A 1153433-nucleotide genomic window follows, 5' to 3' on the forward strand; every position below is an offset into this window, starting at 1 on the left:
CCTGCCAAACACCCTCGAAGGGTATTATGTAGATGTAGATCACTCTGCACTCATTCTCAAAATTCACCTCAAGTAACAATACAAGCGAAGCATATACAATACACTAGAGAATCTTGTATGTAGAAACATTTTTTTTGCATTGATTTCACTAAAGAACAAAGAATAGCTTCTGAGTTAAGTTTTCCATAGTAAGATAAAAACTCGGCTAAAAATATTCCGAAATAATACATTTTCACCGACTTAAAGGAAGTTCCCTGGGTACCAGTGGTCTCCATTTCACTTGCCAACTATTTTACTATACTTATGTATGACGTAAGACAGTAGCGGATGCAGGATAGGGACAAGGGCTAAGTATGGGGTAACCTCCCAGAAGTATTGCGGATCCGAACAAAATTACCATTCTATCTAGTGTAAATTGGATACTCAAGGGGGGATATAGCCCCATTAGCCCCCCCCCCCCCAAAGATCCGCCACTGACGTAATGAAAAAATTACTGTTTTGGCCAGAAGTTGTAATTGTATATCATTGTTGGGCTGTTGAAGCAGTGGTTTTCTAAGCTAGGAAAAAAACGCTAGGTTGATTAATCCTGAATAGAACGATCATTTCGTCCATCCCTTACGATCGAAATCTCCCGTGATAGCTCCAATGAAAATTGATCGATCATTTTCCACGATGACTCCTGGGATAGGAATCCCATCCCTAATTCCATCACTCGGCACGTACCTTTTTTGCGCTGGTGCCGTATTTCATCCAATCAGAACGCACGGCCGAAAATTGCGATTGTAACGTCACGCTAGGCTGTTGATGGAGACTTTCGCGGGGTGGTGCAGCATGCGTAGCAAGGTTTTCGGGTTGACCTTCGCGTCGTTTCATCTTCATGACGATAGTTTCGTCTGCGTTGCAGCTGGCGTCTTCAGGTACGAAGAGTTTGACGCAGGTTTTTGCCCGTATTCTATAGGCCTTGGTTTGGGCCAGGTGCGTTCTGATTGGTCCGTTTGGGTAAGAGTCTCTTCTTCAGGTGTTTGAGAGCGAATAGCTGTCCTCCCTGTTGAAAGGGGATGTTTTCGCTACTTCGATAGCCTCTCGTATGAGTCGGGGAAAGTAATGCTTTTCTCTAGCGATGTTTTTTGCATTTTCAAAGTCCACATTGTGTGTTGGTCCTTCCCATACGTGCTCGGCGATGGCGGATAACCGAAACTGTCTATTTTTGGTGGCCCTTAGGTGTTCTTGCATTCTGCATTTGATGACTCTTGATTTTTGGCCAATGTATCCGCAAGAGCACTTAACTTCGTATATTCAGCTTTGGGTATTCATGGGCACGCGATCCTTGTCCTTGTATAGGAGGTTGGATGTCTTTGTGACACAGTTAAAACGTGTCACTATATTATGTTTCCCCAGAATTCTTGCGATTTTTTCCGATGCCCCGGCTGCATAGGGAATTAAGGCATAATTGGATATTTTCTTCTCTTCTATATCACGCCCCGTTTTCCCGATGGTCCTTTTTTGGGCTAGTTGTTTGCGCTTCTTCTATTCCTTCGCGGCCATGTTGTCAATAGTGTTGACAGCGAAGTCATTTTTGCATGCATGTCACGATGAAAATGATGGCTCGCACGATCAGTCTTTTGGTCTCTACCCATACAGCACAGGGAGAAATTTACTCGTGTGTACTGAGTCGAAATTTGGTGTAAGGAATAAGTCGAGAATACGCCCATTTTTGCACGTGTGCTTGCTGTGTAAATTTATTCCAACTCCCTTGACCCTTATATACAAAAAATATGATGCTAAATGTGGAAATGCATATGCTGTGGTCAGCTGTAATCTGAACATGATGAAAGTTTCAAGATAGATGATTCAAGTAAGTCGTCCACCTTAATGGTTGCAAAAGTTTCCCAACGAAATCTGGTTAAAATCATTTTACGAACCATCTTGCAGCATATATTATACAGGTGTACATTTTATTACGATTATATATACATGCTCCTGCCGAGATATGAATGAGTTAATCATCAATTGCAACTACAATGATGCTGTTTATCAATTTAAAATTCTCAGTAATTTCGAATTATTTCCGTCATAGCCTCGCACCACGCGAATTGAACGCTGGGAAAACAATCACGTAACGATATAACTTGTGCATAGTGAAGAAGCAGGAGCAATTTCCACAATTTTAAAGTTATTGGTAGTACCGGTTTCGCTTACAGCATCATCAGTACCTGACACTATTTTTAATTGACATATTTTACTCCAATATTTCTACAGCTTCCAGATGGAAATTAAGCGGACAATCTAACGAAAATCAATATTAATTGTAATTTTAATGATGTAAGTTTCTTTAACATACTATATGAAAGTTACTTCCGCAAGTTAATTGTCAACATAACCCATCAGTCCATAAAATCCCAAAACCATGTCATTAAAAATGTTTCGGTGGATGAACACAGCCGAGGAACCCAGTAAATATTATACAGAGCTTAAAATACTAATACGATATCGTTAACCATTCCCAGAAAATTTATACCAATAAATTTTACCCATGATCCATAAAAACTCCTTCTGTTGATATTAGGGATGGACGGATCCAGGATTTTTTTCGGATCCGGATTCGGATCGGATCCTTGATTTTCGGAGCCAGATCTTTCAGTTCGGATATTTTCGGATCCAAATGCTTTTCAAATTCCTGACGTTGAGATTCCCCCAATGATTGATCAATCTTTTGGGAAGAGTCACACTATGTGCCATTTTGTCTTTTTATTCTCCACGGTTGAAATTCTCCTGCGTAACCTCTGCGAGGGCTTTCAAACAAAACGGTTCATGAGTAGGACAAGAATCGCATGCGACGGCGCATTCGGAGATAGAATTGGAACTCTTTCCACCCTTAATCGGCGTGCATTCACTGAACCTATTATTTAAGATTTCGGACCCAGATCCGATGTCTTCCGCGACTTTGGATCCGATGTATCCGATGAAGGGCAATATCCACGGATATTTGGATCCGATGTATCCGATCCGACCATCCCTAGTAATGAGTTATGTGAAACTTAGGAATATGGCAAGGGTTGTCTTATCCTTTTTAATACAGTGTGGGGTAGCATTACTTCCTTTTTTATTAATAAAACGCATTGTATGAATCAGAAAATTTTTATTTGGTTTTTAAAGTGTAAGTGCATACCTAAAGTTTTGTTGTAAATAATCTTGAAGATCAAACCATGTAGATGACGTCCTCCATTCTTGATACATTGAGTATACCGATTTCTGGTGTTTGTTAAGAACTTTTCAAGCATAGCAGGCGTTATGTTGGCAATTTCTTCCTGGATGTTGTTCTTTAAATCTTGTAGGGTCCTTGGAAGCTTCACATTCAGAAAACCCCCTAGAAAAATATCACTAGGGGACAAATCGGGAGAGCAGGCTGGCCACTGGAAATCTCCCCTGATTGAGATAAGGTGTTCTGAGAACTGTTCCCTCAACACATCCATCGATGCACTTGCAGTGTGTGCTATTGCACCGTCTTGTCGGAACCAAATGTCCCCCAAGTCCAACCCATTTAGCCGTGGGAAAAAGAATTCGTTTAACATTCCTGCTGGGTTGCGATCGCAGAACATTCGCTCGAAAATTAGGCCTCGACGGCAAACGCACGCTCCTATCTATTCCAACGCATGATAGCCTGTAATAGGGGAGTTTCCTTCATCAAAGAAAACGAAAGGCATTGATTGCGATTCGTTATCCACCATTAGTGTATTCATAATGCACAAATTATTTTGTTTTTGAAATACCGGTTTAGACGAATGGCAAGGCTCAAATTTTATCCTCATTTGAAAAAGGCCAGATTGGCGCCCATGCGATTCCACTCCACGTGACGTCACAGGGACCTAGTTTCTATGCGAGTAGATAGGAGTTATACATCGTCTGAGATTACCAATGCATGCATGAGGCACAGAGCTCAAGGAAACATGTCTTAATAATGACATATTAAAACTGGCTAAGGTCGGAAAGTTTTCTTCGTTTGATAAGGTATTAATAAACCTTTTTTAAGCCAAGCGCTACCAGCCAGCAAGGTACTCAGCTACCCGCTAGCATCCTGCGTCCTATCAGCGCTCAGAGCCTCGATCAAGGTCACCTCACAAGGCGGGAGGGGGAAGCAGAAATGCGTCGCACGGACTTTTCCCCATCATTCCTACTTACGCGTCGCGTTTTCGCGCGCTTGAAATTTTTCACTTTTCATTCAATCGCGAAAAATAGGTATTGTCATTTAAAAATCTAAAAGCGTGAAATACGTACTCCAGGAGTAATAATCTTTCGATTTAGGCAATAAAAAAATAATAGGAAACCACCCTATTACTAGTGCATTTTGAAGGTTAGGGATTTGCAAAAGAGGGTGACCGTAACGCTGCCATAAAGGATGTATAAAAATCCAGCGTCGGTGTTAACGTGCTTTCTTTCACCTTTCGTTATTAACTACGCAATTTTCTGGGTAACTGGTTAACAATAAAAATATACTATTTTTTTATTTAGATATTGTGTATATATTATATTATATGTTATATCTTCACGCGCAAACGAAATATTTGCGGTCCCTACCACCGGAGGGAAGTCCGTATTCTAGTGCGAAAGGATAAGGAAGGATTGTTCGCGCGGGGACGAAATAAACTGCAAGCCCAGTTGAGGGACCGGGTTCGAATTACTAAAGGAATACATGTATAAGAGGGTAATCTAGAAAGTAACTGCCCTATTCGAATAAAAATTAAACCAGTGAAGGCAGATCAATTTTATTATATACATCTTAAAATTACAACTTTACTATATTTTTCCTCATAGTCGCCGAATAGATTCAAGCACCTTTCGCATCTCTTAGCAGTCCTTGCAATCCCCTCTTCGTAAAAATCTGCCGCCGGTGAATGGAGCCAACCTGTCGCTGCGTTCTGAAGCTCTCCCTCACTGTTGAAACTCTGAAATCGTTGAGTCATGAATGTTTGTTCTTCCGCTTTTAACAACATCGTACCCACTGACGGGCTACACCTTCAGTCATATCGCTTGGTCCATAATCTGCTCACAATTCACGATGAATTTGATTTTTTGACCAAACAATTCGTATAACACCACGCCCTTCACACTTTCCGGGATTTTCCATTATGGCACTCATGTTTGTATTATATTTATTTATATTTATAAATTGACAAGGTGTGAGCGTACGATGCTCAACTTAGTACAGTTAGAAGCGTGTGCTGATCCACTGCGCGCTTCGATATCAGTATGACGGCGCTACTAACATAAGTAGGGTGCCTCGTTTTACCACTATTATTTAGGAGCGAATCGTAATATCCGGCAAAAGTTGGGTATTACCAGGGGTGCCGACTTACAAAAAATATTGGGGGGGCCCAAACCGGGGACCTTGCCCCGGTAAATTTTATAAGTAGTGAATTTTAAGTTTTGTAAGTATTTTAGAAGAGTCATATGATCAACATTAGAACCCTGATCACTCGAATCTCGATATCTGGACACTCCGGGAAATAGACAAGCCTGACACATTTTTCCTCACATTGTAACGAATTTTTGGGGGGGCTCGGGCCCCCTCAGGCCCCATGGAGTCGGCCCCACTGGATATTACAGATGTGATTTTTTTTTCAAAATCGGTTGACGTCTTCTGTTCGCCATTTTGTCTTGAAATTTTTAACGAAAAACGTTAAAAATGTAAATGATTTAAATTTGGTTTCAGCAAGCACTCATTTTTTCCAATTTTTTATAACATTGGACTTTTCTTGTTATTTTCGACCAAATACGTCAGCTCAACTCCTTTTAATTATCGAGAAAATGACCTATCGTGTCCCCGAAAGTAGTTTTGTGTGCAGGCAACCCGCAACACGTATTCTCACTCTACGCTATGCATGCGATAAATGACGCGAAATAGAGATGTTTTTCAGTCAAAAACGTGTAAATCTTGTCTGAAGTTGTCAATGGTAGTCACTAGGATGAGTGCATGCTCTTTTATGCCATCGCGGACTATATTGGCCATATTTTCGAGTAAGTATGTGTCACTGAAGATAAAATTATCATTCGGGATTCACTATGTCGGTTTTTTGTCCCTAAGGGTCAAATTCACCTTGATGGTTGCAAGGTTGAGTGTTGACTAAATCTTGTTGAAGTGAGGCTTAAAAATCTCAGTTGCGTTGAGAAGGGTATCTTAGATTCCGAAACCGGTACGCTTCTCCCGTCCAGGTGGCAGTTCCATCGCTCGTTGTGGAGCTAATTCTCCCGGAATAGTATAACCCACGGAGTAAGTGTTGTGTGTGTGTGTGTTTCCTTAACTGAAGCAGCCTTAGCGGGGCCCTTGAAAACCCTCGCGAAGGTTCCTTCGAAGTTAAGGGAGTGATTGGATTCAACGGAAGCAGCCTTAGCGAGGTCCCCCAAAAACTCTCGCGAAGGTTTCTTCAATGTTGAACGAGTGTTTGTGAAGGGTTTCCGGTTGAGAGGCTGGGGTTGGTCACTGCTGCGAATCTTCCCGTCCCAGCACACCAACACAGTGTTTTGTTTATACCTGTGACGAGGTCCCCTGTTACGGCCACTGGAGTTTTTCATTTCCCAATTGGTTGGTTGGTTGTGTAGAGGAGGCGGAGGAGCCCAAGGTGCAGCCACCTCCACGTGATGTTCTCTGGGTCGCATGGCTAGCTTCTCTGGATAGGGGAGCGAGGAGCTCTACATTTGCTGGTTCATAATAAAATAAATACCTTATCTGACCGCAAGAGAGGTAGACCCTTAGGGACATAAAACCGTCATAGTGATTCCCGAATGATAATTTCCATCTTCAGTGACATATTCTTACACGAATACATGGTCAATATAGTCGGCAATGACATAAAAGAGTATACACTCATCCAAGTGTCTACCCTTGACAACTTCAGACAAGATTTACACGTTTTTGACTGAAAAACATCTCTTTTTCGCGTCATTTATCGCATGCATAGCGTAGAGTGGTACTGCGTTTTGCGGGTTGCCTGCCCACGAAAACTGCTTTCGGGGACACGATAAAAGGTCATTTTCTCGATTATTAAAAGGAGTAGAGCTGACGTATTTGGTCTAAAATATCAAGGAAAGACCAATGTTATAAACAATAGAGTATGTGCACGTTTTTGGGAAGTGATCTTAAAAAAATTTAAACCTCAATTAGGCTAAATTCCGAGTCTGAGAATAGAGAGGTACTTTTTAAGTGAGATATTAATTATTAAAATTTGCAAAATTAGTGATGCGCTGAAACACCAGTCGGCCATATTCTCAGAGCTGTGACGTCATTTTGTTCGATGTGTTGTCAGGCATACCTTGTTCTTTAGGGTGAACCCCTCTACAGCGTAGGTATACTGAGTTTGGAAAGAATCCATGTAATGGCTGATGAACTAGATTAAAAGTGTGTACATGCCATCATCTTCATCTTTTAATTCATTTATTCCTTGGTTACGCTGACGACAAGACTCGATCAACTTTTCTACCTTGAACTACCTAATCGTATTTCTTACTCCGCGGTTCTCGCATTTGCGTTCGTTTGCAGATTAATAGTGACATTAAAAATAAGAGACACTTAAACAGTGATGATACTTGAAAATGGTACGACTTAATTCGTGAACACTAAGTCACTAATTAGTAAAAAACTAACTTAGTAACAGTACCCGTACCTACTACTAAATAAAAAACGGAAAATTAATTTTCGATTAAAAGTGATAGTTTGGGTATTCAAAATGTTTGTAATTTTATTCCAAACACAGTGATGCTAATATTTTCCTAAGCTGAAATAAGCTCATTATTACGTATCACAAGTCGGGACTACTTTTTGGAAATGCACCGCGCGCAGGGATTCCTCGCTTAATGGATAGTCGCAGTAAGACAGTTGTACCTTGAAAACCTATAACTTATACTCTGAACAAATATATAATGTAGCAATTTTAAAATTGTGCTACCAAATGCTTCGAGAAGCATATTGAAACCGAATGAATGAAAAGTAATCGTCTAATCTAACTATCATACATTTGATTTCCAGCACGAGAGATTTCCAACATTCATCCGGACCAAGTTTTCAATAACATTATTTTTAGATATACCTCACGAATGCTATTCATAAACCTCAACCAAGCAAGTGTATATCTGACTGACATATCTCTGTTAGCGAAATGAAAATAACTTGTAGATACATTGAGATAATCAGAACTCTGCTTTTGAATACATTAATTCTACGAAAGAACAAATACGTCGATAAAAAGTGCGTTTTTGTTAAGAAATTAAGATCAGATTACTGCTTAGACTGGACAAAATGTAACTTCAGTTATTTGTGCTTACGTTTCAAACCTTAAATAGCCCAGAAGAAGATGAACCCAGCTCAGTAGCGGCAATTAAATAATGAACTATGGATTTTCATCCAGTCACCACGGGCCATAACTGAATATGAAAAATTATTTTTCGCGAGTCAGTAGGTTATATAATAATAGAATAGAAAATAGTTAAATAGATAAATTAAATTATGAACGGTATTTGAAATGATAATAATACAAATATCGATAGTTATCTACGTACCGGTACTTTTACTTACGTAAACCTTCGATTCGTGCTAACAAACTTTTGGCCAATTACCTACTGTAAACAATCTTACTTAATTCACTTAGACCTAATTTCCAATGAGGTTTCCCGTCGGTTGCTCTTTGTTATGAATGAGGCAACACAGCCAAAAAGCTCCAGTTCAACATTAAAACTTCGTGCCGAGGCATGTAGGTATAGTCCGACATAATCAGCACGGTCAATCATTGAAGCATCCACCTTCGGGATATTATTAGAAGAAACCTTCACGAAACCTGATTCCATGATAAGCACTTAAACGTATTTCCCTTTACAGGGATCAGATCCACCAACTTTTTCCAATGCACACGTAATTTATTGTATCATAAACACGATCATAACACGATAAACACCTTGCACGCTGGTGAGATAGAACAGAATGACGTCACATACCGAGGAGCCAATAGATGAGCTTTTTCGTCTGCCCAATATCGTTGCGAAAACAATGCATATTAAATATTAATTATTAAACAAACTAAGCAACAATTAATGCTGTTAATCGAAAATAATGATACTTACGATACACTTTATCGAATAAACTGCATTTCAATCGTATTCCTCCCGAGTGCACATACTCTATTGGAATAAATGAGTGATTGCTATAACGAAATTTAAATTATTCACATTTTTAACGTTTTTCGATAAAAATTTCATAATTTCGAGACAAAATGGCGAACAGAAGATATTAACCGATTTTGAAAAAGAATATATCTGTATTACCCACCCAGGTACCCAACTTTTGCCGGCTATTACGATTCGCTCCTAAAAAAAAGTGGCAAAACGAGTAACCCTAGGCGCTACCCCCGATACTTCCCGCGCTACACACCCGCGGCTGTCACTTTCTAGATTACCTTCGTATTAATTTCGTAGCGTGTCAGTCTGCCTGCGTTGGAGGTGAACTTCGTGGCCCCCTGCCATGCACCGGCGAGTGTCGAGAGCGTCAGGAAGTGAGTTCGTGGATTGGAGTCCAAGTGGTCTCCTTTCATTGAATGCGTGAATAAAATGCAGTCCGCCGGCGGAAGATTGAGCGATGCTAAGGCGACAGTCGTTCACATATCACAGCGGCCCGATTACCGGTCAGGCGTGTTAACCAGTTCCGCTGAAAAAATAGGCCCGTGAATGCGAAGGTCCTTCTGAGTTACACCTTTTCCGAAATTGTTGACGATGTTATCTTCATTTGTAAACAGGCATTTCGTCAACATCACGCCGCCGACCTCGGTGGCGGCTGGTAAAGTCCTCGCCTTCCATACAAGAAATCGCGGGTTTGAGACCCTCCTGGGTAGGTTGCCCCAATCCAGGGCTCTGTAATTCGTGTGATTAATTGTTAAATTTTTAAAATACTCAATATAAAATGGCTCGATTTGAGCTGTATTCAGTGATTTGGGAATAAAACAAAATATAAAAAAATAAAATTTCAGTTGTGAATTGTGGTTTATGATGTTATTTTAACGGAATGTAAGGTCTTTTTATGCAATGAAGATATTATCGCTTTCAGTTTTCGAAACGGAAGGGAAAAACGTGTGGTGAACGAAAAATAGAGAGGTTTCTCATTCATTTGATATATACTTGCACGAAATAGATCAACTAACATAATTAATTATTAATAAAATGTAGCAATATATGTCACCTAGCTTGCTTGAAAATCACTCTTGGATGCGAAAAACAATGGTTACTTAAGTTACAGCTAGAAATATTTTTTTTTATTAACACCGATGAAAAGAAGCAATAAAACAGAACACAGTGAAAAAATTCTGTCGAAGAGACGAAACCTGCGTCTCTAGACAAAAGTAGTAGTTAATCAATAGTTGAACATTGTGTCATCATTTTATCTGATATAACACTCATCGAAAATCACCTCGCAAGCATTTTTTATTTTGAAAAATGCAAAGGAAAACATGAAATAATATATGAACCATTATAAATTAACAAAAGTAATTAAATCATAAGAAAACATAAAGAATAAGTTCACCAGCTCTACAAATAGTTTTCGATTGCATTCAAGGGAAAAGTTGACCCCGTGACGATCAAAGAATCTTGGCATTGATGCTATGATGCGCGAGGCTGTGTGGTTCATTTTTTTTTCTTCCTCTGATGTGCCCTCTGGGTATGAAGTTTATTTTTTCGTCTAGTCCTTTCATAACTAGGATAAAGCTGGTAGCCACAGATCTTTGCAGTCTTATACGAATAATTTTGGATAGAAGTTTTATTAAATTGCAATCAACAATCGGCGAAACAGCTTCTTCTGGCGTCAGTTAATTTTGAGTTTAGGCATTTTCCTCCATTTCTGTAATGTCCGTTTCCCTCGGGTGGGGGTGGTCGTGGTCATTTCCGTGATTATCTTCGCTGCCGCATCATTCCCTTGCGAGCGCAGTGTCACAGATGTGGCTAGCGATAGTTCAGCTGCTGTTGCTTTCTCAAACCAGTCACTTTTCTGCTCTTATTGTTAGACCTATCACTAGACTTCTTTAAGTCTTTCTAAGGCCTTTCTTTGCTGCTTTATCCAGAAAAACCAGGAATTAGAGAGCAATAGTGATATACAATCGCCTTGAAGGAAAGTAAAGCTAATACGAATACGTTAGACAACAATAGGTTACAACCTGTGCGAGGAGTCTCAAGGAGATTACTATGCATGTCAGGTCCTTCCTTCTCTGTTATATCCTTCTCCAACCAACATCGACTTTTTTTTTCAAACCTGTCGCTGGTTCTCTTGCATTCGTCCCATTTCTGGAAATACGTATTGAAAAAGTATTTCTTCAAGACATTCTGCATTATTTCCTTCGTCTTCACTTCCTGCTCTCATTTAAACTTATTGAAAAGATATTGAACAGCAAATTTACGTTTTAAGGGTAACGAATTTCCGCTTTCATTAGCAATAACGTCATGCATTTCTTTTCGTGTTACTTTCATGCGCCTAACTTTTTATTATACGAAATATCAACAATCTGAATCGTCGAAGATGACAATCGAAATTAGAATATATTTCCCTGTATAATACAACACACGAAATCAGTGAGATATTTATCTTGGAAAACATATGAACCTTTTTATCGTTGCGAGATATCCTTCCAGTAGTGGTAGTTCGTCCTCAATGCTGAAATCTCACGCTCTAGGGAAAATAAACCTTGGTTCTTCGCTTCCGTAGCACAAGCACTGAATTCCTTTGGCTCTTACTAGTAAAAACTTACTAATTTGCTCGGTAAAATCGTGAAATGAATGTTTTTCAATCAATTGGGAAGAAGCATTTGTGGAAATCCCCGTGCGAGCCACCTCGTAGAAATCACGCGTATCGAAGAGAAGCGATCCTCAAAATGGCAAAAGCCCTTCATATAACGAGGCAATGAATCAATAAGCGGCATTTCTACAAACGGACAGCTATGATTTGAGTAGCTAACTTTTTTACGCTAGATAAAAACCGTAAGACTGAAGTAGGGTTTATGGTCACAATAGGGATTATTGCGGTCGGCAGGGTAGTGCCCGCCGCCACTCTTAAGCCCTTTCCAATGTTTGAGCTGATGGTAGCTATGAAAGATCTAGGAGAATATGGTTAGCAAAATGCGGGTGCAATGCGGTAAGATATAGGTTCTCCAAGAATAAGAAACTATTTCCTTGCAGCCGCGCGCTTTCCGAGACAAGCGTCTGACTTGCCAGCGCAATCGTTGAGTCCGTAATATAAATCTCATGAATAAAATCGTAATTTGCACATTTAAAAAATCCAAAAATAACACTTGTATGGAATTTATAATGTATGCAAGTATAGAAAACTGTAATTTCGCCTCATCTTTAATGAATTACCCACAACTATAACTAAGGCTGAACAAATTTCCGCTTCTAATCACCGCGTCGGGTGGTTGAACACTGAGGCACATAACTTGATAGGAGAGGTGGGGTGGCAGGTTTTCTCTTTTGAGAATCAAATTTGATAATTTTTTTGTTATGCGGTGTAAAATCTTATGCGTAGCAATGTGAAAAAACATGAAGTTTTTCTCTAACCATGTTATCAAGACGTGAAAAATAAAACATTTTAATCGTTTCATAAAACATAATAGAAACTATCAATAGAAAAGAAATTTTCACTACTACGGAATCTAAACATATTCATTCTTGTTATGGCATCCTTAAAAATTACTCATTTCAAAACAAAACGCAACTGCAGATATATACTTCTGACAATTTCATCAAAAGATAAGAAAACATTATTGAGATCATTTTATGTTAATTTGACAAAAGTCTGTTTGTTGCACGTCTTCCTTTTCCAAGGCTTCTATTCTTTTCGACGGCGTCGTTACCCTTGGGGCTTCCAAGACACTTCCATCGCACCGCAAAAAGAAAAACGCGAAAAGAAAGAACGACGAAGTGACCTCAAAATCAAGCAGCTAAGAAAACGTGTGACCGGCCGACTGCCGGTGTTCCTGTTGAGGACTTGTGGGGAGGGCCTGCTCGCTGTTGAGGGAAGGGCCAAGAGGGGAGGCAAAGGAGTGAAGGATGACTCGCGGAAGAAGGAAAGGTGTTTAGGATGACTCGAAACGACTGCGCGTTATTGAAAAACTGGCTGCAAGGTCTCACAATTTCCCAAATTGCAGCTTTGATTTACGACGTGTCGCATACGTGTAGCCTTTGCTTGTAGTTGAAGGATTATGTTATGCTGTGGTCGGTTGCATTTTCTTTACGTCATTTTGCGCCGTGGTGATGGTCGTTGAAAACAATCGAAATTCGTGAAATTAAGCGTCAAATATCTCCTGTAGGAAACCTGGTAAAAGACCCGTCTTTGTCTCAAGGCACAGATTTAACCTTTATAAATATTCTGAGTCACGAAACCGCTATGTACCTATAACGAGCGAAGCACATACTGGTTAATAGAAAGGTTCTGCATCGCCTTCCGCGACCGTGTTAGGGCGCCCCTTCACACGCCTGACCGACAATCGGGAGATCCGGGTTCGAATCCCGGCTAAGTCAAATATTTTTATGGCAAATTTCTTCCTTTGGTGTATTTAACTTTGCACCCGTGCGGGTGACTGCATACAAAGTCACTTGTTCCTGCAGTGCTTTGAAATTCGTCGTCGCAGACCAGCGACAAAATATGGGGTTTTGACCCCGACGGTGGCTTACTAAGCACGACCCTCGCCACATGTGCCACAGTGTGGACCTGTGACGTCAACATTCGCTAAAATCCATCCCGAAGTTCGCTCTGAGAAAATGGCTTGGTGGTGTAACTGGTTAACACGCCTGACCGGCAATCGGGAGATGCAGGTTCCAAATCCCGGCTAATTCAAATATTTTTTTATGGCGAACTTCATCCTTTGGTGTATGGGAAACTCAATTTCTTCGAGGAGCAGAAGTGGTGCCACAAACTTTGTCCTAAAACTATTGAAAGTGTCTGTTCATATGCTTCTGTATGTAGCCGTTTTCCTCTCAAGCGAGGCCCAAACGTTACTCTTCACGGCGCGCGTAATAGAGTAGTTTCGTTTTATTTTTTTATTGCCCGAATTGAAAGATTATTACTCCTGGAGTACGCATTTTACGGTCTTAGATTTTTGAATGACGACATCTATTTTTCGCGATTATACGAAAAGTGAACTTTTTCAAGCGCGCGAAAACGCGACGGCTTAGTAGGAATGCAGGGAAAAGGCCGTGTGACGTCATTCTGGTTCCCGCTATCGCCGTGTGAGGTGACCTTGGGGCGAGGCTTTGAGCGCTGATACAACGCAGGCTGCTAGCAGGTAGCAGAGTGCCCTGCTAGCTGATAACGCTTGGCCTAAATAAGGATTATTAATACCTTATCAAACGAAGAAAACTTTCCGACCTTAGGCAGTTTTAATAGGTGATTATTAAGAGATGTTTCCCTGAGATCTGTACTTCATGCATGCATTGGTAATCTATGACGATGTAAAACTCCTGACTACTCGTATAGAAACTAGGTCCCTGTGACGTCACGTGGAGTGGCATCGCATGGCCGCAAATCTGGAATTCATCAAATGTGGTTAAAATTGACCATTGCCATTCGTCTTAAGTGGGATTTCTAAAGCCAAATAATTTGTGTATTATGAATACAGTAATGGTGGGTAAGGAATCGCAATGAATGCATTTCGTTTTTTTTATGAAGGAAACTACCCTATTGACGAGGTTTCTGCGAGAAACTGAGTACTTGTCATTTTCATCACAGTCTCTAAATGTAATCCGCTCAATATAGTTGAGCGACGGACGACCACGGGAAAAGGTGCTCCGGGCCGATTTTTTAAATGTCATCTTAAAAACCGCACTTGTGTACCAGCTAAAATGGCAGTAACTGCCATTAGAGCTGGTACAAAGTGAAGTAAAAATTATTTTATTCTGTTGTATTTGATTATCTTGAAATTTTTGCATATGCTCATTTTTGTTAATTGGTTCAAATGATTATTATATTTCTTAAACTGATTTCTGAGCTATAAACTGTTAATATAAAAATGTTCCATCGGATGTAAAAATCTGAGAACAAAAAATTCTCGTCCGTATGTGCACATCTACATCTAAATAATACCCTGCGAGCTACCTCTTGGGTGTTTGGCAGGGGGTGATCAATCACCAGCATGCAATTGGACTCCAACATGCACACCACACGGTCCAAAAAAAGGTCATGCATACTAACAAATTATACTGCCATATGCTGTTAGAAATAATAATAAAATTAAGAAACATGTTATGTTTCTTAATTTTATATTATGCATTATGTTTTACATAAGTTAGTAGGCTACACTGCAAGTCATCTAATCTATTTATGAGTTATATCGTTATATCGCTCACTTATTGATCGCGGAATAAAAGACATTCTGAATCTGTCTGTTCTACAGTCTATCTCTCTTATTTTATTCATATGATCTGATCTTCCGTAGTGTATCCACATCGTGAGGAGAGTAAATCTGTGCTCGTATTACACGATGCATGCTTTTGAAAATACATCGCATAGTTTGCGTTTGATGTAGAATCTCTAAACGCGAATTTTAGACTTAGTCCCAGCGCTGTGGCCGACATTGCGTAAAGTTGAGGGCAAAAAACGTGAAAAAACGGACCAAAAACAGACTATCCACAAAACGGGAGACAAACAGTGACAAGACACAGTTAATTCGTGCTTCCTTCAATGAAGTGGTTCTCTTTTGCAAAACTCTATCAAATGAGAGCCATGTAATGGCATGCCACAAATAATTCCATCCCCCCCTTAACCCTGGTCACCGTGATTCTTTTTTTCCATGAACATTTTCTTTTCCGTCTTGGACGCTTGGGCACTCTCCAATCCATCATCTGTCTGAGGATTTCGTACTTTCTCCCTCTCAGAATGCGGCCAATACACAGTCAATGCAAATGATTTTCGAACAGCTTCTGTTTTGGATGAAATTTCCATTTTCCCTGTGTTGCGCGTTTGTTTCTGGTTTGAAGTGACTAACTATTTACAGAAACTACAGCAACAAAATATGATGTTTCGACAATTAGAACAAAAAAGAAAAACAACTTCAGCAACGCACAAAAAATTATTCGGACACCTGAATTTTTCTCTTCCATAAAGTGATAAACTCCAGACGAGCCCATGCTTCCCCACACCGCGGCAGACCCACGCCCTTGCTTTACCCTTACTTTCAAGTTCTTGGGATCAGGCTCAGTATTTTTCTGACGACACACCGTTTCACGACCCTTGGAGCAGAATATGTTGTTAATGCTCCCATTTATTAAATATCACGAGACCCCAGTACTCTGAATACGAATACGCTTGAATACGCTGCCAGTGTTTGGGACCCTCACGAAAAAAGGCTTAATAACAGAGTTAGAACGCGTGCAAAGAAGAGCTGCCAGGTATGTGAAAGGTCGTTACGATAGTCTTGTTAGTGTAACTGACCTCTTAGATAAACTCGGATGGGAATCTCTGTCGGACCGTAGATTGAAAAATAGACTAAACCTTTTAGATAAATTCAAGAGCAGTGTCTTTTCTGACGAAGTTAACCATATCTTACGGACGCCAATATACTACGGAAGATCAGATCATATAAATAAAATAAGAGAGGTAGATTGCAGAACAGACAGATTCAGAATGTCATTCTTTCCACGATCAATAAGAGATTATAACGGCAGCGATAGAAGTCATAAATAGATTGCATGACTTGTAGTGTAACCTACTAACCTATGTAAAACTTAATGCATGTTTCTGAATTTCTATTCTATATTCTATATCTAACAGCATATAGTAGTATAATTTGTTAGTATACGGGATGTTTTTTGGACGGTGTGGTGTGCTTGTGGGAGTCCAATTGCATGCTGCATGCTGGTGATTGATCACCCCCTGCCAAACACCCTAGAGGTGGCTCGCAGGGTATTATGTAGATGTAGATGAACTCTAGAGGTTCAGATAGATGGTTCCGCACGAAATCTATCCGCCTCTTGACCATGCAGATCCACAGCTTCTTCCTTGCTACTCGGCCATGTTACCCGTTCAACACATTCTGGACGGTATTCTCAAATGCGTAATGCCCCGTTCACACTACGTCCTTTTTACGCCGGTTAGCCCCGACCATGGTTACAAAACGAGGTGTGAACGCAAGTTCCCGTTAACCGTGGTTGGGATTCTGACCACCGTTTTCCGACCATGGTTGGCGGTAGTTCATGCGGGTGTGAACGCAAGTTGGTTAAAAGCTGGTTAGAAAAAGAAGAAGGCGAAGCAGCAACGAAGTGGGACAGGAGGAAAGAAAACAGAAAATAAAGTTTCGAAGAGGAGACGGCCGTTATTGTTGAATTATATTCGTCAGAATTAATTCAAATGAAAGTGCTATTGATTCATTCCGTAATGTGTTGTATATTATGAGATTTTAAACCTGATTTAAGGTATGCGATATACTTTATAGTTCGTAGTGAATTAGCTATTAGCTCGTATTGTATTGTTACGGACAGATTGAATAATCTATATTAATATTTTGCTAGAATTAAGTAAAATGTGCGAAACTACCATACTAAAAATCCGAAGGTCACAATGATTTTAATGTTTTGGTAAGAGTTCTTTGTCCCAGTTTGAAAAAGATCACTTATGTTCATCCTTGAACAAAAGTTCTTCCCATATCAATATAAAGTATCAGGCTAACGGCTAGTCAGATGTAACGATAGAAAATAAATTTAGAAACGCCGGGTGATACCACATATCGCATAAATTACCACGTTCTCTCTCTTATTTCATAAGTTAAATTTCAACAATCGTCACATTTCTGCAAGTTATTCGTCCACATTTGAAGAAGAGGTAAAAGAGTTTTAATTTACGGTATAGCATCAGAGTGGATCATGTCCTTTGTCAAAGTCAGAAAACAATAATAGCTAAGAATGTAATGCAGCGAAAAGTGTATCTCCATCCCAAATCACAAGTGTCTCAAATTGAGGCTCAAGTCTCAAGATTAGGTCCTCGATTTTCTTCACCTACATCAATGATTTGTCGACGCATCCGAATCAAGGGCAAGTAGTAGTATATGTTGTTGATATCAACCTAATTATCAGTAATATTCGCTTTCATTCGTATTAAATAGAGCAGTAGAAGAATGCAAGCCACACTATGGATGAAATGCATGAACTTTTCCCTGCACATTCTATATTTCCTTCCAACAAGTTATTCGCTCTTGTCAATTCATTTTTCACTTAGAATTACTCTACCACTCATCAGATGTCGCCAGGGTCTAACCATGGTTGAGTGTGAACGCGCGTTGCTTCTGACGTCATCTTACGCTGGTTAAGAAAGATGGTAATGTGAACGGGGCATAAAAGAGCGCTAGTTTTAGGGTCCTTCTTGATACCCCGCAAGATGTATCGGTTGGCCCTTTCAGTCAATTCTCTTGGACGTCCCCTTCGGGGCTTGTTTAGAAAAGTCTTGGTCTTCCCGAACCGTTTTATTACGTCGAGCATAGTTGAGCTAGGTCGTCTGAAAATTCAAAGCTATTTGATCCTGTAACTTTCATCGATTTTGGAGGCAAATAATGAACTTTAGCTCAGCTTCAGTCGCACCAGTAGCCTTTCGTCCCATTTCTGTCAAACGGCGTACCCAGGATCATAACTCAGGGGGCAAGCCATGGTCTACGGAGGGGGCAAGCCATTATCTAAGGGAGGGGGCAAGCCAAGTTGTGATATTTTAGCATGGAAAAGGTGAATGAAACCAACATTTTAAGAAAATTATAACAGCGCTTTATTAGTTTATGAGATTATTTCCTTGAAAAAACGATTTTATTTTAGTTACATATCTTACACTAATACGTATCATTTTTCGTGGGTTTAAAGAAACTTTGTTGAATACTTTCGTTTCAATTCAGTACTGATTTGCTTTCAGATTTTTGCTTCTGGGGGGGACAGCTGCCCCCTCCCCTTCCCCTCGCTGGGTACGCCCATGTTTCTGTTAACGCCACAGCTAACAATGAGAGGAGGCGATTGCGAACACATCTGCATAATAACCAGCGAGCCACCTCTTGGGTGTTTGGCAGGGGGTGACAAATCACCAACATGCAGCATGCAAGAAGACCGCCACATGCAAACCGCACGGTTATAGTAATATTACGCATACTAGCAAAATATACATGCTTATTCATTAAAAAAATCTTGCTAATGGTGAGTAATTCCTGGAGCAAATACATGCAAGGTTTTGAACTATAGAAAAAAACATGCAATGAGTGATCCTAGCGAGCGGCGCCATTAATTCTATCAATTGAGTCAACGTTGCTATCCTTAATAGTACGAGGTAAGAATGACATTTTAAATCTCTCTGTTTTGCAGTCTATTTCTTTTATTTTCTCCTCATGATCACGTCTACCATAGTACGATGGTGTATGAACACAGCTAGACTGCGTAGACACCGGCGCGCTCCGAAAAACGCGCGTAAATGACTCGTGTCCGAATACTGTTTGCGCGCGAAATTTTTTCATACTCGTCTATTGGACTCGCTTTCTAGCAAAGTAGTGTCAGTTTTTTTCGTTCTTTAATTTGTAAACCTTTCCCGGAGGAGTCAATTATTACAATATAGTCCTAATGAGTCCGATAACAAGTGTAACTGCGTCAAAATAGCAAGAGTGGCTCGAAACAAGAGCTGTCCGAATATTTTTGTACTCACTGTATGAGATTTTCCTATTCTCAATTCACTTCATTGGAGAGCGATAAGGTCTGCTCTTCGCAGAACCTTGGTGTTTGAAACTCTCTACATCCATGAAATATTGAGGTGGCGTCTTAAAGATCACATTTCACTTGCTTCCAGTCTTCTCATTGATGTTTCCTCTATCGTCCACGTTTTCACTCCGTACAATAAAACGATTATTAGGCAGCAATGCACCATTTTTTACCCCGAGAGTCAATGGAGTGTCCTTATGGATTAATTTATTATTAGAGATACGTGAAAATCGCACTTTCATTTTAATTTTATCGCAATTTCAATAACAGTTAATCCCATTTTGTTGCGTCTATTTTTTCTTTTCATAATGAGGTAAATGACGGTAAAATGTAGTGAAACGCAGTTATATGACAAAAAAACAGAATATTTTAAATAATTACGTTGTAGAACAATAATAAATTTAGTAATAAGACTTATAGTGGCGGAGGTGTAGTTTGCCCGCGCCCACATGTAGTTCGCGGCCACGTAGAGTCCCAGCCAACTAGCAGCTGGCCAGTCGCTCACATGCTTTAATCGGTGAGTGTCGGCTGAGCATTTAAACTGCGGTCGGCACAAAATGTACGAATTTTGCCGTCGAAAAGGCAAATTTGCGTAAAAATAACATATGAGTCCAGTCATCGCATCTATGTCGCAATTATCGCATTTGCGATTTTCACGCATCTCTATCTATTATTTTTCTGTCGGAATATTTATTTAGCTATGCCACGCCGATTTTTCATTTCTTTTTCTCTTTCAAAATATGAATTAATCATTGAGCCAAGAAACTAAAATTCTGAACCTTTTTTTAATTCCATTCCGATCAATATGGAGTCATTCATTAGACCTCGGTCTCCTGTTTATACACTTCAATTTTTTTTACCATTACTTCCATCCATCCATTTCCACCCGGAGTAATCAAACTCTCTCCAACCTACCTGATAAAATGAATTCGCGAGCTGAACGATATGAGTCATTTCGTTTTTCCTTCTTGAGACGTTTTTTTTATCTGGTTTCATCAATAATTTCGTCCTTCGTGTTATGCAGTCCGAGATTTCTGCCTTATCGCCCATTAAGCCATTATCAAAAGGAAAATTAGCGGCCTGATTGTACATTTATCAGCATGAAACAAATATTTTGATTTATTTGGTCAGTGTCGATTAACCAGCCTAGTGGGATGGCGAGGATACCGCACCAGTCTAAGTGAGATATATGTGTCTTACTGTTGAGAAGGAAACAAATAAAGGATATCACCATGGCGAGGAGACGTAAGTACTTTTATTTTTTTATGATATATATTTGTAGTGGTAATTCCATTTTATAATCGTTAAGAATAATGCGATAACTAACTTCGTCAAAAACGTTTGTGCAAAACCATTTTCATGGCTAGGCTATTATCAGCTTTTTTGTAGATTTTACGACACCTTTCTGGTCTAAATTTCTTTGATTTCTTAACACTTTCCAAAGAAACTTTAACACTGATCGGACGGCAAGCTCTTATGTCGAGCGGGACAGTTTACCATTTGGAAGCCAAATCTTATAGGAACTTGATGGTTTAGCTTTGTTCAGCTTCATATGCCTCTGACTGCGGGATTAGCTTGATATTTTTGATGAATCACGAATTATTTACGGTATCTAATGAATATTAACTATGTTTACTGCTTCTGCACAGAAATTAAATTCCAGGTAATCGTAGTATATAGGAAAGCGTGGTAGCTTAGTTGTTAGGCGTGATGTTTGAGGGATCCTGGGTTCAAATCTCGTCTAAAAAAACCCTCCCCAAATGAGATTCTCGAGTGGTCCAATGAAACGAACTGGCTCTCCTACCCTGAAAGTGCGACATTCTCACGACTTTGGCTTAGTTTTAGGTGAGCTCTACCATTACCCATCAACATTAACCTTCGGGTTGAATCACTGAGTGAGTGAGTGACCCATTATCGTAGAATATTCCCGCCCAGTTAAGGAAAATAACTACTAAATTTGTAATTGGATTTTTCAAAATACGAATAAATTGTGACGATGGTATCACCTTCAATTCTGAGCTTCAGATGCATGGAATTTCATTTTATATCGCCCGAAAATTCAATAGAATGGGTCTCGAAATGAATAAATGTAGGGGCAAGTCATGTGCATGGTATCGAATCGAGTTACATCGAGCTAAGCCTTCAGTGGGTGCATTAACGTCTATACAGCTGCAAGTTTCGCACGTCTTGGCGTGGCATCATTGACAGTCAAGCTGTTTTTATTTTGCCGGAAGCGTAGTCTTAACTTGACGTCTACACGACTCCGTGAATACAACTGCTCTGGCGGAGTGTTCCTTCTCCTTTCTTGCTCTTACTGATTGGCTGTAATTTCACCTTATGAAGGGATACAATAAGTCACTACTGCCATGACACTCTTATCTCTACAGTTGTCACAGAATCATCGCATGCAATTTAATCCTTTCAAAAGGTGATTCTTCCGATTACAGAAATTAGTTTAATTATCCAATTCAATAAGTTCTACCGATTCAGGTGTGATATAGTTGAAGTTCGACTTATTGTAATGAAAGGTAGTTACACTTTTCCCCAATTATTTATTGTTACAGTGATTTATAATTGTTTTCAATAATTTACTATTTCAATGCCATAGTTGTTGCTCTTTTCCGCAATAAGATATTTAGTTTAATGAAAGCTTGTAGCATCTACACCACGTTGTATATCTGACGTAGTGTCACTAATGGTAGGTTTGTTTTTCATGAGGACAGCTTCAGCGAGTGGGAACATAGTCTTTAACAAACCTTTTACTGGCATCTTCTATTTTTAATTCATCATTTGATGAGAATCTAGGACATCTCGTCAGACGTTTTATAAAAGGCGATTGGTATTTAAGGTTTATCTAGCGTGCAGTGGCTTTTTAATTACTTTCCATGTTTGTTTGCGTATCAGCAGTAAGGAAACAATTATCAGATCACATAATTAGTCCTTTGTTTCATAATCAATCAATCTTAACTTCAGGAAGACCTCAACGTCTTCCAAATTCGATTGTTGAATTGAACTGCGAATTACCGTATCGGCACGAATCTAACATGAGGTTTTTCCCCCCTCACAATATATGCTGAAAGTAGCGTTCGTCTTACATTCTGATGCAAAATTCTCCACTTAAATTTTAAATTGGATATTACTCGACCTCTGTTGCTGGTTGCATGGTCTACATTCGGATACCTGTTATTGTTGCGTGACAGATTTACAGCGAAAAACCGACGTTCAAAATTGATATATTATACTTTACCATATTTCATTTTACGTTTATATGTGATATCAAATATATCTTTCATTCGTTGTCAACTGGCCAAGGTTATGCCAGCACCGCTACGTCGCGAAGTGCAATTCCATTCCCGAGTTCGTCTGCTTTACCTTGGATTTGGCTTATGTTAGAAAAGTATCCGTTTTTCAATGTCTTTGAGCCTTAATTATCATTTTTTAATCTGTTAATTAATTTGCAAGCTGTTACTGACGCGAGATTTCTTCACCAACGCACAGGAGGCTGAAATCTAAAAATAAAAGGCGGACAAAAGTCCAAAATGATATTTTTTGAGGTAGGGACTTCAATCTGAGCGTAAATACTTATAAATGATTACTAACTATAAACGTATGTGCCATTTTACATGAATATGAACCGTTGCTGAGACACAGTGGCCCCTAACATGACCAATATTTAAAAAACACGCACGATCTCGTTTTTCTTCGAAAACCTATGAATTTAACCATGTGGTATTGCGTTTGTATTATTTTTATGGAATAAAGAACGTAATATTCCTTTTACCCGATGCTTTGCCTATACTTTTCAGGAATTTTGAAGATTTTGGCTCTCATTTGACTGCTTTTACAACTCAAAAATGGCGGACCCGTTTTCACGTGAAATTTGACATAAAGTAGACGTTATCTTTCGTTCACGAAATATATAACTCGGGAAATTCGCATCACGGTGTAAAGTAGAGACTTCTGAAGAATACTAAGCAGATATCTTGGAAAAAAAGTTTGCGACGAAGGTTATGAGAGTGATTTTTCGATTAAGAGTCAAGGGTGAGCTACACGCCGCGGGACCCTGAGGCTCGGTAACCGGCTCGAGGCCCTGATGTAGTAAAAGTTACATCAGGTGTTCCACAAGGAAGCGTAATCGGCCCCCTTTTGTTTATTACATACATTTATGATCTCTGCTCCCGCATTAGCAGTAAAATACGTTCATTTGCTGACTATGCTGTCATCTATCGCGAAATTAGTGATCACTCTGACTATGAAATTCTATCATCGGGCTTAAACAACGTTCTTTTGTGGAGCCAAGAGTGGGGATTCGAATTTTATCTGAGCAAATGCATGACGGTACATTTCTTGCGGAATTCTTCCAACTGTAACCATGTTTATGCAGTAGATGGTATTAACATCAAGTGGATGGTATCAACAGACGAAGTGAAGTACCTGGGAGTTACGATAACCTCGAACCTCTCGTGGGGAACACATATAAGGAATGTAAGATTTAACACTTTCCCGGCGAACAAAAAGTAAAAACTCTTCTCGGGATACCGTGCGGGTAAGATTATGAGGCGCCTATGAGGCGCTCTCATATAATCTTACCCGCGCGGTATCCCGAGAAGAGTTTCTACATTTAAGGAATATTTGCGGAATAGCCCTGAAGGAATTAGGATTTGTCAAGCGTATTGTGGGAAAATTTTAGGATGAGAAAGTAAAAGAAAGGTGCTATTTCACACTCATCCGACCGCACCTTGAATATGCAGCGAGCGTATGGGATCCGGTGCAAACAGACTTAATCCGCGATATGAACAAAATACAAAGGAAGGCTGCGCGGTTCGTCAAAAACCGCTACGGGCGTACAGACAGCGTTACCCAGATGTTGAGTGAATTAGGCTGGGAGCCGCTTGAGACTCGGAGGCTTCGCGCTAGGCTTAGGTTGCTTGAACAATTGAGAATAGATATCTTTAAGAGCGACACGGAGAACATAATATTAGAGCCACACTATATTTCCAGGTCCGATAGAATCGATAAATTGAGATAGATGTTTCGCCGATCGGATAGATATGGGAACAGGGGCGGATCCAGGATTTCTTTCTGGAGGGGCACAAGCAAGGCAGTATCCAGGATTTTGTTCTGGGGGGGGCACAAGGATACCTCGTAATACAAACGAACGCAATGTTAATGGGACCGTGTTAAAAATCTTGCATATTTTTTAGGGTCTGGGGGGGGCACGTGCCCCCGTCCCCCCCCCCCCCCCCTCCGCCCATAGATCCGCCTATGTATGGGAATTCGTTTTTTCCCCGAACCATAAAGGACTTTAATAAACGCTAGTGCCAACTTCGTTAGAGCACTTCATTTTTATGTGTACATGGCTGATGTCCTAACACCCCCTGCCACACGCCTTTTAGATACGCGTGACACACGTTTTTTAGACACGCCTGAAGATGGCTTGCGGGGTATTATGTAGATGTAGATGCACATGTAGAACCGAGGTCGATGTTTAAAGTTTTTTGAAACTTTATTCTCGAAAATCGTCGTTTTAGGCACGGAACCTAGTCATTATTGACCTAAAACACAATACTGATGACATTGACAAGGATTATGGATGGTTAAGAATTAAGTCGTCGAGCTAAAGAGAGAGAAAAATAAACTGTTTTCGCGAAAGGCAGCTACCTATACACTTTTTCCCTATCCACCCTCGCCGGAGGGTCGCGAGGACAGGGGTGTTTTTATGACGACGCACAGCCTTTTAAGGAATTTAACGGATTCTTCGTCTATAGTTGGTACTAATCCTTTAAAATTATTTACGCTAAGTTTTGAGTCTCTGTCTCAAAAAACGTCATTTTTGACTTTTGTACAGCTTTTTTCTATTTCAGTCCTCTGTGCAACGGCTCAAAAATAAAATTAATAACTTAAGCATTTGTTTACGCGAAAAGCCTATTCAACCTTCACTGGCTTAAGGAGTTTTTTCCTCACTGGTCATAACATTCACATTTCCGCCGTCATTTACTCTCATAATTTTCTTTTTCGCGACATTTATTTTCATAAACCCAGGATCAGAGTTTTAAAGTACAGTCTCTAGCATCTTTAGATAAAGTCCTCTAAAATCAATTGAGAACATATGGATAATCTCTATTAAATATATAATACGGAAAATGTGATTACAAAGGTTTCCAAGAAAAATCAAGGAAATATATCCTTTAAGTGCACCGAGATATACTTTTTATCGTTTTTTTCTGACGCCACGGGTCAATATAGATTCAAATCATGTTTTAAAGAAGTCAGAAATTTGAGATAAAATTCTTTCGAAGATTTCACTTCTCTAAAAACTCCCACTCGTCCCAAATCCATGTAAAATGAGCGGACAATTTAACGGACGTAGTAATATGGCCTATCTTAGACGAGCGATAACTGTTTCAACCATACTAACCATTACCCTCTCTTCTACATCTAGATTAGTTTGATTGCAGTTAGGTTAGATTAGTGTAGTGATTAGTGACTCGGAGGCTGCGCGCTAGGCTTAGATTTCTTAAACAATTGAGAATAGATATATTAAAGAGCGACACGGAGAACATAACATTAGAGCCACACTATATTTCCAAGTCCGTCAGAAGCGATAAATTAAGAGATTTTTGCCGAACGGATGGATATACGAATTCGTTTTTCCCCCAAACCGTAATTGACTTTAGTAAATGCTAGTCGTAATCTTGTATGAGGAATTGCTTTTTATATTAAACGGCTGGTGTCCTAACACCCTCTGCCACACATCTCCTTAGGCAGCTTGCGGGGTAATAAGAAGATTTAGGTGAATTTATTGCGTAGCCAGGTCCTTAGAATTTGTGCCAAATGATTGCTGGTCTAAGGAATGTGTATTTTTTTATTTCTTGCAGCGTCGACCATGATCTTCGGGAACACCCTGGATGACGTGGACGAGGAAGACGAAGAGTATTCGGATGATGAGTCCACGTCCCTCATGCAGGAGGAGTAAGTACTATCGACATTCTCATAAGACCTTCACTTTTCTAGTGCATGCGTGTTTATCATACCTACCCACAGTTTTGGTGAAAGCGAAACTCGAAGCAATCGGCACGGTTGACGCATGAACGGAATTAGTACGTCATTTGAGATTTACGATCTGAGATGGTGCAATTTGTTTGACGCGCATATCTCCATCTTCAATTCGACTCCGCGATTTCGTTCACTTCAAGAGGATATCTCCGTGATATCTTCGTGACTTACAATAGATTAGACTGTCAGGTCACCCGGTGTTACTCTGGAGGGATAGTACCCAGATAAGTGGGAAACTTAGAATTCATGGTAACATGGCAGGATTTTTAGGGAAAGGAATAAAGCAGACATGATGATGGTATGCATATGTAACAGCAAACAATGGAAAAACGATTTCCGTATAACGCGCCCGGGATCGGCTTATACCATAGCCTCCCAGATACCGGGTCTACACTAGTACCTTAAGTGACCACTTAAGTTGGCTCTCTATTTAAGGTGGTAATGTAGGTGTCATCAGCTTCCTTTAAGTACACCTCCACTTAAGTCACCTAGAATCCATACTTAAATTCCGTAGGCAACTGTTTCCGCACGGTTGAAGCTCTTCCAGTGTTATAAATGGCATATGATAATACCCATCCCACCCCTGACTTGTCCCGTTGATTATGTTCTAAGTTGTGCTGTATTCCATGATGTGTTTATTGAGCGTTCTATTTCGTTACTTAGCGTTCTAGTGTTGGGGTTATTAAATCGACGAATTTATTCTGTTGAGTTTCTCATCTCATTGTTTGTTTTATTTCCGTGAAAACTAATTGCTATGCCTGTTGCTCACGGTGAAACCCGTTATATAAAACTTAGAAACGATTTAAGGAATTTTAAGATGAGACGACGACAGAGGATCCGGTGAAACAGTTAAGTTTCCATGGTGTCGTAATTGAAAATAACGTAAACGAATGCACTTAGTGAAATCCCTCACACTGCTATTGAAACCATTGCATAGGGCTTCAATTTTAGTCCTGGGGATGCCGAGGGGGATAAGATGGCGATTTAATTGGACGTGGGAGGAATTGAACGTTAAAATTTAACATTTATGGTTTTAATAAAGTAGTGGAATTTGACGAAGTATTTTCGTTTACGTTATGAATACGTCATTCCAAGAAGTCAAGCTTAGTAATTCTAAATTCCTGCGGCTCCATCACCTCTCGCCAAATAGCGTTTACTCAGGGATTTAAATCGGTCTTTCCTTTTAACCTTCTAAATCCAAAATGGTTAATTCACGGAGTTTGGAAGTTAATTTCAAATATCCGTGGCTTACGATCACAAAATCACTAATTGCTCTCCTAGATCTTCATCTGTCAACATACCTACACACCACACTTAAGATTAGTCTTAATTTAAGTCACTTAAGTTGAGTATGTAGTGTAGACAAGGCAAGAGAGAAGGCCCTATCGCTGGCGTGTGACGTCACTCATCGTAGTGCTACCGCCAGACCAAGTAGCAGAGTAGTAGTCTGCCACGCTGGTTCAGCCGCCCTAATGAAAAGATAATTGATATCTAACTTACTCAGTAAACAAGAAAATAGTGTGCGGGTTCCGAAAAAATAATTACACGCATGAAAAAAAAATATTTTCAAACTGAAATGATTCTTAATATTGCGTCTGATCCACGTTTTATATAACCTCACCGTTCTCCAGAAAACAGAAAGTATGTTATACCTGATTCATTGACCAGTCACGGTATCTTATGTTATGGAAGTTAAACAAGAAGTATTTACACCGAAAATAAAATATTTGTTAGTTTAAAGTATACCGGGACTAGCCGCGGTGATAACTTTTACGGGAGTCACCCGCCGAAAAAAATATTTGTTGTTAAGTCTTGGCTTAAACGCTTAAAATCCTACCCTAGAGCCTGACGAAATAAGATTATTTAATGATAATTGCCAGTGAAACATAAGTCCGTTGACACAACTGCTATTATAACGCTCGAACTAATCATAATGCAAGCAAAAATTACGTATTGCCCAGTCTCACTTACTAAAACGTACCCGTACCTGTCGCTTGAGTATTTGAAATATTATTTGGGATGAGCAAAAGTCTCAATATCACTCCAGTAGACGTTTCCATCTAATAAAAAATCTGAAAGTCATGCCAAATCACCAGCATAAATAATTGTATAGAAAAACATGATATCTCTTAAATTACACTTCATATCTTACTTACTGTGCATGAAGTCATCACCACAAGGAATTTTATAGTTGCAGGAAAGAAAAAAACAAAAATAAAATAGAGATATTTTATATCTTCATTAGTCAATCACAATAATATCTGCTATGTTTTCTATTTATCCTTATCTAGTTTGGCGAAACAAATACTGCCATTCTCTTTTGAACAAAAATTATTTAAAAGTGCATTGTCAGAAGCCATAATATCTATCTTCAATAGTTTCTCCGACGAATCTCCATTGTCACATCAACCACTCACAAAACACAAATCCACATCCACCATAGTTCTATGTGTCACTTCTACCACTATGCCTTTCTGTCTTCTAGATGATAGTTCGGTTACTGTGAAGAAATGGCACCTCCCTCCAGTCTGGGCACCTTTAATTTAACACGAATCTTCCCCATCTTCTCATGCAAGGCCACAGATTTTTTTCTGATATCACTCGATGTGATCTCTCTAGGTGGCTATGCTTATTCCCCACTCCAGAACATTGATCGGTATGAGTCCTCAGGGGCGCAGCTAGGAATTAAGGCTGGGGGAGATTTCGGTGCAACTAATACCGGGGCGTGTGGGGGTATGGAATACCCACCAGGATAAGCGGTAGGTGCGAGATCAATAAATTGCGGAATTTTAAGATAAACGGTTCAAAATGGTGAGTTTCACGGCTCTCTGAGGGATATTTTATTAATCCTTACACTAGTATATAAATAATAATTATCCAATTTAGTAATATGGATTAAACTTAAAAATTTCTCTGAGCTCTGGGGGGGGGTTTATCCCCCAAAATCGCTGCGCCACTGTGTGTCCGTACGTGTGTAAACCAATACTTAGACACAAGAAGAGTGTGTCTTGTGAACTCATATCCTACCAAAAAGGTTTGATTATTAGAATAGGATTATTAGGTGAGTGTAGTGTCCTTTGAGTTATGTTTTCCCTTTGATCGAGTGAAGAGGTATGTCTACCCGTAAAGGATGTCCAACCGCAGAATTTGAATGACGTGACTCTTAATGGGAAAACGACGCAAAGGACCCGTCGGACACTACCAAAAGTAGCGCTACGAGGTTCGTGAGTATGACATCCATCTATATACTAACTTCGGTCGCAGTCGTATGAAAACGCATAGGGGACAAACTGATATCCTCTTTTACATGAATAGATAAATTACCTCGTATGATAGACGTGATTACGTGACGATAATAAAGGAAATAGACTGCGAAACATAAATAAATTTAAAACAATTCTTTCCTCGAATGAGGATAGCAACGTTGTCTCCATTCATAAACTTTATGGCGACACTCGCTAGGGCTAATCATTGCATTTCATCGTTTTTCATCCAACCTTTTTTTACCTGATTTTCTATAGTAATAATTATTATTATAGTATTCTACCGATAAAGGTATGTTTTCCATGGAGTATTCGAGAGTATTATCTGGGAGCCTCCCCTTCCTTCCAGCACTGCCTTCTTTAATTCACTGTAAGGCCTACTCTCTTTCAATCTATCTAAAAATCCTATTCTCTTCCTTCCTCTCCCTCGTTTCCCTAACATTCTGCCCTCCAACACCATTTTCAACATCCCCTCGCCGCTAAGTACTCCCTGCATCCATACCTTCTGTCTCCTGCGTATCTCATCTAAAAGCTGCTTCTCCTCGCCAACCATATCCAGCACTTCGTCGTTCCTTATCCTCTCCGTCCATTTCACCCTCTCTATTCTTCTCCATACCCACATCTCGAATGCCTCCAATATTCTCTCGTCTTCTTTCCACAGTGCCCACGTTTCCGCACTGTAGAGAGCTACACTCCAAATCAAACTCTTTACTAACCTTTTCTATAAGCTCTTACATAATGATCCTCTCAGAAGCTCCTTCCTGTTCATGAACGCCTCCTTAGCTAATGCTATTCTCTTCCTGATGTCCTTACTACTGTATCCGTTTTCCTCTAACGTACTGCCTAAATAGTTGATTTGCTCAACCTGCTCAAGTTTTTCACCACCCACCTTTACCTTGAGTCTCACATTCCTCGCTCGTGACGCTTTACAAAACCGCATAACCTTAGTTTTCTTGTGATTAATCCTCATCCCATACTCCTCGCAACGTTCGTATAACGCATCCACTAGAGCCTGAAGCCCCCTCGCTGACTGGCTGATCAACGCCTGGTCATCCGCGAATATCACTGATTTGAACATCATTCCTCCCACTTTTATCCCAGCTTCTAACTCATCCCACGCTTCCCTTACCATCTCTTCAGCGTACACGTTAAAGAGCAGCGGCGATAGAGGACAGCCTTGCCTCACACCTCGGCCAAAGCTTGCCCACCCAGATTCTCCGTCCGCTATCCTCACTTGCGCAGTCAGGGTCATATACAGGTTACGAATCAGTCGTCCATCCCTCCAATCTACACCTATTCTCTTGAGAATATCCATTAACTTTACCCAGTTCACCCTATCAAACGCTTTTTCATAATCAACGAAACACGCATATACGTCCTGGTCATATTCTAGGTTCCTCTCCTCGAGGGACCTCATTAATGCTATTGCATCACGAGTTGACTTCCCTCTTCTGAAACCAAACTGATCTTGGCCCAAATACTCGTTTGCCCTCGCCTCCATTCGTCTGTTCAATATCCTCAGCACCACTTTCGCCGCGTGCGATATTAGGCTGATAGTCGTATAATCTCCGCATTCCGCACATGTCTTCTCTTTCGGAAGCGGAATTAAAACCGTCTTCACGAAATCCTCCGGCCAACATCCCTCCTCATAGATCCTGCACACTAGTTCGAAAAACCTTTTCTTACCTTCCTTCCCTAGATTCTTCAGAAGCTCACACGGTATATTGTCCACGCCTACTGCTTTCCTAGCCTTCATATCACGAAGTGCTCTCTCTATTTCCGAATCTAATATCTCCGGCCCAAGATTATCCTCCTCCACTGCACTTTCCTCCTATAGAGTCAATCTCTCTGGTCTGTTCATTCCGTCATACAGGTCCTCCACGCATTCCTTCCACCTACCCTGTACCTCTTCTCGCTCGGTTAGCATCCTACCATATTTAGTCTTAATTTTAGACATGGCTTGTCCTCTTTTGCCGCCCGATAGCGACTTAACTTTGGCGTACAACGCGCCTACTTCTCCATTCTTCTGGAACCTTTCCATTTCCTCACATTGTCTTTTCCACCAAGCCTCCCTTGCCCTCTTAGTTTCACGTCGTAATCGATTATTCAATTCCCTATACATTCTTTTGCCCTGTTCTGTGCCCACGTTCTTCCACTTCCTCCTCTGCTCCATTTCCCTTATCATGTTCTCCGTTATCCACGGCTTCTTCATCCTTCTACTGTCAACGTAACCAATTGACTACTCCGCCGCTTTGACTATTCCCCTTTTTATTATTATCCCATCTTTCCTCAACAGTCTTGGTGCTGTCAATGCCCCGCATACTAATGTCCACTAGTTCCTGATATTCTCTCCTCATACTCCCCTTCAGGGCTTCTACGTTCCATTTCTTCGCCTTCCTAACTTTCATAAGTCTTTTGAATCTTACGTTGCATTTCATGAGCACTAGATTGTGGTCCGAATCCGCTGCAGGGAAGCTGCGCGAGTTTTTCACAATATTCCCAAACCTCTGTCTTACCATAATGTAGTCTATTTGATATCTCCCCACATCCCCTGGACTTTTCCATGTGTACCTTCGCCCTTTATGATGATTGAACCACGTGTTTATGATGAATAATTTGTTTCTCCTACAAAATTCTGCTGCTTTCTCTCCCCTGTCGTTCCGTATTCATAGACCAAAATCTCCTATTTCGTTTCCATCCCTCCCTTTCCCGACTGAGGGGTTCCAGTCCCCCATCGCTACCAGATTTTTCTTACCCAGTGTGTCTCTAATTATTTCCTCGAGCTGTTCATACACCTCGTCTACTTCTTCCTCCCTATGATTGCTAGTGGGCATGTAAACCTGGACCACCACAAGGTTGGTAGGCCGCGCTTCAATTTCTACCACCAGAATCCTATCGCTTACCTGGTCTATGCCTACCACACGCTTACCCATCTTCCCGTTTAATACTAAAGGTACCCCTCGCTGGCTTTCTTCCCCTCCACAATATATAACCCTATACCCATCACTCCAATAATCCCCCCCATCCCTCCACCTCACCTCGCATAATCCTAAGATGTCTATCCTCCCTTTATCCATTTCCCTTTTGATATTTTCTTATTTCCCCGCCCTCATCATAGGCCTCACATTCCACGTCCCTAAATTTACAGCCGACTTCTTCTTCTCCATCTTCTTGGTCTTCTTTTCTTCCTTCTTTATTGCTGCTGCTGATGATGATGATAAGTCTCTGCAAGGATTTCGCATGTTGACGAGCCCGAGGACCTTGCCGACCTCGCTGCCGTGACCGACACCCGCCCTTTGCGGACGGGTCCCGGGCGATGAGATTCCGAGGCTCATTTGGTTATACTCCATGTTTTCAGGGAAGAGGTAGTTGGTAGGGTTTCTCACTTCCATTCCAACAGTGTTTTTCAGGTGACACCATCACGTTGACTACCTTTCGTCTGGCTCCTACCCTTCGACCTATCTGGCATGGGTGGCCCTACGGGGAATAATTTAGAATCAATCCCGCCAGTGCAGCTCTAGGGGTCATAGGAACGCGCAAGCTTTTCCACCGCGACAAGGTTGTAGCCCAAGGGAAAGGATTTTTAAGATAAATGGTTCAAAACGGTGGGTTTTACGGCTTTCTGTGGGGTATTTCATTCATCCTTACTCTATTCTATTAGTGATATTAAGCTAATTAAGTTAAATGGATTATACTTAAAAATTTCTCTGAGCTGTGGGGGGGTTTTATCCCCAAAAAACCCTCCTCGCTGCGCCAAGAAGATTGTTTTGTTGATTGAGAAGAGCAGACGCGTTTGGAGCTTCATATCCCATCTCTGCGTGGACAGGATTTTTATCTTTCCCTTTGCAAAGGAATACATAGTCTTCTTTTATAATTCATTCATCTTTGTATGAGCAGTTGCTAACATGCGTATACGCACGCGCCACCACTGCGTAATATGCAGCGTTAACTGTCTCTCTCCTAGAGGAACAAAATTACTTATGGACCACTCATTTGCTGTCGAAAAAGACTATGACCACTGATTTCACTTTTGATTGGTTCAGTCTCACCTTTTTGGACGATAACCTCCTCCCGGTACTTCTTACAGGCCTTTATTCACCTCAAAACTCGTGAGTAAGACGAAGCTAAGCCTCGCGGATCGTTATGTTATGCTCTCAAGAGTTTTTTTTTCTATTTATTATAAAACTTAACCTCTGATCGATTTTCGAGATCATATTTTTCGTGACACTGTCGACACGCAGAGGTTTGCCTCTTTTGATATTCTGTCCCATTAATTGGATGTACGGCATACTACTTCCACTTTATCTACAAAATGTCTATTTCACATGCCATCCAATGCTCGGCAATGGTCGACTTGGACGGATAGGCCAGGGTCCGTGAAGGACAAGACACGACACGCTCCCAAGATGCACTTCAATTAGACCATCTCGGTTCCCGCCTGGCTGCTGTTAACGTTGTGTTTACGTTCAGCGTGAGAATTAATTTTAGAAAAAAAACAGTTGTTGTAGTGATACACATCGCTCCAGTTCTACGAAAAAGATGGTAAGACTGTTTCGTTTTCCTTCCGATCGTAAAATAATGGCCGTGTGGTTGAGAAATTGCCGAAGAGACGAACGAAAACTCACAAAAACATCGCGCTTCTGTGAGGCAAGCAAATGACGATAATATCAGAATAATTTGCACATAATTGCACTTTGTAATTATTTGTATATTCAACGTCGTACTTTGTATTTCCAGTTACAATGCATCTAATAGAGGGAACTTCACATAGTAGATGGATAGGCTTTTTTAAAGTTGCCGTAGTAACGTGCATGGCACCAGCACATGTTGACTCGGATTCATAATTTTAGCATTGAATCAATAATGAGTTATGCATAAGTGCCAAAATTTTCAATATTTTTGAAGTGAAAACTTTTTATGACGCGTTGAGCACTTTTGTAGATGGGTAAAAGACATTGGACTCGCGACACTGTAACCGCTACTGCATATACGTATAATTGTGTATATTCTGTATATACAAAGGATACCCGCTATATACGCTCATACACAGTACCTGTGGAGGGGTACAAACCATTGGACTCGCATCACCGTCACCATCACCGCTACTAAATATATGTGTAATAGTGTATATTCTGCATATACAAAGTACTTGTGGAGGGATGCAAACCATTAGACTTGCATCAGCGTCACCACTCCATACTCGTGCAGGAGTGTGTACTCGATACAAGAATAGTGAAAGTTAGTACAAAATAACTCAATTTCTTTTAATATTTCAATTTGAGTAGCTTATTCGAATGTTGTGCCATAAAATTAATATATAAATGTGAAGTGCTTATAATTATATATTGTAGAAATATAAGCAAGGAAACAAGTAGAGAAAATTTTTTGAAGTGAAAACTTCGTATGGCGCGTTAGGCACTTTTGTTCAGATTGGTAAAAACTCGCCGTAGTGACCGTCGCCTCAAAATCGTCACCGCCTCGCTATTAACGAAGGAGAGGGAAATAAAGAGAGAGAGAGAGTTTTGAATTTTCTCGTTCCTCATGTATGAAAATATATTCTGAAGCAGAAAGGATCGCTACGTTTAGTGTTGGCAATAGTTGGTCGATTTTGGTCATAGCAATAGTTTTAAAAAATATTTTCTTGAATTTCGCCTAGTAACTCGGCTTTTCCGAGTTTATGCTCCTAATCCAGTTAGTATCATAGGCTTCATGTACATTTTTTAACATCAATCAACGTCCAAATTTTTAAAAAGTAAAAAGTTTTCACTTCCAACGGCAGTCCCACGACTGCCATGTTTTTTTTTATTTATTGCATCGGCTCCTGCTCTTCCTAATATTGGTTCTATAAGGACTACAGAACCATTAGTAATTAGTGAAGTATCAAACCCTAGAGAACCTATGGGACCATTAGTAGTTTCTATAGAGTTTGGCGAGAAGTAAGTTGTGACGATGCTCCTTGAGTCGCATCTCAAAAAGAGGATTTACTTAGCCGTAGAAACGTTGGATCCTTGTTTCCATTACCACCCGGTGGAAATCCGAGAACTTAATCGGCAACATCTTCTTCTCATACGTATATTTTATCGCTTAAATATTTGACTGTAAATTTAGAGGCCCTAACCTTGGGCCGCTTCGCCTTATCGAAGATTCTGTGCTTCTAAAGGTTCCCAGTACCTAACCCATTAAGATAAGGCCTCGACGTTTCGTTTTTAATGGCCGCTATCGCGCCTGTATCTCGTGGATTCAAGTGCTTCCACTTATAATCAGTGTATGTCATTATCCAGTTTAGTGATATTTTTCCCTTCTGAAAAAGCTTCTGGGAAAAAATCTGCGCACCATTAAATCAGCGGGATGTCTGAAATCGCAAATCATTATCTCTCAATTTTATTTTCTGCATTTCATACTTACGTATTCAATGCACTCAACTTCTGATGAAATTCACGTATCTATCGGCAACTATATTATAAATAAAATTATTCCTTTGAAGAAGAATTGAAACATTTAGATGAACCTTCATACTTTCTTTTTTATATACTAAAAACAATATTTGTGACTTTTTTTCGTATGAAGATTTTCACATCCTCTTTTATCAATTTTGGTGGTTTTTTAGGTAACATTTTCTTACTCGACGTTTCACTCCTCCTAGTGGGAGTGTTTTCAAGAGAGTGGGAGGGAAACCGTTCTCGTCCCGAGTTTATATAGGTTTCGTTAGCCCATTGTTGACCCGATTTTGAATTTTCACGGAAGGCGATAGCCGTTGGTCCTTATATTGGAAACCTCTCCATATGCGGCTGAGGTTATATCCATCCTCCCTATTAAAGTTGTTTGGCCTTTTCGCTATCTCGATGGATTCACGTATAAGACGCGGATGATATTCTTTCATCTTCGCCAATACCCGTGTAGCGTTAAACATTATTTTATGCCCAGGGCTGTAGGCGTAATGTTCAGCGACCGCTGATGCGTCCCACTGATGTAGTTTCAACGCTCTTTCATGCTCTTTAACACTTTGGGAGAAAGAACGCCTGCTCTGTCCCACGTAGCTTCTGCCGCAGCAGAAGGGAACCTCAAAAAATGTAAGAAAATGTTACCTGGGCAGCAATAGGGTAGTTTCCTTCATCAAAGAAAACGAAAGGCATTGATTGCGATTCGTTACCCACCATTAGTGTATTCATAATATACAAATTATTTGGTTTTAGAAATCCCAGTTCAGACGAATGTTAATGGTCGATTTTAACCTCATTTGAAAAAGGCCAGATTGCCGCCCATGCGATGCCACCCCACGTGACGTCACAGGGACCTAGTTTCTATACGAGTAGATAGTAGTTTTACTTCGTCTGAGATTACCTATGCATGCATGAAGCACAGAGCTCAGGGAAACATGTCTTAATAATCACTTATTAAAACTGGCTAAGGTCGGAAAGTTATCTTCGTTTGATAAGGTATTAATAATCATTATTTAAGCCAAGTGCTACCTGCTAGCAGGGTACTCTGCTACCTGCTAGCAGCCAGTTTCGCAGTGGCGTACAATGTCCTCGCCCCAAGGTCACCTCACATGGTGAAAGCGAGATCCAGAATGACGTCACACGGGGTTTTCCCAGCATTGATACTTAGCTGTTGCGTTTTCGCACGCTAGAAAATTTTCACTTTTCATTTAATTGCGAAAAATAGATATCGTCATTTAAAAATCTAAAATCATGAAATACGTACTCAAGGAGTAATAATCTTTCGATATAGGCAATAAAAAAATAATAGGAAACCACCCTATTCCCGAAAACAACCACCAACATTAATATTTGTGACTCTCTTCTTTAGATTCTTTATCAGGGCGTTAATATTTTTCCTCCTCCATGTGGCCTGTTTAAAAAAAATACTTTCAGTCTTACGTATAGTTCAATTAAGTCCTTCTGTTATTATAACATCTTTAAATACTTAATGTACGACCGCCGTCAGAAGACTTCCACCCTGCATCCTTTTCCCCTACCTCCCTGAAATGCCAAAGGAGCGCATTTGACAGTCATGCCATTGATATCTGGGTTTATATAATGAATTTTACTTATTTGCTTTTTATCACACATCATTTTCAACCCTTTGTTTATAAATTCATTTTAAGGTCTTTTTTAATGCTTTTTATTTGATGCAAATAATAGTTTATTTTAGACCGGTATCTGACTAAAATGTTGAAACGAGGTTGGGAAACTTACCTTGGTGATAGTATACAGTCTTAAGCAAATTTAACATGTCTCTTAGCCCATTGGTTAAATTAAATGTGACGGACGATGAACTTAACAAAATGGAAAGAATGAAGCAGGACCTTGTTTCAAAAAATAGATGAAACGCAATTCTCTTTATGAATTCTTGAGAGATACACATCGTCAGAAATAGAATTTTTTCAAATCTGTGTCTTCTCTGATTAACTAATTATATATTGCCTTTCCCCGTTGCAAATGCCTATTTAGCTATGCTAAAAAGGCACAAGTATCTGCCAAAGCAGTAAAAACCTTGTGTGTATAAATACGATTAAGTATAGCCTGTAACCCAGTGCAGCGAAAAAACTCTAAATAAAGTTTACAACTTGAGACAAAATTATGTTGTTATCGTGTAATTCGGTGAAGTGGACTTTATAACATTCATGAAAATGTCATGACGTGAAAAATGTATGTCTTTAATAAAAATCATATTGGATAATTGCCATTGCAGATGATAAATGCTCTCATTTTATTCCTCCGAAAAATGTGGATATATTTTATTCCATAGACTTTCTCCGGTCGAGAGAGAATTGATTTTCCTCCGTTACCGTATGACAATGCAATGCTTTAAGCAGATAAGCGTAACAAAAACATTTGAGGAAGATAAGAGTCAATTTTGTTCTCCAAGACTTATCATTACGGATTTATAAATTAACTTTAATTATATATACATCAGGTTTTTTGCGATTGTCGTCGTTTTCCTGCACTCGGGTTCAATTTCTCGTTGCCATGGCACTCATTTTCTCTCGTTCCTCTTTTTTTCCGTTTCTCTCCGTATTCGCTGTCTCCGAATAGGGTGGTTTCCTATAATTTTTTTATTGCCTAAAGTGAAAGATTATTACTCCTGGATAGTGTTGCCGCGAGACGAGACGAGACTTGCGCCAGTCTCGTCTCAGTCTCCTTATCTGACCTCGGGTATCGTCTTGAGTCTCGTCTCGTGAACCCCAGTCTCGTCTCGGTCTTGAGTCTCGGACGAGACTCTCGTCTCGTCTCGTTACCCCTAAAATAAATTTATCACCATAAAAAGCCTTTGCGTACTTATTCGCTGAATCGGTACCTCGAAATAAGAAAGCCATTTATATAAATTTTGAATATATATTGATCTGGACACCAATCACGTCAATGCTTGTAAAATTATTGATTTTATTGATACCCAAGGAATAAACTCGTTACATAAAACGAAAAATTTCTAAAAAGGGAATAAAGACACAAATATACAGCAGAGAAATCCACAGAAAAATATAATCGTAAAATAAACGTAAAAATATGTATAATAAGCGTAGCGGTTATTTAATTAAATCCCATCCCAGCGGCCGGATGAGATTTAGATGACTTCGCCTTTTTGGCATGCTATCTTTCAATAGTTTATGATTTTCAAGATCATTGATCAGTATTGTTGAAAATTTTAAAATATATGCGTAAATATGCGTAATTTAATGCGCTACTCTAAAATAATTTTTCAAGCCATTTTAATAAATATTTATTGTTTTATGTATCTCGTTCTCTAAACTAATGAATATTTTTTTCATTTTTCAGTTTTTTAACATTTAAATTTAGTTTAGATTTACCTGCGCGATCTCTAAAATTCCATGCATTTTTTTATAATGATATGATGTATTTTAGTGATTTGGGGTTGAAAATTTCATAACAATTGGATATTTTTGATAGGATTACCCGTTTCGCCAACTTGAAACTTCGTAACTTCACCCATTTCTTAGACTTTGTTCTATTATAACCGAATATTTCATATAGGTACTTAAGTTCTGTTGTTTCAAACGTCAATATCGAAATTTTCCAATGACTTTACCTTAGTAATCCTGCTTTGTACGACATGATTGGAATAAATTCATGCATAACCTCACTGCACATTGTTCACACCAATACACGCTGTCCCTTATTTTCCCTTGATTGGCACAAACTGCACACCTCCAATGGGGGGTTTCTTCACAGCAGCAGGAGTTCTCCTTTGGAAATATCATTCGGTAAGTCTTGATACTAAAGGAGTGACGACCATGTCCAAACTGTCCGTATGGAGTTAGATATTCAAAAAAATATTACCTCAACCAGCTACACACGAAGTGATAATAGGTCCAATTTTTCATTCGTGTTTTCCAAGTGAATAACATATGAATTTAGGACTGCGGAATTCAACAGTCTGCTAAATAACTTCATACACCACTTATTATGGCGTTTTCTTTCCATTAGGTACGAATTTAATGACAGGCAGGGGCGGTCTGGGGTGATTGGGGGCCCTCGGCTGGCGATCATGATGGGGCCCCCCTCAGCGGAGGATTCACCCGCCTCACCCCCCATCCAGAATATTTTAGGATTTTGCATGCACGGTAATAGATTTCAACACTATTCTGGCTCTAAAAACGAGATAAAATTTTATAATGAAAAATACAATGAAAAGTAGGAACTTCACAGCTTAATATAAATTTTAATTATGTTTTAAGGCCGCTTTACACGGTGAATTTTCATTCGAAAGATCTTTCAAATGATCATTCGAATTAAATTCATTCACCGGTACCGCTATACACGGTGAATGATTTCGGCGAATTTTCTGTTCAGGAATGATGCGCACTGGTGCGACTATCGATAGTGTATTCGATGTTTCCGACCGTTTCTGCTCGCAGACGACGGAATGCTTCGTTTACCTGTGCGCTTAAATATATTTTTGTATTGTTTTGACTTTGGGTGGGGTATGACGGACTAAGTAATTAGAGAGATTAGAACGGTACGAATTGACAGCGGAACCCCCCCTTTAATTAATCGTGCGTTTTGTGATCCCGTAACGAAGCACATAATAAGTTTTATTCGCTGCAGAGCAACGATGATTATGCTTCAACATAGTGCGCTCTAGAACATGATCATCGATTCAGTAAATTATAAAGTAAGTGAAAAAAATAATAATTTGGGGCAAAACTGTACGTTGTTTCTCGCTCAGACAAATCCTTCCTTATGGATACGAGACCCGTACTGACGCCGCAGCGCCCAGCTCCAATAAAAAACACAATAAGCTTATAGCAAAGGTTCCACGAGGGTGAAGGCCGGTCGACAATGACTTTTAAGTTTGGGGTCTCTTCAGGTGCACAGCCTTCACAATGCTGTCGAGAAAGGTCATTCCTGTGCGAGAGAAGAAAGGTACCGGGAGGAGGAAAAAGGAAGGGACCTGCTCTATTTTCGTAGGATTGCGCTTCAGCATCCTCATTTTTTCTACAAAGAAGTTGGCTCAGTGTTATCTCATTGCTTGCTACTTCCCGATTACCGTAAGGCTACTAATGCTGTCAAGATATCTTGTGGGATATTGCGCACAACCACAGAGAATTCACTGTTCTTTAAATATCGATGCAGGGGAAGAAAGTGGACTGTGACATTCATGGGCTAGTTTATGGGGTTTTCCCCTTGACGTATAGGCAACCCTGTGATATTGTGACTTTCTAGATCAATATAATGCCATGGCTCGTTTTCGTTAGAAAGTGTTCGCCCAATAAACAGATATTTTGTCATTAATTGCGAGTCTCACCCCAAACTTAGCAATCGAGGAGGAAAACGACGCGACGTTTTTTAACTTTAAAAATCCGGAATGTTATTTAGAGAATTGATGTTTGTGAATTTACTTTCTTTCAAAGTAAATATTAATTATTTGAGCTCTCGCATGGGTTACTACGCTTCCTAAGTTTTTATATATGATCTTAAAATTCCGAGGTGGTGCCAATGGCAAGATGGACGCCGTGCGCTCATATCTTTCACGGAATCATTCAAGCAAATAATTGCATGCTCGAAATTTCATTCGGGTGAGTTCCTTGAATGATGACAGATAGACAATATTGTGATTTCATAAGTGAGCCAAGATAACGTAACGACTCGTTTTCGTTCTACTGTGTTCACCGAATAAACAGAGATTTTGTCATTAATTCGGAGTCTCACCATAAACTTAAGCGCTCAAATCATTAAATATAGTTTAATAGTTGTAAATTAAACAAAATATAGACACAATCCAGGAGAAAACGACGTTTATATTCATTAAATATCACGAATGCTATATCCGAATTACCCACTTTAGTCAATTGATGTTTGTGAATTTATGTTCTCTCAAAGTACATATTAATTATTTGAGCTATTGCATGGGTTTTTATGCTTCAAATTTTTTTATATATGATCTTAAAATTCCGAGGTGGACGCCAATGGCAAGATGGACGCCATGCGCTCATATCATTTCCGGAAATCATTCAAGCAAATAAGAACATGCCTGAAATTTCATTCAAATGATCATTCGAATGCAGGAAATTTCCGTTATACACGGTGAATGATGGTCATTCGCAAGATCATTCGAATAATCTTTCGAATGAAAATTCACTGTGTAAAGCGGCCATTATGGTTCTATTATTTATTTACTGAATTTTCTCCTTGAAAATTACCTGAAATGAAAGAACCTCTAAAATAACCATTTTGAAAAACACTTTTAAAGAGCAAAAGTAAAAATGTAAAATATTAAGAAGCACATTTTTGGGGCCATATAAAGACATTTGGTTGTTATACGTTAGCTATGTCTAATAAATTTTTTCATGGCAAAAATTGTAGTCGCAATTAAGTACGTCGCTTTTATCCATACTCGTTGGCTATGTTTTAAAGTGTAGAAAACATTAAGCCTGAATTAACAAACATATCTCAAACTATTTTTTTAAGGATAATGTTTAACGATTTGTTTCGTCCATATAATTCAGCTGGCCAATAAAGACTGTCGGGTAGAGAAAAAAGCAACACTTAAAATATTAGGATACATTTTTAATATTTAAGCTTAGTTTGATTTCGATATTTATATTAGAAAAGCTGATGTTAACAAAAGTATTTTTATCAGTAACTGTCAAATATTAATGGACCCGATCAATAACTCAATTATTTTTTGTGCTTTCCTTCTAAGTAAGTATGTGTTCAGGGACTCGTAAAACATACGTAAAATATAAATAATAGGGTGGTTTCCTATTATTTTTTATTGCCTTAATCGAAAGATTATTACTCCTGGAGTACGAATTTCACGAATTTAGATTTTTAAATGACGATATCTATCTTTTTCGATTAAACGAAAAGTGAAAATTTCAAGCGCGCGAAAACGCGACGGCTGAGTAGGAATGTTGGGAAAAAGTCCGTGTGACGTATTTCTGGTTCCCCCTCCCGCCTTGTGAGGTGACCTTGATCGAGGCTCTGAGCGCTGATACGACGTAGGCTGCTAGCAGGTAGCTGAGTATCCTGCTAGCTGGTAGCGCTTGGCTTAAATAAGGATTATTAATACCCTATCAAACGAAGAAAACTTTCCGACCTTAGGCAGTTTTAATAGGTGATTATTAAGACATGTTTCCCTGAGCTCTGTGCCTCATGCATGCATAGGTAATCTCAGACGATGTAAGACTCCTATCTACTCGTATAGAAACTAGGTCCTTGTGACGTCACGTGGAGCGGAATCGCATTGGCGCCAATCTGCCCTTTTTCAAATGAGGTTAAAATTGACCATTGCCATTCGTATAGACTGGGATTTCTAAAACCAAATAATTTGTATATATATGGTGGGTAAGGAATCGCAATTATTGCATTTCGTTTTCTTTGATGAAGGAAACTACCCTATTGTAACAATAATTGTAGGTTGTATTAATACAGTTGTAATACAGTTGTAATAACAACTGTATTAATACAACCAACTTCTACACACTTAAGCAAAGAAATAAAAAAATAGCAATTGTGGTCAACTATCCACAATTGACATTCTTTAAATATTGCTGATATTTGACGCGAAGCCGAACTTGAATTCAACAGTCTACCCGAAAACCCCCTTCGAGTGGCAGATGATCTGGGGTTTGAAATATCAACACGGAGAACATGCATGCATCAAAAAATTAGAAGCAACGCGCCCGCAGAAAATCCAGAAAAATAGTTCAGGAGGTCGATTTGCTAACTTTTACAGATTCTTCTATTTCAGATATATATTAAAGATAGAAGGTAGAGGTTTCAGTGGAGTCCTTCCTATTGAAAACCTCATTTCCTCCAAACTATCAAGGTTCGCGACTCGTCAAAAACTGCTGCGGGCGTACAGAAAGCGTTACACAGATGTTGGGTTGGGAGCCGCTAGAGACTCGGAGGCTGCGCGCTAGGCTTAGATAGCTTGCGTAACTGAGTACGGATATCTTCAAGAGCGACTCGGAGATCATATTAGCACCCCACTATTTTTCCAGGTACGACAAAAACGATTTAAAAAATGGAGATATTCAGGCGAACGGATAGGTGCGGGAACTCGTTATCTCCCATGCACGACAAAGAACTTCAATAAATGCGAGACGTAATTTCATTAGAACATTTCATTTGCTTATGGATACGGCGGGTGTCCTGACATCACCCGCCACACGCCTCTTGATGCAGCTTGCGGGGTAGTATGCAGGTGTAGATGACTACTATAAAACTTATACTAAAAACGGCCTGCTACAAGTGCAGGGTAGTGTCTTTATTCATCAAATAATTTGCCAAAAACTGCCGTTTTTGAGTCTTAAAATCTCAAAGAAACAGGAGGGAATTCCCCAGGCCCCCGGTCCCCCGTCCTTTGTTCCAAGGTTAAATCCGCCTTTTGTATCAGGAGAATCACTGTAGGTTTTGAAATAGTAGATCGTTTCTTTCCTGTGTTTGCGTTTGGCGCAATACTTGCATTGAAAATAGAAACTAAGCGCGCAAAAAATTAAAATTTTCGAAAACTGCGAGCGATGATATCTTCATTAAGTACGTAAAAAGACTCTACATTCCGTTAAAATAACATCAGAAACCACAATTCAATGCTGAAATTTTATTTTTTTAATTATGTTTTATTCCCAAACCACCGAATACATCTCAAATTGAGCCATTTTATATTAAGTATTCAAACATTTTAACAATTATTTAAACGAACAACCAAGCTCTGTGTAGGAGTAACATACCCAGGCGGGACTAGAACCCGCGATTCCTTGTATGGCAGGCGAGGACATTACCCAGCCGCCACCGAGATCGGCGGCGTGATGTTGACGAAATGCCTGTTTACGTAATGAAGACATCATCGCCAACAATTTCGGAAAAGGTGTTAACTCAAAAGGACCTTCGCATTCACAGGCCTATTTTTTCAGCGCATGAGAGAGGAACCAGAAGTTGGCTTCTGCTATTTTTAATTGGCTCGCCGCCACTTAGGTGTCACATATCAACTCCGACTGCGACCCGTATCAAATTTATCCTGAGTATCAAATTTCTCCTCGGAGTCTTCGCGGTGAAGTTGGGAGGCGAGTTGCCTTTTTCCCCTTTTCTCTCCCTCGAGGCGCTTCGGCTTCCGTCTCCATGTCCCGGCGCTGCGGCTAGAGGGCTTCGTGAGCCGTTAAATTGGGAAATTCAAAGGCTAGGGCGCAGATGCAATATGTCATAACTATGCAATAGATTTAAATAATTCTTTTAATTTCTCTGAGGCTTTGTGGGGATAGGGGGAAGCACGTGGTCCCTTCCGGTGCGAAACATAATCTGCTCTTCGTTTCGTCCCGGAGTTTTAGTTTAGTTTCGGCCCGAAGCAGTTTTGACTCCGATTTCGTTTCGACCTTGAGTTTAGCTCCACGGGTTTAAATCCATTTCGCTACGTTTATACATTTCGCTACCGGGAACGAAATTATTGAAATTCTACTGTTTTAGACTTTCGCTTTTTTTCACTTGCCATCCCTTATATTAAATATTTTTAGCTTTTCATTCTGCCTGCGGTGAAATTAAACTTCGTGGTCCACTGCCTAGCAACCGCAATGGCGAGTTTCGAGAGTGGCAAGACGTGAGTTCGTGGATTGGACCTAAAGGCTGTTTTACACGGGGCACGGAATTGCGCAGGTTAGAGCTGCATTCATTTCTAAAATTGCGTGGAATTGCGCGAATGCATGAACGAAATAGAAGGGATTACACTACCAAATATTATGCTTGATTTATAAAGCAATGGGTGTAAGAAAGCCTCTCACCAAAGTTTACCATTGAGCGCTTAATAATTTCGCCCCTAGAAGAGTTTGAAGTTACAATTTGAATTCCGCGCCAAAAACGTATTTCTCGGGCGACGCCATGTTGATGACGTGTGAACCTCATAATATCTGCATTGTTTGCATAAAGAGTGCATTATCGCAGGCGTTATTTCGAGTATAAGTAAATACTAGATAAAACGGAGAATTTTAAATGACTGGGAGGAAACCTTACGTGTACTGTTGTGTGCCTAATGTGAATCTACCTCTCGTTAAACACAAGAAAAGTATTTTTTGTTGTGCCAAACGACCCAGACCGAAGAAGGCGGTGGTACGACGCTGCACGGAGACAGCATATTCCCCTGATGGACTGTTATAGAATTTGTGAGGGTCATTTTAATGTAAGTCTCTTCTACTTCTAAATGGGATTTAGTTTCCATGACTCCTTTTGTTTTCTTTGGCCACACATCGCAAAAGGTCGTATGTGCATGGAAACATTCGCGCTCAACGGGAAATTTTACTTTTTAATTGCAAATATATCATTATGTTTCAATTTATTCTGAATTTAATGATTATTTCGTGTGCATCTACTACATATTTGCCCCGGTTTTCACTCTTTGCTTCTATCTTGCGCATTAAAAGCCAACTACTGTAACGGAAAGGGTCTTCGACGCTCACCTGGTGATGAGTCAAATAGTACAAAGTAATACATCATAATCGCAAATTTGTACTCCAGGAAATACTACAATATCGTACTACTCACAACAAGCAGAAATAAGTTCATTTGAGTCACGGTGCCGCCAGGTTTATAAATAGAAGCACAAATAGTAAAAAATAACTTTTCTTTCTTTTTTAACTTTTCTAATCTTACTGCAAAACAGAGAAAACGAAGGCAAATGCGTACTGAATGAATACTAGCAAATAGTTTGAACTATCATCAATCGAGAAAGAATAATTATCAAATTATACAATGTAATGTGTGACTCCTCTCGCTAGACTTCAAACTGTACGTTAATGCCGACATCATGATTTTATCCACCATTTTTTTCTTCTTAATTTGCAAAATTTGCATTAGCTTCAATGAAAGCGTATTAGCAATGACAGCGAAATTACGAATACAAAAAAACTGTAAATAAGAAAGAAAACGAGAGAAAAAGCTGAAAAAATTATGAAAGACAGTCCCGATCCCTCAACCTTTACTAGCATAGTTCAAATCGATGGCCACTTGGCTGCCTCGGTAACATAAAATTATTCAAAAAGTAAGTATTATAAAAAGTAAGGTTGAAAACCGGTTCAAGTATGCGGTAAATGCATATGAAATAATCATTTTATCATGCATAAATAGAAGCGGAATGATAAATTTGCAGTATCAAATAATTTATCCCTTTGAGTCCATATATATATTCACTCACAAGCGGAATGTTAGTGAAGCACAGCAGAAAACTACATGATAGTAGTATAGGATACTAAATTTTCTTTAAAAACATAAGTGGTGCCACAAACTTAGTCCTAAAACTTTTGAAAGTGACTGTACGTGTAGCTCAGATGTAAATATAAGGGAAATAACGGATATTTTCGCGCAAAAATCCCTATCTCTGAGTTCCTGTATCAATTTGATGACAACTGTTTACCATTTCATACAGAACGAAACTGACTTGAAGAATTATCAGGAGCACGGTTGACCAAAGCGAAGCTTCTGCTTTAAAAATGCTGTTCCAACGAAATCTGAATGCTAATCCTAAAAGAAACGGAGAGAACCCCGAACTCTCTCACTTGAGAGAGCAAGAAAACAGCTATAACTATAGCACATTTTTTAATTTATTTCATAATTTACATCAGGAAACTAAAAACCATTAATAAGTAAAGGATTTTACGATGGTATGTCCACAAATTAAAGCATCCATTATAATTGCCGTGATTACTGTCTCTATCAAAACTTTAAACATTTCATCTTAAGAAGTTTCATTTCAATGAAATGATTCGTTTTAAGAAAAAAAATTGTTCATCGAGCCTCAGTTGATAATGTCAGTACATTTCGATAATCAGCCAGAACAAAATTAACGTTTTTTTCCACCATGATGATAAACTTTTGGCCACTATTTCCACGAACCCAATGTGTTTACGGCTTTTTCAAGCGTTACTCCCGCGGCATTCATGAGTTTCACACGTCACACGGCGTCAGCCAATAGAAATACGTTTCACGTCGTGGGCGTGGCCAAAGCTCCTAGCGGACTTTTAAAGCTACTTATTTCGGTTAAAAATCGAATTTGAGCTCTGAAATTTGGCGTATGCGTTTTTCATTCATATCTTCTTGGTTTAACACTAGAACTACCGATGGAGTCATTTTGACTCCTCGCGATTTTTATTTCTCTCCCCTGACTATAATTTTCCGAATTCCGGCCTGCGATTCCGTGACTTTTATTCATTTTTGACACAAAATAAGGCTTTGCGATCAAAATAGTTCTAGAAAGTAAAATAGTACACATTTTTCAAAATTTACCTTTAACTACCAAACGGAGTCATTTTGACTCCCTAATGTATTTTGCTTGTCTTTTCGCCAAATAGTAATATTTATTTATAGTAATATTGCAAGAGTTTATTTCTTCTTATTTTAATAATTAATTCAAATCGATCTATGGCTAAAATATATAATTATTTCGCTTTTGGGCTAATATTTGCGAGACTTTGAAGGCATTTCAAATTTCACGGGTCCGTGTTTGGAACTACAAACCATATGAATGCCCTGATATCATTTTATCTTGCGATAAAGTGGTGAATATGCCATTCATATTGAGCATTTTCAAATTCATGTGTTTAGAAGCCGTCGCGACGCGTCGTGTCTGCCCCTCCTCCCTTAACCCTCCTTTCACCCCGCCAGTCAGACTCGCTGCAGCACAATACTGTACACATAGCAGTGCGCTTCAGCATTTTTATTTCAGCCTTGACTGCGTGGAAGTTGATTTTCACTCCTGAAAAAGTACCTTTTATCCTTCCATTGATATACTGATGAACCAGGAAAATATATCACTGGAATGAAATAAAGATACTGTTCTAGCATTGTCGGCTCTGACGGCGCTGGCAATCACATGCCGCACGGGAAAACCGTGTTCTGTCCTTTGCATTATTGAATCCAGTGAACTCTCGAGTGGACGGCAGAACTCTTGTGAAGTAAGGCTTTCATTTTTCCTGACTGGTAGTATGACTAGAAGAAGTAGGCTAAAGCGTGAGGAAGTCCTTTCTATGCTGCAATCTATACCGGAAGGTGAATCGGAATGCGAAAAGGAAGATCATTTCGTCTCTGACGAAGCCGAAGATTTTATTCCTCAAAACGTTTCTAGCTAGTCTGAAGATTCAGACAAAGTACGCGCAAAATATATGCAGTAATTTACATTTAGTTCCCCTTTCATAAGGACTTACAAAACAAAGAAATTATCTACGATTATTTATCGATTCGTTTATACTGACTCACATAAAGCGATGTAAAACTGCGGAAACACGCAGGCAAAATTATGAAGATTTTACTCTTTCCGATGAGGAGCTAGATGCATGTATAGCCATATTATATGCCCGCGGAATATCAAGTACAAATGATCTCTATTGCAAGTGTTTGGTCAAATGACTGGGGAATACCATTTTCCAAAATGAACGACTAGGAACCGGCTTGTAAAAATTTTGCATTATCTAAGATTTTATGAGAAAATTAATCGATTCCAGCGGCTCAAAACTGTTAAGTTTGTCTTCTTTTCAATAGTGTAGGATAGATTCACAGATAATTACATTGCTTGTTACAAACCTGGTCCGTACATCACGGTTGATAAACAAATTTTCCCCAGTAAAATCAGGTGTATTTCACTCAGTACATTCCTTCTAAGCCGGACAAATACGGTCATGAATATTGGCTGTTGACAAGGATAGCAAATATCTTGCAAATGCCTCCCTTATGATGGAAAAGATAATCACTTCGTGCAGATTACCGTTTAGTAGTACTGAAACTAATGCAACCGTTTCTGAAAAAGGGCGAAATATTACTGTAGACAATTACATCACTTCAGTCCAACTCGCTGAACAGCAAAAAAGTTAGAGTACTAGCATTGTGGGAAAGGTAAATAAGTAGAAGAGTACCAAAAAAGATGAAATCACAAATATACCACGAGAAAATATACTCAGCGATGGCCTATCACTCGTTGGAAAACACTTCCGACTTGCATTAGCAGATATTCATGGATAGTGTACAAGAATACTACCAAAAACATTTCGCGCAAGACGCTTTTGAAAAAGCCCGATACAGAGTTGGCTGATACTCACGTTAGATCTCGACAAAAGCGTGGCGTGTCCAATGCTGCAGATTCTTATGATCGGATTCTGCAAAAAACATATTTCCAGGCAAAACCAAAGTGCAAAAAGAATCGATCAGTTGGGAATTGTATGTTTGCAAAAAATCTTTGTGTGGGCAATTAAAATGAACGACAATGCTTGAACTGTAAAGAACCTTAGTCAAATGCGTGGCTTATCAAATGCATTTTTTTTGGGCTTTATTTAATTATCTTCCCAACTTCCATGTAGCCAAGAATATATTTTTGATCATTAAAATATGATGATAAAATGTGTTGAAATGTCTATGTTTGCTGTTTTATCCAATTCCTCTGTGAAAATCCTATTAAAACAACATAACATGTAGGAAAAAAGAATTTCAAAGCAATACTGTTGAATCCTGCATTTTTTTTAAATATAATTTTTTATTAAAACCACGTCTAAAATATTGCAATAATAGACCAAAATGATAACCTAAACCAATATCAATGAAATGTATCAATAAAAACAGAGATAAACTGGAAAAATAAACAATTATAAGGTAGGAGTCAAAATGACTCCATTTGGTAGTTCTAGTGGGGATGTCAAGTCCGGTATTCCTAGTGTTAAAATAACGAAATCCAATTTCTAATTTTGAGTGTTCCCTCCTATTAGAGCAGGGGCTATTTTGCCGTCTCGCATCCACGCATTCTCGCATGTGTTCTAGCAATTCACCGCTTTACACGACGCAATTTTGATTGCGCCTTCACACGTACGTCAGACTGCGCAATTCCGTGTACCGTGTAAAACGGCCTTAAAGGCTGTTTTACACGGTACACGGAATTGCGCAGGTTAGAGCTGCATTAATTTCTAAAATTGCGTGGAATTGCGCGAATGCATGAACGAAATTAGAACCATTTTACCGTCTCGCATCCACGCATTCTCGCATGTGTTCTAGCAATTCACCGCTTTACACGACGCAATTTTGATTGCGCCTTCACACGTACGTCAGACTGCGCAATTCCGTGTACCGTGTAAAACGGCCTTAAAGGCTGTTTTACACGGTACACGGAATTGCGCAGGTTAGAGCTGCATTAATTTCTAACATTGCGTGGAATTGCGCGAATGCATGAACGAAATTAGAACCATTTTACCGTCTCGCATCCACGCATTCTCGCATGTGTTCTAGCAATTCACCGCTTTACACGACGCAATTTTGATTGCGCCTTCGCACGTACGTCAGATTGCGCAATTCCGTGTACCGCGTAAAACGGCCACTACTATAGGAGGCTCCACCATGAAGCAGTTAAGGCGTTAATGTGAAACCGGTCTCCGCGCATTAATTCGCACTCCAACTATAGTCACCGGTGGCGCAAGGATCGCTAGCCTCCAGTGTTTTCTCGTTCAATTGCTTTCATTAACTCCACAAGAACAAATACTGTCATGGACCAGTGGCTACGGTATTCGACTCCCGCGCTGAGGTTACACGATCAAGACTCGTCAATGATAGTGTTTTCAATTTTGCTTTCTACTTTTTATTCTACATAAGCCTGCTTTTCATTATTATATATATATGATTTTCACTGAAATCTTCACTTTTTCTGTGCGATGATTTTTTTTGCTCATTCGGCATGTGATGTTTTCCCAATTTTTCTCTTTGAATTATTTGATTTCCTTTTCGCAACACGACGCATTTTTAGCATACACATGTACTTGGATTCCTTTCATATTGAATTAAGGTCTCGTGGACTCTTGCAATTCAAGCCAAGTTTTCGAACCTTTGGGTAAGAACCATAGAAAACCAGATAGAGGGAGCCAGGGATGGAATGGGTTCTTCCTCCAGAGTTGGGGACGGTCAGTCAGACGGACGGAATCTTTTCACTCAGAGAGCAGGCAATCATCTAACAACAGGCTCCAGAGAAGCGTCTTGCTGGTAAATCATGCTTTTTCCATCAAGAGAATTATAAATTTTAATTGTGTAAGAATATAGCTTTTCCTGTTGTTTTTTTCCTACTCGGTAGGGAGTGAAAAGCTCTAGTAATAACGGAATTCGATTCGAAAACTAGGCATAAATGGTAAAAAAAGGTTGGCAATATCATTTTGCAACATAAAAAGAAACCAAATTCATATTTATCTCAATAATTCGTCGTGTTGCGACACGAAAATGCAACAATTCAAAGGAAGTTTCCGTGTGGAAAAAGGGGAATACATCAGACGTCGCAAGTGGACAAAAACATTTAATCGCACAGAATTAAAATTTTAAATGAAAATCATGAATATAATTGTGAATAGCAGGTTTCTAAAAAAAGAAAAAGTAGAAGGAAATTATGAAAAAATCCGCAGGTTAGGAATTGAATATGGAACTTCAGAAAGGTATTCCAGTACCTTCTCCATTGCACCATATTTACAAGTACCTAAGAGGAGCTATTACGAGTGTTTTGAAAGGACTAAATTGCATTCATAAATGTTTACCTGCGTCTTTTTTAATTATTAGGTATGCAATTAAGCTTAATATTAATTGACTGATCTTGATTTTGAGCAATAAACGATTACATTCAACGCGTAGTGCATCTCTTGCGAGCTAATACGTATGTTTACCTGTATCCTAGCGACTGGAACGCCTCTATTTATTGCGACTGGTGGGAATCAATGGAATCATGGGAGTGCAGAATCCTGTGTAGAGCATTTATGGATTGGACGTTCACCACATCACATCGGCAGGAAGGTAATTCGCAGCTGTAGTCGAACTGGTCCGGTGGTATTGTTATATGAGAACAAAACATTCTCGTCCGAATGTGCGCATCGTGAGACGTAAATTTGTGATCGCATGACACGATGCATCCTTTCGAAAATACATCGCGTAGTTTGCGTTCGACACAGGAGATTTGTACGCACATTTTAGACTTTGTTTCTTTTATGTTTCCTATAGACAGCATATATTTTTTATAACAAACTCGCTCATCTTAGCCTGCCATGCTCTCTGTCGCCTTAATCGCACTAATAATTAAATTGCATGATACATGCTGGTGATTGATCACCCCCTGTCAAACACCCTAGAGGTGGCTCGCAGGTTAGTATGTAGATATGTATATGAAATCATTTTTTTAACTTTCGCGTCCTATAATCTCGGTTCCCCACCTTCTTTTTTTATTTTATTGGGGGATATCATTTTTGATACCAGAACATACGAGCGAAAATAAAATTGTTTCCAGTACCCTCTACATTTAACTCTATTACTGATAACACAAAGCAAAACATATTTAATGATAGCAGGATCGCATTACAAATCTTGCCTGTTATTTTAGCATCTGGGGAGGGAGGCATGTGCCCCCCCCCCAAATCCACCCATGATTTTGATTTGATTGAAATTATGCCCCACTGCAAAAATTTTTGGAGTGGAATGACTCGTCGGTAGCTCAACCTGCCAAAGGACTAGATCGGAAGTCAGAGGATACAGGTTCGAATCCTGATCAAGGCAAATTATTTTTTTTTCTGTGGATTTTTTGTACGATAGTACTGGTTGACGGATGGGAAGAACTACTATACCCTCCTGCACGATTCATTAAAATAATCATGATTGCAGTACTTGGAGATATCGTCTTTTTCGGTAATTTTGCCATTTTGGCCCTCCTTTACCCTAACCCAGGAGTCTCCAAAATACGGCCCGCGGAGGGCTTTCATCCGCCCCGCGCAATCGTTTCAAGTAACACGCGATTCTCGCTCGTTTAACTCTGTGAGACGCCGCTAGGAGCATTTCAGCGCTGTACTGCACGTGAAAGTCGCCTTCAACTGTTCGTAAATAAGAAATACGCCACCGGATACTTCAGTAGACGTTGGGATCGAATACTTCAGTCATCGGCAAATTTGCTATCCGGCCCGCGGGGCGATTCGGAACTTGGCATGTGGCCCTCGTGGCCTAGTAAATTGGAGACCCGTGCCCTAACCTATATGCTAAACATTTTCCCTGATTATTTTTCTATAAGTTTTTTTTATATATTTTCTGCCCTACCTTTAAATTATTCCATTTGAGTAATTAAAGGTTCAGTCGCTTAAATACTGACATTGTATCATCTTCTCATTTGTGGGGAAGAATATTGGCCTTTATTTAAAAGAAAGAGTTCTACCCTTTCCAAAAATTACGTTTTGTTAATGTCTACACGTGGTGATGGGTGATTCTCTTTTTTTCAGCACGACAGCCGAGGGCTCACATGTGAAAGGCTGGGATGTGTTTGAAAACCTACCTCCTGAAGAGGACTCTGGATCGAATGCCGAGCACAAATGGATAGAGGTGTCCATGAAAATTATGAAGGTGCTGTCGTACTTTGTGACTTTCAGTATGGTCCTTGGATGTGGCGTGCTTGCCAAAGGGTCTTTACTCTTGATGGCATCGCAGATCAAGCCAGGGAAGGTCACTGAGTACTGCAACTTAGAATTAGGTTAGTGACTCAAAATTTCATGTTTTAATTAGGGATGGACGGATACTGGCTTTTTCTCGGATCCGGATTCGGATCGGATCCTTGATTTTCGGAGCCGGATCTTTCGGACCGGACATTTTCGGATCCTAATGCATTTTCAAATTCCTGACGCTGAGATTCCCCCGATGATTGTTCAATCTCTTGGGAATAGTCACACTATGTGCCAGTCGTGTTTTGCCTTTTTTTATTTTCCACGGCTGAAATTCTCTTACGTAACCTCTGCGAGAGCTTTCATACACAACGGTTCATGAGTAGGACAAGAATCGCATGCGACGGCGCATTCGAAGATAGAATCGGAACTCTTTTCACCCTTATGGCGGTTGCATTCACTGAAGCTATTATGTGAAATTTCACATCAGATCCGATGTCTTCCGTGACTTTGGATCCGATGTATCCGATGAAGGGCTATATCCGCGGATATTTGGAGCCGAGGTATCCGATCCGACCATCCCTAGTTTTTATTTTACTGTGCCAAGTACAAATGGGATAAAATGGCCTTCTACATTTGACGAGTTTCAATAATTTTAATAATTATTTGTTAGCTCGAGGTGCAATAGCCCTAAGAGCTTCGATTTTACAATAGTGGTGAGCTTAAGGTAATTAACATTCCTTTGAAAAAACAACAGATTATATTAGGACTGCTTAAACCTTACAGGTTAGTCCCAAATATATTAATGGTACTAGGCTACATTAAAAAACAAGTTTCAATGAAAAAATGCATAATTTTAATTGGGTAGTATTAATATCCGAGAAAATATCTTTAAAAACACTCACTTCATTTTCGACAAAATTAAGACTATAATTATGACGGTAGAAGAAGTAACGACTCCATAGAAATGTATATTATGTATATTCCACTCCTTCCTTCTCTATTGACCTTTCATGTCCACATAAAACTTAATTGAAATATGTAAAATCATTCTTATCTGTGTGTTGTTTAAATTTATCTTTATGTTCGATAAGTTCGATCACAGAGTTGGTTTATGAGTTTGCTCATAAACAAACCAGTACGAGTATTGAGTTTCGTCGCGCAAATAGCGGAACTGTTTTCGATCTTCAATTTTTATCTTGTTCTCGGACCTCTTGGATCAGCAGGCGATATCATTAAATTTAAAATTGGCTTTATCTGGCCGCTTGATAACGACGAAAGAATTTAAAAAATATACTTTAATTATTAGTATGTCTAATAATTATTTATAAATAACTTTCTGAATTACTCAAATTTGCGTGTGCAATATGCAGAATCAAAATCGATGCCATTTCGAAGAGGGAAATAGCGGCGGCGAAATATTGCACCCTCAAGATAGAGAATAGGCTTGCTCCAAAAGACGTTATTTCGGGATTCCTTATTTCCAAAAGGCCCTTTTTATTACAAAATCATCTATTTTTAATTCCAAAAGGCGCTATTTCGCAATTCCAGAATTTAAAAAGGAGCTATTTTTATTAAAAAAAGACGCTTTTTTATTCCGAAATTCCAGAATTCTGAAAGACGCTATTTATATTACAAAAAACCGCTATTTTTCTGCATACCGGAATTCAGAAAGACGCTATTTTGGAATTTCAGAATTCCGGAAAAAGCTATTTTTCCGAAAGACGCTATTTTTCATTCCTAAAGACGCCATTATAATTCCGAAAGACGCTTTTTTCTGAATACCGGAATGCCATAACTCGCTATTTCGGGATTCTCGAATTTCAAAAAGTGCTATTTGTATTCCGAAAGACGCTATTTTTCTGTGTGCCGGAATTCGGAAAGACTCTATTTAGGGATTCCAGAATTCCGAAAGACGCTCTTTCGGGATTCGGAAATGAGGTGATTCGATATTCCGAAGACGCTACTCCTATGACACATTCACCACGTCATTCACAAGGCTTCTTTTCATGTACAGAGCATATCCAACCTTCATGATCATTATGGTGCTTTATTCTTTCTTTAAGGGAGTCAACATTTTTCTGTTTTAGACTTTCTGATGAGATAATTGCTGAGAGTTTGAAACCTTCACTAACCTCAAATATCTACTTCAGAAAACACCGCAATGCACTATTACACGCACAGAAGTAATCATAAAATTAAATTTACAAATTTCACCCATATACATGAAGTTAAATTGAAACCATAATCGTAATTATTAAACACTGATAGTTCCATGCAGTGCAAGGCTGAAAATACGAACAATACAAACCGACAGGAACTCTGGGGGCCAGAAAGTCATTAGAGCTCATGAACAAATCATTGTCAACTAAATAAATCAATGAAAAAAGATAAATAGGCTATAACGCGGTATATTCTATGCTCTTACCTTCGAGAACAACATATATATACAAGCAAATGAAATATTTGTGGTGCGTAACCAAGAACAATAATAGCAATAAGTGAAGCTCAATTTCTCTAAGGAGCAGAAGTGGTGCCGCTCCATTTATCGAGATACTTTTGGAAATCACTGCACATGGGAGTAATTATGAAAGTGTCCTGGCGGAGGAGGTCAGGACCAGTGCAATGTATGCATCCATACAGTGGCGTAACTAGGAATATGCTTTGGGGTGATAAGAGGGGATGGGGAAACGCGACCTCCCCCCGTTTTAGGAAAATTTTGGAAAAATGACATGCCTGCAAATACATTTTACACAATTTTAGCACTTAAAATTCGGGTTTCATTAAAAGGTTACAGTAAAATTGACTATAAGTCGAAACTAGACAATAGTTTTGAATATTATTTTTATTTCTCTGAAGCTTTGGGGGGGATCTATCCCCCTCATCCCCCCACATAGTTACGCCACTGCATCCATATACCAATTATACATCTTGCATCTTTGTTTCCAACATGTTCATGGGAAAGCTGCTTTGCCCATATAACACTTGCTCCCTATGCCTATTTATGGGCCGGCATTGGGCCGAAATATGGGCCTATTTATGTCCACAGTTTACTGGTACTATTTTCCTCAATATATGTTTTTATCAAAATTTAATACAGAGCGATCTTGGTAATCCGACACATGTGATATCTTATACCAAAAACAATCATCGGATTATCAAAAACACTGTATTACTGGAAGCATGTTGGAAAAAATCACAATGCACAAAAATTTTTTGAGGCATAATTTTTCAATTTTATATACCCTATAGTGACGCCAAGTATCCCTATTGCTTAGGGTGTGAATCAAGGAAGATTTAACCAAGCTAGTTATAACGATTATGGTTGATAAAGGCAGAACTAAGCCTGCAGGCTTAGTTCTGCCTTTATCAACCATACACCCCTGTGTGGAGGAGAATAGAGGGGGTTAAGTGCACGGATAGGAACAAAGAGCGAAGAATTGCAAGGTTTGATGGGTGAGGATATAAAACCTCTACATGAGACACGGATGAGACAGAGGGTCGGGATGGACTTGACTTCACTTGCTTTTTATGTAATCTGGCCCGAATTGGACCACAATTGGACACAGCTGTGACTCTGCAAGGAACATTTCTTTTCCCGATTCAATGGGTCACATAACCAAAACTTCATGCAAATTGTGAACTGATGAACACCTACATACATAACAATAAAACATATGCATCTATTGAAAAATCTTTTATTTAAAACTGATGAAATTATATTAGCTGAAGGGAGGTCGTAAGCCCTGCACCCCGGATGACTAGGCATGTCAGATGACAATTAAAGGCCAGATTACATAGATTGCACTGTATTATCATGTTATAGGGAGTTATGGCAGTGGTAATAAGATTCACACAGCGTTAGTTCAACAAGATATATTCGGATATAAACGGATACAACTCAATGGTACATTAGGCGCGAACACACAGAGAGAACACTAGCGTGCACCGGAAGTGCGCGCGCACACAATCGACAATCATCCAATACAATCGATAGTATCGAACAATCGATACAGGATCATAGCAGACAGACATAAAGAAACTATTGAGCACACCCTTCAACAATTATTACCTATTAAATTGTTACAAGTAGGCCATTGGCCTGGTGGTAACATGTACATTTGATGCAAAAGCAATAGAAAACGTTATAAGAAACCCTTGGTCCCTACTTCAACTGCTTTTTAAAAATATGTAAATTTTTCGGGAAGGACTCAAATACTTTTGCTGGTAGGTCATTCCAGTCAGTGGCGCAGCGAGGGGGGGGGGTTTTGGGGGTTAACCCCCCCCCCCCCCCCCCAGAGCTCAGAGAGATATTTAAATTTAATCCATTTTACTTAATTGGATTGATATTACTAATAGAATAGTGTAAGGATTAATAAAATATCCCTCAGAAAGCCGTAAAACTCACCATTTTGAACCGTTTATCTTAAAACTCCGCAATTCATTAATCTTGCACCCTCCGCTTATCCTGGTGGGTATTCCATACCCCCACACACACTGGTATTAGTTGCACCCCTCCAGCCTTAATTCCTGGCTGCACCCTTGGTTCCAGTCCCTTATGGTCCTATTCAAGAAGGAGAACTGCTTCGCATTTGTCCTTTGTGATCGGCACTTTATCTTGTACTGGTGATCATTTTTACCAACAAAGCTGGGTTTTGAAATGTCCTTCCCAAATTATTTCCATGCTTTTTCCCACTCATTATTCTAAATATGCCATATAGCCTGCTTCTTTTCCTCCTCTCTTGTAAACTCTCCCACCTTGGTGTATATGTATGTATAGGCATATTATTTTCATTACTTGGCAACAGCTTTCCACCTACCAGTTGTGGATGCATTGAATTCTGATCGTTGAGGAAATCATTTGCAGGCCCAGAGAAACACTTCACCTCTACGATTCCTGAGGCTGAGCAAGTGGCGTGGACGTGGCTGTTGTTGATTGCAGTGATAACACCGGAGCTTGGTTCTTTCATGCGTTCTATCAGGATTTGCCTTTTCAAATTCTGGGATTCACCACCTCTTCCATATTTCCTGTTTGTGGCTGGAATGGAGACGCTCAATGCTATTGGGACCTCTCTCTTGGTCTTCACGATTCTCCCAAATTTGGACTCCCTCCGTGGTGCTATGCTGACCAACTGTGTATGCTTCATACCAGCTATTCTCGGTGAGTAGCCTTTTTTCCAACTGTATGTATTCAGTAATCTTTTTTATTTTGAAAATTGTACCTGCTACTATATCATGGGCTTAGTTTTTCGTTAAACCCTTCACAGGTTGTCCTCATGGTGATTGAAAAATTTTTGGGCCATTTTGCCGCATCAATATTTGGTTGACCCCAATTTTCTTGACGGATGTTGGTCTCTTTCACAAGGGAATTCAGAATGCAACAAGTATCAGTGGGAAACTGGGACCAGCCAAACATTGTCGCTGCAAAATAGCCCAAAAATTTTTAATCACCATTCATGGATTTGTGAATCAGTGCATGAACCTATGATCTTCAGTTTAGCAGGCAAGGATTTTACCTCAACACCACCGAGACTTACTAATTTGTTTTCAAATACTCTGAAAAATTGGTTTTGGCTCCCTTGAGACTGAAAAAAATATTGTATGACTTGGTGTTGTCCAAGCCATTGGTATTCAGGAACTGTTATGGGGTTTTCAGCTGGGTCAATATCTCTATGGCTTCCTACATTCTGTCTGGCGCATGTGCAGGGTCTTCTGGGAAATGAGTACCTACCTGTGTATCTGTTATTCACACAGACTTCCTTCAGCATGAGCTGAGTTGGGAGCTGAAATTTTAGAGGCCGTAGAAATGTTGACTTGACTAAAAACCTGATAGTAGTTACTGAATGGAAAAAAATTAAATGGAGACATAATATGCGGACTGGACCTGAAGCAAACGTAGTCTATTTTCTTAATCGCCTAATATCTTGTATATTTCTATAACTAATGGTAAAATAGATCCTGGAGTATAGGTCCAATGTACATGATGCAAAAAAGTTGTTAGCCAACATTTCAGTTTATTTAAAACCATCATCTGAGCTTAGCATTGCACATATTTATTCTTGATTTATATATCAATAAATATACTCCAGGATGTATTTTACCAATGAAATTAATCGAGGTCAAGGTAAGAAGAAAGAAAAATTAATTATTTCTATAAAAAAGTCCTATCTAGGTCAGTTATCCCTTGTATAGCATTTAAATTCTATTTCTTCTTTTAAAGTGAAATTTGGAGAGTTTGGTATTGTCATTTTGTATTCAAGCACTCAAGAGCATGTTTTCATGACTGTCCTGATCCAATATTATTTCCCAAGTGTGATCACTCCATGAAATCCTCCTATCTTAGGCCAGTGGCGGATACAGAAGAGGGGCGCAGGGGGCGCGCGCCCCCCCTTTGCGGGGCCACCCGTATTGCCAAACATAGCAGAACCATAATTTTAACTTTTTTATATCATAAGATGGCATTGTCTTGAATGTGTGTTAAATCACTTCAGTTAAAACTTCTGAAGCTCTGCATGTGACTTGATTATTTTTTATTGCGATAAAAGTAAAGGTAACTCAAGATGTCTTTTGCGCCCCCCCCCCCCCCTTGAATTTTCTCTGTATCCGCCACTGTCTTAGGCTAGTAGTTCCTATCTTAAGTAGGTTTTCACAGGTTTTTCACACACCCTTCTGGAGTGGGCATTTCCCTACAATTGGTTTTTTATGCTGAAGGATATTACTTCCTTATCCTCATGTTTTTTCTCACGAAGAGAAATATTTTTCACGCAAAATTTCCACATATTCTTGTTTATCCGGTTTCACATTCCAATTGGTGAATATTGTACTTGTATATTTTTCTATTGTATATGTATGTTTTCTATTGTAAATGGTTATTTACCTTCATACATCTATGTATGCGATGACTCTAGGTAGAGGTTAGGCTGAAGAGGGGACTTTTTAGTCTCAACCTCACCTGAATAATGACCTATCTGTTTATCTTTTTTTACCAGGTTTTCTTTCACGCAATGAAGATAACCAAAGAGAATCAAAGGGCCCCTCAATCTCGAAAACTGATGAAACTCAAGATAAGACTGCTTCTTTTGAGGAATTTTTCAATTCAGAGAAATCGTTTTTGGAAGTCATTCGTGGTCTATCACGCAAAGGATGGATTATGTACGGAGTGGATTTTTTTGCTATATTCTGCCAGGGGATGGGGTTGATTCTTTGGGCTTTTGTTGAAGGCATAGATAACCCACGTTTGTGGGCGATTCCATTTGCCCTGCTCTTCATTTCTGCTGGCTGGTGGGAAAACTACATATCCAAATATTCACCATTTCGTAAGTATCCGATTGTTTCATAGCCCATCCAACATCCATGGGTTATGTAAGAGAGGTTAATGTTATTGATACATGGGCATACCCAGTGAGGGGCAGCTCACCCCCCCCCCCCCCCCCCCCCCATAGAAGCAAAAGTCGTAAAAATCATTACTGAATTGAAGCGAAAGTATTCAACAAATTTTCTTTAAACCCACAAAAATGATATGTATTAGCGTAAGATATGTTACTAAAATAAAACTATTTTTTTCAAGGAAATACATTATTTGTCTGTATAGTCCCCCATTTTTTCCAAAAATGCCCATGATAAACGTAAAGCGGGGCACTGTATTCAAACGCACTTTTTAAATTTTTTCCGGAAACTCAAGCCCCAAAATAAGGGGGGGGACTATATTCGGAGAAATAAGTAATCTCATAAACTAATAAAGCGCTAATAATTTTCTTAAAATGTTGGTTTCATTCACCTTTTCCATGCTAAAATGCCACAATTTGGCTTGCCCCCTCCCCCCAGTTATGATCCTTTGTACGCCCTTGTATTGATAGCAATCATCAGGCCTGTGCTGGACCCCTTCCTAGGGTGGTGGACGGCTATGGGCAGAGGGTGCCAGCACTATACAGGGGGAGGATCACCGGGAGTGTGGAATATAATAAATAAATTTTGAAATTTTAATCCTTAACGACTTGAGATTGAATTGAATCGTACTAGATGAAATTATATTAATTTAAATTATTATTTTGTGTACTCTGGTCGGTGTTTATTATGCTTTTAAACAAAACATGATTGAAATCAAGTTAACTGCTCAATTATTATGTATGAAGACTGTAAATTTTGTCAGTTTCAGAACAGGAGGGCACGGAGGGATATGTCCCAGTGGCCCAGCATGGTCATGTCATGTAGTAATCAATTAAACATTTGAAGTACCCAGTAATTTTCAACTGCCAATTGTTACTTTTTGTGTTTAAAAGGAATATTTTGGCGTAGATTCATGTGTAATACCTGTGTCAGAAGCAAGAGATAAATTATTCTCTCATCATTGGGATTATATTAGATTGGTGACATTCCGAAATTTTGATTTGAACCTTTTAAGCCATTTTTCCTTACCTTTTAATGTCACATACTTTTCCATTCATTTCATAGCAGCAAAAATATTTAGTCTGAATTTTTTTAGTGTCAATGGTCAATATTATGTTTAGATGCATAAGAGACTCAAAAGAGAGATATCTTGTGCCCCTATTACCGAACTGAAATATCTGATATTGGGCCTTTGCAAGGATGTGAGAGGACATAATGCTAAAATATATTTCTAGAGCCCTAATTTTTTTGTTATTATTATTTACTGAACATAAGATTACCATCTTAATATTAAGTATTTGGCTATCATTTATGAGAAAAAGCTGAAAAAGGTGGTTTAGTCTCAGGAATAACGTATTTTTGTTTGTAGTTCTATTATTTGAGGATTGAAGATGCCAATGTAAATCTTGTTAGGTATTATTATTGCTTCTTAAATGCCATCATTTGTTATATATTAACTCTAGTTGTTTAAAAATTCAGATAAATTAAAGAAAAAGCTATGAATTTACACATGATAGTACTCCAAAACACTCATTGAAAATATTTCAAACAAAAAAGAATTTTATGGTCTAGAAGTATTTTCAATGATTATGCATGCCCATTCCACCATGTATTACAATTATGTATCTCTCTCAATATATGTCCCATTCCTTCTCAAAATATTGTCACCTCTTTCAGCTTTCATGAAAGCCATCAGCAAAGTAAAGGACAATCTGAAAACAACAAGATACTTCATTTATTCTTTTGTCTCCGCTTGGAAAATTGTGGTGATTTTTGTGGTCTGCCTTTTATCTCAACATTTCAATGGTATGAGTGTCAAGAATTTTTTCACCAAAGTAGAAGAGGGCTTTAGTGATCATCAAGTCTCCGTTTCACAGGTGGGCAGTGCCAACGTGTGCATTCATTTCATTCTTGTCAGTTCCACCGCTCTTGCTTGTTTATTTTGTAAATTTTGGATTCTTTTTCAGGTTCAAACCGTCTACAATTCACAGAGTGGAAATTTGCCAGATATATCGGCTGCTGTGCCCATTGGGGAGAGCATCGGAGTAAATGTATCATTCTTGCCCCCAATTCTGGTCTGCATTGTCCAGATTGTTTCGGCATACTTTTGCTATATATTTGGTGAGTAATTTTTTAATAATAGTGCATATGCATGCTGTGGTTTATTTGTAAATTTTCCAGGATGGGATTCCTAAATATTTTTTTAATATTACCTAAATATTATGGAAAGTTAATTTTCATTTCCTGCAAATCCCAGGGCCCTATATGCTGGAGTGCACTGAGATAGTGTGTGATGTGATTTTTTAAATTAAGAAAGAACTTGGATTCGGAAATTGTAGAAAAAAAATTGTTTTTAATGCCGCTCTTATATATGTTGTAATTTTTTTAATATGCAAGAACTGAGATATAGAACTTGAGGAAAAATAGTATTTTAAGGCTATTCTCATGAATACCTACTCCACTTAATCCTTGACAACAATCATCTAGCAATCTTGAAGGAAAAGATCTTCCTAGACTTCAGCCTCCACTGAAATTTACTGCCTTTGATCCATTAGCTTATGTACTCGTATTTCATAGGGTGGAAATCAAGTGCTTAGTTCCTTAAAATATTTTCACTTGTTTATTATGCGTGTGTGGTTTTTATTCTTGTTTTCACCCAAATTTTTGTTTAACCTGAATGTTTGCTTGGGGCAGAAAAATCAATTGCTTCTACCCTCTTGTGAGAAGAGACCCCTTGTGGGAACAGAGGAAGTTCATGCCAAGGGTGTTGTCGAAAGTGCCAATAATCAAATTAACTGGATTTTGAGTTCACTTGATGACGCAGTTCAACCATCTCATGTGAGAGTTTCCAAAGGATGTACCCCAAAGAGACATTTAGTGGCCATGGCCAAGTTGAAGAAAAAAACTATGCATCTAATTTCCAATTGTACCAAATGACCCGTTGTACCCAAGTATTTAACGCACGGCAGGAACAAGTGACTTTTTTACGTAGTGACGCACACAGGTGTAAAGTTAAATACACCAAAGGATGAAGTTCGCCGTAAAAAAATATTTGACTATTTGAGAGTCGGGATTCGAACCTGGATCTCCCGAATGCCGGTCAGGCGTGTTAACCAGTTCCACCACCAAGCCATTTTCTCAGAGCGAACTTAGGGATGGGTTTTACCGAACAAGATGTTGACGTCACAAGTCCACACTGTGGCACATGTGGCGAGGGTCGTGCTTACTAAGCCACTGTCGGGGTGAAAAACCCTTGTTTTGTCGCTGGTCTGCGACCACGGATTTCAAAGCACTGCAGAAACAAGTGACTTTGTATGCTGTCATGCCCACGGGTACAAAGTTAAATACACTAAAGCAGGGGTCTCCAATTCACTGGGCCACGAGGGCCACATTCCAAGTTCCGAATTGCCCCGCGGGCAGGATACCAAATTTGCCGATGACTGAAGTATTCGATACCAACGTCTACAGAAGAATCCGGTGGCGTATTTATCATTTACGAACAGTTGAAGGTGACTTTGACGTGCAGTACAGCGCTGCAATGCTCCTAGCGGCGTCTCACACATTTAAACAAGCGAGAATCGCACGCTACTTGAAACGAGTGCGCGGGCCGGATGAAAGCCCTCTGCGGCCGTATTTTGGAGACCCCTGCACTGAAGGATGAAGTTCGCCATGAAAAAATATTTGACTTAGCCGGGATTCGAACCCGGATCTCCCGATTGCCGGTCAGGGCGTATGCTCTGTCCATAATATTATATTGACGATAATAATAAGTTAGTACCCTGACTTAACACTGAAATTTGCATGGACACTGATTCATAGGCGGATCTATGGGGGAGCATGGGTGCACATAACCCCCCCTGCAGACCCTTAAAAACTAGGCAAAATTTTAATAAGGTCCCGCTATCATTGCGCTCATTTTGTATTACGAGGTATCCTTGTGCCCCCCACTAGAACAAAATCCTGGATACGGCCTTGCTTGTGCCCCCCCTCAGAAAGAAATCCTGGATCTGCCCCTGCACTGATTTAAAATTGGTATTTCTAAAAGGTTAATTTCAAAACTTGTATTATAGAATACATACAAACTTATCATGGTTTTTCATTCCTCTTATTATGCCATAGGAGCAGCCTTGTTGCCACAAACAATCCATTTATTATATGTATTCACTTATACCTCATCTTTTAAAGTATAAGAGTCATGATATTTTTAATAATAATATTGTGAATTATATAAGGTTAGATTTTACTTATTGTTTCCTTATATTAATTTGTACTATGATGATTTGCCAATTTATGTCATTGATTTTCATATTTGATTCCATTAATTATTCAACCAGGTAAATTTGCCTGCAAGATATGCATTCAAGAATTCAGCTTTGCATTTCCTGTGAACCTCACAGTCCCTGTGACTGTAACAGTGTTGACACTTTTGTGCACCAACAAGGCCACTGACGCATGCTATTATCACGGAACTTTGCCTGATTACTTGTTCTTTGACTCTCCTTCAATGTACATGCTCACTCAGTACATATCCGAAAAGGTAAGATGCATGAATACTAATTAGAGAGTGGAAATCAAAGGTGACCCTATCGAAAGATAGGGCAGAATTTTTTGAAGGGAACATAACCTTTGGACTGATAAACTTCTCATTAGTTGGGCGCAAAGAAAAACACGTTAGAATCAAATGTGGGAATATTATCTCAAAGCCATATTTAGGCCAGTTAAATAAAGCATGACGTAAAACATAAATTCATGTAGTTTTAATTTTTTTATCTGCTGTTGGAACCAGTGCCTATATTAAAAATACAGATTTGCAACTCCAAAAAACCTGTGGGACCCCAACAGAGAGCAAAATACTGCAAAAATTTCAATTTTTTGCATTTGCTTTTTTCTCCCAAACTATGCATTATTTGGGTAGCTAATTATTTAGCATTTAAAGATGAATAGATTTTCCATAGAATTAGTCCTTAATCAGCTCTGTACAAGTAATAGTTCTGGATTTCCATCTCCTCAAAAGTAGCCCTTTTTGGCAAAAGTATAATTTTTTTGTTTAGTCAGACGTGTTCTAACGATCTGAATGTTCTTCTCCCTTTGCAGCATGTTTGGGTGTGGGTGTTTTGGCTGATTTCACAATCGTGGATCACCATTCACATTTGGGCTCCTAAGTGTGACCGAGTTGCTTCAACAGATAAGCTCTTCGTCATTCCGCTGTATTCATCAGTTGTCCTTGATCAATCTCTGGCACTAAACAGGCGGCAAGATGACCAACCTGACTTGCTGAGCGAGGTTAAGTATTGGAGAAATATCTTACTTTTCAAATCTTGTCTCCGAAATTGTCTTGTACTCCAAATTTTTATTGACATTAGTGACAGTGTTAAAGAAATACATGCACAGTACACGTGAGGGATGAGGGTTGTAGGTAGAAATTTAACCACGTATGTATTTATCTCCAAGAAAGGCAATGGTTTTGCATAAAGTCGAACAAATTAAAATACATCAAATAAATCGTGTGATTGAGACCAAGAATAGGGAAAAGGGGAGGGTTGGCATCAGTGGCGGCTCGTGAGTCAAATGCTGGGAGGGGCACACTCCACTGGGGGGTCAACATTTTTGATTATTTCATGTATTATAGTGAGTTTTTAAGGCAATCTAGAGACCACTAATACACAAAACAATCACTAACACTAAAACACTAACAATCACTTACTCAATTAACTCAACTACAACTTGGCCTATTTACATTAAAACAATTTATGCATGATAAGTCAACTAGTCATCAAAACAAGGTATTCTGCAACACTGCAACACCAAGATTATATGGCAGCCAGGCGGCACGGCGATGTCAACTCACTAGATATACGTCGCTCTGCGCATGCTCGGGCGGCGTCCCAAGACTTCTATAAGGCACAAGCTTAGACGCGTCATAGCACTAGCAGCCCCCACCACTACCACTCTTCATATAACTGCATGTTAATATGGATTGGGACGTTCTGGCCAGAGCCCCGCGGCTACATATACGAACTTCTCGCGCTATTTTTTTCGTGTTTTTCTACATTTTCGATGTATGCGATTGAAAAAACACCTTGGTTTATAGTATCATAGCAATTGAAAGGGTACCTATTTCATTTTTATTTCCTTTTTCAATTCTTTGGGAGGAGCGGTGTCCGAGAGTCCTTATGGGCAAGCCGCCACTGGTTGGCATTAATGGTATGCAATTTTCAAGTGGCCATTTATCTGCTGTGGTTGGCATCAGATAGTTTTCTGAATGGCAGACTCCAAGTTGTCCTTGTATGGCGAGGAGTTTGTCTCAAAAATTGTCTCAAATGTTGGAATTACTTTCTCCGTTTCCATCCATCCCTGATAGGCTGAAAAATAGTGACTCATTTTGACAGGCAAGGTACGTACATGCAAAGTGGGAGTGATAAATGGCCTCCTCTTTACCTTTTATGAGAGAATGCCATGTTATAATGGGCAGATTACACTTGACACTTTTTTTATGAGTGATGAACAGTGAACAACAATACTTCAGCAAATTTTATCCTCTCAAAGCAAAAGTTACATAATTAGGGGGATTAGGAAAATTCTATCATTACGCTCGTAAAAACTTGAGTTAGTCTTTTGTTGGGTGTAAACTGTGTACAAAAAAATTAATGGTAACAGTTATGGATTAGATTCTTAGCAATGTAAAACTGCATTAGTGATGGCTTTTGGGCGTTCCTCTGCGTAGTGTTGGCAACGACTGTTTCTCCAGACAGTTTCTCATCCCCTTCAGACAACTCTACACGTAGGAATGCCCGAAAGCCATTAGTAATGTGGGGAAACGCAGCAGATACGTTAGATACTGTGTAAAACTGTGTCTAAATCCTCATTTGTATGTTTTAAATTCATTTTAGTATATTTATTATGCAATAGTACTCCATGTAAATATATTTTCAACTTTCAGGAGCTGGATGATTTCCTGGAGACAAGCGATAAGCCTGATTCAGGACGAATGACTGATAATCAGGTGAAGGCATCTGATTGCATTCCACGCATATACGCATGCGCAACCATGTGGCATGAGACGAGGGAGGAAATGATTGAAATGCTCAAGTCTATAATGCGTCTGGATGCCGACCAGAGTGCCAGACATAATGCTCAGCAATACTTCAGAGTTGTCGACCCAGACTACTACAAATTAGAAAGTAGGTCATTGCTCTTACCTAGACTCAATATTTGTAAATTAGATGTCATCTTCATTATGGACATCACTTGGATTTTAGTTTATTGGCATTTGTCTCCTGCCATTTCAGATATGACATTCATATTTTCATATTCTGCTGCCGTATCAATAGTTTCCTATCACTATTGAATTAATTCTCTGCAATTTCATGAGGGATTCAATTATTCAGTCCGGTTTCTTTATAAAAGAGAAAATAATTCCCCAAGGGACCAAAGAATGGCTTGTAACAGAGGGGATTTCATATCATTGCTACATGCGGAGAAATTTGCATTGGCGATCATAATTAAGTCCATTGGACCGGAAACTAAAGTCGTTATATGCAGGATTTTGTTACATGTGTGGTTGTTATAAGCGAGTTTTACTGTATTTCTAATAATGAAAACATTAAGAATTCTAACAGAGTATTATAGGTACTATATGTACAACACTATTACATGCATGACTGCAACCATAGTAGCATATAAGCATGTGTTGGTTGCATATAGTGTAGGATTTAGTGGGATTATTGTTATTATCTGGAATTTTTTTACTGTATCATCCATCCATCAGCTCTTGCTGAACATCTACATTTTTAGTGATTCATTGTATTAAAAAATTACAGCTTTTTCAGTGAACTAAGTAACAAAACTAATAACCAAGTGAAATAAGTTACGAAATTACTACCAAAGTCGAAAAATTCAAAAATTTCTTCGTCAACTTGATATCGAGCAAATGTGTAATCTCTGCTTTCACAATCATATACGTCCATCTCTGGGCCACTTCAACCACTGAAAATCAAAGAATGGCCTGAGTAAAGTTAGTAGCACTCATTTTTGGAAAATTATAAAGGATTTTGCAAAACATTTTGGGGTACGCTATCATATTACTTGGCTTTTTTTCCATAAAATATGAACGCAGCAAATTTGTACTCGATTACCCACAATGCAGTTAGTCATATCAGTCTTTTACTATTTTACGGAACTAGTTTTCAATCCATTGGTTTGTAAAGTTTTGAAAGTGTATCTCTTCAGTAACGGTTCTAGACATTTTTCTAGTGTAAGCAAACAACATTCCACCCCCCTCCCTCAAAAATAACCTGAGAGGTAGAAGGATTAGTACTGAAAATTTTAATTAGTGCTTAGGTGCCTCCTTTTACGTGGTACCCTACATGGCTGCATACTCAGCTTAACACTTAAATGGGCCCTGATTCTCTATCTCGTAAGCCCAGGAGGCAGCGATCAGAATGCAGATATGTATGTCAGTCTTTTACTCTTTCACCAAACTGGTTTTCAATCCATTGGTTTGTGAGGTTTTGAAAGTGTTTTCTCTTTCTCGTAGCTGTAAATGCGTGGGAGAGTGATCACCATTGGGACTCTTCCATTCTTATTGCACTGCTGTCATTACTCATTGTTTTTGGGAAAGAATACAACCCCAAGATTTAATGGGATGACAGCAGTCCAACCCGAGTTTGAATGCACTGCTCTTCACACATCCCCTCCCATTTCTCCATTCTCTCCTCTCAATCACATTCAAACCAGTGGAGCCACACAAATTCATGTTTACCCTCAAACAGAACTATCCTCCATGACTCGAGGCTCTCCGTGGTGCCTGCAGATATGTAATTTCATATTGTTTTTTACCTGCAGTCCACGTCTTCTTTGATGATGCTTACGAGTTGACTGATGATGAAGATGAAGAAAAGGTGGTGAACCAGTTTGTGAAGCTGCTGGTGGCAACGATTGATGAGGCAGCTTCACATGTTCACGAGACTCACGTGAAAGTAAGACCTCCAAAGAAGTACCCAACACCTTACGGAGGACGTTTAGTCTGGGTCTTGCCAGGAAAAAATAAAATGATTGCCCACCTGAAGGACAAAACAAAGATACGGCAAAAGAAAAGGTGGAGTCAGGTAAAGTATGCTTTAGATTAATAATCACATATTCCATTGTAATTTCCAGTGAATTGTAGTCATTCCCCATTGCCTAGTTACCATTCCCGAGGGGCGAAACATTCACTTTTCTTAAATAATTGAACTGTGGTATGGAAAAGAAAAATATTTATTGATTTTATGCATTTGTGATATCGCTTTTAAAATTTAAGAAAGAGCTATCAGTGATCAACAGTTCCAATAACTGTTCTGATATTACTTTTTTTATAATTTACATTTTTACCTGTGCTTTTTCTATGGAATTCATAACTTAACTTCCACTTTAATGATTCTCTAATTGGTTTTATTAATAATGAGTTACCTTATTTCACCTGTTCCATTCAGAAAACTTCCTAACTAACTGGATACAACTACAGATATTTTTCAACTACATATTTTGACCAATGATGCATGAAATGATGCTATGTAGCAACAATTTATTTCTACTAAGTACGTTGCTGATAATTCTTTTCTCTCTGCAGGTGATGTACATGTACTACCTTCTTGGTCATCGTTTGATTGATCTGCCAATGCCAACTGCCTGCAAAGAAATGAGAGCTGAGAACACATTCATTCTTGCTCTGGATGGAGACATTGACTTTCAACCTCAGGCCGTACAACTTCTGGTCGATCTCATGAAAAAGAATCGCAACCTAGGAGCAGCGTGCGGCCGTATTCATCCAGTTGGCTCTGGTTATTACTATTATGCATATTCATCATTCTTTGATTTTAATATCCTTTCTTGATTATAAATTACACAGTCCACTGACTGCACACACTATACCAATTGACCCCCTTTAATTTCATCAGCATTCAAAAAAATCTATGAATTTAAAAATAATACCAACTGAATTAAAAATGAATTTAAACAATAGTGTTGTTGGCTGACTTGAGGAGGGGTTTTTTTTGGGCAATAAAATACATGATTACTGGAAGTTAGCTTTGTAAACCATTCGTGTTACATCATAGGAAGCAACTAATAGAACAAAAAAATGAGTAGCACAATGTACAGTCATACCAACCTTGCTACACTCACCATCTTTTGGCTGATAGCTGACACAAAAATCATCCTCCAATAAGGGTTACTCTTCTCGGTAAGAGAATTTTTAACTCCACCAGTCATCAATTGAAGTTAGTCTTTGTTTGCTTAAAAGAAGGTATGTATGTAGTATCATTATGAACTCAACATCAAACAAAGGTATTCAGTTTAAATTTGTCCTTCTAATAGGGCCCATGGTGTGGTACCAAAAGTTTGAGTATGCTGTTGGACATTGGCTTCAGAAGGCAACAGAGCATACAATTGGCAGTGTCCTCTGCAGCCCTGGGTGTTTCTCCCTCTTCCGTGGAAAAGCTCTTATGGACGACAACGTAATGAGGCGGTACACCACCAGAGCGTACGAAGCCAGGCATTACGTGCAATATGATCAAGGTAAGACTTTCTAGTCAGAGGATAAATTTCTCGTGCAAAGTAGAAACATGACAAGGGATAACAAGGGAGGGGCTGCTAGTGCTTCAGCCCCTCCTGTAAAATATTTTTCATGTCCTAAAATATTTTCTGCATGAAATTAAACTTAATTTTGGGTTTATTCTTGTACTAGAGCAGACTCCCAATTATCCGGCTACGGTTTATCCAGGTTGCGAATTATCTATGCATGATTTTTGCTCTCACTCAATTTTTTCCGCGATCTTTACATAAAAAATAAAATTGAATGCAAAATCATCAGAATTAATGCATTAATGCTAGGATACACAGGGCTAATTATTTCCATTAGAATCCCCTTTGTAAAACGGAAGCAATCGCGTGCTAGCTGCACTCACAGGAGCACTGTGCGACCGCACTCCATTATTACGGATAAACGTCCCGCAGCAGTTGTAACCTGGGCAACTTTTCCGAGTCGTGACTATGTGGTGTGGTGCCAGACAGTGTAGTTTCTGACGTCGAGCAGTGTTTTTGAAGCATTGGTGCAAAGCACTTTTCTGTATCCGTGATCACACAGCCACGGATGTGTGGCTTTCAAAACCAAGCCTTACATGGAGCATTGATTATACGAGTATAATCATGTTATCGCAGTTAAAAAGATCGCGAAATAGCGAAGAGAGCTCTCATTGTGTCCTGGAAGCCCTCTAAAAAAGAAACAGAATAGCAGTATAAATATTAATATATTGTTTGTTTTAGGTAAATCATAAGCATTAAAAGACATTGGAGTGAAAGTTTGGGTTATCTGTGTTTTCCGATTATTCTTGCCCTCTCTCCCCGTCATTAGCCCATTAGGATAATCGGGAGTGTACTGCATTTATGCTTACATCTCACAATGTTACAAAGCATTAGGAGAACTGATAACACCTTGGAAAAATCACTGACACAACATAAAAAATTCAACACAAAAATTATGCATGAAATTTAGTGCTTTCCTAGAGTTTTTTCAGAGATTTTTATGAGGATTAACAATGTGTATTTCTTTCATTAACCGTTAGGGGAGGATCGATGGCTCTGCACTTTACTGCTTCAGAGAGGACACCATGTGGAGTATTCTGCTGCAAGTGATGCCTACACTCATTGCCCGGAAGGTTTTAATGAGTTTTACAACCAAAGAAGACGATGGGTGCCGTCTACAATGGCCAACATTTTTGATTTACTTGGAGATTACAAGAGGACAGTAGAATGCAATGCAAATATATCAACACTTTATATTGTATACCAGGTATATATATTCTATAAATTATTATTATAAAAACAGATTTCTCCCCTACCCCTGCTGATTTTTGATGGCATAGAACAGTGAGATAATATTAGGAGGTCTAATAATATATGTATTCATTGTACTTTGCCCTCAATTCAATGGCTCTAAATGATAACAGGGTTTCTAGCATACAGAAAAACTGGGTAAATCGGGAATTATGTGTAAATATTTAGTCCCTAGAATTAAACATGAATTGTTCATGAATTTTTGCTCCAAAATGAGAATTTCAATATCTTTTATTTCAAATTCATTTAATATACAATTGTTTCAGTTCAATACCCATTTTCTGGCCTAAAATGCGTTTTTCATAATTTTAAATGCAGTAGCTTGATAGAATTTTTAGAACCACATCGAAACATCAAGACAATAGAATCAACATGTCTAGCATTCTCGACTCAAGTAAAATAAAAAACACGAAGAATAGAATGTCAGGTGGTGTCAATATCTTCATACAAGGTCGAAGCAGTGTCTTACCTCTCACACTGAATAAATTTTAAATGCAATGTGTGCAAGCTAAGACAATAGAAACAACATGTCTAGCATTCTCGACTCAAGTAAAATAAAAAACACGAAGAATAGAATGTCAGGTGGTGTCAATATCTTCGTACAAGGTCGAAGCAGTGTCTTACCTCTCACACTGAATAAATTTTAAATGCAATGTGTGCAAGCTAAGACAATAGAGACAACATGTCTAGCATTCTCGACTCAAGTAAAATAAAAAACACGAAGAATAGAATGTCAGGTGGTGTCAATATCTTCGTACAAGGTCGAAGCAGTGTCTTACCTCTCACACTGAATAAATTTTAAATGCAATGTGTGCAAGCTAAGACAATAGAAACAACATGTCTAGCATTCTCGACTCAAGTAAAATAAAAAACACGAAGAATAGAATGTCAGGTGGTGTCAATATCTTCGTACAAGGTCGAAGCAGTGTCTTACCTCTCACACTGAATAAATTTTAAATGCAATGTGTGCAAGCTAAGACAATAGAAACAACATGTCTAGCATTCTCGACTCAAGTAAAATAAAAAACACGAAGAATAGAATGTCAGGTGGTGTCAATATCTTCGTACAAGGTCGAAGCAGTGTCTTACCTCTCACACTGAATAAATTTTAAATGCAATGTGTGCAAGCTAAGACAATAGAAACAACATGTCTAGCATTCTCGACTCAAGTAAAATAAAAAACACGAAGAATAGAATGTCAGGTGGTGTCAATATCTTCGTACAAGGTCGAAGCAGTGTCTTACCTCTCACACTGAATAAATTTTAAATGCAATGTGTGCAAGCTAAGACAATAGAAACAACATGTCTAGCATTCTCGACTCAAGTAAAATAAAAAACACGAAGAATAGAATGTCAGGTGGTGTCAATATCTTCGTACAAGGTCGAAGCAGTGTCTTACCTCTCACACTGAATAAATTTTAAATGCAATGTGTGCAAGCTAAGACAATAGAAACAACATGTCTAGCATTCTCGACTCAAGTAAAATAAAAAACACGAAGAATAGAATGTCAGGTGGTGTCAATATCTTCGTACAAGGTCGAAGCAGTGTCTTACCTCTCACACTGAATAAATTTTAAATGCAATGTGTGCAAGCTAAGACAATAGAAACAACATGTCTAGCATTCTCGACTCAAGTAAAATAAAAAACACGAAGAATAGAATGTCAGGTGGTGTCAATATCTTCGTACAAGGTCGAAGCAGTGTCTTACCTCTCACACTGAATAAATTTTAAATGCAATGTGTGCAAGCTAAGACAATAGAAACAACATGTCTAGCATTCTCGACTCAAGTAAAATAAAAAACACGAAGAATAGAATGTCAGGTGGTGTCAATATCTTCGTACAAGGTCGAAGCAGTGTCTTACCTCTCACACTGAATAAATTTTAAATGCAATGTGTGCAAGCTAAGACAATAGAAACAACATGTCTAGCATTCTCGACTCAAGTAAAATAAAAAACACGAAGAATAGAATGTCAGGTGGTGTCAATATCTTCGTACAAGGTCGAAGCAGTGTCTTACCTCTCACACTGAATAAATTTTAAATGCAATGTGTGCAAGCTAAGACAATAGAAACAACATGTCTAGCATTCTCGACTCAAGTAAAATAAAAAACACGAAGAATAGAATGTCAGGTGGTGTCAATATCTTCGTACAAGGTCGAAGCAGTGTCTTACCTCTCACACTGAATAAATTTTAAATGCAATGTGTGCAAGCTAAGACAATAGAAACAACATGTCTAGCATTCTCGACTCAAGTAAAATAAAAAACACGAAGAATAGAATGTCAGGTGGTGTCAATATCTTCGTACAAGGTCGAAGCAGTGTCTTACCTCTCACACTGAATAAATTTTAAATGCAATGTGTGCAAGCTAACCTATTCCTTGTCCTCATAAATACATGAATATAATATTATTTTAAAGGTGCAGCATACTCTCGATTATCCGTCTGCGGTTTGTCCATGAATTACGGCTTATCCTTGCATGAGTTTTTAACTTCATCAATCTTTTCCACAATCTTTATGAAAAATTAATATTTGTATTTCATTGTAAGGCTACACCGGGCTTATTTTTTCTATTTGAATCCTCTTCATAAAATGGAATCATTTTATTTACTCTTTGACAAGGAGTGTTTCAAGCACAGGCAGATCTAGGGGGCACGGGGGCATGTGACCCCCCCTCTCCCAGACCCTTAAAAAATATACAAGATTTTTAATACGGTCCCATTATCATTGCGTTCGTTTTGTATAACGAGGTATCCCTGTGCCCCCTCAAGACAAAATCCTGGATACGGCCTTGCTTGTGCCCCCCCCCCCAGAAATAAATCCTGGATCCGCCCCTGGTTTCAAGTTTACATGGACATCTGCTCTAGCATGCAGACAACCATCAGGGGCAGTAAAAAAGTTCTTGATTAATTTTAGAAGATTCTTCAACGGTAAACCAATCGCAAATTGAGAGATACGTTGTCTAAGGTCTATAATTGTATATGTATTTCATGTCGAAAATGTGCAATTATTACAGTGGCCTCGCATTTCGTTGAATATGGCCCACCCAAAGGAACCAGAGAGTACATTGCACTCGCACATATTCACGCCATGACTAGTCAAGGTCAAGCTGAGGAGGAAGGGAAGAGCAGAAGTGTGGGCAGCGGGGGAAGTGGAAGTAGACATAGCATCAGTCATAGCCAGGCACTTGCCTCCGTAGACGAATTGCTAAAAGTCCAGATACTTTTCCAATACTCGCTGCTGCGTGATGGGGTGATCGCAAGCCCATTACCTTCACGGAAGCTCCATGTTCATGTTGTATAAACATCACGGCGGGTGATTGCGTTCAGTGATCACAAAACGGCGTGCCGCAGCAGTTGCATTGCGGTCAACTTGCGTGAAGCGTGACTATATGGCTGGTGCCTGACGGTGTAATTTCCGACTTGATGCAGTGGTTTTTTAGCATTTGTGCAAACCAATTTTCTGAATCCGTGATCTCGCAGACACGGGAGCGTGATTTTCGGAAACCAAGCATTACATGGAGCAGTAGGAATACAATTACAATCACGTTATCGCAGCTAACACGACTGCGGTGGGGAAAAGATAGCTGCATATGATTCTGGAAAGCAGCCTAAAATAACAGACAATATGCATAAATAACAATAAATTGCTTGATTAACATGAATTATGAAAATTACATGAAATTAAAGAGAAATTTTGTATTATTTGTGTTTTCCAATTAATCTTTTCACCTCTCCTCATCGTTAGCCTGGATAATCAAGAGTGAGGTGTATTGAAGTAATTTTAGGTGTTTTAAAATTCCTAACCATCGCAGTAATCATGTAAGATTGACCTGGAATTTTGTACAATTTACCTAGAAAACCAGGAATTATGTATGAAATTTTCTGCGCTGATTGGCTAGACACCATGGATAATGAGTTTCTTTGAATGTCTAAATGCTTCAAAAATTGTTTTCAGTGGATGATTAATAACATGATAAAAAATAACACGGAAAAATCTCTGACAGCTGTAATTCCCAAATAAATTCTGCTATTCATTACATACATATCATGTGTTCATTATAAAATGTGAATATATATCTCTCTTTATAATCCAGATGGTGTTGATGGCTGGTACTGTTCTTGGGCCTGGAACTATATTTCTTATGTTGGTCGGTGCCTTTGTTGCTGCTTTCAAAATTGATAACTGGACAAGTTTTTACTACAACCTAATTCCAATTATGATTTATATGTTTGTCTGCTTCCTGTGCAAGTCAGATGTGCAGGTGGGTAACATTTTTTCATTCAGCTATATGGATTTAATATGTGCTCATAAACCAATGAGAATTATATAGGCAATCTTGGCTGTGAAAATAAGGAGGAAAAGTTAGTTTCTGTACTTATTTATGGAGGAATTTTTTTTACAGCTCTGGACGGCATTATTGATAAGTACAGTATATGGTCTGGTCATGATAGCAGTGTTGGTGGGTATAATGATGCAAATAGCTGAAGATGGACCTTTGGCACCTTCGTCGCTGTTCCTCTTTATAGTCGCCAGTGAATTCATAGTGACAGCAATATTACATCCAAAAGAAATCGGATGCTTACCTCATGGAATCACTTATTACATCACTGTGCCCTCAATGTATCTGCTGCTCATCATCTATTCAGTTTTCAACATGAACAATGTCAGCTGGGGCACACGTGAGATTATATCTAGAAGAAGAAGACAAGAGGTAATTAAAAGAATGCCTATTCTAACCTTTTAATACCTAGTGTGCCCATACTCGCCTAACCTTTTCCCCACTAAAGATGAAAATATACGTGTGGACGTTTCTTGACCCGGGAGACGAAAGCAGCATGTTTTAGTCGGAGGTTTTCTTACGCAAATGAACGAATGCTAAATATGTACCTTTCCTAGCTCTCCCCCTTATATGACAGTCTAGGGTGTAAGACGTCTTTGTTTCAGGACCCAACACTGAGGGATTTAGGCTTTACCCTCAAAATCCGGGAGCAGGTACCCGGACCCTTCGTCTTATATTACCGCTCTTAGTGGTAAGGAAACATGGTCATACAATTGTTTATCCAGTCAGTTTTGAAAGAAATGTTTCTTCTTTTCTCAAGAAATATAAACTAAGAATTTTATTCTTTGTCTTTTGAACAACGTTTACAATTTTTAATGAAATTCTACGATAAATATTAACTTATATCTCGAGTTCTGTGTAAACATCAACATGGAAATGGTTGCTGCATTACATGCATTAATATTGACCTTTTAACTTCGTTTAAAATTTGACAATGCTCAGAAAAAAATGAGGAATTCAATTCAAAGTCTGCAATTTACGTTCAAGCAATAATTATCCATGTGCCAAATACAAATAAGCAATCCATAAGTTGACCGCGAACCAATGCTGCAGGTAGAGTCGTAAACCTGGAAAGGAGGGAGCACAACTAGCAGCATTTACAATTAACTCTCGGAGTCCGAGATAATGCAGAGTCCCTGCTGGGAGGGGTCGAAAAAAGATTGGAGCTGAGGGCTTGTGATTATCCGGGAGACCGTTCTCAACGAATGTCTCGCAAAAATGCTCCATACCAGGGGAAAGAAGAGTCTCTTTTGGCTCAGTACAGCAGTCATGCTAAGACGAAAACTCCACCGTCTTACAAGGGTTAAGGAAATATGTAGCTCTATTCAATGCCTCGTGTGCCTGTATGGGCAAAATTATTTGAAGGCATTCAAATTGAATCTGGTAGTAAAGGGTAACCAGTGGAAAAAGTTTATCTAAGCAGAAAAATTTATGTTTTCCGTAAAAATCATGGAATTAATTTTGCCTAAATTTTTTTTGTAATTTTTCAAACCCTTTGGCTCTTATGGCAATACGTTTTGACCCTCAGAAAACTTTAGCCCAATTCAAGAGCACAGCAGGCATTTGAAATATTTTGTTTATAAAGAACACTATAATAGGTATTAGAAATAATACCATTTTCTCAGGAGTGATAAAAGTTTATGTAATCTCCTGTATGAAAGTGAAACTAACCCAAGATATAATAAATAAACATTTTTACACCGGATTAAACATATAGTTGATTTATCAGCACCTTGAGCATCTTAGGGTTAACTGAACTAATTTTGTTTGCATGCCGTATAGCACTACATAATTATTTATCTGACGTGTGGTTAACCAACCATTGGATGCCCAGGACTTCCTCCCTTACTCACGGTTTTCTACCCTCTCCTCTCTTCACACCCACTACTGCATGTATGTACATATTTATTATACCAAAAGGTGACTTAGTCTGTGTAATTGCCACATTTTCTCAATGCTCCAGATTTGACTTAATTTTGTCTTCACTCATAACTGGTGATTCTCGAATAAAATGAGAAACTTTAATAATTCTTCTAAATATTGAGATTTTTCAATATAATTGACACAAACCCCTATCGGAAATATTCAGTTGCATTCAATTGAAAAGTGGCAAATTTCAATGAATATATGAAAATTCAATTGAATAAGAGGAAATTCCTTTGAATATTGGCACATTCCATTGAATTCAATTGAAAGCTTCGATTGAATTGGCAGATTTTATCCAAATTTTACAATGCAGAAAAAGTATTCAATTAAATCTAAGGTCACAACCATCAAGAAAATGGTCTTGGATGCACATATTATCCATTCTTTTTTGAAAATTCCATTTTGGCTCCCCCTTCCATTATTGCGAATTCACTGTGTTCTACTGTAAATTATAATGGGAAATGAGTACATCATAAAAACACTGTTTTTTTCTCTCCTTTATTTTTGGATAAAACATTTTAGATGGAAGAAGAAAAGAAAAAGAAAGCGGAGGAGGCCTTGAAGAACAAAGGGAAAAAGAAGTCACTCCTTGGTTTCCTTGGTCCAGCCGGTGGAGATGACGCTGGGTCAATGGAGTTTTCATTTGCTGGACTTTTCAAGTGCATGCTGTGCACTCACAAGGATGACAGCAAAGCTGAAGAGAAGAGAAGCTTACTTCAAATTACCGAGTCCCTTGAAAGGCTCGGTAAGCGCATGGAGAATATAGAAAGGTAGAGTTGATGTTCCTCGAAACTCCCTATGAAATATTTACTTTATCCTTGCTGCAAGTGCAATTTATAATGTGCCATTTGTGTGTAAAATGTGATAATTTGACTACAGTACACTCTCGTTTATCCTAATGGGCTAATGATGGGGAGAGACAGTTAAGAATAATCGGAAAACATGGATAACTCAAACTTTCACTTTAATGTCTTGCAATGGTCTTGATTTACTTAAAAGCAAACAATATATTATTATTTATGCAGGTATTCTGTTTTTTAGAGTGCTTCCCGGACTTAATGAGAGCTTTCTTCACTATTTCGTGATCTTTTTAACTGCGATAACATGGTTGACTCGTATTATTAAATGCACTATGTAAGGCCTGGTTTCAAAAACTACCCATCCTGTGTGATCATGGATACAGATAAGTGGTTTGCATGAATACTTCAAAACCACTGCTCGACATCAGAAACTACACTGTCAGGCACCACGCCACGTAGTCGCGACTCGCACAAGTTGACTGGGTTACAACTTCTGCGAGACATGTATCCATGATCACGGAGCGTGGTCGCGCAGTGCGAGGCTTGGAAAACAGGAACACGGTGCTCCCGTGAATGCAGCTAGTGCGCGATTGCTTCCGTTTTATGAAGGGAATTCTTATGGAAGAATCTCAAAAGATTATTACTCCTGGAGTACATATTTAATGCTTTTATATTTTTAAATGACGATATCTATTTTTCGCGATTAAATGAAAAGTGAAAATTTTCAAGCCCGCGAAAACACGTCGGGTAAGTATGAATGCCGGGAAAACTCCCGTGTGATGTCGTTCTGGTTCCCGCTTCCGCACGTGAGGTGACCTTGGGGCGAGGCTCTGAGCGCTGATACGACGCAGGATGCTGGCAGGTAGCAGAGTACCATGCTAGCTGGTAGTGCATGGCTTAAATATGGATTATTAATATCTTATCAAACGAGGAAAACTTTCCGACCTTAGCCAGTTTTAATAGGTGATTATTAGAGATGTTTCCCTGAGCTCTGTGCCTCATGTATGCATTGGTAATCTCAGACGATGTAAAACTCCCATCTGCTCGTATAGAAACTAGGTCCCTGTGACGTCACGTGGAGTGGCATTGCATAGGCGCCAATCTGGCCTTTTTCAAGTGAGGATTAAGTTGATCATTAACATTCGTCTAAACTGGGAATTCTAAAACCAAATAATTTGTATGTTATGAATACACTAATGGTAGGTAATGAATTGCAATCAATGCCTTTCGTTTCCTTTGATGAAGGAAACGACCCTATTCTGATGATTCTGCATCCAATTTTTTTAATTTTATTAATGATCGCTGAAAAAATTGAGTGATAGTGAAAATCATGCACAGATAATCCGTAACCTGGATAAACCGCAGCCAGATAATTGGGAGCGTGCTGTTCATCATGACCTCTTCATTCCCCTACAGAAATCATAAATAAGAGAGGAATTTTGCCGAATGCATAGGTTTAGGAATTTGTTCATCCCTTAAACATTAAGTGACTTAAATGCTTGGCTGTAATCAAATCACCCTCATAATGTGCAGCTTAATTTTTATGGTATGTATGGAGGTAAATGGCTGGTGTTGTAAAGCCTTCCAGCATACGCCTATCAACTCTTTCACTGCTGTGAATGTATGTACTTTTTCTTCCTGCCTGCCATGCACTTAGCACTTTCGCCGCATGTGACGGCTAGGTTTCCGTTGAGTGTGACGCAGCGAAAGGGTTAAGGTGGCTTGAGGGAAGAATGAGATGTAGGACAATGATTGAGTTCAGAAAACCTCTCCTTCCAAATATTACCAAAGACTTTACACATCTACTCTTTTTGAAATACTTCTCTGCAGGTTTTGATCTCTGTAGAAATAAAATCCTACCCCAAACGTCAATTGTAGGGCTGTGGATTGGCCAGGTTGGTTAGAACAGGGGCATATGTTAACACTATACAGAGAAATTTTCAGTTGCATTGATAGATAATATCTGGGGGGGTTCAAAATGAACGTAAGGTTAGGTTCAGTAATTTTGTAACTGTTAGTATACCTGACTTACAATCAGGAGATCCAGGATCAAATCCACCAAATGATTTCCTCATTGTGAATTTCATCCTTGGTAATATGTATAACTTAGTACTTGACTGTGTACAAAGATACTTATGTTTCTTGCTGTGCATTCATGGTTATTTTTTCATTTCAAAAGGTGTATTGATCCAAGAGGAATGACTTCTGGCAGGAGACGTTCAGTGATTAGCAGTGCAGGCAGTAATTTTTTGGGTACCTTGGCAGAGGAAGATGCTAACGATGTAGATGATGAAATAAGTGATCGATCCGACAGTGGCAGCATGATTTCTGGTAAGACATGAACTCAGTGTTATACAAGCAACAACCCCAACTTTTCACTAAGCTCAAATTTCTCCTGAAAGTTCAGTTAACTCTGGATAATTGTTACGAATTACGTAGGTAACCGAAAATACGATATTTGAGATTGCTTGAAGGACTCACTGAGAACTTTCTTCACCCGACCACATATCTCTTTAGTGGTGCTTATGCAATTATACTTGTACTTCCACTGCTCCAGATCTCCAGCAAACTTATTTCTGTGCAGTGACTCATGTGATTTCCACTCCCTTCATCTCTGATTCCACATCCCACGCTGCCATCACTTCTACTACTCTATTTCCCTCCCATTTGACCTTGACTGATGGCTGCATAAACACGCCCGTGTGCGACAAAATCTCCAGTTCCCTTAGCTCTAATCAACTGCTTACAAGGCCACAGCAATAATTATGCATTTGCAATGTGGAAAATTAATTTAAAGATCCTGCATAGCTATTACTTATTTAATGATTTGTTACTAAAGAAATCTCATAAAATTAATCAATAGCATTTTTTTTCTACCTCTGATTGTCTTCTACAATACTGGTGCAGACGTCGTCCAAGTAAACTTGAAGTATTGTCAGCAAGTAAAGAAAGTAATTATGTTTTGCAAAGAGAATTCTTAAGGAAATAGCCCCTGAGTATAATTCCATTAAAATAGAATAATCCTGTAGTTTTTTCATCTGATTTTATTTAAAAAAAACTGAAGGAAACATCAAAGGAGGGTCAAATCCAGGTATGGATAATATCAGGAGTATATTTACTGTACCCAGCAGCGAAGGAGACTGTATTCACTATGAACTGCAATGCAAACCATGTTCAGTTTGACCTATTGTTAGTCGGTTATTTCCTTTATAACCGTTAGTTCTGTTATAAAGTTCTGTTACAGACCAGTTACAGAACAAAATTTAGCCTTTCAGACCAGTTACAGACCAGATCCAGATTAGTTACAGACCAAATATTTTTATCTGGGTAGTTACACCCATTTAAGTTATTGCAAATGAAGCATTATAATGCTATTTGCAATAGTAGTCATCTTTGCATAAGGATAAGTTCACCATGAGAAGAGAAGTAATTATTAGATACTTTTAGATAAACTTCCAAACCACAACAGCCATAGTCTAATTTTTATAAAGGAAAAAAATGAAATGGCTAGATCTTGGTGGAATGCCCATTATATGTTGCTAATTTTTTATACGACTGCATTTCAAGGAAGAATTTTGGGATCTTTTGCGTGGAAGTCTACATTACTGATGCCCGAGTGTTTTAACTGGGTATATTGTTTTAATTACATTTACAGAACCCAAAATTGAACGGGATGACCTTGTCAATCCTTACTGGATAGAGGATCCAGATTTAAAGAATGGAGACGTGGAAATCCTCTCTAGAGATGAAATGGTGTTCTGGAAAGACCTGATCGACAAATACCTGTATCCTATTGCCGAGTCTGATGATGAAAAGGTATGTATTCTTCTATGTAATGCATTAAGAAGACATAAGTTGTTTTACATGGGAAATGTCTGAAATTGACCCATATATTTCTTTTTTTTGATGCATCACCCACTTTTCGTGCTATCCTCTGCAAAAAATCAATGGCCTTTACTCTTTCACACATCAGCTGAAGACATTGCACAGAGTAGCTGATACTCTCCTGCCAAATGTGATGTAGACTGCACCTAAAGGCTATGTTGATCTAGGCATTTACAGTCTATTGTATTATGGCCCAACTATTGGTAAAACCACTATACCTCTTCATATCTAGATAGGTTTTGCAAAATATTCCATTATTCATTTTTGTATTTTAGGCTATTGAAATTATAAGCCTACATGAGAATGATTGTTAATAAGTATTTAGTTATTTAAAATGTTATAATATTGTAAGAATTAAGCTTGTTTTATACTTAAGAAAATAATCATTACCTTTACTATATGAATCATTATAATACAAATTTGGTTTCAGGAATGATCAATGCCGTTGATCTCTTCAAGTTTCCAGTTTGTTAACACATCTTTATGCAGTAGACTTTTCTGGTAATTTTTTCATGAAGTATGATAGGCTATATAAAGGGCCAGAGAGCCAGTGGTAATTACATAATTAGTGGCAGTGTAAGTCCTGGTGGTGGAATAAAGTATTTGTGTTATGTAGGTTAGGTGTTATTATTTCAGATCATTCACTGTGATAAAGTACATATGTACGTCCAAGAGTGGAAATAGACAACACTAGTAGTGAATAATTAATTCTCAATATTTGCAATAAAGAATTTGCACTTTCAAGGTATGACATTGAAAAGTTATGAACTTGATAGCTCAACCTATCGAAAATATAAATTATGTATTCTAAAATCCCAAATTATAGCTTATTTCTCAGTAAAACTCTGTTCACTCTACTAATGAAAGTACATAAATTCTTTGTGGACAGAGTCGAGAAAGTCATGTTGAATATAGGCGTATTTCCCCATGCTCACCAAGAGCTGGAAAACTTATCATTTTGCTCTGTCATTTCTTCATTATCTCATTGTCTCCATTGACATTGTATTATTATTATAGTATTATATAGTAGTAGTATAGTATCTACCAATCAAGGTAGGTTTCCATGGAGTGTTCAAGAAGTGATCTGGAAGCCTACCTTTCTTCCACCACTGCCTTCTTTAATTCACTGTAAGGCCTAATCCCTTTCAATCTATCTAAAAATCCTATTCTTTTCCATCCCCTCCCTCGTTTCCCTAACATTCTACCCTCTAACACCTTTTTCAACATCCCCTCCTCGCTAAGCACTAACTCCATTCATACATTGTCTCCTCCGTATCTCATCTAAAAGCTGCCTTCCCTCACCCACCATGTCCAGCACTTCTTCACTTTTCCTCTCTGTCCATTTCACCTTCTCCATTCTTCTCCATACCCTCATCTCGAATGCCTCCAATCTTCTCTCGTCTTCTTTCCTCAGTGTCTACGTTTCCGCACCGTAGAGAGCTACACTCCAGATCAAACTCTTCACTAACCTTTTCTTTGAACTCTCACATAACGATCTTCTCAGAATCTCCTTCCTGTTCATGAACGCCTCGTTTGCTAGTACATTTCGCTTCCCTGATGTCCCTACTACTGTGTCCGTTTTCCTCTAATGTGCTTCCCAAATAGTTAAACTGCTCTACCTGTTCAAGTTATTCCCCACTTACTTTTATCTTGAGTCTCACATTCCTCGCTCGCAATACTTTACAAAACCGCATAACCTTAGTCTTCTTGTGATAAACACTCATCCCATACTCCTCGCACCGCTCGTATAACGCATCCACTAGAGCCTGAAGTCCCCTCCCTCACTGGCTAATCAGCGCCTGATCATCTGCGAACCTTACCGATTTCTACATCATTCCTCCCACTTTCACTCCAGCTTCCAACTCTTCCCACGCTTCTCACGACACAACATTGTATCATTAAAAAATATCAAGCTGTGTTTATGCCCACTAATTTCTAATTCTTAAATCCCACCACTGGATTCAGATGTCTCCAATGGGAACTTCTGCCATGTTACATGAAAAGAATAAAAAATTATTAGTATGAAAATAAGTACATATGTGTAAGCATGTGAATGATCTGTTTTCTTCTTATTTCGATGAAATAAATTCATTATTTTAAAATGAATTTCCTGTGGCTTTTTCCCTATCTACTCAAATTTAATGAAGGCTGCTGATTTTTTCTTTTCTATTTTTTTGCAGAAAAAAATTGCAAATGACCTAAAGCAGCTTCGAGACAAATCTGTGTTTGCCTTTTTCATGCTGAATGCATTTTTTGTGGTGATAGTGTTTTTGCTACAATTGCACAGAGACCTTCTTCATGTCACATGGCCACTTGGGGTGAAGAACAACATTACCTATGTTGCTACAGCACATGAAGTAAGTGACATGATTTTGGCGGTCCAAATCCTTAGTTTTTCATTTATTGTACTCTACACATATTCATTGTAGTTCTGCTCATTGCTTATGTTCCTATTTTCAAAGTGAATTAAATGCTGCAATTGCTCAAACTCTTTAATCTAGGGTCAGCTATGAGCAGGATATAAGATGCCTATAACTGTTTGCTCTTAATTATTTTTATGCTTTCATAAATACATATCTACAACCATTTTAGACTTCAAGGTAAGAGATGAATGCCTGCTTGTGGCATTCAATGTGTGGTGTAACCTCTTACCAAAATTATTCCTTGCTGTTAATTATTTTTTTGATTTTATTTTCAAATTTATTAATTATATAATGACAATCTTGAAAATTCTAAATGTTTATGGCAAAATGTTGTTCCTAAGAAAGACTGTGAAGTAGTTGCTTATGAAATTAATGATTGGTTGCTACGTAAATGATTTTAATTTCTCCTGGTGAATAATATGGATGAATTTTTCTCGTGTTTTACACCAGATTGATTGAGTTGTATAGGCTGACGTTTCGGAAGATGACTTATGTTTCATTTTCAAGGCGTGTTACTCAAAACTCGAGTGTGAATGTCCAATGTCACTCTCGATTCAATTTCAATTTTATTGCTAAATATGTAATTTGGTTTTGCAGCATGTATTGAGTTTACATAGAGAGTGTTTAGCATTTTGTACATGCTCTTTGTTTCAACACATAAGTTACTTTGCATAGGTGAGGATAGAGCTATGGATAGATAGATAGATAGATAGGGAGGCCAGTTTATTTCCCTGTCCCTGTGATTTTTCTTAGGGGGCATAAAAAAGGTGGATTATAATACAGAATAACCCTATAGCTGTGGTCTATAGGAGTGACCAGTAAATAGCACCAGGGTAGCTCACCACCAGAGATGCCGACTTTCAAAAAATATTGGGGTAGCCCAAACCGGGGATCTTGCCCCGGGAAATTTTAGAAGTAGTGAGTTTTAAGTTTTTTAAGCATTTTAGAAGAGACATATGATCAACATTAGAACCCTGATCACTCGAATCTCGATATCTGGACACTCTGGGGAAAATCGACAAGCCTGACACATTTTTTTCCTCACACCCATAATGAATTTCTCGGATGATGCGTTGTAACTGATTGCCAACACCATCCAAGCGGACTTAACTAAGACTCCAGCAGCCAAGAACCTCCGGATGAAGAAGGAAGTTACAACGCTGAAAAGCATCATCCGAGAAATGGAGGAGAAAGAACTCATCATCACCAAAGCTGACAAAGGAAACTCAACCGTGATCATGGACAAAGCGGACTACATTAGTAAGTGCAATGATTTCATATCCGCAAACAACTTTGAGTTACTTACCCAAGACCCCACCAAAAAATTTCATAAACAAGTGAAAAAAGCTTTATCCACCTCCTCAACCCTGTTGACTGATAGGGAAAAATACCTTCTTACCCCCATGAATCCCCTGTCACCAAGATTGTATGGTTTGCCTAAATTACATAAAAAAGACGCCCCTATTAGACCTATAGTGTCCAGTGTCAGTGCTCCATCACACAAACTTGCTTTCAAGTTGAATACTATTTTCCGTGATCTAACTAATTTTTCCGCAAAATATGCCATAAAAGACTCGATTACTCTGACAAAAAAACTCAAGAATATGATTTTACCTTTAAATGCTAAATTAGTTTCTTTTGATGTTCAAAACTTATTCCCTTCAGTCCCAACCCGTGAAGCACTCACCTTAGCCAAAGAAATACTATCTAAATCAAACATCCACCCACTGATCATAGAAGAGCTATATCAATTAATGGAAATCTGTGTGGAGCAAAATTATTGCCGCTTTAACGGACAATTCTATAAGATAAATGAAGGTCTAACCATGGGATCACCACTTTCGCCCATACTAGCCGAGATTTTCATGGACCACCTAGAAGAAAAACTATTCAAGTCAAACCCACAGTACTGCCAAAACATTTTCTACTGGTTCAGATATGTTGATGACATTTTGTGCTGCTGGACCGGCACCAACAGACAGCTAGATAGTTTTCTCCAGCTCATTAACTCACTACATAACTCTATAAAATTTACAATGGAACTGGAAGTGGACAAAAAATTAAATTTCTTAGATTTGTCTGTGGAAATTCAAAAACAAAACCATGTTTTTTCAATATACAGAAAACCTACTTTCACAGATCAGGTCATCCCAGCGGATTCATGTCACCCTATTTCACACAAACTAGCTGGTTTTCATTCCCTAATCCATAGATTAATCAACATCCCTATGAATAATAATCTCTTCCATCAAGAACTCCTGACCATCCAGTCAATAGCAATTAACAATGGATACAGTGTGAAACTCATCGACTCTTTGCTTGCCAAGAAAAGACGACAACAAGCAGTGAACCTCAACACCTCTCTTTCCCCACAGCAGACAAGTGAACCCCGCAAATGGTGCAAAATTCCCTTCATCAAAGATCTCTCCTACAAGATTGCCAACCAAATCCCTAAGGAAAAATTCAGAGTTTCCTTTTACACCCCCACAACATTATCCCGACTCTTGTGTAAACACAAAGACCTAATCGAAAATGAAAAACTGAGTGGTGTTTATGAGATTACGTGTTGCGAGTGCCATGCGCAATATATAGGACAGACAGGAAGAGATTTCAACACGAGATTTAATGAACACAGGAAGTGCATCGCCCACAGTAACCTAACTTCGATGGTGGCCAAACACATCATTGAGAGTGGCCACAATCCAAACTTCACAACCAAAGTGCTCCACAAACATATCAAAGGAAGGAAATTAGACGCCTTGGAACAATTAGAGATCCACCAACATAAACATTCCCAGGTTTCCCTTCTCAATGACCACCTCAACCTTTCAAAATCACCCTTGCTTGCCATTAAGTTCCAATAGTGTGTTTCCCAGAAGTGTTAAAATCCCTTCTCCCCCCCCCTCCTGTCGCCCACTCGACGTGAAAGAGATCCCACAAGAACCATACGGTGAACCCTAACCGCCGACCCCCCCGCCCCCCACCTACACGCCCTCAGAAGAACGCACCCCCGAAGACCCTTCTAGCACAGAAGACGTCTTTCCCCCCCTTCCACACCATTCACGGAAGGCGCTCGGAAACACCCGAAGACAAGAAGACCGCCACGTGTTTTAAAATGCATTCATTTATTTCTATGTTCAAGTTTGTCAACCCCGAAAAAACCCTTCAATTCCCAACCTTTTTACCTCCTCCGGTTTTTTTCCACCCTCCCCTCCCCCCCCCTCCCCTCCCCCCCTCCCCTCCACGCCTTGCACCCCTATCCATTCCAACCAGCTCCTTGAGGACCTTCCACCCCATTTCTCCTCTCTCAGTTGTTACTTGAAAATGATGTAGTATCATCGAAACTTAAGTCGTAGTAAAAATTTTATTTTTGTGGAAAATTGCAAGTAAGTGTTTCAACATTTAAATGATGTTAACAGTAAATCCCTACCTCGAGAAACATAATTGTTTCGACTGGACCAACGCCTTCGCCGAAAAATCTTCTTTGAAGAGAAACAGCTTGCTTCCAAATGCATTCGAAACCTCGAGAATATCATTAAAAGTCTTATATTCAGTAAAACATTTTTTACACATCAGTGGTTCTTATAACATAGAAGTCATAGGATATTTACATCCTTCACGGGGCTTCTATTTTTTCAGCATCGCTGCATTAAACGATGATGAAATAAAAAAGTTATGTTCTTACACATGCGCAAGATTAGGATAAAACTAGATTGTGCTTCTGTTAAATTATATAGGGATTGCTTTGATTAGACCTATCTGCAAACTATAATTTCATGGCAATTTAATCACTTAATGGGGCGAATTGTAGCCTTTTAAGAAACGGTGAACTAGGATTTGATGCTTTAAAGTACCTGGGGAAATTGTTTTGAATGGAAAAATACCATGTCTTACCTGATAACACAGAAATGTAGCATATAAGGCATTCAGTTGGGAAAATAATAGTTTTTCTTATTGATCCAGTTGTTGCGAATACATTTAAACATAAGGACAGAGTCAAGCCTTTAGAATAATGGTCAAGAATGATGAGAAGGATGTGGATAAACTATACTCAGCCTTGGTGGATTGGTGAAGAGAGATACTACCTTCCTGTTGATGGATTTGTTTTCACTTATAATACAAACCTCATCCAGACCAACTTTTTCGAGACCAATGATGACTTTCTTCAGAATATCTTTTAGAACACAGGCTTACAGAGTACTCACTGGCAAAATATGGACAATATCTTTGAATGAATATAGTAAGTTCTCTACCGCGAACACATGAGCACTAGAAGCTAAACTGCTGGAGTTATGTGCAGGTTCTTCTATACATCTGCCCTTGTAGTCAAGAAAGGGTTTCAAATGAACTTGATCCATCATAAGGGTGATATAACGCTCGTGACTCTGTAATGAGATACTCGGTGCCTCACGTAAAATAGAAACCCATGCTCATTTTGCTCATTAATTGGACCAATTTTAAAAGAAGAGCAGAGCCGTTTGATAGTAACTGGATGTGGGAAAACCAAATGACCAGAATTGCGAGCAAATATATGAACTTCAGGAGATATTAAAAAAACATTGCTGCAAATACAAATATGTCCCAGATGAACCTTACTTACTATCTTTTGTTGAACCTACTTACCTTTTTTTCTGGAACAAGAGACATTTGTGATTTGATAAAGTTATTCAAAGAGTGATTTGCATAGTCTTTAATTTTTCATTCTTCCAGTAGAGCTACAATATCGCTATAAATATTTATATTATTTGTGGAGTTTTTCAATTCTATCCAACACATCATAGGTACTTTTCATACATGAAATAGGCTTGAAAAAGTGGAGTGAATTTGCCTATTGCTTTTAATTCCCTTTTTCAGTGGTATACTTTGATATTATTATGAATGTATACTACTAATGAGTAAGTAATAAGAGGTGATGCACACTCTTCCAAATGCTTTAATATTATAGCACACGGCTTCACGACCACATCCCAAAATACTGAATGCTTATTCATCTTCACCAGAGAATTTACGTTTCCGGAAGAGTCCAGCTTTTTCTAAGCCCTATATTCTTCCTGAGTTTTCAAACTCTCAGCTAAAGCAGCTTCCACAGTAGCACTTTCAAGACGCTGCTCCCTCATTGAAGGCGCATCCCTGGTCTGCTCTGAAGTGGTAAGGTACCCAGGGCAATCAGGGAAGATCCTTGGCATGGAACCATCCCTCAATTTTGGGCTGTTCAATGGTACAGCCAGCAGTTTTCCTGACTTCTCATCGAAGTAGGAGCTTTAATGAAGCACATCTTCAAACAGAAAATGCCGGATACACACCTTAAAAATAGAGATAATTTTATTGGTAGACGGAAAATCAACTGTATTTCAAGTGAAGAATACCTTCGTCTGATAAGGGTGTAGTAAACAAGATCTTAAGTCGACTTAAATAATTCGCTGTGCACACATTGGTAGTTAGATTAACAATATTTGATCTAAAATGCAAACTTAGACATGGGCCATATTTATCTCGTTTGTAGGTAACCCATTTATTCATCCCGAGCGTTTCACATGTTTCCATAATGTATTAACTACTGAAGAATCGTTCATTTAATACCCTCGAAGACTTTAAATTTCGCTCTCCAAACAATCGTTCTCAGATTAACACGATTAGTTAGTACATATCATCTATGTAAGAACTAGTTAATGCAAAAAAATCTTCTTTTCTAAAACAGTAATACTACCCTATGCATGCGTAAACATACAAATAATGTAAAATGCCATCGTACGCATGGGTCATATTTATTACACAAGTAGGTATCTCATTTATTCATCCCGAGTGTTTCACATGTTTCCACAATTTACTAATAACAAAACTATTCATCACACACTCAAAAAATCAAGTTCTTCTTAATAACAACACCTTAGAACACGAGGATAAGCGCCGTATTCTATTTAGCATTGATATTCGAGAATTTCAAAGACATTTAAGTACTATGAAATAATTAAAACCATTAATTATTCAAGCGATAACGAAAATAATATTGAAATCAACCTGCAAATACACTCGAGAGTAGAATTGTTTCAAGAAACCATAACAATTCGTCTACCGGTCAATGATTATATCAAATATCTTTTTAATTCACTTTTAATGACGATCAACATTTACAATATACTAACATTTCCCTGAATAATCACGCCGTCCAAATAGAAAGAAAAAGATAGTAACTCACCTTGGAATATTTCGTCGGCTGGAAGTCTTTTCTTGGAATGGTAAGTATCCATTTCTTCTTCGTCTCTTCGTCCTTAGGAAATTTGAAAACGCACACTTTTGTTACCTCCGTGTATTTTCCTCTGCACAGATGCAGACAACACTAGTACACTATTTGTTGAACACTTATATTCAATACTGTTGCCCACAAAACCATCGCAAAAGCTTTAAAACTCCAAATACCTTAGCGTTCAACAACCCAATCACCATTTTCACCGCAATGGCTTATGAACATAAACAACTGCAAGCATTGTCGGAAGGCGTGGTTGATAACCTACGGCTCGTGACGTCAGACAATTAGAAGGCATCAGCGCTCAGGCCTTGTTTCTCGGTGGTCGTGGCTCGGGCCCCCTCAGGCCCCATGGAGTCGGCGCCACTGCTCACCACTCGCCATCAGAATAAATAGGATGGAGGCAGAGGAAGTAAAGCTAAGGTATACTCAATCGCACCAATATTTGGAAAGATAAGAATGTCATCAAGTAAAGATGTGTTCTAGCAGTGTCACCTGACTTGCTCTGCTGGCACTGACTAGTGTGGTTGACCTTGCTGGGCTACTGGTTTTTACCTTGTTGCCTGGGTTTCATAGCCCAATTGCAAGAATTATGCGCCTACGGCGAGAAATGGTCACAGTAGTTTTGGGGGACATGGCATTAATTGTTGCATGCCACTGCCTGACTCTCCTTTGGTAGAGTTTTGCAAAAGGTGAACCACTTCAGTGGGGCAGTGGCGCTGCGAGGGGAGATTTTGGGGGATAAACCCCCCCCCCCCCCCCCAGAGCTCAGAGAAATTTTTAAGTTTAATCTATTTTACTTAATTGGATTGATATCACTAATAGAATAGTGTAAGGATTAATAAAATATCACTCAGAAAGCCGTAAAACTCACCATTTTGAACCGTTTATCTTAAAATTCTGCAATTTATTAATCTCCCACTTACTGCTTATCCTGGTGGGTATTCCATACCCCCACACACCCCAGTATTACTTGTGCCTAAAACCCCCCCCAGCCATAATTCCTAGCTGCGTCCCTGCAGTGGGAAGAAAGGAATTAATTGTGGCTGGCCACTGTTTGTCTCCTGTTTTGTGAGCAGGCTGTTTCTGGTCGTTTTTTCCAAGGAGGTTGTAAATATATCTGGAGGCGCTGTTTCCGATTTTTTAGCGTGGTCAAAGTTCTGCCATCTTGGTTTGACAATTATTAGTCTCCGACTGGTATTTTGAGGTTGCTAAGATTTGTTCTGAAAATAAACTACATTAATTGAAAAATGCTACCATAATCATTAGTATTTCGCCGGCGATTGTCATCGGAGTTAACACATCATTCGTGATACTTCCATTGATGTATAAACTTTGCGTCCTGTTAGCCACTTTACTGGTCCTTGAAAATATACTTTTATACTGTAATTGTTAGATTTTCGTTGGCCATAATAAAATTAAATACCTCTTTAAGTGCAGGTTTACTCTCGACTAGTTCACTCTCGTAAAATTTTATTTTCAGCTGAGCTGGTTGTAGAACGTAGCCGTGGTGTTTGATAATACTGTTTATGTCTGAATATAGTGCCCCCTTTTTTTCCAAAAATGCCCATGTTAAAAGTAAAGGGGGAGACTATATTCAAACGCATTTTTATAACTTTTCCCGAAACTGAAGCCTCAAAATTAGGGGGGTTATTTTAATGTATTAATGAGTTATGATGAAAAATTTCTCCACTTAGTAAGCATTGACCCTTATGGGAATATATCTATGTTTTGGTCAATGTGGTTTGTCCTACCCAAGCACCCCCATTCCGGCCACACTTTGCTCCACGCACGAAACCAGTGGTGCCCCCTTCAGATATTTACAACCTCCTTGGTTTTTACCCTCAACTTTATGCTATATCAAGCTGCAGCGCTGGGACCAAGTCTAAAAAGAGACTGCGTAGATCGCACCAAACCCCATCCCTATAGCACTTAGTACAACCGAAATAGACCATGAAGTGTGACTACGCAATATGCAGACAGACTTAAACATGTTGCAAACTTAATACATTAAGATGAATGCATTCAGAGCCTAAGTGAAACAAGCAAATATGACGAATATGCAATCATTCATTCTTCACATCACTCTTGTCTCTATTTTGTATTACGTGTTTCTATTGCTTTCCTTCCTCTTCTATTAAGTTATAACGATTCTTATACTTATTAAAAAATCCATAAAAATGAGGTGGTTTTTGCAGTCAACTTGACATGTGTGCATAATAAGGCTGCTGGCCACTGGCTTAAATGATTGGGTAACGGCAGCATTAATTGTGATTGCTTAGTTACATGTTAATGTGATATAATTCAGCATCAAAAATGTCATCATTCCTGTCCAAGCTGTTTGATCTGAAAAATTAGATAGCCATCTCTATGCCCTTGATTTCAACTGTTTAGGATTATAAGATCACATTTATAGTTTATCTGTAGCTCCTCTAATGTATTATGTACCATTTCTTTACATGGCTGCTGAAAACATCAAAAAAAAGATTATAATCACTAAAAAATATTTGCAACTGGAGCCTATTGGATTGATATTTGTGTTTTTCTTTGGCATTATTTTAATTATTCAATTCGTTGCCATGCTGATCCATCGTCTGGGAACTTTCTCTCACATTCTTGCCTCAACAGAATTAAGCTGTTATTGCAATAAAAAGGTAAGTCTTTATTGAATAGCTGTAAAGATGCTGCATCATCATACATTTAGAAATATGTACATATAGTACAAAGTTACACCTGGAGATTAGTGTTTATCAACATGTCTTAATTAATTATACTTGTTCCTTACTGCTATTTCTGGATATCATCATTTAATTTCCAGTCAACTCTATTCAATTGGCATCTAATCTGCAAGGGATAACAAGGCTTCATGGACTTTTTTACCTTCTGTCGAGCATAATGAATCTGACACGTACAGGGCGAGTGTATTTTTTATTTCTATGCAACAGTAGGCGGCATAGACCCTTAATGCTCATATCAAGTAATTTTTTGTTTTCACACGCTCTATGGAGCCTTTTCACTCTTTACATTTATGCCAGCATATCAGTGGCGGATCATTTAGCATAATAAAGCAAAGTACAGTAGATTCCATTTAATGGGTGCATCGGTTACATGGGGCAGCCGCTTAATTGGGGCAGTCACTTAATTGGGGAAGATCTTGAAGAACAGAACCCAATACAGGAATATCCCAGAGCATTCTCAGCTTAATTGGGACAGCATGCCACTTTATTGGGCCATGAGTCGGCAACATAGACTCTATACTGGCGACATAGGCTCTATACTGGCGACAAAATTAAATGTTTTCTTTCGAGAAAACTATTTTTTATATTTTCCTCCCTCGATTTATTCTTATTTTTCACAAATGTTCCTGTTCTTGCCCTATTTTGAAAGCTCTCTTTGTTATACTATCTGCAAGAGGATAGGGCTTTTCTTTAATAGGACTTAGCAAAAGACATTCATTCAGCATCGTCCGAGGCTGTGAAAAATATTTTTAACTAAATAGTTATAATTCTTAAAAATGATAATAAATTAACTAAACTCCATGATTTATTAATCAAATTGATAGTTTAATAAAATTATGTTGCATTATAAACATTCTTTAGTCTTCTTTGTATCATTTCAACGTTTCTATATGCCCATATACAGGATAGTTCGCCTAATTGGGGCAGCCGCTTAATTTCGGCAAAGTGCATATGACCCAATAAACCGGAATCTACTGTAATAGCATAATTAGCTAAATGGCTTAGTAAAATAAAGAATGCTGGTATTAAAGAATTCACATGTATAAATGCATTGCATGTAATTATACTTAATTGCTTAAAGAGCTCATTAAACCACATCTGCTGGTATGCTTTGGGGCTTTATGATGGCGTGTACAGGTGTCTATGCATTGCACGTAAGACATCATTGAAGAGTAGGACTACACTGATAATGATGCTTTAAACTTTAAAGTTATTCCACTGAGCCATGCCATGAGTTAATACTGTTTTTTCACATGTGTGTTGATCATACGCATTGCGCCTGAACTCAGTTCAAATGTTGTGCCTGAGAAAAGGTTAACAGTCAACATCTTCAAGGCTCATGATGTGAATTGATTGCAGGAAAAGCCCCTTAGAAGTTGGAATGATGTTCTCTGTTTTCAACCTCATCAACTTAAAGGTTAACCCAAATATAATACAACCGTGGACTATTGAATTTCTCATACAGCAGACTAATCAGTAACTTAAAATGAAAGTACTATTTAATTTCGCTGAAATCTACAGCTTTGCTCCTAGAAAACTGTTGATTATCTTCTGGGAAATTTTAATATATTTTTCTTATTTTGAGTTATGTATTTTGGAAATGGTTATATTACTGCATAAAATGCTCTCCGAAAACTCTTTAAGATATATCTAATCGTTCACTAAAACATGATCCTAATAATCATTTTTTGGGTTGCACATGACTAAATAAAATTGTAAATGTAGTATTGCTTAATCTCTTTACCCCCCCCCCCCCCCATTAAGTGAAACCTAAGGTTCTAATCAGTACCTCTCCAACAATCTAACGATTCTTGAAAATTTTGCTACATAATTGTCAGAGACTCAAAATTAATTTTTTTACAAATACCTTAACTCTGTGACTATGTCATTATTATTATTAACAGGTGGCAAATGTTAATGATGAAGAAATGTCGTCTAAGGAAGCTGTTAGTGTGATTCGTGAATTCATGAGAGTGAAAGACTCTGACAGGGATTTGGATTATGATTCAAAGAAAGCCAAGAAGGAGAGAAGGATGGATAGGTATAACGCTGGTCAAAGAACAACCGTGGAAAAATTGGAGAGAAAGAAAAGCAAGCAGACACACCAGTCCATATCACTCACTTCAGTTTTAAGGGAACGCCTTAATTCCATCAGGCCGGATACAATAGGTAAGCTCATTGAACCCTCAGCACATGTGTCTGATGCATAGATAATAATTTGGATTATCACGTAATTTGATGGCCCTTAAAGTTAATTCAATTTCCTTTCAAACTTAAATATGTACTCCATTAGATACCTCAGTCTTCAGCCCCATTATTCTTACTTTCAATTTCTTTTGTTGTATCTAAAGTTAGTTTAGGATTAGGGACAGAATGTGATTATTTTATTTTATTGTTTGTGAGTGTTAATTGGAGACAATTTCTCGGTGTTTTTTTAATTTAGTTTTATTATGTTAAAAGTCTAATTTTTTGTGATCACCCTTTGTTTTTTCCTGTCTCATGTTCCATGAATGTCCTGGTTCGAAAGGTTCAAAATTTTTTTTCTGAAGATTAAACTTTTCTCTATTCGATAGGTTTGTTTTGTGTCTCCTTACCTCCTCACTCCACAGCCACAGCAACGTGATTCTCTTTCGCAAAAGTGACGTGATCGCACGTCACCGTCAAACACACGTATCAGTCATATCCCAACCCTGTAGACGTCCAATTCATTGCAAACCAGAGCAACCCTTTTCTCTGCCTTCAACCCTGCCCTCCAGTACATTGTCTTTCAAGACAAAAGACGACAGAATATCCCTTGGTGGTCAACAGAATATCCCTCCAATTGCAATGCCTTACCTGTTAAAACTCATAAACTCGGGCACCAGGTCTACCTGACCAATCGAAAATGAGGATCAAGGCCGCCTCCGACCGTAATCCACTCAGATAACTGCAGTGGTGACAAATGACAGGATTCAGATGGGTGACTCGGGACAATAACAAAACACAAAAAAAAAAGAATAAAACAGTTTCCCCACTCTGGCTCAACTTCCGAATTAATTTAACTTAATTCCCAAATTTGCATAATAAGAGAAAAGATCGGTAATACACAATAGCACCTGTTACAAAAGTTAATCGAGGCTCATTCCCCTCACTTGACAACTCGGGCGAAACTATGATTAATAATTCTCTGCACAAAATAATTGATTATTTAAACTGAAATAAATGGATATACCTCAAGACACACGCAAAAAGCAACCACACCGAGTCGATACACACACTAATTGCACATCAAGCCACATACCTTAGATTAGGATTACAAAATTGAGAGATGAACACTTGTGGTGAGCACCTGCCTTCACTTTCTCAGTGCCTTGACCCCACACTAGAGAGGCATAATCCCCACTGAAGTCCAAGATCCAAGAGAAGGGGGTGAACGCCATGCGACTGGCCGTGGTTGCAGTTCTCGTCTTTGCACATGCGCCGACCATAGCTTCATGCCTTTTGCGTTGTCTGCTAACTCGATAGCCTGCTTCCAGCACACTAGCTTTCACTGGACAGGCCCAGCCAACTTATGTACTTGCTAGCAGGCGGAGTCGCGGGAGGCTTAAATTGGCCAGATCTCAGCCTTCTCCAACAAGCAGCGTCACTGCTGTCCGTCCCTCTCTCTCTCCCTTCTCTCTCTCTTAATCAAGGGTAACGGGAAAAAGGAAGATACGTGGCTCGATTTCCCCCCAACTTAAATGAAAATGCTAATTAAAATAAAATATAATTATTAATCATAGTTTCTTAGAGTGCTTAAAATATTTATACACAAAATAACAGACAAGAAGTTAGAAAATATTTTAAGGAAAACTAAACAAAAAATAAATGCCGCTTTTAACAAACAAAATCAAATTTGGCTTTTAACGAACAATTACCAATACCCTTGTGCTCTTGGACTTCGGACTTAACTTCTCCGGTACCAATCCCACCTTACACCATTATTCAATTCATCCCTCCAAATTTCTCTTCAAAGTGACTTCTTCTCCCCCTCTCCCAGCAGAGAAGGGAAGAGGCTGACAGTATGTAACCCTGAATTTTGTCCAGGTAGAGGTTTTCTATTGGGAGAAAAAGTAGAAAAATGCCTCATCCGATGCCCCATCCCTCTTCCCTTTCCAACTACGACTCTAGCGAGTGTCACGTGGGTGGGCCAGATTATAAATTGAGTGGGCCTAACCTCAAGTTAGCGTTGGTAAATACGAAGGACAAAAAATAGTTTGACACATTTACTCATTGACCTTAAACCAATGGCACCCCTTCACTTAAATGTCGTGCCCAGATCAATGTATGTATGGGTCGATTTTAACTTTGTCGACATAAAATCCACTTCGAGTGTATTGACTTTATTTCACTGCATTTATATGAGCAATACAAAGTTGTTTAGAAAATTGACAGATTGATTTTCCATCTGCCCATAACTGTACACTATTTATTCCAATTTTATAAAATAAATTTTAACTTTGATCCCTAAATCTCCATTCTTTCGGTGCTACTGCATTGGTTGTTTGTTGATGACAACAGAAGAGCATGGAAGGGCCACGTAGAACAGGCAATTCCAGCTTTCGGCCATGTCGGAGCATGCCTGGACACCGAGACATGACGTTAAATTTGACGAAGCCAGGATAATAGTAAAAGAAGGCAGATATCATCCCAGACTTATCTGAGAAGCAATTGAAATAGCCCGGATGGACACTTTTAATACGGACGACGGCTACCACTTGGATGCCAATTGGAGGAGACTAATTAAACGAACCAATGAGAGAGCAGCAGCCACAACTGGCGGGAATGAGCCCCTATATAAGGAGGACAAAAATCGTGGATCTTCGACCTGGAGATGCTGGCAGCAGTGCCAGCACAACTGTTGTCATCAAGAAAGAACCGATGTGGTAGCTTCGAAAGAATGGAGATTTTGGATTCTCGACATGGCGGAAACCTACGGAGTCACTTTGAACTTAGATTCTGTAATTTGTCCATCTTATTTGGGTGGACCAAAAATAATTTGGGTGGGCCTGGGCCACCCCTGGTGCCACCACTGTTCCTTTCCATCTCCCATCACTTTCCAAGGGGTGAGGACACTGCAAAAAATGGCAGCCATAGCTTGATAGTGGTCACAGACTTTAAAGGTGTTCTCAGATTATTTTTAGAAATCATTTCTTTTTTCCTTCAGCCAAAGTGCCTCTTGGTCCTAGGTGTCATTGCATTCATGTGCCTTGCAAGCAATTTAGCACGTTTGCTGTGGAGCTTTCTCTGATTCAGACTAATGTGGAACCCACTGGTGGTTCATGGGTGGACTTCATTCTGCACAATGTGACTACCAGGGGCGTAGCCAGGAATATCGTTGGGGGGGGGAAGTCCAAAACCAAGGGGGGGAAATTTTTGAAAACCGGTATTAGGTTTAGGTTTAGGTAAAGTATTGGGTTTTACACTAATTTTAACACTTTTCATAATCGAAAAAACTTCATTTGTTGAAGAAATATTTAAAAAATTAAGGATTTTTCAATATTTTGTTTTCTTTCATGAGGAAAAATTAATGAGTTTTTATATTTTGGGGGGGTCCGGACCCCCTGGACTCTCCCTCCCCCCGGGCTACGCCACTGGTGACTATGCACAAAATGAACTGATGAAAAATTCTCTCTTTGGATGATAAATTTGTAAGAGTGAATGGGAGAGCTATTGGGCCATCATATATGCAAGGTCCAATTGTTCATGTCTACTTTCCCATGCTAGATATTTATTTCATGAATTCAAAATTTCATTTTGTTTTCAGAGTCTATGAGCAGCAGGCTCTCTGTTCGACGCAGTACTTTGCGTGGTATACAACGAGCGCAAAGTGTAATCCGGGAGGAGACTGAACGACGGAGATCTCTAACAGGTAGCTTGTAGTTAAATATTTTTGAATTGACTATGAAATGAAATGAAATTTATTCAATGCTCCAGCTACAAACCCATAAGAACAATAAATACATATAATAACATGACATTTTGATTTAGGTAAATGTTAGGTAAAAACAGCACTGAAGAATGTTAGCAAAGAACAAACCTAACTACACGCTCTTGAAATAATCATGGGATAAGGTAAAAATAAATTATTTGATTAATGATAAAGGAGATATTTGTAACATTTTTTCTTAAAAGATTCCATGTTCGCACAAGTTTTTACATAGCTGGGGAATTTCATTCCATACGCTATGAGGCATATTGCTGAAGACCTAGCTGAGAAATCTGGTCCTTTGTTGAGTTTTGGGCTGCGCTTTTTAGCTGTATATTTGCAAATGAGATGAATCGCGGCAAAATTCACCCTCCCCCCCCCTGCTTGTTGACTCCTGATAGAGCCGTTTTTGGTATAAAAATAAAACCGTGTGACACGGCTTTCTCATCCACCCTCCTCACCAGATCTTGCACCTTGTGATTTCTTTTTGTTCCCTTGATGAAAAGGGTGATGAAAAGGAAACGTTTTGATGACATTCTAGAGGTGAGAATAGAATCGTAGGCATCAGAAAGTTTGAGTAGGTAGCAAAGGTGTTTTGCACAGAGGAAAAAACGCTTGAACCAATATCTATCAATGTCAATGGAGACTAATTCAAAGGTGACTAATGTTTGTAACACAAAAAAAGAAATTACGATTTTTTAAAGAAATTCATCTAGTTATCTATGGGTCCCCCCACGTAAGTTTATACTCCTTCAGATTTTCAATTTTTCACCTTCTTGAATATTTGTATGGGTGAAAAAAATTTTTCAGCTAATGACAAGGTGAATTAGGAAGTTTATAGGTGGATGAAAGAGATTGAGGGGTAATTCCATGAGGAGGGAATCAAACAACTTTTGCCTCGACGTAAAACCTAAATGGAATGGAAAGGCAACGACATACATATGTGGAAAGATAAGTTGAAAATATGTATTCAATATCATGTAATTTGCTTTAAAATTACTTATTTTGTACAAAAGATAAAAATTCAGCTCTCTTATTACCTGGACATCCCTAATACCTATAAATGGTTAAAAATTACTGATAGCTTGATTACATGCGTTTATTATGCTTACCTCCAGGTGGTTACCCTCGACGTCGCTCGTCTCAAACTGGCAACAGCTTCAGTGACATCAGCACTATGTCATTGGAGGAAAACTCCGAAGAGAAATCGTTCAGGAACAATCTCCGCAATGCTCAGGAATCGCCGGTATTTGCACGTCGGCAGACTCCTCGTAAATCCGTACAGTTCAAAGAAAATGCCGATTTGGGTAGTGACGTGTGAAGTGGCTGTAAACTGTATTTATTGACCGAGGAGTGCATTTCATCCAAATTGCCTATGAAGTAACGGTGAAATACTGTGGACCATAGCAAGACTTGTCTTTAAGATAACCCAGTATGAAACATTAAATTTGAATTATTTACGTGGCTTGCACTTTCTTTGGATGATTCTCCAGACTGTTTTTGCAATTGGAAATACTCTAATCTTACCTATAAATGGTGACTTGTGAATTATATACTCTTAAATGATCTTATAAAGAATACAGCATTATTATTGCTAAATTGCATGTTTTATTCGATGGTTAAGGATGCCACCTTTTTTATTTGGTGCTTCGAGTATGATTTGTATTTCATTACTTTAATGAATTGCAGTATTAGTGTGTTTTGCATGTTTTTGATGGGTGCAATATTTAATTTACCATCAACTTTTGATATTAATGCAACATCAAAGCTGCTCAGTTTATGTTCAAAACATATCCATGGAGAAACAATGTTTCTGACTTAATGATATTTTAATCATCTTTGATTATTAGTGAACATATTTCAGATTTTTATAGCTCATATCTTATTATACCTGCATTATTTAAATGCAAACTTCTCTATACATGGGCATAGCAAGGATTGAAATCAGGACTGAATCCCCCTCACAGCAGGGAAAAAAATTGCATCTGATACTGTTACTAATTCAGCCAATTTTAAACGTCTAGAATTCATTTCCTCACGGTATGATATGACTTGTTTTTTCTTGTGATGCCATTGTATTTATCGGTCAAATTTTTCGAATGTATAGGTCATAGTGAGGATTGGTCCTTCAATGGAAGAACAGGGAACAGATTGAAACCAGATTTTATTCAATCTTTCCACTATACATTGTCAAAATTCGGTAGCTTTCTCCGTTCAAACTACACGGGATGAAATGAACATGCCATGACTTTGTGAGGCCACAAGAAGAACCGCTTCACTTTATTCATAGGCGGCAGCACAATACATAAAAAAATGCTCACTGAATGCCATTTGAACTGAATATTTGAATTACAAACATACATCTCTTGCACAACTCATGGCAAGTTCCTAGAGTCTTCCCAACATTGGTACCAGTCATATGATTTTGCTGCACCTGTTGCTAGATGCTAGAGTTTTGCAAATGAGAACCACTGCAGTGGAGGGACAGGAATTAATTGTGGCTTGCCACTGTTTGTCTCCCGTTTTATGGGCAAGCTGTTTTTGGTCCATTTTTGCATGTTTATTTGCCCGCAACTTTACGCAACATCGAGCTACACCTCTGGGACAGAGTCCAAAATGAGCGTTCAGAGATTTAGCATCAAACGCAAACTACGCGATGTATTTTCAAAAGCACGCATTGTTTCATACGAGCACAAATTTACTCACCTCACGATGTGCACATAAGGGTGAGAAATTTTTGTTTGCATTCAATGCCACCAGACCAATTTGACAACCATTAATTAATTCCTACCACTGTGATGTGGTAAACGCCCGTCTCCTAAGCATCACTCTATCGAAAGATCCACAGAGAAAAAATCATCCATCTTGACCGGTATTTGAACCCAGATCCCCCGATTTCCGGTCGAGTGCTTTAGCCAGTTAAGCTACCGAGGCGTCATTCTTCCCTGTGGAAATTTGTGGACTATACCGGACAAGGTGGTATGGACTGCTGAGCATATGATGCCACAAGCAGTCCAAATCATGCGCACAGCACCACAGCCGGAGAACAGGCCCAGACAAAGAACACAAAGAGGTTTGACACTCTTGACTAGTTTAAAGTATACTGGGACTAGCCACGGTGATAACTTATACAGGAGTCACCCGCAATGCACAATCGTGCAATCTATGCATTGCGGGTGACTCCCATAAAAATTATCACCGTGGCTAGTCCTGGTATACTTTAAACTAAAAAAATCACTCTATCTTACATGGGTGGGCTGCGTTTTATTTTACCATTCAATGAAAGCAGACCACTTTGACTCTAATTCACAAATTCACTTTCCACCGCTCTCGAAACTCACCATCACTGGTGCGAGGCAGGGGGCGACAAATTTTACATGTAACTCAGACAGACTGGTATTCATCAAATTTAATGTCTAGGTATAGATACTTTTAATATCATGTAGTTTTTTTATAATTTTCTTTTTTATAAGATGCAGGTCCTTTTCTTTCCGCACCTCACATGTAGGCGTGTGCATTGGGCATTGCTGTTGAGAGGCCAGGGTTTGGTATCTGTGGTGAAACTTGAATTTGCATCTGTGATGAAAACCTTCATGCACACCAAATTAGTGATGAAGGTACTGTGTTAGTAGGATGAGCGCTGGGAAGTATAATTTAATGGCTAATTGAGTTTTGTACTTTGAGATGATTCATATTGTCAAAATAAAACTTCTATTTCAGTCAGCATAAACTGTCTTGTCCTCCAAACTCAATAAAATTCCACAGATGAAGATTGATGTTTTGGTAGCTTAAGTTTTAGAGTAAATAGAGCAAAGTTGGGATGCAAGAGTTTGAATCTCAGTTGTGCAAAAATTCCACCAAGGAAAAATCATTTGCCTTGACCGGAAACCACGAAGTAAAAATGAAAGCATTGAATCCCAGTGTCTGCAAGTGAATTTTCCTCTGTAGCAATGTGGACTCATGGCATCACTCCATGTCCTAAATTGAGGACAATGGTACCTCCTTTCTGGTATTGAGTGCAGTAGTCTGCCACTGAAGATAACAGGCAAGGATCTTTTCAACAACTTCCTGCAGTCTCTTGAAAGCAGAACTCATCCTCCTGGAAGTAGTGAGGATCTATTCCTGAGATAGTCCTCCATGGAGTTGGTCCCTCTGCTTGAGATGCCCTGTGTGGATAGCTGCCAAAGGAGTAGAGCTGGTGAGTAGAATTTTTTAGTTACTGATCAGCCATTGCCAGACTATCTAAATTGATAAAAATTCGTTAATTTTGAAAGGCCTACCACTACATCAGATTTTGAAATTTCTTTAAAAATTTAAAATTCTCCCTCTCACATGCTCGTAATTGTATTAAGTACTCACATTCTTTTTTGTGAGGAGTGCCAACAAAAGTACACACACAAGTCCAAAGCTGTGTGAGTGGGTGCGATCTGCAATTTTTCACAAACTTTTGCAGAAACTGGGTGAATATGTACTTCAAGGATTTCTGCTCAGACCTCAATGCATCAGCAGAGACTTGCAAGTTCTCTAAAACGGATGAATCTTTATTAGGGTAACCAAACATACGTTTGAAGGAGGGTCTTTTTGCCTCACAGTCCTTGGATTTAAAAGGGTAAAGATAGGGCTCAAGCCACTGAGACCAGTGGTATTGTGAGGGGGGAGGTTTGGGGGAAAACCGGCCCCCCCCCCCCAGAGCTCAGAGAATTTTTTAAGTTTAATCCATTTTTTTAAATTTGATTAATGTTACTTGTAGAATTATGTAAGGATTTGTTAAAATATCTCTCAGAAAGCCGTAAAACTCACTATTTTGAACGATATATCTTAAAATTCCGCAATTTATTAATCTTAATTCCCCCCCTCCCCCCCAGCCTTAATTCCTAGCAGCCTGAATTCTCTGGTTGAGACTACCCAGGAATAAATAGTTCAATAGGGTAGTTTCCTTCATCAAATAAAACGAAATGCAATGATTGCGATTCCTTACCCACTATTAGTGTGTTCATAATATACAATTTATTTGGTTTTAGAAATCCCAGTTTAGACGAATGGCAATTGCCAGTTTTAACCTCATTTGAAAAAGGCCAGATTGGCGCCCATGCGATGCCACTCCACGTGACGTCACAGGGACCTAGTTTCTATACGAGTAGATAGGAGTTTTACATCGTCTGAGATTACCAATGCATGCATGAGGCACAGAGCTCAGGGAAACATGGCTTAATAATCACACATTAAAACTGGCTAAGGTGGGAAAGTTTTCTTCGTTTGATAAGGTATTAATAATCCTTATTTAAGCCAAGTGCTACCTGCTATCAGGGTACTCGGCTACCTGCTTGCATCCTGCGTCATATCAGCGCTCAAAGCCTCGCTCCAAGGTCACCTCACTTGTGGCAGCGGGAACTAGAACGACGTCACACGGAGTTTTTCCCAGCATTCATACTTAGCCGTCGCGTTTTCGCGCGCTTGAAAATTTTCAATTTTCGTTTAATCGCAAAAAATAGATATCGTTGTTAAAAAATCTAAAAGCATTAAATATGTACTCCAGGAGTAATAATCTTTCGATTTAGGCAATAAAAAAATAATAGGAAACCACCCTATAGTCGATGGCCAGCTACAATTCCTGGATGTGCTTGTGCAGGGGAAAACTGACAGCCCTATCATTCCCTATTGGAAATTTCTTATAAGTCTTTCAGAATTCTGATAGGATTCTATAAGTCTTACAGAAATTCTTATAAGAACTTTGCATTTCTTATAGAATTCTATAAGAATGTTGCGCAGGTCGCATAACTTTCAGGTTTTTATCCGGCAGGCATTTAAGTCACCGCATAACTTATGTTGGCAATTGATAATTATTTAAGAAATTCTTATAAGATTTTTTGGAAATAATGTATAACTCTTTGTTAAGTAATGTTCTGCTAATTTATTGGCGTTTTCAGCATGGTATTTGACATAAATGGTTCCAAGAAGTGGAGACTTCTTTTTATGAGACTTGTTAATATCCCTGAGAGCACACGAAAAATTGTAGACTTATAAAATCTGTCTGTTTCGAGTCTATAGATTACTTAACCGATGGAAGTTTGATATGGGCCATGAATAAGCACGATGTATACTACGATTGCATACGTTGCAGGATACTGTTGCCATGGAAACCTTGTTTGGTTGTTAGGTTGCTAGCAGCCCCCTAGAATTCCCTATCCCTGCCCATTGGAATCCATGTTCCTTTTTTGAAGCCAGTTCCTGCGTTCTCCGCTTTGGTTTGGGGATGGCGCCACCTGTAGAAAAGCCCAAGCTTAAGAGCCCTGAGCATATGATTCAGCCTGAATTTCTCTTGAGAACACATGTGTTTAAGACTCTTATTTGAAGATTGAGCGAGCTACTGAGGTTATTCACCGCTGTAGTATGATTCGTTTGTTCTATTGAACCTAAACATCATTTTTATTTAGTAAACATTCCTACTATTAATTTCTTTCGGAGGGATGCCGTGGTCGTATGTTGTGCCGAATTGTTCCACCGGCTATGGCAGTTCGAAGACGGAATATTGTATATTTGAAGTGCCGTCGAACGCCAGAACAGGGGAAAAAGATGGATAAAAGATATTCGTTTATCAGAGTGCTGTCCTGGTTTTCCATAATTTACATAATTTCTAACTGCTCTCTACAGTCTAATTCACTACGGTCGTTCCGCTGGATATTTAAATTGGTGTTTTGATTAAATTAATGATGTAACGCTGGTATAGAATTGTCTTCATGTTCATTTCTTATAATATTCAGGTCATTTTTTCTGTCTTCATTGACTTTTAAACCGACTTTTTTTTATCCTCTTTTGATAAAGTATCCCTCTATATTCCTCCCGTTCTGTCTTTTGACCATACTCTTGTGACAATTTTTATTAAAAAAGCATCATGGCATCTTTACCAACAGCTTTGCCGCTTTTGAAACAGAAATCTGTAATACGGATTTTATTTCATCTTTGTTGGCTCAGAGCGTGGGTAACTATCATCAATGGGTTGCCCCCCCCCCCCCCCCCCCCAGAAGCAAAAATCGCAGAAGTCTTTAAGCAAAATCAGTACTGAATTGAAACGAAAGTTTTCGACAAATTATCTTTAAACTCACGAATGATATGTAATAGTATAAGATATGTAACTAAAATAAAACTATTTTTCAAGGAAATAATCTTGAAGGATTAATCTCGGATCTATTAATCAAGGAATTATAATTGCATTACTAATAAAGCACTGTTATAATTTTCTTAAAATTTTGGTTACATTCATCTTTTACGTGCTAAAATGTCACAAGTTGGCTTGCCCCCCCTCCCCAACTAGACCATAGCTTGCCCCTCCGCTAGTTATGATCCTGGGTACGCCCATGCATCATAACTTAAACATTTATATCCTCTCCTTTTTATTTTCTTCCCTATCTATACTTTCTTCGCAGTTTAAGAGCTCAGTTAAGTTTTCTTTCCAAGTTTTCAAAACTTGGGCTGGTTCACTGATAACAATTTCATACTTGTTCTTCACCCCTACTGTGTAAAAGCCTTCTTAAAAGGGTCTTAATTTTCTTTAAATGTATCTTTAATTGTCTTGGGTGCAGTCTTGCTCTGCCATTGTAACTGCAATGTATTTTCTTTTCTATGCTCCTAGGATTTTTTTTGCTTTCCTATTGAATAGATGGATGATATCTTTTGATTCCTTGCTGTGATTTTTATACTAGGACTTTCCTTTTGGCTCATTCCTTTTAAACGAGTCTAGGTTGCATCACTTCTTAAAATTTTCACATTTTTCCACCTCCTTACCACTATTCCTAAGGCCCGATTTAGTAATTGACAATAGCTTCTTATTGCCAATCGATTTGGGCTAATAATTTGCAATTAGATGGTAGTAATATTAACTGAATTCATGCCAAGGGCTTACCCAAGATCAAAACTAGGGGGTGGTGGCAATCCATGATCGTTCAAGATGCATCAGTAGCGGATACAGATGTACACGCTACTGGTGCATTTGGGGAAGAGAGAAAACCAATCTTACCCGCCCCCCTTGAGTTTTCATCGCAGAAAACACAAAAAAGGGAGGGGAGCACAAAAGATATCTTGTCGAGTTACCTTTACTTTTATCGAAATAAAAAATAATGAAGTCACATGCAAAGCTTCAGAAATTTTTAATTAAAGTTATTATACACATATTCAAGACAATGCCATCTTATGATATAAAAAGCTTAGAATTGTGGTTTTACAATGTCTGACAATACGGGTGGCCCCGCAAAGGGGGGGGGGGGCGCTCCCATCCATATCCACCACTAAGATGCACGGATAGAGTGAATGAAACCAATATTTAAAGAAAATTATAATAGCGGTTCATTAGTTTTTTAAATTATTTGCATGAAAACAAATTATTTTTATTTTAGTGGCATGTCTTACTCTAATATCATTTGTCGTATGTTAAAAGAAAATTTGTTCAAAACTTTCGTTTCAATTCAGTCCTGATTTTCCTTTAAAAAATTTGCTATTTTTGTTCCTGGGGGGGGGGAGGGGGCTGGGGGCTGCTCCCTTCTGGTTACGCCCATGATTCATGGTTGCTTATTTCCCTAATAAAAATTTTAAGAAGTGCCTGTACTTGGTATAATTTTATTGGTTAACGGAGCAATTGTCCCATTTCGTCCACAGTTAAAGATGGTACGTTTTCTTTTCTTTTCTCAATTTATTTTGACTCCTAATTCACCACAGTGCTGAAGCGAATATAATAATTTCATTCCCGGTTTCATCGCCCTAACAGCTATCCCTTTACTCCACCTAGTTAAATAATTGCATTCCTTAAGATACACCTTAACTCGAGCATTTGATTTGGATGTTATTTGAATTAAAAATAACGTATTACATAGACGGTATTCACATTATATCCCGTATCTATTACCGAAAAAATCCAATGTTGAGCCAAGCAACGTAATGCCCCCGATGGGCTCTTCGACTAGTGGCGCCTCTACTGGCCACAGCCCTGAACTGGCTTCAAAATAGGAACATGCCTGAAGCCCTAGTTCCGGGGGGCTGGTTGCTAGGTATTGCTTTTATATGTTAATCATTCACCATGTTTTTGTGTGACCTGTTTAATGAAATAAGTCGTGTGCTTCTAACAAAAATAAGGCATTGACCTCATTTGGTAAGTCTTACAAAACTGGCATTCCTAAAATCATGTTACCTTAAACAAACAGTTTCGTGGAATTATAAACTTTTCATCATCAATTTAGATAGACATGTATATTTTTCAGATTGTGGCATATCTAATATAAGTGGAAGTTTTAATGAAAACAGTGTTTCAATGGACAAAGTGAGTGATTTAGTCGTCTCTGAAGAGAATGAGAATGAATTTGTATGAGTAAACCTAAATAACATCTGCACAATTATTATTTTATGGAGAATACATCAAATATTATTCTCAATCAGTGTTTCTGGGATTCCTATTAATTTCCCTAAATCTTGCACTTATTGTTAGCCATTTCTACGTATCCTTTTCTCCAATTAAATGGCATCAAATTCCATTTTACTTTGTCTATTTCTTTCATTATCTATCCAAATCTGCATGTAGAGGTCATTCTCTCAGGTATCTTAAATAAACATTGCTCGAATGTATTTGATTTATCAATTTTTCCTTTCCTTTCCATATAATTTCTTGAAGTATCCCAAGTCGAACTTGAATTTTATTTCATTTGTTTCTTAAATTTTCCAGGTTAAATCATATTCCATATTGCAATTCCTTTATATTTCATTGCGTAGTGATTGCCAAAGTCATATTCTATTATCAGTCCATCATTCTAAGATATCATTGGTTTCATTGCTTGTATGTAGTTTGTTTTAGAATGTGGGGACGTTAACCCTATGCAGAACCCATGACCTGAAGGACCTCTATGGTATCTCGCATTGTCTGGCCAGTCAGGTGAACTTTACAGAACTTGAATGTCCTTGCTTGATGCACACTAAAGATAGACATTACATTTGGTACATGGGAAATCATTAGGTTTGCTGTGTACCAGATATAGGCACCTACATTTGGAAAAAATTAGGTATAATGCTAACTTTGTACTCTCAGGAGGGATGTAAATCTCATGTAGCTTTTAATAGAAGTTTGCACAAGTGTTTTAAGCATGATGATATGATATTTATAAGAAATATTTCCATGAGAAAATTTCTTATAGATAACATTTTGTAATTGATACTTATAAGAAATTTTCTTATAGAAAAATTCTTATAAGAAATTTTCTTATTATAAAAATTCTTATAAGAAATTTTCTTTTAAGAAAAATGCCCAATTTCTGATAGGAAATTTTCTTATAAGAATTTTCCAATAGGGATTCATGATTAAAGCACAAATGGTAATATCCACACTATTTTTTTTATCACTTAACCGACCATGGTTTCCCCCTCCCACTCCCCTCACTCCAATTCCATATACCCCCCACCCCACCTTGGCCTGGGTATATATATACCGAGAGAGTTTTCTTTTTGTTGGATTACCTTGAAAATGACGCCAAAAGTCGAAACCGTGGTCAGTTAAGTGATAAATAAAATAGTGTGGATATTACCATTTGTGCCAAAATTTTTAAGTTTAATCCATTTTACTTAATTGGATATCTATCGCTAGTATAATAGCGTAAGGATTAATATAATATCCCTCAGAAAGCCGTAAAATTCACCATTTTGAACCATTTATCTTGAAATTCCGCAATTTATTAATATTGTACCTACCGTTTATCCTGATGGGTATTCCATACCCCCATACACCCCGGTATTAGTTGCACCTAAACCCCCCACCCCTCTATCCTTAATTCCTTGCTGTGCCCCTGATCTCTTGCATAATTTTATTTCATTTGCTTATTATACGTAGCCACTCTTGGGAAATACTTAGTAATCTTGGAATTAACTATTTCTTTTTATTAAAAAAATATATCCATATATATTTCTGCTCTGTAATTGTAGGTTGCCCATATCCAGGGAATGGTTGCTCGCGGGCGTTAAAATTGTTAACATGTTAAAAATCCCGATGTAAAATACCGTATAGAGCTGTTTTCGGTGTTAAGGGAAGAAATAAAAATTATTATTCGAATCAGTGGCGCAGCGAGGGGGGGGGGTTTGGGGGATAAACCCCCCCCCCCCTCCCCCAGAGCTAAGATTTTTCAGCTTGATCCATTTCACTTAATTGGATTAATATTACTTGTAGAAAAGTGTTTATATTGACAAAATATCCCTCAGAAGGCCGTAAAACTCACCATTTTCAGCTTTTTATCTGAAAATTTTTCTAGGGGAGGGCCCCCACACTTCCCGCTTCCCCTGGCGGGTATTCCACACCCTCAGACACCCCAGTGTTTTGCGCCTGAGACCCCCCCCCCCCAGCCTTAATTCCTGAGACCCCCCAGCCTTAATTCCTAGCTGCGCCCCTAATTCGAATTGCATATTTTCCGTGTCCTTTTACACATAAGTACATCTTCCTTATTTGAGCAATCTTTTCCTATCACGGCATTCATAAGGTGGTCCATATCTGTCAAATATCATTTGCGTGTCGTTGTTTTACTTTGTTTTTTGAAGGGTAATATACGTGTAATTCTTATTTATCTCCTGAAAACATGATAATCCTCACCACCTCTGCATTCAAATGCGCTCTTTTAAATGGTCTGGTAAGTTTGTGACATCTAAGGAATTTCACCTCAGTATTTAACTTTCCGCTATTTATCTCTCTTCTAATATTTTTTGCAATATTCTCACGAGGAAACCCTTCCGCAATTATTTCCGACGTAAAATGTCCAAAGATTAACGTGCGTGTTTTCATCATAATTATGTGTTTCGGGAAACATGGTTAACGTCTTTTGATTGAGAAAGAATTGAACTTCGCGCCGTGTCGCATCGGAACGGAATTAATCTTGATAAGACAGCTGGAGATACGGCGGGATTAGGTAGGTATGTCGCGGACTAGAGCAGATGAACATAGTGCAGATTAAGATTTTCACGAGGTGACATCGGACGCCGCAAATTACTGTACATCGGCCACCATGGCTAGAAGGGGTGAGTTTACATCATTTGATTACCTTTAAACTTTTACACAACGCAGGTTGGAGTTCTTCGACAATAAACACCTCATTATTATTATCCATTCGAAGGCTAAAATGAGTTTTAAAAATTTCATTATTGTGGAGAGGTGTACTTCATTGCGAAAACGAGAAAACACCACGAATGTCCTTGAATTTTGATCAGTGACCATTTTCATTTTAATTGCGCTTATAATCACGTCGTAGAGTGATTCCTACAGAAAAGCATGTCAACGATTAAACTGTCAAGAACGATAAAATTCATCTTCTCATCGAGAAATACCTATTTCCCACGATTCCATTTACTCTATCTTTAGACTGTCTCTACAGACTCTAGACTGTCTCGTATACTGTCTTCGAGTCTTTTCAAATTCTTTCGGACTGTAGTTGACCCTTGACGAAATCTAGAATTTGATGAAAATAAGTAAAATATTGGCTCCTCCCCCACAAACATCAAATATCATTCGAAGAAGTAAGCGAAAATCGGAAAGAAAAGCCATCGTATGTATTCAAAATGGCTGCATTTGCTATCGCAAAATTTTTCTGCACAATATTATAAGAGAAAATAAACGTAAACAGGTGTCTGACGGCCCTTTTTTTACTTTATTCATTGAAAAATAAAAAAATAACCAGAATAGTGCTTTGACAGTAATTGTTTTCAAACAATTTATCGTAAAAAACCTTAAAATTAAAATATTTTGATGACAAGTGTTTTAAAATAATTTATCTATTTTTTTATCTGTCAGTACCTGTCTTCTACTACCTACCAGGCGTCTTCTACTACCTGCTACTTCAAAAAGTTTAGGTCATGTTCCAATAAATTCCCGTATGGAAGGAAGTGCATTAGGAAGGAATATGTCATTTTTATTATTTTTACCTCACAACTCGTGATTTTCGACTTCCGCGAGGTACTTGGATGGGAAAGAAACTTAGATGAAAAGATGTTACGCCTAAAGCTGACTCCTTGAGTTGTCTTTGCCAGCTTAAATGTCGCGACAATCACCCTGCACCGCAAGTTCTTCGTATAGTACTTCCGTTCCATCAAACTTATAGACTTTAGGATTCACGATGGCTTTGGAAATAAATGAGCGATATTGAATTTTCAAGTGTTTTCAACGTTTCAGCAAATGACTGATAAGCTTTCGTGGACCGCTGAAGTATAATTAATTGTTTTATATAAGTAAAATAGTTTTTTCATCTATTACTGACGTTTCGCCTCCCTTACTGAAGGCTTCAGGGTGGCTCATACGTGTATTTTCTTTGAATTTCAGTACTTTACTTTTAAATAAAAGATGGTATCACTTTTCCATAAAATTTTAAAATGCTGTGGAAAAGTGCTGCCATCTTTTATTTAAAGATGTCTAACTTCCACCACTTCCACCATATAACGCCTGCATCTGTTGAACTTTCCTTTTAATTTTATCCGTGAACTGAATACAATGCGAAGGAAAGTTGCGCGAATCGTCAAAATCTGATACAGCGTTGCTTGAGCAATTCTGAATAGATATCTTTAAGAGCGCCACGGAGAACGTCATCATAGAGCCCCACTATATTTCCAGGTCCGATAGAAGCGATAAATTAAGAGAGATGTTTTGCCGAACGGAATGACATGGGAGATCGTTTTCCCCCCAACAACAACTAAGGGCTCTAATAAATGCTAGTCGTAATTTTTTCTGAACATTTGCTTTTTATACGTAAAAGGCTGTTGTCGTAACACCCCCTGCCACACGCCTTTCTAGGCGGGTATTATGTAGTTGTGGCTTCAACGATATCATTTGATTGTATTTCTTACGGGGGATGATTTTGAAGGGGTGTAGGTACCTACATGTTGAAATCTTTTACTTACTTTAATATCAGCTCTGGTTCCTGTGTTTAAACAAATCCGGTGTTTTTGGATTCGATAGCCTCCTAAATCTATAATTAAAAAATCTCAAAAGATCTTAAATAAACAGATCTTTCCTCGTACGAATGCAAATGAAAAAAGTAACCGATTTGTTACCGTTTGAAGTGCAGCCCCACGAAGTCGGAAGACCTTGATCTAGCTTTCGTTCGTGACTAAGCGGGCCTTCAAATTTATCTCATCTGTTTAAAATGTTGATGTCCTTCATCAGCATGTTCGGCGATCGCAGGGGACTCTACATCTAAATATTCAACATATCCCTCTTCCATACTTCTCAAAAGATAACGTAAATCACGAGCACTTTTGCAAATTCAGCAGCTCATTTTTTTTCAAAATTCGGGAGATTTTTTACGCTTCACTTTTTGTGTTAAGCAACGCTACTCTTTTTTTGGACATGTTTCGTCGCTTTGAGCTACGTGAGTAGTTTTTTCGTGCGGGTGCTTAATATATGTGATGACAATAATAATATTTATTGTTCTCCCGATTAAGTGACAAAGAACTCGTCATTCAACTTGGAAAAACAGTGGTGAAACAAGTAAACTTAAGTGATGTACAGTATTGTTATGAAAGAGAAAGATTTAAAAAAAATAGAAACGAGATATATTAGGCTAGATATGAATAGCATAGAATCAATACTAACGCAAACACTCGAAGATCATTATCATCGTCATTCTAATTTATGCTATAATACAATTTACTCTGTAACATTTTTCCTTGTCTATTTTTTTTAAAGTTACCGAGGGAGTACCCAATCGTTTTCAAGGAACTTCGGAGCTTAATCGATATTTGTGAGGTATGATCTTAGGTTTTCTCGGCGTATCAGTCGCTGAAAAGTTTCTCGGGTTTTCCACCGTTTGATGTCGTCCATGGTTCTCGACGTTTCGATCAGCGACTTGCTAATCATCCTCAGGGGATCTTCTGATTTGCCAGTATATATACTGGACAAATTTCGAAGAACGGCATTAGTAAGATCCCCTGAGGATGATCAGAAAGTCGCAGATCGAAACGTCGGGAGACATGGACGACATCAACCGGTGGAAAACCCGAGAAACTTTTCAGCAATATTTGTGAGGCTTGATAATGAGAACCCACCTCGCTGAAAATGGTCCATATTTTAGCAAACGACATGAATATTATCTCTTCCACGATTCATTTATGTATGATATTCTGTGTTTTCTGATAAACAAGCTGGATTATTTTTTCCCAGCACACAATATTGTATGATATCAGAGGTGGTGTTGGGTGATTGGAAGCCCTCGCCTAGATCACACGGCGGGGCCCTATCCTCACCGATAGTTTCGGGGTCCGCCCCCGCAAAATTTTAGGAAACTGACGCCCGGAAATGGATTTTGACGCTATTTTACCTCATAAAAACTATATTAACTTACAAAAAAGTTTAATTAAAAATAGCAATTTCGAAAGAAAAAGTACTGCAAAAAGTGAGAATTCCACATGTTCTAAATTTTAATGAAGTATCAAGGTTCTACTATGTACTTAGTGAATTTGTGCCTAGAAGCTCCACTGAAATCTTAAAAAATACTAAAATAACGTTTTCGAATACCTACCCCTTACAAAAAAGAATCGGGTTCTTTTTCATGTATATTGTTTTAAATATTTTAATAAGGCAGAGCTGGAAGAAAAGGGAGGCTCCAAGATTACTTTTTTAGTACTTTATGGAAATCTACCTTCTCCGTAGAATAATAATAATATAATAATAATAATTTAACGAAGCAACTAATGAATACGCAGAATTTTATAATTGCAAAAATCTTTGGTTCGAGTAAAATGAGTCGCCTTTTTTTACAATAGGGTAGTTTCCTTCATCAAAGAAAACGAAAGGCATTGGAATTCGTTAGTTTAGTTAGTCCATTAGTGTATTCCTCATCATCATCATCACTGGTCAACAATCCTAGGATTGGTTTGACGCAGCTCTCCACTCAGTTCTCCTATCAGCTAATCTTTTCACACCTACGTATTTCTTCTCTTTCACATCTCTCTTTACTTGTTCCATATATTTTGTTCGGGGTCTTCCTTTTCCATTCTTGCCTTCCACTTGTCCTTCGACGATTGTCTTCATCAGGCCATCATGTCTCAAGATGTGGCCTATAAGGATGTTCCGTCTTCTTATTAAGGTTTTCATGAGGCTTCTCTCTCTTCTCTCCTACCCTTCTTAGGACTTCCTCGTTACTAACTCGGTCGATCTATTTGATTTTCATCATTCTTCTGTATCACCACATTTCAAAGGCCTCTATCCTTGCTTTCTCCGCTGCGGTCATTGTCCATGCCTCACTTACGTATAGGAGCATACTCCAGATGTAGGTTCTTATAAATTGTTTCTTTACTTCCATATTTAAGTTTCCCGCTGTAAGCAGGTCTTTCTTTTGGTGGAATGCTCTCTTCGCTTGGGCTATTCTGCTGATAATTTTTTTCTTGCTTCTCCCGTCACTAGTTATCTTGGTTCCCAAATAACAGAATTCATCCACCTCTATCAGTTTTTGCCTCCCTATTTTAATGTTGGTCTTGACTTCATCTATTCTGCTGCATACTAAGATCTTGGTTTTCTTCGTGCTTATTTTCAGTTGATATCTACTCATTATCCTACCCGTATTAACCAGAATATTTTTCAAATCCTTCTCTGTTTCTGCTATAACGGCTATGTCATCGGCAAATCTTAGCATGCTAATTTTTTCTCCATGGATATTCACTCCCAATGCCTTTTCTTTGATTTCCTTAATGGCTTTTTCAATGTAAACGTTGAAAATTACGGGTGACAATGTACAGCCTTGTCGCACTCCTTTCTTAATTCTTGCTTCTTCACAGCTGGGCCCTGATTTTATCACGGCTACTTGGTTTTTGTATAAAATGTGGATGATTCTTCTGTCATTATAAAGAACCCCAATTTCCTTTAGGATTCCAAGCATTGTGCTCCAATCCACGTTGTCAAATGCTTTCTCTAAGTCCACAAACGCAACGAATGTTGGCTTGTTCTTTTCCATTCTCTTCTCTACGAGCAGTCTTAGGGCCAATATTGCTTCCCTTGTGCCTTTGTTTCTTCGGAATCCAAATTGATCTTCATCCAAGTACTCTTCTGCTTTTCGTTCTATTCTACTATAGATGATCCTTGTCAGTATCTTTGGCGCTTGTGTAGTAAGGCTTATGGTCCTAAAATCTTCGCACTTCTCCGCTCTTTTCTTCTTAGGAATAGGGATTATAATGTTCCTCTCGAAGTCCTTTGGTATCTCACATGTCGTATATATTTCACTAATGATTTTGTATAGCTGGTTCAACGTCTTCTCTCCTGAATTTTTGATTAGTTCTGCAGGAATGTCATCAATGCCAGACGCTTTATTTATCCTGAGGTCTCTTACAGCCGCATCAAATTCCGATCTTAAAATTGGGGCTCCCATGTCATCGGCATTCACTTCCCTCTCGTTTTCGATAGCATTCGTTCTGAGGCGACTTCCTTTGTACAAATCTTCCAGATATTCCTTCCATCTCTTCCCTTTTTCTTCGTTTTCAATCAATAGTTCTCCGTCTTTGTCCCTAAGGGTATTACATCTTACGCCCCTTTCCTTAAAGTGGTTCCTCACTATCCTATAAGCGGCCTCTACTTTTCTATGTTTAAGATTGTTTTGCACGTCTTCGCAAATGCTTTTCATCCACGTTTCTCTAGCCTTCCGCGCTTTACGACATATTTCGTTCCTTATTCTCTTGTAACGATTCTGTCCTTCCTCTGTTTTCGCAGCCTCGTATTTTCTTCTTTCTTCAATGAGATCTAATACTTCCTGCGTGATCCATGGTTTTTTCATGACGACTCTTCTTTCACCAAGAACTTCCTCAGCTGCCGCCTGCAGACCACTTCTAATTGTTTTCCAACTCTCTTCCGTTGGTTTGTTGGTCGTATCCTCCCCTATTTTATTTTCTACAGCCAAAAAAAGCCAGTTGATGCTGAACCTCCCTCAATTTTTCAACCTGCCATATGTTTTTCACGGCTTTCTTCAACTTTTTAAATTTAAGGTGGCATTTCATCATAACTAAGTTATGGTCACTATCGATATCTGCCCCTGGATAACTTTTGCAGTCCTTCACCTGGTTCCTGAATCTTTGTTTCACTAGAATGTAGTCGATTTGGAATCTTCTACGGTCTCCTGGCATCTTCCACGTGTATCTTCTTCGCAGGGGATTTTTGAATAAAAAGTTGGCAACCACTAGCCTGTGCTCCGTGCAGAATTCAAGTAGCCTTTCTCCTCTTTCATTTCGGTTACCCAACCCATATTTCCCAGTTATTATTCCGTCTTGACCTTTGCCGACGACGGCGTTCCAGTCACCTAAAATAATAAGATTTTCTTCCCCTCTTACCTGCTTGATAACTTCCGCTATATCTTGGTAGACATCTTCTACTTCTTCGTCTTCATAATCTGACGTAGGCATGTAAACCTGTACCACTACAGTAGCTACGGGTTTAATACCTATCTTCACCATTACTATCCTTTCATTAAACTGCAGGTAGCCTTTAACACGCATCCCGGCGCTCTTTATGGCGCTCTTTACGGCGCTAAGCATTATGCCTACTCCAGCATTTAATTACCATTTAGCGATCCCGTGTGTATCATTCTGTAGCTTCCACTCCAAAAGTCTCCTTCCTGGGGCCACTTCATTTCGCTGATGCCTAATACATCGAGGTTCATTCTTCGCATCTCCACCTTCAAGTTCTCCAGCTTACCGCAGGTACGAAGTGATCTGACGTTCCATGTTCCTATCCGTAACATTCTATCTCGTTTGACCGATGTACCCTCTCGAGTAGTCCCCGCCCGGAGATCCGAATGGGGGACTAGTTTACCCGAGAGAATTCCATCATGTCATTATATAAATTGAGTGGAGTAGCTGTGACTCCTCGGGATGATAATGTGGTGGTTTCCCCTTGCCTTCCACATCGCAGTACTACAGCCGTTAAAGTAAATGTTACCACGCCCGTAGTGGAATGTGTGTCGCTGTACCGACCAGTATGGTCTCCACCTTCGTACATGTGAAGAAGAGCTGCTGCCCTCTCCCACGGGTGATGAGAGGCATAATTGTTGGCGGCCCCCAGTCGCCAAGTCACGGTATCTTCACAGGTTTTGGTATCTTTTGAATGGTCTACCTTACCCAAGGGTAGCCCAATACCCCCTCAGAATACCGCCGCTTTTTGTCCACGACCGCTTATTCGACGAGAGAACTCGCTTATCTCGCAGCTAACCTCTATATCTAAAGGTCGACCCACCATCCGCAACCCGGTGGACGCACTCGATGGCTTTAAGCTCAGCCGCGAGGGTGTATTCCTAATATACAAATTATTTGGTTTTAGAAATCCCAATTTAGACGAATGGCAATGGTCAATTTTAACCGCATTTGAAAAAGGCCAGATTGGCGCCCATGTGATACCACTCCACGTGACGTCACAAAGACTTAGTTTTTATACGAGTAGATAGGAGTTATACATCGTCTGAGATTACCAATGCATCCATGAGGCGCAGAGCTCAGGGAAATATCTCTTAATAATCACCTATTAAAACTGCCGATGGTCGGAAAGTTTATTTCGTTTGATAGGGTATTAATAATCCTTATTTAAGCCAAACGCTACCAGCTAGCAGGGTACTCAGCTAACTGCTAGCATCCTGCATCGTATCAGCACTCAAAGCCTCGCCCCAAGGTCACCTCACTCGCGGCAGCAGGAACCAGAACGACGTCACACGGAGATTTCCCAGCATTCATACTTAGCCGTCGTGTTTCGCGCGCTTGAAAATCACTTTTCATTCAATCGCGAAAAGTAGATATCGTCATTTAAAAATCTAAAAGAGTGAAATACGTACTCCAGGAGTCATAATCTTTCGATTTAGGCAATAAAAAAATGACAGGAAACCACCCTATTATATTTTCAAATCTCCCGATCTCGCAGATATATCAATGTTATAGGCACAATCCCAGTTTGCCCCGGGCGCCAGATCAGCTAGCGATGGGCCTGCTTCCTGGTGTCCTAATTGACGCACCCCAAATGACTTTAATGATGTCGATATGTTCTAGAATACCCCCCTCCCCCATTGGGTCGAAACGCACACTAGGTAAAATCGAAGTATTTGGAGGTTGCCACTTTGTACTAAAGTGTTTATTGATATTTTCCTACATTTTTACCTTCTTTAACGAATTGAAATACAAATTAACTCTAAACTTAGGGCCTATTTTACATACTTTTGGTATATTACAATCCGGAAATAGATCCAGAGAGGGGCTAGGAGGGGCTATAACATGGGTATTCAATTTACACTAGATAAAATCGTAATCTATAACCCCTCCTTTTCCCTATCCTGGATCCTCCAGTGCTGTCATAGAATACGTTTCACAGGCTCTTTGCTTCCGCCATCCTAATGTTGTTATTTATGTTTTTTTGCAGCATCCCACTTTGCGTTCGGACAGCCGCAAAACGATGACGACGAGGACGAGGAAGGCAGTTCAGACGAAGAGTCCCTACTGATACGGGATGGAGAGTAAGTCACTTAATTCTCATTTACTTCCTTTCATAATACCTACAAGTATCAAATAAGACACTTGTGAATAGTACATATCTGTTGTGTAACGTTGTACGTATAGATAGGACTGCCCAGGTGGAAATTTTTCCAACCGGTTTCAATAGGCTATATGTGCTCTTTGAAGCATCCCACTGGGTTTAGTTGGCAACCGCTAGTGATGCGCGAGACTCCAGACTTCCTCGTCTCGTCTCGTAATGTCATTTGGAAATTTCCATATTGACGTTTGAATCAACAGAACGTAAGTACCTATATGAAATATTCGGTTATGATAGAACAAAGTCAAAGAAATGGGCGAAGTTATGAATTTTCAAGTAGGCGAAACGGGTAATCCTATCAAAAATATCCAATTGTTATGAAATTTTCAACCCCAAATAACTAAAATACATCATATAATTATAAAAAATGCATGAAATGTTAGAGATATCGCAGCTAAATCTAAGCTAAATTTAAATGTTTGAAAACTGAACATTTATTCATTAGTTTAGAGAACGAGATACATAAAACAATTAATATTTATTAAAATGGCTTGAAAATTATCATGGAGTAGCGCATTATGACGCATATTCACAAACGTTTTCAACGATAATGATCATATGTCATGAAAATTATTAACTATTGAAAGATAGCATGCCAAAAAGGCGAAGTCATCTAAATCTCATCCGGCCACTGTGATGGGATTTAATTAAGTAACCGCTGCGCTTGAGGGGTTAACATATTTTTACGTTTATTTTACGATTATATTTTTCTGTGGATTTCTCTGCAGTACATTTGTGTCTACATTCCCTTTTTAGAAATTTTTCGTTTTATGCTACGAATTTATTCATTGAGTATCAATAAAATCAATAATTTTACAAACATTGACGTGATTGGTGTCCACATCAATATATATTTAAAATTTATATTAATGGCTTTCCTATTTCGAGGTACCGATTTAGCGATTGAGTAGGTACGCAAAGTAAACAGCTTTTTATGGCGCTAAATTTATTTTGGGGGTAACGAGACGAGAGTCTCATCCGAGACTCGAGACCAAGACAAGACTGGGGCTCACGAGACGAGACTCGAGACGATACCTGAGTGCGGAAAACGAGACTGATTGTGAGACGAGACTGGCGCAAGTCTCGTCTCGTCTCGCGGCAACACTAACAACCGCACATCATCTGTGGTTTTACAATTTGCCTCTACCCATTAGTACTTCATTTTACTGAGCATCGATTTATGAATCAAGATTTTCTCCCATGATTTCCTATATACCCCTGCGTCTGAATGGGGTTTTTGATACATCTACATAATACCCTGCGAGTTACCTCTAGGGTGTTTAGCAGGGGGTGATCAATTATGCAGCATTCAGCATGCAAGTGGACTCCCACATGCACACCACACCGTCCAAAAAACGTCCCGTATACTAAAACTTTTTCTGCCACATGCCATTAGAAATAATAATAAAATTCGGAAACATGCATTAAATTATACATGAGTTAGTAGGCTACACTAAAAAGTCATCTAATTTATTTATGATTATTATCCATTTGATATTTATCTATTATGTTCTAATGCTGCCGTTATAATCTCATATTGATCGTGGAAAAAAATACTTTCTGAATCTGTCTGCTCTACAGTCTATCTCTCTTATATTATTTATGTGATCTGATCTTCCGTGGTATGTACGCGTTCGTAAGATATGGCTAACTTCGTTAGAAAAGACTCCGCTCTTGAATTTATCGAAAAGGTTTCGTCTATTTTTCAATCTGCTGTCTGATAGGGGTTCCCATCCAAGTTTATCTAAGAGGTCAGTTACACTAAAAAGGATTTCGTGACGACCTTCCTGGCAGCTATTCTTTGCACGCGTTCCAACTCTGTTATTAAGCCTTTTTCATGAGGGTCCCAAACACTGGCAGCGTATTCTAAATGTGGTCTAACGAGGGGAGAAGTAGCTAATTTCTCTCTCTTTGTCGTCGCACTTTCCTAATATTCTTTTAGCAAAACCCATTTTACGATTAGCTTGACCTGTCATTTCCCGTCAAATGTTTACTCCATAATATATCATAATTGAGTCTAACTCCTAGATATTTCTCGGATTCAACAGTCCCTAATTGGGTGCCCCGAATGATATAGCTGTGTTGTTGGGAGTTATTCTTTTTCCAGAAATTCATTGCTACGCATTTTTTTAAGGTTTAATTCTAACTGCCATGCATCGCACCACGCTTGGATAGCAGCAAGCATAGAGCTTCTGGAGAGGGCGTTAGTTACCCCTCCCACGGTAGGAAAGTGAAGCAAAAGCCGTTCCCACCGATGAGCGAAGATTATTTGTTGAATATAAAACCGGACAAAATGCATCTTTTGGATGAAATAGACGATTCAACCACGGTGCGGCAAATTAAAAATATGACGCACGGCAAGTCACTTCCGACAATAGCAACTAATTTTCGGCCGTAAGCTAAAAATAACTGATGAATTCATGTGAAACACAAATTATATAACTTCTGATATTCACTGTAGAATTTTTTAAACCAAATTCAATTATGAAAGTAAATAAAAAAGGGTAAATGGACGAGAGAAGGATGGGAGGATACTGAACGCTACGATAATAATCACGTTTAATTGCTATTGCGTGTATTACAAGATCTTATTTGGCTAATAATCCGTCAAAAATATACATAAATCGTTATTCAAGGAAAATAATATGGTTTAGCAAGACTTACATCGGGAATCATGCCCACCATTACTTATCAATGCTCTACAAAAAGTATTGATGAGAAAATTTTAAACACACCGAAGTCAAGCTTAGATTCTTATCACCGGACATTTTTTCGGATATGTAACTTAAATAACTGAAGCTCTATGGCAGCAAGGTCGTTCGTTAGTTCATCTCTATCTTTTTTCTCTACATTTTAAATATTTAAATTTCGGAGGATAGATGGACTCGCTGGATTCGTGAGATATTTCCTGTAAACCCACCTCGGCCGGTAGAATGATTTGGCGATATTGTCAGAAATGTATCGGTTATGTATCACTACGTGCTAAATTGAGCGGTGTATACTTGTCTGGAACCCACTCCGTACGTATTCAAAGGTACTTGCTATGACCACCATTTGGTAAGAAAGCAGAAGAAAATGAACAAGAAAGTGCTGTACATTGTGGGTATGTATACTGACCTTCTATCAGAGATTAAGAGGAAACAGAGGGTTTTGAATCGAGCGATTACTGAGCAGACCCTGAAAAACTACCCCGCAAAACCGCATTAGCAGGCGTGTGGCAGGTCATTAGCAGGCGTGTGTTAGGACACCAGCCGTAAACAATTTAAAAGCAGATGCCAAAAACAAAATTATGACTATCATTTATTAAAATCCTTTTTTGTTGTTGGGGGAAAAACGAATTCCCATATTTATCCGATCGGAAAATATTGCTCTTAATTTATCATTTCTGTCAAACTTGGAAATATATAATGGGGTTCTAACGAGATGTTCTCATTGTCACTCTAAAATATATATATTCATGATTGCTCAAGCAAATTAAGCCTAACTAGCAGCCTCCGAGTCTCTAGCGGCTCCCGGCCTAATTCGTTTAAAATCTGTGTTACGTTTTCTGAACGCCGGTCGCAGTTTCTGACGAACCGCGCAGCCTTCCTTTGTATTTTATTAAGTTCACGGATGAAGTCTTTGTGCATAATATTCGGCGAAAATGTGTTTGGTATTCTTGGTAGACGGAGGAGGACAATAGGGCTCATGACTAGACTCATAGAGAATCGGCCTTTTTTTCGAATCCAAGAAGAAATTACAAAATAGGGAGGATACTGACAGACGTGATTCGCAAATTGTGTCCCATGCGAGCCTACCATGACCGATACCATATTTTTAATAACTCCGTTCTTTTTTGTATTGCGAGGCTCATAATGAAATCTCGAAATTGAAAGTGATATTAGATGAAACCATTTTCACCAGTTGTGGATAGATTATCTGAATGAGTAAGACACAAAAATACTTATTCTCCTCAACGTTGGCTGAATTTTTCCGTTGGTATTGGGACCAATAAGATATCACACAATTATTTTTCGATCATTTTAACATATCGATGGCAAGAGCTCCTCCTATGTTGTTGTTTGCTTAAAATAATATATTTTATTGTTTTCATTTTGGTAGCACCACCTTAAATTTTAAGAGTACCCTCGGTTCCTTGTAATATCCCCTTCAGTATCACTGGCTGAAAATTGTACATTCCACGTGTACACTGTACAGCGTTGGTACTTTAGTCATTTATTGTACCCCAAAAAACCTCTAGTGGTTACGGTTGTCACTTACCATTGGCAATATTTTTTATCGATAACGTATCAGCGATATTGGACGTTAGCCATTTTACTTTTTCTAATTTGATTTTATTGCTCTTCATAGAATCTGGAGGAAAAATGGCTAAAGCTTCTGTTTTTATATGGCTGTCTTCCTTATCTCTACGAAAAGTAGATCCAGTTTTTTCGTCCGGTAGTTTGTAATGTTTCAGCAACGGCACGAGATTCTCCCTTTCGAACGTTTCGTCCGAACTATCCTTACCCTTGAGTGTCATCATGCTCATCAAGGCGTTCCTTTAAGGGTTTTCCCTTAAGGCTTTACAGGATCAAAACCGTTCTGTGGAACGTAAGGAAGTCACCCACGCGTAGATGTGGTCTTGATGAGTGACTTGGCGAGGTCGATGAAGACCTTCACTCCGAAAACTTCAGGACTCTGGTTTTGTGCTTAGAATATTACGATAGGCACTGTCAGTTGCAATATTTTAAAAATTCCTGGCGTCAAAATATATTGGAATCAAAATCGCTCTCCACAAAGCGTATTTAATGACGCATATTCTGGTCATGTTAAAAGGCTTAAAAGGCGTCAATCGTATTATGAATAAAATCGAAAGAAATAAAAAACATCTTGAAACATATATCCTGATATTAATATCTCCTACTAAATGGCTATTTTAACGCCCACATAATTATTCTGCTCTAAAATATCCTCCATATCTCTTCCTTATCGCAACCTATCTCTGATTAAAAAGGTCGACGCACAATTTGCAACCCGCGGACCATTACGTGTCTTTAAGCTCATCCTATAGCAAATTTACTTAATTAATAAAAATATTTTTTGAACATTTTTGAATATTTTTAATATGGAGTTAAAATTTAACTTTTTCCTGCGATAGATTTCTTATTTTCTAGTAGGCTTAAATAATCACGTAATAGCCCTACATTATAGAAAAACTAGAGGCAATAATCTTAATTAATCATGTGGTAAAACGGCCTGACTTTGCCCCAAATATTTTGACTCCTCACTTTATTTTTAGTTTAAATTGCTTGAAATATTTTTTTAATTTTTTTTATTTCTTTCAGGTTAGATTGTTGATATTTTACAGTTACTGGAAATCACCTTTTTAGATCAGTAAAATATTCAAAATATTTTTTTTTTGTTTTGCAATGTCGATGGAGCAAAATCAGGCGGGAATCGGGTGACTTTTCCCCAACATTTTATTCCTATTGTAACACACACAAGAAAAGATTTTTGGAGAAATGAAACATCATAGGAGTATTTTAAAGATTTTATACAGTATGTTAGAAAGTATCAACTTTAAGACTAGGCTCCTGGCTTCAAAGAGGTCGACCCACAATTCGCAACTCGCGGACCCATTAAGTGGCTTTAAGCTCATCGTCAAGCAAATTTACTTAATTAATAAAAAATATTTTTTGAACAGTCAATTTTATTTTAATAGGGAGTTAGAAGTTAACTTTTTCCTACAATAGATGTCTTATTTTCCAGTAGGCTTAAATAATCACGTAATAGCCCTACATTAAAGAAAAACTAGAGGCAATAATCTTAAATAATAATGTTATATCTTTGACACACCGGAGGCAATAATCGAATTGAAACACCCCTCATCTGTTACCATAGATTCCAAGTGCAAGGGCCTCGCTCGGCAACAATGGTACAACCATGGAGACTATTGTCCGGCGGACAGTCCGTTCCTGATTCGGACTTGTCTAATGCTTTATTATCGCACGTGTTTTTGTTACGGCTGCATTTAAGAGTTTGCTATGAGCTGCTTTAACTGTTCCGAACGCCGAAGGAGAACGTGACGAATACTATCATCAATCAGCAGTCATCAATCCCAGGATTGGTTTGACGCAGCTCTCCGCTGAATTCTCAAATCAGCTACTCTCTTAACACCTTCATAATTATTCTGCATTACAATACCCTACATCAATTGCTTTTCGCATCTTACCTGAGGTCGTCCCCTGCCTCTCTTCCTTTTTCCACCTGTCTTTAAACAATCCTTCATTTCACTTCAATACGATGGGATTTATCATTATACCTCCGTGTCGCATGATGTGGCCAATTGCCTTGTCTTCTAAGCAAGGTTTTCAAAAGATATATCTCCTACTCTTCCCAGAATTTTCACGTAATATCTCCGATAAAAGTTTAAGAATAATGATCATCAATTAGTGTGCTTGATTGTTTCATATTTACTTTGAATTCCTGTATGCTGCGATGGGAGGATCCTTATGCAAGAGTTAAAAGAAAAGGTTAGTAAAGAGTGTAGGTCTCTACGGTGCGGAAAAGTTGGCACCTAATTAAGGAGGAGGACTAGAGAAGACTGGATGCATTCGAGATATGGGTATGGAGAAGAATGGAGAGGGTGAAATGGACGGAAAGGAAAAGGAACGACGAAGTGCTGGACATGGTGGGTGAGGAGAGGCAGCTTTTAGATGAGATACGGAGGAGACAGAATGTATGGATGTAGCGAATACTTAGCGGGGAGGGGATGTTGAAAATAATGTTAGAGGGTAGAATGTTAGGGAAACGAGGGAGGGGAAGGAAAAGAATAGGATTTTTAAATAGATTGAAAGGGAGTAGGCCTTACTGTGAATTGAAGAAGGTAGTGCTGGAAGGAAAGGGAGGCTCCCAGATCGCTTCTTTAGTACTCCATGAAAACCTATATTAATAGGTAGAATACTTAAATAATAATAATACTTCGAGATAATGGTTTAGGCAACTCAGTACTTTGTTATATTTACGGGAAACAATTTTTATCCGGATTTTTTTGTCATTTGGTATGGCGTTTTGTTAACATTGGCTTCTCTATTAGGTTGCGGAGGTAGTTACTGGACTGCACGATTGTCAAGTGGCTCCCATTTCAACTCGGCTTCAAGACGGGGATTAGAGCACATCCTCTCAAAGTTTCGCCGAATTCTTAACTGTTTCGCCGAGACCAATATCATGTTCCGATTGTGACGAACTTGAATGACGCCTTCTCAGCTGAATTTCTTCACACCGGCAAAACAAGAAACATTACATGATATGGAGGCCAAAGTCATCGAGATAACACCGGATAACAGCGTGTGTTTTAGTGCCGGCATATTAGCGACTGCCGTGAAAAAAATTGTCTTTGAAATGAACGGAAGTACTTATATTTGTTATCTCCCTCACACCGAGAGTTAAGCCAGCCGCTTTGGCGTTTTTCGTGGTGATAATATGTCCTCGTCATCTTCAAAGAAGGTGTTCGTAAATAAATGCTATGCGAATTCGGAAGGCGTGCTACACCGTGAAGTGTGTCAACCGGAGACGACTAAGTTGATTATCTAGATTCGCCACAAGTGGAAATGGGTCAAACAAGGCAAGTCCCTCGAGTACTACCACCAGACTCCCTTCAAATTTGGCTAGCTCATAGAAAATGGATAGCCATTAGGTGTAGTTTTTGTTTCAACCGCCAAAGCTCAATAATTTTCGAGATATTAGCGAGTTGAACTTGAGTTACAGTTGGTATTTTAGAAACTTACTTCAAATCAACGCACTTGAGCTAAATTAACTGCGCTAAAATTTACAAAATAATGCTTTTAACTAAACTAATTTTGTTCGTGGCTTCCTGCTTATCCAAAACTAGTGTCACTGTGGCACAATGTCACACATAGAAGCATGGGCGCAGCCAAACATTAGGGCTAGGGGGGTTTAAGGCGCACTAATACTTTGGGGTGTTGGGATATCGCATACCCGCCAGGGTAAGTGGGAGTTGCGGGGGCCCTCCTCTAAAATTTTTTTAGAATAATGGTTCAAGATGGCGAGTTTTACGGCTATCTGAGGGATATTTGATTAATCCTAAGACTTCTATATAAGTAATACTAATCCATTAAGTAAAATGGATTAAATTTAAAAATTTCCCCCCCTTGCTGCGCCACTGCTTAGAAGTACACTTTTAAGAGAGGTATTTCATTTTAAAAATATTTTAAATGGTAGCGGACATCTTGGAACTTGGCGACTCAAATTGAGCGGGGACTCGAGTGATGGCCTTAATTCCAACATGGCAACCGAGTCGAGTTTAAGTCAGCATCTAGACTTTAGTAATGTTCTGGAACGCAGTCCTCTCTTGCCTCCGAGAGTGGTCCAACAAGATAAGTCCCTCAAGTTTCACCATCAGATGTATTATATATTAGCGACTGAAAGTCTCCATTAACAAACATATGGAATTATGATCCATCAATTCCAGCAACATACAAACTGCCTAAGCAAATAACTCGTCTATGAGTCTCTCCTTTGTCTTTCCTTCTTGTACTTCATTTTTCACTGCACTATTTCCTCAAATTTTTGCAAAAAAAATAATTTAAAAAATCTTATAAAAAGTTATAACATTTCAAAAGGAAAAAAATTGCTACTTGGACCAAGAAAAAAGCTAAAACTACAAATCATTAAAAAATATAATAATAATAAAAAGCAAGTAATGAAAAAATGACATTATTTAAAAAACAACTAAAAAGGAGCTCATGCCAAATAAAAAATGTATTAGATTTAAGTTTCTGTTCACACAAACACCACACTACGCATTCACTGGCGCAAAATAATTATCATTATGTGAACTGGCTGGTAAGGGTGAATATGGTTCATCGGGACAGCTCAATCGCGCCTACGGCGCAACTAACAATGGTTGAGAAGTACAAGGAAAACGCCTTTATTTTATAGAGCCTACAGCTCAACAATAAGTGCTCTTTGTCCTAGTAAAACGGCAGCACGGCAGAACTCCAATTATCCGAATCAATTGTGACCGTACTCAATCGGATAATCAAAAATTTGGATAATTGGATTTTTTCCCGAAAATTTGGGTATTTTAAAGAAAATATTTCATTTTCAGTACGGCATGCATTTTTAATTAATTTTAAATGAATAGAGAACATTTTTACAGAGTATATCATTTCGCGTACTACTGTACATATAAGTGTTTTATATAACCTTTAACAAATCAAACGCTTCGCTAGCTGATGTTCACATGTCTGCTCCAACTTCCACATTATCGTCATCTTCTTCCCCAGCGATTTCTTCTCTCTAACTTTCCACAATTTCATCATGACTAGCGCCTATAATAGCTTCACGGAGGGTAGAATAGTAGGTGAAGGCAGAACCGTTATTGTACGAATTTTATTAGTTTTCGGTTTTACATTTTTTTCTGTAAGCGATTCGGATGGTTGGAGTTCGGATAACTGGAGTTCTACTGTACAAGGGTCTATTGTTGCACTGCTGGTTGCATACATTTTGGCGTATTCCTGGCACTTTCCGTCGCTAATAATGAATAGAGCTATTTAATTGCTCGAGCACCATAACATTCACTGAGAAGTACAAGAAGAAACACACTGTAAAATTATTCAGTAGTTTTTATCTGATTCTTTGTGAGATAGTGCGATGTGAGCACTTGTACGTGTTACATTGTGCCACAGTAACGCTAGTTTTTGATAAACAGGAGGCCATGAACAAAAATAATTCTGTTAAAAGGATTGTTTTGTAAATTTTATCGCAGTTAATTTAGCTTAAGTGAGTTGATTTGAAGTAAGTTTCTAAAATACCAACTGTAACTCAAGCTCAACTCGCTAATATCTCGATAAGTATTCAGCTTTGGCGGTTGAAACAAGATCTTCATCTCATGGCTATCCATTTCCTATTACCTAGCCGAATTTGAACGAGATATGATGGTGGCATTTGAGGAACTTCCCTTGTTAGGGCCGCGGTGTTCTCAGTCGACCCTGTAGGGCCAACCGACCCTGGATACGTCATCAGCCCCTACATAAACCGATCTCGCCCTACATATGGCCCTTTTTGGAAATAAACGGGCCCTATTTGATGTAGGGTACCCGAACCAGCCCTACAACTTACAAAAACATGGCGGCCAAATATTTTCTGCTTTATCACTTCGATTGAAGAATCTACGTTACAATGGATATTAAGGGAGACGAGCCTACACAAACCATTTTAAAATGTACAGTAACACAGCGAAAAGGTAATAATGCTACCACAATAAAGCTACCAAGTTAAATAAATTATAAAACTGACTGAACTAATGAGAACAATATAGCGGTACACATGCAACTTGTTTCTACGAATATATAATAATATTTTTCACGTTTGGCACTTGGTATACTTTTGGGAAACCAATACTTGGTTTACGTATAACCATAGAAACGTATTTTCATGCCACTATTTACCACATAATAAACTTAACTACGGAAGGTAAAAGCGAATGACGAACCTTGATGATACAAGGGAAGTTCCCACGTCAATAATCATATTTGCTCCGTACTTATTACGTTCTTGTATAGACCGCTTTTGAAGTAATTTAAAGACAATTAGGTTCCACTTTTGGCTCGATGTGAGATTGTCTGTAGCGATAATTAATGTACCGACACGACCTGGCGGATGAAAGCGTTTGTTTGTATTTACCTTGAGCCGTTGCTCTAACAATGCGCCCTAAAATTATCGGACGCCTTTTCTTAGTTTCATAGTTAGGTCTCATTACGCAACCAGAGTGTAAAATTGGAGCTGTGCCATCATCTGCGTCATTTCAGAGAACTTGATGACGGAATTACCCCCCACCATTAACGCAGGGCCGACTGAGAAACGAATTTAGGGGCCTCTTGCTATGTAGGGACGGATATATAGGGTCGACTAAACGGGCCTTTTGGCCAATCTCGGATACAACCTGCGATAAGTCAAAGGAAACTTCCGATTGTTGCTAGTGGACACTCTTCATACTTCCCTACTCCCAACTGTAAAAATACTGTACCACGGAATTATGATCGTAATCACGTGGTATTCAGAAAACTCCGCTGTCTGGGTGCGGTCCGAAATAAACGTTTTGGAGGAGGGGAATATCGTCATCGGTCATTGCGACGCATTAACAGCGAGTCAACTACTTATCGCCAATCAGGACATTGTTTCCATGTATCAATTTATCACTAGAATCGGCTGAAGATGATCGATCATGATAGTTTCTTAGCTAACCTGTCTCGCTTGGTGCGTCAAGCAATATTCTTCCTCCGTACCCAACGACCAATAGTGGAAATTATCCATAGCCCCGGTGGTTTTAGCCTTTATAATGCGGTGAAAGGCATACTGAGGTTAGCAATGAATAAAGCACTTCTTGAATGAGGTTATGTGATGTAGTGAAGCAAACTGACACATAATTAAGGTGCGAGAAGTATTTTGTCATAGCTAAAGAGCGTTGTAAATTCAGGAGACATTGGCAACGGCTTTCGATAGTTTTTCGAACAAATAATTAATATACAAATCCGTGAACACAGTTTTGACAGTGTTTAGCCGTACAGGTATGGGAAGGCTAAAAAATAAAAGGCGATGGATTTCTCTTGAGTCCGCGTCCATAAATATAACTCGATCACCATGCCATCAACAGATAAATACAAGAAGAAACACTCCGTTAAATTATTCGGTCATTTTTATGTGACCCTTTAAGAGATGGTGCAACGTGATCGTTCAATCAGACGCGAAATCGCAATTTATGAAAAAAAAAATTGGTATAAGTTAAGGGAAAGATGAGTTTTCACGCAAAAAAAACCTTGTCTATTACGCTTCTATCTCTTAAGCTAAGGAAAAAACTCGAAAGTTGCCACCCAATTTTCACGAGTTACACTTGTTGACAGTTATTTTAACGGGTACGATGCGTTTCGGCTGACAGGGCCATCATCTGCTACAGGACGTCACAGTACGTACGCACAAAGCATCACATTTATAGCTTTAAGGAGGGGATGGGGGATGATTTTACAAGTTTTGGGAAGGGGTGGGAAAGACAAGTACAGTGGGAAGACAGACAGGCAACTAAAGAGATACGGGAAAATCCAGGGGTGGAAGGAAGACTCTATATAGTCATAAGCACGATCTTAGAAAATGAGACCCAGGTTTCGTACTAATCCAGTCATTACGATTACATTATATAATATAATTTATTGTTCTCAGATTTTTACATCCAATGGAACATTTTTATGTAAACAGTTTATAGCTCAGCAATCAGTTTAACAAATATAATAATCATTTGTACCAATTAACAATAATGAGCATATACAAAATTTTCAAGATAATAAAATACAACAGAAGAAAATAATTTGAACCAATTTACAAAAAATTAACATGCACAAAAATTTCAGGTTAATCTGATACAATAAAAGAAAATAATTTGAAACAATTAACAGAAATGAACATTAACAAATTTTCAAGTTAATCAAGTACAACGGAAGAAAAATATACAAACAACAATGCAGGACTTACAAAACATGTTTATGTATAGGTAGTCAATTAAGATGAGCTGGTTAATACTAACATAAGTATAGTTTATTTCGGAAAATTTTCAGGGATGAAGATTCTTTGAGTGTTTTAGGGAGGCTATTCCATATTTGTGAAGCGGCAACAGTAAATGATTTTTGAAAGGTTGTGGACCTATAATGGGATATATGGAGATAGTTCGGATCGGCTCTGGTAATGACATTAGGTAAAGTTGTTCTCTTGGGATAGAAATCTATGATATATTGCGGTTCGTTATTTTCAAAGAAGGAAAACATGAAGCAGGCCAATTTAAACTTTCTTCTTGTTTTAATGTCCATCCACGAGAGTTTGTTAAGATAGGGGGTTATATGTTCATCTTTTCGCAGGTTATATATGAATCTTACAGAGGAATTCATCAGGCGTTGAAGCTTAATATTGAGTTCGGCTGTGAGATCGTAAAACACCAGGCAACAGTAGTCGAAGTGTGGAAAAATTAGTGTAGAGACAAGCTGACTTCTTACATGGATAGGAAGTAGTTTTTTTATGGAGTTCTAGTTGATGAAGAGCAGCATTAACTTTATTTGACACGTATAAAATGTGATCTTTCCATGAAAGGGTATTGCTAAAGATGACCCCTAAATTTTTAGCCGCTTTTGTGTAAGGTATTGAAATTCCCTGAACTTCGATCGTTGGCATATCGGCAATATTTAGCCTAGAAATTACCATAGAGTGGCCGATTATCATTGATTTGGTTTTATTACAATTTATTTTTAAGCAGTTGTATTGAGCCCATGACACAATAGCAGTTACTTCGTCATTTACTAATTTAACAGTTTCGGAGAACTCGTGCAGGCGGCAGTGTATATAAATTTGGAGATCGTCAGCGTACATCATGTATTTGCATTTTTTAATACATGCAGAAAGGTCTCCCACGTACAACGAAAACAGTAATGGCCCAAGAACTGATCCTTGAGGTACTCCATGAGAGATAGACGCCCATACGTATAGAATGCAACTGAACTGATACACACTTCTTTAAATAGCTAGATTCCTTTAAATCATAAAAGACACCAAGGACAACAAGACACCAAACGTGGGTTACATCCGCAAGAACTTTCCCTTCCTTGTCCTTATGAATGTCCTTTGTCACGATTTCCGAGCAGTGGCGCCGACTCCATGGGGCCTGAGAGGGCCCGAGCCCCCTCAAAAATTCGTTATGGCTGTGAGGAAAAAATGTGTCAGGCTTGTCGATTTTCTCCGTATTGTCCAGATGTCGAGATTCAAGTGATCAGGTGTCTAATCTTGATCATATGACTCTTCTAAAAATGCTTAAAAACTTAAAACTCACTACTTATAAAATTACCCGGTGCAAGATCCTCGGTTTGTCCTCTAGATGAAAAATTTCCCTGGGAATCGCTCGTTGCCAAGCGATTCGCTCCTCAGGATCCTTGGGGACTTAACACGAAGGTAGCCAGCGACGCGACGTTGACTTTGGCGACTGACTGGCTACCGAGCCCCGTCGCCACTGGCTACCCATATTGGGCTTATTACACTTAGGTCGCTAGTCTCAAGTCGCCACTCGGTTAGATTGCACGACAAATATTCTTATAAATACGGAAAAAATTCTAGCTACTGAACTGGCTCCTAAATTTAGTAGCCAGTGCGTCTCCAGCTACTGCCGCTGGCGACGTCGCCTGGCTACCTCGTCTAATAAGGGCTAAGAAGCAAAATCCCCGAAGTCTTGTGACCATAACCAGTGGTGCAACGTGATATTACGCACGTCCACGGCATTTTCCTTATATCAGTATATCTGCAATATATATCCACGAAATATTGATGTATAACAAAAAGGAAATAATGCAGAAAACTTACATGCGAAAATAAATTAGAACTAAATCTAAATTAATTACTAAAATCACCATTTCCACCCACCTAAAACACGCGCTCAATAACTAACAACTAAAAACCGTACCAGAGCAATGGATGGGATAAATAAGAACGAATAAATACTTGATGTAGAACTATTAAAATTATTATATTACCTAAGTGCTAATTTGGAATTCTATTATAAAAACGTGAAAAACTCTTATTCTTGTCTAATGTAAATTGGTTCGAGTGCGAACAATTCAATTACATTTGTAAAAAGGGAGGTCTTAAGACAATCGTATTACAATACAAAGCTTAAAGAAGTGGTACCTTCGATTACGTACGGCGATATGACCATTGTATTACAAGGATAGTTAAATGGAAAAATACATTTTGTACCTGGACAAAGGTTTTACACTTTGTAAAGGGAAGCTCTACAGTCTGAGTAACCTTGTGACCTGCAGAATCTCCTATTATCCTCCTATCCTACAACACAGCATTTCGCACGCCATATCATACTCTTAGTTACGGTCGTTGTGAAAAACACGTCCCCTGTTTAGCAGTTGACGAGGTCAAGTGAGCAATTGGCTGTCCAACCCATGGTCTCCATGGTGGCACCATTGTTGCTGAGCATTACCCTAGCGCATGGAAACCATGGCAATGGGTGAGGGGTACTTCAAAGCGATTGTTGCTTCTGATTTGCATGTATATGTTGTTAGGGTAATCACATGATTATATAATTGGATAAAAGAAAATCAGGCCACTATCGTTGGAAAATTTTAACTTTTATCTCAATTTTGAAACCATATCGACGATTTAAAAACAGTTCTTTTTTTCCTTTTATTATTTAGGGCCTCTTTAAATACGAAAAGTATCTTTAAATGACAGGTAAAAAGGACGAAGTAGGCCTCGGATAAGATATGATGGGGTGAGAAGACAAGGGAGAGAAGTGATTTCTTTATAAACAGATTTAAGTACAGAAATTAGGTACAGAGAACAAACGAAATCTACTGGATATTAAGTAGCGCATTTGATTTTCCACTCGGTGTCATCACAGAACAGAGACTCATTCGTATCCCTTGGCAACCAAGTGTTTGTGTATTTCTTCTACCAATCTCTGTTCATAACTCTGTCTAGCAATACAACCATTTGTACCCCTTGGCTTCTCCCCCCCCCTTATACTTAAAGCAATTGAAGTAGGATATTTTAACGCAGAATAATTAAGAAGGTGTTAAAAGACTAGCTGATATAAGAATTGAGTGGAGAGCTGCGTCAAACCAATCCTGGGATTGATGACTACTGATTAAAGATAGTATACGCCACTTTCTCCCTCTTCATAACAAAAACGCGTCCGATAATAAGCAGTTGACAAGGCCGAATCAGGAACGGACTGTCCGCCTGGCAATAGTCTCCATGGTAGTACCATTGTTGCCGAGCGAAGCCCTTGCACTTGGAATCTATGGTAACAGATGGAAGAGTACTTCAATTCGATTATTGCCTCTGGTGTTTCTACGTCAAATCCTAAATTTTAGGGTGGGTTCAGACTCCCCAATGTGAACAAAAATCTACACTAAATCCCCTGAAAATATTTAGCGATAGTTTTCAATGACGTTTGCACGCTTAACACCAATTAACTTAACTGTATTTCTGTACTTATGAAAATCGATTTGTTTTGAACAGCTTTAAATTTACTTCTATATAACTCCGTGTCAATGATGCCCTACAATATGCGGCATTAAAATACGAAAAATTCCACAATCGAGGCATATTCATGATAATGCTCAGATCTAATAATTACAGCCACATTATTACTCGCTGATTGGGCTGAATAATTTCAATTACAGTCAACCGATAAAACGGACTTTCACCGCTAGGCTGTGCTCCTCCATTAATTAAAGTTTAAAAAAACCGAGGAAAATATGTTTCAGACATTAATAGCGTAAGTTTTATGGTAGATAAGCGCGAAATCCTCTGAAGTCTAGTGATAAACTCGGGCTACTTATTATTATATATCCAAAAGAGTCGACAAAAAAAATGTAAACCAAAGAAAGCATAATTTGAAGTGATACTTGAGTGCAATGTATCACCTCAGCGCAATATAAACGTCGAAAATGATTTTGAAAGGTATTTACAGTAGTCAACTTGACTGGTTTCAACATTGCTTCGAACTTTTGCACGCTGAACTCTTGACGACACACTTTGACTAAATATTCACAATCTAAGTGGTAAATCTTAAAAAATGTATATTTAATTATAAAATAAGATATGTGTGACGTATGCAAAATCCAGGGAAATAAATATATTTGTGTAATTTTAGGTGAAATCGGTGCAGTGGTTTTCGTTTTACGATGTTGGCACCAGATATCCCGGTGGCCATCTTGCCATTTAGACAGTTTTTCGCAAATGTCTTTCTTATTTCATTATGAACTTATGATTTCCCGTAGATATTTAGATTTGCCTCAAAATTTTGCTCCTAATGATTGCCATCTCAACAACTTCTGGTTACATACAGCTAATCTAGCTCGAAAAAATCTTATTTCTCCACAATAACCCATGTTGAATTATCCTAATTTTACCGTCAAATATCTCAATAACGGCAAATGAGAATCTCTTTCTTTTTTTGATCCTTGGAATTGCGTCTTTCAAAGATAACAGTGGCGAACCAAAAGGGGGTAATAAGGGGGAGCAATTACCCCCCAAAGCCTCAGAGAAATCAAAAAATTATTTTAAAATCCTGTCTGCATTTGATATATAATAAATAGATTTACACAATAAAAAGTTATGGTACTTTTTCACTCAATTTATTTAAGACGACCGGTTTCGTTGTTATTTATTCGTTGCTAATTAACAAAATAACTATAAAAATAACGAATAAACAAAAAAATAACAACAAAAATAACGATTTCTGTACCTGAAGATGTCGCCTCTGCGACGAAATTGGTCGTATTGAATAAATTGTGTGAAAAGTACCATAACTTTTTATTGTGTACAATGGATTTTCACAAAGTAAAGCCTGAAAAAATCGAGTTTAATAATTAGATTTGCTTAAAGCTAAATTTTAAGTACTAAAACGATGTAAAATGCATTTTTAGACATGTTAATTTTCAAATATTTTCCTGAATTCCCCGTTTCCATGGGGGGGGGGGGGGCGGGTAGCCCCCACTAATCCCCCTCACACCCTCCCAAACGCCCCCCCAAAGCATATTCCTAGCTACACCACTGAAAGAATATATGAATTAAGTTTCATCAAACTCTTCTCACTTTTATCAAGGCGCCTTCTCATTACCTTACCCCTTCCAATTCGATTAATTTTCTGAATATCGTGCTCTTATTCTCTATTTATTTCTTTCTGTGGTTCTTTTTCAAATGATAGGTAATAAAGTGATATTTTGTAATTTGAAATCAATGTAAAACCGTGAAATAAAATGTGATTCTAAAACATGGAGAAGACAGCTATCGCTGCTGGAATAAATTCCTTTTAATCCTTCCAATGCATCATGTTTCATGAAATATCAATTATTTATGTTTACTTTGTATGTTTTAACATTTTTAAGCTTTAAAAAATTATACTGTTCCTCAAAATAGCGCTAAAATTATGAAAATCCGATGACGAGATACACTCGTCATTGCGCGGTTTGGCATCGAAAGTTCATGACGAGGTAGACTCGTCATTACAGCGCAAGGAGTTAAACGAGTGATTCGTCACAAATAAACGCGAAATACGACCGATAGAGACCGTGTTTTCGGGAAATATTTCATTCACAGCCTTCCTCGTGCAATTCACTCCAAATCAGTCACTCCACTTGGAGTCGCAATATTATGGCGCATTTGTGATTCCGTCGATCGAAGTTCATCGACGTGATTTTTTTACGGCATCGATTTTTAGATACGCGAGGGCGTTGATGATAGCTTCAATATCCCACCATCCAAATTTCGCACGGATCTTGTCGACAGATAAGGAAATGAAGGGAAACCTTTCAAGTAGGTAGTCATTATATTCCGCAAAGCAGATGTACTCAGAATTCTCTCACTTGATTCTGCATAACGTCTCTGCCACGCTATCTATTTTCTCCTCAGAACAACCTCTAACCGTCCTCATGTACCATCTAAAAGAGTTACTTCTACTTGAGACATGATGGCCTGATGAAGGCAATTATCGAGTGACAAGTGGATGGCCAGAACGGAAAAGGAAGACATCGAACAAAATGTATGGAACACGTAGAGAAGGATATGAAGGAGAAGAAATACGTGGGTGTAAAAAGATTAGCTGATAGGAGAACTGAGTGGAAAGCTGCGTTACACCAACCTTAGGATTGTTGACCAGTGATGATGATGATTAGAAAAGCTTTGGACTACCAGATCCTGAACATGGAACTCCTAAATGTGCCCTAAAAACTTCCTAAATTCCCGGCCAAATTAACCCCAACCTAAAATGCAATGCCAACACTACCATTACCCATAAAAATTGAACGTAAAATATATAATTTGAAGTGTCGCGAGCGCGTAATAGCCAAGTTCAGCAAAACCAACCAGTTTACAATAGCAATAAATATTGTTTATGTTCGAGTTTAGTGTATTGCTCGTGCTAGCAGAAACTTAAACACTTAATAAATGACAATTGAAAGCATTGAAAATCAAAACAGAGTATTCTCTTTTTTATAGTTTTTGTCATTTGTCCTTTTTTTTAATTTTCTTATATAATTTTATTTTTATCGTCGCAAGCAGCAACTTTTTGTGTTTTGATTTTTTTATATTATTTTGATGTTTTCCTCTTTTTTCAATATATATTCGTTTTTTAATGGTTGGACATATTAAAAAACAATCAATCAGTTTGAGCAATTCAATGGGAAAACCTTTAAACTAGAAGAACGAAAGGCATAGGATGGAATCGTTGAGGAAAGGTTGCTTGAAGAGGCAGCGTGTTATGTGGTTGGAATGGAACGATCCTATTCCAAATATCTGCACAAAAAAAAAGAGTTTTCAGTTACTCCGAGCCTGGACTTACGGCTATTAACTAGCTGTGCGACGAATTGATTGACTATAGGGAGGCTATGAGCGGAAAGGACATCTTGCATGGTGATTAGTTTGGGAATTTTTAGTGGAGGGATTTGTTTAAGAATAATTCCAGTTTTTTCACGGATGGTTCTTCGTCGGCGAAGATTTCACTGCCAAATAGGAGGGTGGGTCTGACTATTGAAGCATGTAATTTGACTCTGCATCTATGGGTGAGTGGAGAAGTACGGGAAGACAGAGAGAAAATTGTTAGCCCTGAAATAATTCCTTTGGTGGTGCAATATTTTTGGTGTTGCTAGTAAGTTAATTTAATATGGGTCAACAAGGGCGGATTCAGGATTTTTTCGGGGCTCAAGGGTACCCCATAATACACAAAACAAACCGAACGTAATGATAACGGGATGGTATTAAAAATCTTGACTATTTTTTAGCGCCTGGGGGGTCACTTGCCCCTGGGCCCCCCAACCCCTTAATTCCGCCTAAGGAGTCGGCTATGTATGCGTCAACTGGGTGTCAGAAACCCCCAGGAGACAGCCACCTGGCTGGGAACCAGTGGCGTAACTATGGGGCGGATGAGGGTATATATCCACCCCCCCCCCAAAGCCTCAGAGAAATCAAAAAATTATTTTAAAATTTTGTCTGGATTTGATGTATAATAACTGCATCTGCTTGAAGTTAAATTTTAAGTGCCGAAATGATGTAAAATTGCATTTTCAGGCCTGGTAATTTTTAAAATTTTTCCTGAACCCCCTGTTCCCTAGGGGGATAGCCCCCACCAGGGGCGCAGCCAGGAATTAAGGCTGGGGGGTTTAGGGAGGTTTCTGGGGGTATGGAATACCCACCAGGATAAGTGGTTGGTGCGAGAATAATAAATTTCGGAATTATAAAGAAAAACTGTTCAAAATGGTGAGTTTTACGGCTTTTTGAGGGATATTTTATTAATCCTTACACTATTCTATTAGTAATATCAATCCAATTAAGCAAAATTGATTAAATTCAAAAATTTCTCTTAGTTATGGGGGGGGGGGGTTATCCCCCAAAAATCCTCCTCATCCCCCCAAAGCATATTTATAGTTACGACACTGCTGGGAACAGTGGATAAACAACATCAAAAAGTGATATAACTTCTTTGTCTTGGCTCAATGCACTCAAATAGAGAGAGAAATTAAAACGCTGGAGGTTTCAGGAGGTTTAACATTACTTTTTCAACCCAGAAGCATTGTCAAGTTTGAAAATCTTGTTTTCCTTGTACCTTTGATCGATTTCGTGGCATCGTCACGTTTTATCACGCAACTGTTATCTTCCTCTCACCTTCCTTTTTTTATGGTGATATTTTTGATCATGTCAACACGCTCATCTTATCGCTTATCTTTAATTCAATTATCTGAGGAACTTCACTGACTTCATAAATGTGCCATTTTTGTGATTAAACTGAAGGAATTCTTCTCGGAAAACCGTGGAATTCGTAACAATTTAATTGCGAGCAAGTCTACGGTTGGTGATTCAACGTCAAGGAAATGTCACTTCTCCGGAAATCTTATCTTGAGATTAGTTTGTGCGTATGTTTTCAAGACTGCATCGTTTTATTGCACAAAGTAAATATTCCGTCATGCAATTATTACTAAACTCCTGCTATTTCAGTCCTGTGCCTACGGTATGCAATAAAATTTGCCGATTTCCATTCTGACGTTAATTTTCAGTGCTATATAGGGGATAGCAGTGGATTGTAACCGAATTTTTTATGTAAATTCAAATTTCTCTCCCGCGTAAAATAATATTCAACTAAGCTATTCCTCGCGATGTAGGTTTATTGCGACTGGTGATATTATCACTTGCCGGCAGTGGCGCCGACTCCATGGGGCCTGAGGGGGCCCGAGCCCCCTCAAAAATTCGTAATGGGTGTGATGAAAAAAAATGTGTTAGGCTTGTCGGTTTTCCCCGGAGTGTCCAGATATCGAGATTTGAGTCATCGGGGTTCTTATGCTGAACTCTTCTAAAATGCTTTAAAAAAACTTGAAACTCATTGCTTATGAAATACCGAAACGAGTTGCGATAATAATCTATATTTAATGGAACGTAGTTATGACGACGGAGTCATTTAAAGAAAGTTTTCTGTATCTCTTCAGCTTATCTATAAGGTTTTCAACTCAATCCATTTCTTTACTTCCTCTGGAAATTCATCAGAAGTCAATTCTGCACCAGATTTAAGTATGCCGCGGGACTACAAATTTTGCAGCCAATATGTAGCCTCGATGTTAAATTTAAGGAGTCACCCGCTATGCAAAAATTGGACGAAAATTCCACGAAGAGAAAAAATTATTCGCCTTGACCGGGACTCGAACCCCGGAATGATGCCTCTATAGCTTAACTGGCTAAAGTACTCGATCGAAAATCGGGGGATCCTGGTTCGAATCCGGGTCAAGGCGAATGATAATTTTTCTCTCTGCGGAATCTTGCGGGTGACTCCGCAAAGTTATAACCGTGGCTGGTCCTGGTATCCTTAAATAAGTCTAGAGCGAACACCTCTTTGTGTTCTAAGTTGGGGCTTTGCTCTCCGGCTGTGGCGCTGGGCGCACGATTTGGACTGCTTGTGGCATTTAAAGATCCTGCTCTAAAGACGAGCTCATCTTCATTGCGATCGTTTGTCACTTAAAAATTCCGTATCGGAAATCCTAGAGGGATGACCTTCGACGATGACCGTGATCACCTGTACTCTCACTATCACTGGAACCTGTGGTGAAAATATCATCCCAATCCAATTTCTATTTGGTTTTTACTGGAGAAAGAGCAGCATAGAACTGCACATTCTTTGGGCAACTTTGGGTTTGACTTTCCCTCAAACAACCCATTACCCCTGTGGTGCACATCAGTCCTACCTTTATACGATGGCCTGACAACCTTTAGGTGGATCCTTGGTTTATCCTGACAACCAACTAAATGGAAATTGCTGATCTACACATGTCTTCTTCTTATCTCCACAGTTTCCAAATCAAGGGCCGCGGAACATTCCTCTTGTGACTCAACTTTTTCTGAAAAGCAAGCAACGGCGTAGAATAAAATCAAAGAATGCTGCGATTCAATTTTTGTGACCACCTCTGGATTCCATCCTTTTTTCCATCTACAACTTCCTTTATAATGCGCTCATCTCAGCGCATCGCGCATAGGAGATCTCCTATACATTCTCACAGCAGCTGCTTGTTTACCCGGCGCGGCCCCGTTTGGCAACATAGCATTAAAAGTTGATTAACATTCACAAATATCAATATTTTCATAGATTATGGATCATATAAAAATTGCAAATAAATTGAAAGTGTTTCTATCAGTTTTATTTTATCTTTCGGGGTAAACTATGGGACAAGATAATGTTTAAATATTTTCATTAATTTAGAACAAAATATAAGTTCTAAAAATACCCAAAAGCCATTGTATTGATCCGCACTGAGTAGTTTAAATTATTGTGGAAGATGAATGCTGTAGACGTTGTAGTTTTCCCTAGGTTGAGTTACAAAGTTCATGAAGTTGACAAAACGGCTAATTTTTCGGTCCGCGGAGTCAAGTATTGCACTGGTGTGTCTACATTTTTGAATTTTTTGTAATAAAATAATTCAGAATTTAGCATAAAATTTCCTTTAAAATGACGTATAATTCATTATTATAGCATGCAGTGAAGCCAGGATATAAATTTGCAAAGTACAGCTGCACATCATTTTGACGCCGACAGCAGAAGAAAACGATGTCTTCTTGGCTGGCACTCGAATGCATGAGTATCAACGTTGCTCATTATTTTCATATTTCCTCCCTTGATTTTAAACATCATGGAATTTTCTATGTCCTTCCGTAACTGAAATTGAACAAGTGCCATAAATAATTCGAGTCCATCGTAACCATCGAGAAACACCTTTCTCGATTTTTGTTGAGAAGTTGAGTTTTTATTCTACGGCGGCCGAATTATAGAAAAATCTCAGTTTCAAGTTATTCAGTCGATGAAATATGGAAATACTATTTATATTGAAGTTATCTTCGCTCACATAGCACACGGGTTTATCATTCCGTTTATTATACTCTTATTTTTCCGTAACGCTCATCCCGACAGACGGCGTGCATCGAGGCTTTTCTTCTAATTTCCTCCGTGGGAATGCAGACGAAAATTTTTTCTGGGGTGTTATTGCATTGTCACAATGCACCACTTGTAATTTTTCCTTATTTCAGCCATGTTCTCCTTTAAACGCAACGTGGCTCGTCCAAACCTGCAGCTACGGTGTTACTGGGCTTGGATCTTGGACTCCTACTGAATTATGACGTCACGGCGTGAGATTAGGTGGGGGCGGTATTTTTTAGCCCGCGAAACTCGGGAGTCGACTTTTGGGAGTCATTTTCTAGTGTATAAACTGAATTTTTAAGCGGAAAACTTATATTGCGGTACTAAGTGTTTACTGTGGTATATCAGCATACTGTTTATGAAAAGTATGCAATTTCCTTATTATCCAAGGAAAATATTTGAATAACATTTTTTCTGACTTCACGGTGTAGAAGTGGGTACTATCATGTTTTAAGGTGGAAATAAGTTTATGGTATATATTTTTTTATTCCATTTCTGGTAGATAATTGAGTCTGACTCTGACTGACTGGTTTTGTAAAGCAACGCGAGGTAATAATGTGAGACTCAAGATAAAAATGGGCAAAAACTTGAGCATGTACAGCAATTCAACTATTTAGGCAGCACATGAGAGGAAATCGAATACAGTAGTAAAGACATCAGGAAGAGAATTGCGTTAGCGAAGCAGGTGTTCATTAATAGGAAGGAGCTTGTGAGAGAATCGTTATGTAAGAGTTTAAATTAAAGGGTTATTGAAAAGTATGATCTGGATTATATCTCTCTACGGTGCGGAAACGTGGGCACTGAGGAAAGAAGACGAGAGAAGACTGGCGGCATTCGAGATGTGGGTGTGGCGAAGAATGGAGAAGGTGAAGTGGACGGGGAGGAGGAGGAACGACGAAGTGCTGGACACTCCTCGTCGGTGTCGACACCTACGAGGAATAGTAATAATTATTATTATTCGAGGGGATCATTATATTTAATCTTAACCAACGTGGACGTAGAAAGTTATAAAAATCTGACGTTAACTGAAGTTTCAACCGGTTTTGGGACACTCGTCTTAGTGTTGACACGCGCAGGCCTCTCTCTCTCTTCACTATCATTTCATCAAAACGCCTATCTTTCCAAATTCCTGTTGTATTCCTTAAGTAGCTGGCTTATCTATACTATGCATTCCTTTTCCCCAAGGTACATGATTTATCACCCTTCTCCTTCTGACTGATATACCTATATCTTAAAGTGTGGTTGCCCATATTAAAGGTAGACTTCCGCGGATTGGCCCGGTACCACTGAGCTGCTCATTCTGGTTCTCTTCCGCGTTGAAGGTAGAAGTGACAAAGAGATGGAAAGTGGAACGTTTCCTAAATATATTGTCGTTTTTGAGAAAAATGACGTTGTAGAGCATAGATGGGCAAACTTTTTTAAAGAGGAAACCAAATAAAATGAAAATAAAAATTTATGCGGGCCGATATAGTTTATTAAAAAATAGAAATTATTCATTTTATAAAATTCCTGCGTCTTTTGTTTGTTTTTTTATTTCTATGAAGTCACCAGAAGCCAATATCTATAATAATAATAATACCTCTCAATAAAAGTCTAATATCTAGGATAAGTTGATGAATGTGTACATCGTTATACAGGGTAGAGAAAAATTGTTTCACGAAATTTTGATTCCAGTAGGAAACGTAATAACGACTAATATTCATGCCGAAAGCGCGCCACTTTTAACTACAGCAACTTTGAGCCAAGCGCTCCGATTGGCCGCGATTTTGCCGTTGCCGGATGCTCTAGACCACTCCTGACTTCGAATGCTTTGCCTGGTGGAGATTGCGATGTATCCAAGGCATCCGGCAACAGGGTAAACTGCGGGGCCAACAGGATAAACAGGGCCAATGCGAGCGCTTGGCTTAAAGATTCTTTAGTTTAAAAATGGCGCGTTTTCGACCTATATATCATTAGTAATTTTGTTGATGAATTCCGCTTGCCGCATGCATCGGATTGAATGATTTTTTTCAGGGTGAGTTTCTTCCTTTCAGCAGATAGCTTTGCACCCGTGCGAGTGACTACGTATGTTCAAAAGTTACTTCAGTGGAGAGGTTTACGGGAAGTGGATCGCGTGTGTCTAGTGTTGCCGCGAGACTCGAGACTTCCTCGTCTCGTCTCGTTTTCGAGACAAGACCGTTGGGTAGAATTCGAGACGAGACTCGAGACGAGACCACTTTTTTACGAGACGAGACGATACCACATCCACGAGACTCTCGAAAGTCTCGAAATACAAATATATGTCCTGGTAAATTGGTATTTGGTATAGCTTTATCCCTAAAACTGTCCTGTTAAGACGAAGTAACGTTAACGTTTTCATTTATAATTAAATTTGAAATATAATTCTACAATAACTTTACGATAAATTAGCTAACTAAAAACAAGAATTTTTGCTGAAAGATCAATTTCTGAATGCATGAGCCTGACTTATGAGACATGTTAGGGAGTGTTAATGGCTGACTACTTTTCCTTGTTTCGTGCGATAATAACCTTGGAAACTTTATCCTGCAGAAATTAAATTATTTTCTAAAAAGGAAACTTTCAGTGCCAACTCCTACAGCCAAAATATCTTGGATAATACTCGCATATGTGTAAAGTATCGCTCAGCGGCACTTCACTGAAAGAAAAAATTGGTTGTGGTATCCAAGAGTTGGATCCCACACCCAATTTAAATGGATGCTGGGGCGCCATCCAATTAGTTGGATGAGGCAGCCATTTTAAATGGCTGGGTAAGAGATGGCTGTGACAACCAAATCGTTGGATACCACAGCCAGCGTCGTTGCGTCTTATGCCCATCTATATTGGATGCCGCAGCTTTGCTAAATTGTTGCCGTAGCGTTTAATGAATGGGTAATATTTTAGCGGATATTATAATTATTATTACTAGTGACACCAGTTAAATATTGTATGTAGGTTATATAATAAAAGATAACAATGATATTTTAATATACGCCTTTATTAAAAAATGGAAGAAACTTTTTATAAAGAAATTTAAAAAAAACATACATATGCCAAAAGTACTCAAGAAAAATTTCCGCATTTTTCCAAACAAAACATTCTACAATGCCAGATTTATCAATCCTGCCAAGACATCTTCATTATCATAGCTATCAATATTCCGTACACTTTCCTTCCTCTCCTGCAAATATGTGTGACTTGCTTTTGACTTTTACATCAATGACAGAAATAATTGGCTCTAAACTGTAGTAACAAAGCCCAATAAGTCATTTAACCCCAAATTATCTTCAAGAATTCCAAAGAGAGAAAAAAGAATTCTCTGCTTGCCAACCTCTGCATCAGCAGCAAATTGTATGCATAGGCATTTCCATACCTATGCATACAATTTATGCCTTCCACAAGGATGTTAAAGACCTTAGAGTTTTTGTATTTTTTCTATTTGTACAATGAGAAAGGAGGGCTAAAAAGATATTTCCTAATAATGAGGTGTTTAGTGGCGAGACATAGAAGTATAAGTGCCCCTCACCTTCTAGCCGTCCTTTTACTAATTTCATGTTCATCAACTTAAAAAAATCTACATTATTCTCCTGTGACGCACTCCCCCTAACGGCAAAGGGACTTTTATCTTACATTTCCACTTGGGCATGATTTAAGTGGCTTCGAAGAGCTCAAATGAGAGCGGGTATTCTAACTGCTTCCATCTGTGGCTAAATGTTTTCTACTTTTAATATCCGGAATTTATTTTCTTTTTCATCATGGCAACTATGACGAAGGCGTGACTACTTAAGACGTGATTGCTCCAGGCGTGGTCATTTATATCCGCATGGGACCTATGAGACCCATTAGTGTCTCGTGAGTTTACCACACATTAATATTAGGCTCTCAAGGAGATGGACCGTGACGTCTCTTGTTTACTTAAATGCATTTTTTTGACCTCAATTTCGTCCCTCAGCTGAATCAGTCTTAGTGGACCATGGCATTAGTGGAATATCTCTCTTAAATCCTCCTTCTAGTAACGGCAAGATTCTCGAGAAGAACGGAGTGAAATGAGTTCACACTCGATTTTCAAGGAATTAACTGTGCGTACTTTGGATTCATGTGTCGAAGATGAAGTTTTTCAGTGCTTCTTGTACAATCAAATGGTTTGAAGTTGTGTGCGTTCCTTATCGTTTTCTTTGAAAGTGTGGTTGAATAGGCAAAAGTTGTGCCCATTCTGTTCTCAGGTAGCCTGTTATTTTTGTTTGCATTTTTAGACTCCCTATTTTATGTCACCTCTAGTTAATGTAATTCAAAAGAGTCCTTTTCTTTCTTAAGTGGAATATTTACCTCCTATAACTTCAGGGAGAAGTGAGTAACATAATATTTAACAACTTCCCAAAAACCCGGTCATTCCAACCCCTGTTTCGACATATACACAGTTCAACAGCCAAATATCGGGAATAGATATCAGGAAGATGAAAATTCTGCAAAATATAAGTACAAATTTAATAAGTGGTAGTCCAAATTCCATGGTATAAATTTTGAATAATGATTAGAATGCTATAAACATTAGAGCTGGAGGTTTCACTAATTTTCCGATGTCTATCACATAAAATTACCCAAGATATTTTAAATACATCTAATTAATGTAATACTGGAGGCAACGTATGAGCACGTGTAACGCATATTTTGCTAAGGACACTTGTTAGAGGCTAAACATAAATGAAGACGTATGTGTACGCAAACATCGTAGTCCCTCAAAATTTCTTAGAAAACATAATTTATACTGTAGCCATCACTGTATCGCGAGCATATTAAAATTTGACATGTGGCAAATCTTGGCAAGGGGCAGAAAAAATCAGTTGCCTTACACACTCACAATAGATTTTTGATGATATATAGTCACGTACATATATCAAATGATTTTCAAGAGATGAAAGATTTTCAATAGTCACAAAATTCATAAATACATTAAGGTCAATTCAAATAATAAATGATAGTCTATATCCTTTTAAAATGATACTACCTTCGTGCTTCCGAACATGAAGTATTTTATCACCTTTCATTTACTTTTTCTGAAGGCCCTATGGGAGGCACTTGACATTCAACGTCCTCTCTCGTCAACATCATTAGGTTTGTATAGTCAATGTATTCATCTGCAAAAAGAAATAACTATGCCATTAAAAATACTCATGCTGGAAAAAGAGCTTATTTAAGATTCCATTTTTAATTATTTCTGAGATCAAAGAAAGAATGCTGTTGAATGAATGAATGATGATCAAAGAAAGGTAATACTCTTGCTAAATAGTCTTATTGACCATACTTAAAATCTCTACACCATTAAATACGTGTTTCGTTTATTGGTTCCTCTTTTACAGTTAGTTGCCTAGGTTATACATGAAAAGACAGCAACTTCCTACTCTTAGCATAAGCCATTAATGCATTAGATAAATCAGCATCCATTTTTTGCACGTGTAAACATCAAGAGTTAGTATATCAGGAGAAAAATTATAGATAAAATTCTGTGATATGTTACACAGCTTCAAATACGGGCAGAAAAGGTCTATATCGACCTGAGTTCTAAATTTCGTGATACACAGTTCTGAATTGCAGCTCATACGCATGATATTGTATGCATTTAGAGTACAGGCCTTGAATAATTAGTATACAAGTGTCTGCATTTCACCTTGCGTAGTGATACTCAGGCTATAGTTTGTATGAAATTATCATTGATAATGAAATCCATATCCAAATGATAACTATCAAGTACTTTTTCACAAATTTTTATCTCATTATAGCCTTTTTTGAGTCACATGATATCACATCTTTCATGAGTCTGGCTTCTGGTGATGATCCTCGAGTTGACACACATTTAGTGGATATTGAATTTGTGGAAAACTGCTTGAAATTTTTCCTTAATGGATTAATTGAGAATTCCAATGTATCATTTAGTAATAGTGCTACACATGTACTAAATGCAAGCTAAAATGTATTCATTCATTTAGTAACAAAAACCATAATTTATATGGCAGTCGTTGAAATTTGACCGGAATTATTTTCGAGAAAACAAGGGTTAAAAACACAAAATCCAACCTGAGGATAACATCAAATAACAAGATAAAACCTTTAACGGCGAAATATAATAAGAGTTGCGCATAGTAACGGAAGTACAATTAGCAAGCTTACCAGTAAATTTTCCCGCGAGACTGGTCAGGTCCAAAGTATCAAGGAAATCCCTAGTTTGATTATCCATATCTTCTCGTCTTCTTGTTCTAAGAAGAAGTGTTCTAAGAATATAAAAAAAGTATTATGCCAATGGATGGCTATATTTTCACAAATGCTAGAGCAAACAGAAAAACCATTTACTTACCTTCAAGCACGCTAAACATGTGCACTTAAGAACTGTATGGCATTTTATCGCTAGATGGCTCTGGCGTAGAAGCAATATTCACCACCGAGTTGGCTGTGGGATCCAACTGTTGGATGAGCGATCTCTTCAAGATTGGTGTAGGGACCAACACGTGGACCCTACAACCAAGTTGCGAGCGTCCAATTTAGTTGGATAGTACACCCAATCGCGTTGGCTGCCGTGTCTTTTGCAGTGGATACTGCATCCAACTTTCACTTACCCAATAAAAATTGGATGCCACATCCAATCCTTTTTTTGAGTGTTGCAATCCTTCTTATAGTTTGTTTGCTAGGGGAAAATGATGGCCCATGTCGAATTGCGCAGAGCATATTAACTCGGCAGAAATACGGATTATAATTGAAATAACTATGTACCTCTTCCTGCACGACATATGTTCCGAGGTTAGTGAGGATAGGTACTTATTTAGTATAATGTCGCTAAATTGTGTTGAGGATGTTGCTATTAAGAAGTATTACTACAATTGACTAGCCTTTGACTTATTTTGCTAGCCAAAAGTCCATTTAATCAAAAAGCCCATACCGAAACATCCGATCGGCATTTATTCATCTGCCATTCATTCTAACTCCATTCATCATATTTTCTCCAGAAACACCAGTTAGTGGAGGGAAATCTTATTTCAGCTGCATGCATCCATTCTTTAAGGGGCCAGAAACCTCTAGAAAAAATCTATTAGAAGATTTTTGCGACATTTCTGAGAGGAAAAATCATTCGCCCTGACCGGGATTTGGACTCAGATCCCTCGATTTGTGGCCAAGTTATTAATTACTCTGCTTTTTGAAGAAATTTTTATTTCATTCCAATAAAATATTCATAGTGATTTTATGCCTTCAGATTTTTTTTTCAAAGTTTCGATGATATTCCGTTTTAATCCAACGTTGAGGAATTTAGACTTAAAAATCGGCATCTTCATTCAACTGTTCTATATTGAAAACTGCTGCCCATTCTGCTTGAGAGACGTTGGGCGCTGATCGCGTCTCTTCTCCCTCTCCTGTCCCACGCTTTGGCCAAATACGACGACGAGATCGTGTGAATCTCCCTCGTGAGATGAGACCACGGTGGCAACCTCAAGCGCGACCGTGTATATGTCAGTATATTTTGGGGACCACTAGGGATCATGTGACATTTCATTTTTTCCCTAGTCCCTTCTTACCAAAGCCCCCAGTTCCGTTGCGAAACCCGATATCCCCGCAGGGGTAGTCGATACCCCAATTCATTCATCGAAAAAAAATATCTGATTGCAATGTCTGGGTATAGTTACACATCTCTTTTGTATTATTTGTTGACTAAGGGGCATCTATTACCTTGGGAATCAGTGCCAAGTAGTTCTCCCAGGACTGGAAGCAGGGAAGGAAGCGTTGTTGGAGGAGGAAGTTGCGCGCGCACGGCACAAATATTCTCTATTTTTCCAGCCTTTATATCAACTCACCAACCTGTCTGTTTGTCTGTTTGTTTGTTTGTTTGTCTGTTTGTCTGGTACAAATCTTGTAACTCAAATTTGACTCACTTCCTGTGAAGCAAAAACGCTGAAATTTTGCACACTTCTTCATTTCCGATGACAATACATGAAAATATAACTTTTTCTCTCCAACCCCCCTTTAACCACCCCCCAGTCAACCTATAGCCCCCCAAAACATGTTTTTGATCTAAGAAGTTCCAAATGGTCGATTTTCGTGTTTTGCGACCACAGTAAAAGTTATCCACTTTAGGCATATCCACATAGTAGGCATTTAAAAGCATAGGGGTGGCATTTTGAAACATAGGGGGCTTACCATTCACTGAAAATTTAATAAATATAGTGACTTTTTTAATACGTCACTTTTGGTTTTTCGGGGTCACTGAGTTTTTTTGCTTTGTGTCATATATAAACGTTGCTCATCCCCTGTAATCTAAATATAAAGGCTGGTTTTAAAAAAAATTTTTTTATAAGAGCTTATTCCTCATATAGATCCCGAAGTCCTTAGTACACCTTAGTAGTTACGAGAATGGTTTGGTTAGTGAGAGAGTTTCATCCTCTTTGAAGAGTTAATATGAAACGTGATTTCAGAAGCGGTGCGCAAAAATGAAATGAAAAGAAGAAAAAACTCTTTTATGTTAATAATATCTCTAAAAACTTGAGTGCTTGGCTGAACAAGACCAGTGGTTCCTGTATCGATTTACTACACAATGAGAGTTTAAATACAGATTCAGGTACATTGGAATATTCGTATTTTCATTTTAATTGTTAAAAAAATACCGTCTTGTGACGCGCTTCGAGTGAACTTTCCGTGCGGTTCTTTCATCTCTCCATAATTGCGTTTATTTTTTTAGTTTTTTTTTGTACGTGCATTTTAATTATTTGTGCGCTTAGTTTCTATTTTCAATGTACGTATTGCGCCAAATTCAATCAAAGGAAAGAAACGATCTACTATTTCACAACCTACAGTGATACGCCTGATACAAAAGGCGGATTTTACTGTGGACCAAAGGGCGGGGTCTACGGAAATTCCCCCTGCTTATTTGGGATTTTTAACACTCAAAAACGGTAGTTATTAGGCAAATTATTTGATAAATAAAGACTACCGTGCACATGTAGTAGGCTGTTTTGTTAGTAAAAGTTTTATGGTGGTCATCCACATCTGCATACTGCCCCGCAAGCTGCCTCAATAGGCGTGTGGCGGGGAATGTCAGGATACCCGCCGTATTCAAATGTAAATGAAATGTTCTAACGCATTCTTACGCATAGCATTTATTTAAGTTCTTTGTCGTGCATGGGAGATAACGAGTTTCGCACCTATCCGTCCGCATAAATATCTCCATTTTTTATCGTTTTTTTCCTATCTGGAAATTTAGTGGGATGCTAATATGGTCTCCGTGACGCTCTTTAAGATATCCATATTCAATAACTCCAGCTATATAAGCCTAGCGCGCAGCCTCCGAGTCTCTAGCGGCTCAGTTTTTTTTTAAATAATTGCTAGTGCTTTTGAATATTTTGATTCAATATTGTTTGTAAATGAACAACAGACAAAGTAGGTAGGTACTCTTGATCGTAGGGAATGTCTTTCTGCCGAATCGCGCGCACATTCATCCATCATTTTTTCGAAGATTGCTTTCTGTACGCCCGTAGCAGTTTTTGACGAGTCGCGAATCTGTTCGTTTGGATGGATTGAGCCCTTCAAGAGCAAGGACTTCACGGAAACCTCTACTGTCTATCTTAAATATATCTCTGAAATAAAATGATCCAAAAAAGTTATTTTTCTGGATTTTCTGCTGGCGCGTTGCTTCTGTTTATTTGGCGTATGCATGTTCTCTGTGTTGATATTTCAAACCCCAGCTCATCTGCCGCTCGAAGGGGGTTTTCGGGTAGACTGTTGAATTCAAGTTCAGCTTCGCGTCAAATATCAGCAATATCTAAAGAATGTCAATTGTGTAGAGTTGACCATAATTGCTATTTTTTTATTTCTTTCCTCAAGTGTGTAGAAGTTGGTTGTATAAATACAGTTGTAATTATTTATATTGCATGTATATTTTACGAGTCCCTGTACACATGATGACTTAGAAGGAAAGCACAAAACATAATTGAATTATTGATCGGGTCAATTAATATTTGACAGTTACTGATAAAAATAATTTTTTAATATCAGCTTTTCTAGTATAAATATCAAAATTAAAAATAAGTTCAAATATTAAAAATGTATCCTAATATGTTACCTGTTATTTTTTTCTCTACCCGACAGTTTTAATTGGCCAGCGGAATTATATGGACGAAACAAATCGTTAAACATTGTCCTTAAAAAAATAGTTTGAGATATGTTTGTTAATTCAGGCTAAATGTTTTCTACAAAATTTGTAAATCAATTTTTGCACAAGGCTTTATATACACTTTAAAACGATAGCCAACGAGTATGGATAAAAGCGACGTACTTGTGACTACATGTATATGCCATGAAAAAATTAATTAGACATAGTTAACGCATAACAACCAAAAGTCTATGGTCCAAAAATGTTCTTCGTAATATTAAAAATTTTTACTTTTTCTCTTTAAAATCGTTTTTCAAAATGGTTATTTTAGAGATTCTTTAATTTCAGGGCACTTTCAAGGAGCAAATTCAGTAAATGGATAATAGAACCATAAAACATAATTAAATTTTATATTAAGCTGTGAAGTTCCTACTTTCCATATTGACGTTTGAAACAACAGATCCTATATGGAATATTCGGTTATAATAGAACAAAGTCAAAGAAATAGTCGAAGTTATGAATTTTCAAGTAGGCGAAAAGGGTAATCCTATCGAAAATATCGAATTGCTTTTGAAATTTTCAACCCCAAATCACTAAAATACATCATGTATAAATTATAAAAAAATGCATGGAATGTTAGAGATCTCGCAGCTAAATCTAAACTAAATTTAAATGTTTGAAAACTGAAAATTTATTCATTAGTTTAGAGAACGAGATGCATAAAACAACAAATATTTATTAAAATGGTTTGAAAAAAATATCATAGAGTAGCACATTATATTACGCAAATTTACAAAAATCTTCAACGATAATGATCATATGTCATGAAAATTATAAACTATTGAAAGATAGCATGCTAAAAAGGCGAAGTCATCCAAATGTCATCCGGCCGCTGGGATGGGATTTAATAAAATAACCGTTGCGCTTGAGGGGTTAACATAGTTTTACGTTTATTTTACGATTATATTTTTCTGTGGATTTCTCTGCAGTATATTTGTGTCTACATTCCCTTTTTAGAAATTTTTCGTTTTATGCAACGAGTTTATTCATTGAGTATCAATAAAATCAATAATTTTTACATACATTGACGTGATTGGTGTCCACATCAATATATATTTAAAATTTATATTTTTTTCTTTCCTATTTCGAGGTACCGATTTAGCGATTAAGTATGCAAAGGAAACGGCTTTTTATGGTCCTAAATTTATTTTGGATTTTTATTTATTTTGAGTATTGGGGGTAACGAGACGAGAGTCTCGTCCGAGACCGAGACGAGACTGGGGCTCACGAGACGAGACTGGGGCTCACGAGACGAGACTCGAGACGATACCCGAGTGCGGAAAACGAGACTGAGACGAGACTGGCGCAAGTCTCGTCTCGTCTCGTCTCGCGGCAGCACTACGTGTGCCCATCTTTGTAGACAATAGCTTCGCCAGCATTGCAGCTTTAATTCTTCAGGCCGATGAAGAGAAGAGTATCTCCCTGAATTATATTTAATTTACCGGGACTAGGATTACTTTAAGAGGTTTGATACACAACTAATTTATTTTCATACCATATCCCAAACTGCCTCGAAGTGACATTACTTAGCGGGGCATACTTGAACAGCGTAAATTCGGATTTACCATCCGTAGAAATATATGTGCATGAATCCCTATGGCTGCAATTTTAGCGTTCGATTCGAAGACGTCCGAAAAGTAGCTACGTAACACTTTAGTCAACTTTGGTCCCATTGATTTTTGTTTTTTTTTCCACGATATCGTACGCAGAATCCGTGCAACTATTTTCAATGCTTTGGAGATTTCCATGTAAAATCATGCATACATTTTGTCTTTCGAGCTATTGCATTTAAAAAAAAAGCAATATTCAAGAACTCTTAGGCCCGCGAGACTTTTAAAATAAATCATTCGTTTACTTAGTCGAAATAACTTACTTTACTGCCGGGCACAAAGCGTATAAATTTCGCTCATGAAAGTCATCGTGAGATTTCTGCGATTCACGTCGTACTTTACAAAATATAAAGAAGTGAAGTATATTACGCCTTCATGATTTCGTCGTTTTTTCAACGGCATTTGCGCACTTCCATTCGACGAATGTGCTTCATGCGACCATTATCTTTACTGTGCTTGTCTTAATTCTATAAAAATGACCGAGTTTGACGATAAATTGCGTCAAAGCTATTCAGAGGGATATTTCAAAACTAATAAAGCCATAGATGGTGTATGCTATTTGCTTAGTGCATGGTTGGCAGAAATATCGTAGATAACGACCACGATAGGGATTGTCATAGTGATATAATGGAAGTAATCAAGGCTCACGATCACGAGATAAATGACTTCGATTAGGCGAACGATGTGAAATTATTTTAGGAGTGGACAGCAATAGATAGACTCATATCGATATGAAGAAATGACCAAGCTGATTATTGTGATCGATTTCCTGCAAACTCGGGATTAATGACTAAAATATCAATCGATTATAATTACTTGATAAAATATAAATGTTTCACTTAAGTTGATTTTTAAGAGCGCAAAAGATATGCTCGAAAGATTTTGTTATCTGTTTTTCATGGCGTAAGTGCACAAAGTCTAATTTTTTGGGGGTTTTACGATTGAAAAGTTTCGTACTTCACCGGGGTGAGAGAGAGTATATTATTTTCTAAAACAAACGCCAAACGAGACAACACAGGTCCACTCGATGACCATATTCGGATGGGTTCGTGATTAGCTGTTAATTTCGATCATTAGAATAATTTTCCGTAAGTCTCGTCATCCCCTGTTCACAAAACATTAGTATTGGTTTGCACAAATGATATAGTAGTTTGCACAAATGATACCGCAGTACCCTAGCAATCAAGAGCATTGGAAATGAGGGATCAAAATAAACCTCGCTAATTTTGAATGCATTATCTCTACACCTAAGAATATCTATCTATCTACATCTAAGAATATTTATCTATCTTTATTTGGTAGCGTTACCTAGCGCTCGGGCGTTTTTTGCGTTGTGCAAGATTCATCGTCCCCCATCACCTCTATTTTTTCCAAAAAAATGTGCCAGTTCTCCATTGGTACCGACGCCCACAAGGCCAGAGACGGAGTTGGTGTTGTGTCCAAAGTATGTGGTTAGATTCTCATCCATTGGATAACAGCCCGTACCTTAGATGAGATCATAAAAATAAAATAAGAGAGATGGAATCTATAACTTCTCAATAACTTCCACAAGCTACTTTCTGGCCTGACCTTTGTATTTTCTTTTACTTCAATTCGACCTCATTTTCTTTTCCTTTTTTTATTCACAGCGATGAAGGGAGCGATGGTAAGAAGTGGGATGTTCAAATTCCCTCGGAAGACATCGAGACGAGCTCCTCTGAGGAGCCTCCTTGGATTGAAATGTCGCTGAAGATTATGAAGACCTTGGCCTACATAGTAGTTTTCTGTGTCGTCTTGCTATCGGCCGTTCTATCCAAAGGCCTTCTACTCTTCATGACATCCCAAATATCGCCGGGAAAAGTAACGGAGTTTTGCAACAAGGATTTCGGTGAGCTACGAGCAATAAATTATATCATAGACATAGATGTGTAATAATCATATTTGTAATCTCTTGATTTCTACCCTGAGTTATTTTTCACTTCAACGTAAGTATTGGTTTTGCATAAATAGTTTGAGTATTAAAGAAGTATTCTGGCTGTCCCTCCCTTCGTGGACTTTATTTTCTTCAACATTTTCAAATCCATTCAATTCTATTTTAACATCCTATTCTCTCCCTTGTTTACCCAACATTCTACCCTCCAACACCGTTTTCAACATCCCCTCCCGGCTAAGTACTCCCTCCATCCATACCTTCTGCCTCCTCCGTATGTCATCTAAAAGCTGCCTCTCCTCGCCAACCATATACAGCACTTCGTCGTTCCTTTTCCTCTCCGTCCATTTCACCCTCTCCATTCTTCTCCATACCCTCATCTCGAATGCCTCTAGTCTTCCCTCTTAATCCAGTCCTCCTAACGTTTCCGCAACGTAAAGCGCTACACCGTAGATCAGACTCTTCGCTAGTCTTTCCTTTAAACTCTTCATAGCGATCCTCTCACAAGCTGCTTCCTGTTCATACGCCTCCTTTGCTAATGCAATTCTCTTCCTGATGTCCTTACTGCTGTCTCCGCTTTCCTCTGATGTGCTGCCCAAACAGCTAACTTCGTTAAATTGCTCTACCCACCCATTTCAATCTTGAGTCTCACATTCCTGGTTCGCGTTGGTTTATGAGGTCTTCCGGGCCCAAACAATAGAAAACAATAATACTCCACCAGCTTCTTGTCTGGGCGAGAATGATTTAGATTTATGCACTTACATTTCTTTAGCCTCATCAGTGCTTGAGGGAGTTCTGTCAATTCTAACCCAATTACCCTGTAAATTAATCCCCATACCCTAATCAATCCGCATTTACCCCAATAACTTCCTTCACTAATAGCTTCCTGGGTCCACTTGCATATCTTGCTTGGTGAGCAATTTTAATGTCCATAGTTCGACTCAAGGGGACTACGTAGAGGAGGCCCAATTCCATCGTAGAGAAGGTTGATTTCTGCTGCCAACTCGCTCGCATTTTCATCGGTTTTCAAAAACGTCCGCGGCACAGTGATGTGAGCAATCGATACCTCCACTGCAAAAACGCTCATCTCCTTTTCTCCAAGCTTGGAGATGAGCTTTTTTGCTCCGGACACTGTCAGCTGAGCGGATTCGTATTGTTGGGCTACTAGATGAGCGGATTTGATTCGATGGGCGATTGTTGAGCGTTTTTGCAGTGGAGGTAGGTATCGAAATGCGTTCAACTTTTTAAAAGTATTTTGCAGTACAATGTTGTTTGTTTGTAACAGCGAGGAATAACATTGAAAAGTTCTGAATTTGATAGATCACATCATCATATGTATATGAATTTTGGTTAATACCCCTAATTTTAACTAATTTTCTCGTGAAATTTGGATCACTTAGTCTGCCAGCGACGCAAGTGGCGAAATTTGTACTGGCGGGTGGTTCGACTCCTGGGAAATGTGAACGCACGAATGTCACAAAAGAGGATCCTCAAGTTCGCCTTTAACTGTGTTGTCGTCCCCAACGCGCATTCAAATGTGTTTACTAAAGTCGCCACTCGCGTCGCTGACGGACAAATTGTTCCGTGTCTCACGGGGAATTAAGATACAATTAGGGATGTGCGAGTACTCGAAAATTCGAGTCGATTGGAGAAGTTGATACTCGAATCGAGTGATTCGAGTAGCATTACGAATGTCGAGCCGAGTAGTTTCGGTTACAGAGTTTTCAAGGCCAGTAAGTTCAGAAATCTGTCGAGAGGAAGCGCTATCATGAAGCATTATTACAATGATGCAAATGCTTTTACTCAGGGCTGTTTCTGGCAGTTTGGGTACATATGTATCAATTAAATTGGCCACTCATTACTAGAGGTTAATTCATTTCATTATTGCTTATGGAACTCTTCAAGACACTTTAATTTTCATTCATACCTTTATATTGACACAAATACCATCAACATTTCTCATTTTCTTTTCCTTTTTACATCAAGCTGAGTATTTAGAATAGAAAATTCACAACAGGAACTCGACTCGATTCTCGCGAGTAGTTTTCAACTCGACTCGAGATCAAAAAGCTCTACCCGCACATCCCTAATGTTAACCGAAATTCATGTACATAATGATGTGATCTGCCCAATTCATTACTTTCCAGTGCTATTCCTCGTAATTTCAAACATGATACCTACAGCAAAATATTGGAAAAACAATTGATCGCATTGCACTCATCACCGCCCCGCGGACATTTTTGAAAACCGATTAAAATGCGACCGAAGTGGCAACAGAAATCAGCCTCTAATGGGATGGAATCAGGCCGATATGCAGTTCCCTTGCTTATCAAGTGTGGGAAACTCGCTTGCAGAAGTGTATCTACCTAAGCAGTGGCGCAGCGAGGGGGGGCTTTTGGGGGATAAATCCCCCCCCCCCCCGAGCTCATAAATTTGTAAGTTTAATCCATTTTACTTAATTGGATTGCTATCGCTAGTATAATAGTGTAAGGATTAATTAAATATCCCTCATAAAGCCGTAAAACTCACCGTTTTGAACCATTTATCTTTAAAATTCCGCAATTTATTAATCTCGCACCTGCCGCTTATCCTGGTGGGTATTCCATACCCCACACACCCCGGTATTAGTTGCACCCGTTGCACCTAAACCCCCCCAGCCTTAATTCCTAGCTACGCCCCTGTACCGAAGAATACTTTGTAGACTACTAGAGTTAAGTGGTGGTATCTCGAATGAATATATTTAACCCGTAAGTATTCTAAATCTTCATTCTACTCTGCAAGTCGTCTAAGTCAGGGGTCTCCAAAATACGGCCCGCGGGCCGCATCCGGATTTCTACGCCACCGGATTCTTCAGTAGACGTTGGTATCGGATACTTCAGTCATCGGCAAATTTGCTATCCGGCCCGCGGGGCGATTCGGAACTTGGAATGTGGCCCTCGTGGCCTATTAAATTGGAGACCCCTGGTCTAAGTCCTCAAGATCCTCAAGTCGGCCTTTAAATGTGTTGTCGTCCACCGCGCATTAAAATGTGTTTACAAAAGTCGCCAGTCGCGTCGCTGACGGACAAATTGATCCGAATTACACGGAGAAATATAGTATAATTAGGCGTGTTAACTGAAGTTTATATACATGATGATATGATCCATCAAATTCATGACTTTTCAATATTATGGTGAATTACAAACAAACAAAATATTCGAAATACATGGATCGCGGTGCACTCATCACGAGGGGCGGTCTGGGATTATTATGGGGCCCTCGGCTTGGGCTCATGATTGGGGCCCTCCTGACTGGAGGATACGGGGGTCCTCCTCCATTTTAGGAAATTACATTCACGGAAACGGATTATGAGCTATTCTGGCTTTTTATAACCATATAAAAGTTGATGAAAATTGCAATTTTGTAAGAAAAATGCTATGAAAAGTGAGAATGTCACAGTTCATAATATTTATACATGTGTTATGGTTCTATCATCTATTTAGGGAACTTTTCCTTGAAACTGTGCTGAAAAAAGCTTATAGAATAACCTTTTCCGATAACCCTTTTAAAAAAACATCAGGTTCTCCTTTATCCTCTGGCACCTTTATTTATTTTTATATAATGTTTTTACCCTGATTACGTTGTAAATAAGGCAACTAATGAAAGCGTAGAATTTTATAATTGCAAAGAACACTTTGGTTCTGGGAATCTGAGTCCTTTTTTATCACACATTTCCTATACGCTTCACGATACATGTGAGTGTTGTATGGTCCCCCTAAACTCGTGGTCCACGGCTATCGCCGACCAGCCGACCTACAGCCAGACCGCACCTGACTGCATGTATCTTCGGATGGATTTCAAGAAATTTTGGGCGAGCGTTACGCAGAATGTTAACGTCAACCCACTTCCGCATTCCTCTCTTGATTAAGTCCGAAAAGTTCGAGGAATAGATATATAGCAGGTCGATTTAGTGAATTCTGTAGCGCGAAATCGCCACATCTATAAGGTATCTCAAGTCACGTCATGAAATATTTTACAGAAGAAAACGGCAAATTAGTTGACTAGCTCTCGCGGAATTGGCTTGAAGACGTCCAGGCTATGAGGCGGCCAATAAACCACTTACTACTGTCGGCGTCAAAATGATGTGCCGCGGTACTTTGCAAATTTATATCTGGACTTCAGTGCATGCCATACTAATGAATAATACCTACGTCATTTTTAAAGGAAATTTTATTCTCAATTCTGATTTATTTTTTGTTTTTGAAAACTTCAAAAGAGTAGACACGCGAGTGCAATAAATGACTCCGCGCACCGAAAAATTAGCCGTTTTGTCAACTTCATGAACTTTGTAAATCAACCTAGGGAAAACTACTACGTCTACAACATTCATTTTCCACAATAAGCTGCAAAAATTGATCTAGATTAACAAAATAGCTTTTGCGTATTTTTATAACGCATATCTTGTTGTAAAGTAAAGAAAATTTTCAAATATTATCTAGTCCTACAGTTTACCCCGAAAGAAAAAATAAAATTGATAGAAACACTTCTTGATTTATTTTCAATTTTCCTATGATCATAAATACATTCCGGAACACCTTCCGTAATTTCCGGATTATCATTCTACTGTAGAATACGTTCAACCATGGGGACTGCGTAGGGGAGGCCCAATTCCATCCCAATCGAAGGCTGATTTCTGTTCTCGCCACTTCGGTCGCATTTTAGTCGGCTTTCAAAAATGTCCGCGGTGCGGTGATGAGCAGGGGCGGTTTGGCGGAAGGCCGGCGATCGCCGCGGGCCCGAGCTTAGAGGGCCCCCCACAACGCTCACATGTATCGTGAATTATATATAAAAAAAGGACTCAGATTCATTGAACCAAAGTTTGTTCTTTGCAATTATAAAATTCAGCGTTTTCATTAGTTTCCTTATTTACGGCATAGTCGGTGTAAAAAGATATGAAAAAATAAATGTAATGAAGTGTATGAAGATAAAAGGGAACGTGCTGCTTTGCTTGAATGATTATTCGAAAACGTTTTTTAGGTTTTTTTCTTTTATCAATGCAGTTTTAAGGATAAAATTCACTTAATAGATAATACAACAATAGTACGCTATTATATTTTATGGGTTGTGAAATTTTCACTTTTCTTAGTATATTTCCTCGCGAAATTTCTATATTTTAACTTTTATTGGGTTTTCAAGAGGCAGAATAGCGTCAAAATTCTAATTAGAGCATGCTATTTCATAAAATGTGTGATATAGACACATCGGTAGAACTTCTAATGAGCCCCAGCCACAGGCAAACAATCCTAATCCAATCAAAGCCCCTCACTGCCTCAGGTCACGCGAACTAGTCGAAGATTGCTTATTAAGTTAATGTCAAGTATTTTTTTCCAAAATACTCGCGGTCTCCTCACTCATGAGATTGGATGCTGGAGACCACCTATATTAAAGTTATGAGGTAAAATTCATAATCGGTTATTACTCACGGCAACGTATTCGAAGTGGGATTACGTCCGATCGGAGGATTTGATAATTATCGATAAGTTTATGTTAAAATTACATCTACATCTATATAATACCCCGCAAGCCGCCTAAAAGGCGTGTGGAAGGGGATATTAAGACCCCAGCCGTTTACAGCTAAAAAAAATGAAGTGCTTTAATGACGTTGGGACTAGCGTTTATTGAAGTCCTTTATGGTTCGGGGGAAAACGAATTCCCATAACTATCCGTTCGGCAAAACATCTCTCTAAATTTATCACTTCTATCGGACCTGGAAATATAGTGTGGCTCTAATATTATGTTCTCTGAGTCGCTCTTAAAGATATCTATTCTCAATTGTTCAAACAATCTAAGCCTAGCGCGCAGCCTCCGAGTCGCCAGCGGCTCCCAGCCTAATTCGCTTAACAATATTAGTGTTATTAGTGTTATAGTATTGTTCTTACGTGGAATTTGAAACAGGTACACGCTGAAGAATGTGGAGGGACGAATATTTTCCCTTCATTTACAGGTGGTCTAATAGAGATTACTTTGACGACTCATCATCTTTCGAGATTTGAGGATGATAAACTTTTTCAAATGTTTTTAATCTTTTTAAATTCCGTATTTAATCAAGCATTTTATGAATTTGATCGTGTTGTTCTCATTACTCGATCCTTTACAATGCATCATTTCCCCTGACGCCAACGCACGTTCCGAAAAAAAAATATTCTTCGTGTTGCAGTGTTGCCTATACTCAGGTAGCTGATCTATCCGCAGGAAATATCGTCAATCCGAAATGCATCTGGTCCCAGTGGCGCAGCGAGGGGGGGGGGGGTTTGGGGGGATAAGCCCCACCCCCCAGAGCTCAGAGAAATTTTTAAGTTTAATCCATTTTACTTAATCGGATTGATATTTCTAATAGAATAGTGTAAGGATTAATGAAATATCCCTCAGAAAGCCGTAAAACTCAGCATTTTGAACCATTAATCTTAAAATTCCGCAATCTACTAATCTCACACCTACCGCTTATCCTGGTGGGTATTCCATACCCCCACGCACCCCGGTATTAGTTGCAACTAAAGCTCCCCCAGCCTTAAATCTTAGCTGCACCCCTGTTTGGAATAACAAATTTTTAATATCACTGATATATTATCTTGGATATCTATGTAACATTATAAAAATATCCATCGTATAATAATGTTTTTTGATATATCAACCTTATTTTGATTCAGGGAAGCAGCCTGAATTGTGAATGGGTGAATATTTACCTGGGCTAATAAAAACCTTTTTTTTTTCTCTCTCACAGGCATTGATAAGCACTACACCTCTGAAGTTCCCGAATTTGAGCAGATGGCATGGAGATGGTGTATAATGATAGCATTTGCCATTCCCGAACTGGGAACATTCGTCAGGGCAGTCCGAATCTGCTTCTTCAAGTCCTGGAATCTCCCTACAATGGCCCAGTTCAGAGTTGTTTTCCTGGCGGAGACCCTGAGTGCCATTGGATATGCCCTTCTGCTCTTCTCAGTTCTTCCAAACCTGGATGTTGTCCGTGGTGCCATGATTACTAATTGCGTATGCCTTATTCCAGGTATACTAGGTAAGTTCCACACGTTGATTCCTTGTTCCATTTTAACCCTCTTAATACCGTGGGCTAATAATAAATATCTGCTTTTGCTTCTTTGCTGAAAGGTGCCATGAGCCGATATGTCGACTTTGATGTGGCTAATTTTTCAAATTAATATTCATGCAGCAACTAAATTCTTGAATAAAAAATCAGGTTTAAATATACAATAAAAAATTAATACACTAAGATTAAAATTAAGAAGCAGCTTGTTGTTACACCAAAAAATGACTTAGCATAAATTTTTCTCGAAGATGTTACATTTACTTAACCTTTCGCTGCGGTCCACCCTTTGGAAACCTAACTGTCACATGTGGCGAAAACAGTGCCCCCTCCCCCCCCCAAAATATAAAAACACAATTACTGTCCTTTATAAAAGAAAATAAAATATTGAAAAGTCAGGAATTTACAAAATTTTTCTTTCACAAATTAAGTTTTTTCGATTACCTATGAAAAGTGTTAAAATTAGTTTAAAACCCATTACTCAGTGCCCGGTTTTTCAAAAATTTTACCCCCTGGTTTTGCACCCCCCCAAAACGAAATTCCACTGGGCGAAACTGCTTTGCTTTATCAAAAAAAATAGGTACTTAAAATGTTTCAGATAAACTTTGAAAATGTAGCTTTTTCCTCTCTTTTTAAATATTGGTTGGGGTGATATTTCACTTAAGAATGAAAATACATATCGATGGCTAAGTTCTAACATCATGTATCTCAAAAATAGCAGATTTTGAGGAGAGCAAAAAAACGATTAATATTTGTTACTTGAACGCTGAAATTAAAAACCAAAAGTTCATAAAATTGAAAAAGAAGCATTCATTTGCAAACAAAGAGTTGTTTTTTTGCTTTTATTTTATTTTTTTAATGTTATTATGCTTCGTTTGAGATGCCTGTTTCAAACCGGCCGAATTTGAGATACGTGTTGTCAGGCCCGTCGCTAGCTGATCTGGCGCCCGGGGCGAACTGGGATCGTGCGCCCCCCCCCCCCTCCCGCCCCCAGCCCTGCCCCATAACATTGATATATCTGCAATTGGGAGAGTTGAAAATATAATTGAAAACATTTTTTTGTAATAAAGATATTTTATCGATTATGAAAGTAAAACATACAAGGATATTTTAAAATATTTTTCCGTCGGCGAACACGGTGCGCCCCCAACTTGCAGCGCCCAGGGCAAAATGCCCTGTTTGCCCCGCCCTCGCGACGGGCCTGCGTGTTGTTAGAACTTAGCCATCGATATGTTTCAATGGTGGTAGCTTCTCATGTATGTTAATATCCAGTCTCCAAGCTCTGGACCCTTCTCATGCTTAATGAATGTGAATTTTTTCAGGACTGCTTTCCTGGTCAGAATCAACTGATGAATCTGATGATGCTAAAGAAGAGAAGAGTGGTAACTTGGGTAACAAACAAGATTTAGAGATGACAAAGGCTCTGATGGAGAAGCAAAGTCCGTTGAGCTTGAAGAAATTACGTGAAATCCCCCCCAGGACTTGGTGCATTTACAGTCTTTATGTCCTCGCAATCTTGTCCCAGCTCTCTGCTTGTTTCCTTTGGCCACTCACCGACGGCAGCAATTCATGGAAACTCTGGTGCACACCGTTTGCCCTTCTATTCATATCCATCACCTGGTGGGAGAACTTCACCACCAAGTATTCCAAGTTTGGTGAGTTAAAAAGAGTTTCCGTACCAACTAAGTTAATATAATACTTATCCTTTTGAGGAATCATTTTTCTTGCTCTGGATTGGAACCAGGTTCCCTATAAAGGGGAATATGCATGAAAAATGTTCATCATGTTAGCATGTATCACTGAATAGACTATTTTCTCACGAGTCCAAATATATAAGCCTAAACTCTCCTAGTATTCCACAAACATCTTGAAATGCTAATTAAAAGTGCTCGAACATCGCTTGAAGTAATATGACCTGAAATGCCTTCAGACGTCATGGGACTGTACACCATTCACTTCGCTAAGAGTAGGGCAGTAGAGCCTTGAATGCAAGATATCGAAGTATAAATAGCAATTATTTTTGCAAAATTTGCATTTAAGCCCCTACATAGACCGATTTTCTATCCACTTCCTCAGTCTGTCATCAGTGGTTAACATACCGTGACGTCACACTCTGATGACATCATGTTTTTAAGCAACTGATGAAGATTAATTTTTTAAGACTCATAACTCAGCTAAAAAAATTATTCATATGCCAGATTTTCGGCGAGTACATTTGAGGTAGGGACCTTTTCATTATGGTACTTTAAAAAAATTGTACATGTTCCCCATTTCCATAAGTTAGTTCATTTTGGTACTTTTCAACAAGGCTCATCACTCCAGTGGCGTAGGTAGCACTGGTAAAGGTCCGGGGGGTCCAGACCTTCCTCCCCCCCCCAAAAAAATAAAAATTACAATTATGTATTTTCCTTCATAAAAGAAAACAAAATATTGGAAAATCATGAATTTAGAAAAGATTTCTTTGAAAAATTAAGTTTTTTTTCGATCATGAAAAGTGTTAAAATTAGTTTAAAACCCTCTTCTCAGTAAACCTGCTACATATTATTATGAATGGCTTTACTCTCATTTGACCTTGCACCCACAACCTTGAACTCCAAACATTTTTTGGCCACTTATTTCCACTGAGCAGGGCTGAAATTATTTAAATCATGCAGAAGCAGAACTCTCAAAGACAAGTTTTGTAGTTTTAATAATTATGTAAAATGCCGTTCCTACATAATATACCTGACACAATTTATTTCAAATCTCTGTTGTTTGATACTTGGTCCATTGGATACAAGTGCCAAGTGATGCAAAAAAATGAGATTTTACTCTCAAATTAGCAAAAATATATGTTTGTATCTAGGCTCATAATTGCCCCCATTTGCGTAAGAAATTAAAAAATTAAAGACTAGAATGTATTTGATTTCATTCCTTTTTTAAATCTGTTGAAATCTTCAATCTGTCAATCCCTGGTCCAAAGTAAATTGCCATTAAGATAAGAAAAGATATCATTGAGATATCAATGGATACGAGCATACATATGTCTTAAATTAGTTTGGTGGCTTTAAAATTGGTATTAACAAGAGGTATTACATTTTTGTCAATATTTTGATAGGTGCTATGTTTAAATCTATTTGTCTTTATTTCTGCTATAAAGTCTTTCATTTGAACTGAGAGAGCATTCATGAAATGCTTTTATAATTATATGTATTTTTTTCACAGCAATCATAAGGAACATGAGCCAAGTGAAAGATTCCCTCAAGAAAACACGCTACTTTATTTATTCAATTGTCTCCCTATGGAAGATTGGAGTCTTTTTTAGTATAAGCATTCTCATTATGTATGCGGATGGTGTGAATGTGCCGAATTTCCTCTATAAAGCTGGTCTTGGATTCACCACTCACAAGGTCAACGTAACAGAGGTTAGTGGTCAATTACATTAAAATGGTATGCCTGCCTTCAGAGTAAACATGCTAGGCTACGGTCGACTTCTCCATGTCATGATGCAATAGCACCTGTTTGTGTTCTTTTAATCAAAAGTTGTGAGAATTGAAGTTTAGTTATTGGAAGGTGTGTAAATAGGTAAGGTAGACTAATGACCTCTTTCTTGATCACTTTCTGGTAAACGGTATTTCAGATATACCATCCCCTGTGCTCAGAACATAATTTTGACCAAATTCATCAAAAATCTTCATTTAATGACAACACAATATCCCTTATGTCATTTTGTAATGCGTGCAAAAGCTTACAAGATATTGCATTTTAGTAAGACAAGAACTTTATAATACTTAACTATTGAATACGATAGAATATCCAGGAAAAATAATGCCTTCAATAGAGAAAGATAATGAAATATTTTATTGAAAAAACTAAATTCAGCTTTTATAAAAATTCAGATTTTCATAACAGTGCGCAATATAGAAATACAGAAAAGTCATTATTTTTCATCATTTTCCATCTGGCCCAATGATAAAAAAGTTGTATAACTGATCAAACATAAGACCTAAAAAATTGAGACCTCCCCTGATCTTCACTCATTCGCCATTTATGTGGGAGGGTCACAAATCGACGAATCTAACATTTCATGTTCATTCCCTAAAGATATTGTCAAGTGGCTTTCAGCATGAAACTTTCGTGCATTTTGATGTATTTATAAATCTGCCACTGGTGAGCCACAAAATGCCATAATAAAGTGTTGGTCTTCAAAGAAAATATTCCTACGACCACTCAGCATGACGGTCAGATGAGCAGCAGGTCAGTCGTATCCCCTGCTCACTTGCATTTTCCCCTAATCGCCTCACTGTGATTCAATGTCTTAAGTTTGCTCATGACATTGAGGGTGGAAGCTTGTGCCTAATAAAATTCTATTGCAGGAGAGAAAAAGGCATTTGGCTCAAATTATACTGAAAATATATCATTCATTTAAAAGTTGGAGTAGCTGCAACTCCTTGGGATAATAATGTGGTGGTTTCCCCTTGCCTTCCACATAGCAGTACTACAGCCGTTAAAGTAAATGTTACCACGCCCGTAGTGAAATGTGTGTTGCTGTACCAACCAGTATGGTCTCCACCTTCACTCATATGAAGAGGAGCTGCTGCCCTTTCCCCCGGGTGATGGGAGGCATAATTGTTGGCAGCCTCTCGTCGTCAAGTCACGAAATCTTCTCAGGCTTAATGTATCTTTTATATGGCCTATCTTACCCAGGGATAGACCCATACCACCTCAGAATGCCACTGCTTTTTGTCCATCACTGCTTATTTGATAAGTAAACTTGCTTATGTTTCAGCTAACTTCTATATAAAGAAGATAACCCACCAACCTGTTGGATGCACTCGGTAGCTTAAATCTCAGCTACGAGGAAAATTTATCATCTTTTTAGTAAATATCATTTCCTATGCTTCATCAGTTTATATGTTTCCACTATATGTTTGGAGAATATTCTCAGAAGTATGTTAAGTGTTCTACTTCCACATGCTGCTCCGCAAGCTGCTTCTGTAGCTATTAGGACACCCACAAAAAAAAGCCTATTAAGAATTGCCTGTACAAGAATGCGAATAATATGCAAGAGTATGTTGAGAGAAATTTGACTGCCTTTGTCCAACATACATATCATTTTAGTCTTTCAAAGTTTGTGTGAAAAATACACATGCATTCCTTTGGCAACATGTCTCTCTTATTTTATTGGTTCTGTACTTAACCTTCTGAAATTCAACATGGCCTGAAGTTCCATTTCACCCTCCCCCATCACTTTTCTGTGAGTTTTTCAGTCCACTTTATGTGCTTTAATTGATCAAATTTTTGGATCTTTGATTTCAGGTTCCATCCGTTTACACCTCGGATAGTGGAAACATTCCGGACATTGCGAATGCCATACCAATTGGTAGGAGTGTAGAAATAGATGCCTCATCCACAGCACTATACTATGTTGTTTGTCTTCAAGTATTGTGTGCTTACGTATGCTACATATTTGGTGAGTGCTACAATCGGTATTTTCCCTTATTTTGTGTGCACCTTTAGTCATTATGGTAAACCCTTATGATCCATCAGATGGTTTATGTAAAAGTGATTGGCAAAATTTTAACTTACGTACATACTATCTCAATCGGCAAATGGCAGGACATGCTAAGACACAAGATGTTGACATGCAAGAGAATTCCAAAAAGTTAAGGGTCCATTGTGAGTGATTTTACGATGGTTCAGGAATTGTCACTCCTTGACTTCTTTAGGAAAAACTGGATTCCTACGTGATCCTGTTCTCTTAAGTTTCTCTCTGGATTTATCATCTCTTGCTGAAGTGGAAATACATTGAAGTTATAAGATTTTCTTTGTGTGACTCTTAAAGATATCTGTTCTTTATCACTTATTCTTTATCTATCAATCTAAGCCTGGCAATAAGACTATTCAAAAGTATCGTATGTGAATATGATTGTGAGAATCTGAAAAAGTGAGTTGACATGCCCATCTGTGGGAGGATTTTTCTATTATGCAGTCCACCAGTTTCTCTGCTATTTTGAATGGACGACTGCTACTAATGCCATTTTCATTATTGTGGGTCTAGTTAGGAAGGTAGAATATGTAGAGGTGTGGTGAATTTGGTGCACTTGCATAAGACAGGATGCTTTGGTGTTCCTTTATCACAGTAGGCCTGCACCCTTACTGGTATTAGGACATCCTTCCCAGCTCTATCTTTGATAGGCGATATGGAAATTGATAATTTTGAAATTTTAGATTGAATTAATACCTCTTAATTCTCTCTAAAAGTTTCTCTTAATTCAACAAAGAACAAATTGAGTTATATGTAGTATGAAAATATTGCTGACTATTCTTTAAATTGCCTCATCTGTATTATAGAGTATGTATAACTGGTTTATGTTAGTAGTTATGTTAATGGTATTTTAAACTTTACTTCATCCATCATCTTCTTTCTCCTTAGGAAAATTTGCATGCAAAATATGCATTCAGCCATTCAGCTTTGCATTCCCAATAAACCTCACAGTTCCTGTGACAGTCACTCTTCTGATTGTGCTCTGCTCAGAGCGATCTGAAAATGCCTGTGCCTACTACGGAGTAATTCCAAATCATTTATTCTTCAATGGTCCATCAATGTATCTACTGGCTGAATTTCTCTCAAAGCAGGTAAGAAAATTATTTGTGATGGTACATTTTTATTGAAGAATTGTCTGATGATTTCCTATAGTGTATTTTGTAAATAAGTGAATATGGGTCTCAGCACTTCTATCACTGCCAGTTATTTCATCCCAGCTGCCATATTGATGTCTGACTTTTCCATTGGTCCCCAACCCATAGCAGTCTGAACACCACTATGAACAGACCACCCCTGATAGCACCCTGAACTCATTGCAACCCTACCTATACTTATTCAGTGGTGATGTAACTACGTAGTTTTTAGAACACATCAACAATAGTTTAGGACTCTTTTTCCCATGTTTCATTCAACACATCTGGCTTTCAAAGTCTCAATTTATGAACGTATCTCCAACCTTACATTTACCCCGCGGACAATCGATTGTTGTCCACTGACATTCAGCATGAGTAGGTATTTTGTTGAGGTTTTTGTATCTTTGGGTACTGATCCTATTAGTTGGGATTCCCAGTGAGAAATGGGTGGTGGAATCCACGTGGAGATGTAACGTGGATACCACGTGTTTTTGGTCGTGGAATCAACGTGGAACCCACGTGGAAATTTGGTGGAAAAATTAAAACAGCAGTTGGTGCTGTTTTAATTTTTCCTAAAACCATTAAAACCTCAACCACTCTATATCTAAACCTTCTATATATGTGTCTACGATTTTTCATGTGCTCTCATGGCTGCCTTTCCACGAATTATATAAAAATAGAATGTGCGATACATTTTCACATAACTAGCGTGGTTTCAGGATGATAAATGACGCAATGTCACCAGAGAGTTAAGTTCCACAAATTAGAAATTCTGTTTAACATTTAATGCTAATCACCACAAATCCACTTGAAATCAACGTGGATTCCACATGGGTTCCACGTGGATTCCACCACCCATTTCTCACTGGGTTGCTGCCAGAGTACGCTGTCTCTATAAAGGGTAAATATAAAGTATATGATGGTTGGCATGAGCTGAGTCCTGTCAATTCTTTGAATTATTTTCACTCCAACACTGTTGAACATTTACCTATCTATTCATGGTTAAATAAAAACACAGTACTATTCCACAACCTTATATTTTTGCAGTCTACTAGTTTCAACGTTACAACGTCATTATCTAGACTCAAGACATCCTACCGGGTAGGCACACCTCTTGACACACCCAAAGGGAAAACATATCTCACATGATTCTACACCTGACTATCAATCCTCTTAGTGCAAACCATTTTGCATGGAAAAGGCTCCAATTCGGGCTTCCATCAGGGTGGTCTCCCTCCATTCTGAGACCACTCGGCTGGTAGCCCGAATAGCCTTTTTTGAATATATTTGCTGGGAAAGCATACACTACAATTAGTCTTGATAATGACGTTGTAACGTTGAAACTAGTAGACTGCAAAAATATAAGGTTGTGGAATAGTACTGTGTTTTTATTTAACCATGAATATCTCTTCGTTCCACCAAGTAATGCCTAAATCTGTTGATTTTATTTACCTATCTATATGAAGAGGATGTCTCTTTGTATGTCCGCTGTGCATTTCCATATGGCTGCACGGATTACAACCTATGTCAGTACGTAGGTACATCTCATGCTCCCAAAGCCTGTATTGTTACTTATGGTTGTGTCCAATCCATCCTTTGCATCGTATTCTCATTACCGTTTGTTGTGTCACATACAACTTATGCAATTGGACATCCTACCGGGTAGGCACACCTCTTGACACACTCAAAGGGAAAACATGTCTCAAATGATTCTACACTTGACTATCAATCCTCTCAGTGCAAACCATTTTGCATGGAAAAGGCTCCAATTCGGGCTTCCAGCCGGGTGGTCTCCCTCCATTCTGAGACCACTCGGCTGGTAGCCCGAATAGCCTTTTTTGAATATATTTGCTGGGAAAGCATCAGATTTTCCCTCATTTTGCTTGGATTTGCCTTCACATGGCATTTTTGGTCTATTCACAAATAGACACACAAAATGATCAATATTGTAGAGCAGCGTATTAGTTGATCCCGTGCGAGGTATACGGAAATCGTTTTTTCCATTGTTTGCTGTCATAAAGGTATACCATGATAATATCTGCTATGTTCCTTTGCCTAAAAATACTGACAAGTGACCATGAATTCAAGTTTCCACTTATCTGGGTACCATCCTCCCTGAGCAACGCCAGGTGGCCGGCTAGTGTATGATGAAATGAAACATGATGAATGACACCTATTGCCATTAGTCTTGCCATAATTATCAAGGGACCTGATAAGTATTGTCCTCTGCACCGTAGCCCAGGAAAGTCTAAGTTCTGCAGTCTGTTTTCTCAGTCTTGGAGAGTATTTTCTTGAGATAAGTTATACCGGGTGTTTATAAATGAATATCGGGTTTTTAACGCTTTATAATATTTATTACATTGCACTTACAGTGATAAATTATGTGTCAAATGAAAGAGCAACTCAAACAGTTTTGTTTTTCATCAACAATCCCCATGTGCGTGAAATTTTCCCGCCGCGATCCACTAGAAAGCGATAGTAGCAAAGATGGCAACTAGTGAACAGAAAGCATTTTGTGTTTTACAGTTTGCAAAGACTAAATCTATACAACGTGCGTTCTGCATTAAATTCAGTTGTGATCCTCCAAGTGACATAATAACATCCGTAGATGGTCTCATCAGTTTGAAGATACAGGCTGCCTTTGTAAAGGGAAGAACACGGGACGGCCAAGAGTTAGTGAAGAGACAGTTGAGCGAGTGAGAGAGTCGTTCACTCGTAGCCCAAAGAAATCAGTCCGGAAGGCTAGTTGTCACATGTGCATTGCTGCTAAATAACAAAACTTTTTGAGTTGCTCTTTCATTTGACATATAATTTAGAACTGTAAGTGTAATGTAATAAATATTATAAAGCGTTAAAACACCGATATTCCTTTAAAAATACCCTATATATGTAAAATCTGGAGAGTGATGGAGAAGTTAGACATTAAAATATTGGTCACCTGATCTGATGGAAATCTTGAGAAATCATGATTCTTATAACATCATTTCTTCATTAATGCCATGATCTGTTGGTTGAGCAAATTTGATCTTAACCATATCTGCAATCATGATAATGCAACACATGTTGTACCTCTTTGTGTACATTTTTGATTTTTTTAGTAATTTATATCAGCTTTGGTTATTATATTTGTTCATCAAAATTTCGTTGCTTCATTACTTAGCTTAGTTTAAAAATTATTTATATTTACACAGCACGTATGGATTTGGGTGCTATGGCTCCTATCCCAAGCATGGATAACATTCCACATTTGGACACCTAAGTGTGACAGAGTTGCATCTACGGATAAACTTTTCGTCGTCCCTCTGTACTCAGGAGTGGTGACTGATCAGTCTTTGGCGCTGAACAGAAGGCAGGATGATGAGCCGGACTTGATAAATGAGGTTTGTTATCATTTTATTATCTCTAATGAGTAAATGAATGGCATAGGAGCAGGAATTATAGAACTTTGCATGAATGTCTGTCTTAGAAAACATGTCTTGAGGGGATATAAGGGCGGATCCAGGATTTTTTTCTGGAGGGGAGAGGGGGGCACAAGAGCCTAAGAGGCGTACAGTCTTCTCATCATTGAGATTAAAAACAACAATTACTCTACGAAATAATATCTATATTTTAGTACGAATTTTATTAAAATGAAATGAAATGATTGAGGCTCCATTATACTCAAAACAAAATGAATGATCTTAATGATAACCGTAATAAAAAGCCTGTCTATTCTTCATTCGCCTGGGGGAGGAGGGACACGTACACTAGGGCGGGCCGAAAAAAGGTTTTTTTTCCTAATCAAATTTGCCCTATGCGGGAAAGTTGCGAAATGATATAAGGATCTCGCACACAAATTTTTTTTCAAATCGGATAATATTAACCACTGCCGCCCGAGCTCTAAAGTTTAAAATTTTGCGAAAAATCAGGCTGATTTCAGAATCAAACGGCTATTAAGACGAATGTTATGAAAATATGGGATAATGGATAATATCAAAGAGCGGATACATGTTTATAAATTATGAAAATGAAATTTGAAGTTTTTTTGACAAAATCTATGGTTAAAAAAATGTCTATGAATTAACAACAAAATTGGAGTATAGACCACCCGCACAACACATCTCATTTTTGCCTACATTTCTAAAATTCCATTTTGGGGGCTAAATTGCAGGTAAAATTATATTTATTTCGATTGAATTTCATTTCTTATCAAATAAGTCATCATATGGTAGTAAATAACCCCACAAAAAGTAATAATGAGGTAAATTATTTGAAATTAACATCAATCATAATGACGAATAACGTACCTGTGGAGCTATTTTCAACAAGAAATTCAGCCAAGGCTGAGAAAAAACAGAACCTGAACACCAAGCATTTCACTAAGTAGCTCTCTGCTAGTTTCGTAAAGAAACTACCCAGAACTCACCACGAGGAAGAGGCTACCATCGAGTTCCACCCGTGTCCCCCCCAGCCAACCTTCCGAAGGACACGATTGTGAAAGCACATCAATTACTCTGGCAAAATTATTTTGTGATTTTTTTCAAATTTCGGCTGAATTTCTCCGTCTCTTATGCACGATAATGCCCATCCATGCCTGCGTTCTATATTGCACACGGATTTTGATGCTAAAATTATCATTTGTACCATCCTTTCAACTGCTTGTGTATGGCAGGGAAAAGGTACTTCTAATACAGATTTTTCCTTAACAAGGTCTTCCAAGTTTTTGTTTGTCATCTCAGCTACTATTGGTGGTTGATTTACCTCATTTTATTCCCAGTCAACCAATTCAATATAATTTTGAGCATCGATGCTTAGAAAGATTTTGTGCTTTCCCGGCGAATGGACTGAGTGAAGAGTTCTCGGGATCGCCACCGGGTCAGGAACTCCATATCTGCCGACGTTTCGATGCCCGACTCGGTCATCGTCCTCAGGGTTGTGAAGTGTTCATTCACAGCATTGAGGACGAACACCGAGTCGGACATCGAAACGTCGGCAGATATGGAGTTCCTGACCCGGTGGCGATCCCGAGAACTCTTCACTCCATCGAAGGTTAGCTTTGGAAAATTCGAATTTCCTCGATTCCTCCTGCTGAGTCTCTTTCGATTTCAATGTATTTGTGATGGCCATTGCACGAATTTGTCTGCGTTCATCGGCTAATATTGCAAGCAGAATTACATTTCCCTGAATCATAGAGTAGCGGCGTAATTTGATGTCTCTATCTATATATTTCATAAGAAGAATCATGTTCATATTATGCTTCGGGCCTTCTGTTCAATATTGTCTCAATTTTATTGAAAACCGTATTGGAGCGTAAACTTCGATAACAAATTTTGCCAGGGTCATCAGTTCTTTTGACGGTGCTGAACGATAGTTCATTGCAATGAAGCAGGCAAACAAACCAATGCAAAGGTCTTCTTAGGGCCATTTTCATTCTCCTGATTACTCCGGCATGGATTCCGGTGTTAATCTCAGTTCCATCGCACAAAATTGTTTGGAGTCCATCGGTAATGATCATTTCCTCCCCTAGAAAATCCGTGATGGAATCTTAGAGGCCAATAGCTTTGCCGACACATGGGGTGACATGCATAAGTAGCGTGAACCGGGCTCTTGAACGAGAGTTACATGCTCCTCACCTATTGTTTTTCACTTTGATTGACTATAAACGAAAGCAGAGTCTTTCCTCTCGTCGAAGTAAAGCGCTTGCAGTTTAACAGTTCCCACATTCCTCCGAATACACGTGCGCAATCTTTCTCTTTCCCTTCTAACTTTGTTCTTGTCAACAAAAAGTACATTGACTCCTTGAGTAACCAACCCGATATCTTTTAGGTGCGCAGATGCAAGTGCTGCAGAGGTATGTTTTGATATGCAGAATTATTCACAGGATGATGCAAATCTTGGCAATTTCAAATTACTTACACTAACCTTTTTCCATGAAATCCTCTCCTTCACTTGCATTACATAACTCTCTGTTCAATGTCATTTCATCACCTGAGTCTTCCGAACTGAAGTGTTTTGACAAAATAGGGTGGAACATTCGGGTGTTCCTTTTTTCTTTCCAACCTGCAAAGCCTCGTCTTCCTATTTTTGGTCTCCTGCACATCGATGGCGCCTATCTTCATTTTCCTGCCACTTCTCTGTCCTTAGGGAATTCCCATTCTAAACAAGGCATTTTCGAAAGAATATCACAAACAGAATCAGTCTCACTAAAGCAATTCACATACCGCCATAGGCGGATCCAGGGGGGGGGGGGGGGGGGGGCACGTGCCCCCCCCAGACCCTAAAAAATATGCAAGATTTTTAATACGCTCCCATTATCATTGCATTCGTTTTGTATTACGAGGTATCCTTGTGCCCCACCCAGAACAAAATCCTGGATACGGCCTTGCTTGTGCCCCTCCCAGAAAAAAAATCCTGGATCCGCCCCTGCATACCGCAACATCAAAAAGCTGACGTGCGTGACGATGGAAGTCTTGCTTCAGATCAATGAAAGCATTCTTGTTGACAGATCGAAGAATATTGCGATTATTTCCATGATATTGAATAATTCGGCAAATAATTTGCCTATATCCAACAACTGGGATAGAGGATCTATGCCAAATGCCTTCAATGGCATAAGCCACTGTCTCCGCGATTCCCGGCAGAGAAATAATGATATTTTAACTTTATTCTTCTTCTTCTTCAATGTACCGAGAGAACAAAAACATTTTCATCATCTCTTCATAAGTGGGCAAATAATTACCCATGAAATTTTCGGGTGCAACAAATATCACGCACTCCAATCCACACCTGGTACGCTTTTCCTCTATTTTTTAACCAATGCGTCAATCCTCCCGTAATCCTTTGGAAGGTTGGTTGGGGGGACACGGGTGGAACTCGATGGTAGCCTCTTCCTCGTGGTGAGTTCTGGGTAGTTTCTTTACGAAACTAGCAGAGAGCTACTTAGTGAAATGCTTGGTGTTCAGGTTCTGTTTTTTCTCAGCCTTGGCTGAATTTCTTGTTGAAAATAGCTCCACAGGTACGTTATTCGTCATTATGATTGATGTTAATTTCAAATAATTTACCTCATTATTACTTTTTGTGGGGTTATTTACTACCATATGATGACTTATTTGATAAGAAATGAAATTCAATCGAAATAAATATAATTTTACCTGCAATTTAGCCCCCAAAATGGAATTTTAGAAATGTAGGCAAAAATGAGATGTGTTGTGCGGGTGGTCTATACTCCAATTTTGTTGTTAATTCATAGACATTTTTTTAACCATAGATTTTGTCAAAAAAACTTCAAATTTCATTTTCATAATTTATAAACATGTATCCGCTCTTTGATATTATCCATTATCCCATATTTTCATAACATTCGTCTTAATAGCCGTTTGATTCTGAAATCAGCCTGATTTTTCGCAAAATTTTAAACTTTAGAGCTCGGGCGGCAGTGGTTAATATTATCCGATTTGAAAAAAAATTTGTGTGCGAGATCCTTATATCATTTCGCAACTTTCCCGCATAGGGCAAATTTGATCAGGAAAAAAAACCTTTTTTCGGCCCACCCTAACGTACACCCCCCTCGTAAATCTGCCTATGAGGGGATATGATAATCAAAAGCCTGTTATCAGTCTATCAATCATCTATTTGGACTTTTCCATCATAATGATGGGTATTTGAAGCTATAATTTAAAGGAAAATAAAACAAATTAAGTTTTTCATAGCTTTTCAAGTACAAAAACTGTCAATTTTCTTATTGGTAGATTTTTACTCATAAATGAACTTCTTTTGAGCCCTTTTTTAAGTTACTACGCAGTAATAGATCAGTAATTTTGAGTGAGAGGTGAAGGATGGCTATTGGTTCTCTTTAATAATAGGATATGTACAGATAAAATTACAATGGTACTCAGTATGAGAGCATATGATTATCTTTGATTGTGCTTGGTGAATGAAAAGTACTTATGATTTTAAATTTTTACAATGTTGTAGGATTTGGAAGATTATTGGAATGTGGATGAACTGAATCAGAATATGCCAATGCAGTCAAAGGACTCCAACAAAATCAGATCATCCGATCGTGTCACGCGAATATTTGCTTGTGCAACAATGTGGCATGAAACGAGAGAGGAAATGATTGAAATGCTAAAATCCATATTCTACCTTGATTCCGACCAAAGCGCTCGGCATAAGGCACAGCAGTACTTTCGTATTGTTGATCCTGATTATTATAAACTTGAAGGTAAGATGAATCAACTCTTATTGGTTGCATGTTGTTTAACGTTGACACTCAATGCAACAAGTGGCTGTTATTATTTAAAAGAGTACAATATTAATAGATAGTAGTAGGACTTCATTTGTAATGGTCACCATTACAATATGAACACATCACCAACGACACTTCCGGGGCCAACCGGAAATAAGGATCATTCAGTGATACCAACTCACTGATTGTGAAAGGGTACCACCCTAAGTGTACACTACAACACATGTATAAATCTTATACTATATCTTTGCCTTTAAAGCATGGTTTATTACCTTTTTATGTTGTATTTTGTGATCTACTGTGGATCAAAAACGTTTACTGTCAGATGGAGTCACACCACAATCACTATCGTTGAAAATGTGACTCTTTTCTGCTAGTATGTTATTTCTAAAACTCCTCATAACGATAGAAATGTGGCATTAATGCAAGTAAATGTCAATGTTAGGCATTTTGATTTTAGTTAATTGACTTACCAAATTCACTAAAGATGAAAACATTTTTTGCCTCTAAAAAACTCTCTCCAGATTTCGTATGATTATTCGATGATGGGTTTTAGATGACTTTGTTTTAGTTAAATGGTCACATAATAACAAGTTTATTTATCTAATTTTCACTCCAAGTATTGGGATCCGAGAGTGCAATTTTTTTCGTATTTAATGTAAACTATTTTTTACACACTTTAATTTCGTTCACCAACAGATGTCGGGGTCACGATTAAGACAATGAAAATTGACTGTGTTCGAATTTTGATCTTCATGGGCCACGGCTTCAGACTAACATACAGCAATAGAAGAAGCCATGAATGATGTAGAATTTGAGTTTTTCCCGGTATATAGTCTGAAGGAATAGTCATGTATCGGGTTTCAAACCATTTCTTGTTTTGGGTAACGTTTGAACAAGTCACCCAAAACAGCAGTGGGAGACCCAAGTGGGAGAGAGACCCAGTGGGAGGCCCAAGAATTATTCTTAGAGTCCAAAATGGTTCACCAGCACATACAGCACAACTGTGTGACAAAATTTGTTTGACCAGTATGACAGTCGTAACTTTTTAGTATGGAGGGTGTTTCTCTTTAACTTTTTAATATGGAGGGTGGAATTCCAAAGGGGTATTTGCTCTGCTTACATTAAAATTGAATAATGCCATACATTGGAAAGAAGAACTGAATTTTACTCTTTGATGCTTGATTAATGATCTCCATGACAATCAGTGCTGAGCTGTATTTCAAATACAAGTATTTTAAAATATTTATTTAAAATACATTTGTAATTTGTATTTGTTATTCCAACACACGACCTAAATGTATCTTGTATTTTGTATTTCAAATACAGATTTTTGGTATTTTCCCATTCTAAAATAAAAAATATGTTTGTAAAATTAATCTTCAGAGACTACTTCATTTTCATAAGAATCGTTTTCTTCATGTTTGCAATTATACTTAACGTGCGAATACAGGTATTTTTAAGATCTCTTAGTTTCCATACAAATGTATTTTGTATTTTAAAAGTTATTTAAAATACTATTTTGTAGTTTGCATTGAAATACATATGGAGCAATATTTTGTATATTGTAATTCAAATACTCCTCAGCCAGTATTTTGCTCAGCCATGATGACAATTAATGGTAGTTTGGAAGAACCGTGGTAGGAAAGGAATTGGTCCCCTTCTCCATGCTTTTGTAAAATTCATACATTTGTAGCTTATAGTTTGGGGTGAACTCTATTCTTCATCTATTGAAACTAACCTTCAGGTTGAATCACAGAGTGAGAGTGAATGATAGTTTAAGCAAATAAGCATTGGCAAAGTGTTTCCGGAAAACGTGGATATCTTTATTGTATCATTTCGCTATAGTAGTGGAGGGGGCACGATATGTATTCTTGGTGCCTTGGAAGAGCTATAGTGTGCTATTCTGGTTCGGTATTTGGAGGAGGCGACCGTCAGCTGAGGTCATTTTCGCCATGAGGGAAGGGTATGGAAGGAAGGGTGGAGAGTAACCCGGCGTCGGCATTAGCCTGCTCTTAACGAAAGACGCCAAGGGGACCACGGCTTAACGTCCCATCCGACGGACGGTGTGCTGCGCTTGAATTATCCTCCACACAACACTCAAGAAGGGATCGGGCAGTCTCCGTAAATTCTCTGCCACTGCCGGGATTTGAACCCGAACCCACGGGGTGGGAAGCCAACACTATAGCCACCACACCAACCCGATCCTCAGTGCTCTATTCTCTCACCAATACCATAGGTGGACATGAGAAGATCTGAAACATGTATAAAGGAAGGAGGAGGGATGGAAATTGCAATAAATATAAACAGAGGTCAATGTTACCACAATTAGTTATTAGACATTTTATATTTATTAATGCATTTCATGTATTTTGTTAGAAATCATTTTTTTTCTCAATGATAGAAATTAGATTGAAATTGTCTGGGCAGAAATAACTATGTATATCAATTAGTTATTTTGCATGGCTTGAGAGAGAGACCCAGTCAGAGAAAAAAATACTGCCATCAAATCACAACTTAAATATTTATAGAAGTATTGTTACTGGTTAAGTTAGATATACTTTGAGCATTTTGAAGACAACCTAGTTTGTCCCCATCTCACAGTGAACTTTCTTTTTATTTCACATGAAGGTCCATTCTTTTCTATTCCCCCCTTGTTTACCCAACATTCTTCACTCTAACATAGTTTTGAACACACACTCTTTTCTCAACAACCACGTTTCCACACCCAAAAGTGCTGCACTAATTCGTAAATGTTTGCTTCTGTTTATTGATTTTTTTGATTTTCAAATTTACTCATTTGTGCACATAATATTAAAAATGAATGGTTTATGCATAGAAAAATATTTACATATTTAGGATGTTGAAAGGTATGCACATATTTGATTTTTGTATTTTCATTTGTTTTTTTATTTGTCCATTTGCAGTACACATCTTTTTTGATGATGCCTTTGAATTGACTGATGATGAATATGAAGAAAAAATCGTGAATCAATTCGTGAAGTTGTTGGTGACAACAATTGAGGAAGCAGCCCACGAAGTTCATGACGAGAAAATTAAAATAAGGCCGCCAAAAAAATATCCCACTCCTTATGGTGGTCGCCTGGTGTGGACTCTTCCTGGGAAAAACAAACTGTATGCCCATTTGAAGGATATGACGAAAATCCGGAAGAAGAAGAGATGGAGTCAGGTATGCACAGGGGGGAAGCTAGCGTAATCCAAGTGGTTATTCTAGCTCCTTGGCCCCTCAAAAGTAATCAATAAACTTGATGCAGATGTATGAGGATTGTACATAAAGTAAGGTTCCATAGTTTTTACAAATAGAAAGCTTTTTTAATTGTTATTAATTTTCAAATCATTGAAAAGCTTACACTTTTGCCTATTTTTCAACGCAGTCTCCATTTTTTCAACTCACTTTTAAAGACAATGCTCAGCATTTGTATCCCTAAGTTGAAGAAGTCTCCTGCCAACCCGTTGAGGTAGCGTGTGACCTCTGCTCAGCCTTCATCGCCTCTCTTGAAGCATTTGCCACTTAAGTGTTTTGTTTCAGGGTGTAATGGAACACCCATGTTTCACCTCCCGTGATGATAGAGTCCAACAACTTCTCCATGTTGCCTCCCTCCTCACATTGCTGAAGAAAATTGCGAGCACAGTCAAGGCGTTGCTCTTTGTGTCCATCAGTCAACTTCCGGGGGACCCAGGGAGCACACATCTTGTGATAATCCAACGTTTCTATTAAAGTTCTTTCAATTGTGCCGCGGGAAGCTTCAGGAATGCGTCCAACAAGTTCACGGACAGTGATTCTCCAATCTTTGAGCAACTCACCGTTGATCTTCTGGACACCGGCGGTTTTCCACTCCGTTCTTCATCATGAACTTCTGTGCGAGCCTGAGCAGAAGCCCTGCAGCATTTGTGGACGTAAATTTGTGGGAAAGAAAGAAAAAAAGAAATTTGTGGACGTGCTGAACGGACATGCACTCTTCACCATAAACTTCAGTCAGTTGCCGATGAATCTCCATGGGCGGTAACTTCCTCGCATGGAGAAATCAGATTACTGCTCAACCTCACAATTTGCAGGAATCGGGATCAACACTTCCATTGTTGATGGTTAAGGAGACAATAATGAGCGACATAGTGAATCGTGGACTCGAGAGTAGGGGAACTACTGCACACGGCACTGTTGTGGGATATAGCCTAGCACCTTCCCTCAACATTGTAGCCCATTGGGAACCTTACTTTTGGCACAACCCTCGTATGTAAAATAATGACTGCATAATTAACATTTTACGTACTGGGGTATTTAAATGCCTTTTAACCCTCTGTTCCGGCGGATTTTTAAACCTTAATCTTAGAACATGCATAGTCATAGTAACAATTCCGTAACTTATTTAAAAATTAATATTTTTAAACGGGACTTTGAATGTAGTACTCACAAATAATTTCAGTATTTCCTCTTTGTGTGATATTCCATAAACATTTTTCTTTGTGGAGTGGAACGCCGCAAGTTGAGCACACATACCTAGTCTCTTTCCTAATTTTTCTTGAAGCACACACTTTGCATCTTCTGGTGTGGTATTTTTCCTTCCCCTTCCCAATGATAGGGATGAGATGATGTCTACAAAGGTCTCTCGAGAAGTGTTGTGGGTGATCTCTTGAAGGGACACGCTCTGTTGGCTTATCTTCGCAGTCCAAGGATGACTCAACTGACTCTTTACTCGCTGCCCTCTCTTTGGCGATCTGGAGCAAAAATCCTTTGAAACGAATGCTACTTGAAACGTTTAGAGTTTTATAAACCCTATAAGAATTGAATAGAGCACAATTTATGAGCCACAGTACTACCATATTCCTCCGAATATAGTCCTCCTCTGAATATAGTCCCCCCCCCCCCCTAATTTTGAGGCTTGAGTTTCTGGAAAAAATTAAAAAAATGGGTTTGAATATAGTCCCCCCCCTTAACTTTTATCACGGGCATTTTTGGAAAGAAAGGGGGGACTATATTCAGACATATACGGTACTTTCTTCTACCATTTCATTGTTTTTCTCGTTATGGAGTAATAGGAATCTTGGCACTTTGCGCAGAAAGTAATAGCGAGATTTTAGTTCTAAATTGAAGTCCGATATTTAAGTCCGAGCCATAATTGCAAAACTTGAGTCTGATACAGAATTGTCAAAGGCAGAAATTGAGATCTGAGCTAAATATATTGGAATCTGGGCTAAAAAACTGGGATCTGGCGTAAAAAATTTGGTATCTAGGCTAAAAAAGTTGACATCTGGACTAAAAAAATTAGGGTATGGGCTATAAAAATTGGGATCTGGGCTAAAAAATTGAGATGTGGGCTTAAAAAAATAGGGAACAGGGCTAAATGAAATTGGGACCTGGGCTAAATGAAATTGAGATCCGGGCTATAAAAATTGGGATCTAGGCTAAAAAAGGTATCTGGGATAAACAAATTGGCATCTGGGCTTTAAAAAATGGGCTCTTGGCAAAAAATTGTAAACTGGGCTAAAATGTTTGATCTAAGCTTAAAAAATGGCATCTAGGCTATAAATTTTGAATTTGGACTATAAAAATTGGAATTTGGGCTTAAAAAAATATGAATTTCGGCTTTAATAAATCAGCATAGTGTCTAAATGACGAGAATTCTCGTCATCCGTCCAGAACGCTTTGGAAGACAATGATGAGAATTCTCGCCATCCATATGCAACATGTTAAAAATAAATGATATTGTATGTGTACTATTTAATCAGTTCTCGATCGGCTACACTTTATCCTAAGTCTTGAATTAGTCTCTCCTCAATGCTCTGCTCAAAGATTTCAGTAAAATATCATTTTGTCTTTCTTTCTCTGAAACAAAATGTACATGATATAATCATGAGCTTTTATTCATGTTATAAGAAAACATTTTGTGTTCCATTAGCCTATTCAGATTACCCTTACATTTTGCCATTGCACCAGCATTAACCTTCAGCACCCAGAATTCAGCATCATGCAAATTGATGTAATTTAAAACGATAGTATATACAAGTACCTTTGTTACAAGGTCATTCTGCTGATTTGAACTTATTTTCCAATAGAATAGTGATGGTTAGAATATTAAATTGATCAAAACTGAATCCATAATTTTCTTGATTCTTTATCCAGCATCCAAATGCATTACCAATTTCAGATAAAAAAATCCCAACACTCATTATTTTTTAATTCAGTTTGATTGTATCATCATGTTGTGAAAATAGCGTTTCCTGCCTTACAAAAACTGTAAGTGCATGTATAATTTCCAGTACATATATGCTAAATATTTCATTATAAATAATAGTTAAATATAAATAAAAAATTCTCAGGTACAAATACGTTAGTCCAAAGTGGCCATAATACAAATTTCTTATTTGTGGAATCACTTGAATCTACTATTCATGGATTTTTTGGGGATAGAATTTTTTTAATACTTGTCCCCTAGTTATCTTCCATTTAAACTCGTACTAGTTCATTGTTTATGGGTTGATCATTTGTTCACTAAGACAAAGCAATCATCCACTCATTTCAGTATCTTTTCTTCTTTCCGTAGTGCATGTATATGTACTATTTGCTGGGCTATCGACTGATGGAACTTCCAATCCATAAATGCCGCAAGCAAGTGAGAGCTGAAAACACTTTCATCTTAGCTCTAGATGGAGACATTGACTTCAAACCAAAGTCAGTGCAACTGCTTGTCGATTTAATGAAAAAGAACCCACGGCTCGGGGCTGCATGCGGAAGAATTCATCCAGTTGGTTCTGGTAAGAAGTGCATCTTTTAAGAAAGTCACGCTACAAGGGGTGTCCAGAAAGTAAAAGAATTAAATTTTTCTAATTTATAAAAGAGAAGTTAATTTTTTTTATTTACATGATATTGAAGGCATATGCCACTTATTTTTCCACGTAGCCAATTTCCGTTCTATGCAGATTTTAAGCATTCATACCTTCTGTCTCCTCCGTATCTCATCCAAAAGCTGCCTCCCCTCGCCAACCATATCCAGCACTTCGTCGTTCCTTTTCCTCTCCGTCCATTTCACCCTCTCCATTCTTCTCCATACCCACATCTCGAATGCCTCCAATCTTTTCTCGTCTTCTTTCCTCAGTGTCCACGTTTCCGCACCGAAGAGAGCTACACTCCAAATCAAACTCTTCACTAACCTTTTCTTTAAACTTTCACATAACGATTCTCTCAGAAGTTCCTTCCTGTTCATGAACGCCTCCTTTGCTAGTGCTATTCGCTTCCTGATGTCCTTGCTACTGTGTCCGTTTTCCTCTAATGTGCTGCCTAAATAGTTGAACTGCTCTACCTGTTCAAGTTTTTCCCCACCTACTTTTATCTTGAGTCTCACATTCCTCGCTCGCAATGCTTTACAAAACCGCATAAGCTTAGTCTTCTTGTGATTAATCCTCATCCCATACTCCTCGCACCGCTCGTCTAACGCATCCACTAGAGCCTGCAGTCCCCTCCCTCACTGGCTAATCAGTGCGTCATCATCCGCGAACCTCACAGATTTAAACATCATTCCTCCCACTTTCACTCCAGATTCCAACTCGTTCCACTCCTCTCCACCACTCACTGTGGCCAAATATATAATGAAAAAAATTCCCATGGTGCGAGAGCTCAAAAGTTCTCTGACTTTCTGGACAAGCTTCGTATTAAACAAAATGTATCAATTCTTGGACTGGCTGAAAGGTATCAAAAATTAAATAAATTTGATAAGTTATAAGTTTAATAATTTATTAATGCTATAATGTAATAACTAAATTCCAACTCACTGCTTTTGATGTAATTTACTAATGAAAAAACTTCTTTGCAGGGCCCATGGTATGGTACCAGAAATTTGAGTATGCAGTTGGTCATTGGCTACAGAAGGCTACAGAGCATACAATTGGTACAGTACTCTGCAGTCCAGGCTGCTTCTCCTTGTTTCGAGGCACAGCTCTCATGGAAGTAATGAGCCGTTACACTGCAGTTTCAAAAGAAGCAAGGCACTACGTCCAATTTGATCAAGGTGAGGAAATTTCACAATGTACATAATACATAATATGTATGAACTTGTGAAAGGAAGGTGACATGCCGTAGTGCATGACTTAGTTGGCATATTTTTGTGTTTTGCTGCAAAATTTGTATTAATTTATGGTTTGTTTACTTTACCTAAGTAATAAATTTCAATCATGTAAACATTAGATGCATTGCAACGGCATTATATTAGTCAAAACATCAAACATTTTTCTTGGGTTGTCATGAGGTTTCTCAGGATCAGTATTGAATCATGCCTCATCAATTCTACTGTGCATGTGTAACATGAAACAACTGAGTGATAAGCATGTCATGAATGGGCTCCTTAGGTGCTAATATATTCAGTGTGACGTTTGAGGTCTGGGTTGATATTGGGTCCGACCACCAATGAAGGAATGTCGTATCAGAATTGCAAATAAAAATTGTTAATTACGATTGGTTGTACCTTGTGAGATTTATTTGAGAGCCTGAGGTTGCTGATCCTGTGCAAATGCTGAAACTTCTTGGAACTGATATTGAAATATGGCCACGTATTATTATCTAGAAACGTAAAAAAATAAAACTAGTTTTGCTCAGTGCAAATACATATTTGGTTATTGAACCGTTGATTATGAGTTATGTATTCTGAAATTGTGGATCTACCAACTTGCTATGCAGTGACCATTGAGTGACCATTGTGCAAAATGTGTTTCTCCATTTTTAATAGGGGAAGACAGGTGGCTCTGCACTTTGCTGCTCCAACAAGGATTCCACGTGGAGTATTCAGCTGCAAGTGATGCGTACACCCACTGCCCTGAAGGTTTTAATGAGTTCTACAATCAGAGACGAAGATGGGTTCCCTCCACTATGGCCAACATCATGGATTTGCTCGGAGACTTCAGGAAAACTGTCAAATTAAACGATAGCATATCAACTCTATACATTGGATATCAGGTATTCTTAACCTTTAGCAACTAAATTGTACATCCTCCACTGCCAATTGAAAGTATTCTATGTGAGTTTTTCTTCCTTTCTGGCTGAAAGAAAGTAGGTGGGAGACCCATGTGATCAGAAATGCCAATTGTAAAATTGATGTGGCAAGACAGAATTATGGAAGATATCAGAGGCGTAGCCAGGAATTTCGTTCAGGGGGGTCCAAAACTAGGGCGGAAAATTAGAAAAAAACAGGGTTCTATGCATAATGGTTTGTAAACTAATTTTAACACTTTTCATCATCGAAAAAGCTTCATTTGTTAAAGAAATATTTTTTAAATTCATGATTTTTAAATATACATTTCGTTTTCTTTTACGACGGAAAATAATTGTGTTCTTATGTTTTGAGGGGGTCTGGCCCCCCCTTGGCTACGACACTGGAAGATATTTTATAAAGGCCAATTGTAGGTGATTTGTTGAATTTTATACTTGCCCCAGTGTGGGTCGCCATAGTGGATCGCAATGTGTAACTCCCGAAGGAGCGGCATGACCTGGCAGTGATCACTCATATATGTACTGTCCTCCCAGACAAAGTGATCAACCCATGTGTCTCTGACCTTCAAACTATACTTGTTAGGGGACCTTGTGTGCTGCACCTGCATAAAAATCCAAAATTATATCATCATTACAACCAGTTACGTACAATGTATTACATATTGAAGTAAAGTTGATTCAATAAATCAAAATCAGAACTTTCTACGTTAATTTCTCTTCTTGTAGCCAAAAATGAGGACAATCTAAAGCGTGTGAGCAGTTGAATTAAGATATCATCGCTAGTAATGTAGAAATGGTGGTTATTTATAATCACCATATCCTGCCACCTAACATTTCCTGTTACCCAGCGATTTAATGACTGCGAAAAGATTAATTTCAATATTTCAAATATATTAATTTAATTATTGATGATACCATCGATTTTCTGACCTCTGTACGCTTATCCCTTCACAGATGGTGCTAATGGCTGGGAGTATACTAGGACCAGGTACTATATTTTTGATGCTTGTCGGAGCTTTCAATGCAGCATTTAAGATTGATAACTACACCAGTTTTTACTATAACCTCATTCCAATTCTGGTTTTCATGTTTGTCTGCTTTCTCTGCAAATCCGATGTTCAGGTAAGGATGCATACCTTTAAACCTCATGCGATGTGCATCATTTGAATAGTGTTCCACGAATTTCAAAATTCATTTTGTATGGTAATTTTACCTCATTTTTTTCTATTTAGATAACTATGTCAGGTCTATCATTCTTTTGATTGTTGAAAACTATATTAAGTAAACACTTTATTGGCCAACGTTAAAATTAATAAATATTTGGACTCTTTATTTCATATTTCATTATAATAGATGCAGAAATAGAAAAGCTAGAAAGATTGAGGCCCAAAAAATTGATTTCTTGGAAAAAATTATGGTGCATTTTCCCACCTTTGGTGGAATATGGGTTCCACCGTTTTATACCCAGTAAATATCTCGACTGAATGCCATTGTTTTGAATTAACAGTATTTTCTGACATAAGTTACAAGAATTTGCTGCAAAATACAGTGAATGCAGCTGGTTCCCTGTAACACCTTCATGCCTAAGGAGCAATGAGGGTTCCATTACTTACAATCAACAAGAAGTTGTGTGAAAATTCCACCGAGGAAAATATCATTTGCCGTGACCAGGATTCAAACCTGGATTTCCTGACTGAGATGCGTGAGATCTGGGTTTGAATCTCGGTCAAGGTGAATGATTTTTTTGTGGAATTTTCACTCAATTTGTGCATTGCGAGTGACTCCATAAAATTATTACCGTGGATAGTCCCGGTATACTTGAAATCAACAAAAATTTGTTGACCCCATGAAGTTTTAGTACATAAATATGTATTTCTAAGTAGGCTTCCGCTCTGATTATGATGATATCTGGTTTTTCCGGGTATTCTTCCACGTTTGTCCATTTTGTGTCCTACAAAATGGATAAACATGGAAGAATACCAGGAAAAATCACCAGATATCATCATAATGTATTTCCTGTGATGCCATGAGTGTTTTTTTTTGTCATTTGCATATTATTGGTCCATATAATGCATAGAAATATCACTGAAAATGATTCTAACTGAATTTAACTCAGTTTTTAAGTACTGCAGTCATAATTACCTCTTCTGTCATAACCCATTACTAAAAATAATTCTCAGTCACCCATGGCATCAAAAATGCACTGGAATTTTATCGCTCCATGGCCATCTCAATGATCAGCATGGTGTGAGGAAACTTTCATTGATGTCACTATCAAGGGTGGATCCAGGATTTTTTGGGGGTCTGACAGGCAAATGGTATTCTCATATTCGGAATTAACCCCCTCCACTTCGATTAATTTTCTGAATATCGTGCTCCTATTCTCTATTTATTTTTTCTGTGGTTCTCTTTATAATGATAGGTAATGAAATATGTTTTCAAATCAACGTAGAACCGTGAAGTAAAATGTGATTATTAAACATGGAGAATACAGCCATCGCTACTCGAATAAAATCATTTTTATCCTTCCAATTCATCACATTTTATGATCTATGAATTATTTATGTATACTATGAATGTGTTAACATTGTTAAGCTTTCAAAATAATTATATTGTTCCCCTAAATTGTACTTAAATTATGTAAAACCGATGACGAGATACGCTCGTCATTGAGCGTTTTGCCATCGAAAGTTCAAGACGAGCTCGACTCCTCATTACAGCGCAAGGGGTTAATAACAACACTCAGCAATTATTGTACGAAATATGCTCTTCATCGTCATACTCCGCACCACTAAATAAAATGAAAGTAATGATATTGGGCCTGTATTAAAAATCTTGTCTATTTTATAAGTGTCTGGGGGGGACACTTGCCCCCCCCCCCCCTAAATCCACCTGTAGTCACTATGACTAGAGGTCAACTTGTTAAAAGATTGAATTGATTTTTACTAACTTGTAATTCTTTCATTTTCCAGCTATGGGTGGCATTGTTAATCAGCACACTGTATGCTCTCGTGATGGTGGCCGTTCTGGTGGGAATAATGATGCAAATGGCTGAGGACGGCCCCCTGGCTCCTTCATCTCTCTTCTTGTTCACGGTCGCGGGAGAATTCATCATCACTGCTTTTCTGCACCCCAAGGAATTCTTCTGCCTCATTCACGGAGTAACTTACTACATCACTGTGCCATCCATGTACTTGCTCCTCATCATTTACTCAATATTTAACTTAAATAACGTCAGCTGGGGTACCCGTGAAATTATCTCGAATAAGAAGAAACGAGAGGTAAGATTTTCATAATCATCAATAATAATTTTTAAAAATTTAGGTTTTATTAAATACACCAAAGGATGAAGTTTGCCATGGAAAAATATTTGGCTTAGCCGGGATTCGAACCCGGATCTCCCGAATGCCGGTCAGGCATATTAACCAGTTCCACCACCAAGCCATTTTCTCAGAGCAAACTTCGGGATGGGTTTTACCAAACAAGATGTTGACGTCACAAGTCCAAACTGTGGCACATGTGGCGAGGGTCGTGCTTACTAAGCCACTGTCGGGGTATTTGTGGGCATTAGCTGGTTAGGGCATTGGGTTAGGGCATTTGTGGTAGCCTTCTGAAAAAGATTTTGGCAGTGGCGGTTTGCCCATAAGGACTCTCGGACGCCGCCCCTCCCAAATATTCGAAAAAGTAAAAAAAATTAATAGCCATTAATTTATAATTATACATCTGATTAATAAAAGCGTTTTTTCAGTCCCATACATCGAAAGTGTTGGAAAAACACGAAAAGAAATAGCGCGATAAGTTCGTATTTGTAGCCGTGGGGCGCTGGCCAGAACGTCCCAATCCTACCCCATGCGGTTATATGGAGAGTGGTAGTGGTGGGGGCCGCTGGTGCTATGACGCGTCTAACGTTGTGCCTTATGGAAGTCTTGGGACGTCGTCCGAAAATGCGCAGAGCGACGAGTGAGCTGACATCGCTGCGCAGGCCGGCGGGCGTCTACTTGGTGCTGCCACAGAAAAGGGGCGTACGGAATCAGAATGGTCACTGTACTGGGTGTAGTTATACGATTTTAATTTTTAATTACTGGTAGGTATTGCTACAGTAAATAAATTATCCCATTATGCTTGCGTTTTTTGGTGTTTGAATTCCGGAACACATAAAATCCAACCAGTTAAAGGCCGTATTGACGAAGGAAAACTATTCTCTACTATTTGACACAGTTCTGTTATGATTACGAATTTCAAGAACCTTGGGGAAACTAATATTATAATATTTAGGCCTTAACAATGTATTCATATCTTCCCGATGATTAGAAATGCGGTACCTATTTTTCAGTAGCTATAAATTTATCAAAAGACCTGCAGTATTAGGAAAAATCAGTTAACATTCCCCACTGATTTATAATTTAAGAAATAGTTGCGTGCGTGAAAGGGTGAAGGATTAAATATAATTTAAATCGTTAAGCGCGACTTTAAATAGAGTCATTCAATTAATGTCATGAAGTGCCGCGTACAATGCACCTTTTGTGTGTAGGTTCATCATTTTTCTAGCCGTCCTTGTTGTATTAGTTCATGTTCACCTAATTCCTCAGCGGCAGAGCGGTAGCTGTCTGACGGAAAATGCCCACTTGGGTCTGATTTATGTGGCCTCGAAGAGTTCATATCAGTGCGGAAATCCTTACAGCTCCCATCTGTGGCTCAGTCGAGTCGTCTTCTTTTACGATCTAGAACTTATTTTCTATTATATCATGGCAATGATTTCGAAGACACGGTTATTCCAAATGCGACCCGTTGGCGTCTCGTGTGTTTACCACATATGAATCTTAGACTCAAGGAGATGGTCCGTGACGTCCTTTGTTTGCTTGAATGCCTTTGCTGACCTTAAATTCGTCCCTCAGCTGAATCAGCATTAGTGGACCACGACTTCTATCTCCCTTGAGTCGTCCTTATAGTAACGGCAAGACTCTCGGAAAGAACGGAGTGAAATGAGTTCAGACATCATTTTCGAGGAGTTAATTGTGCGTAATTGCCGATTAAGAAGTTTCTTAGTGCTGTGTGTACATTCAAGAAGACAATTTTGAATTAATCAACAGTGCTCGTTTTTTTAAGGGAAATATAGGGAAAAATTGTCCCAATTCTGTGTCCAGGCACCTTGTTCTTTTTGGTCGTATTTTTCGTCGGCCTATTTTGTGTCGTCCCTTGTTTATTTATAGACTAGTGCCCTTGCCATGTGTTTAATCAGAAAGAAATTGTTGTCCAGCGCTGATTTCAACGAACGTGTAATTGATCACTTTGCTGGACAGAATGAAAGAAGGATGGACTTTTGCAATATAACGAAAGGCCTGTGAGTATTTCATATTTTGTTTAAAATGTGTGAGAAATGTTTAATTGTTGATTTTAAATCATACTGTATTCAAGAAGCAACGCGAACACCGCCATCAAAGTTTACATCTGCAATAGCAAAGCGCGCGCATTCTAGTAGTGTTTGTTGCCTAGTGGAAGTCAGTGACACTCTCCTCCCTCCTCAGGTGTTACAAGTGTCATTGCTACCTAAATCATTGCAAATGTTAAATAGATTTGACAAATAACGCATTATGACTGAAAAACGAACACCATAAGTGTATTGCGGGCATATCCGCACGAAGAATGTAGGCGCTAAAACCTAAAGTTACGTATTTTCGTTTGTATTTGCAAAATATCGCAGCAAATATATTTTTAGTCTTCAAGATCATTGATCAGTATCATCGAGAGTCCGGACTAAGCCGATCCGTATGACCGAGAGTCTACTGCATTTAGTATTTATTAATCAAGCTTTATTAGGAAAACTAGGTATTTTTGTTGAAAAAAACGGAACGTATGGCATCACAGAATTTAATTCCTAGATTGCCGTAAAAACTTAATAAAATACACGAAATATTAAAAAATTATGACCCCCCGGTGGAGTGCGCCCCCCCTAGCATTTGACTCACGAGCCGCCACTGGATTTTGGTTTTAATGAAAGAATGGGAATATATTCTATCATTTAATGCAAGAGTCTGCAGGCTGCATGTTCAAATATGAATGGCTACATAAGACATAAATTCCATTATATTCATTTGTTAACACCCCAGTGAGAAATGGGTGGTGGAATCCACGTTGAGTGGTGGATATTTGGTGGTGGTGGATATTGAGTGGTTGGACCCACGTGGAATCTACGTTGATTTCAAGTGGATTTGTGGTGATTATCATAAAATGTTAAACAGAATTTCTAATTTGTGGAACTTAACTCTCTGGTGACATTGCGTCATTTATCATCCTGAAACCACGCTACCCACACAGCACACGGACACCTTTCGGACATCCGGTGATTGTCCGCCAAGTGGCCTATGGACATCCTACGGACAGCCGAATTCATACAAAATGATGTCCGCTGCAAGTCCGCATGTCAGTAAAAAAGGTGGCCTATGGACGACCTGAAATTGTCCGCTCTGGACACCTTGAGGACACGTTTAGGTTAGGATTGCATTTTGTTCGATACAAATAAATAATAGGTCCAGACAAGAATTTAAATAAGGCATCAATTCCATGCACAATATTTATTTGGCTTCTTAAAATAATACAATGCAAGAAACTACATACATATTATTAAATTTTCTTCTTCCCCTGCAACCGCTCCTTGGCGTGCCTTAGCCAGTTTTGGATGGCAACCTCCACATCTTTTTCAGCGGTCATGCTCTCCTGCACTGCTCCTGTAATAATGAAGTATATAAACATTTCATTGTAGCAAGAAATTGTATCTTGTACGTAACAAGCAGATTACATAAGACAGGACGCTATAGTCTTATTAGTCACGTGTTTAACATTCTTAAGGTTTCAAAATTAGGAAACCTGTCCATTAGAGGCTGAATACATTTTACAAACTTTTCTTTAACTTTTTCTTGTTCTTAAATAAGAAAAGATGTTGAGTAAAAATATTAATATGTTAGTAATGTATACATTATGATTAAGAACATTTTTCATAGAACAATTGTTGAACTAGATTTTAATCCCAAATATGAGAAGACTGTTTGCCTGTTAGACCCTGGTGCACCATCTAGAAAAAAATTCTTTGATCCATCCTTGCCAGACAGCTAAGTAGAGGTCTCGAAAAAGATATTGGAAAAAGCATTCAAATGGAGGATAATATTTCTGAACAATTGGTCTCTGCTTGAAGATTATGACTACACTAGAGTGAATTGTGTTACATAAGCTGGAGCTAAGGAAGACTAATGCAGAGGAGCTGAATATGATATAGGAGTAAAGGAAACTAGAAAATTTAAAGGAGGAAGTTTAAGTGGACTAGATCTCTTGGGATTAGTGTGAAAACAGCCACACTGATTTGGCACACAAACCACTTAGCTGCATTGGCCGAGATGCAACTTAAAAAAATAGAAACTTTGAAAAACTAGCAAAAACTTGCTGTAGTTAAGGCCATTCCATGATTTAGATCTCCGAATTCTTCCAATCTTAATAATTAAAATAGATCTTCTAATGTAGTCTGGTATCGAGGCAAAAGTGAAAACCTAGCTCACTGGCAATATTCACATTTCGACAGAGACATAACAGGTGAATAGCAGCTAAAGCCTGCTGTGAGCTACTGAAATTTCTATAGCTCCTACAACAACACCTACTTCAAAACATCTTAGTTAGCTAGAGCTACTAGAAAATAGTAGCTTCTGTAGTACTGTGCAACTACCATCCCTGTTGAATAAGTTATCCCATTCTTAAGTTCTACAGGTGTTATACATCGAACTTTTATAGAGCATGAGATCCTTTTCAACCATGTTTTTGGTAATTATACCTCCCATATGCAGAACAAAAATTGTTTTCAAATGTTTGAATTACTTGGTAGTGGAATCTACATCTGAAAATAATACATAACAATACTATTTTCTCTACCTTTAGCATGGAAGGGTGAACCTTGTATTACAAGATGTTCAATAATTATTTAAATTTACTTTATATGAGCTCCCTTAACAGGAGCAACTTGCGAAAAAAGTATCCAGACCAAAATTATTCCTCCTTGCCCAAACCTATATAATAATCAAACGAATACTTACACCTCTCTCTCATGCCTTGCTTTAGCATGTTCCAGCCAACTCTTCACTGTAACTTCCACACTAGAATTGGTGGCTGTATCGTCCTGGTTCAGAGCAACATCTGTAAAGAATGAAGACAAATAAGTATACAGACAATTATAAGAAGAGAGACATACAAACTTATAAATAGAAATAGGAACTAAATAAAATACAGATAAGGTATTTTTATTCAACTCCACTACATGAAAGCTATAGTCAGTAAATGCCTCCAGGTAAATATATCAGGTTCACGATACTCTACACCAAAATGTGTACCGATGGCTGTACGAAAAGATGCACAAGTTCTATTTTCTGGGTATAAGATTTCATGCAGCAGTTTGAGCAAATAAATGAACCATGTAACATAGCCGTAAGGTTTGTTTACACAATATATCACTTATAATTAGACCTTGTTTAGATTCATCCCAAGTTTCTTACAGTCGTCCTATAGTTTCCACTAAATTAAATGCATGGATGACTAATAGCACAGTTACTTAGTTTGTAGTTAAATTAGTTTATAATTTAGTAGGTTAGCAAAGTTGGGCAGAAAAAATATATTAAACGCTATAAAAGTTACGTCGGCATTGTAATTTTTTAATCCCTAAGCCTTATCTTTACTGACATAATAGATCATTTATTTATTTAGGACCTAAAATCTTTAATTATTAACCTAGTTCCATCAAACAGATAAAGAGTATAAAAACTTTTTGTAAAAAGGCTAAACATTGGTGGTTATCCTATCATAACCTTAATCGCCATATCCTATCATAACCCTTCGACCTGAAGACGCTGGCAGGATAGCCAGCGAAACTGTTGTCAACCAACAATCTGACGCGGAAGAAAACCCTGGAGAAATGCAGAGATCAAACCATCGCCGCGGAAACCTACGCTCTAACATCCTATCATAACATTAATGTTCTTTTTCGATGCGTGCGTGAATATACATATCAAAAGAAATCACACGGTGTACTCCGATTTCAAAGAATTAATAATTTACGTGAAACCTATTAATCATATATGCGTGTTGCAAAATCCCCCGGTTACACGTAAGTACAATTCCTAGTTATATATATATATATATATTTTAATATCACGAGATGTGGGTCAATTCCTAGTTATATTTATTGCCAAGAACCCTACTTGATTTGATTTAGGAACGGAACCAAACGGACCGTTCGGACAACAAATTCAGCCGTAGCCTACGTTATCAAAACAACAGGTTCTATTTTATACGCTAGCACTTACATTATTTCCTATACGTTCTCGCGTACAGAGACTATAGTACAAGAACTTCCACTTTAAATTATATCATGTAAACAAGGAACAAAAGCGAAAATTTCACCATGAACAACGGAAAAAGACGCTACCTTTAGTTGCCAAGTAACGGTTTTACCGAGACGGTCATGTTGTTCCAAGCAGAGCCATATTTTTCCTCGAGATGTTACAGGCTGAGTTATAAGAAATATAAGGAGCATGCGGAAACACTATACTGCCGACAGTGAACGCCAAGAAAAAATTATTTGGATGTCACATCAAACTTACTTGGAATACATGTAGCTGCATCTTTGTAACCGCCAAACCACCATGCTGTCTCCGGTGTTCCATTCCGGTTCCTCTGTTGGAAAGGAGGAACGGAGGAATGTGGAGAACCATGGGAAAATCTGTATCGCGGAGTAGCGGTAGATTCAAAATTCGTTCGCCACCAAAAAATCTAGAATTTCAATATAAAGTAAAGGTACGGCAGTACTTACCTTCTATTGCCTATCCTTAAATTGGACAATTACAATGTCTAATCTGGGAATGAGGCCATCGATGCCGTGATAATTTTAGGAGAATTCTTACCATTAAAAATTAAAATGAATTTAAAGCGTTATGTTTCATTAAAATACTTTCCAATCAATCGCCTCTGAGATTTTTTAATCCCTAGAGAGTAAATATTAATTAATCAATAAGTTGAAAGAGTTAATTTAACCTGCAGGAATGGAATGTCCCCGAGACGGCTACGCGACGTCGGCAGGACATTGGTACATAATATAAAATTTCAGTAAAAATCGATAAATTCCATTATTCCTGTTGTTAATTTTTGTAAAAGTTGCTAAATTTAAGTAATTTTTATAATCATGAAAGAGTACGGGTTTATTGTTCATCCAACGCTTCTCAACCGTACAACATGCGGAAATTTTTAATTTTTTGAAAATTGCTAAAATTGTTGCTAAATTTGTTAAAACTTTAAAAATTGTTATAAATAATGTAGAGAGTCATAAGTTCGTTCAATTGTTGTTGTTTAACCCGTAAGGCATGTAGAAATTTTTAACGCTCGTAAATGTTACTTAAATTGTTGCTAACTTTGTTTAAACTTAATTAATTGTTATAAACAATGTAAAACTTAAAAATAGCGTACATTTGTTGTTCTTAAACTATAGAAGCGGTAAAAATGTCAAATTTTTTTTTTTTTCGTTAAATAGTTTATAATTTCCTCCCAGAGTCCACACTCCAACAAGAGGATTACACTTGGTTACCTAAAATAATCCTCAAAATAACTCTTCCTCCACGAAAAATTTCCTCTTCCTCGATCGGGAGGAAGTATTCTGGCTTCAGAAACGAGAGAGAGTTTTTTTTCTTTCTCCCTTCTCCTATACTCCCTACTCGGAGGAGGATCTCGAGACTTTCTCTCGGAGTTCCTCCTTGAGGAGGTGAGTGTTTTAAGAGGAAACCAAAACTCCGAAACCCTGCATAATGGGACACTAGCTGGACGTCCGCTGGACATCCAAGATAGGACAGTGTGCGGACGGATGGCCAGGACAGCCGGCGGATGTCCTCTGGCTGTCCTGAAAATCCGCGGACACTGAGAGGACGCGACGGACGCGCAGCGGACGTCCTCTGGCAACGATGTGCTGTGTGGGTAGTTATGTGAAAATGTATCGCACATTCTATTTTTATATAATTCGTGGAAAGGCAGCCATGAGAGCACATGAAAAATCGTAGACACATATATAGAAGGTTTAGATATAGAGTGGTTGAGGTTTTAATGGTTTTAGGAAAAATTAAAACAGCACCAACTGCTGTTTTAATTTTTCCACCAAATTTCCACGTGGGTTCCACGTTGATTCCACGACCAAAAACACGTGGTATCCACGTTAATTCTCCACGTGGGTTCCACGTGGATTCCACCACCCATTTCTCACTGGGACCATAAATGAATCATGAGTAGATAAAATTTAACCAATACTCCCTCACACTATCTTCAATGTTAAAAAAAAATCAATTGTTCTTAATGGTGTGGCCTGCACAAAATATTTTCATAATCATCCTAATCCCTGAAGGCTGCATGTTCAAATACGAATGGCTACATAAGACACAAATTCCATTATATTCATTTGTTTATGCCTAAAATTAATCATAAATGGATACAATTTAACCAATACTCTCTCTCCATTATCTTAAGTGTTAAAAATCAGTTGTTGTTAATGGTGTGGCCTGCACAAAATATTTTGGGGGCCATCAAGTGCCATCATTCTAAATACTGCATGATGCCAGCCCCTTATTAAATGTTTTCATTCAGATTTGGCCAAAAATTTGTACTCAACTTGGTGAGTATTCTATGGTGGATTTATTAATTGTTACAATCACAGATGGAGGAGGAGAAGAAGAGGAGAGAAGAAGAAGCAAAGAAAAGTGGGAAGAAGAAGGGGTTGCTGGGAGTTTTTGGATCCTCGGGAGGAGCCAGCGAGAGTGGGTCGATGGAGATATCTTTTGCTGGCCTGTTCAAGTGCATGATGTGCACGCACCCAGACACAGCGAAAGAGGAGGAAAAAGTACAACTTCTGCAAATATCAGAGTCCCTCAAACAAGTTAACAAGCGCCTGGAAGCAATGGAGAGGTATGTTAGAATCATTACATAATTGATTTATTCTTAGAGTACAGTAAAATTTTGATTTATGTCATGTCTCTGTGTCATATGTATGATACTCTGCGATTTTATTTCATGTCTTGAATTTATACCGAGGCACTCAAGCCTGATCAAGAAATATTGGGAATCGCTATTGGATGAGGGTTCAATTTTATGCCTTTTCTTATTTTATGCATTTTTTTGATTTTGTGCCGCTTAAACTCAGCTTCCAAGAGCTATCTAATCTTGATTTTATGGAGTTTATTTCAGGCATAGCACAGGATAACTGCAGTTAAAAAATTGATCTCAGTCTAGCCTATTAGTTCATTAAGTTTCTCAATGAATAACGTATATATTTTAGATCAAAGGCACCAAGGCGTTGAGAACACTGATTACTACTAAGAATAAAATGCATACAGAGAAGAAAATAATCACTTGGTGGGCTGTAGATTCATAATTTCATTGTTGGTTCATTATTTTTTGTTCTAGTTCAAGGTTATTGAGTGAAAGTTTTAAGAACAATTATAATTAAAAATTAAACAGTTGGTAGCCCTCAAATTCATTCCCTTATTGTTTCTGCCAAGCATTCTGAATTGATTAGCAGGGGGAGTAATACATACAAACAATTTTTTTATGTTAAACATGTTACTTGTTACTTGTAGTAGAAAAGTAAAGTGTGTAGTTAAGGAAAGTAAGTGTGTAAAAGTCAAAGTTAGCAAAAAATGAAGTGACATGGACATCCTGAAAATTATACACTTCCTCATTGCCAGTTCTTTATTTTACACCGTGATTTTATATGCACGCATTGTCCATACTTTGATCCCTTCAACTGCTTAAAAATCAAGATTTTAATGTTTGCATTCATGTAATATGAAAACTTGTGATCTGCAGGCAAATGAATGAGGTGTATGTATTTACATATTTCCATTTGCAACTTTGCCTTTAGAATGTCCGTTGTTCGTGGTATGCCTTCGGTGAGAAGGATGTCTGCCTCAGGCAGTAGCATTGAAAATAATTTGTACGAATCGCCTGAAGAAGAGCAAGAAAACCAACAAGATGAAATTGGTTCCTCCAGAGATGCTGGTAGCAATACCACGCGTAAGAATGATTTCAGTTTTTTTTTAGACTTTTGGAGTAGCTCCTTACCTTCCATGAACTTTGATGGCAAATTGTATTTCTATCGCAGCTCCAAAAATGGAGAGAGATGATCTGGTGAACCCTTTTTGGATTGAGGAGCCGGGCCTAAAAAATGGAGAAGTTGATCACATTCCAACTGAAGAGGAGCATTTTTGGAAGGACGTAATCGACAAATACTTAACGCCCATTGCAGAGACTGAGAAAGAAAAGGTACGCTTTTTATAAGACATATTAAGGTTAGGTCGGTTCCACTTTGATGTTGGTTCCCAGTCTGATTGCAGCCTGGATAACGACATTGGTTCTTGGTTCAAGTTTTTTCATGAAGTGCTTCCTTTTCTAAAATTTGTGGACATCATGTATGTACTGCCAAATAATTTCACATTTTGGGAGATCTGACATAGGAAGTTAGCTGAGCTGTGCAGGCAATATATTTTTCCTGCCATCTATATATCGATGGCTAAGTTATAACAACAAGTATCTCAAATTCAGTCGGTTTGAGACATGTATCTTAAACAAAGTGTAATGCCATTAAAAAGTAAAATACAAGCAAAAAACAACTCTTTGTTTGCAAATAATGCTTCTTTTTCAGTTTTATGAACTTTTGGTTTTTAATTGCAATTTACTAGTTAAAACAATCATTTTTTTGCTCTCCTGAAAAGTTGCTACATATTTTTGATATAAATGTTTTTATAACTTAGCCATTGATATGTTATGTGAATACGTGTACATTGATAGCAAGATAAATGAGGTGATAGGGATTGAGGGTAATCTTTAATTTTGTCCACTATAACAATTTCTGCAGCCTGTAAAAGGCCCTTACCTGGCATATTACGCAAAAAAGGGAGTGTTATTGAACTCTTGGCACTATAATAATATCACTTATTCATGGTTCACTTAGATTGTAGAGCAGGAGATAAATCCCACCAAACATGTGCACCACTAACACTGGTTTTAGGCTGTTAGTTCTCAAATGACTATGTACTAGCGAAAGAAGAGAAAAATGATTTCTGTGCATGCATCAACCACTGAGATGGGAATGGGAAAAAAAGATAGAAACAAAAAAAGCATAGTAATCTTCCAATGGAGATAGCTCAGTTGTATGGTGAAAAGGGGGAGACAGGATAGACCACATGACTCAGTTGAATTTTGTGCAAGATGTCGCAAACAAAAAGCTCTTGCAATTAGTAAGCAATGTTGTTCATCTCGACCAGTCTCCTCTACTCGACATCAGCCAGTAATCCCTACAAATTACCTAGTGACCTCTCGTTAAACCCTCACCGCTAGAGTTGCTACTCCTTTCTCACTATCCCAGATTCATTCTATCATCTCCAGCCCAACTACGGCCACAGGAGTCCTCTCCTCTTAAAAACCACACTATGTTAAATGAGGTCTCATGGTCAGGAAATGGAATCCAAATCCTGTTGCAGGTAGTATAACAACAAGAGCTTAAAGAATAAAGCAAGAATAGGAACCATTGTGAAAAATAAGACAAAACTGAAGGAGGAGAATGTTAAAACCCAGTATCCTGAAACAAAAAAAATTTTAATCTCATCTCGAGTTTAGAATAAATGTTGCCGACTATTACTACCGAAAATTCTATGATATTCTTCTGTTCTTCAAGATCTTCCCCAGTTAAGCAGCTGCCTCAAATAACCGATGGGCCCATGACCAGAATCTACTGTATTTATAAAATCATTTATTATTAAGAATCTCCCACTAGGATGTACGACTGGAGTAGGATGACTTTAAGTTGGTTACAAAATGGACTTGCTAAATTTACCCTCTAGACTTATATCTCAACCTATGCTTGCAATTTATATACTGACTTATTAAACTGTCTTCAACTGTCCAGACAGTTGATATTATTAGTGGTAAAATTCTAACTTGAAATTGCTGTGTTTTTCAGGAAAAAGTTGCCCTGGATTTGAAGCAGCTTCGAGATAAGAGTGTTTTTGCATTTTTTATGCTAAATGCCTTTTTTGTGGTCACGGTTTTCTTGCTCCAGCTTCATCAAGATCTGCTCAATGTGAAATGGCCGCTGGGGGTCAAGAATAACATAACTTTTGTCGAGCAGCCATCAGTGGTGAGTAGCAACAACGGCGATTTTGCATGAATGTAACTACCAAAATTTTAGGTATCTGTGAAGGCCCGATGATCCTCATGTTTGTTTGTGTGGTCCAGCTAGGGTCATACCTCAGTTTTTCTGAATCAGATAGTATTTGGTACCAAATGAATTTTTCACCTTTGTTATGAAAGTATTAATAACAATATTTTTTATTTGTCCAGTGATTTGTTTATAAAAATATAGGACACATCAAGTAGTGAGTAAGGTACAAAAACAGTACAAATATTAAAATAAAAAAAATTTAACATATGAACAGGGGTGCCGACTTACAAAAAAAATTGGGGGGTCCCCAACCGGGGACCTTGCCCTGGTAAATTTTATAAGTAGTGAATTTTAGGTTTTTAAATATTTTAGAAGAGTCATATGATCAACATTAGAACCCAGATCACTTGAATCTCGATATCTGGACCTTTCGGGGAAGATCGACAAGCCTGAAACATTTTTTCCTCACATCTGTAACGAACTTATGGGGGGATTCGGCCCCCCCCAGGCCCCATGGAGTCGGCGCCACTGCATATGAAGAAATTCATCCACAGGATAAAATAAGTGTTTCAAAAGAAACTCATGGAGCTTGCACTTGAAAAGGGACATAGTCTTAACTATCGACTTAACTTCCAGTGGAAGTTTATTAAATAACAATAGGTCCATGTGCCATGGGGCATAACTCAAGATTTTAGTTCTCATAAATGTTTGGCGGAGGCTTGTAGCACTCCTAGTACATATAATAACAATGATAATTGTCATTGGTGGCATAATTAGAAATATTCTTTTTTGCACAAACAATAGGGTGGTTTCCTATTTCTTTTATTACCTAAATCAAAAGATTATTACTCCTGGAGTAAACATTTCACGCTTTTAGATTTTTAAGTGGCAATATATATTTTTAGTGATTAAATGAAAAGTGAAACATTTTTAAGCGCGTGAAAATGCGACAGCTAAGTATGAATGCTGGGAAAAGCCCGTGTGACGTCACTGTGGTTCTGGCTGCCACTTTGTGAGGCCACCTTGGTGCAAAGATATGAGCACCGATAGGATGCAGGCTGCTAGCAGGTAGCAGAGTACCCTGCTAGCAGGTAGCGCTTGGCTTAAATAAGGATTATTAATGCCCTATGAAACAAAGGAAATTTTCCGACCACACGCAATTTTAATAGGTGATTATTAAGCGATGTTTCCCTGAGCTCTGTGCCTCATGCATCTCAGACGATGTAAAACTCCTGACTACTTGTACAGCATCTGGGTCCCTGTGATGTCACGTGGAGTGGCATCACATGGGCGCCAATCTGGCCTTTTTCAAATGAGGTTAAATTTGACCATTAAAATTCATCTAAACTGGGATTTCTAAAACCATATAATTTTTATGTTATGAATACACTAATAGTGGGTAATGAATCGCAATCAATGCCTTTCGTTTTCTTTGATGAATGAAACTACCCTATTGCAGCATACATGTACACGTGGGAGAGGTGATACCTATACTAAATTTCGGAAATAGGGGGCAACAAGGGGCATAAGCAGGCATTTTACCTAAGAGAAACAGTGTCCTCTCTTGAATTTTGAACATTATTTTAGAATTGGGTCCAGGGCCCCAGAAGAAGATGCTAAACATGATGATGATAATTACATTGCCTTTAATAATTTGATATTCCTACTTATACCTTTTTGCTTTCTCTATTGACCATGGAACAGAATGAGGTCCGAATCTTCAGAGATTACAAGAAACTTGAACCAATCGGACTGGTGTTTGTGCTCTTTTTTGGATTCATTCTGATTGTGCAATTTATTGCGATGTGCATCCATCGTCTTGGAACATTTTCTCATTTGTTGGCATCGACTGACTTGAACTTCTACTTTTGCAAAACAGTAAGTACATACAATCATGCATATTTTTAGACATTGCTCGAAAGTCAGAGCTGCAGCCCTTTAGTTTTAAATTAAGAAAATATTTCCGAGATTAAAAGTTTTGATATATCTTGGAAATGAGTGATAAAATGTGCCTTTTACTAAATTTTTCTAAAGCAAGTTTATTTAGACATAAAATTCAATGACTGTGAATCATTTTTGTGGAGCGTGGTAGAGCATTGGGTATGCATTTATGCTGACCGCATTGGGTTTGAGAATCTTGGGATGGAAATCCTCTCTTTGATTGAAATAAAAACAAGTGGATGCATTTTTTTTTTAAATTGATGGCAATTGAGAATAAGTCATTTTGGAGGTTATACCATGCCGTGCTCCCAGGAATGATATTCTTTGACAACCCCAACAGCCCAAGGTACCCTTAATTGGTGTTAGGTTCCTAGATGTAACTTTTGATATTTAAATGCTTTTTGTGTATCGAGATTGGTGGTAGGTTACGCTAATTAAATAAGAGTATTACACTGAGAATATAAGTTTATTGGCTGCACAAACGTTGCGGCTGCCGAAACGGAATTGGAAGATAAGCGACGCGGTAATGGCAGACTGGCGTGCTGACGCTATGGTGCTCGGGTGTTCCTCGTCTGAGCTCTGGTTTGCATTTGGGTTTGCAACTCCTTAGTTCCACCTTGGCTTGCCATCTGCCATCGCTGACAGCTGAGGGCCGTTATGCGTTTTCCCTCTAAGTGTGGCCACCACATCACCCCTGTTGGTAGTAGCAGAGCCTTTACAAAATAAAAAAAAGAAAAGAAATCAAAATACAATATGTACTAAAGAAAACAATTCCCTTAGAAAAAAACAATTTCCTAAGAAACTCAAAATGAAAAATAATCAATGACGAAGTATGCAAATGCAAGCACAATAATACAAAACATTGAAATAAAAATTCAAAGGGGAAATCAAGTAATCAAGTTATGTAGTAAATGTGGCCATCACAGTGCTGTTATTTAATGTTGTCAGGGAGTTGTTTATGGAAGAAAAGGGAGATGGTTGAGGAGGAAAAGGAAAAGTTGCTTCATGGAGTGAGACAAAAAAGAAAACCTCAGTTTTGTGGCATTTTTTAGTGTACCCCCTCCCTCAAATTCTGGTTCCTCCCCCCAGAAATTCCTCCAAACTTATCCACATAACTTAGCGCAAAAAGTCTTTAGCGGGAGAAGGTTTTTCACGCAAAGGATTTTCCCGCAAAGGCCCTTCAACTCAAAGGCTCGGAGACTGTAAGTCTCAGAACTCTTGTCTCCGAAATCTGCTCTCCAAAATCAGCCTCTGAAATCAGCCTCCAAAACCAGCCTCTGAACCAGCCATACCTGGAGATCAAGACTTATATAGGTAGTACGGCGGAGGAATACCTACTACTTGGCAATCAAGGGGAAATGGGTGCTGAGGCATAAGTATGCAGTTTGGAGTGAGAAGTACTCCACTTGTCCTATCACAACTCTCTCTCCCTCCGACACCTCACCCCACTATGTCTTTCCCCTCCATGAATTCCAATGACTTGCCTCTACCAACTATCACCCCACTTGGTTATGTCTCCAACCCAGGAGATCGATGAGAGAAAATCCGGCGGTACACGGTTCTCCCCCAACCCCGGCTTGGATGACGGACGTTTTGCAGTGGTACCAGTCAGCAGGGGCGCCTACCGGCAGATTTACAGCTGATTTGAACATCCCCCTATTCCCCCTACACCCCTTTGCAAATTCCCTCCCCTCCACCCTGACACGTTTCGGAGGTTGGCAAACTCTCTCTTGCTTCGGCGCTCGCGGTGGATAGATGGCTTGGCAGAGATGGGTGATTTCTGCAAAATTATACAGCTTATATTTATTCTTTGGTAATGTTTCCTATGGGATCATTAGTTATCATCATTGTTTTCTATAATAATTCTGATTTTGAATATTTCCACTTCTAATAGACATTGATTGAAAATAACTCGTAAATTTGTGACAGTTGTTTCTTGAGTACTGTTTATTCTTGTTTGTGGATTCTTTCCCTCAACCAGCTTGTGACAGATGATTGGAGTTTCCTGTGTCTGGGGCTTACGTTCACAATCTCGAAGATTTAACGACGTAATGCCACAGTTAAAAGAAAATAAAGAAGTTTTTGGAATAAAAACAATCGTCTGATGCTGCATAGAACATGAGTAATCATAGGAGACTGATGGACGACCTCTGCAGCTGGTCATTTCAAAACACTTTCCTTATTTAAGGCACATACAATTTTTCAAACACCATTGGGAAACATATATGAGATTTTTCTGCAAGACAATGCTTTATTTTTGGTTGGAACTCAGAGAAATATTTTAAGATCATTTGCATGTAAAAGGAAATTGATGGGAGTCGCCATAAGTGAACTAAAGCAGGAAGTGAAGATTAATCTCAATGTCAGGCTAGCTAGAAACTTTAGCTAGACTTGTAGCTGTTAATTTCAAGTAAGACCGAAACTTGTCATTTTACAGACTACAAAATTCTCTTAAAATAGCATATTTTTTATTTATTAAGGCAGAAACAAATAGATTACACTGATGCCCTGAGAGCAATATAAGATGAATACATACTATTTGCTGTGTATCAGCATTAGGTATGTTTATCGTTGAAGGCATTCACCACGGAGCACGCTAATTGACGTCCAAACTGATTATGGACCACATCAATCAACGAATCCTATTTCTCGAGAATATACGATATAATATATGATATAACTGATCGGTCAAATATTCTTTTCTCTGCTCTTGCACGAGGTTATTTCCCTTTTTACATGGTTTCGATCATACATTTTGCGTTCATTTGGGATCTAGCAACCGTGCGTTGTCAAAAATCAATCTAATTCTGATTTCTTCTAACTTGGTTCTGTGTTGATTGTATTAAATGGTAGAGAACTAGAAATTTTGAATTATTTAAAAATCCACCCTGATGCTCACATATTACAAAATTAAAAAACAAAACATATCTGCTATAATGCAGACCTTATGTCACCCTATCCAATCACAGGTGAGAGCTTTCCCCTCATTCCTAATTAAAGCTCCATACGTATTGATAAAGGAGACTATGAATTATAGTTTATGCACTTCAAAGAGAGGATATCTTGTTGGCATACTTTATAGGTCAGCACCACTGAGCAACAGGTTGTCACAGAAGCTGTGAATATGGCACGTGAAGCCCAAAAATTGAAGGGAGCTAATGATGATATGGAGGAGGACGATGGAGGACCCAAGAAGAAAGGAAAATCTGATTTCACTCGCCGTAGACCTACAGTTATACGCATAGAAGATAACAGGATCAAGCTGGCCAGACCCATTGATTCTCATGATGTTGCCTTCAGGAAACGAATTGAATCTATTAATCCAGCACGCCTAGGTAAGTTTTATTCCTTAACCTTGGCAACCAAAGCAGCAGGCAATATCCATTGGATATCTAAATCAGGTTGATGTATCCAAAACACGTTGTTATTTCATGATGGATATTTTGACAACATTACATAGATATCCAAGTTGTAACATCCAAGAAAAGTTGTAAAAGTTATGATTCATAGCTATCCAAGCTGTGATATCTGTGATATTAAAAAATTGTTATATCAAACAGTATCCTTGGGTAGTAAATGTTCTGTATAGAATTGAAGAGCACAAATGTTCAGTTTGAATGTCTGGGGATAACCAAAAACCATAATAAGCACACGCATTATCTACGCGTAAGACGCTGCGAAGATTTCAAAGAGATGTGGTCATATGGACCTCCATGTCCACTGTTGGACATTGTTGTAATATTGTTGGGCGGGTCCTTTCCATATCTGACAGATTTCCATTCAATGTTAATTGGTTTAACATGGATATTGTGTGGATGTCATATGTTAATGAAGACAATGTCATCTGGACGTTGTAGCGATATTGATTGCTGCTTGGGAATGGTGCTGCAAGAAAAATTTTTCAGGGTGATTTTGGAGGAGAATGTATTTTGGGGGATTTCACTTGGATGGGGTACGTGAAAGTCCATATCTTTCCCGCATTTCAGGGGGGGTTTTGAACTGCTCCACCTCCCCAGGTTAATGCCCTAGGAATTTTTGGTCCCACCGCACTCATAAGTTTCATCTCTGCGTGTTAAAACTGTTTTATTAATGGGAGAGGAGTAATTAAAATACTTAATGTCTTATGGTGTTTTCATGTGTTTTACTGTGTTGTCCTTTGTTTTCATGTGAGCAAAGACATGTGATCAGCAGAATACTTTGTAGTTTTATTACTTTGAAATATGGTCATGCTAAGCCACGTGCAAATACAGTTACATACATATGTACATATTTTCAAAGTGGAACAAAAGTTTCCTTTGCCAAGATACCATCATTTCTGAATTTGATCATTGATTTAATACATAGGTTTATTTATTCCTTGCCAAGGTGACGTATGTATTGCAAGGGAACTACATTTAAAAAATGCATTTACATTTTAAAATTGCCACTTATCCATTCCATTTCTCTAAATTATACTTTTATTGCTCAATTTTCTTATGTCAATACAGGTCAATCAAAATTGGGCAGGAGATTTTCAACACGTGGGAGCACTTTCCAAAGTTTAAAAACAGCTAAACAAATTTTAAATGAGGAGGCTGAAAGACGCAAATCAATATCCAAATCATTATCCAAAGGTGAGTGGATACATTTAAATTAAATTTCTCTAACTCATGATTAACCTTGCGGTATTCCATTATAAGTTTAGGCAAATTCGCACCTGAAGACGATGATAGTTCATCGAAATCGGGTCGTGCTCTGTAAAAAAGAAGTGGTATAAGCAATTGTGTGATATCCAAGGAAACTTACATTTTAATTGTAAGTGCTTTACTATTTATACCATTATTTATTCAAATTCAATCCCTCCATGTGAATCTACCATTCCCCTAATCCACCACCCATTAATAGTGGACTGAGTAGAATATGTAAAGCCTGCTGTGTGAACAGTGGTGGAGTTGACATTAATTTCCACGGACAACATTCTTGGGAGTGGCAATGGCGCTATTTATCTTTACTCTATCTGGGCCTCTCTGCAGACCACTATGCAATCCTGGTTCCTTTATTCTCATGGAAATTTTACAGCAGTTTACGGTGCCATGCATCAGGCCTTTGTGGTCCATCGAGGATTGCAACTCAAGGGAATATAGGCTTCCAAGAAGCTGCAACCCTAAAGAGAACCCTATTCAAGCCAGTAACGGATACAGAAAAAACTTAAGGGGGGAGGCACAAAAGATATTTTGACTTCCTATACTTTTATCATGATGAAAAATAATTTAGTTACATGCAAGATTTAAGATAGTTATTTAATCTGATTATATGCTTATATTAGACAATGCTATCTTATGATATAAAAAATTTACACGTGCCCCCTCTGCCCCCCAAATGTATCCGCCACTGATTCAAGCACTAACACCATGCTTGACAGTGAATATGGTATCTTTCTTAAACTTGGCACATGAGTGGTGGTGAAACTCACTTTGATTGCCATGGGAGAGATACCCCTGAAGCCGATCGAATCTTGGAACTCTGGCTTTCCAGGTCACTGTGCGAATGCTATCCCCATTATGTATTTCCCAGGTTAATGCCCTCGGCATTTTTGCTGAGGTTTACAATGCTAGATGTTTTCCCATAGCAATCAATATGCATTTATGGTAAATTTATGCTGTTAAATCAGATACATTTATTTCGTGGCATTCGTGGGTGCCACATTTTCTTGTCCCACGCATCCATTAATAATGTAATAGGTAGTTTGTATAATACTTTGCAGTGTCCAGTGTCATATAATTTCTTCAAATTTGCTAATTTCTGTTGATATATACATTTTAATTACCTATGGCAGACATAGATGATTTTAACCTTTGTGAATTAATTTATTCAATTTTTCATTTGATATAAATTCAATGATAAATAAAATTAATCTAAGTGTAAGATTTAATTTTTTTAGGTTAATTAGCTATGTCCAATGCCTTAAAAATAATTTTTTGCCATATCTTTGCTGACAATAATTCAAACCTGATAAATTCATGAATTGTTATTATTGCTCAGTTAAATGTTTTACAAATTTGAGATTAAAGGTGCCATCACAACTCGGGATTTAAAAAGGGGTCCTTGTTCCCATCAAATGAATCACAGGCATGTGAAACTCTATTCATTCTTAAAATATATTATTTTAATCATTGCATGATAGAAAAAACTGGGCTTAAAAGATTTTAATTCCTCACTCCAGCAGTTATGCTAGCACACTTCATGCATCATCAAAGTTGTCTATCTAATCATGTTTTTGAGTCCACGATAAGAACATGAGCCAAAATATCCCCAGTGCAGAAATTGTCACTTTTAGCAGTAAAATAAATGCAGCGTGTTAACATGTACCTACATATGCAAACAAATACTGAAACTTGATTCATTCTAAAGAATCGTAACTGTGAATAATACGTAGCATGAAAAACCTGGGCCAAAATTATGAAATTGTGTCAGTTGCTCTCTGTGAGCTATTGGGACTGATACATGTATCAAAAAGCCATCCTTATCGCTTTCATGTGAATCCTGTGTGCATGCAACTCTATTCATGTCAAGATAGCATAATTGAAGTAAGACTTGAGGAATGCTGGATGGTTTTGAATGTGGATAAAAAAAAGTTACAAAGACAAATGTATCCTCAGAACAGGACTATACGAGGGTTAGTGTCAATATTTTGATAGAATTTTATGGAGTATGAAGTGGGTAGGAGATCAAGTTAATAATGGTCATGGGAAAGGAGTCTTTTAATAAGAAGATGTAGGTGTTTGGTCACAGTGTGGACATAGAACTGAGGAAGAGATCAGCAAAATGATGTATGTGGAGTGTATTCTTGTATGGATTTGAAACGTGGACCTTGGGAAGAACAGAAAAAGATGGGATCATGCTTTTGAAGAGGGTGCGGAAGAGGATGGAGAGTTTGACAGGGGAAATAGATAAAGTGGAAAATTAGGAGGTGCTGCAAAGAGTTGAGGATGAAATAATATTATTGATAGCTATAGAGCAGAGAGAGGGTGATTGGATTAAGCATATTTTAACCCTTAGGCTGCTGGAACGTTTTCGAACAGTCTGCATGGTGAGTGAGGAGAAAACGTTTGACCACATTTTCTTCCCACTGGTAGCCTTTCCTTAAGATTTTATTGCCGTCCTTTCCGCGGTTGCTTGAACTCGGCCAAACATAGAGTGCCAGAGAGCACAAAGGTGTCTGTCGAGGACTGGGTACCCTCACCACAGGGAGCGCTACCCAGATTATCCCTTCTTCGAGAGAGACATATCCCTGCTCTCTGCGGTGCATTCACGATGAAAATAATTCCGACGAATCCTTGCATTTCCTAGGAATTTACGGTATTTCTCCAAATATAGTCCCCCTCTGAATATAGTCCCCCCCCCCTAATTTTGAGGCTTCAGTTTCGGGAAAAGTTAAAAAAATGCGTTTGAATATAGTCCCCCCCTTTACTTTTACCACAGACATTTTTGGAAAAAAGGGGGGACTATATTCATACATATACGGTATTTAGCTTGCTGTTGTCCATTAGCCGGGGAAACTTATTTGAACTAAATGGTCTCTCTTTCTTATATATTGAGGGTCCACTACAGGGGTGCCGACTTACAATAAATATTGGGGGGCCCAAACCGGGGATCTTGCCCCAGGAAATTTTATAATTTATGATCAACATTAGAACCCTGATAACTCGAATCTGGACACTCCAGGGAAAATCGACAAGCCAGTCACATTTTTTCCTTACACCCATAACAAATTTTTAAGGGGGCTCAGGCCCCCTCTGGCCCCATAGAGTAGGCGCCACTGGTCCACTACCTGCTAGACACGCCCGGGGTCGAAGGAAAAATATCTTCCCCGTTCATGCCCTGCACACAGTGGCAGCAAAATCTTGACGCTCTCAGCGCTAAAGGGTTAAGAGGAAAGGAAATTTTAAATGCAAAAGTCAGGGGAACAGTGGAAGGGGAAAATGGATGAGGGAGACTAAGGGTGAAAGTTATAGAAAGGAGCTAGGATGAACAGAAGTCAGGGGGAAAGAAAGAGGGAGGAGATGCAGATAGCTTTGGTTTTTAGGACCCACCAGCAAGCAGGCAAGCAGTTGATGATGTGGCGGAGAATGGACACCCCAAGTAAGATATTTTTTCTCTTTTCTAGGATCAACGGCAACTGCACACAGTCCAACTTCATTGAAAAACTATCCACCTGACTTTCCATCTCCATTTGCATCAAGAGTACAGAATGCTTCTTGGGGTATACCAGGAGGTAGTATATCCTCTGGTAGCTCAGTCAGGAAGCCAATGAAACATTTATCGGAGAGTGAAGAAGATTCATATGAAACCTCCATGTGAAAACACACCTGCATACTCTCCATTTAATTTTAAAATACTCATGAAATGACGTTTTTAGAGACAGTACTTTATGGTCACTTGAATTCGTCCACAGCCAAAGGCAACAAGGAATGAGGAGACTTTTTGTAAATACGTATGGAAAATAAACAATATTTATTTTTAAATCCCATATCATATTTTAATACTGAGTATCATTTCATTGGTGTATCTTCTTATTTTACTTTGATAATCCTAGATAAGGTGTCATGAATTGTTAAAAATTTAGGATAGAGTTTCATAGGCACAAGGAAAATTACAGACTAGCAAAAACTAAACAAGGAAGCTACTAATAAAGCTTTAAATGGAGACTACGTAGAGAATTGCAATTATAGGAATAGAGGATAATTTTTCATTTATTTTTGCCATGTATGAGTTGTTTTGAGCACGAAGAGAATCACATACTTGCTGCTGAAGTTAGGATTTGAAGAGAAATAATGAGAAATAGTTGTATCCAAGGGAAATCAAATGATTAAGTTTGGTGTGAAATAAGAAATATCAGAGCCTTCATACAAAGGAGGAAAACAAAACATAATGAATACTCTATAAATCTCAGTATGCAATAAAATGGTTTCCAAATGAAAAATATCAATCGATTAATGAAGTGCTAGTCTAGTTTACCAATACCTTATTTTTTATGTTATCAATAGTCTGGGTTTCATGTATAGTATTTGCACCTTCAGTTAAGTTTGGCGTGGACTCACATGTCTAATTGTAAGATTACCTCAGGATTGAATCACTGATTGAGTAGAATGGGGTTGGAGAGCTCATTTAGACATTAATTGGGTCACTGAGATCTTTTGCTCAATGAATGATTACCTATGTGGGGGGCAGTGGCATAACTATTGGGGGGGGGGGGTGATGGAGATATATCCCCCCAAAGCCTCAGATAATGAGAAGCAAGTTTTATAGCATACATACAAATGTTTTCCGTGTTGCGATGATTTCCCGCAGAACTAAGAGTGAAGCACAGGTTTTAATACCCCTCATGACCCGCCAAAACATATTCCTTGTTACGCCACTGTTGAAGGGAGGTCTATCCCTTGTCATTTCTGGAAAAATTGAAAAGATGGTTATTAAAGGTGGCTTTGAAATGCAAGTTTTTATTTTGCCGGATTAACGAAAAGGTTTAAAATTAATTGATGAATATCTAAAAGTCACTTGTTTATGCATATCATACTTAAGACTCATTATCTCCATGATGTATTGCATTCTGCTTTAAGTAATGAACTGCTCTCCCAAAACAGCAACTATAATCTGCCCCCAAGGACAAGATGCGATAAATGTTGCTGGACTTAAAATGCCATAAGACAGCTTGCCAATGCGCATTGCCTCGAAATCCCAAGATCAAACCTGAACAAATTAACAAATTAAATTTTTGCCATAGAAAAGATATTGGGTGTTGTGAAAGAGTACGTCTGATTATGGACTAAAAGGTCTGAAATATCTTCATCTGTACTGATCAAATATAAAATGTTATGTTATTAAAATCTAACATTCGAGATTTCCGAAGATTAAGCGATTCTCATGACCATTAAATTATTAGATGAGAGTTTGAAATACGGGAAGAAAAATGATGGTCATTATCCAGGTAATTCATAAAGAATAAAAAAAACTCGCTTATTGTTTGTGGAAGAAATGTGAGGGGGTGAGAAGCCAAGGGGTTCAAGTGATTTTTTCTCGACAGAGTTAGGTAACGTTAATTGTTAGAAGAAATACACAAAAAATTGGTTGCCAAGGGATACAAGTGAGTCTCCGTTCTGTGCTCACATCGAGTGGAAAATCAAATGCACAACTAAGTATCTGATTGATCTCGTTTGTTTTCTATTGTTATTTTCTATACTTAACTCTGTGTAAAAAAATATATCATTTCTACCCGTTGGCTTCTCACCCGCTCATATTCTAAATTCTTTATTTATCAATTCATTTGATAGTATCTAACGCTCATAACACTGGATATTGACAATTAAAATGATATCTTCAACAATGAACTTCAAATACGATTTCTTTCGCGGTATCTTGTTAACTGATCAGCTATTGGCTGGCATTCACCAGGACCGCCCAATAGTATCGCGCTATACAAATCCCCGCCGAAGGAGAGGCAAAAGAGGGGAGGAAGACGTGTCGGCCATGTTGGGAGAAGTTTCAGTTCAGTACACGGGTGGCAACGGTAGTGGAGCTACAGCGCGTCTCGGAAGTGTGTGGTGTATGAACTTCTGTGTTGTTTGATGTTTCGCATGTGGTGTGTTTGTCAGCATTTTGTGTTGGAGTAACTGGAAGGAGCCTGTTTATTGAATGGTGTAAAGGATTATCGTGTGAGGAGTGATTTAGAAAATAGTGTGTGACTGGATTCCTTCGACTTTCATGAAGTCAACATTGGAATGCTTCGCTCGTGGCCCGCCGAGAGGAAGATGCACGGAGGGTTCATTTGTGTTCGTTAAGTGCTGAAGTTCTTCTTGCCGTGAATTTTGGATTAAGTTAGTGTTTCTCGTAAAACAATGGCGTTTTTAAAGCAGTGGGATAAGATGTCTTGCCCTAGGAGGACTCTTTCTCTCTGTGTTTTGATAATGTTTATCAGCATAACATCATCACATCCTTCTTCGGCATCATCTTCGTCATCTGGCGCCGGAGGAAGTACCGCACGTGTTACTGATCGCGACAGTTTACCTCACCATGGGCGTTGCGAACCCATCACGATTCCCTTTTGCCGAGATATTCAGTATAACGAAACCATTATGCCCAATCTTTTGAATCACCAAAAGCAGGAAGATGCTGCCCTTGAAGTTCACCAATTTTTTCCGCTGGTGAAAGTGCGTTGTTCCACGGAACTTCAGTTCTTCCTGTGTTCCGTTTATGCACCTGTTTGCACCATCCTCGACAGAGCCATCCCGCCTTGCCGATCGCTTTGCATTTCCGCACGTTCCGGCTGCGAAGGACTGATGAACAAATTCGGCTTTCAGTGGCCCGAAGGTTTGGACTGCGCCAAATATCCGGAATCCGGCTCTGCGGAAATCTGTGTGGGAGAAAACACGACGAGTTCTGAAAGTTCTGGCGCCGGCTCCAGCGGTGGCGCGGTGGGATCACCCGGGCACAACCATCACCCCCACAATCCTCATTTGCCAGGTGTAATGGGCGGCGGAATCGACACGTCAGTTTGGAACGGAATCCGAACCATAGCCGGGATACCGGATTACGGCAGTGGCACATTCGGTTTCCCCAGCGTTCCCCCAAGGGATTACGGCTTCGTTTGTCCGCCGCAGTTCAAGGTTCCCAAAGGATTGGATTACGTCCTGAAGGTTGGCGGTCGGACGGAGAGGGATTGTGGTGCACCTTGCGAAGGAATGTTTTTCACGGCCGAACAGAGGAGGTTCGCCAGGTTGTGGACCGGGTCGTGGTCGCTGTTGTGCCTGGTGTCTTGTTTGGCCACGGTTCTCACGTTTGCCGTGGATCCCGGGCGATTTCGCTATCCGGAGAGACCCATCATCTTCTTGTCCGGATGTTATGCGGCGGTCGCCCTGGGCTACGCGGCTGGATTCGCTCTCGGCGATTCGGCGGCTTGTCGTCCGCCTTTCCCTCCTCCCGCCGAACAGTTGTCTCCGCGTCTGAAGATGGCCTCTCTAATTACCCAAGGAACTAAGGCCGAAGGATGCACTTTGCTCTTTATGCTGCTGTATTTCTTCAGGTATGTCCTTGTATCCGCAAGTCTAATAACCACACAAAACTAAAAATAATAAATGTTAGTTTTAAAAAAGCTTTTTTGGCTGGGTCGCCGCGTCTAGTTCGGGTGGCACAAACCTCGCTGGTCGCTTTTTCATGAGAATCTTATTACTTATCCCCAAGGGAACCGTATTTACTAATCCAGTTTCCCCTGAAAAAGCGACGGACATCGCTTGGGTAGCGTTGGTGCCACCCGAAAATTGTGTGTACACATTATCGTGTGTACACAACATTCATTATTGACGTAGGTTAATACTAATATGAAGTTTTTCGCTTGTAATTCTCTCATTCAACAATAGGTTATTGGTCAACTTAATTGGTTGCCATGATATTTTCGTCGTGATTTCGGCCGTTGCCATGGGAATAGTTACCGTTGAATCACCGAAAAAGGCGTTAAAGGAAAATTTATTCGAAGGTAGCCATCCTATGGTGTTATAAGGGACAACTTACCCCGGCGGGGCGGGGCTCGAACACGCGACCATCGGTGTGGCAGGCGAGGACTTTACCCCGCCGTCACCGGCTAACTACAGTATGCATATTGTCTGCTGGATGGAAAGTATGCTGGAGAAGGTAGACCGACGGAAAATTTTCTCGACTTCCATATGATCGTAGGTATTTAATGCATCATTAATAGAACTACAGTCGGCAGTGAATTTATCATTTGTTTAATCTCATACTTTTCCTTGTCGCCGTGTCTTCTTCATCAATTCTCAATGACGGTAGTACATTACGCCAATATTATTTTGTAAAATTTGTTATTCTGGGAAAAATAATGATGGGTATTAGTTCCCGTGCAAAATCCTAACAATTTGCTTGTTCTCCATCGGAATGTATTTAGCCAACGTTTATTTTCACACGAAGAGTAATCAATGCGTGAGAATTTACTATTAAATAAGTCTTCCTGACATTTTTTTTTCGTTTCCGCATGACAAGAATGCATGATCGTTAGTCCACAGAGAGGCCTATCTTTGAAGACGATGAGTGCTTTTCAAAATCCACCTGACGTGTGTGTGGTGCAGCTTTCTTTCACGGCATCCTAGTTGGCCAAATTAGGGCGTGGATTCTCTCCGTGAGGTGAACTTGTTGCAATTAGTAGGGGAAGGTTTGGATTAACAAGCTGAATTTCTTTTCCTGCCAAAAGCTACAATTTCTGCGCCAGTGATATTGTGGCTCGTGTATTATTTTAATATTTAATCGAGGTATGCATGCCTTCCTCACGATTCAGGAAATTCCCGACAAGTTTTTTTTAATTTCTTGATCCTTGACGTTCATTGACGATTCTTCGGTTGCAAAACGTAAAATAAATATATCTGTGGAGGCGTAAGTTTTCCAGCTTCATACATGGATGACTTTTTGGTATTGTTTTTGTTTTGGATGCTCATCTACAAGTTACTCGGTGGGCTACAGATGAGCGATATGTACTTTCATTTTGGATGTGCGTTGTTTTCGGTTTGTGAAATTATGTCCTCAATGTACTTCTTTACGTGAAACGCGATCGCGATTGTATATCCGTATGAGTCGAGTAATTCATTTCTTTCCGGATGGGAGTCAAACCCCAAGAGAAAACTTTTTTTTAATAACACTAACTGTTGCAATTATGTTTTTCTTAAGTAATGCAATCCCAAGATTGGTATACAACAGTCCTCCATTTATCCCTATTTCTCCTTAGCTGCGGAGTTTCTTTCTCCTCCATAAAGCTCTTCTTCCTCGTATCGTTCTTTACGTTCCCAAAGGATTTTCCTATTAATGTGTGACATGTGGGACGTTTTCAATCTTTCTCTCCATTCTGTCGACGTAATGTCAGTAAATTGTACATCTTGATTTACTTTTCTGACCTGAGTGTGTTCACGTTAGAACATGGCAAGAGTTCTCACTAGGGCACAGAATTGATGGAAGTGAGGTTTACTTATTGTTAGTGGACTCGGCACGTATAAACCGCCTAATGTTTACTGCTAGCATTAGAGGGCAACCGAAGACGAGAAATTTTCAAAATTAACGTTGTATAAATACATTTTTAAACATGTAATAATTTTTATGTGTTACTGATGCTTTTATTTCACCCCCTGGAGAATATTTTCATACGTTGATTTTATTGTGTGGAAGAAATTAGGATTTTTTTCGCGCAATATTTTTGTAATGTTTAGAAAAATTTGACATGGTACGGATTTTTTCAAAACGTTTTGGGGATGTACATAATATTCTTTTCAAGTACCTAAATCACTTTATTTAAACAAATAATGTATGTACGTTGGGGTATATTTTGTGCGTATTTGCTTTTAAATATGTAGTCTACTCAATTGAGGTTTGTTACACTATAATAGTTTAAAAAAATCAATTTCAGAGTCGTGTTTCTCGCCTAACCTGTTCATGTCCAATTTCTCTTCCAGCATGGCTTCGTCTATCTGGTGGGTTGTTTTGGCGTTGACGTGGTTTCTGGCCGCTGGGCTCAAGTGGGGACATGAAGCCATCGAAGCAAACTCCCAGTATTTCCATCTTGCTGCTTGGGCCGTTCCAGCCATCAAGACCATCACCATCCTATCAATGGGCAAAATTGAAGGTAAGCGGACGAATTGGAATGTCATTCAATCTCGTCATCGTCGACGAAATTCTCGATGTTTCTGTGCTGCGGCTTTACTAGAGTTTGTGACACCGTGTGAGGTCACTCATGGTGGCATACTCTTCGACGTGAAAGTTATGTTAGTTTCTTAACGTAACTTATATTCCCGCCGCAAGCCTCTGGTTATAGCATAATTGGATAATAAGAATTCGACTCATATCGATTAACACTGCATGTAAAGAACATTAGATAGAAAGGCATTGTTGCTGAGGGTACGTAAATAAATGTTTGGTTGCCAACCGACGAGGACAAATCATCAACGATAACGCCGTGAACATAGAACACAACTGAAAATTACATATAACAAAACGTTATTATGCGCTTAAGTATCAAAAACTAATTTTGTTCATTCATGGTAGTACGATGTAACCTATGATTAAATCCTGATTAAGGTATTATTATTAATTAAATTAAAATTATTATTAAATGTAAACCTGCATTAATTACGCATCGATGCGTCAAAGTTTTCAAGTTCACATCCCAACGTCAACTGTTTATGCTTAATAGCACGGTCTTAGAATATGAGAAGGTCTGGACACTCTCCGTTCAGGCATGGTCATTTAATGAAGCCGTTTCCCGTTGAGGCCGGTAGGGGCGCCACCTATCCTGAAGGGCAAGTTTCCTACGTATCTGTATACGATACTTCAGTAATTATGAACTAATTTATGGAAAAAATGAATATAAACACATCGACAGTGGTTACTAGTTAACAAGTTCATATGCACTTAACATCTTATAGCGAAATATACCTAGAAATCGTTCTCATACGTGAGTATTAATCAAATGGAAGGCGTTGGATTTCAGCTTCGTCTGCTTCCATACCTTTGTAAAATCAGTTACAGCCATAACGAAAGATTGTCAGCAGTTAAAACCTTATGTAGTGAGGAAAGGTATTTTTAAGGAAATAATTATTTATAGCTATCTTGTGGTAAACGTTAATATAAGTTGTCATAGAAGCTACGTACGCACCATTGCCTCTGAGCCCATCGGCATATGTTTCCACGGCCTTATAAGAATATAGATGTTATTCCTTGCTTTCAAACACTATTAACAAATATAATATCAGAAACTCAAACGGCTTCTTACCAAGGCCGAAGTGAAATACTTCTTATGAAGTGACGTATGTTAATGTTTTTAATCTCCTGAGTCTCGATCAAGTGATAATAATAATGGCAGGGCACAGCAAACCTAAAAAAATGATTCTATCCTACGGACGTTTTGCGGGTATAGAATAGGCATATTTAATCGTTGAACAGGGTGAATAATTTCCGGAAGTACCATTATTACCGTTAAAGGCTATTTTATAACGATGCTTGCCTGCTCACCAAAGGAATAATTTGAGATTTAAGGAAGTAAAATACCATATGAAAGATAAAAACGAAAGAGATTTTGCAAATAATTTCCGAATAAACTTCCACGAAAACAGTGCAATGGATATAATCCGAGGGATTTGCGGATGTCTGATCACTTTCAGGTGCTGGTAAATCTGAAATATTATCCCTCGCCCAAAAATAAGATGAGTAGTACGACAGAAACCACAGGCTAATACTGCTAATACGCGGTAAATGTACTTTTCATGAGAGTTGCACGCACCATCGATAACAGCTGCATTAAAAGAAATCATCGAAAGAGGTATTAAGAATGAAAACGATTCACATTTTTCCAACTTATATAATGTACACACACATCAAATCTACATTTCCAGAATGATTACACAATGCTATTGAAACGAGATTATTTATATACAATCAATGCAAGGTAATGTCATGAAAAATAAATTTTAAGTACTCACAATTTAACATTTCTATTAATTCTTTCTATTACTAATTTCTATTTCTAATTACTAATCATTCTAAGAGATTCAATTAAGTAGGAGAGAATGATGAATAGTTGATGAAAGCCGTCGCACATCTTGCATTGTCTCAGTGTTACTTCATTCCTCCACTGTGAATGACATTGACCACTGGAACAGCAGAACCTGTAATTTAAAATATGTATACATTTTGGAGCTTTAGCACACCAAAAAAAGGAATCGTACAGCTATTTCATCGCTTCTCAGGGTCCTTGGGGACTCTAAAAAGCGAAATCCCCGAAGTCTTGTGGCCATAACCAGTGGTGCAACGCGGTACCACACACGTCCACGGCATTTTCCTTTTTTCAGTAAATCCGCGAAATATATCCACGAAATATTAATGTAGAACAATAAGGAAATAATGCAGAAGACTAACATTCGAAAATAAATGAAAACTAAATCTTAATTAATTTCAAAAATGACTATTTCCACTCACCTGTAGTATGCGCTCAACAATACGGAAATTAATTACCCGCTAATTCTTGCCCTCCAGAATACGTGGCGCCGCCCCGGCAAACGTGCGGCAGGTTGAGGAAACGACTTCAATAAAAGACCATGGGTTCCCAATGGATTGGGATAGGAAGTGTCATGGGGCTGCTTAATAGTCATGAAAACGACGAGCCCAGAGCTCCTAGTGGCTGAATCACCAATCTGGCTTGCGGATATTCACATTATAGACAATGAAAACAGGCATATTTTTCATTTTGTCGCTGGGCTAAATCAGGTTTAGTAGGTGGTTGTAGCGTTTTTGTTAATTACTGTTAAAAAATAATTTAGTTAATTCATGGTAAAATGATGTCATATACTTATCATAATATTTCGGGGTAAGTTACGCATTGATATGTCAACGTTTTTTAGTTCACTGCCCATTATTAACTGTTTATTATTAGTAGTCACGGCAACGGCGAGCCCAGATCTCCTAGTGGCCGAATCACCAATCTTGCTTCCGGAAGTGCTCATCATAAACATAAAATATACAACAGGGATATTTTTAATTCTGTTGCTAGGCTGAATCAGGTGTAGTAGGTGGTTGTTGCGGACGCATTTAGATGTAGATTTGGCAGAATCGTGTTGTTCTTCATTTTTTTGTCTTTGTAAAATAGTTCGAAAGTTTACGCGGACGCGTGTAATTTGACGAATTTCGTGTGGGAAAAATGTACCATCGGCGGCCCTGCTATCGACTTCGTAATTGATTAAAACGGCACTCGGATAAGGCGATTCATTTTTTTTCGTAACATCCTCCTTCATTTCTCATATTCACCACAAAGTTCGTATTGGAGCCATGTTATCTGTGACGAACTCTATCCGGAAATCTCTATTCGTGACTAATTCAATGTTTTCTGAGTTACGTCTTCATTCTACAGTTCATAACTACTTAACTTTGCGTTACTCGACGTAATGCAAACCAGGTCAAGTACTTAGGTTTTCCACAGCTCAGCCTGAGCATCAATCTTGAAATCAATTTAAGACGACGTGCGATATTTTTTGTTTCTCTCGATATGCATAGCTATATTCCTTTCTTCTCGCTTATTTTTCACAGAAAATTAGGATTTTATCAACTAATAATTATAATAATAAATCGAATCACGCCATTTTAAGTTGCTCTGAACTAACAAACGATCGTTTTGTGTTTTCAACTCCCGAATTATGCTATTTTAAGTCAAGTTAAGTTGTGAACTAAAGGTTCTGTGCAATTACGTTAAATTTTGATTCTTATTCGTAACATCTTTGTTTTCTGCAGGGTTGATATTATGAAGTCGTTTATTAATCCATGCCTAGTAATACCCCGTGTGGAAACTCATAAAAAACATAGAAATCCTCATTGTAAACCAATAAAGAAAGACAGTGGCAAGTGCCACACTTATATATTGTTTCGACCGAATTCGATACAAGACATCATCATCAGACACTCATCTTCATCAATGAATAATTGTGGAATGCACCATTGCCAATACTTTGTTTGCTGTAATGAATGAGTCCGTTCATGTTCCGCCTGACAATTCCTATTATCCTCATGATGATTCTTTTATATATATCGTAGGTATGTGCATATATTACCAACCCCTTGTTGTAAATTTTTTCGATGGCTAGTTCTGACTCTCTGGGAATTCATCCCAAATGAATATTTCTCCCGAATCCGCACATGTCCTTCACACTGTTGTGTGCGAGTCGTTCCCTCGTGAAGTCTCCGCTAATGTCAATATGAAAGTCGGAAGCCAGTTGACCCCGTCATCGAGCGATTCGTCTCTGTGGATTGGCGTCGTAATCGCCCCTCGAGGGCAATTTCCGCTTTTCACTTTCATCTTTCTTTCCTGGAGAGCGCTACGCAGAGTCCCACGATGCGAACAAACCCTGTGGGTGTGTGGGTGGATATATCGATCGGGAAGAACCCCTAACCCCTCCCGAGTTCTCGCGATACCCTGATTTCCGTGTGACCTTTTTTTATCCACACGCTAATTGTGATTTGTGGGGGACAGGGCCTCGGTGTCATTGGCTCTGGGTTGCTTTTGACCAGTGGCGGGTCCAAGATAGGGACAAGGGGTGTGATTCGTTGTAGGGCCTTGAGTTAAGCTCCCAGCAGTACATCTACATAATACCCTGCGAGCCACCTCTAGGGTGTTTGGCAGGGGGTGTTCCATCACCAGCATGCAATTGGACTCCCACATGCACACCACACAGTACAAAAAACGTCATGCATACTAACAAATTGTACTACCATATGCAGTTAGAAATAATAATAAAATTAAGAAACATGCAGTAAGTTTTACATACTTTAGTAGGCTACACTACAAGTCATGCAATCTATTTATGAATTCTATCGCTGCCGTTATTTAATCTCTTATCGATCGTGGAAATAAAGACATTCTGAATCTGTCTGTTCTACAGTCTGTCTCTATTATTTTATTTATATGTTCTGATCAGTAGTGGGGGTCCGGGAAGTTGCGAAAATCATGAGAATTTCGGGGCTCACTGAACCTAGCTGAATGGCACTTCGATGTATGACTTGTATTCTTTCGTACCGTTGAAAGTTCAACCCAGATTAATCTGTCTAAATTTATCTTATTCGACGCTATTCTCTCATTCGGCTCTTCGATTTTAACTCTGGGTTATCCGTTAGCTTTCTCCGCTGTTCCATCTGCTTCATCTACCTTCTGAATTTTAATTCGTGTGATAATATATGAGACCTTATTTCATTTTATCCGATTAACATAATTTCGGAGGGTTAATCAAATTTTGCTGGTGTGCTACATCAAATAATCATAAATGCACTATAGTCTCTTTTTCTTTCACTTGATGGTACAGTATTTAGTATCGGACTATGTCTTTCGCGAAGATATGAATAAATCCTATAAGGTTACTCAATTTTAACATGTTTAATTATCATGGTGATAATCTTCTACCAAACTCATCTTGTGTGTCCTTCCTAAAGGATTTTCTGTGGTATACAGAAATTTATTTTAAAATGTATATGTTAGGAGGCTAGAATAACTTCTCCGCGTATTAGTTCACCGAGGGATGGAAAAAAATCCTTAAATCTAGCAGCGGCCACTTGATTTGAGATTATATTATTATAGTATTCTAACGGATTAAGGTAGGTTTCCATGGAGTACTAAAAAAGTGATCTGGGAGCCTCCCTTTCCTTCCAGCGCTACCTTCTTCAATTCACTGTAAGGCCTACTCCCTTTCAATCTATCTAAAAATCCTATTCTTTTGTTTCCCCTCCCTCGTTTCCCTAACATTCTACCCTCTAACGTGATTTGAGACATTGCCTCTCAAATGGGTCTTCAGCATGATTTCTTAATTTTGTGGAGAACTCACTAGAATCGGAGGAGGAAGAAAAATTTATCTTGGCATTGAATGGTACTTCCTGAAGTTTAGAATATCGCGTTGGGACATAACAATGGCTAAGTTCTAACAACACGTATCTCAAAAATAGCAACTTTTCGGGAGAGCAAAAAAAAGATGAATTATTTTCCCTTGTACACTGAAATCAAAAACCAAAAGTTCATAAAACTGAAAAAGAAGCATTCATTTGCAAACAAAGAGTTGTTTTTTTGCTTTTATTTTATTTTTTTAATGTTTTACACTTCGTTTAAGATACCTTTCTCAAACCGGCCGAAATTGAGATACGTGTAGTTAGAACTTAGCCGTCGATATGTATATTTTATTTTAGAATGGGAGAAAATTTTTATTTAAAATACAATATACTATATTCAGGTCGTGTATTTGGAATACCAAATACATATCATAAATGTATTTCTGATGCGTATTTTAAAATACTAGTAAGCATTTGGAATACTTATGGCCCATCACTAATGTGGTTGTTTTTGGTTGTCCGTCTGGTCTTACGGCCGTTGCCTGGTGGGAATGCGTTGCATAGTGTTCTTCCGGCCAGTGAGGGGGGGGGGGGGGAGAAGGGTTCTCGCGAGATGCCACCGGATCCCCGACTCACCGCGTTGAATAATAAATGTCCCTCTAGTAGTCAGCGGGCGGGGGTGTGGATCTGGCGGACGGGACGAATTTCAAGCGAAGCTCCGTTGACATAAACCCGAGCGGGGGAGTGTCCCTGAGGGACGCGTCTGCTGCCAGCCCCAACGTAGTAGACTTCTTTCCTCAGTTTTATTTTTTCAATTGCATAAAAACGACACTGATTTTAGCCGTGATCGAGTTTTTGGTGACTTCGGGCCAACTGCAGGCTGACCAAATTAATCCTATTCATTTACTAATTGCTTTCCTGTATAACATTCCAGGATGGTCGGAAATTTCGCAGAGAAATAAGTATTCGTACCTGTGCTCGAACCATGTTCCCTTGATTTACTTTTGGTTTATTAAATAAATCCATTGTGACTTCGTTGGACGTAATAAGTAATTTTATAGGAAGTCATATTAGCGATATTTATTACCTCGTTGCGATGTATCATTTGCGTTGAGTCCATGTATGTAAGGTTTCAGATTAAGATGCTCAGTTGAAAATCTTTGTAGAAGAAAAATAGAGTTTTTGTAATGTTGAGAGAATCATCATTTGAGCTGTTTCTTTTTTTTTGTTTTTATTTACTATCCTGTCAATATAGAAGAAGTAAGGAACAATTCATCAGATGCTACTTATGGAGCATGTTTATCCATGGGAACTACGTTTGGTCGTTAACAGCTGCAGATAAGTCAAGGTTGGAAGCATCCGAAATATGCTGTTTGCCGCTAAAAACCTTAATGAGAAGACGGGACAACTCAGTTGGCTATATTTTGAGGAATGGTGGCCTGATGTAAACAATCGTTGAAGGACATAACAGGGCACGAGATGGCCCCGAATGAATTGCATAGGGTAGGTTATAAAGGATGATAAAGACCAAGTCGAATGATATATATGTCGCTATGAAAAGGCAAGTGGATAGGACAGATGAATGGAGAGCTGCGTCAAACCAATCTTAGCATTGTTGACTAATGATGATGATGATTGAGAATTTGCCTCTGAGGAGAGGAATAGGATGGCCTTAAGTTGGTTATAAAATGGTCTAGATAAATTTACTCTCTATATTTACATGCCTTTTGTTTGCCATTAATGTACCGTCTCATTCAACTCTCTTCAATTGTTGAGACAGTTGATGTTATTAGCGGTGAAAATCTAACTTGAAATTGCCGTGTTTTTTCAGGAATCGGTTATAATTATGACGAACCTGTCTATTATTTTGCTCGTCTCATCCTCGTTTCTCAATGCTGCGAAGGTTTCGACTATGTATCGGTGTGTGTGTCTCATGTCGCCCGCTCCCGGTTCCTCTCTCCATTTGTTTCTTAGGCCTGTGAGAATTTTTCCTCCGTACTCCGTATTTTTCGTCGGAAAATCCGTGGGGCTGGCACCCCCGTCTTCGCTTCATGTTATTAATGTCGACCCTCATCTAGCTGCGTCGTCGCTTATGCTGTATCAACGGGGTTTATGAGACCTTATCAGCGCTCATAAATTCACCGCGTCGCTTTTTCTCTCTCTCTCTCCCTCAACCGCGCGCCTCGGCGGTCTCTTGCCTCTGCGCGGCTCCAAATCTCGGCGCCGAGATAAGTGTGCCTTGCCTCGGAGGTGGTACAAGGGGTTCGGTTGAACCTGAAAGGAGCTAGTGAAAGACTCGGGTGAAGTTTTTGGTTATTCGTGTCGTTGCATGGGCTCATTCAGGTATTTTAGTCAAGTTTTCGTCTTCCGTGCAGTCCATTGCTTCTGCGTCGGTATTTGTGGCTGCCACGGTGTTTTCGAGGTTTAACATGTGAGGCGAGATATTGCGGAACACAATGTTGTTGAATAAAATATTCAAAGGGTGTAATATATGCCCGCTTTAATGTCCAAATTAATCGAGGGCTAAGAGAGCAATATAGAGCTACTTATTAAATTTGACTCTGCCAGAGAAGAAAACAAGTCGTAGGTTTATGCAAAAATATCGTATGCAATTTCAATCAAGCCTATGTATGCCTTATTTAAACGCTATATTAAGTCCATTTCAGTGGACGTAATTACACCCTATTTCACATCACATTCTATTTTACTCTTAAAAACATGTTTGTGATCATTTACGTCTTTATCCCGTTTTGTTTGGGCATATTAGGAGTAGATTTTTATTGCATACGTTTTTAAAATATGAAATCGTGACTTGTTTTCCTTTGTCGCCAATTTAAGTATAAAATGCTCTTTGTTGATCCTTGATTATGCGCTGATATTTGGCCATCCTGTTTCTGATTAATGATGTCGTGTACAGAGACGTAGTTTTGAGTGAGTTTACTTATGTCATGTTTTATCTCTTGCCCGTGTTATATTTGCACGTGGGATATATTTATCGCAATTTTTAAACTCTATCGCAGATATCCCTTCTGGTCTTGGTTATAGATATCGAGCGGTTTCCGATGTGCCCTATCGGTTTATTCTCGCCTGAATAGCTCCCATATTTCGTTTTTAAGGCCCTTTTCCCGCTCCGGGGACGGTAACGTAAAATCCGATTATTTTATATCAGTTTTGGACGCGAGTTTTGGGCCTGGCCCGGCTAATTTTGGGAGGACGCGTTTTCTTTACGATCGCCTCTCATACCCTCAGGGGGTATCGGTGGAAGGCATTTCCCTGCCTCCCCTCCTAAATCGATTTTCCGGGAATTAAAAAGGACGCCATGTTCTTCTTCTTCGGAGGAAGTTTGTTTTAAGTAGCACCGATTTATTAGGTTTTAATATTTATGCCCCCGGCCTGGATGCCGCTTACCCCGGACGACGCGCGTGTTTGGATCCAAATTACGAGCCCGACTCGCCTAGTACCAGGATTTGCCTTCGCCTTTCGGTGGGTGGGCATTTGTTTCGTTACACCGCCGGGAAATCGTATTTCTGAAACCGTAAAATTTGGTAAAAATTATATAGATCGTCGTAAATATTTCGGCTCCGCTCCGTTGAACTGAATGTATATCAGAGCCTCCCTTGGAAGGTTGTAGAACGATGGTATAGTAAGCCTAAGTAAATCTTGGAATGCTTTTCTTACTTATCGTTAGTTAACCTTCGCAATGACAATGCGTTGCCTAACCGACTAGGTAGTATGCGGGCTCGGAATAAAAATTGACATTTTAATATCGAACTCGGAAAAAGTGATGAGGCGTTTTCGTTAATTGATTCTTTTTATTTACTATTTATTGGGTTTCAGGTAAACTATATGAAAAAGATAGCTAGATGATTATTTTTCTTCGGAAGCCAATTGGCAAACCTTATCTTAACCTTAACGTAGCAGATAATCATGGGGCGGTGGAGATTTTGCTTGCGGATTCCAGAGTGAGCTAGGTAGGAATTGGTAGAATCGCTGTCAGGGCGAACAGTTCATTATGCACTGTAGAGGGTGTACGTGCGGCGGATAGCACATTCTTTGAAGTGATGACAAAATCCAGCAAATTACACGCTGCAGAATTCTTCTATCAGTGTTGAGGCACATTATCCCGTATGCAATGAAAATCCAGGTATTTCGTCCGGGGCCTTTACGCCTACACGCTTCCCTCAAGAAATCGATTCATTATCTATCTAGTCAATAATTTAAGGCCCATGCTCGAGGCAATCCATAATAGGCTATTTAAAACACATTTGGAATTATGATCCCCCAATTCCAGCATTATACTGTACGCTATCTCATTAAGGTACTCTTTGCGAGTCTTTCCTATGCCATTCCACCTCACTCACTTGCAATGATGACGTGTATTGAGTATGTATGTTACATTTGAAATGTACAAAAAAAGAAAGGGGTACAATAAAAATGCTACTTGAAACAAAAAGGTAAATAAATGGCAGGCAATAATGGGGAGAAAGAGTTTATTATATGCTTGTCCTGGTAAATACTCAGTGTCATTCACCTACATACATCCATTCTTTATTGTGCTTTACCAACTTGAAAGTAGTTGAAGGTGGCGATAGTATCCGTAATCATCGAAGTAATAGTAATCTCTTCTAATAGTCCAAATGTTTATCGTATACGCAACTTACATGAAGGCATCACACAATCTCAAGGTGAATTCCGCGTTGGCACTTGTACACTTGTTGATCATGATTTTCCGCGAAGAGGATTGTATTTCTCGTGTCGGAGGACATCACGAGTGAAAATATTGGACACCTCCACGCGAGGAGTGATTGACCGCTTCGTCAACAATTTTTCGGCTCGGCAAATTCAGCTGTCAACCAGTTAATTAATTTTTCATGGCCGGTCGTTTTTTTTGGACATTCACTGGCGTAGGAAATGGACGGAAACTCAATAAATTGCCGCCCTGAGGCGGCGTTGAGTTTTTTCTTTTTAATTTCGTTATTCTCTTTTCTATTTCCACCTCTGTATGAAATCACTAGCCATCCATCGGACTCATATGGGCCTTTCGGCGGTGGGCGAAATTAATACGATGTCTGCGCAAATTGGCATTGTGCCAGTGTTTATAAGCACGATTTTTATGGTTTTCTGGTCGCTTCTTTTCAATGTAATTTTTTTACTTTTCTTTCTTAGTAAATACTTTAAAGGCGAAAATTCTTGTTTTTGTGTATTCTGTTTTTGCTACATCAGTGAACGCGTGCCTTGTATATATTTTTTATTCATTATGCGGTTAATTTGTATAATTCTAATCCGTAGAAATCAGGTCTATATATGTGTAGTTGAAGGAGTGATGTTTCCAATATGTTTGAGGAAACTGATCTTTTTTATGTGTAATTTTAAGCAGACGTAAAAGTACAAACACCAATTGGTATTGTTATACCTGTGGGTGAAGATGCTATGGATTTAGTTAAAAGTCGTTATTGTACTAAGGTTTTATAGGTAATTTAGAACTCGGCAAGTTCTACTGTACCTACTCATTTTTCCAGTGCATATTGTAGTGCTTGCTACTAATGATAGGACTGTGTACAGGAAAATCACGTTTACATGATTCACCTGGTTTGGTGATCCGTGTTGGGATTGTTAAAAATCTCTTGTCCTCTCAAATCTCCCATCCGTTTATCTTTACTCATTTTCATTTGCGCGCCATTCTTCTCCTTATTATCATCCATCACTCTTGTATGTAATGTATTCGAGGCCTTCTTTTGCCTTTTTCTAGTACAATTTTATATCGGTGATAATCTTTGTACAATACTTGAGTAGGTACTCACTGATTGAGTGTTTCAACCTGGGGTTTGATATTGTTCTTTAAGGGTGGAGGTAAGGATTTAGCTTCATTGAGGGGTTGGTTCTTTTTCGTGAACCTCATAGCTGTTGTAGTATACTATTAAAAAATGCAACCTAACTAATTGGTACCACTCTTGAACAAAATTTGACTCTCTCTGTTGTTGTGTGTTAGTCAATTTGTCGAGCACATTAAGATCGAATTAATTTGTCTATCCTTTAGGATGTTATAACCCTAATGGGCAGTTCTATGCAATTTGCGATGAAGAGAGGAAAACGGTCGAATTTACAGCTTCAATTTCTTTACTACAGTACGATGAAGCTATATTCATGCAGTTGTTGAAGTAATCAACCATGGGCGTACGCAGCGAGGGGCAGGAGGGGGCAGCTCCCCTACCCCCCTAATAGCAAATATCGCAAATGTCTTTAAGGAAAATATTAATTTTTTCATGCAAATAATTTTAAAAACTAATAAAGGACTGTTACAATTTCCTTAAAATGTTGATTTCACTCACCTTTTCCTGGCTTAAAAATCTTACCTACAACTTGCACAACCATTGCTTGCCCCCCCCTCCCTCTAGTTTTGATCCTGGGCACGCCCTTGTGATCAACTATCGTCTCAGAATATAATCTGAGGTTTCAGGCAATATGGAGAGGAAACGTAACATAATGAAGAAGCAGGAGCAATTTCCAAAATTTTAAATTTATTGGTGTTACCGGTTTCGGATCAGGTACCTGATGATGCTGTAAGCGAAACCGGTGGTACCAATAAATTTAAAATTATGGAAATTGTTCCTGCTTCTTCATTATATCGTCTTAGAGCATCATTGGTGCTACTTGCTGGGAATCTTTTTTATTCCACAGTGCATGATTTTCACTGAGTGTTCTTCTTGCAGTCCTTTTCGTTCTCCCGTTTGTTTATTTCTGCACAGTCTCGGGCATTATTTTTGGATCCACCTCCTTGCTGCGTTGCTCAAGGAGCCCCCCTCCCGCTTGTACCCCTCCGCTCCCCTGGTCCTGAGTAAACTTCTTGGAGGAGGCACCCTAACCAATCCCTTCCCTGTGTACTTCGTGTGAAAGCTCGGGGAACGCCCTCAACGTCGCCACCTCGGAATACCAGGAAATTAATTTCTCCTGCTCGCCCTTTGTAGCGATTAAGACGGTGACATGCGACGAGATAATTCTCCATTCCGCCGCTGGGGTGGCGCTATTTCGCACCCATTTTCCACCCGCGACCTCTTTATTTTTCTCGCCATTTTTCTCTCCTATTCTCTTTTTACTTCGTCCTTCTCTTGTTTATGTCATTATTTCGAAGGCGTTGATTAGTTATTGTCTTGGAGTGTTGTTGATCTTGATGAAATAAGAGCAACATTTTTGGCAAAATTTTTGGTATATTTTTATACCTTCATCGGTATCGTTACTCATGGATAATCATTGAAGTTCGTGATGTTTTAATCTCCCAGCATTTAATGCGTCCGTTCACATGTACGGCAATGCTTACTAAGTAACAAGGGTGTGTGTAGTGACAATGTTATTGATTTTGACTCATCATTCATATGTCTTTCAGCCCTGAGGGAAAAAATTTTCGCATTGGAATTATAGTTATGAGATGTTGTCATTCATGTCTTGTATCTCTTTTTAATGTGTTGGTAGACATTAAACTTTTTTGTGATAATGGTATAATGGATAAGTGATAATGGAATACCACCAAGTAAATGATCGTTATTACTCGCTAAATCCAATCCTACGTAGTGGCCTCCGTGTCTCTGGCACTTCCCACATTAAATCGTGTAAAAGTTTTGAAACGTTGTCATTGTGCTCGTGTAATTTTTTGCCGAGACGTACCGCTTTTCCCTGTAGCTAAATTATTTAAAGGATTGAAACCCTCTGTTCCGGATCCCATGCTGACGATTCCGTGAATGAGGTAGCCTCTGACGCCTTGTAAATATTGCTGGAAAAATTATGTATTTTGACTAGAAGCCACCAAGTTGATTCCAATCATCATAATCATATGTCACAAATTCCAAGATTGGTTTGACGTAGCTCTCCATACCTCTCTCCTTTCCGCTAGCCTTTTCGTACCGACGTATTTCTTCTCTGATTCAAGTGTACCGGGACTAGCCACGATGATAAATTTTACGGGAGTCACCTGCAATGCACAAATTGTGCGAAAAATTGTATTTCCTCTCTTTTTCATCTTTTATAACGTGTCCTATGTATCTCATTCGAATCCGTCCCTTGCCCTTCTTCCCTTCCACTTGTCTTTCAGGATACTATGTCCTGATTAAAACAATCTTACGATTGTTTTCATCTGGACATCGTGCGTCATGATGTGGCTAAGTTGTCCCGTCGTCTCCTTTATGTTTTTAGGAGGATTCCATTTTCTCCGCACTTCCTCATCACTTACTCGGTTGTACCATTCTATTTTCATCATTCTGGGGTAGCATTACATTTTGAATGCTCTTGAAATCTTTGCTACTGTCAACGTTCAACCCTCTTACCTGTTATGTTTTTTTTTGAATTATGAAGTTTTTGAATGAATGAGACTCGATTGGCTCGCTCCACCTACCCTGGCTCCTCAAGCTTCATGTGTTTAGCTCGGAAGGAGTTATCTCCTTATCCTGCCGCCGACAAGTCAGCTCGTTGAACTCTAAAACGACCACGGACTCTAAATCAATGGGTTTAATATATCACAGTACCTATAGAGGGACATGCTCCGTATGATAAATCGTTTCCTCACTCACACATTTGTTTTGTGATTGGCTTCTTAGCCCAAGGACTGTCACACTTTGTTTCGATTGCTCTAGGCTATCCGCTTGGCTCGTATTCTTTTGTGGTATTCGCATTACGGCTCTTCGACTCCGTTTAACGTTTTTCTCTGGGGCATTGGTTGTGTTCTGTTGCGTCACAGTCCGCGCATATTCCTCCTTGCCCTCGCGTGGCTTCGCGTCTTTGCGTTGCGGGGGAGGAATATTTTTAAAGGGATGCTGCTCCCGCGGCGCCTTGCTGTTGCGATGGCCGAGAGTCCGAGGGAGCTGGTTCCCCTCGCGTTGAAAAACCCCAGCTATGCAGCATCCAGCCATCCATCTCCCCATCCGTGGCGCTCTCAAAGGGTTTCCCCGCCGCCGGATTGTTATCTTTGGCCGGGGAAGCCTTCAATCACCTGGGGTGACTCGGTATGCTAACCGCCACCCCCTTACCCCTGCCCTCTACCCCCCACCACCCTCAGCAGTCCTTAGCAGTCTTTTATCCAGTTTTTTTTATTCCCCAAACGCCACTCCTGTTGGGAAAGTTCTTTTCGGGAGATTTTTTTCTTTCTTGGAGAGTTGGTCCTTTTGCGTGGGTGTTTCTACGTAGGGCTGTCGGGATATGCCCTAAATGTCTTGTAATCCAAGCATTCGAATTGCAATCCACTATAGGATGTATGTGCTATGCGTACTTAAATTTTCTCCGTTTCCGGAAGTGAGGTCACGATTTCGTTTCTTCAGTCATCGGCCAAAACAAGAAATAGCACGGCAGGCACGGAAAGGCGCAATGCTCTCTTAAAAAGGCTCTTAAGGGCTTCACTGAAGAAACAAAGAAGACACGGGCCAAACGTAAAACCATTTTATTTGTTCTCAAAATATATGTTAATCGACCACAGCTATACTTTTAGGTTAATAATGATTTTTAAACACTATGCCCTTACGTTAAAAAGCCTAATATATATAGAAAAAACATATCAACTTATTTTTGACTGGTGTGTGACTGTGTTTCCGAAATGTTTGATTAGAGATGTGATGTTTTTTCTGAGTTTCATGCATTTATTTCTCTTCACACCCTGCTGTTTATTTAAAGAATTATTTAATTTGCGGTTTTTATCATTTGCGTTATTCTATTTTTATTTAACTGCTTACGGCTAAATATGAACCTACCCCCAACGCAGTGCGGTGTTTTCGATTCTACGCTATTGACTCCTGTCGTCGTTTTAGCCTGTAGACTGCATAGTAGTAGTGGAATAAAGTGAGGACATTGCAGAAGAGTCGTAATCGTATCGTATCTTTTCATTCATTAAAAGTGTCCTATTAAGTATTTAACGCCTAACTTTAGGCTTCGGTAGTGCAGTCCTATCTGCCGTTGGTGCTTCGTTTTTTGTCCACGCCGGGATATTTCGTCTACTTAAGCCATTTAACGGTCCTTATTCTGCGCAATCGCCTATTTCCCTCTGAGAAACTCAATGCGCAACCCCTGTGTTTGGGAATAATGCGCATATTTATTCGGGGAGCCACTTTGAGTTGCCGATGTATTATGCATTCTGCTTGTCTGGGTGGATCTTGCCTTCCGAGTGAATTCCTCTACGTACGTCAGTCTCTCTCGAACCAAAAATAGCGGACGCTTATTTATCGTTCAGGGCTCGAGGGTTTTTTTCCCATCTCCCCCGCTGGTTTCCTTCTCCTTTGAAACCGTAGGCCAGTAAATTAACTTCGTGTCCACCAAGTGTGTGTGTGTGTGGCATAGTTCCCTGGCATCATGAATGTTCTTTTTTCTTCTACTTCTCCTCTGCCGAGTACTTTAGTTCATTCATGTTGCCATCGGCTCTTAAAACCACCATTTTGACCCGTAAGTAGTATATATTCTTCACGAGAAGTCTATTGTCCACCTATTCCTTTTTGTCTCTGCTTTCAAATTAGCGTTTGAGATAGTTTTTCTTCCTCCCATTTTGGCTCCTCTTTTCGCCAACATTCCAGCCGCTTTCTTTTTCCAAATTCACCTTTCAGGGAATTTTCAACACTTCGCATTAAGTAGGATAACTTTGTTAAAAGTTCGAGGAAGGAATCTTATTTTAAATCCTTGTTTTGCGGTCTCTTTCCTCATTTTCTACGGTGATCACGTGTACCATAGTACGAAGGATAGTTTTCACGTCGTTCGAAAGATATTATCTTTGATTTTACGTAGTAAAGTTAATCTATCCTTTTCGCCATGCTCCTGTAAAGATTCCCGTTCTGTCTCGCTTAATATGCTCTTATGGTATGCCGTATTATTTCAAAGTCAAAGCTAATTTTTACCTGGCCTTTATTGTTATTTAAACTTCTTCTATTCACTTTATGGAGCAGATGTTTTTTTCTGTTTCTTTTTCATGATCGACTTCAAATCTAATGTAAGAAAAGAAAAAGAATGTAAGAAAGTTCAAAAAGAAATTCTCCTGTTTCAGTAACATAGAGATAGTGCAATTTATATGGCAAAATATCAGCAAAATACTGTTTACCAGATATTTGTGATTCCATTCATAAACACCTTAGAGGTCTTAAAGGAATTGTAGAAGTAAATAAAGAGGTATAATATGCATGTTTATTTGACGAAACTTAAATTTTTTACTGGTTATGTTAAATATGTTTGGTATGAATGCTTTGCTTCTTCAAAAAAGGAATGCCTATATGTATTATCTAAATTTAATGTTCGCTAGTTATGCTGGTATAATTTTTTGTTTAGTGTTTTGCATATAATTCTGCAACTTTTCACATGGTACTTATGTAAATGTGTGGAACCTTCTGACAAGCCATGTGACCGTTTACTCTAAACACGGTAAATCGATATAGTTGTTTCTCAAATCGACAATTGCTCTGTTAGCGTAGAGGATTTTCTTCTGGTGTTTCTAGGTTTCCCCTCATGGATATTGTCCGTTTAAACTTCCCGTATCCTTGGGCGTGTTACGTGCTCCGCTGTTTGGGCGAGTCGGAGTCTTCGCACGGCTTCGCAGCCTAATCGTCGTGTTCCAAACACCTCTTCGGGCCTACTCATATCGATCCGTCCAAATTTACCCCGCCACGCAGTCCGTCGTCTCCCTTTCGTGCTGCTGCCTTCCAGACGTCCGCTGCCATTCCCGCTCCTTGCCTGCTTTCCTTCGCTTTCGATATTCAATCCCCGATTGCTCGCTCACGCTTTACCGCCTTTCTGCTACCATTCGGCTTCTTCGCAGCAAGATCAGGTAGCTTTGGTTACTACAATATCCCGAGTTTGGGGCTAGACGATTGAAAGATCGAAAGCCGAGTCACGCCAACAGAAACTTTTCAAGTTCAGCTTGTAAAATTTAAGTTCTTGTTCTGTTTGGAAGATGAAAAAAATTATATCAGCTACATCTTGTAGTATCACTCGTAGGAACTCATGTAGTCTGCCGAAATGCGACACTTAATGTTGAAACTCGTCGATGCTAATATTTTTTCCTGCATATCACATTCGCCTCTTTTTTTATAGTCCGCTTTCTTTCTTTATGGTTATTACATAAAACCGCACTCATAAAATATTTATCTTTAATAGAATGTATCTATACGGGTGTTGCAAACTCAATAATTTTTTTTCGCTTTTTCGCATATTCGTGATTTGGAGGACAAATTTTGGAGGGAAATTTTATTGCATATTTATTTGTATTCCTATTTCTAGGACTTAGTTATTTTTTTATTTTATACGGCGTTGAATTTCGGAAGCAGAAATCACTTGCGCGAAATTTTTTTATTTCATTATTCGCTGATTACAGTCACCGATTGAATTTTGGCTATTTTCAATGTCAGCCCGCTGTGCATCGTGGAAACGCATGTCGTGGGATATAGGGGCAAACAAGTTAAAGTGACTTTTTCTTTGGATTTTGATTCTTGTATATTTCTACTGCTTTGTACGGTGAAACGGAAACATAAACGCCTAAGGGGGAGAAGATGATTAATAGCTTCTAGTATAGGTGTTTGTGGGGAGAAGAATGAAAGGGGTGTGATAAGAAGAGGCAACGAGGAAGTTTTTAAATGGTTATGTTAGTCAGGGTTGTATTTTCTACATCCGCAAGGATTGTAATTATTTGAGTATCCGAGTAATGGAGTCGTTAACTCAGACGTGGGTTCTCAGTCATCATGGAAAATGTATTTCGCTTAGCGGGTAAGTCAATTTTTTTCATATCGAATTTGTATTATGCAGTGCTTTTGACGTGCTGTGTATAATCTTGAAAACAAACCGGTAGATGGTTGGGATAGCGGTAGGTGGATGGGTGGGACATCTAAATAAAAACCTGCGAGTGTATTATAGGGTGTTTGGCAGGGGATAGATTAGATACGTCGTGGGGAAAAATATTCCTCTTTCAGCCTTTCCCTCGAAAAATTGAAATTAAAAAAAATAACGCTAACATTTTCCACTTTTTATTATATGATGACATCATTAGAGGTCCGGTCGATTTACTAGTCGAGGGAGAGCCATTTATCAAGCCAAAGAATCACTGGAGGTTGTGTTAGCAACTGGGAACCCTACGAAGGATATATATCACGTCGTCCCAGAAAAAGTTTCCTCCAATTTAATAAGTAAATTTGTCCTATACTTTGCTCTACGCTACTGTAACTATTCCCGTCCTAAACCGCCTGACTTATTGGCAACCCTACACTTATTATGCTAACAAATACTCATCCCGAATGTGGCCCATTGACCATTTATAGTGCAGTACAAACAAGCATCGTGATGCCGTTTACCATAGTAGGACGGAGAATGTAGGATATTTTTTACCTCATCTGAAAAAAAAACTCTTCGGATATAGGTACTTTATAAAATTCATCCTATACTTAGCTTAACGCACCTGGAAAGATAACGCACCCACCTAAATATTGGAAATGCTGCACTTTTTATCCTAAAAATTTCTCTCCCCGAAAGTGGACGCCGTGCGCTGCGCTTAACCCCCACCTGCCCCTCTCCGCAGCCTCTCTTCATCCCCACCCCACGCCCCCCTTACACCTGTTGGATCATCCGAGGAGGAAGAAGAGGTTTGGGGGCCTTATTCGCCTCCTTCCAAATCCCATCCCTCCCTCCTCCCCTTTCCGACCTGAGTGTCGGGCACTGGGTGCCGGAGATGTTGGGAGCCAATTGGGTCTCCCTCAATGCGTATTTTTTTACCTTTTGTTGGCCCAACTCAGTGGCCCCTTTGGCTCTGGTTAAGTTAGGAGTGGCGTTGGATCTTTTCTCTCTCGTCTACTCCGTTTGGAGACACGTTAATGTCTGGCCCCCTTTTTTTTGGCATGATAGCTGCTTCTCATGTGATGGGATATCGACCTATTACCGTGAATTTTAGTGTACAATTCACCTACTCCAGGAATAGAGACTGTCACTTTGCTCCCTTAAGGCCTAATACTTAATTGTACTGAAATTTTCACTTGGTTTTTAAGAGTTATTAAGATGCCCACTGCAATTCCAGGGCCGACAGAAGCGATAAATTAACATAGATATTTTGCCGAAGGGATAGGTATGGGAATGCGTTTTCCCCCTATGTAATGATTTTCCCTATATGATAATGAGCGACTTAAATAAATGTTAGTCGTGATCTTGTTTAACCTTGTCCTTTCTATATGTCTATGGATGGTGTCCTAACACCCCCTGCATCACGCCTTTTTAGGCGTAGTAGTATGTTGATGTAGTATGTTTATATTCATCTACATTTTCTTACTCAAAACCGAGTGGATAGATATATTCTGCGAAATGCAATCTCTGGGGTGGGATCAATGACGTCATTTTTTGAATGCAACTGGAGCTAAGTTTCTTAAGTCGCAATTTTACTCATCTCAAGCCAATTGCCGATTGTTCATTGTTAATTTTTCCCAAACCTCTTCAACTTATCTTATTGTTTGTTTTTTTCTTTGTGGATCTGTTCATTTTTATTGAGCATGTTCTATTTATACACGGTGGTTCACATGAATATTATTTGCGAATATATTTTAAGGAATCTCTTTTATATTTTTTTCGTTCTTGCATATTTTACCATGTAGTGTTATTTCTTTTTAGTTTTCTTGCGTGATCAGCAGCTCGTATTATTAAAATAAATGTTATTTTATTTTAATAATATGAGCTTAATATACGCCCCAGAATAATAATTTTGTTTTAATGTGCCAAACTTCCTCTATATCACGCCTGAATCGGTCGTTATTCGTGACTTTTGATTGAGTTAATTAATTTTCATCTGAAGTTTTTATTGTTTCTTAGCACAACATTATCCATCATCATATGCGTAGGCTTTTTTAAGATGACCGTATATGGTTTTCATTTGTTGGATTATCGTTCAGGGCCGGGATTGTGAATTTTTGCTGAGCAGAGAGAGTCGTAAAGACTGCTAAAGACATCTGCTGCTCGTGGATGTCTTTCAGGATTATCTATCCTAAGAACAGCTTCGCAGTCCGTTCCTTGTAATGTTTTTTTTTCTTTAATATCTCGCGAAGACGTCTCTTATGGTCGAGTTGTAAGAAAGAGGTTTCTTGTGACTCCGAATCGCGGAGGATAAAATGCATGTGCCCTTTTGGAGGAAGAGGCTTGCCTTTTTTGATACTTGAAATGTCTTGGACGTACGTACGTATTGCTATTCTCGGACTTCAAAGAGGAAGGGAATATTTCTATCGCTGGCGTAGGATGTCTTGAATCATTTCGCTATGGCATAGCTGTGACGGGTGTTGAAAAGGGTATGCATTAATTTTGTGCTCAAACTCCGTCTCTCTATTCCGTCTGCTTTTCTTCACTCAAACCTTGTTTCTGTTTATCTCTTTGCATTCCTCTGGCATGAGCAACCGTCATTGTGCAACGTGTATAATTTCCTCCTCGTTCCTCAATTCTTCTTAAAGTATTCGTCCTCTTCCGTGCCATAATTTTATTATCCACTGCAAATGTTCTGAATGTGTGAGAATGCAAAGTGAAGTTAGTATGTACAAAATTTCCCGAAAACATTTAAGCAGAAACTGATATAATTTGAAAAAAATTTGCTTTATGCAAACCTATGTGTTATTTGATGCTTCGCTAAGTGAGAAATCTTACAAAATTACTTTTTTCACGTTGGGAATAAACATTTCAAAGTGCGCGTAAATTGTTGAAATTCTACTCGTTGTATTTAAACAGTACTTGGAAAAATAATTACGCGATTTATTTAGATTGGATATTGTAAAGCCTCGAAGTAATTACATTTCGCGACAAGCTATTATGTGAAAACAAAGTAATGCGTAAATACAAAAAGGATTGCATGCTTATGGGTGAGAGGAAGTTAGGGCTGCGTTTTACCAATCGTCGGATTATTCACCATTGATGGTAATGATGTATTTGTCTAATATTTACCGTTTATTGAGCTTAACGGACATGAGGCATATATAGGGCTAACATATGTTATCCTGCATTATTTGATTTGATGATTGTCTTTATCAGATCGTTATGACTCATTATGTAGCCGACTATGTTCACCTGTTTTTTTCTCAGGGATTTCAGTAGCCTATTTTTCCTCTCTTCTTAGAACTTATCTTAGATTTACTCAGTTTTCTTTGTTACAAAATTCGTTTAGTGACTACTTGACTATTTTCTTTTGGTTTGTTTCATGAATGTGTATCTACGATAATTATACAGTTTATCCGATGCATCAGTCTGCAATACCTGTTTATCGTTTACACGTGATTCATTTTACACTCGCATAGAATTGTAAGATAAATTCAGGTATGTTCTAGCAGCGGATTTAATCTGTCCTTTTATTGTTCACAAGTTTTTCATTTCGGTTATTTTCCGTTGTCATATATGAGAGAAATTTAACGTATAGCAAGCGAATGAAGTCTTTAATCATTTCATTGGGTAATGGCGGGGATGGGAGGTGACAATAGAATGAAATATTCATGCACTTCATTCATTCATGTCTGTGTTTCTCGTTGCATACTGCTGACGTAGGCTACGCATTGTTGGCGCCCTCTGCCTTTTTTTCATGACTTCTTTCTACCTCTTCCTACCTCCGCTTTTGTTGTGATCCGTGCCGATTACGACGTGGGGATATTTACACGCGCCAAGGTGTCGACTCAACGCCTGTCGGCGTGTGCTTACGGACCGTCACGGCGCGACGCTCCACCTCTCCTTTCCATTCTCTTGAATGAAGTGTGGTGTCTAGAATATGGCGGATATTTCTTTACGCACCAGGAATGAGTGAAACGATTAACATCGGCCTTTCGGAATGTGCCGTTGAATTTTCTCTCCGATAAAAACACGCGGGTTGTGTAGGTGATGCAAACGTCGCTCTAAGGTGCCGACATCGGCGTATCAGTTGAAAGAAGCATATCTCTGCGTGGTCGTGTCGTTGTTTTTTCCACTCAATCAGGCTTTGTTTGTTTCTGCATAACTATTTGACGCTGACATTGAGATAGAGAATAATTTGAATAAGACTTTGACAAACTAGGAAAAGACTGCTGAAAATCAACAAAATGGAAGCTGATATTAGTTTGCAGTATTAGAGAGTAGGGTATTTAAGATCATCTGGACCTTCCAAAGAAGGTGACAGATGAAGAGTTACATCCAACCAAGAAATCAGGAATACCTATAACTCTCCAATGCATTATAGCTGAAGCCAGAAGGAGAAGATCAGCAAAAGCATAGTGGTCAGGGCATGTAATATCAAGAGGAGACCAAAAGTTGCAACAAGAAGTAGGGAGAAACAGTCCAAGAAATCAGGAATACCTATTAATCTCCATACAATATTGCTGAAGCCAGCAGAAGGCCAGCTAAAGCACAGTGGTGAGGGCATGTTATAAGAAGAGAAGAACAGTTCAACAGGAAGGAGACCCCGAGGACGTCCAAAGAAGCGATGGAAGGGCCAAGTGGAGACAGATCCGCGGGAGCTTGGAGGAGCAGAAGACGATGGATGCCATTGAGAGGGAGATTTGGAGGCGGCTTGTGTTCGAGGCCAAGTACCACCTTGGGTATCCATGTCCGTGGGAGTGGATAGAAAGGAGGATAGGACAAACATTTAATATTAGCGTTCTCTCTTTGAATATCCGAATAGCGAACGCTATGGTAATTTTCACCAGCATGCCAAAAGACCTCCCATAGTGCCGCGAGCAGTAGGAGTAGAAAGAAGTGTTCTTTACCTTTCTCACTGTCTCTTTCTTCTCCTCTGCAGAACATTCATGGATATATGCATTTATGCGCCGCGTTGTTCGGTGGCCATGTACTTTCCTTAGAGTCCTTTTTTCTTCATTTCCTTATCGGCTTCTTGCACTGTTTATTCGGGTTTAAGGGTTGGGGTCGTGGTTGGACTTCCAGGCCGCATACTTGCCTGTGACAGCCAGTATTGCTGTATTGTTTTAAATAGCGGCCGAGGTCTTGGGGAAAATTCAAAGGAATATGTTACGCACGCCTTTTAATTTGCAAATTTCCATAGACTCACTGGAGAACAGGAGACCCACGCTTTGAGATGTGTTCTCTTAACCATTGTAATACTTCGCGATTTGGTAATAGATATTTTAAGTTCACGGATTTTATATTAAGCCGTTTTGTATGTCACATTTGAATGTGATGTGGTGCTTAAATAACATAGAAATTGTGTACTTGAAATTCAAGTGTCGACTCAGATTTTCCGTAAATTTATCGGCTTTGATGTCACGCACATGACGATTCCTTGACCTTAAGTGTTGTCATATACCTTCAAACGGTATTCACAGAACATGGAATCCTAGGGAAGTGTTTTATTTTTTATTTTTTGAGAGAGACTTTGCTATTTGTTTCGTAATGTGTTATGAATGTATTAGATATAAAAATTTATGTTTGCTTGAGTTTTATTGCATCTAAATTGATTAAGTGTAGTCCACTTAAATGTGAATTGCCAAGCATATAATTCCCTTTTTTGAGAAGGAATACTATTTGAGAAATTTTAATTCTAAAGGAAGAGTATCGCCTGTAGTTATTTATTAGACCATAATATGTTATGTAAAGGTTACCGTATCGGGAGTTTTCCTTGAATATTCATTTTGGAATATTTAATCATAGATGACAAGTTTTACTTCGCGACCGCTATTTGGCATTGCTTCCTAATGCTTACCAAATCAGGATAGCCATTTTAAAACGAATGTCTCTTTCAGCATCTGGGATGGAATGTTTTAAAATGCATTTCAGTTCAAAATATGTTGAACAGTGCCAACTTAATTTCAGACAGTCTTTCACTAATGTTTTAATATTAATTTTATCAATTTTTATCCGTAGTGTGAAGTAGAACTCTGTTGCAAATCTGTTTTCGTGTAGGCGTCGAGCTTGTATTTTTTGTTTTTATTTTCATGCTTGCATAGTTAATTTATAAGACCCTTGACGAGCCCTGTTCTGGCGAGCGAAATTCTTTCTCTTCTTTCTCAAGGGTATTACACATGTGCGATTCCAAGGGCGGCCGAGGGGATATTTTAAGCGTGCCTGGATTAATGCAGGAGTTTCAATCCCCTGGGTAGATATGGGGATTTTGTGGGTCGTTAGGGAGTTTCCTTGACATCCTCGGTGATTTGCTGTATCACCGTTTGTGCTCATCCCATAGTATACCTGGAATTTAGTTCCTAATTCAGAATTTTATAATTAAGGGCGAATTATTCTCGGATAAGTCTTTCTTCATATTGAATTATATTATCAGTATATTCCTTTTTTGGTGCGCGTGCTCCCTAGCCCCAGCTGTTACTCTCCTTTCTCACGCTTGATACTCTGTTAAATTCACGCTTGCATTTAAAATTCATTTCATAATGCGAGCGTCTTCGATGTATTTTTGTTGTAATACGAATGCGGCGACCGTAAATGGTGCCAAATGTATTATTTTTTATCGTTGCCAAGGAGGCTGCCATGTGTTGTTTAAGGGTGATAGTCAGAGACAGTGATTGCAATGGGCCTTGCATAAACTATTTATTAACATATTCAGCTCTTATGTTGCGGATTCAGGGCAAAATGCCTCATAGATTGTTGTCTTTGGGTTTTGGTGTGGAGTTCGTGAAAAACTGAGAAGAAACTGAGAGGACATTTCCATCACAAATGTGCTATCAATGAGAATACGGAAGATCTCTTTGAATGCATTCTACAACGTAATGAGGCTCTAAAGACGCTTTGCTGAGACGAGCCGGGATAGAAGTATCTTTCAAAATGCAATGACTCGTAAAAATTTCCAATTTTTTACTGCTCATATTTTAAACTTATCATTGAATATTTCATTAATAATCATTTAATATTTTCACGCGAAAATAACTACCGCTACAGTAAAAAAATTACGGTCGTCGGAAATGGACTAATAGCAGTTTATTGCTTCCTCTTTCTTAATCTTCGTGCCATCTTCAGGGATGGCAAAAATTGCTCTTTGCTATCGTTTCCCTGCGTGTCAGCCGTACTGGGAACCAATGACGCCACGCGGTGATGTTGCATTAATATCAATTTAGTTAACACCGTTTTAATAGATCTTACTTGTTGCCGTCACCACGTCAATTTCTTAAGTCCTAAATTTTGTGAGATTCATATATTCACTTGAAAATGACTCACCGCTACAATAAAATAATACGGTCAGCGGAATCAGGCAAGCAGTAGTTCTTACTGTCGTGTTTTATTTCTCTCTCTTGGCCCCATCCACGTAAACAAAAAATCGTCCTTTGTTATCATTGCCTTGCATTTTACATCAAACTTACGCAGAAGTGCGTATTGTCAGTAATGACGATACTCGAGATTTTCTAAAGCGGGTTCTTGAGATTATGTCGGGGGTGTAGTGCAAGTGCCGAGGGTTCTACCAGGGTTTTCATGTCGAAGAGGAGAGGACAAGGAATGGTGTACCTATCCTTCGACTGGGCTGGAGAACTTGAGCCGGCATTCTAGGTCGTTGCTGAGATAGGCCTCCAGCATCAAAGGAAGCCGCCTTTTCAATGCGGGTCCAGCGACGACGCGTCGTCCAGGTGAATCCCATTTATGTGGCCATTGTTGTGTCGGGAAGGGAGAAGGCGTCGCCGGGGCAACGCTGCAACCTCGTTTCCCTTTTATTTCAGTTTTGATGGTGCTATACATTTTCCCCCAAGGAAGGTCCCATTCATATGTTTAGTCTAGTTTGGGTTATTTATCTACCATGCCCTGTTTTATGGTTCTGCCCGATCATGTCCCGTGGGGTATGCGAGCTCGGTAGGTTATTGTTTTAAGCACTGGAAGCTCCGGAGTGTTTTGTTTGCCTCATAAATATTAAATGGCTGCATGGGAGTCGTGTAGGAGTGCTGTTGTCCCAGCCTTCAAAGGCTGTATTCGCTGCGAGAATTGATGAAGCACGTCTCATTCCTTTTCATTCAGTGACCTCACCATGTCCGCCGCATTATCTTACCAGTTTGGGAATATTTATGCTAAGATCGGTGATCTACTTGAATAGACCGAGCCAAAGGAACTCATAGTTATTTCTATCTCTATCAATTTTATTTTGTGGATATACGTGTACGATTTATTAAAATATTAATTCATCCTCATTATTTATGCTTAAATATATTTTGAGACTACTCACAGCTGACCGATTTAGTGAAGTATTTTTCATAACTTTACCACTAACAGGTGCACGGAAAGAAATGTCATCGACGTTCTTGCTTCCACTATTATTGTAGATGCTGGTATGACTGATATTATGGTAGGATTCTCTGCGAAAAAATAGGGGTAGATACTAACGAAAAAGGATTATATAGGTTAGCCGATAGATGGCAGTGTTACTGATCAAATAATTACTGATATTAGACTGTGGGAGATGAGTGCAGAGGTTTAGATACTGCTTATTAGGGTTCCGATTTAAAGTAAGCTTTCTTTGAGAGAGGAGTGTTCATGGAAGAGTTATACGGTTAGACGTGTAAAATGTGTGCACTTCCGCTGTGTGAACAGACCCGAAGGATCCTTCAGAACATCTAAGCTTTACGTAGCGTAGCCCATTACGGCCCGAAGACATCATCCGTGCTGACGACCGAAGATGTGTTCTTAGCCCTGGGGGGAGTGAAAAAAATACTTGTAAGACTCCTTGAAATGCTAAGCTTATAGAAGTAAAGTCGGGAGTGGTCGAATTGTCATCGTCCGTGAGGAAGCTTCGTCCAGCAGAAGTAACTATTGCTCGACTTAGAATAGCTTACACTGCCCTTGCCTTACCCTATCTTGTTACAGAAGGCGAGGTAAGTCATTGATTGAAGTTTTCGCTGAACATTGATTACACAGGTCAACAGTGGTTTTGGTGCCGGAGCTTTTAAAGCTGATTCCAAGTATAATTGGGGTGCTGAATCCAAATATGATATTAGTTTTTTCCTATCAGCTCTAGTTTTCAAGATACAGATATGTTGTTACTTACGTAAAAAAATGTTCAACATGATGATATTACATAAATGATAAAACCCACAAAATATAAAGACTAGATTTATTTATAGGAATGTTAAATCACCTACAATTACAATAGTTTTACAATACAATTGAATACAAATAGTAACATTTTTCACTGAAATAAAAGAATTTAAGGAAAAAAAAAGACGTAAAAACATCACTCAACACTACGGAAGCTCCTTTTCGCGATTTTCTTGCGTGCACTTTGTTAAAACAGTCTCGTTTTAAGCACCAGCAGTAATCTGCCATTATATATTTATCCCATCTTCCTTGGTAGCGATCTTACATTTTTTTGATTTCCTGGTGAAATCATTCGCCTTGTTTTTCACTTGTGTCGCCTAAATTTTCAGGAAAACAGTCTAAGTGACTGTGTATAGTGAACTTTTATGCTAATATTACATCCAAGTGGTTTAAAGTTAGTGAACATATTGTTTACCAGCTCAAGATAATTCCTCTCGCTTGTGATTTCCCAGAAAAAAATCTATTACCTCAACAAATGAAAGCCAACTGTTTTTTTAAATCTCATTCAATGGCTTGACAAAAGCAGTTTTGTGGCCCATCTGTGTCTGATTTGTGGCCTATAAAAACTACCAGCTTTAAGTTTTTCTATTCTTACTTATCTGCGGCATTTTTATTCTTATGTAGCCGAAGCATGGTCCATCCTTGTCAAGAACCTTTACAAATTGCTTCATTAAGCCTAGTTTAACATGAAGGGGGGGTAAGATGATTTTCTCCCGTTCACCAAAGACTTAGCAATAATGTTTTTACCCAATAATTAAGTTTTCTCCTTTTGACCACTCCTTAATCCAGTGGTTTGTCTGTCCCTGCTAGCACAGAGGCACCAGAAACAAGGATATTTTGTGTTGCTAAATTGCTGCCCAATAAGAAAGTTCACCAATTGTAAATCTACACAAATCACCTAGCGATGTCCCTAGTATTTTATCTTCTGTAAGGCCAATACTATTGTATCATATTCTTCTTTCATTTCAGTTGAATGAGCGATTGGTATTGAGCCAAACTTGTTAACATTGTGAAGAACACATTTTAATCTACGCTTGGAGCTATCAATGAACAAACGCCAATCACTAGCTTCATATTGCGGTAGTCCCATTCCTTTCAGAAGACCTCTAACGTCTAAACAAAATGTAAGATTGTCTTCTTGAGTAAAGAGGGGTAGCAGATCCTTTTCAATTGTGGGATAAAAATTAATTTTTTGTACCTTGTTCCATTAGATTCTTTTCATGCATCCTTGAAGCTAGTATTTCAGATGCTTCCTTCGGTAAGTTCAATTCTCTAACAAGTTTGCTTAGTTCATCTTGATTGATGTTGAGGATTTGTTGATACTGCCTCGTAGTCACTGTCACTATCGTCAATAGAATCAGGCTCATATTTATCCTCACATACATCTCGTAATGTCTGAAATATTAGGATCGGGATTTCTTCTGAATGGGGTACCGGGTGTCTAGCTGAAGGCAAATCTGGATATTTCCATTTGCGGCGATTGTTTCGATTAATTCCCGAAACATTTACCATTCAAAAATAACAGTCGTCAATATGGTTTGTAGGTTCTCTCCAAACCATTGTCACACCAAGCTTTAAACTTTTCCTTTTTCCTGTAGTTCAATACCGCTGATGTTCTGTACATGTTTTACACACAACATGCGGTGCCTACTTTTTACCTTGGTCACCAAGCTGAACACCAAAATATCCTAGGCATGCACGTTTCACAAAGTCGGTAATGTTTTTCCTATTTTCTTTTAAAGTATATACCCCACAAATGTAACAAAACACATCACAATGATTTACACAGCTTCTTCGAATTGAGCTCACTTTTAGAGGCTACTTTACAAAAACTTTGAGAATTTGACCATTTGTTTTCGGAAATCCCCTTACTGCTTACTTACTCCCGCCTCTCCATTTTCAAAGACACACTCTCTCTTTACCCTATCCCCCCTTTTTTACTCTTCTCCACTATTCTGTGATTCTTTCCACGTGTCGTTATTCTACAGCTATGACTAGGGTCCTTTTCCACCGTGGGTTTCCCACATCCCTTAGTTGTATCTTTTCCCACTGCCTCAGCTCTGTGCGCCTGTCTCCCCCTTCTTCAAACACGCCAAATCCTCCCCAACCCCTTTCTCAAAGGTATAAAGGTGATTTTCAAAGTAAATACAGCAGAGTGATTATGAATTAGTTTATTTATAGATTGATTTAAATTTGAAAAATATTTTCTGAAATATATCAAAAATTTGAAAGAATATAATCATAAAATGCACCGTATCTAAAAAAGTAGAGCTGTTACATAAAAACGGATATCATATTTGGATTCAGCACCACTAATATTGTTAATATCAGCTCAAAAACTCCCGGCACCAAAAAAAATGTTTTTTTTTGTTGGCCTGTGTTATAAATAAACCTCGTTTTTTGGTGTTTTCCGCGTGTTTTATTATCACTACCATGAAAGTTTTCCCTCGTATGCTGGAGGCTTCCTCTTTGAGTTTCTGGTATGTGATTGTTGTGATGTAGTGACGTCACCCACCCTCTACGATTTCTACCCTTATTGGCTCTAACAGGGTGTCCAGCCACCGGGAAAGTCGGGAATTGTGCGTGAATTTTCAGTCCCTGGAATTTTGCGTGAATCATTCATGAATTTTTTCACCAGCCTGGAATTTCAGTCTTCAATTTCAAACTCCTTTCACTTAAAATGCTGCAAGTTGAACGCACATTTTGTAGCCTAAAATGTGTTTGTCGCAATTATAAGTGCAGCAGTTGAGTTGGATTTTTAGAGCCGCATCGAAACGGGGAATGAGATCAGGACCCAAGGGGGGTTCTCCGAGGGCTGCAACGCACCGGGCCGGGAACCAAGTGAGAGACTTATACGCCCGCGCTCCCGGACAGGGGTTTGGATGGGAAGGAACAAGGAAAGAGGCGCCGCCGCGACTGGAGCCCGACGACGCCTGTGGGGTAGGGATAGGGTTGGAAGGGAGGGACGGGGAATACCTTCGCTGCTATAGAAGCGGAAAGGGCTCACTACTAGCGAAACCTGGCATCAGCCATTGATTAGCCAAAGATTTTGGTGGATTTTCTATTAAAAAGAAAAAAAATCGATCAAATCGTTGGATTGGATAGGCTGAGTAGGATTTTTAGAGCCGCATCGGAACGGGGTGTGTAAGACAATACAACAGAATCTCAATGTGTAGCGCTCTTGAATCAAGTAAGATTCAAAAACACAAAGAATAGAATGCCAGGTGACGTTATAAGTAACATCTACTTATGACAATATAAGACTTGTTGCTCTCCTTCCAAACGATGTGGATAAATCCCGCGAAACATTCATCTGCTTATGAAGTCGAAGCATCGTTTTAATTTTCATTGAATTAATTGAAATTTTAAATACTATTCGTGCCTACTAACCGAACCCTTGTACTTTTAAATACATAAATATAATATTATTTAAAATTCATGATCATCATAAGTCAACAATCCTAGGAATGGTTTGACGCAGCTCTCCATTCCTCTCTACTATCCGCTAACCTTTTCATAGCGACGTATTTCTTCTCTTTTACATCCATTATAACCTGTCCTATGTAACTCATTGTTCATTCTTCTGTAACTCGGTCCTCTTTTTGTTGATTTTCAGCTGGTATCTGACCATTGTCTTTTTCATATTTGTCAAAGTCTTTTTCAAATCCTTCTTTGTGTTTGCTGTGACTGCATTGTCGTCAGCAAATATCAAAGTATTGAAGTAATTTTGTGTGTTTTGAAATTCTTATCTATCGGTGTAATCACGGAAGATTAATTAACCTGGAGTTTTATAAAATTTCCTTGGAATTATGCATGAATTTATTTTGCTTTTATTGATTGGCACCCTGACTAAGGATGCGTCCTTTTTAAATGTCCTTCTACTCACACACCCTAGAAGAGTGTTCATTGAGTCTTCACAGCTGTTCTAGGATGTTTCGAAGAAAGCGACCGCGTGATTACAGGAATCTCTCTTCCCCCCCCCTTCCCTTTCTCCATTCACCTCCTCAATTTCCCTTCCGTCCGAGTGGCCTTGGCTTCCGATCAGGTTATGGGGACGACTTCGATTTGTTTGTTCCCTCGCTTTGCTCGCGATTAATCGCTTTGTCATCCCGTAATTGGGGTCCTTAGTAACTCGCCCTTTCTGTTCATATCTTGATCTCTCTCATTTCGCATTGCGAATCGAGGTGAATTCCTCCCGATCGAATGCCCTGCGTTTTCTGTTCCCTTCCCGTGTTCTTCAGCGATTAGCGAAAAAAGCGTGAATTTTCTTGTAGTAGGTAGCGAATGGAATGGAAATTTATAAAAATGATAAAACTGCTGAATTGCTTGAAAAATGAAATTTTACTATTTAAGGAAATTTCTGTTCGCAGTTCACTAAGAATTTAATACGCGAATCTGCCTTATTGTGATGAAACTCATTTTAAATTTTCTACTTTTTTCTGACAATAGGTGCCTTTAATTTTACTTACAGTTTATCACAATTCTGCTTGTAATTGTCTTATTGTTAGGCAAATTCCTAGTGACTTATTTTTATTCATATATTTTCTTCTAATCATTAATTTTAAATTGAATCGATTTCATCCTCTACCTTAATTTTGTTAAATATCATTGTTGAAACAAAACTTCACTGATATTACCATTCCCCGAATCGGCTGTCTCTCTTGTCTAATGCCATTCCTTGTCTTGGCAACAGATACCAAAATGAATTATACGGAAGTAATGAGTTCTGCAGCATAATTAAAAGATATTATTTTTCCGGAGCGGTTTGTCGGTTCCTCCATAGGAAATACTTTTTATGGAATTAATGTACCTACCAGGAAAAGTAACATTACTTCTCCAGGTCACGAAGGTACTTTAATTACTTCACATATTCGCTGCCAGAATACTGTAATAATAAATTCGCACGACTGGTTTGGAGAATGCCTCAGCCGTCATGAACGTTTTCACATTCTGATCTCTCTTCTCGCCCATTATTTTCTTTGCGGCTCTGGCGATATTGGTTCAAAATTCTTTTTCCAACTCGGCATATTCTCGGTTTCCATTTATGTTTCCTTTTGCACGCTCCTTGATGTTTGCTGAGGAATACTCTGTGCTATCGATGATTTTCCCCAGTGATAATAAAATTTTCCAAAATAATTCCATACTTACTGTATTTTACAGGTTTATTTCCCTCAGGAAAACGTCTTTAGAGTGTTGGCATATGCTTTTAATGAGTTGGTAAACGATTCTCAGAGCGGAGTAATGCAGCCGAGCTACAATCACGGTAACAACCCCTCGCCTCGTCTGTTGTACCACTGCTCGCGCTAAATCAACCGGTTAGACCGGAAATGGGAAAAATCCGTATCAGTCTCCTTTAGGCTTCAATACAAGTCATTCTCTCCCCCATCACCAGCATTGTAGCGAGACATTGCATCCATCGTAACGCGATGAAAGGGAGTCGAATTTCAAGGGAAGTCTGCGCTTCTCTGTCGGAGAAGATTTGTAGCGTCACCTTTCTCCTTGCCATCCTTTTCAAGAGTAATACGCTGTATTATCCGATGCTTTCATGGATGACTCAAATGGTTAATGACTTGGAATGAGTAATTATTGTGTGAAAAATTAAATATGAGAAATAGTTACATTTGTTCTGGAAACGAACTGGTGATGATTCGTATTTGTTTTAAGCGCTCTTACTATTTTCCAGTTCATTTTGTTACCTTATCCCTGCGACTGTCTTACTAAAGGCTGAGAATTTTGACTGCTGTGGGTATTCTTTCCCAGTACGAATTTAGTATTTTGTTTCTCTTCTGCCTACTGGGGAGTGGAAGTCTTCTAAGTTCATCAGTTCATAATATAAATGCATTCATATTAGTATTTTAAAAGTCTGAGTAACCGATTTTTGTAATTCACTCCTTTTCTGTTTGGAGCGTTGAAAGACATTAATCAATTAAACAGTAATTTATTATTTCCTTGCATCGATTATACTTTTTACTGTAGGCTTTCATTGAAGTGATGGAATGTATTACGTTTATCCATACGAATTTTGAACTATTCATTTTTGTATTGGTCTCAAAAAATTCAGATTTTTTAAATGTGTGATCATATAGAATTGATTTGTGAATTTTTGCGTCCTTCTCCGAATATATTATCCATTGTCGTCATCTGAGTTGTCGTATTTAGCAGAGGTAAACTGCGCGTGATTTTAGTCCGAGCGCTTTTTTTGAGTTTTATAACATTAAAAAAACAATTTGAAGAGATGATATTAAAGAAGTCCCCGTTTTCTCGATTTGGAATTTTAATCAGCCATTTATCGCGTACTGAATCTGGTAGTGTTGGCGTTCTGTCTGCTGCACTAATGCTATTTACTTAACTGTCCACCTTTTGATGCTAGAATTTGTTTCTTGAATCCCTCGCATTTTTCAATGTCGTACCAGCTCCTGCACATCTTCTCGATTCTTTTCCCTATTATCCGCCTGCTTTACTTGTCCTGAATATGTGCCTCTTGGTTTCTATTTGTGATTTTTCCTCCAATTTTTGTTCCTTTTTTCTTTCCCTCGTAATTTGTCTTTTTCATGATGTGGCCATCTCACGTTATGGCTCATGGCTCTTTATTTTTGCATGCCTCATTTTTTTCTCGCTTCGTCCATCCCATTTTCATCATTCGCTTCAAGAACCAACACTCGAAGGTTAACCTCTCTTCTCTATTGTTACATTCCTTGCACCTCAGGCGAAATTCTTTTTCCAACTTGGCATATTCTCGGCTTCCATTTACGTTGCTTTTTACCGCGATCCTTGATGTTTGCTAAGGAATTCTCAATGCTATCGATGATTTTCCCCCGTACTTTAGGATATATTATGTGCCAATTAGCGGCGCCTATTCCCTCGCCACTCGTTATATTATCTCATTCGCTTGTTATTGCTTGCGTGGGAAGGATTTGCGCTCGGAGCTGTGCAGCTAAGATCCGTTTTCGAGATATCGGCCCGCGGGAGGAAAAATAGCTTCGGGCGGGATGGGACCGATTTCTCGTATCGTGAATAAGTAAACGCGGTGCACTCTAGGCGAAGTCCGGCTGCGAGGAATGCTGAATGTGGCTGGGAATACTGGTCCGCATCATCATCCCTCTCTTGCTTCGCGAAGAGCCGGCTTTCTCTCCATCGTTCTCTACTGTTAAAGACACAAATTGATGGGTTCTTTTTATCCCAATCGTCGGAGGTTGTTGGTATCGATTGCTGTTTAGTGTTTGCGTTGTGGAGATCGAATGGAAAATGCAGTTTCTTCATTGCGCGCATCCAGTACTAGTTTGGAGAATGCTGGATGGCTAGCCATCTGTCCCGATGGAGCTTAAATTGACAAGCTGAAGGGAGAATTGTCTGAAATTACGTGTGGGCTGAAAAAGAGTTATGGGTGAACGTTGTCGTAAACGGTTAGATTATGTGTGCAATTTCATAATTTGTTGTCTCATTGCCTCTAGGTAGGATCCGTTTTCCGGAATACTGGAAGTGCAATTATTTTTGTGTTGTCAATAAAAGGTATTCTTTTTTATCTCTATTACATTAAGCATTAGAGGAAAACGGATACAGCAGTAAACACATCAAGAAGGGAATCGCATTAGCGAATGAGGTGTTCGCGAAAAGGAAGGAGTTCATGAGAGGATAGTTTTTTAAGAGTTTAAAGAAAAGGTTAGTGAAGAGTCTGGAGTGTAGCCCTTTACGGTGCGGAAACGTGGACACTTAGGAAGGAGGAAAAGAGGAGACTGGAGACGTTAATGGTATATCTCTCATTCAGGATACAGGGATATGGTTTGATGCGATCTCTGTGCGCACATTTTAGACTTGTTCCCAGCGCTGTAGCTCGAAGCTGGAGAAGACTCGAAGCATTCGACATGTGGATGTGGCGATGAGTAGTGAAGGTAAAGTGGACGGAGAGGAGAAACGACTAAGTGGTACAGGGATAGAGTTTTATTGCGATCTCTGGACGACATGGAGGGTAAGGAGGGGCAACTTTTAAATGTGATATGGAGAAGACAGAAGGTATGGATGGAGCGAGTGCTTAGCGGGGAGGGGATGTTGAAAACGGTGTTAGAGGGTATGTTGGGTAAACGAGGGAGGGGATGGAAGAGACTATGAATTTTTAGATAGATTTAAAGGGAGTAGGCCTTATTGTGAATTGAAAAGTGAAGTTCTTGAAGGAATGGGAGACTACCAGTATATTTCTCAAGTATCCCATGGAAACCTACCTTTATCGGTAGAATACTTTAATTAAAATTACGTCAAGGTTTTCAAAAAATCGGAGCTGAATCCCCTTTAATGACCATTGCCTTTGATTGTGGTTGCGACATTATGTGATGTACCTGTCCCGTGAACACTCTCTCTCCATGGCGTCACCGAATGATCATCTGAGCTGAGACGTTTCGCTTCTAATTTACTGACCTTGTTTGGGTGTTTCCCCATTCCCCATTTCCAATCATATCCCACAATACAATTCACCTTTATCTGTGCCCGTTGCTTCTCCTCCCTCCTCAAGGTTGGCCTCTATCCCTTATCTCTGGCGCTGATTCTAAAGGCTATTCCCATTTAGCAATGATTTACCTGTCCGTCACTCTGTTGCGTTTCTTCCGTCATCGCTTCCCTCGCGAAACGTATTCTCTCTCCCCCGCCCTGGTCCACTTCCTTCGATGGAGCGGTCCTCTCCTCCGCTTCTCCCCTCCTCCCCTATTGGCACTGCCGGTGGATCACCCCTCGCGGTTGAAGGACGCGGTCGAGTTGAGATCACCACGGCGAGATTGGACGTCGTCTGGACCGCAAAGTGTGTTGTGCGGGTGGGTGAGGTGGGCCGGCCTGCGGGTGGGTTTGTGCCGTCGAATAATGGCCGGGAGAGGGATGTTAGGAGGGATTCTTTTTGGATGGGCTAGCGTTGATAAAAAGGGCTCTCTCCTTTGCGACTGGTCTTCTTTTAAAAGGGCGCTCTGCAAGGGTGGAGGATTGCTCCTCTCCTCCCCCTTACACCTGCGCCCTCTAGACCACCGCAGCCTAGCACCCCTTCACCCCTTTGTCTAGGAATAGGGTGATTTCCTATTATTTTTTTTACTGCCTAAATCGAAAGATTATTACTCCTGGAGTATGCATTTCACGCTTTTAGATTTTCGAATGACGATATCTATGTTTCGCGATTAAACGAAAAGTGAAAAATTTCAAGCGCGCGAAAACGCGACGGCTAAGTATGAATGCCGGGAAAACCCCGTATGACGTCATTCTGGTTCCCGCCGCCGCCGTGTGAGGTGACCTTGGGGCGAGAGTATGTGAGCCGCTGCGATGCAGGCTGCTAGCAGGTCGCAGAGTACCCTGCTAACAGGTAGCGCTTGGCTTAATTATGGTTTATTAATACCTTATCAAACGAAGGAAACTTTCCGACCATAGCTAGTTTTAATAGGTGATTATTAAGAGATGTTTCCCTGAGCTCTGTGCCTCATGCATGCATTGGTAATCTCAGACGATGTAAAACTCCTATCCACTCGTATAGAAACTAGGTCCCTGTGGCGTCACGTGGAGTGGAATCGCATGGGCCCCAATTTGGTCTTTTTCAAATGCGGTTAAAATTAACCATTGCCATTCGTCTAAACTGGGAATTCTAAAACCAAATGTTTTTTGTATTATGTATCGAGTAATGGTAGGTAACGAATCGCAATCCATGCCTATCGTTATCTTTGATCAAGGAAACTACCCTATTCGCTGGTGCTAGCAGGCTTGGCTCTTTTTTTGATACAGGGATTGCAGTAGTTATTTCGCACCGTTCGATCTAGCACCGCGCATTGGAGGAAGATGGGTCCATCACCACGGTTACAATGGCATCTACAAAGCTACGGCATCAATGAAAAGGGAAGAGTCTATCTCACATTGTTTATCAGGCCCCAGGCAGGTTACCGCTGTACCTGTAAACCATGCTTACCACAGCATGCCAATTAACAATAAAATAATTATTTTGCCCTTATGTTTGTGTTGTATGGGTAGTGTGTTGTTTTCATTAGCAGAAAATTAAATTATAAATGATAAAGTTGATAAAAATACATCGATGCATGTAACAGGTACATTTATTGCTTTATTTTCTTAAATTTATTAATTTATTTGTCCTTTTTTCTTTTCGAGTGCTTTGTTAATCTCAAGTAATTTTTTTCTGTCGCAAAAAGCAATTTTCTTTTTATAATAAAAAAAAAATGTAAGCTGCTTTATTTTATTTTCTCATTTTTTTATGTATTTCGGATTTTTTTGTACAATTTTCAACATGCATTGTAAAATAATTTAAATTTCTTGAAACCAAAAATTATATTTTGTAGTTTGCACTCAAAGTAGAGTGGTGAAATTAAATCTGTTTATTAGTTCTTATAGTAAAGTACCTATCTAGTGAAATACATCGAGAACACAGCTATCGCTATTCGTATAAAATCTTTTAATTCCTTCCAATGCATTTTGTGGAATCTGAGTTCTTTTTGTACATTATTGATGTGTTTACATTGTTTTACCTTCAAAATATTTATATTGTTCCCGTAAATCTAGTGATAAATGTATGAAAATCTGATAACGAGCTTTATTCGCCATTGCACGATTTGGCATCAGAAGTTCATAAGGAGCTAGATTCGTCATTTCAGTGCTAGGGTCTAGGACTTTTTTCATGTCTATTCCTTTTGCAAAATGTATCTGATGCGTGGCCATTGCGAAAAATTTGGCGCGATTTAGATGTTTTTATTTATTTTATTTTTTGAATTTCGGTGCGTGTCCCCCCACCTAACTCTGCTCGCCTCTGCCACGCAACCGGCCGTCTGCCTGGTCCCCCTCCCCCCCCCCCCAGACACTTGCCAGCGGCAGGTGTACGCCACAAAAAGGATGGGCTCCTGTTCTCTCCTCTCTCATCTCCCTCCTTCACTACCATCCCTCTCCGACGATATCTCATTCATTTGGAGTGGAGGGGCCTGCACTCTTATACGCTTGCGAAGGCGCTTGTTATTCTTTTGCACCTGCGTTTTAATTTGCTATCCTTTAAAAATATCCGTTCGAATTGAACCAAAGAGCTCAGTGTAGCTGCAAATTAAGAGTGACCGTATTTTTGAAACAAGCTCATTTAGTAATCTTTAAATTCATGGCATTGGCTTAAAAATGGAATAGTGGTAATTGCTGGAAGCTCGATTAATCCTTATATTCTTGTATTTCTTATGCTGAGCAGGTGAGGTTTATCGATATATGTAAATTTGTACTTTTAAAATCAGTGGCAGTTATACGGCTTAGGCCTAGAGAGGGATCAAAATAAATTTCTAAGATTAGTGGCCTTTAAGGCTGGAATTGTGAGGAGAAATGGTGAATACGTAGTATTTTGGAATTTCGCAGATGTGCACTCTCTATCTGCATGCAGGAAACAAATGGGAATAATATTCATACACTCATTGCGAAGTAGTTACATTATATGATTTTTATATATTATCTTTGATTAATCTAATGGTTCCATTAGTTCCCTCTAGATATTACTACCTTTTTCATATTCCACACGCAGGAACGAAGTACATGTTTCACCTACCAATTTTTTAGAATAATTAGGGTTTCATTAGACTTAGTTAATCAACAGATGTTTTTAATTTATCACAAAATGCATTTTAAAAATGTGTGCATCAAAATGTCCATTTTTTTTCTAATGTAACAATGTCTATCGTAGTGATTTCTAAAAGTACATTGGTCCGTATTAATGATGATGGAAAAACAATTTTTGAGAATCAATGCGTGATAAGCTGTTGTAGTACTTTTAATCATAATGTGGATTGTCCCTTGCTTCGTTCCGTTTCTACAACGACCTTCCGCGGCCTTTGCTGACTGGCGGCGTCACTTTTCTGCCCAGCGGGGAGGCCCAGATCTTTACCTTTCCATTCAAAGTGCTCTGTGCACGCGATTTCGTTGGCTTTTATTTTTTGTTATTCCTTCGCACGCCTTTTTTGTACCTTTTGCTGTTTCAACGGTTGGTGTCTTTTTTTCACCTTCCGCGATTCGTTCTGCCAGTTTTACTCCAGACTTGTTTGTTGTTCTAGACGTGTGCCCCACATGGAAGACGTCTATAGACTCTTTCGGTTCCCAGTCTTTGTCCTACACTTGCATTTCAATCGATATGATTGGGCGAAAAAGTTGAAAGATGAATCAATAGTCGTGTGTTGTTGAAGGTAGAGCTGTTATGTCCATGCTCATCTATTTTCGATGACTGTGGGATATCTTTGTGTTATGTAATTTTTCGGACTCTTATTGGTAATTATGTTATGGATTGACGAACTGAATTATCGATATCGAATTTCGCTGTTTTGTCGTAGTTCGCGCTAGCCGTCGATTATGATTTCGATAAAAGAATCCAACTGATATGCCGGTTTATACGCCATAAGGAAGAAGTGTCTGGTTGAGTTAGTGTAGGTTGTCTGGTGGTTTACGCTATAGTTATATACATAATAGTTATATACATATAGTTATATGTATAATGCATAAATTAGTCCTTAGGTATGATTTATATTTTATCGGTTCTGATATTGTGTATTTTTTTTGATTAGGCGTGCATTAGATTGAGAATTATTCGCTCTGCCTTCCCTTGCACCGAAAATGGGATCATCACTTTACGGTTTCAATTTTCTGTAACGTTCATCTTGATGATTCTGAGAAAGACTCGATGCTTTGCACAGTTATAAAATCGATTGGCTTCATTCTTCGTGTTTCGGAGTATTTGTCGAATCCGTCTTCCTTTCACGTACGACCATTTTTTACCCTCTTTAGACCTAAAGCAAACACTCAATAGATTATCGCGTAAATTGAAAACCCAAAAATATTGGGTGATTTCTTCCCGCGAATGATTTTTGTGACGACCTATAATGTTAATTTCATTTCAGTCTTTCGAGGGTTTCGAGGTGGTGAAGTGTCTAGGGCAAACATCGAGTCGTGTCTAATGAAACGTTTGGCTCTGATTTTTAGTGCGCGCATCAGCCCTCGAATGGGTATTTTTTTTGGTTTGATGGTGGAATACGGGGAATCTTTTCATATTATGGGGGTCCGTCTGGAGGCTGTTTTCTCTTCGATAACTTGCGGAAGTGTTACGGTAAAATAAAAAAGAGGGGTCGTGTTCGCGAGGGTTGAAGCGGAATCTAAAACTCTTCTCTGTAAGGTAATCCGGTGAGTGTGAGATCCCATTCTCATTTAATGGCAAGAACCGCCGCAACTAGCTCCTCCGCACGATGCCGCACCTATTGTTCGTTCGGGAACAAGTTAAGTGTCCCATAGGATTTGTAAGTGGTCGTAGGATCAGCCTTCGGACATCATTACTGAGGCGGTAGCATGTTTGTTGCGTTAAAGATTTTAAAAATACTGTGGTTTTCACCTCACCGTGAGTACGGAAGTCGGGTTTATACTTTCGGTGTTTTTTTAAGGACCCTAGCCTTTTAATGGACTTTCTTGTTTGATTTTGGGCACGATATGGTGGAAGTTATTAATATTATTAAAATAAGACATTGCAATATTTCCACTGAGTATTGTTATGACTCTACGCGTGTCATCGACTTGATAATGTTGTTTGTAACGACGAAACGCGTAGTGTCATAATACAACTCATTGTAAATATTGCAATTTCTTATTTTAAATAATATTAATGGACTGCTCGCTTTTTTCCACAGGAATTGTTTATTTACGAAAATGGAAACTGCACTGTTTTGCTCTTCCAAAATATTTTATAGTTGGCAAGTGCCAAAAATCGTTGATGGAAGTAGATACAGTTACGAGAAATATAACCAAGACTCGTCGAAGGAACCAGTCGATGGATTTAGTCTATCGATTTAATTCAATAAAAGCGAAGAATTTACATTATAATTTCATGAAGGAAGCTCTCCATTCCCCATGACCTTCCATTTTTCTCTTTTCCAATCACTCATAGTTCGTGACATTCAATGGCCAGTCGGTTATCGACCCAGAAATTCAGGGCCTGTTGGCAAAAATTAAACTTTTGAAAAATCGACCGAGCCTACTCGAGAAAGAAACTTCGACCTCGGGGCCAAAGGGATGGGTTTTTATTTTCCAAGAGCGCCCCATCACGAGGATACGAGTACAAGGGAAACCTGAGGCCATCATACTTATATTTTTTTGGAGAGCAAGGCACGGGGGGGTTGGAATACGATATTGCGTGGAGTGCAAGAGAGGAAAAAAGAGGGAGAAGGAAGAAGAGCGAGGGATCATGCTGGAAATTGTCGGACAGCGGTTGGGGTTCTGGAAAAAGGATATTATGAGGAAACGTCTGGGTGAAAAGGGAGGAAAGGGGGTGGTCCCTCAAGTGGCTCCTGGATAAGGGCTTTGGCGTGGGGGTGGCTGCGGTGCGGAGAGGGCGGAGGAAAACTCTCTCAGGGGTCCGTAAAAGTGAAGAGGCTACTTAGAGGAAGGAGCCCCGGGGTCCACAATCACCTTGCCACAAGCGCGGCCCGGAACCAAACGATATCCGAGGCCGGATGGATCGCCGTCCCGCGGGTTGCCTCCTTCCGGCGAAGAATATGCTCGCAAAGAGAAAGGAGTACAAGACGTGGACGGACTTGGCAAGAAGGAGATGGGCGGCGGAAAGAGCGAACCGTAACCTGAGTGGACTGAGGAGGTCATAACCCGACGAGGAGTAACGGAATGGAGGTTAAAAAGAATCACTAGTAACGGTTACTTCTTTCCTAGTGGCAACATTATTATTATTATTATTATTATTATTATAGTATTCTACCGATGAAGGTAGGTTTCCATGGAGTGTTCAAGAAGTGATCTGGAAGCCTCCCTTTTCTTCCAGCACTGCCTTCTTTAATTCACTGTACGGCCTAATCCCTTTCAATCTATCTATAAATCCTATTCTTTTCCTTCCCCTCCATCGTTTACCTAACATTCTACCCTCTAACACCATTTTCAACATCCCCTCCCCGCTAAGCACTAACTCCATCCATACCTTCTGTCTCCTCCGTGTCTCATCTAAAAGCTGCCTCTCCTCACCCACCATGTCCAGCACTTCGTCGTTCCTTTTCCTCTCCGTCCACTTCATCCTCTCCATTCTTCTCCATACCCACATCTCGAATGCCTCCAATCTTCTCTCGTCTTCTTTCCTCTGAGTGGCAGCATTATCGAAGTAAAAATAAATTCTACTTATTCTGAGCTACCATTACGGTATTCATTGCGCAGAAAATGTGATAACGTGACAAAGATCAGTGTGTGTCAGTATCATTCAAAAGTTTACTTCCTGGTTTAAAAGAACTGTGGTTGGTTACAGTAAAATAAGTTCAGCATGATATAGGTATTTCAGATATGAATGAAAGTAGGTTTATAAATGGATATGCCTATATTATATCACAGAGAAGTGTTAACAGAGTTACTGAGTCAAAGTTACAGACCTGGCTAAAGAGCAATGAATTATGGAATTACGATGACGGAATATTAGTACAGTGCAATGGCTTTGAACCGAAAATTGATTAGTACTCGTAAACATCTCGATCTGTGTACACCGCATTTTAAAATTCACGCATTTTAGCAGCCTGCCTTTCCAAGTTTGCAGTACTGGGACATCTGATAAAATAGCGATACAAAAACTTCAGAAAAGAAATATGCGTCGTAACGTGGATCTTTTTTTTTCATAAAGAACACAATATGTTAAGATGGTTATACATGTGTATGAAAACACTGTAGAGTATAATTATCAGGGTATAATATATAAATAGTTTGGTATAATTAGTTTTTTCTAATTGGCGAATGAATTAAATTTCATCGTATAATTCCTTTATTAGTAAAATTTGGATAAATCATTGCTTAATTAAATAGCGGCATTGATTTTTAGCATTTCTGAGACTGCCCGACGAATACCAGTGGTTATATGCCTAATTCACCTTTTTGATCACTAGGCACACCGAGTGAGGTTCTTACTTAACACTTTCGTAGTAATAACGACGGAAAAGCAGAGTAGCTGTCACCTCATCTTTGCAGCATAAGGTTGTTTGGCTTGGGACATTAGTTCTTCGCAAAGTAGCCACTAAACGGTCGTTTAGTTAAGTATGTATATATCTGTAAATCAATTGAAATCTCGGAATTATTAAATATGTAGTGATGGGATGGTTCCTAAATAATTTCAGCCTGAGAAAGTCGTCGTTAAGGTAGTTAAGGGCGCCTTAAGGGTAAAAGTGACAAGAATTTGATGAAATTTTGGTCAATTATTATTTGAAAGACGCACTTTCCATGATCCAAAGACAAAGGGATTCCTAAGTACCGTTTTAGAGATATTTGATGGTAAAATTACGGTAATTCAACATGTGCTCTTGTGTAGAAATATGTTTTTCGAGCCAGCGAAGCTGTATGTAACAAGAAGTTGTGGAGACGGCACTCATTAGAAGCACAATTTTATGAAAGATCTACATATGTTCGGGAAAGTTTAAGTTCATGATAAAATGAGAAAGATATTCGCGAAAAACTTCCTGAAACTGGCATGGCGGCTGGGAATCTCGGGGTACCAATATCGTAAAACGAAAACCACTACACCGACTTCGCCTAAATTACGGAAATACATTTAGTTTCCCGGCTTTAACATACGTCTTACATAAGTTTTTGGTTATAAATAAATATATTTATTTAGGATTTCCCACTTAGATTGTGAATATTTAGTCATAAGTGTCGTTAGCAGTTACAGTGGCCTTTTCACACAGAAGATAACAGTTGACTGTGCAAAGGTTCGAAGCAGTGTTGAAACTAGTCAAGTTGAATACTGTAAATACCTGTTACAAATCTTTTTTGACGTTTAAATTGTGATGAGGTGCAAATTTATAGCCACATTTCATTCCTTTTTATGTTATCTTTTCTTTAAATTTTTTGGCGACTCTTTAGCGTAAATGATAGGTATTCTGAGTACATCACTTGACTTCAGCCGATGCCGCTCCAGCTACGTTAAATGTTGCCTATCGTCCAAACGTACACTGATGTATTCTGATATTCCGTAAGGCTTTCCTCTCCCACGCTTTTGGCTTCATCAATCCCACACCCCCACATCTCTCCCCATCCCCCCCCCCCCCACCCTCAACCAACCCTCCGCCCACGATTTTTCTCTTCATCTACTTCTCCCTCTTTTCATCCCCACAGGGCATGAATTTTCAATCTCGTTATCTGTCTTCCACACGTATACCTTTCCATTCCATCCCATCCCCTTCTCCCTTCATCCGAACCCTCATTTGGTTTTCTTTTGATCTCCTCTTCTCTTCATACGACTCTCATTCTCTCCTTATCCGTCTTAAGAGTCCTTGGCCCCACTGCCAGTCACCTCTCCCTCCTCGGCCTGTCTACTCCCTCGTGCTCACCCTATTTCCCTACGTCACCCACTCCCGACTGGTCATCTCGCGCACAGATAGAATCACGTGAAAGGGAGGTATAAAAAAAATATCCGACATGACTGTGCACAGATCCCCCCCTACCTTTTCCCTTAGATCACGTTTTTTCCACATATTGCGGTCGTGCTTTCTTGGCTGTCTCCTTCCTTTCCAGCAAGTATATCTTCCAGTTCTCGCGTGCATTCTGGAATTAAATTTACCGAGAAAAACTCTTTACTAGACTCAAACCAGAATCTCCCAAATTCCCGTTGAGTTTTGTAACTGCTTAATATCAACATGGTGGAATGATTGTAAAATCCGAAGAAGACTGAACTGGATTTTTTTCCTCATTCAATTAACGCTTGCAATATTGCACCATTATAATATTTATTACTACCTAGGTCTCAAAGTACTACATCATCTTCATGGTGATTAAGGATAGGAACTCACCTTACTCCTTAAACTTGTCACGCCTGTGACTTATTGTGGGATGAACTATTCCCTCCCCTGTCGATAACAAACTTCGTGTGATTAGCTATGCATTGGTGGCATAGTTATCGTCAGTAATTGTTTTGGTTTCACTCCTGAGACGGTGTGCCCTTTAGGTTTTAAGGCAAATGGCGTCACAAGTGAGACGCCGTCCTAAGTAGCTCTCACGTCGACTTTTTGTATACTTTCCGATGGAGGCCGGAGACTTGTTCTTACTTTCCTATACCTCTCAAGTCCTCTTACGCTAAGGTAATGCATAAATGAGAACCCAATTCGTCCCGTAGAAGTTCCATTTATATATCAACTTTGGGCGCCTCATAATCAGTTTCTAAAAACGTCCGCACCGCGGCGATGAGTACGGAGCGATCCATTAATTTTATATTTACAAACGTGAGGAACAGCATTGAAAGTTTTAATAATTTTATATATCACATGAATGGAAATTACGTAAAACAGCTCCAATTATGTTTTTTTTCTCCCTGGATTTTTTTTGCCAGTCAACGACGCAAGTGGCGTCTGTTGTAATACCATTTGAATGCCATGTGGGTCAAAACAAATTAAATCAAGGAAAAAAGTGAAAATTGTTAGTTGAAGTTGTTGTTGCCGATTCGGTATACTTTCCCTATGTCAGTTATCGGTTAGTTTTAGCATAGAGTAAGTATATACTTACTCTATGGTTTTAGTTAGTACTAGATTTAGTGTACATTCCACGCGCTCAAAAGTGGCCTGCCTTTCAACTTCTTCACTTACACTGGAAAAGTAATACTGGTCCATTAAACATTCGTCATTTGTTCTTTCAGTGCGAGTTAAACGCACAATCGAAACGGCTGAAGAGGAGGTATATATATTCACCGGAAGCTTGGCCCATGTCCAGTGTATATCGGGGTCGAACGGTTTACAATACGTTTATCAGGAGAATGGTAATATCCGTGCCTCTACTTTTGCAATGGTGGGCCGTCGTGGAATTTGAGCAGGATATGTTGGGAGGCGAGTGTCTTTGAGTGGCGCGCATGCCTCCCCCAGACTCTGATCCCATACCCCCAGGATACAATTCCCGGAACGTGTCGAAACATTTGGCTTCCCTCCCCGCATCCTGGCCTTCGCATTTCGAATGTGATGAGAATTCTTTAACTGTCGCCTCTCCTTGAATCTTTCCTCTTGTGGTGTTGGAAGCATTCGTGTATGCTCGTCACATATCATCGAGTCCCCATTACCACTTGGGCCGTTTCTTTTCAATTTTTTTTCAATCCAAGAAGGGAATCCAAGACGTTGCTCTTCGTTTTCTTATTCTTTTGGGAAGTTTAGGCCGTTTCTTGAGAACTATTTATTTTTTCTCTCGTCGATTGTTATGCGATACTACGGATTGCCACAGTAGCGTATTTAATATCACATTCCAAGTGTTAAGAGTTTTATTTGTGTGTGATGAATTTATTGAGAATGACGCTGTGAGCCGGATTTGCACCCTCATGTGTATTTTAATTGGCGAGAATTAATTGGAAATCGATGAAGCTCATAAAAAGTAGCTCATGTTAGTATTGTGTGCACAGTGCTATAACGATTGGAGGTGCTATATATAAAACCTTGGGTTACTACGAGATGTTGTTTATGATAGCTTATGACTTGCAAAGAGATGTGATAATTATTATCAATGAATGCTCGTAAATATACTGAGAAAATAATTTGCAATGTATCAATTCTATTGGGACCTAACTTAAATTTTCTTCTTCTTAAATACCCATTAAATAAGACTTTTTGCTCTCAGCTAATCCCTTATCATTTTCTAAAAGAGAATGTAAACTATCTACTAAACATAGTTAATCGCTTGCAGTTTTAATTAGTACAGAAAAAGCGGTATTCATAGAATTTGAGTAGAATTTATTGCTGCAGGACGAAGCCTTTTCACAGCAAGTTTTGGCTAAATTAAGATGAAGAGGTAGAACTTCATTATGACTTTTAATTAGCAAAATAATAAGCCTAGAAACTTTCTGAGAAGCAAATAATTTAAATTCAAAGACAATTATGTAACAAAAATGATAAAATGTGTACTTATATTAATTATAAAATATTCACTTCTAAAGTTTAGATAATATTCAAATAATTATTTTTAACAGGTATGAATTATTAAATTATGCATACAACGTAGGAAAAAATGTAATATTTTCAAATTTCAACCGATACAAAAACACTCAAGCAATAGATATTATTAGAAATCTGGAATATATTTAGGATTGGTGACACCAACATTGGACGTTTGAGAAATCGTAATGATTTATTAGCGGGAATAAATGGTAGACATGTCAAACAGTTCCCCTGGCAATTGCTAGCAATCATGACAGGGGTTGTGATCTGGGGTGTCGCGCACGTACATTGCTGAGGCGACTATGAATACGGCCCTATGACCCCTCGCGGTAGCGTATCGCAGAACTTCCATCCGGCCACACCTGTTGACTCGGCGCGAGATAACCCCTGCACCCCCCCTCCCCCTGAAGCCCTGCTCCGCTGTGCGGTGCGCCCGGCGATCGGAAAAGTTTTCATTGTTTCCTTGTCTAGCCGTCACCGGCGCAACTGTTCCCCTTGGCGCAACGAGGCGAAAACTCGACCACCACACTACTACTATAGGGTGTAACAGATGTCGAACCCCCCAATTTCAGCGAAGAAGGGGAAAGTTACGAGGGAAAAAAACTGCTACGAAGTGAAACCGTGAGTGCATGGGGTAGATAAGGGTGTTGATTATGCAGCTGCCGCGTGTCGCACCAACAGGCCAGTCGCAACGACCTGGAAAGCTGCCCGTGGACCAATTCGAATGCGAGGAAGCGAATAATTTGAGCGCAGGGCATGTAAAGCAAGCATTGTGAATGCTGATTGAAGCCTCATAAGAAGCGAATGCATCAACTTTCTTCCTGCCTAATGTTTTCCCCAATTGTGTCAGTTGTTCTCGAGGGATTTGGTGGTAGACGAACACCGTTCCTTTTTTATTTTGGAAGGTTAACGCTTGTCTGTATTGTTGGACCATTTCTCCGAAGTCCAATTATTTGGACAAACAGCTCGTGCCATTTGCAAGCTCCCTACGAGTGAATATTTATTTATATCCATATAGTTCTTTTCTGGATTCAGTGTAATGGTCTTAGTCTTGGTGTTATTAATTCAGGCTTGCCATTGAACATGTCGTGGGCCAAGTGACATAACGCTTTACGTCACCTGGATTCATTTTCCGAAGAAGAAAAAAGTAGTCTGTTATTTTTCTATTTTTATGCCTTGCAGCATTATAAACTTTGCAATATGCATTTTCGCATTGAAAATATGGAAACTAGATGTTATTGCTAGCAATTAGGATCGCTTGGAGGAAATTACAACAATTGTTTTTCTCTTATAATCCTGAAAGTAACTTTGCGTTGGTAAATGATTCATGGCATCAACTTATGTCTCTAGAAGTGAAAAAGAAGTGGAGTTTGTAAATATTGCACAGCAATTGTGTTTTTGTTTTAATTTCTGTTGAATTGTGTTCATAGTACTGTGGTTGCTATGCATAAATTAGTGAAATTCGTTGTTATCGAGTCATTAATATTTCTTTTCTTTTTTTCTCAGGTAAGTCTTCCTTCGTCACTGGTTGAGAATTTCCTATGCTGTGAAGCTGTAACTTGTGTGAGTATAAATAAACATTCTTCATCTAGGAAACAATATGGAAATGGTGATGAGTAGGAGTTTAGAAATGTGTGGTCTCCGCTGAAATTTTACTTGCCTTCACTGAATCGTGTTATCATCTTTTGTTTATTTACGGCATTGCTAACATGCCATTTTGCATACCACTAGTTACGTGACGTCAGCTAAATTCCTATCTCAATGGGGGACTTTGGGGCTATAGCGGTGAATTGTTTGTAGACAGTCTTCTAAGATCTTGTTATCTCTAAGTGCGGTATTTACCTGCAGCAATAGCTCGCGCAGCGTAATGACTCGACCCCAGTATAAGTTAATCAGTCATTCTATCTATCATTTTTAATATTATTAGAACGCGTATGACACAGTCCAGAAGCCCTTACGATAAAAATCTTTCCTCAAAACATTTTGTTTTTACTTGAGGTAATTATAATATTTTTGTTATTCTCCTACTGTGGTGAGAAATGCGTAATCGCGGTATCGATAATGTTTGTCTTAAATCTTGACGCAGTGCATTATAATTTGTCGAGTAGATATTTATAAAAAGACTCATGCATTTGAGTATTGATATTTTTTACAAAACAATGATATTGTTGAGAAAGAGGAATGATGTTGATGTTTGATACAAAAATCATGGCTACCATTGTAGTATAGAAACGTGTAATCTTCCATTTAACATCTCTGTCAAACATCGAAAGGAATTTTCCACATCAATTGAAGAGTTATAGGAGTGTCAACCATCAGTTTTAGTGTTTTGAGATTTTCTTACTGTAAAGTTTGGTTAAATCCATAATTATTTGTAATTTTTTTAACAACCTATTTCAATGCATTTGTATTAAGTTATATATTTTAATGTTAAATTAAATAATAAGTTGGAGCTTGCAGTTCACAATTGTTCCCCAAAATAGCGTGGCCTGCTCAGGTTGGCCAAAAATAATGTTTTGCACTCTTCCGACCCGACACTCTTTGCACCCGACCCCTCCAATTGTCCCTCGAGTTTTTCTTCCTTCTCATTATAGAATAATCTTCTAATTTATTTGGCAAATTAAGTAATTATTTCGCTGGGAGTCGGTCCCGTTGTCCCCATGGGGGCGCGGGTTTGTCCCTATTTCCTACACCTTCCATTCCTGTCCTTACCCAGGAGGTGTCGTCGTGCTCTCATCGCAGCGGCGCCTTCTATCCTTTTTTCCTTCCCCCTTCCCTCCCCTGTTGAGGCGCAAGGGCGAAAAGCGAAGGCTTATAGACCCGGCTCTTGGGGGAGCCCCGCGAGACCGTCCTGGGTCCTCGTTTCATCTGTATCTTCATGTATCTAGCGAAATGATCGATCGATTTTTCTCATTATAGAATAATCTTTCAATTTTTCGGCGTATTAAATCATGGTTTCGCTAGTAGTGGACCCCGTGGTCTCTATGGCGTCTCTATGGTACTCGATCCGCCTGTATCTTCGCGTGCAAGCGCCCTAGTACTCTGAAGAATGATCGAAGGCTTTCCCGCCGAATAAAATTGTGGAAAGTTACTCGGGATTTCCACCGGGTCAGGTTCTCCAGCTCCATTTTGGCCTACGTTTCGATGAACGTCTCCATGCCCTGAAGTCGATGGGCAACTCGTTCATCGAAACGTCGGCCGAAATGGAATTGGAGAAACTAATTATTACACAATGCGAATTAGCTCAAGGGACGAGGGCCTGGTTGAACGAGGACACTGCAGCCGTGGTTCAAGAGAGAAATTGAACTTTCTCATGCCTTAGAAGCGGAGGACAAGTGAGGAAGTGATTCGCGGCAGCAAAGATTAATAGCGCAAAGAGATGGGATGCGAGGTCGGGAAAAAAACACAGGAATTAATTCCACTGGCAGAATACCACGGTCCAGGAGCAATTACCTCGGGCTCTCCCGAGACAAGGAGGCGAGCGAGAATTTAATTACTCCTGTCTTCGTGATTCTCGCGGGTGGGAAGAGAGACAGCTTGGCTGTAAACACGAAGCAGAGCGTGGGCACCGGTGGAAGACTTAATCATAAATCACGGAATATGATAAAAAATCGGAGATTTCACCACGGAGCGCGTTGCTCGACGATGCATGCCTACTTAACTCCATGCTCTGGATTTAGAAAAGAAACGAGGGAACCCTCGCAGTAATGATAAAATACGTCAAAATTGAGTTTTCGAGAAATCGATTTTTCGTCGAAATTAAACGATCGACTTTTCCACAATCGAAATTTGAACCAAAATATCGATTAATCGAAATAAATCGACGGTTTTTTTATGAAAGAAATCAGTTCGTACCAAAATATGTTCATTATTTATTCGAAAAAAAAGTTTGTAAAAATCGATTTTTCGATCAATCGATTTTTAGTTGAAATGAAAAGTTCGACTTTTCCACAAAAATCGAAATTTTATCCAAAAGATCGATCAATCGAAATAAATAGACGGTTCTTTTCTGAAAAAAAATCATTTCGTACAAAACCTTGCTCATTATTTATTCGAAAAACAGTCAAAAGTACCCATTTGTGTCGGAGATGAAATCATAAAAAATCTATTCAGATTTCATAATTGAATCGTTAGCAGTAAAAGTTAAAAAAAATGCACGCACAGTAAATTTTTGGGATCGCGGCTTGGATTCATTAGGCGCCTCTTTAATTTTTAAGAACGATCAACTGATTGAGATTCCTTCTTGATGATCTAGGGCATGCCTTTCCAATTTTACCGGCCTTAGAGAGAAATCTTTCACATGGGAAGGATGACATCATCATAGGCCGGCAGTGACGCTGTTGGGATCGTACGAAATGGTCAAGATCGATGTTGAAAAATCGATCTTAGAACGAAAATGGAACATCAACGCTCGACATTTATTTCCTCGATCTTTGGCATTTAAAACTCGATATTCGATTTCAATCTAGTTTTCCACTCCTTCCTCATAGCTTGCATCAGTAAGGGGATATGTGTGACTCAGAGATCCCTTACCTACCGGCTACCTCTTACCCACCGTTACATTTACACTCCTTGTGTTGATGTTACATCATCAATGCCATAATTTACAACCACCATCAGACGACTTCTTCTCTACAGCTCTCTTTCTTTTCCCATCCATCCCTAAATTGCAAAAATAGCTGAAGTGGTGGTCATGATAGTGATAAAATACATGATATCTTGGTGTATTTAGTATGTGTTTTTTATTGTTGTTGTTGTTATTTCTTGTTGTATTTTATTATTTACCCCTTCGTTTACAAATCCAATGTAAAAGGTCTTCTGGACGGCTTTTTGTTTTAATGCAATTACATAAATAAATAAAAAATGATCTTATCTGTCGGTCGCTTCCTCCTAAGGCCTACTTACCCTGAATTTAATGAATAAAACTTAGATAGTTAGCCTATCAAATCCTTGTACTAAAAAGCGCAAAATACCAAATCCAGATATCCAAGTTGGAAAACGTATTTAATTTGAACAGCGCTCGAACCGTGGTCCCGCTGTAGGAGGACCTTAAACGTTGGAGTTCAGTGCTGGCTAGTCCGCTTTGTTTTTCTTTTTTTTATCTTACTATGAAATAGTGGGTGAAGACAGTAGCCTCCGCAATGTTTATCCATTCGCACCAACAAAGGATCTTACATTCTTGGAAGGCATAGCAGTAAGAGTTGCGTTTCTCATCGAAGATTTTGCCTTTTGAACGCTGAATCGCTGTTGCGATTGATCGCTGGCAATATTTTACCTATTAATGGCTTCATTCAATAGCCATAGTCGTTCGGATCAGCCAGTAGAAATTGCGCAAAGCGGTTGCAGTATTATTCAGGCTTTAGTCGTGCGGAAAACTCAAGGTGGAGGGTCAATTTTTCTTTAGAGTAAATCTCCATCTAACACGGGTCCATAATACTCGTGAGCGCTGCATCATTGGGCCATGTCATGCGTAACACAAAAAATTGTATGCAGATGAGAGCATAACATACGGTTCATGTCAAAGCGTTAGGGGCAGAAATCACCCCGAATCCCATTGTTGTGAATGATCCATGACCTGCATTCCACGCAGTGTTTTAAAAACAAAAGCATTGAAGACGTAGGGGCAAGTAGAGTGGATTTGCATTTACACGGGCATGTTTCTAGTCACATGTGCACGCCACCGCAAGTAAACGACCCAAAGGGAGGGGGGGCAGGCACCAAATGGACACGTCTTGACCGAAAACAGGCACCTCAAGCCTCCTCACGAGATGCAAAACAGCGCGGGGCTGAACACAAAGCATACATCAAGTGCAACGGTGCGGAATGCATTTCGGGCTTTGGATCTGGAGAGCACAATGTAACGCGGTTACATGTCCCTCTGGGTCCTTTCTTCGTGGTACCACCGTGAACAGAAGGGAATGGTACTTTCTTGAAAAATTTTAAATTATTCTCTCCCATCTTTTTTTTCGGGGATGCGAAGGAGACGGTGGTTCAGGATGGAGCGAATATTGATCCGGGGTGGGGATGTCATAAGCCATTTTAGGGAGAAGAATGTAAGGTAAGTGGAGAGAAGGGCGAGGAAGGGAATAAGATCTATTGATTGAATGAAAGGAGGGAATAGACCGTGTTGGGATCTGATGAGGGAAGTCCAATTTATATGGGTTGACAAGACTGGGGTAACTCAAAAAAGCATATATGTTAACCTACCTAAACCTGTGCATTTATTTGGGTAGAATAGCAGCTAATGGGTAGAGTGCGGCAGCAAACAGGTAGAATGGTAGAACGACCCTCTACCTTAAGCTTCCGCGTGATTAAAGCCTGAATAATACGACAATCGTTTTGAACAATTTCCAATGGCTGACCCAAACGAAATGTGGTTATTAATAAAGCCGTTAATTGGTAAGACATGAAAATGATGGTGTTATAACTGTAGAATAGTGGTTACTAAGTTTGCCAGTAATAATTTCACAAATTGGCCGTTCCGTATCGGCGTATATATTTTGCGAATGACATTGAAAATTCCGACAATTTCTACAACGTTTCATGACGTAACCCTTTTAGTCGAAGAAAAAGTGTTGGTCGTCTGCAAAATATGAACGCCGTTTTGAAAAAAGTCATTTGTGTTGTATTTTTAAAAGTCATGGTGTCAAGTTTCACCCGTGAAACACCATCACTTTTGCACGGGGTCGTAGGTCGGCGCTTATTTTCCAAAAATGATCCGATTTTAGAATTCGTGGTCTGAAAATGTGCGAATCGTTGAGAAAAAAAATTATAGAAAAAGTTCCAGGTTCGTGAGACGACGGATAGCCGTGCCTGAGACTCCAAAAGGGCCGAAATGCAATTATTTTTAATTTTGAAAATTTCGGTCGCGATAAACCGTTTTCTAAGGTAAAAAATCATATTTATAGTTTTCTGGGCAAATATTTCAACCGTTTTGTCGTACCTCGATTCCTTCATGCCGAAACGCCGTCCGCCTCCCTGCCAACTGCCGCGCCGCTCATTGCTTGATTCGTCAAACTCCTTAGCTCCGTGGATCTTCCCTCTTTCCCCTTACATGCTGCCAGAGTGGATTTAGAGTGAGTAATAATGCCGGCAAGTAAAGCCGAAGACAATATGATTAATTTTTAATTAATTAATTTTATTAAAAAATGTACACTTTAAGCAAAAAGAGGGAGAAAACTAGGGTTTTCACTATGTAAACACGTTGAAATTGCTGCATGAGATCCAGTGGCGGATACATATGGGGGGCACAGGGGGCGCGCCCCCCTTGCGGGGCCGTCTTCATTGCCGAACATTGCTGAACCACAATTGTAACTTTTTTATGTCAAAATATGGCATTGTCTTCTATAATAAGTTTTAATAAAAATTTCTTAAACTTTGCATGTAACTTGATTACTTTTCAATACGATAAAAGTATAGATAGCTCAAAATATCTTTGCCATCCCCCCCCCCCCTCTTGAGGGTTTTCTTTATCCGATACTGATGAGATCTCGTTATTTTTCATGCCTAAAAATTACAGTTGACTCTTTGTCACCCCGTCGGGGTCCTTAGGGGTTTATACGAGAAACTCTTCTTTGTTAGAAAACAACGTTGTAAAATCCTGCTTCTTCATCGCGTAAGTTGGGATTTGGTCCCGCTGTTTGTCGTCCTCCTCGGCGTAAGATGCGATGCACGATGGGCCATCGTGACGGGCATGGAGGGGAAGAGTGGGTACAACGCGTTGCCTTTAGCTTCCCCAAACCGCCTCTCTTGATGCAATGAGAGGTGGGTGCTTGTCGCCCCGGCAGCGGCGGGCACCCAACAAAGGACCCAGCCGCCACCAACGGCAGCGGTCCTCCTCGCCAGGGTCCACTCCTGCTTCACCTTATAAGGAGGCATCCTTTCTCCCTCTCGGAGATTGGACTGCTTTGATTGCGGGGACACACTCTTCCATCCTTCGCCCCACTTCTATGGAATTCGTATTCAGATGAATGGACGTTTTACATTGTGTTCACCCCCCACGGTTGGATCTCTTCTCCCTCCTGGAATGGCTTTTTCTTGCGCGGCTTTTGTCTCCGCCGCCATCCCCCGATGTCACCAGTCCTGGCCTTTTCCACCCGCACTTGAGGCTGCCTCCTTGGACCGGTTCCTTTTAAAAGGGACAATTGTGTTGCTCACGAATATAAATAGTGGGGCGTTCGCCGGAAGAGGGCGCTGAATTTAAAGCGGCTCATTTCAACTCTTGTAGATTGTCGCCTGCGTCTTCCCAGGCATCGTGCGCTTCCCGCCACGTGTAAATGCAAGCTGTATTTTATTTATATATTGTCACCGGATTCACCATTTACAAAACAGCATACTAATGTAAGAAACATAACAATAATGACAAAAACATACCAAAAATACATCCGGTTACTTTAGAAAAAAACACAAAAAATAAAAAGCTGAACTCATCAAGCAGTAAATAGTTAATGTGATCAATAAATTATTTACAAAAATACTTAAATAATAAGGTGACTAAATCTTATTGTCCTTACTGTAAGGGCGGGTTAACGCCTGTACTTCTCCCCGTAGATGTTTGTCGTGGTCAGTCGAAAAATATCTGTTGTGGAGGTATTTTTTATATTTTCCAACTTTAATAGGTATTAAGAATGGAACGAAAAGCTATAGTAACAGGACTGTAATCTTATTTCCTGACGTATGACAATTTGGTTTTCTTATTCTCAAGCATATTCACTTTATATAAAGTGCTCCAATCAGTAGCTCATCTTGATTATGATGAGGTAAGTTTTAAAGTTGTGATTCGTCAGGAAATGAGATCAGAGTCCTATTTCTAGAGGATTTTGTTCCATTCTCAATACCTTCCTCTCTTAGCAGACGTCCTTTCGCGTGCAGGCGCTTTGCCCATGTGTCCACGTCGGTGTCAAGTGGCGGCCGAAAAGACACCAAACTCTTAACCCGGACACTATATTTTTTTGCCAACTCCACGAAAAGGAGGCCTCGCCGGCTGCCTCCAAAAACCAAGCCAGACATTCGAGCCATATACGTGATGTGGATGCAAGACTCGGTTCCTGAAAGAGTGCGCGATTTAAGAATACAGGCCATGGGTTTGTGAGGACATGTGAGGGTGGGCGTGGGAGGAAGGAAGGTTGGGTCCTCGTGATTGGCGAAGAAATTCGGGAAATCGTTTCGGTGCGTGGCAGCCCGTAGTGATATCTACTTTCATAAAATGCAACTAGGTTATTACGGCCCCGGCTGTAACGTCTACACGGATATAACGTAAGTAATTCATTCCCGCCAAACTTAAAGTGTAAGTATTGATAAAACCTCGGATATTTCGTCAATACATTCCAAAACTTCGTGTATAAAGTCAACGAAATCCGTTTCCAAGCCAAAAAGTAACCTTCGTAAAAATGACTAAAATAGGTGGTTCGCGACATAGTGCAGCGAAGACGTATTCATCAATCACGCGCAAGTCTATTTTTGGAAAAGGCCTTCCCCCTCATAACATAACACTGCCTCTACTGAATTGTGTCTTCACTGAGACATTATACTGCATCCGTTGCATGAAAACACTTCACTTTCATGACATTTTTACTCCAAATTTAAATATCATAACACTATTACTCATAGATATAGTTTCATTTACACCAATAATCCTATTTAAGTATGTATTAATGAAAAATCGTAACTTTTTTATTTCTCTTGTGTTATTGATTAATTATTTAAATAACCCTTTTATAATTTCACTATGTTATAGCGTCAACGGTTGCGCGGTCCCTTGATTGACAGTATAACCAAGTTATAGTGTTCTAGGTCATAAAGTCAAATTTTCCCATAACTAGGTACATGATTGTATCGGATAACCATTCAAAGGCAGCACAAAATAAAGAAATATCTCAATTATCCTCAAAGTCACACAGAAAAATGTTCAACCAGCATTCGTGTCAAGCGGAGTTGTGCTGTTTTGGATGTCATGTCCACAATGACTAGTGTTTCCATCGCAACCGCGCGTCAGGCTTATTTTACATAACCTTACGCGAAGAAACGATTTAAATCAATCTCACGAGATAAAAAGGTTTATATTGCATCTCACCGCTCCGTAACTTTTTCCTGACAAGCAAAATTTCGCAAGACGTCGCTCCGAAACTTACCGTGCTGTTAAAACGGATCAGAATCTTGTAAGCGACTCTTCCCAGGCGGGCCCGTCCGAAGAGTCGAGAAGCAGAGAAGGGTGCGGGAGACAAGCGGTTAGCCGTAACGGGGTTGGAGGACAGACTCTTGCGGGCCAAGGAATTCAATTAAAGGTTTTCGCATGCGTAGTTGGGCGCTGAGGGAGGCAGAGGAGGAAGTCGCAAATGAAAACCTATGGAGACAGGGGCAGAGCGGAAAGTGTCTGAATACATAATGAGGGCCGGCCGGTGCCTTTTCGGGGCCGCAACAAGTAGTAGCCGCCCCTCAGGGAAGTTGGCCGGAATGCGACCATCAGAGAAATAAATGTCAACCGATGCAAATGCGCATCCGAACACTTGGGTGTCACTGGATATCCCCTCCGCAAGCCAAGGAAATTAGAATTCTTTTGATTTCCCCGGCTCATACTCTCTCAGTGATTCAACCGGTTGTTTGGTTTGAGTAGGTTAGGCTAGAGCACACCCCGTACGAAGTTTCCGGCCAGAGAATTCATATATTTGTGAAAATTCATACGTTAGAACGGTTCCTTTTCCTGAGGGACCTCGAACTTCTAAAATGCGACCGTCGAAGATATAAATGTCAGCCGATGCAATTGTGCAAGCGAGCACTTGGGTAAATCCGACTATCTCATCCTCAAACCAAGGAACATTAGAATTCTTTTGTTTTCCCCGGGAGAGTGTGGTAGCCTAGTGGGTAAAGCACTCGGCTGCTGATCGGTCCCAGGTTCGAAACCCGGATGAAGTCTTCGGACACCCCAGATTAAAATTCCCGAAGGCCTGGGAGAAGAGCAGGCCCTTCCACTCTGAATGTGTGAAGTTAACACACCTGTGGCCTAGTCCGGGATGAGCTTTATCTTCGCTTAATCACACCAACCTTCGGGTTGAATTACTGAGTGTATTTTACCCTAACAATGATTCAGCCGGTTGGTTGGTTTGGGTATTTTATGCTAGAGCACACCACGAATTAAGTTTCTGGTGTGCAATATTCATAAATTCATGGAAATTCACTCATTAAGTACAGCGCTTTTACCCGAGGGATCTCTAACTTTAGGAATTTTTTGTGGTATGTCCTTAGTCTCTTCCCAGGATCCTTGTACCATAAGGACGACCGCGGGCACCCTCGGCCGATACCGCTAATGAAATCTTCAGGGAATTTCCAGCAGGTCATGAAGTGGCTCTATGTGGACGTCATGGGCGTCGTTTCACTAGCTCCGTCTTCCATCATGATTACGGCCCATGATATGCTTCTCCTCAGGCGGCGCCTAAATCCAATTTAGTAAACACAGGGTTTCCACCAGATTTTTTATTTTGTGAATCACGTGTCAGCTTAGTGCTGCTGTAACTCTCTTTCCCACTTTCTTCCAATCATTCTGAGTGAAATTAATAAAGAATTGGTTCTTTCTCGGCGAATAAAAAGGTTATGAAGTCTCTATTGGAATTGCATCTGGCTGGATGGGTTGGTGGAGCTGACGTTTGGATTACCCTCTCTGCTATCAACTTCACGGCATTTAGAATATTTAAGCCTCTTGTTAATATGTCCCGCTAATGTCTGGAAAGATGTCTGTGTTGTGAGTGGTTACCCCATCCCAATCACCCTAAATGTGGCTCGTGTAGATGAAGATGTATCGATGCTCCTACTCAATATTTGTGCACAATAGTTATGCCTTTACAATGCATCTTCCTTTGAATGAGTCGTTTGACAATGGGATCGGACTGCTCGCTTTCCATTCGTACGTTTCTTCCTCTTTTAGTCTCTCCACCTCCTTTGTCGCATGCCACTTACTTCTGGGTCGCCGTTTTCTCATCATTAATTGCAGGCAAATAGAAATGCTTCCTGCGATAAATGCCCACTCACAGTGTAGAGACGGTGGGAAAAGAGAAGCCCGGAAACGGATGTTGCCTCGGAAAAAGATCGAGCCTTTGTCATTACCGCTCCTCCCTCTATTTTTAGTAATTACATAGTTACCGTTCTCATTTTCACTAAAGATGCCGTTTCATTTTTTCCTTTGCGAAAAATCTCTTCTTTCGGTAAGTACTGCTTAATTTTATGCTAAATTACCTTGCTCGTATTTTAGGATACATTTTAGCTCTCTTTTTGCGTGATATATGGCAAGTATCTTATTTTTTTGAAACGATAGTGGAATCTATTGTGCAGTAGCACTCAATATAATTCCTCAATTATACGACGATTTTTAACGTTTAGGAAAGGGATGCTAACAGATGGTAGTGAGAGGGTAAAAAGTCGGACAAGTAAGGAAGGAGAAAGGAGAGAAGTGGGTTAATGTTTAGGATTAAGAGTAATACGCCGTATGGTGAGCTAGGAGTGGAAATAGATCAGGGAAAAGGGGGTAGGATAAAATGAGCAGTGAAGAAAGTTCTCTGCCCCGTGAACCAGCCGAAACTAATGGATTGCCTCTCATAAAATTACGATCAATCTTCATTAAACTCTCATATTGCCGCTCAACGCGATGCCGTTCGTTATTCACGAGATAACCCGTTCGAAATATTTAAGTTCTTTCCCGGACAGGGTTATCCGCACCCATTTATGGATTGCTCTATTTTCGTGTCGAGTTCTTGTCACATTCTGGCTTGTGAGATCACTTTTTTCGGGGAATTGGGAAGAGGAGGTTGTTATTTGGGATGGGGTGATAGTTGTGTGTCTACTCGAGTGAACGTGATATCCGTATAACGGACGCATAGGCGGCTTTGGAGCTTTCAAATGTCTCCCTTATCACCCGAGCCATAAATTATGCTTCGAACGCGGATACTTTTATCTCTTATCATTCCCTAATTATCTCCATGAATTATTGGAACGGTTTTCTCGCGTATCTTTTGAAGCTCTGAAATCCTATAAGCCTTTTTTTCCAAAGCTCTGTGTGTGCGTTTGTATTATGTGATCGGTTTGGGCGTTTTCTGGACTCTACATCTTAAACCCTTCTAGTAATCTTTCTCCTTGAATGTAGCATACTTCAATCTTCCTCGAGGGTTATTTAAATAAAATATTGCTTTATTCCCACTGAATTGATTTTCGTACCACGTTACAACAACATTTTTAAGTGCAGTATCGTGTTGTAACCACGAAACACGTCACAAAAAATTGATTCAATGGAACATGCATGCATTCAAATGCATTTTTCTGTTAGTTACCAAAGTGGTAGATAGCGTGGGGTCAATTGTTTCAAATGAAAACAGACCCTCCATTGGCCCTGGCACTTTTTTTTTTAAGCTTTACGCATCTGATCGGTGATTTCTTAGGAAAGCTGTTATAATGCTGTTACTTTTTCATTGACGAACTGAATTTCTTTTTCTTGGAGCGATATTCTTTCTCTTTGTTTCATAGTTAATATTCCAGCAAAGCGCTGGTGGAGTTTCAGCTTTTACGTTTGTAGGTTTGTAAGGTAATGATAGGGAGCGACGAAGTTGAGTTCCTTCGGAGTTACTTTGAGATCGAAGTTTAGTACCTACTTTGTAGTGAAAACGTGTTATAAATTTCCTTTCCTCTAATGGCACATATCTTTTTATGTCCCATTCTTCCATAACTTTCTGCCCGGAGATAATATTCCTATGATGTTCCACCCTTTGGTATGGGCCTTTAATATGTCGTAGATTTATAATACGGTCATTGACCAAACTCGTTTACTGTCGGATCCGATTTAGCGTGATTTTTAAAGAAAACTTTATTCGTACATTTATTTAAAGTGTGCCCAATTTAAAAAAAAATATCTTCTAAGGAAAATCGAAGTTCTAAATCGTTTTGATGTACCTATTAGCAGGCGATAGGAAAGTTACTGGCGTAACTCTCAGGTCAGGTCCAATGACATCAGGAATGAAGAACCACACTCTTACCCTTAATTTCTTTCGCATTAATTGTTTGTTGAGCCTAAGATGAGGCGACGAAACCAACTTTTCGAATGGGGTAAAACTTTCCTCAATAGAGGGGGTGAGAAGCCAAGGAGTACAAGTGATTTTTTTCTCTAAAAAGTTAGGGATAGAAATTGATTGTTGAAATTTGCATAAACTTGGTGGCCAGGGGGTACTAGTCAGTATTTATCTGTTCTGTGCTGGCATCTAGTTACATATTGTATTTTTTATCAAATATTTTTAGCAAGAACTCCAAACTATTTCAAATATTTTTTTCTCCTCGGCCTATCATCCCCTCAATTCGATTCTTCAGTTTTTTTTTCTGAATGTAGAACAGTGGTCTTTGCCGTAGACCTATTTCGCCATCCATTTTCCGAAGTCGTGAATTAAATTAGTCTTTCGGGCGAGCGATAATAACCCCATTAAGGGCTCCAGGTGAAGCCGTGAGTGCTGATCGATCATTATTCATATTTTAACACCCATATCCCTCTCCTGTTTTACGGCTACCTATCCTAAACCCTCTCGGGACGTGCATTACGAGGTTAATGGCTGGCGTAGGCGTGTGAGATCTTTTGTGGTGGCCATCGGGATGGCACAAGGCTTTTAGGAAGACTTCACTATCCTCTCACGCCGCCTTTTATTATGCACCCATGCTTTGGAGCCATATCGATCGGCCTTTCACCTCCTTTCACCTCCAGCCCACTTAAAGACACTCTGCCGATTATATCAGGACCGTGTTCATTTTTATTCCCGACTGCCACTAAGACGAAATGTGTGCGCTGCATCATATGGTCACAAGGAGTTAGTAATATACTGGAGGGCCGAGCGTGGAGTGAAGTGTCGCGAAAATGAAGGTACTTGTGTAGGATAAGCCACGTCCACTAAGATCAAAACTATGGCAATCTCATCATGCGTATGTTTTGGTGAAATTTTTGGTTATACTTGGTCAAAAGTAATCGAATTATTTGTGAAGATTAATTTAGCAGTAGGTAAATTGTACTTGTAACGATTGCTTTTACGAATTGTAATTTTTATTTGTAATTCATTCCTTGAGGTGAAGGATGAATGGTTAATTACGTTGTGATCGTCACTTGCTCGTAATCGAGGATTACTGTACTGATTTCACTCATTTACCAGGGAGTAGAAATAACTTCGAATCCCTGAGTTCCATAATTGGCTTGTTTAGGCTCATCTACCGATATGTCTTAGCTTTCTGATAATGAGTACAAAATATGACACCCCATGTGTTGTTGCAGCTATTATAATTACGTACATATGTACCGCAAGTGAAATTGCAACTTTAGCAATTGCCATGTCTCCTTCATTCCACATTTTACTGCAAAATTCGACAGTTGCCAGGTGGTTTCTGAAGTGGATAATCTTATTGTATGGTATTTTGAAGGAGGCGACCGACAGCTTAGGTCATTTGCACCACGAGGGAAGGTTATGTAAGGAAGGGTGGATAGAAAACCGGCGTCGGCATTAGCATAATCTCAACGAAAGGAGCCAAGGGGACCACAGCTAAACGTCCCATGCGACGGACGGAGTGTTATCCTTGAAATGTCCTCCACACAACATTCACGCAGGGATCGGGCAGTCTGAAAATTCTCTGCAACCGCTGGGTTTTGAACCCGAGCCCACGGGGTGGGAAGCCAACACTCCAGCCACCACACCAACCCGATCCCTAGTGGACAATCTTGCAATATGTAGTTGTAACTGTAATTTTACTTTATGATTAAAAGCGAAGAATGTAATTTTACTGATTACTTTTCAAAAATCAGTACTTTGTACTCGAAATTAGTTACTTTTTAAAAAAGTAACTGTAAATGAGCCCATTTACTTTTTGTCTGTACTTTTACCAACACTGTACCCAACTTATCTCCCCTCTCCATCGCCCGAATTCTATTAACGAATTGCGATTTCAGGTCCCAATTGGCGATAAAAAATGTGGCGAACGGGACAAAAAATGCCACTTTAATGCTCCATGTCCATTGCATGGTACATTCTGAGGGATAGAAGTGTCTTTCATGTTGAGGCGTCCTGGCGGAAGAATTGGTTTCGGTTGTAAATAGAGAGCCTGTCGGTCGTTGTGTTTGGGAGGGCACCTGGACGCGAAGCCTCATCCTCGTTTCTCTATGAAGGACATGGGCAGAAGATATTGGAGAAGGAAGGAAGAAAAATAAAGCACCCCTCCTGGAAAAAAAACTCCTTCGGCCCCCATAAATATATTGTAACAACTGTCCGAGGATTCTGGGTCGTAGGCAAGAGGGAGATTTCACTGTCCAGTCCATAGCTTTCGCTTCTTCGTCATGCTTTCCCCAGCCGCCCTTGTGTGTTTTCCTGCAGCTCCAAGAGGGGTTGTACCCCCCTGCATGGGCCAACGGTTCACCTCCATTCTCTCTGGGTTTTTAAAGGTGTGGCGGGTGTGGCTGGCCCTCAGGTTTGTGGGGGTGGAATGGTCTCGAAGTAGCCTCAATGTCCGATGCCTCATGCCTCTGTGTTCGTCCGGCACCTGAGCGTACCTTCTTCATTCCCGTCGGTTGAGAGGTGTGTCCCTAGGTGCCCCCTAGATGAGCTTCCACTAGATGTCCCTTGGGACACTTTGGCGAGATATTTACGATACCACCATTGGCCATGATTCATATGGGGGAAAAAGGCTTAATACCCTGCGAATCATCTCTAGTTTTTTTGGCAGGGAGTGATCAATCACCAGCATGCAGTATGCCACCACAGGATTCCCAAATTCACACCAAACGGTTCCAAAAACGAAGGATCTGGTACTTTCCCGGCGACTCTTGTTGATGAAGTCTTCTCGGGCAATCAGCCGGGTCAAGATTTACAAATCTGCCAACGTTTCAATGGCCTTCTCTGCCATCGTCTTCAGGGCGAATGATGGACCTGGTTAGTGCCGGGCTTATATACCCATTTGGGGCGGTCAAGTCGTCTGTGATTGGTCAGTTTTAGGTTGTCTTCCTCCTCTTAGCTTTCTCATTCTTTTGATCATGGGATTCCATGTTTTGCTGAGGTTGAAACCCGCGTGTCTATTCATTTTATTATTTTCGATTCTTATTTGAATGGCCTCTTTTCTAAGGCGGTCCCAATATCCCTTTGCCTTGCAGAGGATTTTCGTTTCATTGAACTTGATGGTATGATTTTATTTAATGAAGTGGTCGGCTACGGCAGATTTCTCTGGGTATCCAAGCCTAATGCAAGATCCGAAAAACGTCAAGCGTGCTAACAAATTATACTGCCATAATATCATATACTACCACTTTATCGGCGTGATATATGCTTGCCACTGCATGTTTGCATCTATAATCCACCTATACCTCTTATGCATACCTAGGGTGAGACTCGTCTAGGACTTGGGAAAGATCTGGGTTTTGGCTATCACGGTTTGCGTTTTTGAATTTTGTTCGTGTGTTTTCCATAGAAACGGCGTTGACATATTTTTGGTTTCTTAGTATTACATGTAAAGTAAACAAATCATTTTTCGCTAGGTATCGCAAAATTTAATATTCATCCTGATTAGGTGGGTTGCTTAATATATCTATGTGAATTCAAACCGTGGGATGTAATATTTTTTCTTCTCATTGACATTTTTCTGGAAGCAGCTGCTGATTAGTGCGATCCACATGTACCCCAATATTCTTTCGTCATCACAAATTCCTTGAGACGTAGATTAAATTTAATGAAATGTAATTGGCCCTGGCTCCGCGGATGTCAGCATGTAGCTTCAATATAAGTAGATCGCGAGATGTACAAGCCACCTTTGAAACAGTTATGATTTGGTACCAAGAATTTATCTTGATATCTACGTATCTACCAATAAATAGACATTCGAGTCGAGTTTTAAGTGATATTCATTGAATGGATACGTTCATGCACATCGTGAGAGAATAAGATTTTTTTCGTGTAAAGTTTTTTTTCTGGCAGCATCATCCGAGAAGTGTGATTCTCATGCTCTGCACACTGCGGTATTTTTTTTATCGTCCTTGGCAATTGATTTTTTTCAAGTATCTTCCCTAAAACGTTCCGAAACGAACTTGTGTCCGTGGGGGAAGGGATAGAGAGAATGCACTGTCGGTGAGTAGAGACCATTCTGGGTCGTACAATACCTCGAGTCCCTTTAACGTAATGACTTTTCCCGAACCACAATGGGGTTGGACTTAAATGCTGGGACGCAATGGACGTAAAAAGCTCATTTTTTCCACCACTCCTCCGCCTCTTTTCATTGCTCGGGAGGGTAACGGTGTAAAACTTCGGCGAAGGATCCGTTTTCAAGGTCTCCCTCTCTCTCTGCGTTCGCTCGAGTTCTACCGAGAGACGAAGAAAATGTCATTTTTGGTAAATTAGAAAAATAGACTTTCAATTATGTGCTCTGCCATCAAGTGATGGAAAAATTGTTCGAGCAATCAAGCGAAATGAAAAATCTCGACTTTCAACAGATATCAAAATTTGAACCGAACGATCGATTAATTGAAAAAAAATCGACGGCTATTTAAAAAAATACAATCTTTGTAATAAATGTGCATTATACTATAGGTATTCGAAAAATACTCAAAATACACCTTTGAGAGTAGGGAAAATCCAAAAAAATCTACTAAGAATGCATGCGTGAATTATTAGCGAACACCAGTAAAGACAAATTCGCGGACATTAAAGTTTTGGAATCACCCCTTGGAACCATTAGGCTTCACTAAAAGCTTTAAGAAAGATCAATTGATTGAGGTGCTTCCTTTATGATAGAGGGCGTGCTTTTCCAATTTTACTGGCTTCAGATAAAAGACTTGGGACGGATGACGTTATCATATGCCGGTAGTGGAACTGCTGATATTGAACGAAATGGACCAGATCGAAGTTGAATAATCAAGTTTGGTTCGAAACTCGAAGATCAGGATAGATCTCGATTTCCTCTATAATGATAAAATAATTCCTGGAGTATAGGTCATAAAAATACACAGACTTACTTTACCAGACATTGAAAGCCTTAGCAAAATTTATTTTCATTTAATTAATAAAAATTAATGGTTACTAGGTTTTGGTAATGCTTAGTTACCTTATAACAATAAACAAATATATGCAAAATAAGGTTTGTCAAAATTTTTGTGCATTCTCTTGTTATTTTTTAAAATTTTGTCATTGTAAAAAAGCTTTTGTAGCATTTATTTTTGTAGCAACATTGTATTTTGTTGTGTTCTCATGTTTTCATTCATAGCCCTGATGAAGGTTTTAAATAAACCGAAACGTTGGTAAAAAAACTTTTTGCATTACATATACGACCTATACTCCAGGAATTATTTTATCATTAATTAAAAGAGGTCAAGATAAGAGGAAAAACATTTATACTAACATAATTTAGCATTTAAAACTCGATTTCAATCGAAATCGATTTATCCATCACCACTACCAACAGTGGGACAAAATATTTTGGTTATCGTATTATATTTCTTCAAATCTTATTTAAATGCCGATTGCTTTCAGTAGTTACGCTATTATTATGGATGCGTCTATAAATATAGATTATAATTTGACTATTAGTGTCGTCCCCCGAGAAACGAACGTATGGCGAATACAGGCGATTCAGGCGTGACGTCGTGGAAGTTCGAATTTCACTGCGCCAACATGTAATATTTAGGGATAGACGGATCCAGGATTTTTTTCGGATCCGAATTCGGATCGGATCCTTGATTTTCGGAGCCGAATCTTTCGAATCGGATATTTTCGGATCCAAATGCATTTTCAAATTCCTGACGCTGAGATTCCCCCGATGATTGTTCAATCTCTTAGGAATAGTCACACTATGTGCCAGTCGTATTTTGCCTTTTTTATTTTCCACGGCTGAAATTCTCCTACGTAACCTCTGCGAGAGCTTTCAAACTAAACGGTTCACGAGTAGGACAAGAATCGCATGCGACGGCGCATTCCAAGATAGAATCGGAACTCTTTCCACCCTTATGGGGCGTTGCATTCACTGAAGGTATTATTTAAAATTTCGGATTCAGATCCGATGTCTTCCGCGACTGTGGATCCGATGTATCCGATGAAGGGCAATATCCGCGGACATTTGGATCCGAGGTATCCGATCCGACCATCCCTAGTAATATTAAATTTGAAAAATAAATTTTGGTTCCTGGCCTTAATACTTTTGGAGTTTGCCGTGTATTAATTCTTTGATTGAAGTTGAAAAACTTTCATTCAGCGTCAATGGCTCTTCACTTTCTCTCTTCATTCGTGACAGGGATAACTTCGAAGTACAATTTTTCAGGAAACATTCTCAGTTGAATTATTCATCGAGTGTTTAATTGCAATATTTTTAATAGACAGTAATATCAGGTATAATACTTTTTGTCTGTTGCGCGTTCTTTTTTCTTTGCAGACACTTTCCGCAGCATAGTCCTTGTTCACAGGTATCATCCGATACATAACTAATTTATTGTTAATAATTGACAATAGTGCAGAAAACTGTATAACCTTTCTCCCGAGTCGTTATTACTTTTGTTCCAAATTCCTTCATGACCCTATCTAATTCAGTTACGTATAAGTTTTTCGTAACATTATCACGGAATTTTATTTTACGTTGATTAGTTTCATGGGGTGTAGGTCTTTTTTGAATGAAATGCAAAATCATTTGGCAAAAGTTTCGGTATTTTTTATACATTCTTCTGTGTATTTTTTGCAGTGGAGGTTATTTGTTTTTATTCTATTAAAAAGATATTACTCGTTTCAAAATCGGACGGAAGAAGGTGTAAAAGAAACCGTAACGTTGGCCAAATCAAATTTCATTTAATTCTTGAAGATCCAAACTCCATGACACTAACAAACGTTAAAAATTCAGGTCAAGAGAAAGAAAAAAACTCAATTTATCCTATTTTTGTACATTAAACTTGGAAAGTTGTAAAACGGCAGTATAGTCTTTGCTCTTCGTGTTGTCAGAATAGGAGTGAGTCGAGGAATTCGGTCAAGTGGATCGGATGATGTTCTAAGACTGCCCTGCTCCTCCGCATTTACGCTCCGTAACCTTCAAACTTTTTTTTCGGTTCTCCGCTCTACTCTTTTCATTTGTTCAGTCTGATCCCCCCTCTCGCCCCCTCGCTGATGCTAAGGAATTGTCCAGAGTGGGTCGCTCTCTGGATTACTCGTGCTTTGTGGATTAAGCCGCTTTGTCCTTGTTGGTCCGACTTCCGCGGTTGCTGCCTCGTGATTTCTGTCCAGAATGGGAGGGAGATTCACTTGCTCGTGGTTGTCCAGACTACTCTCTTATTTCCAGCTAAACGGAAAGAAAAAAAACTGTTTCATTTCAATTTCAGAACTCAGGTGCCTCAATGCATTAAGTTGGACAATGCGTGGAAGGGTTTTCCCAATTTTTGTATGGCATAATTTTTTTTTAATGGATGGAAAGGTATGAAGGCTTATCATGAAAGTCCTTGGAAAAAGTTTTAAGGGTATGCAATGCTTTCATTCTCATTCCATTCTCTCGGAAAGTCATATTACCTTTTAGTCTTATACGTCAACCGAGGTTTCAACTCTTTGGATAAAGCATATCAGGCAAGTTGGTATGGTTGAGAGTACGTAGATGGAGGTTGAAAAATGATGAAAGTATACGTCATCCCATCTTCTCTCCAAATTCGGGCTGGGATCCGTGCTTTTTTTCCCTTTCTCTGATAAGAAAGCATATGAAATGTATTATTTATTATGCGCCTACCCAGGTCCTTTGCCGCCGAGGAAATAGTGTTTTAGGTTATTTTTCTATTGAACCTCATGTTTGTTAAAATAAAATAACGTAATTACCTTTTATCAAACGTCAACATTTTTTCCAAAATATTGAAATAGGTATTAGCCTCTTTGTCATTTACTTTCACTTACTGGGTGGGAAAATTGTCCTTAAGGCCTTACAAATCCACAGAGGCAATTTTTACATTGAATTCTCTCCACTCCATTTGAACTGGTAATTATCATTGATGGGTTTCATAATTTAACAGAGAATTCGTTTCGGTTGTCTTTAATCCTTTCTCTCATTGACATTATTGTTTGTTTGTTGAAATGGGTCAGATATGGCGGAGTATACCGTTCAGGAAGGAATTCATTCAAAAGGAATTGACTTCGTAGCAACCAATATTTTTTGTTGTGTGATATACTATCCATGCTCAATGTATTTCCGCGTGAATTGGTTTTGAAGATATATTTTGTGTAGTGTTAATACTAATTTGATTTCTCTTTGATTTTCCAGGTAAATATCTTCTCTGAGTGCATGGTTTTAAAAGAGATTAGTCTTCATTGGTGAGTTCCATCTTTATCATTTCGCTTGTAAAAAATTCCATTATTATTAAGGTAATTAAGTAATTGAAACTGTCGCGGGTCATTGTAGCTGTTGGTGATGTTTTCTATGGTGTGCCGGCGTACTTCTTTCTCTCTTCTTCTATCTTCGGAAATCTTCTCTAGGAAATTTTTTTTAAATGAAAAAGTGGCCAGGAGCGGCCTCGAAACATCGGGCAACAAACCGAATAAGAACGCGGGGAACACTCGAAAAAACATAACCAACAGCGATTAAGGTAGGTTTACATGGAGTTCGCTAAAGCAGTTTGAAAAATGTTCAAATGAAAAGTATTTGCATTTAATTGCTCGTGAACTGTGTTCCGAAAACTTACTCTTTATTATCGAGGGATGTTGTTTCTTGACCATAAAAAGTTTTCAAAAACTAAAAAGATTAAATCGAAAGGTGTTGCTGTTACGTGGCTTGAACGGATTCCATAGTGTGGAGGTCAACTGTTTTTATTTGTTGTAAACATTTGGAGAATTTGGAAGCGTCGGACCTTTCCACTCCCGGTGTTACCCTACAGCCGTAGGTACCTTCGTCTCCTCCCTCCCCTGGGTTCGCTTCCCCTTCCACCGGCATTCCTTTCGCGCCTCTTGACCGCACCTCTTCGGTAGTCCCGGCTGTGAGGTCGGCAACAACACTTGAATCGAACGTTGGCTTGTTGTTTTTCAGTGAGATCGCTACATGCCCATAACCTTCCCCGCGAGTCCCTTTACATCCCTCAACCTTTAGGCCGTTTTTTTTGTTAACTCAGTGGTAAATTAACCGTAGAGAGTACTTAGCCCAAGATAGCGGTGCGTTAATGTAAGCGCTAGCGTTCATAGGAAAAATATTGTAAAAACTGAGAAAATTAGTTTAGAATTATGTCCAAAGTTTTTGATTGGCTTTGAATAACTTGGGTGAGGAGTGTGTTGCTATTTTTTTCAGCGATTACTTCCATGATTTTAAATCTGACATTGAGGAATTAAAGATTAAGAACGTTTCAGGAGAAAAATTAACATGAGTGCAATAAACGCAAGTTCCGTTTAAAGCAGGAAGACGACTACGGAACTTTAATAGAGTGCATGCGGTAGTTTGCTTTTAGTTCTTATGGGGACGATGAACGGCGTCCTGGGCGTTTATTTTGGTTGCTATCAGCCAACGTAAGTTAGCTAAGAAATTATCAACTCTCCCTCATAATGTAGCATTGTCTTAATATGACTAGATAGCGTTTAGCGTAGCCGGCATCGGAGGGGTGAAGTCCTATCCTGCTTAACAAGAAGTCGCGGGCTCGAGCCCCTCCTGGACAGGTTGCTCCTAGCCGGAGCAAGGTTGTACATTTACGATAAAATTATTTACTTGTAGAAAAACCTTACGTAAAAGGCCATAGAGAGCTGTTTTCGGCGGCATGGGACTTAATAAAATATGTTTACAAATAAACTTTACAGTGACGAAAGAATAGGGATAAACCCGCAGTACGCGTTAATTTTTTATGTACTTAAATTAATGTATGATTTTCGTTAATTTTTAAAATTATGCCTTCACGAAAAGCAGAAGAGGTGAAAAACGGAAGGGAGGAAGATAAAATGAATGGGGAGGGGGAAGGTTGGGTGGAAAATATGGTCGAGACGGGAGCCCTTTCTTCGTGGTTATGCGTGCTGGTGGGGAATTAACGAGGTACTAGTGATGCCACTCAGCCCTCAAGACGAAATGGAATGGCCGACGGCCAACGGGGACGACTCCCGACGGCCGCGTGAGAAAAAAAGTAAATAAATCGCCGAATCTCGCCGTCGGAATGCCTAAAGTGTTAGTACGCTTTGACCCTCTCTCCCTTTTTATGTCTCTCTTCGTGTTCTCTGACTCCCGTCTTACATCACGTTTTTTTTATTCAGAGGCAGACACCTTGGGTTTTTTCGTGACTGCGAGTGAAAGAGGCCTGGACCTTTTTTTCTCTTCGCTGAAGTTTCCACCATCCCGAGTGGGTATGAGTCAGTTGTCGTATTCATTAATTATTGCTGTGTCGGCTGTGGAGGTGGTGGATATTTCGCTGCGTGAATAATCCTTTCCATCTGGATCGAACTTGTGTTTCGCTTCCCATATCTCATTGGTTTCCTATAACCTTTCCTGACTTGGTTCTACCATCTTAGAAGTGGCCTTTCTCGAGATCTCACGATGACAACGCAGTGTTTTCCTGACCTGATACCTCAACCATAACTCGTTTCTACCGTATTAATTATCTTGGCAGGTAATTATTATAGTACAAACTATCAAATGGATAAGAATAAGAAAATAGGCTGCCGAACCAAAAGATTTTAGGAGTCGTATTTTTCGCATACAAATGGGGGTAGTATATTTATATCATTAGTTAGTGCTGCGGTGATAATATTTCGGATAAATTCGGTGAACGACAAAGTTCTAAGCATGGTGGGTGATAAGAGGCAGATTTTAGACGAAATACGAAGGACACAGAAGGTTTGGAGAGAGCGAGTACTTAGCGGGGAGGAGATGTTGAAAACAGTTTTAGAAGGTAGGATGTTAGGTAAACGAGGGAGAGGAACAATATCAGTGAGTTTCCATAAGGGATGGTCGGATCGGATACCTCCTATACAAATATCCGCAGATATTGCCCTTCATCAGATACATCGGATCCAAAGTCGCGGAAGACATCGGATTTGGATCCGAAATTTTAAATAATAGCTTCAGTGAATGCAACGCCCCATAAGGGTGTAAAGAGTTCCGATTCTCTCTTCGAATGCGCCGTCGCATGCTATTCTTGTCCTACTCATGAACCGTTATGTTTGAAAGCCCTCGTAGAGGTTACGTAGGAGAATTTCAGCCGTGGAAAATAAAAAAGGCAAAATACGACTGGCACATAGTGTGACTCTTCCCAAGAGATTGAACAATCATCGGGGGAATCTCAGCGTCAGGAATTTGAAAATGCATTTGGATCCGAAAATGTCCGGTCCGAAAGATCCGGCTCCGAAAATCAAGGATCCGATCCGAATCCGGATCCGAAAAAATCCTGGATCCGGCCATTCCTACTTTAATAATAATAATGCAATGAGAAATGGTCATGAGTGGGGCCCTATATACTTAGTGGCAAATTTTTCGCAGAATCACATCCTCCTTATTTTTTTTCTCTCCCGTGTTACTCATTTTAACTCCACTCAGGAGTCTTTTCCTCCGCCACAGCTTCCGCTAGCTCATCACGTCTCTGCCATCCCTTGTTTCTCGGCACGTTAACAAGATCATTCTCTTCTCCTTCGGCTCCGTCGCTTTGGGATCTCTCCGGCGACGCTTGATTAAACACTTTGTTTTCTCTTGTCTCTCTCATATAAGTACCGTGATGACGGCTTTTTTTTACACTACTACCCTCTCGATTTGGCGGAAGCAAATGGGGCAAAACCTGTTTCCTTCAGAAACTTGCTTTTTTTATTTTCTGTGGTTAATTCTCGAATGTGAGGGAGTTTTCCGACTTGGGGTCCATGTTACATCCCGCACAGAGCGCGGCTAGCACGAATATCTCCAGAGCTATTTATTTTTTCTTTTAGCTTTCCACTAGCCTCTTTTGTCTCCCGCCTGGAGAATTGTTTTGGTGAGAGGTCATAATATTTCCCAAGGGCTTTCTCCCGCTGTGGGAAAATAGTCACCGCTTGCTTTTTTATGACATTCTTCTCAATTTTTTTAGCAGGAGAACTGGATGTCATGTGTCTAGATTTGCGTGGTTTTCTTTTTTTTTTTTACTTGGTCTCGGATACAATTTCCCTCTGATTTCTTTTAGTGATGTCATCTTTTCTTCAAGACTTAGCCATGAATGGCTGAGATTAGAGATCCCTTTATCTCTAAACAAACAATCAGAAACACAAACAACAATAATCCAAGTGTACCGATGTTGACTTTCCCTTAGATATGCTAAGATATCTATGGTTCAATATTTGTAGTCGCGAGTCTTTTTCTCATAGTTCGAGCGTGTAGGAATGTGATTATATATAATTAATCGTCATTCGCTGGAATTTACTCATATATTTCATCTTTTTTCTGATAAAATAACGGCTTTTACAATTTTAATGCCTTTTGCGGCGCTGGAATAATTTTTTATTAATATTCAGGCATTCGTTTTTCGCCCCGTCTGGCATATGTCCGATGGCATGTTGCGCCATTTATTACATTTATAATGTGATTTTATATTTGTTGTAATAGAATATAGAAAATTCATAAATTTTAGTTCTCACTGCCGTTGTTAAATAAGCAGTCCAGCAATATCAGGAATAAGAGTTTGTGCTTGCGTAGGTAAGCGAGCAAGGTATACGCATGCATCGTTATTTTATGTAAATTATATTTTCAAATTACTGAAATTTTTTGTGAAGCATTTGCTGCATTTTTAAAGAAGGTTTCCGGGAGAAAAAGCGGAGGTTTCTCGTATAATGCATCATAAGCTAACCTAGGATTTGCCTTGATGAAAACATTAAGACTTACATTTGTTGGAAAGTGTATTCTTTTATTTTTTGAAATTCCTCTTTATTCCATCATTTCTTGCTCTTCGCTCATTTCTCTCGGAAGAATTCTATCCCCAATTATTGTTGCGTTATGTGAGCTTGCAACGTTCCCGGTTTAACAGCACGTGCGTATTTGTATATCTTTATCGTGAGCTCGTTTCGTATTGTGGTCGCATTGGTGTGAATGTGGAGACTTGCTAGTTCCATCTGAGGGCAATGTCATTGCCTCTTTAAAGAAAAAAAATGATTTATACCACCTTTCCGGGATCTGCCTTCCTCCCATCTCCCTTGTTCGTGTAAGCCTTGATTAATGGGACGTGCTTTCTTGCTGCATTCGTGGTCTATCCGTGTACTCAACGTACGCTCCGTGCAGGAATATCTGTTGGCTTCTTCCTCGTTTTTTTTCTTAAGGCACTCAAGGCACTGTGAGTGCTGAAACATTCGTGAACAATGCGGTACAGACGGCTCCTTCCTATGCCATCGCTTCTCATCTATCCTCCCTCTTATCCTTAGCGCTCTATCCCGTCTTTCTGTATTTATATCTATATCCCGTCTTTCCTCACTTGATTTGCTTCGCATTCCTGTACCCAACTCTCCATCCCATAAGCTTTTTTCAGACCATTCTATTTTCCTTAGACATGAAACATTAATGATGAACTAGATAAATTGCAGTGACTACTAAACTTAGTAAATCAGCATATTACATGCGAATTACGGCTGGACTATCCGTCGGAAGAAAATAGAAGAGGGGACGGCATCGAATCATGTGGAACCCGTACACAAATCCCTTGTGAGGGTGTGAGGTTGGTTCATGTTTGTTAGATACGCGGATGATATTTCGTTATAATAATGCATGGAAATCCGACGTTCGTCGCCTTTACACAACGTTTGCGTGGCGCGAACTAAATTCATGAGACATCCTTCTCACCCGATTTCCCTTACTGCCTGGGGCTTGTTCCGCTCGTGCCCCGTGAAAAATCCATTGAGTCTCAAATCGACTCAAACACAGGCTGTGAAACACTACGAAGATATTGAGAAATTTTTGTCTGTGTTCCTTTTTGAAATATTTCTTTATGAAATGTTAATGGGCCACTAGTGACACTGCCACTACCTTTCCTTTACTATTTTTCTAGTGCATAAATAAAACACTAATGAGTTATATGTTTACATTTGTGTTTTTGTTTTGATTTGATCATGTGCTTATGCTAATTAATTACTTTTGACTATGTGCTATTATTTTTTTAGGTATGCTCTGTATTCAAAGGAACTACTTTGTTGAAACGTTTATTTTATTTGAAAGTATTTATCGGGCAAAGTTCTAGCGAAAGTAAACTTTGTTTCTATCTTAAAATAATTCACGGTGGAAGTTTAAGAGTTCTCTATAAAGAATGTTTCTACGACTTCCAGTGGGCTCAATACAAAAGCTTTTGCGTTGAATGTGAAACTCAGAGATAAGCTAGGTCAAGAGTTTTTCGAGTCGTTCGTGATGAGAGAAATTTAAATGTTACAAAGACTTTAAAGAACTTGCAAGCTAGCATATCGTTTAAAGTCTGTAATGATGGATGAATTTCAGAGGTCTTCTTCTGCTGAAGCCTTCAGTAGAATTACGTTATTGGAATATTTATGGCATGACACAACTGACAGGTTCAAAGCTAAATTTAGTAAATCAGCATATTATTAAATTTAGTAAAGCAGCAAGTTACTAAATTTATTTAATCAGCATATTACATTCGTATTACGGTTTGGAATACCCTTAAGAAGTCTGATAAAAGTGCATGGAAAATGGAGGAGGGGTAAGGACCGAACCTTGTGGAACCCCCAACTCTAATCCCTTGTGAGGGTGTCAGGTTGCGTTATGTTTGTGAGATACGCGCATGTATCGTTCGTCGCGGGTATACAACGTTTCCGTGGCACGGACTAAACTCATCAAACCTCCTTTTCATCCGCTTTCCCATAATGCCTCGGGCTTGTTCCGGTCGTGCCCCGAGAAAAATCCACCGATCACCCGCCATTAGCGACCACTTTGCGAGCTTGACAACCCCCGTGACGGGCTGGTTTTCCGCGAAAGCAGGGAACCGAGTCTTGCCTCTTTTCCGCCCCATCCGTCCGTTCCCTCTTTGCCCTGGGATGCATAATGCGTGATTGATTCTTCCCCTCCTCCCGTCATGCGAAACGGACGGACGTTTTCATACCCCTTTTGCACTCGTTCCCCGCATGGAATGAGAGGAGGTCGCTGTTTCACTCGACGGAGATTTATTGCCTCGTCCATTCCACCGTCCCTTCCTAAAAGCGCATAATGACACGAGTGATCATTCGAATGCTCTGATCATAAAGCCCAGGGAAGGTTGGATGTCGTGGGCATCATGGCTGCAGGCGTAAAGCGCAAGCCTTTTCCGGATTCATTCTCGCCATTCTGAGTGGTATAAACTCCACTGTGTTCGCTGTGTATTTCCCTCTTCGGGATGGAGTGGCGTTATATGTACTTATTTGGTCCTAATGCATCTCCTCCAGTATCAGCGGTGTTGACTACTCTTCGTTTGGTTTCGCGTTGCAGTTGAAACATTGCTGCTTTTACCTCGGGCTTATCAGTCAGAAATTATGGATGGAGGGAGTACTTAGCGGGGAGGGGATGTTGAAAATGGTGTTAGAGGGTAGAATGTTTGGGAAACGAGGGAGGGGAAGGAATAGAATAGGATTTTTAGATGTAAGAAAGGGAGTAGGCCTTACAGTGAATTGAAGAAGGCAGTGCTGGAAGGAAAGGGAGGCTTCCAGATCACTTCTGGAACACTCCATGGAATCCTACCTTAATCGGTAGAATACTGTAATAATAATTATCGTAGTTCGCAAATTAATCTCGCCCCTGGCGTAGCCAAGGTTGAGTTTCGTTCATATTCTAGTTAAAATCTACGCAAAAGTGCTGGGATTGGTGTGGTGGCCAGTGTGTGCAACATTCCGTCCGTCGGAAGGGGCGTTGAGCCGTGGTCCCCTTGGCGCCTTTCGCTGATAGCAGGCCAATGCCGACGTCAGGTTTCCCTCTGCCCTTCCTTCTCTACCCATCCTTCAGGGCGAAATCTTCAGCTGTTGGTCGCATCCTCTACATACCGTACCATACGAGTAAAGGTGCAAGCGTAGGAACTCAGACAGACTCCGACATTGTCTTGGTGAAATTTGGAGAAGTCATTTCAACTTTGATCGGAATCGATGTGTGTGTAGAAAATGCTATGAGAATTTTTTCTTGTAGTCGTGAAATTTCTGATTATATTTTGTGTGAGACCTTTTATTTCCATTCATTATCGCTAACTAACGATTGGGATCGTAGCCTTGGAAATCCGTATTTTTAGCTGAGCATCTTTAGCTGATTACCCGTAGACTTTTTCGAAAGTCTTTGCCTGGGTGAATCCTCTTTAGGTCTGAAATTTATGCATTTTAACCCTCACTGCGTTGCATCTGTGCAGCGGCGTGTAGATAATTTCTGGGGAGTAAGTATGTGTTCATTTTTTTGTTTCGAACCTTCTTTGCCTCAAAGGAAGGAAGGATCTCGTGTTTAATTCCATTATATGTGCATCAGTATTAAGGGAAGCGATGAGTTTTTCTACTGAGCCTTCATGATACTAATTAGAATTCCCACCCCCTCCACTCTTCGTTTTAATGGGGCGAAATTTAATCGCCGATTTGGGGGCCTTTCGGATTGAAACGCAACGATTTCGAAATTGCTCGCCGAATCTCCGTTTAATTAACGGCCTTCGCACGGATGCGCTCCGTATCGCCTTGCCTTGCAGTTCGACGGCGTTTCATTTACGCCTTCCCCGCCACTCATTTGCTCTTAATTGAGAACTGCGCTCAATGAAGATGTATCCTGCCTCGTTTCTCTTCATCTGTACCCCTTCTCTCTCTCTCTTTACTGCAGGCGCTAATTTGTCCTTTGTATCTCATGCGTTTCTCGTCTGCTCGGCGTTTGGATCCCATTGATCCCGGCCTTTCTTTTTTTAATCTCCTTACGGCGCTTTAATTTCAACTACGCGGTTCAAAGAAATACTTTACTTTTTTAAATGTAACTGAAAATATTGTTTTCCGGGATGATATTCTTCAATGATATTATTAAATAGCTTTAAGGTCTTTTACCCATTGCCCCAAATGAGGCCTGAGGATATCCTTCGCATCTGCAAGTACATTAAGGCCGTTTTTCACGGGGCACGGAATTGCGCAGGTTAGAGCTGCATTAATTTCTAAAATGGCGTGGAATTGCGCGAATGCATGAACGGAATTAGAACAGGGGCTATTTTGCCGTCTCGTATCCGCGCATTCTCGCATGTGTTCTATCAATTCACCGCTTTACGCGACGCAATTTTGATTGCGCCTTCGCACGTACGTCAGATTGCGCAATTCCGTGTATCGGGTAAAACGGCCTTTAGATAATGACTATAACTTCTAAGGTTTCTGTGATGAATCGATCGTGTAGACCAACCTTTTAGTTATGAGTTAATAGTTTAAAAATCGAGCGAGGAGTGGGTTGAGCGACTCAACAATTTTCTTTTATTTTGTGTTGTGATGAGTTGAAAAATCTAGAGATTAGTATTTATCCGTTCTCGATCCGTCGGTTAAACATCGAGCTATTTGTTGAATTAAGTCGACGTCTTTAACCTGTCAGTTGATGACGTCACGAGCGCATGCCGAGTGGACCTCGCGTGGTTCGTTTGTTGTTGTTTACACTCTTGCGAGCGATTCCTGCCCTGATTGTAAGTGTGAAAGGTTCTTCCTGAACGAGCATATGAGTGCATTCAGCCACACTGAGCAAGTGAGGGTTCTGACGTCATGGGCAGAGTGGGGTGACGTCACGGCACTGAGCAGTCGCCATTTTAGTGAGCAAAGAAACCCGGCGCTCGCTTCCAATCACCTTGGAGCAGAATGGAGGACAACAATTGAGTCTTGCTGCGTGATATCGCATTTGGTTACGCATCCCACAGAGTTATCGTGACGTCACGATCGACTGATTACTGAGCAAAGCGAGGCTAAATGTACCTACACATTGCGCAAGAACTCTCATGACGTCACCAACTCATGAAAAGTGAGTTACGTGTTTCGCATTTTTTCACTTTAAATTTGGGAGAGATAATGATCATGGCGTCATGATCGGCTGATCACTGATCAAAGTGCGGCTGAATGCATCAAATGAGCAAGGACTCTTATGACGTCACCAACTCACTAAAAAGGGAGCGAAAATGTTTTTTTATACTTTAGCATTTTATACTTTGTAGCATTTTTTTGTACTATAAATTCGAGATAGAATCGCTGAATGGGGAAGATTTGCATCCTACTGTAACTTATCTTTCTCTTAGATCAACTGAATTCTTGGATTGCGCTTTCGGGTATTCGAGTGTACGACCCTATTGCGGTAATCCTTTGATATAGCACCGAAATGGCGTGGAGAAATGGCTCCCCCCTCTTATAGTGCGGAGGAGGCGAATCCTCACAAAGAAGCGGGAGACCAGATAGACGACGGATGGACGTTTGCGGCGGAGAGGAATACGCCTTGTACTCTAATCGTCCCTTTTCTCCCGAACTCAATCTCTCCTCTCGTTTCACGGATAGAGTGCATAATCCTCGTGTGTTTATGTGCGCGCGAGCGGTAAGGTCTCCTTTAAAACCTTCCCCAGCCGCGTGATTAATCCTGCCTACTATATAGGCGAGCAGCGTGTACTTAGCACACTGGAGGTTAGCGCGCGCAAAGGGAGTCTTTCTTGTCTGGCCAAACGCGTCGTGTTCCAATCCGTTCCTTTTACGGCGGGCCTCTCCTCTCGAGGCGAGGCGCGGCTGGAAAAATAACGGATCCGAAAGCTCAGTCACTCTGTCAGCTTAGTTCAAAGTGTTCACGTCCCCAGTCGCTTTTCCTCTCACCAGATACATATCTTCTTTCTCTGCTTCTTTTCCTTCCTTTTGTGAGTTCTCCTCTCTCTCATTTCTCATTCATATTTCTTTCCGTATCTGTTTTGTGGCGTGGTTAGTGATGTGGGCCGGGTTATTCCCAGTTGAGGCATCTGCTTGGTGTGGTGACCGAAGTGTCCTCCTCCCACTCCACGGGTCATGGTTCAATTCCCGGCGGTAGCAATGATTTATTCATGTAAAACAAATTGCTTCAAGTAGGCTATCGTGTGGTGGTAGCATGAGAATAGAGGGAGTGAGAAGCCTAGGGGTACAAGTGATTTTGTCTAACGAGAGTTAGGTACAGTAATTAATGGGAGAAATATGCAAAAACTTGGTTACTTAGGGATACGAGTGAGTCTGTTCTGTGCTGACATCGAGTGGAAAATCAAATGCACTGCTCAAGATGTATTTTATCTTGTTTGCTTTCTATTCCTAATTTCTGTACCTAACTCTGTTTAGAAAAAGAAATCACTTGTACCCCTTAGCCTTTAACCACCTCAATTAAATTAAATGATTGAAAACCCTACTTACCTAAGAGCAAAGTAAAGAAACTGTGAATACACTAATACGAATACCGTACTACTGAAAAATGAAATATTTTAGCCAAATAATCCAATTTCCAACGCTCCCTGATAAACTACAATGACATCAACGAAGAACCGAGGAACATTTACTCTCAAAAATTTTAAAATTTGTTGGGAAGATCTTCAATATTTCTTCAGGTCGGTCATTCCCCTCCACATAATAATAATTGACGTATCTCTGTTCTGTTGGAGTGCAGTGTGGAGGGCATATCAAGTTCAGCTCTCTGACCATCGGGCGGGACGTAAAGCTAGGTGACTTCCGTTGAAGAGTAGAATAAAAAAAATATAGTGCCGACTATATGTAGTATATAATTATAATGCCGACGCCGGGTTTCTCTCCACCCTTCCTTCCGTACTCTTCCCTGTGGCGCATACGACGAAAGGAATCGGTCGCATATCTCCTACACAGGTACCTATTCCCCAGTTAGGAAACAAATAAATAATATTTAACCATGATAGATAAATACCTAGAAGGCTTTCATGAGCGCCAAGTAGCATTTTTGCTTGATTTTGGTTATAAATTATCACGAAAGGACCGTAAATATGTTTGACATAGTCGTCAAAGAACTTGTCTGCTATTTTAAACAAAATAATTCCGTTATGAATGGTTTTCATATTCATGTTTTCGCACATAAATGAATTATATTTCATTAGACACCTTTCAGATCTGAGACTGATGTCGTAGCACTTCAACCTGGCACCTAATGAAGCAGCTTACGAGGTGGTACTCATGCAAATAAAAGACATGCGATACTTTTTAAAATCCCCTTGTAGTCAAGGAAACCGCATTGCTCATTATCTCCCCGTTAAAGTTAAGGGGTTTGTTCATTGAGGGTTATTGCTTTCGTTTTCATCTTTAATACTCAGGTGGTTAGTATTTCCCATTTTACGTACCTTTATGCGGTGAGTTCACATTGAAGTATATCGCAACACTGCGGTTGGGCTCCACGGATAAAATAACGGACCCAAAAGTTCAGTCACTCTTTCTGCTTAGTTCAAAGTGTTCCCGGCTCTTTCTCTCTCTCTCTCTCTCTCTCTCTCCATATATATATGTATGCATTTCTCTGCCTTTTTTCCATCCCTTTTGTGTGTATGTTTGCCTCTTTCACATCTCATTCCTCTCTCTCTCTCCCTCTTTTGGCCTTTCTCCCCACTCGGCACGAGCAACCTCTGCTGACCCCGCCCCTTTTTTTGAGAAAGAAACTTCCACACGCGACTCTTTCATCTCTTCTTGTTTTTTTTTTCGATTTCTCAGCCTTCCCCTACCAGTTCCTCCCCTTCCTTTCATAAATGTTCGTAATATCCTGCAAGGTACCTCAAGGCTCTTTGATACGGTTGGGTTTTTACTAACGTCCAATGCGTAGAACACAATGCTATGAACTTCATGATAAAATATAAACCTCAAATGATAATTTCCACTCTTTAATATAAAACTCCACTGCCGACCATGGTTTCAACTCTTATTGAAAATGACTTTTATGTATTAAAGTGTGAAATTACCATTTGTTATTTATATTTCATCATGGATATATCGCATTACTACCACGTCAAGCCTGAAACGATCTCATACCTATGCACTTCTGATGCATCGCACTGTAATGATACATTTTGTTCTAATGAATATAGGGATGACGGGAGCGTCTACGAAGCATAGAACGCTTGGTAGAAGCGTTCATGTACCACTTAGAAGTGCAGGATCCATGTAAACATTACTTTCTCAATTAGTGATTCTCCTTAAATGTTAGTTTGCTTATTTGAGCTCATCCCGGACTAAATTACTAGTGTGTTTATTGTATACGTTCAGGATAGGGGGCAGCTATTTCATTGAGATGCATTCCCGTGAGAAGATTTTTGGCTGGAACATGCAAAGGCCTCCTCGAAGGCACAAACCCCTAATCCACAACGTTCGCTAGTTAAATGCATATTTAGTCTCAGAGATTAATTAAAATTGATGCTTAAACTTTTCCAGTGTCGTCTTAAAAGATCGACTTCAATATCACGTAAATATTGGGTTACAAGGTTTCCATACCAGCCTCAGGCTATCGCTCATTCCAGTCGAGAGGGATTTTGTTGATATTCACTCTTGCGTAGATACCAAGTTTCCCGTGGACGCCATGTTTTGATGCTCCCAGTTTTTCGAGGCTTCCTTATTTTCCTCTTATTTTCGTTTAATCGGATTTCTTACAAATTCCGGAATAAAATAAGCTAAGAGAATTTTCCTTACTTTCTTCCTTGTTTCTTCTGATAACTTCATCATCATGATTTCGATACGAGCCGTGTTCGGGATATATAATGGAATTTTCCCTCGGGCACTTTAAAAGTTCCTTTCCGCTCCATTACTGAGGGGTTCAGTAAGGAAAGCTCTTACACAAGTCCTTATTTTGATAGTTTTCCGTTACCTTCCATCGTATATTTCACGCTGCTGAGATTCATACACTTTGTCTTATAGTGGGTTCGTTATCATTTTTGAAAAATTATTGTTGTTATCGATTGCAATAGAGTTTGGGAATAAAGAGACCCTTATTTGTGCGTGTTTCGATCGGTTGCCTTCTTCTCGAGTGATATTTGCGGTGAAATATCAACGGACTCACCCATTTAGCTTAAAATTTCGTGACGTCACTAACTCTTCGGTTTCGATCGGTTGCCTTCTTCTCGAGTGATATTTGCGGCGAAATATCAACGGACTCACCCATTTAGCTTAAAATTTCGTGACGTCACTAACTCTTTTGTTCGAGCGGCTCCTCGGCCTCCTCGCGCATTCGTTTCACGTGCTCCGTTTTCATTGGCACTCTAATGAGCGATTCTTTTCGTCAAATATTGGATATCTCTGAAAGATTCAATGATATTCAATAATATTTAATGACGCCACTAGCTCATGAAAAGTGGGCGGCATATTTTGAATTTAGTTTTCATTTAAGTTACGAGAAGATGGCTGATTAACGAGGAAGACTTTTTTCGTGTTAATTTATATTTCCCATCCATCTCCGAAATGATGTAAATGTATCGCGATTTCGACTCTGAGTTAACGACCTCATTACTTCCATAAGATGATGTATAAAACTCAACTACTCATCTTGACTCCTGTTATCGTGGTCCTGCTCAGTTTTGCCTCTTTAAGTTCTTGAAAATCCTCTTGATATTTCGGAATGGTATTCGATATTGTCGCAAAGGTGAGGCGTAAATCGTTTCTCGGTTGAATGTCCTTAATGATCCAGACATTGTAGCAACGTACCAGTATACGTCAAGGATTGGGTCTCTATGAACGACTTAATGTACCAGATCTTTAATGACGTCTTTAACTCATGAAAAGTGGGCGGCAAATTTAGAATTTTTTTCAATTTTCAAGATATGAGAAAATGGCTAACCAAGAAAGGTTATTGTGCATTATAACTTGTCTTTCCCATTTACCGAATTATTTTTTATTCGACTGCCATTCCGGGTCCGAGTGAACTCGTCCCCATTATCGGCTTCCATAGCTTTGTGTCGTTACAGCCTTTGTGAGGATGAGGTTGTTTCACCGTTAAGGGAACCGCAGTTCTCTGTCGATTGTAACCAGTATCGGAGGATATAATGCGTGGAAAATTCTTCGCTTTTTCAAAGCCGGGCAAAAATGAAGTTCTCTTCTTTACGATATGCCTTGGAAAACCTTGCCGTAACGTGTGAATCAAAGTGAGAGCTTAGAGGTATCGTGCATGGAATTGGTATAAGCGGCTTGTGTGAGGCGTAGTAAAGCCTTTTAAATCGTCTCGCGGGTGTTTCGTTCTGTATACGGCTGCGTGGAGGCATTCTAACGTTCTTTTTCTAGCGCCATATTGGAAAGGGAAGTTCATTATCGAATTCAGGTCCCTTGATAAACTTAGCGGTGCTTGGAATATACGTGGAATGTGACTGGCAGTTTGTACCATTTAATTGCAATAGAAGATTTGGGATAATTTTTTTCAGAAAGAAAACTCATCGCTCGTTACAACAGAAAATATGATAAAATTAATAGTAATAATAGTTGTTACTCTATGCCTGCAAAAAACTTTGGGTATCATAATTAATTAGGATTCAGAAAATCTATCATGGTAAAACATACATAGGGAGAGTTAGCTGTTTATTTTTGAGTAATAATATATATGGTTCACAATAAAATAAAGAAAAGTATCATTTTCTGTTTAATATTTTTAGATAGGCTATCATTATTTTTCTGTAAAAAGTTCTACATCAATGTTTGACTAAGTCATTTCCTGTTGGTATAAATCTTCGACTGGCATGTATTGGATCGATTGGGAAGAAAAAAACGCATACTTTTCTTGGCAGATAACATCGCTAAGAATAATTACTAATTTATCGTACTGTATGCAAAGAAAATATGTGGTGAATATCTTCTGAATTAGCTGAATTCACTGGAATGCAATTCGTGATTCGTTAAGCATGGAAAATGGGAATGAAACCAACATTTGTAAGGAAACTGTAACAGCTCTTTATTAGTTTTTAAAATTATTTGCTTGAAAAATATTATTTTCCTTAAAGACATTTGCGATTTTTGCTTCTAAGGGAGGAGGGCAGCTGCCCCCTCCTGCCCCTCGCTGGGTACGCCCATGAAGCCCTCCCTTTTAATTCTTCTTTCTCTTTTCTGTGGTTTCTTCGGCGAGCGCAGAAAGAAACATACTTATGATCACTAATGACTTCGGAAATATCTGTGGAGTAAATCATGTTCATTGGCCGCAGCAGGAATTCATCCAAAATTGTAAGGGTAGCCTTTGCGAAAACCATGCTGTGTTTCTTTCTTGCATTGGGGGATAGGGAATTGGAACGGTCTACCTATGGTAGTTTTTGAACCCTTCCCGCATAATCTACAAATCGTCATGAGATGGTGAAATAATATTGAAATGTAACGGTCTTTCTCATTTCTGTATGTTTACTATGCCTAGGGTAAAGTTTATATTGCATTACTTAAATATGTGTTTCTCCATGCATTATATGTTTTTTATTGCAACGTCATGCATTAATTTGGGTAAAAACATCTATGTTACCATCCGCCTGTGAGGTCGGCTTGTAACTTTATTCATAATAATAATAATTATATGGTCCCTCCTCTATTCTTTGGGCTCTTGTGTTTTCTTTCCTTCTGCCGCCGTTTGTGACGGTTCGCCAAGTATTTCGCGGTACGGGTCCAGGGCGTGGTCATTCCCTGGAAATGTATATATGTATATGCGTGCGCTCGCTAAGCATACTTCGGAGATTTGTGACGCGTAGGCGTCTAGCGGCGGCGTCTTGATTGGTATGAGGGTGTGGAACTCCTATTATATGCCGGAGGAACGGATTCCTCACTCAACAATAGTCTCTTAAAATTACATCCTCCTCGAGGAAAGATTACGTCCGCCCTGCCTCCCATTTCTTTCTTCGCGTCCCAAAAAGACGGGAAACGTGTATGTTGTAAACGTGTAGTTATGAGGAGGTCCTGAGAAGAGCAACAGAGAAGAGAAGTCTCATGAAAACCTTGACTAGAAGACGGAACAACCTTATAGGCCACATCTTGAGACATGATGGCTTGATGAAGACAATCGTCGAGGGACAAGTGGATGGCAAGAACGGAAGAGGAAGACCTCGAACAAAATATATGGAACAGGTAAAGAAGGATGTGAAAGATAAGGAATACGTAGGTGTGAAAAGGTTAGCTGATACGAGAATTGAGTGGAGAGCTGCGTCAAACCAATCCTGAGATTGTTGACCGGTGATGATGAGATGACTTCTACCTGGACAAAATTGAGGGTAACATACATACATGGATGATGTTGGTAGGATGAAGTTTTCGTTAATTTTAGGTATTTCGTTTTTTTTCTATCACTGATTGGTATTTAAGCAGCGTTAAAGACTGTCGAGGATGAGATTTCCGTTAGAACGTAGCGACGATAGCCATTGAGATTGTCCATGCGTAGTAATGGTTTATAATTTTGACACCACGCGTCATTGACTTAGGCAGCTTTCCAGGTTGTCCATCTTTTCCGTCGGAACGACTCTCTCCGGTGGCCAGTTAGCCGTGTGCTTGCTACACGGCCGGCTAATGAATTAATCCGGTGTGTGCTTTCCGGACTATTGGGGAGTTACCGCGGGGTCCCATCCAGACGTGATCAGAAACCCTGACGATTTCCAGAGCAATCTTTCCGCCACCCAGTCTGTGGTGAGGGAAACAGGAAGGGTGTAATTTTTTCGTAAATTTATCTCCGTCTTCCCGGCCTCTGGGGACGTAATAGAGGTGAGGATGTGTGGTTCTGAATTCCTCCTTCCATTCGTGATCTTTTCGTTTCTCGTTTGTCTTTTTGATCGTTTGCCAAGTGCTCGCCAGAAAGGTCCCTCGTGGGTCATACTGCAGTGGAGAAATTGGCTCCCCCCCCCTCGTCTCCGCTGTGACTGATGATGACAAATGTGGGGCAAGCCGTTCGAGATCGTGTATTTGGCCTTAGTGACCATTGCACCAGCCTTTTCCTACCTTACTTTGGAGCACTCAACTTAAATGTTTGTTAAGTTAATATTTATACTCTCCCTGAAAAGGTCTGTGCGAGAATTGAAATGGGGGTACGTCATTTAAATGAAATTTTTCAAAATCGGCCTTTCTAATTGTCATTACCTCAATGACTGACGACGTCACAAAAATAGGCTTTCAATGTAATGTTTTCTGGGAACTGCGCGTTAAAATCCGCTATCTAACTCAGGCTCTGATAGGTATACTTGTCTGAGCGTAAGGAAAATGTTGATTACTTCTAGAATATATTTGTCATTTTGATGAAAACCTGATATAATTCTGATAGAAATGATACAAAGTAAATATATGATCAATTTTACCTCGAGCATCATGAAAAACATTATACGCCAGCACGTCAGTCCACTTAATTTTGATTTATCAGCAAATGAATGCTTTGATACAACCGAAATAAATTTATTTTTCATATTTTCTCATGTACTACGGGCGCCTATTGCTCCTTTTTCTCTCCCTGTGTTGATTTCTGCTCCCATTTACCCAAATTGTTTGAAGTGCAGCAAAAGAAGGATCAACAACTTTGCTAATTCCACAAGGTAATTTATTGATAATTTATTAATTATCAATTTATCTATAGGTCTCAATAAATTACCATGTGGAAATAGCAAATTTGTTGATTCTTCTATTCCTGCGATTATGGATTTCCACCAAGTTACGCCCGCTACTATTAATTATCTTTGAAGTGCACTTTCGGAACGTATTAAATAAATGGAATATTGGAATATTATGGAAAATAAATAATTATTATGCCAGGGAAATTATGCAGAATAAAGTTGTGGTCCCAGTGCAGAACTGTGGGCGCCATTCTTCCCTTACCTCATTTGTCGTTCAATCATTTCTTTGATGAATATGGGCTCTTTACTGTACTTAAGGCTCGTTTACTGGTTACACATTGATGTGATTCGTTGATTTACACATCACTCAGTAGAATCTCGTGTTTTTTTTTTCAGATGAAATTTACGACCTCCATCGACCATGTGAAAGCGACCTCGTGTTCAGCAATGTTTTGCGCATATGCTAAGATTTTTATCGACGCTGATGTCAAAACCCTTCCATTAAACATTGAGACAGCACTTCTCGTCTCTTGTGTTAAGTATCTCTTCCTAGTTCATGCGTAGACGAGATTCCCCTTCAAGAGGAGAAAGTTGTCTACGCGCTTCAGTCAAGGCGGGTTTATCGAAGTGATTAGCTATAAATCATTCGCACGGCGAGCGATTGGCGTGAGATTCCATTACCCTTACGTCAATGGCTGCGTCCATAGGAAAAATTAACGCGAAAATTAGCCTCGGGTTTTTTCGATTTCGAATCAAAGGAGAAGGGAGCTTTACGAACTTTTCGTATTTCTCTTGTCGCTTCCTCTTTTGGTCTACCTGCGCCTGAGCATCGTAAAGTTATAAGAATATAAGCATAAAGAAGAAATATAAATAAAATAAGAGAGATAGATTGTAGAACAAACAGATTCCGAATGTCTTTTTTTCCTCGATCAATAAGAGATTATAACGGCAGCGATAGAACTCATAAATAGATTAGATGACTTGCAGTGTAGCCTACTAAATTATGTCAAACTTAATGTATGTTTCTTAATTTTATTATTATTTCTAACAGCATGTGTCAGTATAACTTGTTAGTATGCGTGACGTTTTTTGGAGTGTGTGGTGTGCATGTGGGAGTCCAATTGCATGCTGGTGATTGATCACCCCCTGCCAAACACCCTAGAGGTGGCTCGCAGGGTATTATGTAGATGTAGATGTGAAGTGGCAACGTTTGGCACTACAGTTACCATTGTCAGGACATGTATTCACACTGCTAGTTCGTCCAACTGTCGTTAGGACGATCGCTCGGACAATCGTAATGTGAACGAGGCATACGGCGCGGAAGAAGACACCGCAGAGTGAAAAAAAGCGTGGGAATTATTAGGAATTGAGAATTGAACTCGTGGAAATAAATGGATGTGACTGAGAAACTTCTCTACTCAATTTCAATACCATGCATACGGCGATTTGCTGTTAAATTTTTATAGAATAATGATAGGTATATGGTGCCCATTCCACACCAATTTTTTTCTCTGAACGCCTCATACTTTGTAACTATTTTTTAGTTAATACTTTTTTATACATGTTTTGCTAATATTTTTTACAAATCGTCTGCTCACGATTAGCTTGACTTCTTCGACTCGAAATGTCAGCCGATATTGAGAGGAAAGATTAACCTTTTTTAGCGAGTTAAAAATCAGTTTTCCCTCTTAATCTCCCAGTTTTCATTCGACTCAACCAGGATGCGTGTTAAAACCATTCGGTCTTAACATCCTCATTTAATGGGAGGCGGTGCAATGGAAACCGTCAATTTTCTAACCTTTCCGTTAGCAATAAAACGATGCTCATTCAAGCACCGCTGTACGACAGTTTTACGGCCACGATTTGTTCCTTTTGAATGATTATATGCGGGATTTCCTCTTTTTATTCTTCGTACGCTTTAAATCTTGACAAAGTCGTAGAATTTTTCTTCCTCGCCAGTGGCCTAAATCCGCAGCAGACACTTGAAAGGAAAGTAAAGCTGTTGCTTTCGAACTAAATAACATTTATCACATTTTAACAAAAAAGGAAATCTAAAAAGACCTGAAATTACCTTCATAAGTTTTTGCGAGGAGTTTTTTCTCCTTTCTGGTTTAAGTATATGAATTAGCTAGCGCTTCAAGGTTAAGGTGAGGGAAATGAGCTGTGAATAAAATGCCGTTACATCTGAAATATTAGGAATCATTTAAAAGATCGTCGTGTCTATGTCAAAATTATCACTCGTCAGTGGTTTTAATTTCGGGGCTTAATTGGACTGGTTACCACATATACAACAAGATAAATCATAGTTACTCTTATTCAGCTGTTTAAGTGTTTCTTAGCCCTTGGTAACTTAATCTGGGAACGGATACTTTTGATCAACTTGCCGTAAGGTTACGCGTATATGTCGCAGAATTTGTATGATTAGGGTCATCGTGACCTCATGATAGTGAAGAAGATTAATGTCTGGTGGAATTTTCGAGTAACCAAATATCTAATTGCTAAATTTTCTTGGATATTGCACAGTTAATATTACCACTTCTTTTTTACTGAGCGCGACCCGGGTTGCTATGAATTATCGTCAAATTCAGGCGCAAATCATGATCTGTTTATCTCATTATTGTTACCTAGTTACCTGATGAATTTTAAAACGGACGCCAGAATAGGGGAAAAGGATGGGTAGAGATATTAATTTATAAGAGTACTGTCCTGACTTTCAAAGTCTGTTAGTCTGTTACAAAGTTAATAATGAGTTAGTGAACTTTTTAAATCTAATTGTTACTTAGCAGTTCAGTCTCTTTTTACTGGCATTTGCATTTGCGATCCCCAGATGGATAAACTTAAAAGTTTCATGAGTGATGGAGTGGAGTTTTTCCATATTTAAATGAATAATTGCAATTTTCCCCGATTATAAAATTTATTACGACCTATTTCTTAACGTTACTGCGCCTTGAAAATGATTTAGTAACATTGAAACCTAGGCCGTAATAAACTTTAAAATCGTGGAAAATGGCAATTATTTATTTCAACCCAGAGAGATAAGCAAAGTGGAGCGTGCATGGTTTATAACGCCGCCACTCTTGCCATTGCGAAATCTCTATCATATTGAGCTCAGCACCCGACCATGCTTAAACCTATCTATAGTATTAATCATCCATGCCTTGCATCATGCATGATTCTTAATCTTGGGCTTAAAATAATTTCCGAATAATCATTTCCTCATGGCAGGGCAGCCGTGTGTCACCGGAAGCTCCAATGCCCCACTAAAGAGCTTCAGTGATAGCATTAGAGTGTTCGTCATACCTTAATATGACCCTGATCATCGGAGCATGTAAAAATTAAATGAGAGGCTCCTTTTCTCTAATTTAAATACTTGACTTACTAACACACTCAATTGATTGACGAGCGTCAGATGTTGGATAATCCTCCGCATGGCATCAACATGCAGTGAAAAATCACTTAAATGCACTGCTTTCTTGGCTAACCCATCCATCACTCAATAATTTTTCATGGCTTAAGATCTTCATTTTATTTTCTCTTCCGATTTTACTCGTACAATGGAGATCCTTTCTCGTGTTCCATTTCAATTCCAGATCAAAATCTATTTACCCTGTAATCTTATTCTTTCTCACATCAAAGGCTATCTTCCTTGAAAAAATCTTACCTCTCATAACTCCTTTTCCTCCTTTCTTTAGGCATCTTTGGCATTTTATTGCTGTTCCATAATATAAATCAACCTGAATGTCAGCAATTGACAAGCCATGGTACTGAAGACTTAACTTGTGTATAACGTCATTTGAAATACATATCTCTTATGTCCATTTACTTGAATACAAGGGATTAGAACGCTACTCAATATTAGCGTTTGTTGTTGAAATGAAAAAAAATTTAGTAAATTTCACATATGATATTTCCGAGGTTTTTTTTTTCATTTCGCTATGAAGCAATTTCATGAAGTCACGGCGCAAACTATTGGTTATATGCTCTCTCATCAAGGTTTTGCATTTTTGCATGCAAGGTTTTATATTTTGTAGAATTTCTAAAATTAAGTGATGGTTTCTTATGTTGTTAATTTATTTATTTATTGTATTCTAAATTATTTATTTGCCGTTTCAGTTTCTGTGTCCTGTTTTTGCGATTTTTTCCTCTTCTCAGTTAGGTTCATAAATGCTTTTTTTCCTACAAAAGCATTATTAGGTATTATAAAATTTTAAATTTCTTACTTTGCTGGAAGGTATTGGCTTCATTTAACGGACGTAACCCTTATTTGCTATCATTGCAATCCTATTGGTTCTCGTGCTTTGACCTCCTTACATCGCTTAGGATTATTATTTTTAGCTTTATTTTCTATCTTTGGTTGTCATGAGGTCCGCGCTCGCCAGTATCACGGTTTAATGGGTATAGTAATCAATTGAATCCTAAATAGCTTGGCTTTCTTTCGCCTACAGTCCAAGAGAAGCGTGGTGCAGTTCGATATATCTGTAGAGCGTTGGCAATCGAGATGTCGTTCCCGAGGTGTTCATGCAGTTGTGGTCGTGAGGTTCTCTCGCCTGCCCTCGAGTTATTACTTTGGATGTGAATCTTATCCGAGGCTTATCTAGTGGATGGATGTAAATCAGAAGCCTTTTACGTCCAGGAGCTGAAGAACGATCGCGCCCCAATTCACCCCGTCTTGTTCCGCTAAGCCAGCGTTTGGTTTCTGCCTACATGTTGATCATTGATATCTTTGACGAGGGCGATGAAATTGCGCTATAGTCCTTGCTCGCAGTATGTTCTCTCAAGTCAAGAATTGAGTCATTTTTTTAAAATCTTACGGCTCCTTGTCTTGAGAGCTAGATTAACTCGTCTTGTCAGTACTAAATTGACAGTTGGTTGAGGACGAGAAAGATTATTAATTCGCGTATTTATTCGTTTACGTCAAGTTTTTTTTGTTGATTACGCCAAGTTCAAAGTGAATAAAGTTGCTGTCAGTACAAATCATAGCATACAATGTTCTCAGCATGCTATTTGTGACTTTCATTCGCATTTTATTGAGGGCGAATTCATTTTACCTGTTCACGCAATTGATTGGAGTTTTTTATGGCAATTATATGTATGCAGTTGGTGCGGTGCAGATTTAGTTATAAAATTTCATGACAGTGTATTTGTTGGCTTTAAGAATCTAGTTCACAATTTTAAAAAATGCAGTCCCCTTATATTTTAGTCAACACCATCTTTATTGCACGATGTGTTATGGACAATTATGCACACTAATAATCCGTAAGTTACTGTCAATATTTATTTATTCATTCATTCAATTCATTCCTACTCTCTTAAGACAAGTTGGTATCCCTAATTGTAGTGCGAGAGTCGTTGAGACGATTTTGGGAGCGATAAGTTTGCATGTGACATCAAATGGCCATTTGCTTTCAGGCCATAATAATATCATTTTTTCGGCTTGATGCGTCTCCTGAAGTGGATGGAGAGGAGGAAGAACGACTAAGTGCTGGGCATGGTGGGTGAGGAGAGGCAGCTTTTAGACGAGATACGGAACAGACAGGAGGTATGGATGGAGCGAGTACTTAACAGGAAGGGGATGTTTAACACACTGTTAGAGGAAGAATTGTAGGTAAACGAGGGAGAGGAAGAGACTATTAATTTTAGATAGAATGAAAGGGGTAGATCTTACTGTGAAGGGAATAGGAGAATTCATGAATGAAGGAGAGATTGCTAGAATACTTCGTCAATATTCCATGCAATCCTACCTTAATCGGTAGAATACTTCAATTAATTAATTATTACCTCGTTAAGTTGGCGTAAGTTAGCATATACCGTTTTCCACCTCTGTTGTCTGCAAACAGCTGTTGCCCTAATATAGGTGTCGAGAGTTGGTGAAAGGAGTAAATATGAGGTGTTACAGGTTTGCCCGCGACAATAGTGGAATATTTACTTGCTGGACATAAGTCCCGCTTTATACTTTCAGAACGTTCCTCACTGTGGATGTCCCTACGATCATCAGTAAACGATACCATCACGGAACCATGTGCCCTCTTAGAAGTTCCCCACGTCCATATGTCTTTTTTTCATTCACCCCGTTTCTGCTATCTCAAAACAGCTGGTGGCCCTAATTGCCGAGCCGAGAGTTGGTGAAGGGGGTTGATACGAGGCGCTACGGTGAAACTTGTGTCGCTCAAGTGCGTTTAACTTGTTAAGGGGCGCAGGTGATGGAAATATCAGGGGGGTGTTGGCCGTGAGCAGGGGTGCGGTTGAGCAGTTCCCATCTCCGGACACGGTCCGACCGCAACGGGGTCGACGCAATGCGTTTTATGCATGCAAATCGGCTTCCAGTTAATCGCCCGACACTTTGTGCTCGTTGCCCGAGTTTGACATTCGCAATCGAATTATCCTCGGCTTTAATTCGATGCGTGTCCGTTCCTAGTCGGTGCTTTCGTGGACGGCAAATTGCGGTTGGAGGAATGGTTACACTTAATGGCACGCGGGCGTCAGTGGTTCCTCCCCATTGGCTATAGGCGTCCGAATTTTATCGTCGATGTCACCGATAAGGATGGTTTGTACAACGGCGTCTCGGTTTTGCCACTTTTATTTGGATGTATTGGATTAGTTCTTTTTCCATTATCGATGAGAGATCATTACGGCAGCGTTAGGACTCACTAATAGGTTAATTGACTTGTAGAGTAGCGTACTAACTTATGTGTTCCTTAGTGCATGTTTCTGATACTTTCTAGTATTTCTAACAGCATGTTTTGCACGTTCTAGTTTCATACGCAGATGCTTTCATGAATAGTTTTGCCTTTACATGAATGTGGAACTATAATTTGTTAGTATGCGTAACATTTTAATGACCGTGTGGTGTGCATGCGGGAATACTCTTGCATGCTGCATGCTGGTGATTGATCACCCCCTGCCAAACACCCTAGAGGTGGCTCACAGGGTATTGTGTAGATGTAGTTTGCAGTGTGTGGAATAAGTTGTTGACTCGAGGCGATATCCTGTTATCATTCTCTCATGTGTATTTTGCCAGTAAGGGTAGGTTTGCCTAGAAGATTTTTCACTGATCATCTTGGCCTGATTCTACTTCCCACTATGAATTTCCATCTATGAATCGGTAGAAAGAACAAAGAAGCAGAGTCGATTTGTTAAATCAAATCAGTCAATATTTTCTGGAATATTTTTTGTGTCAAAGTTTGGAAACACCGACTAATATAAAAAAAATTGTAATTTTTCTCAATGAGAAAGACCATATCCTTGGGTAAATTGATATTAGTCATCGTGATTTTTATATTCTTATAGCCTGCTGTAGTTGCGGCTAATCCTTAGCGATGAAAAAAAATACTTTTTAGCGATCGCTATCTACTGTTAACGAATACGTTAGGGACTATCGCTGTGATTGTAACCTTATCTTCTTATGGCTAGCGACTGCTATCAATAGGTATTCCATTGCGACGAAAAAACTGGAATAAAATCACCCAGGTGCCCCAAAATCCCAGCCTTTTCGTCCAATTTTTCACGTCGTCCACGATCTTGGCTTCTCGACTTGTTTAGTTGGGTGAAGGAAGGAATGAGGATTTCTCAATGCTCCTCATTTGGTTGAGACGTGGTTTGGGAGATTGCCATTCGGCTCTGTCCCTTTGCGCTCTGATTTAGAAAGTGGGTCTGAATAAATCGATTTGTCTGCATGGAAGTGGTGCATTCGTGATTTCTCTGCTCTCCCTAGACTTCTCCTTTTCGTCATGTTTGATTGAGGATGCGACCATACATGCCTCGTTGAAACAGATGGTCTGTTCTCTGCGTTCTTCTTGGTTTGTGAAGTGATTTGTAAGTATCTAGAGTGGAAAGAGACCTGATTTTCATAGATATCTTTCAACTCGAAAAATAACGTTAGTAGTACATTATATATTCGTCGAGCTTCTTAGTATGGAAACCTACCTTAATCGGTAAAATACTATAATAATAATGCACCATTTATTTTTTTACTGTGAATATTTTGATATGAGGCAATTGCTAATGGGTTGGTTTCAATGTGCAAGTAGGGTGGAATAAGGTACGTGTTTTGGGAAATTCTAGAAAATGATATAATTCTTCTTTTTTCGGTGGGAAAAGAAGATTTTGAATCATAAAAGTTTTACTCCCCACTACATTTTTATTAGTTTCGTTGAGTAGGTCTTGAAGAATTAAAAGAAATTTTTTTGCCAACGTTTCTGTAAAGTTCTTTTTTGCCTTCGTCAATGCTTTTTTGCAATGAAAAAGACTTTTTATTGTATGTTTTTATGAAAAAATCATGTTCATTGCAAAAACCATAATAAAGGTATAAAAATATAAGGAAACGTTGGTAAAAAATTTGCATTCAATTCTAAAAGATCCGAATCCAAACCACTAATCAATGTAATTAAAATGATATCTAACATGGAGATCGGGTTGGTGTGGTGGCTAGTGTTGGCTTCCCACCCGGCGGGCCCGGGTTCAAATCCCGGCGGTGGCAGAGAATTTTCATAGACTACCCGATCCCTGCTTGAATGTTGTGTGGATGACATTTCAAGCGCAAGACTCCGTTCGTCGGATGGGACGTTAAGCCGTGGTCCCCTTGGCGCCTTTCGTTAAGAGCAACCCAATGCCGACGCCGGGATTCTCTCCACCCTTCCTTACCTACCCTTCCCTCATGGCGCAAATGACCTCAGCTGTCGGTCGCCTCCTCCAAGTACCATATGATATCTATCTTTTGAAACTCTACATAGAGACTTGTACTTCGCTAATGGGTGGGATTTCTAGAGGTAATAGGACGTGGCTGTTGAAATAAAAATGGTTTCTAAGCCCTCGATATTCGTGCCTTCCAATCCTGGGCCGCCTTGTTTGGCGAGTCTTCGGGGAGTCATTCGGTTGGGGGAAATGCGGACGCCCGTCGAACCAGTTGCATGGGGAATTAAAATATCGGGAACAGGTGTGGGGGGCAGGCAAGCAGGCAGGCTTTGGTGTCGGCCCGTGAACAGGAATGCCCCCTCGGACTACCTCTCCCTCTTCTCTGCTTAACTCCTTCTCCTGTTGAAAGTGGACCATCTGGAGGCGAGAAGTAAGTCACTGCTCCCGAGGCAGGTCAAAGGCGCTTCATTTTTCGTTCTACTTTTTCGCTTCGGCCTTGGTGGTCTCCCCTTGCTCCCTGCTTCCCCTTCCTAGTAATGCGTCTTTAGTCTTCTACATCTACACTATACTACAAGTAATACAAACTGTAATCTTACGGCCTAGATAATGATGTCATTTCCCGGAGAACTTGGAGCGATCGCGGCCTAATATTAAGTAGTATTAGACGAACGAGGTTAGAGTGACTTCTGGGGTCCCTCAGGTTAGTCATAGGCCCACTCCCCTTCTCTCTCAATACCAACGATATTGGTGAAATAGTATACAGTAAACTTCGATTATTTGCCGAGGACGATGTAGTTTACAGAGAAATCCGTGCGGTAAAGGTAGGGATGAACTAACGAACGCCCATACTACAATCCAAGAATGGTGCAATGAGTGGCAGTTAAGAGTTAAATTTGAAAAAAAAATGCGAAGTAATGAATTTCTTGAAAAAAAATAACTGCTCAGAACAGAGCTATTTCTTTCAGGGTTCCCAATTAGACCCGTAAAATATTTGGGAGTCAAGACTCGATAAGGATCTATCGTGGAATAAACATTCGGGAAATACCAGGTCAAGCTAATCGTAGATATTTAAGTGTCAGCCACCGTGAACGATTAAATATTTGACTTCATTTTTATTATTTATTTTCATTGTTAATTTTTTAAAATTTAATTCCATCCTAACGCATCGTTGTCAGTGAAGCGGGTTTATGTGACATGGAGGCTTAACGATTTTCCGCAATGGAAAGATTTATCTTTTTAATTTCCCTTCGGGACTGGAGTGAAAACTAGTTGTCCTCTCCGTACTGGAAGAGGCCTGGCTATATATTTTTTGCTCGCGGAAAATTGGATTCTCCGCGAATGGTATCAATTCAGCAGCAGGTGACCTTGTTTCTGCGGAGTGTGCATGCGTATCGCATGAAATGGACTGCCGGCTATGTTGGCCAGAACGTAATCTGTTTCGTGTCGAGATTATCGAAGATCTGGTCTCGAAAATTTTTATGATTCCATGCGAGTCGTTGGTGGTTGGTTATTTCTGGAATAGTAATCGATTTCCGCGAGAAATTTGCTCCTCGTCAGAGAAAAATTCTATCGGTTTAATCGGTGTGATTAATTTTCATTAGCCTGTGCTCTTTTGCGAATTCAGTTCCTCTGCCCGGCCATATATAATGAGCTGAGAGTGTTGTCTGATGGTATCCATTTTCGAGATTATTTTGAACCGTGATAGTGAGAAGTGATGTGGAATTGGAAATTTCCTTGCTGTAATTATTCGCTATTTTCGCGTCTTGCGGTTTTCAGAAATTATTCGTCATAAAAGATAATTCATTCTAATTGAAGTCGCTTTTAGAAACTTGCATGTTTTATTGCCCAATAATGCAAGTATCCGCAGTTGAGTAAGTGTCCCAGGATTTGTTATTCAAAACATAAGAAAAATTCCGAGGAAATCTGTACCGAGAGAACCTGGATAAAATTTATTCATTCAATGTCGTTACTCGCGGCCAAGTTTTCCTCTAATTTAATGTCAAGTGATGTTCACACATTTCAAGGCCAGTTCTTTTTTTTGAGCAAGATCACATCGTGGACATTTTTGTTTTGGGGTTTTCAAAAGCTTCTCCTGAATAAGATACCCTCCGATTAGTAGCTCATATTTTAGGCTTATATAATACTTTGTCTTCTCACGAGGCAGTCATCGGAAGAAAAGGATCGTCTAGTCATTTCGAATCTTTCGAAAACATCCTGTTTATACCTTTTCTCAATAAAATAGGACAAGGTTCCTTTGAAATTTCATTTCGGACCATTCTCTCTAGAAAAATATTTCAAAAGTAAGATTGATTGTCCTTCCATTTCGCGCAGTTTCTGTTCTTCTCTTCTCGTTCTGAATTTCCTGCCGCAGTACCTTGATAATGGCACGAGTTGCCGAAACCATAGGCGGTTTAAATAAAAGTGTGTGGAACAGACAAGTGGTTTTACAAAGCTGAATATTAAAGATTTCCACCGTATCACGCCGGACACCGTATCTTTTAAAATGTGCACCTGCACTTTTGGGGGTACAATATTAGTTACATACATATAGAGGGGTACGGGAGGAAAAAAAGTTTGGGAACCGCCGCTCCATGGTGATATTCGTGGTTTGACGTTTCGTGCGATCAGGTGTTGCATTCGTTTAGGTGCACGTGCCCCGCAGAAATGGATCTCCCGGAAAGCAGATGCGCGGCTCTGCTGTTTCGGCGAGTCGGTGCACGAGGGGGAGCTCTCTCCAGAGGAATGCTGGAGTTCGCGTGTCCTTCGGAGGAGGGGAGTGTGCCTGGAGAAAAGGGGGGCGTATTCCGAGTCGCGTCCGTCGGTTACGCCAGTCGACCGGCCGCAGAGGGAGGAGGAGTATTTCGTCTTGGCGAGCGCCGGATGTTACGTCGGTGCAGATGCGATGTTTTTAGCACCTCGTCGTCTGGTGCGCCGGACGAGCGGGCGGTGCCGAAGCAGATGGCCACGGCCGAACCCCCTGAACGAGCAGATGTGTTTGTTCATCCTTGTCTATGCCTTTCCGTCTTCCTATCTATCCCTTTCCTTCTTCCCCGGCCAGCTCCGCGCACCTATTTTAACACGTTGCTCTGCCGATGCTTCTCCGATTTTTCGCGGAATGAATGATTATTTTCTATTTTCCTCGGTTGCGCCGCGTCCATTATTGCCGTCGACAATTGTTTCGCCAGTGATCCTTTTTGGTGTCTTCAGGTCCACACTTGCATAATAGCCTACGAGCCATCTCTAGGGTGTTTTGGAGGAGGTTGACCAAACACCAGCACGAGGATTTTGGCGTGCACAACACGAGGTCATAACAAATATTACGCCTAATTAAAAAGATATTACTTGCGCATTCAAACCGAGGTGATAACTGGCAACAGTTTTTCATGCCCATAGCAAATTATTGCAAGGTGAGAGCAATGGCAAAATGAAAACATGCAACAAGTCATCATAGCGAGTGACGCTATCAATTTTATTGATCGATTCACGATCCTATATAAGGAACAGATGACATTTTAAATGTCTCTGTTTTGCAGTCCATTTCCTTTATTTTCTTCTCGTGATCACGACTGTCATAGTACAACGGTAAACGATGAATATGTTTCAAATTTTCTGATAGGTCGAAAGAGACGTGAAGACGCCGAGAGGATCACTGGCGAAACTGCTGCCTGCGGCAATACTGGACGCGATGCCACCGAAAAAATAGAAAAAAGCGTTAACCTGCTGGCCACCACCAAGTAAAAGTGTGGTTTGAGGTGCCTGTGTACCATGAGATAAAACTGATTCTTCAACGAATTGTTTAATATAATGTCTTTTGACTTCGGCTTCTTGGTCATTACGTTGAGGGTACATGCACTTACGGTTTGGATAATCCGGACTTACAATATTGATAAATTTGGTAGCATACCTTCGATCAACTACCAAATTGGTTAGTCCCCGTCAAATTCTGCCTCCAATAACATAATTTTTTACTGTTTTAAGTAGCTGTGGTTATTAGTGTTGAAATTAACGCCAATTCGCTCAATTTCGCATATATTATGAAGTATTCGTCAGTGCTTAGGTATAATTGGGCAAAGGAGAGGTTTAACTCAATATAATTAGAATAATATACATACTGACAATTCTAGTGTCATGTTTTCTTTTATCTGAATATGATTGTTTATTGAAAGTGCGCTACACATTAGGCAACACAAGGGAAAAGGATGGCTTCAGCCGGAGCCTCGTGAAGCAGATGTGTTTGTTCACCCTTATCTATGCCTTTCCTCCTCGCTATTCTTTCCCGATTATCAACGCCTTGCGCACCTATTTCAACACGTTCCCCTGTTAGCGAGAGGCGAGGAGTGTGGCAGGGGTTATGCTGTGGAAAATGTCAATAGCGGCGCGGAGTCAGTCTGTGCTACCTAATAATTTTTATTTTTACTCTTTATTGCGATCAGCGGGTCGGTGTTCTTTGTGTTATCGTGTATCATGTGTAAAAAATTTGAAATGAAACTTATAGAAACCAAATTAAATCGAAACTTGAATCACGTACCTACGTGGTGGAAGGGCTCCATATTAATACTGAAAGACACTTTGAAAGACACATTTATAAACTTGTGGAAGAAACAAATTATCTTTCATTATTGATTATAGAAACCACTTGAAAAAAAGGTAAAAAAATTCACAAAACTCGTTGTCAGATGCTTTATAATCGTCAAAAGGAGTTCGAAACTGGCAATAAATCCTTAAAATACAATTTAACACGAAGTGGAAAGGGAAACGATGGTGGGAGAGGAAAAGATTCTAGGAAGAGATATTATTGGTAATGGTCACAATCGAAGCTATTAGTAATGAAACTTCCATGGCTCGATTACTTCAAACCATTTTTCAAGGAGATTCCGTTAAAGGTAGCCCAAGAACATGGCGTTTAATCAGTTGCCGTTTCGCGCGCATTTTATTCGGCGTCGCCACTTGGCAGCTGTATCTCGTTCCATTTGATTTTTGCCATTAACCGTAGTGGAAGTGGTATTTTTTTAAGCCGGAAATCGTATCGCATGCGTTGAATGTGTAGTTTATACTATTTATTGGCTCATTTGCTCATTTATGCCGTGTATTTCCTCTTGAAAAGTGGATATATAGATGACTAGTAGCGCGGCGAGTCGCGATTTTGAAATCTGATTAATCGGTGCGACACCATTCTAGCGACGGACTCGAGAATCGTCAAATGTGATATTCGAGCCTTTTCTTGTGGTTTGTTAACTTTTTATCGTTTTGAATTGAAACAAAACACCAAAAAGTCGCCCCAGAACTTATTTCATTGAAAACTCAAACTCTGCCGAACACTTTTCTGCTTGTTTTCTTCAAAGCACTGCTGGAAAAAAGTGACTTTGTACCCAGTCACCCGACCGGGTGCTAATTTATATCCTCATCCTTCCCTTGGCGTTTAAATAGTTTTCTCCCCCTGGTTGCTACATTTGGTAGATGCGGATCTTTTGTAAATTTATTTATTCCTTTTGAGGAGACACCCTTTCTCTCCCTCATCGTTTCCTCATCTCTCTCTCTCCTCGTTGCGGTCAACGGCTCTCGGCGACTCTTCTCTTTCTTCCCCCGGACATAATTTATTCCTTTTTATTCGTCGGGTCGCCCAGGCAGGCGTCTCCGAGGACCACGCCCTCCTGTTCACCAGAGGGCGATGCGAGAGGACAGCCTCTCTCTATTCTCTCTCTCGCCTTCCCAACTTTGGCATTGTGCATTGTGAGAGCGGTCGCAGAGAGTTAGTGGCTCCTACAGTCACTGGCGCCTGTCTCGGCAGGTTTTACTTGGGAGTGAATCAAGCTTAACTCTTTATATTCACCTCTAGGTTATGCTACATAGCGCCGCACCTATTGCGACTCTCTGCATCGTATATAAGTATGCCGCTGTATGTATAAGGAGGGATGAGAAGAAAATGGTCGTTGGCAAAAGCTTACTGATTTCAAGGTTGGTACACATGAATGAATGTATACCATGTATGTGAAGAATGTGCATTGTGCATAATCCTATGAATGCTTTTCTCATATCGTCATAAGCCCCGGAAGTCTTCTTCACGTTCACAAACGGATAGGCATGGGAATACGTTTTTCCCCGCACAATGAAAGATTAATGTGGGTTACCTACGAGTAATTTCGTTGGAGTATTTCCTTTTTATTTGCTAACGGCTTGTGTTATAGCACCCCCCGCCACACGCCTTTTTAGGTGGCTTGCAATGGGGTAGTATGTGGATGTAGATCTGTGGCAGGAATTTGCATCTTTTCCCTTAATTCTGCGATGAAAGCAGCTTCACTTAGAGCTGCGCCGGTACTTCTCGCATTTTTTAACTTGCAAGAGCACTACGTAACATATCAACTTGTTGGCGTTTGTGAAATCCATTTTCGGGTTTTTTCCCGATGCGTGGAAATTGAAATTTATTGCTAAAAAATTCGTTCCTCATGCTGGGAACATAGGAGACCGAAAATTTATTATTTTTTATCTGGACGGGCCGTTGGAATACCGACCATTGTAGTCTTGTTGGCATAGCTGTGAATATTATGTGTTATTGATGTATACAAAAATCGAATCGGCTGGGCGGAATCCCTGGTTTAATATCGAGAAAATTAGGGTACAGCAATTTTAATACATCGTAGGAGTCATGAAATCTTTTCGAAACCAAATTTTCATTGTATCAGAAAGCAATAAAAATAATTCTTCCCGTGCTCTCCACCGGGTCATAAGAATCATGGTGGACGATTCGATGTTCGTTGTGTATTGCAATTTCGACTTTGGAGCATTTGACCCGGTGGAGAACCCGGGAAGATTTTTCTTTAATGGTATGAAAGCTGACTTTATTGATATTTCTCATAGTTAATTACGTAAGTCGATAAATTTGTCTTTTTCCCACACTTTATTTGGTATTAATAGTGTATAAACCAGTCAAAGTCTAACAAATAAATTGTGCGAAATATAGAGAGCTATCAACTTATTATATTAACCGCGAAGATTTCCTTCCGCTAGTTCATCGGGAAAGCCTACGATATTTCAACGATATCGGTATAATAATAATAATAAAAATAATGAATTAACTACTCCAAAATGTCTAAAATTTACAAATTAGTTAACAAAAGAGATGGAGATATAGGTAGCTTCAGTGGTTGACACCAGTGTGAAAGCTACCGTCATTGAATTTAATGATAGTCACAAAAATTATATTTATTTTTTTATGGATTACAAATGTGTTTTTAATAATTAATCGTGGCAAAAAACATCATGTGAAGAAAATGTAAGTGTAGCACGAAAAAAATTAGAGAATGTAAGAAAAAATAAAATTATAACTTCTTAGACTTGGTCATAAAAATGTAATAGTAAATTTACGTAAATAGATATTCACTCATACACATCAAAAAGGGAAATTAATATCATCGATCGCTAGCATCGACGCTTCGCAAAGATTTGTTTGTATCGCTCTAAACATAACCTTCACTCTTACTCTGTGCCTGTTCCCTTGAAACCGAACTTTTACTCGCTCGTGTGTTTGCCTTGGCGGCCGCGAAAGGGTTAATTTGTTACGACGTCTCTGTCGTGGTATGCGTGGGAGAGGTTCTCCGTCCATCTGGAGATCGTTATGAGTCCATCGGCTGGCCTCGTTGGCCCCTAAGTGTCTCTGCCGGGGATAATGGACCATTTTTATCCCTCGCCGCTTTTTTTCATCGATCGTTTGGGTCGATTTGTGGCATGGGATTCCTCATCGCCCGCTCCAACATCGGCCATTTCGAATCTTTTCCCATCCCTCAATATCACTGCGGCCTCTACGGCCTCCTCAAATAATTACTATCTGAAAATGCTACATTCGAATCGCTCCGGGGAGTTTTCTTAGATCGTCATGTATTTTTTTCCTCTCTCCCTTCGAATTGGTTTAACCGAGTTCCTTTTTTTTGCTGCCGAAACAATTTTTAACCTCCTCTAAATAGGTATGGAGTCCTCTTGGTTTTCCCCTGATGATAGGCCGAGTTTTATTTTTCGGATTGTTGTTTTGTTTTTTTCTTTCTCCAGAAGAGGAGCTCTCGTCAAGCCCCGCATTTGTCTCCCGCATTAAAAGAGAATTGATGCGTTCTGCTCCATCGTTAAAAAAATCGTATTGTCTACAATTTTATTGTGCGTTCACAATAGGTCTCGTTTCTGCATTTCCGTTGAAATGATCGTGTGGTATCAATCACTTGCGTGTTTTTTTTTGCAATGAGTTGCATAAGTGAGGTTTTTTTTGGTGCATTTCCCTCGTATAGTTAAGAAAACCTTTGGCCTCAAATATGTGAAAATTCAATACTTGCTTTCTCAGCGAGATTTATTGGTACCGGAAAAGCGTAGTGCGCACCTGCTCCCGAAAATCTACGATAACAAAATTCATGACTGTTTTTAACAAAGAGAACCAAGTGTAAATATTCTTTACAGTTTGTAGTAACAGTTAGTAATAGGTGGTAACAAACTTTTTTGAAAGTCTTTAGTGTTTTTTTTTCAATTTGCCCTTAAAAGTTGGTAATTCCATGCTGCTTTGTGGAGGTAATCTATTTCATCATTTATTGAATTGCCTTATCCTCACCTAACCCTTACTTTCCTTGTGCTCTACTTATTTTTTTACCGTTATTAGCAATTACCTCACCGTAACCGTATAGAACTTCTACGTTTCATACGTACGGTGTAATGCAGTTGACCCTTGTTTTTGTTCTGAATTCGTTTTTCAGGATACCATGGAAATTGCTTAGTTAAAGTTTGCGCCTGCAAATATTTCTTGGGTTTAGTATTAATTTCAAGACTAAATACGTAATACTTTATTGAAAAGTAAATGTGTGCAGTATTTTGCCAACTAATATTACAAGGCCATCGATTATGTAGGTTACGTTTATAGGGATTTTCAACCTAGTTTTCTTGGGTTTTCAAGTCATTGAAAATCCAATCACCACTAATCTTTCATCATGAATTTCGTTATCTTCTTTCATTATTTGGATTTAAATTAGCATGAAGTCAGCCTCCTTTCTTCGTCTGGACCACAACGTTAAAAAATATGCTTCCTTATTTTATAGTAAATGCCTTTAATTCATCGATATCTCGGGTGTTCACGCCTGTAGATTGTTTGGACAGTCAGTACGTCTGATTGAGCTCCCTTCGTTCGTCTGACCTCTTAACCAACTATTCGTGGTGGTAATAATTCTTGTCGAACTTAATTTTTTTCACATCTTCCTTTCCACTTCTCCGTGGATAAACCTTTTCTCGAAGGAAATGTCTCGCTCTTGAGAAAGGCCGCGGGAAGAGAGACCCTTGGAGCGTTCTTCCTTTTGGGTTATTTTTATCCGAACCACTTCGGCGCTAAGTACCTCGGGTAACCTGTTTCCCGACGGCGAAAATCAGTTCTCGATGATGCTTTTAATGAATTCGGGACACGGCCAAGAGAGTTTCCTCTTGCCGCCGCCTCCCCGACGATGGCGCTGCCAAACATGGCGTCCCCCACGCGGGGCAACTTGTTGCTCCGTTAAATTGATCGGCAGAAATTAATTCGCTCCTCTCCTTCCTTTTGTGCATTTTTTTCATCGCCCATTCGTTTCCTTCCCAAACTCAGATGTGGAAAGTGGTGCTTGGCGCGCAGAAGAGGTTTTTGGAGCGTATGTTGGCCGCGCTCTAAATGGGAGCTAAAGATTACTAAGTATTAACAATTGACGCGGGATTCTCGAAACGACCGTCATTCTGACCGTGTCATCTATGAGCGTTATACATAATCCACTGGAAGAAATATTCATTTGCAAACAGTAATACACTCACTTGTGGGGCCACTAGTTATTAGCTTATGTAATGCTTACACGCGCATATATTAATTAATAAAATTCTGGTACTTATACTTATTCGTGAATAATGAATTTGATGGAAATGAAACTTTCACTACGCATCTTTCAGTAGATTTGGTCATGGAATTAATATGAAAATTTACTCAGGTTTTAAATTCAGTTCCTGCCTTGGTAAACCTACTGTATGGATAACCAACCCCCACCATCCCCCATTGCCCTTCAAGCAAGTATTCCTGCCCCTACTTACTTCAACTTAAGTTTTGATACACCTAATACTCACTCACTCCCAGGGCCACTTAAGTATGTCCTAGTTGGCATTAAGCCTCACCTACAATTTCCATCTTTCTTTTTATGTGCGTTGTCCCTCTTATGAAGCTTCAACTTTCTCCAAATCAGATTTTAATTGGTCCCACCATCCCTTTCTTAGTCTATTTCTCAGTCTCCGTCCATCTGGGTTTGCTTTTAAAACTTCCTTCATCCTACTTCCGTCTTATTTTCTCAGTACATAGCCCTACCACCTTATTCTTCTGTCCTTAATTTCACCGATAATATCGTCACTCCTGTAGAGTTCTCCGATGTCTTCATTGAATTTTCTTCTCCACCCCCCTTGTTCATAAGTGGGCCCATAAATCTTACGTAAAACAGTAATAAATTGGTCAAAAATTATGAAATTTCCCATCAATAACTAACCTCTGCGATTGAGATTTTAATTAATATTGTGCCATTCAGTTGTACGAAACGAATTTTCTGATGATGGAATGCTCTCGTAACAAATAGAGTGAAAATCTATTAAAAAAAAGAGAAAAAAAGGTACTTATTGCTTTTATATTTTATCTTCAATGAAAAAAGGGAAAGAGGAGTATTGAGGTCTTATATAAATAATTTATATAGGTGAGAGTCAAGTTTTGCTGTGATTTTTTAATAAATGAATGGTGAATTTTGGGCACCTGTATACGCCTGTCCAAAATTCACGATTGTTGCAGAAAATCATTCTTGAATTTAAGCATGTATTTTATTTTTGTATAAATTCTTACGATAATGTACGCAAATATGTATTTTATGTCCATTTCCGGCTCGCTGAAAACTCGGCGCGTCAATTTAATTACGCGATCTTGGCATTCGGAGTAGGCAGTCATGCTAGACTGAAAACTTCCGTATCCTCCGATAACCTCCACTTCCTCATTTCCATTCTTCGCTTCCGATTGGCGCCCGACCTCCTGAAAGCGATACTCTTTTCTGGAGCACGTCGTGTCTCTGCAGTACGGAATGCGAAGAACCATGTGTTCCTCATAAGGGTCTGAGTATCTCAACCCAAATTTTCGTGTCCCTTCCACATTCCTGTGTGCTCTCCGAGATAAAGAAATTAGCGTTCCTTGAAACGGGGCGCGCGCGTCTGTTTTTTTTTTGTTCTTCCGTGGCGCTGAGTAAACTCGAATGTCTTCTGAAGGTTTTCTAGGTGAATTCCAGTTTCCTGTAAATCCGTTTAACTGTACTTCACTGACCTTCGTTCAATAACTGGGCTCAACACGCGATATATTCGGAAATGTATATTAGCATCGAACAATTTCTTCAAGTTCTTCTACCGATACATATCTTCGCGTTGAAAAATTGAGATAATTACTCGAATGTAAATATAATTTCACTACAAACTTACATCTGGTGCATCGTAGCATTAAAATCGTGATATATTTCCAACGAGGATTTCTCAATATTCTACATGATGAGGCATAAAAGGCATTGGGAAATGCTTGCTTTAATTGAATTCGAAATTTCTCAATTGAAGGAAAAAAAAGGCGCCTAATTTAACTCAAATATCAGGAATAGCTTTTAATAGAAAGGTAGTTTAATCGGTAATCTACATGATGTTCAATCTAGCTTAAATTGGTGACGTTGAGAGATTAGTCTTACGAAATTATTATTTTTATGTAACTTTATTATCGGAAAATTGAAAATAATTATTTTGCCTTCTGTCGTTAAGTCACGGCAGGATCTCTTTCTGTCTCTGAGTTTCATTTCACTGGCGATGTTCAGTTGTCGTCTGTGTGAGTGGCAAAGTTGGGATACGGTGTCGCCAGCATCTTTCGTCATCCCTCATGAATGTTTTTTTGCGTTAGAAATCTAATGGTGGGTCTTTTTTTCTATCCGGGTCATGATTTTGTCCTCGAGTTGTGGATTTCTCGGCTTCGTTTCATCGTAAAATTACGAAGATGAACCAATTTCTTTCCCTTTCAAGCGTCAACCCGCCTCGTTTCGCTGATTTGAGGTTTTTGGTCTACTTAAAATTATAAGTTGTCTTACGTTCCGTTTAAAATGATGATTACTGTATTTATCTTTGCTGTGTCACTCTTTCTTAGTTCATGGTAACGTATAATAATTGTAATGTTAGTTGATGAGAAAAGCTTTACGTCCTCTGTCCAATTTTTATATTTTCTGGAATATTTTATGATTATTAATGTTGAATCTGAATTTTATCTTGATATGATGTAGTTATTGTTTCAATGTTGGAATATTTCCAGAAATATTTCATGCTTGTTTTGCTCGTTACAGTTCTGGTAGGTAATATGAAGTTTCCTTATCATGCCATATGCTCACGAAATTTACCTCTCCCCTCTTTCCACAGACAATGAGTATATTTATACTTACTTGCCTTGCACCTGCTAAGGTTTTTAGAATTTTAGCTCGCGCAGCATGTGCCTGGATTCGAAAATCTGCCGCATCCTGTAATACCGGTCTGGGCAGGTCTCATTCTTCATCATGTCATCCCTCTTGATTTGGCGAAGACGAGCCTCCTGACTGTGGGCTCCAGGTTTTTGCGCCATTGGTCGCCGCCGTATCGAAACAGCGTTTGAACGCGGGCAGGGAAGAGAGTTCGCCTCGATGAGCCAGCAAAGGACGTGAAAACCTGTAAATCAGCAACTCTTGATCGAAGTTTTTAGGGGAATGTCAGTCCGCTGAGTTAGCGATTACATTTCCCTTCCTTCACGTTGATAATCAATTCGCTATTATCGATCTATTCCAACGTATCATCCGCCTCAACTGATAGCTCAAGGATGAAGGAACAATACTTCTGTATAAAAGTAACTGAGGCAGGCGAGATGTACTGGAAGGAAATCCTGATCTAAGGAAAAAGGGACATGGAAATTTTCAACTAATTTATTAAATAATGTGCTACGCGTTTAGACCGCCAGGTCATTTTCAAGTACAATTTTATTAAACACGATTGCTCCAACCCCAACGCAACCCTCCCCTACCAACGCGTAATAGCAACCAAATACGAGTATGTACGGAGAGTAGGATAGAAGAAGTGGAATGGACAGAGAGGAAATGGAAATAGGAAGCGCCGGATATGTTGGGTGAGGAGCGGAAATTACTATTAGAGTATAAGAGGAGGAGGCAGATGGTATGGATAGAGTGAGGACTGAAGTAATTGGGGATGTTGAAGGACGTAAAAAAGAGATGAATGTTAGGTGAGCGAGGAAGAGAATGTGGTTATTGGATAGAAATGAAGAGTTCCTTTGTAATAGGCCTTGAGCCGAATCAAAGAGGGATATTCGGTGTGTGAAGGGAGACAGATCAGTGCAATTAGTAAATTTCTCTATGTAAATTCACCTTACTCGGCGGTTTATATACTATTAGAACATTTCCATTTGCTTTATCTCCAATGACCTGGAATCCTAATTTCCTTTCTTTCATTATCTATGATCCATACGTACGCATTCCTTACTTCATATGCCTCTATTAAGTATATTCTTCGTTAAGCACTCACTCCATCACCGCCTTTAATCCCTGCAGAATCCATTGCCGGAAAATATTGACCCGTTTTTTCGGCACTAAATCTCATTTATCAATCCCACCATGTCCCATTTCCGGGCGATTTAATAAACCTCTTTCTCTACCTCCCTTCCCACGTGTCATGTATTTGTGTCCTTTATTATTTTGAGTCTGTACTCTTTGTTTTGATTGTTGGCGTTTTTATTTCACGTTTGTTACTGCGTCAATGTAAGCTGGCGGAAATATTGTGAGTGAGCAATTACTTAAAGAAATAAAGTAGTGGCTTCTATGTTGACGTTCTAACGGTGTTTTTGAAAACCGGCTAATCAAGAAGTAATTGTATTTTGTGGGAAGGCCAGCGAGTTGTCGCTTACGTTTCCCTTCTTCAGCGTTGAAAATCGCTTCGTTCCCCGCGATTAATTTCAATGGATCATCTCTCGTCGCGCGGTAGTTTTCGGGAACGGTGCTCTCTCTAACGCTTTCGTCCCTCATTCTAAAGCCTCGAAATATTTCTTCGTCCCGCGTTACTTGGGTGTAGAGGATGATGTATGCGAGTCGTTGAACCTGCTTTATCCCAATCAATCTCCGCCAGAGGGTAAAAAAAATAAAAGAAGAAATTGTAAGCGTGTGCATGTACGCATGTGAAGTTCGCCACCATCACCGTCCCTTTTTCAAACCTCTCGCTTGTTTATTTCCTTTCGTCGAGCGGAGCCTCCTTCATAACTCCTTGAGGTTCTCCAGCGAGGCTTCTTTTCGAGAGTTTGGGGAAAGATAATAAGCCTTGTTCTCTCGTCTTCCTACCTATCTCTCTATCCCTCCCTCAACCCTTTCTTTTCCTCTGCTGCACGAGAGCTCCACCCACCAACGACCCACGGCCGTGAGGCGTGCTTCTCCCTCATCCCCCGACGCAGGCATAAGGATGGCTGGGTCGTTCGTGGAGGTGGGGCTCTTTGCATTGGTCCTTGGTTATTTAGTGGGACGGCGGGGTGAAGGTGGGTGGAGCGAGAAGAACTCTGTCTCTTTTAACTGCGGTAACAACCAAGTTTACAACTCCTTTTTACCAATTATAGCTTTGCAATTCATCAAAAACTTCAATGAGCGAACATAAGGCGTTAGTACTATCCAAGTATACTACCGATTAATGTACGTTTCCATGGAGTACTTAACAAGGATTATGGTAGTCTCCCATTCCTTCATGGACTTACATTATTAATGCATAATAAGGCCTAATGCCTTTTATTTAATATGAAATCCAATTCTCTTCCTTCTTCTCCCTCGTTTACTCCACATTCTACCCTCCAACACTGTTTTCAACACCCCCTCCCCGCTCAGTACTCGCTCCATCCATACCTTCTGTCTCCTCCGTTCCTCATTTAAAAGCTGCCTCTCCTCACCCACCATGTCCAGCACTTGGTCGTTCATACTCCTCTCCGTCCACTTCACCTTCTCCATTCTTCGCCACACCCACATCTCGAATGCCTCCAGTCTTCTCTCGTCCTTCCTAAGTGTCTCCGTTTCTGCATGCGCTTACTATAGTTGTGGCTGATAATAAAGTGTTACGATGAGTCCTTGCGGGGGAGTTGGGTGAGAATGGGAGGGAGAATGTTGGCGAGGAGGACGCTGGGAAGGAGAGGGGTCTTGGAGGGGGCGTGCCTACTCGATGCTCTCCTCCGATAACTGGCCTCGGATCCATCTCTTCCCCTCCACTCCACGCTCCCATCATGACTCTGCCTCACCTCACTTCTTCTCGCTTTTATCCTCAATCCTCCACCACCCTCCTCTATCCAAATTTCTTTTCTCATCCTCTTTTGAGGAAGAAAATTATTTTTTTTCGAAGCCGCCCTACGCAGTTCCGTATTTTTGTCCTCGCCACAGTAGATACTTCCTTAACCTTTTCAGTCCGATTTTTTTTCTCTATCTTGTTGAACATTATTTTTTTCTATTTAACCTTAATTATGGTGTTGTGAGCACTTTGCCAAAAGTATTGGCTATTTTTTGCACAGTAAATTTTATGGTCTATGTCTATAGTATTGGATAAGTATGCAAATGGTGGGGTTAAATCCCGTAAAAGTCATGTCCATTTTAATGGACATTATGACTGAAAGGGTTAAGGTCGCCAATGCGCGGTCCATACTTTTCGCGTGTATTATTAAATAAAAACATTGTCATTACATACGACATAATTGGCGTTTGAGAAGGAAAATAAGGCTATCCAGAATGGGGATAATTCATCGGTTAGAGGGAATGATTTAATAGATTATTATCAAACGGTCACAATTGAAAACTATCTACTACTCATGATCAAACATTGGTAGCGACTAACTGAAAACTTCGATCTTCACCGTCGACCACCATGTTTCAATTGGTACGTGCAGTTTTTAGATGCGTAATCGATGTCGTGGTCCATTGGAGGAGAAATTTTTGATGCTCGTTTTTGAAATAGCATTTTTTCTCTTTCGCTCGTCATTTAGCTCCGCGGGACTGAAAAGTATGTCCATCCACGGTGGATTATGATGGCGGGGCCGAATAAAACTTCTAACATTGATCATACCATTATCAATAGTCAGCAGTCCGAAGGCTGGATTGGTGCTCATTTCACCTCAATTATCCTGTCAGCTATTATTTTAATTATGTAATTCATAATATGTTGTATATCCTTGATCATCCGCTTTATGCATTTCAACCGTGGCTTACCTATGCCATTTGACCCTTCCACCTGTCCTTCAACGATTGTTTTCTTCACACCACAGTGTCACATTATGTTGCTGATGAAGTTGTTCTGTCCTCTTCACAACGTTTTCAATAGACTTTACTTCTCTCCTACTGTTCTTCAAACTTTTACATCACCAAATTGAAATAAATACTTGCAGTGTCACTACGCTATCTTCAAGGTGCTTGCTCGAATCTCGTACCTTGAAGATGATGTGGTAGCATTGAAACCTAGGTCGTAATAAGTTTCATAATCGTGGAAAATTGCGAGAATGTATTTCAATATGGTTAAAATGCCACTCGATCGCGCTTGAATCTTCGGACTTCATTATTCATTGCCTATACAGTCTATGATGGTGAGAGTACTTAGCGGGGAGGGTATGTTGAGAACAGTTTTAGAGGACAGAATCTTAGGGAAACGAAGGAGAAGAAGGAAGAGAATAGGATTTTTAGATGGAATGAAAGGGAGTAGGTCTTACTGTGAATTGAAGAGGGAGGTACTTAAAGGAAGGAGAGGGTGCCAGAATGCTTCATGCCAAATAAGTACCTACTCCATGGAAACCTACTTTAATCGGTGGAATACTTTAATAACAATGCAATCTATTTTTTATATTATGACTATTATTGATATTGATGTGATATTAAAAATGTCGAATCACTAGTCTTTTGGGGGTGGGCTAGTCAGGGGTACCCTCTTTTATTTCGCAATCGTTTGCAACATCTCAGAGAGGCTCGCCGTTTCTGTCGTAGTCCATTGATTATTGTTAGGTCTCGAAAGCCTTTGGAAAAACATCGACCATCGATCAAGCTTACCTCCCGAGCCCTTCTTCCCCGCTCTTCGCAGCCGAGGCAGCTTTTTATCCCGAGCGCAATGGACCATCCCACTCTTTTTCCTCCTCCTATCTCCCGCGAACCTATCGTCCGTGGTCTGCCCGGGAAAGGGATTTTGGTCGCCTCGTTACTTTTCCTCCTGTTTTTTTTTCCTTTCCCGCACGCTCCGTTCCTCCTTCCTTGGCCGTCTCCCATCTCCGGTTGCTTTGTTTCTCCCACGTCTCGTCCTTGTTTTCCGGTCTTCAGGAAGTTTGTTTCTCTCCTCTCTTTTTTATATATACTCTCCTCCGTCTTTCTTTCTTTCCTTCCTCTTCACCTTCTCTTTTTTCACCTATTTTTTTACACCGCACCGTTTTCCAGGCGAGTCAAGGGCGGGGCTTGTCTCCTTTTCCTTTCAATCTATTTTTCTTTACTCCTTCTTCCGTTCGAGGGACATTAGGTAGGATGCTGTGCTGGTTTTCTACTGGCGTAGGAAGGTTTGCTGCGTCGAGGCTCATTGTTCGTGAGCGCAGAACAATTCGGTTCTCTTGTCTAATCTGTTCTCTCAGCGGGAGACAAATGATAGCACTATGCTGCCTGCATCGGCGCCATCCCTGTCAGACTTTATCTCTGTTCGCGGTGGCACGACTCGTGGTGATTTGCGCACGTATAGGTTAACTGTGTTGGCTCATAGTCTCTCCCTATTTGCCTTGCCACATGTCAATATTTTTCCCTAAGGACGTAAAGGGGTGAAGCACCCTCTATTTTACACCTACTTGATGACTTGCGATACACCTCAATGTGTATTGTAATGGACTAGAGAAATGAATAGAACTGTGTAGAGCATTTAAAAAAATATTCTTTATAGATGAACAACTGGTGTCCTTCGACTCCCGCCAGAGACGCCCATTGAGGCTGCTTGCGGGGTAATTTACCACGGTAAAATCTACCGCATTTGGCGACAGACTCCGTGATTTTTTTTTGCCATTAATTTCCGTTCTAACATCATCATTGGAGAAAATTGTTGAGAACGTATTGGATATGAATGGTGGTGTAGTATTCACTACCCATGACATTGACTTTAAATTACCCTTTTTATCTAGAGGGGTGGATACTATTGTTTAAACTCGTTTCCTCTCGCTGGGTGACTTTGCACCCCCCCCCCCGAGACCCGTACGGAAAAGGCTTGCGGTATTTTCAGGTCTCTCTGACATTTCTTACAATTTTGTTGACCCTATGACGCAACACCGTAGTTATTATATCCCTCCGTGGTTGAAATGGTAATTGAAAGTGGTCCTATCAGTCCAAAAATATGTTTGTCGACCTATCAAGAGGCCTAGATTCGAAAAGTGACTATTTTAAAAAATCCGCTTTTTTGACCCCCAAATGTATCCAAAATGTAGAGCCATAGAGGCATTGGCAACACTGTCTTGGTAGAAAATAGAAAATCAAGTGTTTCTACGAATTTCCCCGACTTTAAACGGGGTCGATTCTATGACTCTTTGTCGTATCGCGTCTCGTTAACCCCTAACATTTGTATGAGTGAGTGAGTCAGTGAGTGGTCTTAAGTGGGTTTTATAGTATATATTTTATTGTTAGTCTTTGTCCAGTCTTCAAGAATTCATGAGATTTGAATTAGTGCCGATGGGTGGATTTTAGCATTCTCAATAATTTCTACATTCCTCTGCGTTGATAAGTTTTCGTTTAGTGTCAATCCTTTGGTTACAGTTGCGTATTGCCGAGTAGATATGCCACCTTCGCGTTCCTCGTCGTAGATCCGTTTAAGTCTCAATCTCCTCTATTTTGCCCTTGTCCTTGAGTCGTTCATTCACTTGGCTGCCTCTTCCACCCCTGGGTTCGGATCTCCCGATAAGGTATAAGCGCACTTCAGACGTGGAAACTTCCCTCCCCTACCCTCACTTATCCTTTGGAAGCAACTTTCACAGTACTAAAAATACACGCGGGTCCATCCATTGTGTTGGAGAGCTTGGTGGACGAAAGCGTTCTATGCCCCATCTCGCATATAAACAAGAGCCTGGAGAAAAAAACTCGCCGAACGGTCATTAAGAGGGCCCTTTCTCAATTTTCTCTCATTTGGGCCGATACTCGTTCGGAATATCGTTTGACGCCTCGATTCCATTCTCGAATACTTATTTACCGATAAAAGTACTTGCATTTTACGGAATCTTTTCCTTGTGAGTAGCAGTTGACTAGTCTTGAAAAAGATACAGTGCATTGAAAGTAGCAGACAATTAAAAGTTAAGTTGTAAAAATCAAAGTCGTTATTTTTCCTAACTAAAAATGGAATTCTACAAGATTATAGCCTCAACAATATTGTGCATATTGTTAGTGGTCGTTCAGACCTGAGGACATGATGTGACTTTAAAGTTTCCTCCTGCTTTCCTGATTATTAAAATGCATACTGACGGTTCTATTTTCAAAAATGATTTGCCCCCTGTTAACTGATATTTTATGAATTCGATTGTTTACTTTAATAGCGCTGAGAAAAGTGCTGATTGTGTAGCAAAAACATTACTTGATCATTCCTTTGTAATAACAAAAATGCATGTATCGAGTTTTGTTTAGGATCGACATTTCAAATGCTAATATAGTGGTTATAATTAGTCTTGGGTTATCGATCATGATGATATCTACATCTACATCTATATAATACCCTGCGAGCCACCTCTAGGGTGTTTGGCAGGGGGTGATCAATCACCAGCATGCAGCATGCATTTGGACTCCCACATGCACACCACACCGTCCAAAAAACGTCCCGTATACTAACAAACTATACTACTATATGCTGTTAGAAATAATAATGGAATTAAGAAACATGCATCAAGTTTTACATAGGTTAGTAGGCTACACTACAAGTCATGCAATCTATTTACGAGTTATATTGCTGCCGTTATAATCTCTTATTGATCGTGGAAAAATGACATTCGGAATCTGTCTGTTCTACAATCTATCTCTCTTATTTTATTTATATGATCTGATCTTCCGTAGTATGTCTTCCATATATATCTAACATAAACCTGGCATTGAACATTTATATTTGTAGGTAAATTAAAAATTGCCACAGTAGTAGTATTTCACTTGGTATGGCATCTTTTTCTCTACAATGCTGTTAACTGTAGTAATATTTTAGTATGGAAGAGATTACGGGGTATGAATCCCGGTCGAATGTCCTTGGCAAGCTTAAGATACAGTTCCAAGTGCACCCCTTTCAAAGTACCCCCTCGCCTTATCTTTTTCCTGTTACTGACCTGCTGTTCGTAAATATGCAATATTTAATGATATCGGGAAGTAATAATAATTATGCTTTAATTTATTTTCGTGGGTACTTTTGGACTATGAGAAATTACTGTACCTCACTTGTAACAATTTCAGAATCGATACATGCGTAATATAAAGGTAAAGAAGAACACAAATTCAAATAAAATGCACCCTTTGGGGACCGCCGATATTATGGAGGCAATTCATTGTAACAATATTCTATCCAGGATCTTTGATTCCCATGGCAATGCTAATAAGGCTCTTGGTACTAGTACGCACAAGGTACTTGTGCTAGCACCAATGACCTCGGTAAAATTGCCATAGGAATCTAAGAACTCGGATAGAGTAGAGGTATGCGCAGTAGCGCGGAAGGTCTGTGTTTCGATTTCCTGCAGGGGAATTTTTTCTTCCTCAATTCATGTATATTTCACCGCCGTTCACGCGACAGACTTTGAAATATTACATATAGCAATCAATATTGTCAACAAAAGAGAAAGATCACTCTGTGTAGATGAAGACTACTATCGGAGGTATCGAAGTATCGCTTTGATATCGTAAAAAAGTGGTGTGGGGCTGAGTTCACAAAGCGGTGATGGAAGGGACGGCTTCGTAGAGTCCATTTCCCCCAATCTCAGGGCCAACATCTTAGAGAAGATCCCATCCTCCTCGTAAGAGTGCGTCCACGACCTCATCCATTCCACACGATCCCTCCTCCTTTCTTCTCCTCGGTTCCACTTAGCCCCTCATCTGCACCCCAATCACGCTCCCCACCCCCACCCATTCACTCCCAACAATGCACTCCTTCCCCCCCCCCCCCTCTGCTCACCCCTAACCTTCCTCTCCCTCCACACACCAACCCTTTTTTCCTCCACTTCCTTTCCACGAGATGCCTCCTTTAACCGCAGTCCCGCCATGAAGGCTCGACCAGGCCCATCACCATGGCTGCGCGTCGCTCCGTGCGATACGTTCGGCTACAGGAACTCTGGGCAATAATTTTTAGAACGCATACTAAGAGGATTGATAAATAAAGATATCATATTTTCCTCTAATTTTATTATAACAGCTTACAACGCGTATTGTTGGGACGTTGTTAAAATTAGTGGGACGTACGATATCTTTGTTATTCGTTCGATGTTTTGTTTATTAATGAATTACAGTGATGCGGATTAAACGAAACAGTGATACACTGGAGACGCGACTTTCTGAATGATCGTTTGCAAAAAGTAGTTCTTGACAGAATTAGCTCTGATGCAGTGACATCGGGTGTCCCACATGGAAGCATAATGGTGAAGCACATGGAAGTCCCTATTTGTTCATTATACACATTAATGACCTCTGTCTCCTCTAGTGTTTGGCAAGAGGTGATCAATTACCAACGTTCAGCATGCAAGAGTTCCGCCTCATGCGTACCACACGGTCATAAAATATCACCCGTAAAATCAAAAAATACGTGCACGGTCATCAAAAGGCTAAACTTGCCAACGATTCTTATAATTTTAATAAAGCAATTCTTTTAGCAAATCCTATACTTGGCGTCGTAAAGCAGTCGTCGAAGGATGAGTGGACGTTGAGAAAGGTAAAGGCAAATATCGTCGAAGTTACATGCACGTGGGAAGCTTTTTAGAATACAAAATGAAATAAATACTAGCAACTAAGTTTCGCATCTGAATATGAAATTGTTATCTGATAGGAAAGCGGGTAAGTATGGGGCTGCTTCAAAAGAATCTTCGGATTCTCGGCCTTAGATATTGATGATGGAACATAATCTAAAAATGGCGACAGTTTGTGGTACATTCAAAGTCATTCCCAACATTTAATGCCCTTTCATGAATATTGTATCTACATCTACATAATACCCTGCGATCCACCTCTATGGTGTTTGGTAGGAGGTTATCAATCACCAGCATGCAGCATGCAATTGGACTCCTACAAGCACACAACACGGTCCAAAAAACGTCACGTATACTAACAAATTATACTACCATATGCTGTTAGAAATAAAAATAAAACTAAGAAAGATGCATTAAGTTTTACATAGGTAAGTAGGCTACACTACAAGTCATGCAATCTATTTATGAGTTCTATCGCTGTATCACCGGAACGAAAAAAATACTGCGTGGTGTAAAACTCTATCAAATCATGAACATCCTCTTTGTGGTTATTACTCAGGATGCTTAAATTCCAGGGTCAACATCATCATCATCATTAGTCAAGAATCCTAAGATTGGTTTTGTGCAGCTATCCATTCCTCCCTCCCATCCGATAGCCTCTTCAGTCGCTGTGAATTCCAGGGTTCCATTCATAAATGCCCAATCTACTGGGTGCTTTTCCTCGGTCCACATCACTTGCTAGGCTAGCCCTGGAACTCGCGCTAAGGTCCCTCATCCTGTCTCCACCCCGTTGCGGTTGATCCGGGGGGATGCCGTCAAGGTTGTTTGTGGTCATGCCGTTCCCGCAGGATGTTCGGAGAAAGAGCGTGTCACGCGAGGAGACGTTTTTGTGCCAATCCGTGGGTCTGGCCATCAGGTGAGAGGGAAAGACGAGACGCCATCAATAGCTGCCGCTGCGCCCGCATCCACCTCAGCTGTCCGAAGGCCTTCCTCCTCTTCTTCCTGCCCACGCGGTTCGTTCGGGGTCTTTGGCAGCATCCACTTTGTTTATACTCCCCCGAATTTCTGTTTCCCTGGCCTTCTCTGCTCTCAATATTCCCTCGCCAGCGTTCTATACCCTGACCATTATTTAGAGAACGTTTAGAGAAAGAGATTTATTCATTTCCGTCGAACAGACGGATGCAGAACGTCGTGTTTTCCACGATCAATATGAGGCTATAACGGCAGCGTTAGAACTTACTAATAAGGTATTTGAGTTGTAGTGTAGCTTACTAACTTATGAAGCCCTAACAGCATATTTTTGTATGTTCTAGCTTCATAGGCATATTGCCATTATTAGAAGTCGGTATGCCTGTGCATGAATGTGGAAGTATAATTTATCAGTATGCGTCGTATATATTATAGTATTAGTTATTATATCCCCTTCCAAACACCCTAGAGGTGGCTCGCCGGATATTATTTAGACGTAGAGGACCAATTATCTTGTCCAATAAATTTTTAAGATCAATTTCTGTTAGAATATTCACTATTCTTGCCAATGAAATCATCGGTATAGCTTCGTGAATATATATTAAATGATTATTTTCGTGAGTTCATTTTTTGTATTTAGTTTTTCTTTACATTCAATGGTGAGACCTCCCTTAATATTGTAAAACGTCTTAAATAGCGATCGTTGATAAAATAGTAATCGTAAACAAAATTTGGTCATTCAGCCAAAGGTTATGTTAAATTTGTAAATACTCTTGAGTCACAGAAATTCGCATCGCAAGAATCTAGAATCCTTAATGTTGACGTCGCCTTCACTAGATATTATTCGATTTTAAATTGTACAAATAGTATTGATGTTCCGTACTGTGTACTTAGTAATCAATGTTGATTTATAATAAATGCATTGCTTGGTTCTAATGTGAAACTTTTTTGTCTTTGCAGGTAAACATTTTCTCTGAATGCACGACTTTGAAAGTGACCGATCTTCTTTGGTGAGTTACTTCTTTTAAATTAATATTTTTGCTCTGGGAGTCCTTTAAAGGAGACTATATAAATCATCGTGATACCCTGCGACTCACCTCAAGGATATTTAGCATGTGGTGAGTTTACACCTACGTGCAGCATGCAATACGCCATGTCTTCGTAGTCGTCGAAAAAAGGGCCTTTGGGAAGAGACCTTGTATTCACCCGAGACTGTGTTTTCCCAGAATTTTCAGGAAGAGGGTTTGCTTCCATTCTTTAATTCTGAGACCTAAACCCAGGGCCTAAGATCTCAACATTCATCATGAGACGAGCGCAAAATTGTGGACTTTCAAAATTAAGGCATTAAGGCAAAATGTGCATGTGTTACGGCTGTCATTCGATGATTATGAAAACGTAGCGTATTGCACGCTGCAAGTCGGTGTATACTCATCCCCTGCCAAATACACTTCTACATATACATCTACCTAACATAATATCCTGCAAGCCGCCTAAAATACGTGTGGCAGAGGACACCAGCCGATTACAAATAAAAAGGAAGTGCTCTAAGGAAATTACGAATAGCATTTATTAAAGTCCTTTATGGTACCGGGGAAAAACGAATTCCTATATCTATCCGTTCAGCAAAACATCTCTCTTAATTTATCGCTTCTGTCGGGCCTGGAAATATAGTGTGGCTCTTTTAATATTACTTTCTCCGTGTCATTCTTAAAGATATCCATTCTCAATTGTTCAAGCAATCTAAGCCTAGCGTGCAGCCTCCGAGTCTCCAGCGGCTCCCAGCCTAATTCGCTTAACATTTGGGTAACGCTGTCTGTACGCCCGTAGCAGTTTTTGACGAAACGCGCAGCCTTCCTATGTATGTACACTTGAGGTGCATCGCAGGGTATTATGCAGATGTAGAAAAAAAAACTTAAATTGAATTCCACACTTATTTATTTTCCGACTCTGGTTTCGACAATACTAGTATTTGTTGTTATCTAGGTGCTTGTCTATGACTGGATAATTTTTTGTTACCTTGGTTGGAATATTAATAAGTGTAGAATTCACTAATATTATTATTTTGTAGTGAGAGTGAAGGTATCAAAATCCCACAAAAAAGTTAGTCCTTTCTGATGTTCTTATATCGCCTTTTGTTTTGCGCACCCATCATTGCCGGAGGTTTCTTTTTCATGCCTCTGTTTGAATGTCACGGTCCACCACGCTTCTTGCATATTCTTCTCTTTTTTTAATAAACTCCTCGCAAACGCCTTGATCGAATTCCTCTGTCTGAGCCTCGTTAGCGTACGTCCAGTCGCGTCGTCTCCAACACCTCCCTCCCCTCGATTCCCTCCCCTTCTTACCCCCCTCCCACCGTACGCACCCTTTTCCCCTCCTTCCCCTCCCCTCCTGTCGAAGTCATCTTATTACACCTGCCTCGCCGCCTCGGCTGACTGGTCTTCCAGCACCTGTGCCCCGGGGTCTCTCTCTCTCTCACTCTCTCGCCATGCCATGAGGGCTGCGGGTAAACGCTTTGGACGCGCTTTGGACGTCTTCGCAGCCAGCCGTGTGCTCCCCATCCTAATCCCGCTTTTCACCAACGAAAAGAGACCGGTTCCACGCCTCGGAAACGTTTACTACGCCTTCGCAAGGTCCCCATATCGTGTTATGCTTTCGGTTGCATTTTTAACACATTCGATGCTGGTGTCACGGAGATTAAATAAGGGGATCCTAAAGTACACCTCTAAATATGTTGTCATCCAACATCCGCATTTAAAAGTGTTTGCAAAAGTCGCCACTCGCGTCGCTGAAGGACAAATTGATCCGAGTTTTACGGGGAAATAAGGTATAATTAGGGGTGTCAACCGAAATTTATGCACATAATGATGTGATCTGTCAAATTCATAACTTTTCCATTAAAAATTCCTCAAAATTACAAACACAATACTGCAAAATATTGGAAAAAAGTGAATCGCATTGCACTCATCTCTGCGCCGCGGGCATTTTTGAAAGCCGATTTAAATGCAACCGAAGTAGCATCAAAGTTAAGGCTTCTGTGGGATAGAATTGGACATCCTCTATGCATTAATAATAAAACGTTATTGTACTTTTCCACAATAACGTTTTATTATTAAGAGTGGATTTTCACAAAGTAAAGCCAGAAACAATCAAGCTTATCCTCTATGCAGTCTACATAAATGTTGTCTTGAATTCAAGGCAGTATTTCCAAATGTTTCTTGGCCGACCATATCCTTCAGTAGTCACTGCTATATCATGTATTTTTTTTACATCGAGTGTAACTAAAAATGTATAGAGGCTTGCCATGATTTCCTCTGCATTTTGAGTCCTTCTGAGCCATGTGTGGCTCCTTAGAAGGCTCTCTGCCTCTACTGCATAAATATGTCTTCAGCAGGAGTCGTTGAAAGTAGTTTTAAATTCCATGCGGCAAATTTACACATATCTCACCGATTTCCTTTTATTACAAATTTTTACTGATATCATTTATTTACCGCTCTAAACATCACGAAAAAATTTCCTTGTCACGTGTATTAATTTCGTATGTATTTTCAGCATTGAGTATGGTAAAATACTGTTCTTTTTAAATAGTGCGTACGTTCCATCTCCTCTCTTGAATTTTAGAAACAGAGGTGGCTTTAGGAATGCTATGTGGAACTGTTTTACTAATTCAAATGTTGCTATCCAATACATTCAACTTTTTGGTAGGAGAGGTACTGTTGTAACGCTGGCCTGAATAAAGTGGGTACTTGGTAATATTCAGAGTTTTTGAGGCTTGATAATGACTTGGTTGCGTCCGAACCGATTGGGTTACCAATCAATGCATATGATGGAAAATGAAAAAGTTCAACGCTTTCCCGAGGGAGGAACAGTATAACTTTGGATTCCGGGCTAGGCAAGAGCACCGCGAGGCAAATAAAGAAAAATTTAGTTGAAATCTCTGTATTTTATTAATATTTCGTAATGGATAGACCGATGAAATCATGAAAGTCGTGGGTTTTATTATTTTTAGTACCAATTCCAATTTATAATTCTGAAGTGAAATTAAGTGACGAGATTAACTCATTAGACATTACTCTTCGTATGCAAGATAGGTATAGAAAGGTGAGGGTAGCGCTCACCCTGGACTATCCTTCAGATGTTACTATTTATTCCTTCCAGAATAGGGAGTTGTTTTCATTCCCTGGCTTACCTTGCGTAACGAGTGCTTTTTCCGAAGTCCTATTCCAGGCTAGAACCCGGAAGAACGCACTCAGCAGCCAAGCGCCCCACCCAATGTGCTAGCTCGCTCCAGTAATTTTTGTATGCAAAATAAATGATTATGACCCAACACTCAATAAAAATAGTTCTCTCCTCTGCAATGACGCGTATAACCTTCACGTGCAACCGGCATTACGCCCCGGAAGTATCCTCTAGCTCGTGATCTTGCTATCAAGGTCGGAAAGCCTTCGAGGAAGATATGAGCGCGGTATTTAATATCCAGAAGTCGGTAATGGGATCGGAGCGTTGCAATTTCTACCCTAGCCACCGACCCAACTATCTCGTAATCGTTTCTCGCCCTGGCTTTCTCCCGCCTCGCGCGCAGTTTATGGGATGCCTCTCTATAATGGCGATTTCTACTCGTTACACTTATAGCTAGAAGATATGGCTTCCTCATACTGAAACGATCCTTTTTTCTCTCTTCCCTCCCTTGTACGCCGTCTTCGCATGCCTGTTAACTGATTGCCCACGTCTTTTGCCTTGTTGTGTTGTTGCCCGGTCTTGCCCCATTTATTCCCATCCCAAGAGATCTCTCCAGGTCTCTCTTCCCGTTGCGGTTCTTTTATTTTTTGTATCGAAGCCCGTGCTGCGTTTAATCTGCCCTTATTCTGTGCTCCTCTTTCGTCGGCTCGAGTCCCTTGATACCGTAATCGTCGCTCAAGATGGAAAAAGCGAGTAACAGTCCGTCAATCTTATTTTAAAGGCCTGTTCGGAGCATGTGGCCCGTTCCGTGTTTTTTCCCCCCTCTTCTCTTTATCTTTTCTCTAGGAGTTTTCTAGTCCGCTCCTCCGCGGCGTCGGAGCGCTCTCGTCGTGCTACCGCGGGGGGATTTCTTTGACGACCTTGCGAAACATCCACTTTCTCTTCGGAAAAAAATGGCCTGGATGCATCTCATTGTTTTATCTGCCCGATGAAACGATACGTTTTCAACGGATTTATTTCTTTCTTCGTAGTTTTTCTTTCTATTTTCTGGCATTCGCCCTTTTTAGTTGGTGATAAATATCTCCTGGATAACTGATGTAGTTCGATCTGAGACAGCATGCGGTACGACGCACTCCATGGGGTTAATTTTATTGCCAGTCATGCCCCGGTGTTGAGTTTCTCAATCAGGCGAAGGACGTTGACGGGTTGAAGGAGTACGCGTTGATGTTGATCATTTTTCACTGCCTGAAGTGTTTTCAGGTCTTTTTGGATGGTTTGTCCCTCTGATACGATTTCTAATTATTTTATCTAGAATGAATACTTGGATCTCATTCGTCAGTACCTGAGTTATAGTGAATTTAGTGCATAATAAATCAGTTCGTCTCTGTAATAATTTATTTCTGGACCCTCGAATGTCAATCTTGTTTATATTTTTATGTTTTTGCCGACTGTGCCTTATCAATTTTGCTGTTTTTGGTTTTGCTCAAACAGTAATATTTGTAATAATTGTGAGTATTCAGCTGGTAGAAAATTTAGGGGTTGTTTCTCCGCCCGTTTAGTCCTTTGCTTTTATTTTAATTCATGAAATGTAGAAATGCCTGCTAATGTTGATGAAGATAATTTTTCTCTCTGTTCCTTTCCAGTTTTTTTCCCAACCTTGACGAATTCACAGTTTTCATGATCACATTTTTCTCCGTAACTCACTGAAAATACCGCTCGCACAGTCAACTGTCATTTCTCCATGGACTGTCAATTCCTGACTTGTTTTGCGGGTGCCTATAGATGTTGCGTCCCTATGGTTATACTTAGTTTTTTGCTCGAACTCACTGAATTCGCCACTGTAGGCATACATATCTAGTGATATTATGACTTGTCGATGCTATAAACATTAATTGGTTTATTGCTAATTCATTCAATGGTGTATTTCTATATTTTGCAGTCATTTTGAAGAAAAATATATGTGAGTACGATGAATTATATATCATCGGTATGCCTACTAGAAAGCTCAATGCGAGTGTCACTATCAGTTTGAACCGTGATGTCACCGTGGGCATAAGAATGCCAGATGTGCATCTAGGAGTCCCAGATGGTTTCTTTTTTTATACGTTTTACAATTATTTTTTAGCAAACGAACTTGAAACACTGTCGTCTTCGATATGTCCCATGTAAAAATTTTTTTGGCTGCTTTTTCTCAAAGTTAGTTTTCCTTTGTGTGCCTCCCTCACGTCTCAATATGTCCCGAGGTATTTTCGTTTCGCCGCGACCCCTTGAAGTTTTGCTCAAAACCGGAACACTCAATGGCTAAATCAAACCAAGTAAGCGTGTCACGGACGATCCTGAAAAATCTCCCTTTTTCGCACCCGTGCGCCTATAATCGTAAATCGCGCGCAAGTATACTTCACCTGTTTTTTCTTTCTTTGCTCGCGGCTCCCATCTTCCCGGTTTTATAAAGACGTCCACGGAGTATACGAAGCACGAAGGCAAGGTACGAAAGAAGCGTGACTCAAATTATATTCCGTCGGGTATAAATTCATGGAAAAATAGGCTGAGTGCCCTTCGGTTGGGCTGACCGCTCGTTGAACCCGTAGGACTGGACCTCTCCAGTCGGAGTGAGAGAGGGTGGAGGGGGTGAAGGGGTAAGCGGTGGTGTGGGGTGAATTTTCGATGTATAAAGGTGGATCTGGTTGCTTTGTGTTCAGTCGCGTGAAAAGTGAAAATGCCGGGACTCAGTAGCGCCCTTGCTGTCTTTCAAGAGCAAAAAATAACAGCGACAACAATTTAGATGTAGCCGGGAGTTAACATTTCCATAGTAACAGTAAAATTTTATCTCGGAATTATTAATGTTACAAATACGCGCCAATGACATTTACATGGACGCTCACGTTTGTTGTTATAAGTGTTTTTTTATGATCTTGCGGTGTGCATGCATAGTTCCTTTTACATTTTGCATCCTAGTGGTTGGCCACCCCCTTCCAACACAAATTTTATTTTGGTTTGCCGGTTTGTTACTGTGCCATTGTTGAGGGTAACAAGGTTGAGAATCATCTTTGATAGTGGCGCAATCGATGCTTATAAAAGTCGGATAAATAATACAGGACACTGAAGGAACAAGTGACTTTGTACGCAGTCACGCGCACGGGTGCAAAGTTAAATACACCAAAGGATGAAGTTCGCCATGAAAAAATATTTGACTTAGCCGGGATTCGAACCCGGATCTCCCGATTGCCGGTCAGGCGTGCTACCACTTACACCACCAAGCCATCTTCTCAAAGCGAACTTCGGCGAATCCCGGCTAAGTCAAATATTTTTTCATGGCGAACTTCATCCTTTGGTGTAAATAATACAGGAGTTTTGATTACTCCCATCATGCCGAACTTTCTCAGATTAAGACTAAAAACTGTTCACTTATATTGACTTATTCTATTTCATTTGCACTGCGGGATGGAGCATCCTATATCCCTTCGAACGTACTTTGAACTTTCTGGACTTTGAACGTGCATGTTAGCTCTTCTCTGAACGCATTCTCTGTTTTTAATCCTATTTCATGGAAGGCTTAACTGTGCTGTTTTCCTGGTGATGATTATAAATAAATAAAAAAGGAACTTAGGTCTCTTAAAAGTTGTGCATTAAAGATACGGGGAATATCAAAGTTATTAGTATTAGTTTTCCATAATAGCTGTCTTCAGATTACTATGTGTACAGTGGCGCAGCGAGGGGGGTTTTAGGGGATACCCCCCCCAGAGCTCAGAGAAGTTTTTCAGTTTAAGAAATATTTTTAAGTTTTTACTTAATTGGATTAATATTACTAATAGAATAGTGTAAGGATTAATAAAATATTCCTCAGAAAGCCGTAAAACTCACCATTTTGAGCCATTTAATTTGAAATTCCGCAATTTATTAATTTCGCACCTACTGCTTATCCTGGTGGGTATTCCGTACCCCCACTCACCCCGGTATTATAATTAATTGTAGCGGGCGTAACTTGGTGGAAATCCATAATCGCAGGAATAGAAGGATCAACAACTTTGCTATTTCCACATAGTAATTTATTGACATCGACCATGGTTTCGTTACAGAGTAACATTATCAAGATGGTACTGTCAATTTACCTGCATTTTTCACCTTGATAATGTTACTCCGTAACGAAACCATGGTCGGTGTCAATAAATTACTATGTGGAAATAGCAAAGTTGTTGATCCCTCTATTCCTACATCGGTATTAGTTGCATCTAAACCCCCCCAGCCTTAATTCCTAGCTGCACACCTGTATTGGTAGTTCTTCGCCCTCTATTGCTTTTCCACCCGATCGCGTCTCGTTTTTTCTCCCCGTCTTCTCTCCTCAGCATCCGAATCTTCGCCCTCCCCTCCTCCACCAATCACGATGGGGTGAGGAAGATGGTGCTTTGGGTGTACCTACCCGAGGCAACCCCCCGCCACCCGTTTATTTCGCCCTTAACCAGGTAACAGCGGGAGAGAGGGGCGTTGGATCGCCTCCTCCTCCGCGTCCCCCCTTTCTCCCTCGACAGGCCTCCGCCTTCCACCGCATCTCCCGATGGCCTCCAAACCGGTTTCACCTCGTGCAGCAGTCTTCGTTGCGGAGGGGGGAAGGGATTGTCTGGTGGAGCCAAAGGTGGTTTTTCTTTAAGGAGGAGGGAGTCTCCGTCTGTGGATGGATGACTTGACCAAGGGGCTTAGGGAAATAAGGGGGACTTGAGGGAGTTGGAGTGGAGGGAGAGGGGTGGGTGGGGGATCTTTGTTCGCTCGGATCATCACGGACATTATTTATGCCTCTCTTTGCCTCCCTCCCTCCCTCTCCTTAGCCTTCCCCCTTCCTTCCTCCCTTCTCCAATCTTCTGAGTAAAGCTCACTCGTTTCTTTGGGACTTCAAGGGCATCTACACCTTTTTACCTAGTAAACATTTACTCCTTTGGCCGGGATGAATTTCAACAAAATACTATACAAGTAAAGTTGGGAATTGGGTTAAAGTGCGTTTGGTGGGGACATGAAGCAGGTAGTCCCAGGTTGGGCGTGGCCACCCTCGGAAGGGTCGCTAATCCTCGACCCTTTCCTCGACGAACTCACCTTCGCTGGCCCACGCCTTCCACCCTACCAGCGGGGGGCCTCCCTCCCTAAAAGTGACCGTTCCCACTGCAATTTGAAAATCAATCAATCGATCCAATAATCAAAAAATAAATGTTTTCATCGTACTCCTGTCAAGCGTGTGATCAAGTACGTCTTTGAACCGTGTTTCTGCGATGAAAAATAACGATTTTGTTAACTTTGCTGAAAACGTGGTTTCGGACCACCGGAAAATGGCAACAGCGGTTTGAAATGGGCAAGGTAGCGGGCTGTTTGAATGAGTTACGAGCGTGAGTTTGGCCATGTGGTACCGTTCAGTAGCACGCCAAGGCTTCAGTTAATTTACCAGAGTATTTTCTTACTCACCAGCTACTGATACTAAGTTCGCAGGCTTTCAAAATGTCAATCTTCCATCGTACTGCAAATGATAGCAACGGTATCTCAATAAGTAGATCATTACGTTACTCGCTATGATGACTACCCTAGAGGTGCCTAAGCTGTGTGAGTTTTAGACAGTGACTGCGAATATTTCGGAGTGCGTACATACCTCACGGTTCGTCTACGTCTACATAAAATCCCGCAAGCCGCCTAAAAGGCGTGTGGCAGGGGGCGTTAGGACACCCCCTTAAAGATATCCATTCTAAATTCTTTACGTTAGTCTTGTTAGTGCTAATACCTCATTGATGAACTCGAATGGAAATCTCTATCAGACCGCAGGCTGAAAAATAAACTGAACCAATTAGATAAATTCAAGAGGAGTGTATTTTCAGACGAAGGTAGACATATGTTACCAACCAACGCCATTATACCACGGTAGATCAAATCATATAAATAATATCAGAGAGATAGACTGTAGAACAGACAGATTCATTGTCTTTTTTCCCACGATTTATGAGACTGTACCGACAGCATTTCCACGATAGATCATTATTGAGGTTTCGCATGATCTACTTTTCCTGAATACATATTGTGCTCTCATTAACAAGTTTTGCGCGTCTAGGTGTTCTACATCTACATTTTAACAATACCCCGCGAGCAACCTCTAGGGTGTTTGGCAGGGGGTGACAAATCACCAACATGCAGCATGCAAGAGGACCGCCACATGCACACCGCACGGTCATATAAATATTACGCATACTAGTAAAATATACATGCTTGTCCGTAAAAAAAACTTGCTAATGGTTATTTATTCGTAGAGCAAATACATACAAGGTTAGAACTATGAAAAAAACATGCAATGAGTGATCCTAGCGAGCGACGCTATTAATCCTATCAATTGAGACGACGTTGCTATCCTTAATAGAACGAGGGAAGAATGACATTTTAAATCTCTCTGTTCTGCAGTTTATTTATTTTATTTTATTCTCATGATCACGTCTACTATAGTACGATGGTAAACGAAGGATATGATTCTCGTCGTCTGAGAAAATATCTTTTTTTTCCTATCCCTTTTCTAAATCCGTGCTGTTCTTTTACTGAAAGATTTTGGCAATCTAAGTAGAGGTTCGAGGTTATCGTAACTCCCAGGTAGTTCACTTAGTATGTTGCCTTTATGTTAATACCATCCACAGATTAAATATGGCTATAATTGGACGAATTTCGCCAGAAATGTACCGACATGCATTTGCTCAGATAAGATCGAGTCCCCACTCTTGGCTCCACAAATGAACGTTGTTTAACGCCGATGATAGAATTTCATAGTCAGAGTGGTCCATAATTTCGCGATAGATGACAGCGTTGTGACCAAATAAACGAATTTTACTGGTATGCGGGAGCAGAGATCATTAATGTATACAATGAACAACAGGGGGCCGATTACCGAATTCAATGAATCAAACAAGAATTTGGCTTCTACTTTCCCCAAATTATTTGTTTGTAGTGTAATTACAAACAGTGGCGCCGACTCGCTGGGGCTTGAGGGGGCCCGACTCCCCTCAAAAATTCATTATGGGTGTGAGGAAAAAATGTCAGGCTTGTCGATTTTCCCCGGATTGTCTACATATCGACATTCGAGTTATCACGTTTCTAATGTTGATCATATGACTCTTCTAAAATGCTTATAAGCTTAAAACTCACTAATTATAAAATTTCCCAGTGCAAGATCCCCCCCCCAATATTTTTTTAAGTCGGCATCCCTGATTACACATCGGAGGGAAAGGACTTGGTACTCTTCTGGATGAAGTCAACGGAGGCCACCCCCTGCCAAACACCCAAGATGTGGCTCCCACGGTATTGTATAGTACGTACTTGGGGATAGACACAGGTAAAATGATGCTGCATGTGCCACTTTATTTCATCATTTCATAGCCAAGTTGTTAAGTTATAGAACGAATGATTCATTCTAGAATGTAGAGGAGACAGCAAAATATTGTTGATATCTATAATTTTCTCTACCCACCATCTCCATCGCGTTTGGTTGGCATCTAGCTGGGTGACACTGATGATTATTAACAAGTCTGCTACCACTATGAAATTGATTTGCCAAAAAATGCAAAGCAAAGCAAAAAAATATAGGTAGCAGCCCTGAAAAGAGCTTTGTTATGATGAATAGATGCAGCCATAAGCCACTTGTGCGCTTTCACCAAATCACGAAATAGGTCCTCCGTCGTTGAGAGCCTGGATCGCCAAACAAATTCTGTGAGGAACGATTCCAGATTTCCCACACGTAATCTGCCGGTCCTCCTCCTCAAGTCCCGTTTCATTACTGACCACACGCTTTCGATGTTTTGCGTGTGGGTGCTTCTATCTCCGGGACGAACAAAATTCTGAGAGTGGTTGACGGTATCATGGATGTACCCCAAACTCTCCAGACCGGCGTACCCTCGCCACATATCTGTTTTAATCGTCGTTCCCATTCTTACGTATTTTGTTATTGCCTCGTTGAGAGTGGCGGCATCCCTTTTCTCCACGACGCAGAGAAAGGTCTCCCTGGTCTCCCGGTCAACACCACCAAGGACCCACTTCGTTTGGCAGAGACGACCGCGGTTATATTTTCGACGCCCGAATGCGCTCTCGTCGATCTCGACCACGTGCCCCGGACCGCCGATTTCTACACTCGTTTCCTGGAGCCAGGTGAAGACCATCTCTTGGAAGGCCCCGATGATGCTGGAAACCGTCCTCCGCTGGATGCCTATCTCCTTAGAAATTACACAGACTGGATAGCGATTAATCCAGCCTATGACTACGGCAAGGACGTCCTCCGGTCTAGTGGCAAACCATTGAAAAATGGTTCCCACTGTGATGGAGGAACATCTCCGGCATGTAGCCAACGGGCATCTAAATACAGGCAGCCTCCCCTTCCCCTTCGAGAGGGTAGTTCTCATGCTCCCACAGACGCACCAAGCCCCAAAGCACCAAGAATTGCACTATACCCACCACCCTAATATGGGCCTTAAACGCAGATATGCTCTTACAGAACTCCATGTCACTGGTTTGGCAGTTCAGTAGAGAGTAAAACTTTGCACGTAAAACCCTCTTTTTATAAGGAGCCATGCGAGTGTTGGAAAGTGAATGCGAGCACCTTAACGTATTTTCGCAAGAATATTTTCTTAAGAATTCGTCAATTGTCGTAATGACAAGTATTCTTTGAATTTCGCCAGACGTCAGTGACATATAAATGCATTTATCTACCACTCAGTCCTATTTCAGCCATTGCGGCGAAGTTCTTTGTAGATAAGGACTCTAGAACGCTAACAAAAATGCACCCCATGAAAGACCATCCAGATTAGTCGTGCAATTTGCATTGTACAGGGAGGGTCGTGGGAATGAAGTCGAGGACGGAAATTCCGATCTGGACTCTCAGCCTAATGACGGTCGGTCAGGACTAGCTTGGGTTTCGAACAGGTAACAAAAAATTAGCTGGTGCAAACGATAACTCAAAAGCTTTCATAATTTTTCCATGGGCATATGAGACAGCAATTTTTTGAAAATTTTAAAGAACGTAGTTTTCATTTTTAAAAGAGCTGATTTAGATCGGTAAATTTCATGTCATCGATTCATATGTAAAATGCTTTACCCGCGTTTCAATAATCACGTAGTTTTCATTTTTAAAAGAGCTGATTTAGATCGGTTTAAGATTCATCTACATCTACATCCACATCTACATCTACATAATACCCTGCGAGCCACCTCTAGGGTGTTTGGCAGGGGGTGATCAATCACCAGCATGCAGCAGGCATTTGGACTCCCACATGCACACCACACCGTCCAAAAAACGTCCTGTATAATAACAAACTATACTACTATATGCTGTTAGAAATAGAATATAGAATAGAAATTCAGAAACATGCATTAAGTTTTACATAGGTTAGTAGGCTACACTACAAGTCATGCAATCTATTTACGAGTTCTCGTCAATCTATTTACAAGGCATCGCGTGCAAAGAAGAGCTGCCAGGTATGTGAAAGGTCGTTACGATAGTCTTGTTAGTGTAACTGACCTCTTAGATAAACTCGGATGGGAATCTCTGTCGGACCGTAGATTGAAAAACAGACTAAACCTTTTAGATAAATTCAAGAGCAGTGTCTTTTCTGACGAAGTTAACCATATCTTGCGGACGCCAACGTACTACGGAAGATCAGATCATATAAATAAAATAAGAGCGATAGATTGCAGAACAGACAGATTCCGAATGTCATTTTTTCCACGATCAATAAGAGATTATAACGGCAGCAATAGAACTCGTAAATAGCATGATCTACCTTTTCTGAATCCGTGCTTACAGTCATGGAGGAAGTTACGTCTGTCCAAGAAAGTCATGATATTGCTAACGACGATATGCTCAAGTATCTTGCCTATGATCGATGTTATTGAAATTGGACGGTAGTTGCCTGGGTCATGTTTGTTTCCCTTTTTAAATATGGGTGTAACGCTTGCAATGTTCCAGTCTAGCGATAACTTTCCTTCTGATAGTGACTTCTAGATATTATCTCTTAGTAAGGAGTGATCTGTGGAGCTAACTCCTTAGTTATTGAGCGTTGTGGAGCGTAATTTTCTTTAGCTTCAAGTTCCTTCAATTTATTACATGACGTAATGTACTTTCTGTACACGTTGTATAAATTGCTCTGCTTCCTAAGTTCCCTTCTGAAATCGTTGTTGAATTTATTATTTAATAAATGTATTTGTGATTTTGAATTTAGGTGTGCAATTAAAAATATGAATAGTTTCTTTTGCTCTCCCGAAAGGTTGCTATTTTTGAGATAATTGTTTGCTGGTAGCTCCTCTTTGCACGCGTTCTAACTCTTTTTTAAGCCTATTTCACGAGGATCCCAAACACTGACAGCGTATTCTACATGGAGTCTAATGAGGGAGAAGTAGCTAATTTCTCTCGCAAAAATGAAAAAGACACGTGTAGATCTTTTTTGTGTGAAAATAAAATAAATGCGGGACAATTATTAAAATCGAAAAATGATACAAAGGAAGCTCTTCTGGGGGCATCGAATGAATTCAAACGAAAAATAATGGGCAAATATGGCCATTATTTTAGCCCTAAGGCTTTTTGATTATTCGTAAGAGAGGTGCAGGTAAATAGCGCTGTAATAATAACGCTATAGCAAATAATTGTCACATGCCAAACACCCTAGAGGTGGTTAGGCCGCGTGAGTTTTAGACGGTGATTGCGAGGCCCTTTATATATTCTCCCCAGAGAAAGGAAAGAAAATTTTTTAAGAATACTTTAACTATCGCACTGACAGGTATTCTTTGAATTTATCACACATAAATGCTCACATATACTACTCACTACTCAGTCCTCTTTCAGCCATTGCAGCAAAGTTTTTTTTGTAGATATGGACTCTAAAGCGCTAAAAAAATGCACCCCATTAATGACCATCCAAAATGCCGTGCAATTTGTATTATACAGGAAGGGTTGCAGGAATGAAGGCGATGTCGGAAATTCCGATCTGGACTCTCAGCCTAATGAAAGTCGGTCAAGACTAGCTTGGGTTTCGAGCAGGTAGCAAAAAATTAGCTAGTCTAAAGGATAACTCCAAAACAAACATATTTTTCCATGGGCATATGAGACAGCAATTCATACAATGAACTTAATCCGTCTTTGCCGAAATTCTGAGCATTAATCGGAACAGTACAATAGTATCAATACTGTACATTGATACTAACCAATGTTTCCCGGATCTTGGTAAGATTTCGATCGAATAAAAATCTAGCTGGAGGAATCGAGCTGGAGGTGGAGTATTTATAGCTGTAAAGAATTCAATCGTCAGCCAAGCGGTAACCGTAACAGAGACCAGGGTTGAATCTTGAATCGTTGAGTTAATAAATGAACAATATAGTTGTCCCAAGCCGCCACGAAGGAAGCGTTCAGGAATGCATTCACGAATTTTAAAAGAAAAACACTAGTAGAGCAGTTACGGAATAACTCAAGAGCATCATGGTCTTATGTCCGGGAAGTTGAAGGTAAAACGATCGATTTTTTCCACGGTCAATAAGAAATTATAACGGTAGCGATAGACGCATAAGTAGATTAAATGACTTTTAGTGTAACCTACTAACCTTTGTAAAACTTAATGCGTGCTGCATGCTGGTGATTTATCACCCCCTGCCAAACACCCTAGAGGGGGCTCGCAGGGTATTATGTAGATGTAGATGAACACACCGTATTCAGCTTATTAATTAAACACCTAGACGCGCAAAACTTTAATGAGAGGTCAACATGGATTCAGGAAGCGCAGATCATTTGAAACCTCAAAAATCATCTATCGTGGAATAAAATATATTCGGGAAATAACAGGTATTAAGTAAATTGGGTTTTGTAAAAAAATACTAGGAAAGGGCGACGACAAAGTGAGATACGACGGCCATTCAGTAAGTATTTAGAAAAGGTAATAAAATCAAATTTAACTGGGTCAATTGTTTTACATTGTTCATTATAGTCTTCTTTTATCAATACAAATTTGTCAAGCATTTTTTCAAGCATTATGAGCCGTCGTGAAAATTTAGAAACATGCATTAATGTTTAAGTAAGTTGTAAGCTACAATATAACTCATGTAATCTATTTGTGAGTTCTAATGCTGTCTGTACAGTCTCTTATAAATTGTGGAAAAAATTCTGAATCTGTCTGTTCCACAGTCTATCTCTCATATATTTTTGTTATGATTCGATCTACGTGGTATGCTGGCGTTGGTAAGATATGACTACCCTCGCCAGAAAATACATGTCTCTTGAATTTATCAATTAGGCTAAGTTTATTTTTCAGTCTGCGGTCTTATAGAGATTTCCATTCGAGTTTATCGATGAGGTATTAACACTAACAAGATTAACAAGAAGTAAAGAATTTTACCGTACCTGGCAGCGCCTCTTTGAATGAATGATCATTAATGGGGTGCATTTTTGTCAGCAGTTAAGATACCTTGTATACAAAGAACTTTGCCGCAATTTTATTTCATTTCTCTGGAGAAAATACGTAAAGGGACTCGCAGTCACCGTCTAAAAATCACGCAACCTATCCACCTTTCGGGTGTTTTTTGACTTTTTGAAGTAGTTCGACTGCTTTAACCCTTCAATATCCGACTTAGGGAATAATTGACCCTTTATCTCGACGCAGGTTATCTAATCGGAGCCTATGTGGAACTGAAGGCAAATTAACTGAAGCCTTGGCGTGCAAATGAGCGGTACCAGATGGCAAAATCATGCTCGTAACTCATTCAAACAGCCCACTACTTTGCCCATTCCAAAGCGCTGTTGCCATTTTCCGGTGGTCCACAGCCACGTGTTTAGCAAAGTTAACAAAATCGTTATTTTTCATCGCAGAATCACGCTTCAAAGACGTACTTGATCGCATGATTGACAGGAGTACTATGCAAACAGTCATTTTTTGATTATTGGATTGATTGATTGATTTCCAAATTGCAGTCATAGGGTCACTTTTCGGGAGGGAAGCCCCCCCCCTGGGAGGGTCCAAGACACGGGCCAGCGAGGCCGAACGCGTCGAGGAAAGGGTTGAGGATTAAGGACCCTACGGAAGGTGTACCACGCCCATCTTCGGACTACCTGCTCCATGTCCCCACCAAACGCACCTTAACCGGGAATTGCAATATTTCCACTGAGCTGTTGATATCAGGTGTTGATAGTGTTGCTTGTGACAACGAAACGCGCAGTGTCTAAATAAAAGTCGGTGAACATATTGCAATGCCCAATTTTACTTGTATTAAGAACTTCCACCGCGTCGTGCCTGCCATCATACAAGATAAAATACAATACTCTGTGCACTTAATTACAAGGTCATAGGGACATCTACATCTACATAATACCCTGCGAGTCACCTCTAGGGTCTTTGGGAGGGGGTTATAAATCGCCAACTTGCAGCGTACAAGAGGATTACCACATGCACACGGTCATAAAAATGTTACGAATACTGACTAATTATACTTCCACATTCATGCAAATACAAAACTTGCCAACTTCTTTGAAGGCAATCTACCTATGCAGCCAGAACACACAAATATATGCTGTTAGTGATTCTTAGAAAATTCAGTTGTTGTTTCTAATCAGATTTAATTATCAGATCAGTCATTTCTTTCAGAATTCAATAATGTTAGCTTACGGTCTCTTGATGTCAGACGCGGTGGAAATGACGTGGATGATATAGTCAATTGATTATTGGTAATGTATGTATTCCTTACTCCCAGGAAGAGAAATTCTTCGGTAATTGCCTATATTTCCGTCACTTTCTATGATCCTGCAGGTCTTTCTCGTTTCCCTAACATGTTAGCAATATTAAATTACTATTGAGTCTTTTTCCAATATCAGTGGTTTTGTGTCTAATAGCGGCCAGCAACAATTGCAGTCGACTTCTTGCAATTCTTTTTTGTTTTGTTCCTGGGCCGTATTCTATTTTGGATCGAAGAAAATGCTGGTGACTACTACGTCAAAGAAGGAGTGATTAGCGCATTTCAAGCATAGCTTGCCGGCGAAGAGGTAGTTGATTTGAGCGAATGCTAACATCGTTGAATATTATAGTGGACGGAAGAGGTCTGAAGAGGCAGCCTTAGGGAAACGCAGGAAGGTAGAATTTTTTTAGGGAGGGAACTTAGTTCGTTTGGGTCATCGCGGGCATTATTTATACCACTTTTTTCTTACCCCTCCGACCACTTTCCATTCATCTCTACCCACCCGATGCCCTTCACCCTATCCTCCTCCAATATGAAGAGCCTGGGCTTCGAAGTATGTACCGTATTCAAAGGAAAAAATCATAATTCTTGGTTGTGAGTCTCTTGGTGGCAGAGAGCTAAGTATTTTTGCTCAATAATATATTGAAGCTGGGTGTGCGCTAAATTTTAAAATAATAATATAAAAAGCATTGTTTTTACGTCCCTAAGGAAATGTAATGCATCGATCCTTATGTCAATTTTTTTTCGGCCGTAATGTATTAAATATTATCAATAAATACAGGAAGAAATGAAAGGATTAAATTGAAAAATGAAGCGTAACGGTCGTGTATAATTGAATATTTTAATGTAGACCTCATCCTTTAGATTACTTTTTATGCTTACGAATGTATAATAGAGAATCAATTAGTAAAGCCGCGTTTACACCGGAGTTTCAAACAAAGTGTTTCAAACTTTTGTTTGGAACAATCTCGTTTGAAACAGTCGTTTCTTACAAATGTTTGAAATTTTTGTTTCATGGTTTTTATTTTCATGTTTCATGAAAATGTTTGAAACACTTTCGACCTTGATCACTACTCTACTACACTAAATATGTACATTCTGGTTCTTGGGGCCAGTCCTTCTCGGGATGTATTGTGCAGAGGATGTTGTTCTAGCCGCGGCGGCGTGTGTGATCTTATCAAAGCAGCGTAGACCAAGGCGTTACTGGGCGAGACCGTCTCTACAATACAGAGCTACGTACAGTGGGAATGACCTGTTTGACGAATTAAATAGAGACGATATCGACCCTCTCATCAGGTGAATTGCGGACGGACGGAAGCTTCAAAACCTTTATATGAATGTCCAGTGAGGATTTTGAATACATAATTTTAATGATTGGTCAGAAAATTTCCAAAATGGATACAAATTACCGAAAGGCTATTTGTGTGACAGAAAAACTAGCCGTAACCATGGCGACGAGTGGTCACGTGAGAGGTAATGGAGGTGGAATCGCGGAGGGGTAGCGGGAGAAATGTTTCTGTTTCATGTTTCAGCGGTACATAGTTACCGAAACAAGCGTTTCAAACAAAAGTTTGCTACACCCGACCTCAGGTGGAAACAAAAATTTCTGTTTCAAACTCTGAAAAACTGTTTGCAGCAGCGAAATGTTTCGTCTACTAACAGTGGCGCCGACTCAATGGGGCGTGAGGGGGCCCGAGCCCCCTCAAAAATTCTTTATGGGTGTGAGGAAAAAATGTGTCAGGCTTGTCGATTTTCCCCCGAGATTCGAGTTATCAGGGTTTTAATGTTGATCATATGACTCTTCTAAAATGCTTAAAAAAAACTTAAAACTCACTGCTTATAAAATTTCCCGGGGCTAGATCCCCGATTTGGCCCCCCCCCCAATATTTTTTGTAAGTCGGCATCCCTGTCTACTAATGCGCGCTTTTTGAGATGATTGCAATTGTTGTTTGAAACGCGTGTTTCAAACTCCGGTGTAAACGCGGCTTAACACTGATATTTCATTGGTGATTGAGTGTTTTTATGCCAAAATTAAATGAAGATCTTTTTTAACCTTGCCAATTCGTATGCCCCGTGGCGTTGCTTAAAAAAATATTCCCTCCTATCCAAAGTACTTAAACCGTTTCCCTTCTCCACTCCTCTCTTGTATTGTGCATCGGAAACATAATGTTTCTTTGAGTCGGGATGATGCGAATACGCCTGTGTTTTGAAAACTTTTTCGTCTGGCAGAGATCAAGAGGTCGCCCATAATCCGATCCGGAGGAGACCCAACGAGAATACATTATCTTCCCTTCTTTCCCCGTATTTTCACTTTCACGCCTTGTAGTGCCGAGAGATTTTGGCCCTTGTGTGGGCTTTGTCGTGTCAACTCGTGTATTACTTTGTTAGCGGTGTGAAATATTTTTTTTTGTTCTGCTTCTTCGAAAAAAAAAGTGTCAAATTATGCGTTCCTTTCGCGGGGAATGATGTAATGCAATAAGAATTGAGTTTCGCTGAAAATACCCCGTAATGCTCATAACGATTTGACCATCTCCATTCTTATGCACAGGTCAGGTCGTATTACTCCTATTGCACGTCTATGAGGAAGCCCACGGTCCTCAGTATGTAGAAGTCCTTAGGAGTTTGACGTAAGTGGTTGATATTGCATTACAGACATGCTTCGACGAAATTTACCTGCAGCTCATACTGGCTAGTCTGTTTAATGAAGCGCTTTTTGACTTACATGTTCAGTTGTAACCAATGGATAGTTCATTACACTTTTTAAATTTATGGTTTTGTTGAGTTGAAAAAAAGCATAAGTTTTATACTGTATTAAAGTAAATATTTTGTGCCAAAGGATACACGAAGTTAACCGCAGAAGTTGTTTTAATAAAATAAAAATATAATTTTTTCGTTAATACATTAATGACGGGATCCGTGGGTGAGACGCTGTAGAAAACTTATTATAAAATTGATAAAGCGCATTTTCATGGATGGAAAGTATGCATTTTGCTATAATTTTGTACATATGCCAAGCGTACGATTTGAATTGCGTCCGAAGATCTATTGAAGAAAGCATATTGAAAGGGAAAGTAGTTTTTCATGAACCGTTGTTCACTTCCATTCAGTTTCATAATCCCGTGGATCTTGATTATGCATGCATTTGTGTCAGTTGGACTGTGAAATCGTTTTTCCCTCGCTCAATTCCTGGCCTCAATTTAATCGTAGTTAAGAACCAATAAAACTGCACCGCGTCAACGGCATGCTTGTTTTACGATTAGATTACATTCTCCCTTCGCGGTATCCTAAAATGGCGAGGATTTGATGCGGCATGGCGATAACATCTCTGAGTTCTGCTGGTTTTAGATTGGAACTGTCTTCAACCTTATAAGAAGGGAAAGGCATGATTGATATAGCAAAATATGTTGTACCTACCACTAATATATATTTTATATATTTACTTTCTAATCCCTCTAGGCGTGTGGAAGGATTTCATAGTTTAATGCACCATCTTTATTCCCGTTCGTGGAGTGGGATAGAAATGCAGGTGATTTTCATGAGAGGATGTTATTGCTTGCTTTCTCATTAAAAAGATTGCTTTGTAGGCCCTTACGTAAGTTCCTGCGATTGGGTAGAATATTTCAAGATTACGACAAAAATATTAACTCCGTCAAGGCCTGTTTGCTCTATAAATTAACTGTACGAGTTAAAGTATAAATGTATGAACGCGAGAATGAACTCGAAAATGCACCAAGTAACCACCCAACTTGTGCGAATGCATGTAGTAAAGAAAATAGAGCCTGTTCTAATTTGGTCCAGCCTCCGTTCTGGTCCACAAAAATCATTCATGCAAACAGACACGATTAACTGGTAAACCTCTCTCAAAACTCATAGAATTAAAAAATAAAAACCTCGTAGAGGATTTTTTTACGCAGAACTTATGTGAAATGAACGATACAATGAGATATTCGTTTTTAAAATAAAACGCAAGTTCTTTACCCCTCTGCTTTGTGAGTCTTTTGAAAATTTAAGTTCTTAATAGCAATTAAAGAACGTTAAAGCTAAGCCTGTTGATTGTTCAAAAAGCTTGACAAATCCTTGAATGCACTGTAAACAGTTTTGTTTGATAGATGTGTGTAAATTTTATGAAATAAAACTCGGTAGACATATATATTGTTTGTAAAAAATTTTTTTTAACGATATCGACGAAAATGAGATACTAAATTTTCGTTTTGAATCGCGCAGTCGTGGCAGAAGTTTCTTAAATGAGTTCTTGAGTGTCGACTTTTTTGTTCGTCTTTAAGTTCCATGTGGCAGTGGTCAGGTGTCTATCTTCACGGCGTGTTAAACACGTGACCTAGTCCAACATGTGGTGTTAATTAATTCTTCCCATTCACCCATGCATAACAGACAGTCTTGCTAGGACGAGGACTCTCGCTCTTGTTCCAAGTTATTCCCACGGTTCGCAATTCCGATCCCATCTTTTAAAGTGTTCCCTTCGGAAAAATCTCGGCACACAACAAAATTGGAAGCCGGGAACCAGAGTGGACTCCTTCCTCCTTATCTTTTCTTTCAAGCATTTTCCAGTCGTGTCATAAAAAAGATGTCGTAATCGTCGACTCTTTGATGCCAATCTCCCTTTCCTGTATTTCTCCCACATCCTTGAGGTCCTTCTCTTTGATTCCATTAAAATATTCTCCCGTGTCCCTCCCAATCATTCCGAAAGGCCGATTCTTCGACATGGCTTACCCTTAATAAATATCTTCTCCCTCTCCCCTTTCAGAGCTTAACGATTTTATAATACAACGGTCAAGATGACGCGAATCTCCCTCGAAGCTTTTGCTTTTAAGTACCATCGTAGGGAAAGCGGGCGACCACCTTATCAAGGAAATTTACGATCCACCCCGCTTTTTTAAAGTACTCGTGTCTCGGAATCCCAAAATTATATGTCTCCGCTTTTTACGGCCCCCACTTCGTTCGTTGAGACAGCCCTGTCGAGACACCACCACCCCATTCTCCTCACGTCTCCTACGACCAGGCCTCACCACGTTGTGTCGCTGCCACTACATCTACGTCTACATTATACCCTGCAAGCCACCTCTAGGGTGTTTGGCAGGTGGTGACCAGTTACCACATACACAGCTCACGGTCGTAAAAATATTACTCACGCATAATAACAAAAAACCGTGCACATTCGTGCTATGGCAACACTTGCGGCCGGTCAGTGATTTCTATATCAAATCCATGCAAGGATAGAATAATAGAAAAAAATAAACATGCATTGAGTCGTTCTAGCGAGTGACGGGATGAATTTTATTAATCGAGACATCTTTGCTGTCCTAAATGTTTCGAGGGTAGAATGAAGTTTTAAATCTCTCTGTTTTGTTTTATATTTGCAGTATTTTCTAATGATCACGAATTGTGTAGTCAGACGGTAAAACGAAGGATGCGTTTGGTCGTCGGAGAAAAAATAGTCTCCGAATTTACTACGTAAATTTATCGTGTAATTCGCCCCTACGTTCCAGATAGCACACGCGTTTTATTTTACTTCGACCGGCAATACGTTCTCATTGTTGAAAGAATACTGTGTTATCGTATCCCTATGTTCAAAATACTCCTTGTGACTTCTCTAAACAAAGAACGTTACAGTGAGAGGTGGCCCAGAAAAGGAACTGCCCTCCCTGCAATGAATATGTGAAAATGAAACGCCTTTGATTATTATATTTATTTATCTTCATCTCCCCGAAAACAGCTCATTGAAGGCCTTTTACATCGGGAGAAATAACGTTTAACAAAGACTATCTCATTCAACCAGCTTGGTTAGCTTTAAATGTCTCTGTTTTGTTTTATATTTGCAATATTTTCTTATGATCACGAATTTTATAGTAAGACGGTAATTGTATAATAAGACGTTTCTTGGTTAGCTCTGGGATGAGCTCCATCCTCAAATATCCAAGCCAACGTCCATGTGGGAGTACGGTGGCTCGCAGGCTATGATGTAGACTTAGAAACAAGCCTTAAAACAGGATGATACGATATAAACGATTTGTGTGAAGTTTGGCTCAAGTCGGTTATTAAATAAAAAGCTGCAGCCCCCTCAATGTTTGGTGGAAATCTCCGAGCCGTGTCCCGTTCCACGAGGATGTAAGCCGGCTGAATCATCATGCCCTTCCTTCTCGTGATGTGAATGCTTGTTTCTGTGCCTTTCCGTTTCCCGTATTCAAGGGGCCGCACTTCCACCTCCCATAAGGTCCACCACCTCGCTCGCTCGCTTCCTTCCCTCTCAACCCCTTCCCTTGTTTAATGCATGCCCCACTCTCCTCCCCCGTCTGTCTCTCCCTCGTGCATTCCAGTGGCTCCTCTCTCCTTCCTCCCTGACCCTTCACCCCTCGCTTCTCCTCGAAGGGTTCAGCTCGACCGGCGCCTCTACGCCACAACTTTGCCGGGACACTCTCGGGGAACACTTGTTTCCCTGGATTGCAATTACGACCGCGGAGACGTGGGCTCTTTCAATTTTACGATTGCCTTTATTCATCAAGTTCTCTCTCGTGAAAAAGACTTTCATAAAATATAAGACACGATCTCAGGCGTTACTTCGTGGGGAGTAAAATAAAATTACTTTGATGCGTAGTTTTCCGCGGCGTTGTCTAGATGATGTCTCCATGTTCCTGGGTTTCACCGCGTGGATTTTCGTTGTTGTCACATTTTAAATAGCACGACCCGGGCTTCAGCATCTAATGCTATCAACCTGATGATAGCATTAGATGCTGAAACTCGGGTTGTGCTATTAAAAGAAGTGTGTAATAGAACAAAGTAATTTTATTTTATTCTATGACTTTCATAAAATTTTATTCGCATCAAAGGATAGTTTCAGTACGAAAGATGCATTTTCTCATATTTAGTATGGAATGCATTGATGAAAAATAGTTGTTTCGGGCTTATGATTGTGGAATATTGACATATTAGTGGATTCTTACCTTCTGTCAACTGTCCTCAAATTATTTAATTTGCCTCTTACGATCGGTTTCAATACATTTTGCATAATCTTGTGGTGATATTTTCACCAACATTACGAAGCAGTAATACACTTAATGTACACTAATCATTCTTACTGTCGAACGTATGCTTGGTGATGGAAGTTGTATTGTTTAGTGAGAACTCTCACCATGCCCGAATTAGTGTGCACCCGTATCCTTACACTTTCTCTTTAAACATTTAAGTACCCGCGTTAGTTCTATGAGGCCTGATAACAATGGGGTATAGCCAATTTGTTGTCTTACATCTGTGATTAGTTTTTGACTAACGTTTGGTTCCTGGATGAGAAAATGATCTCACTTTTTATTTATCACGTCAGATTTTTAAGCTATAGGATACCCTATTTTTGTCTCATGCGTCATACAAAAATTGCAAATGAAGGAATATAAAGGGAAATCTTACCTTAAATACTGTCCTCACAGAATGATTTAATTTGATGCGCGTGAATGGACAAAAAATATCCATGCGAGCAATCCGCTCAACACCTAACCTCCCTTACGAAGTAAAGTGGGGTCTACGTTCATGTGTCACTGTAGTGTCTCCTCCATAACTAGACTGCTATGCACTTGTTGTTTGTCTCCTATGGAGTCAGTCACCCACCCCCTTCGGATGAGGTTAATGTCAGCCAATTGGAGAGCAATGATGCCTCCTGTTGTGGCATTTTTTAGTGTCCCCCCCCCCCCCCCCCCAGAAGTTTGTGGGGAGAATTCTGGCTGGTATGCTGTTCACTCAACCCCAGGGATGTTGTTTTGCGGAACTGCCGGTCAACAGGGGCAGTGACGTAGCAGTTTAAACATCGCCCTGTTTACCCCTCCACTCCCTGGAAAAACCCCTCCCCTCAATTCCTGTCTCGTCGTGTGATACGCAACCCTCTCTTCTGCTCGTGGCCTGGTCGTGGACGCATGTCTAGTGAGACATGGCAAATTTAGAGCAATTATTCTGCTGGTATTTAGCTGGTAATGTTTCCTTTGGGATCATGAATTACTATCATTGTTTCCTGTAATACTTCTGATTTTGAATACTCTACTTTGAATAGATATCGAACGATAATAACTCGTAAATTATTTTTGGCAACCTTTTTCTTGTGAGCTGATTTTTCTTGTTTGTGGAGTCTTTCCCTGATCCAGTTTGTGACCGACGGTTGGAGTTTTCCCTATGTCTGGGCTTACGTGAACAATCAACTAGATTTACGACGTAACGCCACACTGTGATCGACTCTCGATCTAGCTGAGTGGTCACAATTACAAAAGGAATAATGAAAGACGTGGTAGAAGAAAAATAACTAGTTTTGAATCATCATGCCAATTCTATCCATGTTGGAAATGGTTTTAGAGGGTAGAATGTTCGGGAAACGATCGTTAGGGAGGGGACAGAAAAGAATAGGATTTTTAGATAGATTGAAAGGGAGTAGGCCTTACCGTGAATTGAAGAAGGCAGCGCTGGAAGGAAAGGGAGGCTCCCAGATCACTTCTTTAGTACTCCATGGAAACCTACCTTAATCGGTAGAATACCATAATAATAATAATAATTCTACCCTAAACCAGCTCAAAAATTGAAGTCGACAGGAAATGAGTTAAAAATTGTTCCACGGCGCAATCCTTCCGTAGATAATCCCTTCATCGTGGCGAGCGAAACCCCCTCGTGATCGCCTCGTAATGCGGTTGGCGCTTCTCGCGTTCCCGTCCCCAGGAGAGTCATTTTCGCCCATACGCGCAGCCTCATTCAAACATCATTGGGACACGGTGACTGGCGCGAGCCCTGCTGAAGGCACTACTCATCCCGCGAACCTCCTTCATTGCCCGACCGTCACGACGGTATAAGAGTCTCAGCTGGTGTCTTTCTGGGAGGTCTTTTTGTATGAGTCCCAGGAAAACAACTCACTTTTTCGAGGTTTGAACGCTTTTAATTGAAGCTTGGTATTCGATCGTATCCAAAGATAACGAAATGAACTTCGATGAAACGTGCAAGTACATCGCATGAAAAACCTCCACTGTCTTCACCATAGACCATTTGAGAATCGGTGTCTTGAAGCAAAACATAAAAACGGTGAATGTTGAGCGTTAAAACCCATACAGCTTCAATAACCTTACCGCGGCGCGGCTAATCCAACTCTCGACGCGCGGAGAAGAACCCTGCCGCGCGATCGAAAAATCAATGTAATTTCCGGCGACGCAAACTTATTTCAAATAAAACTGCATAAAGACCTCAAGAAATCTTCAAACAATGCTCTCATATAAGTTACTCTGCGCGACCTTGCCGAAAACCTATTTGAAACTCTATTTAAATGTAAAACTTCGTCGAAAAACAGTATCCGCCATTTTGTTACTGCACGGTAAGAATTTATGGGCTGTATTCTTTAAGATTACGGAAAATTAAATAAAAAACACCATGCTAACAGGTTATGTGGTTTTTTATTCGGCAAGAATCCACCCATAACTTCACCATTCACTTACTTTGGAAGATTTTTAGAGAAAATTGAAGACGGGCGTTTTTATGGAAATTTGCTCACGTTTGAGCCTCTGTATCTCAGAAACGGGTAAAATCAATGTCAAATGAAGTACATATCAATAAATTTCAATCATTTTTGAGTATACCTGCGAAGTTTCAAGCTTATAACTCAAAAAAAGCCATTTTGTAATTTTGTCCGGCTTTTTCCGATTTCCGCCCACTGTGCGTCATCCTTCGTGGGGCGTTGCGGTGCAAGAGCAAGACTGATGCATCAACCATCATGAGTCGCTCCATGTGCCCCCTTTCAAGCGTGAAGTCTCTCCACCCCCCTATCCCACACCTCCCCACCTTGTTTCTTTCCCCGTACCAGACCTCATTCCTCGTTTATACTTCTATTTGTAAACAAATGATAAATTAGGGACCTATCTATACGCATGGGTGACGACGGTGGCCGTTTCCGAAGCAAAAAATAGAACCAGAAACAAATGCCTCACGCGGATTGTTTATCTGTTTATTCTTCACCACCTTAAATTTGAATTTCAAACTCTTAAAAAGCTATGAATAATATGTAATTTAATAAATAATAATAATAATAATAAGATTTTTAAAGTTCGTGCGTTTAAAATTCCAGAAAGTGAGTTTGGCAGCCTAAATGTCGCATTAGTTATTTACTTAAATTTGAACTTTTAATAGCTTTGAAGAATATTTTTTTAAATTTAATACTTTATTCTTACCCGTCGGAAAGTAAAATACTTTTATAAAATTTTACTTTCCCGAGGGTTTCAATGCATTATCATTTGATTAGTATGAGATCGTTTCAGGCTTGGCGGGGTGGAAATGCGATGAATCCGTGAAAAAATAAACAACAAATGATAATTTCCATTTTATAATATATTACTCCATTACCGACCATGGTTTCTACACACCAGATCGTTTTGAAGGTGTGGAATACAAAATGTATAGAAACCGTTCGTGTAGTGAAATCAAAGTATTTGTGGAAAGTTAGGAGTATCTTTTAATTTACTTATGTGATAGAACTCCACCGTATTAAGCCCGAAAAAAAACTTTCTTTATGTAATAATACCAGTATTTTAATTGAAACTGTTTTCAAGAATTTATATCAGAGAAAATTTTTGGTAACTATGTTACCATTATTGCATAGTAAAATCTTTGTTATGTTGTGTTTTTTATTTTCTGTTACTGCGCCGCCGAGTAGAATGCTTTTGTTGTTATGCATTTGCTATCCAAGACGTGGTTTGCAGGGTGGATGAGGATAGACTTCCCTTGCGTGGACTAAAAGTCTTGATTCTCTCAAGAAAGGCATTGAACCGAAAATAAAAGTGTGTGGAACGTGCCTGGTGTGCGGTTTTCATCGACTACCGAGCCCCGAGTGTCCCCATGCAGCAAATGCATTTGCCCCTCGGATAACTGTCTTTCTTCGGGAAGGAGAAAAAAAATCTCCCCTTATTCTCTGGTTTGTTGTTGGCGCCGAGTCCATTCGCCGATGTACATACATTCATACTTCTTCCATCAACACTGCAGTCTTGCCAGCTACATCGACCATGTTTTCTTTCCTTCCCCCGAAGATATTTGTACAGCGAGAGATACGGGGACTGATGACAAACTATATGAAGACGACGGTTGTAGGAACCTTTCCCGCTAGGCGAATCCGACTTCTTGATAATTAGCATGTTCAAAATTTTTACTATCATCTTGAAATGATCACTTAATGTACAATAGACCCTTTTTAAGAATCAATTTTTATCAAATATAAGCGTTTTAGCTGACAGCCTAAAAAAATCAGGATGATAGCGTTAATTATGTAGAAGTGATGCGTCAGTAAATAGAGACAAAATAGTTTCAGCCAAGCTATGATGATGGGTTCTCAAATTAAATTTCGTCTACTTATAGAAATAAATTGAATTACGTGAAAATTACAAAATATTTCCTTCGTATTGTGATCCAGTAGCATTTCATTTAAAAACAGCGTTTTCACGCTTTCCTTTTTGCTATTAAAATTAAAACTTCGCACGTTTCCATTGACTAAAGTTACTAAGCTTGTCTGTGTGTGTGTAAAAATCTGACTCTAAAACGAGAATGTTAACGTTCCATTTTGTAAAAAAGTTGATATGAGATGGTTAAAAAATGGTAATTATAAAATAAGACCTAGGCATTACACTATCTTATGACACCTGAAGAATGGATACGGTAAATCTCGTAGATGGTGAAGCTGGACTTATTCTCTCTCTGTAGTCGACAAGCTCTAGCAATCGTTTCACCATCAGCTTCCAGTCATTCTCTTCACACTTCATCGTCCCTCTGTAACAGCTTCTAAGACGGGCTGCTGGAGGAGTCAACCCTTCTGTTCTCTGACGTCTTTTCCCATCCCAGCGGTCTCATCGGATGTTTTTGTCTCCCCGTTTTGGTGTGAAGTTCACGCTATAAACCCAAAAGGTGAAGGGGAAAGCTCGTTGTATACTTAGGGGGTGGGTGTTTGGGGTATATGGGGTCATTTTCATTTTTTTTCATCCTTTTTCTCCCCCCAGTTAGCATCCGTAAATGTTGTATCTTCAGTAGGCCTGTTCTATTATTATTGTATCTGGCTGTCCACAACACGCAATCGATTTCCAAAGCCGTAAAAAAGCATACCGTACTCTAATTTTGTTTTCAATGGTCTACTGCTGTATATAACCTTTATAAAGAACCTTGCAGATCATATAAATAAAATGAGATGGATAGACTGTGTAAATAGCAGATAGATTCAGAATGTAGTAGTTTTTTCGCGTTCAATAAGAGACTATGAAGGCAGTGTTAGGACTTACTAATAGGTTAGTTGACTTGCAGTGTAGCCTACTAACTTATATATTCTTTAATTCATGTTTCTGAATTATCCAAGTGTTTCTTACAGCGTATACAGCCTGGTGTGCATTTGAGAATCTTCTTGCATGCTGGTTATTGATCACCCCCTGCCAAACACCCTAGAGGTGGCTCCCAGGGTATTATGTAGATGTATGGAATAAAATTCTTAAGAGGACGCATCATTCCCGCTCGGTCGCATTGTTTTGTCGCCTCGCATTACTCAAAGTTAAGCTCACAAATTGAAATATTAACCCAATTCGCTGTAATGACGAGTCTAGCTCGTTATGAACTTTCGATGGCAAACCGCGCAATGACGAGTGTATCTCGTCATCGGATTTTCATAAGTTTATCACTATCTAGAGACACAATTTAATCATTTTGAAAGCTTAAAAATGTTAAAACATGCATAGTATACATAAATAATTCATATTACACGAAACATGATGCATTGGAAGGATTAAAATGAATTTATTCGAGTAGCAATAGCTGTGTTCTCCATGTTTAATTATCACATAATATTTCACGGTTCTACGTTTATTACAAATTACAAAATATCATTTCATTACCTACCATTTGAAAAAGAACCACAGAAAAAAATAAATAGAGAATAGGAGCACGGAGCAGAGGAAAAAAAAGGTCCCTGTGAAAAGTGACCAAGGTTGTATATTTTCATTTCAACATGGATTTTCACAAAGTTAAAGCCGAATCAATTGAATTCAGGAGCACGATATTCGGAAAGTTAATCGAATTGGGAGGGGTTAAGGTGTTTGCATAAAACCTTCCTCAATATTTGCCTAATTTTGAGGTAAAATGGTTAAATTTAAGATGAAATTAAATGATGCGATTATAAGAACGATACGAAATTAAAGAACTACTCTTTACAGAGTGGAGAAAAGTTGTGTGTGGAGTGATGCGGCTCCTTAAAACCGAAACAGTAACATATCCTGTGGGGGGTCAGGTACCCTTCGATTACACCAACCCTTCGATTGTTTAGGACTTCCTTCCCTCTCCTTCTGTTTCCCCCATCACCCGATTCCTGGCCCGTCACCACCGTCTGGAGGTTTTCCGTCGCCTTGCGTGCTTTCCGGGGCTTTTGGTTGAGGGTATCCTCATCCCCTTAGGATGTTGCGTAGAGGGGATATTTGAGGTCGGAGCCGAAGGCTGGTGGGGCCTCAGAGTAAGGATATTTCCTCTGAGGGTGGGGCTGGCTGGCTGGCTCTTCCCTCCCTCAGGTCCCTCAGGGAGTTGTGTTTGGCCCTCTCCGAGTTCCCATCCATGACTTTAGAATGTTCGTGCGTGGTTTGACGTATCTCCCGGCTCGAATATTTTTTCTCCCTTCCTCGACTTGGGATTTTTTTTTCTTCGGGGAAAGGTCGTTTTCTGTGGATGCCAACCAACCCTTGAGGGTTACGTGGCTTTTTCTCTTACCCTGACGTCCTTCCACGTTCCTTTTTTCGTCCGCTGGCCAGTTTCCCCTTTGGCCCTTGTGGTGGAGAGGAAAAATGACCACCTCTCCTTGCCCTGGTTTTGTTTTACGACGGTCCCCGAGGGGATTCACGGAAAGGAATTCGGTGATTGAATAGTGCGATAAAACTCTCCCGCGGGATCGGTTAAGCTCAGTAAATGTCGTACTGCAGTGCGTCCCGCTTCATCTACATGTACGAAATACACTTCCAGCATTTTCTACGGTGTTTGGCAGGGAATGACTAATCATTAACATGCAACGTGTGATAAGTCTGATGCGGAATTAATCATTTTAGAAAATAATGATAATAATTAAACGTGCAAGTGCGTATATATGGTGTGAGCTTCCACTAAGAACACATCATTCCATGCTACAAAATAGAGGAACACATTTTTTTTATTATCTACCATAGTATTATACCGATTAAGGTAGGTTTCAAAAGAAAATTGACGACCACAAATTTTTGTATATAGCAAAAATTTGTCAAGTGTCCTTAATTAATATTAGTTATCCATACAAATTTAGTAAACAAAGGGTTTACTTCGACAAAATTCAGAGAAAACATAGATAGAAGGATGGAAAAATAAGTAAAACGGAAAAGCATGCAATTTGTATCGAAGAGTTTGCAGCGATTTCGTGGATTAGGTGACTGTTACTATCGCTGAGGAAAGAGTGACAGTATGAAACTCCAATGACCTTCGATGTATTTCCTTTATAATCCTTTCGTTCCCTCCTCCCTTAGCACTTCGATTGAAGGAGGCAGGAGTGATCGTTAGAAAAGTTCACTGCGGGTGCGCTCATGATAATGTTTCATGGTCATTTGAAATCGCGGAACGTTGGAACTGAAGCTCTTCGTTTGTTTTTTCCCTGTCGTATGTCGGACGTAATTTTCGCTTGCTATATGTTTCTTCAAGTTTGAAGAATCAGAATAGTAGAGTACTAGGGAAACTTTCTCTCGAGAAGATAACCCTTTTGAGGAAAAAGCACCGAAATGTCTAAATCTTCTCATTTTATATTTATGCTTATTTTATGCTAAACTTTTTTAATGTATTCAGTGATGATTTAATTATGTTATCGTTGGTAGTAATCCGTTAAGTGAAGTATCAAGTATTAATATATTTGAAAAATTCTTCCTCTCAATTTATTCCAGGAGTGGAGCACTGTAGTTCTCGGCATAAATCCATCAGACATGTCAAGCCACTTTTCTTTCACCTTGATTAATGGGTCTCAGCGCTTAGTTTTTAATAGTCACAAGTCATAACAGTCCATCTAAGTAGTCGCTGCAAACCATAAATCATGAAAGGGATTCCATTACGAAAACGATTATTTTTTTATTTTGGCTCGAATATCGCACTGAATTTTCAAATTCTCACGTGGGCAGAAGAAGGAAGACAGGAATGGGAAAAGCTTTGTCTCAGTTTCTGTTCTTAAAAACAGATGAATGATTGCTCTTTTTTATCTCACCTCATAATTATCAATATGCTATATTGAAGCGTTCAAGTGCTGAAACGTTCTTAGCTTACCTAAACTTTCTTTTCTTTTTCTGTTTGAAGGCTTATATATCCCCTGCACCTCTCCCTTGAGTATAGCCCTTACTCCTTGATGTTTTATGTTTATAGCTTTGACGGCGATGTATATCAACGAGAAAAAAGGTCGAAAGGTCGCGGACACACACTATGCCGTGCTTAAGTCACGCGAGACTTCTTTATCACGGCATTTTTTCTAAATATGTAACCTAAAACTTTTCGTGCTCACTATGCTAACAACGTCGCCTTGTTTAATGCATTTCCACGCGATGGCTCGCTCAAGCTGAAAGGACGCAGCGTCCTGCGATGGAGACGTCATCAATTGAAACGTCACATTATGTGGAAATGGATGGATCGTCTCCCTCCCTCGGGGTATCGTGTGACTTATGAAACATTAAAAAGAAAGAAATCTCTCGTCTTCTTCTTTTTTGTATAGCGAGCGGATGCATCGCGAGTGTGACTCGATTGTGTGTGTGCACAGTCGCCTCTCGCTGAATATGACGCGACTTAATGCCCCGTAATGGATTGCAGCTAATGAACCGCGGTGGAAATGAGAGAAGAGGTTTTCGGATCCCGTCATAAATCGTCCCTGCACACTCCGCGCTTACTTTAATCGAGCATTTTTCTTATCAGCCGCGGGCAGTGCATCTGTGCACGTCCACTCGCTCCTTAGCCGAGAGAAAGAGAGTTCGTGGGGCAACTGTCTATTGCGCTCCCATAAACGGAAACTTGATCTCTCGGGCTTCTAATGTGAGTGCGAACTTATAAGGGATCCCCTTTTCCCTGAGCCGATGGTGGGAGGCAGAATTGCTGTACGACTTGGGTTAATGCAGGGTTAGTGCAGCATATCCTAATGGAAGATGAGGTAGAAATCGACCTGTTTATGAGATGCAAACATCGCAGTCCGAAGTTGAAAATTCCTCGCGAAACGGGAGGGATGCTTTGTGCTAGTCATATTTCTCCTCACTTTTCATTTTCGTTCGTGATGCGCACGGATTCCCGCGCGTGTTTGTGGATATTGTACCAGTCCGATTACAGGGAAGGGAAGCTTGGTTTGTTAAGAGTTGTTACTGCAAAAAGGTGCAGCGTTACAGATTGTGGGATGAGTGGAGATGGATGGGCAGCTCTTCACAGGTTGATATGTTGTGTATGTTGTGGTTTGGAGTGTTGTTAGGGCATCCCCGTATTAGGGTATCATATTAAAATGCTTATATTTTTCTTAAATGTGAATATATTTTGTCGCATGAAATTACCTCGAAGACTTTCACGGTGTCATGAAGAGGAATAGTCCATAGTTTGGGGGCGTTTTTCGCTACCGATTGACCGCTGTCGCAAGTGATGTCGACGCGGGTGGTTGTAAATTGAGTTTTTGCTTCCCATCCCGTGGGCCCGGGTTCAAACCCGGAAGGTGGTGGAAGTGGAGACTGCTCGATCCCTCACCGAGTGCTTTGTGGAGGGCACTTAAGTTCAGCTTTCCGTCTGTCGGATGGGACGTTAATCCGTGGACCACTTGGTGCTTCGTTAAGAGCAGGCTAACACCGAGTTTCTCTCCACTCATCGCTGTGGCGCAAATGACGTAAGCTGTCGGTCGTCGTCTCCAAATAGCGACTTACCTACCTCATTATCTGGCGACGGATGTTACTTGTTCGAAAATCGGTCTCATTCGTAGAGATTGAAAATCTCTCCTGTAAATATTTACCAAGGGCACTCGCAAGAACCCTACATAAGGACGATTGTCTTCGTGCGCTCCGATCGTCATTTGTCCAAAATTCGTGTCGCAAGTTAATATGGTGAATCCCGCCGATGGCAGCGCCGACCACCAATTGGGAGGCAGCGTCACTGCTATTTTGCCATTGCCTCTAATGGGAGAAACGTGAGAGTCCCTTGCAAAATCGTTGATTACTCAGGAAGAAATGGGTTTACGTAATTATTGGTGGCCAGGATTCTTTTGCGGAAATTCATCTGCGAAGGGGAATAATAAACTTCTGGGTGTGAAGATCAGGATGTTGTTTAAAGACAAAGTACACGTGAGTCATTGTAGTCCGCCATTGCGGTTGCATGAAAATTTGAAGTCATTTTGCTCCTAATTTTGTGCGTTAAGTCTCATTATTTTAATAAATATCGAAATTTAAAAGGATATTACGATACTTTTTCAGATAGAGTCCGAGCTTGAGAAATGGATGAAGGCTATTCCAAGGAAGGATTGCGCTTTACCACTTACCGTGTTTGCAAATGTGTTTTTGAGTGTGTGACATACACTTTCGCCCTGAAGATATCACATAATTAATTATTTAGGCGTATAATTATTTTAATTTGTGATTAGTAGTGACAGCATTGATTTTATTGTGTTGGTGTGTATCTAGTGTTCGCTACGAATCTACGACTTTCGCAGAAGTTTTTATGTTGTAAGGAAACATTTATGTGGCTTGAAATCACATGTGGAACGATTAAAAGGTCATTCGTAGAGAAAAAATGATCGATTGTTGTGATTGTGAGTTCGTGTGATACAATTCTCTGCTGATTATAATTTCAGTGTTTTTAGAAACGATTGTTGAAGTGTAAATGTTTGCATTTTGATATTATTCGTATGTTACTTCAACTGCCTTTGCGAGGATAAGACTCTAAATTACTAAATAGACTGGATCAGGGTAAAATTGTGATATATCGCTGCAAGTATGAAGACTCTGCCTTGTTCTAGTGCAATGTATGCTGTTTCAAGATGAGTGATTCATTAGATTTCTTTTTGTCTCGAGCAATCATTCTGTTTATTGCCCGTTTATTCCGTTGGAATGCAAGGTACGTATTCGGTGATCTTAAAATGAAGAAAATCTTTAAAGTCGTTTTAGGTGTTCGGTTAGTACCTATGGTGAAAGAAATAGTATTGCTTGATACAAAATCCGTGCGCACCGATATCGGCATCAGTGAGGGTGAGAGTGTTGTATTTTCAATGGGCGATGCTGTCTGTGTACGTGAAAGAATTCCCGCATAACAATGCAATTTGGGTTCAATAACAATGCATCGATCTTGCATAGCGGAGCAGTTGTTTAAGTATACTTCGATTTCAGAATCATTTATTTATTCAATCGTGGATACCTATGGACCGTGTATACCTCTTTTTTAATGAGTGATATCGAAGCAATTTGTTTCAGTCGTGAAATGAAGGAATAAATATAAATTCGTAATGTATTCATATGACGTAGTGTAATGTGAGTGTAAAATTAGAAATTAGTAAAGTTAATCACTGCTCCCACAACGTAAATATTATATTTCGAGGGTTAAATCAATCATTTACTATACATACCTAAAATGTGAGCGCTTCCATGTCTGTATAGCGTCTGAGATAATGGTTTAAAGTCATCAGCTTGTGCCGAAAAATTGTAAACAATGATCCGCCATGTTTCAAATGTGTCTGTAGGCTGCACTATCACCTGAGCTTTCTCGAAATAGTCTGTCAAGATATCATGGCGAACAGACCTGCATGCTGCAAATTTCTTGTATATTCATTCATTTATCGATTTCCTTCCTTGATTATATCGTGCACCTGAGGTTAATTGGCGGATTTTCGACTTTTTCAGGCAGTTAAAACAGTTTCTTACGGATGGCACCGGTGCGAATATAATTTCACTTAGCTGTACTATCACAGACATCTGGGTTTATTCCATCCCATCAAATAGAGATATGACTATAATCTAACTCATCCTATCAGAAAAATTGGTAAAACTCATCATTGTTCGCCGTAATTTGGTTAAATAAAATTGAGAAATAACATTGTTTCCCTATTGTAACCTCTGCTACCAGCCTCGCATGCGGTGGGCGGCGCCACAGCGGCCAAAGTAGGAACTTGAATTACTTGCGCAGCCATTGATAACATGTTTCAGATAGGACATTACCGTCCTTATATAGGGTTCTTGGGCACTCGATTAAAGTGGGCCGAAAAACATGGCGGTTAAGCGCAGTATCTGTTGCCATTTCGTGCGCATTTTATTTGGCGGCGCCGCTAGTTAGTTGTATCTCGTTCAGTGTGACTTTCGACATTAACCATTTTGGAAGTGGTAATTTTTTTTTGGTTGACAGTCGTCTCGCATGCGTTAAATGTGTAGTTAATACGATTAATTGGCTCAATCGCTTATTAATGCCGTGTATTCCTTAGTGAAAAGTGGATAAGCATGACTGGTAGTGCCTCGAGTGGCTATTTTGAAAGCTGATTTTAAAGCGCGCGGAGCGACGGCAATTCTCGTGGTGGACTTGAGAATCCTCTATCGTAATACATACATTAAAAACTGCTTGGATAATAAAATACCATGCGCAGAAGCCGAAAATGTTTCGTGTACATATGTACTTTGTGAGTACAAGCTTGCTTGTGTGTGTTTTGGTGGTAGGCATTCCCAAGAATTCGGACCCCAGGGTGATTGAGTGAGGGCGGTTCCAACTCGGCGGTCGAGATAAGGATTTTAAAAGAGGGGAGAAGGATGTGGCTCTTCCTCCCCCTCTTGGACTCTCCCCTCCCCCTGCCACTCATCCCTGAAGAGAAGCGCAAGGGGATTCTGGGAGAAGATCGGATTCGAAGAGGAACGCCTCCTCTGTCCCCTGGTTTTTTCCTTCTTCTTCTTCCACCACAGTCGAGAAGCTTCCTCTAGCTGACTGACGGAAGGGAAGCTCGCGTCGAAGTGTTCTAGGTAAAGGAAGTGCAGTTGCCGTTCTCCTATTAGCCCACTGTTTGCTTCTTCCCTCTCTCTCCACCCTCCTCAGTCCCTCCCTCGATCCTAAAGCAGATCCATTTGGGATATCGGAAGTAGGAAGCATTTTTCGAAGACGAACGTGAAACAACTTATTGCAGGGAATGTTTCATGCCATCGGTGCACTTCGGAAACAAATAATTTCTCTCGAAATATTGTTGTATTATCTTCACGAAACATGGTGGTAAAGTTAATCTAGAACTACATATATAATACCTTACGAGCCATCTCTAGGGTGTTTGGCAAGGGCTGACGTATCACTAGCATGCAGTCGGCACGCCACGTTGCATTTCATGTTTATATAAAGATGCAATAATTGAAATAACTGTTTCACATTTGTGCAAATGGTGTGAGATCCCATTTATCACGCATCCGTTTAATGCATGTAACACAATAATAACACAAATACACTTAAACAGAAATATAAAATTATCTAACGGTTTGTGAGTAACCCATGTTCGCAGTTGGCCCATGTGGGGCCTTCGGAAATTGAAAGCATCTGTGACGAAGATGAACGTTGTACAGCTTAGTGCTGGGTAAATGATAGACCACTGGTACCTACAGATTTTTGACACATTTTTTCGTATGGTACATATTATCTATTATGAATACAGAAACAATGGCGGTGCATTTTTTAGTGATATATTCTAGGCTAAATAAAAAAATAATCGCTCATCGAGAGGAATCGTATCTCATAAACATCTACATGTTATCCTGCAGGCCACTTGATGAGGTGCTTGGCAGGGGATGAACCATCATAAACAAGCACCAGAGCATTAAAATTTACTTCCACTAACATGTAATACGCGCCGTTTACGCAACTTATGACAAAGTACCTACTATATCCTACTATTATGTCAATCAGCTTATTAAGCTAGAACATGCAAAATATGCTGTAATAATGTGGGAAACAACCCTCATGTACCTATTTCGGTCACGCTGAAGACGAAAGTTGCGGGTGCCCAGATGAAAAGTGAACCAAGAGTGAGATATTCGAAACTTGGAATCGAATTATTTTAAGTTGGACCAATAAAAATGTATTTTTTGAACGTCCATATACTATTTTTCTTTCTCAATAGATGCTTCCTGTGCCTCGGTTCGTGTAGGGAATTTCATGTCCTGGAGGTCGAGGCAAAGCAGCTTTAAATCTTCGTGTGTCCAGGAATCCCATGGCCGGAGGTTTATCTCCTTCGTTTTCCCTCCACAGGAAGAGAGGTCTTAAGGAGGTGGGCGTGCGTGTTGGGGAAAAGATGGGCGTCTTTAATGAGGAAGTCAAGGGATCTTCCTGTCCCTACATCCCCTTGTGGTCCCTTAAAGTCCCTCCCTCTGCCAGTTGGTTGTCAACCCTGATCCCTGCTTATTCGGCAATTAGGGTCTCCACCGAGATTATCTCTACATTTCCCCCAAAATGTTCGAAAGAAATTGTAATGAATTGTGATGAATTCCAAGGGTGACGGTAAATCTCATTTAAACCATCATTTAGGGCCTTGCTTAAATGCTACTTTGTCAGTGTTCAGCCGTAGGAACTTGCAGGTTTCATAACTTTAAGAATCCCCGAAAGTGAAGCGTGTGTTTTTATTTTCGACGAACTAATAATTTAAAGTTTAGATATCTGATAAAATTTGAGTATTTGAAATCGTTTAAAATAACACTTCCGTAACTTTTTATAATTGTAAGTTTTGTATCGTACATTTGTTTCTTGACTAGCAAACCTCTTTAGGAATGCCTCAGCCCTAAATGACATTTTCCGATTTTCTCGATGAATTCATCTTTATTGACGATGGATATTATCCAATTCTTCTAAATCTGTTTTCTTTGCTGAGAAAAATCCATTCTTGCAATGCCGATTCTCGTTTAATGAGCTGAACTAGGCGTGACCAGATGAAAATTATGTGTTTAAGGGTTTACCTTGTATTTTTTTCTATGTTAGTTGCTTCTTCGTTGAAATGAATGCTTTTGACCCATTACCATGTGCTTGTTCCCATAATTTACGTGGAAGACCATGAGCTAGTTTGACCAGTCAGCCAAGTCGGTCAAACTGCACCTGATTCACTATCTCTTTTGAAATTAAAATTTATAGATTGTTAAGAGCTTGCGAGTTGTTTATCCGAAGGTATTTCATATTTATTTGTTTATGTATAGGTACGCCATTATTGTTTCCAGTTGCCTCAATGCTTCGTAATTCAAATTCGCAGTATCTATTATCTCTCCTCGTGTCGTATTTCCATGGCTATGCCTATTTTGAAAGCAGACTTTTATGTTTTATAATTCGTACTTTATATTATGTTCTGCCGCAACTATTTGATTAAATGCTTAGTCTTAGTTCTTAGTCGTATTTCTTAAATGAAGTCTTAATTCCAATTTTTCGTCTGTATTAATTGAAATGTGCGGCTTTCAACTGTGATATTTTGAACTTATATTCTTTAACATTCTAGGTAATTACTCGGAAAGTGATGTTGTATCCCGTCAAATTTGTACCTTTTTAGTGACTTTTATGTTATTACACATCTGATATAGTTTTTTCTTGTCAATACGGCTTATTGTTGGTGTACCTACTAAGCATTATTTTTTACCAATTGGCAAGTTTTGTAATCCGGGCCTGTATACATACTAATTTTCACAATGAACTTCCAACAATGACGCAGAAAGCTCATTTTTTTGTCGACAGTCGATTAAGTACGACAAGGAAATTGTGTAATTAATATTAAATGTGATATTGCTCAGATTGACGAATATTTATTTAAAACGAAGTCTTTTCCCCTTGTACTGTGTGAATGTGAATTTTTTTGTCTTCTTTCACTTTTCGTCTTGTTGTCTATCCCCCCAGTATGTTACCTCCTCTTCTCTCATTTCGCTGTCCGCTCGGGGGGTGGAGGAGAGAAGGCAGAGTCTTGTAGGCATGGCTCTTGAGAAATAATGAGGCATAGTCATTAATCTTTGCCGGTGGAGCGGGTAGTGATGGGGAGGTATATGGGATCCGTCGTCTGCCCCACTCTCCCCTCCGCAGAAAGACGAGAAAACGTTGGGATAGGGCAGCAGGGAGGGAGAGGGGAAGGAACATCTGGTGCGGGCAGAATTTCAAAGATCTGGAAAAGATTGCCATCTGCGGGAATGTTTGTCACTCTTCGCCGATGGCTTTGTGGTGCGAGATCTCCGGGGGCCAAAATGAGCCTTAGTTCATGTGTGAATTATCCTATCCTATCTTTCAAGGCCCTGCTTTCTCGATTTCAAGCAGGGATGAGAGCTTGGTGGCTTGGAGGGCTCTTAAAAGTTTTAACTGTCGGTGTTTGTTTGGCAGTTGTTCAGTCACAAATTGGAATAACGGACAGCTTTGGTGATTTTTATTACTGAGGGTAGATAAAGGGGAGCGTGGTTCTGTATCGGTTTGGAAATTAGCGCAAATGTTGGTGGTCTCCCTGCCAAACACCCTAGACATGGCTCACAGGTTATTATCTAGATGTACGCATGTGGACTTACATTTGGCTATTATGCGTAATGTTTTTAATGACCGAGCGATGTACTGGCGGGAACCCTCTTGAATGCTGCACACTGGTGTTTGATCACCCCCTGCCAAACACCATAGAGGTGGCTGGCAGAGTATTATGATGATATTATGATGATATATGTAAATGAGATGGTCATGGGAAAACAACTGCTCCCTGCCCAGCCGTGAACGAATTATTCGGATGCCCTAGTCTCAAGCGAGCTCTACCCTCTCGTGTTCAAACCGACATTCGAGTTCGTGAGTTGTTATGTAAAGAATAGGTGACCAAATGAGGAATTCGTTTCATTTTCCTAGAATATACCTTAAATGCTTAAATGATGCCGCCTAATAGGTGGGCATTTTTAAAGGGACAGGTTTATGCATGCATGTCATTTTCATTTCATAGGCCTAAGAAAAAGAGTGCCTTTGACGGAGGAGAAAGAGTTGAAAAAAGTCCATTATGTGTTGAAAAAGGCCGATTGTGATCCGTCTATCACGTTGACCATTAAAAAATACTGCGTTGCTCTAAATCTCGTAAAACAATACGTATTTACTTACCTTAGTTCACTCTAAAGTACTTACTCGGTCCTAATGAGAAAGGAGTTAATTGACATATTTCTCGCACATTTTTCGAACCTGATTCTTTGTTTTAATGGCTTATTCCCCTTTATTTATTTTTATTGTGTTTTTTAAATCGCAAAATCGCTTCCAACATAACTTTTTTTTCTTTCTTCAAAATATTTGGCCTCCGACCTTCCCTTACATAATATACGTTCTTTTGTAGTTTACATATATGAAACAGAAATGTTCAGGTTTCATCACTAATTCAGAACAACATAATCATCGCTCAATGACCAAATCAAATTCGCATATTAACTAGGTACTGTCCAACGAGAGCTGATAGTCTAGGTCCGAAATCAGTTGCGATATGTCTTCCTAATAAAACAGCCTTAAGGCCGCTATACACGGTGAATGATCATGCGAATGAATGATTACGTGATCATTCACAGGATCATGGGAGCAAGATAGAACATGTTCTATTTTTCACTGAATGTTCATGCACATGACGTTTCATTCACGAATTTTTCCCTTATGCGCGGCGAATGATTTCATTCGCATGATCATTCAGCATGATCATTTGCACTTCATTCACCGTGTACAGCGGCCTTTATAAATACAAAGATTTATAACAAATACCTGTGTGTAAAAAGAAAACATTTTTAACGTAGTAGCGATACGTTTGAATGTTTTATATTTTAAATACGAAATAAGTCGTCTCCGTGAACATGCATGTATTTAATTTTTTCCTAATTTATTTATTACGCCTTCTCCTGTATTTTGTCTCTTCATCTTCATCATTGGAAAAATAAATATGTAATTATAATCAATAAACGAAGTAGTGATGTGCATTTCAGGGTACATGTGGTGAGTTATCGCTGTTAGAATAATAATTCCTCCGAGTGCGGTGGAAATTGATTACGATGCCACAGTGATTGATATTATTCGTCGCGAAATGATCTCATAGCTGAGGAGGGATGTGTGGTTGTTTTTCTTTTACGGCGATTACTTTTCCTCGAGATGGAACAGTGACTTACCCCTTGTTAACTGACTTGTATTTCAACTGGATTGATGATTGCGGATGCGTTTTGCGCAGTCATCGTGCGGGTCTTCTTAAGTGACTGGCAAGATGTGTTCAAAGCGAGGAGGATCTCTCGAGATCGTCAAAGCCGTTCGTTTGATGCGAGATTCTAATCTGGAGTGTCGAGTCATCCTATCGATTCAGGGATAGAAGTGGGGATTGCGTATATGATGTGCTGCTAGTCCATCTTCTGCGCGAGCCGTGATTTGTTTGTCATTTCCTCTCAGTCTTTTGTTTAGGCTCATTTGCATAGGTGTTTGTGTGCTTAAAATGGGCCGTCTCGAACTTGATTCGCGCATCTGGTGTTGGATAACCAGCGGGGTGAAATATATGATAATATATCTCAGGGTTATTATTAAAGTATTCTCCCGATTAAGGTAGGTTTCCCTTAAGAAGAATTTTAGAAGACTCCCTATCCTTCATGTATTTCTCTCTTCAGTTCACTGAAAGGCCTACCCCTTTCATTCTATCTAAAAATCCTATTCTCTTCCCTCCTCTCCCGCGTTTACCTAATATTCTAATTAGTGAATTTCTCCATTTTCGGGACCAAGACGCCTGGTGGAATCCTGGCGAAACTGTCGTCACCTCTGACCACGAAACGCGGCGATAACCCGAAAATGGAGAAATCCACTAATTCTGTACGCCACGGAAGACTCCGAGACTAATTTTCTAATCTCTAACACCGTTTGCAAATCATCCACCACGGCTAGCACTTCGCCGTTATTCCTCCTCTTCGTCCACTTCACCTTCTGCATTCTTCTCTAGACTAGAGTAATTACCCAAAATTCTTTTTTACTCTTGAAAATTTTACTCGTACCCCGATAGCACCTGTCATAACACGTTGAATGTAGCGGCGAGAGGTTCTGAAATAAAGGTTACTTCAAATTTTGTTTAATGTTGTGTAAGTTGGTGATTTTCAGTAGGGGCTCATCGTTTATGTATCAGCATCCACGCAATACCATGCGATTCCCATCTAAGGTGTTTGGCAGGGGGTTACGAATCTCCAGTGTTCAGCATGCAAGACAATCCTCACGTGCACACCACTCGGTCATAAAAATATTACTTATAATAAGAATGGATGGAATTGTTTTTACTAAAAAAAGGTATAAAACAGGGGTTTAGTAAACAATATATGATCTATTTAACGTCTTTTTGTGATCAGTGCACTGCTTGAATCTTGGAAAATAGGTTGTGCCTAAAGAATATGAAATTATAAATATCCTGCCCAATCACTATACCGCTCAAATCACTTTGAGATTAGTACTTGAGTGATAAGGACAGTTAATAGGGTAGCTTATGTGATTTTCCAATTTTTACTCTGGTTTTCATTCTATCATGTAACATTCTACTATTTTTGGATTGTATGTCGTTTGAGTGAAATTTTCCCTTGTTCTGAAAATACTCTCTTTATTTCCTTCCAGGTAAGAGAAAGAGTCTTCACGTCCTCTTCAAACACTGGCCGCCTTAATTGTGGATTCTTCTTGGAGTTCCGGTCGCGTGAGGCATTCTGATCAACACAGCGTTTCGACGCAATGAGTAAAGATCATCTTCAGGGCTGGTTTAGGGCATATAAACCTTTCGCTACGATGAAATATTTCTTGATAAGCTAAGGCTATTGGCCTATTCGGATTTTTTTTCATTCTGAAGTTTTCTATAGACCATTTTGTCTCGTATAACTTATCCTGAAATTTGCAAAATGTAGTTCGATATTTTTGTTATTAACGCTGCCTTCAAATAGTCGAGAAGGAGTTAATTAGTCATCTTTTGAAACGCGTCGCGTCGCACAGTGGGCGGAAATGGGAAAAAGCCGGACAAAATTACAAAATGGCTTTTTTTGAGTTATAAACTTGAAACTTCGCAGGTATACTCAGAAATAATTGAAATTTATGGATATGTACTTCACTTGACATAGATTCTACCCGTTACTGAGATACAGAGGCTCAAACGTGAGCAAATTTCCATAAAAACGCCCGTCTTCAATTTTCTCTGAAAATCTTCCAAAGTAAGTGGATGGTGAAGTTATGGGTGGATTCTTGCGAAATAAAAAACCACATAATCTGTTGGCATGGTGTTTTTTCTTTAATTTTCCGTAATCTTAAAGAATACCGTCCAGAAATTCTTACCGTGCAGTAACAAAATGGCGGATACTGTTTTTCGACAAAGTTTTACATTTAGGTAGAGTTTCAAATAGGTTTTCGGCAAGGTCGCGCGGAGTAACTTATATGAGAGCATTTTTTTAAGATTTCTTAAGGTTTTCATGCATTTTTCTTTGTAATAAGTTTGCGTCGCCGGAAATGACATTGATTTTTCGACCGCGCGGCAGGGTTCGTCTCCGCGCGTCGGGAGTTGGATTAGCCGCGACGCGGTAAGGTTATTGAAGCTGTATGGGTTTTAACGCTCACCATTCACCGTTTTTATGTTTTTCTTCAAGACACCGATTCTCAAATGGTCTATGGTGAAGACAGTGGAGGTTTTTCATGCGATGTAATTGCACGTGTCATCGAAGTTGATTCCGTTTTCTTTGGATACGATCGAAGACCATACTTCTATTAAAAGCGTTCAAACCTCGAAAAAGTGAGTTGTTTTCCTGGGACTCATACAAAAAGACCTACCAGAAAGATACCAGCTGAGACCATTATACCTTCTTCACTCTCCGATCCCTGACCCTCAGGATTCTACTTCGAAAACGGTCGTTTTATGACACCGCGGAGTGGAGCCTTTGAATGTCTTAACTTATTTCCACGGGAACTTCTAGCTTTTTTAAAATGTGTATCATAACCTCAGTTCTACTTTGACTTATAGATTACCATGTCTTTTACACATTTACCATATGTTCTTCCCCGTGTACTCATTAGGACATTGGATAACCATAGGTTCGACAAATTTATTATTTCTAAATTTTAAATAGGCTCCATCCGCCACTCAATAGATAATGCCAATGAAGTAATGAAATAATATTGGAATTGGGAAAAAAAATATTCACTCGGAAAAAAATATTTGCTGCATTATTTATCGCGGAGGCTGAATTTAAGACAAGACCCTGATGCTCTGAAATTTCTCAATGACTTCCTGACATACAAAAGTTGGCTCGCTGAATCTATAACATTTCCAGAATTTGTTATGCATCACTTACCCGATACTTCAACGACAGCCGGTTGGTATTGTATTTTTCTAAAAATATATTCCTCTCAAATTGATTGAATTAAATAAAATTCCCCCTGTAACTTCATGTTACAAAATTCATATTATATTTGCTATGCATTCCCGGGCGGCCAAAAAAATGTCGCACCTCATGTATTATATCACGCAGAAGAAAATTCAAACTTTAAAAACTACTGCTGGGCTTGCTCTCGCGGCATCTGTGAGTTTGAGAGAGAGGGGAGACACTGCAGCAGCTCACCTAATTGCAGAAATAACAACTACGACCCCTACTCGGGCCATGAGAGTTTTTTCAAAGTGGAGGACGAGTGAAAAGGTCCACACTGAGATGACAGTGGAAGAGGCACTGTCATTGATGATTGCGTCTGAGTTGACCAAGAGTCAATATCGGTCTTTCCGTTGGACAGCTCTGAGCCATGGACACGATTTGTATCCCGGATACGACAGAATAGCGCTAACAAAAAAAGGACTTTTATAACGAAAGAATTGAAATAACCGAGACCATGTGCGAAGTAAACCTTCAAGCACCACTGACCCACACCATATCGAGAACAATAGCCTGCTTAGCCACCACTTCCACCACTCAAGAATTAAAATGTGTGTTGAACTACACATTAATCTCTAAGTACGGTTTTGATGGAAGTTTGGGCCACTCTCAATATAAACAAATGTGGCAACAAGTGGATGCTGTAGACGAATTCCTATTCATGAGTTCCCTTGTATCTCTTAGTTTGATTAACGACGCTACAGGTAACGACTCAAGTCTTATTTCCACTTTCTCTTGGTTAATTACATTTATCTCTAAACTTTTGATAAAAAATTTAACTTCCACCAGAGGCACTTCTCACACCTGGGCTCTACAATTTAGGTGACACTATCTGGGAAAATCCACGGCCGACGTCGACACGATTTTGTCATCCCATCCGCTTTAGGTGAAAAAAAGAGACGAAAGAAGTTACAAAATCAGAGACATTACCTATATTAAAAGGCAAGTGAATGGCGTTAATGATCAGGATTTTACACGATCAAGTTCTGTTTACTTCTGACAATGATCAACGGAAAAGTAATGCTTATATTGCTCACCTTATTTTCCTAATTTTTTCTTAATCTTCAAAACCCATATAATTTATCATCCTACAGGAAAGTATAGTCATTTCGAAATTAAGAAAAGCGATAGTTTTTAGTTTGCAACACACCGACGGACAGCTGAATCATGAGGTTCTAAATCTGCGGAGCAAGAGCGTCGGGTATGAATAACTTAGGAGATGTAAAATATCGTACACCTGATATCGATAAATATTCTGTTGGTTTGTGTACGCTGCACTGCCACATACGATTTTCTGAATGCATATTGTATTTAACTAATAACTTCAGGCTTTACTTTGTGAAACCTCTCCACATTGGAAGTAAGGAAATAAAACTTTGTAAGGTTCACTGTTATTTAATTATGGGCACGACCCGGGTTTCGTAACTTGGTTACATCGTCAGGTCATCGTCAACCTGACGATGTAACCAAGTTACGAAACCCGGGTCGTGCCCATAATTAAATAACAGTGAACCTTACAAAGTTTTATTTCCTTACTTCCAACATATTGTATATGTCGTATCGATTGGAATTTAAACAGTGTCATTTGATAATTTAAGCTGTAATTTATTTTCGTTAGGAAAGGAATGCTAAGAAATTTTTCAGCAAAAATTAGTAATATAAATTAAAATAACTATTTTGAAAAAGATGTTCGGGGATTTATTGAAAAACGTACTTACAGGCAATTGGAAGTTTGAAATCTCTACGCTCCACAAACAAATTCAAGTCACTTTCACAAATTCTGCGCACTCAAGAGAACTTAACTTTCCTACACCACAGTCAAAGTAGAACTGAGGGTATGACACACGTTTTAAAAAAGCTAGAAGTTCCGATGAATTGTCTACCTAAACTACCCTATCTTCATCGTATCTGCTTCAACAACTTTCTAGTACTTACTGTAGGTGCCGAACATGAGATTGTCACGCGATCCATAATTTTCGTCCATAAAATTTAGATTATTTAGTTGCCATCAGATGTTATGCCCTAGCTTCATGATAAGTAGTTATGTTAAGTCACTGAACACTGTATTATTAGCCATATTTATGAACATTATTCTCTGCTTCTAAAGAAGAAAACATTTTATGGATATAAAGTAGAACTGAGGGTATGATACACATTTTAAAAAAGCTAGAAGTTCCCGTGGAAATAAGTTAAGACATTCAAAGGCTCCACTCCGCGGTGTCATAAAACGACCGTTTTCGAAGTAGAATCCTGAGGGTCAGGGATCGGAGAGTGAAGAAGGTATAATGGTCTCAGCTGGTATCTTTCTGGTAGGTCTTTTTGTATGAGTCCCAGGAAAACAACTCACTTTTTCGAGGTTTGAACGCTTTTAATAGAAGTATGGTCTTCGATCGTATCCAAAGAAAACGGAATCAACTTCGATGACACGTGCAATTACATCGCATGAAAAACCTCCACTGTCTTCACCATAGACCATTTGAGAATCGGTGTCTTGAAGAAAAACATAAAAACGGTGAATGGTGAGCGTTAAAACCCATACAGCTTCAATAACCTTACCGCGTCGCGGCTAATCCAACTCCCGACGCGCGGAGACGAACCCTGCCGCGCGGTCGAAAAATCAATGTCATTTCCGGCGACGCAAACTTATTACAAAGAAAAATGCATGAAAACCTTAAGAAATCTTAAAAAAATGCTCTCATATAAGTTACTCCGCGCGACCTTGCCGAAAACCTATTTGAAACTCTACCTAAATGTAAAACTTTGTCGAAAAACAGTATCCGCCATTTTGTTACTGCACGGTAAGAATTTCTGGACGGTATTCTTTAAGATTACGGAAAATTAAAGAAAAAACACCATGCCAACAGATTATGTGGTTTTTTATTTCGCAAGAATCCACCCATAACTTCACCATCCACTTACTTTGGAAGATTTTCAGAGAAAATTGAAGACGGGCGTTTTTATGGAAATTTGCTCACGTTTGAGCCTCTGTATCTCAGTAACGGGTAGAATCTATGTCAAGTGAAGTACATATCCATAAATTTCAATTATTTCTGAGTATACCTGCGAAGTTTCAAGTTTATAACTCAAAAAAAGCCATTTTGTAATTTTGTCCGGCTTTTTCCGATTTCCGCCCACTGTGCGTCGGTGAAGATGGAGAAACATGTTCAGATGGATGCCGGAGAAGTATTCACAGATATCCTCGCTGGGGAAGGATAAAGTCTTGTATCATTGTTTGCTTCTGCGGTAAGAAATATGCCTTTCAGTAATCTGCTTGGTCCCTGGTCTGCCTGTTGGTAGTAATAAAAAACTTTTGTTGTTTCTTTCTATATTTTCTCATGTATTTACAAAACTTAGTCCGTGTGCCTAAAACGATTACGAGAGTCAATTCTTAGTACCTTGAGCTTTCTTATGTTTTCCCTTTGCACCGCAAATTTCTCTATTAATTCTCTTAGCCTTAATATCTTTTGAGCGCTAGATCATTTTTGTGTGCGTTGTAAAAAGTATATTTTCTTTCTGTACTTATTGCACGGTTGTTCATAAGGACATATGATATTGAGTAATGTAGTGACCGATTATAATGTTCGTTAATGTCGAATAACTTCCTACTTTCTGATATATTCAACAGTATTTTTTTCTCAGTGGTTTGGGGTTGCTTGCAGTTTTTAAATACTTAGGTGAATTTTCTTTCTGATTTTCCCGTCATTGCTCTCATAATAATTATGTTTCGATGGTAGTGTGTTACAACAGTCGTTTCTGCTGTTTAAAGGGAAATTCTTAAGCTGTGTTTAACTCGAGTCTATGGTTTTTTTTTGTTTTAAGTATCCATTGGAAAAATATAAAAGGACTTGAATATCTGCATATGGTCACGGCTATAGGCTGCAGTGTATCAGCCTTGCCTTGGAGTGATCTCTATTAGTTCACCAAATCGTTGAACATATATTTATGTATAGCAATTTACATTTTAGCAAATTTTTCCAGAAATAAAATTCGCTTTGCCTCTTTCGTCCCCTTTCAATTCTTCTCTCTAGGAATCCAGCTGTCGATATATCTTTGAAGTCGTTCCGCTTAGAGCTCCAACGTCTTGAATACGTTCAGATGTCACGACTTTTATTTGGAAGACTCTAATCCATTGTAATGCAGTAAGGTCCTTTGCAATGGACAGGGTGTCTCCGTAATCCTGTCTAGAAATTCTTCCTTAAAGCGATCGTATTCCTGTGGCGTCTCCTATTCAGAGCCTGCATCTTTCCGTTTTCAGCCTTCCCCGTTCTTCGAATGTTTTCCTCGGACGCTTGACAGCTTTCCATCTTGACTCCTATGGAATTTACTCCCGATTTATCAAAGGAATCTTTGGACTGATCCATGCGGGAAGATGGATCGGTGCTTCCCGACAATAGAGAGGAAACGAAGGTCCTAGGAGGTCTCCCAAAGTCACAATCGGGCCTTGTTGCCATGGAAGAACCTATCGTGCACTTTAAAGTTGAGAAAAAAGTATTTGCTGGCGTCATGCCAATCTCTTTTTGAACTTCGCTTATCTATCTCCGAAAATCTTTAGTACTCATTCATTATTTTCCCATCTTTTTCTGCGTACTGTTTATCTCACCATTTCCTGCGTACGTTAAATGTATGTGGATTTGTTTTTAGTTGTCAAGTGAAAAAACTTTCCTCCTGTAATATTGTCAACATTTTCCCTGTGCAACTGTTGCACATCGTATGCACTTGCAGCTGACAACCAGGAAATTTCAACACTTTGAGCATATGCTCAGATGACAGATAGTTATTTCGCTATCTAATATATGGTTATTTTCGTGGAAAACTGTTTAATCAGCTGCAAGCACACATCGCGTGCACTTGCAGTTGACAACCAGGAAATGTCAACACTCAAAGCGTAGGCGCAGATGACAGATATTTAAATCGCTATCTAATATATGGTGATATTCGTGGAAATTTTTATGAATTTCCACGAATTTAACCATACATTTATAAATCGTATTGACGCTGTTCTATGAACTGTCTGTATTCATCAGTCGTCGGTTAGAATCCCACTGATATTGATCTCGTTTGGTTTTCTGTGTAATTTTCACCAAATACATTAGATATTGATCCCGTAAAATTTTCTTTCGTATTTTCACCAAATACATTAGGATGATTGATAATTTCTGTGAGGAGCATGCGAGTGGACATACGGGTTGAGGTGTTAAGAATGCTACGTTAAGATTAGAGACGTTGAAATAACCAGGTTCCGTGGTTACTAAATTTACCTTTATATCGCATGTTGGTAAGTTAACTTGGAAAATGAGAGAACGCAAGAAGCGAGCACGTTTCTGATGAGTGCCGCAATGCCTTGTTTGGAATCACCCCGTGCCACGCACCCTGGTGGTGGTTTTCGCGGTTCCTCGTAGATGTTTATAAAGTACAATTACCTCTACCTGTTGATTTCATTTTTTTATTATATTATTCTACCGATTAAGGTAGGTTTCCAAGGCGTACGTCAGGACTATCCTGGTAGCATTTTCAGATGGAATGAAAGGGAGAAGCCTGGTCTACACCATTTCATTCCATCTGAAAATCCTATTCTCTTCCCTCCTGTCCCTCGTTTACCCAACATTCTACCCTCCAATACTGATTTCAACATCCCCTCCCAACCAACAATAAGTACTCGCTCAATCCATACCTTCTGTCTCATCCGTATCTCATCGAAAAGCTGCCTCTCCTCACCCACCATGTCCAGCACATCGTCAATACTTTTTGAATAACAGCGCTTTCTTTTGGAGAAACTGAGCGTTAAATATTATATTATTAACTTTCTCGTAAGGGTATCTTGTATTATGTTTGGCACGATACGGTGGAAGTATTTTTAAAATAAGACATTGCAATATTTCCACTGAGTTTTACTATTACACTACGCGTTTCTTCGTTACAAACAACATTATCAAGTGTGACTTGTTAAGTTACAAACAATATTATCATGATGACTTGATGACGTCGTTTGTAACGACGAAACGCGTAGTGTAGTAATAAAACTCAGTGGAAATATTGCAATGTCTTATTTTAATAATATTTCTCGTAAGGGTTCTGACTACGGAACCTTCTCGTAATGAAAATGCCTTAGAATTAGTCGTTGCCTTCCTCAGATGTCTCTTGCGAAATGACCCTCTCCGTATGGGGACGAGACAGGTGGACCGCAGTTGGGCGCCAGGGCAGCTGACAGGCACCGGTGATGAATCCCTGCTGGCGGGGTGTATCCCGAAAGGGAATACGGACAACCCTTCAACCTCCGTAGTGTGGAGACCTAATGCCCTTCGAAGAAAAGGCTGTGCCAACCTCTTTCGCAGTGCTGGGGGTGAGCTATGAAAGATTTGCGACACGGTTCAAGGCGCCTCTCCGTGAGTGAGGGAATGTAGCTTTTGTCACCCTCGGACGGGGTCAGGCTGTTGTCTGGAGGGTGACAGTGCTGGAAGGAGCTGGTGATGCATGGCCAGGGGAAGGGCATACGGTCAGTGAGGAAGTTGGAGTTATATTTCCAGAGGCGAAGCCTGTGAGGGACAGGAGTGGCTTTTCAGCGATGGCGAGCAACTGACTGACTGACAACCAGAGACGGTTGCATGCTAGGTTATGTTTACTTTCTAAGAGCGAACAGTTTTAACAGTAAATGGACGGGGAGCCGCTACAGTATCAGAGGCTGCGTGCTAAGCTTAGATTGCTTGAGCAATTAAGAATTGATCTTGGTGCGAAAGATCCACAGAGAAGAAATCATCCGCTTTTAAAAATAAATTTTGGAGAGCGAGAACATCGTATTAAAACCCTACTGTATTTCAAGGCCCGACTGAAAAATAAGTTAGATATTTTGCCGAACGGATAGGTGTAGCAATTCCTTTTTCCCACGAGCAATAAAAGACTCATTCCCTTTTTTGTTTAACGGCTGATGTACTGACACCCCCGCCACACACCTGTTGAGATGGCTAGTGGAACTGTATGTAGATGAGGTAGTTCCACTTGAAACTTTTATTTTTCAAAGTGGTATCAATGTTATTTATAATCTAACCATTTTTTCGGAACAAGGTAGTTAATGTCTCAGTACTGCTGTAATGGATCGTGTTGGGCTAAAGCAGCGGTTCCCCAACTTTTTCTTTCCGCGACCCATTTTAGCTCATTCTTTTTAGCCGCGACCCCCTAAAAATGGTCGTCCAAGTTTAAGTACGTTGTTCACCATATTATTAGTATCTCGCGACCCCTTTCCGAACGGCCTACGACCCCCTTGGGGGTCGCGACCCCCACTTTGGGAACCGCTGGGCTAAAGCATAAAGATAAGGCTTTAAGACATTTACTTTATTTCACAACCAAAAACAACGCAAATACTTATGCAATGCCTGATCTCAATAAATAAATAACAGCTTCAACATAATACTATAGAGAAAAGACGAACAAACAACGAGAAAAAAAAAGTTTAAACCCCAGAAAGGGGAGTATGGATTAGAAATGGTGAATTGTAATGTAACTCTGATTGTTCTTACTGCTGTGATTTTTTTTAAAATTTCTCTTATAACGGGTTTAAAATTTAAAAAGCAACCGCAGCTGTACCCACTCACATTTTTTTGGGGTATTTTGCCCATCTGTGGTGGTGATATATGGCGAGGAGAAGGGTGGTCAGGGGGTGGTATTGCGAGAGGCGAGGTTTGAAAGCGACGGAGGCCCTGAAACTCAGCGGCGGTGAGAGGACTTTTTCCTGAGGAGGGAAGGTGCGAGGGCTTTAAAGAGGATTTACTGCCTGAATGATGAGCCCTCCCAGCGTAAGCCTCTCCTCAGCCGCTTTCCTCATTCCAACGCGCTCGCCTCAGCCCCTGCCTTTCCGTATGTCTTGTTTTCTCCACGAACCGTGAACCACGTTAAAATTCGCTATAGCTTCGTGTAACCGTCGTAACGCACTCATTATTTGCCAGTTACCAAGATTCCTTCATCGAACGACAGTGGAATATATATTAGCGTATCTACACCTACGTATCATGTGGAGAATTTAAATTTGCTTGAATTAATTTAGCTTAGACCTTGTAAAGAGTTTCTTTCTTTTGTTTGTCTCTGTTGGCTGTTTCCAGTAACGCTATGTTTTCCCGTTTGCGTAGTATATGTAGCGGAATTCACACCCTCTGCCGTACGCTTTAGAGGTGTGTCCCAGGGTGTCGTGTGGTTCTAATATATTCTCTTAAACTTAATCAGCATATTCCTATCTATATTCCTCTTTTGAATGAACTAAGGACTCTTAAATATTTTAATCAGGATATTTCATCAGGAATATTCGTTTTGGAATACGTACAATATACGTATCGACTGCGTCATGTTACGCGAGGGTTTGCGAGTATGTTCTGCGATGGCTAATGGAAGCTAGTTGGAGCGCTGGTTGGTAACAGGGGTTCTTCTCAGGGTCTTACAAACTGTAGGAGGGGAACATTTGGGTTGGACTGTTGACCAGAAGTGGGCAGTGAAGGCTTTCCTGTCCTTTTCCGTCCTTTTTATGTTGTCGAGGGATGAAGTATGTCACATTTTGACGGGCGGGAAGCAAGCATAATGGACACAGTTGCCATCATGACAGTTTTACCGCTTTCCTTTGACGAGAGAGAAATTTATTCTCGGCTCTCTCTCGCTTTGCGCGTGCTTTTTTTCCCCTTCTCTCTCGGCGTGGGTATTTTTGGCTTTCGGTCAGTGCGTGATCTTTCAAAGGCCAATGAATCCCCTCCCCTCTTCCAACGGGCAGTCTCTCTTTGGTCAGCTGCTTCTTAACCCATTGATTGTTCGAAGGAAGTCTTCTGGGTGGCAAGGATTAAGAAGAAACTCGGAAATGTGTTCGTTGCCACTTAGCAAGACAATTGTTGAGGTGTTGAAACATTGGCGAGAAAAGGCGTCATGTGACGGAAAGCACTTTAAATACTCATTTTTCGTAGAAAAGCTGTCGTGATTATTCGCAGAACTCTGTTGGTAATGGTGCGTTTTCGTAGAGTCTACGTGAAGAGGTTATGGGTGGGTGGTCAGTTATTTTTAAGGAATGCCTGTTTCTTTGTAAAGGCTTCTTTTCCCAAATGGAATCCCATCAATTGAGCTTCTTAAAGTGATAACTACGTTTGTTCAAATTGCCTATCCATGAAATGCATACACGAACGAGCGCGTGTCTGATTAATGCTAGGATGAGTGCTGATTGTCTGGTGTGGAATTACCCCGGTGATGACTTGCACGCCACCTCGTATAAGTAGATTACGTAGATACTAGATTCCAAGGACGGGGCTACGATTTTTCGTCGTATTTAGCCCTTTTCTAACCCAATGCTGTGGAATTCTGAAGATTTATTCAAGATAAAAAACACCAGGGATATTGTTTCCTTGTCGTACGATAAAACTCTCTCAATGACGGTTTTCGTACTTGCTTGTACATTATCTTTCGTATATTCTACCCTGTTCAGTACTTGCACGCTTTTATATATCCGGTGCAAAATAGTGTCTGAGTAGATATATCGGGTAGGTCAGAGGGTAAATGGAAAAGAACACTAGGAGGCAGTTTCTTTAGATTACAACAAATTTAGAATATGAATCTTTTACAATATAATTCCTATTGATATATCTCATACTTTGTAACATTTTATTCCATACGTATTTGATATGTTTCCTCGCTGGAGGAAAATCACTAGTGGGTTTGTTGTTACAAATAGCATATACGTGAATAAGTATATGGTATTCTGTTGAAGACATCATTGACAACCCTCGCCTGTTGTCAGTTTGTCCCGCCAGATTTTCCTTTTCAAATATTTATGCTGCAATGGGTGAATTTTATTTTTACGGGATACATTGTTTCCTTTTAGATGTTGGATAACATTATCCCTTCGTCGGTTTACGATTCTTTCTCATTCTCGGACACCAAGTATTTTTATCATAAATTGTCTACCTATGTTTGGGCGTTTTTATATTCCGTTGTAGAATCGGGGATGAGGGTGTTACACGATAGGTTTGGGACCTATCGCGTGTCTTCAGGTATCGTAGGAAATATTCATGACATCGAAAAAACGCTACGTTGGGGTAATTTTGTCTTAATATTATTTAATTTTCTGTACTGCTTGTATTTTTCAATGCGGTTCGTATTGTGGCATCATTTCAATTTTTTTAAATCCACTTCCTAAGTAGGCATTCTGTAAAAGATATTTTTAAGACACCACAGCCTGTTGTTGCGTCTTTTGAAATTCTCCCTTCTTAAGACCTTAAGGTCTCTTTTTATCGCTGGATACATTGTTTCCTTTTAGGCGTGAGATTGAATTATCCGTGTGTCGTTTATTTTTCAATTCCAAAAGACGATGTCCTTAGCATAAGTTGTCCACTTTCGTATTCGGACATTTTTATGTCCCGTTGTTAAATCGTGGCTGAGCGTATGGGCCTATCGTGTGTCGTTTGATATTCGTTTGTTGGAGGAGAGGAGAGAAGATATTGGTGGTGGACTCGGTGGGAGTGGTCGGTCTGGACCACCCGCGGTCCCCATTACTTTGGCTTTTATCGCGATGCGTGCTTCATCTGTCCTTGGAGCCGCGTAATCCTCTTCTCGCGTCTCAATCGCTTCGTGATCCTCCGCGGACTTCTTCCCCTGAGCACTCGGCCACCCACACAGCGTACCGAGGAACAAGGGAGGATGTTGCAGTAAACTAAAAACTATCTCAAGGGATTCTTGTGTGGTCAAATGTCCTCCGTAGTTGCCTGATAAAATTTTTCCCTATTCCTTCTGGCTTCGTACTGGCATGTCTCGTTATCTGCCTTAGTAGTGCCATGTTCGCCGTGAAGGTCCAGATGAAAATAATATAATAATAATAGTTCGCCCTTATTGGACGAGATTTGGACTAGAAAGTCCCATATTCCATCTAACCCCGCGTCATGCGCTAAATATTTGCGGAGGAATACGTTGTCAAGTTACTCTTGAAATTTATTTATTTACCAAATTGTTCACGTACAGCATAATTGCCAGTTTACGGTGGCACAATATAACAAACATAAAGAGTACAAACACAATTGAAAATAATAAATTTAGATAAATAACAATGCATTAAATGTAATCATATTGACCTTAAGAGTTTCTATCAAGAAAGGAAAGAGCGCGCTTTGTAAAAGTGTGGTTAGGCAAAGAGAACGGGTCAATGTGGTCAGGGAGAGAGTTTAAGTGGGAAGAGAGGCGGAAGAGGATGGAACGTTTGGTTAGTGACAATCTGGGAATGGACGAATATTTGGAGGAGCGAACGCGTTCGAGTTTAACTGCACGGAACTTTAAAAGTTAGATTGGAGACGAGATCACACGAGAATTTAAATGGAGTCAAATTATAGCAAAATAGACATAGAAGTATGCTTTATAAAACAACAAACAGTAGATTAGAGTAAGGGTGTGGTGGATAGCATTCATCTTCGCCCATTTCCTTCCATCGCCGTTGCAATGACCACCTCAGATTTATCAGACGTGTACATCGACATTAAACTTCGATAGCGGAGACGTCCGGGCGTATTCTTTACGGCGCTGGCGTCCTCGCCGACATTTTCCGCTGTCATTAATAGTTAAAATCGATTTCCAAGAATTAATATCGCAAATCTACGATTTAATATCGAGTATGCGTTCTAGAAATGAGCGTTCTGTGGTAGATTCACGATATTACTATCCCCTTTCCCAGCAGGGATTCACTCAATGGAACCCGAATACGGTTCCACTCACAATCAGTGAGATAGATTATATGATATGCGGCACGACAATTTGGAAGTTATTAATATTATTTAAGTGACGAGTTTCAATATTTATACAGGATTTATTCGAACGGGACACGTTTCGTTGTTACGCACTAATAATGCTGTTGTAATAACGCATTAATAATAACAGATAATGTTATAGCAATGAAATGCGTCGTGTTTGATTCATTGCTGTGGAAATATTGCAGTGTTTAATTTAACTAACACTTCGATAGAGATACATATTTTGTAAAAAAAGCGATCGTGGTCCACCGCGCCCACAGCATGCTAGATTCAGGGTTTCAATGGGTTGACTAATGAATGACGAGAATGAATTAAATGACTCAGTCCAGTTAGGCGTACAACTGAGCAATTCATAGTATTTTAGTCCTGGTGAGCGTGGCATAAACTTTCTCTAACCTTATTCCTGACACATTCGAATTCTGTGCACACGATCCGTCCTGCATATTCCAGTATATCTTCAACCTCTTTGCAAAGAGCTGTCCCTTACGTCTCCTCGTGCTATATGTTACGCGCAGCCGGAATTTATCCCCTGGTTTATTAGATGGTCGTGGGCGGTCGCGGGGTTTATAGGTTTTGACTTTCCGTTCGGTCTCTTTCCACGTTTTCCTCTCGTGGATTTCCTTCCATCTGTCGTGGTATAATTCGACACCCACCCATTCGCCTTCCATTGCCCTGTAATTCATGTGAGCACAAATAGTGCAGTTCCCGGGAATAAAAACGTCCCACGGCCCGCCGTTCTTGGATCCTGTAGTATATTTTCATAGTAAACAACGTTTTTATCGCGAACTAAAAAATGATACAAGTAAATTTTTGTTCAATCAATTTTTCAATGTGCTTTCTTGTAAAGAAATTTGTTGCTATGGCTCTCTATTATTGTCGTTCCTTTAAATTATCGCAGTACAGCCATCGGATTTTGGTGTTTTTTTTAACAAATCTCCATATTTAATTTTAAATTCTGAATAACCATCGAGATATAGTTAAAATCATATTAAAGGTGTTAGAATATTGAATTGCCATCTGGTTCTAGGTTATCCTGAAAATTTCAGCATGATAGCTAACCGGAAAGTGGGTTCAAATTGAGTTTCAAGATTTGACTCAGGCAAGCTTACAAACGACAAAGCGAGTTTATGAAAACGTTATGAAAATAAATTCACCATTCTATCGAATCACTCTGAGGCGTCTCTGATCGTGGATTCGTTATTCAACGTATATATCGCTACATTAGTGTAGTTATTTGCAAGCTAGTAGTCAAGGGCTGAGAAAAGTGCCTTGCAGTGGCTATTTTTCAATTTAGGTTTAAATAAATGAAATTAATAAGTTATGGCGCAATTTGGCGGTTATATGTGGAGACATCTGAAGATCTATCTTCCGGGATTTGCTCGGAAACAATCAACGACGTGCAATAAAGCAATTTCTAGCTTTTTTTCCGTACAAGAAATAATATCTTTTGAATACAATTGATGATGTAGATATTCTGAGATCTATTTCACGTCGGCCCATGTTTCGGAGTAAAGCCCGGAAGATCTACTGAAGATCTTCAATTACATCACCCCGCGGAAGACTTCATAAGGATTTGGATCCATCTCCCAGAATGCTTCAGCAAATGTCTCTGTTGTTGACACATTGCCTTTATTATTATTATTATAACATTTTGCTACAAGGAGGCTATTGCGTGGTAGAATGAGAGTTAAAATAATTGAATGAAAAGTCTACCAACCTCAGAAAAAATTAAAGGGGCAAAAAATACATCTATAGTTTCACACGAGTAAAATTTGAGTAAAAATACATTAATTCGAATATTATACAACTAAAAAGTTAAGTTTGATCCAAATAACCCTATTTCCAACTCTCCCTAAAAATCACAATCAAATCAATCAATAATCGATGAAGATTTACTCTTAAAAGTTTTTGCATTCGCTGGGAAGATCTTAAAAATATCTTGTGGTAAGTCGTTTCACTCCGTTTTTTCTCTATGCACGAAGGATTTTTTTCAAAATTTCCTCAAGCAACCCTAATGATTTCAAGTATATCTTGGTTTTTGAACATTTTCCTTCTTGTATCTATTTCCCCGATTTTGTCATCTTTGTCCAATCTTCGTTCGTTTTCTTGCATCGGGGTGAAGTCCTCGCCTGCCAAACCGAAGGCTGACGGTTCGAGTCCCGCCTGGGTAGGTTGTCCCTATCTAGGACATTAGTGTCCGTGCTAGTCCATCGCCTTTCATTTTTAAGGCGTTTACATCAAGGGATCCCTTGATGTAAACGCCTTAAAAATGACTGGTTGTAGTAGATAAAAATATCTTTGCTCCCACTTCCTCTGCAGACTTGCGTAAAAACATATTCCATCCCTCCCTATCTCGCTGTACTACATCTTTGTCTCCGAATCAACTAAAAAGTAGCCATCGCTTGCGTACAAAATGACCCAGGAAAGGAATGAGGGGGACTTGTATTTGCCTCCTGCATCACGTATAATGGCTGAATTGCTTCTGTGTCGCAATGTGGAATGCACTTGCGTTATTTCATTCCCATCGTGCGATCACAATATCTCCTCCTCTTCCGTAATCTTTTCCGTTTGGTCCTCTGTTGCGTCCCTGCATCTGTCTGCCCCCATCCTCCCTTCCTCCCACGCGGTGGACCTCACTGCCCGGGCCACCTTGTGCTGGGCGTATCGCTTTCTTCCTCATGATGTGTCCGGCAGAAGGAGAGGCGGGAATAAATTGTATCCTTTATGGCCCGCCGTGCTGCGTCCAGTCGTCGGGGGTGGCTATCATGTGATACACGAAACTGCGTGGTTCCCCATCCCATGTCTTAGGCCTTCGGAGAGACGAAGAAATACGTTGTCTAGGCAAGCGGATGGGAATAAAATATCTCCAGACAGGCCGATAGCAGCGAGAACTGAAAAAGGACGCACGACACCCGATATCCTGGGGTATTACTTCTTAATAAACTTAATCTTCTATCTTGAAATTTCGAGATTGATCGAACATATTCCTTTATTATATCATAAGGAAACTCATTACTTCTAATGCTTTGCCTGCATCCTGATATATCTGTATCCTTAGATATCTTGAGAGCGCGATCTCGGTAATGTAACAGACATGCAGCCATGGCATATCCGGTAATCGAAAATGCCGGATTATTGGAAATAAGCTCAATTCACAAAAAGCTTTTAAGGTATAATTTTTCAAGTAAATACGTATAGTGACACCAACTCTCCCTACTGCTTAACCTACCACATAAATAATAACGATTTGGTCGATAAGGGCAGAATAAATACCTCTGTGACTCTGCGATGAACATTTCTTTTCTCGACTCACTCAGTGGGTCACGTAACGTGGGCCGTTATTTTACGTAAATAAATAACAAAAATGGATGTTTACTACGGAATCCGGTCGCCGGAATCGACGTTTCCATCTGCGACTAACTGATAATCCTCAGAGGATTTTCCGAATTTTCAGAAGATCCCCTGAGGATGACCAGCAAGTCGCTGCTCGAAACGTCGGGAGACATGGGCGACATCAACTGGTGGAAAACCCGAGAAACTTTTCTGCTCCTGATACACCGGGAAAACTTAAGATCATACATAATTTAAACAGTTTGTAGAAAATCTCTATATAGAGGTCGTAGTGTGCAGGTATAACTAGTTTTTTTTGGAGAAATTAAAACTGTATAATTTTAAGCCAACTATATTTATATTGTGTTATTTATATAAGATACTCATCACTTCGAATGCTTTGCCTGCTTTTGCCTTTGTCCAGAGCATCCGGCAAGGGGGCAAACTCGCGGTCAATCGGAGCGCTTGGCTCAAAGTTTATGTGTTCTAAAAATGGCGTGTTTTCGACCTAAACATCATTAGTAATTTTGGTTCCCACTGGCATCAGCTGTCCAGGCTTTATATTTCGTGATACAATTTTTCTTCGCCCTGTATGTTCTGAAAAATTTCACGGTTTTCACGTTAGTAGTTTGGACTCACTGGAGGTATGGGAAATGCGTTTTTCCCCTTCGCCCTCCTGCCTCTTTCCTTCTGTGAGACGAAACGGGAGGCTGTGGAGGGAAAAAAATGAGTGAAAATTTAATAAAAAGAAGGGAGCGGAGAAGGATATATGAGGAGGGGAAGGAAGGATGAAGAAGTGGAGTGGGGATTTTTTTCCATCGTCCCCTTTTCATTTTACTGCTTCCCCTTCTTAAGGGTCCAGCCTTTTTTTTACCCTCCCCTCTCTCCCACCCTTATAAGAACATGCTTGATGGGTCCTTTCATGCTGTCCCAGGATCGAATCTTTTGTTGGTTCAGCGTGGTTATGATCTTAATGCCCACACGTCAATCATCGTTTGGTATAGCGGACCGTCCTTGGACCGTCGCAGGAAGGAGGGCTTTTCGTGGGGCCCTCGGAGATCTTGTAAAGTGCGCTCCGTTGCTTATCGCCTTCGCTTTTGCTCCTCCACTTAATTCCTCTTAAAGACCCCTTTGTTCTGTCCTTCCTTCCTTCGTTTACCCTTGGCCTGCCAGGGTTTTAAGCTCCCTCTGCGCACACCTGGTCATGAATTTCCGCCTCGCGGAGCGGGTGTTAGACGGAAAGAGGGATATTCGGTGCTCCTTGTAAAGATTTTCTCGGGGGTCTTACCGTCCGATTTCTGACTCGATCTTGCTGAAATTACTCTGATTATGGCCGTGGACGTCCGCTGACATATTTTCAGTACAACTAGAGTATAAAAAAGTTGTTTTTTTTTTTCCAAAAAAAGGAGTTCCGAAGCTACAGGTGGGCAGGAAAATCGTTGTAATTGTGGAAATTAAGGCGTCTCATGATCTTGCTGTCTAAGTTATTATGTTAACGTTGTTATTGCTATCGAAGTTACTACTATTATTGAAATCTAAGAATTTCAGGTGAATAAAAGCAGTACCAAATTGAATTGTAGCGTCGGCAGCACTGAATGAAAGACTTCTTGATTGCAAGTAGATTCTGGCTTTAGGTATTTATTGTTAGTACAAGACTGCCGTTAATAAGTAGGAGAGACAGCTCATATAGTCACCTGCAAGAATCCTCTTGAATGCCACACTAAAATTCTGGAGAAAAATCTAGAAGTTTAATGTTAGAATCGTAAAAATATTATAGTAAGTAACGCGGCAGTTGTGGCTATGTATTGCCATAGACTAAAGGCTGGTGGACAAAGTTTCAGAAGGAAATATATACATTGAACAGTATGTTTTCTTGTAAAAGAGAATAAATACGTTCTATGAGAAGGCTAGCGGAATGGAGAACTGCATCGGACCAATCTTAGGATTGTTGACTTATGATAATGATGAATATATATTCTGCCTTCTGTATCTTTACTCTTCATCGCCAAGGATGTCCTTTGTGACACAAATTTTTTTTCAACGTGACCCTTAAAGTTGGAAAGGAGAAAATCGTGGAGTCAGTGTGAAACTTCTTTAATTATCTTCGAAGACCCTTTTGTTATTTATTTGCCTGCCTTCCCCGATGGTCGAGGGTTTTCCTCCGTCCGCACACCTGGCCATGAATTTCCGCTTCTTAGTGTGCGTCGCGTCGGTGGCATTATGGGTATGCAGAGGTGTTCCTTGCAAAGGTTTCCACGGGTCTTAACATCCGTCCCCTGACTTGATCTTGCGGAAGTTGCGTGGCTCATGGGCCTCGACATCCGCCAACCTTCATCGACAGTTTCGCTGACGGTCTACGACGTGTTTTTTCTCACTATAAAAAGCCTTTTTCTCACCCGGCTAGGCTAGGCTCTTGCACGATGAATACACTTTCTTGTCAAACTGGTGGTCCTAACAATGGTGCGTAACATCCGTGATAAAATATCAACTTCGACTGGTAATTTCCACACTTATGTACATGTATGACTCCATTACCAACAATGGTTTCGACTCTCTGTGTCATTTTCAAGGTACTTACTATGACATGATAGTGTCGAAACCATAGTCGGGAGTGGAGTTATACATTAAAGTGTGGAAATTGCCATTTTTGTTTACAATTTATCATGATATGTCGCATTTCAAGCCTGAAACGATTCCATTGTGATACGTAACCGTACGGGTGGCATTAACAGAAATTAGAACCTATTCTGAATTGGATCATACATTCGTGCAAGCTCCGTTCCGGTCCATAATAATTGCTCGGGCACTCACACATGGGCTGGTGCGGATTAACTTACCGTTTTTCGAGGCCTTTACACCCTTACACAGCTATCCTCGTATCAGCTATCTCCTAATCACAAACGCCAGCTTTGCTGGAGGAATTTCCCTCCTGATACCATTACTTCTGTGTCCCTGATCCTCGAATGTGTTGCCTAAATATTTCGATTGAAATACCTGTTCAAGTTTTTTGGCCCTCTTCTTTTATGATAGGCCCCGTGATCCTTGTTCTTCAAGCTTTACGAAGCCTTACGACTGCTGTAAAAATTAAGTTTCGATCATGCAGTGCCTTGGGGTGAGTTCGTTTGCCGTGCCTTCGTTATGTGGGATGCCTCCGGGGTCGGATGTGGCTGGTTTTGTGGTTTGCTGGGCGTGCCGAAAACGTCTCGAGCGTGGTGTGGTTTGTCTCTCGGTGCGTGAATATGTGGGATAACCATGGGAATGGGCCCTTCGCGTGGTTTCCGTGTGCGTCTCCTTGGAGACTTGTCCCAGGCGATGAATCGGAACCCCGCTCAGGTTTTTACTCGACGGATACTGGACACTGGACTTTCGACTCCCTCCTGGGTAGGTTATTCCGAAACTTACTTTCCAAATTATGCAATGTTATTCCTTGCCTATCAAACAGAAGGACCGCTACTACCACAGAGAATCGAAGAAGCTGCGAAGAAGTTCTACGAGATGCTATAAACTGGCTCCGACAACAAAACAGCAAAATGGGGTGGTTTTCTTTTATTTTTTTTGCCTAAATCGAAAGATTATTACTCCTGGAGTACGAATTTCACGCTTTTTTAATTTTTAAATGACGATATCTATTTATTGCGATTAAGTGAAAAGTGAAAAATTTCAAGCGCGCGAAAACGCGGCGGCTATCGACGGCGGATACTATGCGTAATATTTCTATGACCGTGGTGGTGAGTATGTGAGGATCATCTTGGATGCTGGTGGCTGGTCACCGACTGCCAAATCCCATAGAGGTGTCTCGAAGGCGGGTATTATGAAGGTATAAATTCCATATGCTACTTTCCCCCACAGTCGGAGTCCGACCCAGGTATGCGTGCTCACGATAGTTCAAGCGGGAGGTTTTCGGAAAACGGTGAAAAATGACATTTAAACTCCCACACCCTCCCGACTAATGGTCTGTTGTGAAATTAAAATGCCCCTGTCGGCCTTGATTTATGGAGTTGTAAGTCACCGGAATTGAGGGATGCTGTTTCCACGCGTGGACTTCGTTGGTTTCTGTTCTTCAAGAGGTTTCATCTCGACAAGGTAAGACGTTTGAGAGATCGTCCCATGTTTCTGAATCCGCGTGCTTTCCTATGCGGGGGAGTAATGCGTGTTGGAGGTCATGGAATGTTTCCATATTAGGTTGGACACCCCAGGGATGGATAAAGGAGTTATCATTCCCTGTCCATCTACCGTAGCTTGCTTTAATGTGTATTTCACCGTCACGACCGAACCTCCATTGTCTCGAGACAATTGGTAGGTTATGTGGTGGGGATTTTCTTTGTTGACCATGCTATCATAGACGAAAAATATCAATCAACGAAATAAACCTACTCTCAGACTTAATCCTAGACCTCCATTTTTAACGTGTCACTTGTGAGCCATAAAATCCAATAGAAACATCATTCACATGTGATAAGTAATACACAGACTTGATGGAGGGGAAAAAATGGTTTTAGGGGTCGTGTGAAATGTTAATCGGTAAATGTTAAATATCTGTGTGTCTTTTTAGTCTCGTTACAGTTTGTTGAATTGGACGGCTCCATTATTTTGTAATTTTTATGTTTGGTCTTATGAAGGTGGTGGATACCTCTACAAAAGATTGCTTTGCTGATTGTTTGGTTGAAGTAAGTAACCTGATCTTTTGTTATTGAGAGGGCAGGTCTCAGCTCGAAATTATTCAGTCCATGGAATATGTAGCGAACAAATCAGGCGTTAAAGTGAGAATAGGGTTACATACGCTGTGGAATGTTATCTATAGATATTATATCTCTGTGAATGAAAATATTGAAACTTAAACTGCTTCGTAAGACACCTTATTCACATGTATTTTTTTGGGGGGATTATTATGCAATAATGCGAAATTTGGATCGCAATCGGCAGAGTTATCCTTGTGAGTGACGAAGGTAACACATCTGGAGGAAAATTATTGCCTACCATTTAAAAAACGAGGAATTAGTGGAAAATTTTTAACCTGTCCAGTGAAATATCGTCGTTGGGGTTCGTATCCGCCTCTGTGTTCAGAGTCTCCATGGTATCTCAGGTCACCGATTTTAGCAGTGCCGTTGTACTAGGCACGGAGCGGACGTTTTGGGAGCGATTTTTTGCCGCACTTCGAATCAGAGCTGCCGATTAATCATGATTGACAAGTGATTTTTCATTCTTATCATGTCACCTATGTAGCCTAAACTTATGCAGTAAAAGACGGATTTTGTTGGAAGTAGGTAGTAATAAATCGTTAGTTACTGAACGAAGAGAGTCACATTTTGCTGTCATATTTTAATGTACTTGGGCGAGTATTGAAAATGTCACTTTAGCCCTTAACCAGCGATGTGCAATTGTTTTTACACTACGTGGGGTCCGGGAGACCGCAGTAAAACAAAAATTCATAAAACGTTGCAAAGTCATAGTCATTTTATTGCTTATTTAATGTTTCTTTGACTTCCCTACTATTATAAAACTTATATTTAATATTATGCATTCCCAATACGAACCAACTTTTTCAGGAAAAATTTTATTTGAAACAGGATTAAAAAACTGATGTCATAAACACTTGAGTTGTTATTATTATCGTACTTTTTTAAACTAGTTACTTAATTATCCACGTTATGCAACTGAAAATGCTTCCTTACAATTTATTTATTATTATTATTATTCTTGAAAAATCACTAGGAATTGTTTGTAACAACTTTTTGAATTATTTCCACCAGCATTACGCTTAATGGTTTTTCCAATTTAAGTGACGTGATGTCTCACAGACCGCTCCTCAAATTCAGTTGCAAATTTTCAGAAATAAATAATGGGAACGATAATTTTTAAGAGAGTCCTTGTTATACAAAATTATGACGCTCACGAGCATTATAGATATTTTGAAACAGCAATTTTGAAAATATTCATAATTTTAGAAACGCAATGGTCTCTCAGACCGCACGTCACAGGTTAAGGGTTATAAATATATTCTTGCATGCAAATTGTGTTTTTTTCTCTCAATACACTCTGAGACGTTCGTGTAAAAGTTTAAATCGATTTAAATTTGGTTGAATACACTGCACAATAATATAATTGCGCGAAATCGGAGCTCAGCGTCGGCAGTCGGAAACCCTTCTTATCCTCTGAAAACCTCAAGTTCTTCCCATTAGGTACCTCCGATCCCATACCTCGCCTCCAGGAGTCTTCCAAAGAATGTGCGGCGATAGCATTCAACGATTCAGAGGATTACCTCCGGTTGGCCGCACAACTACTTATTGTTGGCGTAAAATAATTCCTCAGCAGTTCCTTCTCATGATCACGTCGCTCTTAAAGGATAGTTAGGGAGGGGGTGGTACGAAACCTTTTCTGGGATTAGAAGTCGGGACCATTCGGTCAGTGCCCTACCAACTAGACTACAACGCTTCCCATGGGAGCTACCCAACTACGCAAGTATATAGGTTACCTACTTCCTCCTCTGGCTATATTTCCGCTCCCCTTTTGTCCGTGTTTATATGCGGATGAATGAAATTTCACTCTTGACGTCGTGTTGCGTCCGTCATCAATACTTTAGCCCACTTATCCGTCCTTTGTGCGCGAGTGTGTTTGTGCTATCGCTGCGTGACGAATGTTATTGTGGACTGTTTTGCTCCTCCCCTCCGCACTTCCTCCACATTAACCTCTCTTTCCCCTCCCCTTCATACCTCTCCCCCCCTTTTCATTTTTCGATTTCGGCCCTCCTGAGTCTCTCTTGTTGTGTTGCGTCCCCCTTCACCCCCCCCCCCCCCGCTGCGTCTCGGAATGGGCCCACGGGGAGGCAAAGCATTTTTCCATCCTCTCCTGAACGCAAACCCTGCATGCCACCTTGCTTCTCCTTTCCCTCGCAAGCCCTTGAGCTGTTAGACTCGGTGCCTACTTGAGTTATAGCCCTCATGCCTACTTCAAGTTTAGGCCGAGCATGTACCAGGTGGGCAGTAGTGCGGGGTTCAAACCCCTCTCATCCTCCTCCCCCGGAGTATTTGGTCCAGATATCTCTGGATTGCAGTTCTGTAAACTACTCCCCCATAGGCTTGTCTTCTTTCATAAATTTCCACTGTGGGAATTGAGAATTCTGCCTTCTTTCTAAAGTTCGAGAGTTCCACGCTTTTAAAGTGTGCTATGGGGGAAAGTGAGATAAACTTGGTTTTTCTTCATAAATACGCGATTTCCGTCGCGTCTCGGGTGAACATAAGTTATAAGAAATTCAGTCTGGACGTAATCGGAATATTGCACCAATAATTTGTAAATTTTAAAGCGTGCCAAATCCCAAATTAATCGCGCATCATTCAAGTTTTGATTCTTTTTGGAAAATATTCACCATATGAAAGATTTTAGTGTTAAACCGGGTTAGTTATTTACGAAAGTACTATTGTTACTCTCATGACTATTATAGCAATGCTATTCATTCAAAGAAATAGTTATATAGTGTATTATCGGCAATGCAGAGGGCTCTGGCTTGGGCGGTAGAGCCCCTCCAAATGTAACCCACGAAGATGCTCTCCACCCCCATCCGTTCACCTATTTACCGGCGAATAAACTGAACGAGGTTTTCTCAGGTTTCTACATCTACATATAATACCCTGCGATAGCCACCTTTAGGGTGTTTGGCAGGGGGTGACCAATCACCAGCATGCAGGAGGAGCGCCACCAGCGTACCGCACGGTCATGAAATATTATGCAAACTAACACAGTAAACTTCCAAATTCATTCAAAGGAAATACTCGCTAGCTTCTCAGGAAGGACATTTGCCTATGAAATGTTATTATTATTAAAGGTACTCTGTCGATTAAGGTACATTTCCTTGGAGTACCAACGTCGAAGCATTCTGGGAGCCTCCCTTTCCTTCAAGCACTTCTCTCTTCAATTCACAGTAAGGCCAAATCTCTTTAATTCTATCGAAAAGATTTCTATCAATGAAGTTAGTACATGCATAACATGATTTAAAAAAGACTAGGTTTCTAGCCGGGTGAGAGAATCCTCAAGAATGCTGGTGATTGATCACCCCCTGCCAAACACCCTAGAGGTGGCTTGCAAGATATTCTTAAAATTTAGGTGTGATTGTTCATCCCGGTCTCATTTATTGGGAACCGTAGGAACTGTATAAAGCAATTAATAAATTACTATAAGTGTTGCATTTTTATTATATTACCGTTTCGTGTTGAAACATGCAGTAAAATTATTTTTATTTTTTAAATTTTATTCTCAAACCACCGGATACAGCTCTAATTGGCCATTTTACACCGGGGTGTTCAACAAATGTAACAAGTAAACGTACACCAACGACAATGACTAACGACAACGGCCGGCGATTAACTTTAAAATTAGAAGTTACATTTTTGAAATGTTACGGAAGAGAATGCAAAAATCTTGAAAATCACTGGCCTTGCTTTCGTTTTAATTTTGTTCTGGAGACAGCCGGCTTCCTCTCCTCTCTTCCTCCCTTACAGCAGCAGCAGTTTGCCCTCTCGGCTTTGACGCGGAGGGCCATCCCGGCGACACCTCTTTCTTTGGCCTCCCAGAATTCCCCCTTTGGATCTGCTTTCGCGCCTCTGTCCCATAATGCCTTCTCCCCACCGCCACCCCCACACAAGCAGCCTGCTGCTTCTCCTCTCGCACACAAACCTTGGGCTCTTTTGTCCCAAAACTCTCTGTGGACGCCTTATCTTTCTCTCTCCTTCTCTGCCCTACCCTACGGGGGACGCACTTTCCGAGGAGACCCTTCGGAATGCCCATCTCTGTCCACACAACCATATGTCCCAGGGGGCAGTGCAAGCTCTCACTGGGACCTTTTGTCCTTTTCTCCTTTCGCCCTCCTTCCTTCTTAGCTCTGCTCCTCCTTACGCGGTCATCTCCGCCTCCAATGCTGTCAAGTCCATTCCATTCGCGCGGTTTCTTCCCAGCCGTGTCCAGCATATTTTTTTAAACTTCGTTTATTTTTACTCTACCCCCCCCCCCCCACATTTCTTCACGCTCTTTGCGTCTCCTTAACCCCTGGCATTAGGCCTAATAGTTTTTTAAGGAGCATTGTTTGTTTCTACGTCTACATAATGTTGTGAATATGTACGTATATGTTTCTATGTATTTCTATGATGTTAAAAAAAACAAGGTTCTTGGCTACGCTCTATTTCAAAACAAAGTCGTCGTTTAATTTGTTTGCTAATTTTAATAAATATTATGGACTGCGCCATCTAGTATTTCGTAAATCGTTTAAGCTTAAGTACGGGAAGTTCATAATGAATGAGTAAACCTGTGTTTGAATACACGGCCTTTTTGCTACTAGTTTCATCGCATGGAAGTTATTCTCAGGTTTATTGGCGGATAGTCTTTTCCAGTGTTTCATTGGAATCAATTAGTTACATAGTTTTGATTTATTAAGTCTTTATCGTTTCCTGTATTTTTGAGCGTGTAACTATCGAATTTTTTTGGCCTCGCAAATGCGGCGAAAAGATAAAGTTCTAAAAGGGAGAAGTAGTGACCTCATCCCGTAAGGACGAATTTACATCTTCGCCTAGAAACTAGTTCCAAAAAAATTCGATGGCTTTTTTTGTTTTAATCTACTCATTCATTATTTTCGAGTCTGACTAGAGTATTTGGGACTTAAGATTTAAAACCAGGAGAAAATCGAATTATCTACTCCTATACCTACACCTAGAGCCCCCTCTAGTGTGGTGTGCAGGGGGTGATCAATCACCAACATGCAGATTGCGAGGGGATCGCCACATTCACGCCGCACGGTCATAGAAATATTATGCAAAATAGCAAATAATACGTGTATATTAATGCAAAGACAAAACTTATCTACGGTTAGTAAATTTTGTGTAGCAAATCGATGCAAGGTTAGAATAATGGAAAAAAACATGCAATGAGTCCTCCTAGCTAGTGACGCCATTACTTTTATTAATTGAGACACCATTTCTATCTTTAACAGCGCGAAGAAAGAATGACATTTTAAATCTCTTTATTTTGCCGTCTATTTCTTTTATTTTCTTTTCGTAATCACGTCTACCATAGCAATACGGTGAACGTAGGGCATGTTTCAAGTTGTCTAGTGTTAGTAGTAGGTACTGAATATAAATTCGTCCAAACTGCAAATGGTCTAGTCGCGTTTTGGGATCGTATGAGTTGGCGTTGTTCCTTCTCCCTTTGAGGATTTCCATTTAAGTCCCACTGTGCGCCGCCATCGAAGCCGCAAATCCTTTTCCGATGACTTATTTTTAGTCGGTCTTGGATATCGTTGGCGTAACGACAACCCGCGTGCTAATTATAACTTTATTCGAGCGTACAGGAATGGAACATTAATTTTGCGAACTGTGTGACCTCGCGTTCTATTTTCGGCAGCGTCCGCAGTGGGCTTGGAAGGGAGTGTTCACTGACTCCCCCACGGCGCTAATCCTCCAACGAAAACGTACTTTGCATTCTTTTTCCACTGTCCGAGGCAGTGCAGATCACAGGGCGAGATTCGGCGGAGAAAAATTAATGGGAATTAACAAATGTATTCTCAAATAGCGGTAGCTATACTGCAATTATTCATCTGTGTGTACTTGTTAAATAGCTTTGGACGTCGCTGAGGTGGTGCGTGCTAAAAAAACTGTCAAAATAGCACCCATGTAGTTAAATAAACATCGCTAATTATGTTCGCCATAATATCTTGTGCTTTTCCCCAACATTTTTGAGTGATCGTGCGACCAATTTTTTAGCGGCATCTTTGATGCAATGATAAATTTATTACAATTGGTGTTTTGGGGGATTATTCCAACAATGTATTTTATATGATTTTTCCCTATGATGTGAAGACTACGCTTCTGCAGATGAATTTGAGGAACAAATAACCAATTTTATAATCCTCGTTTCCGATTAAAAAAAACCTCCAACGGCCGAATCCCAATATATTTCCATAGTATGTGTTTGGTTATTCATAAATTTAGGTCTTGATTTAATTCTTGACAGTTAAGTACCAAGTTGAGATTCTTCTTTTCAATTGTGGTTCGCATCTTCTGATAGCACATATCATTGACATTTGTAAATTAATATTATCGGCGATGTGTAATGATTGTCGGTTAAATTTTAGTTTGCAGTCATTTCATCGTGACCTAAACAAATAAAAATGAATATAGGCACTCGTTCAGTATATGGCGGATGTGCACCGAACTCGCTACAGTTCTCAGCACCTGTACCTTATTGTTGATCCCTACTCTGTGATTCAGACCTTAAATTTTGGGCTACATTGTTTGGGATGGCTCCACTCCGGCTCCTAGGTATTTACGGATGCGATATGCTTCGTTTCTCTCGTGATCGCCTCAACTCACTCTTCGTTCTCAAAGCTCCTTCCTTCCTTGTCTTCGCTCCAGCGAAGTTATCCCCCGCTTGGTACCCTTTTAACGGCCGGCGTATTACAGGGCTTCCTTCTTCTTTTGAGGTGTTAAACGTCGTTTTATGGGTGTTAAGGATTTCCCGTGTAGCTAGACCGGTCGTGCCTTATTAGTATTAGCTGATCCTGTCTTTTGAGTTTGTGTTAGAGCTCTAAGCGACCGTGTGCTGCGGATTTTTTCGTTTGAATATTCTTTATAATAAGTAAATTGGGGGTTTGGGTTCCATTTTTCACATCTACATCTGCGTAATACCCTGCGAACGACCTCTAGTGTGCTTGGCAGGGGTTGACCAATCACCTGCATGCAATACAATCCTCACATGTCCGCCATACTGTCATAAAAATATTATTCATAATATTAAAAATACGTGCATATTCATGCGGAGGCAGAACCTATTTTAAATCCATGCAATGTTAGAACAATGGAAAACGCATGCGTTGCCATTAGTCGTCCTAGTGAGTGACGCCATTAATTTTTTTTAAATGAAGACACCGTTGCTATCCCATACAGTACGGGGAAAGAATGACATTCAAAATTTATCTGTTTTGCAATCTTTTTCCTAAACTAGCTTCTTGTTATCTCGTCCTCCATGTTACTTACCTCAACCGGTAGGCAACGAGTAGTAATAAGTTTTTCGAGTGTTTTATTTATTGTGAAATAGTGGTGTACTGCTAATAAGTTTATATCACAAGTTTAGATTTCTGAAAGCCAATGAAGCCTTCTGGGCCCCTGAAAAGTGTGTTACATTGTGTTACCTCCAAAGGAATGTTCCTGGAATAAATATGGGCTCTAAAAGTACATTTTCCTGCCATTAAAAAAAAATAATGAATGTAAACAACAACTTTGGAAATCTCCAAGGTGATTGAAGGCCGAACGAATGCAAGGGCTCGTAGAAATGCCTGGCGACGCTGTACTTGAAGCATCAGATCGTATCGGTTATAAGTACGCAACTATTTATGTATTTTGGGTATTTACGTAGAGTAATTATTAATATAGCATTTCACAGAGATAAATATCCAGGATATTTACCTTTGAATATTGTGACTCAGATATTCACATCACTAGTCAATACTCACCCCTTGCGTAACGCCTTTGAGATTGCTTGGAAGTGTATGGGCAGATGGAGATGTAATGTGGACAACATCCGAGCGATGTCGACGTGTTAATAAAAGACTGAGCAATTGATGAAAGGCAGGAAGGTCTCTCCTCATTTATCGAGTGCGTATCCTTGACGCTACACGTTGACAGCGCGCCTTTTCGGCAAGTGTCCCCCCTTTTTCATCCGAAATTGCTTCATCCTACCCCCTTGCATGTGCCAAGGCCTCGCCTCTCAAATTTCCGCGCGTTAATTATTATTTTTTCGTGAATGGGGGTGGGCTGGTCCTTGCGGCTGGATGTCCGCAGTCCCCGTCTCGTTTTCCGCTTGATGTAGTTCATCGAGGGTCCGCGAAAAAGGCCCCTTCCATCATTGCGCACCTACCCGCCCACGTGCGTTGACTTGGAGTGAGTCGTCAGCGCCCCCGCACGCCCGGGGGGTCTTAATGACCACATCCGGAGGCCACTTCACGCGGCGACTCCTCGTGCACGTGTGTGCTTTATTCCGACTCGGGGCGGCCGGATACGGTGCGGTTGTAATCGACCCCCTCTCTCATGTACTGCTTCACTCTACTAGTTGGATTGGCCTCCTCTTGTATAGCTTCTCATATATTGCGTGGAGCAATGCGTGCTTGGTAGAAGCTCACACCACCTTCATTGAAGTGTATGTGTTATCTTTTATAATGAATATAATTTTTCTTATCGCAATATAAAGGGCATGTGCGGTGGGTACCTATTGCATTCTGCTGATTTGTCACCCCCGGCCAAACATCCTCGAGTTGGATCTCGGGTTATGATGGACATGAATATATCCATTCCTTCACCCTAGTGTGGTCTTAAATATATGTAACATTTTGACACTAAAAAAGTTAACATTAAGCAGTTATTATAAGTAAAAACTAGACAATGGTTTTGAATATTTTTTTATTTCTCTGATGCTTTGGGGGGGATCTATCCCCTTATTCCCCCCCCCCCATTGTTTCGCCACTGGTAGAAACAGGACGCATTGTCACCGAACACTTCTTGCAAAATGTACATACATCCGTATGCTCTCAATTTGGCCAACTCCAATATGGAAAAACCTAATTGGACTGGTTTATTCAATAATATTTCTTTCTTCTTAAATTCACAAAAGTACTTATTTCACACTCTTTAAGGAAATAAAAGATCGTGGCACTTTTCCACAAGAATTGTATTGTATGTATGTATGTAATTCTTGTGGAAAAGTGCTACGATCTTTTATTTATTCAAATATGTCTAATTTCCACCAATTGAAGCCTGAATCAGTTGAACTTACTCTTTAAGGAAGTAATTAGTTCTCCCAGTGCCCTCGTTATGTTCATCTTTAATGAAGGAAAATCGTTTGTACTTGAAAGGGTCTTCGTTGCATTTCCCATATAAACTGTTGTTGACCGATTTGAATAAATTTGCACAGGACTTATAAGTGGATTGCTTTCTTAAAATTTCAACAAGGAATGTTGTATTTAGTCTCTTATTATGACTGTGGGGAGCCATTGGTGGTAAGCATCGTGAAGTCGTGGAGGATAGCTGAGATCCACCAACGCAAGGAAGCAGCGCTTACCATCCTCTGCCGACCGCTTCCAATCACATGGAAGCTCTGTCAATGCCTCGACATGTTCGACACACAGTTTTTCACACATTACACTCGAATACAGACCGTTTATGCCCGTGAATAACACAGGCCAACAATGAAAAAACTTTTTTACTGAAAATACCTTATTCTTATGTCTTTAAAGTGCCAAAGCCAAATATGATGGTTTTAAAGTTGTATCACCCACCATTTATTCACATTTTACAGTTAAATTTATGAAATCAAGCAATATTTTTAGAATTTAACAGCTTTTTTATAGTTGTAATAAATTGAAAAAGTAGGTCCAAACGAAGATAATGGGGGATTACTGTTGGTACTTCACCGAGAAGTTCAGCAAGCGATTCATCGCAGAAAAAGCTACACAAGAAGCTTCAAGGAAAAAAGGGAAAGAAAATGTTGACCAATTCCAGTGGACAAGTGAACCCTGTATTATCACGCTGTAGTAAATACAAACAATTTTATCACGATGTAGTGAACAGTAAATACAAACAATTTTATGATGCAACACAGTGTTTCATTGATTTCCCTACATACCGTATAGGGGTATTAGACTAAATATTAAATACATATTGATTTGAAACCATGGGTGATACAAAAAACTAAGGTCAGGTTTGGATTCGGCACATCAAAATCTATAAAGATCAGCTATTAAAATAAAAATTTTTTCAAACAAAATTTTTTCTTGGCCTGTGTAATATACATTCATTCGCTTTGCGTACTTCCGACATGGGCATATCTCGTGATGCATTGGGCCACTCATCTGATATTTTCCCTCATTAGTATATATCATTCAGAATCCGTAATAATTCTGAATGCCGTGGGATTCATCAATATGCCGCAATGCCAAGTGAATGAGGGAATGCCTTGGAAATAAACAGGGTCTCAGTTGTAGGTTACGAAGGAAGCTTGGCGGAAGGCCTCAAACACTTCGCTCAGCTACGCAACGTCAAGATCGAGATGAAAAATAATCTTTAAAAGTCAGCATGCACTCGTTATCGGAGACCACGAAGGCCGCTTCCTTATCTTGCTGAACTCCCGTGACCTTGTACCAAGCGTCATCACTATCCGGCAGCGTGTGACTCAGTTACTCCCTTGATTTCGTAGAAACAAGTTACAGTCGCGTTGATAAATGGTTATTTTCTGTAGAAAATTGCTTCGGATATATATTCGTTGCTAAGAAGTCTACTATGGCGTAACCCCTGTTAGGTGTATATTTTAGCTGCGTTAAGGAATTGGAATATAATGCGAGAAGCGAAGCTTCGCTCGGATCCTTTTAAATTTCTTGCATTAACCAAGTTTTATAAAACAATATATTTTCCCAAATTGATCGATGGAGCGTTGAAATCGCCGCCAGTTATGACACTATTACGATTTTTCTGAGGTGTAAAATACCTTATCTATCTAACTCCAACACCGACCACGGAAGAGCTTGCGATAAGCAAAGAGTTACCTTGAGTGTGTTGATATAAGGTGTTGGAACCTCCTACGTATTTTTATTCGAAAACGGGCGCTAAGGTATAAACAAATCTTTTATCTCACTTCGTAATATTCCACCCCTCATCTGTGCAGTCACGTGATACCTAAGTCCATTAAACATTTAACTCTCATTGGCTGCTTATAAATTTTTGCTAAATTATTGGCTTCGATTGTATTGTGGCCACTGTACGAATTAAAGCAATGGCATACGAGTTCACTTTCTGTAACGGTGACATGATAGATTAAAATGTAAATTTTGTAGTATTCCACGAAATATTTATAAAAAAAAACTCAACCGGTTTCGGTCTTTTCATGTCATTGTCAAGAGGTGAAAAAATATCGGATTAGTTACTGATTGGTGGTAACTTCGCATTTTGCCAGGTTGCGTACAACATAACATACAACAACGTAACTTTTATACTGGTAAAAAAACTGGTTTTGGATAATCCCACATGTTGTTCTACTTTTTGTCTTTTACTCCAACGTTTCTTCCCCACTACACGTGATTTCTTCAAGACTAATGAGTAATGCCTAGTATAATAAATATAATTTATCATATTGGGCCACGAAATTGCCATTCCCTCATCAAAACCCGAATTGCTACTTGACATGAAGTCTATGAAGAGCTCATGAAGTTTCAAGAGGGTGTAAATGAAGGAAGAGGGGTTACTCTCATAATCTTGTTAGAGCGCAGTTGTTTTGGGTGAGATCATTAATTCAAGGCCTTTCTTTTACCCCGAAAACGAACCCTGGGATTACAAAAAACCATTGCCCCTCCTCACCTCCAGTTCCCTTCACCTGTTCAGTCTCGTGATCACCCTCCCCCCACAACCCTCTGCCTTGTAATCGTACACCCTGAGGAATGCCCACTTCCTATATCGTGTGCTCGTATTTCTTTTTTCCGCCCCAGCACCACCCGCCAACCCTTCCTGACGAGTTCATTTTCCTCCTCACTAAACCACCCCTCCCTCTGTACATCGACGGGGAAATGGAGAAGGGGTTATCGAAATGGCTTTACTCCTTCGGAGGGTGGTTTTATATGTTGCTCGTGAAGGGTGGAGCGAGTGAATGGCAATAAGTTATGGGAAATAGTCTTTCTCCGGGCCTCGCTGTTTTTTAAGATCCCGAATGAGAAGGCTTAAGCTGTATTTCTCACACCTCCCGTCTCGTTTCTCTTCTCTATTTACGAGGCTTCGCGTTGAAATTAAGTGAACGTAATTTAATTCGTGCGTATACGACTCAAAAAAACATGTTTTTCGCTTGGGCTGGTGGCATATTATATTTATCATGATATTTTGAATGAATTGACTTATTTTGTATTTAAGTTTCCGGATGAGTTAGGCTGACAAACTTGAAATGGGAGAAAGACAAATCAAGGGTTGAGTTTTCATACAATTCGTATCGCTGTTTTCGTAGAGGCACAGGACACATTGCTATGGTAGAAATGATCTAATGTTAAACATGGAAGAAGTAAATTGGAGAAAGAAATTGTTATAAAACTTTTTTCTTTAGACTATCGTTAGTGCCTTGTAAGGATATACATGTTTACCCTATAACTTGGTGAAGACCCGTTGCTCTATGGTTGTGTACTCTACGTTGATGTATCAATGCAGCTGGTAAAGTAAGTCCTGTAAGGAGATTTAAAAAAGCCTTAATTCAATGACAGGCCACATTCCACAGTCGTTATTATTAGAAATATCTTTTGTGCACCGTATGACTATATTTTATACGCTCTCATAACTACAATGAAGGTAGATGTGTTCAATGGATGGAATTCTTTTGCCAGTGAACGCATGTATTTCCTCAAACATAATTTTTTCCTTTGTTCCTTTATTTTCGACTTGCCATGCATGCTTGTTGACAGTTCTCATCATCCAAACGCATGCGTATTTTTCGTGTTTAATTCTTGAAACAATGCGTCGCATTCTCTAATTCGTATCGTTGAAATCGCACCCCCTTCCAAACAAATTGGAGGTGTTGATCAATGTTTCTCGGGTTACCTTCAGTTGTTCCATATCCTCCGGGCTTTACGGCAGACAAAACTCTTGTCTTCCTCAGGGATGCGAATGTCATGCTAGGTAACTCTTTGGACTGATGTACATTGAGTTCCCTCCGTTTTTCTCCGGTTATCTCTTTCTTATGTACTCTTTTTCAAGAACTATGGTCGTAAAACGTCGGATCAAGATGGAGAAAATGACTCGGAATGTTACCCTGGAAACATCTCATTGTCAGTCATCCACCTGGAAGGCTTGAAAGCATTCACCTGAGAGGTGGGTGTGTCATTTACGTGTACAGTATGATCTCGTCGTTTCTCGTCTTGTTGTTGAACTCGGGCTGTACTCAGGGTGAAGCTCTCCCCCGACTCGGTTTTCGAAACGTCGACATCAATGGAGACCTTCACTCGGTGGACAGCCCGAAATCTACGACAAAAATCTACGTGAAGATTATTAAAGCGTAATTCACAAGTGAATGTCTCCTTTTTGCCAGACTTATTATTATTACAGTATTCTACCGATTAAGGTAGGTTTCCATGGAGTACTAAAGAAGTGATTTGGGAGCCCTTTTCTTCCAGCGCTGCCTTCTTCAATTCACTGTAAGGCCTACTCCCTTTCGATCTATCTAAAAATCCTATTCTTTTCCTTCCCCTCCCTCGTTTCCCTAACATTCTACCCTCTAACGCCATTTTCGACATCCCCTCCCCGCTAAGCACTAACTCCATCCATACATTCTGTCTCCTCCGTACATCATCTAAAAGCTGCCTCTCCTCGCAAACCATATCCAGCACTTCGGAGTGGCATAATATCTTTACCGTTAAAATACGATATGAGTACCCTCTCAAATGTTTTCAACTAATTATCGCATCCAAGGAAGAACGTTATTGATTTTTATTTTGTCGCAAGTTTTTGCTTTTACCTCGACGGCGGTTTTTAAGTGTTTCAAATAGATTTTTAGAGTCTATTCCATAATGTTAGTCGTTGTTACATTCATTCCTTCCTCTCCTTTTCCACCCAGAGAGGATATCAAATGTGATCTTACCTCTTTCCTTTCTCTGCTATGTTTTATTCCACCTGCGCCTCCCCCTCTTTTTTCCCCCAACACCGAGGTATCCCTTCCCCCCTCTACTCCACCTTTCCACTCCATCCTTACCTTAACAGCCACCGTCTCCCATTACCCTGCCCCCTACCCCATAGTCGTATTTCTACTTTTTTTTTAAAGTTTAACCTCCACACGTTGTCCCACACCACCCTTTCCTACCACCTCCCGAGACTACCGAAGGGATGGCTTGTTAGTTTTTTAAGGTCCCTCCTCATCTTTAAAGTGTTATTTTTTTCAAGTGGGCGACTCTTGTGTTTTTTTTCCTCCTCCTCCTCCTCCTCTTATTTTCCCCTCGGCTGAATTTTCGGAAACGTCCGTCCCTTCGTAAGTTGACCGTGGGTTTTTATTTCCTCCTCCCCGCCACCCTGCTCGTATCTTTCGGTCCTTCTCTTCGTTTTATTTCCATGTGTTCCCTCTCGCCTTCCTCTCAAATTAATACGTTAACTCTTGACGTGCATATGTTTGTGTGTGAGACTCGCCCAGGATTTCAACCCCTTCCTCCCTCTCCTCCCAATCCCTCCCTCCCTCCGCGCAGGACATCATCCCAATCCTCCCAATTTCCTTCGTGGTCCATCTCGGTAGATGCCCTCTCCAGATATCACGCCTCGGACGTCGCGACCAATTCCAGTTTCGTGTCCTGCGGGCTCGGATATTCCGAGGCACAACGCTTTCCGGCCTCCCTGGCCGATGCGACGTTATTCAACTCTTTCCTTTCGGCTTTTCTCAGGGTATCGAGTTTTCTCAAATACTCGGATAACACCTGGAGTTTTTAACACTAAGAAAATTAAAATTGTACGCCTTTGGAAATAATAGAGATTGGTAGACAACTTTAAACTGCGTTACAAAAACAGCACAACTTCACAATAAAAGTTCTTTGTCGCAAATCAACAGTTTTGAGGCAAGAGTTTTTCAAAGTGTGTGCACCAAACATTTTCATCAATGTGAAGTTTTTCTCAGAGAAAACTTCAAAAACCAATCTTTCAATCCAGCATTGCCAAGGAATTGTCTGAATATGATTTTTTTTGAACTGTTTATAGCGAAAAAGGAATTTCATTTGATGTTGTGGAGTTTTTATTACGCAGTTTAAAATTGTCTTCAACAATCCATTTTTCGAAAGATCTATAAATTTATTTTTCTTAGTGTTTAAAAATATTCTGCTTGAAATTATATTTTATTCCGAAATATCTTTCTTTCGATACGCTGAATGTGACAGGGATTGTCAGCTATTTTGTTTTTAAATTTTCTCTAAATGTAAAGATTTAGCAGAAGTAATCTAGAGGTATACCGTTTCTGCCTAAAATCCAATACAGATGAAAAGATCTTAGTGTCTGCTTCACTAGGTTATAATTACTTTGCAATTTGTAATGAGATCAATGGATTGCTTATGCTCTTCTTTCTTTTATTTTCAGGTGAGTGTCTACCGATTGGATATAATCTTCCCCAAGTACCAGTTCATGGTAAGCTCGATATCATGCAGTGGAGTGGCATTTTGCGGCCTTATCTTTAAAAGCTCTTGAGATAAAGATTAAATCGCCAGCTTATCGCCCGACCTGGTAAGAATAGGTAAGTGCTTCCTTCATTGATACCATCTTAATGCTCAGTATGGGACTTGGTTGGAGTCAGATGCGCATCCGTAAAGACTTTCCCGAATGAGCTTTTTCCTAAAACAAGGAGGCTATGCGGAGAACCGGAAAATGTAGCCACTTCGATATCCGTCCGGATGATGACTTTCAACAATAAGGCTCATCTCTATGTTACGGCTGACCTCGCCATAGCAAACTTCTGCAATTACCTCGGAATGATTAATCGGATTTATGCACGAAGATCGTTTAATATTTTTTAAATGATAGTTTGCCGGTCATACCTCGTCCTCTGACCTTCCCATGGCATCAACTTGATTAACGAGGTCGCTCGAAGAAAAGCATTATTTCCGTTTGTGAGGCGCGGTAAGATTGAAAAAGTTTCCTTGGAATGGTACGGCGATGCTTTGAATCAAAATGAAAGATCGAATCTCCGTTATCGAAGCGGTGCGGTTGAACGAGGATTGAATGTTTTAAATGGTTTTCGCGTGCTGCGCTCTGAGAGCCTTTTCTTTGTACAAATGTGGATGTTCCCATCTACTTGAAACGATATTCATCCCGTCTTTTTAGCGAGTTATAACTAGTTTTGTGGGCACCAAAATCATGTAATTGAGGTTAAGCTCGATGATATCAATGGAGGCCAAATTGCGTTGTAAGATGGCTAGCTTACAGCGCGGAAGCTTTCAAGATTCATCAAAATGTAAGGAGGTGGATTTAGATGGGTAGATATGCTATTGGAGAACACTCAAAATGATAAAATTGTGAATTCAATGTTAGTTGACCAATTTAATTTATAATTAAATTAATATGGTTGAAAAGGATAATAATTCACTGTTACATAATTTAAAGCCGTAAAACTAATGGATGTGCTCCTATGCGAAGACACTGGGTCGAAATTGTTATACCAGTTTCACATTTTTCTGTTAAAGGATAAAAATGTCCAAAACAAAATCTTATTATTCACTATAAACTTACGAAGACTGAGTCAGATCTATGGCTCTTCTCTTTTTGAATGAAGGAATTCCGCTTTATAAGAAAGTAGCCACTTGAAAAAAATTGTGAAAATTGAAGTTCATTGTACAAAGAAAATTTTTAATTGTGTTTATTCAGTTGTAGTCTTTTCAATGTTGTGGACCAGCCCTTATATATTACTGGGATAAATTGACACTTTATTATTGTATGGATTATAGCGATTAAGGTAGTAAGATTTTACAATTTCCGGGCCAAAAGAATATTTAAACTTTTCTGGGGATTCCGCGCGGGTAAGATTTTCTAAGAGCGCCGACGTTTCGGGTTCCGTCTCGTTACCCATTCTCACGGCTAGAAATTAAACGATAAGAGTCAAACCCGAAACGTCGGCGCTTTTAGAAAATCTTACCCGCGCGGAGTTCCGATTAAGGTAGGTTTCCATGAAGTAATTTAGTAGTATTATAGCAGTCTCTCATTCCTCCAAGCTCTTCCCTCTTCAATTCAAAATAAGGCCTACACTCTTTCATTCTATCTAAAAATCCTATTCTCTTCCTACCTCTCTCTCGTTTACCAAACATATTTCCCTCTAACACCGTTTTCAACATCCCCTCCCAGCTAAGTACTTGCTCCATCCATACCTTCTGTCTCCTCCGTATCTCATCTAGAAGCTGCCTCTCCTCACCCACCATGTTTAGCACTTCGTCATTCCTCATCCTCTCCGTCCATTTATCTTCTCCATTCTTCTCCATACCCACATATCGAATGCCTCTAGTCTTATCTCGTCCTCCTTCCTCAGTGTCCTTGTTTTCTCACTCCTACAGAGCTACACTCCAGATCAGACTCTTCACTAACCTTTTCTTTAAACTCTTACATCACAATCCTTTCGTGAACTCCGTGATAAGATGAAGAAAAATTATCCCCTTCCCTCATAAACTCCCCTTTTTTTCATTTTTTTTTATTCTACGTGGTTTAAACCACACGGCATCGACCCCTCCACATGACCCTTAGATCGAAGTCTCGCGGGTCGTGCTTCCGTGTCTCGCAGTAGGTCGATGATGCGTTCGACTTTTCTGTCGGCCCTCGTTGCCTGACGATGTGGAGAAAGCGGGTTAATGCCCACTAATTTATTCACCACTCTAGGCGAGACAATCGTTTGATTCGCCCGTTTTGCACCTCTCGCGTGGTGAACTCGACCTAACCGAGTGGTTTTTAATGCTCCACCCACTCCCACCAATTTAAAACCAATCTCTAGAGATCCGCCATTTCTTTCCTCACCCAGTCGTAGTTGCTGGGTCACTCCGATGGTTCTAGTGATCTACTATTGAGGGCATGTATCGCTCGACCGATTGCTGTGCTTATAGTTTTGTTTGGCATCACTTTGTGGAATTTTTTTTGTACATCCAAGTTGAAGTAAACAATGTTTTCGAAATGTAAGACGCACGTAACACGTAATATAAATGGTTCAAGGCACTATCACGAAACATAGACACACAAAGAGAACACTCACACGGGAAAATAAAACGTGAAGCTTTCGAGGTATTGACTTCTTCATCATCCTGAGTCAGAAAGCCGACCAAGTTGAAATAAACATTGATAATGCTCCAATTTTTTTCAGATACAAAAAATATCCGTCTGTCGTCAGCTTAGTGCCATTTTCTCGGTTCGAAGTCTGAAACTACCTGGACATTTCACCCAGTTGCCGAAACCATGGTCGAATTTTGATTAAAATATGTCAGTAGTGTTTCCACTTCTTGTTCGGTACCAGTACTTAGTTAGCAGTATTTATTTCTGTTTCCTGACCCCTTACTTCTTCCAAACTTACGCTATCACTTTAAAATTTTAGGGCACAGGAAGCCCATATCAGATGTCTCCCGTATCTTAAATACTTAGGTGAAGTTTACAACAGCTACCTGGATTGAGGTGAACATTTTTTATTTGAGATAAAGTTATTATTCAGAAAGGCTCTACTGTCTTTACTACCCTAAAATGTCTAGTGAGGCATGGTAATAATTTCAGGAAAATTTCTAGTGATTTATAGTAATAATTGAAGGAAAATGGAATATCAGTAAATGAAACAACGGTCATTTCAAAAAAGGGAACGATAAATCATTGTTATTGATGTCATTTCACCATATCTTACGGAAGTTTGGAGCTTCAATTTCTATACTATTATTATGAATACAGGTAGAGGGTTTAATTTTTAGCCTTTTTTTTACATTCCAAATGATTGAGAAATACACTTGTGACTAATCAATATCCCAGCGCAGATTAATGCATCGAGTCCTCACTCCGCTCTCAAGTCCGTTCCTCACTAAGGCTTTTGCCCTTTTCTCTTAAGGTCTCCTCGGTAAACCTATGTATCGTTACGTCGGCCATGCAGACCGAATCTGGCCAGCCGCTTTTTGAATTTCTGCCATCTCTAGAGGCTGGAGAAATGAAAGTTCCATACACCGGGACGAAATTACCCAAGAAATTACCCGAACAGGTTTTCCACGCGGTCTAGGCCTACGAGAGAAAATCACTGGAAGAGCCCTGGAAATACGCCAAATGCTAATTTTTGACTCCGTTTTGAGGACGAAAAAGATTTGTGAAGGTAGCGCCTATAAGAGATGCGGAACGTTGCTAAATTTTTCGCTGTTTCGTATCTGCAGAAGTTCTTGGTACCTTCGTAGTTGTTTTGGGATTTTTAAGCTCATTTCCAATCGAAACCCACCGGTTATCTTTTAGATTGGGTGTGAAGAGGAATGATTATGTGCTGCCAAATAATGTCCTCAGTCTATCTTATCTGGCGTGCGTGCGATAAGATCACATAATTGTTTTTTCACGCCCTTCAGGTAAGGGATTTACTGATATTTCTCTCCCACTCTGTGAAGAAGGTGTATTGAAACATGCGCGTGAATTATTTTTGAACTAAGACGAATGTACTTCGCATTTGTAATTTATAAACAATATTTCTTAACTAAATAAATGTGTGATGGCGGAACTTTTTCATATAGTGGTTAAGAGTAATAGAATTCACGATAATTCACGCTTGCTGCTTGCTATGAGTTCAAATTCTTGTATCAAATCGACTAGGAATCGTTTGCGTTTTTGCGTCTGTGATCATATACTTTTTTATATCGAGCCTAACGTTCCTAACGAGCGATGCTTTATGAAAACAATTCTTTTATAAAAAATACTATCGCATAAAATGATTACTAAAAAGTTTAATTCCGGCACTTAAGGCATAAATAATTATGTTCCAAAAATTTACACGTGTGGATGAAGTAGCTAGAGCTGCCTATCGATCGGCGCGCTTGGAATTCAAATTTTAACTATTTATTGCTACAATGCAACATTTACTCAAATGTAACAATTACTCGCACGAGCTTTGTAGTCGATAAAAAAAGACTTTTCAAAATTGTATCGAGTATAAGTCAAAATTTCCGCATTTTTAATCGTTAACAGTGATATGATTACTTTTACTCCGGTACATCACATCACTGGCAGTTATATCCTGTCTCTGTTTCCTGTTTCTACACACTCCTTAGCCTTCAGCTTCTGCAGCGGGAACTGTCTATCGATCAGCGCGCTTAGAATACTATTTTTCACTTTTGATTTCTCAAATGTAACGGCTACACTCACCAGATTTGGAGGAGATTTCTAGTAAAGACTACCTCTTTTTAATGAATCGATTACTATTAACCCCTTCCACTCAAATTTATTTTCTGAATATAGTGATCCTATCCGCTATTTATTTTTTCTATGGTTCCTTTTAAATAGAACCACAGGTAATTAGATGATATTTTGTTATTTGTAATCAATGTAGAACAGCGAAATTAAAAGTGATTATCAAACACCGAGAACACAGCTATCGCCACTCGTAGAAAGTAATATTAAACCTTCCAATGAAATATATTTCACGAAATATGAGTTATGTGTGTACTTTATTCTTCTAGGATCTTTTAACGTGGTTTAACTTTCAAAATATTTATTTGCTCCCCTAAATAGTGTTAAATTATGAAAATCTAACGACGAGCTACAGTCGTCATTGAGAGATTTGGCAGCGGAACTTCTAGACGACTTCTCGTCATTTTATTGCAAGGGGTTAAAAATTACCCAAGATGTCAGAGTCCAAGCTGACACAAATTCGATATCTTTCACTTCGCTTCGTCGACTCACTGATGATAATCGTGTGTCACGGTATGGGACGGATGATGGTAATCCGACACTCTCTCGATCGTGGGTGAGGGTGATACGTCGCCCGTGGTTAGCATCGGCATCCGGAAGGAGCAAGCGCTCTGGGTAGGGAAATGCCAGAGGACTGCTCCCGTTATGACGGCGGCAATGGGAGCAAGACTCGCCCCGACCTCGTTAGCCTTGAATCAAATGATTCCTTCGCCCATTGTGGCGAACCCGCGCTTCTGATTCCTCGTAAGGTCACGGGTGATGTGCCGTTGTGGCGAGGTCAAAGTTGAATGCAAAGTACGGTCGGGGTTGACCTATCACCACCCATTGCCACGCTCTAGAAAGGTTGGATTCAGAAGAAGGAACCGTTGTAAAGTCTGACGAAAAAAATTGGTTTAACCCCTTTGCGCTGTAATGACGAGTCTAGCTCGTCATGAACTTTCGACGCCAAACCGCGCAATGACGAGTGTATCTCGTCATCGGATTTTTATAATTTTAGCACTATTTAGAGAAGCATTATAATCATTTTGAAATCTTAAAAATGTTAAAACATGCATAGTATACATAAATAATTCATATTACATGAAACATGATGCACTGGAAGGATTAAAATGATTTTATTCGAGTAGCGATAGCTGTCTTCTCCATGTTTAAAGGCCTGGTTACACGGTGCATTAACCCGTACGGGTTAATGTCTAAATGTATGAACGCGAGAATGAACGGAAAAATTCACCGTGTAACCACCCCAAAATGTACAAATGCATGAACGCGTGAACGGAAAATAGAACATGTTCTAATTTCGTTCATGCATTCGCACAAGTTGATAACAGAGCCACCTGGTGGGAAACGACACATTTAGTTGTCATCTGCAGGGCTATTCCACGGCCGTCTTGGCTATTCAGTAACTCTTTACGCGTATTTGTACCGTATCGTAAGTGCTTAAATCCTACCACAAACTCACCATTTGCATCTACACTAATATTCATATAGATTATCCCTGTATGTATGCCGGACATATTAAGTTTATGCCTATGGTATTATGCCGGGTATGCCGGAACAAAACAATCGATGAGGTAATAACAAAGTTTTCAACACGACATTTGTGAAATACAACGGCTATCATACGAATAATAGAACACATTTAAACATAATTTATATCATACGAATTAACGACAATTCTACCTTTTATACGTACGAGGTGGGAATGCACTGGCCCACCACAAATAGACGACTCACATTATCAAATTCATACATCGACAAGACCTCTAAAACAACATCTTTTCCATCAACAGCTAATATCTTCCTAACTTTATAACTGACCAGGGCAAAAGTAGAACAAAGTATTAAAAATATCTACCCTCATACATCACCTACACTCAGTGAAACAGATGACAGAAAAATGTCTAGTAAACACGGCTTAAAAACAAGATGCGTCTACAAATTTTCAGCCAAAGTATTAACTTTGATAACGGTTTGAAATAAATAGAGTGCTATTGAGATATATTAACATTAAGCTAGCGATAACGATAAATATTAAATATAAATAAATATATTACTAGCACGAAATCAAACGACTTCGGCAACTACAATGAACACCACTGTTTACACGGCAGCGCAAATATATTACCAGTGTGTGAAATTTCCTGGTCCTACAGTAAGCAACGAAAAGGGAATTATTTTCTTGGAGGTATCGTCTGCTTCTTACCTTATGATACTGTTTACACATTTAAATTTTGCGCACTGTAAAGGGAATAAACAAAAACTAAACGCCTCGCGTTACGAGAAAATGTGTGAAAACTTGTGCGAACGCATGTACCGTGTAACCGCCCGTTCATGCTCCTCGTTCACGCAAACGTCCATGAATTCAGACATGCAAACAGACACGCATTCATACATTAACCCGTACGGGTTAATGCACCGTGTAACCAGGCCTTAAGAATCACATTTTATTTCACGGTGCTACGTTGATTACAAAATATCATTTCATTGCCGATCATTTAAAAGAGAACCACAGAAAAAAATAAATAGAGAATAGGAGCACGATATTCGGAAAATTAATAGAATTGGAAGGGGTTAAAGCCCGTTGTGCAAACAGCATGTGTTTGCGCTATCTGGCGTTTGAGCGAAAGCGCATTTCAAGCTGCACTATGTATAGGCCGTTTTACGCGGGGCAAGAAATTGCGCAGTTTAGAACTGCATTATTTTATCTTAATGGCGTGAAATTGCGCGAATGCGCGAACGAAATTAGAAAAGGGGCTATTTTGCCATCTCACGTCTACGCATTCTCGCATGTGTCCTAGAAATTCGCCGCTTTACACGACGCAATTTTGACTGCGCGTTCGTATTCGATTTAGCGAAGCGAAAGAAGGGTGTGAAGAAGAGGATGTCGTTGAGTTTGTGGTGGGAAATAGTCGATACTCGAGGCGCGATAGTCGATAAGGAGCGATGGAAATTGAGGATGGGGGGTGGGGTTATCTCCGCACCAGTCATGCCAGTGGGCGTGTGGGTGCTGGTCGGGGGCGTGTTGTTGATATTGGCACCCGGAATGGAGATAGATGGCTTGTGCAAACCCAACGGTCCGTCGGTCCCCGCAGATTCAATTTCAATCGACAAGTTGTTTTCGACCCGCTAGCTCCCCTCTCCATATCAATTTCCCCCCGCCTCAAACACCTCACCTCCACCCGTTCTCGTTGGCCAGGCAACAAAACGGGCGTGCATTTTTGTTTGCATTGCAGAGACAAATGGTTTCCGGGTTTCATCTACATCTACATAATACCCTGCGAGCCACCTCAAGGGTGTTTGGCAGGGGGTGCCAATCACCAACTTGCAGCATGCAAGAGGACCGCCACATGCACACCGCCTCGGTTTCTCTTCGGATAACTCATAGTAAGGCTACTTAAGTTTTAATCCGTCTGGTGCCGTGTCAGACGTTTCCGCGGCTGACTCTGCTGCTGTTTGCGGAAGAAGTAGTAAACTGCGGAGCAGGTATCCGAAGCATGGTCACCCGCCCAATACGACCAATTATTTTTCATAGCAACGTATCATTCGCTTAATGAGTCAACCCGAAGGTTGGTTGGTTAGGTGAGGGCAGATCTCTCCCCGGAATAAGAAACAGGCTTGTGAACGTAACACATTTAAGGTAGGGGTGGGCCAGTTCTTTTACCCAGGCCACCTCGCGCTTTGAGTGATTTTTGTTCCGGAATGGTGGATGAAAGGAAAGGTTAGTGAAGAGTTTGATTTGGAGTGTAGCTCTCTACGGTGCGGAAACGTGGACACTGAGGAAAGAAGACGAGAGAAGATTGGAGGCATTCGAGATGTGGGTATGGAGAAGAATGGAGAGGGTGAAATGGACGGAGAGGTAAAGGAACGACGAAGTGCTGGACACGGTGGGTGAGGAGAGGCAGCTTTTAGATGAGATACGGAGGAGACGGAAGGTATGGATGGAGCTAGTGCTTAGCGGGGAGGGGATGTCGAAAATGGTGCTAAAGGGTAGAATGTTAGGGAAACGAGGGGAAGGAAAAGAATGGGATTTTTAGATAGATTGAAAGGATTTAGGCCTTACAGTGAATTAAAGAAGGCAGTGCTGGAAGGAAAGAGAGGCTTCCAGATCACTTCTTGAACACTCCATGGAAACCTACCTTAATCGGTAGAATACTATAATAATAATAATGGTGGATGGCTTCATCCGGGAATTGAACCCGCGACCTCTCGATCAACTGCCGAGTGATATAATCTCCACGCTCCCTGTCATCGTATGGCCTTTTTTTTAAAAATAATTTCGAACGGAAACTCGGTAGACAAGTGATGATCGCCCACCTCCTGCCATACGCCGCCCGCACTTACATTCCTCCCCCTCCTCCCTCGCGTGGGGCTTTGCGCGTGACAGCGAACGCTGTTTCCCAGCTCTCGCCATATTTCTCCATCTCTTTCTCGTTTTTCCGATGAGTGCCGACGTCCGAACATTTCTCTCTCCCACCAGTTCGGGGCGTCCCCAGTTGTCGGCGTCAATATCCTCCCTCCCAGTATTTATCCTGCATGTACAGCTTCGAATTGCGTGTGTGCCTCTGTACCCCCCACCCCCTCTCGGCGGCAGCGTCCGTGATCATCGCCGGGAAATTGCGAACGATAAAAATGTTCGCCTCGCGAGCGGACTCTGACGAGTTGGTTTGCGTGGTGTGTTTTGTTGGTGAGGATGTTTCTACCATTCATTCGCACCAACCGCGGGGGCGTGTAATGGAGTTGGAGGAATGGCTGGGCGATTCTGTTGGATGACTTCCTTTTTTTTGGAGAAGTAATCCTCTTCCGAGTGATGTTGTAAAGTAATCTGGCTTTTGTAACTACACTCAATTATACAGGGTGGAGGAAAATTGTATCACGAAATGTTAACCCTGGTTAGCTGATGCCAGTAGAAACCAAAATTAATGATGATGATTAGGTCGAAAATGCGCTATTTTAAATTACAGAAACAATGAGCCAAGAGCACTGATTGGTCGCGAGTTTTCACTGATGCCGGATGCTCTGGAAAACATATGATTTCGAATGCTTTGCTGCCGGGAGACTACGATATATCCAAGGCATCCGGCAACAGGGTAAACTCGGGGCCAATCGGAGCGCTAAGCTCAAAGTTTCTGTATATTTCCCAGTATTTTTAAGTATCCATTTAATTTTTACTTAACATAGTCATAATCTGTTGGTAACGTACCTTAGAGGATGTAAAAGCGTGAATTAGGAATGCATTTGTGAAAAATATTTATACTGAGGAGTGAATGTATAATATTTGAAGAAGAACTTGTCTTCACATGATGCAATTGAAAATGTTGTCAACAACAACGAAAGGTGTCGTGCAAAAATAAATTCATTTGAAACATTGCAATGTTTTATTTAACTAATATTATTCACGAATTAATGTCTGTAAATAGTATATAGTAGATTCTTTATAAAGCAATCGGTGGGTAGTAATCTAACGAGGACGCCGAGTTTCTCTCCGTCTCCCTCTCCAGACATTCCTTCATGGCGCCGATTATCTTCGCGGTTTGGAGGCTTATCCTATTTACTATAGTGTCATAGTAACATACCATCCCATTGCTTCTATTTTGGCGTGGAAAATATTTGGCTCTTTCCGTTATAAAGAGAACTTCCGAATTAATCCCTGAAGTGACATCGTTTGAGTCGAGGAAGGAGAAGTGGAAGAGTCTGTTGACGTTTACGATTTGGGTGTGGTGGAAATTGGAGAAGATAAGATTTACGAAGAGGAAAAGGAGCGAAGGAGCGTGGAAGCCGTTGACATGGTGGGTGAGGAGAGGAAACTTCGAGGGAGATGTGGACGAGGATGACTGTGCGGATGGAGTGGTCAGTGAGCGGTGATGGCACGCTTAAATTCTTGCTGGTAGGAAGGATGTTAGGTATGCGGTGTATATGTTGGAAGGCAATGGTCATGGATGAGATGAAAGTAGATATCCCTTATCTATTTATTTCTATATCACCGAAAACAGCACCACTGGCCTTTTAATTTGGGGTTCTTAACTTAACAATCGAACGTACACGAACATGCATCCCCTGTGTTGAAGCAACCTACCCAGCCGGGACTCGAACCGGCGAATTATTGTGTGGCTGGCAAGTAATTTAACCTGCTGCGACTGAGGTCGGCAAAATTTCAATTTAGGCCATAGGTTAGGTCCGAGTGATGCACAGAAAGTTCCGTGTGAACCTAACTTAACCGGTAAAATATCTTTCACAATAAATATGATGGGTTTCCGGGGGTCGGATGCATTTTTAATACTGTATAAGTTGGTACGGAAGTTATTCAAGTAATCTCGGGAAGGTGCTGAGAATTTTACAGGGGCATATTCAGCTTGAAATTTTTTGGGTGGGGGTCTATGACCTTGGTGCGTAGGGTATGGAATACCCCCCTCCCCTGTAGGTAGAGAGACGTTCGCCTGTGTAATTTTTTTTAAGATACCCCTTTTTTACGCATTTTTGAGCCTAAAATTTCATCTTTATTATTAACAACGTATGAAATTGAACAATTTTAGAAATTGAAGTATACAAAAACTATGAAAATAGTTAAAATTTTTGATAAAATTTGGGGGGTAGGGGGCATGAACTCTTTGACCCCACCCCTAAATGCCCCCCTGGATTCATATCACATCTTATCATAAGCAATCATTCTTTTCCTTGATAATCTCCAGTTCCATAAAAACCTTTATTCCTCGCCTACTGCTCACCCTTTTAGCTTTTATGGGTTCAAAACTATTTACGTGTGGGTCGAGGTTGGTGGCGCCGAGGGGTAAATGCGCTGAGCCTGGCGTCTAGATTGCTCTCTTGCCTTATTCTTTTTTCCATTCCAAAAAACTGCGAATTCTCTTCGTTCTTAGCTACAAACTTAGCCAAAGTTCCCAGACGGAACGCGGGTCGGGTCATTGCCTTCTTTTGTTTCCGGCGGATTTTCGGCCATTGAAGTTGTAATGCCTTACATGCGTTGGGGAAAATTGTTATCTTAGTTAAGTATCTTTTTTCGCGGTTTTTTAAACTATTTGTTGCGTTAAGTTGGCTGCCACTCCTATAGATTGTATGCATTGTTAATTTATTCAGTTTCGTCGAGATTCGAATCGATAATATTTTCATAAGTACGAGTGGATATTTAAATTATGTGAATCAGATGATGTAGCTCTCCATATCTCCTATCCTATGCTCATTCCTTTACTTCCCTGTGATTCTTGGTCGTCCCTCGTAACTGTCTTGACTTCTCCCTTGTACTTGTCTTTTGCTTTCTTTGCAGATATTTTCATTTTATCTCCCCTCCCCTTTCTTTATAACTAATATTTCTCTCCCATGTAGTAGCCGTCAGTTTTGTGTATCCCCTTTAAAATTTTCATGCTTTAACACTAGGAATACCGGACTTGACACCCCTCCTAGAACTACCAAATGGAGTCATTTTGACTCCTACCTTATAATTGTTTATTTTTCCAATTTATCTATGTTTTTATTCATACATTGCTTTAGTTTATCATTATTGTTTATTATTGCATTATTTCAGACGTTATTTAAACAAAAAAATCATATTTTTTTAAAATGCGAGTTTCGACGGTATTGCTTTGAAATTCTTTTTTCCTACATGTTATGTTGTTTTAATAGGATTTTCACACAGTAATTGGATAAAACAGCGAACATAGACATTTCAACACATTTTATCATCATGTTTGAATGATCAAAAATATTACCTAGGCTACATGGAAGTTGGGAAGATAATTAAATACAGCAAAAAAACTGCATTTGATAAGCCACGCATTTGGCTAAGGTGCTTTACAGTTCAAGCATTGTCGTTCATTGTCCACAGTTGCCCACAGAAATACTTTTGGCAGGTCATACAATTCCAAACTGAGTGAGCGATTCTTTCTGCACTTTGGTATTGCCTGGAAATACTTTTTTGCAGAGTCCCGTCAGAAGAATATGCAGCATTGGACACGCTTCGCTTTTGTCGAGATCTAATATGAGTATCAGCCAACTCTGTATCGAGCTTTTTCAAAAGCGTCTTGCGCGAAATGTTTTAGGTAGTCTCCTTGTACACTATCCATGAATACCTGCTAAGTCGGAAGTATTTTACAACGAGTGGGTAAGCCATCGCTGTGTATATGTTCTTGTGGTAATAATGTGATTTCATTTCTTTTGATAATTCTCTTCGAATTATTTACCTTTCCCATAATGCTAGTACCCTAGCTTTTTCACTGTCCGGCGAGTTTGACTGAGGTAATGTAATTATCTACGGTAACATTTCACCCTTTTTCAGAAACGTTTGCATTAGTTTCAGTACTACTAAACAGCAATATGCATGAAGTGAATAATCTTTTCCATCATTAGGGAAGGTATTTGCAAAATATTTGCTATCATTGTTAACAGCTAGCCAATATTCATGGCCGTATTTGTCCGGCTTAGATGGAATGTACTGAGTAAAATACACCTGATTTTACTAGGGAGAATTTGTTCAACAACCGTGATGTATGGACCAGGTTTGTAACAAGGAATGTAATTATCTTTGAATCTATCCTACACTTGACAGTTTTGAGCTGCTGGAATCGATTAGATTTCTCATCAAATCTTAGATAATGAAAAATTTTTACAAACCGGTTCCCAGTCGTTCATTTTAGATAATGGTAGTCCCCAGTCGTTTGACCAAATACTTGCAATAGAGAGATCATTTGTACCTGATATTCAAAGGGCATAAAATATGGCTATACATGCATCTAGCTCCCCACCGAAAAGAGTAAAATCTTCATAATTTTGTTTGCGTGCTTCTACAATTTTACATCACTTCATGTGAGTCAGTATACACGAGTCGATAAATAATTGTAGATAATATCTTTGTTTTGTAACTCCTTATGAAAGGGAAAGTAAATGTAAAGTACTGCATGTCTTTTGCACGTATTATGTCTGAATCTTCAGACTAGCTAGAAACGTTTTGAGGAATAAAATCTTTGACTTCGTCAGAGACGAAATGATCTTCCTTTTCGCATTCCGATTTACCCTCCGGTATAGAATGCAACATAGAAAGCACTTCTTCACGCTTTAGCCTACTTCTTCTGGTCATACTGCCAGTCAGGAAAAATGAAAGCCTTACTTCACTAGAGTTCTGCAATCCACTGGAAGTTACAAACTCTGGAAGTTCACTGGATTCACTAATGCGAAGGACAGCGCACGATTTTCCTGTGCGGCGCGCGATAGGCAGCGCTGTCAGAGCCGACAATGCTAGGACAATAACTTTATATCATTCATCCTTATATCAATGGAAGGATACAAAGGTACTTTTTCAGGTTTGAAAATGAACTTCCACAAGGTCAAGGGTGAAATAAAAGCGCTGCAGTGCAATACTGTGTGTACAGTATTGAGCTTTAGCGAGCCTGATAGGCGGGGAGAAGGGAGGGATGAGGGCAAGACACAACGGCTTCTAAACACATGAATTGACAATGCTCAGCATTAATGCCATATTCACATCTTTATCGCAGGATAAAATTATATCAGGACATTCATATGGTTTGTAGTTCGAAACACGGACCCGTAAAATTAGAAATGCCTTCAAATTCTCGCAAATATTGGCCTAAAAGCGAAATAATTATATATTTAAGCCATCGATTGATTTCAATTTATTATTAACATAAGAAGAAATAAACTCTTGAACAAATATTATTATTTGGCGAAAAAACGAGCAAAATAATATAGGGAGTCAAAATGACTCCCTTTGGTAGTCGAAGGTAAATTTTTAAAAATGAGTACTATTTTACTTTCTAGAATTATTTTGATCGCAAAGTTTTATTTCGTGTCAAAAATGAATAAAAGTCACGAAATTTCAGGCCGGAATTCGGAAAATTTTAGTCAGGGCAGAGAAATAAAAATCGCGAGGAGTCAAAATGACTCCATCGGTAGTTCTAGTGTTAAAGTCAATTAAAACGATCCAGAAATCGAACCCAGAACACTTCAATTATCTTTTATTAATATAAACATGAAATATTTGCCTTTTATCTTTTATGATACGCGGCGTGAAGTTCTTAATAGCATTAGTTATTAATGTTGTTGTAGCAACGAAACGTGTCGTGTTCGAATAAATCCTGTGGAAATATTGCAATGTCTCATTTAACTAAAATTACATTTTATTATCGATAAACATATAATGTTTTATCTTAATATCTAAATCTGCAATCTCAATTAATCGGCACCAATTTATGCTCTGAACGCGCGAATACTGACGTGACCCTGTGCATAGCTCAGTTTCCTCAGAGCTCCCTCCGGAATATTCCAAAATTATTTTGATTTAACACGTTTTGGCGTGGCGTGGGGTTTATGGATTTGGCGTCCCATTCCTCCCCCCTGGCACCTCTGCAGCCCCCAACCCCCTTGACGCCCGGCGTGTGAGGGGATCGGACGTCGCAATCCCTCTTGCCGAGGCTTTGGGGATTCCAGGGCTTAAATTTCCAAGGGGATTTCTTTTTCGCAGCGGTATCAAATTTACTACCGGTGCTTACGATCAAACGATTCCCGCCGCGCGGTTCTGGCGTCCGGAATCTTTCCTTCCTGTCTCTGTGACGAGGCGTGTTCCATTCTATATTTAGTTAACCGCGACGCTTCCCTAGTTTTGTTTAAAATTAGTAGTCTAGATGACGTTATTGCACAGAGAGTTGCGTTTCAGGTTACGGTGCTGTCGTGTATCTAGTTACCATGCATGCCTACCCTATCATTGGCCCCACAATCCTCTCGTACGAATATTTATTATCTTTCCTTCCTTTAGAATGCCATAAATGGCTATTACCGATCCTCAGAAATGCAGTCATTCTTTTCACTGCATATTCCCACCCGCACCTTTCCTGTCAATCACCTACTACTCCAACCTAAATTCCGCCTTTCTATTTCCCCTACATATCACTTTTTTTTTTACAGACTTCCTACCTTGTTCAACACCGTTTCGTTTACATACCCATCCCTGGTTCTCTCAATGCCCTTCGCATCATGCAAGAGGCAGCTTAGAGAGGCCATCTTCTCCTGAATCATTAATCCCTTTTTTTAGGTTTTTCTGATAGTTTATATTTGTTAAAGCGTCAGATTTAAAGTTTTATATTCCATGTGAAGCTCGTACCGGCTGTTTTTGAATAATTTAGTAAATAAATAAAAAATTACGAGTTAATGTCTGTTGCATGAATTATTTTTATGGACCGGAACGAAAATTGTATGAATGTATGAGCCAAATTATAACAGGTTCTATTTTCTGTGCATGCGTTCGCATAAGTTGGGTGGTCACACGGTGCATTTTGGCGTTCATTCTCGCGTTCGTACATTTAGATATTATCTCGTATGGGTGAATGAATCGTTTAACCAGGTCTTTATGCGTGACAAATATAAGTAGGCAGAATGTTGTCTCTGTAGAATCTGTTCGTTGATGTGTATACCTTATTTTAACAATTCTGTTGGGTCTCTGTGGCGTGAAATTGAGTCTTCAACTATGATTTTTAGTTATCTCTTAGGTATAATATGTGTTGTACGCAATATGCTGATTGAGATAGTCTTTCAAAGGGTAGGGTGTTGCATTTTTTGCAGATGAATATCGTCCATCCACGCTGCATCATTTAGTAACCTTCTTCAGTTTGGTGAAAGGCATTTTACTCGCAATTTTATCCAGAATCCTGTTCTCTATTATCTCCTCTCCCGTTGCTTAACAATTTACTAATGTAAAATCTACGTGCAATCTGTGGATGTATTTTGTCATAGCAAAACTGCTATTATTAAAGCCGATCCTGGCTTTTCGTTGATCTGTTGCGCGAATTTTATTGGTCGGAAAAGTTATCGTAAAGAATTCTCTCCCGTGGATAATTGTTTTCCGGGATAATGCCGATTCGACTCTCATTGGTGGACAACAGTTTGGGGCGCATTCCAGCTTCCGTCTTCAGGTCCCAACGATCTGCAGAGATTTTCTGTGTATTCATAGCTAGTCAGGCGCGCGCTGCTTTGCTCGGTTTGTATCCAATTGTTTGAAAGAGGACAGCCGAGGACCCCTGTTGAATTCAACGCGGCATTTACCCGGAAAACAATAATCCATTTAATGACCGCGGAAGCCTCCGTACCAATTATTATTCCCCGTTTTCAATTTCCAATTTTTTCAAGTGCCAAAAAAATTCTTCTGTGTATTCTAATTGTTGTGGACCATATATTATCTCTAGCATCAAGCGCGCTTCCTTGAAACGAAAACTAATTATGAAAACGTCGCGGACGGATCTGGATTCTGGATCAATCCCAAAATATTAAATACTATTAAGTGAAGCGGCCTCCAGCTGTGACTCTTTCATCATAATATCTGTCCTAACTGATTATAAAGTATTTATTTTTCTGGCCCTACTATTTACATTTTTACGCATTTATTTATAACTAGACCTCACACGAATTTAACTCATAGCAATGGCGATTTTTTGAACCCCTCGTAACTATTTTATTTTTCGGAGGACAAAATCTGTGATTCCACTCAGGTGTCATGGCGAATCACACGTTAGCTCCTTTGATTCGTGTTTATGAATGAGTTGACTCAAATAAGCTCTGCGATGGACCGTGACTCAATTGCGAATTTTCCGAAAACCTTGTGGCTTAAATCTTCGGATTTTATTCGCATCGGAATGAGCGGAGCGTGAGCTCATTTATGGTTTTCAGTTCTGGAGTCCCTTTTCTTCTCAATGTAAGGATAGGTAATATTGGCCTTGAATATGTAAATGAGGATTATAAAAAAATTCAGGTTGGATTTCAACCTAGAATTTTTACTTTCGTAGCTTTTTCCGATTGATTGAATGTTTTTTTTTTGCGAGATAGATATTTTGGTAGCGTTGTCAAATGTCCGTTGGGCTAATCTCAGGTGCGATGTCGCGGAAATATATTTGTTTGATGTCTATTGCGAATAAGCTTTAGCTTCTTAGTTCTCAATTTCAGTCTCCCTTCGCTACTTTTCATTCGCCAACACAAGTTATGTGGGATATCAACGCGTCGCTCTTTTTACATGCTCAACTATCCGTAGCATTCCTTCTTGATTCGTCAATTATTTTTTTTCCTTCGATCACATCCGTGCTTTCATCCTGAATTATCATTTTTATTTCCGCACTGATGAGTTACCATTTTATCGTGCCTTATTTGTCGAAAGACTTAACTATGCAATTTAACATCGCATCTTGCCTTAAAAGTTTGTTATTTGCCGTCATTTATAATTTTGGGCGATTTTATTTTTGAAATAGTTCCTAATTTTATTGTTATAATTAACTTGAGAATTCTTAAGAAATTTATGTAACTTACGAAAATTATGTGAAAATAGAAAATCTTATGAAAATTATTATTGAAATTATTATGAATTATTATTATTATTGAAAATTATGTATTCTCTCCATAGTGTGGTGTTGAAAAGGGATTTTTAATCGGCTGTTTATAAAAATGATGACTTTTTGTTGCGTTGGTAGATCTGCTGATTTCGGATGAAAAAAATCTATCGTTTAAGAAACTCAGGAATTTTGGAAAACTTAGGATGGGTTCGTGAACTGTTGAAAGAGTAGTTTCAAAGGAAGCTAAATGCAAAACTATCTATTAGACATTTGAAGTAGACGATTACTCCCGCATGAGCGATCGACGATTAGAATGTAATTGAGGATGCCTGCTATCGTCATCGAGAATCATCACCTCGGTTTTGGATTACTCTAATAATCAATGATGGTGTAGAGGTAAGTCGAAAGAACGTACTCGCGGGTAGCTATCTAAAATAGGTGCTCTCGATGAATGAATAAATTCTTCAGAGCCTCCTCTCCTGCTCCACGATCCGATCCCCCCTGGTCGACGGACTTTCCCCCTGGGAATTTCTGCAAAGGAAGGAGAAGAGACGTTTGAGGAATGCTTCTTCTTCTTCGCTTCTTTTTTTGGTTGGGTCGTTCTTTTTTGAGGGGGAATTTCCATTTCCGCCGTTTGTCCCCTCTTTCCGTCCGTATCGGGAGCAAGGCCCTTTTTCGTCTCGCAAAAATTTCCAACACTAGTAGAAATCTTCTTACTTTTCTTCTTTCCCTTCTTCCTCAGGTTTGTTAACTTAGTGGTAAGGCACAAACAAGTACTTAAAGCTAATTAACATTTGTAGTACCTTTATTGTTACGCCGATGCCGAATAATGGAGAAGATGAAGTGGACGGAAAGGAGGAAAAAGGACGAAGTGTTGGTGAGGAAAGGCAGCGTTTAGATGAGATACGGAGGAGACAGAAGGTATGGGTGAAGTGGGTACTTATCGGGGAGGGGATGTTGAAAACAGTGTTAGTGGAAAGAATGTTAGATAAACGAGGGAGGGGAAGAAAGAGATTAGAAGAGGTTTTTTAGATAAAGTGAAAGGGAGTAGGCCTTATTGTGAATTGAAGTAGTATGTATTTGAAGGAAGGAGAGGCTATCAGAATGCATCCCAAGTACTCCATGGAAACCACCCTTAATCGCTATAATCCTTATAATAATAAAGTATAAATTTATCTCAGCAATATAAAAATGCTAGTGCACAGCAATGAAGAAACTACAGCTGAATGAGCAAATTAAAATAATTTATTTGCACAACGAACTTCAATTTCGGTAGAATGAATGGGAGTAGGCCTTTTTGTGAATTGAAGAGGGAAGTGCATGATGGAAGGGAGGCTCCCGGAATTCTGCTTAAGTACGCCATGGAAACTTAGTGGAATATATCTTACCTACCGTACCTTAATCGGTAGAAAACTTAAATAAAGCAATAAATTAATATAATTAATCGTAGAGGGCATAACTTGGTGGAAATCCATAATCGCAGGAATTGAAGGATCAACAGCTTTGCTATTTCCACATAATATTTTATTGACACCGACCATGGTTTCCTTACAGAGTAACATTATCAAGGTCGGATAATGTTAATCTGTAACGAAACCATGGTCGGTGTTAATAAAATATTATGTGGAAATAGCAAAGTTGTCGATCCTTGTATTCCTGCGAAAGCAATAAATAATGATGGCTATGTAGACAACATCCTCCGATATTTGGCAGTAATAGCGTGCATATTGCATATAAATCGGTGAGTATGTGTTTTCGTTAGAAAATTTCCATAGGTTAAAGTCCACTAAAGTTCCGTTTTCATTCAACTAACGTATCATGACTTAAGTCGCAGTACTGATTTGACGATAACTCAAGAGAAGTGTAGTAGGCGTCTTGCGTTTTTTTCATGGATCTTATTTTTAGGTTTACCATACTAATTAAAGAAAATGACATTCTGGCTATAGCGTGGTTTTTTTTTACACATAAGCAAGTGTCGGATTAACATCCAATGGCAATTTAAGGGATTTGTGATGCCCGTGTGAAAAAAGCCTGTTTCGTGACGGTGTGCGGCATTGATGCAGCACATAATAATGATATTTTCTTCATATTACTGTGAAATTTACGTCACCACCTGTAAAATCTTACCGTTCTGTTAGAGCTCTTGTTTTGTTGGCCCAAAATCTCTTGGATTTTTTCTGAAAATGGTGGATAAAACTTTGGACGGTATAATATTAGGAATCGCTGATGATATTTTTGGAACATTAAAATGAATTAAATTTTTATTTTCAGCATATCTCGAATGCGAGAGGTTTGCTATCGGGATACTACTTTTCAAATTAGAGTATGTATTCGTTTTGCATGGATTAGTAGAATCTACTCGCTTTGTCACCGAATGATATCTGATAAAATTTACTCCATCTTCTTACTCCATCCTCAGTCTTACTCCATCGATCCCAACGTGACTCCCACTTTCTTCTTCCTAGTGTCGCGGAAGTTCGTGGATGCGGGTGGTAGAAGTTAGTTCGGCGTCCCCTTTTTAAGATGCGCGTTAATTTCCCTGGGATTGGGAACTTTTGGAAGCATTCTGGACCAACCGGAAAGGGGAGGTTGAAGTTCAGCGGAGAGGTCTCTCAAAGTTGCGATTGTCATGTTCATTGCTTCGGAGAAGCATTTAACCCGCGCTCATTTTTATTTCGTGCGAGATTAATGTCTTGAATGCAGCATTCGTCTCCATTGTTTATTCCTCCAAACTTATGTTATAGATCGATGCTTTTTGTATTTGTGACTATTTGGGTATCGGAGATAACATTTTTTTTAAATTATGCTACAGATTGAGCTAGGTTTCCAAAGAGTACATGAGACTTGAGTAGCGTTCTGGCAGCCTACCCTTCCTTCATGTACAATTCCTCTGCATTCACAATGTGATGAAAAGTCTCTGCAAGGATTTCGCATTTTGACGACCCCGAGGACCTTGCCGATCTCGCTGCCTTGAACGACACCCGCCCTTTGCTTACGGGTCCCGGACGATGAGATTCCGAGGCTCATTTGATTGTACTCCATATTTTCAGGGAAGAGATAGTTGTTAGGGTTTCTCACTTCCATTCCAACGGTGGGTTTTACGTGACACCATCACGTGGACTACGTTTCTTTTGGCTACTACCCTTCGACCGAGCTCTAGGGATCGTAGGAACGCGCAAGCCTTTCCACCGCGACAAGGTTTTAGCACAAGGGAAAGGGAGATTACAATTGCTGCCCGTTTTTTTAGTGCTATGCATTCGAGCTACGAAATCACATTATTTTCGCTTGGCCGTTTATTCTGAAAATCTCGTCTTATTTCGCTGGAGTTGTCCTCCGGGATAGAATCCTAATTTCAATCCTCATTATATTTCGGTTCCCTTTCGATAGCCGACCGGTAGGTTATTGATTCGGCAGAGCGAAAGAAGCCATTGGAGTGTAATGATCATGGCTTCTGAATTTTGCGAATCTATGGCGTGGAAAAAACGTCTCGGACTTTCACCCTCTGTAGCGATCAAGTAAAAAAAAAAATAAAAAACTAATTTCCTCCCGATTTTGGGCGACATTCCTCTTCCCAAAGATTATTCGGTGAAATGAATTTTCTCAGATCCCGAAGTCCTTTGATTTCGGAATATTTTTCTCGCCTTTTTGGAAAATTTAACTCTGCATTGTGAGTGTTATTATTTATCAACTGAAATTGTTTCTTAGAAATTGCTTTATCTATTGGTAACGGAAGCCAGTCCTCACCAACGCTTTTCTGCTTCGTTTTTAGGATCATGAAGGTCCGAGTTAAATCAAAAAAGTAGAGATTGGTATCTCAGAATAATCATAGCATTATCAAAATATTTCTTTGGTCACACTGATCTTTTTCTCCATGTTTTGTTCACCTCATTTTGCTGTGATAGGTTAAAATAACACATTGACCCTCTTTTGAAAATAAAATCCGTATTCATTGGCTTAAAGTGTAAAACATACGGTGCGAACTTGAAATTAAAACATGCCTTACTACCGTTGGTAGCACCAAGTATGAGTCAAATTTAAGATTAAAAAGTATGAATGCTTGTAGATACCGTATTTATGAGGAATTAAAACCACATTATCAGAATTCTGATAGTGCTAAACGTATCTCATAGTGCTGAAATATGGAAGTAAAGCTCAAACATGATTACCATTTTGAAAATCGAGATATTTCGCCAGACTGAATGGCCCAGCCATAATGCTTGCCACGTTAAATCGCTCATATTTTAAGACAATCATTTCTAGAACGAGCGAGGTAAAGGTTTAATGTTCTTGCATCATTCGAGGTATTTATCTTTAAATGTAACTCATTTTAGAAAACTCTAAAGAAATTATGACTTTAGAAAAATCTAAAGTCATAATTCGCTGTAACTACCTTAAGTTGACTAAATATACAATTAAGCTTTCAGGTATTTATAAAGTAGTTTAAAGTGCTATTTCAGTATTTATCTTCACAATTAAATAAAGCAACTAATGGGTTTAAATTGATAACTATCATTTTATAGGTCATATTCATCCCGAGTTAGTGGTTGAAGTTAAATCACTTAGTTAAGGGAATGGAAGGGTAGTTATTTTATCTGGGCCATCTTCGATTAAATTAGCAGAAAATCTGCGAGTTTTTTTTTCAATGAAAGGGTCTCCAAAGGTTTTACTCTGACTAGAACTAGGCATTCTCAGAGTCGTAGCGACAGCTTTGCCTCACGGAGCGATATTCTTCCACACAAAAGAGTTCAGCCCACTTGTCCAGTTCGTTTTAGATCTCTCTGCCCTTAGCCTGAGCAGAAATGGGTGGATCCTATGTCAGGAAAGATTTGCGTTTTCTGTTGATCTTAGATCCGGATTCCTTTGCCTTGAAAGCGCCTTATCTATGACTCCATCGCTCTAATCTTTTGAGAATTTGGATTGGAGTCGAACGGGAGCCGAGAGTGGAGATGAAGGCTTGGGAGAGTTATGCAAATTTCAAGTAGGCCCAGTTTCGGAAGGTGTGAATAAGATTTTGCCAATTCATCCACGCCCCCCAATCTTAGGCCGATACATATCTTCAAGATTATTTGTCTAGATTTCTGGGTCGATAGGCTTTAAGTATCTGTCCTCCCACATTTGAAAAGAAGCCAGATAAGCTGTCATCGATGACACCTCGAGAATTAGTTTTTGTGACCGTATTTTTTACTTTAGTATTTTTCTCTGCTCGTTAGGGGAAGGCGATTGTTACGTACACAGTCTATATCTGCATAATACCTTGCGAGGCACCTCAAGTGTTTTTGGAAGGGAATACGTTTACGCCAACGTGTAGCGTGCAATAAGCTACGTCTTACTAGTCGTTTAAAAATATATGCTATAGCACATGCCAGCAGGTCGTGTGAGCTCTCATCAATCATATATTGCTCCATGCAAGTTCACTGCAGACATGCAAAAGAATGAATAATTAATTGGATAAATATCCATGAAAATGCATAAAACTAATTAAATTCCGAAAAGGAAATCAAAGACCTACAAACCCAAACCAGAAAAGGAGAAAAATACATGAATTTGGTCGACAAAAGGAAACATAATTTTCTCACGTTATTGATGCAGCGCAGTCAAATTTTGCTTTAAAATACGTAATAAAATCTCACTTTGTAATGTGGCTGGATTTTGAATCTACGGACCTCGGTTCAACTCTGGAAAAATTTTCATATTTTTCCATTTCTTTCAAAAAACTTCCCTTCATTTTCCTAACCACATAGCACTATTCAAAAGTCCTTGGGTTAGTATAGTGTAATTAAGCGGGCAACGAAGAGGTGAGATATCCTTTTCTCTTTCCATTTCTAAACATGGTATACGCTTATAAAGCTTATTTGCGTTTGGTCTCCATGGTGTTCGCTTACAGTCTTGGAATAGTATAGTGCAGTTAGGCGGGTAACGAAGAGGTGAGATGTCCTCTTCTCTTACTGAAATCGTGGTATACGCTAACAAAGCTTAGTTGCGTTTATTGTCTAGCATTACTGTTTCCTACGCGTGTTCCCCGAGATAGGTTTGAGGCTGGCTGCTGGCTCTTCTGCTGGAGACGATCGAATGGAGTTGTGCTGACATGACGGCGGCAGCCTATCCCTTCGGCCTCGACATTTGCTCGCCTCGCCCGCGGCCTCCTCGCCGTGTTAATTAGACTCCGTCCGTAATCTTCCCCCGCCTCCACTCCTCGCCTCCTCCACCGTTGAAAGGGACGTCCCTCCATTCAAACCGCTCCCATTTGCGTACCCACCATCTCTAGGGCCTTCCCGCTATCATCCAATGCCGCCTCTCCCGAACAGAATTGAGAGCCCTACCTCTCCTTGCGTCCCTGGAAGGCCTCAACCGTTTATATCAACCATTATGACTTGTAAGTTGAATGAATGGATACTCATGGATAGATTCAACGATGTCTATGGGAGATGATGTGGAAGATGCTATTCGGATTAATAAAGGAAAGATTTTACAATGTCCACTCAGACTTTTAATTGATTAGAACGCGTTTCAACAAAACTACTTCATCATCAGGTACACTGGTCAGAGTGTATCTGATGATGACGTAGCTCCGTTGAATCCCGTTGTAATCAATTAAGAGTCTTTGTGGACATTACATAATATTTCCTTAATCAATCTCCGGAATACTTATTGTTGGAGACCATGTGATGCTTTCCGGTGTAAAATGTATTATTTGTGTATATATAGGGCTACATTGAATTTCTACCGTTGTCCGGACGAACATTAAGATCGTAGAAACGTCGCCAGAAATGCAGAGTCTAACACGGTGGTTATCCCGTGGAGATTTGTTTGGCATTATCATATAGGTTTCACCTTGAGATTAAAAGTTAGCGCTATATCTATTTCCATACGCACAAGACTTGCAAAGTTGTCAGCGGTAAGAAAAGGTTATTTGTTGGAATCGTACCAACGTCAAAATAGCGCAAATAATTTGCGAAGAGGGAAGATTAAAATAAGGTTGAAATCCTGATGATACTAGAATGAAAACACCATTTTCAGTATTATAATATTGTCAACAAAAGTATTTCCTATGCAACTACTTGCTTCTCTTAGTAAAGATGATTGAGATAATGAATAGTGTTTTGTCTTTCAGTGGCTGAAGGAGTAGAACCTTATTGGCCTTGATTGTGGGTAACAGGTTTCCATTTATTGACCGACTGTATGCAGAGCCTTCTTTCTCTTGCGTCCTTCTAAGAAAAATTGATTTCGTTAATCATTGGAAAATATTATTTTGCTATTCGCGTTCATGGAAAAGAAAAATTATGAATAAAGTATCCGAGCAAAGGATATTTAGTGAAGGGCTAAGAGCAAGGAGGTAAACCCATAGGAGGAATGAAGAAAAGTGTGAGAATATGACGAAGAAAGACATAGAAAAAAATGAGTAGTGAGTGAAGGCATAGTCTGTAAAAAAATGTGTCTTAACATGATATGTGGCACGATTTGGTGGAGGTTATCAATATTGGTTAAATAAGACATTGCAATATTTCCTATGAATTGATATTAGCACAACGCGTTTCCTTGTTAATACAATGTACTTGAGAATGTTGCTGTTACAACGTCTACATCTACATCTACATAATACCCTGCGAGCCACCTCTAGGGTGTTTGGCAGGGGGTGAAAAATCACCAACATGCAGCATGCAAGAGGACCGCCACATGCACACCACACGATCATAGAAATATTACGCACGCTAGAAAAATATACATGCTTATTCATAAAAAATCTTGCTAATGGTTAGTAATTCCTAGAGCAAATACATGCAAGGTTAGAACTATGAAAAAACATGCAATGAGTGATCCTAGCGAGCGATGCCATTAATCCTATCAATTGAGACAACGTTGCTATCATTAATAGTACGAGGGAAGAATGACATCTTAAATCTCTCTGTTTTGCAGTCTATTTCTTTTATTTTATTCTCACGAAACGCGTTGTTCTAAAACAAATTCAGAGAAAATATTGCTGTCTTATTCACGTTATTAAAAATTTTGCTCTCTTTCTAAAGAGCATACCTTTATCGGTCGACTACGTAATATAATAATCGGCCTTTTTGTTTGTAAGTATTTTTAATCGTAGTGTGAGGGCTAAAATGTGAGATTTTGTAACAGAAAGTTCAAAATGAGCTTAAAAATTTGAAAATCTGGCAAGGGGAAGTTCTCATGCGTGGGGGATAATTATCACGAGAAGAGATTGGGGGGAGAAGTTTGCTTTAGAAAAGGAGAGTATTCGGTTTGATAATCTGGTAATGGCCAAATAGAGGCTAAGTGGCGCTAAGTAAGCGGTCGGAATGTGAGAAAAATACACCGAAAACGATTTGCTGTGGAGCCGCACTCCGTGTAAGCCTCTCCTCCATATCTGGAATTGAGTCAGGTGCCTGTGTCTATCTGTCCCTATCCCTTTGGGCAGGGCCGTATCCCTGCTAGTGTTATGGCTCCCCAGTAAACCCCTTCCCCACACGGCAGCTCCTCCCCATGTTATCCGATTAAGTTAGTTTGGATGGCGTTATTATCCTCCGCCGCGCCGCTATGATGCCCTCCTACTCTATTTAAGCACCTCATCTCCGCCCCACCACCAACAACCCCTGCCACTTTTTCCCCCCAACACTCTTGTTTCCTTCGGCTTTGTTCTTTTTCTCTTTGTGTTCGCCGCCGCCCCTGTAATTTTCAGCCACCCCGTTCGCCGGTCAGCGAATTTTATTTCACCCCAACCCCGTTGAGTATCCCCTTCCCCGAGTTTGAGTGTTCTTCATTGCCTGAGCAAATGTTTGCTTTCCATTATCATATGAGAGAGTGAAGTGGTATAGGGTCGGAGGTAGCGTAAATATGGGTGGGGATAACCCCGTTTCCCTCCTTCGCCTTTTTGAGTAAGAGTCGTGGCATCTGTGGGTACGAGCGTGTTTCTTTTGAGTCTGCGTGCGCGCGCGCGCGTGTGTGTGTCTGTGGTCTTCGCTGACTCTCATTGGTCGGCTGGGTCAGCGCGACGCGTGACTCGACCCCGTCCGTCCCCATGACGACCGTTTAATATGGGATTTTGGGGGGGTGTGATTCGCGCAATGCAATTGGATGCATGTCCATTACAAGGGAATTGCGTTGCGGGAAGGTTGCCCTAGGCGGCAGGGGGATGGGATTCTAAACGGCGTTGTGATATTAACCGAAGAACCATAACCTATTGTGATTTAATAAATTAATGAAGTGTGTGATCGCAAGGAGCTCCTCTTTCGGGAGCACCCGAAACTTATTTATCGAGGGCCCGCGAATACAAATTATTAACCATTAAATTAATGGGACGCGATTAAATTCTTCATTTGAGACTATCAACATAATGTATTTAGGGCATCTTTCTTTCGATGCTTTGCGAACAATGTTTGAATGAATAATTTTTTGTGCTAAAATATTATTAATAATATTGTAATAAACTTTTCTTCCTTCTTTTCAGGTAAGCAGAGATATCTTCGCGCTTTCTCCAAATATTGGGGCTTTTACGGTAAGAAACAAATGGCAGGTTTCTCATAAGATGTTAATACCTGCGTTTCATTTTGCGTTTCACGTGAGATTTATGACGCAGTTTTCCACTCAATTTTTCTATCGCATAGAATTTTCATGCTTGCGTAGGGAGGTATTCTTTTCCTTTGCACCATTTATTAAACGATTCTTCCATTTCATACGCTCATATTTATCATGTTAGAACCCCACTTAATTTTCAGGTCCGAAGGAAACGATAAATTAGAGAGATATTTCGAGGAACAGATGGGAATTTGTTTTTCTCCCAAACAGTAAAGGACTTAAATGTTAGGCGAAACTTCGTGAGGAGGTTTTCTTTTTATTTGTTAACGCCTCTTGTCCTGACATCCCCCGCCACGCGCCAATCGAGGCGGCTTGCGGGGTAGTATGTAGATGTAGATGAATGCTTTTTTTCTTGATTAAGTGCACAGTGAGACTGTGACAGAAATGTGTCGTAGGCAACGCTGCCCACTGCGGAAACCTCGGATTTAAAACTGGGTGTCATACCAAATCGTGTCATGTTATTTGCAACATGTGTAGTGCCGCGGGATGAGAAAGAACGATGTTCATAACACTATAGCTCGAAGGACCAGAGAAATACAACGCACTTTTAAGCACTAAAAAAAATACATATATTCTTAACTTCACAGTATCATGGCAATAGTGAATAATAATGGGGGAAATTTCACTTATCTGTCAGTAAGCCTCCTTACCTGCAGTTCCGCCGACACTTGAGCACACTTGGGGGAGGGGAGGGGCTGGGGCAGCGGGAGCGGCTGATGCACCACGCCTTCTCACTATGAGTTCCACACACCACTGACTGCCTGAGATTGACGACGACTCGTCGCACGCACACACACACAAAAAATTGAATATCGTAATAAAACTACGCCATCCGGTGGCAGTTACGACAACTAGAACATACTTCTGTTTACGGAACATGTAGTTTAAATTATCATCGTGATACCGCTCGTTTTATCATTGTAATGTATCGCCGTAATGCTTTGTGGGGTCCCGATTCATGAAAGGTCGAGGAAGGGCTTGACCATTGATTAAAGTTTTCACGTATTTTCGCCGTTCTCCTCCTCGCCTCGAACTCTAGTTGAAGTTCTGAAGTTCGTTATGATTTTCATCCTCCGGAATTTTTTCCCCATTGTTCGCTAGCCTTTCGCGAGGTCCTCGAGAAAAAGTTTCGGGTGCTCCCGAAATAGGCGGGCGCTCCGTGCACCCAAATCATTTATGCAGATGGGATTGGTGGGAGATATACCGCGGGTTGGTTTCGCCTCGGCGTCTTCTCCCGCCGAGTTACGACCGCCCGCTTACATTTTCAAATCCGCTGCCGGCGCTTAGCAATTCAGATGGTCAGCGGGTGAAAGCATCTTCCCTAATGTGTATGTTAATGTGAGCCCATGATAGCTGCTCCGTCTGAAACCAGGGGGCAGTGCAAACTGTGAAAAAGTAGGAAAGGAAAAAAATAAGGAGGATGAATCAGACTCAAGGTGGTTGCTTAGTAACTCTGCGATTTAAGAGAATACTTCATATTTCTACTTTGGGAAACCACTCATTCAGTGATTCAACACGAAGGCTGGTTAGGGTTGGCGTGTTTCCAGCTCATCCCTGACTAAGATTCGGTCATTTGAAGTTCGAACATATTGTGTGTATGGCGTGTTCCTTTTCCCCTAACACCTCCATTTCGAGTTTTTTTTTTTAATTTGGTGGTTCGAAAAGAGTTCACCCAAGTATGAACCCGCGACCCGAAGCAACCAGGCATATAACCCCCTCGGCCATGATCCTTGTATATAGTGTTTAAAAATATTGTTGCCACTGCCAACAAGGCCGTGACCAGAATTTTTTTTTTGTGTTTCACCTGAGGAAGGGGTACATTTCGTGGGAGTTTAGTTGCTGGGGGTACGCTTATGACTGTATCTCTCAAACGATTAGATTCGGGGTGGAGGGGGGGGGGGGTCTGAACCCCTATACCCTCTAGCCGCTCGCATAGGCCTTATTTGCATATATCTCATGATTTATATTCTAGCTCTTTTTACATTTTTTCGACAGTGCAGGAATCGCCGTTGTATAATTAATAGAATGGTAATAATGTTTAGTACTCCATATAATTTTCAAACAAAGACTTAAACAAAATATTGGGAGATTTAGGTAATTTCGAAGGCGGCCCTGTGTATAGGTTACCATCATTATATAATTATCTTCCATCTACATTTACGTTTACATAATACCCTGCGAGCCACCTCCTGGGTGTTTGGCAGGGAGTGATCAATCACCAACATGCAGTGTGCTAGAGGACCGCCACATGCATTGGTTTATATAGGAGAAAATAAGAGCATCCACCAACATTAACAAAATATTATCTTTGACTTAGTGTATTATTATAATAATCAAATTAGAGTATCCCTTTATCATTTCTATTTTGAATTATTTTTTTTTGGCGAAATGCACACCGCGATTGGCGAGCAACGGCATTTTTTAAAAGAGGTTATCTTGAAAATTTCGTGTAGTTGTCGTTTTTCCTCGTCTCTCGGTTTTACTATCTCTGCACCGTGGAAAAAGAGACGGAATCCGATGTAAATCCCTACTGGTCCAGTTTTATGATCGCCGGAATTTCTCGCAAAGGAACTGGTCCCTTTGAACTCGCAGCTTCAGGGCTTTTGTATCTTGGATATTATTGCTTTTCATCTCTTCCGCACATCTGGATTTGTGGAGCCTTCTGTCCGCCCGCATGCAGCTGAAATATCATCGGCAGATATAATGCCTGTGAAAATGATTTTGTTTTTCAATTCATCGAGCATTTTCACTCACTGCGTTGGATATCGCCGTGGAATATCAAACATGTTATAGTTTGTGAGCATGTGTCTAATAAAATTTGGCGTTATATTTAGGCATCGTTCGTGGGCCAAATACGATTTCCAGGTTCGGATTAGCATTAAACGTCTTATTTGATTTCCCTCTCTTTCGTGCAGTAAAATACGGTTAGAAAGCTAGGGTGCTTTTTTCAAATAGGAAGACGCACGTTTTTTTTAATATTTAGAAATTGTAGAATAACAGGCCATAATTTCCTTTACATTCTGGGTCCATCTGAAATATATGTGGCTCATCATACGGTTGTCCTCCTTTTTATTTTCTCATATTTGCAATTAAAATATACATTTAACAAGTGCAAATGCGCATAGCATACTATAAATATTATTACGTAATTATTTTGCTAGTTGTATCATTAAAACAGCGTTTAAACATAATTTAATAATTTAACACGCCATCGCATAACATTTCTCAAATGAAAAAAAAAATTATACATTTATAGAACGGTTAAATTAATTAAGTTAATAAATTAGTTAACTCAATAAATTAATTAACTTAAATTAATCAAGTTAAGTTGATTATATATAGTATCTAATTTAAGGTTCAATATTGGTCGTCTACCCCTTCAATATTCAAAATCTCGCTGATAATAATATCATTCCTCCCACTTGCCTCGAGTATCATTTAAAAATCGTTTCGCCGTTCGAAATCACGGACTGTGGGTTTTCAATAGGTGTAGAATTTGTATCCCGGTTGTCCAAAACAACTCCATGAAATAGCCATCCGGCCCTCAGTTTTTTGCATGCTTCAAAAATTTATTAATTTTTTCCTCATTTTACAAAACCGCTGAAAGCTCTGCTTGCATCTTCGCCCAAACATTTTTGCGTAAATATTTTAATGAAATATTTTATTTTCTCTTCCTGGACGTTAATAAAACCGCATAGTAATTTAAAATGTACGTTTCTCCCTCAAATCGTGGAACGAGTGAAAGGCCGACGTATGTATAGCTTCTCTTTCCACATGCTACAGAAAGTTTTTTTTTATCTTTTTTTTGTCCTCTCTGCAAATTCGCAAAACCACAGAGCGTTCCAAACGTAACCGTGCGTAATTAAATCCAACGAGTACGCCCGTAACTCATCTTCAGCGTTCCGTGCCACGTGTGCAAACATTATTTATATTATTATTATTTTTGAACCCTCCAGTTCGTTTATGAAAACCTTCCTTTTCTCCCCTCCACGTGGCCACTATTATGGTCAGGCCTTTTTCCAGGGTCGTGGACCTGGAGCATCGCTTGGTACCCCTGCCGTGTACCCTTGGGAAAAGAACCCGGGGGGCGTGGGAACCGATTGGTTTATTTTTCCCTTCGGGGTGTGTATATATTGAATTCGGGCCGATCCCAGAGCAGCGGATGTGTCGCGAGAGGGCCGTCGAACTGCCAGCCGCCCGGGGTTGGTGATATTACCCCTCCCATCATGGTCATAAAATCCACCCCGAAATCCACACACAAAGGCATGAGGCATCAACCATCCCAAGGCTTGTTCGGTGGGCTATTTCCTCCAATACACTCGATGGATTACAGTGAATTGAAGACGATGATGCCGCTGGTGGTGTCGAAAAATCGGTCATTTATTTTTAGTCGACGATAATTGTCGATATTCATCGATTATCGAACTCACATTCCAGTATCGGTGTCTGTTATTTTTAGTGAATGAAAACTCATTTTTGTCTCATATTTAGGATCATTGGTACTAATTCTTGTTCAGAATTGTGAGACATTTACTGGCAATTTCACTGAATTTGGAAATGCGAGGAACATATGAAAAGTAAGGTCTCCAAATTTTTTTCGTAGTGCTGATATTTTTTGGCAATGTATTCTACGTGGTTAGAAATCTTGAACATTCATCTATTTTTCTATGTAGTCGCCCTTTCGCTCACTTGCGATGACTTGACGCATCCATGAGATGAACCTATGTATCACTTCCTCGAACCAGCTTCCCGCCGCTTCTCGTCAGTAGGCAAAAACCGCTTCTTGAAAATCGTCCTCGTTCGCGAATTGTCGCCCTCCCAAATCTTTGTTTGTTTGGTCGGAAAGAGATGATGCTCACAGGGAGCGATGTCTGGACTGTAAGTTGAGTGATCAACCACCTTCCATCCAAATTTCTCGATGAGTGACGTTGTTTTGTGCGCCACATCCTTGTCCCTTGTGGCATCATGCCTTGTCCTGGAGCAATCGAACTCCTTTTGTCAACCTGCCGCGTCTTTTGTTCTGGATAGCCCTTCGAAGTTTGCTCAGGGTCTCATAGTGCCTCACGTGGTTGATTTTTATATCCTTGGTCATGAAATCTACATTTACATCTGTATAATACCCTGCATAGCACCTTTAGGGTGTTTGGCTGGGGGTGATCAATCACCATCTTGCAGCATGCAATTGGACTCCCACATGTACACCACACAGTCCAAAAAACGACACGCATAATAACAAATTATACTATTTTTATATTATTTTACTGACTACGTTCTCCATCATCAACGTCACGGGGTAAAACTTTTTGTCATTTTGTATGTACGTTAACAATGGATTTGATGCCGACAATCGATTAAATTGCGACCACAGAAATTTATTATTCGTATCCCGACACCAAGGAGGAGAATAGGATTTTTAGACGGAATGAAAGGGAGTAGGCCTTAATGTGAATTGAAGAGGGAAGTGCTTAAAGGAAAGGGAGGCTGCTATAATGCCTCATTGAGTACTCCATGGAAGCCTTCCTTATTCGGTAGAACACTTTGATATATTAATAATCCCGACTCTCTCGCGGCCTACTCGTCGCAGTGAATCGATATCTGAAGTAACCACCTTGTCATTGTCTTACGGAAATATCAGTGATGGATTTAATTTATAGGAAAATCGAATGTGTCCGCCCCTTGCTTCTTGCCCGATCCCCCCGCCCGCCCGCAAACATATCGTTGCTTCCCGCAAACAGTAACCGCGCGCTCGGCGCGTGTTTTCGTTTCGCGTTGGCATATTTATCGTCGGTGCGATCGTCGTCTAGGTGAGACACGTGGCCAGGGAGCTGGTGACTATGCGCGGTGGGTGGTCGGGGGGCCATAGGGGTGCAGAGGGGGTCTGAGGAAGCTGGGGGTACGGGTAGGACGTGCTGTGGGATCGACACACATGACCTTTCACATGGACACGGGGACAAGTTTCACGGTGGCCACGCGCGCTTCCAAGCGACGTTAGTGCGAGACAACAGTGTCCGATGTTTCTCGGTGGAATTTATGCGTCATGGAGATAGGAAAATAAATTTTGTTTCTATGTGCGATTGAGGTAAACATATGATCCTTGGCCATGCGTAAAGCCAAGGGAGACAAATTTCATTAATTTTACTACAGTACATGTTTAAGTTTAAATGAAAACTGTCATATAGACATATATGTCTCTAAGACTCCACCATTTAGTGTATTTTCTATGCTTTAACTCGTCTAATTAGCAATCCTAGGTAGATGTCCGACCGTAATATTACAGCGACAATGTATTTAAGACGATCAAATTCAAACAGGAGTAAGTAATATTACGTTTCCCGCAGTTCTATGAAGCCGGAACTTAATATTACGTCATTTGCACTCAAAGTATTAAGCACACGAACAAGCTCCGGAATTCTTGTATCGTGTGGTTCATAGCTAGTACAAGGTATATCCTATATCATCGCTAGCATAATATATAGTATAACTTCATGTAGCTGTCGTCCTTATTTTATTCCTGATCAACATAATACTCGTCGACCAATCAATTTATTTCGTTGTAACGTCTTCATTGTTGTTAAAATATTCTACCGATTAAGATACGTTTCCATGCAGTACTTCAGAAGCATTCTAGTATCCTACCATTCTTGGACTTCCCTTTTTAATTCGCAACAAGGCCTGCTCCCTTCCCTCTAAAAATCCTATTCTCTTCCTTCCCCTCCCTCGTTTACCCAGCTTTCTGCCCTCTAACACTGTTTTCAACATCCCTTACCCGCTCAGTACTCACAATCAGTATGGTATACTAGATTAGTTGTTATCGATATTTATAATGGAGCCGTCTGCAAATCTTGAAATAGGTATTCCTTTATTTATAATATAAAAATCAGACAATGTTCATGTACATGGAAATATGGTGGTGGAAGTAAGAGATAATAAGCTTTCCTCAGAGCTGTCTCGATGAGCATACTGACCCAATCTCGTTGTGCTTTTAGAAGAGATATTCTAGGTGAAATTTTTTGTTAACATCCCCGTATTTACGGGTCTGCGGAAGGAATGTTTGATTTCGTAGTTATCGGAGAATGGAAAAGAGTTAGGGTCTCAGGATTCTTGGGAAGATGGTGAACATTCGAGTGGTGCTGTAAACGGATGGAGTTTGGGGATACGCAGAGTGGATTAACGACCCAAGGAATGGGCGGAAATGAATTTTTGATACGAGGAGACCATAGTTCCAGCAGAAAGGTCTACTTTATAGGTGGGTTTAGGGGCGCATTCATGGCCCACTGTAAAATTCAGGCACTGTGATAATCGCTCGTCTGAGTTAGAGGTCTCCCGAGGTGTGTCTTAGATTTGGAGCCATGATCCTTGGGGTATCATTCGAACGTGTTCTGCGCTCTGAGCTTTTGTTCTGGTATTCCCCTTACGCGCAGGTATATTGTCTTTTTCAACTGATGTTCGGCTGTCCTGCTGACATAGAAATCGCTCTGGAGCAGACCCAGTGAGTGATTTTGTTGCTGGGGAAAGGGTGAATGATTGCTCTCGTGCGAAAACTCTATTAAATATGTAATGAATGAATAAATTTGTCTTTGAGTATGCTTTATGATCGATTGAAGTTATTAGTAAAATGTGTTGGTGTGGGCAAGAATTGATCATTATCTAAATATTTTTTTTCTTTCGTACCAGACCTTTTTTCATTTTGAGTACATGCAATGATTATTAAACTTTTATTTGCTTCCTCAGACCGTTAAAAGTTGTGCAAATATTAAATGGTTATCATTATTACAATTTAACCGCTAGTTGACGTGGACCTGCGTATATTTTTAATTACAACTTACAGTCATATCCATCTTCCAATTTTGAATCTTTCTCTCTGTAAATAGTATTAGGCCTCTTATTCTTCATTCATCCATGCCTCCAATCCTCTTCCTTCCACTTTCTCCCCTGAATCTACATCCTTTCCTCTCGTACGGTTTTCAGCATCCATTGCCCACGTAGCAAGCTTCATTTGTAAAATATGTTATCTTCATCCTATCATCTAGAATTTTCTTCTCGCTCAACTTCAATAGAACTACCTCGTTCCTTTTACTCCTTGCCAAATACATGCGTAGGAGGTTTGCAGAATAGTATGTAGATGTCTATCAATCTCTTGTTCCTTTTCCCCTCCGTCCATCTCACCTTATCTCTTCTCCTGCATTCCGTGTAGATATACACATGCGTTGCCAATTTTATTTCCAAAGTAAAGGGGCATTGAATCAAATTTGTTGCTTTGTTTGGCACGCTCGATTTTTCTTGCACATTTTCCACTATATTTAACTGATTAGTAAACTAATTATGCACCCTGTGTCTGCGCATTTCTTAACGGCAGGAATCGTGTGGCTGAATAACTAGCCTGTGAGAGGAATGCCCTTCAAGGATAATTTTTAATAGGATACTAATAACTCTGTTAAGGTTTAAAGAAAAGATTTGAGGTAACGAACTAAGCAACCAATTCATGTTCTTCATCATCATCACCAAAAGTTACCAATCCCAACATTGATTTTACGTAGCTTTCCACTCAATTCTCCTATTCAAATCTCCTTTTTCTTTACATTATTCATCTCCTCATCTACATATATGTGATCCTTGATCCTACTCTTCCGTTCTTCCCTTCTACTTGTCCTTCAACGATATTTTTCATCATTCCAACGTGTCTCATGATGTAGTCGTTTAAATTGTCCCGTATTCTTCTTAGGCTGTTCAAATGGCTTCTCTCTCTCTCTTCTGTTCTTCTTACAAATTCTGCATTACTCGCACAATCTATCCATTTGATCTTCATCATTCTTCTATTGCACCACATCTCGAAAGCTTTTAACTTTGATTTCTCCGCTGCTGTCATCGTCCAACCCTCAATAGCCTTAAGAAGAATGCTCCAAATGTAAGCCCATATAAATTGCTTCCTAATTTCAACGCTCTTTAATAAGACTCTTGTTTTTAAAGAATGCTCTCTTCGCATGGGTTATCTACATCTACATAATACTCTGCGAGCCATCTCTAGGGTGTTTGGCAGGGGGTGATCAATCACCAAACATGCAGCATGCAATTGGACTCCCACATGCGCACCACACGGTCCAAATAACGTCACGCATGCTAACTACTAATTATACTACTCGTACCTTAGAAATTATCTTACAAATTATACTACTTGTATCGTATTATTTTACTGAGTTCTCCATCATCAACATCACTGGGTAGCAATCATATGATAGTTTTGACGACGTAGCTCTTCAATCAAATGTACTAATATCAGCTAATCTTTTCACTACTACGCATTCTTTCTTTTTTCATGTGGAACAGGTAAAGAAGGATGTGAAAAAGTCCTCCATACTTGTGTTTAAAATGTCAAACTTTGATTCTCTTGCTTATGTTTCGTTGTGAGTTGTGAGGAAGTTTCTCCGATTTATTTCGGAAAATGAAAAAATGTCGACTGAAAAATATGAGCGCTTTGCGATGCTCTTTTGGGACTGCACGAAATGCGAATGGTGCGAGTGCTTCAGCCTGCTCGTCACGGTCCCATTCACCGATCCGCTTCTGCACCGACGCCTCCGATTCTTCACACTCCCTTACTTCCTTTCTCGCCTTTATACAACCACCGCCGCCGTGCCCCTATTAACTCCCACCCCCCCTGTTACGTTACCCTCACCCTACAATGCAACTAGACCCTTCCGATCTCTAGCACGCCCCAGCGTGTCTGTCCCCTTCGTGTGCCGCAGACAGCCGGTGTCACCCAAAAAGCCGCACTTCTCCCTCGCTCCAGGATTTCCCCCAGCGGTTTTGCGCGCCTCCAATAAACCGCATCTCAGGGTCGCCCGTTCGAGTCCCAGCCTTCAAAACCATCGCCCTCGCTCCGACGCGAGCAGACCGCAGGAAGTATTCGCAGGGTGTGGGCAAAAAATGGCGCTTAGGGTGGGGAAGAATAGGCGACCTGAGGCTTAATTCAGAAAGGTCTCTCTCTGCTTCATATAACTTTGGAAATTAGGAATCGGTAGTATGTCATGAATTATGTTATTAATATAAATTTTTCCATCATCATCACAACTAAATGTAAGCAAGAGAATCAACGTTAGACATTTTAAATACAAGTACCTATGGAGGACTTTTTCACATCCTTCTTGACCTGTTCCATATGAGGAAAGGAAAAATACGTGGTAGTGAAAAGATAAGTTGATAGGAGAATTGAGTGAAGAGCTACGTCAAACCAATCATACGATTGTTGCCCAGTGATGTTGATGATGGAGAACGTAGTCAATATTCGTAGTCATTTTTCCAAGTATCACAGTAAGGCCTACTCCCTTTCATTCTATTTAAAAATCCTATTCTTTTCCTTCATCTCCCTCGTTTACCTAACATTCTACCCTATGACATCGTTTTCAGCATCCCTTCTCCGCTAAGTTCTCCTTTCATACCTTTTGTCTCCTTCGTATCTCAAATTAAAGTTGCCTCTCCTCACCCACCATGTCCAGCACTACATGAAGGAAGGCGAGGATGACGGAATGCTTGTTAAGTACTCTTTGGAAATTTACCTTAATTGGTGGAATAGTTAAATAATAATATTAACAATGATGATAATAACGTGTATCCTAGATTATATAGTTTATTTGCGTGCAATAGAACATATGAAATATATATTTAAACTTTCACAAGTATAAATCAGCCTGCTTGTTAAGTAAGACAAATATCCTTTCCGTTCGCAAAGCCATTTCATGCATCATTGCTCGAGCCCTGATGGTCCGTCTTGGATAAAGCAGTTTAAGAAATAGTGTTACAACAGTCAGCTTTAAAAAGATAGTTGTCTTCCTGAAATCTGAGAAAATCAATAGTATTTTCTGGGAAATCATACGAAATTTTATCGCAATTTTAACCGTCAAATAACGTTTTAATTTTTATATATTTTAATTGTCACGTATATCTGCGATTGATAGTAATTTTCTATAATAATTAACATAATGGCTGCGATTGTTCTGTTATAGAAACCATATTTTGACGGATAAATGAAAGATCAAGCGGGTGTGTCCGATTCAAACGGGAGACGAACCCGAGATCTCGCAACCTGGAAGATGGGTACTAACCCTTAAGTCGACTGATGAAGGCCGAACCCCACCGGCTCCCATAAATTATACGAACGCGGCCCAGGAGGTATATATGCAGGCCCGTTTCAGTTAAACCCTATAAAGGAGGCGAATAAAACGTGAGCGTCTATCCGTTCAATTAAGCGCCCGAGTTTAAGGAGTCTGGGGTTTAACTCTCTCCGAGTAGCAGACAATGGAAAGAAATTCCTCCAGACGTGGGAAGGGAAGGGATAGGTGCGCAGAGTCACGGCTGGAACCTACTACGCACATGCATGCATACGTATGAGGTAATCCTATTGAGACGTGCCGCCGTAAAGCCTCGCTTGGACCTACACGAAAAGGGAATGGTGTTTGAGAAGGAAAGAGATTTCCCTTGCTCTCGTTTCTTAACCCTCTGCTGTTAGTGCCACCTACTTGTAGTGGCAATGACGAGAAATGCCCGAGATATTTAAATTAGGTGAAAGATCTTCGGCAAAAATTTATATTAAGTATGTAATTTTTTGTCGTGAAAACATGATGTTTTTCTCTTTTACTCTTATCCTGTAAATAACTTTGTAATTAATTACGTTGTTTTATCTTAGTGTTTAGTCGCTGTGTAATTATTAATTTGAACAATTGACTGCCTCAAATTCGATATTTCGGCTCGTGGCACTTTTCGGCTGAGAAGCAAAAGCAGATTTATATCGGCCAGCGGAACTAATAGTGTTATGAGGACGTATCGCTATTTCTCGATCGGACGTATTTGTTCTTTTCCCTGACGTATTAGTGGTTTAAAACTTTAGCTATCACCTTGGAAGTTGGTGTAGGTATTTGAGATAAGCCCATTTCAATATTTACCTGTATTTCAAACACTAATTTTTTTGGAAACTGAAGTAATATTTTCATAAGAAATGCAAACTTTTTTATATATTTACGAATAAATTAAATCTGTACGTCCCAGGTTTCAACGTGGCACAATATGATCCGGCATCGAAGATCGTGCCACGTTGAAGATGCAAATGTACCAAATGGTTACGTACCACGTCTAAACCTAGGACGCACAGTGTTAAATTTAATTGGAATAATAGTTTTTTTTTGCATTTCATTATGTTTGGTCGATTCTATGAAGTCACGCCCGAAACAACGAATTATAAAATGCTCCTTTTTGAAAATAATCTGATTAAACGGCGAGGATCTGTATATCCTGAAAGTATGTATATGTTCGCCTAAGTTTTAAATGAGAAATACGTCTGGTAAGTGGACCATTTAAGCGGAAGTAATATGTCCGCTTTAAGGCTGTTGCGGTAACGGATTTACGTGAATGTCATTTCAACGAAGTTTCAAAGTTTGATCTTCTAATTGTATTTCATCATCTGATTGCCCTTAAATAGTCATTCCAACTTGCATTTTCTGTGAATGTCTCTTAGCTTACGAAAAATGCTGTTTAATGCTTAAATATGCATGTCGTTATCTCAAAAAATTATAAAAGGCTCGTAATGTCATCGGAGTCATGTTGAGAATTCAAATTCTCACTCGTCATTGTGATACTTTTTAGTTTACTGGTAACCGGAAAAGATAGGGAATTGTATATTGAATGAATTTTTGAAATTTTATATTGAATAAATGCTATTATTGTTGATAACGCCTTTTTTTGATGCAATTCATGGGAAAAAAGATTCTTTAATTTTATGTGGGGGTATTGATAATTAGTAAATTGAAGTTGTAATGAAAGTCAGAATAACGGAAGCTACTTGAAAAGGACACTACAGGCGGTTGTTATAGTTGGAAAAACCTTACATTGAAAATTGAATTATTCACTACTATCTGTGTACTCCAGTTTTGATTAGTATTCGCGATGGACAACTTCTATGGCCTAAAAAAATTTTTAATGGAGTTTTCACGAAAAGTGTTTGTGTTTGAATCGCGCAGTCGCCGTGTTACCTCCTTAAGTCCAAGACCTGGAGAAGCTCGAGAAATGCACGAGGAGGTATTAGGGATAAGGCACCACTGGTGAGTGTTCCCTAGGGAAATTGAGCCGGCAGTCGAGTACCAAAACCGCAGAATGCCCCTAAGCCGTGTAAGTAGAAGTGACTACGACTCGCACGCGATGAAGGAAGGTAACGGATATAGATGCAGACACCCCTCACACCCCACTAGGATAACACCGGAAAATAAGTGAATTTCACTTACTTGACCATCTCTAAATATTTTCCTATAAATATCGAAACATATTTCTCTAGTCCAATATTGTATGTGTATTGATTATAATGCGGACTGACTTTAGAATAAACAAATTCGCTTGGACATAATAGGGTTCATTAAGATACGTAGTCATTATGAAAGAAAAAAGATAAAATCTACCCCACCACTTTTAGAATTAATAACAAAATTGTGTACTATATTTAAAGTCAAAATATGTTAAATTCGATAAAACGGCGCCACAGTCAGCCCTAGGTAATTACAATAAAAGGAAATGTAATGCAAAAATTACGTTTGCGACTTGTGCTTGTATTATCTGTGGGATTCGTATAAATTTATGCAATTCTTACAGTTTGACCCTAGAATACATGTAGAATCTACAGTGTAGATTTTCAACGCTTTAATTCATTTCACTCCTTTTATTCATGGCATTGCTACACGAGCTATAGGTATACCTTTAAGTATAAGAATAATGCATTATTATTTGATGGTATCCTTAAATATGTTCTCTTACAAACCTAACTAAAATTACTCTACTCTTGTAAATGAAATGTACATTGTCGCAAAGAGAAGTGAAACTTATTATTATTCTATGTAACAAAGATATTGAAGCCTATATTAAATGAAATTTTTTAATTTGCAATAAAATAAGTTCATTAAAAATTACGAAAATTGTTGATAACCGTCTTCTGTATATTGCGTGGAAATCGTGGAAAAATAGCTAAATTTTATGCAGGAATATTGAAATTTAAAAATAATACTTTTGTTATTTTTATTCTACATTTGGTAAGCGTAGATATAGGCCGTGTAAGATTTTAGTTTGCTGCTATTTCTATTTTTGGTTAGTTGAGCGATTATATTCTCCCGATGCTCCTTAACTCCGCTCAAAAATCCTCGAAGTCCGAAGTGACGTAGGGAAAGGAACTGGACCCATGTCCTCTATGCGTGAATTTCACACGCCTGTGGCTTAGTCTAGGGTGAGCTCTATCCTCATGTATCCAAACCGACCTCAGAGTTGAATAACAGAAAACTCGAAAGGGTTTAAACTTACACGTTTGAGATTTTTGAGCGCTTTCTACGAAGTTGATCCCTCCCAGATCGAGTTTTTTCCTCGTTCGGAATTATCTCGTGCGGTAATGCACAACCATCTTAGGTCAACCAATTGTTGCGTGGGTAGAAGCTATGGAATACGGAGGCTCAAATGTACGCTGTTTCAATGGAGTAATACTCACTCTTTTCGGGTAATGTAGTCTTTCTCTCGCTCGAAATTATTTCAAGCGATCCAAACGCTAGGCCCTGATCTCTCAATTCGAGTCCCCATTAGAAAATAATTGCTTGGTAAACTTACTTTTACTTGCCCAAGGGAATCAAATTTATGTAGTGCATATGTGCTCTTTTTCAAACGAATGCATCGCCCTTTTCGAGTTAGTGTTGAAACCACGGTGGAGAGAAATACTTGAGCGCGATACACGCGTCGCGAGGAAGTGCCTAATTCCTTGGTTCGGTACCAAAAAGGGGCGAGACGCTGGCACGGGTCGATTTTTACGATAGTGTGCCCTGAGAATGGAACGGAGGGGAATTCGGCCGTGTTTCAATGCAGCCACAAACTGCGAAGGATAAGGGAGAGTGTGATTATTGGCTTTTGCGCGTGAGGCCAATATTCGGAAGCCGCGGTACTTTTCTACTAGTAAAAGTGACATTGAGGTAATATTTCTCACTTGCGCGTAAGCACGCTCCTTGGATACGCAGCGAAATTATGGGATCGGGTGAAGAAATAGCTAAACCGTGAACTGAAATAAGTACAGAGCATTGCAATTCGTCAAAAACTATGACGAATGAACGGAAATGTGTGATAAATAGGTTTAGTCGGGGCTGATGGCGTCAAATACACGTTATTTTTTTATTAACGACCCCGAAGCCATTAATCTTATTCTTTGTAAAGTGCTTTGGTTTTTTTCTATTCCTCCGTATGGAGCACGCTAAGGTGTTTTGTTTGGCTTCCGGTTTGCAGTTCATCTACAAAATACCCCGCAAGCCGCCTAAAAGGCGTGTGGCAGGGGGTGTTAGGACACCAGCTGTTTACAGCTAGAACGAAATGAAGTGCTCTAACGAAGTTGGGACTAGCGTTTATTGAAATGCTTTATGGTTCGGGGGAAAAACGAATTCCCATATATATCCGTTCGGCAAAATGTATCTCTTAATTTGTCGCTTCTATCGGACATGGAAATATAGTGTGGCTCTAATATTATGTTCTCTGTGTCGCTCTTAAAGATCTCTGTTCAAGCAATCTAAGCCTAGCGCGGAGCCTCCGAGTCTCCAGCGGCTCCCAGCCTAATTCGCTTAACATCTGGGTATTGTGGATGGATATGTGAAGGAGGAGGGATGGAGGAAAGCCATGGGGGAAGTGGTTGTCGGAGGTGCTGTTGTCGGAGGTGGGCGTGTATTGCTCGTGGGGAGAGAGCGTCTAAATAAGGAGATGATGATTGGGTGGGGGCGTGACTAAAAATTTCCACGCGCCCGCCTCGTTTATCTCGGAGTGTACGAGGTCGTGCATTTGAAGAACTCGGACCCTGGAGGTCCACACGGCGAAAGACCAGTCCTCAACAGGAAATATTCATAATGGCTGAAATGTTTTGAATCATTAAAATAAATCTCAATCCCTTGACTCCAATTGCCAGGACTCCAATTCCCTTCAATGGCCTAGGGGATCAAATTGATCTCTTCCAGGCGAGCTACACCTATGTACAGTGGCGTAGCCGAGAATTTCGTTCGGAGGGGTCCAAAACAAGGGGGGGAAATTTTTGAAAAACCGGGCACCAAGTAATGGGTTTTAAACTAATTTTAACACTCTTCATGACCGAAAAAAACTTAATATGTTAAAGAAACATTTTGTAAATTCCTGATTTCAATATTTTGTTTTCTTTTATGAAGGACAATTATGGTGCTTTTATATTTCGGGGGGGCGGAGGGGGGTCCGGACCCCCCTGGCTACGCCACTGCCCATGTACTGCACTTAAAAGAAATGGAATAATAATAGAATCAATGAAATAATAATAGAGTAATTCAATAAAATAAGTCAATAACAGAATTGTTACTTAATATGAGAATAAATGTAAACGGGAGCAATTCTCGGCTTCCGGGCGAGCGATTGAGATTTAAATGGTTAAATCCGGAGTAGATCACTTGCGCAGTGATTATACCCGAAACTTGGTTTTAATAATGAAAACGATTGATTTTGGCGTGACTTGGTGGAACGATGAGATACTCATGGTGATGCAAAAACCCAATATTGTCCCAAAATATTTTATTTGCTGTCGACTAGTTTCGACGCTTATATCGTCATTATCATTGTCTTGATAGTCGTAGAAACTAGTAGTAGACAGCAAATAAAAGTTTGTGGTACAGTACTGGGGTTTTGCTTCACCTTGGTTTTAATAGCTGAAGTTTAGAGTTCACCATACTAAGCCACATACTTGTGAATTTCACGCATTCAGGGTATGGAAAGGGCACCTCTCACTTATTTAAGTATTTATTTTATATGAATGGAGGGGTGGATCCAGAATTTCTTTCTGGGGGGCGGGACACAAGCAAGGCCGTATCCAGGATTTTGTTCTGAGGAGGGGGCACAAGGATACCTCGTAGCACAAAACGAACGCAATGATAATGGGACTTTATTAAAATATTCCATATTTTTTTAAGGGTCTAGGAGGGACACGTGTCCTCATGCCCCCACCCCCCCCCCTAGATCCGCACATGTATGGATGTGTCTGAAGGCTTCACTTGGTATCTGAACTTGCGACCCTTCGATCAGTATCTACACACTCGAAATTTTTAGGTTACCACTCACTCAACTTTGCCATCCGTTCTTTTCCCTTTACATGCAATCTCACACATTCTCCATCCCCTATTCCGCTCACCTGAAGGACGCAGGCCCTCGCGAGAGAATTGTGGTTTGGCGTTCCGTCTGTGTCGCAGGGCGGCGCGCCCCCCTTTCAGTTTCATCGTGATTCAAATCACGCGTCCGTACGGGTCTTTCCTGTTTCTCTCTGCCGGCCGGCAGAGGGCGGGCCCTTTCGTCCCGCCTCCGCTTGGGGCGGGCCAGGGCGGGCGAACCGACGGCTGCTATAGTCCCACATCGACTCTCGGTTTCCTCAGATGTTCGTGTGGTCGTCGTAAGGCCTGCGATGCGATATATGGGCGCCAATCTCACAATTGAAACGACGTTGGTTCCTCGGGAATTTAGTGTCGCCGAGTGGGAATTCGATGCGCTCGGTAGCCTCCGTAAGATGCTTGGAGCAGAAGTATAAAATTAGGGAAAATAAGCAGTTACGAGTCATCAGATGATTATTTTTGTTATTCCTTTATGTTATAATGGATGTTAAAGGATTGAGCGAGACTTGTATATAGTTAGTGTGGTTCGCATATTATCTGCTTGTGATATAAGTGTGAGATCAACAGATTCAGGCTTCAATTGGTTGAAGTCAGACATATTTAAATAAAAAAAGTGCTGCGATCTTTTATTTATTTAAATAAGTGTGAGAGTCAAATATGAAGGTCAATCTTTGGTTGAATTGAGATTTCATAACCCATGCATATACGTCACCTGTCTCATTCATCGCCTGTAGTTTATTTCTTATCTACGTCTTCCTTTGTCGTCATTTCCGTCATGAAGTAATCATCGTAATTAATCTACATCTACATACTACCCCGCAAGCCGCCTAAAAAGGCTTGTGGTAGGGTGTGTTAGGACACCAGCCGTTTACATATAAAAACAAATGCTCTGACAAAATTACTACTGTTATTTATTAAAGTCATTTATGGTTCGGAAGAAAAACAAATCCCCATGTCCATCCGTTAGGAAAGATACGTCTCTTAATTTATCGCTTCTGTCGGACATGGAAATGTAGTGGGGCTCTAATATTATGCTCTACGTGTCGCTCTGAAAGATATCTATTCTGAATCGCTCAAGCAATGTAAGCCTAGCGCGCAGCCTCCGAGTCCCTCGCGGCTCCCAGCTTAATTCGTTTAACATAATAACTGTTGTGCTTTCGGTTCGCCCGTATCAGTTTTTGACGAATAGAGCAGATTCTTTTGTATTTTGTTCAGTTCACGGAAGTCTTTCTGCACCGAATCCCATATGTTCTCTGCAGATTCAAGGTGCGGACGGACGAGTGCGAAATAGTGTTTCTCATCCGAAAATCTTCCCACAATACGCTTCACGAATTTTAACTTCTTTTGGGCCGTGCTTTGACATAATGACGCGGTAGAGAACCCGGTAAGCGTATGAAAGTCGATGATTTTTTTTCTTTTTGGATTTCATATTGTTTTCCGTAATGCTCTCATTTTCCCTTCCTAAGTATGTTCCTTGTTTGATCAATCACGGCAATACAGTCAAATGCTATCGCGCGTCACTATTTACGCCCACTTTTCTCTGTGTGGCGCTGTGCGTGATGGGTTGGTGGGCGTGGTTCGTGACCCAAGCCCCGTCGATTGTATATGCCGTGAATATGTATTAATGCGTTTGTCGTGGCGACCGACGACTCCGCCTATTTTCTCTCTCTCTCTCTCTCTCTCGTGCATCGCTTGCGTGAATATCCGCGGGCCATTTGGACTAGATTATTACCGCATCCCCACGCGCAATGGTAGGCGCGACGCGACGCGAGCCGACTTACCTATAGTCGCAAACATAAATAAACTCTATGGTAGCAGCACAGGCTTGCAGGCCGTCGGTTAGGTTGGAACTGTCCGTAAATTTCTTCGCAAAGCCTTAGTCTACGTTTGTGGAACAGTCATGTTTTTGTATTGCTCTACCATGAATATCACTTCGCTCCACCAAGTATAAGAGCGTGGAGAAGAGTAGAAAGAAAGGTCAGTTTGTGCTGAGAGTTAGGGGGGAGAGAGGCTTAGAAAAGAAGTCAGATTTTATTACAGTTGACAAGGATTGAGAACATTTAAATTAAGTCATGTCATTGTAATATTACGTGCAAGAGAGCATGTAGCGATTTAAAAAAAAATCTGAAATATCGAGTTTAGCACTAACGTATAAGATATGTAAAAATTTAAGCAAAAATCCTATTCCCGGCCGGATTCAATGAGATTTTTAGAAAAAACGCGATTTTAATCGTGCAATGCTTTTAAATTCGGCGACGGTAGTACAGTATTTACCCACGGTTTGTTTGGCTAACATACACCCCGTGGCATTCACCGTGACTCAGTGCTAACAACCACTTTTATCTCCAGGAGGCACTTCGTCTTTTCAATTAAAATGTAAATTATTTGTGGAACTTTACTTTGTTTTTTCTCTGTTCTATCAGGGATATTACTTCGTTCCACCAAAGTAACGCCGGAATAATTGTTTTACAGTGAAGCTCGCATAGAGCAATAACGCATGCAACGAGATCCTGCCTATAACGAGGTTAGTTTGTGGTGCCTTGGCATTTCCCATGGTAGCCAATGTTAATTTCCCCGCATGTAAGGAATACGGATGGTACGAAATCCTCACCATTACGAACTCTTCTCTGGTCCCTTGGGGATTTATATATTAGAAGAATTCGCGCCCATCTTCGCGGCTTAACCGCTCCTTGCCTTATCATCAGTTCTTCTCACGTGTGGTCATCGCCTCATAGTTCTACTGTCGGTCCTTCCCTTTACAGCCATTTGATGGAAAAGATGGATAGTTAAAGATTGCGGATCTGTTGCTTGAATAAAGACGATGTACGGAATATTAGCCGGAAATCCTGTGATGTACAGGGCAAAATCCTTTCCTATGGATTTATCGAAATTCCCTGTAAAACCATATAAAACGATGGTCCTCTGAAATTCGTTTTAAGCGAGCTTTACTGTAATTTTCTGTCATGTGTGTACACATTCTGTGTTCACCTTGCTCATTATTAATCTTTTTCCCGTCTCAGGATGAATTTCGTTCCCTTCTCCTGTATCGACAGATCATTCATCAATCATCGCGCCAATCGCGCCCGTCTTAATTTCGCAACAGTGGAGAGGAATGGCGGAGCGTGCACTCTCAGCTTCCATTTTACCTTGGGGCACCTCTATCCTTTCCTCTCGTCGGAACGGAGGATAAGATATCTGTCAGGGAAGGTCTTTGTGTGTTCCGACTCGCCCATACGTCACGGCTGCTAATCGTTTGTACTTGGAACCGTAGCTAGTTAAAGGGCAGGTTTGGGAAAAATACTCGCTCTCCAGCATTTTAAATACAAATACAAAATACTTGAAATGTCATTTTAAATACTGTTAAAAAATACATCAGAACATATTTGTCAAAATACTCTATTTTAAAATAGTGAAAATACTTTATATACTTCAACAAAATAAAACCCACTCATTTGATACCACGAATCCTCACATTACATTGATGCCAACTAACAAACATCTAATAAAAGGAATAATCAGGAGTTTTGCCAACTGTCAAAAGCAAAGCATCAAACAGCTTATATCCCGTCTTACTTTACCAATCGAATTGCTGATAAATTGCGCTTGCATATCTTTCAGTATTTTAGGTATTTCAATTACAATGTGAAAATACTTTATTAATGCGGGCCTCGTTGGCGGTGGGGTTAAGTCCTCGTCTGCCAAAGCGATGGTCGCAGGTTCGAATCCCGCCTTGATAGGTTACCCCTACCCAGGGAATGGTCGTGTGTGATAGTCGTGGTTACATGTTATTTCCTCCGATGTAAAAGTCCTTAAATGTGCTGTTTTCGGGGCGATGAAAATAAATAAATGTTTAATAAAAAACAACGTACTCCCATCCTTGTGTATTATATATGCAAATACAAAATGCAGTACATAGTTCGCTCGAAAATATAAAATATAAATGCTTGTGTTGCCAGTATTTGAAATATTGCCCAACTCTGGCTAAGGGTACGCATCATTCTCTCGTGTGGTTTCTTGGCGTGTAAAAATTACGTTATCTTAATATCGTTAAATTGAGGCGTAATGTAGTGTAAGTATGGAATAATGTGGAAATTCTGGTGCACTTTTCAACTACTTAAACAAAAATTTCTGTTGTAATAAATTAGTGCAGTGTTCCACTAATTTATTACAACAGCAATTATTGGAACACTGCACCAGTATTTCAGTAACGCTTTCGTATTTACATTAAATGTTTTTGTAATATTGATGTTTACTTGTACATGCATTATATATTTCGATTTAAGATTTCCGTAATATGCCATAGGAGAACTAGCTCCTTCTTCTGATCTACCTCGCCTACCGAGGATTTGTGCTTGAGGTGTCCGAAGGCTCAAACGGGATTTGAAACCATCAGCGACCGAATGTTAAACCCACTAGACTACAATGTTCGTTAGAGGCTAGCTTTGACTAATTTGCGAGAAAAGTTTGATTATCGTTTGAACGCAGTGGAAGCGTAGGATTTTCTGAGAATGCAAGGGTAAAGTTTTTTGGCTTACAATTAGTATTTTTGATCTCGCTGGAACAAAGCTTTAGACCTATAATAGCCTGTTAACCGATTGGCTCCGTATTTTTTTCCGGCATCCGTATGACGTCCTGCGAAATCGGCGGCGTTATAGAGAATGATTGCTCAATTTAACTATCAAAACCTTTCTCTTTAAGGGAAGTTTTTTTCAATGTCGTGGCGTTTTTTGATGAATTGTTCATTTTTCAGAAATGTACGTGGCATCATTGGCGCAGCGAGGGGGGGGGGAATAAAACCACCCACAGAGCTCAGAGAAATTTTTAAGTTTAATTCATTTCACTTAATTGGATTAATATTATTTATAGAATAGTGTAAATATTGGTAAAGTATCCCTCAGAAGGCCGTAAAAATCACCATTTTTAACCATTTATCAGAAAAATTTTCTAGGGGAGGGCCCCCGCACCTCCTGCTTACCCTGGCGGGTATTCCACACCTCCAGACACCCCAGTGTTTTGCACTTGAAATTTTTCTGATAAATGGTTAAAAATGGTGATTTTTACGCCCCCCCCCTAGCTCCTTTATTCCTAGCTGCGCCCCTGCGTGGCATAAAGTTCGTTTTGTCCTCTATTTGAATCCGAGGTTTTGATAATTCTCAGGAAATGTCTTTGCTCTCCTGGAATCGCTAAAAAATATCGAGTCTATTTTTATTTGCGATGGATCTTATTCATGAGCATCCATATCGTAGTTCTACAGGAATTGAGCATTCAGTCGTCTTTCAAGAGTACGAGATTAACTTGGTAATGTGTGAGGGAAACTGATAATCGTCGAAACAGTGTAAAAGAAAATGACTTCCTGCGAAAAGGCATGGAATTTAGTGTCCTCGTATCTTTGACCTGGCTGCAACGATACTTAAATCCTGCAACAGCTTGTGAATCATGTGGGGGTCACGTTTTGTCTCTCCCACGTGTCGACAATATAAGCCGATGGTACGTACATCCGTCCGGCGACCCGCGGGACACGCAGAGTTGCCCACGCGGAGCCGTGCGAAACGGCGCTGCTCGTGTCTGGCGGCAGCAGCGCTTTTTCTCCCGAGTGGCAATATATCGAAGTCATTTTCCCGAAGGAGCTTTACCCCGTCCCACGTGTCATAAAGACGAGGGATGTTGAGGCGGGGTAAGGAGGCGCGCATTTCATGTTTTTTTTCTTTGTTTTCCGGGTCGAAAGGTCTCCTCACGCTCCTCCCTCACCTCTCTTCCTTCGCGGCTGAGCTCGACGCACGACTCGTCGCTGTTGTGCGTTCTGTCACACGCAAAATCCTCGAGTCTCGAACCAGCGTGCGACCCCCCTCCCCGCCCATTCTTTTAACCCACCCCTCCCTATCATCCCTCTCCGCTTTTTGGCACGATTCTTCGTGACGCCTCATACCATTCGAAAGAATAGAAAGATGATAGAGACAAGCTACCTAACTCTAGTAAGACCTCACTTGGAATATTCTGCCAGCGTGTGGGACCCTTATGAATTAGGTAGAATGGAGTACACCGCACGGCGCGGCGGCCAGATTCTGGATGAGTTGTTATGACAAAAAGTGCAGCGTTTTCAATACGTTTGGTGAGTTTGAATGGAAATCTTTCCTGGAGCGCCGCGCGAGGTATTGGATGAATTTACAAACAAGGCGAGACCACGTACCTTGCTCCACCTTTTTCAATGCCGTATTATTTATGGCATTTGGAATGGCGAACACATCTCTGAACTAATAGTAGTTCCACTGAATGGGCCTTAGCTTGGCTGTAATTAATTAATTTTCGAGCGGTATTTGAAACAAGCGTTATATAGTCCCATAATTAAGCGCAGATCCTTTTAGATGGGTCGGATGGTGTAGTGGCAAGCGTCCTTGCCTCTCACCCGGGGAGCCAGGGTCGAGACTTCGTCGTTGCAGTATATTTTGTAGTTTTCATTTTGATCATGCGGCGACCAGTATTTCACTAATTTTAATTGCAGTTTACAAAGGCATAAGAATTTTTTTAAATCTTCATAACGGTGTTTAGGTATCATTTCATTTGTTGTAAGTGAATTCGGAGAAGATTTTTCCTCAGACTACGAGAAAAATATCTATCGTTTCCCGTCGTACCATGGTAGACTCTCACCTTTCTATTGGCTTATGTTCCTAATGGACATATTTTTCATCATTCGATTGACCTCATGCCAACGAATGATTTTGAACGTATAAAATTTTCAATGATTCTTATTATACTGTTTATGAAGCTTTCTCAACGTGGAGGTTATACACTGAATCTATGTTTATCTCTATGTTATTAAAAAAAGGGCCTGAAAAGTTACAGGAGACGTGTTCGAGTCGATTCATTCCTGGTTGTGTGAAATGGTTCTAAGAGAACTTGTCGCTGTAGCGGACAAATGTGCTCGTTCATATTTCTTCCCCACTCTTCTCCACCCACACCCACCTTTGCGTTGCCTTATGAGCCCATTGTCCTCTTTCTCCCTCATTCCGAAGCCACGGCTGTCGCGTCGTTGGACGAGTGGGTGGATGCCAGTGTTGGGGAAGAGTATATCATTTACCACAGTCATCTTTAGATCACTCTCTACCCATACAATGAATGCCACGTCATTGGCAAGCCATGGAAATACATAGAATTCTGCGATTCCCGGCGACTTCTCTTTGTTTTTTTGATGACTTTCTCGTTAAAAGCATTGAAAATCACGGAGAAAAGTGCGTGACCATACCTACTTTTTCCAATCGCCCTAAGGATTTCTGTCTCTCAGTACGATAAATTTCTCTCCCATTCATCTATTATCCCTCTCATCGCACAACTTCTTTCCAAAAGCCATTACAGGTTGTAGTATCCAATCTCTGGAATAATCTACCAGATGATGTTAAAAACACTCGGTTTTTGAAATCTTTCAAGGCAAAAGTTTATATCTTATTATTTACTGCCCCATAATAACGTATTGGTTAATTGAAGAAAAATATGTTTCTCTTATATTTCTTTGGTTGTGTTCTCTTTCCATCATGCTGCTTATTGCTATTCCTAAAACTTCTTCCTCGTTGGTTATGTGATTTGTCGCTGGGACATTGTGCATCATTTGTTTTTCTTCGTACAATGTTGTTGTTGTAGTGTAGTGATGATATGATTTTTTTGTAAAATGGAACTCTTTTGTTATATTTTCCTGTTAGTTTATCGCTCACAATTAGTAAATTGAGCTGATTTCATGATTTTATGTTTAATTAATTCTGTGTGTGAATCCACTCTATGAATTTTTATACGTAAATTGCATTTGTCCTTAGAGGACAAGAGTCCTAGAACAATAAATATCTTTTCTACGTCTTAAATTCATTCCATTCATTTCCTTCTCCATCCGTTGGCTCATGTGGCCATTGTCCCGAACACTCCCTCATCCGCTCACCAGCGCCGTCGCGTCGGAGAGGAGTGAGTGGCCAAGGGTGTTGGAGGAGGGCAGATATATCTACGTGTGTGTAGTCGATGCTGCGAGGGACGCGACGTATAGTAGACACTGGGACGCACAGTTATGATCCCAACGCCAGAGAGCTGAGTCACGTCTTCCCGTCGTGCCTTCGCAGATTTTGATTGGCTGCGTGACTGGATTGGCTAAAAAAAGGACGCGGAGCCCTGGTGGTTTGCTGCTGTTTCCTTTCCTGTGGCGATCCTCTCTCTTTCTCCCTTTGCCAATCGCAATTGCGTCCGACACCTCTGTACGAATTGGCATGTCTTGTTTCAATCATCCGTCTGTGAAACGTGTGCTCAACGATTTTGTTCGCGTCTCTGTAATTATTTACCATTTGAAATTTGTGTTAGAGGGTAGAATGTTGGGTAAACGAGGGAGAGGAAGGAAGAAAATAGGATTTTTAGATAGAATGAAAGGGAGTAGGCCTTGCTGTGAATGGAAGATGGAAGAATACGAAGGTAGGGGAGGTTGCCAGAATGCTTCCGAAGTACTCCATGGAAACTTATCTTGATCGATGGATGTAATTATTTGCTCTGAACATAGCTACCCAAAATGTTAAAGGAAGGTTTCATACGAATTTTATGGATCAAGTGATGAGGAAGTAAAGTAAATTCATCAGTGTAGACAGGATAAGCTAATGACAGAAATGGATATAGATTTACGAGAAACCAAAATAAGAATTGCTGACCAGTGATTATGATGTTCACTCTCCTACGCTGATTTCTACCTTATACGTACACACTATGTAGACTGCTTCTTGTAAAGTAACATTTTTATTTGCAGAAAAGTTTCTGCAACTGATACGCCGGGAAAACCCTTAGATCATAAGTAACATTTCTATTCTTATAGTATATATTATATTATTATATACTATTTTTATTCTTATCATTTTTATATTCTCTTCTCGCTTCAAGTGGGCGTATAAAATTGTGAATTTTTCCTTCGTGGCGTGGTGTTTTGCTAAATATTAGTCCCTAAATTTACTTGGTGTTCCCTTTCCAATCTGGGTAAAATTACAAAGAAATGGTGCCTACACATTGTATTTATGTAATTGATTATTTCGTATCGTTCGAGAGAGAAATACTTGACATAACCATGCCTATCCTTCACGCAGTGCAGACTAAATAACAATCAATGCATATGAAATTTATTCGATAGTATTTTACCTTTTTAAATCACGAGACGCATCACCCATAGGAAATTGTTTTTTGTCAGGGTGGGTATCGCTGTCGCATAGAGAAAAAGATTTCCGCATAGAGGCATAAATTCTTTGGTTTAGCGTGAGATGTCTTACTCTCAAGACTAGAGGTTGTAACTTTTGCGCAATATTATATCATTTTATCGTGGAAAACCTCTTCAATTTAAATTAATGACATGGCATGTAGAGATGGTGTAAAATATGTGAAGTGGGATCTAAAAACCCTTTTACAGCCGTATTGATGTGGATTTCTCCGATTGCTTTTGGTGAGCACTCTTCTTTACTCCGTCTTATGGGGAATTTTTTTTCTTTTGAATTTTCTTGCACGCTGTGACAGTTTTAGTGTCGTCGTTCCTCGGAGAGTTTTATGGCTTTATTTCCCAATCGACAATTATTGTGGTTAATGGTTTTGATGGTGTCGACCTTTAAAATTCTCGCCATTTTTATTGACCCAAGGAATTTCTCTGCTATTTTTAACCTAATGCATGGCTAAATCTCGCGTTGGTATGCCTACGACTAGTTCTTTCTTTTCGTAAGTGTGGTATTCTTTTTGCTTTTATTACTATTTTACGTTAAGTGACAAATCCCAACCCTCAGCTCTCGGCAAACTTATAATTTTAGGGATTCTTATCGGTAATGTAAAATTGCCCTGCCTTTAAGTGAATATCTCTGTCATTGTGTTTGCTGTCCTATTATCTTGAGAAGGACTTTTATGTCAAAAGCAGTGCTGAGTGCGTTACCTTGTCTCACACCTTTCCTTAGTATTGCTCGATTACTGCCTCATAGATTGTCCTGACAAAAAATGGCTTTTCGATTTATGATTTTGAGGCTCCGTTTGGGCGTCTTAATTTTCACGCATATTTTTGAAATCGGCTCAAAAATAAAATTTGATTGGAAAGTTTTTAAGACATAAAAATGGTGCAAGGATAATTATTTATTTTGATTGACCCAAATTGAATTAAAGCATTCAATGTAAATCGAGAGACGATGGAAAATTCTGACCATGGTGACCTGACATGAGGAAGGGGAAATTGCTTGAGGCTATAAAGAGACAGAGAATGGGGATGGAGTGTGTAGTAAGTGGTGAGGGGATTATTGATACCTTGGTTTTTTGGCAGGATGTTGGATGAGCGAGGAATTCGTAGAGAGACGGAAAGATTTATGGAATTATGAGTTTGTATGATGCGTTATGCCGAATTTAAGAAGGAACTTCACCATGGAACCAAGAGGCAGACTGGGTGCTTGATTAAAAAGTACCATATTAACTTGACCTATTGGTAGATTACCTCTATTTTTTTAGTTACAATGTGATACACGATTGAATTCAAGTTTCTTTGGAGTTTTTTAAATAATAATCCTGGCCAGTCCCTCTTACAAAAACCCATGACTTTAGTAGAATAATAGCATTCAGCGTGAAAACAAATTTATTGACAGCAGACGGATAGATATTTAGTGGAAGTAAATATGGATAGTTGAAATGAAATTACTTTAAAAATCCTCGGTCAAATGAAGAAAGCAACCGACGATTTTTTCGATATCTACACACCATCATCAGATCAGAGGAAGTAATGTTTAGGCACAGGTGTCGGAAACAGGATGTTTTCATCCCAACATGAATTTTAAAAAGTTATTTTATTTTATGTTTAAATAAGGAATTTGCATTGCATTGCTATAATTCGTGTTCAGGAACCGCCGCCGTGGTTTCAAAGATGCTTGTTAGATGCCGAGCGTTAGACCATTGATTGATACGGCGTGTAATGCGGAAAGCGTAAATCAGTTGTGAGTGGGGAATCAATCTTCAGGAAAGGTGTGTCGGTCGAACTGTCGAAAAATTGCCCGCGGTGTTCGTGTTTTGACATCGCCATCCTTCCGCTTTAAAGACTTCGATTCGAGCTGGTTCTGCTCCTCTTAACGTCTCTCAAACTCACCCACTCCCCTCACAACCCGTCCCAAGTAACACAACTTGTCCCACTCACCTCGTCACAAGTTTTCTTCCGACCTCAAAAGTTTGCCCAAGTTTTCGGTGTGTTGCTTCTGTGTTGGTGGTCTTCCTACTCTTCTAAATCGTCCTCTCCGCTCACATTATTAGCGACATCATTCACAGCCTCTTCAGTTTCCCCTTAAAAAAACCTGCTAAAAAACATTAGATCGGAGGCAATAAAATAGTAGGTATTTGAAAAAAAATATCGTGACATTCTGAATGGATATGTACCTGTGGGCAAATCCAAATATCTAAGAGACTAATGGGACGTGTATGTTTACGAAGTATGCGTTTACCATCGTACTATAGTAGACGTGATCATGAGAATAAAATAAAAGAAATAGACTGTAACACAGGGATTTAAAATGCCATTCTTCCCTCGTACTATTAAGGATAGCAACGTTGTCTCAATTGATAGGATTAATGGCGTCGCTCGCTAGGATCACTCATTACATGTTTTTTTCATAGTTCTAACCTTGCATGCATTTTCTCTCGGAATTACTAACCATTAGCAAGTTTTTTTTTAAGAATAAGCATGTCTATTTTGCTTGTATGCGTTATATTTCTATGACCGTGCGGTGTGCATGTGGCGGTCCTCTTGCATGCTGCATGTTGGTGATTTGTCACCTCCTGCCAAACACCCTAGAGGTGGCTCGCAGGGTATCATGTAGATGTAGATGCTACGTTATTCAATAATGTTAATGCACATTTTACAGTTGTAATTTTTCTGTTGATTTTATACGAAAGCTTATGTCAGATAACGTATTTTGCTCTAGTTAGGCATTGCTTCAATTTGGTGGTACCTCAGCAATTAGCTTTATGAGGAGTCTACGTTCTATTAGTGAGAAAATATTATTTTATTATTATCAATAGAGATTGAGTAAAATGTGAAATCGTGGGATCCGGGTTCGAGTCCTTGTCGAGGTAAATGAATTTTCCTAAGGAAACATCTCGCGTATGGTGTTCGCTTGCGGAGGTCACCTCAAAGGTACGCCTTGTGCCACTTATTGCCAATGTCCTCGACTAGTGACTCGTTTGATATCAGGGAAATTCCATCGCTTTTTCGTCAGAAATGATTTTTATTTTATATCTTTTAACAGTATTATTTTAAGAATTAAAATCTATGATAAAATAACTTTTTTTGTATAAACATTCATCATCGGTAGAGACCATGAAATACTCGAACTTGTGAACGCTGAGAGTAAACTTCCAGATGAGAGGAGGTTAAGATAGGCAGTTTGGATTGAATCGAAGGCGGAAAGAAGGTGTCAAAACCGTGATAGATAAGATGGCCTGCTTTTCTTGGATGAGTGGAAGGGTCAGCGTCTTGGTAATTGAAGAAGGACCCTGAATTTAGGAATGGAGGCAACGTGGGTCGATTTCTACAACTCTTCCTGCAAATCTATTTTTAAAGCAATGATGTATTTAATAATAATGGTAATCATAATAACTCAAATTCAGAGTTTTGGAGTAGAGGTCTTCGAGACCTATACCGCGAGACACGGAATGAACATTAAACACAGTAATCAAGAGAAAGAAAATAACTCAATTATTATAAATATCCGTAATACGTATGCACATAACCAGCAAAAGGAATTCCTAATTTCTTCCATTGCCGGGTACATTGAACTTTTTCCGAAAATTACATGAGGTCCGTTCATCGGTGGAACCTCATTCATCCTCTCGCCTGTATTGTCACTGTCTTTGGTCTGGCTTCCGTTGGCACGCGTCGTTTGACAGCAGCAGCTGCCAGCACAACCACCAACGCGCATACCTCATTCCTCAACGCACCATCACCTTTGCTCCTTCGTCGTTTCTGTTGTTGCAATCTTCTGGCCGTTGCATTCGCTCCTTCGCCATCTGCGACAGCCGTGAAATGTAAAGTCGCAAGCCTCGTGCCTGAGGTCTTCTAATCTCCTTAGCCCCTCCTTCCACTCCTTCCGCCTTTGCACGCGACTCTCTCCTTTTCCCTCAGCCGCTCGTTTTCCGCCGCTGTTTATTTCCCTCGCTTCGATCGCCGCACCTTTTTCCGCCCTCCACGCCCTCCTGCGTCTCCCTTCGTCTCGAGATCGCGGCTGCGTTCGTTGACTAGACGGAGTATCGATAGCTCGTTTATTCAATATTTATTTATTTTCTATAAACCCAAAATGAACAGGAAAGAGCTTCTGAGAGGATCTTTATGTAAGAGTTTAAAGAAAAGGTTAGTGAAGAGTTTGATATGGAGTGATCGCATCGCATCGCAAAAGATTTCCATTGACCTGGGTTGCATTTCTCGGGGATCAACTGCTGTTGGTATGCGATGCGACGACTGATATCAGTGATATGAGTCGTGTTCTCTGATTACGATCAGAAATAATGCCTGCGTACGATCAAGCATAAATATAGGTAACGACGGTGAACGAATTCGACCGTCTGTTCATCCCTGAACATTTTTATTCATCGATTGCATTTGTGCCATCTTCATATGCAGTGGTTTTAAAGGTTAATAGGAAGAGAAGTAAAGTTTTATCGGGTTTTGCACCGGGTCAGGTCCTCCATTTATCCTTCTGAAACCCCAGAAAACTTTACTGCAATTGTTCGCTGGGAAAAAAAAAACAAAAATTATGTCTAATGGGTGTGTGTTTACATCCATTAAATAATCCTCCCTATCTATCATCTATAGGGTGGCTGGTATATGCGTAAGATGTTATTGAAAAAGACTAATAACTTCTATATTAACAGCACTAATTCATTGAATTTAATATCATACATGCGGTATTACATAAGAATTTTGATGCGTACTTTAAACTTCAGTGTAAGCACCTGTGGTTACGAAAATCGTCTCTAACGACCAGCATGTATTTTATCCGCCACTGACAGCCACCATGTATTCGCTTGGTTGTGGATGTGGTTGTGACCAGATCATTAAGTAAATGTACGCGGGCACAACCGTTGTGTGTACTGTTAAAATGACGCTTTATCGCTCCATTCACGTATTATCTATGTTACCATGTGTTTATTTCATAGACTCATATCCATATTTTTTAGATGAGTTATTCAGGGTTACAGAACGGGCGTCGGCAAAGCATGGGCGAAGGCATTCCCGTGAGATTGTGCTTTCTAGTCATTGGGTCTCGTGGGTCTTCAAATCTTGTAATCAACCATTTCGCTTTCGACAGCTGAGAAATGTCGAGATGGGAAATCGATAATTGCGTCCTTAATTTACAGTTTGGAGGTTCGTTCCCTTTTGAGATCAGTTCCTGGTAGCGTGGTCGGGACGGAAAGTCATTCGTCTCCGTAATTCGACAGATCCTTTCAGGTGTAGCGATTTCTCCCTTTGATTGGATTCGTGTCGAGGGAAAAGCAGCGGCGCATAATTAAAAGATTGTTATCCCGCGCTCGCTGCTGTTGGAAGGCGGGGGCAAGGCGGAAGAGAAGGAGGGGTAGGCCCCACGCCAGGTGTCTCTCCCCCTCCACTCCCATCAACTGTTGCGTAGTTTTTTGGGTCTAGTATAGCGATAGAAAAATATCGTTCGTTTCATTTTGGCTAAACACCGATTGATCGAAGGATCGATTTGCCAATCAATCGATTTTTCGATCAATTGATGTTTCGATCAATCGATTTTGAATAAAAATGTAAAGCTCAACTTTTCAACGACAATCGAATTTTGAGCTGAAAGATCGATTAATCTAAAAATTGATGGTTCTTCAAAAACATACGGTTTGTACAAGATCATGTTTTTATTATGCATTTGAAAAATTCTACGCGCTCACCCGGATGGACACCCGAAAAATTCGTATTCAGTTGAATTCTCTATGTTAAATCTACAGATCAAAAATTATTATCCAAATCATTTGTGTAATTCCGTTTAAAAAAGCAGGTTTTATAATAGGTTGAATCACTTTTGTTTTGTTTTAAATAATCATTATGCCGTGTTGGTATTTTTAAAATATTTATAAAACTTATATGGCCGCATATTTATAAAACTTATATGGATTATCACAATCACTTTTTTTCTTGCGCTACGTTGTTCTGTGTTCTGGTGAGGAGAGGAAACTCTTAAATGAGATAGGGAGGCGACAGGGGGCTTGAATGGACCAAGTAATGAGTAAAGAGAGAGTGATGTTGTATGCACGAGAATGTTTGGAAGCAGGGAAGATGAGAATTATAATAAAGCAGCTATATTGGGCGAGATTGAGACTGGAAAGACCCGTCTTCCATCTAACACCTAGAAGAGGGAGGGAAATCCACGGTGGGAGGGCAGACAAGCCGGGGTAATTCCCAAAATGCTCCTTGTAAACTTATCTTAACCATTAGAATACCTTTAGTAATAATTTTAAAACGCCATTCATGATTGAGAGGGAACAATCGGCTTGCACATTCACATTCCCACTTATTCCTCCAATTTTCTATCTGCTCCCCACTTCATTCTTCACTCCCCCCCACATTCCTTTGGTGCCCATAAGCGCTAACCAACCGTCCAACACACCTCCCGAACTGCTCCCCCACACCTCTGCACACTCCCCTCAACCGTTCCAATCCACTTTGATGCCATTCAGAGTAAAACTCGCGTTTCGCAGCCCTCGCGCTTCGCACCCCTCCCCCACCCCCATCCACACGATTCCTTTATTCAACCCCAAAAACCTCCGATTCTCCCTCTGCCGGCCCTGGTAGTGGTTGCACGTCCCCCAATCGTATTTTCCAAGCCCCATCTTCCTCTGCACTCACTTTGCTTTCTCTTCTTCCGCACACCTTCCCTGTTCGCCACCGCCACCTCCTACCATTGTTCTGCCCTTTGGAATCTGCAGCTGCGACCCTTTCCCCGCCGTTCTGGGAGTGGCTGCTTGGCTTTTTAAGGACGTCCCACCACACATCGAAGTGAATGTCATTTTCTCTGCACTCGGTCCAAGTATAGAGGAAAAAACCTAGTATCTAGACGAATGTGGCAACAATGAGGGGCGCATCTAGGAATTAAGGAATGGGGGAAGAGGGGATTTCGCCCTAGGCGATTTAGGGAAGTTCACTGCATGAAACAACCTGCAATCTAGACACACGCTCAATCTTAACACGAGAAGAACGGATCTTGTTTTACAACGTTGCAGGACTGACGGAGGTGAAAGTTGACCCTGCTATCATCTGAAGATCACGAACACATTAGCGTTTTCACTGAAATTCATAAAATACAGTACCTATCTTATTTAAGTTAGGAAAAATAAAATCGTTTGCTCTCTACCATCAACCTTTAATTGTCGTCTAGTTTCGATACACTGTTTGTTTTTCAAAACATAGTTTATCCCTTGTCGCTCCATTAGCTGCAATATTTTTTGAATAACCTGCAATAAAAACTTTTTAACAGTCAAAACACCCCCAAAGCAATGTGCACTATTGGTTCCGTTGGGTAGATGTTACAGGGGGCAGCTAGGAATTAAGGCTGGGGGGGGGAGGTTAGGTGCATCTAATACCGGGGTGTGTGGGGGTATGGAATACCCAACAGGATTAGCGGTAGGTGCGAGATTAATAAATTGCGGAATTTTAAGATAAATGGTTCAAAATTGTGATTTTTACGGCTTTCTAAGGGATATTTTGTTAATCCTTCCACTATTCTATTAGTAATATCAATCCAATTAAGTAAAGTGGATTTAACTTAAAAATTTCTCTGAGCTCTGGTGGGGGGGGGGGGTTTATCCCCCAACCCCCCCCCCCCCTCGCTGCTCCTCTGGCAACAATAATACACGTTCCTGTATATAATAATCAAAGTTTCTAGAGGATAATTGAAAACGTAGCCTAGGAAACGCGCATCTGTCTTGAAAGCGTGTGAAACAATAGCATGTGTATCATTTATTATTATCTCAGTTTTCAAGGTAAAATTTTAAAAATTTACAATGGAGGCAGGTCAAATACGATTTGTCGAGAGGCGGTGGTAAGTCTTTGAGCATGAGGAGGACTGTTAGCTGAAACTAATGGCCTTAATCGGTAGAACGACTCATTGCGTGTTTTTTAAATTTTTTCTCCATTTTTATTACCTTTCATCGATTTACTATAGGAATTATTAGCTGTTGGCAATTTTTTTGAATGTACGTATATGTTGTTATTATGCGTTATATTTTTATGACCGCGTGGTGTGCATGTGGAGGTTGTCTTCCATTCTTCATTCTGGTGATTGGTCACCCCCTGCTAATCACACTAGAGGTGGCTCGCAGGCTATAATGTAGAGATAGATGTCTCTTGAACGGAGCTTGCTTGAATTTTTTTGCAAATAGCTCACCCTCTCCACCATTTTCTCATGATCTCCACCCGCAAGTCTCTCATTACCTCCTTTTAACGATTATGTGTTTTTTCAGTTTTTTATTGTTAAATTCCTGACTAACATTATCGCTTTGAAATGATTTGTTTTGTTAGGCTTGGATTTGTTCCCCGTTGCTACTACTTTTTGTGGTGATAACAGATATTTTAAGCAGAAGGAAGGAATGACCAAATGATGTATTCGAGTTGATTCACGTGGTACGAGCGGAGCGTCTTGTGAGAGGTTGTTCGTGCTTTTGGCGGATGGTCGTGGGCGGAACCCAAAGTGCTGGACCGGAATGGGAAGGAGGAAAGAGGAAATGGGGAAGGAAGAAGGGAGGAGGAAGAGATAATAAATAAGGAGGATGAGAGACGGTCCGACGTGGAACGGGTTTGCCTTTGCTCGTTTTCCCAAAGTTTTCGGTGATTCACGACGCATCCTCCCCGTCCTTTTTTTTTAAATATCGTTTTTCCATTTTCTCTCTCTCTCAGTCCCTTCTTTGTGTTTTTATGTTTTCTTTCTCTCTGCTGCCCACTTCGCATTCATTTCTTTGCTTTGTGGTCCTCTGAAGAAAGAAAACCTTCTGCCTGCCGTTTTGCGGTCCATTAAAAAGGTCCCGACGAGGTACGGCGTGAATGTCACTTTCGTGAAAATTTCGGAGTTGCTTTAAGAGTCGTATCGCTTTAAGTTATCGACTGATTCTAAAAGTGATGGGGTCTTTACGTCGTATTTTTTTTGGAAATTGCATTTGAATAAAAAATATCTTAGGTCTGTTTCGTTGATTAATTATTCATTCATGTCACACGCATTCATTCATTTTGTCATAAATTAATAATTTATTATTTCTGCGGAATCATGGAAAAATATCGATAAAACCATAGTTAAATTCCGCATTTGCAAAAATAGACTTAAATTAATCACAGCATTCAAGTAATGATATTTATAACCTATACATACTGAAGTGGACTCCTTGTTCAATTAGCATTTTCACGGAAATAATTTTCTTCATTTATGCAGCAATTTTATTATGTCGGTCGTAGCAACTCGTGATTGCCTTGAAGAAACTTATTTGAGCTGAACCCTGTGTCCGTGTGTATATGTATTTGTTGTCACATATTTCCACAAATTGCCTCCTGGTCGTTCGAAATTTGCTTTTGATAATCGATGGCATTTTATACTGTTTTGTCATGAATAGTAAAAGTGGCACGTTAGCTTCTTTGAAAATTTAAGATCTACTCAAAGGCATCTCCGCATTCAAATAGTTTTTAAGCTTTGAAAAAAATTGTGGATTTAGTATTATTTTCACGTGAGTGAATAAGAGAGTGAAAAAATTATTTCGCGTCACATATTAAAATAGCCCTGACGCAGTATATTCATATTTTATATTTATTATGCCCATGAATGAACGTCGTGATTCTATTTCGGTGTCGTCGACGAAATATAAACTCAACTTTCCAGATGTGTTCATTGCATCCCACATTAAGCGTGCTTCGAGTCTAGAACCGTGTTATTCCTGGAGGATTTTTCGTTATTTTTTTTACCGCTCCACCTTCGACGATACGTCACCGTCCCTCGTTCTGACGAGTTGATGGTAATGAACTGCGCGTATTTCTGGTGTTCCCAAGTTTGTGTGCCGCCGTGACATTTCGTGATCGTTGAACTTAGAACGGTGTTGAAAGGACGAACAACTTCCGCCACATCTCCGAAGCCTCTTTCGTGTCGTTTCCGTCGCCTTTTTCCCTCCATGTTCCCGCCAACGTCTATGGTCCCTTCCTTCCTCCCCCCTCGAAGCATTAGTTTGTTTTGATGTTTTTTTTTCGTCCGCTCTATAGCTGCCGGGGTAAAACGTGGGCGCAATTAGGAGGGGGGCTTAATTAGTCACCCCCGTTCTGGCGCGAAGAGTATGTGTCGCTATAAATTCAATTATTCGTTTGACAAATGAGAAAAGGAGGACGTGGCTGCCTTGGTTTGCGTGCCATATTCGTCCGTGTCATGGGAGGGAAGTACAGCGCGAAGATGCCCTCGTGTGGGCCGGGAGACATATTCATGTTCTTGTCCTTGGTCGGAATGGTTGCAAGACTCAAACTACGGATTGCGCTCTAAAGAGTGTTTTACATCATCTACATCTACATAATACCCTGTGAGCCACCTCTAGGGTGCTTGACAGAGGGTGACCAATGAATAGCATGCAAGACAATGACCAAATGCACATCTAACGGTCATAAAAATAGTACGTATAATAACAAAATAAATAAGTACACATTCATGAAAAGGCAAATATGGCCAATTCCCACTTTAAATCCAGGTAAGGTTAGAATTGGTTTGGTGAAATTAGGGACACCCAAGAGAAACCATCGGTTGGGGTTACCATGAATTGAATATTAAGTGCTCAACAGTATTGTATTCATGAAATAAAAATTAAAGTATCGATTGATTTCTGAAAAATATGTGTATCTTAAGAGAAAGGAAGTCAAATTTATTTTGAAGTTCACTTTAAAAAAGGATCAAAATGGCGAACATTTCTGATAAAACGCCTTCCCTCATGATAACTTGAGTTGAGTTGAGATGATCAAACGTAGAAATAAAGTCATTATCGTTTGATTTTTCTTGCATTGAAATCGATTGCCTAGTTTAGGCGATAGAGCTCGTCAAACTCGGGTGTCTTGCTTTTTTTTTTACAGACGGTAAATTCTTGCCTTAACAAGAGCCGGAACGGCGTCAATACAATGTAAAGCCATGACTTAGCAATAGGGTAGTTTCCATCATCATAGAAAACGAAAGGCATTGATCGCGATTAGTTACCCAACATTAGTGTACTCATAATATACAAATTATTTGGTTTTACAAATCCCAGTTTAGACGAATGGCAATGGTAAATTTTAACCGCATTTGAAAAAGGCCAGATTGGCGCCCATGCGATGCCACTCCACGTGACGTCACAGGGACCTAGTTTCTATACTAGTGGATAGGAGTTCTACATCGTCTGAGATTACCAATGCATGCATGAGGCACAGAGCTCATGGGAACATGTCTTAATAATCACCTATTAAAACTGCCCATGGTCGTAAAGTTTCCTTCGTTTGATAGGGTATTAATAATCCTTAATTAAAGCAAGCGCTACCTGCTAGCAAGGTACTCTGCTACCTGCTAGCAACTAGCATCACAGCGGCGCACAATATCCTCGCCCCAAGGTCACCTCACTTACGGCAGCGGGAACCAGAACGTCGTCACACGGGCTTTTCCCAGCATTCATACTTAGCCGTTGCGTTTTCGTGCGCTTGAAAATTTTCACTTTTCATTTAATCGCGAAAAATAGATATCGTCATTTAAAACTCTAAAAGCCTGAAGTACCTACTCCAGGAGTAATAATCTTTCGATTTAGACTATAAAAAAGAAATAGGAAACCACCCGATTGCTTCAACGTAAGTTCTGTGCATATCGATGGCCACTCACTCCTCAACTCTTTCCTCGTGGGGGCGCCAACTGTCGTCGGTTGGTCGTGAGTGCGTCATTGAAGTTTGAATCCCGATAGTGAGTGGACCACGCCCCCTTCCTTGTCAGGAGACTCAGCTCATTATGCCGCTCAAAGCGGAGACACGCCCCTCGGAGTCACCCTCGTCCCGTGACATTTGTCATGTCTACTGACTAGTTCGAAATAGCGCCTCATTTTTACTTCTTCATCCTAGAATCTTCCTAAAAACAATCAAGTGATTTGGGCGTTACTTGGTGGAACGATGATATGTTCATGGTGAAACAAAAACCAAGTACTGTTCCACAAACTTATTTTTATTTGCTGTCAAGTAGTTTCAACGTCTATACCGTCATTATCAAGACTTAACAAACCTGACCACGCCCCCTTCCTCATTTGGGCCCCCCTCCCTCTGTCTTACTGTTGTTGGATATAATATAAGGCTGGACGTTGTACGATACCGCTGTCAGTCTTGATAATGACGGTATAGACGTCGAAACTAGTTGACGGCAAATAAAAATAAGTTTGTGGAACAGTACTTGGTTTTTGTTTCACCATGAACGTTCCCACAAAACGTTTGACAAATCCTAGCTCTAATGGGCTCTGCCACAGTTATTTGTTTTTTTTTTGTCCACCAGGATTTGGCGCGAGCTGGCGGTCTCCTCCTCCAAGCGCAAGATTTTTCTGTGCGGGTCTTCTTCGCACTCTTACTCACCCTTCCGTATTGGGAGGCGTGAGTTGTCGGAGGGGGGTTTTGCTGGTTTCAATTTCGTTTGGAAACGTGGCCTGGCTGGCTGGTTATGCCCCGTCCGATCGGTCGCACCCTTCATATTTATCGTTTCCGGACAGAATAACCCCTGGAGCGTGCCCCAGGCACCAATGGATGTAAAAAAGGAAGTAGCGTTGCTCGTGTCTCCGTAAACTATGCCATGGTGCACGCGTCCAACCTCCGCATCTCGTATTTCCTGGACAGCGCAAAACGGTTTCTGGCACCAAGAAAGGGGAGGAAGAGCGAATTTTGGCGTGTGCGCATTGTGACAGAGGTTGGAAAAGTGAGGAGCCACGTGTGATTCAGTGGCGTATGCATTATGTAACATGTTCAATAAACAAGTTACGTGTAACATGTTTTACGAAAAAGTTACAAATCCGTGGAACAAGTTAAATATAATATTGTGTTACAAAATAAAAATTCGTGTTTTAGGCAGTTGCTGGAATAGCCTGAATCTGTAACATGTTATTTGTGCACTTTTGGCTCCGCTGGACCCTTGTTTATATGTAACTTGCTGATGTAACATGTTCTGGCTTTGTCGGCCTCGGTTTTAGTGGGGTTACGTCTTCTTCACCACCCACGTCATGAATGTGTGTATATGTGCTTTAAACTAACAAGTTCATTGTAAGAGCTCATAATGGTGCTTAATACGCCGACTAAATGAGGTCGGTATTCTTGTTATTATTATTGCTGAGTCGGGTGAGTATTCAGATGGTAGGCGTAAGAGAAAGTAGTCGTCTTTGTTTGAGAATTAATTTAATGTATTACTGTTCTAAGGTTTGATTGGAGTATTTTTCACTATAAAACCAGTTTCAATATTATCACTCATTGAACGTTCTTTTTCCGCCTTCCCCCACTTCTTAATTCCCTTCCTCCGAACGTTGATACTTTTTCTCTCACCTCGAACGTCTTCACAATCTTGGCTCTATCGTACTAATCTGATTATCGATTAAAGCTTCGCTACTCATACATTTTCTTAACGATAGTTCCGATACTATTTGTTTTTATTTTCCTATTTTCTGTGTTTCAATGTGTTTGATTCTCGTTATATTTTATATATTTGTTTACTAGTGGGCCACTTTTAATAGGCAATATTGCTGCAAGTGCACATTTTCAATGAAATAATATCTTTCTTAAATGACATTCGCTCCTCTAACTTCGTCTTCGGCGGTTCTGGTGTTGCCGCTAACATTTCGAGAGTGCACTTTCTTCTTGTCTCTCTTATCTTCTTAATGACAACCTTTCATGAATTAGTGAATCAATGTTAAGTTAGATTCGTCTATTTACGCCGCCACGTTCCATACAAGCTAACGCCGCGCCGCACCTCGGCCATTCAAACTCTCGATGGTTTTTTTTTCAAGTGCATCGCGATGTTTGTAGCTCGTTTGCGAGACCAATACGAGAGACAATGCAAAGGCGGGGCTGGAGAAGTGAGGTCAGGACGCCAGATACGATCCCAAACGCATACTGTGGCTGCTTATTCTCGCCCGAGATCCAAGTCCGACACATTGATTCCCAATATGGACGGGAAAGCTGTTTTCCGGCGGAAAGATTCGAAGAGCCATCTTCTCTTGAATACTTGTTAAATACTTTTTCTAGTTTTTTTTACAGTTCATATTTGCATAAGCTTATATAAGAGAATAAGTTTTTACAGTCAATCTAAAGGCCGTTTAGTTTGTTTTTGATTGATAAACAAATAAGTAAATAGTGTCATTATTATTGGAATAATTCTTCTTTTTCTCCATAAATAACTATTAGACACAGTATTAATGTAATTAATGATCTTATTTATCTCAAATTATACGCGTCGTTGCTGTCTCTTTGACTGATTAATCTTATCCTGAAACTAATCAACAACTCTTGACCCTTGACAACTGTTTTGTTTATTTATTTTAATTTAAATTAGCAATTGATTAATTCATTAACTTCAACACTTTCCCTTATTGATATATGTTAACATTTCGTTAAAACAATAACTTAAACTCTTTCCCTTGTTAATTAATCAATAATGCAACTCTTGGATCCATTAATCTAAACAAGACCCATTTTAGAGCTTAATATCTTCAACAATTATCAAGTTCACATATATGGAGGAATAGTTCTCGGGTTTCCAGCCGGGTCCAAGGATTTTTCAGAACCGACGTTTCGAGGGCTAAGCCTGCCATCGTCTTCAGGGTGAATCTGTGTCAGGTGAATTCACCCTGAAGACGATGGTAGACTTGGCCCTCGAAACGTCGGTGCTGAAAAATCTTTGGACCCGACTGGAAACCCGAGAACTCTTCCTCCAGTCTATTCGCCGGGAAAACCTTAGATCCTTCAAGTTCACTATATGATAGTCTCAAGGTGACTATATTCTAGTAGAAACCCTGGGTGGGAAAAATAAAAGTTTTTGTGGAAAATCACCATGTGATTTATTTCGCTCATTAGATATGTGGTTCCACGAAGTGAAGCCTGATCACTTGATATAAATTAGTTAATATTTTTCCAATCACCTTTCAAATTGTTCTCAGAAAATTTCGGCTGAGGTAGCGCGACGACTCGAATGTGCATGTTGCCTCAACCCTTATCCTGTTGCTCTTCCTGTCCCGCCCATGCATTGTCTCCGTCTTGATCGGTTCTCGCAAACGAGCTCCACGAGACCATTTCCCGGCGATCTCTCCGCCTATGTCCCTGCCATCCTTTTCCTCCTTGCCGGGCCCTCCCGCCGTGGATCCCTGGAGTATTATTTAGAATTTGACAGCGGTGGGAGGGGAGTGGGCGGAAGGAGACCACGCCAGCCAGCAGAGGGGATTCTGGGACGGGCGGGTGCTTTATTATGACCGGAGACTTATGCCCTTCCCGCATGCTGCGAGGCGAACCGCGCCACGCTGTCGGTATCATTATTTTTCCGATACATTTGTCCCTGTGTGGGTAACGGGTATTGACAATTATAAAGAGGAGCCCGAGATGAATGGAGTCCCCATGCTTCTTCCAATTCGATAGATTTTTCTGATGACGACTTAACATGTAGAAGGACCGAACGCCAGACTGTACTCGACAGATTGAGTTACGAGTGTAGCATCAAATCGTTCATTTCAGTAATTTTTGTTCGTGTTTTTATTTTTGCATAGTCACGCATTATCATGATTGCGTTATCATGGCCGAGTTCAGGGATGCCGATTTACAAAAAATATTGGGGGGGGCCAAATCTTGTCCCGGGAAATTTTAAGAGTAGTCAGTTTCAAGTTTTTTAAAAGCATTTTAGAATAGTCATATAATCAACATTAGAACCCTGATTACTCGAATCAAGCGTAGCACATTTTTTCCTCACACCCATAACGAATTTTTGAGGGGGCTCTGGCCCTCTCAGGCCCCATGGAGTCGGCGCCACTGGCCGAGTTCGTTACTCGCTACACATATTATATTAATAGGTAATAACGTAATAAATTTCTAGGTAATAGCAATATACTTTTATAAGCATATATATAAAGCAACAATATACCTTTAGAATGCGACTATTTTGCCGCGTCATCGAAATTCGATAGCCAATGAAAATCGTAAATATTCGACGATCAGTGGCTATCACGATCGCTGACTATGCAACATCCATTATATGTACTCGGGTATCGATAATCGATTTCGACCAGCCATAGAAAACCATCGCCGACATGATCATTTCGATCATCAGCAAGCAATGATAAAATGGCCATCGATGACTGTTAACGATCAGTGACCATGAACAGTCGATATCTCATGGAAAACGATAGTAATCGTTTGTCTCCACCATACGCAATCGATTAGCATCAAACTTTTATTTCAATAAATTTAAAAATCAGAATTACAACATCTGTAATCGACATCTCCGTCCGACGATCGATTTTCGCTTTCGAAATCCTCGAAGGAGTACACATCTCGAGTGTAGTGCTTCCTTGGTGATATGGGGCGCCGTGGATGGGTTCGCAGCGAATCTCACCGGATTCGGAATTGCAGTGTGTGTCGCCCGCATGTCGTTGCAACATCCGGCCGAAGAACGCCTCTTCTCCGGAGTAATTGTATTCCGGCCCAAGTTCCCCGTGGAGCCCTATCCCCCCGTTTCCCATGCCACCCCTTTAAAACACCCCCCTAGCACCCTTCCCACCCCCGGCTGGCCTCACGTGTACCCCATAATTCACGCCTGCAGTTCCTTCCTCTCGCTTCACGCCTCGCTCGTGTGCGTTCTCTTCAACCTCTCGCCTATTGCTAGTCTCATGAGACTGTAGATTGTGGGGATAAGTATAAAACTATCTACACATATCCCGTAAAGCCATACTGATGAAGGAATTTCTAAGTAGAAACAGCAATGTTCCTTGCAACCTTTTCCTAACCGATAGGGCACGTATTATAGTTGTTTTTGAAAACTCTCTTGATTTTTAATACGTCTAAAGGAAATCGTCAAATCTACTAAAAGAAGAGTATAGGAACAGCGCTGATTTTGTAGGAAGCTGAAAGGGATGGAGGAATGAGATTAAGAGAAAATATATTGCTATAATTTCAAATATTTTTCTGTTGAGCTTAAAGTGTTAATAATGCAGGGAATGCAAATTTCATGGCGCCCTGGGAAATTCCGGAGGATATAGTACATATAAGGCTGAGGGACAGTAAATTGGCCCTTGGGCGACCATCCCCAAGTTAAAATCCTTGAAGTTGTTGAAGTCCTTGCTCAGGGAAAGGAACTGGCCACCATACCCTGAATCTGTGAAATTCACATGCCTGTGGCTGAGTGAGCTCTACTCTCACCTATCCGAACTATCCTTCGAGTTGAATCACCAAGTGAGAGAATACGTAATAGAATAAAATAAAATAACTTTGTTTTATTCCACACTTTATTTTAAATAGCACGATCAGGGTTTCAGCATCTAATGCTATCATCAGGTCAACCTATTATTTTAGTTATTTAATTTTATTTTATTCTATAATGAAGCAATTCCACAAAGTAACGCCTGAGACTGTGTTTTATATTAAGAATACGTAATATTCAGGCGTGCATTAATCGACAGAGATGAGTCGAGTATTCTCTTCCAATGTACTTGTCGTGTAGCCTATTTATATTAGGTATTTTTGTATTAAGTTTTCTCTTCTAATTTAGTGTAATTTTTTATATGCTGGTGATTTATCACCCCTGCCAAACACCTTAGAGGTGGATCGCAGGGTATTATGTAGATTTCCAAGTTTCCTCTGCCCAATCCGTGATCTGTGATCCTCTTCCAAGCATCTTCTTCCGATTATCCTCTTCCAAGTTTCCCCTTCGTGTTTGTTATCGAGTTGACGGCCTCTGCGCTTAGATTCGGCTCCTTATCCCTGCTACCACGCGCAGTTCTCTCCTCTCATATCTTCTCTGCTTTCCCCGCTAACCGATTTATCTCTCATGGCTCTGGCCAATATCATCGTGCGTGCATTCTTAGAAATAGGCCCACCCGGAGTGCGCGTTCCTTCCTCTCCAAAAGTGCGTCGGCAGGTATAAGGGTTCTGAATGTCGTTCGGTGTAGTGTATTCAGAGTTGTGCTGCGATCCGGAGGCTGTTCTATGGTGATGTAAATGAAAGACATCGAATTAAACGTATGGAACTGGCAAAGAAGGACAATAAAAGAGAAGTGATATGTGAAAAGATAAGAGTATGAAGTGGGGAACTGCGTCAAACCAACACTAGGATTGTTGACCAGTGATGGAGAGGGCCTTTCTTCCTGCTCAGCAATTTCATATCAAACCTTAAAGATAAACCCTGTCTATCTTCTGCACATGCTTAACGCGGTCAATACAACGTTTTTATTTGTTAATTTGTTATTTTATGCCCATATGGGTGGTTTAATTTTAATTCCTTTATTTATATAGTTGAGAAAAAAATGCAACTTCTCTGATTCCGAAAGTTGAGCCTAGAGCCCCAGTGAATGCTATTTCTTTCAAATGCTATTGTCTATGTCTTTATGATTTGTAGTTAAATATATAATTTTATTTTTTGTTGACATTATTTTAGTGTCTGCCTTGTTGGTGGATTCTGTTTTCGTTCACATTTCTCCAAAAACGTGAAGTCACGTTAAATATGTCATTGTTTGATTTGAACCCTGAAGTTTGCCATATTTGCGCCTTCGATATCTATGATGCTTGATAGTGTGATTAATTTATATATATTTTCATCATGTGATCACTTTTTCATCTGTCGAGTATTTCTACTTGTCTTAAAACCCACCGTCTCATGCTCAGCATGATTTAATACCCACATTTCGTCGTGTACTAAAATATTATTTTTCTATCTTTGCAGGTAAAGGAAATCATTTCAGTGTCTCCTTTCAAGTATTGCTGTCTCATGCGGTAAGAAGTTTAGTAGAAACTGTAGTGAAGCCTTTCGGACCTCCTAGAACAGCTGTACCTTGAACTAATCAAACCAACCTTCCGTTAAAGCACTTGGTTTAGGGGTGAAAAGGGAATTAATTCATTGACTTAGGATTTACTGTTCCGTGCGAATCAACTGGAACTAAGGTAACCAAACAAGTGAAGGCAAGCGGAACTAGGATGATTTGAAGGTTTAAATATGATTGGCGAGATGTAGTGGAGATAGAGAATGTAGATGGACATTGTTGAAGGGATTCTGAAGAGCATCGTTTAAGGGAGGGTGTTTGGTATTCAGTTGAAGAATAATCGGCTATGGATACTATGTAGACAAGCAATAGCCGAAATGGAGAAAGATTTACAACATGGGATTCCTGGCGTTAATACTAAAACTGATGTGCTACTTTCCATGTTAGTCAACTTAGGACAATAAGTTAACTATTTGTGTATAATAATATATTGCTTGAAGACTCACATAGTGTTGGTATTGTTTTTTCACTTTCATCCAGACATAACTAATCGTGCATAACTAATAGTAGCTAATCGTTTTGTATTCTTGTACATTCCTCATATTCTCAACACGTACTTATCACCGGTGTCTTATTGGTGCCTAGGTTTGTCAAAATTCTCTAATTCATTCATCGTATCCCAAACAGCGAGGTTTCTTAAGTTGATAACCTGAGACCTCATCGGGTTCCGTGTGCTTGAATAGGGAAAAAAGCAAATAATTTTTATCCTGCCATGTATTCGGTTTCAGCGTTTACTTTGTCATCTGTATCTATATTCACCTTTTGAAATAGTTTATGCTTGTCATCATGCCGCAAAGTATCCCGTGAAGAAGTCACTGTGCCTAATAAGTTTCAGGATCTTTGATGGCCTTTCGTATCAATAAACTTCAATAATCTCACATGTGCTTCAATCTTCAGTTATTTCCCTCGGTCAAAATACTATTCTCTTGGCAAGATGCATAAAATGTGCCTCTGCCTTTGTTTTGTCTTTATGTAGCTGATTACGTGTGAAAGCTGACGTACAGTGGTCCCTTTGTGACACTCAGATGACGTTTTTACTGCTAGCTAGTCTGTCACCTGCTACGATTTGATTTTTCGTTGACTCGTTGTCATTCCTGGATCTCAGTTCGTGTAAACGTGCGTGGGAAATGACATTCCTCTCCCTACCATTGTCTATACGCTGCCCCCCCTATCTTTCTCTTTCCCTAGGGACCGACCCTTTTATTCCGTCTCCCGTCATAATCCTCGTCTCTCTGACGCCAGACCCCTCGACATTTTCTGCTCCATTCCAACTGTCGTGGCCTCCCTATTCCATCTTCCTTCGCTGAGTGTCCTCTCCCCTCGCGCGAAATTTTTCTATCGCCTCATTCTCTTTTGAAACCTCTCGCTCACGGTCCGGGAAAACGTGTCCGTAAGTGAGAGGTTAGTATAGAAAAAGAAAAAGAAATAATTTATTCCGGGGCAATTGTGTCCATTAGGAACATATTATTATTATTATAGTATTCTACCGATTAAGATAGGTTTCCATGGAGTACTAAAGAAGCGATCTGGGAGCCTCCCTTTCCTTCCATCACTGCCTTCTTCAATTCACTAAAAGAGCTACTCCCTTTCAATCTATCTAAAAATCCTGTTCCTTTCCTTCCCCTCAAGATTATAAATATATTAGATTAAAATTAGTTCATACAATATGAAGATTTAGATGGTATATCGATATCACAGAATGCGACATAATGTTTGGCAACATATAACCTATTATTTAACAGGAAAGCAAACTTGAAAAAACGTCTGATTTTGTAAACTTAAGCGCAATATTTAGTTCAGTTAAAAAATTTAATTCACTTTAGCAATATTTTATGGTATTTATTTTTGCATTGACTTGCATTTTCAGATTTTTTACATCGTAATTGATTCCATACCTCGCAAGGGGTGGCATAGAAAGACCTATACGATGCGACGTAGATACGTTAAGACGTAGACAGATGGTCATAGTATAGAGGTAACACGAAGAGAACGGCCTTTTTTTCATAATTTGCTGTTAACATGCAAGGTATCTTGAGTGTGCATTTCAGGCGGCGAAAAGAAATGTTGTATCAATTATGAAATATGTAAAAAACATCAATAAGAAGATTATGGTTTCTTTCAGCATTGCTATGGCTACCGATTACGTATAACTGGCCAATTTCCCGAAAGGTATCCTCACCTACAAATGTTGGGTTCGCCTCAAAACTACCATCACATTGCGTCAGGCTCATTTTCATTTATTTAAAGTGTCAAACATTATTTATAATTAACTACTGTATATAAATCTTCTACGCTTTACTTTGAACTTTTATAACTTTTAATAAAACCCTCAGCTACGGCATTCAGGAAATACATGTAATTATTTTAATTTGTTTTTTTTTTTTGCTACTGTGCCGTAATTTCGATGAATCTGTGTGGAAACTAGAAAAATACGCTGAAACTTATGTTAGTCTCCAAGCGCGAATTGATACCGTCATTTTAAAACAAAATATTTTGCTTGCCACTCGGAAATAAACAAGATGTAATTTAATGCATCTACATATAATGCATTAATAAGCGTTCTTAGTATAAGTGTTCTAAATTTTTACAGAAATGGCAGAACTTCGCAGCTCTGTGTATGCTTTTCATCCTGGCAAAGTTTGTTTTATGTATGTGCCGCTGTATCCATTTTGCAAACTTTTTCTTTAAACGCAGAAATAATCCAGCTGTAATTTAATGTGATTAATTTAGAAATGGTATTTAAAGCGGTCTTTTAGGTATTAGTTGCCATTTTCAGCTACCTACCTTAATTAGGTAATCGGTATAAATATTTTTTTCCCTCTCCTTAGCACATAACTTGAGCGAATTTCCTAAATGTGCGATTCAGAAATTCTCCTGTGAACTGCAAAAAATATTTGAGAAGATATAAAAGAATTATTGGCTCATAGGAATTCCATTGATTTTTATCGTATTGATCCATTAAAAAATTATCATAGCCCAAAGTGGCATAGCATAAACGTCATTATTGGATCATTGCCACAAAATAGGATTACAATTAAATTGCCAACGATTCTTGCTGTATTTTCCAAAAACAATTTTGACAGTGTGGATCGTAATAAAGGAACAACTAACTATTGTATTTCCTCATATACAGCTTTGTAATCCTTCGGTCCATATTAAGTCCTATTTTTTGAACATTGTAGTGATTAAAAAGCTATTTTCTCAGTGTTCTTAAATCCGGTGTTTGGTATTCTTTCGCTTACTTTTTTCCCTACCTTCTCTTTAGCTCTATTCTTTCCCATTTCTATACGCGTTCAGCCACGTTCCACCATGTGCTTTCTCTCTTTCTCTCTCTTTCCCCGCGGGGGAGGGAGACTCGTCGACGCGTGCGCCACAAAAGCGTTTTTTAAACGTGGACGCAAAAGGTGACATCTCCTCTCCTCCTCCTCCCGGCTTCGAAACAATTTTCTCTCTCCGGGGGAATTATTAATGCTCTGTCTCCGCATCTTCTCCCGTTTGTACGCTTGTACGGTCGTGCGCTTTTCCGCCGCCTCGTCTCGCTTCTTTTGTTTTTTTTTTGCCGTCTGCGGTGCGCCGCACAGTTTTGTTTCCTTCCTCCTCCTGCGCGGCGGGGGAGGGGGTTAAATGGGAGGCAAAACGGTGGGGCTGTAAAATCTTCTACTGCACCGTTCGCACGGCATCTGTGCCGATGCGCGCACACTTAATGCGTGCTGGGATTAAATACCCTGTGAGCGGACATCCGTGAGCGCGTAACTCTTTAGTTTCTAACTCTGCCAAATGTGGCTGTTTACTACCCTCGAAATTTGCTGTTTTCTTTAAGAGAAATCAATTTGGGCGCATTTTGGATGAATAAATTTAAACTTTGTTTTTCCACAGAATATTTATTATAACACGAACTAATGGTTTCCACGGTTAACATCACCAGAAAATGACGTTGACACATGGCGAAATTCTACAGAGTATCCCCAGAAACCACCACTTTATGTGGTTAAACATGTTGTGATTCTTTCCCTGTGAATTATTTGCGTGATGTCTTCTGGGGATTTTAACAGCTTGAAATTTTTTGTGTATCTGCAACGTTTCTACGTAGAGATGTTAGGCTGAGGTTGCTTTTGTTCGTTTAAACGTAATCATTTTCTCTGATCATGATGTACGTGTTGTCCGTTGAAACGTTGACCCTAGAAAACGAATTAAATCATTTGATATCCCGTGAAAACTTCATGAAAATTGTATGCTACTCTTGCCTAAAAATAAAATTGTATAAGTTGCAAAGAACACCGTGTGTTTAACCTATAATTAAATATCCTGGATATTACTTTTCACTAGAACGTGGTGGACATGATTTTAGCGTCTTACATTTTTACCTGCTCGTAGGTGGATTTTCTTTTTTTGGAAATCGTTTTCATTGTTTTTTTTTTAGTACCAAGTGTAGTTAAGGCCGAAAGAAACATCCTAGCCTTCTAAGCCGGTAGACAAGTAACCTACCGTCTATTTTTCAGGTCTATAACATGTTTATTTTATTGGGGAATGTTCTCTGAGAGTATTTTAGGATAAGGACGTTGGTTAGAGAGGTAGGAGGAGGACAAATTCTATGGATAGTACGTTGGTAATTAGGCGTTATCTAAAAAGGAATAAGGAAATTCAAATTGTGGAGTTGAACAGGATGGGAATATTAGAACTGCTTAGAGGATCTTTGGTGAGGAGTTACACAGTAGAAGGTGAGGTCGTTGGGGGTGAAGGTGGGTGAATGGCTTCCAAGTTGTCGAAGCCCCGACCGACTTGCTTGCTTGCTTTGGCCGCTACCCCGCCGGGTCGCGTTAAAATGCTTCCTGCCGCAATTTGCGCAGGAGACGCGCGTCCAATCCTCAGCGCCACCTCGCGAATGCGCTTCTACCCCACTCCGCGGCTCATTATAACTCGGCAGTGCTCTCGTGAGTGTCGGGATCGAGCGTGAGTTAAGTTTGGAGGGAATATGGGAGGAAAATGGAGTGAGAAAAGTCCCTTCCCTCCCATTACAGCCGCGCCGGAACACTTGACCCCTCGCATATCAACCCTCTTGAGGCGACGGTCGAGCCGTGAGAAATTTGCATTTTCACTGCTGTCTCTTCCCGCTAAGAATGACTTGAGATCTAGGTATTGTTATTTGGGGAATGCGACCGGTAGCTAATGTTCATATACATCTACGTAATACCCTGCGAGCCACCTCTAGGGTGTTTGGTAGGGGTGATGATGCATGCAGCATGCTAGAATACCGTCGCATGCAAACCGCACTGTCGTAGTAATATTACGCAAAATAGCAGAATGTAAGTTCAATTTATGCAAAAAGCAAACTTGCCTACAGTTAGTAATTCCCGTAGGAAATTCATGCAAGGTTAGAAGAAAGGAAAAAAGCATGGAATGAGACGTCCTAGCGATTGACGCCATTAGTTCTAATAATCGAGACACCGACGAGCCATAGGGCCTGGCCCCCCTACCCTGAATGTGTGAGGTTCACACGCCTTACCCTAGTGCAGGATGAGCTGTACACTCACCCAACCAAATCTACGAGTTGAATCACTAAATGAGTGATTACAGCCTTGTCAATCCTTGCCTGTATCTCAATTGTGAAAATTTTATTCAAGCGTTTTCTCGTAGACAAGTTTTAAATAAGCAATTTGGCACAGAAAAGGACCAAATAAGACATAAACTTCTTTTATCGACCTGAGCAGAAACTACGATCGACCCTAATCCTAAATTTGTTATCGGGTTGGAAACCAGGGAAATGACATTCGAGATAGCTCCTTGACCCTTTTGATTTTACGGCAGTTTCATTTCTGTTTACACTCTCGGAAAGCACGAGTCCGATTCAAGAATGTGTAAGGCGTTAGGAAGGAGAGACAAAAATCTTTTATTTTTATAGAGCTATAAATACTGTAGAAGACGTACGTCTCCCTTGGGAGTGATAAACATTATATACTCTCAATTATAGAGGTGAAACTAACGCAAAAATATAATAAATAAATGAATATTTTTGCATGGATTTGAACACGGGGCCGTTAAGTTAGCACTTCGTCTTTGGGGTTAATAACCACTGAAAACTCTGACATTAACCGCCATTGTGAGCTGTGTAATTATTAAGGTAGCTGTGCTCATTCTGGCTCAATCACTTTCGAGAACAATAACTCGTTAACAGCTTATGCCACATGACTATGCCCTATTCTCAGTGTAACTTGGCCACAACCTTTGCCAGCTGGCGTTCAGATTTCTTCCCTTCCCACGGGATTCCCCCAACCCTCATTTCATTTTCTCATTTTCCCCTTGATTTACTGCAATCAGTCGTGTTAATTTATCTTTCCTCCTGGAAACCGGAATCATCTCTCTCCTGCCATCGTATTCATCTCAATTATTCCCTCGTGAAGCGTCCAAAACATGTTCTCCTCGCCGGTAGTCGTCCTTCTATTGCGACCCACGACCCATCTTCTTTCCGCCGAGGGCGCCTGTTTGTGGGGCTCGCGTGGATAGTCTCTTCCTACGAACCCTATGCATGTAAATTACTCATGAGATAGACTGTAGAACAGACAGATTCAGAATGTCTTTTTTTCCGCGATCAACAAGTGATTATAAGGGCCGCGTTAGAACCCATAAATAGATTAGATGACTTGTAGTGCAGCCCACTACCTTATGTATGCTATATGTCATGTTTCTCAATTTTATTTATATTTATAACAGCATGTGGTAGTACAATTTGTTAGTATGCGTGACGTTTTTTGGGCTGTGTGGAGTGCATGTGGGAGTCCGATTGCATGCTGGTGATTGATCACCCCCTGCCAAACACCCTAGAGGTTACCCTCAGGGTATTTTGTAGATGTAGATGTAAATTCGAGAAATTTAAATTGCTCTCGTGAAGGAAATTTCACCACAATTTCTGCCCGTAGAATTAGGAAGACCAAAGCAGTTGAATATAGCTACCCCAAAAATATTCTTCCGTTGAAAATTTCCACGGATTCTATTAGTCCAGTAGATCTATCCGAGGCGTAAGAATATTGTGAAAATAAGCTAATTTGGTTTGTTAAAAGTAATTGTCTTTGAAGGAAATATTATGCGGAGAAAATACATTGATTAAACCCAGGAAAGCGTAACCATTAGCAGTTGTCTTATAAAATTTGACGAAGTTCATCGCATATTTTTCCTGAGAAATTTTACATAAAGGAAAATCGTCGCTCCATTATTAGGTAGTCATACCATTGCCGAATTTTCAATAGAGAAATTAGGGGTTCATATTTGAGGAAATATTCCAAAGTAGTTTAGGAATAAGTAACATCTTGGATGACCTTGTGGTGCTCATGCGAGAGCCTTACCAAATCGCGTTTAGATACTTACTTGTTTATGATAGTACGATTTCACCCCGAATTCAACATGAATGTTTGGAAAGCTAGACCGTAAATAATTGGCGATGTAGAGTTTCTTCTATGTTTGACGTAAAATAAGCTCTGTCATTATTATCTATTCTACCTCTTTATTCACGAAAAGAATAACTTTCCACAAAAATAGTTTAATATCTGTATTGTATACTAACCTTGCCATCTTGTGGACTTCCAAAGTCAATAACTGGGTTATCGTTCAGGAATTTGGTGTTGCTACGAAATCTTCGTTTGTGTAACTTCTTAAATTCGACAAATAATGTCTTTCTGAGTGTTGCCTATTCTAAGGAATTGTTTAGCTCGTGGCGTTTGAATTACTTATTCGAAAATGAATATGACCTTGCTGTGTACCCCCTCCCCAGCTAAATTTCAGACAAGCGTATGGCTCTTTTGAGAAGAATGATTACCCATTTTCGACCCCTTCACGAAACAATAGGCCGGAGAAAAGTCAAGAGGATTTGGACAAATGATCCCGTATTTTTCCGGTAACGTCAAGAAAAAAAAACTGGAATGTAAGACGTATGAAAGGGTAACGGATAAAAAAATATCTTTTCAATTAAAATCCGGCCCGAAATAGGGTCGTTTTTTCACCGTCATCCGAAAAACCTTGGCATTTGAATCCACCGCTCACTTGGGATCCGACGCGGAGGACAGTGATATGACTGCGGCGGACCGTGATTAATGATCCGAGCGTTGTCCTCACGCACGCGGGTTACAAGCCCAGTCCTGAGCCACCGCCGGCAAGGCACCATTTATACGTCTCTTCGGGGAAGACGGATGCGTAGGAAAATGTGTACGACAGACGCAATCAATGAACCCATTTTAAGAAATGACACTCGAGGTAAAAAAAGGGGATTATATATAAACGTAAACAGTTACTCGTGGCTCGAGTCTGAACGGTAACGGAAGTTCTTGATGCAAGGAAGGCCGTCATGACCGCACACGATCGGGAAAGACGAAGAACAAAAAAAAGGTCGTCAATAAATGGGAAAAATAAGTAAATTCTCGGGATTAGCGGATTCAGGAGCGCGTGCGGACGATCTGGTCGAACTGGCGGCACTAATTATAGCTCCTGGAGATTACGGTAGCTTGCGGACTCTTTGCTCTTAGGGGAGTACGGGTCAGGTAAAGGCATCGTGATCGTCGTCCATTACTCTTGAGGTGAAAGCGTATTTTTTTCTCATGGAGAGGAACTATTGAACTTTCTTACCATGCCCAGCTTATCGTCAGTTTCAGGAGATTCCACTGAGATACTAAGCAAAGTTTTGCCTATGTCATGTATTTGAAATTTAGGAAATTCCTCTTCTTTTGTATTTCATACCTATACCAAGACCATACATTACGGTATCTAAGTGATATTTAATTATATCTAGGAACTAAAGTGTATAATTTACAAAATGATCGTTTTGACTAATCTAAATCTGCCGATACAATGTTAAAAATTAGTTTGGCTTCTAGCTGGAGAAAATCAGGAGGGAATATGATATTAATTTGAGATGTGTATTTATGAATAGTTAAATATTTTATGCGCGTACTAAAAGACTTGAAGTATTTTTGAACGCATTGTAGCAATGTATTTTGCTCATTTATAGCCAACAACATTTCGTGTGGCCATAACTCATTGTCTGGTCCTCCACGGGTCTTTCAAGGCTATATAAAGTTACTCTTAAGTGAAGTTTAATTTTGCTTGATTACTTAACTATCTAGGTATCAATCATTCATATTGCAATCGTCGGTATTTGTTAATTCTCCGGAAGTCCGGTAAGGAAGTCAAAATACAAGTTTCCTGCAGTGGATCGATTTTTAGAAGGAATGTGGGAATCGCTGTGTGGAGCTCGACGAATACCCAAGGTTGGGATATTTTTGGAGGTATTGTTGAGATATTGTAAACGTTGAAAGGAGGCACGAATTGCCACTAGCTATACCTCGAATTAGCCGTTTTGATAGAAACGCGCACCTATGAAAGAAATGAGCATCGATGTCTTTATTTATTTATTTAATCCAGTCCAAAAACAGCACGAGGCCAATTACTGAGGACTCACAATAGCAGAAGAAAAATTTGGTAATATTAAGCAACGTAACCAATAATGAACAAAACATATTCAACAGTATTTACAAAGAAATAACTAAGAATAGTAAATTTCATCGGGTGGTGCGAGGAATAGGGGGAAAATTACGATAGTGATGGTGCAAGATGGATGAGGGATGAAAAAAAGGATCAAAATTTGGAACACATTTGGCATAGGAGTTAATGGAAGAAGGAAGTCTGAATAGAAAAGAACGTTTAGAGACAGGAAGGTAAAACAATGAAATGGGTCAGTCGACCTCGTCGTGCGCGAAGGAACACGAAGCGGTAAAAAAGAAAGAAGGTCAGATGATCTGTATTTGCCATTAATGATATTTAAGAAGAGTCTCAGGACATTGACCGATCTCCGATCTTTAAATCTCAATTGTGCTTATTTGACATTTGATGTACATTTGGGCTTTAATTCCTTGACTTCCTTATAATCATTTAAGGAATGCGTATATTTTTTGTGAAATCAACTTTATCACGTTGCTACTACTACAGCTTTTCAAGTGCTGCCCGGATATCACCTCAAAAATGCTGTGCTTTGTAATCTAGAATTGCGTATGTTCCGGATTCCTCGAATCGGAACTAAGCACATTTTGTATTTTTAATCCCTGATATCATTGCAGTTTTTCATCTGTTGGCAGAGCGTTTATACAGAATGGTGTGCTGTCTGCAGAAAAACCAATCCATTCTACCTTAAGCATTCCACTGTTTTTGCTCGTGCGTAATATTTTAGTCTGCAGTTCACCGGATGTGTTTACGGTGATACAGATACAAGGTTTTCATGCGCAGGATGTAAGTTATATCCAAATGGAAACGGAAATCCGAAATTGTGAAGGGTAACAGTCTTAATCGAGACAATCTGCTGGTCCTTCGGTGACTACTGGCGTTTACTTTTAATTTCACGCTCCGTGAACCATCGTGTGAAGTCCCCGTTGCGTGCACATTCCTGCCGTCAGCCGTTGAAAACGCCTGGCTATTTGAATCGCTAGTGGTCCGTGGTAATTTGTACGAGCAGCCCTTGTGATTTTTCGTGTTTTACTTTCGTGTTTGCTCACCCGAAGCAATCCTTTAACTAGCTTTTTTTTTCAGGAGACTTGTGACAATTGCCATTTTAGCTCTCTTTTTGTTTTGATTATATTTTTCACGGAGATGAATCAGGAGCAGAGTACAAAGTTTTCGGATTGTATTCAGCATATTATTGTATGTATTAAGCCTTTTTTTTTGGCTTTTCGATTTGATTGTGTCGCCTTTTTTATTTTAGCTACAGCTTTTGATTTATGTTTTAGCATGCGGGATATGATAATCCCATGTAGTTTTTTTGATTGCACCATGAGAAAGAGCACTGCTTTCTCCTAATCGAAACGTTTCTTCATTGGAACTTGCTCCGTTCGCGGTGAAGTGAAAATATGGAAAATGAACGCGCCGCCAACCACTTCTTGAACTTGAATCTTTTTTTCGGATCGAATGACTTTCACTCAATTACCATAATGACGATTAGTTAAATAAGAAATTGCAGTGTTTCCACTGAATTTTAATGCAATGCCTTATTTAACTGCAATGTTTAATTTAACTATAGTTAACAGCTTCCTCCATATATGCCTCAATGTCTTGCAAGGTTTTCGTAATCACGATTTTTCTTTTGCGTTTGAGGGGGTTAATTTGCTATCAACTCGTTGTGTAGTATAATGAGGTGTCCAGATTTTATTTTAATCATGTCGCTCGCATAATAGTAAAGGAGGAATGATTTTTGTGCGGGTAACGAAAATGAAAGGCCCTCGTAGAAACTTTCGCTAATGATTGCAGAATAAGTTGGTAAAATAATGTTTCAAAAACGAAATCGTATGTTGTGGGAAGGAAGAAGAAAATGTATCTTGTTTTAACTTGAGGTCGCGGCAATTATGCCTCCGCACTATGAAGACGTCTGCTCTTCGTGGAAAGCAAAAACGGCAGGAGAGTTTGAAATGAAAGGTATGTAAGGCCGCACTCAAGCTAAGAGGTTCACAGAAATACTTGGGAGTGCATCATATAATAGCCCCTCTCCCGGTAAAGCTTCCTCAGATGGAATATATTTATCTCCATGCAAATAGTGCAATATTATTTATCTCATAGCGACTCGCTTATTGCGGAAGTAGTAAGGTCTTCCCTTGAGCAAAAAGGTTCGATGTGTAACGGTAAAGGTGGCATAAAAGATGAGGTCTTCGTAATGGACTCTCACTCATTAGAAATATTCCAGCGCACTCCAGGAGGGAGGCTGCCTTCCCACTTCTTGGTAGAAGCACTAGTCCCCTCTTTTTACTGCGTTGCCAGGGAAGAGGTCGCTAGGAAACGAGTTTTAAGAATGTACGAACCTTTCCCCTTAATGGCAAACGTACATTATGCTAAACTGTGGAGGAAATGCTAAACTTTCATTTTTCCACGAATGCCTTTGTGGTGCGAATTTGATGATCTCATTAAAATGCTAAATATTCGCACCGCAGTGGAATATCAAGCTGGAGAAAGTTTTTTTTCGAGTGATTTGACTCGTGTTGCGGATGATTACTATTTAGCATTGCTCTCCTTAGATTACTGCTTCAGACCTTTGTTCTACTCCTGTCAGTTATCTTTTCACGCCTACGTATTTCTTCTCTTTCCTTCTCCCCCTTTAATTGTTCCATATATTATATTCGCGGTCTTCGTTTTCCTATCTTGCCGTCTCTTTGATTGTCTTCATCAGGCAATCATGTCTCAAGATGTGGCCAATAAGGTTGCACCGACTTCTTATTAAGGTTTTCATGGGGCTTCTCTTCCCTCCCACTCTTCTTACGACTTCCTCGTTACTAACTCGGTCGATTCATTTGATCCTCATCATTCTTGTGTAGCTCAGAAATAAATAGTTAAAATTACAATGCATTTTCACTCATTATTTCAACTCTAAAATTGGATAGGTGAGGGTAGAGTAATGTCAAAATAAGCCACTGTCGTTCGAATTTCTCACCCTGAGTGTATGGGGCCAGTTCATTCTCCTAAACCATCTCGCGCCTTGAGAATTAACGTTGAGGACGGCCTAAGACTTCATCCTGGATTTGAACTCACGATTCTTTTCCCAGTTGCCAAAGGCGCTAGGTATCCACCTGACCGCCTCGGTCCTTTCTTATTTTTAGTGCTTGCAAAGGAACAAAGATAATAAAAGTAATTTCGCTGGACACTTAATGTGCAACTGCCATAGGAGCGATTTTAAAATGAATATTTTAAAATTATGCAATGACCGGCGTGAATTGGACTCTAGAGAGCAATTGAAAATTTAAAAAAATTATTGAAAGTCAGTACAGCACTCTGATAAATGAGTATCTTTATCCATTCTTATTCCCTATTCTGACGTCCGTTTTAAAATTCATATCTTCCTCCGTTAAGTAGCTAAGTAACAGTAATAAGATAAATGCATCATATTTTACGCCTGAAGTTGATGATAACTCATCGGAACCCGGGCCGCGTAATGTAAAAAAATAGTGGAATAAGTAATAATGAAATATCCAAGAAAACTTTCTTATTTTATTTCCTACTCCATGATTCACGGTATGGACACTCAGGAAGGAGGACGAATGAAGACAGGAGGCATGCGAGATGTGGGTGTGGCGAAGAATGGAGAGGGTGAAGTGGACGGAGAGGAGGAGGAACGACGAAGTGCTGGTCATGGTGGGGGAGGAGAGGCAGCTTTTAGATGAGATACGGAGGAGACGGAAGGTATGGATGGAGGGAGTACTTAGCGGGGAAGAGATGTTGAAAACAGTGTTAGAGGGAAGAATATTAGGTTAACGAGGGAGAGGAGGGAAGAGAATAGGATTTATAGATAGGATGAGAGGGGGTGGGGCTTATACTGAATTGAAGAGGGAGGTACATGAAGGAAGGGGAGGCTGACAGAATGCTTCTCAAGTACTCCATGGAAACGTACCTTAATCGGTAGAATACTTTAATAATACTCCGTGATTCAGCCGTGAGTTTGGTTTGGATAGGTGAGGGTTGATCGCCTTCAGGACCATTCCTCAGGCGCCTGAATTGCTTACAGTCAAGGTAGTGGGCTTGTTTCAGTCCTTTATCACCTCAACTAAAGAGGAATTGTTGCTAAACGCAGTTATTTTAAATATTGTGAACGTTTAGAAACAACCCTCCACCCCCTAACCTGGCGTCTTTCGCCTCGCGCGGATCTGATAATGTTCCCCGCTGCTGCCGCGGACGTTAGTGGTGAAGTATACTGTGGGGGATTGTAAAAACGTTTTCTTTATCTTTCCCTTTCTTTTCCTTAACATGCCTTCGCGGGACGCCTCTTAAAAACTCGAGGGCTAAATTAATCAAGCTCTCCGGCTGCGGGGACATGTATCTCTTTTGGCCTTGCGTCTACTCCCTCGCCTTCGTCCAAGTATTTATCGTCGCTGATTTAAAATACACTCGGATGGTGTATCATGCTCCTCGTCCTACCCTCCCCTTCCTTTTAGCCAACCCTCCGCCGCGGTTAACCTTTTGTCTTCTTTTTACTGCCTCCTTGTCTCCTCCTTGGGTTGGGAAGAGGGCGTTTTGTAAGTTCTGGAAGGGGGAGTGGAGATGGTGTGTATCTCGTGAGAAGGAGAAGGAGCCGAATAAAGACTACTCTTGACTCCCTCCCGCCCTGCCTCTTTTCATATGTAAATTTTCGGCGACTCTTGCCCGCACCCCACCAAAACCCTCTCCGTCTTCCCCCATTTGCCCCTCCACTTTTACTCCTGCTTTACGGAGGGCCTAACGAGAAAAATGGTATATTTTTTCTTGAGAAAGCAGGGAAATAAAAACTAAAATTGCTTTGTTTCACAACTTGACTTTTAAACAGTTGACAGCTCCTGAAAATTGCAAGTAGTGTGGAACATCACCGCTTCCGTTTGCATCCTATGAAGTAGGAGGTGCTTGTGTTATAAATGCGTCGATAAAATTTAAAATTCGCGGTCCTCCAGTATTTGGTTGTTGTTTTAAAAAAAACATTGTTGTATGCTAAAATTCATTCAAGTGCGAAATGGTCCCAACGGTAAGTTTTTGGAGAATATATCGAAATTTACGAAAAATTCCCTTTATAAAGATCTGATGAACTGATTGACATTGTGTGAAAAAATGTAATCTATGAATAAAAAGTAAAGAATAAAATCCGAAGCTCCCAGCGTGATGGAGTGGAATTTTTCCATATTGCTTATATTTATTTCGAAATAAAAAGTAAGGAAACTACCGTGCTAGAGAAAAAAATTCGGCGAAGCCTAAAAAATCAAGTATTAATACGTTATGTATTGTGATATAATCCTAAAAAGAGTAAGTTTTCGTGCGTGTTTTGCCAGTGTCAGTTCTTGCCAACCACCGTAAGGTAGGCTAGCTTAGAGGTGCAAGCTTAAGAAAACGAAGGTATGAGGCTCCTCTTAATTTTAGTCGCGAAAAAAATATAAATATTTTGAACTATCATAATGAGATATAAAGAACTCATGTTTTATTTGTGAAAATGGACAACTTTTGAGGTCAAATCGATTTTTGATGAGTTCCTTTTGTGGAAATTCATTGCAATAAGACACAAACAGCTGCCATAGTTTTCCATACTACTTTATTCCCTCAACCGGATTCAAGGTTCACCCGTCATTATCAATAGCTGACAGCTCTTGAAAATTGCAAGTTGTGTGGAATATCACTACTGCCTTTGTGCGAATGATCCACAGAGAAAAAATCATTCGCCTTGACCGCGGCTAGTCCCGGTATACTTTAAAAAATCAGTACTGCTGTTTGCATCCTATAAAGTTTGAGGTGTTTGTGTCATAAACGCGTCGATAAAATTTAAAATTCGTGGTCCTCCTGTAAAATAGGAGAGTGATGGTGAGCGTGTGTCCCAGCAGCAAATGTAGGTGGTATCCAGGCTCCTGTATTTTTTTCTCCTCTCGTGTTTTTTCAATTTCTCGGTCCGCGGTCCGGACGTCTCTCCACCCTCCGTCCTTGGAATCTCGAAATGCGGGCAATTTTGTCGCAGCGGGTGTGTTTTTTTCTCTCTTCTCTCTCTCTCTCTCTCCCCGTGTGGGTTGGACAATGGGACGACGTCGAGGAGCGGTGGAGGTTATTAATGGCTGCTTGCTGGGGGTGCGGTGGTCGGAAAGGTTCCCCTGAAGAGTGGGTGGCGAATTGGAACTTTTTACCGTCGATGGAGGATGTGGAGTGACACCCTTTGGTCGGAGTGTCAGCGGGCGGTGGGATGCAGTTCTCATTTGCATTTGATGCGGTCCGAAGGGAGGAGATGTGGGAGAGGGACACGATCTTTACTTTGGCTCTTCTGCCATTTTTACTGGGCTATAGAAAAAGCCAGAAATTACCACCAATGCTTTACGTGATCTTCCGCAAATTTGCGATGGAAAAAGCATGAGTGGAATTGCGACATAAGATTGAAAACCCCAGCTATATAGGTAGGAAATATGCAAGACCAATGCAAGATGAAATGCCGGCCACAATGGACCAGCGTAAAAAAATTCTCAAATCTTAGCAGGACGATTGAATGTTGGAATAGTCTCCCTGCAGAACTGCTTCAGCCCTTTTCCTAGCAATTCAAAAGATTTTCAAGAATAAGTGCAAAATATATTTCTTGGAAAGCCAATGTCAACGTCAATTTTAAATTTTCGATTTTACTAATCTAGTTTCATTTTGGTGATATATTTTCATTACATAACAATTTCATTACATATTAATTGTTACCATCTAACTTGTATTGCATGATAAATAATATAACATGTAACTGGCTTCACGGGATTTGGGCGATTGTAAATCAAATTTACCCGTACTAGACGCTATGTATAATTCTTCTTAGAACTGACAGCTATTTGCCTTGCACTTTTAAATGAGACAGATTTGAGTTGTTCCTTCACCATCTCCATTTTTTCCGGAGCGTATTTTTATATGATGCATGTTAAGTTAGGATTTCCAATTGTATGGTTCAATCGTGCGATCTTAGTGAAAAATCATTTTGCAACGTGTGGAGATGATAAACTTTTGTTTTCTACCGTAAGCCAAGTGATAGTACAATATTTCTGCATGAATTTCGTTACATTTGAGGTTTTTGAACCAAACTTATTAATATTTGATGGAAGATACACATGTATATGCATTAACTTCTGCCTAACTATCACTATGTCGGGGTATTGTAAAATTAAAAGTTTTCATATTAAATTCTATTTTAAAGTATAATTTCAAATTATGCAAGTTTCCTAGTATGTAATTCAGGTTAAAATTTAATATTGAAGGATTAATTTCTCTAGCATCAATATTTATTTATTAAGAATTAGACAGAAGGCATGGATGGAGTTAGTGCTTATCGGGGAGGGGATGTTGAAAATATTAAGTATTAGAGGGTAGAATGTTAGGAAAACGAGGGAGGGGAAGGAAAAGAATAGGATTTTTAGATAGATTGAAAGGGATTAGGCCTTACAGTGAATTAAAGAAGGCAGTGCTGGAAGGAAAGGGAGGCTTCCAGATCACTTCTTGAACACTCCATGGAAACCTACCTTAATCGGTAGAATACTCTAATAATAATAATAATCTTGACCTCATTTAATTAATGATTATGTAATTCTTGGAGCAGAGGTCATAAATAATGCAAAAAAGTTTTTATCCAACGTTTCAGTTTATTGAAAACCTTCATCAGGGCTTAGTTTTGCATACATTTATGTTTTCAATTTAATTTTTTCAATCAAAACAACTTTTTTGCATTATATATGACCTTTGCTCCAAGAATTATTCAATCGTTAAAAAATATAAATGTGTATCGTAACTTCGGAGTGACTAACGCAGCCCGATTGGTGGTTTAGTCTTCTTGGAAGTATGCGGTGAGAAGGGACACGTGAATAAGCCGGGATAATATTACTGTAGCGCCGGTTCGCTGGAGAAGGATATTCAAAATAACGTTCGCTCACTTCGAGGTTCAAACCACAACTCCTTTATTTTCTCTCTTTTACAACGGGCCCCAAAAGCCCTTCTCCCGTCGAGGGCTTCACGCCCCCACCTCCTGGGTTTCCCCCAAGTCTCCATGTCCTGAGTAGCGGACAGCGCTCCGCTACATTGCCCCCTCCTTTCAAAGGCGTCGCGCCCTCGCGACGGTCAGCATAGCTGGAACCTTCGCTGTCCTCGGATCTCGGAAAGTTGGCGCCTTTATCTCCTTACCTCTGAAACGAAAAGAAAAGAGACCACCCCCCCGGAATTACTCCTTCCTCAGAGCCCGGCTTGAAACCTTTCTGGCTCCCTTGTCACCCGTCTGGGATATCGCATGGTCGGCTCAATAACCGCTTCAGCTGGTGGCTCCTCTCTCGCTGCCGGAGTCGCTTGGCCCTCCTGTGTTGGTGGAATGGAGAAAAACTTCCATCCACCCCCTCCGCGGACGACCGGTTTTTCCCTCGCTGTCTCGGCCTCTCTTGGCCCATCTTTTGTCTCTTCAACTCCGTCCGTATTCTCACATTCCTTTTCCGTGTCTCCTCCCGGTCTTTCCTCCCACCTTTTGAGTCGGTTGAAGTGTACCACTAGGCGGCGGCGAGGATTATCCACCTTCTTCACTCGGTACGTGACCTCGGACAATTTCCGTATGATTTGGAAAGGACCCGTCCAGGGGCGATGGAATTTGCGACACTTCCCTCTTGCCGTAGCGGGATCGTGGAGCCATACCCTTTCCCCTTCCTCAAAGGGTGCACCGTGACAACGGCGGTCGTATTGTTCTTTTTGCCGGAGGTGGGCCGACCCAAGCCTCTGCCGTGCGAGATTATGGGCTTTCTCGAGGCTCTCTCGCAAGCGTCTCACAAAGTCGCCTTCTTTCGCCACCCCCCTCTGCACGTCAGGGATCCCCCACTCTAACTCAATGGGAAGGCGCACTTCTCTGCCAAACATAAGAAAATAAGGTGTAAATCCTGTGCTGCTGTGTTTGGCCGACCGATAGGCTAGCATGACGGAATCCAAATGCTCATCCCATTCGGATTCCATATCCGTCCACTGGCTCAACATAGCTAATAATGTTCTATTGAACCGCTCGACTTGGCCGTCCGACTGTGGGTGGTAGGGTGATGTTCTTGTTTTTACCGCCCCAATCACTTTACACATCTCTTGGAAGAGGCGGGATTCGAATTGGCGTCCTTGATCAGTATGGATTTCCCGTGGCACTCCCCACCTGCACACGAAGCCCTTAACATGATGCGCCACTGTTTCCGCCTCTTGGTTATGCATGGCATACGCTTCGGTCCACTTGGTGAACTCATCAGCGACCACCAATATATATTTATTTCCCAACTTTGTTTGAGGAAGTGGTCCTAAAATGTCCATGGAAATCCTTTCCATCGGTCCTCCCGTCGGGCAATGACCCAGTGGTGCTCGTTGCTGGTGAGGCGGGGATTTCCGACGCGAACAATCTTCACACGTGCGGCACCAAATTTCCACGTCTTTTGTGTATCCGGGCCAATAGTAGCGCTCTCTCACTTTACCTAGAGTTTTCTCATACCCTAAATGGCCTCCGACGGGCGAATCGTGCAAAGCCCGAAGAATTTCGTCCCTAGCCTCAGCAGGCACAATTATCTGGAGACGGAAGGCGTCCCTTCCTTCTTCTTCCCACCTTCGAAAGAGAGCCCCATCCTTAAACACTAGTCTATCCCATTGTGTCCACAAAGCCTTCGCCCTCGGGCAGTCACCCCTTCTCTCTCCCTCGGACGGCCGAATTCCTGCTTCGAGTGCTTCCATTACCCTTCTCAGCACGGGGTCTTTGCTTTGTCTGTCTCTCACGCTTTCACTGGGGGCCTCTAAGACGGCGTCGATTTCCGCTGAAATCAGCTCCCCCTCTCCCCGAGCGCACTGTTTACAAACAGACCGGGATAAACCGTCGGCATTTCCATGTTTGTTTCCCGGCCGATGCACCACTAAAAAGTCATACTCCGACAATTGCTCAAGCCAGCGAGCAACTTGTCCTTCCGGTTCTCGAAACGATCTCAACCACTGTAGGGAATTATGATCGGTGCGCACCACAAACCGTTTGCCTAATAAATATTGGCGAAAATGGCGGGTAGAATTTACTACCGCCAAAAGTTCACGCCTCGTCACACAATATTGTTTTTCGGCACGTGAGAGCGTCCGACTATAATAGGCCACAACCCTTTCCTCGCCTTCCTGTCTCTGGCTGAGTACGGCCCCGATACCCATCCCGCTAGCGTCACAGTCGAGCGTAAATTCGCAGTCCATCCGCGGGAAGGCCAAAATCGGTGAACACGTTAGCTTTCGCTTAAGAGTCTGAAAGGCGTCTTCACATTCTGCACTCCATTTAAATAAGGCATGCTTTTCGGTCAACCTGTGAAGGGGGCAGGCTATCTGTGAAAAGTCTCTAATAAACCGCCTGTAGTAAGACACAGTTCCTAGGAACGCCCTAAGCTCCTCAAGGGATGCTGGAGATCGCCATTGTGTGATCGCGGCAATTTTATTAGGATCCGTCGCGACACCATTTTTGGAGACTATATGGCCTAAAAATTTCACAGATGGTTTCATGATTTGGCACTTCTCAGGCTTAATTTTCAGTCCCGCCTTCCTTAGGCGTATCAACACATCTGTTAGCCTTTCTACGTGCTCCCTAAAATCCCTTCCAAAAATTATGACGTCATCCAAGTACACCAAGCAAGACCTCCACTGTGCACCCGCGAGCACTAGGTCCATTAGTCTTTGGAATGTACTGGGTCCGTTGCACAATCCGAAAGGCAGCACTTTAAACTGATATAGACCGTCACCAGTGGTAAAGGCTGTCTTTTCTCGATCAGCTTCCGCGACCTCGCACTGCCAGTATCCTGACGCCATATCTATTGTGGAGAAAGCTGTTGCGCCGGCGAGCGAATCGAGAATGTCGTCCATGCGGGGGAGGGGATAAGCATCTTTGTGAGTCACGGAATTCAGACGCCTATAATCAACACAAAATCGCGTCGATCCGTCTTTCTTTGTCACAAGAACGATCGGTGAACTCCAAGGAGATGATGATTCTTCGATTATATCGTCCCTCATCATTTCCTCTACGATTCGTCGCACTTCTCCGCGTCTGTGGATTGGCAATCTCCTGGGAGGTTGCCGAATCGGGGACACATCCCTAGTCTCTATTGTGTGCTTAAGAATGTTTGTACGCCCTAAGTCGTAGGGTCCTCGAGAGCACACATCTGAAAACTCATTCAACACTGTTTTGAGTTCCTCTATTTCCGCTTCACTAATATCGGCACAGTTTAAGTCAAAGAGGGAAGATGCTGGGGGGAGATGCGCGTTCTCCAGACTAAAAACGGGCTTTTGACATGTTTCCACTTGTTCTCCACAACACTCGTGCAATACGCCCACTTTCGTGTCTTTGTATAGAGTCACTGTCTCTCCCAAGGGATTCAGGAAAAGCATGTTCACCGTATCCTTCACGTTATGCAAAATCCGCGCACCGAAAACGCCATAACGCTCTAAAAGTTTTGGGTTTGGCTCGATTATCCCCACTTTTTCTTTGAACCCTGGGTCCGAGCTCACCAAACACTCCACTACCACTTCGTGGTGAGGAGGAAGAACAACGTTCTCCTTCAACGTCACTGCGCAGCCCCACTCGCACTTTCCCTCACTTGAGAGAAAAGGCACCGCTTTTCCGCGGAGAAGAATGCAATTCCGGGAAAAAGCCACGTCACACTGATGTGCTCGCAGAAAATCGGCACCCAGGAGGCATCCCTTCGATAGGCGCGGGGCGATGAGCACATCATGAGAGAACTCTTCCCCTCCGATCTGAAGTATCACTTCACCCTTCCCAAGCACCCGTAATGGCTCCCCATTCGCCGTTATTAGTGTCACATTGTCTGTTATGATTTTCCCCGAATTTTCGGTGCGGCTCCATATTTCTTCCGATATCAGTGACACTGCCGCTCCCGTGTCTATTAGTATCTCGACGGGGATCCCCGAAACGGATCCGCGCACCAGGGGCACTGACTCGGACAAAATTGTCCAAATTTCCTTTACTCCGCGTCCTCCGACGCCCTCGAGCGGTGAAGTAGTGTCTCGGTTTCCTTTTCCGTCTGCGGCCGAGAAGGTTACCGTCTCCTCGGCCTCCCATCGTTTCCCGAGAAGGAAAGCCGTGGGCATTCGGCCCTCAGATGGCCCTCCTCGCCGCACATCCAACAGCGCGGCCGATCTCTGCGCCTCACACTGGAATTAGGGCGCCGCCTCTCCGGAGCGGGAGCGGGGTCGTGGTCCTCACCACTCGACATAACCATCCCTCGTAGAAATTGCAACACCTCTCTCATTGTCTCTGAGTTCTGTGTCAACGCGGCCTCCACTCTGTCCTCGCGACCACACCCTCGACTCCCCACACCGATATCCTGTGACCTGACGAGCGTCGCCGGCGCCAACGCATTCACTCCCCTGGTGGATGACTCGGCGAAATGGATTGCCTCCATCTCGATTGCAACGCCGATTGCTTCCTCGAGGCTAGCAGGTCTCGCCTGCTTCACCCACACCCGAATGTTCCCGTCGAGCCCATCGAGGAAGCGGTCACGCACTACGGCCTTTCTCGCATCCTCGGGCCAGGAAGGGTATGCGCGCCGAGCAAGGCGCCCGAGGTCCGTGGCAAAGGCGGCGATGTCTTCTCCGGGGTTGCGCGCCCTTTGGACGAATCGCGCCTTCTCCTTCTCGCTCGCTTCCCTTGGGTTGAAGCGCCGCCCCAACGCCTCCCGCGCCTTTTCATAGCTCCCTCTGTTTTCCTCCGGCAGATCACGAAACGCCGAGAGAGCGTTTCCTGTGAGGCAGAGTCTCAGGTAGAGCGTCTTCTGCTCCTCAGGCCATTTATTTATTTCCGCCACTGTCTCAAATTGGAAGACCCAGTCTTCCCACTCCTCCGCACCACTAAACTTCTCCGGCATCACCATACCCGCCATGGCTGCCGCCGCCGAACCGCACGCAAAATCTCAGGATCGAGAACACAATCCTGCCGACTGCGCCAATGTAGCGCCGGTTCGCTGGAGAAGGATATTCAAAATAACGTTCGCTCACTTCGAGGTTCAAACCACAACTCCTTTATTTTCTCTCTTTTACAACGGGCCCCAAAAGCCCTTCTCCCGTCGAGGGCTTCACGCCCCCACCTCCTGGGTTTCCCCCAAGTCTCCATGTCCTGAGTAGCGGACAGCGCTCCGCTACATTACCATCGCCCTGCCACAGGTGTTCAGGTCCTGTCATCATGATTTCCGTCGACTTAAATTAATCGTGTGCTTCGTTTTCCATCTCCTCCCTGAATCGCCTGTCTCTCGAAATTAACCCCGTGGATTTATAACGTCTTCATTCCGCTAGCGCTCATGTTTTGTCGTACTTTATTTTTCTCATCCTCGTATTACTTTATTCTTCGTCGAAACTTCTCCCTTTTCGTGTGCGGAACTGTACAATCCGAATGGTAATGAGAGATGGGCGTTGCTTTTCGTCACCCTTCGTGCAGTGGAAGGGTTGTCATTGTAAATCCCCCCTCTTGCGGATCACCAGCATTCATTTCATATCTCGGAATTTTCTCGGAAAATTCTCCGCATAAGCCAACGAATAAGTCGCCTTGTGGTGAATATTTTGCCTTTCTCTCTTTTTCAAAACATAAGGAGCTTTGTATGTCATTGAAATCTCTGATACCCTATGAACTAATGCCTATCAAGTGTAATAGCCTATTCAAGACTTGTGAAAAGAAAAATAATAATATTAAAGAAAATTTTGTGGAAAATAAGGTCTACTTGGAGGAAAGTGGAGAGATCGGCAGAAAGCCAATTGGAAGACTAGGTTGACCAATGATTATGATAATGAAGACAAGACGAAATGAAGGCGTTTTTTTTCTTTCTCCTGGAAAAAAGTTGCGAGGTATAATTTATGAGTTTACATTTAGCATTTCTCTCGTGACCAAAATTTATTTCGTAGTCGCAACTTCAAAAGTGGGAATGCCGCATACTCTTCAAGGGAACTAACATTTCTATTATAATTAACGTTGTGTGTGATTGACTTAGAAAAGTATTGGTGAATGTAATGTTCTCTGTGGGACTTCTCGATGAAATCTATTTTTATCCACAAATATTCACACCAAACAATCAATGCAGTACGTTGGCGATCGCGAAACTTTCATTTTAATTAAAAAAAAACTGCAGTCACTGAAGCGAAGGGCTAGCCCCAAAGATGTCACTAAATATTACATCTTGTGTTTTATTTGCTAACTGAGAAAACGGCTTGAACACGAGGATCGCCAGTGTTGTACATTATTCTTCCTAATTAGATTTTTTTCCTCTCATACTAAGAACCAAATCCTATTTTTACAAATAGCGTAAAGGTCCTCAAGGCCGTGTACACCCGGGAGAGCATTAGGGAAATCTACATGTGGTACAATGCTGCTAATAAATCGCTTAAATGTCATACCCTCTTGTAACGAGTATCTATTTTATTATTCGCATTTTCATCTATCAATTTGATGAATACGGCAAATCAACTCAGCCGTACCGTGCGCACTTTTTTTCTGAATGTACCACTTGTTTAAAACTTAACGCTATCGTTTACAATTTTCAGGGTGCAAAGTGGTACATGGTTTCTGGGTATAGTACCTGCATGACTTTTTATGCAGCAGTTCTTGCAGAAAAGTCGCAGCATTAATAGAGTGATTGTCAAAAATTTTCTTGCATCCCAATTATGAAAACTCCTCAATAGAAAATATTACCTCGCTATTTACAAAATGGAAGTGATGCTTCATTTCAAACGTCCGACTCCATTTGAATTTTTCCTGCGAATGATACATGTTTCTTTCTTTCTGGTTCGAAAAAAGCTTGAAGCACTCCGTGCCACTTGGTGTTTTTAGCTTGGGGTGAACGCTGACGTGGATTATTGCCTCATCCTCTCCCCAATTTCGTTGGCCACATCACCCCTTTTCTTCCTTCCCTGCAGGGGTGGATGCACCAGGACCTCCCCCTTCCCGAAAAACCCATTGCACCCCCTCCTCCCGTGGGTGTCTTGCTACATCCCCCTCCTACTCCCCCCTCCCTTCCGTAGCCTTTGTCGCGACCTCTGGCCCCCATCCAAACTCCACTCAAGGGAGAAATATATTAGCCCCATCCTCCGCCTCGCGGCCCCCTCCCCACCAAATATAACTCTTTGTAATTCCCTCACCCCTTCCTCCTCCTCTCCCCGTATTAAGACTGGTTCTACATCTACGTCTGCATTATACCATTCCAGCTACCTTTAGTTTACGTTCAACCGATTCAGGCGTGATATAGTAGAAGTTCTACGTATTGAAATGAAAAGTAGTTGCACTTTTCCGCAATTCTTTAATGCTGTATTTAATGCATTTGTTGCAATACCGTGTACCAGATGATGGCTCTGTGTCGTACGCATTAAATAATTTTGGTAAAGTGAAATCACCTTTAATTATTACACCTCTTGGATTTTTGGCAAGGTTGAACAATCATCAGAGTGCAGCATCCAAGAGAATCCCCACATATACACCACACGGTCATAAAAATATTATTACGCATGGTAACAAAAAATACATGCACATTCACGCGAAGGCAAAATTAGCGAACGATTAATAATTGGTATATTAAATCCATGCAAGCTGAAGACAATTGAAAAATAAAAATATTCAATGTCGTCCTAGCGGATGACGCCATTAAAAAATATTAATGGCGACGTCGTTGCTATCCCTCTTTGTGAGAGTAGAGAATGAATGTTTCGGTTCTACCTCCTGATGCGTGCGGCTACATTTGCTAAAGTAGATGTGTAACCTCTGAATTGATATAAACTACAGAGATTTTTGTCTTGTGAACGTGTTACCAGGATTGAAATTGATGAAACCGAAATCACGTGATTCGCAGCCGAATTCCTGGATGAGGGATGATCACTGTTTTGCTTATTGCATTAATAGTGCTTGCTTTTCCGGTGTTTATTTCGAATGAAAATTTTATTTTCATTAAATTTAACAATTTCGAATCAGTGGAGGTGGAACTCAATCGTTTGATGGTTGTTGCACAGCCATCATTATTTTTATCTGAAGGGTGGAGCATGTCTTACCTGCCCTACAAGAGCCACGTCCTCCACAGTTTTCTTCAGTGCGAGTGATTTTATCCAACATATGCTAAAAAGTCGAAAGTGTGCTAGCATGGTGGGTGGATAATTTGGCCTCTTAATGTGGTCTGGTTTTAAGAACGCGTGCGATGCCTTTGGAACTCCACTAAATGAAAATCATAGTAGTACGAGGTGACCCTCGGAAAGTAAATGGCTTCCCTACCCTGAATTCGTGACTTTCACTAGTCTACGAATTAGTCCTCGTTGAGCTCTACCCTATAATATCCAAATTAACCTAGTAAGTGAGTGAGGGTGCTAGGTCGATTCTTCGCATGTCGAAATACCTCGTCCTTTGGTTCTATGATGCACTGAGAACAGTCCTTCGCAATCTCTGGCTCCGATAATAACTATTCAGAAGAGGCTATGGCTCACAATCAGACAGAGAGACATATATGGCAACAACTCGAATTTTAGTTTACTACGTAAGTGCTATTGTGTCATAGTCTTGTGATTTCCCAGGAGAGATTTCATCTTTTTTCTGTTTCATTGGACTCGTATTGTTCAACTGGCGTACCTATTGCACGCTACATGCTGGTGAGTGGTCACCCCCTGCCAAACACCCTAGAGGTGGCTCGCAGGGTATTATGTAGATGAAGATCTGCTGCGCTTGTGGCGTACCTCTTGTATGCTGGTGATGAGTGCCAAACACACTAGAGGTGGTTTGCATACTATTATGGAAATTCAAATGCAGATGGCATAGTCCAGGGTAGGATATGCCATCACCGATCCTAAGTAATCGATAGATCGAGAGAAGATATTTGATATATTCTATGATTTTTTGAAATACTGTATCTGTATGGTTTAGAGGATTACGGATGCATCAGTAAGGACGTTAGGAAGAGAATTGCATTAGCAAAGGAAACGTTCATGAGCAGGAAGGAGCTCTTGAGAGGATCGCTATTTAGGAGTTCAAAGAAAAGATTAGTGAAGAGTCTGATTTGGAGTGTAGCGCTTTACGGTGCGGAAATGTGGGCACATAGGAAGGAGGACGAGAGAAGACTGGAGGTGTTTGAAATGTGGGTGTGGCGAAGAATGGATAAGGTGAAATGAATAGAAAGGAGGAGGAACGACGAAGTGCTGGACATGGTGGGTGAGGAGAGAGAACTTCCAGATGAAATACGGAGGAGACGGAAGGTATGGATGGAGTACTTAGCGGGAAGGGCATTTTGAAAACAGGGCTAAAAGATAGAATGTTGGGAAAACGAGGGGGAGGAGGGAAGAGAATAGGATTTTTAGATAGAATGATAGGGAGTATGCCTTATAGTGAATTGAAGAGGGAAGTACATGAAGGAAGGGGATGCTCCCAGAATGCTTCTAAGTACTCCCTGTAAACCTACCTTAATCCGTAGAATACTATAATAGTAATAATGGTGAAGATGTAGCGGGTTTAGCCCCTCGCCCGTATATAGTCTTTGTTGCCATTCTGGCTGCGATCCAAACTATTCGGGGGAGATTTATTGCTCCCCCCATTCTTCTCTTCGTATAGTTGCAGGTTCATCCCCTTCTCCGCCAGATTTAACTCTTTGTAAGTCCTCCGCCTTTATTCCAATGTCGCACTTTGGTTCGGTTGCGCCTCGTTAAGTCCAAGATGCTCCGTCAAAGTCGAGTGGCGGCTGGTTGCTGGTGTGGTGTTCGAGGCACGAGATAAGTCTCGCAGTGAGTTGGATTGGATGACGGCGTGAAACGGTCGATGAGAAACGACTCATTTTTCTCGGCTTTGAATGTCCGTCTGGTGTATCTGCCGAAGAGGCCAGTTCCTTGATTGCCCTGTGCACCTAATATGTAAACGCAATGTAAACGCAAAAACTGAATTTCGAAAAAAATTCAATGCGGGCAATTTTTGCTAAATTTGTTCAACTTTGCCAAGTAATTTGTTGAAAAAATTTACCAATGAAAAACGGTATGCTTCAAAAAATGCACTAATGTATTGACAACAAGAGTGCAAAGTTTCAAATTCCGCACTCAGAAAAATCGATTTCGAGGTTTTGTCCAGCTTTTCTCGATTTCAGCCCTCTGTGCGACGCCTCAAAAAACATTTTACATGGGTCCGAGACTGCGCAAGTGAGGGTAGCGGACGGAGAATCTGGGTGGACAAGCATTGGCCGAGAAGTGACAGGGCTCCCACTAAACCGTGAAAACCTTAAAACCCTGAATAAGCCGTGAATTTCGTCTGCCGTGAAAAAAAAACTGGAAAAAGCCGTGAATTTCGTCATATAACCTTAAAAATCTCTCAAACTTGATTTTAGAACTATGATTGAAAGAGCAAAAGAAAATTTGAAATGTCCATCATGTTTCAAGGTCAGTCATGCGCAGATACTGACCACTCATTTATCTGCACACGTATATTCGAAGCGCAATTATTGGTCCGTGTGCCATGACTACACATTGATCTTTAGCCTGCACCAAAGCCGGAAGACTGGTAACCAAAGTTTTCATTAACCCTGGCGAAAATTCAGACACTTGTTAATAGCTCTTGCACCCTTGTCCCTCCATTTTTCCCGCTCACAACCTTAAGCGAGAGCTTGCAAACGATATGTGACGTCAGGAGAGACAGTACTTTCATTGCTGCGTTTGCATTCATGGCGTCTGTCGCGTTTGTTTAATTTTTAGTTAACCTGCGGCCGATGATCGTTACGCGATCTATATTTCTGTCTAAAATTGTTTATCTAAAAAACCGTGAATTTGACGACATCTAGGCCGTAAAAACCTGGAAAAAATTAGTGAATTTTATATTTAAGTTGGAGTGGGAACCATGTGTGAGGCATGGCTGTCCTCTATCGCCGCTGCTTTTTAACGTGTACGGTGAGGAGATGGTAAGAGAGGGGAGGTACGAATTGGAAGCTGGAGTACAAGTGGTAGGAATGATGTTAAACTCGGTTTGGTTCGCGGATGATCCGGCGTGGATTAGCTTTTGCGGTGACGATTAACTTTCGTCGGGCCAGCTTACTTACCAAGGGCCACCTCATACTAACATGATTTTCTTTTGTAGGGTTTCAAAGGCCTCGCTAAGTGGATAATTCTTCTTAAGTACTCCATGGAAACCTACCTCAACCAGTATAATACTTTTAATAATAATAGAACTACTAAGTTTCATCTTACGAATCTTGCGAAGGCTTCCGCGGCGATTTGTAGATTCCACCATGTTTTCTGGATTCTCACCGTCTTGTTCGATGCCTGATGGCGACGGTTTTGCCGGCAATCGCGTCAAAAGTGGAGTTGGATGCAAGTTGGTCCTGTATTTATGCGCCGAAGTGGCATTGGAGGTTGATTTCTGTGAGCTTTTATTTACTGATCGTATTTGGGTTTTGAGATAGTTTCCATGAAAAAAGTCTCTTCTACGCTTGGGGAAGTAGGTCGCTGTCCTTTCTATTGAAGTTCCTTGGAGTCTTGGCCAGTTCTGTAGCCTCTCTTCGATAGCCGGCGAAATTGTCATCAAGCCTCAAACTGCACGGTGGAAACTCAGAATGGCAGAATTACTAATTTTTATGGTATTGTCTCAAGTGCCATCCCATTGTGCTGATATTTATGAGCATGGTTGAAAATGATGTCTGAGCATTTTATTAAGTCGGGCATGGAAATTATTCTCCGATATGTTTAGGTTACCCGGTAAAGTATTAGCTTTTGCATTATTTCCCTTTGGGCTTCCACTTGAAGTATGTACATACGCTTTATTTGGATATTTTTATTGCGAACTAACCTCTATATGAATAATTTCGTTCATGATTTCTGAATTTTAGACCCTTTAAGCCTCTCATTTTCCGGTGTGAGTGGGCACGTTGATATCTTATATTTTTTACGTCTACATATCCTTAGCTCTCCTCTGTAATGTCTCGTCGAGTGAATATTTCTCTCCCTTAATCCCTGCTTTTAAATTTTCGTTGGGGTTAATTGCCTTTCATCACCCGTCACAACCCTTAATGATGCTTTTTTTTCATTTCCTCCCCCTCCGGTGACACTTTCAACGTTGTACCCTTCCTGCTTTCTTTGTTCTCCTGACCCGTTTTGTCGCAATGCTCTCTCACACCGTCTTGATTAATTCGTTTCATTTATTTCACGTACCCCGGGCATTCTAATTAGCGATCCTGACGTCCTCCCTTCATTCCCTCGGCCTCCTCCAATTTAGATGACGTCGTTCGCAGTCTTTCGTCCGCCGACTCGCAACTTATACGTCCACGCTGCTTTTCATCCGTTGGGACGACTTTTATCCGCGAAGGAAGCGTCATCAAGCGGCCAATTAATCGGCTGACAAGGAGTCACTGCCCTCACTGCGAAGAACTCTCCGCGTTCCATTAACGATATCATGCTCAGTATTATTTTTCTGACATTTCTTTTTGGCCTCTTAAACTTTAATTTCTCTTATTTCCTTCCTGACAAAAGACGAAACTTTGAGAAATGGCGATGATATTGGCATATCACTGGGTTCTGATCTAATGATTCTCCAGTTTCTACGCGTTTATTTTCTTGCATAACAACGCAGTGGAAACCCGAAAACTATGAGTCCATCATCTACCCTACGCCTTTGAAAGAAAGTCGCTGGTTTCTATTTCGGATTTTCTCAAATCTATCACTGGAGTTTATAAATTTTCATAAATCCATGTAATGCCAAAAACATAAGGAGAGTCGTTGGCAAAAAAATTAATAACGGTTGCCAAATCTTCGAGAAAAATATGAGAGTGTTAATTAATATTATTTTCTCGTTGAGCACTCCTAATGTTTTCATCCCTCCATTGTAAGCACTCTCTTCTCTGAAACGTTCCTCATGAATTGAAATAGTAAGCATAGATAATTTTATGTCCCTCATAAAACGGCTCGAGTATTTGTGCTCGTCATTTCCTTACGAAGAAATGTTCTCCATGTTCTGGTATTTTTATTTTATTTTTTAGGTGTTATTTTGGCTGAAGTAAGTTTGCGGAATATTTTGCGAATCATCCTAGTCCGTTTTCCTCTCTGACTTTGAAATTCCATTATAACTGATCCTTATAAAAACAAAAATCTCTATAATGTCGATGTCGAAATCATATCATTGTTCTGTTGTAGTTGACAAATTCACTAGATCCAGATTCACAAATGAACTGTCATCTATCAAGGGTATCGCAGGAAGGTTCCCGGACAAAGTATTATATTTTCACAGTTTTTACGGCTCAAATTTTTTCTATCATTAATGAGTCATCTTTTACTGCGTGTGCACTCATTTTTTTCTGCTTCATTTACTTTTTAGAAATAATTGGTTTATCTATGTCTAATTTCCCTAAAAGTCTTGATTTTAAGTCCCTATTTCTTTCTTTTCAGGTAAGCGAAAAGTTCCTCTGCGTCTTCTTCAAATCTTGCAACCAATTACGTGTGCTGAGAAACGTTACTGAATTCTATTGCACATTGTGCGTGGTGAGTATTGAATGAGGATTAGCGCACGTCTTACGTTTTCATTTTTACCCTCCTATTTCCTATTTTTATTTGTTTAATCATGTATTTATCTTAAATGAAACTATAGTGAATTATATAATCCACAGTAGGGATAATACTGAAGTTAAGTGGAGAGAGTTACTTCGTGGCCTTCATAGCAGCACTACTTAACCAAACGTTGGAGGAAATCAACTGTATTTGCCGAGATATGTTGGATCAACATGACGAATACAAAAAAAATGAAATTGTTTGATTTCCAAGGGCAGGATATTCCCACTTACCGTCCTAATATTACTTTGTTTTACTTGCACCCCTCCTGCCTATCTATGCGTAAATAGTATAAGTATCGTATACGGCTCTAGCAGTTTTAATCCTCACTGGACCAGATGATGAAGCGGAATCTTTGAAACACTATTGATAAAGGCATTAATAAGTTTTGGACGGTACAAAATCAAAAAGTTATACTTTATTAAACACGAATTGAAGTTTGGTCATGGCAGAAAAGAGCCAAAGAAATTTGCATGTCTAGATACTTCCATGCTTAATTAGATTAGATAAGATATGTACGTTTCTTTTGATGAATAGGGGTTCATGAGTAGATCGGTATTCTAAGGGAACCGACGGCTAAAATCATGCGGGAAACTTAACAGGGTGATAGTTTGAGGTGGTCATCAAAATAGGAAGTCAACTTAGTGATAAATTTTCTAATATTGAAACAATAAAGCTTGACTCAACAGTAGCGGTAACTGTCAGTGGAGGATTTAGGGGATGAGGGGGTCACAGGGGTCATGATCCCCCCAAAATGTATTTAAAAATGATTTTTGATATTTAAATAGTTTTTTTCTGTTATTGTAAAGGAGTAAACCTTTTTCAATGAATAATTTCCACATTTTTAATTGTAAAAAACAATATTTTTTATTATTTTAAACTTCAAGTTGGCTATATATTTCTTCTTCTTTGCTGAACTTATTTAATGTCTGAAATTGTTCAATTTGATCTGATCTACCTAAAAATGAAATTCAGTCTTCAAAATGCGTAAAAATGGGTATTTATAAAAAGTTTTCACGTGAGAATGCCTCTATCTCCTTGGGGGTATTCCATACTGTCCGGACCCATAGAATGACCCCTTCCCCCCGAGTATGATGCTGAATCCGCGCCTGGTAACTGGAAGTTTATTTTGAGTTTCAACTTAGCGGAATGGCACAAATAGAAACCGTTTCGCATCGGAGTGATAATTTGTCAATAATAATCAGAGGAGGTCAACTTTTTAAAGGTGATAAATTCTCTAATGGTGGAGGAATAAAGCTCGACTCAGAACAGCAGCGCTAATAGGAAGAATATTGTGTTTCAATTTGGTAGAATGGCACAACTAGTTAGACCGTTTTATACAATTTGAGTATACCGGGACTAGCCACGGTGATAACTTATACGGGAGTCACCCGCAATGCACAAATCGTGCGAATAATACACAGAGAAAAAATCATTCGCCGTGACCAGTATTCGAACCCGGATCCCCCGATTTCCGGTCGAGTGCTTTAGCCATTTAAGCTATCGAGGCGTCATTCTCCCCTATGGAAATTTGAGTACTATACCGCACATTGGACACGAGGACTTGTCCGGTATGGTCCTCGAATTTCCACAGGGGAGAATGACTACTCGATGGCTTAACTGGCTACTTAACTCGACCGGAAATTGGGGGATCCGGGTTCGAATACTGGTCGAGGCGAATGATTTTTTCTCTGTGGGGTTTTCACACGTTTTGTACAACGCAGAAGGTCTTAAACGGACCAATACGAGGGCGGTGCGGGAAGGATGCCAAAGTGTGGGAGTGTGCGATTGGGATACAGGAGCGGAAAGTGTTGCCGTCAAATCGGTTGAAGTGAAGCATCTGCTCTTTCTAGCGGTGGTGAGGGAGGAGTGGGAAAGATGTGTTCCCGCTTGGAGAAGCAGTACTTGAGTCGATGCGAGATGGACCTGGAGTAGTTTAGCGGGCCGAGTGAACTAGGAAAGACGGGTCGAGAATAGCCCAAGAGTGGAGTCTGCTTCGCGAGATGATGGTGTGCCCCACTTGGGACGAAGGAAACGTTGAACAGCCCACGCCGCCCGAAAGAGAATGGATTTCTCACGTCGCCATTAACTGTGCACACACTCTACATTGGTCAAGTTGTGCAATCGGTAGAATCTCCCATGAGGGCTGAAGATGTTCTTTTTTTGTATAAAATAAATAGGAGCTCTGCTTAAAGTGCTTTATAAACCGAAGAAAACACTCCGAATAGAGAAGGCAGAAAGAACTTTGTATGCCCAAGGATTATATCATCACGCGACGAGGTCTCTTATATTTGTCGTCATCATTTGTGGTGTTTGGTCCGCTGATATTGGTCGTTCAATACGCGTTATTAATCTCAAAATGGGTGAAACTGTGCAATCGTACTGTTGATACTCGCTTAAAAATCTCCTTTAATTAAGCTAAATGATTAATAGTTTCGGATAATTGCAATCGTTCATTTTCGTCCAATGTTTAATGTCCTTAAAATCCAGAGTATTGAATTAAATGTCAAAAAGGCTGGATATCCAAGAATAGTCGTTGTCGTGGTTTCTGCAAAGTATATAAAAATGTTGGCGTTACCATAGCTCCGTAAGTAAGGAGTTGCGACCCCATGTTTATGGACAAAGAATGCTTAAAATTGACTCCCCTACCACCTCCTGAAGTTATGCAGATTCCTCCTGAAACACCCTGAATATGACTACCCAACGTGTGGAGAGACTTCCTGAAACGCACTGAGTACAGACGAGCTGGTGTAATTTGTGAACATTAAATTTTTACGGAGAAGTCGTGTTGATGTCTTCTTGATTATGCTGTGGAGTCCCACGATTGAGCTACATAGGAGAAATAAATATCCATCTTTGTGTCTGAGGGACACAAGCACCCTTGAAAGAACTAATCGTTGCGAACGCCTATATAGTCCTGCAACAATCGAAGAGGGGATGCTTATTTCTTTGCTACCCCACGCACTGAATCCTGTGGAAATTAAATAAATTGCTCCCTCGCCGAATGGACAATGATCACTCCGCTGCGAACAGCAATGACTTCGGCACACACTCTTCGCTTCCAGAATTGCTTCCAGCCCCGTGGATTGATGATAGACAAACAATGGGCTCGGGTCTTTTGTGCCGAAGGAGGATGGAGTGGTTTGACGCACTTCCCGGAACCGCTACAGGGTCTCCAGCAGTTCCCAGAAGTATATCCTGTAAAGACAACACGCAATTCAGTTCACGAGTGCGAAAAGGGTCGCCCGTGGTGGTTGACATGAAAGCCCGAGGGCGGAGAGACAAGATTAGTGTTTCCGCGAATGAGGAGAAAGAGGGGCCGAATCTGTCGGATATATTTACATTCTGTGTCCTCTACTAAACCAACGATAGATACAATATGAGCGATAGTAACAGAAATCCATGGATACTAGGAGGCTCGCTGAATTCCGTTCACCTTTTTGTCTAAATAAGTTGGACTTTTTTTCTTCATTTTGATTAAAAAAATTTGAAAATTAAAAAAAAACTGTAAATAAATTGATTGGACAGTTACATAGTAATAATTAAGCATGGATACGTATGAATTATAAAAGTCTAAGTCGTTTCGCATTGGATTTCGAACAATTGCAAGCTTTACTAAGGTGGCATAATGTTATAAATCCATAGTAGCATTATTTTCTTTTTTGTAAATTACTAATTCAGCGACGTTTTGTGGAAGGTAAAATACTGGCTGCATAGCAACCTCGCACGTGTGATTCATTGAGCTTTTCAGTGATTACTAAATGTAGTCGTTGAGTTTGAATATACCCAAAGTGTGTAAATGAGCATTTGATTGCCGTATGAATATTTCATGATCTAATATTTGATGACAGTGAGGTGCATGTATTATTAGGTAGTCTATTAGACCCTTTTAAGGCAGCCAGTACATGAAAAATAGCGCGCAGCCTCCTGAGTCTCTGGCTTTTCCCACCCTAATTCGTTTGACAAAATGTGTCGTAACCCCGGGTAGGGGGGCATTTCCCCCAAAAGACCTTGAACTTCGATGGTTTGGAGATGTCTCGAGGCTTCACCCGGGATTCAAACTCGGAATCCTTCGATCTGCACCTCATACCTCTACTCACTCTGCCACCACGAACGCCTGCCATCATTGAAGCCAACACAAATGCACTTGAACTGCGCAAATAGGCTCTGGTTGAGATGGAATCCGACGAGTTGGAGTGGGATGATTATTTCTGTCTCCACGGAGAGGGAAGAAAGAAAAGCGGACCGGGGCCAGTGCCTTGACGTACTTGGTGGACCACCCAGAGGAGAGAGTCAGGAGTAAAGGGAATGGTAGGCCTTTGCACTCTCACCCCGTCACTCAGGCGATGTCGCCCTCTTCCAAATACCAGAGGGGCAATGATGAGGGCAGTGGGGGAGCAAAGAAGGCTGGGAGGGAGTGGCGATCTTTGGAAGCCTTGAGAGGGGGCATAGCGGGGCAACTGGCGACATTGACGAAGGATATAAGGGAGGGGACAGATGTGCTGCTATGGAGACAGTGATGGGCCGACGAGATGGGAAAATCCAACAGACACCGAACATCAGCTGGGAGCGAATACGTTGAGCTTGGAGGTGGCAGCTGGTTGGAGAGAGAGTTGAAGGATTTTAACTCGAGGGTAATTGTAAACAGAACTCAAGGTGGCTGCGCAGTAGGGTAAAACTAAGGATAACATAGAATTCCCTACTTCACGTTGAATTAAAATGTTTAACTGATTAAGGTGGGTTCAAGGGGAGTATTTGGCCAATCTCTCCTTCATGGCCATCATTATCATTGGTCATCAATCCTAAGATTGGTTTGAAGAAGCTTTCCACATAATTCTCCTATCAGATAAACTTTTCACCCCTACGTATTTCATTTCCTTCACATCCTTCTTTACCTGTTCCATATATTTCATTCGAGGTCTTCCTTTTCCGTTATTGCCAACATCCTCTACGATTATCTTCATCATGTCTCAAAATATAGCCTTTAAGTTTGTTCCGTCTTCTTGTCAAGGTTTTGATGAGGCTTCTCTCCTCTCCAACTCGTCCTAGGACTTCTTCTCGGTCGATCGATTCGATCCTCATCATTCTTCTGTAGTGCCATCTTCCCATATTAAAACTCTCTTTTTACTTACCATTCGCAGAAAGCCCTATTTTCCCTTTAATTTAAATGTGAATCGTATTCTCTTTCTGCGTCTTTCCCGATTGTCCAGCATCCTATACTCTAGCTCCTGGATTCTATATCATTATGGAAATGTAAAAATAAGGACAATTCGATCTTTAAAAAAATATTTTTAGTTCCGACACCTCTTCATCCTCCTGAGTGTTCAGTTTAATGTCATTTTCGGTAAATAGTTACTCGTTTAAAACATACGATGCCATATTAGTATTTCCATGGTGTGTAGAGTTGATTTTCCCGTTCCTCGTGTGTAAAATATTTGCAACTGAGAAACTATTAAGGATACATTTTATAATTAACGATGCAAGCAAATGTTGAACTGGGTCTGCTTTATGTAGCCTGGTTATGTAAAGATGAAAGCATAAGTTTATAACTATTGAGTGGTCTCCGAAAGGGGGTCGGTTTCTCGCGTGAGTGACATGTGAAACGACACCATGGGTTCTCCGAGAGTGGCTCCAATCGATGGGGTTACCGCGTGGAGAATAAAAGGTCCAGCCCAAGAGTCCCTCTTTTGAGAGATAAGTGGGTTTGAGTGATGTCTGGGAAGCCATACCTGTCCCTCGTCATTGCCTCCTCAGTGGGGGAAGGGGAGTCTTAGGGGGCATTTGGTGTCCCTGGGTTGGAATAAGAGTGTGTCCCGCTGTCACCTCTGTAGTCCGTAAGTGACAGCCAATCCCAGACGAGGGAAGAAAGGAACTCTGGGAAGAAGAAATAGTACTTCGGAAGCAATATGATGTGGGGACGCAATCTGTGAGAATTTCGTGTGTGGAAACCTTATACATATATGTACACATTAAATAGAGGGGCTATTTGACTGAATAGGGCGTCTGAGCTGAGGCTCTCAAGGCAGTATTGAATTTTTTTTAAATATAAACATGTTTTTAAATTGCAGTAGTACATAATGACAGCTGAAATTTATTCTATTAAGGTAGGTTTCCATGTAGTACTTAGAAGCATTCTGGCAGCCTTTCCCGCCTTCATGAACTTCCCTATTAAGTTCACTATCAGGCCAACACCCATTATATCTAAAAAAATCCTATTCTCTTCCTACCTATCCCTCGTTTACCTACAATTCTACCCTCGAACACTGTTTTCAAAATCCCCTCACCGCTAACTATTCGTCGTTCCTCCTCCTCTCCGTCCACCTTCTCCAATCTTCGCCACACCCACATCTACAACGACGCCAGTCTTCTCTCATATTCCTTACCGTTAAGCGCTACACTCCAGATCAAACTTTTCAGTAACCTTTACTTTAAACTCTTACATAAAGCTAGAAAAATTTCCCAGCAACTTCTTTATTCTTAGTGCTGTGAAACGGGGTCGCGTCTGTACCAGGGATGGGCAGTATTTCAAATAAGAGTATTTTAAAATATGTATTTGGAATACATTTGTAATTTGTGTTTGGTATTTCAAGCTCACGACCTTAATGTATCTTTTATTCTGTATTTAAAATGCAGACTTTTGGTATTTTCCCATTCTAAAATGAAAAATACATACGTAAAATACTTTTGAAGTAGCTTTTTGATAATATTTCTGTAACATTACTCCAGAGATTTTACTGCTCCAGAGATTACTTTGTTTTCCTTTGAATATTTTTCCTCATGTTTGCAACTATCCATAACATGCCAAAGCGGGTTATATGTTTTCAAACATCTATTAGTATCCATAAAAATGTATTTTGTATTTTATAAGGCATTTTAAATACTATCCTGTAGTTTTTTTTTCAAGTATACTAGTCAAAGATAGTTTGTATTTTGCATTTCATATACATTCGGAGCGGTATTTAGTATTTCAAATACTCCTCGGCTTTATTTTGCCTGGTCTGTACCACCTAAAAATGCATCCGAAGGAAGTGGAAGTGTGTGTTGGGGAAAAAAAGTCGCCCTTGTGTGACGGTTGAGGGTTGAGAGTGTTCTGGGTCATGGGAGAAGTCAAGGGTGTGTTTCCCATTCTGGTTGTGTGCGTGGGTGGGCCGGAGGAGGGGAGGAGAGGGTCACAGGGGTTGTGAATGATAAAGTGAGTGGTGTGGCGCCAGGAGACCCACCAGGGGCCACCGACATTGAGCCGAAACCGGCGCACAGGAAAAAAACCCCAAAACACCATCATCCCCTCCCTTCCCGGGGTCGTGGAAACATTCAAAAAAGACTTCCTCTCCTCCCCGTCTGCTCCACTGGTGGCGGGAGCGTTGTGGGGGTTGGGAGAAGAACGTTCAGAGTGGCTGCCGAAGGGTCGAAAGTCGAGGACAAAAATTGAACCCCATAATAGTCATGGTTTACGTTTCGGGTTGTAGGCAGCGGCGGATGCAGGAGGTTCCCAGGGGTCATGATCCCCCCAAATTTTATCAATTTTAAAATTATCATTAGTTTTTGTATCGTTAAATTCTAAAATTGTTCCATTTCATCTGTTTTTAAGAATGAAAATGAAATTTTAGGCTCCATATTGCGTTAAAAAAATGGGCATTTTTTAAATTTTTACATGGGAGAACACCCTTCACTCCATACCATAATCCCCGGACTCAGGTCATGACCCCACCCAAATAGGAAGCTGAATCTGACCCTGGTTCCCTGGTTGCAGGCTCTAGAGTTGGGTACAAAATCCTGAAATTCAAAGGTGATGGAGTGTAATTTTTCCATATTGAAATTGATATATGCCATTTTCCTCACAGTAAATTTTATAATCGTGGAAAATTGCGCGTATTTTTTTTCAACAATTTAGAGTTGGGCTTGATTGATTTTCGCTAACGCGAATTTTTTCCATTCGTGTATCCTTGTAGTTTTTATGACATCTCTAGTTAGCGGTATTATCAACAGGGTTATTATTACCAATAGGGTTTTGAGGCCTTATTTTATGAAGTTAATTCTGAAAACAGCGAGGAGGAATTGAAAATTCACATCAGCGAAAATCAGGAAACCCTACGAAAGGTGAATCAGATACAGGGTGATCGTGCCTCATGACCGAGTGGAGGCCAAACCACGCCGTAATGCGGTGGAAATATAAAACATCCCTTCTGATAAAGGTAAACGGTAAAATAAAAAAAAGAATATATAGAAAGATCCGTAGTAACTACAACGAAGTTAACTTGGATTTGACCAGGCATATGGCGAGATTATGAATCACTGTAATAGAACGGTCGACTGGTATATGACGCTGATGAACTCGATACACTGTAATGGCTCTATCCCCTCCCCGATTAACCCTTTGCGCTGTGATGACGAGTCTATCTCGTCATGAACTTTCGACGGCAAACAGCGCAATGACGAGTGTATCTCGTCATCGGATTTTCATAATTTTAGCACTGTTTAGAGGGAAAATATAATTATTTTGAAAGCTTAAAAATGTTAAAACATACATAGTAAACATAAATAATTGATATTTCATGAAGCATGATGCATTGGAAGGATTAAAATGAATGTATTCGAGTAGCGATAGCTATGTTCTCCATGTTTAATAATCACATTTTATGTTACGGTTCTACGTTTATTACAAATTACAAAATTTTCATATCCATTTCATTACCTTCCATTTGAAAGAGAACCACAGAAAAAATAAATAGAGAATAGGAGCACGATATTCAGAAAATTAATCGAAGTCGAAGGGGTTAAATCCAAATAATTGCGCTTTCGGCCATCTTGGATTTTACCTCCGATCATTGCGTATTATTTAATTTGGTGGAAAATTCAAACGGGAAATCCAAGCTGTAACTATTATATTTACAGCTGTTCCGGTGAGTGTTTTACTCACCCCAACCAGCCAGTTAACAGAAAAATTGCAATAATGGCGTGAGTGTATCGTTGTCGGTGTAGTGTGGTGTTTGTGAGAAATTGAAACTTAAAATTACACTACGTACAAAAAGTAAACATGGCATTAAAAGTTAACACAGATTTTGAATACAATTAAAACATTTAAGTGATAGTGGCATTGCAATTGCCCAAGTCAAAGTGATTTAGAATATAATTCGAAATAAGTTATGACAGTTTTAAGCTTCTCAGAAATAACCTAGAATTCTCACGTTGTAAATGCATGAATCATGAACTGGCTGGAATTGAACTTATGCGCGATAGACGGAGCGGCGGTCATGTGATAGCATTGAGTTCGATGTTTCGCGGGAGAAATTAATAGGGCTATGGGATGAGCCAACAATGATCGCATTGAATTATCAGAAGTACTTTCCAATTACAAAACCGTCGGTGAGTCCTTCTATCCATTGATATTGGTCTCGATCCTTCATTCCGTTGATTATCGTTCCTATTTATCGTAAAGCAAAAACAAAGTCTTAGGACTGCCCTGCGCTCGGCAGTAAGTTCGGCATCGCTTTCTCACGCTGCCATTGCCGGCTCTGAAAAGCTCTCTCTCTGGGTCGTGCATGAGAGAGTTCAAGGCTAGTTCCGCTGCCGAAGATAACGTAGTCAGAGGAATAGGGAGAGAGCTTGTGCTTTATCGCAGCAGTAAAATCGCGGATGATACAAATTCTGGGCTCCGATGAAATCTATCGCGGAGGGCGACGATTTAAAACCATCGGATGCAGAGAAAGGGAGTCAGCGAAAGGGAAGCCACCCATCCCGTGCGAATACTATGGAGTCTTTTATCCGCTTTTATTCAGTTTCTCGCTTCTCCTATAAAATAATGGCAGACTGTTGTAAAAAATCATGAATGAATCACAGTTAGTGTATATAATGTGAGTGGAGTCTAACATGTTCCTGCCGTATACGAAAAAGAAGGGAATTCTAAAGAAGGATTTGTTGCTTTTGCTGTTCATAAAGTCTTCTCGGGAAATCAGCGGGGTAAGGATGGACATTGCTGCCAACGTTTCAATGGCCTTCTCTGCCATCGTCTTCAGGGCGAATGATGGACCTGGCTATTGCCGGGCTTACATACACCGTGGGGGAGGTCAAGTCGTCTGTGATTGGTCAGTTTTTTGGGTTTCTTTCCTCATCTGAGGAAAATTTTCTATTCTTTTAGTCAATGTAGTTTATAATTAATGCAAATCGGCAATTCGCTTCGAAAGAGAGAAGGAATGCTTGAGCGCATGTCTGATACGTAATTTTGGTTGTAGTAGTGATGGTGGAGTACCTAGGCTCTTAAACTTATAATGGAGAAGGCGCGAAGGAATGTCGGAACGGTAAATTTAATTACGAAATAAGAAAAATGCCTCCGCGTTGATCGCTACTCGGAAACTTCAGCGCTCAAGCGGCGCGTGGTGTATGACGGAAAGACCACAAGAATCGTGGAGGACAATGATTATACGTCGAGGTCGAGGAAAAGGCCGACAATGAGATGAACTTGGCTCGCTTAATTGAGGAGGGAAGCGTAATTTCCTCTTCGAGAAATTAGCGCCGAGGAGTCATAATGAATAAATGAACAGAGACTATTCTGTGAGAGAAAATAAGGAATGGTCGTACATGATAATTTCTGAGCTGTCCGTGCCAAGGAGCATCCGATTAGTCGATATCACTGTCATTTAAAGAGGTCGTATTAATGTTTCGATTGAAATTAATGGACGACTTATTGACCAAGCTTACCACTATACGAACGGTGATGCGGGAATCAAACTAACCGTATGAGAACAAAAGACACTAATTGTAAGAGAAAGGAATCGGTGTGCTTTATGAGAGCTATGGAATGACATAGAATTGATATAGATTGGTATGAATGTATCGGGTTAAACTTTGAAACATCAAAACGCAGCACGCCGCTACGAAGGCAAAGGGAGGAAAAAAATCATTTGTATTTTCGTGCACGCTGCGCTGATGAAAGTATCATAACCATTTATAGATAGCCTTGTGTGGAATAGAATTAATTTATTGTACTACTCACGAATTAAGGCCGGTCTCTATTTCACTGAGAGAAAATGAAATAATCTTTTGTGCCCATTATTTTCAAAGAAATCGATATATTTTAATAATTTCACATTCAATGCGAACCATAGATTAATATGAAACGCGATTTTTTATGAAATTAGCTTAAGTATTTATCTCGCGGGCTGTGATGTGGAATAAAGACATAAATTTTAAGCATCCAGAGAGCGATGGAAACAATTTATATTTTTATTTGGAATGGTTTAGCTGAAAATCAAATTAATATTGAAAAAAAAATATGTTAGCAGCTAATCATTAGGTATTATTTTTTAAGTTTATGCGAAAAGGGGACCGAATTGGCATCCGTGTCTATTGGAGATATTTTTGCACTAAAATGCAATGGAGGAATTCAAAGTTGAACGAATGAGTATGTTACTGAATTCTTGAATCCAAATTTATGTTAGTCATTTAGATTTACATTCAGGGGCTTCAAACAGCAATTGGTAATTTCATGTCGTAATGGAGAAACACTATAAAGAGTTTACGGTCGTGTGACGCATTATCATTGGATTTCCTTAATATTTCTCATATCCATCGCGCATAATCGTTCGTAGTTTTTTTTGCATTAAATGCAATTCTTGTATCTGCTATCCAAAGTTTGGTTTCATTGTGAAGGATTTAGCGCGTCCTATACCAATAGAATTGTAGATAAACGAGGGAGAGGAAGAAAGAGAATAGGATTTTTAGGTAGAATGAAAGGGAGTAGGCCTTACTGTGAAATGAAGAGGGAAGTTCATGTAGCCGGAATGTGGTAGAGTAGCATTTCAATCATGTTGGATTCTTACGCAAGCATTTTCCACTCTTTTAATTATCGAAGAGGGACGTTCAGTGTGGTAGGGGGTTGGGGATCCTAAGCTATTCCATGCAGATCGGGATGATTTGCAAAACCTGCATGTAACCCACCTTAAACGGTGCAATACTTTAATACAAGTAAATAATTTTGATCCCAAATAAAATGGATGTTTGCATCGAACGTCTTATTCAGCCCTAAAAAAAGAATTTATCATGGTCTTCGGAAAGTGAAAGGAAACTTCTTAGCGAAAATTTTATTTCCTAGGTATATGAGGCAAACTATGGAATTACTTTTTCTTGCAAACAATCCAATAGTGACCCTTGTTAGGTCACAGGGGAGGTTACTATCGAAGTCATCGGGGTGTCAAAAGAGAAGCTTGGTTACCAAGGTGTCGAGCCCTAGGTTTTTGAGGGTACCCTAGTCAATGCTTCAGTTCACAAACCCATGTTGTCAGCTATGTGACCTCCAGGGTCATGCCTAGGTCAATTGTGACTGAGCTTTGTTCCGCACCGTCTGTACAATCCATGCCTAACGATAGGGTTTTAAGAATGCCGAAGTCATTGACGAGGTCATCAGACCCCTCTTGTCTACTAGTTGTCTTCCAAACGCTAGACGGAGGTCAAAAGTCACTGAAGTGCGGTATGCAAACATCTCCGCTAGTAATTTACGATTGTTCCGCAATATCTGGATAACGTGCATGAGTAACTATAGGGTTTTAAGATTGCCAAAGTCGTTGACGAGGTCAACAGATCCCTTTTGTCACCAGGTGCGCCAGACCGAGGTCAAAGGTCACTGAAGTATGGTATATGAACATCCCCACGAGTAATTTGCGATGTTTTCCGTGTACGGAGAGATGTGAAAGCGTCGTGCCCAGATCTAAAGCGAGCTCTTCCCTATTCTCTGTCGGTGTCGCTCCGCCCTAACCTTCCGTTCGCGTCTCTTCGCCGGCTGTGTCGCGCGTGGGTCGTTCTTCTTCTTCTCGGAAAGACTTTTTAGCTGACGCCCTTCTCTCGCCGCCAGCCCAGCCTTCCCGCATCTGTGACCTTTCGTCGCCCTGCACGAGGAATGTCGAACACAACGTTTCGCGAAAGAGCGTTGAGTTCACTCGCCCACGGAAAGATTTCGCCTCTCTGTGTAAACGCTGACTTGGTTCGATCCATGCTCTGCTGCATCCGAATGCGCTCAACCGATTCAGGAGTGATATAGTGAAAGTATTGATACAAACGGTAGTTAGTTGCTCTTTTCCAAAGTTATTTATTGCGTTGGACGCGTTTCGGATCACAGAGCCGTCATCTGGTGCAAGACCTGGTAATCTGGTACAATTTGTCGCATTTAATAATTGTAGATAAGTGCAGCTATGGAGTGTGCATTTTCTCCGATTTTTAACTCTTGATCGTAGATTTAACAAAAAATTGCAGTAGATTTCGATTTTAAAGAGATGCCTCAAATTTTACATTTAATTATTTTTCTTAGAAGATGTCAAGGGTGGAAAGTCCATTTTCTTCGATTTTTAACTCGTGGTTGTGGTAAAAAAAATAACTTCGCAATCGATCAGGATTTTTAAGTGTTAATTCAAATTTATTAAATAACCTCGATGCTCACAATTTTCTTTTGGTCCAAAACGGCGGAAATATATACGGGATCTGCATTGCATTATTTCATAATTTATCAACATTTTTGCAAAAAAACTAATGTCCAGAGCGAGACTCCGATGCTCTGCTGGTTGCCACTTAATTTTGAGGAAGGATTCATGATATTGTTATTATTAGCCACTTGCATCAATAATAATTGTTATTCATGTGAAGTTTTGGTTCATAATACTCACAAGTGGTCATAATTGTGTTTCCTATGGACCAACTTTCCATTAGATACACATACATTTCTGAGAGAATTCGCAGTATGTACGAAGCTCGGTAACTGACGTGCCGCATTCTTCATCGGAGGTTATCCACCGGTTAAGTCATGCCTATATCGAACATTTTACTTGCAGTCCTGGCTTAGTCCCAACATTCTATCCATAAAATTGTTTTCTTCATCTTCCTTACTTCTGTTACAATCCTTTGTCACGGTTTGTAGTTTCCTCTCTCCTTATATTACATACTACACCCTCCTCATCTCCTGTCGCAACTTCACTTCTTTCACAATTTCTTCTTCATCTTTCAACTTCATCGTTCCGTTTTTAGCCTTTCCATGTCACATTCTCCATTCTCCTCCTTACCTTACATAACCTCCTATTATTTCTTTTTAGACTCTTCGTTAGATTTTAATTATCGATCAAGATCTACATAGCCCCATTGATGTATATCAGTAATAATTTATTCAGGATTTACTCTCTGGGAAAGCCTGAAATCATTCAACCGCCGTCATCAGTTGTTGCGGGGTTGGGTTGTGGGGTTGGGTCTTCGCGTGCCATGCCAGAGGTCGCAGGTTCAATTCCCGCCTGGATAGGTTGCTCCTTTCCAGGGTATGGATGTTGGTGCAAGTTTGCTTGTTAAGTTAAAGGAACGATGTATGAGGCCAACTCGGTGGTACAGGAACAAATAAAAATAAATGTATAACCAAGCTGTCTATACTGCTGATATGTTGCCCTAATCGTCCTCTATCGCCATGTGTTTACGTGTTAAGTTCTTCACTGGATTGAGGGGATACTGCCACGTCAATGTTGCCCACGTCGTCTTAAATTCTTCCAATGCAGTCGCTTTGACTGGACGACGGCCTGCGTCATCGATGGTTTGTGCTTTTAATTACGCTGGGCGGGCCGTTTAGCCTACGAAGCAAAGGAAAGTGGTAGGTTTTTTTTGGGATGGCCCCGCAGGAGTGGTGCGCAAATATTCGCCGAATCGAGGCCCGCCCGTCCGGTTTAATTAAGATTTTCGCGCTCCCACTTAAAAAGGGTGGAGGAGGGTTAAAGAAGTATGAGCTGCCCTGAGGATTTTCCCCGTTTGCCCTTTTCACTCGGAGCGCGTAGCTCGAACGTCGGGTTTGCTTAATGAATTCAGAAAGGTGTTCCTTTATTTATTTTTTCCCACTGCGCTGGCAGAGTGGGTTGATGTGCGGGAATATCTTCTCGGCTGAGCGCGTCGCGTGTGAGGTTGGATGAGCCGGTGGTGGAGGAGTCCCCATTACGAACGGCTCTTGGACCCTAAAATGGTTGCTTATAAGGCTTCTATTGAAGTAATAATGACATTCGCTTCCCTTTCCTTTTGGGAACACTACTGTGATTAAAACTTGTGGATCACATTGCGCTTCTCGCTAGCGTGCTTGCATTTTTTTTTTTTCAGGAGAGAGCCTTTTCGTCTTTGTATGGAATGAGGTGGTCGCAGTTGGCGTTTTGTGTATGCTTTTAGTCAGTCATGAAAGTGAGCGGCGATAAATGAAAGTGTTGTGGGTTTAATTAGTTGAAAAATATATGCTCTAGTCGTCTCATTTTTTTGTCTATAGTTTCAAAGTACTTACATATTTAAAAAAACATAAAGTATGGAGCGTGCATTTTCCCCGGTTTTTAACTATTGATCGTAGATTCAACAAAGAAATTTGCAGTAGATTTCGATTTTAAAGAGATTGCACAAATTTTACATTTAATTATTTTTCTTCAAAGATATCAAGAGTTGAAGGTCCATTTTCTTCAATTTTTAACTCGTGTTTGTGGCAAAAAAATAACTTCGCATTCGACCAGGATTTTAAAGTGTCAATTCTAATTTATTAAATTACCTCGGTGCTCACAATTTTCTTAAAACGGAGGAGATTATACAGGATGTGCATTGCATTATTTCATAATTTATCAACATTTAAAAGAAACTAATGTATACTGTCCTTTTTATTATTCTTACTATGCTTAAATGCAATGAAGTATTTTCTCCTCATTGCTTGAAAGATTGATGGAATAAGGATCAATGAACCTTTGCTCTAGTTAAACAAAATTGATGTAATTTTGTTAATTTACTCTTCAGGTCCATTTCCCAGTGCATAATAATGTGCTATCTTTGAATCGCTCGAGTGAACTTTTGTTGCTAGGATTGACGATAGTGCGATATTGGTTAGCACTTTCACCGCGTGACGCTCGGATCGTGCGATTGTATCTGTTGTGCGGCTGTATCATCTCATTTTCCTTGCGGAAACAATGGCAGTAGACGATTAAAGTGTCTTTATTGGACAAGAAAATTGTGGTCAAAGTTGAAGAGGAGAGGAGGCTGGATGAACGGGATAAGAATCGATGTTACTCGCTTTTAAGTCTGGTTTTATTTTTTCTAAATATTCAATTACGTGATATATATTGCCCGAGTGTTATGACTGTCGATAAACCTTGTTATCAAAATCCTGTTCATTTCACTGGCTATAGGGAAAATGATTCTGTTATCGCGATAGTTGACTGTTCGTGGAATATGTGAACTTTTATGGTACATAATGTGCGTTAATTGGGGGAAATTATGATAGTGGAAGATCATTACTGAATTGATATTTATGGGCCTCGTTAAAGGAAAAACACGATGAAGCTTATCTTTTATGTGCTTTTATCTTCGTATTAATGGATAGCAGAGTTATTTGTCAGGATCGTATTCAGATCATATGCGTGATATTTATTAAATTATCCCTTAAATTTAATAAGGCCTGGGTGTACATAATATGCTGATTTTAGAGCCCTGTTGTGTTTAACCTATCTCTATTGCTTTGGCGGTGGTTAGTAAAAGCTTTAGATACAATGAATTTATGGTAAATTGTGGGTTGCATACACCGCTAATATGTTTCTTTCTGCTCCTTTTATGGAATGATTTTGGTTTGTGGTTGTTTCCTGACTGGGTTTAAAATGAAAGTGAGTGTAAAGGTGGTTTCAAGAATAACCTGCTGATTGAAGTACCCTTATATTTTACAGTTAACAAACTGACTATCATTTTTAGTCATTTTTATCTACATTATATTTATCATGTCCCTATTTTTATGCTGACTCTAATAGCCTCGATAAAAAGATTTTTCCGGTAGCCAATGTAAGGTCTGTCACGTTTTGATTACGTGATTGGTTTGATTATTTCATTAGCCTCTCTTATGTTCTTTTCATTTCATCACATATTGGGATCCCTTGCGTTCGTAGAAAGTGTTTCATGTATATTATTGTCATGGTGAGCTCTTTGAAATTATGTTGACTTAGGAAAGATTGTTTAAAGTTTTATATATATGACATATGTTACAAAAAGATAAGAGATGATTAACGTCTCGCAGTACAAATCTAAGAATGATATGTATAATGTTTTGCCAACGTTTAGATATATTTTTTGTGTATCAAAGAATTTTTCATTCATATTACTGAAGAAAATTTGAAAAAAATATGGCGAAACAATTTTACATCTCATTCTTTGACCAATATTCCTAGACGCTAATCATCATGAAATAATTCAGGTTAAGAAAAAGATAAGTGTCTCCAGAACGTATCTCTAGCGTTCTAACCCTCGTAGGGTTCTTGATTAGTCAACAGACTCCTTTGTATGGTTCTTTATTCTGAAATTGTTTCATTTTACATCGATAAAATATCCGTTGGCGGAAGCTATTCCAGTCGGGGTTTATTGCGTCGCTTGTGTATTTCTTCTTGTCCGTCTTACTCCCTCGTTGTTGCTTTTTTTCACGTGGTACCCCTTTGGTTTCCTGGCTGCGTTTTATTAAAGTGGCGTCGTAAAGTCCCGGCTGTACTCCTGCCCTTCCTCATTGCGGTGCCCAGCAGGACAAGCCGCTATCTTGTCGAGATCCCTCAGACTCTCTTGTCTCCAGAAAGAAAAGTTTTTTTTCCGTCTCCACGAACCCTCGCAGCGAGGGTTGGCCGCCATTGTCTGGCGCCTCGGAGGCAGGGAATGCCAAACTTTTTTTTTCCTTAAATAGCCGTTATTCCTGCGCGTGTTTGCGGAACGCGGGATATAATTGTGCTTGGCGCTTTAAATACGAGCATTAAAAGAAAAGGTTATAGGCATCATTCCGAGAATTTGCCAAGTGAAAGTTGCGGTATGGACTTCGTCCCATCGTCTTGGCTGCATTCGCTTTTTATGGTGTCCAGGGTGACGTGAAAAATTTGCCTGATCGACCTGAAGACGCCGCGCCGGTTGGAACACCGGAGAAACTGTCGTCATAAAGAAAAATCCACGCGGTGAAGCCCAGGAACATGGAGACATCAACAATGAAGGACATTTACACACGCCCATACCATGGATAAGGGTAACTTACCCAGGCGGGACTCGAACCCGCGACCTTCGGTTTGGCTGGGGAGGACTTTACCCCACCGCCACCAAGGCCGCCGATAGTATCAATGAAATGACCGAAAGTTAATAATTATTACTTTGTATTTGATCTTAATATTTCTTTGCCACTTACTTATTAAACTTCCACTTACATTATTTCGGGTCTGAAATGTCTCATAATCTTGTGAACTAAGTTTCAATTTAAGATCGGAATTGAAAATTGATTACTTTGAAATTATAATTTTATTTATTAATGCTTATCGTAATACCATGGTCAACTATTTGGACCGCTACGATAATATTATAACATTGGTCACATGTCCTCATTATTCAGTTAATCTACCCTAATGATGTCGAAAGATGCGATGCCACGTCTCATCTGAAGACGAGGAAAAATAATCACCCTGAAAGTTCGGTAGTAATGAAAAAACGACGCGGTTGAAAACTCCGAAAAAAATTCTCCCGATGAAAGTCGTTTCTTCAGTACGTACAGCATCATCATCTTATCCGTTATGGCAGGAGAGAAAAGCGAGAACGGTTGGTTGAGCGCTTCATCAATTGACATTTTCTTGCATACGTCTCAGAGGCGCAGATCCGGAGAAAATTACTGGAATAATTGAATTCCGTTATTGCCCTATGACCCCGGGGATGAGTTCGCATGACCCCAGCACATTCCAAAACTTCGGAGAAGGGCTCTCAGCCTCTGGGCTCTTGTTCAGAGAAACGAGCTCATTTGATTAGTGAAAGGCTTTCCTCATCGCCCTTCGATCGTCTCTTTTTTTCCCTCGCGATAAGACTTTATGGATTTCTCCTTCGTTTATAATATATGCCTTTAGTGCCGAGATAACCGGGGGTTATCGGGTCGTTCCTAGAAAGGGATTTAACTCTATCTCTAACGACAGTATTGAAAGTTCGTGATTAATAATGCCTTCCTCACAATAATTTATGTTTTCCTCGAATTTTGCTGTTATCGGCACATTATCCCCTCACTGAAATGTGAAGTCGGTTTTTAAATCCCAAGTTTTTTCCCCAAGAGTTTTGTTCAGTATTTTTAAGCAGCTAAAATTGTTCTTCATTTGCGTTAAATCTTATCCAAAATAAATTAGTACATTAGCTCAACGATTAACTTTCATTCAGTCTGTTCAAGTTCTTCGCTAAAAACTTCTAGTCCAAAATTTGTATTGTTCTACTAAATACTTTTTCCTAGACGCTGAAAAGTTTTTTCAAATGTTATCAATACAATTCAAAATTTCATCAAACAAATAATGAAACCTTGGATCTTGAAATGATATATGTAGCAAAATTTGGCGCTGAAATTTGCCACTAAGGACACATTAAAAAAAGGTTGCTGCAACTCATTAATTAGAAAGCATTTCTCGGTTTACTCCACTTGATTAACGGTCTTTACTACTGGTCTAGCATCTGGTATTTTCTGATTTTATTTGTAGTTCACAGGTGATAATAGAGCTGTTTGGATTTAGACCTCACCTCGCCAGCAACAGGTGCATGTCAAAACGAACCATTGAATTTAGTACTGCTTTTGAATGCTGCGGATTATTATGATTTTCCACTCAAAGCTTGTGACTTATTGATATTGTAGAATGGACAGGAGTTGAGGAGATGCTGAATTAGTTTGAATGGCTGGGAAAGGGGTAATAAATAATCTTTGGACATGATTTGTTAGTCTTTGGATGTGATTTCAAAGTTATTTCATTCTGTATGTATAAATAGAATCAAAAAGGAACCATAAAACATCGGATCTGGCTGTAAAAAGTTGGTATCTGTGTTCATAAATTCGCCTCTCATTTTGTTAAACGTTGTTTTATTTATTTTAATTTAATATTTCCGGTCTTTGGGCGTGAAATGACACGCCGGAGACCCTACGAATTGGTGAAATGTGGTGGGAAACCGAGTGTATCGTATTCTAACTGTGAGACTAAATACGTTGGCTAGATAATTCTTTTCTATTGCTTACAAGGAATGGCCATTTGTATTTTTCCTGGGGTCTTACTTATCATTTATTTATCATTATGGAATATCAATATTTTTTTTGGATGAAAATCAAGGCTCTTAACGGAATCTTATTTAAATTGTCCAGAGTGTGGTATTTCAATGTGTTCGCTCTTGGTGTTTCTCGGAGGAAGAGATAATAAAAATCGAAGTGTTGCCGTGTAACGCGTGGAATCCTATTTTAATGTCTGACGGCAGCTTGAATGCTGTAGGTACGGCGTCTTGGGGTCGAAACATGGCTCTTTTATGGGAATGAGGGCGTAAAAGTTAGCGATTCATTCTCCTCCCAATATTACCTCAAAAAATCGTCGGCCCTAAAAGACCTCTTTGTAGCTCTTGGTATAATGGCTTGAGAACGTTTGATGCATGAACTCTTTTTTACCACCGGCATTACACGTTCCTTTAGGAGTCATTGCTGTGAATTAGACATGAAATTGTTTATATCTTGTTTTAGAGCTTCAGCCGTTCATCAGAACCAAAATTGCGAAGGGGATTTTGAGTAATATCTGTGCTACTGAAGAAATAGTGCTTGATTAAGAATAATTTGGTAAAAGCTTACAAGTACGTGCAAGAACAGCTTTGAGTTAATGATATGGAACTTTCTTCGAGATTTGGATCTCAGCGAAGATAACATGTGCCGAACGTAATCGAGTTCGATACTTATATTCTCTAGGTTTCATAATTTTTTACAAAACAATTTTTATTATTCGAAAATTTCGGACAATTGTTGATTTTTTTCGGATTTAAATTGCGTCGGAGAATATTAAAAATCGGCAGTCATTATCAATAATTCTGACATGGAATCACTTCTATTTCTTTAGTAACCAGTGTTAGTATTATGATAAATAATGATATTGATTTTGAAATTATGAAGTGGAAATTGACAAAAAGACTCTCGCTAATTCCACTGTATAACTTTAATTTCAACTCGATCTGGGTTGTAACTCGTAATGACATCTTTAGGTGAGTTTTGTTTGTTTCCACCATTGAACATTTCTCACGAATACCCCATTTTCCCATAGACACATACCCCGTAGACATTTTCCACTTGTTTATATTAGTAATTATTGGACTAGATGGATATGCAATCATTTTTCGATTCTTATTTATTTGAACCCTGTACATAATATAACAAAGAATGAACAAACATATCGCACTGACCACTAATTTTATTTCACAGATCGTAACTCGAGTTTCGATTGCCTTGCAATAATCATCTGGCGCTCTGACGCTCTCTCATGTTCTCTCATTGATTGCAAGGTAATCCAAACACAAAGTTGTGAACTGTTGAATAACATTAATGGTCAGTTTATTTAAGTATACCGAGACTAGCCGCGGTGACAACTTTTACGGAGTCACCCGCAATACACAAATTGTGCGAAAAATCCCGGTCAAGGCGAATGATTTTTCCTCTGTTGATTTTTCGCACAGTTAATAGTCAGTGCGATACCTTCGTTTATCGTTCGATATGCTATTCCACGATGTGTCCCCGGAATTTTTTTTTATCACTATTTGTCTTTCTATTAATTTTCTTTCCGTTCATGGTAAAGTAAAGAAATATTCAGAGGAAGGAGAACCTCTGCCGGTTTTCCCGTTTGAATGTGCGTGTGTTCGCTAGCCTGCGTGATCTCCTCTGCGATCATCCGCTCGCCTTCTGCACCGGACACCTTTTGCATTTGTTGATAGTAGTAATACTTGTGCGAGATTAAAAATGCAATACGTTTTCGATTCTTATTGCTTCGAGTACCGGACATTCACTTGTCTATTTATTTTGTTTTTTTTTCGTTTATGGTAATGCAAAGAAATATTCAGAGGGAGGAAACTTCTACCGGTTTTTTCTGGTGCGAACGTGCGTGTGTGTTCGCTATTCTGAGTGATCTCCTGTGCGATCCTCCTTGAGCCCTTGGTCGCCTTGTGCCTCGGGGCGACAGAGGCCGCCACGTCTCTTCTGCCGCGAACACGGATGCCTTTTCACTCCCGTGGCTGCTGATGCTGCTGCTCATGCTCGTTTCAACTCCTCCGTCCCCCCTTCTTCCTTCCTCCCTTCCCGCTGACTACCTCCCGATTAATGGCCTCCCGACCGGCAGAAGCAGTCTTGAGGCATTCCGAAATCCAGAAGCCGTATGTAAAGCAATCCGAGGGGAGAAGAGGGGTGTTCAGTCGGGAGGAGAAGGGGTATTCCGCCCCCGGGGCAGGGCGCCTAGTAGTCACGCGATCATGGGCGCCCTACCCCCCCAGGAATATATTCTCCCACCCACCCCCGCCCCCATTTACTCTCGGAAGAAGAGCGTCTTTAACCGGTCACGAGTTACTAGTCTCTCGTCTCTTTTTAAGGGAGTGGGAATATTGTGGCGGAAAATGGGATCGTCTTGAGATGTGTTCCCGCTCCTATTCGGCATCGCAATTCCTTCTTCTCTTACCAGTGTTGAGTGTTCCTCCCACTTAAAATAGTTAGGTGAAGTCCAGTGCTCAAACTATCCTCGACTTCATTGGAAAATCAGACGGGAAGATAATTAAAACAATTTTTTTTAAATGCGCCTACTTATTAAACTATCGTCACCCTCAAAACAGGAGCTTTATTTTGGGCATGATCAATGATCGTCAGTAATCAGATGTCAGTAATCAGATTACCAATAGTATTTAATCTTTTTTTATTTTTCTGCATAGTCTTTCTTTCTTTGGGGATATTTTTTATATTTACATACTCCTCAAATAACTTTAAAAATCTTCATTTACATTTCTGAGAGCTTATTTATTATTGGATATGACTAGCTATTCATGTTAACTTCTTTGTCCATCCGAACATCGTAATGTTACTAGAAAAACGCGTTTGAGGCATCTGAACAACCTTCGAATACAGATTTTTTTCAAATATCTCGGTTAATCCTCATGCAATTGTGTCTTTGGAATTTTTTCTACTTTTATTCCATGAAAATAAAAAAGGGACAATTAAATATAATTTTTAATTTGATAAAAGTCCGTTTTGGGTCCCTAAAGATTTCCTTCTCGAGGGAGTGGTCCACAGTGACCAAATCAATTAAGAAATGAGCTTTATAAAGCTCTATAAACCTCATTTCCTAATTGATTTGGTCACTGTGATCCCCTAGAAGCACCGGACTCAAGGATACACTCTGCAACTCTCAAGTTACGAAGACTTTTGATGGAAAGACAAGGTCCACCCTGGGTAACTGTCACAAGGCCGGCGAAAAGAGTGGCTCGCCAACCCTCATCCAAAAAGAGTCATCCATCCATTCATTGGATTGACATTTTCTTGGGGTAAAGGTTTACCTTAAATGACACTATCCCTGGTTTAATATTAATCTGGCAGATTTGTTACGATCAATTCACAACCTAAGCGGCACAATATCACACTGAATGGAGCAAATTGGCTGTTTTTCTACGAATGAGAGGTACTAGAAGCTAGCCAATCCTTTCGCGCTTTCTCCTCGGTTAAATCATATCCTGTGTAAAAGTTCTTCCTCATGCCACCCCAGTAATCGTGACTGTGCAGCTCAGAAAGGTTTTCAATTATTCATAAAATCTTTCGCTATGATTTTGCAATTGAAGCTGTTTTGGATGTATTTTACTGCTCCAGGAACGAATGTGACTCATGAATAATATGGCGGTTTAAAACTCTAATCTCCATTTAATTACGAGTGATGGTTTGGCTGATTTATCTCGCCAATCAAGTGGTGAGGTGATTGATCGCAATTAAGAATCGTGAAGCCATAAATGAAAAATCACGATGTCCTTTTAAAGGGCCGCCGAGTGCTGGTAATGTCGATGCAGCGTAAGAAGGGATAGGAGTCGAAATGTGAACCGAAAATGGAGGAGGGAAACTTAAAAATAAAACAAAACGAGGCGAGAAACGGTGGTTATATTCACCGCTAAATTCGCAAGACCTCAGGATTAATATCCGCCTCACCCCGTCCAAAATTGGTGAGTGCGGGAACAATATAAAGGAGTGAATCTCCAGGGTTACAGGGAGTCAAGTCGTTCTGAGATTACTCCTAAACTTTTCTCAACGTTTTCTACCTCTTTTAGCTTTTGATATTCCTTTATTGCCATGCCCTCTCCTACTCCTTACTAGTGGCTCATGAGCTGTAAAACCATAAAAGGAAAACTTTCAGCCAAATTCTCCGCAACGAGCTTCCTTTTGTGAGAGAGTGAATGCAGCCGATTTTTTTCATCCGAATGTAGTTTTTCCTTCGGAGAATGTGAGATGGTACGTCCACATGCGCGTTATACCCTGCCTGCCACCTTTAGGGTGCTTGCATGGATATGTATAGCCACTCCGCATGCGCACTCCATCGTTATGTAAGTAATGATGATGATGTTAGTCACTCGTACGCATTTTTGTGGGAGGTGTTAGCTCCCACCAACCTCGTGTCGCTCCATGCAACGCAATATCATAACGTAGATACACTTAAATTGAAAGCGAAAACTAGCTAACGGTTATTCATCAAAAATAAGTCTACTATTGCGATTCTACAATCAAAAAATGGGTTTACCGCGAATTAAATTAGACAGTGCTACGAAAGTTTGGGAATTAGACTGAAAGGTTGTGCAAGTATGGAAAGAAGGAAATATGTAAGGGGAAAATGAAAGAAAAAAACATGCACGAGTTGTCATGGCGAGTGTCGCGATTAATTTCTTCAAATGATAAACTGTGGCCATCCCTAATTCTGCGTGGATAGAACGACAGCTAAAATCTCTCAGGCTTGCAAGCCATTTCATGCATTTTCTTCCTCACCCCATTGCGAATAAAACCCTCTCTGAATTCGCTAAGTAAATAAATGCTTGTATTTTGCTCTTCGCTCCCGTAAAGATAGCCGAGAATCAAGTCGTCAACTCCAGAGCTTAATCCCAATTTGCGTCTTTTTCACTTTTGATTGTCCGTATATCCCGTTATTACCGTGGTGTAAATCAATAAAAGGAAGTGAGTTCTTCGGCCAAATTCTCGGGAAGGAGCTTCCCTTGCCAAGAGCAGAGTGAATGGAGCGGGTCTTCTCCTTTCTCACCAAATGTGGCTCCTCTTTCCGAGAATGGGAGGGTGTTGTGAGGATGGAGGAAATCGTGTAGGCGATGGTCCAGAGACGGCGGGGAGTGTATGGAGCCAGTCGGAAGTGGATGATGGAGCTGGGTAGGAAAAGGATGTTTCGGCGGTTACTCAGGCCTGGTGGCGGTCGGAACTCCCTCCCTCCCCTTTTGTCTCCGCTCCCGAATGAGAAGGAGAAGAATTAGAAATAGGGATTCCCCCGGAGATGGCGACCGATGCCAAAAGGGGGGCGGCCAGGGTTTCCTCCCCCAAAGGCACCCCTGTTTACGACCTTTGTCCCCTTCCCCCTTTGCACCCCTATCGCCCTGAATGAAGTCATTCCATCGCAAGGGCGGCAGGGAAGATCCATGGAATTGGGGTGGGTTTTTAAGTGCTCAACGCGCCGAATGCTATGCTATGCGGTGGTAATGTTCTGGCATCGAACTGAAGCTCCGTTCATAGCAGCTTAATTTGCCATAGCTCCCATACGGATATTTTTATGAAATATTTAGGTCTGGGAAATATTTCGTCTAGCATTGTTCAGATCGTGCATCAATAAAAAAATCGGGGTTCTAGTCTTTTGATAGTGTATCTGACTGTCGATTGACGTTGCTATCTTCCTATCTGTTGGTTTATATTGAAATTTAAATTTTAAAAATAATCTTTTCTCGACTAATTATAATGCCTTGTACAGTTACGTAGTTCAAAGTTGCTGTGAACTTGCAGGCACCATTGTCAATCGTTGAGCCTTGTTCGTCACAACTTAATTTTGTTGTAACTGGGTTTGTTATGAACCAGACCAATGAATGACGTATTCCTTCAATCACAGCGTAAACTGCGTGCCAGACGTCTGGTATCAACACTGGCAACAACTTCAGAAACACCACAAGGCGGCTTATGTTATGGAATAAAACTAATAGGTAATGATCTCTCAATGTCTCTTCTGGGTCCCCGATTCAAAATTCCTTTTGAACATAACTTTGGAAGTGATCGAGATAATTGAGTATTATGTAGCTGCTATATGAGTATTAATGTAGCTGCTATGTATCCTTTATGTAGATTAGCAAACGGCCGAATAGTCCCCAGTTGTTATTAAATTGTCCGGAGAGAGTTGCTAAATGAGGAAGAATTTCGTTTCGTCATTACTGATCTTTCCATTCTATTCACCGAAACAAAACTTTATACTCTTAGAATCAGTTTATTTTGAAATAGACGGAGAGGAGGAGGAACGACGAAGTGCTGGATATGGTTGGTGAGGAGAGGCAGCTTTTAGATGAGGTACGGAGGAGACAGAAGGTATGGATGGAGGGAGTACTAATTGGGGTGGGGATGCTGTAATCAGTGCCAAAGGGTAGAATGTTAGGGAAACGAGGGAGGGGAAGGAAAAGAATAGGATTTTTAGATAGATTGAAAGGGAGTAGGCCTTACAGTGAATTGACGAAGGTAGCGCTGGAAGGAAAGGGAGGCTCCCAGATCTCCTTCTTGAATACTCCATGGAAACCTACCTTAATCAGTAGAATGCTATAATAATAATAATAATAATAGTACATTAACCTTCGTAAAAAGATACGAATTGGTCTGCCAATAGGGTAGTTTCCTTCATCAAAGAAAACGAAAGGCATTGATTGCGATTTGTTACCCACCATAAGTGTATTCATAATATAAAAATTATTTGGTTTTAGAAATACCGGGTTAGACGAATGGCAATGGTCAATTTTAACCTCATTTGAAAAAGGACAGATTGGCGCCCATACGATGCCACTCCACGTGACGTCACAGGGACCTAGTTTCGATACGAGTGGATAGGAGTTTTACATCGTCTGAGATTACCAATGCATGCATGAGGCACAGAGCTCAGGGAAGCATGTCTTAATAATCACCTATTAAAATTGCCTAAGGTCGGAAAGTTTCCTTCGTTTGATAGGGTATTAATAATCCTTATTTAAGTCAAGAGCTACCTGCCAGCTGCCTGCATCGCAGCGGTTCTCATAGCCTCGCACCGAAGCGGCCTCACACGGTGGAAACCGGAACCAGAATGACGTCACACAGGCTTTTCCCAGCATTCATACTTAGCCGTCGCGCTTTCGCGCGCTTGAAAATGATCACTTTTCATTTAATCGCGAAAAATAGATATCGTCATTTAAAAATCTTTAAAAGTGAAATACGTACTCCAGGAGTAATAGTCTTTCGATTTGGGCAATAAAAAATAATAGGAAACCACCCTATTCTTTTGTTGAATTGCGATTACGAATCGGAGTGGATGACCACATCCTATGGATCTTCGATATTCGGACACATAGCGGGATTTTTTCTATCGCTTAGCATCGTGTTGATGCTTGGCGGCTGGATGGGGTGTTGGGGAGGTCTGTTTGGGGCGGAGAAGGGAATGGGGGAGTGAAGTCATCGTAATCTTTCGCCCCCCATCCCTCTCTGATTTCCATACGAAAGTCTGAAGCCAGGGTGGGGTTGGGAGATGGGAACCAGACGAATAAATATGGCACTTTATGTTCGGGGCGAGAATAATGCCATCTTCCTTCCCCCAGTCTTCCCTTGCCTTTTACTGCCAGAGCAATAAAAAACATGGCGAATGCATCAGCGAATGAATTGAAGAATATGTATGAGGTTGTGATGTGGGCGGGGAATATATACAGGGAAAGGGGTATTTATAAATGGGTATTCTTCCGTTGCTCTATAAAGCTTCTGTTAGACATATCCTTTAAAAGGATGTGTTTCTATGATTTATGTGCTATGTTGATCACAATGTTGCTTTAAAAAGACCAGTATTTCCTTCATAAGGCGCATTTTCAGTTTCTCATAAAAGATTGCAGTCAGCGTTGGCATTGCCTTTCTAATAAATTTCCACTAAACAAATGAGTTTTTTAAAGCATACTTCTGTGTCTCTTTTGTTCTTATTTGATTGCATTTAATTTCAAAAGTTACTCGGCAGTGTATTCCTCTGCAAATATTGTAATGTATGACGAAGGGTTAGATAGAATATGGGACTTTCTAATCCCAATATCGTCCGATAAAGACGATTTTTATGTAAGAATTTAAAGAAAAGGTTAGTGAAGAGTTTGATCTGGAGTGTAGCGCTCTACGGTGCGGAAAAGTGGACATTGAGGAAGGAAGTCGAGTGAAGATTGGAGGCATTCGGGATGTGGGTATGGAGAAGAACGGAGAAGGTGAAATGGACGGAGAGGAAACGGAACGGCGAAGTTCTGGATATGGTTGGCTAGGAGAGGCAGCTTTTAGATGAGGTACGGAGGAGACAGAATGTATGGATGGAGCGAATACTTAACGGGGAGGGGATGTTGAAAATGGTGTTAGAGGGTAGAATGTTAGGGAAACGAGGGAGGGGGAGGAAAATAATAGGATTTTTAGATAGTTTGAAAGGGAGTAGGCCTTACAGTGAATTGAAGAAGGTAGTGCTGGAAGGAAAGGGAGGCTCCCAGATCACTTCTTTAGTAATCTATGGAAACCTACCTTAATCGGTAGAATAGTGTAATAATAAAGACGATTTATTTTTGTTATTATAAGTACTTGTCCTGCTTAACGTCCAGGCGGTAATTGGTTTTTTTCTCATACCCATGAATTCCCTAGTGTTTTTGAAATTTTGGATATTATACCAGTCCAATGGTTAGGTCTGTGTGTTTTCAATGATAGATAACCAGATTTCTGTAATTTTTTTCCTTTTGGTCGGGTGTTTACCAGGATTCATTTACCTACGATGGTAAATATCCGGGTATTTCACATCACTGACGTATTAGATCGTCTATATCTATGACCACGCGCTCGATTGTACTGCACTGTTTGAGAAGGTGATTTAACTCAATTTTAATCCTTCGATTATGTCATCACCGAACCGGTTGCCGATGCTATTACTTATTCGGAAAGAACTGGAAATAACGAATTAATTGATTAATTACTGGCGTAATTATGGTTCACGATTGCAAGGAGTGTTCCCAAATGTTGTTTTAATTGTCCAATTTAGCACTCAGCGTGGTGGGTTGTGTCAACTCGCAAATATTATTCCTGTATGAAAATGGAAGTATGAAATTGGTTCATCAATATGCTACGGTGGGGAACTAATATAACTGCAAACAACTGCGTGATTTAGTGATGAAAGTGGGATGGAGAAATTTTGGTCTGCGTATTTTGTGTGCTAGCCAAGCTTACTTAATGTGGCTGTAGGGCTAATGATGGAAATCTATTTATTTATATCACACCAAAAACAGCACTAAGGTCTTTAATTGGGTTAATAAACAAAATAAATTATGTAAATATAATTAATAATCATGTATAAAGATAATTAAATTAAATTACGTAAATATAATTAATAAAAATGTATAAAGATAATATCATAAATACCAACCATTTTCAGCGTATACAATACATACAAAAGGTCGGTGTCAAAAAGATAGTCTTTTCAATTGGTTATTAAAATTGGTTCGGAAGGCAAAGATGTCAATAGAAGAAGAAGTATTGGAGATTGAATTGAAAATAGTTGGTAAAAGTTTATTTTGTTTTATAGACTTTAATCAATTTACACTATATTTTGGGTTCTCTGGTAACAGTAGGTTTCCCATTAAATTTGTTGTATAATTAATCGCCATTAAATATAATATGTGTCGTCGGTAAATGCCCGTTATTTGATCATTTAAGGACACCGTACCTGATTGAAAGTGGAGAACCATGTCAACATGTGCCGTAGTGAAAGCTCCCAGAGCCTATTTCAGAGGATATTCTGCGTTTATTCTCCATTGATAACATCTCTCGACCGTAATTTTATAGGTATGTCAGCTGGCTTCCTCAGGTTTCAAGCTGTATTTGCGTTGGACTTTTTTGTCCAATTTGCTCTTTCAAGAATCGGGGGGAAAATATGGGTTCATGGAATTTTTTTCGGGAGTGCGTTGTGATTGATAACTGTTTCCTAACGGTCCAATACGCTTTCACAAGTGTTGAAAGAATCATGCCAATTTTCGTGTTTTACGTCGGAAATCGCCAGGCTAGATGTAGCGTCGTAAAAAAATTCCACCCTTTTTACCGTACTGAAGTGTAGTTTCTGTTGTCATTTACACTTTCTTACATTATTAAATGGCATCTGGGTTTACTCACCATAAAAACGTTTGAATGACAGTTCTTTTAATTGTGGATGACAGTGATGATTCAAAAAAATCTTATTGATTCTGAAAATTGGCTGAAGGAATGAAATATTATTGGAACATGATGTTTCTTTCGACAAGGACGCGGTGGAATACCTGGAAGAATTAATTAATTATTTTCGTCCCCATTCAAGCCCTTATTCCTTTCTCATCGAAGTTATGTCGACACCGAGGTCGCGTGGAAAGCTCGTTTTCGCAGTCTTGGGTTCCTCGTTAATAACTAATTTATTAGCCGATAATCTGAGGAACTGGAAATCTCATTAGAGGAAGGTGTCGTGGCTCCGAGCGTAGTTGGTGGTTTTTTGCCCCCTGCACCCCCCTGGGCGTTTTTTGCATTCCAGGAATCCCCGTGTCCCCAACCCTCCCTCCCTTCCAGCTGGATCATGCTTTCCGGGAGTTGACGGAAAAAGAAAAATCCATTAGTGCTCTAATGGAATTTAAACATCCTCAGGCCTTAGATGTTGAAACTCATTATTCTCGAATCCTTTAGGCTGCGTTAACAGTTGAGCGGGCAATGCAAATATAAAATATATATTCTCCTTCATCTAACTAACCAGTCACTGTTTGCCCACAGCTCTTCACTATACCTCTCAGCATTAATTGAACGGCCGTGTTTCCAAAAGGCTCTGCCCCTTTAATAGTTTGCATATCAATAGGTATCATTCGTTCGTTGGTTTAATATTATCTTTGGCTCATGCGAAGGACGCGAGAGAATTCCGCGAGTAACTTAATCTTGAAGAAAAAACTGAATCCCAGGTTAACCAGTATTTGGTCGTGGTTACTTTATTGCGTTTGCGGGCTGCGGGCGTCATACTTACAGCTTCTCATTACTTGTGAAGTTTTTTTTGCCGCCATTTTAGTCATTAAAATAACTCATCATTCAGCTTTTAGACAAAATCGTTTATACGTGAGTATTATTTTGTAAGTAATGCATTGGTGTATGCAGCTCTTAATCTCCATTTTCTAGTAATGCGACTAAGGATATGATCGAATATTTTATCGGCTATCTGATATAGATGCAGATATTTAGGGTTCCTAATTTTATGAAAGTTCTCTAAGTTAGTATATGCCGCAGGTCTTTTGGCAATACTGTGCCAATAAATATGAGTTCCGCTTCTCATTTTAAAAAAATTACATCGATTCCAATCATCAATTTAAACCATCTGAGAAAATGAATGGGCTATAATTTTCCTGTACAAGTTTACGCTGTAACTTTGCTATTGTAATTGATACCTTAATTAATATGTATGCTGTGTATGTAATTAAATATGCTAATAAATTATACTGATTACCGATTTGGGCTAATGTCTATTTCTTTCTTTCCAGGTAAGATTCAATGCTGTTCGCCGTCTGTTTAGCACATTGGTACAAAAATCCGGGAGAATGGTAAGCTTTCTCAATGCGTAGAGGAATAGTTTTCGGGTTTCCCACCGGGTCTAAGGATTCATTGGCACCGACTTTACGAAGGAGTAGTCTGCCATCGTCTTCATGGTGGAAGAGTTACTCCATTCCCACCTCGTTCCTTAGTACTCGGTCAAGAGGTCCAATGCAAGTGCAGTACATGGGGGAGGTCCCATTCCATTCCTTAGAAGGTTGATATATGTTGCCTATTCGGTCGCTTTTTAATCGGCTTTCAAAAAGACGTACTACAGCATTTTTCAGGAATTGAATTCATTTACAAAGCCTTTAATTCCCACTTCGTCGGTCTTGATATAGTTTCCTTCATTAACGTAAGAGTAACTTCTCGCCACACTAATTTGAACTCCCTACTCCACATTCCAATATCCTGGTTATCTGGCATTAACCGTTCTCATTTCTACCGCCTTTCCGCCTATATTCTCCCCTGATTGATATTGATCCCTTTTCTTTATCAAATTTTTTTTACTGACTTGGCAACATCTTATATGATAAAAATAACTAAATGAATTGCTAAATAATCAGGATGTTGCCATGGTATCGGTTTGTTGTTTTTTTTACTGTGTAACATTTAATTATATTAGATTATTTGTATCATTTATTCTCTTATTCCTTTTTTCTCTCTTTCTCAGTATTTACAATGGTGTGTTTGCGCTCGCGAGGTAGAGCATTGACAACTTGTTAATTCGATAGATTCGATGTAAAGAATTCCATAACGAGTATAAATTTCGGTGAAGATCACTAATTTTGGCTTATGCAAAATTCGGCTCGTTCTATTAACGACTCGAGGGGCAGCTTTTGTGACCCCACTGAAATACGTGGAATGTAGAATCTTCCCTTGTAAAATTCGTGCTAATAACCAAAGTTCAAAGCTTGCCTGGGTGGATAACTAGGGGGTTGAACGTGATTCATTCCCGTCATTCATCTCCAGTCACCGTCTAGTTTGGATGGCCGAGATTTCCACGCGCCTGCGCTCTGTCACTCGATGTCACGCCTTCCGAGTCGCGCGAAATATTTTTTCCTTGCTTTCTTTTTCTTCCGAGGAGCTCCCACCACGCGTCGTCGCATCCACGGCCAGAGGAACACCCGGTCGTCTTGTTTTCTTTCTCCACCATCCGCCACGGAAATTATTTAGACGCGACGGTCGAGTTTACAATGCGCTGTCTCTCGCGAAAACGCGATCCATCTTCGTTGGAGATCTTCAATTTTCCTCCTCCATAAATGACGTTCGTTCCGGTTGTTGACTGAGAGCATTCACACTATGCGTGTGCTTCTCCGCTACCAGGCCGTGCTGGAGGTGATGATAGCCTCTGCCGCAGACAGCAGAGTTTTTACACCGATTTTGAAGTCGTCCAAGATTCAATTTTATGCTTCAAAATCATTAGAGGAAAATTAATACAGCAGTAAGGACATCAGGAAGAGAATTAAGTTAGGAAAGGAGGCGTTCATGAACAGGAAGGAGATTATGAGAGGTTCGCTATGTAAGAGTTTCAAGAAAAGGTTTGCGAAGAGTCTGATCTGGAGTGTAGCGCTTTACGGTGCGGAAACGTGGATACTTAAGAAGGAGGATGAGAGAAGACTGGAGACGTTAAGGTATATCTTACAGTCAGCGGTACCAAGTACTACAGGGATAGGGTTTGGTGCGATCTCTGTACGGACATTTTAGACTTATTCCCAGCGCTATAGCTCGATATTGCGTGAGGCTGCGGGCAAAAAAACGTACAAAAACGGACCAAAAACAGCCCGTCCAAAAACCGTGAGACAAACAGTGGCAAGCCACAATTTATTCCTGTCTCCCCACTGCAGTGGTTTTCTTTTGAAAAACTATAGCATCCAGCAACAGGTGCAAATGCTAGCGATAACTTCATGGGTAATTTAAGTCAAGAGGTATGAAAAAAAATCATTTACGGCAGAGGTATTGTTTATGTTAATCTTAATTCTTAATCAACAATATTACAAACTGATCAACAATCGTTGCTCTCAACAATAAAATCAAATATCCTCCTGGAATACGTAAATGAAAATTAGACCCTTTGTTAAAGACCAAAACATTGATCTTTATAGAAATGTTAAAGACATTTTCCACCATGTTTAAAAATGAGACGCTTAACTCATATTTATTGGCACAGTGTTGTCGAAAGAACTGTGGCATATACTAATTTAGAGAAATTCTTAAAATTAGTACCCCTAATTATCTGAATCTATATCAGATAACCGATAAACTATTCGATCATATCCTTAGTCGCATTACGAGAAAAAAGATATTAAAAGCTGCATATGTCAATGCATTACTTACTAAATAATACTCATGTATAAACGATTTAGCCTAACAGTTGGGTGATTAGTTATTTTAATGACTAAAATGGCAGCAAAAAAAACTTCCACTATGACAGTCAACAGCGCCACTTCATCAGGCGACAAGGCAACGACAGTTAGCGCAGCAGAGTCAACCTGACTGTCTAACAGGCAGGTTGGCACTGCTAGTCCTTGATTTAATTATTCATAAATTTCGACGATATACTGTAGAATACAATTTTTACGCATGCATATTGGAAGTGTGTTGGAATATTCAGGGCCCAAGGGCCGTCAGTTGACCTCAACGAGTCTGAAATATGGCAGGTACTTCCGCCCTGGATGTGTTTCCAGCTGGGTGATATCTTTTGAAGTGCTCTCTGCGTTTACGTCCTACCACGGCACAGGCTGGAAGGTATGACGTTTGCTCGATCGTCTAGCACGTATCCCGAACACCGAGAAGTGGATATGAACGTTGGCACTCGACAATAATCGCAACAGCACTTGGGAAGTTGGTTGTGAATGATCCCGGGAGTATATCATTTGGCCCTCGCTGCCTTTTCGTAATGGGCCCTCTCACGGGAACGCGCGAACCCTTTACAGGCGTCGAAGATGATTTTCATGGAGCTCCGAAAGGGCTATTTTCCACCTCCCAAGTATTTCTCGCGGCGGCGTGACGGTCCGAATATTATGGTGCTTGAGCTCGTAAGGTTTGGGTATGTGCGCATTCCAGAATTCATATTTTTACTGGCGCCTATTCGCGCCTTCGGGTCTGACGGCCGAAGCGTACTGTTTTTTACGGTAAAATTTTATACTAATAACTTAAATGATTAAATAAAAATAGCGTATCCTATGTAGACAATGCTGCCTACGTAGTGACGATAAAATCTAATCGCTGAAGCGAAATGGAAGTTAACTGCAGCCAGAAGACTTTTTGCGAACTCTAAAACGCTAGAACGACGCTGATCTGAAAAATTAATGTGAAATCAAATTTGAATAGGCAGTGTTAATTTTACGGTTACTCCTAGCTAATCCTCTTCCAATAAAGAGAAGCCTCTCTGGAGATTTTATGATCTACTACTCATATTTCGTTGTCCTTGTTTTCGGAAATTGATATCCAACACGAGTGGAGTAATTTTAGCTTCTACATTTCACCACGGTCTACTTTTAACGTGGAGGTGTTTTTGATGAGAAGTGGTTGAGAAGTGATCAGTATCTTGTTTAAGGTTTTGGGAATCAATTGGCCCCAAAATTGCTGGTAAAAGACAATGGATGTTCTTCAAATGGAGCATTCTTTTTATGCATATGAATCTTATTTTTTTAATTAAATAGCTTTTCCCTCATGGCTTGATCCCTCTCCGTAAAATGTAAAGAGTGAGTTAATTAAGGAGTTGATGAAATAACTACCCATATATTTATTAATTGTACGTCGTAGATATACTCTTGTTTAAATATACAGCCGTATTCCCGTGAGATTTTTAAATAGAATATTTTACATAGCTATTCATGACATCCTAACTTTTTCTCGCGTTTAAACGAGGATAGTGAATTTGTATGAGCTTAAGATTTTCCTCTCGTGGTTTTCTTTGCGTCTGCAAGTTTGATGTACGTTTTGTTTAATTTTTTTTAGACTCAAGATTACCGTCTCGACGAGGAAGTGAAAGACTGACGAGGGAAATTCTTGGTAGAAAGTCGCAGCTAATGAATAGGTTTCGCCCCCCTGCCTGCTTCGATGAGGTGGTCGGGGGTCGTTGCCCTGGATCTTAATTGCTTAATCGATGACTCAGTAATTGGCTAAAGTGAAGGGGATCGATCCACTTGTCCTGCGTTCCTTTTCGATACTGCGATTTTTTTCAATAACGTATGTGGTCTTCTAACGTACGTGTGCACTGCCTATCGAGATAAGTAGCCACTGTACGTCGACTTTATTCCCTTAATGTAATCTCAATGGCGTTTGGCAGGGCATGAGTTTCAGTTTCCCAGCATGGACTGAGTGCACTAGATCTTTTTGGCTTCTATTGCATGTATGTATGTATTTATTTATTTGATCCAGTCCAAAAACAGCACGAGGCCAATTACAGAGGACTCACAATAACAGGGGAAACAATAATATTAAGCAACGTAACCAATAATGAACAAAAAATATTCAACAATATTTACCGATAAATAACAAAGAATAGTAAATTTCATCGGGTGGTGCGAGGAATAGGGGGAAAATTACGATAGTGATGGTGCAAGATGGATGAGGGATGAAAAAAAGGATCAAAATTTGGAACACATTTGACATAGGAGTTAATGGAAGAAGGAAGTCTGAGTAGAAGAGAACGTTTAGAGGAAGAAAGGCGGGGGGTGAAACAATGAAATAGGTCACTCGACCTCGTCGTGCGCGAAGGAACACGAAGCGGAAAAAAAGAAAGGTCAGATGATGTAGCAGACCAATAACTATTTGTATATTCTACCGATTATAAGGTAGGCTTGCATGGAGTATTTAAGAAGTATTCTGGCAGTCTTCTCTGTATTTTTTTTAACACTTGATTAACGATATGTGGCAGCATAGAGTCCAAATATTTTTTAACTGGCAAGTGCGGATCAATGTTTTGGTGTAGCTTCGTGAGAAAACAAAAATCAGCGCGATCGAGGATTATTTGACTCTGCTGAATGGTGTTTGAATATTTAGGCAGTATTTTACATTAAATGCCTACTTCGCAAGAGTGGATCATGTTTTCTTTTGCTTCTACAGTGAACACTGCGGTTATCAGTTACGTAAACAACTTTTGGTGGTTAATGTTTCCGTTCCCAATGAAGCCTTACATTTTAATTTTGCGGCTTAATTATGCATTATGGTTATGAAACATCAAATTCTTTTTATGTTTCCTCTCGAGAATCATTGATTTTTTTCGTAAGTAATCTTAAATAACAATTGCTACGATTTAAAAAATATATTCTGGTCATTAACTCTGTTTTCATCGGTATTCACGTGCATGTTTCCTCAATATGTGTCATTTTGGCTAGATGTTTCGAAAACCCTGTGAAGATGCCCATTTTATTTGTTCATATTTCATCAGTGTGCTAAATAAAATATAAAAACGATTGTACTGGTGGAAGTAGTAATCTGATTGAAAACAACTTATGCAAAAGGACTACAAGATATTTGCCAATTTTACTTTACGATAAAAAAAGACAATCGTTTCAGTTTAATTTGAATCCTGGATAATTTAGCTGTAGAGTTTTATTAAAAATACAGATTTAAGATTGTAAGAAATCAGCCAAAATTACATTTACTGAAAAATTTCCCCCTCCCCCGTGTGCGTACTTTACGTCGTATGTCCTTATAACTAAATAAATTGCCTAATTGAGGCCTACTTACTTCGATGGGAAATAATAACCAAAATATGGTATGAGACATCAGTACTCCTTACCATAAAACTGAATTCATACATACTAATACAATACATAAAAGTTCGCAGTGGGAATTTTGGATCTTTTTATTTATCTTCAATGGCTATTTTTGTGTCTCAGCGAGTTGTTCCGATTCCTCAACATTTGGCGCAAGTTTTCGTCGCCCTACGTTCCTTTCTTGTTTTACACGGTTGTCCCGCCTCTGCGCCCTTCGTTGCCACTCATTTTTTTGCTTTTTTTTTCAGTCCAGGCATAATGAGGGGGCTCTCAAGGATGTATAAAAAAATGCCACCCATTCGCCGGTTCACAAAGGGACCGCGCCGAGTTGAGCATAAAAAAGTTTTCCGGATTAATCAAACTCGTAAGAGCATGTAAATGCATATATATATTCTCGCCGTCACGTATGTGCTTGTACCATAAACTTCGCGGTAACGAGCGTACTGCATTCATTTCGACTCTACGGAGCAGCATTTGCAAGGAGCATTGCGAATGTGATAAAACTTGTTCGTTATTGGTACGTCAATATTTTTAAATATAACTAGGTATCCTTGAAAATAAGTGTGTTGTTTAATTGGCAGTACACTGCGCTTGCCCTTCGATCTCACTACTTCCAACAACCATCGCTGCTCTTGATAGCTACAAGTTCTTTTACCTTGCATAACGTTATGACGCATATCGTTATGTTTTATCTTGTACGATTCGAATTACTGTAGTTCCCTATGTAAATAACTCCTCATTATTAGTACATAAAATCACACTGCATGTTGTACATGTTTGTATCCATATTTTTCGTCGGTAACTACATGCAATTATGTGAGCTGTTTGACGCATTTGGGGATGCCTTTAATTGAAACAGCGTGCGTACTAATTCAGTTGAAATGAGTGGCTGTACAACTGTGAATATAACGCCCAAGAGATGTGTCGAGTTGGAGGAATATTATCTAAGTAAAACTTGTTACATGTATTTGGTACAAACGCAGATTCCGGGGTACCTGAAGTATAAGGTTTCAGACTGTCATTGCGATTGAATCTAATGTGCTACTGGATCGCCTTTCCAGGGACCAAATTTGGCCACTGAGCTGGTTTTCTAATTCGAAACACTTTTCCATCGGAATAAACTCACGAATTTTCTAATCGAATTTGCGGATCAGTATTTAAATGTAAAAGATTTCGTTACCCTCAAAATGCTTTTTCTCACTTGCCTGAGAAATTCTTCTCTGTGTTAACTTCATCGCGGGTCAGCAATCCAAAAATTGGTTTGACGTAGGTCACAATCGATTCTCCTCTCATCTAATCTTTTCACATCTACGTATTTCTTTTGTTCGTCATCCTTCTTTACCTGTTCCATATATTTTGGTCGAGGTCTTCCTTTTCCGTTCTTGCCATCTACTTGTGCCTCGAAGATTGTCTTCATCAAACCATAATGTCTCGAGATTTGTAAGAATGTTCCTTTTACTTATTAAGGTATTCATGAGGCTTCTTTTCTCTCTTTCTCTTCTTGGGATTTTCTCATTACTTACTCGCTCGGTCCATTTGGTCCTCATCATTCTTCTGTAGCCTCAATCCTTGGTTTCTCCGTGGCAGTCATTGTCCATGTCTCACTTCCGTAAAGAAGCATACCCCAAATGTAAGTTCTTATAATTTGTTTCCTTACTTAAATGGTTAAATTTCCCGCTGTAAATTGACCTCTCTTTTGGTGGAATGCTCTCCTCGCCTGGGCTACTTTGCTGATAATTTCTTTTCTGCTTCTCCCGTCTTTAGTTATCCTGCTTCCCGGATAACAAAAGCACTAAATAATCAACACCATAATAATCGGTTGTACAAAGAGATATTTAAAAATGAAAAGGAGACTTCGTTGACTTCCACTGATTTATTTCGTCCGTACGACATGTTTCGAACCATAGAGGTCATTATCAAGTACTTGATAATAGAATAAATTGACTAAAATTAAAAAAAAATTCAGCGGGAGTCAACGAAGTCTCCTTTTCATTTTAGAATATTAACTTCCACATAGTTGAGCCTTATACCATTGAACGAAGAGATATTTATTTTACTATGAACTGGGTGCATTGATGTTCCGCCACCTTTTCGAATGTAGCAAGTGTTGGTTCAACACAAGCCCACTTGACATTCAATCACTTCTCCGCACAATCTGGTCGGGGATGAGAGTAAACACGTCGTTTGGGGTAGAGCTCGCCATATGTCCGTGCGTTATAACTGTCTTTTCCATCGCATGGGAAAGGGTTTACCTACCTGCGCGTCGTTTTCAGCGATTTCCATGTCGTGAGAGATAAGCCGAGGACGGCGGCGTAACTGGGTAACCATGGCAATTACGCTAATTGCGAGGCTGTTCCCGCTACTGACTCCCCCCCCCCCTCTCAACCGCTCTTCCGTTTAAAACCCTCCCCCCCTCTCGAAAACCTTCCCGCTGCATTCTTTCGTTACCGTAAAACGTGATAGGCCGGAGACGACGATTAAACGATATAGAAATTGTTATGGACCTCTTTTTCCCCGGTCGTTTACCGCTGGGACCTCTCATTAATGCCTTATCCCTTATATTTTTTTCGACTCGACCCGAATCACCTTCCCTTACCGGGACGGCAAAAAACCAAGGGCTCGTCTGCGCCTCGAAATTTTGTTCCATCAGTCATCAGTGGAGGGACAGCGAAGGGGAAGGGTGCTGGAGCCAGGGCCATTGATCAAGGATTGATCAAGATTGATTGATTGAGAAAGGTTAGCGCTCAGCGCTATTCCCTTTCCCTTATCCATGATTCCTCTGTTGCTAAAGCCTAAATCACTGGAGCTATCGCTTGGAAGGGACGAAAAAAATGAGCATGTGATTTAGGCTTAACACTGTGGAGAAGTTCCTTCGGTATCAGCATACTTCTGAACGATATTCCATAGGCAACAATATTTAAAATTAAGACATTCTTCTAACATTACGGTTAAGACGTTTAACTTATACTTCTTTCGTAGATAAACCCTTAATCTTTATAATTATAGTTTTCTGGTGTATACTTATCAATTTTTTGACTGACAATGTACGATCTTTGATTATGCAAGTAATTATTGTTGATAAGTGTAGTACAAGGTCGGTTTACAAATTTTCATAGTGGAGTGGTGCAAAGTATTGGCATTATGTTCATACCACGGAAGTACAAGAAGTACCTATAGGCCTTAACGGTAATATTAAAAATCCACAGGTAAATAATCAAATTTAGGGTTTATAGCTGGGAGATTATTTTACCAATCGGTCTATTGTCTAACTTAAAATTGAAGTTCTGTGACTTATCGAGTCTACTGTTGCAAAATGATAATGGTGTATTTTTACTTCAATAACATTACACTTGTACAAATAACTCTTAAGTAGCAATGGAGGTGCCCATGTTTTATTTTCTCTCAAATAGTAGACTGGAGATAAGAATAATTACATTAATTTGTGAATTTTTTCATAAATAATTTTTTGGCAGAAAAATTGCGGTCATATCGATCGTGCTTCAATGCATATCGATTCATTATTACGCTTGTATTATATCGATCAATCGAAGTATACAGTTAAAGACTTCGCAGGTTTTCTTGAATTTGAAAATACTTGATCAGGTTTAGAAAGCTAATTGGTGGGAATAAGAATGTGTGTTTCGTTATTTTTTTTCGCGCCTTCTCTTACACTTGGCAAATTGTCTTCTGATTAGGTCAGCAACCCGCGAATTTTCGATGATTCTCAATTGGCGCCAGCTGTATTCCGATAATGGCCTTTGGCTTTAGCTTTCTTTTTTCGGAGGAGTGAATCACACAATCGTCCATTTTGCTTTTATAGCTGCGAAATCTCCCGACTTCTAGAACTGCCCCCCCGCTCCATCTCCGACCGTAAGTATTCAGTTTCGAGGTGTCTGTTTCTTCTCCAATCCACAAATGCTCAGGCGGCGCGTGTGTATGTGTGTGTGTTTATCTCCGGCTTGTTTCGGATGATCGTTTCGACCGCGGCGGGATCAAAAGTGGACATTGGCCTCTTTCGATAGCCGCTTGCTTCTTTCCGTGAGAATAACTTTCTCCTCCTCCTCCCGTGGGCAGGCGGGCGTGTCTGTGAGTCCCCCTGCTACTTTTCGCACCCCCCAGGCGGTTTTCTGCGAGCGAAAGTGTTTTTTGCGAGGCCAACTTTTCAGTTCTCGCGGAAAGACGTGCCTCTGGCTTCGTTTTCGGTTTTTTATCCATTTTTTCATCCTCGCGCTTCGCGATATTCTCTTTTTTTCGCCGTTGTAATCTCCTCCGGCGCGCCATATTGCTAACAAGGTTGTTAGGGAGTGAAAATCGCGGGGATCGTATTTTACGACAATGGTACACAACTCTTTCGCGTCTTTCTTCCGATGCTCATTTTTTTCGCTATCTCGGCTAAAGATCAGGATTCAATCTGTAATCCACGGGTGTGTCAAAAGAAGAAAAAGATTAGAGACTTTTTTCATTTCGCTACACAGTGTTCTCGTTAGTGAAAAATTGTGGTCATTGCAACCGAAAAACTCGCTCAAATGCGAATTGTTGTACTGTCCTTATTTTACTATAGCTACCTACCGAAACAAAGATTCTTAAACTTTTATTTTAATTTCTAGTTAAATTAATTAATTATTTAATTGCCTTGGGAAATGAAAATAAAATTAAAGCTTTTTCGTTAATTAGGGTAAGTAAATTCAAAGGCAGAATGATCGTTGTGTAAGTGATGTTTTATGATAATTAAATGTGTTATGATGACTAAATGATTTGTATGTGATGCTATGAGAAGATACATGGAACCATTCCTTAGAGATTGAAATATCTTTCGAAAATGATTATTTTTTTAGTGCCATGTATGATTTTGTTCTTTCCCGTATGATACTGATGAAATCTTCTCGGGTTTTCCAACATGTGAGTTGCATGTAGGTATCGATAGCTACCTCAGCCATCGCCCTTAGGGCTTATTTACTACCGTTGATTATTTGGAAAAATACAAATTTACGTATCTTTTCCATGTTCCTGTTTTTTGATGCTTGTATCTTGCGCTTTTGATCTGCAGTCTTAGTTACAAGATTTTAGAATATAAAATGCTGTTGAAACAAGTTTTTTTTCGACAGAATAAGCCACAGGATTCTTCTATTGGGAAGCAGTTGACTCAAGTATGGAAAGTTCGTTGCTCTGTCACAAATTGAAGATGTCCTTTATTTCAGAGGACAATTTCCTTGTCGCAGGAAGCTCAAGCGCGCTGTCGCCTGTCAACTGTTTCTGCGTGCGACAAGTGATGTCTCGGCTGTGGGGCTCGGACCTTGACATCTCGAACAAGCGTCAGGATTTCCACGGAAAACACACCTTTTCACTTCCTCTTGTCTACAACCTGTGTTCTTCGGATTTTCATCATCCAAGCTGCCTCGATTGCAAAGTGGCGTTTGTTTTGGAAATTATTTTAATGGCGCTGATGTTAAATGCCTGAGAGATATGAATGTGAGTGAATTCGTTTGACATTTCTCCAAATCAATGTCAGAATTTCATGTAGGCTTTGATACTTATGGCTTACACGATCAGAAATATCCCTTCTTCTTATATCGGCTGGTGAGCTAACTCCTCTGCCGCGCGCTTATTGAGGCGGATGGTGGAGTAGTATGCAGGCGTAGATAATAATGTGTTAGTACTCTTTGTTGGCAAGAGATTAGGGAATGATGGTGGCGTGAATGTTATTCTTCTTCAAGTTTCGGATTTTATCTAAATGAAGCATTTTGTTTTTAAGGAAACCAGGGAAAATGTGATATTTTTAATTTATTCCACGCCCCCCAGAATGTCCTATTTGGGCTTATTGCACCGGAGCTAAGAACGATTAAAAACGAACAATTACAAACACCCGTGTTCTGGGTAGTGATGGAAAAGTCGATTTCGATTAAAATCGAAAATCGAGTTTTTGTGTTCAGAGATCGAGGAAATCGAAATCAAGCCATGATCTTCGACTTTCGATGCAAACTCGATTTTTCAACTTCAATCTCGACCATTTTGCTTGATCTCAGCAGTGACACTACCGGCCTATGATGACGTCGTCCGTGCCGAGTGAAAGATTTCTCTCTAAGACCGGTAAAATTGGAAAGACGCGACCTCGATCTTGAAGAATGCATCTCAATCAGTTGATCTATCTTAAAAATTTGTTTAGGCCGAATGGTTCCAAGCGTGATACCAAAAGTTTAATGTGCGTCGAGCATTTGTAAATTTTTAGTTGCGATAAATCATGTATTCTGTGTAGATTTTGTGGGATTTTTTGTATGACGTCTAACGTTGAAACCATGGTCGTGTAGATGTGTGAATAAATATTCATGTGAAAGCACAAAGTTCTTCTTTTTAATTTTAATAATCGCTTTCACAAAGTTACGCCTCAAACAATCGATTAGAATCGAAGAAGTTACCTGATTTATTCAACACCCAGATTCGACACAAGTATGTTTCAACATAACATTGCATCCATAATTGTATGCGTTAACGCTCTCAAGACATTCAGGTCGTGAGTGATTACCCAATGGTGGATTTCCAAATCACTAGTTCTTTCCCCGGGCTACAACACTATTTCTTTTTTTATTCTCTTTTTACTTCTTGTTGTTCTTCCTTCACAGTCGTCTCTCAAGCCGTTTTTTTGTTTGTTGTATGCTTAGGCTTTGCTTTTAGGACCATCTGTCCTATTTATGGAGCTCAAACCGTGAAACAATGTCCTTATCCGCTGAGGAATGCACCGCTTACCATGTCATTTAGCTTACTTGTTAGGTTTCGGAGGTAATCCCATCCAGCTAGCGTGTGCTTCCATAATCGTGATGGACGTTTGAACTTGGTATACATTTAGTGAGGCTCGTAATCCGAGTTTGGGTCTTCCCACTGTTAAACCAACTAGGTTTTCTATGTTTATATTAGAAGCTAGATCGTGCTTCATATCTCCCCCAACACTCAGTACCTGCTTCTGTTCTTACGTACGGCTTGAAGAAGTTTGCGCAAAGCTATTAAAAGATTAAGTAAGGATAATAAAAACTGCTCTGTTTTCCATATCTTTGCAAATGAATTTTTTTAAATTTCCTGAATGAAGTAATCTGTCTTCAGGATGGTGGTAACGTGCGGAAGAGTGGGACTTCAGCATCAATCACCCTCTTTCTTGATCGTCCTTTCCCCAAAAGAATTTTCACAGCTTTCTTCTGGGATCAAGCCATCACAACAGATGGCGTTGGAATTTTTGGGGAAAAGAAGTGAAAAGTGGAGATTTTTTCGATTTACGAGCATTGTTTGCCGTCTTGTTTATTTCCATTGGCGTGAAAATATTTTTTTAACGGAAAATTTTCTCACAGATGGCAATGGGGAAAGGAATTATTGAGTTTCAATCTCTCCGCTTCTCGTTTTTAATTTAATGTCATTCTTTGGTCGTCTTTGTCAGTGCATCTGATGGATTGGGAATTAAGGCGTAGTACTATTTCCCAATTTCAGTCGATGTCCTTCGTCTAATTGTTCCTCCTAATCTACAGCCCCCAATTCATACCCGCCATCTCAGAGACTCGCTCTATTCGTGTTAAGTAAGGCATGCATTTTGTTAAATAAACGCTAATGCTTATCTGTGATGGGTAAACTTCCGCTTGTACTAAGTCTATGACTCACTTAGCAACTTAGGTTTGGGAAATCGGGGGTTGAGTTCCGCTACCTGATCGACTAATTTGATTATGATCATGCATTGCACGCAAGAGTTTAAGGATGCAATCCATGAAGGATAATGCAGGTGCAACTTCCGCCTCAGGTAGTGAGTTATCTCCGAGTGATTTGTAGCGTGTTGAAATCGCAAAACCTCTCAAGTTATGAAATAGCCTGTTCATCGGATTTGACTCTGTGAATTAAGCGTTACTTCGAAGGGAACGAAAATAGACAAACGCTGAAAAGTGAAATCATAATACGGATCCAAAAGTTATCTAGTAAAAGAAGTTTTTCAAGGTGAATTGGAGCGTCATCGTCATATAGAATGGAATGAAATTTATTTAATTTCGCCGCCCTGAAAACGTCGTATTTTAAGGCCGTTTTACACGGTACACGAAATTGCGCAATCTGACGTACGTGCGAAGGCGCAATCAAAATTGCGTCGTGTAAAGCGGTGAATTGCTAGAACACATGCGAGAATGCGTGGGTGCGAGACGGAAAAATAGCTCCTGTTCTAATTTCGTTCATGCATTCGCGCAATTCCACGCCATTTTAGAAATTACTGCCGCTGTAACCTGCGCAATTCCGTGCCCCGAGTAAAACGGCCTTTAGTCCCTAACCGCAGGGGATTTAGTGAAAAATAGCGTTGGACGATCACAAATATCTATGCACTGGGTAGGGGCAACTTATCCACGCGGGACTCGATCCCGTATCTTTCGGTTTGGTAGGCGAGGATTTCACCCCGCCGCCACCGAGGCCAGCAAATTATTGCATGATAGCTCCATCACTGTATTTAAAAAAAATAACGTTATTCACGAAGAATGTGAATGGAAGTGGCATAGAACTAGGATAGATCATCAATCAATCGAATCGCTTCCGGTCTGAGTGTAGAGTAACCAGTAAAGGTGATAAAAACCATAGAACATGTACAGAAACCTCATGGGTTAAAAAATTGCTGGCTCATAAAAGGCAGGGTCGCAGGTGAGCTCTTAAGTGGGAGTAGCATGTGCATGCGACTCGCATTTTGTGAGCTATCGAATAGGGAAAGCCGGCCGAAGTAAAAATGGAGCATCTTCCCAATCGGAAAGGAAAAGAATTGAATATTCAACGGCGATTCAATCGCATTTGGAAGTAAAAGGAAATGTTTTTTTTTCTCTTTCGGAGCGGGCGAGCGGTTTCTGCTCTGCTCTTCCTTCCTTCTATCCCACTTGGTTTGCTCAAAAGCATGTGACTTCCGTGCGAATGTCGCGTTAACACATTCGCCTTATCGAGAGGGATCAAAGGAATGCCGTCCAATGGGGACTCTACCCATCCGACTATATTCCCCATATCTTCTCCCCCACCACCTTCCTATTATCCACCCCACCCCACCTCCTCGGCGCAAAGTCCTCCCCCCCCCCCCCCTTCAACTAGCTCGGCGGCTTCGCTTTGTGGCCTTCGATTTTTTTTTCGTAATACCTTCCTTCCGATCGCATTGCTTGATTTTTTTTCTCCGCAGATCTAAAGCGTACTCCCCCAAAGCCATTTGTGTTTCCCCGATCCAATTCTTTCGGTTCACGGTCTGCCAAGTTCCTCAGGTCGAGGTATTAGATCGATTATGCCGTTCAAGGAGGTGTTAGGATCAATGAGAGATGAGAAAGGGAGCATTTACTTTGTTTTCTCTAAGGATTCTCGGTTGAAATTGAAATGGGGTCTTCAATGTTTGCCAAGATCCCTATCTACATAATTCCTTACAAGCCGCCTAAAAGACGTGTGGCAGGGAGTGTTAGGACACCAGCCCTTTACAGCTAAAAAAAATGAAGTGCTCTAACGAAGTTGGGACTAGCGTTTATTAAAGTCCTTTATGGTTCGGGGAAAAAACGAATTCCCATACCTATCTGTTCGGCAAAACATCTCTCTTAATTTATCGCTTCTATTGGACCTGGAAATATGGTGTGGCTCTTATATTATGTTCTCTGTGTCGCTCTTAAAGATATCCATTCTCAATTGTGCAAGCAATCTAAGCCTAGCGCGCAGCCTCCGAGTCTCCAGCGGCTCCCAGCCTAATGCGCTTAACATCTGGGTAAGTTACTGTCTGTACGCCCGTAGCGGTTTTTGAGGAACCGCGCAGCCTTCCTTTGTATTTTTTTCAGTTCGCGGATTACGTCTTTCTGCACCGAATCCCATACGCTCGCTGCATATTCAAGGTGCGGTCGGACGAGTGCGAAAAAGCACCTTTCTTTTACTTTCTTATTCGAAAATCTTCCCACAGTACGCTTGACGAATCCTAATTTCTTCAGGGCGATGCCGCAAATATTCCTCATATGTGTTCCCCAAATGCGGGGGAAAAATATTACTCGGCTCTTACCGAGTGAAGCTCTTCAGTTATTCCACATTGAAAAAATAATTCAGGCGCGATGTGTTGGAATTTCGGGTAATGAGGCGCGAAAGAGGGAGTTTTTCACTTCTGATGAACTGTATCATCATCGGGTACTTCTAACTCATCAGATCGGGCTTTCATCAGGCGCTTGTTATGTGGTAGCTAGGGAGTTGCACGGTGTGTGCACCGAAGTATGGAGTGCATGAAAACATATTTCAAAATAAGTTCAATAATTTGAAAAGTATCCGCGTTTGTGCCTCAAAATCCTCGGATGTTACCCAGTTGCAAATAAAAATAAAATGCATATTCCACCATTGAAATTGACTTGACTATTATTTTATTTTATTGAAGAAATATTATTGTTTAATCAGCAACTATTCTGGTCTGGTTTTATTTTTTTCCACTCTTATTTCCATCACATTTTTCTATCTCGATATTCATCATCATCATTAGTCAACAATCCTAAGATTGGTTTGACGTAGCCATCAATACCTCTCTGCTTTCCGCTAGCCTTTTCATAGCGACGTATTTCTTCTCTTTTACATCCTTCATAACCTGACCTATGTAACTCATTCTGGGCCATCCCTTGCCCTTTTTCCCTTCCACATATGTCCTTCAACAATTGTCTGTATTGGACCATCATGCCTCAACATGTGGACAACTGAGTTGTCCGGTCTTCTGCTTAAGGTTTCTAGGAGGCTTCTCTTTTCTATGATACGAAAAATCGAGGAACGATAGTTAGGAGAGATATTTAGCCGAAAAAATAGGTATGGGAAATCGCTTTTATACCGAGCAAAAAGTATTTTTATAAATACTAGGCGGGACTTCGTTAGAGCGTTACTTTTTATTTTAAACGGGTGATGTATGGAGGCCTATTGAGGCGGCTTGTGGAGTAGTGTGTAGATTTATGAGCATTCGATAAATTAATTATAAAATGCTCTGAAAAATCGTGAATTTTGCCTTAAAAAGTCATGGAATCGCAGGTACATTGTGTGGCCACCCTGTTATTGTAGCATCAGGATATTAAGTAGCAGTGAAGCCACTCGCGAGTAATGCTTTAATTTTGTGGAGTTTTATCCTACAATAGCGACAGAAAGAGGATACAGAAACTTCTTTTGTAAATAAAATGAAATTTCTTTTACATTGACCATGTTCTCCTTTTCGTAACTGCTCTATAGAGTAAGGTTAACTCTGTAAATGCGATTTCGAGGGAAGAAACCTTATTATTACGCTCAAGCCTGTGGTCATGAAAGATGAATCCGGGTGAAGTGGTAGACCGCATTGATATAGATCTTTCTATCGCACCCCGTAAATTTTTTACACTCTTCTGTTCCGTACCCCTACCTTAATTTTTCTCGCCCATACTTTCCATCGCCTATGAGAATAGGGGGTTCAACTCTGCTCCTGATTTTCGAATGAGATAACTTTCCCACACATTCCCTCCCGCCCACGGCGCGTGGTTATCGGAATTAAAAATCTAGCTAATTTCGGGAATTCGCCATTCTCAGAATACGTTTGTGTGCAGGATACGGTTGCGACCTGCGAATGAAAGGGGCGTGGAGGACTTACAGAGCAAAAAATAAAAGATTGGCCCGTACGAAGACTGAGAACTTGAGTCAGGCCGTGTGGTCTCGATTTAAATGGACATTGAAGTCTTCTGACTTCTTTTCATCCTTGTCTTTTCGTATAACGCCCTTGCGTTCGTCATTTTTATTATTATTTACATGTTTAGGTTATCCTCTGGTCTACGGAACCTATCTTTGTAAGTGTCTTTAAAGGATATGATATATTTTATTGCTTCGTTTTCTTTGCCTTCAAGTTCGTTAAAATATTTCGTTGTCATATTTCTCGCCACCTCTTTGGCTGCAGTCACTTTGCTTATAAACCGCCTGGTTGCCCAAGTATTGCCAAATTTTAAATATTGACCTTAGATGTCGTCTTTCCATTTTATCGATTTCATCGAACTTTTCTTTGGATAGTAAGCCCCACCACGCCGGTGCCGCGTGTAGTAAAGTAGACTTTATGAATGATATATATATTTTTGTTTTTGTTGCTACCGGCGTGACGTTACTTTTTAGAATATGGCTTAGAGACACTCTCGCGCCAATGTATTTGGCAATCGTTTTGTCCAGTTGGTGGCTCATGTTTACTTTCCGGTCGAACTCTACACCTAGATATTTTACAGAACCTGAGTCATCCCTCTCCTATTGTGTTTTTTCTCTTATTTCGCGGACCAGCCACCGGTATTACGGGCGCTGTACACTTCCGAATGCCTCTTAGAGGCGTTCATGCGAAACCTCGCTCCCGTTATGGAGGTTGGCCCGAGAAATGAAACGTATGCCATTTTCATGATAATTTCAGAGTATTATCTTCTAACTGTACTTAATCGACACACGGTCACAAAAAAAAAACAAGATTTCCGTGGTACGTTTTCTAGGAATTGCGTTTCAAAATCCGCATTTTTATACGGAGATACTTTGAAGTAATACGAAAAATGATATTATGGCCCGCTGTGGCTCAAAAATTGTGATTAAGATGAAAATTAGGTTCGTCACCTTTTTGCTGCTGCCTTATATTTTCAAATTCTCAATATTATTGAGGAAAATTTCTGGAGTGTACATGGAAACTTATATTTATCCAAAATATAACTTGAGACTTCAGACTTAACTGTGTGAAACTTTTCCATTGTGGAAAATGAAAGAATAAACCAGGGTTTATTGACAAAACATTTGACAATGTAACTGTGAGGGTCGTTAAATAAGTAATATCCCATATTTTTTTCTCAAAATATATATATTGTTAAGACAATATGCATCAACATGTCTTGTCCATGTTCTATTTTTCTGTGTAGTCTCCATCACGTTCTATGACTCTGCTAAGCGTGGCTGATAATGGAGCTCTGTTTTAGCATCCGCCGAGGCTGGAACTTTCGTTACCCATCACCCAACTTTACTCCTACCAACTGCAGCATCCTCATATACTGCACACAAACGTTTATGGATGTCCACCATGGTTTCTTTTTCTGCCCAAAAGAATTCAGCCCGCTTTTTACGTGAGTGGCATGTAGATGTCATTTTGACGCTGTACCACGGCTCACCTTCAACATCTTCAACTACGTAAACTTCACCACCTCAGAGAACAAACATTAAATGTGAAACACTGCCAAAGACATTGATGTATGTATATTGATCGCTTTTCAAAAAAACTGTGGGGCATTACTTATTGAAGGACCCTCGTATGTTATGAAATCTAGGTCGTGCTTTTTCAAATAAAATAGTGAAGTTAACTAAGTTTTTTTTTTTCATTTTCCATGCGTATTTTTTTATCCCTAATCAGAACCTAATCATAGGCTAGTGATCCATTTTACTTTTCCTTCGGAAAGGAAACTCTCCCTTGGAATATTTATCCAAGGGAAAATTAGAGGGGATCCTTCTTTGATCTTCCGATTCTTATACCTCCTCGCGACTTTTAGCTCTAAGCCAAAGTTCCTTCAATTAAATCCGATTGCGCTTTATTTTAAGGGCTCCTAAGGATCGGGAGTTTCGGTTACCGCTCTTCATTTTTTTTTAATCACTCGACGTGCCGGGAGGGGTCTCGTAATATGGTCTCGTCGAGATTTCTGCGGTCTGAGCGAAAATGTCGTCTTGGAAGGTGTCCCATTTTCATCCCATCCCTTACCCTGACCCTTTTTTCTTTTCCCCTCGAGGCTAGGGTACGTGGGGGTGAAGGGGGAAGACTCCATTACCCTTATTTTTGGCCGCCTTTTGCGCGATATGGCGGAGACGGCGAAGGAAGAAGAAAGTTGGGAAATAAGTGCCCCTTCCACTCATACAATGGTTCTTTTTCCTCTCAGAAAGAAGTTTCGGAGTGGAATTTATGCATCTGCTTAATCCCCAGCCTCGCTGTCCCTTCCGTGGCATCAGCCAGGCCCCTATCTTATCCACTCTGTCTCAGATGTATGTATGGGAGGAACTTTATTGCTTTTTGCTTAACTCGTGGGAGGAGAGACTGGATTTCCATCATTTTGTCTGTGCTTTCCTCATCGTCTTCTGCGGGGGTAGGTAGTGATGTAAAATACCCGTGTATTCACAACTGAGGGTAAGTACCCTAAATTAATGAGCATCCATTTATTTATCATGCATACGTGAATCATAACCTGTGATTTATCAACCTCACAAATATTGCAGCGAAAGGTAAAGCATTGCTGACAGCAAGTGGGCTAATTTTCTCAGGAATGGATTTTATTTACAAATGGCATTTTTAATTCTCATAAGTCAATCTTGAAGGCAGTCTTTTTTGTACCAGTTCAAGCCTTATTTTGATCTGTTTACTACACCAGCATTGAAAATCGAAGGAAGCGGTAAGGTTCTCATCATTTGTCATTTTAATGAATTAAATTATTATCATTAAGGTTTATAGCGATAAATATATCTTTGTTTTGCATAATTAAGAAATTTATATTTTTATGAAAGCATTTTTTTCATAAATGCTTCATATTTACGGGAAAACTGTGATCAAGCACAATTTTTTGAGTGAAAACTATTCTGCAATTTTTTATGTAAGTCCTCTTAATGATTCTTACAGCGGTGATGGAAGAGTAACTCGTTCAAACCCCTAATCTTCTCCTGAGTCGTTTTCCGGTTACACCACTGCCTTCTTCCCGTTCCCATTTCAGTCACTTCTGCGGATAATCGCTCTATGATTTGGACGGGGTGAGCTTTTTATTTCACTCGGGTCATCTCACTTCTTGGAAGGACTATCTCAGACTATATCGTCTTTCCCCTCCGCGCAGACTATCGCTTCGTCATCATTTCAAACCCCCATTCCTACATCATGAAAGTTAGGTCAACCCCATCTCTACGACCGGCGCGCGCTAGGACGTTTTCTGGCGATCTGGTCATTTTCGGGGCATTAGCAATAAAAACTCTGCCTCCCTTACCCTAACGATCTCATTGTCAGCCATAATGTTCCCCGATATCCTGCTAGGGGTCGCTAGTTGAAACGGGAGATGTATGCAATGCAGCAGTTCTGGGAGATAATATCTGAAGATCACCTCTGTCATCGCGTTGTCGACATTGCCTTATCGCATTGTTGCCCTGTGAATAAGTAGCAATTGCTCCGCACAAATGTGGATAATGGGGTCCAACCGCACAATAAAAATTTCATTAATGTCCTAATTCAATTGCCTAATCAATGGAGGAAATCCTGATTCCCATGATTGAAAGCGTCTCTCTAATGTGAGAAATATCCCTTTGTTACTTTTCTGTAATCATCTTACGTCTTATTCCAGGATTTGTAGATAGAATGAAAGTGAGTTGGTGTTTTATTAATGGTTTTAGTCCAAATCGGAAGGAGAGGCATGCTGGAATATTGTAGAAATGTCTTAATTGTTGCAATACTTTAATAAATAATGTGATTATTCTTTGACTACATGCTTAGTTGTGTTGAATCTCCTACCAAGCATAAATTTCGACGACATGTGTTTTGTTTCTTCAGTTCTGCCATCACGAAGATTGTTGACAATCTTGGGGCAATTTTGAGCTGATAATAGTGTCGAGGTATGGTGTACTTTGGTATGTGAAGGAGACGACCTCACAGGCGTGGTCATTTGCGCCATCTGGGAAGGTTAGGGGAGGCGAAGGAAGGGAATGCCGGGGTCGGCATTACGAAAGGCGCCAAAGGGAGCACGGCGTTACGTCCTATCCGACGGACGAAGTGCTGTATTTTTAAGTGCCCTACACATAACACTCGAGTGGGGGTAACTTTTGAAAATTAATCGTTCAGTGGGAAAGTATATTCATATGACTATAACAGGGTTCCCACTCAACCGTGAAAACCTTAAAACCGTGAATAAGCCGTGAATTTCGTATACCGTGAAAAAACCTGGAAATAGCAGTGAATTTCGTCATAAAACCTTAGAAATCTCTCAAACTAGATTGTTGAACAACGATAGACGGGTTAAAGAAAAAACGACATTTCAATCATGTTTCAAGGTCATTCACGTGCAGGCAATGTCCACGCATTTACCTGCACACGTGGATTCGAAAGCGCAACTATTAATTGGTCCGTGTGTGCCATGACAGCACATTGACCTTAAGCCTGCGATTGGAAGACGTTAATCCTGGCAAAAAATCAGGCTCTTCTTCACTTCCCTGCCACCCTGCTCTCTTCATTTTCCCACTCACACCCTTTTAGCCGGACATGAATTTTGCTAACGATAGGTGACGTCATGAGAGATAGCACTGTCATTGCTGCGTTTGCATTCAAGGCATTTGTTGCGTTTGTTAAATTTTAGTTAACATGCGGCCGATGATTGTTACGTGATCAATGCCTAAAATGCCTTATCTAAAAACCGTGAATTTAATGACATTCAGACCGTGAAAACCTGGAAAAAACCGTGAATTTTATAATGTAGTTGGAGTGGGAACCCTGTATAAGATAATAGTCCCTTCATACGTCTCATATTTTCTCAAGGCGTTCCAGTAATCGTTCCTCAACTACTGCCACGATTTTCACAGTAAATTATTCTCAATTTGGCCACTACTTTTTTTTCCATACCACCGAAAACAGCCCTATATTGGCCTTTTAACAACGGGGTTTACTAAGCAATTCAACAATTACCCGTGCACGAACAACTATGCCCTGGATAGGGGCAACCTACCCAGGCGGGACTCGAACCCGCGACTTCTTGTTTTGGAGGCGAGAACTTTACCCCGCCGCCGAAGAGGCGGCCGGCTGTGTTGTAATCCACGGTGGAGGTGTGAAAAATCCACAGAGATAAAATCATTCTCCTCGACCGGAATTCGAACCCGGCTTCCCCGGTCGAGTGCTTTACCCAGTTAAGCTACCGAGGCGTCATTCTCCCCTGTGGAAATTTTAATTCTGTTCTGTTGAAAGCTTAAATGGCTAAAGCACTCGACCGGAAATCGGGGGATCTAGGTTCGAATCCCGGTCAAGGTGAATGATTTTTCTCTGTGGATTTTTCTCACAATTTGTGCATTGCGGTTGACCCCGTAAAGTTATCACCGTGGCTCGTCCCGGTATGGTTAAATAAGATTTTAATGTGTTTACAAAGTCACCGCACACGCTTCGCGGACGGGCAAAGTTATCTGGATTTCACGGGGAAACAAGCTGTGATCAGGGCTGTTAACCAAAATTCATTTCCCAATCATACTATTTATTTAATTTATTACTTTTCAGTGCCATTCGTCGCAAATGCAAACACTATTCTACGAACATAGGAGAAAATTGGATCGCTCAGTATTCATCTCCTCGCTGCGGACATGTTTGAAAATCAATTAAAAATTCACGGCTACAGAAAGTAGGCTTCTGAGGGAAGATACGCAGTCCCCTTTGACTGTTGCTATGGCTCAAGTTTCCTCGTCTCGGAGATGGCTTCGTCCTCTCCTCCTCACCACCTATTGCTTCGAGTTCCTCTATTATTATTATCATCCTCATTTCTCTTCCCGGAGTTACCTCCTCCTCTTCTCTCTCTTGATCCCATAGCCTCCTCGCGTTTCCCTTCATGGAACGGGAGAATCGCCGCGTGTCCTTTTACTTTCCCTCCAAAAGCTTCGTACTTAATTCTCTTCAGTTCCTCGCCGATGAATTCAATCTTCATGTCAATCAATTCAATCTAAATGTTCCCAAACCTTGAATGACGAAGGAACAAGTAATTGGAAAAGTGATCTCTAGCAACCCGACGAAATATATGGTGCTTCATCTACATCTAAATTTTTACCCTGCGACCCACCTTTAGGATGATCTTTCAGTAGGAAATATGACCTCAGTAACTACTTCTAACAGAATAATTCGCAAGAACTATGATGTGTTCGTATATCAAGGGAAAACTGGGATCGCAGGTGAAGTTGGCCGTAATTGGTTGAGCCTAGCGAAAATGTTATGCAACGATCGAAAGGTAAACGTTGAAAAATTAGGGTGAACTAGATGTTTTTCAGGGAAAAGTCAGGGATTTTGAATTTAGGAACCTCGTTACAACCGTTAAGCCTGGCAAGAGCGAACGAATGATTTGATTGGGCTTAGCGTGCGTTCTTTCAATAAACCTCGGTCCTTCCGCGAGGTCGTTCTACGCGAGGAAACATTATGAAAACGCCCACGGCTAACAGCGCCCTCCATTTCATGAGCTTCCTTGATCGACGTCACGTGTTAACAACCGAGGGGACGCAACTAATGACCCAAACAACAGGGGAAGAGTGTGTATTCCCTCCCTTGGCCATCCTTCTTCCCAAATGGGCAGCTTTCTTTCTTTCGGCAGTTAAAAAGTCAGTCACCCCACCTGAAGGAAAGGGGTGGAAGAGTGCGGAGATACATCTGCTCACGCCTCGGGGTGGTTTTACGCATTTATGAAGGCTTCTACGAGAAGCAAAGTAATGGTATGACTTTATTTCATTCATTCAAACTATCCATAGCATCTTATAAGCGTCATTTATAATAGAGTGAAATTAAGCACCCCAGGAGAGCTCTCTTTTGGTGGGTTTGCCATCTGATACCTATAGAAACACAGACAAATAAAAACATTTAACCATCAAGGCAAGTTTATGCACAGAAAAGTGTTCATTCTTACCATGATATCAAAATGAGCGCACGAAATGGCTTGCACAATAGAAATCGTGATAACATAAAATGTTATAGATTCTTAAGTTACTTATCTAAACTATTCCTACCCATAAGTTTTAGATGCATCTTCAATAATATCCTATAAAAACAGCCAGGCTCTCAATTTATCCAGATACCTGAATACATACCCAATTTTTGTTATTTCCTACGGGAGTTTTTTATCTTGTTTTGGGGCTTATATTGGTATGAGTGTTTAAAGACTTCACCGTCAGGTTTTGGAACGATTTGTTCTCAACTTACTTCTTCATGGTTTATTTTTACGACCTCCCCTGTTACAAAACATTTTTAGCACTTTAAATGTCGCTGAGCTAAGATTTTAAGTCTGTGAATAATGGAAATTAAGAGATAGATTTTGCAGTTCGTAGAATAACTCTTAGAATTCAATCCTGAGCTATACTTCTCGGTAATGTTTGAGATAACGGTTCAACATCACGGATGCGTGCACCTTAAATATGCACCGAGCATATGGAATCCATTGCAGGAAGACATGTTCCGTGCACCAGTGGTGTAGCCAGGAATTTCGATCGGGAGTGTGGGGGGGGGGGGCTCCAAAACTTGGGAGGGGGGAATTTTAAAAACGAGGGTACTAAGTACCTACAGGGTTTTAAACTAATTTTAACACTTTTCACAGTCGAAAAAACTTCATTTTACAAATCTTTTGTTAATTCATGATTTTTCAATAGTTTGCTTTCTTTTATGAAGCAAAGTAATTGTGTTAAAATATTTCGGGGGGGAGGGTTCGAACCCCCCCATCGCTACGCCATTGCCGTGAACTTTATATAATAAAAAGGAAAGCTGCGCGATTCATCAAAACTGCTGCGGTCGTACAGAAAGCATGACACAGATGCCAAACGAATTAGGCTGGGTGCCGCTGGAGACTTGGAAGTTGCACGCTAAGCTTAGATTGCTCGAGCAGATGAGAATAGATATACTTCATAGCTTCTCGGAGTACATCATATCAGAACCCCGATGTATTTACAAGTCTGACGGAAACGATAAATTAATAGCATAGAGATATTTTGCCTAACGGATAGGTGTAGGAATTTGTTTTTCCGTCGAACAATTAAGGACTTTAATAAATGCTTGGCGGAACTTCGTCAGAGCATTTCCTTTTCATTTATTTTTAATTGTCTAGTGTCCTTAACGTCTACTGAGGAGTCTTTTCCGGGTGTTATGTAGATTTGGGACTTCTGAAGGTTTCATTTCATGGTTTTGGCGAAGCTGCTCGAAATTACTGCCTAGCTAAACTTTGCGATTTGTATATAAACCGGAGGTCGTAAATTCTTCCACCGTGATGAGGTCGTGTAATCCTTCGTGGTATTGTGTGGTCATCGCGTCCGAGTGTATCGCCTCTTCTTTTCGCCTTCCCTTTGACCCGTGGCCTGTTGATATCCTGCCGTCTTTCTGTTTGTCTTTCTCACGGCGAGCACGCTCGCGAGACAAATGAAAAGCGTCGTTGCTGTTTGCTTAGGATTCGCTTCCCTCCTACCGCTCGGTCGGCGATGGAGCCGTGTTTAATTATCGGTCTCCAGAAGTGATGCTGCAGGCCTGGAGGGTTGGAACTGTCGGTTCTGCATGCCAACACGCCCTTCTCCCTACTCGTTATTTCTTCCAACATCATCATCTGCTGGAACTTAATGTAATTAGAGAAAGGAAAAATATCGTATGCCACGTATTGATGAATTTTAAAATGAATATATTAAATCGTACACAAGTTGGTTGTTACTTTTAAGCCAGTTAACATATTCGAATTAAAACCATCATTAATTTTTGCTTAGCATGCATTTATACTATGATATCCAAGGATAAAAGCAAAAGGTATAATTCTCCGAGTTAGTTTTTTACATATTTAGCGCAGTATTTGCGTGTAATCTAATCCAGTATAGTGTCAGTTACCGAATAAATCAATTATGAGCGTAATATTTTTCTTATATATAATGTGTAAGTAATTTATAATGCGTAAAATATTATTTCAAAAGATGGCAAGAAAATCCTTGGAACATTACTGCTTAAATATCGTGGAAAACGTGTTTTTTTATAATTTTTACCGAAGTGATGGCCTAATGGTAGGTCAAATCAAGTTTTGAAGAAGGCTAAAGTGTCCGTCAAATTTCTTTCGTGGTTCCCGCTGCTCCGAGATCAAATCCCAAGTTCTGCAAATTTTGCCTTTCCTTGTAGTTTGGACGTAATTTTATGAGCGTAGTTATTGATGTGAACTCTCTAATACCAGCGATTACCGATTCAACCACCTTAACCAACTCCTTCCATTATTTGGTGTACCAATATGATACGACGCATATGCCATCTTTTCGATTGCACCCATTTTGGAATTTTAATCGTTAAAATTCCAAAATGGTTGCTTGTTGTTGTAATCTACCGATTCTTGTAAAAATGGGATATCCGTGATAAATTTATGGAAAAAGCAATCCAGTATTACGTTTATTCCATGGAATGTGATATCGATGCGTGTTGGCGTGTATATGATAGATAAATACTGGAGTAAAAGTTTCGTTTTTTCACGAATTGAGTCAAGCATAGACATTGAATCGAGTCCCCAGCTCCAGAGAATTGAAGTCCCCAGCGAAAATGGCAATTTTATTCTAACACCCCCGTGAGGCGGTATTTCTTCAAACACACTTCTTCGGAAACATCCGCGCCGAGGTCACCAAGTTATAAACCTGCATAAGCTGCCTCCATTTATGAGAGCGATGGTGGACAATTAAACGGAGACATATCACCTTAATCTGGATGCATTTTCACCGGATGCAATTTCGCCATTTCGGCAGCGAGGAGTGCGTCGCGGGAAGTTTCATTTTCCACCCTATAGAAACGATGAGTCGCCGCTTTTCGTTTCATTCCCATCCAAACTAATGACTGTCTAAAAGTGAGCTCGGAGCGGTTGAGAAGAGGGGATTCACAAATTGCAGGCTGAACGACGGATCGAGTCCCGAACTCTTCTATCCACGATTCCTTCCTCGAAAACCTGCGCGAGTGACGAAGGCACTCAACACTGCCGTAGATAGAGCAGTGGGAAACGTTGTACCAATGAAAACGTTTCCTAAAATAAAGAAAGCATTATCGTTAATTCAAACATCTGAAAGCCGTCTTTCAGGGTGAAATATTTTGTACAAGCGAATGAACGTGAGGTGGTTTATGCTTTGTGTAATCGGTCCCCTGTTGTTCATTATATACATTAATGATCTCTGCTCCCGCATTAGCAGTAAAATTCGTTTATTTGCTGACGACTCTGTCATCTATCGCGAAATTAGTGATCACTCTGACTGAAATTCTATCATCGAACTTAGACAACGTTCATTTGTGGAGCCAAGAGTGGGGACTCGATATTAATCCGAGCAAATGCTTGGCGGTACATTTCTTGCGGAATTCGTCCAACTCTAACCATGTTTAAGCAGTGGATGGTATTAACATAAAGGCAACAGAAGAAGTGAAGTACCTGGGAGTTACGATAACCTCGAACCTCACGTGGGGAACACATATAATGAATATATGCGGCATAGCCGTGGAGAAATTAGGATTCGTCAAGCATATTGTGGGAAGATTTTCGGATGAGAAAGTAAAAGAAAGGTGATATTTCGCACTCGTCCGACCGCACTTTGAATATGCAGTGGGCGTATGGGATCCGGTGCAGAAAGACGTAATCCGCGAACTGAATTAAGTACTAAGGAAGGCCGCGTGGTTCGTCCAAAACAGGTACGGGCGTACAGACAGCGTTACCCAGATGTCAAGCGAATTAGGCTGGGAGCCGTTGGAGACTCGAAGGCTGCGCACTAGGCTTAGATTACTTGAACAATTGAGAATGGATATCTTTAAGAGCGACACAGAGAACATAATGTTACAGTCGCACTATATTTCCAGGTCCGATAGAAGCGATAAATTAAGAGAGATGTTTTGCCGAACGGATAGGTATGGGAATTCGTTTTTCCCCCGAACCACAAAGGACTTTAATAAACGCAAGCCCCAACCTCGTTAGAGCACTTCATTTTTTTAATGCTGTAAATGGGTGGTGTCCTAACACCCCCTGCCACACGCCTTTTAGGCGGCTAGCGGGGTATTATGCAGATGATTTACTATTTCCGTATTCAGTGGTTTACGGAAGAGTTAGTACAAGTGAATCAGTGGGAACGAAACCCTTAGGACGGGCTCGCGGGATACACTCCTGAGGCAGGGACTATAAGCGATCAGCTTTTTTCCTCTGCTACCAGAAGGGGAAGGACGGGAAGGAACAAGGAAAGGAGGCGCCGCCGCGATGAGAGCCCGACGACGCCTCCAGGGGAAGGACGGGGAAGGAAGGGAGGGGACGAGGAATCCTGCACCGTCACAAGGCGGGCAGGTCCTACCATCAGCGAAACCAAGCTTACGCATTTAATATGCTACCAATTTTAGTAGATTTTCCTATGAGGAAGAAAAATCTATCGATCAAATCGGTAGATAGTACAAATGAATCAACGTATTTAACGGCCATCAGGATTGAATGTAGTGTTTTGGAGAATGTCGTATCTTACCGAGTCGGATGAATACCATATTGAATTCGCCACGTGAAACTTGCTGTGTTAAAAAAATTCAAGGTGAAAATGAATTATACTCATCTCTATAAAGGGTATTGTTAATATAAGTTTTCAGGGCGGAATTCAAAGTTATGAAAATACTCTACATTATAAATATTTCTTGGAGATTACCAAGACCATCATTGATTTAAGTGTGCTCTGCTCTTAAATCAAGTGGGCGACCCTCAATTTAAGAAACTATTTTGCTGTGTATTATAAATATTTCTAATGTAGCTTGTCTCTTGAAATTTGAAGTGAACTTTTTATATTAAATCCTTCATTTGGAGTATATTTTTGATAACCGATTAAAATTCACTAAAATTTGCCATGTAAATGGAGAAACTAAGGGGTGGACTAGTGCAGCATCCCCCGTGTAGTCTCTATGGCTGTATTTAGCTTTTATTTCTCTTTCGATGTTTCCATTCTGCGATTCCTTCCACGTTTCCTCGAAAGGCCTCACGAATGACGAAGGCACTCAGCGGACTTACCGGGCGGGAAAGAGAGTGGATGGGATATCAAAATGAATGATGACTCGCGCGATTAACTCTCGCCGTCGGAGAAGAAGCCGGGACGAGCTCGGAGTGCTCTGTTACGTTGCATTACCACGCCTCCCGCACTATTTTCCCATTACTGCCTTTTATTTCAGTCCCATCCGGCCTCTCTACTTTGCGAGCAGTTAGAAAAAATATCGCGGAGCAGCCCTTCGGGAGTAATGGTCTCAAATTACCAAGGACAATGGAGCCGGGTAGGTACTCGTTGCAAGACAAATTCTTTGCAAAGAGCTGCGAGCGGAAAAGAAGAGAAAATAATTTTGAAAGGTTTCCCGACAAAAGGGTTACCGCGAGAGAAAACGGGAGTCTTGCCATTAATTTGCGAAACGATAGCTTTGTTTATGGATTCAATTCGTCGATGCAACCGCCCGCCGCCGCGACAGTGGACGTGTGAGATCAGCTGTTCCTCCATTAAACATCATTTTGCGTGTCGGCGGCGGGAATCGAACCTGCGACCTCTTGTTTGGCAGGCGAGGACTCAGCCACCGAGGCCGGCATAGTGGTTATGGGCAACTTTTACATTGAAGGGATATGTATCACAGATTTGGAAATTTTCCACAAAAGCTTTTCATTCCACATATTCATCGAATACTTCTCTTTCGCGCCCAAACCTTTGCTCATTACGTATATAGATATCACTCGGGTAAATCCTCTTACTCGTTTCTCATGCGAGGAGCTGACTTCCTTCTGCATAATTAGAAGTCGATCGTCTTTGGCACGTACTTACTGCTTCGAGAACCGCATGGTATAACGACGAGGTGGATTGTATCTGATACACAATGCGTTAGAGAGGAAGAATTGTGCCCTTCAGCAATAACCGGAAATGAATGTAGTGTATCACAGTCGCGTAACTAGGAATATGCTTTGGGGGGGATGGGAGGGTCTGGGGGTGAGCCCCCCCCCCCTTCGAGCAACAGGGGTCCGGGATGATTTTTGAAAAATTACATGCCTGGAAATACATTTTACATCACTTTGGCTCTGAAAATTTCACTTTAAGTAAATGCAATAATTATATGTCAAAACTAGACAATAGTTTAAAATATTTTTAAAATTTCTCTCAGGCTTTGGGGGGGGATCTATCCCCCTCAAGCCCCTCCCCCCCATAGTTACGCCACTGGTGTATCATTTAAGATACAAAATGAAGTGAAGGGTTAAAAGTCTTTGGAGACGGAGAGACGACGTCGATAAAAATTATAATTTTTAATTTTGTCGCGTAGCTTGTCTCTGTCTGCCGTGTCGTGAACCTGCCTTCCAATCCCCATTACCTGATCCACCCAGGCCACCGAAATGTACGCCGATCACATCCCGGGCGAGGCTTCCGGCGCGCCATACGGTCGTACACGACGGAGCTAATCGCCAATTATACCCGGGCGGGGGAAAACTTACGCCCGCAACCACGTGACTTGGGGCTGGGGTACTTGGGAGCAGAGACCCGCTCCCGTCTGCCGAAACGCCAACCTGCCGTCGGAAACACTCGCGCCCGGCCGGGGTTATTAAGCGGGTGAGACCGCAGCCCGCTCGACACATGCCCCGAACGATGGAAATTTGAATATCGAGGGAGGGGGTTGGCTAACTGGGGAGGTTAAAGCTCCCTTGGTTATGCCTCTCCTGACGAGAAAATAGAGCATTGAGGGCACGAATGAACAGCCAAGTAATTGAATCGTAAGCCACGCGGCTGGTAACACAAGCGAGGAAAATTCTCGTAATCCACTTGTCTCCTTTACATTTTTTCCGCTCAAACCTCAAATTTTTTTCACCCTTAAACTTTTTCGAGGGAAGAATGTTAGGTGAACGAGGGAGAGGAAGGAAAAGAATAGGATTTTTTTGATAGAATGAAAGGGGAGTAATCCTTACTGTGAATTGAAGAGGGAAGTACACTAAGGAAGGGGATACTTCCAGAATACTTCTAAAATACTCCGAATAAGTTCAGCAGATTCAGGCTTCAATTGGTAGAAGTTATACATATTTAAATAAATAAAAGATCGTATCACTGTAAATTCTTGTGGAAAAGTGCTACGATCTTTAATTTATTTAAATCTAAAATACTCCATGGAATCCTATCTCAATCGGCAGAATACTTAAACTGTATTAAACTTTTTTCCATCCTGCCGAGTAGATACATGCTTCATCTATACATGTTTCTATATATTGACGTAATTCTTCCTCCACCTCTCGTATTCGTTTCTATGATTGATTGGTAGCAGCTTGAGTGGTTGGCAATAACCATTCCTCTCGTCTCTCCGCCTTTCTCTTCGTTTTCTCGTAGCTTTAATATCCAGCATCCTATAATGAATGTTATTCAGCCTGTTGGCTTTATAATATATCTATTTGGTATATAAAAAGTTAGTTTATGTCACTCGTGGCGGGTATTAACACCATTTAAAGGCATTTAAAATTATGCGTACAATATTCGCTACCATAAATGGCCATCTACTCGACTGCATTTATATGCTTTCCGATTTTAAGGAATGATTTTTCCTCTGGGGAGTATTGTCAAATTGTGTGCGCTTTCGGGTGACGCTTTGAAAGTATAATGCTGACCATTCCGTTATTGTTCCTTGAAAAAAAGAGACCTATTTACAGTTTTTGCGAATTCATTTCCCACTATTCGCTTACTTCATATTTTATCGTATTTTCATGTTCTTTATCATGCTTACGACGTGAAGAAAACAACGAAAATACTGCAGCCGCTGTAAAAAATCATGCAAAAATATATTAAATTGTAAGAGAAACTTGAGAAAAATAAAATGGTGACCGTTGGTAATAGTTTTGTAATAGCCCTTTCAGCGAGACTTTATTTATTCAATACTCCCTCATTTTTACTAAAAATTAATCGTAGTAATAAGCCCAATAATTTCTCAAACCACTAATGTGATAATTGTGAAACCATTGTCGAAAACACTCTTCAGTGTTATTCGACTTGAATATCTACAATACCAAAGTGATGCCATGAAGGTATTAAAAAATGAATGAGAAATGTCGTTGTACTATATCTTTAATATAATTTCTAATAAAAATTGGCCACTTATTTCATTGTTAACCTTTTGTGAGCGATTTGACAAATTATGTTAGCATATCTGTGGAAGAAAAAATTTACCTTTCTTTTAGTAGATGGCGTAGTGGTTATGCTGCTAGGAAAGATTCGTTGCCTCTGTTTTCATTAGCATCTCTTCAATACGACGTCAAATATTCACAGTTGGTAGTAATACGTTATCCTTGCTCTGAAATGGAATCATGTTTTCATGGTACTCAAGAAGCAATATCAAGCGATGCGTAAATTCGCTTACCGTATTTCGCGACTCACGAAGCTTCGAATCCACTGCAACACAACCGCGTCGAGATGCGAAATTGAAATTCGTCTTTATTACGCGGACGTGCCTGTTGGTGCGGAGGAAGCGGTCTGTGTATTCTCCGGATATTAAGTTCACATGATGTACAAAGAAATAAAGCTATCAGGAGTGGGCTGGAGGTACCGTGGCGAAATATTGTTAGTTATTTCCGTGAAGCGTATGTTTACACGTGCTAGAAGGACCATTCTTCCGGAAAAGAGACCCTTATCGCAATTTTCGCCCGTGGTGCACCAATTAAGGTCTCTTCTGTCGACCAAAGCTGTAAGGGCTTTGAGTACTTCCTCGTCCTCAAATGCATATGGGTCTAATTTGTAGCTCGTGTAGCATTATTAGGAGAACCAATATGGAGAAGAAAGAATCGTCAACCCTTTGATACGTTTTTGCATGCATGAATAAACGATTTAATTACGTCATTTAAAGGGCGAAGTGGTAAAATATAATGATGAATCATATACGCATTTATATTTTTTCGCTAGTTAATTTAAAATGCATCAATTCGTTGAATGAAATCCAGTAACCATGGAAAACCCCCGATCTCATAATTCCTTAAAAAATTCTTCAGCATTAGTCTGCCATTAGTTTTCAATTTAAATGTTTGGAATGCGTACAATTTTATGTGTTGTAAATCTGGTTATTCTTTCTGTGAATGAAATGCGTGTTGGAGAGTTTTAGCAATATTTTAGATAGAATTGCCAATTCATTGCCAGTGTAATCAAAGTGTTATAATATTTTACTTTCAGAAGAACTAAATAAGTAGAATGGCCAATAATTAGTAAAAATGTCTGAAATTTTGAACCTTTCCTTTTATGCTTAATTCCATGAGGCAACCTATTATTAATCGGCATGAATTATTTTTTTCATTTCTTTCGCTTAAAGTTTGGTAGAAATAGACTCCATCAAGTTAACCCATAGTTGAGTAGATTTGCAGTTAATCCATTTTATTTATTAAAGTTGGAGGAGAAAATCATCAGGATTAAAACAGTAATGAATGATAATTACGTCAACGATTCTTCCTTCCTAACCCAAGCTTTATACAATTACATCTCCTTCATCCTTTCTTGCCACGGTAAAATTAGTGGGTACAGGTGGCGTATATTGGCAATTGAATATTTTCGGTGCACTCCGCTGGGAAGCACATTGAACCCCGGACCTTTAGGATGGAGAGAACCTTTTCTGCACTTGACGTGATCCTGCATCTGGTTCACGGCAAACACGACTGAGCAGAGTGTATTCGTTTAGACCCCGGATCGGTTTATACCGGGTCGAGTACCCACGAACTGCACACAAACCTCCTCTCTTAGTGAATGCGGAAGTGAGCTTCTACGTGGCTCACCAGGAAAGACTTTGGAGAGGGACTGAGCGGGCCTCTTCCTTTTTTCGGTCTTGCTCTACGAGAGAGCATCTTGGTTAAATTTTGAGGCGCTCGAAAGGAAAGACTCGTGTGTACGTTCCCTGGCGGAGGCCGTGGCAATTCGCGTTGAAAACTGTTGAATTTATTCCTCACGAATTGGGGACGCCAGATGTCCTCAGGAGAGCTAATTTTCTCAAAAGCAAGTCCTGAGGAGGGGGGGGGGTGCATGCTACGAGATACGAAACCTTGTGTGACTTGGTACAACATGCAACGGAGTTGTACATGAAATAAATTCAAGAATAAGAGTAGAAGAAGTACCTAGATGAAGTTTTGCCGGTCGACGAAGTGCTGCTAGGAGAGCATTATTTGATATTGGAATCAAAATTAAATTCACTTAGAATAAAATCCAAGGATTCCAAGCGTTATTGAGTGGAATTTTACCATTTTTAAATTAATACTTCCTATTTTCCTCGATTATATTAGGTTTCAATTTTGTACCTTGAAGATGATGTAGTAACTTTGAAACCTAGGACGTAATAAATTTCATAATCGTGGAAAATTCCAAGTATTTAATTCAATAAGGCATTCACTTTGATTTAACGTTTAACCTATGCAAGAAAGTCCCCCCAAAAATTGAAGGAATTGGTATTTATTGGAAATTCTGAAATACTCTATTCCTTTAGTTGCCGTTCGGTGCCAAAAAATAATTTGGATTTCAAGGATGTATTAAGTTGTCAGAAATCGGAATTTTAGTGACTTTATTTCATAGGCTCCTCTGGTGATTAGGATCATGGAATTGGGAAACTGTTGATCACGAATTCGTTTAAATATCGCAACGGCAACAAAAACTCATATGAAGTTCGTAATGCCTCATGAATCAAAATATTAAATGTAGGCGCGATGCAATACTCTGCTTCGAATGTTTGGCTGATGAATGCTGCAGTTGAAGTCGAATCAGATATGCCATGGGAAGATCGCGCGTTCGAGGCTCGCCTGGTTAGGTTACCCTTAATTAGGGTATGGTTGTTTGTGGTCGTCTAGTGTTACTTTTTGTAACCACACGATGCAAAGGGCGCAAATAGTGCTGTTGTGGTTGTAATGAATATTAACATCTTAATTTAGCGCTTCATAAATTTCATGCACGAAAATTTCCCTGTAGTGAGCTTATAATGCTTGAATAAACATGAGTTGAAAATGGAAGCATGAAATTATACTCACGTTCTCGTTCCCTTGTTTTGAAAATGGATATCTTCTTTGAGTGTCAGATGGTTTAAATTACCTAAATTATAAATGGATTTTTTTCGCTTTTTTTTCAACGTTGATTATTTTCTTGGATTGTAGGTATTTAAGAATTAAATGCCAAATTTTTGGCCAACGTTTCGGTAAATTTTTATACCTTCTTCACGGCTTTCTTGCAATTAATACGATTTTTCATTGATAGTTACAATAAACAAATAATACATAAACTAATACAACCAATGAACTAGCCATATTCCTTGCAAAAAAAGCCCTGAAGTAGGAAAAAAAAGCATACCCTAAGGTTTGCAAAAATTTTGAATTTAATCTTTAAAGACCTACTCTCCTTGGCACTAATCAACGTAAATAAATTACTTGAAAAGTGTTTGTTCAGCGTTGTTCAGTCATTTCGGAACTTGTTTCTCATTTCCGTTGAAGGGTTCTTTTAGAGGCGAGGGTGTTTTTATACTCGAGCCGGTCAACCTCTGCTGGTCTCCGAGGCTTTTGCCTCGCGTGGGTCCCATAATTGAAATGGAGTCGCCCGCAATGAGTCTGATTTATTGCTCGGCACACCGTTTTCGGAGCGCTGTCGGCCAAAACTCGTTCCGCCTTATTGCTGATTGTGCGTCGAGATCTCGAACGGGAACCGAAAAAAGGGTAGACTTTATATTTGCGTGCCTTTTAATCTTGTCATCGCCTCACACCTTCACGTTTGACACCTTCTTCTGTCTATTCCCTCGTCTACATTCATTATCCTTTGCTGTGAATACGTCTCCATAGGCGCTTTTTTGCCGTCCAAGTGGGAAAAAAGGCGAATTTTCGCATCTTTATAATATTTACGAATTGGTTTCTTGTTTCCATCGCTAGTGGTGATAAGGGAAGGTTATTTATCGATCGGGAAGAATATTTAGTGAGGGTTTTGACCAATTTTGATACTACAGATGGAAAAAAATCCTCGTGGTTCCGTAACGGAGAAAACGGATATGCAGGTTGGTGGAATACGGGTGAGCTCTACCCTCACCTAACCAAGCTATTATTAGAATTTGAACTAGTAAGTGACAGATATATTTATAAATGCATACTTTATCAGACATGTGTGAATACCTAAAAAAAGAGGGTATTTCGGATTCTGTGAGATTTAGCACAATCTGTAATTTTTAGGCGATAATATTGGTTGAAATAGAACTTAAAAATCCTCTCGACTATTCTTTAAAGAATCTTGCTTCCTTCTGATTTGAAACATTGTTTGAGTGGATGAGAAGTCAAGGGGTTTAAGTAATTTTCTTTTTAAACCGAGTTAGGTACAGGAAACATTGATGAAGGAAAACCGTATCAATTGCTACGGCGTTTACAAAAACTTGTTGGCAATGGGATACGATAGTGTGTCTGTTCTGTGCCGACATTGAGTGGAAAATCAATGCATGACTAAATATCTTGTCGATCTCGTTTGTTTTCTTGGCCTGATTTCCGTACCCACCTCTGCTTAGGAAAAAAAGCTACTCGGACCACTTGGCTGCTCAACCCATGATATGTCATCCATGAAATGGCATCTCCATATCTCCCCCGGCTCATCGTTATCCGAAAATCACCTCGAATGTGCAATAAGCTCTTCAGTCACCTTTCGCGCTAAAACATACTCAATGGTCGCCGTCCTTTACGGCGTGAATTTTCGTGCGCATCATAAATACCCAGTAAGTTATGAATTTTTTGGTGGCAACCAGCTTAATGTACTCGGTACATATTTACTTTTATGAATGCCTGAGAATGTTTTTCATCGCTGTCATCCATTACCTCTCCAGGCTATCACGTCTCTCGTGATGACGCTGCACTTCCTCCGTCGTGCAATCTGTTTTCAGTTTTATTTCCCACGCACATTATCCTCCTCATGATTCATTGCCCTCTTTGAATTGATTCGTTCCGAGCGGCTTAACGCTGAAGTTTGATGTGTTTTCACTTGCCTGCGTATCCTTTCCTTAAATGCATTATTTTCTTACCGCGATTTTTCTCGGTTTCGCGATAATTACAGTATATGGCTCTTTTGTGTGCACTCGTCTACTATTGATTTTAAAATATAATTTAACTAATCCCCTAATGTCACTCACTACTACTCTTTGTTTGAATAATATGTTGCGGATTTCTCAAGCTTATAAATACCTACACTCTTTATTACTACCTTTGAGCTTAATTAAAAGAGAGTACCTAGTTGAGCTAGTATCAAAAATGCATTTCACAATCTCACCCATTTTAAGATTAATTGTTTAGACAATTATAATAGCATATTTCGTCCAACCTTAATTATATAATGTCCTTAAAAGTTCATAGTATTGAATATAATGTCGAAAAGACTGGACGCACAAGAAAAACCGTTTTCATGGTAGCTGCAAAGTGCATCCAAAAAATGTTTCCGTCGTTATAGCGCAGTAACTAAGGAGTTGCGACCCCATGCTTATGGACAAAAAATGCTTAAAATTGTCTCCCCAACCACCTCCTGAAGTATTGCAGATTCCTCCTGGAACACTCTGTTCGCCACTTAGACATCACACTTACTCCTTGCAAAATCTCGGGATCACATGGAAGCATTCTTTGTGTGTCGATCCAAATTTCTCTCTCTGTGCAGATGCGCAAGATTTGTTCCCACATTTCCCTCGGAAGAGCTAATTTTCTCCTCGAAGCTGCCGTGCCGTAATTTCTCCTCCGTTTCCCGCGGATTTATGAGAACAGTCTGTCTGTCTGTCTCCTTTTCCTCCTTGCAACTCGGTGCATACTTCCGTCGTCTCATTTCGACCGCACGAGCAGAGACAAAGGAAGCCGTTTCGTAAACGAGCCTCCTCTTATCTCTCTCTCTTCCTTCTCTCTCTCTCCCACGAAGTGTTCCCTGAGCTTTCATTATTGGAAGAGTGGTTTGAAGCGGGAGGAATGCTTATTCCTCCGTCACTTTGCCTCTCCAAAACAAAAAGACTTGCTCAACTCCGCGCCCTCAGAAGCCCGGCCGGAGTTGGGGGAGGCGTGTGGGAAAGGGCTGCTCCTTTTCGCCTTGAACCTCGCTCACAGTTCCAGTTTCTCGCCCTTTCAGTGTGCTACTCGCCTTCAAACCGTCAAACTCGAACTGCACCTTGAACGTAGGATCCCGCTCAGAAAGGCCTGATCCGTGAACTTAGTAAAATACAAAGGAAAGGAGCGGGATTCGTGAAAAACTGCTGCGAGAGTGCAGAAAGCGTTACACAGATGTTAACACTAACCTATCCTTCCACCCTATAATGCCATAGTAGGTCAGTTTGACCCAATATGATATGGTTTGCATATTTTACTCAAAATATTTAATTCGTTCCCGGTTTCTGTATTATTGTTGTTTAGAAAGCATTTGGGAGGAAGGTAGAAAATGTAATTGGACGAAAAATATTAAAATTGTAGTTGCTTAACGATTTCTATGGTGTTATGGGAAACTAGCTTCCACAAATCTGTGAATACCTATCACTTTTGCTCTGATGGGCTTGGGAGGTACAATGGATTTCATTGGTATCAGGTTTTATGAAATTACTGTAACATTTTGATAAAACATCAGTATAAATCACACCGTTCCATTCAATACAAAGGAATAGTAGAAAGGCTTCAAATGAATTTTAAAGTCTGGGTCAAAATGACCCATCCGGGCATGGCAGGCGTAAGTGATGAGAAAAAATAGAGAAAAATAGTAATAGCAGGCCTAACTTTTGCACTGTGGTAAGCCAAACTAAATAATTAAAAGTCATGAAATATTAGTCTAAACTTTTCTTCGTTTCAAAATAATCAACATAAGTATTCTCTTTTGGGTCAAATTGACCCAGCCAGGCATTCTAGTGTTAAACGAAATAATAAAATCCGAAGATTCAAGCGTGATAGAGGGGAAGTTTTACATATTGATATAACTAATTGTTATTTTCTACGATTAGGAAATTTATTACAACTTTGGTTTCAATATTACTGCATCTTCAAGGTCCCTCATTCAAGTGTTGGAAATTTTCCATATTGAAATAATTACTTTCAATTTTCCATGATTGTAAAATTTCTTACGACCTTGTTTCAATGCTAGTATATGAAGAACCTTGAGTATGATATAGTAACACTGAAACCTAGGTGGTAATAAATTTTATAATCGTGGAAAATAGCAATTATTTATTTCAATATTTCAACGAAATACGCTGGGAGCGGCTAAAGACTCGGAGGCTGCGCTCTAAGCTTAGATAGCTTGAGCAACTAAGAATAAATATATTTCAGAACGAGGCGGGAAACATCATTTTAGAGCCCCACTATATTTCCAGGTCCAACATTAACGATAAATTAAGAGAGATATTTTTCCGAAGAGATGGGCACAGGAATTCGTTTTTCCCCCGAACAAAAAAGGACTTTAATTAATGCTAGACCGAGCCATGATAGATTGGATGTGAGTATTCATTTATTTATGAATATCATACAAATGCGCTAAAGTCAGCATTCTTCACGCTGTCGGCGCTTTGTGTTGAAATTGTTTGGGATTTTTTATCTTGGGTAGTTCCATGCTACAAGGCGTTACGTGGCCGTAACTTTTTTCCATTCCTAGGCAAAAGTTTTGTGTTCACGCGGGTGGTGAATTCTTTTTTCCGCGAGGAGGGTCCGGCGTGCATTTGATGCACGGCGCGGGCGGTTGGTTCACGGCTTTCCCTGTCGTCCAGACTAAATCCCCAGAAGAGTAAATTCCACCACCCTCTCCACTCCACTCTTCCTCACCTGACCCGTCGCATTCTCCGATTCTTTTGTTGGCCTTCCATTATATTCTCATAAAACTCGGCGAGCGATCCGAATTCTTTGCACCCCCCCTCCCTGGCCACACCTTCCTCCCCTCACCCATAACTCCTCCCTTTCTCTCTCTCCGTGTCCCGCATTTTCCTCGCATTTTCTCTCTCCGCCATCCCTTCCCCATTCTCTCTCTCTCGAATCCCCATTATGTCCTCTTCCGCGTCCGTCCTCTCCCACCCTTTCGTCTTCCCCCTTTGCCGACCATCTGTCTCTACAATGTACGCTAGGTCTGATCACAATAGATAGAGATACGTGAAAATCGCACTTTCATTTTTATTTTATCGCACTTTCAATAACAGTTTATCGCATTTTGTAGCGTCTATTTTTTATTTTCTTAATGAGGTAGATGGCGATAAAATGTAGCGAAACAGTTATATGACAAAATGCAGAATATTTTAAATAACTATGTTGTAGAACAATAATAAATTAAGGAATAAGACATATAGTGACGGAGGTGTAGCTTGCCCGCACCCACTTGTAGTTCGCGGCCACGTAGAGTCCCGGCCAGCTAGCAGCTGGCCAGTCGCTCACATGCTTTAAGCGGTGAGTGTCGGCGGAGTATTTAATATGGAAAAAACTCCACTTCACGACGCTTTGATCCTCGGATTTTATTCATTTTTTTATTGGCCTTTGTTATAAGTTTATATCTTTACAAAAGAATTAGGCTGCCATAACCCAGCAAAATAATCAGAGTATTAAATGGAATTGCCGCTTTGTCCTTGAAGGCTTTGTTGATATTCAGTGAAGCTGACTGATTGGCAGTGAAAGAAATCTATGTCAAATTGAACAGCTGCAAATTTAAAAAAAATGTGTATATTTGTTGAAGTCTATGGTGATTAAAATATGCTAAACAGAGAATTTACTAATGAATTTTAATTAGAATGAATAACGAGGTGAATGGAATTTCTAATTACACTGAAGAAAACTCAGTAAAATTCTGCTATTCGTCTTGTTTATGTGGACGACCGGTTTTAGCTGTTAAGCCATTATCAGACATGTTTATTGAAATAAGTACTTGCAATTTTCCACGATTATAACATTTATTACGAAATTGGTTTCAATTTTACTACATCATCGTCAAGGTAGAAGTAATTATGAAATAATATTGTAACCTAGATGATAATAAATATTATTCTCGTGGTAAATGGCATGTATTCATATCAAAATATAGAAATTCCTCTTCATTACTCTTGAGTTTTCGGATTTCATTCAAACATGTACACTTTTGCCTATCACCCGGAACTCGTCGTCCATGATTCTGTATTAAACATTGGATTCATTAATATGTTTCCGTTGTAATTATTACAGTTATTGTCGTATTCGTTATGATTTGGCATTTACGATGATATTGAGAAATATTCTTTCTATTTCCAGGTAAGAGTGGTTCTTGAGCCGACAATGCAATGGTGGTTGGGAATTTTCTATGAGGAGTTCTGAAACCTGTGAGTGAAAATTAAACAAAGAGTCATGAACAGTATGCAGAAGTACAGCTTCATGAAATAAGGGGAGTACATTTAAGATTTAGTTCTTTCTTGGAGAACTAATGAGATGAATTCTTATCGGGTTTGCAACATAGTGAGTTCTTCTGCTACCGACATTTTAATGAGCGTTTATGATCACGGCTTTCATGACGCCGTGGAGTTGGCTATTGTAAAGTTGGCAGCAGGCCTGACCCGGTTGGAAGCCCGAGAAGAATTTATCTCAACTGATGTATATCTTCATGTAACTCTACGAGCCACATCTAATGTGTTGCTCAATTAGGTATGCAGCGGTGGCGATAATAGAAATTCATCAATTAATGAATTACACGTTCTAGGAAATTTAATTTTGGTCTCTGGTAAGCATTTATATGCGCGGAATAAATAGTGTGATCTGAAATATTCTGTTCGTTGTGTAAGTATAATATTTTCTCTTGTTTCCACGAATTTTCTCCTCTTCGTCCGGAAACCAATTGTTTGCCTTTCCGCTGCTTTCCCTTCCGTTGGGATGCTGGAGGAAGGCGATGGACCACGGGGTATCCATGGGAGAGGGAGAAGCGGATGTAATAACTATCCCCTTGAGAAACATCCCTTTGTTCCCTGGTATGACTTCCTCAAAGAGAGTATTGTGCTTGAATTGGTTTCCGTCTAGTGTTTCGACTGCCTTCGACTACCTTAACTTATTTCCTTACATAGAGAAAAGGCGGTGAAATTGAATTTCATGGTATACTCCGTGCCAGAGGGTGTACTTAGAGCGGTCAATGACTTGGGTCAGGACTCTGAAGCGCATGGTGGAGGAAAGGCTTGTTTCATAGTCGTATAAATTGGAATTCCTTCATGAATGAAATGGAGAGCGAAAGGGTATGGGTCTAAACGAAAACTGAAAATGCTTTTAGGACTTAAATTTATGGGATAGGGAAAAAGATTGGCGATGTATCCATTTAAATGACTTTTATCAGTCGGTATGTAAAGTTACAGTTTACCCTTTAGCGGTAGCCTCCATCGGTGTGTAAGGTAATGTTTGTAAAAAATACAAAATAAATATTTATTTTGCCTGCACCAATTCCCTCGATCAAAAATTTAAAAAATCGACTAATTAGTCGTTCGTCGATTGAGACTGTAACTTCCCACTTACGGAGAACTTAAATACAATCGATGTTCATCTAAAAAAAAAAATCATTGACTTTTGAAAAAGTCTGTCAAGAATCTGCCTCTAACGATGGCTACAAAACAAGAGGAGAGAGAGAAAATTTTTGCTAAAATTTTTCCATGGTAAATCTCGAATTACCAACCACAATCGATTCAGTATTCAGTTTAGTTCTTATCGCCTGCATCCAAGGGTATCGATTTGTTTTGAAATCGAAAGTCTTCCATCGAGCGAACTTGATGCTTTAGTGTGGGAGGTTATCGCTCCACGGGGTGAACTTCTCGCTCTCTCCTCGATGTATACATTCTCCTCTTTCTCTTTATTTTATTTTCTTCTCTCTCTCTCTCTTCCTGTTCTCCTTTCTCTCTCCAATCCACATACATACATTCTCCATTCCCCCCGTCCCCTAGCATTCCTTCTGCGTCCCACACGTGCTCTGTTTTTCACGCCCTCTACCCGCCACTGATAAGGGAGCGACAGTCACGCGCTCTTGCGCCTTCTCTTGTTTTATTTCAGCTTCTTTATCTCCATCCCCCGACGCGCCGAGATATTTTTCCGCCCCGCTCTGCTTCTCCGCCAGCCCGCCTGGGACACCTCCTCCTCCTCCCTCGTTAATTCCCCCTTCGGACCCTTCCTCCATCGCGAGCCAACCTGTGCTGTCGTGTTCTCTCCTCCCTTGTCACGCGTGTCTCCGCTACCCTCTTCCGTCACGTTCCGTTGTTCTCCCAGACTATCTATCTATCCATCCTAGTAAATGGTAGCAAATTATGGAATGCCTTATCTAGTGAAATACGTAGTTTTATTTTATAATACTTTTTTTATTTTATTCCCTAGCCACCGAATGTAGCTCATTATGGCAATTTTATAATCGGGGTATTCAACAAATTTAACAATTAAACCTACACGAGCAACCATGCCCCAGATAGGGGAAACCTACCCTGGCGGGACTCGAACCCGCGACCTCTTGTTTGGGAGGCGAGAACTATACCCCACTGCCGCCAAGGCTGGAGCAAAGGATTTTTTGCGCAAAGGGTCCCTGTAGCAAAGTGCCCTGTCTCGCAAAATCCTGTCTCTGGAAAATCCTGTCTCTGGAAACAGTCTCTGAAACAGCCTCCGAAGCAGCCTCCGAACCAGCCTCCGAACCAGCCTACCTGCAATGCAAGACTTATATAGGACTACTGCGGAGAAATACTTCTCCTTGGCAAGCAAGGGGAAATCGGTGCTAAGGCCTTAGTATTGCACTTGGAGTGAGAAGTTTTACCATTTGTCCTATCACAAACTCTCTCTCCCTCCAACACCTCACCCCAGTATCTCCTTCCCCTCCATGTGTTCCAATGAACGATTCCTCTGATGTCTCCAACCCAGAAGTTGAGGGGAAAATTCTGGGTGCTGGCTGTTGTCTAAAAACCAGGGAATGGTGTTTTGTGGAGCGGCCGTTTCTGCAGGGGCAGTGACGCATCAGTGGGCGGTTGTTGAATTCGCCTGGCTACCCCTCCACTCCCTGGAAGAAGCCCTCCCCTCATATGCTGTCTCGCCTTGCATAGGCAAGCCTCTTTCTGGTCGAGACCTGCTGGGAGTCACATGTCTTGTGAGCCATGAGATTTTTAGAGCAATTTTCTGCTGGTAATGTTTCCTTTGGGATCATGAATTTACTATCATTGTTTTCTGTAATACTTCTGATTTTTTGAATACTCTACTTTGAATAGATATCGTACGGTAATAACTCGTAAATTGTTTTTGGCTACCTTTTTCTTGTGAGCTGTTTTTCTGTTTGTGGAGTCTTACCCTGATCCAGCATGTGACCGACGGTTGGAGTATTTCCCTTGTCTGGACTTACGTGAAAAATCAACCAGATTTTACGACGTAACGTCACATTTTGGTAGCAGAGCGTGGTTCGATTTCCTGTCCTTTCGTCGAGGTCTCCGAGTGCTGGACAATGGTGACAATTTCTCCACTATTTCTCCACTTTTTTGCAGTTTCTGGTTGTTTCTTCTCTTAAAAGTGAGTTATTTTATTGTTCCATTAAGTGCTTTTTGGTTCGTGTGGGATTACGTGACTAGTGTTGCCGACTTTTCCTCGTGGTCATATGCCATTTGACATTAATGTTCGTAATGCTCGTAATGTTCTTGATAATTTGGATAGCAGCTCGTTATTCTCGCACTATTTTTGGTGATTGGACTCTTCCAGCAGAGATAGATAGTTTTAAATCTCGCTCTTTCTCTCTCTTTTTCTCGTTGTCGTCACTTCACTTCTCAAAATGCCTGGAGGTAATACTGACAACCCGTACGAAAAAACTTATTTAACCACGGGCGAGGATCGTAAGGCCAGGGGTACGGCTAATGTGTCCGTAGGAAGTGAAGTTTCTAATAATGAACGGGAATCTTCTTTAGAAGTGGTTCCACCTCGCCCAACGCACGAGGAAAGCAGTGATTTTCACGTCTCTCACGAAATGTCTGCTTCTCAGACATTGCCAGTTTCTGAAGGGTTAGTGATTGTCAAACAATTACTCAGTGATTTTCCGCCATTTGAAGTGTCAAACAGTGAGAATTGGTTTAATTTCATGTTAAAAGTTAATGAAATCGTTTCTTTGTCCTTGGTTCCTCTGTCAACGTTATTGTACCTTGTAGTATCTAAACTACCTGCCAGCTCTCGTCATTTTTGGTTGTCTATGTTAAACTTGAATCTCGCATGGTCTCAAATCACAGAAAAAGTTTGGGCTAGAATTGTTAGTGACAGAGAGTTTGATCGTTTGATCACTACGAAAGTTAAAAGATTTCAGTTCCCTCGCGAAACGCCCCACGATTTCGTGTGTTCTGTGCGTAATGCCACTCAGGTGCTGGGTTTGCAGTATTCCGAGTCTTCTATTGTGCGACTCATTATTCAAGGGTTAAATCCTTTAACAAAATCTGCAATTATGTTCTCAAATCAGCCTAACACATTTGTAGAATTGGACTCTGTTATCACGCAGGCTTCTAAACATTTAATGGACTGTGCTGAATATTCCAACACTTTCCATCGTATCTCTAGGAATCCGTCTTCTGTTGCCTCTTCCAGTGCGCCTAGGGAAGTTTCTTTTCCTATTAATTGTTCTTACTGTCATAAACCTGGCCACAAAGTGAACGAGTGTCGCAAAAGACGACGCTTTACTCAGCCTGCCGTGAGTTTGATGAGCGTCCGTGACAAGTGTTCGACTCGATTGCCAATATTATCTATTAATCTTCATTCTATGCCATGCCAGGCTTTAATTGACACTGGGTGTTCAGTTTCACTGTGTGATGAAGATTTCTTTGCTTCTCTGAAATGTTGCCGGAGAAAGGTTATTCGTAAGAATGTTGACGTCGATTTAATCACTGTGTCGGGGCAGCCTTTTCATATTAATTCCTCTGTCTCACTCAAGGTTCAAATAGGCAAGTTTTCTTGGAACCACGTGTTTTATCTAGCTAAAATCCCGTTTCCCGTGTTACTGGGTGTGGATTTCATTTGTAATTCAAAGATGATTATTCGTCCGGCGAACGTCAGTTTTGAAATTGCCCCGAATTCTCTTTTTTCTTTTACGGACAATTGCGAAGCGTTTAAATCGGCGCCAGTTAGTAACTCATCCGAATCACATGTTCTGTCGTCCACTGAATTCACGCTGTGTGATAAGTTGAAGGGTTTATTGTCAAAGTATCCTGATGTGATTTCTCAAGAATTGGGGGTCACATCTGTTATGACCTACGAAATTGAACTGCTAGATTCTACTCCGATTCGATCCCATCCTTATTCATTGTCACCTCCAAAGGCAAATTTAATGAAGAAGCACATCCAATCTTTACTTGATAAGAAAGTGATTGAGGTTTCCAATTCAAACTGGTGTTCGCCAGCTTTTCTAGTGCCTAAAAAGGATGGATCTGAAAGATTAGTGGTTGATTACCGTAAGTTGAACAAAGTTGTTAAATCGGACGGTTATCCTACACCTTCTGTTGAACATGCATTCCAATATCTTGCTGATGCAAAATATTTTACTGTTCTTGATCTCAATTCTGCCTTTCATCAAATACCATTATCTGAGAATTCTAAGAAATTAACTGCTTTTGTGACGCCGTTCGGAGTGTACCAGTATAATAGATTGCCATTTGGTTTTGTAAATTCTCCTCAAATATTCACTCGTCTCATTAATGAAGTATTGGGCGATTTGAAATATTCATGTGTTTACCCATATATTGATGACTTGTGTATCTATTCCAAGTCTGCTGAAGACCATGTATCTCATGTTAATGCTGTCCTCAACAAACTACGCAGTGCCGGTTTGACGGTGTGCGAGGACAAGGTTAAGCTTGGTGTGGAATCACTCACTTTTCTGGGCCATCTCATCACAAATGGAACCTTGCAAGTTGATCCTGAGAGAGTGAGACCAATTGAACAATTCCCAGTTCCCAGAAATGTGAAGGAAGTGGCCAGATTCATTGGACTTTGTGGGTTTTACTGCAAGTTTATTCCAAGGTATTCTGAAATCTCTATGCCACTGAATCGCTTGAAACGTAAAAATGTTCCTTTTCAATGGACAGCCGTTGAAAATGAGGCTTTCTGCCAGTTGAAGAAAGCTCTCACCAATCCACCAGTGTTATCTTTCCCTCGATTTGACGAGGAATTTCATTTATTTGTCGATGCCAGTAATTTGGCGGTTGGTGCCGTTTTGAATCACAAAGTAAATGGTGATTTTGTCCCTGTGGCTTTCGCTAGTAAGGCACTCTTGGAACATGAACGTAAATTTTCTTCTTATGAATTGGAGTGTCACGCAATTCATTTTGGAATTCAAAAATTCAGTGTTTACTTACAAGTAAAACCATTTCACTTGTACACTGATAATGGTGCCTTGACATGGCTTTTCTCTCATCCTAAGCAGTTGGGCAAACTAGGCAGGATGGTTCTTAAATTATCCTCTTATAAATTCACTGTGCATCATGTTCGAGGAGCATCTAATTCTGTCGCAGATTGTCTTTCTCGCATTGAGCCATCCTCATCTACAAATAGTCATTTAGATGTGGAATCTAACACTCATAAGGAGTCAGCTGTTCCTTATTCTTGTGTGTTACATAAATTGCCTTTGTCATTTGTCGACATTCGAAAACACCAAGAAACTGATCTCGTTCTAAAGGATATTTTCAATCAGATTAATAATAATTCCTTGAACGACAAAAACTATTTTCTGAAGGGACAGCTATTATGTTATGGGAATTCTAAAATTAAGCGAGGAAGAGCTGTTTTGCCTACGGTCTTGAGGCCTATGATTTTTCAATATTTTCACTGCTCTAGTATGTCTGCTCACTTGGGCATGGCTAAAACTTATGATAAGATTAGCAGACACTTTTGGTGGAAGGATATGAAAAGAGAGGTTTATGACATGGTCAGAAAATGCCATCTGTGTCAAACTTGTAAACCCAGAAATGCTCCACCTCCTGGCATGCTATCGTCGCACAATCCTTCTGATGTTTGGGAAAGACTTTATATTGACTTTGTGGGTCCTTTACCTCTGACTAAAGGTGGACACCAATATGTACTTTCTCTTATTGATGGATTTTCTAAGTTTTGTTTTCTTGAGCCAGTTCGCAAGGCTACGGCCGGTTCGGTTGTTTCAATACTCACTCAAAGAGTGTTTCCAAAATTCGGTTTTCCAAAATTTTTGGTTTCTGATAATGCACAAGTTTTCAAATCTCATGCCATTAAGGAGATGTGTTTGCAACTGGGGGTTAAGCAAATTTTTGTTTCTCCATACTATCCCTGTTCTAATCAGGTAGAGAGATTGCATAGAAATCTAAAATCTGCACTTGCTATTTTGTGCAATAATGCTCACCATATGTGGGACTCTATGCTTGCTGACTTAAATTTTGCCTTGAACACTGCCTCTCATGAGAGCAGTGGTTATTCTCCTGCCAAAATAATTTTCGGCAGAGAACTAAAGCATCCTTTAATTAATCAGTGGGACATTCCAAAATCTTTATTCGAGAATGATCTCAGCGATAGTGACAGACAAGTTTTCCTGAATCATGTTATTGCTAATTTAAAAAAGGCCAGAAATAGGTATAAAGAATCCTATAATAAATCTCACTCCCAAATCACTTTCTGTGTGGGAGATCTTGTTCTCTGCAAAAACCATCCTGTCAGTTCTAAAGGTGAACAGAAAATGGCAAAACTGGAACCTCTGTGGAAAGGACCTTTCGTCCTTAAAAAGTATCTCTCTCCTGTAACAGTTATTCTGGAAGTTTCTCCTGGGAAAGAGAAAATTTGTCATGTTTCTCATTTAAAGGCATATCATGATGGCATTGGTAATTCCAGTAATTAAAAGGAGAGAAATATCATTGATTTTTTTTTATTCTTTTTTTTTTCAATGAATGCTAATGTTTGCTTTCTCAAATACTATTTGATGCTTGATTTCGGTGTTGAATTTCTCTTGATTCCTAATAATATTGTTTTGATTAATGAATAATAAGTCTATTTCTATGCTTGTAATTGAAATTGTTCTGAAATATTGTATTGTACTTGCTTATTCTCATCTGCTTAATTCACTCATGTAATTTAGTGTTGGTCTACTGTGATTGTGAGATGGGGTAAGGTGGAGGAATTATGGGTGCTTGGAGGGAGAGGACGGGAGATTAACTTGGGGGGAAATCCCCGAGATGGCTCGTTTCCAGATAAGCTGTGGAGGTGGCCCCAGTTATTAAGATTCAATTGTGTTTTGTGTCACCTTTCCTCCACCTAGACTTTATGGACATTCTCACAATTCTGGACAGTGATAAGTGTCGTGATTTTGCAGTGTTCAATATTCTATCGATGGCTGAGTGATTGAATTGATCAGCTGATCTTAAGACTGCCTACTGTGTTTTAGTGTGGCTTTTGGCGTTGAGTTGCGACCTTCATCGCCCGACAAGTATGAACTTTCATCTTGTCGCAACCAGCATGTAGCTCTCATTTCTATTGTTAATTGAAGAGTGAAATTTAGAGTGATTTCTTTTGTTGCTGCAATATGCAGTTCTCATTTTGTTAGCATCGCCTATGATTCTTTTTTGACTTGTTTAATTAATACTGAGAGATATATATACACATCTTGATTAAATTTAGTCAGTACTTGTTCAATAGCTGACATGAATACCATATGCCTTATAAATATTAATAATTATTGGAAAATCGAGGAATTTAGTGCAATCTATAGTCATTTATGTAAATCTTGTTGAATTTTGGAGGATTCTTTATTGATAATTAATTATGGACTGATAATATTTACAAACATGGAGGGTTTAAACGGAGAAATACTAATGCCAATGTATATTAATTAAGTGAGACACATATTATGCTGAATATTTTTGCTGGTATTTTGATAACTAATAATTATTTAGTGAATAACCGTATTTTTGAATAAACTTGTACTTAATGATTATATAATATGGGGTATATATTTTGTTGGTCGACCCTAACTCTCTCTTGGGTTGCAATATGAATTTTGGGTAGAAGTTAAAACCCATTTTTGTCAATCGTTGATTTTTGATAAGGTGGTTGAACCCAACTAATGGGACAACCCAGGGTTCTGATGAACCCAACTGCTTCACCAACCCAATCTTGCCCATTTACTAAGTGGTTGGTTATTGTATTGCTTTACTTGGTTTTAAAAAAACCACAAAATATCTCTGATGAGAAAAGGAACATTTGAGTTTGGTAAAGATATCCTGGTGTTATACCAATAAAAATCTTCCCAGTTCCTTCTGGTCGCTGATGATAATTATTTGTAATTTTGATTCACTGTTCACCGAAACAAGCATCACATTATGACATATTGATTATTAATTTCATTTTCTTGCTATGTAATACTAATTAATCTACTCTATATCAATTCAGCAATATTTCTTGTCTCACTCTTGTAATTATGTCATGTTACTCACTTAAGAATTCTGTTGAATTCCAAACATCACTTCTGAGGTTATTATTTACAGAGTGATAAAAATGTATGTTCTTGTCAAAACTATTTTTGAGTGATATTTCTTGAATACTATTGTCTCAATCAATAAACTTTTTATATTCAGTTCAATTCTAACCACTGAATAATGGTTTTTGTGAAATTCATGGGGGTTAAACAGTGGGGGTTCATCCAGTGAAAACCAGTGGACCTGTGATGCCTCGATAAGTTTTCTAGGCATTAATCAGTTCTTGGTGGACGTGTCTTTGTCCACAAGTTCAAGCAATTTTTGTGGTCATTTTCCCACAGAGGATGTGGCATTTTTTAGTGTCCCCCCCCCCCCAAAATTTCTGGTACCCCCCCCCCAGAAATTCCTCGAACTTCCTCCGAACTTATCCGCAGAACTTCTCCCGCCAAGAACTTTTCGCGCTAAGGTTTTTTCGCGCAAAGGATTTTTTGCGCAAAGGGTCCCTGTAGCAAAGTGCCCTGTCTCGCAAAATCCTGTCTCTGGAAAATCCTGTCTCTGGAAACAGTCTCTGAAACAGCCTCCGAAGCAGCCTCCGAACCAGCCTCCGAACCAGCCTACCTGCAATGCAAGACTTATATAGGACTACTGCGGAGAAATACTTCTCCTTGGCAAGCAAGGGGAAATCGGTGCTAAGGCCTTAGTATTGCACTTGGAGTGAGAAGTTTTACCATTTGTCCTATCACAAACTCTCTCTCCCTCCAACACCTCACCCCAGTATCTCCTTCCCCTCCATGTGTTCCAATGAACGATTCCTCTGATGTCTCCAACCCAGAAGTTGAGGGGAAAATTCTGGGTGCTGGCTGTTGTCTAAAAACCAGGGAATGGTGTTTTGTGGAGCGGCCGTTTCTGCAGGGGCAGTGACGCATCAGTGGGCGGTTGTTGAATTCGCCTGGCTACCCCTCCACTCCCTGGAAGAAGCCCTCCCCTCATGTGCTGTCTCGCCTTGCATAGGCAAGCCTCTTTCTGGTCGAGACCTGCTGGGAGTCACATGTCTTGTGAGCCATGAGATTTTTAGAGCAATTTTCTGCTGGTAATGTTTCCTTTGGGATCATGAATTTACTATCATTGTTTTCTGTAATACTTCTGATTTTTTGAATACTCTACTTTGAATAGATATCGTACGGTAATAACTCGTAAATTGTTTTTGGCTACCTTTTTCTTGTGAGCTGTTTTTCTGTTTGTGGAGTCTTACCCTGATCCAGCATGTGACCGACGGTTGGAGTATTTCCCTTGTCTGGACTTACGTGAAAAATCAACCAGATTTTACGACGTAACGTCACAACTACCTGTTTCTAATAAAAAGTTCACGCTCTTATGTGGCCTCACCATAATAAATGTAATTTAATATATTTGCGCGCTCTCTCTGACTGGTACACCTCCCCCCTCGTTTATTCAACCTTCGACCCCTTTTTCTCCATCGCCCCTCGCGACCATCCAACGTGTGATGTCGTGCTTCTCTCTCCTCCCTTGTCACGCTCGTCTCCGCTGCCCTCCTCCATCACATTGCGTTGTTCTCTCAGAGTTCTTCCGTTGGCCTCTCTATGGGAAAACATCGAAAAATTACATTAGATACTGAACGAAAAGTCAGCTACACTACTCATCTATATGCAACCCCGCAGGCAGTCCTTGATCTCATGGCAGTGGAATCTCACGCTGATTGCTCTCTGCGGTTATTTTATCCCCTATTTTGATGTAAACCAGGTTAAAATAATCATTTGAGGCTTAACATTGCAACAGTTAACCATCGTTCACTTGTTCATTCACTTTTTTAACCTGAAGTTTGGTAGGGATAAGTGTGGCTACAGCTTACCTTGAAGTCTGGGACACAGGCGTGTAAATTTCACACATTCCGAGAGGAGGGGAGCCGGATCCTTTCCGCGGGCCACCTCACTTTTCAAGGATTATGTTTTGGGGTTTCCAAAGGCTTCACTTTTGACTTGAACCCGATTACTGTAAGATCAGAAGCCTAGCTCCCTACCCATGAAAATTTCACGCTCCCCCTGTTAGTCGTTATACAATGTAAAAACCTGCTTGGTTTCAATCCGCACTTATTTGTTACAAACAGCTACAGTTACTACTGATCTGTGCATTCGTCTGCTAAATTTTATCTGGTAGCCGATTATTCATATTGATGAAGGTGAAAACTGTTAGGGACGAACTGGTTTGGAAATTAGTGAGGTCTAACTTTTGATCCCGTGGTTATTTAATTCGGGCAATTGCATTTTCATTGTGCATTCACTTTGAGGTACGATATGGGCTGATAATGGCGATGACTTCGAAGTAAACTGTTCCAGTTATTTTGCATTTTTCTCTAAAACGTACACAATAAAAATTGGATATGATGGTTAATTATCCCTATTGAGATTTTGGGAATACGTTTCGGATAAATTCTATTTCTGAAATAAACGAATTTATCACTTATTGTGTACTTAAGATCAATGACAATGCTGGGGCTAAGTGGTGTTTAATCTACCAGCAGTAGTGGGGCTCCGAAAAATATTACAATTCTATCTAGTGTAAATTGGATACCCAAGGGGGAGGCTATAGCCCCCTTCAACCCCCCAATAGATCCGCCACTGCTGTAGATAAAGAGTTATTCTTCTTTCTTTCAATTGAAATCCTAGTGATTTGATTTCGATTTTCAGTTCCTTCTCACTTCTCCTATTTTCACATTGGCGTTGGGGAGTTCCATTCAGTATTTGAATAAACTTGTCGAGTTGCAAATACCCTGAAAAATGGCATTGTAGATTTGACAGTACGCGGCAGCGTCGTTAATGAATAATGAAAACCAGTTACATCACCAGTGATCGTGATGCATGATGTTATCTTGTGTGGAAAGGGAATGAATGGATGAGATCATCGCCTGAATGCATGTGAATATTCATTGATGATTTTTTCAGGCCATAGCCGGGGAAAAGTCGTCGCTATCAATTGTGACATTATGTGCATGTATAAATGATGTAACCGTGTATCTACATATTAGGTTGAAGAATGTCTTTTATGGCGAGCAAAATGTTAACTCGAATTGGTCATCCATGCAAATATCACGTTGGTATTCTTCGTGATTTTTTGCGGTATTATCTTTCTTCGCTCAAAATTTATGAGCTCATAACTTAAAATTCAAATGGCTGAAAATTACATTGTCTATCATTGTGCAAAACATAGGGTATTGTATTTCCTGAGTGGTAGTATGGAAGTGATTAATCTCGAGTTACATACTCATTGTTGTCCGTGTTTCTCATTAAAGGATGGTCCGTTCTCGTGATGATTTCTAATCGGACCTTCATTGGTTATTCCGTGTTGTTTTTCTCTTTAAATGTGGTTTGTCCATTGCGTAATTTATTTCTTGGCTGGATGATTTTTTAAAAGGTATTCTACCAGTTAAGGTATGGAGTATTTTGTGAATCACCCAGCAATGCCACCGTCTCAAATTGAACTTCCCTCCTTATTTCACTGTAAGGCCTACTCTATTCAATTCCGTCGATAAATCCTATTCTCTATCCAACCTTCCAAATTGCATAACGGTATACCCTCTAACACGATGCATATCACACGCCACGAATCATATTTGAACGGTATGTTGTCTTTTCCTTCAGTAGACAGACTAATTTTTGATAGGCGTTCAATTTTTTGCGAAATTTGTTACTTAATATTTAAAGTCAAACTTAAAATCCATGATTAAAAACTAAATTGGTTTCAGTGCGCAATTAATGTCTAACATAAAAGGTTATCCACTATATGTGTGCGATTAGCAAGGTAACTTTAATTTAATATCAATTGTGTTATCACTTGTCTCGTTGGCGACATGATAATGTCCTTGTCTGCCAAACCGATGGCCGTGGGTTTGAGTCCCGCCTGGTTAAGTTGCCTTCATCCAGGGTTATGGATATTTGTGGTACTCCATCGTTATTGATTGTTAGAATACCCTTATGCCTTAAAAGGTTTGAAAGGCCTTAAATTTTCTGTTTTCCGTGAGGGTAGATAAATGTAAAAAATAAGATAATCATGCACCTAATCTTCTTCATACGTATAATAGTTGGGGTAGCCAATTTTTATTTGTTTTCTGTCCATTCTTGAAGCCCCCCTGCCGATTTCTTCCTTCTCCAGTTCCGTTTGTCTAGAATACACTGCACGTACCAAAAACTTTTTTTGCTCTCCGTTGCTTCGGTGTTATCTCTCTTGTCCTTTGGGACATTGTGCCCCCATTCGTCCCTAATCAACCCCCGTGCTCCCCCCTCTACTCCTTCTTCTTCATCAACCTCTTCCACTCCCCGTGTTTGCCATGCTTTCACGGCCTCCACTTCCCCCGACGCAATTTCCTCCGTCCCGAGTCGATTTCTGTTGACCTTTCAAAGTGTCAAAGGGGCGGTGCCACCCCTGCGGTCTCTGCATTCCTTCCGAATTGGGAAGGGCCCGGCCCTGCCCGACACGCTTCTCCCCGCACGCACGTGTCTACCTCTTCGCCCTTCCTGTCCTGTCTTCTCCTTCCTTCAGCTTTTCCTCTTCACAGCCGTCACGAAATCTCCCTCTCTCTCTCTCTCTCTATGTATTATTATTTAAAATATAGTTACAAGTCGGCCATACGGTCTGGTGGTAACATAGATTGGTTTTACCCAAGTTAATGCATGACTTTGTAATGAGAATAAAAACATATACACCGAGAAACGCATAAATAAGTAATACAAGATAAAATTTAACCCAAACATAGTAAAAAAAAAACAAAATGAGAAACACCCTTACGATTCAATATTATTTAAGAGTTTCATGAAGATCCGAATTAAATGGAGTACCAAACTGCTGGCCTAAATAAACATTAATATTCATCCCCCGTCATATACCCAAGATGTATCTCTCAGGGCACCATGGCACTCTGGTAGATAATTTTTAAAATATATTTTCTGTCGAAGTTACACTCTGCGCCCTCTTCGTTCCACTGGGTCACTTAGTACATCCTACTGCCGCGCTGGACACAACCATCTCCTATCTAGCCGTTTACCCTCCCAACCCCTTTCAGAGACCCTTTTCATCACCTCCTTTCGAAGATAATAGGCTCAGAAAAATACCCTTTGCTTTGCTCAAACCTTCCCTCCCACTCGTCCGGGCGATCACCCTTCCACTCCTCATCCTCGTGCCTCTCTTCGCGGTCAGAGCGTTTCTTTTTTTTTCAGCCACGCCTCCCTTTTAATCTCCCCTTTCAGCATCCAGGGAGCGTCGTACATCAATGTTGGGCCGTCGATAAGGCCCTCGCCCTTAGCCTGGTTCACGCGTCATAACTGACTGCCGTGATAGTAGCTCAAAAAATGACATCTCCCCGATATCGCGAACAAATAAGCGTCCCAAGAGTATCAAAAACGCTTCGTGATTGCGTCAGTGGGAAAAAGAAGGAAAAGTAGGTTGCGAAATGGGAGTATTTTCATCTCCTCTGGTTTATGGAAAAGTACGCTTAAATTATTGCTAACGATTGTTCTCTCTTAATTAAGAAATTAAAGAGGAAGACTTTGAAAATTAATTGCATATAAATTAATTCATGTGCCATTAATAATTTATTTCTTTACAATCGCAGGGAATGTCAATGGCCTCGGTGTCGGTGGCGTTAATTCCTTGTATGCCAATCCGAAAGTCGAAGGTTCAAGTCCCGCCTATCCATGAAACGCGTGTTTATGATCATTCATTGTTGTACTACAGAATGATGATGAGGATCAAATGGTTCGATGTAGTAAGTAATGAGGAAGTCATTAGAAGAGTAAAAGAGCAGAAAACTCTCATGAAAACCTTGATAAGAAGACGGAGCCACTTTATCGCCAATATCTTGAGACATGATGGCCTAATGGAGGCAACAGTTGAGGGACGAGTAGATGGTAAGAACGAAAAAAGGAAGGTCTTGAGTGAAATGTATGGGACAGGTAAAGAAGGATGTGAAAGAGAAGAAATGCGTGGGTGTGGAAAGATTAACTGTTAAGAGAATTGAGTGGAAAGCTGCGCCAGACCATTCTTAGGATTGTTGACCAAAGATGAAGACTGTGTGCCTCCTACCAACGCCTACATGTACATAATACCCTGCGAGCCACCTCTAGGGTGTTTGGCAGGGGGTGATGAATCATCAGCATGCAGCATGCAAGAGGATTCCCACACGCACACCACACGGTCATAAAAATATTACGCATGCTAACAAATTATACTTCCACATAAATGCAAAGGCTATCTTCGGTTCGCTACCATTTTTCATTTAACCAGGGATATAACTTTTTATTCCTGAAGTTACGAGCGAAAGAAAGCTTTTTAAGTGCCCTCTACATTGAACTCTATTTTTGATTCTTGAAACACTGGGAAAGAATTTTTTCAGATACGCAACATTCTTACTCAATAGATGTTATACCGGTGTAGATGTATCCTTTCCGTTTTTTGCTCCTGCATCCTCTCCACTCCACCCTGCCTTTAGCTATCACTCTTTGGCCGCCGTCGAGATGTCTTCACGACGACTCCGCCCTGCTGGAAACTAGATTCCTCGTCTGCGTTCTTGACCGTGCTGCAAGCGTTCCTCCCTCGGGGTGTAATTTGTATCATAAGCCTCCATTCCTATCTCTCCTTTACCCTTGCTCCATCTTCGCCTCGCTTCGCGTGCAATCCGTGCCCCTGGGGTATCTGAGGCACCGCACCCCTTTTCCCGTGGCGCTCTACGATTTTTTGTGTTCAGCTCCGTGTTATCGTCCCCCCCCCCCACTCTCCCATACTCAATAGCCGTCGTCATTCCATCGTTTTATTTTGCGAGCTAGTTCCCGGGATGTTTTCCTCCTCGGTGGTGTGGGATTGTTTTTAGGTTATCTTCTATATTCCTTCCATCCAAGAACCCTGTTCTGTTCCTCCCTCTCGCTTACCAAACGGCCTTCCATGAGAATAGTTTACAAAATCCTCCGTCCCATGTGAACACCAATGGAAGTAATCCTAAAAAAAAAAGGTTGATCAAACTGGGTTTTGGAGCTGAATTCCTTTTAACTGTCTTTCTAGCACATCTGTGACAGATTAATTTTTCTTTCCTTACCCAAGTGTCTTCCTCTGATATTTATATAAGTACTTGAAGTTTTCTACAATAATAAAATTTATTACGACCTAGGTTTCGATGTCACTGCATTATGTTCAAATTACAATTGGCGTGTAGTGAAACCAATTTATACAATTTTTAACTGGAGTGGGGGAAGGTAAGGGGAGGGAGGAGGATGAGGAGATGAAAAAACCTATAACATGGGAGGTTTGCTACATTTCATTCTAACGTAACCGGTAATTAAAATGTCCGGTTAACTTTTGTTATCGTATTCCTATTCTGTCTTAAATTTTTTGTACTAGAAATTGGGGCAATTTTTAAGGCATTATTTTATTTTCGATCCGGTTTATACAATGGAAGACTCGATGGTGTTCGTCTATTTCCTTCATTACGAAGGCACTTGCGTTTGCGGATTCTTAACTGCATCTACTCAATGCCCTGCGAGCTACCTCAAGTGTGTTTGGTAGGGGGTGAGTACTATGCACCAACTTACAGCATGCAATACGCTACGTCTTCGTAGCCGTCGGAAAAAGTGACTAAAATACGTGCACGTCCCATCACGGGGTGTGAGCTCTCACCGATCTTGCAAGTTGACCCCAACGAGGATGTTGGGTAAACGGGGAATGGTGGGGCAGGAATGGCAACCTCACGATTCGAAGGCCCGGGTCGTGGAATAATTTCCAACCTCGCTAATTGTGAGATCGTGGCGGAAAACTCCAGGGTGTCGCCTCACCCGTGGGGTGCGGAACAGCAGGTGTGGGTGCCTTAATTGAAAGCGGGAGTGTGCCGGGGCATGATTCTGTCTTGATGTTTCACGCCTTCAGTGCGAGCGGCTTGCGGCTTTAGGCACTCAACCGTTTTGTGTGTAAGAGACATCTTAAAATTGCTCGTTTTCTTATCTATGATTCCTGGATTGTGGACACATGGTAACCCACTATCGTACGTGTGCAGAAAAGCATTTTACATTGTATTGATGAAGGGCTTAAATTAGATTTTATGGAAAATTTTGAAATTGCCGATAGCCCGGATGGACTTTGTAATGTTTTATTTTGTACGGACTCACCTTTGTTAAAGTTAAGCTTCCCCATGGCGTCAAAACCCTGACCTTCACTCACCCTCCTCTTTTTGTATGTCTTCTGATTTCGGCCTTCACTCATTTGTTCACTTAAACTGTTTCCCCCTCCCACTCCCCTACTCCAGTTCCATATGCCCCCACCTCCTACCTTGGCCTGGGGTATTTATGCTGAGAGAGTTTTTGTTGGATTGCCTTGAAAATGACACAAAGTGTCGAAACCATGGTCGGTCGTTAAGTGTTATATTAAAATATTGTGGATATTACCATTTTGTGTTTTAATCATGGATATAGCATTATTCCACAAAAATAAGCCTGAAACGATTTTATGCACGTACGATATTTGAAGTGTACAACAATTTTCGTTGTTTACTACTATTTATTTAATTTTTTTATTTATTCCCATACCACCGAATACAGCAAATATTGGCTATTTTACTTTGGGCTGTTCAACACCTTTTAAAATCACGTGTATATGAACAACTATGCCCTGGATAGGGACAACTTACCCTGGCGGTACTCCTACCACTACAATATATTATATTACGACCGTAAGCTATTTTTTTGAGATGAGGTAGTGGAAATTTCACACCGTTTGTTTGCAATTGAGGAGTTTTATTGGTATTATTGTTATTAAATTTAATTATTTTATTTATCTCAGTTACCGCCGAAAACAGAAAAATGAGGCCTTTAAATCGGGATTTTATTTTATTTAATTGGGATTAGTTGACGTGCGGCCGATGATTTTTAGGTGATCAATGTGTCTGACTACTATGGCTCATTAGCGGACCGTGAATTTGGTGACATTAAGACCGTGAACACCTGGGAAAAAACCCTGAATTTTACAATTTAGTGAGAGTGGGAACCGTGAGACGATCACACACACCCATGTCCTGGAAGGGGCAACCTATGCAGGCGGGAGTCGAACCCGCGACCTTCGGTGTTGTAGGCGAGGACTTTACCTTGCCGCCACCGAGACCGACAATTATAAAAATTAAATAACTTTTTAAAAATTAACTTTTAAAATTTACCGCCACCCTGATGTCTGCCGCCCTTGGGGGAGGAGGGGCACGTGCCCCCCTGCTCATATGTGCCCTAATATGCATAGGGTCAATTCCTTTTCGCGATAACGTTTGCCGCTGAAAATGTCCGTGGGTCGTAATCCGTCGCACTTCCGCTGAAAATCGCCGCGTAGTATCCAGGTGTTGATGTTCCCGATGATTCGGATGGAGCGTAGCGGATGGGAAGCAAATACCGCTTCCACCCCTTCCCCTCCCCCCACCTAACCCACCCCTTCTCCCCCTTCCACGGCTGTCCTCCCACGCGCTCTCTACTCCCTCCCCTCCCCTCCCCAACCCTCTGCCCCGAACAAAATTCTCTCTTCTCACCTTCTGAATCGCCAGAGGAGTCCTCCCAGAAAACTTCATTTGCGCCGTTGCCACGTCTATTCCTCAACCACGCTACCATCATCGCCCAACCGTTTCCTGCCACCAACCCGGCTACTGCGTTAATCATCGTCATTGTACTCCGCTATATGTATAGTCTACTGGTAGGTTTTACGGCGGTCTTTTTCTCCATTTCCCAATTTCTGGGTCATGTTTTGTGTTTTTTTCCGCAAGTCATTGCCGCGACCACGGATGTAAATAATGGATTTTCGTCCTCGAAAGACCAACAGCCTTGTACTTCGTCAAGTCAAGAATGCTATCTGGAAGGAGAGCTGGAGACCCTTAGAAATAGGATAGATTAAGTAGTAAATTCATTAAAATCAATATGTAAATATATTCTTTGCCTACGTGGTTAAATCATCAATTAGCGCTCGCGATATATCCTGAGCTCTCGACATCTCCTCCGTTCAAAGTAGAACTGATTCAACTTCGACAGTAGATCGAATCAAAACCTCAATCGATTCCTGCTCTCATCAAAGTGTTTCGCAGTGTCTGTCCACGCGTGCAAGTCGAGATAATAACAATAAAATTATGCCTCGATATATTAAATTTAAACAATGGCATGCCATAAGCGTCGTATACCTCAACATACTTACATTATCCTTGAACAAACGTTTTGCCTTCACTACGAAAAGTTTGTCCTTTTTCTTTGCAGCTCCATGGCCCGTAGAGCATCCTGGGACAAAATTAGACCTTTTTTTGCTGAAAAGTCGAGTTTTTCATTCCGATTAAAAATCAATTGCTCGGAAGATCGATTATGGCTGAAATATATGCATTGCTAGGCTGGAGCACTCTTAGTTCGGAAAAGTCGGGGGAAATCATCTTCATATCTGATTGCCCACCCTGAATATCTCTTCGTCACTCTCAGTGGTAATCATAATCAAGAATCCTCCCTCATGGCTTCCTTCCTTCTCGTAACCTCCCTCAGACATAGCCTCCCGCAATTAAAATCTCCTCTTGAAAGCACTTGACGTCCCACGCGCGATCATCTTTCAAAAAACACGTTGGCCCTTGCCAGGTGTACTTGCCTTCATGCCCATCCCTCCCACATTACCCTCGCTGGTTATTAACGGGTTGTGGTCGATGCCCTTTGAAATGGTTTCCATAACGCGACGGTGCCTGTTGCTCGATACCGTCGGAGATGCGCGGGATAAGATATTGAGCTGTGGTCCATTGCCTCAGCCACCGCGCGGTTGATGCATTGGGGTTCCTGGCATGGTCTTTAGTTTTTCCTGGGTGGAGACTCGGGATGTTGCGGGAGTTGGTTGTGTGGTGGTAATCAAGGAGTGACAAATCGTCTCTATTTCTGGCCGAGATGGACCAAGCCACCCGCTGAGTTTCATCGGGGATGAGAGAGCTGTTTTTTCAACTCACCACTTAAGACATGATAGTTTTGAGAGTTGTTTTATAAATCTGTCCCAAAGAAAATGCATTGCTCAGCTATCAAATTATTTTCACCAGAAATGTATTTCTGCTTTTGCGATTCGTGGCAATTTGATACTCGCAATTTTAGGAACGTTAGCCCAATAATGGTGTCTCCGTAGTAGTGGTGGTAAATTTTTGTCATATTTCCATTTTTCTTATTTTTCGACAATTGTGAAGCTCTCCTAAGCATAGTGAATTTTTCATAATTTTCTATTGGAAATTAAGGATCCACTACGACTCAACGTTTTAAAAAGGGTACTGATAAGGCTTTTATGCCTTCAAATAAGTCAATTACTCTGTGATGTAGCCCTTGGGTTAATTTAGATAGGTGGGATAGAGATTGCCACAGACTAAGTTACAAGTGTGCGAATTTTATATATTCAGGGTATGCGACCCGCTTTCCTTTTCACTTGGCCATTAATCTGAGCAATCTTTTACCAATCTACTATCTTCAATTTTTTTGTTAATAGCCTTTTTCCATGCTTTTTGTCTGAGTTTAGAGGAGAGAAATCAAACATATCCCCCGATTTAAACGATGAGTTTTTATCTCTTTATTTTGGTGATCGTTGGCCAATCTGCCCTTTGATGTGAGTGATGTGAGTGGACTTTAAGTTATCATTATTTATTGCCTGTCCAAGGGTCGTCTGCATCAATTCGAGGAAGAAAATCGTTGATTATCAATTTTTGGTCAAAATTTACTTATCATATCGCGAATCGAAAGCGGTTTTGAGTAATTGAATCATAGATCTGTCTTCGATTGACTGTCGATTTTAATAGATAGTAGTTGGAATAATCTTGCAATTTATTGATGATTTTTATCGAACGGCATTTATCGAACTCGAAGATTTATCGATTCATTCAAACTAGCCCAGTTGATGTAACTGACTGCCTCACAATTGACTTCACATGGTGTGGCGGTTACACCCCTGAGTGCTAGCGTATCTCATCAGGATTCGCTCATGTTCCAAAGCGTGTCATTTCTCCGGATTCTTTTCTGCGAATTGCTTTCGTGGAGCTTCGTTCGTCCCATCGTTTCGCGTTCTCTTCCCCCTCATTAACCACGCCGTTCACATTTCAAAAGCCCCGTCCCACTGTGAGGCTTCGCGCTTTTTTGCACGCAAGCCGATAGTCCTTTTCCTCCCCCTTTTCTCCCTCTCTTCATCCCCTTTTTTATTGCACAAAAGACTTTTGGCTTCCATAGATCAAGAGAACTCATCGCGACTGTTCGATCGGTCTGATTTCATGAAGTTAACTCGTTTATAAATTATGCTTGCATCCTGAAATTTTCATTGTGTAGAAAGTAGACTCTTTCCAGCTTGATGAAAAATTTTCTCGGGATTCCCACCGGGTGTGGTATTGGGTTAATTCTCCCAACGTTTCAATGGCTGAGTCTGCCATCGTCTTCAGGGGTTTACTCATAATGGTATTTTTTACGGTATTCATTTGTTTATTTATATCCCTGGTTGCCGTTATTGTTGTGTGCGGATGTAGGGATTGATTATGGCATTCCAGGCACTGCTCAGTTGTAAGCCTTCATCTTTGTTTAAGCTCTTCTCCTCAAGGCTAATAGCAATTGCCTCCTTTACAATTCTATCCCAATAGTTATTAGTGTGGCACAAAACCTTCGTAATTTTGAAATCCATCCTATGACCGAGGTCCAAGCAATGCTCCGCTACCGCCGACTTTAGCGGATAAAGCAGCCGTATGCATCTTCCATGCTCCGTCAGACGTTTTTCGATTGTGCGGCCAGTTTCCCCAATGTAAACGTGGCCGCACTCACACGGGACGCTGTACACTCGCGGGGTTTTGAGGCCATCTTTCGGTGTCCCGACGCAGGTTTTAATCTTGGTGGCAGGTATTGTATCTATATTATGTCTTCGGAGTATCCGGGCTATCTTGTTGCTGAAGCTGGAAATGTATGGGAGAATGACTCTGGCTCTCGGTTTATGTATAAGAATATTTTACCTCAGTAAATACTGGATTAGCAAATAAAATATTGTACACAAGTAGATGACAGGATGTTACAATTAATAGGTCACGAAAAAAGACGAAATACCACCAACCAAACTGGAACGGTCTGTCCTATCTCTCGAGGTTGGTGTGTGGAACCTCTGTGCGTGATATTAACGCAAAAGGTGGCTACGATCAATAAATCAATACAAATTGGTAACTATTCTCGATATATTAATCGATTTATAATGTGTGATAGAGAGAAGAAGTGAATCAGAAATGCCTGAGTATAATTACGAATTTTCAAATGCGATTTCCAGAGGATGTTTCGTATGATGCCTATGATTGGTGGCCTTCAGCCGATGAAGTACAATAAGAAGGGGACGTATTGAAAATGGCATATGCTCCGTTTCTCGCGCCTTCCTCCTCCGTAATGCGTTAAACTCGAATCCTCGGCACCTTCTTAGAAATCTCATTTCTTCCGGCCGTCTTCGTTTTCGTCTGCGTTTCAGCCGTCGCTCGGATTTCCCTCCATTGCCTTCCCTTCCTCATTTGAGTCGTGACTATGTTCTGTCTCTCCTTCCTTCCGCGTTCTTTATATCTGGACGCTTTATTTTTTTTCTTGGTCTGGGTTTAACGCCTTAAGGGGATTTGTCACACCTATCCTCTGCTGTTCTCCTTGTCTTCGCTTATTTACGTTCAAAGCGTGCGAAAACGTGCCCGTCACATGTCGAGGTAGGAATTGGATGCAGTACGTCTTTCGTCGTATGCAGCTGCAGTTGGATACCTACCCGCCTCTATCATAAGTCAGCCTGATTCATTCTGGGGTCGTAAGCTGGTCGTGGACAGGGAACATTGAACTCTATGGATACAGTAAATTGAAGAATACCATGCGCCGAAAACCAGAATGGCTGAAGCCAAGTCTGCCAAAATGGGAAGGACGTCCGTCCATGGTTTTCTACATCGGAAAATGTTGTATCAGAAGTATGCGGATTGCTTCTTTTTAAGTGCGCAAGCTGTCGTAAAGATAATTGAAGTCATTTTCTATATTCGTAGGTCCACCGTACGATGAAAAAAATTGAAAGAATAAGGAATTTCTTTGTGGAACAGGTTTCGACGTCGGCAACCTATTTTTCGAGATTAAAAACTATTTGGCCTTCACGATAACAACACTTAAGCTCAGGAACGTTTCGAAGTATTCTTATCGGTTTAATTACATTCATAAGGTGATCAATTTTACATTTTTTTCTTCAGTAAGGGATGAGAAATTTTCATACCATTTCATATAGTTCATAGAAAATGCAACGGAATCAGACTTATCAGGTTTTTATGTTGAGTATCATTGAGGAACACTGTCAGCAGTGTATGCTTGCCCATCATTGAGCGAGAATAACCGGTGCCCACACGCTCTATAACTTCCAGCGTAATATGTTCTCATGTATTAAATGAACCCATATTTTATTATTTGCCATTTCCATACGTTTCAAGGTATACTTTGTTTTGGTTACTAACCCTTTGAGTGCCAACTGGTTTTCCAGGGACTATGCCAAAAGTGCTGAGGCATTATTTCTGACTTTGCAGTAGGCTAGGAAAAAAATTAGGTCTCAAAAACAACTAAAGGTATATATTCAAAAACTTAAAGAAATCTTTATTATATGTGGTTTCACTTCACCTTTTTAATGTATAATTGGACGAATTTTTGGTAATATGAGTTAATTTTTTATAATTAAAAGAAAATAGTTAATGCTAAAATAAAATGTATACTGACTATTGAATTATTAGGGAACTATCAGCAATTAAGAGAGACATAGCAGGAGGAGTGCTATCGCGCTCCTGACACTTTTCGCGAGAGATAGGAGCGCGATAGCCCTCCCCAAAACTCTAAGGGTTAACTTTAAACCGTGAATTCCAATGGCCTCCTGTGGTTCGGTCAATTGATTCTCCTGCACACATGTAACAGTATGAAAACTATACTTTTGCAGATAAATAATATTTGTTTTCATACCATTATGATTATGAACAGACAATCCATTTTATAGATGGATTCATCTCGGCCAATATTCTTCGCACCTATCGTCAGCTAAAGAGGCAGGAATTCTTAACTTTAATGAGACTTTTTGTCATTTTCAGTCCTAATTTCGTTGTGGCTGCACTATCTTATTTACGGCTGACATGTCATACTTATTGCTATTTAAGCTAAAATCACTGAACGTATACATATTACACTCATCCCTCTTGAGTTTTTTTTTTCGGAGAAAGATTTTCCGAGAGAAACCTTGTGAACCACGTACTCATGCCTAATGCATTTACCATGTCTTTAACCTGAGCTTAATGCGCTAAAATAAATCTCTCTCATTGTACCCATGAAAATAAAGGGTTGCGTTCATCGTTTCACGTACTTAACACACGACCACATACATCTTGCCATCATTAAAAGCCAGCTAATATTCTTCTACCTCAAAGGTCAGCTATGCGTACGTGGATATGTTTTTATTGTAATGAGGTGGCTGGTATTTATGCCCACATGAGAACATCCTTTTACGAGCTTGCGTTTATGAGGTATTTCTCGTATTAATCCTCTGTTGTCTGGGAGCATGCGTTCGAACGGATGGACTTTTGTGCTAACCATTAGACTTCCTGGATAAGGTGAGTGTTAAATTTTGCCCGGGGAGACAACAGGGAAATTCGTTAGGGAGGTGGGGGGGGGGGAGAAAGGAGAGGCTGTCCATGAATGCAAGAGGCACACACATACACGTTCCTGAATCACTGCGGCGCGCTTCCAGCGGATGCGAATCCTTTGAAAACCGCTTGTTTGTTCTCCTCCATTTGGCGCGGGAAGAATTTCTCACGATCATCCGGGGAGTCGCTCACTTGTTCACATCAAACGACCAACATTTACGCGATGGCCAGATGGCATTTACTATCTAGTTATGGCTATAGCTCTCTCCAGAGGTGATTTATTCACGAGTTGGCAATGGGGAGATAGGCTAGACTTTGTTATGGAGGGGGGGGGGGGGGGGGGTAGGATCTTTGGTAGATTGTGGCTCTGTGTTAGGTGCCTCTCCTCTCTAAACTTTTTGTGCCAGCACTCCAAAGTAGAAGCGTGAGTTTTTTTGTCTCTATCCAGAGTGAATAATCCCTCAAGGGAAAGGAAAGAACTAGGAGGAGGGTCTCGAAAAGGCTAGGAATAGCCTTCTACTCTACGAGAGAGGCGAGAGATCAATTTTTTGTGCTCGCTTTAAATTGCAGCCCGCCTCTGCGCCTATTCCGTTGGTGGCGGCAGGGCGCTATCCCTCTGATGAGCCTGCCTTATTTTCTTGGTTACCGGCGATTATAAGAAGGGAAAGCTATGAAACGTAATGGGCCGTATTGATTCGCTTAATTGAATAGCGCAAAAAGGCGTCTTAGACAAAGGATGAGTTGCTCACGCGTTGATTACCTCTCTGCAGTTCGTGCTCACGCGGGTCACGTTTGAAGATTGAATAAAATTATTACTCGTGAAATGAAGCGGTTTGTAATATTTAGTAAATGTTGGCGGGAAGGGAAAGTAATTTCAAACATTCAGAAGGTTCTCGGTAATTAGTATCGTTCCATTTGACGTTTAATGCGACGCTGTTTCCGTGAAAAAAGATTGTGACCCATTCGACGCACGCTCTAGACCGCGCTAATTCAGAGCGTTAATCGTTTTCGTTATGTAATCGGAATGCAATCTCTTTTCATAAAACATATTAAAAATTATTCGTCTATAAAAATTTATAAGGAAAAAGAATATTGATTACGGCGCAAAACTCACATCTTGAATAATGGTAACGAAATTTTAGTTACATTTCATATCTTCTCGTGTATATATTTCCTTCGAGCATTTACCATTTCATCCGAAAGTGTTCCCAAGTATGAAAATGCGGCCGACGACTAATCTTTTCAGTCGACCCGAATTTTAAGTGCGGTAACTTCGTACAATTTTTGCAGCTGCATCGAAACGTGGAATGTAAGACATGCGCCAAGTGAGATATTCTTTAATTTAGCGTAAAACTTTGTATTACTAAGTGTAAGTTTTTAAATTAGGAACGTAAAATAATAGATACATACAATATGAAAGCACTGCAGGAACAAGTGACTTAGTACGCAGTCACGCGCGCGGGTGCAAAGTTAAATACACCAATGGATGAGATTCGCCATGAAAAAATATTTGACTTAGCCGGGATTCGAAGTCAGATCTCCCGATTGCCGGTTAGGCCGGCTTCGAATCCCGGCTAAGTCAAATATTTTTTCAGGGCGAACTTCATCCGTTGGTGTATTTTACATATAATATAATTTATGAGTAGATATTTAATGTAATTTGGGGGCTTTAAAATTCTTAGTTATCGCCTTAATCACATAATTTAACCTGGAATTTTGCAAAATTTCCCTGGGAAACCTAGAATTATGCATTTTATTTTTCTGTTTCGATTAACTGTACTCCCTATTTGCTTTCTTCATCTTTTGGCGTTTCACGTTCGCGGCACTCGCAACACACGGGTTCACGTTGATTGTGCCATTGCACCGAGTCACGTCACGAGCCCCTAACTTCTCCTCTGAAACCCTTACTGCTGCTCCTCGTGTGCCCTCAAACGAGGCGTCCGCAGCCGGGTCACTTAACGACAAAGGCCCATCCCGTGCCAATTACCGGCCAGTTTTCCTCCCGAAAGCACTCGCTAGCTGCGGGGAGCTGCGGTGTCGTCTCGGAGCCGTATCCTGCCGAGGTCGGGACCCCCGAAAAGCCAGCGACTGTAATTGCGTTTGGGACGTCACCCGGTTGCCAGGGTACGTGCATTCTCCGTGAGTTGCCTGGTTACCGCTCAGCCATCCTCATCCCCGCGTCGCCATGTGTCCGATTGATCCGCGCTCGCTGCCATTCCCCCCACCCCCCTCACTCTCACACCCCTGATGGTCACCACCCTCTATTGTATCAACCCTTCCGCGGAAGTGGGGTCCACGCACACCCTCCCCCCCTTGGTCTGTTGGGTGGCGCGCCAAACGTGGGAGGTTGGTGTGCCGGAGTCAGGTCCTATGAAATCGGGAATCGCGTACAAAAGCATCCATAGACTTACATACCTACTTTGAACGATTCCTGGCTCTAATGTTGGGAGTAATAACTGTCTTTTGCTGTCATTATTGAAGGGGTTGTAATTTTCCTTAAGCTATAATGTTCCTCGAGGGTGAAATGGACGGAGAGGAAAAGGAACGACGAAGTGCTGGACATGGTGGGTGAGGAGAGGCAGCTTTAAGATGAGATACGGAGGAGAGAGAAGGCATGGATGGAGTTAGTCCTTAGCGGGAAGGGGATGTTGAAAATGGTGTAAGAGGGTAGAATGTTAGGTAAACGAGGGAGGGGATGAAAAAGAATAGGATTTTTAGATAGATTGAAAGGGATTAGGCCTTACAGGGAATTAAAGAAGGCAGTGCAGGAAGGAAAGGGAGGCTTCCAAATCACTCCTTGAACACTCCATGGAAACCTACCTTAATCGGTAGAGTACTATAATAATAATCTTCCTCCCTGGTATTTGGAGGAGGCGACCGACAGCTGAGGTCATTTTCGCCTCGAGGGAAGGGTATGGAATGAAGGGTGGAGAGAAACCCGGCGTTGGCATTAGCCTGAGCTCTTAACGAAAGGCGCCGAGGGGACCACGGATTACGTCCCATCCGACGGACGGAGTGTTGTGCTTGAAATGCCCTCCATACAACACTCAAGCAGAGATCGGTCAATCTTCGAAATTTCTCTGCCACTGCCGGGATTTGAACCCGAGCCCGCTGGGTGGGAAGCCAACACTCTAGCCATCACACCAACCCGATCCCTATCTTCCTCCCTCGATAATAATCTTTTTAAAGTGCTCTCCTTCAGCGCCGAAACTAGGATAAGGACTAAGAGAAATAGGTGGAGGATTGGGGGTGATCTCGTAGCCGTAGTGATGGTCCGAAAAAATTTACTATTTTATCTAGTGTAAATTGGATACGCAAGGGTGGGCCATAGCTCCTCTCTGGATCTGCCAATGCTCTCTTTATCGACGCACTAGCGTTGAAACCGGATGGGATGCATCAATACATAAATGGGAAATTTATATTTCTCCCAGAACACCTTCGGCCTCATTTTGAGCATTTCCAGAAGAGGCCTGTGCGCTGACCGTAGACTTCGATGATGGTCTACGCACAGTGGGCTGAAATAAAAAAAGTGGGCAACATTTATTATGAACTTCTTCGAGGTAGTCGCCTGAAACTTTGTAATAATATTCAAAGTTAAGCTTGGCAATCAAGGAAAGGTATATAAATTTCCATGTAAATGCTCCATTGTGGAATAACAGGCCTGTAAACATGACAAATTTTCTAAGGAACGACGTATTTCAGTTTTTTGAAAAATCTTTCAGAATAAGTAACTGCTGATTCAAATAATTATGTGGGATTAAAAAGGTTATCATGTACTTAAATGATACCTTAAAAAAAAAAAAACTCGGTTTCAGAATTTTGAGTTTAGTTTGGGTACCCTTATGTTACATAATGTCGGGCTCTAACTTTACGTGAATTTTGACTCAAAGTGGAGCGAAACTAGCGTTCAAAAAACATGTACGTCGAAAAGTTTTTTATAGAGATGTAATGAAGTGTTGTGAAGACATATTTGAAGAAACACCCCTGCACTGTTTAATGTTGGTCTAGATTATTGTCCGTGGGATAGGAATTTCTAATGTTCACTAAGATTCAGTAATGTATACATGTGCCGAATTAAATAACGAAATTCTATTTATGAGCGGTACAGACCGAGGTGATGAGTAGGTACATTTTTCCATATGGAAATAAATTCTCGTAATTATCCACGAATATAAAATTTATTACGACTTTGATTTCAATATTAGTATATTATCTTCAAGGTGAATGTTACTACATCATCCTCAAGGTGATTGAATATTTGATCTTCAAGGTGTTTGAAGATGATGTTTTTATAATCGAGGAAAGTATCACTAGTATTTATTTCAATATGGAAAAATTACGCTCCGTCACGCTTGTATCTTCGGATTTTCTGAAATTTTCCATGTAAGAATACCTTCATGCTGAGGTTAACTGTGATAAATATTAACTGATCAAGGGGGCAAAGTTTTCCATTTACAGCATCCGTTGATCTCCCATGTTTGGCGTCGTGCGGCAACAGCGACGCTCAACTGCCCCCCCACCCACTACCTTCCCCCCAACCTCACCCTCTTACTTGGCGTGCAGGTGTTAATCACGCCTCAGTGCATCGTCATCATCGCATCCGTCCCGCAGCATAATACTGTGCTAACTCCATTGCCACCACTTTCACCGGCCTCTCTCTCTATCTCCTCCCCTTCCCTTCATTCGTCCTTTCATCCACCCTCCTCTCCTGGTGCGCCACTTTTCATTTAATCGCGAAAAATATATAAGGTCATTTAAAAATCTAAAAGCGTTAAATACTTACTCCAGGAGTAATAATCTTTCGATTTAGGCAATAAAAAAATAATAGGAAACTACCTTATTATTTAATGAGGAGTTTTACATCGTTTGAGACTACCGATGCTTGCACGAGGCACAGAGCTCAGGGAAACATGTCTTAATAATCACCTATTAAAACCTCCTAAGGTCGGAAATTTTCCTTCGTTTGATAGGGTATTAATAATCCTTATTTAAGCCAAGCGCTACCTGCTAGCAGCCTGCATCGTAACAGCGCTCAAAGCCTAGCCCCAAGGTCACCTCACATGGCGACAGCGGGAACCAGAATGACGTCACACGGGCTTTTCCCAGCATTCATACTTAGCCGTCGCCTTTTTCGCGCGCTTGGAAATTTTCACTTTTCATTTAATCGCAAAAAATAGATATCTTCATTAAAAAATATAAAATCTTGAAATACGTGCTCCAGGAGTAATAATCTTTCGATTCAGGCATTAAAAGAGTAATAGGAAACCACCCAATTGTTCTATATTTTATGGAAACGCCAAACTTTGATCTGATTTGTATTCGAATTCATTCTGGTCTGGATAATGTATAAATTCTAATAAGTATTTAGGGCACGTAGTGTAATTCTATTCTGCGTGGATAATTTTTGTTTGGATAGCCTGTTCTTTAAATACTGCGATGCCTGTCCTTTTGCAGCACCGTTAAAATCGAAATGTCATCTCACCACTCATAATCTCACGTAATTTTAATGATATTGTACTCATTCATAGTCCGGGAGAAGGTATTAAAAAAAATATATATCGAAACTTAGGCAAACAATTTTGCATTTCATTCCCAGACCTATATTCCGAGACTTAAATCAACATTAAATAATAGGGCGGTTTCCTATTATTTTTTTATTGCCTAAATCGAAAGATTATTACTCCTGGAGTAGGTATTTCATGCTTTTAGATTTTTAAATGACGATATCTATTTTTCGCGCTTAAATGAAAAGTGAAAATTTTCAAGCGCGCGAAAACGCGACGGCTAAGTATGAATGCTGGGAAAACCCCATGTGACGTTATTCTGGTTCCCGCTGTCGCCGTGTGAGGTGACCTTGGGGCGAGGATATTGTGCGCCGCTGCGATACTGGCTGCTAGCAGGTAGCAGAGTACCCTGCTAGCAGGTAGCGCTTGGCTGAAATAAGGATTATTAATACCTTATCAAACGAATGAAACTTTCCGATCTTAGGCAGTTTTAAGAGATGATTATTAAGACATGTTTCCCTGAGCTCTGTGCCTCATACATGCATTGGAAATCTCAGACGATGTAAAACTCCTATCTACTCGTATAGAAACTAGGTCCGTGTGACATCACATTGAGCGGCATCGCATAGACGCTAATCTGGCCTTTTTCAAATGAGGATAAAATTGACCATTGCCATTCGTCTAAACTGGGATTTGTAAAACCAAATAATTTGTATATTATGAATACACTAATGGTGGATAACGAATCGCAATCAATGCCTTTCGTTTTCTTTGATGAAGGTAACTACCCGATTGAGGCCAAGAAAAAGAAGAAAGAAGCCTTTGGTCGATTATATCCATTAAAATTTTATAATGAGTCTTGTAGTTCGTCCATACCGCAACTATCCTACTCTCTCCTCCTCCCTTCTTCTGCCCTGTTATATATATTTATAAGGTGTGACTATAAGTGTCCCAAATGCCATTCATTCTTCTCTCCGCTTCGGCGTCTCCGGCCGCGAACATTCCAGGCATCCTCCAGCCAGCCTTCCCGCCCCGTCACCCTCAGACCACACCGCCCAATACTTTTCCAGGAATCCGTACATTATTGGAGAGGGCGCGTTGCCCTGGGAAGGCACGCATAGCCGTCGTCGTCTGGCCAAATACACCACCTCCCTCGTGTTTGTTTTTTCGACACCTCGCTCACAGCCGAGGGCGTTTTGTGGGAGCCTGTGTCTCTCCCTGGTCGCCCGTTCTTCCTCACTTTTTACTCCCAAACATGGTTTGTATTTCGTCGTTCGGGTTGTGTATTTTGTGTCCATGCGGTGTAGTAACCTTCGATAGCGTGTTAGATTTTCCCCCATCGTTGTATGTCCGTCTACGTTCGTTTTATATTTTTGTCTATCGCTTAGACACGTGGCAATGGTAAACAACCTGATAATTTTGCAGTCTGGGATTAATTTTATTTTATTTATTCATTCTTGTGCCACCGAAAACAGCACCATCTTTTACATCGTGCTGTAAATTTTAATAGCGAAATATGTTGCTGTAAAGTTTAATAGCGAAATATAGTGCTGCCGCAATAACTATGGTTGAGAGGAAATTTTCCTGTTTTTAGAATGAGAAGTCTTGAAATTTTTATGTATTCCAGAAGCAGCCGTGAGTTAAAAAGAGTGTATGTTAAGGTTAAAAGGCATTTCTCGTCGACCAATTGCCATCGTTTCGGATTTTAATGTACTCCATCTTAAGGAATTAGAATTTGTTATATTGGTACAATAATATTCAACTTCATATTTTCCTCCAAAATTTATAGTAAGACCTTTTGTATACATAGCAATAGATACAGTAGATTCCGTTTAATGGGTCCACCGGTTACTTGGGGCAGCCGCTTAATTGGGGCAGATCTTGAAGAACAGAACCCAATAGAGGAATATCCCAGAGTATTCTCCGCAGAATTGGGAAAGCATGCCGCTTTATTTGGCCATGAGTCGGCAACATAGACTCTATACTGGTGACGAAATTAAAATTTTTTGTTTTCAGAATACTATTTTTTTATATTTTCTTCCTTTGATTTACTATTTTTTTCACAAATGTTCCTATTCTTGCCCTATTTTGAAAGCTCTTGTTGTTATATTATCCGCAATAGGATAGGACTTCTCTTTAATAGGCTGTGAAAAATATTTTTAACAAAAATGTTATAATTCTTGAAAATGATAATAAATTATCTAAACTCGCTGATTTATTAAATAAATTAATAGTATAATTAACTTATGTTACATTATAAACATTCTTCAGTCTTCTTTCTACCATTTCAAAGTTTTTTATGACCATATACAAGAGAGTTCGCCTAATCGGGGCAGCCGCTTAATTGGGGCAAAGTGCACAAGTCCCGATGTGTCCCAATTAACCGGAATCTACTGTATTACAAAACATTTGCATTATATTCCTAGGAATCACCAAATGATATCTCTTCAGGTGCATTCTTAATTGCTCAAGCAATCGTCCAAGTTTCTTGCAGCCATATAAGCCAAGCACTTATCGTCCAATTTTCTTGCTACTCTCGGCCTAATACGTTTAAAATTATGTAATTTTTAAATATGTGTACTAATTTTTATTTTGCTGTCAGGCTTTTTTCGGTGGCGTACAGTAACGGCGGTAACGTTAGCTTCGTTCAATTCCTCTTTTTTTCTAAACATCGTTTGTATTTCGACGTCTGGTGTGTGTATTTTGAATCCTCGGTATGTCTTCAGGGGTTGAGGGTTGCCAGACATTTTTCATCGTTTCTCGCCTCCCCTTTCTATCGTTATGGCCGACCACGTTATTTTAAATTGTTCTCAGTCGCTTAGGCATGTGGCAATGTGGGTCAATCAGATTGAGTAAAAGTCTCGAATTTCTGTCTACAATTAATCCATCATATTCGGTTTCATTCAGCTCACATTGTGAGATTATCGTGGCGAACAAAAGTAAACTCGTTGCTATGAAAAATCGTCAAACCTATGCAAGGTCAGTAGTGCAAATTATTCGGCAGCTTTAGTGTCCTGGTAAAATAACGAAAAATGTGCCTAATATTCCGAAAAATAACGAATAATTTGCCTAGAGCATGATGTCGACCGTCCCGCATAGAGTTGTGCTTGATTGATTTAAATATTTTCCTGATGCCGTTGTGTTATTTATCCTTTTGCTAGATATCGTTGGCTTGTCTGTAGTAGTAAGTTTGCGTTAAAAAAAGATGTGCGTTCCTTTGCGATTATGCATTTTTTTTTCAATCTCACGTGTATGTTCAATATTATTTAATTATCTTTGACTGATCCAAACCTATGAACAACACGGTTCATGAGATGTTGTGCAGAAAATCAGATAAAACTCACTCCACCCGTATAACAATGAAAATCACTACATATACATCTACATAATACCCTGCGAGCCACCTCTAGGGTGTTTGGCAGGGGGTGATCAATCACTACCTTCGGTCAAACTCCCGGGTAAAAATAATTTCCAAAAGAAAATGGTGTATTTTCTGAAAAATGTTTTTACTCGTGTATGTGCGTGAGAACGCTTACTTCTATAGCGTTAAAATTTATTGTTCATCGAATGTTGGCTAAAATTCTCTTCCTGCCGAACACCATTGAGATAGCTTGCCCAGAAATTTTAGACGTGTATTCATTCTCGCGGTTTTTAGCGGAAATGTCATGGTGGGAGCCGTTAATGAAGCCGTTCTGGTGTCCGTATCTCTTTCAGATGCAAATTCCGGACGATTGAGGCCCAGTGATGGTCTTGAATTCTCTCCACTTAATCTTTAGCAGGAATCATGTCGTGGGGCAATAAATTACGGAGGCAAAGCGTGAATACAGGACGCATATATTCCGTGCGTCTCCCTAGCTAATGGCGGAAGCGAGTTTATTTAAATTGCTAATTGTTTGCACGAATCCAACGAATGTAATGTAGCCGTCGAGTTTGTGAAAGTTCGCAGTGCACATACAAGGCAATTTATGGTTTCATGCACGGAAAGAATGGTTTTCTTTTGGCTCTCATTCAGGACACTTAATATTAAAGTTCATTTTTTCCTTCGCCAGCGTCCGTTATAGACTCGTGCAACCTTTCATTACATCTTATATGAATGCATTAAAATTCCTTCTTGACTGCCAGTCATATGAAACCATCGTATCGTCTCTATTTCTTCATTAAGAGTCACTGTGTAATATTGCCAGTTTTTTATGCTCCAATTCCTCTTTGCTTATAACTCTGTTCTAAATGAAATTTTCAATGCATGCATTTATGTATTTAGATGAGATTATTTTTTATTTTTTGACGGAATGAAGAGTAATTGGCCTTATGCCAGACTGAGTAGGTGTGGGGTGAGGTCGGGATGATTCGTACCATGGAAACCGTCATGAACGGTTGAAATACCCTTGTTACTTGTTTTTTTTTTCATTTTTACCTCCGATTTGTAACTTACTTCCTGGAGTCAGCCAGCCACTTTGATTCCCTGTCATTTTGTCTGCCTACCCTTAAGAGATATCTATGGCATCTTGTTTTCTGTGAGCGCATGGAAACCAGCATTTTGTGATCCATAACAAAGCCAAAGCTTTTGTCTTTAAACTTTCATTTGTGTGCTTTGCCTTTAATAGTATGCCTGTTGCAATGTGATACTATACGTGTAAAAGAGCAAGCTGTCAAAAAATAGCAGTTAAGTAAAGAGAAAATTGTGCCTTTTTATGATCAACTCACTTGTCTTTGATTATCATGGTTTTGCGAAAAATCCACAGAGGAAAAATCATTCGCCTTGACCGGGATTCGAACCCGGATCCCTCGATTTCCGGCCGAGTGCTTTAGCCAGTTAAGCTACCGAGGCGTCATTCTTCTCTGTGGAAATTTGGAATGACGCCTCGGTAGCTTAACTGGCTAAAGCACTCGGCCGGAAATCTAGGGATCCGGGTTCGAATCCCGGTCAAGGCGAATGATTTTTCCTCTGTGGATTTTTCGCACTATTTGTGCATTGCGGGTGACTCCGTAAAAAGTTATCACCGTGGCTAGTCCCGGTACACTTTAATAAATCATGGTTTTACCTTTCACTTGACTTGTTTTTTTGTAGCTTGGCAAAAGCTATATATATGTATATATTTTTACTGTAGTAGTAAATGAGACAACATATGCCAATTTGAAAGTGTTTCATGACCAGGAACTCATAGTGAGACTCTGGGCACATCTTCATGTCAGAGGATGCAATGATATCTATGTAATAATATCTTTCTGAAGAGTACAGTTCAATTTAGACTCATCCCTCCCCCACTTTTACTCCGACTACTAACTCATGTCTGATCCTGTATCCTGAACACTTCAAGAATACTTTTAAATTTTTAAACGAGTAGTGTGTCAGGATATCGTCATGATGCAGGGGGGAGAAAAATTGATGCCTCGAAATTTTAACCCTGGATAGCTTAACCAACATTAACATTGTAATTCGGGTAAAAAAACTCGTCATTAGACTATGGAAAATTTAAGCCAAGCGCTCCGATATGTATTTGTCTTTGCCCTCGTCCAAAGCATCTGGCAACGTAGCTAACTTGCGGCCAATCGTAGTGCTTGGCTCAAGTTGCTGCAGTTTAAAAATGGTGCGTTTTCGACGTAAGCATCATCAGTAATTTTGGTTCCTACTGGCATCAGCTATTCAGTGTTAAAAATTCGTGAAACAGTTTTTCTTCACCCTGCATATATCGGGCCAGTTAGGCGGGACTGGTGCGCCCTCCTTAAGTTGCGGCAATAAAAATAAGCGAGTAGTCTTTGAGGGATGGTTGTGTCTCTGGCCCTCTCTGTTGCTTTACCAGAGTGCGTCTTCCTCGGGAGAGAAAACTTCTCCAATTAGTTGCCAAGTTGAAGAATGAAAGAATGCTTTCTCTTTTTCTCTGTATCGCTGCGGGAGTGCCGGCGGTGTTTGCGAAAGTTTTAATGAACTTAGTCGTTGCCCCGGCGAGAGTCACAGTGCAGATTCCCCGCGGTATTTTTCGCACTTGTCACCCCCCTGCAACCCCCCTAATCTTCGCACATTTCGATGTGCAGATTCGTGGAGGCATTCCTCGCCGCGCCTTTTATTTTTTTTTTGCTCGATTCCCCCCGTGGTGTTGAAGGATTTCTTTCATTGCCCACGAAACTGTGGATTCATTCCGTGCTGCACCGAGACTCTTATGATGCTGCACACTTCACGGAGTGTTAGAATTCGTTAGTTAACGTAGGAAATTACGTACTCTGCGGACCAGAAAATTTGACTCACCGTGCTGTTACTGCCGACTTCTCTCGTGAATATTTAAACATTTTTCGGAGAAGCATGCTTTGAGTAACTCGGCGTTATTTTTTTATGGGTGTAGTTTTGCATGTTGGGATTACGGTCATGATCTACGTCGAATACACGTGTTAGTGAATTAATAACATAGCGAAGATCACTGTCGAGAAGTTTTTCCATGGAAGAAATTTGTAAAGTAGATAATCCTTGGACTGGATGATGTGAAGTTGCGAGTGTAGTTGTAATGTAGAATGCTAAGTTTATTTATTCAGCGTACTCATGTCGGTCATCATTACCCTCAGTAAAAATATGTCTGAGAGAGTGAGGTCGATACTTTTTATCAATTTTGCATGCTTGAGATAAAGTAAATGCTAATAAAATATTTTTATAATCACACTTGTTAAGGAATTCATATTGAAAGTTGAATTATAGTTGAAAACGTATAAAATGGAACGTAAAATAGTGTCTTATTTCTTATAATTTCTTTAAAATATTAAAATAATATAGTATGGTGGAACGTCAGAACAGTCAGACTTCATGCTTTAATCATTTTATATTAAAGATAATTTTGTTTCTCATGTTTCATCAAAAATATAAAAGATAAAAATGCATAACATATAGAGATGAGAAAAGTTTATAACCTGTACATCACGTCTGGCACATGAATTGAATTGCTTCAAATATTTTTAACCGCTCTGGGAACATTATTCAAAGTAACAGGAAACAAATGATAGTTTTACGAACTAGCGAGACATTGAGTATATGTGTTCGTAGCAAAGGTTTGTGCTTGCTATTTTGTTATTCTATTCCTAGATAATTAATACTAATGAATTCTATTTCTTTTTCTTTCAGGTATGTTGATCTGGACGGTCAGCAGATTGGAAACAGAAATAGGTTAAACTGGAAATTTAATTGCGAGGAACCAAAAAGGATAAGTAAAACGATTGGTTTGTTGTTAATGGATACTTCATTTTCTCCTTCTCTTTTTCATTACTTTCCGAACCAACTGACCTGATACTGAACTTTCTTAGAAATGTGAACAATTCGTTTCATGGGTTTTCTAAGCTACTAAGTAACCTTCGACGGAACTGCATTTTTCCTGCTATCTGCACACGTGTTTTACAAATTGAATTCCTTCGTTGACATTCTAATCTACCACTCATTATTGGTCCCCTTCATCTTACTATTGCTTTGCAAAAATTTTTAATTTCTCACTAGCCATGAATTCGACTTCCATAGTACTCGTAGATTGCTTATATACAAAGTGCTACACTTATTCTAATAATTACGCTTGTTAAGTAATTTGTATTGAAAGTTGACTTATAGTTGAAAACGTATAAAATGGAACGAAATTTTCTCAGTGTTCGTTATTTACTATAATTTCTTTGAGGTATTAAAATAATTTATGGTGAGACGTAATAATAGTCAAACGTTACGATAATGTTTCTGTTATTTTACGTTTTAGAATTTTGACAAAGAATGCCAATGATGTATTGTGTGATATTTGACACGATATGGTTAAAGTTATTGTTGATTAACGTCCAATAGTATAGGTCTAAGTATTATGCGCAAAATTATTTGCTAACGTTTCCATGTATTTTTTATATCTTCTTCTGGGTTATGAATGAATGTGATTACGTTTAATTGATACATGAAGACGTGAAAGATTATTGCTATGGACAAATGGAAAAATGCAAATAATTCAGTTTTACATAAAGTTGAAGTTATTAATGCTAGTTAAGTAAGACATAACTGATTTCCCTTGAATTATTTTTGCACAATGCGTTTCTTTGTTGAAAACGTTTTTGTAACAGCGAGAGGTGTGGGAAAATAAATTCCATGGAAATATGACAATTCCTTATTTTAATAAAATTTTAATGATGTTTTCAAAGGAGTAGTCCGTTTAATTCAGTACTTCAGCCTACTCTTAGGGCATCGTACAAATGTGTTATTCTCTGCCGTTGAAATAAACTGTTGTACGTAGCCATGGATTACGAGTTTGCTCGACTTCTCGTTAAAATCTATGAACGTTTTAATATTCTAGCAACATTACTTCCGACTCGGTTAAGTTGCATTAGCCCTCGGGCCAGAGTAAACAAGCCTGCTAGCTCACTCAGTCATTCGGCGAGTCGAATGTGTATTGTTAAAGTGCATTATGTCGCTCTTACTTGCTCGTGGACGTAGCGTGAATTTGTATGAAGGGCTGGCAGATGAGTTGGGGGGCGGGGGGGTAGGGAGCCCCTGATTTTGCGGTCGTGAGGCGCATACGTCGCTCCGCCTACTAGTTGCGAAAAAAAATCGCTCGTACCTCTATATGCGTCGTCGCTGCAGTCGTATTTTGTGTTTGTGTTCGCCGTTTGTATTTGCCTGCGGCCGGTCGAAATCACCGCTCATCCTACCTGCCCATTTCGCTCGCAGATTCGACGTCAAATGTGCATTTTTTTGGCTTGATGCTTGATTGTTTTTTCCCCATAATGACCGGTTGCGCAGTTTTCTTTTTTTTTGTGATGCAGAATCAATATTTCTGAGATTCACGGAGTTTTGGTTCTCATTACAATATTCTGTTTGCAGTAACTGCCGCGTGCGTCGCTAACTCATCTCCCAAAGGTTATTATTTCGATCGTCTGCATTCGTTCTTTTATGGGCGCTTGCGGAAGTAATATATTCACGTTCAATAGACTCATCTCCATGGCAACGAGTTATCAAGCGACGTAGGGACGTTCTGGATTGTTTTTTTATGGCATGGAAATATATTTTTTTTTGTTTAATGATTATGCACTTCCGTGGATCCATGCCATTTTTTTGTCCCGACGAGGAGCTATTTTTTTTTACTAATAATGATGATTTCAAGCTCTGGAACTGAATTTAATAAAGTTATTACTCAATTGGAGAAAGAATTCAAATATAAATATTGAATACATAATTAACGAGTGGTCTATACTATATGTTACTAGTTATTAGACTTATTTATAATTTATATTTTAAGAATTTTATTAAGTTGTCTAATTCCAATCGATTGTTTTTCATTTGTTGATGTTGAAACTGTAGGCATCATGAAATATATTAAAAGCAGTGATTAAACTATTGAAAAAAACTAATCGAGCTCAATTAAATTTACAGCGTCAAATTTTTAATTAATAAAAATTACTAATTACTCTTTGGATAAGAAATTTGTAGGATTACTTTTAAAATTATTGTTAAATTAAATTTTTTCCTGTTTACGATGTAATTGTGTCAATATTTTCTCAACACAGGAAATACTGGCATGAAAACTTGCATTTTAATTATTATTTACTGCCTTTTCATTAAAATGTTACTATTAATGTTTGATAGAGGAACTAGGATAGGCATAAATTATTACATTACTTCCAAAAATGTTACACTTGTGGATGATATTGATGTAGCTGGTACAGTCTTTCGATCAGTGCGCGTGGAATTGAAAATTTCATTTTAAATTAATGAAAATTTAACGATTACTCAAATATAACGAATACTCGCCCTAGCTTTGGAGTAGATTCCAAGTAAAAATTACGTTTTTCGATGTGTCCATTGTAAGTAAAATTACCAAAGATTTAATCGTTAGCAGTAGTTAGATTGCTCTTATGTTAGTTCCATCACATCACTGATTAAAAATATGATGTAACTGTCAAGACGACTTATGTATTGGTAAATTTGAACCCATGACTGGTTCCAAATTAAAATTTCTTCCTATTTTAGTTGAGTGTACAATAATAATGAGTGCTTTTTCTATGAATAATGGGTAAGTTAGGACCATTCAGTTGGAAGGATTTCATTTTCGATGGAATAGAAAATATAAATTTCCTTCCCCTATCAGTGATTGAATATCCTCAGTTAGAGCTAGTTTCTTCCTACTTTTACGGTCTCACGTGGCTGACTCTTCTTAAATGAGACAAATTTGAATGCAGAAAAGTAGTTATTGATCCTCTTCGTAGCCTCCTTTCCCTCAGTTCTACCCAACATATCGATCATCAGATATTCCTCATTATAATTTCTGACTTCCTCGTTTTCCTTCAGACGTCTTTTGTAAGATGAGTAATTCCTATCCAAGATTGTTAGGTATAAATTTTCCGAGGGCATTAACGAGACCTTTTGAAGCTAAACGAAGTCGCCTTTGAAGAGGCTTTCATTTTAGGTTAAGGAAGCAAAGAATCTTTTATCATTTTCGTTAGGTAGAATTTCCTCCATGGATTTAGTTAGTCCCTTTGTCCTTTTATGGTCCCTGTAACTTTTAATCATTCAGGTTTTTCAACTTATAGTCTAATAATAATCCTCTCACAAATTGGCTTGGCAATTCGCCATTGGCGAAGCTATGCCAATAGAATTAAAAATCGATATCGTAGTGGTTTTCTCTTGATTAAAGAGGATAAGTGAAAAATTTTTTGCACACACATCTACGAAACACTTTGATACTTTGTATTAAATAGCAAATTATGGTATGTGTGGTCGATTTAAATTGCGTTTCTCATTTGTCTTTCCTATCCTATAACTGAACGGTAAAATTGGGATGTTCTATGACAATAGCTTGTCGTGTGTTTGAAATCAACATATAGAAGGTGAAACTTAGTTTTTTTTACCCTCTCTAGTAACTAGTGAAAAATTCATGTCTTGGCTTGAAAATCAGTATTTAGAATTTATTTTACCGTTGCGGAGTAAATTTTTACCTCCATCAACCTCGATTGATAAAGATAATTTCAGCCTAAAAATCATTTCCCCTCAATAGAAACTCGCGTCTGAAAGGGGTTTGTTCTTGAAATTTCTTTTCTTCGTGTAAGTTTACGTCCTTACCTAAATCTGCCTGCAGCATACGGGTCGAAGTTCCAAGGATTTTCAAAACCGATGAGTTGTTTTCGGAGGAATTTCTTTAATTTATGGTTATCGTCGGATTTGGACGAGCAAGGAATTCTATCCTATTCTCCGGGTCTTTAAAAAAAAGCGTTTGGAGTTTCCGGGAAATTTCTGCTTTTCCTCTGGACTAATTTTCCTTCCCATTGAGAGCCGACAACTGGGCTTCCAAAATTGACGAGACGTGCACCACTTCTCTCGATAATGTAGGTGGATTTAATCGATTTTCTCCCTCTCTCTCTTTCCAATTTCCGTCTTTAAATTGGGCCAAGTGTCGTTATCTTGAGGGGTCAGTCATGTTTGCACTCGTATAGGAACAGGCAGCCTTTCCTCCTCGGAATCAAATTTAAAATTGGTTACGAGGGAGGCGCGTGAGACTCTTGGTATTTTGAAATTGCGTTCTTCTGCACACCTGAAGGGCGTTTGTCTGACGCAGTGTTGGCATATAGTCGAGTAAAAGTAGTCGGATTACTTTTAACGACTACTTTTGCAGTAATTTTACTTGAAGTGACCACGTTTTACGAAATGTAATTTTTATATGTAATTTACTCCATATGGTGAAAGAGGAATCGTTACTTTCGTTGTTCCCGTTACTTGATCATAATCGACGATTAATTTATTGATTTCTCTGATTTACTTAGGCCTACTGGTAACTTCAAGTCCCTGAGTACCATAATGTACTTGTTTAGATTCAACCACCCTCATGTTGTAGCCTATTTCTGATGGGTACAAAATATGAAACCCCTTGTGTTGTTACACCAGCTATAATTGTATGTATCGCAAGTGGAATTGCAATTAGCAATTTCTGTGACCCAGTTATTCCACATTTTTATTGTGATATTTTCGCCAGGTAGTCTCTACTGTGGACAGTGTTAAAAGAAGTAATTTTAACATTAAACTTTTCTGATTACTTTTTAAATCAGTAATTTATTCTCTTAATTGATTACTGTTTATGAATCAGCTGTAATTGAGCTCCAGTTACTTTTTCTCAGCACTTTTCCCAACAATGGTCTGATGGAATTTTTTTCTTAATCCTTACTCTTAGCATAAATACATGAATATTGTGGGGCCCAATGGGACTACTGTAATCAGGAAGTTGGACAGCGCCTCACATGTGACTCGGAGTGAATTTAAACTAGAGCGATCGTCTTTTTACGCCAGTGACCATGATTGAAATGGCAAAATCTGATCTCACGTCATGGCTCGGATTGGCTGACTACGACGATAAAGATAGTTTTTATGGTGTTCTTTACTATTGAAAATGTTAACTCCTATTGAGTGTATCACGCACGGAAAAATTAGAATCCTTAGGATTTTATCACTTTGAGCGCTAATGACGTGATATTACGTTTTCGTGAAACTTTGTAGAGCATAGGTAAACGTAATATTTTCGTCTGTTTGGATTCGATCGTCTTTTACATTTCCGCCGTAATATTACAACCGGATATCTACCTAGAATTGTTCTTTAGGCGAGTTGATGCATGGAAAATATACTAGATGGTGGAGTTATAAATATGGCAGTTTTTATTTCAACTTTCTATGTGCTGTAGTAAAATTACTAAGTATTTATAAAAATTGGAAAAAATGCCCAATACTGGAGTAAGGGGTTAGATATTAAGGGCTAATAGTGTTAATAAAATCTATTATAAGCGTTTCATTTTCTTTATCCATATAAAGACCTGAGTTTCTTTGCTGGCCGTATCTTTTGTTAATGGCGCAGTCAACATGAGTCCTCTTGTGTGATGTATTGGCTCTTGATTGATATGCTTGCAAAAGCTCTGCAATGTATGAGCGGAGTAAAAATACGTAGATTATTGTTAACTGAGCGCTCTGGTGGCTGCGTAGTGGCCAGCATCTGATCCAACGTTCAATCTCCCACTCCAGTATAGTTATTGAAAAATTTAGGGTATTTAATTTATTAATCAATTTATTTATCTAACCCAGTCCAAAAACAGCACGAGGCCAATTACAGAGGACTCACAATAACAGGAGAAACAATTCAATAACATTAAGCAACGTAACCAATAATGAACAAAAAATATTCAATAGTATTTGCAAATAAATAACAAAGAATAGTAAATTTCATCGGGTGGTGCGAGGAATAGGGGGAATATTACGATAGTGGTGGTGCAAGTTGGGTGAGGGATGAAAAAAAGGATCAATATTTGGAACACATTTGGCATAGGAGTAAATGGAAGAAGGAAGTCTGAATTTCTTCTAAGTCCATTATTTTAAAACTTTGTTTCCTTCCTCATTATTGGGTGTTAAGTTTAATGGAAATATTGATTCTAATCGAAATCACCAACAACACCCAAACAAGCATAATAGGGTGGTTTCCTATTATTTTTTATTGACTTAATAGAAAGATTATTACTCCTGGAGTACGCATTTCACGCTTTTAGATTTTTAAATGACGATATCTATTTTTCGCGATTAAGTGAAAAGTGAACATTTTTAAGCGCGCGATAACGCAACGGCGAAGTATGAATGCTGGGAAAACACCCTGTGACGTCATTCTGGTTCCCGCTGTCGCCGTGTGAGGTGACCTTGGGGCGAGACTTTGAGCGATGATACGATGCAGGCTGCAAACAGGTAGCAGAGTACCCTGCTAGCAGGTAGCGCTTGGCTAATATACGGGTTATTAATACCTTATCAAACGAAGGAAACTTTCCAACCACAGGCAGTTTTAATAGGTGGTTATTAAGACATGTTTCCTTGAGGTCTGTGCTTGATGCATGCATTGGTAATCTCAGACGGTGTAAAACTCCTATCTACTCGTATAGAAACTAGGTCCGTGAGACGTCACGTGGAGTAGCATCGCGCATGGGCGCCAATCTGGCCTTTTTCAAATGTGGTTAAAATTAACCGTTTGTATTCGTCTAAACTGGAAATTCTAAAACCAAATAATTTGTATATTAAAAATACACTATTGGTGTGTAACGAATCGCAATCAATGCCATTCGTTTTCTTTGGTGAAGGTAACTACCCTATTCAACTCCTCAACCTGATCCCCAATCGTTAATTTATAAGATGGTAAATTCGTGGTGAAATGATCGTCTTTCGTTGCAGCTCTGATGAAAAAATGAAATTGTAAGCCATTGAGTTCCCTTACAGTGCTGCTGCGATCGCACTTGTTTGAGGAAGTCGAAAGGAAAGGAGTGATGTCGTCTAGGTAGTTGTCTCCACTCCTGCAGTTGTCTCTGAGAACAGTTCTGGGAAAAAATTCTTCGCCCACCTCTTTCCTTTCCTATCAATTCGGAAATCTTGAGAGCAGGCTTCGTGGAAGACAGGAGAGTTGAAAATATGGAAGCAGAGGAGGAGGAGGCTTGGTCCCTATATAAGGCGATGTCGTCGTCGAGACCTCATCTTGAGCTCGCTGACTCTGGACGTAAAAAGAGAATGGAACGATTGCGAGGCTTCTTCTCGGTGCGTCTCATATCGGAGGGAAATGGAAGAAAGAGCCCGACCTCGTTTTATATATTCCCGTGGTCGGGGCGTAAACATAGCCTGGTGGGCTTGGATGGCCTTGCTCTATACCGAAGGGTTGGATCTGCGTTTATTATGGCGTGTTCTCAGTGGTGAGGGAATGGTAAACACGTATTCGGTCGGGTATTGGCAAGCTGATATTTACCCGGGTATTCCTTACGGCCTTGGTAAATACTCGTTGTTAGAGTATGCCATTGTATGTAGGTACCAAATGATAGGGAATGAATTTATTCCCCGCTGACCGGTTTATATCTTTTGCGGAGTATGAAATCCAAAGGTAAAGTAGGTATTCATCGTCTAAATGTCATAAATTTAATTTAGCGTTAATTAGATCTACTTTGGTTCACAATAACTTTTAAATATTACCATGGTTAGGTGACGGCTGTGTAATTTTCTGGTTAAATCTGACTGGTAATTATAAAACCGCCGCTAAATAGCGAAAAAATAATAAAATAAACACTTTCTCTTGCTTTCTGTCTTATCTTTATGTAAAGCAAAAAATCATGCACCTGTGAAACTTTTGCTGCGAATCACAACTGCTCAAGGAGTTACAATGAAGCCCCGCATTACGTTGAGTTCGACTTTGAATAGATTCGAAAAACAATCTTCGCGTACTTTTTAAAATTTTAAATTGTGCAATTATGTAATTCCACTCCTAATTTGTCTGTGAAACATATTTTATGAAGTAGCAATTACGTGCGCAGATGGGCTTTAAAGTGATTCCTATTCCGGAAATAATGCATATTCAACATGAGATGGGATTCGGTTTACGAGCGGTCCTCCAGATTGACTTCTTTATTATTATTAACAGATTAATTTCTCAAAGCAATGTCTGTCTGTACTGTATGACTATTTTTTTGCCATTGCGTCTGTGAAGTGGAGTGCAACAGCACGGGAAATCTTACTTCGGATGCGGTGACTGCTGAATATGTCCCGGATATTTAAGAATCGGATTGTTTATCCTAATGGTCACACTGCAACACCTTTCTCATTATCACGACTCCCAAGTCCTCCCCACATCGTTATTTTTAATGTGGACACCCTCATTTCTCCGTGAAGAGTGCAAGTGCGATGACGTTAGTGGGAGAACCATTACTTCTCAGAGTCGCGTGGTCCTCGCTATATTTATGCATGCTCTGAACCATGCGAAGAGTTTACGTCGGCTGCTTACCCTGTTCTGCACTCAAGTGTTGCCGTTTTAAAAGTGTATGCCCCACTTTCTTGTGCGTGCATTATATATTCCGCCTTCCGTGTTTCCGGTAACTCCTTAATTTTTCGTTACAATCTTTCACCTTCTTTCCCTTTTTCATGCAGCATTTTATTTCATTTAACTTATAATTTGCAATATCTAGTTGCTGTGGTCTCTCTATTTTAATATTCCCTTTCATTGAATATCATGTTATTGTAAAAATGAGACCTTCCATTTTTCTGTTGTATGTTACTCGCCCTTAGTGTTTTAATTTACTGTTTTTGATGTTTACGTGTAAAATGTCCCTTCAGAGCAAATTTTCCTGCAACTATGAACCTTATTTATATTATATTCTATGCTTTTTGTGAAAAATGTGGGATACATATTCAGGATCTGGTCGTCGAGAAGCTGGGAAAACTGTCGGAATTTTTCCATTATGCGTCTCAAGTCCAGAAAATGCTGAAAAAACTAACCTAAAATCTGGAAAAGGAAAACGTATAATGACAAAGATTCGTTTCAAATTGATCTGATAGAATCACGTCTTAATACGAGTGTCATTATTTACGAATACGAGTGTCATTAGTTATATTACATTAGCCACAGTTTGTTTCCATCGAGGCTATTGCAATTTCTTTCAATAGCAAATTTCGGATAAGTCGGAGAATCTCGAATTTAGTATCCACATCGTAATTGATGCCTTGTGATAGGCGAAAGTGTCGGGACAATTTGTTGCTTATTGCTATGGCATCAAATGGATAAGTTGTTAAGGCCCTTATATACTTAGTTGTTGCTGAAAGAGAAAATGCACTGGCGCCCGAGGGTGGTAGAGTGTGCATATCGGTATTGTATTTTTTGTTTGTTTTTATCGAGCTCCGTTGGCTGGGAACCGTTGCTAAACGTGTGGCTGAAAAGCTTTTTGGGTCAAATGGAGATTTTTACGTATTTTTATTTGCGCTTCGGTCCCCCGCGTCCGAGTGAAAATCGTTTTGGTCCGGTCGTTCATGAGGCAAGTGTATTTATTCTCCGTTGACGGGTTCCGAGGTGACGAGCCGCGTGACAGAATGACATTTCTAAAAGGGTGAAGGGAGGTCGGTGAAGTGCTACCAGGTTAGCAGGGGGGGGGGGGTGGCAAAATAAACTATCGCCTGGTTTTAATTTTTCAGCCGACTGGAGGTGCAGGCATTTCTTTATTTTAATATGTTTTTTTTAACTCTAATCCACTAACCTCCCATTCTCATCCAATCTAAATAAATCGATTTGTGGATCAGACATGTGGTAATATACTTTGTCATCAAAGGAAATATTTAGCACTGCGCGCTTAGTGCGTTACTGCAAACGTAGCCGATTATTCGATTTGCGGTCCAAAATTAATTTTTCCAACTTTAAATTTGGAAAACTTTGATATTATTCAATAAGAAGCGTTGATTATTTCGCCATACCTGTTTTTCATAAAATTTTTCTTGGTTTTGATCCGCTTGAACAATTTCGGCGGTCATATTTCAAATACGAATCTCAGCAAAGTTAATTTTGTTTTTTTTTGCTATTATTAATGTACGTTCAATTTCATTTTATTCAATATATAACTGAGAATTTCAGGCTTGACTTTGTGGAACCTCTCCATATTGGAAATAAAGGAATAAAACTTTGTCATGTTCACCAATATATTATTACGGGCACGACCCGGGTTTCGTAGCGTAGTTGCATCTTCAGGTGACTGATCTCTTGTAAGATTTCTCCTTTATTCCATTTTATTCACATGGAGTAAGTTAGAAATGCGTTATGTACCTTATTAGGAGATAAATTTATAATCGGTTGTCAGAGTCGTTGGAAAGTTTTTGTGGAATTGATCTGCTCCTTACGCTGATATTATCTTTCTTTGGTGGTTAACATTTTATCTTTATTGACATACGAGTGAGTGAACGAAATTATTTACATGAATTGAAAGTGGCGATTCCGTATGAGATTCGATCAAGAACCCTATGTAATTCGATTTCGTCGATTAAGCGAGTGAATTCGATCCGTCTTTGAACTTTTTGCGCTTGGTTGAGGTGTTCTTTTGGGAATCGGACGTATCACCAAAACACGTCCTGTTCATCGCGACAAAAAAAAGGTCTCCAATTCCGGTTTTCTCCTCCTTTCGCCCGTCGATTCGCATATTTTTCCTCGCGTTCCAATACAGGACCGAAGCTTTTTTTGTTCGATGTCACTTTGGAAGAGGGTACCGGGGGACTATTAATGAAAGAGGGACGGGCCGTGGAGGGAAGACTTTACGTCGCTGTCGCTCAGTTTGACTCTGTTACAGTCGGAGGGAAGCCGGTTGATGGTGATGAAACAGAAGGAGTCTGAAGGTGGGAACGGGGAGATTTTCTCGAATGTAAGCACGGGTGACTGGGTCGCGAATTCCTCCTGTCTCCATGGAGACGGGTGCGGGGGTTTGTAGGGCTCTGTTCTACGGAGTCTGGTACAGGGAAATGTGGAGGAAGGCTTTTAAGAAGGTTAACTTGGGTCGATTCCCAGTATCGAGGGTCGGCAATTTTCCTCTTTCGATACCGTTCAATTTGAACATATTTCCAATACTCCGATTGCCCTGGCATGAACAAATGTATCTGATGTTGGCATTACAGCCTCCCTGTGACAATTAGGGAATTCCATAGTAACGGACGTAGCATTTAAATAAATTTTTGAAATCTTCTATTTCATTGTCGTATTTCCCTTTTTAAGTTCTGGAGTTACAAAAAATTCGTATGATTTCCCACAAAACTCCAGGTAATACTGTATTTAAATTAGGGTTATATTTAATAATCACTATCTATTATTACTAATGTACTACTCGTTTGAAATATCACGGTATGGGACATCATTATTACCAAAGGATCCTATATCATAATCCTAAACCAACTCAAAAATCAGTAGTTATATTTATGCTAATCTACGTATTGCTGTAGTTAAGAATTTCCTACGCATTCGATTGTTAAGGTGATTTTTAGATGGGTACGTGTTTTGTTTGAAATTCCGGTTGGAGAGTGCTTATATTTTTATTAAAAATTATATTGGAGAACTCAATGTGACCCCAGTTATTGGTTGCTCTTGCAGCAGTTATGAGAGTATTCACTACTAAGTAATTTCTTTGTCACGAATCCTCATCGTGATATGTTCTGACTCGCTTCTAGGATATCGACACATCCTACAATCACGGAATTAAAAATTAAGTTTCGGGAAATAATATTGTTCATTAACTTTTTATACTTAGATTTTAACGTTTTCCTACCAAATTAATTACTGGTGCATTGGTTTGTATCTCGCTTGCGTCTGTATATTTCTGATCTTATATGAGGGGTTAAGAAGTGGTTTTTTTTCAACAATGTTGGGTAATGTTAATTCTAAGAAGAAATACACAAAAAAATTTCCAAGGTTTACGAGTTTGGTTGCCAAGGGATACGAGTGAGTCTCTGTTCTGTGCTGACATCGAGTGGAAAATCAAATGCACCACTAAATAACTAGTCGATCTCGTTTGTTATCTATTCCTAATTTCTGTGCCTAACTCTTGTAACCCTTGGCTTCTCAAGCACTCATATTACTTGAGCAATTGAGATTATTTATCTTTGGGAGTTACTCACATTAGATCCAGGTACTGGTTATTTCCAGGCCCGTCAGAGACGATGAAGTGAGAGAGATATTTGCCTAACTTAGGGGCATGGGGATTTGTTTTTCCCCCAAACAATAAGGACTTCAGAGTTAAATATCTGGGGCGGAATGAATGCCAGGCGGAACTTTGTGGGAGCATTTCCTTGTTATTTGTGAACGACTGGTGTCCCGACACCCCCTGCCACACGCCTATTGAGGCGGCTTGCATGGTAGCTATTGGATGTATCGGCCGCTGGTATTGCAGTATCGGCTGGTTTTTTGGGTATCGAATAAGCATCGTGGCAAGCGGTATCGGCCCATGACTGCTCTCTGAGTTTGACACCGGTCCAGGAGAAGGTGATAAAAAATGTCTTAACACGTAAACGGGTCCTTTGGGGAGGTATGGGATGGAAGTGCTTGGCTCGGAAAGAAAAAATTGTCTCACGTCCCGTGGATGAGGTGACAAGTGAACGGCGAACGGAAGAGGCGTATTAATTAGAGGAGAAGGAATCCGGAGACGCCTCCTGCCTTTTTCACCCCCTCCCTTCAAACTCTTCCTCTTAACCCTTAGGCCCCCGAGCGAATTCCTTCCTCCAACCCCCGTACATTTACCCCCACGTCTATTTCGGCGAGTGCCTCTCCGTTTTCTATCCTTCCGGCTTCCCCCTCCTTCCTCTAGTGTACAGTGCTCAAGTCCTTGCTCCTTTTCCATTCCCTCTACCAACCCGACATCCGAAAAATCGCGAGGGTCAGAAAAAAATCCTTCTTCACTTCCGATAGGGGATTTTGTGTATAAAAAAATGTTATTTACTAAAAAATCGTTTAGAAAAAAGAGTAAAAAATAATAAATATTGAAAGAACGCGCTTTTTTCCGAAACTGTTCGTTTTTCTCTCATACAATAAGGACTTCATGGTTAAATAGCAGGCGGAATGAATGCGCTAAAAAGTAAAAAAAAAATGACTTTTCATCACTCTGGGAATAAAGCGATGTTGCTGATAATGTTTATTGGAAATGAGTGTCATAAAAAAGGCCACGAAAAATGCGCATTTCGTGCTTAGAATCAGAGAAATGGACGTTCTTTCCACTGTAAAACACGATAGTGAATTATTCTTTATGAAATAACAATCGTTGAATCGGCCGTAGTAATTTACTGACAACAGTAAATCAAGTATGAATTTTTCTTATGCGTATTTGTTTGTTAAGTACGAAGTGGCTCACGAAAAGGAAGTGGCCCCCCATTTATGATATAAACAGGCCTCTGTCTGTCTGGGGAGAGCTCTACCCTCACCTATTCACACCAGCCTTCGGGTTGAATCTCTGATTGAGTGAGTGAATCAAGAATCAGTATTATTCATCGTTTATTTTCGTTGGTGGATATTAGACCGCTTTTGCTACGGTGGGAATTCCAGTTTCCGCATTTTCACCCCTGAGCGGCGTCACCGTGCCAGCAGCGATTTTCGCTCCATTCCTTTTTCGAATAGTTGCCACGCGATGCCGTTTCCTTGTCTTTCTTTCCTCATCCCTTTCCGCGGCTCCTTCCTTCCTTCCTTCCTTCCTGTCGCAATCTCCCCTTCCGCCGCTTGTAAATACGCCTGGATCTCATCCTCCCAGCTTCCTCGTTTTCCACTCGTGATTCCTTATATCCCTCCCAACATTCTTCCCTCCTCCGCGTTTATTTTTATCTCCAATCTCTCTCGCGAGCTTCCTTTTGAAGATCCACGCGCTGTGTGTGTGTGGTAGAGAAGACATTCGTCACACCTCCAGCCTTACGGGCAGACAGACAATGGCCTTCCTATTCTCTCTCCTCTCTCCCAAGAGGATTCCGTTTTCATGCTGGTTTTCGTGCGAAGAAATAACTCTAGTATTATTTCGGTCGCGTGAGATTCCGGATGGTGGTATTTTTTTGGTAGATTAAGTTTCCATTAAATCCGTTACTCCCTCCCCCACTTCCGGCTTTTCTAACTTTCCCGCGCAGTTCGAACGGCGCCAGCGTCCAGAGTTTCGTGGGATATGCTATTTGCGGAAACGGTCCTTCTTTTGTTCTTTCGCGTCGCGCGGTCAACGGTTCGTATTCCGCGTTTTTTTCTCGGCATGGCACGGCCCTGTCTCTCTGAATGTTCTTCACGACTGTCCAATTCCAAACAAATGCGGAATACCTGAATTGGCTTGAAAATTGGAAGGTGAGCACTGCATCAGAAGACTACGAGAAGGAATAAATACGCAAAGAAAGCTTTAGAAAATTAGTCGTGTACGTACTTTTCATTGCAAATACACGTTAGTGGATTATTCTTGCTGGTATAGCTAGTTTGGATCTCAGCCGTAATGAATTTCCAACGACTGGAAAACAGGTATTGGAATGCGTTTGTTTGTCAACCTATTTCCTGTCAAATTGGATTTACTCTAGTTTAATTTCACTCATTTGTGTATTTCATCTGTTTTGGGACTTGAATGAGAACGATGCTCGATTTATTCTTGGATGAAATTAGGTATTTCATTCTTAACTCTTTATTGGAGAAACATGATCTATCTTTCCTTTATAAAATCTACACCTATTTGTGTTAAAATAAAAGTAGCCAGCTCTTAAAAATCTGTTGACCATCTCCTTGGCTATTATCTTTTTTATTAGTCTGGTGTGAATAATAATATTAGCCTCTTAAGTTGTGTGTTTCTTTTTTCGTGCTGGATGGATTTGTTTTTCCGATCGGCATCTGGATTATTCTCTCGATATAAATCACAACTGACGCTAAGGTGTATAAAAATGCTAATCCGTCGTAACTACGGGTGAAACATTTGCTATGTAATTCTACGAGTGATTTTCTCCGAGCCTTGGTAAGATGTAGATCGTTTGCGAGAGGGACTACTTTCATCTTAACGATTTTCTCAGCCTTCGGAATAACGGAGAAATCGTAAAAAGAATAGCGTTTATCGCGATAACAAGGGGGCGTGTATCTCTACTGTTACCAGCCACTCCAGTTGGTAAGTATAGTGTCATTGTCTCTGTGAAAGAAATGTCCTTAATTGACAGCTGGAGAAATGATTGCTGGCAGCGTTGCGTGTCAATTTCTTTCGTTCGCCTTTAAACGGTCGAAACCAGGATATTTCCGCATTCAGTCTCTCAAGAAAATTTACATTATTCCCTTCACTTCCCACGTTGCTGGCTGTATTCAAATGGTCTTAGGGCTTCGGATTACCGTAGTTTTGCCTGTCAGGTATCAAGCAGAAATCCACTCCTCCATTCTACGAAACAAATTGTATTTACGAAAAAGAACATTTCTTAAAGTAGGGAAATTGAAGCTATCAGTGCAGTTTTTTCTTGATATTTTTAAATTATTCCACCAGTGAAGGTTTTTCTTGAATCCAGCTGACTTTTGCCCCTCCCGCCTAGTTCTTTATAATATTATAACCTTTAAAAGCTGTTGTTCGCACACATATATTTTATTCCATTTTTCTCAACATTACTGGTAGCCGTTGTACTCTTGAGGTCCAAAACTCAGAAAAGGCTCGTCTTGTTTTCCATCGGCTCGATCCATCAGAACCACCACCACCATTCTCAAATTTGACCGGGTTATATATCCGTAGATGATCCAGCTGCCGGTAAGTATATATACCACCTCTTCAGCGGCGATGATTGTACGCAGAGTGCGTACGCGGGACAATTTTGACAATACAAGTGTAAAGGGACCAGTGTAACCTTTGTACTATCGCAATAAAACGAATGTAAGACAAGTTAATCTGCATTCTACAAAAGTGTACATATGTATGTATAAAATTAGGGCTAAAATTACCTTATAATATATCTTTAACTTTCTATTTTGTCCCTTTCATTCATTTGCTCATTTCTGCTTTTTACCGATTGCTTGGTCTTTCCATAACCTTTTCAAAATGTAGCCATATGACACTTTTCTTCTCCAATTTTAAATGCAGTCTAATTGTTTTATATAATTATGATGTTTTTACCACAACATTGACTTATAAATGCCAGTATATTTCTTCAAGTTACGTTCTCGCTGCACAGCTTCAATTGCAAAATCAATTGAATTCTAGCATATTTGTTTCAATTCCTCCGAGAAGAAAGTGGGCCTCACAGAATTGGAAATGAAAGCCCTCTGAAATAATTCGTTACGCGGAGAACAAAATTTCTCGAAAAAGGGTTCGATCGTTATTTTTTTGCGTCTATTTCTGTAGAAACGGAAGGATAGGCAGCGTTAAGCTTTTCCATTACTTTCCCCCGTTGGCACGTTTATCCGGATGCTAATCTCAGCAACTCGCCAGCGATCACGGAAATAAGCTTCCAGACGCTTTCGAGCGATTCTCTGGATAAGTATATCGCCTCGAGTTGGAATAAATTGCCCCGTGATTGCTGTGCTGCGTTCATTTCAAAATATTCGTTGAAAGTATACATATTATGATTCAACCGTAGCTATTATTGTCGATTTCTCTTCGTGAGAAAGAGAGATGGATATTTTTGCCTTGTATTTTTTTGCGGCCATTTTCTTAATTTTACGCTCCGGTAATACCCTACGAATTTTTGCGTTACGAAAAATAACGTCGATTGGATGCGGTGATAGACCATCTTCTTGAGAGGGTTATAAAGCTTTTTCGCGTCTAAAATATCGCTGTTCTTATCTACGTGTGTATGTAATGTACTTATAGGGAGATGCTTCCATGTTGTTTCCACCGTAGGCAGTTGAAAATGCCGAATGAGACATTTAGCAGCGCCGAGAAAAATTGATATCTGACTTATGCACGTACAAAATTGTATTAGATGTAGTAGAGATTAGGAGATATTAGAATTTGTGCGAAGCCATTGGCCCTGATAGAAGTGTGCTGCTAACGTTGTTTGCTAGACTTATTGGCTAGTTGAATTGTAAGCACTAGGTTCGAACTGTCCCTAGCATTGTCATGCAGATGATGGAGTATTAGAATTAAAGCAATGACGCAAGAACGATAGAGTGTTTTGGGTAATATTTACCCCCTGTCAAACGTCCTAAAAATTGACTTGATACCATTAATATGTGATCTCCTGGTGACTTCAAAGTTTTGTTCTTTTTTCGTTGAGAAACGAGCCATGAGGCACAGCCAAGGGTTAAATTCACCTCGGCCAAAAGTCGTTGAAATGGCTAGCTGAGTACCTACCCAGTGGATGTGAATGAATTATGTCTCTGAGGATGGGGATGATGGATTTATATCTCAACCAGCCTTGAAAGGAGTGCGGTTGGTTGCTAAAGGATTTATCATTTTAGTCTTTTTCCCTCGCTTTGCATTTTCCATTATTTCTCTTTGGGTACTTCTCTTTCGGATGCTGTGGCAACATGAATTCTAATACCGGGAATATCTGCTGAAAAATATTAATAGTATTTTAGGGGAAAGCCTGGGAACTTTGCTATAACGCTTGTAAAATTACTGGGGTTGCTTTAATAAGGGATGATATGACAATGGTACGACAATCTGACATTATAGTGAAGTTATCTGATAGTTTCCTAGCCAACATTCGTGCTGAACCACTGAGTGAGTGAACTGATAGAGCTATTTAAGCCCTGAATGTATGTTTCATTTAATTTTAATTAATTAGACGATTCATAATAAGGTATTCGGTGAAATAAATTTTTTACCTGTGAAAGACATAAAATTTGAAGTATAATTCAGCGGCGTTATCACATTGGTTTTAGCCATAGCCAAACACCTTAGATGTGTATCGATAAAAACTTCTATGGTTTCTAAATGGAAAAGAGTATGGTACTACTTACTTTTCTTACTTAGCCAGAATACCAATAATTATTTATTTTAATTAATAGTAGCGGGCGTAACTTGGTGGAAATCCATAATCGCAGGAATAGAAGGATCAACAACTTTGCTATTTCCACATGGTAATTTATTGCGACCGACCATGGTTTCGCTACAGAGTAACATTATCAAGGTGTTTTCCTTGATACCTTGATTATGTACCACCTTGATAATGTTACTCTGTTACGAAACCATGGTCGGTCGCAATAAATTACCGTGTGGAAATAGCAAAGTTGTTGATCCTTCTATTCCTGCGATTATTTATTTATATAATTCGCCGAGAAAATACGAAATATTATACGTTGGAAGTGGCTAACGTAGGGTTCCGTAGAGATCCACTCTTCGTGTCGTTCAAGTCGAAATTTTTAAAAATTCTTTCGGATTAAAAAACGAAGCAGTGGAGTATATCGTTGGCAAAGCGCACCCTTGATAAACCTTTCGGTTGTTGGCTTGGGTCCCGTGCAAATGTGAAAGAATTATGCGTGTGTTGGAAGGGGGAAGGAGCAGGCCTCTCTTTCTCTCTCTCTCTCTCTTTGGTAGGTTTGAAAGCAGAGTGGTTGCTCGCGGGAAAATTTATCATTCGCTGGCCTTTGTCCCGTGCGTTTTCCGCCCGCCGCTTGCTCCTCTGGTCACTTCTCTTTTGAGATGCTGCTGCTGCAGCGAAAACGTTGGCAACCAGAGGCTTCGCTTTAACCAGCGAGGCCGCCTCGGGGAAGTGTTGGACCTTGCAAAGGTCATCCGAAGCGGGTTCATTGCTCTCTCCTCGTCTTCTCCTCTCTGCTTATAGCCCGCGGCTCCTTGTGCTACGGGAGCTTATTATATCGTCCCTTCGACTTCTTTTCCTTTGTTTGGCACCCAGGATATCGTTTCGCGTGGGAGCTGTGTCTCTGCTCGCCGTCGAAAGTTGTGCCAGAAAGTCCACGAATGATGTGTAGTAGTTGGGTAGCGCCAATGATCACGGGAGATCACAAGTAATGCTTAATGGTTACCACAATCAGTCGTAAACAAAAGTAATATATACGACCGCAGATACTTCTATACCTTTAAAACTCTTTAAGCTTCTTCTACAATTGTCCTTTCTCAAAGAAATTTGTAAAATACGGAAACATTGTGAGCACATAAAAAAAATAATTTTAGTTTGCTTACGAAATGTTTTTACGAAAGGATTGCCCGGCAGTAATGGTTTAATAAATAAATATGCAAGAAATGAAATACGTTTGGTTGGGATTTTATTTGACGAGTTTTTATGCAGAAATTTCAAGCTACAGATCGGTAATATGTATAAAATATTTTCTACTTCAATTATTCAATGCATAAATTTTTTTAACCGAAAATAAAGTATCGTATAAAAATAGTGTAAGGTTTTTTTCGGCGCTTTTCAAGTTACAATGTTTACTGGGACGTGGATGGAATAGTAGGTATATGCCGTAGCGAGTGGGGAGGTCTAGGAGCTCAAACCCCCCACCAACGAAATTTTTGGGAGATACAGTCCTCCCCTTCCCATGTATAATATGCACCCCCTCAAAATTAACTGCTTTTGGGAGGATGATGAGGCTGGAACTAACAAGAGGTGGAGCTAAGGCACAAAGTAAAAGGTGAAAAGTACAAAAACCTTTTGATCTTTCGATAATGAACTTTCTCATTGATGCCTGTTTCTGCCAGTTATGAATTAAATGGTTTGGATGAGGTAAAAATGGCTGGCTGAAGTAAACTTCACTGTGGGATTTTAAATACTATATACTCGCATCTTTCTGCGTATAGCACCGGGACGCGCGACCCCCCTGGAATTATCTGGTCATTGTTTGCCTACGCAATACTTTTTCCCGCTGACACTATTACTATCATTTCAGGCTACTTTACTTATTGTTCTCGATTCGCCACGGGGCTTTGAGTTCATTGCCAGCATTGCATTCAAGACCTGTCGCACCGATGTTATCCAATCCACCCTCCTTCCGTATTGTCCTCATCGGCTAAAGTCGACCGTGGAGACAAGTCCCTATCCGGGGCAGGCAATCGCTAAAAAGGTTAAATAGCAACAACGTCTCGACGCCGGTTCGCGTAACGCGGCTTAGGAATTCCGATGGAAATCGCCCCTCAACCTTCCCCCTTCCCCACCAAGCAGCCCACGCTGGCCGTAAATTTGTCGTAATTTATTATTGGCGTTAATCGCCTTCTTTGTTTCTCTTCGCTGGCGGGAATCCGACAAGGCATCCGGGGAGGAGGGATTGCAGTGATGCTCACCCCGTCTTTGCGGTCGGGACTTAAATTAGAAAAGAAAACAGCGCGAAGAGGGAGTGAAAACATTTCACGGGTCTTCTTATCTCTCTCGTTCGAACGCAGTGTTATTCGCTTCGGCACCACGCCACGGGGTGTACTTGAGGCTTTCGAGCCCCGATAATGCATTACCTTCCGAACAATTCTTGTCTCGTGTTGCCCTCGCCGATCGTAAAGCATTTTGGCCGAGTCGGAAGGAGGACTGGAAGAAATGATTCCCCGTGGCGCCCCGTGTTGGAAGAAAAACCAGAGCATTATTACGACTAGGAATAGAAGTGGAAAGGTTTTGATGCATGGCAATCATTAAAGTACTCTACCGATTAAGGTAGGTTTGCGTAGACTATTTGAGAATTATTCTGGCTATCTCCCCTCCTTTCATGGGCTTCCCTCTTCAATTCAAAATAAGGCCTACTCCCTTTCATTCTTTCTAAAAAAATCCTATTCTCTTCTTTTCTATATTTGTTCTTACCTCGATATCCGTTTTTCTCTAGTGAGATTCTTATTGTAAGTACTTAGTGGAATTTCTTTACCTTCTCGGATATGAGATGTTATTGAAAAATTATGGAGATTGTGAGATGATTGATCATGAAACTAATGTAAGTTTTAAAATGAGTTGGAGAGAAGTTTTTAAAAAAACAATGAGAACGGGATTGCTTAATTGATCCCATCATGAAACACGTTTTCCCGATGGAAACTATCGTTGAAGGACAGATGAGAGAGAAGTAATGCAGAGGAAGGCTTCGGATGCTATGCTGAGAGGCGATGTAGAAGAATGTAAAACATAGGAATTGTATTGTTTCTAAAATATTGGCTGACGGGAGTATTGATTGGAAAACTTCTTCAAAAAATCTTCGTATTATTAACTGTTGATGATGACCACACCGAGCTTGTGCTGGTTTATTTCGAGCCCCTTTATTTAGGATAATTCGTGTTTAGAGTTCCCCCAGTAGGTCATAAAACATTTTGGCTGAGTCAAGAGTGAATAAGGGCTGGAAGAAACGATTCCCCGTGGCGCTCCGCAAAACATTTTTACCACTAGGAATAGGACTGCTGACTGCTCTTTCTCCATCTACTCGAATAGATATATTTCTGTTTTTTTTTTTTCAATCGTTGTGTTGGTGATTGATGGTCGGTTCGTACCTTTATCGCCTCTCCTGATCTTAATTACGTTGCCGTTGTCGTATTTTTTAGCGATTCATTTTCCAATTGAAGTGTGTCGTTTCGAATATGAAAGCCGTTCCAGTTTCTCAAAACTCATGATGTGAATCATGCATCTCTACCCACGTTGACGTTTGAAAAGCGGACTTCCAGTGGTAATAATGTAGGCGAGCGAGTTCCAGCTGTTTTTAATCCAAAAAAACAATACCGAACAATCTGCGGTTAATTCATTTCCCTTGTGCTCCCCGCTGCCCGTGAATTGTACTTTTTTATGTCCCGAGAAGTGCTTTCAAATCAGAATGGTGCTTGCAGTGGCCGTGGAGTGTGGGCGTTGCTAGGTTATATGGACGGTAAATCATAGGTCTCCTTGGCATATTGGCCTCAGCCTCAGCTAATGTGCTGGTTACTAGTCTGATTTGCGAACGTTAAAGTAAATTTTTTAATAATTTTTACTGCTAAATAAATATAAGAGAGGCTGATGTCGAAGGTAATCTTTACAAAATTTTAAAAATTGGTTGTAAATGAAAAAATGAGGTTACGAGTGCTATTAATACGAAGATGATTTTAAACTGATGGAGAAGTATGCGGATTAATCCTTTTTCTGTTTTTAAAATTTTCAGTTAATTTCGATCGTATTTTGTCAAGTTGTGAGTTTTATTTTATTTCTCTAAATTCAATTGACTCCAAGTTTTTCTTTAAAAATTTACCATTGGCCTAGTTTCGATTCTTGATAATCATGACGGATTTAGCTCACTTTAGTAGAGGTGGAAATTATTGATTTGCAGTAAAACATTTTTTTCGTGCGTGGTGTTTCTTGGAATATAATCAGAACTACGCTTTCAGTGGCTATCAACGAGAGATGAAGGACCGGAAGGTATTCGCTGAACGAAGAGCTCTAAATCATAGATCACTGTGGCATTTACAGGTCGCAAATCCTCGTCCGCGAACCTCACCCTCTGTGCTGCTGTCTATAGGGGTTCCGGTGTTGTGCATCGAGATTTTCCCTTCAGCCCGCCCCCCCCCCCTGATGTTATTTACTGTTCCACCCCAAGGCTGCACTCGTAAAAATATCCCCGTACCCCTCCTGATTACGTTTGTGCCAACGTGGCTGCATGGGAAGCATATATCTCATTTCATAGTAGGAATGGATCGCCTCTATCTGGGGAAAAAATGAATCGAAAAAGAAATCACTTACGTCTGAACTCCCTCCGCCCTCGAAAAAAATGAATGATGTATGATTCATGCTGCAAGGCGTCCCCCAGGGTTCACGGCATGCTTATCGATCTCAGGGGGGTAAGCATCCACTTATTATTGGTTTTTACCCCGTGCATTTACCTATCACGTGGTTTATAATTTAAAAACTGTGTCCTTGCCATTATTGTGTTCAGAATTGAGCGGTATTTTGTGAATGACTATGCCATTAGCGTGAGGAAATCTTGGGGCAGAGGAGTGGAAAAATATATGAAGGGAAGAAAAACATTTTCTTCCACATGTTTCTCCTACGTCCACTCAATTTCTTCACAGCAATAGTACGACATCGCATACCTCACCTGTGGCTCTCTTCACGTAACAAAATACTACACTCCCTTAGATTAAAACACCCCACCCACCGCAGATGCGCGTGTAATTCAAATTTCCGCTTTTTATTTCTGAAATGTTAGGAATACTCTAATGTAGCATTTGTTCTTTCGAGCGTTTGAGTATAAGCACTTGTAAAAATCGTTTTTTTATGCATCTAATACAGTAAGTAATTATTACCAAAGATCAGTGTTGTTAAGTAATCGAATTACCTGTATCAATTACTTTTGCTCACATTTTTTACTTGTTACGATTACTTTTTACCATACGTAAATTTTAATTTGCTCCTTACGGTGAAAGATGAATCGTTACTTTCGTTGCAATCGTTACTTGCTCGTAATCGACGATTACTTTACTGATTTCACCGATTTTCTACGCTCACAGATAGCTTCGAATCCCTGAGTGTCATAATTTGCTTGTTACTTCTACAGCCACTCTTAAGTATGTTGTATCCTTTTTATGATGGGTGTAATGTATGACAACCGTTGTGTTGTTACAGCAGTTATAATTGTATGCATCGTCATTCAATTTCTATGTATCAATTATTCCTCATTTCTTTTCTTCTCTTTCACATCCTTTTTTACCTGTTCCATGTATTTTGTTCGAGGTCTTCCTTTTCCGTTCTTGCCTTCCACTTGTCCCTCGACGATTGTCTTCATCAGGTCATCTTGTCTCAAGATGTGGCCTTTAAGGTTGTTCCGTCTTGTTTTTAAGGTTTCCATGAGGCTTCCCTTCTCTCCTATTCTCCTTAGGACTTCCTCGTTACTAACTCGGTCGATCCAGTTGATCTTCATCATTCTTCTGTAGCACCACATTTCGAAAGCCTCTATACTTGCTTTCTCCGCTGCGGTCATTGTCCAATTTTATTGATTACTATTTAAAATAAGCAATTTGCACTCGTAATTGATTACTGATAGTACGAAGTATCTGTAATTGAGCCCAGTTATTTGTTCTCAGTACTTTTACCGACATTGCCAAAGATGATACATTTAGCAGTAATTCTATTATTCTTCCTTCGTTTCATCACGTCAGTGAGCAAGCGTGGTCGCGGCCAAAGATACGTTCCTCCCATTCACTCGTCTTGAAACTCATAAAAACGCCCCCTCCGCTCTGTTCCTGACCTCATGGCCCATCCATCGTTTATTTCCTTTCCTCTCTCTCTCTCTCCGCTGGAAGCGTGGATTTTGTGGAGGAAGTAAACAATCGCGTTTGGAGGCTCTCAATTGGCCGGCGAGGACCGGATGGAGGGTGCAAAAGGGGAGGGTGCAGAAGGGGAGGGTGCGAGGGAAATAGAATTTTTCCGTTTAGGAGAGAACGCGCGGGGGAGGATGGGAAGAGAGAGATTGGAAGTGGTGTTTTAAGCGGGTCGGAGAAGAGGGTTGCAGGGTGAAGCAACTGTGAGGGCAGGGGTGGTTTCATATCTATGTTTCGCTCCGCTAGCCTTCGAAGGGTGGACTTCGGGGAGATGTCCTATTTTGATGCAGTGGCTGATACAAGAAAAACTAAATGGGGGCGCAAAAGATATCTTGAGCTACCTTTACTTTTATCTTAATAAAAAATAATTAAGTCACTTGCAAAGTTAAAGAAAGTTTTATTTAAACTGATTCTACACGTATAAAAGACAATTCCATCGTATGATATGAAAAAGATTAAATTGTGGTTCTGCAATGTTCGGCAACGCGAGTGGCCCCACAAGGGGGGACGCGCGCCCCCTCTAAGTATCCGCTGCTGTTTTGATGTGAGGGTATGTCTGCATCACTCAATGAGAGAGTGTGAAAGGTTGGTGATGCGATATGGGTACTCACGAATACAGTAGAATTCATAGCAATTAACTTGTTTAGAAGAAGCCTAATATACCAAAGGAATTAATGACGATTACCCCTGCGAGTAAGTTTAAAATAAATGATAAACTGGAATTATTTTTTGTCCAATCGGACTCTTCCTGATGCTTGTTGCCGGTTAGGTTTGGTTCTTCTTAGATCTAATGTGCATCGCACACGCTCGCCTTTCTTCAAACTTCTCCTTTACTGATAATGGAAGGTTAGAATTGGCCCCTTCACGCTTATTTGAGCCATTTGTTCCCATTGGTGCTTTCTGTTGCACTATCACTTCCGCTGAAGAGGTGGAAATTTCTCAACGGTAGCTGGTACTCTACCTGGTATATAACTGGGGTAAATTGGACATTGTCGTCGTCGTTATAAATTGGAGATGAAAATGGTCACTTTGTCGACCCTTAGATTGATTTGGATACCTGAGGTTGGAGCTGTCCCCAGACGGAGCCAGGGCTGTGTGAAATCACATTCTGGGTGGGAGGGCTAGTTTCCTTCGTAGGACTAGTTCACTCTCCGAGTATATTTTGGGTGGTGTGTCCGAAGTCTTCACCCGGGATTTGAACTCAGGACCTACGCTCTGTTCCATACACTGCCTCGCGCCTCCGCTCTGCTATCATACACCTGCATTTAGTTTCCAAATTATTTGTCATGAATTCACGGAATTCCACCCTGATTAATGCATGTAAAAGTGAGTCTAGCGGAGTTTAAAATTTGCTTGTTCTACCTATTGGCTTTCTATCTGTTGAGATAGGATTGTGTGGAATAATTACTAATCACCCATGATTGTGCTCCTTTCGAAATTGAAATACACTCTTAAAATAGCTATAAGGTTTCTCTGACGCAAAAATGTTTTCAATACTTTTTCCTTGCTAATATAAACGAGGTCATGACCAAACTTGTTCATTACACCTAGGCTCTTCGATGACAATGTACAGATACCTATAGTTGCCTTTATTCTTCTCCACTTGCCCATTATTACTGTATACTTTCTTATCCTTTACTGTTAGAAATGTCCCTGTTAACTTTCGCTTCGGTATTCAGAAATGTAAGATTACCGGGAATTACTGCGGAAATCTGTAATGTCGGACAACGATGTTAGATTGTTCACGATTGAACAGCTTCAGTTTTAGCCTCCAGGATGTTGAAGCACAATATGAATTGCCGAAGGAAATAATTAGTTATGTCTTTCGACGCTTATCATGATCATTACGTTACTTCTTCTTAGCTGTACAGCCTGTCAATTGTGAAGGAATCGGTGTAATTTTCATCGGAGAGTAATTGACAGAAATGAAAAGGTATTGGTTGAACAATGGCGATGGGGGATTACTCCCCCATTGCATCCACGGAGCTTTTTGTGGTTTCTCTTAGGCTTTTAAGCCGCCGTGATTGAGTTCATCGGCAAACTCTCGTTACAGAGTCCATTGTGTGGAAATATTCCCCTATTCCGCGTGGACAATGTCTGACCAATAGAGTCGTACGGTGATGCTGAATGGGGTAGACAAGCCAATATAGGCGATCATTGGCAGCTAGCTGAAGCTAGTTTAGTCCGTCGCGACGGTTCAATTAATTAGAGCTACCATAGCTGCAATAGAATTTCTCCGATATGCATGATGGGAATAGAAATTCATAGTATGCGCGGGATTCCTTTTACCCATTTTGATTTTTCTAAATGGCTGTTTACTTATCCCAAAATTGAAAAATATTTTGTCAAATCAAATTTGATTGTTATAATAATATAGTAAGTCAAATATGTTATTTTTGTTAATGTTGGAACGTGTCCTTTTTCCACTATTGATAGACCAATGCATGGAAGATTATTATATGACGATGGTAGACTAAACACAGGCCCGATAGCTCCTTACGTATTTTTCCTCATAAAATTTTCTCCTTTCTTATTCTATACACTCCTTTTCCAATATGTCTTTTTTTGTAGCTCTATGGAGTAATAATCATTATTAATTGATTAATACCTACGAAACAAATGTCCACTTCCGTTTAAAAAACCATTTATCATGCTCTTGTTCATTCTAAAGTTTCTTATGTTATAATCTGCTGGGGCAGTGCATACATGAGCACATTTAAGTGTGCACTCGTTTTGCAAAAAAAATAATTAGGGTAAAATTGTCTAAAAATTACTATGAGCACTCATTTCCGTTGTTTGCGGCCCTAAATTTGTTGCCACTGATGCATTTGCATTTATTCAAAGTGCTTAAATTGTTTTTTGCCAGAAGTGGAAATATGCCGAGTGTTTGTGACAAATATAAATATAATTTAAGGACTGAATCATTCATGGTAGCAAACAGACCTAAGTTAACTTTATATAAACGCTGTTTTTTTTACGTGGGGCCAAAGTTAAAATTGGTTAAATTAAAATTAAAATTAGAAAAGTATTTAAAATTAAAATTAGTGAAGCCCGCTAGAATAAAAAAACCTCAAATGTAATGTTAAGACTTGCTATAGACTGGCTTTTCTCGCAAGAAATAGTTGAAAATTTATTTTGATGTTATTAATTTAAAACACTCATGTATCATTTACTGCATTATTATGTTTATTGGCATACATTTTGTTATTTGATGGTGGCTCAATTCTGGTCCTATGACCTTGGAGGCCACCTAAAGCTCCTTCTCTTGTTTTTTTTGTATTAAGGTGTAAAAACAACATATAGGAGTAATAAATTATTACTATATTTCGATGGTATGAATGGCTTCGATAAGTAGCGTGGCTGGAGCCGTCTTCCATCTCCGCAGAGGCTTCTGAAGGAAAGCGGGAGAAGTTATCTTTCTCCACTCGGCCCCCCAGCAGTCAGTCGACTTCCTTTCCTCCTCCAGAGAGTTCGCTTTCATCCTATTTCTCTCGGCCCCCAGGGGGGAAGGGGCGCCTGGCTCGCTCGCAGGATGAGGGGCAAAGCCAGAAAGGGTTTCGGAATAAAAGGGATTGCGGGAGGAGAAGGCGATAGGGCATAAAAGGCTCTCTCTCTCTCTCCCCGCTTGGCGCCGTCGGCAATGGTGTTGTCGTCCTCACAGTTGGGGATTCGGAGGATGGGGTTGGGTGGCCGCTCCGGATGCCACGTCTATGTATCGAGCCACGGATAAGAAAAGTGGCCACTCCAATAGGAAACCCCTAAAGTGTGGGGAAAAAACCGTTGAATTTCATTTCATCTAAAGAGTCATGAAATATTAGGGAATATAGCAAAATTGAAATGGATTTTATTGTGAATTTACTTTATATGAATGGAGTTACGAGCTTGAAGAAATGTGTAGCTAGAGAAGAGTGTAGCGTTTCACGATGTTTAAGGGTATTTTTACATTCTAAATTTTGCTCATCACCCCAGATCCTACTTCCCACGTTTAATCACCCTTAAATCTGCACAAGGTCTGTTATTCTCGTATATCCATGAACCCTGTTCTCTTACTTTCCACGCTTTCCCAGCATTTTTACCTTATTGAAGGTTATCAGCATCTAATCTCCCCCTCGATACTTGCCCCATCTATATCTCCCCCTTATCTACTCTATGAGTATCCTCTCCTCTACTACCAAGTCTACATATTTCTCGTGTATTTTCTTTTCGTCCGCATCATCATCCCCATCCTCTTTCATGCACTCACTTCTCGATCGCCTCTAGTTTTCTTCCACATCGCCAGCCTTAGTGTAGACATGAATGAATCATAAGTAAGGGAAAAATCATGCCTAATCTTAATGAATAAGTTAGTGGTTATTATTTACAATATTAGCATTATCAAAAACGTTGAGTGGTTGGTTATTAGAGAACTCCTTTGGACGCTAAAGGCTAGTATATTTTGCTCGGACACAAATTGATGTATGCAACAGCGCAACAATGTTCAAGGAATTGCTACTTTCCGTCTCTATGTTCAAGCAGTACATCTAAATAATTCCCTGCTAGCCACCTTTAGGGTGTTTGGCAGGGGGTGATCAATGCATGCAATTGGACTCCTACATGCACTTCGCATTGTCACAGAAATATTACGCATGATAGCAAATATATACGTGGAAAAAACGTGCTATAAGTCGTCCAAGCAAGTGACGTCATTAGTTCTATTAATTGAGGCACCGTTGCTATCTTTAACGGTACGAGGCTAGAATGACATTTTAAATCTCTGTTTTGCCGTCGATTTCTTTTATTTACTTCTCGTGATCACGTGTACCATAGTACGACGGTAATCGTAGGATATGTTTCACGTCGCCCGAGAAAATATCTTCTCCGAATCTACTTAGTAAATTTAGCCCATAATTCGATCTTCGCTGTATAAGTTCCGAGACAATTTATGACCTTACAAAGATAAATCGCTATCGCAGCAGTTATTGTAATTTCGTTTTACATTATTCAGAATGCATTTAAATGTGTGAAATTCTCGAAAAAGAATGTGGAATTTCTCTTCCTTGCATTGGTAGACGCGTAGACATAATGTGGAGGCATCGAGCTCCTCCATGTGGCATCCACTGTCTTGTATCACCTTCCCCTTCTTTCATACGTATTCCCCTCGTAGTTTCCCCCTCTTTCCCGCAGATAGCGCGCGAGACACGTTCCCTTGTTTGGAGAGGGTGAGGCTCCCTTTGTTTGTGCGAGTAATTCCGGAGCCCCCAACCCTTTTCCTCATCTCGACCAACTCCTCATTATCCTCTTCCTCGCCATGTTCTCGACTCCATGTTCTTCTCTTCGCCGCGTATTTGCCGAACGGACATTTATTCTTGTTTTCTTTTTTGTTTCTGCTAAAATCCCTCTCGCGTTTAATATTTGTTCACCAAGAGCGGCCTCTTCCAGTTTCCAAGATTCTTCCTTGGTCGTAAATGAATCTGGATATTACTATTCACTATGGAGCCACACGCGGTCTGTGGTCAGCTGTGTTTTGTCTGCAGTTCGTCGGTTGGACTTGCAGTGTGTGTATTCTTCTTTATAAAAGATTTAGACCGTATATAAAATTAAGATGCGGTAAACTCCGCTGTCTACGCCGAGGATATTTCCTATATTTTATTGAAGAATATTGAAAAATAGAGCATCTTATTAGAGGGTTTGAGTGACTCTCATGCAATGCTAATGAAGGACCTATGTGACGACTCACTGTTAACTTTTGAAATAGATATTACCGGAAATTTTTGCTGGAGGAAATACTTCATCCACTTTCTATAGACTATGGATTTAATAAATTATATGCCTATCTTTATATCACTAGCTCCTTGTTTAATTAATTTACGGCTCATAATTTCATTTAATATACCAAGTGCTTGTTCCGGAAATGTATTGTGGGCATTTTTTACCTCTCTCTTTGTTTTATCGATGGTGATAAAGTTAGCAACCCCCCTATATTTTTTTTTTTAAACTTATTCAATAATAGTGACTGAATGCAATAATATTTAGTGTGTTATCATCTGTATAAAACTTGTTTTTTTACAAATGCATACTATGCAGTGTAATTTATGAATGTACAATCTTGCGTAAATTCTCAATACAGTGGTCAAGGCGCCAATGGAATTTGCTTCGGCATTTAAAGATAATTGTTGACTTGCATCAAAATGCCCCAATCCCGAGATAATTTATAGAGACTCAATTTGTTTTATCTTTCCGCTCTCTGCGGACGTATTAAATTGAAGATTTTTCCAGTAACAGATGCTACCCGAAAGAGAATAATCGGATGGGTGTGGTGGCTAGAGTGTTGGATTCACACTCTACGGACCCAAGTTCAAATCCGAAATTGGAATCCAAGCAGAAACGTTTACGATGTACTGTTTGGACGGCTCTTTGGAAGGTCAGCGATCCGTCCATCAAATGGAACGCTAAGTCGTGGTTCCCCTCCGTGTCCTTATTTGTGAGAAAACTAATGCCGACACCGGGTTTCTCACCTCTCTTCCCTTCGCTAGGGCTCAAATGATCTAAGCTATCGGTAGGCTCCTCCAAATACCTGCCAGCGAGAATGAAGGGGTTAAGTGCCGTCTGTGTCTGAAGCTGCGATTTTTTTTGTTTTCTATTCTCATTCGTGTCGCACTCGCTGGCCAAATAATTCGTGACGCGAAATAAAAGTGTCAGGCACGGGATTGCCTTCCATTTCGCATTAATTAGGCTGAGGGACACGAAAAATGGAATGATATTAAATGTTCTCTTTTTTTTGCTAATGGCTTTGCCGCGAAATTTCGCCGCTGGACGACCATTCGTGGGGAATTTCCTAAACATTAAAAAAAATTGCTGGGGGAAAATATTTTTCGCCGTTTCCGGGCGTGCTTTTTATCAAATTGAATTCTCGTGTGAAAGGTTTTTTTTTTGGCGCAGATGGACAGCTCTAAGCGGACGCGTCAGGGGAATTTGGGACAGTGCGTTTTTCGAGAGTCATTTTTCATGCGTGTCGCTCTTTGGTTGAACGTTATTGCCCGCACATTGTGTCCATCAGCCCCTCGGGCGAGATTTTACAGAAATTTAATCGCTGTTTAATTTTCTTGTGATTTTCGTTTCCCCATTCATTCTGCATAATTAGCTATTTATCCGTTACGCTATGTTGTTAAATACCAGGGTACCTCAGGGTAGTTATATCACTGAGTAACTAGTTTGTGTACTTACCGTTATAATCTAGAGTTAAATACCTGTATATTGAATGAGTGGGGATTTTGAAAGGTTATGATTTAATTTACAAATGGATGTATTGCATTAAAAAGAGTAGAAAGAATTTTTGTCATGACTGTGTATGGTTTATTTGAAGTTCTTTAGCGATTGGCTGAAAAGCTGCTAATCCATCCTTTAAATAAATGAAAACTGATTCAAGTTGCGATGAGATTGTCTTTCCATGGTTAATTATTTGTAAATGCCATTGTTTACTGGTTATTTACTACATAGCGTGCGTGGTAGATGCTCTCATAAGCGGTATTATATTATTATTATTAAAGTATTCTACAGATTGAGGTAGGCTTCTATGGAGTACTTAAGAAGCATTCTGGGAGCCTCCCATTCCTTCAAGCACTTCCATCTTCAATTCACAATAAGGTATTTTATTCTATCTACAAATCCTGTTATCATCCTTCCTCTCCTTCGTTGACCCAGAATTCTACCCTGTAACACTCTTTTCAACATCATCTCTCCGCCAAGTACTCGCTCCATGCATACCATCTCATAATCGTTATACATCACTAACTGCGATAACTATTATATTGTGGAAATACCGGAAAATTCCATTTTAATACTCTTTCAGTCTTAAATAGGGTAGTTTCCTCCATCTAAGAAAACGAAAGGCAATGGTTGCGATTCGTTACCCACCATTAGTGTATTATTGATGTGCAAATTAATTTTTTTTAGAAATCCCAGTTTAGACGAATGATAATGGTCAATTTTAACCGCATTTGAAAAAGGCCGGATTGGCCTCCATGCGATGCCACTCCACGTGACGTCACAGGGACTTAGTTTATATATGAGTAGATAGGAGTTTCACATCGTCTGAGATTACCAATGCATGCACGAGGCACAGAGCTCAGGGAAAAACATCTCTTATAACCACCTATTAAAACTGCCTGAGGTTGGAAAGTTTCCTTCGTTTGATAGGGGAATAATAATCCTCATTTAAGCCAAGCGCTACCTGCTAGCAGGGTACTCTGCTACCTGCTAGTAGCCTGTATCGTATCAGCGCTCAAAGCCTCGCCCCAAGGTCACCTCACACGGCGACAGCGGGAACCAGAATGACGTCGCACGGGGTTTTCCCAGCATTCATACTTATCCGTCGCGTTTTCGCGCGCTTAAAATTTTTCACTTTTCATTTTATCGCGAAAAATAGATATCTTCATTAAATAATCTAAAAGCGAGAAATGCGTACTCCACGAGTCATAATATTTCAATTTAGGTGATAAGAAAATAATAGGAAACCTCCCTATTCATCAAATGTGCAATGGTGTAAGCTTTTTCTAGGACTTTCTGATTCACCATCCCAAGTGCCATTACCACCCGCGTGTCCAGCAGCAGAAATTTGAGCGCGCTCCGTGGTTTGGTCCCCAGAGGCACCCCCTGCCATTCATCGCGTGCATCGTGGCCACTCGTGGCCCTCCCTTGGGGACCACTCGCTCGCGTCCCGCTCCTCGTTTCTCTGCATCCTTCCCTTTCCCTTGATAATCGCTCCTCGCTCCCCTTGTCTTCCCACAGCAGCAGCCATCAGTCACCATGGCAATTAGGTCCGTCAAGCGGGGTACGACCCGTCAAATGTCCACTCTTCGACCATCATCTCTCCTCGCCTCTCCATCCCTACGCGATTGTTTCGTTTCCGTCCAATGCCGAGAATGCGTGAGGGGATTGTTGGATCGCTATTTTCGATCAATCGATCGATCGAAGCGTTCCAGGAACAAATACTTTAACATAAGGCGAGGTTACGCGATATACAGGGTGAAGATAAATTGATTATAACCCTGGAAATCTGATGTTAGTATGAACAAAAATTACTGATGATGTTGAGGTCGAAAACGCGCCATTTTCAAACTATAGAAACTTGAAGGCAAGCGCTCCGATTGGCCGCGAGTTTTACCTGCTGTCGGATCTCTGAACAACTCATGACTTCGAATGCTTTGCCTTCGCTTGTCTTTGCCTTTGTAGAGAACATTCGGTAATGTCGGACAAATTTCCAGAACGGAAGATGTAGGAATTAGTGAATCAAATGAACCAAATTAGAATGTCATTTAACTTCGTGTTTTCCCAATCCTTCCTCCCTTACCTGCATTTTGTGTGCTCTAGATCCTCCATGCGATGTATCTTACACAATATCTTAGAGTTTCTGTATCCTTTTGTGATAAGCCAACGTCTTAGCCCCTTTGATTTCTGTTTTTACCTCTCTAAATGTGAAATAAGTTGGTGTAACTGCCATTTTCATCTCTCACGCCTTCTACGATTTGTGTGTTTCTATACGGTACATTTTAAGGTAGAGCATGAAGGTAAATTAATTTTTTGACCTCGTTCTCCGTTGCTTGAATTAAACGCACCCAAAGTTATTTGTGATAGAGAGGAGATGCAAGTTTTGTGCCCAGAAGGTAGTCTGACAAGTTTATGCATGAATTTGATGAAGGAGTGCTGAAATTGGAGTATATAAATTTGAGAAAAACTGCACGAAGGTCGGAATAATAATTGCAAAGGCAAATATGTGTTCAAGGTTAAAGCATTGTGGAGGGAATCAGTTGAGACAGATTCAATTATTTGTGCCCTGTTTACATAAATAACCTATATATGTCAACACAAGAAGAGGTCTCGTTTTTTGCCAGTGTATATTAAGCGTTCGTTCTCGGCATGACCTTGATGTGATCTCCACGGGAGGATTGTTCTCAGAAAATATTTCAGAAGTATCGTGAAACGGTGTATCTCGCATGGTAGCGACTTCAAAAATTCTAGAGACTAGATTAAAGGAACAGTTGATATGTGTTTAGGAATTTGCTCTACGGTCTCTGTGTCTGCTATCTTTTTTTTCTTCGGCTGCGGATAAATTCATATCATCTGTCTATGTCACTGCACAACCCGGAAATAGTCTCCGTAATATGCCCGTCTTCGAACCGAGTTTACCTGATTCATTTAGTTTGACGTAATTGGGCTTTCCATATTAATGCACGCTATCCCAGGTCGCTTGTTACGCGTCCATGCTTTTGAATTTATTTCCCTCGGAATATTGTTTTTTTACCACTGAAATCATAATAAATGGATGAAAATCGCTGTTTATAGCAGTAAGATAAATACTGTGGGCTGTATCCAATTAGACGAGCATTTGAAAACCAGATCTTCTAGTTGAAAATGAATCTTTTTGCGTAGTTTTTAAAGAGGCCGGTGTTGTTGTTGGCCGCGATGAAGGGAAGGAATTCAAACCGGGACAAGGAAAGAAAATTATATCGTTTAGATGATTCCAACAAACATATGCCAAGTTGGAAAAGAATTATTCTAATAAAAGTGGAGTAAAGATGCTTTGAAGGGATTATCTCCAGTTACAGGGTTTATCTCCAGTTAAGATGAGGAATGCATACAGTTTGTGTTCCCAGTAATTACCGCGAAGTAGAGTTATAAATAGTGTTAAATTAATATTTTCTACACTTCCCATTGTTTTTCCTATGTTGTATCGATTATGTTTCTCCTACTTTGTGGAGTCAGGCTTGGAGTAGCCAAGGTATTGTTCCATTTTCATGTTTTCAGTGTTAGTTTCGTAAACAACTTGATATCTATCGCTACTACTGCTGAATGATTGACCAAGATAACTTGACGTAACTTGCTGTGGCTTATGATCCGAAAACTCGATAAGAACATCATCTACTTCACTTCAACTATAGCCATCACAGTAATTTACTCGGCGTAGCCGTTAGTTGGACCAAGCTCAACTTTTTGTCATCTCTAACCAGAAGCACGAAAGATAGCCACGTCTGTCACCAGTCTTGTTAGCTGTCCACTGTCCTCTGTCCTCTAAACTAAAATTTATTGATAGCTGTGCGGTATTGGCGGATGTATAACTCATTCCGATTGGTGGATATTTAACTTATTCGAGTTGGTGGATATTTCTATGTTCAAGAGAAAGATGACTGATTGCCTGTGTAAAATTGCTTAGTTTTTTTGTAATATGTTGGTCACAAAAAGTGGCATGCTATTCATGCATTATTTTTTATGTAAAAAATAAATTATTATGTTTTTGTGATTATTTTTTCTATATTACTGGCGACATACAGTCCCAGAACAATAAAGGCAATTTGTAATTTTTTTGTCTATGTGCGCTAGATATTGGTGACTCTGTCTAACATCTCTAGTTAACAACACGTGGTAGTCCAGACCGTCAAAATTTCATCTACAGGTATGATCTTCACCTGATGTAATCAATACCTACTATTCATACCCATATCTCCAATTCGCTCATTGACATCTGCATTGTTGATAGCCATCATGAAGTAGTTGCCTCTTCTGTGGAATTTGTTGTTTTCCTGTCTGCCCTTGATGTCATTTATATACCGGGTGTTTATAAATGAATATCGGGGTTTTAACGTTTCATAATATTTATTACATTACACTTACAGTTATAAATTATATGTCAAATAAAAGAGAAACTCAAACAGTTTTGTTTTTTTAGCAACAATGCACATGTGCGGGAAATGTTTCCGCCGCGATCCGCTTGAAAGCGGTAGTAGCAAAGATGTGAACAGAACAGACAAGTGAACAGAAAGCGTTTTGTGTTTTACAGTTTTCAAAGATTTAATCTGTAGTTATTGTGCAACGTGTGTTGCACAGTAACCCCAGGTCCGCACATTATGAGTGTTTACATGTCCACTGAGGTGAGAGGTCGATTCATCACTGAAGACTGCATGATCCAGAAAATCATCATCTTCATGAAACAACATTTCCATGGTGAAGTTGGCAGGTAATCCGTGGTCGCTACTACTGCTTTCTAGCGGATCGCAGCGGAAACATTTCACGCACATGTGCATTGCTACTAAATTAGAAAACTGTTTGAGTTGCTCTTTCATTTGCCTTATAATCTATAACTGTAAGGATGATGTAATAAATATTAGAAAGCGTTAAAACCCCGATATTCATTTATAAACACCCGGTATAACCGACAAACTAAGTATTCCCAAGCAAATCCCTTAGACTGATAACTAATCCTACCATGGTCAAGTTACCCCAAGTTGTCGTGAATCGTTTGAGAACAAGGCTTCGTGACTCGTACTTACGTACTTGTCCATCGTTACATTTATCTCCGCCGTCTTTTCAACAAAATGGTTTCCCGCCGGAATGAACTTGGAAAGATAAAACAATGGAATGCAAAAGAGGCGCGCGCTATTCGCTGCGGAATGAAAAGAATCGCTGTCATTTGTTTTCGTGCTTGGTTGCGGGAAATGAGTTCGTGTAGAAAAAGCGGAAAAGGGAATAACACGAAAAAAAAGGAAAGGAAGGCTGGGTGCTCGTTGTTTTCAATCCCATGCTACATTTCGAAATTGGTTTCGGATGTATTATTAGTTTTTATAGCCGCGCGCGCGCGCAAAAACAAAACAAAAGCGAATCGACCGCCGCTGCCCCTTCATTTCTCCTCCGCCCCTGAGCATTGCCAAGGACGTCCCTACATAAAAAATAACAATGTTATCAAAATAGAGATACGCGGGTTTTATTGCTCGTCTTCCTTTTGTTTTTCTATTCTCTGTCGTGGTTTTCTCGCCAATGTTTTTTTTTACCCGTTTGTGTCTATATTCGTCTCAATCCCCTAGGATGTGGAAATAGAGAATATCTTTCTCCATACCTCATTCTGTTGGAAGTTCAGTTTCTGGAAAAAATGCGTATGAATCATGCATTATGTTATCGAAAAAGGGGATATGAATTAATTTCTTATGGATGGAATTGACTTTGAATATTATAAATGAGATATAATAGAGTAATATTGATTAATATTGTGAATGAGATAGACTTGACTTTGAGATAGTCAATAAAATGCAATATAGGTTGTTAATAACAACTTTCCGTGCCAAACATGTATCTGGCGTGAAGAAAGTGAGCCATACGTAATGCTATTATACTTGATAAGATATGAGTGGGTGAGAAACCAAGGGGTACTTGTGATTATTTTTTTCTAAACAGAGCTAGGAGCAGAAATTATTGAAAGAAAGCAAACGAGATCAACGGTATATTGAGAACCGGATTTGATTTTCTACTCGGTGTCAGCACAGAAAACAAACTCATTCGTAGCCCATAGCAACCAAGATTTTTATATATTTCTTCTATCAAATTTTGTACCAAACTCTTGTTTAGAAACAAATCACTTGTACACATAGGCTTCTCTCCCCGTCATGTATGATTTTCCTTCAAATCTTTCTTTGAAATTTCGTGTTTCATTCTGTCGATGTGCACAAATATCGATGAAAGGAAAAGAACTTTAACATTTGTTTTATGGGAAAGTGAACTACGTGAGCTAATTACATTTTTTTTATTTTATAACATTTGTATTTTTTATACATCTTCCTCATATATTTTCGCTGATTCTATTCCTACGAGGGAATCTGTGATGAAGGTGGAATGAATTTCCTCGGCATTGCGTGAAATTTTAGCGACGAAGAAAATGTCCCTGGCAAACATATAAGTAACAAGAGAAATGGAAAATCATGTATTGTAGACTTCAATTTTGACTAAATCGCATTTAAAAAAAATATCATTTCTACTATCGTGCAGATTTGTTAATGCAAAATACAATATAACTTGAGTGCATCCGTGGTACCGCAGGAGCAGTATTTTTGTGCGTCGACAATGATGGAAGCCAAGGAGGAAGAATCTAGGCAATAAGAAAATGGAACAATAAAAAAACTTGAAAACCGGTAAGATTCAACGTTTATCATTCGGCCAGAGAGATCCTAGACGAGATATCCGCTCGGACAGACAGACAGCCTCACCCCGTCACGGTTGAAGGGAGTAAAAAAATGTATTATTTCGAAATGCAGTAGTTATAAGATAGAGAGTTATGCGTTCTCCTGCCTTTATAAGTTAAAATTGAGATTTCAATTATTGCTTTTTAAATTATTTATGAAGACTCGGTCTGCTAATTCCAAAGCATGCTAAGAACACTGTTCTTTCCTTTGGTTTTATGGAATTATATTTATTTTTCAGATGTCTCACTGAAACTAATTGGCCAGCAAAGAAGAGGAAAAGAGATAAAGCTGTGCGGGACGTTAGGAATAGAATTACATTATCAAAGGAGGCGTTTATGAATGAGAAAAACTTTATGAAATGATCAATATGTAAGAGTTTAAAGAAAAGGCTGGTGAAGGGCGGAGTGAAACACTTAAAACGTGCGGAAACGTGGACACTTAGGAAGGAGGACGAGAGAAGACTGGAGGCGTAAAAAGAAGGAGAAGAATAATCAAAACACTGGTTTGCGTATTAGTGTTCCTATTTGAGAAAACATTGACAGTAATTGCAGGAGCATAATTAAAATAATTTGTAATCCTACGGATTCAATTCCTACATTCATGGCTTTTTTCAATACTTTTTCGTCACTGATTAGATTCAAGCAAGTAAACCCATCGCCGAAATAGACCTGTCATGCGGAAGCCATGCGTCCTCTTAACCCTTAAGATTACCAATGAGACATGTACCTCTCAGGGAAGGGAACATAAATACCAATAGTTTTATATTTATTTATTTATTTCCCACATCCCCGTAAACAGTACAGAACGGCCTTTACGATGGGGGTTTCAACATTAGCAATAGAGCATAACAAACATCCATCCCCTGGAAAGGGACCACTTACCCAGGCGGGATTCAAAACCGCGACCTACGGATTGGCAGGCGAGGTCTATACCCCATCGCCACCGAGGCCGGTCCCATACCAAAAATTGGCAAGCAAAGGGCGCAGAAGTAGGTAACTTGAGTGCACATCACGTAGGAGGCCTTTTGCTACGTCTGCGAATAAGGTAGCCGAGATGTAGTAGGGATGGAGAAAAGAAGAAAATGGTGAAAACCTTGAAAACAGATAAGCTTCAGCGTTAATCATTCGACGAGACAGAGATTCTAGACGAGAGATATCCGCTCCGACAGACAGTCTCTCACACTCGAATGAAGTTCGTAGAAAAAGAAGAATAACGAGGAGCGCAATGGCGAAACGTTCTTATTTTGTGCGAGTTGTTTGCGACCCGATACTTGACGGGGAATGGATGTGCTCGATTGCCTTCCTTTCCGCTTACTCTCCGTCGGAAAATAAAGAAAGAGGAAAGGGAAGAAGAAATACGCGCGCCTTCCTGCGAAGCACGCTTCGCGTCCGGATGATCCATGAACTTATTTCGGTCTGCGAGACAGCGATACAGTAGGCACTACTCGGCGAATCGGATACGCGATTCGTTTTTGCTTGGTTTTTCCTCTATGACGGCATTACCGCTCAATTATCCCGAAGGAAAATACGCACTCGTGAGGTGGACGGAATTACTCCGACTTATGTCCGATGCGTGTTTAAAAAAAATGAGCGAAAAATTCAATGAAACTCTTTGTAGGAAAATCTTATATTTATTTATTTTCAACGGATCAACCATTTGCAAAAGAGCATAATAAGTTGAGAAATATAACAATAATGCAAAATACATCCGTTAATTTTTAGGGTGAACACAAAAAATAAGAAGGTGAACTCAACTAGGAAAATATAGTTAATATTAGTAACAATCATATTTAACAATACTAAAATTATTAGGTGATTTAAATACACGTATACCCAACCAAAATGAAGGCAATCATTTACGAGTTTCAGCCTTGAACTTGATAGCTTTATCTCCAAATAAGTTAACTTCTATTAATAAAATAAAGCCTGTTCACAAGATACAGTAACACTTACGAGTTTATGACTGTTTGCATGTATGATTTTGGTGGACCGGAACGGAACATGTGCGAATGCATGAACCACATTAGAACAGGTTCTATTTTCTGTACATGTATTTGCACAAGTTGGGTTGCGGTGTATTTTCGTGTTCATTCACGCGGTCATACATTTAGATATTAACTTGTACGCGTTAATTTATCGTGTAACCGGGCCTATATGCGTAGACGGCTGGTTGTTACTTTCTGGTGAAGACTGTCCTGGAACGTTTTATCACAGGTGTCTTAATGTTGTATGAAAAGTGGTACGGTGTGGTAGAAGTTCTTGATATTAATTAAATGAAACATTGCATTATTTCCTTAGGATATATTCGAGCTCTACGCGTTTCGTTGTCACAACAACGAAATAACTTGGCACTATGAATAGGCCCTCGATAATGTTGTCGGGTAGTAACAAGAGCACAAAACTATATATAGTCCAAAGTACAAAATTATACATGATAAATACAAACATATCATAGAATCAGGTGTTAATAAACAGCGCAAAGGTGTGTATAATCCAGAACACAACATATAAAAAGCGAAATCCAAAAATATAAACAATACACAAAAGGACAAAAGTTGCACAGAGGCCCTCACAATTCAATAATTATTATTTTAGCCTCGTCATTAAAATCCGACTGTTAATTGGGAAGGACTCCAATATTTCGTCAGGTAAACCATCCGATTAACTATCCCCCGATTGATGGGAAGGCAAAATAAAGTATTCGAGCGCTGCCTCGGAGTCTCTTGTCTTAAAATTATTATTTGGCACAAGGTGTGTAAAAATTATGGGTGTAACTCGTGACGATCAGACGTGATTTTCAGAGATTTCTTTTGTTTTCACGATTCGTTCGTGGATATTGATCAGCGGAAAAGTTTCTAGTAAATGCAACCAGGTGTCGTTGCCTTGGCAACCGGAAACGTGTTCGGAAAATGGTGAGGGGGACATTTCGCGACCGAATTCACGTCACTAATTAAAGCTCCGATATTTAATCCATCCATGGAATGAGATCTTCATTGTATACCCGTACGACTCGTTCCGAGGTGGGCGAAATAGTAGTTAACTATCTCCCCACGGTGTATTGCTCGGCGATAGATGAGAATGTTTGTCGGAATCCTATCTGGGTGAGTGGTTCCCTTGTCGACGTTTCAAAAACTCAGTCAGGGTGACAAGAGCCCCAGCCATTTTACACGCTTCCAGTGGCAGTACTTTCGGTACAGAGTTCTCATGCCCAAAGTTAGGACCAGAGTTCGATATTCCGAATTTTTTTATTTCACAGAATTGATTCCAGCTTGGAGTGCCGGGAAATACATCTGCATAATACCCTGCGAGCTACCTCTAGGGTGTTTGTCAGGGGGTCATCAATCACCAAAATGCAAGAGTACCCCCGTATGCATACCGCCTGGTCATAAAAATATTTCGCGGAGTGACGAAATATACGTCCGAAGGCCAATGATACCAACGGTTAGTAATTCGCATAGAAAAGCCATGCAAGATTAACACAATGGAGAACCGTTAACCGATGCAACACAATTTCATTCTTTCATTGGTCATTCCAATTTTTTTCTTTTAGACCATTCATAAAAATTAATATGCCTTTTTTATTAGGAGATGGAATTTTATATTGCGAGTTGGACTTTTAACTTTTCTTTCTATTCCTTAAAATATTTCCTCTAAATACTCACTGAAAATATTAATTCTACCTCTGATAATGAGATTTAAAAGGCGATCTAACATTGGCCAAATGAATTCGATGGAAGTTAAGAGTCATAGCATCTGCCGTGAACGATTAATTACTATTATTATGTTTACCCACGTTATACTTATTATGCATCAGAAAATTATTCATAAATTCCACCTCGGAGAGAGCAATGTCGAAGCGATTTCCCGCAGGGAATGAAGATAACGGCATCTACATTCGCTTGTAAAATATAATCCACCGAAGGGATGAGATTAGAATGGCTTCAAGGCCCCACCCTATCCTACGGTCGATAATATGTCCCCATAACATTAGGCGGGGACGCGATGCGATTCTCGCCGATCACGACGCAGCGAAGATTGCATTCAATCACTGCACTTTTGTGCACGGCGACACGTAGTGCATCGACGGAGGCGTCTGGGATATTGCCATGGCGACGGGATGACGTTTATGGGTTGCCGCCCCGGAGTTTGCCCAGCTACGCCCAGCCCATAAAAAACATGCGGCCGTTGTCTCCTCCCAGGGATGGTCGCAAATCGCGTGGCCGCCCATGCGCTTTCAGTGCCACCTGGTGGACCCAGGGGTAATCGACGCCCTCTTCAAAAGACCCACTTGTCATCGTTCGTCCTTCCTAGTGTGCCATCGGGCGTGCCAACTCTACCAATTTGCATCCAATCACGTGGCTCCCTACCTCTGGAGCTCGTGATCGCGTTTGTTCGCTTCACTCGCAGTGAACGAGGGAGATTCATTCTTACTGCATCGAGAGAAAGTACAATCAGATTGTGACGAGGTAAAAATACATTTTCTTTCCAAGATTTCTATAATGGATACCTAACAACCAAGTATACATCTTTTAACATATTGAAATTAAAACTTGCAATTTTCCACGATAATAATCGCAATACGCACTATAATGAAATGCTTTTAACGACAAAGCATATAAATATACACCAAAACTTTGTTATAATCCGTACCATCACATCACCTTCCCCGCGAAGGCTTTCGTCGCTGATTTTTCGAATCTGAATGGATTCTTTTACTAAGTGGTCCCAGTATCCATGAGATCGACACAGAATCTTCGCTTCTTCCTCTGTATTATCTACATCTACATAATACCCCGCAAGCCGCCCAAAAGGCGTGTGGCAGGGGGTGTCAGGACACCGGGTGGTGCTAGTTCTCACCCCTTTTCTGTTTCCTTCGCAGGTGACGTGTTGAGCGGCGTTTGCTTCGTGGGCCTTCGGGATGCGGACGCCCTGCGCGGCTTCGTGCTGGCGCCCCTGGCCGTCTACCTGCTCCTCGGCACCGCCTTCCTCCTCGCCGGCTTCGTCTCCCTCTTCCGCATCCGCACCGTCATGAAACACGACGGCACCCGAACCGACAAACTGGAGCGACTCATGATCCGCATCGGCGTCTTCTCCGTGCTCTACACTGTCCCGGCGGTCGTCGTCCTCGCCTGCCTCTTCTACGAACAGGTATGTATTACCAGTATATATATATTAAATTTATTGTTCTCAGATTTTTACATCCGATGGAACATTTTTATATAAACAGTTAATAGCTCAGCAATAAATTTAACCAATATAATACTCATTTGTACCGATTAACCAAAAATGAGCTTATCCAAAAACTTCTAGACAATCAAACACAACAGAAGAAAATAACTTGAACCAATCAACAAAAACCAACATACACAAAAACTTCACGTCAATCAGATACAGCTGAAAACAACTTGAACCAATTTACCAAAATTTACACATACCAAAAATTTCTGTTCAGTCTAAATAATGGAAGAAAATAATTTGAAACAATCAACAGAAATGAACATTTACAAAACTTTCAAGTCAATCAAAATATAACGTAAGAAAAAATAAACAAAACAACAATGCAGGACACACAAAACACGTCTATGCAACGTACAAGCAGTCAATCAAGATGAGCTGCCTAACACCAAGTATAGTGTATTGCGGAACACTTGCTGGGATGAAGATTCCTCAAGTGTTATACTGGCTTAAGTGTTATAGTATGGCTGGTACTAGACGCACCTGCACCTGTAAGATCACCGAAAATTTGCTGTTTTCTTCTCGGATTAAGATAGAACGGGTAACATTTCATACCTAGCCGATTATCCTTTCCGTGACTGTGCGGGGAAACTCGGTTACCCCAAATTATTTTAATGTTAAACGATTTTAATTATTCCTGGTGAATACTTCTGACGAATATTTCTCGGGTTCTCAGCCAGGTTCAAAATAAAATTGGACTTTCATAAAGTAAGACAGCCTTGAGGATGGGAGACAAGTCGTCTTCCGAAACGTCGGCTTATATAAAAGCATTAACCTGGCTGAGAACCCGAGAAATATTCATCAGAAGTATTTTAATGTACATTTTTTTGTTTTTTATTTTTTCTCTGTAATATTAATTCTCTGTGTGCGCAACTTATACTTTGTCATTATTTTGGTGACGAATTAAAAATCTTTTATTCAAATTGTTTTGGAAATTTTCAATTTTCTGGTGGAGTAACTGACAAGGTCGTACCTAGGATCAAAACTAGGGGGAGCAAGCCACGTTTTTCAAGTTGTAGGTAAGATTTAAGCGTGGAAAATGTGAATGAAATCAATATTTTAATGGAAACTGTATCAGCTCTTTATTAGTTTTTAAAATTATTTGTTTGAAAAAATATTATTTCCCTTAAAGACATTTGCGATTTTTGTTTCTAGGGAGGGGGGCAGCTGCCCCCTCCTGCCCCTCGCTGGGTACGCCCGGGGTAACTGAGGGACACCGCACAGTCGTTCACGGCACAGTTTTCAAGGCACAGTCATGGAGGGGTTAAATACAGTGGTCCAGCGTTTTTAATCACTTCGGATGCGCTTGCACTGACTTCGGAGCGCTGGTGACAGAGGAATTTTTTCTGTTCGTAAAACTGGCGGAACGCTCTTCTTTTGCATTAATCAAGCGCATGTATTCAGCCAGACTCCTGATACAGCCGAAGTAATCCGGCTGAATATTAAATTGAAAATGTCGGGCATCTAAAGCCTGTCAGTGGCATGCAGGTTTAACATCGCATTGCCGTATTGCAATAAAAAAATAAAATCCCTCGAACGTATGAAAAAAAACTTCCTCAACTTGTCTTATCAATTCATCTGTCTATGTTCAATTACTTTTTCAAGATGTGTGGGATGGAGAATTGATAAAAAAAATACGTAGAAGAGGTAAAAAAATAATATAACTTATGAATATAGTGAAAAGGATGAGGGGGAAATGAAAAAAAATACTGAAATATCTAAAATTCCGCATTTGCAAATTCGATTAAATAAAAGAAAATAAAAAAAATACTAGTACGTTATTAAAAAAAATTGTTTTGAAAGATATTGACGAGAATATTGAATCAAATAATAATCGAAAGTCATTTTTTTACAAATGTATTAAAGTGCAATTTACTAAAGTCTCTTCAAGTTATGCAAATGTACTATTGTCCAATTGTAAAATTGTTAATGTTCAATTTTTCTCTTTTCACTCAAACCACACCTAATACCAGCAAGGCAAACACAAGCACAAAATATCATTATTAATGGAAACTGGCTGGTTGGGTTGGTTACTCGTTGTATTGACAAGTAAGGGAAAAAGGATATAATTAATGAATTAATGGATTAATTTTAACATAAACGAAGAAATATTTGAAGTGATTCCTACCCTTCAAAATGACGGATAGTGGTCCTTCTACTGTTAAAAATCGATTGATCGTAAATCGATTTTGACCGACATTTTTCCGTCGCTAATTCTATAGTGTACCTTATGCATTCGTTGTAGCGGGATAGCCAGTAGTCACGTGTCCGTTTTTCGTTCCCAGGCCCACTTGGACGCTTGGATGAGAGGCTGGCACCTGGAGCTATGCCAACCACGGGTTCCCGGAGGAGCAGTTCTGCCTGGAGGCGGCATCCCTGCCGGCAGCTCGCCGTACCCGATACCCTGTCCGCTAAACTCTGCGGGTCTGGTCGCTAGCCTCGGCCCCATGGGTGGGTCCCACCACCAGTTTCAGGGGATACACAGCCAATCGGGCCACGTTCCCATGATGCATCAGCAGCAGACGGAAGCCATCGCGAAGCCCGAGTTCGAGGTCTTCATGATCAAGTACCTGATGGCGCTCATCGTCGGGATAACCTCTTCCTTCTGGATATGGTCCGGCAAGACCGTCACCAGCTGGAGGAATTTCTTCCTGAGGATACGCGGCCGTAGAGTCGAGGCCTACGTGTGATTTCCTACCAGCAGAAAGACTCGTGTGCGTGAACCGGAAGCTTCATTCTGTTCGCGTTTTAAAAAAATCTTCTTAAATCTTCTGAGGGCTCTCAATAGTCGAGATAACCTCTTCCTTCTGGATGTGGTCAGGCATCAAGACTGTTACGAGCTGGCGGGACTTCACCTTAAGGATACGTGGTCGGAGAGTCATGGCCTACTTGTAACTTGTGAACTAGAAGAAGCTTGTGTCTGTTCATTTTTTAAAAATATTCTTGTCTAGAGATGGGGAGAAAGATCAGTTTATTTCTTTTAGCTGCAAGAACAGTCTACGGAAAGTTTTTAAGAAGTATCTCGGGAGAACTCGTTGGTTAGCCTCAGGGGAAAGGTTTACAACTGAGAGACTATCAAAAGTAAATGCATCACTTTTCACATAATTAATTTCACACATGTGTACTGGTGTCGCCTCGGTATGATGTCCTGATTGTAACCCGAGAATGTCTTTCGCCGATGTTCGGTTGGAAAAAACCTTGAATTGCCGTGGAAGGCGCATGGTGCCTTTATAAATACCTTCGCGTAGATGCTGGGGTATATATATATTTGGATTTATTCGCGAGGCGCATTAGTCGTGGTGTTGGGTCCTTTTGGGAACCCTTTTTAAATGTCTTTACTACTCTCTCGAGTGTTTTAGATAAGTACACCAACGTTTGTGATCAAAATATATAGACATACGTGGATTGTCGGCGGAATATGTGACGTAGCGCTCGCCTTCAACATGATATTAAACGAGGATGAGTTGTGGCAAACATTTTAGTTGGAATAATATTTCCGGCATCTTTGTTACTTGCTCAAAGTGATAAATACTGAGTACTGGGTGATGAAATTTTTACACTAAGCACAATGAAGAAACACCTATTGCCTTTTGAAAAGATCACTTGTGGACAATATTTTTTAAGAACGGCCAATCTTTTTCTAACGCCAGTTCTTTTCGCTAAGATCTTTCGACGACAACTTCGCGTTGTGAAGAAGTGCCGACTATTCAGGCTTGGCCTTCAATTGTTGAGCTTTCCTTGTCTATCAGATGATATAGGTCGTGAAAAGATTTACATGTGATCCAAGTGCCATTCTCCTATTCTTTGGCTTGTTTTTTTTTTCGAGGTACTCTGGAGGTGATTTTCAAGTTAGTGTGCCGATAGCGAGAAAGAGTTTCATTTTCATAGATAGGTGACATGGGCAGAAGATTTCCCAGTCATTTGAGAGTATTTTGTAAAATATTTCGGTTCCTATGTTAACGAGGGTACCAATTTCATTATTATCCCCAAAATGGGGAAGCCTTATTGTTTAGGATTCCATGGGGAACCTAATTTTTTGGGAATGCACACAATGTCAATAGTGCCAAACATATGATTATTTCATCGACCAACTGATTATATCGTGCGTGGCTGTAGGTGTTGATTCAATTCATGCTTGCCCGAACGGGAAATTGCCTTTGAGTAAGGCACTGTAGTTAAATATTTTTATCATCGATTTAATCACTCTTTAAATATTTGCATTGCTTTTGGTTTACTATTATTATTATTTTTATTTTTCCTCCACCCCGTTTTATTAAATCATCCTTAGCCAAACTTAGTTTTTAATGGCATGACTGATTTTGCCGAAAGTAAAGCAAATTGTTCATTCTATACCTCACGTGTCATTTATAAGTCTGAATACCAAGGCCTTTTATCGGCTCTCAGGAAAGGCTTGTCTCATTGTAAATAACATTTTGTCGGTGTCGATGTAAGCAATGTTTTTCTTTAGGTAGCGAAAGGTTCTACCTAATTAAATCTTTTGCAAAAAAAAGATTTCCGACGTTTCATGTATTTTTGTTATCTCCCGTTCTTTTTAAAAATTGTGATCATTGAAGATGAAAGAAGCAAAGTATATGTGGTTATTGGAAATCGGAGCTTCATTACATTGTGTACATAAGCTGTATAAAGTCATTATACGAAATAATTAATGAAAAAATATTAATAATGTTTTATAATATGTAAAAATGCATGGATAAATTGCATTAGTCGCAAACAGCTGTGTCACACATTGGGATGTGTTAATAATTCTGTAAATAAGTGAAATTTGTGGCGATAGTCTGCTAGCATGGTACCCTGATGTGTGGAAGAAACTTTTAACAGTGTATAGTGTTGTATTAATATCATCCATGCATTTTTTTTGTTTTATGTATTTTTAAGGTATGAGAAGCCAAAAAACTTCGTCTTTATTTCATCCCATTGTAACATCCTTAACATCGTTTTTTTTTTTTGCCTCTCATGTTTTTTCTGAACCTGTCAACGTTTTTGGTAAAAACTATTTGTAAACTTTATTTTCAAGAAGAAGAAGTGTTTAGAGACATTTTTTCACGTTTGTCAGGCGTGTGTTTTTCAATATGCTGTTCTACCTGGCTGTAATCTTGCATGTGTCATCGGAAGTGTCCACCACTAAATGAATTTCAATCCAAAAATGTTAATGTTCTATGTTTGCTGTTTTATTTCGATGTTGAGGGTTGGTCCATCTGTACGGACGATGCTATTTGTATACTTGTATTGCTGTCGTTTATTTCTCACGTCTATGCTGTACATGTAACATCGTCCACATCAACAAGAACGATAATCCTCACACTGCTGAGGCACCTGTTGTATTTATTTTATTTTTAAAAATAAATGAGAAAGACTTATTGCCTCATCAAATCTGTGTTTTCTTTACTCTCCCCGTTCGTGAGTAAGCTCGATCGATCGACGTGAAAGGAAGATTATAGACCCTTTGGTCGTCAACGTTGCAGTTAAATATGTTGAATATAAATTTCTCTTGCGTTAGCGGTCTTTGGTACCGTTATCAGCCTCTGACTATGAAATAGATTTTTTTTCCCATCAAGGTAGCGGTAAATATATTGGATTTATAATAGGGTTGTTTCCTATTATTTTTTTATCGCCTAAATTGAAATATTATTACTCCTCGAGTACGCATTGCACGCTTTTAGATTTTTAAATGACGATATCTATTTTTCGCGATTAAATAAAAAGAGAAAATTTTCAAGCGTGCGAAAACGCGACGGCTAAGTATAATTGCAGGGAAAGTCCGTGTGACGTAATTCTGGTTCCCGGCGCCGCCGTGTGAGATGACGTTGGGGCGAGGATATACAGGGTTTGTCCCAAAAGTAATGAGCCTTTTTTCAAAAAAATATATTTATTGATCAAACATATAATACAACTTAATAAACTTCAAAATAGTCTCCTCCCGCGTCTATACGCCTTTGCCAACGTGTTTTCCATGCATCGTAGGCCCTCTGGAACTCGCTTTGCGGAATGCTGTTAAGGCACCTCGTCGTGGTTTTTTAAATGCTGTCTAGGGTCTCCAGATGCTTTCCTTTCAGCTCCCTTTTTACCCTAGGAAACAAGGAGGAGTCTGCCGGGGCTATAGGGGGGCTGTGGCACCGTTGAAACACCGATCCGGGTCAGATAGTAGCTGACTACGAAGGCGGTGTGACTCGGCGCGTTGTCATGGTGGAGTCTCCATGACTACCGGATCTCTGGCCGGACGCGGGTAACTCTGTGAACAATTCGATGAACATCTGTTTTCGGCAAATTTAATTGTTCTACCATCAAACGAACACTCATTCGGTGGTCTTTGTTCAGCAAATCTCGCACACGAGTGTCATTATCGTCCGTTCGCGATGTTGATGGACGCCCAGAACGGGCCTCATCGGCCACTTCTTCCCGGCCTTCCTTGAACGACTTGTGCCACTTTTTGACCTGCGAGTACAACAAGCAATCATCTTTGAAGGCCTCATTGAGCGAATAAAATGTATCCTTCGCCGTCATTTGAAGTTCGACGCAAAACTTTATCGCATAGCGTTGCTCCGAAGTTCTCTCCATCCTAACCACGACGAGGCACTGCGCGGAGGTTTACTAAAAATGAAGTCCTACCGTTCTGAAAGCTCGTATGCAACTGAAAGAGGCGTTGCTGACAAGCTTAGAGTCCCTTCCACCACTTCCAACCGGTCGCATAGGTCGCGTTGTACAGTCGCGTTACAAAAAAAATGAAGCTCATTACTTTTGGGACAAACCCTGTATGCGCCACAGCGATGCAGGCTGCTAGCAACGTGGCGTGGCCATTGCCATTCGTCTAAACTGGGATTTCTAAAACCAAATAATTTGTATATTATGAATACACTAATGGAGGGTAGCGAATCGCAATCAATGCCTTTCGTTTTCTTTGATGAAGGAAACTACCCTATTATTTAAATCAAATTTCCGTAAAATATAGCATTGTAATCCTAATTTTAATGAGCAGTTGATAAGTTACTGTTAGGAAAGGTTATTACGAAATTTCCATGGAAATGACATTTATATTTGGTTCTTAATTTCTCGGTGTGAATTGTTTATGTTATTTCATGGGCGTTTACACTTTGCTTACATATGGATTTATTGCGACAGGTGCTGACTTTTTTTTCAATATAATTTGATTCAATTAGAAATTATCGTTACCCGTTCCGATCAATTGATTCGGAGAATTGTTAGTGTTGAATTTGTAATTTTAAAAAAACTTGACTCGCACGTAAATAAGATATTATCATGGCTGGACAAAATGAGTTTGAAATAAAATTGTGATGTTGGTGTGTTGCCAAGATAGAGAAACTATAGAAACCTAGCCTTGTCTGCAGATTGAACTCTATATTGGGTTGGCATAATGCTCATCGTGTGTGCTAGAGAAATGTTATGTCAATTTTTAAGCCTTAACAGCAGTTTCCTTTGATGCTGCATGTTCAACGAAGTTAACCCTAGCGATGGAATAATCGGGATATATGAATGGATATCTCCGATGCTTTCATTTTCCTTTTTTTTTCTTTCGTAATATGTCGAAAAGGTCGAGGCCTGCAGTTGAAATTCAATTGGAATATTCCATTACCATTCCTGAATGCCGTGAATCATATGCACCGCGGAGGCTTAATGCATGCCCGTGGAAAGGTTTTCATTGAAAAAAATTGCACATATTCCCTGCATCCAGTGACCTCCTTTCTTCGACTTGCCGTTTTGGCAGGGGTCCATAAAATACTGGTCGCAGGTGCGGTCGTCACATGCATTGGGCTAAGAGCAATTGGCGGATTCCATATTCGTTCATTTTACGGCATCTGAAATCATTGAGCAGCTTTCGAATGTACTTTGCGCTTTCATACTTTTTGAAATATGTGTAGCCATGACGACAGTTTGGCGCCAATTTAGATAGGTACCTCACGTATTCAATTGACGTAGAGTTATAATTAAGTCGATTTATTTAATGCCACTTAATTTCCGCTTTGTTTTATTTTCGGTTTATTCAACCTAAACCGCAGAAGTCCTCGTAACGGAAATCATAAAACTGGAGAAGTTACAGCAGCCATTAATCCTTCACTTATGTTAGTAGAGAACCAGAATACTTTGCCGCATTTATAGATCATGTCGCAGCGCATGAAATGTAGGAACAATTGTTTCGAGTTTTTTCAACCTCATCATGAAGTTATAATTGAAAAGAGTCGCGGCATGTTTTCTCAATGCTGTAACAACTTCAATTTCATAAGTGAATGCACTCTTCAATTTTGTTTTCATTCGATGATTAAGGACTAATACTTAGCTATTATTGCGTGCTATCTTACTTCTTGGGGTCAAAAACTATATAAAATCACGCTGAAAAAAGAGGCTTAAGTTTAAAGTCTTTTCCTTAAACATCACCTATAATATGAAAAAAATGTCTCGTAACAACGCCACGAATCTACGCTTAATATGAATATGCTAAAAACTGATGGTGTCCCAACTCCAAAGCATAGTTGCAAGAAGGGATAATTCAATAGGCCGCTATGCAGTGACGTAGCCGGAGTGGGGGGTCCGGACTTTCTCCCCCCCGAAATAAAAAAAAACAATTATATTTCTTTTTAAAAGAAAACCAAAATTGAAAAATTATGAATTTACAATTATTTCTTTCACAAATGAAGCTTTTCGATTATGAAAAGTGTTAAAATTAATTTAAAACCCATTACTTAGTACCCAGTTTTTTTTTATTTCCTCCCCTGGTTTTGGACCCCTCCACCCGAACGAAATTCTCGGCTACACCACCGCTACAGTGGCGCTTTCTGCCGAGAAAGTGAACCAATTAAGAATCACTTCGGCTACATCAGCATTTTCCTTTAAATATTACATTGGTATTAAAACTGAAGCTATCACCTAATGATTTTCAGGGTGATTAGAGTAGGTCCTTATTAACTTTTAGGCGTATATTTTAAGGTTCTATTTCATTACGCTTACCCTTACCGATAGTCGAAGGCCGCGGCGCGCCGTGGTTAGCAGTCTAATATTTCGTGGTGAGTTCACGGGCGCAATACATGGCGTCGACGGGCCTTATTGTTCCAATGTTGGAGATAGAGCTGTAAGAGTTTGAAAAGATCGGTCACATTTAAATTGGTTCACAGAAGTCACCACTCGCGTCGCTGAAGGGCAAAACGATCCGAAAACCACGGAGGATTAAGCCATTATCAGGACTGTTAAGCAATGGAAAGTGAAATAACAATCCGTGTTCGGTTCACTTATATATTTTAAAAAGCACGACCCGGTTTCATAGCATAGTCACATCGCCAGGTTAAACAAAATCTATATATAGCCATTATAAGATCTATCAAATTAATAACTTTTCAATTTTATTCCTTATAGTTTAAAATGCTATGCAGCAAAATATTGGGAATAAAAAAGTGGATAGCTCTGTACTCATCGGACAGTTTTGAAAGAAGATTAAAAAGCGGCAACAGAATTCAACCTCCTTCTGGAGAGAAATGGGGCCTCCACTATCTAGTCTCCATAAGATTGGTTGTCAAGAATGCCGAACCCTCCTCAACTAAATTCAACTAGAGGTCATTGATCAACTACCTTTACTCAGGCGAGTGTGACTCAGACGCTCGGTGTATGGGACGATGTGATGTAGTTGACAGGATACTACAGTTTTGCCCTCCCAAAAAAATGCAGTATGCATTTGAAGCGCACTCTCGCAGGTAAAATATCGCCTGCTTCGCTTGACTACTGATAAGAGTACTGCCCCGTCAAACATGTTAGTTGTCGGCGAGGGCCACGTCCTTTGTGGCAGTGTTCGCCCAGACTTGAGCGCTTACAGACGTATTAGTGTGTTTCGTTGTTCTGTTCAAGTTTCGGGAACATTGAGGACGTTGTGGTCGATCACATTGGAACTGTGGAAGCATATTTTTTATTGTTTCTTGACTAGTTTCTCTGCAAGCTCTGTACTAAACGTTAATCTGTAAATTCAGTCAGTGAATTGACTCAGTTATGTGTGAGGTGTTTCGTCGCGGAAACGAAAAACGGAGAGGAAGAACGAAAATGAAATAAGGAAGAAAAGTGAAATACGTAGATTGGATGGGAGAACTAATTGGTTGGATTTTCCGTGGATTGTGTCTTCATCGCGCATAGATGTGAGTTGTGTTGCTTAGTAACTTCATGTTCCGTGACCTAATTCTGATATTCGGAGGACCTCAGGTGCAATTACTCTGCATGATTCTTGTGATTTTGGTAAAACAAAAACTAGGTGCGTGTTGCTGTCTTACTGTTGTGAAGCATATTGTCGCGTAACCATGTGATTTGCGTCTCATGATTTTTATTGTGTCAGGTGTGTTATTCGCGTGACTAGGCTTGGGGATTGGACGAGTGTATATTGAAGACGTACCGTCTCATGGGGGCGTGGGTGAAAACATCCGTGTTTACGTGTGACTTGAATCCATTCAAGTGGTCTTTCTTTGTCAGTCCGGAATCTCCACCACATCCACTTTCCCCTCCACTCGCGGGAGTTGTGCGCATTTAGGGGTCACAATGTTTTGACCGGACTATATTACCTTTGCACCTCAAAGTTGCATGTGCTCCTGGTGACGTAGCACAAGTAGCGACTCATTATTTATCGAACTGTTGGTAATATTATGCCCATTTTGTGTGATCGAACATAGGGGGACGATGGCAGGTGGCTGAAGTACTTTACCTCCCTCGACCAGCATACTTCTTGTTATTTGTTTGAAAATAACCTGTATGTGTATTTAACTCTTGGGACATCTTCAAGTAGTGCTAGAATGAAACTATTCAGTGGTGGGATATTAAGCTGGTGATATTAAAGCGTATCTTCTTGTGTTCATGGGGTGACGATAGTGAGTGATTCAAGTACGTTTGCACTCTTGACCGTGATACTTCTTGTGATTAGTTTGATACAGAACCTTCGAGTCTACCTAACTGTTGGCATTACTTGGAACATCGTCTGGTAGAGTGACGCTAACCAGTAATCGCATGGCTTGAGGTATAATTTTTTTAAGATCTCAAACGTGAATTACACCTCAAGGATACAACTCTCCTAGTGCAAGCGATCCCAAAATTATTCATCTATAGGCACCTACATAATACACTGTGAACCACCACAAGGATGTTTTGAATATTCTGGCACTTTGGAAATGTCAGGAGCTGAAGTCGCACACGGAGCGTTTTGCTGCAGATACCCTGGCATCGTGACGTTCTCGGCACGAGTCCTTTTGTAGTGGCATCGTGATTTGAAGGTAAGTGAACGGTGATAGGAATCGCCCGCCTACATCTGCTCATTTCCCCATCTGATTTGTGTTTAGCCTTCCTCATTTGTTTGGGAACAGTGCACGGATAATTTTAGGTGATTGGAAGGGATAGAATGTTGGTGAAAAGTCAAGTAGAGAATGGAGATTCATAGGGGAGTTACGTGTAATTTTATCGCCAAGGGAAAATTAAAATTTTGGTATGAGTACTCTTTAAGGGACCGTCAGGTAAACACCATTTAAAAATAATTTTCCATTTGTTAATAATTAAGCCCAACGTTCTCCAACACGGTTTAATCTCGACTGACTTCCAGACGGCCTTACAAGGGATGAATGAAATCGAAAAACAAATGAAAGTCACAAAAGAGAAACATAAGTATGAGAAATTGCCGTTCACACAACACCATGCAGTTATTGTACGAAATATTTCCCCCGGGCAGCTGCTTCCGCAGAGAATTATTTATTTTGTTACGGTGATCACTGTTTGCGATTTACGGCGTTTGCATTCATTTCCGATTCTAAAGTGAACTGCAATTTTTCTGCCTCTCGACCGCAGTGGATGGTTGACTGATTGAATAAGACGGATGGTTGGCGGATTGAATGATCGGTAAATTATTTAAATGTTTACGGAAGCATCCATTTACTCGTGTAACTTACTCATTTACTGTATAACGTAGTTCGTATTTACTTAACCGTATCGATGCTCTGACGAGGGAATTCAGTGCTGCGTGTCTCGGGGGAGAGGTCGTTATTGAGTTTCCGAATTCTGACTAGGCTTGTGGATGGGGTTCCTCACAGAGGAGGCCCAATTCCATCTCATAGAAGGCTGATATCTGCTGTCACTTCGTTCGCATTTTAATCGGCTTTCAAAAATGTCAGCGGCGCGGAGATGAGTGCGACGCGATCCATTTTTTTCAAATAATTTGCTTTGTAATGTTTGTAATTGCGAGAAATTGCATGAAAGAGTTATGAATTCTATAAATCACATCACCCTGAATATAAATTTCTATTAATACCCCTAATTATACCTCATTTTTCCATGAAACTCGGATCACTTTGTCCGTCCGCGACGCGAGTGGCGACTTCCGTAAACACATTTAAATGCGCGGTGGGTGACAAAACATTTAGAGGCCGAATTGCGGATCCTCTTTCGTAATATTCGTGCTCGCAAGCTTGCTTTTGCCTTAAATCACTGACTCGAGACAAGAAAATAATGCCAATAAATGTTGATTTCATTGGTTAAGAACTATTATGTGGGCTACGAATGTGTCATCATCCCACTGCAATGTAGTGATTTCTTTCCCGAAGTCGACCAATAAGTTTTTAGCTGTGCACACAAAAATGCTCATTTATTCGTAGAGCTACAATTGATTGATATGCATTCGCTGAATTGTCACCAGCCCTATAAAAGCACCCATTTGCTGACGTCTTACGTAATTTTGAAAGTTGAAAAGTCCGTGCTGTTTTCTCTCCTAAATTTATGCCTCCTGTTGAAGTCTGAAAATCTGTAGAACATTTGTTTATTTATTTAATCCAGTCCAAAAACAGCTCGAGGCCAATTACAGAGGACTCACAACAACAGGAGAAAGAATTTAATAATATTAAGCAACGTAGCTAATAATGGACAAAAATATTCAACAGTATTCACAAATAAATAACAAAGAATAGTAAATTTCATCGGGTGGTGCGAGGAATACGGGGAAAATTACGATAGCTATGGTGCAAGATGGATGAGGGATGAAATAAAAGGATTAAAATTTGGAGCACATTTGACATAGGAGTTAATGGAAGAAGGAAGTCTGAGTAGAAAAGAACGTTTAGAGACAGAAAGGGGGGGGGGTGAAACAATTAAATAGGTCACTCGACCTCGTCGTGCGCGAAGGAACACGAAACGGAAAAAAAGAAAGAAGGTCTGATGATCTTTATTTGCCATTAATTATATTTAAGAAGAGTCTCCGGTCATTGAGGATACGGCGATCAGCTAAAGTAATGGAAATCCAGTGCAATTCTCCAGTTGCCATACTGTTTGTAGAAACCTCTCCGCAATTCGTTAAATAAGTGACGTTGAATATTTCCCTGGCGGGAATTGGGAAAATTGAGCATCACACTGGGTGATTTTACGTAAAGGTTGGTTTGAATAGGTGAGGGTAGAACTCATGCGCGACTAAGCTAAGGGCACGTGAATTTCAGTTTAGGAGGGTGGAGGAGTATATCCATACATTTGGGTTATCTCGCCATTAGAGGTTTTTACTTAACAAAATTCTCTAAATCTTCCTTAACCGTGTGGTATTCCATTATAAGATTTCTTGGACAACTCTCTTTTTCTAACTGAAGCCTTAATCACGCGATCTTTTCGTCCGTTCCTTCCGAGCAATAGCTCCAGCAATCGCTCCAATGATAGCGGAAAAATGACCGTTTCACACGATCATTTTCCGCGGTGGCTCCAGGGATGGGAATCCCATCCCTATTTCCATCATTCGATACGTCCCTTTTTCCATCGCTAAAACCGCCGCTGGTACCTTGTTTCAGCCAATCAGAACACACGTCCGCTAACAGCGATTGCAACGCCAAGCCCTGCTTTTAATTGAATGAATGTTGTAAATACGGAAAGTGACGTAATAAGCGATAGAAAAACGGGAATGACAGTGCGATTCAGATAATGATACCTCGAGCTATCGCTCTTTTTTTGTTCCTTATCCTTGGAGCTATCACTCGATAGGGACGGAAATAATGAACACGTGATTTAGGGTTAGGTGTGTACGATGATTTTCTGCTGGGATTTGAGAACGATACCCGATCAGTAGTCAAACGTTTTATCCACTAGCATATGAAGATCCTCGGAATTTAATCACAATGTCGCCATAGATACGGTACGAGAGGGCGGTGGGCATTATCGTGACTTGGAAAGGCACCATGTTTCGTTGATAGGATAGAAAATGAAATTTACTATTCCGGGACAAGTGTGTCCCTCAGGAACATACATGATTACAGATATAATAGAGTCAGAAATATTACAAAAAATTGTAGATTTACATTAAACATCGATGCCACAGAATGCGACTTAATATGTGACAAAATAGAACAATTAATACATATGTTTATATATAATTATCAGCAAGACAGACGCATGAGCTTATAAATACATCTGATTTTATTAACTTAAGCACAATATATTCAGTTAACTTACAATATTCAATTCACATGTAGCAATATTTCATAGTATTTCTTTTTGAATTGACTTTTATTTTTAGATTTTTTTAAATCGTATGACAATTGATTCCATATTTCGCAAGAAGTGACACGGAAAGACATGGATAGAGGGTGGTTAGAGGATGTAAGAGGGAGGAAATTGGGTGAAAGATGCAAAGGATGGAAGAGCAAAGGATTTTTAGATATAATGAAAGGCGAAAAACAACCTTTGTAAACTTTCACAGAATTTTTGTATTGGTAATATGCTTTCGACGCTAAGGCGTCTTTCTCGAGTAGTAAGTTATTAAACGGAGAAAACTCAATTTATATTTGCACCTGCATCACCCCTCGTAATACATTCCCCATCAACCCTTGCAAATAATAACTGAGGTGAGTCTGGTTAGTATCTTTGTACTCGAGTATGATACCTAAGCGTCGAAACGTTGGATAAATAATTAAATTCATTGTTTGGGTTAAGTATTTATCATTTTTTTTTAAATATTTCCTAAGGCCAGCGATGAGTTAATTACGGTCCATGCATTCGAAATGTTTACGAGATAATAATTACAATGAGTAATGGCATTAACGTGTTTTTAATTTGATAAATAATATCATCATGAACATTAATTTCGGTCAACAACCCCAATCATAGCCCATTTCCTCATGAGATTCGAATGTCTCTGGTGGTGGTGACCAGTGTGAACTCATTTTTGTGGGTGTTGAGAGATCTATAGGTCGACTGAATACACTCGAATGTGATAATGTTCATTTCCCGTTCCCTGCGTGCGAATTCTGCATTCCTATAAAGTCTAACTATGATTTTTAACGGAGAAACCTCAATTTTTATTTGCACCTACATCACCTCAATTTGCACCTACCCTCGTATTACATTCCCCATCATCCCTTGCAAATAATTACTGAGGCGTATCTGGTTAATATCTTTGTACTTGAGAATGACAGCTAAGCCTCGAAACGCGTCTAACCAATGAAAAATACCGCGAAAATTTACGGAGGTTGTTTATCTTCATTCAGCATAAATATCCATCTAGTACAAGCCGAATCTATCGATTTTAGAATGAAAGGAAGTTGGCCTTATTGTGAACTGAAGTGGGAAGTCCCTGAAAGAAGGGGAGGCTCACAGAATACTTCTTAAATACTCCATGCAAACCAGCCTTAATCGGTAGAATACTTATACCATAATATTATTCTTTGCATTCTGTCAACCGAATTGCATTAATGAATTGAGATTTCGCCTCTTTGAGTGAACGAGGCCATTTCATTGCTACACTTCGGCGCTTGTGTTGGCCATTCTGAATCGCAAGAATCGAAGAATGTATCAAGTGAAAATTGTGTTTTAAATAGGTACTATATTCACGAGAAGCTATAAGTACATATGCATTAGTGTTTTATCTCTCTACGTAAGCATAACCGACCTTAAATTCCTTTGAAAAAAATGTTAAGCCTTACGTCCTTGGAAACAATAAACGATACACTGTTGTAAGTTTTACTTAAGCGACCCAGGTTTCGATATTACACTATGTCATTTTCAAAGGGTTTTTTTTGCATTTGAAAATGACATAGTATAATGTCGACCTAAAGAAACCTGGGTTTTAAAGAACCTGGGTCAGTCGAGTAAACTTCTGTGAAACATACAACTCAGTGTATATTTTATTATGTTTCCTACCTCCTAGTTCCACCAAGTATCGCCATCCAGGCTCAAGTTAAACTTAATTCTGCTTGACATGTGCACAGTCTTGCCAACCCTTCCTTCTCCTTACCCCCCATTCCCTCACATTTGGCCTCCCCTATTCCGCGCATCAAGGGGACGTAAGTTTTCGCGATGGCTGTAAACAGTATCGATTTTCCCCCGATGATTCACGTGTGGCACGTGCGATTGCTTTTCGAATTTTCAGGGGTGTTGTCGCACGCTAAGTTTGGCGACCAGTTTCCGCGAGTGTTGCGTGAGTCACGCGTGACTGCACGCTTTTATTGACGTGCGACGTTAGCCATGAACGCAACTACCGTAGGCAGGGGACTGCGGGTTAGAGGAGGCATCAATTCGAACCTTATAAGCTTGATTTTTTCGCCACTATGGGAGCATTTTAACGAATGAATAACATTACTTAATTGCCCTGGGGCTAAACCTCTTAAGAACAAAAATATACAATTTGTATAGCAACATAAATGGAAAATTCAACAATATTGGTCTTAAATAGTGGAAAATGAATATAAATTAATACAAATTTCGCAATTAAAAGGAAGAGTTTGTTAGAGGGAGAAATGTTGGATAAAAGTTGGAGAGGAAGAAAGAGCATAGGATTTTAGATAGAATGAAAAGCGAAAAACATCCTTTGTAAATTTTCACAGAATTTTTTTAATTGGTACCACGCGTTTCAACGTCTTTCTCGAGTGGTATGATATTCAACGGAGAAACTTCAATTTATATTTTCCACCCCAACCTACCCTCATCCTACCGCTCACCCCAACCTACCGTTTCAAATTCCCCATCATCCATGGCAAATAATAATTGTGGAGTTTCTGGTTAATATCTTGGTACTCGAGAATGACACCAAAGCGTCTAAACATTTGATAAATAATTACATTCATTGTTTAGGTTAAATAATTATAGTTTTTTAATATTTCGAAAGGTTATCGATGAGTTAATTACGATCCATTCATTCGAAATGTTTACGTGATAATAATTACAATGAGTAAAAGCATTTACGTGTATTTAATTTGATTAATAATATCATCATGAGTATTAATTTCGGTCAACAATCTTAATCATTGCCCATTTTCTCATGAGATCTCTCAGCTAGTCAGCGAAGCATGTGGTGATTATTGTGAACTAATTTTTGTGGGTGTTGAGAGATCTATAGGTGGACTGAATACTCTCTATTGTAATAATCTTCGTGTCCCGTTCCCAGCGTATGAATTCTGCATTCCTATAAAGTCTAACTATGATTTTTAACATCGAAGAATATCACAAGTGAAAATTGTGTTTTAAAATAGGTACTATATTCACGAGAAGCTTTAAGTTCATATTCATTAGTGCTTTATCCCTCTACATAAGCATAACCCACCTAAAATCCTAAGAAAAAAATGTAAAGCCTTACGTCCTTGGAAACATAATACAAGATACACTGTTGTATGCTCCACAGAAATTTAAATTACACTATGTTAAGTTTGAATTACACCGCATTACACCATGTCATTTTCAAAGGTTTTTTTTTGACATTTGAAAATGACACAGTGTAATGTCGAAACCTGGGTCGGTTAAGTAAATTTCCATGGAACATACAACTCAGTGTATCTATTATTATTTTTCCTGTCACCTAGTTCCACCGAATATCGCCATCAAGCATTAAGTTAACCTTAAGTCCTTCTTTACGTTATCGCGTGGCGAAAGGAATGTCCGTCCTGCCTTGGATGCTCGTGGTAAGAAAAATCGATAGACCGAAAAAATGTTGGAAAAAAGTCAATTCAGTCGGAAGTGATCCATCATCGAACGATGACTGTGACCCCCTCCCTATCGTAAGGCATAAGTTTCGTGCTCACTCTATCGTCTCCACGACCCCTTCTGTTCTCTTTCCAAACTTTGGCGTTCGCGTCTCACCCAAATGCATTTCGGCTGTTTTTTTCCGTAACCAACGAGCAAATTTTGCTCTGAAGTCACATCAGCCTATTCCCATTGTCCTATATCTTGCGGGTCGCTAGAAAGCATTTGATAATTCATGGCATTCAAAGGTCTACGTCGACTAATCCATTAATCAAATCAAAGGAAAGGCCTCGGGAGTTAATATCAACGTAGAAAAGTTTGCATGCTGCGAATTTTTGATGACATAGCAGTCATACCAGATTTAGAGATATGGGTGGGGTAATGGGTAAATATCAACTGAAAATAAACACAAGGAAAACCAAGATATTAGTTTGCAGCAGAAGGGAAGAAGTCAAGACCAGCATTAAAATACGGACATAAAATCTGGTAGAGTTGGATGAACTCTGTTATTTGGGTAGCAGGGGAACTAGTGACGGGATAAGCAAGAAATAAATTATCAGCAGAATCGCTCAGGTAAAGAAAGCATTCCATCAAAAGAAAGATTTACTTTTTCGGGAAATTTAAGCTTATAAGTAAGGAAAAAAATTATGAAAACTTACGTTTGGAGTATGCTTCTTAATGGAAGTGAGGTATGGACAATGACAGCCGCGGAGAAATCTAGGGGAGAAGCCTTCGAAATGTGGTGCTGTATAATAATAAGGATTAAATGGATCGACCGAGTAAGTATTGAGGAGGCCATAAGAAGCGTAGGGGAGAAGAAAACCTCATGATGGTCTTATGTAGACAATGGTCGAGGGACAAGTGGATGGCAAGATCGGAAAAGCAATGCCTCGAACAAAATATGTGGAAACTATTCCCTCTAATCCCCCTCCACTCAACTTCAGGGATCGAAACTTAACTATGAGCAGCGGAGTTCCGATTAATTTAGTTTCGTTCCCGGGAGTAAAGTTTCGTCCCGGGTCGAAACTAAACCCCTTGGTGATTTTAATTTCGTGCGGGGACGAACCTAAACCTTGGCCTCGTATTTTAATTTCCCTCTGGGTCTATACGAAACATTTTCGTTTCGTTTCACGTGCCATCTCTGGGGTAAAGTCCTCGCATTTTAATTTGAAGGCTGCGGGCTTGAGTTCCGCCTGGGTAAGTTAAATTCGGTGCATTGGTGTGCTTGTACAGCTATTTATTTTGCATTTTCGATCTAAATATCATTACCAGCAGATTTCGGGATTTGTGGAAATAAAAAATTAATAACAATCGCCGTAAACATACAATTAACAAATATATGCGACTAGATAAAGATAGACATGTAATCAGTCGTTTTATTGAGAGCAGCGATTACTTTCACAAAATGCGCAACTGATGCAGGGACAGGCGATGCTAACGCCAGGCCGTTAGAAACTCGTGTTTTAGTGAATCTGAGTGATATTGTAAATAAGAGTATTTCTGATGACGCCTCTGGGCGGACCGTAGTCTCTCGACCAAGCATAGGCTTTTCCAGAGAAGGTAGTGGCTCCCAATGGCTGCGAATACAAGAGAATATCAAGGTTCCCCCTTTTTCTATCTTGCTGTTCAGGGCATGGAATGATATATTAGTAAACCAGGAACTTCTACTCGGAAGTTGCGCCACAGCACTTCCAGTGATACAAGTATTTTCCCTCGTAGTTAACGTATCAGCTAAGGGTATTGCTCCGGTTTTGTTTTATAATGACGAACCTTATGAAAAAGTCATTGAAAAGGGTTCTAAAGTGCACGCAGAAATGTTTTCCAAGGACTTTTCCCACGCTTAAACACAATTTCCAGTGAAGAGATAGAATTTTGGCCCGAAAAACCAATTAAAGAAGTTCTTTCTTCCATGTTTAATTTTGATGATACACCAATAGAGGCCTTAGACTCACTCAAACAGCTTATCTCTGAATACTCGGATATATTCGTAAGTCCAACCAATCCTCTAGGATCCACGAATGTGGTTGAACATTTTATCGATGTAGGACTCGCCAAACCGATCAGGAGACCACGCGGTTATCCGTGAATGTCCGTGGATAGGGTAACATATTTTATTTCCCTGTTCTTCTGATGACATTATTTTATATCCTTTTTATCTTCCACTCACGATCTCTTTGCCATACTACGACGGTAAGCTTAGAATGTAGACTGTAAGATTGTAGAACTAGATTAAACAGTAGACTTCTCATAGTTGAAAAAAAATCCGCTATCTTCTATTTTTCTCCATTTCCGCAGTCAAGCCTTCGTGTTAAAGTCTCTGGCTAATGATAGTGTTCCCAGCTCAACCGTTTTCTCCGTGAATCAATTTTTGCCGAAAATCCCACGAACATTTTCCTTCATCCACTGTCGTATATTTCACAGCATATCTCACCAAACTAAAGTTTCCTTTAGCAATTATTGAGATTCGTGCCTAGATAAATTAAGTAAAATATAACCACTTAAGTCTGTAATCAAGGTATAATTTTCCTCTATTGGTTGAAAAGTTTAAACTTTGCAGCACTCAAGAGGAAAACGGTAGCAGCAATTAAGATATTAAGAAGGAAATTCAGCGGAAAAGCGGAGATTAAGGTAATGAAAGAGTTAGTAAGGATATCGTAGGAGTATGAGTAATAGACTTCTTACTTCTGCTAATCTCACAACGTCACTCCGTTGAGTCTAAATTAAAAAAATATAAATTTATAGTATTTATCTTTAACATAACCAGGATCTAGAATATAACCAGGCCATGTATGTTTGATTCGGGGATTTTGAAAATGCATTTTAAATGGTGAGGAGAGGCAGCGTCTTGATAAGATACGGAGGAGACAGAAGGTATGGATGGAGTTAGTGCTTAGCGGGGAGGGGATGTTGAAAATGGTGTTAGAGGGTAGAATGTTAGGGAAACGAGGGAGGGGAAGGATAAGAATAGGATTTTTAGATAGAATTGCAGGAAGTAGGCGTAGTTAAGAATTGAAGAGGGAAGTGCATGAAGGAAGGGGAGGCTACCAGTATTATTTCTTTAGAACTCCATGGAAACCTACCCAAAGTGGTAGAATACTTTAATAATTATTATATATAATTTTCTAATTCCAAGGTGATATAATTGCGAAAGACCACATTGGTGGGTATTTACCCATGATCTGATTGATGCATAAATTAGTTTATTCGTAATGCATAAAATCTATCACCTAAGAGTATTTTGAGTTAAAGGTAAACGCCAAATTTATTTATTAATTCCTTTGAAATTAATTGAGAAATCATTTTCCACTTTTTCATTTATTTTATTAATGAAAATGTGGACCACACATCGACCCAAATACCTTTACATATATCCTTGAATGCTTACGAACTCAAATCATTTATACAATTTAATGCTGTTTTTCGCCCTGGTGACTTAACTTGAGTCATAAATATCAAATTTAGTAACGATTTTCACTATGGGAGATTACCATTATTTTAAATTCCCGGTTGATAACGAGCTTTTAACGGGTAAGATTCCATGAGTCACCGCGGAGACATTAAGGATAGAGGCCTTCGAAATGTGGTGCTACTGAAGAATAATGGGAATCAAACGGATCAACTGAGTATAAAGGAATAAATTAGGAAGTCCTAAGAAGAGTAGGGGAGAAGTGGAGCCTCATGAAAACCTTAATAAGAAGACGGAACAACCTTATTGGCCACATCTTGAGACACGATGGCCTGATTAGACAATCGTTGAGGGACAAGTGGAAGGTAAGAACGGAAAAGGAAGACCTCGAACAAAATATATGGAACAAGTAAAGAAGGATTTGAAAGAGAAGAAATACGTAGATGTGAAAATATTAGCGGATAATAGAATTGAGTGGAGAACTGCGTCCAACCAATCTTAGCATTGTTGATCAGTGATGATGCAGAAGATTTCGTGAGTTTTATGCTACCGCTTAGATGCTGGTATTTATCCTGGTAACTATCCGTGGCTCTTAGATTCCCGAGGAGGCATTTAACGTTGAGTTCCCTAATCTGTAGCTTGTTCCTCTGCATTTCTCCTTGGAGAAGTCACTCTAAAGAATGTAGCGAGCACTAAACTTAGATGCTCCCATGAGAGACGCCATAGCATTCGTTCTAATCGCTGCCATTCTGTCTCTCTCTCCTTGCGCAAGCCCCGCCTATTCCTTCTGGGGATTATCCCGTCGTCTTACTGAATCTAATCCCCCTCCATCAATCCCCTTTCGCTCCAACGGGGGTCGGTCCCCAATTATTTCTCCACCAGTCCACCCTAATCCCTTGGCTTCCCCTCCTTCCTCACAGCTTCCCTTGATCTCTTGAACTTGCTACACGTCTTCGGTCTCAAGGCGACATGCCAAAACCCCTTCTCCTTATAAACTACCCTTAAGAGGGCGCATCTCTCCCGCTCAATGGATCGTACCTTCTTTATGTTTCTTCACGTATTCTTTTTTATAACTCATACTCTCATCTTGATGTGATTGATAGGTACGTATTGTTGTGCTAGAAATAGTAATTTAGTTCTTGTTTCATTTGTTAAGCTGAATTGCCCTTTTTAAAGTTGTGTTATTTATATCTTGGTGTGTTTACTGTTCGTTTTTCTGCTAGAAAAAGAAATTATGCTTTTCCAGTTTTACTATGTTAATTACAGTTGACTATGTTAATTGTACTGCTCACCACTTTAACAATTTCCAAGTTCCAAAGGAGTTAAAACTCCTGGAGCAATAAATGAGTTTATTATTATTATTATTATCTTGTAAATTTTCAGGGTAAATATCGTAACCGTAACGTTTATTCTGGTATCTATTAGCTCAACGGATTCAGGCTTCAATTAGTGGAAGTTGTACGTATTTAAATAAATAAAAGATCGTAGCACTTTTCCACAAAATGTTTTAGTACTCCTTCCAACGTGGGTTCCCCACATCCCGTAGTTGTATCTTTTCCCACTGTCTCCATTCTGTACGCCTGCTCCCACCTTCTTCTTCAAGGATGTCAAATCCTCCCCAACCCCCTTTCTCGAGGGTATAAAGTTGATTTTCAAATGTTTTGCAGTGTCTTGTACCAGATGATGGCTCAGTGAGCCGAAACGCGTTGTACGCAGTGGAACATTTTGTGGAAATGTGATGCGATCTTTTATTTGTTTAAATAGTATCTATCAGCGGTTGCCGACTCAGGTTTAGAGATGAAATTAACATCTTTCACCACCATTTTCTTCTTATGGGCGGGGGAGCCTGGTAGCCTAGTGGGTAGAGCGCAGATCTCGGGGTCCAGGGTTCGCATTCAAGGTGAAGCCTTCGGACACCCCGTTACAAAATCCTGGAAGTGCAAGGCGGCAGAGGGAAAGGAACTGGTCTCATTATCCTGTGTGTGAAATTTTCGCGATTGTGGCTTAGTTTCAAGGAGAGATATGTACTTTAAAGTAAGCTTACGTAAATGCGAACACTTAAAATATTACATGCAGAGGATCCGTCAATAAAAACACTGATTTCAGGCATTACCTCCCCTCTTTAAATCAATTTACCTTTGACTTGTGAAATTGTTTTAATTTAACGTTGGGATCTCCATATCACAGTCATCCGATGTAATCTCTAAATTAAGAAATTTTATTCCCGGTCTAAAATCCGCCACTGTGACTGGTGACAGGGGGCTTTATTGACAATTTCCATTCTTCCCTTCCTTCTGGCTTTCCTTAATCCTTCGGACTTGGAACATGTCTTTCGTCCCAAGATGACATGTCAAACTCTTTCCCCCATTCTCTACCATTAATCCTGGATGCCGTTAATTTGACTTTATCCTTGCTCTTCTTTAAGATACTCAGCTAAACTTTTATTTCCAGCGTTTTATGTGTAATCAGGTTTATTGCCTCCTTACGTGATCTCATTCCTTAACGAAATCATTATCCTCGTGGAATAATCTAACCTAATTTGTTTTTTTAAGGGGAAAAGAATTCCCTTAGGATTGAATGTTAACAGGATCGGCTTCAAAATTGACCCGAGAAATTTACCATATCCTAATTTGTTTTCTTGGAAAAGCCCCAGCTTTTTCAAATTGGGTTTCAATCGCTTTCATAAGCTTTATATGAAACTAGCTGACCCGGCGAACTTTGTACCGCCTAACAATCGATGAATTTAAAGTTCAGTTACACCATTTATAAATCAAGAGCGGCTGTATCATTTTTAATCATATTTGATTTATTATAATAAAATAAGGATATAAATTCAATAAAACTACGTAAATGAGTATCAAAATTGCTTGTCAGAAAGACATTTTCTGTATTGAATCGACATAGGGTGGATCGGAGCACGTTCACGCGGATTTTATCAATGAATTTTCTTACGTGTTAACTTAAGAAATTTTTGTGGTGGCATTGTGGTTTTATTAAGCACCTAATGAAATAAAAATTATAGGCCTTCAGTTGTTGGCTATTTGTGTTATTAACCGTAAAAAAATGTTTTTAGATCTAAGTCTGTTGCGTAAACTTGGCCCGTTCACGGGGCGGGTTAACGCAATGCTAGACCGACTCAAGCACGTGGCATTGATTAAAATAATATGAATATAACAATTTAGGTTGAAAAAAATTATAAAATTCAGGATTAAATTGGAATCGAACGCCAATAGTAACAGCCGTATCACAATTATCATATGCGCAGGAGACAGTGTGTTTGGATGGAGCGAGTACTGAGCGGGGATGTTGATAATACTTATTGCTAGGGTTGGAAACTGCCCCTCCCTCGTTTACCTAACATTCTTCCCTCTAACACCGTTTTCAACATCCCCTCACCGCTAAGCACTCGCTCCATTCATACCTTCTGTCTCCTCCGTATCTCAACCAGAATCTGTCACTCTTCATCCACCATGTCCAGCACTTCGTCGCTCCTCCTCTTCTCCGTCCATTTCACCTTCTCCATTCTTCTCTATACCCACATCTCGAATGCCTCCAGTCTTTTCTGGTCCTCCTTCCTAAGTGTCCACGTTTCCACACTGTAAATATCTGCACTCCAGATCAGACTCTTCATTAACCTTTTCTTTACACTCTGTTATAAGATCCTCTCAGAAGCTCCTTCCAGTTAATGAACGTCTCCTTTGCTAATGCAATTCTCTTCCTGACGTCCTTACTGCGGCATCCGTATTCTTCTAAATCATACAGGTACAGAATTTCAAAAAATCATGGTATATATTAACACACTGCGGACGTATGACGAGATAACTTGGGTTTTCCACACGCTGCCTTCATAAAGTTTATAAATTTGTCGAGGTTATGTGTCATAAAAGTTATTAATTTTAGGTTTGCATTAAAAATTATTTATTCATATTATGACATTAGGTTTCATCTTTAAAACACTTGAAAACACATTTGAAAAAAGATATTGTAAACATTTATTCAGGTATAAACCAAAGTAAAGTTGAATGCAAAAAAACAGCCTGCCTTGAAAAATACCCGGCCACTGGGGTAATTTCGAAAAAGAATATCCGGTCCCTAATGTGTTAAATACCTTTTCTAAATCACTCGATTACTTAGCCATCACCTGTCTTCACCATCTGCATTTAAATAACCACCTCTATGGTCTGAAACCTCCTCCGTCCTGTCGTATTGCATGCAGGTATGTATGGAGGAAAGAGTACCTACTGAAGAGTGTAAGAAGACTTGGAGCAGAAATAGAAATACTGAAGACGGAGTAGAGGCGAAGCCAAAAACCATCTGCGGTTTATATGGCCTCAGGAGAGGGTGATAGTTAAAGTAATGAGAACATGGCTCTACCCATAGATGACCTGTTATAGTAATATGCTGTAACTTTCATTTTATTTCTGGTATATGATTTTGTTCTTTCCCGGCGTATGATACTGGTGAAATAATCACGGGTTTTCAGCCGAATGAGTTGTTTGCAAGCCGACGTTTCGATAGCTACCTCTGCCATTGTTTTCAGGGCATGCTCCATGCCCTGAAGATTACGGCAGATATAGCTATCGGAACATAGGCCAACAAAAAACTCACCCGGTGAAAATACCGAGAAGATTTCACTGATAATTTAATTTTGTTATACATAATTTACTCCTTCCTGGCGTTCATGAACAGGAAGGAGCTTCTGAAAGGATCGTTATGTAAGAGTTTAAAGAAAAGTTTAGTGAACAGTTTGATCTGGAGTGTAGCGCTCTACGGTGCGGAAACGTGGACACTGACGAAAGAAGACGAGAGAAGATTGGAGGCATCCGAGATGTGGGTATGGAGAAGAATGGAGAGGGTGAAGTGGACGGAGAGGAAAAGGAACGACGAAGTGCTGGATATGGTTGGCGAGGAGAGGCAGCTTTTAGATGAGATACGTAGGGGACAGAAGGTATGGATGGAGTTAGTGCTTAGCGGTGAGGGGATGTTGAAAATGGTGTTGGAGGGTAGAATGTTGGGGAAACGAGGGAGGGGAAGGAAAAGAATAGGATTTTTAGATGGATTGAAAGGGAGTAGGCCTTATTGTGAATTGAAGAAGGCAGTGCTGGAAGGAAAGGGAGGCTCCCAGATCACTTCTTTAGTACTCCATGGTAACCTACCTTTATCGGTATAATACTGTAATAATAATATAATTTACTGCTAAACAACAAAGGGTTGGCAAAATGCACTCTCACCACCCACCAAATAGACTTTCCTCGCGAATCACGCGTTATTTTCAAGCTATCGCGAATATTTTCGCTTGTGCCTGATGCTTATCTTTATCGTCTGTCATTATCCATTTGACTCAAGTTCCTTCGGGGAAAAAAGTGACTGTCGGAAAAGCGTTGAGGCATGCAATTAGCTTCGCTCGCCGAGAATCATAAACGCTGAGCAAAGATAAGAAAGTCAGGCATGAAAATTATCTGCTACTTTGTTTCCCTTCGAAGCACCTCTTTTTTGAATTGGCCTTTTTTTCCACGATGAAATAAAAATCCTCTCGCTTGTTTATAAACTTCCGTGAGCTCGAGCATCGGCCTAATTCTAGTAATTAAGAGTAATTTCGCGCGGAACATTTCAAAACTCTGCGACGATCCTTCCGCAGAAATATTCCCAGGGAGGTTTTCCAAATTGACGGAGTTGGGTTCAACGCCCGAGTATACCTTGCATGCAGCCAGCACTGAATCGTGAAACACCGTGAATCCAGACACTGTAAGGGGGCAACAAAAAATCCCCGAAAAATATTTCAACCAGATTATGACTACGGTTTAAGATCACCATTATACTCCTTTCGCTGAACTGTGCTATTTGAAAATTAACGGCGGCGTAAAGTAAAGGAAGTGAACAAGAATCATCGGGCAGAAAAAAGAAACCATATAAAGAATCAATTAAAAAAAGACTGCGGAAGATTGTACTAGGAATAACTCAAGGTCTCTCTTCAAGACTGTCATATACTTTAATAAAGGCTACAAAGGAAGCTCATGCGGCATAAGATATTGAAGTGGAAATTTTATTTCCAACCCGGGAACGGTAATGAATTTAATAACGATTATGCTTTACGCAGATGCTAAGCGAATTAGGCTGGGAGCCGCTGGAGACTCGGAGGCTGCGCGCTAGGCTTAGATTGTTTGAGCAATTGAGAATGGATATCTTTAAGAGCGACACGGAGAACATCATATTAGAGCTCCACTATATATATCTACGCCCGGCAGACAGTATTAACTAAGAGAGATACTTTGCCGAACGGATAAGTACTCCGGGAAAATGTTTTTATCCCGAACAAAAAAGGGATATAACAACCGCTAGGCATAACTTCGTATGCGATTTTCCCTTTTATTAGCGAATGGCTGGAGTCCTAACACCCCCTGCCAAACGCCTATTAAGGAGCCTTGCGGGGTATTATGTATATGTAGATGATTATTCCAACTTTGGAAGAAGTAGTAGCAGCTGTCAAACAGCTTTGAAATAATGAGCTTCCAGGAGAGGATGGTATAGCTGCCGAACTTATAAAAGCAGGAGGGACAGTATTGTTGAGTAAAATCCATCTAATAATTAGTGACATTTGGAGAAAAGAGAAAGAAAAAGTTGAGGGAATTGGAGGGTAGGTGTCATAGTTCCAATAAACAAAAATGAGAAAAGCTAGACTCCAAAATAAAAAGAGATATATCTCTTTTATACACCATATACAAATTACTATCCAAAATCTTGGAAAAGGGGCTACATGAACATGCAGAGGTAATTCTTGGTGAGAATTAAATGGCGTTTTAAAAGTTTCCATTTATAAAATTAATATTTATGATTATTATTAGCCTTTGGGGGTGATTGATTTCCCTGAACACTCCCCTAATTTATGCCACCTTTTCGCGTTATAACTTAGTGACCTTTCATCACGTTGGCAACTTGAGGCACCAGCTTTAAGTACTATCTCATTGTCAGGCCAACAAATACCAACGATTTCCCGAGAAATACATACCACTTTATTGGAAACCTGTGCACCTTGCTCAGTAAACGCCATCTGAAATTCTCTATGATTAAATTTTGAATTCGAACACTTTTATTGGCAGTGAAATCGATCATTCTTTGCTGACTTCGGTGTTGGAGTGACCTTATCACCAAGGTCTTATCTACCAATCAGGAGGTCGTGGGTTCGATTACTCCCCTCTGTTCCTTCCTCCTGTGAAACATGCATCTTGGATCAAAAGCTTTCGGTTTCAACTCTTTTTGTACCTGATTATAAGCATGGGCTTGCTCATTTCGATGGGGTATTTAATTTCTGTAAAATGTAATGCCTACCTGGGGAGTGGGAAAAGCATCCAAATTTTAATCACCATCTATGAATGGGTAGGTCTAAATGATAGTGCAGAATTTGTGGTTTTGAAAGTTTTATTTCGGTCTCGGTGGCCGATTTCATAACCGGCAGACGCGCTCTTGTTTGAACTTCCTTTGGACGTTGAACGCCCTGTTTGGAAGGGGCAATACTGGAGCCCTCTAATTTTCTTTGTAATAACTACGATGTTGTTCTATCAGGGTTGTCCGAGCAATGGATTAAATTTCGTTTGCCGGTCAGAGAAAATGGACATGCCATTTCCACCACTTTATGTGCTGCTTTATTTATTTATACTTAATAATTATAATAAAATTACAGCTTTTGCCCCCACGAGAAGAATCCAGGAGTGGATGATCTGTGATATTACCATGGCGCGTATGGTAACTTCTTGAATAGGTGCTAATGTTCGAGCATACCGCATAACTGTAACTGATAGTGCAGATTATCCGTACAGGTGCAGAGTGGCAGGATAGAACGCTCATTCATGGCACTGGGGAGCAGTCATTTAGTTACCTTGGATATGTGACTTGTGTTTGACCAACTGTTGGCCTCTGGATAAGAAAATAACCTCAGAGTCCACCTATCACGTCAATTTTTTAAAGGAACAGGATATCCTCTTTTTGTCTATAAGTGCCATACAAAATTTGCATATATAGGAAATCAAAAGCAAATTCTACCTTTTATAACATCCATATAGACTATTGTAATCTATACACGGGTTATTTACGAAATATATAGCTGCTTTAATGAAAGGTATGATCTGTCAACGTGTTCAAATCGGCAACCATATATTATGCATGCAACCCGCATATCGCTTTAGTATTTTCTGCGTAACTTTACCACTACGCTTCTGTCGCTGGTCTCCTATGGCATCAGTCGGAGAAGTTTAATGTTAGCCAATTGGAGAAAATGATGTCTCCTGTGATCTGCACTCAATCTAGCAGTGAGTGTTCACAATCACATAAAGTATAGGCGTGGTAGAAGAAAACCAACTGCAGTTTGAAAATCAGCATGCTTATTTTACTCTAAATCGGCTCGAAAATCAAATTCAACAGAAAAATCGTGTAAAACGTGTCACGTGCATGTTAAACAAATTGTTTCCCAGTATAAATGGTGCAGTGGTTTGGTGGGCTCAGACAGCACAGGTGAGGGTAGCCGATGTGACGCAGAATCATGAAGGTAAATAATTTGCCCAAGCGTAAGACAAGGCTGCACGCTGCACTTATTTGTGCCTGTATTGCATCGCGCACCGATCAGATTTTAACCCAATCCTAAATGTGGGATTGCTCTGTATTTCGGATTTGGGCTCAAATTCGGATGATGATACTCGTTTAGCCAAATGCGGGCATCGTTAAGAAGTTCATGATGTTATCGCAAACGGCTAGCGAGTTCATTTCCATCGTGCCAACGGTTATTTCCTCGAGCAATAAATGTCTCATTGAAAGATTCATTCTCAGATCCAACAGTTCTCCAAATGTGGACATTTTCACTAGGAAATACAGAATAAACCCACATTGTTATTATAATATTATGGCCAAAATGAAGTGACCCAACCTCGTTACTTCACAGCTAAAGACATCAACTTAAACCTTCTCCACATACCCCCAGCATGTACCAACCAGTACCTAAAATCCTTCCTGATTATTGCATCCAAGTATTGGAATTCATTACCCCCTCAATTAAATGCTCCCCAACTCCGAAATCTTTTAAGAGGAAACTGTATCAATAAAGCATTAACATTATTGATTTAAAACATTAACACTATTGATTTGAAAGGCAAGAATCTTTGTGCTGATTGACATCATTTTTTTAACCTTAGTGTCCAATTACTTTCGACTTTATGTTCAGCTTGTTTCATTAAAATAGGGTAGTTTCCTTCATCAAAGAAAACGAAAGACATTAATTGCGATTCGTTACCCACCATTAGTGTATTCATAATATACAAATGATTTGGTTTTACAAATCCCAGTTTAGGCAAATGCCAATGGTCATTTTTAACCGCATTTGAAAAAGGCCAGATTGGCGCCCATGCGGCGCCCATGTCACTGAGACCTAGTTTCTATGCGAGTAGATGGGAGTTTTACATCGTCTGAGATTACCAATGCATGCATGAGGCACAGAGCTTAGGGAAACATCTCTTAATAATTACTTATTAAAACTGCCTATGGTCGGAAAGTTTCCTTCGTTTGATAAGGTAGTAATAATCCTTATTTAAGCCAAGCGCTACCTGCTAGTAGGGTAGTCTGCTACCTGCTAGCAGCCTGCATCGTATCAGCGCTCAAAGCCTCGGTCACCTCACAAGGCGAAAGCGGGAACCAGAATGATGTCACACGGGCTTTTCCCAGCATTCATACTTAGTCGTCGCGTTTTCGCGCGCTTGAATATTTTCACTTTTCATTTGATCGCAAAAAATAGATGCCGTCATTAAAAAATCTAAAAGCGTAAAATGCGTACTCCATGAGTAATTATCTTTCGATTTAGGCAATAAAAAAATAATAGCAAACCACCCTATTGTATTTTGAGCAGAATATCATCTGTACTTATGTTTTTGGTTCTCATTGGTTTTCCAGAGCACAAATAAAGCCATTCATTAATTAATTCAAAAGAGGAATACTTAGGAGACTGTTGTCGACTCATCACACTAGTATGAATGCCCGAAGGCCTCTTCCAACAGAATTTCCATGTTTTTAGAGCGACCAGTTTTTCAAATTATTTTTTCATTATATTTTAGCCTTTTCGATGGTTGCGTAGAGAGGGAGAGGGAGACAGATGTGGAGTTGATTTTGAAGGAAGGGTGGGGGGGGGGGGGGGGAGCGGGAAGGACGGAGAGAAGAGGGCTGTCGCGTGCTACACTGAGATTAAGAGGACGCGGTAGGTGTGCGCGCCCTTGTTATATTTTTTCACCCCTCCGCCCGCGGCGCTGCTGCCGTGGCAGTGGGCGTGGCTTACGAGAGGGAAAAAGAGAGAAGGGTCAAAAAATGGAGCAACAAAAAAAATTAGGCCGCATTAATTTGGTTTGAGGGGAGAAGAATAGAAAAAAAAAAGGGTGTGTGAGTCTTTTATTACGTCTCCAAACCAAATTGAAGATTATTCACTATTTTCCCTCTCTTGATATTCATGTATCCGAACTAAAGTGTACAAAATACAGTGTTAACTTGAATGATGAGGAGTACAAGTAAAAATATGGGAGGAAAGCAAACTTCTAGCCATTTAAAGGACACACAACTCAGGCGCGACCGATAGTGGTGAAGGTTGCTCCACCGGATAATTCCGTCCATGGCTGCCGACGTTTCGGGCAACGACTCGTACTCCACTGTCAGTCTTGGAGCTCTAGTAGAAGCTACCCTTGCTTTTACCCAGGGAATTGGAGATATCCCCATTTATATATACTGCTGCGGATAAATGAAGTTCATCTACGCTCCAATTTCATTATTTTCTTTTGGAAAATAATACGGTAATTCAAGTTATTTACGATAAATAGCACATTAAGAATGGATAAAATTAACGTTAATGCATCAACTAAAAATGTTTCGATATAAAACATACAATTCATCATTAAGTTGCACTACGGTGTCGTAAATTGTACCGGTCCTCACCATGTATGTATGTATATATGTGCATGCTCAGATAGAAATGCAGTTTGTTTCCACTTACTTTATTATTGATATTTCCTTAGCAACGTGGAGAAAAAATTGCTCTAAAACTGAAAAATATTTTACTCCCTCACAAACAGACCGTTCTCGAACGAACCAAGGTGGTGACTGATATTTTGGCGTCTACTACGACGTATTTGAAGCTGCACACGACTGAAGTCTCAATATTCCATTTCCTTCCGTTTTACCCCAGGTGGTACAAATTAGTAGCCCGTACAAAATAGGCAACTCTCCCCTAACTTTAATAAATCGATAAACTCGGAGAAAAAAATCTCAGGATTTAAATACATAACTCTGATTCGGTTTTTGTACTTTTCTATTGTACTTGCCACGAGTTCTGAAGATTTCATAGACTAAGGTTTCATCTAATTAGAGATTACGCGAAATTTTCTTACCTTAAGATTCTATTAAGCGAAAAATGTTTACCCCATTTACCTGAGTAGATATTTCTGTAATCATTATTTGGTATTGAATGGATAAAGGTTAGTTTACCTGGGAGAAAGCTCAAAAATTTATTATCATCATGGGCACCACAACCAGTGTTGAAATAATGTAACGACAAAAATAAAGGGCCATCAATTTGAGTCGGGATAAATGAGGAGAGGGTGTGGATGTTCCTCCACTCTTATTTCCCGAATTCTCCGACTGTTTCGTCCTCAGCCAAATCACCATTCTTCAAGCAAACCCCTTGAGACTTCTTTTCTCTTCTCTGAATACCTTTATTTTCTCATCGTTTTCAAATACTTGATGGCTATTTCAAAAAAATATTTTTTTAAATTTAAGCATGTGTCTCTAAAGGTTTTTTTGGATGATTTTAACCATCGTAAAGATTTTCTTCGGGGCTTTACCATGTGAAACCATTTCAAAGAAGTTTTCAACATAAATAAGTCCATAACTTTGAAAAAATATGAAATGATTGTAAACGTTGATAAAAAATTGTCGAAAAATAGCAACATCAAGGGAATTTGAGGTTTCAGTCCGCATAGAAGAGCCGAATATTTGTATTCGTGTTGCTAACTATGACTATTTCCCGCAATATCTACTACTTTAAATAATGAAGAAAGGTTTTCTAAATTACACGTATTCTAGGAAAGGATTGCTTTCTATGAGCCAACTAGTGCTGAGAAAATGTATGCAGAGTGCGTCCATATGTTTCTCCCAAACTTTAATACTAGCCTCGTCGATCAATACCCAGTCGCTGCTCTGAATGTTAGGTTACAACGTTTAATTACCTCTTGCGATCAATTAAACACTTATACTATCTAGATAGGTAATTATTTACATTGATTTTCTGTTCACTATCTAGATAAATTCTTCTTTAGGTACTTAAAAGAGTTGGGGCAATGTATTTTTCGCAAAATGCCATTATTAATTAATCCACTGTTACTTTTGAGTCGAGAAAAGTCCAGAGTGAATGCAATGTTATGAAAAAAAATTGGAAATATATTAAAGAATAGTGGGAAGTGCCTACGTATTTATCACGTTGTTCCATAGTAACTTAACGAAATAAATAAATGTCGCTTACGTAAAAAGAGAGGGCATTAGGATCCTAATGATTTGAACAAGCCTCCCAAAACGTTCTCTAAAATAATAACGGTTTCTTCTTTAGATGAGATTGATGGAAATGTATTTTGATTCCATCGATGTATTTTCTCTTTTTCCTCATTCGTCCGTCCATTTTCGGATCAAGGTTAGAGTTAGGTAGGTTTTTCATGTGGAACTAATCGCTCCACAGAGCAATGAAATAAATATATATTTATCAAATTTCGTTCATCATTTTCGAGGTTTAGAGGTACCGTTTGAATAAAATATTATGAAAATAATGATCGCAAGGAGTCGGAAATATGTATTTACGTCGTGTGGCATCGTTGCAAAATATGTTAACACAATAATTTGCCCATGCTTTCTAACGCCGCAATACTTCCCGTGGGAATGAGTTCATTACTAGGCGAGCATAATTGTAGTACATATTTAGCGGAGTTGGGAGTTGTACTTCTTAACCGCGTTGCCGTTTCTTTTCTCTTTTGAATAAGTATGCATTGTAAGTATGAGGGTATTAGGATCCTTATCTACAACTGCCCTTCCAAATTTATTATATTCATATGGATTTACCTAAAAAATTGTCCACACGCAAGATGCTTTCCAATTTACAGTGGTAAAACGCTACGACTGAAAATAGAGGTAAATGGATAAAAATATCAGTCCAATACCAATTCAATCAAAAATAATTTACCGTGATGAAAATGAATTGCTGCCAATGCTTCACCAGTGTGTTTATTGATTAACTAAGCTACATTCTCCCGGGTATGCATCGCGTTCGTGTTTCTGGTGACAAAAGTTTCACCTACGTTCCAACAAGCGTTTTCAGGTCGAAGTGAAGTGACTTTGGGAATAAAAAAATAACAATATAAAAATACGAAATAAACTTGGGCGACGCGGTTTTCACGAGCAACGCCAACGCGATGAATGTCCGGAGGAGAAATTACGGTATGTAAAAATTAAAAAAAAAATGGAACGAGAGATTAAAAATTGCTATTCAGGCACGAAAATTCACCACTGGTAAAGGCTTAGTACATCAAGTTGAATAAGATGGGAAGAAATGCGTTTCTTCTCCATGAATTGTACCGTTTTTTTCTTTTTTTGCCGCGGTCTTTCGTTCGGTTTCAGATCCATCCAAGTTGGAATGGAATGAAGGGGTTTTGTGTGTGGAGTGATGCTGAGCCTCGGAGCTGTCTTCCCCGCGGTGATTTAAGGGATCCCAGGAGGTTTTCCTTCTTTTTCTTCGGGGCATTTATAAAGATGATGGAGGGGTGGTATTTGGCCTGAAGGAAGCGACGAAGTCGGCAGCTGGCCCTGACACTCTTCCACGCCCGCGTGAGCCTCTCTCTTGTTATTAGAACCCCTTTTTTTAACTCGTCCTTTTCTTATTTCCTATCGCGCCGTCCACAAGCTCATTCATTCACGCCCGACCGAATATCTGCTGGCGAGAAAAGTTCCCTCTTCTCGTCTTCTGCCTCCCGTACCCCTATCTTTATTTTCGTTGCTATCGAGTAGTGGGGACATCACAATGACAGAGGATCCTCAAGATGGCTTCTAGATGTGTTGTCAGGCACCGCGCATTTAAATGGGTTTACAAAAGTCGCCACTCGCGGCGCTGACGGATAAAGTGATCCGAATATCACGGAAAAATAATCTATAATCAGGGGTATTGACCAATATTTATTTATTGAAATAAATACTTGCGATTTTCCCCGTTTATAAAATTTATTACGACCCTATGTTTCAATGTTACTACATCACATTCAAGGTAGTAACATTTGATAGGATCTTGAAAATGACACAAAGTGTTGAAACCCTTGTTGTATTAAATAGTGTTTAAATTACGATTCGTGTTTTTATCATGGATATAGCAAAATTCCACAAAATTAAGCCTGAAACGATTTTATAAATTGGAACCATGGATATAATAAATTTTATAATCGTGGAAATTTGGAAGTATTTAATTTAAGATGGAATAATTCCACTCCATCACGTTCGAATCTTCGGTTTTCATTCCTTATATATTTTCCTAATGATGTTATCTACTTTCTTAATAACTTTTCGATGCCATTTCTTTTACTTGCAAATACTATTCTTCAAAACATTGGAAATAAGTGTATCGCACTGCACTCACCGACACGCTGTGGGCATTATTGAAAACAGATTAAATAGCGACCGAAGTGGCAACAGAAATCAATCTCCTAAGGGATGGAATATATACTGGGTGGAGAAAAATTATGCCACGAAATGTTAACCCTAGATAGTTGATTCCAGTAGGAACCGAAATTACTGATGATATTTGCGTCGAAAACGCACCATTTTTAAACTGCTGCAAATTTGAGCCAAGCGCTCTGTTGCCAGATTTGTCCACAGTTGTTGAACTGTGGACTGTGGACAAAGGCAATTGCAGGCAAAGAATTCGAAGTCATGAATTCGGCAACAGGGCAAACTCGCGGCCTATCGGATCGATTGGCTCAAAGTTTCTGTAGTTAAAAAAATGAAGCGTTTTCGACCTAAACATCACATGTAATTTTGGTATCCCCTGGCTTCAGTTATCCTCCAACGATTTGATCGCTGGGTTTTTCTCTTTAACAGGGAAATCCACTAAAATCTTTGGCACATTAATGGCTGATACCAGGTGTAGCTAGTAGCCTTTCCGCTTCTATAGCGTTAAGGTGTATTACCGTCCCATCCCTTACTTCCCTATCCCAATCCCAGAGGCGTCGACTGGCTCCTATCGCGGCGGCGCCTCTTTCCTTTTTCCTTCCTTTCCACTCCCCTCCCTGGGAGCGCGGGCGTATTAGTCTCGGACTTGGTTCCCAGCCCCAGTGTGTTGCATTCTTCAGAGCACCCACCTAGGAGTCCTGATCTCTCTTTGGCTTCAGTTATCCAGTGTTTAAATTTCGTGACACAATTTTCCTCCAACCTGTATGTAGTCCCCAAGAGCGGGACGAAGCGAGGTCACCGATTTATGAAATTCAAATATCGATGAAAATATTCACCAATTAATCAAGAATTTACATTGATTTATCCGAATGCGATCTATTTTTTCCAATGAGATATCGCCATGGCTATAGAATTTCACTAGTGTGAAATCAGAGCTGAAAATTAAATATATTTTTGTTGGTTAGGAATGAAGATAAACCAGTAAGTCGTTGAAGCATGAGAACTTGATAATAAATAATGTACCTGTGCGTCTAGATACTATGTCTCTTTTAAAACAATTCAATGGTAGAACTCAATGTTATACTGTCAACTGTCTACCTGAAAACTTACGCTACATTAAAGATAAATCACTTGGACCAAGTACATATAGAGAGCGAACAAACTCCGATTTCGGTGTTATTAACACGAGTAAAAATTGTCACTTAATCGTTGACGCCTCTAATTTTTTGTTTTGAATTTTCTGGATATAACAATTCATATTCATTCATCCATTATATCCTTATTTATTTGTATTGCGGGAACAATAGCAAAACATGGCCGCGCACGGAAGTTTAACCACCAATTGTTGGATCAAAATGGGGTAAAAATACGATTCCCATCCGCCAATTAAAGACCAAGTATTCTCTTCCTTGCTCACTAAGTGGAAAAAAAGGAAGTCGCGTGACTTATTTCAGAAAATGAAAAAAATGTTTTAAGTTCGCCACAAGCCTCTTGCTCCCGGACGGAAGTACTTAATTGGGCCGATCAGTATAATTTTGATGGGAGCTTAACTTTTTTTTCCTGAAAACTGGTTGGATGGAAAAATAAGAGGAGCTACTAAACAATGGTTAAAATACTTCAGAGAATTGAAGACGTTTTTAATGGAACAAAAGATGGTGGCAATTGTCAAGCAAACTATTTAAAATGGTTTATTTGCTACAGATTTGCTCCTCGTGGAAAATGAGGCAGTTTCTGAGCAGCATAGTACAACCAGGGCTTTGAAAGTCAACTGTCTTTTCACTTGCCAAATGGTTGTATTGAATTGATTGGCAGTTCATAATTTGGTGCGCTGTGATTATCCGTGTAGCTGATGTAAATACAGATGTTACAAATGCAAATCCTTATTGAAATTTATATTATAGTAATATAATTTGTTAATAATTCCCATTCACCGTTGACGGTGAATGGGAATTAGTCGTACTGTTGCCAACCTATGCATAGCTCCCATTAGCAAATTTGTTAAAACCAGTCTCAATGCAAATAATTATTCAATGATCTATTTTAGGCATTTGCATTAGCAAATTAAGCATTCAGAATTCTTCTTGAATACTCCATACAAATCTTAACTTAATAGAATAGTTTGATAGAATACTTTAATGATATCTGTAGGTATATGAAAAGAAACTTTTACCTAAAGGTAATTAAGTCCTACAATGAATAAATACTGTCTATAAATTCAGCTAGTCTTTACTTTTAACCGACAAGAAAACATTAATGGTTGGGAGTTGACTCATTAATAAAATTTCGTTTACACTTGGCTGCTTGAGGAATAGTTAATTTTTTCGATCTAATTAAAAAAATCTTTTTTATCTTAATAAATTTATCCTATGGATTAAAGGACACGAAAATAAACCATTTTACATTCCGAATTGTTTTTCTTCAAGGACCACCTAACTCACGATCGGTGGATAGTTTTTATTTGGCCAAGGTTACAGTTAATAGGAGCATCACGAGCAAAATTTGATCTTTGACACAGTTTTGACTCGTATAAGCCTAGATAGAGGGGGCAATAGATATGCGGTGATTTCTCCTAAATTTGATTTACACCATTTGATAACATAGTCTTTCCGGGAAAAAGGAACGGGTGATTACAAATTAATGTCAATTACATCTCTTTCCCGGCGATGGAATAATGGCCTCGAGGGAGGTATAATTTTTTAACGATGCCTCCGTTCTTGTCCCTGTCGTAAATTTCCGGACTTCTAACAGAATGAAAATTTTATTCAAATATGAATATAAAAATACCTTGGGGAAGATTCAAATTAATGCAAATTGATTGTTCCACAACCAAGGGAGGTTTTTTTTTCGTTAGGATTAACAACTGCTACGAACTCCGATGTAGTTGTACAACGTTAGCTATCTCCCATGTTCACGCATCGAAGCAATTTTTTTTAAACCTGTTTTTTAGCAAAATCTCCCATGGTGCCCCATAAATTTAACTTTTGCCGGAAAATACGCATCTAATTGTAATTTATTCGTTTCCCTCCCGGAAGGACTATTTTCCATCGCTTATGCCTCCAGGGTCTGATTTAATAGACGTGTCTGTCTCCTATGGTTGAGTTCTCCAGGAAGAACAATCGATTAGACATGGGATTTTTCATCATCATTATTCAGTTAAGTTTCATCATTTATGAATTTCCTGTTTTTTATTGTTTCAGTTTCTTTACATAATTTACTTATTTCTCCTTTCACAACGGTTAATAATTTTTGGTTTTGCAGTCGGGTTAAAATTAATTTAGAAGAGATGCCGTTGAAGAGAAAAAACGAACGTTAGTTACTAAGAGGATGCATTACCTCCTTATCGAATGGCCTTTGTTCGTTAAATATTATTCGTTTAAAACTGAAGGTATAATCATGAAATGTTCAGGGCTGTAGCCATTGAAAAACTCGGCATAAAAAGCGTCACAGAAAAACTCCATTTGTTTCAAATATGTGCCTCTCATATGCGCACCCTATAGCATTAAACATATATTAATCTCATTTATTCGCAATGTCTGCGTATACGTTTTTTATTACAGTCTAGTGTGATATTATAGCTAAAAAATACAATGAAACTTTTCTTCATCTAAAAGAAAAAGGATAGTCCGGTAGCGTTAAACTCATGTCTATTCTATTCATCATGTCCATTTTCCATTACATTTCTTATATTCCCGAAACTTAGTCTATATGGATTTAATGGAGGGTTTTCGTTTATTTCCAGAGCTTTAACATGTTGCTCAAAACTAGAATTTAATAAGCTGAATAATTTTGAAATTAATCATAACGAGAACTTTAAATTGGAGGAAGTAAAGTATTCATCAGTGGTATTTGTATTCAATACATAAAAAATTACGTTTGTTTTTGCACAGGCTTGCATTGAATAAAAGTAATATTTTTCTAAATAGATATTGTATCTGTTTAACATAACCACCTGGCATAATGCACACATTTTGTTTTAAATTTTTTAATATTAGCTTAGATGCCAGTTACATCGACGATGAATGTCCTTTATTTACTATAGTTACGGTGTTTTTCAAATACGATTATTGATTTCATAAATATATTTTTTGGATGCGCCAATGCATTTTAAAGCGTAAATAAAAGAGAGCATTACTTGCCAATTACTTCAGACTTTTATGGACTTAACTTCAGATATCAGTGTATATGGATTACTTGAAAAATTAAAAATAATAATTCCTATGTGAGTTATTTGTACAGGAATGCCGAGTGATGTATAGGATTGTTGTAATACATGTTCACGGCATATTTTAGTGGATAATGCAGAGCATGCATGTTTATAAGTTTGAGAAAACACCATGGAGTTCAAAGTTATCACATTATAATGGATGAGTATTCATCGTCGTATTTTTAAATTATCTAATTTTAAGCTCCAAAATTATTTTTCTTCGTTCTCTTGAGAGTTTATCGTGACATTAAAATCGATTAGGAAGTCGGAAAAAACTTCGCTACTTCACGTGAAAGTATTTTATTTTATGTGAAATCACAAAGTTTTATAATAATTAGTAACGTCTTGAGGTATAGGTCGGGGAACGAAATACCGACTTTTCGAAAAATATCTTATTCAGGGCCATGAATCAGAGTAGTTACAACTTTTTAAAACATGAAATCATGAACAATTTTTGCAATGTTTTATTACACTAATAATATAAAAATAACCCCATTGTACATAAATTAAAGAGAAAAGTCAAAACTTTTGACTTCAATTTTTTACACTTTGTTTACCGATTGTAACTAGGCTAGTGTAAAACATCATGGTTACCATCAATTTGGATTTATTAAATAAAAATAAATTTTACTGAAATGTCCGATGTTTGATCTTTTATTGCAGTTATTTAGGGTTTTGAGATATGAATCATTTCTTTCAATATTTTTTAAAATTATTTTCAAATTCTAAAATTTCAGCGTTATCAAAATCCAAGGTCTGCACTATGCCTTTTAAGGGCTCACAGTATTATTTAAACCATCATGAGGAAATTACAAGATGCCAAGCCGAGAACCAATCATCTCTGCAGAAAATGTCGATATTTGAATAAGTTATTTTAAGAATCGACCAAGTTGAGGTGCAAATGATGTGGGCTTAAAATCCTCGTAGATTTGAGCTAGCGGATCGCCCAATTGAGGTGCATTAAAAACGTTTTCTTTAAATGAGGCGCCCTAGTTTCCCATTCCACTCCTTATAATTGGACCCGCAGTGCGAAATTCCAACTGCCTTTTTTTCTCATTCCTCTTTCCGGCTGATGAGGTGAAGCGGCAATTAAATTGTACGGGTCGATGAAGGAAAAAAATGCCGAGGAGGACACGAGTCGCATGAGAGCCACTCACTGAGGAAGGAAGGAAGGAAGGAAGGAGTACTCGGAATAGTGGAGAAATGAAATCTTGGTCATTGCGGTCATTAGTTTCCTGGTATGAAGACGTCTCAAGGAGGTATCTATTTTTTTTCGAAGCGAGAAAAAAAAATCTGCGGCACATGGCATTTCTTCGTGTTTCCAATGAAGATAACTTAATTTCAAGAACCCAATGCATCAAGTTCGTTAAAAGACTCTCGTAATGATGTTATGTCATAAGTTTACAGGAGTTCGCTACCTCAGTGGAAAGCATCTACATGTAGGTACTCAGTACCCTGTAAACCGCCTCAGTGGGTGACATGCTGGAGATGCTAGGTCACTAGGCGTATCCATGTACACAATCCATGAACAAAAAAATGTAAAAGAATATATCGATGGCTAAGTTCTAACAACACTTATCTCAAAAATAGAAACTTTTCAGGAGAGCAAAATAACGATTAATTTCTTTTACTTGCACACTGAAATTAAAAACCAAGAGTTCATAAAACCGAAAAAGAAGAATTATTTTGCATACAAAGAGTTGTTTTTTTGCTTTTATTTTTTTGAAATGTTATTACACTTTCTTTAAGATACCTGTCTCACACCGGCCGATTTTGAGATACGTGTTGTTAGAACTTAGCCATCGATATGTAGAAATGCATTTTGAGTGGAAATAAAGGAGTAAAACTTTGTCAGGTTCACTAATACATTAATATGGGCACGACCCGGGTTTCTTAATGTAGTTACATCTTCATGAAGATTTAACTACGTTAAGAAACCCGGGATATATGGAGAGGTTTAACAAAGTCAAGCCGTAAGTTACCAGATGAATTTTGAGTGATTTGATTACATGAGCTTAGTTCGACACAGAAATAAACACTCACTCAGCTATTCGACCAGAACGTTAGTTTGAATAGGTGAAGGTTGAGTTCACCCCGAACTGAGACGCAGGTGTGTTAATTTTACAGAGTCAGGGTAGGAGGTAGATCTCATTCCTGGGCCACCCTATATATACTTTAAGGAATTTAGGCGTGTGGTTTTCGAAATCTTCACCCGTGGTTTGAAGCCGGAACCCTTCTATCAGAATGGTCGAATGGTCTACTTACTAAATTACCATGCTCTCGCGTAGTATTCATTAAAGTTTTTTATTGTTCGGGCAAAAATAAGTCTTATAACTTTCCGTTTCCCTAAATATATCAAAGTATTTATTCTTGTATCGCTTCTATCGGACCGAGAGCTATTCTGAATTTCCTGGTTGATATTTTCCGTGTCATGCCAAAAAATATCTCAATTATTGCTCCAGCAATCTGAGGCTAACATGCAGCCTCCGAGTGTCTAGCGGCGCAAAGCCAAATTCATGTTCAAGCTACCCTGCAAATCAACAACAAATCCCTTTTTGAACCTCTGCTTTGCCACTTATATTTTTCAATAAATTCTAAAAAACCAATGAACCTGTGCAATAGGGCTGATCGGAAAAATCGATTTTTTTCAAATCCATCTGGCCCGATGAAAAAAAGTTGTGGGACCGATCAAAAATAAGGCCTGAAAATTTTGAGACCTCTAGGTGAACCCCTGACCCTCGCTCAAATGCGATTTAGGGGGGGAAGGTCGAAATTCAAAAAATATAATATTTTATGGTCATTCTCTATAGATTTTGCCGAGTTACTGTTCTTTTAGGGCAAACATTTCGTGCATTTTGACGTATCTGCCACCATTTAGCCACAAAATGCCTATTTTGAGTCCGCGTCCGCGAAGAAATATTCCAACGCCCACGCAGCATCGCGGAAACAAGAGCGGCTGGCCGATCCCTTCCCCTCCCCGCTCGCTTCTCCCCCTCCCACGCCTCGAGTGCAGCAAAATTCATCCCGCGTGTGCTTCTAGCAGGGCGTTCATCTTGGATAATGTAAATCGGAAGATGGTAGAAAGTAAAAAAGGATGCGTCGTGAGACGACTTGTTCCTTATTTGGCGCCTCGTCGGCGTTAAACAAATCGATGTTACAACATTTAGAGAAGTGATGAAATATTTTTAGATCCGAGAACGCAGGAAAGGAGCATACGGTCTATGTAGAGGCCTCTTGAGTGGCTATAAAGGTGTGCGAACTGTGCTTTTCTTCCATTATGTGTGTGACTAAATGGATTTAGCGGTACCACAGGAAGACTAAAACGGAACGGACGTACGGAAAATGCAAATATGCCAAAATTTGAGTTTTATTGAAGTACAAAACTCAAACGCTTTTAAAGGAACATTTGAAATTATGCGATATTTTTGCGTTTAAGTGCAAGAAGGAGCAAAAGGTTCCTCCCTAATGAAGAAGTATTTTGAGAGATAAGATGGGTAAATAGTATCAAAAATTATCTTCATCAATTCATCCGAAGAAAATTAAACTTACGAGGTATCTGCCGATTTGTTTCTCTACGTTCCTCATGCTATAAGCATTAAGGACTAAACGTAAACTGGAACTTCTGCGAGGAAAATGCATCGAGCAACTGTGATAGAGGTATATGCTAGAACCAAGCAACAGCAGTGATCGTCCTCGCAACTTTAGCTGACGCAAAAATAGTAACTTCGTAAGATACATCCAAGGTAGTTTGCAAGAATTACTGACGTATACAGAAAAAGATGCTAATTATTGTGAATACGAAAAGAGGGGTATCAAAGGGTGTCATCAAAGGGCTACATTTTAATGGGGTGAAAGACTATACTTTTGTCTGATGAAAAAAGGCAAGAAGAATTATCAATGCAAGTGTAGAGGGAAATGTGTGGTGTTAGTTGAAGAAACAGGGACCCACATTTGGGGGTCTGCCTCCCCCGTAGGAGGATTGCTAATTCAAAAGTTATAAAATCTGCGGTTCTCGATTCCTTTCCGAGTAAAAACTAGATGAACAAAATTAAAAATGATTTGAATGTGATGGAACCAAGTGAGTACCGCCGATAAAGGAGGCATCATCCCTCTGCTGCAAGCATAATTCCAACATCCCTCGTAGTGTGGGTAAACTCTTCTCGGGATTTTCACCGGGTTAATTCTTCCATAATGGGCAACGTTTCAAGCTCCGACTCGGGACTCGATCTCGGGGATAAATTATGTTGAATCCCGAGAAGAGTTTACCCACATCATTCGCCGGGAAAGCATCAAATCATATTTCATTCCTTACAGTGGTCTTGCTATTTGCACTAAGTTGACTTAGATTTGCGACATTAAAATTGGGAGGGCAATTTAGGGACCCAATTTGCGTTGTTGCAAGGATGCGTTTGACGACCAATCCGAGATTTTGTTAATTGCTGGATTTTAATATAGACGTAAAGGACTACCCACTGATGATATATTGGAGATAGATCACGGTGCCTCCGGTAACATCTGACGTTAGCGCTGTGGAAATTTAAAAGTCTATTGATGAATGTTCAAATTTGAAGTTATATATTCTTTTTATTATACTTGCGGACGAGATATTCGTGAAAGAATTCACCAAAACTTTGTTGACAACAGCGAAAGTCGAGGAATGACACTGACGTAAGAAATATAGACTGGAAAGCAGATAACTAAGTAATTCTATCGTCATTGTTCCCTCAAAGACGAAGCCGAAACATCAAATATTAGTTAGACTAACGAAGCACTTGGTGTGAATTTTGGTGCATTTGGGGCGCGGTAGAGGCGAGCGGGGGGAGGACGCGAGTGGCCTGCACCCAAAATCCATTTAGTCACAGCTGTCGGAAAATACCGGAATAGAAGAATATATCCGAAGTTCGCACACCTTCACAGCCACTCGAGAGGCCTCTTCATAGACCGTAGGCTCCTTTCCTGCGTTCTCGGATCTAAAAATATTTCATCACTTCTCTAAGTGTTGGTAATATCGATTTGTTAAACGCCGACGAGGCACCAAATAAGGGACAAGTCGTCTCACGACGCATCCTTTTTTACTTTCTACCATCTTCCGATTTACATTACCCAAGATGAACGCCCTGCTAGAAGCACACGCGGGATGAATTTTGCTGCACTCGAGGCGTGGGAGGGGGAGAAGCGAGCGGGGAGGGGAAGGGATCGGCCAGCCGCTCTTGTTTCCGCGACGCTGCGTGGGCGTTGGAATATTTCTTCGCGGACGCGGACTCAAAATAGGCATTTTGTGGCTAATTGGCGGCAGATACGTCAAAATGCACGAAATGTTTGTCCTAAAAGGGCAGTAACTCGGCAAAATCTATAGAGAATGTGTAACCCTCAAAAGTTGGAGAATGAATCCCGAAAGTTCGGAGGCAAAGGAGCAGGTGGGAGGTGTTAGGATTAAAAAGCTATATTTATTTTGTTTCTATTGCCTTATGTTGATTGTAAAGCAATTAGAGGAATGTTAAGTTTTTTTTGTAAATACTAATGCACTCTGTTATTATTTTGGAATGTGTGAATATATTGTATCTATTTTGCTCCAAAAAAAAAAATTATTTTCTTTTGTTATCTCAGCCACAAATTATTTTCTTTAGATTTCGTAATTTTTTTATCTAAGTTCATTGCCTCTGTAATTGGGAGGAATAAACTCAAATCCGATAGCCACGTACGTCAATAATCAAGTGTGTTTTGTTTTTTTCATAAAGTTGTGTGCATGTATTTGAGGTTTGTGAGCACTCAGGACATCGGCGATCCACGGGTCCGCGGCAGAGGGACTGGTCATCCCTGGCCGTGGTCTGGGCGATACCCGCCTTCTTCTTCTGACGGCTGACCACCGCAAGAGAAAAGGTCAGGCTAACGCATGGCGCAGACTAACCAGAGCGCCCAGTTTGGATTCCCGCCGGCGAGGAGGCGCGCGCAGGTGTATGTGCCACCGGAATGAAGCGTCTGCTAGTGTGCGACGCTGCTGCTGCCCTCCGTGAGGGAAATGCTAGAGAGAAGAGCTCGCCACGAAAAAGCTCTCTTTGGCCTACGAACTTTCAGGAGTCCACATCTCTCCATTAAGTGTGCTTAAAAATTCAAACCAGTGTGTCTGTGTGTGTGTGAGTGAGGGATTGAGGTATGTGGCTAAAGGGCTTTGATGATTTCTAATGTTCAATTTTGCTTTTCGTGATTTTCTGTTACGTGCCCGTTATTGGGATCTAAATTCTTAGCGTTGATTTTGATTTGTGTTCCTTGCTGTTTCCAATTCATGTGCATTTATGTCAGGTCTTCGGGACCACGTGCGCCTTATGACAAACTTTACTTTGTGGTTGGGATTTCTATAGGCCTCGATGAGGCGAGAATGTATTGTAAATTTGTCGTTCTTTCTGTGAGCTGCCAAATATTAAAATAGTTGGGGGAAAACATTATTTTGTGATTAGGATTGCTATATTAGCCGATGAGGCGAGAATGTATTTTAAAATTGTTGTTCTTTCTGTGTGCTGCCAAATATCCAAAATAGTTGGAGAAATAAATATCTTACCTTGGCTTGTAACAGCTACTATTGAAACGTGTCGTTTTCTTCAAGGTCATTAGAAACCCTGGATAGTACCTTTAAGTTTTTCCGTTGCTTATTATCTTATTTGTTTTCTTATTATTATTCACTCCACTGTTGGCTATCCGCGTGCTTACGTGGTGGACGGGCCTCTAGTCGAAATAGGCTGAATTTGCAAACCCGACGAGAGACACCCGTTACAAATGACCATAAAATATTATATTTTTTGAATTTCGACCTTCCCCCCCTAAATCGCATTTGAGCGAGGGTCAGGGGTTCACCTAGAGGTCTCAAAATTTTCAGGCCTTATTTTTGATCGGTCCCACAACTTTTTTTCATCGGGCCAGATGGATTTGAAAAAAATCGATTTTTCCGATCCGCCCTACTGTGCAAGTTACAACCTTGCAAGTTGCCTCAATAGATGTGTGGCGGTCACTAGGCGTTTCCATGTACAAGAATACAAATCATAGACAAGCGTTTTAAGGGATTTGACCACATGAGTTCAGTTTGGAGTAGCATTCATATTAATTAAAAATTAATTCCTACAACTCATTAATTTCATCCACCAGAACATTTAATTAAGAATAAAGGAATAACTTTTTGTAAGGTTCATTATTATATTAGCATGGGCACGACCCGGGTTTCGTAACGTAGTTACATCTTCAGGTGACTTGCATCCTTAAACATTTCTTTCAACAACAGGTGCGTATGTATAAATATAAGATACATGTAAGATCAATTACCTGAAGATGTAACTACGTTACGAAACCTGGGTCGTGCCTATATTAATATAATGGTGAACTTTACAAAGTTTTATTCCTTTATTTCCAATATACAGAGGGTTCACAAAGTAAAGCCTGAAGTTATCAGTTATATTTAATTAAGATTTCAGAAAAAAGAGATTGGAAAATATTCTACCACAAGGTTGCTGAAAAACTCCAAGGAAAAAAATACCTCGTGCCGTTTCAGTGCTGAAACACTGCCGTGACCAGGATTCGAACCTGGGTTGTTGCGGCCACAACGCAAAGTACTAACCACTATACGATCACGGCTATTCCGAGGCTTGATGAGAGTGGATTTTGGATACGTTCAGTTTCTTCTGGCGTGACGACAGAAGCGGGAAAGACCGGGGAAATCATCATACCTACCTCCCAAGTAGTTGAAAAATAGTTTCAACTGGATAATTTCGACACATTACATGCAGGCAAATTATCTGATAGGCATTGTTAATAGCGGAAAAAGCATAGTTTTGTTGGCCATTTATGTGAGTATATCTTTTAATTTTCTTCTCCTTTCTCTCATATTCTTCATTCAAATTGCGGAATGGCTTCCGAGTGGACTGATAAAAAAGGGTTTCTTTCACTACCTAATACTTCTCAAACAATGGCAACCTGAAGGGCCAGATTTCAGGAATAAATATGAATGACTTGTTAGGCTAATGATGACCTGTATAAATAATTGGGCTAGATACGTTCCAAGAATGAGGAAGCGATCTTTTGCGTGATTCATAATGCTATGGAATGCAATATTTTAGAATCATAGATGAAGAAATTCGAGGGGAATGCGTCAGGTGTTGGAAGAAGATGAAGATTGTTGGAAGTGCAGAGGGACAAGGGAATATGGAAACTGAGGGGAAGAGGATTCAAGCATAAAGGAGCTATGTCGATGAGGATATTTACTAAAAAAATGATATATAATTGCTGGTAGGCTGCAGAGGTTGGCAATATATAGAAATTAATAATGTAAAACAGGGAAAAACTCATAAAAAATGATGAAATATAGATTAGATGTAGATTTCGTGGGCAGCATGTATAATCTTTAGAGATGTTACTCTTTCATTAAAATCCATTAATATCCCGCACCAGCAAAGGTGGCCAAAAGTTTTGAAATTTTGAATAAAAAGGCTGTAATATATTACTCGGCGTGGTCTTTCTCGACGTCGAAGTATTTTTAACCGTGAGGAAAAAAAACCTTTGCCGTTTTAGTGTAGAAACACTGCCGTGACCAGGTTTCGAACCTGGAATGTTGCGGCCACAACTGAAAGTAATAACCACAACACGATCACGGCTATAACGATGATAATAAGATAAGGCTTTTGGGTACATGAAGTTTATTCAGGCGAAATATACTCCGAAGCAAGTAGTGGAAGAAACTAATTAAGTGCAGTTTAAAGTGTTGCCTGTGTTATCCAAACTGTATCCATTCCCATCTACTTCTGTGTCATCTTGTGTTATTAACGCACCCTTTTTTCAATATTCGAAATAAGAATATCCTGATGTGGCCTAATTCATTCATTGCTATCGAATTTTAGGTTTTAATCATTGAAATTGTGGCCCAGGGAATGTAGTAACATGATAATAAATGAGATCGATAGATTTGCATTTATTTAATTTTTCTCGTCTGAAATAATGCAATTTCGAGGGGTAAAATTTACAGCCCTTAAGAATCAAAATTCACTCCTTTTTCACGTCCCAGCAACCTTCTATGAAGAGTAAAATATTTCTGTGTAGCATAAGAACGCGCTCTGCGCCCTCAACGGCGCCCCGGTTACTTGCGAGTTGCCCTTAGGGTCAGATTATTGTTCCCATTGGTACATACATTTCCCACACTCCCATGGAAAATTAACCGAAACAATTTTCTCCGTCAATTAAATCGGAAATTACCTGGATTTACTTTAATTCAATTGTATCGTATTTTAAAACGAGCATTTGGGAAATTTAACAGAAAACATTCGGTTTATGACAGTGGTGATGACAATGGCTGAGACTCTGATGATCTCGGCTGGTGTGTTCACTTCGCATCTGTGACTGCCACAGGAGGAAGCGGTTTCACGATAAAGCTCAAGCAGTCAAGCCTCACGATAGCTATATGTTGCTAACATGTTGCTAGGTAGCCAATCTGAACTTGCAAAGGAGAGTACAACAAAAAAAAAACAGTTATCTTAAGAGACATGAATATAGTCTGCAAATCCATATTTTCCGCCGCTAAGAAATATCTGTGTACAATATAAAAAACAATTTATGACCGGTGCTGATGTTGATTCTATTGAAGGATTTCCACCTCTTTAAATCATTTTCCATCACCAATATGTAATGATTGAGGCATTCCACCGATTTAGATTTGCCTCAACATTCTTATAACGAAAAGATCCACCAGGGCATATCACATGTTGTGTTAAAATGTGTGGGTGCACCAACAGCAACTTCTTTGGATTTTCCCACTTCAGCGGTCACGCCAGGAGAAACTGCACGTATCCAAAAGCATTTTATTCCAAGCCTCGCAATAGCCGTGATCGTATAGTGGTTAGTACTTTGCGTTGTGGCCGCAACAACCCAGGTTCGAATCCTGGTCACGGCAGTGTTTCAATCACTGAAATGGCAAGAGGTGTTTTTTATTCCTCTTCCATGGAATTGATCTGCAATCAAAAGATAGAGTACGCAGAATTGTATGTTCCAAATTTGTTATTTTGGTCAAAATTTGAGAATTTCATTCCCATGCTGTGACAGAAGATATTTAAGAATTTGAATAATACAATAACGTCTGTAACTACTTTTTCCGACACAATGGCACTCTTCTCAAAGTATAATGGCCTTTTACCTTATTAACTTAGTGTTTCCCCTTTTAGAGTATTAATTTTTATACATTGCGTGTAAAATGACTAAAGCCGAGGTTTTACAAAATCGTATGTATTACGACCACTTGAGTCTTGAGCTTATATATTATTTAATCATCATATTATTAATAATATATTATTTAATCTTCAAACTCCCTTTTTTTCCACCCTACCAACAATTACGGTTCTTATTCAGTGTTCGTCCCATCATCATGGTCCCTTAGTGCTTGAGCCACTTCCTTTGTTTTTCCAATATTTCCATGTCCTCCTGCACTTACCTAGACTACATTCAGCATCCCGTATAACAATACCACCTTCAGCAATATCTATGACGCAATAGATACTTCCGTAATTCTTATAATAATTCGTGCCCACTGATTTCTGCCAGTCATAATTTTCTTATTTCCAAATATGTTAGTGATTTTTCTATCGAATGATTTCTTTCTTGACACCCTCCGTCATGATCCTATAGTCATCTTAATATCCCATTCATATCTAATCCTTCTCTCTGGTCATTCAGGTTGGCATCGTATGAATGGATTGTAGGCAGTGAAGAAGTCCCCATTTTTATCTCGTTACTCGAGAGTCCATCTTAACTTATAACGGAGAATGGGACAAAAAAAGATAGTTATCTTAAGACATACATAAACGGCCAAAAAAAATTCTTTTTTGTCGTTAGCAATGCCAATCGGAAAATTTTTCTGTCCGTCGTGTGGCGAAAAGATCAACCACTAGAGGAAACCGTTTTGCTTTGTTGATAACGTATGTGCGAAGAAGCGACATTAATTTCTCCAGAGTCTTCCGCTTCAGTCGTATCCAAAATCCGTTTCCCTCAATCCTCGGAATAGCCGTGATCGTATAGTGGTTAGTACTTTGCGTTGTGGCCGCAACAACCCAGGTTCGAATCCTGGTCACGGCAGTGTTTCTACCCTGAAACGGCATGAGGTGTTTTTTTTGTTGTCACTTGAAATCGTCACGAAAAAGAAATGATATTGAAGTAATGACGAATGGATTTTTGTCCAAATTTATGACCTCTGATAATATCGAAAAAATTTATTCGAAAAGGCTTTTCTAGTCAACTTTTTTATTTCAACCATTTATGAGTAATAAATGAAGAATAGTAATGGATACATTTTTGCGCGTTTATAATAACATGATTTTCCGATGTCTGGATCGGCGTGTAAAAATCTAGATACAATTCCTGAAATTCCTCATGCATTGTACATTGATGTATTTGCATTTGAATATCACTTAATTTGATTGTTTTCAACTTCGCTTTCACCAATTTTCACGAACCCATGTCTGCATCCTGGTCACTGCAGAATTTCTAAGCTGATGAAGTATGAGATGATTGTTCTCACGCTTGAAATTACATTACAACCCTAAGAATAATCGCAACACATTTAAACTATTTTTTAATTCAAAATTCCGTAATTTTTTCTGACAGATATATTAATGGATTTGAATAAAGCAAAATAAAAAACATCCATAACGATGATACGGGTAGCCGTCGTAATGGTACCATTCCTCATGAATTCCGAGTTTACATTCAAATTTTGGTCTTACTCCCCGTTAACATGCGTTTACTCAGTTCATAGTATAATTTTTTATAAATTGCCTCTTAAATAACTGAAACCGAGGTTATCCACAATCATATGGATTAAGAGCATCTTTGGGCGTACAGGTTCACAGGTATTTATGCATTTTCATACTCATTTTATTCCATCCTCCGAACAATAATATATCTTATTCAGTATTTCTCCTCATTGCTATAAGTAGATCCCATTGGCTCGAGCAATTTCCTCCGCTGTTTTAATATTTCCTTGCCCCTCTAAGCTTAATCACTTCATTACAGCTGCCGCATTCTCCCTCAAAAAGTTCATTTAGGATTAACAAATGTGCTTCAGTCTATAGCAATATCTATAACGTAAATTATTCCCTTCCTCATTCTTAGTTCCTCATTCTGATTTCTACTGATCATTATGAAGTCTAGGATATCTTATTTACATTGAAGATAGTGATTTAATACTACTGAATATTTTCTTTCACGATATCCTCAGTGAATTCTGATGTTGCAATAGAGAATATAGAAAAAATGGGACTTAATTATAAGAGATATTTAAATGGTCTGCAAATCCATATTTTTCCGCCATTAAAATACCTAGGGGAAAATTTGCCTGAAGTTCTTTTTCCGAAATAATCTACTTGGAGTTATCACCTGTTGTGTTCGAACGCATGCAAAACGTAAGAGGCAGTGACGATAAGTTCACGGGCTTTTCCAGCTTCAACGGTCACGCCAGGAGGAACTTGACGTACCGAAAAGCCTTTTCAACCAAGCCTCGCAATAGCCGTGATCGTATAGTGGTTAGTACTTTGCGTTGTGGCCGCAACAACCCAGGTTCGAATCCTGGTCATGGCAGAGTTTCAGCTCTGAAACGGCATGAGGTGTTTTTTTTTCTCACGCTTAAAATAATTCTTCAACCTACAAGCAGAGCAGTCCAAATATGTAATGTATTTCAATTTTCTCTTTTTCTTTGTCACCATTATAATTTTCTGTCCCATATTGTGACTGAAGATATTTAAGGATTTGATAAAACAATAATATCTCTCACTTTATATGGCACAATGGCACTCTTTTCCATACATATTGGCCTGATACCTTATTAACCCATTCAAGTATATAGCCGGCGATTCGCCGGCCTTTCTTTTTCTTATTGTAAAGAGGTAGCCTTTAGTATGATTTTAGTTGTTTTATTTTAAAATTGTTTAACAATAATAAATTAATATTAAGTTGAAAATAAGTATTATGTACCAAAAATACTAGAATTATCCTTTTAGAAATAAATGAACCTTGACATAAAATGTCATTTATGTGAAATGCAAATTAAATCTTTAAGAGAAACAAATAAAGGGATATAGGCCCAAGTTTACCATGAAAAATTAATGGGCGAATGGATTAACTAGGCTTTACCCCTGTTTAGAATATTTATTTTTATACATTACGTGTCAAATGATTGAAACCAAAGTTTCCAACAGTCGTATGTGGTAATACCGCTCTTAATTCCTATTTCTTGAACGTATTGACATATATTAATTAATATTCATACTCCTTTTCCTCCCACTTACCAACAAATATATATGTTGGTCAGTATTTTGCCTCATAGACACGGATTCTTTTTTCTTGAGCCTATTTCTGTTTTTTTAAATATCTCAATGTGTTTCTGTACATTCTCAGACTTCATTCAACATTCCCTGTAATATTGCCGCCCATAGCAACATCTACAATGCAAAAGATCCCTTCCTTATTTTGGAATATGTCGAGCCATCCGATTTCCAAATTATTTCTCCCGGCATGCATATCATTTCCATTGACGATGGATATTTTTCAGGTGAATGTTTTCTTTTTTGTCATCCTCCGTCATGGGTCAATTTTTATCTTAGTATCTCACCCAAATTTAACCCTCCTATCTGGTCCTTAAGATTGCATCGTTCCACGGAAAATAGGTAATGAAGAAATCCCTTTTTAAATTGTTACACGGGAGCCAGGCTAAATTTGCAACGAAGAATATAACAGGAAAGAGAGGTAGTTTAAAAAGATATTTAAATGGCCTGCAAATCCATATTTTTCCGCCATTACAAATACTTATCGGAGAATTTGCCTGAAGTTCCTATTCCGAAAAGATGTAAGGCAGCGACGACCACTTCTATGGCTTTTTCCGCCAGGAGAAACTACGCGTATCCGAAACCATTGTATTTCAAGCCTCGGAATAGCCGTGATCGTATAGTGGTTAGTACTTTGCGTTGTGGCCGCAACAACCCAGGTTCGAATCCTGGTCACGGCAGTATTTCAGTCACTGAAATGGCAAGAGGTATTTTTTTAAACCTCGATACGGCACTTCGACTATGAAATAGGATGATTACGGGGACTACGATTTGGCATTTTGTATGTTCCGAATCTCTGACATAATTTGGTTTGGCAGTTAGATTTAAAATTGCGAAAAATAAAAGTCGCGATTGTGCTCTGGGTATAATCGAATACTACCTAAAACATGCTTCACTTCAAATGCACCTTTGAAACGACGCAAAGATGTGAGGAGGTTACGGACATCAATCACATAAAAAATCTGATTTATGATCAATATTTTTAGCCATTTTGTTATCGTAACACTACAATGCAAATCTGGAATAAAAATAGCATACATTTATTGCAGCTTGTAAGAATATTAAGCCTTAAATGAAAAACCTAATCTTAACTTCAATATTAGTGTGATGTGTCTCATCTATGTCACCGTCAAAAGCTGTTGTGGTTCAATTATAGTTTTACTTCCGATAAAGAAGCAAGTTAACGGATAAATCAGGATACACGTGTTTAATTTCTCCATGGTAAATTGATTCTGAAAGTTTATGAGAAGAAAATCCTAATTGCAAGTAGCACAAGATTTAAAAAATTCACAATCAGATTTTATTTATTTATTCATTATCTTAGGACGCCATGATGTTTTCGTTTTGGGAAACTTCTCGAAATGTTTATTTTTTTGATAGCAAATGTCCTTAAATCGACTGATCAATATGGCAGTCATTCTTGTATCGAAAGCATGGTGACGCGACCGTGACGTGATTAATATGCAGTAATGAGCCATTTTTTAACGACTAGAAGGCTTCATAAAGTGTCTACGAGGATCATATGCAGGCAGATCTTCAATAATTTAGAAATATTAATATAATATAAACAAAGTCAACAAGCTATTACTGAAATTTACATCAGGAATACAGAATCCACGAGTAAGAGCCCCATTACACCGGCAGCATTTATTATCGTTGGAGATGTTATTGTTTTATTCAATTTCATTAAAATGCTATGTCAGAGCGAAAAACTAAGAATTTTGACAAGAAAGAAGGAATTAAAGTTGTGATAATTCATCCGTCTTCTCCTCAGAGATGCTTAATATTCCTAAGGGTGATAAAAAAAACACCTCTTGCCATTTCAGTGATTGAAACACTGCCGTGACCAGGATTCGAACCTGGGTTGTTGCGGCCACAACGCAAAGTACTAACCACTATACGATCACGGCTATTGCGAGGCTTGATGAGAGGGAATTTTGGATGCGTGAAATCTCTCCTGGCGAGATCACTGTAGCGGGAAATGCCGGAGAAGTTATCGTCGTTGCCTCCCAAGTAGGTATACATTCCAACAAAACACAACACGTGATAGTTCCAAGTAGATCTTTTCAGCTTTAAACCATCAGGCAGATTTTCCGATAGGAATTGCTTGTGACAAAAATGAATGGATTGGCAAATCGTTTTTGCATTTCTTAAAATCACTGTCATTTTTCGTTATATTCTCAGTTGCAAGTTCGGATTGTCTCCCGAGTAAAAAGTAAAAAATCGTGTTTCCTTCACTTCCTACATTCCGTTCAAACGATGCCAACCTGAAGGACTGCAGAGTAGGATTAAGTGTGGGTGAGATACTAAAATGAAAATAGACCCATGACGGAGGATGACAAAAAAGAAAAAAATCAATAGAAAAATAGTAACGCTTAATAGAATTAAGATATCATAGACGAAATAATGATCGGAAGAATCCTTACCCTTGCTACAGTCAATTTTCTATCATCGTCAGTATTAAGCTAGATCAGGAAAGCCTATTATTATATTTGTATCCATCGTCTGGCTCTTCCACTGTTGATTCCATATTTTCTTTGCCCTTCACTACTGATTGGACGCGATGGGGATGATAGCTTAAAACAAATCTTAACGAATCATCAAAAATTATATTGGCACTGCTGGCATAAGTGTTCTGTGAAATATTGAATTTCTTTGTTCGGGATTCGAACCCGAATCCTGCAATTACCAATAATGGAAAGATATTCTATCGCTTTAAAGTCCATGTAACATGCATTTAAAGTGAAGGTAACGGCTTTCTCTTGAGCTATCTAATGATTTCAAAGATTTCAGCTAGATTCGCTCCAGGTGCCATTAAAAAGTAAAGAGTTATTTTGAGAATATTAGAATCGAAAAGTCAGTTGAGCCTTGGATTGCGACATGGAATGATTATGATTGTTAATAAATCAAAATAAGGAAAAATGAATCGGTAAACAATTCTCGTTTTGAAATAAAGTTGAATGTCGGTAATTAGGGATGGACGGATCCAGGATTTTTTTCGTATTCGGATCGGATCCTTGATTTTCGGAGCCAGATCTTTCGCATCGGATATTTTCGGATCCAAATACATTTTCAAAATCCTGTCGCTGAGATTCCCCCGATGATTGTTCGATTTCTTAGGAAGAGTCACACTATGTGCCATAGGTATTTTGTATTTTTTATTTCCCACGGCTGAAATTCTCCTACGTAACCTCTGCGAGAGCTTTCAAACAAAACGGTTCATGAGTAGGACAAGAATCGCATGCGACGGCGCATTCGAAGATAGAATCGGAACTCTTTCCACCCTTATGCATTGCATTCACTGAAGCTATTATTTAAAATTTCAGATCCAGATCCGATGTCTTTCGCGACTTTGGATCCGATATATCCGACGAAGGGCAATATCCGCGGATATTTGGATCCGAGGTATCCGATCCGACCATCGCCATCGGTAATATATTGGTATAATTATCCTCAAAATTAAAAAACAAGTTTAAATTCAGTTTTAAACTCGTAACGCCTCAAGAAAAAGTTGCGTTCTATTGAAACCGTAGTTACAAACTCTTCATTTTACTTGCCGAATCTCAGGAGCTTAAACTCAGTAAATAAGTCTATTCGTTTATCGCTCCTAAATATGTGGCGTCAATCGACCTCGGATTCCCATCAATTGAGAAAAGCTCAAATATTTCTAGAAGTCAAACACCAGCAAGGAAGTCAAACACCCGTTAGGATGCTGTAATAATGCCTCAGGCTGGGGATTAAACTCTTCTAATTGCTAATTTTCAATATGATTTGGGATTGAAATGGCCTTAAATGGACCACGCAAAATATTCCATAAGAATGCATAAAGGATATAGAATTTTTTTCATTACAAGAATGAATGATGTGATCTAACAAAGTAAAATCAATGTTATTACTTCTAATGATTTATTTATTTATTGTTACTCGTATTTGATAAATTTCTGAAAAAGTTATTTTCACCCCTAATCTATTTTATAGCTCACGGGATATGTCGTTACTTTTCGTAATGTAAATTAAAAATTCAAAGTCATTAATATCTTCGGTCATTAAGCAGGACCAAAATTTCTAAATGATGATAAAAAATTAATGTAATTGTTATTGGGAATATTTTTCCTCAGAGATGCTTAATAATCCTAAGGGTGAGAAAAAAAACACCTCATGCCATTTCAGTGATTGAAACACTGCCGTGACCAAGATTCGAACCTGGGTTGTTGCGGCCACAACGCAAAGTACTAACCACTATACGATCACGGCCATTCCGAGGCTTGAGGGAAACGGATTTTGGATACCACTGAAGGGTGAGACGCCGGAGAAATTAATATCGCTTCTTCGCACGTACGTTATCAACAAAACGAAACGGTTTCCTCTAGTGGCTGATCTTTTCGTCACACGATAACTAACTTTTCTAACTAACTAACTCTTAAGATAAATATCTTTTTTGTCAAATTCTCCGTTACAAGTAAAGATGGACTCCGGAGTAACGAGTTAGAAATGGTGTTTCCTTCACGACCTAAATTCTGTTCAAACGATGCCAGCCAAAAGACCCAGAGAACAGGATTATGAATGAGATATAAAGATGACTATAGGCTCATGACGGAAGATGACAAGAAAGAAATCATTCAATAGAAAAATCTCTACCATATTTGTAAATAAGAAAATAATGATGGTCAGAAATCAGTGGGCACGAATTATTATGAGAATTACGGAAGTATCTATGGCGTTATAGATATTGCTAAGGATGGTTTTATTACACGGGATGATGAATGTCGTCTAGGTAAGTTCAGAAGGACAAGGAAATATTGGAACAACAAAGGAAGTGATGACTGCTAATTTCCGGGTTCTCCAGCCGCGTCTGTCGTTTATAGTTGACTACAGTTTCGGAAGCCATCCTGCTTCCGTCTTCAGGTCGAAGGTGAGAAGTGTTCATTTTTTGCCGTCTTATATAGCACTGGCCGATCTCCTCCTGTGCGCTGATTGGTCAGAACTCTCTTCCAAACGTTGCTGATTGGGTAGCCGTTGTCCCTGTTAATATTTTGCCTTTTGTGGATTTCAATCGCTTCCCTAATTTGCCTTGGGTAGTAGCGACTCTCTTTTGCCACTATCTTCGCTTTTTCAAATTCAATGTTATGGCCGGCCTCACTCCAAACATGCTCTGCAATGGCTGACAAGTGCAGTTGTTTTTTATTGGTAAACTTGGCTGTTTGATACGTGCAGTTTCTTCTGCATGCCCGTTGAAACGGGAGAAGCTATCGTCGCTGCCTCCCTCGTGGACGTGCATTCCAACACATCAGGTGATAGTTCCAAGTAGATCATTTCAGAGGCTCAGAAACTTGAGGCAAATTTTCATTGCCTCAGGCATTATAAACGGCGGCCCGAGAGGCCAAATTATTTTTTTCCTACAATTTTATATTCACTATTTTGAGTTATCATTTGCAGTTATCTTCAGAGATGAGGAAGCAACTTTGGTAGCCCATTATTTTTAAAGCCCTAAGTAAAAAATGCTACTTAATGGCCACTAAGTGCAACCGTGAAAATGAAACACCTTCAAGGTCCTGTTTATATCCATGTTTAGCCTAATTATTATTATTATTGTTATTGTTATAGATAAACATATGAATAAATGGTTAACTAAGTTTAGAATTGTGATATATCGCAAAGTTATCCTAAATTGTTTGTTTGACACTATTGTCACAACGAATTTAGCCAACCTTAGATTCTTGTAATAGGTCTGTTATATCAAAGTGAGATTCTTTTTCTTTTTTTCTTATGTTGAAAATATTGTTTTGCTGAATCGTTTTCATGCTCTTGGCGATCTGCACTGGTTGCATTTGTCTGCAATTCTATTTATTTACTTCTTTTCTTCTATTTATCTACCAATGATGAAAATGTAAAAATTCCAAACAATTTCAAATGTTTTTTCTCAAGTACCCACGAAAATACACGAAATAATTATTGTTATTATTATTTTAATTAAAATCACACCATAATTTTGTAATTATTAATCTTAATTTCTGGGACTAACACCCTAAATGAGGCAATGAATTAACGTGTGAAATCATGTTAAATTAAAAATTTGTGAATTTGAAACATGAATTTAGTAACAACAAAATAAACCAAATAAATAAACCAACTAAAATAATATGTGAAATTTAGAAAGTTCTTTATTTTACATGAAGCAATTTCACCCAATCACGCCTCAAACAATCAATTTTAGTATGAATTCATGATTTCTAATTTATCACTAATTATTAGCAAGCATGCATTTTATGATATTTTTATTCACATCTGTACTGGGACAAATTTTGGCCAATTCTTCATCCTCATGCTAGCTCATTCATATCATGTTGCAAAATAAAAAAGAAATGAAGTAAAGTGCATGGAAATTCAACTATATATACTACTGTATCACAATTCTGATCTCCTGATTTCCTCAAACCTGAAGTCTGATCTTTATGTATGTTGATCATCATTTATTAATTTCTTTCTTTGAAAGGCACTCACATTTTTAGCAAAATAGAATTTATTTTTAGCTTTTAACCTATTTTTTCCACATTCTTATGGATTTATAACACCTTCAAAGTCCATCCCATGGAGAATATATTCTCATTGACGTTCACATACCCTATATTCTCCTCGGTACCGTTAATAACATGATGTACTTAGTATTAAAATTCATCAGGAAAGCCTATTATTATACCTTTATCCATCATCTGACTCAGATACTGTCGTTTCAATTTTTTCCTTTAGTACCCATTCCATTGCAAGCACTACTTCTTCTTCGGGCTTCTTTGTCCACTATCTCTGAGTTAGCCCAAGTATTTTTCGTGATAATTTTTTTAATTCGGGAAACATTAAATCCAAAAATAGTGGCATTAACTATGGTTCAAAGCAATGAGATTAAAAAATTATTCCTTGGTAATCACAAGATAAAAATTCTCTGGAAAAAAATTCAATTGCTTCATAATATTATGATGACATTTTCTGAGACTGATATGGTCAGAAGACTTCCTTGCTTCACATCACGACTATAGGAGAGGAATCTTCAGTGGAAAAAATATCGTATTCACGCCTCGAAATATCTATAATCTTATAATGGTCAGTACATGGCTTTGTGAATGTAATAACACAGATTCTTATCCTGGTCTCGGCTGTCTTGCTGCACTGAAATATCAGGAGTTAATTTTGTTCACTATCGCGAAATTTAGCTCGTTAAGGTATCATGCCTCCACGTTCCATTATTACAAACAGTAGGTATTAATGTAATAATGATGTTGAAAACCCAACTACGTTTTTTGTGACTCGTAATATTTGATTTAATTCGTCAGAAAAATTACTTACGAATTTGAAGGAGATTATTTGACTAATTTCAAATGAATCCGTAGTCTGTTCGAATGAGCAGGATAAAATTTTTTATCATAAAAGTTATAAATGCTGAGACCTGTGGCATGGTGATAGAAAATATCTGAAAAGAGATTCCAGCCTTTCAAAACTATAAATATAACAACATTAGTGGTCACATATCTACGGCCATAATATAAAATTTCCATATACTTTTTGCTTCGATATCCGATCGTGGAAGTTACCAATAATTTACGTTATCATCTCTGCATTTTAAGAGTGATATACGCCGTTGTGAATACTAATATATCTTACGTATTGATATTTCAATTCTAATTAAAAATTTTGGAGTCAGAATATTTTTTGCATTCATTTCATAATTGATATGGCTCTGTGCAATGTAGTTTAAAATTATCCCGAAAAAATTATATTTTTTTCTGAGTCTCAAGAAATTGAAAATAAATGGCACAATTATTAATGATTAAGTACCATGACAAGCCGTGAAAAAGAGGTTTTTCAGACAGTCTTAGACGAAGACATGATGAATTTCGGTCATATCTTGAAGCACAATTATGTGATGAATAACGTCGCAAAAGAAGACTGGAAGAAGAGATAAGGAAAACCACACATGGGATGCGTAGGACATATCATCAATAATATATAAGACAGGACATTTATAACTATGAAAATGTGGCTGAAAGCATAGTTCTGGGGAGAGCTGCGCTAATTAAGATTCTGACCCATAATGACGATTACAATGGTTAATAAGTTAAGTGAAAATGAAGAGAAAAGCATTTCTCATCTTAAATGCGAATGAAAGTTGGGAATATTTTGCTTTATGCATGACTTGAAAGCTTAAGTTTAAAACGAACTTAGACTTAACTTTCCGATACTCAGGAGTTTAAACTGTGAGTGAGTGTATTAGTTCACTACGAATAGCGTAACTCGACTTTGAATAGTCATCGATTGATAAAAGATAAACTTTTTCTAGTCTTCAGCCACCAGCAAGGTCTTCGTCTATTTAGGGGGATGTATCCATCATAAAATACCCTAAGTCGATTTTCCGATTGACGCGGGGTGAAGAAAGACCGCAAGGCAGAAACGATCTCTATTCGCTTTCCTCGATTTAATGGTCACGCCAAGAGAAACTGCTCGTATCCAAAAGCCGTGTATTCCTAGCCTTGGAATAGCCGTGATCGTATAGTGGTTAGTACTTTGCGTTGTGGCCGCAACAACCCAGGTTCGAATCCTGGTCACGGCATTGTTTCTGTGGTGAAACGGAACGAGGTGTTTTCTTTTCCTCAACACGGCAATTGCGAATTCGGTAATGTAAGTATTCCGCACAATCGATGTTCTTTTGTTTTCCTCTGCCCTAATTTTCACATTCATTTTTAATGTGGTTGTAGAAAGTGCGATTGAAAGTCAATGACAAAATGAAAGCCACTTATAAAAGAACTATATGAAGAAGTACTATTAAGTAAACGTAGTACAGGCATCTCCTTAACCTAAATAATTATTTTTTCACATGTCTTGTATTGCTATCCAATAAATTATTTATGATTAACCAGTCAATTTACTAACCACTAGGTACAGGGATGGGCGAACTCTTCTGCAAAAGAAATCTCTTTCTATAACAACAAATCTCTACTGGAACTCGTACAAATGGCGGTTGAATCCTTTCCGTGTCAAATAATATTAATGAGGAATGATTTTGTTGTATATCCGATAAATTTCAATGCAGTCATATCTTCTCATGACCCTTAAAGGCCACTGTTGTAAGCAGTCAGACATTATACTATTTTTTCTTTGTAAAAGTATTTAAAATACCTTTGTGAACATTTGGGGTTCCATTGTACAACTTAAAGTATGGCAACTTTTCCACAAAACATTTTTTTCAATACTTTTATCTGAATATGTTTTCTAAACCTAGTGATACACTGAAGGTGACATTTTTAAACAAACCATCTCAATAATTACAATTGATACATAGTGATAGGCTTTTTGATGAAAATGAGACGTGGATATTCTAGAGAAAAATCCATGTGTGAGACAAATTAGCAGAATTTTCAGGGAATTTGTGGACGAGAGACAGAAAAAGATATAAATGAAATAATTTCTGGTCTAAATACATACCTATTCTAAAAATCAGCAGGGATTTTGGCTAATTAATATTTCTCATAGAGATCTAACTTATCCCGTCCGTCAAAATGTTGTAAGAAAGCAACATCGCCAAAATAAATACAGTGATTAAAGCCACAATAGTGCTTCGATAAGCATATTTCATAGTTAGAATCAATTTCATTTTGTCCAGGATCTTGGAAGAATAAATTTAAACTTTGTTTTCCACAGAATGTTTTTGTTAAAACACGACCATGGTTTCGATGGCTCGTGCCATCTTCTGGAGGACGATTTAACAGTTGAAAAACTAAGTTTAAATTTATTCATAGAATACGTTCAGCATATTCCATAGATTATCTCCGGAAACTACCCACATTAGTCTATACACCTTTACTTTGTAGCTTACCGCCCTAGTCATCCTGCCAATTTCGTTTCCATGGCAGAATTTTTAGTTTCGCATCGATGAAATCCCAAGAAAAAAGTGGATATTGGAAAAATCGGTCACTCCAGAAGAAACTGCACGTATCCAAAAGCCACTTTCATCAAGCCTCGCAATAGCCGTGATCGTATAGTGGTTAGTACTTTGCGTTGTGGCCGCAACAACCCAGGTTCGAATCCTGGTCACGGCAGTGTTTCAATCACTGGAACGGCAGAAGGTGTTTTTTTTGTTGTCACCTGAAATCGTCACGAAAAAGAAATGAAATTGAAATAATTACGAATGGCTTTCTGTCCAAATTTTTTTCCTTTGATAATATCGACAAAATTTATTCCAAAAGGCTATTTCAGTCAACTTTCTTATTTCAACCATCTATGAGTTATAAATGAGGGATAATAACGGATACATTTTTGCGCGTTTATACTGTCATGCTTTGCCGATGTCTGGATCGGCATTTAAAAATCTAGATACCATTCCTGAAATTCCTCATGCATTGTACATTGATTCATTTGCATTTTAGTATCACTTAATTTGATTGTTTTCATCTTCGCTTTCACCAATTTTCATCTCAAATGTCATGAGGTGTTTTTTTCCCTCTCCTTTGGCATGAACCTGCATCGTTGGGCCAACCACGACGTTTTATATATTAATTTTTTTCTTAATAAGTTTTATTCTTAATTTCCCATTTTTTTGTCATTATCCCATATACCATTGTCCCTCGTTGTGACGGAATGTGTTGAAGGATTAGAATAAAACCAAACCATCACTAGCCATATTTACCGACGTAACGACACCCATCTCAATGTTTGACGGTACATTGGCGTTATATATTACTAACTTCGTGTTGATTTCGTTTGGAGTAAACGTGTACAACGACTGCAACCAAAGGCTTTAAACAAAGGTATCGATTAATACCACCATTAAAGGCTAATACTTGAGCATATTCACATATATTAATTAATATTCGTGCTTATATTTACCCAAACTTACAACAGTTATACATATTTTTCAGTATTACGCCTCATCGACAAGGTTCTTTTATGTATGAGCCTCTTCTTCCGCAGTTTCAATATTTCCTTGTCGCATTGCACCTACCCAGACTTCATTCTGCATACACCACACCCAAAGCAACATCTATAACGCAAGAGTTGGTTTCCTCATTCTTGGATTATGTCGAACCCACCAATTTCTACCAATCATTATTTCGTCTTCTTTACCTTATAACCATGAAGGATAGCGATTTTACTAAGGAATGTTTTCTTCAGTGTCATCCTCCCTCAGGTTGGCAACGTTTGAACGGAATGTAGGTAGAGAAGGAAACACCATTTTTAGCTTGATGCTAGAGTGCCTATCTGAACTTGAAACGAATAATATGACGAAATAGACTGTTCTCTTCAGGGATATGTAAATTTTCCGCAAATAAGTACTTACCTGCAGTTATCTATGCCTTTCGGAAAACTTGTCGGAAGTTCCAATGATGGAATGATCTACTTTGATCTATTACTTGTGAAATTGTGCTGCTCATCTACGAGGGAGGTAGCGTCGATACCTTCTCCGACTTTTACCGCTTCAGCGGTCATGTTAGGAGAAACTGAACGAATCCAAAAGCCTCATTTCTTAAGCCTCGGAATAGCCGTGATCGTATAGTGGTTAGTACTTTGCGTTGTGGCCGCAACAACCCAGGTTTGAATCCTGGTCACGGCAGTGTTTCAATCACTGAAACGGCAAGAAGTGTTTCTTTTTCTTACTCGAGATCCGGCACATCGCATGTAGAAAAGGGTGATCCATAAGGATTATGATTTGGCATTTAAATTTACCGATTATTCTATTTGTTTGGTTTGATTCAGCTTCAATGCCAATTCATTTTTTATTGGTTTGGTGAAAACAGTAATTGAACTTCAATGAGTAAATTGACGCTACATTCTTAAAGAACCATACAAATAAGTGCCAAAGAAAACTAGCGTTAGTATTTGCATCATTCTGAATGCATCAATTTATCGTAATAATCGATTTCTACGTTCAATATTTCTGCCACAAATTCTTTTTAAATTACTGCATCTTAATCCAAGAGTTCGAAAAAAATGACGTTTGGTCCTGGCCGGGTCATATAAATATTTATTGGGAATGATTTTTTTTATTTACACGATAAATTTCAATGTTGTTTATTTTGAGCCAGAAAGGTCACTGCCGAAAACGGAGATGCATTTAATATATATCTTCATTATAAAAGTATTACGTATAGTTTTGTGGGCATTTGTGGCTCCTTTGGAATTTAGAATAATGGTAACTTTTCCACAGAGTATTTTTTCAATATCTTTAACGGAAGATGTTTTCTAAACCTAGTGCCATAATTAGGGGCAAACTTTTCAATCATAACATACTAATATTTATCCTGAATCATAGGGATATGGGTATTTGATGACAAGGAGGGATGGATACATAATGTAAGGAAAAAATCCATTTGTGTGCAACATTTAGCAATATATTCATGCAATTTCGTAGATTAGAGGCAGAACAAAATTTAAAAGTGATAATGCATCGTGAAAATACTATTTCATTGCATAAACCAGCCTGCGATTTAGCTATGTAATGTTTCTCACGGAAATATAACTTTAGCCCCCCGTCCAAATAGTGTAAATAAAGCAGTCTTACCAAAATTACTAAAATTATTAAAGTCACACTAGTTCTTGGTTAAACAGGATGCGGATTTGGATTCAATTTCACTTATTGTTGGTCTAGGCACCTGTATCACACAGCCCAAAGCATTAGCCTGAAATGCTTACATGGCGAAGTTTCTTGTGTCGCATAGGTGGTTACCAAAGAAGAAAGTGAATATTCGATAAGGCTCACGATTGAAAGCCTCGCAATATCTGTGATCGATAGTTGTTAGTACTTTGCGTTGTGGACGCAACAACTCATGGTTCGAATCCTGGTCACGGCAGTGTTTCCAAAACTGAAACGGCATGAGGTATTTTTTTCTTAACCTATATACGTCACTTCGAGCACAGAATGAAGAGATCCTCACGGATTACGAGTTGGCATTTAAAATGTTCCGAATCTCTCATATAATTTAGTTTGGCTCTGCCGCATTTTCCAATCCATTTTTAACGTTTTTGCTAAGATTGAGATTGAAAAATCAATAAAATAATGAAGTCCAAATTTTAATTAACCATATGGAGTGTTATTATATTAAAATAGTGCAAATATTTACTTCATTCTGAAAGCAATTATTTATTTTATTCGTCGCTAGTGTTGCTATCCAGTAGACAATTTTGAATTGACCACTTCATTTCCACGTACAAGAAAGCTCGTTGACGTAATTCTGGTTCCAGCTTCCGCAGTGTGAGGCCACCTTGGTGCGAGGCTATGAGCCGCGATACGATGAAGGCTGCTAGCAGGTAGCGCTTGGCTTAAATAAGGATTATTAATACCCTATCAAAAGAAGGAAACTTTCCGACCATATACAATTTTAATAGGTGATTATAAAGAGATATTTCCCTGTGCTCTGTTACTCATGTATGCATTGGTAATCTCAGACGATGTAAAACTCCTGACTACACGTATACAAACTAGGTCCCTGTGGCGTCACGTGGAATGGCATCGCATGGGCGCCAATCGGGTCTTTTTCAAATGAGGTTAAAAATGACCATTGCCATTCGTCTAAACCGGAATTTCTAAAACCAAATAATTTGTATATTACGATTACACTAATGGTGGGTAACGAATCGCAATCAATGCCTTTCGTGGGGGAAGAGTTCTCGGGTTTCCAGCCGGGTCCAAGGGTTTTTCAGCACCGTGCTGGGTTTTAGGCGATGAAAAACCCTTGGACCCGGCTGGAAACACGAGAACTCTTCCTCCAGTCCATTTGCAGGGAAAACCTGAGATCCTTTAATGCCTTTGCTTTTTTCAATGAAGGAAACCACCCTATTGTCTTAAAATCCGTACTTATCTACTATTATCAATGCCTTGACGAAAATTTTCCTCAATTTCCAAGGATAAAAAGATCTACTTTGAACTATTACCTGTGAAGTTGTTTTGTCTTACGTACGTGGGAGGCAGCGACGATACCTTACCTTTTGATGACACACGACTTTTACCGCTTCCGCGGTCACGCCAGGAGAAACTGCGCGCAACCAAGCGCCCTATCTTTCAAGCCTCGCAGTAGCCGTGATCGTATAGTGGTTAGTACTTTGCGTTGTGGCCGCAACAACCCAGGTTCGAATCCTGGTCACGGCAGTGTTTCACTCACTGAAACGGCAAGAGGTATTTTTTTTCTTATCCTATATACGGCACTTGGACTGCAGAACAAAGAGTTAACCTCACGGAATACAAGTTGCATTTTAAAAGTTCCGAATCTCTCATATAATTTAGTTTGGCTCTGCCGTAATTGCCAATTCATTTTTATCGTTTTTGCTATGATTGAGATTAAAAATAATAAAAAAATGAGTCCAAATTTTAATTAACTATATGGAGTATTATTATATTAAAATAGTGCAAATATTTACTTCATTCTGAAAGCAATTATTAATTTTATTCATCGCTAGTGTTGCTATCCAGTAGACGATTTTGAATTGACCACTTCATTTCTACGTACAAGAGAGGATGAAATTTTCCGCGAAAACTTCTTTTAACGTTGTCACATATCAATGTTAGAACTCGAAAAAAATGCCGGTAAAATCCTCATTGTGTCAAATCTGCTTTTATATAACCGATAAATTTCAATGTAATAAATAGCCACTCCTTAGCCATAAAGACCACCTCTTTAAGCATATAGAAATTTGTAATATTAATTGTTTAGTAAAATATTACATAAAATTTAGCGTTCAGTTTTGGCTCCTTTGGGCTACTTAAAGCAATGGTAACTTTTCCAAAAAATATTTTTTCAATATCTTCAACGGAAAATCATAAAGATGTGGATATTCTATGAAGAGGAGGGATGGATACAAAGAGTTTATTTTTAGTGAAAATAAAAAGCCATATTATTTGCGTAATTCATCCGGGTTTTTAGATATTTAATATTTCCCAAAGAAATCTAACTTATCCAGTCCGTCAAAATGGTGCATGGAAATAGCATCGCCAAAATTGCTAAAAATGATAAAAGCCGCAAGAGTGCTTCGATAAACAAATTTGATAGTTAGCATCAATTTTAATAAGCCTGGGCTCTTGAATGAATAAATTTAAACTTTGTTTTTTTTTCACAGAATATTTTGTTAAAACACGACCATGGTCTTGAAGATCACGTTAACCATCGAAACAAAAATAATAATAGTAAAAATAAATAATATGATATAAAAATTCTGTTAAAACAAAGATTATATTAATTCATCCAAAATGTTCAGTAAATTCCACGAAGTAGCGTAGGGAACCACCAATTTTAGTGTAGGCTCCTTTATCCTGTAGCATGCAGCCCTCCGCAATCAGCCAAAACTGCTAAAGAATTTTTTTGCTTCGCATCGGTGAATACCCGAGAAGAAAGTGGATATATGAAAAGATCTTCCAATGTAAGCCTCGAAGTTGCCGTGATCGTATAGTGGTTAGTACTTTGCGTTGTGGCCGCAACAACCCAGGTTCGAGTCCTGGTCACGGCAGTGTTTCAGCACTGAAAAGGCAAGGGGCATTTTTTTCCTTAACCTTGACACTTCACTTCGACTACAGAAAAAGGGGATACTAACGGATTGAGAATTCGGCAATGTAAGTATTCCGCTCATTCGATGTTCTTTTGTTTTCCTCTGCCCTAATTTTTACATTCATTTTTAATGCGTTTGTAGAAAGTGCGATTGAAAGTCAATGACAAAATGAACGCCACTTATAAAAGAACCATATGAAGAAGTACTATTAAGTGAATCTAATACAGGCATTTCCTGGACCTAAATAATTATTTTTTCACATGCCTTGTATTGCTATCCAATAAATTATTTATGATTAACCAGTCAATTTACTAACCAGTAGGTACAGGGATGGGTGAAACTTCTGCAAAAAAAATTTCTTTATATAACAAGAAATCTCTACTGGAACTCGTACAAGTGGCGGTTGAATCTTTTCCGTGTCAAATAATATTAATTGGGAATGATTTTGTTGTATGCCCGATAAATTTCAATGCAGTCATACCTTCTCATGACCCTTAACGGCCACTATTGTAAACAGTCAGACATTATTATATTTTTTCTTAGTAAAAATATTTAAAATACCTTTGTGAACATTTGGGGTTCCATTGTACAACTTAAAACAGGGTATCTTTTCCACAAAGTATTTTTTTCAATACTTTAACTGAAGAAGTTTTCTAATCCTAGTGCTACACTGAAGGTAAAATTTTTAAACAAACTTTCTCAATATTTACACTGAATATTAGTGATGTGGCCTTTTGATGAAAATATGGATATATGTGTGAAAAAAGTGGATATATTTGAAAAGGAAATCTCCATTTGCGAGAAAATTTAGCAGAATTTTCAGGGAATTTGTGGACGAGAGACAGAAATGGATTTAAAAGATATAATCAATGGTTAAAATACATAGCCAATGCACAAATCAGCCGGGATTTTAGCTAATTATATATTTCTCGTAGAGATCTAACTTATCCCGTCCGTCAAAATGGCATAAGAAAGCAACATCGCCAAAATAACTGATTAAAGCCACAATAGTGCTTCGATAAACATATTTCATAGTTAGAATCAATTTAATTTAGTCTGGGTTCTTGGATGAATAAATTTAAAATAATAATAAAAATAAAAAAAATTTCTTTGTACTCCACAGAATTATTTTATTAAAACACGACCATAGTTTCGATGGATTATGTCATATTCTGGAGGACGATTTAACCGTCGAAAAACAAAGTTTAAATTTAATCATCGAATACGTTCAGACAAATTCCACAGATTATCGCCGGAAACTATCCACTCTAGTCTAGGCACCTTTACCCCTTTAGCTTAATGTTCTCCTCATCCTGCCAATTACGTTTCCACGGCGGAATTTCAGTTTGCCATCGATGAAAACCCAAGAAAAAAGTGGACATTGGAAAAAGCGGGCAATCCCATTTTTAAATTGTTACTTGGGAGTCAACCTTAATATGCAACGGAGAATGTAACAGGAAAGAGAGTTAGTTTAATAGGATATTTAATTGGCCTGCAAATCCATAAGTACCTATCTATCCGCCGTTAATTATACCAATCGGAAAATAAACCTGAAGTTCCAATTTCGAAAAGATCTGAGGCAGCGACAATAACTTCTCCGGCTTTTTCCGCCACAGTGGTCTCGCCGGAAGAAACTTCACGTATCCGAAAGCGAAGTCTTTCAAGCCTCGGAATAGCCGTGATCGTATAGTGGTTAGTACTTTGCGTTGTGGCCGCAACAACCCAGGTTCGAATCCTGGTCACGGCAGTGTTTCAATCACTGAAACGGCAAGAGGTGTTTCTTTTTCTTACTCGACATCCGGCACATCGCACGTAGAAAAGAGTGATCCATAAGGATTATGATTTGGCATTTAAAATTTCCGAATATTCTAGTTGTTTGGTTTGATTCTGCTTCAATTGCCATTTCATTTCTTATTGGTTTTGTGAAAACAGTAATAGAACTTCATTGAGTAAATGGACGCTACATTCTTAAAGAACCATACAAATAAGTGCCAAAGAAAACTAGCGTCAGTATTTGCATCATTCTGAAAGCATCAATTTATCGTAATCATTGATTTCTACGTTCAATATTTCCGCCACAAATTCTTTTTAAATTACTGCATCTCAATCCAGGAACTCGAAAAAATTTCGTTTGGACCTGGTCGAGTCATATACATATTCATTACGCATGATTTCTTTATTCACACGATTAATTTCAATGCTGTTAATTTGAGCCAAAAATATCACTGCTTTAAACGGAGATGCATTTAATATATATCTTCATTATAAAAGTATTGCATATAGTTTTGTGGAAAGCCTCCTGTGGGAATTTATAGCAATGGTAACTTTTCCACAGAGTATTTTTTCAAAATCTTTAACTGTAGATATTTCTAAACCTAGTGCCATAATTTGGGAAAAATTTTCAAATATACCATCCCAATATTTATCCTGAATCACAGGGATGTGGGTATTAGATGATAAGGAGAGATGGATACATAATGTAAGAACAAATCCATTAGTGTACAAAATTGAGCAGTATATTCATGAAATTTGTAGATTGGAGGCAGAACAAGATTTAAAAGCTATATTGCATCGTGAAAATACAATTTCATTGCATAAATCAGCCTGGAATTTAGCTATATAATATTTGTCACGGAAATATAACTTAGGGCCTCCGTCCAAATGGTGTAAAGAAAGCAGTCTTACCAAAATTACTAAAATTATTAAAGTCACACTAGTGCTTGGTGAAACAGGATGCGTATTTAGATTCAATTTCACTTATTCTCGGCTCCGTAACCTTTTTCATACAGCCCACAGCATCAGCCCAAACTACTTTCACGACGAAGTTTCTTGTGTCGCATAGATGATTACCCAATAATAAAGTGAATATTGGATAACGCCTCGCAATATCTGTGATCGTATAGTTGTTAGTACTTTGCGTTGTGACCGCAACAACCCTGGTTTGGTTCCTGGTCACGGCAGTGTTCCCACACTAAAATGGCATGAGGTATATTTTTTTCTAAACCTTCACTTTGACTGCAGAACAAAGAGATCCTCGCGGAATACGAGTTGGCATTTTAACATTCCGAATCTCTCGTATAATTTAGTTTGGATCTGCCGTAATTGCCAATTCATTTTTTAACGTATTTGCAAAGACTGAGGTTGAAAATCAATAAAAATATGAAGTCCAAATTTTAATGAACTATATCGATGGCTAAGTTCTAACAACAGGCATCTCAAATTCGGCCGGTTTGAGACAGGTATCTTAAATAAAGTGTATTAACATTAAAAAATAAAATACAAGCAAAAAACAACTCTTTGTCTACAAATGAATGCTTCTTTTTCAGTTTTATGAACTTTTGGTTTTTAATTGCAGTGTGCAAGTAAAGCAAATTAATCGCTTTTTTGCTCTCCTGAAAAGTTGCTTTTTTTTAGATATTGCATACAATTTTGCGGACAGTTTTGGCTCCTCTGAGCTAAACTCGATTGTTTCAGGCTTAACTTAGTGATAATCCATTGTAAGCAATCAAAAGGTTATAGTTGTTTTTAACACAATTTATTTAAGACGACCGGTTTCGTCGCAGAGGCGACATCTTCAGGTACAGAAATCGTTATTTTTATAATCATTTTGTTGTTTATTTGGTTGCCATTATGCGTTGGTAGGGGAGGGTGGTGTTGGTGTTGCTATACTATAAAAATGAATCTACTATAAAAATATCGATTTCTGTACCTGAAGATATCGCCTCTGTGACGAAACCTGTCGTCTTAAATAAATTGTGTGAAAATGTACCTTTTTATTGTTTCCTTTGAGCTAGTTTAAGCAATGGTAACTTTTCCAAAAAATATTTTTTCAATATCTTTAACGGAAAATCATAAGAATGTGGATATTCGATGAAGAGGAGGGATGGATAAAAAAAAGTTTATTTTTAGTGAAAAAACAAAGCCTTATTATTGCACAATTCAGCTGGGTTTTTAGATATTTAATATTTCCCAAAGAAACCTAACTTATCATGTCCGTCAAAATGGTGAATGAAAATAGCATCGCCAAAATTGCTAAAAATGATAAAAGCCGCAAGAGTGCTTCTATAAACATATTTCATAGTTAGAATCAATTTTATTCAGCCTAGGCTCTTGGATTAATAAATTTAAACTTTGTTTTTTTTTTCACAGAATTGTTTGTTAAAATAAGACCATGGTCTGGAGAATTACGTTCACCATCGAAACAAAAAAACGTATGACTACACGATAGCGAACTTTGGTTGCATTTGTAAGATTAAAAAAAAACCGTTTCACAGCAAAATGTATCTCTAAAAACTGTTTTAAACCTGGCACGTTAAGGCACAATTTGTGGTATGTAGGAAGGCGTAGTCAAAATTTCGTCGTGTAAAGGGGTGAATTGCTACATCGCATGCGATAATGCATGGACATGAGATGGCAAAATAGCCCATGTTCTAATTTCGTTCGTGTATTCGCTCAATTACACGCCATCAAGAGAAAATAATGCAGTTCTAACATGCGGAATTCCATGCCCAGTTTAAAACGGCTGAAATGGACTGAATGAAGTATTTTGCGAATCATTAATTGATCAAGTTCGAGGCAAGTGAAGGCAAACCTTTTTCATTTTCCGTGAACTGGGCTGACCCTTAAATAGCTCAACATTGCACCTATTCGCCATAAAATTTGAAGATCCGTAATTTTAAAAATATATGCATTATCAGCTCCATTAAAGACAGAGCTTTGGACTTTGAACTCTGAACTACTTGCCATTTATAATCCGTTGTCTCTTTATTTTTTAAACGACTGTATATTTCGGAAAGAAATCGGACTAAAGCTTGACTCAACCTGCTACATAGGAAGGAAAGATCCAAAATTCGAAATTAAGTAAAAAAAAACAGAAAACCGATATTTTGAAAAAAATCCTTCCTACATAGAGGAATAAAGGAGTGGAACGACCTACCTGAAATTACGGATCTTCCCTGCACATGCGAAAATGTTTAGGAATAAGTGTTCATCACTGGTTGGCTAATTACATAGGGGGTTTTAAAAGGGAGAGTGTGAAATTGGGTTAATTGGGTCAATGTTCATTTGTTTGTTGTATTATATTAGAATCCATGTATTTTATGGAATGTTTGAAATTTGGTTGCTGGGGTTATTGGGTTGGGTAGTTCAATTGTTAGATGCATAATATTAGAATTAATGTATTATTTTGTTACTATAGATTTCTTTTCTATTTCTTACTTAGTTATTATATTGGTACATTTGTTATTCATGCATGTAAATCTAATGCAGCCACCAGGCAATTACTTACTTGCAGCAATGTGTAATAGTAATATTTCCACATAAATGTAATGCCGTACATTCTAGGTTTCGGCGTGGTACGAAATCATCTGGGGCATTTGCATCGAAGACACATAATGACACTGAATGGTCGTTCATAATTGAATTGATAAGAAATTTTAAAGTTTTTTAACATTTCATATTAATTAATATTTTTTAACATTTTATGCTGCAGAATCAAATTAGATCCCGCCATGATTATCACGATAAACAAATTTTTTGAATGAAAAATATTCGCGTTTAAAAAAATATCGTCATGAAGGGCTAACGAAGCTGATTATGGCGCTAGCAATTCTGCGCTCTCGAGTATCTTACTACGCTGAAGTATCTCCGTGGTGGTCACTAGTGGATTGGGTCCCTGCAAGTCTGCTGCATTGGCCCTTTGGCGTCGGAGGTCAAGCACCAATTCTGGTCACGTCCTCCGAATCAGGGTGGTCCATAGAGGTGGGGGAGGGTTGGTGATCGGGCCCCACCCCACCAGTGAGTGAGGTCAAGGGGTGAATGGATTGTAATTCGACGTTAGTCCAGTTCGTCCGCGGATGGGGTGATATTGGGAGGGGTGGTGGAATGTGCATTTCGGGAGCAACGACCACGACGTGGCCTGCCTAAGCCGCTTTTTTTCGAAGAGGATATCCTTATCTGCGCAATGTCCCCTCTAAAAAGAGGTTCTTACGTAGACCGATGGCGACAAAATTATGGAAAATGAAATAATAAACTTTGTTAGGTTCACTAACATGTTTGAAAATGCACGACCTTAAGAAATAGGCAATATCTTGTATGATGTTGGGGCACGATATGGTGGAAGTTCTTAATATTATTAAAATAAGACATTGAAATATTTTCACTAAGTTTTATTATTACACTACGGGTTTCGCCGTTACAAACAACATTTGATACAACATTTGAAAATGTTGTTTGTAACGACGTAACAATTTGTGTAATAATAATACTCAGGGGAAATGTTGCAGTGTCTTATTTTAATAATAGAAGCAGACAAGTTAATGATTCACTTACTCCTTTAATCACTCCTTGTAGTGAAACGCCACACCGTAAAGTTGTTCTTTTTAGCAAACAAATGCAACCAAAGTGGCTTTATACGTGAGCGAATGAATCTGAAACGCCATGAGAATGGAGGGAAAAACCTCGTGAAATTTCAGGAAAGATTCACTGCATTTATCGGGATTCGACCCTGGGTTGTTAGCTAGCTCAAAATTCAATTGGAGATTAGGAAAATATAATATTTAACCCGTGGTGATCACCCTGATATCCACTCTTAAGTACTTCGCAATCGATAAAAAAACACCTCTTGCCGTTTCAGTGAAAGAAACACTGCCGTGACCAGGATTCGAACCTGGGTTGTTGCGGCCACAACGCAAAGTACTAACCACTAAACGATCACGGCTATTCCGAGGCTTGGAATACAACGCTGTTGGATGCGTGAAGTTTCTCCTGGCGAGATCACTGTAGCGGGAAAATTCGGAGAAGTTATCGTCGTTGCCTCCCAAGTAGGTATGCATTCCAACAAAACAAAACACGTGATAGTTCCAAGTATATCTTTTAAGCTTTAGACCATTAGGAAATTTTTCCGATAGCCACTGTTAGCGACAAAAATTAATAGATTGGTAGATTGTTTTTGCATTTCTTAAAATCACTGCCTTTTTTTTGTTGTATTCTCCTTTGCATGTTCCGATTGGCTCCCGAGTAAAAAGTAAAAAAATCGTGTTTCCTTCACTTCATACATTCCGTTCAAACGATGCCAACCTGAAAGATTGCAGAGCAGGATTAAATTTGGGTGAGATACTAAAATGAAAATAGACCCATGACGGGGGATGACAAAAAAGAAAAAAATCAATAGAAATGTGGTGATGCTCATTAGAAATAAGATATCGGAGGCGAAATAATGAACGCTAGAATCCTTCCCCTTGCTACCGTCAATTCAGTAATTCGATAATTCTAAGGTTAAGAAAAAATATACCTCATGCCGTTTCAATGATTGAAACAATGCCGTGACCAGGATTCGAACCCGGGTTGTTGCGGCCACAACGCAAAGTACTAACCACTATACGATCACGGCTACTTCGAGGGTTGAAATTATTGCTTCATTCCAATATCCACTTTCTTTTTGGATATTCACCGATGCGAAACAAAAGATTCCACCGCGTAAACAGTTTTGGATGGATACGGAAGGCTGTATGTTATAGGGTAAATGAGCCTGGTCTGAGTTTCATTGATTCTGTTTTTGCTACCCACGGTCGTGACTTAAATAATTTTAGTAATTTTGGCGCAACTGTATTTTTACACCTCTTGGACGAATGGGATATGTTGATAAATCGCTTTCTTTGATAAAACGGAAAAAAATCGGCAGATTGCTGAAATGGCTTTTTTTTCAATAAATTATCTTCTTTAAATCTTTTTCTATCTCACGTATTCAATTTTCCTGAAAATACAGCATAGTCTGGAAATGATACAGTATATCGAAGATAGTCCTCGATTAAAGGTCATGTAGAAAGCAAATTTGGTTATTTTTCCCAACATAAAATGGATGATTTAGGCCTCGATAATTCAGTGCACATTTTTATGCGTTGTTTGGGATGGTTTAAAGATGATTATCTTAGGTTTACGTCAATCTTACCACTGTGCTTTGCCCACAATATCGAAAAAATAACGAAAAAACAGCAATTTTTTAGATTTTTGCTCTAAACTAGTTGAACTCTGTAAATCTTAGCCGATTTATATGTATCTTATTCCTTGTAAAGGAAAACATTACATTAATCGTTCCTTAACTTTTTTACATTTACGCTTTCAAAATTATAAATTGGTATAAATACAAATTACTTTTTGAAAAAGCCATTAGCATGGTTACTTACGATTACTTTAGTCATTAAAGTATTTTGATAAAATTATCTTCCTTACGTAATTATTAATTTAGCTGGAACTGCCTTTTGGAATTGAAATATCACTTTTAATTACTAAATTGTAACGATTACTAAGAGGTAACTATAATTAGTGCGAGGTTTATAAAATTTCAAGTAAAAATTCTTAAAAATTGTATTGATTGCGAATACAAAAATACAAATGATGTAATCGTTAAAAAAATCGATAACTTTTACTTCTTTTCATCACTTCACTGACGATTATTGATGAAATAAAACTATACTTATAAAATGTCTTACTTAGCCCACCTTAACATCATATCACATTGAAAAAACCTCTTTGAAGTGTTGGCCCAACTTTTATTGTTATCCATCCCGAGTCACAAACTAGGCACAGTTCGGTAACGATTGTTCCATTAGTTCGGGGAAGGAAAACCCTCAAAGAAGCAGACAATGAGGTCTCATTGTAATAACAGACGGCTGTTTTATCAAGTAATTTCTGAAACGGATGATTAGGGATTCAATTGCCATTCGGGAAACCCTTGATTTACATAGCTTCGTCCCAATTCCTAGAGGGAAGTTTGTAGGTAAGGCAAAATAGAGGCAACGTCGTTGTCATTCAATTTCTACGCTCTGAAAAATCAATCTGCGGTAGAAATTTCACGAGAACATATCTTGTCATGTTTCATTCACTGACTTCAAATTTTTTGACCAAATGAGTGAACAACCTACAGGAAAGCGAGTTTCTAATTTTACTCTTAGGGAATTCAATAGGCACTCACGCATGCCCTACAAATATTAATAATATAAAGGCAACGCAAGTTAATTAGCGGTTAATTTAAAATAGGAACACACAATCCATGAGGAAGAGTTCTATTACGTCGACAATATATATCATCGTTGTGGATGCTCTGGTTTAATTCAAATTCATGAAGATGTTCCGTCAGAGCATTGGACCAAAATTTCGTAATTTTAGCAAAAAAAAGAATTCCTGAAAATTATTATTCAACGTACCTTTTCTCACGGTTGAAGAAATTTCAAGGCGAAGGAAAAAAAACACCTCTTGCCGTTTCAGTGTAGAAACACTGCCGTGACCAGGATTCGAACCTGGGTTGTTGCGGCCACAACGCAAAGTACTAACCACTATACGATCACGGCTATTCCGAGGCTTGATGAAAGTGGCTTTTGAGTACGGTCAGTTTCTCGTGGCGTGACTGCTGAAGTGGGAAAATCCAAAGAAGTAATTGCTTATTAGTGCACCACGCATTCCAACACAACATGTGGTATGTCATGGTGGATCTTTTCGGAATAGGAACTTAAGACAAATCTAAATCGCGAGAATTCCTCAAGGATTCCAAAATGGCGATGGAAAATGCTTTAAAGAGGTGGAAATCCTTCAATAGAAACATCATCAATAAAGGTCATCCATTGTTTTGTATATTGTGTATTGTTAACGGCGGTTGGAGTTGCAGTCTATGTTCATGTCTATTAAGATAACGGTCTTTTTTATTGTATTCTCCTTTAAAAGTTCAAATTGGCTCCCTAGCAACATGTTAAAAATGGGATTTCCTTCACCACCCACAATCCGTTCAAAAGATGCTAACTTGAAGAAGCAGAAAACATGATTAAATATGAAATAAATATTAATCCTCACCTCTGAACTTTTCCCACTATATAGATAAAGCAGCACAAAGACGATAATTTTTTATATTATTTGCATAAACCTCGTTAGCCGAATTTAATTTATATTAATTTTTGCTGAGGAAAATATTAAAAGAATAATTCCTTAGTTTTTTTTCTATAACATTTAGGAAAGGGGAAAAAATGCACCATGGAATGGGACAAAATTGCAATGTCAGCAAAATTGTCACTTCCTTGTCTTTTCTACAACACCTTATTTCAATAGAAAAGTATTTGCAGCAATTTTATCATGGTGGTGTGAATTACCTTCAAATTGCATCTACTTTGAATTTTTTTCGCTAATATCAAGGATTGGGGGTAAAATTGAAGAGAAGAGGGGTTTTATTCCAGTAGGTATTCCGCAAAAGTTGTTTCATTATTATTTTTGAATATTACTTTAAAAATAATTTTCACCATGACTCGTGTTTGAAAAAAATAAAAGGAGAACTATCTAACTGTCTAAATGCAGGATTGGACGCCTCTAGGTGTGCTGGTTCATGAACAGAAAGGAGCTTCTGGGAGGTTCACTATGTAAGAATTTAAAGAAAAGGTTAGTGAAGAGTCTGATCTGGAGTGTAGCGCTTTACGGTGCAGAAACGTGGACACTTAGGAAGGAGGACGAGATGAGACTGGAGGCATTCGAGATGTGGGTGTGGCGAAGAATGGAGAAGGTGAAGTGGACGGAGAGGAGGAGAAACGACGAAGTGCTGAACATGGTGGGTGAGGATAGGCAGCTTTTAGATGAGATACGGAGAAGGCAGTAGGTATGGATGGAGCGAGTACTTAGCGGGTATGGGATGTTGAAAACAGTGTTAGAGGGAAGAATGTTAGGTAAACGAGGGAGGGGAAGGAAAAGAATAGGATTTTTAGATAGAATGAAAGGTATTAGGACTTATTGTGCGCTGAAGAGGGAAGTGCAAGATTTAAGGGGATGCTCCCGGAATCCTTCGTAAGCACTCCATGGAAACCTACCTTAATCGGTAGAATACTTTAATAAATAGGTGTGCTGGGTGTTTGGCAGGGGGTGATTAAGAAGCACGAATGCACAGTTTTATCGATATTAATCCACGAGCAAAACTTAAATGCAGTTGACCGCCTTATGACGTAATGTATTGGTTTCCACGTTAAACGGTTTTTATTTTATGTCGGAAAAACTTCATTGTTTTGCAAAATCACGTAATTTTTATTGAGTCATCCTACTAATGACTACTATATATACTTCATGAGATGCAAAAGAGTTTCTGTCATTGTATCACAGTAAATGTGTGTGTAAAGATCGATGTAATTGAGATCAAGACATGATCTTCGAGTTTCGATCCGGACTCCATTTCTCAGCTACATAAATAATATGTATGATATTCTCACTGTTTAAATATTCCCTGAACTTCCACAAATATTTAAAAACCAAAATAAGCAAAATCAGTCCAGTCGTTCTCGAGTTTTAGCGAGACTAACGGACAGCAATTCATTTTTATTATATAATCTTTTCTCGAGGAAGAAATGGCAAAATAAGTTATCCATTCGGTTTCCCATGTGCACTAATAAATTTGATGTAATTGAAGCTATTTAGAAGCAATGGAACCGTTGTATTCGACTTAAATATAGAAACTCTGTGACAGAATAGAAGATAAATAATTTCTTATCAATTACGACACGATACTCCTAACAATGAATATTCTGTTGCTTCGTGGTTGTTAATGAGACAATTCCCAAAGTCCTATGGCTTATATGGCGGAATTTCTCGTTACACATCTGGGATTACTCAAGAAGAAAGTATACATTGGATCAAGCCTCGCAATAGCCGTGATCGTATAGTGGTTAGTACTTTGCGTTGTTTCCGTAACAACCCAGGTTCGAATCCTGGTCACGGCAGTGTTTCAGCACTGAAACGGCAGGAGGCATTTTTTTATCATAACGTCGACACTGCTTTTCGACTATGAAACAGGTTAATCCTTAAACACTACGAGTTGGCATTTTATAAGTCTCTGATGTAATTTGGTTTGGTTTTACTTGTTGATGTAGTCTTCCGTGGAGTGGAGCAGTGGGCGCAGTTAGGTTTCCGGGTTGTCTTCCGCGTCGATTCGTGTTAACGTCAGTTTTTCCAATGTTTTAATGTGTTTGTGAACATTTTTATCGAATGTCAGTAACCAAATGAACGCCACCTGTAGAAAGATCAATATGGAGAAGCACTTTATGAGACTATTGCAGGTATTTTGTTCATGCAGAAAGCATTACTTTATTATATTAATCACTAGTGTTGCTATCCGAGAAATTATTTTTTATTTGCCACGCGACTAACGGGTTACGTAAAGGCAATATTGAAATTTTCTGCAAAAAATCTTTTTGAGAGTTAAAATTACAAAAGAATTACACAGTATATCAAGGAGAGGAATAGGAAATATCTTATGGGAGTTAAGAATGACATACGGGTGTATGTCGCGTGTTATATCTGATCAACAAATCCCTTGAAGAAGTGACCAGCAGTCGGTCACGATAGGTCGGGGCAAAATCCTGTGTATAGCACGCGGCTTAGACCCGTATGTCACTTCTTACTCATCATTAGCTGCGAAAGCTTTAACCAAGAGAGGAAGCTGTTGGGAGGGACGTTGCATGGTAGTTTAAAGAAAAGAGAAGTGAATAGCCTGTTTAAGAGTGCTGCGTTCTGCGGTGTGGAAACGTGGACTCTAAGAAAATACAACAAATGAATCGAGGAGCTTTAGATGAATGTAAAGGGTGAATTTGACGGAGCGGAAGAAGAACGACGAAGTGCTTGACGTGGTGGTCGGGGATAGAGATGAAAAAATCGATTTCGATTTAAATCGAAATTCGAATTTCAACAGTCAAAGATCGAGATAATCGAGATCGAGTCGTGATCTTCGAGTTTCGATCCAAACTCGATTTTTCTGCTACGATCTTGACCATTTCCTTTGATCTCAACTGTGTCACTACCGGCATATAATAATGTCCCGTCCCGACTTTTCTGTGAGGCCGGTAAAATTGAAAAGGCACGCCGTCGATGCCAAATGGTTCCAAGCGGCGAATGAAAAACTTTGATGAGTGCGCACTTGTTAATTTTTACTTCTGATAATTCAAACTTTTATTCAAGTTTTCAAGTAGATTTTTTGCGACTTAAATTTTTACATTTGAGTGTTTTTCGAATGAATATCGGAAATGTTTTTGTACACTCTTTATTTTTTAGAACTTTCGATTTTTTTCGATTAATCGATCTATTGGTTCAAAGTTCAATTAATTTTTAGAAGTCGTGGTTTTCATTTCAATTGAAGAACGATTGATCGTATAATCGACGTTTTTTCATCACGTGCCAGGTAGGGGAGACTTCTAGATGAGTTACGGAGCAGACAGGGCTGCAATCGAGGGTGGGTCATCATAGCGAGCTGGTTGGGGATGCTGTATTACGTGTTATAGGCAATAATGACTGTTAAGTGGGTATGAGGGAGGAAGGAAATAGAATGCAAGGATAGATCAAAAGAGAAGAGGTCGTATCGTGATTTGGGAGGGGATGAGGTAATTCGGAAGATACTCCCTGTCAACTTACAATAACCGTTAGAAAGTATTAAGTAATACTTAACACTTAGTTATAATAACAAGTTATAAATAAGTTTTTATTTATAATGAAAATAATACTGTAATAATAATTATTTTATTATTCCATACAAAAAAATACACTTACTTTTCAGATGAAGAATAGCCTCAAGGGAGGATTTATTCAAAGCTACTATGAAATAATATATTGCATTATGCTTTTACTGAAAGACGATTATAGTCGTGTATTGATGTCATGAACTCCTCTTAACAGTGTAATTGCATGCCTTAAAGCCACTTACAAACAGTTTATTGATAACTCATTTACATTAATTATTTACAACAATATTTGCTCTAAATCTCTTGAATATATACATTTTCCAAAATTTTTTTCACAGACTTTGAAGTAGTACATGACCAGGGTAACACATTATATACCTTTGGTCGTACATACAACAAACATCTTTTAAGTAACGTCGAATTTGGTTTTGGCAAGGATAAACTTTTTTTTAAATGCGCATGTAATAAAGTTGGTCATTTGCGGCGATGCTCTGTGGAATTAGCTGAACATTTTGAATAAATAACTTAAACTTTGATTTTTCCACAGAGTATTTTATCAAATCACGACCATTATTAGTTACGACGGTTAACGTCATTTTCACGTGAGGAATACATTTTTGGACCATCTTTAATAATAGATTCATCCCTCTCATATGCAATAATGTATTTCTCACCAGAAGATGGCGTTAGCCATCGAAATAATGGTCGTGATTTAATAAAATATTCTGCGGAAAAACAAAGTTTAAGCTACTCATTCGAAAAATTCGTACCTACGTAATAATAAGCTATACCCCAGGATATCGAGATAGTAGCCTGTCGAACGGAAGTGATGCTTACTCCTAGCATACACGACTCGGATCAGAGGTTCTCGCGTATTTGTCAGGGAGAAGAAGCCGCCCCAGCCGCTTGGCACGCGAGGAATGGATTTGCATTTGGGTATCGGGGAGGGTCGCTTGATGCCTTCCTGTCAAAACTTATGGTTTCCCGCATGCGGAGCAAATCCTTTGTGCGATCGACAGCAGGAAGCCAAGAGCAGGGGTTTGGCAAATCTTGGTAATCATTCGCTTTTGGAGTTTGGAGGCTAATCAGAATATGGAGGAACGTACTTCGAGGAAAACTTGACATGCGTCTTGTATAACGGCAAAGCTCCGGAAGTTGGGGCGATGAGAAATATTCCAAATATACCCATTAATCCTGGAAAAATGTTTATTAATTTAAATTATCTCACCCATGGTACACATATTTCCTATCGTACACCTTCATATAGTTCATTTAATAGTTGGAGTTCATTTTGTTATTGATTTCCAACCACATTTTTAACAATCACGTTAAAAATGGATTGGCAAATATGGCACTTAGAGCATTTAAAATTCCAATTTGAAATCCGTGAGTAGTCCCTTGATCTACGGTGAAAGTGCCGTATCTATTTCAAGACAAAAGATACCTCATGCCGTTTCAGTGATTGAAACACTGCCGTGACCAGGATGGATTGTTGCAGCCACAGCACAAAGTATTAACCAATATACGATCACGGCCAGTCTGAGATTTGATGGAATCTGCTTTTGGATACGTGCAGTTTCTCCTGGTGTGAACGCTGAAGCGGTAAAAGTCGCAAAAGGTATCGTCGCTGCCTTCCACACAGGTATGCAACACAACTTCACAAGTAATAGTTCAAAGAAATGTTTTCAGCATTAGGCCATCAGGCAAATAGTTAATAGAGGCTCAAAATAGGTGGCTTTTTCCAACGTCTTCTTTTTTCTTGGATAATCGCCGATTTGTAACCACAAACTCCTCCGCGTAAGCTATAGGACTGTCGGCATTGTCGTCTTAACAACCGCCATGCGAAAGAATATATATCGTTAGAAGTATTATATAGTGATTGTCGAGGTTTAATGTCTCCACAGTTAGTAATTTTCTATATTAAAGTCGAATTCTACGGTTTCAATTGATTAAAATAGCTACAACTCAATCATAGCCATTAGTGCACATGGGAAAACGATAGGATTCGTCCTTTAAAACTTGACGTTTTGTATTAGAACACATTTGAGATTTTTTACACTACATTACTTTAACAATTATTCCATTCTGTTGGAACAAATTTCCTATGCCATGACCTGCGTAGGTTATCAATCAGGTGAATCGTAGAATTTTTTGCAGCATGTTCTTATTATTATTATGACCGGAGAAGCCGTGAGCTGCTCGGCAAGAGTCATTGACGTAATAAACTTCTCAGCGAATATCCCTCGTGAAGTGTGCGACCGATCGAAAAACGCAAATAAACGTGTCTCTTTATTTTTCAAACTCTATCGCAACCTCAAATAAAGGCCGTTTTACACGGTACATGTAATCGCACAATCTGACGTGTATAAGAGGGCGCAGTCAAAATTGCGTCTTGTAAGGCGGTAATTTCCTACAACGAAAGCGAGAATTCTTGGACGTGAGATGGAAAATAAAACCGTTCTAATTTCGTTCATGCCTTCGCGCAATTGCGCGCCATAATGAGAAATTAATGCAGTTATAACTTGCGCAATTCCGTGCCCCGTGTAAAACGGCCTTAATAAAGAAATGGCATACAAGGCCATTAATACGGTAGTTTCCTTCATCAAAGAAAACGAAAGGCATTGATTGCGATTCGTTACCCACCATTAGTGTATTTATGATGTACAAATTAATTGGTTTTAGGAATCCCAGTTTAGACGAATGGCAATGGTCAATTTTATCCTCATTTGAAAAAGGCCAGATTGGCGCCCATGCGATGCCACTCCACGTGACGTTACAGGGACCTAGTTTCTACACGAGAGGATAGGAGTTTTACATCGTCTGAGGTTACCAATGCATGCGTGAGGCACAGATCTCAGGGATACATGTCTTAATAATCACTTATTAAAACTGGCTAAGGTCGGAAAGTTTTCTTCGTTTGATAAGGTATTAATAAGCCTTATTTAAGCCAAGCGCTGCCAGCTAGCAGGGTACTCTGCTACCTGCTAGCATCCTGCGTCGTATCAGCGCTACAAGCCTCGCCCCAAGGTCACTTCACTTGCGGCAGAGGGAACCAGAACGACGTCACGCGGAGTTTTCCCAGTATTCATACTTAACCGTCGCGATTTCGCGCGCTTGAAAATTTTCTCTTTTCATTTAATCGTGAAAAATAGATATCGTCACATATAAATCTAAAAGCCTGAAATACGTACTCCAGGAGTAATAATCTTTCGATTTAGGCAATAAAAATAGTAGGAAACCACCCTATTGTTATAACGCATGTATGATACTGTCAAGTAAAACATTTTATTGTTTTAATCAGTCATATGAGGGACTAAATTAATTAGTGCTGGCATTTGTGTGTATCCATTGAAACCGCGCGAAAATATCCTAAACACGCCGACGGTTGTGCCGGAAACACCCCCCCCTCTTCTTTTCCCAGCAATTACCCCGGAAGTTCATTCCTGCGATGAGAATGAGCTGGTTCCCTATCCTCCCTTATTGTGTGTGACGGCGCGGCGTCTTGGCGCCGTCAATAAGACTCGACTGCAGGTTAGGGGGCGATGTCTTGCTGTGAAGCCCATTTCTCTCGTGTTGAGGAGGAGATGTCGTTTGTTCCACAGGATATGAAGACATTCTCGCTTCCCTCGTGCCGTCATCCCGAGAAGGGAGAGGTCGTCCCTGAAAATCAAAGTGGAGGAGAAGTTCGTGGGATGCGTTTGGAATGGATTTGAGCTAATTTCCCTGCTAGAAGTGGAGCAATCAAGGAAATGGTTATTCTCAAAGTGTTAGGCATGTCAAATGTAATGATATATATGAATAATGGTAATTAACCTCGGCATCTACCCGCGTCGATATCGATAATTGAATAACTTGAATGATACGAGGTGGTGTGAGTTATTAATATTAGTAGAAAAAAACAATCATTACTAAAAACCTTTGTACAGAGCAATTTCTCCTACTTTAAGTGCAATGTAATCGTTTGTATTTTGTTTATTTATTTTTGTTACTCCGTTGTGTTTATTTTTTCTTAAGGTATTGTTGAAGCTATTGATTGATGTCTTCCTTTAAGAAGGACGTTCTCCATCTTGTTTCTGATTAAGTATTATTAAAATTGATGAACTTGAAAATCCTGTCGTCTGAAAAAAAACCCTAAGAAAATCAACAAAAAGTAATAGCAATTTGCCTCTGAATTCGATGGGAATATTGCATTGTATAGTTTAACGATTCTAAAATTGAAAAATATATTGGCCTTTCGGGACATGCATTATATGTGCATTCCATAATCTCTTAAGGACCTTCTAAATTCTCCATAGAAATGCACCGTGATTCGGGTTGCACGAGTGGTGTAAAGAAGGGTGAAAATCAAGCTTCTACGGCTATATTTTTTATTGATCGTCGGAAAAAGTAATTTTCACAAATCTGTGGTCTTTTGTTTTTCTGTGATCATTATCAACTGAATCCTGATTTCTTAATAAACCCCGAATAAAATCTGCCATGTACTGAATGACATTAAATCATGAAGACTTTCATTTTAGTTTGTTAGTGTTTACAGCTAGGCCATTTTAATAAACACCTATAATACCAAATGAGTTTCCATGCAGTCCGCAAAAATATTCACTGACGTAGGCTTTATACAGAAGGAAAATCGGAACAGTTATTTGAAATATATTAATTTTAAAAAGACGGAATAATTAATTAATTCTCAACAAAGACTTGCATGGGCTAAGGTAGTACTACTTCGAACTTAACAATTGAGTTAGGCATTAAATGTGTGTTGTCAACCCGTCATGACCTTTTCTACTGTGGCACAGTTTAATTAAAGCCCGACCTATTCTGGGCACCATATAAAAAAAACATAATTTTGATTAACTCAGTGAATTCAATTTTTTTTAGCGACGGCCGCTTCATCAAAGGACCCGATCTTATTTTACACCTTGCATACGTTGCAATGTTTATTACCATGAAAAAGTTTTGCCCACCAAAGTTTCTAGAACTCGGAGTCTCGTCGTATAATTATGTTATTATGGCCGCTTATTATAAAATAATACCACCCACATTATTCCTGCCTTCGCTCAATTTCGAGTAGCGGTTTATGTTACATTTCTCACGTATCCTGAAGATGAAAAGAGCTTGAAAAATCGTCTCTGGATAGAAACATTACCGAGTGTGGAATGAAAATGCCCTTAATGACACTGTAACAAGTTCCCAAACGGAGGAAGAAGGTGATTTTCTGCGAAGCTCCCCCGGGTCGAATTCCGTCAAAATGTCTTCATTCCGCAGATTTACGAAAAAAGAAAAGTTTCCGATAGAGGCAGGTTTGATGAAAGGCTCATTTGGCAAAGGGGATGTGATTATGCCCGTAACGAGGAATCCGGGAGCAAATAGCAAGGCAAAAAGAATGAAACGGAATGATGTGAATAACAAGACCTCACGTCAGGCCGGATTGGATCCTCAAGGTATTCATTTTCCCTCCCGCAAAAATAAGCTTCATCTTCGGAAGAAACCCATTGCGGCGGATTGCCTACCGATTATCCCCACGACGGAAGGTAACCATGGAGAGAGAGAGAAAGACAGATTTAAGATCCACAGATGAGCGGTGAGTTGAAATTCATTTTTCCATATCAAATCTATATACTAAACACCAAACCGCCTCAATACGAGTTTGACTGGATGTTTTAGGACAATATTAAGACAATACAGATAATTACGATTCACAAAGAGATTTACTGAAGCGCTGATCAGTTTAACTTAAAATTTATTGAAGTCCTCTACGAAATGTTAATAAGCACAAAGTAAACGAAGATATTAGTATGCAGCAGAAGAGAAGAAGTCAAAACTAACATTAAAATAGGGATACGAAATTTGGAAGAGGTGGATGAATTCTGTTATTAGGGAAGCAAGATCACTTGCGACGGGAAAAGCAAGAAAGAAATTTTCAGCTGAACAGCACAGGCGAAGAGAACATTCCGCCACGGGAAAGTTGAACATAGAAGTAAGTTGATCAGAACTTACATTTGGAGTAGTGCTTAGAGTATGCTTCTTTACGGAGTGAGGCATGGAAAATGATAGCCACGGAGAAATCAAGAATGGAGGCCTTCGAAATGTGGTGCTACAGAAGAATGATGAAAATCAAATGGTTCGATCGAGTAAGTAACGAGACGTTCTAAGAAGACAAGGAGAGATGAGAAACCTCATGAAAACCTTCTGAGGAAGACGCAATAATCATATAGGTTATATCTTGAGATATGATGACCTGATGAAGACAATCTTCGAGGGACAAGTATATGGAAAGAACGGAAAAAGAAGACATTGAATAATATACACGGGACAGGTAAAGAAGGATTGAAAGTGAAGAAATACGCAGTTGTAAAAAGATTAGCTGACATTTGTGTTGAACGGAGAGCTGCGTCAAACAATCTTAGGATTACTGATCTGTGATGATTATGATGAAGCAATATTACAGTGCATAGCAACATAAATATCGTAAAATATCCCTTCCCCATTCTCAAAATCAGTGGAGACCACTGATTTCTAACAGTCATAGTTTCAATTGTAATACTGTAGATTTCGGTTAATTGGGACATATCGGGACTTGTGCCCCAACTTTGCCCCCCCACTTTGCCCCAACTAGGCGGCTGCCCCAATTAGGCGAATTATCCTGTAGATGGTCATAAGCAGACGTTGACGTGATAGATAGGAGACTAAAGTATGTTTATAATGCAACATAAGTTTATTAAACTATTAATTTGATTAATAAATCAGCGAGTTTAGTTAATTTATTATGATTTTTGAGAATTATAACAATTTAGTTAAAAATATTTTTCACAGCCTCGGGCAACGCTGAATAAATGTCTTTTACTAAGTCCGATTAAGGAAAAGTCTTATCCTCTTGCGGGCAGTATAACAACAAGAGCTTTCACAATAGGGCAAGAATAGGAACATTTGTGAAAAATGAGAGTAAATCAAAGGAGGAAAATAAAAAAAATAGTATTCTGAAAACACAAAAATTTTATTTCGTCGCTAGTATAGAGTCTATGTCGCCGACTCATGCCCCAATAAAGCGGCATGCTGTCCCAAGTGGAGAATACTCTAGGATATTCCTCTATTGGGTTCTGTTCTTCAAGATCTGCCAAATTGGCTGCCCCAAGTAACCGCTGGACCCATTAAACGGAATGTAATGTACATAATTTTCCGTTCATATTTTTAAAATACTTTTTTCTTGTCCGTTCCTGTCATTGGGTTGTATTTCTCTCAATATCTTATCCATACCTAATCCTGTTCTCTGATCCTTCTGGCTGGCATCGTTTGAACAGAATGTAGGCAGTGAAGGAACCACCGTTTTTAACTCGTTACTCGGGAGACAATCTGATTTTGCAAAGGAGTACATGACAAAAAAGACAGCTATTTTAAGAGATACCTAAACCATCTTCAAAACCATTCTTTTTTAACTTCTATTATTTCTTTCATTAATTAACTGTGCCTATCGGAAAATTTGTCTGATGGCCTAAAGCTGAAAAGATCTACTTGGAACTATCACGTGTTTTGTTGCATTGCATAACTACATGGAAGGCAGTGACGACACCACCTTCGGCTTTTACCGCTTCAGCTGTCACGCCAGAAGAAACTGACCGTTTCCAAAAGCAATGTTTTCCAAGCCTCGCAATAGCCGTGATCGTATAGTGGTTAGTACTTTGCGTTGTGGCCGCAACAACCCAGGTTCGAATCCTGGTCACGGCAGTGTTTCAACCCTGAAACGGCATGAGGTATTTTTTTCTTAACCTATTATATAATAACGGCACTACAGAACAGAGGAATACTCACGGATTTCGATTTGTATGTTCCGAATCTCTTATATAAATTGGTTTGATTTTGCCAAATGATGGAGGCTTCTGGGTAGCGTTCGTTCTACGAGTGAAGAAGAAGGATCAGCTTTGTTTTCGGGATATCCTCCTCGTCCATTCGTCATCCTAACGACAGTTCCGCCGGCGTTTTAATTATTTTTTAAACGGAATTTTTAATGTGTTTGAAAACATTGTCATTGAAATCCAATGACTATTTTAACGCCATTGACACAAAGGCCTTTATGAAAAAGACTATGTAAAACTAATTGAGGTATTTGTCTCATTCGGAAAACATTCATTTATCAGATTCGTCAATAGTGTTGCTATTCCATAGATATTTTTGAATTTACCTCGCGATGGGTGAGGGTCTAAAGCTGTAAAGATCTACTTCGAACTATCACGTGTTGTGCTGGAATGCATAACTACATGGAAGGCAGTGACGACATCACCTCCAGCTTTTACCGCTTCAGCTGTCACGCCAGAAGAATCTGCACGTTTCCAAAAGTCTCATTTCACAAGCCTCGCAATAGCCGTGATCGTATAGTGGTTAGTACTTTGCGTTGTGGCCGCAACAACCCAGGTTCGAATCCTGGTCACGGCAGTGTTTCAATCACTGAAATGGCATGAGGTGTTTTTTTATGGAGATGTATGTAGAAATGGTGATCTATAAGGATTATGATTCGGCATTTAAATTTTCCGAATATTTGATTTATTTGGTTTGATGAAGTAATTTGGTAATTCATTTTCAATGCTTTTGTGAAAACTGTGATTGAAAGTCAGTGAGTAAATGAACGCTATTTATTTTAAAGAACCATACAAGTAAGTGCCAAATGAAAGTAGCTTTAGTATTTGCATCGTTCTGAAAGCATTACTTTATCGTAATCATCGATTTCTAAGTTCAATATTCACTCCAGAAGAATCTGCACGTATCTAAAAGCCTCATTTCTCAAGCCTCGCAATAGCCGTGATCGTATAACGGTTAGTACTTTGCGCTGTGGCCGCATCAATGCGCCCACAGCAGTACTGAAAGGGCAAGGGGTTTTTTTTCTCATCCTTAGGATAAATCTGTAGCTCCGAGGAAAATCACATTGAATAATACATTATCCAATTCTCTTTAGTTTTCGAAATTTTAGTCACATGTTCTGACAGAGCATAATAATTAATTTAAAGAAGGATGTTATATTGAGGAAATACGTGGGTGTGGTGAAAAGATTAGCAGATAGGAGAATTGAGTGGAGAGCTGCGTCAAACAAATCTTAGGATTTTTGAGCAGTGATGAATATTTAATGTTAAGGCACTCGGTAAAAATAGCAAATTCCCTTACCTATCCGTTCGGCAAGATATCTCTCTTATCAATGTTGGTGGTTGCTTTCGGGAATTGCTGCATAGGTAACATTTTCTTGCTCTACGCTTCACTCCTCCTACAGGGAGCGTTATCAAGAGAATGGGAGGGAAACCGTTCTCGTCCCGAGCTTATATAGGTTTCGTTAACCCACTGTTGACCTGATTTTGAATTTTCACGGAAGGCGATAGCCGTTGGTCATTATATTGGGCCAGGAACCATCTCCTTATGCGGCTGAGGTTATATCCATCCTCCCTATTAAAGTTGTTAGGCCTTTTCGCTATCTCGACGGATTCACGTATAAGACGCGGATGATATTCTTCCGTCTTCGCCAATACCCGTGTAGCGTTAAACATTATTTTATGCCCAGGGCTGGAGGCGTAATGTTAAGCGACCGCTGATGCGTCCCACTGATGAAGTTTCAACGCTCTTTCATGCTCTTTAAGCAAGAAAGAAAATGTTTCCTACGCAGCAATTCCCGAAAGCAACCACCAACATTGATAAAAGAAGCTGTGAAAATCTTCATACGAAGATATCTCTCTTAATTTACCATTTCGGTCGGACCTGGAAATATATTGCCGTTTTAGATGATGTTATCCGTGTCGCTCGAAAATATATCAGTTTTGAGATATATGATCCTGTTAGATACTGGATAGATAAAGTGACATGACCGTAGTATTATTAAGAAGCGGTGTTATTTTTGCTTCGGCATGGGATCTTAATACTTCCATCCATTTCAATAGGTTCAGTTGTCGACATTGCCAAGATTCGGATTTTGTCCTCTTTTTCTCTTCTTAGCATCGGTTTTACTTCGTGAATAACTCACCTTTTTAGTATTTCTTGTCATGCTTTCATTGACCCAAGCGAAAAAGTAGTAAATTGCCCGCCGGGCTATAACTGATCCCATATTCTTTCCGCCCCATTTGTCATTTTTTTGGCGTTTTTTCTTGAAATGATTGCCCGGATCATTTACCCAGAAAATTAGCCACCCGAAAAACGTCGTGGCCTTACGGTAAATATTATTTATCTTCCCCATTCAGTCCGTTAGTCTGGGTCTCTAGGAAATATTTGTCGTCACATTAATCCCTCACTGCTTCGTTTTTCTCATCGTTATCATCAAAGGTAGTCCTTTTAGCGCATTTTCACATGTATGGGGAAAAAGTCGCCATTGTATTCGGTTTGTCTGTGTAAGTATATCTGTCCTCACTTTCACGCCAATTTACAGATCTCCATGCAATGTAACATGATTTAGATGGTGGTTCTAGGTTTGGTATGGAATGCCATTTCCATATAAATTACATGCATTAATGCCCCTCGAATCCACCACCTTAGTATGAGGCTTTGTTAAATTTGAAATGATGATTTTTTTTGCAATTTTCACGAATTTTGCGAAAAAACTTCAATAAATTTTATTGCGGTGTTAGGTATAAGTTTGCAGAAGAGGTCTCGAGTCTTGATCTTGACCCAAGGTCACCTTAAGTCGCTACTATCAGTAGTATAATGCACTGATTACTGAAAAAAACGAATTTAAAGTTTCCTTCGCAATTCACTTTTTACGGTTAATTTTAGCATTATACCTATCGCAGCGTATTGAACTAATCGAAGTTGAATATAATAATCGCAGTTAAAAACTGATCTATAAAAGAGAAATTACGTTTTATGCCACTCGCTGCAGTGAGTACTGATCTATTTTTTTTACCAGGTCCTCCTCAGTAACCTCTTTTCCTGCGTACAAGTATATATCTTCCTCAACCTCTATCACTCTTTCCGTCCACTATTTCTTCCAATATCTCCTTTAACAAACAATATCTTCCGAGTATATGCCCCAGGCTGTTTTGCTATCCTGTATTCATTGTCTCCATCAATTCTCTAATGTTCCCCACTCTTGTCAATATCTCGTCGTTTCTCATTCAGTCTACCCAACTTCAACATTATTCTCCACATCCACATCTCAAATTCATCGGTCCATTTTATAACATCCGAAATTCCAATCAAAAGAAGGTCAATATCGGCGGCCACGGTGACTGCGGGGTAACGTCCTCGCCTGCCAAACAAGAGGTCGCGGGTTCGAGTCCCACCTGGGTAGGTTTCCCCAGTCCAGGGCATGGTGGTACGTGTACATTTACTTGTTAAATTTGTAGAATACCTCGATGTAAAATGGCCAATATGAGCTGTATACGGTGATTTGAGAATAAAATAAAAAAAATAAAAATAAAAAACAAATATTATGCAAATGACGTGAAGAATAAGCAGTATTCCTCCATAAGCCATTGGACGCAAGTTTTGGAATAATTGCAATCAGGTGAATGAAGGATAAGTAGGGAATAGCGATCGATATGAAGCGAACCATTATAAAATCCTTTCAAATCTTCAGAGCGTACGTTTATTAGACATAGATAACAGGTGCTATATTAGAATGCTGTTCAATGCGATGTGGCATCATTTTTGGTCATTTTTTGCTCTGAAACTCTTCCGTTTGGAGACCAAATATTCCCGTTCTTTTCACTTCACATTGCCACCCGCGCCTTTAGTAGTAACCACTCACAAAACCAACTTAAATTCCGTATTTTTCTCTCCCAAATATCACTTTTTTACGGACTTCCCACCTTGTTCAAAACGATTTCGTCTACCTACTCTTCCCTGGTTCTCTCAATGCCCTTCGGATCTTTCAAGAGGCAGCTTCGAGAAGCCATCTTCTTCCGAATCATGTTTTATCCTTTTTATAGTTTACATTTGTGAAATCCTGATATTATAAGTTTTGCATTCAATGTGAAGGCCGTATAGACTGTTTTTGAATAAATAAATATAAGAATTATCGCACGCTTTCTCGGCTTACTGTACCGTGGAAGGTTTTTCGGGATTTCCACCGGGTCAGGTTCTCCATCAAGGCCTTCGATTCGATGAACGAGTCGCCCATCGTCATCAGCGGATCATATATTTTACGTATATTCATGGAGGTGTAAATACATAATTTATATCCCCATGGAAATACGCGGAAGGCTCTTTTTCCATTACTTTCAAAACCCGGCGCATCCGTTTCCGGACTTCCCCGCTGTCGACCTCCGCGCATTGCTACCGCTTTCGATGCTTAGCAACAGCCAATTCAATAAGATTAGCTGGTGCTATTGGTGCAATTTGAGACTTTTCCCTCGCTATAAGATCCAAGCACGATTTCCGAACCGGAATGCCCACAAGCTGCCCACAGTAAAGGAGCTCACCCCAAAATTAGTCAAAAACTTCAAGTCCAGACTCGGGACAACCCAGAACTCGGTCATCACAAACATTATTGACAATTATAACCCAGAAGTTGCAACGACATATAAACGGCCGCAATAAATTACTCGCCTATGAGTATTTTCTATGTCTCTTCTTCTTGTAGAACTAAGTAAGCTATTACATTATTTGCTTAATTGTTGCAATATATTTTTATTGTTTTATTTTAAAAAAATCCGAGCAAAAAAGAGTATAATATAAAGAAAACTGCTACTTGCAATTAAAAAAAAGTAAAATAAACAAATAAATTATTTAAAAAATCAAAATCAGCAAAGAATCCTGATTTAAAAAAGAAAAGATAGTTTAAAACCTGTCTTTAAATGATCAATGTTTTTTTTCCTCATGTTGAGCACAATTATTAGTTTTAAATTTCTGCTCACACAAACACAAAACTATAAAAACATCACAAACAAATGCGCACAATATAAAATGTATAGTAAACTTTCTGACTATGGTGAACTTAGTATATCGGGACAGCTGTGACACGCCTTCGGCGCCTCACTAAAGTCGGTGATTCCGAACCAGAAAACCCTCGCAAACACCTCTATAACCGCATTAGTCTCCCTTCGTAGAATGCCAAACATTATATCTATAGCAGCAACAGGGAAAAGATAAGCATAGAGTTCTTTGTTAAGATAGGATAGCTAAATGTTTTCTAATTCATTCGAAGGGATGAGTTGAGAATGCTTTGTGGCCATCTTACTTTTAAATAAGATTTATTATGATATAAAATATATTTTACAATTCCGATTTTTCTCAAAGGAGCAGAATTTCATCATTGCTTAAAAACTATGAAGATTTTTATATTAATATAAGGTACCATGAAATATGGAAATAATCGTTTCGTTCAGAAAGTTAGTGGTAAAACTTGACTTTTCAAATACTTATATTGCACAGTCCACTATTTTACTCACATATTTCACTTCTTATCTTACGTTTCATGATGTAACTGGTAACGTTGATTTTTTTTGGAACGACAGGGAAAAAACATAGAAGTCTAAGGTGAAGAAAAATTGTGTATCATCTAATCAAACATGTTTCCTTTGCCTTGTGTCACAAGACAATTTACAAACGTAGAAATGCGTTAAGGCAGAGGCTAAAAAATACAAGCACATCATATTTCTTGATGAAATAGTCAGGTTTACCTCCTACTTGTACTGAGGAAGAATACCACTCCGGTTCTTACATCAAGCTTGCAACTTAACTGCCATGTCAGTGAATAGGATAAGCATATCTCACCCTTAACACACGCCCTTGCACGGTACTAAAGCATATCTCTTAAGGCTAAATAAATTAAAAAGTATAAAAGGCAAATTTTATTCCCTGCACAAAGGAGTCCAGTGCGTGTTTCCGTCCACTGTGTATGGGGTAGGTATGAGTATTCCACTTGGCTACTCTTCGCGTGCTTATGACCTCGCAGCCTTCTCATCGATTTCAAAGGCGTAACTTCCAAGATCTACACCGTTCATCGTGCACGACTCAGTACCCATGGCAATCGATATAATGTCAACCCTGTCTCCTTAGTAACCATTCGTCACGCAACGTTTCATCATATTTTTCCTTTTGCGAGTAAATACCCCTAATTAAGGCGATATTTAAAATGTTTCACCCTTATAATTCCGACTGTGCGTGTTGCTGAAGATTTTCCTCGAAGTTTCCGAGAAGAAAGTGAAGGAATCACGTCGATTTTATTGCCGTTGAGGTGAACGAGCAGAGAAAGACAAATATCAGGGAAGCAAAATTGTACACGAAGCATTGGCTTTTGAAGTCATAGCGTTGTCACTGTAAACACAATTTTTAATTTATCTTAATTTATTTTTTGGTCATTATTATTTGAAGAAAGGGAGCACTGCTGACTTTGAAAAATTCTTTGGAATCATTTCATAAAGGATCCATCCCCAATATCGAGTTTGCTTCAAAATAGCATGAAATAACCTGTAAAATAATTCATCATCATAAGTCAATAATCCTAGGATAAAATAGGTTTGACGCAGTTCTCCTATCCGATAGCTCTTTCGTAGTGACGTATCTTTTTTTTACATCCTGCAAACTATGTAACATCCAATGTAACTCATTCGGGGCCGTCCCTTGTCCTTCTTCCCTTTAACTTGTCCCTCGACGATTGTTTTCATCAGACCATCATGTCTCATAATGTGGGCAACTTAGTTGTCCCGTCCTCTCCTTAAGGCTTTTAGGAGGCTTCACTTTTCCTTCACACTTCTCATCAGTTTCTCATTACTTTAACGGTCGATCCATTTCATCTTCATAAGTCTTCGGTAGCACCACATTTCGAAAGCTTCTTGATAACTCGAAAACTCTTCTTCTTCTTCTTCTCGACTTCTCGATTCTTCGAAACTTCTCGATTCTTCGAAAACTCTTGATTTATCTGCTGCTGTTTTAAGTTTTTTTTGTTTAGAATGTAAAAACCAGCGTATTACATGATATTAAATTACGTTAATTTAATATCATGTAATACGGATATAATGGGGACATTGTGTTTCTCGGTTATCGAGAGCGTGCTCATTTATGATAACAGTGATGGTGAAGTATCTGGATGTTACGATAACTTATTTATAGGTTTTCTGACTTACTTATTGGGCTTACTAAAAGATTAGTTGACTTGTAGTGTAGCCTTCCAAATTATGTTAATTTAATATCATGTAATTAATCTATTTTATGTCTGCGGCTATGAATGCTTCGTTCGACCTGCATTGAGACTAAATGATGGAAAAATGTCAGTCAATATCAATTTTTCGAGCAATCGATTTCTTGTCGAAATGAAAAGGTGGACTTTTCAACGCAAATCGAAATTGGAACCGAAAGATCGATTAATTGAAAAAATCGACGGTTCTTCTTTAAAAAACAGTTGATACAAAAACGAATTGATTATAAATTGGAAGAACACACAAAATACACATTTGAGACGTAGAAAAAGCAAAAAAATCTACTTTGAATACGTAAGTGAATTATTAGTTGTTCAAAAGTAGACAACGAAAGTGGACTACAAAAAATCTATTTAAAACTGCTCGCACATCAGAGTTTGGGGTTGCCACTTGGCTTCACTGAATTTTTTTTAAGAAAGATCAACTGATTGCGATGTCTTCTTTGCGATCAAGGGCGTGCTCTCCAGTTTTAATGGCCTTAGAGAAAAGTCTTTCACTCGGGATGGATGATGTTATCATAACCCGATAGTGATGCTGCTGAGATCGAACGAAATGGTCAAGATCGAAGCTGAAAAATCGAATATGGATCGAAACTCGTAGTTGACGGATCTATTTCGATTCCCCCTCCATTTGACCATTTAAATTCGATTTTAGATTTTAATCGAGATCGATTGTTCCATAACTTACCCTATCGTCCATCCTCTTCCACTGAATGGGTCCGCCTTGAATATTGAAGTGGCAGTAAGCTCTCACCCCTTGACCTTACCAGCGGACCCCTGGGAAGACATGCATGCATACAGGAAGAGCAGGTGCTCGAAATTGAGGTGAAAGGCGTGAGGAGACAAGGGACATTCCCTGTGACCCCATCCAATACTGACTGACCTACTGGGACCAATTGGGGACATTGTGTTTCTCGGTTATCGAGAGCGTGCTCATTTATGATAACAGTGATGGTGAAGTATCTGGATGTTACGATAACTTATTTATAGGTTTTCTGACTTACTTATTGGGCTTACTAAAAGATTAGTTGACTTGTAGTGTAGCCTTCCAACTTATGTATTCCTTAATGCTTGTTTCTGAATTTTGAGAACGTGCTCATTTATGATAACGATGATGAAGTATCTTGGAGTTACGATAATTTACTTATAGGTTAATTTACTTACTTATATGAATTAATAATAGGTTAGCAGTGGCGCCGACTCCATGGGGCCTAGGGGTTCCAAAAATTCGCTGTGGCTGTGAGGAAAAAAATGTGTCAGGCTTGTCGATTTTCCCCGGAGTGTCCAGATATCGAGATTCAAGGTATCAGGGTTCTAATGTTGATCATATGACTCTTCTAAAATGCTTAAAAAACTTAAAACTTACTACTTATAACATTTCCCGGGGCAAATCCCCGGTTTGGGCCCCCCCAATATTTTTTGTAAGTCGGCATCCCTGTAGGTTAGTTAACTTGTAGCGTAGCCTAATAACTTATCTATTCATTAATGCATGTTTCTGAATTTTCTTATTATTTCAGACAGCATGTTTAGCATGTTCTAGCTTCATAGATAGATTGCCTTCGTGAGCAGTTGACAATGTTTGTCTTAGCATGAAATTGGAAGTATAATTTGTTAGTGAGCGTGACATTTATAATGACCGAGTGGTGCACATGTGGGATTCCTCTTGCATTCTTCACGTTGGTGAATGATCACCACCTGCCAAACACCCCATAAGTGGTTCGCAGGGTATTAATAATAATAATAATACGTCTTTATTGGGCCTAGAAAGTTCCATCTTCCATCTAACCCCTCGTCAAACATGAAATTTATGCAGTTAAATTACATAAAAAGAAATAGAAGTTCCATTTTCAATCAACAAGTAAAATTACAAGTTAACAAAGTTACCATTGACCAAGTGTAAAAAGATGTTAATGAACGTGGGGCAAACCTAAGGATATTGACTGTCATCCTTATTGGAAAAAACCCACTGCAGAAAAACGCCCACACAATGTATTATGCAGATGTAGACGTAACTTCGACCCTATCGTGGGGAGCTCAGATAAGAAATATTTTTGGCATAGCTCTAAAGAAGCTAGTGCTCATCAAGCGCGTTGTGGATGAATTTTAGGATGAAAAGTAAAAGAGAGGTGCTATTTCGCTCTCGCCCGACCGCACCTTGAATATGCACCGAGATTATGGGATCAAGCGAAGAGAGATTTAATCCTTGAACTTAGTGAAATGCGGAGGGAAGCTACGCGAGTAATCAAAAACAGTTACGGGTGTACAAAAAGCGTTACACAGACGAATTAGGGTGGGGCCCGAACAGTTCCTCCAAGAACTATAATAAATGCTATGCGGGCCAATGTCAGAGCATATAATTTTTATTTTCTAATAGCTGGTGTCTTAGCATCCCCCGCCATACACCTTTAAGGTAGTTTACGGGGTAGTAGATGCATTGCTGTACCCGTTTTCCTCTAGTGTGCTGCCCATAGTTGAACTGATTCATCTACTCTAGTTATTGACCTTCCACTTTTATCTTGAGACTTACATTCCTAGCTCGCGGTCAGTCGGGGTAACTTCTGCTACCTTCCATTAGAACTTATCTATTGGTTGAATCACTGAGTGAAAGAAATCTGATAATAGGGCGTTTTTTGATGTGAAAATGATATTTCCCTTGAACGAAGATACATCAACACAATAAGGGTTAAAAAGTTTCAGAAATAACAGTAAATAAATGTGAATGCATATCATTGGGCAATTTTCTGTCGGTATATTGATGTTCCTTTTTCCTCTTTTTCATAGGAAGACATTGCAATTCATCTCAACCCTCTTTCAAATCTTGAGTTACCTGGAATAACATTACCGAGGACAAGCACAAGGTAAATATTTTTCAACTTTTTTTAAATCCTATTTAAACTGCACTGTAATTAACTGGGATCGGTGAATGCTTTGGTATCTCATCGTCTCTGTAAACAATGTGGCGTAATTGGAAATACATGTTGATTCAATATTAAAAGTAATGAAATCAAAATAATTCTTCGTATGAAGCTCGAGGGAGAATATTTTTATTCTTAGCATGTCAATATGCGTAATTTAAATGCATACTATTCTGGAAGCATTCCTTGAATAAAGTAATAATGAAGTGTTTTATAATTTTCGAGCTCATCAAAATAGCGTTCTATGAACGTAGGTGCAAACATAATGCAATATACTTATGAAAAAATGAGAGCTATCAACGCCGGAAACGTGAAATAATTTAGAACAGTTGTAATTTTTCCAAACCTTATATTCAAGCAAGGTGGTGGGAGTTCAAATTCGACAAACTTCAAAAGGTAAATCTTTTCCTTTTTACCGTTTTATCATTTCCCACTTCTCCATAACGTCCATCCTATGTTCATTCTGCTTCAAATCCAAAGTCTTCAAGGTAAAATAGTACTACTGCTGCTGCTTGATGAGGCGTTTGGCTAATTATGATTTCGGGTTTTATTTAAATAGAAATTTTTGTGTTCCTTATTATCTGGCGTTGAAATTTCTTCCCGTTTGCCCTATTCGTATAAACTGCCTCACACGCTACTTCATGCACACCCGCTTTCTTAGTTATACCAATTTTTTCTTTGGTCTGTCTAAAATATTTTTCAAAAGAGAGTGTTGTGTAGAAGATCATTCTGTACTTGTCGCGCAGAATGCACCTCGCAACCTCATACGACGCAAGACCTATGAAAGGCAGCCTAGCCGATTTAGGTTTCATGACGTTATTTCTATTTGATCTGATGATGACGCTAAACGTCGAAACGTAGACCAGTAGACAGTACAATACTTCCATTGTAAGAAGGTTTCCATTGTAACGGAAGGGGTCGTAGTAAAAGAGAGTACTTTGAGAACCCCTGCTTTGGAGTGATAAACGTGACTTCTATAGGGTGGTTTCCCATTATTTTTTTATTCCCTAAATCGAAAGATTATTACTCCTGGAGTACGTATTTCACGCTTTTAGATTTTTAAATGACGATATCTATTTTCCGCGATTAAATGAAAAGTGAACATTTTCAAGCGCGCGAAAACGCGACGGCTTAGTATGAATGCTGGGAAAGCCCGTGTGACGACAGTCTGGTTCCCCCTGTCGCCGTGTGAGGCGACTTTGGTGCGAGGCTTTGAGCGCTGATACGATGCAGGCTGCTAGCAGGTAGCAGAGTACCCTGCTAGCTGGTAGCGCTTGGCTTAAATAAGGATTATTAATACCTTATCAAACGAAGGAATCTTTCCGACCATAGGCAGTTTTAATAGGTTTTAATAGACATGTTTCCCTGAGCTCTGTGCCTCATGCATGCATTGGTAATCTCAGTCGATGTAAAACTCATATTTACTCGTGTAGAAACTAGGTCCCTGTGACGTCACGTGGAGTGGCATCGCATGGGCGCCAATCTGGCCTTTTTTAAATGCGATTAAAATTGACCATTGCCATTCGTCTAACCTGGGATTTCTGAAACCAAATAATTTGTATGTAATGAATATACTAATGGTGGGTAACGAATCGCAATCAATGCCTTTCGTTTTCTTTGATGAAGGAAACTACCCTATTGTGTTCCTTTCTCTTTTCCTCCCTTCTATGTCCTAAACTAAGTTCTCTCTCCACCCGTGCAGCCTCGAACTGCACCATCGAGAAAGAGAACTGCACCCTCGTGCAGCTCTCTTTCTCGATCGACCTACCTTTGACAGCACATTTTATCTCCCCCGTCTCCTGGAATTATCTTAGGAGAGGAGGCTGGCTGTTTATCCTATCCTCGCTGTCTTCGGTGTCTGCTTCGAGACATTCTGGGCGTCCTTTCTCCTTGAGGCCAAACAAGAGACGATCGATAATTAATCAAACAGATTTGTCGAGTGAAATGAGGGAAGATTGGCATGTTTACCTCTCCCCCATCCCTCAAACTCTGGGGCGGATGTGCGATGTTCGATAAAATTAATATTAACTGTGCACTTTGGATAGCGAGATATGATGATATAGTTTTATTCACGTTTAAATGTTAGCAGTGTCATGTCTAAGGCATCATCGCATTAAAAAATTCTTCCATTCTCGTTCCTATTCACATGAATGATTGATTAATAGTACTGGGAATGAAACTTCTTCCTCTTCAGTTTCATTCTTAAGATTGTAATGAATTACTATTTCGTGCACATTTTAGTGAACATATTGGTGAACATAGTGCACCATATTCGGTGGCGTAGCGGGAGGTCCAGATCCCCCCCGAAATATTATATAAAAATACAATTACTTTGCATCATAAAAGAAAAAAAAAATACTGAGAAACCATGAATTTTAAAATATTTCTATGAAAAATGATTTTTTTCGATAATGAAAAGCGTTAAAATTAGTTTAAAAATCCTCTACGTAGTACCCTGTTTTTCAAAATTTTCAACCCCCCCCCCCCCGGACTAAATTCTTACCTACCGCGCTGATCATATTGTGTAATGAAGTGTGAATTATGACATAGCAGGCGATTAAGCCGAAAATAATTTTTTTATTGAGAAATTTTAGCGATTCCACCTACTGATACACTGTTACAGTCAAGTTAAAATAGGTTAAAGTAATGTCTTGTCTAAAATAAAAGTAAGGTGTGATTATCTCGTAGTGCCAGGAAATTACCTATTCTAATTCAACTCATCGTTCAATTTATTCTTATTTAGAATATTTTTTAAAAATTTCATCACTTGCTGAGGAGATATAAATTTAATCTAATATATTCAAATCTCTATTTCAACCAAAATAATTCGACCAGGAGGGTCTTTAAAAGACAATTAGACAGCCTTAGGGCGCATAATTAGTAATATCGCATAATTAATAATAATAAGTAGTTTCGAGTATTTATCCATATTTTTTGTTATAATGATTTCTTTTTTGTTGCTATCATGCACTGAAATTCACATTTTGTGACAATGAATTATAATGATGAAAACTTATCTATGCAAAAACTTGCCTTGATGTTTAGCCATTTTTGTTTGTCAGTAGGTACTGCCATATCTATAGAATGGTAACCCAAACAAATGAGTGCTATTCTGAATTGGCCTAATTTCATTCTATTACAGCTGATGCTTATTGCATGAGCTGTGTAATTTAATGATATAAAGTCATATTTCACATCATATATCATCTAATTACCTCACGTAGATCTGAAAAGGACCAAATTGAGTCACCAGTATGCTGAGTACAAGAACTACCAGAAGATCACCTGCGCAGACGTTTGACCTCAGGGCACAGCCTCAGTTTGGTGGGCACAATGGCGCCTAATTGGGCAGCGTGTATGCGTGCAATGACCACCTAACCTTTTCACCCTCTCGTCCCAGCTTAACCGAGGCGTGCCCCGACTTCAGATTTGGCTGAGCTCATCCCTAATCCCTCTCTCTTGTCCATCCTGCGGTCGAACTGCGGTGGGCCATCAAGGTGGAAGGCAAACGAGCATGATCGTTAGAACCATCGCTTTCAAGACATATACATGGCTATGGGTCAATTTTAAAGATAATAGAGGGATGACAGAGTTATTAAAAGCAATATCCATGCCCAGGGCTGACCAGTATTGAAAATGCAAGTATTTAAAACACGTATTCGGTATACATTTGTAATATTTATTTGGTATTTCAAATGCATGACCTAAATGTATTTTGTATTTTGTATTTCAAAAACAGATTTTTGATATTTTCCCATTCTAAAATGAAAAATGCGTGAGTGAAATAGTTTTTAACTAGCTCTGATAACACTTCTGTGTCACTATGATTCAGAAATAACTTTGTTTTTATTAGAATTCTTCTCTTCGTGTTTGCAACTGTCCATAAAGTACTTACCAAGGCAGGTTGTATTTTTTTAAGTTTTCAAGCAAATGTATTTTGTATTTTAAAAGGTATTTAAATTATAATACTCTTTTCAGTTTGTTTTTCAAATACCCAAGTTAAAGGTATTTTGTATTTCAAATACTCCTCGTCCTGTATTTCTCCCAGCCCTGGCCATACCTCAGGCAAGGTCCATCCACGTTTTTCCTCTGAGCTGAGTGCTGACAGGAACATTTTGCTCACAAAATTTATTGAATCTTGTAATCTGAAAATTCAATTAATTGAAAATATGATTGATATGGGTCTATGGGATATGGGATAAGTCTTTCCACTGAGACAAGGTTGTAAATTAGGGGACAGGATTTGAGCGATATTCCACAGAGTATATCGGTTGTGTAAAGATATTTTTTCTCGCATAGTCAAATAAATTAAAAATAATACTTGAAGTAAATAATCAAGTAAATATTTATTGACGGCTTAAGTTATAACCTTCTGGTCAAATAGAAGCGGTATTGATGAGGATTTCGATACAGTTTTTTAAATGGTTTTCAGTCTTCAAGAAAATCTTGGGTTTAAATAAATGAAAAAACCGTAGCACTTTTCCACAAAACCTTTTACAGCGTACAACGCGTTTCGGCTAACTGAGTCATCATCTGGTACAAGACAAGACAAGGAACAAGAAAAGTGCTACATTATTTATTTATTTAAAAATGTTTATCTTCCACCAATTGAAGCCTGAATCTGTCGAAATCTTATTCAAATGGTTATTCAAATGAGTGCGTAAACGATTTGATCTGGTGATACTGCATATAACCAACTTCACTGAGGATATTTTTAGAATTATAATTATATTATAGCTGGTCAATGGGTCGCACTGGTTACCTGAGGTCCTCAACGACCAATCTCCAATTCCCTCAAAAATGAAGTGACGTCATTAAGGTAAGCACTTTTTTATGATCGAAAAAAAAATTTTTTTTTATTAAAAATTAATGTTTGCTTTCTTTTGAAGAAAACATGTCCACAATTTTATTTATGTGTACTTTATAAGCTAATGTTCATGTAATATCAAGAAAAATGTGAAATGATGAATACACGAGACTTAAAAAAAAAAGGTTAATGAAGAGTCTGATCTGGAGTGTAGCTCTTTACGGTGCGGAAACGTGGACACTGGTAAAGGAGGACGAGAGAAGACTGGATTCATTCGAGATGTGGGTATGGCGAAGAATGGAGAAGTTAAATGGACAGAGGGGAGGAGAAACGACGAAGCGCTGGACATGGTGGGTGAGGAGAGGCAGTTTTATATGAGATACGGAGGAGACAGAAGGTATGGATGGAGCGAATACTTAGCGGGGAGGGTATTTTGAAAACGATTTTAGAAGGTAAAATGTTAGGTAAACGAGGGAGAGGATAGAAGAGAATAGGATTTTTAGATAGAATGAAAAGATGTACTTAGGTCTTATAGTGAATTGAAGTGGTCAGTGCTTGAAGGAAGGAGAGAATGCCAAAATATTTCTTAATTACTCCTTGGAAATTTAACCTTAATTCTCTAACTTGTAGAAGGCTTTAATAATCATAAGCTAAGTCTTTTGACGCTCTTTTAAACCATGGGTTTCCCGGCTTCATGTCCTGGTCAATGCTGCTCGGTTGGGGCCCAGCGATTTTTTTTCTGGACACCATGCGACTTACATTTTCCTCATAGATTCCAATTCCGAACTCATCCTGGCTAAGAGACAAAGGCTTCCTTTCGTGAACATTTAATGGTACTCTGCTCTTCACCGTTTGGCAGAAAGATTAGGTTCAAATATATTTGAAGCAGTGGAACACAGAGCCTTAGCAAGTGTCAAAGGGGAACTACCATTATACAGTTGGAATTTCAATATCCAATGCTCAGGATAGGGACGCTTTCCCACTATTGAGCGCATCATGAGTGTCTGATGATGCGTAGGAAGTCCGTGTTCGAACGGATAAGATAGGTTTGAATGGAAAGGTAATACTCTTCACGCCCGCTTCCCTCATTTTGCATTTCTCCTCTGCGGCTACGATATACCTAAAATTTCCTCGTACCACTGCTAGTCGTTCCAATTCTCACCAAGTTAACAAGGGGCGTCTCACTTCAAAGGCGATCTGGAGAATATAATTTGATACGTTACATATCTGCGTCGTATACAGCATAGCTCAGTAAACCTATCTCAATGCTTGAGACTCCGATTTGTCCTCCGCATGCTCAAGGGTTTCGATGGAATTCTGACTGAAATTCTCCCGATCAGTTGTCATTGCCAATCCCATCATCTCCGTTCACTTTTGAGATGTTCTACTTCATTCTCATTCTGAGACAGCGTGCGATTAAATGGAGATTTCTTTCTGTTAGAATTATGCCGTCAAAGTTTTCTTGTGCTTGGCCGAACCAAATGGCAAAGTAAAATCAGAGGAACTTAGCGTGATGGAGTTGAAATTTTCCATTTTGAAAGAAATACATGCAATTTTTTTACGATTTTAAACTTTTTCTCCCTACCAAGGTTTCGATTTCACGACATCATCCTCAAGCTACAAAACAGTAATTTGTTGCTATTCGTATAGACAGTCGCTACTGAACAATCGATAATCATGTGAAGGTATATAAGGATACAATGAGGATAAGAGAAATTAAAGCATCACTTTGCCATTTTGAAAGAAACGCATACAATATAATATTTTGGCATAAAATAATACATATAAAATAATAGTATTTTATACCTTGAAGATGTTGCAGTGACAACTTTAAAATTCAAAACTGAATGGTAAAAATGAAGCCCTATTTTGTACCTTCATGATGATGCAGTAACATCAAAACCTTGGGAGTAAAAGTTTATAATAGTGAAAATTGCATGAGTTCCTTTCAAAATGGAAAAGTGATGTTTTAATTTCTCTTGTACTCATTGTATCCTTATATAGATATGATTTTCTATTGTTCTAAAGCGACTACCTTGAAATTTTCGATAAGGTCATCACTTACAAAAAGAGGTACTATTTAAGGTACTATTTTTGTAGGTTTTAGTAAAGGTACTATTTAGTGTAACTATTAGTAACTGTAACTGCACTACTATTAGTAGTGTAAAATCGAGAAATATATCATCTTGGTGCAACATAATGAAGATAAATTGGTCAATATGAATACCTGCAAATTTAATGAAAGCACCCCTTCCGGTTTATGTGCAATTCGCCTAACTCTACCCCCGGACTCACAATCGGAACATGGGTGCAGTCAATACAACCCACTGTTCCTGGAAATTGACCCTTTTCGTAAAAATATCTCTTGCAACTAGCAGTATCTTCATCTAAACTTGGCAACTTCATTTACCGAGGTAATACTGCCACCAGGTCATTACTGATGCTCTGTAACTATTACCAAATATTTGTCATGAAACACCTTATAACTTTCACCCTACAAATAGAAAGCTTACGTTCATGCAAGCACCAAACTAAGGAGAAAGTATACCTTAATTATTTTGGACACCGTCCCCTGCGTAACTGCGGCAAGATCGCCGCAAACTAACTGCAAACGGGATTTAATAATGTACCTCATGATCAACAAGACAAGATACAGATAATAAATCTTACGTAAAATATACCACATACCTGAAATGACCCGGTGGCGTAAAACCTCAAGGCAATTAGCAGCTTTAAAATATCCGGACTCGGCAAACCACGGGTGCCTAAACGATCACTCCTCACATAGGGTAATAAAGCGTCATGGACGGTTCGCTTGGAAAAACAATACCACTGGAGGAATTCCGCTTCTGGATAATACTCAATGGGATTCTGCCTATCCTTTGGATGCATTCTTTCCAACATAAATGTACGGATCTTCCAACACGTACCTAGCAAATTAAGCGTCCATGTAGCTAGTATAGTTGTTTACTTCATTGCTTTTACGGACTTCACTTTTTTCGTTCTTTTCATACGTTTCCTTATAACATGGGCATATATGATGAAATAAATGAACATCGTCAAATTAAAAATGCGTAATTTTAATTACATTTTGATCGCACACTGCGACATGTGTCTAAAAAATGCCGAAATACGGAGGTGATCGACGCATTCCGCCTTATTAGGCCTTGCTTGTAGCAATGAAAGAGCCGTATATAAAATTAAAGAGGAGGTTACTTCACGATTGATAGCATTAAAACGCCGCGAGTTTGTTATTTATAAAACGACTTTTCAATAGCCTAGATCAGGGGTTCCCAAACTGGGGGGCGCGCCCCCCTTGGGGGGCGTGGAGAAAGTCCAAGGGGGGCGTGACAACCAAATGAAAAAAATAAAAAAATACAAAAATAATGTCCTCAGATCTTTGAAATAAAGCCTTGCTAAGTTTTCATAATTGTTTTTGTAAAGTTTCAATAAAGTTGTAAACTTTATCAAAGAAGGTTACAGTTTTTAAAACTACAAAACACACAAGAGTTCAAGGTTCTCAAAACCGTCCCCCTCCAAGGCAGTTACTGTCAGACGCTGACTACAAAACGCTGCTATTTCATACAGAAGTACGAATGCTATCAAAAGGCAATCTGTTGGGAAGACTATTTGAGCTCCGTGATGAAGTGATTACGTTTTTGGCACAGCAGAAATAAAACGAGCTTAGTGCAAAGTCCAAAAAACCCAGTAACCAAGTGATTTTGGCCTTATTTATCAGACTTTTTTGACACGTTAGACAACCTAAACTTGAGACTGCAAAGTGCAGACTCAAATATAGTAACACATCGGAATGCCATCAAGATGTACGTGGAGAAACTACAACTTTGGATACGTAAAGTGTCAATGAACCCCAGCAACTATTCAAGTTTCAGCAAAGTAGTGTCAGTCTCAGAAGAAGCATGTTTTGAGGACGTTTTTGAAGGACCGCTTTTGAAAACTTGATAATTGACCATTTGAGGAACCTCAAGGAGGAGTTCAGCAGGTACTTTCCTAACTTGTCAGAGGAGTTTGACAAACTATCAACCGACCCGTTCAACATGGACATACAGTTGCTGCCAGAAGACTTGCAAGAGGAGGAATAGAAATAAAAAATGACTGCTGCAAGATACGATTTTGAAAAAATGGACAAGCCCTCATTTTGGTTAAAGTACTTAAAAGTTTACCCCAGTGTTTCAGAGAAAGCTGTTCGGATGTACTTGCTTTTTTCAACAACATACATGTGCGAAAAAGCGTTTTCAACTCTTGTGGCGATCAAAACCAAGTGCCGCAACAAAGTTGATGTCGAAAGTAACCTACGCTGTGCTTTGTCTGAAACTCAACCCAGGGTCTGTCAACTTATCCAGAACATGCAAGCGCACCCATCTCACTAAATTACATTTTATGTTCTGTTTTTGTAAGTAGGTAGGCCTAATGTTTTACATTCCTTAAATTGAAAATGTATCTGAGTTACAATGTTAAATTTTGTATCAGTAATTATATTCGTTTTTCATGTAATATTTGTTTTAATTTTCATCATACGTACAATTATGGAATCTTACCATTCTGCGTTAGCGCAATCAACAGTGAACAAAAAAATCTACCTACTCACCGTATCAAGTAGGCACATACTTGTGCGAGTACAAGTACTTGTGCAAGTAGGAGTTGGTTTGTACGGCACCGTGGAAATAGGGTGTTGCAAAATGGAAAGCTGATATGTGAGGCGGGGGGGGGGGGGGGCGTGGTACAAAAAAGTTTGGGAACCCCTGCACTAGAGCATTCAACAGAAAAAATTTTAGGCAATGGAATTATGGAGTGATCCCAAAACAATTAAAAAGAGAGCGTGGGGATCATTCACGAACTCTTTATCTTAATCAAATCAAGTTCGCATCAAATAACATAATTTAACGAGTATAGCAAGCTTCGTTTGCACTTAGAATAGTACCTGATACTCTTAAAGTCGTGAATAACTGCCTCAGGATTTGGGGAAGTGTGATCGGTTAGAGTTTTATCAATGATTGCGTTGTGGTCAAATAAATAAATGTGTTTGCATAATAAATTTCTCTTGCCAGTCTTACGGAATCTACTGTTGCATTTTCTTGTACTTCACATAAAAATTACATGCGTATTGGGAATTCCTACCGCGAATGTAAGGAAATTTTGAGACATTCCTCAGGACTGAGGAAATTGTACGAGAAATGGTTTCGTAGTTCTTAAGCTCTCGTTATTTCAGCAGGACTGTCTTGCGAGTTTATTCCCCACTGGAACAAAAGGAAATTACAAAAAATAGAAAAGAAGAATTGTGAATCAAAAAGAAGAATTCTATCGGGAGTTTCCTGGAATCTCTTGAACATTCGTTTAATTTACGGCCGAGATGTGGAGCTAGAATTGTGGGAATATGAATGCACGCGTTTAATTTGGACTATGTCTAGCAGCAAGAATAATCCCGTCTGGGAAGGGGAAGCCCTAAGAATGGATACCGCAGTACGCGACGGTGATTATTGCATATTTAAATGAGTCGGGAAGATAGGGGCACGAATTTTAAGAGATTTTCCCACGACCAGACGCAGAGAAAAAACAAGGAGAGTGAATTGCAGCAGCATAAAAATTCAAGTTGGGTCGATGGCCAGCGGTGGTGTATGCAATTTTAACCTCTCGGGACCGTCAATAGCTTACATTTTGCGTTGGGTGCAAGAAGATCATGCAATCATATCTTTTATCGTGGCATTTATCTCGTTGAATAATTTCTTTCGAGATTAATGTGCCCAAGCTACGCGTTGCGTTGTTTCCATATAATTTTCTTTGGTTAAACAGCATCCTGTTATCCTGTTGCATCATTGAAGGAATCAAACAAAGAATAGTGCAATTTTTTTCCTGATATACTTTTGAGAATCTTATTAGATTTTTCGAAATTAGAAAGAGGAGTTGAAAAAAAGGTTATTACAAATAAAAAGTAAATTTTTATAAGAAACAACGTTTTTCTCTTACACTATACAGGCAAAAAAAATTTCTATGAGCCTAATAAGATTCTCTAAATACAGAAATGGCTTGATATGCTACGAAATATGTTGGGCGCAAGTTCCAAATCATTTCTTAATTTATTCTTAATATTAATTAAAATGTAAGCTGTGGTTTATCGTATGCCGTAATTTCCTTATTCTAATATGTTAATAGCAATCCAGATAGTTCCGTTCATAATAAAATTGTTAAAATATTACATTTCCATGTAGTTCTGAGTTATCCTGAAAAAGCCAGCTTGATAGCTTATCGGAAATTGGGTTAAAATTGAGCTGCAGGATTTGACATGGACAAGATGTCGACCAACAAAACGAGTTCATGAAAAACGTTGTAAAAAGGCGAATACATTAGTTAATAAATACCCTATATGATCATACTCGTATCCAAAATTGAATCTAAAGGACCATCTCAATTGGAACCGTAGGTGAAATATTGTCTTGAATGCATTGAGATTCCAAACATAAAATGATCTGTAATCACTCAAGAAATCATGATATATGCCCCACGTAATCTATTAAAGCGCCCATTTTCACTGAATTTGTGCTATTCAAATAACTCTCGAATTATAACGTAGGTATGATTTTGTAATAATAAAAATTGCCCACGAGTCTTCCCTGATACCAGATACTCTGTACAAAGCCGAAAGCAAATCCTAGCAAAGCATTCGCAGTCATAAAATTGTCAAGAGCATCCGGCAACATGGCAACTCGCGGCCAATCGGAGCGCTTGCCTTAAAGTTTCTGTTGTTAAAAAGTGGAGCGTTTTCGACATATATAGCATGAGTAATTTTGGTTACCACTGGCATCAACTCTCCAGGGATAAAATTTCGCGACAAAATTTTTCTCATCCCTGTATTTTGACTAATTATAATTAGGTGAGTATGATTTGAAATAAAAGTATATATTTTACCAGTAACGGATACAGTAACAAGGACATCAGGAAGCGAATTGGACTAGCAAAGGAGGCGTTCATGAATAGGAAGGAGCTTCTGAGAGGGTCGTAATGTAAGAGTTTAAAGAAAATGTTAGTGAAGAGTTTGATCTGGAGTGTAGCTCTCTACGGTGCGGAAACGTGGACACTGAGGAAGGAAGACGAGAGAAGATTGGAGGCATTCGAGATGTGGGTATGGAGAAGAATGGAGAGGGTGAAATGGACGGAGAGGAAAGGGAACGACGAAGTGCTGGACATGGTGGGTGAGGAGAGGCAGCTTTAAGATGAGGTACGGAGGAGACAGAAGGTATGGATGCAGCGAATACTTAGCGGGGAGGGGATGTTGAAACCCGTGTTAGAGGGTAGAATGTTAGGGAAACGAGGGAGGGGAAGGAAAAGAATAGGAATTTTAGATAGATTGAAAGGGAGTAGGCCTTAGAGTGAATTGAAGATGGCAGTGATGGAAGGAAAGGGAGGCTTCCAGATCACTTCTTTAGTACTCCATGGAAACCTACCTTAATCGGTAGAATACTGTAATAATAATAATTTTACCAGTGTACCTAACCGGACTAGACCTGGGAAGTATTGCACGGAACAATCAAGACATTAGATCATTCTCTGAATAACATTCGTCGACCTGCTTCATACTAGCGCGGTGTATTCGTAGGCGAGATTGAGCCTGCGATAGCGAGCATTTTGATTGCCTACCGAACAGGGGAAGAGAGAATGCAATTTAGCTGAGCCATTGGCCTTCCACATCGGACGGTTAACTGCTCCGAGAATAGATGAAACCTCTGCGATGCACAACAATCCAACTCCACCTTAGGCGATTTAGGGAGGTTCACTGCACGAAACAACCTGCAATCTAGACACGCTCTCAATCTTAACAGGAGAAAGAACGGGTCTTGTTTTACAACGTTGCAGGACTGACGGAGGTGAAAGTTGACCCCTGTTATCATCTGAATATCACGAACAAATTAGCGTTTTCACTGGAATTCATAAAACACGGTATCTTATTTCAGTTAGGAAAAATAACACTATTTGCTTTCTACCAATCAACCTTTAATTGTCGACTAGTTTCTATGCACTGTTTCATTTTCAAGACATAGTTTCCCTCTTGTTACTCTATTGCCTGAAATTTTTTTAATAGCCTCCAATAGAAACTTTCTAACACTGAAAACACCCTCCAAGAAATTTGCACCTTTGCATCCGTTAGGTAGATGATACACTAAGCTTGTGGACAGAAACGATGAGACAGTTGGGAAATTAAAAAAAATCATTCGTTAAACTCAAACATTAAATTCACAATGGAGTTACTAGAGGATTACGCATTGAGTACTCTAGACTTAACTACTTCCATTGAAGATGGGAAACGCAAGTCTCTGACCAACTTGCATAGACCATGTCATCCACGTATCCTTTCAACATGTACCTAATTAACCAAGAATTGGCTGCCTTTCATTGCACGCTATACAGAACATTATCTAGGGTATTGAAAATGATAAAGTGTATAGTAAATAATCGAAAACTAAAGGTTAAGTTGTAGGAAGCAAAGTTTGTTATTTTTTCTAAGTTAAAATAGAATTATATAAGTTAAAACCTCAACATTTCAGTGTATCAATATCTAAGCTTGTGGACAGAAACGATGAGACAGTTGGGAAATTTAAAAAAATCATTCGTTAAACCGCTTAGTTTATACATGTATCTTTTAAGAATATCGAATGTAAGGCATTGGTTTGGTTTATTTAAAAATCATTCCTGGCCAGCGTTTCAGAATTGAATGAAACAAAGCTCTTGACCACTCAAATGAGCTCTCTCCTTTATTTCAATTCACAACTGTTCAAACGAAGCAAAGTGCTCAATCGATTTCAATCTCTCTCTTCTCCGAGTTCGGACTTCGTCGTGTGCGCGAATCGTCGGAGCGTGACCGATGTGAGCCCACGAGATGAATTGGACGAGTTTCCCTCCTTGGCACCGAAGAGATGTAACTGGCCACGAACTAGAGGCCACGCGAATGGATGGCAATTCGTACCGAGCAAACGGACGTCTCTATTTTCCCTAATGAGGCGGTGAAGAAAGCAACGAGAAATTCACTATTATCGATGAAGTTCGGGAGTCATTGCAATGCATGTGCAGTAGAGTGGGCCGAAAAAAAGTCATTTTCGCCCGATCAAAAACATGTACATCTTACAAGTTGTGTAATATCACTAGAATGAACGGCATTAAATATTAGGTCTATTGAATAATATCATTAGACTGCGAAAGCGCCTTGAAATTTCAAATTTTTAGGAAAAAATTGAAATTTTCATGATTTAAAAAAATATGTTTAATTATGTCGCACCAAAAGCATTCATATCTTAAAAGTTTCTTTTTAGGTCCAGAATCAATAATAATTATAAAATATTATGCCTGTGGCGCAACAAATTAGTGTAAAATTAGCTTTTTTTCGTGGAGATTACAAAACTTTGAAAATTATTTCTAAGGGCCAATAATTTTCGAGATTGTTTAAAACGTTCAAAAACCATTTATACCCTCGACCTTCAGGACCTTGATACTCGATCGAAAAATCGATCTCATTTCCTCGGACACAATTTTTATCCAAGATTTAGGCTAATTTTTATATTAAAAAATCTCTTCTTCGATCCGTGATGTAAATTTCCTGAGTTGAATATTTAATTGGAAAACAGATACAGTAGCAAGGACCAGGGGCGAAGGTAGGAATTAAGGCTGGGGGGGGGGGGTTTAGGCGCAAATAGACCAGGGGTGTGTGGTATACCAGCTAGATTAAGCGGGAGGTGCGGGGACCGTCCCCCAGATATTTTTTAAGATAAATTGTTCAAAATGGTAGGTTTCACTGCTTTCTGAGGGATATTTTTACTAAACCTCACACTCTACTATAAGTATATTAATCAAATGAAGCAAAATGGATTATACTTTAAAGTTTCTCTGAGCTCTGGGGGGGGGGATTTATCCCCCAAAGCCCCCCCCCCCCCCCTCGCTGCGCCACTGGCAAGGACATCGGGAAAAGAATTGCGTTAGCAAAGGAGGCGTTCATGAACAGAAAGGAGCTCCTGAGAGTGTAGCTCTCTACGGCGCGGAAACGTGGACACTTAGGAAGGAGGAGGAGAGAAGACTGGAGGCATTTGATATGTGGGTATGGAGAGGAATGGAGAGGGTGAAATGGACGGAGAGGAAAAGGAACGACGAAGTACTGGATATGGTTGGCGAGGAGAGGCAGCTTTTAGATGAGATACGCAGGAGACAGAAGGTATGGATGGAGTTAGTGCTTAGCGGGGAGGGGATGTTGAAAACGGTGTTAGAGGGTAGAATGTTAGGTAAACGAGGGAGGGGAAGGAAAAGAATAGGAATTTTAGAAAGGAAAAAGGCCTTATTGTGAATTGTAGATGGAAGGGGAGGTTGCCAGAATGCTTAAGTAGGTACCACTTTCATGGCTTTAGTAACAACGCCATGAAACCTACCTTAATCGGTAGAAAACTTTAGCAATAATTAAATAATATGTCTCATTCACGAAAGATAATGACCACTTCATGTCAAATTTAATGTGAAAAAAGGCACCCCATTTAGCGATGCAAAACCAGAGAGATCTGAACCAAAATCTTTGACAGCCATGGTTAATGTAGGCAAAACACCAGGTCAAGGAGTATTGTGTTTTCTATTCTAATTCCAAAAAATCGTACCGCCGCAGCACCATCAACTGCAATTCAAATATTTTCAAATAAAAATAAGATCGCGCATGTTTGGGTCACTGCATCTCAGTGATGAATCGCATTCATATAAAATGGCATATGAATCAATAATTGGTGATTATTTTTGAGTATTTTTGCTGTTTCTAGTCTCTATCTAAAAAAACTTTTTTTGGGCTAATGTCCGTCATTTTCCGCCTTCGGACGTGTGTGAGAGCGACGAGTATTTTTATGCGTATTTGTCCATAGTGAGCTCGTTTACCAATTTTATTTTCATGGTTATTGTAATTGAGTTGGATAAATAGAGAGGATTTTTTTCTATTTTCCGGTCATTGCGACGAACGCGACGACGAATATATACCTCTTTATCCATTCACTGTATATGCAACATCTGTAAAATTGTTTTGCTTGTTTTAATCCATGAAATGTTTATAAACCGGTAATGTTTTTCTAAATTAGGTACCGAATTAATCTTCTATGAAGCATCTCTTTTAGCAATCTACTTCTAATGTATAGTTTATTAGAGTGGACCCTACTTCAATGACTTACAACCAGATCGAGAATCGGTTATCCTTTGTGTATTCATCGAACCCGACCCATTTTACCATCGCACATGCGGACTGCATTCGAATGTATCATGGCCGTCGCGCGCAAAGGCTTCGCCGACCAACCCATCCCCCTCCCTCTAAATACATCAATGGTTCCGGCTTCCTAAGTCCCTCGCATGCTTCCCGCTGCGTCCGGCGATTCATGTGTCGTCGGCATCCTCCTGAAGAAGATATGGTAGGGTGCCGTGGGAACGTGTGATTTATACGTCTTCCGCGAAATCTATTTTGTCTATTCGTAGAGTACAGGGAGGAAGCCCCGTTAGAGCGGCCAGGATAAGGGTAGGCATGTCTAGTCAAGTAAGCCGGGAGAATACTCTGTAAAAATAGAGGTATAAATTGATTTTCACCCCTGTATATTACCCATGGATTGAGTAATACCAAAATTTAAGGACATTGTATTGTTATGTTAACTCTATCGTCGATAAGTGTAATGGATTGCAGGTCTTTAAAAATCAAATGCAACTTAACAATAACTTGTTTATCAAATTTGAATTGTTTTATGAAAAAACGTGTTTATAAACTAATAATATGAATTGCAAAAAAGTTATAAAGAAGATATAAAAATACAACGAAACGATGGCCAAAATTTCTGCATGTAATTCGTAAAAAAGATCTTAACTTGAAGACACTGATAAACGGTAAAAATTAAGGCCAAGGAAAAGAAAATAAGAAAAACTAATACTCAGTAATATTTTATATGTTGAAATGATGTTTCAATTGAGGCTAAAATGAAGTATTGGTCATCAGGATACTCTGAAATGGCTTTAAACGGACATCAGATGGATTTAAAAAATATATATGGCAAAAAATGTTATTCATGAATAATATCCTACCCTCTGAAAATCCTTCACTCCTCTACTCACATTACTCATACTATCGCCACTAAATCAAATCGATTAATCAATTACGGACCATGGTTGTCGTGTGAGTCATATGCACCATGAAATTTAAGTGTCCATGACTTGTTCATCTGATACATAAAGACCCAGGTATTTATGTCACAAGGCTTGTTTGTCTATTGCGAAGTAACTTATTACTAAACCAAATATCGTTTAAACTAGTACCCTCTCTTTGTTTTGAGGTTATTACTCTCCCAAATATGATAATTCTGCCAATAGCCTATAATTGGGACAGGGATTCTACTTGGACGAAAGGGAACTCTTTACTTCTTTACTTTTTCAGCTTGGTAACCTTGATGTAAACAGTGCAATGCGCTCATAGTGGTAGCTATTGTTGCATAATCATACTCTCTTCAAAGAGTTGTGTTGATTTATTAGATTTTCTCTTACGCTCATGTAGTTTTTCATCGAGAGTTTTGTTACCGCTAAGTATGAATAAAACACCAAATGCAGTGTCCCAAGTCAGAGAGAGTATTTTAGTGTTAACATGGCACAAGCATTGGAAAACAAAGATGTCCCAAGTAAAGGGAAGGTATCCCTGACTTGGGGTACACAAAAAGAATAAACATAAATAAAAAGAATACAACGGCTTAATAATCCCTTGTTTTCAAAGTGCAAGGGCTGTTGAGAGTTTTGGTTAACATTAAAAGTTTGTGGTTATTTTTATTCATTTAAAAAAACATAGAATCAGTCTAAAGCAGCGGCGTAACTATGGGGGATGAGGGGATAGATAGCAGAGGCTCAGAGAAAAAAATATTCAAAAATATTGTTTAATTTATAACATAATTGCATATGCTTAAAGCTAAAGATCATTCATTAATAGTCATTTGAGTCATTGAGATGAGTTTTTTCTTAATTTGCCGGACCCCCCGTTTCCTGGAAGGGGCTGGTGGATCGCCCCTCCCAGGCCCCTTCTCTTTCCTCTCCCCCCCCCCCCCCCCCCCCCCCCGATATTCCTAGTTTTGTCACTGGTCCCAAGTATGGGCTTTACACTGCATGTGTTTCAAATAACGGTGCCGTTATTGATTTGGTGAACTTTTTTATTTTCATAAAATTATAAATTGACCAGTGTACATAGTTTATGGTAGGTTAATAGTTATAAAAAAATTTAAATCATTTAACGGCAGAATTTCAGCCTTTCCAACAAATTTTCATCAACGATCACCATGCAACGCTCCAGCAATGAGCGGTATCGTTCCAACGCAATGGTTCTTTAGGTGGTGAGGCACCTCGTCTATAGATTTGATGGATAATTATATCCGATAGAGATGGCACGGCGAGAAACTCGAATTTTATCGATCCATTTCATCGATAATTTTTTTAGAGAGCTCTCAGATTGAGACGTCAGAAACCACCCTTTCATTATTTTCAACCCCATCCATCCATAGACTATTGCCCATCCCTCCATACTACTCGTGCCGACTGGCTTGTCCCCACTGATAGCTTGCCTCTGCCTTTTCCGCTCGCATTTGCAACGGGACTCGAGGATTGATGATGGCGAAGTCTTCGTGCGAGACCGCAATCTCTTCCTCTGTTCTCCTCCGACTTCGGATCGTGCTTGACCGCAGAGCCACCTTTTATCTCCTTCCCAAAGCACAACTCGAAATCCTTCGACATAGGTGCTCGTTGGAAGTCAAAACGATACATATAATAACAAGGGACGAGTCGATTCTATTTTAGTTTCTTAGCAGAACAGCGGACCCTGCAATAGCGCGGGACAAACGCTAGGATGAAGAAGAAAGTCGATTCTACTTTTTTCTCGATTCGAATTCAAATTCCGGTTCTTCCAAATCGATTCTCGAATCCGATTCCATCGATTATTATTCTTGCTAACAGGTAGGGTATTTATCTGTCAGTGCCATTGCCGTGATTAAAATTTAGAGTTATTTATAGTTCGGGGAAAAACGAATTCCCTAATCAATTAGTTTCCACAAAATACAGTGTGTTTAATTAAGAATATACGTATTACAAAGTATTGTTTTATCCGAACTTTCGATCGTTGCGCCTCGCCTCGGCTAATGGAGAAACGAATACAGAGTCTAGTTAATATTAAAAGTGGCCAGATGTTAGTGTTCTTCTATTTTGCTTGGCAATCTCCATATGTTTGAAATAGCTAATCCGCAGCAGAAATCATTTTGTGTCCTCCAGTTGCAAACTTCCCACCCAAAACCATCCGAGAGCTCCTAGGCTCGAATTGCCATGCGTGGACCAGCGATTTCGTGGGGGAAACAGGACTCTCTTTACGTGTTTTCCCCGATGCTTGTTTTTTGTCGCGCGTTTCAATTTTTTGAGCGAATATTCTTTGATCGTACACAACGCAAATCTGACGATAAATTTCAATCGGTTTGTCAATTTTTGCGACCGAGAATATGTTGTAAACTATTTTTCATTGTAAACTATTCCAGGGCCCATGAGGCCCTGGAATGGGCCCTGAGTCATTTCCATAAGAAATACATGTAAAGTTCGTTTTTAGTGACTGCAGAACTTTTTCCTTTTGCATACATTAGTGATAAAGGTCACATTAAGTTGAGACATATACCATTGGAAATAAAAATAAATGCAAATTCTTATTCTAGCTATCGAATTTCGTTTTCAACCTGATTTACGGTGAATTTAGGAAAAAAACATCCAAAAAAGCCGAAGTTTTAGCGTTATTGGCTTACTGTCCCCTTGACGACCGTCAGTAATTTTTATGTAGTTTGACATCTCTTCTATCTAGATATACTTCGGAACTACGTGAACTATTGTCAGGACATGCATTCACACTGCTATTTCGGCCAACTATCGTTAGGACGATCGCTCGGACAATCGTAATCTGAACTAGGCCTTCTCATATCGCATGGACGCGATATTTCGACCACCCATATAGGTATTCATCTCGTGACCATAAACCATCGATTTCGACCGCAAGAGCGACCTGCCCCATTCGACCGTCAGAACATCGCAGCTCTTGTTCTGTGCGAATAGGATTGATCGGAAGATTTGGGCGTGGTCTCTTCGGTGGATGTCATGCCGTGTCGAAAATCAACGGGGAGATCGCGATGCACGAGCCGCCAACTATAAATCGTGTCGCATCGTTTACTTTTACGTTTTTTCGTTCTTCTGTCATCCTAGATTTCAAGCGCGTGTTATCGTCTCAGTGGGCGGTATCGCAACCACAGCGGGTGTTCTAGCATCGCTGTGCATTTCACCATTCTAAGAAAAGACATATCGAAAATTTGCATACATACCCTCGTAATATTTCTTTCATTTGTTTCGAATTTTTCGAAGTTCTAGAAATTTAATTTGCGCGGAATGCAGGAAACTACTGCTGCATCCGTTTCCCTCCAATGTTTTGCTCAAAGAAAGGATTTAATTTCTCCTGGTGAATGCTATTGATGAATTCTTCTCAGGTTCTCAGCCAGGTTAATTCTGTCGTATAAGCCCTCGTTTCGAGAGAGGACTTGTCTCTCATCTTCTAGGCCGTGCCACTCTTTGAAAGTCCAGTTTCGCGCTGAAAATAGTTTAATTACTCGGACTGCTCAAGTTTTTCCCACCTATTTTTATATTAAGTCTCACATTCTTAGCTCACGGTGCTTGACAAAATCATGTAACTTCGGTCTTCTTGTGATTAATCCTCATCCCATGCTGCTCGCAATGTTCCTCTTATCATAATTTAAAAATAATAAACAGTGTTTCCCAAACTTTTTCGAGCCACCGCCCCATCCATATCCATATCCATAAACTTATACTCAACCCTAGTCGGTATCTTTCAAGTAATAATCAGAATCATATACTTATTAACCAAATTAACCAAACATTGTAGTGATTAAATTTTTAAAAATGACTAATTAAATGTTTATTCCAATGAATGCATAGTTTTTTTAATAAGTCATGCAAATGATTTTCTACAAAATAAAAAGAACTTAACTGAGAATATACTTTTGACATAAAAATAAATAATTTTAAAAGACCTTTTTTAGAATTTTATGTCATTTTTTTACTTAAATTAAGAAACAGCCTCGATAATATCGCTGGAACCAACTTCTTTGGAAAATGATTATTCTGGTAAATATTTGGTGTAAAACTACCGAATCTAGTAATCAGATGACCTGATTCCTCTCCGCATTCACAACCGTTTTATTCCCACTGAACTTTACTGCCGAAGTTCTCTGTGTCGTGAAGTTGCACCAACGATAGACCAAATGAGACTAAACCCCTTCAAACGTTTCCCTTGTACAAGAAAGGCTTGGAAATATTTTTCAACCGTTCTTACTTTAAAATGTTAGAAAACGCATGGTTTAAATTACTTCCATTAGCGGGAAACAAAGTAAACTTTAGAAGCGAAGCTTGAAAACGAAGACAAAAGGAAGGTTACGGAAGATTCGCATTTGTCACATTGTCAGGACCCTCCGGCGCCCCCCTGCTGCCCCCTTGGCGCTTTTCGCCTCCATAGACTACAGCAACGCCCCACAGGGGGCGGTAGCACCCACTTAGGGATTCACTTAGAGCACCTTTTAGTGCCTTCAACTCCCTCACTGACTGGCTAATCAACGCCTGATCGTCCGTGAACCTCAGTTTAAACATCATTACTCCTAATTTAGCTCCAGCTTCCAACTCATCCAATTTAAGGGGTAGATTTAAGTGTAACGCTGATGATTGATATACTTTACTCTATGTGAGTGATTCTACCTTGAGGTAGCTTTGAATCGGTATTGGTAGACGTCACCCCAAACAAAGTTAAAATATTAACCTCACCGTTTAGAATATTGCTCCCCTACATCAACTGCTTCTTCCAACTCATCCCACGTCTGCCTTCATAAAGACACACAAAATAAGCTCTTATAAAATTAAAAAAAAAAAAAACCAGCCTTTATATTTAGATTACAGGGGATGAGCAACGTTTATATATGACACAAAGCAAAAAAAACACGAAAATCGACCATTTGGAACTTCTTAGATCAAAAACATGTTTTGGGGGGCTATAGGTTGACTGGGGGGTGGTTAAAGGGGGGTTGGAGAGAAAAAGTTATATTTTCATGTATTGTCATCGGAAATGAAGAAGTGTGCAAAATTTCAGCGTTTTTGCTTCACAGGAAGTGAGTCAAATTCGAGTTACAAGATTTGTACCAGACAAACAGACAAACAGACAGGTTGGTGAGTTGATATAAAGGCTGGAAAAAATAGAGCGGAGACTGAATTAGAAAACAAATCCTCGAAGAGAATGGATGAACTAAATCTCTGGAGCACTCCGCATCAATGAAGGCCTAGTAATTACAACGAGTACTCATATCAAAGCCATTAAAATCATTTAAAGTGTACCGCCATCGGTGTCCATCTGAAGAATTCTCTAGTCTACCTTAGTCGCTTTTAATAGAGGCGATTCATACTAATATGCCTTTGTCTCGGGCAACTTACCGTGGTACTTATCCGAAGTGTATAAAACTCATCTTTTTTATCTATTATCTTATCCACTTGGACCTAATAGTTACGTGCTTTGTGTAAACACATTACGGGATGAATCATTTCCCAACTATTTCACGATCTTTTAGATAAAACGAACGGCCACTTAGTATGATCCACTAAGCGTCTATCGCACAATGTTGAAAGAATGATGAGACCACGGAAGCAATAGAATCATGGCTATAACTGTATATATTGGCTAGTTTCTTTTTTATGTGCCCCAATTTCATTATTTGATTAGAAGTGATTAAAATAAGGAAATTATTTTGCAAATGGTAGCATTTAATCAAATTTTTGTGAAGATAACAGGTGTAAAATAATTTTTGACGATTACAACTGTAGGAATAGAGGTGTGCGACCTTTTGGCTGGCTATAATTGAGTTTTTCATTAGCAAAATTCGGATCGAAAGGTAAAAAGAGAATTTGAGTGGCTATATATATATTTTTACGACTAAAGTAAATAATGAATAGATCGTTATGCAACATATAGAAAGTCGAAAGTGATTTTTTTCCCTAAATACGGAAAATCCATTATCAAAATGTCGGCACACATGTGTATATATGTGATAATTATTATCGAGGATATGTATGCAATGAAAATGTAAATATCTATTGGAAAACAAAAAAGATAGATCGGTAAAATTAATTTTCACATATCTGTTCAATAATATTGAAATAAAAACATTGTCTCTGCGGTCGCTTAGCGATATGTATGTGACCAAGAGTGTTTAGAATTGTATTAAAAAGATATATTGGCTCGCTCTCTGGGAATCCAAAGAAATTAATGAAATATTTACAGGAGGCAAAAATATACAAATATTTTTACTTAATAAAATACCGTCATAAATTATATTTAATGATTTTAGTAAACTGACTGCCTTTGAAATGAAGAATACGTGAAAAGAATTACCAAAGAAAACACCTCATTGGCCTGGATACGTAACATAACATTCATTAATTACATAAGGCGATTAGGGGAGGATAGGGGTAAAGCAGAATGTCACCCAATCTCACGTGGGGGTGATAGGGGGTCCTGGAAAGTATCACGTAATTTTTTTTCCGCGAGAAACAGTGTAAAATTGCGAGAAAATTAGGGTTGTATTGAGAACTGAACATTTTAAATACTAGTATTAAGAACATCTTATGAAAAAAATTATTTAAAGAATTGTTTTTTTTTATCAATTCAACGCAATGGAGCATACATTATTGTATTTACGCTATTTTAACAATCTCACGCGAGATTAGCGGTAGCTGGTCGAGCCGAATCTCATGATATCCCACTAATGGGTAGAGAGGTACAAAAACCGCGAAAATCATCTCGTTTAATTAACCGACGTGAATTAACAAAGTGAATTAACGCTGAGACATCCATTCCACGTCTTTATTACATTACAAAATGCAGCATTCGTGCTTGGGGAAGATAATATCATGCTGGAGGAATGAACCGTTCCTTGTTATACTGCATATCTCTCGTTTTGTGTTCCAGCGAAATGGTGGCTTGTTCAAACCGGATATTTCCAGTGTACCCCCGCGAAACAGTTGCGAAACAGTTGAGTCTACATTCTGCGAACCGAAAATGCGCGGGGAAAGCTGCACTTTATACAGTCTTCTCACTTAAAATAATCCCCCTTCTCCCTTGACGCCATTTGCATAACATTATCCTCGGCACGGGGAAACTCCATGGAAGCAAAACATTTCCAATTTCGTAATAAAAGCACTTCTAGATCACCTCCCAGACGAGCTCCCGCGTTTACACGGTTCAAGCTCAAAATGCTGTCAAAATCTCTCTTCGACTTAATCAGTGTTTATTTTTTCGCGCGAGCCAAACGTCGGTTGAACATTAATTTTAAGAGATTAAAATCAGGGTTTATTCGTCTCACGCGAGTCTTACGGCACAATGGGTATAAATTGTCGAGCAAAATGTTTTTTTTTGCAGTAGTTGAAGCCTTTATAATAATTGTAAGTGGTTGAATTTTTATGAGTACTGTCGATGAGAGTGTTTATTAGTCTAGTATGAGATAAACAAAAAATTAGAGTGTAATTATGAGAAGGGATCTCCATAAATGAGCTTTAGTATTTGCAAAGGTAATTCAGTTTCAATGTTCCTAAACTCGATTTTCAAGTAAATTAGTCTCACTGTTCACGAGGCTAAGAATAACTGACCTTTAGCTAACTGAAGTAGTTTTTGTAATAATTGAATTCTTTATCGATGTTCAACGTTCTCGATGCTTAATGCCACGTTTACGATTTTGCGAGAATACGGAATGAAGTAAACAAGTTTTCTAGTGCTTCAAGCCATTAACAATGTTTGAGTCCTTGAATTACCATAGACATTATACGGGAATAGGATTTTGTCGCTAGAATATAATTGATTCCAGCTGAGCTGGCATGCAAAAATAACATTTTAGTATATTATTTTTAAAACATGGTTCCAACTTGGTATTACGCAGGGCAATAATTCCTCTGACTAGCTTTTGCACTTCAGTCTCCGTGTTGTCGATATCTCAATGTAAAAGAGGCTTTCGACAGATTTCATGTGCTCTAGTGATACAAAACGTCTCCTGACGTTTTAAGGTTTACTTTTTAAGATGAAAACATTTGGTTCAATTTGCACATGACTTATTGTGTACTGAGTTCATAATTATGAATGATGAGAATTTATTTTCCGGGAAATTGTTATTGCTGAGGTGATGGTGTCAATGGTTTCCATGGACTTCATCATCCAGACGTAATGTAAGCCCAGTGGATCTTGCGCTAAAAAAATTACAATTTTCTAGGTATTCGAAGCTGTTAAAAATATTTTCAGCCTTCGAAATTTTCTCAAATAAACCCGTGACATCTTTGATGAATTATTAATTGTTTAATTATTCCACCGTTAAAAGCAGTTTTTCATGGAGTATTTGAGACGTATTTTAGCGGTATCTACTCCCTTCAAACACTTCTCTATCCATTTCACAAAAGGCCTTTCAATCTATCTAAAAACCCTATTCTTTTCCTTCCCCTCCCTCGTTTCCCTAACCTTCTACCCTCTAACACCATTTTCAACATCCCCTCCCCGCTAAGCACTAACTCCATCCATACCTTCTGTCTCTTCCGTATCTCATCGAAAAACTGCTTCTCCTCACCCACCATATCCTGCACTTCGTCGTTCCTTTTCCTCTCCGTCCATTTCACCCTCTCCATTCTTCTCCACGCCCACATCTCGAATGCCTCCAATCTTCTCTCGCCTTCTTTCCTTAGAGTCCACGTTTCCGCATCGTATAGCTCTACACTCCAGATCAGACTCTTCACTAAGCTTTTCTTTACAGTCTTGTGTAACCATTCCCTCACAATTTTCTTTCTGTTTCATGAAAGTGTTCCAGCACATGAATCTCAAATAACGATCCTATTATAAACTCCAACCTCGTCTTCTTCGCTGACGCAATTCTCTTCCTGATGTCCTCACTGCTGTATCCGTTTTCCTCCAATTTGCTGTCCAAATAGTTTGATTGCTATACCTACTATTTGGGCATCACATTAGAAATAGACATATTCAGCAGTGAGGACGTCAGGAAGAGAATTGCGTTAAATTAGGCCAAACCAAGTTACGGGTGTTTAACGGTATAATTTTGAAGTTGAAATTTATAGACGCCCGTTATACTTCGGCAATACGAATAAAAACGTGATATATTATGTTGAAATTTCATTCCGCAGAGAGTGAATAATCTACTCAGTATGTTGCTGCTTGTAGGTACAGTGTGGTAAGTGTTTTTGAAAAATTTCCCCGGGAGCGAAGTTTAAATTGAAGCAGTGGTCAGTGAATACCTCTGACCTCATTCGTTTGGATTTCAGCGGAGAGGAGAGCGAGCGGAAGTTTATATTCCGCCGTGGGAGTCACTAGGGCTTCCCTTCCTTGCGAAAAAATGGAGGAAAGGCTTAAGTTGTTGGTGTAGTGGATTGTCTCGGCTTCATGCATTTGAATTCCAAGCGATTACTTGAGTGGTCAGTTCACTTGAGGAAATCGGCTTTACTTTAAGCCCACTTACTGAATCTTCTCGGGGAATATCGTGCAGAGCGGTACTCCCCTTAAATGAAAGTTACACTCTGTAGATAATGAGAGCCAAACTGCATTTTTTTCTATTAAATAAGGGAAATAACTATTTAATCATACGAAAGGCAAAATATAAAAAAACAAATTCTGAGAGTGGGTTCAAAATTTTAGTTAATTAAGTTGAATCACTTTTTTAAGGAGCAGTCTTTGATTTTTCCTGTGCAGTACTCACATATTTTACCTCTCATTGTCATTGTGAAAAAGAAGTTGGGGTCGTCGAGCAATCTTATTATACGGTGCTGAAATAGTTACTTTGATTGATTTTAGATATTTGTTTTTAATTCATATGTCTTTCTTTTAACTCATCAGATCTTAAACATACTAAATTAACTTAAGCTCAACTAGCTTCAGTGGGAGATCCAAGTTATAACATAAGTAGCTCATTTATAAATCCTGCCAAGCAGAGGCGCCAAACTTTTGACCCCTACTTAGGTGTAATAAATGATACTAGAAAATTTAGCAAATGAATCATTTTAAATAGATTTTATTTAAATCCTAGGAGTCCTTCTTTGTGATTTTAAAATTTAATGGAAATATAACATTCGAATGAATAAAACAACATGCAAATAACCGCCACCGTCCGAATCAGCCAATGAGACTCGCCAAAGATATCGTGGTGTGGGTTTTTCATTCCAATCTTGGACGCATGCGAAGAAGCCGAATTTCGCTTGTGTTTATGCTAACTCTGAAATTTCCACTACTTTAATTTATTCTACTTGGTAAGCAACGGAATTTCTCTATTTTATTAACATTATGTTTTTATAAACTCGCTTTGTTGTTTGTAATCTTGCCCGGGTCAAATCTAGTGACTCAATTTGAACCCACTTTTCGATTAGTTATGAAGCTGAAATTTTCAGGATAACTCAGAAGCAAATTATAACTTGCTGAAACTATACTAGCGTATGCATTGTTAATATACTTAGTGAAATTATCTACTTAGTATCCTGCGAGCCAACTTTGGGGTGTTTGGCAGGGGGTGATCAATCACCAGCATTCAGCATGCAAGAGGACCGCCACATGCCCACCACACGGTCCAAAAACCGTTACGCATATTTAAACGTTATACTACCACATGCTGTTAGAAATAATGATAAAATTCGGAAACATGCATTAAAGTATACATAAGTTAGTAAGCTACACTACAAGTCATCTAATCTATTTGATAGTTCTAACGCTGCCGTTATAATCTCTTGTTGATCGTGGAAAAAAAGACATTCGGAATCTGTCTTTTCTACAGTGTATCTCTCTTATTTTATTTATATGATCTGATCTTCCGCAGTATGTTGGCGTTCGTAAGATATGCCTAACTTTGTTATAACAGGCACTGCTCTTGAGTTTTTCAAAAAGGTTTGGTCTATTTTTCAAACTACGGTCTGACAGAGATTCCCATCCGAGTTCAGTTACACTAACAAGGCTATCGTAATGACTTTTCACATACCTGGCAGCTCTTCTTTGCACGCGTTCTAGCTCCGTTATTAAGACTATTTCATGAGGGTCCCAAACACCGGCATCATATTCTAAATGGGGTCTAACGAGGGAGGAGTAGCTAATTTCTATTAGCACACTCGCGATGAAAACTTTGGCTTTGATAAAAAATTATTTTATATCTCTATCATAATTGCTAGCCAGTCAGCGAGGGGACTGCAGGCTCTAGTGGATGCGTTAGACGAGCGGAGTGAGGAGAATGGGATGAGCATTAATCACAATAAAACTAAGGTAATGCGGTTTTGTAAAGTATCGCGAGCGAGGAATGTGAGACTCAAGATAAAAGTAGGTGGGGAAAAACTTGAGCAGGTAGAGCAATTTAACTATTTGGGAAGCACATTAGAGGAAAACGGACACAGTAGTAGGGACATCAGGGAAGCAAATTGCACCAGCAAAGGAGGCGTTCATGAACAAGAAGGAACTTCTGAGAGGATCGTTATGTAAGATGCACTGAATTGTTGAGGCCTTTACTTTGTAGAATTCCATATTTAATGTTTGGAAGAAATTTCCTTCCAAACATCGTTATGTAAGAGTTTAAAGAAAAGGTTAGTGAAGAGTTTGATCTGGAGTGTAGCTCTCTACGGTACGGAAACATGGACACTGAGGAAAGAAGACGAGAGAAGACTGGAGGCATTCGAGATGTGGGTATGGAGAAGAATGGAGAGGGTGAAATGGACGGAGAGGAAAAGGAACGACGAGGTGCTGGACATGGTGGGTGAGGAGAGGCAGCTTTTAGATGAAATACGGAGGATACAGAAGGTATGGATGAGTGAATACTTAGCGGGGAGGGGATGTTGAAAATGGTGTTAGAGGGTTGGTAGAATGTTAGGGAAACGAGGGAGGGGAAGAAAAAGGATAGGATTTTTAGATAGATTGAAAGGGAGAAGACCTTACAGTGAATTAAAGAAGGCAGTGATGGAAGGAAAGAGAGGCTTCCAGATCGCTTCTTGAACACTCCGTGGAAACCTACCTTAATCGGTAGAATACTATAGTAGTAATTATAATTGCATAAGGCAATTGCGAGAGAAGTCGAACTGTACTTGGGCATTCGACGAGAAATGATGTTTGTCTCCAATTGTCGATCGCTCGATAAGGTATGGAAATGATCGCTTCCGAGGATGAGCAAGGCGCGGAGTAGGTAGTCTTCTGTTTCCCTGCAGCAGCGCCTTGGAAGTACCCACTCAATCAAGTCAACCGCGGGATGTCAGCATCGGCGACTGGGAAGATAAGGCATAATGCCAACGAGAAGGGACCGACCGTCGAGGCAGCAACTCGAGGGCAAGAAATATATCAGCGCCGCGTGACATGCAAGCGATCCTCGCAGCTACTCGTCATTTCGCGAGCTGTAACCGAAGGCGCCTTCGCTTGTTCAAGAAAAATATCTTCCGAGGCTAGATGCGGCCTTATAAGGGAAATCATTGAACCCAGCTGCTAAGAGGAGGGGGACAGTAATAGTAAATACCTTGGCGTCGTGCATCAAGAAATACAATCTCTTTTGCAATAAACACCGTGGGGGTCATATCACGACTAGTAATGAAAAAATGTCGGTCGAAATCGATTATTCGAGCACTCGATTTTTAATGGAATCGAAAAGCTTGACTTTTCATAAAAAATTGAAATTTGAACCAAAATATCGATTTATCGAAAATAATAAACTCTTCATTGAAACACACTGCACAAAAACATGTTTAATATTCATTAGGAAAACACTGAAAATGCACATTACAGTAGTATGAATGCTAGAATAATTAATTAAGAAGTAATTTTTTTAATGCATACACATTAAAGTTTTGGGATCACCGTTTGGAAACATTCGCCTTTATTAAATATTTTGAGAAAGATTGACTGATTCACATGCTGTCTTGGCTATCCAGGGCGTGCTTTCCTATTTTACCGTCCTTAGAGGGAAGTATTTCACATTGGATTGATGAAGTAATCATAGGCCGGTAATTGACGCTGCTCGAATGCTCAAGATCGATGTTGAAATATCGATTTTCGACGAAAATCGATGATCGTGGTTCGATCTCAATTTCCTCGATTTTTTACGATTAAAAATCGATTTTTGATATTAACAGAAATCGATTTTTCCATCTCCAATCACAGCCTCGTCATTAAAACCAAGTGCATAATGAATGCTGAATTTTCGGATTTAACGTTTAAGTTTAAAGTATACCGGAACTAGCAACGCACGATTCGCACGATTAACGTTTAAATTTAATTATTTCAAACGTAATATCTTTCGATATATAGGGTAGGGTTTTTACTCTTTTTAGTTGTTTCGAATAAACAGATGGAGCCTATGTTTAAGTCTACAATTCCGTGGCTACTCCATGTCAAGTGAAGTTAAGCTCATTTGGACACGGTCAACGCATCATTCTCGGAGACTCGACGTAACCTAGGTTTAATTTGTAGTCGATGTCTTTAAGCGATTGAAAACTAGCATGAAAGTATTTGAAACTTAAACAATGCGGTTAACTCTACAACTACAGAATACCCTGCAAGCCACTTCAAGGGTGTTTTGCAGGGGGCGTTTGCAGGGGGCGTTTGCAGGGGGAGTTTAAACCAACATGTAGCATGCCTTCACAGTAATCGAAAAAAATGGCCATAATACGTGCGCATGCCAACAGTCAGTATGAGATCTGATTGGTCATGCATTGCTCCATGCGAGTTGGCAACAGCCATAAAATTATACAAGATTATTGAGTGAATAAATATCCATGCAGCTTCATAAAACTAATTTAATTTCGAAAAGGTGAGCAAGGACCAAGAAACCCAAACCAGAGAAAGGGGAAAAAAGAATAAACTCCATCTGGTGGACTTAGCGAGTAACGCGATTATTTATATTGATGGCACATCTGCTCCTATCCCTGTTAGTCCTAGGAAATAATGACATCTTCAATCTCTCTGATATGCAGTCTATTTATCTTATTTTCCCATCTAACTTTTATTGTTGTAGACATTAGCTATTGGTATAGGCGGATTTATGGGAATTTTATTAACGGGGGCACGCCCCCCCCCCCCGTTCGCTTATGAAATAGAAATTTTTTTAAATGCGTTCTTTATGTTTTGTGAACTACATATCCTCAATCATTTAATTTCATATTAATAACTTTCACGTTAAAAAAGAGAATATTTCTTACAGTGATGATTGTTTTAATCACTAATGTGAGAAGATCGTTTGCCCGCCAGACCCTTGTACCCCCCAAAAAAAATCCTGGATCCGCCCCTGGATATTTGTATAGCAAACCCAGAACATTAAAATTTCTCCTTATTAAAAAAAAAGCCAGCAATACATCAAGATTTTCCCTTTTAAAAGACATGCTACCAAGTCCACTCCCACGGAAGTAGCTCTACCGATCCCATGCGTAGTGTAGAGCGAAAAACATTCAATTTTTCCAGTTAAAATCCAAATTAATATTGATGATGAAACCATCGATATACGTTGGTGTCATTAACTCGACCCATCGATCGAGACAATGTTGGAACGTTTCGTTCCATTGGCACGACATGAAAGGAAACACAAACTGAAATATGAGCGTACTTTCCCGAAGGATAAATTTCCTGCCATTATTCTTTCTCTTCCCCCTGGGTGAGCGTACCGCTGGCAATACAGTGAAAAGGAAATGTTTAGCTATTTGGACACTGAAATAAAGCCTACCGTAATAATTCCTATATCGAAGATAAACGATAATCGAGGTCGATTTTTCCATATCCAATCACAACCTCGTTCCTAAGCTAATCGATTTTGTTGATCGAATTTACAAAAATCGTGAAGTGAGAGTAAAATATTAATCACCGATCATTTTTCCAAATAAACTGCAATTTGTATTAGTCCAAAGAAGCCGGTACGGAGAAAGCAGCGGCCATTTCTTAGGCTAAGAACTGGTACATTACGCAATATGACATTGCCATAGGTAATTGGTCACAAATTGGGACATTGTATTCCAGTTGCAATCCATTGATAGAAAACTGAATGACCATTAGGAATCGACTCACCATCGATAATCATTGGCCATGAATAATCAGATTAACGCCAGTTTTTTATCGACCATTGAAATATACGTATTACCTGCACTCTTGAGTTTCCCGTAATATTTGAAAGAATAATATTTATCTAAATGAAGATGTAATACGAATAAGGTATCAAAATACAAAAAAATTGATTTCAAACCGAGTATCGAGGAATTATAGTAGAGACAAGAATGAATGATTTGTTTGTTTTTTTTCTGTATGTCTTTGTACTTTACGATTTTTATATTTTCACTACGAAAAAGATTGGCGATAGAAATGAGATTTGGCTGATTAAAACGAGAATTTATCTCATCACCATTACCAATGATCATCCTCCTTTGGTTTGTCTTACTATTCACCGTTATAGGTTTCATTCCAACGAACAAACGCCCGAGGAATCACGCGCTGTAACATGAGAATTCGTTCCCAAAGGCTAAATTGCCCAGCGTGTTTTTCTATCCCCCAAGGTATACCGCTGACAAGGCAGCATCACGTTTTTACGTCGGCCATTTATACTCTAGCGAAACTGCCCTGTGGGATACTGAATCGAATATGGACATCGATTGAGGCGTTCGTCCGAGAAAAATGAGAAGCACACATTTTGCGACCGTTTCTTCGAAGCAAAACTTACTTTTGCAGATCGGCATATTATGTGTAAGCCAGAGAGAATAAAAGTAGAACGACCGAAGATAAGACCATCTTCAATATAATTGGATTCGGACATTATTTCTGTTGGGGTTGGCCTTATTGTTAACTGAGGAGGGAAGTCTTTGATGGAAAGGAATGCCTAGTGCCAGATACTACGTAAATACTCCATGCAAACCTATCTTAATCGGTGGAATACTTTGATAACCTGAGATGCTCATGACACAAACGGATATTGGTGACGATGATTAATTGCAGGTCCATCGCAATTTAGCGAATATCGATTGGTTATTGACTAAGTTCAACAGATTCGGGCTTCAATTGGTGGAAGTTAGACATATTTAATTAAATAAAAGATGGTAGCACTTTTCACAATTATTTTAGTGGAAAAACTTATATTTATTTAAATATGATAATTGAATATTGAATTAAAATCTAATATCGATTGACAATCGTTTTTTTGGTTGACCATTTGGTATCAATTAGGCCTAGAAAATCAACTATTACTTTTATTACACAAATCGAATCAATACAAATAGTAGACACAATTGTCCTAATTACTTACTAAGATAAATTGGGAGCGACTACACGTACCACTGCTTAACAAATCAAATAGAACAAATTATAGACTGTGCTATAGTTGGGAAAAAAATTTAGGTGGTACTCACCAAAAATTGCCAACAGCTGAACATGTACTATACATCCGGGCGAGATTGAAATGTCAAACTCAAAACTTACATTAGTTCCAAGTTGTGACACGTAAAGTTGTGAACAAGTAAATAATCATTTCCATTTGCCTTTCTGAAATCCATTGGACAATTTACAGTAGGGCTATTTTTACACATTTAAAAAGATAGTTTAACCGCTACACTTATAACGAATCTGGATTTTATGGGGTACCACGTACCGGCCCGTACCGGCACAACTACAGCACTGATTAAAGACACAATTGATACGTATTCCGGATGAAAAATCGAGAACGATGACGTGTTCGATCGATCACCACTATTTCCAATTCTTGACTCCCTTTTTGTTTATTTTCGCGTTGTCTAGAAGAATCATTGTCCATTATTATTAGACTCCCATTTTTTACTCCCATCGTCCAGGAGAAAAGGGTAGTTTCCTTCATCAAAGAAAAAGAAAAGCATTGATTAGGATTCCATACCCACCATTAGTGTAATCATAACATACAAATTATTTGGTTTTAGAAATGCCAGTTTAGGCGAATGTTAATGGTCAATTTTAACCTTATTTGAAAAAGGCCAGATTGGCGCCCATGCGATGCCACTCCACGTGACGTCACAGGGACCTAGTTTCTATACGAGTAAATAGGAGTTTTACATCGTCTGAGGTAACCAATGCATGCATGAGGCACAGAGCTCAGGGAAACGTCTTATTAACCACCTATTAAAACTGCCTATGGTCGGAAAGATTCCTTCGTTTGATAAGGTATTAATAATCCTTATTTAAGCCAAGCGCTACCTGCTAGCAGGGTACTCTGCTACCTGCTAGCAGCCTGCATCGTTTCAGCACTCAAAGCCTCGCTCCATGGCCACCTCATACGACGACAGCTGGAAGCAGAAATACGTCACACGGGCTTTTCCCGGCATTCATACTTAGCCGTCGCGTTTTCACGCGCTTGAAAAATGCTCACTTTTCGTTTAATCGCGAAAAATAGATATCGTCATTCGAAAATCTAAGAGCGTGAAATGCGTACTCCAGGAGTAATAATCTTTCGATTTAGGCAATTAAAAAATAATAGGAAATCACCCTATTGCTACAATTGACTAACAAAATAATTCAGTCTGGGTTCAAATGTGGTTGACACCGAACCAGTGCTGAAGACTGCTTATTATTTTTCTTGATTGCCTTAGATTAGTAGAACTTTCCTCCAATGATTCGCCATCTGAAGAAACAGACAACGGAAGATATTAGTTGTTCAATCCCGAAGGCTAAATGTACCAGCGTGTTTTTTCCTCTCCGAAGCAACACCGCTGACACGGCAGCGATAGAGACGGTTATGTTTCGGCCATTTTATACCCTCCGCAAATCTTCCACAGCGATCGCCATATCGAAGATGGACGAGGCTATCGATTTAGACGATCACCAGGGAGAAAGAGAGAAAAAAATGTAGATTGGGAAAGTGTAAAAAAAGAGCAAAAACATGGCCGACCGTTTTTCCGAGTTAACATCTCCGTTTGGCCCTCTATCTATCCCGACTGTCAGGAGTAATTTGAGAGGAGGGAATGACCTTAAGAACCATAAGCCGGATCGGTTCCCCTTCAACAAGCTATTATTTCCCTTCCCCAACTAGCCTTTCATCTCCTCACTCCACTGCATCACGTTAAATCATCGATCGTTTTCCTCTCCGTCCGTGATTTGGTCCGATCTCATCCCTCGCTGTAGAATCCTTTCCTAATCGGTAAATCCCCTAATTAAATCTTACTTCCTTCGACAACTCGTTCCGTTACGCCGTTAATTAACCCAAGTGTATCTACCCTTTACGCCTACGACTGTTTTTCGAACGCGTTTCGCTCTAATGATCACAGAGTCTTCGTTATCCTTTCAGGAACGCCATTTAAAACGGTTCCGTCGCCATGAGCGAATCAAAACAAACACTGAAATATAGATGCAAGATCTCATTTGTTCTCGGCGAACAATGTCAGTAAATAATTCTCGGGTAAATGAATAAAATTCATGGTTAGATAAAAATATTTTCCATTGATTTTTTTTCGTTTGTTATTCGGCTAGAGAGCCCGAGAATTATTTAAAAACTGAAATTCAGATTTTTTTCGGCATAAATATTACCTCTTCCACTATTATAGTTCTTTAACTATAGAGGCTTAGTGTGATTATATTCTCAACTGTGTTTTTGTACTTAACTTTGCATTTAAATTTTAAAAATTCAATTGATTCTTTACTCTGCATTGAGTTCAAAAGAAATACGATTCCATATCCGCAGACGACTTTGAAGTTGTAAAACATTCCAATTGACTCTGATAAATATTTCAGTCACTATGGTACGATCTGCGATATATATATTATATCAAATTCAGACATGAGACCTGTTTTTCCAATCAAAATGGACATTTTTCTTAGTACTAGTGTCTTTTTCTAATTTTTTTGAAATTTGACATGGAAATATGTTTTTCTCATTTCAATTATCTTTTTTTCGAGATATTTTGTACAATTGATTACGACTCACCTGCAAATTTCTGTTGTGATCCAGTTTTGAGACTTTTCAGGAGAGCCACAGAGGTTGGTGTCGATAAAATCTTTGATTAACATGAACTGTATCAAAATATTTTTATTAGCCCAAACGGAACTGGAATTTTTAGCAATACATTGTAATATATAACGCTTGAGTGATTTCTCCCAAGCAATTCTGCAATCATTTCTGTGATCCATTTACGAAATTCTACAGTTACCTACACACCTTTCGATATAAAAACTCGCTCAATAAGTACATGAGAGTTCAAAAATGAAAAATTGTATTTCAACCAGCATAAAAGAGCTTCTAATGCTGCAAGGATGCCGATGAGCGGTGAACTCCGTAAGAAAGGCATGGGTGACCGTGCAGAGGTTTTTTTATTAGCTTTATTTAATATCTCCCAATTAATTTCAATTATTAATTTCCTCATAATTAGAGAGATAAAATAAATAAAAGAGCTTCTATTGCTGAGAAGATTCCGATGCGTGATAGAGCCATAAGAAAAGCATGGGGGGACCATGTAGGCCTTCTTTCATTTGCTTTATTTAATATCTTCCACTAGAGTTAAATTCTTAATTATCTCATTATTAGATAGATAAAAGGTTGAAGTTTCTTACATGTGTATTCGATTTTCGTCAAATCCTATTTTTTCAATGAATTTTGCGTTTTTATCTTAAAAAAATGAAGTTTTCTCTACTATCAACAATCGAGTATTTCCTTGGTAACGGCGGCGCAGCGGTTGTGATATTTGTTCGTATAAAAGGATTTATTTTCTCTCGTTTGTTAAGAGATCGGGGCGGCCGTGTGGGTCAAAAGTCCATGTCCTGGAACACTAATATTAGGTCGCCAGGCGGTCCTTAGCTGACCTTCCTCTCAGAGCCCACAACAAGGGCAACTGCGAAAGGTAGGTACACACTAGAGGAAAGGGAAGCTTCGGCCCCGGTCTCACTTTTTAATTATTTTAACAAATTAATTTTTATAAACAATAGTATTTGGTCATCTGCTTCGCGCATCCATTTCAGGGCTATTCGAGACCGCTTGGCAGAATTATTTTTTTCCTCGCAAAAATACAAAGATGGTAAAAAAATCATTAAAATATTAATTGATAAGTTCATGGAATTTTATTAAATTTATTATCCTTTAATTATTGCAGTATTTTTAAACAGCTAGGTTATTTATTTATGGGGATTGCAGAATGGTATTCTTTAGTATTAATAATATTGTAGTCTTAATTAACTCTAATATTAATTATAGTATTATTTATTAATTGATCAACTAATCCATTTTCCCTTTGACGGTTACCTTCAGGGATAGTTGAATTAGTGTCTGCATTTTAGAAATATTTTTTTCTTGTCAACTATGAGGGCGTTTTTCTAACCTCCAATAGATCATGAGCAGAAGACGAAGTGATTGATTAAAAATTATATCATTTATAAATGTTGAGCACACTTGTGGTATCCTTTCGACATATTGCCTCGGCGATTGAGGAAGTGTCCATGTCTGAGGACTAGCTTATTATACCTTCTTCATAGGATGCTGCCGCCAATGACTTCCAATGAATTTTCTCTTTGTCCTGAAGATCATGGTCCGTTTGAAAACGCTTTCTTCCAAGCCACATCTTAATTTCAGCGTAAAAGTGTAAGTCCCTCGGCATTAGGGCGAGATTGCAGGGCGGGTGATCGAAAATGTCCCATTGAAATTCCTCATGGAGCTGTTTGGCTGCATCAGCGCTGAGATGACGGGCGTTGTCATAGATCAGAACACTTCCAGAAGTCAGCATGTCTCTTCTTTCGTTTTGAATGGGAATGGACGTAATACTTGACACTGAGAAGCTGCGTTAACGTAAAAATTCTCTTTTATTGGTATAAATGTCAAGGCAAGTCAATACTGAAGTCATTTGGCGAGTTTTCTGGCTGTCTCTCCGCAGTGCACAGCACACTTGGCGGGAGAATCAATTGTGGCAGTGTTTATAATGAGATTGCTAGTAACCTTAAACTAACAACTTAAGATCAGAAATGACTTGAGCGTGTGGTGCGGAGGACGCGCAGTCGCCCTATCCGCTCAGTATCCGCCTGTTCCTTGAATGGTGTTTTTGCTGAGCTATCGAAGGTTGAAAAAAAACCACCAACGTATCTAATTTCATAAAAAAATGCATTACCGGTAGTTTTTTCCAGGTAAAAAATTTAAAAACCGTAATTATAAAAATTAATTGGACAGCAAAAAAGAGTGCGAGTTTTGTTCAAGAGCTCAAGCTTCTGCTCAGATGTTTCCACACGGTTGTATGCTTGCAATTGATTTGAAAGTCCCCAACTGTTCGCCGCAGTATACTGTGGAGGGAATGTTGTCCCTACCTTGACGAAACTTGCGACCATTGCAATTCGAATAGTCAATTTCGGCATATGATTCCGTGTCTATGCTTATAGACCCGTTATTGAAACTGCTCACCAGCAAATACTTCAATACTAAACCGATTTACTTCAGATTTTGCACATTGTTGGAGAGTGTATCATAAAACGTTAGTGACTTCACCGATTGACACCCATTCTGCGGTTCTTACCACTCCACTTTTCTCTCTCTCAAATTCACCCCGGAAATAGATCGAGGACGAAATTTAAATGAAAAAAATGAGGCATAATATTTTTTGTACTTTTTTAGATGATTCACGATCGAAAAATTGGAGTTTATAAGGAAATAAACGCTCGTTTCCCAACGGTTTTTCACGAATAATTAAAAACTTCGCGAGTCATGAAAATATTTAAGTGGACAATAATGAAGCACAGAGTTTGTTGAAGTGGAAGACAATGCGGAATATGATTCGTGGGCGGGAAGATTTTTTGTGGTTATTCGAATCAATATATGTATATTTGACGCTTGTATTCGGCCTCAATAAACAGCATTTGGTACAGTATGTTAGTTGTTCCCCATCTGCAATGGGTTCTCCTCCTTCGTTCTGCCTTTCCCTTTTACAAATTCCAAGCGATTCGCCGCCGTTTTTATAAAATGACGAAAGATTTCGTGATTTCAAATTGAGTTATGAATTTTATGAAAAAAATGGAAACGAACTCACTAGCCTCTGTATTTCAACAATGCTTACGGGGGTTATTCTTATTTTCTGAATTTGAGCTCAGATTCGGATGACGTCACCGATTTATCCGAATAGTCATTTGATCATGCAAAATCGATTCATTTGCGAATAATATCGATATCAATTTTGTTCTTTTTTATTTTTATTCGCTTCATTCTATAATGGCTTTTGTTTTGAATAACCTAATAGAATGAAACTCATAGGTACATTTTCCATTGAAGTATGTCATCAGGTAATAGTTAATGCAAGCGAATAAAAACATTACACCTGAAGTCATAATCGGTACAATTGTGCATTCGATATATGCATTTTTTTCTGTGTAGTTAGGTCTTTTAATTTAAGACACGGTCTTAGGCGTTATTTTGTGGAATTGCTTCATTATAGAATATAATAAAATGGCTTTGTTTTATTCCACACTTTATTTTAAATAGCACGACTAGCGTGGCTATCACCCGAGACCTGATGATATCACTAGATGCTGAAACCCGGGTCGTACTGTTTAAAATAAAGTGTGTATTAAAACAAAGTTATTTTATTTTATTCTATTAGGTCTCCTGTGAAGGTCATCCAGTGATCGTATAAAGCGTGCGAGCAACGCCTCACCTTAATAGCTGCCATCTTCGGTAACGGTTCATTTTCACTGTGTTGTTGTTGCCTCTAGCGACAAATGCCTCATTGAACGATTCATTTCAAGATCCAGCAACTCTCCAAGACGTATCATTTTCACCTAAAACTAAAGAATAACCCCTTTAGATGGAGCCAGTCGAGCTTCCACCGCGTAATTCCAATGAATATCATTTAATGCAAAAGAAAGAGAATTTTTCCAACCTTAATGGCCCCTTTTCGTACCTTTTTAATGAGGGATTATTTTTAAATTTCATTCATTTATATTTTCTTAGATGAAGGACAATTTTTACGGATGTATGAGGGCAAAAGTAAACCTTCCTGATTCCTTCCGAGGAGCAGCCTTTTAATAACATGATTATTCAGACGGAGGGATTTCTCCTGCTCACTATGCCTCTTATTTTTTTCTTCATTGAGCTTTGTGTATATAATTCATGGAGGGTAATTTTTTCCATTAATGACATTTAAAAAAATCTGTCGGACGGAAATGTTGGGGTTTTTGAGATCAGTGGGAGAAATAGAAGTTGCATAAATTAACCGCCATCTGCGACCCTTTTCTTTCCCCGTATTTTCGTACAAAATATCTCCATACCGCCCTTTCTTAACTCATTTGTTTTCTGTGGAGTAATTTTCTCCGGCAATCCCGAGGCCTTTGCGTCGTGCATAAAGGGGGGTGGCATTTTTAAGGAGGGAAAGAATTAGTCCTCGTTAAAGCTTTTGAAAATGCACGCCTGCGTTGGGGTATTTTCCCTTTTGCCTGTAATACTTTAGATACAGCACATTTAACCAGTTTTTCTCTTATGCAGTCGTACGCAATAGCATAAAGAGTAATAGATTTTTCTTTCCTTTTTCTCTACCTCCATTTTTAAAGTCGATTAATGCCTTAGAGTGTATAAACGTTTAATTTAACATTTTTGGCTAACGTTTCGGATAATTTTTATACCTTCATCAGGGCATTTTTGCAACGAATACGATTTATTCATTAAAGAAATAAATACATTATTTAAATATTAATAAACCATACTCATTGCAATTAAGCCCCGATGAATATAAAATAAAGGTATGCATTTAATTTATTGCCAAAATGTATGGCACGCGAAACAATATACATGGCCAACGTCCATGGCCAACGTCAACTGAAACGTAAATAAATTTTGTATTTAATTTTTGATGGCCTACTTTCCAAGACACTAATCATCACTAAGAGTAATGTACCCAAGCCGTGCGTACAAAATATGTACATTGTTTTTATATGCACTCCTAAAGGACGCAATCAATTAGAAGAGTGAATCGTGAATGAATGTAATAACCATTAATGATTTAGTGTTTCGGTTACAAAATATTTTGTTATATGATGGAAAACTTTTAGTAAAAATTGAACGAATTTAGTTAAACATTATGAGAAAATTTTATGAAATATCAGTTTTTTGGAAAATTATCTCCCACGACATTTCATAAAAAAACATATTTTTTGATACCTGTATCATTTTCTTCAGTAGAATTTAAACACGGGGGTTTATAAATCTTTTTAAAGTTTTTTTAATACTAATCTGTTTTCCGCATCAATATGTGCCGTATGGCATTCATGAAAAATAAATGCAAGCCATTTGGTGGAACGCGCTATCACTGCGCGTTCCTAAATCGCGCGTTCCCAAAAATTACTCCTTTATAGCTATATTTTTTTTTTACTTTTAGCTTTCAGAAATATTTTTATTATTTAAAATGTGTGCCAACAGAGGTTTTATTTAAGAATTGATGAACATAAAAAATAATTTTTAAACTATGGCGACAAATCTATGCTTGCATAACATTTATATACTTGTGACCACTCATCTGACATTGAAGTTGAAAATTTTACGCGTATTCGACAAAGGTAAAACACAGAATTTTAAAGAAAATTTTGAGATAGAAGTAAATTCTAAGCTGTTCAGCAAAATTCTGGTTAATAAGGTGGTTCCGACGATGAACTCACCTTTCCTTATAGTGAGAGTCCCTCTGATATGATATATTTTAACAATTCAGAAAGATTTCCAATCAACCTAAATTTTCCTGCTTTCCTACTAAATTTTACCCCACCTACACCTCTCAGTAATATGCCAGGCTAGCCTCTCTTTACTCAAAATTGATAAGGCCGTGTAAAAGTTGAAACCGGTTGTGCGAAGAAAATAGTGTGGAAAAACTACAGCTGTTTGTCTATAATTGCAATAAATTTCCACAAATTGAACTCGTCAACAATCAATCTGATGACAGAATGTACGAGGATGGATCGATAAGTAACGGACAACATATTTTTTTCCGCCATGTTATTATGACTGGGGAGTTGAAATTTTGCATACATTTAGTTTTTCGCCAGAGCGGCCATATTTAGATAAGGTACAGGCCTCTTGCGGCAGGAGCGTGAACTACTGAGCTAAGATGGCGCGCGTGTTAGCATCGTCCACTCGTGAAAAGCAACGAAGTGTAGTTCGTTTTTTGAGGGGTAAAAGGACTAAACGCGAGTGACATACGCTGCTTAAAAATATGGAAAGACATTGTCAAAGTTTCTTCGTGCCATTTGCGACAAACGCAACAGGCCAAATATGATACTGCTAGACGACAATGCTCGTCCCCATGTTGCTGCTTCTGTTCGTGAAAAAATTGACAACTTTGGCTGGGACGTACTCCAACACCTACCCTACAGTCCACACCTTGCACCTTCGGACTTTCGTTTGTTTGGTCATTTGGCGAAATTACTTGGGGGGGGGGGTAAAGTTTCGACGCTGATGAAGAAGTCAAATCGACTGTGCGGAGATGGTTATATTATCAATAAACGGACTTCTACGAACAGGATATTTCCAAATCAGTGTCACGATGGGAGATATGTGTCGAGGGAATTCAATGTAATGTTAAAAAATAGGTAAAATATGTATCTTCAATGCTATAAAATTTATATTGCCTAACTTATTAAACTTTCTGTTTAAAATAAATTGTGCATTGCTTATCGATCCACCCTCGTAGTACCATTGTAGCAATAAAGCTATTTATCTAGTGCACCTTAGATGACCTTTTGAGTTGGGTTTTTGCTGATTTGCTGTCCTTAGGGACAGTTCCAGTAAATTAAGAGTGGGCGTGAGAATATTTCACAGTTCAAAAGAACCCCTTCGTTTCCCATCTTATAATTCCCCTTCTCAAGCCCCTGAAAACCCTCGGAGTTTTCTTATTAAAAGGGTTTTGGTTTTAGGGTCGTTTCAACCACCAGGGAACTTAAATCAAAGGTGGAGAGCGTTGGGGGGAGGAGAAATTTGTCGCAATCTTGCAGCGGATCTGTAATTCTTTTAGCAGTGCACGTTTCGAGAACATAAAGAATTTGCATTCAGAGTTTCTATTTCAGAATTAAGCCCTCATAAGCTTTTTTTTAAATTCATATTTGTTTGATGATGTAGTGACATAAGAATCTGTGTATCTGTTGGGAATTTCAGTTTTAAATTTCTCTGCTCCATAAATATTTCCGGGACGTGGCATTATTACTTTCACGAAAATATGTCTGAATATCTTCCTCGATGAAAGGAAGCCACTTCATAGAGTATTTAGTTTGACTGGAATTATTTGTAAGCTGTTAAAATATCATACTGTCATAAGTCAAACGTACAAAACATCGTATACAATCGTAAACAATAACGTAACAAAAGTCATATATGTTGGGAAAATTTGGGAGCACGATATGAAAAAAAGTCGACGAGAAAGAATTTATAGTCTTAAATATCTGTATTGATTTTATGCAGAGAATTTTAAGCCCAGGATTAGAAAGAGGCTCTGAAAATTAGTCAATTGGTCAAAAAAGGTCTATTGAACTATCATTGAAAATCCTCTCATCTTTTTTTTTTGGAAAGTTTTAAGAGTCGTATTTGGCGAGCAGTTGACGGAGAGTTATTTATTTCAGAGTTGCATTGCTCATATGTTTCAAATTCACGCTAGTAATAAATCAGTACATTGCTAGCACGGAGAGACATTTGACAATATGCATCAAATAATAGCAGAGATGTAATAAGAAAACAAAAATTCGTTTCACTACCCTCTATTGACCATGACTCTCATGTCCTAATGATATAAAAATGATTAAAAAATGATCTCATATAATTTTCTATTATGTATTTTGTTAAGGAAAGCATGACACTATTTTTACAATATTTTAATGAGATAAAATTTGAGTCATAATCGAATTTTTAAAAGATATATATGCTGTTCAATAAATTAGGGACTAATCAAGAGAAAGACCTTGAAATTAACGGATTACATGTATTACCAGTGGAATGTCTCGCTGCATTTAAAGCCGTAAAAATGAATAAAATAGCCGTTCAGGAATGACTAAGTGAGGATATATGTTATACACTCCTAGGCTTAAAGGTAATGGCGGTACTAGGTGCCGGTATGAGGAGAAAAAAATTCCAGTTTGGTTAAAAAGCTACACAAAATGATGCTGAATAGAAAAAAATACATGAAGAAATTAAAAGCATTTTGTAAAAAATTATTGAATTGTAATTTTTTAATGTTTCTACAATTAAAGTTAATGCAGTATTTTTCAATATTCAAGGTGTTAGATTAATTTTACTTTTTCACACTAACCATAACGACCTTTAACTAGTAAATATAGCGTATAAGAAGACAAATGTGCATAAATTATTGTATACGTAAACTGGTTGATATGGTGAGTCATTGAACTCACTGAGACGATGACTTCAAACGCGCACAGACAAGCAGAACTCCATTTTAGCCATACTGCGGAAGCCTACACAACGATAAAACGGTATATAAAGACTTCTTCAGACTTCGCACCCCCTATTTTTGACCCCAGAAACGCTTAGTTGCCACTTAATTGTCTCGATAAAAAAGAAGAAATCTCTGCTGCGAATTGCGTCGCTCGTGCCCGTGGAAACAGCTAATAATTCAATTATTTATTTCCCCCGTAGTGAGGGAGTGAAAAAATTACGGCCGTGAGACCAGAATGGGGTTTGAGGGACTGTCGTCCTCACCGACCCACGAGGGAAACAATATGCTCGGGTGGAATAGGAAAAAAAAAAACAGTTGAGCATTTAATTCCGCAAAATGACCGCTCGACGCGGCGAGTTATTTTTTCTTCTAAGGGAGGAAATGGTCTCAAGGAATGTCTCGCTCTATATTTTTTATATCTCCTTTGAAACGAGAAATTAAAAAAAAATTTTTTCATTTTCTTCTGCCCCGTATTCTCGTGAAGTAATCTACGAAGTTAAGCTGTGGTTAAATGGCTTGAATGCAGGTAGCAATAAATACCGTTGGCCACTACTAATAGCTCATTTATCTCTTCAATTCAATTGAACCCATACCAGTAATCGTTTATTATTACCGCGTTATGGATTTATAAGCTTAAAAATATAGAGTAGTAGTGCAAGCAACAGTTGAGATTATAAAGGGAATGAAATAAAGACGAAACATGTCGGAAAAAACAAATACCCTGTCATGGTATACAAAATACGTTTTGCAACATGCATTCGAATAATTTCAAAATCTTTTCATTGTTTTATTTACATAGCTTTTCGTCGTAGGCCACGCAAAATTAGGCAAACTACCAGGATAGATCTTCGTGTTTATGTTTAGGAATAGATAACCGATCACAATATATCAATAAATCGTTTTCTCTGTTCCATTGGTAAATTGGAGTTAATATCATGCAAATGATTGTTCATGAATGTCCTCAGAATTTAATTCATTAGTTAATTTATCGGTTGTCAAGCACAGACTCTGATGCACGAAAGCGCATTCCACATCAATAGTTACTCTTCAAAGACATGATTGTTGGCAAGAGAAAACTTTAATAATTTTGACCTCTTTAACGCAATTACTCAGAATAACATAATTATGGAAGCCAATACAGTTAAAGAATTAGAAATTCCGCTTTGTTATTAACTGGAATGTGAAAATTATGACCCTCGATCTCAGTAGTAAGTCATTTAAAAAAGGGAATATGGATACCTCTGCATGGCCGAATAATCTCTTCCAGGGCCACCATGTTTTTCCAGCGGTAGATCTCTTTTATTTGGAGTCATAATGATAGAAATTAACGGCCTTGAGTACCTTTTTTAGTCAGTCTTTCTAACGCCTCCAGCCACTAAGCTATTGAGGCAGCTTGCGGGTAAGTAGAGCACTTGAATAAAACACACAGGTACCTATACAAAAGGTTTCGTTCTTTAGTTTTTACCTGATGATGACGTGCTAAATTATAACTCGGGTCCTATAAAATGTATCAATGTGGTAATGCAAAGTGCAAACGTTTTTCCATCATCCCTAAGTCAAATAACAAACCAATATTGGCCGTCTTCACCTGTGGCAACACTTAAAAGACGAATGATAAACAGAGATATGGTGCTGCCCTCTTAGTTTTATTGTACCTGAATAATTATTGAATATTGAAGTCAGTGTCTTATGACGTTTGTATAACATAAACATATGTTGTGAGCTTTTAAAATAAAAAAGTTGGCTTTATTTAAAGGTAAAGTTTAGCGAAATTTGTAAATTAGAAAGCCGAAAAGAACAATGGTGACCATTTTTAATGAAATTACGGTATCGTGGAAAAGGAGGCAGTACGATACCTTTCATCTTTATTCGCTCCCTCGCCTTAGCATTGGAGCATGCAATATCGTGAGGAAAACTATAATGGAAGAAGATTTCCAGCTAATTAACGCGGTCTCCGTGACTCGTCTCTGATGGCTTAACTCACATAAGTGACATGAAATGGCCTGCGGTGGGATAGGTCTGCTGGATAATTCACTGGGCTCCCATAAAAGGAAATGCGAAGAGTTAGAAGCGCTGACGGTTGCCCGGGGAAATTGCTATAACTTGAGGATAGAGCTTCCAACGGGGATGAACTTCACGATGAAGACATAGAAACTTTGCACCAAGGGTCTAATTTCGTCACAGGTTTTTATGCATAGGCGAAAGAGATCTGTAGTATACTTGGCTAGACATCGTGATAAAAGATATGGGCCAGGTGATTACCCGTATTCATGTTTTAGATTTGTTAAAAATTGTTAGAACAAATATAGTTGTGTAAATGAATTAATTTGAAATTAAGAATGGCAAAGTCTAACCGATCAAAGGAAAAATGTTGATGAAATATTTTGGGGACATTTCAATTAGAATATTGTTTGTTTGATGCTTTAGATATTTGAGAGAGTCTAATTACTATATGAAGTACAAACGATCACAACGATAAGAATAGGCAAATGCACTGGGACTGCATTTATAGGACCCGAGTTATAATTTAGCACGTCATCATCAGGTACAAACTAACTCAGGTAACCTTTTGTATACACCTTTGTGTTTTATTCAAGTGCTCTACTTACCCGCAAGCTGCCTCAATAGCTTCATAGCTGGAGGTGTTAGAACGGCTGACTAAAAAGGGGTACTCAAGGCCATTCATTTATTTCATTATAACTCCAAATAAAAGAGATTTACCGCTGGAAAAACATGGTGGCCCTGGTAGAGATTATTGGGTCATGCAGAGGTATCTATATTTCCTTTTTTAAATGACTTACTACTGAGATCGAGGGTCATCATTTTCACATTCCAGCTAATAACAAAGCGGAATTTCTAATTCTTTAACTGTATTGGCTTCCATAATTATGTTATTCTGAGTAATTGCGTTAAAGAGGTCAAAATTATTAAAGTTTTCTCTTGCCAACAATCATGTCTTTGAAGAGTAACTATTGATGTGGAATGCGCTTTCGTGCATCAGAGTCTGTGCTTGACAACCGATAAATTAACTAATGAATTAAATTCTGAGGCCATTCATGAACAATCATCTGCAGAACCAATAGATCTAACATGTCGTTTTTTTACGGCGCACCTTAAGGGACCATAATATTTAACACAGGTTAGCTCTAGGATCTTTGGAGTCGGACTCGTTTAAATAGACTATATGTGTAGTTGATAACTTATTGCATTTTTAAATACTAACTATCTGCATGATTTTTTCGGGAGTTACCTATAACTCGTACAATTAACGCTTACTTCGCTAACTTTTCGTTTTTCTATCACTGAAAACTAGTTTTATTTACATTGTAACATTCTCGATTCCTCAGCCCTCTTCAAGTTCCTGGTTTAGCATTGTATCGTTGTCCTGAGTGCTTTGTCTCTGTCCCACGAACGAGCTTAAGGTTTAATTAAGGTTCTGATTAAGGCTATCATGAGTGCTACATGTTTGGTGTGGAATCAACCCGTGTTACACACCCCGGTGGGGTCTTATACGATGCCTCACTGGTGGTAAATGCGTTATGACTTCCCGCCCAAAATTTTCGAAAATACCCTTAATTCTGATACTTCACAATTTAATCATCTCGTGAACGTATTTTTCAAGGCTTCAGTGATACTATGCTTATGAGTTGGACTTGAAACAAGGATTGGGGTTAAAAGGAATTTTTCCCCTCTATTTTATGAAAAAATCATTCATGAGGTCTCCTCTGAGAATCTCCACGCTTGCAATCTGTCCTGGCTGAAACCTCGCCCCTGCATTCAAGAAGCGTGTGGCGGTAAAGTTGGACCTGCCATTAACACGAAAGCGATCCAATAAGTGAATGAATGAACGAAAGTTATTCATATTATTTGTTGTGACTTCATAGAATCGAATTAATACAATGAAATGTAAATTACTTACAGTTCCACGTAAATTTAATTGTGTGCGACATAGTATTCGACTTGGGACGTCATCATCTGGTACATTTTCATCGAAGAATGAATGAAGTTTCATTTATTCCGTGTGTTGGATACAAATGTACCAGATGATAACTTGCCAAAACGAATCCTAGGTCGTCCACTACTCAATTTCTGTGGAATTATAAAGTTTTTTTTTCATTTCATCATGAAAGTTTATTAATGCTCTGGGTTTCCCCATAAGAGCAAATACAAACACATAATTTTTCATTCAAAAAATAAAAATGCCTTACCAGGCTTTATTTTCTTGGTGACAAAAAAAACAGAAAAAATACATCGAAGTATAAATTACCCCAATTAAACAATGGGAACATTAACAAATGACGAAGAGAAAAATCAGAACAAATTTGTAGGTAATATTATTAAGGCACACCATAAATATCATTTACTGACGTAACTGATTGCAGAGGTCAATAATTAAATAGATTTTCCTTGAAAATGGATACAAAAGAGGAATTTTCAAAAATAACGGCTAGGAATTCTAGGGATCCATAATGAAATGAAAAAAAGTCAAATACATTGTTGTTGAAATGTAGAGTAGGGCCTCATCGACAATGCATGGGTTTGACTAAAGCGTATACTATAATTCTACGTAACTCAATAAATTTAACTATGGCGAAAAAAATTGCCCACGCACAGACTACGCCTTATAACAGAAATGACCTTCATTTCCAAAAAAGAAAGAGTTTAGGACTGAACCTTTCCATATCCCATCAGGTTATGTGCGATGGTGGACGATCATTGCTGTCTATATAATCCCTTAATCACTATTATTGAACAATACTAAGATTGGCTTAATGCATTCCTCTCTCCTAACCGCTAGCCTATTTATAGTGACGTATTTCTTCTCTTTTACATCCTTTATAATCTGTTCTATTTTTACTCATTCGGGGCCATCCCTTGCCCTTCCTCCCTTCCACCTGCCCTACAATTGTTTTTATCAGGCCACTATGCCTCATTATATGGCTGAGTAAATTCTCCAGTCAACGCTTTTAGAAGACTTCTCTTTTCTTCCACTCTTCTTAGTACTTCCTCATTACTTACACGGTCGATCCATTTTATCTTCATCATTATTCGGTAGCACAACATTTCGAATGCTTCCACATTTCGCTTCTCTACTGCTGTCAACGTTCAAGCCTCGCTTCCATAGAGAAACATTCTCCATATATGTATTTGATGAATTGTTCCTTCACTACTTGTACATTCCTCAATACTTTCATCTTCAAGTAGATTCCTTTTTTTGTATAAAGTCCACTTCGTCTGCGCTATTCTACTAATAATGTCTTTATTGCTTCGTTCATCTTTAGGAATTTGGCTTCCTATGTAACGAAAAATAAGTTAAACCATAGACTTACCTTTGGAGTAAGGGCTGAGTAATATTCAAACAAAAACTGGTATGAATTGTGTCATGTCATTTTTACATTCATCATTTCATAAAAACAAATATTAATTCATTCGATTCGGCTTTTACTTTGTGAAAATCCATGTTGAAATGAAAATACACAGCCCTGGTAACTTTTCACTGAAATTTATTCATTGGTACTACCAATAAAGGTAAGTACCAATAAATAATTTTCCAGTGAAAAGTTATCAGGGTTTTGTATTTTAATTTCAAAACAAATATAATTCACCTCACCGTCGTACTAGGTGTAGATGTACAACTGTAGATAAATAGGTGCTATAGCTAAATTTTAACTACGATAGTTGATGGAAAATGGCGCCTAAATCGACTCAAACTTTGGGAATGATTGTGATTAAAAAAAAAAAAATATATATATATATATAACCATCCAGTTATCTTCATATTATGTAGCATTTTTCTTATTTTAGTGCCAAGAATGCCAGGCGTGAAAATATCATATTTTTTCAAATCTAGTACAACGTAGACTTGAGTATTTATTTTCATTCTCCTAATCGCGATTCTTGCGAACTGTCCTCGGGGTAAGTCTCTTCCAAGAATTTCGGATACGAGATTTTTCGACAGAACTCCGCCATCAGATTAACGGAGATGACACAGGCTCAACGTTGTCTATTTAGTCCTGACCTCCTCGTCGAATGCCTCTTAAAACCCTGCAGCTGGAATTAATCATTGGCACTAATTAATTGCCTCGGCGCGAAAGCGAAAAATGCGAAAGTCCACCGGATGGTAATTAATTACGTGAGCGAAATATCAAAGGGATCCATCCAAGGCTGCAGCCGTCTTGTACAGCCGTCTCGTTTTGTTTTCTTTTTTTTGTTCGCGTGTGTGTGTGTGTGTGTGTTTTCCTTTTAACTTCTGCTTCAGGTGTGCGTCTAACAGATCAGAAAGTACGGAGACGACCTGAGCGCCATGTTTGGGACGGGCGGCGAAAAAAAGAAACGTTTACAACCAGTTCTCCGTTTAAATCATTAGTGTCGGATCGACGTGAAAAATTTCGCCTTTCCCTTTATCTCCTCCCCCTTCCCCCTCCCCTCTCCCCCACTCTAGCAACCGTCAACGGTTCTCAAAAACCCTCTCCAGTCATTAAGGACACGCTACCGACATTTTTCTCGCATCGAACGCCTCTGGAACTCACAACACACATTCAAAGTCGGGGCAGTTATAATCTCTCTGTCTCCGATGCGTGCCAATGAAGGAACAGGCTTACGAAGTGTGTTCAGAAAATAAAGGGAATTTATTTTTTGTTTTCGCGGGTTTTTGAAGAGCCTATTGTCGAATATATTTTCTTACCATGTTGGTATACATGCTCCTGAACTATAATAAAAGTTTCAGTTGCATTCATTGTTTACATTTTCTGTGGCGGCCGCTAAGATTTGAAGTGTTTTTATAAGCACGGCGATTTTGGTCTGTTAATTTATTTATTGAATCCTTCAAAAACAGGCAAAACGGCCTTTACATTGAATAGACAACTTTAAATCTGTAGATTTAACAAATATAAACTATAAAAAGGATATTATATAAAATAAATATTCAAAAGATAGTTTTTCGAAGTCTCTTGAATGTTCTGTTGGGCTTTGAAAGATCCGGGGAAAGAAATGGATCAAAGAATTTGTATCAAATATTGCGTAAAAATGAAATTTCGCGGGTTTGGATAGTCCGATAGTCATTTTTTTATAAGGTTGGTATACATTCCCCTGAAATATGATAACATTTCCAACTTTATTTATTGTTTAGTGTCTCTTTAAGCCGCTAGGGTTAAACGTGTTATTAATGGCATCGGCAATTTTCGCTCGAAACAAAGAATTTAAATTAAATGTTGCATGAAAAATGTAATTGATAGTAAAAATTTTGTGAAATGTTAACAAAGGTCTAAGATGAGTCTACTTGGAGTAAAAAAACAATTTGTGAGTGGTGTAATCATATCCAAGATGGTCGTGAAGGCGTTGTTAATGACGTAGGTACGTCCCAGCACATCATCTACCGATGAAAACGGGAAAGAAATGGTGATGAACTCGTTCTAAAATGGTTATGAAATGGGAACTATTGTGAAGGCGACAACATTAGCGTAATAGAATAAATAAGTGTTTTTTCCAAAATAATCAAAATCCCGATATTTTCTGGAGACACCTCCTGTGCAGGTTGCTTTGATTCTTTTACATTCGCTCCTTTTTTGAGAATATCATTCGAAGGCATGACGATGACGAAAATATAATGACGAAAAAATTAACGCTGTAATTTCCATGTTTTAATTCCCGACCTTGATTAAGACTGCACTGAAAATCAATTCCCCCAAGCCATACCTCACATGATCGAACCTTGCCGTGACGAACATCAATAAGGCACTCGACTTGGACTCATCCCCGACGTATGTATTGAAACGCGCCTACGGTAAATGTACATACTTTGAAAATGATTGCTTTGCAGTCAGAATTGGGAATTTTTAAGTGTGAAATACACTAAGTTGTTTTTTCGTCTCGTCTGTGACTGCATTCCTCAGAATTACACCTTAAACCATGAAAAAATTCTCGCTTTAATAACTGCATCACACAATGCCCTTCTACCCAAATATTTGCTTGAACGGGTAAGGGTACAGCTCAGTTCGAACGAAGGCACGGATGTGTTAATGAACATCATTCAGGAAGGGAAAACCAGTTCTTTTCCCCAGGATGTCTTGTGTTCGAATCGGAAGTGAACAAGGGACCCAGCTGTCGAACGCTTACCTCTTCCCCACCAACCTCCCCCTGGCAACATAATGTACCCTAGGATTCCTAATGGCGATAATTATTTTACTTTTATGATATTTTATTTAGAATCAAATGAGTGCTTATTTCTAAATACTTAAATTTCACAAGGATTAGCTTATTGCATAATTTGTACTCAAATTATCTAGAAATAATTTTATTTCACTTTACTAAGTAGTACTATCAATTAATTATTAAACATATTTATGCTTTTGTATCTTATAAGTATTTATGTGAGGGTACTCAAATTATCTAGGAATAATTTTATTTCACTTTACTAAGTAGTACTATCATTTAATTCAATCAATATCAAGTTTGCACGTCAATTAAATAATGGTTTCACCTGAGAGATTCGACCGATAGCCACTTATTTAGAAGCCACCGCACAGACGTAATAATTTCTAACGTTGAACACCGGGATAAATCTAACGCGTAGTGACTTAGAAGGAAATGTCCCTTTGGAACTGAATAGTTTTTTCATCGCCATAACGAATGATAAATTTGTATAGTCATTTATGTAATGCCGGTACATATAGGAAATAGTTATGATACAAATGTCAGGTAAACATTTCTTCAATATACTACCTCATTTACATCTTTACTACTGAAAAATTTGTCGGTGTAAAATACACCGGGCATACAGGAGAGGCTACGGCCAATTCAATATTTGGGCATTCATTCTACCCTATGAACCAAATTCGGGCCAAGAAATTAGATATAATCATTGCATTTATCATTGAAAATTATGTTGGAGACATTTATTTGTAGTGAAATAGTTTTTAATATCGTTGCTGTAACAAAAACTTAGCTCCAATTTTTAAATCCAATGGTGATATAAAAACAAATCTGAGCAAAATCAGCTTACATCCAGAGGAGTTTCCTGGCTGCTCTTCTGAAACAACTTAATATATTAATGGCAAGTTGAAAAAAACACGTATGTACGCAAAAGAGGTATGCAATGTATGTTACTACGGCCTCGCGTGTCGCGTGGTAACTGACTACTTCCGATCGGACCACTATTATGGGAGCAGCCACTCATGAAGGGCAGTTATCGAACATGGAGGGTGTGGATGAAAATAAAGTGGACTTCGTCGAATAAATAACGCACCAAATTCGGCCATTTAATATCTCCATATCGTATATCGGGGTTTCGGGGTGGTAGTCATAAATCGTGCGGGGTCAAGGAGCTTCGCGATGCGGGCAGGGTAAACGACACCCCTCCGGAGGTCCACGAGGCAGTCATGATCAAGACTGAAATATGTCTGCTCGACCACCTCCCTTCCGCCCTTCTCCAACCTGCTTTCATCGCTCCACCTGCGAAGGTACTGATGAACTATCCCATCGGAAGAAATGCAGATCATCACGAGCCACGTGTACAATAATAAAAAATAAAAATAAATGTTTAATAAACGTTTGAAATAGATGTTTTTATCGCGAACTAAAAAAAACAAGTCAATTATCGTTCAATCAGTTTTCGAGTGAATTTTGATGTAAACGAATGTTGTTATGACTCTCTATCATTCTCGTTCCTTTAAATGATCGCAGCGCTGCAATCGGATTTTGGTGCACATTTTTTTAACTGTCTCCATATTTAATTTTGATATCTGAATAACAATGGAGATATAGAGAAAATCACATTAAAATTATTATAATATTACATTGTCATCTAGTTCTGAGTTATTCCGCAAATTTCAGCTTTGTTACTAATCGGAAAACGGGTTAAAATTGAGTTGTAAGATTTGACCTGGGCAAGATTACAAATAGCAAGGAAAGTATATAAAAAGGTTTTCGAAAAGGAATTGAGTTTAATATAATGAAAGCTCGGGTGATAATGGATAAAAACTTTTTGGACTATGTCGACCTGACAATGTTTGGGTATGCTATGCGGGTTTGTAAAGCATCGCGAGCTAGGGATGTATGACTTATGGTATAAGTCGGCGGGCATAACTTTGAACTCGTAGAGCAATTGAAGGGCTGTGGAGCCAAGGGGTGCAAGTGATTTTCTTTCTAAACAGAGTCAGGTGTAGGAATTGATAAAAGAAGACACAAAAATTGGAAGCCAAGGAATTCGAGTGAGTCTTTGATCTGAGTTAATATTGAGTGGAAAATCAAATGCACTTATAAATATCTACTTTATCTCGTTTGTATTCTTTACCTACTTTCTGTACGTAACTCTTTTTAGAAAAAAACTCCCTTACATCCCTTCGCTTCTCATTCCCTAAAGGACATCAGGAAGAGAATTGCGTTAGCAAAGGAGGCGTTCATGAACAGAAAGGAGCTTGTGAGAGGATCGCCAGGTAAAAGCTGAAAGTAAAGGCTTTTGACGATTCTGATCTGGAGTGTAACGCTTCAAGGTGCAGAAACATGAACACTTGGAAAGGAGGACGAGAGAAGACTGAAGGCATTCGATATGTGGGTGTGGAGAAGAACTTTCCGACCATAGGCAATTTTAATAGGTGATTATTAACAGATGTTTCCCTGAGCTCTGTGCCTCATGCATGCATTGGTAATCTCAGACGATGTTAAACTCCTATCTACTCGTATAGAAACTAGGTCCCTGTGATGTCACGTGCAGTGGCATCGCATGGGCGCCAATCTGGCCTTTTTCAAATGAGGTTAAAATTGACCATTGCCATTCGTCTAAACTGGAATTTCTAAAACCTAATAATTTGTATATTATGAATAACCAATGGTGGGTAACGAGCCGCAATCAATGCCTTTCGTATTCTTTTATGAAGGAAACAACCCTATTCATTGTGCTCTCACTGGTCCAGCTCAAATCCCCGCGAGCAAGGTTCTCGGCGGCGAATCTTAAGGCCGTTTTACACGGTACACGGAATTCCGCAATCTGACGTAAGTGCGAAGGCGCAATCAAAATTGCGTTGTGTAAAGCGGTGAATTGCTAGAACACATGCGAGAATGCGTGGATGCGATACGGCAAAATAGCCCCTGTTCTAATTTCGTTCATGCATTCGCGCAATTCCACGCCATTTTAGAAATCAATGCAGCTCTAACCTGCGCAATTCCGTGCCCCGTGTAAAGCGGCCTTTACGACGTGCAAAGGTACACGAACGCGTGCGGTAGCTAGCGCCGGCAACGCAGTGGTTTTTCGGGGTTGGGTTGTGATGAGTTTTTCCTCTCTTAGCATTAGGATGGGCGTTATCTCGTTGAAATATGATTTAAGTCCCATTCTGTTTTCTTCTCGGGCGAGAGGGAGAGTTGAGGAAGACCCGCCTATTCCGATGCGAGAACGCCCTGATGTAGCCTTCGGGCAAGGCGCCGACTATGCCGCTAGCACGGCAGCGCCGAAATTTGATGTTGGAGCGCATCTGTGGGACCTCGCCCTCTCCATTATCAGCCCCAACCCCTAAATAAACCACCACTCAACCCCTTCCACACACAACTCCCAACCCACCCCATTCTCCTTCTCACCATTAATTCAGCTTTGCTCTCGGTTAACAATCTCGTACTAGGACTTCTTCTCTTGCGCAGCAAACCTGGGGTGGATTTTGATTGTTGTTTGCGATGTTGGTTCATTACTTACCACGGGACCATGGTGATGTGCAATACCCGTAGTCTCCGAGATCCTTAGGCCGAACCTATCCTCTTTTATTAGATAGATAGATGGAAATATAGAAAAATATGAATTGTTCAGAAAAAATTCCGGAAGAACAAAAATAATATTAAATTACATAACGAATTACATTTTGTTAGCACATTACATTAAATACAATATGAATGATTACAATGACATTCCATTTTATGACATAACCGATCAAGCAAATGTATGAAATATAGTAAAAAACGGCAGATTGAGCTATTTTCCAAGCTGTTTCTCATATTAGTATGCAGTGTTTAAATGGGAGATCCGTCGATCCAATACAACAAATAAATTTGTGAAGGGGAAGGAGGAGTAGAGAGTTTCAGGGCGGATGAAATGGATTTTATGTGATTGAAATGGGAAAGATCAATGTTGGAGGAGGAATGGGGATCAGCAAAATTTTCCACGCAGGCCCACTCTATCAATGAAAGGGCTTTAATAACATATTTAAATACGAACTCTTAAGTTAAGGTAATTCATAAAAAAACACATTTCGGGAATTTATTTTTCATTTTCATGGCTTATTTTATAAAAAATGAGAGGTAAAATAAATAAAAAAGTGGTAAAGTAATTAAAATTACAAAAATGCGATGGTCACTCCAAAACTAATGCATCCAAATTCCCTGACACCAAAATCTCTTTTCTAGGCACTTACATTTTTTTACAGTGAATTAACACATCCTATAGGAACACTGTCACTTTCCAACATAATCTCCGTCCTTTTCAATAGCCTTGCGTCACTTTGGAACTAAGGCGTGTATTCCTGTTCGGTAAAACTTTGACTCGTCGCGCTGAACATTGAGAGGTGTTTGTGCAGTTTGGGGTTTACCCCTGTGTCCAATGTCTTCAATATTGGCGAGCCCGTTCTCACTTCATACAGGCTGTGCCTACTGACTAACTACGATCCACAATATCTTTCATCAATATCAATAATTTCTTAATTGATACATAACCCCGTAACGAAGGCCAAATATTTTAGTTTTCGAAAAAGGCGTAGATTCCAGGTCCTACACTAGACTACCTTATCATATGGACTGCTGCGATTTAACAATTTATTGTCACAAATTACAACACATTTGGAAATCATAAAATTATTTCCTCTTATGCTATAGGTTTATGAAGTTAACATTATTAAAATTAATGTAAAATGAGTGATCAGTATAATGAAGAAAAGTAGTAGGCCCTACCTTATATAATTTTTTCTCAAGCGTACTAGTTGCTTACTTTACACTAGCCGGTGGTCACGCCGAGATAAATATTTTATGGCGCCATAAACCTTCAGCATGCGTGGTCAATAATTCAACTAATATCCAATTATACTTAGAGGGAGGCGTGGCTCTTTTTATGCTGTAGTTGCAAATTTTGGCTGCTTGTCACTTTTAGTGTGAGACTTCATACCCATAGATAACCCTGAACCCATTACGCCATGATGACCTTTGGGTCTCCAATATATACCTTGATTCGGGAAGCTTAGGTCTACGGCCTGCTAATTGAAAAATCGTGCTGAGAATTGTAACTAATTTTGAGAATATTGAATATTTTCATTTTTTGAGGTAATGAGGTTTATTCAGAAAAGTTAGATCTACCTGACAGAAAATCATTTTCGGAATTATATTTGGAAGTTTAAATAGAGAAAAGTGTTTTACAGATATGGTACACAAACAACAATTAAAATCATTCAAATAAACGCAGTCAGTGTTGCAGATAACAATTCTATTTTCATTAGTCTCCGACGAAATGGGCTTGTAGCTATTTCTATTAAAAAAATGTAGCTATGAAATTCAACTCAGACATTCTTGAAAGCACTGATGGGTGTGTTTTTTGAAAATGAATGAATATTTTTATATTCCCACAAGATTTCGAAAAGAAATAAAAACGAATGCAATTTGGCCGACGAAAATTATTTTTTCTTCGAACGGGAGTTCGATATTGCTCAACGGGAGTTCTAGTGACGGGGTTCTCAATGTGATCCAATCGATTCCTATCACTGATGTAATGGACCTCAATAAAAATAATAAAAATACAACTAAAACTTACGTCATGACCAACTCCTAGAAAGTCGATTCTGTTTTTACATTCTGTTGTCAGATTCATGTAGAGATTTTGGTGATGGTTTAAACCATCGCGCTATCGTAAAGCAATTCGATTTTTCGATTCGATTTTCGAATACTTTTTAATGGTTACGATTATTTGCACTGACATAATACCCTGAGAGACATCTCTAGGCTCTTTGGGTGAAGGCGATCAAACACTGGCACGCAATAGGATCCCATAGGTATGCACAACTTACGGTCATAAAAATATTACGCATAATAAAAAATACGTGAACATACAACTTAGGCGATTAGTAACTCCTATAGAAAATCCATCCGATATTAGAACAATGAAGAAACAAAAGCATGCAATGAGTAGACCTAGCGAGCAACGCAATTAATTTTAGTTCTTGAGACATTGTTGAGATCTTTAATAGCAATATTAATTGAATTTTCGTAGTTCACTCTGTGAAAATGGCTTGGTGGTGAAACTGGTTAACACGCCTGACCGGCAGTCGGGAGATCCGGGTTCGAATCCCAGCTAAGTCAAGTATTTTTTCATGGCCAACTTCATCCTTTGGTGTATTTGAATTTTCGTATGCTATTTCTATTAATTGCACTAACAAGCAAGGCAATGGATACTGGCCGACCAATTAATTCACAATGAATGTGTTCATAATTTTCCTTGATTAGTTACATTTGTTAAGAATAATTTGTTAAGAGCGATTTGCAGTTTATCTCTTCAATTAATCGAGAAATCGTTCCAGGTTTCAATCGATGGAAGGATGCAATGGATAACTGACTTTGGATAGCCTCCTGAGGAAAGGCAGCACTTTGAAGACCCGTATATAAGTAGAGCTCTGCCCTCTCCTCCTTAAGGAGAAGCGATATAGTGTGGCAGCGGAGGGTGGGGAAGGGTTGAGTCTCTCTTCGTCCTTGAGAACGAGTCCTTATCCACAACCACCCCCTCCCATTCACCCCCTCACCCCCCCCCCCCAGAGGAGAGCAACCACCCTCTTCCCTCCCCTCATGAATTATTCCACCCCTTTCAGGTTTCCCACCCTAACCACCCCAGCCGCAAAGCACTCTGGGATGTGAGGCCGGCCGGTGGGGAGAGGTGTATGGTATGGGGTGTTTAGCATTTGCGCTCTGGGGGACGGGTTAAAGACGGTCCCCTTCTCCCCCTTGAATTCTCGCGATATCCAAAGCAGCGGTGCACCTTGCCCCCAACACTCAGGCTAGCAACGTCCTGGAAGAAAGTACCTTTAGTTAGAAAAAATAAAATACACCCAAATTTTATCATGCACACAATCTCGGTAATTATTGAGTTATTCTACCGATTAAGATAATTTTTACGTGGAGTACTTAAAAATCATTCTGGGAGCCTCCCCTTTTTTTATATACTCCCCTCTTCAATTCAAAATAAGGCCTACTCCATTCCATTCTTTCTATGATGATGAGTGAAATACGTGAAAATCGCACTTTCATTTTTATTTTATCGCACTTCCATTAACAGTTTATCGCATTTTGTACCGTCTATTTTTTACTTTCATATTGAGATAGATGACGATGAAATTTAGTGAAAAACAGTTATAAGACAAAATACAGAATATTTTAAATAATTATGATGTAGAACAATAATAAATTAAGGAATAAGACGTATAGTGGCGGAGGTGTAGCTTGCCCGCGCCCGAAGTTTGCGACCACGTAGAGTCCCAGCCAACTAGCAGCTGGCCAGTTTCTTATATGATTGAAGCGGTGAGTGTCGCCGGAGCATTTAAACTGCGCTCGGCACAAAATGAACGAATTTTGCCGTCGAAAAGGCAAATTTGCGTAAAAATATCATAAAGTCCAGTCATCGCATCTATGCCGCATTTGCGATTTTCACGCATCTCTAATAATGAGTCTTTGCGAGGATTTCGCATGTTGAAGACCCTGAGGACCTTGCCGACCTCGCTGCCGTGGACGACACCCGCCCTTTGTTCGATGAGATTCCGAGGCTCATTTGGTTGTACTCCATGTTTTTAAGGAAGAGGTAGTAAGTAGGGTTTCCCACATCCATTCCAACCGTGTTTTTCTCGAGACACCATCACGTGGACTACCTTTCGACTAGCTCCTACCCTTCGACCTATCTGGCATGGGTGGCCCTACCGGGAATAATTTAGAATCAATCCCGCCAGTGCAGCTCTTGGGGTCATAGGAACGCGCAAACCTTTCCACCGCGACAAGGTTGTACCCCAAGGGAATGAATAATTTCATTAGTGATGAAAAAAATGCCGGTCAAAATCTATTTTTCGAGCAATCGATTTGTAATCGAAATGAAAAGCTCGACTTCTCAGAAAAAATCGAAATTTGAACCCAAGATCAATCAATCGAAAAATACGACGGATATTAAAAACAATTTTTAGAAAAATATTTTCGTCATATATTATTATTATTGTTAATGTATTCTACCGATTATGGTTTGGAGTTTGGAGTACCAATGGAGTACTTACGAAGCATTCTGGTAGCCTCCCCTTCCTTCATGTAAATCCCTCTTCAATTCACAGTAGGGTCAACTCCCTTTCATTCTACTTTTAAATCCTATTGTCTTCTTTCAGGCCGTTTTACGCGGTGCACGGAATCGCGCAGGTTAGAGCTGCATTAATTTCTAAAATGGCGTGGAATTGCGCGAATGCATAAACGAAATTAGAACGGGCTATTTTGCCGTCTCGCATCCACGCATTCTCGCATGTGTTATAGCAATTCACCGCTTTACACGACGCAATTTTGATTGCGCCTTCGCACGTACGTCAGATTGCGCTATTCCGTGTACCGTGTAAAACGGCCTTTCCTCTCCCTCCTTTACCTAACATTCTACCCTCTAACACAATGCTAAATTTTGAATAGTCGTGAAAAATCACTTTTACATGTTTTATTTTTTTTGTTCCACAGTTTTTAATCTTTCTCGAGTAGCAATTTCTTAATGACCACCCTTTTCAGACTGATTTTGTTTGCATGTAGTCATCAATGGTAACTTGGCTATTCACCAGGGCATTGTACTTAGAAATATATTTTCTAAGTACAATTTCCTGGGGACAGAATCTAATATCGATAGAGTATCTAATAAGAATTAAAAAAAACGTTTTGTAGAATAACCGGCACCCCACACGTTAATATCGTCGACCAAAAAAAATAAAATGCTTATACCAAGAGTATAAATTGTACGTGATGTATTTCCCCGACCAAATAGAGAATTTGAAATGCAAATTACCATTTTACGTGGCTGAACTTCTGAACTCTGAACTCTGGGCCTTACCATTGAAAAATACATGTGTTTGAAACTTTATATTCCTTATTAATCACTCGGTATTCCTAGCAATCCAATGATGTCCTTTAAATAGTGAGAATTACGGTAGCAATGAATGAGCAAATTAATCATTTGAAATCACTGCAAAAGATGCCTGTGAAATTGATTTTATGTACCGCGAAGTTACCCATTTTTTCACGTCAAGTTAATGCTTCAAATCATTACAAATTATTCCCCTTCGGAACATCACGATGGCTAATGAGACTTGCAATAAGATGGTGTCTATTTATAGTTCCTGGATGCAACTAAACATTTTTTTACCTCATTTAGCGTTCAGGGTACCTACCCTCACGGATAAGCATGAGATGCTCATTGCTTGGAGTTTCAGTCATAATCTATGGTCATTAATTCAAAGACATGGTTTAATGCACCTGTCACGCCATCGCAATATCGAATGGTCTCATCATGTTGTCATATTTCTCCGCATATCTACCGACGTTGGTTTTCAATCGCGCGCCTCGCCAGGGGTCGGTTCTATAGTCCTCAGTTTTAATTCTTCGCGTTCATTTTTCCTTCCGCCGCTGTCTCAGGAGAGATATCATTTTTCATAATGCGTTTTGCGTGCTTTCTTTTAAGTATTGCCTCGTCGCATGTCATTCATCCTCGCGAGTGGCACCTCCTCGGAGATCAATACGAAGGTCGCGTCGATAAGTGAGGGTGTAACTGACCTGTAAATAAGTTCAAATCAGAGTGGCAAAGCTTAAACTTGAATTTGCAAGACGACCTTTTGAATGGTGGTGTTGGAATATGCTAGCATACAAAATAGATAATTTTACTTCTATCCGGCGAACGTGTGACCACTAGGGTCTCTTATTTTGATCAAAATTTCTGCCTTAAAGTACATTTACTTAAAAAAACTGTTCCGAGTACATTTTGTAAATTTATGTGAATATCTTGAAAAAAAAACGAATGAGTGACACTGACTTTCATTTTTGAGATCGTTAGGAAGAATTATCTATATTGTAACACACGTTATGATTTATAGTTTTGAAAATTAAAAATTAATAAATAATAACAATTAATAATAATAAATTATTATTGTTTTAGTTTTGAGAACTGTTTCCCTCCCATTCTCTCTTGATAAAGCTCCCAGTAGGAGGAGTGAAACGTCGAGTAAGAAAATGTTACCTACGCAGCAATTCCCGAAAACAACAACCAACATTAATTTTGAAAATTATTAATATTAATATTTTAAATAAATTTAAAAAATTAAATTAAAACGATTAAAGTTTAAAATTAAACCAATTTAGGTTAAATCAATTTATTTCACATTAATTGTCTTCAGAGAGTCTTAAAACGTTTGAAAACGAGATAAACCCATGAATCTACGACAATAGGTGGAAATATAGAAGGAATAATATGATTTAAGACTTTTTGGTCAAAATGTGAAAAACTTAAAATGGGATTGCATATTTTTTTTAAATTTGCAAAACCGTCCTATGGTATTATTATGAGATCGATGCACACCCGTTCAGAAATTTTGATCAAAATCTGAGGCCAAAACGGGTCAAACGTTTGATAGCTTAATGTGGAATGACCCAATAGAAAATCAACTAAGTAAATTTTACTATCCATTGAAAAGTTAAGTAGCCTCGGTATTTTAGTTTCTCTATCCTGCGATGGAGGACTCTGGAAAAGGGAAGCAGCGAGATGCGATGATGTCCAGCCAGACGGGCTTGGGGTGAGCGGCAATAAATATGTGTAATGAAAATCCGTGAAGGTAAAATACATGACGGAGATTCGATGAACTTATGAAAAGTATATTGACACATCCTATGTCGATCAATAATTATTTTATAGAATGCAAACACCAACTGATAAAAAATTCCGTACATCGTATGGCAAAGGCGTCAGCTAACGTCGATAGTAAAGAAAAAATGGAATAGAAAATCGAAGGCAGTTCAGGGGGAGGTCAATTTAGGTTTCGTAAAGGAAGAGGTATTTGGGATGTGATTGGCTTCATAGGGAGAATCTAGAAACTATGATAGAAATATAACAGAAATTTAAATGTTGTTGAAATAGAATTAGAATAAGCATTTCATGTAGTTAGTAGGAGCGCATAATTAAACTGATTAAATGGCATAGAAGAAGGGATTGTGGGATCGAAAAAATTTCTTTTCCACATGATGATCACCATGGTGATCCTAATGATGATCATCACCATGATGAAAGTTTCTATTTCTTCATCCTACGATAAAGTATTCTACCAATTTACGCCCGCTACTATTACTTACAGTCATAGAAGTAGATAGAAAAAATAAATAATATTTTTTAATGATACATGCTAAGAACAGATACTACATTAAAGAGAAGCAAGTAGATAAGTTGACTGTCTCTACTGAATTGAAGACTGTCTAACAGAATTCGTTGGCCTCGGTGGGGACGGGGTTAAATTCCCGCCAACCATTCCAAAGATCGCGGGTTCGAGTCCCGCCTGGATAGGTTTTCGCTTACAGGACATGGTTATGGTGATCGTCTGTCGTTGATTGTTTGAACTCCCGATGTAAAGGCCATATTGTGCTGTTTTCGGGGGTAATTGAGATAAAAAAATAAATAAATAATAACTCGCAGACCTTGTATTTGGGTCATAGGTAATTAAATGGTGCAAATCAATTTCATGAAATTAAACCGCGGAATATTTACTCCCACCACATCAAGAGTATTTGATTTACTTACATGTGCCGATTATATGTAATCGTACCTCCTAAATTAAGATTACCGTGTGAGAAAAGGATTGAAATTACAAATTAATGGAAGCCTTCTCTTCTGCGTGCGATGAATAGGGACATTGGGGATCGCCGCGAAGAGTAATTGAATTGAGTGTGTTCATAGAGCAAGCGTATTAAGGGAGACTCCTCGCGTAAGTCAATATGACCTTCTTTCATCACCGCTTCTTTTGTGCCCTTTCAATTCAATTCCGCGGGCCTTTGAACTATAGCCTCAGGACTATCGGTGATGACTCCTTTTATATTATATGGCGGTCGAAATTAAGGATTTTCACTCGACCCTTGAAAATTGCTCCTACCTTTTGTTCCAATCTTTTTGTCTTAATAAAAATGGAGTGTCACTAGAATGGGAACGAAATCTGAAACAGGTCTATATGGATAAGGAAATATTAGAAGAATAGAAGCACGAATATTACAATAGAGGATCATCAAGTTGGCCTCTGAATGTGTTGTCACTCACTGAGTATTTAAATGGGTTTACAAAAGTCGCCACTCGCGTCGCTGACGGACAAAGTGATCCGAGTTTCAAATAAGGTGTTTCGAATTAGGGGTGTCAACCGAAATTTATATACATGGTGAAGTGATCTTTAGAATTCATAAAAGAGCAATGCTATTCCTCGTAAGTACAAACATTGCACTGCACAAGTTTCTGATGTAGGTTATCGTGGCTTTCAGGTTCGCATTGTGGTAGACTTCCGGGTTCTGTCCGCGATGTCATTTTCATGGCTTTATTAAGTAGCCATCAAAATGACGGTGGTAAAGGATTCCGTGAATCAGTCATTTTTCCTCTAAATGTGAGTGGCCATCAAAATTGCAACGCGGACGGAACCCAATGCACTGCAAAATAAGGGGTAAAAGCGGATCGTATTGCACTCATCTCCCCGCCTCGGACATTTTTGAGAACCGATTAAAATGCGACCGAAGTGACAACAGAAGTCAGCCTTTTATGATATGGAATTGGGCCTCCTCCATGCAGTCCTCTTGCCGAGGGGATTTCACACAGGAGGCCCAAATACATCCCATGAAAGGCTGACTTCTGTTGCCACTTCGGTCGCATTTTAATCGGATCTCAAAAATGTCCGAGGCGCGGAGATGAGCGCAATGCGATACGCTTTTATCCAATATTTTGCTGTACAATGTGCGTAATTGCGAGGAATGACATTGAAAGGTAATGTATTTGATAGATCGCATCATGATTTGCATACATTTCGGTAAATACCCCTAACATACTTTATTTTCCCCGTGATACTCGGATCAATTTGTCCGTGAGCGACGCGAGTGGCGACTTCTGTAAACACGTTTAAAAGCGCGGTGGTCGACAATACTTGGCCGACTTGAGGATCATCTTTTGTAATATTCTTGCCTCTAGCATAAAAGTGTTTTTTTCGAGTTGTGAAATAGATTTAGCGGTGCATGGGCGAAACCAACGCTGTAGAGCATCAGTATATCATGCCGTATCGTAGATTTACCCTGCTAAATTGAATTAAATGCTGAAATTAAATGCTTCGGTAGGTATATTCTAAAGGTAAAAAAGAATTTCAGCAGCCATTACGAGACATGGCTCATTTGATCGGTGAAATGGGGAATAACGTTTTTCTTCTGTTTTTTCAACATACAGGGTGTCCCATTTACCTTGACCACCCGAAATAACTTTGCTATGTTTTCATTTGTTCACCGTCAACGTCAGCAAGTGGAGTAGTTCCAGTATCCGCGTACCTGCGCTGAGTGCTAGAGGGTCAGTCATTTTTCATAACACTGTGTTTATGTTAATGGTCCACAGTTCTACATTTTTGAATAATTCTTTAGCAGAGGAAATGAATTGCCGAATAAAAAATATAGGGTGCCATTTGAAAAAGACATACCGCAGTTCATATCCTAGCAAATAACAAAGCTACAATGAAAGCAATTATGCCGATTAATGTCCCCCTGACAGCTAATGAACATTTTGAGTAATAAAAAGTTATGGTACTATTTCACACGATTTATTTAAGACGACCGGTTTCGTCGCAGAGGCGACATCTTCAGGTACAGAAATCGTTATATTAACAGTTATTTTGTTGTTGTTTATCCGGTTGCTAATACCTGATGGTTACTTGTTGTACCTGATGATGTCGCCTCTGCGACGAAACCGGTCGTATTGAATAAATCGTGTGAAAAGGTACCATAACTTTTTATTATTCAAAATGGATTTTCACAAGGTAAAGCCAGAAACAATCGAGTTTAATGAACATTTTCTTGACACATTTTTGAATTTGCATCTGGACAAAAAGTTATTTTATGTGGTCAATATAAATGGGACACTCCGTATAAACGTGCAGTTTCGACCCCAAACTTGAAGATATCACGTAATAATACGAAATATTGGTCCTTTATAGTCGCGCATTAACAGCACGCATTATTTTACTCAAAAGTTAATTTAAAAATTATTCATTAATTTAAATTTTTTCATGAATTCCCTGATTTTTCACTGATATATTTAACGGTTATGTAGAACAAACTCAAAGTATGGGTTTTAATACCGATACTCGCTTTCGCTTAAACTATCATCTGTTGTGTTGTGTTACTAACGTACAATCGACGAAGCGACGATAGCTTCTCCGACTTTTCCCTCTTTATCAGTCACGCCACAACTTCACGTATCCAAAATCATCGTCTTTCAAGCCTCGCAACAGCCGTGATCGTATAGTGGTTAGTACTTTGCGTTGTGGCCGCAACAACCCAGGTTCGAATCCTGGTCACGGCAATGTTTCATTTACTGAAATGGAATGGGGTGTTTTTTTTCATCTCACTTGAAATTTAATCAGCAGTCATGAGAAACAGCATGGCTAAAATTATAATCCAATCCTTTTTTCCCGATATAAATTTACCGCTAAAGATATTATTTGTATTGATATCTTTATCGATGCAATTAATACCTTTGTCAGAACAAACGTCTTCGTTATTCAATAGTGTCTTCATTATATGATAGTATTGTTAATAATTCTGTAGCTATGTCAACATTCACCCGATGGGGAACCCGAAAATACCTCAAAGATGGGTTAAATAGGTGATACATTTGATTCACCAGTTACATATATCCAACGTGCACCATTTCTCTCAAAAACGTTTTTATGAACTCGCTTTGGTGCTTGTCATCATGTCCGCGTCAAATCTTGCAACTCCCACTTTCATATTAGAATTCGAATAGAGATTTAAGGATAACTCAGAACCAGATGACAGTGCAATTTGAAAATACATTTATTATGCTTTTAACGGTATCTCGATTGTTATTCCGAATTTAATATTAAATATGGTGATTAGTTAAAAAAAAATGGTCACCAAAATCTGATGGGAGCGCTGTGATCATTTAAAGGAACGGGAGTGATAGACATAACAGCAAATCAATTTTTAGTTCAAATTTCATATTTCATCTATGCGTTGTTCCTTATGTTAAGATGTTTAGTATAAATTAAAATGTGGACATTTAATTGGTGTTAAAGTGCGCCCAACGCTTTTCAATTAAGAACTAATATGAAACAATTTATTTAGAGACTCCGTCGGGCCTATATAAAATGTATTATATTCTTTTATGGTAAAATATTTCTCGGAGTATAGGTCAAATGTATGTGATGCAAAAAAGTTGTTAGCCAACGTTTCAGTTTATTTTAAATTATCATCAGGGCTATTAAAGAAAACGTGAATATATATTACTAAGGTTTTCAATGTATGCTTTTTTTATTACAACTGTTATTTGTTTTTGATATGTAAACCATTTCTTTGAAACGTCTTTTTTTTCTAAATAACCTCATAATCTAAAATTTCGGCGTTGTCAAAATGGCATGCTTAAACCATAAACATAAACCATACATGCTTAACACATAAACATAAACCAAAGCAAAGCCATAAACATGGCCATGCTTATTCTGTGGCTAGCAAGAGCACACAGTGTTATACCACATTTTACTGATGATTTGTGTTGTGAAATCCTATTTTTTAAATATTGTGATGTTTGTCCTATATAGCAAGTGTTACAATCGAGACATGAAATTTTATATATTATATTTGCATCACACACTGACCTATACTCCGAGAACTATTTCACCATGAATTGAACGAGGTCAAGATAAGAAGAAAAAAAAATTAATTATATTCTTTTTAGATCGCAAAAACGTTGTGTTTTTATATAAAATTATTTTCATTGTATATTACTATTTTTGCATTAACAGCTGGTTTCCAAGCCTAAGGCGTGATAATATGTAGTTGTAGATGAATTACAGACCCCCTTTAATTCTACACAGTCAGTCTCTCTTGGCACATTCGATCGCCTTCTTCATTTGCGTCACCTGCCAACTCCTCCTCCGACTTTCTTCTCCTTCCTCTCGTCGTCCTGTTCCGCCTTTCGCCGCATTCCAAAACCTCACTCTCTGACGGACCGCTCTTTTTTTCCCTTCCACTTCCACACCACAGGTGCCACGTGTTTGTGCATCACTTTTTTATCTTTCAATTCGCCTCTTCATATTTTTTAACCTCGGCATTCCATAATTTGACGTTTGGACCGCTTTGCGTGTTTGTTTTGATCCGTCGAAGGGAGATGATTGACGCAAACAAACGAACAGAGATCCCTCTTATTATTTGAACAATCACTGGCATAGGGATTTGATTCCGTCTTGAGTCTTGGCTCTTCCACCTGACGGCACGAGCAAAGGAAATGCTATTTCCACGTTTTCTTCGTATTTCTGGTTAGGATTCTGGTTGAGGAAATTTTCTTCCACGTAAAATGTAATTATAATGATCGTTTTATTATGGAAGATCTGATGTCACTTTTACTACATAAGAGCTAATTCCATCAAGAACTACCTACTTTTTGCTTACGATCACTCAGAAAGTCGCGTATCCAGTTTACCACTGTTACGTTTCATCCCCATAACAGTAATTTGTCTGAAGGTTAAGGTTATGCGTCGAAGGGTTTCGTAAAATCTAGAAATAATGTGTCAACCTGTCTTTTTGATTCACCAGATTTGATGGTATGGTATTGTACTTGGAGGAGGCGGCCGACAGCTTAGGTCGTTTGCGCCATGAGGGAAGGTTAGTTAAGGATGGGTGGAGAGATAACCGGCGTCGGCATCAGCCTGCTCTTAACGAAAGGCGCCAAGGGGACCACGGCTTAACGTCCCATCCGACGGTTGGAGTGTTATGTTTCAAATGTCCTCCACGCAGCATTTAAGCAGAGATCGGGCAGTATCTGAAAATTCTCTGCCACTGCCGGGATTTGAACCCGAGCCCACGGTGTGGGAAGCCAACACTCCAACCACCACACCAGCCTGATCCACCAGATTTGAGGACGTACCGAAGAAATAGCGCGAGCTGTTTTACACATGATCTAGGTAGGTATCTTTTCGGAAGTCGTGTTGACAGCCATGGAGGAATTTGCGACTGTCCAGAAATGTTTATAGCTTTGGTTGATACCAACTTATAGATTATTAGACCATTTCCCAATCTGTTACGAAATATTTCTTTAGGATAAATGATTTTGTGAGGAGACCGCCAAAATTAATTCGCTTCTTCCCTGTCCCACAGCGGGTGCAAATTGCGTGCCGCCCTTTTTCTTCCTTTATTTCGTCCTTCCATTTTCATACTCGGTGTTCTATAATTTCGACTCGCGTGTTTACATTGTCCAGTCAGGGGGGGATTATGGCCACAAAATGAAAAACAAATGAAAGGGAGAAGTCGAGCCGGTGAAGGGGAAACGATTCTTCTTATTGCAGTCCCTCGCTCACACCCCACTGCCGTGCGTACGATAACCCTTACGATTGTAATCGGAAATCAAAACATGCACTCATTTCCGTAAAATTATAAAATGTGGTTCAAATTGGTGCCACTTTTCGACAATATGGCGCTGAGATACCGGAAGTGTAAGTGCCCGGGAACACGCGAAAAGTAGCCGAAGCAATTTTGTGAGGCGAAGAGCCATTGCAGGATTTTTTCCATCTCCTCCGTAAATAAAAATAAATTTACATTGCTGATAAAGTCTGGTTATTGCCGGGTTATACACCTTTGGGGAGGCCAAGTCGTCTGTGATTGGTCAGTTTTTTTTAAGGTTTCCTTCCTCCTCTCAGCTTACTCATTCTTTTGATCATGGGATTCCACGATTTGCTGAGGCTGAAACCCGCGTCCCGGTTCATTTTATTATTGGCGATTCGTATTTCGATGGCCTCTTTTGTAAGACGGTCCCAATATCCCTTTGCCTTGAAGAGGATTTTTGTTTCATCGAACTTGATGTTATGGTTGTATTTAATGCAGTGGTCGGTTACGGCAGATTTCTCTGGGTATCCAAGCCTAATGCATGCTTTGATTTCCCGTGAAGACTTTATCAGCCGCATTCGCCGGGAAAGCACCAAATCTTTCTAAATTTGCATTATTTCAAGTTTCATTATTACCACCGGTCAACAATTCTAAGATTGATGATTGGCTCCTTTCAGGTTTTCTCCCGCGTCTGTTCATCTCAGGCGACGACATGTTTCGCAAACATTGCAGTTTTCTCCTTCAGGTCCGAAGTGTAGCATGCAGTTGGTGATTTCCTTATCTACCTTTCCTTCAGCCAGGGGCCGGTTCGTTTGGGCGCGCAGTCTTGTTTTCGCTGAAAACTCGTTTCCAACAGCTGGGCAGTGTGTACCCATCTTCATCATAGTATAAAATAAAATTACTTTGTTCAATTCCACACTTCATTTTAAATAGCACGACCCGGGTTTCAGCATCTAATGCTATCATCAGGTGATGAAGAAACCCGGGTCGTGCTATTTAAAATTAAGGGTGGAATAGAGCAAAGTAATTTTATTTTATTCTATGATGAAGCAATTCCACAAAGTAACGCCTGAGACCGTGTCTTATATGTGCCCATCTTCTCAATTTAAATTATATTGGCTTCTCTGATGAGTCTCGGATAACAGCGTCTTTCTTTTTTGATCAATCTTGCTTCTTCCACATTTACATTGTGTTTCGGTCCATGTGTGTTCGGCGATGGCTGAGGTACGAAACTGCCTGTTTTTAATGGTTCTCCGGTGCTCTTGAAGGGCTCTAGACGTTTGGCCGATGTGGGCCTGACCGTAATCACACTTCACCTCGTATACTCCTTCGTGGATGCTTTCGATAATTTTTTCTTTGCTATTTCTGAGTAAATCTGCTGAAATGACAAACTGCATCCTACACCTCGGACCTGAAGAAGCAAACTGCAACTTTTGCGAAATATGTCGTCGCCTGAGATGAACAGACGCGGGAGAAAACCTGAAAGCAGCCAATCATTGACTCCACTCCGCGGAAGCCTCCTTTCCAATCCTAAGATTGGTTTGTTCTTCACTCAATTCTCTTATCTCTTATCTTTTAACAACTAGGCATTTCTTCACAATCACATCCTTCTTTATCTGTTCTACAAGTTTTATTCGAGAACTTCCTTTTTCATTCTTGCCATCTTCCATTCATACTCCTCGAAAGATACCCCTTCAATATTTAATGATTTACCCCATTCACTTCCCATAGCTGGCTGGATGTTCCACCTCAGTGACTGTTTTAAGCGTTTCCTATACCCGATTAGAAGTTATTTTCGACTAGTGTTATTTTTTCTTCTAGCTACCCGGACTCAAAAATCTATCAATACCGAGAGATTTCAACTTTAAGGTAGTGGAAATATTTGGATAGTATTACTCCAGATTTTACTCTGGGATGGAACATGGTAGACCAATATTGGCGCTCATTGGTTGAACACCTGCAAAAGAAGTTTCGCTTATTTCGTCTTCCTAAGTATTACGATAACCGTCCACCTGCCTCTCTGAAAAAATATTCCTATACGGAAAGGTAATATGAAAACATTTGAGAGAAAAAAATACAGCTCGTACAATCGGGATCCCGGGAATGTAACCCGATGCAGAAAGGTAATCTGATTCGTTGTTCGAAGGGAAAATGTGGCTCCATTCAAGCCATCAACGCCACTGCGAAAGTAAACCAATACAGACCGTAATCTGATACGATTTATTAATGGAAAATTGAGCTCCAACCTAACCACCTGCAGATATAACCCAGTACAGAAATGTAATCTGATAAGATCGTCATGTGAACATGTAAGCGGAATGAGAACAACAGCAATTTTAAGCGCAGAAATCACCTTTCATTCGAGTTGCAACGGTAAATAACCATCTATAGTAAAATTTAATTTAAAAATAATGTACAAAATCGTGTAAAGCCTGAAGAAAGGAATTCTGGTTCTCCATTACGGATGCTCTATGATATATTATCGAATTATAGTTTAAAAAGAGCTGATCCGCGGATTTTCTATCGAACCAGTTGGTGAATTGACAAGCGCTCCTGCTCGCAGCGGCTCAAACGTTGGAGCGGAGCAGTAGACGAAGCGGTGCGGAGCGGAGCTTTCGCTTCCCTTATACGTGTGTTTGTTATTGTGCGAACCATCGAAGTTGACTATGGCCTTCACCGAGCCAGAAAGTCAAGTTTCCTTGACCCCCTCCGCTCCGTAGGCCGCAGATGTGAATCCCCGCGAAGCTCTGGGTGAAACGGTAATGATGCGGTACCCTCCGTATTGCGTAAATATCGATGGAAAAAATTACCTGTAAATGCAAAACACTACGTTATTTACAGTAATTCGTTCTACAGGGGCACTTTTTATGTTTTGGTCCCAAACGCAGGCTTCGTTAAGGGAATTTTCGTAATTGGAGAATTGTTTAGATAATATATTTTCTTATCTATGAGCAGCCCAAGAGCCAATCGTTTGCTTTGGCTTTTTCTAAATCCGAATTAGTCCTCATCCACGTTACTCTCTGCTTCTTGTTGTAATCACTATACTTGTGAGAATAGATGAACAGAAAATAGGAATTGTTCTAATTGGTCAAAGCACTGCATAAAACGAGTAAGTACTTAACTTTGTACTCAGCCTCGCGTACGGGAGCAAACTCATGTTCTCCAAGGATAAAATTCGCCATGGAAACATATTTGGCATAGCCGAGAATTGAACCTGGATCTCCAGATTGCCGATAAGGTGTGCCAACAGATACACCACCAAACCACCTCTTTCGAGGTGTATCTCATCTTTCAAGTTCCCGGATCTCTCGGCTAAGGCAAGTGTATTTTTCACGTAGAATTCCATCCTTGGTGTTCTAATAAGGTTGATCTATTTTCGTTCCTTTCCATTCAATCAAAATTGAACATGCATTTAGACATAAACTCTCACGAGTCCATGTATCGTGTGACTAGGCTTTTAGAATCATATTATGGATCCTTTTTCCTGATCAAGAAAATTGGGATGCTTTTGGAAGAAGTCCTCTTAGACGAGAAAACGCGGTAATAGTAATAATATGTCTTTATTTGGGCGAGGTTGAGACTATAAAGTCCCCTCTTCCACCTAACCCCTAGATAGCGTCAATGCAAACATATTAAAAAATAGTAGATAAACGTTTACAATACAAATTATATACAATATACCCTCTTGGTGAAATGTCAAAAAGGATAAACAATTAGATAGGTATATGTGAAAATTTTGTGTAAAAAAGATAACTGCTTGTGGGAAAAAAACATGAGGATAAGGGTGTAGTATCCTTCAGAGAAAAAACCCACTGCAGGAAAAACCCACTGCGGTAGAGAACCCGGGAGACCATTTTTACAACCATTGCTTTTCAGGACACTGCGACTGTGGCTTCAATCCTTTTCTACTTCTTTTCAACAGTAATTTCGTCTTCTTCATCCATGCTCTAAGTTTTTGTTCCGAGTTCACGAAGATAAATCCTCCAAAAATTGAAAACTCAAATACGATTTCGCTGTGTAGTGGAGGTTTTTTGTCCTCTGGACCTCTGTCGTAAGGAATTTTCCAATCTTCAATTCCACGACAATTTTTTTCTGTTTTATCCATCTCAAGTCTGGCACGTTAAAGAGTTGAAGTAGGACACCTTTCGTAAGACCAGTGCTTCAAAACAAGTTGTCAGAAGCGTGCGATTACCTCTTGTTTCCCGAGCAAAAACTTTTCCAATCTTTGTTCCATTGTTCCAAAGGCATCTTTTCAACGATGGCGTTCCCTCTGTCTCTGCAATGAAGTTTCACCGAATTCGCACTTAAATCAATTTCTCCTCCCATATATCCGACAAACTTGCTCAAGGGTGTTTGCCTGAGGACAGTTTTACACCTGTATTCATCTAGATTGTAGGTACTTACAATTAGCTTCCTGTATGCAATATACATCGTACAAGTTGTGACCTTGAAAGATTATGATGCATAATTTATGAAAATGGCGTATTCCAGTCATCGATTTCGGCGGCGCATTGAATTTTCTTCATCAACCGAAATATTCCATGCTCAGATTGAAAACTGCAAGTCGAATGATGAGAAAAATAACTAATCGTAGGTAAGTTTAACTTATTGATGTTTCTGTTTAAAGAAAAGTTTTCCCACGACTATTATGTCTGGTCCAAAGCATTTAACAGCACATTTCAAGCAATAGTTTCATTTTTCATAGTGATAGGTCGTGATAAAGTCTTCCATTCCAAACCTATGTTAACCTGTGGCTTTTGTGACTCAATATAAAATTCAAAGATTAAAACGTGATGGAGTAGAATTTTTCCGGATTGAAATAAATACTTTTAATTTTCCACTATTATAAAATTTGTTACAACGTAGGTTTCAATTTACCTCATGGTCACATTGAAGATGTTATAGTAACAGTGAAACAAATAAAAAATAATTAAGTAAATAATAAATTATATAATGTATTTATTCCAATATTGCAATATTCCTAATGGAAAAAGTTCTTCCAATCGGGACACTTGCAGAATAGGTATATAAAACTTTTTATTTACCCAATCTACTTACTGTAAATCTCTTGTCAATTGCTAATATAAATTTTCTTGACCTTAAAGACAATTTTTCCAAAGAGATATCATGGAAGATCATATCAAATGATCAGGGGCTCTGACGAATGTAAAATATTGTGGGGCCCATAACGGGGGTCTTGCCTCGGGAAATTTTATAAATCCAAGCTGAAAAATAGTGAATTTTAAAGTTTTTAAAGCTTTGTAGAAGAGTCATATGATCAACATTAGAACCCTGAACCTCAACAATCCTGACACATTTTTTGGCAAACAAGGATAAAAGGATTGTATTTTCTTAAAAAGCTTATTTAATTTACGGTAATTATCTATTAAAAATCTATGAGAGAGCAGTGAATACGCAACTCTGAAGATACTGCAATTATATTTGAATAAATCTTAAACTACCATTAAAAGAATAAATTGCTAGAGTAAAATTATTTAATTTTCTTTAATTATTGGGATTTCAGCCACCCCAACGAATTTTTGCGGGGACTTGGGTTTCCTCAGACCCCATGGAGTCGGCGCCACGGCAAATGATACACAAAGATATAATTCTGCCTACTCATATTTATTTCACAGCTTTAGTACATGCGTTTCCGCCAATCGATACACGTGTATTAGAGCTATGAAATAAAATTGAGTGGGCAGAACGATATCTTTGCTTATCATTTTCATGACCATGGCAACTAACAATCATAAAACTTTGCCGGCTAAATTGTAAGTGGGTGGATATTCACAATTTGTTTTGTGCTGTAAGGAGCACGTTATGTAATTGGAAGCAACAATCGTAACACACAACAGTCTTCTCAAACACCCTTGAGCAAGTTTATCAAATATTTCGGAGGAGAAATTGATTTTGCGTAGAGTACCTATACGTATAAGGAAACTTATTCAACTATTTAGGCAGTACTTTAGAGGAAAACGGATACAGTAGTAAGGACATCAGGAAGCGAATTGCACTAGCAAAGGAGGCGTTCATGAACAGGAAGGAGCTTCTGAGAGGATTGTTATGTAAGAGATTAAAGAAAAGGTTAGTGAAGAGTTTGATTTGGAGTGTAGCTCTCCACGGTGCGGAAACGTGGACACTGAGGAAAGAAGACGAGAGAAGATTGGAGGCATTCGAGATGAGGGTATGGAGAAGAATGGAGAGGGTGAAATGGACGGAGAGGAGGAGAAACGACGAAGTGCTGGACATGGTGGGTGAGGAGAGGCAGCTTTTAGATGAGATACGGAAGAGACAGAAGGTATGGATGGAGGGAATACTTAGCGGGGAGGGAATGTTGAAAACAGTGCTAGAGGGTAGAATATTGGGTAAACGAGGGAGGGGAAGGAAGAGAATGGATTTTTAGATGGAATGAAAGGAAGGACGCCTTATGGTCAATTATAAAGAAAGCCTTTGAAGTGAGGAAAAAAAACATGCAGTGTGAATAACTGTTCCATGTAATGTTGTGTGTGTATCCCTGATGATGACGTGCTACGTTGAAACTGAGGTCGGTATAATAAATTGAATACCTAGGACGGATGAAACCAGTGTTAGAGAGAAGAATGTTGGGTACACGAAGGAGAGGAAGGTAGGGAATAGGATTTTTAGATAGAATTAAAGGGAGTAGGCCCTATTGCGAACTGAAGAGGGAGTACATGAAGGAAGGGGAGGCTTACCGTATGTTTCTAAAGTATTCCATGGAAACCTACCTTTATGGGTAGAATACTTGGACCCATTTCCCCCCACCGAGGCCATATGTCTACATTCTACCATTCTGAGCATTTGAAGGTTCTTGAAGATAGCTCGCACTCCTTTTTGCTGTCGAATTGCCACAAATATGTTGTGGAAACTTGCCATGACTTATTTGTCTATTTTTGAATCAGATCGATATTATCTCACCGAAGGTAAGAGACGGGTGTGAAATAGAAATTAAATATTAATGATTACTGTTTTTAAAGTAAATTCAACCATCATAAAAGTGAACATAAAATGGAATTGTATATATTATTGCAAATTTTCTTTCTATAAGGATCACTTGTCGAAATTGAGCTACCTTTGATTCTGATCTTGTCAACACTCAATGTAGCAGATGGCTACGGTTCATTCTGAAGGAAAAAGTTAATCTATCACCGAAACAGTTTTGTGGATTACTAAAGATGACCATTGGAGTAAAGTTCCTAAACGTCTTTACAGTCGCAAGCAGAAAGTTTTCTTGGCGGATATGGGTTAATAATTGTAAGGAGACATGGGGTCTTATTTCTTTTTGGTGTTTCTGTTGTCTCGACTCCCGTGAAGTCGCGAGTAAGTGAACCGACAGGGGAGAAGCTGAGCTCGAGTCCCGTCTGTTTGCGACTGTCAATGCGGTCTTCCGACAACGGGAGAACGAAGGGTGAAACACAGGAGGAAGCCCCGTTTGCGGCGAACTTCAAAAGGACACCGTCGGGGGGTCGAACCCCATACCACCTTCGTGCTTCGTCGGTCCGGCGCCACCCGTGCCTCTCTTTTTTTTTCTTTTTTATATTTTTTTGCGGTGCTTATTTTTTATGCTTGCAGGGGTCTCCGATAGCGCATAACGCATTGAAGGCGGTCTCACGCAACCTCCGTCCACGTCCGCATGAAGCAATACTCGGTCAGTGTACATATATATCCTCCCTTAAGCCCACATGCATGTACTCTTTTCTTTGTCCTTGTCCTAGAAGCGGCCTCTGCCAACGCAATTGATTTTTCCGTCTCTATAGTGACGACACCACATGTGGCCCTGCGTGGACGAAAAAAAATAAAACACGAGCGTTGCGCGCACGGAATGGTCGGGCTCGTCCGTCACCGATGCATTCCTTGCTCCCTTTTGCGATCATCCTATTACTATTACTTCTTACTTACTCCTGTGGCCATTGGAAAGAACGCAAAAAAATATTCACTCTATTCATTGGCAGCGGATAGAAAAGTAGATCATCTTTTAATTTCATTCCTGGAGGCAACATTTATTTAATTCACAGTACAAGATAATAAATTATAAATCGATGTTAACAAGATTTATAACTTGGAGGAAAAACAGGAAAAGATTATAATTTTAACGAGGTGTTAGTCGTTAAGATTTGTATTTCTTTCTTGGGCCTCTTCATCCGAGCGCCTTCATATTTTACAGTTGCCTACCATTGCTAGCTGGACTCCCACCTTCCTAATATCCTTCTTTACTTCGGCCGCAATCTTATTCGCTCATTCCCGTATACATTGTCTTGCACATTCTTGTAAATCTGAATTCGGGATATTATGTATAATGTGAAGTCGGGGTATTATGAAGAATTCATCTGGATCTACATAATACGCTGCCAGCCGCCTAAAAGGCGTTTGGCAGGGGGTGTTAGGACACCAGCCGTTTACACATAAAAATGAGTGCTCTAACGAAGTTGGGACTAGCATTTATTGAAGTCCTTTATGGTTCGGGGGAAAAACGAATTCTCAAATCTATCCGTTCGGAAAAAACATCTCTCTTAATTTATCGCTTCTATCGGACCTGGAAATATAGTGTGGCTCTAATATTATGATCTCTGTGTCGCTCTTAAAGATATCTATTCTTAATTGTTCAAGCAATCTAAGCCTAGCGCGCAGCCTCCGAGTCTCCAGCGGCTCCCAGCCTACTAGTAGGTTGCTTAACATCTGAGTAACGTTGTCTGTACGTCCGTAGCGGTTTTTGACGAACCGTGCAGCCTTCCTTTGCATTTTATTCAGTTCGCGGATTAAGTCTTTCTGCACCGGATCCCATACACTCGCTACATATTCGAGGTACTGTCGGACGAGTACGAAATAGTACCTTTCTTTCACTTTCTCATCCGAAAATCTTCCCTCAGTACGCTTGAAGAATCCTAATTTCTAAAAGTTGTGGATAATGAGAAAAAAGACGGAAATTTTGCCATTATCTTTTTTCAAGGAAGTAGAGTTTAGCATACAATGGGTCATTTACTGGAAGGATATGGGGATTCTCCACCTAAAATAATCGCTATGTGCCACTAAGTCTGAATCTCAATAATGCCGAACCTTTTTTTGTTTTGGAAAAGTCAATGATGGACTCATTCACTATATATAATTATCTGAATAATTTTAAATTGTCGTGGTGGGAAGAATCTTGGTGGTTCTGGAACTTAGGATCCTTGGTTCGAAACTATGCTATACCTCTCTAACATCTACGGCTGAATTTATCTAGTTGATAATTTCTGTCACAGGATGAACAGCAAATCGCTGCTCGAAACGACGGGAGACATGGAAAATATCACCCGGTGAAAAACCCGAGAAACTTTTCTGCATATAAAACAATAGTTGAAAATTCAGAGTAAGCGGATCATAAACCATGGAAATAAATCAATGCATGAAATATATACGTAATAAAAACTACGTTTTTGTCAGATTTTTTAAATTTGTGTCCACGGTGTGCAGCGGCGCCTGATTCGTGCCAATATTCTGGTCGTACATTAGGGTGAAATGACCCATATGTATTTTCTCCGTTGTGTCACAGTGCACATACAGGACTTCCCGTCTCACGCACAGATCGCCTCCTTCAAACAGGGCCGAGCGATTTTTCCATTCCATTGAGAAAAAAAAACCGTTCCTCGCCGACGCTCTTTTTCGCTATCAGACGTCACCAGCTGTGTGTGTGCCTTGCGCGGCGGAAAAGCGGTCTGCAATTCAAGGAATGGATCGTGTCCAAGTCTGCGTTGTGCCGAGAACTGGCGACAGGCTGCAAAGGGGGTGAGGGGAGGATATGTGCGCTGCGGATGTTCTTGCAGGAAACAAATCCGAATATGCAAATATGCATTGCGTCTGGCCGTTTCCTCTCCGTTCACGATCCAAGAGAGTTTCCTGGTTGAATAGGGTAGTTTCCTCCATCGAAGAAAACGAAAGGCATCGATTGCGATTCCTTACCCACCATTAGTGTATTCATAATATACAAATAATTTGGTTTTAGAAATACCGGTTTAGACGAATGGCAATGGTCAATTTTAACTGCATTTTAAAAAGGCCAGATTCGCGCCCATGCGATGCCACTCCACGTGACGTCACAGGAACCTAGTTTCTATACGAGTAGATAGGAGTTTTACATCGTCTGAGATTACCAATGCATGCATGAGGCACAGAGCTCAGGGAAACATTTCTTAATAATCACCTATCGATATTGCCTACCGTCGGAAAGTTTCTTTCGTTTGATAAGGTATTAATAATCCTTAGTTAAACCAAGCGCTACTTTCTAGCAGGGTACGGTGTTAAATTTTAAGTTCCAAAATGATGTAAAATGTATTTCCATGGATGTTATTTTTTAAAACTTTCCCGGAATCCCGTTACTTGCGGTGCACCCCACCCTAGGCCCCTTCATCCCTCCTCCCCCCCCCCCCAAAGCATATTCCTAGTTACACCACTGCTCCAATACGCATATTGATATAAATACTCCTTAAAATTTTTACTGTCATATTATCTTTACTGAGTTTGTTTATCACATTAGCCTTTTAAATGTGATATAAATGTTATGGTTGCAATATTCTACTATGTAATGCAAACCTTATGACAAGCCTTATGGCTCAGAAAGGCCAAATTGTACATTTAAATAAAGGTAGATACTATATAAATTAATATTAAGGATGAAAAGGGCTTTGAAATTAAGTGTCCTCATTTCTCCCGTTGGGCACGTAGCCCGCTATTAAGCTAATATTGACTACTATATTTGAGATGCAGAGAAATATATTTTAGGAATGAAGCATCAAACGTCGTGCAATGAATCATTTCTAATGTGAAACTGTATCGTCAGCTATTTATTAAGGCAGTTTTCCAATTCGCAATTATTCACCCTTCGTGCACTTTTCGATCATCAACTTACGGATGTGACGACAGCGCAAGGGAACGAAGGGTAAGTGAACAAGGGAACGCGGATGCTCCCGCGTTAACGTACACTCGTAGGAAGTGGACGTGAAAATGGCAGCAGTGGAAAACTCAGAAATCTTGAACTGGAGTTTTTTGTCATTTTGAGTTTATTATGTGAGCTCTCTTTCGTAATATTATAACGGCATAGTGAATTCTCGCTCTTCACATGCAAAAATGTAAGTATAAAGGTGAAATTGATTCTTAAATCATCACCAGAGGTCCTAACACTACCCGGCGCTTCACATTTCGTTAATGTCAACAGTTCGCATTATTTCCGTTCACACTTTATGGCGCCAGTAGAGCCAGTAGAGTACCGGAGCAGGATGCAAGGGAGAAAGGGAACAAGGGAATGAGCGCATACTACGTGAATTGGAAAACGGCCTTAGTATATCACTGTTGTAATAGCCCAGATAAATCCTTCTCCAAAATGAAGGACATTGAAAGCGAGTGGGAAACAGATACATCGCAATGGAGACAGGTTTTCGTCTGTATAAATGAAGGGTGGCGAAAAGGAAAGAGTTTGCTAGCTGGTGGCAATGTGGCTGAGAGAGGGAGGAATGGGATGATGTTATTGGACGTTAAATTTCCAATGCTTTTTAGAAGGCATAATTACCTTGGAAGGCTAAATGGTTACTTGGAAGGTTGCCTTGTCTGAGATAGAATCGTTCTACGAATGTTCGGATATTACGATCTTTTGATGCATCCAGTTAATTTGTAACTACATAACATACATAACTACATGTATTACCTATTATGAGGAAAGAAAGGAGTTCGAATTATTTTCAGGAAAGTCAGGCAAATGTTTATATTTTAAACCTCATTGAAAATGGTAAAATTGCATAAATAAATTAAAACTTTTACATTTGAATTAGCTCCGAAGAAGTTTCGTAAAATTTGGAAACTTGAATTAAGCTTCCGACAAAATTTTATGATAAAAAACAAATATTTTCATAGCTTTACAGCTTATCCTTATGAATCACGTGAAAACTTTTCCAGGCGTGAAAGACCTTTGGCAACCACGCGGGGGCAATTTTTTAGCTATTGCTGTTAGCTTCGCTATTATGTAAGGCTACATTTTAAGCTGATTGAGAGAATATCTTGGGAATTAAGAATCACTCGAAACCTATAACGTAAGCTGTGCTGTATTATTTACTCAAAGCTGTCGCTGTTGTGATGGGAGTCTAGATGAGTCCATACTCCAGATGAGTCCGGATTATTCTTCCCCAAGGGAAGCAAACTTTATCCACAGCAGAGTTCTGAATGCGAGGACTGAATGAAAAGGGAAAAATCTGAATCAGGCATCGTTTTCAGTCGTGTCAACAAGGGTGGCGAACAGGTAAGGGGTGGCCGGCTGGAGACAATGTGGTCGAGAAAGGGAGAAATGGGTTTGCGAGGGTTATATTCCTTTTCTTGAGCACGAACACCCGAGGAAGAGTGTAAACAATGGCGGGATTGGATGATAACTGGGTGTATACTCCAAGGCTCCTATCTGGGTCCCATTCCCTTCTCCAGACACTCACTCTCACCGAATAAACCCTTCGGAAGACGAGTGAAGTGCTCTCCTGAAGTCTGGGCTTCGAAACACGAATGGAAATCCAATCCCCCTTCAAAAGAAAAAGAGCGAGAAAGCAATATTCAAAGAGCTCTTCTGCACTCTTCTCTCATCCCAATACCCTTGTCCTCCAAATGTCAAAGTATGAAGCATCAAGAAACGAAACAAAGCAAAGCAAGAAAGGCTTTCAAGGAGATGAAGGGATATGAAGTTATCAGTGATGGCTGTTTTTTCTACTGAAAAAATATTATTTGCGTCGACTTAATTATTTGGAACAAAATTAAATCGATTGAAATGATGATTAATGGAAGCCATGACTCACAAAATGGTGCAAAAATCCAATTGGTATCAGAACGGAATGAGCAGTTTCCAAAAGTACTTTTGGGAAATCTGTGGCTGTGGGTTCGTCTTAATTTTTACACAAAGGGTTTTTGCGGCGTAAGATTTAGTGGCTTAGTATTCATGAATATGATTCGAAGCGGTAGTTTTGGTGGTCTCTCAGACGTACGTCTCAAATATTTGCTGAATGCTCTTATGCTATTTTGGAATATCGTGGATTCAATTGATTTCAAAAAGAGGAGACATAGCAAGGAGATAATGGGGAAGAAAGAATGTCGTTAGCGTAATGAGATAAGGAGCAAATAATATTGTGTGCGCAAAGAGCAGATTCTGTAAAACAAAAACCTTTGGCTGAATATATTATGTAATTTATATCAACTAATTTTAATATCTATTGGAATAATTCGTCAACATCTTTGTTTAAAGGCATTTAGAATTTTACTTTTCAAAAAACGTACAAGCGGATATAATGTAATATATGATGAAATATCAGCAAACTTGTGTTCCTAATTGAGCAAATTCGGTTAAAAAAAGATCTAATATTAAAAATATTACATCAATCGTGGAAAATATTTCTCTGGTGTCGCAAAAATCGTCAAAATGTTATGAGTACTTGATATTATAGGTGTCATAAAACATGACTGGTAAGGAGGAGATTACCACAAAAATAATTTGAAAAAATGAGACCGATATCAAAAGAGGATAACTTAAAGTAATGTTTACCAGTAATTTTCTTGGTTTTTTATTTCTGGCCGTAACCGAAAGTAATTTTTCTCTTCTCCTAGTTTATAGCAACTTCTTAGACTTTCCGATGCCCAACAATTTTTTTAACACGTCTTATCAAAACATTATCAATGCATTTTATTTATTTAAAAGAAGAAGAGACCTCTTTTTTAATGATTTTCTGAATCAAATATTTAAATATACCTATGGATTGGATGGTAAATTCACTGAAAGTCAATGTAGCAATATTCTCTCAGGAGATAGGACTATAGTAAATAATAACTACTAAGTGTGGATGTCCTACATCTACATAATCCTACAGACTACCCCGCAAGCAGCCTTAATAGGCGTGTGAATGGGGGTGTTAGGACACCAGGCCTTACCAAATAAAATAGATATTCTCTAACGAAACTACGACCGGCATTTAATAGTCTTTTTTCGTGACGAACTCTCCCACAGTACGCTTGACGCATCCTAGCTTCTTCATGACTCTGCAACAAACGTCATGTGACCTCATGGAAAAATACAGAATTAAGGATAAATAATTAAAACGAATTAAATATATTCTTTTAATGGGAGCTCAATCCATTAGTAATAATACTGCTGTATGGAATAACACTGAAAGGAAAAAGTTTTACCTAGCTCAATTGTCCAGGTTTCCAATTAAAAAATCTTATATCAATAAAAACATCACTTAATCGAAGTCAGAATTGCCAAATTTTTAGTTGAGTGTTTTTCCTCTCACACTTTTAAGAGTATATTTATATAAAACATTGTTTATCTCTTAACGTGAACTTATTTCCCGCCGAAAGAACTGGTTATAAATGTAGTTTAATGATAAGACTTCAAAATAGATCAATTTACTCTTCATTTAAAGGATATCACATACGAAAGTATTGTTGCTAAGTACATAAATGGAAATTGATTGGTTGCCTGCCAACGAGGACAAAACATCAGCGATATATAAATAAACACTTGAGAACCAGTTTTGGTAAGAAATCGAGTAAAAATAACGATATCGGATAAATTATGGGGGCGCCCTAGCGTTTGAATTTCCCGATTGAACGGCTCACGAAGGCCTCTAGCCGCAGCGCAGGGATATGGAGACGGAAGCCGAAGCGCCTCGAGGGAGAGAAAAGGGGGGGAAGGCAGCTCCCCTCCCAACTTCACCCGCGACGACTCCGAGGAGAAATTTGATACGGGTCGTTGGAACAGGGTTTGCAGTCGGAGTTGATATGTGAAACCTAAGTGGCGGCGAGCCAATTAAAAATATTAGAAGCCAACTTCTGGTTCCTCTCTCATGCGCTGAAAAAATAGGCCTGTGAATGCGAAGGTCCTTTTAAGTTTACACCTTTTCCGAAATTGTTGGCGATGATATCTTCATTATGTAAACAGGCATTTCGTCACCATCATGCCGCCCACCCCGGTGTCGGCTGGGTAATGTCTTCGCCTGCCAAACAAGAAATCGCGGGTACGAGGCCCGCCTGGGTAGGTTTCCCCTATTCAGAGCTTGGTTGTTCGTGTAAATAATTGCTAAAATTTTTGAATACTCGATACAAAATGGCTCAATTTGAGCTGTATTCGGTGGTTTTGGAATAAAACAAAATTAAAAAAATAAAATTTCAGCATTGAATTGTGGTTTATGATGTTATTTTAACGGAATGCAGAGTCATTTTACGTAATGAAGATATCATCGCTCGCAGTTTTCGAAACGGAAGGGAAAAACGGGTGGCAAACGAAAAGTGGAGAGGTTTCTCATTTGATATACACTTACGTGAAATATATCAACCAACATAATTAATTATTAATAAAATGTAACAATATATGTCAGCTAGCTTGCTTGAAAATGACATTTGGATGCGAAAAGCAATGGTTACTTAAGTTAGAGGTAGAAAATTTTTTTATTAACACCTATGAAAAGAAGCAATATAACAGAACATGATGAAAAAAACTCCGTGGGAGAGCCGAAACCTGCATTTCAAGACAAAAGTAGTATTTAATTAATACTTGAACTTTGTGTCATCATTTTTTCTGATAAGTATAGCATTCATCAGATATCACCTCGCAAACATTTTATATTTTGAAAATGCAATGGAAAATATGAAATTATATATGAACCATTATAAATTAACAAAAGTATATAAATCTGGGAAGAAGCGTTTGCGAAGCAATCAATTGGGAAGAAGCATTTGTGGGAAACTCCGTGCGAGCCACCTCGTAGAAATCACCCGTATCGAAGATAAGCGATCCTCAAAATGGCAAAAACCCTTCATATAACGAGGCAATAAAGCAGTTAGCGGAATTTCTACAAACGGACAGCTATGCTTTTAGTAGAAAACTTTTTAAACGCTAGATAAAAATCGTAATACTGAGGTAGGGTTTACGGTCACAATGGGGGTTACCGCGGTAGGCAGGGTAGTGCCCGCCGCCACTCTTGAGCCCTTCCCAATGTTTGAGCCAATGGGAGCTATGAAAGACCTATGAGAATGTGGTTAGCAAAATGTGGGTGCATTGCGGTAAGATATTGGTTCTCCAAGAATAAGAAACTATTTCCTTGCAGCCGCGCCCTTTCCGAGATAAGCTTCTGACTTGCCAGCGCAATCGTCGAGTCCGTAACATATATCTCATGAATAAAATCGTAATTTGGACATTAAAAAATAACACATATGGAATTTATAATGTATGCAAGTGTAGGAAACTGTAATGTCGTCTCATCTTTAGCGAAATATCCTCAACTATAGCTAATGCTGAACAAATTTCCGCATCTAATCATCGCATCGGGTGGTTGGACACTCAGGCACATAACTTGATAGGAGAGGTGGGGTGGCAGGTTGGTGCAAGATTTCTCTTTTGAGAATCAAAGTTGATAATTTTTTTGTTATGCGGTGTAAGATCTTATGCGTAGCAATGTGAATAAACATGAAGTTTTTCTCTCACCATGTTATCAAGACGTGAAAAATAAAACATTTTCATCGTTTAATAAAAATAATAGAAACTATCAATAGAAATGAAATTTTCACTGCTACGGAATCTAACCATATTCATTCTTGCTATTGCATCCTTAAAAATTACTCATTTTAAAAGAAAACGCTACTGTAGACATATACTTCTGACAATTTTATCAGAAGATAAGAAAACATTATTGAGATCTTTTTATGTTAGTGAATTTGATAGAAGTCTCTGTTTGTTGCACGTCTTCGTAGCGCCGGTTCGCAGGAGAAGGATATTCAAAATAACGTTCGCTCACTTCGAGGTTCAAAACACAACTCCTTTATTCTCTCACTTTTACAACGGGCCCCAAAGCCCTTCTCCCGTTGAGGGCTTCACGCCCCCACCTCCTGGGTTTCCCCCAAGAGTCCATGTCCTGAGCAGCCGACAGCGCTCGGCTACACTGCCCCCTCCTTTCAAAGGCGTCGCGCCCTCGCGACGGTCGGCATAGCCTTCGCTGTCCTCGGATCTCGGAAAGTTGGCGCCTTTATCTTCTTACCTCTGAAACGAAAAGAAAAGAGACCACCCCCCCCGGAATTACTCCTTCCTCAGAGCCCGGCTTGAGACCTTTGTGGCTCCCTGGTCACCCGTCTGGGATATCGCATGGTCGGCTCAATAACCGCTTCAGCTGGTGGCTCCTCTCTCGCTGCCGGAGTCGCTTGGCCCTCATGTGTTGGTGGAATGGAGAAAAACTTCCATCCACCCCCTCCGCGGACGACAGGTTTTTCCCTCGCTGTCTCGGTCTCTCTTGGCCCAGCTTTTGTTTCTTCCACTCCGTCCGTATTCTGACATTCCTTTTCCGTGTCTCCTCCCGGTCTTTCCTCCCACCTTTTGAGTCGGTTGAAGTGTACCACTAAGCGGCGGCGAGGATTATCCACCTTCTTCACCCGGTACGTGACCTCGGACAATTTCCGTATGATTTGGAAGGGGCCCGTCCAGGGGCGATGGAATTTACGACACTTCCCTCTTGCCGTAGCAGGATCGTGGAGCCATACCCTTTCCCCTTCTTCAAAGGGTGCACCGTGACACCGGCGGTCGTATTGTTCTTTTTGCCGGAGGTGGGCTGACCCAAGCCTCTGCCGTGTGAGAGCATGGGCTTTCTCGAGGCTCTCTCGCAAGCGTCTCACAAAGTCGCCTTCTTTCGCCACCCCCCTCTGCTCGTCAGGGATCCCCCACTCCAACTCAATGGGGAGGCGCACTTCCTTCCCAAACATCAGAAAATACGGTGTAAATCCTGTGCTGCTGTGTTTGGCCGACCGATAGGCTAGCATGACGGAATCCAAATGCTCATCCCATTCGGCCTCCTTCTCCGTCCACTGGCTCAACATAGCTAATAATGTTCTATTGAAGCGCTCGACTAGGCCGTCCGACTGCGGGTGGTAGGGTGATGTTCTTGTTTTAACCGCCCCAATCACTTTACACATCTCTTGGAAGAGGCGGGATTCGAACTGGCGTCCTTGATCAGTGTGGATTTCGCGTGGCACTCCCCACCTGCACACGAAGCCCTTAACATGATGCGCCACAGTTTCCGCCTCTTGATTATGCATGGCGTACGCTTCGGTCCACTTGGTGAACTCGTCAGCGACCACCAATATATATTTATTTCCTGTCTTTGTTTGAGGAAGTGGTCCTAAAATGTCCATGGAAATTCTTTCCATCGGTCCTCCCGTCGGGCAATGACCCAGTGGTGCTCTTAGCGGGTGAGGCGGGGATTTCCGACGCGAACAATCTTCACACGTGCGGCACCAAATTTCCACGTCTTTTGTGTATCCGGGCCAATAGTAGCGCTCTCTCACTTTCCCTAGAGTTTTCTCATACCCTAAATGGCCTCCGACGGGCGAATCGTGCAAAGCCCGAAGAATTTCGTCCCTCGCCTCAGCAGGGACAATTATCTGTAAACGTTCGGCGTCTCTTCCTTCTTCTTCCCACCTTCGGAAGAGAGCCCCATCCTTAAACACTAGCCTATCCCATTGTGTCCACAAAGCCTTCGCCTTCGGGCAGTCACCCCTCCTCTCTCCCTCGGACGGCCGAATTCCTGCTTCGAGTGCTTCCATTACCCTTCTCAGCACGGGGTCTTTGCTTTGCCTCTCCCTCACGCTTTCACTGGGGGCCTCTAAGACGGCGTCGATTTCCGCTGAAATCAGCTCCCCCTCTCCCCGAGCGCACTGTTTACAAACAGACCGGGATAAACCGTCGGCATTTCCATGTTTGTTTCCCGGCCGATGCACCACTAAAAAGTCATACTCCGACAATTGCTCAAGCCAGCGAGCAACTTGTCCTTCCGGTTCTCGAAACGATCTCAACCACTGTAGGGAATTATGATCGGTGCGCACCACAAACCGTTTGCCTAATAAATATTGGCGAAAATGGCGGGTAGAATTGACTACCGCCAAAAGTTCACGCCTCGTCACACAATATTGTTTTTCGGCGCGTGAGAGCGTCCGACTATAATAGGCCACAACCCTTTCCTCGCCTTCCTGTCTCTGGCTGAGTACGGCCCCGATACCCATCCCGCTAGCGTCACAGTCGAGCGTAAATTCGCAGTCCATCCGCGGGAAGGCCAAAATCGGTGAACACGTTAGCTTTCGCTTAAGAGTCTGAAAGGCGTCTTCACATTCTGCACTCCATTTAAATAAGGCATGCTTTTCGGTCAACCTGTGAAGGGGGCAGGCTATCTGTGAAAAGTCTCTAATGAACCGCCTGTAGTAAGACACAGTTCCTAGGAACGCCCTAAGCTCCTCAAGGGATGCTGGAGATCGCCATTGTGTGATCGCGGCAATTTTATCAGGATCCGTCGCAACACCATTTTTGGAGACTATATGGCCTAAAAATTTCACAGATGGTTTCATGATTTGGCACTTCTCAGGCTTAATTTTCAGTCCCGCCTTCCTTAGGCGTATCAACACATCTGTTAGCCTTTCTACGTGCTCCCTAAAATCCCTTCCGAAAATTATGACGTCATCCAAGTACACCAAACAAGACCTCCACTGTGCACCCGCGAGCACTAGGTCCATTAGTCTTTGGAATGTACTGGGTCCGTTGCACAATCCGAAGGGCAGCACTTTAAACTGATATAGACCGTCACCAGTGGTAAAGGCTGTCTTTTCTCGATCAACTTCCGCGACCTCGCACTGCCAGTATCCTGACGCCATATCTATTGTGGAGAAAGCTGTTGCGCCGGCGAGCGAATCGAGAATGTCGTCCATGCGGGGGAGGGGATAAGCATCTTTGTGAGTCACGGAATTCAGACGCCTATAATCAACGCAAAATCGCGTCGATCCGTCTTTCTTTTTCACAAGAACGATCGGTGAACTCCAAGGAGATGATGATTCTTCGATTATATCGTCCCTCATCATTTCCTCTACGATTCGTCGCACTTCTCCGCGTCTGTGGATTGGCAATCGCCTGGGAGGTTGCCGAATCGGGGGCACATCACTAGTCTCTATTGTGTGCTTAAGAATGTTTGTACGCCCTAAGTCGTAGGGTCCTCGAGAGCACACATCTGAAAACTCATTCAACACTGTTTTGAGTTCCTCTATTTCCGCTTCACTAATATCGGCACAGTTTAAGTCAAAGAGGGAAGATGCTGGGGGAAGATGCGCGTTCTCCAGACTAAAAACGGGCTTCTGACATGTTTCCACTTGTTCTCCACAACACTCGTGCAATACGCCCACTTTCGTGTCTTTGTATAGAGTCACTGTCTCTCCCAAGGGATTCAGGAAAAGCATATTCACGGTATCCTTCACGTTATGCAAAATCCGCGCACCGAAAACGCCATAACGCTCTAAAAGTTTTGGGTTTGGCTCGATTATCCCCAGTTTTTCTTTGAACCCCGGGTCCGAGCTCACCCAACACTCCACTACCACTTCGTGGTGAGGAGGAAGAACAACGTTCTCCTTCAACGTCACTGCGCAGCCCCACTCGCACTTTCCCTCACTTGTAAGAAAAGGCACCGCTTTTCCGCGGAGAAGAATGCAATTCCGGGAAAAAGCCACGTCACACTGATGTGCTCGCAGAAAATCGGCACCCAGGAGGCATCCCTTCGATAGGCGCGGGGCGATGAGCACATCATGAGAGAACTCTTCCCCTCCGATCTGAATTATCACTTCACCCTTCCCAAGCACCCGTAATGGCTCCCCATTCGCCGTTATTAGTGTCACATTGTCTGTTATGATTTTCCCCGAATTTTCGGTGCGGCTCCATATTTCTTCCGATATCAATGACACTGCCGCTCCCGTGTCTATTAGTATCTCGACGGGGATCTTCGAAACAGATCCGTGCACCAGGGGCACTGACTCGGACAAAATTGTCCAAATTTCCTTTGCTCCGCGTCCTCCGACGCCCTCGAGCGGTGAAGTAGTGTCTCGGGTTCCTTTTTCGTCTGCGGCCGAGAAGGTTACCATCTCCTCGGCCTTCCGTCGTTTCCCGAGAAGGAAAGCCGTGGGCATTCGGCTCTCAGATGGCCCTCTTCGTCGCACATCCAACAGCGCGGCCGATCTCTGCGCCTCACACTGGAATTAGGGCGCCGCCTCTCCGGAGCGGGAGCGGGGGCGTGGTCTTCACCACTCGACATAACCATCCCTCGTAACAATTGCAACACCTCTCTCATTGTCTCTGAGTTCTGTGTCAACGCGGCCTCCACTCTGTCCTCGCGACCGCACCCTCGACTCTCCACACCGATATCCTGAGACCTGACGAGCGTCGCCGGCGCCAACGCATTCACTCCCCTGGTTGATGACTCGGCGAAATGGATTGCCTCCATCTCGATTGCAACGCCGATTGCTTCTTCGAGGCTAGCAGGTCTCGCCTGCTTCACCCACACCCGAATGTTCCCGTCGAGCCCATCGAGGAAGCGGTCGCGCACTACGGCCTTTCTCGCATCCTCGGGCCAGGAAGGGTATGCGCGCCGAGCAAGGCGCCCGAGGTCCGTGGCAAAGGCGGCGATATCTTCTCCGGGGTTGCGCGCCCTTTGGACGAATCGCGCCTTCTCCTTCTCGCTCGCTTCCCTTGGGTTGAAGCGCCGCCCCAATGCCTCCCGCGCCTTTGCATAGCTCCCACGGTTTTCCTCCGGCAGATCACGAAATGCCGAGAGAGCGTTCCCTGTGAGGCAGAGTCTCAGATACAGTGTCTTCTGCTCCTCAGGCCACTTATTTATTTCTGCAACTGTCTCAAATTGGAAGACCCAGTCTTCCCACTCCTCCGCACCACTAAACTTCTCCGGCATCACCATACCCGCCATGGCTGCCGCCGCCGAACCGCACGCAAAATCTCAGGATCGAGAACACAATCCTACCGACTGCGCCAATGTAGCGCCGGTTCGCAGGAGAAGGATATTCAAAATAACGTTCGCTCACTTCGAGGTTCAAAACACAACTCCTTTATTCTCTCACTTTTACAACGGGCCCCAAAGCCCTTCTCCCGTTGAGGGCTTCACGCCCCCACCTCCTGGGTTTCCCCCAAGAGTCCATGTCCTGAGCAGCCGACAGCGCTCGGCTACACTAGGCATCCATTCTTTTCGACGGCGTCGTTTCCCTTGGGGCTTGCTAGACACTTCCATCGCACCACAAAAAGAAATACGCAAAACGAAAGAACGGCGATGCGACCTCAAAATCAAGCAGCTAAGAAAACGTATGACCGGCCGGCTGCCGGTGTTGCTGTTGAGGGGAGGGCCTGCGCGCTGTGGAGGGGAGGGCTAGGAGGGGAGGCAAAGGATGACTCGCCGAAGAAGGAAAGTTGTTTTAGGATGACTCGAAAAGACTTCGCGTTATCGAAAAACTGGCTGCAAGGTTTCACGATTTCCAAATTTGTAGCTTTGATTTACGACGTGTGGTGTGTGTAGCCTTTGCTTGTAGTTGAAGGATTATAGGTATTATGCTTTGGTCGGTTGAATTTTCTTTACTTGATTTTGCACCGTAGTGATAGTCATTGAAAAAAATCGAAATTCGTGAAATTAAGCGTCAAGTATCTCCAGTAGGAAACCTGGTAAAAGACCCGTTTTTGTCTAAAGGCACAGATTTAACCTTTAAAATATTCTGAGTCAAGAAACCGCTCTGTACCTATAACGAGCGAAGCACATACTGGTTAATAGAAAGGGTCTGCATCGTCTTCCGCGACCGTGCTAGGGCGCCCCCTTAACGATAACTTTTTCTGACATTCGTACTTTGGGAAATTATTTTTTCTGAAATGTAATTCTTATTTGTAATTCACTCCTTACGATGAAAGAAGAATCGTTACTTTTGTTGTGATCGTTACTTGCTCGTAATCGAAGATTACGCTACTGAATTTGCTTGTTTAGTTTCATCCACCGTTATGTCGTAGCTTTCTTATAATGATTACAAAATATGACACCCCTTGTGTTCCTACAGCAGTTACAATTGTGTGTATCGCAAGTGAGATTGCAACTTCAGCGATTGATATGACTTAATTATTCCACATTATTACTGCACTATTCGACAGTTGCAAGGTGGTTCCGGAGTGAACAATCTTACAAGAGAACATTGTTTTTGTAACTATTTTTACCGATTTTGTCATTTTTACCGATTACTTTATACAATCAGTAATTGGTACCCTAATTTGATTACTTTTTTTTACTCTAAGTCACTGTAATTGAGTTCTGTTACTTATTCTCAGCACTATTACCAATGCTGGAGAACACAACTGAAAAAAATCTTGACAAGAATCTTGAAATGAGTGCAGGACATTTGGCGCTTGCAGCCAGACGGGATATAAGGGTTATTTGGCGTGGGAAGGAAGAGCAAGGGCCACAAAAGACAGGGAGAAGCGCTTGTTTCCAAACGAAATCCGAATTCGCTATTTGTCGACGCAAGAAGGAGGAAAACACGAACTCAGCTCGACCTCTTGACGGCGGCAATGTGCTTGTCAGCACTTTCCATGCGGAGCAGACTGTCCCAGGGACAAGGAAGCCAAGTATGGCCACCCCTGGAAGAAATGAGGGTTTTTGTGAGGGAGCATAGACGCTCTCTGCGTTATATGAGCAGAGGAAAGGAGGAAGAGTCTTAGCTCGCATAAAAATATCACCATAGTTCCTTTTCACAACAATCAACATATCAATTAATTCAGATTTTCTTTATCTTATCACCTTATATCGATATTTTAGTACTAGAAGCACAAGTAAATGAAAACACTGTTAAGTTAGTGATAATCTTGTTGCATTGAATAGCATTGCAAGAAAAACATTTACCCAGCCGAGGTTTTGAGGTTTCCATGGAAAAATATCACTTAATCAATAATCAGAGTGGCCAAATTGCTTGATTTTGCCCTCTAATTTTTCGAGGGAATTGATGTAAAAATAAGCAATACTACCTATATGTATTATTGGACCTCTAAATAAATCTCTAAAGTAAAGTAGGAATAAATCTGAAATGTTTTATTAAAGCCTTTCAGCAGCTCTAATTTGAAGAAGAAAAAATATTGTTTTTTTAATGTATTAAATACTGTCAAAGACGCATTGTGAAGGTGAATCTGTAATGTTTCCAAAAATTAAATAAAGTCCAATATTTTTTATAAAATTCCGAAATCTTGATCATATTGTCCTGGGATTTCCAGAAATTGCTATTGACATATTTAAGTTGGTTGAAAACGCGTGTCCAATTTATTTGACGCCAGGTCTGAAAGAGTTAAGAATTGTAGCATAATAAGAATCCCAGATATTTAACTTGATGGCATCGCAAAATTAATATTTGTTGGACTGAATTATTGGGCGTTCATGTCCGGTAATTAGTGGGAAAAGTGATGCTCATATCGATAACCGTATATCACTGCTGCACTCCGCAATTATTTTGATAAGATATTTAAAAGCTACAATCTTTAAGGGTATTGTACTCTTTATATATTTTGTCTACTTTTATAGCAATATTGCGTATATGTCTCATCGCCTAACATCAATTTTTTTAGTTCCTGAATCACACGTGTTATTTAATTGTATTTCTGAGTCGAGCATCGATGATTATCAAAATAAAATAGCAATAACACTGAGTAGGTTGTACTTTAGCATATATGAGTGATTAGAATTCCAGATAGATGGCAGCATAATAAACACAACTCCTTGAATGGAACTATTAGGGTTTTATTCTTGAATAATAGTATGATTATAATCCAAGATATTTTACTTGATTGCAACATAATACACACCATTTCTTGCATTACGTTATTAGGCTTGCATTCTAGTGTAGTAACATCATTAGAATTACAGATATTTTACTTGATGACAATGTAAATCTTGGATTAAATTTTCATAGTTTTAATGTAGCATTATAGCATGGTTAGTATCCCAGACATTTTACACAATGGTAACGTATTAAAGACATTCTTGCAGCCTGTGTTGCAAAGCACCTCTTGCATTTTCGTAGAATTCTACGGCCCACGGCCGAATTTAACCAAAGTTACGTCATAGGCACTTCTACATTAAGCGCCCCTCCTCACTAGAGCCCCCCCCCCTCCTCGATTTTTACATGAGTGAGCTCACTTTGTTCTCGCTATTAATTGCGTTCGAGGCCTTGCATTTTTTCCCCTGTTTTTTCATCTTCCAAGTACATATATCGAGATGAATTCCATACATACGGCATGAATGGTTGTAAGAACGCACATGAATAAAACCCCTTAACTCTTCTTAATATAAATAATATGATATTTATTTATTTATTCATTTTATTTTATTTATTTATTTATTTCCATTACCCCATAAACAGCACATTTACGGCCTTTACAATGGGGAATTAACAATTAACATTGAAGGACATTCACACACGCCCATGCCCTGGATATGGGTAACTTACCCAGGCGGGACTCGAACCCGCGACCTTCGGTTTGGCAGTCGAAGACTTTACCCCGCCACCACCGAGGCCGGCGAATTATATTATACTATGGCATATTTAAAAAAATAATAATATAATAGTAATATTATATTATAATATTTGTATTGTGAGAGTTAAAAGCAATGAATGCCTGAGTGGCAATAGCGAATGTCTACAAAAATCATGATATATATTCGTTACTGTAAAAGATGAAATTGGAGTGATGTTACTTTAGAAAATAATATCAGTAATTTTAAATTTTATCATTTATTAATTTATTCTTTTCATTAACATAATTCCCCCGTACAATAAAAATCAGTTATTATAAAATGAAGTGATGGATACTCAAATGGCTCATTAGTATAAATTAAGTTCATTTCGAGTATTTGATGCAATAAAAATGTAATGTACTTGTAATCAATTGAATTTTAGCTATTAATTTTGCCGTCGATCATAAGAAGTTTTTTTTTTGTGTTCTGGCCAACAAAGTACGTGAATAACTGAATTTATTACCTTGACCAATTATATGAGCCAGTTATGTATTATTTTGCACGTAAATGGATGCGTGAAATAGTTTCTCAAATTTTTAACCTTTTGAAAACATATATTTGACCTTCTTTTGAGCAATTACATATTTTTAAATAAAAGAAAATTTTCATCAATTTTATTTCGACTACAGTAATTGCAATCGTGCTGAATTACCTTTGTTCCGTATCGGCCTTCTCCGATAAAGTTGCCTCCGAATTTCATCAACAGATTGGCCCACGAAAGCGATGAGATTATGGGGTCAGGTCACTGCAGTGTGACCTTTGAGCAATTGCGTGACCTTATCGTCCTTGGGCGGGCTGATGATTTGTTCTTCCTTTCGCTCGCGATACGTGCTAAGCAGCTTTGGGGCACGCCCAACCCATTAATGAATTGATTTTGATTCTCACGGGAGATACGGAGGATATTTGTGAAAAATGCAATGGACGTTTTTCATCCAGTATATCAATTGACTGATGTCTTTCGCAACGTCTACATTACCATATTTTTTGGGGCGAGAGAAAAACTATTGGCTATTCATGACAGATCGTAATGATTGCTTTATATAAGTTATCTTTCTTGTATTTAGTGCCAAAAATGGTAAAATAGTTGCTATACGAGGTACTCAAGTAAATGGTCACCATTTATTTTCAAAAATTCTAAAGAAGTTGTTTTTCAAAAGCGATTTTAATGAAGTTAGCTGATTTCCTGTTCATTTGATACTGAGGGACAACAATCTTGTGGCAATATCCAATGACATGAAGTACGACTTTTGCGAACTACCTCCTAGATAAGAGACGTCTATTTTTCATCGCCGAGTTTAAAAAAATGAGCATCGAATATTCTATAGAACCCATTGTACCTACCAAAGTCATTAACGCGGTGATGACTGATAGATGACTCCTCCGTTGGAGGTTATTCGTAATTCGCAATTAATTCGTTGCTTTAATATTTGCCGCTCAACACTTATGTTTTTATGCAAGCCGGCCGCGTACGGCAGAATGTTCGGCATATTAAAATAATACGATTTTTCTAATCCGCGTATAATACATATATTGGCTGATTGCCATGTTTATCCCCTTCTTTCGATTCAAATTAACAGAATAAACATTATTTTTTTTAACTGTTCTTCATGAAATTTTTTATTTTTATTTTATTTTAAATAAAGAGAATTACACACAGCATACAGGCGCCATTTTGTAGTGGCCAGGTAACAATACATAAATTAGAGGACGAAGCAGCAAGATAAAAAGCAGAAAACAATAATTAAATTTACAAAAACAAAAGGACAACAAGAAACTGCAGGTACAGACTACTTCGGTGACAGATAGGATAGGGAGAGGCTTATGAAGGATTTCAATGGAAGTGCAAAGGGGTCGATGTGTGGAGGGAGTGAGTTCAACACAGAAGTAATGTGGTAGAAAAACGAACGTCTATCAATTGAAAGTCTAGAAATGGGCATGTGGATTAGGGGATGAGAACGGGTAGGGCGGGGTGGAACTTAAAAATTGATAAAAGAGAGCAATGCAGGGCAGTCGATGTTGGAATTGAGAATCTTATAAATAAGTTTTAAATCGCAACTGCAAATAAGTTAAAATACCAACACTACTCATTGATTCGTACTCCGAGCAGTTAAAATCATGGGTTTGTAAACTACTCTAAATGAAGCCTTCATTTTTTTCTCCATATCCAAATAAGGGCGTATTCCATCAGTAGACAGGTTAAATTGAATGAATAAAATTCACCAAAGCCACGGAACATCTTAACAATGGGTGGTGGTCTGCAGTTATACGCTGAGACGTGGTCTGTCTGTCTCAGAGTCGTGGGCTCATGCTGAATTAATGTCTTCATTTGAATTATTTTCTATCAGATTCACACATTTTTAGTAGAGGGTAGTGTGGTAATTTAGTGGCTAGAGCCCGATGATCGAGCGATCCTTAGTGCTAAAACCTGGTGAATTCTCCGGACACATCCATGCAAAATCCGGAAATGTGACATTTATACCCTGTGGTTTAGTTATTTGTGAGCTCTACCCTCAACCATCCAAACCAACCTTCAGGTTGAATCATTAAGTTAAGGGAGATGTTTTCACTACTGTATCGTTTATTTTCCTCAAATTCTTGCTCTCTTTAAATGCGACATTTATACCCCCGTGCGTTACTTCTGGTTGAGGTCTTACCTCACCTATCAAAGCCAACCTTTGAGTTAAATACTTTCACCTACGGTGAGTGAAATATTTTCACCCTTTGTATCGTTTAATTTTCTTTAAATTCCTGGTCTCTTTCGTTGTCAGGTTCAACGTATGTTATTCATTATGTTCACCTTTGTTATTTATTTTCTTATGGGCACTAATGTGGTAAAGTTTGAAAGGGTATACCTACAGGTGCATTTCTTGACACCATAAATATTTCGGGTTACAAACTGAGTGCTTGAAAAAATTCGCCCATCATTTAATACTAAAGGAGAAATAAATTTGGATTTTAATACCACATTATTTGGCTTGATAACCTTCCTTAGTAGGATGAGTGACTACTGTTTCTCTCATCTCCATTCACCATAAACGATTTCAATAAATGCTAGTCGTAATTTCCTTAGAGCACTTCCTTTTTATTTGTAAATGGCTGGTGTCCTAACACCCCCTGCCACACACCTTTTAGGCGGCATGCGGGGTATTAAGTAGATGTAGATCTTTAGCGGATCTCCGCGTATTCGTGCATCATCTTGACACCGCACTGTGCGCGCGTGACTCCTGGTGATTATCTGAGAGTGATTCCTTTGTCGTTGGGGTTGATTGTTGAGGGGTTGTGGTGGTGTGACCTCCACAAGGAAAAAATCACGTTTAGCACGGGAGAAATACATCACGTTCATTTTTTTATTCCAAATCTTGCCATCCGTCATAGCCGCCTCTATGCTGGGGTAACATTCATCTCTGCACTCGACTCGACAAGGTAGTTTTATAAATTAGGGAGATATCATTCTTTTTATGTCACGGATTAATTTAATTAAAAAAAACACCCGTTTCATGTGCAAAAATTCTTTTATTGTGCGTTCAATTAAAAATTATAAACAATGAATAAATCAGTAATGCATCTCAATGAGCTTTTGGAATTTGGTGCCACCGAAAAATGAGGAGGATAAAATAGATCGATCGAATAAGTAATGAGAATGTTCTAACAGGAGTGGGTAAAAACAAAAGTCTTTTAAAACCCTTCAAGAGAATACTTATTTGACTTATTTGACCACATTATAAGCCATGATGGCCTGGTGAAAACAATCGTAGAAGGACAGTTGGAAGGGAAGTAGGGCAAAGAACGGCCCCGAATGAGTTACATAGGACAGGTTATAAAGGATGTAAAAGAGAAGAAATACGTCCATGTGAATAGGTTAGCGGATAGGCCAGCAGCGTAAAATCTCCCTTAGTATTATTGACTTATTATGATGAATAATTTCCGGCATATTCAAATAAATAACCCAGACGTAGTACATTTTGGCAGAAGTTTGCAGCATTGAAATTTGTGCTCGACTGATTTATCTTCAGTTCCTGAGCCCTCGACCATTCTGAAATCAGGTTATTAAATATCCAATGGAAAGTTTCTTTTGAATTCAGTCTCATTTCATGATAGCGTGCTCAAGATTTTAGCTATTGCTCTCGTGAAGCAATTAATATATTAAAAATAATAATGTCATTTTAATGCTGCAGACGGAGAAGACGTTAAATTTATCGTGATAATATTGAATTAATAAAAATGAATTGATTGTAATGCTGCCAACTATGCAAAGGATGCTCGAAGTAAGCATACTGCTGATTTAGCAGGGAATAATGGGAAAACATGTATTGATTATTTTTTATAATGATTGAATCGGTCAAATTTGAGCTAAGTACACCCTGAAATGGATCAAATATTATTAACCCTACCAGAAATTTTCAAAAGATTGACTTTGAATGAAAAGTAGTTATCTTCTAATTGTAATGTTTATTATTTAAAAGTATGAATGCTGCTCGCAATTTTTCGGAAGGTTCGGAGACGAAGCCAAATTCTTCTGTTGGTATCTTAAATCTTTTCCTCCCATGTAGCAATCATCTATTTTTGGGCTGTCGACATCGGATTGAGGTTCCCTAGAAACCGGCAGAAATCTGATTGAGTCGTCTGTGAAGTCCTTGTCGACTCAATTCAGCCTGCAGTCACTCTCGCCGGGGTAGGGAGAGAGAGGGAGGTGGATTAAAGCAACCGTGGGAATTCCTGGTTTCTGCTTGATTCCCTTCGAAAAGAATTTTGCCGAGTGAACGGGCCCGCGATGCAAAAGCGCATGCAACAGCGCACGCTCGAACGACCAAAGGGCAAAGCGAGAGACGGCCTGAGATTAATGCGCTCGGGCTGACCTCACGTATTGACCCTAAGTGAGCAGGATACTGCCCGTTGACCGGTCAGGAGAACATTGAGGCAGAATATGCGAGGTGAAGTGGTCGAAGCAGATTTATGTTCAGCATTAGATCTAGGAATCTAGTCGTAATTGCATGTTTGCCGGAGTCTCACAAGGCAGCGCACGATGCCGAACAAAATTTAATCGTGATTTTATTCCTTCGTACATTTCCCTTCAATTGCCTAAGACATCAAATCTTGTGGACCATTACTTACTGCAACGCTTCTGTCTCCTTCATAATCCCTTCATAATCCCTTGAAAAAGCGACCAGCATCGGTCGGGAAACGTTGGGGCCACCCAAAGCGTTGACGCGGCGACATAGCCCAAAAGTTTTTAATCATAAATCCACGATTAAATATAAAAGGAAAAGACAAGAATGGAAAGAGCTCTGAAATTACTAAGACTACGAAAAACTACTAGGTACTACTCGTACAATAAATTGACCCATTTTGCTGCCCTAGAGGAGGCAATATAAGGCATAATTAGGGAAACTCCAATCATTGTGGCTACCCTTGACATTTTCAGACATGATTTACTCGTTTTTGACTGAAATCGTGTCTATTTCGCGTCCTTTTATGCATTCATAGCGTAAAACGAGGCTTAGTATTGCGGGTCGCCTACTCCAAAACATTTTCAGGGTCACGATAAAAGGTTATTTTCTCGAACATTAAAAGCAATTACGTATTTGGTCTAAAATATCAGCCAAACTCCGAAGTTATACTCCATTGCAAAAAAAGAGTTCTCGCTCAAACCAAATTTAAATTATAATAATTTTGATCGATTTTTGCTATAAATTTCGAAATTTTAAGGCTTATTGGCGAATAGAAGATATTAACCAATAACCAATTGGGAAATGAATCGTATTTTTAATATTCATCCGGGTACGCAACTTTTTCCAGCTATTAGGATTCGCTCGTAAAACGGAATGGCAAAAAGAGGCACCCTAATGTTTAGCTCCACTACTGACAATGGTTTTGACACTATATCCTTTTCATTGAAAGTTTTTTTTGTTTTTCTTGTTGCTAAAAAAAGCCTTGAATATGACATACAGTGTCCAAACCATGGTCATTAGTGGAGTTATACATTAAAATGTGGAAATAAACATTTGGTTTTATATTTTATCATGGATGTACATATCGAATTTCCACGACGTCAAGCCTGAAACGATTTCATAAATTCCGACATATCTCCCTTGGTGGTTAGAAAAGCTAAGAAAATGTACAAAAAAGTATGAACTTCAATAGAGAGAAAAGCTATTCTTTATTGTGGAAATGGGCACTATGAGTACCGGCAAAATGAAGTGCCATCGACTTGACCTGATGATATCTCCAGATCAGAGGATGAAACTGCTGGCACCTTACCCACGCGATGGGACACCCGGAAGATGGGCTTTGATACTAGAACGTGGAAACCTGCTATGTTGATACAAAAATATCTATGAGAATGTTTTGCATTAAATGAAAGGAGAAGGTTATTATAACAGCATTCCACTGATTAAGATAGGCTTCGATGGAGTAATTAAGAAGCATTGTGATAGCACCCCCTTCCTTCATATACTTCCTTCTTTCAGTAAACATACTCCCTTTCATTATATCATAAAAATCCTATTCTCTTCCTTCCTCTCCCCCGTTTCTCTAACACTCTACCCTCTAACACAGTTTTCAACATCCCCTCCCCGCTAAGTATTCGCTCCATCCATACATTCTGTCTCCTCCGTATCTCATCTAAAAGCTGTCTCTCCTCGCCAACCATATCCAGCACTTCGTCGTTCCTCCTCCTCTCCGTCCGCTTCACCGTCTCCATTCTTCGCTACACCCACATCTCAAATGCCTCAACTCTTCAAAGAGAGAGGTAAGATATATTAAAAGAAATTGTTCGCAAGAACTATGAGAGAAATTACTCTCTGATGTTTTACCATATCAGATAGAAAAGTAGGAAGGGCCAAGGTGAAGTGTGAATTGGCGTAAGATCACACTCGTTGGTAGAGCAGAGTCATGCTATGGATGGGACCAAAATGTTTGCGCTCATATCTCGTATCTCATGAAGCTAATGAAAAATCCCACCGAACAAAGCAAGGGACTGTATAGAGAAGGTCCAATTCCATCCCATAGATGGCTGATTTCTGTTCTCGCCACTTCGGTCGAATTTTAATAGGCTTTCAAAAATATCCGCCGCGCGGTGATCGGTGCAAGGCGATCCACTTTTTTTCAATATTTTGCTGTATGGTTTGGCAAATTCGTGAAAAAGCATTGAAGAGTTATGAATTTGATAAATCACATCATGAATGCAAATTCCGTGCCGATGGACTGTTTCCAATATTTCGCAGTGAATGTTTGTAATTGCGAGGAATAACTTAATGTAATAGAATAATTGAGATTTTACGAATGTGATAGATCTCATCATCATGCATATGAATTTTGGTTGGCATCTCTAATCATACCAAATATCTCCGTGAAGCTCGGATCAATTTGTCCGTCAGCGACGCGAGTGTTGACTTTTGAAACCCAATTCGCGGTCGGTGAAAACACATTTAAAGGCTACCTGAGAATCCTCTTTTTTAAATTATTCATGGAATAGAGTTTGAAAAAAGTTCCTTTTGGCTAGCAAAAAAAAAAAAGCATTTTGAGTGACGGATAGGAAATGTAGGAGGCGTGAGAGATTTGAGGCCTACCTTGAAATTTCCTCACCTCTCAAAATCTCCTCACCTTCATAGCAGGAGTCCATAATTCACCCTCATTCCTCGCGAGCGGGCGAAAGAGGCGGAGATAGACTGGTGGAGCGCGAATGGCTCTTTAGTGCGGGATCTGGTGTGGGAACGAATTTACTCCTGAGTCACGCGACCATTTCGACTTCCCTTCTTGGCGTACATACCCAGCTCCCGATTTCAAATAACCTTCGCCACACTCTACATTCTCTCTATTATTTAATGTAGTCTTTGTCAAGGAAACGTTTTCCAAATTATACGTCTCGTACCTTCTTGAAAGAAACAGATGCAATTTTCAACGATTATAGACTTACTTTCCTATCCTAGGTATCGATGTTACCCCAACCCCGTCATGGTACACTATAGTAATAATGGAATCCTTTGCATAGTTGGCAGTATTAATAACAATGCGTTATTACCATTTACTATTTTTATTGTTAATATTACGTCAGATTTAAATCGCAGAATTCAAAAGGATGTAATATTTTAAATTTTCAATCCACTCATTGCTTTATGAGAGCTTTAATTAGTTTCTTGACCATGTTATCATGAGGGGGTGACTGAATTCAAAGAAACTTTAAAAAAATTTACTTGAATATTTTCCATGGTTATTGGAAAAATATTGTGTATGCTTTTAGATCTTTGAGGTTCTTCGTGAGCTTCAGATTTTTTATCAAACGGAGTAAACTTCTTGCACAACTGTTTAACAAAGTTTAGGATACAGGCAAGATACACAAAAAAGTTTAGGATTTTTTGGGTTATGAATTAAGATCTGGACAATTGGTATGCAGTGCACGTTTGGCATTATACGTACGGAAATGTTTCTGAAAAAGGAAGACCTTACTCAATAGAGTGGGCTTGCTAACCCAGAATAGTTATCAATTCGTTGCCCCGCAATAAAAATAGCCAAAATATACAGAGAGTAAAATACTTCTAGAAGATTTTTAGTACCCTAAGCAATATATTGAAGAGTGCAATAGTAGAGTGGTCCTCGAATTTCTTTCGGGAAATCTCCCAGTTTTGTTCCATTCGGTGAGAAAATGAATCATGAAAATTATTTTTGCAATCGGATACCGGGTAAACGTGCCGCATCGCACTTTTGTAATTTTGGTATTTTTGGGTGTTTTTCGGACATAACTGAAGATGATGTCACTTTCGGGTTGTTCTATCACTTTTTTGTCTTCTACAACGACTCGTTAGACATTGGTAGAGTATCACCTAAAATTTCCTTCATTTCTGCCCTTTGGTTCCCGAGATATCGCACCGTGAGTGAGCGTGCACCACCCCAGTCAGACAGTTTGGGTGGCACGCGGGTTGCATACTCTCAATTTTTAAAAATCATTCTCACTCGTCGTAAAAGCATAAAATTCTTTAGATAAACTTTAAGATTCATTAATATAACCATGAATGTTATATGTATCACTTTTTATTACCAAAACGGGCTCAGTAGCAGTTGTTTATTCTCCATATATAAATCTTATATCTAAGAGCTTCTGTCTAAATTCAGAGTATCATTTCTGAGAGCTAACCACCTGAATGGTTTGTGAAGGTGCTCATCCTTGCATGTATTTATTTTTCATTGTATATGCTCTGAGTTTCAACTTACGAGATTTTATTTCTTTGCACCAGGAAAAGGTGGGGTTAGTTGAGAGTTAATAGATAGGTGGAAAAAGAGAGACCTTAGGTTTGGTGGATTTCCAAGTTTTGATGGATCTTCGACTCGCAGAGGGAGAAGTTGGTGAGGAACCGAGGGGCTAATGAGGGTAGCATTGCTTGAGGAAGGCTTTGCGAGGGCACAAGAGTAAATGGTACATCATGGGTTCAGGCGTTGACGATTCCTGCATAGGATTCCCGGAAATGAATCCCCCCTCTTTTCCAACCCCATAAAGGAACTTTTACAGTGATATTTCCCAGTGACCATCCACCTGTGTTCATTGACATATTCCTGGAATTTGTTCCAATCGGTGCCACTTGAGAGAAAATTCCCCCGAGATCCATGTGCCAATTGTACTAATGCAGTTCCTGTGATGAATATGGAAAACTACAAATCAGCCATGCAGGACAAGAGTTCTCGAGAAGATTACTGAACGCAGTCGCAGAAATTATGAAATTTGCGTTGCAGCAATAAGAATACTATCATCTAAGAAAGGATTACAGAAAACTCCTCGAATTAACTGCAATATTTTTGGCGGTGTTCCTCTACGAGGGATGTCATCTTGCACCAAGTTAGATAAATGTCGAATGCTTTGTAATGCCTGACAATGTATTTATTTTCCGCAAGGAGTTTCCTTTATCAGCATTAGAGTAGAAAATAACTCATGACGTGTGCCTGCTTGTTGTGCATCTTTGCGTGGAAGCCTGGATTACTGCGCCAAATGCAGAAGAGGGTCCTTGGCAAGATTTATTATTTTTCAAAAATCTTTGTGAATACAGAAAATCCGACTATGGAGTTAGTGATACGGCATTGAGCAAATTTAGGAACCATTTATGGTAACTATCCCCAGAAGCTGTAGCCTTTTGATTTTTCGATGAAAATGTACCAGTGGAGACGAAAAAACGAATGGCAGAGGCCTTAGAGTTACATATAACGGATAATGGAGACGAGTTACCGAAACAAATGCCTGTGTCTCCAAACAATATATTCCACTTCATTGGTAAGGGACTCGAGGATTTTATTTCTGGACACTCGAAAAATCTTTTTAACAGATTCAATATTCCTGTGACATTTATATCTAAGAATCCGGTTGATTGGAAAGGTGACGACGCGTATTAGCAAGGATTAAAGGTAGTAATACATCTGCGAGTAGTAAATGGTACTGCTGAAAGAGGATTTTAATAGGTGGAAGAGATTTATAAAATTCTAGCAAAAAATAAAAGCCAAAAACTATTTTTGCTGAAGGTTGTGACTGAATATAGGTGAAACTTTCCAGACTGCCAAAGAGCAACTTTATCAAAAGAATTTTGAGAATCTTTGTGTGTGATAAAAAAGGACACTATATCAAGTTTTAACTTTCACCTGTAATCGAAAGTAATATCTCCGTGATTATGATAGGAAAAATGTTATCCTATGATATTGAGTAATTGTGGAAAATGAATTGTTAATAAAAATTTTAAATGTAGTATAAGAGTTGTTAAAATAAAAAAATAAATGTTCATTATACAAGTTAATATATGTATACTTTCTTTCATTCTTCTTATTTCATTAAATACGGAAGCTAAATACTAATACCTCTTCAAAAAAACTAGTTTTCTAGATTGTGCAAAACATCAACATATATCCCGGGAACCAATTGGAAGAAATGAAAGATATCAATGAATAAGAATTACATTAATGGCTAGTCCCTCAGTGATAGATAAAAAAGTAAACTTTTTTGTATTCCACTCAGTATTTATTAAAAAAAACTCAACTGGTTTCGACCTTTTCAGATCATTGCTAGGAGGTCGTTCACCACTTGATATTGAACTGAAAAGGTCGAAACCGGTTGAGTTTTTTTTTTAATAAATAAATACTGTGTAGAATACAAAAAAGTTTACTTTTGAATCTGTCATGTCTCGGTTCAACGAAGTGAACTCGCAAACCCTTGATTATATCTCTCAATGATCATCATAGCCACTCCTCATATTGGCTCCCATTTCTGCAGAAGCAATGGATATATCCTTGCCACGTGTAGCAATGAGAATATAGTCATTTCTCCCTCGTCGTCACTATCATACGAGGGCCCAATAAGCGACAGCGGCTGGTGGTAGCTATAAGCGAGCGAACTCATTCCACATCCATCTTCCTTCCGTCCAGATCCCAATTACCTTAGCCTCATAGCTCTCGACCCGAACAGCGCCACCGGCGGCGAGATATTCAAATATGACCGCTTGCGAGATTGGATGCGTGGAATTCTCCTTTGTCTCATCCAGCGAGCCCATTCATCCTGCTTCATACACGTGGCCAATCTGTTTCACTTCTGCTCAAGCCATTTCCAAGGGCAACGGCGAGCGGTCCAGAGCGACGATAACATGGATGCGCAAAGTTCCCAGTTGAGAAAAGCACTACTTGAATATGAAATAATATGATAATAAAAATAAAGTCAAATAACATGATGGTAAAAATCTGAGAGGAGGCTAAGACAAGTACTTGCACTTAGGAAAGCATGAGCTTGAAGAGGTGAAAGAGTTTTCTTACCTCGGAGGCCGCATTACCAACTATGGACGAAGCAAGAAAGAAATTGTAGAATAGTACATGATTGCTTTCACTCTTGAAATGACATTAGATGGTACAGCTTCCCTAAAACCTCAATTTTGCAATTATTTTACGATTAGGCATAACAAATTTAACAAATTAATTAAATTAATACTTCGAAAAATGGTATAATTAATACGTTTTATCTCTATATCACAGTATTTCGACCACTAAAAAAAATATTTTCCATCATAGAAAAGATGATAATATTTCTAAACTTACCATAGAATATCATTTGAGACAATTATTTTTAAAACTAATTGAGGAAATAGATTTTTAATTTCTATAAATTTCGCATAGTCAGATGAACCTATTCGGGAAAAATATAATTTTTAATATGCACGGGTTATCTATAATTTCCGATCGCAGCGATTTCCTCTTAGAATGTAATGGCGGAACGAAGCAATCTTACATCAGCTGTAGTTGAGGATGGCAGACATAACCGCTTTTCGGATTCGCAGTTCCGAGTTTCTATGCAATGACGTTTAAGCTAAAAGTAGGTAGAGGTTCGTAAATATACTACCCTAAAAGAGAGAATGGAGTGGCGGGGAATAAAATTGGCACTGTACCAAGACGATAGATGGTGTTTTGGAAGGAATTCTGGGTTTGAGGTTACGTGCGAATAAGATTTATAGGTAGTGATGGAAGTATAATTTCCTTTTATATTCTACACCCAATAATTATAAAATTTGAGACAATATTATACATTAAACTAATAAGGTTTAAGAATCATATGTTTTGAAAGCATATGATAAATACTATTCTTCATTAGTTTCTATTACATTTTATACATTAAATAATAAGGATAAAATAAAAATTTTTAATCCTATAAAAAAATAAAATAGTTTAAAGATACTGGCAAAAAACTTTTTCTAGCCAAGTATATTAATTTATCATAACGATAACGTGGTAAAATACCACGAACTCAGGTAAAACAGAAAGAAATTAAAGTAACAAAAAAAAACAAAACAGAATTCACTGCGCAACTTGATCTTATTGCGAAACAGACCATTCCTGCTTATGAAAGTATGCTTACAGCAATTAGTGAACAATTGCTTACTACTCTGAGAATTTAATTTTTATTTCTACATCTATTTCCTTATTATGTGTTGTCATTGAGACACCCTACTGTCATCTTTTTCTCTTCTCCTATATCCAAAATTTAAATAAAATACTTTCATCTCAAAATAACAAACGTTTCTTTGTCATCACAGGAAACCCTGTGGTTGGACACCGCATACTGCATAGCTGATAACGTGTTGCTGCATATGAAATTGCAGAGCCAATCCTGCTGTGGTGAGTACTAACAATAAAAGAAACAGGTTTTGGCTATTTCAATATAGATAAATGTGCATGAAACACCTGCCTTGTTTTACGTAACCATTGATCAATAGCCATCGATATGTTGTACGCGCTTTTCAAAAAAGGGGGGGTCACAGTGATCAGGCAAATGCTTGGACGAGCTTTTGCGCACGTGTTTAAGAATTGAGTGAATCAAATTTCAGTCAATCAAAAACCCTTTAGTAACGCCAGTGCAGACTTTAAGACATATACATATATTTATTTACGGAAAATCCACTTCTTTAGAACTATTTTTTTCACTTCTTTAGAAATATTTCTAATTTTATTACAATTTTGGGTGTAGGCCGTAGCTTCAAATCGGTGAAAATTTCATGCCTTACGATTTTTTTCGCTAATAGCATGTGAAGGTAAACGTTTACAAAATATACAGTTGCCGTTCGATATTTGGTCTTGGACATACCTCAGCGGGTATCTTCCGATTCGAATTAATTCCCTTTTAAGCAGCCCATTAAGCGTAAGTGCATCGCGATTTTTAACTTGTCTCTTTCCTGCTGTTACATCTTCACTCTCCCATAATAATTTATCTGCCTATAATTTCAGCCCCCAATAGCAAACACTAATTTCGGCTTTCCGATTTCCCACTACCTAAATCATATATTACCTGTTAGTTACCTATAACTTGCGACAAATATTATCCATTTGTCTCAATTTTTTGTTCTTGACTGGATTTTCGGCACTTATACTTAGTTCACTTATGACAATATCTTTTAGATAAGACAACTTTATCTTATTAAGTTCCTTTTGATATTTTCACCTCCAATTCTCTTTTGTATCGACCATATAGCTCTTTCCAACTGAAGCATTCTGTAACATAATTCAATAAAATAATATCTTAAGTAAGTGTCTAACACATTTTAATGCGCAGGTCTTTAGTTTCCTGCATTCTGAAGTGCACCCTTATCTCTTCTGGCATGAAATATTAATGGTAGCGAGAAAATTGATTTAATTCTTAACTCATACTCATACTAAGTATTACTCGTTTACACCTGGGACGTTAGTTGTCTACACGTTAAGTTATTTTCTATCGAGTTAAATATTCTGATTTCAGTCAATAGAAATATATATTGAGTTCAGTATAGTGCCAAGTATCTAACATATTTTATGCATAAAAAATAGTTTTGTGAAATCCTTTCTCTCATCTATTGGTTCTCGTACAGAGGAGTAAACGTAATTTATATGAAAATTAATTGTAGCGGACGTAACTTGGTGGAAATCCTTTATCGTAGGAATTGGAGAAATAAAAACTTGGCCTTTTTTACCTTTTTTCACCTTGATAATGTTTTGCATTAATAAAACCACTGTCGGTCACAATATATCACCACGTGGAAAAAAGGCAACTTTTTATATCTCCAATTCCTGATTTAAAATTGTTTTAATTCCCAAGTATGATACAGATCTGTAGACTTGGGGCCCTGCAAATCTTTAGTATCGTTTTTTCTCGTTCCTACCGACACGTTCCGATTGACTTTAAAGTACTTGAAGTCAAGTAGCTAGCGTAAGTTAACTGACTGATTTTTAGCTTCCCGAATTTTAGCATGCACGCAAATTTATTACATAGAAATCTAGTTTCTTGCAATAAGTATGCAGTGTCTCTCATTTCTGATCTCTTATCAAGGGATAACAGTTGTGTCCAATAAAATGGCATTATCAATCCCTGATTTGCATAGCTTCTGTTGGCTTAGAGGTTGAAGATAATAAGTACGACCCTGAAACTTTGCATTAGCATTTTTATTCGTTCCAAGAGAAATATTCAGATCAATCTGCAGTATTCAAGTAATTTATTAGTCTTGCGCCCGACTTAATATTATAGTCACTTTTATAGCTTCCTACATTATGATTTCCTTTTTCATCCGTTATCCTTTTAAAGAGTAGCGTTGGAATGAGATTTACTATCTCTCTTGAATGCCTCATGCTCCCACTTCCAAGTTGTCTCCGGGTTGCAATTATAATTCTCAGAAGCCTAATATATTGATTTCATTTTAATAGTATCAAGAAAAATCTTTGGAACTCCTGATTTACCCGTTCACGATAAAACAGCAACTTTTTCTTCGTATTTCGACTCTATGCGAGCGAAATATTGAGATTTAGTTTAAATTGACTTTAACCGCGACATGAAAATGGTCTAATATATGAATACATATTACTAATAACATACACATACACTCACTCGCTAACAACATAACATACACTCAATAACCCACTCGTTCTAGAGAGGGAATTTAAGTTTCTCGGCAAAATTACGTCAAGCGTAATATTCAGATTTCATTTCAAACATATAGTATCAAATGTACAAGATCATTTCGTAGATAGAATTAGAATTTCGTGCAGTCCTCACTTCTATATGTTTTGTTGTCAAGAAGCATCGATAAAAGCGGCTACTGCTACTAACTAAACAGTCTTTGTGGACAGGGATGCCGATTTACAAAAAATATTGGGGGGGGCCCAAACCGGGGATCTTGCCCAGGGAAATTTTATAAGTAGTGAGTTTTAAGTTTTTTTAAGAATTTTAGAAGAGTCATATGATCAACATTAGAACCCTGATAACTCGAATCCCGATATCTGGACGCTACGGGGAAAATCGACAAGCCTGACACATTTTTTCCTCACGCTCATAACAACTTTTTGATGGGGCTTGGGCCCCCTCAGGCCCCATGGAGTCGGCGCCACTATCTGTGGACTTGGGGATTGAAAATTTGTCTCTGCAACTTTGCATTGGTATTTTTTCTCAACCCAAGCGAAAAATTCAGATCAATCTGCAATGGTCAAGTAATTTATTGGTCTAGCTTCTTAATCTTCTAGGACTTAATGCTATAGACACGTTTATAGCTTCCCACATGATATATTTCCTTCTCATATGATATCCTTTCAAAGAGGTGCGGAGGCTATATTTGCTGGGGGAGGTATTTACTGTCACTCTTGAATATCACATACTGCCTCTTTTATGTCACTCCTCGCCGCGTTGCATTCTTATTCTCCGAAGCCTAATGTATTGAATATCACTTTAATATTATCAATGAAAATTTTATAACTCCTGAAATACCCAGCCTCTATAAAACCTGCAACTTTGCATTGGTATTTTGTCTCTATATGAGCGAAAAATTGTGATTTTGTTTAAATTTCATTTACAGATGACATGGAAATGGCTCTAATTCTTAAAGAGTATATAAATCCACTCGCTCCAGAAAAAGAAAGTACCTAAGTTTCTCGGCGGAAATCTGTCAAGCGTAATATTTCGATTTCATTTCAAACAAAAGGCGTCAGATGCTTGAGATCGTTTCGTTTACAGAGTTAAAATTACGTGTATATTTTCTAAAATTTTGTTAGCATCCCTACGGCGAAATAAACAGGCTGTGTTGACTTAAGACTTGAAGATTCGATCCTATAACTTTGCATTGGTAATTTTTCTCGTTCCAAGCGATACATATAGATCCAATTTCAATAGTCAAGGTATTCTGCGAGGCAGTATCTAGCATCACTTCTAATACAGGTTTATAGCTTCCTTATATGCGTTATTCATTTTTATCTCCGTTGAAAGATTATCGGTAGCGTGACAAAAGTCGTAACTATTGAATTACGCGTTCTCTAACTCGTTTATATGTACATGGAATGCAAGCATTCTCCGTGACTTGCTGCTACTTGTATTTGCATATTAATCCTTCCCCAGTCCTTGAGTAATATCTGTTCTATAAACCTGTGACATTGTTTCATTGCGTCGGTGGTTGAACTGATCGATGGATAGATATTCTTTTAAAATGCGAAGGAATTGCAATACCGCTCTCGTGATCATCGGGTTACATAGAGTGGCAGAGCAATTTTCATGCAATAAAACGTCAGATTGCGATGGAGCGTTCTAAATTATTTGATTTGCTGAAGGGGAAATCCTATTGGCGAGTTCACAACCACTAAACCTGACGTGACTTGGCGTGACTTTAAAGGAGGTTAAGAAGACGAAGGACTTTTGTAAGGCTCGATCGTATTTTATTCGTAACCTGTTACTCCATTCCTTTCCCTTGTGCTACAACCTTGTCGCGGTGGAAAGGCTTTTGCGTTCTTAGATTTGCACTAGCGGGATTAACTCTAAATTACACCCTGTAGGGCATATGCATATAATGTTAACGCATTGAGATACCATGCAGAGATCTTTTAATTTGCTTTGTTTAATATCTTCCACTGGAGTTAAATTTTTAATTTTATTATAATTAGATAGATTAAATATTGAAGTTTCTTTTACGTGCAATCGATTTTCGTCAAATCCTGATTTTCCCTATAAATTTTGCGTTTTTAGCTAAAAAGAATGAAGTTTTCTCTTCTATCAACAATCGAGTATTTCCTTGGTAACGGCGGCCCAGCGGTTGTAATAGTTGTTCGTATAAAAGGATTTATTTTCTCTCGTTTGTTAAGAGATCGGGGCGGCCGTGTGGGTCAAAAGTCCATGTCCTGGAACACTAATATTAGGTCGCCAGGCGGTCCTTAGCTGACCTTCCTCTCAGAGCCCACAACAAGGGCAACAGCGAAAGGCAGGTACACACTAGAGGAAAGGGAAGCTTCGGCCCCGGTCTCACTTTTTAATTATTTTCACGAGTTCATTTTTATAAACAATAGTATTTGGTCATCTGCTTCGCACATCCATTTGAGGGCACTTCGAGACTGCATGGCATAATTATTTTTTTTCCTCGCAAAAATACAAAGATGGTAAAAAATCATTAAAATATTAATTGATAAGTTTATGGAACTTTAATAAATATATTATCCTTAAATTATATCAATATTTTTAAGCTGCTAGGTAATTTATTTATGGGGATTACAGAATGGTATTCTTCAATAATGATGATACAGTATTTTTTCAAATACTATATCAATACATTTTAAATAGATACATTTTCAAGGTGGGAGCATTTACAAAAATAATAACGATAAATAATTATGACAGAAATATTTTTTTTCTTCGTAAAAATACAAATAGTTAAAATATTAATTAAAGTTTTTATTAAAAAGGTTTTATCGATTGAAATCCTTTTCTTTATTGTATCATGTAATCGGAAAAAAACTACCAATTAACTTTCCGGCTACAACAAGTAAGTTTGACCTATTTTAGATATTTCAATTCCGAAAAAATTAAGCATATAAAATTGGGTCTGCGGGGGTAAAAAACGTGACGGAAATTTAATGCAGGACTTCACCTTTGCTAATTTGCCTGAAAATATAGCTCGAAGCCGACAAATGTACGCATATCTTCAATGGGGAAAACTTAAGGATAATATTCACGGAACTGATGTTCATCTCCCTTGACAAGTGGTCAGATATTGAATTTTATTTTTGAGTACATCCAGCGTTTCGGAAAATTATTCAAACCAAAATAAGGACAGGGATAAATTCATCATTTTTAACTCATTCATTCAATTATGGCGAATGAATATTTATTTAAAATTGAATTTCGGTATGAACGAATTAAAAAATGAGACATAGCAATAGGCTTATTTTTTCAATTTAAGAAGTTCCTTAAGGATATCATTGCCCACCATTATTGAATGAAATAATTATGAATGATGGAGTAATCTCTGAAGAACCAATCAACCTTCTTTAGGATATCACAAACCAAAGCTCCAGAAGGATACGTGATGTGTATACGTACCTATATACATTCGTAAGCTCAACATCATCTCGATTTCTGCCCTTTACTGACGGAATCCAAGCATCCAAGTCGTCCCCACCTCACTCTGTCCAAGGCCTCTGCTTTAGCTTCCCTGTAGCTCATTCTTAACCTCTCTGCGTCTGTCATCTTCAGCCTCCGTCTTCCCCTTCTCTTTTCTCCTTCCAATGTTTCCTCGACTGTTTTATCTAAAAATCCCCTTCCCTTAAAAAATGCCCGTTCTAATCCCCCATTCTGTTTTGTATAGTTCTCATTAATGTTCTTTCCTTCTCAACTCTTTAAAACACCTCCTCATTCCTCGCGTCATCCACCCGTTTCACTCTCTCCAGCCCGCACCTCAAAAGCATTGATCCTTTCCCCATCCTAAGTACACGTTTCGCATCCGTACAACATTCTTATTTTACAGTAATTTATTTTTATATAACTCTATTTTTTATTATTTTTTACAGTACAGCATTTTATATAATTCGGGGTATCCAATTGGAGGCTGTTGAATCCGTAAAATGTCTAGGAGTTAGACTCAATAATGATCTATCGTGGAATAAACATATTTGAGAAATAACCGGTCAAGCTAATCGTAAAATGGATTTTGTAAAAAGGAATATTAGGAAAGTGCGACGACAAAGTGAGAGAAATTGGCTACTTTTCCCTCGTTAGACCACATTTAGAATACTCTGCCAGTGTTTGGGACCCTCATGAAATAGGCTGAATAACAGAGTTAGAACTCGTGCAAAGAAGAGCTGTCAGGTATGCGAAAGGTCGTTACGATAGTCTTGTTAGTGTAACTGACCTTTTAGATAAACTCGGATGGGAATCTCTGTCGGACCCTATATTGAAAAGTAGACTAAACCTTTTAGATAAATTCAAGAGCAGTGTATTTTCTGACGATGTTAACCATATCTTACGGACGCCAACATACTACGGAAGATCAGATCATATAAATAAAATAAGAGAGATAGATTGTAGAACAGACAGGTTCAGAATGTCTTTTTTCCCACGATCAATAAGAGATTATAACGGCAGCGATAGAACTCATAAATAGATTGCAGGACTTGTAGTGTAGCCTACTAACCTATGTAAAACTTGATGCATGTTTCTAAATTTTATTATTATTTCTAGCAGCATATGGTAGTATAATTTGTTAGTATACGTGACGCTTTTTGGACCGTGTGGTGTGCATGTGGGAGTCCAATTGCATGCTGGTGATTGATCACCCCCTGCCAAACACCCTAGAGGTGGCTCGTAGGGTATTATGTAGATCACTTCATTCAGTGGCAGATCCATGGGGGCGGCTAAGGGGGCAATAGCCTCCCCCCTTGGGTATCCAATTTACACTAGATAGAATGGTAAATTTTTCCAACCCCCACTACTGCTAAAATTTTTAACCCCACTTAGCCCCTAACCCCTTGTCCCTATCCTGGATCCTCCACTGACTTCACTCATAGCATTTCACCAGTCTCTTCCTCAGTTGGTCCATACTGCTGTATAACACCTTTCTCTTCTCATTAAAAGCGTCCTTTTACATAGCTATCGTTGACTTGATCTCTATTTCGCCCTATCCCAATCTCCAGTAAGCACGTTTCTAAGATAGCTATCTACCTTCTAACTTGCTCTATCGTTTCCCCATTGACATTCATAACATTTACATTTCCGTCATCGTATTGCTGAATTATCTCTTCCCCTATGTGTACACATTATTCAAGATTTTTTTATAATGTTTTATTTATTTTTTGTTCATGTAAATGTATTAATTTGATTATTCTTTTATCAGTATCTAAAGGACCAATGATTCCACGATAATAACTATTTCTTATTATAATCATTCACTTTCGTAACTAGAGATGCGTGAAAATCGCAAATGCGATATATATGCGATGTGCGCAAATAAATGCGATGACTGGAATGGTATGATATTTTTACGCAAATTTGCCTTTTCGACGGCAAAATTCGTACATGTTGTGCCGAGCGCAGTTTAAATGCCCCGCCGACACTCACCGCTTAAAGCATGTGAGCGACTGGCCAGCTGCTAGTTGGCTGGGACTCTACGTGGCCGCGAACTACAGGTGGGCGCGGGCAAGCTAAACCTCCGCCACTATACGTCTTATTCCTTAATTCATTATTGCTCTACAACATAATTATTTCAAATATTCTGTATTTTGTCATATAACTGTGTTTCACTACATTTTATCGTCATCTACCTCATTATGAAAATAAAAAAATATACGCTACAAAATGCTATAAACTGTTACCGAAAGTGCGATAAAATGAAAATGAAAGTGCGATTTTCACGCATCTCTATTCATAACTCTCGTTTTCTCAACAATTATTTTCATTCCTTCCCCTGATTTTTTTTATCATTCTTAGAACTTCCTGGTTATCATCGGAAGATTTGTAAGCTGTTGAGACTAAAATAATAGATGAAGGGGTGTAATTCGTTCCCAGAACAGTGACCTTCGCATGCTTCGTGTGCTCTTGCACTCCAGCTCTCATACTGCTGCGTTGGGAAATGGATCTCGGGGAAAAAGAAAGGGAAACGATAAATATGATATAAGGGGCATAATTAAAAAAATACGAATGGAGTCAAAATGCCTACAAAATCTCCTCTCCCGCAATCGAGTTAGTGCAAGTGGGGATGAACCTCTAATCTGGAGTTATTTCAGTCCGCGAAACAAGGTGAGCACACATGAGTTGAGCGCAAACCTGTAATTCAGGCTGTCGTTTGAGATCCGCCACCCAGGAATTCCCTCCGCGAAGCAGCTTAAATTATCTCGCGGCGTCGGTCGAGGCTGCCTGCATCTTCCTCGTGGTTGGTGCATTAGCATACTAATCCGGATCCCTTGGGAGTCACATGAACCCCCTCTTATCCTCAGCCTGTCTTCGCCTCCAATTATATATACCTACTTGCACTGCCTCTGAAATGGGATACAACATCTAATTATTGCTGTTGCTCACGGTAGGCTCGCTACATTCCTGATACTTTGGTTGCTAAGCTAGTTATTTTTAAGAGGTAAGGGTGGTAATTTGCAACATTCAGAGATAATTTGATGGGTAGGATAGCGAGGAAACCTAGTTGAATACAGGACTGGTTTAATGTGGTCCATATATTTATTAGGAAAAATAATTTTGAGGAGGCACGGAGACCTCCATTTGCGATCAATGAGAAAATATCCTTGACTCGGAGATTTTAATTCGAAATGATTCGATGAAATATTCTCATTTATAAATTACTAGCAGGCCATGATTACGTAGCAGGATTTTTATGTTTTCTATATTTGCGTGTCAAGAAGTGTGCATATCTTGCAGGATATCCCACCGCAGAAGTAGTATGGCGTAACAAACACTAATGAGAAAACACACGACGCAACAGACGCGATCAAAAGTATTTCGGGGTTCAAGAGCATGAGATGCACCTATGTATTTACTTTATTTGCAATCCGTGCTACCGAATTGAAACGCATCATGTACCGACAATCTCATTTCTCTTTTATATAGTATACAGATATCCAGTCGTAACTTCCTCCATGACTGTCAGCACGGATTCCAAAAAGGTAGATCATGCGAAATACAGCTCGCGCTCTTTTTTCACGGCGTTCTAATATCTGGTGAATCGAAAAGACAGGTTGAAGCATCATCTAAGAAAGCTTTCGAGACGTTACCTCACAATAATGTTTTATACAAATAAAAGTCATGCGGATTAAACGAAAGAGTGGCAAACTGGATACGCGAGTTACTGAACGATCGTAAAAAAAGTAGTTCTTAATGGAATTACCTCTAATGTAGTTAAAGTGACTTAAGGTGTTCCACAGAGAAGCGTAATTGGCCCCCTTTTGTTCATTATATGTATTAATCACCTCTGCTGCCGAATTAGCAGTAAAATACGTTTATGTGCTGACGACGCTGTCATCTATCGCAGGGCTAGTGATCATTCTGAAATTCTATCATCGTATTTTAAAAACGTTTAGTTGTGGAGCCAAGAGTGGGGGCTCGAACTTAATCTGAGCAAATGCATGTCGGTGCATTTTTTTACAGAGTTCGTCCAACTACAGCCATGTTTATGCTGTGGATGGTATTATCAGAAAGGCAACAGGCAAAGTGAAGTACCTGCGAGTTACGATAACCTCGAACCTCTCGTGGGAAACTCAGGTAAGGTATATTTGCGGTATAGCCCTGAATATATTCGAAAGAGATTCGTTAAGCGTATTGTGGGGAGTTTTTCGGATAAGAAAGTAAAAGAAAGGTGCTATTTCGCACTCGTCCGACTGCACTTTGAATATGCAGCGAGCGTATGGGATCCGGTGCAGAAATACTTAATCCGCGAACTGAAAAAAATACAAAGGAAGGCTGCGCGTTTCGTCAAAAACTGCTACGGGCTTACAGAAAGCGTTATTCAGATGTTAATCGAATTAGGCTGGGAGCCGTTGGAGACTCGGAGGCTGCGCGCTAGGCTTAGATTGCTTGAACAATTGAGAGTGGATATCTTTAAGAGCGACACGGAGAACATAATACTAGACCCACACTATATTTCCAGGTGCGACAGAGGCGATACAAAAAGAGAGATATCTTGCCAAACGGATAGATATGCGAATTACTTTTTCCCCCGAACCATAAAGGACTTTAATAAATGCCAGTCGTAAATTTTTTAGAGCATTTCCTTTTTATGTGCAAATGGCTGGTGTCCTAACACCCTCTGCCACACGACTTTTAGGCGGCTCGTGGGGTAGTATGTAAATGTAGATATCATGTTCATGCATTTACATGACGGTATTAACTTTAATGTAAATCTTAACAGCATTAAATGCAGTCATGAAAACGTGGATATTCTTCACGTGAGTTGGAAATATATGTTGAAATACATTAAACGAATAAACAAGGAAAATAATTGTATTACCTAATGCTCGACACTGATTTTTGTAATTCCAACAAGGCTTAGTTAAAACTAAAGGAAAAGAACTTATCATACTTTTCAATAAAGCACTGAAACTTTTAAATTGCTGTCTTCGATCTAAAGACGCTGGCAGAATTGCCAGAAACACTGTTGTCATCGCCACAGCAACCGACGCGATAGTAACCGGAAATGAAGAAGTTCAACCAACACCGCGGAAATCTCCGTTCTCACAGCAAAAATTTCATATAGGCGATATTTTAAAACATTAGCAATTTAAACTAATGATACGGTAAATGAAATGGAATTGAAATCAAATTTAAAAAAAATAAAAAAGGATTTAGCAAGAAAATTCTTCAGTAAGATATCCCTTATAATATTTTTGTTGGAAAATAGCCAGAGATGTAAGATCTTAGTTTCTCCCGGCGTATCAAGTGTAGAAAGAATTTTCGAGCTTTTTTCCACAGGGTAATTGGCTCCATGTCTCTCGACGTGTCGAATAACTACTTTCTCTTCATCCTCAGGGGATCTTTTGGATTATTTTTAGAAGATCCCCTGTGGATGAAGAGAAAGTCTTTCTCCGAAACGTCGGGAGACGTGCAGCCGGTGGAGAACCCGAGAATTCTTTCTGCAAATAGCCTGAGTTTCACATACTTTAGGTAGGAATATATGTTGTTAATCTTAATGCAACTCAATTATTCTTCTTAATTATACACGGTGTTGTTGTCTCTTTTAACTTATTCATTCAACTTCCCTGGTAACTTCTGAACAACTTTTTACTCTTGATAAGCCTTTCCTTAGTTATAAACTTCAACAAATCTCTTTGAATTTTTTTGGCAAAAAGTTGTTAATTTTCGGCTCCAACTAGAGAAAGCTCCGTTTAAACAAATTGACATTTTGTTTGGGCACTAAATATGACGAATTTTTTGCACATAGTATGGATGGGACTTATTCAACACTTTTGGGTAAATAGCTCTAGGATGGTAGAATAATCTTGGCGCCAAGGAAATTATTTCAATAAGCAATCGATCCAACAAATTCTCTCATCCGCGCGCTGAAGAAACGATCACGGTGCTTAGATCACTCACAGAGGGGTCACGCATTTGAAAGTGATCATTGATGCCTTTCCATCGGCTGATTTGTTGAATACAAGTAAAGAAGACAGCACCTTGGTAGAGTGCGATAAAATTGAGAAATCCATTTTCCTTCGACCTTTAAGGAAGCGACTTATTTGTATCCCAACAATCAACGGAGACATGCGAGTAGTTATGCTTCTTTAACATGGCTGCGTAAGCGATGTTTCTCGTTTCTAGGACGAGTCCCTTATCTATTGCTTCTCTCCATCAATTCAATTGTGTCTAACTAGTGAGTAATTTATAGAATGTGACTACCTAGTGAGTAATAAATTACTAAATAGTAGTCACATCCACTTCGAGGTATTGTGTTCGGAAAACAATTTTCTACGACTTAGGGAACTCTTAAGTGAATGTTAGTGCACAGCCTTAGAAAATAATATTATATCTCCTGTCTCCACCGCATTGTGATTCTATTCCCTCAGATAAGATCCCTTCTGTTATATTAGTTTTAATAATCTTTCATGACGATGGTCACGACTTGTTTGCTTAATTCTTCTAAACGATCGAATGCTATGGATACGTTCCCAATAATTACTGGATCGACTCCTCGCGCAAGTAAACACACGGGAGACGGTGAGATCAGAGGCTGAGTTCGAAGGAATCGTAATAACTTGCCTGAATGTAATTCAAGGTTCCAGGTATGAAGTATAAAGAAGGAAAAAAGGAATAATGCTAAGAATTTTTATCTTTAGGAAGTTGAACGGAACGCTTCAAAGGCGTTAAATATCATCATATGCGTCGCCACATATGTTGACCAGCGAGATTAGACGCGGGCCAGACAAACTGTCGCAGCTCCTTCTCCGATAAAAATTAGAGTGCTGATGCGTTTTAGAATTTTCCTCATCATATCCTATCATCATTTATTGGACGCAAAAACACTACAGTGCCCAAGTCCTTGTCATACGCATATTATTATGGTATTAAACCGATTAAGGTAGGTTTCCATGGAGTACTAAAGAAGTGATTTGGGAGCCTCCCTTTCCTTCAAGTGCTGCATTCTTCAATTCACTGTAAGGCCTACTCCCTTTCAATCTATCTAAAAATCCTATTATTTTCCTTCCCCTCCCTCATTTTCCTAACATTCTACCCTCTAAAACCTTTTTCAACATCCCCTCCCTGCTAAGCACTAACTCCATCCATACCTTCTGTCTCCTCCGTATCTCATCTGAAAGCTGTCTCTCCTCACCCACAATGTCCAGCACTTCGTCGTTCCTTTTCCTCTCCGTCCATTTCACCCTCTCCATTCTTCTCCATACCCACATCTCGAATGCCTCCAATCTTCTCTCGTCTTCTTTCCTCAGTGTCCACGTTTCCGCACCGTAGAGCGCTACACTCCAGATCAAACTCTTCACTAACCTTTTCTTTAAACTCTTACATAACGATCCTCTCATAAGCTCCTTCCTGTTCATGAACGCCTCCTTTTCTAGTGCAATTCGCTTCCTGATGTCCTTGCTACTGTGTCCGTTTTCCTCTAACGTGCTGCCTAAACAGTTGAACTTCTCAACCTGCTCAAGTGTTTCCCCACCTACTTTTATCTTGAATCTCACATTCCTCGCTCGTGATGCTTTACAAAACCGCATTACCTTAGTTTTCTTGTGATTAATAACACACATATACAAAATAAAAAATAAAAATATGAATTCTATAATTCCCGGCGTAATTTTGAAATCCGAGATGATTATTCTATATAGTGATGTTCGATTAGGCAAGTGATTGCGATATTTTATTGGATTCCCGTCTTCAACATATACTCTATTGCTATTGGAATCTTCATGAAAAATATTTCATTTCTTGTTTTTTTAATATGAAATTTCAATAACATTAAAATAATAGGGATTAATCACTCAAATTTAGGTATCATTTGTAACATGTATAGAAGTCATGAATTGAATAGAATAGAATACATTTTTTTATTAGCCAGGCATAATATACATATTTAAATTTGGACAGGCTAGCATTACTTTGTGAAAATCCATTGTACACAATAAAAAGTTGTGATATAAGAGGTGGCCTGCAGAGTATACTATAGATATGTATATCTAAAAACATTCAAAATATTGTACTTTTTTCCGTTCTTGTCTCACCGCCTGCATTTCTGTACAAGCTCTCTCGTGGAATGCATGTTTAGTGTTGTGTCATGGACCCTCGTGAGGGACCGAACAATGCTTCGAACGAAGGATGTATCCTTTCGAAAGGGACCTCGTCAGATCGATGAAGCAGCTTTATAATGCTACGCGAAGCTTATCTCGCACGCGATAAAGCCCTTAATTACTGTCGCGGGACAACGTCAAAGCGTTGTTGACGGCGATGCAAATTCTTTGAAGCGGAATTCCTCCGACCCTTTTCATATCGCGGCGACAAAGCACGCCGTTGAAAGGGTATGACGCGAAAACATTACGTGGAAAGGCTCATTACGCAAACTGTGCCTTGATTCATCGAATGGCGCGGAACACGGCGATAGAATACTTTATGCAACAAAGAAAGGGGATCTATGGGACAGGTTTGGCGATAATTATCATTCCTGGGCGTGTTAGCTCATTTTACAGCCACGTTGGATGGGAAGGATCTCATAATTACGTATAGTATGTGCAATTACTGGATAGTGATAAGTCACCGAAAAACCATGTGCATTTATTGACGTTGGGTGCCCACAACTTGTAAATACCGGCGTAATTTTGAAATCCGAGATGATTATTCTATATAGTAATGTTCGATTAGGCAATAAAAGTGCAGTTTGCGATATTTTATTGGATTCTCGTCTTCACCATATACTCTATTGCTATTGGAATCTTCATGTAAAATATTTCTTTTGTTGTTTTTTTAAATGTGAAATTTCATTATTATTTGTTGCGAGACAGTGTTTCTTGACAAATGAATTCCGTATCTAAATAACAAAGTAGTTGAAAAGTTCCGTAAATATTATAATGAGAAATTTGTTCGTATTTTAGCGGGATATATGCATACTTCATCGCGGTATATCTCGGGCACGAATGAAACTATTAGGTAATTCAAATACGTTATAAAATATCTTTTTTAAAAAGCATTTCGCCAATGAAAAGTTATTTTCAGTTCAAGAAACACACATACACCTTGAAAAAATAACGCCGATATATTTAACATCACAGAATAATAAATTCTATCGTTTAAGGTGCACACAGGTAACACAATGGTAAGGTAACACAATGCCTTCTTATGCAGGTGAATTCCTAAGCAAAATTACCACAGTCATAATTTTTTCCCAAACCTACATCACTACATTGGACGAAAAGTAAGTCGAAATGTTTTAATGTCTCGCTTTTTAGGTCGTGGCTGTAGCCGTGGTTAAGACTAATAGGCGTGAAGACGTAACATAATGTCCATACGAATTTTAACTCCAATGGTGGGACCCGAGACAGTTAAGTCTCGATTTTTTTAGATGTCAATTTTTTTCTGCCCTAGTAAAACAGATGGTTAACTTTGACAGCATCCAACCTATTCTGAATAAAGAAGAATAAAGCATTAATATAAAGTGCATATGAATCAAATTATATTAGTATAATATGAGGAACAAGTTTTCGAAATATTGAAAAAAAAGCCCAGCAAGAGGATTAGCAAATACCGACGTATTGTCAAAATCCGATATGATTATATCATATTATGATGTTCGATAATGCGTTAAAAGTGCATTTTGTAATATTTAATTTAATTTCAAGCAGCATATACTCTATTACCATAGGAATCTTTATATGAAGCATTTCTTTTCCTATTTTTTACTGTGCAATTGTATGCATACAGTTTGTCGAGAGACAATATCCTTAGATAAATAAATTATATAAATGACAAATAATAAAATAATCTAAATAAAAAAATAGTTGATAAACTCTGTAAATGCTGTAGTGAGAAATGTGTCTGTTTTTAAGGGGAAAAATCCTGTAACAAAAAGCCTCCCTCAAGGCATTACTATTACTATTCTCCTGGGCAGAGTCGAATGCGAATATTATTTTCTCTTACACAAGGCAGTGCCTGTTTTCCTGTTCGGTAATGATTTCTACTTTCTTGATTTAGGACAAATAGCTGCTTCCTCCTCAATTTTCCGTGGGGGTTCATATTACGTCCCCATTTTGGCCTTTTTCGCTCTCGTCGTCCGGGTGACTGAGCACAAATGCTGAAGTGATGTCATCACGGTTGAGGGCTTGGCTGTGGCCAATTACCTTCTCTCTCCTCGTTTCAAACATGGACTCTTGCACTCAAAGCTCACCTTGTCGCATTGTAGCGTGAGGTTTTTCTTCCGTAAAAAAGTTCGGTAGGAATATTTTCAAAAATGCAAGTGCATGCATATTTACGAAATCATATGGTCGACAGTTTCCTTCGCTCTTGAAACAAGTGATAATGTTCCGGAAAAATGTCCCCTTGGTTCAGTTTTCATGAAGGTGAACATTTCCATAACATGGATAAAAATGTACTCCTAATTAGGGTGTATTAAAGGGAATGAAATTTATTTTTAGATATATTTGAGACATTTATGGGATGAAACAATTGTTTTCTTAAAATCTGAGTGTTTCTTCCTTTGAAATATAAAATTGAAAATTTTACAATTATTTGGAATTTAAGGAAAGGTATTCATTAAAACGTCCATTTTTCTGAACATTCATAAATGAGAAATCCAAATTACTTCACCTTTCGCCTAAATATTTTTGGGCTCCTTCAATTTATGATAGCAATGAATTATTTATTTATTTGCTCGCATTGCTCATGAAAACTGAACCAAGGGGACATTTTTCCGGAACATTATCACTTGTTTCAAGAGCGAAGGAAACTGTCGACCATATGATTTCGTAAATATGCATGCACTTGCATTTTTGAAAATATTCCTACCGAACTTTTTTACGGAAGAAAAACCTCACGCTACAATGCGACAAGGTGAGCTTTGAGTGCAAGAGTCCATGTTTGAAACGAGGAGAGAGAAGGTAATTGGCTACAGCCAAGCCCTCAACCGTGATGACATCACTTCGCATTGCTCGCAATATTGCGATTTTACAGTGATACCATAAATTATTAATGAACAAAAAAAATTGATGACTGAAAAAAATGATGTAGAATAAATGAAAACGAATAGAAAACTCTGATGAAATTATTCACAATTAGTTACAGATAGTATGAAAATATCGGCATACTCCATTGTGTAGGGTATTAACTGTGACTTATAAATTTTAATCTATTTTACTCAACTATTTGAGGACAGTATTTTGAGTATTTACGAAAAACTTCCAATTTTACCCTCTTATTGAGCAGAATTGATGGTAAACATTATGAAGGCCTTTCAGGATCCTCAGACGGAAGGACTTTACAAAATGCATGGAAGAATATTTAAAAAATTGCTGCAGCCAGAGCTAAAATCTATGTAAGACAATGGAGGATAGATAAGTAAGAAAAGATTTCCAAATGATTAGATTTGTCATGGATAATACGTCATTGTTGGCCTTCACGAGATTTTCCTCAGATATTCGCGTATTTCCCCGAATAATGTCCGGAATTAATGTCGCATTATTCGAGAAGAGCATGGCACAAATTGCATTAGGCGATTTTTGTTGGCGTATATGCATTTCCGAAACTTTTGGCGGGTAAATCAAGTGGCGGGAGTTACCACGGCAACGAGACAGAGCCATCTATATTGACGGTGTTTCGCCACGTTGCGTTGATTTGAAAACACTCGACTCTCCTGTGGAGTCAAAGAGGGCTAATTTCCCAGCCGCCTCGACAGTTTCACATCGAATCATTTCGTTCAAGGCCCCGGTGAGGTTTCTACCGATATCCCCGTGTTCATTAAAGCGAAGATGAGGCCCATGCGGCAAGTTGTTAACGTTGGGGTGGTACCTCGGTTGCACAGGTAAACGCTCCCATCATTCATTCCGAGTCCAATATTGTTGGGAGGGTCTTCATTTCGACCGCGTGAATCACGAGTTAATTGGTGAAGAAAGCAGTTCAGCGGAGCGGACATAACTCTTGCGTCGGTTCCTTTTCCAGCTCCACTTCGTACCTTCCCCCACTCCTACCCCAGCGTCGCTTATTTATTTATCGCCTCCGCTCCATGGCAACCACCCAACCTCCCCCTCTTCTCATTTTTCGATGGTGTTTTGTTCATCCTCTCACCACCTGAGAGAAAAAACGTACTAGATGGCGCATCACCTCCTGCGCATGGGGCATCAAAGCTTCATATCACGTGACCCCGCCACGACAACCGTTTTACTACCGAAAATTAATCTATTGATTTCATTTTTCTTTTTCTTGGCCGCAATTTTTTAATGTTGATTAGCGTCTCGGAGTATAGATGTAATGTAAGAATCATATGCGATTTATTTTGCACGTTTCGATGTATTTTTTACATCTCAATCAGGGCTATGGATGAATATGTTTACAATATATTAACGCATGAAGTCATGAAATATTATTGAAACGCTTTTAAACAAAAATGAAATTTAAAACATTAAAGAGAATTCAATAGTTCATAAATTAGAGAGAGAAGACAAGAATTTTAAAATAAAATGGTTGTCAAAATTCTTGTCTCTTCTTTTACATTGATTGATATCTATTATTGGTACATCAGCGAAAAATGGTAGACCATCGACAATATAATGGAGGACTTGGTTTACTACTGGAAATAGTTTGATAATCAATATTTGGAGGATCATTAAAAGATACAATACTATTGGTACAACATTTACAACTATAATAAAGCTGTTGATAATTAACTTTTAATCGGTATTTACTACTGTCGTTGATGGTCGAAAACTTGCGCAAATCATTTGAATCGACTAGTCGAAGACGTATCGAAAAGTCGCATCCACCTCCTGGATACCTTACAAATTCCGATGTCCTCCAATTCAAGGGCGAAATAGGCTAGTATCCTTCATCAGAGAAAAAGAAAGGCATTGATTGCGATTCGTTACCCACCATTAGTGTATTCATAATATACAAATTATTTTGTTTCAGAAAACCCAGTTTAGACGAATGGCAATGGTCAATTTTAACCGCATTTGAAAAAGGTCAGATTGGCGCCCATGCGATGCCACTCCACGTGACGTCACAGGAACCTAGTTTCTAGAGATGGGTCAAAAAGAACCGAACTGCCAAAACGAACTGTTCACTGAAATGAACCGGTTCGAAAATGAACCGTTCTCTAAAACACCCTGTTCACTGTTCATGTCGGCACTGCACAATTGCGGCATACTCGGTACAGTAGGTATGATCATCAAGAGGCATTTTGAACTGCAGCTTACTCGAGCAAGTGCGTTGTGGGTACAACAGATGGCGGTTACGACGGAGGCCATCCAAGGCCGCCGAAGTGCGTCGTAGACGACCGAGCCCCTCCCCTTCTTTCTCTACTATTCCCCTCCGTCGACGAAAACGAACAGTTCGCCACTGAACAGTTCGTTCTAACTAATATTTGAACTGATATTTAAAATATCAGTTCATTCGAACCGTTCGTTCTAACTAATATTTGAACTGATATTTAAAATATCAGTTCATTCGAACCGTTCGACATAACTAATATTTGAACTGATATTTAAAATATCAGTTCTTTCAAACCGTTCGAAATATTAGATTAAATATTAGTTTCCTCGGGGCGTTCAGTTGGGATATCGCGTTCATTTTGATTTCGTTTTTTGAACATTTGTGGATTTGTGGATGCATCTCCAAAAATATTGTTTAAAACGCGATTCATGAACTTAGGAAACGATTGAACTCATGATTGTGGAACATTTTTTTGGTCCCTTTACCAAGATGATCTTTGGACTTAGTTTTTGGCGCCTACGATGAAATTTTTTAATGTGGATGCATCTCCAAAAATATTGTTTAAAACGCGATTCTTGCTCGAAATTACCATAACACTCTCCACAAACCTTACGATACCACACTAAGCTTTCATGTACTCTAAACGCATGATAAACAATATTTTCTACCGAATGACCCTACCTGTTCACTATGAACCGATATTTTGAACTGTTCTTTTTACTGAACAGGATCAAAGTGAACGGTTCATAAAAATGAACAGTTTAACCCACCTCTACTAGTTTCTATACGAGTAGATGGGAGTTTTACACCGTCTGAGATTACCTGTGCATGCATGAGGCACAGAGCTCAGGGAAACATCTCTCAATAATCACCTATTAAAACTGCCTATGGTCGGAAAGTTTCCTTCGAATGATAAGGTACTCTGCTTCCAGCTAGCAGCCTGCATCGCAGTGGCGCACATATCTTCGCCCCAAGGTCACCTCACACGGTGACAGCGGGAACCAGAATGACGTCACACGGGCTTATCCCATCATTCATACTTAGCCGTCGTGTTTTCGCGAGCATGAAAATTTTCACTTTTAATGTAATCGCAAAAAATAGATATCGTCATTTAAAAATCTAAAACCTGTGAAATGCGTACTCGGGGAGTAATAGTCTTTCGATTTATGCAAAAAAAATATTAGCAAACCACCCTATTTAGCAGCTCATCTTGTACGAGGAAGGTATAAGGCCAATGGGCCCCTACGGCACAGCTACGAAATGCCTTCATAGTGTACATAATTTTTTACCGTCCGTTCCAAATGATCCGAAGATAAATCATAAAGATATGTTTTGCTTCTCCGTAGCCTTGGTTTGAAATTTCCAGATTCATCTTCACTCAGAGCATTCGGATGCATGATTCCGAAGATGTGTTATTGAATTCCGTCGAGCTTAAACTCATTCCCACGTTGTTTTTTCTGCGCTCGAGAATTCCTCAAATTGATTAGCATTTGCAACTCTAGATGTTCATCTATGACTCACTCATCATGATAATGCTGCTGATATTATAATTATGTACATTTTACTTTGCGAATTTTATTTTAAACTTATTTATTTATTATACTAGCATATGTATACTAGCAGGCCACCCGGAGTTGCTCGGGAAGGTTAGTACCATATAATAGTATATACTTACTCTATGATAGTACGTAGAAAAGTGGGAAACTTGGAATCCATGGTCATATTGCAAGAATTTTAGATAAAGGAACAAAGCAGGGATGATGATGGTATGCAATATATAATATAAATTCATTCCATTTATATTCAAAAATTTTACATCAGAAAACACTTAAATAAATGTGGAATATATGGGTACCCCTTATTGAATAGTTTTGGGGCTACCATCTTACACTTTTTGTGCAGGCCTGGTGCAAACATACATGAAAAGTAAATTTATTTCTTTTCATTCAGTGGTTTTTTGTCTTACCGATTGCATTCACTTGTGATATTTCAAAAATGTACACATGGATAACTAACTTTCTTACATAAACGCATAAGAATACCTTAAAAACAATATACCTTTTATTGAAAACGTTTTTATGTCACCTTTCTTAGCAGAAACTCCACTTCCTCATACCTCATAAGCCATTTTTTGACAGCGGATGTAAAAATCCATCTTTTTTCCGAGTTTGCCACATTACTTGGCAATATACTAAATAATTTAGGTCCTACTAGTAAGTATTTGTATGACAGTCGATAAATTTCAGTCGTCGGCCTAGGTATAGTATCAAATTTTCTCCAAGATCTGATGTAATAAGTTTGTGGTCTGGCCTTTTTCACCGCTACGGTGATAGAAAACTCTAAGGACTATATAAATGAATAGATGCCTTAGTGGGAGGATATCTATTTTTTTGAAAAGAGGAAATGAGTGGCTTTTCCTATACGATTGCGTTATAACCCTGTTAACCCTTTTTTGCGTCACTATCAATGGTTTAATGTTGATAAAATATGCTCCACCCCAGCAGGCTATTCCATATTGCAATCTTGAATTATCAAGAGAATAATATAACATTCTCAACACTGATTCAGAGCATATGTATCTGAGGAAGTAGAATTTTCTTACAATAGAAATCATTTCTGATTTTAATTTATTTACGTGAGACTTCCATTTACAATTTTGGTCAAAGTATAAGCCTAAATATTTTATGTGACTAACCTGTTCGATCAAAATACATTTTTCACAGGAAGTAACATTATCTTTTATATAATTGGCACATTGATAGTATATTTATTATTTTAGTTTTATTTTTGCTTGAGCCAAACATTATATATTTCCTTTTCTCACTTAGCAACATATAATTAGCCGAAAACCACATATTGAGTGTTAAAAGATCACTTTGTATGTGTTCATATAGATCATCAACACTATTAACAGAATAACTTAGAGCAGTGTCATCTGCGAACGGCGTTAATTGACCTTTTAACATGCCAGAAAATTGTTTACATACATATTTTAAGCTTATTATATAACAGCATACAATCGAAAAAACTTAAACTTAATTTCCTTAAAACGCGCACGGGATCCCGATCCACAATATTAAGTGTTGTGTGTGTCCTTACGTGCGTAATTCAAAAACGTCATGTGAACACCCCAGCAACAAGGTATGCACCAAGAAGATTAATACTTAACTACGTGTAGAGCTAAGTTTGCCCATTGATTGCATCAAGAATTGCCTCTTTTATTTATATAGATTTAAAAAATATTATCATATTTATAAACAGTGTGGCTTATACGGCTGTGAAACATGAACTCTGGGTCAAGAGGATAAAGAGAGACTGAGTTTATTCGAACTGTGGTGTTACAGACGAGTGCTAAAAATTAAGTGGGCAGACTAAATATCAAAATAAGAAGTTTTGAATCAAATGAGTGGGAAAAGAAGCATATTGAAATTGGTCGTGAATAGAAGAGTCCAACTTATTGGGCATGAGACATTGGGGGATCCTATTGACAGTCCTAGTGGAACACGTTGATGTGAAAAGACCCAGAGGAAGGCCACGGCTCTAGTGTATAGACCAAGTAAAGAAGGATGATACGAGGGAATGAAGAGGAAGGCGGGAGATATTGAAGAAATATGGAGAGTGCCAAACATTGAAGCAGCTGCCCACCAAACTTAGGAATGAATACCAGAGGAGGAGGATCTATGCACGTTTGTCAATGCATCACAGCCAGCTATCAAACAGGTTCATCGTCGAAGGAGAATTTTGGGCACAAATCGAAGAATACTGCGGATCACCTGAAAGTTGTAATATTTAATAGTAAATAAGAAACCATGTACTGCATGGTAATGCTTAAAGTAACGTATCAATCAGTCGTCTAGTTAAGAGAACACAAATCCTCAATCGACCACTGAACGTGGCCAACCCATGGAGAAAATACGATGGAAAATCTTTGAGAGCTCATTGGAACAGAAATAAAATCGGCGAAAAAGTTCAAAACAAACCAAACAATTTGCTTGAAACACCCGAAATAAAATAAACATATGTCTTGTGACCATCGTAAGGCTTATTTATTGTCATTTCCCTAAAAGCAACTGTAGAGATATTTGGGAGGGAAATAAATGTTAGTGCATGAAAAATCAATAAGGAAAAGATATTAAATTTCAAAAGGTTTGTTCGACGATTGAAGTTCCGCTGCCAGTAAATCATACTTACATGTCCTCATTGTATGTCTCTTTTTTGTTAAATTTATCTATTTAGGTTGTTCTTGGCCTCTTATTTTAAATAATACAAATATGAATCTTGAGAATATTATAGCCATCAATAGTTTTCTTTCTGTTGAAATTGATGAACACTTATTTTTTTGGTTCTATCAGTTCTCCGCGATCAATATCGAATCTGCATTTCTATTGATTCAAGTTATGTAGTATAATTCATGTTTGTCGCCACTGTATCATATTCCAATGCTGGAATGCTGGATGCGAAAGTTATTTAAAAATTCATTATCTCAATGCTGATATTTTCTTTATTCACAAGGGAATTCGTTTTTAGTATTCTTTTGCTAGAATGTTGCCTTTATTGAGCCATGGGAGGTTATTGTCATTAATACGGTACTTTCCACTGATTCAAAATTTGTGGATTTAAAATAAGGTGAAAATTATTAGGTTGATTTTGAACTCTTTTCCCTGTTTCATTTCTGTTCCAATGAGCTCTCTTAATTGTTCATTGTGTTTTTCTTCATGAGATGGCCTTGCTGAATGGTCACTTCAAGGCTTACATTCTCTTAACTAGGTTTCTGATAGAGATCAAGCATTTTCCCTCTGCCTAACGACATTCAGTGCTACCTAATTGATTTCTGCCTTAGGGTACAAAATAAATTATCTATCTCCATAGAGCGATCTGCCTCTCATCTCAGCTGCCCTCCAACTCACATAACTCCAGTCATTCCTTTTCCACCAGACACTCAATTTCAAGGACCAAATCCCAATAATATCCGGTTAAAGAAAAAGAGATAAATGACGCGAATCATTCAGCCATCTGTGGTTTACACCATCTTGAACGAAGCGAGTCATATATATATTTAAAATATATTTTATAAGTATAGCAATGAATTATTTTAGAAAAGTATATCCAGTATCGTAAGAGAAGTATTTGTTTTAGGTGATTTTTCTTCAAAATAATATATATTAAAATCTTGAATTTTTAAAGACTGGTAGTTCATAATTTTTTAAGGAGGCTGTCCCTATCACATGAAAAGATTATTTCGTTTGGATTTGTGTTCAAAGAAAAATTTTCATTATGTATGATATAATTGCATTTTGATTGTATATATTGTATCTGAATGCATATTACCGTAATGAGAACAAATTTAAATATGTTATTACGCAATTTTTTATCATATCCATGTTTTGTAAAACCTATTCATTATCGAGGGATGAAATATATGTACTTAGCAGCTCCGGCAGTCCTAGTATATTTTATGCCATGGGTGCTAGAAAGTAATGGTTTTGATGCCTAAAATACTTAAAGTTGTTATAGCTTTCAATGGGACTCTGGACCCATACAATTTACATCATTATGCAAATATTGTAAATAACTAATGCCAAATTTTCAATATTCGGTTGCAAAAAATAGTACGTAAATTATAATTGCAAAGCAATCAAAATTTGTTTGTACGCGAGCATTGTTTCAGTTCAACTGCATACAAATAATTGAACATCATTACTTTTCTTAAAAAACTTTGCTTCAGTGGAATTCTAAAGAATTCACCATTAATTGCCCATTCACGCATGAAGAATTATGCGAAATACAATAATCTTACTGCTGACAAATATACTAAATTGCGGATGGTGTATTTACCGTATACGCAGGAAAAAAGAGCAGATTACAATGTCCAGGTTAGATAATTTATTTTTATCCCTCGGCGGAAATCAGTTTGGTAGCTCTGAATGCCTTAAGGCCGAGAAAAAATGTTCGATCTCAATGAGGCGCCTACTTTAGAGAACGTAAGTGACCATTCAGCGTGGCCATCTCATGACGGAAACACAATGGACAATTTTGAGAACTATTGGAATCAGAAATAAAATAGACAAAAGTGTAAAATTATTTTCTTGATATTTTATACCTTCTAATTTGTATCAGTAATAATAATAGGGTGGTTTCCTATTATTTTTTTATTGCCTATATCGGAAGATTATTACTCCTGGAGTACGTATTTCACGCTTTTAGATTTTTAAATGACGATATCTATTTTTCGCGATTAAATGAAAAGTGAAAAATTTCAAGCGCGCGAAAACGCGACGGGTAAGGAAATCTCTCCGTGTGACGTATTTCTGGTTACCCCTCCCGCCTTGTGAGGTGACCTTGATCGAGGCTCTGAGCGCTGATAGGACGCAGGATGCTAGAGGGTAGCTGAGTACCTTGCTGTCTGGAAGCGCTTGGCTTAAAAAAGGTTTATTAATACCTTATCAAACGAAGAAAACTTTCCGACCTTAGCCAGTTTTAATAGGTGATTATTAAGACATGTTTCCCTGAGCTCTGCGCCTCATGCATGCATTGGTAATCTCAGACGATGTATAACTCCTATCTTCTCCTATAGAAACTAGGTCCCTGTGACGTCACGTGGAGTGGCATCGCATGGGCGCCAATCTGGCCCTTTTCAAATGAGGATAAAAATGGACCATTGCCATTCGTCTAAACCGGTATTTCTAAAACGAAATAATACAGTAATTGTGGGTAACAAATCGCAATCAATGCCTTTCGTATCTTTGACGAAGGAAACTACCCTATTATAAATTTGATTATCATTTCCCTTGGGTAAATGGGTGATTGATAGGGGCACCATTCTGGCAAAAGAACACCTTCCAGCAGGTAACAATCAGCAAACAGCGAATGCGAACACATACGAAGGAGAGTATAATTAATATCGAAGGAAAATATGGTAATATTTTTTAATGTAAGTTTTGCATTCATGCTTTTGACAGATGGATAATTGCTTCTTTACTTAATTAGAATTAAGAATAAGAAAGTGATTAATACCCAACTACATTTCCAAGAGGTGCTTTGAGTCTAACTGAAGAAACCCTCGAAATAGCGTTTTGGATCGGGGAACAAATATAAAAATCCCTAAAAAGTAATTTTTCTGCTCTAACCAAACGGATTTTCCATTTATTTTGCATGAATTAGACGAAGTGGTGGATATTTTTCTGAGAAAAATGAGGGAGTACCTTTTGAATCAATACTGGGAAGGATGAATTGTTTTTTTTCTCGATTAACAATACGCAAGAGAAAAATAATTACTGCAAATCAATTTTTCAAATGATCCTGACTTTCTAAATATAAGGTTATATTTTAGTCTTCTATAAATAATGAGTTATGTTTCTGTCTATAATTATATCGTGCATAAATCAAACTCACTCCAAAAAATTTCGTTTATTGTGGATGATTCAACGAAAAATCCTAACTCGTTGAGAAAAACATCTTAAGATGGGGTTTTTCTTAATTATCATTCTTCTTCAACAGTTTTCTTCGCCAAAGTTTCATCTTTATCAAATTTCATTTTTTCAAGGTATAACTATAGGAGTTGTTTTGGGAACACCAATATAGGTGCTTGTTTTTCTTTTCAAATTAGACGAGGAATATTGAGCACCCTTGCTTCGACATTAAAAGTTTCTCGCGAGAATTTCTCCAAATTCACCGTCACCAATTCCATAACACCAGACACGTAGAGTGTTTATGATATTTATTAAAATTGAATTGATGGAATAAAGCCTAAACTTGTTGAATTTCTTTTTTTATATTCATGTTTAGCCTAATTATTATTATTATTTTTATTATTATTTTTATTGACACATATGTGATTAAACAGTTAACTAAATTTAGAATTGTGCTAAATCACAGTGTTATCCTAATGTTATGGTTTCTTTAAAAAAATTGCTTGTTTGACATAATTATCATAAAGAATTATTACCGTAAATTCTTGTAATTAGTCTGTTAAATCCAAGTGCGATTATTTATTTATTAAGTTTTTTTGAAAATATTATTTTGCTGATTTTTTTCATGCTCTTGGCGATCTGCACTGGTTGCACTTGTCTGTAATTCTATTTATTTATATCTTTTTCTTCTATTTATCTACCAATGCTGAAAACGTAGAAAGCTGTACATCTATTTTCTCATGGGCCCTAGAGCACACGAAAATAAACGAAATTATTATTATTATTATTATTATTAAACTTGCCGAAACATTTGACCATTGGAGTAGTGTCATCATTTGATGAGTTCGTCATCTGTGGGAAAAAGTACCCCATTGCTATCTCATCCTCATCTTCAGTAGCAGTTAACAATCAGCAAACATTTCAGGCAATAACGTGAAATAAATGCATCGTGCTTGATATTGTCAATCAATGTCTCCGTCTCTAATACATCGTCAAAAGCACCATTGGCACCTAGTGTGGAGAAATAAAATGGAGAAGGAATGCCGGTATTTTTCGGAAACCCTGTAATACCGATCATGTCATCCCAGCAAGTTCAAGACACCATTACTCACACAAACTTATGGCTTTTCATTCCTTGATCCATCGCCTGTTAAGCATACCACTATCAAAAGAAGACTTTAAGAAAGAAATCATCACCATTAAACAAATTGCTTCGGCCAACGGTTATTCTCAAATTTTAATAGAGAAGATTGGCTATCGACCAAATGTTTTCGGCGGACGAGGATAAAAAGAAGCAGTGGTGCACAGTGACGTACTTCGAAGCACTTTCTCTGAAAATGGCTCATTATTTACCCAAGGACAAATTCCGCATGCATTTTAAAACCTATGCCTCTCTAAGGAGACTGATCGTTAAATGTAAGGATCAGATAGACCAATTGGATGGATTTGGAGTGTATTCATTGAAATGCAACGATTGCAATGGTGTATACGTGGGACAGACAGGAAGAAGTTTTGAAATCAGGAAGAAAGAACATTTAAGTGCTTACAAATATAACAAAGAAGAAAAAAGTAATTTTGCTAAACACTTAATATGCTACTGCCATAGGAGCGATTTCAAAATGAATATTTTAAAATTTTGCAATGACCGCCGTGAACTGGACTCTAGGAAGCTGTTAGAAATTTTAAAAATTAATGAAAGTCAGGACAGTACTCTTATAAATTAATATCTTTACCCATCCTTTTCCCCTATTCTGGCGTCCGTTTTGAAATTCATCAAGTAACTAGACAACAATAATAAGATAAACAAATCATAATTTGCGCCTGAAGATGATGGTAATTCATTGAAACCCGGGTCGCGCTCTGGAAAAATAAGAAATGGTATAAGTAATTGTGTGATATGCAGGAAAACCTATGATGAAGTAAAGTCTAAAATCACCATAAAATTAAACTTTCCATAAAATATAGTCTAGTTTAAGTATATCGGGACTAGCAACGGTGATAACTTCACGAAGTCACCGGAAATGCACAAATCGTGCGAAAAATCCAAGGAGAAACAAATTATTCGCCTTGACCGGGATTCGAACACGGATTCCCGGAATGATTTCTTTCTCTGTGGATTTTTCACACAGTTTTAGTCTAACAATGCCTTTCACATATAGTGTTTATGACATTTTTGAAAATGGAAATGATGATGTTAAGTAAGAATTTTCCATTAAATTTATTTATTTACTTAATCCATTCCAAAAACAGCACGAGGCCAATCACAGAGGACTCACAATAACAGGAGTAACAATTTAATAATATTAATCAACGTAACCAATAATGAACAAAAAATATTCAACAGTATTTACAAATAAATAACAAAGAATAGTAAATTTCATCGGGTGGTGCGAAGAACTGGGGGACAATTACGATAGTGATGGTGCAAGATGGATGAGGGATAAAAAAGGATCAAAATTTGGAACATATTTGGCATAGGAGTTAATGGATGAAGGAAGTCTGAATAGATAAGAACGTTTAGAGACAGAAAGGCTCTAAACAGTACCATTGACACCAACTGTTAATGATATTTAAAAAATGAAATTGATGAAATAAAGGGAGAACTTGCAGAAACTGGGCCGTGTCATCACATGATGAACCCGTCATCTGTGGGAGCAAGCTCCCCATTGCTATCTATCTTCCCTCCTCCTCACACATACATACCTCCACTTTCCTCGAGATGTCTTTCTCTCCACCAGGAATCCCGTTCTCCTTCTTATCTCAATTGCATTCGCTCCCTCGGCGTCATTTCCACACCAACCGCATCTTCCTCCACATCTCAAATCAAGATCTCCACCACCGCCGCACCATGTCATTCTGTCCCGAAGCCTCGCTTTCAACCACCGCCATCCAACCCGCTCGATGCTCAAGTATGCGCGACGCTATTTCCCCCAAGAGAGAGACACCCATTTAAGCTTTGCCGCAGTGACTACGTGAATCGACACAAGTACCAAATTCAGTGACTTAGCTGCCACTTCTTAAGTGAACCTTCCTCATGTAAAAATGTAATATTATTTTACCACAGTGGCTCATTATGTATACGGCTCATTGACTTTCGAAGAATTTTTCCACATTGATATAAATATTTGCAATTTGCCACGATTAGAAAACTGATTACGACTTAGTTTTCTGTGCGCTGAATTCAGTGGTTTTTCGCATTTCAACTCTAAAAATCTATTGCGTCTTCTATTATATTTAGTCTTACTTAAGGAATCATTATGCGATTACCCTTGACGTTTGCATTCCAAATTTCAATTTCAAAGATACCCAGTTCATTCCAAAGATACCCAGTAGTTAGTTCCGCTTCGTAATTCAACTGCTCAATCGTACTGTATGCAGTGATTTTCCTCGTTTAATTTAAATATAAAATCCTGCTGAAAAGTCCAGTGCTGATTTTAGAGATTGCATGGTATAGTGTATTAGTTTCAATACCCTATATCAATTTCAATTCAAGCGAATTTGTAGGAAGTAATTTTTTTTCCAAACTTATACTGGCCTCAACAAACCAGGGCATTAAACATCATTCCCTATAAAAATCGGTTATCAATGACTTGCGTACTTAATGACTGGAAGAATATTTGACCGGGGATCTAGATTTTTTCCTGATAAATTGAACTAGAGTTTTCAAGGAAAATGCTTCATTCATCATCATTCATTCATCATCATTACTTAGTTTTCTTACATTAGTTTTCATTGATTAATTCCAAAGCGAAATCACGTTATTATTAAGTTGTTACATGTTACATTGGCATCGCTTCATTATTTCTAAATTTTTACGCATTTAAAGACTCGTGACCCGATTAAAACCTCGATGAAAATATAACTAAGGGGTTTTTATTCAAACAGATTGTATTCGATAAATTATTTTCACTCGGTACCTGATTTTATCCACAAAGTATCCATTTAAATGTGCATCGTAATGCATAATTAATAATACTGTCGATGCGGCTAGAAGTTTGCACATGGTGCATTTCCTGTTTACGTGGTTTTGATTGTTTTGGATTATTCAACGAAAAATTCTTACTCCTTGTGGGAAACATCTGTAGACGGGTTTTCTTGAATCATCATACTTCTTCAACGGTATTCTTCGACAAACTTTTATCTTTTTGATGTTTTATTTTTCCACAGTATACGTGAATAAGTTATTTTGGGAACCAATTTATTTGTTTGTTTTTCTTTTCAAATTAGTTAAGGGATATCGAGCGTCCTTGCTTGAAAATTAAAAGTTTCTCGCGAGCTTTTCTTTCTCATTATCTTAGGTCCTTTATCATTATCACTTCTTCCTTAGTTTCTTCTGTCTTTCGCTTTCATTTTGCCCAATAATCATCTTCCCTCATTACCAGACTAACACTTTCCTCCCTAGATGGATCTGTAATCTCGTCCTCCTCTCCCATGAGTAACATCCCTCTTTCACGGCAACCTTTGGACACAAAGTAATAATTAGTTGAAGTTTGTCCTCCATCATTCCTCGATGAAATTAATTATAGGTGCCTTCGAAGTCACCAAACTCAACTTGGGGACGTAGGCATTCACATTAAGACAGTTGATGGAAAAACTCTTCCTCTCAACGGGCAATATCCCCCAGACATGTCTTCAAATGATGCTTTGATCTAATTTTCACTTCCCAAACAATTCTCAATCAAAAATATAATGGCATCAGTGTGTTGTAGTTAACTTATTACAAACTTTGAGCTTGAAAATGACTCCATATATTTTCCCAACTAAGCAGTTTGGTACTAATCCTAACTAACTCACCCGTCTTACCAACAAGACATCACGAAGTTTGAAAAAATTACAACTTTACTCTTTACAACTTCATCTTCACTCGTCGACTAGTTTCAATGCACTGTATCATGTTCAAGGCTAGCGAAGTTGTAGGAAGCAATTTTTTTATTTTCCAAACTTATAATGGCCTCAACATTTCAGGGCAATAGATATCATTCCCTGCAAAAATGGGTCATCAATGGTTTGCGTAATGACTGGCGGCATATTTTGACCGGAGATCTATTCTTTTCCTGAGAAATTGAACTTAATTCTTCAACGAAAATGCATTCACTATCAATATTTAGTTTTCGTTGATCGATTTATGGAACTTTATAGTCCCAATCTTGCCCAACAAAGACAAATTATTATTATTGTTAATTAATTGGAAAGCGAAATCATGTCATTATTAAGTGGTTGCATGCATGTAATTGCGGAGGAAGGTAATTTTTCATATTTCTGCCACCTTTATATGACTGCCATGAGTGCGAATAACACATAGTACATGCAGTGGTCGCAGTAATAGAATTTATAATGGCATTTATGATAGCAAATATGTTATTTATCTATCCCTCAAACGTTATTACTTCACTTATACTGCCCTCTGCCACTCTGTCTGCTCTACGATCATTAATTATATTTCTAGATACTGCGCGAGTTTTCTGTTCACCATTTTTCTTTGTTTAGGTTTATTGTATAGCCTGCACTCAATTCCAGTTGGAATGATATCATCTTAGGCAATCATCGGGAATTATTTCATTTCTTCTATGGTTGTTGTCGACAGTGGATACGAAACCTTACGGCGCGGGCGGGCTCGCGAGGGTACTCTCCTGGGCCGAAGTCTGAAGCCGAAGCTTATCACCTCTGCACCGCAGAAGGGGGAGGACAAGGCAGGGAAAAGGAAGGAGGCGCCGCCGCGATAGGAGCCCGACGACGCACAGTGGTCCGGATCGCGAAAAAGTTGGACAAAAATCAGATTTTCGTTGGATGTCTTTAAAAATTGCTCCCTACATGTTTTTTGGCGAGCTATTTTCATTTATGCAGTTATTTTTACGAAAAAACTATTATTTCATGCGATATCGTGGATTTTTAACTTATTAACTGGCTAATTGTAACGCTGACTACATAGATAAACGGTAATCATGATAAAATATGAAAATAAATGATAATTAGTTGTATAGAATGAGTTAATGATCTTTCAAATTAGTCAATAAACAAAAAATCGGCTAAAAGTAGGGTTTTTGGGTGCATTGACTTACGTTAAAGAGGTGCGATTTCCAGATTTTGTGAGATTCTTCTGTATGGACTAAAAAGTAATTGCTAAATAAGTGTCAAAATAGTATGTAAGTGACTCTTTTATTCTCATAAAAGCATGGTTAATTCCTCATAAATTTATAATTATGTATTATAATTGTTCAGCATCAGATTCTTCTGAATCCTACCCATCCTCCTCTTCTTATTCACTCGAAGAATTTTGAGACTCTTGCAAGTCCAAGAGATCACGAACCTCCTGCGGAAGATCTTTAAGGCCCCGGCATTTGCTTAGTTCAGTTCCTGATGTGCTAATAAAAGGATCCGATATTAGGATCAGTCTCCGGAAAATATCCTCATTAGTGTGAAGTCGAGATATTTTTCTCGCGTTATGCTCGCGATATATTCTAATGTCTTTATTGCGAGATTCCTGGGCCTCCTCCGACAGTTCTCCAATAGGAAGAAGAGCCGACTCGATGACATCTGCACCATGAATTAACACTTTGTGCACTGTGGGTGGCATGTAAAACCAACCATAATGTCTCACAAAATATTCCGCTGTATCCATACAGAACTTTTTAAATTTTACTGAATCAATCAAAAATCCGCAAGACAAAGACCTTAAAAATGTTGAGAATTGAAAGATTAACTCTTCCTCTCCTCCTGAAAATTAATTAACTATGGTATTTCATGTGAAAAGTACTGCATAAAGCAATGATAAAAAGATGTTATATTGCAACAATGAAAAGAAAGCATTCAAAAATATTGACCCTCGCCAGTAATTTCAGCCGATAGGCGAGAACTTTTGAAGAAGCGCCTAGCTGAGTTTCCATCACTGGATGTGCCATATTTTGGCTTCGGCACATCAACTAAAAGGCCCATTCTCTTTTTAAATTCGTAGGTACCTATTAAAAAATAAGACTACTAGAACAATATCTAAGGGGACCCCATATCACCATTAGAATACAAGGAAAATACGAACCTGAGGTGCTTTGAAGGTTGCGAAATACAACATCAGGGAAATCAACAATTTTGTCCAACCAAGTGCAATTCCTCTTCAAAAAAGAAGAGTTTGATCGCGAACTAGCTCGCCATCTTCTCTCGTTGGAATAAAAAAAATTCATCTTTAAAAAATTATTAAGCTCTAGTTTTGCCTCCTCGTCTCCATGTAATCTGAAACAACTCTCTAGATATGCATTCAAATTCCTTTTTCGAGCATCCATGGTTTTCTCTTTTTTCTCCATCATTTTTTCGTGCAGTTTACGCCGTGTAAATGCCCATGACATTGTTGACAGTCAACAATAAAAAACACAGGTTTGCAAAAAGCTACACAACAGTATTCTTTCTAAAAAGTTTAAATATCAAATAGAAGGGAAAATATGAAAAATTAGAGCGGTGCCTCGTCTCAGACCAATTTTAAAAAAACGGAAAAAGAAATGGAAATAAATGAAACATAGTACACGTGCTCCATAATCCTTATTTATGTGGTTGTCAGGAACTAATAAATCACTTAATCACAATTTTTTTAGCTATCACAACACTATAACTTCTTTGAGAGATCACTGTAAATCACAAAACCTGTAGCCAAAATAGGACTTCGCAATTAGTGATGGATATGTGTTCACATCGACAGAAAAGTTGAAACTGAAGGGTACCAAAATGTTTCGACCGAAATTTGGATGGGGTTAAAAAGAGGAGTAATCTTTACCAATGGAAATGTGGGTATTACCCTGGATAACTTGTTGGGGTAGGGTTGGACCCCGTAAAGAAAATGTGATATGTTTGGATTTTGAGCGAAAATACATACTAGCGGCGGACCTGCAATAAAATCCGTCCAAAAGGAAGCGGGTGGAGGGTAAAGACTAGTGATGGGTCGATCATGAACGATTCGATCAAAAAGATTGAATCACTAGGTGAATCAAATGACTCATGATTCATTTCGTTAAACAAGTCGATCATCAATCATCAATCACTCCGACTTCCGGTTTCATATCAATCATCTCGGTTTCCGGTTTGATTCAAAATTTGGAACGACCGATGCTTAATCTCTTTTCGTCAGGGCAGAAATAGTTGTGATAAAATTAAATACTATGTTATGAAGAACTGAATACTTGTGTAATCTTTTTCTTAAATGTTTTCTAGCAGTTATCAGTATTAATAACACCAATACACGTAAAAGGAAAATATTGAGATGACTCCTGTAGGAGAACGTTAGGAAGTAGAAGTTAAAGCTGGTTATATTTTATTGTGCCTTTCATAAAATTATCCTGCAGATCAGATTCATGCATAGTGTGTGGTGTATTTTGTGTTATATTTTGATCAACTATAGTTAGAAATTATTTTATTAGTGTTAAGAAACTGTGGCAGTTTCGCCTTCCCAAATATTTTCATGACACTGCTTCCTTCATTTTTGCAATCTAATTTACTCATCTAGGTATTCACAATTAAAATAGTATATGAAATGATAATATGGATAGCAATCAGCGTTACCAATGCTCTTCGCAGATGAGGCAGTATTTATTCGATTATTCGAAGTGATTTATTACATCCATTGATTGAGTCTTTTCGATCTTGATTCCTTTTGAGTCTTTTCGATCATGATTCCTTTTGAGTCTTTTCAATCATGACTCCTTTGAGTCTTTTCGATCATAGTGATTGAATCTTGATTTGAGTCTTTTCGATCATAGTGATTGAATCAATTGATTGAATCACTTATGTGACTCGAGTCAAAATGATTGAATCACTAAAATGATCGACTTTGCCCATCACTAGTAAAGACCTCATCTATTAACACGTGCAGCATCACTTGCAAGCCAGACAACCCCTAGAAAAGCAATAAACTCAAGTTGGGTGGTGCGCCAAGTGGCAAAATAGCAAAATGACAAAAGATGGCAAAATGTCCCGGCTAAAGACCCCTTCCCACTTCCCTGAGGTCCGACACGTGTTCGGATAACGGGTCTCTTGCCCGTTCGGATTGAAAGAAAGGGAAGGCGGTTGTTGGTTTTCCCGGTAGCAGTGCATGTAGCCTGTCGTATTTACTTCAATCTATTACCAAATCGCGATTGAAGTCGTTCTGAGAAGCGATCGAAGAAAATATTTTATATCCTCTCCCAGCGTCCCAACTGCGCTTAACCTAATTCAAATTGTTCCGAAATTATTCTATTGGTCCACACACAGATAAAGTTTGGATGATTACAAAGTATAAAATAGGTTTTAAAATGCTAAAATTCTTATTTTGTGATTCTGGCCCATGAAACATTGGGAGACACATTTTACCATGTGCCTACACTGCGCTGATGCTAGCGTGTCGACGCTCACGTCTATCGCGGCTAGGAATGTAAATCGTTGTTGTTCGCTAACTCGCACAGATTTGCAGCTGATTTCTTTACTAATATCTTTATAATACTGTACTTTATTGTCACCAATAGCCGAATTCGCGCAAATCAACGTCACTTTTTTTATAACTCAACATTTATGCGAATTTTTCCTAAAAAAAATTACTACCCTTCAAATAATTCTACAGCAATCATCAACATCTCTATAAGGTTGAAATATATATTTTATGACAGTAAAATGCCTATATTACTATAGTGCAATGTTAGTTTACGAAAATAATCGGCGGCGTAAAACCAAAAATAAATCTAAAATGCGTAATTTTCGAAAAAAACGGAACAATCAAGTTTCCATTAGAAATAGTGCTACTTTGACGCAATATATCTTAGCAAGCAACTTTTTTTATAAAAAAGTAAGCATGAAAGGTGATACCCCAGACATATTACTACATAACTTCTATAGTCTAAGTGAGTTTCAAGAAAGTCGAAAAAATGATTTTTGTCCACCTTTTTCCGGATCCGGACCACTGTGCGACGCCTCCTAGGACAGGATAGGGAAGGAAGGGAAGGGACGAGGAATCCCGCACCATCACAAAGGCGGGCGGACCCTACCATCAGCGAAACCAGGCACCAGCCATTGCTATTCTAACAATTTTGGAGGATTATCCAATGAGGAAGAATAATCCAACGATGAAATCGTTAGATGGTTGTTGTCGACAATGTATGCATTTAGATTCTCTTAATACTTAATAAGGCATGTAAACCTGTTATTAGCCATGAATGTCCATATAATTGATTATGTTGGCCACTTTGTAAACTAGGTGTTACTTCAAATCTTCTGTGATTATTGTAGGCATTGTGTACATTTACATTCTCTTAATACTTGATGAGGTATGTGAATCTACTCTCCTCATCGACATTACCGTTCAATGCCCTCATTAACCATTGTCTTAAATATGATTCCGTTCTTTCCCGGCGAGTGATGGTAATGAAGTCTTCTCTGGTTTTCAACCGGGTGATTTGATTGTAGGCCGACCGACCGCGACGTCTCGATGGATGCGTCTGTCATTGTTGCCAATGCATTCAGGATTCTTCTTTCGTCTTCAGGGTTTCAGGGAATCATACCCTGATGACGATGGCAGACACAGCCGTCGAAACGTCGGCCTACAATCAGCTCACCCGGTGGAAAACCCGAGAAGACCACCGGTATCCATTCTCTCTGTCACCTTGTAAACAAGTTGTTCTCTGCACGCGAACTCTATATTTAGATCTTTCCTTGTTTTGTTTTTTCGGAATTTCCTGCCTTGGCATTCTTCAGTTCCACTTCGCGTTCCCCTTCCTCCTCTGTGATAATCCTATTCATTCCTATTGAGGCTTCCTCTCTCACAGCTCCATTTTCTCCTTCCTCGCCCTTCCAAGCGCATCGAACTCCCTTTGATACTGTTTTTCTCATCGCTCCACAGCGATACTTCATTCAAGGTCGGAGGGGGTTGTCATCAACTCATTTCTCTTCAACGTTCCCTCCCCCTATTTCCTCCCTCCCCTCAAACTCTTCCTCCCCCCACACACGCCTCAAGTTCCGGAGGTGAACTTGTGAGAGCGACCACTAATAGTTTTGAAGTGAACGATAGGAATAGTCGGATGACAACGGAAATGAGCGCAAAGTGGTCAATAAAGAGCTACTACTGATATTTTTTAAGCATTTGCATTTAATGAACAACAAAAATGCGTTATGAAAGTCTACCTAAGCCGTTTTGTGTATCTACATTAGTTTTTGCAACATATTTTTGATCTATTTTTGGTTTGTTTATTATTTACTTTGCTACAATATTATATTTTTTACAATCACATTGATTTCGATAAATTAGATCACAATATATTTTCGCCAAACCTTTAATGTCAGTACTTTTATTACAATAATTACAAATTTTATCATTTTTGTCATATAACTGTACAAGTTAAATACTATAGGCAGGCATTTTCAGTACTTTCATTACAACACTTACAAATTTTCTAATTTTATTCTTATACTGCACAAGTTAAATACTATATTCCGGCACATGTCTACAGAGGCGTCTAGTGTTGAATACATAGATGCATACATTTCCTTCAAAGTCGGAGAGGGTTGTCATCAACGAATTCCTACCGTCCATCCCCTTACCACCCTCCTAGACTTCCTCTTTCTCCCCCCACACCCCTGCTTTCACCCCCCTCCAACCCCCCTTCCTGCCATCTCCGTCCCTCAGTCATTCAGAGCTACACTGAGAAGCGAGTGCTGATAAATACGTGGGGCACGATGGGAATGTCACCTTTTCATTTTCGCCTTTATAGATCGCATGCTCGCTCACTGATGTCTTAAGGGATTGCCGCGTCTTGACTCTAATATTAGAGCCAGCGCCTCTTCAGTGATAAGTAACCTCTGCAGCTAACTTCAGCATACTTCAATTCGAGATCCATGCGAGTGAGATGCCAACTATCGGCCGAATCCAGAAGTAGAGTTCCGAGGATAATCAGCAAAAACCGTTAGAAACAACGCTGACGCAATATTGGCATAGTTGAGTATTTTCTGTTTTAACGTCCTAAGTAATATATTTTATGCATTCATATTTATGTGCAATGCTTTTTAGCTACCATTCATTGCTAAAATTAATTATTTACTATTAAGGCGTTAAAGGTAAACAACGTTGTACACTTTTTCTTTTCTACCATTCTAGGAATACTTTTCTTATCGGAGTCACGCATTTATGGTCAATAGGAACTCTTTCAGTAATCACCGTGAGCTTGTATCGGATATTTCAGCTGTAATATATTCGGTACTTCCAGAGTCTTTCTCGCTTTTTGTCGTTGCACCTAGGCATCGAAACACCTCCTCAAAACCAATAAAAATCTTCCTTTACATTTTGGCTATATTTTCTCAGTGGATCGACGATTCATTCTACTACACCAATGTCATCATCATAACCACGAATACTACAACAGGGGATCCTCCAGTCGGCCTCCAAATGTGTTGTCGCCCACCGTTCATTTAAATGGGTTTACAAAATTCGCCACTCGTGCCGCTGATGGACAAATTGATCCGAGTCTAACGGGTAAATGTGGTTTAATTATAGAGTTATCAAAAATTTGCATACATCATGATGATATCTATAAAATCCATTACTTTTCAATGCTATTCCTCGAAATTACAAGCATTATTCTGCAAAATATTGGAAAAAAGTGGATCGCATTGCACTCATCACCGCGTCACGGGCATTTTTGAAAACCGATTAAAATGCGACCGAAGTGGCAACAGAAATCAGCCTTCTTTGGGATGGATTTGGGCCTTCTTTAAGCACTCCCCTTGATCACAACACTACCTTCGATGCGTTGGCCATATTGGCAAATCACGCCAGCGCCCACAGCGCCGCCATCGGCGACTTTAGTCTTCCACGCCCCCCTTCTAAGTCCGTGGGCTGATGTCATCATCTCGTGGGAAGGAGTCATCTGTTCGCCCTTAATGGTTTATGATGAAAGAGTAGTTGACACACAGAAGCACTGCAGAGGCAACATTTTTTATTTGAAATCGCAAACTGAAATATTTCTGAGAAAACGTGTTCCCCTCGGTAGCTTGTGGAGATTTTTGCCGATCACACGTTACGAAGTGAGAGATGGCCAAGGAAATTCCAGGCTGTTCAACCCGGCAGTGCCACAAATCAAACCACATCAGCCTATTTCCACAAACGCCAGGTCGCATCTTCGTGCATCGGGCACTCTTCCAGCATGGTAATATTTCCTGCACGCCTTCCGAGCAAGACTTCCCGAGAATTCCTACGGTGGTGTTAGCGCGTGATAGATTTTATTGCTCACGGAAAAAAAAGTTTCTTAATAACTCTCATGCAGGAGTATTTTTGTTAAATATACTTACATTTTGACACAAATAATAAATCACTTTATTTATTTTATCAAACTAGAAGAATTTTACCTAACTTTTCGACATTTCATAATTTGGTGGTCAATTGTACAAAAGAGTTTGGTAAAAATAACTGAATTACCTAATTCGATACGATTCAGAGTTTGGTAACTTTCATCGAAGTTATGATTAATTTTACAAACTTGCTTGCTTATTTAGTAAAAACTATCAAACTCTCTATTGCTTGGTTTTATTGAATTCCCTGATTGTTTTGCGAAATCTATCGAACGTACTGTCGTTCCTGTTTTTTTGGACTCGCTACATCGGTTGTGTTATCCTTTTGATATTGGTTGTTTTTACCGAACTTCTGCAGCCATTTCGATAGTATTTATCGAACTGCTTCGGTAAATGCTACCGAAATATTAAATGCTACATACTGACCCAAACGTTCGATGAATTTCATCAGAAACTGGTATTTATGACTAAACATTTTATCAGTGCATAAATGTAACTGGAAGAAAAATAGTAACTGAGATATCAGTCAAATCAATGGATAAAATACTAAAGCAGTTACGTATAGGATCCTATATTTTGTCTTGTAATACTTGTTTCCATTCACTGATAGTAATTCAGCATCCGTATCGTATGCGATTGATTCAACCCAATGCCGTCCGTAAAACTATCTGCTTGTGATTGTGGTTATATTTAGATATGCTGCTCCAAAGGCCATCTTTGGTAATCCAGAGGATTTTTTTGGTGTTACATCAACACTTTTACTCAGAATGACCCCTAGGCATATCGACACACTGGTTGGTAACGATGTTAGAATCGATGTTGAATAGAAAAATATAGTTCAATTTCTGCAAGTGACCTTTATAGAAAGGAAGAATCTTTAGGGTAAGCATATTTTTTTGATGGAGGAAAACTATAATAATCTATATCATGTCAATTCCTGTTTACTCGTATGATACTTGCTTGTAATTTATAGACAGTAGCTGTTCATATTGAATTTCCATTTCGTAGCCGTTTCTTTCCGGCAGTGGGCTCATTTCGACCGGCTTAAAACGAACCTATAAGTGGATTAAGTTATTGCACGCTTCAACGACATATTTTTGAAAATTCATTGGTAAAAATGAAAGCTAAAAGTGATTCTTCAAGAACCTCATATGCTCAGAATGGTACGACATAGCCATATTGCCACGGTGGGGGGAAATAGGTTAAATTCAGTCATAAAAATATTTCTTAAGGCTGTTTTACACGGGGCACGGAATAGGGTGGTTTCCTATTATTTTTTTATTGCCTAAATCGAAAGATTATTACTCCTGGAGTACGTATTTCACGCTTTTAGATTTTTAAATGACGATATCTATTTTTCGCGATCAAATGAAAAGTGAAAAATTTCAAGCGCGCGAAAACGCGACGCGTAAGTAGGAATGAAGGGAAAAAGTCCGTACGACGCATTTCTGGTTCCCCCTCCCGCCTGGTAGGTGACCTTGATCGAGGCTCTGAGCGCTGATAGGACGCAGGATGCTAACGGGTAGCTGAGTACCTTCCTGTATGGTAGCGCATGGCTTAAAAAAGGTTTATTAATACCTTATCAAGCGAAGAAAACTTTCCGACCTTAGCCAGTTTTAATAGGTGATTATTAAGACATGTTTCCCTGAGCTCTGTGACTCATGCATGCATTGGTAGCCTCTGACGATGCATAACTCCTATCCTCTCGTGTAGAAACTAGGTCCCTGTGACGTCACGTGGAGTGGAATCGCATGGGCGCCAATCTGGCCTTTTTCAAATGAGGATAAAATTTGACCCTTGCCATTCGTCTAAACCGGTATTTCAAAAACCAAATAATTTGTGTATTATGAATACACTAATGGTGGGTAACGAATCGCCATCAATGCCTTTTGTTTTCTTTGATGAAGGAAACTACCCTATTGCGCAGGTTCGAGCTGCATTAATTTCTAATATAGCGTGGAATTGCGCGAATGCATGAACGAAATTAGAACAGGGGCTATTTTGCCGTCTCGCATCCACGCATTCTCGCATGTGTTCTAGCAATTCACCGCTTTACACGATGCAATTTTGATTGCGCCTTCGAACGTACATCAGATTGCGCATTTCCGAGTACTGCGTACACATGTGCCTTTATGCTCTACTGCTTTTCCGTTTTAATCGACATTGACGTGATTCTACCAATAAGCGAGAAAATTAGAGGGATATTACTCAAGTCATCGGTTGGAACTTCATGGTCATAGATTTGGGAAAAAAACGTTAAAAATGCTGCTAAATAATTTTGGCAAAATAGCGAAGAGTACCCTATCATAATTTAGATTTTGGCAGCAAAATCACTCACCTCAAAAAATGAAATTGACGATTTAAACCTAAAAAAGATTTTAAAAAGAAGTTTTTTATATTATCACAATTATTATAATTGATTTTTTATATTTAAACTATACAAAATCAATTGATCAGGTGTATCCATAACCCAAAAAGCTCGGCCTTTGAAAATGGAGATAGCCATTTCGAAAACTATGGCCTGCGGGATAGATAAGGGCTCTGGAAACATGATTTCAACTAATTCGTGATATCTCGCCGTATCTGGATTCATTTGAATTCGTATAATGTGTACAGAAAAAGACCAATTTTTATTCGACCCGACATAAAAAAATAATTTGTGGACAAAAAACAATTCTCCGGCGAATCACGAGTTTGGCTGTGGGTCTGTGGGAAGGGAATATATCATGAATGCCGGGAGTAGGGGTGAATTTTGGTCTGAAATTACAGCTGTTTAGCATACGAATTTCGATCACCATCTGCCGACGCGGATGCTTAGGCAGCTGATACAAAAACCTTATTGAAATGCAAATTGAAACGATTTGTATCGTAATTGAAGTTCGATTACCTACGCCTGAATAAAGATTTTTCGGAAAGCCCCAAAACGGTCGAAGCTCCAGATTAATGACATAGGTCCAACGCCGCCGTTGGTCGAAAATTGTCCCGAGTAATAGTCTTGTTACTATTAATTACTTGCTGTCATTTTGTTTGGACTGAAGTCTCCTTGTTGCTAATATAGTTACAATTTGATTTGAGCCAGGAGGGGTTCGAAATTGACGTTGGCTGATGGAAGTTCAGGGAATTAATGGTTGTAACTAGCTTCCCACAGTTGCTAGGATTGCTTAGGCCTTATGAGATGGTTGATTTCACTGCGTAGTTTTCCCGAGTTATGGATGTATTCGAAACGATGACAGGATAAATTAAGAAAGAGAGATTTTGTGAAATATTTATTTTTAATTTAATCCGGATTTTAATTTAAAATTAGCTATTTCACATGAAATTAAATTTTATATCTAATGAAACTTTTGAAATAAAAGAAGTTTTAACACAGTTCGTACATAAGATGCTTGCGAACGCAAGTTTTCAAATTTTGTTGGTCAAATTACAATGCGATTCTAGATTATTTCCGTAAATTATTGGACATAAAAGCGTATAGGTTACGGTAATGGTACACAAAAGATATAGGTCGTTGATGATGTGGCTTTCAAATACCTATGTACTTAACTGAATATTAGTCACCTGAACGCCAAGCTTCTGCGGTTTACCAGCTAGGAATGTAAGACTCAAGTCAAAAGTAGGTGGACAAAAAAGTGAGCAGTTAGAGCAATTTAACTATTTGGGAAGCACATTAGAGGAAAACGGATACAGAAGTAAAGGCATAAGGAAGAGAATTGCACTAGCAAAGGAGGCGTTCATGAACAGGAAGGAGCTTCTGAGAGGATTATTATGTAAGTTTTCTTAAAAGGCTAGTGAAGAGTTTGACCTGGGGTGTAGTGCTGTGGAATCGTGGACACTGAGGAAAGAAGACGAGAGAAGACTGGAGGCATTCGCGATGTGGGTATGGAGAAGAATGGAGAGGGTGAAGTGGACAGAAAGGAGGAGAAACGACGAAGTGCTCGACATGGTTGTTGACGAGAGGCAACTTTTAGATGGGATACGGAGGAGACAGAAGGTATGGATGGAGCGAATACTTAGCGGGGAGGGGATGTTGAAAACAGTCTTAGAATGGAGAATGTTAGGTAAACGGGAGTGAGGAAGAGAGAGAATAGTATTTTTTTTAGATAGAATTAAAGGGAGTAGGCCTCATTGTGAATTAAAGGGGAAAGTCTATGATGGAAGGGAAGACTGCCAGAATACATCTTGAATACTCTATGCAAACCCACTTTAGTTGGTGGAATACATAAGCAATAATAACATAGTTGTATAAATTTGGTGCATGAATTAATAAGATTTAAAACGCAGCACCGTGGCACGGAAAAACCTGTTGCGTTTTATGCATACCTCAAAACATCTTAAATGATTTGAAAGAATTTAATGCACCCTCAATAAACACAAATTGAAATATGAGAATATTACTTGTAACAAGGAGTTTTTATACCTTGTAACGTAATGATTAAAATTTTTCTCGTGACTAGCAACATTTCTTGATAAACAATTAAGAAAGGTGTGTATGTAGAACTAGCCTTCTAGTTTTAACCTCAACATCCTCCTGATGCTATTTTAAACGGGGCGACCTCATCGCCTTCGAAACACTTAATTTCTTCGAAGCACTTAGTTCACGCGGGCATAACTCCAGCTCTAATGAAGGCGGTGCGATTTAAATGATCAACTACTGTGTCGTCGTACGCGCAAGACTTATAGCCATCCTCAAAGCCATTTCTGCCAACAGGAGTGGAGACCATGGATCATTGCTTTGAAATTATGTCCGTCGTGAGGTGTGGCGCTTACGTCGCGAGTGAAATTTGCGGCGCGGAACAAATGAATGCGATAGGTGGACTAACCTCAGCTTGGTCGGAATAATGTCAGGACAAAAAGTATCAGGGAAAATTGGACGTGACTTCTCCCCAGTGAATGTAAGCCCAGAAATTAATTGAAGTATCTCAAGACACGCCTGTTAACGGAGTCGCCCCGCAAAATTACGTCAATGCCACTTTCGTGATTGTATTAAAATACTCAAAGTATCAAACGCTCAGTGCTGGCTCCATCCATACCTTCTGTCTCCTCCGTATCTCAACCAGAAGCTGTCACTCTTTACCCACCATGTCCAGCACTTCGTCGTTACTCCTCCTCTCCGTCCACTTCACCTTCTCCATTCTTCTCCACACCCACATCTTGAATGCCTCCAGTCTTCTCTCGTCCTCCTTCCTGAGTGTCCACTTTTTAGTACCGTAAAGCGCTGCACTCCAGATCAAACTCTTCACTGACCTTTTCTTTATACTCTTACATAGCGATCCTCTCGTAACCCCCATCCTGATCATGAGCGCCTCCTTTGATAGCGCAATTGTCTTCCTGATGTTCTTACTACTGTGGGTATCCGTTTTTCTCTAATGTGCTGCCTAAATAGATGAATTGCTCTACCTACTAAATTTTTTGCCCACCTACTTTTATAATGGTTCTCAAATTCCTAGCTTGCATTAAAAACCACAAGTTTTAGTGTAAGGTTCACCTTTACATTATGAAGAATTCTTTGTCATAACTATCTCTCATTTTTTCCGCGATGTTGATGTGCTCTGCAGCATTCAAAAACGAATTGGTTAATTCTTTTTTTGGGGGCGCTTCCATCTCCAAGATGCTTCTTCCCCCTCCTGGCCAAAGATTTCACCACTTCCATACCGCTCGCTTTGTTCAGACGTCATCATTCTTCTCCACGACCAAGTTTTCACCGCTTCCATTATTTCCTCCGTCGATCCCAACCGCCTGTGCAGTTTTTCCCGAGGGAACCTTAGCATGAAATATGTGCTTAATATATCGTCTTCCCACGTCCTAAGTTCTGGTCGATGGCGCGCCTTCAAGCATAATTATCTCTTGGCAAAATGCCTTCCAAATCCACTCTTCCATATTTTATATCGCGTAAATTCCTGGAAATGAAAACTCTATGCAATTTCTTTAGAGTATTCAACTCTTGGGAGAATTTTCATCGAGACAAATCGCAAGAGTTATTCCGTAAACGGTATTGTAATCGAATTGGAAGCACATAAAAAGATTTTACGTAATTTTATGTAAAATATAAAAATAATAACTTTTTATAATATTTTCACCCTTGGCCTCATTTTTTTAGATTTCGATCGAAAAACAAATACACGAAAGGATGAATTTCGCCCTGAAAAATATTTGACTTAGCCGGAATTCGAACTAGGATCTCCCGATTGCCGGCCAGGTGTGTTAGCCATTTACACCACCAAGCCATATTCTCAGAGCGAACTTCGGGATGGGTTTTATCGAGCAATATGTTGACGTCACAAGTCCACACTGTGGCACATGTGGCGAGAGTCGTGCTTACTAAGCCACTGTCGGGGTGAAAAACCCTTATTTTGCCGCTGGTCTGCGACGACGAATTTCAAAAAATTGCAGGAAAAAGTGACTTTGCACGCAGTCACGCGCACGGATGCAAAGTTAAATACACCAAAGGATGAAGTTCACCATGAAAAACTATTCGTTTTCAGGGGTTTTAATTCCCAACACCGAACAAATATTCTCTGATTGAAAATAATAATTATTCAAAAAAATCATGCCAGAGAGTTTTGTCTAAATTTCGGAAAAGTTATGTGATTAAAGGCCTTTAATTTCTGCGGGAGCCGCTTAGCTTCAAATATTTCCAATCTTTGATGCACCCACCGCGAAGTCAATTTGTGGTTATACATTTTTTTATTATATTACTACGCCTCGAATTTTAGTTCGGTCTCGATAATTGTGACAAGAAGTGGACCCATAGAATATAATAATAAAATTTACTCTTCAATATGCCGAGTCCTCGAATTTATGATTATTACCAATCTATTCAAGCATACTATTACTTTGGTATTTTCGTGTCCAATAGTTTTGCACCGATGTTAAGAAATATTTAAGGCAGAGCCCTTAAGAAGCAAGGATTCGTCAAGTGTGTAGTGGAAAGATTTTCGGATGAAAAAGTAAAAAAAGAGATGTCATTTCGCACTCATTCGGCCACACCTTGAATATACTGCGAGCATATTAGATATGGCGCAGAAAGTCTCAATCCGTGAGCATTATGAAATACTAAGGAAAGCTATTGGATTCGTCAAAAACTGCTAAGGGGCGTATAGACAGCGTTTCCCAGATATTAAACGAATTAGGCTGAGAGCCGCTAGAGACTCGGAGGCTGCGCGCTAGGCTTAGATTTTTTGGACAACTGAGAATGGATATTTTTTAAGAGTGACACAGAGAACATTATATTAGAGCCACACTATGTTTCCAGGTCCGACAGAAGCGATAAATTAAGAGAGATGTTTTGCCGAACGAATAGATGTGGGAATTCTTTTTGACAGGAATGGCAAGTGAAACGAAACGAGGAACTCCTACTCCCGGGAACGAAACTAAATTATTTGCTCATAAAGCTGCTCATAGATAAGTTTCGATCTCAAAAGTTGAGTGGAGGGGGAGAAGAGGGAATAGTTTCGACCCATTACGTTTGACACACGAGTAGAGAAGTTAAAACATCGAATTTAAATATCAAATGGCCAGTTTGTGCTCACCGTTCTCCTGATAGTGGCAAACATGTGAGTGCTCCATGTATATAATGGCGGTAGGCTGAGCCTCTACTTCATTCAACCACTCTTCGTACTCGGTGTGTGGATCGAAACTAAGACATTCGAAGGTGAAGCACGTTATCCCTGCGGTGCGAAGCATTATCTACGTTTCGTTTTGTCACAGAAATTTAGTTTAGTTTCGACCCGAAGTAGTTTTGAATCAGATTTCGCGTCGACCCTGAATTTAGCTCCTCGGGTTTAAATAAATAAAAAATAAGTATAAAAAATAAGTTTGTGGAATAGTACTGGGTTTTGTTTCACCATGAACATTTCATCATTCCACCAAGTGACGCCCAAATCAGTTGATTTTATTGTCCATTTCGATTCGTTTCTACATTTCGCTCCTGGGAACGAAACTATTGAAATTTTACTGGTTTAGACTTTCGTTCGGTATCGATAGCCATCACTGGTTTTTAATCCTTGAGCAATAAAGGAATTTCATAAATCTAGGCAGAACTTCGCCGGAGCATTTCCTATTCATGTGTAAACGTCTAGTGTCCTAGCAACTCCCGCCACTCGTCTATTGAGCCCGCTTGTGGGGTACTGTGTAGATAATATATTCTATCATAAAAAACTAGTAAAACTCTTATTGAACATTACATACTTTTAAATCAGGAATCAACTATGATTGTGATTTCAATTTCAACATTCCATCATTGTAGAAAATATGATCGGTCTGAAGGGAGAGAAATAGATAATGTATTAGCGACCTCTATTTTCCATTGTTGTAGATCCGCAAAGTATTCATAATTTTCAAGGTTGTCTTATGTTTTTTTCTGTTATTTTTACTACCTATGTTTATACCGAGAATTTTGTTCTGCTCTGCCCTTTTTTTTACTTTGGTCTCATTGTCAGCGCAGAAACCATTAAGAGCATATCTCTCGTACCCTGGCCAGTAAACTCGTGTCGCTAATACGGGCTGCCACCTCCGATAGCGAATTGCGGTCGTAGTAAGCGGCGAACCCTGCCAATATCTGTCAAGATGGGAGAGAGAGATTGTCACGTGAAATTCCCGACTTGCCCTTGGCTGCGGAGATTTCTGAGATCGTCACGAGAGGCCGACTTCTATCTGTAAAAGCACGAGCGAAAACGATATCGACGCAGCGACGATTGTATCGAAAGGTCAGCGGAAGCATATAGCTCTCAAGTGGTGTTTAATGGATCTCGGGCGATAAAGTAATGGCTGAAATTAATTCAATCTCCAGCAGAGAACGGATGTTTTCGGCTATAAATAAACCTCCGAGAATTCCGTCACGAAAAGGTAAGTTTTCATTCGCACAAAGTCAGAAGGAACGGGCTGGCAGCTGTCATTGGTCTTTGAACAATCAATTAGCTTTTTAAAAAATGGCCGTACATTTCGTTTGAAAGCCAGAATTATAACTTATAGATACTTAAGACATACACTCATCACGACAAATCGCTGTACCTCTTTCATAAATGATATTATAATCGAATTGGAGCCACCTAAAATGATCTTACGTAATGTTATTTAAAAATAAAAAGTATTAAGCATGTGCAAAAAATTCTAATAGGTCTCGGCTTCAAAATAGTTTGATGATGATAGCTCTTTTATCGATTCTATTGAATTATAAGTCCAAGTATTCATATTACTAATGTGGTTTATAGGCTACTTTAGTAAATTTAAAATGTAATTCTAGTCGTATGGCAGTAATCTTCAATTGGCGCTTTTTCATGTACTTACGTCGATTGAATTAGGCTTCCCTTAAACATAATCAATCCAAGCTATTGATGTAGTGACAGGACCAAATTAATTCAATCTCCAATAATAAAACCATTTTATTTTGGCTTTGAGTTACTTGCCGAGAGATATATTACTAAAATTTCACCGCAGAAAGTCATATCTTTATTTGCTCTACGAGTCACGAAAAACAAGCCCATCATTTTTATTATTAGCTCTCAGTAAATAAATAAATCGCTAAATATCCATTTATTTTTATTGAAAGGTCTAAATGGATTCTCATCTAGCTATGCTAATTGTAGACATTTGTAAATATTACTCAATTGATGGATTTTCGCGTATTTACTTTGCTTGGAAAAAGAAAAAAATACCCTCAATGTCTAAGCTTCGATTGCACGAATTTTTTTCGTTCATTACCATAATGTAATTAACATTGAATCTGTGAAAATGTTATCGCAAGACCTTCCCCGCATTAAGTTTATGACTTAAATATGTAATTAATTATTATTTCGATCTTGTACATTCATTAAAGATAAATGTTTTTTTAATGCGTTGATCATAAGATAGGAGATTTTATCCAATATGATAGTAATAGCAAATGCTAGTTTTCAAATCTATTTAATAAATTTTTCACTATTTCAATAAAAAACGGCATTTTTAAGAATAATTTATGTAAATCGATTAATTTTTCATGACCTCAGTTACATAATAATTAATACCGTCTTGGAGTATAGGTAAGGGAATGAAATGCAAAAATGTTTTCGGACGTTATGATATATTTCATATTAAGCTGACATCTTCATCAGGGATGTGAATGATAATGGTTACAATGAATCAATAAATATATGAAGTAATGAACAATTTTTATAATGATAAAATGAAATGTATGAAAATAATTAAGTTGTACAGAAATGAAAAAAATTTGGACATTACGAAATTATGTCTGATCTTCATTCATATATAATGCTCTTAAATTGCATCCATATGGAGGTGATATTAAGTTGGGGTTTCTTTCGATATCAGCTAGGGCTTCCAATCAGAAGATTTGACGGATATATCATGTGGATAAATGAGTTTTGGAAGTAGAACGGAAGTCATTCCTGCTGTTCCATCAAGTGGTTCAGCGAGGGGCAGATGTAGGCCCACAGTAATAGCCGGTGTTTTGGGGAATACCTAGGTTCCCCCCTGTTTGGAAGACGGCTGGAGATCCCCTTCGATATGTGATTCATAAACGTGGCTTTGGTGAGCTCTAACGTGGGGAGGCCTGGAGTAGCGAGTCAAATAAAAGACAGGGTTATACTATAGAGAACGATACAGTCAGGTCTGCGATGCTCTGTTTTCAGGTTAAATAGCAAATGGTTACCACGGTGAGACGCAGATATTAAAAAAAATCTGCAAAACTCATGACTGCGAGTGGTTTATCTGCAGGAGATCGCGATGCATCCAAGGCTCCCGGCAACAGGGCAAACACGCAGCCAATCGTAGCTGGCTAGTTCTATGGCGGTGCTAGTAGTTTAAAAATGGTGCGTTTTCGACTAAATTGCATCATGGGTAATTTTGGTTAAAATTTCGTGACTCACTTTTCCCCACCCTCGATTAAAGTTTGCAGCGATTTGTGGTCAAAAATTAAAATGTATATTCTCATTTCTTTTACACCAGTTTCATGTCAAACGACCGTTAAAAAAGGCCAAATATTTTACGTTGCATTTCTAAAATATTGAGGAAAATTTGCTCTCGAGTACACCTTATCAACTGGAGGGAATACTATACCTTTTGCTCCCCCATTATAAATCAGCCCCCCCCCCCCCTAAAAATTTCATTTCTCCGTCAGTGTGCAACGGTTAAACTCGCTCATAACGAATTTCAGGGGACCATTATTATATTTTGTTACAAACGAGATTTCGCTCTATCCATAGTAAAGAATTTTGTCCAAAAAAACTCAGGAATGCCGGTAAATATTCCGTTAACCATCTTCAATTAAGCAGCTGATCCGTAAAACTTAAGCGCCGTCCCACCCCTTCCATCCAACGGCAGTAAAGGGAAATATTTTAAGGTCAACAGTAGAACTATATGGTAATGACCACAGGCGAAAACAACTGGTGATAAGGCAAGGAACGGTTAAGTAGCCAAGATGGCCGTAATTTCTTTATATGAGAGGAAATTATTCCCCAAGTGACCAAAGAATAGGCCGTAATAGCGGGTATTTTGTATCATCCGAACTTGTTACATGCGGGGAATTTAATATATGGCGATCATAGGAAAGTCCAAGGGACCGGGAGCTCACCTCGTTGTATGCCGGATTTCGTTGTATGCGGGATTTCGTTGTATGCGGGATTTCGTTATATGCGTGATCATTGTAAGCAAGTTTTGCTGCACTTGAAATCATTCGATTGGATTTCAGGAGAGAATGGACCTACAATCTCTTCAGGCTCACTTCAATAGGGTGGTTTCCTATTATTTTTTATTGCCTAAATCGGGAGATTATTACTCCTGGAGTACGCATTTCACGCTTTCAGATTTTTAAATGACGACATCTATTTTTAGCGATTAAATGAAAAGTGAAAATTTTCAAGCACGCGAAAACGCGACGGCTAAGTAGGAATGCTTGGAAAAGTCCGTCTGACGTATTTCTGGTTCCGGCAGCCGCTGTGTGAGGCCACCTTGGTGCGAGGCTATGAGTCTCGATACGATGCAGGCTGCCAGTAGGGAGCAGAGTACCCTGATAGCAGGTAGCGCTTGGCTTAAATAAGGATTGTTATACGCTTTCTGATTATATCGTTACGAAGGAAACGAAGGAAACTTTCCGGACTGAGGTAATTTTAATGGGTGATTATTAAGAGATGTTTCTCTGAGCTCTGTGCCTCATGCGTGCATTGTTAATCTCAGAAAATGTAAAACTCCTGACTACTCGTATAGAAACTAGGTCCCTGTGACGTACCGTGGAGTGGCATCGCATGGTCGCCAATCTGGCCTTTTTCAAATGCGGTTAAAATTTACCATTGTCATTCGTCTAAACTGAAATTTCTAGAACCAAATGATTTGCATATTATGAATACACTCTTGGTGGGTAACGAATCGCAATCGATGCCTTTCGTTTTCTATGGTGAAGGAAACTACCCCATTGGCTCGGGTTTATTGATGCGTACCTCCCCCATCCCTTGAGATTTCTTCGATCACGTCTATAGCGTTTGGCCAAACAATTGACGATCGTAATTGGAGGCGGCGGCTCCTCCTCCTCAAGCCGCGGAGGCCTTTAAGAGGATCTATGCGTTCGCTTTTTGTCATTTCCCATTTGAGCGTGTGGCCCCGTCTCGCTGCTCTCGTGAGGAAGCCATTATTGCGTTTCAGGGGGGTGGAGCACCCCTTTTCCCCCCTTAGACCGCCCACCCCCTCCGACACGCCCACCGTTCAAGAGCGAATCCGCCTCTGCGATAAATGGCTCGACTTGATCGAGAGCATCCCTCGGTATATTTTAATGGTCGCCGCGGGAGATGATGGCCAGCCGCGCTTTAGACCAGCCACCACGAATAATATTTATACTCACTCACTCACTTCAGTATTTCAACCCGCAGGGTTTGTAAGGGGGAGGAGATTATGATGGGTCGGACATGTGCTTGGAATGAGTGGTTAGAAGATATCCTAAGATGACTACGGATATGACAATATAAGGAAGGATATCTCGCAAGAGATGAATAGATGACTATAACGGCAGCGTTAGAAATTACAAATACGTTAATATCTTGTAGTGTAGCCTACTAACTTTATATCTTGATGCATGTTTCTGAATTTTCTTAGCATTTCTAGCAGAATGTTTTGAGTGCTCTAGCTTTATTGGCATGCGTGGTTGGCAAGTTTTACCTCTGGAAATGGATTTCTGCATACTGTGCACGAGATGAGCTTATAACCCGCACCATAACATTGATCGTTATGTGTAGAACAAAAACGCACAACGACACGGCATGCGTGTGGATGCGATATGGCCACATTCACTTTTATATATGGATAATAGATATAATAGTGATAGTAAATAATCACAAGGAAGTAAAATTAATTAATATTGCCACGAATCACTCTTATTGTGCAGCTCTTATTATGACTTCTACCCAGCGATTACGACAGCATTATGATGCAGATGCTGAGAAACACAAGCGGTTTAAATTATTTCCTGCAATCCAATCAGTATACCATTCAAACCGATCTTATTCTTAACTTACCATCTCACTCTACAGACATATTCGTTCGTAGAAAATACGTGTTTTTTTTCGATGGTCAATAACAGCAATGGCAACCCAACACAAGACTTTCCGTGCGATATGCAGTTCAAATCAATACCAACTCTAAAAAAGCAATGCTCTATTGAAATAATAAGTTAAACCGTCCCGTCGGGAGCAATGACCCGCTTCACTCATTAAACCTTGATTACCTTTCTTTCTTTCTTCAAAGGGTAATTTGCCACTCTGTTGGCTTTTCTTCTTCTTTGCCTTATAATTACCTAGGCCTCATTTGACACATGATCAAGCATCATTACCTTGTCTCATCGAGCGCTTCCTTGTTTCCTAGAAGATGCTCATGGCAGCTGGTAGAATAACCGCCTCTTTGTAGGCACCTGTGTACAATATATATTTTCTAATGGATACTCACTAACTATCTCATTTTTTCTCATGGAAGGGAGAATCATTTTCCTTTTCCACCTGTGGTTACACCTGTTTTTCACTCGAATTCGTATTTTTTAGTCAAACACGTTTATTTTCCTCGAGTAAGTTTGAACATAAAAATACTTATTTCATTTAAGTAGCGCACATTGGTGGATATTATGCCGCCACCATCACATACTTCCAGAAGTTTGTGGAATAATTGGCCTGTTATATTACAGCATTATCTGTATGAAGTTCTTACTATTACCCAACTCATATTTTACAAACACCATCATTTTCTAAAACATTTCGAGAAAGGTATACAGATTTTTTATGCTATGGAATGGTAGTAATCACTTGAGGAAAAGGCAGTCGTTTTATTTTTTTTTTAACATCACAATTGTTACATAAAATGTCTCGAGACCACACTTTCGGTTGACAAGTATCATTAGAAATTGTTTTGTGTTCAACAAAAGTCTAGTCCAAGAATGAGTCATTGGTAAAATGTGCAATGATTTGCATGAATTCTTTAGAAAGTGTTAAGGGCGGTGCGCATCTGCTAGTAAAGAAATTAATTCTCTCCATTCTCCTTCCGTGCCGTGAGAGTCGTACAATTTATTTGTCACCATAAGTTAATTAGCCGAAGCGACCGGCGTATTCTAGGATCAATCAACATTTAGAAATCTTGTTAGAATGAACCAGAAACTTGAATTGGTTGTCTTTCTTGATTCCGATTTAGCTTTTTACAAACACATTGAGGCTACAATAGGGTAGTTTCCTTCATCAAAGAAAACAAAAGGCAATAATTGCGATTCGTTACCCACCATTAGTGTATTCATAATATACAAATTATTTCGTTTTATAAATGCCGGTGTAGACGAATGGCAATGGTCCATTTTTATCCTCATTTGAAAAGGGCCCGATTTTCGCCCATGCGATGCCACTCCACGTGACGTCACAGGGACCTAGTTTCTATAGGAGAAGATAGGAGTTATACGTCGTCTGAGGTTACCAAAGCATGCATGAGGCGCAGAGCTCAGGGAAACATGTCTTAATAATCACTTATTAAAACTGGCTAAGGTCGGAAAGTTTTCCTCGTTTGATAAGGTATTAATAATCCTTATTTAAGCCAAGCGCTACCAGGCGGCAGGGCACTAGGCTACCCGCTGGCAGCCTGCTACGTATCAGCGCTAAGCCTCGCCTCAAGGTCACCTTACCGGGCGGAGGGGGAACCAGAAATACGACGTACGGAGAGATTTCCCATCATTCCTACTAACGCGTCGCGTTTTCGCGCGCTTGAAAATTTTCACTTTTCATTTAATCGCGAAAAATAGATATTATCATTTAAAAATCTAAAAGCGTGAAATACGTACTCCAGGAGTAATAATCTTTCGATTAAGGCAATAAAAAATAATAGGAAACCACCCTATTGCAAAGGTCCACTAAAATCGCGGCTTTATTTATCACAATTCTAGAACCTTTAACAATATATCTTCTTATAGACTCTTACAGATCACTCTAGTTAGGTCTATTCTTGTATATTGCTCCACAGCCTGGGGTCCTTTATATCATAAATATGATTTAGGCCTAGAGAGTGTTCAAAATAAATTTCTGAGATTTGTGGCATTCATGCTGGAATTGTGAGGGGAAATGGTGAATACGAAATTATTTTGAAACTTCTCGATATCCACACTCTTTGTGAACTCAGGAAACAAATAAGAATAATATTATAACACTCTTCGCTAAATAATCACAATAAATATTCTTATATTTTATCTTTAATTAATCTAAGGTTTCTATCGGTTCACTCCAGATCTTACTACCTTTCCCATATTGCACACGTAGGAACGAATCATATGTATCACCAACCTATTTTTAGAATAATGAGGGAGTTATTAAACCTGCTCAAGAAAGAGATATTTTTCGATTATTAGAAATGAATTTTAAATATTTGTGCTAAAAAATGTTAAATTTTATTATTTTCTAACGAATCTTTGCCTATTAGAATTATTTGTACTAGAGCATTAGTTCGTATTGTAAATATTATTCTTATTATTTCTTCAGGGCTCAGTCAAGTATCATCCTAAAGCCCATGTTCATTGTGAATTTTCAAATGACACTTATTACCAGAAAATACAGTATAGGAATATTTCGTTTTATTAGCAGTCATTTGACGAAGCACAATCTGGATAATATAGCGTAGAATTACTATGGGAATGAATTATGAGTGGTTTTTCGTTGACCTCCGGCTTATGGTCTCATAGTGCATCTGGCAAGTCATCACGGTCTTTCTTGAATCATTCCCTTCAAATCCAATAACTCCTGCTTAGCCAAGATAGTTTCTCTAAGACTTTCACCGGATTTATTTGGCACCTATGATTGGCTCGCCAGACTCGGGTTCATAAAAGTAGCGTACTTACGCTGCAAGCACTTCGCCTTACCTCATGAGAGAATGTACCGTCACGCGCTTGGCAAATGAAAACACGTAAAGATGGAAGTTGATAGTCCTTCGCGACATTAATGCGGTGATTTTCCTTTCCAATCTGGCTCACCGTGGTGCCAAAGCCATATGTGGACAAGTGGAGGCAGAAAAAATAGCGATAAAGGAAAACGTTGCCAAGAAGAGAATATAAAAACCCATGGTAACGAAACTAGATAGTTTGTCGACATTTCTCCTTGACACCCTAAATCATCTCCTACTAAAACTTTGAATACATCTTTTGCTTGATTCACTCCATGCCAATGACATGTTCCTCAGAAGAAGACTAATACTGCATAGCAATGGAATGGTATTGACTGAATCGTAAAATACCTTTGCGCAATCAAATACGTCTTTGTATAAATAGCCTTTGGCACCTCCATTCTGCGCTCAAGGCTTTCAGAGCTTTAAGGAGATGGAGCGAGTCTTGAAATTCTATGGAAAACGATCTTCTCTGTTCTCTGAATTTTGTATTCTATTCTATTACTCATCATGTTTCGGCAATGTGTCGGCTATCATCAGAGTAATCACAGCTTGGTAAATTATGATTTTCTTTACCATTAGATTTTCCTGTTTACCAGAAATTATGATTTTCTCTATAAGAAGAGAGAAAAGAAACGTTGATTTGCTATTCCCCGATCGACTGAAGAAATAACTCCGAAATGCATAAAATGTACACCTCTTTCAGCTTTCCAAAAACTCCAGTTGGGTAATTGTTTTTTCGCAAACAAAGGCTATTCTTACACTCAATAAATTTATCCGAAAAATCGATATTCTTTCGATGTCTAATTGTGTTGTCGCCTGGGAATTATAAGATCGGATGCATAAAAATTTACTTGCCCTTGTGATTCAGGTGTGATGCATTGTGATGCAAGGCAATACAATAAGGATTATTTGACGATTAATTTAAGGCTTTATCTAACTTGGTAACTGATATAAAACCTTAATATTGATTAGAGGGATAGCTAAGTACGGCTATTTAAGTGAGAGAAATCTCCAATTGAGCCCAACAGAGCACTACCTTGTCAAAAACTACGCTGCTGTATCCGATGATACCGTCTTGTTTAATGCAAAACAGTGATTCAGTGCATAATAACTTACTTTGTGGTAATGACGTTTGAGTTCTTTCAAATTTACCGCATATTAAATTTATTTTCAAGATAGCCGCCAGGCAAAATTCCCACCACGAACTTATCGTGGTACATCCCAATAGCGTCTTCCTGGTGCTTTCTTAATCTGTGATTAAACTATAAAATATTGGTATAATTTTCAATCGTTTCCATTTATTTCTCCCAAGCAATCCTGCAATATTTTCTGTAATCCATTTACGAAAGTTTGCTTTTACCTTCATAGAGTTCGTTCTAAAATCTCCATTATTAAGTGTAGAGTAAGTGGAGTTCAAAACAGAGGAAAACTTGCGTTTCATCCAGCATAAAAGAGCTTCTAATGCTGAGAAGATTCCGATGCGTGATAAACCCATAAGAAACCATGTACGCGTTCTTTCATTAGCTTTATTTAATATCTTCCACTGGAGTTATTATCTTAAATATCTTATAATTAGATAGATAAAAGATTAAAGTTTCTTACACGTGTATTCGATTTTCGTCAAATCCTATTTTTTCCAATGAATTTTGCGTTTTTAGCTTAAAAAAATCAAGTTTTCTCTGCTATCAACAATCGAGTATTTCCTTGGTAACGGCGGCGCAGCGGTTGTGATATTTGTTCGTATAAAAGGATTTATTTTCTCTCGTTTGTTAAGAGATCGGGGCGGCCGTGTGGGTCAAAAGTCCATGTCCTGGAACACTAATATTAGGTCGCCAGGCGGTCCTTAGCTGACCTTCCTCTCAGAGCCCACAACAAGGGCAACTGCGAAAGGTAGGTACACACTAGAGGAAAGGGAAGCTTCGGCCCCGGTCTCACTTTTTAATTATTTTAACAAATTAATTTTTATAAACAATAGTATTCGGCCATCCGCTTCGCGCATCCATTTAAGGGCACTTCGAGACTACATGGCAGAAATATTTTTTCCTCGCTAAAATACAAAGATGTTAAAAAAATCATTAAAATATTAATTGACAAGCTTATATGGAATTATATAAATTATATATTTATATTCCTTTAGTCAATGCAATATTTAACTTGTTAAGTTATTTAATTTTTGTAATTTCAGAATGGTATTATTTAGAATTCGTAAATAATATAGCATTCTTAGTTAATTTTTACTTGAGTTATATATTTATTTTACTTGATACAAATTTTAAGCTATTTAGTTGTTTATTTTTCGGAATGCAGAATGATGTTCTTTAGTAATTCCAACATAATTGACTATTCTTAATTACTTGCCAATTCTGTTATACTTATTTTTTAATTAATAAAATTTTTAGTTACTTAGTCATTTATTTTCGGAATTGTAAAACGGTATTCTTTAGTCATTTTAGCACAATACAATATTCTTAATTACTTGTTATTTGTGTTATATTTATTTTCCTTTAATTAATTCAATATTTAACTTGTTATATTATTTATTTTTGCGAATTGCATAATGGCATTCATTAGTAATCATAGTATGGTATAGTATTCTTAATCATTTGTCATACATAATTCATTCTGACCCTTTCTTTGCCTTTCATCTTATCCAATATCCTTCTTGTTTTCTTCATTGGACCGTCCGATGACATGTAGTGGATAAGCAAGTTGTCCTTCTCTGCATCATTGAGATGCATCGGCTGTTACGATATAAGTTCTCGTCCATAAGCGTTTCGGAAGCGATATTTTTTTCAGAATCAAATAATTTTCCCATAGCAATCGAAGTATATCCTTCGTTTTGTTCATATTATTTTGCTTCCAGTTAACTTTTATTTAAGTGCTAACTAAAGATAAACGCATGGGCATCGTTTTTATTCAGAAATACATTATATAATCATGTGGAGACGTAGGTAGCGATGAATTTTCATTTTTTACGCTCGCATGTGACCTTTTTCGGCGTGAAATATTAAAAGATGCACTTTTACCGTCGTTTGTTCCATACGAGTGATGGCATGTATTTTCGCTTGCATTGGATGTTAATTTGAACGAAGAAGTGAAGTCTTCATTATTATTTGCAACTCGTGATAGTATTTCACTATTATCTCTTTCGTAATTTAATTTAGATATTTAAGGAATGCCTTGTAAATTTCCCCGTGAGTTTATTGTAAGGTATTATTTCAAAATTGATCAGCGTTATTTACCGCGATAAACTTTACGCCTTACGTTGAAAATGCCAACTTAAGTAACATCGAAGTGGATTTATTTAAAATTTCTACTTTTATGATCTACTGCCATGATATTCTTATAATGACCTTTATTTCTCATTTGGTTAAGCTTAAGTTTATTTCACATCGTAAGTGGAGAGACGATTTCCTCGTGATTTCGAGGAATTTTAACATCGAAAGCAATGAAATCTTCTCATGTCCCATTAGGATTTTTCATGTCGTTGTCAAATTCGTTTTTTTAATTGCAATGCATTTATAAATACTTGAAGTGTGACAAATCAGCGTAGAGTGTAGATCATGCGTTTTGTAGTACTGATTGTACTATTACATTTCAAATATCCCCATACAATCTCCATATCAATCAAGTATTAGCGTAAAGTGAGGTTAATAGCATACATTTCTATACGGAAATTTTCTCGGGAGTGAAAATCCACTGGGAAAAATTTAACGTGCTAAAATGTTCCAATGACATCGCTGTCATTGCAGAGACAGAGAAGGATTTAAGAACGATTCTCGTTAATATGGGCATGGAATTGGGTCGATATCAATTGAAAATAAGGTCAACGAAAAGCAAGATATTAGTATGTAGCAAAAGAGAAGAAGTCAAGACTGACATAAAAAAAGGGAAACAAAAACTGGTTGAGGTGGATGAATTCTGTTATTTGGGAAGCAAGATAACTAGCGACGGGAGAAGAGAGAAAGAAATTATCAGCAGAATAGCGGAGGTGAAGATAGTATTTCACCAGCAGAAAGATCTTGTAACAGCGGGAAATTTGCACATCGAAGTAAGGAAAGTATTTATCAGAACTTACATCGAGTATGCTTCTCCATAATAGGGTTTATACTTTAGAAATGTAGAGCTACAGATGAATGATGAAGATCGAATGGATCGACCGAGTTAGTAACGAGGAAGTCCTAAGAAGAGTAGGAGATAAGAGAAGCCTCATGAAAACCTTAACAAGAAGACGGAACAACCTTATGGGCCACATCTTGAGACATGATGGCCTGATGAAGACAATCTTCGAGGTACAAGTGTATGGCTAGAATGGAAAAGGAAGACCTCGAACAAAATATATGTACCTGGTAATTATCGATGTGAAAGAGAAGAAATATGTTGTTGCAAAAAGAGTAAATGATAGGTAAAAGCTGATAGGAGAATTCTGTGGAGAGCTGCGTCAAACCAATCTTATTGTTAGTGTTGGTGACCAGTATTGATGACTCCACTCAGACGAAACTTAAAATGTGTACGTGTAAGAGGACACTTACATAAAGATCATTTTTTTATAATCTCGACATCTTCCTTAGAAGTAGGAATAATAATAATGAAATAATTTAATTGCTGTGCTCAATAAGTTTGTAAAACTTTTTCTTAAAAACATGAACGTTGAAACGTTCTCATTCTTTGCATGCATTATTTTTCTTAAGAAACTTCAATTTATGTCTATTATGAAAGAAAGTCTTTTCTGACTAATCATGTGTTTAGCAACATATAATTTAATTAAATATATATTGCTATTTAAATAATATTTATATTCCTCAGATGAGATTAAAGTAACAATATGGCGAATTGTTCGTCATGTTACACGAGCGATGATTAAAGAGGAACTGCAGGAGATGATTTTTTACGAAGGAAAACGTTCTTGGTGCTGGAGAGGTTGGAATAGGGCGAGAAGAACCTCAAACTTGAGTCTTCTGACAGCCCATTCATCAAACGGTTTAATCGAAGTGAGCCGACTCTTCGCAACGACCTGCCCCTCCTTCGCTAACCTCCTTCCAGCCATCAAATGTTCTTCTGGAAGAGGTGTCACGGAATAATGTTGCGCATACACGCAATTTCAGTTACCTTCGACAAAACAAATTCTGTGCATTCCACTTAACTATTAAGTAGTCGCACTGGGTCTTTGTGACCCGAGAGAATTTTTTTAGCGAATGAAACTTACATTCAGTCAAATAGTTTAGCGATTTGCGTCCAATGTAATATCATAACGGATTCTCTTTCTTTCTTTCCATGCCAGGGATGCACGCACTTTTGTGTCCCATAGATAAATAATTTGTGCATTAACTCAGCCTTTTGATCCGACGCGGGTGTTTGCGTCTTGTAGAAAAAACATAATAGATAAAGGTACACTGTTGTATGTTCCACAGAAGTTTTAATAACCGACCCAGGTTTTGACAACACACTATGTCATTATCAAGGTGGTGACATACTCTGTCATTATCAAGGTGGTGACATACTGTATTGTCGAAACCTGGTTCGGTTATTAAAACTTCTGTGGAACATACGAAAGTGTATCTTTATTATGTTTCCTGTTACCAAGTTCCACCAAATATCGCAGTCCAGCCTTAAGTTGATCTTGTAGAAAAAGCCATTCTACAACTCGTCACGAGCGTGTGAAATAAAATTTCGACATGCGGAGTAAGCACTCGCACATTATCTGTAGAACTGTGTAATATTAGACCACTGTACCTTGTGGAAAAATATGAAATTCTGTAAATTGCTGCAGATTTTTGTCACTAAAACCAAAATTTATTTATAAAATTCGAGGAATTAAGCGAGATGGAGTGGAATTGATTCATAATGAAACAATGACTTGCAATTTTCCACAATAATAAATTTACTTCGACTCGAGTTTCGATGTTACTACATCATTTTCAAGGTACAACTGAGAGAGGAGAAATGAGATGGAAAGTCCTCAAGGAGATGGCTGGAATGGGTAGAAGTGGAAAGCCCACGCTTTCACATTCATATTTTCACAGCTTCTTTTATCAATTTTGGTGGTGGTTCTCGGGTATTACTGTGTAGAAAACATTTTCACTCAACGTTTCACTCCTCTTACTGGGAGCGTTAACGCTGTAGTAGTAGGAGTGTGAATCGTTGAGTAAGAAAATGTTACCTACACAGCAATACCCGAGAACCACCACCAACATTGATTCCATAATAATGTTTCGCATCGAAATCACTGTCCGATTAGATATATTTGAATATTATTTCACCGTCTAGTTTCTTCTTCTACGTAGCCGAGTTAGTTTCATACAAAAATATTGACCGTGTGTGATGATATTTTATAGATATTCTTTGGAATCAATTCCCACAGTTTCAAATTGCTCTACCCATTCAATAAATTGGGTATGAATGAAGACGTTAAATTGAAAAAAATCAGAAAAAAATCTGTATTTGTTCTAGAGAATAAATATAAATGAAACAGTTACTCGCTGATGTAAAGACTTGCCCATATTAGGTGCCAGATGATGTAGCTTTCCCTTGTAGCAGCTATAAATTCATCTTATCAACGCAATCATTACGTATTTGCATAAAAGTATCTATTCTTACACTATATGCAACATAATAAGTCGAAAAATGCAAAGCAGGCTATTTCAAATCTCTTGTAAGAATATGCCTCTAATTTTCCCTTTCCAAAGATCTGTTGCGCCTATGCTAATTGCCTCGAAAAATAAGCACTTGTTCGATTCTGCAATATGTGTCATAAAGTTTGCATATGAATTTCACAAGTATTGTATTGGAGGCGGACACCTAATCATTTTTTTCTGTCATGTTGTATGGATTTATGTTTATATTAACTAGAAGAATGCCATTAAAGCACTGCATGAAACAAGTATATTTGTACAGAGTCACCCGCATGGTGTTAGGTTATAGGTGTACACCAAGGATGCCATGAAATCGATGAAATGAAAATATTTTCATGGCAGATTTCGTATTTGGTGAATATAACTGAGCACCAGAAACTGCGTACAAAGTTTGTTGTTTCATGCAGTGCTTTGAAAAACGTCCGTCGCGTAATAGCGACTAAGTAGTGTTTATTTCACCTACGGTGGCTTAATCGTCACGACTTCCGTCTCCTGCGCCACAGTATGGACTTAAAAGTGAACAACTTGTTCGGTAAACTCAGTCTGAAATTCGTCTGGAAAGAAAATGGCTAGTGATGTAGCTGATGGCATATTTGATCGACTAATTGGGAGATACGGGTTCGAATCCAGGCTATTTTAAATGTTTTTTTCATGGTAAATGGTCATCTATTACTGTATGCCATAATATGGCATTGAATATAGTAAACCTCTAATTTCACTTTTGACTTCGCGTGTACTTGCCTCGTTGAAATGGAACCGGGGAAAGGCTTTACTCCATTTTATCATTCGTAAACGCTTTCTTTCTTTATTTCTATCCATGATTAATGGAGCCGGGAAATTGTTTTTTTTTATCATTCATAAAAGCTTTCTTTCCAGTAATTAAAGCCAAATTTAGAGTTACATGTTTTAAAACTTATTAAAAATCTTACCGCGAGGATAGGATGGTGGATTACACGACAATTGGTGATTAATGACCAATGAAATGAAGGCGAAAAGAACCAATCTCCTTCATTCCTTTTTTGAGTCTTAAGCTAGGAGTGTGAGGGGAGAGGAAATTAAAATTTTATCACCTTAATCAGCGGTGAGGAGCGATTGGTTGGCGGGCCTTTTGTGTCCAAAGCCGCTTCATTGTTTATGCATGTCCCCGCGTATTGAGTTGGCCAATAAAATGATCAGACGCCCATTTCAAAGCGCCGAAGCTAGGAGAAACTGGTTTCCGTCAAATACAAATTTCGCTTCGACATTCGGAGGGTCACAAAAGGCACTTAATATTCAACCCGCCTCCTGTTTGGTTGATGGAGATTTTGACGGCAGTAAATATTGACAGGCATGTTAATGCCTTGTCGAAAACTGTTAGCACCACAATGGACGTCTTAAAGGGAAGCATCTTTTTTTATTGGGCACAACGCTTTCCTATGTTTTCACTACAAAATATTCCTAAATTTCAGTAGCTTCTTTTGATTTTAAAAGATAAGAGTCCTAATGTAGTGACCTGAATCCATTTTGGAAGGCCGACTGTTTTATAAAAGCTTTTAGGCTTTCTTTCTTTCTGAAAGGAATTAATAAAAGGCACACGCGCTTGTGAGGGATCAATCCATGTTGATGGCCTGCTTAAGTCGATTCGAGTGTGATTATCAAATCGTAAAATAACCGTCTTCGAGCTGAAAGCAAAGAAACAAGTGCGTCAAATAGTCACAAGGAAATTGACATCCAAATCACTTTGAACTAACGCAATTCAATCAATATCAACGTAAGCCCTTACTCAATCAGTTTTAGGCCGAAGGTTTTTTTATGGATTAGGGTAGAGCTCGCCTCTGACTTAGCTACAGGAAAGTGAATTTCACACATTCAAGGGTCGCATGGGCAAAATGATTCAATAACCAAAATACAGGAAAATATAGCCTCCTTTGCATACATATATTTAGTGATCGAAGGAAATTATTTTAACGATTAGCTATGGCACGTAATTTAAAGGCAAGCTAGATAAAAGACACACGCAATTGGAGGAAGAGATCATCTCAGACGAGCTTAAAAGGTTCAAGTCGACGGTGAAGATGCACGTGGTAACCTCACCAACGACATCAAAATACAGTCATCGCGAGGATCGATAAAGTACTGCTCACAATTCGTACTTGAATACAAGTATCGTCAAAGCAGTAATTCAAATATTAGTGTCGCTCACATTCGACACAATAAAATATAAAAAATATAGACACTGATTCATAGTTGCCCGATTATCATTCAAGTCTTGTAAAAAATCAATGAAATTGTCACAATAATTATAAACATTTTATATGACTTAATATCATTAATTTACGCAATTCGGAGAAAACAATAAGCATGAGCTATGCAGTTACGATAGAATGAAATTAGGCACAGCAGAAGAGAAGTTTTGGTGGGGTTGCCGTCCGGTACATCACATCATCTTCATCATCACTGGTCAACAATGCTAAGATTGGTTTGACGCAGCTCTCCACTCAGTTCTCCTATCAGCTAATCTTTTCACACCTATATATTTCTTCTCTTTCACAACCTTCTTTACTTGTTCCATATATTTCATTCGAGGTCTTCCTTTTCCGTTCTTGCCATCCACTTGTCCCTCGACGATTGTCTTCATCAGACCATCATGTCTCAAAATGTGGCCTATAAGGTTGTTCCGTCTTCTTATTAAGGTTTACATGAGGCTTCTCTCTTCTCCTGGATCTTATTAAGGCTTCCTCATTACATACTCGGTCGATCTATTTGATCCTCATCATCCTTCTGTGGACAAGTATCAAGGCACCTTCATGCACAGGAAAGTGTTCATAAATACAAAAATATCAAAATCCGTGCGCAATAACAACAAAATCATATATTACATGCAGCAACCATAATTATATTATTGCCAAACAACCAAATTATTACGAGATTTCAGTGTTTTTTTTCCACTCTTGGGAGGGAAATGAAAATGCGAGGCCTAGGTATAGTTTTGTTCCCGCTCGAAATTAAAGTGACCAAGGAGTTGAGTTTCGACCCGGCACGAAACTTTACTCCCGGGAATGGAACTAAATTAATCGAAACTCCTCTACTCTTACTTATGTTTCGATCCCAGAAGTTGAGTGGAGGGGGAGAAGAGGGAATAGTTTAGACCCGTTTAATATCTGGTGATTTTTCCGGGTATTCTTCCGCGTTTATCCATTTTGTAGGACAATATTTCGCCAACGTTCCAGTTGGCTTCCTCAGGTTCACTTCAACGTTGGCGAAATATTGTCCTACGAAATGGATAAACGCGGAAGAATACCCGGAAAAATCAACAGATATCATCGTAATCTCCGCGGAAGCCTACTTGGAAACTTATAGACCCGTTTAAGTTTGACATACGTGTAGACAGGATTAAAAAATTGGGCTTAAAAATCGAATGGCAGGTTTGCGTTCACCGTTTTCCTGTTAGTGGTAAATATATGAGTGCCCCATGCATCTAGTCGCGGTATGCCGAACCTATACTTCATTCAACCATACTTCGTACTCGGTGTGTGGATCGAAACTAAACCGTTCGAAGGTGAATCACGCGGTTCCTCCGGTGCGAAACATTATCTGCGTTTCGTTTCGTCCCAGAGTTTTAGTTTAGCTTCGACCCGAAGTAGTTTTGACTCCGATTTCGTTTCGACCCTGACTGAGTTTATCTCCCCGGGTTCAAATCCATTTCGTTCCGTTTCTTCGTTTCGCTCGTGGTGACGAAACTATTGAAATATTAATGGTTATGACTTCCGTTTAGTTTCTGTTGCCACCCCTGGTTCTAGCATTTCACCGCTTAACACGACTCAATTTTGACAGCGCCTTCGTGCACACCCTACACAAGTTAATTTTAGCATTTACTGTCCCGTGTAAAACGGCTTTCAGAGCTGAAATCAATTGAATCCGAAAGGACTACGGTACACAGTTAAAAGCTATCAAGCGAAGAAAAGCGGCTGTCAACCAGGGCCCGCAAAGCTCAGCATATAGGTTTACACGGAGAAAATCAGTAGCAGGCATTTTCATCCGCAAGAATTTATTTTTCCCTTGCTGGGTCATTTTTTTCCCCTAGTAGCGTTTGTTCAGGCAGCAAACGAACAGAGGGTGATAACAGTGCGGCCATTTTTCTCGCTGAGTGCCATCTTCCACGCCTGACAAAAAGGAAACCCTTTACTTACTTACCCGAGGCTCCGAGAAAAGAGTGTGTGGACTTCATTTACACTTCACGTATCGTTAGAGTGGGAAGGGAGAGAGATTTTCGGAGAGAAAAAAAAAGGACAAGCGAGTATAAAAAAGTGTATCTTGCTCCAGTTTGGCCTTCCACTCTACTCAGTGAGGCAGGAAACGGTTTATAAGAGGGAGCTGATTTTTATTCGATGAATAATAGCTTCCCTTTCTTCTCTCCACCTTCTTCTTGACCTTTTTGGCTCGGGGTCAACGCAGAAGAGGATCAGGAGAAGGGGAGGGGTGGGCGAACGGAAATAGAAGCCTTAAAGTCTTGTGTCTTCGCAGGAGGAAGTGGCGGTGAGGTTAGTTGTGGTGAGGGATCACCTGTTCCATTATTCCCGTCGCCCCTGCCTCAATGTAGTTGTTGTCCTAGCGTAATCGACTGACAAAAGCGGGAGCAGTTTATCACGGGAGGATTTCGGCAGGGCGGCCCCGCCCCTTACGACGGCGTTTACCAAGAATGATGAGTCTTTTGTGGCTGCGTCCCAACCCGGATTTCCCCTTCTTAATCCTCATGCCCAAAGCACCCCTAACAGTGGTGTCATTGACATTTTAAAATAGTCATACGAAGCACGATATACTTGGAGAATCTTATGGGAAATAAAATTTAGGTTCGCCACCGTAGAATTTTTGGAATAATTAGCGAAAATACCTATTAATTCCAGAGTGAATCCACAACGGACACAGTAGCAAGGACATTAGGGAGCGAATTACAATAGCAAAGGAGGCGTTTATGAACAGGAAGAAGCTTCTGAGAGGGTCTTTATGCAAGAATATAAAGAAAAGGCTGGTGAAGAGTTTGATTTGGAGTGTAGCTCTCTACGGTGCGGAAACGTGGGCACTGAGGAAAGAAGACGAGAGAAGATTGGAGGCAATCGAGATGTGGGTATGGAGAAGAATGGAGAGGGTGAAATGGACGGAGAGGAATAGGAGCGACGAAGTGCTGGACATGGTGGGTGAGGAGAGGTAGCTTTTAGATGGGGTGCGGAAGAGACAGAAGGTATGGATGGAGTTAGTGCTTAGCGGTGAAGGGATGTTGAAAATGGAGTTAGAGGGTAGAATGTTCGGGAAACGAGGGAGGAGAAGGAAAAGAATAGGATTTTTAGATAGATTGAAAGGGAGTAGGCCTCACAGTGAATTAAAGAAGGCAGTGCTGGAAGGAAAGGGAGGCTCCCAAATCACTTCCTTAGTACTCCATGTAAAGCTACCTTAATCGGTAGAATACTATAATAATGATAGTCAATCCAAATGAACGCATTCCTTACTCTATAATCCTATCCTCATATCTAGACTATCCCTCATTTAAGCGCTCTCTCCATCACAGCCTTAACTCTCTGCCAAACGTTTATCAAGGTAATCAAAGGCTCTCTACGTCTGATAGTGGACGATCAGTCGACAGATTTTGAAAACCTCGCTATATTTACTCATTTTGCGAATCGATTTCGTGCTGGTTAATTGGATAGTAAATTAGAATTTATCGAAGGTTTAAAGTTCTCAATAACTTTGATGCCTTGAAAGTCGTTCCCACTAGTGACGCGAATTTGGATTGAGATACTAAGACTGAGGGTTTTTTTCTTATCAACTTAAAGCGAACTTCCTACAAATTCTTCTCGAATACAGTGAGTATGAAAACTATCCGCGTAAGAATCATAATTCGAGTTCATCTTTAAAAAAATTAAATGAGGTAGTACGATAACAGAAGGCAAAGGAAATATTTCATCTTCATTTTTCAACGCCACAACTCCCAAGTTCATCAAATGACAGAAAAAAACAATAGATTAATAATTGGCAGATTGTTTACCTACATTAACTATAACAGATTTTATTATATATAAATTTCTAGCTTATGCTAATATATGCCAAATATTGATTTCATGCTAAGTGATTAACTTATCAAGACATGCATGTTTGATTAGTTTTCAAAGTTAGTCAATGAAGTAAGCACTATAAAGAAGAATACGAAACGGTTAAGCTTATTTCTTCCTTACTCCCATATTTTCATGAATATAGTTTACAAGCAAGAAATTTATTTTTTCTTGATCCAAAAAGTTTAACCTCCCAAAAAAAATACTTTTTCGTGTGACAAAATTAAGTCCAGGTGGACAAAATTGTTCATTAAATTAGCAATTGCATTTAGGTATAGTTGTGAGGAGCTTAATAGAATATTTTGGAGCTGCTTGTGTGGCAGTTTTTTGTTTTCGGGAATAATTACTTTTTTATATCTCCTGTTTCAGAATTTTTTATGGTGACATGCGTTTAAAAAAAGCTCTTTTTCAGCCTCGCCCATTTATTACAGAGGGTGAATTCAAATATTCATTTCGCAGCAATCCCGAGAGAAATAAAACAGAAACAGCATCACGTGACGTGGACCGTTAATTGGATTCTCACAAGGTCGAACCATTAATTATAAAGGTACCTCAGCGTAATCGAGCAGTTTGATTGGATTCGGCCTTTTTATTTCACACCTCATTCTATTTCCTCTTTCCCGGCGGACATGACACGTCATGCATTCCAGTTAAATTTGTTTGAAACTGGACACCTGCTTATACATTGACTCCCTCCGGAGTTCAGTCAGGGAAGCTTGCCATTTGTTCATTAAACGTAAATCTCTGCTAGCTCACGCAAGCACTGTTTTTTCATGAGCACCAATGGTACGTGGTCATTTAAAAAATGCGTTTATTCCAAAGACCTGCAATATTTTTGTTCGTACGAAACACAGAGCTGCTATACCCTTAAAATGGTTGGGAACATCTCCATTTCTGTGGAAAATAAAAGCATCATAAGTATTCAATAATTCCCCTTGTTTTTCTTGAAAATTTTGAGGTCGAGATTCATATTTCTCTCACAATCTATCATTGCAGGTGCTGTCTTCATTGCCAATGTTTCAATTCCACAGGATAGAAGGCAATATAAGGTGAAGTTGGAGGTAAGTTTAATGTTTTTTTAAACATTATTCACGACCAAAGCTCTATAACCATTGTTAATATTAATATTTTAGCAAACTACACAAATGTGGTCTCTAATCAGATACATAGCGAGGTATATCCTGGCTAAAAATGAAAATAAATCATAAATAATGGCAACTCAGATACAATTATGATGGGTCGTGGTTGTCTAGCAAAACGTGACTAAGTATCACTGAAAAGAGACCACATTTGTGAGTTTTTGTAAAACCTTCGCATTACTTTATGCTTCAGAAAGGCTTTGGAGTTATGGTCATAGGTACTATCAGAGAGGAGAATCCTCTCCTCTCTGATATTTAAATAATCCTCGGTAATATTTAAGAAAAAAAACTCACACTACGTATCAACTTATCCCCAACGTTGTGTTCTTTAATCAAGCCTTCAGATTCGAAAAGTCGTATACACGTCTAATAATAGAAAATAAACAATTCAAGCTAGTTTCACGAGTAGTTCTGGAGAAACTGTTGTTTTCTTTACATGGAGCCAAATTTATTTCATTTACTCCCCCCACTAAAATTAAAAAAAAATTAAATCGCCAAATAAAATGTTAAGACTTGCCAAAGACTGGCTTTTCTCACAAGAAATAATCAAAAATTTACTTTGATGGTTCATCTTTAAAACACTCACGTATTGCTGCATTATTATTTTCTTTTATTGGCATACATTTTGTTATTGGATGGTGGCTCAATTCTGGTCCTGTGACCTTGGAGACCACCTAAAGCTCCTTCTCTTTGTTATATTTTTTATTCAGATGTAAAACCAAAATGCAGGGGTAAATAAATTACTATTATCATTATTTTTCCTTTAAATTTTCTTCAGGTTTCACTGAGTTATTTTAGTGCAAAGAGCACGGGTTCTCACCCAAGTAACTCTTTACTGTTGAATTGCGTTGAGAAATTTTCTCGTGATATGACAGGTTGAAATTATTACAGCCTTTTGCAGTTTGATGCATGTATTTGAATGAAGGTTGAGTATTTTGAACTGTTTTGATTATGTTTTGGGATGATACCGGCAGCTGAGATGACAATTGGAGCTATATAAACCTGTTCCATATTCCATATTCTTTTTATTTCTATTGCCAATTCTTGGTACTTATTTATTTTTCCGGCTATTGTCTTTTCGATGTTATTCTCATTGGCACAACAATATCAGCTGTGTAACAAGTTCTATATTTCTTGTCAATCAACATTATATCTGGTCTATTATTAACTATAGTTTTATCAGTTTGGATAGGCAAATCGTAGTAGATTTTAAATGCGCTGTTATTATTATTAACTGAAACTATGGTGATGTTTGCATTAAAGAACTAATCGTTGGCGATAAGTATTTTTTTATATCACCTACGACCAAATCTCCTAAGCCTTTTTGAAGCATGAAAAGTCCGGTAAATAATACATAGCATATAACAAGATAGATAATAAATAACAAGATACGCATACCATATTGGCATATATCGCTGACACAAGAATGAGTCAACATCCTCATCAATGATTTTGCCAACTCTAATGATTTCTGTTAACAAAGGTAAGGAGGTATCATCCAAGACACCTCCAGATTTAGTGTCTTTATTTTTATATTGATAGTGGTTAATAGAGATACCTAGTAATGAATTAAAAATGATATTACCTTCCAAAATTCGTTAGCAACAGCCAGTGGCTATTCCCTTAAGAATATTGTTTGTACCCCAGCACTATTTTATCTGTTATTGTGAGTCACGGAAAAATCGGTCCAATACCATCTCTAATTGATACTTTTTCCTCAATTTCCGACTGAAATAGCCACATTGTTGTTATTTATTGAATCAAATTGCTGGAAATAAATTGATCGGGAAATAAAATGCTGTCGTTTTCCGCCAGAGGTGTTATTGCAAACTTCCCGTCAACCTTTTTGGGATTTCTCAAAGGAGTTTAAACATCTGAGCACAGAATAATAGTTGGTGGAGGAGCTAATAACTATGAAATGAGCTTCGCCTAGTGTTCAGATAAATGATTCTACGTAGGTATGTTAATAACGGCGCAAAAAAAGTTGAACGTTGAATTTTAAGATCGTCACTTTGGTAGATTGCATTGCAGCGGGTCAATTTTAGTCTTTTTCATTTACTCTAAGTAAGAGGAACAACATAAACATTGCCTTAAATGAAAAGTTTAGCATTTGTTTTACATATTGTAACCGAACTGCGACATCCATTTTCATTTCTACACCTCGGAAATTGAAATTTACCTTTCGACCATTTTAAAAATCAAAGAATGGGTAAAATTCAATTTTAAAAAGCTATTTGTAATGCGAAGATGTCGTTCTGTCTATGAAAAATATAATGAAAATCACTAATCGAATGTTTTTCTCGTGACGAGATGAAGAATACGACCGTTTCGCCGTTTTCATTGTTTTTCGCTTGTTTTTCTTCACTCTATCGACCGTAGGAGCTAAAAGTTTATGTCTAAACAATGTTTAATTGTTCATTGTTGTGGTCGAATAAACAATGAATAAAAAGAAATATAATAGGACCCTAAGGAGCTTCGGCAGCTTTTTATACAAATACTTAAAGTAATTCAGCGTTCTACCTTTTTTGCACCGATGGTATTCTATTGGCTCCTTTAAAACAATCAGTATATTAACAGTATATTAACAATAACGTTCCCTGGCAAATATCATTCTTGTTTTCTATTTCATTTCTCTTTATTATTGCGTCAAATATCTTAACGTGAACGCTTTTCGTGATCGGTGAACGGGAATACGTGAACAGATGGTTGATGGGAAAATATAGGATGCGGACACAGCCAACGAGAAAATGCTGTACGTGAAATGGAGACAACTTCCATCTCTTCACATTTCCCGTTCACGAAAAACCAATCGGGATCCTTATAGACAATCGGAGAAACCTATTGGAAGCAATAGAAGATAAAAAGAAAGAAGATTTCCACAAGTTGTGAACACGCTCATCTATTATAGAAGATAAGATTTCGTTTTCCAAAAAGTGACTTGAATGTGACCAAATTTCGTAGCATGGAGATTCGTAAATAAATTGAATGACATGTATTATTATAAGAACTTGCGGGAGTCGAGATTACATCGTTACATCTTCATCGATTTTTCCGAACATAACATTGATCAACCGTTGTAAAGCATAGCAAGCCCACTTTTATTTTACATCCGCAGTTGCTTGGATTTCTACGTTTCGCTAAACGACAGTCAATTATTCCAGGAGACGCACCGGTACCACGATTGTTTCCGTGTGTGGAGGTTATCTCCTGTCACTCACGGCATACGCTTGCTCACAAGCTTATGTCAGTTGAAGAAGACAACGAAAATGGCGCAAAGTTTTGCAAATGAACCAAGGAGATCTAATGCATGTAGGCAGAGCAACGACTGCAGCGTTGCAGTGGCGCCGGAACGAAACGGTCCCTTCTTTCTGAATATGCCCTCTATATATGCTTCGGAGTGATATGTTAAAATCCTAGAGTAAAACTCAATGAATAGGCATGGTATTTCCTATGCAATGAATTCCATTCGGTGTTTTACTATCTTTGAATTTGTACTATCACATCGTCCGTCATACCGTCAACTTTGGTCCAGCATTTCATGATTTCGGACAGGCAAACTTGTCTAATTTAAAATTAATAAACAATGTATATAAGTGGTTAAAATTATTTACGGATCATGTTATTTCAACTAAAGGATTTTTCTGAAATGTCAACTATTGTAACAACCAGCATTTATTTTTTCAAAAATTTGGGCCAAAGTAAAGTTGAATTGGGGTAACTTTGTCACAACGTGTTAATTCCATACAAATTTAGTTCTAAACCATGAGTTGGAGTAAAGATACCCCTCAAAAAATACCTCGTAGAATACTTTTTTCAAGTTTTCCATGATATTAACCGGGTAATTTATTAATTTAGAGTATAAAAACATTTCTGATAGGATAAGTATTATTATTCTGTGTATTGCAATCTATATATTACCAGATAATGCTCAAATTTCCTTCTATTCTATGTAACTAAAACCCATACTAATTCAGGAGTGAAGCCAGTTCTACTGCCTTACGACTGTTGCAAGAACTAAGTCGATAACTCAATGCAATGGCAAAATTCAGAGCTATGAATCTTTTTACGTCTCTACGCCATAGTTACGTGGAAAGGGCCAATGATAACTCAGCTGACTGTACGTCATTCAATTGTTGTGGGATGCTATTTGGCTGGAATTTTGTTTACCTAAATGGTTTCTTGTAGATGCGAAGCACGCAAACTAAAGAAAAGACGGTATGGTTTAGAACTAAATTCGTATGATATTAATACGTTGTGCCAAAGTTACCCCTGTGCAATACAACTTAGGCCCAAATTTTTGAAAAAATAAATAATGGTTGTTAAAATAGTTGACATTTCATAAAAAGCCTTTAATTGAAAGTACATGACCTGTCAATAGTTTTAACCACTTATTAATTATAATCTAATTAATTTTAAAATTAGACAAGTTTGTTTCCTTCGTATCTTTCCTTTTGATTTTTGATCTAGTTCACTATCAGTGGTATGTGTATTAAGCTCGCTAAGATATGTTTGTACTATGTGTGTTCATCATTTTGAGCCATCAATCCTAAGATTGGTTTAACGAAGCTCTCCACTTAATTCTTCTTATATTACCTTATCTTTTCACATCTAAGTATTTCTTCTCTTTCACATCCTATGCCTACAACCTGCTCCATTTGTCTCATCATTTATGTTTTTTTAATGAAATAAAATACTTTATTTTGAGCAGAACGTAGAGCTTTCAATAATTTACACAAAATTCGCTTTTTGCGAAGGCGAGATATTGCATTGTTTGACAGTTCTTTTCTTACAATGCATTGAAAAACAAAGGCATGGTCAATTCACGGCCAATGAATATCTGTCCGCCATTCTCGATTCATCTTTGCTCCGATGGCCACCAACTAACTTCATGAGTTTCCGTTAATTACTGTTAGTTAGTGATTTTTGTATTCTAGTGAATACTAGTAAATTCTCCATGACTTCTTGGTATTTGCTAATACTAAGAAAGTCTGTGATAATATAATTTATATTCTGTCATTCGCAAATAGAATATAATTAACAATTATTTTACCGAAAATAATTGATAAAGGCAGATTCATACAGAAATATTTTGTAACACGTATTTACGTAGTATTTATTTTCATATTATGTTATTTTCATACTTTTGGATGGACTTTTGCATCAGAGGTATCTTGAGATGCACTAGTTATATTAGGATGCAGATTCCCTTATATCGTATATTCGTGGAGCACAGCCCAAGTCAATTCGCGAGTAATGAATGACTCGTCGAGTGCCACACTATGGCCCTCGTCGCCTTTGCTCTGACGGCCGTAAACCAACTTCCAGAGCCGCGCGCTTAATTACTGTCCATCTGCGATCTGAATCTCCGGGAGAGCGAAGGTTTATTGCGGCTTCCAACTCCTTCCGGAGCCATACGGCTGACAGAATAGTGGCCTCAGGCGCCACTGGACAAATGCATTCATTCCACAGCGAAAGGGAAGAGATCAGGCGACTCCATCAGTATTCATCTACCTTAAATGACATTCGCCATAACACACTGTGGATTTATGAGGTCGCTACTGAAATTGCTAGATAATTTAATCGCTTCTGTAGATGTAAAATAGTCCGTGAATAATTTATTAGGGTAAATTCCCAAATTAATGAAACCCCGTGCTTTTTTCTCACACGATACTAGTTACTTTAAAAGGTTTACCTACAATTGTGTAAAATAATTACATGGTGATGACACCATGCATCGATGAATTTAATTGTGGTAGTACATCTATTTTAAACATAAAAATTAGTAACATTAATACGCTATTCCAAGTAGCTCGGCAACTATCAGCTAGACCGTACAACCGATCTTAAATGTAAAAATAAAAAATAAAGACGCCTTTGATACAAATTTCGTTCCACCGTGCTTTTTATGGTAAGAATTAAATTTGAATCAGCAAATTTGCACGTACCAACAATTGACCCCTGAAATTTTAATTTTACAAGAAAAGTGTTACGAGTTCACGGAAAAAAAGCCTGTTTGCAGGAAGAAATTAGATATGGGATTTGTGTTTCAATGAGGCAGTTGTTTTACTTAAACAAAAATCTCATATCATTTTCTCCCAGAAATATTTTCAGACCAACCTTGCTCCTTCAGGTTTGGTGGCTGAAAGAATCATATAATTTTCGTAGAGAAGCTTCATTGTTCTAGGCTACGCAATTTTAATCTCATGAGATCAACGCTAACTACTTGTTGTTACTTTTTATAATCATGAGATGTGCTGCAGCCATACTTTAGAGAGTGACTCGGCAGTTTACCAACCTTCGAGAAAAGACAATTTTATTCAATATTAATGAAGCAATTGAATTTGACCACTTAAACAAAATGGTTCTGAGAAAACACGCTGGTCCAAGGATTCGGGGAATGTGTACAGATCGACTTGACGCCAGGAATTCCGACATGTTTTCAAGGTTTGCGGCAATCAAAGTGTGTGTTAACGCACTGGGTCCACAGATGATAAGAAAGGGCAAGTGGTAGCGTGGTGGCAGAGTTCCTCCTCTATCCAGAAGAAAAATCTGAAAACTTCATGAAAAAAGGTATTTCAAACAAGACTTTACCCTCAAACTGTTTGAACGCACCGAAAATGCGCCTCGACTCCATGTTCTCCTTCAGAGAACCATACATCGTGCGCCGAAATACATCACTGGGCGGGATAAACTCTCGCGGCTAGGTGGTCGGCGATAAATCAAGGGACGTATCTCATGATCCGTCCGCTTCTCTCTGGCTTTCTTCCGGACATATTTATTCCCTGGGCCGTTCGAGAGCCATGCGCAAGAATTCCCGAATTAAGAAGAGGTGGCAGAGTGAAGAACGGCGGAATGAAAAAGTCCTTTTATTAAAGTTGAAGAATTGGCCAACAGATGGGGGGAGCGACGGAGTGTGTGGTACCGCAGGGAGGTGGTCTGGGACCGCTGTTCTTTCTTCGTCCCGCCATCCTGTGCGAGTTTACTTTGCCCTTCCCCCGTCCGCCTCTAAACCTCCCATTATCTCCCACCTTGTATCCAGGGGGTTGAGGAGGCTATATTCACACGGCAGGGGGGTGGTAGGTAGGGGTCATGGCGCTGGAGAAATGGACATGGTCGGACGCGATAGGGGTCCAAAACGCGAGACCGCCAATGCGCCTCGGTGGGTCCCGGTCATATATTACTTCTCGAACGAGATGAGGGTTGGTTTGTGCGTCGGGTAGGGGTGGATTAGTGATGGCAGGGGGTCCCGCAATTGGATGGGTATGAGGAAGGGGAAGGGGGAATGGAGGTGGTCGTGTGGTTAGCCGCGGTGTTGCCATGATTACGGATTAATTCGTGGCCGGGGGTAAATGACATTTTCGCCGCAATTATACCGGGGAAATTTGTCAGACCATTAGTTTGGTGAGATGGACGGAGGAAAAGAGGAGCTCAGGCAATAGAAATATTTCATCTCTGATCCCGTTCTAAGAGGATGCAGGTTTGGGATAAATACCAGGCGCAAATACGAGATACTCGCATTTTCTGTTTTGAAAAGGAAATGTTTGTAATTTTATAGCATGAGTTTCCGATGTACATTCGGAAAGCAAGTTCCGTTTTAAAATAAAAAAGAACAAGTACGGGTACATCAAAAAAATTTATTGCAAAAAGCTCTACCTCTCTTACACTATTTTTCGACGTAGATCCCGTGGTTTTCCAGGAATTTTTCATAGTGTGGCACATGTTTTTGTATAACCTCTTCATATGTCTCCATGAGGTAACATGTTCTTTCAGCTCTTCGTCACTTGAACATAGTTTATTGAATTACTTTTACTTTACCTCATCACATATATTAGCAAGTCAAAGCTTCAAAGATTGAGTCAAGCCTTCAGGAGAAATGGTGTGAAATTATAACTTAGTATAAACTTTAATGAATATTGATGCCTAATTTAATTTCATTGATTTTATGAATATTCTTGACCGCATTGGTCTTTGCTTTATTTTTCATTAATTTATCTTCAACTACTTTTCACATGTGCTGGAACTGACCACTGCAATTATTAATATTAATTTAGCTGCAAAAACAGATGATGTAAGGCCTTATTCATTTGTATTTCATGAGTATTTCCAGATATTTGTGATTTCCAGGTATGTTCGCAGTATTAAATTGAATTTTGGTAAGCACCCCTGCCATTATGATAAGGGCATGGGAGGATTGCATTTTATAAGTCAACATTATTCTATTTTTTCGTTTAATTCACTTTGATTCATTTTGTTATGCTTTTATTAAGGTAGACAAACTTAGACCTCGTGTGGGTTAAAGGAATTGAAACTTTTCTGTTTCTACTTAGTGTTTTATTCTTTCCAACCATGGTTTAGTTAATGTTGATGTGTTGGGTGATATCAACATACGCAATACGAAGCCGTGTTCGGAAAGAATAAAAAATTATGTGGAAACATCAAAGTTTCAATTCCTTCAACTCCTACGATAAATGATTTCCATTGATTCAAGTTCGCTAATGACACAAATAATAGATTTCCTTAATTAACGAATCTCTATCTTTGTGCTTCTCTCATTTGTAATTGCTTTTGCTTGACGATTGAGTTTATGCGTCCCAACTCAAAATAATGGGAAGGTAACAGTTTCATTGGGTTTTTTAAATTTTTATGTGATTGTATGGCGTGCTTTGGTGGACTAAAAAACATTAATTTAAACATTCCGCTAAACCGATTTAGCTGTAGTGGCTTTTATGTTCCCTCGTTATTATTGCTGAGCAATTTAGATGAAAATTTGTAATTCTTCGTAATCACACGAATAATATGCTGGAAAGCGCGTTAAAAAAATAACGATTTTAATTTTTGCGTCAAGATTGAAATTCTGATGGCGTTTTCCATTTTGGATTTGATTGCGTTAGTTTAGGTGCGCGTCCGTTACCGGTTATTGCAGCGCGGAACGTCATTTTTTGCATGTTGAAATAAATGTTAGGGAAGCTTTGAAATGGAACTAGTGTTATAATGGGTGCAAGGATTGAAAAATATAAATAAACATGGCTATAAATAAGTTCTTCTTCCGCGGCATTGAACGCATTGGTGTATGGCATGGAATCTGGAGCAATTCTATAGTCAACGTTACCATTAATGCATATAAAATCCTTAAAAAATAAAAATTGGTGGATTAGATATGTAAAAATAAGCAAGAAACATAATAGAAAATTTGGGCAAATCTATTTCTCTTCTCTCTATATCTATTCAGGATTTATATTTTCTTATTCCAACGTTGGATTATTTGTGGTATATTTCAAGTGTAAACTTAATTTATCTTTTTATATTCAAGAAGGAATAAGGAATTGAATAAAAACTAGTAAAAAAGTATTCCATTTTCTGTTACCGTTTCTCATAATAAATCAGACGTTGGAATTTTATTGTCGGTCTCGGCTTCAGTTTATCGCACAATTACTTCGATTGCTCTTGTTCAGATTAACTCTCAGGTTTGGTGAGGTCTTTTCAAGACAGTATTTTCTTCCACGCCCAAATTACCTTGCCATTGTGATCGTTTACTTTGTTAACCCAAGATTTTGCATAGACCGGCTTTAATCCCGGTCAACAATATATAGCCATTCATTTGCATTCAATATCTTTTTAATACCTTGTATTACGCTTCGTTACGTTTGTGGATGGAATATTAGTAGAGAAAAAAAGTGTATCGAAATATGATGGAACTATACGACATAGATGTACCTTTATTAATCGCATAAAGCGGAATTTAAGGTCTAGGGCACCCTCAAAGCAACAGAATTAGGTGAAAATGATGGGTGTACTTCGGGATGCGCGCAAAAAGCGCCCAAATGTTTGATCCTAGGCTGGAGTGGTAAGTAATGTATCGCGAAACCTCTTTTTGCATTCGTCTACATCCACATAGTACCCCGCAATAGTCGGATAGCGGGCAATTTTACAGCAACAGCCTTTGACAAATAAAAGGGAAATGTTTAACAAAGTTCCTTCTAGTTTTCGTCCTTAAAAATAGGAAAAGAGAAACGTATGTCTAAAGCTAGTCATTCCAGAAAAAGACATGAGAGTGGCATTAAATGGTTTAGATACCGTAAGCCTTATTTAAGAAACACACATTTTCTATGATTTGATTTACTTATTTCACAGGTATAACGATTAATATGGTAAATATAAAATACGAAGACATTAATATGACAGCACCTATTACATGCTGAAACGCGAGGTACATCACATAAGTATTCATCTTTCCTTAATATTTCAATGAACGCAATTCATCTGCTTTGTAATACTTTCTGTCAATGTCAACATTAATAACTTTATTTTATTTTGCTCTTATACCACTGAAAACAGCATTACATTATCCTTTAACGGAGTGTTTTTCCAACAAATTGACAGGTAAACGTACACGAACACCCATACCCTGGGGTACCCCCCCAAGGCGGAAATCGAATACGTGAGTTCTTGTTTGGCAGGTGAGGACTTTATCTATCAGCGAGATTTGCTCCAAGTATTCGACTGAAAAAACAGCAATCCTCAGCGAACACATTTCATATCGTAGACTTTTCATATTATAAGCAATCACTATAATCTAAAATTTCTATGGATTTCTCGTAATTATCACATAAAATGGCAGTTTGGTCTTCTTTGCAACATTGTTTTCTTTGAGGCGAGCATATTTCTAGGTATTTCAATGAAATATTTACTGAATGAAGACGACAGTTTTGGTGGCAGAAGTGTCACTTACGGCATGAAGATTTCGGGGGAATTGCCGGTGACACTGTCGTTAACAGACAACGAACAATGCCGTAGAAGCCCGGAAAATATGATCGTATCCAACAACTACTGCGGACGCCATCGCAACGACAGGCATTTGTTTTTTTACTCGTAATTTATGATTCCTTTTCAATTGGGTGATTTCCTATTATTTTTTTATTGCCTAAATCGAAAGATTATTACTCCTGGAGTACGTATTTCACGCTTTTAGATTTTTATATGAATATATCTATTTTTCGCGATTAAATGAAAAGTGCAAATTTTCAAGCACGCGAAATCGCGACGGCTAAGTAGGAATGCCGGGAAAATCTCCACGTGACGTCGTTCTGCTTCCCGCTGCCGCAAGTGAGGTGACCTTGGGGCGAGGCTCTGAGCGCTGATACGACGCAGGATGCTAGAAGGTAGCTGAGTACCATGCTAGCTGGTAGCGCTTGGCTTAAATAAGGATTATTAATACCTTATCAAACGAAGAAAACTTTCCGACCTTAGCCAGTTTTAAAAGGTGAATATTAAGACGTTTCCCTCAGCTCATGCATGCATTGGTTACCTCAGACGATGTAAAACTCCTATTCTCTCGTGTAGAAACTAGGTCCCTGTGACGTAACGTGGAATGGCATCGCATGGGCGCCAATCTGGCCTTTTTCAAATGAGGATAAAATTGACCCTTGCCATTCGTCTAAACCGGTATTTCTAAAATCAAATGATTTGTATATTATGAATACACTAATGGTGGGTAACGAATCGCAATCAATGCCTTTCGTTTTCTTTGATGAAGGAAACTACCCTATTAAAAGTAACTTTTGCAAATATAAGTTATCGTGACTAGACATTCAATTAATTTACCTCGCATGTATAACTTATACATGAGCAGAGGTGTCAAAACTGCACTATGCTCTCGCAACTAGCCTTTATCGGTCCACCTCCCAAGTTATGGTGAATTCCATTCAATTAATTTTTCTTACATTACAGCATAAAAGCTTTTACATCAGTAGAGGTGTCAAAACAGCACTCGGCTCTCGCATTTTGCCTTTATAAGCCCACCTCCCAAGTTGGCAGCGGCAGGACAATGAGTGTGTGCCTTCGCGACGATCGCTTGAATAAACTCCAACCGCGAAACCCCGCGCAATAAATTAAACACGCCCAGTCTAAGGGGAGGGAGGGGGTTGCATTCCCCATTCCTTGACTTAGTGCGGAGAGAATTGTGAGCGAATATATGAGAATTATAGCCGCCTCGACGACCATTATTCTGTCGCTTAGTCCACGGCACAGTCGCTCCATCATAAATGCCTCGCGGAGTGCGTAAGCGTTAAAAAAAAAAACAAAAACGAGTCGTAAAGACATATCCGATTCGACCAATAGCCTCACTCAATACCATAAATATCATTTTTTCTCACGGATAACTCGCAAATCAACCGTACGCCCTTCGAATTAAAGTTATCAACGAACTTCAACAGACGTTCCAGTCAAAGAATGTTGAGTTTTTTTGCGACGTTTAATACGTTTCGAAGAATTTTACGAATGCTAATGAAAACGCCATCAATTGCTCTCAACAGATATTTCACGTCAAAGCGATCGATAATTGCATCTCGATGTCGAAATGAATAAAAACACGGAAATGACAATAAGTTATTTTCCAGATTTTTTACTGCATTGTCTTTAACGTATTTGCGCAAAATTACTTGGTTATTCGAAAACAAAAAAAAACAACAAATTCCTTTCACTTACCTTGATTTAAACCTTATTTCCGTGCACTAATATGAATTCTTGAGGTTTAGGTTTTTATCAGATACATGTTTTTCGACGTTTCGGAAATAAATTACCCATTCTCAATCAGGGTTCATTATGTGAAAATATGAGAGGTACAATCATTGCTGATGCTGTTCGAGAATTAAAAATAAATGAATGCTGCAAAAATATCCAATGAAAGACATTAAAAAAGATATTTTTAAAAACAAAAATTGAGATAATTTATGTGAGATACCTTTCATTTATACGTTTGTCTTATTATTTACTATGCTACAGTATTATACAGAGTGTTTGAGGAGGATCTGTAATACTTCTGAAGGTGGTTGGGCATGTTGTTAAACTCGCTTTGCTCGCTGGGGGGGCTCTGCCCCCCCAGACACCCCGAAAAAGGCGTGCGGCCTGTTATGGTCACTGTGGGAGGTCTTACACTTTTTGTTTGCCACTTGTTACTTAAGGATCGTTTACTTTTAAGTTTTGTAGCTTAGGTATAAGCATTATTTCCACTTTCACGTAAAACGAGCGCATGGTACGTAGGCTACAATATGAAAATAAATATTTATAGAAGAGAAACGTTTTTTTGAGGGGCTACAAAAGTGAAATAAATTTCTACGAGTCTGACAGATTCTCTAAATTATTCAATTCAAATACAAAAAACGTTGAGACCATTTTCCACTGTAATACCCGTTTCATACGTAATATCATAACACAACGACTTTACGTATTACAATGAAAAACACGTTTATTAATTATTTTTCACATAAATCAACCAAATTCTTGATATATGAATAAGATGTGACAGATGTTTCCCTTCGTAAGCTTTAGATGGAGATGGTACACAGAATAGACATACGTAGGAACTGAATATCAATATTTAGTGCAAATGCGCCAGATGGAGTTCCTTAGCATGAATTGGGGTTAGTATGACGCATGTTATCGAAATTTTATTTATCATGATCGCGAATGATTTCACTTCAGAAATACCTCTATTTAAAGTTTTGATGAATCGGGATACACAAATTTCTCAGCTCCAAAATATACAGCTTTTATATCAAACGCAATTCGCAATAAATCTGGTGAGCAGCAGATGACAGCCTTTGGTGAACAAGACATTGTGAATGTCAAGATTTTGATAATGTTTGCAGTTGAATAACTTAGTCACTGAAGGAAACGTGATTTTGGTAAGACAAATAATTGAATAAGAAATACCGTTAATTGCATTTATCCTCCATATTCTTCTATTCACTGCCTTAGATGCACCATCTCACGGATAACAATGAACATTAAAAAGGACATTAACGGAAAAAAGAACGTAAACAAAAATAAAAAGTAATCGCCATCACGAAAAATGAAAATTAAATCATTTTTTCCTACCTACATTTTATGGAAGACTTGTTTAAAAGTCTTTCTACTACAATCGTGTACCGCCAACAAGACACGAAATACAGTCAACAGTACGAATCATCTTTTAAAAATGGCATTGTGAGCACTTGTTAACTGTTAAATTAATAACAACCACACTTTCGATGCAATATACCAAAAACAATACGTAGTTTCCTACCTTATAATTCTCCGAGTTTCATTTGAATACGCTTTGATGCAAACAAATGTTTGTTCATGTGGAAGGAAAACGTAAAGAAATAGGCATTTCAAGAATTACTCTCTAAATTTCCTGCCTTATCTTCATCATTTTTTCGTTTTAATTCCGTTATCTTCTTTTCCAATTTACATTCTCTTGCTTGCATAAACAAAGGTGCTATTATGATTATTTGTTTCTATGATCGCCGCGCCGCCATTGGATTTTGGTGGTCATTTTTTTAACTAATCCCCATACTCAATTTGAATAGACAGATAAATAATTGGAAATATATTGTTTTCATAATTTTTCCTGGGGTTTCAGAGGGGGTCTTCATTCGACTTTTGGTCGCATCTCGTCTCCTTCACCCCAAACACTGAGTGGTCGTTAAGGGGCTTTAGAGTATATAGATGCTATTTTAAGCAATCCATTGTTGTTCTATAAATATGGGGTCTCAACTCCTTAGTTACTGAGCTATGGCATCGCAAACATTTTATTGGATATACTTATTTGCAGTTAACATTAAAACAGTTGTTCTTAGGAATACAGAATTTTCGACATTTTGTTCAACATTCTGGATTTTTAGGGACTTAAAATACATAAGTTTGGATGAAAATGTGCGATTATAGCTGTCTGAAAGAGTTGATCTCAAAATGAGTGCGATTGTACAATCGCATTGTTGAATCTCGCTCAAGGCTCTCGTTTTATTAACCTCAAAGATTAATTGAATATAAAAAAAAACTAAAAATTTCCATCATATACTAAGCACAGTATTTTTGATATTTAAATAATTTGAAGATAATAATTAAAAGGGTTTTACGATATTTATTTCTCTCTTTTTCCTTCCACTCCCCGCCTGTATTTATTGTTGGGCAAATACGATTTATGAACCAAGAATTTCTCTGAGATAATTTTATCCTGCCATAAACCTAAAATATACGTTCTTTTCATATCCTGTTGCGGAAAATAATTTATATTAATTTGAATTATTCCGATGGATTATAGTCCGAAATCTGATTAGCTTTCCATTAAATGCATTTACACCGAAGAAACAATGACCAAAAACTCAAAATTAAAGTTATCCTCGATATTTCATTTTTCATCTGCCAGTCTGAAGAAATAAATTAATTTAATTTAATAAATTTTACTTAATATCGGAACAATGTTTCCACTTTACAAAGCATGTGTCAAATACACTCTTAAGTTGAATATTCAATTACTAATCTAATAGCCTCTGATACATCATAATCCGACACCACATTAGTTTCCCAACAAGATCTTTTGAACGGAAGTTTTTTAAAGGAAAACACTCCTGTATTCTTGTTTGATTTAGAGAGCTCGTCCTGTATTTGGTATGGCATGAATCATAGTCAAGCGTCCGGTGTGGATAGAATTAGTGAGAGACGAAATCCCCGGCGTGGAATGAAATATATGATGCGGGAAAAATACTACGGCGGCAGAGCACACGAGATCGCGCTAATGCGACCCTTTTATAAAGTCCAACGCCTGACCTTAATTCACCCCCGGGAGCGGCGCGAATAATCGCCTCGATTTTTTCCCGCTTTCCAAATACTAATCTTATCCGCAGTGTGTGTGCGCAACGAAATTAACTCGTCCTCGTCCGGAGCGCTTCTTCGCTTCGGAGAGACCGTGAGCTTCCTGACAGAAGCGAATTAAGTCGGGCAGGTCGAGTATGTTAATGCTCGCGAGAATCGCGTGAGAATAAGGGTGGTGGAAATGAGATCCGCCACCCCTTTCATTCTTATGGACTGGGTCTTCTCCTCCGCTGCATTCCCTCCTAAATGGCTTCGAATCAACGCACGCTGCGATCAGGGAGATTTATCATAGAAAAACCTCGTGTCTCCATATCTTTTAACTTGATGTCAATGCTGAAGTATTCTACCGATTATGGCATGTTTCCATGGAGTCTTTAACGCGTATTCTGGCAGCATCCCTTCCCTTCACGCACTCTTCAATAGGTTTTGTATGGTTTCCTATTATTTTTTTATCACCTAAATCGAAAGATTATTACTCCTGGAGTACGAATTTCACACCTTTAGATTTTTATATGTCAATATCTATTTTTCGCGATTAAATTAAAAGTGAAATTTCCAAGCGCGCGAGAACGCGACGGTTAAGTATGAACGCTGGGAAAATCCCTTGTGGCGTCATTCTGGTTCCCGCTGTCGCCGTGTGAGGTGACCTTGGTGCGAGGCTTTGAGCGCCACTGCGATTCAGGCTGTTGGCAGGTAGCAGAGTAACCACCTAGCAGGTAGCGCTTGGCCTAAATAAGGATTGTTATTACCTTATGAAACGAAGAAAACTCTCCGACCTTAGCCAGTTTTAATAGGTGGTTATTAAGACATGTTTCCCTGAGCTCTGTGCCTCATGCATGCATTGGTAATCTCAGACGATGTTTTTACACGCAAGACTAACTCCTTTCTACTCGTATAGCATCTAGGTCCCTGGTACGTCACGTGGAGTGGAATCGCATGGGCGCCAATTTGGCCTTTTTCAAATCCAGTTAAAATTGACCGGTTCGTCTAAACCGGTATTTCTAAAACCAAATAATTCGTATATTATGATACTAATGGTGGGTAACGAATCTCAATCAATGGCTTTCGTTTTCTATGATGAAGGAAACTACCCTATTCACGATAAGGTCTCTTTCCTTTCATTCTTTCGAAAAATTCTCTCCCTTCCTCTCCCTCCTTCACCTAACATCTTCCCTCACTTCGCTTTCTTCACAGATACCTCACTTCCTTGGCAACGAGCAAAGAACAAGAAATAGATGTCAATATCTCTTAGCCGGTCATATGTATGCCTTTTTCGCCAGTAATTAATAATTTAAAACTGTCATTATCACTTTGAAATTATCAGGATATTATTATAATTAAAGCATTCTACCGATTACGGTAGTTTTCCATGGAATATTTACGAAGTATTCTGGCAGTATACCCTCCCAACTTGGACTCCCCTATTCAATTCACAATATGGCCTATTCCCTTTCATTCTATCTAAAAATCCTATTATTCCTTCCTCTCCCTCATACAACCAATTTTAATCCCTCTAACCTTGTTTTCAAAATCCCCTCCCCGCTAAGTACTCGCTCCGTCCATACCCTCTGTCTCCTCCGTATCTAATCTCTGCTTACCAACCATGTCCAGCACTTCGTCGTTCCTCCTCCTCTCCGTCCAATTCACCTTCTCCATTCTTCGCCACATCCACATCTTGAATGTCTCCAGTCATCTCTCGTCAAGTGTCCACGTTTCTGCACCGTAAATGCGCTACACTCCAGATCAGACTCTTCACCAGCCTTTTCTTTTAACTCTTACGTAGCGATCCTCTCATAAGCTCCTTTCTGTTCATGAACGCCTCCTTTGCTAACGTAATTCTCTACTTGATGTCAAGGCCGGATTTAGAATGTGGGTGGACCATTTTGGTAGGAGGCCAACTGTTTCAAGGAGTTTCAATTAGTAAAGTGATGACAGGATATGCAAGGAACACTATTTTCATAAAATATATTAGCCATAGGTAAATTTACATATAAATAATGCATTACAATCCAGGCACATTCCTTGATTTTCGTACGGGAAAATCGGCGGTAATGCCACTGAAAACCAATTCACAGAATATGTCAAACTTAATCCTGCCTCAAAATTGGCGGATGGCTCGTGCGTGGAGGGTGGCCCAGGGCCCCATTATTCACCCCCTCCGGCGCTGACTCGGCTCTTCCAGATGCGGCTGATTCCATTTTCCACCAACTAACTTAATCTGACTTATCAAAAATTAAAATTTGGTCACCATCATGAAATCATATACCGCACATCGATATTGAAATTGGTTTAAGTGGGCTGTCTGAAGTTTTTAGAACTCTTTGATTCCATAGCCGCTATATCTTCCATGACTAACGTGAAGTAAGAAATATCTGAACTTTTGTCAACTTATATTTTATGCCAATTTCAGGGGCATACATATGGAGTCCTCGACCCACTTTCTAGACGAAATAAGAAAATTATAAAAAAGTAAAATGTGTAGTCTACGTTACTTCAAAGAGTCATGTGCGTAAAATACAGTGATAACCCATATTCAATTAATTTGTCGTAAATATTGGAATATGTTACTCATTATGGTTTGTCTTTGTTTATTTTTTATCTTTCCCTTCCTCGCTGCTATTTTTAATCCATCTAATTCAATCATTGCTTCATACTATTAGCCCGCGAATGGTAGAGAGAGAGGCGATCCCGAAATTGCTGTATTTGACGAATATATCTGACGTATCCTGACAAGCACGAAGGACTTTCTTCACCGAAGTTTCGCTCAGACTGGGCCCAAATGCTTGGTTGATTTTCCCCTGAGGTGGGACAAATATTCCTCTCCCGTAATGATGATCAACATGCGTTTGATTGAACTTCAAAACACATTTGATTCTTGACACACAAGTCAATACTTTAATAAATATACAAAGAATAATTTTCATTAAATTTACAAGCCAGTACCACATTAAGATATTAATGCCCATTAAATAGCACAGTTTAATCACACAGAAGAATTTTTCTGTCCTTCTAAGATGATATGCCTCGTATGACATATCTCCATGGGGTAAGTTAAAAATTCTTTAAATTAAACTAGGTAACTCGTGCGAAAATTTTGCACTTTCACGCATTGGGGAATAAGTATGTTAAGGAAACGTTGTAATTGGGTTTTAAACAGATAAGAAGGTGTGTCATAAAGTACTTTCTTCATACTTTCTTTGTAATTCTAAAAAAAATTCATAATAAATTCTCATTCTTATAGAAAACAATTTTATGCCATTCACCCACGTACTATCACCATGTGTATTTCCCATTGCTTTCATTTTTTGCGGTCTCTCCCCGTTTATAATAATTCTTGAATACTTTCAATGCGATATTTTTATTTATTCACGATACTATCACGATTTATTCACGATGCTATCTTTTAATTCCCTTACACGCGATGTCTCTTTCAGAGAAGGTTTAACATTCTTCGTACTTCTCACCTTTCACCATTTTTAATATTTTTCTTTCTTACGTTACGTTTCTTTGTTTTTTTGGATTTAAGGGGTCTTTAAACCTTTTTTTTTTGAAGTTTAGAATAAAAAATATGTGTGAAGTCGTGTTACATCGAGCGAGTAATCGATACGGAAAAATCGAAATTTTTAAGTCAAATCAATGGGTGAAAAATGAAATTTGAGATTGAGATTTTATTTTTCGTGAGAATCCGGTTATTTGACGTTTAAAATGATACCTCATTCATCACTGTAGGTGCAGTATTAATGGAGTGTATTCTGAATGACAGAAAAAGACCTTTCAGTAATAATAGATAGGATGTTTTATACTCCGTTCAGTATGTAAAAAACTAATGCGGTAAAGTACATCTCAACGATTTCATCCTGGGAGATCACAGCATAAAAATTTGTGTAATGTTTCACACAAACTGTGCCTTGTAAATAAATGCGCTTCTGCCTTTTAAACGCACGAAGAGAAAATGTTTGCTTCTCGCATTCCACGTTGATCAAAGTAATAATTTTGTTAGTTAAATGCATAATGTCTTCATCATGATCACGAAAGTCGTGAGCACCAATATTGCCAGCCAGCGTACTGGACTCCGTGTCTGGTCCTAGAAGGTCGTCCAGATATTTTAATGAGGCAAGCTAACGGGCCGTTTCAAAGCGGATTTCCCTTGAATATTTTCCTTGATGATCCTTGTATCCCCGTCAGCGACACGAAGTTATAAATCTCACAGGAAAATTATGCTTAAATTACATACGTGAATGGCAAATAAATGGTGTTGAAGGCTAACATGTCAACTAAATCTAGTTTTAAAAATATATGTAAGAGATATAGAAAGAGCAAAAAAATTTCTCGAAGGCTTTCACATCATAAAAATGTATTGTTTTGAAAGTTAGGAAAAATAACAACCCTTGTTTTCTAAAACTTAACCTTCAATCGTCAATATTAATCGAACTTTAAATCTAAGTCTTAAATTTAAGATTAAAGTTTTACTTTTGGAGAGCAAAGTATGTCAGTTTTTCTGACTTAAAATGGAATTTTAGCAGTTTAAGGCCTTAAAAATTCAGTACATTGTTTAGAATTTTTTTGGAATCCAATTTACGAGCCAATCAATATTTAGTAAGTTTTTTTGGAGGAAATCAAACACTCTTTATGCCGATAAATTGGATGGAAAAGCATATTTGTTAAATAAGCACCACTTACACTGATTATCCGCATAAAATTGGACTTTGAAGTTTGAATTTATCGTCAAATTAATGAAAAACTTATATTTTATTAGCAAACTTACAATTGGATTTAAAAAAACTGCAATGAGTTAGTTTCTATTGCTGTTATTTTAGTTAGTAATTGAATTTCACCATTTTTTTTGAGACACTCATTAATGAATTCCCTTTTCCCTTATATAAAGTGTGTAGAGTGGTTTTTCTCTGTATCACTATCTATTAAGAAAATTCCCGCGTGATTTAGAATGCAATCAAGGAGCTGACCTATCAATCAAATGATCAAATATATTTTTACGTGGAATTGATTTCCAAATCGCTTTAAATCATCTCGTGCATGCGGGGATACAGCATTTTTTAAATTCATGCTTACTTGGAATTGGAAAAAAAAAACATTCTAGGTCAGTCAACATAACACAGTGAAACAAGCAAATTAGCTCAATTATATCTCGTTTTCCGCAATTGGCTTCAGTTCACGAGTGCATTAATCTTCGGCTGTACATTTATATCGACTAAAGCGGCCAATTGTATTCCTTTTGTATTAAATGTACCTCTGGGAGAAAGGACGTTAATTACGCTGCACAATAACATCAATTGTGGAATAGCTATTTGGAAATCAGTAGTAATTGCTCCGTCCATTCGTTGGAAAGAGAAATGACGTAAATTATGTCTCAATTTAAGTCATTTTTAATTCCAGATGTTATTCAATGACATCTCTATCAATTTATAGATGAAAATTGGAACGGCTTTTTTTAAGCTGAAAAATAATGTTCCAATTTCAAGTTTTCTCTCATTAAAGTCACGGTAGTCATTTACCTACCTCGGCCGGATATTACATTGTGGCAATGGTATTTATACAAATGCATTGTACTACCATGCTATTAGAATTGTGCATTGAAGACCCTTCATTACCCTAAAGTTTATATTCTGAATGTAGTTTGAAAAAAAGATTTAAAGAAATTTTTATAATTTTTAATGTTTCCAAAAGCAGAAACATTTGTAAAAAAAGACCAGACATCAGAAATTTAGGCAAAATTTATTTTTATTTAATAAAGCAAAATTTATGGGTGACTATAACATCTATCAGCTTAGTTACGACCAATAAACAAGTTATATTCATTGCTTAAATGGTATTTAAAAATTCTTGTCTCTCCTTTTTAATTAACGTACAACTGAATTCTTCATCATTTTTATTTTAGCATTGTAAAAGATTTAATGACCTATCATGTCTTTTTATATAAAAAAATTAATCATATTCATTCATATCCAGGATTTAGGATTTGGATAGAATGAAACTATACCGGAATGTAGGCCAAAATTTTTGATTATAATTCGTGAAGACCTGCACTCCAAGACAGTAATCATAGTCAAAAATAGAGGTGAGGGATAGAAAAAAGAACGCAGTATAAAGCTATTTCAATAAATGGTCAAACAAACTATCAAACTCTAAAATATTTAAATTACGCAATGTGGATATATGTACTAATCAAAAGTTTTCTTTTAACATAGTGTTGTCGTATTTGTGTAAATTTTAATGCTGTAGTGTCGCACGCATTGACTATTCGCTAAAAGTATTTTTATTTTTATCGTCTTTTCTCCATTTTTCCATTTCATAACATTGCGTTGTTTGATTGCAGACATGAACCTCCAGAGAAATATCAACTAAAGTATTAACATAGAGGTCAAGAAGACAATTCTTTTAGTGTATCAACTATATTATTCGGCCAAATATTAGTATTGATAGATTGTAGCAATATAAAATCAGTAATTCCATAGTAATTTTTAAATAATTTAATTATTACCGATGTTATTTTTATCCAATTAATTCCGTTTTTCAAAATACAAGTTCCTGTTGGAGATCAATACGTGTCGAATCGCATTGCCTTTCTTCACCGGTGAGAGAGGGTTCATTGTTCACCATTGTTTGGAATAATGAATGCTGTAAGATCTGCAGGAGAATTCCGTCGGAATGTGAATACACCTATTTGAGCACTTCCAAGAAATATTTTTCCCATTTCCCTCATGCAGGGAAGGAAATTCACGTCTTAAGCCTGAATCACACGATCATTTTTTCCATCCCTTTGAAGACATAGCTCCTCCTATAGCTCTGGCGATGGCGGAAGAAATGACCGTTTCTGCCTATCATTTCGCGCGATGGCTCGAGGGACGGGATTTTCATAGCTTTTTCCATCACTCGGCACGTCCATTCTTTCGTCGCTGAAACCGCAGCTTCTACCGTCCTTCAGCCAATCAGAACGCACGGTCGCTGAGAGCGATTGCAACGCCACGCTTGGCTTTTGTTGGAATAACTGTTGTAAACACAGGGAAAATAGTAAACAACTCTTTGGTTAAACAAAAACATATTCAAACTTTTAAAATGTCGCGGAATTCCACTGCCCCATGGACTCAAGAGGCGACAAATGCGCTAATTGACAATTATAGTAGGCATGAACATTTGTTCAATAGCAAAGCAGTGAATTACCACAATAAATTCCTGAGGACGAAAAGCCTTAACGAGATACTGTTATGCGTCGAACCTTTTCGACCTGGCACCACAGTGCAAGATATAAAAACGAAGGTAAATACGCTGCGAAGCCAATTCGGCGCAGAGGAGCAGCGTATAAAGGCTTCCATGAAGAGCGGATGCTCCGCGGACGAGGTATGAACGAAATTTTCCAAATGGATTAACATTACCGACGTAAAATCAAATACGGAAATACTGATAATTTTTTTGGGAAGTTAAATCAGCTCGATTTTCATAGTTTTTTTCTGTGCATTTATATTCATTTTTGCGTATTCTTCACTGCATTAATGCAATTGCTTCTTTCGTTTCTCAAGGTTTATGTGCCTACATTTAGGCATTATGAACAGCTGCTTTTTTTGAGAGGACACATAGGATTCGTAATCACCCATTCTCTGCTATCAACTTTATTCCCTAGTTTAAACATTAATATTTGTAATTAAGGAAGATACCTTAATTCCCTGTGCACCATATTTATGAGTCCTTGGCCAGTATCTCTTCTTTGAAGCCATTCTCTCGCCCATACCCTGCGACGTCGTCGTTCATTTCGTCGCCGATGATCATTGTCCACTATAATTGCTGCTGCTGCAGCCAAAAGAAGTCTGCGCCGATGTAAATCATCCATAGCAGCGCTCCCAAATTTAAATGGTATCAAATCAACCGAGTCAATAGATTTTTCCTGATGCAGGTAGTATGACACCGAGTAGTGCTATCGGAAATGATGTCAAAAGCGACGGAAAAAGGGACGGTGGGAGGGATCGTGTGATTCAGAAATCTATAGGTCGACCTATCATTTCTTTGGTCCCTCTAAACCTATCGCAGGAGCTATGTCTCAGAGGGATGGAAAAAATGATCGTGTGATTCAGGCTTTACTCTCAACGATGTGGCTCTAGCTGGGAATTCTACGGTGTGCAGTTCAACCTCCTCATTTGCTAATCAGACATCTAAAATCGTTTACCTAAAAAGCAACTTTTTCCTCATTTTGAGGATTCCCAATGCGAACTCATGCGTTTGAAATCACTTGAGTTGCATCACTTTCGAATTGCGTATAATATTGTGAATGAAAGTAAAGCCAGAGTGTTGTGTTCAGTAGTAATACGTCACGAAAACAACACGCCTACACGCAATCACGTCTCTCTTATAGTTTTTTGACCCTCTCAATACGTTATAATATTTTAAGCCATGACTCTATAAAATTCCATATCGTATTTACATATTAAAAATATCAGGGTTTATTGACATTTTAAAATTTTCAGCGAGTGTTGACATCTAAAAAAATTTAAAAAATATAAAATTTATAGTCAGCGCAAAATTTCAGTGCATATTAATAGATATTTACCCTTATTTTCAAGAACTTTAAAGGTGAAATTTTCTCAAATCTCAGGAATTGCTAAGTTGCTAAGTTGAATTTAAATTATGAAATACGGAAGAGTACTAAAAATTAAATTTCCTCCGACAAATTCAAGATGATTGCGTAAATATGAACCAGTTATGCATCAGAAAAAAGACTGGTTAATACAGAGTAATAGGTCCTCTTTATACAACTTTTTGGAAGGGCAAAGAATTATCTTTCTGGTTCACCTCGCCTAAATTCTGGAATGAAACAATTTCCCTACCGGCCAAATTCAGCAACTAGTAAGGTACGTGGAATTCCTGGCTCTCAAAAATTAGCATTTCTAGGTTTGCTGATGCGTGTGGTTTTCTCATTTTTCATCACGTTCCACATCGACGAGCTGTCGAAATGGTTTTTCGGGATCCCTCTTCGCATAATGCCGCATTCATCGGAGTTCATCCTTTGTGTCAGCGACAGATACACCGCGCCCCGCTCCGGACTTTTCATACTTGAGCAAACTCGATTGTTGGCGCGTATTCATGCAGAACCGCAAGACTTTCGCCGCGACGACTTTAATCGCAGCCAGTTGACGTCATTAAGGAAAACGAGACGAGAATGCTTGAGCGAAAGGAACAATAGCGGAAAACGAGAATCCATATATCCAGTTTCCATTCACTTAAGATGCGAATAAGAGCCATTTTCCCGTGTTACAAAAAGTTTCCGACTTTTTTCTCCTCCATTTCATAATGAGAGTAATTGCCCGGAATTAAAGTTGAAGTCTGTCACAAGCTGACAGACGAGAGAAATTAAATATCGATCTGTATATAATGGAATGCATTGGCTGTTTCCGCTACTTTACTGATGACTTTAATTATCGGTGAAGGGGTAAGCTCATTAGCAATGATGCATCCTTAACATTAATGCGTTATTTATGTCAAAATAAGTGTGTGATAAATTGTGATAACCATCCATTCAAGGTGTTAAAATTCGCGTACATTGAAACAATTCAACACAATTAACGCGAGTGAAGATTTCTGATCCCCGATGTGATTTTTTTACGTTTTCTGTGAAAGCATTTTTATGAATAGAAATTTATTGGCATTTTATATAATTTAAGAAGCGATGGCACGAAACCATTGATTCAGCTTAATTGACAAAAAACAAGTAAGAGTATTCAGGGGTTAGTAATTTTCAACTTTCTTTTTCTGATTTCGTAGGTGTTTTTGTATTTTGATCGGTGTTGACCTCGTGCGTATAGTTACTTCGTTCAAAACTCTGAATTCCTTTTAACTCTTATTGTGCCGACGTTAGTGCTGTAGATCTATACGACAGTGCTGGCCATTTTCCATACTTGCTGTCAGGGGCGTATGCTTTGGGGGGAATGAGGTGGCATGGGGCGGGAATATTTTTGAAAAATGACATGCCTGAATATGCATTTTACATCATTTTGGCACTAAAAATTTAAATTTAAGCAGGTGCAGTTATTATATTCCACAACCAAGCAATATTATTAAAAACTTTTTTATTTCTCTCCGGTTTTGGGGGGGATTTATCCCCTCATTCCCCCCATAGTTACGCCACTGCTTTTTATTAGTATATCTTCAAATTAAAAATGTGTAGTCAATAATTTTTACAATTATAATTACAATTTTTGCAGTAATAATAACTTTCTGTGTTATTTCTCAACAACCAACCTTTGATTCGAGGAATAGGTGTTTGGTATCATTTCATACTTTTGCCTTAGTTTTTTTCATTTGTTTGTTCAGAAGTTAGATTCAAAGGTTTACTAATTCGTTAAAAAATTGCAGACAACGATTTTTCAAAAGACGGGTGGTGTAATATTACTCCCGTACCAAAATTCGAAGGTATTCCCGAGGTGTATCACTTTGCTCATAGCCTGCAAAGTGTTCACGTTGATAATTTGGTATCAGTGAATCCTGAAGCCGTTTGATCCACGACTTCATCAAATTCAGTGCCGGAGCTTGGTTTATTGTGGAGCACTTAAACATTATTAAAAACGGAAATCTTACAAAAACGTGCAGCTATCTTTCGGCACGCTTGAGAATAATCAAGTGAAATAGCTCGGGATGGCATCTGACTGATTTTCGTCTATCAGGAAGAAAAATTCCGAGTTATGAGTATAAGTATGTTTTTCCGCTCTGTCTTCCTCATTCCTGCCATTCAAAGTGAGGCTACGCGGTTATGTGCGAAATAAACTTGGGCAGCAGCAGAATGTAGCTGGATCAATTCCAGTAAAAATTCTCCGTTCCGCATCGGAACAGATAAGCCAGGAAAGATTAAAATCCAAAGTTACACGAGGGAGGCCGAGAGATTCTTGGTAAGTGCAATATCTATTTAGATCAATGCGACCCGGTGGGTAATCTCATGACCGAGAAATCATTTGAAAAATTCCATTCCCTCTCTCTCGAGTGCAATGAGACAAACAATTCAAGCCAAAAAACTGGCGGAAAATCCCTGAGGTTTCGCGTTTCAAAGAAAGTACCCAATAAATTTTCTTGGATATCATACAATTGCTTACACCACTTATCTTTTATCAGAGCGCGACCCGGATTTCAATGAATTATCATCATCTTCAGACGCTAATTATGATTTGTTTATCTAATTATTGTTACCTAGTTACTTGATGAATTTAAAAACGGACGCCAGATTAGGGGAAAAGGATGGGTGGAGATATTCATTCATTAGAGTACTGTCCTGGTTTTCAATAATTTTTAAAATTTTCAACTGCTCTCTAGCGTCCAATTCACGGAGGTCATTGCATAATTTTAATGATTTTTTTTTATTTTAGAAAATTTTTGAATGATAAATTAGAAGTGGGGAAATCCTTGGGGAAAAAATGATCGAATTTCGGGGCTCAAATAAAAGAGTCGCTTTACATCACCGCGGAATAGACTACAAGTCGCTGAGTCACCTGTTATCTCTATTTTTAGAAGTATTTTTGTCATTCTTATGAGAAATGCTTATGATAAATGAGCATTCTGTTGTGTGCATGTCGTGGAGAAGGTCAGCTCTTCCTTCTCAGTTTTTGCGACTCTCGCCATTAGTACAGTCTCTCCTTCGGACATCTTTCGATTGCGTACATTTTCACTCCTCTATAGAGATTTTATTTTTTCTAATATTACCGTATGGCCTTTTTCTATTGGACATTTCAGTATTTTACATATATTTAGCCACTTACGTGGCATATGGGAAACACCTTTATTTTTAATTTTATTCTTATTTTCAAACCCCAATGACCGTTTATGTATCAGCCTTTGGTGAACTAGGCCTAGAATATCTCCTCGCAATAAAACTACCTCTGGAACAATTTACTCAAGTGTATGCATGGAACACTGCATTGGGTCTTCTCCGCGAAGGTTTTCTTTAACTTTGAAGCAATTTACATATTATACTTCGACCAAATAGAGCAATTATAATAAGAAAAGAAAGTCAGCAAAATTTCTATGCGCAAAGAAACGATTATTTTTGGATTATTATACGTTGCCGTTTTATCTGGAACATACACGTTTAGATATTTCTTGTACGTCGGTTCCAAATGTTAACGCTTAAACATCTCTTTCTGACTGCAAAAGAGCAACCTCATCAGTCTTGTGTATTTTGTAGGTGTAATGTATTTTATTGTAGTATATTTTATAGGTGTTAACCGAGGTTTACTTTGAGGATGCAAGTATGTGGGAGCTGGAGGAAATATTCTCGTCTGAAAGGCTTTGTTCCATATTGCTAATTCGTCTCAACATGCAGTTCTTCAAGGATAACCGAGCAAAGGAATCTTACTCGTGGGGAACGGGAGACATTTTTGGTCTGATATACTTAATGTATGATTGTCTGAAGTATTGTAAGATGTTAATCCATTCCAGATTATTGGAAAAGATAGGAAAATATCTTCGATTTTTCTTGCCTTCATATAACTTTTTCCCGAGACCGATTTCAACTAATTTTCCGTTGCATGCATTTTGGCAGGAACCCTGGAGTAGATGATCCGATACCAAGATACCCCTCGCATAAAATTCGACCCGTTTTGAATTTATTCACTCAAAGAATGAAAGAAATTTACTATCCGGGTAAAAAACTGTGCTTCATGAGTCCATGTTGCTTTGGCGTCACAAACACGGCATAACATTATATATGCTTTCTGAGCCTAATGGCCTCGTGCAAGATGCTATAATTTACACTGGGGCGAAGGATCCTGATGTTGGAGGCAGGGGACATGCAAACAAAGTCCTGCGAAAATTAATCGATAGATTTCTTCACTGTGGGCACAGTTTATACAGTCGCGTAACCACGATTTCGAAATGGGGGGTTTTTATCGGAGATTTTGGGACCCTTCCGGAGGGTACGGGCAAATTTACCCGTTTTTGGCGCCTCAACGGGGGTTGTAACCCATAACCGTGGCTACACTACTGAGTTAATACATGGAAAATTATAATAATCTGTTGAAATATCTATTGAGTTACTCAAAAAAGACACACTACAGAAAATCTAAGGGCAAACAGAAGAAATAATCCTCCTCGCGTCCTAAGAACGACTAAAAAGTGGCGAATCAGTATACCTCTGATGGTGTATGATGTACAGAAGTTCCAGGGTTGTGTTGAAACCCTTTTTTCAAAGAATTTCAAAATTATTAGTTAATTTTTGCAGCATTAACGCAAAAGAAAATGTCAAAAAGATAAAATAACTTCCATATGTTTGCATGCAAATCTAAGTTAATAGTAAATTAAAAAATTCAGAAATGTGAAAATTAAAATTCGAAGACTTTTATTTACCCAAACTTTGATGCATGGATAGTGAATGACATCTGAAAAAATATTTATCTTATTTTATAATTCAATTCCGCCATCAATTCAGAAATTATTTCAAGCTTCTTAGTTGCTACGTAAAAATATGTTGTCCGTCGTTCCAAATGTTAGTGTAACGGGTTGCATAAATATCCGGAGCATTTATCACATGGGTGCGGATGGCATCACTCTGATGCCATCAACAAATTGTTTAACAAATAGTCAAATCAATATAAAAATCCTTTTTTTATTGAAATTGTTTTCATATTTTCGAAAAACAAAGTGAATGCAGTGAAAAAATTTCTCCGCAAATGTGAAACAACTCTGAGAAAATGTTACGCAATGAAAGGGTTAAAATTATCCATGGTTCCCACATGTAACAAAATGGACTTCTTGAGCGATGTAGTTTTGTTATGTTGTCCATATTTTATGACTATAATTACGAGAAAGTACTAAAATTAAAATTATTTTTCTGAACCTCGGGGAGTAGGTCGAAAGTTATTCATATTTTTTTTCTATTTCTTCATGTGTAGGAACGGACACTTGAAAATTTAGCTGTGGCATAAAAGAAAATTACGGGGAATTTTCCCTTATGCTTTTTTAAAATCACGTTTCGTAGAAGAGAGAGTTATAACCAACGAAATCGCTCTCTAGTTTTCGAAGAATTGCATATCTTCACGGGGCGATTACACTTATCCGTGCCCCGTTCAAGAGGCTTTGCGTCGTAATTAGCCGAAGAAAACTGAAGGCAAAGTCACAATTGGGCTCTATCCTTGGAGAATTGTCACAAAAAAGCGTCCCCCCTTTTTTAATATATTTTCCAAATGAACGCAAATTTCCAGATCCATAGATTTAAAAAAAATAGCGATGCGTATATTTTTAATCGATAATTTTTCCGTATTTTGGGGCCACTGTTACACCACTTTATTTGCTATGACGCATATTTTACTCCAATTACAGTCTTTATGTGTAAATGACTGGGAATTCAGTTTGTTTTTGTGACGTAGTTTAATTTTTATCATGTCTTAATTGTACACCTCACCTAAATGAGTTTTAATTTTTATTTTCCAGTCAAAACTATACTCACAGGTATTATGATACGAAAATAGCTTACGGTTAAACTGGTTTTATCACTAATATGTAGAAATCTACGTTTTGACTACGTAAAAACATCGTTCGGAATGAGAACCAACGGAAATTTGAGGATATTTCATATTAATTCCATAAGCCAGTAGCATGTAAAGATGAACTTCATGAATGACAGAAACAAATTACTTCTCTGAGGAAGATAATTTGTCACTCCCCTAAGTTAAAATGTTACTACCTAAGTTATGCGTTAAAAAATATTTGATTTTAGAGTGGTAGAAGGAATGTTTTACGATCTTCCAGTGTTAAGAGGAGAAAGAGGGTACCACTTGCTTATTACATATGCAAGTGCACGTATCTCATCAGACGGGAAGTCATTTCAGGGATCGAGTCTGTTGTCGGTATGCATCTCCTCTCCTGGGACAACTGTCTTCCACCCGCCATAATCTCGACTCATGTTTATATTCGTATCTAAATTTATCTTACCCCTCCTGACTTTTATGGAGTCGTAAGTCTCTATGTAATATTGCGGCAGCTGCATAGATGGTGTTACCATTCGCCATTAAGAGTGCTAAGAAAAGGTTAGTGAAGAGTTAAATCGGGAGTGTAGCTCTCTACGGTGCGGAAACGTGGACACTTAGGAAGGAGGACGAGAGAAGACTGGAGGCATTCGAGATGTGGCTATGGAGAAGAATGGAGGAGGTGAGGTGGACGGAGAGGAGGAGGAACGACGAAGTGCTGGCTAGGGTGGGTGAGGAGATGCAGTTTCTAGATGAGATACGGACGAGACAGAAGGCATGAACGGAGCGAGTACATAGCGGGGAGGGGATGTTGAAAACAGTGTTAGAGGGAAGAATGTTGGAGAAACAAGGGAGGGGAAGGAAAAGAATAGGATTTTTAGATATATTGAAAGAGAGTAGGTCTTATATTGAATTTAAGAGGGTCGTAAATGAAGGGAGGAGAGAAAACTAGAATACTTTAATAAATAATTTCGCCATCATCTCACTAATGGCAGTTATGCAGAGGAGTATTTCTTATGCTCAATATTTGAAATTTTGAGCGTTTTTTTAAGATAAAGCTAGAACGTAAATTTAATTTTTCATCTTCATTGTTTGATAAAATTTTACATTTAAATATAGCCGTCTCATTAATACGCCGCGACTTTGTATTGTTTAAAAAAATAACCGTCCATCAATTCATTCGAAAGAAATTGCACAGTGAAATGACTGTCACTGTTTAGAATTCAACATGCGTTGGAAATGTTTCCTAAGCCTAAATGCTCTTGCAAATATTCCTCCAAAATTTCCTATATTCTTTAATTTACAGCCATTAAGAGCAATAAATTCAGTTAGCTCTAAAAACTTCTCAAAAAGAATCGCAATACAGGAAAATAAAATTATCTTTGCACGTTCCATACTCTCCATACTTTATTACCGTCAAAAGTTACGACACTTTAGGTATAATGATACGTATTTTTCCTTGTTCAATGGTAAAAAAAGCAATATGAAATTTCTATAAAAGGCTAACTGGTGATGTCGGTCGTTTACACTGTAATTAACTTTAACTGTTTATGTGCAAAAATCATCCAAGCTATATTTCAAGAACTCATGAAGAATTTTTTCATTGTCATAATCCTTTTCCAATATCTTTTTACAGTCTATCAGCTACTGGGAATCGTATTTTCTCAACCAAAGAGCCCAAAAAATTACGGATATAACTTGTTGCAGGTAAGTTAAAATTTATATTTGTAGATTCATAAGCACATTAACATGACATTGAAATATCTGGGTAACTGTTTCAATGATTTATGCGTATTTTTACGATTGGCGAACTAAGGTGATGCTGGTATTAATAATTTCATGCCTAACAAGAGGGAGTTTCGAGAAGGAATTTCTGACTATTTTTGTCTCATTTTCCGGAAGGGATACCGATGTTTTCTGCCACCCTTGGGCGTTTACAGGAATTGACGAATCGTTTGAGTAGCATCGATGAAATGATCGATTTCTTCTTTGGACAGTCTTTAAACCAATGCAGGTGATTTGTCGGGTATCATTTACCTCTTCCGTATAATGATTTACGGTAAAATGACTGAACCCGTCCAAAGAGAAATCGAGAGGTCGTATCCATTTTAACTACGCTGCTAAATAACTTGTTTTTTCTCGGCATCTTTAGTTATTCCGTCTCATTTGTCAATCCATCTCGTGTAGCCTCTGAAGTGATGAAAAATGTTCATCGCTCACTACGTAATAATTTCTAAAAAGCCGATTCTTTTTTCTGCCATCAAGTTTTAAAATAAAGACACCTTTTTTCTTGAATGAAAAAATTAATATTAGTTTCAATTCGATAACGCGTTACTTCCAGAGAAATTTTTGGGAGAAATATCATTAGAATACGTATACAACTTTTTAAATGCAATTAGCTCAATTCAAAACTTCCCTTTAGTTTCTCCAAATCAGAATGATTTGAAATAGATAAGAAGCGATTGTTTAACGCTTGAGGATTAAACCTGAAGAACCACTAAGAAATTAACTTTGCACGTTTCGTAGTCATACTTTATTACCGACCAAGTTTTCGACAGTAAATGGCTAAATTTTAATGACTTTTTAGTATAATGGTATGGTATTTTGAAGGAGGCGACCGACAGCTGAGGACATTTGCGCCAAGAGGCAAGTGTAGGTAAGGAAGGGTGGAGAGAAACCTGGCGTCGGCATTAGCCTGCTCTTAACGAAAGGCGCCAAGGGGACCACGGCTTAACGTCCCATCCGACGGACGGAGTGTTGCGCTTGAAATGTCCTCCACACAACACTGAAGCAGGGATCGGGCAGTCTCTGAAAATTCTCTGTCACTGCCGGGATTTGAACCCGAGCCCTCCGGGTGGGAAGCCAACACAGCCACAAGCCACCACACCAACCCGATCCCCTTTAGTATAAGGAGATTTAGCACTCTATGAGGGCCAACATTTTAGATAATAAATTGCTGGTGGAACATTCAATTACTAGTAATATTTAGGATGTAGGTGATTGATATATATGAATGATTTCTCTTGATAACAAAGATAGGTTATTACCCATCATTTCGTATGCGAAAAGATTCTTTTGGGAAAAAGTTTTGAAATGCTTATTTCAAGTCCAACCATTAACTTACCATTCTAAGTGACTGTACCACTTTCCTGAAAATCGACGCCTTGCCACGAGTAAATGTGAAAAGATGGCAAATGGAGTTCAAAGATTGTGTCTTTATTTCAATTTCTCCCTCAAAATTCTTGGTGATATCTTCCATCGGTACCACTCCAGAGATGCTCCATGAGTCCCAATTTTGCGTGAATTTCTTAGTCCAATGCTAAAAATGACATATGAATGGGTTGTAAGCCAAGGGGTACAAGTGATTTTTTTCTCAAAAGAGTTGGGTAAAGTCAATTGTCAGAAGAAATATACAAAAATTGGTTGCCAAGGGATATGAGTGAGTCTAATTGCTGACATCGAGTGGAAAGTCAAATACCCTACTAAGTATCTAATTCATCTCGTTTGTTTTCTATACCTAAATTCTTAACCAAACTCCGTATAGTAAAAATAAATCACTTGTACCCCTTGCCTTCTCACCCACTCATATATGAAATTTCAATTTATGGTTATACAGTAATGGTGAAAATTTGCTCTACCTTGCGTTCAAAAATTCTTCTAGCTATAAAATCGTTTCAGGTTTCGCTTGGTGGTAGTGCGATACATGCGTAATAAAAACTACAATCGGTAATTTCCGCACTTAAACATAAAACTTCATCACCGACCATGGTTTCGACCCTAAAGACCATTTTTTAGGGATCCTTTAAAATTAGGAAAAATGTCGAAATGTAGTTTTTATCATGGCTTTTTGCTTGCTATGTTTTATGTTTCCAAAAATCTAGCTTCGCTATGACTGATGATTATCCAGCCCATTCTTTAAGTCCTGCGTGAAACATTCTACATTGAACGAACAGAATCCGACAAACGTCTCGCTTGCTTCGTAGTACCCATTCGTGTCGCTGTTCCTTCGCTGGTCTTTGTGTGTTTACAGTTGGTCGCATGCGAGACGGACAGCAACTGGCCAGTCGCAATTGAGGACGAGACTCAGGTTTTAGAGTGGAGTAAACCGCTGCGCGCGCGGGAAGATCAAAGCCTTCGCCTTCAGCAGCACCAGAGTTTAATCACAGCACTCCGCGGGACTTCAATGAAATGGGGACGTGTCTATCCCATCCACCCTTGCATTCAGTCGCTTGCGCCTCATCGCCATCTTGTCAGCAATTCGTGAATAGGAGCGCTAAATCCACTACCTCTTTCTTGAGCCATCACCTTTAAATTATTTCGAGGCTAGACCAATAAAACAATATCAGTCATCATAAAATGAAATCTATATCTAATAAGCAATACATGATGAATAAAACATCTTGTCATAGAAGGTGACTACTTCAAGAATTACAGCGCTGAATCCATCGCCTCTTCCTCAGACTATGACTTTTTTAGCACACCAATGATGAAATATCAGTAATTATTATTAATAAAGCAGTCCAGCGATTAAGGTAGGCTTACATAGAGAACTTAAGAAGCATTCTGATAGGCTCCCCTTTCCTCAAGCGCTTTCCTGTAAGGCCTACTCCATTTCATTCTATCTAAACAATCCTATTCTCTTCCTTCCTCTCCCTCGTTTACCTAACAATCTACCCTCTAACACTGTTTTCAACATCCCCTCCCCGCTAAGCACTCGCTTCATCCATACCTTCTGTCTCCTCCGTATCTCATCTAAAAGTTGCCTCTCCTCACCCACCGTATCCAGCACTTCGTCGTTCCTCCTCCTTTCCGTCCACTTCACCTTCTCCATTCTTCTCCACACCCACATCTCAAACGTCTCCAGTCTTTTCTCGTCCTCCTTTCAGTGTCCACGTTTCCGCACCTTAGGGAGCTACACTCCAGATTAAACTCTTAGTAGTAATAAAAATAAAACTATTTCAAATATGCAATGAAGGATGAAAAAATAGACGACAAATTTTGAAAATTCTTTAAATACCAGGAACAATATGGAACGCTGTAGCAGCATGGTGTGGCATATTGGCATTGACTGGCAACCTTCGTATAAAGAAACAAATAGTAAAATATCATATGCCAATCTTCAAATGGTCAGCGTGAATGATGCAAAAATACATTTCACCTTTTCAAAAATGCATCTCACCTAACCGTGATAAAAAATCCGATTTAAACTACAAAAAACCTACTAAAGTACAAAAATCATTATATTTATTTCATAAAAATATATTACTAAAATCACAGTACCTAACATTAATTAATATCATGTGATGGAATAATTGGGAAGCTTTTGAATGTGGTAACAGTCCTCAGGATTAGAATTTATGCTGCTTATTTTACAACAAGCACAACGTAACATGATTTTAATGATATATTACTATTACTTTCTTGGTGAATTATATTCAAATAGGCTAATTAAAAAATGACATCATGAATCATGACAGATTGCCAAAGCATTTAAAGCTGATATACTTGATACTTGATATACTCTAAGAGTTGTACTCGATAACTTTAAATGGAATAAGCTCTTTTGAATGAAAGAAACGAATTCTATTGTGCTGCCATATCTTACGAGTGAGGGTCAAAAGAAAATGACTGTCTATATATCAACGAGATATTTTATATGTATTAATGGAAACATACTATTATAAACTTAGCACTAGTATTTTTATCATTTAATTTTGACCATTTTAAAGGCTTTTACCTCATCATATAAAGATGTATCCATCTTTAAATGATCTACTTAAGCAAAAATTTGACCCCTTAATGATTCATTGGCCACATATTACGGCAATAATAAAATTTCATTCGCTGTTTTTTCACTTAGCATCGCAAAAAAAAGTAAAAGCCTAAGTATTGCTGTCGTTATACTTCATAACTTCGTCCAAGTATCTATGTCCCATTTTCCATTTCATACGATTGGATAACTCAGTATTTTCGCCACTACTATATTACATACGCTCTTCCATCCATTTCATGAATTCACTTATCATCATATTTCTACGTGTAAAACAACTCCCATTGAATGCCTAATTTACTATCATCACAAAGTATTTTACTTTTTCATGCAAACGTCCAATGAACTCCTGAAATCCGTGGCAGTCAATATTATCATTTCATTGAGACTTCAAAACTATTTCGTTGGTAACGCATGAATTTGTTGGTTTTGCAAGGCACAAGTAATTTGAATAAGTAATACAACCAGTGCATAGGATATAGATAAGTATGCACATTTGACCTATTCATTTACAAGTCAACACAAATAACAGTCAATTGCGTTTGGAATTCATTCCCCTAGGCTATTTTTCTGGCTTCAAAGCAGCCGAAGAAGAGAAGTGTGAAAACGGCTATTAAATGAGTTATACCTTTGATGGCAAAGAGTAAATTTACAGTACAAGTACAATTTCAAACTGCGATTTAAGAGTTGTACTCGATAACTTTAAATGGAATTAGATCTTTTGAATTAAAGAAATAAATTCCATTGTGCTTCCATATCTTACCTGTGAATATAAAAAGATGATGACTGTCTATAGATCCAGGATAGAGTGGAGAGAGAAATTGCGTATTGTGTGAATGCAAGAGAGGAAGTACAGCCTTTGTCCCCATGACGTTATTTTTTTATTAGAAAAGATTGTCAAATACGGATTATCGTTTATTTGCATACCAATAATAAAAATAAATAAAAAAGTAATTTCCACTAATTGATTAAGAAATCAGTTGGCACTGTATAATATTATATATTATATGCACTATATATGTACTATATATATTATATGCACTGATAAGGAACAAAATTGAAAGAGTGAGCTTTCAAATCAGCTTGGCTAGAATTAACTTAACACTAATGTAATACTTTGGCTGGGATGTTCGGTTGGGAACGGTTGGCATCGTTTTTAACAATGAGTTGCAAAGGTTCATTTTAATAAAATTGATTGTTTGAGGCGTAACTTGGTGAAAGCGATTCATTATTAACATTAAAAAGAAGAACTTTGTGCTTGCTCTCATGTTTTCTGATTGCAAATATTGCAACTTACACAGCGCAAATTGTAAACTCAGTAGTTAAGTTTTTTTAAATAAATTCAAAGGCATGAATGGGTTTATCACTAGAAACTAAATGAGTCACACATCGCTGTAATAAAAACTGAGTTACTAATCTGATGGGGTGTTGTCAATTACGCATCGCAAATTTAAGATCATGAGGGAAAAAGATCTTATTGAAGGTAATATAAATCTTTAAGAAGAATTGAACTCATCCCGTAGGACCACAGATATACTTTTTATAATTGCGGAAAAAAGTCATTGTTAAATTTTATGTCTCAGCATTATAAATAGTTTTGAAAGATAATGAAGCAGGACAGTCTATTTGTTCCGTAAAATTTTCCCTAAAAAAATAAAAAACCTTATATGGCTATTGCTTATTCTGAGCTGTTTTTGTTTCTGAGTCTTCGTTGTTCATTTCAGTCTACTTAAAAATTGTTAATAAAAAGTTAAGTTGTGCCACCTACGTCTTGCAAAGCTACTGTCGCCATCGGAATTGCACCCAGTAATCACCCAAAATCACCAATGCACGTATTCGTATCCAGGAAATAGCTCGTTTTAATTTCGTGAATATATCGGAGCGTTTGTACAGCTACACATTCACACCGGTAAATGCAGCGAATAAACACGGCTTTCTATTCCGGCCAGTTAGGAAGCAACCGATGAACGCGGACGGAGACCCGGAAAGCCTACCTCATTCCCTCGGGAACTCCGCGAAAGCTCCGGGAAGGGGAAGCCCAGAATTTGTGTGCTGAATTTAAGAGACAGTTGCCGTCTCCATGGCAACAGGACATTGGGTTGGGAGGGTGGGGGAGGGGGACCACGCCCCCCTCAGTCATTCCACTTAAAAGACTTTTTCAATCGCTCGTTTGAAGGAAACCCATCATTGCATTGCATTGATTATAAATAAATGAGTTGTTCTTGAGTTTCGTTTTTGTCGTTCAAGATTTATTGCTTCGGCCGATGTGATTTTTTTCTAAACGCAATCAAGAAAGGGACAGAACAAATTGACACGATTAGAGAGGACCTCGGGATTGAATCAGAGAAAACTCGTTTTCTTTTCCACTCTTCTAATTAGGAAACTCATAGAGAAAGGAATAGGTTGGTTTGATGGACGCACTGTTGTTGGTAACTACTGGTGACTCAATGCAACTATTGAGGCTATTGGAGCTTCCAGCATAAATTTGTGGGGAAACTGAAATATGATATGAAGCTCTATCTCTGAGAAGCAACTACTATTCAGAAAAAGTTGTAGTTCGGAAAATACACTAGTATTTGCCATATATTTACAATGCATTGGTGACAGCACTTAATTTTTTACTTAAATTTTGTGAAATTTATTATACGCCAGATACAGTACTACGTAACAATGAATCATTAAAATAAACTGTGGATATTTTCTCCGCGAATAAAAAGGCAAGGCTATGTTCCCAATTTATTTTTTATTTTTTTTATTTTAAATAAATATAACCACATACAGCATATACTTGCCATTTTATAGTGGCCAGGTAACTATACATAAATTAGAGGACGAAGGCGCAATATAACATGTAGAAAACAATAATTACATTTACAAAAACAAAAGGACAACAAGAAACTGCAGTGACAGACTACTTCGGTGACATATAGGATAGGGAAAGGCTTATGAAGGATTTCAATGGAAGTGCAAAGGGGTCGATGTGTGGAGGGAGTGAGTTCAAAACAGAAGTAATGCGGTAGAAAAACGAACGTTTAGTGAGTGAAAGTCTCGGAATGGGCATGTGGATCAGGGGATGAGAACGGGTAGGGCGGGGTGGAACTTTAAAATTGATAAAAGAGAGCAATGCAGGGCAGTCGATGGTGGAATTGAGAATCTTATAAATAAGTTTTATATCAGCTGTGAGCCTATGGGTAGTGAGATTAGGGATGAAGAGGGAGGAGAGAATAGCATTAGTGGACATGTTGCGTAAATGCGGTATTCTATTTTTTACTATATTGGCAAAGAAATTGCTGACACAGTCCAGGGTTGGTTTGCCATGGCCATGGATTGAATGTTTTAAGACTAAGAAAAATTCTGCTGAGTAATTACCATCCATAATATGCACACGAAATTTGCATAGATTTTGGATGCTAATATGCCAGAATTCTGAACCGTCAATGAGATACACACGATATTAGAACAGAATACGAGTTACAAGTGTAAAGTTATTCTAAAATTGCTGTTATTTTAATGCAATGATTTGACATTTCACGACTAAACGAAATTCAGCTGAACATCAACCGTCCATCAGATAAGCAGAAAATTTTCTAATATTTTCAATGCTTTACGAGTAACGAGTCTGAAGTAATCCTAACATTAATGGAATTATTTATTTAATGGCATTATTTGAATTTTTAAGACCAAACAAAATTGTGCTCAATAAGTACCGTCCATCGGATACACACGAAACTTTAAAATATAATAATATAAAATTTCTATTCTAAAATATCAGAAATTTTCATTGCTGTTAATCAAACATTGCTGTTACTTTAATGCCATGATTTGACATTTTACGAGTAAACTAAATTCAGATGAATATGAACCGTCCAACAGATACACAAAAAATTTGCAATTATATTTTATGTTTATATATCAGACATGTATGCTAAATGTCATCGATGTACAAGTTAATAGTCTGAAATTCTTCAAACATTGCTGTCATTTTAATGCCACATTTGACATTTTACGAGCAAAAACATTTGGGCCGAATATTTACCGTCCATCAGGTACACACGAAATTTCCAAAGTTACTTTATGCTTATATGTCAGAAATGAATCGCAAATGTAATATTTGTACGAGTTATGAGTCTGAAGTCATTCAAACATTGCTGTCATTAGAATACCAGATTTGACATTAAACTTGTAAACAAAGATGTGCTGACACACACGAAAATAGAACAGATAATTGATGCTTATATACATAAGGAAAAATCCCAAATTTCATTTCCGTAAGGTTTATGAATATGAGGTCATTCATACACAGATGTTATTTTAATGCAAAATTAGATATTTTACGATTAAATAAATATCAGCTGAATATGAACCGTACATTAGATACAGACGAAATTTTCAACGATAATTTATACTTATATATCAGAAACAAAACAAAATTTAATTTTTGCACGACTTTTGAGTCTGAAGTGGAACTTCGAAAATTAAGATTTTACGAGTAAACAATATTCAGTTGAATTCGAAAACTCCATCGGATACAAACGAAATTTGTTGTGAAATTAAATACTAATATATCAGAAATATTACCAAATTTATTGCTATAGAAGTAATGAGACTTGGGTAATTAAAACAATGCCGTTACTTTAAAGACATATTTGACATTTTTCGATTAAACTAAATTCAGCTGAATATGAACCGTTAATCTGATACAAACGAAATTCGCAATGATTTTTTATGTTTATACTAGCTGACCCGGCGAACTTCGTACCGCCTAACAATCAATGAACTTACAGTTTACTTACACCATTTATAAATCAAGAGCGGCTGTATCGTTTTTAATCATGTTTAATTTATTATAATAAAATAAGGATACAAATTCAATAAAACTACGTAAATGAGTACCAAAATTGCTTGTCAGAAAGTCATTTTCTTCATTGAATCTACATAGGGTGAATCGGAGCACGTTTACGCGGATTTTTTTCAACAAATTTTCTTACGTTTTGGCTTAAGAAATTTTGGGCATTGTGGTTTAATAAAGCAGTTTATGAAATAAAAATTATACGCATTCAGTTGTTGGCTATTTGCGTTATTAGCTGTAAAAAAATGTTTTTACGTCCAAGTCTGTTGCATACACTTGGCCCTTTCAGAGGGCAGGTTGACACGACCCCAGACCGACGCTTGACTGATGCTCAAAATCGTGCAAGAAAAGCCCCTATGAAGCAGCATTCGCATTAAATGACTTAAGGCGCGCCAGTTTTAGTATCTCTATTTGGAAAAAATGCACTGCGTAAACGTACTGCATGCGTAAACGCACCACGGTGAGCCCTACACATTCGGGTTTAATGTCTTGCGTCAACCACCTTCTGATAAACAACAGGTTTTGTTTTGTTATCAGGCGCAAGATGAAGCGGATGAAGCTAAATAAATATAGCGAAGCAAAGCAGTGACGCAGCGAGGGGAGGCTTTGGGGGATAAACCCCCCCCCCTCAGGAGCTTAGAGAATTTTTTTATGAAAGATTTTGTTATTAATATTAGGGGGACGGATGACTAACAAACAAAACATATTTAACTATTCACACAGCCACAAAACCCACTGTTTTGAACCATTTATCTTAAAAAATGTCTGGGGGAAGTGCCCCCACACTTCCCGCTTACCTTAGCGAGTTTTCTATACCCTACAGACCCGTGGTATTAGCTGCGCCCAAAACCCCCTATCCTAGCTACGCACTTGAAGCGAAGGAAGAAATACAGAGGATGGTTTATCGACTCGTGAACATAGCACGCTAAATTGACCATGAGAAAATCATGGGTTTTCATCAGCACATGATGACAAACAACACAAAAACTGAAAGAATGACCATGCGATTTTTTAATCGTTATCACGAATGCATAACGAATTTGAAATTGGATACGTTTAAGCTCAAAAGGGCATATGAGTTGAGATCATGGAATCTACGGAATGAGGACTTCCTAACCTTTGAATTTTCCTTTGAGTAAAGTTGCGTGAATCACATTCATCACCAATTTTTTAATGATCACACACGTTCCGTTGGATAGTTATGGTTGGTTTAGGCTTCGAAAGATCATGAGCACAGAAACTACATTTTTCTGTAAATCGTGCCTTGGTAAGCCAGGTACGTCCAAGGACTTAAAATATTCAGATAGATAGTTGGTGATTTCGTCATCGTTTGTTACACATTTAAAAGATTCGAATCCATGCAGAGTACGAACTATTTGAATTTACCTCGTTTTAGTCATCCACATCTTCGTTCTTGCTCGCTAAATCAACCATCTTTGATTCGGAACACGGACATTACCGTTTGTCAACAATTGCTTGGAGATTTGTAAACACGGTAGTGAAGTGTCAACTCGAGCTGGGCCACGGCTGGGCTTACAATCAGCTCGAATTAAATTTTAAAAATGTAATTTCAATTTAATTAATATTTTGAATATATTTAGTAATTAAAATGTTATATTGTTACTAAATTCAGTTATTAAAGTGGTAAAAACAAAAAAAATTATTTAATTTGTAGTTTTGACCGACTTATCAATTGTTGTGTTACTATAACTCCTAAAAGCATGTCCATATGAAAGAGATGAATTTTTTTTTGTGAAATTATCCTTTTTTTAATGGCCTATATGTTAACCCCGCCTGAGACGAATCCAAAGAACCAAATCTCATTGAAATCGGTGCAGCCGTTCTCGAGTTATAAGTGTTCTAACTAACACGATTTTCGACTTTCTTATATATATATAGATATAGGAAATATATACCAAATTTCAACGCTGTACGAGTTATGACTCTAACGCTATTCTAAAATACATGTTATTTTAATCCCATGATTTGACATTTTAGGATTGACTAAATTAAGCTGAATAAAACATCACCATCAGATACACACGAAATTTGAAAAAAAAATAATGTTAACTTTTCAGAAATATATACCAAATCGAACGATTTATGAGTCAGAAGTCAGTCAATAACATTGCTGTTACATTATTAACATGATTTGACATTACACCAGCAATCTAAATTCAACAGAATATGAACCGTCAATCATATACGCAAGAAATTTGCAAAGATTTTTAATGTTTATATATCGGAATTATATACCAAATCTACGCTGAACGAGTAATGAGTCATAAGTTATATAAAAAAAATTTGCTGATACATTGTAGTTATGTATTGAAAATTTAGGAGTAAACAAAATTCAGCTGAATAAAAACCGCGCATTAGATACACACGAAATTTTCAATGATTTTTTACGTTTATATATCAAGAATATATACCAAATTTCATCGATGTACGACTAATGATTCTGAAGTTATTGTAACATTCCTTATATTTTAATTCCATGATTATGCATTTTACGATAGACTATATTCACTTGAATATGAACCGTCCGACAGATACACACGAAATTTTCAATGATTTCTTACGTTTATATGTCAGAATTATATACAAAATTTCATTTATGTACGAGTTATGAGTCTGATGTTATTCAAACATTGCTGTTACTTTAAGGCAATGAATTAATATTTTACATGTATTCTAAATTCAGCTGAATATAAAAACCGCGCATCAGATTCACATGAAATTTGCAATTATTTTTTATGTTTATATATCAGGAATATATACCAAATTTCATCGCTGTACTAGTTATGATTCTGAAGTTATTCTAACATTCCTTATATTTAATTCCATGATTTGGCATTTTACGATAAACTATATTCACTTGAATATGAAACGTCCGCCAGATACACACGAATTTTGCAATCTTTTTTTACGTTCATTTGTTGGAATTATATGCCAAATTTCATTTCTATACGAGTTCGAGTACGAGTATTCTAATTTCAGCTGCAAATAAACCGCGCACCGGATATACACGTAATTTGCAAATATTTTTTTGTTTATATATCGGGAAAATATACCAAATTTCATCCTTGTACAAATTATAATGATTCTGAAGTCATTCTAACATTCCTTAAATTTTAATTCCATGATTAGGCATTTTACGATCAACTATATTCACCAGAATATGAACCATCCGTCAGATACACACGAAATTTGCAATGATTTTTTTACGTTTATATGTCAGAATTATATACAAAATTTCATTTCTGTACGAGTTTTGAGTCTGAAGTTATTCAAACGTTGCTGTTACTTTAATGCAATGATTTAATATTTTACGTGTATTCTAAATTTAGCTGCATATAAACCGCGCTTTAGATACACACGAAATATGCAATAATTTTTTTTGTTTATATATCAGGAATTCATACCAAATTTCATCGCTGCACGAGTTATGATTTTGATGTTATTCTAACAATCCTTATATTTTTATTCCATGATTTGGCATTTTACGATAGACTATATTCACTTGAATATGAACCGTCCGTCAGATACACACGAAATTTGCAATGATTTTTTACGTTTATATATCAAGAAAATATACCAAATTTCATCGCTTTACGAGTTATGACTTGTAATGTTATTCTAACATTCCTTATATTTTAATTCCATGATTTGGCATTTTACGATAAACTATATTCACCAGAATATGAACCGTCCGTCAGATACACACGAAATTTGCAATGATTTTTTACGTTTATATGTTGGAACTATATACCAAAATTTCATTTCTATACGAGTTATGTGTCTGAAGTTATTCAAACATTGCGGTTACATTAATGCAATGATTTAACATTTTACGTGTAATCTTAATGCAGCTGCATATAAACCGCGCATCAGATATACACGAAATTTAAAACGATTTTATATGTTTAAATATGAGGAAAATATGCAAAATTTCATCGCTGTACGAGTTATGATTCTTAAGTTATTCTAACATTCCTTATATTATTATTCCATGATTTGTCATTTTACGATAAACTATATTCACTTAAATATGAAGGGTCCGTCAGATACACATGAAATTTGCAATGATTTTTTACGTTTATATGTCAGAAAAAATCACCAAATTTCATTTCTGTACGAATTATGAGTCATAAGTTATTCATACATTGCTGTTACTTTCATGCAATGATTTAATATTTTACATGTATTCTAAATTCAGCTGAATATAAACCGCGGCTCAGATACACACGAAATTTGCAATTATTTTTTATGTTTATATATCAGGAATATATACCAAATTTCATCGCTGTACTAGTTATGATTCTGAAGTTATTCTAACATTCCTTATATTTAATTCCATGATTTGGCATTTTACGATAAACTATATTCACTTAAATATGAAGGGTCCGTCAGATACACTCGAAATTTGCATTGATTTTCTACGTTTATATGTCAGAATTATATACCAAATTTCATTTCTGTACGAGTTATGAGTCTGAAGTTATTCAAACATTGCTGTACCTTTAATGCAATGATTTAACATTTTACGTGTATTCTAAATTCAGCTGCATATAGACTGCGCATCAGATACACACGAAATTTGCAATTATTTTTTATGTTTATATATCAGGAATATTTACCAAATTTCATCGCTGTACTAGTTATGATTCTGAAGTTATTCTAACATTCCTTATATTTAATTCCATGATTTGGCATTTTACGATAGACTATATTCACTGGAATATGAACCGTCCCTCGGATACACACGAAATTTGCGATGATATTTTACGTTTATACGTAAGAATTATATACCAAATTTCATTCTGGTTCCCGCTGTAGCCGTGTTAGGTGATTTTGGGGCGCGTCTTTGATCGCTGATACGACGTAGGCTTCTAGCAGGTAGCAGGGCACCCTGCTAGCTGGTAGCTCTTGCCTCAAATAAAGACTATCACTACCCTATCAAGTGAAGGAAACTTTCTAAACTTTGGTAGTTTTAATGGGTGATTATTAAGAGATGTTTCTCTGATCTCTGGCCTTCATGCATGCATTGGTAATCTCAGACAATGTAAAATTCTTATCTACTCGTATAGAAATTAAGTTCCTCTGAGGTCACGTGGAATGGCATCGCAAGGGCGCCTTTTTCGAATGAGGATAAAAAATTACCATTGTCTTTCGTCTAATCCGGTAGTTCTAAAAACAAATAATTTGTATATTATTAACCCATTAATCCCCAGCGTTGCGTTAACGCAACATTATTGAATCCTGACTCTCAGAACAAGTTTCTACTTCAGAATAATTTTTTCTTCGATTTACTGACTTTTTTAAGTATGTCTAGTTCTAACTCTGTCATTTTCACCAACATTTTCTTTCATATAATTGTATTTTTATGACTGATGGCGTTTGGCATAAAAATCTATTCGCACATACGAGACACCCAATGAAAAATGACATACTCCAGCATGTCCGTCGAGGCAGAATGGGGCATTTCCTCCAAAGGAATACTGATAAATCCCGGCGAAGATTTAGAGTGTACAAATGAAGATAAAAAATAAAAGATGTAACTTAAGTTTTTAAAATTACTTTTTTGTATTTATTTACCGGAGTTTTTCCAGCGTAGCGTAACGCAGCATTATGACAATCATATGAAATGATGAAAATATTTTTTCTTCCAAAAATTCATCTTAATTAGGCCAAAATAAATCGGAAAATTCGAAACAGCCGAAGTTAAAAGCCCTGAATACAGTCTGGGGAATTATGGATTAATACACTAATGGTAGATAAGGAATCGCAATCAATACATTTCGTTTTTTTTTCTTCTTCCTTTTTAGTATAATACGAGGGTTGTTTTTTTTTAGTTTGGGCCGTTTTTAATATAAAGTAAACGAAATTGTTTTTCAAAATTCTTTTATTTTTCGCATTTTCATAATTTTCTATATATTTACCAGAATTACTTGTTTGTTTAGGCACTTATCATACCTATAAACTAAGTTTTAAAACCCCTCTTCAGACAATTTATCCGCCTGCCCTGACAACCAGGAGTTCACGTGAGATTATGTTCTGAATGTTATTGCCGCGTCTTATGTTCTGCGTCTTATATGTCTGCGCCGCGTAGCGATAGTGCCGCGTCTTTTGCTCTGAATGGCGCGTCGGAGCCTGGCCCGGGTTGCACAGTAGGCTTCTGAGTTGATCGTCATTCCTCGTCTCATAAAGTCCACTAGCAAAACACCGCGTCTGACCCAGAACACCGTTGCCATGATCTTGCAGCGCGAAAGCGTTTGTGATCAAAGATGGCCGCCCCTAGCGATCAACATCGTCATCGTGAACATTTTCGCGACCATCTTTGAATTCTTTGACCCATCTCCGCAAATCACCTTCGCTCATTGCATTAGCAACATACACTTCAAAAAGCTGAGGATGAATGTCTGCATCCGGCATGTTTCTAGCTGTCAAAAATCGTATCACTGTCCGAATCTCACACGCGGCGGGCGATTTAATAATCTTAAACATTTTTAAGATCCACAGTAAAGCGAGCGGGTTAGATACAGAACTGCAACGGACACGTTGTTGTTCGCAAGGAATACCGGGAGGTGGCGCGCACCAGGGCCGTTTTAAGGTCATCGTAGGCCCTAGGCACTTTCAAAGTTACACAGTAGCCTTCTGAGTTGATCATCGTTCCTCGCGTCATAAAGTACACTAGCAAAACACAGCGCCTGTCCCAGAACACCGTTGCCATGATCTTGCAGCGCGACAGCGACTGCAGCATTCCTCCCCGACTTTGTTTTTATTTATACCCGAATTTCTTTTTTCCTTTCCCGACAGCAAAACTGTGGCTGAAATGCTTACAGCACGAATACAGAATAGGTTGGTGACCAGTTTTCCAAATGTAAATATTGCTCTCCGGATCTATCTTTCAATTTTTGGAACAAGTGCTGAAGGGGAACGTTCCTTTTCTAAACTCAAATTGATAAAAAATAATCTCCGGTCAACGATGGGACAAACACAACTATCCTCCCTGGCATTACGTTCAATTGAAAAGCATTTGATGAGGGAAATGACATTTGAGGACGTCATATGTGACTTTGCTAAGACAAAGAGCCGAAAAGTTAACCTACTGTAATTCACAGATTTACAGCACTGCAGCTTGACTTGCTCAGGTGATCATCTCACACGGTTATATATAGTTACTTTAATACAAACATTATTCTATTTTACTGGCATTCTGAACTTGTTTTCACTGTATGTTCTGGCTTCCGTAGGCCCTTGAAAAGTCCGCGGGACTTAAGCATAGTGCCTAATTGAAAAAGCGGCCCTGGCGCGCACACACGTTACGAACGGCGTGCGAACTACTACAGCAAAACGGCCCTTACTTAAAAAACAGCCCTTGTAGTATGCGATTGCATTCGCAAAAGTGGCTGAATTCAGTTTGTCTTCCATCGCGTCCTTGTTGAAACAATCAAATCCTCTAAATCCACGCACGAATTTCATCGTCCCCGGAAAACAAAAAGCGATCGGCGCGAGACGCCTTTGTAGCCGTGATTTATTCCGTTCCATTACGGCGTGAATTACGGGCGTTGGAGGCAGACAATGATAAACGGGGAACATAAAGGTTGCGCTCTGCACTTTGCCTGAGTATGCCAACATTCGACGCGCGGTAATGTCATGTCGGCTGCATAGCGTCCAGGCTAATAATCACGGGGGCTTCCCGTCGAAGCCATCTCAACATATCACTCGCTGTCGAAGGGAGTGAGAGCCACCACCGCTCGCTAGATGGCGCGAATGTAAGGACTAGGAAGTTGGATCGATTGATATCAAAAGCTCACCGCGAATATATCGTAGTAAATGTAATCTGAGAAGCCAAATTGATTACCTCAAACTAAAATATTATTGGACACCAAGATTAACATTTGTTTAAAGTCGTTGTTTATCGAAAAGTAAACATAAGGCGTTAAATGTTGGATTTTCATAACAATTCCTCGTTCCCACTTGATTAACAACCGCGTTTTTGGGAAGGTTAAGTGACCAAAACTAATTAGTTCGATGATCCGAATGAATACGTCTCGAATTATTTCCAATTTTTTCGCCTAATATCTCGCCATGTTGCCACGGTGTTGTTTATCATAGAAAGTTTTTAACCAATCAAAACGAATTGATAAAAATAAATGCATAAATACGGTTAAGAAACATGATTTGGGGAAACAACCGCGTATATCGTTCAAAATATAATAATATACATGGTCCATATTTAAAAAATACTAAATCCCGCTCGCTAGATGGCGCGAATGTAAGGACTAGGAGGTTGGATCATTAAGGGGGGTTTTATGCGCAAATACAGGAAGCAAGAGGCAAGGGTACAAGGATGCTTGATTTATGGCATCACGCTCTCAGCAGAATTGGAATGACCGGTGTGAATCAGCGAATTTAAGCAAAGCAATGAAGGAGTATCCTTCAAAAAATTGTCCCCTTTGAACATGGGTGTTTAGCTTACAGATATTCTGTTCCATCACTCAGAGAATAAAATTGATCGTTAATATTGGGAATTTTAAGTGGTACGACACAAATGAAATACGTTACACGTGTTACCATAGGTCGTTAGCTAAGTACAGAGCAGCGTTGGTAGCTAATCGGAAAACTTGTCACGAATACTATTGCAGTAATTAATTACCTGTAGCGATTAATATTCAAGAAATGCATTTTTTATTTGTATTTCACTCCTGAAGTTTAAAATGAATCCGTTACTTTCGCTTTTATCGAAAAACTTCGAGTTCCTGAGTAACATAATTTGCTTGTTTAAGTTCAGCCACTTTTATCTACATCTACATAATACCCCGAAATTCGCCTAAAAGGCGTGTGGCAGGGGGTGTTAGGACACCAGCCGTTTTTCAGCTAAAAAATATGAAGTGCTCTAACGAAGTTGGGACTAGCGTTTCATCAAGTCCTTTATGGTTCGGGGGAAAAACGAATTCCCATATCTATCCGTTCGGCAAAACACATATCTTAATTTATCGCTTCTATCGGACCTGGAAATATAGTGTGGCTCTAACATTATATTCTCCGTGTCGCTTTTAAAGATATCCATTCTAAATTGTTCAAGCAATCTAAGCCTAGCGCGCAGCCTCCGAGTCTCAACGCTATCTGTACGCCCGTAGCAGTTTATGGCGAATCGCGCAGCCTTCCTTTGTATTTTGTTCAGCTCGCGGATTAAGTCTTTCTGCACCGGATACCATACGCTCGCTGCATATTGATGTAGCCTACTTATGATTGGAACAAAATATAACACCCCTTGCGTTCTTACAGCAGTTATTGAAGGTATCGCAAGTGCAAATACAATTAGTAATTTCTACGACTCGATTATTCCACATTTTAACTGCAATATTCGATAGTTCCCAGGTGGCCTCTAGAGAGGACAGTCCTACAGGAAGATAAATTTTTTAAATCAGTAATTTGTACTCGTAGTCGATTACTTTTTGTGTGAAGTAATTGATCTCAATTACTATTCCTCAGTACTTTTAACAACTTTGGTGCAGCACCAGTCAAATCATTCATTGTTGGTCTTAATAGCCCCAAAATGTGGGTGCTAACGTCAAATTATATTTTGTCGGAGGGTTTGCAATGCCGGAGAATTTGTCGGCGAAAAACCTTTTTTTTACGTTTTTGGGCATGTGAAAAATAATTGAACTACCGTTGTTTGTAAAATAAAATCCAACCGCGGCCATAAAAAGGTCACGAGTATGATCACAACCGAGATCAAAAGGGTGGTAAAAAAGAAGCTGTCGTAGCTTGCGTTGAATTGCAGTATATTATTATTATATATGTGGTGTGTTATTGTATATTGTGCTACAATATAGTGTATTGTAATATATATTATAGTGATGGGCGAACTTTATAGTTTAATGTTAGTAGGGCAGCAACTCTGCCGGATTTTTAAGGGCTATGGACTCCTTCAGTGAAATGATGTTTATTCCATAGCGCCTAAGTGTCTCTGGAAAATTTGTTTAAATTAGCCTATGAAAAAGCATTTTAAGTCCTATCAAAGGCTGAAATTTATTTAAAATATTGATGTTTTAGTTTCCATTGTATTTGAATGTACAGTAGGTTTCGTACTTTTTTCGGACAATTTACCATTTAAGTTGGGGGCTCCCCCTACCCCCCAAAACTCCGCCCATGATTATATCTAGTATTGTAGCTATATAGATCGAAATACTGGTAGTTAAAATGGTGCCAACCTTCTGTTCAATGCATTTATTTCCTTATGCCAACATTAGACACGTAACGTCATGTCGACTGCATAAAGACCCGCTAAAAATCACTGTGCCTCCCGTGAAAGCGATTTTAACCCATCGCAGATTGTCGATGAGGGAGGGAGCCCTTGGCCGCTAGATGACGCGAACGAATGGGTTTGGAATTCAGAATAGGAGAGGATGTTTTATATGAAACTTCCGGAAGAATAAGGCGCGTATATTATGTTGCATAATACATGGGTTAACACTTATGCCATTATTGAGATAGCTCGCGTGAATTAGCGAGTTGGACCAATGGAATCAAAGTTTCCAAAAAGTATTTCTCATGAAAAATGGCTCTTCAACTTGAATATATGTATTCTAAGAAAGTACTAATTACTGCAATTTTTAAATTCGTGACTTCTCAAATGATTTGCCCTGATTCATTAGTGAATTCCACGGTGAAACATTCACCGTGAAATACAGCTTCAAATGGTACGCTCGGTAAATTCAAAGATTTTGACTAATTGTTATTTATGATAGAAATTTAAAAAAAATAGTTTTCTTAAGTTCTTTTTGTGATGGTCAAACTTGTTTTTAAATTATTCTGATACCTTTTAAAATAGCTTCGAAATTAAACTTTATGCAAACCACGTATTTCGTCCAAATTTGTCCAGCCGCCCTTTTAAAAATATGGCTGCCAAAAAAAAGTGTGGCTTGTAATTTTTTTCATATAGTGTGATGTGATTGTCTACTGGTAGGGAGCCAATGATTAAAAAGTCAGGACAATTAAAAATGTTGAGATTGCCTGGGTGATTTGAAATGTATTGACCCAACAGTGACCATAGATCCCCTAAATTCTGACCTCTATAAATGTTCTTTGAATTTGGCACGGCATTTAGTATTTGGTTTGAATGAATTAGTGATGTTAGGGGGCCAATATTAATGTTAGGTTTGGTTCGGCCATTGTAAGTAAGCACACCCTGTGATATTTTATATTTGATTACGTACAACCAAAGACTTATAACGAAACCTAAGAGAGATTTTGCACTGCTTGCGGTAAGTTAAACTTGAATTGCAAGGCTGAGAAACACATTGGTGTAGGCCAATTTTTTTTGATTTTGTGATATCCATGGCGACCGACTCCAAAATATTCCATCTATTTAGAAACACAATGACGTAAGGCATAGTTACTCTTAGTATCGCCAGGAAGCAGCACATACTGGAACCCCTAAGAACAATTCTAACTTCTTTGCGAATCATAGTGAAGTAAGTCAGACATACACCATTGTGTATCTAAGCAGCTGACACCTACTGATGAATCACAGCATTGCATAGTGAAACCCAAATGTGAAGAGCTGTTAAATCTATTTATAACACCGATATATTGATCGAACTTCGTACGGCCTAAGAATCAATCAATTTACTGTTTAGTATCACCATTTATAAATCGAGAGCGGCTGTATCGTTTTTATCATATTTGATTAATTATAATAAAATAAGGATACAAATTTTTAAAAACTACGTCAACGAGTATCAAAATTGCTTGTCAGAAAGACATTTTCTTTATTGAATCTACATAGCGATGAAGATCAGAATGACCCTGACAACAATGACAAACGCAAAGGTTTAATTATTGAAAAACTGATTTTTTTTTACTTACGCCAATATATTTCTAAGCCCTCCAACAGAATTACAAATTTTCTCATAATAGAAATCGTGAGACAGGTTAAGGTGGCCTTACATAGCAAAACTCACCGTTGCAAAAAAACCTTATATATTCGCGATGGGATGGACATGGTCGTACCGGACGATAGATTCCGCTGGTATCCACGGTCGTAAATCTAGATTGGCCGTCTCCGAAAGCTAAGCTAGCGCGTCCATTAGCTACTTCGCTGTCCTCTCACCCTTCCGCGACTGTCAACTGTCTGCCGTTGGGATTTTTCGATTGCCTCCCTTATCGACCCATTGTGGGAAGAGAGAGGTGGGCGAACTTCACGCAGCCTCACTCTCTTAATTACCTTGAAAGCTTGAGTTACTAGTGGGACCGATCTAAAAGTGGGCGTGACTCTTCACATCACTCTCAACTTACGGTCCTGAGTTCGATGCCCGACCGTGGGAAGCTTAATGATTAACACTTCGGGACTAAACATAGCTCATACATTTAACATAACCAGACGTCATAGTTTTTTATCTCTTTTTTATGGAGGTAGACGAATTCGTCATGGATGGAGGTTCAAACTTTGGATGTCCACAATAAACTGCAAATGAATAAGAATGTTGGAAATTAGAAGTGAAAATTAGGGGGGTTCTCATTTTTATGCAGGGCTTCTTAAATTTATTGGAATACATTTTTGGCAAGAGTACTTATCCCCGAAAATGTCTCGGTAATTTAACTACTACTATTTTTTTTAATTAAGTGACCATAGAGTGTATTCATTGAAGTGCAGCAATTTCAATGGTGTCTACGTGGGGCCGATAGGAAGACGCTTCGGTGTCAGGAAGAAAAGACATTTAAGCGCTTAGAGAAATAACAAAGATGAAATAAGATTGCTAAACACATAATAGGTATGTAACTGCCGTAGAAGTGACTTTGAAATGAATATTTTGAAATTATGCCACCACCGCCATGAATTAGATACCAGAGAGAGGTTAGACATTTTGAAAAATTTCAATAACCAGGACAGCAATGTCATACCTTTACACATCCTTTTTCCCTATTCTGGCGTCAGTTTGAAAATTTATCTCTCTTTCCACAACGTAAAAAAGTTGCCATAATAAGATAAATAGATAATAATTTATCCTCATCATGTTTATTATTCATCGAAACCCGGGTCGTTTTTTTTTAAAAAAGAAGTGATATACGTAATATTTATCCAACAAAGAAACTTATTAAGTACTCCATGAAAATCTACCTTAATATTTATACTGAATGAGTGGAGAATACTTAAATAAATAAAAGCTATGGATTTCCCCTACTCTGGCGTCAGTTTGAAAATTTATCTCTTTTTCCATAACGTAACTAACTTTACCATAAAAAGATAAATAGACAATAATTTACGCTTGAGGGACGGAAAAGGGATAGAAAAAATAAACGAGTGATTCAGACTCTATATTGTGATAAAAAATGGCAACTGCGATCAATAGGAAGTAGTATTAGCTATGATAAAAGTTGCTGGCTAGTATGAAAGCGCAAGTTGCCGTGACTTTTTTGCTCAATGAAATTGAAGGTTATTAAGGAATAAAATTTGTAAATAATTATTGTTAGGTGATAAATTGAACGTTGACATTTTCTGTATGAAATCCGTGCAATGCTCTCGGGATAAATAATGAATTCCAAACAACGGTAGCGTTCCTTAAAGCTGCATATCATTTTGACGTGGCAATAATCTCCCATAGCGACGAGGGGCATATTTGGCAGACTACGATCTGTGACAACCGCCCATACTGGTCCATCCAAAGCACAGTGTAATTTAAGGGTGGCATGCAATCAGTTCGTATAATTGCGTTCACTAAATGGCATTATTTATTGTTGTACTTCATGCTTGGAAGCAGAGTGCATTCGACTGTGTAAAGGGGGACTGATTGAAACTCAATGAGCAATTTCAATGACGCGGAATATAAGTGTATGAGTATAAATGTCTCTCGGATCCCCACGCGTAATTATACTGCTTGTTTCCGGCAGCTTTTCAAATTTCATCATAAAATAGATATTAAACCACGGCGATTTTTAGGGGTATCAGATGAGTGTAATTCCAATGTCCTTGTATAATTGAACTTCCAATGAATGTTAGTAAACATTGGTGTATTGATGCTTAGAAATTGAAGTTAATTTATTTATTAAAATATTCTATCGATTAAGGATGGTTTCCATGGATTACTTGAGAAGCAATCTGGGAGCCTCCCCTTCCTTCGAGCGCTTCCATCTTCAATTCACAATAAGGCCTACTGCCATTCATTCTGTCTAAAACCTTATTATCTTCCTTCCTCTTCCTCGTTTACCTAATATTCTACCCTCCAATAATGTTTTCGTCATCCCCTCCCCGCTAAGTACTCGCTCCGTCCATACCTTCTGTCTCCTCTTTATCTCATCTAAAAGCTGCCTCTCCTCGCCAACCATGTCTAGCACTTCGTCGTTCCTCCTCCTCTTCGTCCACTTCTTATTTCTCCATTCTTCTCCACACCCACATCTCGAATGCCTCCAATCTTCTCTCGTTATCCTTCCTAAGTGTCCACTTTTCCGTACCTTTTCAACTAATTAACTTTCTCGGTACTAATGATTTCCGAAATTATTTGAGGATGGACGAAGCGTGTTTCATAGAGTTTCTTGGCAAATCAAACCTCAAATTGATAGAAAAAATAGCCGTTAGCGGTACAGACGTTGCGACGCCACAGAAATCGGAATTGGGCGGTCGGCATTAGCCTGCTCTTAAATAGGAACAACCGGCCGACCGTCGCGTCGGATCCGACAGGCCTACACAGTGTGCAAACCCTCCCACCGTCGGTGCCGATGTAGTTGGCCCCGACACTTGGTGGTTTGGTCGGAAAGTGTGTGGAACGCTTGCAGCTGTCATTCCTTTAAAAACCAAACGTGGCGTCATAATCGCTAAAAGCGGCCGTGCGCTGTGATTGGCCGAAACAACAGCAATGATTTCAACGACGGCAAAAAGGCAAAGGAGCTTTTACGTATATTTGCCATAATAATCGCTTGACACCGTCATTTTTCATCCATCACTGGAGCTCGAATGGGATGGGAAATGTGATCGTTCGATTCATGCCCAACTTTAGAGATTGATATAATAATTCAACGGCTATTAACACTTTGCCGAAAAGTGTTAATAGCCGTTGAATTATTATATCAATCTCTAAAGTTGGGCATGAATCGAACGATCACATTTCCCATCCCTTTCGAGCTCCAGTGATGGATGAAAAATGGCACCACCGAGGATCTTGAAGACCATGTAACTCTCCTCAACAACAGTCTCAACAACTGCATTGCTGACGCTTCATTCACACCAAAACCTACTCCCCTCATTGACGACTCTCTACCGCCATCGGTCCTTCCGCTAATGCAGCGTCGCAACAACGCACTGCTGCGCTGGCGGAGAACTCATGACCCAGCCATGCGAAACTTATTTAAAGCGCTGCGCAACCGCGTTACTAGCCTCATCAGAGAACACCGGCAAAAGATGTGGGACAGCAAAATAGCCTCTCTCAGCCACAAGGACCATTCAGTCTGGCAACTAGCTCGTTCTCTAAAACAAAGAAAAACCCCCACACCTCCTGTTGATTTCGGCACCTCACAAGCGGCCACCGATCAACAGAAAGCTGACCTGTTTGCCGCAATGCTTGCTGACACCTTCAAGGACTCCGAGGGTTCCGACATGGCAGAAGAATGCAACATTTCCTACTCCACCATCCTCCACTGTCCTTCACCGCCATTTCCGCCGGTATCTCCATCAGAGCTCCAATCCATCATCAAACAGATGCCGAAAAAGAAGGCCCCAGGCCCGGACCTCTTCTCCAACCACCTGATCAAGCAACTGCCTCCGAACTATACCCTGTTCCTCCGACACCTCATTAACTCCTGCCTCAAGCTATCATACTTCCCCAAACCTTGGAAAACTGCCAAGGTCATTCACATCCCAAAGCCGGGAAAGTCTCCATTGGACCCGAACAACTTCCGCCCTATTAGCCTTCTTTCGGCATTTGGCAAGATCCTAGAGAAGACTATACTAAATCGCCTACTACCTGAGCTCACCGACAACGCCATCATTCGGGAGGAACAAGCTGGTTTCCGCACTGGTCACTCCACTACCCACCATATCACCAGGCTGGTGGAATACATCCAACTGGGCTATAACATGAAAAAATACATCGTTGGCGTATTCCTAGACCAGTCGAAGGCATTTGACCGTGTCTGGCATCAAGGACTTATACACAAACTCCACACCTCTCCCGTCTCCTCATACCTCACCAAAATTATTTTATCCTACCTAACTGACCGAACCTTCTTTTCATCCTTTTCCAATTCAAAATCCAAATTATACCCTATCAACTCTGGCGTTCCCCAAGGATCAATCCTCTCCCCTACCCTATTTAACTTGTACATCAACGATTTGCCATCCCATCCAAACACCGATACCTACCTTTATGCAGACGACCTCGCCATTCTCTCCAAGTCCTTTGATCCAGACACGGCCGCCGACCACATCCAAGATCATCTTGATGACGTGGAAGAATGGATGTCCACATGGAAACTTCAGCTGAATCCATCCAAAAGCCAGGTCATGCAATTTGCACGCAAGAGGAAAAAATCCCTGTCCACGCCAATTTATTACGGGAACAAAAGGATCGTCCGAAGTGCCACCACCAAATTTCTGGGCATCACTCTAGATGAGAAACTCACCTGGAGCGCCAACACATCCGCAGCCATCCGAAAAGCAAGGGGCGCAGCAGCGTCCATCTACCCTCTTTTAAAAAGCCAGCATCTGGCGCTGGACACCAAGAAATTACTTTTCACGGCGATGATTCGACCGTATCTCACCTATGGCTACCCGGCTTGGGGATCAATAGCACACACTCGCTTACACAAACTGACAGTGTTACAAAACAAGGTCTTAAGGACCATCACGGGCGCCCCCTGGTTCGTCCGCAACCAATACATTCACGACAACCTCAAAATTAAAACACTTACACAATGCCTACACGACATAGCCAAATCCTTCGAACACTCTCTGCACAGAACAAACAACACGCTACTCACACCAATTTGGAACTACGAAGAAAACCCACACTTTAAATACAACAGACCCAAAAGAGCCATTACACATCCAAACCGCTGAACAAAATTGACTAATTAACCACAAATCACACAAACGCCATTATATACTAAAACCCAACTCGCCGATTACCAGCTGATGCTGAATATCGTGACATTAACGAATACGTTAACCAGAAATGCGATGCGATGCGATTAACACTTTGCGTGCTATAAGCGTCATATTACGCCGCATAAAATCCTTCACTTTTTTCTGCGGGCAGGAATATTGCGCCATCGCTCTTTTGAAATATTTTTTATCCATTTTTTAACCACGTGGTAACAACCTAAAAATATACAAATGATAAAATAAAGGATAATTCATTCTTCAAAATCCACCTATTACTCGCATCAAAGGTTATTTGCTAAGGCATTACCCGAGCATATTGAAAATAGACAGCACGGGGGTACACATCTACAGAAATAGGGTCAGCACGGTAAGTGTTAAGTATGACGCTTGTGGGGTAGATGATAGATGAAAAAACATTGGTTCAAATTGCTGGATGAGCTTCACCTTTCGAGGCTGTTTTGTAGGTCTATGACTGGCTATGGTTATCGTGCATGCTATTAATATCCAGGAATTTACGAATTTTAGGCACAACTTGTTTCGACGCATTCCTTGTGTCATCTTCGTGTACTCCTCGAGGTTCCAGGGCCGTGTTAGTTTAAATGTCAGGAGTATAAGCCTAAACAGAGGGGAGGGGGGAATTTATTAAATAAAAGAGGCATTTTATCGGGGAATGGGTTTGGTATTCAATGTCATTCGCCAGTTTTTTTTCCTTTCTTCCTCTTTTTGGTGACTCTCAACTGTTAGAGGGCATTTAAATATCTTCCCTTTCGTCAAAAATGAAGGTTCTTATAGTTGCAACGGCACTGGTGTTTTCCTTCCAGCAGATATTTTAGCTGAAATGGGATGTTTTATCATCGTTGCGAGATCATCTCCTCTTTATTCTTACACACCTGGCATGAAAACTCCCACTACCCGGAACCATGGATAGTTCACACCGAAGATGACACACGAATTCGTCGAAAATAGTTTTACGAGTCAACATTAAAATGGACGAGTACATATTTCATTTAACATAATTATGTTCCAAAATATTTCGGCACAATCCGTTGATTTCACAGACAAAATTAAGTGGGGGCGATTTTGTGAGATTCGCATTGCCTTTTCCTCCCCCACCACATGCATTCGTCTCAGTCCCTCCCTGGTCTGCACCCAATACAAAACACGTCCATTTCCCACCCTTATGCGTCCACCCTCCCGGCAGCAATCGGGCCTAATAGCCCAGAACACATCGATTAGCGCCACCCTCATAATTGAAGCGTGCGTTGTCGGAAATCTGCTACGTGTCGCCAACGGTGGGGGGCCGAGTTTGAGGGGGGGGGGGCGGACACCTGGTTGCCGTGGAGATTGCGACCATTCCTAATGACTGCGCCACTCTATCTATATATCTCTTTCTCGCCACAGAACACGCCGAAATCCAACGCCATTCCCTCTTTGAAACCAAACCTGTAAGCTCCCCGAACGATGTAATAAAAAGGAATTTTAGGAGTTGGGTTATATATATATGTAGTACATCTATACATATGTATGTATATGTATATACAAGAAATATCTATGTATGTATAATATAGTTGTTTTTGATTCCATTAACGACTAAACATTAGGCAAATTATTCTCACGAGATTTTCGATCTTCGTATAATCTACGTAAATGAGAAAAAGATCATAATAATAACATTAGGGCAGGGGTCTCCAATTTACTAGGCCACGAGGGTCACATTCCAAGTTCCGAATCGCCCCGCGGGCCGGATAGCAAATTTGCCGATGACTGAAGTATTCGATACCAACGTCTTCTGAAGAATCCGGTGGCGTATTTCTTATTTACGAACAGTTGAAGGCGACTTTGACTCGCAGTACAGCGCTGCAATGCTCCTAGCGGCGTCTCACAGAGTTAAACGAGAGAGAATCGCGCTCTACTTGAAAAGAGTGGGTGAAAACTCGCGCTACTACGAAACTCGTCGGACGAAAGCCCTCCGCGGGCCGTATTTTGGAGACCCCTGCATTATGGTATAAAATTGTTTCTGGCTTGATTTGGTGGTGGTTCGATAAATACATGACAAAGGAACGCAAATGGTAATATCCACACTTTTTAATTCAGCACTGAACAACCGACCATGGTTTCAACACTTTGTGTCATTTTCAAGGTGATACAAGCAACACTCTCTCGGTAACACAGGCTAAGGTAGGAGGTGGGGGTATATGGAATTGGAGTGAGGGGAGTGGGAGGGGGAAACAGTTTAAGTGAACAAATGAATGAAGGCCGATATAACAGAAAATATACAACAAGAGGAGCGTGAGTGAAGGTCAGGGTGTTGCCTTCATGGGGAAGCTTAACTTTATCAAAGGTGAGTCAGTACAAAATAAAATAGCAGTACAAAAAAATAGTAGCGCTAACAATAAATATCCTCGAAAATTTCGAATTATTAATATCATCCCATTGCTTGTATAATAAACATTGAAATTTTTCGTACAAATCGCACACCTAAGATTTCGTTGATTTTTATTTGGCGAGCTATAAAAATAAAGCAACTTATTTTGAAAAAAATATTAACTACAATTTTTACATGCCCTGGAAATTCTAAAATGATAATATACTAGTCTCGGTCGAAATGAAATAGTCGATATTTTTATTTTTGGCCAGCGTTTTTCGAATACAGCCCACTATGTCAGGTGACCACTGAGGTGACTTCACGCTACTGGTCTACTCTTTTTACGTAATCTAACTCCATGATAGACACCATGAGTATCATCAATCCGTGATAAATAGATGAACGTTACTTCACCGGATAGAGTGCTCGCAGAAGGCCTTTTTGGTTTCATCCTATTGTACAGTGAGTGGATTTCGCTGCAGACAGCGAAGCCACCATCTGTCAGTCAACTCTTTTCCGTGATAAATTATATTTCCCTCCAGAAGGAGATTTCGCTGATGATGTCGCTGATGATGGACTCGGGAGTGTAACTAGAGATCGCTTAGCGTGGAGACGTCATTTCAGCCTCCTCCTGAATGCTAGCGCTTGTCTCGCTAAGCTACCGACAGGGGGCAGGGTTATAGCGAGGGCCGGAACCCGGACTGACGCCAAACGTTCACACAAGCTCCACTAATTCTCCGTCAATCTTATCTTTCACTCACTCCAACCGGCACTCTTTCCCTTTAGACAAAAAATAATAAAAAAATAAATAAAAGAACTTTTTTGCTGCTGTTTATTAATGCGCCAGGTGCTGTTGCCATGGAGACGCCTAACAGTTTCCCATCTTACCCCCCCTTCCCCCCCAATTCGTCTTTTTTTATTTCACTCAGCCTTAGACCATTTAAGTAAGTAGACGTGCCATTCGGGCGGAACGCTGTGGCCAACATCGCACGGCGGGGAAGTGAGTGGGATGAGGGAGCGTGACGTCACGGTTGGGACTGCAGACGATACTCCGTATGCGCGCTTCAGATATTTTAACGCTCATTCGCTGCAAAGTCGCCGAAAAGTGACGATATTGGGCACGCAAAATGATTATACACTTAATAAATATATTTTTACGATGAACTAAGGCATTTTATAGCCTTGACTGTGCGCAAAAAGCTAAATAAATCAAGATAAAGCTAGAAGCGATCGTATTAAATAAATTGATTAAGAATGTCATATGTAAACATGGGCGTACCCAGCGAAGGCCAGGGGGAGCAGCTGTCCCCCTAGAAGCAAAAATCGCAAAATTCTTTAAGCAAAATCAGTACTGAATTGGAACGAAAGTATTCAACAAATTTTCTTCAAACCAACGAAAAATGATATGTATTAGTAAAAGTTAAGTAACTAAAATAAAACTATTTTTTCAAGGAAATGATCTCATAAACTAATAAAGCGCTGTTATAATGTTCTTCATTAATCTTTTCCATGCTAAAATGTCTCAACTTGGCTTTCCCCCCCTCCTAGAACATGGCTTCCCCCCTAGACCATGGCTTTCCTCCCCCTAGACCATACCTTTTCACCCCCTCTAGGTAAAAAGAAGGGGTCCTGGCAAGTATCTCGTAATTTTTTCCGCAAAAACCAGTTTATTGCGATCTCGGTAATCTTCAATAAAAATAATTAAACAAATCGTTTTATTTATAAGCCCAGTACAATGAAGCCTAGATTAACGTATTTACACTGAAAATACGCATTTTGAAAAGTCCTACGTGAGATTAAAAAGAAGGCGTGGAGCAAAATCCCACGATATTTCACAAAGGGTGAAGGGAGGGGTCCATAAAAAGGCAAAATTATTTTTGAAATATTCCTTATTACTAGTAGATTAACCTAACGGTGACATTCCTAGAAAATGAATATTAAGACTGTCCCAACGGTCGTGTGTCATTTTTGACCCGTAATTTTAGTAACTTTGCATCGAGCAATAATCATAAAAATTGGCACACTTGTGGGGAAAGGTCCTAAGTTTTGTTGAGTTTAAGGAAATTTTTTACAATTTTGACCTTTTGACCTCGCAATGTGGGTCCAAACCAAAAATTTTAATTTGCCTTATGTGGTTTTAATGTAAAAAATCGAGATTGAAAAATGTCTAAATTTCATTGACCAAAAATGTCAATTCTTGAGTTTTCGGACACAAGAAACCCGAAAAAAACACTTAAATTTACGAAAATTCAACCGTTGACCCAGTAAGGTCACCGTCAAGGTCATAAGGGTGGCAAAAAGAATAGAATACCAACAAAGGTGTCGATCCATGGATTTTATAGGGCACCCAAGTCATTGATATTGTCCAAATACCCGTATTATTCACTAATTGACCTCCAAGGTTAATACGGAGGTCAAAGGCCGTAGAGGTAAACGTCCGGCCATCGTGACACCCAGGTTTCGAACCATATGTTTTCAAGGGTGCCAAAGTCGATTTTTCAGTTAATAGATCCGTATTGTTGATTTGTTGACCACCGAGGTCTCAATGGGGGTCAAAGGTCATAGAGTTAAATGTCTGGCCTTCATGACAACCAACGTGTCAAACCATAGGTTTTGAAGGGTCCCAAAGTCGGTTACGCAGTTCATTCATCCGTGCAACAATTTATTTTGACCTCCGAAAGTCATATTGGGGGTCAAAGGTGATAGAGATTTTAGTCGACCGCTTTGACTTTCTGGCCGCTTTTGATTCAGATATTTTAAACTTCATTCGCTACTTCGATTACCAAATTTTATCTCCCTCAATAACTTCAATAGCATTTAAAAAAAGGTGATTGTTTGTTTTTAAACTCTAACTAAATTTGAGGATTCTTTTTCAAAACTCTCTTCTACAATTCTAGGACATTAAGCCTGATATAGAAAGTAGGAATTCATGGTGTGGTATAATTTAAAAATTCTATCTACAGCTGACGAAAGAGGTAACTAGCGCGTTTTACTGTAACCAAGTATTTTCTTATACATGCGACTTCCGCATTTTCACAAAATTCGTTCAGCATTTGAAGACGCACAGTGTAATGTAGAAATAGAAATATATTTTAATGACAATATTTTCCACATCTGCGGGCAACAAAACAGCAGCTGTTTGAACGGCCTTATGTATCATGTGCGCTGCAAAACCGATTTGATAACTTGTGATGTACAGACCTTAGATCTGAAGGAATGACTATAAAAAATAGAATGGAAATACATCCTTCTGCTAATGCTAGTTTCTTTTCTTCGTTTTCATAAATTGTTTTTACTTAAAATTTCTGTATTTTGGAGGAAGATAGAGCAGTATTTAAATATCTTTTATGGTCTTGCGTCTCCAAGTGCTTCGAAATATCATACTGCCGTGAAAAATAGAAATTTATCCGTTACATTTCACACATTTGACAGAGTAATCGCGTCTGGATTTTTTTAATAAAATGAGATTCACTTCTTAGATGATCTTTGAATCCACATCCTCTTTTCTTACGTATTGTGACAAGAATATAAAAAATTAAATTATGTCGTAAATTGTTTAAAGAATTTAATTGAAAACTCTGTAAGTACATACGTACAAAATTACATAAAAATATTTAATAAGTTATTCAATATATTAAATATAATTGATTGTTATAAAGCAAATTTATTTTTAAAATTATTTTAATCCAATCCTCTCTTTCTTTCTAATTATAAATATGTTAATAGGTATTATTTATTCCCAGAATTTTCCGTAGCGTACGTAAATCGTAGGTGTCACTTGCAAAGCCGGCGCTAGACCTTTTTCCACCATCGCAAAATATATATAACACGAGAGCTGTCTGCTAAGTAAAAAAATTATGCATTTATGAAATAACTAAATTACTTACCTAAATAATATGAATGCTGATTTGTTGACATCCCTTTTTAGTAGCGCTAGCACGCAGCTCAATTTGCATCGCATAATTGACCGTTTAAAATTTACTATATGCGAAGGCGTTGCCGCGTTACTTCGTGGACGACCGGCAAATTCTTTACACCATGACCCTTTTCCTCTCTAAAATTCCCCCGTTTACAACTTTTGTGCAAGATTTCATGTTTTTATAACGATGTTCCGAATGATGCTAGATCGCTAACGAGATAAGAAAAAAATCTGCGGAAGTTTACAAAGGGCTTTGTCTTCATTTTACTGCCACAATATTTTTTCGTCGCTGCCAATGACGAAAAATGCCACTGTTCATTAATTGTAAATTCACCAATCCAACCATGGCTGAGAGGATACTTCTCGTACATAACGTAATATATATTAGTACTTTTAATTGAAAAATCGCGAAGAAAATTGTCAAAATACCGCAGTGATACAGTGAATCCCCATTCGTTGCCATGCGCTACGACGATGAGCGTCCCAACCGTTACGTCACGCCCCTTTAAAAGTGGGTGGGGAGATGTTGGCCACACGGCGAGACATGGGTAGGGGTGGGGAATGGCGGGTCTAGTTCTTATATGGTCTAAGCACTCAGCGTTTGAGTTTCGCTTCCTCGCTCTCTCGACTTCATTTGTTTTCCTCTTTCTTTCTTTCTGTCTTCCTTCCTTCCACTTTCTTTGTATCAATGGTCACGTTTCCGTCTTCAACGTCTTGACCCAAACTCCCTTCTGTAGTCCTCCTCCCACAGAATATTTCTCGCATGCAAACGAGACCGCTGTCTAGCTATTTGTTGGAAGGGAAATCCATTTAACTCCTGGCTCCCTCCCATCCTAAACACCGAAAAACACGGGGCAATCGTTGGCCGCCCTTTTGTAAACTGTTCCCACCTCAAGACTCGCTCGGAATACTTAGTTCTTTCCTCCATTCTTTTAAAGGCTTTTCGTCTCTAAAGAGAAAGCAGCGACTGATCGACAAGAAAAAATGTAATTCCACGTTTCCAAAAAAAATAGAGAAAAAAATTATTGCATTGACTAAAAATAAGCCTAATTCATTTTATTTCTTACAGCATCCCACAATAAAAAGAAGTATAAGTCGAGAGGATATCATGCATATAAATCGGTGTGTATACAAAATTATGATCAATACTTTTTCATTGGTTTGAGGTAACGAGAGCAGCAATTTTTCTTAATAGGCATTTAAGAAGTATAACTTCACTTTTAGGTTTATTTGCAAGCAACCCAGATATTAGTTCCGGAAATTAACATCAATTTATTATCATAACGGCTCTGAGGTTATGACGGTCATTACACCAATGTTTTTTTCTAAACGCCATTTATATTGCATACATTATCATATACACTTTATCCACTTATCCCATAAAAGTGACGTATACGTAAGAGATATGTATATCTATATAATCTTATAAGAGACTGAAAACCAGTGATAAATCGCAATTCGCGGCGAAACGAAGATAGGAGAACACATTTTCTTTGAAAGACGGTTTCTTTGAAGTATAAAATCGTTTCAGGCTTGATTTTGTGGATGTTTGCTATATCCATGATGAAAACACAAACGGTAATTTCCACTCTATTTAATTAAACACTCAACGACCGACGATGGTTTCGACACTTTGAGTCATTTTCAAGGTCATCCTTGAAAATGACACAAAGTGTTGAAACCATGGTCGGTTGTTGAGTGTTAAATTAAATAGAGTGGAAATTACCGTTTGTGTTTTTATCACGGATTTGAATGACGGGTTTATAACTAAATAAGATAAGATAATAATAAAAATAAGATTTTCCTACGTTGCTGAAAATGGATTTAATTCTTTTCACAGTTAACGTGGATTTACCATGAAAATAGGGGATCGGGTTGGTGTGGTGGCTGGAGTGTTGGCTTCCCACCCGGTGGGCCCGGGTTCAAACCCCGGCAGTGGCAGAATATTTTCGGAGACTGCCCGATCCCTGCTTGAGTGTTGCGTGGAGGACATTTCAAGCGCAACACTCCGTCCGTCGGATGGGACGTTAAGCCGCGGTCCCCTTGGCTTCTTTCGCTAAGATCAGGCTAATGCCGACGCCGGGTTTCTTTCCACCCTTCCTTCCTTACCCTTCCCTCATGGCGCAAATGACCTCAGCTGTCGGTCGCCTCCTCCAAATACCATACCATACCATGAAAATAGCAACGTAGACACAAGCAGAGTAATAATGTAGAAACCGCTGAAGACACGTAGGTAGGTACTTGTATCGCATTGCTACGGCGCATCTTCCTTGCTATAATAAGCCAATAAGTGATTGCGCCTCTTGTGAAAGGAATGAGGACGTTAGAGAATATTATTCAGTTGGCTGAAGCATTTTCTTGATAATGCACGGATTTGTATTGTTTAGTAATCTCCAGTAGAATATAAGGGAAATAACTATGTTTTATCGGGTTATTTTATGGAATATATATTTGGCGGAGCGTAAAAATGGACATTTAGGAAGGAGGACGAGAGAGACTGGAGGAATTCGAGTGTTGAGAATAATAGAGAAGGTGAATTTGATGCAGAGGAGGAGGAAGGACGAAGTGCTGGACATGGTGGGTGAGGAGAGATAGCTTTTAGATGAGATACGGAGGAGACGGAATATATGGATGGAGCGAATACTTAGCGGGGAGGGGATGTTGAAAATGGTGTTAAAGGGTAGAATGTTTGGGAAACGAGGGAAGGAAGGAAAAGAATGGGATTTATAGATGGATTGAAAGGGAGTAGACCTTACAGTGAATTGAAGAAGGCAGTTCTGGAAGGATAGGGAGGCTCCCAAAACACTTCTTTAGTACTCCATGGAAACCTATATTAATAGGTAGAATACTTTAATAATAATTTTATGATAATGAAATTAAGTTTTAACACGCAGGGTCATGGCACATTATATAGATTACTGTAACAATCATTTGTAAATACTCAGATCCACATCAAAGGTACACTAAGTAAATTCGTAAAATATGGGTTTAAAGGATCTTAAAAAATATCTATGTAACGTACCCCGGAAACATATTTTCATCCTTCATTTTTGCTGACGTCATGGATGAGCAGTGCATTAATTCATATTTTAAGAAAGACGAAAGAAAAAAATAATTTTTTTCTTGCTTTCCATGGCTCCGAGATCAATCGGTCTAAATTTCTAGTGTTTACGTGTCCTTTCACGTCGTATGGGCCTTATCGTATGTTTAGGGCGTTGTTAAAGAGATGGGCATTAGGAGAAAGGCTATTAGGTACCGCTCCAACCACCTAAATTGATCCGCTGGTGACATTGTGATTCTCGAGGTAAAATCTGTCGCATTCCATTCCAAATTGGAAGCAGTGGCATATTTATGGAATGCAAGACACGATAGAGCAATGGATTGCAGTGATTGTCTTTTAGGGAAAAAATTTTGAACGATATTATATCATTCAGTTATCGCAAAAGTGGAAGTAAGAGATGCATGCTATTATTTTCAAGATAATTAATATAATATCAAGATAATTATTCTGATTAGTTTTCTTTGAAAATAAAATAGTGATTTTTCAAGTTCATCTAAATAAAATATGATTGCATCCATAATTTAGAGGAGGGAAGGTATTTCTTAAAATATGCAATCATAAAATACGTCGCGTCGTAACTTCTTCGTTTGTGTTCTCTTTCCTGACAGCTTGTTTCTTACGTATAAATCGTATTTTCATTCGTACCAACTAAATTAAATACTATTCCTATCCTGCACCTGCGATAGCTCGTTTTTATTTCCGTTTATGTTATCCTTCCGCTGCCTGCATCATCCAATTCAGTGGCCGCGATTCAGTCTCGGACATTCAGTCTCGCATATTTTACAAACCTTCAAGTTGACGCAATTCACTGACTCTGATATTCTCACATGATTAATGGTGATTGCGTTATTCGAATAACCCTCTCCAGTTGGCATACAATTAGACGGAATGTTAGAATATATAACGAATGTAAAGGTGTACTCATGAAACTGGTGGTACCCATTAAAAAAAAAATAATGTATGGAATAAAAGGGCGTTATGATAAAAATATGTGTGGCTAAAAACTGGAAAACTTTACAGAAGTACATGTGAAGACATGAGATATGTTTTGTGCTGGTGTTTAACACTTCATATTCTTCACCCACTCGCCATCAGTCCTGGTGATGGAAGACAACTGGAACATCGGCAGAATGGAGGCAAATAGCCCGGCTAGAAGCCCAAATAGCCTATTTTGACTATATTCGCCGGAGACGCATTTAATCTTATTTCATATTTTGTGCTATTTTTGACCTTGTGGACCGTATTAGTGATTACGAGCGGGTGGATGACGTGGTGATTACGGGTGAAAATAAAGATGATATGGAATAAATTACTTCAATATTTTTTATTGTAAACGAGAAAGTGGGTCTACAGGTAAACGAAGGCAAAAACCAACCACATGAAAATTTGCAGGCATGAAAAGGAAGGAATATCTAAAAATACTCAATTACAAATTCAAAAAAATAATTAAAATACTTTGGGGTAATAAGAACAAGTAGTAACAAAGAGGAGACCTAAATTTTACCCTACTTGCAACAGCTGCTGAAAGGACTTACCGAACAGGGGTGCCGCTAGGATTTAAGGGTTGGGGGGGGGGGGGGGTTAAACTAATACCGGGGGTGTCCGTTGGTATGGAATACCCGCAAAGGTAAGCGGGAGATGCGAGGTTATTACATTGCAGAATTTAACGTAAATGGCCGAGGGATATTTTATTAATCCTTACACTATTCTATAAGTAATATTAATCCAAAAAGGTAAAAATAGAATAAACTTAAAAATTTCTCTGAGCTCTGGGGTAGAAGACTTATCCCCCAAACTCCTCCCTCACTACGCCACTGCTACTGAAGCCCTGTTTAACTTTTTAAAAGCAAACTCCTAACACAAAACAAAAAAAGTATGCATAAAACAATTTTCTAACCAGTTCTTATGTCGTAGGTTTTAAATATCTGGTTCTGAAGCATGGTCGTATACAAAAATAACTCAGAGATAACTCATAACATTTCAGAATAAAGTGTTGAGAAGAATGTTTTGGCCTCATTACAAGAAAAGAGACATTGAGTATAAGGAACAACTAAGTGTTGAGGGAACTGAACAAAGAATCAGATTTCGTGGCTATGGTCTGGAATGGACGACTTAGATGGCTGGGCTAAATGTCCTAAGATGTAATGACGATAAAATGGCGATAAAGATATGGAGAGGGAAATCGGAAGGCATAAGACCACTAGGATGTCAAAGAATTTTCAATGAGCGATGAAGGACCTTAGAAAAATGGGAGCTCTCCTCGACAGAGCAGCAGATGGAAGGAGATGGAGGCGTTTGGTTGGTGAGGCTAAAGACCCGTGCCTATAGGAGTAAGGGTAACCTCTGGGAATGTCTCTGTACTTTCATGAAATTCTTCAATTTAAGGCCTCTGATAAAAACTGTTGGGCGATAAAAATATATTTTGTGCTGAATGAGTAAGAAAATTAAATTGTTTACAGTTTTGCATATGGCAGAAACATTCACTTTTCTACTACTCATGGGAGAAGGATATTTAAATGTGAAGAAAAACGGAGACAAAAACCGATGAAGTTCTTGTTTAAATCCTGGCTCATTTCTCTTATTCTGTATAGATAGTTGATAGACAGGCTTAATCTGGTGGAAATCTGGCATATTGTAAATCAAAAATTACTAGCAATTTTCCGCAGACAGACACAGACAGACGAATATGCATATGTTTCGTATTATCAGATGGCAATAGTTTTTCATTTCATTGACAACTAAATTATAGTCTTTAACCATTTCCAAAACACCGTAGATATTTTAATGTGCTTCTTTTGGTCATTAATGAGTGATAAACGGCTCCTCAAGTGTTCTGTTTTTAAGAAAATGAATTATACCACCAGTAGTGAAATCATTGATGAAGCTTTCGAAAAATGCTTTAAGTCAAGCATGTTAACCATAATTTTCATTTTTCTAACGACTACTGTGAAAATTATTTCATAACTGTAAATACAAAACGTTGTTTAACTTCATTTATAATCAAGGTACAGAATCCTGGAAAAACAATTTGCTTTTTAGTAAAATGAAGACATGAATACAATTTTTTTCGCCGTGTTTTAAGCGAATAATTGATGCTGATGTTGAATTTTTGTACTCTCAATGAAATTTTATTCGGAAAATTCTCCTCGAAGGCATTTTGTTTGCTAAAGTATCGAATTGACTTATTAATTGAAGAACAATGGAAAATATGAGATTGTTAAAAAATATCTCTATTGAGAGTGCAATCACGTCTCTCAAACACTACCCTATTGCCTGGAGTATCCCTTTTTTTATAGACCTAGACAAATGACTACGGTGTGCGGAATTGGGTTATTAAGGCGAAATCTAACGCCAGGTTTCCTCACTACCCTTCCGTTATGGCGAAAACGGCGAAAGCTGTCGGGCGCTTCCATTAAATACCATACCATATTATTATAGTATTCTACCGATTAAGGCAGGTTTCCATGGAGTACTAAAGAAGTAATCTGGAAGCCTCCCTTTCCTTCCAGCACTGCCTTCTTTAATTCAATGTATGGCCTAATCCCTTTCAAGCTATCCAAAATTCCTATTCTTTTCCTTCCCCTCCCTCGTTTCCCTAACATTCTACCCTCTAACACCACTTTCAACATCCCCTCACCGCTAAGCACTAACTCCATCCATACCTTCTGTCTCCTCCGTATCTCATCTAAAAGCTGCCTCTCCTCGCCAACCATATCCAGCACTTCGTCGTTTCTCCTCCTCTCTGTCCATTTCACCCTCTCCATTCTTCTCCATACTCACATCTCGAATGCCTCCAATTTTCTCTCGTCTTCTTTCCTCAGTGTCCACGTTTCCGCACCGTAGAGAGCTACACTCCAGATCAAACTGTTCACTAACCTTTTCTTTAAACTCTTACATAACGATCCTTTCAGAAGCTCCTTCCTGTTCATGAACGCTTCCTCTGAAAATATGGAGTACAACTATACCATATAAACTCTGCAAAACAACCTGTGTCATATCACCTATGTTGAATGAGTATTTTTGACTTTTTGAAGTTTAATATTATTTCGAAAAAAAAACCAAGAAAACCGATATCCATTATGGGGTTATTATTACCTACCGTTATGCATTTCCGAGTATTAATCTGCTATGGATGGATATCCTTTTAGGAATAATAGTCTTCCTGAGTTGTATACGCCATTATTATCAGGAATTCCTCGTTAGCAAACAACCTCTCGTCTTCGTCATGAAAAAAAGATTTGAGCAAAGAAGTGGATAATTTGCTGAACGTCTTTGTTTGTCTAGAACGTGCAGGATAGCGTAAATATGAGACCAGCTCCCTTCAATTACGATATCATAATTGGCCCCACTTGCATCGCTTCCTCAGTGAAGTCAATCTTGCGAACATCTCAGCGATAATTTAATGACGAGGAGGATTTTTTCATCCTTTGAGTTATATTATAGATCGGAAAAAAGTAAGTACCGTGAGTCGAATCAAAAATTAGCTTTTTCCAACTGTCGTAAATTTTATGGATAGCCACGAGCATGAATGGGCTGTCCAGAGAGCGCTGTTGAAGAATTTATGACTAGAGTGTAAAAAAAGCTCCTGGTCTACGATATGTTTTTTTAAACCATTAACCTTTCATTTTGAAATAAACCTGAATAGCCTAAGTAATAACTGTTATATATATGGATAAGTTCTTTGTTCATTTTTGTCAAAAGAAAAAACTATTTACACAAGATAATACCCATAAAAGAAGAGCAATTTGTATCAAAATAAAAAATATTAACTAAATCAATTTTCTCTCTCCTACTCATTATTAGGCTATCAGTTACACAAGGTTAGTTATTGATAAAAAATACAGCGCTAATACAATTATGTGCAGTCAATTTTACGCTTACACGGATGAGATTAAACTTTGGAATTAGTTTCGCCATTGAACTATGGCAGTCGCATGTTATAACTGCCTTTCCAATCATAGTTCAGTGGATTAGCGAATTTACTGCCGAAACTGTCGTCGATGATAAAAGAAAGCAGTAATTTTTTCGAGAGGGGACAGTAAGTTCTTCAAAGTAAGAAAAATTGTGTACTTCCACTGCGGCTCGAACAAGATACGGATACAGTGCAAAATCTTCATAGTAATATGAATATGAGACCGTAACAGTGTGGAATTCACTATAAATGAATTTTTATAGATTATTACCATTATTACATATAATATTATAGTATTTCAAAGAGTTTTCGAGTCCAGATAATCCTCCATTTTTTAATTGATCAATTGGTTTCATATATATTCAAGGTTAATATTTGCTTCGGATAAATACTACTCTATTACAATATGGAATGTTAAAGCAAGAACATAATAGCACTAACCATATAGCTATACACTTAACTTATCTTAATTAAATACCGTAAACGTCACATTCAAAATAATCTCAATAGGTATATGAGGCTTGAGAAAATTTTTTAGCGAATTATAAATTGAATTATTCATAAAAAGTAAATGTTTTCGTATTTATATGGTATATACTATCTATGATAAAAGTCGCGTAACCTTATTTTTCAGTAAACCAGGTAATGTATTTTCCATATGCCCCGAAAATGCCTTTAACACCGAGGATCCCAACAATAAAAAACTGCAAAAGTAAGAATTTACGTGCTATGGATAGAGGCATTCCTAAGCGTGAGGGATTTGAACTGGTGACCTTCGGATTAGCAAGCTTGGACATTACCCCGCCGCCACCTTAACCGACAATTATTTCCTTCCGAACTGGGACTTGAACCCTGGGCCATTAGGTTAAAAGCCTAATGCTCTACCGAATGAGATATTCGGGCTCAATTAATAATATCTCAATAATAAACTACTAGGTTCGTTCAATAAGTTCTCTGAATTTTCGAGAAATCACTCTCTTAGTATCAAAAATTAATTTTTCCCAGAAAGCATCACTCGTCAATAGTCTGCTGTATAAGTTTCATCAGTATCCATGCCATACTTTCATTGTTGTTACCGATTGAAACGAAACAACTTTCATTTGTTTATAAAAATTGATAAAAGGGAGTAAGTATAATGAAAAACATTAAAAAATTGACCCAGTCTCAATCTCAGTCTCAAATTGACTCAGTCTCAAATTGTTTCAATACTATTTTCTAAATAATTGCTGAACGACACTCGTAATGATTTATTTCGTTCGCGCCAAAGGGAGTCCTACGCTAAATTTGGCTAAATCGCCATTCACTTGCTTTGTTGTGCGCCCGTGTGGGAGAGGGTGTGATTGTTGAAAGTTGTTGTTTTCGCTGTTTGTTTGTTTGTGCCGTGAACGGACGAGTAGTGATTCTGTCGTCGTTTTGGAATGGTCTCGCGTCGTAGCTGCTCTGAGGAAGCCACCGACGGGAGCCCGACATTCAGGTGAGTGGTGATTTGCTCAGGGCGGGACTCCCCGTGGATTTACAAAATAGAATCCACTTTAATATTGTCGTATCGTGCTGAGATTTGTTTTTTTTCTGATTTGATTCTCGTTGTCTCTTACTATGATATACTCTAGTGAATTAAGGAAAGGCGTGATCTGTTATTGACGAACAGTTATTTTAACGAGAAAAACCAGAAAAATATACTTTCTTCATGAGCAAATTAGCATTGCATTGCTATTTACATTCTTACTGAAAGTATTTACTATAGTTTGTTTTGCCTTTTTATTTCATTCAGCAAACAAACGTCATATCCTATTTTTTTCTGGATGAGAAGTGGTGCATGTCGTTTAGACTAAATCCGCGAACTGAGGAAAATACAAAGGAAAGCTGCTCGGTTCGTCAAAAACTGCTACGTACAGACAACGTTACCCAGATGTTAAGCAGCTTGCACTTTTCCTCATAAATATTCATTCAAAAAGGAGCCAATATGTTTCATTGCAAGGCAGCATCATCAGGACACAACTGATGACTTCGTGAGAGTCCTGATGTGTGAATTGCAGTGCGGTGAAACATATTGACTTGTTGTAGGAGACCGGATGCTGGCTCTTCATATTGAAGGAACCTACCTAAGCATCCCACGCTCTCTCCGTTCTTTTCCTCTGCTTGCACCTTACCTGCACATCCCTCTGGTTTCCGGTCGCTCCTTTCCCACCAATAGGTACTGCAACATCAGCGACCTACGAGCCTCACATGCCACGGCGATGGCAACGAATCGGAGAGGTGAATACCGATCACGTGGGGACGCCTAAGGTGGACTTGGGAGTCTAAGCAGCTTGGCAGCAGGGAGTCAAGTGCGAGATGTAGAGAGAGCAACATCAAGTTGGGGATCAATAAAAGAATGGTCTTTATCTCACAAAATCTTTCAATTCTGTTCCCTGTACTTCCTCTGACGGACCAGTAGCGGTCGTAAATCTTACATTGGTGTCAGAAGTGTCGGATTTTAGTCAGAGGAGGATACATATCAGAAGATAAGACCATGTCTTCTCGAATCAGTTTAGGTGGACGAGAGGTGGAGCTCCAGCAGGCCATGAACGAACTGTGCGAACGACTCCGCGTGGTCGAAACGGAAAATAAGAGGCTGAAGAATAACAGCGCGGCAACCGCGACAGAAACTCGACCACAGCTCGCATATTTCACGGCGGTTGGCGAGTTTTCGGGAAAAGTCGAGGAGGATGTCGACGCCTTCTTTTCAAAGTTGGAGGGAATCGCAGATCTCGGTGGATGGTCCGATGCCGATAGATTGCGAGTCGCTAAGCTGCGTATGCTCGGAGACGCTAATATTTTCATTCGTAGTAAAGACGAATGCCGCGAGGCAGACTCGTACGAAGTTTTTAAGGCTCTCGTTAGGGCGCGGTACCGCTCCAAAAAGAGCGCGCGGTTTTTCCGGGAGGTGTTGTCGAACCTCCGCATGTCACCGGGCGAAGGCATTGAGGCATTCGCTGACCGAGTGCGGGCGATAAATGCGCGAACCTACTCCACTGAGGGCCTAGCAGAACGAGTGGCGGAGCGACGTGTCGAGGCGGATCAGCGGGCGCTCGACACGTTCCTACGTGGGCTAACTGGGGAGGTTGGCCATCAGTGTCGACTGACTGCCCCTGAGACCTTCGATGCTGCCATCGCTAACGCCATCCGGATCCAGGAGACTGAGAGGAGGCCGACGGAGGGACCAAGGGATGGACCACCCGCCCGCCGAGTATTCCATGCCAGCCAGCGCGTCTGTTTCAACTGCGGGCAGCCCGGTCACCTTTCCAAGCAGTGCAGCCGAGGAAGGCGCTGTTTTATCTGCGGAGGGGGAGATCATCTGGCCCGTGATTGTAGGAGCCGCAGCGGGGTCCAACAGGCGGGAGATTTAAACGGCGCTGGGGCCGGAAGAGCCGCCGAATCCGGCCCCTGGTAAGTGTAATCCTACCTCGTGTGGGCAGTAGGGGGGATTCATGCGATTTGGTGGCAGTAGTTAATATTTTAGGAAGAAAATGTAAAATGCTTATAGACACGGGGGCTCAGATTTCCCTAATCAGGCGCGCTGTATGTGGAACAGACAAAATCAGAGCACCTGCGGTCAGAATTTTGGGTATTGCTGGGGGAAAAATGTGGAATTACGGGGAGAAAGAAGTGACCTTTTTTGTGGGGGCAGTGAAGTATGATGTAAATATGCAAGTGGTTGAGCGAGTTGCAGAATTTGACGGGATTGTAGGCTTGGATTTTCTTAAGAAATATGGGGCATCAATTGATGTGAGTGGGAGTAAACTTTTTGTTGGCAAAAATAGTTGGCCATTAACAGGGGAACTAGTAGAGAAGAAACAGGACCTAAAGGACGAGATTAGCCCTAATAAGAAGGACAGTAGTTCTAAAAGACACGAAAAAACTATTAAAAATGTAGAGTTGAGGTTAGCAAATCCTATATCTGTGCCGCCGCGTAGCGAAAAAATAATTAGAACAACAATTGTAAGTGAAACCTCCTTTCAGGGTCGCGAAGTTATTGTGGAACCCATAATTCCGGATGTTGAGGGGTGTGCCGTGGCTCGTAGTTTGAGCGGCGTAGGCGAAGATAACTCTGTTATCTTTCAAGTGGCGAATTTTGGGACAGAGGAATTAAATTTCCCAAAGGGGACGTTATTGGCTACGGTAGACGAGCTAGTTACAGGGTTGGCGGGCGAAAGTGATGTGGTAAGAGTTGGCCAATTAGGGACGATAGAAAATGTCACCGATAAATTAAATTTTGCTGACAAGCTAAGTCACCTCTCGCCTGATGAGGTGAATGTGTTGAGGCCTGTTCTGGAGGAGTTTTGTGACCTTTTTAGTCATAAGGAAAATCTACCTGCGACAGATATCGCGTACCACCACATACCTACTAATGAGGTAAAGCCCATATATCGTCGCCCATACCGCACTCCGTACCATCAGAAGCCATTGGTAGAGAAATTTGTGCAAGAGCAACTTGAGGCTGGGATAATTACACCTAGTGAGAGCCCATGGGCATCACCAGTCGTTATCGTGCCCAAGAAATCCACAGATGGGAAGCCAAATTTTAGATTTTGTGTAGATTTTCGGCAATTGAACTCCATCACAACACCCGATGTCTATCCGATTCCAAATATCGTCGATACTCTTGATTATTTGGGGGGGTGTAAATATTTCACGACCTTAGACATGACCAGCGGGTATCATCAAATACCCATGCACCCTGAATCGCAGCCTAAAACCGGTTTCGTTGTCGAGAGTGGGCACTACGAATACACTAGAATGCCATTTGGTTTGCGAAATGCCCCTGCTACCTTTCAGCGAATGATGGACGGAGTGCTCCGCGGATTAAAACCCTTACAGTGTTTAGTATATTTAGATGATGTTATTGTATTCAGTAGCGGAATTAAAGAACACTCCGAGAGATTGAGACGAGTTTTCGAAAAATTGAGGGAATCAAAACTTTCATTAAAATTTGAAAAATGCCACTTTGCCTTAGAACAGGTAAATTATCTCGGCCATATTATTTCGAAAAAGGGTGTGCGGCCCGACCCGGGAAAGATTGATGCGGTGAAAAACTTCCCAACCCCAACGAATGTGAAAGAGTTGCAATCTTTTCTCGGTCTAGCCAACTATTACCGACGCTTTGTCGATCGATACGCCGAGCTGGCCAGGCCCCTTACAAGGCTTTTGAAGAAGGGGACAGCGTTTATCTGGGGACCGGATTGTCAACACGCAATGGGTGTTTTGAAGGATGCACTGACTTGTAGCCCTGTGCTTGTATACCCTGATTTTAACAAACCCTTTATTCTCTCCACGGATGCAAGTAATTTTGCGCTTGGGGCCGTCTTATCACAAGAGGTCGCGGGAGAGGAGCATCCAATAGCCTATGCATCTCGGCAACTAAATACCGCGGAAATCAATTATTCCACGACTGAAAAAGAATTGCTGGCGATCATTTGGAGTGTTCAGCATTGGAGGCCTTATTTATTTGGGAAAAATTTTAAAATTGTGACAGATCACGCAGCATTGAAATGGCTTTTCAGTATGAAGGACCCCTCTAGTAGGTTGATGCGATGGACGTTAAAGCTCGGCGAATATAACTATTCCGTTGTTCACAAACCGGGGAAGAAACATTTGAACGCGGATTGTTTGAGTCGTAAAGTGAGGATCGTCGACACCATATTTGATGATGACGTAGCAAAAATGCAAGTAAGGGATATGCAGTGTAAACAGTGGCGTTCATCACAAGGTTTCGAAGAAAAGGGAGGGTTTTTATACAAAGATACGCGTAATGGATTGAAACTAGTGGTTCCGGAGATAATGAGATTAGATGTTTTCAGACAGTATCATGAGCACCCTTTGTTTGGCCACGCAGGTGCGCAGTCAACATTCAATAGAATAGAATCTCTCTATTGGTGGCCTAAAATGCGAGCGCATGTTGAAAGGTTGGTGAAAGAGTGTGTGTCATGCAATCGCCGTAGCCCGTATGGTAGAACGAGAGCGCCTTTGCAGAAGCTACCTGAAGCCGAAGCCCCTTTTGATTTCGTAGCGGTCGATGTGGTAGGACCCCTACCCGTGACGGAGAGTGGAAACAGATACATTCTCTCCATATTAGATCATTTTTCGCGGTATTTGGTCATGGTCCCCTTGGCGGATCAGTCGGCAGTGACTGTAGCTGAGGCTTTCGTGAATAGGTGGGTTTTGAAATTTGGTGTGCCAAGTAAGCTTTTGAGCGATCAGGGATCTAATTTTATGTCTGAACTGTTTACAAATATGTGTAAATTACTGAAGATTACGAAGTTACGCACAACACCCTTCCATCCGGAATGCAATGGGAGAATTGAGAGGGTTCATCGAACAATTGCGGTTATGATTAGCCATTACGTAAACTCTAAAAACAATAGCTGGGATGTATTACTCCAATATGCAACTACAGCATATAATAGTAGCACGCATAGTAGTACAACATGTTCGCCACATGAAGTTGTATTCGGGTTTCCAATGAAAACCCCTTTCGAGTGTTTGGATAGAGAGAGTAAAAAGATTGTCGGCGATTATGTTACGGGTCTTCGGAAAATCCTGATGGATCTGAGGTCGAAGTGCCGCAATAGTTGTAGGAGTGCGCAGAGAACACGAGAGATTCAGTACAATAAAAAATGCAGGGATGTGAAGTACATGTGTGGGCAGTATGTGTATTTGAGTGATGCCCAAATTAAGTCAGGCCGAGTTAAGAAGTTTCATTGCCCATGGAGGGGGCCATACGAAGTGATTGAAGTTCTCTCGGACACAAATGTGCGGCTGAAGCTTCCCTTTCGAAATGTTGTTGTACACAAAAATAGGCTTAAACCATATCATGGTACTTCCCCTCCCACTTCAACTAGCAGATTCCAGGAGCGACGTCGAGGGCGCCCACGGAAAACCCAGACGACGGAGGACGAAGGAGCCAGCTGTGCGCCCTGTCCAAGTGTGGAAGACCCCCCCTGTTTTCCCCTTCCCAGTGTTGTTTATCCCTCCACCTCATCAGTGCCCCCAGCGAGTCCCCTGACCAGCGAGAGTGATAATCTGGAAGAGTACGCACATCCCAGAGAAGACCGCGAAGAGGATACCAACGTCCTTGCTTCCCCATTCCGTGCGCAAGCACATTCCGCGGAAGGCCGCGGAGACTGCGGGAGCACCGACGCAGACGACAATTCCCTTATCTCACCAACACTCCCCGCGCGCTCTCCCTACCCTTTGAGGTCGCGAGCGGCTGGCCAAGCCGGACCACGCTCAGAGAACGAGGACGTTAGTGTAAATGTGCCAGCAGAAAGTGTGGTGAACGAGGAGAGAGCCGAAGGTGCATATAACCTACGACCACGTAATAATAAGAAATAAATTGTGTCTTGTGAGATTGAACATTGTTTAATGAAATTTTGTTGATGCTGGGTTTATTAGTATTTAATCTTTGTATTGTTGATCAAGGGTCGGAATGATTATGTATTACGGGATTGTATGATTTTTACAGACGTTTTATTGAGTGTTGGGTTTATTGTGGTATTTCATCTTGAATGTCTTCTTAAAAAAAAATTGTCCACTGTGTGTCCAATTTTGTTTTGCGGGAAGGCGATGTAGGAGACCGGATGCTGGCTCTTCATATTGAAGGAACCTACCTAAGCATCCCACGCTCTCTCCGTTCTTTTCCTCTGCTTGCACCTTACCTGCACATCCCTCTGGTTTCCGGTCGCTCCTTTCCCACCAATAGGTACTGCAACATCAGCGACCTACGAGCCTCACATGCCACGGCGATGGCAACGAATCGGAGAGGTGAATACCGATCACGTGGGGACGCCTAAGGTGGACTTGGGAGTCTAAGCAGCTTGGCAGCAGGGAGTCAAGTGCGAGATGTAGAGAGAGCAACATCAAGTTGGGGATCAATAAAAGAATGGTCTTTATCTCACAAAATCTTTCAATTCTGTTCCCTGTACTTCCTCTGACGGACCAGTAGCGGTCGTAAATCTTACATTGTATTTAAATAAATATTTGTGTGGAAAAGAGCAAAATATTTTACTTCGTATACTAAAATGGATATCCACAAAGTACTGCACTAATAATTTCTATTATTTTCAATTTATGTGCATCACCAAGTTCTTTTTAGGTGCGATCTATTGCTCTAGAATGAAATTGGATTCCTCTGCAACCTCATCTCATTTCAAAGTAGGCGATGCATCAGTATCTTTAATTTCGTTTAACTAATAAGGTAATCCTATTCGATATTAGTGTTTTTATTTTGTATATTCATTGCTTTATTGATTAAGGTCCTTTCGGAAAAAGATAGGCATTCACTACGTAAACATATTCTTCTTTCCGCCAGAGTAGCATGATAAAAATGGATGGCATTATTTTCACGAAATACGACACCTGTGAAGCTTAGTGAAGATATCGTCGCTGGCATTTTCGTAAACAGCCTAAATATTAATGGATTTCATCCATAATGTGCTGAGTAATGTATTCTTATTTCATCCAGGAGTGGATAGATGGGGATGTCGTCGCATTTGGGAAACCAAAACAAAGGAACTGATTTCCCTCGGGTCGCCTTCATAAATTACCAAGATGGCGAGACACTTCCAACTCAGTACTTTATCTTCACTGTCTCTAAAGATATTTCAAAGACTTTAAGTGGTTACTTGATGCTTCTAATCGTGAAAATCATGGTGATATTGAGTTTACAGATAGATGGGCATATAGTTTCGCTCATATATATATTGTTACAAAGTGATCCAATGAATGCAATCAACTAAAATTTTGTAACAGATTAAAGCATATGTAATAAATCAACTAAGTTGTTTAGTGAGCAGAATTGCCAAATTTTAAGAGGATGGTGATCCCTTTTATAGCTGCAATTTGTTACTTCTAGATTAGATAAAAATATTTTTATATTAAATAGGGCGACAACTAGGAAAAGTTATTGAAATAATTATGTCATACCAGCGAGACATTCATAATGTTTAGCCCCGCATACCTAGAATGTTTTGCCTTCTTGGAAATCAAAGTATTTGAATTAGCCACGTGCAACTGAGAAAATAGGAGGAAAGAGGTTCAAAAATGAAAAGTTTTGAAGTAGACTCAGCTTACATGTCTTTGTGAGATTTCCTGAGCGAATATAATTTACTGGATTACGAGATATCAACAAATTCTTAAGAAACGTAGGTAGATATTTTCTCTCGGGAATCTCTCGCAATACATCTTGCATAAAAACTCAAAAGTGTTGAAGTGTTCGCAATCCATGACCCATCGCCCTGCTTGATTGATTTGATATTGCCGTTGCTGATTTAGTGACGTTCTCTATGACAGTCGAAAATCGAGTTTTAATAGTCAAAGATCGAGGAAATCGATATCGATCCTTGATCTTCGAGTTATAATCAAAATTCGATTTTTCAACTTCTATCATGCCCATTTGGTTTTATCTCGGCAGCGTCACTATTGGCCCATGATGACGTCATCCGTCCCGAGTGAAAGACTTTTCTTTAAGGACGATAAACTTGGAAAGCACGCCCTCTATATCAGCAAGAGCATCGCAATCATTTGATCTTTCTTAAAACTTTAAATGGAGCCGAGTGTTTCCAAGCGGCGATCCCAAAACTTTAATATGCGTCCATACGTAACTTCTGACCGAAGCATTCAATCATGTCTTCTGAGTTGATTTTTCTTTACTTTTTTCTATGACTCAACTGTGTAATTTGACTATTTTCGAATGTATAATAAACATATTTTGTTCGAAATATATTTTTCAACCACCAATTTATTTTATCAAATGATCTTATGGTTCAAATTTCGACTTTTTCTTAGAAAAGTCGAGCTTTTGATTTCGATTAAAAATCGATTGCACGAAAAATCAGTTTTGATCGAAACTTTACCATCACTAAGCTGATTATTTTAAGAATTTTTCGAGCTTGGCTTGAAGTTTACCATGGTATCAACGCTACAGTAAAGATTAAATACCTAAAATAGCCTCAACATAATGTCAGGAGGCATAATTCAATTTATGCCATAATGCGTAAACGAAGTTAACACGACTTCATATTCATATTATTCAAATAAATATTATTTATTTGGAATAATATTTATTTGGATATATCTTTGTTGTGGAATTTTAGTATTTCACAGCGTATTATCTGCAAGAATAATAGTATGGAAATATTTATCCACGGTAATTTTTGTTGATTACGTTTGTAGTAATCCATCCATAAAAGCACTCTCTTTACGAGCTCAATCAAAAGTTTCACTGAAGTATTTAGTGTTGATTGACGTTTCGGAGTATAGGTCTAAGTTTCTTTTGTCTTTCTGGAAAGTGATTTCATGCAGAATATCCTCAATTATTTTTATTTTTTTGTGAAACCTTTATAACCTAAATTTAGAGCTCTAAATTTTAGTTTAATACTTATATTTATTTGTTTTATACGGGGATAAGAATAAAAGTTTAAATATCTGACTGATTTCTGTGGTTTCACCAATCTTTAGCAATGGGTGCATTGTGATTTTTTAAATTGGAAAATTTAATCAATACTCTAAAAAATTGAGGACAAGAAGAAGAAATCAATTCATTGAAATGCCTACAGAAGAGCACCTAACTTAGGTAATATTTTAAAATCCACCCGCCCCCTCCTACGGCACGCACTGCCCCCACTTTCCTCCCTGACTCCATGCAACCGCCCCCGTTGCAAGTGCTGCCCCCTGCTACGCCCCACCACTTCACCTGTCATCAATAGATCCTCCTCCACACCGTCTTGCACTTCCTTCAACGTTGTTTACAGGCTATTTTGTAATTTCTGCCCCGCGTACTACATAGGAGAATGTACCACACCCATATCCATCCGAATGAATAACCACAGGCACTCCTGCAAAACTCCCCCCTTTCATGAACCCATCCCCAATCACACTTCCTCACACAACAGTACCTTCGACCAATGTTTTTCCCTAACCTTCATTGAAGTTTTGCCAGAGAGGGCAACTATCATCGAGGTGAGGACGAGGGAGATGGCCCACATCTGGGTTGAAAGGGCGTTTGAAACGCCCGGGCTAAACATCGCCCACTAACAGCCAAAACAAACCCTACCCTCCCTTTCCCCCCCTCTCCCCTTCCCCTTCTTCCACCCCCACTACCTCACCAAGGAGGGCGACTGGAGGAACTTACCCTGCCTGCAGCAGTTCACCTTCAGCACTGAGGATAGCGGATCAATCCGCTGAAACGTCTGAACGTTTTTTTGTGAGTGTCCCCTTTTTTACGTGTGTCTATGTTTTTATTAGTGCAATTTTTTTATGTTCGCCTCGATCGGCCACATACTTATTATCGCTTAGTGCGCTTTCATCAAGATTTTATTAAGCTAATATAAGATGGCAAATTGGTTAACCACTGACTGACTCATCAAAATTCACAGCCCAAACTGTGATAGGTGTGGGTATTTGGCTTATTGGACGCAAAAGTAAAAAAAAATTCATCGGGAGAAAAAATCTGAAAACTTGAAAAAGTCGATTAGTTTTCGAGATATATCGACTTGAATTAACATGGGAGCCTTATGGGACTAAAACATTTTCGCTTTTATTTTGTACTTTGAAAATCTTGAGGAACATGGTATTCAATGGACATAAACTAGATTTTTTGTTCGATTTTTTGGTACGGTTGTCATGGCGACCAATTGATATTTAGTATTTTTTATTATTTTTTGAACGTTTTCTATGCTTTTCTTATGGAAAAAGTTTAGGATTTTTTTTGACCAACTTGCAATAATCGTACGACAAATTCCTTGACTTATTTGGTGGAGGATTTTTTGGTTGATTTTTTGGCTATCTTGAAATTTTCATATGTCGAAACAATTCCGAGGAATAAACGATTTCGATTTTACATTGTCGAGATGGGCGAATTTTCAAACTCGGATTTCAGCCTTGAGACATGTGCCATATGAAAATATGGACTCTTCTGGAAAAACCGTTAGAGGGTACTTCGTACCCTCACGTTTAAGCTTACTTTCGCCGTAACCCTCTTGGTTAATTCATAATTAAATTCCGAAAAATGTCCTGCACGCGAAAAATCATTGTCGCCATTATTTTGTGGAGCATACAATCTTGAATATCATAGCAACCGTTCCAGCTACATGAATGAAATTTTTAGGGTAATACTTTTATCAAAATGGTCAACTTTTGCAATGATGGCCATTTCGCTCGATCGATTCATGTGCGAGTTATATCGATACCAATCTCCTTGGTTACGCTTAAATCGCTAATAACTTTTTTCTTAATCAAGGCATGAATGTGAAAGTCATACATAATACTACTGTTAATGTCTTTTCTTCGACAAAAGTTAAATCAAGCGATTGGAGCGATTACAGTCGAAGTTATGATCGATAAAAGGTTGCATTCGATTGAGCCATTTTTCAGACCTATTTACATAGTTACGGGGATAAAAATTATGGCAATATGTAAAGGAAGGAATGAGTTATGCGTACACATTAATTATTTAGATGAGTATTGTTTCCTAACGAAGATATATCAATATGAATTAATATCTTTGTGTATTAGGTCCCCGTAAGAAATACACGCATCGCCCTATTACGTCACCAATATAAGAACATAGGCGAAATTTTGAAAGCGGGGATAGTAGAGAAGAGAGGGATAAGGGAATGGCCATCGAATGGAGGGGTTAAAAATAGGATGCTAATTTTTCAATACAGGTGGCAGTATAGTCGAATGTACGATTCGATTTTTAAAGCAAATACGCAAATTGGCATTAAATGATAAGTGTATACGTTGGACCAATGAAATTCAGTGAATTGGTACATCATGGTATTCCTCACAATGCGCAATGGAAACATGTTTTGTATATAGTCTCACGCTCAATATATATCGAATCTACTTTTTCTTAAAATATATCGAATTGCTATAGCATATAGGATTTTACATCTAAGGACATAGTAGACCAGGAAATATATAGTAGATACCCATAGACCAGAAATTAAACCAAAAACATTGCGAATTTTAAAGTACAGATGTCAGTATGATCGAAAAATCGATTCGATTATTATAGCAAATACGTTAATTGGCATAACTTCAATTGTGTTTCCGTTGGACCAATGAAATTTGGTGAATGGGTACATCTTTGTATTCCTCACAATGCCCAATGGAAATTTGTTTTGTATGTAGTCTCACGCTCGATATATATCGAATATAATTTTTATTAAAATATATCGAATTGCTATAACACATAGGATTTTACATCCAAGGACATAGTTGACCAGGAATTATATAGTAGATACCCATAGACTGTAAGTTAAACCAAAAGCAATGCGGATTTTAAAGTACAGATGTCAGTATGATCGAAGAATCGATTCGATTATTCTAGCAAATACGTTAATTGGCATAACTTCAATAGTGTATCCGTTTGACCAATGAAATTTGGTGAATGGGTACATCTTTGTATTCCTCACAATGCCCAATGGAAATTTGTTTTGTATGTAGTCTCACGCTCGATATATATCGAATATAATTTTTATTAAAATATATCGAATTGCTATAACACATAGGATTTTACATCCAAGGACATAGTTGACCAGGAATTATATAGTAGATACCCATAGACTGTAAGTTAAACCAAAAGCAATGCGGATTTTAAAGTACAGATGTCAGTATGATCGAAGAATCGATTCGATTATTCTAGCAAATACGTTAATTGGCATAACTTCAATAGTGTATCCGTTTGACCAATGAAATTTGGTGAATGGGTACATCTTTTTATTCCTCACAATGTCCAATGAAAATATGTTTTGCATGTAGTCTCACATTCGATATATATCGAATCTGCTTTTTCACAATTTATATCGAACAGCTATAACATTTAGGATTTTACACCCACGGGCATTGTTGACCAGCAATTATATAGAAGATGACCATGGCGTGGAAATAAAATCAATGTCGTTGCGGATTTTACAGTGCAGATGTCAGTATAATCGAAAGATCGATTCGATAGTGATAGCAAATGCTGAAATTAGCATATTTTGATTAGTATATACGTTGAACCAATGAAATTTTGTGAATGGGTACATCTTGGGATTCCTCACAATGCCCAATTGAAATATTGTTTGTGTTTAGTCTCACGTTCGATATATATCGAATCTACTTTTTCTTAAAATATGTCGAATTGCTATAACATATAGGATTTTACATCCAAGGACATAGTTGACCAGGAAATATAGAGAAGATTTCTATTAACTGGAATTAAAATCTACGGCATTGCGGATATTACAGTGCAGATAGCAGTTTTATCGAAAGATCGATTCGATAATTGTAGCAAATACGCGAATTGGCATAACATGATTAGTATTTACGTTGGACCAATGAAATTTGGTGAATGGGTACATCTTGGTCTTCCTCACAATGCCCAATGGAAATATGCTTTGCGTGTAGTCTCACGATCTATATATATTGAATATGCTTTTTCTTAAAATATATCGAATCGTTATTACATACAGGATTTTCTATCCACGTACATAGTTGACCAGGAATTTTAGGGTTGATGATCGAAGACTGGAACAGGATTGCGAATTTTCAATACACGTGTCAGTATACTTGATAATTCGATACGATAATGATAGCAAATATACCAAAGCTATTTTTTTCAAATTGGAATATCTTGAGAATAACTATTTTTTAGTACCAAAGAAATTTGGGGAATCGTTACAATTTAGTATTTTACACACTGCATTATGGACATATGTTTTGCGAGTGGTACATCTTTATATATTTATCTAAGGAATCTGCGTTTCATTTTCAAGTTTCGCTTATCACAACGCTTTTGGACTTTAAGAGTTGAAAAATAACCACAAAGTCATCACTGTCTTGAAATTTTAAAAACCTTATTCCAATTATGTCTCAGTGCTAAACTTAGCCTATTCAAATAATGAACTATCCGTCAAATGAAATCATATTGAAAATAACAAATAATTTTAAAAGTAAACAATTAAGTTCCTTGCCCTTTCAAAAACCAGCAGGGAAATTTTTGAATATTTTAAACACTTATGGACACAATACTCGACAACACGTGACACAACAATGTTCCCACCCTCCTAATTACCCGCTTGAAGAATTCAAGCACCCAATCGACTCGTATATATATAAAATCACTTGAGAAAGATGGGCTGCGTCCCATCGAAAATTTGTAAAAACCACCTTTCCCCGTAAGTTCCTCACTTTTATTTTATTTTTCGTTTTTCTGTCAATTTCTAAGTTTTTTTGTGTGCCCACCCCAGGGCAAGAAGAAGTTCCTTTACATTATTTATAATGCTCGTGTGAGTTTATTTCAAACGTGTATATATATTTACTACTATATACTACTAATATATTTATATACACCTTCATTCATTCTCACGGCGCCTTAAGCGCAAACATACATATAAATTCAGAGGTAAGGAAAGAAAGGGATAGGAACATATAGGACGAGGACAACGGTGCTGTGGTAGGTGGAAAAAATCCAGAAATCAGAGGGTAAAAATGCGGCCTGACTGGGACTCGAACCCAGAACCTCCTGGTTGTCGGCCAGGTGCTCTACCAGTTGCGCTACCATCATTCTGGTGTTATATTTCTGGTATTACCATACTTCTGGTATTCAGACATTCAGGAAATATTAGGTCTTATTAAGTTTACCTTACCTTTTCTTACATTAAACCTAAAGGAACAAACAATAAATGAATTGTATTCACTTGTGAAGACACCGCGGGGCTTACTTAAAAAATTGAAAACGGCGATTGTACATAAATTATTCGGCAATCTTTTTCACGCCACCTCGCGGGTACTCTGAGCACTTAGGATGTGGATTACCTAAATGCACAGCGCAGAAATACTTAGCCCTCTCCACACGTGAGATAAGGAGATAGGGAGGAAGGATGCTCCAGCGTGAAAGAAATATCTGTGCCGGGCTATCGCACTCATGGACCTTACAAGCCTTTTAAACCTCTTGCTCACCTTAAAACGGCTCATCCATCACATTGCGTTCACCCACCAAATCACAACCCAATCTAACCTCATCATTTTCAATCCGTCTTTGCCATTATACCTTCTGCACTCGCGATTTCTCTATTCTCCTCTTTTCTCCTAGCTTCGCGACTAGCGATTGAAAAATATCGGTCAAAATTGATTTTTCGATCAACTGATTCTTAATTCTGGTCTTTTCGTTAAAATTTCGATTTTTGTCGAGAGGTCTTTCTATTAAAAATCGACTATTCTTCTTTTAAATACAGCATAAAAACGTGTTAACTAGACACTCTAAATGTACTCGTATTATACATTTAAGTAGATGTAAAAAGTCTCAAAAATGTACTCGGAATACATGATTCGATTATTAGTAGTAAAAATTTACAAAAACTCGTGCGTTAAGGGGGCCCGAGCGTTTGTATTTCTCAATTTAACAGCTCACGAAGACCACTAGCCGCAGCGTCTGGACATGGACACCGAAGCCGAAGCGCCTCGAGGGAGAGAAAGGGGGGGAGGGAAAGGCAACTCTCCTCCGTCTCCTCCCAACTTCGCCCGCGACGACTCCGAGGAGAAATTTGATACTCGTGATAAATTTGATACCAGTCGCTGGAACAGGTGTCGCAGTCGGAGTTGATATGTGAAACCTAAATGGCGGAGAGCCAATTAAAAATATGAGAAGCCAACTTCTAGGGAACGTGTTACTCTCTCATGCGCTGAAAAAATAGGTCTGTGAACGCGAAGGTCCTTTTGAGTTTACACCTTTTCCGAAATTGTTGACGATGTTATGTTCATTTGTAAACAGGCATTTCGTCAATACCACGCCGCCGTACTCGGTGGCGGCTAGGTAATGTCCTCGCCTGCCATACAAGAAATCGCGGGTTTGAGACCCGCCTGGGTAGGTTTCCCCTATCCAGGGCTTGGTTGTTCGAGTAAGTAATTGTCAAATTTTTTTAATACTCAATAAAAAATTGCTCAATTTGAGCTGTATTCAGTGGTTTGGGAATAAAACAAAATTTTAAGAAAATAAAATTTCAGTAGTGAACTGTGGTTTATGATGTTATTTTAACGGAATGTATAGTCTGTTTGCGCAATGAAGATATCATCGCTTCAGTTTTCGAAACGGAAGGGAAAAACATGTGGTAAACGAAAAATAGAGAGGTTTCTCATTTGATATATACTTGCAATTTAGCATTTACATTTACACCACACCATAGCATTTACACCACAAACCCAGTTTAAATTTTGATTTGTAAATTTTGCGATCGTATTCCTGCAATAAAAAGATTTCATTTAATGGTTCAGTAAATCAAATCATTATTCATATAATTACACGTTTAAATTCCGCTTAATACGTATGAAAATTATCTTTGAATTTTTTAATTGTGCTCTGCCATTCTGGTGTACCACAAAATAAAACGCAAGTGCAAAATTTAACAGAAATACATGCGTTTTCAAAGAACACTGTATTACCTTTAATCCACTAAACCGGTGAATTAAGCGACCGCATGGAGAATTCATCGGATTAATCAGGAAACATCTCATGGGGAAATTCTGTGTCCGGAGGGAACTTAAGTTCGGTGAAATTAAGCGATTATCCCTGGTTGCTCGTGCTTGAGTCATTAGAAAGTATGGAAGGCGCGACTGGGCGGAGAGACCTCATTGTTGCGCGTCGAAAACAAAACATGCCAGACCTCATTGTTGCGCGTTGAATGCAAAAACAAAAGAATAACAGAGGACGAGCGGTGAACCCATTGTTGTGGACATAATGTCGGCGAAGTGGTCCCTTTTTTTCACTAAAACAACAATCTCCTCGGGCTTTTTTCTTTAATTTAAGAGCTCGTAATTACAGAATTCGAGGGAAATGCATCAGATATGGTGGCCTCGTAAAGGAGATCGCTCGCTGATCGTCTCTTTTTTTCTCATCTTTCGGCGTTCACCTTTTTTTTCGGACCCATCGAGATGCATGATGTGCTCGTGACTGGTGGAGCGAAAAATTACTCTCGAAAGCTGAACTTCTTCGACATCCGAAACCCAAGACGATCAAGAGGAGCATGGAGCTTGAGAAATGGCCAGTGGAAAATTGAGGCAGGTTAGATTAGTGTTATAGATATGGATGGATGGAAGTATCTCACTCTTAAAAATCCTTCCTTGCAATCTCTATTTTGCTGTTCCCAGGCGAACTAATGCTTGAGACTCGTGTGCAGATGGTCTGGGTTCAGATTTTGCGATTGAACGTTTTATTATTTCCTGTATTTCAAGAACTGAAATGCAATTCCAAATGTTTCCTGGACAAGTGTCTGTTCTTCTCGTTATTAAATCTTCGAAAGCCTTATCATTGTGCCTACGGATGGTTTGAAATGATTTTTATCAATACGAATGGTCTCGTTTGGATTTTATAAATCGTAGAATATCCTTAAGTCTACCATTTATGACGTTAAACACCAAACAACAATATGATGAATGTGAGGAAAATATATTTTAGAAGCCGACATGATCTTAGGGAATACTCACATCCTTGACACACAAAATGGCGACGATTTCCTTGCAACCGGTTTCCTATTTCAAAGTCATATTACACTGGAAAGGCATTCATTCGACGACTCCGGACGTTCGCCTGAAGTCATGCGTTATTTTTTTTCTAGAGTAAGAGATGTGCAAAATTTTCACTCGAACGGCTTTTTAACACTTCGAGTGCCGGCCGCGAATTTCTAAGCCCTACTGAAAATTCCAGCCTTTTAGTATTAAAAACTCAACGCGTTAACATCAAAAATATATTTATATCGATGTGTATTTCAATAAAAATGGACTTTGCTCTCCTTTATGAATGAGTTGAATAACATTTATTGCTAACTTTTAAACATGTATTTAAATAATGAAAACCTACTGATTTTGTAAAATAAAAAAGTTGCAACAAATGATGTACCGCCATAAAATGCATAATATTTTTTATTACGCTCAATTTGAACTATTTAAACCATGGAAATCATTAAAAAGCATTGTTCCGAGGAAATCATTCAAAATCCTGGATACCAAATGGGTCACTGCACCCTCAACGAACGGTTCTTTCCTCCAAAGAATTTTCACACAAAGTAGGCTGAGAAAATGGGTGCCGGTAGCTACGGAGGACTTTTCGTCCTCTAGACATTAAAAGAACTCCTTTTTCCATCGAGCAGTTGATTTTTGAAATAACAGTACCGCTAAGCAGTAAACTGGAGAAGTAATATATATATATTTAATATTACAGCTTCACGCAAACAAAGTCAATGAAATAGATAGATGTAATATTACGTCCATGGCAATCTTCAGAAAGATTAAAAGGACGTAATATTACGCCCATGGCACGAATAGTGTCTAATCTTGTTCCACTATTTCTCCCGTCTCTCTCAATGATAGAGTTAACTCCGTTTCAGTCACGTCACATTTTCCCAAAAGCGCATTTCCCTTAAATCCCATTTCACGCAGTGTCTCACCTCTATCTCGCATTGGATCGGGCGTATCAAATCGAATCATCTGTTCGGAATCTTTCTTCCTCTTATGCACTCTCGCCAGCTGGAATTGCGCGGAGATATCCCGGAAGCATACTCCCTATACAGGTAAAAAAGAGACTCATATGCCTACTTAAACTATTCCATGCAATTTCAAACAGATCAAAGTTCATGTAAAGCATAGAAAGAAGCACATATTCAACAGCATTTACCATCAAATTTCACCTTCGATATAAATAATGGGATTACAATGATTTGACGCTCTTCATAACCGGAAAAACTTCGTTGTTCAAAGAATTCTCTTGTATTTATTTCAATATTATATTATATTTTACGTATAAAAAGCAAACGTGTTTTTATGTTCGGGGGGGTCCGGTCCCCCAATTCCGAAAAATGAATTGGAATAGCAATATGTCAAATTTATTCATAATTTTCTTCTAAAAATGATTGGTTCAAAAATATTTGCTTTCATAAAAGACATGATTTGATGTTTTAAAACAAAATTAGAGTACTTGCTGAGAATGTGGACGATTTAAGGACTCCACTTGTAAGAAAATGTTTTAATTAGCCTGATGAGCCCAAAATAATCATAACGATTCATTTTATATTTCCAATTTCTCAGGAAGGTGACGAGTTCATCAAAAATTAATCTCTTTATAAGTGTTTTTTACACTTACTCATTTGTAGAGTTTCGTCTGATTACAGTGCTGTACATATGTATTATGACGAGAGCCTGATTATTAATATTTTAATTAATTATAAGTAATTATTCCTTTCCAGCCAGCATGGCGGAGATAGAATATCACATGAATTCCGCGCACACGACGAGGGACTGGTGGACATCGATTGGCCCACACTAATTGTGAGAGTGATATCACATCCAAATTATCACGATATATTATATTTTGAGCGCTTTATTTAGTACTTAAAAGGGATTCTTATGTGTTAAGTGTCTGTATCACATAGCAATGGTGCCCAAGAGAGTCAAGAAATCAATTACTTCGCAAGAAATACCAAATTCTAAGCAAAAGTGATTGTTGTGTTTATTGAGGCATGTGCATATTATTTCTCAGAAGGCACCATGGTTGATGGGACTTCCGATTTACACACTATGACGACAGAACTTATCACGAGCATTAAATGTTATCGGCATCACAATTACCTCCACTATAAATAGCTAATTCCATCACAAGTTAAATTTTCAAAAGAGAGTTAATCTATGGAAACATTGCCATATTGGAGACACGCTTTAACTCTAGTCTCGTTTATTATTGAAAATTGTGAAAATCAGCCTTTAAAATTAAAAAAATATCACAAGACAAATATGAAGGATTTTCCTTAATCTCCAGCATACTTAAGACAAGTAACCATTCTTCAAAGTGGCATAACACTTTGGTTTTTTGCCATGTTCTTCTGGTATTACTAAACCGAATCGACCGTTTGACGAGTACAACAATAAAGCTCAGGTGTCGTTTTATTGGCTGACGTTCTTTTGAAATACTTTCCGTACTCTCCTGGCGTTTTTTCATGCATATACAGGTCGCCGCACAATCAAGGAAGTCATCGAGATCCACCTCGATCCAAAATATTTCAATGGTGATACTGAATGTCATCTTATCAATGCTTGGACATCTGAATCAATTGCATGAAAAACTTAAAGGAAGTACGGAAAGTATTTCAAAAGAACGTCAGGTAATCAGACTACTCGTGAGCTTTATTGTTGTACTCGTCAAACAGTCAATTCAGTGCAGTGTGAAATCATACATTGAGTCAGTAACGCACCCTAGGAAGGTAAGGGAAGTCTTATTCCGAAACGTCGGCCAGTGCTACTGAATTAACCCGGTGTAGAGCCCGAGAAGAATTCCTGGATATTATTAACCAGGAAAAAATTAAATCATCCCTCTTTGCTGTTATTATTGCTGTTGATTGGAATGCAGATGGATGATGAGTGAAGTTTATATGTCAAACGTTCTTATCCTTGGCGCTTCATCGATGTTGCGATTCATTGAGTTAAACCCTGTGTGTTGTAACTGTTGAATCAGGGTCATTTGATGTCACCTAAAAACAGAAAAGTGGTATTAATCCAATTCAATGCTCTTTGAATTCATTCAGATTTTGCCTATTTTAGTGATTCTAGCGGCTATTAAGCCATTGTTGAATCGCACAATAATGACAAACAATACAACAGATGACTTGATGCTTAACTAATTGAAACCTTTCCATTGTGGAAAATGAAATAATTAACTTGGTTAGCTTCACTATTTTATTTGAAAAAGCACGACCAGGGTTTCATGATAAGACATCTGACGATGTTACTATGTTATGAATCCCAGGTCGTACTTTTTCAAATATATTAGTGAGGCTAACAAAGTTTATTTTTTCATTTTCCATAGTATAAAACAAAGTCATATGACACCAAATTTAGGAAATTTGTGTAACATTTGAACGGTTCCATAACCACTATCATTAGCTGTCTACAACAATTTTTCATCGTAATTACAGCATTTTAACAGTCATTTTATACCGTTTACTGTCACGCACTCAAGAGCGAGGTTACTTACTTCTTATATTTGCAATTAGAGTGAAGGAGGTGGATTTTATAATATGCAAAATACGAAAATAACCGGATAAAATTACCCGTTGAAATCCCAAGGAGCTCTTTTGATCGTTTTCATCATCTTTCTAATGACGCACTTGAATTGATGTATATTTTCCTGCCATCGATTTTTGAAGTTTTGCAGTGGCTTCCTTGATTATTGATCATCAACTTTACAGAATTTATTCCAATCCGTTCTCCTTGAAATTGAACTGTGGGCATTTCCATTCATTCCATTCTTCAGTAATTCTGCGACACATGACGAACACTTAACAATTTTTTCTACTCCAACCGTAATCTGGACTTTATTAACTTTGGATTTTCGCGAAGCAATGAAAGATAAACTTTAAACAGTTGTATTTGCAGCCTCTTTCTAGGAAAAAAAAACTTTATTCAGGGTATGCGAGTACCGTGATTTTTCGTATACCATTTTGACACCCAAAATAAGACGCCCTAGAATTATCATATTCCCATGCGCAATCCGCGTCTCGTTTTGAGAGGACAGAATTAAGGGTTAGAGGGACAGAAGTTAGGGTTAGCCCCTTGTCTCTGATCGGAATTATTGCGATTGGCTTTCATTCCGAACAGTTGGTTCCGATTGTCCCTCATTCGTGGTCGGCGTTTGCTATTTTTGAAAATTTTCACTGCAAAGACTCACTGCTAAGACTCATATCGTCCTCATAAAGATAGTTTTCGAACAAGGCAAATTCCGATCGTACCAATAACCGATCGGAATCGACCATTCGAAATGAAAATCGTTCGGAATAATTCCGATCAGCGTCAAGCACATGCCCCTGGTAAAAATATCAACCTTGAGGGAAGATGACCCATGGAAGATGGCGTTATCATCGGCAAATATTGAAGAAAAAAAACGGCATTGGGGATGGATACAGCGAAGTTAACAAAGAGAAAGATGAAGGCGTTGTTGTGATCGACGCAGTTCGTCCAGACGGTGACACTGATGCATTGTATGAACTGTTTGATTTAAGTAATGGATTCAGCGATGAAATGACCCGCTAGGGAAATTTTATTTTCTATCATATTGTATGCAATGAGAACGACAGACAATTATAAATTCATTCCCTGATAACATAGTTCTATCACAATATATAAATCGCATCTTGTTGCATGAAGCATGTTTGCGGTGAATGCTTAGTAAGTCACGCACCCAAAAATATTTGTCGAATTTTCTCAGAAAAAACGGCTGAGTTTATTCAGAAAAAAATACACTTCACTCTTTCCTTATGCCTGCAAAATAGGTACGTCGCATGAGGGTGTAAAACATTTTATGGGTTGAAGGAATTCTTGCAGAGTTGATTATATATTATCTTACACAGAACCTGATATCTTAGAAGTAATAATAATAATATTTATTCTCCTTATTCATAAATTGCAAAATACATGTATACAATAAATAAAGCAGGAATGTATAATGTAGGTACCCCTTGGGTATACTTGAATAGGGGTTACCATCACTTCTAAAGGCCTGGTTACACGGTTCATTAACCCGTACGGGTTAATGTATGAATGCTTGTCTGTTTGCATGACTGAATTCATGGACGTTTGCGTGAACGAGGAGCATGAATTAGCGGTTACACGGTACATGCGTTCGCACAAGTTTTCACACATTTTCTCGTAACGCGAGGCGTTTAGTTCTTGTTTATTCCCTTTACAGTGCGCAAAATTTAAATGTGAAAACAGTATCATTAGGTAGGAAGCAGACGATACCTACCAGAAAATAATTTCCTTTTCGTTGTTTCCTGTAGGACCAGGAAATTTCAAAAAATTCATACTGGTAATACATTTGCGCTGCCACGTAAACAGTGGTGTTCATTGTAGTTGCCGAAGTTGTTTCATTTCGTGCCAGTAATATTTATTTATATTTAATATTTATCTTTATCGCTCGCTTAATGCTATATCTCAATAGTACTCTATTTATTTCAAACCGTTATCAAAGTTAATACTTAGGCTGAAAATTTGTAGACGCATTTTGTTTTTAAGCCGTGTTTACTAGACATTTTTCTGTCATCTGTTTCACTGAGTGTAGATGATGTATGAGAGTAGATATTTTTAATACTTTGTTCTACTTTTGTCCGGGACGGTTATAAAGTTAAGAAGATATTTGCTGTTGATGGAAAAGATGTTGGTTTAGAGGTCTTGTCGATTTTTGAACTTGCTAATGTGAGTCGTATTTTTGTGGTGGGCCAGCGCATTCCCACCCTGGACGTATAAAAGGTAGAATTGTCGTTAATTCGTATGATATTAATTATGTTTAAATGTGTTACATAAGTCGTATGATAGCCGTTGTATTTCACAAATGTCGTGTTGAAAACTCTGTGACAACCTCATCGATTGTTTTGTTCCGGCATAATACAACCAATAAGATACCATAGGCATAAACTTGGTATGTCCGGCATACATACAGGGATAATCTATACGAATATTAGTGTAGATGCAATGGTGAGTTTGTGGTAGGATTCAAGCACTTACGATACAGTACAAATGAACAAATACGCGTAAAGAGTTACTGAATAGCCAAGACGGCCGTGGAATAGCCCTGCAGATGACAACTAAATGTGTCGTTTCCCACCAGGTGGCTCTGTTATCAACTTGTGCGAATGCATGAACGAAATTAGAACAGGTTCTATTTTCCGTTCACGCGTTCATGCATTTGTACATTTTGGGGTGGTTACACGGTGAATTTTTCCGTTCATTCTCGCGTTCATACATTTAGACATTAACCCGTACGGGTTAATGCACCGTGTAACCAGGCCTTTAAAGCAGCGGTGTGCTGATTTTTAAGCATTAAAAAAACACATAATAGGACAAAAACAATTTTGATTATCAAATTCATGTGTGCTATATAAGATCGGAATAGGGAAAAGAAAATTCAAGAATAATATAAATAACATTGAAAATACAACATAAATCATGAATTTAAAGAAGAATGGAGTTTTTTTAGAAAAACTTGTAGGAAAGATAATTTTTAACGATGGAAATACAAAATAAATAGCAAATTAAAATTATGAAGATTACACAACAACTTTTAACGATTTTTCAATATTATCACTGTATTGGGATATTAGCTATTTTTTTATTAAGCCAAAAACAATGCCATAAAGTTTTGTCTCAATATTTCAACCGGGAGGGAACAGAACAATTTCGGTGCAAGAAAAAAGTGTATGTTTGTTTAAAAGCTTCATTTCTGGGCTTAGCTATAGAGTGCGACAAAAAGTTCTATATAACGCTTTGTCGTGTTTTATAAAAAATCTATGGTTCAAAATTTATATTTTTAAACGAAAACAATCATTTCTTGATAGCTTTCTTCTCTTATCCTATGACGATGATGCTGATGATTCTATATCGTGACCAAAAGTAGTTTAACCTTAAATCCGTCCAAGATGAAAATCTCGACAACCTTTCCAAGGACAATGTGGGTTATCGTGTGAATTTCAATCTTATAAATTGCTCCAAGGCTAGCGAATAAAAAGATAGAGAAAAGGAATAGACTTATTAGCGAGTGATCATGATGTATATTACAATCATCATATAAAACAAAGTATATTTCACTAAAAATAACTTGTCCTTGCAAGGAACTAACATTGTTTCCCGATTCATTCGGCACTTAACTTTTAGTGACGAATTGGAGGTACACTAAGCCTATGTGACTTCATTAGTACACTTGTATCAGCTAGAAGGTGTCGAGAAGTACGCATTTAAATCACCCAAGAAGCCGTTCAACATTGCAGTTTATTCTGCCATTCACGTGAAGGCGTGTTTTGATTTTTTCTAGCTAACGTCGGAGAGTTATGGTTCATAATTTGGAAGTGCAACCAAATTTTCTAGTTTTAAATGAATTTGAAATTAATGAAATTTGAGGAAAAAACTCAACCCCAGCCGTTTCAGTGATTTGGAAGTGTAAACAAATTCTGTAGTCTCGGATGAATTTGAGATTTTATAAAATTTGAGAGAATCAAAAAATACCTCTTGCCGTTTCAGTGATTGAAACACTGCCGTGACCAGGATTCGAACCTGGGTTGTTGCGGCCACAACGCAAAGTACTAACCACTATACGATCACGGCTATTGCGAGACTTGGTGATTGTGGCTTTCAGATACGTGCAGTTTCTCCTAGAGCGATGAAAGCGAAGAGATATCGTCATGTATTTATTAATTGTAACCTTTACCAGAAAATCAATCCAGTAATTGATTGAGAATTTATTTATAAATTGAAATAAATCGAGGTCAAAGTTTTTCAATGCTTTAAACTTTGCTGCTACCTTAATTGATAATAATAACAATAATAATAGCTTAAATTCCTTATAATACAATCATACAACAAATAAGTATAAACAAATATTTTTAATTGGGCTCCCTTTGAGACTTTCGCCTCGATTTAATGTACTGACTCACTTACTTTCAAATAATCACAAATTTTAAATTTTAATTTGGCCTGAGCTGCATGCATATTTTCCTATATTTCCTACACTTTCACGCAACTGCTGGAGTGCAAAAACAAAAAACATTCAAAACAGATGCATAAAAAATATAAAGAAAATGTGGTGCCCAAAAATGGAAATTGCCTCTTCTCAGGACAGGAAAAATTCTCAGGATGAACTTTAAATGTTTGGAAGAGGAAGGTGTTAAGATAAATGACCGCTTAAGCAGGTGACAGCTGAATGCAGATTAGAGATATACGGATTTCACGAATTAGTCATTAAAAAAATGAGCTATTATTTGGTTTTCTGTCTAAAACTGGTAATATTATCAGCCCAGAGTTTTAAAATGTTGCTATCAATGCCATCTCCAGGGTTATGAATGAATCAATACGGTTTTAAAGGCCACGGAGGGGCAGCACTGCTTTTAATTAAAGTCTAGCCATCGAGGAAGCAGGATTGTCAGGAGTCAAGGAATTATTCCAACCGCGATTTAAAAGGAGTAGAGGAGGCAATTCTCAAACGATGCATCAAAGTATTTTGTCGAAATTAAGATCTGGGGGCTGGTAGATGGTGATCAGGATTGGCCGTTGACTGAAAATAAAGTAGCCATAACAATGGGTTAACACTGAAAAGAGGACTCAAGATTACTTATATCATAAATACATGTGGTTCCAGAGGGGTTCTGCTTGACTCTCATTGGAATTTTTCGGATCCACTGTCATTCGTATTTCAACCTTCGTAGCGAGTCGTCGGAATAAAAATTTTCAAGCACAACAATTTCTTTTTACTTTTCCAACCAATCAGAATCAACCATCTAGAATGGAAAGTGATCGTAATAATTCCGATAAGCGTCAAGCACAACTCCACTGGAACCAAACGTACTTTACATTCACGCAATCTTCTAGAAACTCTAAGCACCTTAATTAAATAGCGTCGAAGTAGATACAACCTTAGCTCCGGATCATTCTGATCCCTTGGTAGCTCGAATTGACACAAAACAGCAGATCGATAATGGAAAAGTGATCGCATATGAATATGGCTGCAGTAAATTGGTAAACAGAATAGAGGTTAGGTCATGTTTCAATGTATTTATTTATTAAATGCGCACAGCTACAAGTAGTCTATCGCCTGGTTGTAGGTAACATGAGAATTAATGAATGAAATGCCTGCCTAACTAGGAGGAAAGTAATGAAACATAAATTACTCATATAGGATACAAAATATGCACTAATACGAATACCATACCACTAAAAATGATACTTGAGCCAGATAACCGAATTTTCAGCGCTCCTTAATAAACCACAGCAATATCAACCGAGAATTGAGGAGCGCATACGCGTAAAAAATTTAATTATTGTTCCGAGAAAAATCTTAAAAATCTAAAAAACTGGAATATTAAAAACAATGAATGAAAAGCCTGCCTTCTGAAGAGCAAAGTAAAGGAAGCCAACATAAAACAATAAGATACAAAAAATACGCCATTAGGTAATAACAAATGATACAACATCAATAACAACAATTAGGTAATAACAAATGATTTTTTTAAATGCATCTTTTAAAATTTTTGTTTTTATAGATTGTCTGTGGTGCTAATGACCTTAGTTGTCGAGGCACCCTAAACACAAATACTACTACTACTACAAATGATACTTGAACCTAATTACCCAATTTCCAATGCTCGCTGATGAACTCCAATAAAATATACCAAGAAACGAGCAGCACGTGTTTTTGAAAATTTTAATACAGCAAAGCTCGCTTATAGCGATCACAAATGTAAAGATATGCTGCCTATAACAAGGTAAGTTCACGGTCCCTAGGACTCTCTTATGATACCCATTTGTTAATTTCCCCGCATGTAACGAGTTCGGATGATACGAAATACCCGCTATTACGAACTATTCTTTGGTTCCTTGTGGAATTCTTACGGACCTTTTGCTTAAATTAAGACGATCCACGGAATATTAGCCGGCAATCCTGAGATTGGTTAGTCAAAATCTTTATTATGGATATTACGAAATCCCGTGTATAACGAAATGTAACGATCGTCCATTGAAATACGTAATAAGCGAGTTTTACTGTATTTTTGAGTGGAAGATCCTAATAACTTCTTCCGGTAGGTCATTCCATTCCTTTATTCCTCTATGCAGGAAGGATTTCATCAAAATGACTTGTGAAAATTTTCGAACGTCGGAAAATGATGGTTGATAATTTGGAAGCGAGACCAAAGTTTTTATTTCTAAATTAATTTGAAATGGGTATAAAATTCGAAGAGATAAAAGAGCCTCTGCCTTTTCAGCTGCGGAATAATCCAAAGGGTAAGAAAAAATTACACCTCATGCCGTTTCAGTGACTGAAACACTGCCTTGACCAGGATTCGAACCTGGGTTGTTGCGGCCACAACGCAAAGTACTAACCACTATACGATCACGGCTATTGCGAGGCCTGGTGAAGGATTCTTTTGGACACGTTGACTTCCTCCTGGCGTGACTACTGAAGCAATGAAAGCGAATAGATAGTGGAATCGTCTTGTATTTCGTCAAAATTTCATGGATTACTTTATAATATCATGTGCAATGAAATGGACAAAGTAAACGAAACTATGTTACTGCTAGTGTTTTTAAGTTCCCCTCTTGGCCACCGTGGCGCTGCTATCTCTCTCCCCCTTCCCCTTCTTTTCCTCCTTCAACTGTTTTCTCCTTGTCGTTCAATTATCCCGATCCGTTTTCTGCCATTACTCCCACTAAAAACCTCTTTTCCCATCCGGAGCACGTATACCGATTTGATCCGTCTTTTTTTTGTTTATCTTCCTTTGCTTGTTTAGGAATTGAGGAAAAGAAATGGCCACAAAGATGTCTTCTTTTTTCTTCACCCTGAAACCACGAAGGCGATCCCATCGTGCATGACAGGAAGTCGCAAGGCAGTTCAAGGTCGAACGTGCGAAATCTCCCGGCTTATATTTCATCAGATAACTTCGGATATGATGAATACTATTCGCGTCAACGCACTTATTTCTGCGGAATTTTATTGATGCTCTCATGAATTTAATAAAATTCATCAAATAATAAGACAATTCTTTCGTGCATGCACGATAAAGTTCAAACTATACAGCTTAATTTTTAGGGCAGGTAGATGAATTTGACGTTTTACAACACTTCTGAAATATTTCTTCAGTATCAATTGCTGTCAGGCTTTTTCCAGGCAATTACCTGGCCTCGCTGGTCGTCTGATCAGTTAGCACGTAAGGTAGCTCGTAGTAAATTTCATATGATTCGGCGACCTAAGTTAGATCGTTTTCTCCGTTACATTGTCAAAGGGAAGTTCTCGCGCTTATAGCGATAAACTAATTTAAACTACTCTGTAAAACTACATAAACAAATGTCTTAGCAGAAAAAATTAACGGTTTTAAACAATATTAGCCTTCAGTAAGTGAAGAAAGTTTTCGCATTCTAAATTTGTGATTAAATAATGGCAGATGAAATTTTTATCGGCTATAAAAATGGATTTATTTTGTGAATAAACTTAGAATGACATTTCAAGCTACACAAACAATACTGATGGTCATCAAGGGGACAGTAAGCCGGAAACGCTAAACTTTCAGCATTTTAATGAATATTTTTTTTCAAAATGCACCGTAAACCACGTGGAAAACGAAAATCGATTGAAGCAATAAGAATTAATTACTTTTTCTTTTCAATGATAAACGTTTCAACTATATGTGATCATCATCACTAATTTAAATATGCAAAAGAAAAAATGTCTGCAGGCATTAATAACTAACTTTACATATATATCCTATGAAAACGATTCAGGGCCCATTCCGGGGACTCATGGGTCCTGGAACCAAGGGGCATGGGACCCTTTAGAATAACATTCTCACCTTCAAACCATCCCTGGACTTACAGGAACATTTTAAAACAAAAATTAGCCAAATCGGTCCAGTCGTTCTTGAGTTTTAGCGAGACTAACTTACAGAAATTCATTTTTATCATATAGGAGATGACGTTGGTGAACTTGTGGGATTCGCGCAATCATGATAAAGACATCCTGCTTGCGAATAACTTGTAATGGGTGATGCTGTAAAAAGGCACGTGATATTTATCTGTCGATAAACCTCGACACCAAAATCTCACACCGAAGGCCAAAGGAACTCAAATTGTCTTGATCGCCAAGATGCCCGCGACCTCAATAACATGTCAGAACGAAATAAAATTAACTAACTCATTACTGACTATGAGATATTCCATTATTAGTTTCCTTGGATATAAAACACTATTTCTTATACCACTTCTTTTTTAAAAAGGGCGACCCAGGTTTCGATGAGTTATCATCATCTTTAGGCGCATATTATGATTTGTTTATCTTTTTATTGTTACCTAGTTGCCTGATGAATTTCAAAACGGACGCCAGAATAGGGGTAAAGACATTCATTTATAAGAGTACTGTCCTGGCTTTCAATAATTTTTTTAATTTCCAAGTTCTCCCTAGAGTCCAATTCACGGCGGCCATTGCATAATTTTAAAATATTCATTTTAAAATCGCTCCTATGGCAGTAGCATATTAAGTGTTTAGCAAAATTACTTTTTCCAAAACATTTCTGGAAAGAACATTGAAGTGCTTACAAAAATAACAAAGACGAAAAAAGTAATTTTGCTAAACGCTTTACATGCAACTGCTATAAGAGCGATTTTAAAATGAATATTTTAAAATTTTGCAATGACCGTCGTGAATTGGGCTCTAGAGAGGAAGTTGGAATTTTTAAAAATCATTGAAAGCCAGGACAGTATTCTGATAAATGAATATCCATCCTTTTCCCCTATTCTGGCGTCCGTTTCAAAATTCATCAGGTAACAAGAATAAGATAAACACATCATAATTTGCGCCTGAAGTTGACAATAATTCATTGAAACCCGGGTCGCGCTCTGTAAAAAAGAAGTGGTACAAGTAATTGTGTAATATCCAAGAAAACTTATGTCAGAACGAATTAATATCACGAACCCGGCTTAGCTAATGCAATGATTTTCCTAAAATTTCAATTTTAGACTAAATTATTGCTCGTTTTCCTCCATTTCCAACCAATGAATTGCTATCATAGCTATTTTATGCGTCAGAATATTCCCCCTTATTGTTACCTCTCTCTTAACCAAAATACCCCTACAATCTAAGATTGTCGGTATCTGTGAAATGAGGGTTCATTTGGTAGATATGAAGGCCCATTTTTATGATGGACGTTGGTTTGTTTCCTGGTAATCAAGTGAGATAGTTTTTATCGGAATGTATTTCGACTTCTCTTTATTCTCTGAGGACACGCTCAACCGCTATCTATGTGACGCAGTGGTAGTTGCTGAATGAAGGCTGGGAATTAATTTGGTTATTCGCCTATGACCAGAATTCTAAAAATGAGTGTTCATGTGACATTACCCGTGACAGAGTAGGTCTCCGATGGGCTGATTCAACACTGTCTCACTCGAAGCAATGAATTACCTACATTATTCCGAGTAAAATTTCCAGTTAGTTAAACTTAATTTAGTATAATATTGAGGCTGAAGGAAATGTAATAAATCATATAAAAGTTAAGGAGTCATAATAATTTTTATGACAGTTTTTGACTGTTTCCCACCTTTCACCATTAAATCAGCATCAAATGTTTTCAATATCGGCCTCATATTCAGATTTACGTATGATTAGTATTAATGCTCTTTTTACATTTTCCCCGAGACGGTATTATGAACGGTCACAGTTCAGTATGGATCCATCCCAGAAGTAGAGTGGAGAGTAAAAAGGGGAAATAGTTTCGAACCATTTCATTAGATAATGTAGATAGGTTAAAACATTGAGCTTAAAAATCGATTGACCAGTTAAAGTTCACCGTTCTCCCGTTAGTGGTAAAAATATGAGTGCCCCATCCATCTAATGGCATTAGGCCGATCCTCTACTTCATTCAACCACTCTTCGTACTCGGTGTGTGGGTCGAAAATAAACCGTTCGAAGGTGAAGAACGTGGTCCCTCCGGTGCGAAACATTTTCTGTGCTCCATTTCGTCCCAGAGGTTTAGTTTAGTTTAGACTCGAGATAGATTAGACTCCGATTTCGTTTCGACTCTGGGTTTAGCTCTCCGGGTTTAATTCTTTCTTCGTTTCGTTTCTACATTTCGCTCCCGGGAACGAAACTAATGAAATTTTACTGGTTTTCACTTTCGTTTAGTTTCTATTACCATCCCCGGTTGCGAGTACCGTGTAGAGCGGTGACGCATTCCTCTGCGCAGTTATTATTTCACGAAATATTGAGAGATGAATGCATTACTAACCTGAGAAGCAACGTGCCTCTTGTAAAACGGCCTTTAAAGGTAGTCAGGTATGAGGGTGAGATGAGTTTAAAACTGAGATGGGCGTGGCAGTTGAAAGAGTTTTTTTTTAAGATGAAAGAGACAGAAATGTGAGAGACATCAACAGGGACTGGAGGATGGATTTAGGCTGAAGCACGGGCGTTAGTCAGTTGGTGGGGTTAGCGGGTGCAACGGATTCAAAGGGGCGAAGTAAAGGAACCCTGGCTGGGTGAAAAGCCGAGGAGAAAATTAGACGGTTTTCTCAGCTGGGGAAGGATCAATGTGGCCGCTTAAAAGGCCGTTTTTGTCATGATATCGTGGGGAGAGGAAGTCGGTCGAGTGGCCAGGTGAAATTTTTATGTGTTGACGCTCCGTTTGCAAAGTAGAGAGGCGCCCGGCTTACGAATAAACGATGGTCAGAGGAGATTGGGAAGAGCTTGACTTCAACCAACATTCCCTCGAGGATAATCCAACTCGCGGAAGCTAAAAATATATCAACCACGGAGTTGATGAGAAGGAATAGGAATGAGGAATATCACCTGAATACCATCAGTCCCATCATGATTGGTCCCACTATATTGTTTACATTTTTCTAAGCTCGCTCGTGGCATATAATATTGTCATCATGGTGACCATTGTTACAAATTCAACAGAAAAATTGTACCGTCAACTGGGGTAATTTTGGCGCAAGTTTTCACGATTTTTTGAAAAGATCAAAGTTATGTAATTTTTAAATTATTAAAAAATGCATGTCAAGTGGTTAAAATTAGAATTATAATATGCCGTGATGACCAAAAAAAGTTTTATTCACCATTTTTCGTAAATATTAGTCAGATGGTGAGGAGACTGAAACGTTTTCTTGATAATGTGCAATATAAATTGCGCACATTTGTGTGAAAATTTGCTCATATGCTTAGATTGCTGAATTTTCACGACAAATGAGAAAAATTATGCTACATTTAAAAAAATTTTATTTTATAAGAATATTCAACGCATTTAGAATTTAATCTTATTGATCATCGTTTAAATTACACGATAAATCAGTTATGAACGAAAATGTCTTCATAATAGGTATACATAATGAAAAATACTGTTGGAAAAGATTCAAAGAAAAATATATGTAACTGATCCATTTAATTTATCATAATAATAATAGTGTTTTCATTTTATCGGGCTCTGGCCAGTAGTATTACATCAAATCATGTTATAAAGGAGACGAAAACTAATGAATTCTTTCGTGGCTTCCACTGTCGTAGGACTAATAAATACCAAACTTGCATAAACTATTCTTTCACGTAGCATAGGCCAACTGTTTTATGGATTGATTCTCTAACGATAAGACGAGCCATTGCTGTTTCGGCGTTCATAAAATACTTACCGCGACTTAAGACCGCTTTTCGCTTTGCCATTCCTTCATCATTACGAATACACTGCTGTATTGACATTCTCGGATGATATGAAATTAATACCAGTCAATATTCGCTGCTTCATAAATTTGAAAACAGTATTTTCTAAAGAAAATTTTGCCGTAATATTTTCCTAGGACAACATAAAACCTTCGCTAATTCTAAGACTGAAGGGTATTCCAGTAGTTACAATGAGGATAGGCTTTTCAGGTTATCAGCAAGATCAGTTGTCTCCTGTACTTTCCTGCAGCATATTCTTCAACTTTCTTCATGGGGCTATCCTTAGAATAACGCATGAAGGCGGCTGAAAATGTCAGCAATGACAAAACTTATAATAACGCAAACCCCATATACCGATCAACACGGTTTATTCTCGTGGAAGGTTACTCGGGAAGTCCACCGGGTCAGGTTCTCCAACTTTGTACTTATGACGATGGACAACTGTTATATCGAAACGTCGCACAGTGGGCTGGAATCGAAAAAAGCTGGCCAAAACCTCGAAAACGCTATTAATAAACGATTTTTTTAAGGTAGGAAGTTGAAATTAAAATAGGTCACATACGGGTGTATGCCGCGTGTCGTGATGGAGATAGCCCCGACGTTTCGCGACCGACTGCTGGTCACTTTTTCAAGGGAATAATGTTGGGATTGGTTTTTGCTGCCTTTTTTATATTTCAGGTGGGAGGGGTGGGCGGAGGGTGTGGGGAGTTAGGACTGGAGGGGGAAGGTAACGAAATGTTGCGGATGACTGGGTTCCAAGTACTGCTGATTCTTAATCCGGTATTATCTCTATTATAGTTTTTCCTGTTTTTCTTTATTTCTATGGCCTCGCGGATGAGTCGGGCTTTGAAGCTTCAATCAAGAAAAAGGGAGCTATTTTCCCTCACTGACCCCCACCACCTCTTTCTCCAATCAACATCATCTTCCCCTCTTTCACTCTCCCCTCTAATCCGTTCACTTTCCTCTCCAGGGTTTCCCATCTCCTCCCCCTCCTATCTCCCCTCCATTCCCCAACTAAAGTCATCAAAAATGTATACATTGAAAGCACTGGACACCATTTTGAACCATTTTCTACCTTGAAGATGATATAGTAACATCGAAGCCTTGGTAGGGAATAAAAGTTAGTAATCGTGGAAAATTGCATTTGTTTCTTTTTTTCAATAGTGTTTTAACGATATATATTAAAGATAACATATCATGAAAAATCATACGCTGCAGCATAAGTTATCAAAGTGTAATTCCACATTAAAAAGAACAAATAATCCCGCTCAAAATGTATTAGGTCGATATTTCTTCGATTTCTTCGCTTCAGCGGTCACACCCGAAGAAACCTCACGTATCCAAAAGTCACTTTCACTAAGCCTCGCAATAGCCGTGATCGTATAGTGGTTAGTACTTTGCGTTGTGGCCGCAACAACCCAGGTTCGAATCCTGGTCACGGCAGTGTTTCAATCACTGAAACGGCATGAGGTACTTTTTGACTATCTCAAATTTTATACCATTTCAAATTCATTCTATAATACAAAATTTGGTTCCACTTTGAAAGTATGAACAGACACTCTCCGACGTTTCTTTAATTATTTTAGACACACCTTTATGTGAATGGCAAAGTAAACTACGATTGCATACATATTAAAACCTGAATGAATATTCAGTAGCCGTGAGAATGATGGAGTATGATTGTTGTCGAGTATGAATGATTGTTATTATGATTGCCAGAGCTAAGCCTACGCTTTCCACGGTCACCCGCGGCAACAATCGGGGCTCAATCAATCCCGCCTCTCCTAATGCTGAGCGCACACTTAAAATATTCGTTCAGTAGCCGTGAGGATGGGTAGTAAAGAGTCTGTATCCGAAACGTCGGCGCTCTTACAAAATTTTACCCGCGCTGGATCCTGAGAAAAGTTTAAATATTCTGTTCGCCGGGAAAGTGTAAAACCTTAAGGTCGTATGCTCTCCCGGCGTATAGAATCGTGGAAGATTACTCGGGAAATCCACCGGGTCAGGTTCTCCAACTCCATCTCGGTCGACGCACTGTGGGCTAGAATCGAAAAGAGCTAGCCAGGATTTATTCCGAAGACAACTCCTAGCGTCATACCTGATAATTACAAACCTTAGCCAATTGAACTGGAAAAAACTTCCAACTTGCCGAAAAACGTAATGGATCTGTTCTTAAAAATGAAAAACAATTCTTGATCTTACTCAGTCACGCCAGGAGAAACTGCACGTATCCAAAATCATTATTTTTTAAGCCTCGCAATAGCCGTGATCGTATAGTGGTTAATACATTTCGTTGTGGCCGCAACAACCCAGGTTCGAATCCTGGTCACGCCATTGTTTCAATCACTGAAACGGCACGGTTTTTTTTACTCAACTTTTATATCAATTCATATAAATTCAAGACGAACTTATCTGCTTAAATTTAAGCTATTTTATACCAGGCTCTTTAGATATTTAACTTTTACTCTTTCCACGCTATTTACTTTACTATTTTTTACCAAGCTACGTGTTCCATTTTTTCTGCTCTACCCCTAGTATTTCCCTTATCATCTGATTTTTTCTTCAGTCCTCCACTTCCTCCTTGCATTAAATCCTCCTCTCAGCCCGACTGACGTCTTGCGGAGTGACAGCTCCAATCTGTTCCTAACGCTCTTTGCGACTCGAGGTAGCTTAGTGGCTCGGCTTTCGCGGACCAACGCTGCCCTGCCCAAAGGCAGCTCTGCCCGCCTAAAATGTGTCACCGCTTGAAAATAGGTTTGTGTGTGGGTGAGCGATGAGCCGGTCGAAAGAGAGATAGACGGATAGGCGACAGAAGACTTAGAGGGAAAGATACGACTCATCTTCAAGAGACGTGAAGACGATATCAGCTTTCGATGCTCAAAGGAGCCGACACCAAGATTGCTGTCCCTTTAGGGTTTTTAAAAATAAACTCTCATCTTGTCTGTCAGATGAATCCAGCCGACCTACTTCCCCCCAATGCTATCCACGGGGTTATATCCCCAAAGGATGACTCAGTGAATTCCACTCAGGAATGTTTTTTTTCCGCTCAAAGAAATTTATTTTTTTAAGAGTTTTAAAGTTTAAAAAAAGTTTTATCGCGCTGAAAAAAAAAACGTTTAAAGACATCCCATCACTTGTTCAAATAAATTTTAATTGAATTTTTAAGTTTTCCATTCATATAAATCATGGAGAGAACGCCGTGGATAGTTCTCACAAGATACTTCAATTGAGAATAAAATAACTTCAATTGTTTGCACGATGTCTTTTCGGGGTTTCTACCGGTGAAAATCACTGAATATCATTGACGTTTCATCGTACGACACGTCGAAGGGGCGAATGAATAAGTTTGACTGAATAAAAAAAGTAGAAACGTAACTATAAGCAGTCACAACAATGATATTCTCCTGGCTGGGCGGAAATAGGGTGGACGAGTCGCCCGTCAAAACGTTGGTGATATACAACGATTTTAACTGGTGGAAAACCCGGTATGATTCACGCAAATAATTCGCCGGTAATTCATTTCATCATATTTTATTTCAATTATGTTTAAATAATAATCAGGAGGTACTGTACAGATTATACAGGGTCAAGGGTCAGAGATCAACTCGGATTGAAGTCTCTGTCATACCGTAAACTGAAATATAGACAAAACGTATCATGTAAATTCAAGTGGATTTTATTTTCCGACGAAGTTAGTCATATCTTACGAATGTCAACATACGAATTTAGATAACATCATAAAAATAATGTGAGAGAGATAGGCTGTACAACATATAGATTTAGAATGTCGTTTTTTCGGTGTTCGATATGAGACAATAGCATCAGATTTAGGATATAATAATAGGTAAGTTGACTTATAGTGTAGCCTAATAACTTATGTATTCCTTAATGCATTTTTATCAATTTTCCTAGTATTCTAACATTATATTTTCCATTTTATTGCTTCATAGGCAGTTATCCTTCGGAAGTGCATAGTTGGAAAGTTTTGCCTTTGCATGTATGAGGAAGTATAATTTGTTAGTGTATGTAACATTTCATGACCGTGTGGTTTGCATTGGGAATTATTTTGCATGCTGCATGCTAGTGATTGATTACTCAGCCAAATACCCATTGAGGTGTCCCGCAGGGCATTATGTAGACGTAGATGAAAAGGATTTCTTGGGTCGATTATTTCTCCCCTTCGCACAGTGGGCGGAAATCGGAAAAAGCCGGACAAAATTACAAAATGGCTTTTTTTGAGTTATAAACTTGAAACTTTGCAGGTATACTTAGAAATGATTGAAGTTTATGGATATGTACTTTATTTGACATAAGTCTTACCCGTTACTGAGATACAGATGCTCAAACGTGAGCAAATTTCCATAAAAACGCCCGTCTTCAATTTTCTCTGAAAATCTTCCAAAGTAAGTGGATGGTGAAGTTATGGGTGGATTCTTGCGAAATAAAAAACCACATAATCTGTTGGCATGGTGTTTTTTCTTTAATTTTCCGTAATCTTAAAGAATACCGTCCAGAAATTCTTACCGTGCAGTAACAAAATGGCGGATACTGTTTTTCGACAAAGTTTTACATTTAGGTAGAGTTTCAAATAGGTTTTCGGCAAGGTCGCGCGGAGTAACTTACATGAGAGCATTTGCTGAAGATTTCTTAAGGTTTTTATGCAGTTTTCTTTGAAATAAGTTTGCGTCGCCGGAAATGACATTGATTTTTCGACCGCGCGGCAGGGTTCGTCTCCGCGCGTCGGGAGTTGGATTAGCCGCGACGCGGTAAGGTTATTGAAGCTGTATGGATTTTAACGCTCACCCTTCACCGTTTTTATGTTTTTCTTCAAGACACCGATTCTCAAATGGTCTATGGTGAAGACAGTGGAGGTTTTTCATGCGATGTAATTGCACGTTTCATCGAAGTTGATTCCGTTTTCTTTGGATACGATCGAAGACCATACTTCTATTAAAAGCGTTCAAACCTCGAAAAAGTGAGTTGTTTTCCTGGGACTCATACAAAAAGACCTACCAGAAAGATACCAGCTGAGACCCTTATACCTTCTTCACTCTCCGATCCCTGACCCTCAGGATTCTACTTCGAAAACGGTCGTTTTATGACACCGCGGAGTGGAGCCTTTGACCGTCTTAACGGGGGTATTTCCACGGGAACTTCTAGCTTTTTTAAAATGTGTATCATACCCTCAGTTCTACTTTATATCCATAAAATGTTTTCTTCTTGAGAAGCAGAGAATAATGTTCATAAATATGGCTAATAATACAGTGTTCAGTGACTTAACATAACTACTAATCATGAAGCTAGGGCATAACATCTGATGGCAACTAAATAATCTAAATTTTATGGACGAAAATTATGGATCGCGTGATAATCTCATGTTCGGCACCTACAGTAAGTACTAGAAAGTTGTTGAAGCAGATACGATGAAGATAGGGTAGTTTAGGACGAACGTTTACGACGAATATTTGATGGAGCGAAAAAGTGAAATAATCTCGTGCAATGCATGCGCGCGCCGATTATTTCGAATTAATCGAGCACGTCGTGATTATGAATTTAAGAACCTAATGCTTAGCAAAATAGTAGGTATGTTCTTTGCCCTGGATATATTTTGGGAACCTTTGGAACCCTCTTAACCGGCCCTTATACTTAATAAAGCCTAGAAAAAGCTTCATTAATGGTGAAAGATAATGGCACTGCGTCTTTGATGATTTTGGGACTGGGCAAGTCTATTTTCTAAAAAAGGAAAGAAGAAAGACATAATACTTGAAAGTTGTGATAGGAAAATTAACAATCTATGCCATTAAATTCTGAGCATAGTAACATTTTTAAATCTTCTTCAGAGATACTGAGCTTTATAAGTATGTGACCATTAATATTGTGATCAAATGGTATTTTATAAATACTTTACTTCTGGCTCAATATGACCTAAAGGTTTTTTCTTCGAACAAATTGGTCTCATGTTACCAGCAAAATGTTTAAGTGCCTCATGAACATTTATTTGACACAAGCAGGATTCAACCGAAATTTTATCGAGTTTAAGGAATTTGAAAAGAATTTGTCTCAAAAAAATTTCATCATCCCCAGTACGTAATCAGTTAATCAAGTTATTAATTAAATAATAATGAAATGGGTAGCAACACTAACCATGAAAATAATAAATTCATTCTTTCCTATTGAAGCTGATACCTTTTCTGGTTTTACAGAGTAGGTACCTCTTCCTGTAGTTCATTCAATAGGTGGCGTACATTTTGCTATTGACTTTCAATCACAATTTTAACGAAAACCTTACAAATGAATTGGCAACTATTGGAAGAGTCAAAAAAAGATATTTCAAAGATTCGGTATATCAAAAATGTCAACTGGTAATCCCTAAGGATCACCCTGTTCTATAGTCTTAAGTGCCTTGGTTAAAAAAATACCCTCTTGCCGTTTCAGTGATTGAAACACTGCCGTGACCAGGATTCGAACCTGGGTTGTTGCGGCCACAACGCAAAGTACTAACCACTATACGATCACGGCTATTCTGAGACTTGATGAAGTTGGCTTTTGGATAGGTTGAATTTCTCTTGGTGTGTGACCACTGAAGCGATGGAAGCGAAAAAATATCGTCGTGGTCTTGCAGATTTTCCGCACCGCGAATTAATCGTTAAATTAGAGAAGGATTAACGATATTGAATGAATTATATGTATTGTTTTACTTAATTACATGTACCCCGAGACTAATAGCACATATAAGGAAATGATGGATTAAAATTTTTAAGGTTCACTTAATATATTTTAGAAAATACGACCCAGCAATCGTTGGAAATATAAAAATTAAGAAAATTTAATATTAAAAATATATATTTTGTATTTATAATTCTCCTCTTTCTTCGTGTGTGTTAAATTTAATTAAAATGAAATTTTCCAATCAAAATAATCAGTATGCAAACAAATGATATCGTTATAACTGCCAAAAAGAACCATGAAGACCATCTCATTATCTAGGAAATGTTATCATCCCCTGCGCAGTTTTCAACGTGCCCTCTCAACCATGGTATACTGAGAAGATAAAAATTTTTTTGGAGATGGCCCAAAGATGGCAGCCCAGTGGCTGGAATGAAAATAACACCAGAGAACAGCCATTTTATTGTCATAGATCTGTGATTTGTTTTTTATTTACTTTTGGCCTCTGGATAAGAAAATGAACTCACTTTTTATTTATCACGTCAACTATTTAAGCCATAGGATACTCTCTTCTTGTTTCAATTGTCGAACATAATTTGCAAATGAAGGAATTTAAAGGGTATTCTTACCATATATTCTCTCCATACAGAATGATTTTTAATTTATCCAAAGTAAAGATGGGCCGCGTGATTTGACAAAAAGTATCTGTGTAGCCAACCCCTCGCATCGTCAAGTATCCCTGACGAAGCAAATTTCGGCCTGTGTCTCACTGTAGTGTCTCCTTCATAGCTATGTAACATTACGTCGTAAATCTGCTTGAATTTTCACGTAAGTCCAGACAAGGGAAATACTCCAACCGTCGGTCACATGCTGGATCAGGGTAAGACTCCACAAACAGAAAAACAGCTCACAAGAAAAAGGTAGCCAAAAACAATTTACGAGTTATTACCGTACGATATCTATTCAAAGTAGAGTATTCAAAAAATCAGAAGTATTACAGAAAACAATGATAGTAAATTCATGATCCCAAAGGAAACATTACCAGCAGAAAATTGCTCTAAAAATCTCATGGCTCACAAGACATGTGACTCCCAGCAGGTCTCGACCAGAAAAAGGGCTTGCCTATGCAAGGCGAGACAGCATTTGAGGGGAGGGCTTCTTCCAGGGAGTGGAGGGGTAGCCAGGCGAATTCAACAACCGCCCACTGATGCGTCACTGCCCCTGCAGAAACGGCCGCTCCACAAAAAACCATTCCCTGGTTTTGAGACAACAGCCAGCACCCAGAATTTTCCCCTCAACTTCTGGGTTGGAGACATCAGAGGAATCGTTCATTGGAACACATGGAGGGGAAGGAGATACTGGGGTGAGGTGTTGGAGGGAGAGAGAGTTTGTGATAGGACAATGGTAAAACTTCTCACTCCAAGTGCAATACTAAGGCCTTAGCACCGATTTCCCCTTGCTTGCCAAGGAGAAGTATTTCTCCGCAGTAGTCCTATATAAGTCTTGCATTGCAGGTAGGCTGGTTCGGAGGCTGGTTCGGAGGCTGTTTCGGAGGCTGTTTCAGAGACTGTTTCCAGAGACAGGATTTTCCAGAGACAGGATTTTCCAGAGACAGGATTTTCCAGAGACAGGATTTTGCGAGACAGGGCACTTTGCTACAGGGACCCTTTGCGCAAAAAATCCTTTGCGCGAAAAAACCTTAGCGCGAAAAGTTCTTGGCGGGAGAAGTTCTGCGGATAAGTTCGGAGGAAGTTCGAGGAATTTCTGGGGGGGGAGGGGTACCAGAAATTTTTGGGGGGGGGCAACACTTAAAAAATGCCACAGCTAGACTACTATGAACACATAGTTGGTCTCCTATACAGATACGCGTGAATTGACAAAAAATATATCCGTTCTATAACACTAAAGCTCCCTTACGAAGAAAATTTCCTTTAAAATTTTAGGTTTCCCCGGTGTGTAGATTGATGAAAAATTTCTCGGGTTTCCCACCGGGTGTGGCATTAGGTTAATTCTCCCGACGTTTCAACGGCTAAGTCTGCCATTGAAATTGAAATTAGCGATTGAAATTAGCCCGGAGGAGAAGAGCATAAACAGAGATATAGGCCTCGAACTAAGGAGTGCTGAAATGCCATAATTAATCACTAGATCAGTAAACAAAAATATATGCAACCAAGAATATGAATAGATAAATAAATGAGTACCGTAAAACGTACCATGAAGAGTAAACCCCTGAAGACGATGGCAGACTCAGCTATTGAAACGTTGGGAGAATTGACCCAATACCACACCCGGTGGGAAACCCGAGATATTTTAATTTCCTTTGTCTCACTAGACTGTCTCCTCCATAAATAGATTTGTCGTTGATCTCCTATAGAGTCAGTCACCCGCCGCCTGTCGGATAAGGTTAAAGCGAGCCAATTGGAGAGCAATGTCGTCTCCTGTGATCGAAGCTCTATCTAACAGAGAGTGGTAACAATTAAGAAAGGAATAGTGAAAAAACTTGACATGGTAGAAGAAGAATAACTACAATTTGATATAAACATGCCTATTTTCACCAAAACCAGCCCAAACACTGAAGTAAACAGAAAATGTGTCAGAAATTGTTCCCCAGCGTAATTATTCTCTAAAATAAAACTTCGCGTTTTTAATCGCGAGTTAATTTCCAAGTTCGCGAACGCACTCAGGCATGCGTGACGCCTCATACACTCCAAAGGGAGGATGATGTCGAGGTCGGATTGAGATGAGGAATAAAACCTTAGGAACGGAGAGGCATGGCTTATCTATCGCTGCGATTTGAAATCTCAATTAAAACCACATGACGTGCTTAGTTTCTCAGGAGAGCTCGTTGAGACGCAAGAAGCGCAGTTGAAGGCATTTTCATTTTTTTCTTCATCAGACATCTCGACCTTTTTCTTATTTTAGTTTCAGTTTCCGCCGTTGTAAACGCTATCGCATGCGATTCACCCAACCCAGCATGGCCCCTTCACGCACAAGCACGGATTGTTAACAGCGTCTCTCATTGCTGCGGCGAAGAGAAGAACTACTCTTGTCGGGAAGAGTAGCTCTTCTCTTCGCCGCAGATTCTTCATGCATTCCATCAGGAACTCGTCCGAGAGCTTCGACATTCAAAATAGGTGACTAATTTATTGTAAACTAAATATCCACCCTCTATGGAATCTATTCGTACGCTAGTCCTGAAAGTCACACGATCATTATTTAATATTTTATAACGTTTTCATAAACTCGCCTTGTTCTTTTGTGTCGTCTTGTCCGGGACAAATGTTAAAACCTAATTTTAACCCAATTTCCAATTAACTAGCAATGCTGAAATTTTCAGGATAACTCATAACCTGATGCCAACGCAATATTCTAACACTTTTATTATTATTTTAAATGCATCTCGATTTTTATTCAGCATTTAAAAATTAAATATTGAGAAAAGTAATAAAATGGCCATCAAATTCCCATGGCGGCGCTGCGATCGTTTAAAGGAACGACAATAAAGGAGCAAACGAGAGTCATAACAGCCAATTTTTTAATACTCAAGTTCATCGAGTAATAAATTGGACAAAACTTTGCTTGTATCCTTTCCAGTTCGCGATAAGAACTTTTTTTTTAACCCCTTCCAATTCCATTAATTTTCCGAATATCGTGCTCCTATTCTCTATTTATTTTTTCAGTGTTTCTTTTTCAGACGGTAGGTAATGAAATGATATTTTGTAATTTGTAATCGACGTAGAGCCGTGAAATAAAATGTTATTATTAAACATGGAGCTACTCGAATGAAATCATTTTAATCCTTCCAATGTTTCATGAAATATGAATTATTTATGTATACTTTGTATGTTTGAACATTGTTGAGCTTTAAAAGTAATTCCTCTAAATAGTGCTAAAATTACGAAAATGCGACGAGAATGACGAGACGACTCGTGAAATGAAATGAAATGACGAGATACACTCGTCATTACAGCGTAAGGGTTTAGAAAAAAATTATATATATTTTGTACTATTTCCCGTCCCGTCCGATTTATAGCTGCAGCGACTGCACTAATGATGGTGGATGAATGACCGTTTCACACAATCGCTTTCCGCGATGGCTCCAGGGATGGAAATCAGATCCCTTTCTCCATCATTCAGAACGTCCCTTTTATTGTCGCCGAAAACATCGGTGTTATATCGTCTCTAAGCCAATCAGAACGTACGGCCGATAAAGGTGTTTTGACACGCCACGCTGGATTTTAATCGAATTAGAGTTTTAATTGTGTGAAGTGACGAAGGAAGCGATGGAAAAGGTAAGGTACCTACCGTTAGTTGTAAGTTATAAGGTACCGTAAGTTACTTATTAACATTTGTTTTTCTAACTTGATTTTTTGTCGGAATGGCAAAATTACATGCATTGAATAGAAGAATACAAAAAGAAAAATAGGCACGTACTTTTATCCGTCCCTGTGACAATCGCTGACATCCTCAATCAGCCAGTCAGAACGCATGGCCGATAAAGGCGGTTGAAATACCATGATTGAGCTTTTATTTATTTCTTTATTATGTTTTATGTTCTCCCAACATATACATAATTATAGGACGAACAATCCAAGAATATAACTACGAAAAACTGAAAATAAATTGGTCACAACCACAAAAACAATAACAATCATGATGTAAAAATGCTGAAAAATATTAACTAAATATTATCACAGTCGCGAAACATATTCTTAACACCTTTTACAAAGCAGTATTTCTTTTGATACAAGTCTAGATCGTTGAAATATTTGTTACATACTTCACAAATCCTTCGTATTGGCGTATTAGAACAATAATTTGTTTTAACCCTTGAAACGTAAAATGTTCTTTTAAACTGGCTATTAACACTTGGAACTACTATTTTTATTTCCTTCAGTAACTCGTAACATAGGCCCTTATTGATGACATCATGCAAAAACAGCAGATCATCTATGATTCTTCTATTTTGCAGGGCATGGAGACCAAACACTCTTCACAAATCACTATAACAAACATAATTTTCGTAAAGCGGATACACATGATATAATACAAAATATAGAAATATTAAAAATCTCTTTTGAACCTGCTCTAGCATTGCAATATGTTTCTTTAAATAGGGAATCCAAATAACTGACCCATATTCCAAGTTACTTCTTACATAAGAGTAACACAATGTCTTAAGTACCATCTCAGAGTCAAAATATTTAGACACACAGTGTATAAAGCCCAACAGTTTAACTGCAACCATGATAATTATTCAATATATGTGCGGTGAAATACATAAAGGTGACCCCTAGATCCTTCAATTCATTAGTCCTATATAATTTGGATTCTTCCATAGTATTTGACTACATTTTTCTCCGTGGAAAGGGTAAAACAAAACCATTATCAACATTAAAAAATCGAAGGAGAATTTTAAATATGTAATGTGACGTAATAATCGATGGAAAGAAAGGGACGGTGAGAATGGCCGTGTGATACTGAAAATTATGGAACAGAGAGCGATCACTCCCTGAAAACCCATCAGGAATTATCAGGATACCACTTATAAAGGAAGGAAGATGTTATCTTGTGGATCAGGCTTTAGGTACTCATTCAAAAGTAATGATGGAAATGCTTAACTCGTAAAAAGATTCAATATAAAATGGACATATATTAGGGCAATGAATGATATTATTCAGTGCCAAAATTACTTGGTGCGCTACAATGTGATTTGGTAAAAAAAGAACCACCATTGGGGCTTAACTCATTCCTTTGAAAATGGCAAATAAATCATGAAGAGATTTTTTGTTTAGGAATGTTAAATGAAGATTTACCAATGTCAACAAGCATGAATTATTGGCAGTCTCTTCTTATCCGCAGACCAGATGAGAAAAATTCGGATCCGTGGCTAACAATTAACAGTAAAAATATTTGACTGCTGATGGTAACTTTACATTACAAGTTAAGATGGCGTTAGTTGTTCCATCAAATTCCCCGCACGCACTTTGAAAGTGCGTACTTTTGCTGCCTACTCCAGTTTTACGCATAACTACAGTATTTTCTTTCGTATTTCATCCAAATTCATGTATGAAAGCGTAGAGAACCCTATAATAGATGTGGATAATGTCAAACAAAAGGCCAATCGGTAACGCCACCAGTAAATGCTAGGAATAGATTGAATAATAAGAAAAAACCTACATTCAACGTACTTACGCAGAAACCTTCATTTTTTTCATCATTTTTCCCATTATTGTTCATTGATTTTCATAAATTAGGGTAATGTGTACCATAAAAGTTACGTAAGCTGTGTCAACATAAATCAAAAAAAGACAGAAAGACTTTCAATATTTCAAATAAAATGTACTCTAAGATAGCGAGAAACGATGCATACCCAATTACGACCACTGACAGTTGACAAGATTTTCATAACGTTATGTTCATGTGCCTCAGCTGAAACTAAATATGAAAACCGTGCTTTTCACCACAGATGAACTACCAAACTTTAAATTGGAAAATTTACCACAAAACAAAAAGCAGTCGGCCTAAAAGTGAATAATTACGTCTTTCCTATTCAGAAACTGAAGCAACTGAAACCTACCGACACATTATCACTAGTAAAATTGGTAGTCTCGACTTAGTAGTTATTATTAATGCACCAAAGTGTATTCACTGAGCATATGGCTCGGTTTTCCATCCTCATGCCATTTTCCATCATGTTCATCATCCTAGGTCAATAACCTTAAGATTGGTTTGACGCAGCTCTCCACTCAGTTCTCCTATCAGCTAATCTTTTCACACCTACGTATTTCTCTTCTTTCACATCCTTCTTTACCTGTTCCATGTAATTCATTTGAGTTATTCCTTTTCCGTTCTTGCCTTCCACTTGTCCCTCGAAGAATGTCCTCACCATTATGCCTTTAAATATCTCCTATGAGGTTGTTCGGTCTTCTTACCTAGGTTTTCATGAGGCTTCTCCTTCTCATGAGGCTCGCCCTAATCTTCATGGGACATTCTCAATATTTAGGACAGCTGGTTGTAACTTCTATTAAAAAGATCAGGTACCGTTAGTTGTACCATACATAAGCAATGATACATTAACTAAGAAATTAAACATATCACAGATACAAAACCAGGTTGGAGCTTCAGGTGACCCAAGAGGCTTTTTTCCTATTTATGGGATCACCTTCACAAAAAACAATCATAATACTTTTTATATTTGAATAAAAAGGTACATAAATAGGTATTTTGTGGAATAAATAATATAAAGTATTGATACATCAGAAATGACATATGGTGAGTTATACACAAGAAAAGTAACAAATGAAATCATCAAGTTGTAATTGATGCTCCTTCTGTAGCTTGAGATGCAACAAAACCAAGTAAAAACCGGTGAAAATTTGCATAATTTTTTCCCCAATAGGGATCGGCCATTACTCTCGGTGTTAAATGCAAAATAACAATTCATTCAAAAATATCACCTGAGACGTGTAGCAAAAGCATTGAAAAGTATAAATTATGAGGCTGAGATAACATACCACAGCTAAAGCACCTTGGTGTTTATTTCAGCTGCATTGCTTAAGAGCATGCAATATGCGGGCCACTGTTCGTAAAGCCCCAAGCCTGAGGGCAGTGCAGGGAAGGTATCTTTATTAGAATTATGATTATAAGAAATATCAGCTGATACATGTAAGAAAAATCATTGAAAAATACAAATTCTTAAGCTGAGAAAACATACTTCAGCTGAAGTTCCGTGGTATTTATAGCAGCTGCATTGTTGAAGGGAAAGCACTATGTGGACCACTGTGAAGGCATATTCATTAGTATCACGATTGTCACTCCCATTAGTTCAGCAATGGATCTCATAGGTCCTTCCATCACGACAAATTCGTAGTCCTAGGAAAGGAAAAGAGGATGATAATACAGGAAGATAATAGTTGACAGTAAATACAAACACGGAAAAAGGTTTAGTTAGAACTATCGAACTCTGATGAAATTTATCAAACTTTTCGGTTCATTTGGCGCATTGAAAAATTCAGTAACAAATTCAGTAACCAGTTTGATAGAATTTATCAAACTGGTTTGGTAATTGCTACCGAACTGGCCACAGCAGTTCGATAAAAACTACATAAATCAAAAGGATAATAAAACGGACGTAGTGTGCGCGCATATGATTTTTCACCCAGAAAAACAATGTTCTGATTAAAAATCATAAAATTTAGAGTATAACGTAAGAAAAACAAAAAAGTGGCGAAAAAATACGCCTGCACAAAGCATTGAACGTGGGCATTCCACGGGGTAGAAACGATCTCTAACAACTAGGCTACATTGGTTTCCATAATACTGCCGTACACAAACGTCGTAATACACTATCATTGTAAATAATCAACCTTTTTTTGAAATGTGAATAAGGTGTGACTGCACTTTCCTTTTGTAAGCTTAAGAGGAATGCTTGATGCACACAATAGCATTACGTAGGTACTCCTTATCAATATCTAGGGCAGATGCACAAGAAAACTTATTTTCAAGCTTTTTACATCGGTGTATAGATGAATTTAACGTGCTGGGTGATATCCTTAGCATGGATTGGGTCTAGTATGACGACTTTTATCACATGTTATCAAACATGGTCGCGAATGATTATACCTCAGTAATACCTCAAATTAAAATTTAAATGTGTCGAAATAAACAAACATTATTAACGGCGTTAATATCCATGATAATACGCTATTCAATCATTGTCTTTGATGTACCAGCTTACGGATAAAATTGCAGTTTATAGCAAAAATAAACAGAAAAATGAACTTAAACAAAATTAAAACGTTATCGCCATCACACATAATCAAAGCAAAATCATTTCTACCAACCTATCTTTTATGTAAGGCCAGTTTAAGAATCTTTCAACTGCAAATGTGTATTGGTATAAACAAAAGAGGAAAGACAGACCGTTCGATAGATTACGAAACACTTAGTAAATTCTATCAAACCAAATTTGCATAACAATGTAGAGTTTGATAAGTTTTACCAAACAAGCAAGCACCTTCGTAAAATTAATCATAACCACGATAAATGTTACCAAACTCTGAATCGTATTGAATCAATTCAGTTATTTTTACCAAACTCTTTCGTACAATTGACCAAATTATGAAATATCAAAATGTTTGATGAAATACATCAAGAGCGTTTGGTAAAATAAATCAAGTGCTGAATAATTTACATCAAAGTTTAAGTGTATTTAACAAAAATACTCCTTATCACACCACTTTGATAGTTTTCATCAAATCTTTTTTTCCGTAAATGGAGGCAAGTTCTATGATCACCAGTGAAAATCTCTCTAGAGAAAAGCGTTTGACTAATGCAAATATTGTTATGCAGTTAGCTCTATCCCTCTGTTTCAAATTTGGATTCGCACAAACATTCGCCATGTCTCAGCTTTGGAGTCTAACAGCACATCATGCAAATAAAAGAGTCAGTACTATATAACTTTGAATAGTATGATTTCCCATAAGTTCATTCAAAACATAAGAACGGGGCAGTGAAGATTTCTTGCGTTTTCTGCACTTAGTATTCCATTAGTGCTGACAAGAGCGCTCTCCGCGCCGAAGAGGAGAATTAATCGACCCAAGAAATCCTTTTCCTCACGATCTCATCCGACAACGCGTGAACCACTCGAAGGTGTTGATAGTGATCTAGTATCCCGGGGCATCCAGAAAATCTCGCTCAAGGAAGAAAAAATCAGAGGAGGTAAAGTTATGCGGCATTACTTCCAAATGTGGGGGCAAAATATTCGAAGATGGTACCGTGTACATCTACTTAATGCCCTGCGGGACACCTCGAAGAGTGTTTGGCAGAGGGTGATCAATCACCAGCATACATCATGCAAAAGAATTCCCAATGCACACCACACGGTCATAAAATGTTACAAACACTAACAAATTATACTTCCACATACATGCAAAGGAAAAAATGTGCAACTAGGTATGTGCTTTTGAAAGCAATCTGCCTATGAAGCTAGAAAATGGAAAATATACTGTTAGAAATTCTAGGAAAATTCAGAAACATCTACATCTACATAATACCCCGCGAGCCGCCTAAAAGGCGTGTGGCAGGGGGTGTTAGGACACCAGCCGTTTACAACTATAAAAAAAAGAAGTGCTCTAACGAGGTTGGGACTAGTGATGGGCACTGTGCGAGTGAGCCAGCTCAAATGTGCGGCTCAGCAGATAGAGCTGTGAGGCGAGAGAGTCTTATTTGGTGAGTCGCGACTCCCTCCCCTCCTCAGTCCGCACACGGCTCCCTCCCCTCCGTAGTCCGCACACGGCTCCCTCCCCTCCGCAGACCGCACACGACTCCCTCCGCGCACACTGTGCTAGTTGGAGTCGTGCGCGGTGGGAGTCGGACTCCAAGCGCACACGACTCCCTCAGCGCACACTGTGCTGGTTGGAGTCGTGTGCGGTGGGAGTCGGACTCCAAGCGCACACGACTCCTTTCGCGCACACTGTGCGCGGCGAAGTCAGAATCCCGGCGCTCACGACTCCCTCATCGCACAATGTGCGGGTTGGAGTCGTGTGCGGACTGCGGTGGTATTCGGACTCCATGCGCACGCGACTCCTTCCACCAACATTTTCCGTGTTAGGCTCATCGCACGTTTGGCGGATCAAAGGGAGTACATGGCACTATTCGCGGATAGCCCACTGCTCACCTTTTCACGCCGCTTGAAAGATTATCGCGATCCATTTTCTGGGTAATACTCTAAATAATCTTATCGTAATTATCTCTCATGCATATTTCATGCATCGTGGAAGTAAAACGGTGGAAGATGCTCATGTATAAGTTTTCGGAAACGGCAAATTTATGAAAATAATACGAGACAAAGTGAAAATTTGTTCTAACACCAACAACTAAGATTAATCGAGGAAATTAAGTATGAAATGTTAACATGATCATGTTGTTTCGGAGAGAATATTTTGTTGCAACAGAATTTTTTGAAACTGTTATCTCTAAGCTCGGGAGACAAATTATATTGTCCATATTCCATGAAAGATATTACGTATCTGCAGAAATGGTAAGCTATATCTCCTGTTAAGCATTACTAGACAAAAATCAGTAAGAAAAATTTTAAAGTTTCGAATACACTACGTTTAAAATTAAGTTGCATACCCATGGGTTCATTCAGCGGTGTTGCTGGTCGCGGGCCCGATGGCGAACCCCGACTCCTCCCACCCCGACCTTTTACTCCTTTGAGGAGGAGGAGAGGAGAGTAAATCAAATTCCAATCGTCGAGTTGGACCGTAACCGATTATAAAATCAGCTTCTAAAAAATTTTTAATGCGTACAACGCGGGAACATCTGATATTTGGAAAGGTTTTGACGAATGTGTGGCAGGAGTAGCGCAAAAGCCAAATTCTCGAGCAAGCGGCATTGTGGAAGTGAACAATTACCTTAGTGAGCCTCTTCTGAATAGGACTGCTAACTCTTTGAAATGGTGGAGTAAACATAAATCAAAGTACCCCGAACTATGTAATGTGGCAAATAAAGGTGCTTTGTGTCGTTGGTAGCTCAGTTCCCAGCGAAAGAATATTTTCTAAAGCTGGACAAATTATTACTGAGAGACGAAATAAACTTTCAGGGAAGAAGGTTTCCCAGACTTTATTTCTTTATGCCAACATGTGATTAATTTTAAATAAATATTTCATATAGTGATGAAGGAAATTTTGCATTTTAAATGTTCGCTCAAGCCCCCCCCCCCAATCCACCTTCCCCTCCCTTTCTCATGACCCCTCATTTCCCCTCCCCCAAACCGAGAAACGCCTTTTTGAGTCGCACTGTGCGAGCGGCACTCTGAAGTGTGCTGTGAGCGCTGAGCCAGCTCACCAAAAAGAGTCGTTTATGCCATCACTAGTTGGGACTAGCGTTTATTAAAGTCCTTTATGGTTCGGGGGAAAAACGAATTCCCATATCTATCCGTTCGGCAATACATTTCTCTTAATTTATCGCTTCTATCGGACATGGAGATATAGTGTGGCTCTAATAATATGTTCTCTGTGTCTCTCTTAAAGATATCCATTCTCAATTGTTCAAGCAATCTAAGGCTAGCGCGCAGCCTCCGAGTCTCCAACGGCTCCCAGCCTAATTCGCTTAACATCTGGGTAACACTATCTGTACGCCCGTAGCAGTTTTTGACGAAGCGCGCAGCTTTCCTTTGTATTTTATTCAGTTCGCGGATTAAGTCTTTCTGCACCGGATCCCATATGCTCGCTGCATATTCAAGGTGCGGTCGGACGAGAGCGAAATAGCACCTTTCTTTTACTTTCTCATCCGAAAATCTTCCCACAATACGCTTGACGAATCCTAATTTCTTCAGGGCTATGCCGCAAATATTCCAATGCAAACATGCACCAATGAATACATAAGTTAGTAAGTTCAACTCCCTGCCGAGTTGGAAAAGACATAACAGGAAAAGCTAAGTTCTTAGATGATTAAAATTGATAATTGTCCTGATGGAAAAAGCAAAATTTACTAATAAGACACTTCTCTGAAGCCTCTTGTTAGATGAGTGCCTGCTCTCTGAGTGAAAAGATCCCGTCCGCCTGACTGACCGTCCCCAGCTCTGAAGGAAGAACCCATTCCCTCCCTGGCTCACTCTATCTGGATTTCAACGGTTCTTTTCCAAAGATTCGAAAACTAGGCTTGAATTGTAAGATTCCACAAGCCCGTAATTCAATATGAAAGGAATACAAATACATGTGTATGCTAAAAATGCTTCGTGTTGCGACAGTGAAATTCAATAATTCAAAGAGAAAATTTGGGAAAACATCACATGCCGCATGAGCACAAAAAAATCATCGCACAGAAAAAGTGAAGATTTCAGTGAAAATCATATATATAATAATAATGAAAAGCAGGCTTATTTACAACAAAAAGTAGAACGTAATATTGAAAAGGTATCAATGACGAGTCTCGATCTAAGAATGTCAGTGTGGGAGTCGAACACAGTATCCACTGGTCCATGACAGTTTTGTTATTATAATTATTTCATATTAATTTAGTTATGAAGGGAATTCAAAGAGGAAAACAATGAAGGCTAGCGATCCTTGCACCACTGGTGACTAAAGTTAGAGCGCGAATTAATGCGCGGAGGCCGGTTTCACATTAGCGCGGTAACTGCTCCGTAGTGAAGCCTCCTGTAGTAATATAAACTCTATGGGCTTCTCTGACGAGTCTCTGTTTAAAACCTTTCACTTCGGCGACAATTTTTGTTTAGTTTAAGCCGTTAGCGTGGCCCAGAGCTGCGTATTCGGCTACCGTGGACTTCGTTGACTATCCCAGTCGATTGCTCTTTGGTGTTCCAATATTTTCACTGACCGGCCTGTTGAGCCGATGTAGATCTTTACTCGAGTTTGATAAGGAATGCAGTAGACTCCTTCGAATTGTAGTCGACTTATATGCATGACGGTTTTTAAGGGATGCGTTATCTGCTCGTGATAATCTGCAAGGTGCATTTGTGCATGCCCCTCTCCTACTGTTCATTTGCCCACCGAGGCTTCCGTAACTTTACCGGAGAAGCTAATTGTGAGTATTCATTGCAGGTTTGAAACGTAGCTCTTGGCTTCGGAGAATGATGGATTAGTGCCGTTTTATAATTCATTGGCTTTTAAAGGACGTCTTAGAATAGATGTGTTAGGCTAACTGTGAATGTAACCCTAACCCACACGATACCTCCACTGTCCAAACGCGCAACAATCGCCCACCGAATCAAATTCGCTCGAATCTTGATAGTCGTAATGGTAATAGTACTACTGACGGCGTCAAAATGATGTTCCGCTGTATTTTGCAAATTTATATCTGGACTTCAGAGCATGCCACAATAATAAATAATACGTCATTTTTAAAGGAAATTTTATTCTCAATTCTGATCTATTTTTTGTTTTGTGACAATTTCAAAAATGTAGACACGCAAGTGCAATAAATGACTCCGCGCACCGAAAAATTAGCCGTTTTGTCAACTTCATGAACTTAATAACTCAACCTAGAGAAAACTAGTCCGTCTCCAACATTCATCTTGCACAATAAGTTGCAAGCATTGATTGTATCACACAGTATCCTATCCTCGTGTAATTTTTTAATTTTCCGTTTCTCTGGTAAATTTTGTTACTACCTAGCTCTTTGCATATCATTGCATTCATTTTTTTTTAAGTTATTTGGGATTAAAAAAATATATTTTTCCCCAGAATGGCAAAATTGCATTATATTGAAGGATACAAAATGTAAACTAGTTAAAATAATGTGTGAAAAAATTACTTTGACTTTGAAGATAATGATGAAGTTAGAAGTCAGATTGTCCGCATCTCGTTGCATTGATTTTTCATCAAGTTATTTGGAATTTAAAAATTATTGATTTTTGCGAGAATGGCTAAATTGTATGCATTATTTAAAAGGACGCAACATGAAAGATAGATAAAATCATACGTGAAGAAATTAATTAGTATATAAAGGATATTATGACGTGTGTGCTCTGATGATATGACCGTCAAAAAACACTATTTGAGTTTGCATGTTAGAGAAAAGAATTTTTTGTTCATCCAGTCACCTTCTCAATTCTCTGCAGGTTTAAGGAGAACGTCGACTTAACTTAGTACCCCAGATAGCCACGAGCCGCCCTCTACAGGCCTTTTACCACCGGTATCTTCTCATTAGGGTACAGGTTGGCCATCAGGAGACCGATCCGAAGTAGTTCCTCCTCGATGGACAGTGACTTGGATACTGGGCCTGAAAAGTGAGGAATAATGAAGTATGAGCTGCTAATTGGCTAAAGTGATTCGTTCCGAACATGATGAATACAAATACCACAAAAATTTATCGTGCACGCAGACCACTACTGACTTAAATTCATCCAAACTCCCAGATATTTGACTTCCTCTGACACCATAATGTTTAGCCAGTCGACGCGTATACATCTATATAACATATATGCTAGCCACCTCTCGGGTGTTTGGCAGGGGGTGATCAATCACCAGCATGCATCTTGAAAGCATACCGCCATATGCACACCGCACAGTCATAGAAATATAACTCAAAATAACAGAATATAAGTGCATATTCATTCAAAGACAACACTTGCCAAAGTTTATTAATTCCTACAGAAAATTCATGCAAGGTGAGAACAATGGAAAGAAATAAAAAAATCTTTTATTAAGCCATTAATTTTATCAATGGAGACACTGTTGCTATCCTTAATACTACGAGGAAAGAATGGCATTTTAAATCACTCTGTTTTGCAGATTCGGATAGTGAGACCCCATTTGCCAAATTTTTGGTGTAGTGAATATGCTGAGATTCTGATCTCGCCAGCACTCTGCTTCCACGTATCAACAATGGTATTGTACCAACAATGAGCAACAGTGAAACTTTTCTTTCCTTTTGTGACGAAAACCTATGCAAACTATATGACACCTCCTTGCCATAGAAGCCAGCCTTACATACCAAACAAGTTGTATTCAAGATCTCTGATGGAAACTAACCTTAGCGTCGTGATTCCCAAACAACACAAGGATAAATGCAATGTAATGTTTTAATTTTAAACGTGGAACATGAAATTAATTTTTCATTGTAATTTTAAGCATGGAAATTTATCATCTTATTCAGAGGATTCGTCTCGAATTTTATAAATAGCCTGAGTACACGTAACAGAGCACAAAACAGCCGATTAATGCAGCACAGCAGCAATGCAGCACGCTTAAAACTGAACTAGTGGCGTAAATGCGTACTGGGTGGCGCCCTGAGTCACTTTCTCCACCCTCGTCCTCTCCTACGCTATTACTCTACCTCCCCCTGACACCAACTCAATCCCTGCTGCGCTACACATGGCCCAACGACGTCTATACCGAAACTCACCCGTCAGACTTCTTAATTCATTGCGACTCAAATTCAGTTCAACACTTTTTGACTCTGCCTTGGGATATTCGTGCCAGGCAACACCCCCTATATTCCTTAGCAATTCCCCATCCTCCAATAGCAATGAGTAAGAAGCAGTGCACCGCTTTCGGTTTTTCCTCGTAGTCCTCATTCCGTTAAAGTGAAGTCCGAGTCTCACAGCTGTTCGTTTGGTGTTGAGAATTGGATGATCTGTTTGCTGAAGAGTGGAGGTATGTCTTCAACTCTTAACTATTATTACATGATCTTTCTGTTTATTTAATCATTATACTGTCCACGTTAGGTACAAAATTATAAATTACGCTTGGCAATAAGATATCGCCAAAATTAATGAAACTTCTGAAATACGTATTTTGGGGTTTGACTCTCTAAATTATGCAGCAGGGACTATTCACGCGATACATTACTACTGATTTATTTATATAACATTGCTTTTGCCGAAAATGAATGTCAAAATTTACTTCTACACCTCATAGTGTCATCTGTGCAATTTATTTTTAGCTATATTCATATCACCATTTCTTGTCTTCCAGATTTCACGAGAACGCAGTGAATCAACCGATTGGATACAGGCTTAAATAAAAACAACCTTCCATCGCTCCCTTTCAAGCCGTCAGCTACACACTGTCAGCAGAATTATTGTCTCAAGAAAATAATGTGAATATTTCTACTGTGTTACCCAATGGCAGAAGCCAGTGCTCATCTAGCTATACAGTAAAGCGAAAGTGTCCAGTTTGTATTGAGAAATTCATGGTCAGTTGTGTGTTGAATGTGAAGTGTTGGTGAATGTGTGTATTTTGTGGAATCGCCGATGGACAGCTGAGCTCTGCCGCCGATGGACATATCATCGAATCGAAAGGTAGGGAGTCTTCTCCTCCTGCACTCAGTGTGAAGATTTAACATTCGGACTGGCAATTATTTGGAACCAATCTAGCGATTGCACCCTCTTTATCTGACAAAGATGTGAATAAATGTAAACTAGACGGCGTATTTTTGAAAATGTTAAATTTTCTTTAATATTAGGCTTAAGCGTTTGATTTTGTGCTATTGTTGGAAAGAATTGGAAAAACATTCAATCATAAAATATGTGTAATAGATATAAAATGCAATATTTGCCCCCATAGTTCTTTGTGAAGGACACGCTAATTGTTATAGGTTATACTTATTGTTAGTTGAATAGCAGTGCAATTGATAGCTTTCGAAATCTCCTAAATTATACATTTTATGCTCTAATATACTCTAAAAGATTCAGCAGTCATGCGTCATTCTTAACGCTTGAATAGTTAATTGAAATAAAAAATGGTTAATTCTTAATGTGCTTACCGAGTTGATGCTAGTTGAGTACATGAGTTGAGTGGAAATTGGTTGGCAGAGAATAGGACTGAATCACATAATGGTAATAAACGTAAAAGTGTATTTAGTTGGGGGAAGGAGATCAGCTTCTCCCCTCTTCCCACTGCGCTCTCCAAACATTGACGTGATAGCCCATGTGAGGCAGTGATGGCGGCCGTCAAGGCCGTGTTTGACCGAGTCTATGTTCGATTTCACACATAACAAGTGTATGATTTTCTAAGTTTCTGATGGCATTACTACCTCCTTAATGACATAATATAAGAGTATGTTAATTATTTTGCTTTAGGCAGCGTCATTTTGAAAATACGAATCTTCTGTTAAACCTGGCATTAGTGTTTTATTTTGTGCAATCGCGGGACTGAATTGAAAAATAGTTTTCACATTAGTTTAATTGGTATAAATAGTATATTTATCTCTAATACTCCTCCGTGGAATTACGAAAAACTGTTGATAGCTCAACGTAGTTCAATTGCGATGCCGTGGAACTTATAATGATCTTCGCAAACTTTAATATATTTCTTTACGCTTTAACAAGTTCTGCACTTATGGATCGTCTTACTTAAGTTACTTAACGGGTGAAATTCCATGGAAGCGTCTTGGAATGCAAATAATGAGCAAAGCGAATTGACCTGGGGCCGTATTCTGTAACTCCAAACCGATCGGTGCGGCACCGATTCGTCGGGTGCGACGTCACACCGACTCCCGGTAAGAAGTCGTGCGATTCTGTACGAACCCGGTCGGTGCGGCACCGACGAGAGGACGGGAGATCGTCGGTAGCCGTACCGACAGCAAAAGGGTGTCGGTACGGCCACCGACTAGTGGGTTTCATGAATCGTGGGTGCGCATTGTACGTTTTATTTTGTTTTTATCTCACCACCGAGTAAATAATGAGGTTTTCTGCAATATTATCTTTTTCTGCCCCTTCGAATACGCCTCTATAATTCACTGTGTCATCATCTATATTAATTACCTTGACAGAAATATAAGATAATGGTTAATAAAAATGAGGTTTGCTAACATATAATGACTTTCTCTCATTTATGTTACCACTTTCACTCGCTTGTAATAGGCTTTATTTCTCTCTATCATCATTTATTTGCTCCTTTGACATAAAAAAGATATTTTTGATTAAATATGAGTTTTGCCGCAATGTTATCACTTTATATCACTCTGAATAGGCGACTGTTATTTCACTCAATCATCAATTTGGCGTTTCTCTCGGCATAGAAATAAGATCTTTTTATTTAAGTATGAAGTTTGCCACCACGGTATAAGTTTCTTTCATTTGTAACGGGCAACTATGTTTCATTTCATCGTCAATCATTGATTCCCTTGACGATAAAAGAAGATATTTGTTAATAAGTATGAGGTTTACCGCAATATTATAATTTTCTCTCACTTGGAATGCGCAACTTATACATATGTATTTCACCCAATCACAATTTAATTACTTCCTCGTCATTACTTTTTTTAATTACACCCAGCTCCATATTTTTATAACAATTTCCTAACTTGTTCCTCTAATATGACATTTACATTTGAATCCTACGTTCACGTTCCATGGTATGCTATTTTCGTCTGCTACGGGTAACCTTCCGTTGATAACATTTATACGGAACTTACTTAATGACAACTATATTACCAAATCATGAATAAATAGCATTATACGGAACCAATATTTAAAAAAAGAAACTACGATCTCAAGGATAGTTTCAATAATTCATTCCAGCAACAACAATCTCCATCACATACAAACTTTATTGTGATGTTGTAATATTGTTTCCTTCGATTCTGTAGGTACAGAATTACTACCACACATTATATAAGCATTGTTAACAACTTATCCAATATCGTTTATCTTAATCTAGCAATAAGTCGTAATTTCCGCAAATAAAAAGATTGAGAATGACGACAACAAACTGTGCCAATGAGTCTTCACTTGTTTTTACCCTTCTTTCATTGGTGGAGACACGTTAGATGACTTCTAACTTCGGATATATTCGGATTTTCCCTGTTAGAGAAGGAGGGGGAACCGTACCGACTGGTTTGATACCGACGACCATACTGAATCGCTGAATTAGCTGTCGTCGGTATGGAAACCGTCGTCGGTACGGAATGATGTGCTGTCGGTGGGCTGGGAAGGGAAACCGACCGGTGCGGTACCGACGAAATACAGAATACGGCCCCTGGTCCGAGTAAAAACTGAGTGGAGTGAGAATAGAAAAACTGATTAATCATGAAACATAAGAGAGGAATGGTGAGCTGCGTCAAGCCAATATTAGTGTTGTTTGAAGAGAGAAAATGAAAAAACTGTATCATCGCAAGAAAAAATTAGGTTAGAGTGAGAAACTTATCTATTGGGGGATATAGCTAAGTTTTACCCACCTTCCCACAGCAGGGTTGATACATGAACGCATAAGCATATGTAGTGTGGTGATCTTGGCTACCAGGAAAAAAGGCAATGCAAGCAAATTTTAAGATCTCGGCTCTATTGACTACTTTGATTAGTTTTCCACGTATAAACCCCTCATCTCATTCTTCTTCCTTGCACTCCAGAGAGATTAGATATTTCGAAAGCGTTTTGGAATAGAAGCAAAATATGAGAAAACATACTAAGTTTATTACTGTAATACTTCTAATTTGACGGTGGACCATTCAGCAATGCAAAGCTCGCCGTCCGTTTGTTTCATTCTTTAAGTCTCATGCTGCGGTAGGGGTAGCTACGGGTTGAAACGGCCAGTGCTTAAGCTGAAATTATCTCAATAATATTCAAACTACTGCTTTTCCCCGTATACACGCATTATAACATCATAAATAGGCATTTATTCGATCGTTAGAGTTTTATCGTATAATTTGCGCCCATACAGCACCTTAAAACCTACAAAAGCCAGGGCCCTTAATGTCGTCATTACCGCGCCGCTAGTTTTCAGTTGAAGTGACTATATTTTCGGGAAAATGTTACCAACATTTGTAATTAATCAAACAAAATAAGCTTCAAACCATTCAATATGCCACTTATTGCACTATTAACGGATAATAAAGACAACTGTCACAACGAAAACTTTTAATTCTTTCCATGAAAATGCGTTCAAATTCATAAGATAAATTGACATTACCCACCTCGAATACAAATCGACGGTAAAGACCAACCATGCAGATTGGCTTCACAGAGAGAAATCGTACCCATCAGAAGCTCCTCCTCGAAGCATTAGCGTTCGCTGGGGTATTATATTTTGTGTTAAGAATAGAGGCTGCACTGTTGCTCGTAATAAATCAATTTGCAATCCATTTCGTATTGCGACGGTGTCGTCAGCGTACTCCACTCTGCAATGACTCAAGTTTGCAACTGCTGCCTCGGAAACGAATCTGCGAATAAACAGAAAAAATAACAATTGTGGGCTTAATTATATATCACCAAAAATCTTCATTCCATTAACCTTCACATGAAATATCAAGGGAAAACAATCATTACATTAGTGTTTTGTAGGTTTTGTTGCATTTCTGACATTAATGTATGATTTTAATAAAATGTGCACATGTATTAGTCTGCAATTCTTTTTCACCGACAAACCACGTAGATGTGAATAAGAAACAGTTGCTAACATGCAATTTTGAGGTATTTATTATTAAAACCTCGATGACTTTTATGCATCGATGGAAACACGAAACAAAAGTGGTGATTGCTATGTAGTCTATTTTACATGGGAATTATTTGTGAACTCATTTTCAGTGGTACTTTTCGATTTCGTACTTACCGCATGATGCGATCACTAATGTTCTTATCGTTTCAAAACACCGCTATATGTATTCGCTACATCTGCAATAATAAGCAATAATTTTACATCATAAGCCATGCTAGAGTCGAATATTTTGGCATTTACATGTTCCCGAACAGACCATAATTAAAATTATGTCATCTGTACATTATAACTCTGTAATATAAATTACTTGTTCACACGTACCTTAGTCAATACCTCGGCTTCTTTTCTTCGGATTTCTGTTGATGGATTGTATTTATCGCTCTCCCACGGAATGACACGGTGACTTCAACGATAGAATAAACGGCTGGGGGCGTCCAAACAGTTGATTTCAACTTGAAAAAGTGATTTCACCGACAGGACGGTTGGTGAGGGAATGGGGGTGTGTTGCGGAGGAGGGGAGGGGGAGTCCTGGATTGGAAATAACAGTTGAATTGAGACTCTAAGAAGATCGTTTGACTGTTCGAGCTGTGACTGTTCGATGACGTCTTTTGCACTCGTACCGACCTTCGGATGTGTTTGGAACATTCTGGAATATTGTTCCACGTGTGCTATGACCGTTGGCTGATTACGAAATTTCAGACCATATATGCAACGCCACCTTTGCAAGAAATCTTTTTTCCCTCGCAAATACCGTTTTCCATTGGATATAATTTTTTTAATTACATTGAATACCACTATTTATTAATTCATATTATTTTATAAAAATTCGAATAACATAATATATACGATCGTCAGTGGTTTTAAAGCTTCTCATTGGTTTAAATATAAATCGATCGGAATATATCGTGACGTCACAGCAATACGTCATGCGGCTGGGAGCATCAGGATTCCCTCCCTTTGGACTTCACTTCGCGGCAAGCTGTCTTGGGGATTAGAGGTGAGTACCTAGCCCATTCTTTGGTTGATACTTTTCTTAACATTATTAGAGCATTTTAAATTCTTGAGTCGAGGGTTAATCGCAAATACAATTTATTCTGATTTATTAAGTAATCGTTATAAGAGTTACTATCATTTTGAAAAACCAATTTTTATTACGACTTCCGAATTCACGTTTCACCTTGTGAGGTATGTGCTTCTGTTAGAATTAGCATAGTGTTTCCAAGACCGCTAAATATTTTCTCGGTTTTAAATTTTCGTGTTTTATCTCAATCTTCAAAATTTTCTCAAGTCGTGTAGAAACATTTTCTTCTGTGATAAGTGTTTCGGCAATCGGTCAGGTGTCATTCCCTATTTTCTACAAAAGAGATCTAGTTTGACTCTTTATTATTTAACTGGTTTGATCCTCTTTTAATGTGTGCTTATAGTTTTCGGGTTTAATATGTGTTACTACTGATCAATTAAATTTAGATGTGCTCTGTCTGAATGTTACGAGTGTACGGAACCAGTGTGTAGTTACGTAATTTTTTTATCGCGATCCAACCTTGAAGTGTGAAATCTACCGTTTATTTTCTTGTAACTACGGTCTTTAGTGCTATAAGGTAGCTTACTTTTGTATATCCGATAACTAGGACTTACTTTTTAACGAAGGTCGAACGGATGAATATAATCGCTGTGGCCGTCAATGCAGGGTGCTATTAAAAGTTGCTGAGACGAGTATCATACTGTGTCACTGTTTCGTTAGTGATAATGAGCGCACTTTCGAGTCGACATTATTTCACAGTTATTGCTTCACTTGTCGGGCATTAACACTAATATGAGTTTCGTGCATTATTTAATTTTATCTCATCAGCGAGTTATTCTATTAATAGTTTCTAAAATATAATTCAAGAGGTCTATTTGAGATATAAGATTAGGTAATTGCAATACGCCAATTTCGTTACGGTATCGCTATTATGCTTTAATTCTAATTTTTCTCAGGTTTGAGTTAATTTCATGCTGTGTTACAGCTCTATAATAATTGGTTATTAAATGATCATGATTGAAACACCCAATGTACCAATAAGTGAATCATTATTGGTGCTAACATTAGATATAATAGCACTCATTAGATATTTCCTTTCTACCATACGTTTTTTTTTCGAGGTCATTAGCATGAACTTCTGTTGTATCATCACGTTGCCCTACCATGTTTAAGCAATGCTTCATGTTGACTGTAATCTTTTTGTGCTTTCATATTTTCATCCTCTAATGCCAACTTTGTTTTAATTTTTTTCAGGCTTTCGAGCAATATTGGGGTGGTGAATATATTCCGTGAAATGGGTGGGCTTTGGCGGGGAGTTGCGATGAGGTTTCATGGATGGGGAAGCCTGGGGAAAATATGGTAAGTCTATATTACTCATTTTATCACAAATATATTATGTATCTTAAAATATTCCCATGCTGCGATCTTCTTTTCTTCTTGAGTAATTTTTTAGCTTCAGGTGAAGAAAACCTTGCGTATTTCGAAAAGCATAATTTCTTCTGGAATGATAATTAGGAAATAGGCTCTGGACCAAGGAAATTCTCAATTGAAATGCATGCTGTGTTTTCACCTGTTTTTCTGTATAATGACGGTATAGACGTTGAAATTAGTTGACAGCAAAAAAAAAGTTTTTGGAACAGTACTTGGTTATTGTTTCACCATGAATATTTCACCATGAAGGAAATAGACTATTTTTCGTTTTTGAGTTAGAGGTCATTAGGGTTTTATTTTTCAATTATCCAGCATATTATTACTTTCATACTACGTGACTATTGGCAATTATGAGAAAATCAGACGGACCTGTATTAATAGTAGGAAGTAGCCGTTTTCGTAGATCACCTTCAATTTTATTATTGAGTGATTACATTTCAATATCATTTAATGATGCCTACTTGACAGCGATGCATTACCTTAATTGATTTTAAATCTTGCCACTACACAACTCATGCATGATTTTATTCTTCTTAATTGCTATAACAAATGTCTTTTAAATGTTACCTGCGTGGTATATGAGCCTGCAAAATAAACGTCAAATAACTAGGATTTTTTGAGGTCTTTTCTAAATAAATTTTAAGTAGACTTGGTCTCCTATATTTGAGACATTTTTTAAAGTGACTTCAAGAGGAATTGAGTTTTAAAAGATAGTTCTTATTACTTGAAATTCATCGAGATTATTGCCATTTGACATATTGGCAGGAATTGAATCTGTTCATCATCATCTTAAGTAAACAGCACTAGGATTGGTTTGACGCAGCTCACCATTCATCTCTCCTAGCCGCTAGTCTCCTCATATTGACGTATTTCTTTTCTTTTACGTTCTAAGTAACCTATAATATGCGAGTTATTTGAGGCCGACCCTTGCCCTTCTTCCCTTCCACCTGTTTTCCACTATTGTTTTCATCAGGCCATCGTGCCTCATGATATGGCCCACTAAGTTGTCCATCGTCTTCTGCTTTAGGTTTTTTGAAGAATTCTCTTTTCTCCCACTCTTCTTAGCACTTCCTCGTTACTCACACGGTCGATCCATTTTATCTTCATCATTCTTAGATAGCAACACATTTCGAATTCTCTTGATTTCTCTGCTGCTGCCAACGTCCATATCAAAACATGCTCCATTTGTAGCATCTGAAGAATTATATCCTTACTTCTATACTTATATTCTCAGCTGTAAGAAGATTTTGATTTATTGTTGAAAGCCCTCTTTTTGCCTGCGCTATTTCACTGACCATTTCTTTCTTTCTTCGCCCATCGCAGGTCAATCGGCTAGCTATCTTTTCAACCTATTCAAGCTTTTGTTTTTCTTGTTTAATGTTAATCCCAATATCCTATTTTTTTGCTGCAAATAAATACCCTCTTTTTTATTTTCATCTGATATTTGGCCATTATCCATATGTGTCAATGTCTTCTTCAAATAATTCTGTCTCGGCCATTACTGCTATGTCGCAAGCAGATGGCGGCATACTTATTATTTTTCCGTGGATGTTGACAACCAAAGTCTACTCCTTGATTTCATTAATGGCTTTCTCAATGTAAACATTAAGAGTTACTGGTGACAGTGCACACCCTTGTCTCACCCCCTTTTCCTATTTCTGCTTCTGCGCAGTTGGATCTATATTTTCTACTCAGGCACTTGTTTTATTATTCAATATGTGCACAATTCTACTCATGCTTATCGTAGGGCACTCCAATTTATTTTCTGAATTCTAAGCATCGAGTTCAATTCCTCGTTGCTCAAGGCCTTCTCCTAGTCGGCAAATGCTATCTTCAAACTAGCTTTGGTGAGATACCACAGCTTTTTTTAACAGACTTTAAAATATTGCAAGACCAGGGTAACAATTTTTTTTCTATTGGTCCTACATGCAAAAAAATAGTTTGTAAACAACGTCAAATTTGGTTTTAGTAAGGATATACTCTTTTACCCATGGTAAACGGAGAGGGCAGGCACTAAAATATTAAACAGTAGTAGCCACTTACAGTAAATAAACACCGTAAAACCTTATAAGTTTATGTATCCCTAAATGGAAGCAAACATAAAAGAAGCAAGAAAAGTGGAAAGGATCTTTTAAATCTATTATTTTTCAAAATACACGAATAATAATTTTTTGCAAAGAATATACCGTATTCGTCGAATTCAAATGAGGTTAACTCCAACAACTAATGCCATAGCTTAGTTAAAGCAAGTAGTTAGCTTCCAAATTATGCTAAGGAAATTATGACACTTATTTCTGATGCAAAAATCTGTCAGTGTGTGTCGCATCATATTTGTTAAACAATTAATATGTTGTTGCCAGTTGAAGGATTCGTAAATGGTTACTCCCTGGAACTTTAAACAGGAAGTCCCTTCAATGGGCTAACAGAAGCTATTACATGTAGTTATCGGATAGTTTTTTCATGATACTATAAAACCCAATCAAAATTGTACCTGTTACATAATTATGGCATATTTACTTCGTTTTAATTACACTCCTTATCAATTTGCTGTAAGCAAACCAACGTCGCAAATTGATCAAATCTGACTGCATATTAAATTATACATAAACCCAGTAAAAAACTCTATAGTTTAAGGCAACACCATCAGCAAACACTGTCACATGATCTCTAAAATTTAAAGTACATGGATCGTTTGCATAAAAAAGTGATAGTATTGGACCCAAGGCAGAGCCTTGTGGAATCCTGTTGTAAATATTATACACATCACCAATTTTTACACCATGCATTCTCGATGACAGGTAACTGATAAACCATTTCAGTGCTATTCTTCAAATACCAGCCCTCTAAAGCCTCAAGGTCAAAATCCTGTCATCAAATGAATCAAAAGCCTTGTTAAGACCAATTAATAGGCTGCCAGTGCGTCGAATTGAGTTTATAGCCCGGTGTATGTGAGTAAATTTATGTTGTAGAGCACCTTTTGCCCACTTTCCACTCATAAAACCAAATTGATATTTGCTTACGAAGCAGTTTTTATCTAAAAATTTTAATTAATATTTACAGGAATACCTTTTCTATAATTTTTGAAAATATCAATAGCAATGAAATTGACCATTTTTGTTAGACTTGATCGATCTCCTTTTCATATAGGGGTATGACCACCGCTTTTTACATCTCATCAGGAAAATACCATAGGCAGATGTCAGCTTAAATATATGTGAAAGAATAGGAGCTAATTCGTTAATAAAAAGCTTCAAAATTCACTGCTTACGCCGTCGTAACCAGGAGCTTAGTTAGCAGAAAAATATCTAACAATTTAGCTATTATAGCAGGGTTTACTTGTTGTAGGGGCTATCGTTTTAAAAATATGTAGACACCCACAAGTCTCACCTTGAACAGGTAACAGAAATTTGAAAACTATAATTATCGGTCAAACTGTATTACTTTTCGTACTGTATTGTTATAAAAACGAACTCAACTACGACTTATCTTGTTATTTAGTGAGAATTGTAGATACTACGGGTACTAAGAACTTTACTCAACAGAGATTTGACAGTAATTAGCCGAAAGGACACAAACAACCCTCCTACCTTCCCTACTTAATTCCTCTCAGTTAACGAATCCGTTTACAAAAAATAAATTAGCTATCAGATATAGAGTAATAATTTTAATAACTAAAGTCGTTTTTAAAAAAATCGGTATTAATTTTTTTCTTGATTCATCTGTATAGATTATGTCAATGTTTAGTTTGCCTCCCTTAAAAAGTTTATAAGTCATGATTACTTCACCGTTGAACCCTCCCAGAGGTTTACCGCAACAACCGCGCACAGAATAGACCTACTCGGCTCCGGAGCCACGTTTTAGTGTGACATAATCGGCGAGTCGACATATGAACCTAAAGATAAGAAAAGCCTCGAATTTCGACGGGGCGTTTGCTCTTTGAGTTTGACTCCAACTTTGGGAGCTCAGTCGCGTTTGTCCTCGTCGGCTCTTGGTGTAGTGGAGGCAAAATATGGAGGTCGCTTCATGTGCCAACCTTCCAAGTATTAAATGGCCTTGCCCCATCGGTTAAGCGGGACTCGTGGGCGTCTAAAGATTCGGAGCTATGTGAATAATGACAACACATAGGTATGAATTTGTCAATGCTACTGTCAGTACTAGTGTTATTACTATTTAAATTGCTATTAAACTCCCTCGCTATTTTGAACGAGCAGAAGCTATGTTAGCGTCTATTTCCAGGCAGATATCAAAGGGTATTGAGCTGCAGTATTATTCCTCGTTTTTATTTCATTGCATGTCTGAGTTTCCATTTGTTTCATGAAAAATATTCAAATATTAGTCATTTTAGTTAATTTTAAGTTCAATTTTTAAATTTTTTCTACACTTGGTAAATTCATTTGTTAAATTACGTTCAATGAATGGAGTCAACAGCAGTGGCGTAAATAGGAATATGCTTTGGGGGTATGAGGAGGGTATGGGGAAGGGAGACCTCCAACCACCCCTCCTCAAAGTTTGGGAAAAGTTTGTAAAAATGACTGCAAATGCATTTTACATAATTTTGGTTACGTCAAATTTGGGTTTCATTAAAAGGTTACGTTAAAATTTAATATGTCAAAACTAGACAAATGCTTTGAATATTATATTTATTTCTCTGAGGATTTGCGGGGGGGGGGTTCCGATCTATCCCCCTCAGCCACCCTCCATAGTTATGCCACTGATGAGCGATATATTGGTATTGTGCGGCATTATAATTCCTTAATTTTATTGCATTGCATCTGTTATTAAGTTGAAATAATTATCACAATCATTAAAAGGTACAAATTCATTATTAATTTTTTTACTTATTTTATTAAATTTCTACTAATTATTTTGTGGATGAATTACTTTGACCAATGACAATTGTATTACCTATTAACCGATACATAAGTGGTTCAAAATCAGATGTAAGTTTCGTTATCCAAGATTTTTTACATCCACGGAGAGCTAGTATCTGTAACTCGAAGTTTTAATGTAAGTTTAAATTTAAATTTTATTTCCTGAATATCGTACTCTTATCCTCTATTTATTTTTTCCGTAGTTCTTTTTAAATGGAATGCTAGCTAATGTAATGATATTTATTAGTTTGTAATAAACGTTGAATGATAATTATTTAACATCGAGAATACATATTTTTATTAAGTACCGTGTAAAATTATTCTATTCTTTCCGATGCATCTTGTCTCGTGAAATATAAGTTATTTATTAGCATTATGGATGTTTTAACGTCTTTAACTTAAAGCTCCCGTTCTGGTAGCTTCGAACTAGCTACCAGAATTGGCTCCCAACCGAATTCCCTAACTGGAAGTACCTGCCTCAGGCCGAGAATTTCTGATTGCTTTCTCGGACCGGATATGGCGTATGAGAAATATTTCGTGCAAACTCAGTTTTTACTTTTAGAACCAATGAAATCGCTCGTTTCATTGTGTTACCTGCGGGAAAATCATAACGTAGTCGTTCTCGGCTGACCTTTTCTTCTAGTTGAAATAAATGTGCTTTGTAAATTACGAAATGCTGAGTGCCTTTAGTTTTCATTATTATAGAAATACGTAGAATTACGAAATTATATACAATAGTTTCGATCGATAAAGCAGTTTATGTCACGAATGTTAATCATAACCAGTAGGTCACGTAAAAATGGTGAAGAGAAAATAAAAGTAAACTAAAAACACATTAAACCAATGCAATGATATTGTCGTTCTTATGCCAAGATTTTTTAAGAATTTAAATAATTTTTTTCACTCATTGCTCCTTATGCATGTGATACAAAAATTTTGATGACCAACTGTTTCTGAGCAGAGATTGTCCCTTCTTGCACTGCGAAAATATATCGCAATTACAATTGTATACGATAAGTTATTATTTCGGGAATATCTCCAACAAAGTTAATGGGGAGGTGTAGAAAAGTAATTTTGGGAGTTACGTCATTTTGCTCAGATTGGCCAGAGCAATCATTTAAGGCTCCCTGTATGCTTGGTTGATATTTACACAAAACTCTAACCTTGCGCCATTCTCACGCCAGCTAAATTAAAATTTAAATGGTTTAATGAATCAGTATTACTTGCCAACCGCCAACCTTCCACTATTGCAAGCGAGGGCAATTCATCATAACTTGACCTGCATAATGATAAAGCAACCTACGTAGTTCCTTCTCTCAATATTAAAGTCATATACTATTATTTTTTTTGTGATAACTTCCTCCGTGGACTTCCGGAATATCCATGTCTACACTTTTTCAAAATTCAAAACAATTACACAGCCGTAACTACCGGCACTGAAATTAAATGCGTATTTATACAAGGACAAAGACACACAAATGAAAGAAGAATGAGATCATGAACACATTCATTCATTGGAGGAGCATGAAATTTACTAATATTTGAAGGTACTACGCACAACATTGACGTACTCGGCTTCGGACCCACGGGTTTTAGTGAGACATAATCGGCGAGTCGAAATATAAACCTAAAGATAAGAAAAACCTCGCCACGGAGCCCGAATTAAAACACTCTTACGGCTAACGTGTGCGTGGACGTGAGTTACCTCAGTGCATTCCAACCGCTAATCTGAATTTCGATGGGGCGTTTGCTCTTTGAGTTTGACTCCAACTTTGGGAGCTCAGTCGCGTCCTCGTAGAGGTAAAGGATGCAGGTCGCTTCGTGTGATAACATTCCAAGATTATACAAATTAAATGGCCTTGCCCCATCGGTTAAGTTGGACATATTATTGAATATGGTAGAACAAGGATTCGGAGCTATGTGAATTATCACAACACATAGCTATTAATTCATCAATGCCACTGTCATTACTACCATTATTACTATCGTAGGAGGAAATAAAATTGCATATTAACTATCTATAAATTTTAGACCGATCAGATGTTATATTAGCGTTTATATCCAGACATATATCATGTGTATTGAGCGGTATTCGGCAATATAATTCCTCGAGTTTTCTCTATTACATGCTTGAGTTTATATTTGCTCCTTGAAATCTATACAGATAGTAGTCATTGGTAATTCTAAGTTCTTTTTTAAATTTTTTTCTACAATTAATAAATTCCATTACTAAAATTACGTTTAATTAAGGGCGTCAATGTTTCTTGAGCACGTAAGGTTTAGAAGAATTTTTTTCCGTGGTTCCTTGTAAGTGGAATGCTAGGTTATGAAACGAAATTTCTCAGTTTATAATAAATGAAGAAAATTTTTAACATCGATAACACATATTATTAAGCATCGTATAAATTTATTCGATTCCTTCCGGTGCATCATATTTTATGAAATATAAGTAATATTTACCAACATTTTGGATGTTTCAACGATTTTAAACTTCATAATTTTTTATTGTTCCGCTAATTAGAGCTAAGATTATGGGCATCTGATGTCAGGCTACACTTATCATTGTACGATTGGCATCTGAGGTTCATGAGGAGATATGTCTCGTCATTTCACCGCAAGCGGTAAACAACCCTTGCAGCATGCAGCACTTTCCTCCTTCCAGGACAAAGGCCAGAGTTGATATATAGAGGGGTTTTTGTCACATCAAGGTTCTTGTACCGCGTTTATAAGTCTCTGTGGACTTTTTTATTGCAAGGAGATCTTCATTTGATGCGCAGACGGAAAACCAGGAGAACGAATATTACAAAAGAGCATCCTAAATTTGAAATTTAAATGTGCTCTCACCCACCGTGCATGTTAATGGGTTTACAAAAGTCGCCCCTCGCGACGCTGACGGACAAATTGATCTGAGTTTACGTGGATATAAGGTGCGATTAGTGGTGTCAACCGAAATTTATACACTTGATGATGTGATCTATCGAATTCATTACTTTTCAATGCTATTCCTCGCAATACGAATCATTCTACTGCAAAATAGTGGAAAATAATTTCGTCCTCACCACTCCGCGGTCATTTCTGAAAACTGATTCCAATGCCACAGAAGTGGTCACAGAAATCAGCCTTCCATGGGAAGGAATAGTGTCTCCTCTATGCAGTCCCCTTGACCAGGAGACAACCACTTTGGCTGGGAACTGCAGAACCACAGAACAAGAGAAATACGAGTGGGAACTAACGGAGGAACTTAACGTGGATACCACAATGCAATCCGTTTTGACAATAACCCCCAATTAAAACCCAATATTACTGATTATGTTCGGAAGGCACCCCTTTTTTGTTGGGTAACCGTGAATCTCTACTGAATTTTCTAGACTGCGCTGCTCAAGGTCATCAGACTGTTTTGCAAGAAGCGTATCTTATTTCTTCATTGATACTTTTTCACTTTTTAATAAGTCAAATCAAGAGAAGCACTAGTGGAATCGCTTGCTAATAATTTCAAGCGCCCAAAATAAATCCACAGGTTTTTTTTAGAAATTTACTTCTCCCTAAAACTCCCGTAGCGCCCTCCCGAAGTCCATTTTTTATTACTTTCCTGCTATCACCCACTGTTTCTCAGTCTGATCTAATCCTATCTTGCTCTCCATTATTTTTTGAAAGGCCCGTTGATGTTTTTGGCTCCTTTTGTTTCCTTGTCGTCACCTCTGACCACGAAACGTGGCAATAACCCGGAAAATGGAGAAATTCGCAAATTAGGTACGCCACGGAAGACTCCGAGACAACATGCGTCTAATTCGTTTACGACTCCATTCTATTTAGGCTTCCTATTTTGATTTTAAAATATTCCTAGTCTATCTTATAGTTGATTTTACTTGACATAATGGTAGATACAAATAGAACAGCGAATCAAAGAATGATCGGTTATTGCTTCATGAAGGACTTCTTTTTGAAGAACATTTGCTCACATTTCATACAATCTAGTTAACAGGTGATTAATACGGAGAGCGGAGTTTCCTGTTACCCTAGCTGGCAACTCATTCATACAAGCTAAACATAAAAAACTCATTAAGTTAAAATAATCAGCACAATCTTTGAAGTTACAAATTTACAATCGCTTTATTTTATTTTATTTATATCAATTATATTGCTAATGAAATTACAAATGACATTTGTATTACCTTTTCAACGGTACATAAGTGGTTGAAAATCAGTTATAAATTGCGTTGTTGGAACCCAATTGATCCAAGATTGATCAAATTTCTACTATCATATGCATTTGTATTTTTATTTGGCATATCCATATCATTCTTTTTTACCCATAGCATAAATCTCATTCATCACGGAGATTGTTCTGTAAATTGTGCTTTTGACTCAACTCTAAATTTTCTTTTTTCTTGATTGATCTTTTGAGCAAATGGTTATCGAAGTTTAAATGTGATGAGTCCCTGGTCTAATGGACAATTTCGGACGTACAAGCTAACTGGAATTCTCTATTCTTTTCTTTCCAGATTGAAATTGAGGGAAAAATTGTCGCCGGAACAACGAAAAGTGAAATGAAGAAATTCAAGCGCTCGGCTACGAGGAAGAAACGAAGAAATTAGGCCTCAATGAGCTGATTAGCAGTTCATCGCTTCGTGTTCTTCAGCTATTGAGGGTTATCTTTGTACAGTGCTCTGTATTGAAATTTGTATGTTTTTCACACATTAATTTCACAATTACACACAAGTTACACAAGGTATGAACCAAGGTATTAAGGTGCACATGACGTCTATAAGCAATGAAAAGAGTCAAAATTGACTCACATGGTAAATAATGAGTACTCAATTGGTTGAAACTGATCAGAGGTTATAAAAACTGATATCAAATCCCCTGAACAAAGAAATTTCCCCAAATATGTGGCCAAAAACAAGGTTGAGAAAATGGTGAAAAAAGCGCTATAGAAATGGTCCCAAAATGAATACTAAAACAAAAGGCCTTATAAACCTTTAGAATGGTTTATTTAGATTATGATCTCATGAGACAATGTAGGTAGGGGTGTGTGAGTGCGTGTGTGTGTGTGTGCTTTGGTTATTTTTCTTGTGTTTTTTGTATTGGGGAGGGTTGGGAGGGAAGTGCTATGTGTATTTTTGCATGTGCTACTAATCCTACCTCTCCACAGATTCAACTCATCGCTGGATTTGAAGAAAAGAAGACAGCGATGGAAGAGGACCGCAACAAGAAGGCCGCGAAAGTGTTAGCTTTGGTTTGGGCCGTTCGGGCCAATGTATTAGCGTAACGTAAGGCTAGGTCATACGCGTGCGTTAATTTTAGCCTTTTGAACCAAAGTTTTGTATGCACACTAATCTATTGCAGCGTACAGAAATGGGTATTTCACTTGTTTTAAGTGTTAAGATACCCCCTGTATGTTGTAGTGGAGTGTATGCGAGGCTTTGGGGATTTTTAGTGCAAGGGTATTTCATTTTTGTATGTGCATACTAATCCTACCTCTCCCCAGGTGTTGAAGAACAGAAGACAACAGCAGAAGAGGACCAAGACAAGAAGATAATGCGTGTTTTAGCTTTGACTTGGGCTGTTTGGGCCGAAACATTTGCGTAACGTAAGGCTAGGCGATTACATGCGTGCGTTATTTTTAGTCTTTTGAACCAAGGTTAAGTATACACACTAATCCATTGCAGCGTACAGGAATGGGACTTTCACTTGGTTTAAGTGCAAAGATTCCCTTGTACGTTGTCGTGGAGTGTATGCGAGGCTTTGGGGATTTTTAGTGCAAGGGTATTTCATTTTTGTATGTGCCTACTAATCCTACCTCTCCGCAGGTTTGTCATCGCTGGTTATGAAGAGCCGAAGAAGGAAGACAACGTTATGAAGACATCGAAGTCAACGCTGGATTTCAAGATGAGAAGACAACGGTCGAAGAGGACCACATCATGAGGACAGTGAAAGTGTTAGCTTTGCTTTGGGTCGTTAGGGCCAAAATACTATCGTAACGTAAGGCTAGGTGGTTATATGCGTGCGTTAATTTTAGCCTTTTGAACCAAAGTTTTGTTTGCACGCTAATCCATTGCAGCCTACAGGAATGGGACTTTCACTTGGTTTAAGTGCAAAGATTCCCTTGTACGTTGTCGTGGAGTGTATGCGAGGCTTTGGGGATTTTTAGTGCAAGGGTATTTCATTTTTGTATGTGCCTACTAATCCTACCTCTCCGCAGAATCAAGTCTTCGCTGGATAAGAAGAGGAGAAGTTAGAAAAGATACAGCATGCTTCTTCGCCTCTTGAAGAATATAAATAGTTGGCGCCATCATCTGATAGTAAGATTTTATTCCGTTTTAATTTATATTGATATGCGACTATCACTTTCAAATTTAAGACTACATTAATTTGATGAAATAAAAGGGAGGAAGCAATGATTTTCTGAAATGTCTTAAGATTTTGAGATAACTATTTTTCATTTTTGTCTCAACATTTGTGTCGCATACATTTCCTGTTGAAGTTTAAAGAACATGGCACAGTTTTGAAAAAAATATTAACAAAATTTCTTAGACAATGTGAGCAATTATTAAATAAATAACACCTGTAAAATAATTTTATAAATGTTTTATAATTCGAGCAGTATACCTTTTCTAGTGAAAAATTATAGATCATGATATTTCTAATCAGATACCTTATGTATTTGATTATTTAATGTTATTCCTTCAGTTGTTACACTGTTGTAATACAGTTCCAATTACAATATTCACTTTTCTCTTAACAGCTGCAACTCATCCTCGGGAGAAAAGGAAAAGCTGATTACAAGACAGTGCTGCTCTGTATTAAGAAGATATTAAGAACTGGACGAGATTGCCTCAAGGTAGGGATGATTCTAATTTGTTTCCATTTCTACGAAAACGTGTGTTAAGGCCCTTCACATGCAATTAAAAGAAATCATTCATTATATATATTAAGGAAGAACAAACCTTTAATTGTGGAATTGGCTCTCTATTGCTCCTTCACCGCTTTATGCTTTTCAAATTTTATTCATAATTTACTAGAAATATAAATATCGTACCAGTTGTGGTGAAATATAATTTTTTTAAACAAAAATTCAGCTTGAAATGTCCGTATTGCTAACGTAATTCGGTATATTTTTAGATGATGAAATTTCCCTTAATGTGATATGAAGGGTATCCCTCCTCAAATGTTTTCTAATCAAATTTAAATTAAAGATCATCCATCATCATATGTGGTCAGCAATGCTAAGAATGTGTTGACGCGAAGTTGCATTATTTTAATTGTGATTAATTGTTTTTACTTTGCTTGCTTCTATGCTTAAATCTCCACCTTTAAGTTGATCGTTCGTTTGGTAGAATGCTCTCCTCACCTGTGCTATTCTGCTATTAGTGTCCATCTTCCGATTTCCTTCGTTAGTTATTCCCCTGCCCAACAGCCAGAATTCATTACCCTATGCCATGTTTTGTTTTCTTACATCATTGTTCGTCTTCAATGCGTAGATTGAAATTGAAATTCATTGGATTTACATTGACCCTTCATTGGCATATAAGGATATTGTTTGTTCTTTATTCTTCAGATCCTTTTCGAAATTATATCATGTATAAAAGTCATTATAATATTTCATTTTAAAATCAATTACGTTATAAATGAAGTCAGTGTAATGATATATGCAAGCAGTCATTGTGCCAGAACGTAATACAGACGCAATATATTTTGATATATAATCAACAATGAATGTATTGTTACCTTCGAATCCCGCATAAATTATTAATGGATTGATTTTAATTGCATCATTCAATCATAGCTATTTCTGACACCCGTAATATTTTTCTGTGTTACTTTAATTTATTATACTGGAGAGCAAACAGGGTTGCGATAATCAATTTCACCGTGATTACAATTGGTTAACTTCTTTTGCAACAGGTGACATTGCTGAGAACTGCATTTTCCTGGACAAGAGGTGCGTCGAACTGTGTGCCAAGATTGAAGAAATGAAGAGGATGACCTGGATTCGTGTGGTGTTCATCAGTGGACTATTTGTGTGTGCTTTTTATTGTTGCATTATTTATTGTAAAGTGTTTGTATTTATTTATTGTAATATGTTGTTTTTTTTACAGCACTTCGTAGGATTTAGGTAGGAGAGTAGGAATCGATATACTAGGTCATAGGGCAGTAGTACCGACTTAATTCTTAGTTCGTCAACATGCGTAGGTTATCTACCAGGACGTTAGATAAAACCTAATTAGATCTTAGGTCGTCGACAAACGTATCTTAGCTATGAGAATTATTTTTACGTTCGGATTTTTAGATCTCGGTGGGCCCTGCGATAGGTACTTGGTATGGTTTGAATCGTATTTGTGTGAATGATGCATTTTGTATGATGTGAGTGAGTGCGTGAGTGACTTTGTGTGCTTGCTGTAGTAGTAGTAGTAGAACTAACACTAATTGTCCCTTCCTCCACTATCAATCCCTACCCACCCTCCCTCCCCCTCAAATCCAAACTGCTCCCTCTACGTGGGGAGGGGGAGTAACAGAGAAAAGTCTATTTTCGCCATTCAATTGATAATTTAATGCAATTATTTCCATCTGCAAACTCTTGGTGGCATTGGACTTTCCTCTGGCGAAAGCAGTATGGTACCTTAGTGTAATAATCGAATTATGTGGATTTTATATGCACTTTGAATCGGTATGGTGACAAAATTATATCCATTTTTTGGTAGAGTTATTTTTTTATGTTTATATTTTTCTCCTTGTGTGTTTTTTTGTTTCTTTGCTTCAAATATGTTCAAGGATAATACTACTATTTTTCATTATCATGTGTTATGCGTGTTCAAATTCTGTGTTTTGTGCCTTAGATTTGCTTGACAATTCAATCATTAAAGTTGTTTTTTTCCAAATATGTTTTTCATTACAACCATCATAAGAATGTTTCTGCTTTCCTTAAGAGTTGAACAAATTTGAAAATCATCTGCAATATTTATTTTCCGATAGATCGAATGGTTATTTCATGAATTATTTTAATAATAAACTTTTTCCTTGTCCATTGCCATATTCATCAGTTGAAAGTTAAGATAATATTTCCTACACTGTTTTTTATCCTCGATTTTTTGTTCATTGTGGATTTTATTTTTGATGAGTGTGTCCTTGTGTGGTATTCTGTTATAATAAGTATTTGTAAACCTTTATATTTCTTATAATATTTTGTAGTATGTGTAGCATTTGCTTTTTATCATTAAAGATTTGAATTACTGCGCTTTTATATTTATTTTTCCATAGGTCTTGCCTCCGCCTCAATCAACAAACCATTCCGTATTCTTTTTTTAACTGACCTGCGTTCTCGATAACATACATGGTTAACGCTACTGCTTTTTTACGCCTGGAATTGCTCTACCCAATCCTGTGCTTGAATTGATATTTTAGTAATTTTTATTGGTTAAGTAGTCATAAATATATTTGTGCATGTGGGATTGATGCTTTCGAGGTGATTATGAAGTAAATGTACAAGATTTTCGTAAAACTGTTTGAGTGACAGGGAATGTGGGAAAAAAAATCAAAATGTTGCCGTGTAATGCTGATGAATAATTATTTTTATCCTACATTTCTTAAAAATCTTAAACAATGGAATCCCATGGAGTGTGGAAAAAATCGGGAATATAAGCCAGTGTAGGTAACCAGACTTGGTTGCATTCAACATATGTGCATTCTTGTCTCAGTAAAGACATCATGTGCGAAGAGTAATGATGTGTACCTAAAAAATGAAAATTTTTAATGCGTCATCAGCCTTTTTTTTATTATTTCTTCTTTCGAGCTAATTAATATTTTTATTTAATACACAAATGATCGATATTTTGGATTATCTCTTTTTTTAAATAGTGTCAGAACAAATTAAATTTTTAGTTTTTTTTTCATAAGTGCGATTCCAGATATTTCGCCTTGATAAATAATGAATCCTAATTCATTATTTTCTAATAAATGCAGAATAGAAAGGTAATTTTTGCTAATATTAATAATGTTCAAAGATACTCAAGGTGGCAAATGTTAAAAAAAGGAAGCCAGTGAAATGATTTTAGTTACATTTTATTAAAATTCCGATAATGAGATTATTTTATTGAGATAATTTATTAATTTTATTAAGGTGCTGATATAGGGTTTAACCTAATTGGGCTTTACTCCTCTGTGTGTTAAATTTAGAAATTTAGAAAAAATTCCATTAGAAATACGCAGTATATAAACTACCGAATCAGCCAGTGAAAAACCATATGATCTTCCACAACCATAAAGGGTTTCAAAAAATGCTAGTCGTAATTTCCTTAGAGCGCTTCCTTTTTATTTGTAAACGGCTGGTGTCCTAACACCCCCTGCCACATTTTTTGGGCATCTTGCGGGGTATTATGCAGATGTAGATGATCATTAGCATTTTCTATCTTCAACCAGTGACATTCTGTAATTTCTTGGTTGCACGTTATTGTAGTTTGGCTTTAGCAAAGACCAATCTTCAATGCATCATCTAAAGTAGGGGAGGATGGTGTACTTAAGGCATAGTGAACCTTTGGACACTTGCAACTATCGGCAAGTACTGCGACCTAGTGGCTTTAAAATAAGATATTACGTGGAAGAAGCAATTTAGTGTTGCATAGGTCAATTTGATAAATCTATAATTTATTCATTAATCTATTCTATAATCTGCTTTTTTGTACGAAGTCCATTATATAATTGAACAGAGTGCTCATAATTTAAGAGGGTTTAACCTTAGTTTATTTTTACTAAAAAGGAGTTATATCTTAAAATTGATTTTTCACGTAAGCTACGTTAATTTTCTTTGTAAGACACGTAAATGTATTTTCAACTTTACTAAACAAATCATATTATTTTCCATTTTTCGATTTTAAATTACTGTTTCCACCAATCTAATTTAATTACTGTTCCTTGGTACAATAGGTAGTGTTTATAGGTACATGCATATATTGTGCTAAGGAACGATTTTAAACACTTTTAGAAGTTTTAATTAGATTCATTTATAGTAAATGTACAAGTCTAAAACTTAAAACTTATATTAAGTGGCCCTGACGGATTGAATTTTTACTATTGGACTGAATTTTCAGTAAATATATTTTGCTTTATATAAAAAAATTGGAAAAGTGTTCCGTGGTATAATACTCTCCCCTACGTGTATTTGAACTATTTTACCACGCGAACTGTGGCCAACGGAACTCGAAATATGTACTCCAGGGGTTAAATAGTTGAGGTGAGCTCTGCCCTCACCAATTCATTTCACCCTATGGGTTAGAAGCAGCGACAATGAGCAATCGCGTGAGGAAATACAGAGACATGCAAATTCGTGAGGAGAAATGTGGAGACATAAACGTCGTTCTTCAGACTCAGCACCTCCCGACCACTCCCTATTGATCAAACGGAGTAAACATGGGTGTGGTTCTTCTTCGCCGTCAACGCGTAATGCGACGTCTGGAATGAGCTAAGTGTCGAAAGACTCCAAGTCAATACAACACAAGAGGTCGACAGCATAAGCTCCTCCCGTTTTCATCGACCTCTGCCAATGGGAAATAGTGATTAATTGGAACTCATCATCGATTTCAAATTAATTTTCGAGTTCACTTCGTGGAGTGGTGAAATGATAGAAACAAAAATTAACTTTGTTATATTCCACACAGTATCTATCAAAAACTCTACCGGTCACAACCTTATCAGGTCATTATCAAGAGGTGCGCTTTAGACCTCGCAGGAGATTATCAGGTGGTTCTTTTACCTCTTGATACCAAGAATAATAGAACCTCTTAATAATTACCTAAAAAGGTCTAAACCGTAACAGCTTTTAATAAACACAGCGTGAAATATTATGACGTTGATTTTTAAGATCTTTTTATCTCATGGTAATACCTCATTTACTGGTAGTTTTTTCAATAAATGTTAAGTGGAATATAACAATGTTTATTTTTGAATCTATCAACATCGATTTTTTTCCAGTTCAATTCCGTCGCATATCGAACCCTGACAACTATTTAAGACGTTTTGGATATATAATATTTTTTTACTTTATCAAAGCTGTGTTGCAATTTGTATCGAATAAATTTAAACGGATAGATATTGTCAACATAAAAAATATAGGATTCGCTGCACGTATTTAAATGGAAGCATTGCATTTCATTACATTATGTCAATGCAAAAATAATAATTTGCGAATTTACCGAGCCGGAGAAGTACAGTCACTTTCAAGTTTTAAGACAAAAGTTTTTGTATGGTCACATCTGAGAGTCGAGGAAATTTATTTTCCTTTACTCATTTTGCTGTTTTTGGGTACGCACCGAATATGTTTCGTTTGCGCGTGAAGGTGTTTGCACTCACAGAGTCATCATTATGTCACTCAGAGAGTTACTTGCACATTTGTCATTCTGTTTCGATTTAAGTAGGGCTGAATGATTATTTCGTGTGCATTTAATGCGTACTCGCCCCGGATTTTACTGTTGGTTTGAATTTTACGTATAATAAGCCCTATGACGCAAGTAGACGCCGTGGCTCAGGGTTAAACAAGCTGATTTGATGGTAATGGTTGCTAGATCCAGTCCCCATCGCGGGAAACTTTGCTTTATAAGTTTTTTCAGCTCATTTCAAATTCGCTCTAAGAGCTTCATATATTTTTTAAACGTAAATGAGTCATGTAAATTTTTTTAGGAACAGCGTAAGGGTTGTCTTATCGTTTTTAAGAATGGCAAGTGCATTTCGAAGTATTTAATTATTATTGTGGAATACTAAACCAATAAATAAAGTCGGTTTACATTTTTCTGTAGTCTACCAGGAGATAATTAAAAATGAAAGTTGGTGAATAAAAAATAATTTTCACTTGGCGTCGTAAATTGGCTGCTTCTCTCAAACCTAGTTCAAGAGAGTGTGTGTTCAAGAAAGAATTTCGAATTTTCCTCCGTCTTTCGTGACGAGAGGAAGAGGAATTTTGCAGGTTCTGGACGGTGGTGGTCGGAGCGAGAGAGCCGATGGCAATGGGCGGTGCCCTTCGGAGGGAGCATCCGGTTTTCTGCTGCATCCCCAAGATAAATTGAAGAGCGGACAGGGATGAGTGAAGGAAGGGAAGGCTTGTTACATCGGGATATGAGGCTCCCGCGTCGCAGACAGGTTTCCTCCGATAAGTCCTCCATTAATATTCGATTGCGGAGACTTGAAGGACGACGTCCAAGAAAGGGAGAAAGATTTTGGCGCGAAATCGAATGCACCTCGCCAAGCGAATCGCTTCGTCGTCACATAAACGTATCAATTACTTGGTGGATTATTCTCGCATTGAATCAGAAAGGCATAATTCCTACTCGAAGACTATTCGCGACGATTCAATCATCCGAAACTTACGTTATCATCTTTGATTTTCACGCGCTGAAAGTCACTTTCACGTGTGCAAATTTATATTCACCTAGGACGAAGTTCGCCAAGAATAAATATTTGGTTTAGTTGGGATTCGAACCCGCACATCCCGGTTGCTGGTCGGGCATACTAGCTAATTACTATACCGAGACATCTCCTCATAACGAGCTTCGGAATAGGTTTTACCTCACAAGGTGTTGACGTCGCTAGTGCACTCTGTGACACATACGACAGGGGTCTCGCTTACTAAGCCACTGTCGGAGAAATAAAAATTAATTTGTCGGTACTCGGCGACAATGATTCGCCATCGACGATCACTGATGTTAAAACATTAGAGAGTTCTAAAATTCACGAATATTCATTAATTTAAGGTGTTTACTCTTTTTATCCTGAGTTAAAATATTATCGTAATTATCAACGCTGTGCGTTAAAAAGATGCATTGCATATAGTTTATATTTACATATGTATAACATTTTATTGTCTCAGTCACTTTTTTCCGTTTTCAACGTTTTTCTTCATAACTTTTTTCATCCATAATGCTCTCTTTCTTCAAAATTGTTCTTTCAACACCGAATTCTCCGCTGTGCACTTCTCGATTCCCTATTTCGCCAATATTCCTTTCCCCAAAATTCCTCTTTGCCTTTGAAATCTTCCCTCCAAAAAAGCAGTCTTTGTGCGCCTTTCGTAGATGGAGAAACAGACTCATAGAGGGGAAATATGAATAGCATATTCGCCTTTAAGTACATGATTTTGATTTCTTGACATTATCTAAACTTTTTGTAAAATCACGATGCATCAACCCGGGCAAATCCGGCTTTCCTAACAAGTATATAACATTTTGTTTCATATTAATTTGATTAATTCGTTGCATTGAAAATTCTCGCTCAACACAGTCGCATTTTGTCACTCTTTCCACGACACACATTATTAAAATCGTTTAATTCGAAAATGCAATGGCATCTGCAAATGTGGGGTATTTACCCGGCAGAAATTCAATGAGCTGTAATATCCAGAATTTTTCATCATTTGGCGAAAAAGATTTTGTTTTGTTACCCTCGTTTTATTTTGATTTTCAGCTGATATTTGGCCATTTTCCTATCCATATTAGTCGAAGTCTTCTTCAGATCATTATCTGTCTCGGCCATGACTGCTATGTCGTCAGCAAATCGCATCATAATAATTATTTCTCCGTGGATGTTGACACCCAAAGGCCTCTGTTTGATTTTATTGATGGCTTTCTTGATGTAAACATTACACACTATGGGGACAGTGCACACCCTTGTCCCACCCCTTTTCATATTCTTTCTTCAGCACAGTTCAGAGTCCACATTGTGCAACAGTTACTTAGTTTTTATACAAACTATGAACAATTCTACAATCATTGTAGAGCACTCCGATTTATTTCAGAATTCTAAGCATTGAATTCCATTCCATGTTTTCAAATGCCTTTTCTAAATCGACAAATGGCATGGAAGTTTGTTCTTCTCCATGCTATTCTCTATGAACAGTTTATGAGCCTAGTTCTTGTCTATTGCCCTTGCTTTTATTAAATCCGAATTGGTCGTCATCCAGGAATTCTCCTATTTTCCGTTCTATTCTCCTGTAGATAGCTCTCGTCAATAACTTTGACTCATATGTCGTCAAGCAGATGTCCTATGATCTTAACACTTCTCTGCTCTCTTCTTTTTTGGGAATAGGGATGATGTTCGCGAATACTTGGTTTTGTAATGTTTTTTTTCAGTCTTTTGTCCAGCATTTTTTATTTGCTCTGCTGGAATACCGTATATTCCATGGGTCTTTTTCTTTTACAGGTCTCTTATAGCAGCATCGGAGCCAGATATCAAGATTTCGACTTCCATTTCATTATTTTATTCTATACTTACCGTTTCGATAATTTTTAAGCTAAGTTTGCTTCCATTGTGCAGGTCCTCTATGTATCCATCTCATCACTTTGTCTTCTTTTTCAATCACTTGAACTTGGTACTTTATTTTAACCTCTTAGTCACTTATGGACCCTCTGAAATTCCGATATTCTTTCATTATTAAATTTAAACTTCCTAGTCACTCTTTGACTTTGACTCTCAATAAATGACCTGAAATCATGTTACGTGACCAAATGTACAAGAAGTATGTAGTATTTTCTTCTCAAATACGTTGTAGACTGTCTCACCTAAATTTCAGTCATCCGCGCTTCTGATAAAAGAGATAATTCCGTCTTTCCACCCACAATGTTCTTCGCTTTCACGGCAACTTATAAGGGGTTAGGTTCATTAGAGGTTATTATAGTAACTTCATTCATAACTACAGAGAAATTTATTTATTTGGTCATTTACCCGATTAGAAATCCTGATTTTTCCAAAGTTAAAATAACCATGCATATTTCATCATAATACGTACTAAGTATACATTTTTTAATAAAATCCAAAGATTCAAGCGCGGTGGAGTGGAATGATTCCTTTTTGGAATAAACACTTGCAATTTTCCAAGATCATAAAATTTATTAGGGCCTAGGTTTCAGTGTCGCTACATCATCTTCAAGATCTTGAAGATTTCAATGCTACAACATCATCGTCCTGAAGATGATGTTGTAACATTGAAGCCTAGGTCGTAATACATTTTATAAGCGTGAAAAATTGCAAGTATATATTTCAATATGCATTTTTAGACTGGATGCAGAATTAAATATGAATGTTTTAATACTTCGTCACTGTTGGCCTTTTTTTAAACCATGTTACTCGTGTTCCTTTTCCCTGCTCTTTCATCTTTCACCATTTTCTCTCTCGAAATCTTTCTTTCTTTCCACCGACTTTCTTTTTCCTTCCAACTCCTTATCGTGTCTCATTTCGACCATTTCCTTTCTCCCGAAATCTCTCTCTGACTTTCGTTCCTTTCCTCGTCTCCATGGTGAAGCAAAGTTTTTGTTCACTTGTTTTTTGATACAGAGAAAGAGAGGTTCTAACAAAGAAGAGGAAAATGAAAGACCACCCCAGCTTTACTCGACTACTTTAGACTTTTTTCCGCCAACTCTGCCTTTGTCGTGTCTTTGTGGCGAACACATTTTTCTCTCCTCGTTCTCTCCAAAAACGTTTCGTTTATACGTTTTTATTTTCCTCCTCCTCGCTGTTTCTCCCGTCCGACCACTCCCGCGAAATAATGTTTCCACCGTTCGTTTTCCAGCCAGGGAGTCGAGAGTTTAGTGGGGTAATGCATCCCCCGCGTCCTCTGCATTTTTTTGCCTCCTTATTTACGAGAAAGCTCTGACATTCTCACGACTTGTTGCACACGAAGAAATCCGGAACGGGGCGCTGCAAATGACGCCGACTATGAAAAATTTATAACAGCAGCTCAGCAGCTGTATATATACGTGTTCTTTTACATATATACTTCTAGATGATCCTCGATGAGATATTTACCACAAATATAAACCAGGTTCATATACATCTACACCTACACAATACCCCGAAAGCCGCCTAAAAGGCGTGTGGCAGCGGGTGTTAGGACACCAGCCGTTTACAGCTTAAAAAAATGGAGTGCTCTAACGAAGTTGGGACTAGCGTTTATTAGAGTCCTTTATAGTTCGGGGGAAAAACGAATTCCCATATCTATCCGTTCGGCAAAACATCTCTCTTGATTTACCGCTTCTATCGGACCTGGAAATATAGTGTGGCTCCAATATAGGTTGGGTAAGACACAGTATAAAAGACACAATAAAAATATAGACTCGCACGAATTTATATTTCCAATAGCTCACCCATTCTCGTTAGAGTTAGGAACAAAAAATCGACTCCTCTCTGAGCCTCTTCTTCCTAACTCTGGTGAAGGTGCTGGAGCCACCGAAAATTTTACATATATACTTCTAGATGATCCTTGATGAGATATTTACCACAAATATAAACCAGGTTCCGCTTACCTGTTGATATTGCTCTTACACAACGTGAGTTATATTTGTGGCAGTCAAGGGAGTAGCCTACAGAAGGGATAACTTGAAAGTTAACTCTGTTCAATAAGTTGCTGATGTTTCTGAATATTCGAACTAATTTCTAAATATTTACGAATTAAAACATTTTAAAATTACATTAGCTATATCTTTACGGAAAATAATATCACCTTAAATATTTGCAGATGGTTATAATCTTTTAAAACCACGTTGAAAAAAATAATTGCGATTTTCTACGATTATAACATTTATAAAAGTTAGATTACAATGTTGCCACATCATTTTCAAATGATGTAGTATGATTGAATCCTAAGTCGGGAATAAAAGTTGATAATCGTGGAAAATTTTAAATATTAATTTCAGCATAGAAAAATTCTACTCCATCACGCTTGAATCTACAGAATTTATTATTCTAAAACCATTGAAACCGCATTTGAAACGACTTGTTGTATAAAAAATATTGAATTCTTTCATTCTTCAATGCAATTCATTCTGGAAAACCAAAGAAAAACTATGATTACTGTTTAATTCTCTCTAACCCAGCGTTTTATTTGGGAAATTAAGATTTGAACATGTATAATTTTTTAACGCGTACTTTTTCGACTTCTTCATAATTATTGTGGTGGGACCATATAGACTATTTACTTTTGCAACATAAAATGACTACTTGTTCAGATTTCTCATCAACAGAACCGAAAATGCGAACGTAATTTAAAATGACAGACCTTACCTGTTGATATTGCTCAGAAAGGAAACGATGGTTTTCGAAGGGTAAAGAAAATAAAGCAAGTAGTAGGCGAATTTATCTTAAAGAAAAGGTATGAAAATAACTTTCTAATCTCGTATTTTGTCTGAAAATCATTGAAAAGGCAGTGTAAGGAATATTTATTCTGATGCATATTCATTTCTTACGAAAGCAATGATCAAAGTCAATGAGGCATATGTTTAGCAACATTAGGCTTCACTTCGTGGAAATTACTTATGTTCATAATTATTAAACCAAAATTGAACGTAAGCACTCGACATCAACCCATCCTATCGTATTCCAACCTTGACCCAGGCATCAGCTTGCCTAAAATTATTTAACAATTTTATTTATTAATATTTGACATATTTATTTATTTGTATTTGACTTTTTTATCTTGACAAGAATTCTGTAATTAAAATGTAAGTACATGATGATTCCGCTCAACGGTAAATATGTTGTACAAAAATTATAGCTTATTGTTAGTGGAAATGTGCAAATACATAATTATGAATATTAATAAGGTAACTCGAACATTAATATAGCAACCATCTCGGTGAGCCTTTAATCCCAAAATATGTATTCTACCGTGCACTCACAGCAATATCTTTAAATAAAAATATTATATGTATGATTGCAATTTCCTGATATTTCCACTGTTTTTTCATCAGTGGCTTGGCCTGTGCTCAGAAGAATCGCACGTTGCGGCAAAGGCTGCGTTATCGCTAGCTCCCTTTTTCACCCCATTAAAAAAAACTGGATTTATCCAAAGAAGTTTTCACCCAAAAAGTCTACAGTAGAGGTGGGATGGAGTGAAGGACAAAGAGAGTGAATTAAGTTATTCATGAAAACTCCTCCGTGTGCAACGCGATATACGCAACCAGTTATGCTCTCGTAAAAAGCTTTTTTTATTATGGATTCGCCCGTGACGCGGTAAGGAAGTCTTGAGGAAACGAAATAAAAAGCTATTTACATCCACTGCGTAGATTTTGCGACCCGGAAAGAGTAACTCATAGCACTCTTTTGCTCGACTTCATCTTTTAGTGTTTCCCCAGTTGTGCCTCGACGTTTGCACCACGACCTTCATGCGTAAGTGGATCTTACATGGTCGAGACTAGCAGTGGGTTGACTGTGGTAGCGAGATATCACGAGGCTTCATAAATCATTCGCGAGGAAATTCCAGGAATATCCTCGGCTGTTACTTGTCAGCTGCATGTGAAATGGTACTCAATGTGATAGAGATACGTGCTGCGCAGTTGGTTGCGACTAAAGCTCAGTTGCGTTGTAGTATCGAAATATGCAAGGTGATTTTCGATTAATATGTTTCCAAAATAACCACTTGTAAGTTAAAACCACTTTTCTGTTTCCACACACTTTTATTTAAACCGACCATCCTTGCCAGCCTTGGGTGACAGCCTTTTTATATTGGTAGAGTTTTTCAGGAAGGGCGAAAATTCTACCAATAAGGCTGTCACCCAAGGCTATGTACCTTGATAATGGCACGAGTTGCCGAAACCATGGTCGGTTTAAATAAAAGTGTGTGGAAACAGGCAATTGGATTTACTAAGCTGAATATCAAAGATTTCCACCGTATCACGCCGGACACTGTATCTTTCACTTGTAAGTTTTAAAATATTTAACGATCTTGGAAAGAGTATAAGAAAGGTGATATTTCGCGCTCTTCAAATTAAACCTTTAATATAGAGGAAGTGCATGGAATCCGGTGCAGAAATATTAAATTCGCCAAGCACCCGACATACGAGGAAAAGTGGCGCGATTCGTCTAAAAGTGCTGGGAGCTCACGCAGAGCGTTTCACATCTCTAACATTATTGAGTCAGCTGCAGTCTCGGAAGCTGCGAGCAGAGCTCGACTTTCTTGATAAAATAAGAAATGATATATCTTTGAGGGCGAAACGGAGAACATCATTTCAAAACCGCAGTATATTTCCAAGTCTGACGGAGAGGGTAAAATAAGAGAGATTCTAAACGTATTTCAACTGAAAAATAAAGAATTTACATAAATGCTGGGTCGAATTCAGGCGAACATCTCTCTCAACGCGTGGAATATTTTTTAATGCCTGAAATACTTTTGTACTGCCGGTTAACACCTGGAATCTTAGAACCCTCCACCGCAAAATTGTTGAGCCGGCATTGGGGCTAGTGTGTAAGGGTGGAGAAAAACTGTGTAGCGAAATTTTAACCCTGAACAGCTGACACCGACAGGAATCGAAATTACCTTCTAATGATGTTTTGGTCGAAAACGCACCATTTTTAAACTGAAGAAACTTTGATGCAAGCGCTCCGATTGGCTGCGAGTTTGCCCTGTTGCCGGATGCCTCGTATCGCGATCTCCAACAGGTTAAGCATTGCAAGTCATGAGTTGTGCAGAGCATCTGGCAACAGGGCAAACTCGCATCCAATCGGAGCGCTTGGATCAAAGTTTCTTTAGTTTAAAAACGGTGCGTTTTCAACGTAAACATTGATTTAACCTAGCCCAATACGATTAATTTTCCGAATATCATGCTCCTATTCTCTATTTATTTTTTCTGTGGTTCTCTTTTAGATGGAAGGTATTGAAATGATATTTTGTAATCAACGTAGAACCGTAAAATAAAATGTGACTCTTAAACATGGAGAACACAGCTATCGCTACTCGATTAAAATCATTTTAATCCTTCCAATGCTTCATGTTTCATGAAATATCAATTATTTATGTATACTATGTATGTTTTAACATTTTAAGCTTTCGAAATAATTATATCGTTCCTCTAAATAGTGCTTAATTTATGAATTATTTCAGTTTTATTAGAGGCTAGTTTAAAGTATACCGGGACTAGCCGCGGTGATAACTTTTACGGGAGTCACCCGCAATGCACAATCGTGCGAAAGATCCACAGAGAAAAAATTATTCGCCTTGACCTGGATTCGAACCCGGAAGAATAACGCCTCGATAGATTAACTGGCTAAAGTACTCGACCGGAAATTGGAGGATCCGGGTTCGAATCCTGGTCAAGGCGAGTGATTTTTTTTTCTCTGTGGATTTTTCGCATAACGAAAAACATTGTTAGTAGGGATGGTCGGATCGGATACCTCGGATCCAAATATCCGCGGATATAGCCCTTCATAGTATACATCGGATCCAAACTCGCGGAAGACATCGGATCTGGATCCGAAATTTTGAATAATAGCTCCAGTGAATGCAACGCCCCATAATGGTGGAAAGAGTTCCGATTCTCTCTTCGAATGCGCCGTCGCATGCGAATCCTGTCCTACTGATAAACCGTTTTGTTTGAAAGCTCTCGCAGAGGTTATGTAGCAGAATTTCATCCGTGGAAAATAAAAATATCAAAATACGACTGGCACATAGTGTGACTTTTCCCAAGACATTGAACAATCATCGGGGGAATCTCAGCGTTAGGAATTTGAAAATGCATTTGGATCAGAAAATATCCGATTCGAAAGATTCGGCTCCGAAAATCAAGGATCCGATCCGAATCCGGATCCGAAAACAATCCTGGATCCGTCCATCCCTAATTGTTAATGCCTACTTTTCGTTTCTACTAGAGTCAGCACTCCAGGGTTAAAATCTCATGGCAAAATTTATCTCCCACCAGTATAGTAAATATTTTATTGCCACGTATCCACTAGTATTACTACGATGGTACATATCTCTTCCAAAGTAACAATAGTAGTGAGAATTCTCAAACAATTGAGCTTTGGTTGGATATCCAGCGCCGATAGGAGCAACTCACCACTGATTAGCATATAATTTTTCGCGGATATATAACCGAATCTCATTAAGACGAATTCGTGGGGTCTTTGTTTTTTCTCTCCTTGAAGTCATGCTTGGCGTAAGAAATTGTTAAAATATTAGGAATCACGTGAATCGGCATGCAACCAGGTTTTTATGCTGCTTCAAGTCACATCAACTTTCAGAATTTCCTTCTTATTTTCACTTCTCTTTCACATTACAATAGCATTGATGCAATACACGTGATCTCTAGTCTAATAAATGATTCACTAATACACAAAATATTCATTTACCGATTCTTCAATGTCCTCCTGACCATAGATTGCAAGGAATATTGGGAAATTCTATATTTCACAAAGCAAATGATTTATGAGTGTTGAGAGAAGCTGTTCATGAAAATGCTACGGAAGTTAACGGTAGTGGTAGGAAAAAAAGCATAAGCAGTCGAACGTATTTTATCATTTTCATAACGTTTTAACAAACTTGCTTTTTTGTTTGTCAAATTGTCTGGGTCAAATATATCAAATCAATTTTAACTCACTTGCCAGTTAGCTATCAAGCTGAAATTTTCAGGATAACTCAAAATCAGATGGCATTCTAGCACTTTTATTAAGATTTTAACCATATTTCGATCGTTATTCAGACTTTGAAATGAAATGTGGAATTAATAGAAATATGACCACCAAAATTCGATGGAAGTTCTGCGATCATTTCAAGGAACGAGAATCAGAGAGATTGATTGCAACAAATTTGTTTACGGCCAACTTTATTAGAAAATGTTGATGGAAAAAAATGTACTCGAATTCTTTTCAGTTTGCGCTAAAAACGTTCGCTTTTATAAAAAATTATTTTTACTTAGTAATATTAATCGATAAAGCGAGGATTTTTACCTATACTCCAAGAATTATTTTACCATTAATTAATGAGGTCAAGATAAGAAGGAAAAAGAATTAAAACGAGGTTGGAACCGCGAAATCCCGAGTATATTTTTCAGTTTTATTCAATTATGCAGCTGAAATAAAACTGAATTAATTTGCTAATTAAATTGGTGCGCAGATAGTTTATAACAAAAATATTATTAAGTTACCTGGTGAGTGAATGGCAGGTAAAGTCGTGGATTACCTTTGGTTTCATAGACGTTGATTATAATCTTAGTAGCCGTCACCAAGGTTAAACAAACATATCCCTCAGTTATCTCTCAGCTTAATTTTGGAATGGCAAGGGAATGAATCCGTGCGAAATATAATTTCGGGGCATTGTGCATACCCTCACTTGGCCGTTTTACACGGATGAAAAATTCCATTGACCATCCTGGAAAGAGTGCGCTGGCGTGCCCTTCAATTCATTCATTCAGATCGGTCGAGCGAAATTAATCTTGCACTTCAAACCGTGAAGAATGAAGATTAATGAGGGTTTGGCTGGGAAACAAGGGGTTTTGGGGAGTTCAGGGGAGTTGAGAGGGTGGGTTGGGGATTATTTGGGGGAAATGGAGAGGTATTTTGGAGAGAAATGGAGGTATGAATAGAGGAAAATGTGCAGGAGGGAGACATCGAAGATAATACGAGGGACTTTTTTTTTATCAACCACCGATAGCTCAGCAGAAACACCATACAAGCGAAAGGCTGCACGCATAAGGTTACTGCACGTTCATCGCACCACACGCTCAAGTCATTTCTGATCTGAATGTGTTTGCTTAAGGTTAGAAGCAATCTCATTTACCACACTGCCTCCGCCAGAAAACTCGCCGAATGGCTTCAGCATTGACATGTCTTGACCTTTATACCGATAAAAGAGAATTTTTCTTGAATACAATTTGGCTAGAGTGTGAAATATTATGCCCATTCCCATTCAAAACAAAAGGGGATACATGCTTCAGGGAGTGTTCTGATCCATGACGACGCCCGTCATCTCAGCGCTGATGCAGCCCAATGGCTCCTTGAGCAATTTCAATGTGATATTTTCGATCATTCGCCGTGCAATGTTGACATAGAGCCGGAGGACTTCCATCTTAAAACTGAAGTGAATAAGTGGCTAGGAGGGAAGGGTTTTCAAACAGGCTTCGAGCTTCAGAAGTAAGGCAAAATTCATTGGAGGTCACTGGCGGCAGCATTTGATGAAGGGGGTATAGCAAAACTTGTCCACAGGCACGACCAATACCTCAATTGACGAGGCGATTATGTTGAAAGGACACCACAAGTGTGCTCAACATTTAACAATTGAATAACTTTTAATAATTCACTTCGCCTTCTGTTCATGATCTATCGGAGGTTGACAAAACGTCCCTCGTAATAGGACGGAAGACTGGGCCTCGTGCAGTGAAATGATCCAAGTGTAGATGTTAAGGAAGTTCCTCAGCGACTACGTTGGTCAAAACATACACTAGTTTTGAACTTTTAATGAATACTACTTTAGACATTTCTGCTTGCGTAACCAACACCCATCATGTCAACGAACCACATGACAATTCAATGTTGTGACGCTTTTATTTATCACTTAATTTAAGCTTTTTGTGGCCCAATATGGCTAAATGAATAAGTTTACAAATTTTGATATCGATATGGATCAAATGTAGAATTAAAGAGAAAAATCCTAAGACATTTGTCAACGTAAGAAATAATAGTATGAATGGAATGATTTTTTAATGAAATGGTATGAAGTATAATCTAAAAATGAAAAGATACGTCGAGAAAAATTAATTGCAAAATATTTTTACGGCCTGAATAATATTGTCGAGAATACGATCGAGATAGTCTTTAAAGGTTATTTGGACACAAAATATAATGTAATGCACAGCAGGAAAATCTTCAAAACACCATGATACTTCATGTCATTTGAAAATTTCCATAGCTACGATGATGGTTTACTTAATACACCACTCTTAAATTCTCAAACCCCTTTCACGTCACACCAAAATTTTTCTACTTGTACCAATATTCTGTGCATCTCAATCTCCTAAAAGATAATATACGCATTGAAATATTATTTTATGGCTTAATAATTTTATGTGGCACTCTCGTTTATAATTATCCTAGATTTTTTCTCAGAAATTTTACATTTGATCCATATGTTTTCCTAATTTGGAAATTTATTCATTTAGATATGTTGGGCCAAGAAAAAATTCTGTGAAAGGCTTTCAAATTACATTTTTAACTCAGATTTTCTCTGTACTCGGTAATATGCCATTTCCAATCATTTTTAAATCCCGCTTTTTCCGTATTTTTTCCTGGAATACTTGAAACTATAGCAGTTTTATTTTCCTGTCTAGTATTGCGCCGTATTTTTGGCGCTGGAAGATATTTACTGAACAGATTTGAGACATCGCAATACATTGCGTACATTACTTAAATTCTTCAATGGAAATACATGATGTTAAAGAAGATTGCAATTATTTCCAGGCTCTTGAATTCATTAACTTTCATTCTAAATACATGCCAAATTCTCTGTGAAAAATATTTACCTTTCAAAAATCATTGTGTAATTAAGTTTGTAAGCTTTCAAAACACAAATTGCAATTTTTATAACTCAATTACAAGAGAACGTAAGTTGATTTGCAAGGATCAAGCGGTAGGGTCAGGTGATAATTTAGCCAAAAAGTATATTCCATTTCTCTTGAAAAATGCAAATAACAAGGGTCGGAATATGGACATATTATCAAACTAGGAAAACTAGAACTAATATAATAACATAATATCAAACTAGAAAAATCAGTATCAGGTACCTCAGGAAAATTATACAAAACACTTATTTGAAGGCTATCAACGAATGATTATTTATGCTTGAAATTACACTAATAGATTGCTCAATAAATTACTGACGGTTTCACGGCGAAACAGCCAATGCTGCGAATAACAATGCTAATGTAGGTTCGCTGCTACTACACATTTGGAAAATATACCTATTTCCAGACTTTCGAAAGTATCGTTAAAACATATTCCTCAAAGTTACTACGACATCCCTCGCAATGGAAATCAATATGCTTTCTTATAAGTGCCTATCAGGCACATTGCGCCTTGCGGAAAGTAAAAAATATTGATTCCGAGTATGTACACCAACATAAAATCTTGTGAACAGCTCTGGAATGATTGGCAGGGGGTGACCAGCACCAACATGCAGCAAAAAAGACAATCCCCGAATGTAAACCTCACAAACTAAAAATTACTAGGCATACACGTCCAGATTTATGCAATGGCTAACATTGCCAACAATTAGTAATTCCTATAGTAAAGCTATTCGCGGTTAAAAAATATTAATATGCAATGAATCGTCCTAGCGAGTGACGTTATCAACTTAATTAATCGGGGCGCCGTTGCTATCCATGGTAGTAGGAGAAAAGAATGACATTTTAAATCTCTCTGTTTTGCGGTCTATTTCTTTTATTTTCTTCTCTTGCTCACGTCTACTGTAGTAAGACGATAAACGAAGGATATGTTTCACATCGTCTAATAAAAACTCTTCCCCGAATTTACCAAGTAAGTTTAGCCTATAGTTTGCTCTGCGTTCCTGTAAATATTCCCATCTTAACTCGCTTATCAGAAAGTCAAACCTTTTTGTCATATTAACTTGTCACGAATCTGGATGCTCTGCGCTGTATCCCAGTGATATGTGCTATCAGACCTACTTCAACAACTGTTAGATGGTACGAAACCTTACAATTTAGTGCCAAAAACCTTGTGCTTATTTAGTTTTTCTTCTAGTATAAATTTATTATGGAACCCAGTTAAAATTATTTAATGCACTAGCTTGCAATGTTTCTTATTGCAATTAAAAAACACATCTTCCTTAAACCCTGGCCTTATCTCCCCTTTCAACTTCCTCAACGATCTTGAGTCGATTTTTTCCTCCCTCTGCTCTCTCGACTCGTTGTTAACTAATTAAATGAAATTACATTCAAATTTTGAATTTATCAATAATGATTGAAGTTAGAATGAAATCAGCTGATTTTTGCGTGACTTGGTGGAACGAGGTAATATACATAGCGTCATCCTCAAAACAAACTGTTTGTCTTGCTATTTTACCTTGAATGAATGCCAACGGAATGCCGGCTTACAAAAAATATTGGGGTGGCCCAAACCGGGGATCTTGCCCCGGGAAATTTTATAAGTAGTGAGTTCTAAGTTTGTTAAGCATTTTATAAGAGTAATATGATCAACATTAGAACCCTGATAACTCGAATCTCGATATCTGGACACTCCGGGGGAAATCTACAAGCCTGACACATTTTTCCCTGTCACCCATAAAGAATTTTTGAGGGGGCCTGGGCCCCCTCAGGCCCCATGGAGTCGGCGCCACTGCTTGAATTCCAAGTTTCTCACTTTTCTGAGCTCTATATTTCCCCAGCAACGCCGGGCTGGGCCTGCTAGTAATCTAATATGCTAAATACTTTATTCTAAAACGTTCATTTGTGGTGTAAACGGGAACCTTTGGAGTAGGGAAGAGGGAGGAGTTTGGAGGGAGATACAGGAGGGCGTTGACGTCGAAGCGAAGTCTCCCATGCAGTGAGAATGCTTCCGCTCAGACGACAGCACTCAATGAAATGAATGCCTCAGGCGATCGAAAAGGAAAGAGGAAGCCTTTGAGTTTCGCTTTTGAGTGAAGGAGAGAGGAACGTCGTTGTAGAGGGAGTATATAGGGGATGAGGGTGGTTGGATTGCGTGGAAAAATGGATAATTTCGGCGGTCAGGGTGTTGGCTGCAACGTTTGGGGGGAAGGAATGCGGGGATGGGACCTAAGGACTCGGCGATGCTACCCCACTCAAAGCGAGAACCTCCGAACTCATTCGTAATTTTTAATCCCCCACATCATAACGGCGACGGACCTCCTGGCGATAGAAAATTCTCTATTGCTATTAATAGTTATAAAAACAAATGAAGAACACAGTAAAGCGAACAAAATTCAGGGCTGGTCAAAAAATCCATGGCTGGAAAAGTACCATCTTGTTCCCTCGACAGCATAACTTCGTATAAGTCTGAGCGTTGTTTGGGTTGCCAGGCGCAGCCACAGGGGTTTGGGCCACAATTATTGGGATGTGGATGTTAGATGAGATTGGTCGTCGTATGTATTCGCCACTCTCTTCATGGTGCGTGGCGTGGGAGTATTCGTTGGCAAAGAGGACGAAAGCTGTGTTAATTCCTCACCACCTAACCGGCAAAAATCCATTTTAATCCCACCCACAGCTTAGAGCCCACGACCCTTGCTCCTAGCCGGCTTCACCCTCTTCTGCCATTCCTGCTGCGTCTTTAAAAACCCCCAACTAAGGTATTCTCCCCTTTTACGCACACCTCTTCTTTCCCTCCTGCACACAAGGGTTAAATTTTCAATGGCGTCTCATTCCACCCGAGTAGCAGTCCCTCGCTTACATCCGGATCATCCTCAAACTACAAAAAAAAGAACTGCTCTTCATTAACTTATCTCGAAGTTTTCACTGAGAGGTCACCTAGCTGGTAGTCGGAATACGCAAAAGGTTGATCATGCATTAAGATATTAAAAATGACCGCATCATCAAGTAAAAGGAACTTTAACTCCTGATTATAAATAAATTACCATTTTACTTTATGGTAAAAATTAAACTCTATTTTCCTCTTTTGAAAAATATTTGTTTTTAATGAAAAGTTCGTTTGCGAACAACTTATCCCGTATAATGATGTACACGAAGGGAAATATTCAGGAAGCGGTATTGGACTGGGAAGTGGTCGACCACTACGAACTCGCCAAAAAATATAATAATCTGTAAAATAATGGAAACGGTTGAAGTGCTTGGCACAAACTCAGGAAATTTTAGTTCAAGCCCTAGTAAAATGTTATGATTCACCTCTCCGAAATTTTCACGCAGTAAAAACTTTTCAACTCGTCCGCTATCATTACATTCACTCATAGAAATCAAGATTTTTCAATGAAAATGGATTTTCTATAGAATTGAAATTCAAATGAAGTCGTCATGTTAAAAATATTTTACCTCTAACAATAAGTATTGAAATTCTCTTTAATCTTTGACGTTTTTTTCATCCAAGAAGGTAATTTTAATTTAATTAATCATGTTAGACGAAAATGTAATAATTGACTAGAGACTGAGATGTAAGGTTTTAGATTTTCATTGAACTTCTCCATTAGAATTTGCACTTAAAATCATCATTTTACACTGGCCTTCATGGCAGAGCTTATCATGCAATTCAAAATTTGTTGATTATTGCTATAAAATAAGTAATATTGGCACCAAAAAGCAATATAACATTTGCTTCAACATGGCAATGAGGATAGAAAAAAAATTTTAAGCCAGACGACTGGTAAATGTTTGTGTCATTAACAAATGAATGCTGTAATTGAAGCCAAATCACTTAGGTTAAATGAAAATAGCGCAACGATCAGATTAAATTGCTCGAGATGGTATGAACTTAAAAATGTAAGGGTTGAATCATCCACATTCTGTCGAAAATATGTCAAATAACATGTTTCCCATCCATTGTTGAGAAAGATAAAAGTAAGTTATAGAACAGTGTTATATAATTTTTTTAGTCACGTTTGGAAGTATGAAATTGTTAGTTAACTTTGTTTATTAAAAATGGCTTAGTAAAATTATTACATAGTGTAAATTAGGCTTAATGCTGTCCGAGAGGCGGCATTCCATGACAACAGCCAAGATTACCATCGAAAAATTGATTGCATTTCTGTCACCACACTCTTTCCTACCACTTTTCAACTCCTGCGAGGCAGTGCTTAGACAAATAAATTCACTTCCTCAACAGCTGTTACGGCAAAAGTAAAAATAAAAAGAATCAAAGTCTCGGCCACGTCGCGTCGTCGTCACCTTCGTGAATCTTCGGCCACGTCCTTTATTCGGGAGAGACGTGGTTTCCTCTCGTCTGCCACGCCAATGCCCTCTGGGCCAAACTCTTTAATCATGACATTCGCGTCTTGATATTATCTCTTTTATTCCTTCATTTTATCCTCTCGCGGAAATAGGCTTCTTTTTTTTCTTCTCCTCGTCCTTCCCCTTTACTTCGATATCGATTTCTCGCAACGCCTCCGGTTGGAAAAGTGATGCCGCTTGATGGGTCGGTTGCGCGTCGGAGCCATAATGAAAACTCCATCTCGATATCCTAGCAACGAACGGGGGCGTGTATTGTGTCATCGCCACCCACCGCGTGTATTTTGCGAAGCCTTTCCACGAATCCCTTTTCAACCCTCATCCCCCTCCTTCACCACACCCCCGCGAAAACACATCTGAATATACATGATATCTCCGGAAAATGAAATGGAAGGGGAGACGAAAATGGAATGAGAGAAATAAAGAATGGAAAGTTAGATGAGCCCGAATCGATTTTTCTCCTCACATTCCTCATCGGAAAAAAAGAATCCGAATTTGATGTCAGATATGGGTTTCTTCATCATTGGTCCTCTCAATTCTGCGGCCAGCTAAGATATTTTTTGGCAGAAAATGTTGTTGGACTTATATCGTCAGCAAAAACTATGAAGCAATATGCAGAAAACATTGGGCCTAAAAATGTGTAGGAATGGTCGTATCAATTACTATCTATCCGTTCGGCATAATTACTCTCTTAATTTATCGCTTCTATCGGACCAGGAAATATAGCGTGGCCCTAATATTATGTTCTCCGTGTCGCTCTTAAAGATATCCATTCTCAATTGTTCAAGCAATCTAAGCCTAGCGCGCAGTCTCCGAGTCTCCAGCGTCTGTACGCCCGTAGCAGTTTTTTACGAAACGCGCTGCCTTCCTTTGTATTTTATTCAATGTGATGTAACGCATAAAACGCATATAGGTAATGCTATTAGGTACTTTTACTGAGGGTATACTGTACATGGAAGTTAAATAAACTCTCCTGTCTTTTACGATGAGTTTGAGGGATATGTGGAGTATTTTTTTTTTCTCTTGTTCGTCATTGCGTTGGCGTCCTGGGTGTCATATAGCCGGGATGAAGGAGGGACTGTTCGCGGAAATGAACGGATGGGGACGAGAAAGCAAATGAAAGGATATCGGGTTTTTCTCGAGTGATAAAATTGGGAAGGGACGGATGTAAATACGTATGTTTGAGAATTTAGTCGCACACCAGTGCCATGGCAACAGAGATATATCGAACGCGTGAGGATTAATTAATAATATTAAAGGATAAAAATTACATTTTTATAAAAACCACGTTTTGTTGTAAAGAAGAAAATAACTACTTACGACCCCTTAAATTTCAAATATAATTGAAAAGAGAGTATAATAAGTTTTAGAAGAACATTTCAGATATCAAGAACGAAAAACGTGATGCGCATGTGAGATTATAAAATTAATAATTGCCGGTCGATAAATAATAGATTTGTCTCCCAGCGAATGCTAATGTAATCTTGTATTTATCTGTAAAGATAATGTATCTTGTACACTGTATTTTCATGTAGTTCCTCACTTTCTCTTTTCTTTTAAATCTTTTCATCTCTAAATTCAATTTGTTAACTTCTTCTTTCAATTTGAAATGGTCTCGTGGAAAATGTTTGTTTATTCGATTGTTGACTGAGACATAGAGACGGCAGAAGTTAGGTGCGAAGAAGAAAATTCCCCGTAGCGATGTCCAGTTTTCAGAGCAAGTCATAAAAGGAATGGTAAATAGCAGGCTCTTGGGCGCGACCGGAGTTTAAGCCCCTTATTCGCCAATTGGCGTATTGGCGGCGGTTTCTAGAACTATTTTTCCCGCGCGCTATGGTTACAAATATTTTATCAACAAATCATAAATTTTATCAAATTTTATTTGTTATTAAAGCAAAAACCGACCCAACCCAACCCAAACGAACCCAACCCAAACCAAAAAATAGTTCTAGAAACCGCCGCCAATACGCCAAGGGGCTTAAACTCCGGTTCACCCGGCTCTTGTTGAAGATAAACAACAGAAAAAATATACAGGTACTTCACGCTTTACAAACAGATACTTTATCTCGCCTACTGTGATTGCAGCGCCTCCGTTGGATTTAAGCGGCTATTTTTAGAACTCATATCTAATTTTTACTTCTAAATATTACTCGAGGTACTACTCCAATCGTGGTAAAAGTTTTAGAACATTGCATTGTCATCCAGTTATGAGCTATCCTGAAAATTTCAGCTCTCTAGTTAATGAAGAAATGGTCGAAATTTGTGTTGCAAGATTTTTCCTGGAGGGACAAAAAAGAAAGCGAGTATAATAAAACGTGATAATAAAATAGACGGAAGTAATTCATCAACACCTACTAATATGAAACCTTTTTAAAATTACTTATCAGTAGGTTTTGATTAATAGCTACTTAGTTTGGGGTGAGCTCTGCCTTCCCCTATACTTTATATTATATCAGGTTTTATTTTGTTTTTTTTTCATGATCTATTGCTCATTTTATCCTGAAGATCTTGCTATCATTGGAGTACATAAAGAAAACCTTTCGCAATATTATTCTGTATCAAAAATTGACAATTGGCAATGAATCTGGCGAATAAAATTAGATGTCATTGACAATATTAAAAAAAAAGAAAAAATTAAATGTCCTGCAATGTCCTGTGTCGAAAAATTCTTAACTACAGCTACTTATTTAAACGAGTTTGTGATTATGGAACACAGCAATAATTTATCTTATTCCTACCTGAACTACGGTCGCTCTATGCCGCATAACTCATCAGAAGGTTCCACGTAAAATGCATGGTGGCCCATAACAAATTAACGAATGCAAGGAAACAGCATTTTTTAATATTACTGGAGAAAATCAAGCATAGAAATTGGATTTAATCATTCTATATTTTTAATGAACGAGTATTTCAGCCAAAAACAGTTGAGTAAATGTTTTTAATTATGTATTTCATACCCTTCCACATAATCACTAGCATGCGCGAAAAGTAGTTATTTTAAAATCCTTGCTTATAATTTGTAACGTAAAGCTGGTGATGTAAGCTTGTGAGCATGAAGAAATCATATTGCGGAGGATGCTATTGCATATCAAATCAGCAGATACTGTCATTCTAGCAGCAGTTTCTAAACACCATTTTCAGCCTTAAAATGGCAACACATCTCCCCGAGGAAGTGAATCTTAGTGATGAGATGCAGCAAAGTTTTTTCACTGTGAATTATAATGCCAAAAGTTAGTATTATGGCGAAGGCGAAGAGGGCTTTCTACTAAAAGAAGAACCTTCTCACAACTGAGAATACAAGCGTAGAAGTAAGGCAACGATTAATCAGATGCTACACATGGAGCTTGTTTCTCCTTGTAAGGGAGTCTTGGACGTTGACAGCAGCGGAGAAGTCAAGAGTGGAAGCAATCAAAATGTGGTGCTACCGAAGAATGATGAAGATAAAATATTTTAACGGTCGGTCGATTAACGGTCGATCCATTAAGATCGACCGTTTAAGTAACGAGGAAGTCCAAAGAAGACTGGGAGAAAAGAGAATTCTTCGAAAAAACCTAAAGCTGAAGACGGGATAACTTATTTGGCAGCATTATGAGACATGATGGCCTGATGAATACAATCGCAAAAGGACAGGTGGAAGGGAAGAATGGCAAGGGACGGCCCTGAATGAGTTACATAGGATAGGCGATAAAGGATGTAAAAGAGAAGAAATGCATCGTTAAGAAAAGGCTAGCGGATAGGAGAGAGGAATGGAGAGCTGCGTCAAACCAATCTTAGGATTGTTGACCAATTATGGAGCTTATAAAACCACTTAAGGAAAGTGAAGTCCACGGGCACCTTGTCCCAGAGGTCCACGTCACCCTGACAAGACTAGGATTTTTAATTCAATGAATTTATTTATACGTGCGTAGTTTTCCGCGGCGATGCTCAAGATGACTGCCACATTCCGCGTTCTCATTTAGTTTATTTATGCTTCGAAATTCCACTCTAAATATCTAAGAAATGCCATTGGGAAAATACTCACGTTTCCATTTGAACTTGAAGCAGGAACCAAATATTTAGCGCCGAGTTGGTTCAACTATTTAACTGCCAAGGTGTTTCTTATCTTTGTGATTTCCATTCCGAGGTAATACCCGTATACGCATCCAGCCGTATAGAGATCTGGGAGAGATAAATTGGCGCTCAACTTTAAATCACTTCCTTTTTATGACTAATCGGTGAAACCAAGTGTGAAGAAAAGATAAAATGTAGATCGCGAGGAAAAGATAATATGGTGTTGACTCGATGGAAATATCTTGTTCAGCCACAGAGGGCGTTAGATGATAAAAATGGTGAACGGATATAAAAATCCCACCTTTCTTCTTTAAAAAAAATTGGCTGGTCATTCATCGAGAGAATATAAATACTATTTTATGACGCAAATGTTAGCCCTTCTCTTGAAATAAGGCGTTAAACGTGCATAAAATTTTGCTCTCTAAGTTTAGGGACGTTTTCCAACTGTTTTTATTGCATTGAAATATTACATGCCTGCCATAAATGTGCCTTATGGATAAACGCTTTCAGTTTCTAATTGCTTTACGCTTCAACTCTTATAAAACTTTATGTGCCCTGAATTGCCATCATATATTAAAGAGCCACGTTCTGTTATTTCCTTTACATTATGTGTAGATACTAACTAATTACGTGCATCTGTGTTCTTGATTTTATTGTTCAATTAAGTACTAATAACCAGCCAGTACAGTAACAGGCCTTGGCACGTTAAGGATAGCTGCAAACATGAAGAAAACGATTCTAAACGTAACGAAGTGATCTCTGAATCATAATACTACAGAAACGTTATCAGAGCTACTTGAAAAGTATTTTTTGTTTTTTAAATTGGAAAATACCAAAAAATCTGTATTTTAAATTCAAAATACTAGATAAAATTAGGTCGTGTACTTGAAATACCAAATAAAAATTACAAATTTATTTCAAATGCGTATTTTAAAATACTTATATTTGAAAAACTGCCCATCCCTGGCTACTATCTATGATGATTTCTTGATAATTGTAAAGTTACTGCTCCAATGTATACCATATTCTCGATACAATTTTACCCCATTCACCATAAAAATAGGTTCTCGAAATTTTTCCAGAAAATACACCTTTTTTCTAGGACGAGTTTGCGGGAAATTGAAAGAGCAGTTGTTATTAGGAGAATATCCCTAATAGGGCAATTTTAAAAAAATACATAAAATTGGACTCTATGCGCTGCAGGGCGGACGACAGAATCCTCAAGAGCCACATGATTTGTCATCACAGAGCTTATGAGTCGTTAAGCTTCTCCGATGCAAACGAGCCTTTTTAAATATAAATATTTTTTCCGCCTTTCACTCCATTTAGTTTTTTTTATATTTATTTCCGTTTTTCTTTTGCATCGTATTTGCTGGGGGCCTTTCGTTCATTCAGACGAAGAGTTATCATCTGCGCCTGTCTACCTTTTCGCAATGAGTCATTCGCATCGGCTTCTTCCAAGTTGCTCTTTTTTTTCATTCGCCTTACGTACGTTCGTTGATGTCGCTCGAAGCGAACGACAAACCTACTCGTTCTCGTTGATGAGTAGCGAAGTCTCCTGAATGCATACATTTCTCCTCGGAATATATTATCACGTGATTATTCCGCTTAGATTTTTTTCGAGCATCCCACGGAAGGAAATTTTTCTATTTTATTCAGAACATGCAGTATATTGGAAATATTTCGCCTTTAGAATCTTGTAAGATATCTTCGTATCATTGATCAATGAAGTAACTGCCTCACAGAATATTTATGCATAAGTGATATCCATAAATAAAACACGAGGAAGAATTAATTTAAAAGAAAAATTATTGCTTGGCTGAACATACGTTGAAGCTTATGAAGAAATGGGCTATTATCATGTTCTTTTAAGGTTTCATAAACGTACGTATATCGTTTGGCGTTCAATAAAAGTTGAGATGAATTCTGAGGGCTGTAAGACCAAAAATACAAGTACGTATTTGAACCTTTACATCTAACGGAACGTCGGAATGTATTTGAAAACCCTCAACTCCTCTGTGGATGGATGGTAAAACAAAGCAAAAACAAAGAACTGTTCCACAAATAATTTTATGCAGTCCACTAGTTTCAATGGATTAACGTCATTATCAAGACAATCGGTATTAAATTATTTTTTGAACAGTATTTTGTTTTTTGCTTTGTTCTACCGGATCACTTCTTTCCGACAAGTTACGCCGAAATCAGTTAATTTGACTCATTTATGGAGTTTGTGGAATTGTTATTTGCTGATGAATCGTCCATTCTTCTTCATTTTCAACGGGGATACTGGAAATAAACTTCACACGTCTCGAAATCTTAAATGTATGCGTCAACACAGTCAGCCATTTGTAATTTTCCTAACAATGATAGTGTGCGATGACTCCACTCAGTAGTTATCATAAGGTAACCCAGAGGACTCTGTGTTTTTTCTTTAACTTCGAGATGGAGTTTTACAGAAGAAATATTGGCATAACAACAAGAGAGATACATTAATTAATTTTCCATTGAAATGACAAGAAACGTTTCCAAAAATGGGAGTTAACCCGTAAACGCACACGTAACTTCTATCTGGTAACGTCTACTATTCTGATTCACAACCTACAATTACAGCTGCATCACATGAATTTGAGCTACCCGGTTTTGTTAGTGGCAAATTACTAGAAAATCATCGACTGTGTTTCGATAATCATTCATAGTGAAATAACTTTTCATTTTTTGATCTCTCATCTACACTACGTACAAAATAAGATTGACTATTTTTCTTGATGCCTGTTTCTCGTCTTATATTTTATCTTTTTGAATAATTAATCTAACCTATGTTTTTCCACAGAATTTTTTATTCTACCACGACCATTATTTCGACGATTTATGTCATCTTCTGGTTCGCAATACATTGGTGCACCATCTTAAATGTTAGAGTGGAGAATCTATTATTTAAGACGGTGCACCAATGTAATCTTCGCCAGAATATCACGTTAATCATCGAAACCGTGGGCGTGTTTGAAAAAAAAATGGAAAACAAAGTTTAAGTTATGCATTCAAGATGTTTAGAAAATTCTACAAAGTACCGCCAGAAACCACCAATTGTACCTATTTTATCCTTGAAATTATGGAAGGTAGGCAATATTTATGCCAGCTTTCCGCAATTTAATTTAGATATTTGACCACAAGACCGTACTGCGTATTGCTGCATTCCTTTGTTTTCTCCTGTCTCCGCCTGTTTGTTCTCTTTTCTCTGTCTGTCCTGGGAGGGACGGTGCCGTACAACTCTGCACTTTGAGATACCTTGCTAGAACGGTCTTTGTTTGCTAGGACTACACTCGGATTTCGGAGATGTTTGAAGCGAAAATTTTTATGCGGCCACCCAAGCGAGGTACCCTTCCTCACCGGAAGACGACATTGCATTGTGTCATTCTGCGTCGTCTCATCGCTGTCGCCGGCCGATGAATAGACTCGCCGTTTGGGCGGGAAAAACAAAGCGGGTGACAGGAAGGTGCCTTGAGTAACTCGGGCGTAAAAAGCAGCAGCGACGCAGCTGACTCTATTCTCAAAAGCCTCGCCGGCGGGAGGAGGAGGAAAGTGGTGGGGGCGGGCGGGAGATCGTTCAGGAGAAGACGCAGCGAGTGACACAAAAGGAAGACTTGGAAGATGAACAAACCGAAAAGTAAGACATGTAAACGGAGTTGGACCGGAAAAAGCTCCGTCGCGACCAAAATCTTTTGTTGTAGAGTGGAAATAAGTTTATCATGCTACTCCAAAAATGAAGCCCTTTGAAAAGCAGGAAAAGAACAAATTTCCTTCAGTGGTGTACGGAGAAATTTCAAATTATTACTCGTTGGATTATTAAAGTTTATAACACTGTCATATGATTTAAATTGACAATTGAACAAAGTAGCATATAAATACAGGATTTAGACATTGCATTAAAATAGACCTCTGAAATTTTTATCGCGTAAACATCCTTGATTTCTGATGCTAGTGAGTTTTACAAGATAATGAGTTATAAAAAAATAATAATCAACTCTGACGAATAAACACGTACCTTCTTTTGTTTGATAGCTTCAGTGAAATTTTTACCCTAAAACGAACTTCCAAGACTTCCATAAGATTTATGGCATACTTATTTTATTCCCCTGAGGTGGAAACTTAAATCAGTGAATCTCTCAGTCTTAATATTCTTCCAAAAATATCAAGAAAAGTTCTAGAGACTCCGCCTATGTTTCAACCGAAATATTTCCACGGTTTGGAAAATAAGTTTTTTTGGTTTTTCTTTTTAAAAATACTGATCCAAATACTTTTGGGGTGTATGCTGTTTATTCGGGAATAGAGGGCATTTCAAACTCATCGGGTTGAGGGCAGAGATTTTAGAAAAAGGTCACCGACAATTTAGCCAGTTTCCGCCGTGGGGAAAGGTGTATAAGGGAGATTGAAAACCTGGCGTCAGCAGTAGGCTGCTCTAAACAACGTGTGTCGTCAAGAGAACCCTAAATACACCATGGGTTAGCGCGCCATCTGATGAACCGAATGCTGAACTATAGGTTCCCTCAGCACAGCTCTTAAGCTATGTTTCTTAGAAAATATGTTTCTTGGAATGTTCCCTGGACTGTGTCAGCAATTTCTTTGCCAATATAGTAAAAAATAGAATACCGCATTTACGCAACATGTCCACTAATCCTATTCTCTCCTCCCTCTTCATCCCTAATCTCACTACCCATAGGCTCACAGCTGATTTAAAACTTATTTATAAGATTCTCAATTCCACCATCGACTGCCCAGCATTGCTCTCTTATATCAATTTTAAAGTTCCACCCCGCCCTACCCGTTCTCATCCCCTAATCCACATGCCCATTCCTAGACTTTCGCTGACTAAACGTTCGTTTTTCTACCGCATTACTTCTGTGTTGAACTCACTCCCTCCACACATCGACCTCTTTGCACTTCCATTGAAATCCTTCATAAGCCTTCCCCTATCCATTCTGTCACCGAGGTAGTCTGTCACTGCAGTTTCTTGTTGTCCTTTTGTTTTTGTAAATGTGATTATTGTTTTCTACTTGTTATATTGCGTCTTCGTCCTCTAATTTATGTATTGTTACCTGGCCACTATAAAATGGCAAGTATATGCTGTGTGTGGTTCTCTTTCTTTAAAACAAATATTAAAAATAAGCGGGCAAGCTCTGAGAACCGTCGAGATTTGAACCCTAATCCAAGATGTGGGAATCCAACACGCAAGCCACCACTCCGACCCGATCCCCATCAGGTCTAGAATTATCGTTACATGTCCAATCCTGAGTCCCCGGCAATTCTATTGCTGAAAGGGCGACCAAATCGCTTGAATGAAAGGGGATGATTGGCAAGTGGTACAACGCGTTGGTATTCAAGTTCGCAGGGGTAGCTTTCAATGGGAATGGGGGGGGGGGGGGAAACAAGCGTGCGTCGAAGGTGTTCACGTGGTGGAAATGAAGGGGTTTAAGTGCTCCCAACCATAGGGGGATAGGAGGACTTGAGTTTTCGTAGTTACGGTGGTAACAATGGTGTCAGGTGGTAAGGAAAGCCAAAAATGGAATAGAATTTCATAATTTCGGGACTTTGACATACAGTAAGAATAGAAATGTATTGCTCAATTGATGTTAGAGTCAAGACATAGATTCCACTACAAAATTTATACACAAAAAGGCACAGAATAGCGTGTTTTTCATCACAGGATTACAAAAAAATATGGTTTTTTGTGCATTCCAAAAAATACTTTCTTCATCGATGCCATAATTTTCTAAGGTAAGATTTTGTAGTGAAGTGAAGACAGGTTCATTCATATATTCCAATATTTATTCTTAGGTTAGATTTTATGTTCGTTTTTGGATTATACAGTAAATTCAACCGAAGGTATTTGGTATTACTCCTTATCATTAATTTTTGATTGAGGAGTCAAATACTCAGAATTCAGAGAAAAACGAACTTACTCATATAAATTGTCCGTAGTTTTATCCGGCAAGTTACCTATCGACCGGCCGTTACCTATTTTCATAATTCAAGAAGCATCTTGAGTTTTGTGTGCGGGCCTTATTATGAAGGTATTAATAATCAAATATTTTATCAAATGAAAGGAACAAACTTTGATATTTCACTGTTAGTCACTTTATTCATTATCTAGGCTTCTATAGGTGATAGACAAGGGTGAGGATCATTGCATTTTTCTAGGATACACAATGTTATTTCCACAGTTACTAGGTTACACAATACAATTTCCACAGTAATATCTTTTTAAAGCGACTGCTTTTGGCCTTTCGAGGCCATTATCATGAAACTAATTGCAATCACGAAAATGTTTTGAAACTTGTGAGTGTGTGAAATATAAGTGTTTCATTTGTACCATACCAAAATTCTAGCCATAAATCTCACCGAAAATTAAATTTATAGATATCTAACTGAAAGTGACCACTAATGTGACTTCAATTATTGCTCAATCCATCTTGCGGAGTCGCACACTGTGAAAATACGGATTGTGAATGAAATTATTTCGCAACTGAATTCGAGAAATGCGTTTGATTTCGAATGAAGAAAATGCAGAAACGTTTACCGTTTACATTTAAGTTTTACCGGTTTTTTTCGAAAATTACGTGTATTAGATTTATTTCTTGTTTTACGTCGTCAATTATTTTGTAAAAATAACTTCGTACTATATTAATATAGACATTATACTATCGCAAAATCCACATTTTAACTTTTTGCACATGTTGGTAATTGCTGTATCAGTAAGAGACGAAGAGTCAATTTTTCGCCAAATAGTATACAACCGATTTCGATGGGTTTCCAAGGAGTATTTACAAAGTGTTCTGGCATCCTCCCCTCCTTTCTAATCGACTATTTTGTATTTATTATACAGTGGCGCCTGCACTCCATTAGGCCTAAAGGGGGGCCCGAGCCCCCTCAAAAATTCGTTATGGGTGAGAGGAAAAATGTGTCAGGATTGTCGATTTTGTGACCGGAGTGTCCAGATATCGAGATTCGAGTGATCAGGGTTCCAATGCTGATCATATGACTCCTCTAAAATGCTTAAAAAAAAACTTAAAACTCACTGCTTATGAAATTTCACGGGGCAAGAGCCGCGATTAGGGCCCTCCCAATATTTTTTGTAAGTCGGCATCCCTGTTATTAAAACAATAGTTTTCATTAATTAGAATTGTATCCGTTGAAAAAAAAATCCACACGGACATCATCTATGTGATCCCCATAATCACACTGTGATAGGAACACAACCTTTTGTACGGGACCGTTGGAGAAGGCTACAAATCTGAGATGTCGTGGTACCTACATTATTACCCTCTCTTGCGGGGTCCACGCGGGGATATGGAAACGAAACTGTGGGGTTGTCCGTCACCATGGCAACGGACGGGGTAAACCGTGGGTACTGAGGGGAGGCTGACTGACAGCACGGCGGGAAACAAGGAGAGTTTGATGTTTTTCGTTTGTGGAAGGGGGGTGGCGAATGGGGGATGATGGGAGTTTCCACCACCCCCCGGAAGAGGCGCTGCGGTGGAGAGAGAGAATTAGGGGGAAGTGGTTTCAAGCCGAAGACCCTTCCGTCTTCATCGAATGCTTTGCGAACACCCCATTCCCGCTACGATGGCAGAAAATTGATGCGCCATCGAGACATAGGTACTCTGTGTGGACACGTTATTGCGTTGTGGCAGTCGGACAATATCCTTTCAGCTAATAAGGGCGAAGCTAGATGAATCTTGAGTGAGTATTCTAGCCCATTATCATCATAGTTTGCTACCGATTTCGATAGGTTTCCAAATAGTATTTACGAAATGTTCTGGCATCCTCCCCTCCTTTCCCATCGAATATTTTGTATTTATCATAACAATAGTTTTCGCTCTGTTGGTTTTCGCGGGTTTTTCACAACCCCCGGCGTTTTTTCCTGCAGTGGGTTTTTTCGCGGAAGGAAACTATTTCCTTATCCTCATGTTTTTCACTCAAAGAGAAATCTTTTTTGCACAAAATTTCCTCATATATTTGTTCGTCTAGTTTGATATTTCACTAATAGCTAATGTTTTAATCTTATATTTTTCTGCTGCAAGTGTTTATTTACCTTTGCATATATGTATGTAAAGACGCAAGCGAGGGGTTAGGTGGAAGAGGGGACTTTTTAGTCTCAACCTCACCCGAATAAAGTAATTTATTTATCTATTTATATATTGCCCATGGACTTCCCTCTTCAATGCACAATAAGGCTTACTCCCTTTTATTATATCTAAAAATTCTACTCTCATCCTTCATATCCCTCGTTTCAAAGCTTACTTCTGCGTGACCTCTACCTTTACCTATACCTACTAACTTTCAGATTTAATCACTGAATGATAGAGTTTTAGTTAATTTTTAATGACTGCTTTATAGGCAGGCAAAAATAAAATTGTGGACATGTTTAGTCACACGTTTATTTACATGGATATAACGACTTTCCACTAATTTATTTATTTATTTATTGATTGATTTTTATTGTTTTCCCAACAATATAGTTACAGGAAAAACACGATTGATAGAAAGTATATAAACACAATACAAAAATACAATCCCAGTTTTTTAGAATATAACACATCAAATTTAGTCGTCATAGTTCATTAACAATATAGGAGCCAATACCCATTTCTTTGTTGAAACAAATTAAGTTCGTTACAATATTTATTATATGTCTTACACATTCTACGTAATGGTGAATTTGTTGCAAGTAGTTATGTATATAAGCATATATATGTATGCAAGTAGTTATGTAAGTAAGCATATATGTGTATATGCATATCCTGCGTAAGTTATAGGCAGGAGATGCTTATATGTATACGAATAGATTGCGGATTGGGGGGTTGGCGACAATGAGAAGGGAATATTGAAAGGTGTAAGGAGGGGGATGCTAAGTTTCGAAAGGGTTAAACTGCTGTCGTCGGGGGGAGTGGGGGGTGGGGTGGTGTCGTGGGGGTGGAGTGGTGGGGGAGGCGGAAAACGGCCGCGCGGGGGTGGGAATGTTTGAGGAATTGAAAGGGATGATCCCATGCCTCGTCTCTCCCACGATCACCCAGCGGGAAACTCACCACCCTCCCTCGCTCTTATACGCAGGGGTGGAGAAGCACCAAGTTTGGACCCGTTTTGAAACGGGCGAGCCCTCGAGGCGCTGGCCCCCTATACGTTGTTGAAATGTTACAGAAGATTCCCCCCTCTGCCATGGAAGTATCACACGAGGAATGCATCGCAGCAAAGTGGCGCTGATTTAATAACAAGTGGTAATAACTTTAAGGGCTCTTCGGGTGCTCCACCGGGTAAGTGGGCATCCATTAATAGGGTAGTTTCCTTCATCAAAGAAAACGAAAAGCATTGAATGCGATTCCTTAGACACCATTAGTGTATTCATAATATACAAATTATTTGGTTTTAAATGTCCCAGTTCAGACGAATGGCAATGGTCAATTTTAACCTCATTTGAAATTGGCCAGATTGGCGCCCATGCGATGCCACTCCACGTGAAGTCACAGGGACCTATTTTCTATGTGAGTAGATAGGAGTTTTACATCGTCTGAGATTACCAATGTATGCATGAGGCACAGAGCTCAGGGCAACATCTCTTAATAATCACCCATTAAAATTACCTAAGTTCGGAAAGTTTCCTTCGTTTGATAGGGTAATAATAATCCTAATTTAAACCAAACGCTAGCAGCTAGCAGGGTACTCTGCTTCCTGCTAGCAGCCTGCATCGCAGCGAAGCACATACCCTCGCCCCAAGGTCACCTCAGACGGCTCAGCGGGAACCAGAATGACGTCACACGGGGTTTTCCAAGCATTCATACTTAGCCGTCGCGTTATCGCGTGCTTGAAAATTTTCACTTTTCATTTAATCGCGAAAAATAGATATCGTCATTTAAAAATCTAAAAGCGTGAAACGCGTACTCCAGGAGCAATAATCTTTTGATTTAGGCAATAAAAAATGAGAGGAAACCACCCTATTAGGTGAGGCGTTTAGAATGGGGGAGATGGTCAAGCCGAATCTCACCCAATGTCACGTGGGTGAGAGTTGGGGTCCTGGCAAGTTTCGCGTAATTTTTTTCCAAAAGAAACAGTGTAAAATTATGGTCTTAGTAAACTTAAATACAAGTCTTTACTTATTTTTCTTTCTTCTTATCTTGACCTCGTGTGATTCATGGCAAAATAGTTCTCGGAGTATAGGTAAAATGTATGTGATGCAAAAAAGTTGTCAGCCAACGTTTCAGTTTATTTTAAATTATCATCAGGGCTATGATAGAAAACGTGAGAACAATATAAAATATAAGAAAGTACAATATTTTTACATAAATAAATGTTACGATAGAGCTTTTTTACAATAATGTAATTTTAAAAAATATATAAATATATATAAGAACAGAATAATCTTTTGTTCTAATCATTCTACCCTCTGGATAGTAAAAGTTAAGAAATTTAGTATCAATCTATACGGCTTTTCCCATACGATTCTACATTCGATATCAACATACCACTACGCTGATCTTCAGCGGTTCTTTCAAACTGGGCATGGTAGCCGAAACAGATACCCGAAACAGTGGTAGAGTTTTAGAGATAAATACAAATTGGTAGAGTTTTTCAACAATTACAATTGATGAATGTATTACAAGACACCAATGTTGAGAAACTTAGTGAATTTGATCTTGAATAAAGTGAGTACTATGCACTGTTAAGTCCATAACTCTATCTGTAGCAATGATAGTTTTAAAAAGAGAATAAATATATTTTTAAACCGTTATGGACGATGACTTGGTTGTATGAATTTTAAAGCCATTGGCTTTATGATTTATCTTGAATATGTCAAAATTCTTTAATTTAAAAAAATATATTTTATTGTTTCAGTGTAATTCTATATTCTATGAAAATATCAGGAGGGAAAAACTAATAGAATTATCCTAAAAATTACTCACAACCAAATCAGTGTTTCACGGTTTTCATGATGGAAGCAAGACATATTGAACTAAGGCCTAGGCTTCCGGTGTGCCAGCCAATGAGGTTTTAATCTACAGATACAGTGAAATTTTTCGTACCTTAAATAAGATACAGCAATACATTGTCTCTATTTATCACAAGTAACGTAGGGTGTTTCAGCATTGAACGTAACCTAGTACTAAAAATAGCCTCAGCGGATCATAACAATATATTCGAATCTATTGTTTTATGGGAACAAGAGACTACATATTCAACTTGACATTCACCATATGAAGCTCTATCCGCAACCCAAATTGGCATTCACCTGTTTTTGCGATGCTATATTCGTACTGAGTTTACAAATCGTTTCATATCCTCATGGCCCAATCTCAAAGAGAATGACAAGCGCAAAACTACACTTGATGAATCGAAGCGAAGGTAATGGAAAACATTTCTTTAAAGCGAATTGTTCTGAATCATTTCAAAATCAGATTCAACCTGATCCTGACGTGTATTATGTTTGCCTTTCACCGTTTAGAGAGAGTTTGGATCCATGAATACCTTTCTTGATGGATTTCTTCGCTAAATATATTTGACAAGTCTTGACAGAGCCGTCACAATGATGAAATGTGGAATGATTGTGGAGCTCAAGAGGGAATTTCTATCACTCTGTATAAGGGCAATGGCAAATGCAGACTCGAAGCCATGAGGTCCAGAGCAGGGGCGCAGCTAGGAATTAAGGCTGGGGGGTTTAGGTACAACTAATGCCGGGGTGTGAGGGGGCACGGAATACCCACCAGGATAAGTGGTAGGTGCGAGATTAATAAAATGCAGAATTTTAGGATTAATGGTTAAAAATGGTGAATTTTATGGCCTTCTGAGGGATATTTTATTAATCCTTACACTATTCTGTTAGTAATATCAATCTGCTTAAGTAAAATGGATTAAACTTAAATATTTCTCTGAGCTCTGGGGGTGGTTTTAACCCCCAAAACCTCCCCCTCGCCACTGTTGCAGACAGCGGCGCAGAGTGGTTCCCAGACCATGCATTGTTGAACAAAAGTCTATAAATGATTGAGATTACATGTTTGATTGTTTAAAGGGGGTTTCTTATTCTGATAGATTCAAGTTTAGCAGTTTAAAACCCTTCATTAGTTGATTTTAAGCATTTTTTTAAGTATGCAAGTTTTAATTTAGAATAAATAATGGAATAGTTTTATAGATAGGCAAGCATCCTTCGTAGCCCAGATCACTTGCTTAGATGTATGTAATATCTATTTGGCGGTAAATTGGTGAAACAGGGTTTGGGGAATTATATTTTAGAAAAAAATTGCCATTGGATTTGCGGTTTAAAAATTGTTTGTTTTCGACTTAAACATGATGAGTAATTTTGGTTCCATCAGCTATCTAGGGTTAAAATTTCGAGGTAAAGTTTTTCTCCACTCTGCATAATTACCTATTATATTATAGTCTTTTCTCGTCCTCCTTCTTCAATATGGTTCCTCTGAATTCGATAAGAAACGGAGTCAAATACGTGCGTGGACGATACTTCCTCCCAAATGAACTGCACTTATGGTGAATCTACTGACCCATTGGAGAGACGAATGCATCTGGTTAGAATATCCCGTGGCACGTCCCAGATAGCTCGTCAGCTGAGGTGAGGGTCACAGGCGAGCCCTTGACGATGACGATAAAAGCATTGGCGTCACCCGCCGTGTCCATCGCCTCGACAGCTTAAGGCAAATTGTAAACACAAAATGACTTGGGGGGGGGGGGGGGGGGGGAGCTTTCTCGCAAGCCAACTTTCAGACTCGGCAAACTGTTATTAGTCCATGAATACATTACTCCCTCGAGGATCGCATTTGACTTTAAAGTGAGCGAAGTTTGATGGGGTGCAAATTGGTTCTCCCCAACCCACCCCTCCCCGTATCCAAGTCGACGCGTTCCCTGCTGCAACAGACGTCCCAAGGGGGGCGCGGTCTCTACGCAATGCAAGGGGAGAAAGCGGGTGGTAGCAACCAACCTACTACTAAAAGAAAAAGTAGAAGGAAATAGGGTGGTTTCCTATTATTTTTTATTGCCTAAATCGAGAGATCATTACTCCTGGAGTGCGCATTTCACGCTTTTAAATTTTTAAATGACGATATCTATTTTTCGTGATTAAATGAAAAGTGAAAATTTTCATGCGCCCGAAAACGCGACGGCTAAGTATGAATGTTGGGAAAAGCCCGTGTGACGTCGTTCTGGTTCCCGCTGCCGTGACCTTGGGGCGAGGCTTTGAGCGCTTATACAACGCAGGATGCTAGCAGGTAGCAGAGTACCATGCTAGCTGGTAGCGCTTGGCTTAAATAAGGATTATTAATACCCTATCGAACGAAGAAAACTTTCCGATCTTAGCCAGTTTTAATAGGTGTTTATTAATAGATGTTTCCCTGAGCTCTGTGCCTCATGCATGCATTAGTAATCTCAGACGATGTAAAACTCCTATCTACTCGTATAGCATGTACATCCCTTTGATGTCACATGGAGTGGCATCGCTTGGGCGCAAATCTGGCCTTTTTAAAATGAGGTTAAAATTGACCATTGCCATTCGTCAAAACTTAGATTTCTAAAAATCAAATAATTTGTGTATTATGAATACACTAATGGTGGGTAACGAATCACGATCAATGTCATTCGTTTTCTTTGACGAAGGAAACTACCCTATTATGAAAAAAATTACTTCTGGTGGGAATCGAACGTGGAATTTGAGAATTGTATTCAAGTACTTACCTTAACCACTGGACCATATTTATAAGTTCGTAATGTGGGTAAATGTTTTGAAGGGACTACATTGCACTCATAAATGTTTACCTGCGTCTTTTTAATTATTATATATGAAATTAAGCTTAACACTAATTTAGCTTGATTTTGAGCAATAAACGATTACATTCAACGCGTAGTGCATCTCTTGCGATCTAACACGTATGATTACCTTTATCCTACCGACTGGAAAGCCTTTATTTATTGCGACTGGTGGGAATCAATGGAACCATGGGAGTGCTGATTCCTGTGTATGAGTGTTTATGGTTGAGTCTATCGGGAACTCCAGAAAAAAACTGGTGTAACATATTTAGATAATAATATGAACAATAACTCTCCACGGATCCTAACGAGTGAAGAATTATGATTCGCCAATTTAGAGAATTTTTAAAGTATTTGAAGTGCAAAATGGAGAGTAAAAACATGTTTAAAAGCTGCGTACATATCAGTCAAAGAAATGATTCAGTTTGACAATGTTTTTTAACATCACTTTATTGACGCAACTTATCAAATATTCTTTTGAGAGATTTTTATATTTTTAATTCGTATAGTTCATTCTGTGAGGTAGCGATTCATGGAGCTTTGCACCAATTGTCTTATGATTGTTTAAAGATATCCTGTTGTTGTAAAAATTGATATGAAAGATAAGGGAAGTAAATTACGGCAGTTCTATTTCATTTGTCTGATGGAGAGCCTAAGTTAAAAAGAAAAAAATAGTTTCTCCGGCTGAATGAATAAACTTGTTTATAAAGCCATGGCTTCAATCGTCATGAATAGGAGCAATAACCAGAATGTATTCTATGATGAGAGGAACTTCATGTTTATGCAGTCGTTGGCAAAATTTTCACATGGAATCAAAATACGAACACAGACGGTTGGAAAACAGTTGAATGTCGAATCATTTGCTTGGGAAAATATTCCGTAGAAATATTGATACCGGATTCTACAGTGCCTTCTGCTATTTATTTTTTCATTGGTATTATTGTCGCCCAAATGGCATTATTTGTAACCAGGCTATTTACATTGAAATTCACACCTCATATTTCGTATTCATAACCGAAAAATTATGATAAAAATCAAGAAGTTCACGGCAAAAACTTAACTAGATCAGTAATTTGGTGTAGTTAATGCACCGTCTAGTAATTTAAATAAAACTTTCAGGTGAAATAGCGTTTCAACTGTCTCGGGTTACAACTTCGAACTAGCGTATTTAAATAGCTTGAATCAATAGGTTAATAGTAAATCGTCATGGAGTTCGTATTCATGGTATTTCGTATTGAATGAGGACTGTATTTTTACGATAAAACGACCTCTTATGTTTATTTGAGCTTACTATGTGGTTGGTAAAAATCTTTATCAATGAATATAAACAATTCAAGGGTAAAGGTGTTTGTAAAGTAGTTCTTTAAGGTAATTAGAGTAAGGCATCGGCTGAAGTCAAGTAATGTACTGCGAGCTACCTATTATTTGCGCGAAAGAGTTGACAAAAAAATAAAAGAAAAAATAATTAGGAATGAAATATGAGTGTAACCGTTGCAGTGAGTGTAAGTTTTGCACCCCATCACAATGCAAACGTCAAACATGATTTTTTAAAAGGTATTTATAGTAGTCAACTTTACTATTTTCAACACTGCTTCCAACCTTTGCACACAAACTGATGACGACATATCTTGACAACATATTCACAATCTAAGAGGTAAATTCTATAAAAATATGTTTATTTATAAACAAAATATATATAAGACGTTTGTAAAGGCTGAGTAACCAAATATATTTGCATAAGTTAGTCGAGGTCGGTAAAGTGGTTTTCTTTTGCGATGTTGGTACCCCTAGATTCCCAGCCGCCTTTCCAGTTTCAGAAAGTTTTTCGCAAATATCTTTCTTGTTTCATCATGGCCTTATACTTACAAGGACGTACCCAGGATCATAACTAGGGGGGGCAGGCCATGGCCTACGGGGGAGGCAAACCAAGTTGTGACATTTAAGCATGGAAAAGGTGAATGAAACCAACATTCAAAGAAAATTTATCAGCGCTTTTTTAGTTTACGAGATTATTTCCTTGAAAAAATTGTTTTATTTTAGGTACCTACTTATCTTAAACTAATACATATCATTTTTCGTGGGCTTAAAGAATTTTCTTTAATACTTCCGTTTCAGTTCAGTAATGATTTAAAGGCTTTTGCTATTTTTGTTTCTAGGTGGGGGGGGGGGCAGCTGTCCCCCCCCTGCCCCTCGCTGGGTACGCCCATTTATACTTCCCCGAACATATTTAGACTTCTCACTAAATTTTGCTCCGAATGAGTGTTGTCTCAACGACTTCCTGTAAAAAAACAGCTTCGCTTTAATGAAAAAAAATCTTGTTTCTCCTTTGGAGACCATGTTAAATTATACTAACTTTACCGTCAAATATTTCAGAAGAGGCGGATCCAGGTTAGGCACAAGGGGGGGTTAACCTACCAGCAGTGGTGGGGGTCCGAGCAAATTTACAATTCTATCTTGTGTAAGTTGGATGCCCAAGGGGGGGGGGGGGGGGCTATAGCCCCCTTACCCCCCCCCCCCCCCATAGATCCGCCACCGATAGAAATCCCTTTTTCTTTGGATCATTGAAATGAAGTCTTTCAGAAAATATGAGACCAAAGTTGCATCAAATTCTTGTCGCTCTCACCGAGGCACTACTTAACTACTTATCTTGATATGGCACGAACACACAAGGGCCACTCGTATCTAGAGGTATTAATAATAACGTAAAGCCGTGTATTTCCCCGTTAGATAATATTCACGGTTTACATCGTTCTGCTTCCAATTCGCTCGATAACGTTTCGTATCGCATTAAAAGGGGGACTAAAAGTAACAGAAGCAGGTGAGATATGTGTAGTGGAATGACATCCTATAAGTATTAAAAGAAAATAGAGATGGCATTTTTCCACAGGTTTATTTATAGTACGACGCGTTTCAACCGTTGGGTCATTATCAAGTATCATTGATATCATCAATGAGTCCTCATTATCAAGTACAATGAACCCTCATTGTACTTGATAATGACCTAACGGTTGAAACGCGTCGTACTTTAAATAAACCAGTGGAAAAGTGCCATCTCCATTTTCTTTTAATACTTGTGGGACAAGAAGTATTCTAAACTTATGCAGAAGCTTTAATCAATAATTCTTGCGTCAATGGACCCAGATCCTTATTTCGTTGACGCGTTTAGAGGAAATGTTTGATAAGCGGGCATAGCTAGGAGGAATTAGGTACCGATGAGAATAACATTAGACTTTACTTGACTTTTCGTTTTACTCAACCTGGCCCGGGTGAGGCCACAATCCGGCCCTGTCTTCCCCAAGGGCCAGGGCTCTTTTACAGAATGTTCAGTCAGCAAAACAATAGTGCTTAATATACGTCTTTATTCGGCGCGCAGGCCGATAGAAATTCTAATGTTCTTGTGCTGATTTAGCCAAGTCAGGAGGCAGGTTTCAACATAACACCCTCTTTCCCCAGTACCAAC

At 39.1% G+C, this 1153433-nt stretch overlaps 3 protein-coding genes, 3 long non-coding RNA genes and 21 other non-coding genes across 27 annotated transcripts; 18 read left to right on the top strand and 9 right to left on the bottom strand.

The window, feature by feature from the left end:
* Window positions 1-20862: 20862 nt before the first annotated feature.
* On the top strand, window positions 20863-104082 carry LOC124169315 (chitin synthase chs-2-like). The gene is made up of 24 exons (XM_046547898.1): window positions 20863-20979; window positions 26613-26706; window positions 54766-55013; window positions 59789-60082; window positions 61911-62237; window positions 63985-64184; window positions 64275-64428; window positions 66642-66844; window positions 67402-67590; window positions 69248-69488; window positions 71152-71414; window positions 71915-72125; window positions 72661-72861; window positions 73908-74134; window positions 78275-78442; window positions 78584-78892; window positions 80969-81216; window positions 83426-83577; window positions 84902-85062; window positions 87312-87488; window positions 96285-96452; window positions 98441-98705; window positions 102322-102426; window positions 103602-104082. The coding sequence occupies exons 1-24, from the start codon at window positions 20967-20969 to the stop codon at window positions 103802-103804; spliced, it is 4821 nt and encodes a 1606-aa protein (XP_046403854.1). The 5' UTR covers window positions 20863-20966; the 3' UTR covers window positions 103805-104082.
* A 10355-nt stretch (window positions 104083-114437) lies between these two features.
* Window positions 114438-216878, top strand: LOC124169720 (chitin synthase chs-2-like). The gene is made up of 24 exons (XM_046548408.1): window positions 114438-114516; window positions 122867-122960; window positions 159956-160194; window positions 166997-167290; window positions 168640-168972; window positions 170522-170721; window positions 172616-172769; window positions 173733-173935; window positions 177169-177357; window positions 181931-182180; window positions 185132-185394; window positions 188768-188978; window positions 190034-190228; window positions 190943-191169; window positions 192157-192324; window positions 194175-194483; window positions 202928-203175; window positions 204131-204282; window positions 204371-204531; window positions 206228-206404; window positions 208133-208306; window positions 211452-211704; window positions 212857-212982; window positions 216516-216878. Exons 1-24 carry the CDS (start codon window positions 114504-114506, stop codon window positions 216707-216709), a joined length of 4827 nt encoding a protein of 1608 aa, XP_046404364.1. The 5' UTR covers window positions 114438-114503; the 3' UTR covers window positions 216710-216878.
* LOC124169722 lies at window positions 208209-222911 on the bottom strand. Its single transcript, XR_006867216.1, has 2 exons — window positions 222824-222911; window positions 208209-209082 (listed from the first exon to the last, which is right to left on the bottom strand). It is a non-coding gene; the product is annotated as an uncharacterized LOC124169722 (long non-coding RNA).
* On the top strand, window positions 218895-687605 carry LOC124169721 (frizzled-2-like). The gene is made up of 4 exons (XM_046548409.1): window positions 218895-220427; window positions 222850-223019; window positions 681859-682127; window positions 684500-687605. The coding sequence occupies exons 1-4, from the start codon at window positions 219244-219246 to the stop codon at window positions 684902-684904; spliced, it is 2028 nt and encodes a 675-aa protein (XP_046404365.1). The 5' UTR covers window positions 218895-219243; the 3' UTR covers window positions 684905-687605.
* A 42449-nt stretch (window positions 687606-730054) lies between these two features.
* Window positions 730055-730126, bottom strand: Trnah-gug. Its single transcript has one exon. It is a non-coding gene; the product is annotated as a tRNA-His (tRNA).
* Window positions 730127-732359: 2233 nt separating this feature from the next.
* On the top strand, window positions 732360-732431 carry Trnah-gug. The gene has a single exon. It is a non-coding gene; the product is annotated as a tRNA-His (tRNA).
* A 1103-nt stretch (window positions 732432-733534) lies between these two features.
* On the top strand, window positions 733535-733606 carry Trnah-gug. Its single transcript has one exon. It is a non-coding gene; the product is annotated as a tRNA-His (tRNA).
* Window positions 733607-735034: 1428 nt separating this feature from the next.
* On the top strand, window positions 735035-735106 carry Trnah-gug. The gene has a single exon. It is a non-coding gene; the product is annotated as a tRNA-His (tRNA).
* A 1351-nt stretch (window positions 735107-736457) lies between these two features.
* Trnah-gug lies at window positions 736458-736529 on the top strand. Its single transcript has one exon. It is a non-coding gene; the product is annotated as a tRNA-His (tRNA).
* A 1158-nt stretch (window positions 736530-737687) lies between these two features.
* Window positions 737688-737759, bottom strand: Trnah-gug. The gene has a single exon. It is a non-coding gene; the product is annotated as a tRNA-His (tRNA).
* Window positions 737760-744376: 6617 nt separating this feature from the next.
* Trnah-gug lies at window positions 744377-744448 on the top strand. The gene has a single exon. It is a non-coding gene; the product is annotated as a tRNA-His (tRNA).
* Window positions 744449-745862: 1414 nt separating this feature from the next.
* On the top strand, window positions 745863-745934 carry Trnah-gug. Its single transcript has one exon. It is a non-coding gene; the product is annotated as a tRNA-His (tRNA).
* Window positions 745935-747373: 1439 nt separating this feature from the next.
* On the top strand, window positions 747374-747445 carry Trnah-gug. The gene has a single exon. It is a non-coding gene; the product is annotated as a tRNA-His (tRNA).
* A 2460-nt stretch (window positions 747446-749905) lies between these two features.
* Trnah-gug lies at window positions 749906-749977 on the top strand. The gene has a single exon. It is a non-coding gene; the product is annotated as a tRNA-His (tRNA).
* A 1280-nt stretch (window positions 749978-751257) lies between these two features.
* Trnah-gug lies at window positions 751258-751329 on the top strand. Its single transcript has one exon. It is a non-coding gene; the product is annotated as a tRNA-His (tRNA).
* Window positions 751330-753043: 1714 nt separating this feature from the next.
* On the top strand, window positions 753044-753115 carry Trnah-gug. Its single transcript has one exon. It is a non-coding gene; the product is annotated as a tRNA-His (tRNA).
* Window positions 753116-758014: 4899 nt separating this feature from the next.
* Trnah-gug lies at window positions 758015-758086 on the bottom strand. The gene has a single exon. It is a non-coding gene; the product is annotated as a tRNA-His (tRNA).
* A 600-nt stretch (window positions 758087-758686) lies between these two features.
* Trnah-gug lies at window positions 758687-758758 on the bottom strand. The gene has a single exon. It is a non-coding gene; the product is annotated as a tRNA-His (tRNA).
* A 1885-nt stretch (window positions 758759-760643) lies between these two features.
* On the bottom strand, window positions 760644-760715 carry Trnah-gug. Its single transcript has one exon. It is a non-coding gene; the product is annotated as a tRNA-His (tRNA).
* Window positions 760716-772487: 11772 nt separating this feature from the next.
* Trnah-gug lies at window positions 772488-772559 on the top strand. The gene has a single exon. It is a non-coding gene; the product is annotated as a tRNA-His (tRNA).
* Window positions 772560-773192: 633 nt separating this feature from the next.
* On the top strand, window positions 773193-773264 carry Trnah-gug. The gene has a single exon. It is a non-coding gene; the product is annotated as a tRNA-His (tRNA).
* A 76409-nt stretch (window positions 773265-849673) lies between these two features.
* Trnah-gug lies at window positions 849674-849745 on the top strand. The gene has a single exon. It is a non-coding gene; the product is annotated as a tRNA-His (tRNA).
* A 209671-nt stretch (window positions 849746-1059416) lies between these two features.
* On the bottom strand, window positions 1059417-1059488 carry Trnah-gug. The gene has a single exon. It is a non-coding gene; the product is annotated as a tRNA-His (tRNA).
* A 9454-nt stretch (window positions 1059489-1068942) lies between these two features.
* On the top strand, window positions 1068943-1069014 carry Trnah-gug. Its single transcript has one exon. It is a non-coding gene; the product is annotated as a tRNA-His (tRNA).
* A 5004-nt stretch (window positions 1069015-1074018) lies between these two features.
* On the bottom strand, window positions 1074019-1074090 carry Trnah-gug. The gene has a single exon. It is a non-coding gene; the product is annotated as a tRNA-His (tRNA).
* Window positions 1074091-1081229: 7139 nt separating this feature from the next.
* LOC124169374 lies at window positions 1081230-1095664 on the bottom strand. Its single transcript, XR_006867110.1, has 5 exons — window positions 1095465-1095664; window positions 1095258-1095319; window positions 1094623-1094868; window positions 1088807-1088985; window positions 1081230-1082112 (listed from the first exon to the last, which is right to left on the bottom strand). It is a non-coding gene; the product is annotated as an uncharacterized LOC124169374 (long non-coding RNA).
* Window positions 1095665-1108544: 12880 nt separating this feature from the next.
* Window positions 1108545-1110589, top strand: LOC124169840. Its single transcript, XR_006867254.1, has 3 exons — window positions 1108545-1108768; window positions 1109212-1109307; window positions 1110372-1110589. It is a non-coding gene; the product is annotated as an uncharacterized LOC124169840 (long non-coding RNA).
* The last annotated feature ends 42844 nt before the right edge of the window (window positions 1110590-1153433 follow it).

Source organism: Ischnura elegans, chromosome 12 (assembly GCF_921293095.1).
Source record: "Ischnura elegans chromosome 12, ioIscEleg1.1, whole genome shotgun sequence".
NCBI lineage: Eukaryota > Metazoa > Arthropoda > Insecta > Odonata > Coenagrionidae > Ischnura > Ischnura elegans.

Coding starts and splice junctions, on each gene's coding strand:
- LOC124169315 (XM_046547898.1), top strand. Junction 60,083..61,910: donor CTTCATACCAGCTATTCTCG/GTGAGTAGCCTT, acceptor TTTTTTTACCAG/GTTTTCTTTCACGCAATGAA. Junction 66,845..67,401: donor CTCAGTACATATCCGAAAAG/GTAAGATGCATG, acceptor CTCCCTTTGCAG/CATGTTTGGGTGTGGGTGTT.
- LOC124169720 (XM_046548408.1), top strand. Junction 177,358..181,930: donor AGCCGGACTTGATAAATGAG/GTTTGTTATCAT, acceptor ACAATGTTGTAG/GATTTGGAAGATTATTGGAA. Junction 211,705..212,856: donor TATTAATCCAGCACGCCTAG/GTAAGTTTTATT, acceptor ATGTCAATACAG/GTCAATCAAAATTGGGCAGG.
- LOC124169721 (XM_046548409.1), top strand. CDS start 219,244: ATGGCGTTTTTAAAGCAGTGGGATAAGATGTCTTGCCCTAGGAGGACT. Junction 220,428..222,849: donor ATGCTGCTGTATTTCTTCAG/GTATGTCCTTGT, acceptor TTTCTCTTCCAG/CATGGCTTCGTCTATCTGGT. Junction 223,020..681,858: donor ATCAATGGGCAAAATTGAAG/GTAAGCGGACGA, acceptor TTTCCTTCGCAG/GTGACGTGTTGAGCGGCGTT.